The sequence below is a fragment of the Bubalus bubalis genome, chromosome 21 (genome assembly GCF_019923935.1).
Source record: "Bubalus bubalis isolate 160015118507 breed Murrah chromosome 21, NDDB_SH_1, whole genome shotgun sequence".
NCBI lineage: Eukaryota > Metazoa > Chordata > Mammalia > Artiodactyla > Bovidae > Bubalus > Bubalus bubalis.
In genome coordinates this window covers 22,346,998-23,500,430 of record NC_059177.1, presented here as the reverse complement: position 1 = coordinate 23,500,430, position 1,153,433 = coordinate 22,346,998, and the positions used below count along the sequence as shown (strand labels likewise).

Genomic DNA, 1,153,433 nt, shown 5'->3' with positions numbered 1-1,153,433 from the left:
TGAAAGTTCTGGTTGTTTTTCTAAGAAGTCATGATGCACCACTGGGCAGACAGGAGACCAGAAACCATGATTCAGTTTGGGAATCGTAAGCCAAGAGCACTTTACTTTGAACATCTCTTTTAGTGTTCATTCCCTGTGGCTTCCAGCATAAACTATTGCTTTCCTTTATCTCTCTGTTCTTTAATGCATAATAAAAAAGAAGAAAAGCAAGGCATATATGCTAGAGCCCTGTGGTGAAGAAAAGCAACTTGATCTGTGTGAAATGCATTCAAAGGAGAACATAATCTTAGGGCTAAAAGGTGACCTGAAATCTGTTGAGTGTCCTGACCTGATCCATGTATTTACTTAGCTATGAAAGGAATCCCCTTTCAAGAACAAATTGGGTCAAGAGCACTGACACAATTTCCTAATTGTAAAGGTTGAAAATGGTGGCACCTTAGAAATGCATCTTGAAGAAAGCTTTCTGGTCACCCTTTGCCCATCATACCTATGGTTTGCACATTGGTGTCCCCTTTTTGTCTCTAGAGGTAAAACATTTAGATTTTCATGGAAAGCTAAGGATCAGAAGGAGAAGTAGAAACCAAATGAAGTAGCTAGAAGATAACTGTGATTTTTCTCTGCAGTATTTAGATTTTTAAACTTTTTTAAACTTTTCTTTTGATGACTTGAAAATATCAATATTTTACTGCTAAAATATTTGCAGTGCTTAAAAAAGCTGAAACCAATCTCACTCCCATGTTATAAGACTCCCTGTGAACTCAAGACTAGAAACAAGTTGTCATTTAAATTATTTTTGATTCCTGGTATTTTGAATATCATTCAATCTCTGCTGGTTAACTACTACAGTTCCTAATCCACCAGGTTGACATTTAATGAGTGTTCACAATGAATCTATTCTCTAGTTGATTGAACCCTGCAGTTTTCTTGCTTGTTTTTCATTTTACAGTGTTTGTTATAAAGGTGCCATGCATAATTTCTCTGGAAAGGTCAATATATTCTTTTATAAATCATAACCCTTCCTGGGTCTGTAGGTGTATATTTGTTAGAGAATAGACAATATTGTACCATGATTTCAAATTTTAGATTATACAGATTATTTGTATTCATCTCATCACCTACTAAAATATTTACATGTAAACATCTAGAAAATTGAGATAATAACAGCCAGTACTCTTTATCTGTCCCAGGAGTTAGAAACTCAGAGTCATGTACGATCCAGGGAGTAACATGAGTGGGTGGAGGAGGGGGATGGATATCAAAAGAGAGAGGTGAAAATTGTACCAGACCAGAGTACATGCGTGTGCTTTAATTAATAGTATTCAGTGTGTTCATAGCATCTTTTTTTTTATTTTATTTTATTTTTAAGCTTTACATAATTGTATTAGTTTTGCCAAATATCATCATCAGATTCAGCAGGCCCAACACATGTCGATCTAATTCTCCCAACTTGCTATAACTTATACATTTGATCTTCAAACATCGTGATGTAATTAGCTCCATTTTTCAGATGAGAAAACTGAATTTCAGTGCATTTAAGGTCTTTGGGGAAAAAAAAAGGCCTTTGCCTATATGAAGCTGTATGAAGTCATACAGCTAATGAGTGATAGAAATGATACTCAGACTCAACACAAACCATACTCTGATGCCTGAAAAACAGAAACTGTGTCAAAAGGATAAAAGATAATGTGATGAATGCAGTCTGTTTGTGCTAAAAAGGACATCAGGCTATTAACTAAATGATTTACATTAAGGCCAAACTTTGCCCTTAACAAAGTGACTTTACACGGATACCAAAATATTTTGGTTTTCATTCTGGTATGTTTATGGTTTTGTGTCCACGGAATTCTAGAAGCCATTTCTCAGATATCTTCTATCAGATGTATGCTGTTATATTCACCCAGGCAGGAAAGATGGTTTGCAACTTGAGCAATCTGTTTAACCTCTCAGCCAAGAAAGAAACACAGACCGCGCTGTCGTCTCTGATCTTTTTGTGTAGGTGAGAGTATAACCTCGGGAAGGGCACTTACCAGCCAGTACTTCATTCTCTCTGATCTGCAAAATCAGAGTTCAATGGCAACATCATTTCTAAGATTCCTTCTAGCTGTGATATACCATTAGTATGTGTGACATGAGTAAAATATCTCACTGAAAGCTGAATCATACTGATAACATGAGGCAGAATTGAGATGATAGCATGTTCAGGAAACATGACGTAAACTCAGAGGAAACCCAGCAGTATTTTCACCAAAAGAATAGCTTTTAGGCAGAAGGAAGTAGCCTAGGAGCACTGCCATGGCCTAAAAGGAGCAGGGTTTTGCGACAGACATCGCTGGCTTCAAATCCTGGCTCTGCTTGTGACACAGCTGTCTCACTTTCAGCCACTTATTTAACCTCTCTGGGCTTCATCTCTGTACAAAAGGGTTATGACTCACCTCGCCAGGTGCTCTTACGAATTAAATGCCATGGCTCTCAGAAAACATTCAATAAGGACCATGTGCCTTTTCCTATAGACTTGAAAGGACTGATGATATAAATCTAGAGATTTTTACAGAGTCCCTTTTTTGAGTACTTGGATGATTAAACTTCAGTAGCTCCTGCTGAATCAACCCTCATATTGTAATGTACTGAGCCCTGGACCCTCAATTCTTTTTTATTTATTTATTTTAATTGAGGCTAATTACTTTAGAATATTGTAGTGGTTTTGCCATACATGCACATGAATCAGCCATGGGTGTACATGTGTCTCCCATCCTGAACCCCCCATCTCTTCCCTCCTCATCCCATCCGTCAGGGTTGTCTCAATGCACTGGCCCTGAGTACCCTTTCTCATGCATCAAACCTGGACTGATGATCTGTTTCACATATGGTAACATACATGTTTCAATACTATTCTTTCACATCATCCCACCCTTGCCTTCTCCCACAGAGTTCAAAAGTCTGTTCTATACATCTGTGTCTCTTTTGCTGTCTCGCATATATGGTCATCGTTACCATCTTTCTTAAATTCCATATGTATGCGTTATTATACTGTATTGGTGTTTTTCTTTCTAACTTACTTCACTCTGTATAATAGGCTTCAGCTTCATCCACCTCATTAGAACTGATTCAAATGCATTCTTTTTAATGGCTGAGTAATATTCCATTACTGAGTACGTCAAGGCTGTATATTATCACCCTGCTTATTTAACTTATATGCAGAGTACATCATGAGAAACGCTGGACTGGAAGAAACACAAGCTGGAATCAAGATTGCCAGGAGAAATATCAATAACATCAGATATGCAGTTGACACCACCCTTATGGCAGAAAGTGAAGAGGAACTAAAAAGCCTCTTGATGAAAGTGAAAGTGGAGAGTCAAAAAGTTGTCTTAAAGATCAACATTCAGAAAATGAAGGTCATGGCATCTGGTCCCATCACTTCATGGGAAATAGATGGGGAAACAGTGGAAACAGTGTCAGACTTTATTTTTGGGGGCTCCAAAATCACTGCAGATGGTGACCGCAGCCATGAAATTAAAAGACGCTTACTCCTTGGAACGAAAGTTGTGACCAACCTAGATAGCATATTCAAAAGCAGAGACATTACTTTGCCAACAAAGGTCTGTCTAGTCAAGGCTATGGTCTTTCCTGTGGTCATATATGGATGTGAGAGTTGGACTGTGAAAAAGGCTGAGCGCCGAAGAATTGATGCTTTTGAACTGTGGTGTTGGAGAAGACTCTTGAGAGTCCCTTGGACTGCAAGGAGATCCATCCAGTCCATTCTGAAGGAGATCAGCCCTGGGATTTCTTTGGAGGGAATGAATCTGAAGCTGAAACTCCAGTACTTTGGCCACCTCATGCAAAGAGTTGACTCATTGGAAAAGACTCTGATGCTGGGAGGGATTGGGGGCAGAAGGAGAAGGGGACGACAAAGGATGAGATGGCTGGATGGCATCACTGACTCGATGGACGTGAGTCTGAGTGAACTCCGGGAGTTGGTGATGGACAGGGAGGCCTGGCGTGCTGCGATTCATGGGGTCACAAAGAGTTGGACATGACTGATCGACTGAACTGAACTGAACTGAATATTCCATTGTATACATGTACCACAGCTTTCTTTTCCGTTCATCTGCCGATGGACATCTAGGCCCTAGATTCTTAATTGTTCCTCTATCTAATTATAGAGATGGACACATCCATCTGATCTCTAACATTTTATTGAAATCATCTGTGTTCTCACAATTGTGCAGCAGTGGATAAGGCGCCTAAGTTCTCTGCTGTCTTGGAGCTTATTTCCTAGAATGAAACCAAATGAAAAATGAGAGAATGCACAAATAAACAAGATCATTTAATATAGCAGTTATGCTGTGATGAAAAAAACAACTGGTTTGTGATAGATGGGAACTAGAAGGAAACTTGGGAGTAGATGATCAGGAAAACCTCTCAGACAGCAGGGTTGTCGTTCATAATCTATACTACCCTAAGTGTTGGCTCTACTGAGATGGCTATTTGAGTTTAGACCTAAAAGACAAGAAGCAATCCCCATCCATCGTCACCACCTCCTATTTGCCTGAAATAATGAATAATCTTGGTAACTATAAAAACTTTTCTCATCTCTTTTTCAAAAGTTATAATCATGTTCAGAAAAGAAAATAGGTCCTAGGGAACTTTGAGTGCCTTGGCCTCAAGAAAAAGCACCCTTTTGCATATGGTTTTCTGTATTTAAAAATTATTATCTCCATTTCTGTGAAGTGCATTTGCATTGTACGGTGAATACCATCCCATATCAGCAAGGGCAGATTTCCAGGAGAACAAATTCTAGTGTCAATCTTGAGGCCAGAAATAAAGTATTAACCTTAAATGCAGTGAGTGGCCTTAGTAATCCACTCAAATGATTCTGTTTTTTACTTGAACTTTTTTTCTGACACTCATGCATGCAAAAACTGTATCGGAAATGGATGTAACAGTAGACACATGCTATAATACGAATGTGCAGTTTGACAGTTACAAGGAATAAGAAAACCTTGCAGCATTTCAAGAAAAAAAAATTAATTTTTAATGTTAATAAGAATTATGAGAAGGGTAATTTAAAAGAGCATATGACCAGGATTATTATATCTCATGAGGAGTACACTGAGGAGACATATAGCAGTCATTATATATACAATAATTATTGATATGAAAGCCATGGTGTTTACTGGATAAATGTCTGTACCCATTGCAAAAGAACATAGAAAAGAAAAAAATCCTGTTATTTTGGAGTTGCAACTTCTGAATATCCCAAAATTCAAATGCAATTTCTGAACTGGACTGAATTGAACTGATTCAGTATTATAACAATTTTTTATTGTTGTTATGAAAACAACTTCAATTTTTGTATTTAAAATTTAAATTAGAGCCAATAATTTGGCTGTTCAGTTCAGTCGTTTAGTCGTGTCTACTTCTTTGTGACCCCGTAGACTGTAGCACGCCAGGCTTCCCTGTCCATCACCAACTCCCAGAGCTTTCTCAAACTCATGACCATCGAGTGGGTGATGCCATCCAACCATCTCAACCTCTGTCATCCCCTTCTCCCCCTGCCTTCAATCTTTCCAAGCATCAGGATCTTGTCTAATGAGTCAGTTCTTTGCATCAAGTGGCCAGAGTATTGGAGCTTCAGCTTCAGCATCAGGCCTTCCATGAATATTCAGGGTTAATTTCATTTAGGATGGACTGGTTTGATCTCCTTTCAGTCCAAGGGATTCTCAAGAGTCTTCTCCAACACCACAGTTCAAAAACATCAATTCTTCGGCACTCAGCTTTCTTTATGGTCCAACTGTCAAATCCGTAGATGACTACTGGAAAAACCATAGCTTTGACCAGACAGAGCTTTGCTGGCAAAGTAATGTCTCTGCTTTTTAATATGCTGTCTAGGTTGGTCATAGCTTTTCTTCCGAGAAGCCAGCGTCTTTTAATTTTATGGCTGTAGTCACCGTCTGCAGTGATTTGGGAGCCCAAGAAAATAAAATCTGTTACTGTTTCTATTGTTTCCCCATCTCTTTGCCATGAAGTGATGGGACCAGATGCCATGGTCTTAGTTTTTTGGATGTTGAGTTTTTTTTTTTTTTAAACTTTACATAACTGTATTAGTTTTGCCAAATATCAAAATGAATCCGCCACAGGTATACATGTGTTCCCCATCCTGAACCCTCCTCCCTCCTCCCTCCCCATTCCATCCCTCTGGGTCGTCCCAGTGCACCAGCCCCAAGCATCCAGTATCGTGCATCGAACCTGGACCTCCCAGAATATTGGAAATAAAAGCAAAAATAAACAAATGGGACCTAATTAACCTTAAAAGCTTCTGCACATCAAAGGAAACTATTAGCAAGGTGAAAAGACAGCCTTCAGAATGGGAGAAGATAATAGCAAATGAAGCAACTGACAAACAACTAATCTCAAGAATATACAAGCAACTCCTACAGCTCAACTCCAGAAAAATAAATGACCCAATCAAAAAATGGGCCAAAGAACTAAATAGACATTTCTCCAAAGAAGACATACAGATGGCTAACAAACACATGAAAAGATGCTCAACATCACTCATTATCAGAGAAATGCAAATCAAAACCACTATGAGGTACCATTGCACACCAGTCAGAATGGCTGCGATCCAAAAGTCTACAAGTAATAAATGCTGGAGAGGGTGTGGAGAAAAGGGAACCCTCTTACACTGTTGGTGGGAATGCAAACTAGTACAGCCACTATGGAGAACAGTGTGGATGTTGAGTTTTAAGCCAACTTTTTCCACTCTCATCTTTCACTTTCATCAAGAGGCTCTTTATTTCCTCTTTCTGCCATAAGGGTAGTGTCATCTGCATATCTGAGGTTATTGATATTTCTCCTGGCAATCTTGATTCCAGCTTGTGCTTCATCCAGCCCAGAATTTGCATGATGTACTCTGCATATAAGTTAAATAAACAAGGTGACAATATGCAACCTTCACATACTCCTTTCCTGATTTAGAACCAGTCTGTTGTTCCATGTCCAGTTCTAACTGTTGCTTCTTGACCTGCATACAGATTTCCTAGGAGACAGGTCAGGTGGTCTGGTATTCCCATCTCTTGAAGAATTTTCCACAGTTTGTTGTGATCCACAGAGTCAAAGGCTTTGGCATAGTCAGTAAAGCAGAAGTAGATGTTTGTTTGTTTGTTTTTCTGGAACTCTTTTGCTTTTTCTATGATCCAACGGATTTTGACTATTTGATCAATTCCCTGGCTGTATCCTTTGCTAAGTACTGGTTAGTATATGCAGGGGTATGCACAAAAATTTCATCTTATTATTTTATCTGAAAGATTTTCTCCAGTGATGGCATAAGGAAAATCCTGCCAGAACACAGAGTCCTCTATTTATTCAACAACTTCTTTCAGCTTCTTCCTATGCTTGGCACTGTCCTGTGTGCCTCTCCAATTGTTCTAGACCTGAAGTATGAGCTCTGACGTGTCTTCGGAGGAGTCTCTTTCCATTAGGTTTGTGAATCAGCATTTCTGTATTCCCAGAAATCAGAATTGGGGGGAAGGGATCTAGGCTCTCAATGAAATACATGTGACTGTTCCTTCAGCTGTTGAAGCAGAACTCACTGCAGAAATCAATTATAATTCTCCCTGTTCTTGCTCTGTGCTCCCTACTCCAGAGGCTTGCTTCCTTCCATCTCGATGACTTAGTGAGTGTCTAAAATGAAAGGCTCTTATTCACCTGTTCTGTTTCTAATTCTAAACAGTCTTAGCATTTGAAATGTCTCCCACCTTGGGGAAAAGTGAGGTGAGATTCCTCCTTCTTTAGGACAGTAGCCAACATCTCTAATGAATTTCACATCACTGGCAAGGAAACTGGTGAAAGAGTAGCTAACATGTCTCTCTTCTCAGGGAAAGAGGTGCAGTGGGCCACACTGCAAAAGTTCCGGCAGGCACCTACTAGTGGAGAAATCATGGATGGCTCAAGAGACCAGTTTCTGAATTACAAATTGTCCTGTGTCTCTGGCCTCCCTTATTCCAAGCACCCATTCATTTCAGTGTATCAGACAATTTGAGGTTATGAAACCCAGTGGAATATAAACTGATGGATTATTCACCACCTCATAATATAAAGATAAAATGGAATATCACAATATAAATAATTGATTTATCAAATGATACAGATACCTATTTGCAACATTATTATTAAGTTAAGATGTTCAAAATACACATATACAGAAGAAGAATCAGTGACAGGATAATTTTTTAAACACCATTATTTGGGTAATGATTCTCCTCCATCTTTTAGAGAATGTGCTATATCTTTCTAAATTCTTTTGCAATTAAACTGTAATCTTATACAAAGCTTCTATTCCAAAGGTCAAATTAGAAAGCATTCATCCTTAAAGGCTTTAAGAAAGAAGTCATTAGAATGTCAACCCTTAAATGGAAAAACCGTTAAAGCTCAGTATCCAGAGGGCTTTTGTTAGAATCTAGGATCCCTCTGGCCAGCACGGAAGCCCTGTCCAAATTCCCAGGGTCAGGAGGAGAACAGAACCACTGTAGTCATTTAAGAAATTACAAGAAATTCTTCCCTTAAAGAAAAAAAAAAAAAAAAACCTCTTAGAGACAAAGATGTCTGCAAAGTTCAGTGTATCAGTTTTCTGAGAGATGTGATAAGAAAGGGGGAAAAAAAAGTTCTGATCCTGTCTGTCCACCACATGTATTTAGCTATTTATGCCTTTAAGACTTCCCCTGATGTATAATCAGGTAGATCTTCACTGTGTGTGATGTTGTGTCCATCTTGTCTTAATTATACTGACATAAGATCCCTGGGAATTTGCCTGATCATTTGAAGGAAGTCTCTCCAAGCAGACTACGTAGCATCCAATTTTGAGTCCTCTTTGTATCTGTATGCTTCTGGGCAGGTCCCTTACTCTGAATCTGTTTCCCCATTTCTGAAATAATAATAATGATGATAATCATAGCAACTAACCCATGGGACAGTTGCAAGGATAAAGATATGGCATGTGTGAAGTGTCTTATCTTCACAAGTTATTATTATACCACTATCACTCTTAAAGCCACACCTGAGAAGTCTTAGCATTGACCTGGTTACCCAGATGGGTACAACTCAGAAGTTTCCTTCTGATATAAAACAGACGGATCCCAAAGAATAGTGCAGAGATGTAAAAGGGGAAAGAAACAAACTCAGAGAGACTCATAAAGGTATATATATCTGGTTTCAAGATGAAGAGTGGATTTTTCACTTTGAATCTGACCTGTGATTCTGAAACATATCAGACTAGGAAATTGTGTATGGTTTCCAGCCACTTGGTAGAATTTACAGTTGAAGAGGGCTTCCCTGATGGCTCAGGGAATCCACCTGCTTATGCAAGGGATGTGGGTTTGATCCCTGGGCCACAAAGATCCCCTGGAGAAGGGCATGGCAACCTACTCCAGTACTCTTGCCTGGGAAATCCCATGGACAGAGGAGCCTGGCAGGCTACAGTCTGTGGGGGTCACAAAAGAGTCAGAAATGACTTAAAGACTAAACACCAACAATACATGTGAGGAAGCTCTTTCTTTGTGAAGGCAGAATTAACAGCAATGATGAATATAATTGCCCTTTGGAACTTTACATTCACCAGATGCCAGGTTCCACAACTTACCATAATAATCTCCCTTCATATTTAGGGGGAAATTCATTATCTCTTTTAAAAACAAGAAAGCCAAGGGCAGAGTTAAAATTGGAACCTGAGTTTATCAGATTCTTGTCTTCTAAATGTCACCGCTTTGCTGGGTCACTCTTTGGAGTCCCAGACCATCTAAGGGATTTGTTGTGGCGGAGTGGACTAAACAGGGAGGCATCGAACCATGCTAGATCTCAAGGGATCAACTGGGCCAGCTCGCTGCCTCCATCAGGTATATGACCCGCCATCTAGGACAGATGGTTGCTATTTTTTTCCCCCCAAAAGGTCTTCAGGGATAGTCACTTTACCACCTCCCCAGAAGGCAGAGGAGCAGGGCCGGTCAAGCGTGGCAGAGCGAGGGCCTACGTGGGCAGATGTGCCCCGAGCTACTCGGGCTCCCAGCTGACAAGCTTGCTGTGAGGTGTTCTGCTTGAGAACTTTCTGTTTAAATGCTGGGCAAAGCAGCCTCCAAGTCTTAACTGCAGGAAAATCACTTTGCTTTCTGTAAGTATTGCATGGGTTTGTCCAGTGCCTTCAGTTGTAGCAGAGCAAGTTTAGTGTTTATCACAGACCTGTCTACCTCCCAGAAAAGTGGTTCAGAGGATGACCAATGAATTGTCTTTCCCTGCCAGCCATCACATCTACATTTTCTTGACTGCCTTTCTTTCAAAAAAAAGTGATCTTCTCTTTGATGCAAATTTTATACATGAAATAGATAAATACTTAAGGACAATCAGCATCTGTCAGCACCAATTTGAAGTTACGGCATGCGTGCTCAGTTGCTGCAGTTGTGTCTGACTCTTTGCAGCCCAAATGCCATGGACTGTAGCCCACCAGGCTCTTCTGTCCATGGGATTTCCCAGACAACAATACTGGAGTGGGTTTGCCATTCCCTTCTCCAGGGGATCTTCCTGACCCAGGGATTGAACCTGGGTCTCCTGCATTGCAGGCAGATTCTTTACCCACCGAGCCGCTTGGGAACTGTCGTTTAATTATAAAATTGAAATAAGATTGGATTTAGTTGCTTATTTAATATTCATCTTCCCTGCTAGACTCTGAATTCCATGTCACCAGAATAATCACAATCCCAGTAGGTCCTAAAATATTATATATATTTTTAAACTTTTTATTTCATAATGAAGTGTAGCTGATTAACAATGTTGTGATAGTTTCAGGTGGACAGCAAAAAGACCATACATATACATGTATCCATTCTCGCCCGAACTCCCCTCCCATCCAGGCTGGCACATAACATTGACTAGAGTTCCCTGTGCTATATAGTAGGACCTTGTTGGTTACCTATCTTATTTATCTTTTTAATTTATTTATTTTAATTGGAGGCTAATTAGTTTACAATATTGTATTGATTTTGCCATACATCAACATGAATCCACCATGGGTGTACACATGTTCCCAATCCTGAACCCCCCACCCACCTCCCTCCCCATACCATCCCTCTGGGTCAACCCAGTGCACCAGCCCCAAGCATCCTGTATCCTGCATCGAACCTGGACTGGTGATTCGTTTCTTATATGATATTATACATGTTTCAATGCCGTTCTCCCAAATCATCCCACCCTCTCCCTCTCCCACAGAGTCAAAAAACTGTTCTATACATCTGTGTCTTTTTTGCTGTCTCACATACAGGGTTATTGTTACCATCTTTCTAAATTCCATATATATGCATTAGTATACTGTATTGGTGTTTTTCTTTCTGGCTTACTTCACTCTGTATAATAGGCTCCAGTTTCATCCACCTCATTAGAACTGATTCAAATGTATTCTTTTTAATGGCTGAGTAATACTCCATTGTGTATATGTACCACAGCTTTCTTATCCATTCGTCTGCTGATGGACATCTAGGTTGCTTCCATGTCCTGGCTATTATAAACAGTGCTGCGATGAACATTGGGGTACACGTGTCTCTTTCCCTTCTGGTTTCCTCAGTGTGTATGCCCAGCAGTGGGATTGCTGGGTCATAAGGCCATTCTATTTCCAGTTTTTAAGGAATCTCCACACTGTTCTCCATAGTGGCTGTACTAGTTTGCATTCCCACCAGCAGTGTAAGAGGGTTCCCTTTTCTCCACACCCTCTCCAGCATTTATTGCTTGTAGACTTTTGGATCACAGCCATTCTGACTGGCGTCAAATGGTACCTCATTGTGGTTTTGATTTGCATTTCTCTGATAATGAGTGATGCTGAGCATCTTTTCATGTGTTTGTTAGCCATCTATATGTCTTCTTTGGAGAAATGTCTATTTAGTTCTTTGGCCCAAAATACAGCAGTGTGTGTACATGTCGATCCTAAATTTCCTAACCATCTCTTTGCTACATTCTTGCCCCCTGGTAACCATAAATTCGTTCTCTAAGTCTGTAAGTCTGTTTTTTAAATACATTCATTTGTATTATTTCTTTTTAGATTCCACATATAAAGGATGCCACATGATATTTCTCCTTCTCTAACTTACTTCACTCAGTATGACAATCTCTAGGTTCATCCATGTTGCTAAAAATGGCATTATTGCATTCTGTTAAAACACATTATATATTGAATAACAAAGGGGAGAAAAGGAAGATCAAGTGTTGAGTTTCTGCAGGCTGTTTCCACAAGGATGAGTCACTTGACTGCTCTGAGATCAGTGTTAAAATGAGTTTTATAATGCAACAGGCAGGTTAACTGTAAGGATCTAGCCACATGGTAATGATGAGGTTGTTATTTTTTATTATTATAATTTTCATCAGTTAGTTCAGAAACAACTTTTTAAAAGAGAAGGTAACTGAAACGGGCACAAATCTAGTAACTCTGCCCCCAAGTTCACAAAGCACAAGGATACACAGCTGGTGTGTTCATTTCCTGGAGGTGCCATAGCACAGTATCTCCATTGAAGTTTGCTCTCCCGCAGTTCTGGAGCCTGAAAGTCCAAAACTTGGTAGGAACGGACTCCCTCTGGTGGCTCCAAGGGAGAATCTGTCCCTTGCTTCTTCCAGCCCTGGTGACGGCCCTGGCCTCCCTGTGCTTGTGGCCACATCATCCCTTCTTCTTCACCTCACCTTCTCCTCTGTGTCTATCTCCTCTTCTCCCTCACTGTTATTAAAGACATCATCGTTTGATTTAAGTCCTACCCAGGTAATCCACGATAATCCTCTCATCTGGAGATCCTTAACTACATTTGCCAATACTTTCCCCAAATAGTCCATTCACGGATTCTGGGGTTTAGGATGTGAACATATCCTTTTCTTGGAGCCCTCATTCAGCTGACTCCACCTGATCTCCATAAATGTAGATGGTCTCATGCTCTGTCAGTAGGGGTCCCAGCTGAACAGTGTTTTACAGTAAGAAATGTTGAACCACTATAGTCAAACAATAGAAATCTATACTAACAGCTACTATGTTGATCATGGCTGTTTTTTATATATATTTCGCCAATAGGTTCATCTGAAGACTCACAGTCCTCCTGGATGAAAAAAATTGATATGAATTTTCTAGAATATTAATACTGCTCTTAGTTTTGATTGAGATGGTTTTAAAGTATCTAAACCCAACTTATACATTCATCTTTTAGTTTATAGCTGAAAATATACTAATTCTGGCTGTGAGCTTCCTAAGCAAAAATGCTAGAGAGCCAGCGGAAGTAAACACACTCAGATTTGGATAGCATTATTCAGCTAAATGTGGAAGTGCTTCACAAAGAATCAGCTACAGAAACTGTCTTGTTAAGAGACACCTGTCACAAGCAATTCATTCACTTACTGCTCACTTCTAATATTAAAGGGTGTTTTGTTTTAACTCAGTATCTTCCATCCCCAGAGAGAGAGGGGGAGAGTGAGAGGACTTTTGTTTAGGTTCTTAGGTTTTAAATGAATCCAATAACAATAAACCCCACAGAATTAATACAGGGCTATATTTAAGGGTGTATATACTGTGCAGTTTTATAACATAGATTCTGAAATACTGTGTTCATGGGAACATTTCCCTGGTGAATAAAGATTTGCAAGGCAGAGCATAGCTTTCATAAAGGATAAGGCCATCTTTGTCACACCCGTGATGACCGGAGACTCGGAACCTCCTTGGGGAAGTATTCTTGTTTTCATTATGGTTACCAAGGAGCTGTAAATGCAGTTGCTGAATTATTTCCACATTACAGGCAATGGAATGAAGAAAGCTAACCTTGTATAAAATCCTGTAAACAGGATGTTGGAATTCAAATGAAAAAAAAAAAAAAAAACTTCACAATTAGTTTCATCCTAAATGGAAATAGGTTTACTTCCTGAGAACAGAGGTCATGCATTTTACTCTCAATTCCTATCACACTTCTGCTTGTTTCTTTGTAGCTTTAGGAAGGCTGGTTAATCATCTTATCTCTTCAGCAAGCCCATTAAGGTCTCTTATTAACCTACAAAATCTTGTCAGGTGCGGTCCAAGAGCCAGCTTTGCCCTTGTCCTACTGTTAGTGCTGTGGCAAAGTCTTTCTAGCTTGTTTCCATAACCATTTGGCTTATTTCCATATGTAATGGAGAAAGGGATTTGGGGTTTTACTTTGAGATTCACGGCCCTTAATTATTGGTAATTGCCTTCATGGAAAATGGCATGATGTGGTTTAACCAAGTGGAGTTGCAGATATTGAAAACCTACGTGATTTTTCTTTTCGATTCTCGATCACAGCTATTTCAAGGACTTTTAAAAAGTATTTTTTCTAATTTACAGTTCCCAAGAATGATTTGTTTCAGCGGTCAGATTTCCAGATCTTTGTGGTAACCTTGTTTGTGGCTACCAGGATGGCATTATCTCATTCCATGCAGCATGGGAAAAATAACAGGGGAAAATGGTAACCACTTCTTCCCTTGATTGTGGTTTCTGAATATACAATAAGAAGAGAACAGCAAAGTCATGAACTACAGGTTCTGGGAAGTTGAAAGGACTCATGTAACATTCAGGTAACCCACTACTATGTATGAGACTTTAAGAATGACTGATTCATATTCTTATCTCAGAAAAATGACCAGCTGCTGTCTCCCACTTTTCTGGTAGGTTATTACTAGTTGAGAATTGTTATTGTTGTTTAGTTACTAAATTGTGTCTGATTCCTTGAAACCCTATGAACTGCAGTATGCTAGGCTTCCCTGTCCTTTACTATCTCCATGAGTTTGCTCAAACTCATGTCCATTGACTCAGTGATGCCATCCAACCATCTCATCCTTTATTGCCCCCTTCTCCTCTTGCCCTCAATCTTTCCCAGCATCAAGGTCTTTTCCAATGTGTCAACTCATTGCACCAGGTGGCCAATTATTGGAGCTTCAGCTATAGCATCAGTCCTTCCAATGAATATCCAGGGTTGATTTACTTTAGGATTGACTGGTTTGATCCCCTTGCTGTCCAATGGACTCTTGAGAGTTTTCTCCAACACCACAGTTCAAAAGCATCAATTCTTCAGTGCTCAGCCTTCTTTAAGGTCTCTCACATCCGTACATGACTACTGGAAAAACCATAGCTTGGACTTTGCAGACTTTTGTCAGCTAATTGATGTCTCTGCTTTTGAATACACTGTCTAGGTTTGTCATAGCTTTTTTTCAAAGGAGAAGGTTTCTTTTAATTTTGTGGCTGCAGCCACTGTCCACAGTGATTTTGAAGCCCAAGAAAATAAGATCTGTCACTGTTTCCACTTTCTCCCCATCTGTTTGCCATGAAGTGATGGGACTGGATGCCATGATCTTAGTTTTTTGAATGTTGAGTTTTAAGCCAGCTTTTTCACTCTCCTCTTTCACCCTCATCAAGAGGTTCTTTATTTCCTCTTTACTTTCTGCCATAAGGGTGATGTCATCTGCATATCTGAGGTTATTAATATTTCTCCTGGCAGTCTTGATTCCAGCTTGAGCTTCATCCAGCCCGGTATTTTGCATGAAATACTCTGCATACAAGTAAGCCAGGTGACAATATACAGCCTTGACGTATTCCTTTCCCAATTTGGAGCCAGTCCGTTGTTCCATGTCTGGTTCTGTTGCTAGTTGGGAATACCAAATAAAAATATGCAGTGCCACACATCTTGTTGTTGTCAATTTATGACACTAAGTTTACATCATTGGAAAATGTAACATGTTGCAAATCCACCATCTTTTCAGATATATCTTTCTGTCCATTCATCTCTTTCAGTAGTTTGGGACAAATAATGAAAAACATGTGCTGTATTTTTCAGATTCTCATCCTCTAAGTTGATTATGTCATCAAAAAATATTTGAACCTCTGCAAATAATGTCTGGAACCCTATCCATTAGTGAAAAATGACCGTGATGCTCCACTGTAGCTGTTTTCAGTGTATGCTGAGGAGGACACTGATTCAAGAGAGATCAGCAATGAGCCAGTTCATAGCTTTCTTTTCTTCAGGACTTCTGAGAGCCTTTGATGCTGCAGTGTGCATTGTATATCCCAGGTAGGAGATATGGGAAATAGTAAAATCCCATACTCATTTGATGATAAAGCCCCTTTTGCTCACAGGAAAATCATTGCTCTCAGAAGCAAACATTAATAATAATGCAAGAAACATTAGCACTGTACAACATCATGGAGTGGAAAAGCAGGAAAAATGTCAACGTGGGTTTTAATCCCAGCTCTGTGACAAACAGGGCACTTGAAGCAAATCACATAACAGCTCTCAGCTTTTGGTTCCTTTAGGAGTGGCGATAAATGATCTCTTGAGTCCTTTGAAAACCTTCAATGCTGTCATTCTCTGCGCAAGGTTAAGTCGAGTCCCATGTGATACCCAAATTTCCATTTTGCAAGTTTGATGATGTTCTGCTGGTTTCAGGAAGAATTATTAAATCTAATCCACTGGATATTTAAGTGATTAACCTGAGAAGGTTAATATATTGAAAGTATCATCATCATGGACAAATAATCCAGATTCGGCAGGTTAAATATCAAAGTTGGAACTGGCAGGTGGACACTTTAACCTTACACCCAGATAAAGGGCTGGCATAGGTTTGGACATAGCCCAAGGTTTAGGGGATAGTGAGTGGGTGAAGGACTCAGGCATCCATCCTCCTCCCCTCTCTCCAGGCTCTGGTACAAAGGGTGCATATGTGTTCTTTGCTTTTCTGTTCTCAAGAATGGAGAAGAACTTGTATGACTGGAATTTGATGGAGTTGCTTTACCTTTTTTCACCATAACTTAGGTGGCACTCCCACAGGGAATGGGACCCTCTATAATACATTATATTAAATAGATTTTAAACATAATTTTACTCATAACAGACTTATTTTCTAGTAATGGAAAGACACCTTTTGATTCAGATTTGTTTTTATACAAAAAAAGTATGTGTGACCACTTCCCTGGTGCCTCAGATGGTAAAGCGTCTGCCTACAATGCGGGAGACCTGGGTTCAATCCCTGGGTTGGGAAGATCTCCTGGAGAAGGAAATGGCAACCCACTCCAGTAGTCTTGCCTGGAAAATCCCGTGGACGGAGGAGCCTGGTGGGCTACAGTCCAAGGAGTCGCAAAGAGTCGGACATGACTGAACGACTTCACTTTCTTTTTTCAATCAGATTTATGTAAAATTTGATTGTGGACAAAATAATCTTCTCATTGCACCTAATTCTTATGTGTTCATTACTGCAGAAAATTTAGACGACTCTCTCTCAGAATTCTGAAAATTACTTTTCTTATCCTTTCGTTAATCACAGAAACAGCTGGAGGAAAGAACAGGATGTTTTGTTCTCACTATAGAATTGTTGTTTAGTGCTTTCTTGACACTTAGATGTAGGAGTTAAATTTGTGTTTGTTTTTTCTTCTAATTTAAATCCAAATGCATTTAAATTTCATTATGTACTTGGTTTTGGTTAAAAAAAAAATAGGGACTTAAACAAGCTATACCATAACTTGAACAAACTGACCTTGGTAGCTGTTACCTTTCTTCTTCCTTGTCATTCTTACTAAAATAGAATTATTTTGAGATGTCTCTTTTGGAATTATATCTGAAAGTTTTCAAGAAACCAAAATGTGGAAAGTTGAAGAACTCATCAGTATGGCTGACATGAACTTGAGTTTTCTTAAAGCCAATCAAGCAGAATCTTTTGGCATTCCCTGGTCTAAAAATACGCTTGATTAAATTCACTTTTCAGTATCCTTTTTTAATTCCATAACATGGTTTTTAATGTGCCCTTACTTCTCTGAGGGAAAAAATGGAAATGAAAAGCTGGAATCTAAAAATAAAATCCATACTTAATACACAAGCTAAATATACCCCCAAGTTTTCTCATTGCTACATTAATTCAATGAAATCTAATTTAGGCTAGTACCAGTGTTCTGAATAAAGATGAATAAGTATTACCAGTTTGCATTGTGTTTCAGCTTCTTTCTCTAAGACTTATCAGAAGAAATGTTAATTGCTTAAGTTCTTATATAAGATTGTGTTCTTTAAAGTTCTCTGGAAGAGATTAAATGAAGGATGGCAAATACCTTTGCATTTATTTTTAGCTTCATCCTATTCTGTTGCAATATCCCCAAAGTATTCATCCTTAAGACCATTCCTGGACTTAACTTTTCAAAATCCTGATAACTATCAAGTTGTCCACAACACCCCCCGCACCACACACTCAAATTCCTACTCTATCCCTTATTGTTTGTGGGGCTGTTTCCCAAAATGCTGAACTCCTGTACTATAGGATGCTAATAAAGACACCTCCATAGTGTACAGGACTCAAATAAATTTAGGAAATAATGGACTGAGTAAAGTTTAAAAAAAAAAAATCCCTTTACTTTGGATTTTTTTCGGCACTGTGAACAGTAAATCTCTAAGAGATCAATATACATTTTTACCTTTTGCAACTAACCACACACGATTTTTAAAGCGTCTCTGTTTTATCAGATTACTCTGTAGGGAACAAAAGACAATTCCAGGGTGATAACAGTGTCTGCACTCTGACCTTTACCTACCTTTCTAGCATCTTGCCTCTTATTTTTGTGCGGATGCCTCACTGCCATCAGTAACCACACTGAATGCTTTAATGCCCCTTGATCTTTGTGCAAGCTGTCCTTTACCCCAGCATTCTCTTTCTTCTTCTTTCTCTTTTTGAAATCTTAATTTTTTTCTCCTCGTGAAATCTTAGTTTTTTTCCAGCTCAAGACTGAATGTTATATGCTGTGTTATTATATTTTTTCCTGCAGGAACAGTAATTTGCTTTCTCCTCTGTAATCCCACAGCACTTGGTTCACACATCTGCGAAAGCTCTTGCCATTGTCCGTTTTGAATCAGGTGATTGTCCACATTTCCCTACAAGATGAGGGACTCTTCAAGGGCAGCAGTGTTATCTTAATTTATCTTTACATCTCTCATTTCTTAGCACTCCAGCAGGAGTATAATAGGCAGTCATCCTGGTTGAATAGAATCGAGTTGACTAACCACAAAACCATAAGTCAAACCAGGTCCGTCTTCTCAGACACCTGCTGTGGCTTCCAGTTTCACTCAGAATAGGAGCCAAGGAGCTTACAGGCATCTACACGACCCCACAAGGTCATCCACCCTCAGTATAGTCCTGACTCCATCTCCTGACTGCTCCTTCCCTCACTTATTTCACTCCAGCCAGGCTGGCTCCCTAAAGTCCCTAAAACACGCTCAGGATCCTTCCTTGGAGAGCTTTTTGTTTTAGCTGGAATGATTTCCCCTAAACACCACCTGATTAAATACCTCACTGTTAATTATCAAAATTGAAACTCTTTGTTCCAATATCATCATCATCTTGCTCGGTCACCCTGAGCCCATTAAAAATTCCAGCCTTCCTCCATCATCCCAGCTCTACCAGTCCCTCTTACCCTGTTGTATTTTTTCTGTTTTGTTTTCTTTCTCCCACTGCATCATTACTTTCTAACCTACTCTATAATTTAAAATGTATTATGTTTATTATCATGCAGCTTCACCTGGCTTAGATGTAAGTTCTACAGGCACAGGAATATTTGTCTAATTTCTTCATTTCTGTGTCCCAAGGATTGTATTAAGCAAGGCACGGTGTGTGTACTAAGTCACTTCAGTCGTGTCCAACTCTTTGCGACCCTATACATTGTAGCCTGCCAGGCCTCTCTGTGCATGGCATTGTCCGGGCAAGAATGCTGGAGTGGGTTGCCATGCCCTCCTCTATTAACATATGTTAAAACAATAGAGCAAATGAACATGATTGTCATCCTGTTTTCTAGTACAGCAAGTGTGTGCCATTTGTCACAATATGTTCATGTAGAACTGAGTAAGATAAGGGTAGTTTTTGTTAGTTTTCATTATTGAAAAATTGTTCTCTTCACTTCAGCTCACTCAAGCTGTGAAAGCAGTAAAACATTGCACCAATTAAAATATTCCAATTAACACTAATCAGGAGGAGCAATATTAATAACACAGTTGAACTGGATTGTTGACTCTTCATAGCCTAACATATCACTCTAGACACAGTATGTCACTTTCTTCAGATAGTTTTTTCTTCCTTCTAATGAATTTTGGTAAAATAATGAAGACTTTCTTCAGGGGAGAAAAACATAGTGTTCAAAAAAGTGGGTCCCTATTTTAAAATACCAAGGTTCTGTCCTTTAATCCAATGCAACACTGCTCTCATCATCACCATAGTTAAGTACAGTATTTCATGGCATGTCTAGAATCCCAGGGACAGGGGAGCCTGGTGGGCTGCCGTCTATGGGGTCGCACAGAGTCGGACACGACTGAAGTAACTTAGCAGCAGCTACACCATCAGAACACTGAGATAAGTTTTTGGAACCTAACACGCGAGACGTTATTATTACCCTCAGGGATCTTGCTGAGAGTCTCCCCTCAAAGTGTTTTGGATTCTAGTTTCAGATCATTTACTGATTTTTTTTCCAGCTTTATTGAGATGTAACTGATACACAACATCGTGTAAGCTTAAAGTGGACCACAGGTTGATGTGATTCACTTATATGTTGCAAAATGATTGTTACCATATGGTTCACTAATATTTCTATCACATCAGTCATATCACATAATTACATTTATTTCTGTAGTGAGAACATTTAAGATCTCAAAAACTTTCAAGAATATAATATAGTACTGCTAATTATAGTCACCATAGTCCAATATGCCATGGACAAGACACCACGTTGTACATTAGATCCTCAGACCTAAGCCATCTTATAACTGGAAGTTTGTATACTTTTTTTTAACTTTTTTGAATTTTTTATTTTATCATAGTTTATAGAATTCCATCCAGTGAATGAAACAGTGTTTATTTATATAACTCACTATTGTAGAACTTATGGTTTGTTTACAACTTGCTATCATTGTAATGGTATGGAGAATATCCTTGAACAAAAGTCTTTAGATACAAATTGGATTTTTCCTTAAGACAATTTTTAGAAATGGAATCAATTGGTTAACATTTTTGAGGCTTTTGATACATATTGTAAATATTTCTCCAGAAGTATTTTGATGCATGTATCCAAATATTGACCAGCATCTCCCTATTTCCCCCACCTCCCAGCCCCTGGCCAACTCTATTCTACTCTCTGTTTCTATGAATTTGGCTTTTTTAAGTGATGCTATACCAGTATTTGTCTTTCTCTGTTTGACTTACTTCACTTAGCATGATGCTCCAAGGTCCATCCATTTTGTCACAAATATCAGGGTTTCCTTTTTTTCTCATGTTGTTCATTTGCTAAGTCATGTCCAATTCTTTGTAACCCCATAGACTGCAGCACGCCAGGCTTTCCTGTCCTTCACTGTCTCCCAGAGTTTGCTCAAACTCATGTCCATTGACTCAGTGATGGCATCTAACCATCTCATCCTCTGTCATCCCCCTCTGCTGCCTTAAGTCCTTCTCAGCACCAGGATCTTTTCAGTGAATCTGCTCTTTGCATCAGGTGGTCAAAGTGTTAGAGCTTCAGCTGCAGCATCAGCCCTTCCATTGTCTATTTTATATAAGTATAATATACATTTATGTGTATGTTTCATATCTTCTTTATCCTTGAAGCTGTTGAAAGATACTTAAATGAACAAAGGATCTCAAAGAGATGTCTATACTCCCATATTCATTGCAGCATTGGTCACAGTAGCCAAGATATGCAAACAACTGTGTCATTTACTTATTAGAGGCTTAACTCTGAGCAAGAATTTCAAATGTCTTATATACAGTGCAGTTAATAATGCCGTCTTTTGACTACATCAGAGAGATGCTTTAATGATCAAATGAGTTTTTGTGAAAAAAAGTGTTTTTTATTTACTTGTTAAATATAAATGCTATACAGATTTATAGAGATGAAAAATAGAATGTTAGTTGCCACAGTCTAGGTGGAGAAGGAAGTAGGCGGTTATTGTTTAACAGGTATAAAGGTGAAAAGAGCTCTGTAGATAGTGATAGTGGTTGTACAACATTGTGAATGTATTTAATACCACTGAGCTATATACTTAAAAATATATAAGAAGGGAAATTTTATGTTACATATATTGTACCACAGTTTTAAAAAAAATTGGACAAAAAAAAATATGCACATCCCAGGAAGTCCATTGTGAAGGACTATATTCATCTGGATATATGATTTCAGATGCCTTTCATAATTAAGGTGGTCCCAAATTCAGGAAAGCTCAACAAAAATAAAATAAGTTTTTAAGAGTGCTATAAAAGTATGAGGAAGCATCATCATTGGTTTAGTTTCTGCTACTGTTATTGTTGCTTCCCAGGTGGTATTGTAATATCTCATAGTTTTAATGTTATCTTTGTCATCATTGCTTAATTTTTGCTATCATTTTTATTATCATCACCAGCGTTGTCTTTATCATTATTATTATTTTATCTGAAACATAGCCTAAGAGAATAAAATTTCTTATATTGCCCATATCTAAATTCTGTGTAAGACACTAAGTATTTATTATATTCATCAAATGCCTAAGAAGTATCCTTGGTGGTTCAGATGGTGAAGAATCTGCCTGCAATGCCCAAGACCTGGGTTTGATCCCTGGGTCAGGAAGATCCCCTGGAGAAGGGAATGGCTACTTACTCCAGTATTCTTGCCTGTAGAATCCCATGGACACAGGAGCCTGGTGGGCAACAGTCCATGGAATTGCAAAGAGTTGGACAGGACTAAATGACTAACACTTTCACTTACAACTATCCAGCCCTGAACTAGATGTCAGTATCCACATTGATGATCTGTGAAATTTATCTGTAACCCTGAAATCAATACTCCCAGTGCTCTCCTTGTCATTTATGGACATGTGCAGAGCAGAAAATACTTGAGTCATCCTACAAACACTTTTTCCTGTTGAGGTTTAACGAGGTGTGATTTTTTGCCTTCTTGGTTCAACTCTCATACTATAAACAGGGTCTTTTTGGCAGTCTGTTAGTGTCATGCTTTTTTTGCATTTTTGTGCTCTTTGTTGGTAATTTTGCTGTTTGAAATAGCCCACGATATAGCACTTTAGTGCTGTCCAGTGTTCCTAAGCACGAGAAGGTTGAGCTGTGTCTACCTGTGTTGGCTAAGCTTTACTCCAGCATGAGTTATAGAGCTGTTGGTGTTAATGAATTAACATTCTGTATTTTAAAAGGTGCATTTGAATATAAACACACATAAATAAGGTTATGTATTGAACAGTTGTTGAAACTGTTGAGACCACAGACTCACAGAAACCTAACCCTGCATTTCCCCTTAGAACAATGGTTCAATATTCACTAAGTCAATGTTTCCACCAGTGCTGAGAAGTGCTTGTTGATAGTGTTGAGCACACCTGATAGTGTTGTGCTATGACTGAGTGCAAGGACTTAAATGAAAATAACAAAACTTTAATCATTTTAAAAACCAAAACAACAGAGACTAAAGTCATAGTCTTTATGACTTTCAGATAAAGTACAGTTTCTTATGGCAAGTAGATGGGGAAAATGAAGGGAATGTAAAATTTCATTTTCCTGGACTCTAAAATCAATGTGGATGGTGACTGCAGCCACGCAGTTAAAAGATGCTTACTCCTTGGAAGGACAGCTATGACAAACCGAGCGTATTGAAAAGCAGAAACATGACTTTGCCAACAAAGGTCCGTCTAGTCAAAGCTATGGTATTTTCAATAATCATGTATGGATGTGAGAGCTGGGCCATAAAGAAGGCTGAGCGCCAAATTGATGCTTTCCAACTGCCGTCTATGGGGTCGCACAGAGTTGGACACGACTGAAGCGACTTAGCAGCAGCAGCAGCAAGTGTGGTGCTGGAGAAGACCCTTGAGAGTCCCTTGGACAGCGAGGAGATCCAACCAGTCAGTCCTGAAGGAAGTGAACCTTAAATATTCATTGGACGGACTGATGCTGAAGCTTCAGTATTTTGGCCACCTGATGCGAAGAGCCAACTCATTGGTAAAGACCCTGATGCTGAAAAAGATTGAGGGCAAGAGGTGAAGGGGGTGACAGAGGATGAGATGATTAGATGGCATCACTGAGTCAATGGACATGAATTTGAGCAAACTCAGGAAGATAGTGAAGGACAGGAAAGACTGGTATGCTGCAGTTCATGGGGTCTCACAGATCTGGACATAACTTAGCAACGGAACAACAGAAACTAAGGATGTTCACCATAAATAAAGATCGATACATTCAGAAGACTTCCATTCATGAAAAAGCACTAGAAACAGAGTCAAGGAAGGAAGTCATAGAGCAGAAAGATAATTGTAAAAATAGAACTGACAAACACAAGATTCCCAATATGTAAAGAACTGCAGTGAATCAGTCAGAATAAGATACAAATGCACTAGATGACTAAGTAGATGACAGTAATTGGCATTTTTAAGAATGATGAAATGTGAGTGGCCTGTAAACATGAAAAAACAGCTTTATTAGTAACTGAAGAAAGTGCAAATTAGAAATAATGAATTGCCATTTAGGTACAGATTGACAAAAATTAAAATAGTAGGTGTTAGTGAGAAACAGGAGGGAGTCTCATTCAGGCTGACAAGATATTAAAACTTGCCCCCACCACTTTAGAAAACAGATTATATAAACCTCTTATGAACTAGTAAATCTAAACGTTTTTTTACTATACTCCTGGATAAATATTCTCTAGATTACAGAAGCTCTTGAAAATATTCCCAGGAAACATGTGTTCATAGCAATTTAGTTTATAATAGTAAATTAGTAGAAAAAAGAACTATCTGTAGACAGTAAAAAGGATATATATACTGTGGTGAATTCATACAAGGAAGTATTAAATGAGATGAAGGAACTGTAGCTACTTCATTGAGACTGCCTCTCAGAGGAATAATGTTAAACAAAAATTCTAAGTCTCAGAGGCATACCTAGTATTAATACAATTCCTTTTTTTATAAAATGCATGTTATATTCAAGGCTGAACAATAGATTGTTTGGGAATATGTGTGTGTGTGTGTGTGTGTGTGTGTATATATATGATAAAAGCATAAGAAAATTGCAGAATGATGAAATCAGTAGTGGAGGAATAATCACAGAGGAATACACAGGGGCCTTCAAAGTTCCTGGCAGTGTTTCATCTGTAAATCTTGGTGTTAGGTTCACAGGTGTTCAGTTTATTATTCTTTAAGCTCTGCATAATTCACTGTACATGAACTTTTATGAGCTTTACGTGTCATGCAAAAAAAAAAAAAAGCCTAAATAAAGAAAAACATCAGGTTATCTTGAACCAGGCAAACCTAGGTTAGAATCCTGGCCTTATTATTTACTACCAGTGGGAACATGAACGAATGATTTCAGTTTCTGTGCCTCAATTTCCTCACAGATAAAAGGGACTACGATAGTACCTTTTTCATGGGTATTGTTGAAAGGATTATATGAGTTCATACCTGAAAAGTACTTAGAACAGTGCCTGGTACATAGTGAGCACTCAGTAAACCTTAGCTGTCATCACTGTGACTGTTACTGCAACCCAGAGCCGTCTCTGAATTAGTACCACACTTCCAACTGAGCAAGAAGGGTGAGCACTGCCTCATGACTGAAGCCCCAGGTGGCCTCAGCAGCAATCTGTAATACCTTCACTAGCTCACTCAACTACACACACGCGCACACGCTTCCGGGATGTTTAAAAATGGGTTTATCACCTGGTGTGCTGTGCAACACTCGAGGGCATCACGAGCTCAACGAACATGAATTTGAGCAAGCTCCAGGAGCTGGTGACAGACAGGGAAGCCTGGTGTACTGCAGTCCATGGGGTCGCAAAGAACTGGACACTACTGAGGGGCTGAACTGAACAGAACTGAATGCTGTGCAGCATCCTTATAACGACAGCTTCATCTACAGTCTTTAAAGAAATCTGTGGAAATCCAAGTGCCACATGAGACTGAGGCTGTAGAACTGTGGTAGGATTTCTTGCAAATAACAATGGGAATGATGCTGAAATCTTCTGAAAACTCTTGCTTTCAAGTTGTGAGGCAGAGACACACCCAGAGACATTCAACTAGAAAATGACCTCAGGAGTGACATTGTTTAGATGGAAAGAAGGCAGATTATGACTCTGAAGATAAGGCTCGAGCTGCATAATAAGCTTGTCTCCTGTGAAAACCAGAACAATAGTAGTTTCAGTGGTTGACAGAGTCTAGGTTTGATGGGTTTGAGTAACCAGTCTGAACACACTTAATATTACAGTTCTTATAAGAATCCAGTCACACATTGCAGTAGAGTGAGGTAGTGCTGTGTGCTGTCTGTGAGCTTTGACCTGTAGAGAGAAAGTGGGGAGAATCAGTAGGGCTGAGACAGAGATGGAAAGGAAGCAGGTCATGGGCATTGACCTAAATTAAAACCCAGATCCAAGATCCATACACCTGGGTCCATCACCCTCGCAAATGCAGTGATGACTGGATGAATCACTCCAGTAAAGTACTTCTTACCAACTTCCATAATGCTTTATTTCTATCAGTCTACAGCATTGACTTTTCCCTTTGCACCTTGTAATAGTGTGCTTTATATTTCTATATACTCTAAATTGTAGACTTCTTGAGGTCATGAATGACTTTGATTCACCATAGTATTCTCCACAACACCCACCAGACCAGACAAGGAGAAGAAAAGAAGGGAGGGGCAAGGAGGGAGTTCAGATTGAAGAAAGGAAGGTGCTATGGGCTGAATGTTCATGTCTCCTCCCCAAATCCATATGTTGAAATTTTAACCCACCAAGTGATATTATAAGGAGGTGGAGCCTTTGGGAGGTAGTTAAGTCATGAGGGTGGTGTTCTCATAAATGGATCAGTGCCCTTAAAAGAAGAGATGTGGAGAGCTTTCTCTCTCTCTCTCTGCTTTCTACCACGTGAAGACACAGTGAGTGGATGGGCATCTGCAAACCTGGAAGCAGTTTCTCACTAGACCCCAGATCTGCCTACACGTCTCAGTGTTAAGAACGGTGAGAAATAACTGTCTGTTGTTTAAGGCACCTCATCTGTGGCATATTTGTTATAACAACTCGAACAGACTAAGACAAACATGAAGATCTTCCCACCTCTGAAATTCTCTGACTTTGTAGGATTTCTGAGGCCGAAAAGAGTAACTACATCTAAAGCAGAGCATAAATTATCACAATACTCATTGGAGAATTGTCTTCCCTTAGGAAATCAGTGTATATTTAGTATGCCTGCTCAGGTGTTTCTCCCGCTTCTTCAGTTATCTAGAAGTTTGTTTTTGTTTTTGCCAAGCACTCTTTGAAACTTTTAGGTGGAAGATGAAAACACTTATTTACTAGTTTCTTCAGGTGTTACCTGAACTAGGGCAGCTTCAACTTCAGTTAGAAATTAGAAAGTACAAAACTAAATCAGGACAGCTTGGCACTTCTTTGAGCTGTTCTCTGCAGCCTCAGTGGGGGCCAAAAGCTGAGTCGGCAGAGGGGCAGTGATTTATTTCTCCACATTTGGAAACAGGATGGGAAGTAGCAAGATCCTACTTTTCTATTGTCTTCCTCTTTTATAGTTTTCATTGCCACTTCCTGATCCTGTTTCCCTAACTTATTTTTTCAGCACTTATCACCTTCAAGGATGCTATGCATAATTTATTCTTATTTTGGTTTTGGTCCTTTCACCTAATTTATCCTCTTTAAGAAAAGAAAAAAAAAAAACATTTATTATTTGGCTGTGTTGGTTTCTAGTTGTGGCACGCATGATCTTTCCATTATGGCGCACAGGCTTAGTTGCCCTGCAGAGTGTGGGATCTTAGTTCCCCAACCAGGGATTGAACCTATGTCTCCAGCATGGCAAGGCACATACTTAACCACTGGACCACCAGGAAAATCCCACACTTTACCCTCTTTGAGGAGACAGATTTGTTTTGTTTTTCAATGGTGTAACCCTAGTGCCCAAAACCATGGCTGGCATGTAATAGACGCTCATCAGAGGCCTAGTGTAGGTGTTGAATGAATCTATTCTCAGTTCCCAGGGTGTATTTAAAAGCAAGGGACTTGAGTGATGACATTTCCAAAAACTGGCAGGTTTATCACAGTGAAGCTTTATCTCTAATTACTCTCTGTGAAGAGAATGGTGAAACAGCCCCACAGCATAGTCTAAATAGATGATGAATAAACACATGGCTTGCATGTGTATTTGATGATGGCTTTATTTTCAAAACTGTAATTAAATGAGATAAAAATATATGGTTGGAGTTGCCGAAGCAACTTAAATTCAACATAAATAACAGCTGCTCTTCATCTGGGAATTTCATCTATATACAGCATTTTTTATGCCCTTAAACATTTTTAAGCAGTATTCAGCATCCAGTATCCCAAGAAATGTTTTATACTCAGAGAAGGGGAAGGAAAATAGAAAAGAAATAGCCCTATAAGAACCAGTGATTAAACAAAGCTGTTACTTACAAAAACGTTGATTTTTTCCCCAAATAGTTGTATAGCTGAGCACCAAAGAATTGATGCTTTTGAACTGTGGTGTTGGAGAAGACTCTTGAGAGTCCCTTGGACTGAAAGGAGATCCAACCAGTCCATCCTAAAGGAAATCAGTCCTGAGTGTTCATTGGAAGGACTGATGTCGAAGCTGAAACTCCAATACTTTGGCCACCTGATGCGAAGAGCTGACTCATTTGAAAAGACCCTGATGCTGGGAGGGATTGAGGGCAGAAGGAGGAGGGGATGGCAGAAGATGAGATGGTTGGATGGCATCACCGACTAGATAGACATGGGTTTGGGTGGACTCCGGGAGTTGATGATGGACAGGGAGGCCTGGTGTGCTGCGGTTCATGGGGTCTCACAGAGTCGGACACGACTGAGCGACTGAACTGAACTGAGCAAAGTATGTCCAATTTCTTAGGAGCAGTGAATTTAAGCATGACTGGCATTTTCTTTTATGAGTGACCAATCCCTATTTAATTATTTCAGAAGTCCAAAACTGAGTGTATAGTGAGGAGTCTTCTATTTGTTTTGAGAGCAAAACTTTCTGCAGAGCACGGGTATCAAGAAGTACTGATAAAGTTTACCTCGCCCTTTAAAGTTAATAGAGTAAGTTCCTCCCAAGCTGCTTGGGGAAAATGTGTATTTTTTGGATAGAATTAAGATACAATTTGGACTTCCCAGATGGCTCAGTGATAAAGAATCTGCCTGCTGATGCAGGGGACACTGGAAATTCAGGCTTGATCCCTAGATCATGAAGATCCCCTGAAAAAGGAAATGGCAACCCATTCCAATATTCTTGCCTAGGAAGTCCCATGGACAGAGGAGCCTGCCAGGCTAAGTCCATGGGGTCACAAGAGTTGGACACGACTGAGCAGTTGAACACACGTGCAAGAGACAGTTTAACGATATGAGTGTCTTCCTAGTTTTATTTATGATCAAGCAAGGAGAAACTGCCTCTCTTCCTTCAGAGATTATTATCCACTGCCCCAAAGTGTTAGGCAAATTTGGTAGCCATCTCATTGCTCAGGCTTGTACCTCTGAGAACTTAGTAAAAGAAAATAAATGGAATGAAGAAGTCGGAAGTGAAGCCATTTCTCTTCACTTTAAAGTGAGGTTCTTCATGATCGATAGTGTGGCTGGTAGAATTGTGGCCTCTGGATTTTTATCATGGCCAGTGGCCTGTATATCTTCATCTAGCTCACCCCCAAGGTTTTTCCTGTAGATTAGTGACTTTATGATGGCCTCTTGATACAGTGCCTTTTCAGCATTTCTTCTGAGAATATTTATTCTGTTACTTGGGCATCTCTGACTTGCCCTCTAGGGTTGCTCGTTTATTAGGAAGACTGGGACAGTGAATTACAACTTGCTAATTTTAATTTTCAGAGGGGAGAATAAAAGCCCATAAAGTAGAAGTTCAAAATGGAGATTCATGTTTCTTTATGCCAAAACTATAATGATCAAAAAAAAAAAAAAGGAACTGTAATGATAAGTCTGTCAAGTGAAAGCACTGTCACTAGATGAAGAACAGATAATTGTAGGCTATATCCCCAACTAGCTAATAACAGTCCTGATTACAAAGACCAACAGGCGCATGCCATCTGTATAATGTCCTTTCATGTTTTCCTCATCTCAGGTATTCCTTGGGGCAGGTGTCAGTGGGTGAGAAGATGTTTCTTGTTTTTGGTCAAGCAGTGCATTTGTTTCATATGCTGATTGTATTCCTATCTTAGGGTGTCTCTAGACTTTCATTTTAAGGCAGTGTAGGTGGCTTGGCACCATTGATTAAAGACCTTTTCTCAAAGTTATCTTTTGAGCATCCCTGGTCATTAAGCACACAAAGGTCCTTCCATAGCCAGGATGCTGTAAGACAGTGTGTCATGTGGACAAATACAAGAAGATTCACCCTACTCCAGCACATCTCCTGCATACCACCTCAGTGTGTGAAACATGATGGAGAATGGTGCTCGACAGATACTAAGTACCCCATCTGTGTCAGACATGCTTTAGGCACTGTGCATATAGCATGTAGCCTGATAAAGACTGTAAAGATTCCTGCCACTATTGAGCCTTATTGTTATTTCTTTTTGTGGGGCGGGGGAGGAGGGGTAGGCGGGACTGTAAACCAAACGGTATATTAATGAACAAAGTAATTGCAGATGCTGGTGATGATTACTATGAAAGACAGAATAAAGAGGTGATGTGATGGACAGTGGAACTGGGTTGGAGGGCTATGTCACATAAAACAGTCAGGGAAGGCTCCTCTGAGGAGGTGACATTTGAGTTGAGTCCTGGAGAATGAGCATAATAAGCCAAAAGATGGGTAGAGAGCATCCAAGACAATAGCAGCAAGTTTAGAGGTCCTGAAATAGGATTAGCCTTAAGATGTTGAAGAACAGAAGCAAAACGTGGTTGTTACCATATAAATAAAAAGGGGGAACATAGCAGAGGCTGAAACTGGGGGTCTGGATAGGGACCAGATCCCTAAAGGTCATTGTAGAGCTCAGTAAAGAGTCTGTATTTTGTTCTTAAATTTACTAGGCCAGATGCTGTTCTGGAAATTTTTGTTTCTCTTTGTGTTGTGTAAGTATGAAACCAAAGATAGAGAATGCAGCTGCCTAACCATTAACACTCCTGAGTCAGGATGATATGCGAAAAAGAGATGAGCTCCTGTAGAGAAAAATGCTATAATAATAGCTTGTGTTTTAGGGCACCTGTCTCTGAAGGAGAACAACAGTACTTACGATGCCAGGTTGTACTCATCACAGCAACCTCATGAGGTAGGTAGGTGTGTACTTGTATGGAACACGCGGGGAAATTTAAGCAGCTTAAATTGGGTTGTTCTTAGGCCTCTTAAATAGCATGGAAATCTAGATAAAATAGAGCGTGTCAAAGAAATGAGGAAAGAAAAACTCCAAAGTAAGAAATAAAAATAGCTATCAGGATAGCCACAAACTTACAGAAAAAGGGGCAGCAAAACAACCTTTATTTTCTTATAAAGTCAAGAAAATAATAGCAGAGGGGTGAAAAAGTTAAAAATCTCAAATAGTTGGAATATCAGCAAGTATTGGTTTCATTCCTGATGTTTAATTCAATATGGAATAGAGAACTTGGGGGTCAAAGAAAACCTGGGTTCTAATCCATACTCTTCCTTATACTAGAACTGTAATCTTGCATGTGGATTTTATTTATTTGTATAAAGTGGATTAGTAATAATATTTCCCTCGTAGAAATGTTGTTGGGTTTTAATGAATGAATAAACAGCAAATGAGAAATTGTGTTTTTTGTATAAGCTAGTTGAAATTGAACTTACATTTCTTCCTAAAGAGTTAATATTTACAAGTTGTATCAATTTCCAGATCAGCCCACAGAAGCCTCCTTAACACATAACATTGATTACCCTATTTTAAGGTCTTGCCTAGGTTTAGTTACTGGAAGGAAAAAGTGCTGCAGTGATGTGTTGCAAGAAGAGAAAGAGGAGAGTAACCTCCTGCTAAATGCAGAATTGCTGATCCCGGACAAAGTTGTCTTTGCCAAACTGCACACATCTTTCCCATCCTGTATTTGTCCCCATTTTCCTTTTCAGCTCTTCTACAAAAAATAAAACAGATAATATTGAGTGAGAAACTAGTATTTTTTATAGACAGTTTTGTTGATACATAACTATTTCTTTCAGTAAAAAGCACCTATGAAGAAAATCAAATTTAAGAGTATTTTTAAGTCTTTAATCCTTCTTTGAGGTTTCTCAGCCCTACTTTTCCTTCCCCAATATTTCTTAGATTACATTTTCTTTGTTTCTTTTATGGTCAATCAAAACTCATATTCAAAGAATCTGTACTGCTCCTATTTATTTAAGAGGAAGTAATCTTAATGAATTAATTCATTCTTCACTGTAAGTGACTAATAGCAAGGAAATACACTTGCAGTCATTTCTGGTTCTAAGATGGCATTTCTATAATCCCAAAGTAATCCCTAAATTATAGACTTTCATCTGCTATGACTAATGAGAGTGAGAATAAAATTCAGATATTTGGAGGGAGTACATTGTGAGGGTTGGAATCAGCCCCTGATTGAGAGAGCACCCTCTAGTTTTCATTTTTAACTTTGAAACAAGTGCTCTAAGGATTTTCATAGTGATGTCCATAGCAGTAGCCTTGGGCTATGAAAGAACCGTCATGAGCTATTTCTATGGCTGAGTCATTTGTAAAATGAGTATACATTAACTTAGGAATATTAATAAGGTTCTTTGTTATCTATACAAAGGTCTCTTGGAAAGAGATTGGCTTTTCTTCTCAATGTCAAACCACTACCCAGAATCAGATTTTGGTACCTTACTTTAAGCTGCCAACAAATGAGGTTATTTAATATCAAATCTTCGGCATGTATTATACATATTTTTGACTGTTTACTTAGTTCTTGGAGAGAGAAAATGGCTGACATCAATACTTGGAGCAAAAGAGGAACTCAAAAAATATTTGCTGAAGGTTGGCTGAACAAATAGAAAAATTAATGACATCAGGAAAAACAAGATACTGACAAGCATATCTATCTGTCTGTCTGTCTATATTCAAGTTCCATTTTCATCCATCCTATTTTCAACTAGTGTGCAGTGTAAACTCCTAAAATTTTAAGCTCAATGAGTAAATTTATATGGCTAGCAAATAGCATAATGTGTCATCTTTTATTTCTGTTTTAAAATGACAATATTTTGTACCCTTTAAAAAGGTACACAGACATTAGTTTTTAGTGTTTGGAAAATGGTATTTCCAAACTTAGCATGAAAAGATAACACTAGCTGCCTCAGAAGGTATCATCATAGGAAGTTCTTTAAGGAAAATTATCTGAATTCAGTGTATGTGAGTATATCTTCATTGTAAGTCACATGAAGAATATAATCCATGTACTTGAAAATATAAGGCATCTGGCTCACTTCAGCACCAGTCTAGAGTTGAAAACAGACCAGCCAAAGAAGAGGTATTTTAAGTCTTAGCTTATTTTGCACAGTGTGATTGACCTACCTACTCTGTTACTTTATCTGGTGAAAGGTGGAATCACTCGGTCACCCACGTGTCCCTTTCTGTGGACCTTCCTGTGATGCTGAGAAATGAGATTGCTAGTGCAAACATCCATAGACCGCTGACTGGGGGCCAATTATTGTGTGAAGTGCTTTACATTCATAATCTTAGTCTCTAAAGGAGTGCTATGAGATAGGAATTATTGTCCTGATATTCAAAATGAAGAAACTGAAGTTAATTCACCTACATCATATAGCTGAAGAGTTGAAAGAGCCGAGTTCATGCTCAGGTCCTCCTCACTCCAGAGCCAATGTGTTAAACCATGCAATAACTCTTCCTCTTGCTAAATACACTCTCACAGCTAGACCAGGTCAACCATGCCAGTCTCACTAATGGTTTCTTCCTTCTTTTTGTGTGGAAAGGATGTCAAAAATGGGACTTTGCAATTCATAAGGTTTCTGTAAAGTTTGACATATTATCAGTCTTAGTCCCAGTCATCCAGGAAGCCATGCAGATGTGCATCCACACATGTAAAACATTCAAGGGGCAAATGACAGAGTCAAGACACAATTTTAAATATGCTACATGACAACTGGTTTTTAAAGTTATATCCCCAAAATACTTCATTTTGAAATAAATGACACAATCATCATTATGGGAATTATATTCAAAACAAATGTATCCCTTGACCATTTTCCCAAGCTGACATTGATTCTTTTTATTGATTGCTTCTTTCAAAATTGGAGTAAGCAATAATTATAATAATATAATTATTATTAATAATGATATATGCATTAAAAATATGTACGTTACTTACATGGTTCACTGTACATTTTTCCACTTTACTTTTCTTCTGCTCCTCTGTGGATTCTTGATAAACCATATTATATGCTACTATCATTAATCTTTCCTCGTCATTTTAAAACTAAACTTATGCTCTTCTGTGGGTGGTCCTACCCTATGGATGGCGTTAAGTCTTTCTGTTCATATGTGTGATACTACAGTTGCCAAGTCATGTCTGACTCTTTGGAACCCCATGAACCGCAGCAAGCCAGGCCTCCCTGTCCATCACCAACTCCCGGAGTTCACTCAAACTCACATCCATGGAGTCGGTGATGCCATCCAGCCGTCTCATCCTCTGTCATCCCCTTCTCCTCCTGCCCCCAATCCCTCCCAGCATCAGAGTCTTTTCCAATGAGTCAACTCTTTGCATGAGGTGGCCAAAGTATTGGAGTTTCAGCTTTAGCATCATTCCTTCCAAAGAAATCCCAGGGCTGATCTCCTTCAGAACGGACTGGTTGGATCTCCTTGCAGTCCAAGGGACTCTCAAGAGTCTTCTCCAACACCAGAGTTCAAAAGCATCAATTCTTTGGCGCTCAGCTTTCTTCATATGTGTGATAGGCAGTCCCTTAATGATGTCTTAAAAAAGTTACTCTTCCTTATCTGTTACTATTTCTCAAAAAGCATCTTGGATCCTTGATTTTGTTTTCTTTAGTCCCGTCCAGTGTTTTTTGTTTTTTTTGTTTTGTTATTTTTTAGACACACTACTTCATCTCCTGCTCTAAATGTTAAATAACTTTCCAAACAGTAAATATCTGGAGATATTTCCCCCTCACTCTCTGATTTACTTTGCAGCCTGAATTCTAAATGTTTTCGAATATTAAGGCTTTTATTATTTATCTCATGTTGCAGCTACAAGACCTTTGTACACGTTTACTTCTCAAGGAATTTAGCTGTTAAAGCACTTCCTCTATGCTATCAATGAGCTACACATTTCAAGTACTATAATAGCATAGTTTTTAAAGCCTCATGTAAAAATAAAGTGCTAATAGTATATTCTACAGGAGAATAAAAGACAGTTGTTTTCACAGAAAAAAATGATAGGAAAACACAGATGCCATGAAATTATGCATTTTTAGCCTGTGATTTCTGGAAAAAAAATTTCTATAAAATGGTGATGAATGAAATCAACATCTAAATGTATGGCCACTCCATTTGGTTTTTTAAGGTCTATAATTCACTTGTCAAAGAACCATATTCAAAGCTGGAAAAAATTCTTATTTTCAGAAACCATGGTACATGGATATTAATTCTTTGTCATATGTATGCATCGTTTATTCACCCGTATCTTTAGTAACTAGCAGCACAGAGCTGAAAGGTCTATCACCCAAGTGTCATTGTTCAGCTACCTCCTTTACTATGTAGCAATCCTACTTTTTAATACAGTGGTTTCTGATTGTTTTCTCCTGTTCCACTTCATCCTCTGCACCTGATGTTTAAAATCCCCTCATCAAGTGCTCATCCACAAGGAAAAGCAAAGGAATAGAAATTGGAAATCAAATGTACCAACTCATTGCTTTGTGCATTGAAATGTGGATTTTCTTACATACTCCCTGAGGAGCAAAAATTCATTCATCCCACTGAACTTTTCTTTGTCCCTAGGATATCAGGTAACTAGTTTGAATGCTCTTTCCCACTGGCTTCACTAAGTCAGGGAGGAAGTTGGGAAGTGATCGATTCTGGTACTTGGTGGCAATGGCTTTGGAGAGAGGAAGATGAGTTTGTATTCTTCTGGCCACTTTCTCAGTGTGTGAAGAAGGTTCTGAACTTCTCTGAACTACAGTTACAGCACCTGCTAATTGGGAATTAAATCTATAATGGAATTAAATGAGATCTGGGGGAAAAGTTCTTAGCAGACCTCAATACATTTTTGCAAGTAGATGCAATCATTGTTATTAGTGTTGCAGTCATGGTGATAGAACATTATAAAGTATTCTAACTAACTTGGAATGCTTGTTGCTCTGAACATTATCTAGTACCAAGTCTTTGTAGATAAAATGACACTCAGATAAAATATATGGGAATATTTCTGGGAAAGGCCTGGCCATGTCCAAATTTCAAAAAACTGCATATTCACAGACATAGTTCTTTAATTTGGAAAATTATCATGCTGCTAGCAATTAGGATCTAAATGGATAGTTATAAGTGAACAGAACAATAATGAACAGGCAGCGTTTTCTTAAACATGTGCATAAATATGGTGGACTTTGAGTAGCCCCTTCAACTCTCACTGGAGTGCATTTGTTATTCAAAACCCTGTTTTAGAAAAGTATGTATTTACTTTTTGCTGTACTGGGTCTTCATTGCTGTGCCCTGGCGTTCTATAGTTGCGGTGAGCAGGGGCTCATTGCATTTCATCAGCTTCTCATTGCAGTGGTTTCTTGTAAAATATGGACTCTAGAGCACAGGCTCAGTAGTTGTGGTGTTCAGGCTTTGTTGCTCCGTGGCATGTGGAATCTTCCTGGACCAAGAATCAAACCCATGTTCCCTACATTGGCAGGCAGATTCTTAACCACTGGTCTACCAGGATTGTTCCAAAACCCTTTCTTAATGAAGTAATCGAGATATGATTTGCCACTGGATTACAGTATTCTGAAGTGGACAGACAAATAAATAGCAAGCCCCAGACTTGGAGCATGAAAGGTTTTGTGCTTTTCAAATATGATTAATACTCATTTAATCTTTTCCCATCATTCTTATTCTAAAATAAATCACATTTACTCTCGTGTTATTTATGAGAAAATTAAACCTTGCGTACTATATGGCAGAGGTGATTTTCAAACTCAGATCTGTCCAAATGCAATCTTTCCATTTATTGTATTTACCATCTGGAATCTATTTCAGTTAACTGCTAAGAATCTTATCTAAATATTTTCTCAAATACCAGATTAATGTGATTTTTCTAACTGTCCAAATCCTGCGGAACTTCATTGTTTCATAAACTATAAACGAAGAAACAGGAATCCAGTTTTATCTACAAGGGAAGTCCCTTTTAAGCTCAATAAGAACAGTTTAAGAGCTTCCCTTGTGGCTCAGCTGGTAAAGAATCTCCCTCAATGCAGGAGGTCTGGGTTCTATCCTCAGGGTGGGAAAATCCCCTGGAGAAGGAAAAGGCTACCCACTCCAGTATTCTGGCCTAGAGAATTCCATGGACTGTATAGAGTCCATGCAAAGAGTGAAACTTGACTGAGCTACTTTCACTTCACAAGAACAGTTTAAAAAAATCATCACATATATTTTTTATTTTCTTTCCCTCCCATTTCTTAATGTTCTTCCTCTAGTTAGAATCAAGGTGGATTTTGCCTGGATAAGATTTGATCTCTGTTACCCATCAGCTCTTAATTTTTCATGCAACTCTGGAGATTGGACAAGACATCTGTGTAAAAACATAGATGACTTATTTTAAGAACCTGTAAGCAGAAGCAATAATTTAGATGATTCAGTGCCATTTTTAGGGATAATGGTTTACAATATAAATGTCATAATGAAGTTTTTTTTCTTTTAATCCATAGTTTGATTTTGAAGGCTTCTCAAACCATTCCTTTAACGAAAAGAAAAAAAATCATGTTCTAGCCTCACCTAATAAAAAGAATTTTATTACATGAGAAATGTAACTTAAATTGGGGCTTCCCTAGTGGGTCAGATGGTAGAGAAATGTAACTTAAATTGTGGTCATGTTTTGTTTTGCACTAAGTACATGCGTGTCCTCCAGGTGGCCCTCTGCACACCTCAAGTTCAGCAGTCTTGGGTTCCCACAGTTAGATGTCATCTGTTAGGCCTGCCCACTGAACTCTTGAGTCCTTACAAGACAGAAGCGATCTTCTCATTTCATCTGTGCCCTGAGCTGGCAACCAGATTTTTATATACTTAAAAAAACAATAATGTATGAGCATAAAATTTGCCTAACACCAGAAGCAGCTGGTAAATTAAGACATGTATGTGTATAAATTACTTTAACATTGTGAGCAATCCCTAAAACCAAGCCTGAGTGCGGAAACATCCCACTTTTAACTCCAGGAAGGCTATCCAGATTTATTTCCTAGCTCCATTACTTCCTAATGTTATACCTACCCTTTAAAATATTTTAGTGCCTCTCTTTTCTAGTCTGTAAAATGGAAACATTAATTGTACTTAACTCATGTTCTTATTGTTCGGATCACTTGAGGTAATCACCATAAAATACTTGCCAAAATAGCCTGCATGGAGGAAATAGTCAATAAATATGACTGAAGTTTGATCTGCATGGCTACAGGGCTTATAGCCCTACAGAACAGACCTGGCTTAGAATAATCCTCAAATCCAGGAACAGGTTACTACATGAAATGTTTTAGGCTAAAAAGAAAAGAAAAGAAATAGCACTTAAAACAATTGTTCTTGAGAGGATTTATATTTGAAAAGATGAAAGAAAAAAATATTTTTTTAACAATAGTATCTCACTTTATTAGACATATTTTTTATATTAACTCATTTCTATTGGTAACTGTATTTACTGACTCTAGCTGCACTATTTAGGTTTGCAATGTCTTAACTCTAACGAAATTTGACCTCCTTGAGAAAGGGAAATTTTATTCCAAATAGAACCTTGGTCAGTGCCCTGTAAATATTTTAAAATACCCAGGAACATTAAAACAATTGTAAATATGTACATAAATGTCTACTTACACACTGTATGTAGTGTGTGTGTTGACACAGAGAGTCATATTCTAGATACACATAGAGTAAGAAATATAACTGCATACAATGAAATGGTTTGTGAAGTGAGCAACTCATTATCAGAAAACTCAAATTTGCATCCTAATGGTGATATACTTAATTACAGATAGAAGCTGGGGAGGTCACTTAGCCCAGTGAAGCCTTGGTGTCCCCAGGCAGACATGTACTAGTGAAGCTTTCAGCAGTGATGTACATGCTCTCTCTGTCTACCATCCAGCATGGAAACCACTGACTGCGTGTAGCCCTTGAGCACTTAAGATGCAGCTAGTGTGACTAAGGAACTGAACTTATAAATTTTATTTGATGTTAACTGTTTTTTATCTAAATAAGGACATATGCCAAGTGGCTACCTTACAGTCTAGCTATAAAATCTATAAAATCTAGGTGGATGGGACAATAACACAGAAAAAGTTTAAGTTGAATTTCCCCAATCTGGGTGCTGTAAAGACTCTTACCTTCTTTTTGAAGTAATGTTACCTTCTGATAATGCGTTAAATTTTAAACCTCTTTTCCTTTATTTCTCCCAACAGATCTTGAAAACTTTAAGCCAAGAACAAGAAGCACTGTGTCTGTCCGCCAAGGTCAGGGGATGGTACTGCTGTGCGGCCCACCAGCCCATTCTGGAGGTAACTAAGTGCACCAAAATGTGCACACTTCACTGGTTGCTATTTTGCTTGCTGATCATTCTCCCGTGAGCATCAGCTTGGGGGACAGTGTCATTTGTAGAGATTCCCAAAGTCCCTCTGTGTGGAGGAAGCATCGTTGGCAGTACCTCCCACAATTAGGATAAGAAAATATCAGATTGTGCAAATGATCTATCCTGCTGCTGTCTACCTGGCACAAGGGGAAAGACACCTAAGTCAATCAAAATCAGAATCCTATTGCTTGTTAAAACCACGTAGGTAAATTGCCGGCACTGCTGCCAACTTGGTTGTATTAAAGGACAGCCTTGCTTCATTTCATCTCACTGTGGGTCTGTGAAGGGATCAGACCCAGGACCAAAGTCCGTTAACCACAGAACCAGGGTGATGTTGTGAGCACACATAGTGACTAGATTAGGAATGCATTTGATTGCAGGTCCCTGAAAACAAAGCTAACACTGGCTTCCATGGACTTACGTTTGTGCTATCCTCACACACACAAGACTTCCAAAGTTATATAGTGTAAAGTTAGCACTACTTCTTAGGCGTTATCTACCAGGACTCAAGCCCTTTCTCTGATTCTTCTCTGAAGTTTCTAATGGATTGGGGGGAGTTGGGAACGGGGCATGAAGCAGGGGGCGGGGCATGGCTAAGGCACCAAGTTTGCAATGCTCCAAGGTAAAAATGAGAAGAGGCTGGGACAAATGTCAGCTGTCTCTCCATTATAAATTGCCTTTGTATTATGGAAGGTTTGCTTTGCCCAAGGACTTGTATGTCTATTGCATTGATCACCCCAGTGGCAAAAGAGAAAACTCAAGTATTTTATACAGATGCGGGATGGCCCTAAAAGAAGTCATAATTTTGAATAAGGGAGAATATGGAGAAATGCTGTGTAGGCAACTTACAGTCTCTACTAAAAGGACTAATGATGACTGAAAGGGGAATCTGACTGCTTAGTAGTTAGTGATATTTATTAGGATTCCATGACAGTTTGTGTTGACAAGACTGATTAACTCCATTTGTGGTCTTTCTGGGTAAAGTTTGATATCTGCCCTCCTTGTTATTACCTTAATTTTCCATTTGGCATTACTCATGACTGAAAAAGAAAATATTTTAAACTGAGAATTTGAAAACATTATTTTATTTTTGTCCTCTCTTCAAAAGTTTCAATTTTTCCTTCACGCCTAATGCCCCAGCTAACATTTTTAGCTGCAAATAACAATTATTTAATAGCAAAACAGCTGCAAGGCTTGCATTTCAGGCCTGAGGAATACAAAAGCAGGTGAAAGAGGCAGGCACCCCTCCAAGTCTCGATGGAGGGTATAGAATTGTTAGGGTTTCTGGTTTCAGAACACAAAATTGAAACTTTTGTGTTCTGAATAAATGGGTTTATTCTTTAGGACTTCTTTTTCTCTCCAAGTTAGTATGAGAACCATTAAATGTGGAGTCCAGGCCATGAGTTCTGGTCCTGGATCTGTTTCAGATCATTATTGGATATTGGACTACTCTGTTCAAATTATCTATGCAACACTCATTGATCTCTAAATGAAGAGATTAAAATAAATCTCTCGGATCCTTTTTAGTTCTATCACTACATAATAATAGCTAAATAAAGACTAAATATGTCTATAAACTAGATTTGCATTGCTGGAATCCTGTCCTTTATATGAGGAAAACAGTTAACTGGACATATATTTAAAGTGATGTTCATTCACACTAAGAGCTCTCTTAGTACAAAATCTGATCAAAATAAGAACGGAAGATTTTGCTAATTTCTTCTGCAGGCTACCTTCACAGTGTTAAGCTTTCACCACATGGCAACAACTCTGAAAATTAATCGTGTAGCATATTGAGAAAAAAAAATACCTCACTACCTCCTGGTATACTGATATCTTTAGGAAAGGCAAAACACACGAAGTGCTGCTGTGCTTCTCCGCAATGAGGCACCTGAATACTCTCCCCTTCCCACTGAGAAATATATTAAAAATTTCTGTAGACATTCATTGAAATTTGCTTGTCTCTGCTGGCAGCAGTCAGCAGCTCTGAAATCCAGTTTCTTGAGCTGTGCTGACATTCCTGACAGTCTTGACGGCAAAAGACAAGGAAATAAATATTCTCATTATGGGCTGTATTAGAAACTGTGAGCTCAGTAATACTGTGGGCAAAGCAGGCAAGGCAAGGGAATTTGCGAGACAACAACCAAGTGGGTCTTGAAGGTTATATGAGACCATCGCAGACATCCATCAGTTTGGGGCAGTGGAGTCAATGATTATCTGATGAAATCGCCCCAATTACTCGAAACCCCCCAATGCAAACTGTCCAGCAGTGATTCTCTCATTGCTTTTCTAGGCTATGATTACCTTAAAGCTGGCAGCATCACCAAGAGCCGCTGGCCATACTGAGCGGCCCAGCATATGGTATCCCAGTTTCTATTGTAACAGATCATGCAGAGGAAAGGAAATGAGTCAGCCTTTTATTATATCAGTGGGATACTGGGTAATGGCATGAAATCCATTGTAAAGGATGTTGTATGTCCTATTTCAAAAGCTGTGCAGTGTCAGACCTTCTTAGGGTACCACAGAAATGAACAGCAATTAATCTACTTTGAGAAGTTTTTCAGTCAGCAGGTATTTCCAGTGCTCTACCAATCACCATGCATAGCATCTTTGTCGTCTCTTGGTTAATAGGTACAAATTCAGATGTGATGTCATTGCATAGACAGTACTATTAAATCTTAACCCAAACACCAAAAAAATAGAAATTGCTGTGGATGATGAGGTTGTCTGTGATGCTTCTTCACATTAGAAATAGAGTCTTAGGAGATTCAAAATTTTCACCTTGCTTTCCATCAACTCCCAGATCATTTGACAGCAGGAATTCATGATCTTTAACCAACTGCTCATTAAGTAGGAACAGAAGTGAGGTGCTTTGAGATTCTTCCTCCTAGCATACTAGAATTACCAGATTATTCACGGGTGAAATCCCCATGAACTGTTCACCAAGGGAGGTTTTTGTTTCCACCTTCCTTTTATATGTCACCAAGATCCTCACTCCTCAAAATGTGGTCCATGGGCCAGAAGTATCTTCCTTACCTTGAAGTTTCTTAAAAAGGCAGTGTTGGGACCCACACAGGGCCTGTTGTCTCCAAAGTCACATTTTAACAAAATCTCCAGGTGATTTACATGCACATTAAAGTTTGAGAATCCCTGACCTATATCTGTGATTCCCCTACACTCCTCACTTATGTCCAGGGATGTGCAGGAAGCAGAAGCATCACCAGGGCAGCATAGGAGAGCCACAGGTGACCAGCCTTTTCCCATGGATATTCTGATTCCATAAATCTGGGGCAGGGTCCCTCAGAACCATTGTTCCAGTGGACTCTGAGGCAGCACCAGATTGAAGATCCACCCACTTTGATCCCTTTTCTGCAAAACCAGCCAAGGTTCACCCTGCTGAGGTGGAGTACTTTGATTTTCACATCAAACCCAAGCAGAAGGGCAGAACATCTCTTCTATCAAGTTCATATTTAAAAGAATTTAGAATAAAATATAATCACCTCAGGCTTTCCTCCAGTTTTGTCCTTGTTGTTAAGAGAAATGAACAACTAAGAAAGGGCTGGCTTTTGAGTATTCACATGAGAAAGCAGCATTTTACACGTGGACAGCTCTTACTACATTATTGTTAGAGAAAGTATGCCTTCCTAGAGCATAAAAAAGAGAAGCACGTGATTCTGAGATTATTTTCACTGTTAACGCGTTTTAGAGAAACTAGCTATTAATATAATTGTCATCTTTGAAAGCTTTTATACAGAATGCATCCCCATTGAACTTAGATCTCATTCACACAGCATCAGACTCAGGGACTTTGTAACAGTGTCTGTAGAGTTCCTTAGGGGGTTTATAATCTTTAGTTTACATTGCATTATCTTTGGATCCACATGGTAATCCTATAAGGAGTAAAGACATGTGTTTTATAGAAAAGAAAATCGAAGCAAAGAGATTAAGTGAGGTCACACATTAATCAATGGCAGGTTCAGGAGTTACCTTTCCCTAGAATGTGCAACCCCCTTTTTTATTTTTTATGTTTTTTTTTACAGTCAGGAGACAACTGTACTAATAGTTATTGGATGCTGCATGCATTAATTCTTTGAGTTCCATCCCAGATCAATGCAGTCTGAATTTTTTGAGAGGGATTCTTCTGGCATCATTAATAGTTTTGTTTTGTTTTTTTTTATTTGTCTGCACTGGGTCCTAGTTATGGCACATGGGATCTTCAGTCTTTCATCTTTGTTGCAGCTTGAGGGTTCTTTTAGTTGGAGCATATGGAATCTTTAGTTGCAGCGTGCAAACTCTTAATTGTGGCATGCAGGATGTTTAATTGTAGCATATGGGATCCAGTTCCCTGACCAGGGATTGAACCCGAGCCCCCTGCATTGGGAATGCAGAGTCTTAACCACTGCACCACCAGGGAAGTCCCACATTCATAGTTTTAATAGCACTCCAGATGACTCTAATGTGCAGCCTGAGTGGAAAATGTGTGTCTCTGCTCTAAAAAATCAAATAGCTCTTGTCCCAGCAAGACCTTTCTATTTGCAAATGTCTCCAGGGTCTCAGAAATTTGCTTGAATCTAGGTATATCTTGAATATTATAGCCTGAAAAAAATCAATGCCTTTCTACCGCGTGGTTATTCCAGCTGGATGTTTTGTCTTTGCTGTAGGACAAGGGTGAAGCATGAAACTAGGACACCCACATTCTAATCCTAGCACTGCTGTTAACTTACTTGAGCCAATTATGTAACTGCTCTGAACCCTCTTGTTTTTCTGTCTCCCCACACGTACTTGAGTTCCAGCATCAAGATGTCACCTTCAGAATCCAGCTCACCCAGTTTCTTAATTAGTTCAAACTATGCTGACAGGTCACTGGGCCAGGACTAATCTTGATCTCCTGAAATGAGCCTCCTTTATGCCCAGAATAATCTTTAAGACATCTACATTCTAGTCAAGAATGTATAATGGATAAGGCTGCTGCTGCTGCTAAGTCACTTCAATCGTGTCCGACTCTGTGCGACCCCATAGATGGCAGCCCACCAGGCTCCGCCGTCCCTGGGATTCTCCAGGCAAGAACACTGGAGTGGGTTGCCATTTCCTTCTCCAATGCATGAAAGTGAAAAGTGAAAGTGAAATTGCTCAGTCGTGTCCGACCCTCAGCGACCCCATGGACTGCAGCCCTCCAGGCTCCTCCGTCCATGGGATTTTCCAGGCAAGAGTACTGGAGTGGGGTGCCATTGCCTTCTCCGAATGGATAAGGCAGACAGTGCCTAGTTCCCTTGTCCATGTCTTACTCCCCACTCCTGCCCCAGCCTGGCTCCCATGCTTACCAATTTTATGTAACTTCAGATTTTCTGGTGCATCTGTATTAGCTCCAAATGACAACCCATTCCATTGCAATCCAGACAGTTTAGCTCTTGCTTTAATGTGTCAGCCAACGGTACATGGAGATTCCATTTTTACCCAGCTGCAAACCTCAAATCGTAACACACTATTTTTGATACTGTGACCTCCTGGTAGTATAATTGCCAAGCCCACTCATTATATCAGACCTTCTTGGATACTGACATGTTATTGGCTAGGTTCTAATTTTCTCTCTCTGTTGTTTGGACAATTAGCCACCTTCCTTAGGAAGCAGTCCCTCCACTACCAGCTTATTCCTCTACTTTCTCTCACTGAGATTTCAGACTCTCTCCTACACCACATCTTCGTTTCCAGCAGAACTCACAAATCCTTACACAATATTATGCCAACCAAATGGAATGTATCTTTGCCCTTTCAGTTCAGTTCAGTCTCTCAGTTGTGTCTGACTCTTTGCGACCCCATGGACTGCAGCACTCCAGGCTTCCCTGTCCATCACCAGCTCCTGGAGCCTGCTCAAACTCATGTCCTTCTAGTCGGTGATGCCATCCAACTATCTCATCTTCTGCCATCCCCTTCTCCTCCTGCCTTCAATCTTTCCTAGCATCAGGGTCTTTTCTAATGAGTCAGTTCACATCAGGTGACCAATTTGCCCTTTAAACTTCTCCAATGTGTTTTAAGGATAAAAAGATATAGATGTGGTACCAGTTTGCACAATTCAAAATGCAGACATTCTTGATTTTATTAATTAGGCTTGATTTGATTTTTTTCATTTGCATAAGCTTGAAATTAAGGTTAACTCAGAAATGTTGCTTGTCTTTGAAAACATGATTCTTGATTTATATTCATGTAGCAACTTTTAAGTAGGCAAATATTTTTCAGATATCTCTTCCAAGAGATTCATCTGGAATATGCATCTATTATTAACATAAGCTCATCATGCTCTGGCATTGTGGCTTTATTAAAATGCTGATTTAGCCATTCTCCTAACATCTGAAAATTGCTCTTAAAAATGTAACATGACATTGAGGTAAAGTCTACCAATCATCTCTTCTCAGGCCAAGCCCTCTGTAATTCTTTGCATTGTACATTAGTGTGCACAGTATGCATCTGGGGTTCATTCATTTCCTTAGAAGAAGCAAAGCATTAAGTGGGCCTCAGAGGAGCTAAGGTTTTTAAAAGATATCTGAGAATTTTTTAAATAAACTAGGAAACATAGTCTTCAGCTTATTTTATATGGCAATTTGAAAAAACGTAAAGTTTGAAATTTTTAAATGGCTATGAGATTAACAGTCACTCAATTGTCATGAAAAACCATAAAAAGAGTCTCATTCTATGCATTGTAACCATCTCCTTTTCTGGTTTTAGTGGGGACATGGATGGCTGCACATATCAGGACAAAGGGTCGGCATTGCATTTCAGGCGTCTTGGGGTGTGTGTGTGGATTGAGAGAAGGTGCCCAAAAGTAGGCTCAGTTTTTAAGGTGTTTAAGTAACAAATGATAAATTATATTCTTAGGACCTTGAGTATTTATTGTTTGTTCACCACTGAGGTAGCTGCCCTTTGATGTCCATTTCATGTCACCTGAAAAGTGACTTACTTGAGAGGTGCCTTATCTCCTGCAAGTAAATTTTAGAACCACAGCTGCTCAGCAAGTTAAGACTGACCTTGCTGGAGACCAGTGATTCTGAAGCAATTCTGTCACGAAGGCAATATGTAGCTTTCTGACATCTGGACCTGGAACCCTGGGAAATAATCTTTAAAATGCTGATTGGGACAGCATTGAAATAATACTGCTATTCTAGCCTTCAAGAATGTTATGTATCAAACTCAGTGAAACCAACTTTTATGATTTTATTTCTACGGAATATGCATTCCAAATTCCACTTCTAAGCCCAAAGTATTATATATTCATTTGAGTAGATATCTACTGAAATTCACTGAGGAAAGGTTAATATTTAGTTAGTGATAGGTTAATCAGCACCATAGTACTAGGGTTTTTTTTTTAAATCTGGTATTAAATATTCTTAAGGCAATCTTGTTAGATGCTCCTTGACTCTACCATGTTTCTTTGAAAAATACAAACCTGGATTCTTTAATCTGAAACTTAATGAGCTGATTCCTCCCTTTTTTTTCTCTTCCCACTTTGTCAATCAGAGAAGGTTACGGCACCCGGCTGATTTAATCAGCATAGAGAAATGTGAAACAGTTTGAAAGATGAGGTTTTTCTCCTTTCATTAAACCTCCTTTGTTTCACCAGTTGAGAAGAAAAAAGCCTCCTGGATCAGAGACTACTTGTTATAAACTTGTCTGACCTAAACAGCCTGGTGAAGTGTTTCATGTTTGGAAGCAGAGGCCACTAGGATTATTTGTCCTTACCACAACAGATGCAGGCTCCATTTCTCTCAGCCATGAGATAATGTAGCTCAACTGTTTGATTCCATTTATATGAGATACCTAGAATAGTCAAATTCCTAGAATCAGAAAGTATAGTGATGGATACCAGGGGCGGGGTTTGGGGTGGTGAGGAAGGGAAATGACGAGTTAGGGTTTAATGGGGACACTGTTTCAGTTTAGGAAGGTGAAAAATTGGAGAGATGGATGATGGTAAAGTGTTGCACAACAATGTGATTGTACTTACTATACAGTTAAATATGTTTAAAATAATATATGTGACTTTTACCATAATGTTTTTAAATGCTAAAAAAAAGAAGGAATCAATAAGGAAAGCAAAAGGGAGAACTTAGGCACCACATTTTTAGAGGAATGGTAAGCTTCTCCTTCACTAGATGTGACAAGAAGAGTTGAGATGAACATTTCTGATCTTGATTATTTCCAAAATCAGTTAAGCATATTCTCTGATGCTACTGACGTACTTTGTGCCTTTGAACTTTCCTATCCATTCTTTAAAACAACTTGAATGTTTCATGACTATACTTTTGAATGCCGAATATCAATAACTGCATACTTTTGGAGTACAGAAAATGAGTTGTATCAGTAGAAGCATTCCCTGATCTTAAAATAATTCTGAGTCCCCCAGTTTCTTAAACTAACCTGTAATAGAGAATTGCTGGTCTGTTTTCAAAGAAGATCACCCCAGGCATGGTAGTTGTACACTTTGTACTTTGACTCTCCTAAGAGATATATTTAAACTGTCTTTGCACCTATAGCAAGTCCCAGGCCATACACCTAGAAATAGACTCAGCTTCTTAATAGCAGCCCAGTATTTCTGCCTGGAGAGTCCCATGGCCTGAGGAGCCTGGCGGGCTGCAGTCCATAAGATCACAAATGGCTGGACATGGGTGAGCACCTGAGGACACACACACTTAATAACAATTAGTTGAATTTCTTTGGTAGCCTAGAGAAGATCATTTAGTTCTTAAAAAAAAAAAAAAAAGAAAGCAAAACTAAATCTCACGATTTTTTTCTTCTTTTTCTTCTTTGCTTTTATACATACATTTCCATGTTCTTTATTTAGCCAAAATCAAAGATTTTATAGTTCATTACTGATGACCCTAATTGCCCAGATTCTCTCCTGATATAATAGTTACTCTGTACTTAATTTCATGATAGGCTGTATAGTTGTAGATAGATTTAACTTCAAGTTGAGAATGTCTCTATTTTCTTTTCAGACATTAAAAAAAAAAAAATCAAAGTGATTATCTCCAGGTTTGATCCTTAGAACTGGAGAACCATTCATCTGTCAGAGTGAGGGTCAAACACATTAGCACCAAAAGAAAATGGAATTTGGAAAGTGAGATTTGATCCATAAAAGCTGACTGTGATCATTCAACAAAGCTCACCTGCATGCAGAGTTCCCTTTCAGAGGAATCCTGTCCCAAAAAGCAGTGAAGGATGATACTGTGTGGAAACCTAGGTGCTAGGTGGGCTGTGAAGAGTCTGCAGATGTGAAAAGCACATTATATGCCCAGTAGAGTGCTACCAGCCAGAGCAGAACAAATGATCAACACTGATCCTCCAACAACATGAACCTGCCTGAGCATTTCATAAATAATCCAGTGGACAATCACCGAAGGATATATGGCAAGCATTCTTGTTTTAATGCCTGTTAGAAATATGAATCTTGTCTTTTCAGCTGAAGAAAGAAACAAGCAGCTCTTTCCATACATTTTCAGAAATGAATCGGTGTTTTGTCAGGTCAGTGCATCATGATTTTACATTGAATTAAGCAGGATAATGGTGCAGTACATAGAATGAGGAAATGCTGGCTGAGTCCTGGAAATTTGGAAATAGAGTCTGGTTGGGAGATCAGAAATGGAAGTCTCAAGCAGAATATTTACCACTGCCAAGGATCCTGATCCTATGAATATGATAGTACCATCATGAAGTTGGCCATTTTTCTGATATACTTCTTTTTTTATCTCATTTGGTTTAGTTTTTAGACATTTAGAAAAGAAATACCGGGAGTTGGTAAAATCAAAGACCAGGCAACACTATACATGTACACAAGTGAAGCTCACTTCTACTGACGAAAGAATAGATGGTAGCATTTTGTCTAAAGGTAGGATTATAGCTTCTGATTTAGAAGAAAATGACTTAATGAAGTGGCTGTTTATTTATCAAGGTCAAACTGTGAAGACAAAAAGCTTCTTTAACCCATCATGCTCATGTGAGTTAGCTATAGTCGCTAATAATTTTGGTATTTGAAACATAGAGAATAAATACAAAATTTCGAATGAAGTAGTAATCCTTTTACAGAAGGACCAACCCTGCCTACATTGTGAACTAAAAGAAATGTCACAAATTTAATGCAGAAGCAGGTTGGGAGACTGTTGATGATATTTTAGGTGGGTCCCGGCTGCTGATGAAGCAATGGGCAGCCACATTGTACGGAGCAAGAATGCTCGTTCCCTTTTCTTACTGCAATACACCCTGTTTTTCTCACATCAGCTGGTCGCAGGCTAACACATTATCACCATCCTCACCATCAAAATTAACCCCTGGAAAGGAGTTGTGTTATAACAACACTCTGCAGGAATTCATAAATCCATATGGCAGCACAGCTGGAAAGATAGCTGCAGTTGATAATGTAGTGACTCAAAAATATCCAAAGCATCTCTACTTTGCAAAGTCATTTAGAATTTGTACACTTTCTCCTTCCCTCAGACTGACACACACTAGGGAACACCTGGGAAATGCCAGAATGCTTCAGTTTTATAGGTGCTTGAAGCCCCAGTTTTTACCATTTCATGCAAACCCAGATTTGCCTTTGGAAAGAATAAATAGGATTTTCAAAATAAATAGTAGCCAATTTAAGTACCCTATATTTCTTCCATTTATGGTTCCTGATTACTGCAAAATGAGGCCAGATTGAGACATCTCTGAAATAAAAACCTACGTATAACAAAACATCTCTACACCTTGTCTAGGTTTTGCTACCTTCTCAGTTTGTTCACTGTATTGCAAGCTAGCATTCCTTATCAGTGTACAAGTCCAGTTTACTTCAGTGAAGGTATTGTGATCAACAAAATTTATGATTGGGTCCCATTGCAGTACATAAATCAGGATATTGAGGTTGACAAGAATAGATTTTTTTTTTTTTTAAGTGAAAGCGTCAAACTTTGGCAGAACTTCTCAGATGCCAGCAGTTATGGCAGATACAGAAGTGAGCAAAAACAGAGTGGTTCCTCTTATCATGGAATCTACAGGTCTGCTGGAGCATGAGTGGGTAATCAGATAATCACACGGGGACGTGAACTCTCGGTTATGAGGTGGGAGAAGAACAGAGCTCAGTGATCTGATCCTGTAGAATAGAAGGACATGTTGTAGTCTGGGAGAAGGCTTCCCTGAAGACTTAGCTCTAGACTTAAGACGTGGATTAGATTTTTAAGGATGAGAGAGGACAAGGAAAGAAGGACTAGTAGATTAGACAGGACAACAGTGCATAGGTCTTGGGTGGGGAGATTGCCTGGCCATGAGAGAAAACTCAGTGTGGCAGGACCTCCAGAGCAGCAGGAAGAGTGGGACAGGTCTCAGTCTGGGATACAGGCAGACGCTAGAGTCAGATGTGGTAGTAGAGATTTTGGTGTTTTTCCAAAGAGAAGTTAGAAATTGCCAAAGATTTTTTTTTAAGTAGTATTGTGAAATAGGTTATAAGTTAGGGTGGAAAGCATTTTAAAATGGTTTCTTGGCAGGAAAGGCTGATTTATTATTACCCAGTTTTCTATGAAAAAAGAAAGAAACAAGGGTCCATATAGTCAAAGCTATGGTTTTTCTAGAAAGAATGAAGGGACGGAGCCAAAGCAAAAACAATACCCAGCTGTGGATGTGACTGGTGATAGAAGCAAGGTCTGATGCTGTAAAGAGCAATATTGCATAGGAACCTGGAATGTCAGGCCCATGAATCAAGGCAAATTGGAAGTGGTCAAACAAGAGATGGCAAGAGTGAATGTCGACATTCTAGGAATCAGCAAACTGAAATGGACTGGAATGGGTGAATTTAACTCAGATGAACATTATATCTACTGCGGGCAGGAATCCCTCAGAAGAAATGGAGTGGCCATTATGGTCAACAAAAGAGTCCGAATTGCAGTACTTGGATGCAGTCTCAAAAACGACAGAATGATCTCTGTTCATTTCCAAGGCAAACCATTCAATATTACAGTTATCCAAGTCTATGCCTCAACCAGTAAGGCTGAAGTACCTGAAGTTGAACGGTTCATGAAGACCTACAAGACCTTTTAGAACTAACACCCAAAAAAGATGTCCTTTTCATTATAGGGGACTGGAATGCAAAAGTAGAAAGTCAAGAAACACCTGGAGTAACAGGCAAATTTGGCCTTGGAATACGGAATGAAGCAGGGCAAAGACTACTAGAGTTTTGCCAAGAAAATGCACTGGTCAAAACAAACACCCTCTTCCAACAACACAAGAGAAGACTCTATACATGGACATCACCAGATGGTCAACACCAAAATCAGATTGATTATATTCTTTGCAGCCAAAGATGGAGAAGTTCTATACAGTCAGCAAAAACAAGACCAGGAGCTGACTGTGGCTCAGACCATGAACTCCTTATTGACAAATTCAGACTTAAATTGAAGAAAGTAGGGAAAACCACTAGACCATTCAGATATGACCTAAATCAAATCCCTTATGATTATACAGTGAAAGTGAGAAATAGATTTAAGGGCCTAGATCTGATAGATAGAGTGCCTGATGAACTATGGAATGAGGTTCATGACATTGTACAGGAGACAGGGATCAAGACCATCCCCATAGAAAAGAAATGCAAAACAGCAAAATGGCTGTCTGGGGAGGCCTTACAAATAGCTGTGAAAAGAAGAGAAGCGAAAAGCAAAGGAGAAAAGGAAAGATATAAACATCTGAATTCAGAGTTCCAAAGAGTAGCAAGAAGAGATAAGAAAGCCTTCCTCAGCGATCAATGCAAAGAAATAGAGGAAAACAACAGAATGGGAAAGACTAGGGATCTCTTCAAGGAAATCAGAGATACCAAAGGAACATTTCATGCAAAGATGAGCTTGATAAAGGACAGAAATGGTATGGACCTAACAGAAGCAGAAGATATCAAGACGAGATGGCAAGAATACACAGAAGAACTGTACAAAAAAGATCTTCATGACCCAGATAATCATGATAGTGTGATCACTGACCTAGAGCCAGACATCCTGGAATGTGAAGTCAAGTGGGCCTTAGAAAGCATCACTACGAACAAAGCTAGTGGAGGTGATGGCATTCCAGTTGAGCTATTGCAAATCCTGAAAGATGATGCTGTGAAAGTGCGGCACTCAATATGCCAGCCAATTTGGAAAAGTCAGTAGTGGCCACAGGACTGGAAAAGGTCAGTTTTCATTGCAATCCCAAAGAAAGGCAATGCCAAAGAATGCTCAAACTACCGCACAATTGCACTCATCTCACACGCTAATAAAGTAATGCTCAAAATTCTCCAAGCCAGGCTTCAGCAATACATGAACCGTGAACTTCCTAATGTTCAAGCTGGTTTTAGAAAAGGCAGAGGAACCAGAGATCAAATTGCCAACATCCACTGGATCATGGAAAAAGCAAGAGAGTTCCAGAACAACATCTATTTCTGCTTTATTGACTATACCAAAGCCTTTGACTATGTGCATCACAATAAACTGTGGAAAATTCTGAAAGAGATGGGAATACCAGACCACCTGATCTGCCTCTTGAGAAATTTGTATGCAGGTCAGGAAGCAACAGTTAGAACAGGACATGGAACAACAGACTGGTTCCAAATAGGAAAAGGAGTTCGTCAAGGCTGTATATTGTCACCCTGTTTATTTAACTTCTATGCAGAGTACATCATGAGAAACGCTGGACTGGAAGAAACACAAGCTGGAATCAAGATTGCCAGGAGAAATATCAATCACCTCAGATATGCAGATGACACCACCCTTATGGCAGAAAGTGAAGAGGAACTCAAAAGCCTCCTGATGAAAGTGAAAGTGGGGAATGAAAAAGTTGGCTTAAAGCTCAACATTCAGAAAACAAAGATCATGGCATCCAGTCCCACCACTTCATGGGAAATAGATGGGGAAACAGTGGAAACCGTGTCAGACTTTATTTTTCTGGGCTCCAAAATCACTGCAGATGGTGACTGCAGCCATTAAATTAAAAGACGCTTACTCCTTGGAAGGAAAGTTATGACCAACCTAGATAGCATATTCAAAAGCAGAGACATTACTTGGCCAACAAAGGTTAGTCTAGTCAAGGCTATGGTTTTTCCTGTGGTCATGTATGGATGTGAGAGTTGGACTTAAAGCTGAGCGATGAAGAATTGATGCTTTTGAACCGTGGTGTTGGAGAAGACTCTTGAGAGTCCCTTGGACTGCAAGGAGATCCAACCAGTCCATTCTGAAGGAGATCAGCCCTGGGATTTCTTTGGAAGGAATGATGCTAAAGCTGAAACTCCAATACTTTGGCCACCTCCTGCGAAGAGTTGACTCATTGGAAAAGACTCTGATGCTGGGAGGGATTGGGGGCAGGAGGAGAAGGGGACACCAGAGGATGAGATGGCTGGATGGCATCACTGACTCAATGGACATCGGTCCATTTGCTCAGTCATTTCCGACTCTGTGACCCCATGGACTGCAGCATGCCAAACCTCCCTGTTCATCACCAACTCCCGGAGTTAAGCCTGGTGTGCAGCAGTCCATGGGGTCTCAAAGAGTTGAACATGGCTGAGCAACTGAACAACAACAAAAATAAAACTAAAATCAGGGGATTACCATCAAAAATTTACTTGAAAAATTACTTATACACATAGCACAGGTAAGTCAAATAGAGAAGTGACCATTCAATACTGTCTTAGTCCATCCAGGCTACTACAAAATACTACAGACTAGGTGGCTTATAAACAGCAGATATTTATATCCACAGTTCAGAAGACTGGAAGTCTGAAATCAGGGTGCCAGCAAGGTGAGGTCAGGACTCTCATCTTGGTTGCTTGTGTTAAGTCAGTCGTGTCAGACTTTGTGTGACCCTATGGACCATAGCCTGCTAGACTTCTCTGTCCATGGGATTCTCCAGGCAAGAATATTGGAGTGGGTTGCCATTTCCTTCTCTAGGGGATCTTCCTGATCCAGAGATGGAACCCGCCTCTCTTATGTCTCCTGCATTGGCAGACAAGTTCTTTACCCCTAGCACCACCTGGGAAGCCCCTTGGTTGATTGCCAGCACATTTTCGCTGTATAGAAGGAACATGACAGTTCTGTGGGATCTCTTTTATAGAAGCAATAATCTCATTTGTGAGGGCACTGCCACAGGACCTAATCACCCCTCAAAGACCCCACCTACTAATACCACTGCCTTTATGATTTAGGATTTCAAAATATGAATTCTGAGGGAACACAAATAGTTACACTAGAGCAGATACTAACAACTAAAGAACTGAATTGTAACAAGACAGAAAAAACATCTTTAAAGGCCTCAAGCAATAGCCACTTTGTATTTCTCTATCAAATTACACATTAAATCTGGACACCTACTTTAAATAAGGGCTTCCCTGGTGGCTAAGACAGTGAAGAATCTGCCTGCAATACAGAAGACCCAGGTTCAATCCCCAGATCAGGAAGATCCCCTGAAGAAGGGAATGACAACCCACTCCAGTATTGCTGACTGGAGAATTCCATGGACAAACCATTGAGTCGCAGATAGTTGGAAAGACTGAGCGACTAACACTTTCTTTCAATTTAAGTATATGATGCCTGCTTCCTTGTTATAAAACATTTTTCTAAGGGAATCCAGAAGTAATGTTCTATCATACTTACCAGTATACATACACGCCCACACGCATATACACAAATGACCTCCCCCATCCCAAGAATTGTTAGGAAATTAACAATTCTGGATAATTATAGGGAAAGAGACTGACATGGCATATTGGGTGTAGACATAAGGGTGATCCCAGTTTACCCAGAAGGTGAAAACTAAAGCAATAGAAAGTTCTATCTGAGTTCTTCAGAATTTTATTTAATCAGTGATAGCCAGATACCACTGTTGGAATGGAAAAGTAATTTCCAAATTGCCTAAAACTTACCTTCTGAGATAGGAATTATGGAACCACCTCCCCCCACCCTTGGTCAGTTTGAAAGAATAAAGAAATACACGTTTTTGGTTAGTGAACCTCAGACATGGATAGAATTACAACCAATGTTAATAAATAAAGTTTGAAAAAATTAAAAAAAAAAAAAAAACCTCTAGCACAGTGACTTAAAAAAATATTCAGTGATAAAAGAGGGGAGGGGTTGAAGGGGAGGTGTTAACTATTGCCTGAGGATGCAAAACAAAACAAACACTAAAAATACAGGTGAAAGAGATGCCTCAAGGAAATACAATAACATTAAGAGATGCTTCTCTTGTGCTTTCAGTCAAGTACAAGAAAACAAAGATTCTCTGAAACAATGGTCGTGTAAAAAGAACTGACTGTGATACAAACCATAGTTTAAAAGGAACTAACAAAAGTTAGAGATGAAAGAATTAAAATCTGCAAGGCAGACTGAGCAATAAGCCAAATAAACATTGTAGAAAACTGAATCAGTGATAAGCATGACTAACTAAAGTTTGTTATTTTTTTTTTTTTGAAGCCTGCTGGATTATAATCCATAGAGTCCCAGAGTCGGACTCAACTGAGTGACTGAGCACTTACTTAAAGGAAAGTATAACGATCAGGAAGCTTTGTAAACATAACAGTTAGGGAATAAAGGTCTAATTTTATATAATCAATATAATTGATAAAGATGTTTGATCATTTTATATATATATATAAACTATTTTATTTTATGTCATGGCACACTTAGCATTTCATATTGTACTTTTTCTACTTTGACAGGAAGACAGAAGTTATTATGGTGATCTTTATTTTAATAATTAAAGTAAATAGAGATCTCGGTAGGTATAAAAACAAAATGTATACATTTCAAACTGCTAGAGCAAGTTCAGTCAAAGAAACTATTCAATTACAATGAAGCCCAAAAAGGAAAAATGAGAAAAACAGCATAAATAAAAAATACACAAAAAGATGACAGACAAGAGTAACAGAAACTTGTAACAGTAATAGTAACTTGTAACAGAAAATATAGAGGTATAATTTCTGTATTTAATGAGAACATACAATTGAATTAAAAATCTGATCTAGTCAAAATATGATGGCATCATTTCAAATAAAATATCTATTCTCCTTATAAAGTTAGCTTTATTAAAAACAAAAAAGAGGGTAGAATTATCAGTTTAGGACCAAAGTATTACTTACATGCTGCTGCTACTGCTGCTAAGTCGCTTCAGTCGTGTCCAACTCTGTACGACCCCATAGACAGCAGCCCACCAGGCTCTGCCATCCCTGGGATTCTCCAGGCAAGAATACTGGAGTGGGTTGCCATTGCCTTCTCCAATGCATGAAAGTGAAAAGTGAAAGTGAAGTCATTCTGTCTTGTCCGACTCTGTGCAACCCCATGGACTGTAGCCCACCAGGCTCCTCCGTCCATTGGATTCTCCAGGCAAGAGTACTGGAGTAGGTTACAATTTCCTTCTCCATATTTACATGCAAAAATATTTAATTGGCAAAGGATACTTTTTTATTATTGAATACACAAATCTCAGTGAAGATATTCCAATTATATTAAATATCGTAAAACATAAAGTCAAAATTTATAATAGTAAACAATTGAGAATACAAGGAGAAATTACTGAAGCACATTTGTTATGTAACTTGACAATCTAAGTAAATAGAAATAATAACAACTATGAATAATGTAATAATAAAATATATATCTGTACATTATTTTCTACTGCCCATGTAATACTTATTTTAATTTATTATATATTAAGAAAAGAAAACCTTCAACATGTTAAAATTGTACAGATCAGGCCTTATTTTCTGCTGTAATGTAGTTAAACCAGAGATTAGCTATAGATTAGTTTTATATTAATACAATGACAGTTGTATTTAGTGATCTCTGAGGTTGCTTCCAGCTCAAATTTTAGATGATGCTCCCTTGTTAACTAATTCTTTCTCTGTTTAAGTATTTTTGTTCCAGCCTTTGGGGGAAGAAGATGTTGGCATTGTTTGGAGGTGTTTCTGCAATATGTGGATATGTGGGTCTCTTGTTGTTTAATTGCTAATTCATGTCTGACTCTTTGCGACCCCCTGGTCTGTAGCCTGCCAGGCTCCTCTGTCCATGGAATTTTCCAGGCAAGAATACTGGAGTGGATTGCCTTTCCCTTTTCCAGGGGATCTTCCCATCCCAGGGGTCGAACTTGCATACCCTGCATTGGCAGATGGATTCTTTACTGCTGAGCCACTTGGGAAGCCTTCCTGCAACCCATAAAACTACTTTATTGCTGATTTTCCTTTTGAAAATCACTCTGGTTCTTCAAGTTAAAATAACTGTCCTTGCTACCCTGCCTTGAGAGATGGTTATTACTAAAAATGTCTGGGTTGGCAGTAATCTGCTTTGTTTCTGCCTGGAGCTGTTTTGAGTCTCCAACGGCAGACCTTCAGTGTGTTACTGGGGCAAGTGTGCAGTGATGTGCATTAGCTCTGCACTGAGCAATGCTCAGATGATTTGACTTTCTGTAGGGAATGAAAAAAATATGCATATAAACACCCCTATTCCCAAGTGGCACTGTAACCTAGTTAAGAGAATTGCTTGCGGGGGACTGCATTATGCTAAGAGGACTAGTTCATTTTCAGGTTAGAAAACTTTAAATTCAAGTTGACATAGCTTCTCTTTTCATTTCCATACTCATCTCAGCTGGGGAAATGCAGCGTTTGTCACTAAAAATCAACCAGTGAAATACTGCGGAGTTCGGGGTGTGGGGCGAGTGTAGGGGAGTCAGTGGTCCAAAGCCTGAGAGTAGCTGTGATCTGAAATATGTTGTGTTTTATTTTGTAGCAGACACCACACCAAATGTGCATTCCACTCGTAGACCTTTTCAACAAAATCCCGTGCACCCGGCAGCAATCTTTGACAGCAATGCAATCAACACAAATTATCTGGTGATGTACCAACATTCCAGACAGCTCATAAGCAATTAGGGATCAAGTCTGAATTAAATCCAGAGGTTCAGGGCTAAGTATATTAGGGTAATGCAGAGAATGCTATTCTGCCAGTTTTCTGACCATGAGTGGCTTTATTCAGCAAACCTCACATTAGGCTCTTCCCTCTTAAGTACCGCATGTGGCTTTTTCTGTTTTAATGTCAGGGTAGATCCATAAAGATTAGTGTGTAGCTCTTGTAGGGGAGGAAAACCTTTTGTCTCGTCCCTCTAGGTTCTTTGGCTGGCCTAATAATTAAATTGGCCTAAGATCAACAGGAAAAGAACAATTTTGATTCTGTACATACAGGGGCCCATGCAATTACGAGATTCAGAGTTTAAGTGACCAAAGCAGGTTGCTTTTATACTTTTTAGACAAAGAAGCAATAGCTTTTGAAGGATTGTCAAGACAAAGAAGTTTGGACTCTGGGTAGTAAATGAGTGAAGAAGTAGCAAAGTTGGTTAAAATATCCTTGTGCTTAGTTGCTAAATTGTGTCCGACTATTTGCCACCCTTTGGACTGTAGACTTTCAGGTCCTCTCTCCATGGGATTTTTCAGGCAGGAAATACTGAAGTGGGTTGTTGTGTCCTTCTTGGCCCTAAATTCCCTATCTCTGGTGATAAGGGATAATCTCTCCTTTTGTACAAAGAGAGTATCTTTCACAGGGGAGATTTATTTCCTGCTTTCAGGAGGACAGAGGAGGGTCAGTGTCTTACTTGCACTATTTCTTAAGTAACTTTAATTCAAAATAATCAATATGCCAACATGGCACACTTGGGGTGACACATTCTGTTCTTTCATTTTACTGAAATTTTCAGATTGCGAATGAATGGCCTCATTAAAGGACAGATTGGCTAAGACTAAAAGTAATCCCAGGTAATCCTAGCTTTAACAGCTCTCATCTTTGCCATGTGCAAGTATCTTTAAAATGAGTTACGTGGACATGCTTTTCTAGACACCTTTCACCTACAGTTTCACCATATTCCCCTTCTAACAGAAGCCTAGAAACAATTCAGGATTAATTAATGGAAGAGTCCATTGTCTTTTATAGATAGAATGAGAAATATGCAAGTTGTAAGGGTTTCTGTTGACAGACTAGTAGGACATATTTGCCATTCAGACCCTACACCTTGTAAGAAAAAATTAAGAAGAATTTGGGGTGTTGACCCTGGGATGTGTAATGCATGCATGGCTCTTGTAAGCTGTTACCTCTTAATCACTCAGGAGCTGAGGCTCTTGAAGCAGACTAATGATCCCCTGCTGACTACCACGCTGCTTGCACTTCTGCCTTCAACACATCTGTCTGCACTGCTTCCCAAGGGGACTCTCTTAAAGTTGGAAAGTCTGACATCCGTACATTAGCTACCCTGTGACTTTCTCCGTTAATAATGTACTGGCCCACTGTAAGCTCTGTGTTTCCTCCCCAACACCGACCGCTTTCCCTTTTATGTGCCACTATGCCAGTCATCAGAGAGACGGCCAGAGAAAAGACAGCTGGCATCTGTAACTCATAGGGGGTTCATAAAAACTAAAGCAGGTAGATTGTTCTCTCAAATGAAGTTCTTGGAAGTACTGAATGATGAATGTTGTGCTCATGTTCTCCTTCCTCTAGCTTGGTGACAGCTAGTAACCAGTTTAAAAAAAAAAAGAAAAGCAACTCTACACCCTCAGTGACACACACACACATATTCTAAATTTTATTTAAAAGATTCATGTTGATATATGGCAAAACCAATACAATATTTTAAAGTTAAAATTTTTTTTTAATTAAAAAAATACAATTAAAAAAAAAGATATACTTCTAATTGTTAGTTTCAATCCTTGGAGATACAGACCAATTATTTTGAAAACATTATTTCTTTCCATATCTGCTAAGGAATTGTCCTAGGATATGACAGCTGAATATGTTGTCAAGACCTGTTTTCCAATTAGTTGTTAAAAAAGAATTATCTGCAGTAAGTCAGAATGCCTTTAAGATTTTGGCTGGCATATTTATTAATTTACCTTACATGCAGGTAGAAACTAGGGAGCGGAAAGAGAAAATCTGGAACCTACTGGGCCAGAATGGCAGGTTTTTATGTTTCTCGAGCAAACAAAAGAAAAGACAAACAAGTGATCAAAACAGAATTATGTTGAATCCCTGTAGGTGAATAGTTTCTATTTCTCTAAAGCTCATAAATATTGAGAGGTTCAGTGCTTCCCTTGACAGATTACTTATCATGTGACTGTAGGAAGAAATTACCCCACCCAGAATCTAGGGCTGTAAAACTTTCAGGGATCACACTGAAGCTGAATTAGAGTGAACCAGATGTAAGATAATAGGGAATGGTGAAGACTCTGATGCACTAGAGAACACATTTCATACAAGGAGGGACACCTGGTTATGCCTACAGTTCATCCAACTGTTCTTAAGCTTAAGAACCTGTTCTTAAGCTGGACTAGACTATCAAAATGACATGATCACCATGGGTCACACTCAGCAACTAACTCACTTAAGGACAGGACCCAGAGCTGCACCAGACCTTCTCTCCACAGGGAGTCCTCAGTTCAGTTCAGTCGCTCAGTCATGTCTGACTCTTTGCGACCCCATGAATCGCAGCACGCCAGGCCTCCCTGTCCACCACCAACTCCCTGAGTTCACCCAGACTTACGTCCATCGAGTCAGTGATGCCATCCAGCCATCTCATCCTCTGGCGTCCCCTTCTCCTCCTGCCCCCAATCCCTCCCATCATCAGAGTCTTTTCCAATGAGTCAGCTCTTCGCAGGAGGTGGCCAAAGTACTGGAGTTTCAGCTTTAGCATCATTCCCTCCAAAGAACACCCAGGGCTGATCTCCTTCAGAATGGACTGGTTGGATCTCCTTGCAGTCCAAGGGACTCTCAAGAGTCTTCTCCAACACCACAGTTCAAAAGCATCAATTCTTCGGCGCTCAGCCTTTTTCACAGTCCAACTCTCACATCCATACATGACCACAGGAAAAACCATAGCCTTGACTAGATGGACCTTTGTTGGCAAAGTAATGTCTCTGCTTTTGAATATGCTATCTAGGTTGGTCATAACTTTCCTTCCAAGGAGTAAGCGTCTTTTAATTTCATGGCTGCAGTCACCATCTGCAGTGATTTTGGAGCCCAAAAAAATAAGGTCTGACACTGTTTCCACTGTTTCCCCATCTATTTGCCATGAAGTGATGGGACCGGATGCCATGATCTTTGTTTTCTGAATGTTGAGCTTTAAGCCAACTTTTTCACTCTCCTCTTTCACTTTCATCAAGAGGCTTTTGAGTTCCTCTTCACTTTCTGCCATAAGGGTGGTGTCATCTGCATATCTGAGGTTATTGATATTTCTCCTGGCAATCTTGATTCCAGCTTGTGTTTCTTCCAGTCCAGCATTTCTCATGATGTACTCTGCATATAAGTTAAATAAGCAGGGTGACAATATACAGCCTTGACGTACTCCTTTTCCTATTTAGAACCATTCTGTTGTTCCATGTCCAGTTCTAACTGTTGCTTCCTGACCTGCATACAAATTTCTCAAGAGGCAGATCAGGTGTTCTGGTATTCCCATCTCTTTCAGAATTTTCCACTGTTTATTGTGATCCACACAGTCAAAGGCTTTGGCATAGTCAATAAAGCAGAGTCCTGAAAGAGTCCAAATACATATCCACAGGGAGTTTTTTAAAAAATATATTTTCTTTTTTTTCCAAGTGATATTTTAAGAGCCAAGAATGAAGATTCACTTAGTTAAATGTGGAGCCTCCTGACTTAGAAGGTCCGTGTCTTAAAAAGATCGCTTGTAGCATTTCTGTTGGCAGATCTTCTAAAGTTCCCCAGAGGACCAAGCCCAATGGTGAAAGTCATCACTTTCAGGGAAGCCCAACACCAGATGTGTTCGAGTAGTTCATTTACATTCCTCCCAGCCCGATGCACAGTACCATCCTGGGTCATTTTTATCATAACACCATCACCTCGTCACACAACTGACGTTTCACCTTCATCAGATTTCTGGGGGTAACAAGACAGAAAGTTAATCCAAGATAAATTTGTCCATAAAGAAGAAGAAAAGGTTTCAACACCGTACCCACTGCTAGCCTACGGGAATGTGTCAGATCTTTCCTTTTCCTTTTCTCTTCTTCTTCTTCTGCCCCCTCCTCTTCAGTCTCCTGCCTTTTCATCTTCTTTTAAAAACTCTAGACTTCTAGGCTTTTTAAATGTTAAATCTCCCAGCTTTCAAGTGAGAATACTATAATAAGAGCCCTGGACTAGAAAATAGAAGAGCTGTGTTCTATTTGCTGTGTGAGCTACATCTGTAAAGTAAAAGTCTTACATAAAGGTCAAATGAAAAGCTCTTTCTAATGATCCTATTGCAGTTTTCTAATTGATAAAGAGATGATACTTCCTGCTCATATGTTCAATGCTAGGGAGCCTGTTTCTCTTCCCTCAATTTTTCTATTCTGCTTTATCATGTGAAATCCAAGAGTGAGTGTAAAATAAAGGTCTTTCGAAACTATAAATGGTTGATGCCAGTCTCATTGCTGGACAAGATATTCAAACAAACATCAATTTATTTTCTTTTGGTTGGATCACCCAAAGAAACTAGGTCCAGAGTGTTACACCTGGGTGGATTTTGACTTTTAGTCCAGTTTTTCCGAGTACTGATATGTTAACACACAGTGCAGAGATTACCAGTGTAAGTTGCTCAGTCATGTCCAACTCTCTGCCGCCCCGTGGACTGTAGCTTGCCAGGTTCCTCTGTCCCTGGAATTCTCCAGGCAAGAATACTGGAAGGGGTTACCATTCCCTTCTCCAGGGGATCTTTCTGACCCAGGGATTGAACCCAGGTCTCCTGCACTACAGGCAGGATTCTTTACCGTCTGAGCCACCAGGAAAGCCCCCAAACCTTAAATGACCCAAAAACTCGAGTGTGACTCCCAAGAAACATTTGTGGATGCAGCTGACCAGAAGTAGCTCTACAAGCAAGCTCGAGACCCTGGGCCACAAACTTTGGGAACAGACATCTCATTTTAAAAGCAAGGAAGCTGCTGGGTGGACCCTTGTACCAAGCAGCTATAACCCTAGTTAAAACAACTTCATATTGTGATACTGTTATAGCCTATAGTCACACAAATATCTTTATTTTGACAAATCTACCATCATCACCAAGAAAAGGTCGTGTGTTGTGGAATTTATTTCCAAATGGAAGAAATTAGGACTACTTTCATGTTTATATTCCTGCTACACTTTCATCAGCAGGCTTACAGAGACCAGATCAAGGATTCCATTTTCTAGCCAGAAATGAAGAAAGGAATTTATTGGCTCCCACCCTGACTATGGTGTCAGATTTCAATTTGTCCAGTAGCCTAGGGATTCGGTATTTGCTCAATCCTTTTTGAAGAAATCTTTTCATTTTTTGTGGGTCAGAAGTTCTTTGTTACATGGGAAAAGCCAATCCATGAGGAACAGAAGGGACTAGATTGAAAGTGGCAATGCCTTACAGTTATTAGAAGTGCTCTCACTCATGATAACATGGGCATTTGTAGGAATTTTATTTTCATCCATTGGCCACAATATTAAATATTTCACCAAGGAAATGTTCCGTGGGAGATTGCATCTTAGGGACAGGATCTAATCTTTCATATCACAGTAAGAAGCCGATCAAAGTTGTTGAAAGCTAGCTATTAAAGGATTAAACTGGGTCACATTGAAATATATGATGTGAAAACAGAGGGACCTTTTTTTATTCAGTTGAAACATACACAAAATTTACAGAGACTACCTCCCCCCATTTTTTTCAAAACCACTTTCATTAAGAAAAGATAGTGAGCTTTCATGCAACATTGAAAATATTTTTACTAAGGTTTGTTAAAACCATATAAAGAATTTTGTTCTGTAATGTAAGTGCAATGAAAAGTCATTGGGTTTTAGGTAATTACAGTTTGAAAATATAAGAATATAACTCTGTTTTGCAGAGTTCAGGAAATGGCTTGCAGCAGAGCGGGACTGTTGCCAGAGACAAAGAAAGTGGTAGTTGCATAATAGTCCAGTACAACGTGTTGGTTCTTTGTCCTACATAATGGCTGTAGCAATGGGTACTTTCTGCTCCCTCCTCAAACTCAAACACAAAATCTCTCCGGGTTCCTATTTAGGGTCACCCTGGTGCATTGAATTCTGTCCCCTCTTATTCACTCAAGGACTTTGCTCTCGCCTCTGTTTCCCTCCTCCTTCCTGCATTAATATATTCTTCTTTCCTGGTACATCACCCCATCTGTATTTAGAAACTCCTCTGACCCCACTACCCTGTTTCTATGCTGTCCTTTGCACCGAAACTGCACTGAAGCGTTGTCTCTATTTCTTCTGTTTCACTGCCTCTTGCACCCACTCCCACAGAACTTTTCCCAGAGTTGCACAAAAATAGTCTCTCTCTTTTTTTTTGAATCTTCAGATTATGTATTTTATTTCTTCTTGAGTCAGTTGATGAGTTGTGGTACAGGAAATGTGTCTACTTCATTGAAGTTGACAAATGCAGTGGCATAAAATTGTTTATATTATTTTATTCTTTTTAATGTATTTAGGCTCTATAATCTTACCCCTCTTTCTTTACAGTATTAGTAATTTTTGTTATCTGTATTTTTGATGAATAATTTACATAGAAGTTGATCATATTTATCTTTTTGGAGAAAAAATGGTCTTTTATTTCATGAGTTTTTTTCCTATTCTTTGTCCAATTTAGAGTCCATTTATGTCTGATATCTTTATTATATGTTTCATTTTTATTTTGTGTTTAATTTGTTTTTCTTTTCTAACTTGTTACAGAGAAGTCTTCAGGCACTGTTCATATAAATGAATCTCATTTATTGGGTGCATACAAGTTTAGGATTCTGAAATCACCTCAGATAATTCATCATCCTAGCATTACGATATGTCTTTCTTGTTCTGAGTTCTGTCTGGTATTCATCTAGCTATGCACAAAAAACAGTCTTGTCAGCGATGTCCAGGGTACTAATGGCAGTGGTGAATTCTCAGTTGTCGTCTCTTCACCCAGTCAGCAGCACTCAGTGTAGCTGATCACTTTACACTTCTTGAAATACTTCCTTCCCTAAACTTTTGGGCTGTAGCTCCCTTATGTGAAGTCGCTCAGTCGTGTCTGACTCTTTGCAACCCCATGGACTGTAGCCTACCAGGGTCCTCTGTCCATGGGATTTTCCAGGCAAGAATACTGGAGTGGGTTGCCATTTCCTTCTCCAGGGGATCTTCCCAACCCAGGGACCGAACCCTGGTCTCCTGCATTGCAGGTAGACGCTTCACCATCTGAGCCACGTAGCTCCCTTGGTAACCCCTTTATTTCACTGACTTATCATATTGCTCTCCCTTCCTGGTTTCATCTCATTTTTCTATCATCTTCTCGTCTTCCTAATGTAAAGTATAAGCATCCTCAGGCTCAGGACCCACTATCTGTGCATAACTCCTAGTCATGTCATTCAGCTCATGGCTTCAAGTGCCATCTTTATGCTCACATTTTCCAACTACCTGCAATACCTCTTCATCCTACCTCCTCGACTCAAATATCTATTGTCTGGTCATCATCACAATTCGTTGCCTAATAGTCACTTCAAAAATGATATGACCAAACTGGAGCATTGACCATCTTTCAAAATCTAATCCTTCTAGAGTTTTCCCGGTCATAAGAAAGGACAACCCCATTCAAACTGTGACTCCCAACTGAAACGTTGGGACGTGATTTGTAATTTAATTTTCCCCTATACTTCCATCCAATCTGTTAACAAATCCTGTCCATGTACCTTTGAAATTTACTCTGCATCTAACCACTCTCCCCACCTCCACCAATACCACCCTCTTCCAGGCTCCCAACACACCTGTCTTGGATGTTCATGACTGCCTCCTAGCTAGTCTTCCAACTCCTAATCCTGTCCCTCTCTAGCTGTATCTTAGCACAGGAGACAGAATGATACCTTTGAGATGTAACCCATCTCATGTTTCTTCCTTGCTTAGAACTCTCCTAAGGCTTTTACATCTCACTCAGGAAGAAAAAATAAAAAAAGAAAACCTTTATCTTGGCTAGTAGCCCCCATAAACTGGTCCCTGGATGCAACTCAATCACTATCCCCCATCTCACTGGATTCCAGCCATCGACCGTTTCGGTTCTCAAAAATGCTAAATGTGCCCCTGCTTGTGATGGGGCCTCTGTGATCATTGTTTCCTTGCCTCAAAGTTTTGTTCCCCATATACCTGCTTGGCTGGCAGCCCTCTCTCATTTCAGAGCCCTGCTCGTTTTCACTCCTTCCCTGGTATGTCTAAAACAGTACCACGTCTTTCATTTTTTTTCCTAATAGTGTTTAGCACCATGTGACATACTACTCATTCCTGAGAATTATATTTATTAACAGATTTGAGGAATTTCATGGTTGTATTTTAAAGCATTTTATGTTTAGTCCAGCATTGACATAGTTTGCCATGGCATTCTGAGATAGAATGTCTGTAATGTAAGAACCCTAGACTTGCAGGGAAGCTGCTTTCAGGATTTGCCTCTTGGCGCTTCACAAGGATGTGTTCATCTTCTCCTCACAGAGGGATACATCAGTGGCAGAGTTTGAAATTCTCTGTTTTGTATGGACTGGGCATTCATCGATATTATGCAATTGAGGGACACCTGAAATTTCCTTCTCCATTTTCATCTGTCATTGGCCTGCCATCATTCCTGTAAAGCCCCACCTTATTCTCCCCTACTGGTAGCAACTACAATTAAAAGTCAACCTCCAGTGCCTCTCTAGGAAGCCAATGCAGAGACTTGGAGATAAAAAACTGCATGGTGTAGTGAGCAAGAGTCTGTTAAAGGGGCAATAGAGTAGAATATGTCTTATTTTAAAGCACCATCCCTTAACTATCTGGATAAGCAGATTCTCTTCATGTCTTCTGTCATGCACAGAGACTGTTCCCTGTGGCAAGCTGAAGGTCTGTGTCTGGAAGGCTACTCTCAAGTAGACCTGTCTTCCTCTGCTCCTACCTGTTGAGTGCATACTGGCCGAGAATCAGTTGTTCTTAGACCAAGTTTGTATATGCCTGTTGTACTTATAGCTATGTACATTAAAGATTACATAAGTTAATGAAATATCATGAAGAGGAAAGAATCGCCATTTCCATAAAAACTGCATGAAATCTTTTGGGGGAAACCTCAGGAAGCTCAGTTAATAAAAAATGAAGATGCTATAGACAAGAAAATTATGAGTTTAGGGGGAATCATTAAACTCTGATAGTATTCTTTACTCATATAGATTTACAAGTCTTTTTTTTTTTTTAAGGAAATCAAGACTGTAAGTGACAACTGGTGATACATGATGAGTATAATTTATATGAAAACAATAACAACATCCTCAGTCAACAGCCAGATTTAAAAAGAAAAGTCAAAAAATGAAAGGACAAAGGGATGTATTGGTCCTATGACAAAAGATTGACAAATAATCAGATTAATTTCCACAAAATGAGCAATTTTATTGATGAAAAATAACCATATATAATCTATATAAATGGATGAATAATGTGTAAATGTAATGGCATAAAATGTTTAAGATATAGATATGAAATTTTTTATGGTTTCCCACTTATACCAACGTTTTTAATTAACCAACCAACTCTAAATTTCAGCAGTGTAGGATAAAAGAGTTTTTACATTATTTGAAAATAATTTTCAAAAGTAGAGATTACTATTCCATTACAGACATATCAAGAATAACAAGGGAGGTAAAAAACTCAGAAAAATTCTCTGAGAAAAGTAAATTATTATTCCCATTTTCTGCATGAGACTTTCAGTTTAGTTCAGTTCATTGGCTCAGTCATGTCTGATTATTTGCAACCCCATGAACTGCAGCATGCCAGGCTTCATGTCCATCACCAACTCCCAGAGCTTGCTCACAATCATGTCCATTGAGTCAGTGATGCCATCCAACCCTCTCATCCTCTGTCGTCCCCTTCTCCTCCCACCTTCAGTCTTTCCCAGCATCAGGGTCTTTTCTGAGGAGTCAGTTCTTTGCATCAGGTGGCCAAAGTATTGGAGTTTCCGCTTCAGCATCAGTCCTTCCAATGAATAGTCAGGACTGATTTCCTTTAGGATTAACTAATTTTATCTCCTTGCAGTTCAAGGGGCTCTCAAGAGTCTTCTCCAACACCACAATTCAAAAGCATCAATATTTGGTGCTCGACTTTCTTTACAGTCAAACTCTCACATCCATACATGACTACTGGAAAAACCATAGCTTTGATTAGACAGAACTTTGAACTTTGTTGGCAAAGTAATGTCTCTGCTTTTTAATATGCTGTCTATGTGTGTCATAGCTTTTCTTCCAAGGAGCGAGCATTTTTTAATTTCAAGGCTGCGGTCACCACCTGCAGTGATTTTGGAGCCCAGAAAAATAAAGTCTCTCACTGTTTCCATTGTTTCTGCATCTATTTTCCATGAAGTGATGGGGCTGGATGACATGATCTTAGTTTTCTGAATGCTGAATTTTAAGCCAACTATTTCACTCTCCTCTTTTACTTTCATCAAGAGGCTCTTTAGCTCTTCTTCACTTTATGCCATAAGGGTGGTGTCATCTGCATATCTGAAGTGTTGATATTTCTCCCAGCAATCTTGATTCTACCTTGTGCTTCATCCAGCCCAGTGTTCCTCATGATGTACTCTCCATATAAGTTAAATGAGCAAGGTGACAATATACAGCTTTGACGTATTCCTTTTCCTATTTGGAACCAGTCTGTTGCCCCATATCCAGTTCTAACTGTTGCTTCCTGACCTGCATATAGATTTTTCAGGAGGCAAGTAAGGTTGTCTGGTATTCACTTCTCTTTAAGAATTTTCCAGTTTCTTGTGATCCACACAGTCAAAGGCTTTGGCATAGTCAATAAAGCAGAAGTAGATGTTTCTCTGGAACTCTCTTGCTTTTTCGATGATCCAGAAGATGTTGGCAATTTGATCTCTGGTTCCTCTGCCTTTTCTAAAACCAGCTTGAACATCTGGATGTTCACAGTTCACATACTGCTGAAGCCTGGCTTGGAGAATTTTGAGCATTGCTTTGCTAGCATGTGAGATGAGTGCAATTGTGCTGTAGTTTGAGCATTCTTTGGCATTGCCCTTCTTTGGGATTGGAATGAAAACTGACCTTTTCCAGTCCTGTGACCACTGCTGAATTTTCCAAATTGGCTGGCATATTGAGTGCAGCACTTTCACAGCATCATCTTTTAGGGTTTGAAATAGCTCAACTGGAATTCCATTGCCTCCACTAGCTTTGTTCATAGTGATGCTTCCTAAAGCCCACCTGACTTCACATTCCAGGATGTCTGGCTCTAGATAAGTGATCACACCATCATCGTTATCTGGGTCCTGAAGATCTTTTTTGTACAGTTCTTCTGTGTATTCTTGTCACCTCCTCTGAATACATTTCTGTCTTTTATTGTGCCCATCTTTGTATGAGCACAATACCATAATGTTCGCTTGGTATCTCTAATTTTCTTGACAGGATCTCTAATATTTCCCGTTCTATTGTTTTCCTCTATTTCTTTGCATTGATCACTGAGGAAGGCTTTCTTATCTCTCCTTGCTATTCTTTGGAACTCTGCATTCAGATGCTTATATCTTTCCTTCTCATTTGCCTTTTGCTTCTCTTCTTTTCTCAACTATTTTTAAGGCCTCCTCAGACAACCATTTTGACTTTTTTCACTTCTTTTTCTTGGTTATGGTCTTGATCACTGCCTCCTGTACAATGTCATGAACCTCCATCTATAGTTCTTCAGGCACTCTCTCAGATCTAATCTCTTGAATCTGTTTGTCACTAAGGGATTTGATTTAGGTCATACCTGAATGGTCTAGTGGTTTTCCCTACTTTTTAAAATTTAAGTCTGAATTTGGCAATAAGGAGTTCATGATCTGAGCCACAGTCAGCTCCTGGTCTTGTTTTTGCTGACTGTATAGAGCTTTTGTATCTTTGGCTGCAAAGAATACAATCAATCTGGTTTCAGTATTGACAATCTGGTGATGTCCATGTGTAGAGTCTTCTCTTGTGTTGTTAGAAGAGGGTGGCTTCCAAGCCTAAAGCATGAAGCTTCCAATCCTAAAGCATGAGGCTTTAGGAGGCTGAATAACTTGGAGCTGACCTTTGAGAACTAAGATCTACCTCACTCAAGGATCGATCATGCTCTACATTCTTAGACTTAATGCCTATTCAAACCTCTCCTCCTACACTTTTATTTAGATCTTTTATAAAATGGCTTTTTCAAAATAGATGTCAGCTAAAGACTGCTGACTTAACTGTATATTTAATTAATAGCTTTGAATCATTATTTATGTTATGACAATACGAATACCATTTTTCCTCTCTACTGTTTTCCTTTAGAACCAACTCTTGTAACTTAAGAGGGTATAGGGATGTTCCCTGACTTACTAAACACTGTATTTCAAGTCTCTTGGGGCTTTTACAGTCCCAAGATTTGGGAAAGTCCTGTAATAAATAAACAGTATTTCTCAAACATATTTGTCCACATGGTTTTATCATGCCTCTTTCACTTCAATTAAACCAGCACATTTTAAAAATGTTGAAAATTTTAACATTTTAAAACATCTATATGCTTTTTAGTACGTATACTCACACTTACCCTTCTATGCAGTCATACTCTTGCATACTCTCAGCCTATTGACCATAGTTCTCTGATCTGAATCTTTTTATTGCACCCTTGTTTTTCCCAGCTCTTTATCATAATCACTAGAGAAAAGGCAGATGTTTCCAAATATAGACTTGGCCATTTTTTCTAATAGCTGAACTGTGACCTTGACTGCTATCCTCATAGAGGTCAATGAGGGCTTCATGAAACTGTCCACAAGCAGAGATGTAGCTACACTGAAATCACCTCTTGCTTTAAAGATCCCACCCTCAAAGAGTTATTGCAGGATGGATGAAGTGAATACCATGAACCACAAGATCTGCTATCCTGGAAATATGATCAGAATTCAGAAAATCTGCCTCCATAGAACTGTATCTTTGCTATGTATGTCCTACTGTATCTGTGGTGCTTAGGAGAATGCCTGAACATAATAAGCACACGTTTAATATTTGTTGAAGGTGACTAAGACGGTGAAGAATCCACCTGCAATACAGAAGACCTGAGTTTGATCCCTGGATCAGGAAGATCCCCTGGAGAAGGGAAGGGCTACCCACTCTAGTATTCTTGCCTGGGAAATCCCATGGACAGAGGAGCCTGATGGGCTACAGTCTATGGGGTCATAAAGAGTCAGATATGACTGGGTGACTAAGCAAAGAATATCGAGTTTTAGTTTGGGGTGAGTTTAGTTCTGGAGATAAATAATAGTGATGGGTGTACAACAGTTTTGAACATACTTAATAGCCTGGAACTGTATGCATAAAAGATGTTTAAATGTGGGCTTCCCTGGTGGTCCAGTAGTTAAGAATCCACCTTGAAATGTAAGGGATGCTGGTTTGATCCCTAGTCCTGGAAGATCCCACATGCCTTGGAGCAGCTAGCCCGCAAGCCTCAGCTAATGAGCCCGTGCTCTGGAGCCCATGAGCCACAACTACTAAAAGCCATGTAGCTGGAACCTGTTCTCCACAACAAGAGAAGCCACTGCAATGAGAAGCCCTCACACCGCAACTAGAGAGTAGTCCCTGCTCACCACAGCTAGAGAAAGCCCAAATGCAGCAATGAAAACCCAGCACAGTCAGGGGAAAAAAAGTTGTTTAAATGGTACCTTTTATGTATATTTTACCACAATAGTTTTTTTGTTTTGTTTTGTTTTGTTTTAAGGGGAAAAAAACCAAAACAACAGACTTAGGTATTAAGAAAGGCAAGATTTTGATGGGTTCTTCCATTGAAGCTTGCCCTAATCACTCGGTAGATATCCAGAGTCATTTGACCTCCCTGGTGGCTCAGATGGTAAAGCGTCTGCCTACAATGTGGGAGACTTGGGTTCAATCCCTGGGTTGGGAAGATCTCCTGGAGAAGGAAATGTCAACCCATTCCAGTACTCTTGTCTGGAAAATCCCATGAATGGAGGAGCCTGGTAGGCTACAGTCCATGGGGTTGCAAAGAGTCGGACACAACTGATTGACTAAACTTCACTTCTTCAGAGTCATTTAGTCACCAGTGGGAGCAGAAGCAGTTATATAGTGCTGGCCCACCACAGTTGGGCACAGATAATAGCTTCCTGCTTCACACATGAAGACCAAGAAAAACAAAGTGGGTAGGATTGATAGAAGTCAGGAAGGTTTGTTTTGTGATTGCATGTAATGTGTAAAAGCCACTCAGCTAAGATTTTGGAAACTCTGTCTTCAAGCCCCAGGTGGTAAAAATATCAATGAACAAGACAATATAGATCTGGCTGTGATTCATGTGCCCCATTCAAACAGGCCAGCAACTACTCATCTCAAGCTAATTATCTCCTTGAAGAAATATACAGGTTCAGTATTGCCTGGCCTGAGGGTTTTTCATGAGAAACCATAGTGTGAAATTCTATGAGAAATACTTCAATTTGTATCTGCTGATGATCAATTTATGCTTCCCTGGTAGCTCAGCTGGTAAAGAATCCAACTCTGGTTCAATTCCTGGGTTGGGAAGATCCCCTGGAGCAGGGATAGGCCACCCATTCCAGTATTCTTGGGCTTCCCTGGTGGCTCAGATGGTAAAGAATCCACCTGCAACAGGGAAGACCTGGATTCAATCCCTGGGTTGGGAAGACCTCCTGGATGAGAGCATGGCAACCCACTCCAGTATTCTTGCCTGGAAGATCCCCATGGACAGAGGAGCCTGGCGGGCTACAGCCCATGGGGTTGCAAAGAATCAGACATGACTGAGAGACTAAGCACAGCACACATACCATAAACATGAAAAATATAACCCAACTATTGTATAGATCTAGCCTCTTATCCAACAGCTTAAAATCAGTGGTGTCACTGCTACTGTTTCCTCCAAAGGAGAAACTGTTATCACTTTCTCACAAATGATAGTAATAATCTCATGTATTTTGTACATTTTACAGTCTAGGCTGATGTGTGGTTAGAACAGATACCATCATCCACGTTTACTCTTGAAACCACTGAGACTTTAAGTGAAAAGACCTTACACTGGCACCCAGCTTCTTGTGAAATAATGCTATATATCACGTGACCTCCAATGGTTGTTTCCAAAGCTCTACCTTCAGTCCTCTAATTTATAATTTATCTAGATGAGTTCTTTCTCCCTCACGTTGCAGGAAACTGAGTTTCTTGCTGGTGTTTTAGTTGCTAAGTCGTGTCCAACTCTTGCTGCCCAATGGACTATAGCCTGCTAGGCTCCTCTGTCCTCTGAGTTTCTTAGTTCCCCACAATTCCTTCTCTGAGTCAGATGGGAGAAAATAAAAATCATTACCTGTGCGAACTATAGAAATAGGTTTGTATATTTAGCTCTAATAAATGCTATAACTAGGTAATTTAAATCATATAATATTTTCCACCTTTCCCAAGATGGATAGTTTTTTTTTTCCCCCTGAGGGAACCTTTAACTTAAGGATGTGTTTAAATCCCGTGTCATGTTCGAATAATCATTAATGTTTACAGTTGCTATAGCAACTAGAAATGCTGGCAATTGAGTAGGAAAGCAGCCTGAGAGAGGAAGATAAGCTGTGTCAATTATTGAATATCTGTCAAACATTTAACCAATTTAAAGTGACAGGCAAAAAGCTAGAAATTGAAAGTGGGCAAAATGTATTTTTACTAACATTCACTTACGAACATCAGGTTTGTATTGTTTTGCCACTCTTATGGAGGGGTAATTAACTTGTATTTTCATCCACATAAAGGAGGAATTTTCTATGGGTAAGATATAGCTGCATGTGTAATTTGTTATGCTGTAAGTATTAATCCATCTCTACTGGATGTTGCTTTGCAGTTTCTTGAGCTCATTTGCATACATTATTTAATTGCATTTTCACAATAACACTGAATTTCGCAATTTCCATTGTATAGAATTTTACATTTTTTTGTAACAAATGGTTAAGACAACTATGCCTTAGAACATATGCCTCTTTGGGAATGCCCTGCCAATCCAGTGGTTGGGACTTGACACTTCCACTGCCAAGGGACCAGGTTCAATCCTTGGTTGAGGAAGCAAGATCCTGCAAGTCTCTCGGTGCGGCCAAAAAATTTAAAAGAAAAACTCCTACACCTCTTTACTAAAGGCTTTCCTCTTCCCATCCTAGCCACTAGCCATCTATGCAGGGGCAGTGAATACTGTTGCATGCATCCCCATTGCCACTCTTACACTATGGCAGCATCCCAGATTTATTATGACCCTATTTTCCTCTGGGTACCAGGGCATCCTCAGAACCCGATCACAGCACTCAGATTGGCCAATACCAATCAAGCAGGGCCCCATAGTTAAGTTGAAGTCTACTCACTGTGACTGTGGCAATGATTTCTCACCTTGGCTTTGTGTGTTCTTGTTTACAAATCCTTTTCATACGAATGGTCATATTTGGTCATGTAGCCTCTAAGGTAAGGGTTATCCCTTCTTTACATGTGAGAAAATTGAGGCTTAGAGAAATTCGGTGATTTTGGCCAATTTCACAGAGTTAGATGGAGGATACCTCCTCCCTCCCACCTCTCAACTACACTGTCAGTTCGGTTCACTTCAGTCGTGCAGTCATGTCCGACTCTTTGTGACCCCATGGACTGCAGCATGCCAGCCTTCCCTGTCCATCACCAACTCCTGAGGTTTACTCAAACTCATGTCCATTGAGTCCATGATGCCATCCAACCATCTCATCCTCTGTCATCCCCTTCTTTCCCACCTTCAGTCTTTCCCATCATCAGGGTCTTTTCCAGTGAGTCAGTTCTTCACATCAGGTGGCCAAAGTATTGAAGTTTCAGCTTCAGTCCTTCCAGTGAATATTCAGGACTAATTTCCTTTATGGTGGACTGGCTATAACTCCTTGCAGTCCAAGGGACTCTCAAGAGTCTTCTCCAACACCACAGTTCAAAAGCATCAGTTCTTCAGCACTCAGCTTTCTTTATGGTCCAATTTTCACATCCATACATGACTACTGGAAAAACCATAGCCTTGACTAGATGGACCTTTGTTGGCAAAGTAATATCTCTGCTTTTTAATATGCCATCTAGGTTGGTCATAACTTTTCTTCCAAGGAGCAAACATCTTTTAATTTCATGGCTGGAGTCACCATCTGCAGTGATTTTGGAGCCCCCCAAAATAGTCTGTCACTGTTTCCATTGTTTCCCCATCTATTTGCCATGAAGGGATGGGACCCATTGCCACAATCTTAGTTTTCTGAATGTTGAGTTTTAAGCCAACTTTTTCACTCTCCTCTTTCATTTTCATCAAGAGGCTTTTTAGTTCTTCTTCACTTTCTGCCATAAGGGTGGTGTCATCTGTACATCTGAAGTTATTGATATTTCTCCCAGAAATCTTAATTCCAGCTTGTGCTTCATCCAGTCCAACATTTCTAATGATGTGCTCTGCATATAAGTTAAATAAGCAGAGTGACAATATACAGTCTTGACATCCTTCATTCCCGATTTGGAACAAGTCTGTTGTTCCATGTCCAGTTCTAACTGTTGCTTCTTGACCTGAATAAAGATTTCTCAGGAGGCAAGTCAGGTGGTCTGGTATTCCCATCTCTTTAAGAATTTTCCATAGTTTTGTGATCCACACAGTGAAAGGCTTTGGCATAGTCAATAAAGCAGAAGAAAGAGAAGAGAATTGGTATAAAGACCAGTGTCATGGAAACCAAGTCCTGCCCTAATCACTTATTAATTACAAACAAAACAAAACAAACAGACAAAAAGCATGAAAGATATCTAGTGCCTCTCTAGGTGCCTCTCCGTGCTTCTGAAAAGGAAAATGTCAGCCAGATTTTCTCTAGAGTACTTTCAGCTAAAATCTGTAATATATGAGCTCTGATTTTAACTTGATTGCTAAGTTTTCCAAATACGTTATTTATCACCCACACAGTTCTGTTTGTCATTGCTTCCCCAGCTCCTCTCAGCTCTCAGTTTCTAAGAAGTGAGAGAACATACTAATTTTGAGTTATGATTTTTCTATTTCCACTTATTAGCATCAATATACAATCACTGTGAGGAGGGAATGGCAACCCATTCCAGTACTCTTGCCTGGAGAATCCCATGGAGAGAGGAGCCTGGCAGGCTACAGTCCATGGGTTCGCAAAGAGTCAGACACGACTGAGTGACTGAGTACGCATGCACTAGCAGTGTACAAACGGTCAGAAGATTTAATTTTCTGGCTTAGCTTTGTTTAATGCTAAGATTTAATAATTCATTTTTCTCTCCGTTCCTCACTTTCCTGGAATGCAGATAATACTTCCTAGATATGAATCAAATGAATAATAGAAGTGAAAATAATTTCAGGAAAAGAGAGAACTATACTGAGATATCAGTGCAGCTTTTTTTTTAACCATAAATCCTTTTTTGATCTGTGACAATAAATGGATGATTTAGAATGGATCTTTAGAGTGAATTATACTGAATATATAATTTATCAGACCTATTAACTATCTTTGTTGTCATTGTTTAGTCACTAAGTCATACTGGACTCCTTTATGACCCTATGGACTGTAGCCCACCAGGCTCCTCTTGCCTGGGGTTTCCCAGGCAAGAATACTGGAATGGGTTGCCATTTCTTCCTCCAGGGGACCTTCCCGACCCAGGGATTGAACCTGAGTTTCCTGCATTCGTAAGCAAATTCTTTACCACTGAGCCACCAAGGAAGCCCATTTGCCATCTTTGCCTTATCCATAATAACAACTAACATTAGCTAACATTCATTGAGTTCTTGTATCTACTGGACATTGTGCTAATTAAAATTAAGCACATTCCTCACCATGTTACCCTTGATCCTCTCAAATACTTATAAAGTGTAAGTATCATTATACTCATTTTTCAGATGAGAAAGCTGAGTCATAATTAAATAACTTCCCATGGTCTGATAGAAATGGCAAAGCGAAGTTTCAGGACCAGGTATGTGTAACTCCAAATACTAGCATGTATGCTTGACCAGTTGTAAAAAATACTCCAAAACACCTGAGATGAGAATATTCATTTAAAAAGATAAGAAAAAACAGATTTGTTTAGATATCAGATAAAGGGTTGTGATTATCATGTGTTATTTTTCTCCTGAAGGTTTTTCTTGAAGCTGCCTTCTTTTCTTGCAGGTCTTTGTTCCATTGCCTTAAAAGAGATACTTGAGTCATTGGTAAGAATCCACAGTTCCTAAGAGTCACTTATTTAAAGAACAATTTTAAATGGCAATGGGTGTGTGGTAGATTAGTAAACAGGTATTTTTCAAAGGACATTCTGAGGGAATTTATGAAGGATGGTAAATCTCTAAGAAGGGAAAGAAAGGACAAGAGCTAATATTAGCCAAGATATTTCTGATTGCAGGGGACAGAACCTCAGTACTCACTGGGGAATTTTTTTTTTGTAATGAACAATTTATTGATTTTAAAGAATTAACAGATTACATGAAGGGCAAGTATGTTTCCTCCAAATTCCTTTTTCTCAAAGACCTCAAACATGATGTGCTCTGACTTGCTCAACCTGGCAGCTCTGAGTCTTCTTTTTATCCTTTTGCACCAGCTTGTCATAAGTACCTTAGACAGCAGCATGGGGCATTCTGCTCACAGCCTCTGAGTCTTGGACCTTGAGAGAAAAGCCCTTTGTGCTCAACTTGAATTGTATTAAATTCTTATTGGCTGGGTTGTGTCATGTGACCTATACTGAGCCAATCACTGTGCCTTGGGAGATACAGTAATATGACTGGTCTACCTCATAACTCACCCTCATTCCTATAACCAGCCATTGAGGAATAGTGATTAGATACCATGAGAACCAAGTGAGGAAGTATTGCTGAGAAGAAGAAAAGTACCTTTCATGGGAAACCAGACAATGAACTCTAACTCATGGATGATAAATCTTTCATCCAATCTGTCCATCACACCTCAAGGCAAAACTTCACTACTGCAGTTAGTACAAAGCTTTTTTGTCTTTTTTTCTGAAGGTCCAAGTTAAAACAGAAAATACTTCTCTTTGGGGAAAGGTGTATTTATTTATAATAGGTCACCAAGCCACATGCTTTGTTAGGGGTTTCACTTCAGCATTGACAAGATAAAGGGACGAAACAAGAAAGATCATCTTGGATTACAATGAAGACTAGTAATTTCTTGGTAAATTTGATTGATTTAAAGTTACTGGCCGGCTACAGTCTATGGGGTCATAAAGAGTCAGACATGACTTGAGTGAGTAAAAACACTTTCTCTTTATGGGCTTCCCTCATAGTGCAGTCAGTAAAGAATCCACCTGCAATGCAGGAGACCCAGGTTAGATTCCTGGGTCAGGAAGATCTCCTAGAGAAGTAAATGGAAACCCACTCCAATATTCTTGCCTGAGAAATCCCATAGATAGAGAAGCCTGGTGTATAGAGAAGCCTGGTGATAGAGAAAGCAGTCCAAGTCAGACATGACTTAGCTACTAAACCACCACAAAAGTTAACTTATGCTCAGAATTTAAATGTCAGTTTTTTGACTTTTACATCATATCTTTAATTGATGACGGTGTAGAACTGTTTAATAATCTGGTGAAAAGGGTGTGTATTTGGTGAACTTGTTGATATTGTTTGTTAGCTTGTTCAGTTAAGCTTATTACTCCTTGAATCTTTTTAAAATGTAAATAATTATAGTCTAATTGACTTTTTTTTTTACCATTTACTTAAAATTTTTCATCATTCTTCTGAATGCATTTCAGTTCCCACACTGAATATTTATTTCTCTTTTTTTTCTCTTTCTCCCCAGAAATGGCTTAGCTTAAAGTAATAAGACAGATTTTGATTATGCCTTGACAGAAAGCACTAATTCTATTAATGATGATTTGTGCAAACTTTTCTTAGAACATGTCTTTAAATGCTGATGATACACTTGACATGTACATTCTGGTGTTTCAGGATTTAACAGGTCAGCTAGTTCCCTGGAATTCTGAGCATCTCCTGGTGCCACCTATAGGATTAGGTAATGTGGAATACAGAAGCAGACACGATTGTCATGATCCTTGCCATAATCCCCACTTCAGCTCTGTCAGCAAAGGGCCTGGGACATCAGTCACAATAACCAGTGGGCCACCACATTACTGGCTCAGTTAATCTGAAACTTGCAATTGTGATGGTTTGTAGCATAGCAAAAGAAGTCTCTGCTATGGTCTTAAGAGATGTCTATTTTAGTCACAAGTCTAATTCCACTAGTTCTCTCTGTGGTCTTGAAATATATCCCTTGACTTTCCTGTGTCTTACTGTCCCTCTGTCTCCAAAAGAACTGAATTTTATCCTATATATGTTCAAACATTGTCAGAACTAACAAATGAGATTGTGGATAATGAATTGTTTGGGAAATGTAAAGAATTAAGCAAGTTGCAGTTCTGCTATTGTATAGGTTTACTTCATTTTATTTCACTTCGTTTTACTTCACAGATGTTTCTTTTTATATTGGAGTGTAGTTGCTTTACATTGCTGGGTCAGTTCCTGCTGTACAGCAGAGCGAATGAGTTATATGTACACATATATCCCCTCTTGTTTGGGTTTCATTCCCTTTTAGGGCATTACAGAGCACAAAGTAGAGTCCTCTGTGCCATACAGTAGGTTCTCATTAGTTATCTGTTTTATACATAGTAAAAAACATTTAAAAATGCATAGTATATATATATATATTTTTTTTTTCAATCCTAGTTTCCCAATTCATCCCACACCTCCCTTCCCCCTTTGGTATCCATATATTTGATTTCTATGACAGACTTTCCATTTTTTACAAATTGAAGGTTTGCGGCAACCCTAAGTTGAACAAGTTCTGTAGGTGTGGTTTTTCCAAAATCATTGGCTCTTTTATGTCTCTGTGTTGTATTTTTGTAATTCTCACAATATTTCAAACTTTTTCATTGCTATAATATTTGTTAGGGTGACCTGTGTTCAATGATGTTTGATAGCACTTTGCAAAAAGATTACAACTCACTGAAGGCTCAGATGATGGTAAGCATTTTTTAGCAGTAAAGTACTTTTTTAGTTTTAAGGTATGTACATTTTTTTTTTCAATATAATGCTATCGCAAATTTAATGGACTACAGTATGATCTAAACATAACTTTTATATACACTAGAAGACCAAAACATTCATTTGCATTGCTTTATTGTGGCTGTCGGGAACCAAACTCACAATACTCTGAATTATGCCTACACTTATAAGATGTATCCTTACTTAAAGTTAGATGCGAAAATGTGGCTCACTGGACCCAGGGTTACCTTTCTTATACATGTAAATACCCTAGTACAGGGATTACTGCCAGCTTTGAGTATCTGAAATCTGGCCAGGTCATACCAATATCATCTGATAAATCAAGTAGTTTCTTCAGCATATGTCATTTAGCCTGTTAAGTTGTGTATGCCAACTTAATGCTTACATGCTTACCCCTCTATTTTTACTTAGTCTTTCTCATTCTTGGATATTCAAAAGACTGCGAATCAGTCATCTTTTCTTTATGCATTTTGTAAACTTAGTAAAACTGCATCAAAAAGTCAGAAAAAAAATTGTTTCAGGAAAAGGCTTAAGCATTCTGATTGAAAACATATGGATTCTGATATTACACATTTTAATTTGACATCAGTGATCTGATGAAAGTCTTGTAGCCTCTTATTTTCAATTAACGTCTTTGTCAGTAGCACTTTGGGCCTCGAGTTCAGTCATGAAATTGTGGCTCCAGGAAACTTCTGACATTTCAAATTTCAGTTCAGTTTAACTAATGTTTACATGAGTTGCTTCCAGAAAGTGAGGGACCTAAGTGAAGCCTACTATACCTGTATTCTTGGCACAGTAGCACTCAAGTTCAGTAGTCAGAGAAGAGAAGAGCAATTGAACCATTCTCATATGGGAAAAACAACACTTTAATGTGTGAAAGAATGTGTAGTTGCTATGAGGCAGAAAAGAAACACATGCTTATTTGGTTGTTGAAGAGAGACCACTTATATTTCCCAGTCAGGAAAATGGCATTTTTGCAGAAGGCAGTGGTTGAGATAAGCAGAGGTGGGAAGGGAATGCTGAGCAGACAGTGCCCTGGCCTCGGCTGGGGGACTCTCAGGGGAGCAGTGACTGTTTTCCCACGTTATTGTAAACACACCTACTTAGCAGTATGAACCTGTTTTTAATTTTTTTATTGTGGTAAAAGTCACATAATGTATAACATACTATTTTTTTTAATTTTATTTTATTTTTAAACTTTACATAATTGTATTAGTTTTGCCAAATATCAAAATGAATCCGCCACAGGTATACATGTGTTCCCCATCCTGAACCCTCCTCCCTCCTCCCTCCCCATTCCATCCCTCTGGGTCATCCCAGTGCACCAGCCCCAAGCATCCAGTATCGTGCATCGAACCTGGACTGGCAACTAGTTTCATACATGATATTTTACATGTTTCAATGCCATTCTCCCAAATCTTCCCACTCTCTCCCTCTCCCACAGAGTCCATAAGACTGTTCTATACATCAGTGTCTCTTTTGCTGTCTCGTACACAGGGTTCTTGTTACCATCTTTCTAAATTCCATATATATGCATTAGTATACTGTATTGGTGTTTTTCTTTCTGGCTTACTTCACTCTGTATAATAGGCTCCAGTTTCATCCACCTCATTAGAACTGATTCAAATGTATTCTTTTTAATGGCTGAGTAATACTCCATTGTGTATATGTACCACTGCTTTCTTATCCATTCATCTGCTGATGGACATCTAGGTTGCTTCCATGTCCTGGCTATTATAAACAGTGCTGCGATGAACATTGGGGTACACGTGTCTCTTTCCCTTCTGGTTTCCTCAGTGTGTATGCCCAGCAGTGGGATTGCTGGATCATAAGGCAGTTCTATTTCCAGCTTTTTAAGGAATCTCCACACTGTTCTCCATAGTGGCTGTACTAGTTTGCATTCCCACCAACAGTGTAAGAGGGTTCCCTTTTCTCCACACCCTCTCCAGCATTTATTACTTGTAGACTTTTGGATCGCAGCCATTCTGACTGGCGTGAAATGGTACCTCATAGTGGTTTTGATTTGCATTTCTCTGATAATGACTGATGTTGAGCATCTTTTCATGTGTTTGTTAGCCATCTGTATGTCTTCTTTGGAGAAATGTCTATTTAGTTCTTTGGCCCATTTTTTGATTGGGTCATTTATTTTTCTGGAGTTGAGCTGTAGGAGTTGCTTGTATATTCTCCAGATTAGTTGTTTGTCAGTTGCTTCATTTGCTATTATCTTCTCCCATTCTGAAGGCTGTCTTTTCACCTTGCTAATAGTTTCCTTTGATGTGCAGAAGCTTTTAAGGTTAATTAGGTCCCATTTGTTTATTTTTGCTTTTATTTCCAATATTCTGGGAGGTGGGTCATAGAGGATCCTGCTGTGATGTATGTCAGAGAGTGTTTTGCCTATGTTCTCCTCTAGGAGTTTTATAGTTTCTGGTCTTACGTTTAGATCTTTAATCCATTTTGAGTTTATTTTTGTGTATGGTGTTAGAAAGTGTTATAGTTTCATTCTTTTACAAGTGGTTGACCAGAGTTCCCAGCACCACTTGTTAAAGAGATTGTCTTTAATCCATTGTATATTCTTGCCTCCTTTGTCAAAGATAAGGTGTCCATATGTGCGTGGATTTATCTCTGGGCTTTCTATTTTGTTCCATTGATCTATATTTCTGTCTTTGTGCCAGTACCATACTGTCTTGATAACTGTGGCTTTGTAGTACAGCCTGAAGTCAGGTAGGTTGATTCCTCCAGTTCCATTCTTCTTTCTCAAGATAGCTTTGGCTATTTGAGGTTTTTTGTATTTCCATACAAATTGTGAAATTATTTGTTCTAGCTCTGTGAAGAATACTGTTGGTAGCTTGATAGGGATTGCATTGAATCTATAGATTGCTTTGGGTAGTATACTCATTTTCACTATATTGATTCTTCCAATCCATGAACATGGTATATTTCTCCATCTGTTAGTGTCCTCTTTGCTTTCTTTCACCAGTGTTTTATAGTTTTCTATATATAGGTCTTTAGTTTCTTTAGGTAGATATACTCCTAAGTATTTTATTCTTTCCGTTGCAATGGTGAATGGAATTGTTTCCTTAATTTCTCTGTTTTCTCATTATTAGTGTATAGGAATGCAAGGGATTTCTGGGTGTTGATTTTATATCCTGCAACTTTACTATAGTCATCGATTAGTTCTAGTAATTTTCTGGTGGAGTCTTTAGGGTTTTCTATGTAGAGGATCATGTCATCTGCAAACAGTGAGAGCTTTACTTCTTCTTTTCCAATTTGGATTCCTTTTATTTCTTTTTCTGCTCTAATTGCTGTGGCCAAAACTTCCAAAAGTATGTTGAATAGTAATGGTGAAAGTGGGCACCCTTGTCTTGTTCCTGACTTTAGAGGAAATGTTTTCAATTTTTCACCATTGAGGATAATGTTTGCTGTGGGTTTGTCATATATAGCTTTTATTATGTTGAGGTATGTTCCTTCTATTCCTGCTTTCTGGAGAGTTTTTATCATAAATGGATGTTGAATTTTGTCAAAGGCTTTCTCTGCATCTATTGAGATAATCATATGGTTTTTATTTTTCAATTTGTTAATGTGGTGTATTACATTGATTGATTTGCGGATATTGAAGAATCCTTGCATCCCTGGGATAAAGCCCACTTGGTCATGGTGTATGATCTTTTTAATGTGTTGTTGGATTCTGATTGCTAGAATTTTGTTAAGGATTTTTGCATCTATGTTCATCAGTGATATTGGCCTGTAGTTTTCTTTTTTTGTGGGATCTTTGTCAGGTTTTGGTATTAGGGTGATGGTGGCCTCATAGAATGAGTTTGGAAGTTTACCATCCTCTGCAATTTTCTGGAAGAATTTGAGCAGGATAGGTGTTAGCTCTTCTCTAAATTTTTGGTAGAATTCAGCTGTGAAGCCATCTGGACCTGGGCTTTTGTTTGCTGCAAGATTTTTGATTACAGTTTCAATTTCCATGCTTGTGATGGGTCTGTTAGGATTTTCTATTTCTTTTTTTTTTTTTTTAATTTTATTTTATTTTTAAACTTTACATAACTGTATTAGTTTTGCCAAATATCAAAATGAATCCGCCACAGGTATACATGTGTCTTCCTGGTCGAGTTTTGGAAAGTTGTACTTTTCTAAGAATTTGTCCATTTCTTCCAAGTTGTCCATTTTATTGGCATATAATTCTTGATAGTACTCTCTTATGATCCTTTGTATTTCTGTGTTGTCTGTTGTGATCTCTCCATTTTCATTTCTAATTTTATTGATTTGATTTTTCTCCCTTTGTTTCTTGATGAGTCTGGCTAATGGTTTGTCAATTTTATTTATCCTTTCAAAAAACCAGCTTTTGGTTTTGTTGATTTTTGCTATGATCTCTTTTGTTTCCTTTGCATTTATTTCTGCTCTAAGTTTTAAGATTTCTTTCCTTCTACTAACCCTGGGGTTCTTCATTTCTTCCTTTTCTAGTTGCTTTAGGTGTAGAGTTAGGTTATTTATTTGACTTTTTTCTTGTTTCTTGAGGTGTGCCTGTATTGCTATGAACTTTCCCCTTAGGACTGCCCAGCCCCCGCTTGCTAATGCCATGTGCAGGCGTCTGTGCTGCTTCTCCGCTGGGGGAGTTACCCTAGGGCTCACAATCTGCGATTTTTAATTGTTTATTTTTTTTTTCTCCCTTTTATGTTGCCCTCTGTGCTTCCAAAGCTCGGCACAGATTCGGCAGTGAGAAGGTTTCCTGGTGTTTGGAAACTTCTCTCCTTTTAAGACTCCCTTCCCGGGATGGAACTCCGTCCCTCCCTCTTTTGTCTCTTTTTTTGTCTTTTATATTTTTTCCTACCTCCTTTCAAAGAGTTGGGTTGCTTTTCTGGGTGCCTGATGTCCTCTGCCGGCATTCAGAAGTTGTTTTGTGGAATTTACTCGACGTTTAAATGCTCTTTTGATGAATTTGTGGGGGAGAAAGTGTTCTCCCCGTCCTACTCCTCCGCCATCTTGGCTCCTCCCTATTTTTTTTTTTTTTTTTTTTTTAGATTTTTTCTGAATGCGGAAAAAGAGCACATTAAAAAAAAAATCTTTATTAAATTTGTTACAGTATTCTTTCTGTTACATGCTTTGGTTTTTTGGCCACAAGGCATATGGGATGGCAAAAGGCAAAAACCTGACCAGGGATCAAACTGGCACCTCCTGCTTTGAAAGGCGAAGTCCCAATCACTGGGGCGCCAGGGAAGTCCCAAAACATACTATTTTAACCATAGTTAACTGTACAGATCAGTGGCATTGTGTACATTTACATTTTTGTACAATGCTCACCATCATCCTTCTCCAGAATTTTTCACTTTCCTAAACTGAAACTCTGTCCCCATTAAACACTAAGTCCTCACTTCCTATCCCCACCCCTTCAGCCCCTTGCAGAAACTACTGCTGTACTTTCTGACTCTATGAATTAGACTGTTCTAGGTACCCAGTATCAGAGAAGGCAATGGCACCCCACTCCAGTACTCTTGCCTGGAAAATCCCGTAGATGGAGGAGCCTGGTGGGTTGCAGTCCATGGGGTTGCTAAGAGTTGGACACGACTGAGCGACTTCACTTTCACTTTTCACTTTCATGCATTGGAGAAGGAAATGGCAACCCACTCCAGTGTTCTTGCCTGGAGAATCCCAGGGACGGGGGAGCCTGGTGGGCTGCCATCTATGGGGTCGCACAGAGTCGGACACAACTGAAGTGACTTAGCAGCAGCAGCAGCAGGTACCCAGTATAACTGGAATCAAGCGGTATTTGTCTGCACTGAATGTATACTGGGATGTATACCTAATGTATAATGCATATTAAGGTTAACTTAATACATGTCCATTCAATATCAAGTAATCCAAATCTATGCCCCAACCAGTAATGCTGAAGAAGCTGAAGTTGAACGGCTCTATGAAGACCTACAAGATCTTTTAGAACTAACACCCAAAAAAGATGTCCTTTTCATTATAGGGGACTGGAATGCAAAAGAAGGAAGTCAAGAAACACCTGAAGTAACAGGCAAATTTGGCCTTGGAATGCAGAATGAAGCAGGGCAAAGACTAATAGAGTTTTGCCAAGAAAATGCACTGGTCATAACAAACACCCTCTTCCAACAACACAAGAGAAGACTCTATACATGGACATCACCAGATGGTCAACACCGAAATCAGATTGATTATATTCTTTGCAGCCAAAGATGGAGAAGTTCTATACAGTCAGCAAAAATAAGACCAGGAGCTGACTGTGGCTCAGACCATGAACTCCTTATTGCCAAATTCAGACTTAAATTGAAGAAAGTAGGGAAAAACACTAGACCATTCAGGTATGACCTAAATCAAATCCCTTATGATTAGACAGTGGAAGTGAGAAATAGATTTAAGGGCCTAGATCTGATAGATAGAGTGCTTGATGAGCTATGGAATGAGGTTCGTGACATTGTACAGGAGACAGGGATCAAGACCATCCCCATGGAAAAGAAATGCAAAACAGCAAAATGGCTGTCTGGGGAGGCCTTACAAATGGCTGTGAAGAGAAGAGAAGCGAAAAGCAAAGGAGAAAAGGAAAGATATAAACATCTGAATGCAGAGTTCCAAAGAATAGCAGGAAGAGAAAAGAAAGCCTTCTTCAGCGGTCAGTGCAAAGAAAAAACAACAGAATGGGAAACACTAGAGATCTCTTCAAGAAAATCAGAGATACCAAGGGAACATTTCATGCAAAGATGGGCTCGATAAAGGACAGAAATGGTATGGACCTACGAGAAGCAGAAGATATTAAGAAGAGATGGCAAGAATACACAGAAGAACTGTACAAAAAAGATCTTCATGACCCAGATAATCACAATGGTGTAATCACTGACCTAGAGCCAGACATCCTGGAATGTGAAGTCAAGTGGGCCTTAGAAAGCATCACTATGAACAAAGCTAGTGGAGGTGATGGCATTCCAGTTAAGCTATTCCAAATCCTGAAAGATCATGCTGTGAAAGTGCTGCACTCAATATGCCAGCCAATTTGGAAAACTCAGTAGTGGCCATAGGACTGGAAAAGGTCAGTTTTCATTGCAATCCCAAAGAAAGGCAATGCCAAAGAATGCTCAAGCTACTGCACAATTGCACTCATCTCACACGCTAGTAAAGTAATGCTTAAAATTCTCCAAACCAGGCTTCAACAATACATGAACCGTGAACTTCCTGATGTTCAAGCTGGTTTTAGAAAAGGCAGAGGAACCAGAGATCAAATTGCCAACATCCTCTGGATCATGGAAAAAGCAAGAGAGTTCCAGAAAAACATCTATTTCTGCTTTATTGACTATGCCAAAGCCCTTGACTGTGTGGATCACAATAAACTGTAGAAAATTCTAAAAGAGATGGGAATACCAGACCACCTGATCTGCCTCTTGAGAAATTTGTATGCAGGTCAGGAAGCAACAGTTAGAACTGGACATGGAACAACAGACTGGTTCCAAATAGGAAAAGGAGTACATCAAGGCTGTATATTGTCACCCTGCTTATTTAACTTATATGCAGAGTACATCATGAGAAATGCTGGACTGGAAGAAGCACAAGCTGGAATCAAGATTGCCAGGAGAAGTATCAATCACCTCAGATATACAGATGACACCACCCTTATGGCAGAAAGTGAAGAGGAACTCAAAAGCCTCTTGATGAAGGTGAAAGTGGAGAATGAAAAAGTTGGCTTAAAGCTCAACATTCAGAAAACGAAGATCATGGCATCCGGTCCCATCACTTCATAGGAAATAGATGGGGAAACACTGGAAACAGTGTCAGACTTTATTTTTCTGGGCTCCAAAATCACTGCAGATGGTGACTGCAGCCATGAAATTAAAAGACGCTTACTCCTTAGAAGGAAAGTTATGACCAACCTAGATAGCATATTCAAAAGCAGAGACATTACTTTGCCAACAAAGGTCCATCTAGTCAAGGCTATGGTTTTTCCTGTGGTCATGTATGGATGTGAGAGTTGGACTGTGAAGAAGGCTGAGCGCCAAAGAATTGATGCTTTTGAACTGTGGTGTTGGAAAAGACTCTTGAGAGTCCCTTGGACTGCAAGGAGATCCAACTAGTCCATTCTGAAGGAGATCAGCCCTGGGTGTTCTTTGGAGGGAATGATGCTAAAGCTAAAACTCCAGTACTTTGGCCACCTCCTGCAAAGAGTTGATTCATTGGAAAAGACTCTGATGCTGGGAGGGATTGGGGGCAGGAGGAGAAGGGGACGCCAGAGGATGAGATGGCTGGATGGCATCACTAACTCGATGGACATGAGTCTGAGTGAACTCTGGGAGTTGGTGATGGACAGGGAGACCTGGCGTGCTGCGATTCATGGGGTCGCAAAGAGTCGGACACGACTGAGCGACTGATCTGATCTGATCTGAATACATGTCCTATAAATAAAAAATACAGTTTTGTTAAGAGATGCAAATAACACAATTTGACACAGAGCTTTCTACTGAAGCCCCATAGGGTGGGTAGAGCCTTTCCTTTGTGCCTCATCTTTGTATCACATGCTGATTCTTGAGGGAATGAGGATGTATTGTATGAATAAGTTAATCATGGCTGCCCCTTCTTAGCCTCCCTGGAATTTTGCAGAGTTCAACTTAAGGAATCCTCTCCCAAAATATAGATCCACCTGGAAAGAAGAATGGAAAGCTAAGAATAGCTAACATGGAGTACTTTGCTTTGAAAGGAGTGGAATACTAGCTTGGGACATTATACTCAACTCTGAGAGACATGGGGGCTCACCAAGGGCTTGTGTAGAAAGGAGGGGCCTGATTGAGAGATTCCATGAAAAGATTAATCTAGCAGTTGTGTGTGGATTGCTGTGGGGTAGCAGTCAACCTCGGAGAAGGCAATGGCACCCCACTCCAGTACTCTTACCTGGAAAATCCCATGGACGGAGGAGCCTGGTGGGCTGCAGTCCATGGAGTCGCTAGGAGTTGGACACGACTGAGCGACTTCAATTTGACTTTTCACTTTTATGCACTGGAGAGGGAAATGGCAACCCACTCCAGTGTTCTTGCCTGGAGAATCCCAGGGACGGGGGAGCCTGGTGGGCTGCCATCTCTGGGGTCACACAGAGTCAGACACAACTGAAGCGACTTAGCAGCAGTGGTCAACCTGAAGTTGGCAAAATGAATGTTCATATGTGTGTGTGTGTGTGTGTGTGTGTGGCTGCACCAGGTGTAGTTGTGATTCTCAAGACCTTCGTTATGGCGTGTGGGCTCCAGGGCAAGTGGGTTCAGTAGTCACAGTACATGTGTTTAGTTGCCCCAAGGTATGTGGGATCTTACTTTCCCAACCAGGGATAGAATCTGCATTCTGTGCATTAGAAGGGAGAGTCTTAACCACTCACTGGACCTCCAGGGAAATCCCAGAAGAATCTTCTTAAGCCAATAGAGAAGTAATGTTGAAACAAGCATAGAAACAAACAAACAAAAACAGGACTCGTAAACTGGTTGGATTTACCCTTCACTTGTAACAGGAAATGTGATCATTCTAGAGAAATCTGAGATCTGGGAGAGGGCGTTGTATGAAGAGGGCATAAATATTAAGCTGAAAGAATGTTGTCATCTGATGTTCTTCTCTTCTCCCACCACCCAAGGAAAAGTTGTATTCTCTCAGGAACTGGGCATCAAACTCTACCTTTTACGTGGTTTTCACACATTTTATACTTCGCTGTTGAAGGGTATCTATGCTTTGGGGGATTAATATTTCTCAGACTTTGGCTATTGTTTGAGCTCTTCATAAAATATGGTGATACCTTAACTTCTTTAAATATTATGCTCAGTTGTTCAGTCTTGTCCAACTCCTCTGACCATGGGATTTTCCAGGCAAGAATACTGGAGTGGGTTGCCATTTCCTAATCCCAGCTTTATATGCTATATATTTAACAAATAACTGAAATCAGTATCTTGTAATCCCCTATGAACAGTATTTTCATCTGCCCATAATAGTCCACTCATGCTGTGCTTTGTCCTTACTTGTTTGACCACACTCAACAGGCCGGATCATTCCTTGTCTTCCATCAAAATACTCAGATTGGCTAGTGTGTTTATGGTCTCCAGTACCATTCTCATGCTAACAAGAGCATGCAGCTAAGGGCCACTCCCCTGTCTTGATTTGTCTTTCCTTCTAGATACCAGAGCAGAGCTCCCAAGCTCAACTGCATGAAGAATATAAGCCTGGGGGACAGTAGGGATTGACAGAGACAATGGCAAACTGGAGACCTCTTGCATGCTTTCCACTGGGAAGCTGGTACTCTGTTCTGCCAATTTTTTTCCTGATGGAATGAGAGCCTAATATATTCAAACCTTTTAAAAGAGTGTTTCTCCAAACCTTTTAAAGGAGCGTTTGTCTAAGTGACATCTCTAAACCAGCAGTGACAGCATCACCTAGGAGCAGATTCTTGATCCCCATCTCAACCTCCTGAATAAGAGACTCTGGGGGCGGGACCCAGCCATCTGTGCAATAACAAGCCCTTCTAATGATTCTGGAGCTCACTCCACCTGGGACCCACTGGAGTAGTATGTGAATCTCCCTGATACCTCTTAAGCACTGAGAGTTGAGAACCATGTTTGAGCTTCAAGAAAACCTCAGTATCTAAATGCATATTTGGTTTTCAAAATTTCTAAAGCAGGTGATCAGGTAAGATCTAAATCAAACCTCTTACGATTATACAGTGGAAGTGACAAATAGATTTAAGGGACTAGATCTGATAGAGTGCTTGATGAACTATCAAAATTCTCCAAGCCAGGCTTCAGCAATACATGAATCATGAACTTCCAAATGTTCAAGCTGGTTTTAATAAAGGCAGAGGAACCAGAGATCAAATTGCCAACATCCACTGCATCATTGAAAAAGCAAGAGAGTACCAGAAAAACATCTACTTCTGCTTTATTGACTATGCCAAAACCTTTGACTGTGTGGATCACAATAAACTGGAAAATTCTGAAAGAGTTGGCAATACCAGACCACCTGACCTGCATCATGAGAAATCTGTGTGCAGGTCAAAAAGCAACAGTTAGAACTGGACATGGAACAACAGACTGGTTCCAAGTAGGAAAAGGAGTACGTCAGTGCTGTATATTGTCACCCTGCTTATTTAACTTATGTGCAGAGTACATCATGAGAAACGCTGGGCTGGATGAAGCACAAGTTGCAACGAAGATTGCTGGGGGAAATATGAATAACCTCAGCTATGCAGATGACACCACCCTTATGGCAGAAAGTGAAGAGGAACTAAAAAGCCTCTTGATGAAAGTGAAAGAGGAGAGTGAAAAAGTTGGCTTAAAACTCAACATTCAAAAAACAAAGATCATGGCATCCGGTCCTATCACTTTATGGCAAATAGATGGGGAAATAGTGATTATTTGGGGGGGCTCCAAAATCACTGCAGATGGTGACTGCAGCCATGAAATTAAAAGAGGCTTACTCCTTGAAAGAAAAGTTATGACCAACCTAGACAGCATATTAAAAAGCAGAGACATTGATTTCCCACAAAGGTCCGTATAGTCAAGGCTATGGTTTTTCCAGTAGTCATGTATGGATGTGAGAGTTGGACTATAAAGAAAGCCAAGCACCAAAGAATTGATGCTTTTGAACTGTGGTGTTAGAGAAGGATTGAGAGTCCCTTGGACTGCAAGGATATCCAACCAGTCCATCCTAAGGGAGATCAATCCTGAGTGTTCATTGGAAGGACTGATGCTGAAGCTGAAACTCCAATATTTTGGCCACATGATGTGAAGAGCTGACTCATTTGAAAAGACCCTGATGCTGGGGAAGATTGAAGGCAGGAGGAGAAGGGGTAACCGAGGATGATATGGTTGTATGGCATCACTGACTCAATGGACATGAATTTGGGTAAACTCCGGGAGTTGCTGATGGACAGGGAGGCCTGGCATGCTGCTGTCCATGGGGTTGCACAGTCAGACACGACTGAGCGACAACTGAACTGAACTGAAAGTAGGTGAAGCCATAAAAGACACATGCATTTGTATCAGCTAAATCCATCTCTTGTGCCACCACTTTCCTGCCTATACTCAAAAGTCTGAACATGCTAACAAAAAAGATGCTTCTCTGTCTAAAAATCACAGGGCCTCTTCCCTTAAAATATGCAAATTTGCTGACTCTAGGCCTCGGCATTATTTCTCAGACTTTTTTACTGCTCCATTACTGAGAGCACAGGAGAGTTAGCATCTGCCTCTGGGTATGTGGGCACATACCCTAAAGTAATCCACTCCAAAGTACAAGATTTTGTCCAAACCTTTCCATTTACCTTTAAATTTGTATGATTTATACAAATACCCTTATACATTCATTTCTGGCTTTTTTTTTTTTTTTTTTTTGTACAAACAACATGTTAAATTGCCTTTGAGTTACATTCCTAAATTTCCACCTATGAATATTTAAAGAAAATGTATAATCAGAAAAATGTCCAATTTCCTAATAAACTAGAAATAAACAAGAAGTCACCCATAAAATGGACAATATTGTAAGCCATACACAAGAGCAATATCAAGAGCTGTACATATAACTGTAAAATACTCTTTTTTCCATCTTCCTTCCCACACCTCCACTGCTACATCTGAGCTAGTGAAGAGCATATTCTAAAAACATCACTGAATGCAGCAACTGGTCAGAAGGATTAGTCAGGAGGCTTATTTATAGAAATGCTTGCCACAGGTTTGAACAGTTTTAGCACTGGGTCTTATCTAATTCTTGCCTCAGATGGTCACCATTTCATTTCCCCTATATCACTTGTGCAAAGATGGCAAAAAGGTTTGACTTCATTTCCCAACATGAATTGATTGGCGGCAACAGCCTGAAGCACTGTGTGAACCTGTCTGGCATGGTCAGTTCTCAGTGTCTGCCATGGGAGGAGGTGTAGCAGGTGCTGGTCCAAATGATAGATACATGTCATCCCTACTCTGCTCAGCCTAATGAATAATAGAAACAGTGTCTGAACCTGGGAGGTCCTGCTTGATGATGAGCACCTGTCTAAACAAGGTTCTCTGGGCCTCAGAGCATCTATCACGGGGGTCCTTTTAGCCAGAGCCATGTCAGCACACTAAGTTGTCAAGGGCTGGGACCAATTTAGGGGTTCAGTTCAGCAACTCAGTCGCATCCAACCCTCTGTGACCCCATGGACCGCAGCACACTGGGCCTCCCTGTCCATCACCAACTCCTGGAGTTTACCCAAACTCATCTCCATTGAGTCGGTGATGCCATCCAACCCTCTCATCCTCTGTCGTCCCCTTGTCTTCCCCCCCTCAATATTTCCTAGCATCTAGTTATACTGTTTAAATGTGTAAATAAGGAAAACTGATCTCTTCTAGCTCCAAATTAAATTAAATTCTGAGAGTAACATATAGCTGTCTAATGAACCAGCTCTTCTGAATATGGCAGCTACCCCCATCATCCCCTTTCTTCTCATGTATCAAATGTGTGACTGTGATCCAGGCATGTAATTTCTCTAGACTTCAGCTTCTTGATCTGTAAAATTGCAGGGTAGATCTTAGGTCTCTTTCAGATTTAAAACTTTGAGGACTAAGAAAGGGATCTTTGAAAACTGACATTTTTGCTACCCCTTGGGACATGACTCAGAATGTTGTGAAGTATAATACAACTCTAGAAAGAAATTAGACAGCATCAAGAACAAGAGCATTCATCCTGAGGCCTCTAATCAGAGGCTTAATTTGCTCAATGAGTACATGAATTTGAAAATTGTTTGATTGATGTCTTCTCTTAAAAATAATAGCCAGTCCAGGTTCGATGCACGATACTGGATGCTTGGGGCTGGTGCACTGGGACGACCCAGAGGGATGGAATGGGGAGGGAGGAGGGAGGAGGGTTCAGGATGGGGAACACATGTATACCTGTGGCGGATTCATTTTGATATTTGGCAAATCTAATACAGTTATGTTAAATTTAAAAATAAAATAAAATTAAAAAAAAAATAATAGCCAAATACCCTTTGCTGTTGGCCCAAAGATAGGGAAAAGGAACCAATTAAGAGAGTGTTATTTCATAGTTAATTCCCCAAAGATTTAGATGCTACAAGTTAGAAAACCACCTCTAGGTCCTTCTGCCTTAATAGCTATCACATTCTAACCAGTCTCATTATTTTTCAGTTGAGCATCAGAGACTTCCCAGTCTATTAAATATTATATTCCAAGTATCTGTTTACCCAGTTGATAAAAATTGCCAATGGGACAGGAACTGTCTGTCACTTCCAGAGCAATTAGTGTATGAAAACTTATCAAAAGAAATCTGTCAAGTTTGAATAAGGATAAATATTGCATGTAAGTCCCTAAGGAAATCACACTGAATGGGATATATTTTTTGCAGCATATAAGAGTTTATTTTGTTTTATTAACTTGGCTTTATCTTTTCAGAATGTGAATAGCATTTCATGCAACCCACTGAATTAATGTTTTGCTCTGATAAAAATAGACTTTAGTTCTTAGGGGAAAACGGCATCATTTAGTGAGTCATATAACACTAACTCTTTACTTTCAGATTTCAAAAGCTCTTACTGCTTCCAGGAGGGAGCAGGAAGGGGGAGCTTCCTTGGTGGCTCAGATTATAAAGAATGCGCCTGCCAATGCAGGAGACCAGGATTCAGTCCCCGGGTCAGGAAGATGTCCTGGAGAAGGAAATGGCAACCCACTCCAGTATTCTTGCCTGGAGAATTCCATGGACAGAGGAGCGTGGTGGGCTACAGTCCATGGAATTGCAGAGAGTTGGACTTGAATGAGCGACTAAGCAACCGGAAGGGGAATGTACCTAGATGGCCTAAGATACAGTGTGGTTTGCCACTTTCTGACTCTCCACTCTCACCTTTTCTAGGCCTTAGAATTGTCATATGTGTTGTTTGGTTTTTTTAATTAATTTATTTATTTAATTTTTATTGCAGTATATTGTTGGTTTACAATTTGTGTTAGTTTCTGCTGTACAGCAAACTGAATCAGCTATACATATACACATATCCCCTCTTTTTTGGATTTCCTTCCCATTTAGGTCCCTGCAGAGCACTTAGTTCCCTGTGCTGTGCAGTTGGCTCTTATTAGTTATCTGTTTTACACATAGTAGTGTATATATTTCAACCCCAATCTCCCACTTCATCCTACTCCCCCTTTCCCTCTTGGTATCCATATGTTTGTTCTCTATGTCTGTGTCTTTATTTCTTCTTTATAAATAAGATCACCTACATCAATTTTTTTCAGGTTTTTTTTCTTTTTTCAGATTCCAGGTGTATGTATTAATATGCAATATTTATTTTTTTCTTTCTGACTTACTTAAAGTCTGTAAAATGTCCATCAGCTGAGGAACAGATAAAAGAGTAGCGGTACATATATACAATGGAATAGTACTCGGCCATAAAAAGGAATGAAATTAGTCATTTGTAGAGACATGGATTGTTGTTGGTTTTTTTTTTTAAGGTTAGAATTGAAAATATATTCTAAATGATAGATATCTTTCTGTTGAGGTATTAGAATTTCTAGGGAGTTTTAAGATTTTATAAATTTATTTTTTACCTTTTTAATGTCCATTTATCCCAGTCTATCAGCCCCCGCTGACAACTGCCAATCTGTTCTTCATACCCACAACTTGGTTTGTTGGTCTAATTTTTAGAGTCCACATATAAGTGAGATCATATGAGATTTGTCTTTATTTGTCTTACTTATTTCACTCAGCATAATGCCCTCAAGGTCTATGCACATTGTTCCAAATGGCAAGATTCAATGATTTATAATGGCTGAATAATATTCCACTCTCTCTGTGTGTATGTGTATGTATGTATATGTATCGTTATATTTATATATGATTTGTTTATCCTTTCATCCACCAATGGACGCTTAGGTTGTTTCTGTATCTTGGCTATTTTAAATGATCCTGCAGTGAACATGAGGATGCAGATATTTCTTCAAGTTAGTGTTTTAGGTTTTTTCAGGTAAATACCCTGAAGTGGAATTGCTGGATGATATGGAAGTTCCATTTTCATCTTTTGAAGAACTTCCATGCTGTTTCCCTTGTGGCTGTACTGATTTACATTCCCAGCAACAGTGCACGAGCTTTCCCTTTTCTCTATGTCCTCACCATTGCTTGCTATTTGCTGTCTTTTTGATAATAACCAGTCTGACAGGTGTGAGATAATATCTCATTGTGGTTTTGATTTGCATCCCCCTGATAATTAGCTATATTGATACATGTCTACTTTGGAAAAATGTCCGTTCAGATCTCTGCCCACAATTTTTAATCAGTTTTTTTTTCTTTTTTTTTTTTTTATGCTGGTAATCTGTAGGAGTTCTTCATATTTTGAATATTAACACTATATCTTATATATGATTTGCAGATAGTCTCTTCTGTTCAATAGGTTGCCTTTTCATTTTATTGATGGTTTCATTCACTGTGCAATTTTTTTGTTTATTTGTTTTTTAGTTTGATGTAGTCCCACCTGCTTATTTTAGTTTTTGGTGTCAGATTCAAAAAATCATGTCCAACACCCATGTCAAGGACCTTACTCCCATTTTTTTTTTTTGTAGGAGTTTATGGTTTCAGATATTAATGCAAATCTTTCATCTATTTTGAGTTAACATTCATGTATAGTACAAGGTAGCCATCCAGTTTCTATTTTTGCATGTGGCTGTTTTCCCAGCACTACTTACTCAATTATTGTCCTTTCCCTGTGGTATGTTCTTGGCACTTTTGCAGTAAGTTAACTGAGCATATTTTTATAGGTTTATATCTGGGTTCTTTATTCTGTTTCATTGATATATGTGCCTGTTTCTATGCTAATGCCAAACTGTTTTAATTACTGCAGCTTTGTAGTGTAGTTTGAAATTTTTTAGTGTGATACCTTCAGCTTTGTTCTTCTTTCATATCCTTAAAATTGAGAGAGAAGTGATCTGTTGGGTAATTTTTATCCTTACTACACATTTTTTCCTACTTTGATGTCTGCATTATCATTACATTATATTATTCATGTCCCTTCCTAGTTTTTGTGGACAAATAAAAGTACAGTATTCCAGGTAGTGCTATTTGCTGTGAAGAAAAATAGATCAATAAAGATTAATTAATATCATGTTTAGAAATTTTCCCCCTTCAAGGGTCTCAACATTTAGCTCAACATGATCTCAACAGTGAATCAGCCAAGATTCTTTGGTTGACCTTCACACTTTAGGACTAACAGTATTTTACAAATGTTGTATGTTGAACTGATGTTAGTTAGGATCCTTAGCACAATCCATCTGATACTTGTGTTTGGAACTATGGTTTGTTCCTTTATCTACAGCATTGAAAATGGTTACAGTATTATATTACTATTACAATTTGGGAAACTTATTACAACTTTAATTCAGCATTTTCTTGTTTTATGTTGTTAAATTAACTTAAAGCTTTCCTGAGAACAGAAGTAATAGAGATAATAATTTTTATATTATACTTACTGTTTCTTGAGTTGAAATTGCATTAGTTCAGCATTTCCCAACCTCTATTTGTGATGTATAGTAGATGTTCTAGAAAAAGAGTGTGTGGATGAAGGACTTGGGAGGCACTGCTACATCAAGTAAGTTTGCATGACTTAAGTAGTCTCTAAGAAATTTGAGGCACATTGGCGTGTTAAAAGTCTCTTGCAGGTCTTGAAAGGAGAAAATTTTAAATCTATTAAACTTTATTTAATCCCATTCTTCTCAAAGTCTTCTGGTCACATGAAGTTTTTAAATTTGAGATAGGTAGCGGGTAGAGAACTTCTATTCTATTCTATTCCTGCAGAATATGTTTATGGTTGCCTGCATTTCCTGCTAAAGTTCAGTTCAGTTCAGTTCAGTCGCTCAGTCGTGTCCGACTCTTTGCGACCCCATGAATCGCAGCACGCCAGGCCTCCCTGTCCATCACCAACTCCCAGAGTTCACTCAGACTCATGTCCATCGAGTTAGTGATGCCATCCAGCCATCTCATCCTCTGTCATCCCCTTCTCCTCCTGCCCCCAATCCCTCCCAGCATCAGAGTCTTTTCCAATGAGTCAACTCTTCACATGAGGTGGCTAAAGTACTGGAGTTTCAGCTTTAGCATCATTCCCTCCAAAGAACACCCAGGGCTGATCTCCTTCAGAATGGACTAGTTGGATCTCCTTGCAGTCCAAGGGACTCTCAAGAGTCTTCTCCAACACCACAGTTCAAAAGCATCAATTCTTCGGCACTCAGCCTTCTTCACAGTCCAACTCTCACATCCATACATGACCACAGGAAAAACCATAGCCTTGACTAGATGGACCTTTGTTGGCAAAGTAATGTCTCTGCTTTTGCATATGCTATCTAGGTTGGTCATAACTTTCCTTCCAAGGAGTAAGCGTCTTTTAATTTCATGGCTGCAGTCACCATCTGCTGTGATTTTGGAGCCCAAAAAATAAAGTCTGACAGTGTTTCCACTGTTTCCCCATCTATTTCCTATGAAGTGATGGGACCGGATGCCATGATCTTTGTTTTCTGAATGTTGAGCGTTAAGCCAACTTTTTCACTCTCCTCTTTCACTTTCATCAAGAGGCTTTTTAGTTCCTCTTCACTTTCTGCCATAAGGGTGGTATCATCTGCATATCTGAGGTGATTGATATTTCTCCCAGCAATCTTGATTCCAGCTTGTGCTTCTTCCAGCCCAGCGTTTCTCATGATGTACTCTGCATAGAAGTTAAATAAGCAGGGTGACAATATACAGCCTTGATGTACTCCTTTTCCTATTTGGAACCAGTCTGTTGTTCCATGGTCAGTTCTAACTGTTGCTTCCTGACCTGCATACAGATTTCTCAAGAGGCAGGTCAGGTGGTCTGGTATTCCCATCTCTTTCAGAATTTTCCACAGTTTATTGTGATCCACACAGTCAAAGGCTTTGGCATAGTCAATAAAGCAGAAATAGATGTTTTTCTGGAACTCTCTTGCTTTTTCCATGATCCAGCGGATGTTGGCAATTTGATCTCTGGTTCCTCTGCCTTTTCTAAAACCAGCTTGAACAACAAGCAGTGAAACCAAAATTCTTATAATCAAACAACATGATAATTGTTGTTTGATATTTTTACTTTAAAAATGATTAACTTTCAGTGATTCAGATGTGCTTATGACTCAGAGGACTTTCACGTAACTTGAACCTCACTACATGCCTGTATCACATTTATGATTATCCCCATTTGCTGGATTAAGTTGAAACTAAGTAAGAGTGTTTAAATGGATTTCTTTATGAAATATAGTTTTGAATTTTGGTCTGGTCTTTTTTTTTTTTTCCAATTAGGAAAATAACAAAGTGAATGTCTTTTATCCTGGTATCCATGGTTCCTGCAACTTCCTAGTTACCAACTATGCATCTTCTACAAAATTCAAAAAGTTTTGTGGCACTAGCCAGTAGCATTAGTTTTAAAAAATGTCTTCAAATAAAAAATATGTATATAGTTTATATATTTGATTATAACTCTCCTTGGAGAGATATGGGTTGACTAATATTTTGCTGATAAATTACTTTCTAACTTATACCTTGTGACTTTGGATATGTTAATTTATTCCTAAAACTCTCTTATAATTAATTACGAGATAGGCAATGTTCTCTTCACTGTTCATGTGAGAATATTTTTGAGAGGCTTGGTGATTACTGGCTCTGCCTGAAACTGACATGCCAGATTGAGAGAGGAGTACATTGCACTGTGCTATTTGTTGAATCTCCCTTTTTGTGGCAAAATTGCTACATTACATTGTATTTCTTCACAACCTATTAGAGGGGCCATTCCTTCCCCCAAATTGTAGTTTCTTGAGAAAGTAACTAGCTTGCTGGGAAGAGCTTGCTTATTTACAGTGGGTATCCTCTTGATATCAGCATGGGGTTACTTATAATTACATGCATATGCGTAAATAAAATGATTAGCTATTCTCATATAAACATAATTGTATCTCTCTAAAATAATGCATGCAGAAATGTTATAATCCAGCAATAAAGGGAAAGCAATCTACATGACTCCCTCCTTTGTATGTAAACAGTGGATCATTAAGATGGAATATGTTCCCTGTCACACATTCAGTTATTGAGGTCAATTACAACTGAGGACTCATTGAAGTATTAAACAACAAAGTGCCTTTTCCAATAATTAGCATTCTGTGTACAAAGCTGAAGTGACCTTTCTGCCATTTTCCAAGGACAATCCATGCATTTAGAACTTAGCCAAGGATCATATTGAAGAGCAGCACACAAGAACTCAGTCAACTAGTTCGGAAACCACAGGCTCCCTTTGCATCTAGTTGTTCCCCCTCCTGCCTAAAATAACTTGAGAAAATAAAACAGGGCATTTTGGCTAATCAGTGCCCATGGCTGCTATATCACTTCTCCAGCTTTGAACAAATCTGAAGATCACACTTTAAAGAGAGGAATCATGAAATGCCTGGAGCTAAAGAAGTTTGATTTCCTCAGAGCACAATAGTTCACTGCAGCAAATCATTTAAACTCGCTGTCACTTAGGTTTCTTTTCTGAAATTGAAAGCATGGGTTAATGTGCTCATTCACAAAACATTCACCTAATTCTCCAGAAAAATGAGAATTTTCAAAGGAACATTTTCAAGTATGACTGCCTATTACATTCCTCCCATTGGCATTCTGTGTTGGATAAGTATTTGTGAAAAGGTTACTCTTTGATGGCTACTTTATACAGATATAATAATTTTTTCAGCTAATTTTTTAACACATTATTGATCAGGGGATTGTTTCAGACTAATGCCTATGGCTGTAATACATTTCTAGTCAATAATGTGTTAAAAATGCAGATTTGCATTTATGGGACCAGCCAACTAATCATTGTATTATATTTAATGAGTATTTGCTACAATATTAAATCACCATCTCACTAAAATAATGGGGAAAGAGTTCAACATCACAAGTGAAAAAGGAGTAAGAATATGCATCAATAGTAAGGCACTGGGAAAAGACTGGATTGAGAATCAGGAATTATTCTGTCTCTAGCTGTGGCTGAGTTTGGATTAGAGCGTCTGATCCTCTGTGTCAGAATTTCTCAGTTAATGGAAAACTATAAACTATACTGGAAACCATAAAGTGCTGTGTAAGTATGTTGCACCATGATATACTGTTATGATTATTGCATGTCAGATGAAAGGAGTGATATGAGTAGTTTCCAGAGTATATCAAGATTGTGGACTCTGTGTGTCTGTAGTTTGAGCTTTAGCTCTGTAAGTATTATATGGTGCTTAGCCATGCTTAGTGAACTATAATGCTTATTCCCTGATTTAAAGAGATTGGACTTCTCCATCAGTAATCAGTGTACCTTCTAGTTCTATAGAAATAAAATCTTATTGACTGATGGTAGGAAGACTGGTAAAATGATTTAGGAGACTGTTATTTCTTCCTGTTGATATTTAGCAGGCTGAAAAAGGATCATTGGGCAACAGTGTGAATTTTTAACTTGACCAGTTCTTTCATGAATACAGTAAAGTTCTTATAAAAGACATGTTTATAATGATGATTCCTTTTGCTTTCAGAGCTCAGCTATGCCTGGATTTTCAATGAATACCCCTCCTATCAGGATAATCGCCGCTTCGTTTCTCAAGAGACTGGGAATCTATATATTGCCAAAGTAGAAAAATCAGATGTTGGAAATTATACTTGTGTGGTTACAAATACAGTGACAAACCAAAAAGTCCTGGGGCCACCCACACCACTGATATTGAGAAACGATGGTGAGTTTTCTAAGGGATTTTCAAAATTGTTTTTTGTGCTCATAGGTTGAGTTTGGGAAGTTATGTTATTGGCACACAAAGCTTGACTATCTCGATTACATTTAAGAAAAATTGAATGCTTTTACATTCACTACCTATATTTTCTACACTTGTGTAAGAAATAAACCCTTGAATCCATTTTGCAAGACTTACTAGAAATATAATTTCTAATTTCATCCTCAATGCAATGTGAGTCTGTTTCTTCACACTTAAATTGTATACACAGACGAAGTAGAAGGTTGATCAATTAGCTTATCAGTCAGCTCTATGTAATTTAGTTTTCAGTGTCCAGAAGGAAGTTTTAAGTTATCCAAATATTTTCTGGGTGTGTGGTATTGAAGATATAATTCCAACCACAGTGAAATGTAGAAATGTCAAGTCTTACTGGAGATAGTTTTATGTTCCCACATTTTTGTGAGAATATTTCAAGAAAATAGATGAATTTCGCCTTACTTACTCAGATGGATGACATGACAGTGTATGGTGATTCATCATGTGCTTTTTGAAGACAGTCTTACCAGTTTGTATGCCAGACTTTAATAACATCATGCCTTTTCCCCACTGTGAGTCTTTTTGTGTATTCTGTTCCCTCTTCTTGAAATACGCTTCATTCTCTTGGTCCCTTGACTAACTTACACTGATCCTTCCCGCTTCTTCACATATATTGCTTTCTCCAGGAGATCACCTCTGTCTCACCGGCTCCCCCCAACTGTGCTGTCAGGTGCCTTCTCAAATCAACTCTGCAGAGAAAGGATGAGCATCCTTAAAGCATAGACCAAATTGTGGAATGTGGGGGCAAATAATACGGATTTCAGTCATTCGATTCCTTTTTCATGCATTTAACATACGTTTATTTAGCACTTGCTAGGTGACAGCACTATTCTGGGAGCAGCGAACAAAACCCAAAAACCCCTCCTCAGGGCATTTAAGTTCTGCAAAGGATTTAGGTAAAAACAAACAAATAAACCTAAACAAAATGCCAAATGCAGTCATTTTAGATAGTAATAAATAAAGGAGTATGCTGACACAGAGACTCTGTGGGGGCAGAATGATTAATTTAGATAGGGCTGTCATGCAAAACCTTTCTGAGGGGGTGACATGAACTGATGCCCGAATGATAAGAAGTCGGTCCTGTGAAAGTCAGAGGGAGGAGCATTCCAGACTGAGTTAGCATCACATGCAAAGGCCCTGAGGGCTAGAAATAAAATTACTGGCATGTTCAGAGAGCAAAGAGAATATGAGCCTCATGGAGCATAATGACCAGTGTAGAGGGTGGTTTGAGTTGATGTTGGAGACTGGATTTTATTTCAAGTGCAGTGAGAAGCCAATAGAGGATTTTATATAACAGAGTTATGCATGTTTTTTTTTTTAAAAAAAGATTGCTTAGCTACTGTGTGGCAAGTGGACTTTTAAGAAAAGCAAGAGTAAAAACTGGAAGTCCACTTAAAGACTGTTGCTGTAATTCAGTTAGTCACTGATGGCAGCTTGAATTAGCGGGTGGCCCTGGAGAGAAGAGAAGGTTGTGGATACAGGACATCATTTGCAGGTGGAGCTGCCAGGACTTGCTGACACCTGGGATGTGAGAGGTGGTGGAAGAGAAAATCAAGGATGACACATGGGTTTCTAGCATGGCAGCTGGGTGGTTGGAAATGCCATTTACTGAAATGGTTTTACTGAATGGGTTTACAAGGGAGCATCAGAATTACTTTAGTCTTTATTATGAAGCATGACTTCTCCCCTGGCAAAAGAAAGAATTGTTTATTTGGTGCTTCTTAGTCTCTCTATCATAATATTCCATCTCTCTATCATAATATGCATCTGGTCTATTTATATTACCCAATGCCACGTGATCAAACTCACACCACGGCTTTCATCTGGTTTGGTATAAGGGCCCAGCACAGTGCTTGCCACATGGCAAATGTTAAATGGATATGTTGCATTAAGCTGAGTTATATTAAATAAAACTGAAAAACCTCATCATTTTAACAAGAAATATAGGCAAGGGATCTATCCTTTCAGAAGCCATCAGTGCTATCTCTCTGGACCTAAGGATAAAAGTTCTGTTTCAACATATGTGTTTCAGGGACATTTTGTACAAAATTATTTAAAAATACAGCCCCTCTGGCCTTTGCCCATAATACACTTATGCCAAAATGTCTGTTCAGTCTGTTCAGTTCAGTTGGTATATCAAGGAGACAATATAATCGAATATTGACTCTGATGCACTAAGACACAGCCCAGGAGAAACATCACCCAGAGTAGCTGCTTCAGAAAGAAAGAACAGACGTTCAGGAACACAGGAAGTCCTCAGCCTGGCCAAACACTGCCTTCTGCTTATCTTTTGGATTTATCTCGACTTGCCTAGTATATCTTCATAGAGATGACAGATGTTTTTTATGAGAATATTTTATCACAAAATTAACAAGCTAAGGATCTCATTCTTCAGCAATTAATGCCCATTCATTCCTAATTTCCATGAAAGTTGTTGGTGAAAATTCATAATATATCTTTCCCATTTAGGCAGCAGTACATAAAATGGATACTCAAACTGCATTACTAGGCTCAAAATAGATTATTTCATTACCTCTTTTGTGGAGGTAAGAGAAAAGGGGAAATATAAATCAAGAAAAGATTGCAAAATAAAGATGACATTCTTGTGAAAATGTATGCTGTGAGAGTAAAATCAATGAAATTATCATTCTGCGCAATCTCATAGTTAGTGACTGTATATTAGACTGGTAAGCACAAGGTGAGTATGGAGTTTGCACAAGCATCTTGGTAATTGAAGCTCACTCAGAATTTGATATCCTCCTTCTGTCTCTGAAATATGAATAAGCAAGGCAAGGGAGCTTGTTGCCTGCACTGCACTAATTGACATGGCTGACCATTTCCCTGGCAAAGTGCAGATGTAGACAAGTGTCTTAAAGAACTAGATATCCTCAATATTCAGGTTATTTTTTTTTTTCTAGAGTTTTAGCTGAGCAATCTAGACTGGGATTGTTTTCAGCCCTACAGGTTACAGTGAGTCAGAAAAAAGTGGACAACTCCTGTCGACCCACGTTCTAGTTGGAAATCAAGGGCGATGTGTCCCATGTTGATCCCACTAACCCTCTTTAGGTCCTAACCCCTAATACACTGAGGTCTTGCAAGGGTTTTGTACTTGCTGTTCCTTTTTCCTCAACTCTTTGCATGCCTCACGCCTTCCTACATTCAGATCAATGACTGAAATGTAGAGCAGGGAAGTGTGGAGGTGAGCCGGGTTCCCTGAGTGGAATCCAGCCCCGCCGTTTATCAGGGATGTGACATTGAACATCAGCTGAACAACCTCACTGTGCTGTGTCGTCATCAGGCAAATGAGGGTAGCAATACCTACCTCAGAGCTCACTCTGTGTGTGAAATTATCTGTAAAGTGCTTTGAACAGTGACAAAACAGCAGTACAGCATCGAGAACTTCCCTAAGATATGCTCCACAAATTATGCTTTAAAAAAAACAGATTATACAGAGTAAGTGGATAACATTATCCTTGTTTTAAAAATGTTTGTGGATAATGATAGAGAAAACAGAAATCCAACTCTACATAATGCAAACAGTCATAAACCTTAAAGCAGTCAACTTCTAGTAGTAAAATGTTCAGTTCTTAATTTTTTTTCTTTCCGCTTCTCTGTGTTTTCTCATTTTTATGCAATGATTAGAGACTGTTCAATTTTTTTTTTAATGTTTGGTAAAAGGGATAACTACAGCTTATTGGACCTAAAAGGCACTTAGAGATCCTCCAATTTATTCTTATTCTTCCAGAAAGAAGGAAACTAAGAATGAGAGAAATAAGTCAAAACAGCAGTGGGATCAAATTCTTGGCCCCCAGTCACCATACTGTTTAATTGAGGTTCAGAAAAGCCTTTTGGGTCTCTAGATTCACCTACTTATGTTGTGATTTTTGAAATTTTTATTTTGGGAATTCTAACTAACTACATATTATGTGTAATGTTCATCTCCAGAAAGCAGTATAAAACTGAGAGCTGGACAAATGTGAGAGAATTTTATACCAGAGTTTTTATTTATTTATCTAGGTATTTTAAAATTTGCTTGAAACAATAATATAACCTATCATACGGGAGAGGGCACCTGTTGCTTGGGTACGGTGAAAGAAAAATATTTCATTGAGAAAAATAGGTCATAATTATTTTTACCAGAGATACTAAACTAGTCCATGGATCAATATTAGCCTAATTGCTAGTTATTAATGACCATGAGTTTGCTCTATCATGTGCTTCCTACACAGATTTTAAAGAATTGTACCTCTTATTTCCATAAACAAAGGTAATAGGCTACCCATACCAAAGTAGCATAACTATGAAAGAAATCATAGATTTATATCATAATCATAATAGCTATATATTTTTTTCTGTCTTTAGTCATTACCCCTAACTTGCTCTAAAATGGCTAAAGATTGGAAAAAACTAACAGAGATTAGGACAGTCTTGGGAAAATGAGATCATGTCTACAAGGTTGTTTATGTACTTTATATGCACAGGTACGTAACTGAGCATGAAAAATAACTGTACGGCCCTTGCCTTTTTTCTGTGTTTCCCTGGAGACTGGCTAGGGACTGGTTCAGCAGTTCCTTAGTTTGCTTATTAGAACCAAGGCAAATGTTGAACAGTTTACACCCCGTGTGCATCTGATGGATCCTTGCTTTGCACATTGGTTGTTGAATGTTTTTGAATATTATCCCTAATTAGAACTCTCAATAGAAGAGCTGCTAGGGAATAGGAAACACTGGATTTTTCTTATCTTAGAATTTCAAGTTCACTCTCTGTGTCTCTTTCTTTCCCTTCTCCTTCCCCATATTTATATACATTGATAAACTTATACATGTAGGATATGTGTGTATAAATATACATGTGTTTATATACACAAAATATATTGTCTTTGTGAAGTTAAAATTTAAACCACTTTTTGAATATTATTATACTTCACTGTAAATTTAAATTATTAAAAATTGGTGTTTTCAATATAACCAAAATAGCTGACCATTTTTTTCCAAGCCCTGACCCATTTCCCCAAGCTTTATTTTAATTAGCCATGAAAACTTTGCATTCAAAGCGAAGTTTTAAATGCTTCAGCACTGAAGCATTTATTGTTTTCAGTGTACATAAAATTTTAACCTACTAGACAGGAGACCGGCTGATAACCCCAGCAGCCTAGAGTTTCAGAGCAGCCTAAGGTAGGACAGAAATAGATGTGCTGAACATAGAATTAAGAGTGTCCGTGACTGATGCCAACCAGCTTTGTCTTGTTTGTTGTGGTGTCCCCTAGGATTCAGGAAAAGAAGCGTAGCACTAAAAATCAAGGAGGAAAAAAGCCATAGGATACTGGGCTGTGGTCCCAGATCTGCCACTAACATGAGACAAAACCTGTCACTTCGTTTGTCCTCAATATTCTTAGCTATAAAAATGAGTGATTTGTAATAAGTTATGTCTAAGGGTTCTTCTATGTTTTCTTCTGTGATTCCAGTCACAACTTTCTGCCTTCCTTTATTCCAGTCTCAGCATTTGCGTAGGCCACATAATATCAAACACAGCTCAACACACAGATGCTGTTCATTGGATTAGATTTCTTCCTAGCACTAACAATGAATCCTAGTGCAAAACTACAGCATCATGGACCATTTTGTGAACCTTCACCTCAATGACCATTAGATCTCCTAGTGGCTCAGAAGACTACATTTGCTTCAAATTGCCAAGTTTAAGATCAATGACTGAAAAGTGTGAAAAAAATATTCTATTTTTCTCTAAAAATAGAATATTCCAGAGTATTCTGGGTTATCTGTGTAGTGTAATGTATTCTTCACTATGATACTACCATCTGTTCCTGGTAAACTTTCCTAATATTGTCCCAAATTTGGTTAGATCCTCAAGTGAACCTTAACAGACATGATGTTGTCTTCTTGAATAGATCTGCTTCAGTTGTAGGCCATTTAATTAGCCTAGCTGTCAGATTAAAAAAACTAGTCATTAAGACTATCATTTTTTGATTGTAAACTTGATCTACAACACTTTTTGATGACTTAAACTTTAGACTGAGAAGGACAAAACTGCTTGGGGAACAAGCAGAGATGTGTCCTTGACTTGCACAAGATTTTTATATTACCTAAGATCTAAAACTTATCCTTGGAGAAGGCAATGGCACCCCACTTCAGTACTCTTGCCTGGAAAATCCCATGGATGGAGGAGCCTGGTAGGCTGCAGTCCATGGGGTCACTAAGAGCCGGACACGACTGAGCGACTTTGCTTTCACTTTTCACTTTCATGCATTGGAGAAGGAAATGGCAACCCACTCCAGTGTTCTTGCCTGGAGAATCCCAGGGATGGGGGAGCCTGGCGGGCTGCCATCTATGGGGTCGCACAGAGTCGGACACGACTGAAGCGACTTAGCAGCAAAGTTTATCCTCAAACATTTCTTTATTTAACTCTCATTTCTAATTACATCTTTTCTGTGGTTTTGTCACAGCAATCATATCTTGCATTAATACCACATTTGAGGATCTTTGGGTGTAAAACATGTTTTGTGAGAAAAACATCTAAATGACTAAAGGATGTGAGATATTTTGCTAAACTGCCACTGCTAATCTGCTTTAATAGTGTCTTAATATTTTGAAGCCTTGACAAACTTAGGAACTTGGAGTCAGCTCTAGACCTCAGGTGTAGTCAGATTCATTACGGGTCCATGGGGCCAAAGCTGGTGGATGGTCACTTCACTGGTCAGTTAGAAAGCATCTGTTAAGTACCCATTGTGTGTTTGACACTATAAAATAAAAAGAAGTGGTCAGAGCCCCTGGGAGTCTCTAGTCTTAGACAACTACAAATTAATGAAAGGTCTAAAGTTTCATTCTTATTGGAATTATTGAACTGAATTCCAGGAAACACATTTATAGATAGGGATTTCAAATGAAAGAGGACAGGAGAGATGTCCAGCCTAGAATAGAGATGACCTGGGCATTCATTTGATGATGCCTTTGACCAAGAAACATTGATATTTTAGGAATCAGTGAAATAAAATGGACTGCAATGGGTGAATTTAACTCAGATGACCATTATATCTACTACTGAGGACAAGATCCCTTACAAGAAATGGAGTAACCTTCATAGTCAACAAAAGAATCTGAAATGCAGTACTTGGGTGCAATCTCAAAAGTGACAGAATGATCTCTGTTCATTTCCAAGGGAAACCATTCAATATTACAGTAATCCAAGTCTGAACCCCAACCAGTAATGCTGAAGAAGCTGAAGTTGAATGGTTCTATGAAGACCTACAAGGCCTTCTAGAACTAACACCCCAAAAACATGTCCTTTTCATTACAGGGGACTGGAATGCAAAAGTGAAAAATTAAGAGATACCTGGAGTATCAGGCCAGATACCTGGCTTTGAAGTACAAAATGAAGCAGAGCAAAGGCTAACAGAGTTTTGCCATGAGAATGCTCTGGTCATAGCAAACACCCTCTTCCAACAACACAAGAGATTACTCTATACATGGACATCACCAGATGGTCAATACCAAAATCAGACTGATTATATTCTTTGCAGCCAAAGACTGAGAAGCTCTAAACAATCAGCAAAAACAAGACCAGAAGCTGACTGTGGCTCAGATCATGAACTCCTTATTGCAAAAATCAGACTTACATTGAAGAAAGGGGGGGAAACGATTAGACCATTCAGGTATGACCTAAATCAAATCCCTTATGATTATACAGTGGAAGTCACAAACAGATTCAAGTATTAGAACTGATAGACAGAGTGCCTGAAGAACTATGGGCAGAAGTTTGTGGCATTGTACAGGAGGCAGTGATCAAGACCATCTCCAAGAAAAAGTAATGCAAAAAGGCCAAATGGTTGTCTGAGGAGGCCTTACAAGTAGCTGAGAAGAGAAGCTAAAGGCAAAGGAGAAAAGGAAAGATATGCCAATTTGAATGCAGAGATCCAAAGAATAGCAAGGAGAGATAAGAAAGCCTTCCTCAGTGATCAGTGCAAGGAAATAGAGGAAAACAAGAGAATGGGAAAGACTAGAGATCTTGTCAAGAAAATTAGAGATACCAAGGGAACATTTCATGCAAAGATGGGCTCAATAAAGGACAGAAATGGTATGGACCTAACAGAAGCAGAAGATATTAAGAAGAGGTGGCAAGAATGCACAGAAGAATTATATTAAAAAGATCTTCATGACCCAGATAACCACAATGGTGTAATCACTCACCTAGAGCCAGACTTCCTGGAATTCGAAGTCAAGTGGGGCTTGGGAAGCATCACTACAAACACAGCTCATGGAGGTGATAGAATTTCAGCTGAGCTACTTAAAACCCTAAAAATGATGCTGTAAAAGTGCTGCACTCAATATGCCAGCACATTTGGAAAATTCAGCAGTGGCCAAAGGACTGGAAAAAGTCAGTTTTCATTCCAATCCCAAAGAAAGGCAGTGCCAAAGAATGTTCAAATTACCTCACAATTGTACTTGTCTCACACACTAGCAAAGTAATGCTCAAAATTCTCCAAGCCAGGCTTCAATAGTATGTGAACTGTGAACTTCCAGATATGCAAGCTGGTTTTAGAAAAGGCAGAGGAACCAGAGATCAAATTTCCAGCATCTGTTGGATCTTTGAAAAAGCAAGAGAATTCCAGAAAAACATCTACTTCTGCTTTATTGACTACACCAAAGCCTTTGACTATGTGGATCACAATAAACTGTGGAAAATTCTGAAGGAGATGGGAATACCAGACTACCTGACCTGCCTCCTGAGAAATCTGTATGCAGGTCAAGAAGCCACATTTAGAACTGGACATGGAACAACAGACTGGTTCCAAATTGGGAATGGAGTATGTCAAGGCTGTATATTGTCACCCTGCTTATTTAACCTATATGCAGAGTGCATCATGTGAATTGCAGGCTGGATGAAGTACAAGCTGGAATCAAGATTGCTGGGAGAAATATCAATAACCTCAGATATGCAGATGACACCACCCCTTTATGGCAGAAAGCAAAGAACTAAAGAGCCTCTTGATGAAAGTTAAAGAGGAGAGTTAAAAAGTTAGCTTAAAACTCAACATTCAGAAAAGTAAGATCATGGCATCTAGTCTCATCACTACATGGCAAATAGATGGGGAAACAATGGAAACAGTGACAGACTATTTTGGGGGGACTCCAAAATCACTGCAGATGGTATTGCAGCCATGAAATTAAAAGACGTGTGCTCCTTGCAAAAAATGCTATGACCAACCTAGACAGCATATTAAAAAGCAGAGACATTACTTTGCTGACAAAGGTCCATCTAGTCAAAGCTATGGTTTTTCCAGTAGTCATGTATCAGTGTGAGAGTTGGACTATAAACAAAGCTAAGCGCCAAAGAATTGATGCTTTTGAACTGTGGTGTTGGAGAAGACTCTTGAGAGTCCCTTGGATTGCAAGGAGATCCAACCAGTCCATCCTAAAGGAAATCAGTCCTGAATATTCATTGAAAGGACTGATGCTGAAGCTGAAACTCCAATACTTTGGCCACCTGTTAGGAAGAACAGACTCATTTGAAAAGACCCTGATGCTGGGAAAGATTGAAGGCAGGAGCAGAAGGGGACGACAGATGATGAGATGGTTGGATGGCAGCACTGACTCGATGAACATGTGTTTGAGTAAGCTCTGGGAGTTGGTGATGGACAGGGAAACCTGGCGTTCTACAGTCCATGGGGTTGCAAAGAGTCGGACACGACTGCACGGCTGAAGTGAACTGAACTTAACCAAGAAATGTTCATTGAGTGCCAGTTGTAGTCTTGTCGCTAGGGATGCAAAAGTCTTTCTATGTCCTCTTATATGGTGGCCTGACTTAGGAGCCTAATTACAGACTGAGGCAGGAATGGGGCCAGTTTAGGGTGGATGGCGAATTAAAGCAGGATTATTTAAGCTTCAGCTCTGATCAGAGCTGTCCAGGACCAGTGAAGGTACCATGAGATTATGCATATAATCAAGATATGCATGTAAGAAAGCCTGGCCTGGTCTTGGAAATCAGCTGAAGCTTCCGTCTAACAGGGAGGATAAGAATTCCAGGAAGTGGACACAGTATTTGCTTAAACCATGAGTTGGCACACTTCCTCCTATAGGCAGATCTTGCCCATGGCCTGCTTTTGTAAATAAAGTTTAACATTTTTCTCCATAGAAATGTTAGGTATTTCTACTTAACTCCTAATTATCTGTAATTTGTATTACTATTGTTAAGGATATCCTATTTTTAGTCACATTCTCTATTTTACTTGTAAGTGATTGAGCATGGCAAACTTGGTGAAATCTTGTTAGTTCTATAATTTGTTAATTCTGTCAACTCTCTCAAACTTTGCTATCTTCCCCATTTTTTTCTAAGCCCAGTGCCTAGCCAACCCTTAGTTCATGGGCTACACACAACCCATCACCATTTTTGTAAATAAAATCTTACTGGAACTAGCCATGACTATTTGTTTACATATTGTCTATGAATACTTTCTAGCTATATGGCAGAGTTGAATCAGAGATTGAGTGTCTCACAAAACCTAAATAAAATCCTTGCTGTCTCTGTGTACAAAATATTATTAACCTTGCTAATCTCTGACCACACGATAATATCTTTAAATACTCGAAGACTGTCCATCAAGACTTGTTCTTTGTGGCTCCAAAGACTTGAACTAGGACCACAGCATACAAATTAGAGGGAAAGAGAGGTTAGTTCAAGTAGAGAGAACTTTTAGTAGTAAGAATATAAATGTACTTCGTCACAAAAAGACTAAAGTTGGCTTTCTTTCACCTAAAAGTTGATGGATTTATAATTAATTGCCCAAATGGGAAACTCTTAGCAAATTACTTCAGAACTTGTTACAAATCAGGACTGTCCCAGGCAAGCACAGATAAATAGCTACTCTACTTTCAGAGGATCCAGCTTTCTGGAACCCAAGGATTGAACCCAGGTCTCCTGCATTGCAGGCAGATTCTTTACCATTTGAGCCACCAGGGAAGCCCCTCGCTGGAATAGCTCAGATTATCTCTGCACTGTAACTGTTGAGAAGTAAGGAAAGAGATGCAGGTTTGAATTAGGTCAAACAGTGGGATTTGTTTTCGCCTCCCACAGATTTCTCTTATATATATATATATATATATTTGTTTGTTTATTTATTTATTTATGGCTGTGCCAGGGACGGAGGAGCCTGTTGGGCTGCTGTCTATGGGGTCTCGCAGAGTCGGACACGACTGAAGCAACTTAGCAGCAGCAGCAGCAGCTGGTCTTAGTTGCAGCTTGCAGGATCTTTAGCTGTAGCATGTGGGACCTAGTTTCCCGACCGGATAGGTCCCCTGTATTGGGAGCGCAAAGTCGTAGCCGCTGGACCATGAGGGAAGTCCTTCTCACAGGTTTTTGAAGTCACATTAAAACCTCACATGTAACAAGTGATAGACAACCTTCCGGTGTCTTATTCTTCTTTTCCAGCACTGGGGAAGTTCTTGTTTGCACAATTGTTGGCTCTAACTCAGGGGAATTCAGTGATCAGGGAGTGAGTAGTGATAGAGAGTCTTTGGACAGTCCCCTCGATCTTACAGTGTCTCCTTCAACCCAGGGCAAAACAAGGCTTTCCTGAAAGAATAAAGTTCTGAACTCAGCCAAAGAAATTAGTATGCCTAATCAGATATTTCCAAATATTTTTAGAGAAATGGGTTTTATATCATATGACTTATTCCTCAAGAACAGCCATGTGGAAGCTCTACATAAGACAGTCTTTTGCAGTTTTTCTTCAGTAGTAAGTCCCACTCTGTGGAAGCTGGTAAAAGTCCCTTCTGTGGTTTAATTTACAAGCATAGATTCCAGCTAAGGCAGGTGTTGGCAAAATCTTATGGCACAAAATTCTGCAAACTGGCCTCCTTCTGCCAAAACAGCGCTCTGCAAATTGTAGTTAAACAAGCGTGGTGTGTGGCTGATTTCTCTTTTATAGTCTGCAATTTGGTGGTTATTTTGTCACATTCTGGTTCTCACAGACATCAGCATCAGCATTAATAGTTTTTCCAGTTTTGAAAGGAGGACAGCCATTGCCACAAGGGTTGTCTGCAGAACCCAGGCTCATGATTGGCTTTGTCACTGGTGGGATGTGCTTACTTGTCATCTCCCAGTGACTAGTCCATGATGTCTGTTACCGCACGGTCCAAAGCTTAACCCCTCATGGTTGCTACAGAAGTTCCCTGGAAGGCGGCATCAACATCAGCTGGGAACTTATGAGAAATGAACATCCTCAGGCCCCGTGTCAGCTTACTAATTTAGACACTCACGTCCTCCAGGCGATATAAAGTTTGAGAAGAGTGGTTTTGGAAAAAACACCTAGAAATTTGTAGCATGCCTTCCTTAGAAAATAAACATGGTTATTCCATAAACCATGGAAGGAGATCAAACCAGTCAATCCTAAAGGAAATCCTAAATATTCATTGGAAGCATTGATGCTGAAGCTGAAGCTCTAATACTTTGGCCACCTGATGTGAAGAACTGACTCATTAGAAGAGACCCTGATGCTGGAAAAGGCAGGAGGAGAAGGGGACGACAGAGGTTGAGATGGTTGATTGGCATCACTGACTCGATGGACATGAGTTTGAGCAAGCTCCTGGAGTTGGTGATGGACGGGAAAGCCTGGCATGCTGCAATCCATAGGGTTGCAAAGAGTCGGGCACGAATAAGCGCCTGAAGTAACTGAACTGATTCCATAAACTGTCTGAGCCAGGTGACGCTAGTGGTAAAGAACCCAGCTGCCAATGCAGGAGACATAAGAGCCGTCTCCTGGGTTCCATCCCTGGGTCAGGAATATCCCCTAGAGGAGAACGTGGCAACCCACTCCAGTAGTCTTGCCTAGAGAATTCCATGGACAGTGGAGCCTGGCAGGCTATACTATCCATTGGGTGGCAAAGAATCAGACACAACTGAAGTGACTTAGCATATACACGCACATACATTCCATAAACAATTAATTGTTGCCTGCATTTGCCACATGACTATGCAAGGCTTTGGAAAAGGGTAACTACAAATGTCATGAAAATAATGATCAGGTCTGTGATATGCACATTGTGCCCCTGTGGTTATGGTTGGTGTTAAATGAATGTCTATTGAATTCATTAGAATGTAAATACAGCTAAGCCCCTACCTCCTAAGGACTTCCATGTATCAAATTTCAAGGGACATAGCTTTCACTGTTGTGGTGGTGGCATTGTTCTTACTCCCATGAATAGAAAACATTGACAATGCATCTTAATAAATCAAAACTTTTTTCACCTTATGTTTAAGATTGTAGATACAGATGCTTCTATTTAGAATTGAAAGCAAGAGTTTTCTGCAATGTATTAGATTGGCCAAAACATTTTTGGGTTTTTCTATAAGATATTATAGGAAAAATCTGAACAATTTTTTGGACAATCCAATATATATTTTTAGTCAGGAGAAAGGAAATATTACTGAGATTATATGACCTGGTTGATCCTGACAACATTGTATGCGCTTTAGCTTCAGCTTTACCTTGGTTATGTAGACGCACCTAGACCTTTCTATCTTCCCACCTTTCCAGATAGTTTGAAGATAGAAAAAGGATTCTGAAGCAGTTCCATCAATGGCATCACTTTTTGCCTAATTATTCTATAAATCACCAGAGCAGCTGTAGGCCAATTAAGTTCAAAAATGTGCAGGTGGTCAGAGGAATGACTAGAAAAAAATGCACTCCTGTTTTAAGGGACCTTGTGTTTCTTAAAAGATATAAAAGGCAACAGCTTTTTAAATTGAGAGTAGCAAAGGGCCAAAATAGTTAAAATGAAAGAAATAGTCAAATAAAAATGTAACGTGTGCCAGATGTGAGCAAATTAAATGGAACACTACACACGTGTTCCAAAAAACGTTCATAATGTAGTTGAAGAGAATGGCTTCTTTCCTTCTGTTATGACTTAAATGCTAGGACAGTCTTTATATATAACTAAAAATTTTTAAATAGCAGTGAATCCGTGCCACTCCATCTCTGATCCCAATTTTGTGTCCTGTAACTACTGCCGTAAATGAAGTACAATCTTCATCATTACTGAGAACACTGTTACTCAGTTCCTGTAGCCGTAAATAGAGATCACTGTGTATTCACCCAGAAATCACTCCATGTGACCACATAAACAACCTGCACAGATTATGTTTTCTCACACTTTAGAAAAACATAGTCTGAAGTGAGTGAACTTGACCAATCGCCATGGTAATGCTTAAGAACAACTTCCATGCCCAAGAAGACTTAAATGTTTGGTTTAATGACTATTATGTGTCCCAGTATGAAGGGCCACATTGCCCCATCTTACTCCCTTTCACAAATCCCTACCTATTACAGTTTGTTTTTTTTTCCCCCCATATGCCTTGAACTGAGCTGAGATTTGTGAGGAACAGAAAAAATCACAAGTACTTCCATTCCTCAAAGAAGTGAAAGTACAACAGAAGACATGGCAAGTGTATAAATAGCTATAAACATGATAGAAAACAGCAGTGCTATTTGAGAGTGCCCAGTTTATTTGTAAAATGTTTTATGTTGGTTTTCTTACTGAGCACTTATTAAGTGTGAAGACGAAGATAAAAACTAGCATGAAAAAGACAGACATATTACTTGATATCATGGGGTTTACAATCTGTATGGAAGACAGAACTAAACATGAGAAATACATATGATAATTAACATAAAGGAAAGAAGATATTCACAGAGAGTGACAGCAGGCACCTATTTTAGATAATGTGATCAGAAACACTTCTCAAAGGGGGAGTCTTTTGAGCTGAGACTTGAAGCAAAAGTCATCCATGTAAAAGTCACGGGGAACAAAAGAAAAATGAAAACATATAAAAGTGTCCATAGAAACACTTGCATGTGAACATTCATGGTAACATTATTCATTAAACAGCAGTGAAAACCATGCCATAGCCAAAGAAGAAGCAACCTAAGTGACCACCAACTGGTAACTTGGGTTGAATTATGTGTCCCCAAAAGATATTATATGTTGAAATCCTAACCTCCAGTACCTAAGAATACAACCTTATTAGGAAATAAATTAGTTAGATGAGATCATATTGGAATTGGGTAAATCTTTAACCCAATATGACTGATGTCTTTATAAGAAAACAGTGGGAAGACCCATGGAGAGAACGTCATACAAATCAGAGGTTGGACTGACAGAGCTGCAAGCCATGAAACACCCTGAATATTGATGACCACCACCACAAGCCAGGACGAGGCAAGGAAGGATACTCTATGGTTTCAAAGACAGCACAGCCCTGTCGACCTCTAATCTTCAGAATTGTGAGAGAGTAAATGTATTTTGCTTGAAGTCACTTAGTCTGTGTCTCTTTCCAAGGACAGTCCTAGGAAACTAATACAGCTGGTGAACAGATGACTAAAATATTTTTCTTCTGTACAGCAGAATATTATACAGGCGTAAAAAGGAAGGAACCACTGATACAAGCCATGCCATGGATGAACTTTGATAACATTATGCCAAGTAAAAGAAACCAAATGCAAAAGACCATATGTTATATGATTTCATTTATATGTAATGTCTAGAAAAGGCATATCTATAGACAAAACAAATTAGTGGTTGCCTGAGGCTGGGACTGCTTCTGGGAATTAACTGTAAACAGGCATGAGGGATATTATTTGGGGGATGGAAATGTTGTAAATTGAGTTATGGTGATGATTGCCCAACTCAGTCAATTTATTAAAAATCATTACATTATATGTTTTTAAAAAGAAGTCAGAGGAGACCGTGAGAGCTGAGGCAAAAGGTTTAATACTTTTTGGTCATTTACAGACTGCGGTGGGCTAGAGCATAGTGTGTGCTGAGGAAAGGGTACAGGATGCTGAAGGAGAGGACTTTGAGTCTAAGCCATAATGGGTGAGATTTTAGGATAAGCAATTAACAGTTCAGGGGGCCTCAGACACTAAGTAGTGATGTTTCAATTGCTTAGGACAAAGCTGTGTGAGATAGTTTTTATCCTTGGTGTATCTTTCATAGCTGGATTATAGAAACCAGGTTTGTATGTAGTGTTTATAGAACAAGGGGACTAGGAAAACCTGATCATGGCTGACACAGCCTTGACCCCCATATTTTCACTTTATCATCTCATCTACCTTCCGTGCATGAGGCACTGCAGTGGAAGTTGTCTTGATATCCTGGGAGGACAAAAGACCTTTTCTCTTGGAGTTCTCTTGTGTCACTCTAGATCGGAATCTGCCTGCCAGTGCAGGAGATACAGTTTCGATCCTTGGTCCAGAGAGTCCACATGCCACGGAGCAACTAAGCCTGTGCACCACAACTACTGAACCCAAGCGCTAGAGCCCACGGACCAAAGCTACTGAGCCCGTGTGCTGCAGCTACTGAAGCCCATGCGCCTCAAGTCCATGTTCCACAGGAGAGGATGCCTCAGTGAGAATCGCACACACCACAGCACAGAGTAGCCTCCACTCAGACAACTAGAGAACGCCTGGGCAACCAAAAAAGGGAGAGAGAGAGAGATGAAAAAAAAAAAAAAGAACCTCTTCCTCTCAAGGCAGATGTTTTTTAATTAACACTGCTCTTAGAGTACACAGCCACACACACACAGCACTCAAAGGTGTTAGCTTGTTCCTGCACTCAGAGTCATACTACTGATATTTATGGGATGATGAGTCACTTGTTTGGGCTGTTTGTTAGCAAGTTCAGCAGAAGTGTGTGAATGCAGGTGTTAGTAAGCACTGTCTCTTTATGGTCCAGCTGTGTGGCACATGCTCTAGGAAAAGCAAAAGGACTCAGAGACTGGCCACAAAGAGAGGAATGGTTTTGTATCTGAGTGGGTCACACATGGATTTAGTATATTTGAATTTAGTTTGGGAGTGTTACTCCCGAAGTGGTGAGAGGCCATAGGAAAAGATTTAGACCAGAAATCAGGGACCAGGCTTGCAACCTTGAATGCTGGTCTGTTGTGAAACTAAAGACAAACTGTTTAACCCTTTGGGGATTCCAGGCTTGCTTGTAAAAGACAGAGACAGACTAGAACTGTGATTTCCATTTTGGTGGAGGGTTTAAGGTTCTTTTTAGAACAGGTTGTTGCTAGGTATAGGTCCTTTCTTCAGAAAAGTGTACATCTGTGAATGCCAATATTAAGAATCCTGAACTGGGACTTCACTGGTGGTCCAGTGGTTAAGACTCCATGCTTCTAATGCAGGGGGTACAATTTCTATCCCTGGTCAGGGAACTAAAAATCCCACATGCTATGTGGCATGGCCAAAAAAAATTTTATTAAAAAAAATTGCTGAACCAAACAATCTCAGAGATGCCTTCCATGGCCAATCCTCTCTGTCAGTTTATGAAAAGAAAATAACAAAATGACTATGTTCAGCTTTGCACAAAGTGAAGTTGCTCAGTCGTGTCTGACTCTGAGACCCCATGGACTGTAGCCTACCAGGCTTTTCCATCCATGGGATTCTCCAGGCAAGAATACTGGAGTGGGTTGCCTTTTCTTTCTCCAGGTCTGATGACATACGTCTCAACAAATCTAGCAAGGCTATTAGATCATCTGACTCTAGGGGTTGATTTTTTCTTTTTTACACATTGAAGAAATTCCCTTGCTGCTGCTCAGGCTATGAAGCTGCAGATAAAGAGGGTCACCTCTGCAAAACACATAGAATTGTTTCTCTGAGCCATTGTTCCTGTCCCTATCCATACCTTACTTTGAACCTTTTCATCTGAATCCTTTGATCTTTTTTTTCTCTAACTGTAGGAAACCTAAAGAAGAGATGAAATGGAGGATCCTATCATGTTTTAGTGAGCTAGATAATTTTAAACTTTATATTGCCACAGTTGAATCAGAGGCCGTAGAAAATGACTAGAAATTGAACAGAAATGAATGTATCAAAACAACTAGAGTAGTGGTAGACAGCATTAAGAATGACTGATGAGAAATAATTCATAAGCATTTAGTTATAAAGCATGGACTTAATTTGTTAGGCTTTGGCACCTTGGCTATGATTGTACAGTAATTTTTTGATATATTGGAAAGTAAGAAAATAGGATCTTTATGATAAAACTACCGTTGGCAAGATGGGTATCACTTACAGGCTATTTCCTATATTTACTACCTATTATTCTTTTATCATCGTTTCAGAATAGAATAAAAATATATGAACTTTGTGTTACCTTGCATATACCAATTTATGACTCATTCAGATTGGCCTTCAAAAGTGAAAGATAATTTGTGGTTATAAACTAATTACTCAGAAATGTTCTTTACAGAGACACAACTAAAGCATGCACATATTTTTTAACATATTTTAAATTTTCTGCAGTATTTTTCCAAAAAAAAAAAAAATGTGGTATTAATGGTGACTAGGACTTAACCACCCCCCCTTTTTTCTTCCATGACTACATTTTTAACAAAGTGTTTTTGAGAAGCAGAGTTGTCCACATGGAGAATTTAATCCTAGGCAGATGGTGTGGTGCTGGAATACACATTTCCTCTAGCAGTAACTGGGAAAGAAGCCACAATTCATGGCTGTTGGAGATAGGAGCCTCTTTAAATGAAGGGATTAATTACACACAATGATGTATAGGAACATCCTACATTAACACAAAAACACTTGTATGTCTTAAAAGAATCTCCAAGGCTTAGTTCCTTTGTTTATTCACAGGGGTGATGGGCGAATATGAACCAAAAATAGAAGTGCAGTTTCCAGAAATGGTCCCGACCGCAAAGGGAACAACGGTGAAGCTGGAATGCTTTGCATTAGGAAAGTAAGTTCTGGTTTCTCTCCTCCATTGTCCTCCCTCCAGTTTGGGCAAGTAAAGAAAATTCTTTGCACTGTTCACAGTAATGGTTTATGAAGTAACTGAAAAGCAAGCCAAGCCTCTCTCACTGTGCTTCTGTGTGTGCCTCTTTGATTCTGTCCTCTCACCATGGAGAAGGGATGTGGCATGGCGTGCAAGAAGTTAGCTGCCACTATGGACACGGCCACAAAGGAGAGGAGAATGAGCAGTTCTGAAAGTGTTTCATTCTGTTATGAAAACCTATAATGTACATGTTGTCTGACCCAGAATGACAGGAAAACAATGGCCTTCATCTGAGGTACAGTGAAGTTGACTGTTTGGAAAAAGGTAGAATTTCATTTGGGTCCCAGCTTACAGAGTATGCATCAAATTTTTCTTCTATTTCTTTTTAAATTGAAAGTCTCTTCTTTCTAGTTTTTTGTTAAAATTTATTTTATTGAAGTATAGTTGATTTACAATGTTGTCTTAATTTTCGCCCTATAGCAGAGTGATTCATTGATACATATATACATTCTTTTTCATGTTATTTTCCATTATGGTTTATCACTGGATATTGAATACAGTTTCCTGTGATATACAGTAGTACCTTGTTGTTTATTCATTATCTATATAATCATTTGCATCTGCTAATCCCAAGCTTTCAATCCATACCTCCCCCACCTCCCTCCCCCTTGTCAACCATAAAACTGTTCTCTATCTTTGTGAGTCTGTTTCTGTTACATCAGTTCAGTTCAGTCACTCAGTCAATTCTCTTTGCAACCCCACGGACTGCAGCACGCCAGGCTTCACTGTCCATCACCAACTCCCAGAGCTTGTTCACATTCAGGTCCGTCAAGTCGGTGATGCCGTCCAACCATCTCATCCTCTGTCGTCCCCTTCTCCTCCTGCCTTCAATCTTTCCCAGCATCAGGGTCTTTTCCAGTGAGTCAGTCAGTTTTTGCATCAGGTGGCCAAAGTATTGGAGCTTCAGCTTCAGCATCAGTCCTTTCAATAATTATTCAGGACTGATTTCCTTTACAATTGTCTGGTTTGATCTGCTTGCAACCCAAGGGACTCTCAGATAAGTTCATTTGTGTCATATTTTAGATTCCATATATAAGCAATAGCATCTTCTTTCTACTTTGGCTAGAGATTGGCAAGACCTGATATTCTCTAAGGAGTCTCTGTTTTACAGAGTCATCTGAAAATTATTCACAACTTTATTATTCAATCTGTGGAGTTTTCTCAGTTAAGCCTACTTGGGAACCAGTTAAATTATCCCTAGAGTGTCTGTCAAAGAGCATAAAGAAAATGAAAAATAGATCAGTTAAGATTTTGCCAGTAACCCTGCAGAAAAGGTTTGGCATCAGTGATAAAAACTTTCACCTGAAATAAGAATTTTTAGTCATTGGTGCACTTTAATGATGCATGTGAATCTCTGTAGCCAACCTCATTTATCCAGCTAACCCACTGCCAACTCCTCACCCTTTTCCTGGGCCCAGATGTGGGTTAAGGCAGGGACACTAACTTTTGCTCAGCTTCTGTTTTAGCAAGTAATCTATATTAAAATCATTTTTTATTTCATAGCAACCATGCAAGAAAGTTGTTCCATTTTTTTTTCAATTTTATTTTTAGTTCTAAAGAAAGGATTCTTTTGCTTTTCCTGTTTTCAAGTCAGGGCAGTATACTCTACAGTAGTATCTTTACTTGGGGGCCAAAAAATACAGCGCTCATTCTTTATTTTCTGAAAACTTACTCCATTAAATACATTATGACATAGCTATAGGATTGAACACTGTACTGACATTAAAAGTCAACTTGTAAAACAACAGTTAAGACCTGGAAAATGCCCATTATTTATCACTAAGAGACTAAAAGTAGATTGCTAAACAGTCAAAGATGGTCCCATTTTTTATTTTATATATGCTCAGATGCTTTGGTCATGTCTGACTCTTTGTGACCCCATGGACTATAGCCTGCCAGACTTCTCTGTCCATGGGATTCTCCAGGCAAGAATACGGGAGTGGGTTGCCATGCCCTCCTCTAGGAGATCTTCCAGACCCAGGATCGAACCCACATCTCCTGTATCTCCTACATTGCAAGGCAGATTCTTTACCACTCAGCCACCAGGGGAGCCCATTTATATATATATATGAAGCTCAATGCAAAGAAAAGATGAAAGAATGTAACTAGATGGTATAGGAATGTGTTTGGAGAGTTCTGCAAGGTGACACCTCGAAAAATCTATGGAGAAAGACAGCAAAATTTATGTTGTTCCCACTTTCAAAGGGAGTATGAATTAAACTCCATTCACACTACTTGAATGGCACTAGAATGAAGACAAAGGACCCAAATTGGGCTCCTCCAGTCTACACAGAAGTGTTTGGATACACACATGCAGCTGCACATCATCACAGCCCACTTAAGAGCAGAAAGACTGTGTCGAAGAACAGTTATTTGTACTGGCACGCTTTAACTGTCTCATCACATGTAAAGATACCCATAATGTACTTTTGATAGAGCCCTTTCCATATTTTGAGTTAGTTTCTGCCTAATGAACTTAAATTCCTCTAAAACAAGTATAGTTGAGTTGATGGCTCTAATTTTTAAAATACCATCTCAGGTTTCCCAGAGAAGATTAGCGGGTTTTTAGTCTAGTTTCTTGTCTGTGTGTGCCTTTCTGAAAAATAAATAGATAAATAATTGTATCCCCTGCTAGGAAGCCGCAACTCAGAAGCTGTGGTTAGCTCGCTAAACCATTGATCTGCAGATTCAGTAATGCCCTTACAATTTAAGATGCATTCTAACAGTTTCAGCTGCAGGATGATAGATGCCTTGAGAGTACTTAAAGTCCCCACAGGTTGCCTCTTTCCTTATCTGGCTATTTTAAGATAACTTTCCCCAAACCACCCTCCTAATGGACTGCTAGAAGTTGTTAAGGGCCCACACAGGGTGTTCCAAGAGGCAAAAAGTGAAGCTGCCAGTTTCTTATCCACTGAGCCTTGAAACTGAGACCACATCACTTCTGTCTTATTTTAAGTCATAGTAGCCACCTGGTTCAAGCAGAAGGGGTTCTGGACCACATCTTAGTGGAAGGCATTTTTAATTCTCCACATTTGTGCATGGACTTTTAAAAATTTTTATATTTATGATCTTAAACAGATGCACTGGAAAAAAATGTAACAAGCATATAAAAATCTGTTTTTATTTCATTGGTAATATTGTATATTATATGGAATACCTTCTTTAAGGTTAAGAAAGGTTATTTGATTTTAAGGGCTTCCCTGGTGGCTCAGCTGGTAAAGAATCTGCCTGCAATGTGGGAGACCTGGGTTCAATCCCTAAAGAAAACACAGAATACATAATAGTACTAGAGATGTGAGTATCACTGAAATTATAATAGTGATACATGAATAAATGACTTTTGGGGAACACTGTCTAGTGCCAGCTATATAATGTTTGGAACCAAGAAGGAAGGAATTGTAACAAGCATAGATTCAAATAAAAGAAAGTTTCTCTAACATGATTCACTCCCTTTTTTTCTTGCCACCAGTCCAGTACCAACTATTATCTGGAGAAGAGCTGATGGAAAGCCGATAGCAACCAAAGCCAGAAAACACAAGTCAAATGGGATTCTTGAAATCCCCAATTTTCAGCAGGAGGATGCCGGCTTGTATGAATGCGTGGCTGAGAATTCAAGAGGGAAAAACGTAGCAAAAGGACAGTTGACTTTCTATGGTAAGATAGTGATTCCAGTTTATCATTTGTTGACCTTCTTGGTATTAAAACCCATAAGCTAGGAGATGTGCATTCAAGGGTTTTCAGAAGGATTGTTCAAAATACCATTGTGTAAAACCCTGTTTGCTGCCTAATTATCATCCCCTGGGTTGTTCTGGGTGGGGAAGGGGAGGTTGGGGGCAGTGGTGTGGAGACAGCAGAGGGGAAGATACAGGCTGATGTGTTGAGGGATGCATATTAGCGTGAACACACTCACTAGGGACCTATTTTTCCTGCTGCCGTCAAGCTGTAAACCTGACAAAGGAAATGTTTTGTTATCCCTCCTCCTGATTTATTTATTTATTTCTAAAGCTCTCCGCTTTTCTTCATTCAAATTTTGACTTGGAGCTAGTGTTAATCCTTGGTAATTGCTCCTATTTGGTAGCAATTTATTGTGGTACCATGAACATTTCAAAATGCATGCTGCCCAAATTTAGTTCTTATCAGAGTGGAGCGTGACAAATCTCTCTCACCCCATAGACTCTTTCTGTGCAGCTGCTCCTATTCCAATCAAATCATCGGCATTGATCCAAACAGAACACAAATGGAAAGCTTCTAGCATGTGGTCATCCACTGAGCCTGTCTTGGAAACCCAGTTAGGGTATCAATTTGGAATCCAGAAAGAGATTTCATCGGATAGACATTTTGAAATCAAATTGAGTTCTCCCAAGTTGGAACATGCCTGAATCCCATGCGTTGTTGAAAATAAATATTATAGATTGATAATTATTTAAGAATGGCTTAGGTGAACAACAATGTGTATTAAAGGGATAAGAGCAGTTCTTTAGGGGCAAGTTGTAGCAAAGACTTTAAACCTTCTGATGTCTTACAACAACTGATACCACAAAAGTCTATTTATTTCATCAGGTCTTCTTCCAGAGTATTTTGGATTTCAGATATGGGGAAAAGATTTTGTTCAGTAGTCATGTAAGGTTTTTTAGAAGCATGATTAGAAACTGGATGGAGCTTTTTAATATCAGCTAGCCTTCAGCAACCTTCCCATCTGGCATTTTGGACTCATACCTGTGACGTTGCCCAAGGGATAATGAATGCACATGATGTTAGCCAGTCCTTCATGTGATAACTTGAGCACCAATTGTTTAAATAAATATGCACCTTTTAAAAATCACCCATCTTCCTTCAACAATACTAAAAGATCAACTCTGCTCATGCCAAATGACAGACCTGATGCTTGATCTTTGCTCTTTCATAAACTATGATGGTTGACACCTTATTTGATTGGTTGAAAAGCAGAAGACATCACAGTTCATTGCTAGAAAAACTTAAGACTGAACATTACCGATTTGTTCAGTGAGATGCAATCACTGTCTTTTTTAAGTGTTTCAGTTCAGTTCAGTCCAGTTACTCAGTCGTGTCCAACTCTTTGTGACCCCATGAACCGCAGCACGCCAGGCCGCCCTGTCCATCACCATCTCCCGGAGTTCACTCAGACTCACGTCCATCGAGTCAGTGATGCCACCAGCCATCTCATCCTCTGTCATCCCCTTTTCCTCCTGCCCCCAATCCCTCCCAGCATCAGAGTCTTTTCCAATGAGTCAACTCTTCGCATGAGGTGGCCAAAGTACTGGAGTTTCAGCTTTAGCATCATTCCTTCCAAAGAACACCCAGGGCTGATTTCCTTTAGAATGGACTGGTTGGATCTCCTTGCAGTCCAAGGGACACTCAAGAGTACATTTTTCTCTTCAGTATACTAATCATCTCTCCTGCATCAAGTAGGAACAACCTGAAAATGTTCAGGTAAATGGCCAGTGTTTTCCTTTTTCAATTAGTTAGATTGATTTTTCCATTAAGTAGTTGTGATCCCTAAATGTTAGTTGTGTTGCTCAGTTAACTGATTGAAGTAATTTTTCACTTTCATGGTTTTCTTAGAAGTGAAATATCTGTTTTTCAGTATATTAAAAACATAGGAAATATTCAGTCACCAGGAGTTGGCATAGTGCTTTCTAGTAGGTCATAAGTTTCCTACACTGAAAACAGAAGATTCCAGAGTTAGTCTTCTGGAGAATCAACCTCATCAATAACCTTCTGGAGAAACAATGAAAGGTTTTCCGGGACCCAGCCTTGGAGATGAAAATCTGATGCTAACAGTGTTTCCCTTTTAAATGAAGTTATCTGCATTCATCCATGGGAAAAAAAGCCAAATGAAATGTGCCTGCTTTCTGAAGATAACTCAGCTTTTTCTCTGTTGTCAACCACCCTAGGTGTTAGAAGCTTGTCAGATCAGTTGACTTCATGATGGTGGGCTGTTGCATCATTTTAATCCTTTTATTTTCCCTCAACTAGCATATCGGTGACACGGAAATTATGGAGTTGTTTTCATTGCCACAGGAGAGCTTAATTATGCAAAAGTGCTTGGCTGTCATTTTTTTTTTTTTTTCTTTGTGGTCTCTGTTGGGTTTTCTCAATACAGTTTTCCCAATATCCAGCTGCCTAGATCTCCAGTTTAAATGAGTTGTTATAATTAAAATCACCATATATATTTCACAAAAGGGGAGAAAGTAGCCCCAGTTACTCATCCATGAACATGCTCTCTTTGTTTACAAGAGAATGTCTGACAGCGTTAAGATGTGCTGTGCTTGGGGACAATAAACCTTGGGTTTCAGCTTAGAGACCTGCTTGTCCTTTTTGGTTCCAAGTTGCTGCATCCCATTCATCCACTCTTCAGTTGAGAAACCAGACAGGTGTGCTCACTTCTGTTCTGGCCTGACAAAATGGCAATTTTTCTGATCCCACACTGAAACCATTTAACCTTCCTCCAAAGGCCTGCTAAGCATGGTTTTGTTGCTCCTACATTCCCTGTATAAGGGTCATAGGAGCCTGTATTCCTGGCTGGTGTGTTTCCACTGTGATTGTGTCTTTAGCTTAGCATGTGCTACTCGTGTTTGGGAAGAATTGAAGCTAGTTCAAACATGAACATTTTTACCCATCTCCATCTTCCCGATTTATTTGTGCCATGGCCTATAATTGTCCGTGTGGTTTAATCTGCTCTTTCAGGTATTTTTCAGCATTAAAAACTTACTGAAGTAGATATTATATTTTCAAGGGTACATTACTACAAATCTTTCTTGCTTAAATGTTGACATTTTCCAAAATGACTTTAATATGTTATTAATTTGTTCAAATAATTTTCTTATTGCCTACCAGGCGGCAGAGCATTAGACGCTTAGGACTATAAGACAAATCCCTGTCTTCAAGGAGCTTTTCTTTCACGAGGAGCAAACAGGCAATTCAGTATTATGCAAATAAATGAACTAGAAAATTTCATAAGGTGATAAGAGTCATGAAGAAGGTGGTTAGGATGATATGATAGCAGGCAACTAGGAGCAGAAGAAGGACTTCCCTGATAGCTCAGTTGGTAAAGAATCCACCTGCAATGCAGGAGACCCCAGTTTGATACCTGGGTCAGGAAGACCCACTGGAAAAAGGGATAGGCTACCTACTCCAGTACTCTTGGGTTTCCCTTGTGGCTCAACTGGTTAAGAATCTGCCTGTAATGTGGGAGACCTGAGTTTGATCCCTGGGTTGGGAAGATCCCCTGGAGAAGGGAAAGGCTACCCCCTCTAGTATTCTGGCCTGGAGAATTCCCTGAACTGTATATAGTCCATGGGGTCACAAAGAGTGGGACACAACTTAGCGACTTTCACTTTCACTTTTCAAGAATAGAAGAAAGACTTCATAAGATAAGGCAGTCAGGGAAGACTTGTGTAAGATTTGACTTCTGAACTGAAACCTAAGAGTGAAAAAGAGCCATGCTTTCAAGGGGTAGTGCTTTCCAGGCAGAAGGTAAGGAAGTGCGGAGGCCCTGAGGCAGAAGACTACTTAACATGTGTGAGATGCATCAAGGAAGCCAGCGTGGCTAAGTCCTAGTGAGAAAGGATAAAGGGTTTGGAAACAGAGAAGGGTGGCAGATTAGGCAGTACTTTGTAAGCCAGGCACTGAGTTTGGGTTTTATTCTGATAATGGGAAACCACTGTGAGATTATAAATGGGGAATGACTCAGTTGTATTCATGCTTTTAGAAGATCACTCTGGTTGTTCTGCGATGATTACATAATAGGGAACCAAGAGTAAAAGCAGGATAAGCAGTCAGAAAGCCAACCAGGTGAGAAATGATGGTAGCTAGGATGCAAAGAATGAAAATAAATGGAGACTTGACATATATTTTGGACTTAGAACCAGTAAGACACTTTTTTGTCATTCCTACACTTAGCCATTTTCTAAATATGGAAACTGCTTCCCAAAGAGATACTCATGTTACTGATTGAAGCTACATAGTAAGCAGAGTGAGTGATAGTCCCTCAGTCCTGTCCGACTCTTTGTGACCCCATGGACTGTAGCCTGCCAGGCTCCTCTGTCGATGGAATTCTCCAGGCAAGAGTACTGGAGTGGGTTGCCATCTCTTTCTCCAGGGGATCTTACCGACTCAGAGATCGAACTCCAGTCTCCTTCATTGCAGGCAGATTCCTTACCATCTGAGCCACCGGGGAAGCCCATAGTAAGCAGAGATAGGTTCCAGATGCTATGCCTGTTCTTTCATGCTGGAAGTTCTCAAGCTTCAGAGTGCAGTTAGAATAAACTGAAAACTGTATTAAAATACAGAACTCCCCAGAAGTTCTGATTTTGTTGGGCTAGTGTGGGACCTGAGAATTTGTATTTCTATTACATTTCCTGGTTGTGCTGATGCTACTTGTTTGAGTCCGCAGTGCAAAAGCCATTGCTCTTATGCAGGTTGTTTCCAGGTGGTAGAGTGAACCCTAAGGTGTTCCTGCTTCCCGTGAAAGCTCGCAGACTTCTGTCACATCAAGCATTATGACCAGTCTACAAAGACACAGTGGAGGGAGGATGCTACAGTAATTATCTTTGAAAAAAGGAGAGGGAGGTATAAAATGGATTTAATGCACTTGATAATTATTCATCTTTCCACCTCATTATGTCTGTAGAATTCCTTTTTGCACAAATAGACCAATGGAATAACAGTCATCATTCAGAAGAATGAAACATGAGCTAAATTTCCTGATATTTAATACCTTTGTACAATTTCTCCTAGATGTAACAGGCATTAAGAGAGTAAAGTCATTTTCACCATGAGGAAATAGGGAATATAATATTCAAGCAGTGAACAAGACTGTTTTTCAATGAATATATAATGTTTGAGCTGGAAGGATCTGTTGGAGCCAACTCTTTGATTTTTACAAGTTAAAAATAAAGACCCAGAGACATAAAATAACTTACCCAAGATGATAGAATGAGTGAGAATCAGAGATCCTTTAGACCTGTTCTGTGTTCTTTGACTTGCCAATAAGACATTTTCATTAAATAGGTAAAAGGGAAAAAAAGTCATCAATCATTCAGATACTTTATCTGCTTGTTTTCCACAACCAAAGTCATAAATGAAAACATCCAGGTGAACAACTGAGTTTTTCACTTCCTATTTTCTAAAGAAGTGACTTATAATCACCTGATTATTAAGCCAAAAAGAGCTCTTTTTATTTTCCTTCCAATTTACGTCTATGGCTGTATGTCGAGACCTTGTGGGCTATGGTCCTTTGGCTCTAAAGATAAAACTGTGGACTTCATGACCCTGCAAATAGTATGGGAGGATATCTAGGGTCAGAATATAGAAGCATCATTTAGTGTGGTGTACTAATTTCCCCATAGATGTGCTGTATATGTGTGATCACTAGCTAATATTCAGTCTCACAAAGTGGCTTAAAGAATAGAATGACCAAAAGAATGAACACAGAAGATGAGATAATTTTGCACTCAAGCAAGAGTCTGCCTAATTGTCCCAAACAGAACTGATACCAAAACCCTTAATATCCTTGAGTACAGTTTAAGATAGATTCATCTTCTCTAAGGCTGTGTAAGCAACCGGAAATAATTTTGAATGGCTACAGGTAATCATTCTAATAGCAATTTAAATTATTTTCCCCCATTTTATCTTTTCTTTTTTTCCCCTAAGGGCTAAGGCTCTTGATGGCTTTTCTTTCTATTAGAAATTTCTGGTTTTGGACAGTCAGCGAGCCAGATACCTCTGAGAACTGTTTGACCACTAAGGTCAAACTATATCTGTCTGCAATATAAATTGTTATTGGACAAGATGCTTGCGCGATTCCAGTGGCTGGATTATGCATTGACTTAGGTTGTTTCTGGCAGTTGTTGAACAAAAGATTGGAATGAAGAGCTTGTTCATTTATGCAAGAGATTAACAGTGTCATAGAGTCAAGTAAAACACAATCATTTAACCTTGTATTTGAATTTGTATCTCGAGAACAAGACTAAATATTCGCTTTAAAGGAGAGATTCTTCTATTCAAACCCTGAAAGAATATGAATGGCCAAAACAGATGGTTCTGTTTTAATATGTGAATATGATTAATTCTGTTTAGTATTTGGGATCTACATATATATAATGCCCAAAAAGCATTTACATATAAACTTCTTTTTGAAATAATAGGGCTGAATCAACCTGTTCAAGCCTTCCATGGAGCTATTTTTTTAGCTACAGTGTTGCAAAAGAACCTAGATATTAAGTGATAAATACCACGGACCCACATACATTATCCAAAAAAAAAGTTAAAGGAAACAATATTTTCTCTTATGCACTAAAGTGGACCATTTGCTATCCAAGGACTTCAAACTCAGTGACCCAAAGAGATATGTAGAGATATAAACAATTTCCATCAGGCACAGAACTCTTCTATTACAAAAAACTCACTCACTTAGATATGATTCATCTAATCTAAGTGAGTGGCAGGAGAAAACTTCACTGTGTGGGTTTTTGCCCTGTAGATCTGCAATTGGCATGTTAAAAGAAAGATCATCTCATCCTTTGCCATATATATAATACAGTATTCCATTCTCAGTCCCCGTGGGCCCCTATCCAGATATTGACTTCAAGAGGAATGTGTTTAAATCATTTCAAATTTGGCTCCTATGAATTCATTTTACTTCAGGAGGAGTAGATTTTTGTCCTTCAAATCTGATTTCTGAGCATTAATTTTACTTTAAAAAAGAAAAGTATCTGACAATGTCTCACAAAGACTGAATTTGCTGTTGATTTCGCCTTGACCAGCACAAACCACTACCATTGAGCATTCTTCTTGAGCACCTTAACCTCTGTAACCCTGTTGGAAGAGAGAATGAGCCCTCAGAAGGGTTTAATTAGTTAGAACTTTGCAAGGTCTTTTCAAAATCCTCTCAAGGCCCTCCCTTCCCTTCGCTTCTCCCTATCCTCTTTGAGATTGCAAGGTTGTGTTTCCAGCTCTTTCTGTGTTTTTGAAAGAAAGCCATGAATAAGCCCAAGAGTTACAGGAAATCTATGACATTGAAATCTCTGTCTCTGCATGTGGTTTTGATGTTTCCTTTTTGAACTTCAACTTGACATTGCTTCATAAGTTACATTTGCCCTTCCATTTTATTTTTCTTCCTCACTCTCTTTGAAAAGTTTGGCTTCGTTGTTAATATTCCACACAGATTTCTATAGTTTTTCTTGTTTGCTTTGTTTTCATAGACCCTGTGGGGGGTAAATATTCAGCAGGTTGCATGTGAAATTAGGCACACAACTGCCATTAGCCTCATCAGTGTTGCACATCAAATTCTCCAGACAGAGAACTGAAAAGGTAGTATCTACCATTTGAGCTCCCTTTGCAAAGCACCAGGAAGATAAAGAACAATGGCAGACTTGCAGCTCCTTCAAGGATAAAGGTTACAACCCTGCGTTCAAGTTAATGCTTCTTGATGTTATAACTTGTTTTGAAAGCTGACCCTTTCAGCCTCCCCTCATTTGAAACAATGCATCATCCCCATCAGTAGAAGATTTGTAAAATTGTGTTTTGCTATTTGAAAAACATGAGATTTGCTTATAGATGGATAAAAGGAGAAAGTAGCATTTATTTAGGGACCTAGGGACCTCTGCTGGTTAAGTGAGTTGTTTTTCCAGTTTTTTTTTTTTTTTTTCCATTATTGATAATATAAGCTTGAGCTCAACACTAGTCATTTCCTTTTGAATTAAATTATGAATGATTGGTAACCTCATCGAATAAAGATACTGAGGTCAAGTCAGCTAAGAGATATGTTAAGAATATTGAGTAGCATCTTCTAATTAAATATGAATACCAGTTCTAACTATTGGGTTCAAGTTGGTAGGCATCATGCAAGTACACAGGGCAAAGATACATTGCAGACTACTCTTTGCTTCTGCACTTTGGGCTGAGGGTTTTCTGCCTAATTACATGTGCCATTATAGTTTACCAATAGCATGAGTAGTGCTTTAGGGAAGGCTTGATATTATGACGACTTTTTAGGGAATGTGGGTTAGCATTGTCTTTATTTCCCTTAAGAACAAGGAGAGAAAATGGGACTTTATTTGAAGCATGAGAAATGAGGCACAATTTTGGTTGTAGGAGGGAGTGGTACAGTAGTCCCCAGCCTCTTTGGCAATAGGGACGAGTTTCACGAAAGACAATTTTTTTCACAGTCCAGGGGTGGGAGGATGGTTTCAGGATGATTTGAGTGCATCACACTTATCATGCACTTTATTTCTATTATTATATCATCTCCCCCTCAAATCATCAGGCATTAGATCCCAGAGAGTTGGGGACCTCTGGAGTACAGCATTGGGCAGTGTGGGAATTGAGTACAGTCTTGAATTCCTGTGTTAGGTAGGGCAGGACCCAGTTCCTTAAGAAGCTTTTGGTGAAAACCAGGGCTCATTCAGAGATTTGGAATTGTAAGGCCGTATGCTAATAGAAAATATTCTATCAACATGAAAAAAGGTAATAATAGAAAATGATGACAGTCTTGAAGGAGAAAGGAGTCACAGAAATAATTTATATGATGCGTGTGAGAGACACATACAAATATAGTGGCTTAAAGAAGTTCTTTCCTTCATACATATCTCTCCCAAAATAGGCATGTGGGTCTGGGGTTGCTTTATTCCAGAAGATCATTCAAGGTCAGCATCTTCATCCTACATAGCTTCATCTGTGAGCCCAAGGCTATTTCGCTTGTCACTTTCTAATCAGTGGGAAAGAAAAATGAGAATCCAGGGCTGGTATCTTTAAGTCAGTAACCTGGAGGTTGCCCCCATCACTTCCACACACATACCACCTATCGTTGGTATGAACCTCATCCTAGAATTACCTCTAGATGCAAATGAAGGGAAACACAGTGGGTAGCTAGGAAAACATGAGCCCAGCTTAAAGTCACAGAGTGGTGGTGGGAGATTTCTTTTGGAAAAAATGAAGAATAGCTATTTGGGAAGAGGAGCAGTTAATTTTACCCTATGGCTCGTGATAGTTTTGCTCATTTTGCTTTAGTGATGGAAAAAACAGCCACATAGGCTGCAAAAACAGGACATTCAGAGTTGGACATGAGGTGGGGTGTTTTATTCTAAAAGTACCCACTGAACTTCCACCCAGCTTTTGCAATAACCTCTGGAAAATTAATTTTATCATAAACCCTTTTTTGTCCCTTGATTGCATATGATAAACATGAGTTGAGCATGCACTGAATGTACATCTTTGCTTTGTGAACTGCTATAGCTCAACCGAACTGGAGTCAAAAGATAAATGACATCCATGTGGCCATTGAAGAAAACGTCTTCTGGGAATGTAAAGCCAATGGAAGGCCCAAGCCTACATACAGGTGGCTGAAAAATGGCGAACCACTTTTATCTCGGGTAAGCAAATGAATGAAAATTGTGTCTTAATATTGACTTTAATGTGGCGTGTGGTCTTGTTGCTATGGAAAGAGAAAAATGACCAGTTGTTTCCAAAATTATATAACCAAATGCCATTAATAGTGGAACAAGTGAATGTGGTTGATAGAAACTGTACATAAATCCAATTTTCAAGCATTGCTCAGCCTTGTTAAACATCCATACTGGATCTTTGGTCTTCAGAGATTAACATCACTGGCTTTACAACTGGAGAATTATGCTGAAGGTCTGGATCATGTAATTGTGCTAAGATACAAGTTTGCATGTACAAGTGAGTGTGTAAGACTCTCCAGTTCTCCCCTTCAGTGTGGTTTTATATTGTCTCCTGTCTGGGAAGACTAGTGAACAACACAGTCCAGTACATGGACCAGCAAAATGCTCACTGTGCCTCAGACATGTAGCAGTGGTGTGTGCAAACTCGAGACTGACATCTCTTAATGGAACAGAAGTAGAACAACTAAAAGCGATGAGCAAAGTGGGAGGCACCAGTCTGTAGGCCCTGAAGCAGGCAGTAGTAGCTGAAAGCTCAGATATTAAAAATCCTCTTTGGAGACCAGGTTGCAGTATCCCTGTAGCTTAGGCTTAAGTGAAAAAGTGGCCAAACTGTTTCCTGGCTTAACAGGACTCTGTGATGTGAGAGAGGTAGAGGGTACCAGGCTGCGTCTTCTACTGGCTCTGGGCAGGAACTGCAGTAGCCTCAGTATCCTCGCAGATCCAGGACCTGAGAGAAGCCATGAGTCTGGTTATTTCTGGACCAGCAGCCCAAGGAAGGGCTTCCCTACTAGCTCAGCTGGTAAAGAATCCACCTGTATTGCAGAAGACCCCAGTTCAATTCCTGGATCAGGAAGATTCCCCTGGAGAAGGGATACTCTACCACTGCAATATTCATGGGCTTCCCAATCCCTGGCAGATTCCCTAAAGAATCTGCCTGGAATGCAGGAGACCTGGGTTTGATCCCTGGGTTGGGAAGATTCCCCTGGAGGAGGCCATGACAACCCACTCCAGTATTCTTGCCTGGAAAATCCCATGGACAGGGGAGCATGGTAGACTGCAGTCCATGGGGTCACAAAGAGTCGGACATGATTGAGTAGTTAAGCACACAGCCCAAGAGATGAGGTGGAAGTAGCCACCCAATCTGCTAAATGAGTGGCAAGACAGACAAAAATAACTCCTTTTCAAAATACGCCTGCATGCCAATATTCCAAATCATATGCAAAAAAAAAAAAATTTTTTTAGAAAGGTAACCAACCTGTACAGCAGTCTAACAAAGAAATCTGAATAACCTTGTCAAGAAGGCTGAAAGAGATAGGAATCATGCCTATAAAAATAAATGAGGTGGAGGGACCTTAGGATGAGGAACAATTGTGTCCAGTTTAATTTTCCCACTGAATTCAAATTTTTGCTGAAATATGACATTTTCCCTTGCAGCCTCAGAAACAGGCAGATATAACAAGCCTAGTCCACACCGTGCCACCCACACCTCCTCCTGTCACTGCAGGGCTCCTGCTCGTCCCATGATTCTCTCAATTCTAAAAGCCAGCCTCAAATCACTTAAGTGTAGGTGCCCAGGTAACTGGCATTTTCCTTCCTCTATTTAAGGTGAGGGATCATGGATGCCAGACAGCTAAATCACAACCCTAGGGCAAACAGAAAATATTTTACTTTTTAAATGGCAGGTCTCCTGGAGAAAAGGAGGTCCTTTAGGGTATTTATAAAAATTGACACCTCAAGTTATGTAGCCTCAGGCTGATGAATGAAGAAGGTCTATTGTTTGATACACTCACTTTGCTGTCTTCAGATTGGTTGCCAGTTGATGGTCCTAAGCTTAGTTCATGCCACCAACAGCAGTCAAGTAACAGAACATTAAATTATCAATACTTATTCTTTATCCTTAGTAAACTTCAACAACATTATATATGTGTTTCTGCTTCATCCAAGAACAGTACAGTCCTTTTAACCCTCAAAGTGTTGGCTGCTCATAATTTGAGTGTTTTAACTACTCTAAACAGTAGATTTCCTTGTATTTCCCTCTCCTCACCCCCAGTTAGCACAAAGCCTTGGAGTTAAAAAAAAATCATTTTAAATTTAAAGTTCATCTCTTTAGAGGGGATATTAATCTGAGGGTTTCACAATTAAATCAATGATAACTCAAGAGAGTCCTACAATTTAAATTCCATTTACCAACTGATGTACGGGTTGTTTCATTTAGCATCTGACCCGCCACAAGTTTAGTTGACAGATAAATAGCTCATGTTATGTAAATTGTTTATATGATGGCAATTTTCCTCCCATTAAGCCCCTTTGATATATAACAAGTAGCAAAGATGCCTTAAGGTCTCAGTTGTAGAAGGTCATTGTTTTGTGTTCCTCTTTTCTTTCGCAGGATAGAATTCATATCGAGCAAGGAACACTCAACATAACAATAGTGAACCTCTCAGATGCTGGCATGTATCAGTGTGTGGCAGAGAATAAACACGGAGTTATCTTTTCCAGTGCAGAGCTTAGTGTGATAGGTGAGTCTTTATACTGGAAAGAACAAAAAAGTAAAAGCTTTTGAAATCACTAAACTAACATGTGCTTTCCCAAGCATAAATATTCCATCCAAGAAAAAAGGTTGATGAAATCTTTAGACTGAAGATACCTCTCGAGAAAGAAGGAATGCATTCTACAAGCAGTAAGAGGAGACCACTTACTCTTCAGATCAGCTTCTTCTGATGCTTGCAGTGGGTGATGCAGTTCCCCTGGCACTCATTTTTATTCCTCTATCAACCCCTCTTCCAAACTGTGCAAAGTTTCTGAAATGTGTTGGTGTCTGATGGGGTGTAAACTTGAGCTTGGAGAGAGGAAGAGCTGCCTTAGGTGGACGGGTTTCTTTGAATGTCAGGCAGAGTGCATTTTGTTCTTTCACATATAAATTTTCCAGACTATACACTATGGACTGCCCCTCCAGCCCCATCTTTCAACATGTGCCCCTTTCCTTCTGTTCTTCAGCAGTGCTGAGCTTTCTGAGCTGCTTGTTTACCCCATTCTCTTCCTCCTCAGTCCACTGGTCCACACTGTTCCCTCTGCCTCAAATGCTTTTCTGTCCCCTCTTCGTTTCATTTACTTCTTCCCAACTCAGAATTGATTACATTCTTTGCAGACAAAGATGGAGAAGCTCTATAGAGTCAGCAAAAACAAGACCAGGAGCTGACTGTGGCTCAGATAATGAACTCCTTATTGCAAAATTCAGAATTAAATTGAAGAAAGTAGGGAAAACCACTAGGCCATTCAGGTATGACCTAAATCAAATCCCTTACAGTGGAAGTGACAAATAGATTCAAGGGATTAGATCTGATAGAGTACCTGAAGAACTATGAATGGAGATCGGTGACATTCTACAGGAGACAGTGGTCAAGACCATCCCCAAGAAAAAGAAATGCAAAGAGGCAAAATGGTTGTCTGAGGAGGCCTTCCAAATAGCTGAGAAAATAAGAGAAGCTAAAGGCAAAGGAGAAAAGGAAAGATACACCCATTTGAATGCAGAGTTCCGAAGAATAGCAAGGAGAAATAAGAAAGCCTTCCTCAGTAATCAGTGCAAAGCAATACAGGAAAACAATAAAATTGGAAAGACTAGAGATCTCATCAAGAAAATCAGAGATACCAAGGGAACATTTCATGCAAAGATGGGCACAATAAAGGACAGAAATGGTATGGACCTAACAGAAGCAGAAGATATTAAGAAGAGGTGGCAAGAATACACAGAAGAACTGTACAAAACAAGATCTTCATGACCCAGATGACCACAATAATGTGATCACTCACCTAGAGCCAGACATCCTAGAATGTGAAGTCAAGTGGCCCATAGGAAGCATCACTATGAACAAAGCTAGTGGAGGTGAAAGAATTCCAGTTGAACTATTTCAAATCCTAAAAGATGATGCTGTGAAAGTGCTGCAAACAATATGCCAGCAAATTTGGAAAACTTAGCAGTGGCCACAAGGCTAGAAAAGGTTTCATTCTAATCCCAAAGAAAGGCAATGCCGAAGAATTTTCAAACTACCGTACAGTTGCACTCATCTCACACGCTAGTAAAGTAATGCTTAAAATTCTCCAAACCAGAATTCAACAGTACGTGAACTGTTAACCTCCAGATGTTCCAACCAGATTTAGAAAAGGCAGAGGAACCAGAAATCAAACTGCCAACATCCATTGGATCATCAAAAAAGCAACAGAGTTCCAGAAAAACATCTACTTCTGCTTTATTGACTATGCCAAAGCTTTTGACTGTGTGAATCACAACAAACTGTGGAAAATTCTTCAAGAGATGGGAATACCAGACCACCTGACCTGCCTCCTGAGAAATCTGTATGCAGGTCAGGAATCAACAGTTAGAACAGGACATGGAACAACAGACTGGTTCCAAATCAGGAAAGGAGTCCATCAAGGCTGTATATTGTCACCCTGCTTATTTAACTTATATGCAGAAATGAGAAAACTTATATACATCATGAGAAATGCTGGGCTGGATGAAGCACAAGCTGGAATCAAGATTGCCGGGAGAAATATCAATAACCTCAGATATGCAGATGCCACCACCCCCTTATGGCAGAAAATGAAGAAGAACTAAAGAGTCTCTTGATGAAAGTGAAAGAAGAGAATGAAAAAGTTGGCTGAAAACTCAGCATTCAGAAAACTAAGATCATGGTGTCCGGTCCCATCACATCATGGAAAATAGATGGGGAAACAGTGGAAACAGTGGCTGACTTTATTTTGGGGGGCTCCAAAATCACTGCAGATGGTGACTGTAGCCATGAAATTAAAAGACACTTGCTCCTTGGAAGAAAAGTTATGACCAACCTAGACAGCATATTAAAAAGCAGAGACATGACTTTGCCAACAAAGGTCCGTCTACTCAAGGCTATGGTTTTTCCAGTAGTCATGTATGGACGTGAGAGCTGGACTATAAGGAAAGCTGAGCGCCGAAGAATTGATGCTTTTGAACTGTGGTGTTGAAGAAGGCTCTTGAGAGTCCCTGGACTGCAGGAGATCCAAACAGTCCATCCTAAAGGAAATCAGTCCTGAATATTCATTGGAAGGACTGATGCTAAAGCTGAAACTCTAATATGTTGGCCACTTGATGGAATGAACTGACTCATTGGAAGAGACCCTGATGCTGGGACAGGTTTAGAGGCAGGAAGAGAAGGGAATGACAGAGGATGAGATAGTTGGATGGCATCACTGACTCGATGGACATGAGTTTGAGCAAGCTTCAGGAGTTGGTGATGGACAGGGTAGCCTGGCATACTGCAATCCGTGGGGTTGCAAAGAGTCAGACACAACTGAGTGACTGAACTAAACTGAACTGAACTGAGGCTGCCTCTCCCAACTCCATATCGGCTTCCTCAGGAAGTCATACCTGGCTCTATGCCCAGGTCAGCTCCTACTGTTACAATTTTCATCCTGCCTTTTAATGCTCCTTGATATCACGCTGCATTTACATTTACATTTGCTAATGTGATTTCTCTGTCTTTTTCTCTCACTGCACTTTAACTTCCCTGTGATGTCAATGACCATACTTGGTTTCACTCATTTAATCATCAGGACCTAATGCAATATTGAAGCACATAGTATGCACTCATTAAATATTGAATGAATGTAAGAATGAATGACTGCACTAAGTAATGAAGGAGTTGAGAAACTGTTTTAAAAAATGAATTAATGAGTGAAGTAAATCTTTGAAAACAGTGGTTAAGTGAATTAACAAAGCTCTAGGCATTAAAAAATAAAAAAAATAAAAAAAACTTTCAGACCATCAACTTGCATTTGTCTTATAGAAAAATCTTTACTTTGACTTCGGAATTTTCTTAAATGTCTAAGTAGCAGTTCTTCTTGGAGCGTAATAGAAAGGTTATAAATAAGAGAAAAGCAACACACAGAGAGAGCTGATTCCATAAGTCCTGATAATTTGCCCAGATTCAGAGTCCTCACTTGCCCTTCTGCAGAGCACTTCTTGGTGCCTGGCATGTGGATCTGACATGGATTAAGTGGATGCTCCTGAGCTGAATGTTCGTCCACCCATGCAAGGTAAAAAAGAAAGGAGCTGCTTCCATAATTGTTGTCCTCACCAGCTTCTTTACCTGAACCAACACCCAATCAAAGATAAGAATTTTTGAGGATTCATGAGGTTGCAGTCTTTTTCAAAGAGGCCATGGAGGATTCTGTGGTCTTGGAGTCAACATCAGTGTGGCTACTGTAAGGATGTCCCCCACACACATACCTTCCCCACTATAAATGTTAAGAACGATAATTCCAGCTTCCCAGGACAAGTACAATGGTCCCATCCTCGCCAAGTGGACTCTGATTGTTCGTAGTTGAAGCTGACTGTTGTGGAGCGCAGTTCACAAAGGTAGATTACAGTAGAATGTTCTGCAAAAAGAAGTGAATTCTTTGTTAAACATAGTGTCAACTGGTTAGAAAACAGCTACAGTGGAGGGTGTGTGGCCTCAGGAATGAATCACATTGTCTTTAGACCCTCCAGGCGAAAGCTGTCCAGTTTAAAAGTCTGGGGACGCCATTATAATTATTAAAGATTTTGTATGTCCTTTTGTTAAAATAAGAAAATTTGATGGTAACAAATGACTGGAAATTACAGGATGTAATCATGGAGTAAAGATAGAGGATGACTACAGTCCCAAAAGCAGAGCCTGAAGTGAGAAAGGCTATTAAATGATTTTTATCTAGAGCACTTTCCCAGAGAGGAGCATAACAGTATGGTTGCAAAGAGTTGGACACAACTGAGCAACTGAACAACAACAACAATGAGATGTGTGTGTGTGTGTATACATCCATCTCCAGATATCCATATCTATATTCATGTGCACACTAAGTCAACTGTGTATACATCCATCTCTAGATATCCATATCTATATCCATGTGCACACTAAGTCACTTCAGTTGTGTCCAGCTCTTTGCGATCCTGTGGACTGAAGCTTGCCAGGTTCCCCTGTCCATGCGATTCTCCAGGCAAGAATCCTGGAATGGTTGCCATGCCCTCCTCCAGGAGGTCTTCCTAACCCAAGGATCAAATCTGTGTCTCTTATGTCTCTTGCATTGGCAGGCAGGTTCTTTATCACTAGCACCCCCTGGGAAGGCCAGTTTATATCTGTGTCTATATATCTATCTGATATGCATATCCTAGGATCCTCACCAGTTCCTTTCTCTTCCCTCTACCAAGGGTGATTCAAGGCCTATGAGACGATAATCACTGATTTAACTCTTACATTCAGAGGTTTATTTCAAGTCATTTCTAGTTAGAACTAATTCCATTTGAATTCTTGGTCTGAGGCCTTTCTTAATTCCCTTGAGATCAGCAAGCAAAATCAGTAAAGATGAAAATGCCTGAGAAGTTATTTAACCCTCCTCCCTGACCTCAGCTTTATTGAGTGTAAGAACTGTAAGGCATGTCAGTAAATTATCCAGTTCCAAACAAGTGATACAAATAGTAAGTCTTCCAGAAATTCAGGAAAGAGAGTTTGACCAGTGGACTGAGCTAGTCAGGTGAACCTTGAAAAATAATTTATATTTATACAGGCAAAAGGAAAAAAAGAACCAGGAACAGTGCAGAGTGAAAAGGCCTGAACAAAAGTTATAAAACATCTAGATAGTTTCTTGCCCATAGAAAATCCTGAATGTTTCTCAGAAATTTTAATTCAAATACATAAAATGTATCGGCAAAGTTTAAACTTGAAAGAGGAAGATGGAAAAATTAATTAAGGGCCAATTTTGGAAGATATTGAACAAGCTTAGAAGTTCTCTATTTAATATCCCATTTTTCCTGCCCCAGAAAATCACACTAGTATATTCCAAGTGAATTAAAGGGCAGTTAAGTATTGAATGAGTAAATCCCTAGAGTTCTTATTAAATGAAAGAAGGAGAAGACATTTGATTATTTAAAAATACACATATGTGAATATTGGTTGAGTAAGCTTTAATACAATCGTATTTCACAAGTCAGTTTCTTGCTGGGTGGTAATGGATTTAATAACCGATTAATTATTACCTGTATTAGAATCTTAGGGAGGTTGAATTGAACCAAGAAACAAAATGAAAACAAGATACTTCAGTATAAGGAAGAAAAGAAGTATGCTGGTTGCAGCTATTGATCCATTATCAGCATCCTCCAGTGCTAGAGAGAGATTCCCTTTCGTGCTGGGAAACAGCCTTAAGGTCATGAATAAGAGATGGTTAGGAAGCATATGTTTAATAGGCTTTTCCCTGAGTCTTGTTTTATGTATTCTGTCTGGGTATTTAATGTATATGTAACGTATCTATATTTAATGGATTGAAACTGCTAAATAATTAACCTAGGTGCTCGGTGATTTACTCACTGGGTGGGCAAATGCCGTAGACCTTTACCTTGAGGTCAGTATATTAGAGTAGCCTGGTGATGAGTACTTTTAAATAGAAAAAGTACATCCTTGTTTGTGACTGACCTATTACAGTTGATAGTTTATTACTCCTCAAGGCAACTGTTTCCCGACTTCTTCTCCTATGTTAGCTTCTCTCATGGATGAGATTCACTCATATGATGTACACCTGTGAGCAACCACACAACTCCCTGGGTTGTAGAAGAGTGTGCTGGAATTGGAACAGCGAACTGAGTCTTATAATCTTAGGGGAATTTGAATCTTCTACCAAAAAAATACAATTTAAAAAGCCAAATTAAGTATTTTATTAAGATAACTTTTCTAATGAAATATTTCTATTCATGTTTAATGTTTGTGTCTACTCAGATAGATGATCATATTCGTACTAGGGGATGCTGATTGAACTGCCAAACTTGAAATTTTCTGTGCTGCTCCATACAGAATACCAATGTCATCCTGTATATATCTGGTGGCTCCGTGGTAAAGAATCCACCTGCAATGCAAGAGATGTGGGTTCAACCCCTGGGAAGATCTCTGGAGAAGGAAATGGCAACCCACCCCAAGATTCTTGCCTGGGAAATCCCATGGGCAGAGGAGCCTGGTGGGCTACAGTCCATGGAGTCACAAAAGAGTCCGACAGAACTAAGTGACTCAACAAGAACAGCAAAGATAGAGTATGCCTAAGACCTCAAAAGCTGAGGCAGGGGTTTAGGTACCTGTGAGTCACTGGAGGAGTGTCCTCTGAGCAAAATGTATAAGAGAGCAGGCTAGGGACAGGGGTTGGAAGGCAGGGAGCAGGGACATGGTCCCAGGTAAAGTCTAGCCTATTGCGCATTCTAGAGGGTGATGTCTGGAGCATAAGTGCATCTCAGAACTATGCCCACCTCAGGCAAGGAGGCTGACCTTTTTTAAAATATCTTCATCGGTTATTCATTGATCTGCCCCTTAAGTGGTGCTGATAATGGCAGGATATATGGAGCAAAACCTCCCAGTCAACTTCCCAGAGAAGGGGGCAGCTGGAGTTGGTAAGCAACCAGTGCTCACAGCATCTGGGGCCAGAATAAAGAATCTGTGTGAGATACCAACAGCATCCTCTACAGAAGACAAGTGATGGTGCTAGAGCAAGGTGCTTGGGCACTGTGTCCAGCTGACCTGGATCATAACCAACAGTGTCACTAGACTATCTTTTTATTGGGTAGGAATATGGGAGATATTTTTTCCTTTTTTTCTGCTTTCCTTTGTTGTCAAATGATCTACAATGAATCAAATTATTATCATAATTATTACTATATCTTTTTAATTGGAGTATACTTGCTTTACAATGTTATATTAGTCTCTGCTGTACAACGAAGTGAATCAGCCATACGTATGCATATATCCTCTCCCTCCTGGATCCCCCTCCCATCTGTCCCCTATCCCACCTCCAGAGCATCAACCTGAGCTCCCTGTGCTAAACATAAGATTCCTACTAGCTGTCTATTTTATACACACTAGAGTATCTTTGATTTTGAAATGGGATGAACTGTCCTTAAGAGCAACTGAGTGTCTTCCCAGTGGTCTTGAATATGACTTGATTTTGCCAGTACTGCATAAGGGATAGAAGTAGCCTTGGTCCAAGGAGTTCCTATCTGATGGTTCAGGACCGTGGGCATTCTCCTGGCCTCTGTGGTGGAAGACATCAGACCCTGGCAGGACACTCAGATGCCATTAAGGAACTGATGGTCGATTAAAGTGAGGTGCGGGCTTGAGCAGTTATATGGTTAATTTGCCATGTGTCCAAATGACTGGCCTACAAATTAGAAAAACACTAAAGCTAAACTCAAAGTCATTTCACAGGAATTTTCACAAGTGCTCATCTGCAACTAAGTCTGATTTTTCAACTGGCTCATTGAGCCAGATTACAATCAAATGTGCTGAGTGTAAACAGCATCCAATGAGGGGAGGGATGCCTTTCTTACCCAAATATTGTCTGATAGGAGCTTTACTTAACTCATCAGAAAGAGGGAAAGCAATGCACATGGATCTCAAATGCAAATTTGATATCTTTAACAAGTTACTAAGCCTTCACTAATCAATAAAATGAGGGTGTCACTGTCAAAACTAAAAGAGATCACATGTGAAAACTTCCTGCAAATCTGAAGTGATTGTAGCAATACGAAGTTTGGGTTTTGTTTTGTTTTGTTTTAAACTAGTATCCATACCAAAAGCTTATAATACAGACAGCTGCACAATTATCAGTAAACCCTATTTCAGTGATTCTCAAATTTTGCTGCTTGGGAGTCACCAGGGGGGAGCTCTTTAATAGCCCAGTACCATACATTCGTCCCTCACATGAATCCCAGACTTGTCTAATTCAAGGAAACTATGAGCCATGCTCTGTAGGACCACCCACATGGACGGGTCATGATGGAGAGTTCTGACAAAACATGGTGCACTGGAGAAGGAAATGGCAAACCACTTCAGTACTCTTGCCTTGAGAACCCCATGAACAGTATGAAGAGGCAAAAAGATAGGACACTGAAAGATGAACTCCCCAGGTCAGTAGGTGCCTAATATGCTACTGGAGATCAGTGGAGAAATAACTCCAGAAAGAATGAAGGGACGGAGCCAAAGTGAAAACAACACCCAGTTGTGGACATGACTGGTGATGGAAGTACAGTCCAATGCTGTAAAAAGCAATATTGCATAGGAACCTGGAATGTTAGGTCCATGAATCAAGGTATATTGGAAGTGGTCAAACAGGAGACGGCAAGAGTAAACATCTACATTTTAGGAATCAGTGAACTAAAAGACTGGAATGGGTGAATTTAATTCAGATGACCACTATATCTACTACTGTGGGCAAGAATCCCTTTGAAGAATGGAGTAGCCATTATAGTTAGTCAACAAAAGAGTCTGAAATGCAGTACTTGGGTACAGTCTCAAAAACAACAGAATGATCTCTATTTGTTTCCAAGGCAAACCATTCAGTATCACAGTAATCCAAGTCTATGCCGCAACTAATAATGCCGAAGAAGCTGAAATTGAACAGTTCTATGAAGACCTACAAGACCTTCTAGAACTAATACCAAAGAAAGATGTTCTTTTCATCATAGGGGACTGGAATGCAAAAGTAGAAAGTCAAGAGATACCTGAAATAACAGGCAAGTTTGGCTTGGAGTACAAAATGAAGCAGAGCAAAGGCTAACAGAGATTTGCCAAGAGAATGCACTGGTCATAGCAAACACCCTCTACCAAAACACAAGAGACAACTCTATGTATGGACATCACCAGATGGTCAATACCAAAATCGATTTGCAGCCAAAGATGGAGAAGCTCTATACATTCAGAAAAAACAAGATGAGGAGCTGACTGTGGCTTGGATCATGAGCTCCTTATTCCCAAATTCAGACTTAAATTGAAGAAAGCAGGGGAAACCACTAGACCGTTCAGGTATGACCTAAACCAAATCTCTTGTGGAAGTGAGAAATAGATTCAAGGAATTAGATCGATAGAGTGCCTGAAGAAGTATGGACGGAGGTTTGTGACATTGTACAGGAGGTGGTGATCGAGACCATCCCCAAGAAAAAGGAAAGCAAAGAGGCAAAATGGTTGTCTGAGAAGAAGAAGAGAAAAGAAGAGAAGCTAAAGGCAAAGAAGAAAAGGAAAGACATACCCATCTGAATGCAGAGTTCCCAAGAATAGCAAGGAGAGCTAAGAAAGCCTTTCTCAGTGATCAATGCAAAGAAATAGAGGAAAACAATAGAATGGGAAAGACTAGAGATCTCATCAAGAAAATTAGAGATGCCAAGCGAAAATTATGGTATTGTGCTCATGCAAAGATGGGCACAATAAAGGACAGAAATGGTATGGACCTAACAGAAGCAGAAGATATTAAGAAGAGGTGGCAAGAATACATAGAAGAACTGTACAAAAAAGATCTTCACAAAACAGATAACCCTGATCGTGCCATCATTCACCTAGAGCCAGACATCCTAGAATGTGAAGTCAAGTGGGCCTCATGAACAAAGCTAATGGAGGTGATACAATTCCAGTTGAGCTATTTCAAATGCTAAACGATGATACTGTAAAAGTGCTGCACTCAATATGCCAGCAAATTTGGAAAACTTAGCAGTGGCCACAGGACTGGAAAAGGTCAGTTTTCATTCCAATCCCAAAGAAAGGCAATGCCAAAGAATGTTCAAACTACTACACAATTGCACTCATCTCACATGCTAGCAAAGTAATGCTTAAGATTCTCAAAGGGAGACTTCAGCAGTATGTGAACCGAGAACTTCCAGATGTTCAAGCTGAATTTAGAAAGAACAGAGGAACCAGAGATCAAATTGCCAACATCCACTGGATCACAGGAAAAGCAAGAGAGTTCCAGAACAACATCAATTTCTGCTTTATTGACTATGCCAAAGCCTTTGACTTTGTGGATCAGAGCAAATTGTGGAAAATTCTTCAAGAGATGGAAATACCAGACCACCTGACCTGCCTCCTGAGAAATCTGTATGCAGGTTAAGAAGTAACAGTTAGAACCGGACATGGAACAACAGACTGGTTCCAAATTGGGAAAGCAGTACGTCAAGGCTGTGTATTGTCACCCAGCTTATTTAACTTATATACAGAGTACATCATGTGAAATGCTGGGCTGGATGAGGCACAAGCTGGAATCAAGATTGCTGGAAAAAATGTCAATAACCTCAAATACACAGATGACACCACCCCCTTATGGCAGAAAGTGAAAAACTAAAGAGTCTCTTGATGAAAGTGAAAGAGAGAGTGAGAAAGCTGGCTTAAATTTCAACATTCAAAAAATGAAGATCATGGCATCCAGTCCAATCACTTCGTGGCAAATAAGTGGGGAAACAATGGAAACAGTGACAGAATTTATTTTCTTGGGCTCCAAAATCACTGCAAATAGTGACTGCAGCCATAAAATTAAAAGACACTTGCTCCTTGGAAGAGAAGCTATGACCAACCTAGACAGCATATTAAAAAGCAGAATGATTACTTTGCCAACAAAGTTCTGTCTAGTAAAGTCTATAGGTTTTCCAGTAGTCATGTATGGATGTGAGAGCTGGACTATAAAGAAAGCTGAGCACCAAAGGATTGATGCTTTTGATCTGTGGTGTTGGAGAAGACTCTTGAGTCAAGGAGATCCAAGCAGTCAATCCTAAAGGAAATCACTCCTGAATATTCATTGGAAGGACTGATGCTGAAGCTGAAGCTTCAATTCTTTGGCCACCTGATGCAAAGGACTCATTGGAGAAGACCCTGTTTCTGGGAAAGATTGAAGACAGGAGGAGAAGGGACAACAGAGGATGAGAGGGTTGGATGACATCACTGACTTGATGGACATGTTTGAGCAAATTCCAGGAGTTGGTGAAGGAAAGAGAAGCCTGGTGTGCTGCAGTCCACGGGGTCTTAAAGAGTCAGACACAACTGCGTGAGTGAACTGAATGGACCTGATAACATCCTCCCTACCAACTAGTCCTTGGTAGAGACTCCAGGACTCTTTATTCCTTAATCACCCAGGAATGATTCCAATGGGTAGAAGTTATATTGCTCTAATTGATCAGATCAGAAGGTAATTAGGTTTTTCTATGGTACTGATTCTCAGACTCTACCATGCATCAGAACTGTTTGGAAGGCTCATTAAAACACACAAAGCTGAGCCCTACCTCCAGAATTTCTGACATCGTAGTTCTTGAGAGGGGCCTGAGGGTTTGCACTTCAAACAAGTTTCCAGGTGACACTGCTCTGGTTCAACCCTACACTTGGACAATCAGAAATTGGCAAGCTCAAAACGCAAGTTCTTTGGTGTTCTATTTTGCTTGGAGAGTCAGTTGTTAACCATCTACCATCACACCAGTTCACATGGTGAAAGAGTACAGCCAGTACTCTACATCTGCCAGTTATGGGGGGCTGGCTGTATTCATTGTAGCCTGCTGTTTAAATGAGGTACTTAAGCATCCATGGATTTTGGTACCTGGAACCAGTCTCTCCATGGCTATTGGATTTTGAGGGACAAGTGTACAGATAGCCTGAATTGTTTCTTGGATAATCCTGCTTCATTTGACTGAGGTCCAACTCCAGAGAGGATGGAGTGTCCTGTACACAGGCCATGAAGTTCAAGAAGCCGTTGATATCCAGGTGAGGCATCATGAGAAGGGTATTTCCTGTCTTGAACTGAATTCCTGAGTTCTCTCCTACAACATACATTAATTCAGCATATATTAACTGAACATCTACTTTGTGCAAGGACTGTGCTAGGTCCAAGATCCCTGATTCATAGTCTTTGCCTTCCAGGAACTGATGACCTAATAATTACAACTAATGGGTTCTATCATTTTGTAACCACTGGAATTCCAGAATTCTCATAGTTTAATGACTCTCTTCTGTCAATTAAACAACTATTTTGATCTCATAACAAAGTTACTCAATCAAATATAACACTGTAGCACCACACACTACTTTCACAAATTTGTATGAGTGTTCAAGACATTACGCCAAATAAAATGAAATATCTCTAACTTGCACTAATGTAGGAAGTTCAGAGTGCTTACAGTTACAGATATTAAAAAATGCTTAAAAAAATAAAAAATGCTTGCTGGGTTATTATCTTCATACAGATAGAGCTGCTCAAGGAAGGTTAACAAGGGTTTAGCAGTTGAAGCTTTTAAAACATATAAGAATGATTTTCTGCTGCTGCTGCTGCTGCTAAGTCGCTTCAGTCGTGTCCGACTCTGTGTGACCCCAGAGACGGCAGCCCACCAGGCTTCCCCGTCTCTGGGATTCTCCAGGCAAGAACACTGGAGTGGGTTGCCATTTCCTTCTCCAATGCATGAAACTGAAAAGTGAAAGTGAAGTCACTCAGTCGTGTCTGACTCTAGCGACCCCATGGACTGTAGCCCACCAGGCTCATCCGTCCATGGGATTTTCCAGGCAAAAGGACTGGAATGGGATGCCATTGCCTTCTCCAGAATGATTTTCAATCAACGTGTTAATTGTTGTGTAAGAAATGATGTTCTAAAATGCCTTTAAAATATTTGTCCTTGAATAAGAAAGAGTCTACCCTCGTTTACCCAATGAGAGCTTGGCTTTCAAATCTTCATAAAAAGAAAAAAGGGCTTTTAAAATTTTATATTGGAGTATAGGTGATTAAAAATATTGTGTTAGTTTCAAGGGTATAGCAAAGTGGTTCAGTTATACATGAATCTATTCTTTTTCAAATTCTTTTCCCATTTAGGTTGTTATGTAACATTGAACAGAGTTCCTGTACTATACTGCAAGTCCTTGTTTATTGTCCATTGTTAATACAACAGTGTGTACATGTCAATCCCCCACACTAAAAAAAAAAAAGAAAAAAAAGGGCTAATCCTACTTGTTGAAAGATCTTGAAATGGTTTCTGTGCTTAAAAAGTATTCATCAGTTATCATAGTGCCTGAAATGTCAACAGTAGAGATGAATTTGTCTTGCACACCCACATGGTTAAGATATAACTACTCAGCAATAGAAAGGAATCACTGTTAATACATTCAGCAACCTGGGTGGATCTCAAGAGCATTATGCCAACTTAAAAAAGAAATCTCTCAAAAAAAAAAAATAATGTATGATTTTATGGATACGAAATGTATGATTTTTTTTATATTCTCAAAATGACAAAACTGTAGAGTTGGAATACAGATTGATGGGTCGCCGGACACGACTGAAGTGACTTAGCAGCAGCAAGCATAGGGAATACAGAAAGGGATTGGATGCACCTCTAAACTGATAGCATGAGAGAAATCTTTGTAATGATGGAAGAGTTTTGTATCTTTATTTCAGTGGTAGTTACAAGTCAAAGTACTTGATAAAATGAGACAGAACTCTACACACCTTATCCATGATTAGCTTCCTTGTAATGTTGTACTGGGGTCACAAATATTGTATATTAACGCATATATATGGAATCTAGAAAAATGGTACTAATGAACCTATTTGCTGGGCAGGAATAGAGTCATAGACATAGAGAACAATTGTGGACACAGTGGGGAAAGGAGGGAGTGGGACAGACAGAGAGTAGCAGTGAAACATACACATTACCCCATGTAAAATCCATAGCTACTGGGAAGTTGCTGTATAGCACAGGGATCTCAGCTCAGTGCTCTGTGATGACCTAGAGAGATGGGATGGGATTGAGGGGAGGTTCAAAAAGGAGTGGACACACGTATACTTATGGCAGATTCACGTTGTATGGCAGAAACCAACACAACATTGTAAAGCAATTATCCTCCAATTACTTAAAAAAAAAAAAAAGTAACCACTGGGGAAACTGAGTGAAAGATACCCTGGACCTCTCTGAATTATCTTTGCAACTTCTTGTGAATCTGTAATTATTTCAAAATAAAAAGGATTTTTTGTTTTCAAACAAAACTATTTCTTTTCAGCTTAAAATTCTCTAAAATGTCCAGGTAGCTCCTTTGAATCTGCCTGCAATGTGGGAGACCTAGGTTTGATCCCTCGGTCAGGAAGATCCCCTGGAGACGGGTATGGCACCCACTCCAGTATTGTTGCCTGGAGAACCCCATGGACAGAGGAGCCTGGTCCATGGGTCACAGGGAGTTGGGCACAACTGAGCAACTAACACACACACAAAAAATGGAAATAGTGGAAATAGCAGAGGAGAAGAGTAGGTAGAAAGAATTTACTCTGGAAAAATATTGAAGTGCTTTGTGTACAATACAGGTATTTTATTTAATCTTAAACCTTGTGACAGTAAATATTATTAGTTTGGTTTAATAATAACTTTCCCCAAAGAGCAGAAGCCCATAAACAAGAGCAACCATGATAGGAGGAGCCTGGGGGGAACAGGACATTCAGCAAATTAGACCAAAGCCAGTAGGAGTGACTATTAGAGTCTTAGAAGAAGCACATTATGGTAATCCTAGAATAGAAAACTCTGACTTCAGAGATTGTTGGGTGTTTCCTTTTGAATGTCATCCCCAATCAGAGAGACTGATTTTGCATCAGCCATTCTGAAATGATGGACCTAGAGAGAAGACTATCTCCACTGTAGCCAGTCTTCTAGCTACCTACCCAGCAAGGCAGGCGAAGTTTGGGGTTTTAATTTCTGATACCAGTATTATCTCCTTAGGGGTGGCCATACTTGAATGAATGCATTTACTCGAGCTTTATTTTCTATGGGATGATGAGGTAATAGTTAAAGATAATAGAAAAAGGTTAAAATAATATGAAATTCTGAACTTCTGAAAGGGTCAGCCTTAATAGTCCCTGTCAACTGGCAGTGATCCCAGTGGTGTTTCTGCAGATTTATAGACCAGGCACAAGTAATTATCCTTTCCTTTAATAACAGAGTAAAACATCACACCCATCTATTTCCCAGGTGGGACTGCTACTGCACATTCCGTTAAACAGTTATCATTCTCACCAACTCTCCTGAGAAATGATCCTAGGGCACAACCTCAGTTTTCAAGGGTTCTGTTGGCCACTTAAAATACCCTTGACATGTGACCAAGAGTCATTTAATTAAGTGAAAGCAAACAGTGGAGAATTGCCTAGAAGGTTTCTCTCAGCCGGATGCTTCTCCTACGTAATGTAATATTAATATGTTAAAGATCATTGAAAAATAATAAAAAGTCGCATTGCCCACAGGGACGAGGTCCTGTAGTGTGACTTATTCCAACACTGGGAGTGCAGTGCCCCCTAGTAGTTCCTGTTAAGAAACGTGTCCTCAGAGTGCATTAGATTTAGCAAATGAGGAGCTCCCAGAATTGGCACTACTCTCAGGCCCAAGTGGGCAATTTGACAATTGGTTTTATCTTTTCTGAACCATTAGGAACCCACTGAAGTTTCACCTTGAATGTGCACTAATTTTTTCCAGTGCCAACAAAGGCTGGATTCTAACAATGCCCTAATAGGACCTTATCAATAACTCTTAAAAATCTGATTCTCTGTGAATATCAAATTAAACACCCTCCTTTTGCTTTGCCTTCAAGCCTCTCCTGAGCTGAAGGTTGGGAATCAGAATAAATATAGGGGGCAGACACAGAAAGCGTCATCCCACAAGCTTGAGGGCATCTCAGGTGTAAAAGATGGCCACAAAACGGTGGAATATTAAGAAATCCTTTGATGGGTCAAGTAAAACAGACGAAGGTCTGACAATTTTCCTGTGAAAACACTGCAGCTTATAGTGGCAACTGATAGATTTGTAGAGTTAAATAAAACTAGAAGTAAATTTAAGCAAGGTGAATAAACAAGGAGAACAGACATACATTTATATTTCCTTTTTTTTTGTTAGTGAAAGACATTCAAAGGCAGTCTTATCTCTAGGATATCCAAAAGATAATAGGCACATACATACTATAGCACAAATGCTTTGGAAAGTGGAATGTGCATTTTCTGCCTTCTGTGTGGCCGATATCATGCTATTTCAAAGCCTGTAAAAGCAATATATAGTTTTTTGACAAATACACCCATGTGTTGTGCACGGTTTGATTTATGTAAACTCATTTCAAATGCAGTTGCAGAATTCCTCCTGAACAGATGAAAAATGTCTGCCTAAAGTGATAAAAATATATGTGTGTAGAAAGATACAGTTTTAAGATGAAATTTTTATATGTTAACAGATTTGTAACTCTATTTCACACAATACCCTTTTTAAAAAAAGGCTTCTAGAGACTTGTTTTTTTTCCACATTACTGTGTCAGTTCAGGTGTTTCCAGAAGATGGGAGTGAGTCTATTCTGCTGTAAGAACCTTTGTGTGTTGAAAATTAGCATGTGTGGGAGTGGTGAATGGAGAAATGAGATCAGTATAACAGATGCTTGCTTTGTCCATGTATTTCACTAGTTCCAGCAACCAAGAACAAAGCCCACTAACTCAGGTCAACACAAGGTTAGTCAAGGCAGATAGCATACTGACTGTGTCTCATTTAGCCCATATTCTTCCTCTTGACTCAGTTTTGGCCATGTTTCAACATGACTATGTTTAAGAGTGTGGCTCTCCTGAGCCTTTCTGCTCTTTGTACTTGTTTTATAGTTTACCATTCTCAGCTCTTTGCTTTCCTGGCTTCCTTGTTTCACCAAGCTGTGTTCATATATATATACACACACTGAAGTCCTGTTTTGTTTTGTTTGTTTGTTTTTTGTAGTGTTTATCTATTAGGAATTTCAGCTATCTTTTTAATCATGCTGACATATTTACTAGAATGATTATTGTTTTTGTTAGTATTCCTGTTACATAAATATCGAGTAGGTCTGTCCTGACCTTATATTTCTCAGAACCCTATAATTTTCATTATGTAATTTTTCAGATCATACAGGGAATGCATTTATCTCATTATAAGCACAAGCATTTGTACTTGCAGTCTCTTTATTAATTGCATTTATCATTATGGAATTACTCTTTGAATTATAGACTTCCCTCATGAATCCAAGGCAATGGATTGAAGTATCAGTTGCCTACTAGATTCATTTATTTAATTTAACCTTCACTGAGTAAAGCCAGCCCCATGTGTACAACACCCCATTAAAAAGTAACCTTCCCATCTTTCTTTCTTTCTGTACACTGAAAATATTTTCATAACAGAAGCACTTAATGAAGGTTTAACTTGCTTCTGCTGAAACCTTTTATTTTTTAATCACTAACATATAGTTTGTGTGCATTTTAAAAAAGTCGATCCCCATCCTCCCCACCCACATACATACATACTCATTCCCTGTACTCTTCTAAGTAGTTTATGGCTAGTATTTGTATTTAAATTTCACATTCAACATGGTATGAAATTGTAAATTCCATCAAGTCAAGCTACAGTAAGTCAGGGATTTTTTAATATGATAACAGCTCACAACAGATCCTAAAACATTAGTGCAATTAATGCAGAAGGAAATGGAAAATTTTCAGAAAGGTTTCTTTTATATTTCTTTAAGGATATAGAGGAATATCTTTTGTTTTAAGAAGGAAATTATTTAATGTTATTTCCATGTAACTACATATTTGGTGTCAACATGAATGATTTTTTTAGAATATTGGTAGCAAGCATGGAATAGAGTTTTCCAAGAGCAAGTCACATTTTATCCTGCAAGAACCAGGCATTGAATTAGGCAGTGATAGTGGAAAGCTGATCTAAGTCATTATTTTTAAGGAGGAGCTCACAGAGGGTGATGCTTCGACATTTCAGCACATACTCTTATTTCAGCACATCCTCTTACGGAGACCTGCTCAGAGTGCTGTGAGAGAGAACAAAGGCAGTAACAGTCAAGGAAGGGGTGCTTTCACCCACACAATCAGAAAAGGGCCTTATGGGCTTTTGTTTCATCTTTCACTTTTGCTACTGTAAAACTTAAAAATTTTTCTTCATCTGAACATAGAGTAGTTTTCATAAAGAATCCCTCACTATGTATAGTTTTAGCATAGCGTATATTTTGATCTTCATGTTGGAGTTTACCAAATTCATCAAGCTGTACACTTTCAATGGGTACATTTTACTGTATACAAACTACAGCTCAACTTTTCATAAATCCATCAAAACTTCCAGTATTACTCCTGTACTTCAGAAAAATGCAACTTCCTCCCTTTGATGTAATAAGTGCATTACAGAAAGAAAAACTTTAAAGAATGATCTAGTGGATTTTTTCTTCCATAATAATTATTTCATTCTCTGTATTCTCTTCCAGCTGTAGGTCCAGATTTTTCAAGAACCCTCTTAAAAAGGGTAACTCTTGTCAAAGTGGGAGGTGAAGTTGTCATTGAGTGTAAGCCAAAGGCTTCTCCGAAACCAGTCTACACCTGGAAGAAAGGAAGGGACGTATTAAAAGAAAATGAAAGGTATTATCTTGAAATATTTTAAGTATGTGGTTAACCCATAATAATTTATAGGTCTGTTGTTAACAGTCCAAGAGGGAAGAATTTATGATCTGCTCTTCATGAACTAAATGTTAATCAAAGAGCTGAAGCTTTGGGAAAGAGTGGTAAATTAGCAGGTCTTGATATTAAGATTCTAGAAAGCCTTTCTTGCACAGGTAGACCACATGATCCCACATGTTGAAGGCTGTTGGAGTTGCCCAAAGATGTGCAACTGGAAATACCTTTTTTAATTTTAGCTTAAAATTTATTTGTAGGTTTGCCCATCTTTCTCCATTCTATTAATACCTCATTTTTTTCCCCCATAAACAAGTAATTCCAGCTCTTCTCTGCTATGGCAACCCCTCAAATATTTGGCAGTGTCTAGTATGTCTCTTGTTAGTCTCTCCCTTTTTGTGAAACCATATTTAATTCCAGAACTCATTTTCAAATAACATGGCTTTTATTATTTTAATCATGTCTTTTTAAGAACTCTATTTCAAACTTATTTTTGAAAAGTTTTTTTTTTCTTTCTGATATCGAAACTCTTCAAATGTGTGTTTCCTATTATACATGAATTATGTTTATAATGCATGTTCTTTTATCCAGTGTAATTATATGGGTTGTTTGGGGGTTTAGGTCATATTGTGACAAATGGCAGGTATCTCTTAAGACCTTTTTTTGGCTGTCTATAAAATATCTCCCACCCCTTTCTGTAATCTACTCAGATCTGTTGGAAAATGGTAATTGTGCATGAGTCTGTCATGCATAAGATAACATTTACCAGCTGTATACATAATGATTTTAATTGATGCTAAAGGTCAAGTACTCAAAGATGTCATGGGGAAGCCTGTAAAAATGTGTGCGTATCAACTTTAACACCTGTACACCTTTGGATTTACATATGCAAAGTAGATCATCACACTGATGATGTTGTCCTTATTAATGATTTTTGCAAACCCGATATGGTTTATAGAGGGTGTATTCATACATAGTAAATGCATAATATGTGTTTCTTTCTGATTTCTGTTATATCAAGAAAGTGGTATAGTTTACTGATTACTGACCTGACATTCAAATCTGGAGCCAAAGTTGGAACTTGAGAGCACAGTTTCTTATTTTATGTACCATGTACATTATTAGATTAAGGCTACATTTTTAAAGTTTTAATATAACATTAATATGAAGAAAAATATTTTAAAATAATATGAAAAATAGATATATGAATGAGTGCGGTTTGAATAACATGTAAGATCAATCCTGGAGAGGCTAATAAAATTTGCTGCTTTCACAAGCAACCTACAGTGTCTTAAAACAAAAGGAAATTTCTCATCCACACTGCATGCCCACCAGAGGTCTGCTGGGGGCTTTGCTGCTCTCTAAAGCCTAAGCTGGTAGAATAGCACTCTCTGGAACATTTAAATTGCAGATGGAAAGAAAGAAAGAAAGTGAAGTCGCTCAGTCGTGTCCAACCCTTTGCGGCCCCGTGGACTAGCCCACCAGGCTCCTTGGTCCATGGGATTCTCCAGGCAAGAATACTGGAGTGGGTTGCCATTTCCTTCTCCAGGGGATCTTCCCAACCCAGGGATCGAACCCAGGTCTCCTGCATTGCAAGCAGATGCTTTATCCTCTGAGCCACCAGGGAAGACGGAAAAGAGGGTGGTAAACATGTGAAGTGAAGCACTTCTTTTTGCTTATGTTTTGGTGGGCAAAAGAAGTCACTTGGCTCTTCCCAAATTCAGCCCAACAGGGAAATTCAGTCTTTCTGTGTGCCTAGAAGAAAAAGGACACCCTAACGTTTTGAGCAGTATTAATGATCGCTCAACATGACTATAATTTGATCATTGATACAGGTTGTTTAAATTAATTTTGGGAAAATGATATACCAAGAATTACTTTTAATAAGTGAATTTGACTTCTACCATTTGACTTACCACAAAGCTTATCTCTCTCCAACTTTTAATTTTTTTCTTCTAACTTGATTGATAGGGTTCAGATATAGCCTCAACATTGCTATGGCACTACAGGTATCTTTAAAGCAAGGAAACTCCCCATCATTACTCAGGTCCTGGTCTTTATCACCTCCACCTCCACCATCACCAGGCATGACCCAAACTGTCAGTGTGAGCACTTTTTATCCCCATAGGTGCTGTGTCCTCACTGTTCTCTTTCTCAGTTCCACCTCTCTCACAGTGTATTAAACAGATACATTTTCAACAGATTGATTTTCATCATGAAAATGAATTCAAAAGCTGACCAGGTGTAATTTATTTTTAATTTTTTTAACAACGCATGTATTTCTTTTTTACTTAATTTATTTGGCTGCACCGGTCTTAGTTGGAGCACACGGGATCTTTGATCTTGTTGCCTCATGCGGGATCTTTCAGTTGAAGCATGCAAATTCTTAGTTGTGGCGAGTGGGATCTAGTTCCCTGACCAGGGATCAAACCCAGGCCCCCTGAATTGGGAGCTTGGAGTTTTAGCCACTAAACCACCAGGGAAGTCCCTGGCCAGGTATAATTTAAAGGTGAATGTAGGGACTTCAGTGTGTGTCCCATCCTTGGGAGACACTTGCCACTCAACTCTAGCATATTATTGCCACCAGATGGAAATACAGGTCCAGTGCCTCTCCACCTTCTCATTTTTCAAGGGAAACTAGAAACATGGAATTTAAGTTGAGCTATCTTAAGTATTAAATGTCAGTAACTATTATTTTAAAAAATTTAATGTTAGAACAGTATAAGCCACACATCCATGGACCAAGTTTACTTCATGGGCTGCTGGAATACGAGAAAGATAAACTCAACTGAACTTCCTGTAATTTCTGAAAAGGGTAAAAAAATAAGAAAGATATTACTTATATTTCCTTGTTGACAGAGAAGAAATTCTGCCATTTTCCTCTGTCTTTTTGATAAAAGAGAAACATAAGTAAGTGGATAAATGAAGAAAAGCAATCATATATAGGGTTCATAAGTGAAAAGTTTAGAATTCCTATTTTAGAAAAGGACTGACATTGCTAGAACAACACAAAAGGAAAAACTTGTTGACTATGTACAGTGTTGAGTAGTAGCTTCCAATATACAGACTTGTAATTCTCTTTTGAGATGTGGAATCCTAAGAATCAAAAGGCAAGCCATTAACACTTGAATGATCTTTTAAAAATTTTATTGAAGTATAGGTGGTTTACAATATAACATAACATGCTTAGTCACTCAGTCATATCCAACTCTTTGTGACCCCATGGACTGTAGCCCACCAAGCTCCTCTGTCTATGGGATTGTCCAGGCAAGAATGTTTAAGTAAGTAGCCTTTCCCTTGTTTTACAGGGTTGCGTTTATTTCTTCTGTATAGCAAAGTGATTTAGTTATACATACTCTTTTTCATATTCTCTTCCATTAAGGCTTATCACAGGATATTATGGTTTATCACAGAATATAATTCCCTGTGCTATGCAGTAGGACTTTGTGTTTTATCCATCCTATATATAATAGTTTATCTCTGCTAATCCCACACCCCCATTCCCTCCCTCGCCTGCCCACTCTCCTTCTTAGCAACTATAAGTGTGTTCTCTGTGAGTTTGTTTTTATTTCACAGATATGTCGATGTATCAGATTTTAGATTCTACATATAAATGATACCATGTTTTATTTGTCTTTCTCTTTCTGACTTACTTCACTTAGTATGATAATCTCTAGGTTCATCCATATTGCTGCAAATGGCATTGTTTCATTCTTTTTGATGGTTGAGTAATATTCCATTGTGTGTATGTGTGTACCACATCTTTTTTTAAAGAAGTATTTTATTTATTTATTTGGCTGAGCTGGGTCTTAGTTGTGGCCGGTGGGATCTTCGATCTTCTTGTGGTGTGCACATTCTTTTTAGTTGCGGCATGCTAACTCTTGGTTGCAGCATATGTGATCTAGTTAGCTGGCCAGGGATTGAATCTGGGCTCCCTGCATTGGGAATGTAAAGTCTTCACCACTGAATCACCAGGGAAGTTCCTATAGCACGTCTTCTTTTTCCATTCTTCTGTCAATGAACACAGGTCGTTTCCCTTTCCTGGCTGTTGGAAGTAGCGCTACTAGTGAACATAGGGGTGCGTGTATCTTTCTGAATTACAGTTTTGTCTGGGTATATGCCCAAGGGTTGAATTGCTGGAACATACAATAAGTCTTTTTTTTTTTTTTTGAGGACCCTCCATACCGTTTTCTGTAGAGGCTGCCCCAATTTACATTCCCACCAACAGTGTAGGCGGGCTGCCTTTTCTCCACACCCTCTCCAACATTTGTTATTTGTAGACTTTTGAATGATGGCCTTTAACATTTGAGTAAGAGATGATTAATCTCAATTATGGAATAATGCTATAAACCAAGTTTCAGTGAAACAAAATTTATGATCAAGCACCACTTTTTATTAACATTCTCCCTAGAGCTTATGGTTTGACTTGGCCAAACACTACTTAAGTGATTTTTAATTTTAAATTTAGCTAATCAGCTGCCTGCAAATGAGTTTACAATAAAAGTATAAGAAGAAACATTTTTTAAATGTTTACATTTTGATCTTATTCAAATTGTGGTGTTATAGTTACCTCAATGGGTATGGATTCAGAAATACTAGTTAAATGTTAACATGTGAACAATTTTTAAAATACTTTTGTATGTGCTTATTTTGGTTTTTAAAGGCTTTAGGGATTTAAATCATATTTACACTGGCCTTATATATATTAAACCAATCATCTAAATGAAAGATTTAATCTTTAATTTTTATAACTTTGTTATTGTGTAGGCAGTATATCCATAAGCATAAATATATATTTTTTGTTTTCTTGTATATTTATCCAGCTATCAGAGTAAAGGCAATATCAGGCATTTAAAACAGAGATGGTTTGTCACAAAGACTGAAGTACATTAGTTTTCAGGAGAGGCCTCTACTCACCACCAAACAGGAATTATTTGGATTTGTTGAGCAATTAAGCCATGTAACTGAAAAAGGTTGATAATTTTGTTTACTGTTTCTGGACAGAATGCATTTGAGGCAGATGAGATTGATCTATTACAAACAAAAACATCAGAATTCAGAAATGACAGAATCATTAATAAAAACCTAGGCTCCTAGAATCATAAGGAGACATGAAACCAACTCACATGGACTCTTCTGGTTGCAAGTGACAGAAACCTAACTCAGAACTGGCTTCAGGAGCAAAAGGAGTTCACTGGCTCCACATTTGAGAAGACCAGGGCCAGGCTGGGACTCGAGATGTGCCTGGGTTCAGGAGCTCACACAGTGATGGTGGGACTGGGTGGCTGGCTTCCTCTCTCACTGGTGTCTTCCTCTACTTTGGCTCCATTTTCTGATGGGCTCTCCTCTCCTGTTGGTAGGATAGCCACTGGTAGCACCATGCTTTGCCTCTTTTCTAACTTCTCACAACTGCAGAATAGATGTTTATGGCATGGGATAAACCTGCCTTGGTCAGTGATCTTCCCTGAACCAGTAACATTCAAGGGGATGTGATGCACTGATCAGAAGGACATGATCATATGCCATCCTAAGAGGCACTTGGGGAAGCTCCACCTAAGACCTTGAGGACTGAGAATGGAACAGGGGTTTCCCCAAAGAAGCATAGGGTCCTACAACCAGAAGAAGAGTAAGTGGACAGGCAACAGTGTCCAATTCCTACCCTAGTCATGGAGCTCAGCTTCCATTCCCAGACAGGGAACCCCACAATGGGTGGACCTTCACCATCCCTGGTTATGTCTAACATGAGGACCTGACTAATTTTTAGAGTATTTCCTCATAACCAGTATCCTTGTAATTTCCATTCATTGTTTCTTGCTTTGCTTTCTGAAGTTATATTAAGAAAAAATCTAATTCTCTTCCACCATGCCTCTTCCTTTATATACTGACATGCTATTCTCAAGTCGTCTTTCAATTATTTTCCAAGTCCAAATCTTGATGTTCTTCGTATCATGTTATTTGACATCCTCTTACTGTCTTAAACGTTTCTTTCAATGTCTTTCTGAAAGCCAGAATTAAATCTGCCATTCAGAATTAAAACAATATTAATAAGGGAATAAGTATCTTGAACTCTGTAGCAAAGATTGATGATTATTATTACACTGTGTCCCTAAAGAGGAAAAAACATCTTCAGTTAGCTTAGATTAGTAAGGCAAACAAGTGTACATCATAGAAAAACCACTCCTTCCCAATGATTATTTTAAACAATTAACTTAGTGCTTAAAGGGGTAAATCTAGTTGTCTGGAAAATTCACTTAGAGAAAATATTTTATTTCTCATTGAAGCTGAAGAAATTAGTGAAATGTTACTTTAGTTAGCCATGTGTAAATAAAGACTTCTTATTCTTACTCATGTTTAAGAATGTCTCTCTTTCCTTTTAAATGTTAGGCTAATACATTATGTCAAGCTAATGGATAATAATTAAGTATAGATATACCACTGAATGTTTCCAGAAAGAATCTGAAACTTACAGCCTGCATCTCACAGGCATGGTTTCAGAACAACAGCAGGACTATTTTGCCAAACTAGCCGAGCCGACATAGATTTCGATCAATGAACAAAGCATTCATTTGGTGCTTACCATATGTTGAGCCCTTTGCCTGGCACTGAGAGAGAGAAGGAGGAGACATAAACCCAGCCCTCAAGATGCTCTTAGATTAGTTCACGGGCCCAGTAGCAAAATAACAATGTGTTTTTCAATCATAGATGATATATTTAGAAGGATCATTGGATTTGTAGGCCAACAATAGATTGTGGAAGCCTTGAATTCGATGTCTGTAGGGTTTAGGCTTGAACTTCCAGAGAAAATAGAAGGATTTTATGGAAGAGAGTGCACCGTCATATGCATGCTGCAGAAGGGTTGTTCTGCTTGCAACATGGAGAAAGAATCAGAGTAGAACAAGATTAGGAACACAGAGAGACCAGTTTCAGGCAGTATGCTAAAATGAAAACCAAAAGGACTTCAGTGTCTCTCCTGATAGTATAGGAGGGAAGACAGATTTTTTTTTTTAACTTAAATGACTTATTAAGCAGAAATATTTTTAAAAGAAGGAAGGAAAAAAGAAAGTGACTCCTAAGATGCTAACTTGAGCACTGGTAGATGGCAGAGCTATTGACCACAGTACTGAGAAGAGAAAACTGAGTTTGAGAGGAGAAGATAAAGAAATGAGTATTAACATGTGAAATCTGAGGTGCCTTCAAGTGGTGATGTCACATTCAGATTGGAATTCCAATTCAATGTCACTTTCTCAGCAAAGATTTTTCCCTCAAACCTATTTCAAATTGTAAACACCACCACCATCCTCTTCTCATGCTTTACAATTTTCATAGTTCTTACTACCTTCTTTTTTTTTTTTTTTTTTTAATTTTATTTTATTTTTAAACTTTACATAACTGTATTAGATTTGCCAAATATCAAAATGAATCTGCCACAGGTATACATGTGTTCCCCATCCTGAACCCTCCTCCCTCCTCCCTCCCCATTCCATCCCTCTGGGTCGTCCCAGTGCACCAGCCCCAAGCATCCAGTATCGTGCATCTTACTACCTTCTAACATGCTGCATGCTTGCCTTTTTTCCATTATCTGTCTTCCCCACTTTCCATTTAATCGTAATGTAAATTCCATGAAGACAGAGACTGGTAAGTGTGTGTGTGTGTGTCTGTGTGTCTGTGTGTGTGTCTTAAACAATAAAAAGTTAGTATTTTATAGCCCTGGAGATCATAAGTCAGAAATTATTCTCCTTGCATTAAAATAACACATTTCTTTTAATGTCTTTCTGAAAGCCAAAATTAAATCTGCCATTTGGAATCAAAATAGTATTGATAAAGAAATAAATAGTCTTATTATATCCTTAAGTAATGCATTCCTTCTGGAGGTTCTAGGGGAGAATCAGTGTCTGGCTTTTAGAAATCACCTGCATTCCTTGGCTCATAGCCCCCTCCTCCATCATTGGAGCTAGCAAAGCAAGTCCAGTCCATTAGAGTCCTCACATCAGATCACTTCACCCTCCTCTTCTACTTTGAGGTTACTTCGTGGTTACCAGGGGTCCTTTGTGTTTTGTCCCTTTCTGTAATGCTAGTACCTAGGATGGTGCCTGGTACAGACTAAGTGTTCAGTGAATGAATGTCCAACAGGAAATGTGGGTCTGAGTTCAGGAGAGTAAAGACAGAGACCCAGATGTCACCAGTTGACAAGAAGCTGTGGAGTGGATAAGCACACCCAGAGAGTTGTGTAGAATGAGAACACCTGTGAATCAAAGAAAGGAACCTTGAGGAATGGCCACATGCAAAAAGTGGGTGGAAGCAGAGCACACTGGGAGGGGGATTAAGAGATGTGGGAGAACCTAGGAAACAGAAACCAAGGGAGCAGAAAGGTTCAAGAAGGAGCAAGTGCTTGCTGCTTCCAAGAGATGACAAAATAATGGCTCAAAGATGACCACTGCATTGAGGAACCTTAACATCACCTCAGGGGAGCACTTTGAGGCCACTGTGGACATGTTTCAGAGACACAGTGAAATGGTACAATCGTCCATATTCTTAGGCATTTCTTCCCAGGCTGAACACATGTTTAGGCCCACAGTATAATCAGGTCGAGTCTAACATTCTGTGAGACTGTTCATACCAAAGAGGAATAAAATTCCTGTGTCTTGACTAAAGACCCCACAGTCTTCTGCCACAGTGGAATTAGATCATGGCCCTACTAATTTGCCTCTCTTCCCAGAAGTCTTTGGAAGAGTTGAAATTCATGTAATATGTGGAAGAAACTCTAAGCACAGGGCAGCAAAACTCTACATTGTATATGAGTTGTGAAACTCTAGTCTAAAGATACTGGCAACCTGGGAGGCAGAGCACATGGAATGGCAGGTATTTGCCCAGAAGGTTGATCGAATCCTTGCGTGGAAAAGAAAGTTTATTGCTTCAGGCATTCTGTTTCTCTTCTGGAGGCAGAGTGTCTATATATGTGCTCTTAATGAGAAACCCGCCCTCAGGATATCTCTTACAGTTGCTGCAGAGCCATATAGCTCTGTTATTAGGAATTCTGCCCTGGGGAGCAATTATGTTATTGCAATAATTAGAGGCAGTTCATCTCCATAATAATGGAAATCCTGCCTTGGAGGCAAAACAACATCAAAGCAACTCGAGCATCATTGCTCTAGATAGAATCTGTTGCCCCGCTTATTGGTAATACTATTTCATTTTAATTTTGCTTGTGTAGTCATGGAAATAGACTGAGCTTATCTTGCTCTCCAATTCAGACCTGGAACTTTTCTCCCTTTCCTTCCATTTGTCTCTCCTAGAGCCATGCATAAAATAGTTACAACTTTGAGCTCCCCTGAAGAGTCGTTGCAGAAGAGTTTAGAGACATTTGTTTTTTAAATGTGTGTTAATGGTACACAGACCCTGTCCTGTGGAGACTCTGTAAATTTAGCTCTCAGTCACCGGTCTTTTTTGCCTCAGTATAGTTATATCTTGTTGTGTTACGATCAGGAATTAAAGTGATGTCCAAATTCAGGCAGGAGCTACCTACCACCTGTTCTATTCATCGTGGTTATTGGTTATGCCTAAGGATATGCTGGCAAGAGAACTGAATTTTTATATGGAAGTATTTAAAATTAGGTTCCCAATCTAAAGACAACACCTGATGATAAAATCCTTCTGGGTTTCTTCAGCATTGATTCTTTCTTTGTCGGTCAGTCCCCTACCCCTGTCCTACTTTCTGCCCTTATTATCTTGTGTATGGACTTTGCAGCTGTTTGGCTAACCTCTTAACGGGTTTGTTTGGAACCAGCCTGTACTCAAATCTTTCACAAGATGAAACTTCCCGTATCACAGCCCCGATTAATTAAATTCAATAAACATTTGTCACACACTTCCTTTGTACAGATTCATTTGAGCTTATGAACAACCTATATATGTATAAAACAACATATGTGTATATACTTCCCAGGTGGCGCTAGTGGTAAAGAATCTGCCTGCAATGCAGGAGACCCTGCATTACCTGGGAAGTATATACACATATGTCCATACACAAGAGTGGGTTCTCAGAGTCTGGAAGATCCCCTGGAGGAGGAAATGAAAACCCACTCCAGTATTCTTGCCTGTAGAATCCCATGGATAGAGGAGCCTAGTGGGCTACAATCCATGGGGGTCACAAAGAGTAGGACACATCTGAGCATCTGAGCCACATGAACAACCTAATTTAAATCTGAGTTCTACAGGTGCCATTTAAAAAGGGACAGAATTTCTACAGTGGTTTAAAGGAAAGAGACTATTCATCTTTTAAAGGTATGATTTTTTTGACAGTATATAAAATATCATTCTGTAGTCTCAACACACATATGCATATCCATATTTTGATAGACATACAAAGAATAAGCCTGGGAGAATCTCCACTAAAATGTTAACAGTGATTTCCCTAGAAGTTGGGACTGTGGATTTCTTTCTCCTTCCTGTTTTCCTTCCTTCCTTCCCTCCCTCCCATCTTCCTTCCTTATTTCCTTCCCTCCTTCCCTCCCTCCCTTCCTTATAAATTTTGTGTTTGTGAGTTTGATTATTTTATTAATGTTTATTTCCCATAATAGTCTGAAATGCCCATGAGTAAAGATGCCATGTGTGTTTGAGCACATGAGTGCCCCCGACTCCTGGGAGACCCCAAATTCATTATGCAGACTGCTGCTGAGCTGACTGCATTAGGACCAACAGAAAGTGAAAGTGAAAGTGAAGTCGCTCAGTCGTGTCCGATTCTTTGTGACTGCATGGACTGTAGCCTACCAGGCTCCTCTGACCATGGGATTTTCCAGGCAATAGTACTAGAGTGGATTGCCATTTCCTTCTCCAGGGGATCTTCCCAATCCAGAGATCGAACCCAGGTCTCCCGCATTATAGACAGACGCTTTACCGTCTGAGCCACCAGGGAAGTCTAACAGAACTACATTTAAAAATACAGAATCCCACTGTATCCCCAAGGATTCTTTCTAAGGAATTCTAAGATGAGACCCAGGAGTCTGAATTTGTTTTGAACTCTGGCACATGATTTTAATGCAAAGCCAGGTGTGACACTGTATTAGTGGCTTCCCGTTAGCCTCAGAGCAGACAGTCCATCACATAATCAGCAAGACCCTACACTGGTCAGGCTCCCGCCGTCCTGTCCCCACTGTTCTTTCTTACTCTTCCCTCAACCTGACTTCTTGAGCTGTGTGGACCTCCTGTCAGTTCTTCAAATGCCCTTATTCTTCCTGCTACCAACTTTTCAACACACTATTCTTTCTCCCCCAAACTCTCTTACCCAGGGCTTGACAACCTACAGCCCCCCAGCCACATCCAGCCAGCCCTCCATGTGTGTTTGCACAACCTGCAAGCTTGAGAATGGTGTTACATTTTCACATGGTAAGACAAAAATAAAAAAGGAAACGCATTTTACAACATATCAAAATGAGATGAAATTCAAATTTCAGCATCTACAAATAAAGTTTTATTGGACACAGCCCCATACTATTCTTGAACAAATTGTCTAGGCTGCTTTTGTGCTCCAGTGGGACAGGGTTGAGTAATTGCAACAGAAACCACCTGGCCTGCAAAGGCTTGAATATTTACAATCTGACTCTTTACAGGAAAAAAAAAAATCTCTCCCTCCATCCATCTCACAGCATGTTTTTGGCTTCTCTGTCCATGGAATTCTCCAGGCAAGAATACTGGAGTGGGTTGCCATTCCCTTCTCCAGGGGATCTTCCAGACCCAGGCATTGAACCCTGCATTGCAGGTGGACTCTTTACCATCTAAGTCACCAGGGAAAATGGCCACTTCTACGGAGTCCATGAAATGCAAATTGAAGAGGGAATACATTAGGTTGGAAGTCTGAATGCTGTCCCTTCTGTTTCAGTGGCTCCCAAATTTCACTCAAGGAAACTTTTTTCAAGCCCCCAAAGCCTTGCACTCCCTGGAGAAATCAGCCAGGGGAGCTTTCAAGGTGAAGACACGAAAGGTGAGGGGCAATGAGAGTGGAGAGTATATTATCTGATCCTCTTCCCCAAATTTCTAGAAAACAAGTAAAAGAATGAAGCAATGGGAGCTCTTCACCCCAGGTTGAGGATCTGTGGTTTTATACTGACTGTGGTTTTGCAGAGGGCTTTTTATTTTAATTTGGTGATTATAAAAATGATCTTTACAATCATAAATGGCCTTGTGCAGTTGAAAGAGGAGAGAGAAGATAGAAATCCCAAGACTCACTTCCTAAGTTTTATAAAATTCAGCTATTATGGCAGTATATACACACATGAAACAACTTGGAAACCTCCAGTGAAGTACAAATTAACATAATATCTTCCAAACAGAGCTAGGTGACAGTGCTTAGGGAATACACAGAGAAGAGACTCTTAGAGTCAGGCAGGGTCTGCCAGAATTGGCTTCCAACAGGAAGTGAGTTTAAGCAGTTGTGAAAGAACGTGGTCCACACAGGGCTGCAGAGGGGGAAGCAGGAGGTCTCTGTGTGGGGGCTCGTGTCTGTGCAAGATGAAGGGACAGACATGAGCAAGTCAAGAGGGATCCAGCCAAGTGGGAAACTGGGTGTCAGTTGAGTTTAGATGGAAGAAATGGAAGAATAATTGGTAGGGAAATGCTTCAGACTTTTCAACAAGAGATGATTAACACTTTGAAATAATGTTGACAGATATAAAATAATAGTGACAGAAAGGCTGTGAGTCAGCTTGGCTCTGAAGAAGCTCCGAAATCTCTAGTTATTAAGTTGAAATGAGGCTTTGATCTCCTTTTATGTCACTAGCACCTTCATGAATAAACCTTGAGCTTTTGGAAGTGCTGGGGATTCAGGATACTGATTACCTTGGCTCTTTTCCTGTATTTCCTGGTTCTCTTGTGGCCATCACTTCTCTCCCTTTTTTGAGTAATAATATTACCTAGCTATTTTTCAGTCTTTACTGTGCCCTCTGCTAAACACTTTATATACGTATTCTTTTAGTCTTCAGAAAAACATTACAAGATCAGCCCTATTATGAACCCCATTCTTAGATAAGGAAAAGTGAGCTCAAAGAGGGTATTCACTCTACCTGAGGTTGCAGAGTTTGGTAATATTAGGGCTGGTGTTCAAATCCATGTCTCACTTATTCCAGAAACTTTATCTGTACCAGCTTTGTCTGAGGAAGGAATGAGCATTAGGTGCTTTTCTCTACTTTAAGAGAGCATGGAATCTCATGGTAAGTCAATAAGTGAAAGCGTTAGTTGCTCAGTCGTGTCCAACTCTTTGCAACCCCATGGACTCCTCTGTCCATGGGATTTTTCCAGGCAAGAATACTGGAGTGGGTTGCCATTTCCTTCTCCAGGGGATCTTCCCAACCCAGGGATCGAACCCAGGTCTCCCATGTTGCAGGCAGATTCTTTACCATCTGAGCCACCAGGGAAGCTCAAGTCAATCAATTATTAGTAAAAATAAAACTCTGCATTCATTACCTCCCTTTTCAAACTGGAAAATTGCTGACATCTTTAATATGGATAAGTTGTCCAGAAGCAACCTTTACTGTTAACTCATTTCATATTTTCAGTAATAAATTGGCAGCCTTCAGATCCATGGTTTCCTAGTTTCCTGGGGAAAGGAGGCATAATGGTCTGATTTCAGGGCTGGGTTAAAACCATGTAAGCCCCTTGGAGAAGAGGTAAATTAAGTCCTTGAACTACCTCAGCACTGCCTTTGTGCAGAGAAAATAGCTCTGCATCATCAAATGGATTTAAGTGATCATGAAAACATTCAAACCAAAGTGGCATGTAATTAAGAGCAATTAGAACTGAAGTGATGTGACTGGATATTAAAACCAGAAAGGCAGTGTTTGTTCCTTCTCAGTAGAGACAAGGCAGATAAATGTGGGTTCCTCCTAACTTTGTCATCTCTAGAAATAGAATCTGCTAGACTGTGCGGATGTTATGTAAATATTGAAGGTCTAGTATCATGTACTATGTTTGACCCTCTATTTCTGTAGTGGAGTTTTATCCTCATATTTCAGTCACAGATATGCCAGAGTTAATTAGATCTCTACTAGTAAATATCCATCATGGTGTTTCTAAATCCCTTTTGCCAAATGATCTAATTAGAGCAACACTTGGCTCTCTGTATAATTACAACATATGGCACCTAGAGGGTACATATAGTAGAATTATAGGTTGCTTCATGAGAAATCCAGGTGGTGGATAAAAGACTCTATTAAACAAAGTTGCTGTGTGTGTGCATGTGTGTCTGTGTTGTAATGTATACAATTCCTCCACCTCTCCCCAGAATAATAAATATGTTGTAATTCAATTGTCCTGCCCACATGAGACATAATTATATCCTAGAATAGGCATTTTAAATTTTTAAGTAAAACAAATTATTGATAGTATTATCGTAAATTATTTAACCCTCCATACCTCTAAAAATTACCATGTATATTAGCTCAGCAATGCTAGAAGCAGCTCTATGTAAGAGGAGTTATTCGATGGGATGTGTTCTTCCATCCAGGCAAGATAACCTGCTCAAATGACTGCAAAATATGTAGCAAAAATACTACTGAATCCTTTGACCAATGATAAAAAGGGATTTTTAATATCTGCTTATTATCTCTGAAAGTAGACTAACCGCTTGGGTAGATGATGAATTCAGTGTTATTGTGTTGAATTTGAAAGGCTTTACATGCAGAGGTATCCTGGACCCCTCTTGGATGGGCTCCTAAAAGTCAGTGGGACATATCTTTTCCTAGACCACATTCACTGATGTCATGTTGATGACATTGACCATGGTGGGAGTATTTACACCATGGAGAGTGGTATACATCGGGACATTCTTTTCCATAGACAGCCAGTTGTTAAACACTTACCAACATGTCATTACTTGCTGGGACATAACACAGTTTAGAGTTGGCAATGCTAGCTTGGGGTTCGTGGGAGAGATTAAGACTAGATAAATTATCTTCTTTGAAGTGAAAAGAGTGAGTAAGTTTCATTGAGAAAAAAATGGGAAAACAAAAGAGATCTGATCTGGATAGATTCTTCTGAACTGTAACAAGTGTGTGAAAGAGAAAAAAAAATCATAAGAAAGCTAAGAAACTGGAGTGTTGGTAAGAAAGTATGGGTGTCGAAAATGACAGCATTTGACATTGTCAGGTATCTTTGAGAGGTTTTAAAGCATGAGGACCTCCCTAACGTAGCGCGCAGGGAACTCTGCTCAATGTTATGTTGGAGCCTGGATGGGAAGGGAGTTCGGGGGAGAATGGATACATGTATATGTCTGGCCAAGCTCCTTTGCTGTCTACCTGAGACTGTCACAACATTGTTAATGGGTTATACTCCAATATAAAATAAAAAGTTAAAAAAAGAAAGAAGACCTCAAACTATATTTTGAGAGGAGATAATGAAGTCAAAAGTAACCTTGAAAGTAGAACTTTCGATAAAAGTTCTACTGGCTGGATCTGAAGTTGGATGTAGTAACTGATTTTTGCTGGTGTCAAATAGTGAAAAGAGGAATATGAGATATAGTGGAGAGGAGTGACTTGTTTGTGGCAAGAATCTTATTAGAATGGAGGACATTGGGACATCTTTATAGCCTGAGGGGCTCACATAAAGGTGAAGAAGGAGTTAACAGTGTAAGAGAGGGAGATATTCTCAAGGATACAGGAGGGTATTGGACCTGAAATCAATTATTATGGGAAAGAAGGATGTGCCTGTCTTCTCTGACTTTGGGGAGAAAGAGAGGGTGGGTGAGGGCACAGAGAAGGAAGTATAAAGAGGGAGTTGAGAGATTCCATATAATATAGCCTTGACCATGATCTTGATAAAATGAGAGTCAGAGACATCTATGAAAGCGTGAACATGGTGGGAGGCGGGGATTGTATGCTTGAGAAAAAGAGATGCCTAAACTGTCACCTATGGTCAATGTGACAGAAATTAGATAAGATTTGGATTGTGCTTTTGATATTTTTCAGTTGCTTCTGCACACAATGACTTTCCCATGTATTGATTTGCTCTAAAGGGTTTTATTCCAAAAGAGGTAGTTTGTTCCAAAGGATGCATAAAATTGTTTCAGAAAAAATGAAACTGCCTGCTCTTAACACCAAGAAAAATGTTTTTTAGGTGAATTCAATATGTTCTGACTCAGAAGAAAAAGCAACACACTTTAAAATGATTATTCCCCCTTGTCATTTTCTCAAGGACTCACACAGCTTCAGTCACCCCTGCTCTTTCCTTCATCATCAAACTCTCCCTCCTCTTTCACTTTCTGTTGGATCTTTCTGGTCAGTGCAGCTTCATCTTTCTCATCCACTTTGTGCTCCCCTGCTTCCACCCTGTCCCAGGATAATCCCACCTCCTCCCATGGCTTTAAACTCACCATCTGTACTAAGAACTCCCAAATGTACATCTTCAGTGCAGGACTGAACGATTTGAGCTCAACATGCCTCAAACAGAACTCATTCTAGCCACCAACATGCACCCTAAAACCTGTTCTTCTCCTACTTGCACCATCTACCTCTGGTCACTTCAGTCAGAAATCTAGAAATCATCTTTGATTCCCTCTTTCAACATCACATGTATCCAGTGTATTAGTACATTTTGGTGATTCCACTTCCAAAGGATATATAGACTTTGCCTCCTTTCCATCTGCTTTTCCTGTGCCCTCACTCAACCACCATCATCTCCTGTTGGACTGTTCCAATTATTGTTGTTTAGTTGCTGAGTCATGTCTGACTCTTTATGACCCTATGAAATGTAGCCCACCAGGCTCCTCTGTCCATGGGATTTCTCAAGCAAGAATACTAGAGTGGGTTGTCATTTCCTTCTCCAGAGGATCTTCTCAACCCAGGGATGGAACCCACTTTTCCTGCATTGACAGATGTGTTCTTTACCACTGAGCCACCAACCCTTAGCTATTCCTGTCTACATGTCAAAGATGGAGAAAGCTTGATAAAAGCTAGCTACAGATACTCTCAAGTTTTTCCTGACATATTTTTCCACAAGGGTGTTAGTCATTACAACTGAATAGCTAAATCAAAAGCAGACCAGCTATTTTTTATATTAAATAAAGGCATGAATGACTCAGGCCTACAATTAACCAAGGAAGAACAGTACTTTATTCCTGGTTCCTCTGATGTGAAGAAACTGAAAGTTCAAGCACAGTTCAAGAATACACTCCAGTTTCTTAGAGGCTTCATCATCTTCTTTGTTAATTTGACATCCAGCAGTGTATGTTGAGTAGTAAATACTTAGTTATAAAGCATAGACATTATTCAGATCATTATATTATACAGTTTTAGAATGCTAGGTATTTATACTGGCCACAAGTAGCTCCCTACCAATTGGCTTAAAAGTGTTTGCTATGCCCAGAATGAATATGCACTCTGCCTACAAATGTATGCATCTGTATGTGTGACTATATAACAGTGGAATTGTGGTTCCATTGTTGTATAAAAATCCATTGGTGAGTTATTTCTCAAAATTTCTTAGTATTTAATTCCTGTTCACTTCTGTCTTTATCATTCAAATATGCATAGTCACAAGGCAAGAGCACGGCCTAAAGAAAAGTGGATTTTGTTTTGCTTTGTTTTAGTTTTGCTCCTACCTTTAAACACTCACAGGAACATCACATCTGCTTTGTTAAATTTTCTATTAACATCAGCATTTTGAGATAACTAGAAATTGTACTTTTCCATTTTATTATTGGGACCACTAGAGCACAGATTAAAAAATAAAATTGAATCTAAGTAGTAGAATTTTGGAGAAGGCAATGGCCACCCACTCCAGTACTCTTGCCTAGAAAATCCCATGGACAGAGGAGCTTGGTGGGCTGCAGTCCATGGGGTCGCAAAGAGTCGGACACGACTGAGTGACTTCACTTTCACTTTTCACTTTCATGCGTTGGAGAAGGAAATGGCAAACCACTCCAGTCTTCTTGCCTAGAGAATCCCAGGGATGGCGGAACCTGGTGGGCTGCCATCTATGGGGTTGCACAGAGTCGGACACAACTGAAGTGACTTAGCAGTAGTAGAATTTTAGAGCTAACAGTAATATGCAGTTGAGAACTCCTTAAACTAGCTCCTCTTCTATTATACTACATACATTTGCTTTCTAATAATTACTCAAAGCATAGACCCATGATGTTGGTGATGGAGCATTTATCATTTCTGCCATTTAATATTTAGTCCACATCCTTCAGGACTTTGTCACCTCTGAATTCACTTTCTGTGTCTCCCACAGAAAAGAAAAGTGGGAGGGAGGGTAGAAAGAAGGAAGGAAGGAAGGCAAGAAAGAAAGCAGAGAGGGAAAGCAAATCTTAAAAGACAATCCAGCTTTTCCACTGGACCAGTAAGATCACCTTTTGGTCTAGTACCTATGATTTTTTTAATGCAAACAATGAATATGTTTTCTGCTTTGAGTTGCATGAAAAAAAGATGCCTTTAGTTAGCCTAACATGGCACATGTCGCTTGCCCAGAAGGTAGATATATGGCAAGCCTAAAATAGAAAGTTAAAGAAAAAAAAGCAACTTATTAATATTAACTAAAGAAGCTGAAAGACAAAGTTTCATATCAAAAATATATCAATTTCAGGATTTTTTTTCTTGTTTTATTTTCTTATCTAAATGTCTCTTCTTGTTTGGAATCATTTTCTTATTAAAAAGCTTACATTTGAATTCTTTTTGCTTTTATTTTGGTGAGTGAGTGAAAGTCGCTCAGTCATGTCTGACTCTTTGCGACCCCATGGACCATACAGTCTATGGAATTCTCCAGGCCAGAATACTGGAGTGGGTAGCCTTTCCCTTCTCCAGGGGATCTTCCCAACCCAGGGATCAAACCCAGGTCTCTCGCATTGCAAGTGGATTCTTGCAGCTGAACCACAAGGGAAGCCCCTTTATTTTGGTAGTGCTGGAAAATGAAGTCATGATTGGAAAAAAAAAAAAAAAGGATTCAATCACTCTTTTATTTTGATCAAAGTATAACAAATCTTTAGTGAATTGTTGAAAAAAATAAAATTGTTATGTGCACCCATAGTGATTTACCTTTTTTTACTTTGACAATTTTTGATTATTTTAAATATCTAAAAAAAAAAAGCAACTTACTATAAAAACATGATTTTCATGCTTTGAAAATTGGAATTTTCAAAAGTGAGGTAGAAGATTTGAATGCTGGAACTCTTCTCTCCTATTTACATGTGCAAGTAAGAATAAGAACATTTTGTGAGGGGTCCAGAGATCTTCTTTAAAGGACACGTATCTTTTCATGTAACTAGTGTCATCTCTGATTATGAGACTTTTAGAGTTAGATAAGCTTTAGCGATCAATAGATCAGTGGTTTTTCAATTTGTTTCCACCCCCAGCATACCTGTGGACTGCAACATATTCCTGTTGCTTGAAATGATTAATCACACCCTGTTTATGGGAGAAAGAGGGAATGGAAAGCAGTGGAGGGAGGGAGCCCAGGAGTGTATGATAAGAATCTCAGGGCGTGATTTGAAAAAATTCCCTCCAGAACATGCTGTCCTGCATCGCTTCCCAGCCTGTGGGAATCACTGGTTCCCCAGCACCAGCACTTTTTATGAGAAAACAAGGATTAGGTGACTCACAGTAGGTCTCACAACTAACTATTGGCAAGTTCATGGTCATGTAACTGTGCGTCCAAACTAAAGAAACTCCTTCCCATTCTTGGTTTGGGAATAAACCTTTATAACAAGAATAGGGTTTAGAATCCCAGAAGGATACCATCAGAAGGTCTCCAAAATCATCTAGCCAAGATTCACTGAACCTTGCTTGCAGAAAAGTTTTCTTTGGCAAACACATTATCCAACATTATGCTTATATTTTTTAATTAGATTCCAGCCATTAAAATTAAAATTTGGGATATGTCATGTAAATCAGATTACTGATTTATTTTAAAAGATATCTAGATGATCTACAACAGCCAGCCTGCCTTTTTATAAACTCAGCTTTCCAGAGGTGAGAAACAGTTACCCATTTAGCAAGGGCGTGAAACCTCCAGTTATCTTCACAACCCTTGTACCCATTTTAAGATGTACTGTCAGTCGGCCATTTCTCACTGCTCTTGAATTATTGTTTTTCTTACAGTAGAGTTTAAGTAAAAGTAACATATTGATGGTATCTATGTCTTTATAAAAAATGAAAATAAAACTTGGCCCAAAAGCCCACACGTTTCCAACAAAAAATATAGTAAAATAGTGTTTTCTTATGCTTAGAATTAATGTTCTTGCTTTCAAATATAAGCAGGGTGTATTGTGAAACCTTACTCTCATGCACTCGGTTTGTGCAGATGAACCACCTAAGCCCTGTAGGCAACAGCATCTGTAAATCTAGGTCTAGCTCTGTCCCTTAGTGTCAGTGAAAGTTTGGAAGAACAAGGTAGAGATTCTTGAGATTAGCTATGGAAGCCTGGACAGGAATCTGTTTCCTGATATCTAGCACAGCGTTGCTTTTATTCTCCCACGAATGGCTAAATAATAGAATCTCTGAATTTTGTCTTCCCTGGTGGTTCTGCTAATCCCCTGACATTTCATCCTCCTCTTTTTGTTTTTGTTTCCTCTGTCATACTAACATGGATGACAGGTTGTAAATTATCCCTCTTTCCATACTGTATTAAAATTTGAACATGAAAGCTACGGTCAGACCTCTCTTCTGTTATAAATAACATACATCTAACAACACCCCAAGTGAGAGTCTAACAACACCCCAAGTGAGAGTCTAACAACACCCCAAGTGAGGGTTTTCTCAGCTGTTTTTCCTGAGCAGCTGATTGTTAGCCTGACTTGGTGCCTGATAGATAAAACTGAGGATTAAACTTGCCTTTTAAACTAAGAAATTATTCTATTCTAACATTATTGCTCATATTAAACTCCTGTGCCATTAAACCTGTCTCTTTTAAATGGATGGGCACTGGGTGCATTGTTTATTCTATTTAATTGCAGGGAGGGAAAAAAAAGCCCTCATACAAAGGAAATAGTTGTTTGAACTGGTTTTTACCAGTCACAAGTTGTGTGAATGAGTGTCCAATTAAATAGTGGCTCACTAGGACTCGTCTAATAGTAACATCTGTTATCTTAATTAAACAAGTTACTATATAAAGGTGCTTTCATGGCTCACTTTGTTAGAGTGGGTTCTGACCTAGAAACTCTGGGAAGGCTTGTTCTCTTTGGGGGATTTTATTGTCGGTGGTGCTCCCAGTTGGCCCCATTATGTTGTAGACCTGACAGGCTCTGTGATCTGCAAACCTCCACATTTGTTCAAGCCCACAGACCCTGGGGAAGTGGAACCAATAAAATACGAAGAATCCTGGGCAGGAGTGCTTTGTGTTCACTCTGCTTTACTTGGGTATCATGACTTGGAGGGAGGTTGCCAGGGGCGGGGACAGGGTGGGGTGTAAGTGATGGAGAAGGAAAAGTCATCAAATGTGTATTGACTATCCATTGGTGCCAGGACCAAGAAACACCCCTGCCTTCAGGAATGGACCCACCATCCTGTATTTGTATCTTTGAAATCCAAAATGCTCTGAAAACAGAAGGGATATTTTTCTTTTCTTTTTCTTCATACTAATTTCTTTGTTTATTTTTGGCAATTTTGTAGCTGACTCATCTGGTGGCAAAACCAAACTGAGGCTCCAGACTTTGTCTTTTTTTTTTTTTAATCTCATGTTTAATTGCAGAAATAATCATGTATCGATTGGATGGTTGTGCATGTGTGCTAAGTCACTTCAGTTGAGTCTGACTCTTTGTAACCCTGTGGACCATAGCGTGCCAGACTCCTCTCTGGGATTCTCTAGGCAAGAATACTGGAGTGGGTTGCCATTCCTTTCTCCAGGGGATCTTCCCGACTCAGGGACTGAACCCATGTCTCTTATGTCTCCTGCATTGGCAGGCAGGTTCTTTACCACTAGCGCCACCTGAGAGGATGGTTATGTGCCAATATTTGGGGGAATATTATCTAAAATAAACTATGTGCCATAGTATGTTTCTTAATATTAGAAATTCTAAATTCTAAATCACAATTTTGCCCTAGGATTTTTGATGAGAGATTATAATATTAGATCATAATATTTTATCCTCTGTACAGAGGATAAAGTAAACTGAGGCTCAGTGATATTAAGCATCTTGCTCAAGGTACAGATGTACCTTGTTTTATTGCACTTGGCTGATACTGTGTTTTTTATGAACGGAAGGTTTGTGTCAACCCTTCGTCAAGCAGATCTGCTGGTGCTGTTTTCCAACAGCAGTTGCTCACTGCATGTCCCTATGTCACATTTATATTTCAAACTTTTCCATTTTATTTATGATGATAATCTGTGATCAGTGATCTTTGATGTTGCTGCTTGCTGAAGGCCCTGTGACGGTTCACATTTTCAGCAAGAAATTGTCTTTGTATTTTGAGGGATGTACCTTTGCTAACTCTTTCAGTTAGTTCTAATCACACTGTATTTGTCATTAATGAAAGACATTCAGCTCTTCTCTGCCTCAGGGCCTTTGCCCTTGCCTTTCCCTTGGATCAAAAAACACCTTGAACAGTCTTCAGAGTCTGGCTTCCTCTTGTCCTAGATTGTAGCTGACATGTCACTTCTCCTGGATTCATAGATGAGATAATATCAGAAAGACTTTTGGATAGTATGGGAAAAAGTTTAATATCTTTTCAAAAAGTGCCTTTTTACATTTGTGCCAGCTCCCTAAGCTTGTTGATCCTGGCACTCTGCCCTTTCTGTGGATGGAGGTGTTGATGGACACAGCTGAACCAGCCAAGCCCTCTGCCTCTTCAGGAACTAGAACTTCCCTATAGGCAGAATAGGGTTAGAGCAGAGTCCTTTGATGGCAGCTCCCTGGGGAGACCACCTTTTAGATTCTGTTCCCTACATCCCCGAGATATTTATTGTTTCTTTTTCCCCTGAGCTGTACAGTAGGTGATCATCAGTTATCTATTTTATAAACTTAATAGTATGTATACATCAGTCCCAGTCTCTCAATTCTTCCCAACCCCTCTTACCCTCTTGGTGTCCATACATTTGTTCTCAGCATCTGTGTCTCTATTTCTGCTTTGCAAGTAGGTTTATCTGTACTATTTTTCTAGATTCTACACATATCTGTTGATACACAATATTCACTCTCTTTCTGACTTACTTCACCGTGTGACACTCACTCAATCCATCCACTTCTCTGCAAATAGCACAATTTTGTTCTTTTTTATGGCTGAGTAGTATTCCATTGTATATATCTAACATCTTCTTTATCCATTCCTCTGTTGATAGACATATAGGTTGCAGAGCTAGCTTTCCAGGTCATTTTTGTTTAGGATCTTATCTAGTTTGAGAGCTACTTAATATCCTTCGAAAAAGTTGCATAAGTTAACCAAAGTCTGTTTCAGTTACCTACAACCTCAAAACTCTAACTGATATAAGCAAACAGGTGGATCATCTATAAGCAGCTTTTTTTTTCATTCAGTTCAGTTCAGTTCAGTCACTCAGTCATGTCTGACTCTTTGCGACCCTATGGACTGCAGCATGCCAGGTCTTACTGTCCATCACCAACTCCTAGAGTTTACTCAAACTCATGTCCATTGAGTCAGTAATGCCATACAACTATCTTATCCTCTGTCGCCCCCTTCTCCTCCTGCCTTCACTATTTCCCAGCATCATGGTCTTTTCAAATGAATCAGTTCTTCACATCAGGTGGCCAAAATATTGGAGTTTCAGCTTCAGCATCAGTCCTTTCAATGAATATTCAGGACTGATTTCCTTTAGGATGGACTGGTTGGATCTCCTTGCAGTCCAAGGGACTCTCAAGAGTCTTCTCCAACACCACAATTCAAAAGCATCAATTCTTCAGCATGCAGCTTTCTTTATGGTCCAATTCTCACACCCATACATGATTACTGGAAAAACCATAGCTTTGACTAGATGGACCTCTGTTAGCAAAGTAATGGCTCTGCTTTTTATATGCAGTCTATATTGATCATAACTTTTCTTCCAAGGAGTAAGCGTCTTTTTATTTCATGGCTGCAGTCACCATCTGCAGTGATTTTGGAGCCCAAAAAATAAAGTCTGTCACTGTTTCCATTGCTTCCCCATCTATTTGCCATGAAGTGATGGGACCAGATGCCATGATCTTAGTTTTCTGAATGCTGGGTTTTAAGCCAACTGTTTCACTCTCCTCTTTCACTTTCATCAAGAGGCTCTTTAGTTCTTCTTCACTTTCTGTCATAAGGGTATTGTCATGTGCATATTAAGGTTATTGATATTTCTCCCGGCAATCTTGATTCCAGCTTATGCTACATCCAGCCCAGCATTTCTCATGATGTACTCTGCATATAAGTTAAATAAGCAGGATGACAGTATACAGCCTTGACTGTATCCTTTTCCTATTTGGAACCAGTCTGTTGTTCCATGTCCAGTTCTAACTGTTACTTCTTGACCTGCATACAGATTTCTCAAGAGGCAGGTCAGGTGGTCTGGTATTCCCATCTCTTTCAGAATTTTCCAGTTTATTGTCAAAGGCTTTGGCATAGTCAATAAAACAGAAATAGATGTTTGTCTGGAACTCTCTTGCTTTTTAGACGATCCAGCAGATGTTGGCAATTTGATCTCTGGTTCCTCTGCCTTTCCTAAATCCAGCTTGAACATCTGGAAGTTCACGGTTCACGTACTGTTGAAGCCTGGCTTGGAGAATTTTGAGCATTACTTTACTAGCATGTGAGATGAGTGCAATTGTGTGGTAGTTTGAGCATTTGGGGGCATTGCCTTTCTTTGGGATTGGAATGAAAACTGACCTTTTCCAATCCTGTGGCCACTGCTGTGTTTTCCAAATTTGCTGGCATATTGAGTGCAGCACTTTCACAGCATCTACTTTTAGGATTTGAAATAGCTCAACTGGAATTCCATCACCTCCTCTAGCTTTGTTCATAGCCATGCTTCCCTAAGGCCCACTTGACTTCGCACTCCAGTATGTCTGGCTCTAGGTGAGTGATCACACCATCGTGGTTATCTGTGTCATGAAGATCTTTTTTGTACAGTTCTTCTGTGTATTCTTGCCACCTCTTCTTAATATCTTCTGCTTCTGTTAGGTCCATACCATTTCTGTCCTTTATTGTGCCCAACTTTGCATGAAATGTTCCCTCAGTATCTCTAATTTTCTTGAAGAGATATCTAGTTTTTTTTTTTTTTTATTAAATCTGTCTTAGAAAAATTAGGAAAAAAGTGAAAGTGTTAGTTGTTCAGCCAAGTCCAACTCTTTGCTACCTGTAGCCCACCACCAGGCTCCTCTGTCCATGCAATTCTCTAGGCAAGAATACTGGAGTGGGTAGCCATTCCTTTCTCCAGGGGAGCTTCCCGACCCAGGGATTGAACTCGGGCCTCCTGCATTGCAGGTGGATTTTTTTACCATCTGACAATTAGAAGTAATCCTTTAATGACATTTGGGTATTGATCTTAGTTCTTAAACATAATTACATCTTATCCCATTTGAACTAGACAACTTACTATCTGGAGTATCTAAAACCTTTAAGGGGCACTTTGAAACATTTTGTTTCACAAAAGTATTTGCATTCAACTTATCTAGTTACCCACCTGATTAGGTACAGCAGCTGGGACTAATGGCATTGTTGAGTATATAGAGTGGTAGGATTCCCTGGAACTAAAACAAATGCATGCCCTCCAGAGAATTCTTTTGTCTAGGAGAGCATGCCCTGGAGTCTGATGCTGCCACCCCCACCGGTGAGTGCTCAGCATTCAGGTTCTGATGCTGGAGTCTGTGAAGTTCTTTGGGAGAAACCTTTTGGCTGCCTTTGTGCAGACTCAGGTTGTCTGGCATCTGTATCCTCCCAGACTGAGTCCTTATACTTCCCTGCTTCATTGATTCTCACTGAAGGAGATTTGGAAAATGGGGTTGAACGTGCTAAAGGAGTTTGGGAAGCCCCTAACACATCAGTAGCTTGTTATATAAGCATCTTATGCTCAGCAGTAAGACCTGCCTCTGTCTATGATGATGAGCAGGTTCTCAGCCCAGTGACATCCAGACAGGTTACTTTGCCCACGTCTGTGTGTGCCACTTGGGCCAAGAGAGGCTGAAATAGACCCTCTTTCAGCAAAACAGATGTCCTTTACCCTGACAGCAGTGATGGCACTGGGGCAGAATATTGAAGGCAGCATGGGACCTCTGACCTAGGCTGTCATTGAAACTCCCCTGGCAGTGTCTAGTGGGTGTGGAGAAAGAATAGATACTCCAGTATTCACGGGTGAATTGATTTCACCTCTGCATGGAGACCTTCTGGAATCCCAAGATGGTCTAATCTCTTTTCTCAGAGCTCATGCACTTTTCATTTGAAGCCACAATTTTTGGTTTAGAGTCCAACTCCTACACTAGACTATTAAGCCTTATGAGGACAAACTTAGCTGCCTTGCTCATTGTGGTATCTTGACCTTTTTAATGTAGTATTTGGCATGTAATAGATACTAAATGGGGGCTTCCCTGATGGCTCAGCAGTAAAGAATCTGCCTGCATCACAGGAGCCACAGGAGACATGGGTTCAATCCCTGGGTCAGGAAGATCCCCTGGAGGAGGGCACTGCAACCCAATCCATTATTATCACCTGGAGAATCTCCATGAGCAGAGAAGCCTGGCGGGTTACAGTCCGTAGGATCACAGAGAGTTGGGCATCACCGAAGCGACTTAGCATGCATGCATGCACAGATACTAAATCAGTATTTATAACTTCCCACAGTGAAAGTTTTATTCCTTCATGTGTATATACCAGAACAGCAAATATGGCTCGTCTCTGTATGACAGTTCCATTTTTTTATTTCTTTCATTGCAAATCCTTATTTGCAAGAGTCAAAATCGTAGTATGTGTGACTATATGCCTCTAGTGACTTCACCTTCTAAATACTATTTTCTAAAGCAGTTTGTTTTGGAATGCCAGAATTTTAACCCCTAAGCAAGTCACGTGTGTCACAGTTCCTTGTGCTGGGAGCACTTTGATGACTGAATCAACTAAAAGAAATTTGAAGATTTAACATCAACTAAAGTAACACCTGGGGGATTCCCAACACTTTACTCAGATGCCTAGGGCGTTCTGGAAGTCACCCAACCCAGAAAGGCCAGGCTTCTACCCTTGGCCTGAAGCCCCAAATCCTGGAGAGAAATCCTGCTGACTCTGTAATAAGGAGCTTCTTAAAGCAGAGGCGAAAGTCCTCACAAACAGAGAAGAAAGATAAAGAACATAAGAACTAGTTTTTCCCAGAACAGCCTTATCTAAAAGGCTTAGATGATTTCGCAGATGTAGATGGACCCTCTCCCCTCTCTGTGCTTATAGCTTCCCGTGAGTTTGGAACTCTTAGTCCCAGACACTCTCAGAACTTGAGGCTACTGCAGTGACCTGATTTGATATGAAAAGAGCTTGATTTGGGGAACGGAATCCGTGGCCCATTTTTGCCATCTCCACGAGCAAATCACTTAAATTCTTGTCTTTAAAATGCACTCAGTAATAAATACCTCCAGTGTTCTGGTGAAACTTCATCAGATGGCAAAGTGCTTTAGAAATGGTAAAGCCCTATAGAGGTTTTATTCTCTAGATTTTAAATGTATACACATTTTTTAAAAAATGGCACTCTCATACCTGTTTTATAGCTTGACTTTTTATTTAAAATTATATAGTAGATATCATTTCATAATGGAAGCCTAGAGCCTATTTTCATTTGTTGTCATTTTCATTTGTAACAGCTTGATCATATGTCATTATATGAGTTTGTCAGTTCCCTAAAGTATTTCAAATTTTAAACAACTCAGTATCTTCTTGAAAAAATGCTATTTAACTCGCTGCCATTCACATTACCCACTTAAAATCTCTGGGATTATGATGAGAATTATAATAATAACTTTGGGAATTTCTGAGCAGCCATATTTAGGGCATCTCTACCATAATTACAATAACAGCTAGCAAGTATCAAATGCTTAATACGTGCTAGGTGTATACTTTGTGTGAATCTCTCCAGAACTTTCCAGCTCATTATTATTATGCTCTCTTACACTTGAAGGAACTGAAGCTGCTCAGCATTTACTAACTTACCCATAGCCTTTCAGATGAGTAAGTGGCAAAACCATAGTTCATTTGTAGAGTTACCTCATTTCAAAATTACATACACACCATCGTATGAATATTCCACGTGATCGCAAGCTCACCACATCTAGATCTGATCTTACCATCTCACTCTTCCCTTAAATGTGTCTTTCCAATATACCCCATCTCTATGAAGGGTACCATCACCTACCAGACTGCCCTCACCATAAGTCTTCCCCTACACTGCCCTGAAACCACTCTTGTTAAGGTTAATGACCCTTTACAAGAGTGTTAATGTCAAATCTAATGACCAGTATTCATTCTTCAACTTGGTCTCTCTCTGCAGCATTGGACAGGGGTATGGGTCACTCCTCCTAGGGTGAAACTCTTATTTTTCCCTATATCCAGCACCCTGGCTTACTTTCTATACAGCAGTTACTCCTTCCGAGTTAAGTATGTTGTCTTCTCATATCTACAATCTCCAAGCTGACCCAGGACCTGGTGTTTAGGCCTCTTATCTATCTGTTCCCTCTTCCTAGGTGTCTTGTCTTCATCTAGTTCACAGCCTTCTAAGCTTTCTAAATCCTTAAATAGTCCAAGTTTTATTTCCAGCCAAGACTTCTATAAACTTTAGAGTAGTATATTCAGTAGCATATTCAACATCTACCTGATCTTTGCTATACATTCCAGCCTTGCAAAATTCTGACTGTAATACCTGAACCGTCTTTTCCCTCAGTTAAAGGTAAGGGAAGTTGTCAAGCTTTGTTGGGTCTACTGATTTAAATGACAGATCTCCAGACCACCTGGAGGAAATTAATTGGTTGATGGGGCCATTAATTCATCAGTCCATTCATTTAAATATTATTTAGCAACAATATCAACTCACTCCAGTATTCTTGCCTGGAAAATCCCCATGGAGAGAGGAGCCTAGTGGGCTGCAGTCCATGGGGTCACAAAGAGTTGGACACAACTGAGCTACTAAGCACAGCACAGCAGCAATATTGTGTGCCAGGTACTATGCTAAGACTCTAGATAAAAATGTTAGAGCCACTTATCTAAGCAATAAGTGATCTCATATCAAATTGATACCTATTGAACCAGCTCTTAGTTTCCATAATACATAGTGAATGGAAGATTTCTGAATGTGAGAATCATTCATTCTCACATTTGCTTTTCTAAAATATGCTTTAATTCTTTCCAAAGTAAGGAAGTGGAGATTTATTTGGATGTCATACAAGATAATTGCAGACTTATAAACCTGACCTGAGGGAGATTGAGTTTCCATTCAGACATCTTACCTTGATTGCCTACACATCACCCAACCTCCTCTGGTCCCTCTGCTTGATGTCATCATGTCAACTTGTCTCCTAGAGAGAAAGAGGAAACTTCACTGAAATGAACAAGGTCTTTCACCTTCTCCCTTTGGGTTACATGAAGAAGCTATTTATAAGCATTGCCCCCCTGTGCCCAGTGGGAACTTGCAGAAGATCAATTACTACAGATGGACAGTATGTCTGGTCTTTTTCCACATATTAAATTGTCACTGTGTCAAATGTCTTGTCATCAAATATGGTGCTGCAAGGAAATTGCAATTATATTTATCAGGTTGTTTTTTTTTTTTTTCTCTGACCTTTGGATTTCATTCAGTCTACAGAGAATCCCTCTAGGTGGTTCAGAGAACATGTGTCATCCAAATCAATAGGGCCAACAATGCCTGACTTCTTCCTCCTCTTTTCACTGAGGGGGAGGGGTGTTCATGTATTGGAGTTAGAACTTTTCATGCCTAGGATGGATAGTGAAGACCTACAGCCTCGGTGCATTTAATGTTGCTATGTAATAACTTCATAGGCTTGCAATCTAGGTCTAGTCAGTAATTACAACAATACCATATGGAGTTTTCTAGCACTTTTATCCTCTCTGCCTGGTACTAATTTTAAGCTTCTGTCTCTGGACAATTTTGTTTAGGTTTTTAAATCTTGGCTTTTGTTCTCTAATCTTTTTTCTCTCACCATAAGAAGTTCTATCATAAGAATTAAGTAGGTTATAAAACTTATGTTTAACTATAATCTCTCTCCCTCTTCCTATCACCTGGAATATTTTGAAGGAACACGTGGCAGATAAGAGTGGGCTGATTTTGTACCACTTCAACCTTATTTTAATATTGACTAAAGCAAAACTAGTTGTGAAGGTGAATCTGCCATGAAAAGTCTTATAAAACATTCTATAGTTTTAACAATCTTTAAAAAATAGTAGACAAAGGAGACAGCCAGGTGCTTACCAAAATCTAAGAACTGAAAATTAAGCATCACACATAATGAGTGGCAAAATCAGATTTAAAGATGAAATATTCCCTAGGGCTCAATTCTAATATAAATCTTATGTATTAGCATGACTCTGCCAATATCATAGTAAATGGTATTTACATGTGTCAATCAGGTGGAGTGTCTCAGGTCTTTTTTCTCATTGCAAGTCACAAAATAAACACAAGTTCAGCTCTTCTCTGATGACTCTTTTCCTCCTCTGGGCCAAAAAAAAAAAAAAAAATAGTTGCAGCAACTCCAGACCTCAAGTCTGCAGATACTTAATTCCAGAAGGAAAGAGTGAAAATCATTGTTTAGAAAATCCCAGAATAAGTCTCATTGCAGATCATTGAGCTAGTTGGATCATGTGATCATCCCTAACCAATCACTGTGTCCAGAAGAAGTTAAATCCTCTGATCAGTATTAGCCTGGCTTCCATGTTTCACTCCAAGGTTTAGTGGTAAAAACCTGACAACATTATATCGCTGAGACTGGAAGAGGGGTGGCTTTTCAAATGACCTTCGCTAGATACAAAACTAGTGGATGCCGGGCATAGCTATCTATACAAGAAGAAAGTGTCAACATGGAAGATAGTGTGTATGGAAAACAGTATGGAGGTTTGTTATAAAACTAGGAATAAAACCACCATATGACCCAGCAATCCCACTCCTAGGCATATACCCTGCAACTGCTAAGTCACTTCAGTCGTGTCCAACTCTGTGCAACCCCATAGATGGCAGCCCACCAGGCTCCCCCGTCCCTGGCATTCTCCAGGCGAGAATGCTAGAGTGGGTTGCCATTTCCTTCTCCAATGCATGAAAGTGAAAAGTGAAAGTGAAGTCGCTCAGTCGTATCTGACTCTTAGTGACCCCATGGACTGCAGCCTACCAGGCTCCTCCTTCCATGGGATTTTCCAGGCAAGAGTACTGGAGTGGGGTGCCATTGCCTTCTCCGATATACCCTGAGGAAACCAAAATTTGAAAAAGATACATGTATCCCATTGTGCATTGCAGCACTATTTACAATAGCTGGAACATGGAAGCAGCCTAGATGTCCATTGATATTTGAATGGATAAGGAAGTTGTGATACATATACACAATGGAATATTACTCAACCATAAAAAGGAATGCATTTAAGTCAGTTCTAATGAAGTGAATGAACCTAGAACCTATTATACAGAGTGAAGTAGGTCAAAAAGAGAAAGAAAAATATTGTATTCTAATGCATATATATGAAATCTAGAAAAATAATACAGAAAAATTTATTTACAGGGCAGCAATGGAGAAACAGACATAGAGAATAGACTTACTGACATGGAGAGAGGGGAGGAGAGGGTGAGATCTATGGGAAGGGTAACATGGAAGTTTACATTACCATATGTAAAATAGATAGCCAACGGGAATTTGCTGTACGTCTCAGGAAACTCAAACAGGGGCTCTGTATCAACTTAGAGGAGTGGGAGGGGAATGGAGATGAGAGGGAGCTTCAAAAGGGAGGGGATATATGTATACCTATGGCTTATAAAACAACAAAATTCTGTAAAGCAATTATCCTTCAATTTAAAATAAATAAATAAAAAGAAGATAGTGTGGGAAAGTAGAACCCTCATGTGCTGTTGGTGGGAATATAAATTGATACAACCACTGTGGGAAAGAATATGGAGATTTCTCAAGAGATTAAAAATAAAATTACCATATGATACTTATAGGTATATCCTTAAAAGAATTGAAAACAGGAACTTACAGATTAACCAAGAAAAAAGAGAGAATGAGAATGAAATATATGGAAAATACTAATAAAAGATACTGATATGAGAATGAAAGAGGAGTATCACTACAGATCCCATGGACAGGAAAAGAGTAATTAATACCTGCTGGACTCAGTGCCCACAAATTTGATAAACTAAATGAAGTGAGCCCCTTGCTTGAATACACAGTCTTCAAAAATTCACACAAGAAGAAATCAACAATCTGAATAGGCCAATATCTGTTAAAGATACTGGATCAATAATTAATAACCTTCCAAAACAGAAAGCATATTGCCTAGATGCATTTACTGTTCACGTCCACCAAAACATTTCAGGAAGAAATTATACCAATAAACTTATAGTCTCTTTCAGAAGACAGAAATGGAGAGAATACTTCTTAATTCACCCTCTGAGGCCAGCATTACCCTAACACTGAAACCACACAAAGACATGTGAAAGAAAGCACAGTTGACACTTGAACAACTTAGAATAGAACCGTGAGAGCTACTTATGTGAATATTTTTTCAATAAATACTACAGTATTACATGGTCAATGGTCCATCTGAGTGCACAGATTTAGAATCATGGATGTGAAGGAACAATAATGGGACCTGAGCATTTGTAGATTTTGGCATCTATGGGCCTGGAACCAATCTCCCATGGATGTCATGGGATGACTGTACAGATCCATATCTCATGAATGTAGATGCAAAAATCCTCTCCCCATTGGTGCATTATAGGGGTAGACGATTAAGAAGTACAAACTATTATCTATAAAATAAGCTACAAGGATATGTTATACAACATAGTGAATATAGCCAATATTTCATTATGAATAAAAAAATAAAAAACTGTTAAGAAAAGATGAGAAATACATATTACTAAGTGAAAGAAGCCAATCTGAAAAACTAGAAATTGTATGATTCCAATTATATGACTTTCTAGAAAAGGCATAACTACGTAGGCAGTACAAGGATCAGTGGTTGCTAAGGTATTGAAACATGGAAATTTGTCAGCGTAACTCAGACCGTTGAATTCCCATGGCAGCCAGCCTTGAATCTTCCCTGCTACCTTTGGAATGTGTTCCTTTTAAACATTAGCATAAACAATCTTCATTTGTTGAATTATCTCTGTCATCACTCCCCCCAGTACAACTATGGTGATAAAGTGTGCCTCAGGAAGCATTATGATATAATATAGAAAGCAAGAAGTCCCTTAAGAAGCAGAAAAAGTGAGGATGCAAGAATGCCAGGGAGGCAGAAAGAAACTCAGGATAGGGGAATCAGAGAAGTCTTCATAAAAGACAACACCTAAGAGGTACCTTGGGCTTCGCAGGTGGCTCAATGGTAAAGAATCCTCCCCCTAGTTCAGGAGACATGAGTTTGATCCCTGGGTCAAGAAGATCCCCTGGAGAAGGAAATGGTAACCCACTCCCATATTCTTGCCTGGGAAATCCCATGGACAGAGGAGCCTGGTGGGCTACAGTCCGTGGGGTCACCAAAGAATCAGACACAACTTATCAACACAAGAACAGCAATAAAGAGGCACCTCACATGATAAGGAAGCAGTGCATTTGTGGAGAGGGTAAGAGAAGGCATTCCTTACACTCCATGAGTCAAGTGGTAAAACTAAAACTAGACTTCAGGAATTTAGATTTTATGAATTTCTAAATTCCTACATAACTTCAGAGCAACAGGCATAAAAATAAAAAAGCCCTTGCATTGACTAGTTCTCTTGCCCAATTCATTTGACAAAGTTGTGCCCCTAGGAGACAGAAGAGTCAGCAGTCTTTTGGGTATCCACATACCTACAAAGACATACTCATAATTAGAACTACTGAGGCATTAATTGAAATCAAAGGTCTCAACATGTGTGCCAGAGCCTTCCTCTGGATCATACTGAGTAAAATATATAAGCAGTTAACGATAGCTATAAACTATTTCTTCCTTCACAGGAATAAATATTAAAGGAAACTATGGCGATATTTTGACATCAAGAAAAGAATATTACCCTTTGAAGTCCTTTTAGGTCAATGCAATTAGCTTCTAGGGGGAAATGTATTAAAAAATAAGGAGTTGTGTGATGTTTTCAGAGCAAGCTTTCAGAAGGCAATATATTTTTTTATCCATAATATGTATAGAGTTTCTGTGAAAAGCTCTTTAAAATTATAAATACCTAGTCATATTTCAGTGTGATGAAACCAGAAAGTCCTCAAGTCTATGTGAGGTGTTTATGAATTCTTTAGATTGATTGTGACTTTCATGGCCCTTTTCACCTTGATACCTCTCAATCTGTTGTGTGAAAACCATTGAGGAGCATCCCTGGTTTTAGAATTGGTGTAGACAGTCTAACTATTATTTTAATATAAATCACTTTCTTACCATTAAATTAAATACATACCTAGCCCATTCTTCATTTAATTGGGAGAACTCAATGCAAAGAGTCAGACACAATGGAGCATGCACGCACTGCACATCCTTTATTTTCAGATTCATATTGATTTGTAACTGATTGATCACAAAGAAATCTCCAGCTCATCAAAAATGATTTGGAATCTGTCAGAATCCTCTGGTGTCTTCTAGGGGTAAATTTCCCCAAAGGCTTTTAACACCTATTAATTCTTTATCTCACCAACTTTGAGAGTTTGCTGTCAGTTCAGAGGAAATATATAAGAAAATGTTAAAACCAGCTTAAATAACTTTCTAGTTCTATTTAATGTTGGTACAACTTCAATGAAAATATTTCAAGTCAGCATTTCAAATTCACTGCCAAGGCTCAGGTAATATTTCCCAGACTCAATCATGTGGGCATGAAACCATGGCTGCTACATCTTCAAAGTCCTTTGAAAACCGGTCTTATGATATCTTTAGAAGAAATATTCTAAAATGAAATGAAGAACTTCATTTTCAGATGATTTTCTTTACATCTGTCACCTCCTTGGGTGTGAGTTCAGAATTTTAAAAGACTTCTCTTTTTGAACCTGTAGAGATTGTCAGAGGCTGCATCCCTAGTGGAAATTGGTTTGAGGTAATTCCCAGAAAAACTTTTGTTGAGATGCATCACTGTCACTTTGGTTCATAGTAGAACTAGGAGGATGTAATATGTAATGATGACTAAAGCCCCTTTAAAAAATAAAGCTTCTCTCTCTTCTCTTGTCCACAGACATTTTAATATCTGTAGACACTGAATGGGTAATGACAGTATCTTCACTTTTTGTCTATAATCTCTCTGAAACAAACAAACAAAAAATCTTGAGGTAGCTTACAAGTTATATACAATAAGACTTTTGGAATAGAAGAGTTAGACTTTGTACAAGAAGGGATAAGTATATATAAGTAGTGATTGGGATAAATAAATATGAATATTTTGAGCTTCCTAGTAACCTAGGCAAATGGCACCCCACTCCAGTACTCTTGCCTGGAGAATCTCATGGGCGGAGAAGCCTGGTGGGCTGCAGTCCATGGGGTCGCTAAGAGTCAGACATGACTGAGCGACTTCACTTTGACTTTTCACTTTCATGCATTGGAGAAGGAAATGGCAACCCACTCCAGTGTTCTTGCCTGGAGAATCCCAGGGACAGGGGAGCCTGGTGGGCTGCCGTCTATGGGGTCGCACAGAGTTGGACATGACTGAAGCGACTTAGCAGCAGCAGCAGTAACCTAGGAAGAGAAATCAGTGAGCTACAAATGTTCATTATCTGAAAAATATTATTGAAAATAGTTTTCTCCCAATAGCCAATTATAAATAAATTTATTACTTTAATCCAGTAGCAGATTGATTGTAGCAATTGTGCCCAGTTGTTTTATACTTGCCTATATTCATGCCCAGTGACAATTCCTTCCCATTTTGACTCTGTCCTTGGCTATGCTTTGGCCAGTAGAATGTTAGTAAAATTGATGCAAGCGAGTGCTTTAAAAGTGGTTGCACATTAGAGCTTTTCCTTTGCTGCTTGTCACTACCCTGCAAATAAAATAAACACAGTCTGCTGGATGAGGAAAAGAAACATAGCCCAGTCACCCCACCTCTCCAGCTAACACTTAGCTGATCCACAGACCCATGAGAAATTATTTTTTTAGGCAACTTGGTGTTTTAAGCAACTGAATTTGGGTTCTACTTGTTATTCAGTGATAACTAACTGATACAGAGCCTCATATGAAAAGTATTTAATAAGACAATGAATAGTTCAGCAACTATAGGAAAATCTTCATTATAAAAAATGACAACCCTGAGAGCATCAATCAATTGAATTCAGTCGCTCAGTCATGTCCAACTCTTTGTGACCCCAAGAACCACAGCACACCAGGCCTCCCTGTCCATCACCAACTCCCAGAGTCCACCCAAACCCATGTCCATTGAGTCAGTGATGCCATCCAACCAACTCATCCTCTGTCGTCCCCTTCTCCTCCTAACCTCAATCTTTCCCAGCATCAGGGTCTTTTCCAATGAGTCAGCTCTTCGCATCAGGTGGCCAAAGTTTCAGCTTCAACATCAGTCCTTCCAATGAACACCCAGGACTGATCTCCTTTAGGACAGACTGGTTAGCTCTCCTTGCAGTCCAAGGGACTCTCAAGAGTCTTCTCCAACACCACAGTTCAAAAGCATCAATTCTTCAGTGCTCAGCTTTCTTTATAGTCCAACTCTCACATCCATACATGACCACTGGAAAAACCATAGCCTTGACTAGATGGACCTTTTTTGGCAAAGTAGTCTCTGCTTTTCAATATGCTATCTAGGTTGGTCATAACTTTCCTTCCAATGAGTAAGTGTCTTTTAATTTCATGGCTGCAGTCACCATCTGCAGTGATTTTGGAGCCCAGAAAAATAAAGTCAGCCACTGTTTCCACTGTTTCCCCATCTATTTGCCATGAAGTGATGGGACCGGATGCCATGATCTTAGTTTTCTGAATGTTGAGCTTTACGCCAACTTTTTCACTCTCCTCTTTCACTTTCATCAAGAGGCTCTTTAGTTCTTCTTCACTTTCTGCCATAAGGGTGGTATACCTTGAAAGCATACCTCACATAAAAATAAATTTTTTTTTATTTGTCTCAGTGCCTACTACCTAAAATATTGTCGAGTTCCTGCTGGAACCTATGGCCACCTCTGAACCAAACTACATCATTAGAAACCAGCCATCCTTTCAGTCCTGCACAGCTACCCTGCATAATACTGGGAAAGCAAAGGCTATTATTACTCTCTCAAATACCTGAAATGTGGATTGGAGACAATGAAGTTACCAGGCTGTGGTTTAGCTTTGGTGTCATGTTTCAGAGGTGAAAACAAAACCAGGTGCACAGGATAACCTTTGAGAAATATTTTATACAGAGAAGTTAGTCTAGAAAGAGTGCCCTAACTTTTTCAGTCCACTAGACACTTGAAAGTTTTGTGTTTTTGTTTTCAGTTGTACTTCCTATAAAAATCCACTGCCTTTTTCTTCTCCATCAAAGTCTATTTAGGCTTGGGAGCAATATGCTGGCAAAAAAATATAACAAAAAATTGCAATGAAAAATGTAAGTGTATGACAGATATCATTTGAACCCTGAAAATTAGTGAATCTGTGGACCTTAAAAATCATTTCAACCATTCTTTCTCATTCTTGAATTCCCTGTAAGAAAAACCTAACTTGTTTAACTGTCTTCTGTTGAAAATACCTTCACTAATAGAAACTGGTGACCTTTCCTGAAGAATTGTACCCCTTAGGGGAATTTCATTTATTAAAATGTTTATTCATAAATAGAGTTTTTATCATTGAGTTTTAAACCAGCTCCCTGGTATGGTGCAGAAGAAATCTGAGTTTCCTTTTCTTTAACAGTCTTCCAAATGTTTGAAGATAGCAGCTTTCCTGTCCCCAGGTTCACCCAAGTGTTTTGTTCACCACGGCTAAATGTGTCAGTGTTCTTTGGTTGCAATTAGCAAAAATAACTTAGCTAACTCAAGCAAGCAAGAATTTTTACTGGGAGGATATCAAGGACTTAGAAAAATCCATGGAAGAAGAAGGTTTGAAACTGTTTGCCCAAGTTGGCTGTCTGGGGTTAGGGAATAAGAAATGCAGACGTTGTTTCTTTATGGGGGTCATTTGATCAGGTTGCCACTGCTGAGTTTAATAAACCCCAACCATCTTCAGGTTCTTTGCTCTGCTCTTCTAGGGGAATGTAGTTGTGTGTGGCCATTGTAGCATCCATCCCAAACCACAGGGGAAGAGAAAGCCCCTGACTACAGCCCCACCAGGTCAAATCCAATGGAAAAGTGTATGTGTGCTCAGTCATGTACGACTCTTTGTGGCCCCATGGACTGTAGCTTATTACGCTCCTCTGTCAATGGGATTTTTCCGAGCAAGAATACTGGAATCGGTTACCATTTCCTCCTCCAGAGTATCTTCATGACCCAGGGATTGAACCTGCATCTCTTGCATCTCCCTCATTGGCAGGTGGATTCTTTACCACTGTGCCACTTCCTCAAAAGAAAATGGAGGTGATATTATAAGGCGAGACCAGATGTTAGGTAGTCAAGAAGTAACAAAGGAACGGTGAGCACCATTCCTTCATTCTCCTGTGAAGAGGTTTAGAGTCCCATCTCTCTTCTCCCCATGTATCATTAAATGTCCTAAACACAGTTACATTTTGTAAGGGCTGGTGAATGGTGGTACCTTAGCGCCAACTGCAGTCTGATCAGCACAAAACAGAGTTGGTCCACACACTTCTGCATTCTGGATGTTGTGTATCTATCCATGCAATCCAAAATTATGTTCACAGTTTTGGCAGCTTCATTATTCTGTTGTGTCAGACTGAGTTTAGGTCACCTGAAATTTAGTAAGTAATTTTCTCACTGTTTCTCTAATCTATGCCATGATCATTTCTCTCCCCTCTATGTAGAATACACTCTCCTGCTTTCTGTTTTTGCCTAACTGACTCTTGCTTCAGATCTCAGTGGCATCATTACTTGCTTAGACTCAATCCCTCTTATCATTAACTCTTAAAATACTATGTGCTTCTCAATTATAGCACCTATTATGATATAATTTTACATTTATGAATATGCTTATTTACCTTCAAATTGGTTTAGAAACAAATCTAAATTTCTTACTAAATGGCCTGGCTCAAGCCTTAGCCAACAAACTCATGTCTTACCCCCTTCCTCCTTCCCACTAGTCTTTCTGTTCCTGGAACACACAAATCTATCAGATTAATATCTATATTTTATTCTTGGCACATATTACTCAATGAAATTATAGCATTCATATATCTGCTTTATTATTTCTTATCTCCCTCCTTTCACTAAAATATCAGCTCCTGGAGAGCAGTGACATCATTTGTCTTTTTTACTGGTGTATATTCAGTACCCAGAAAAGAAAAGGGCTCACAGTGGATGTTCAAGCAGTGTTTGTTAAATTAGTAAATGTAAGAATAGTTGTCCATAGGATAAATAGTCTTCTCCAGAAGAATTTAAGTCCAAGGAGGGCAGAGACCTTATCAGCTTGGCTCACCATTGCTTTCCCAGTACATTGCATGACAGAGTGTGTTCTTTTTGCCTATATATTTAATGAATAAAAGAACGTTATATTATTTGCATTTTTAACATTTTTGAACCTTCATAGTTCAGTTCAGTTCAGTCACTTAGTCGTGTCTGACTCTTTGTGACCCTGTGGACTGCAGCATGCCAGTCTTCCCTGTCCATCACCAACTATGGAGCTTGCTCAAACTCACATCCATCAGGTCAATGATGCCATCCAACTGTCTCATCTTTGATCATCCCCTTCTCCTCCTGTGGTTGTGATCCACACAGTCAAAGGCTTTGACATAGTCAATAAAGCAGAAGTAGATGTTTTTCTGGAACTCTCATGCTTTTTCTATGAGCCAACAGATGTTGAAATTTGATCTGTGGTTCTTTTCTAAATCCAGCTTCAACGTCTGGAAGTTCTCAGTTCACTATTAAGTCTTCATAAAGACATTTATAATTGTCTCTATTAAATGCCATTTATTATTGTTTTCAGCCTAACATTCCAGATGGTGGAGATCATTTAGGAGTTTAATTCTGCTATGCACAGTGTGGTTGCTGCCTTCTGATTGTACCCTGACTGATAAGCAATATGGGAGCTCTCCTCCTTACCTTTGTGTCATCTGGAGAAGCAGTTAGTACATCTCCCCTGTCCTCATCCAAGTAATTAACAATCTCACTGGAGAAGTTTGGCCACTACCAAGATGGCATCTACCTAAGAAAATTAGAGTATTGTCTAGTGATTTTTCTAGGGCCCTCAATTATGAACATCCAATGTGAGTAAATCACACCTCAAATTGATTCGTTTCCCACCAAATTGGCTTAGTAATTGTGTTGACTGTTCATTCACCATCTTATAAGAATCAGGAGACTTGAATTGAAATTGCCAAGTCTTCTAATAAGTAGTTCATTGTTTCTCTAACTTTAACAAGCATGCAAAATATCTAGGAGTTTTATTAAAATAAAGATTGTGATATAGAATATCTAGGCTGCAGACTTGAGATTCTGTACTACTTAGAAGCATTCAGATATAACAGTGTTGTTATTGTTGATCTACAACCATACTTTGATTAAGGAACTAGATAAGCCTGGATAATGATAGTAAACAACAGTCTTCTGCAAGTGAAGGACTTCATAGTTTTCAAAGCAATATTTTGTAAATTATTTTTTTAATACTTGCAGTGACCCAGTGCTTCATTTGTAGAAGAGGAAACCATGATTTAGAAAGCTTATAATTTATCTATGATTCAACATCTAATTCATAACAACAACTGGGAATTTAACCACGTTCCTCACTTCAGGAACTGTGATTATTCTACCTTAGACACTAATTCATGTCACGTCTGGGCCTCCTTAATCCATCCATTCACAGTGACTTTATTTATGCTTCTCAACACATCAGTCAGGATAGGGACTGAGGAGATCACAGTGAATGAGACAGAGGTCTCCCTGTGTTTTCTGATCTATAAACTGAATGGTGCCTCCCAATTCCAATGTTCATTGATTCTACTAAAGTACATCATATTTATAAAATGTAGTTGTAGAATTAAGGCATTATCTTAAGCATCATCTTCTACCTGCATGGTCATAATTAATAAGCCAAATGCAGCAGATCATCAATGCCATACAAAAGTCTTCCTGTATCCTTTGTCTCACCGCAATCAACAGTGTCTAAATCTTTATTCACACCCCTTCTCATGTGTGTGTGCTCAATTGCTCAGTTGTGTCCAACTCTTTTGTGACCCCATGGACTCTAGCTCACCAGGTTCCTCTGTCTGTGGGATTTCTCAGGCAAGAATACTAGAATGGATAGCCATTTCCTCCTTGAGGAGATCTTCCCAGCCCAGGGATTGGACCTGCATCTCCCATGACTCCTGCATTGGTAGGTGGATTCTTTACCACCTGGGAAGCCCTGCTTCAACTCATATTCACCTCATATTATTCATTTAATTCTCCTAGGAAATATTCCCCCCATGCTGTTTTTGGTCATCCTGGCCACAACTGCCTAGTTTAGAGCCTCTTCATCTCTGGTCTAGTTCAACACTGCCCAATAGGATTTTCTGTAATGATGGAGTTTTTCTGTATCTGCACTATTCCAACATGTCAGCTACTGAGTACATGTGTCTACTGACCACTCTCAAGGTGGGTATGGCAAATGAGGAGCTTGGATTTAAATTTAATTAATTTAAATGTAAGTAACCACGTAGGCTTAGCGGCTGTCTCTTGGGCAGCATACACCTGGACTCTTGCAGGAGTTTTCAGCCTGGTTTCGCTGGCTTCCATCTTGTACTCAGCTTCATTCTCCTTACTCACTCACTCACATGATCTTTGAAAAATGCAGATATAATGGTATCCCTCTCATGCTTCAAGTCCTTTTCCCCAGGATAAAATCTTTGTTGCAAGGCTACATACAGGCTTTGTGACCCGGTCCCTTGCTGAGTCATCCAGCTCCCTTTCTGCCTCAGAGTTAATGCCTGACTATGAGGTTCTGTTGTCACATCCATGCTTTGCATGTGTGTATTTAATTTCTACAAGCCCTTTAGAAATCAGTGTATCATCATGAAAGAACTTTCTCAATTAATTCCCTCTTAGGACTTCTGTCAAATGTTCTCAGTATAGCCTTCAAATACATATACCCACTTCAAGAAAGAAACCACACTGTCTAATCTATTATTTATGGATGGTAATGGTGATGAGATTTTTATTTTTTACTAGCCTGTGAGTTTCTTGAAGGCAAGAAACTATTCACATTTATTGCCCAGGAACCTATTAGGACTAGTAATCACACATAGATAATGAATGAATGTTAAGATAGAAAAGAGAGAGGAAAAAAGGAAAGAAGAAGTAACTCAGGTAATATAAACATTTTTTTTAAATTGGCTCTTCATTATTTGGAAAGTGCAATTTTCCAGTTAACTTTATTTTCTTATCATTAACAGCTGGTGTAAATCCAAGTTGGACATGGTGTTTGGAAGGCTTTCCTGTAAACAAGTGATATTCTGAATTTAGTTTAAACCGTGCAAAATAAAAGATTTTATGTCCTCTGCATAGGCAGATTGTTTCAATGAGCCAAATCTCTTTTCACTGAAGTGTCTGAATCTGCTACAGTATTGACTGGTGACACAATTATGAACTTTTCAAGCCAGAAAACACTAAATCCAACCCCAATGTTTTTCAGAAAAGGAAACTGTACAAATCAAATGCCCATGATTAGGCAGTAAGTGAGTGGTGACTTCAGTCAAACTTTGTGTGTATGTCGTTGTTGTTATTCAGTCACTAAGTTGTGTCTGGAGAAGGCAATGGCACCCACTCCAGTACTCTTGCCTGGAAAATCCCATGGATGGAGGAGCCTGGTAGGCTGCAGTCCATGGGGTTGCGAAGAGTCGGATACGACTGAATGACTTCACTCTCACTTTTCACTTTCATGCATTGGAGAAGGAAATGGCAACCCACTCCAGTATTCTTGCCTGAAGAATGCCAGGGACGGGGGAGCCTGGTGGGCTGCCATCTATGGGGTCACACAGAGTCGGACACGACTGAAGCGACTTAGCAGCAGCAGCAGCAGCAAGTTGTGTCTAAATCTGACTCATGGACTGTAGCATGCCAGGATTTTCTGTCTTTCACTATCTCCTGGAATTTGCTCAAATGCATGTCCATTGAGTCAGTGATGCTATCCAACTATCTCATCCTCTGGCACCCCCTCCTCCTCTTGCCTTCAGTCTTTCCCAGCATCAGGGTCTTTTCCAGTGAGTCGGCTCTTCCCATCAGGTGGCCAAATTATTAGAGTTTCAGCTTCAACATCAGTCTTTCCAATGAATATTCAGGGTTGATTTCCTTTAGAATTGACTGGTTTGATCTCCTTGCAGTCCAAGGGGCTCTCTAGAGCCTTCTCCAGCACCACAATTCAAGAGCATCAGTTCTTTGGCACTCAGCCCTCTTTATGTATGTACATGGAGACATTCTAAAAGTCTTAATTCTGAAAGGAAAGGCATTTTGTTTCTACTTACCTGCTGCAGAGGAGTTTATGAAAAACCATGACAACAATTTTGATGAGATTTAACTTCAAATAAAAGTTGCCAAGTTGTGCCCCCTTTTAAGAGTGGGGTGGATCTTATGTCTTTAAACTATGCCCATTTTCAGTTGGGGAAGTCTGCCTTATCTCAAAAGCCCGTGCCTTTGGGCTTCTGCTCAGATGGTATCAGCTGGAACAAATAAGTTGAGATCGCATTTGCTGTTTTTCTGCACAGATCTCAAGAACAGTTCCAAAAATGGTTTGTCAGCAGCTGAACTGAGTACAGAATCTGTGAGCATGTACATATTTTTTTCTCACAAGAAAATCACTTTTTAAGCTTCTTGGAAGTTGGTTACAATATGTTTTCTTTCTCCTCCTTCCTCAAAAGTAAGATAAATATCTGAATCTATCATTTGATACTTTGGAATGTATTCCTAAACAGCTAAAGAACTGCTGAGAAAAATTGTGGAAGGGCCAACCTAAATGTATTGGGTATATAATCTCTCCAAAGAACCCTGTCCCCAGGAAGCAACGTAATGTGAAAATTCTAACACTTATCCAGGGAATGTGTCCAATCGGGAAGATGAACTTGACCGGGCCACAATTCTTTGTCTCAAATAATTTTTATCTGAATTTTCTGGAAAACAAACATAGCACTAATTACAAACCTTGATTTTTAAATAATTTTATTGTTTTTAATTTTGGCTGTGCTGGGTCTTCATTGCTATGCAGATTTTTCTCTAGCTGCGGAGAGTGGGGGCCACCCTCTAGTTGCAGAGTGCAGGCTTCTGTCTGTGGTAGCTCCTCTTGTTACACAGCTCCCAGGCTCTAGGGCACAAACTAGTAGCTGGGCACACAGGCTTAGTTGCCACATGACATGTGGGATTTTTCTCGGACCAGAGACTGAACCTGAGTCTCCTGCATCGGCAGGCAGATTTTTTACCTCTGAGCCATGAGAGAAGCCCTGATTTTAAGTCAGAAAAACATTTGATCACATACTAAAAGGTCCAAATACTTCCTCTTATGTCTCATACAGTCAAGGTAATTTTGAATTCATAGTCTTTCCACAAGCCACTTCTCACAGGAAGAGTTCCCCAGCAGCTCCACCACCACCACCACCACAGAACAAGCATGCTTATAACATCTCTGAGTCATCCCTGCTCTAGGATTTGAACACAGAAAGAAAAAGGATTCTATTTCATGAGCATAGAGTCTGGTGAAGAGGTAGATAAGGAAGTGGACAGTTATAATCAGCATAAGCATCCATACTGACCCCTTCTGGTGTTTCTCCATTTGATGCATCATCTCTCACCATACACATACTATTTCTTCTCTGTCCACCCTCTCGCCAGTAAGACTGTATCTGTCATGACTCCTGGGATTGCAGATAACAGAAACCCAACTCAATCTGCCATATAATGGATTTTTAAACAATTTTATGGAGGTATACTTAACAAAGAATAAAATTCATCCATCTTAAGTGTCAAATTCAATGAGTTTTAATAAATATAATAAGTTTCACAACTATCACCATAGTCCTGCCTTAGAAAATTTTCATCACCCTTCAAAGGGAATTTACTGGTTCATGTTTCTGAAAATTCCAGAGTTTGGTCTGTGTGCTAGTGAAATATCATCAAGACTTGATTTCTCTCAGTTTTTCTCTCAGGCAAGCTATTCCCTGATAGGAATAACAGGTGACCCTTGCCAGATCATCTTCCATTTTATAACTCCAGTAGAAAATGCTTACCTCTTTTCCAGTTGTTTTAGTAAGTATCTTAGAATGACACTTATTTACCCTGACTGGGCTAGAGTAGGTCACATGCCCACCCCTAAGCCAATGACCTTAACCAAGAGCATGGGATACTCTCATTGGCCATGCCTGAGTCACACGAACAACCTCGTGGTCAGCAGATGGTATTATAACCACCAAACTCTGTGGTCTGAGAATAGGGAGACATGGCTTCCCAAAGGAAAACAGGGATTATTGTTAATACTAGGCAAACAGGAATGGATTCTAGGCAGGCAGGTGGGTGTCTGCTCCACAGGAGAGCTTGATCATCACAGCAATGCTGCTGCTTTTCTTCTGAATCCCCTGTAGTGGTTATCACAGTGCCTTTTAACATAGCAGTTGCTCAGAAAGTGTCTGTGGCCTGATTACATTTAGACTAAAATATAGAGCAGACCAAGAATGAAGGACTCTGTGTTTCTTTATTTTATTGTTCAGTTCAGTTCAGTCTCTCAGTCGTGTCCGACTCTTTGCAACCCCATGAATTGCAACACACCAGGCCTCCCTGTCCATCACCAACTCCCGGAGCTTACCCAAACTTATGTCCATCAAGTCGGTGATACCATCCAGCCATCTCATCCTCGGTCATCCCCTTCTCTTGCCCCCAATCCCTCCCAGCATCAGGGTCTTTTCCAGTGAGTCAACTCTTCACATGAGGTGGCCAAAATACTGGAGTTTCAGCTTCAGCATCAGTCCTTCCAATGAACACCCAGGACCAATCTCCTTTAGGATGGACTGGTTGGATCTCCTTGCAGTCCAAGGGGCTCTCAAGAGTCTTCTCCAACACCACAGCTCAAAAGCATCAATTCTTAGGCATTCAGCTTTCTTCACAGTCCAACTCTCACATTCATACATGACCACTGGAAAAACCATAGCCTTGACTAGAATGGACCTTTGTTGGCAAAGTAATGTCTCTGCTTTTGAATATGCTATCTAGGTTGGTCATAACTTTCCTTCCAAGGAGTAAGCGTCACACTGATGTATAGAACCGTCTTATGGACTCTGTTGGAGAGGGAGAGGGTGGGAAGATTTGGGAGAATGGCATTGAAACATGTGTAATATCATGTATGAAACGAGTTGCCAGTCCAGGTTCGATGCACGATACTGGATGCTTGGGGCTGGTGCACTGGGACGACCCAGAGGGATGGTGTAAGGAGGGTTCAGGATGGGGAGCATATGTATACCTGTGGTGGATTCGTTTTGATGTTTGGCAAAACTAATACAGTGCTCCAGGTTTAAAAATAAAAGAAAAGAAAAAGAAAAGAAAAAAAAAATTTCATGGCTGCAGTCACCATCTGCAGTGATTTTGGAGCCAAAAAAAAAATAAAGTCTGACACTGTTTCCACTGTTTCCCCATCCATTTCCCATGAAGTGATGGGACCGAATGCCATGATCTTAGTTTTCTGAGTGTTGAGCTTTAAGCCAACTTTTTCACTCTCCACTTTCACTTTCATCAAGAGGCTTTTTAGTTTCTCTTCACTTTCTGCCATAAGGGTGGTGTCATCTGCATATCTGAGTTTATTGATATTTCTCCTGGCAATCTTGATTCCAGCTTGTGCTTCTTCCAGCCCAGCATTTCTCATGACGTACTCTGCATATAAGTTAAATAAGCAGGGTGACAATATATAGCCTTGACATACTCCTTTTCCTATTTGGAACCAGTCTGTTGTTCCATGTCCAGTTCTAACTGTTGCTTCCTGACCTGCATATAGGTTTCTCAAGAAGCAGGTCAGGTGGTCAGGCTACAAAAATTAGGAAGATGACTAATATACTTAAAAGCTGATAATTTGAGATTCATTCTGAGAGGCTACATGGGCAAATGACAGAATAGCTGGGTGTATATAGGAACCCAAAAGCAGGTTCCAACCAGACTCTTCCCTTTTATAAGGAGTCCACTGTATTTTACATGCCATTATATGTCAGGCTGAGTTGGGTTTCTATAAATATATATATATATATATATATATATATATATATATGTATATACACACACACACAGTTGGCCTTTCTTAATGCCTTTTTCGCAGAAAAATGACCCTAGTGAATGACCTGGAATCATTTCAGTGGTGTAACATAACATATTCACTGTAGATGGTGACTGCAGCCATGAAATTAAAAGATGCTTGCTCCTTGAAAGAAAAGCTATGACCAACCTAGACAGCATATAAAAAAGCAGAGACATTACTTTGCTGACAAAGGTCTGTCTAGTCAAAGCTATGGTTTTTCCAGTAGTCATGTATGAATATGAGAGTTGAACTATAAAGAAAGCTGAGCGCCGAAGAATTGATGCTTTTGAACTGTGGTGTTGGAGAAGACTCTTGAGAGTCCCTTAGATTGCAAGGAGATCCAACCAGTCCATTCTGAAGGAAATCAGTCCTGAATATTCATTGGAAGGACTGATGCTGAAGCTGAAACTCCAATACTTTGGCCACCTGATGTGAAGAGCTGACACATTGGAAAAGACCCTGATGCTGGGAAAGATTGAAGGCAGGAGGAGAAGGGGATGGCAGAGGATGAGATGGTTGGATGGCATCAGCTACTTGATGGACGTGAGTTTGAGCAAGCTTCAGGAGTTGATGATAGAAAGGGAAGCCTGGCGTGCTGCAGTCCATGAGGTAACAAAGAGTCAGACATGACTGAGTGACTGAACTCAACATAACATAAGCTGGCAAGGAACCCAGCACATTGTAATTTGTATTCAGCAAACATTTTTCTTCCCAGCTATACAAATCTTTACCTGTAACATAAAAACAATGCAAAATCCCAGAATGTTTGGAATAAATAATTTAGCACAATGAATACCTTGGAGTATATCATCTGTAGAAAGAAATGAAGTTGAAAATTGCAAAGACACAAACTCATACTTTGAAAGTAAAATTTATACTTAATTTATAAAAGGAAAATGCTTCCTAACTAATTTTAGCATCCATAGAAACTTTATTTTCCAGTGACTTTTAAAGTTTTATTTCTTGACAGGATCTTCAAAAATGGCAATCCTATTTCATTCTTAACTGCAGTATTACTATTAAGATGCTGTAAAAACTTGCAAATTAGGTTGTAAACAGCAGCAATGGAAGCATTAACTCTTTTAAACCAAATTTCCTAAAGTGCACTTTACATTATGCTAGAGATAGATTTTAAACATTAAGCCTGAGTGCTTATATAAGAAGTCCGGTTTTCTATTTCCCAAGCACAGTGGTATAATTGTAGCTCTAATTTATGGCATACTTTGTAGGATCACTGATTAATTATACAGACCTCCTGATGTTTTGTACTCTTTTCAACTTTGATTCCCTCTGCTATTTGACCACTACAAAGCGAATATCCCTAAATCACTTATTATTCAGATTACCTCATTTTAAAAAATGAATTTACTATTCATATCCATTTTTTCATGTACCATTCTAACTCATAAATGTTATTAATAATCTTCTCCTTATTCGTAGACTTAGCTCATATATGTACACATACACACAAACACACACTGACTTATTCGCACCTAGGCACACAATCAAGAAAAATTGTAAATTCTTTATCTGAATTTTACCATCTCCCCAAGGCAAACATGTCTAACAATTCTGCCTGAGATCTTGAACACACAGATAACACAAAAAAGCATACTTTGTTGAGGTTAGCATTAGCAATCTAGTTTTTTTCAATTAGAGATATCATTTTGAATAATTTGCTACTGTGAGTTCTTTGAAAATAATTATAGTACCTTTGGCTTGTTGCTTGAGATTATCAGTATTTTCAGAACTTCTATATTCCTTTCATCATTAAAGTTTAACATTTATGCAAAAGTGTCCTTTACCAAATTTTCCAAGAATTATTGTGTGCTGATCATTGGAGGAAGATTTGTCAGAAAACTCTTTTGTGCATATTCAGTTCAAGTATGTTCAGATATTATCCTGTCCTTCACTTTAAGTAGGTCAGATTCATAATGATCTGTTCTCCTCAGAACCCACCCCTGCAATATCCTTATCAAACTCCCCTTAACACTGGCATATCTAAATTATATCTTCTGTCGGTCCCCAAGACACCTTTAATTGAAGGGGCTTCCTGCTCCTTTCTTAAGCTCTTCACTTTTTCTGTCATCAGCTTCCCCTTGGAATCAGGAAAAGGTCCTTGCAGATTTGGGCTATTAAGTAGAAGCAGACCCATATATCAATTCCTTAAATGGTCTGTCGTCATGAGAATTATTTATTGGAACCCATTACCTGTGTGACTTTCCAGTTCTTTTTAGGTGGTTTGTCTGAAAAGAATAAAGACTCTTCCTTGAAAAGAAATAGCTTTCTTGTCCAGCCAGGGAGGAAAAAAATAGTGCAACCTACCCAGGTTCCTGTGTATATTTTTCACATGGCACTTGGTTGAGTATTTGTTGAGAGAAAAGAAGATTTAGGCAAAGACTCAGTTTGCTCATGGAAGTTTCTCCATTCTAGACCTGAAAGTGCAGAGCACATACAAATAATTCCTCTGGAAAAGAGGATACCAAAATATTAACTTTAGCACATAGAGTCCTTTTATGGGGCTTTATAGAAAATGGTAATATAGCTCACACACTTTGATGACTAAGACTTTTATGGCATCTCTTTTTACTCCAGGACACTGATATCTCTAGTTTCATCACATGGAGGCCTGTGAACTTTCAAAAAATAAGTGTATATACTTGTATTTGTGGTGGAGAGGGGGATGGGGAGAGAATGTTATATTTTGTTTCCAGTTCTTAAAGAGATCTCTGACTTCTACCCACCAGAAAAAGATTAGAAATCAAGGTTTTAATCCAAGAGATTGTCCCTAGTGTCTAAAATTCTCAAGACTAAATGAATTTTAATCCAATTATCATGTGTACTGTGTATTTCTTTTTACATAAAAGAGTGCATGAAATAATAAGCAGATGGAAAAAAGTGTAAGACTTTGGGCCCTGCTTTCTAGAAATTCTTTGGATAGATGGGGTGATGGGTTATTGAGGCAGTACATGACAAATGCCATATTTGTATCAAAAAGTCATGAATATGCAGTATTGGGACCTGCCCCACACAGGTTGATGGCCAACTTGGTCAAAATATTGTAAAAGGAACTTGACCCTGGGAACTTGGTTGAAATAGATGCATGTTTCACCAAGTGTAAGACTCACCCCTCTCCAAGGACTCTGCCTTAGATGTTACACTGAATGCCAGTGAATCACATGGTTCTCTTTCACGCCTGAGTCCGTCAAGGAGAAAGTCAATCTGGTCCTACTGTGTCTGAACACTTGAAATCCTGGTTAATACCTCTTTTGCCAAAGAAGAAGCAGGCCATCAGCTCAGCATCCTAGCAGATAAGCAAACCCAGCTGGAACGTGATAACTTAGGTATGTTTTTATCACGTTTATTTTTATGGTTAACATCTACTGATGGCAGTGACCGTGGCTTCTATTTATAGTAGCGATATAAAGTTTGCCTAATTTAATTACTTTCATTTTAAACTTTGAGCCATTTAAAGAAAATATTGTGACTATTAATTACAATAATGGTACAGAAAATAATAGTAAAAGTGATCATTGCAGCTAACATTTATTAGGTGTTTACGATGCAACACCACAGTTATAAATGTTCCATGGTTATTTTTACATTTAGCCTTCTCATAAATCTTATAAAACGGAGATACAGTAATTGTTTTATTTTAATTTTTATTCATTATTTATTTGGCTACACCAGGTCTTAGTTGCAGCACATGGGAAGCTTTACTTGCAACTTGCAAACTCTTACTTGCAACATGTGGAATCTAGTTCCCTGACCAGGGAGCAAACCTGGGCCCCTGCGTTGGGAGCATGGAATCTTAGCCATTGGACCACCAGGAAAGTCCATGTTTATTATTATTTTAGACATGGCAGACTGGAGCCCAGAGAAGCTAAGAGACTGTCCCAAGTCACGTGTCTAATATATACTGGGGCAAGGATTCAAGCCATCTGCTGGTACATATGAAACTGGGAGCATGCCAGGGAGTTTGGGAAAGTGTGGATTATATGACCATGATGGTGATACAGTTAGGAGCTGATGTCCTTCTGCAGGAGACGGAAATAGATGCTGCTGGTGTGCAGGGCAGGTGGTGTTGTGGGAATTTTAGCTGGGCCCTGACAGTGGTGTTCTGTTGTGATTTTTGCAGGAACTAGGAAACTCCACTTTGATTTCTTCTCTTAGCAATATTACAGGGACCTTGGGTGTGGGTTTGAAACACATAAACCATGATCCTGCAATTCCCAAAGAGTTGAAAATTGGGTACATAATCAAATTAAAACATTTTTTTCCAGCATAGCCAGTATAGCTCTTTGTGTTGTAAAAGCCTCCTCTCCTTACCAAATTTCATAATCTATACAGTGAGCCTCCCTTTCTAATTAATAATTAACACTGTCTTCCAGGCGTTTTAGTCACTTCAAGGTAAAGGAAACTTCTGTGATTACAACTTCATTGTGTTTGTAAGTTTTCTTCTCTTTTGTTTCTGCTTTAAGAGAATAATGTGAACACAAATTTCTCAATATTAGAAAAAGAAATTTCAGCAAGTAAAATCCAAAAAAAAAATTATTTAACTATAATCAAAGATCTAATGGCAAGTTTAAGGAAAACCCCTCACATGGGGTAATGATAGTTTTTGTTTCTTATTTTGTTTCTTTCCTGAGCTCTCCAGCACCACAGAATGGCTTGGTAGAGAGTGCCGACTTTGTAATGAGATCTGAGTTAGAAAACCCACTCCTTCCTTTACTAATTACATTAACCTTGGACATTTAATTTACTTCTCTGGATTTTGTTTTTTCTCAACTGAAAAATTGGAATAATAATGCTTCTCGGGATTGTCATGCAGATTAAATGTGATGTATTAATACAAGCATCCAACAACACCCAATAGTATGTTGTAGGTGCTTTCTCCTCCTTGTCCTGCCCAACATCCAACTGAGTATGTATTTAAAGACATTCCTCTGGGTCTTTTGGTCCATTTCTATACATATCTTCTCTTTTATTTCCAATTATTTCTAAAGACAGCTATACTTGGTTATTAAACTACTCTAATGTCCTAAGAGGTTGTTATATAAAACTTTCTGAGTGCCTTGTAGTTTAATAATACATTTTTCTCATTATAAAATTAATATTACTTATTATGATGCTTTGATAAAAATATATAGAAGTATAGAAAATAAAATATTATATTACCTTCCTGTCCCCACCTCATTTATCTTCCTAGTGCCTTATAGGTTCATTTGAAAGTATCTCAGGTCACAGGAAAGTGGAAGAAAGGAATTCTAAGTATTGTATTAATGGAGACACAGAGAAGTCCTGCCTCAAGGAAAGACAGCAATTTAAGAAACAAATTTTCAATAAAACATGTCCTTTATTTCTTTCTTCGCAAGACATGGTATTTTTAGTGTTATTTGTAATGTATAAAATTTCAAAGTTTTACCTGCTCAAGAAATATATTTCCCACGTTCGTTCAAGCAGCATGTCACAAAGAATAATCAAAATGAACTTTACAATATTAAATACTCATCTTGCCCTGGGCAGTAGTTCCTGCCAGGTTATTTTATGAAGCTTTGAAAACTGTTGTTCAGAGAAAGTTAGACCCAGATCAAACCAGGTTAAACAAACATGATTTTATTTTCTCTTCCAAGCGCTGCTGCAGGCAAGGGCAACAGGCTCTGAACTGCTGGTTGTTCTGCAGGCAGAAATCCACAGGTTGTTCAGGGGTTTATTAAACTAGAATCTGATGACAGAAAGCAAATTATCTCTAAGGGAACTTTATCACCAGGGTGTCTGTGCAGTAGCACAATGTCTATTGCCACCTTGGACACTACACAGAAAGATCAATGACAGGTTGGCCTGAAATCACCCTTAGACTGAGTCTCTTCCCACTGACCTTCACTTAAATTTGTCATCCAAAACATACTTCTTTCTTAAGATGGGAAGCAAAGCCATCTTCTACAGCTATCCACTGATTCTTTATAAGCCATACATTACTATGAAACAGTATTTATATAAATCAGGAGAATTCACTCTTCCCCAGTCAGGCTGAGAATTTCTATGTATCTCTTGAAATTTATAGTATCAAGCAAACTTCAGTTAAAGTTGTATTAGAGTGCTCCAGAAAAACAGAACTGAGAGGGTATATAAGAGAAGATTTATTATAGGAATTGGCTCACATGTTTATGGAGGTAGGAAACCCCATGATCTGCTGTTTGCAAGCTGGAGAAGCAGGAGAGCTAGTGGTGATGTGCAGAGTGAGTTCCAAGGCCTGGAGATGAGGAGAGTCAATGGTATAAATCACAGTCTGAGTCTTAAAGTCCAAAAAGCAGGAGCACTAATGTCTAAGGTCAGGAGAACGGGGGTGTCCCGCTTCACACAGAGAATCAGTTCTGCCTTCCTCTGCCTTTTTGTTCCTTCAGCCCTCAGGGTGTTGGATGATGGCCATCCATATGGGTGAAGGCAACCTTCATTCTGTCTGCTGACTCAGATTCTAATGTTTCCCAGAAACACCCTTCCAGACACACTCAGAAATAATGTTTTACCAGCCGTCTTAATATCCCTTCGCCCAGTCAAACTGACACATAAAATTAACCATCACAAAAGTTAAAATATCTTTTGACTTTTATTAGATAGCCAGGTTCAAACTCACCAAGTCCTAATTTTTTTTTTTTCCTTCAAAACAAAGTTTTGGTGTTTTTAGCTGATGTCTGCAGCACACCAATGCCAGTTAACCTGCCAGGCTTTTCCTGTTTCTAAGCTGGCACAAATTCAGGGACAGCTCTGAACCCATATGTCTTCAGCTGATTCTGCTGTTGATAGGTTGAATATACAAATCTTTGTCGCTTCCTGGCCACCTCGCCGCTCCCTCAAAGTTTTAACTACTTCATGAGTGTTGTATTTTAAAACTCTTTTGCATTGCTATCGCCTCAAAGGCAAGTAAAGATAAGGCCTTTCAACAGATATTCCAGTTCTATGCAGAACTGCTTGGAAAGCCACAGGGCACCATTTTGGTAGAGATCTCCTCTACCTAATTTTGACCATAATTTTAATATCAAAATTAATATTAATTGTCTAGACAACAAAGAAAGGATAGACTGGAAGAGCTACTCAATTCCAACAAATAAACCTGGTTAACTAAAGAAGAAATTGAAATCGCAGTTCAGTCTTAATTTGTGTTTTCCTGTTGGACTTGTACATATTATTCATTACCACAGCAAACTGCCTTCAGACTCCACTTTTGATTTACTACCTTTGTTGTTGTGTTCATTCGCTAAGTAGTGTCCAGCTCTTTTCGACGGCAAGGAGTTTACCTTGTGGGTATTTAGGGAAGAGAGCTCCAGACAGAGTCAGCAATCCATGCAGGTGTTTAATATATGACATGCTGAGTATTTCTAGAAACAGGAAAGTTAGCCTGGTTGGATATGGAAGAGTTATGGGAAAGTAGTAGGTGAGAACCAAGAAGTAATGTGGAGATGGATGTAGCAGAAAATGAAGGCCTTGTGTATTGCTGAAAATATTTACTTCTCTTGCTTTGAATGCCCTCAGGGGAGCCATAGTATAGTTTGATCAGAGAAGTGATGTAATCTGCCTTTTTTTTTTTTTTTAAAGGAGCTGGCTGGATGTTATGTTGTGGATTGATTGTAGAGGTACAGGTGAGCAAGCAGAGGCCCCAGTAAGAAGTTAATGCCCTAATCAGGGAAGGGATGTCGTTGGCTGACTCCAGGGCGGTAGCAGAGGTCATTGATGTTCAGTTGCTAAGTCGTGTCTGACTCTTTGTGACCCCATGGACTGCAGCATGCCAGGCTTCCCTGTTCTTCACTGTCTCCCAGAGTTTGCTCAAACTCATGTCTATGGAGTCAGTGATGCCATCCAACCATCAACTAAAGAGCAATAATTTCAAGTCTCTGTAACTACTATTGGGAAGAAGGGCCAGGCCATGGAGAAGGGAAGTGGATGTACTGGGGACTACATGTGATGGTTCTGTGCCCAGAGGAGCAAGTCCACTCCTCCACATCACCCCTTCTTCCCATCCTCTGATGGCTACAGAGTAGGTCCTGAAGCCACTTGCTCTACCCAGACCAACAACTCTGGTGGGTTTCTGCTCTTGACACTGTTGGTTGAAGGATATCCCTTAAATTCATGTCTACCTGAAGTTAAAATGAAGTCATACAGGTTTAGGATGGGCCCTAATCCAGTGACTCATGTCCTTGTAAGAAGAAGGAAATTTGGGTACAGACACATGTGCAGAGAAAAGATGATGTGAGGAGACACACAGGAAGAACCACCCGTGACAGTGGAGTCAGAGATTTAGAGTGATGTGTCTGTAAGCTGAGGAGCACAAGGGACTACTGACTGTCACCAGAAATAAGAGAGGCAAGAAGGAGTCTCCTTCAAAGCCTCCAAAAACAACAAGCTCTCCCTGTACCTTGATGTCAGACCTCTGCTCTCAGAACCATGGGACAGTCAGTCCTTCTGGTTTTAAGTCACCTGATTCTTGATACTTTGCTATGGCAGTTCTAGGAAATGAACACAAAGCCCAATTTCCCCTCATCCTCCCATTGTTCTGTGTGGGATGTATGGGGTGGGGGGAGTCCAAGAGGCAGAGAAGTGTGATCTTAAGCCTAAAGGCCGCCCCAAGCCCTGTCCCATTGGCTCAGAACAGGGACACGGTTTAAAGTATTCTCCAAAGGCCACAGGAGTGAGGAAGGGGCATGAATTAACTGTTCAAGCCAGGCACAGGGAGAGCAAGAAAGCCCAGCAGCTACTTAAGTAGTTTCCTCTCCTTCCCTGTGGCCCATTGGTGCCCTGAGATGTGTTGCAGGACTCCCCCCATCTTCCCGTTTGCCACAATGAGCCAGGAGTGGGGTTTTGTATGAAATCACCCAATTATTTTGTTTAAAAGAAAATTCTGTAAGTCTTGTTTTTCTGCCTCAAGGACTGTCCTACAGAATGAAGTAAGTCAGAAAGAGAAAAGCAAATATCATATATTAATGCATATATGTGAAATCTAGAAAAATGGTACAGATGGGCATATTTGCAAAGCAGAAATAGAGACACAGATGCAGAGAACAAACGTGTGGACACCGGGGGGAGGAAGGGAGGGTAGGATGAATTGGAAAATTGGGATTGACATTTACACACTGCAATATATAAAACATATAATTGATGAGCACCTACTGTATAGCACTGGGAAGTGTACTTAAGGCTGTGTATGGACCTAAATGGGAAGGGGATTCAAAAAAGAGGGGATGCAGGTATACGTGCAGCTCATTGACTTCGCTGTACGGTAGAAACTAGCACAACACTGTAAAACAATAATACTCCAATAAAAACTAAAAAAAGAAAGAGAAAATTCTGTGCTGACTGAACCATACAGATTTGTGGCTAGGTAGTTCTTTCTCCTTCTAGGGCATCACTTGTGGTTCCTGGGATCAGGGGTCCTATAATAGCTCCACCATCCTGTCAGTTTGCTTGAGCTAAGATGTACAATACTTCTGTTAAAGTTTTATAATATATTTCAGCCCCCCAGGAGTGTTCATTCCCCTTGTAATGTGTAAGCCTATTCTTTTGCGCTCGGGCTTTCAACTTCCAAACATGTTTTCTGGAACTCCTCACGTATAAAAGAAAGGAGAAACCTCCTATGACTCTCTGTTTTTTTTTTTTTTTTAACTATGTGTGATTTTTAAGTGAGTTATGTTATGCCTGGTCTAACAATGTGAAAGATAATATTTAATTTAACTGAACAGTTTGATACTTCCTTTGTTGAAAGGAAGTTATTAATTCATAATTCCTCCCTTTGCAGAAGGGGAGAATTTGTACTTTCACGGGATTGACTTTTAAGGGAAGTGTTTCCTTACGACTCAGGGGCAGGTGAGGACATGCTGCCTGTGTCTCCAGCAGTCAGGCCTACATGGAGAACAACCCAGAAAATCATAGGTTGCCATTTTGGAATAACTCTCCTCTGTAGGGTGATAGAATATTGTGGAGTTGGCAGCTTTTGTCGTCTGTTACCAGAGCCCCAAAAAAGAAAAGATCAGCATTTTTAAAGGTCCAGTGTCCCCAGACTGGTTTTGATTTATAGGACTGACAAGGTCAGCTCTTCAGTGGCTGTTACCCAGAGCCTCATATTGAGAAAGAGAGATTCAATTTGTCTCATAATTCCAGATATGCTCCCATACCCTATGGATCTGCAGTCTCCAAATGACACTGGGGGAACAACTGCTTCTCTATGCGATAGGTAATTTACTGTGTTGTGAATTACATGACCTCGTCTCCTGTAGAGAAAATTAAGTCCTGTGTCATACCTTTATTTTTTACTACTTGCTGCTTTATCATCTTCGACTTTTCTCTGATACTATCAATGTTTTAAAAAGAGCCTACAGGTCGGTCAAGGCTAAACCTTCTGTTCTAAGCCAGAAGCAGATTTACATTTTCAGTTTTTTTTTTTTAATCTAACTCCATCACTATGCATGAGTATTAGGAGGAGCTCAAAGTTCAATCTCAAGCTAATAGCTACAGGTCAGTCTGTAGTCTGAAATGGGGGAATTAAAATGAAGTGGGAACTTGGAAACCTGTTTGAGAAAGAAATGTGGAAATAAAACTATTCTTAGACTAGAATGAGGCACTTTATTAATGGAACAAACATGAATGTAGAAATATTCACTGCAAAATAGGTTGGTATAGGATCCACGTGGAAGGGAAGCAAGTATCTAAATATTAGTTGTTCATTTTGTAAGTTGTGTCTGATTCTTTGTGACCCCATGGACTGTAGCACACCAGGCTTCCTTGTCCTTCACTATCTCCCAGAGTTTGCTCAAACTCATGTCGATTGAGTCAATGACATCATCCAGCCATCTCATCCTCTGCCACCCCCTTATGCTCCTGCCCTCAATCTTTGCCAGCATCAGGGTCTTTTCCAGTGAGTCAGCTCTTTGCATCAGGTGGCCACAGTATTGGAGCTTCATCTTCAACATCAGTCCTTCCAATGAATACTCAGGGTTGATTTCCTTTAGGATTGACTGGTTTGATGTCCTTGCAGTCCATGGAGATCAAAGCAGTCAATTTCTAGCTATGTAATCATTATTTCTAGCTATACAGTAGTCTAAAGTCCTCCTGATTGGACTTCCCTGGTGGTCCAGTGGTTAAGACTCTGTACTTTCAATATAGGGGGCACAGATTCGATCCCTGGCCGGGGGTCTAAGATCCCACATGACACATGGTGTGGCCAAAAAAATTTTTTTAAAGTCCTCCTGATCTGTAGAGGTTTTGGTATGCAGGAGGTTTACAATAGATATTTATGAGTCCAGTTTTTCATCCCCTTCCAGGACTGTTTGTTGTCACCTGTATCATTAAGCATAGTAATGTGTTGCTGGACTTCAGAGGGGTGAAGAATGACTACTCAAGAATGACTCAAGAGTAGCCTTAGCCTTAACAGAGTCCTGTATTAATGTTTGAAACAATGGATCTGTAGGAGGGCACAGAGCTTTAGCTAATAGAACATTTGGCAAATGCATGCACTTATGTGGTGCATTTTCTGTGCCGTGTACTGTTCTGAGCATTGCATATCCTTACAACAAACCATGAATATAGTTACTTTTATTATTCCATTATCTCAAATAAAAAATTTAGGTTCAGAAGAACTAATTTACCCAAAGTCACACAGCTCATAACTGGTACAAGGCTGATTTGAGTCTAGACAACTTAGTTCCAGAACATATGTTTTTATTCACTACACTGCATTGCTCACATAAGGAAGTGGTTGAATTTCCCAAAAGAGCAGTTCTCCCAGTTTCATGTTGAACCTGCAATTGGATTATCCCTAGGAAGAATGAGCAGTCCCAGAAGTATGATGAGATTTAATGACAGGTACTAAAAATTACAAATTCTACAAATTCCCCCCCTCCCTGACCTTCTCCATTGTCTGGATCTCTAGCATTGGAGGCTTAGATCTCTACTCAACTCTTTGTGGAAAACAATGGAAAGATTAAAATTAAACTGGTGTCAGGAGATGAACTCTTAAAGATGGACATAACTGTTCTTTGAAAAATTACTTTCTCATTTCATAAGGCTCCTAGAAAATTGGACAGGGACGTTTTGAGAATAAAGGGAAAGCAGAGCCTTGGGAGAGAAATGAAGAACCAGCTGGGTCCTGCAGCTGAGTAGCAACTATATGTTAAATACCTTTTGTGCAATGAAAATATCAAAATTAGGGATGTCAGGATGCAATTGATGCTCAGAAAAATATTTGTACAGCTCTTTACAGTTAAAAGAAACTCTCACATATCTGATCTATTGTAGCAGATAGACATCATAATATCCTATGTAATTAAAAAAATAAAGACTGATGGAGACCAGTGGCTCTTAGCTGGGGGTGGATGTGTCCAGAGATTATTTGGGAGATATTTTTGATTGTCATGATTTGGGAGGACAGGCATAGCCAATGAAATACAGTGGGTAAGGGACAAGGATCCCCTTAAATATCCTCCCCGTGACAAAGACTTCTCTGGTCCAGAACATCAGTAGTGCTGAGGTCGAGAAACCTTGTCTTGGAGCGTAAGTATTTTGGTCAGGTCATATACCTCACAAGTATCAGGGTCAAAGCTAGAACCCAGGTCATCTGATGACAAATCCTTTGTTTCCTTATTTATATCCTTTGGCATTATACAATATGCAGTGCGATGCAAGCCTTTTAGATCTGGAGAATTTTAAAAGTATAAATTATTAGTAGCCCTTTAGCATCAGAGAAGGCAATGGCACCCCACTCCAGTACTCTTGCCTGGAAAATCCCATGGGCAGAGGAGCCTGGTAGGCTGCAGTCCATGGGGTCACTAAGAGTCGGACATGACTAAGTGATTTCACTTTCACTTTCCACTTTCATGCATTGGAGATGGCAACCCACTCCAGTGTTCTTGCCTGGAGAATCCCAGGGATGGGGGAGCCTGGTGGACTGCCATCTACAGGGTCGCACAGAGTCAGACATGACTGAAGCGACTTAGCAGCATTGGAGAAGGAAATGGCAACCCACTCCAGTGTTCTTTCCTGGAGAATCCCAGGGACAGGGGAGCCTAGTGGGCTGCCGTCTATGGGGTTGCACAGAGCCAGACACGACTGAAGCGACTTAGCAGCAGCAGCAGCAGCAGCAGTGCTTCAGAAGAGTCAGATCACCCCCCAGAGTGTTTAATACATCCTAGGTCTATGGAGGAGAAGGGAGCGACAGATGATGAGGTGATTGGAAGGCATCACCAACTCAATGGACATGAATTTGCACAAACTCTAGGAGATGGTGAAGAACAGGGAAGCCTGGTGTGCTGTAGTCCGTGGGATTGCAAAGAGCTGAACACAACTTAGCGGTTGAACAACAAAGGCCTGTGCTACTTCATGGAAGATGATTCCACATCCAAAACACAAATGTCACCTTCTTTACTGAGTTCTAGTATGCCAGCATTTCACAATTTCCAGCCAATTATTTTGTAAATGGGAACATGATTAATTCCTTTAATGCTATTTTTGTGATTATCGAGGTAATTAGGATTTAATCACCACTCTATTTTTGTGAGTATTTACATCTGCTCTTTGGCTAATAGGGTATCATATGTTTTTTATTGACCAAACTGTTATGTGTGTGTCTATGGTGTAAATGAACAAAGGGCCTTCTTGTCTGTATCCTGTACATTGATTTGGGATGACCCAGGTCATTGTACATTGACTTCAGATTGTCTGATGTGACATTGGAATGCACGAAGCAGGCTGCTTTAATTACTATTTTAAATATATTAGTAGCAGATGGTGGCTCAGATGGTAAAGCGTCTGTCTACAATGCGGGAGACCCAGGTTCGATCCCTGGGTCGGGAAGATCCCCTGGAGAAGGAAATGGCAACCCACTCCAGTACTATTGCCTGGAAAATCCCATGGACAGAGGAGCCTGGTAGGCTACAGTCCATGGGGTTGCAAAGAGTCGGACACGACTGAGCGACTTCACTTCACTTAAGTATATTAAGATAACTGTGTTCCATTTTCCCCATCTGTACCAATTATTAAATAACAGAACAATTTTAAAGATAAAAAAGAATTACTTTTTTTATTATCCCTAATAAATACCAAGGATCTCTCTGACCCTCTTACATAATTTTTGCTGCCATCCTATAAGATTGGTATTATGAGCTCTATTTTATAGATGAGGATGCTAAAACTTAAAAAGTTAAGCAAATTGCCTCAGGTCACACAGCCAGAGCTGACGGATCTGGAATTTGATTAGCCATCCTCTGATGCCAGCATCCTTGGTAGAGTTCTCAAACCTTCACACCATGTCCTCAGCCTGAATCTTAGAACCTGAAATGGGTCATCAAGAAGGTGGTCACCTCTCCATTCCTAAGCACCTTCATGGAAAATGTACCACATTTGCAACCCAGTGTAACTAAATCTTCTCATGATTTTTAAATGTTTAGCCAAAAGTTCTGTTAAATAAAGCTGTGTTCCTCCTAGTTCTTTTCTGAAGGACTCTGTAAAGGCCGGTACTGGTGCCAAGTGCTTTAGCCATTCTGAATTCCAATAACAGTATTTATTTTTCTCTTTTTTTGCATTTTTTACACAAATGTTTGTTTCTCTGTTAAATATTCCCTTTAAATACAAGGAATGAATTCTAAATCATCATAAAGATGAATTAAAAATGAAAGCCCTCCAGTATAGCATGCATAATCACTGTGGACTTGGTTACTACTGGTGTTCACTGTTTAACATCAAAAACAAATACAGCTTATTTGAAAATCATGCTACTGGATTTTTTAGCTCTTCCTCTGTGACCAGTTCGCTCAGTCACTTAAGAGATGCTTACAGGGCATCTATTATGTACTAGATCCAGGAGATTAAGTCCTAAAACAGAGTCCCTGCATTCAGGGAAGCTAATGTTCCATCTGATAGGAGGGTTAACAGGTAAAGAAAACTTCTGGATTGAGTTGAATGGGAAGAAATAAAGTGGCTGCAGAAACAAGATTAACAGGAAAAGGGAAATCCATTTAGAAATGTAAGCCAGGGAAAGTCCATAAGGAACAACTAGCCACAAGCTGAGGTCCCGAGAGAGCGTGAAGGTGATAGCTGTGTCCTGATGTCGAGGCAGACAGAGAGCAAATATTACAGAAAAGTCCCGAGGAGGGAAGGAGGTCAGATGCTTTAGGAACATGTAGAAGACCTGTGTGCCTATACCTCACTGAAGGGTAGAAAGATTAAGATGAAATGAGAAGGGCAAAGTCAAGAGAAGGACAAAGGCCAGATTCCTTAGGCCATATAGGTTCTGGGAAAGAATTTGTTCTGAGTGCAAGGTGGAGCTGAGGAAGGATCTGTAAGCCTGAGGGGTGATGTAATTTGTATTTTAAAAGATCACCTGGCCACGGCCTGAAGGATGCATTTGAGAGGCAGGAGTTGAAATAGCCAGATCATTTAAGAGGGTGTTGTGGTAGGTTGGGTGAGAAAGTGGGAGCCAAGGAGATAGACAGGAGTGGGTAGATTTGAAAGATGCAGTAAATATTCAACAGACATGTACCTTGAATAAGCCATCTGTGTACATTTCTTATTTCTCCAACTATCCTCTAAGGCAAGCTGTATGCCTTGTTCATCTGCATACCCTTCCCTTCTGCTATAGTCATGTTGCAAACAGGCTTCCCTCCAGTCCCCCTGTTCCAGTTTTGTGTCCGTCAGGGGAAGTGCTTCCTTCCCACCTGGTGGTAGATATTTGTCCCTAATTGTGGGCCCTGAGATGCGCCATCCACATTTGCTGTTCTGCCGAAGTCATACCATGTTGTGGGATATTTTAATTTTTTTTAGTTCAGCTCTTGCATCTCATTAAAAGTGTATTGTCTGACATATTTCAGGAAGAAATAAGCTTAATAATAACTCATTTAATTTAAGCCTCTCGAGAAGGAAGAAAACATTTTCAATGAAAATGCATAAAGTGGCCCATCAAGGATTTTTCTTTCTTATTCTTCAGCAGTTTAATGATGAACGGTAATCTACAATAAGCTTTCCTTTTGGATAATGTGGTTATAGCTGCCAAAGAGAGAGAATGGTTACATCCTGTCTCATATTTCTAGCAGTTATCCTAACAGAACGTTGAAACCATATTAGCAATTAAAGTAATATAATTGCTAAATAAATCACACATCCTAATTATATTTATCTGTATGCAGGTAAATATCATAAATAAAGATGAGGCTGTCAAGTGATGTAACCATGATTTAATAGTTTGAAAATGACAGGATGATAGAAATATTTTCCAGTTGGTCATACGAAGTGAACTTACCATTTGGGGTTTATCTTCTTTAATTTCAGAATTACCATTTCTGAAGATGGAAGCCTCAGAATCATCAATGTGACTAAATCAGATGCTGGAAGTTACACCTGCATAGCCACTAACCATTTTGGAACTGCGAGCAGTACTGGAAACCTTGTAGTAAAAGGTAATGACTAACCCAGAGAACCGAAGGCAATGGCACCCCACTCCAGTACTCTTGCCTGGAAAATCCCATGGGCAGAGGAGCCTGGTGGGCTGCAGTCCATGGGTCTCTGAGAGTCGGACACGACTGAGCGACTTCACTTTCACTTTTCACTTTCATGCATTGGAGCAGGAAATGGCAGCCCACTCCAGTGTTCTTGCCTGGAGAATCCCAGGGACAGGGGAGCCTGGTGGGCTTCCATCTATGGGGTCACACAGAGTTGGACACGACTGAAGCAACTTAGCAGCAGCAGCAGCAACCCAGAGAACACGTAGATTGACATATGTGTCACCATTTCAAATAATGTAACCTATTGAAGTGGCATCCTTCATATTAATATCACAGATATCACTGTGTTGCTAAATTAACCCATCAAGGCAAACATGGTATGATTAACAATTCTTAGAGAACTGTCGGTCATGAATATGACAGAAAGGCTATCTTATTTCGGAATCATCCAATACAATTTCGAGAATCACTGCCATTGTATCTATTATAATATTCTAACTAATGTTATCTTCAATCCTTTAATTAAATTTCTTCCAGTCTCTATAGATTTGAAATTCATGTCTAGGAACACCGTGCTAACAAATTAAAAACCCATGGCTCAAATACTATTTTTAGCTAACATTGTTTAAACAATGACATTGGAGATTTTTAAAAGAGCTGCCTTGGTTATTCAGAGGCATGGATATGGATTATTGTACCCAGAAAGGGCTTTGGCCACCTTTGCGCTTTGCTTCAGTCACCCAGCCAACCCTGCAGGTTTTAAGGAAATAAAATTTTCCACATTCCTTCACCTGGGTGCTTTATAGTAGATGACAGAACACCAGTTTGATGGGATGTGCTGAAAGTACCAAGTAAGAATTGTGAAGATGAGGTTTTAATTTACATTTCATTTGCATTTCTGTTACTTTATATCTGGCTGCCAAATCAAAGAATTTTTGAATTGAAGGGATCTTGGCCATGATCTGACTGAGGAAGATAAAGCTCAGGTTGGCGAGTTTCTCAAGGTCACCAACAGCGGATATGAACCCTGGAATCCTGATTTTGCATTCTTGCTGGTTCTTTCTACTGTGCCAGGAAATCTTACTCATTTTTCCTGTTTCTCCATAATAGATATAGATGTGTTACAATGTATCTATTATTTCCCCTTGCCCATTTGTAACTCCCTCTGTGAAATAAGATAACCGAAGGCAAAGAAAAATATCCCAGAAAGAATATTTGCCTCTGTTTTAACAAAGAAAGCTAAAAATTATCTAATTACATATTTTGGAATCATTAGAAATTTGAAAAGTACTGCCATTTAGGGAAGCCTTTTTATCATAAGGGGATTCCCTGGTGGCTCAGAGGTTAAAGCGTCTGCCTTCAATGTGGGAGACCTGGGTTTGATCCCTGGGTCGGGAAGATCCCCTGGAGAAGGAAATGGTAACCCACTCTAGTAGTCTTGCCTGGAGAATCCCATGGATGGAAAAGCCTGGTAGCCTACAGTCCACGGGGTCACAAAGAATCAGACACGACTGAGCAACTTCACTTTCACTTTCACTTTTTATCATAAACATACTTGTCTATGTAGATAGAAAACTGTAAGCCCAAGAGTCAGACATAAATCTGTATTTATGTTGACCCCAGCTATTTCAATCTATTAATTATTCACTTGGAGCAACAGCATGGGTATGTGACTGTGTGTTCACTCTGTTTTATAGGGCAAAGAAAAAAAGTTTAGATAATACTGGCATAGCCAAATTTCAGCTAGTGTCTTCACTAATGTATAGCTTTCTCAAATACAAAAGGAAAATTAGTGATGAACTAGAACCAGGAGGAACCCCAAGGTTTCAGAGATGCTTAATAACATAGCTAAGACCTGATTAGCTATGAAGTAAGATAGCCTAAGACAAATAAAAATATCCCAGAGAGAATGTTTGCCTCTATTTTAATTTAATGAAGAAAGCTAAAAGTTACCTAATTACATATTTTGGAGTCATTAGAAGTTTGAAAAGTACTACCATTTAGAGAAGCCTTTTTATCATAAACATATTTGTTTATGCAGATAGAAAACTGTAAGTCCAAGAGGCAGACATAAGTCTATATTTACCTAAGCACAGGTGCCATATATATGCTCTATATATTGTTAAAACTGGGGGGGGGGGGCGGGGTTTCACATGTAGAAATAAGTTATGCCCTGTGTTTGGTTGGCATCCGTCCTATAAGCCTTGACTTCTTCAGCTCTCAAAATAGTTGGCAGAAGTTCCTTTCTTTCCCATCAGAGTTCATCTTCCAGCAGTACCGCCAGTCCCAAGGTAAAACCATTCACAGTCATGCAGAGACTTCCCTGCTGCTGCGCTTATACTGAATTATGGTGCAACGCTTAGCAATACACCGATGATAAGATATGCCACGATCGCCTCCTTATTTGGGTGGATATCAATGTTGCTGAGTAATAACTTCTACCTATGTTAAGAAACTTAACACTTCATTTCTTGCCTTCCAGTTAACATGTTAAACAGTGATTTCCCCAGGTATGGTATAAAAGATCATTTTAGACAATTCAGAGTTAATTTTTTTGTTTACTTTTACTAACTATATATATATATATCTTTCCACGTGTATTAGGAAAATACTTTTTCATTAATGGTAATGATTTTTAAAAAACTCCTTTTAAAATATATTTATATTTCTAAAGAAATATTGTTTGTATTATTATAAAAGGATGTGCAAAAGGTTGTGAAAGTGGTACACTAAGATTGGAAGGTGTGATTAATGCCAGTTTTCCATTTCCATTCCAAAACATAAGAGAGTTTTAGCGGACTTTAAGGGAAAGGATAGAGAGGGACATGTACCAGGGTCAGTACGCACCTGCCTGTGCCGGAGACATGTTATGCTGAAGCAAAGGAGCACTGAGATTGTGTACTAGATGGGGAAGGAGGAAGGACGGGTCCAGAAGAGCCCGGTGGCCTGTGGAAAGAGGAAAGCAGAAATCTGTAGGCAGAAACTGTGCGGTCAAAGTAGTATGTTCCCCACTTGATCGTGGATGAATTCATTGGTTTCCAAGCAGAGTTCTTTCCAGGCTTGGCTGTGGGTATTCAACTGTAGTCACTTTTTCCAGAGAGGCCGTCTAATTTTTGTTTTGTTCTGTTTAAGTATTTATTTATTTATTTTTGGCTGTACCGGGTCTTCATTGCAGTGCAGGCTTTCTCTAGTTGCAGCGAATGGAGGCTGTCTTTTTTGCAGCACACTGGCTCCTCATTGCGGAGTCTTCCCTTGCAGTGGAGCACGGGCTCTAGGCGCATGAGCTCAGTAGTTGCAGCTTGAGGGCTCAGTAGTTGTGCCTCATGGGCTTAGTTGCTCCTTGGCATGTGGAATCTTCCCGGACCAGGGATCTAACCCATGTCCCCCACATTGGCAGGAGGCTCCTCAACCACTGTACCACCAGGGAAGTCCCCTCTGATTCTTAATATTTTCTCCCAAGTGAGATGGGGAAAAAAAGAAAATGAGCTTTATTTGGTTAATATGTTCACAGGAGTTAACCCTATGACTTGGGTAAGGTCAGATGTTTCAGAGTATATTTATTTCCTGTTGCTTGATTCTGAGTCCCATTTGCATTAATGGGAAGTATGCGTGTGTGTGTGTGTGTGTGTGTGCGTGCGCGCGTGCATGCGTGCAGAGGGGCGCTCAGACTGCCAGGTCGCTGAGAAGGACATTAACATAAATGGAGAAATACAATTTAGAAATCTGCCTCATAAAGCACGATAAAGGCAGAGAAAACCGTTCTGAACTCCACATGAACTGTGCCAGGTCTTAAATCGCACATCAAAATGCTTGAGCCCTACACCTTTAATGTAAATGTAGCAAAATAGCCCGAAATGTGATGGAGCGCTGTATCTTAATTCAATTTAGAGATCCACAAAGGGACTGATTTATCAGAGAAGTTATGCTCTAACCTTAAAATGTGCTTATATTCGTTTTGATCTCCTCCAGTGTCTGGGATTAAAACACTATGAAGGTCAGGCATCAGACAACATCTTCTCTAACCTTTTTGCAATAATTCTGTCATTAGCAATGCTTTTAAGATCCAATTCTCTTCCATCCCCCTACACTAGTTTTTTGGAGAGAAGCTGAAGATACTGTCAAGCATGGGGACAGTAAGTAAAGCCGGCAGGGGAGAAGGGGAGAAGGGAATAGATCTACTACAGCAGGTACAGCAGGTTTAAAATAAATCTCTAGCAGACGACCACAAAGTAGATAAATATTCAGGTTATGCATGAGCGGGCTTCTAAACTGCAGAATTCTGACAGGTGCCCAGGGGGCTCTTGATTATCATCCCATCATCTGAATTTCTAAATTTGACTGATTTTTTTTTTTTTTAGCTAGTTAGCATCTATTTGGAATTTTGAGTCACTCTTTTATTTTAAGCAAGAACAATTCTCAGGTCAGACCCCTGAATCTTAACAGAAAGCATCATATTTGACCTTTCATGGAAGATGTGCTTTAGCGATTGTGAACATCATTAAGAACTAGATGGAAGGCAGGCTACATTTCCATGCAGTACTGTACTTACTAATTCATTTTTATCTCTAGAGCAGAGTTAAAGGCATGCCATTTAACTCACATGCATGAGGCAGTGTCTTTATTGTACAGGCTTCCTATGACAGGTATTTTTAAGTAGCAATCCTCAAGAAGAGTGACTTCTCTTTGTCTTGGATGTAGTTCAGCAAGATAACTATGGTAATAGCTACCCTAGATCTTATTGATCATCTCCCAGGCTCAAAATGAAATGCAGGGCTGTAAGCTGTGCTGTTATCTAGCTGAACTACATCCAAAGTGACCTTGAGTAACTAACTCTGGCTGGTGGTTCCAGGCCATACTTTGAGGAGCCCTGAAAGTGAAAGAAAGTGAAAGTGTTAGTCACTTAGTCATGTCCAACTCTTTGTGACCCCATAGACTGTAGCCTGCCAGCCTCCTCTGTCTATGGAGTTCTCCAGGCAAGCTACTGGAGTGGGTCGCCATTCCCTTCACCAGGGGATGTTCCCAATCCAGGGATTGAAACCGGTTCTCCTGCATTGCAGGCAGACCTTTTACCATCTGAAGCTCTATCCTACATCAAACAACTTTGAACATGCTACCAACTAAGTGAAATTTCAGTGGAATGCTTAATAGAAATGCATATCCCTACTGCCTCACCCTTAACCTAACAAATCTAAATCTTTGAGGATGAGATGTGAAAAACATACATTTTTAATAAACATCCCGCTTGATCCTCATACACACCAGAGTCTAAAAAGACTGAATTTTCAGTCACTGGCAAACTATGGCCTATGGGTCAAATTCAGCTAGCCATCTATTTTTGTATAACCCAGCACTAACAATGGCTTCCATGTGTTTTGCTGGTTGAAAAGAAATCAAAAGAATAATAATACTTTCATATATGTAGAAATTTTTATGCAGTTCTTATTTCAATGTGCATAGATCAGATTTTAGTGAGATACAGCCATGTCGCTTGTTTACATTATTGATGATGGTTGTGTCTGTACAACAGCAGATGGAATAGTCAAGACAGAGACCATGTAATAGCCCACCAGACTCCTCTGTCCCTGGGATTCTCCAGGCAAGAATACTGGAGTGAGTTACCCTTCCCTTCTCCAGGGGATCTTCCTGATCCAGGGATCGAACCCACCTCTATTGCATTGCAGGCAGATTCTTTTTACCATCTGAGCCATGAGGGGAGACCATGTAATGTATAGCTATCCTCAGTTTTGCCTCTTGACCAGCAAAGTCTAAAGTATTTGCTACTCAGTTTTTTACAGAAAAAAAGAAACTTTCTAATCCCTTCTCTTTTTTTAACTTTTTATTTTATGTTAGAGTATAGCTGATGAACAATGTTGTGATGGTTTCAGGTGGACAGCAAAGGGACTCAGCAATACACAAGCGTATGTCTGGTCTCCGCCAAGCTCCTCTCCCATCCAGGCTGCTATATAACATTGAATAGAACTCCCTGTGTTATATGATAGGACCTTATTGATTATCCATTTTAAATATAGCAGTGTATTCATACTGAGCCCAAACTCCTTAACTGTCCCTTCCCCATCCTTCCACCCTGCTGCTGCTGCTAAGTTGCTTCAGTCGTGTCTGACTCTGTGCGACCCCATAGATGGCAACCCACCAGGCTCCCCCGTCCCTGGGATTCTCCAGGCAAGAACACTGGAGTGGGTTGTCATTTCCTTCTCCAATGCATGAAAGTGAAAAGTGAAAGTGAAGTCGCTCAGTCCTTCCACCCTGGCAACCATAAATTCATTAAGTCTGTGAGTCTGTTTTGTAAATAAGTTCATTTATATCATTTATTTTTAGATTCTGCATATAAGGGATGCCATATGATATTTCTCCTTCTGTGTCTGACTTCACTCAGTATTACCATCTCTAGGTCCATCCATGTTGCTGCAAATTGCATTGTTTCATTATTTTTAATGGCTGAGTAATATCCCATTATATATATTTATCACATCTTCTTTATCCAGTCCTCTGTCAGTGGATTGACAGAGGTTGATTCCATGCCTTGACTATTGCAAACTGTGCTGCAATAAACATTGGGGTGCATGTATCTTTTGAGACCATGTTTTTCTCCAGATATATGCCCAGGAGAGGGGTTGCAGGGTCATATGGTAGCTCTATTTTTAGTTTTAGTTGCTCTCTATATGAATTTTATACTGATTTCATATGGATTTTAAAATGTTTCTTAGCAAATAAATTTCATTTAAATGTTTAAAATTTTAATATGTAAATATATTTCTTTTATTTCAATTTTTATTCAGTACACAGAATTACTTGTATTTTAAGAAAAAGTAAATTTGTACTTTATTTTTGTTAGAAAAAGGGGTTGTTTTTTCTTAAATTTATTTATTTTTAATTGGAGAATAATTCATTTACAATATTGTATTGATTTCTCCCATTTATCAACATGAATTGGCCACAGGTATACATATGTCCCCTCCCTCTTGAACTTCCCTCCAACCTCCTACCCTACCCCGCCCCTCTCGGTTGTCAGTGAAACATAAACATTACCATGTGTAAAATTAGATATCCCTGGAAATTTGCTCTATGTAGCAGGGAGCTCAGATCAGGTGCGCTGTTAAAAAGGGTTCTTAGTAGTATTTAACCAAGACCACATATGCTCCTAATACAAGATTAGTTTGCATCTTCATTCCCTAACCCTGCAAAGTGAAAGTGTTCTTTGGCTTCCTGAACATTTAATTATTTGTCCCCTTGCCAAAATTGGTGCTCATTGTCCATCCCATCAAGTGTTTATTTATATTTAGAAGACAAGATGCTATCCAATAATATAGATTGCAGAAAAAAAGGAATTTTCTTACCAATACCAAGGAGTTTCTAAAACATTATTACAGTGCATTATTTAAAATTGTTCTTCTGTTTTAACTATAGGAAATTGAAAAATATCAACCTCTCCATGCATGGCATGACTGATACGATAATGTAGTCTTTTCAATTGGAACTTTTTTTGAAAATAAGTTTGAAGCAGCCCACATCTTCTATGTAAAATTATTCAAGGCTTTTTCCATATTTGACTGGGGATCAATCAGAAATCAGTAATCAGCAATGACATTTTGTTACTAACACATAACAAAAGCTCTTAATGTTGGGCCCTTATAACAGAATACATTTCTACCTAATTAGATGTCTTCCACTGGAACCAATTATTTAGAGGCAATAATTAAGGGTCTTTCTAATAGGATTAGCACAAATTCTGACCCAAGGCATTTAGAGTAGGAAGGAAAAGTTTGTTGTTAGAAGTGCAGAATGCTAATTATGTTAGATCCCCTGGTAGAACAGTGGTCAGAACATTTCAGTACTCGATCCTATTAGATCTGAGAAGACCTACCACTCTAGACTTTGCAGCAGCTAACTCAAATAGTGGGACTTCCCTGATAGCTCATTTCTAAAGAATCTGCCTGCAGTGCAGGAGACCCCAGTTCAATTCCTGGGTCAGGAAGATCCACTGGAGAAGGGATAAGCTACCCACTCCAGTGCTCCTGGGCTTCCCTTGTACCTCAGCTGGTAAAGAATCTGCCTGCAATGCAGGAAATCTGGGTTCAATTCCTGGGTTGGGAAAATCCCCTGGAGAAGGGAAAGGCTACTGACTCCAGTATTCTGGCCTGGAGAATTCCATAGACTATACCCATGGGGTCGCAAAGAGTTGGACGCGACTGAGGGACTTCCACTTTCACTTCACAACTCAAATAGCAGAATCCTAAAGAAAGGGTGGATGATTGTGCCTCTTATGCTTCCTGTGTTCACTGACCATGAGGTAACCTAGAACTCTTTTTCTGCCAAAACATGAAGCCAAGATTTTTATGAACAGAGGATAATTACTTCCCCTGAGATTCTTGTGAGCCCTAATGAAGGCCACATAGATTTATCAAATAAAGTGCCTTTAGCAATATCAATCATGGATATGATCATTCTTTGCCTGATCCTCTCTGTAAAAGAGCTTTTCTCCTTTTATAATGCTGAGATTTAAATGTATTAAGACTGTGTGCCAGGGCAGTCTACCCTGAATCCATCCTGCCCATCATTTTTCCACTTTTGGTCTAGAGGGAAGTCACAATTCCTTAACTATTGTGCTTCTCTATGCCAACCCTGCCCTTCCCTAAGAAGGCCTCTATGCTGAAGGCAGCTTTCATGTTCTTGCCTTTAATATAAAACGCAGTGTGGACTAATAAGATTTTGAAAAATTGTCAGCCTCATTAATAATCAGGGCTTCCCTGATGGCTCAGCAGATAAAGAATCTGCCTGTAATTCAGGAGACACAGGTTCAATCCCTGGGCCGGAGAGATTCCCTGGAGAAGGGAAGCCACTCCAGTATTCTTGCCTGGAAAATTTCATGTACAGAGGAGCTGGCAGGCTGCAGTCCAATGGGTCACAAAGAGTCAGACACAGCTGAGTGACTAAGCATATTAGTAATCAGGGAAATGCAAATTAAAGTACCAGTGTGATATGACTTTACATATAAGATTGACAAAAGCTAGACATCTAACCAAATAATTTGTTAGTAAGGATAGAAGGAAAATAGTATTCACATAGTTTGAGTAGGAATGTGACCTGGGATAGACACTGATGTGAACAAGGAAAATTGGCCCAGCAATTCTATTTGAGATATTTACTCTAGAGGAAATTATATGTATTCTGAGATGGACTTGCAAAAATGTTCAGTATGTTGTTTGTACATTATGTTGACAAAAAATATGCAGGCAAATTAAAGAATAACGCATATGGTAGTATTTCATATAATGTATTTTATTTATATAATGTATATAGCATGATTTAATAGAGATTAGTAATAAAAATAATACCATGAAATGTTTAAACATAAAAATACAATGCTCAGCATAAGTGCTACTTTGTGATTTTAATTTGTGAGGAAGGAGATCTAGAGTAAGGTTATATTAACGGACTTTAGCTGTATTGATAATATTTTACTTGGGGGTAAATTTTTAATGTATATTTAGAGGGGAAAAAAGGCTAGAGGTCTATGGGGAAAATGTTAAAGACTGTTAATTCTATAAATGGGAATATGAGTATTGGTAATCATTTTTTTATAGTTTTACATGAGTGATCTCTGTAATGAAATTTTTAAAAAAAAGCCCTCAGGTCAGAATTCCTGTACATGGTCAGGTATTATAGTCAAAATCACCCAGAGAATGCATCTTATTTTCTCCTTCTCTCCTAGACACTGTAGAATAGAGAAAATCTTATTACTAGTGATATTTAACCCGCTTGATCCAAGTATTTTCTTTTAAGGGGGAAAAAAAAAAAAAAACTACTGTAGAATGAAATGAATGGTTTATTTCCTAGTGAGTGCTTACCAATCAAAATAAACAAAACAAACAAACAAAAAATGCAAACAGAATATGACTCTTTGGCTTCATTAAATGTGAAGCACATAATTAATTTCTTTTCCAGCAATTCAAAGAGACTTGTGTTGTACTGATTCAGTTTAATTGAACTTATTACCACAAGCAGATAATAAGAAGTATATTGAAGATATCCATCTGGCTTGCACCGAAAACCTCACGTTTCATTCTTCACGGCTGTCACAGACCATACTAATTGCCTCATTTCAGCTGTTTTACCATCAGTGTGACTTAGCTATTAATGTGATAAAACCCTTACTTGAGAGGAGGTTGATATTGAAAAGCATAGATCTCTGACCTACCTCTGCCACCACTTCTGAACACATGCCCAGCATTATTAAAGTTGTATATTTTTCAAATACATAAATAAAAATCCTTCTCTTTCTCATGTACATCTTTTAAAGTTACATCTGTTCTCTTGCATCTTGCCACAGAGCTAGTCCCCTACTGAAGGAAAGAAATGGTTTATGTTGAGATTTTTTAGTCATAAAATGTTGCAGAGTCAATGTGGTTTGTTTTCAACTATACTGAGTTTACTTTTTTATAATGTTCAGTGCTGAAATGGATTTAATGCTAAATGGATTAAGCGACTAATTGTGTTATAAATAAGAAGGAAAGTAAAATTAAGCACTTTTATTTTCTGTTCCTAAATATCAGAACTTCCTGTGGGGTTTGAGAATGATGTGTTGTCATGCAGACTGGCTTTATATGGACATGATTCCCTCATAAGCAGAGGGAGGGTGTGTGTGTGTGTGTGTTTCAATTCATCCTTCTCCTTGTATTTTAGAGGCAGCCCCATGGGGGAATCCAAGAGGTGGTTCCCAACTTTGAAAAGGAAAATTCTGTCTATTATAAACCTTGAACCAGAAAAGAGATATATCAGAATAATTCATAAGTGACTCTCACCTACCTTCCTTTCTTGGCATCTGTTTTCTGTGCCAGAAGCAGGAGGAATAGTGCCCTCCCAAACTTCTCACCTCACCAAAACCATGATTGAATTTCTCTGGCTGTCATATGCAATCAAATCTAAGAAAGCCCTCCGAAAGACTGTGTGGGCCTTCAGGTTAAATACAGAACCTGACCAAGATGAAAGCAAGTTAATTAACATTTCCATCAACTCTCTCTGATTTACTCTAGCAAGATCCATTTCTAAAAGGTTAAAATGGTTGTCTCTTTTATGCAGCCATTTGAAGAGCTGAAAGTAGGTTACTGGTTATGGGAGAAGAAATGTAAGCAGAACATTTAAAGCAATGGGGGCTTCTTACATGGCCTTATAGCAGTTCTATAATCAGTGTGCAAGACATGTTATTAAGTGAAGATTAGCAACATCTGCTTTGAAAATTTCCTGAACTGGAAAACATGTCACCTATTATCGTATTAACTCCCCCTCGCCTTTCTCTCTTTTCAGCAGTAGAACTGCTTAGAAATATAAGTAAAGCTTGGCTACCTAAATATAAGTAAAGCTTGGCTACCTGAAACAGTAGGATCCTAAGGATGCAATCAGAAGTGCCTTCTCTTCCACATCTACTCTTTTAAGCCTAGCCCACATCTCCTCTGATATAATATTGATCTGCCTCTACTGCCTTTGCCCACAGCATAAGTAAAACATCTAGTCACATGGTCACAATGCTATTTGTACTAATACGTTTTGATGCTTAAGACAAAAGAAACAATTATAAAGACCAATATAGATGATATAGGAGCACTGATGCAGTCTGGATGTGAGAGTTGGACTGTGAAGAAAGCTGAGAGCCGAAGAATTGATGCTTTTGAACTGTGGTATTGGAGAAGACTCTTGAGAGTCCCTTGGACTGCAAGGAGATCCAACTATTCCATTCTAAAAGAGATCAGTCCTGGGTGTTCTTTGGAATGAATGATGCTAAAGCTGAAACTCCAGTACTTTGGCCACCTCATGCGAGAGTTGACTCATTGGAAAAAGACTCTGATGTTGGGAGGGATTGGAGGCAGGAGGAGAAGGGGATGACAGGATGGGATGCCTGGATGGCATCACCAACTCGATGGACGTGAGTTTGAGTGAACTCCGGGAGTTGGTGATGGACAGGGAGGCCTGGCGTGCTGAGATTCATGGGGTCGCAAAGAGTTGGACACGACTGAGCAACTGAACTGAACTGAACTGATGCAGTCTGGATATGAGGAAATAGTCAAAAGATGTAAAAGATGTAGCCATCTCTCTCCCTGTAAGGCACTGTGGGCCTTGGACCACAAGCAATAGAATTGCCTAGAGTTTTGTTTTTAATAAATGCACATTCCTGGACCCCTGTCCTGGTGAACAAAACCCTCCAGGGGTGCAACCCAGAAATTTTCATTTTTAGTAAGTTCTGCAGAGAACGCCTAAATACATCAAAGGTCAAAAACCTAGGAGCTCACAGTCTAAGGGTGGATACTATTAACAAGAGCCAAGAAATAGACTGTGTTCAGACTATGGAAGGAATAAAAAAGTGGAGTGAGTGACTAACTAGGGGAGTAAAGGTGATCGTTGAACTGGGAATTAAAAAATGAATCAGAGTTCAGCAGGTTAAGAAATGTAAAGGTAATTGCAGGCAGAAAGCACTTACCTAATGTATGAGAGGAATGGAAATCCTCAGCACATTCAGGAAAAATACATGTGAAAGAGGAGATGAGAGCACTTCCTAAGAGGCAGGCCCTGAAACACTATTGATCCCATTTCAGCAACTGTGGACCGTAGAGAGAAAAATATTTTGATTTTTCTTTTTTAAAGCAAAGAAAACACGTTCTATCAATTGTACCTAAATGATCTTGACACCAACTTCAGGGGAAATTTTGCATCTTCTAAGAAAATTTAGAAAGAAAAGCTATTATCACCAACATAGGATTTTTTTAATTACCTTTAAAGTAGGGGATAATCCATATTATTTATAGAAATATTAGGAAAAAGACAATCTCGTTATTCAGAGAGAGCCGCATAAGTTTTTATGTTGTCTTCCAGAATTACATCCAGGCATACCTATATATATGTAATAGATGTGTGCATATGTATGCATGTATATGTATGTCTCTGTGTGTATATGTATTTATTATTTATTACTCGGCTGTGCTGGCTCTTAGCTGCAGCACGTGGAATCTCTAGATGAGGCCTGTGGGGTCTAGTTCACTGACAAGGACTGAACCCGGGCCCGCTGCATTGGGAGCACAGAGACTTAGCCACTGCGCCACCAGGGAAGTCCTATGTGTGTGTCTGTCTTCAAACCTGTAAATAAATATCCTTGCTACCAAAAGATTACACTATACACGTTGTCCCGTAACTTCTTTTGTCATTAATAACTTTCTGTCAGCATAGATTTTCAAATGAGAAATAAGTACTAACCTTTTTTTTTTTTTTTCCTCTTATAAATATGTTCCTTTCTTCTGCTAGTCAAAATAGCATCAGGAAGACACCTTTAAAAAAACTCTCTTGTGTTACATATGCAGGCAAGATGGAGAGAAGAGACAGGAGGATAATTTGGAGGACTGGTTTAAATGTCTCACCCAAAAATTTGATTAGGGCATGCATGTCAGCCTGGAAGGGAGGTCCTGAACTATCCCTCTGCCCTCTTTCTTCAACCTTTCCCTATTGAAATTTCTTATCAGTGATACATGACGTTACTCATAATATGCTGAGTACATTTTCTGATCACATGAACCATGAGGGAATAGATGAAATGACAGAACCAGTATTCAAAAGATAATCATGGGAACCAAATGTAACAAGATTAATTTTAATACTGGCAACTGTAAAGGTTTGTACTTGGCTCCAAAAGTAAAGTTGAAAGAGTAAAAGTTTAGGGTCAGGCTGTGTGTTAAAGGTCTTGCTGACTGTAAGATTACTGGTGAGTTAACAATATTCTGTGCTTTAGAAAAAAAGCAAATTATATCTATAACTTAACGGAAAACCCAAAACAAGAGAGGAAACCAAAATTCTTAAACTCCACAGTAGCCCCAGTGAAAATAAAACTTGAGGAGGACTGTGGGTTTTTTCAGACTGACATTAAAATTTAAAATCAGCCTGGAGAAAGACAACTGAGCAAATGATAGGAGACATAGCTGAAGGATGTTAAGCCAAAGCAGAGGAGTTAGGGAGGGTGGAAAGGAACATTTCAAGAACTGTCAAACTCTGTGTGGTATCAAAGGGCAGTCCCTAAATAAGTAATAAATGTAACAGAGGATATTATTTGTGTTCAATAAAAGGAAAAAGTTTCAAACAATTAGAGCATGAAGAAGATGAAACAAATGATTTTTTTTTTTAATTATCAATGAGGTTCATTTACAGACTGGACATCTACTCCAGGGTAACACTGCAGAAAGAATTCATGCAACAGATAGGAGTGTGTGGTCTCAGTGGCCTGCAAAAGGCATTTCCCAGTCATTTTAACATTGTTGTGACCTGCTTCAGTGACTTTGTAAACATTGATCCATATGAACCTGCCAATTCTGAAATGTTATCAATCTATGATTTTATAGTTTGAAAAATTTATTTCTGCTGTGCTTTTCTACCCCTGAGCAAAAATATTGCCACTAGGTTGAATTCTGTCATGGTGACATAATTTTCTTATGGCAAAGTCCTTCTGTTTTTGTTTTTTCCTCCCAGCATGAATTTATCCATAATCACGGATGCCGTATGGGTTGAAAAGGTTATTCTGCTAATTATGAATAGTTTATTCTTAAAAGAGTCCTATAAAATTGATTTTCTCTTAACTATGTGTTGGAATTTGAGGCTGTTGCATAAACAATACCTGTGTTCATTGCTTGAGTTTTGAACCCTTCAAGAGGTAAGGCAAGGCAGTCAGGCAGATGGCAGTCAGATGTCAGCTTTGTAACTCATACAATTGGTAGGTAAGAAAGTGACTGGGTACATAGCATTGGTGGGCTTCCCAAGACTGAACTGCAAACTGGGTAGACTTGTACCGTGGCACAGCCTCAGGTCAGCCATTATGAACCTTATAATGTGGAGGATCAGACCACTGTATGTGGTTACAGGAGAAGGTAATGCAGAGGCAGGAATTCTTCATTGATTTTTCCCAGGATCACCACTGGATGAGAAAGAGTGAGGTTAGGGGAGGAGAGAAGAGAGGACTCTTAAGAAACATTAAGAGTCTTTAAACATCAGCTACAGACCAGAGTTTGCAAACTGGTGCTCTCATGGCTAATTTTACTTGAATCCACACACTCTGTTTTCTTTGGTTGTGAGAGTATTTAAAACTTTTGAATTGGAATGCTTTTAGAGGGGAGGCATGTATTCTGTAAATTGCTCCCAGACCTCATTATCCCTCATTGTCTCATATCTCTAAATCACACAGTGGTGATATCATCAGGACCTCTGTGATCGTTTGACATGCAGTACTAAGTGGGTCCATGACTCTGAAAAATCAGCCTTTTGATTATTTTCATATGTTACATTAGTAAGTGGATACAAACTGACCATGATAGGGCTAAGAGAAAAAGATGGTTGGAAGAGGGAATGTTTCAAATCATTCTGTTTATAATTCCGTACATTATTCTACTCCACATCTGCATTTCACTCCCATATCTCTACCAGGAGGTTATCAGTGGGAATAGAAACTTGGTTGTCTGAATGGACAGGGTCTTCTCAGAAGTGGCCAGTAGTTAATTGGGACAAGAAAACAAAAGTCATTATCTTTGAGAAATCTGAAGCAAATTGAGGCAGGTTATCACCTCTCACTGGGAAACAAATTACGCCTGTCTTTAAAAAGACTCTGCTTTCTCTAGCTGCTGACTGGGGGTTCCTGTCAATTGTCATAGAGATGGGGAGAATATGGATTAACGGTAATAAAGTAGTGGTCATGAAATACCTACAAGCTCATTTCCATGAATGTTTCTAATTGATTTGACTACTGTGTTTGAATGACAGAATTTGTGCTAAGCTTTAACTCTAGAAAATTGGGGTGCTATCTTCCAGCCAGAATCTTTAATGTGCTGATCTGTTTGGGAAAGCTCTCTGTGTAAAGGAAAAGCTATAAATTATAGACAAAATAGCTCTTTCCCTTGGCTAACGTGTCTTTGTGGAACCCCTATCTGTCTGGGGATTGGGGGAGTGGAATTAGAGTTCAGCTTTACCGCCAAAAAAAAAAAAAAAAGAGAGAGAGAGGATAAAAAAAGGAATTGGTAGACAGTGTGGGGCCTTATAAAGATTGTGAATACTTTAAAAAAAAAAAAAACTTGAGAAAGTATAACCAACTTTGTCTAAATTTTGTGAATATGGAAATGATCGTCTTCCAGTGGAAAGAACAGTGAGTGAGGTCCTGCCCACTTGGGTTCTGGGTCCAGATCAGTTACCAGCCCCTTGTGTGACACCATGTGGATCATACTGCCTCAGACTCTTTGTTTTCTCACCTGTAAAATGAAGAGCCCTGAGTAGAGAGAGTAAAGGCCTCCTCCAGTTCTGAAGTTCTGTCTATGATAAAGAACTGCTTAAGTTGGAATACAGAATGAAAGCCCTCTAATTTCCAATTTCTTTTTCACTCAACAACAAAAGAAAAATCTATCTAGAGGTACTGGCACTCAGGCTTTCAGAGAAGATGAGATGAAATCGTCCATGAACAGGAGATGTGCATTGTATAAACATTTATTCTGTATTAATTCAGGTTATAATACCTGAAAGAAAAATTAGAAATTAAGTGGTGTGGGCAGTTTTATCAACCACTCCATCCACAAGTGGCCAAGAGACTGGGATCTGAAAGAACCCTAGCCTCACAGTGCCTTAGTCTTCACATGCTTCTGAAAATATGATCACCTGGCCACCCTGAAGGGGATTCTAGTGTCTGATGACACGTTCTTTATACATGATGGCCACCAAACACAAGCCAGCCACATCAGCAGGCTCAGAGCCAAAGACAGAGCTGCCTAGCAAACTGGCTTGTTTGCATAATGTAGTGATTCCAAGCCTAGTGCCTTCCTGTGGGACTCTTAGGGCATTTTTCAGTATATAAAATTTTGTTATATATACTGACTTTGAGACTGAGCCCTGTTTAAATATATCAGAAAGCAGTGCAAACTTGTATATGAATGTTCATAGCAACATTATTTGCCATGACCCAAAGTGGCAACAATCCACATGCCAATCATGTGTGATCTATCCAGTCAATGGTCTGTGTAGACAATGGATAATTACTCATTAGGTGATGAAATTCCAGTTGAGCTATTTCAAATCCTAAAAAATGATGCTGTGAAAGTGCTGCACTCAATATGTCAGCAAATTTGGAAAAAGCAGTGGCCACAGGACTGGAAAAGGTCAGTTTTCATTCCAATGCCAAAAAATGCTCAAACTACCACACAGTTGCACTCATCTCACACGCTAGTAAAGTGATGCTCAAAATTCTCCAAGCCAGGCTTGAACAGTACACAAACTGAACTTCCAAATGTTCGAGCTGGTTTTAGAAAAAGCAGAGGAACCAGAGATCAAATTGCCAACATCCATTGGATCATGGAAAAAGCAAGAGAGTTCCAGAAAAACATCTCTTTCTGCTTTATTGACTATGCCAAAGCCTTTGACTGTGTGGATCACAATAAACTGTGGAAAATTCTTCAAGAGATGGGAATACCAGACCACCTGACCTGCCTCTTAAGAAATCTGTATGCAGGTCAGAAAGCAACAGTTAGAACTGGACATGGAACAACAGACTGGTTCCAAATAGGAAAAGGAGTACGTCAAGGCTGTATATTGTCACCCTGCTTATTTAACTTATATGCAGAGTACATCATGAGAAACACTGGACTGGATGAAGCACAAGCTGGAATTAAGATTGCCAGGAGAAATATCAATAACCTCAGATATGCAGATGACACCACCCTTATGGCAGAAAGTGAAGAAGAACTAAAGAGCCTCTTGATGAAAGTGAAAGTGGAGAGTGAAAAAGTTGGCTTAAAGCTCAACATTCAGAAAACGAAGATCATGGCATCTGGTCCCATCACTTCATGGGAAATAGATGGGGAAACAGTGGAAACAGTGGCAGACTTTATTTTGGGGGGCTCCAAAATCACTGCAGATGGTGACTGAAGCCATCAAATTAAAAAATGCAAAATCCTTGGAAGGAAAGTTATGACCAACCTAGGCACCATATTAAAAAGCAGAGACATTACTTTGCCAACAAAGGTCCATCTAGTCAAAGCTATGGTTTTTCCAGTAGTCATGTATGGGTGTGAGAGTTGGACTATAAAGGAAGCTGAGCATCAAAGAATTGATGCTTTTGCACTGTGGTGTTAGAGAAGACTCTTGAGAGTCCCTTGGGCTGCAAGGAGATCCAACCAGTCCATCCTAAAGGATACCAGTCCTGGGTGTTCATTGAAAGGACTGAAATTGAAGCTGAAACTCCAGTACTTTGGCCACCTGATGCGAAGAGCTGACTCATTTGAAAAGACCCTGATGCTGGGAAAGATTGAAGGCAGGAGGAGAAGGGGACAACAGAGGATGAGATTGTTGGATGGCATCACCGACTAGATGGACATGAGTTTGAGTAAACTCCGTGTGTTGGTGATTGACAAGGAGTCCTGGCATTCTGTGGTTCATGGGGGTCTCTAAGAGTTGGTCATGACTGAGCGACTGAACTGAACTGAACATACATTAATTATTCATCTGTAAAAGAGATTAAATACTGATACATGGGTTGGTCTTGAAAACATGATGCTAAGTGAAAGAAGTGACCAAAAAAAGATTATATATTGTATGATGCCATTTCTATGAAATGTCAAGAACAGGCACATTCTTGGAAACCAAACGTAGATTAGGTTTTGCCAGGAGATGGGCAGATGGGAGAATCGAGACTAACTCTTAATAGGTACAGCTTTTTGTTTTGCTTGTTGAGGTCATAGAATTTTATGGAATTAGAAAGTAGTGATGATTACACAAAAAGTAAATATCCAAAAACCACTGAATTGTATACTTTAAAAGAAGAATTTTATGTGAAGTGAATTATATCTTTATTTTAGAAGGAAAAAAATGTTTTGATCTCTTTTGCACTCTGACAAAGAAAGAAAGAAAAAGAGAAAGGAACAATAAATTTACCAGCTCTGATATCTGGGAATCATGTAATTCCTGGAGCTTGACACATTCTTAGGGATCACCAGCTTTATGATTTTCAGCTACTTAGGTGCTTCTCCTGATCCAGTTTCTACTGTGATCACAGTCCTCAACTCTGCTCCTGAATACATGGTTGGAGAAGTACTCTCACCACATCTTCCATGCACTGTAGCTCTGGAGACTCTTGGCCAGTTCCTCTCCATTCCTATGATGGCATGCTACATATTAAAAGCAGCATAACTGGGTAGAGAAGGTCTCTGGAATATCCAATATGGTCCATCTCTTTCCTTATCTGCTAATATATTATAGGGTGATGAATACAGGCTTTGCAGAAAGACAGATCAGGTTCAAATCCTAACATTACCACTTCCAAGCTGTTCAGGGTGAACTTGTGAAATGGGTATAACTGAGCCTACTACACAGGATTCTTGGGAAGACTAAATCAGATATATTTACATTCATTAGCACACATCAGTGTTCAGATATTTATTGACTTCTCTATGACTGCTGCTCACAGTCCACCAGCTGAGAGCTCCCGCACCTGGCCGATAAAACATTTTATGTATGCCTCTGCGTAGCTGGCTTCACAGATGAAGCGTTTCTGCCATGTTAGCTCAGTGTTTCCTCTCCCTGAGCTCTAGCACCCCCTCCTGAGTGCTCTGTTTCACCTGGTCACAGCCCCATCCATGGAGAGTTGCCCTTATTACTGCCTTGATCTCCTCCCATATTTCTCTGTGACCATCTGTCTTGTTTCACCTATCACATTTTTTCAGCAGTCTGTTTATGACTCCCACTTGATTACTGTTCATTTCTGAAGCTCTAATGCCAAGCATACTATCAGTAAATTTTGATAAATCAACAAGATGAGGATAGTTCATTTTTCAGTGAAAAAATAACTCCCAGCTAATTGACAGCCGATAATGATGGGCCCTTATTTCCCCATGGATGTTTATCGTTCTTCTTTAATTTTTTCTTATTATTGAATTAAAATAATTAATATCTGTAGGCCCATTATCAACTTAAGAGCTAGACTATTACCAGAAACTCAAATCTACTTATGTGCCCCTATCCTGATCCACCCCTCTGCTTTCCTTCCCAACAATTCTCCTTTTTTTGAAGTTGAGAGTTATGTTTTCTTAATTTTTAATTGGAGGATAATTTCTTTGCAATGTTGTTTGCTTCTACTGTACAACAGTGGAAATCAGCTATGAGGATACATATATCTTCTCCCTCTTGAACCTCCCTCCCCCTTCTCACCCCTCTAACGCGTCTGCAGAGCACTGAGCTGAGCTTCTGCGCTAACAGCAGCTTCCCACCAGCTAGCTATTTTACACATGATAGTGTATATATGTCAGTGCTACTCCCCCCATTCGTCTCACCCTGTCCTTACCCAGCTGTGTCCACACGTCCATAGCCTGTTATACAGAGTAAAGTAAGTCAGAAAGAGAAAAACAAGTATAGTATATTAATGCATATATATGAAATCTAGAAAGATGGAACTGATGAACCTATCTGAAGGACAGGAATAGAGACACAGATATAGAGAGTTATGTTTTATTCGGCAGACATTCTTAGGACTTTAAGCAAGGGAAAGAGCATCTCAAATAACTCTGAAACAACTGCTCTGAGGAGGGAAGGGGCCAACCATTATCCTTCATTAGCGCTTTAGTTAACTTCATATCTCTTAGATCCATGCCCATTGGGTCCTGCAGACAAACTGCATTTATAGGCTTACTCAGTTTAGTTTGGGCTGTTTTCTATCTCAGTCATCATTAAAATTTATTCAAATAAACAAGGAGATGACTCATTATCTACAGGAAATAATACTGGTCACTTCCCTTAACACAGAACATACACCATCTTTATTGAGTGAGGCAAATGGAAACTAGTTTTATTTTCCCATTTTATAAGGAAATCGAGGTTCAGAAAGGTAATGTGGCATGTTTCAGATACCCAACTACTAAATAGCAATCTCAGGGCAGAATCCAATCTTAAAACAAAATGTCCAGTGTAGTTTCCTTTATGCTGTACTATCTCTGAGACTGAGTCAGATAAGCATCCAATGAAAATAAAATGGTACCTACCTCATAAAGATATTAAGGAAAGTAAATGACAGTTCTTTCAAGTGCTCAATACAGCACCTGTCTGTGTGGTAGACACAGAATAAATACTGAAAGCAAAAGTCTTAGTTGCTCAGTCATGTCCAACTCGTCATGACCCCTTGGATGGTAGCCCACCAGGCTTCTCTGTCCATGGAATTTTCCAGACAAGAATACTGGAGTGGGTTACCATTCCCTTCTCTGGGGATCTTCCCAACCCAGGGATTGAACCCAGGTCTCCTGCTTTGCAGGCTGATTCTTTACCATCTGAGACACCAGGGAAGCCCCATAATAAATATCAGGTGTCATTATTATTGTCACTATGGTATCAGATCAGATCAGATCAGTCGCTCAGTCGTGTCCGACTCTTTGCAACCCCATGAATCGCAGCACGCCAGGCCTCCCTGTCCATCACCAACTCCCAGAGTTCACTCAGACTCAAGTCCATCGAGTCAGTGATGCCATCCAGCCATCTCATCCTCTGTCGTCCCCTTCTCCTCCTGCCCCCAATCCCTCCCAGCATCAGGGTCTTTTCCAGTGAATCAACTCTTCGCATGAAGATCAGCAATTTAAAGTTTCAAGCCTCTAGAAAATTCTCCTGTGAAACCCTCTAACCTAGCCTGGAGCCAGAGCTAGCATTTCTGGCTGTGTCATTGGGTTGAGTTGATGACCTGAGGCCATCTTGCTGTGACACAAGGAGAAGAACTTGTGTGTTGAGCTCTGGACAATATAAACGCCACCAGTTATGATGACCAAGGCAAGCCTTAGCGCTATGGTGCATGTCTGCTCCCAGGGGGCTTAATTAAATAACCTTAACTTTAGTCCATTTAGTTTCTCAGCCTAAAGGTGAGAAATTCATCGTCTCCCTGAGCTTCAATTTCCTCATCTAAAAAATGAGGTGCATCCTTCTTATTTACTTATGTATTCACGCATGTTCTATTGCTTTTCTTTTTGTTTTGCAGTGGGCTTTGATGATTGTCTTTGTCTTCCATGTAACCATTATAATAATATGAGATATTTGGATAACTTTTCTTTTTACCATAAAATTCTCCTCATTCACCCTACTTCCTTACTCCATTTTGTGACTGATTCCTTGTCATCCCTTAGGTCTCAGATCTCCTTCAAGGATCTCTTCTAACCATCTTATCACAAGAAGTTTCTTCCTGTTATTCTCTATCATAGTACCATGTTCATTTCTCTCACAACATTTTCAACATCTAAACGTGCTTTTCACTTTTGCTCATATGTCCATTATCCATCACCCTAACTAGAATGCAAGCTTCGTGAGGATCAGGACCGCTGACCTTTACCCATAGTCTTTAGCACTCACCTCCACATAGTAGATGTTCTGTAACTGTGAATGAATGGATAGTGAGTGAATGAACAAATGAAGGAGCAGACCACATTCATTAAGGGTCTTTTTATAGCTTATTAGAATCATCATTTTTTCACAGTCTGTTCATGAATTGGCCCATTTGGAAGAACTCTTTGAGAGCTTTGGAAGAGATGAGATCATCTCTTCTAGCCCCTTATTTTTGCAGAGGAAACTAGAAAGGGGAAATTACATATCCAAACGGACACCCAATAGTCTCTTCTTCCCTCTACTCTATCATGCTGCCTCCCAAAGGAGCTCAGCAAATTCTTGTTATTAAAACAATGGCTAAGGAAATTAATAAGCAACAGACCAAAGGAAAAAATAAAGGTTGTCGATGGAGCATAGCAAAAGGAATTAGGGCTTTGGTATCTGACAGCCTGGTTTCATATACCAACTCCAACCTTTCTGAACAGGTCTCTGACCTAGAACAAATGAATCTTAAGGAGTGTTAGTCTCTTTTGTATAAAATGGAAAGTCCCTCTGTTGTAAGGAATCAAATTCTCTCTGTAAAGCATGGACCAGACCCTGCATTTAGTAGGGACTCACCTTTAAATGGGGCTTCCCTTGTAGCTCAGTCGGTAAAGAATCTACCTGCAGTGCAGGAGACCCAGGTTCGGTCCCTGGGTTGGGAAGATCCCCTGGAGAAGGAAATGGCAACCCACCCCAGTATCCTTGCCTGGAAAATCTCATGGACAGAGGAGCCTGATGGGCTGCAGTCCATGGGGTCGCAAAGAGTCGGGCACAATTGAGCGACTAACACTTACTTACTTACACCTTTAAATGTCAGTAACATTGTGCTCGTATTCCTTTCACTGCCTGCCCCCCATCACCTTCACTACAGTGACTCGAGTAGTGTCTCAAGATGCTTAACTTTGTGTCTTACTAAGATTTCCTAAGACTGTGCCAAGAATCCAGCAATGCTTTTGTAGCAATGCTGAGGTCTGAGAGATTAGTCACTCTCTTCTCAGAAAAAGTAGATCAGTACTTTATATCTACTTCTTATATTTATGTTGTTTACCATATGCATGTATTAATATTATAGAACCCACTAATCAATGCTCTCAGCAGGGAAAACTGTTCAAACATGCAGAGTGTCTCGCTTTGTACTAGGTCTTGAACAAAACAGTATCTGTCTGCCTTGAATTCTGTTTTCTCAGGGACAGCGTGGGTAGCTGGGGTCTGTGATTGATCTCTGAGTGATTTTTACTTTATCAGGGAGCAGGTATGATTTCTCATGTATCTGATTAACCTTCTCTGTAAGATTGCCATCATTTCTGTAAAGCCAGAGGATTATTCTGTGCTTGGAAAGATGGATATCAGCTCCTTTTAATCAATACCTTCCACAGGTGTCACCTGGATCTGCCCCTGCTAATCTACAAGGGCTAACCAAAACTTTGCTGTCATTTGTCATATAACCTGGTTTAATTTAAAGCACCTCAGAACTAAAGTCAGCTTTATTTTATATTTGAAACAGTATGTAGAACAATACATGCTTGTGTTTTGGCTGATACCTGTTGGAAAGCGAGAATACTGAAATACTGCCTTATCCATCTCCATTACAAAGGATTGGCTTGGTAACATATATGTTGGCATGGGAGCAAGAAAAGAGTAGGGGATGCAATTGATTCAGTGCCAGCATACTGAAAGGAGAGTACCAATAACCAGTAGGTTATTATGTAGTTTTTCCTCCAAAGTAGGATGAACAAGGTGCTGTCAATGGGCTGGGACAACAGATAAGCCAGAACTGATCCTTGTAATGTTGGGTAACTGGAATGTTACCAACTGGGGTTGACAACATGTCTGTGGTATACTCCTCCTGTGGATTCTTGGAGGAAAGTCCCCGAACCATAGATTAACCATCACTTACTGTTAAGCCGTGGAGAGAATGTGTGTTTCTCCGTATTTGAGATAATGTCTCCTACTAGGAGCTGAGAGCTGTGATTCTTGAGAAGGGTGATCTTACATCAAGTCTGGACAGTTTTCTGTCTGCATTAAGATCCTTTTCTGTTGTCAGTATAGGGAAAATGCAAATGCATAACAACAAAATCTGTGTTTGGAGACACAGTGAGTCAAGCAGAAAACTGCCATTCTCCCCAATGAACGTTCTGTGGCAGAATGAGAAATCTGCCAGGTAACGTTTTACATGGCATGGATCCTCCAAAGAAAACAAACACATGAGTTGAATTTTTGAGACTCAATAACAGCAGGCCAAAAGGCAGAGCTTACATTGAGAAAACCTTGGGAATCCTATATAAAGATCTATAGTATTCCCAACTTATTCAGTGTGATGAAGAGGGTTAAAATACATATGCTATGGGCTCCTTATCATGGGCTTTGAAACCTGACTTCGAATCCTGATCTTACTGCTTTGTCTTGAAGCTTCCAATTCTGCCTTTGTAAGATAGGAGTAATGTCTACCACTCCAAGTTATTATGAGCCCAAGTGAGGTACATTATACAGAGCACTTGGCCTACAGCCTGACACATAAAAGACTGTCTGCAAAATGATGGGCCTCTTCCCTCCTGGAAGCAGCTAGGTATACTGCCCTAGTTAAGAACTCCCACAGACCCAGGTTAAAATTTCCCCTTTGCTGCTTACAAATTGTGTGCCTTTCTGAGCCTCAGTTTCCTCATCTTTGAAATAGGTGTAACAGTGCCCACCTGACAAAATTTTGTTTTCTGTTTTAATTTTTTTCTCCAGGGTTATACATGGAGCATTAGTATGAAAAAGAACTGCATGATTTCGACAGCATGGTTTCTTTCTTTGCACAATCTACATACTAAAGGTCAAGCCTTGTGGTTCCTGGTGTGTTAGCTGGCACAGGACACCACCTCAGTGTTCACAACTGGGGAAAAACACTGAATTATTGGGGACTAGAGACCAAGTGTTGAGTTGACTGTGATTAATTGCCTTAAACCCTGGGCCAAGGCTAGTTTCCATGGAGCCAGGCAGAAAGCTTCCTCTTTTCCTGGAGGCCAGCCTGTAGGACATGTCTTAAACCAGTTACACTTTACCACTCAATTACCATGACTTAAATTTCTAGCGGCCCTCTTTTAGTCTCTGAATGTTCCTCATTTGTGGTATTAGGTAGGGGATATGTCTGTGCATAAATTCAGTATCTCTTGTTTCTCTAAAAATGTTAATGACAGATTTTCTTTACTTGTCTTTAGCTTGATCTTTTATGTTAGAAACTGTCCTCAGATGTCTAGTGATTCTCAGTTGTTGAGTCCTGTGGAAGACTGAGGCACTAAAATGTGATCACTTTTAAATTGATCACAGTCCCTAGAAACAGACATCTTTCTACCAGTGTTTGGGGAGCCATGTTGAGGAAGGGAGCTGAGAACCTCAACATTCATGATAGAGATATTCACAAAAATCCTTGCTACCCTCATTTGAATCTGGTATCCTCTGGCTCAGAAACCTTCCTCTGTTATCTTCTTAGAAAATAAAAATCTCAGCATCCTTCTGGATAAGGAAGCTAGTCACCTGGATGCATGGAATAAGGGAAAGTATCTGGGGACTTAACTCATTCTAAGTAACAATGATCCAGTACTGTACTTGATCCATCTTGTACTTGATCTTTGTACTTGATCTTTGTACTTGATGTACAATGATCCATCACCTGTACTTCCAGTGGCAGCTGAGGTCACCACTTCCTGCATCTTTGGGGGGATATTCTAAAGACTAAGTCAGGGGACTTCCCTGGAGGCCCAATGGTTAAGACTCCATGCTTCCAATTCTGGCGGCATTGGTTCGATCCCTGGTCAGGGAACAGATCCTGCATGCTGCATGGTAAAGCCTAAAAAATAATAATAATTTAAAAAACAACATAAAATAAAAACCCATAAAATTAAAAAAAATCAGTCTAGTCCCCAGAGGCAGCTAAGAATCAGGCTTCATGTCTGTTCACCATTCAGTGGTTTCCCAACATCCCCAGTTTCAATAGTTAAAACTCCAAACCTTTCTCTCTATCCTTATAGTTTATACCTTAAAGAACTGTACTATTGTTGAAAGAGATTTTAGCTAGGTCCCAGAATCCTAATAGAGTTACTATGAAGAGGAAAAGAGGTCATTTGGGGAGAGAAGACAGCACAGTAACTGACACATAATCATAGTGATTACTTTTTGTTGCTTTTTCATTATTATATTTTTATAAAATCATCCCAGTATATAAATTATTTTTGACCAGCTCTCTATAGTGAGATAGCATGGAAAAGAAAAGCCCTGTGAAATCAAGACCTATGTAATGTATCTATTTAAGAACAGTATACAGACCAGAGGCCAAGCCTTGTGGTTCCTAGTGTGTAAGCTAGTGCAGGACACCACCTCAATGCTGACAATAGGGGACAGACATTGAATTATTAGGGACTAGAGACCATATGTTACTACTGTTCTTAGGTTGTCTGTATAGCCATGATCATTTAGCCTGCACTTTATAAAAGAAATAGGGTATGTTACAGTCAGCCACTAACATGATGAAGATTCTAAATCTAAGTTTAGCATCGTGTAAGTCTATCTGGCTTTGCTGGTGGTTCAGATGGTGAAGAATCTGCCTACATGTCTTTGAACCCTGGGTCAGAAAGATCCCCTGGAGAAGGGAATGGCTACCCACTCCAGTATTTTTACCTGGAGAATTTGATCAATAGAGTAGCCTAGTAGACTATAGTCCATGGAGTCACAGAGTTGGACATGAATGAGTAACTAACACTTCTCAGGTCTATCTCCAGGTTGGAATCCAGCTCTCTTAATTACTAGTCAAGTCTATGACCCCTGCCGAAGAATAGCATTCCCTCAGAAGTTCAGTACCATCTTCCCGTGTGTATCACTTGTACAAAGTCTAGCAGTATACCTTGGGTGTCCCTGTGAGGTGAGCAGTCCTACAGTTTCCTTAGGAGTTTGTGCTGATGCTTTCGAAAGCAACCCTTAGTCCTTGTGTGATTTCTGGCCTCTGGAAAATTATGAAATAGAGGACAAGAGGGGAAAACAAAGGTTTGTAAAGGTTCTGTATTTAAAAGCTAAAGATACCACACACCTAAGCTTTGCTTAGACCTTTCATGTCCCTCAGTAAAGTATATTTTTTGCTGTGGTCCATAAATTACTCAAATAATCCATTAAGATAGCTGTAGAAATCAGCATAGCAAGCTATCAGTGAGCTAGTTTAGTTTATTCACCGGTTATTAATCTTCTCAGCTCAGGGTCATATTGTCCTGTCTTCAGCATTTTTCACAGTGTCTGATGATGTCCGGAGAGTTAATGGAGGTCCTGAAATGTGAATACAACAAGCATGAGAGTCTCTTGACTTGATGTCATTCCGGGGAATGTCTTCAAACTTGGTGCGTTGCCCTGGCACAGGAACAAAACAGCACCTGTGCTATTTATCTGGATGTTTGTACACTGTTCTGGCAAAGAAATGTCTATGTACAATGATAATTTCCTTATGATACTTTCACTGGCAGCAAATTGTTTTGAGCATCTGTTATCATTTTTAGTTGCTGTCAATTTGTTTCCTCTATTGCTTCCGTGTAAAGTAGGAGCAGTTTTGTCAGGACTTAGAGACCCACAGCATTGCTTTGGAGGTTTATGACATCTTTCTCTCATTAAAGTTTTCTCTACCCCACCCCAATCTCTGCAGGTTAGAGAAGCTGATTTTCTTGTGAAAGTTCTTACATTACAATACATGGAACCCAGGTACAAATAAGCTCAGTGATGAAGATGTTGATGATGATGATAGATAGTTTGTATCACACACTTGGCTTGATTTAGTCATACTACATGCAGCCATAGGACTAGCAAAGTTAGGAAATTAACTGACTTACAAGTCAAGTGACCTACCCATAATCAGTCACCTAGTAAGTGGTAGAGCTAAAATTTGCATGCTAAAGCTGAAACTCCAGTACTTTGGCCACCTCATGCGAAGAGTTGACTCATTGGAAAAGACTCTGATGCTGGGAGGGATTGGGGGCAGGAGGAGAAGGGGATGACAGAGGATGAGATGGCTGGATGGCATCACTGACTCGATGGACGTGATTCTGAGTGAACTCCGGGAGTTGGTGATGGACAGGGAGGCCTGGCGTGCTGCGATTCATGGGATCGCAAAGAGTCGGACACGACTGAGTGACTGATCTGATCTGATCTGATTTCTTATTCCACAGCTCAGTTTATTTTTTTTCTCTCTCTCTTTTTTCATGTTTTATACACTAGGTCCTTGTTGATTGTGCTATGCTTAGTCGCTCAGTCATGTCCAACTCTTTGCGACCCCATGGACTGTAGTCTGCCAGGCTGCTCAGTCCTTGGGGATTCTCCAGGCAAGAATACTAGAGTGGGTTGCTGTACCCTCCTCCAGGGGATCTTCCCAACCCAGGGATTGAACCCAGATCTCCCTCACTGCAGTGTGTACATGTCAATTGGTTCTTCAGATTTCTGTCTTAAATTAAAGTATCAGTTGAGGTGAGATAGGGCATTGTTGGCCATTGCAAGGATTTCAGCATTTCAGAATGAAATATGGAGGCATTACTGTTTCTGCTAGATTCTTAGTAATAGCGAACAGTTATTATGTGGTAACGGAGAAGGCAATGGCACCCCACTCCAGTACTTTTGCCTGAAAAGTCCTATGGACGGAGAAGCCTGGTAGGCTGCAGTCCATGGGGTCGCTAAGAGTCGGATATGACTGAGCGACTTGACTTTCACTTTTCACTTTCATGCATTGGAGAAGGAAATGGCAACCCACTCCAGTGGTCTTGCCTGGAAAATCCCAGGGACGGGGGAGCCTTGTGGGCTGCCGTCTATGGGGTCACACAGAGTCGGACACGACTGAAGTGACTTAGCAGCAGCAGCATTATGTGGTAAGCTCAGTTTTCAAAATTTTATATTAGTTTGCTCACTTAATCCTCAAAGTATGAGGTATCTGTTCTTATTCCTATTAAATCTGAAGCAACTGAAGCTCTGAGAGATGAAATAATTTTCCTAGGATCAACACAGTAAGTAATTGAATTAGAATTAAAACTCAGGAAGTCCGGCTCCACTGACTGTCCACATTTTTAATCTGTAAACAGAATTGCCTTTTATTCAAGAGGTCCAATTTTTTTCAATATATGATAGGTGGAAATGATTTTTGTTAACTTAGAAATGTTTTATATCCACATATTTTTCCTTCTCTTGAGCTTAAGCCTTCATTTATGGAGCCAATTTCCATAAATAACCCAGACGACCACCTTTTGGAGAATTTGACAATAAAGTATAATGATTCCTTTCTGGCTTTTCCAGTAGCTGATGCTTCTCATTCATCTCTTGAATCCTTTTCTCATCTCATCACACTGGGCTCTGTTGGATTCTCTTTTCTTCTTCCTCCTCCTTGTGACTTGACTCCTGCAACTATCTCTAGTTCCAACACATCATGTCACATTCTATCAGGACAAAAAGAGAATTAGGCAAAGCTCATTTATACCTAAACATTGGCAGCCACCCAAACACCTCTTTCAAAATAAATCAAAGCGAGCAGGAAGCTGCAGTCATGTTGGAATGGAAATATAGCATATAGGGCTTTCCAGTCAACCAAACTCAGGGTCGGAATACCTGTTTTCTCCCTCTGACTATGTCTGTGTCCTTGGAAATATATGTAGCCTTTTTAAGCCTCAGGTTCATTGTCTATTAAATGGTGATAATAATGATACTTATCGTGAGAGTATTGAGGTTTAACTGCTAGTAATTCATTCATTCTCAAGATATTTATCAAGCATGTATTTTGTCATTAACTATGCTGCATTTGGGGCTTCCCAGGTGACTCAGTGGTAAAGAACCTGCCTGTAGTACAGGAGATGAAGGTTCCATCCCTGGATCGGGAAGATTCCCTGGAGAACGGAATGACAACCCACTTCAGTATTCTTGCCTGGGAAATCCCATGGACTGAGAAGCCTGGCGGGCTATAGTCCATGTGGTCCCAAAAGCGCAGAACATGACTCTGTGATTAAAAAACAGCAAATGCTACATGTAAGGCATCTGTGCTGAACGAAAAAGACGTGTTCCCTGTCTTCACAATGCTTAAATTTTGATGAACTCATAAATGCAGGTGTTCAGCCCAGATCCTGGCACATGGTAAATAAACCTTTGTAATTATGTGAATACCTTCCACAATATATGTAAGCTGAAATGATGATGATGATAATGATGTTCAAGAATGGTGATATGGCCATCATAGTATCAGCACCTTTTCACCAAGAACCCAAAGTGATAATTCCAGTCAACAAGAACTAGGCATCAGAGTAAGTCTACTTTTTTTTTTCTCCTCATATAAATTATCTAAAAGATTTTAAAAAAGGAAAATGTTTAATAAGCACATTACTTACCACCTGGATAAATGCAGTACAACCTTAACTTTTGGTTAGAGAATACAGGTAAATATTTTAACACTCTCTTTTAAACCACCAACTTTAAATCTTCCATTGACAGATATCCAAAAATCATAAACGAGTGTAACATCTTCCAGTATCAAGGAGAGTAGTCATCTGCATAAACAGCAAAGGTTTCTCTCTTATCTCCCAAACTCTAGATCCTGCTTTTTCTCTATTCATATTTTACTTCCTTTTCTAACCAATAGTTTAGTGATTCTTGTGGAATTTGCCATCTTCCGCATCAGTTTCATAGTCTCTCCTCCTCCTGGGTAATTTTCCAGTGACATTCTTTGCTTTGGGGATGTACCTTTCTGCATTGCTCTGACTTGAGAGGCCAGGATATTGTTGGTGCATGAAGTGTGTTTGGTATCTTCAGATTTAGCTGCTAGCTTGAAGCATCTGGCAGTTGAACATAAATGCCTGTACTTGAGCATTCATGCTTGAACCAGAAATTACTTTGTCATCTTCACTGGCTTTTATTAAGCAGCCAACAGCTGTCTTGGAACTATGACTTACAATAGTGAGCTCTTTAGAATGTTATCCTCTTTTTATCCTCAATATAGCTCCCTCCTTTTCCTTTTTTCCCCAAGCAAATCTTCGGTGTCAATAAGTGAAAGTGAAGTTCACTCAGTCATGTTGGACTCTTTGCGACCCCATGGACTATACAGTCCATGGAATTCTCCAGGCCAGAATCCTGGAGTGGGTAGCCTTTCCCTTCTCCAGGGGATATTCCCGACCGAGGGATCGAACCCAGGTCTCCAACATTGCAGGCAGATTCTTTACAGCTGAGCCACAAGGGAAGCCCGAGAATACTGGAGTGGGTAGCCTATCCCTTTTCCAGTGGATCTTCCTGACCCAGGAATAGAACCAGGGTCTCCTGCATTGCAGGCAGATTCTTTACCAACTGAGCTATGATGGAAGCCCTCGGTATCAATAGGAACGGTAATAATAGTACCTTACACTTGCATAGCACTTTATGGTTTATAAAGCATGTGAAAATCCAATTAACCCAGTTTGAATTTCATACTCATCCTGGGATGTCAAGTACCATCACTTCCAAATTGTAGATGAGAAAACTATAGCTCAGATGTCAAATGACTTCTTGATGGTTACATCCCCAATGTGTGTCATATGGCCAAACCTGGAAACCACGTTTTTAAAACAGTAAATAGAGACTTTTATACATTTCACCATGCTGACACTTTTAGCAAAATCTATGTCAACATTGTGACCCCATGGGCTGTAGTCCTGCAGGCTCCTCTGTCCATGGCATTTCCCAGGCAAGATTATTGGAGTGGGTTGCCATTCCCTTCTCCAGGGGATCTGCTTGACAGAGAGATCAAACCCACATCTCCTGCATTGGCAGTCGGGTTCTTCACCACTGAGCCACTGTGGAAGCCATTGTCAACATCAAAGACTCACCCCAAGAATAGTATTTACTCTATGAGAAATAATCCCCAGCTGCCATTTCTGAGACAAGCTCTGGGATTGGGCATATCTCCAGTGAACTGAGCATCCAGCTTGATTCTGGTCCTCCTGCTTTGTATGGGGGCTTCCAGTCTGGGAGGAAATGGCAGGGTATTTTATTGGCTGCCATGTTGCACCAGGTAACACTGTTCGTGGTGGAAATGGTGCTGTCTAGAATTCAGTGAAGCAGTGGGTCCTGGTATAGTGGCCAAATGCAAGACGATCTCTCTGAACTTGTTTGCTTTTCTACCTAATCCAGAAATAACTCCCCCTGGAGTCTAAATTAAAGCTCGAGAGAGCTATGGAAATGGGTGAGAAACTGTTTGTAAACTGCAGAAATGATCTACAAATGCAAAGGGCATGTACCTTGTATATCTTGCTTGCTTGGATGAATGAATGAATTGATTTTTCATATTTATCTCACTGAGAGTTTTGGTCTATTTGATGCTGCAGCAATTTGCAAAACTCTGCTCACTCTTTTGCACTGCAGCCCAGAAAGACACCCTTGGAACTTGGCGTGAGTCATACAGTGTGTTTGTATTTGTTATAACCTGTGCTCTGGTCTTGTCATACTATCTTCCCTACCAAAAAGGAGCTGTTAGATTCTAATGGATATTCTAGGAAATGAGTACATTTCTTGTAAAGTTTTAAAAAGATTTAAGGAATGGACATTTGAACACATGCATGCATACATGCGCACACACACACATACACATACTTCTAGGGAGTTTTGTTTGTTGGTTTTAATTCAAGTAGTTAACTTGTTTCTAGAATGAGGAAGTAGTTAATTTTTTTTACCTTTTTTTTTTTTTTTAACCGAAACCTAGACAGAAAGCAAGTTCTCTTTTTACCCTTAATAGATCCCTTTCTAAAATATCTCACTAATTTTTAATGCTGATCAAAGCACAATATATTTACATGGTATTAAAACTACAGTGCTTCATGTAATGATCATGACAATACCCAGCTGTCATTGTAGAGGACATTCAATGACGATGTAGAAAATTTGGGACTTTGGTTCAAATTCGAACTCTGACTTAAATTCCAGGCACCTTTAGGTGGAAGTAGCAAGATGCAACTTTAGGAGAGGAAGACATTTTCCTCTGTGCTTTCACATTCTTCCAGCTGGTCTAAGAATTAAATTGACATGAGACAGATTAACAGAAGAAAAATCAAACAAAAATTTAACAACAGATATACACAGGAGCATGCATGCTCAGTCACTCAGTCATGTCTGACTTTTTGTGACCCCATGGAGCCTGCCAGGCTCCTCTTGTCCATGGAATTTTCCAGGCAAGAATTCTGGAGTGGGTTGCCATTTCCTCCTCCAATATGTATGCATAGGAGAGACCCAGGAAAACTGAATAATTCCCCCCAAATGGGAATCTTTAGGTAAGAACAAGAGAGGATGTTGGTGGCACTAGTTTGTGACTCAAAGAAGAAGGCAGTGGACCCAGAAATGGAAAAGCAAATGTCTGGTACACAGATGTTTGCTGGGCTAGGCAGAGATTCTGGTACACAGAGTGGACTTTGAGCTCTAGGCTGGACCAAGTTTCTCCCGCCACAGCTAACCCACATCCTTGGCACCAATCTCTAATTATGGCCCAATTCTGGAAACAGGCCCTCTATCTAAATTCTTTAGGAAGCTAAGGGAGAGGTAAAAAAGAAAGACTTTCTGAAACTTCCCTGGTGGTCCAATGGTTAAGAATCCCCACTTTCATTGCAGGGGGCACGGATTAGATCCCTTTTGGGGGAACTAAGATCCTGCATGCTGTAGCCAATAAAAAAAAAAAATAAGTTTAAGTAACCACCTTTAAAAAAAAAAGAAAAGAAAGACTTTCTGAATCTTCCATTTCTTAGAAAGAATCAGCCTAAATTAATCTACTTGTCAAAGAGACAGATTCGGAGTAGGAGATTTTGCTCCCTTCCACAACTTCTCTGTAAATGACTATATTTACAAAGATGCATCTTGCCCAACAAAGGTTTTCTATGCTGATAGCCTAAAAACCACATCACGGGATGTTTGTTGCTCCCCAAAAGACTGCTTTTTCACTTCTCAAAAATGTCTTTGCCTCTGCCTGCCTTCCTCTTGGTGTCTGTGTTTTTTCTTCAACACAGGGCGTTGTTGTTTGTGGAGCAGGCAACTCCGCCACTCTCTGCCTGTCTCTCTCTTGCTCTCTTTTTCTGTATTTTGATCTTTTATCCATCTCCTTGCCTTCCCATTCTTTTTCAACTCCCCTATCTTTTAAAGATATTGGATATAAATTTTAAATTATTTGATGTACCTTTAGAGCTTTATAAACATTTGCTGACGTGGTAGTAAACAACCCGCCTGCCACTGCAGGAGAGACCCATATTAGAGATATGGGTTCAATCTCTGGATCAGGAATATCCCCTGGAGAAATGAATGGCAACCCACTCCAGTATTCTTGCTTGGAGAATTCCATGGACAGAGTAGTCTGGCAGGTTACAGTCCTTGGAGTCTGAAAGAATCGGACATGACTGAGTACACACGCACATTAGACTTTTATGTCCCCTGTACCTAATAGAAAAGACATGAAAAGTGTAACATCTCTCTGAAAATAAACTAAATTAAGTTGCTTTCTACTTCTCTGACCCTCAATTGATTTTCTTTTCCTCTTTGGGTCAGCAGCTCTCAATAGAAAGGAAAGTTTCCCTATCTCTGGTGCGGAGGATTGAACTAAATGTGCAGTGACCCTCAAAATCTGCCCTGGAAATGAGTTCTTCCCAACAGGTCTATATTTGCCAGCTAGTTGCCTCTTTCTCCTCCAATGAAGAGCAGTAATAAAAATCTTCATTGTGGACTCCTCGTTTTCCCTCTTCTTTCTTTAAATTGCATTGAATATATATACAGGTCACACTTCAAAGCAGGCAATGCAGCAGGGAAAGGAATCTGTTAGCTCAGTTCAGGGTGTCTTACCTGCCAAGCACACAGATCTCAGCAGTTGCAGAGACCTGGGACCCATTGATACTTGTCCATCCTAAAGGGTTTCAGAAAAAAGTTCACTTATAATTATAGACAAACCTCCAAACAAGCTAGTCAGTAGTGACCCAGATGCTAGGGTGGGTGGACTGATTTGATTGTGTTTTGCAGAAAGCTTTACACAATACACCCATCCTTCCGGTACCACGTAGAGGCCGGGGCTTAACCATGTCCCTAAGATAATCATACTCTCCTTTTTAAGCATCGCATGCTGTTTAGGGCTTCCTAAGTGGCAATGGGGTAAGGAACCCCCCTGCCAGTGCAGGAGACATAAGAGATACAGGTTCAGTCCCTGAATGGGGAAGATCCCCTGGAGAAGGGCATGGCAACCCACTCCAGTATTGTTGCCTGGAGAATCCTGTGGACAGAGGAGCCTGGTGAGCTACGGTCCATGGAGTTGCAAAGAGTCAGACACAACTGAAGTAACTTGGCATGCATGCACACGTGCTCTTCAGTGACCTTCTCTCACATCTGTGAGCAAAAAAAGAAATACCACTTTCGACTATGAGAATCATTGCCTCTTTTCCAAGATGCAGTCTTTAAACAGAGGAATTTGGAAACATAGAAAATTGCTGACAGGAGCAGGAGAGACAGAAAGCCAGGACTCTTTTTCCTTTTGCTGTGGTTTCAGCACCACCTACTGGCCAGATGGTAAACCTTCCCTGTGTAGCAAACTTCAGTACTGGGGCACTCACTCATCATTTTGCATATAATGACAATGGAGGGCATTGTCTGTGGAATTCATTGCCCTTGCCTCAAGGTGTACATTTCATTTCTTTTGTAGTTCAGGTAAATATTCTCTTACCTTGTGTCGGTAGATAGAGCCAGATGCCCATCAAGTGCAATAAAATATTCCTTTAATCAGCAAAGACCTCATTACGCCCTTCTTACGCATGGCATGCGACCGGATTGACTTTATTTCACTGATACCAATGGGATTTCTTTGGAACTTTTTGCCCAGTGACTCGTAAGTGAGAGTTACTCATGTGTAGTAGTTGCAAAACAGCAAGACTATAATCCCTTCATCTCAAAAAGAAAAATTCAAGTTATTATATGATGAAAATATTCTCCAAGGTTAAAAGATACCTGTCATTTACCTGCCATTTATCATTCTTTTTCATCTTAAATCAAAGTCCCCAAAATGCCATAGAATAATTTTAATTATATTGAAGATACAATTAATTTGTCAGTGAGAATACTTTTTTCCAGTGGTCTGTTTAGATTATTTATTTTTGGCTGTACTTAGTTGCCCCATGGCATGTGGGCTCTTAGTTCCCTGACTAGGGATCGAATCTGTGTCCCCTGCATTGGAAGGTGGATTCTTAACCACTGGAGCACCAGGGAAGTCTCTAGATAATTTCTTTTAAATCTTACAGAAAGCTTCACAAAGAAGACATTAGAGGGTAAATTTAGTATTTCCAGCTCTACGTCTGTAATGGCTTCTATTTTGCTTGTGAAGTATTATTCATAGTGGACACTCACATCTGCAGAAAATTCTATTTGGAAAGACATCTCAGCTGAGAATCCCTGCTTCTAAAACATGGCACAAATCCAAACCGCAGGTTTGCTTGCCCTGATAGCAGGTTTAAAAAAAGCAAACAACCATGAATGTTTTTAAGACAAATTAAACCTTGCTTATTTAAAACAAAACAAAAACTCATTATTAATAGTGGTAACTGACTTGGAAACCTGAATGGCAACCAGGAACATCCGGGTATCATCAGAGCAGCCTGCATAATTAAGTGGGTGCTTTGTGCAACACATTTTTACCAGGCAAATCTAATAACTTTGATTATCATTTAGCTGATTGTTTCCCAAGTACCTGACTTGGCCCCCCTCAATTGACTTGTGCATCGCGGTTTCCATTGGTGGCAGTCGAGCTGATTAAACACTCTGCTTTGTGTTTTCCTCTAGTCCTTGAAAATAAATCGGTAAGCATTCTGCCCAGGTATGATTCGTAAATTGCTGTACAGGAGGCTCCATTTGTGCTCAGTCCGACTAGGGTCAGAATTTGCCTTATGTTTTCTTCTGATGTCATTTGTCAAGGGGCACAAGTTGTTCAAAGAACCAGGTTGCGATACTGCATGGCAGTGCTGCTTGGCGTGAATTGCTTAAAAACCTTGACTTGTTAGAAGTGCCCTGGGCTGTCGCTGTGGTTTTTCTGCCACCAAAAAAGGGAAGATTTTCTTGTCTTCAGCCAAGATAAAATCATTGTTTTTGTTTGTTTTTCCAACTGGTGCCCTTCGCTTCTTCACACAATAAAATCAGATTTTAATTGTGTTAACAAAAAGAGAGATGAGATAAACGAGGAGAAAATAGACTCCATTTGTTTCAAAAGTTTCTAAATTCTCAATTCACAGACCTAGCTGCTCAGTATAAAACAAATCTTAGTGAAAAGTAAATGTCTAAAATAAATCACATGTCTAAAAGATTTCCAAAAGAGTAGTAATTTATAACCAAATGGAGACTTGGAAACAAATATCAAATGCATAGATGCCTGGTATTATCTAGATGAGCATATGGTTTTTCCAGTAGTCATATATGGTTGTGAGAGTTGGACCATAAAAAGTCTGAGCACTGAAGAATTGATGCTTTCAAATTATGGTGCTTGAGAAGACTCTTGGGAGTCCCTTGGATAACAAGGAGATGAAACCAGTCAATTCTAAAGGAAATTAACCCTGAATATTCATTAGAAGGACTGATGCTGAAGCTGAAACTCCATTTCTTTGGCCACCTGATGCAAAGAGCCAACTCATTGGAAAAGACCCTGATGCTGGGAAAGACTAAGGGCAGGAGGAGAAGAGGGAAGCTGAGGATGATATGCTTGGATGGCATCACCGAGTTAATGGACATGAGTTTGAGCAAGCTCCAGGAGTTGGTGATGGACAGGGAAGTCTGGCATGCTGCAGTCCATGGGGTCACAAAGAGTTGAACATGACTAACTGAACAACAACAAATACACTGAATATATTGTATTTTGTCAGTATATTTTGGCAGTTAAAGCTGCTATGCCTAAAGTGAAGGCCTGAGTCTCACTTCCCTGTCAGGAAACGGGTAGGAGTGGCGAAGAGAGAATTTGCAGATTTAAGAACTTTTAAAAGAAATTATTTTATGGTCAGACTGAGCAGCAAGACCACTTAAGAAAACAAGAGCCAAGGCTGTACAGTACAAGGTGAAATACCCTATATTTTTGCTACCCTATGAGATATAAGCCCCAAACCCTTCACATAACTTGTTTAGGGCTTTGCAACCACACATAGGGAGGAATGTTCATGAGGAGGAAAAAAAAAAATGTCTTTATAAGATGAACTTTCAAATCAAAATTAGAAAGACAGTGAGGAAATCTAGTAACTTCGGACTTAAAAAAAAAATATTCACAACCTCAAGATTGAAAGTTATGTTTTATTCAGTGAAAATTTTTAGGACTTAAGCCTGGAAGGCAGCATCTCAAGCAACCCTGAGAGAAATCCTCTGAGGAGGCAGTGGGGGTGGGGTAGCTTATATCTAAGCTTTGCAACAAGGGGCAGGTCATAGGCACATGAAAAGATTATTGTTAATTAAGGAAAACCTGACATCTCAAGTTAAGAAATTTAGTGCTTTTCTAAGTATGGAAAGATGCAAGAGTCTGGACTCACTGAAATCATTCCTTTGATATGCCTCTCAGCTATCTAGGGCCAATGTGTTTTCACATCCTGAGTTTCCTTGGGGCTCACCATAGGGAGTGGCTGCAATCTGATGGCTGCTTGATGGCAGATCTTCTTTTCCTTCGTGGGTTTCCTCAGGCTGGCCAGCTCGTCATATGTGGTGGCTACAATTGCTGATGACTGTGACATCATTGTTTACTGATAATGGCAGGAAATATTCCACTTCTCACAACAAAGAGAATGCATACCCTTAAAAGTAGCATTATGGAGCAATCTGAAAACAACTTTTAGCTAAGTAGTGTAGATTTCTCAAGGGTATCTTAACCCACTCCATCCTTCCTTCCTTTCTTCCCTACCTGACTCCCTAACAGAATAGATTTCTAAAAAGTAAATCAGGAAAAACAAACAAACTGGAAGCTATGTTGCTGTTTGTTTTGATAGCTGCTTTCAAATGTAGACCCAAAACTACCTAACAGAGAAAAAAAATTAGAATACTAATCAGTTTTTTCTATTTAATAATAAATTAGTTTTTAAAAGCTTAATTAATCTTAAGTAATGCCTTGTTTTGGTGATAGAAATTTTATAAATGTATTGATTCAAATTTTCACCATGGTGTGAAGAGCAGAACTGAGAGTGTCTCAGTTTTAGTAAAATGATAAGCATTTTCTATTCATTTTTCTTTTAAAAAGTAGCATAAAACTTTAATATTTAAATAGCATGTTCTCTAGAATTAGAGTTAGCCATCTTTTTAATTTATTTTTCTGTGGCATATTCACTTAAAATTTTTACATTTTGGATAGTAAAGTGATCTAAGTCCTGTCTTCCCTTCCACTGCTTTCCTCTCTCTTCCCATGATCCCTTCTCTTCCCAACACAAGAGGAGTCAGTACACGCTGAGGATGTAGGGTGGTGATGAGGGTTGGAGAGGGATGTGGAAGCATGTTTCTATATGTCCAGAATCCCTGGATGTGGGATAGTTGAGGGTAGATGCAGAAGTGATGGGCAGAGGAGACAGTTGACAAAGTTTGGGGACTGATTACACCAAACAAAAAAGTTGATTAAGCAAATACATGTTTTGAATATAAAATATAGAACAGTTACAGAGGTATATGTGCATGTATTATACACATGTGTGTGTGCATCCTTAGCTCTTTGAATGAGAGGGGCCAGAATCAATGAGCACAATAGTATCTACATCTTGGTTTCTCAAAACCATCCTCCACTGAAAAGAACCAAGCCTCCGTGGAGAAATTGCCAATTTCATTCTAGAGCTATAGCACCATGTATGATGAGCCTGGAACTTCTTACTGGGCCAAAAAGTAAGGAAACAAATGATAACAAAATGTTCCAAGGGCATAGGAAGCCAGCCTAAAAACTGGCCAAATGGGGACAATTTGAGCATCAAAAGAGATAACAATAGTAATGTATTACAAGTCATTTAATACAATAGGAAGACAAAAATAAATGAATGAATGAGAAAAGAAAGCTCTTTTTAAAAGTTGAATGTCATCGAATATATGTAGAAGAAGTGATGGGGATATAGACTTTTCATTTGGCAACATCAGAAAGATGGTTGCTTCTGGCAGGAGTCTTCAATGGATCCTAAGGTTGGTGGATCAAAGTTTGATGAATATCAAATATTGGTGTAATTTTGGAATGAAAATGAAAGTGTTAGTTGCTCAGTCATGTTTGACTCTTTGCAACCCCCATGGACTGACTGTAACCTGCCAGGCTCCTCTGTTTATGGAATTCTCCAAGCTAAAATACTGGAGTGGGTTGCCATTTCCTTCTCCAGGGGATCTTCCCAACCCAGGGACTGAACCTGGGTCTCCTGCATTGCAGGCAGATTCTTTAGTATCTGAGCCACCAGGGAAGTCCCAATTTTGGAATAATCTCCCCAGAAAATTCTGATCAGTTGCAAGTTGCTAAATACAAGGTAGTGAAGCCAGTCAGGCACCAGCTTGACCTGGTGATTAGAATTAACATGGTCATTGGTCAGTGTTGAGATGAGTGCATATCACATTACATAGCTCCTGGTTTGACTCACTTTGAAGGTACTGCATAGGATATCAGTGTTGTTCCTGCTGAAAATGCAGACCTGAGATAGATCATAAGGAAACATCAGATGACCCTAGCTTGAGAGTCACCCTACAAAATGTAAGGTCTGTCCTCTTTAAAAATGTCAGGGATTTTACAAGAAGGAAGAACAGAAGAAATGTCCTTACTTGACAGAGGCTAAGGAAGCTTGACAATGAAATGAAACATTCACTCCTGAATAAGATCCTGGATCAAAAGATAAAGAGACATTACTGAGAAAGTTAGCAAATTTTGAATGAGATCTGAATTGCCTAGTGGTGATGTGCCAGGGTTGATTACTTGGAAGCTGTGCTGGTTATCAGCAAAGTGTTCTTGTTTGGGGAAATACATACTGAAATGTTTTAGGGTGATGAGTTATGATGTCTGTGACTGCTCTCAAAAGATTCAGAAAAAGACTAATGATAATAGGTAAATATAAATTATGAATATATATATATATATGTATATCTATTACATATCTATTATATATGACAGAAGAGGAAATAAGCAAATGCAATAAAATATTAACAGTGTAGGTGTCTGTGTGAAGGTAAAGGAGCTCTTTGTACTTTTCTGAAAACTTTTCTATACCTTTGAAATTATTTCAAAATAACTTACTTTCTAAAAGAGAGAAAAAGTCCTAAACGTGGCATTAATTGCAAAAGTCTGCATGAGCACAGAGGGTCAGAGTTTGCACAATGAGTGAACAATTAGGTGGCTGATTTTTTCTGCTCTATAGTCAGCTTGTGCTGTGTTGTGCTTAGTTGCTCAGTTGTGTCTGACTCTGTGCAGACCTCTGGACTGTAACCCACCAGGCTCCTCTGTCCATGGGGATTCTCCAGACAACAATACTAGAGTGGGTAGCCTATCCCTTCTCCAGGGGATCTTCCTGACCCAGGAATCAAACCTGGGTCTCCTGCATGGCACGTAGATTCTTTACCAGCTGAGCTACCAGGGAAGCCCATAGTCAGTTTTAGTCAGTATAAAAAAATAAGAAATACAGCACAATAGCTTCCCAGGCTACATCACATCAAGGCTTAGGTCCTTAACTTTTGTTAGTAACCAACACTGCCTTTTGTGGATCATTACTCAATTAATCATTCACTAACTCTCATGAGAAGGGACAGAGCTGAGCACCAAGGATTTATGAAAGTGTAAGATGTAGTCCCCAACCCCCAGGAATCTGATTTGTTGTTGTTGTTCAGTCACTCAGCCATGTCTGACTCTTTGCAACCCCATGGACTGCAGCACGCAAGGCTTTCCTGTCCTTCACCATCTACCGGAGTTTGCTCAAACTCTTGTCCATTGAGTCAATGATGCCATCCAACCATCTCATCCTGTGTCATCCCCTTCTCTTCCCACCTGCAATCTTTCCCAGCATCAGGGGCTTTTCCAATAAGTCGGTTCTTCACATCAGATGGCCAAAGAAGTGGAGCTTCAGTTTCAACATTAGTCCTTCCAACAAATATTCAGGACTGATTTCCATTAGGTTTGACTGGTTTGATCTCCTTGCTGTCCAACAGACTCTCAAGAGTTTTCTCCAACACCACAGTTCAGTTCTTCAGCACTCAGCCTTCTTAATGGTCCAACTCTCATATCCATACATGACTACTGGAAAAACCATGTCTTTGACTATATGGACCTTTGTCAGCAAAGTAATGTCTCTGCTTTTTAATATGCTGCCTAGGTTGGTCATAGCTATTCTTCAAAGGAGCAAACGTCTTTTAATTTCACGGCTGAAGTCACCATCTGCAGTGATTTTGGAGCCCAAGAAAATAAAGTCTGTCACTGTTTTCTTGTTTCCCCATCTATTTGCCATTAAGTGATGGGATCGAATAACATGATCTTTATTTTTTGAATATTGAGTTTTAAGGCAACTTTTTCACTCTCCTCTTTCACATTCATCAAGAGGCTTTTTAGTTTCTCTTCACTTTCTGCCATGAGCGTGGTGTCATCTGCATATCTGAGGTTATTGATATTTCTCCCATCAATCTTGAGTCCAGCTTGTGCTTCATCCAGCCCAGCATTTTGCATGATGTACTCTGCATGTAAGTTAAATAAGCAGGGTGACAATATACAGCCTTGACGTACTCGTTTCCCAATTTGGAATCAGTCCAGTGTTCTATGTCCAGTTCTTCTTGACCTGCATACAGGTTTCTCAGGAGGCAAGTCAGGTGGTCTGGTATTCCCATCTCTTTAAGAATTTTCCACAGTATATTGTGATCTACACAGTCAAAGGCTTTAGCATAGTCAATGTAGCAGAATTAGAATCTGATGACAGGGAAGAAATGGGATAGTGATATTCCACAATAATGCTCAAGCATAATGCTAAAGTGGAACAGACAGTTAATGCTGACAAGCTTTGAACAAGAAAAGGATCAGTCATGAGTAGAGTGGTCAGGAAGGCACTGGAAAGGTGGCTCTGTAGAGAGGTAATAGGATTCCACTACCCTGGCTGGCTTCTGTGTAACCTGACAGAGCTGGATAGAGCCCACCTCCATTTAAATACTTCTAGAAATGGTGATGCATATTCTCCGGAGGCAGCCCATTTTCCTGTTCATAAAATCAGATTATTTAGAAAGCTCTCCTTTTTACAGAGCCAAACTATGCCTATTTGTAGTTCCCCTTTGCTTTCTACTTTGAGGCAACACAAAGTAAGCTCAATTCATCTGCTGTTTATAAACCCTTCACATATTCGCAGATGAGTCTCATGTCCCCTCTCATTTCTCCTTTTCCTGTCAAACAGTTTCATTTATTTTAACTGTTACAAGTTTATTAGCTCCTTCACTAACCTAGGTGCAATAATGTGTCAGTGAATCCAAAAGATGTTCCTAGTAAGCTGTGGTCTCATTAATGCAAAGTATAATGGGATTTTTACCTCTTTAAGATAGATATCACATGCTATTTAGTACAGCCTAATATTTCATTAGCTTCTTTCACAGCTGCATAGACCATTTTGAGACTGAAACACTCAAGTTTTTTCCATGTGAACTGTCAACCCAGTTTTCCCCCAGCCTGAACCTATATAGCTTATTTTTAGAAGTAAAGCTTTTCTGCTTTGCCCCTTTGCATGTGCTTTGTGCTCAGTCCTGTCCAAGTCTTTGTGACCCCATAGACTGTATCCCACCAGGCTCCTCTGCCCATGGAATTTTCCAGACACAAATACTGGAATGAGTTGCCATTTCCTTCTCTACAGGATCTTTCCGACCCAGGGAGAGAACCCATGTCTCCTGCTTTGGCAGGAGGATTCTTTACCACTGCGCCACTTGGGTTTGCCTGTTTAGTTCATCCTGAAATAAAGAACTGGTCCAGTTTGAAATCGCTGGGAATTCTGAGTCTCATCTCATATTTAGGGTTCCCTTTTTGATGTGTGTTTTATGCAAAATTAATGAAAAACAGTTCATCCAGCACTGGTTTTATTTTTGTTGAAAAAAAAACTAGGACCAACTAGAGAGACCTTAAATTCATCCTTAGAGATTCTTACTCCAGATTGATTGTGATCATTAATCAATTGTCTTGGCTGTGGCCTTTAATGACTACCAAAAATAGTTCTCTGTCCCCCTTAGTATCATTTGAGGTAAGTTGTCTGTCAGCTCTTTGGCTTTTATTTTTTAAAGAATCCCATTAAAATATATATATATATATATATATATATATATTTTTTTTTTTAATTGATTAATGATTGCTTTACAATATTGGTTTGATTTATGTCATACATCAACATGAATTAACCATAGGTGTATATTTGCCCTCTCCCTCTTCTTTCTCCCTCCTACTTCCCACCCAAAAAGCTACCATATGAGAAATCCCGCTTTTTGAAGTTTCCCTACAAAATTTAATATTAAAAAGAAGATACAATCTGACTTTAGGCATCATCAAAACCATTACAGTCACAAACAATAAGTGCTGGAGAGGGTGTAGAGGAAAAGGGACCCTCTTACACTGTTGGTGGGAATGCAAATTGGTATAGCCACTATGGAGAACAGTATGGCGATTACTTAAAAAACTAGGGATAAAACTACCATATGACCCAGCAATCCCACGACTGGGCATAATTGAAGCCATAATTGAAAAAGACATATGTACCCCAATGTTCATTGCAACACTATTTACAATAACTGGGACATGGAAACAATCTGGATGTCCATCAACAGATGAACGGATAAGGAAGTGGTGGTGCATATATACAACAGAATATTACTCAGCTATCAGAAGGAGGCTTCCCTGGTGGCGCAGATGGTAAAGAATCTGCCTGCAATGTGGGAGGTAAATAAACAGGAACAGGCTTGAGTCAGTTCTAATGAGATGGATGAACCTAGAGCCCATTATACAGGTGAAGTAAGTCAGAAAGACAAATACCACATATTAATGCATATGTATGGAATCTAGAAAGATAGTACTGACGATCTTATATGCAGGGCAGCAAAGAAACACAGACACAGTGTTTTGAACACAGTGGGGGAAGGAGAGGAAAGAGTTTTGGACACAGTAGGGAAAGGAGAGGGTGGGGTGATTTGAAAGAATAGCATTGAAACATACATATTACCATATGTAAAACAGATAGCCAGTGGGAGTTTTCTGCATGATGCAGGGAGCCCAAAGCTAGTGCTCTGTGACAACCTAGAGGGGTGGAAGGAGGAAGGAGGTGAGAGGGGGGTACAAAAGGGAGGGGACGTATGTAAACCTATGACTAATTCATGTTGATGTATAGCAAAAAAAAAAAAAATCACAATATTGCAAGGTAATTCTATAAAATAAAATAAATTTAAACATTATGATCAAGCAAGTCACTAAAACAGGAAGATGTATACCTCCAAGGAGTGAAGATGACTAAAACATGTATTAAACACTTTCCTGATAGGCACCAAGTGAATATCTTGGCACTGGGAGGGAAATGGAAAGAAATTATATACTGAAATGAACGGGTTGCTTATACTATAGGCAAACAACATCAAAATGGAATTCTTATTCTACAAACCACAGACACTTGTTTTATAGATAATAAAATCCCTAATGAGAAAGCTTTTCTTCGAGTAAAGTCAGAATAAAATATGACTTGGTTCAGCTCAGTTCAGTAATTCAGTTGTGTCCAACTCTTTGTGACCCCATGGACTGCAGCACGTCAGGCCTCCCTGTCCATCACCAACTCCTGGAGTTTACACAAGCTCATGCCAATTGAGTAAGTGATGCCATCCAACCAACTCATCCTCGGTCATCCCCATCTCCTCCAACCTTCAATCTTTCCCAGCATCAGGCTCTTTTCTAAATGAATCAGCTCTTCGCATCAGGTGGCCAAAGTATTGGAGTTTCAATTTCAACAGCAGTACTTCCAATGAACATTAAGGACTGATTTCCTTTAGAATGGACTGGTTGGAACTCCTTGCAGCCAAACGGACTCTCAAGAGTCTTCTCCAACACCACAGTTCAAAAGCATTAATTTTTCAGTGTTCAGCTTTCTTTCTAGTCTAACTCTCACATCCATATATGACTGCTGGATAAACAATAGCTTTGACTAGATGGACCTTTATTGGCAAAGTAGCATCTCTGCTTTTTAATATGCTGTCTAGTTTGGTCATAACTTTTCTTCCAAGGAGTAAGTTAATTTCATGGCTGCAGTCACCATCTGCAGTGATTTTGGAGCCCCCAAAAATAAAGTCTGCCACTGTTTCCACTGTTTCCCCATCTATTTGCCATGAAGTAATGGGGAAGGCAATGGCACCCCACTCCAGTGTTCTTGCCTGGAAAATCCCATGGACGGAGGAGCCTGGTGGGCTGCAATCCATGGGGTCGCTAAGAGTCGGGCACGATTGAGCGACTTCACTTCCACTTTTCACTTTCATGCATTGGAGAAGGAAATGGCAACCCACTCCAGTGTTCTTGCCTGGAGAATCCCAGGCACGGGGGAGCCTGGTGGGCTGCCCTCTCTGGGGTCGCACAGAGTCGGACACGACTGAAGCGACTCAGCAGCAGCAGCAGCAATGGGACCAGATGTCATGATCTTTGTTTTCTGAATGTTGACCTTTAAGCCAACTTTTTCACTCTCCTTATTCACTTTCATTAAGAGGCTCTTTAGTTCTTCTTCACTTTCTGCCATAAGGGTGGTATTATCTGCATATCTGAGGTTATTGATATTTCTCTCAGGAACCATGATTTCAACTTGTGCTTCATCCAGCCAAGCATTTGTCATGATGTACTCTGCATATAAGTTAAATAAGCAGGGTGACAATATTCAGACTTGACATACTCCTTTTCCTATTTGAAACCAGTCTGTTTTTCCATGTCCAGTTCTAACTGTAGCTTCCTGACCTGCATACAGATAACTCAAGAGGCAGGTCAGGCGGCCTGGTATTCCCATGATTTTCAGAATTTGCCACAGTTTATTGTGATCCTCACTGTTGAAGAAAAAGAAATGTGCAAAAGCAAACTGTCTGTCTGAGGAGGCCTTACAAATAGCTGTGAAAATAAGAGAAGCAAAAAGCAAAGGAGAAAGGAAAGATATACCCATTTGAATGCAGAGTTCCAAAGAATATCAAGGAGAGATAAGAAACCCTTCCTCAGTGATCAATGCAAAGAAATACAGGAAAACAATAGAAAGACTAGAGAGCTCTTCAAGAAAATTAGAGATACTAGGAGGAACATTTCATGCAAAGATGGGCTCAATAAAGGACAGAAATGGTATGGACCTAACAGAAGCAGAAGATATTAAGAAGAGGTGGCAAGAATACACAGAAGAACTGTACAAAGAAGATCTTCATGACCCAGCTAATCACGATGGTGTGATCACTCACCTAGAGCCAGATAATCTGGAATGTGAAGTCAAGTGGGCTTTAGGAAGCATCACTACGAACAAAGCTAGTGGAGGCGATGGAATTCCAGTTGAGCTATTTCAAATCCTAAAGATGATGCTGTGAAAGTGCTGCATTCAATATGCCAGCAAATTTGGAAAACTCAGCAGTCACAGGACTCAAAAAGGTCAGTTTTCATTCCAATCCCAAAGAAAGGCAATGTCAAAGAGTACTCAAAGTACTGCACAAGTGCACTGATCTCACACGCTAGTAAAGTAATGCTCAAAATTCTCCAAGCCAGGCTTCAATAGAATGTGAACCATGAACTTCCAGATGTTCCAGCTGGATTTAGAAAAGGCAGAGGAATCAGAGATCAAATTGCCAACATCCTCTGGATCATCGAAAAAGCCAAGAGAGTTCCAGAAAAACAGCTATTTCTACTTTATTGACTATGCCAAAGCCTTTGACTGTGTGGATCACAATAAACTGTGGAAAATTCTGAAAGAGATCAGAATACCAGACCACCTGACCTGCGTCTTGAGACCTGTATGCAGGTCAGGAAGCAACAGTTAGAACTGGACATGGAACAACAAACTGGTTCCAAATAGGAAAAGGAGTATGTCAAGGCTGTATATTGTCACCCTGCTTATTTAACTTCTATGCAGAGTACATCATAAGAAATGCTGGGCTGCAAGAAGCACAAGCTGGAATCAAGATTGCCAGGAGAAATATCAATAACCTCAGATATACAGATGATACCACCCTTATGGCAGAAAGTGAAGAGGAACTAAAGAGCCTCTTGATGAAAGTGAAAAAGGAGAGTGAAAATGTTGGCTTAAAGCTCAACATTCAGAAAACAAAGATCATGGCATCCAGTCCTATCACTTCATAGGAAATAGATGGGAAAACAGTGGAAACAGTGACAGACTTTATTTTTCTGGACTCCAAAATCACTGCAGATGGTGATTGCAGCCATGAAATTAAAAGATGCTTACTCCTTGGAAAGAAAGTTATGACCAACCTAGATAGCATATTAAAAAGCAGAGACATTACTTTGATGACAAAGGTCCATCTAGTCAAGGCTATGGTTTTTCCAGTAGTCATGTATGGATGTGAGGGTTGCACTAGAAAGAAAGCTGAGCACCAAAGAATTGATACTTTTGAACTGTGGTGTTGGAGAGGACTCTTGAGAGTTCCTTGAACTGCAAGGAGTTCCAACCTGTCCATCCTAAAGGAGATCAGTCCTGCGTGTTCTTTGAAAGGACTGATGTTGAAGCTGAAACTCCAATCTTTTGGCCACCTGATGTGAAGACCTGACTCATTGGAAAAGACTCTGATGCTGGGAAAGATTGAGGGCAGGAGGAGAAGGGGACGACAGAGGATGAGATGGTTGGATGGCATCACCAACTCCATGGACATGACTTTGGGTAAACTCCAGGAGTTGGTGATAGACAGGGAAGCCTGGCATGCTGTTGTTCATGATCACAGAGAATTGGATATGACTGAGCGACTGAACTGAACTAACACAGTCAAAGGCTTTGGCATAGTCAATAAAGCAGAAATAGATGTTTTTCTGGAAATCTCTTGCTTTTTTGATGATGCAGAGGATGTTGGCAATTTGATCTCTGGTTTCTCTGCCTTTTCTAAATCCATCTTGAACAGCTGGAAGTTCACGGTTCACATACTGTTGAAATCTGGCTTGGAGAATTTTGAGCATTGTTTTGCTAGCATGTGAGATGAGTGCAAATGTGCAGTACTTTGAGCATTCTTTGGCATTGCTTTTCTTTGGGATTGGAATGAAAACTGACCTTTTCCAGTCCCATGACCACTGCTGAGTTTTCCAAACTTGCTGGCATATTGAGTGATGCACTTTCACAGCATCATCGTTAGGATTTGAAATAGCTCAACTGGAATTCCATCGCCTCCACTAGCTTTATTCATAGTGATGCTTCCTAAGGCCCACTTGACTTCACATTCCAGGTTTCTGTCTCCAGGTGAGTGATCACACCATCGTGATTATCTGGGTTGTGAACATCTTCTTTGTACAGTTCTTCTGTGTATTCTTGCCACCTCTTCTTAATATCTTCTGCTTCTGTTAGGTCCATACCATTTCTGTCCTTTATTGAGCCCATCTTTGCATGAAGTGTTCCCCTGATATCTCTAATTTTCTTAAAGAGATTTCTAGTTTTTCCCACTCTATCATTTTCCTCTATTTCTTTGCACTGATCACTGAGGAAGGGTTTCTTATCTCTCCTTGATATTCTTTGGAACTCTGCATTCAAATGGGTATATCTTTCCTTTTCTCCTTTGCTTTTTGCTTCTCTTCTTTTTACAGCTATTTGTAAGGCCTCCTAAGACAGCCATTTTGGTTTTTTGCATTTCTTTTTCTTGGGGATGGTCTTGCTCCCTGTCTCCTGTACAATGTCACAAACCTCCGTCCATAGTTCATCAGGCTCTCTGTCTATCATATCTAGCCCCTTAAATCTATTTCTTGCTTCCACTGTATAATCGTTAGAAATTTGATTTAGGTCATACCTGAATGGTCTTTCCCTGCTTTCTTCCATTTAAGTCTGAATTTAGCAATAAGGATTCCATGATCTGAGCCAGTCAGCTCCCAGTCTTATTTTTGCTGACTGTATAGAGCTTCTCCATCTTTGGCTGCAAATAATATAATCAATCTGATTTCGGTGTTGACCATCTGGTGATGTCCATGTATAGCGTCTTCTCTTGTGTTGTTGGAAGAGGTTGTTTCCTATGACCAGTGCATTCTCTTGGCAAAACTCTATTAGCCTTTGCCCTGCTTTTTTCTGTGCTCCAAGGCCAAATTTGCCTGTTACTTCAGGTGTTTCTTGACTTCCTACTTTTGCATTCCAGTCCCTTATCATGAATAGGACATCTTTTTTGGGTGTTAGTTCTAGAAGGTCTTGTAGGCTTCATAGAACCATTCAGCTTCTTCAGTATTACTGGTCAGAGCATAGACTTGGTTAATGTGTTATAATTTATGCATCTAATTGTGTTTTTCATACTTTCAGAACTGACCAATATTAACATCTTGGAATATGTGCAGTCAAAATTTTTTTAGAAAAATAATTGTTTCTGTAAAATAATACATGTTCTCTTTAAGCAATTTGAGCAAAGCAAAAAATAAAATGAGATTTAAACATTAAATTTAGATAAAATTAATAGGAAAAGAAAGTACAGTGAGGGCAAAGTGTTCTTCAACATGAAACAGATATCACTCAGTCGCATCCGACTCTTTGCAACCCCATGGACTTATACAGTCCATGGAATTCTCCAGGCCAGAATACTGTAATGGGTAGCCTTTCTCTTCTCCAGGGGATCTTCCCAACCTAGGGATCAATCCCGGGTCTCCCGCAGTACAGGTGGATTATTTTCCAGCTAAGCCACAAAGGAAGCCTAAGAATACTGGAGTGGGTAGCCTACCCCTTCTCCAGAGGATTTTCCTGACCTAGGAATTGAACCAGGGTCTCCTGCATTGCAGGCAGATTCTTTACCAACTGAGCTATCAGAGAAGCCCTATAAAATAGATAATTCCCTTTAAATAAAATACTCTAAGAGATTACCAAAACATTAAGTAGTTATAGTTTCCATTTTCATTACATGCTTTAAGTAAATGCTTTTTTTTTACATTTTTATTGACATATAGTTGATTTACAATGTCATGCCAATCTGCTGTACAGCAAAGTGAATCAGTTATATATATACACTCTTTTCCATTATGATTTATCCCAGGAGACTGAATATAGTTCCCTGTGATATAAAGTAGGAGTTCATTGTTTATCCATTGTAAATGTAATAGTTTACATCCACCAAACCCAAGTTCCCAGTTCATCTCTCTCACTCCCTTCCTCCACTCGGCAACCACAAGTCTGTTCTCTGTGTCTATGAGTATAATTCTGTTTTGTAGATAGGTTCATCTCTTCCATTTTTTAGACTCTCTATATAAATTATACTGTATGGTATTTTCTTTTTCTGACTTACTTCACTTAGTATGATAGTCCCTAGTTATAAGCATGTTGCTGCAAGTAATGTTATTTCATTCTTTTTCATGGCTGAGCAATAATCCATTGTGTATATAGACACACACACACAGAGACATACAACACATCTTCTTTATCCATTTATGTCTGTGGACATTTAGGCTGTTTTCATGTGTTGCCTTTTGTAAATAGTATTGCTGTAAACATAAAGGTAAGTGTATCTTTTTGAATTACAGTTTTGTCTGGGTATATGTCCCAGAGTAGGATTGCTGCATCATATAGTAGTTCTATTTTTAGTTTTCTGGAGAACCTCCATCTCTTATACCTACATATACATATAGATACTAACATCTATATATATATATAGATGCTACCATCTATATATGGACACAAGCATATATATATATACACACACACACATATATTGCAATCTTATAAAATAGACAAAATAAATCATACAGCTAGTAACATTAATAAGATCATACTATAAAGAGACAGCATAAAAAATTTCAAAACAATGAAAACAAATCAAAACAATGATTAGCATAATTAGTTGTAATCTGGTCACAATAAACCATCAAGTGCACAGGGGAGCCAGCTGGAGAAAAGCCAGATTTTTGAAGGACCAAATAGAGAGAAAAAGGTAAATATTTCATCTTTGTTTACAAAGGTGTGCTTTATAAATTTGTTGATACGTACTTCCTGATACCTACTTAAGTATATATCAACCTTTACTTACTCATAGGCACTCATGTTGCCTCTTTCAACTCAAATCATTTCAAACATAACTCTTCAGTTTGTTGCAGCTCTAGCTAGTCTTTTCTCCAATTTAATAACAAAAAGACAGAAGCTTAATGCATTTATATAGACCAGTAAAAGATGCTAGGAAGTCTCAATCTAATTTTTTTTTAGAGACCTTAGAAATCATTTAAAATCTCAACCATTCTTCCTGCTTCATCATATTCTGATTCCTTTGAGATGCAAAAAGCTCTGGAAGGAGTGTGCACTGATTCACATTCACAACAGTGTGGGAGAGTTCCCTTTTCTTCACATCCTCTCCAGCATTTGTTATTTGTAGACTTTTTAATGATGGCCATTCAAGCTGGTGTGAGGTGGTTCTCACTGTAGTTTTGATTTGCATTTCTTCAATAATTAGTGATGTTGAGCATCTTTTCATGTGCCTACTGGCCACCTGTATGTCTTCTTTGGAGGAATATCTATTAAGATCTTCTGACCACATTTCAGTTAGGTTGTTTGGTTTTTTGTTGTTGAGCTGTATAAGCAATTTAGCATCATTGCATCAGATGTTTTCTTCCCTTCTGTAGGTTGCCTTTTCCATGTTTTTGTTTGTTTGTTTTTATGGTTTCCTTTGCTGTGCAAAAGCTTATAAGTTTTATTAGGTTCCATTTGTTTTGTTTTTAGTTCTGTTGCCTTGGGAGACTGATCTAAGAAAACATTGGTATGATTTATGTCAAAGAGTGTTTTGCCATGCTATCTTCTAGAAGTTTTATGGTGTCATGTCTTATGTTTAAGTCTTTAAGCCATCTTGAGTTTATTTTTATGCATGTTATGAAGGTATGTTTTAACTTCATTGATTTACGTTCAGCTGTTCAACTTTCCCATCACCACTTGCTGATGACTGTCTTTTTTCCCATTTTATAGTTTTGCCTCCTTTGTCAAAGATTAATTGATCATAGATATGTGTTTTATCCCTGAGCTCTCTATTGTGTTCCATTGACCTGTATGTCTGTTTTTGTACCAATACCACACTGTTTTGACTTCCGTGGCTTTGTCTTATTGTCTGAAGTCTGAGAAAGCCTCTTGCTTTTTTTCCCTCAAGATTGCTTTGGCAATTCTTGGTCTTCTATGGTTCCATATTAATTTTTTCGATTATTTGTTCTAATTCTGTGCAAAATGTCATGGGTAATTCCATAGGGATCACATTAAATCTGTAGATTGCTTTGGGTAGCATTGCCATTTTAACAAAATTAATTCATCTGATTGAAGAACATGAGATATCTTTCCACTTAACTGAATCCTCTTCAGTTTCCTTTATAATGTTTTAGAGTTCTCACCATATATAGTTCTTTCATTTCCTTGGTCAAGTTTATTTCTCTTAGGCATTTTATTTGTTTTTTGATGTGATTTTAAAAGTACTGTTTTTTACTTTACCTTTCTGATGTTTCATTGTTAGTGTGAAAGGAATTATGCATCTAATCATGGACTTAATCATTAACACAGTGGTTAATAATTAAATCTCTCTCTCATGGTTGTTTTGATCTTTAGAATAAAGCACTTAGTTTACTTCTGTCTTCTCTATGTTATAGAAAACACTATAAAGCATAAAGGAATTTTTTTTTTACTCTCTGATGGTTAATCATTTGATAAATATATGTATATATTTTCAACATCAGTCCTCTGGAGTTCTGAATTTATCATTTTCCATGTGGTGAACCAACCACAAGCTGGAAAGTTTTGGGGTATTGTTGGCCCTGTTTTATTGTTGCTATTTAATTACATCCAAATCCAGACATCATTTCACATCTTGAGTTCTAATTGCCTTTGAGAGTTCTATGCACAGAACAATAGATGGAGTGACTCTTCGGAACACAAGTCATAAATATAGGTTCTTCCTGATCTTGATGAATTAAAACCAAAGGAGGGGAGACAGTTTTGTTTTGAAGACACCATCTGCTTATTTGTGTACAGTGTTTGTATTCAAATTTAAATAAATTAATCACATAAACAGCATCTGAATTCACAACACGGAAAACAGGAGTACTGAACAAGCATACAATTTGATAAAACTGAGAAACTAATGAGGTTTTGAACCTCTTTAGTTTAATCTCCTCTAGTCCCAGGGAGACCTCTCTGGTGTGTGTACGGTGCTTGACTTGCTTTGCATTGATTCTTGCTACTTCAGGGCTCAAATGTGGATCAGTGACAAGCGCTACGGTAATGAATCAGCATCTGTCATCACAGTAGCTGTACCAGCATGATCCTTGATTTAGAGAACTTTGGTCCTTGCTTAACAGGCAACTGAGTTCAGCAATAATAATAAAATCTGTCCCAGATCACTGAATGTGCATAAAAGGATGAACATTTCTTTAGGTGAAAAACAAGATGTCAATTAAAAATGTAACCAGAATTGCAGGTGATTCTAGGCTTTCAGGTAGGTGCCAGCTCCAAGACATTTTTGATGACTTTAGCCTTGACATCTGACTCTGTACTCATCAGTGTGATGTGTAAGCTTATAGGTAGAGCCAGCATTTCAGTTATAAATTCATCACTGCTTTTTACCTAAGATAGTAACTTCATTCATCTTGCAGTAAAGCCCTCTGAAACCATCTTCACCCCACTGCCTTCTCTGAATTTCTTCTGTGTTTCCATGTCTTCAGCTGACTACACAAAATCAAGAGTGCAAATTGCTGTATTATGCCCTCAGCCTTGTTCCCTGGATCGTTTGTGAATGGATATATCGTATTTTTAGCTAAAGGAAGGGAGACAGCTTAGCACAACAGATAGTTCCTTAACCATTCTTAGGCATCAGTTTCCCTCATCTGTTAAACAGGAATAATAGTATATATTTGTTAAAAATAATGAAACAATCCATGTCAAGCATATAACATGGTATCTAGAATGTGAACAGTTAGTTTTTTTAGTTAGGCTCTGTTAGTTTAGTTTTTTAGTTAGAAGTTAGACTCAGTTTTTGGCTTTTTGTTTTTGTTTGTTTATTTATTTGGGCTTCCCAGGTGGCGCTAGTGGTAAAGAATCCACCTACCAATGCAGGAGATGCAAGAGACGCGGGTTCAATCCCTGGGTCGAGGAGATCCTCTCGGAGGAGGAGATGGCAACCTGCTCCAGTATTCTTGCCTGAAAACTTTGGACAGAGGAGCCAGGTCTCAAAGAGTCAGACAAGAATGAGTTACAAGCACAAGCATTTATTTATTCAGCTGCTTCTGGTCTTGGTCGTGGCACATAGGATCTTTCGTAATGGTGCATGGACTCTCTGGTTGTTGTGTGTGGGCTTTAGCACACACAGGCTTGTGGTTGCCACAGTAGTTGCCTTGTGGCATGTGGGATCTTAGTTTTTAAACCAAAGATCAAACCTGTGTCCCCTGCATTATAAGGGCAATTCTTAACCACTGGACCACCAGGGAAGTCCCTCAGTTAGTTTTTATGAAAACGTTTTGCCAGGTCTCTCTTGATACTAGGACACTGTTATCCATTTAGCACATAACGATTGCTTGGTAGATAGATGCACAAATGAATGAAGGGATGTTAAAATGAAAATCTAAATTGCAAAATCAGTGGACAGCCATTTAAAATAGAATAAGGTGACATCATGCCAAATACAAACTGGAGATGCATATAATTTTGTCCAGGAATTATGTTCTCCAATCTTCATTTTATAGATGAATTTTGAAATTAAAAAATAATAAATGACACATTAAGTGAAATGGAGTTATTTTTTTATTTTCTGCTTAGCATTATTCAAAGGTGACCTTTTTTTAACTTCTTCCATCATTAAAAAAAAAATCTCTATCTGTACCTTTTCCTGTGGGTCAGTTAATCAATAGCTGATTTTGATTATGTGACTTGCAAAAGCCTCAGGTTTTGAAATAAACAGCTGTCTTTCCCATTATCTCTTAGCTAGTGTGTATGTGTGTGTGTTAGTCTCTCAGTCTTGTCCAACTCTTTGCAACCCCTTGGACTGTAGCACACCGGGCTCCTCTATCCATGGAATTCTCCAGGCAAAAAACTCTTAGCTAGAAGTACCTGTTTTTCACTTCTGATTTCATGCTTACCATAAAATCACCAAGAGCACACCAATCCACTTGTCCTGAGCTTTACCTGTTTTCAGAAAACAGAAAAAGTATATTCCTCCACTAGATTAGAATCCATTTATGGATGCTGGGAAAGATTGAAGGCAGGAGAAGGGGACAACAGAGGGTGAGATGGTTGGATGGCATCACTGACTCGATGGACTTGAGTTTGGGCAAGCTCCAGGAGTGGTGATGGACAGGGAAGCCTGGCGTGCTGCAGTCCATGAGGTCACCCAGAGTTGGACACAACTAAATGACTAAACTGAGCTGACTCAGTTCAGATGTACACAGACTCCTTCTTTAATGACGTGAGATGTTTGCTTTCCAAAGTTGGATAAAAGTGTAGAAAGTACACTTTTATACTTTTAAAAGAGGAGATACTCTTTAAAGAGGAGATTTTAGTGAGTGGGTTGTTGGAAAGAGACTCCATTACAAAATTCCCAGCTGAGACTGTAATCTAGGAGGTATATTCAGTAAATGTTTATGTGCTGCACAGCCTGTGAAACACAATCCTGTGAATGTGGAAGGGAATTAGTCATCACTCTTTTACCGTCTGTCTTTGCTTTTGATTTGTCTTCTTTATTGTGGTGTGTTTGGTTGGTTTTGTTTGACTTTAGGGTTCAATATAGAGAAATTTCAGGAATATGGCTGAATTCATAATTTCACTCTGTAAGCACTTATATGACCTTTGAATTTAATTCACATTGCTTTTCACCATTTTACTCTCTGACATCAGTTATGAAATCCTATGTCAATGAGAAAGTAGAGACTATCTATGTGTGAATGTAGTTTTAGGGTTCATAAACTATCTTGGATGAGCAAATCCGTTTCATTCCCAATTAAAACTATAATGTAAAGGGTGAATTTAAAAACAAATTAGTAGTTCTCATTTTTAAAAAGTGATATATGAATAAAGTAAAGTTACACAGATAAAAATATCACTTATGCTTGGAATCTAAAAAAATGCTACAAATGAACTTATTTACAAAACAGACCAGATGGTCAACACCAAAATCAGATTGATTATATTCTTTGCAGCCAAAGATGGAGAAACTCTATACAGTCAGCAAAAAAAGACTGGGAGCTGACTGTGGCTCAGATCATGAACTCCTTATTGCCAAATTCAGACTTAAATTGAAGAAAGTGGGGAAAACCAATAGGCCATTCAGGTATGACCTAAATCAAATCCCTTATGACTATACAGTGGAAGTGAAAAATAGATTTAAGGGACTAGATCTGATAGACAGAGTGCCTGATGAACTATGGACGGAGGTTCATGACATTGCACAGAAGACAGGGAGCAAGACCATCCCCAAGAAAAAGAAATGCAAAAAAGTGAAATGGCTGTCTGGGGAGGCCTTACAAATAGCTGTGAAAAGAAGAGAAGCAAAAAGCAAAGGAGAAAAGGAAAGATATACCCATTTGAATGCAGAGTTCCAAAAAATAGCAAGGAGACATAAGAAACCCTTCCTCAGTGATCAGTGCAAAGAAATAGAGGAAAACGATAGAGTGGGAAAGACTAGATATCTCTTTAAGAAAATTAGAGATACCAGGGGAACACTTCATGCAAAGATGGGCATAATAAAGGACAAAAATGGTATGGGCCTAAAAGAAGAAGAAGATATTAAAAGAGGTAGCAAGAATACACAGAGGAATCATACAAAAAAGACTTTTACGACCCAGATAATCAGGATGATATAATTACTCATACTCACCTAGAGCCAGACAACCTGGAATGTGAAGTCAAGTGGGCCTTAGGAAGCATCACTACAAACAAAGCTAATGGAGGTAATTGAATTCCAGTTGCGCTGTTTCAAATTCTAAAAGATGAGGCTGTGAAAGTACTGCACTCAATATGTCAGCAAATTTGGAAAACTCATCAGTGGCCACAGGACTGGAAAAGGTCAGTTTTCATTCCAATCCCAAAGAAAGGCAATGCCAAAGAATGCTCAAACTCCTGCACAATTGCACTCATCTCACACGCTACTGAAGTAATGCTCAAAATTCTCCAAGCCAGGCTTCAATAGAATGTGAACCATGAACTTCCAGGTGTTCAAGCTGGTTTTAGAAAAGGCAGAGAAACCAGAGATTAAATTGCCATCATCCGCTGAATCATCAAAAAACCGAGAGAGTTCCAGAAAAACATCTGCTGCTGCTAAGTCACTTCAGTCATGTCCGACTCTGTGCGACCCCATAGACGGCAGCCCACCAGGCTCCCCCGTGCCTGGAATTCTCCAGGCAAGAACACTGGAGTGGGTTGCCATTTCCTTCTCCAATGCATGAAAGTGAAAAGTGAAAGTGAAGACGCTCAGTCATATCCAACTTTTAGCGACCCCATGGACTGCAGCCCACCAGGCTCCTCCGTCCATGAGATTTTCCAGGCAAAAGTACTGGAGTGGGGTGCCATTGCCTTCTCCTAGAAAAACCATCTATTTTTGCTTTATTGACTATGCCAAAGCCTTTGACTGTGTGGATCACAATAAACTGTGGAAAATTCTGAAAGAGATGGGAATACCAGACCACCTGACCTGCCTCTTGAGAAACCTGTATGCAGGTCAGGAAGCAACAGTTAGAACTGGACATGGAACAACAGACTGGTTCCAAATAGGAAAAGCAGTACGTCAAGGCTGTATATTGTCACCCTGCTTATTTAACTTATATGCAGAGTACATCATGAGAAACGCTGGGCTGGAAGAAGCACAAGCTGGAAACAAGATTGCCGGGAGAAAAATCAGTAACCTCAGATATGCAGATGACACCACCCTTATGGCAGAAAGTGAAGAAGAACTAAAGAGCCTCTTAATGAAAGTGGAAAAAAAAGTGAAAAAGTTGGTTTAAAGCTCAACATTCAGAAAACAAAGATCATGGCATCCGGTCCCATCACTTCATGGGAAATAGATGGGGAAACAGTGTCAGACTTTATTTTTCTGGGCTCCAAAATCACTGCAGATGGTGATTGCAGCCATGAAATTAAAAGATGCTTAGTCCTTGAAAGTAAAGTTATGACCAATCTAGGCAGCATATTAAAAAGCAGAGACATTACTTTGATGACAAAGGTCCATCTAGTCAAGGCTATGGTGTTCCCAGTAGTCATGTATTGTTGTGAGAGTTGGACTCTAAAGAAAGCTGAGTGCCGAAGAATTGATTCTTTTGAACTGTGGTGTTGAAGAAGACTCTTGAGAGTCCCTTGGACAGCAAGAAGATCCAACCAATCCATGCTAAAGGAGATCAGTCCTGGGTTGTCATTGGAAGGACTGATCCTGAAGCTGAAACCCCAATACTTTGGCCGCCTGATGTGAAGACCTGACTCATTGGAAAAAAATCCTGATTTGGGGAAAGATTGAGGTCAGGAAGAAAAGGGGACAACAGGGGATGAGATGGTTGGATGGCATCACCAACTCAATGGACATGGGTTTGGGTGGACTCCGGGAGTTGGTGTGGACAGGGAGGCCTGGCGTGCTGCAGTTCATGGGGTCACAAAGAGTCGGACATGACTGAGCCTCTGAACTGAACTGAACAAAACAGAAAGACCTACAAATATAGAAAACAATCTTATCATTACCAAAGGCGAAGGGTGGGGAGAGATAACTTGGGAGTCTGGAAGCAATATATACACACACTACTGTATATAAAATAAACAACAGGGACTTACCATATAGCACAAGGAACTTTAATCTGTATCTTGTAATAGTCTCTAGTGGAAAGGAACCTGAGAAAGAATATATGTGTATAGCTGAATCACTTTGCTATATATTTGAAACTAACACAACATTGTAAATCAACTATTCTTCAATAAGAAATAAACTATATATATATATATACACACACACACACACACACACCATTTTGTCAGAGATATTCATTATAGCATTATTTATAATTATAATAAATTTGCTAAAATATTTACTAGTTTCATAATGGTTGAAACAATTAATAGCTTATCATGCAGGTTATAAAAATTTGTGGATAAAATATAAGCCTGTATTATATTTAAGTAGATAATAAACAGGAATATCATATGTGTAGCATGTTTGCTATACTGCAAAACAAAACAGCTGAAAATCTATGAATCCAAAACATGGAGTAATTATACTAAAATGAAAATAGGAATTCTATCCGAACACTAAGAAACTATACATAATTTTGTTTTGCTTTGGTTCCTTCTTTCAGCTTCCCTGAATTTTCTGACTTTCGTATACTAAACATGTATCACTTTTATAGTAGAAAAAAGAAAGCTTCCAATTAGCATGGATTTTCCTGCTTCCACTCAGCTTTCTAGTGAAACCAGGGAGATCTGAAAACCTTTTTCATGAGGCAGTTTCAGAGCAGGCTGCAGAAGTAGGCCCCTCTGTAAGTGTCTTAAGAGATGTAACCTCAGTGCTCCCCAGCTGAGTTCAGTTGCTCTGTGAAGGTTCACATTATGAGTGTTTTCATCTTTTCATATTAAAAATGACCTCCTGGCCCGAATCTGAGCTTCCCAGATGACTAAGGCTTGCCGGGCATAGCCTAAGAAAAAATGAAGCCAAACTCCTTAGTATTTCATCCTGCCCTGTTATTTCTACTTATGCTCATAGGCTTTGTTGTTCTGTTTTGTTTTCACTCTCTAGATCCAACAAAGGTAATGGTACCTCCTTCCAGTATGGATGTCACTGTTGGAGAAAGTATTGTTCTGCCGTGCCAGGTAACACACGATCACTCGCTCAACATCGTGTTCACTTGGTCGTTTAATGGACGCCTGATAGACTTTGACAGAGATGGGGACCACTTTGAAAGAGTTGGAGGGGTAAGTATAAAAATCAGATTATCCACAGTAAATGCAATGTGCAACTAAAGTGAGTCAAACAACTTGTGTAGACTAACTTGAAATATAAAGTTATTCTTTGATGATTTTGTTCAAACACCTTGAAAACTCTTGGTTAACGTCTGCTCTGTTTTGCATAAGAGTGGCCCTGTTTATTGAGTCACTTGTTTGCCAGTCCTTTTCTTAACCCTCATAATCCTTAACCTACAGGTTAGCTGTTCGTTTCTGTATATGAATGAGAAAACTCAGGGTCATGGGAGATACGTGGCTTGCCTTGGCCTCATTGCTACTAAACTGCAGGTCTCAGCTTTAAACTTCAAGTCCCAAAATTCTCTGCCCCCAGTGAACCATATGCCATGGAGCTGAATTAATAAAATAGCTCGAGGACAGTTTACTTGTACTGTTTTAGACTGCTGACTAAACTCCCTTTGGCTCTTGTAGAATACTCATCATTGTGAGGTTAGGGCTTTCTTTCTTGAATCTGAAAGTCTGATCAGACTGTTTATTATCTCCAAATAATTTGAATTCTAATGATTGAATTTTCCAAAGGCCTTAATTATTTCCCCTAAAAAAAAAAATAGTACCATTGAACTCACACCAAGAAAACATTAAATTTGGAAACAATTTGAATCTATGACAATCATTTTCAAGAATAGTTTTTCTACCATAACATAGCCCTACTTTCCTATTAGTAAGGAAGATTCCAGGGGGAAGGACTACATTGGGAGATTGGGATTGACATAAACACACTACTATATGTAAAATATAACTACTATATATAAAACACTACTGTATATAAAACAGATAATGAATAAGGACCTACTATATAGAACAGGGAACTCTACTCACTACTCTCTGATGTCTTATATGGGAAAAAAAAATCTAAAAAAGAGTAGACATATGCATGCATAGCTGATTCACTTTGCTGCAAGTAAACACAACCTTGTAAATCAACTCTACGTCAGTCAGAATTTAAAAAAAGATTCATTCCAGCTGCCATTATCATGGAGGGGACTAATCAAAGACAACAGAATATATGAGGCTGTATGGAGAACATACACTTCCTCCATGCTCCCAGAGGAATCTGATTTGCCCATCTCATCTTATCCCCATCTCTTAATATTGAGAATAAATGGACTAAAGCTTATAAATTATACCTATGATATGTTGACCCTCAACATAGTCTTCTCAAATATGGTGCTGTTCCTATTATTTACATTCTTTCTGCCTTCCCCAAACAATACGTCTCTACTGAATTACCAAACACCCCAAATGATTTCTGTAACTATTTTCTCAAGTGTCCCAAGGAGTGTATATGACTGGTACCATTTTAAATGCATGAGAGAGAAGTTATTTCATTCCCTCAGTGGATGACTTGAGTCTACTGATTGTCCCTTGGAACTCTGGTTGAGAAAAGCTGGTTAAAATTGCCATTATTAACCATTCTGGACCACTTCGATATAGTTCAGCCTAATAACCTTGACCAAATAAAGAATGATATTAGCTATTTCACAACATCATTGAAGATACTAAATACCTTCAGGTTTAGAAACCTAAATAGCACAGTGCCTACCACCAAAAACAGTATGTGAGGAATTTTAATGATTGTATTCACTGAAGGAAGAGTAATATTAGTCCTAATAACATGAGCATATACATTGAGAAAACCTCCACAGATTAAACAGAATGTTTATTTTCATAGTAAAACCAATGTTTTGGGCAGGAGAGATAATAAAAATATTCTCTCAGGATGGCACAGTCAACAACCAATCAGACCAGTTGCCTGGGCTATCAAAATATAAATTCAGCCAATAAGACAGATGTGAACCTTATGCTGAACCACAGAAAGGTGGGCTGAAGCACAGGTAGAGACACCCCTGATGGAGTCGGGCACTGATGACCACCTTTTGTAACGACCTCTGTCCATGGAATCACTCAAATAGCCTTTTGTATGGCAAGTGTTTGTCTCTTTTGTGATACCAGTACTAAAAGTGCCAATCAATCATTGCTAAAGAATTAAGTGCAAGGTTTGGGACATCACTGCAAATTGTGAGAGCTAAGTGTGTTAGCCACCAGGATCATTAACGTCTGTGGAGTTAGTGCTGGACAACAAAGATGTAAGGAAGCAATTCTGAAGTTAAGCCCATTTTGCAGTTTCTATTTGCCAGGTCAGTACTATGAAGATGACATTTGGTAGAGCTAACCTACTGCAGTTTTAATTATTATTTTTTTTTATTATTTTATTATTATTTATTTTCTTTTATTATTTCACTGTCCTCTGGTCACCTCCAATGGTTCTGTCAGGAGCAGAGCAGACCACAGCATCATTTAGTTCTTTATGGTAGGAATGCGAATGTAGATCTCAGTAAATAGTGTGGTCTGAATGACTTCGAAGGGAAAGAGAAAGTTATTGCGGTCTCCTTCTGTGAGCCTCTTACCTCAATCCCGACTTTATATTTCTTTTCTTTGTTTCACTTTTACTTTAAAAATACACATAGGGAAAGTATACTCCAAACAACACAGTCACAAAATTCTGTTAATGGACACCTGTGCTCGGAAATCTCCAGGCTACCACTAGCTTCTTTGAGCTTCCAGCCCTTGGTGAATAAAACAAATTATTGAGATAGTGTAGCTATTTATTTTAAACCACCAAGACTTTGTACCTTTACAACACACACTCCCTTATGAGGCATATTTTTTGTTTAAGTCTATGCTCAAAAATCCTAGGATGTGAAATGTCTTAGGTAAAGAAGTATTAATAGCCATGGTGATGATGATACCTTGTACTTGCAAAATGTCTAATCATTTATCAAGCATTTTCATATGTATCAGCTCTTTAATCATCAGAAACTCTGTGAAATATGGTAGCAATTATCCCTATTTTACTAGCAATTATAAGACTTTATGAGTAAATAGTAGAATCTAAATGAGAATCCAAGTGTTATAAATTAAAAAAAAAAAAGATTTCAGGTTTAAAAAGAAAAGCACAATTCTTTTTGAATTAGATTTAATATTTTTGACATAATTTTTTCCCAAAGAATACTGACCATGGCCACCCCTAATACTAGTTTAAATTTACCCCTGCTTTACAGTGTTCAGGATTTCACATACATATACAATCTCATTTGCTTCTCACAAGCTAGTGTCATAGGCAATGAATCCTTCTTTCATAGGTTAATAAACTAAGGCCCAGAGACACACAGCCAGGATCAGCCCCAGACAGCTAAGTTTCAAAGCTTTAGCTCTCTCTTGACAATACGATTTTGCACTTCTTCTAACCCTATTTGTAACTATTGGCAGGTCTATATCTTTCATTGCCCTGACTAAATATATAATATGTTGTACTGAAATCAAGGATGAAACCAAGTACACATTAATTTAGAATGACATCTTTCCAGATGACAGCATAGCATTCTAGAAAAGGATAGGGATTGAAGCCTGACCATGTGAGCTCACAGCCTGGCTCTGCCACTAACCAGCTAAGTGACTCCAGGCAAGACGTCTAGCCTTTCTGTACTTGAGTTTCCTCATCTGTATATAGGGATAACAAAAGTGCCTACCTGACAGGACACATCAGTACTCAGTATAATACATGCCTGCCAGATATTAAATACCACCAAGTATTATCCAATGTTACTGTCATCTGAAAGAATAACAATAGGGCCAAAATAACCTATGTTACCCTGCCTCTCTTCAAGATTTAGAAATAAACATAGCTTCCTGACTCAACCCTAGGGTGTTCTCCTGCTCAAGCAGCCATTCTCCGAACTTTTGATTAACAGAGCTATGAAACTCTAAGGTGTAGCTGTCTTTTTCAGTTTAGTTGCCAGCTTTGTGATGGCCTGTAGCGGCATCTTCTCACATTTACTAAAAGTACTGTGCTGGTAAATGGTGTATAAATATTTCTAGGGCACCTCGATATCCATACTGGGCTGTAATGAGTCCTATTCATCTGCTGATCAAACACACATTTGGCATTGGAAAGCAAATTAGCCCCGTTCTACACTAGGGTATGCAAGATTTCCTTGGAGAGTCTGCTCCTCATAATTCTTTAATTCAAACTGAGGAGCAATCAGAATGCTGGTTGTAAGACCGTTGTGCAGTAAAATACAGGTGCCTGCGAGCATGGACCTCCCTCCCCTTTCCATATAAAGAGCTCCCAAGCACTGCAGTGCCATCGAAAGCTGTAGGTTGAGGGCATATCTGAAGAAACCCACGGGACTAAATCAGCAGCCACTTTACATACATTTCAGTGCTTCCAAGGGAGCTCTCCTCAGTGTTGTGCAGCAGCCTGGATGGGAGGGGAGTTTAGGGGTGAATGCATGCTAAATCACTTCAGTCATGTCTGACTCTTTGTCGACCTATGGACTGTAGCCCATCAGGCTCCTCTGTCCATGAGATTCTCCAGGCCAGAATACTGGAGTGGGTTGTCATCCCTCCTCCAGGGGAACTTCCCGAACCAGGGATTGAACCCAAGTCTCTTATGTCTCCTGCAGTACCAGGCAGGTTCTTTACCACTAGCGCCACCATATGTGGCCTGCTGCTGCTGCTGCTGCTAAGTCGCTTCAGTCGTGTCCGACTCTGTGCGACCCCATAGACGGCAGCCCACCAGGCTGCTCTGTCCATGGGATTTTCCAGACAAGAGTACTGGAGTGGGTTTTCATTACCTTCATATGTGGCCTGGCATGCTGCAATTCATGGGGTCGCAGAGTCCGACACGACTGAGCGACTGAACTGAACTGATGACAATCTCTTTGCTGTTCTTCTGAAACTATAACAGCATTGTTAATGGGCTATACTCTAGTATAAAATAAAAACATTTTAAAATAAATAAATGCATTTGAAAAAATAATCAGTTTAAGTGCTTCCAACATGGGTGACAAACTCCTCCAGAGATGCAGAGGCCAGACACCTGAGGTCTTATCCGAGGTACGTCCTGAGGACATTGCTGTTATTACCTAACAGGCAGGCTCACGCATTTTTAATAGGCCATGGCTTGCATCGCTAATGTTTTCATCAGCCAGTGTAAAATAAATCTATTAGTCACAATGTCCTTCATGTGATAATATTTAGAGCTCATTAAAAAGTAATTGTAGCCACTTTCCCCTACTTTATCAGCAGGATTCAGCTGGTGATTTGATGATCCGAAACATCCAGCTGAAGCATGCTGGGAAGTATGTCTGCATGGTCCAAACAAGTGTCGACAGGCTGTCTGCTGCTGCCGACCTGATCGTGAGAGGTATGGGAATTGGGGGTTTCATTCTTAAAATACTTTTGTGATATCTACTCCTGTGCAGAGCTCTAAAAGCCTCAGTGGTTTAGAATTACCAGGAAAGAGTCAATAGAAGGAAAACATTGTTAAGGTGTTAAGAGTCTACAAAAGTTTCGTGTACATCTGTTTCTCTCATAGGGGATCAGAAAGTGCAGAGTAAATCCACTTACTCTCTACTGAAAAGAACTCCTCTGAAGGCCCCAAGTGCCATGATTTACAGTGTTGGAGTTGATAGGAACTTGAAGAAAAACTGAGATTAAGAAAAGCAAATGGCTTAAAAAAGGATCACACTGTGCCTTTTGCTGTTCGTCTAGGCTGAACCAAATCGGTATCTTAGATCACTGATCTAAAAGTGGCTTAAGTAAAATCGTCACCAGTTTTCCCCAGGTTTTTCCCCCTTAAGTGATTAGTTCTCTCCAGTTTCTACAATATGGCTTTAGAAGGAAACACTTCCTGACTGCCTAGGTTGTAGTAAATCAGCAGGGAGTTGATATCAGGAACTGACATTCGTTGAGATTCTCTTGCGTATGACAGACAAGACCTAACTTCAGCCTCATGGCTGTGAGTGACTTGGCTGACTGATTCCTACCAAACCAATGTGTAAAGGAATAGTATGTGAACTTTAAGAAATATTTTTAAATTAAAATTTGGTGTTTGTGAACCAGTGTATCTATCTATCTATCTATCTGTATATATATCAGAATCAAACTGATGCTTGCTCAGGGGTTTGATCAAGTTAAATGCAAAGCCAAATCAGAACATCAAAATAATTTCTTAGCCAGTGTCTCCTTCACAAGTACAGAAAGTCCCCTACATACAAATGAGTTTAGTTCTGAGAGCATGTTTAAGTCCAGTTTGTTCGTAAGTCCAACCAAGTTAACTTAGATACCCAACTAACACAGTCGGCTATCTAGTACTGTACAGCAACAGGTTTATAATACTTTTCACATAAAACAAAAATGCAAAAAATAAAGAAAAGATTTTTAATCTTACAGTACATACCTTGAGAAGTACAGTGGTGCAGTACAGTAGTTGGCATGTAGGGGCTGCAGCGAGTGAAGAGGCAAGAGGAGTTATCGATTGGAGCAGGCAGAAGAGGTGGGAAGTGGTGGAGCTGAAGGATCGTCAGCGATAGCAGGGGAAGGGCATAACGTCGTTCATGCCTGATGTTGATGGAACATATATCTGCGTCTTTGAAAGTTTGCAACTTGAAGGTTTGTGTGTAGGGAACTTACAATACAGTGAGTGATTTGATGATCCAAAACATGCAGCGGAACACTAATACAAGTGTTTAGGAATCTGGCCAGCAGAATTTTAAGTGTAAGATAACAAAAATCCAGGTGATACCAGACTTGGAGGCAGGGTAAATCTGAGTGCACGGAGAACAAGATGTTATTGGAAGCAATAGAAAGTGTGGCTGCATCCTCTGCACGTAGCATGGGCGGGGGTGGGAGAGGTGTGGGAGTCAGCAATTCAAACTGATATCAAGAGAGGTTAAAGAAAGATATCTTTTCCATCAGGTCTACTTTGATTCTCCTTTAAATTGCCTTAAAAACCTTTCTGTAATGGTACAGATAAGGGCCAGATAAGAGAGAAAGCTTCCAACCTGGGTAGAGCTACCCAGAAAATAACCGAGGGGACCGTGTTTATTTCCATTTTAAAATACATCAGAGCTGGTCTGCTCTTCCCTTGGGGGCAAAGGAATTCTGTGGCTGAAAATGTATCCTCTATTTAATTAAGATAATGTTCAGATCAGCAGTTTAAGCACCAATAAATTAGAATCATAAAAATGTAAATCAGTAATAGTTGAATTTCTTAAGTGATATTGTATACTTCATTTCACAGAAAATAACATTAAACACCAAGAGGAATCTGCAAATCCTGTCTAAAAGAAAATCTAGCATAATCAGTGAATAAGGCCAATAAATTAATATGCCATTTTAAACCCTAATCTTCGGTTATATCTCCTCCTGCCTCTGCCCTTGGCAGCTTTTCTGCACTTTGCAGAGGAGAGGCAGATATGCACTTTGTTGACCTGTCAGGGATTTTTGTATTTGAAACTAAAAGCTTGAAGTCTTGCATTTTGCTTCTCTGTTTCTGTTATCTGCTTTGTTTAATCTAAAGCACACGGACAGCAGCTAGAAAGGCTAGTCGTCCCTGAGAAAGATGCAGGAATGCCAGGCATAACACCTGCATCCCCTCTGCTGTTTCCTTTGACACAAACTCATGTGAGCCCCAGCCCATGCAAACACTCTGCTTAGAGGATAAACATATGCTCGTGTTGTCATTTTGAAAGAGAGACCCAACTTCCCCAAAACAAATGGGTAAAAACATTCTGTGAGGTGTGAACATATCTACCCTTGGGTGGGGCGGGTAGCAGGAACATAACAAGCAGCAAACCCCACTGTGAAAGCACTTCTTATCTCCAGCAGCCAAATTCAGGCCACCCCCTTCCTGTGCTCCTTCTGTGTGCCAACAGTGGGCTCAGCTCTTCCCTGTCCATTGAATTCACTGAGGGATTTGGAGAGGAATGCTTTTCTCCTTTGTGGTACTTTGATTCTAAAGGCCATGGAAGGAACATCTGTTTTTAAAAAGGATGGGAACGCTGGGATAAGAAAGCTGGTGAGGAAAAAGAAAATTATATTATTATCTTCTGGACTTTCTGTGGTTAATAAGAGTCCTGAAGACCAGAGGTTATGCCAGCTCTATCTAGGTGGCATTAGACTGGCGTGCCGAAATGTCACTGTGGAAAATTAATCAGTGCCAGTGTGCAGACTTGCAGACCTTTCATTCAGGAGTAGGAGGGAAAAGATAAATTTAGTCTCACCTGTGGGTCTATAAAAAAGGCTTTTTAAAAAAGGAAAGAGAAATTTAGGGCATCACTGAAAGGGTGCAGAAGTGAATCCCAGAACAAAGTGTTACTTGTAGAAACTGCCATTAACTTTTCAGCACTCTGTGAAAGGTCTCTTTCTTCCCTGCCCCTGTGCCATGGCCCTGGAGTATTTTGGCAGAACATCTGATCGCTCTCCTGGGCCTCAGCACATCCCTCTGCCCCCTAGGAAGATCTCCTTACTCCTATCTAGCACACAGGAACTTTGTCGCTCTGTCTCCCTCCCTCGCATTCGACTTCTCTGCCAAGGTGGTCACTCATTAGAAATGCCTTTAACTGCCTGCTAAGAGATTTTCATATTGGAATCTAGGACAGCTTTGGGTCTTTGCTCCGGCTCTGTATTATTTTGTGATTGCCTGCCATCCACCTTCCAGCTCTCTGTTTATGTTTTTCAAGCCTTCATTTAAAACTGATTTCCTCCCATTTTGGTGGTCTAAGCACAGTGCTCTGTGTACTTCCAGAGCAGAAGTAGAAAAATACAGGTGTGACTTACAGAAACTGCAGGTGTGGGTCCTCAGGCTCCAACCTGATTTTGAAATTTCTCTGAAGAAGCCACATACTTCTGTTTCTTGAACATGAGCCCCTTTTCACAGCAGTTCCCTCACACATGACTGTGTTTTGGCATTTGATGTGGACATCCCAGTGTAGCTGGACTATGCAGAAAAACTCTGTGACCCAAAGTTCTAAAGTCATTTTTTCTCACACCATCAGGGGTAGAAATGACCACTTCCAGAAGACTCAAATCTTCATTTATCACCACTGTAGCCCCAGATAACAGTATCCAGTTCATAGTAGGATATGTGTAAATATATGATGGGTGGATTAATGAACTTGGTCCCTCATAGTACCCCAATATTCTCCTTTGGCATCTGGAAAAAAAATATTCTATTGTAATTGTTGGGTACCTATTAGTTTTTCCTATTCTGTAGTGAACCGCTGGAGGGAGGAGGCCACACCATGTTTCACTCATCTATGTAGTTCCAGAACCTAGAAGGAAGATAGGCACGTCACGGGTATTCAAAAAGGAATTGTCAAGTGTTGAACTTGGGGGTGGATGAATCTACAGTTGAATAAAGTGTTGACCATTCAATCGAGTGGTCACTTGCTTGGACATTTGAACACAATGCTCCACTTCTGAGGGTCTTGCTCTTTCTCAGGTCCTCCAGGCCCCCCGGAGGCCGTGACTATAGATGAAATTACAGACACCACGGCTCAGCTCTCCTGGAGGCCCGGGCCTGACAACCACAGCCCCATCACCATGTATGTCATTCAAGCCAGGACTCCGTTCTCCGTGGGCTGGCAAGCGGTCAACACAGGTACTATATTGAACCTCTGATTCCGGTGTCTCACTGGGGCTTTGGGAACTCGGCAGAATGGACACAGCTGTGTAGCAGAAGCTGAGGGGCCTCTTGTTTCTCATTCGGACACATCGCTACAGATGAGACTTTCGGGCAGCGTTTCCCAGACCTCAGCCCACCATACTATCATTTATTTAATATTTTTCTTTCTATTGATTCACATTTGCTTGTTCTTTAATTTGTTCTAAGCCACAGTATCTAAAATGATATTAGGTCTCGGCGGTGGTGGTGGTTTAGTTGGTAAGTCGTGTCCGACTCGTGCAACCTCATGGACTGTGGCCTGCCAAGCTCCTCTGTCCATGGGATTCTCTGTCCATGGGATTCTCCAGGTGAGAATACTGGAGTGCGTTGCCATTTCCTTCTCCAGAGGATCTTCCTGACCCAGGAATCGAACCCTGGTCTCCTGCATTACAAGCAGATTCTTTACCAACTGAGCTATGAGGGAAGCCAACAAGGTCTTGTGTTGGTTTTATTTTTTAAACGTATTTTAAAATACATTTGTTACAAAAATAAAACGCATCATCTATCTGTGCATTACCTGACGTTGTCTGTGTGCCTCTGGTGGTGCACTTTGAAAAGCAGTGGATCGCGTTACTCTATAGTCACAGTCTTTGTAAGGTTTATACCCAGCTTTCAAGAAACCCGTATCTCACGACCGCATGGAGACTCTTGACTTGCTGTCATTTTTTGAGATGGATACATTTGAGTATGAAGAGGCATGAGGTTTTGTTAAAGCATCTGTGAGTAGGCCTTCCATTTCTGCTCCTGTCTACACCTCTCAATTGACTCATTTTGTTTAGGTTTTGTTTGAGGAAAAAAACAAACAAACAAGTAGTTATTATAAGCACGTTGCACAGTCCTCTGGTTTTTCCATTTGAGCATATCTGACCTCAGAAATGGGTTTCTGTGTTTCCAGCTGACACTGACTTTCTCCTGGGTCACAGGAGTGTTTTAGGAAGAAAGGAAAGGAAAATCTGGAAATTAAGGATATATAACTTCTAATCCTGACTCTGCTAATCAGCAGATTTCTATACATCTTTATTTTCCTCTTCTGTTAAATGGGCAAAATAAGAACTGTTATGACCCTATACAGAAGTGATTGTGAAACTTAAAAAAAAGTAAATCACTGCATAGATATGATGAAGGAAAGGAGGGGGATGAAGATATTGATATTCACAACAATGATAAGGATAGTATACAAAAGAAAACAGCTACAACTAGAATTGGTTGAGCCCTTATCTAAGTGCTTTTCTTGGGTGTTCTCAAATGCACTGTGAATAGATGTTATTAGTTTTATTTCACAGTGAGAAAACCAAGGCATGGAAAGGTTAAGCAACTTTCCTAAGGTTCTTTGGCTGCTAAGAGTGGATTCAGGATTAGAATCCAGGTTGTCTGACTCCAGAGCCCACACTTTTCACCCTTGGAGGGAAGGATTGTATACATGTAGTCCCAAGGAGGCTGGAAGTCACTGAAGTCTGGTCACTGGGGCATCAGCTTTGTCACAGGGACATCCCCTGGGCCCATGGGGAAATCTTTATGGTAATCAGTTCAAAACCCAAAAGGTTGCCCAGAGAGTGTAGAAGCCAAGTCCAGGGCTCTGTGGCTTGCGGCTTCAGGCAGTGAGCCCTGTCCTCTGTGAAGGAGGCCTTCCCCAAATCCTGCTGAATGAACACTGTCAAATGCTGCCTCTCTGATCCCGCTTTTGTGTTCTTCATGGACCGTCCGTTCTACATTTGCAGCTTCTTTCTTTCGATATGCTAATACAGTTCACTGACAGTAGTTGTATCGATCTATATCATTATTGCTCTGTTGTTGTTATAATGGAGCTTGGGCCATGTGGTCAAAGATGCAAATCCACTGTGACCTTGGGTGAGTCATTTGACCTTTATGTGGTACCTTTTCCTCATCTATAAAAATGAAGAGGATAAGTTCACCTTATTCCTAGGGTAGTTGTAAGAATTAAACAATGTGCCCAGTCCTATTCAGTGAAAACCGCGAAACATGCGAGGTGAGGGAGAACAAGAGTGATTACAGTCAGGTAGCCTTGGGCCTTGGAGACTGTCTTTTGTGGTATCCTCTGCTGGTGTGAGATTTGAGTTGATTGGTCTGGCGAGGGGTGGTCTGGGATGAGCGCCGTGCAAGGGCTGTTTGTGCAGCTGCCCTCAGACCTGCAGTGGTGCCCTGGATACAGTGACGGTGATGGTGGCGATGAACTAAGTTCCAGTCTTCCTAACGCAGAATTCTACCAAACATCCTCACCTTTTTTTTAACCTTGTAATAACTACAGTTTATGGCATATAATTTTGAATTCTTTTTAATCAATATTTTATTATATATAATTTTGAATCACAATCACTAATACTTTTTCTTAAATTGGGACAAGTAGTAAAATCAACTATTTCACTTTCTTTCGATGTCTTTCAGTCCCAGAACTCATCGATGGGAAGACATTCACAGCCACTGTGGTGGGTCTGAACCCATGGGTCGAGTATGAATTCCGCACAGTTGCAGCCAACGTGATTGGGATTGGGGAGCCCAGCCGGCCCTCTGAGAAGCGGAGGACAGAAGAGGCCCGTGAGTAGCACCCCGAATACGGCAACTCCTGCTCCTTAGGGAGAGGCGTTTAATCACCCTGTTCTTTAGCCCTAATGAGCTTCTATGTTAAACATCCTTCCCTCCAATGACTGCAGTCATCAGAAATGAGGCCAGTAGATGCTCAGCTTATTAACCAGCAGGGAGTATCTGTTCTATTGTTGTTTTTATTTATTTATTTTTGTAGAAGTATATTTGATGTACAATATTATACAAGTTAGAGGTGTACAGTTTGGTGAGTCACAATTTTTAAAGGTTACACTCCATTTATACTTATTATTAACTATTGGCTATATTCCCTATGTTTTATGATGTATCCTTGTACCTTATTTTGTACCTAATGATTTGTACCCCATACTTCCCTACCCTTACAACATCCCTCCCCTACTCCTGTCCCCACTGGTAACCACTGGTTTGTTCTTTCTCTCTCTCTTTCTGTGAGTCCCAGCACTGAGTTTCAATCCAGAGTTATAGTCTCTGGATTGACTTCACTGTGTTCCCTGGTCCAGGGAGAGACACCTGTCTTAGTTCCTTCAAATGCCATGTCTTTCTTCATTGGTTCCTATGTCACCAAGACTTTCCTACCAGGATTATTATTTTTTTAAAGGCACAACCACAGTTCAAATGCTGTCAACTCACAGGAATCTCAAGTGACAAAGATTAAGTTCTTCAGAAATGTCCAGTCAGATTGTCTTAGGGCATAAACCCTTCCCAAAAGCTAAGGTTGGGAAATGAAAGTGTTAGTCACTGTCATGCCCGACTCTTTGCAACCCTGTGGACTGCAGCCCACCAGGTTCCTCTGGCCATGGGATTTTCCAGGCAAGGATACTGGAGTGGGTTGCCATTTCCTTCCTGCTAATTCATGCAAGCCTGATCAACAGTTTAGTAGGAACTTCTGTATACACAGCTTGGGTGAACGCAGGGAGAGAATAGTATAAATTCATCAGCATTCCTTGTCTTTGTCTCACATGGTGTGGAAGGCCTAGGTGTGGGTCTCTGTGAAGGTCCCAACCGTGATGAGACCAGTGTTTGTCGTTGTTATTGTTGTTCAGTCACTCAGTCGTGTCTGACTCTTTGTGACCCCATGAACTGCCGCACAGCAGTCTTCCCTGTCTTTCGCCATCTCCTGGAGGTTGCTCAAACTCATGTCCCTTGAGTCAGTGATGCTATCTAACTATCTCATCCTCAGTGTTTGTTGAAGAAAGAGCAAAGCCCCAGAGCAGATGGGGCCTCTGACCCTACTACTCTTGGACACAAATCCATCTAGATCTGTTTCATTGTCTTTATCCAAGGGGACGTACCCAGGCACCACATCTCTACCCCAGCCAGACATTTTCAGATTCTGTCTGGAGCTGTTCACTTACATGATGATAAGCCAATAATCCCCATGCTTTCTCCCCCACTGTGAAATTATAATTTAATTAATTCCTCTCAGCAGTCCTGAGGAGAAAGCTAGCCAAATTTCCCCTCTTTTACAGAGAAAACTGGGGATCAAAGAGTTTAAGCACAGTGAGCCAGAGGTCAACCCCTGTCCACCACTTCCTTCAACACCCAGCTCACAACTCATGTTGCTCCGAGAAGCCATTAGCCCAACCCTGCTCTGAGCAGCCTCGCTGCCGAAGGCCGCCGTGCGCCTCCATTCTGTCTGTGCTGCTCTGTTGTTGGCTGTCGACATCGCTCTGTAATCATCCTGTGTGTGCTCCTGCCCCCCAACTAGACTGTAAACTCTGCCTGGGCAGAGTGTGTATCGTCTCTCCTTCGTGTATTGCCACGTGGTTAATAAACGGCTACCCAAGCATTAGAACCAGAACCTCGGTCCTTTTCTCATCCCCCTGAACCTCGGCCTCTAAGGGTGGAGCTGAACCATTGTTCAGTCTTGTCCCATAATAGATGTGCCTTGTTGAATGGGAAATAGGTCACTATGGAATAGCAATTTCCTTGGTATATTTCATTTCTGTGAACTGATGCTTTAGACCCCTTGATCATACCATTTCTGACCTCAGGAAACAAAGCCATGCACATCCGAGTATTTGTTAGAGCGGATCACCTCAGCCCAGCCACCGTCGTGGCCCTCCTGGTCTTTGTCACCTGACATGACTTGTTTTTTCTCAACAGTCCCCGAAGTCACCCCAGCTAACGTCAGTGGTGGTGGAGGCAGCAAATCTGAACTGGTTATAACCTGGGAGGTAAATGAATCATGAAACAACAGCAACACACATTAGTCCAGGCTATCTTATCATTTTATTCTGTGTTAAACACATCTAGGAAGTTTCCCCCTCTGTTTTTAACAACTAAAATCCATTTGAGTGCAGACACTCCCTTTCACAATGTTAGTGGTCAGCAGGAAGAGATGATGTTTGCCCATCGATTATGGAGTTAAGTTTTAATTCAGTTCATCACAGAAAAAACAATCATGAAAGGGAAGACAACACAAGAAAAAAAGTGGATGTAATATTATACATAAAAGAAGTCTGGCTTAGAGAAAACCAGTTTTTTTCTTTTTTTCCTGAATTACTTCAAGGCCAATTGTGCACATTAGACTCCATGTGCTAACACAATTTCCTAGGGTTGACTTTGCTGTTGGAGCCCTCTTGTATAAGGTTATTTTTTTTAAAACGTAGAGGTTTATTAGTCACTCATTTATTGAAAATTGATTTTGAGAGAGGAAGTCAGAGTCTCAGCAAAAGTTCTAAATGTTTCTGAAGGATTCTAGACAACACGCCCGGAAGTTCAAATCTGTCATTTAACCAAAGCCCCAGCAGTGAGATAAACCACTCTCCCTTTCCCGGTCAGCACTTCTGAGCTGAGAGGGAAGATTTGGGCTGAACAAGATGATCCTCACTTCTTTGATGAGAGCTGCTTCATTGAGTATCTGTGTGACGCTGGAGGAAGAATCATGTTGGATGGTACATGTTGGAAATGTTGGGTTTTAGATCAACTGTCCAGTGTCTCCCACCGTCATTTCCAACAATTTCAGAGTTGGTCTCCCACATCAGGAAGCCAGGCTCTCCGCTGCAGGTTTACGGTGACTTTTTTAAACTCCTGCTGCAGTCCCCTCTGAATATTGAAGCTAGACTGATGGCAAGTCCCAAACTGAAGACTCTCCACAAAACCCACGATGAGATAGGATGGAGGCAAGATGCGGGTGTGGGTGGTGGTGGAATAAGACAATGTGGCGTTTGAATCAAGCTACTGCAGTCTCTGAAGACCATCTCCCTTCTTTCACAGACGGTCCCTGAGGAGTTACAGAATGGCAGAGGCTTTGGTTACGTGGTGGCCTTCCGACCCTACGGCAAAATGATCTGGATGCTGACGGTGCTGGCCTCCGCTGATGCCTCCAGATATGTGTTCAGGAATGAGAGCGTGCGTCCCTTCTCTCCTTTTGAGGTTAAAGTGGGTGTCTTCAACAATAAAGGAGAGGGCCCTTTCAGTCCCACCACGGTGGTATATTCTGCAGAAGAAGGTATGATGCTTCTTCAGTTTTAAGATGCTGATTTTATTCATTTGTTTATTTATTTATGGCTGCTCTGGTCTTCGTCACTACATGCGGTCTTTCTAGGTTCAGAGAACAGGGGCTGCTCTCTAGCTGTGGTGTGCGGGCTTCTCACTGCAGGTGTGCGGGCTTCTCCTCTTGCTGAGCATGGGCTCTAGGGTGCAAGGGCTTCAGTAGTTGCTGCTCCTAGGCTCAGTAATTGTGGCTGGTGGGCTCCAGAGCACAAACTCAGTAGTTGTGGTGCCCCAGCTAAGTTACCCCCCTACACCCCACATGTAGGATCTTCTTGGACCAGGGATCGAACTAGTGTCCCCTGTATTGTAAGGTGGATTCCTAACCACTGGACCACGAGGGAAGCCCTAGATGTTGGTTTCAGGATGTGCCGTCAATTTAGCATTCTACCCATAAATTGAAGGCATATCCTGACTTGAGAAAAGTGTAGTAAGAAAAATACATTTCATTGTCTTCCACCAATCTCTTAGAAAGACAGCAACTCCATGATATATAGAAACAAATGGATATCCACTATTAATTCCATTGCTAAGGACCAAAATCACAAGCACTATAGAAGATCTTCCATTTATATATAATATTACTTTCAACAGAATTATATTTTGTAGCTTCAGGTGAACACCAAAATATAATTTGCATTTCCTCTTACCACTTTTCATATGTCATAGTATACTCAAAAATTATTCTGTTATTAAGTAGAGAGTCACGAAGCAATGTGATTGTTCTCACTGTCACCCATGGTGTTATCACGTTGAGGGGTTCTCATTTATTTGTACTGCCTCTGTGCTAGCATTGCTCTTAGAATGCCTTGCATAATGGTCATCATTTCCATCTGCATTCGCCTTCATTGTTTCAAAGCTGATGTTCGGAATGAGACCATATTAAAACAGTTGCAAGTTGAGTCAGTGATTTGGAGTAAGTGAAGATGCAGTCCATTCTGTACAGAAAGAGAAATCAGCCCCTTAGACTCAGCAGTTCTCCATGATCTCACCCTCACCTCTCTTTTCTGCTTCATTTCCCTGCATGATCCATGCTCCAACCATAGCCAGAGGATTTGCAGTTATCCAAAGAACCTTGAGTCCCTAGCATATACTTCAACTTCTCTTAATGTTCTCCGCCTTGCCCACTTTGTGATTTCACAGTTATCTTTCAAAATTCAACTCGAACAACTAAGGCCTTCTCTCATTTCCCTAGGCCAGCTGACTGAGTTGCTTCTCTTTGTCCTTGTACCCTAACATTCCTCTGTTATAATTCTCATCTCAATGTATTATAAATTTTGAATTACAGTTTTATATTCTCACTAAGGTGTATTTCCTGAGGGCCAGATATTTATTTTTTCACCTTTGTGTCACCAGTGTCTGAACATGTATGCCACACAGACCCCTAATAAATACTGAGTGAATTAACACGCAGATAGAATAATACATTGTTATAAATAGACACAACCTTAGTGGCCTCCACCTCCAGCATGTGCTGGAACATAATGTGGATTTCAGAAGGAGCACACAAGTTACTGTTAATAGTTCTAAGTGAACCTTTAAAAATATCTGATAGTTATATATTGGTTTGAATTGCATCCGAAAATTTACAGCCATCAAATCAAAACCAGAATTTCATGAAGTTACAGCTCACAATATGCCTAAGCTTTTCCTTAAGAAAGACCACTGACAGGAAAACCTTCACATAAAAATGGTACATAGCTCTGGCAGAAATCTGGCAAAAAGAACTGAAATGTGGGGGACAGACTTAGTCTAGACTCTCCTTTGCAACTAAGGATGCTAAGGCCCAGAAAGCATAAATGACTTGTCCAAGACATACAGCTGGCGGTGCAGAACTGAACTGTCACCCAGCCCCCCTGTAACTTAGTCAAGTCAGCTCATTCTCCTGTTTTCTGTCTCTCTCATCTTCATAACAGCGAGTGGAACTCTCACCTATGACAAATGCTAATTAAGAAGGATGTATATTAAATAAATTGGTGGCTAGGAGAACTTGGCTCTTAAACTTCAGTTTCCTGGTTTATTTCCCTTCCAGTTCAGTTTAGTTCAGTCGCTCAGTTGTGTCCGACTCTTTGCGACCCCATGAATCACAGCACGCCAGGCCTCCCTGTCCATCACCAACTTCCGGAGTTCACTCAGACTCACGTCCATCGAGTCAGTGATGCCACCAGCCATCTCATCCTCTGTTGTCCGCTTCTCCTCCTGCCCCCAATCCCTCCCAGCATCAGAGTCTTTTTCACTTAACCCTAAATTTAGAAGCCAAAGACTTTGAACAGCTCTCTTCAGCACCGTCTCCATCACCACCCCCTCCCAGCCATTAATCCTGGGTACTCTGTGAAGTGAATGTTTGAGTCATGATCAGTAAAGATTAGTCTACAGTAATGGAGTCTTTGCATCTATGATGCCAGTATCCAGAACCTTATTTTGATATAGCTGATAGAGTCGTAAATTTTTCCACACTCATCTGCAGAACCCACCAAACCACCAGCCAGCATCTTTGCCAGAAGTCTTTCCGCAACAGACATTGAAGTTTTCTGGGCCTCCCCCATGGAGAAGAATAGAGGTCGGATACAAGGGTATGAGGTAAGCAAGAGATGGGTGCCTTGGTTCTGGGTAAGGGTCTGTACCCCTCAGTGAGATCTTTCCACACACACACTGATGGAAAAAAGACCTCGCGTTCCATATAGAGACATTTGTTTTAGAAGACAGTGGCTTCTAGAGGAGCATGGATGAAAGCACTGAGCATTCTGCTGTGAGTTTCCTCCTTTCTGAATTACAGAGACCTCTGTCCAAACACATGCAGGTCTGAGAATATATAAGATGGTTGGCAAGTTGAGCTTTGATTTCTGATACACCCAGGATCACTTGGCCTCAAAACGAGGTGGGGGTCGGGGGGGAGAAATAGCAACAATGGTTGTGCCAATTTACCATCTCACTCTGAAGCTCAGAAAAAGAGGGGGCCTTTTTTTATTGCCAGTTATTTCTCAGTGCACACAAAGGTCTTGGTTCTGAAGGCTCTGCTTATGACTTGCTATATAGAAAATTAACACTGTCATACGAATCTTGTATGAAAAAAAAATCACATTGGAGATATCCCCAATAGGTATGACATCCAAGGTCTTCCTTTGTGTTATCTCAGGTTAAATATTGGAGACATGATGACAAAGAAGAAAATGCTCGAAAAATACGAACAATAGGAAATCAGACGTCAACAAAAATCACCAACTTAAAAGGCAGTGCCCTGTATCATTTAGCTGTCAAGGCATATAATTCTGCTGGGACAGGCCCCTCCAGTGCAACAGTCAACGTGACAACCAGAAAGCCACGTAAGAATATTCTTGCTCAGAAATATTTCAGGGATTCATCAAACATATTCCAAGTTCATTGCCCATCCCTACCTCCCAGTGATCATTTGCATACTAATTGGTATCATTATGGAGATTCAGATTTACCTAAGCATTTTAACTGAACCTTCCCGAATACCATGCAAAATTCATTGCTCTGGAGGACAGAAAGATAAATGTTTTCTCCTCACTGGGAAGGGCTACTTCTTTTAGCTATAAATGTTAGGCGACCAACTGAATCTTTTTCCATTTGCAGCGCTGTATCTCGTCAGATTTTAGTGACCTTGAAGACACATATTAGTGCAATAGCCCGTTAAATTGCCTCCACTCTCGAATTCTAGGAAGGAGATATTCCTCAGAATCCATTGAGACTTAATAATCTGTGACTTCGTATATCTTAATTTTTTTTATAGCGCCAAGTCAACCCCCCGGAAACATCATATGGAATTCATCGGACTCCAAAATTATCCTCAATTGGGATCAAGTGAAGGCCCTGGATAATGAGTCAGAAGTAAAAGGATACAAAGTGGGTAATTTCTTTTTTTGCTAAGGCACCTATACTCCTGCTGTTAATGGGGGCACACTGTTCTCGTGAATCTGTCCTCACTTTCGCAGATGATGCTCTCACAGACTCATTTCTGCATCTCTGCCCCAAAGTGGTTTGGTGTGAGTTTTATAAATGGTCCCTGACAACTGGCCAGGATTGAGAGAATCGCCTAAACTTCAGTCTCAGGCAGAGTCAATTGGAAGTGGTTAAAGACCCTGTGTTTGGGTCTATAAAAAAAATCATGAAGATCCACATTTTTAATATCTCCAAAGTCAGTTTTGTTTTGTTCTTGTCTTGATCACATTTTTAATCAACAGTAGTAACTTCTCAGTGTTAGTAATGGTTAATTATTTTTGCTCATGTCCCTTTTGTTATGGAGATACTGTTGTTGTTTAGTCACCAAGTCATGTCCAACTCTTTGCGACCCTCTGGACTGTAGCTCCCCAGGCTCCTCTGTCCATGGGATTTCCCAGGCAAGAATACTGGAGTGGGTTGCCATTTCCTTCTCCAGGGGATCTTCCTGACCCAGGGATTGAACCCGCATCTCCTGCTTGGCAGGTGGATTCTTTACCACTGAGCCACCAGGGAAGCCCATATACATGCATGTGTATATGGATACGGATGTACACATATACACAAGAATTTTTTAGGAAATTCATTTACCTGATCCTATAAATGTTGGCCTGACTTTAATAAACTAGAAGAGGAAGTTGATTGTTGCTGTGGTGCCGCAGTCATTAAAATTAAAAGGCATTTTAAGTATCCTGTTTTGTTTCACTTTTAAAGAACATTTGAGGCAACACAGGCCGAACAGAACTAGTCGGCAGGATGCATCAAGCCTGCGTGCTGCTATTTTGTGACATTTTCGTCCGGAGCTGTGGCGAGCAGCACGCTGACAGTGCTGTCAGGCACTCGTTGCGAAGCCGGGGCTGGGAGTTGACACAGTTAGCCTTGAGCGGTGTGATTAGAGGATGCGGAAACCTTCCCTCCTCTGGACCGTTTTCCTTTGTCCATGCACCACAGTGATTTATATTCTGCAGCAGGGAAATATTCCCTAAGAACTGATCTACAACCTTCCACTGGATCCCTTTTTAAAAGTAAACTTTCTAGAAGGGTCTGACAGACTAGAGCAAAAACAACCACGTCTTGATCCTCTATGTGACTTTAGGTAAATCACATAACCTCTCTGGGACTGCATTTCTCTTTTGCTAAAGGAGAAATCCTACAGTGTCTTCATTTCCCCCAAGCCTTTACGGCTGTATACCTTCTCCTTGGGACTGCCCCCTTTTACATCTGCATCCTTAATCGGGTCTGAGATGAGAAGCCTTCCCTGGTGGCCAGAGCTCTCACTATTTGTCGGATTTTTAAAAGTACTTTCCACCCTCTTGGGTAACTGTAATTGGCTGATGACTTACTGGGAATCCTCAGACTGTGGGCCTCATGAGCACATAGACTGAATGGTCCCCGGCTGAATTTCTCCAGCCGAGGATACATTCTCCACAGTGGTGTGAGAAGGAAGCCCTCATCTCCTGAACTCCTAAATCATTAGTCTCTTAGTGTGAAATAATTGGAAAGAGTTCATCCGACTAGTTTTATCCAACTTGAGAGAGGCATGGGGTTTGGGAGGCTGGAAGATGAAAGAGAAAGGACTGAAACGAAGCAAAGAAAGAAGGCAAGAGTGAAGACGGTTCTCACAGTTCTCTGACCCACGCTGACACTGCCGGGACTTTGAACACGGCACGAAAGAGATGCAGATGTGATTGGCCTGAATTAATTTAACCAAACCAAGGGAGAGAAGGAAAAAAGTACAGGTGACAGAAAGTGTTCCTCCCGGCTTCCAGTGTCACCTAGTAGAACAGGAGAGAGAAAACACAATAAAAATCCCAAAGCTTTAGCACTCCCTGAGGAGGGGCATGAGTTCCATGAGAGAAGCTTTTACTAGGTTTTACACCGCATGTTGAAACCGGTGCTGAAATAAAACTGAATGGCAGGGAGCTGCTAAAGAATTTCAGAGAACCAAGCAAAATGTTAGCTGGGCAGGAAATCCCAGAGATCATCCAGCCAAAGCCCTTCATTTTACAAATGCAAAAACCAAAGGCTGTTGAGTAAAAGGACTTGGAGTGCCATCAGCTTCCACAGGGCAGAGATGTATACACAAGCTGAAGTCTGCTTCAGTGAACTGGGTCTGAAAGATTATAGGCATTTTTAGAAGAAGAATTGAAAAATGAGTATCATTTAGTTGCTACTTCTTTATCTTCCCACCCTCTCTCCGAAACTCATATGAACTTGTCTTATTAGCACTTTTTCAAGGAGGCCCTTCATATGTGTGTATATATATATATATATATATATATATTTTTTTTTTAATTCAACAGACACTTTTACAGACATCTAGAAGAGTCCCTGTGCAGCACAGAATCAGGCAGGTGTGCGGGAATCAAGCAGCACAAGGCTGACAAGGAAGTGTTCACCTCCCAGAAAAGAACTGGGGCTTCCCACAGTATTTGGGGAAATTTTTACTCCTGTAGAACTAGAATAAAACATTGGAACGAATTACAGCCGGATAGCATGGAACCTTTGCAGATGTGAGCAGCAGATCAGATGATATAAACTATTTTTTTTTTTGGTGGAACGACCCAGTATGTATTTATTTCATATATTCATCACAAGAGTTCAACCACAGACTTAATTTAAAATCAAAAAAAGAAACAAAAAAGACATTACAATTTAAGATACAGAGACCTATGCTAAAATTGAGGAAAGGACAATCTCAGGAAATAATAAAAAGACAGCACAAGGAGAACCATGGATTTCGGCCTTCCCCGCCCCCCCCCTCCCCATAAGTATTTTTCATGTTGATTCATTGTGCCTTGTAGAGCTAAATTGTATCTATGAAATATCTAGTGGCACCCGAGGGTAGGAATTTCATGCCTTAGGGAGCATCACTAATAGGTGGGTATGAAGTTTGAAATGCTTCATGTGCTGACGGTGAAGGAGTAACAAGGTGGAAAAGGGCCTTTCTGACTTCTTCCTGACTTCCCATTCGATTCATTTCCTTCCCTTCTCTTTAGAGCTGGGACTGGAGGAACCAGACTCCCCACGCATCCTCATTTAGATCTCAAGGGATCTCAGCATACCTGGTTATAGATATTGAAATGCTGCATGCACAGTGTCAACGTTCAGGATATATAGTTCTGTAAAAATTATACATTGGTGCATATCTGTGTGTATTTTTGTTTTTCTACCTAAATTGTCTAGATCTGTGGGTTTTCTGCTTGGGTAAACAATCCACAAAAGAAGTCGACTTTAGGAAGTTTAAGGCCCCAAGTACTCTTTCAGCACAAATTGTCGAGCTACTTTATGACACTTAAACTAAAAAGAGAGTGTGTCTGGTTTCAGTATCACAAAGTAAACAGAGCCAGGCAGATTACGTAAATGGATTAAGGTGGCTTAATTCTTTCAATAAAATATTGTCAATAAATGTGCCAGATCAGATCAGTCGCTCAGTCGTGTCCGACTCTTTGCAACCCCATGAATCACAGCACGCCAGGCCTCCCTGTCCATCACCAACTCCCGGAGTTCACTCAGACTCACGTCCATCGAGTCAGTGATGCCATCCAGCCATCTCATCCTCTGTCGTCCCTTTCTCCTCTTGCCCCCAATCCCTCCCAGCATCAGAGTCTTTTCCAATGAGTCAACGTGCCAAGAACTGGTCTAATTCTTTCTAACTTTGTAATAACCCATGAAGCAGGTGCAGTTATTAGCCTCAGTTTTATGGATAAATAACTCATGGCACAGAGTTTAGTAACTTGCCTTCGTCCTATAGCTCGTATTTTTTTCACTAATTTATTGAGACATGACTGACATATAATATTGTGTAAATTTAAGATATACACATATTGATTTGATACATTTATATATTGTAATATGATCACCACCATAGCATTTGCTAAGGCCTCCATCCCATCACTTAATTACCATTTCTTGTTTGTGGTGAGAACATTGAGATCTACTCTCTTAGCAACACCCAAGTACATGATACAGTGTTGTTAACACAGTATATTGAAGACCTGAACTCAGAATACAGGCAGTATGGATCCAGGGTCCTGCCTTTTAGCCTCTCAGTTATTTGCCTGCCAGAAGTAAACAAATAGATCAATAAAATACTACCAAGAGAAATAACTCAGAGTGAGGAGAATAGACAGTGGATAGATAGGAAAGATGTTATTTTAAATAAAGCCCAGGGAAAGCCTTTATCAAGAGGTGACATTTCAACTGGGCCATGAAAAAAGGAGGGAGTGAGATAAGCAGCTCTCTGAGAGTGTTCCAAGTATAGTGACCAGGATGTGCAAAGGTCCTGAGGTAGACGCATAGCATCATGACATAATAGGGCGTGCTGGAGACCATGGTACCTATAGACTTTGTGATGGTCCAGAAAAGGTAGTAACTTCTAAGGTCCAACCAGTTGTTTCCAGACAGGAATGTAGACCAATGCGGCCATATCTTCCAGTTTTAAGTAGAACCCCAAATTTTATTATGTATAGTTTCTTGGTTTTTAAATGGTGACGTCTAACTTTAAAAAAAAGTAAACCCACCGAGGGCCAAATAGTTAAAATGTGCAAGCCAAATGTGACCTATGGGCCATGAGCTTTCTGCTCTCTAACCCCCTTTGTTTTGTGTTCATGGAAACAGAGACCAGAAAATGAAAGCCGTTTGTCCACAGTGGTGGCCAAGCTGGTCTCAGTTAAGAATATAGGCTGTGAACCCACCCTGCCTGAGTTTGAATGCTGTGTCCCCCACTTACTGGCTGTAAGACCTTGGGCACATTGCTGGGCATCTCTAGGCCTCAGACTCCTCGTCTTTAAAATCAGAATAAGGACTTCCGTGATGATCCAGGAGTTAAGACTCCACGCTTCCAGTGCAGGGGGAGCAGATTCAATACCTGGTCAGGTAACTAAGATCCTAAGATCCTACATGCAGAGTGGCCAAAAAAGAAAATCAGAATAATAATAGTGACTATCTCAAGGTATATGATGTTGAAACTCATGATTAGCATCCAATAATATTTCATTCTATTTTCATTATTCCCATGAACTCACTCTTTCTCTTTGTCTTCCACTGTGGATTATAGGACGTGTAAGCACTGCCTTTAAGTCAATCAGCTGAACTAAGCTTGGGCTAAGGTCAATCAGCAGAACTAAACCTGAAATAAGCTTCATTGTGATGTAAATAAAGGTTTTACAGGCCTTTATTTAGCTCTCACTGCAGCCCCAGGGCTTCCCCAGTGGCTCAGTGGTAAAGGATCTGCCTGCAATGCAGAAGCCACAGGAGACACAGGTTTGATCCCTGGGTTGGGAAGAGCCCCTGGAGGAAGGCAACCCACTCCAGTATTCTTGCCTGGAGAATCCCCAAGGACAGAGGAGCCTGGTGGACTACTGTCCATGGGATGGGGTTGCAAAGAGTTGGACATGACTGAAGCAACTTAGCACAGATGCACACAGCTCAGCCCCCAACGTTTCATGACTAGTAAGCAGTGCTGATAAAAGGGCTGTTTTTTCCTGTAAGTGTTTCTTTTGGATTTATATTTGAAACTAGTTGAATCCTCTGTGCTCTGGCAAGGACCAGAGGTAAATCAAAGAAGCAATTTATTCCTCAAAGCCAGATGTGCCCTTGCATCCCATCAGCCAGCCCATGTTCCTGTAGGTCTGTGATGAGATGCTCTGACAGTCCTGGATGCGCCTCAGGATTTATTTGAGCCTGATCATTAGTGAGTGGATGCTGAGTTTGATACAACTGATACTCCTGAGAAGGAAGAGGGACGCTTATGAATCTTTCCACCCTAAGGAAATTGTGTTTTCCACCTTGTATTAGAGAGACATAAATAAAGGTGATGAAATGCCAGGAAACAAATGGGATCTAAACCATTTTAAGGGAATTTGATGCATTTCTCTTGTGTTTGGGTTTTCTTGCAATAGTAGAGTGACCCTATGTCTTTGACCTCAGCAAATTAGAATTCATAGTGGGTCTCAGGGGGCTTTCCAGGTGGCTCAGACATAAACAATCCACCTGTCAAGCAGGTGGCCTGGGTTTGATCCCTGGGTCAGGAAGATCCCATGGAAAAGGAAATGGCAGCCCACTTCAGTATTCTTGCTTGGTAAAGCCCATGGACAGAGGAGCCTGGCAGGCTACAGTCCACATGTTCACAAGAGTTGGACAGGACTTAGCAACTAAACAGTGGCAGCAGTGGGTCTTAGGGAAAGATGAGTTAGTCTTATTGTTCTCTAAGTGTGGCCCCTGGACCAGAGGCAATGGTATTACCTGAGGACTTGTTAGAAATGCAGATTTTTCAAGTCCCAACCAAGACTTATGAAATCAGAAACTCAAGTGGAGCCCAGTGATAGATGCTTTAAGAGGCCCTCCAGTCAACTCTGATACAAGCTTAGGTTTGAGAACCCTGATGTCATTCATGACTCCCTGAATGAACATCTGAAGATCTTTTTAAAAACATACCATGGCCTGGACCCTTCTTCTCTGGAGTCTGACATGGGAGGTCTGGGGTGTGGCTGGAGCAGGATTCCTCAGCCTCCTCGCAGATGCCACTTCAAGGTGGATGATTCTCCGTTGTGGGGACTGCCCTCTGTATTATAGCAGGACCCAGGCACTCACAACACTAGCAACAGCCATTGTGATAACCAAAAATGTTTGCAGACATTTGCCAGATGCCCCCTCCAGGCACAAAATTGCTCCTCCACTCCCCCCACCCCAGTTGAGAACCAGTGGCCTATAGCAGGGTTCCCGCACCTCATTTTCTAATGCCTGATGATCTGAAGTGGAGCTGATATAACAATAATAGAAATAAAGTGCACAGTAAATATAATACACTTGAATTATCCTGAAACTACCCTCCCTCCACCCCTAATTTGTGAAAAAACTGTCTTCCATGAAACCGGTCCTGGTGCCAAAAATATTGGAGATCACTGACTAGAGCACTGGTATTTTTCCAGGTTCCCTAAGTGCTTCTAACATAGAACCAGGACCTGGAACCATTCATGTCACCCAGCCCTATTTTTTTTTTTAAATATCAAGAGAAATGATGAGTTATAGTGGTTGACGAGCATGGGCTTAGAAACCCTCATCTTGTCACTCACCAGCTCTGCAATATCCCTGGGCCTCAGTGTCCTCCTCTGTGGACACAAATAATAGCGCCTGTCTTGTCAGAGGCTGTCACCACTAAGCATAGCTGTGCCAGTAGAGTGTCTGGCTCAGAGTAAACAGAAAACTTTTGTGGGACAGTTCTCATCACAATTATTATATCCAGAAAGGCAGGTACACCTCTCTGGGCCTTTATCTTTAGCTGCTAATAGGGATTGTTGATGACCAAGGTAGGCAATGCCAGGTAGTGAGTGTATTTTCCAAGGAGCTAGTTAGCCATCTCATCCTGTAAACTACCAGCCTAGACTCTGGCCCAGCAGAAGCCAAAGTGGTAAACAAAGATGTGTGAGTGACTCTGTAGGAGCCACAGACACTTCAAGAGTGACAGTAATTGTCCTATAACATCCTCCCTTTTCTATGTAGCTTTAAAAGGGTTCCCAGTGGGAGGGAAAAAAGCGGGGGTTCCTGCCCTTGCCTTTTAGAGATGCTCTTCCTGTGCTGAAATGTCCTCTTTCCAAAGGATTGATAATGATAGTTTATCATGTCTGATTTTTGCTTCTAACCTTTGCCAAGTTATCTTTGTATCTCTTGTTTCCTTTAAGACTTCATAGATACCAGTCTTACATGCTTTCTTTGAGTCCTTTATTTTATTGAATCCTGTGCAATCTTGAAGATTTCCCAGGAAAGTCGGTATTATTGTCCCCATTTTACAGATGAGGGCATTGAGGCTCAGAGTGGGAAAGTAAGTGGACCAAGGTCACACAGCAGCCAAATCTATTCTGATGCCAAAGACGCTTATATGTAACTGAGCTCTGTATAGCCACCTTTTCAGGTGTTTTAACTGAGCCTCCAGAGGTTATGTGAGGTCACACAGCACACTGTTAGGCTCATGCCAGCCCCGCTACCATGCCACGTGAGCCTGTCTGTCAACTCTTTCCTCGTGATGAAATAAATGGCGGCTGCAGACATGCCCCTTGCTGTAAATGAGCCTTCCAAATGCATGTGGGCAGCCTGAAAACTGCAGCATCCCCACATCCCACTGGTGCCCAGAGGTGGAAACAAGTGAATGCCGCCTCCTGGGGGCCTTTGTGAGGACAGCAGGTGACACCTGTTCTTCCCATATTGGCAGGTCCTGTACAGATGGAGCAGACAAAGCAGCACATCTGTCATTGAAACAAACAAAACATCGGTGGAGCTTTCTTTGCCTTTTGACGAAGATTATATAATAGAAATTAAGCCATTCAGTGATGGAGGAGATGGCAGCAGCAGTGAACAGATTCGAATTCCAAAGATATCAAGTAAGAATGCCTCTCTTTTTTTTTTTTCCTCCCTTCTCCCTGTCTGCCTTATTGCTTAAGCCTCCCAGTGAGCCAGAGCTCAGATGAAATTAAACATGAAAAAAAAAAAAGACGTGATAAAAATGGACAATACCATCCTCCTTCTTTAGACAACTGATATTTGCTGATCACAGATAGTTTTGTGCAAAAGACAGTCTGACTTGTCTTGGCTGACGTAATAAGGGTTTAATCACTTGACAATCAATAATCAGGTTAAAGCAGCCACAGATCAGTCACCCAGGATCTTCCATATGACCCAGGTGGTTTACAGCTACAGTAACCCCCACGTTATAGCTTAGAAAGTTCTAAGTGTGACCTAGGAGGAACAAGCAAAAAAGAGTTCTTTAAATTGCTCTAGAAGCCTGTCTCTAGTGATACAATATAATTTAATGTCTTCGGCTGAAAATATTTTGAGCTTGAAACTGTTTAATTTGAACTTGTGTAGGTAACATATGTACATAAGCACACATGTCTACATATAGTCAAGAATATCTTTGTTTTCAAAGACTGTTGAAGTGTGTGTTCTTTTTTGAGACAAATACATTCGATCTATTTTTCAAATACTGTGTTTGCAACTATCTCAACAGCATATTATTCTTTGTCGTATGATTTTATTTTTTTAAAGTCAAAATAGGAAAATCCATAGAGGCAGATCGGTGACTGAAAGTGACTGGCCAGTCGTGTTCATTGTGGTTTAAGGGGTACTGGGTTTCCATTTCAGGTGATGAAAAGGTTCTGGAACTAGATGTGGTCCTGGCTGCACAACATTGGACTGAACTTAAGGCCACTGAGTTGTACACTTTAAAATAGTTAAAGTGGTAACCTTTACATTAAGTGTCTCTTACCACAATAATAAAACAAAGAAGATTGCCATTAGGTATCTAAGTGTAGATTTTCATTGGCTTTTGGATTTACTAGTCAAGAGGTAAGGGGTTCAGTGAAGGCTGGAGATAGGAACTTTCAAGTCACTGATGGAGATAGGAGATTTTAAATCATGGACAATCTTTGCTACAGAGTCCTGAGCATCAGTCCCTTTGTTCAGTATCCATTTTATTATTTGTTGGTTGAGGAAAGGGTCTAGTATCCTTGCTGTATCAAGTTACAGTTAAGTATCCACTCCACCAGTTTTAACTTCATCTATCAAATTTGGATGCCTCAAATCAGAAAAGAAAATGTTCACTGGTCACTTCCCCCTTCTTCTGAATAAGCACTTGTTACTGCTAGTGAAGAGAACAGGACTTCTGGTGGGAAATGCAGGCTGCACCAAGAACACGCTCCAGATTCAGGAGTAATTTGTCATCTTCCAGATGAGGTTTATATTTACTACACCTCTTTTGCATGCAAACAGTAACGCATTTTTTTCTTTGCAAACCCTGGGGAGAATTGGTTTCTACATCTCAGTAGAGGCTCTAACTTCTGTTGAAAGGAACCAAATTTATGGTGAGATGTGGAAGTAATCTCCAGGCCACAAAAACACAAGATTGGAGTTTGTTTTGGGGTTAATTTATCTCACTTCTTAAAATCTGACTTCATACTTGCTTATTATTTCAAGAACTGTTTTTTTAAGATTGATAATTCTTGATTTAATTCATTACAAAAACATATTTGAAGCAATTTTATTGTTATAATGATTAGATGATAAGGCTGTAGCCATGAATAAAACATAGTCTCTTTCTCAAGAGATTTTCCATTTTGATGGTTAGAGATCTTACAATCTTGATAAAACTCAAATGACAGTTGATAACTTCTTACTGTGAAAACAATATAAGACATATAAGGAAAAGTTTTTTAAAAATTATCTTGTTGGGAAAAAATAGGTATATTTAGATATATATGTGTTGGAATCCCAATTCAGGTCTTTACTAAGTGGGTAATCTTAGACTTATCTTCCTTCTCTGGGCCCCAGTTTCCTTATCTGTTAAATTGTGTAATAACCATACCAGAGGTTCTCAGGATTTTTGTAGGAATTGTCATATGGCTCTGTGCCCAGCACAAAGCTTGAATTCGAAAGAGAATATCAATATTATTTTGCTGCATCATTGATATCCTAGTATTTATCTGTAGTGTTTGCAGTTATTTTGAAGTTTCTTCTCATGTTAGATGTGGACACCCTCCCTTAACAAATGCTTAAATAGAGGTCCAGAGATGTCTACCACCTGCTCCCAAGTTCATAGCTAGGGCGTCATAGAACAGAGACTAAAACAGTCAACAAGAATTGGTCTTGATGCAAGTGAGCTTACTTAGAAAACAGAAAGAGACTCACAGACTTAGAGAACAAATTTATGGTTGCCTGTATACACTGCTGTATTTAAAATGGATAACCAGCAAGGTCCACTGTCTAGCACAGGGATCAGTGTTATGTGGCAGCCGGGATGGGAGGGGAGTCTGGGGGAGGATGGACACATCTGTATGTATGGCTGAGTCCCTTCATTGTTCACTGGAAACTATCACAGTATTGTTAATTGGCTTGGGCTTAGTCGCTTCGGTTGTGTCCGGCTCTTTGCGAGTCCATAAACTGTAGCCTGCCAGGCTCCTCTATCCATGGGATTCTCCAGGCAAGAATACTGGAGTGGGTTGCCATGACCTCCTCCAGGGGATCTTCCCAACCCAGGGATTGAACCCATGTCTCTTACATTGGCGGGTGACTTCTTTGCCACTAGTGCCACCTGGAAAGCCCATAATTGGCTATACCCCAATATAAAAGAAAAAGTTTAAAATTGGCTATACCCCAAAAAGAAAAAGGCTAAAAATAAAAAAAAGAGAGAGAGAGAGAGAGATGGTCATTTCCAATAGACTTGAGACAATTCTTCCATTTCCAAGAGCCCTGTGCCCTGCCTCCCTTTGTTGCCAGGGTGAGTGGATGCTGAGTGAATGTCTTCTCTCTGCAGATGCCTATGCAAGAGGAGCCGGGCCGTCCACTTCAAATGCATGCACGCTGTCGGCCATCAGTACCATCATGATCTCTCTCACAGCAAGGTCCAGTTTATGACAACAGTTCTCCGAAGGACTTTCTCTTTATAATATAAGCAACATTTAGCTAGTTGTTTTGAAGACGCCCAGTACTAAGTAATATTGTTGTTCAAGTACATCTTATTACTGGAAAAAAAAATGTTTTTTGCTTCTTTAGGAATGGCATTCTACAGTACTTCCTCAAAGCAAATCTAGCTTTGTCTGAAGTTTCTTTGGAAACTCTGCAATGCACTGAAGACATCTGTAATATGATGTTACCAAAGCAGTTTACATATGTCCTTATATGCATATTTTTTATTATATATTTAGTGTTTTATAGGATTTTTTAAAGTTAACATGAAATGTAGATATTAATTTTTTTCCTCTGCTGTAAAATGCTATGGGCAACACAATCATATGATTATTATTTGAAAATATTTCCTTTAAAGACAGAGTTGGAAACTCACCTTGGTCAATACATTGCAGATTCCTTGTATGGTTCTACAAGGGTCTAGAGGCAGCACAGCTGAAGGATTAGTCTGTAACTCAAGGCCGCTGTGTAGGAATGACTCATGGGATGTCTGATGCACTGAATCAAGGTGTTTAGCCATTGTACAATATGTTTTCCAGCCCTGTTGTGAATTTTGTTGTTCCACACAACTTGAGATGATTTCAGGAATGGCCGCAATCTCAAAACCTAAACTAACTGCCTGAGAGGTACCTTGAGCAGTACTCCCACCCCTGAATTTAGCATCGTACGGTAAGACTTTCTTTTCCCTCGACTAAGTTAGCCTTGTCTTTGTAGTAGCATTATCTTAGCCATGACACTGGAAGTTACATATCCTGTAGTAACATAGACCAAAAGTTACTATAGTCAACTACATCTTTCAAAGGATAAAGAATAATTTTACTATCTTTAAATGTATCTGTTTTGAATGTACATTTAACAAAGAAAAGAGTAATTCTCTGTCGATGGATTCATAACTTCTTTACAAAATCTCTTATAGATAATATGTGTATCTCTTTAATGATAGAGCCCTTCTTTTAAATCAGAATTATGTAAGGAGTCTGGCAGATTTCTCCTATTTCAGCAAATAGTTGCCACAAAGAATTTTTTTCATGACTCTATAAGAGATCTTTAGTACAACTGTATGGTATCTCGATGATTCTCCTGTTTTGCAGTAGGTAGCCTTGTTGCTTTATAAGCTTTATCTTCTACGTCTTAAAATCACACATTGGAAAACGACAATATCAACAAAACCGTATTCTTATGAAAAGAACTATTTGTTATAACGGGGGAGGTTTTGTAAGTTGAAACTAGTGGAACAGTGCAAATAAAATGCAATGAAATTTTCTATAAAAATTTTCACTTGTAAACACACTGCACCTTTTCTTCTTTCTCAGAGAGCTCAAATTTGCCTGTAATTTGTCATTTTTGCTTATAAAGAGTATAAGTTAACTTTTCAACCTTCTAGCTATATTTATCCAATAAAGTCATAATAAGGATTCCACTTGTGTAAAAACTAGGGTGGTAACTGGGAAAAAATATATTGTCAGTATTTCAAGCTGTGTTCCTTTCTTAGTTTGATATGGTTATTTCTATGTTGAAATAAGACAAAATTTAAAATCACACACACAAAAAAATCAACAAAATAATAAAATGAATGAAAAAAAAAAAAAATAACACCCCAGCTAGTTCCCAACCCCAGTGTTAATGATATTTACCAGTGATCTAGCATATGTAATCTTTTTTTAAAGGTATTGTTAATAAATATTCTGTCATTTGTAAAGATACTTGTCTTTTGGGAGCATTTTTCCTGCCTGCCTGTCAGGGAATCTGTTCACTCACCCATGTGCTAGTTACAATTTAAGATCCTAGAGGGACTCAAAAGTCTCTGGCCACGATCCCTACCTAGAAGACCCAAAGAAAACACCATTGCAGGTCCTCTTTGGAAGTAGAGAGGGTCAAAAATCCACAAATAAATCTCCTGAAGATCAAACGTGAGTAGATCCTCTGGATTAACTCAGTCTTTTCTACACTTAATCTAAGGATATCTGTTGTTTTAAGGCTTCTCCCAACCCCATTGCTAAAAGGATAAAATCTAAACCTGAGGCCCTTGTTAATCTAATAACAACTTAAGTCCATACCCAGCCACACAGAGCCCTCACTGGCCCCCGAACACCACTTGCTTTTGGTCTCACCTCTGTGCCTTTTGGGCATCTGGCTGCCCCTTCTTGAAATACCCCCACTCTTCTCTAATCCCCGATCTTGACTGTTCTAGGGTAGCTCCAGCCCTGGCTTATCTGTGAAGCCTTCCAACTCTCGCTGACCTCCTTCCTCTGAATGAGCTGCAAGCCCTGTCAATACCCCTCACTTAGTAATTTAATCAGGTACTACTTTTGGAAGTCTCTTGTACTGTTATCTTGCATTTTAACTCAACTCCTGTATTGTTACTTAATTTTCCTTGTATGTATGCCTTGTCTTCCCAACTAGATTGTAAGCTCCTTGAGGGCAGGGACTTTGGTCTTATCTTCCATGTACTCTCCATAGTGCCTAGCACAGTGCCTTGCAATAAATAATCATTGAATAATTGATTGAAGGGGTCTTTGAAGTAGCATTTTGCATCAGTTGCCCGCCTGTGTGCCCCAGCAAATCAATCAGAGGAGACTGTCACTGTTTTGCAAGGTGGTGGAAAGTGTCAGAAGGCCTGGCTTCTGATTTGAAACCTTGGAAAAAGTCCTTGAATCTCTCAGCTTAATCATCTGATAAATAAGGCCCTGGATTAGCTGAGTCTGACCAAGCTCAAGGTATTTTTTTAAAAGTGCCCCATAGGCACCTTCACCCAAACGTGTCTTATTTGTTGGTTTTCATGGTTGTTGCAGGTTAGGCTTACTGCTTGCAAGCAACAGAAACAACTCTGGCTTACCTGAGCAAACATAAAGGAATGACCCAGGTCAGATCACCTGAGCCATGGAGACACTGAATGCCCAAGCCTTGGTGAGACTAAGGAGCAGGCCACCCTGGGGGTGAACCTGCAGGAAATTTGCAGTCTTTTGGGGGAGCTGTTTTGGGTTGAATTAGCTCTGTTTCTGATTTCAAAGCCACTCTGTTCAATATCCAAATTCCTAGAAGAGTCTGATCAATTTATGTTAGCCACAAGAGCACCTCAATCATGTACTCATAGGGGAGAGACAGTTTGTTAAAGGAGAATTGAGATGATGTTTCTAGAAGATGGGAAAATAAATGCTGGGAATGTCTAAATAGCATACTATCTATGCTTAGCCATCCATGCGAGATTCCCCAGGCCCTAGTCCCAATTAATATGTGCAGGGAAATGCATTGCTGCTTGGGATTGTTGCACAATTACTAGAAAGGAGAAGCACTAGAAAAAGGAATATTTGCTTTGGTTATTTCATCTTTTCTAGCACTTATTCTGATGCTCATTTTGTGTATGGGTGGTTCACCTGTGATTTAACTGTACAAAAGAAGATTCTATTTTGCCAGATAGTTGGATTCTCTCAGCATTCCAGAGTTTTTATAAAGCTCACAAAACCTGAGTATGAAACAGCATCTTTTCACGGGGGCAGAAGACGTGGATGATAAATTTCATCCTCAGGTGAACTTGCATCTCTTCCAACCTGTGAGGTGGGAGCTGCCTTAAGCTTTTATCTTAAGATAGAATGATTGCATTATTCCTCCCATCAAATGTTTGGTTAGTTACATCTGGGAAGCGACAGTCAATCCTGATGAATCTTTTCCCAGTCTCTCCCACCACCCATACCCTACAGCAAATATGCTCCAAAAATGTTGAATTCTAAAAAGTCCATAAATAGTAATAATTAGCTTTTAAAATGTCATGTAATTTTTAAAGCAATGTAATGTAATCAACCACCAGGTGATTTTTGCAAACTATATTGGATTATCAATGCTGCTGTTCACCTCCATTAACATAGATAATCAAGAATTGGATATATTTCCTCTTTTAATTTTCATTTTATATTGGAGTATAGTTGATTAACAATGTGTTAGCTACAGGTGTATAGCAAAGTGATTCAGTTATATCCATCCAATTATCTGTTCTTTTTCAAAATTTTTGTCCATTTAGGTTATTACAGAATACTGAGCTGAGTTCCCTGTGCTAAACAGTAGGTCCTTGTCAGTTATCCATTTTAAATATAGCAGTATATGCATGTTAATCCCAAACTCAATCCCTCCCCCGACCCCAACACTTTCCTCCTGGGAACCATAAGTTGGTTCTCTGTGTTTCTGTTTTGTAAATAAGTTCATTTGTATCATTTTTCTAGATTCAGCATATAAGCAATATCATAAGATATTTGACTTTCTCTGACTTACTTCCCTTAGTATAATAATCTCCAGGTACATCCATGTTGCTGCAAATGACATTATATCATTCTTTTTAATGGATGAATAATATTCCATTGTGTGTATATGTGTATGTATATATATATATATATATATATATATATATATACCACACCTTCTTTATCCAGTCCTCTGATAATGAACATTAAGTTGTCCATGTCTTGGCTATTGTAAACAGTGCTGTGATGAGCATTGAGGTGTATGTATCCTTTCCAAAAATGGTTTTCTCCAGATATATGCCCAGGAGTGGGATTGCTGGATCATATAGTAGCTCTATTTTTAGTTTTTTTAAGGAACCTCCATGCTGTTCTCCATAGTAGTTGTACTAGTTTACATTCCCACCAACAGTGTAGGAGGGTTCCCTTTTCTCCACACTCTATCCAGCATTTATTGTTTATAGACTTTTTGAAGATGGTCATTTTGACTGGTGTGAGGTAGTATCTCATTGTAGTTTAAGAGTTGGCTATATTTTCCTTTATGACAATTAGAAGAATTCTCTGGCCAACTGTAATGATTTCGGGAAAAAGCCTTTTAAAATCCAATACTTATATTCAATCTCTGGATCTACCCCCAAAGTGTTCTACGACAAAATGACAGCCACTGCAGCCTTACCTAGGCAGCCTAGTACAGTGGCTAAGAATATGAATTCTGGAGTCTGATCACCAGGGATGCATTCAGACAATTGCCACTTATTTGACAGGATAACATTTGTAAAGTTCTAGAATCACAGCTCTCCAAATACTAGCAAATTGTTCTGTAAATAAGTAAGTCATTGTTCTTTCTCCCAAGTCACTTGAGATGGTCATCAAAAAACGGACAAAGAATGTGGGTGCATTCCCTAACCAATGCATTCCCTGGTGCATTCCCTAACCAGAATGAGTGTTGAACTCACCTGAGATATCTTTATCACTTTTTTCTTAAATATTTTCAATTCTTAGTATAAATTTTAATATTTAATACTTTCAATAATTAATAAAATAAAACTGTGTAATTATGTTAATAAAATAAGTCAGGCAGTAGGGTTCTCAGTCAGATACCAAATCCTCCCTCAATTTCCCTCTCTGGCATTGGCCTTTCACTTCTCTGATTCCAGCACATCATGAGTACTCACACATACGTATCAGTTCATTACATGGTGTCACTTTTTCTTGAACCATTTTCAGCTTTTAGTTTTATTGTCAGCAGATCATACTTACAAAAGTGACTTCAGAAACCCCCAAGCATATTATTAATCAAAATAGGGCCTTGTGAGACTGCATGCAATGCCTATAGGTTTGCATTCTAAGTATCTTTTTAAAAATTAATTTTTATGGGAGTATAGTTGCTTTACAGTGTTATGTTAGTTTGTACTGTACAACAAAGTGAATCAGCCATATGTATACATATATTCCCACTTTTAGGGAACTTCTTCCCATTTAGGTAACTACAGAGCATTGAGTAGAGTTCCCTGTGCTATACAGTACATACGATGTGGTATTTAAATAATCAGAGCATAGCCCAGGCTTAAAGTTTGGCTGTGATTCTTGACTGCTGTCCCAAAGTGCCAGGCCTTTATCCCTACCCGCCCACCCCCATCTCTGACCCTGACGAAGCTGGAGGGTGGAGAGCCTAGGGCAGCATTTGGGGTGACTTCACCAGGCTCTGCCCTCCTGATCACCATCTGTAGTCAGGCTGCTTGTTCCAAAAGGAGTCCCCTTTCCCCTCATGCCAAATGGGCCATACAGACTAAATGTTCCAATTCCACAACCCAAGTGTAAACCACGACACTCAACAGAGCTCACAATTTAGACAAAATCAGTTACCATCCTTTTATTCCCCAATCTCTGAAAATTGGACTTTTTCTATATATTCTTACCAATTGTTAGGAATCATACAAACCATTCCAGGAAATGTATATACCTTAGGATTTTAACTAACAAAGTGTAATGACTTGCATTTGAATTTTTAAAAATAATTTTCAAAGTGCTCTTCACACTAAGAAGCAGGATATGCAGGTTTTATCCCTTTGTATTTATGTAATGGAGGGAAAGAGGTGATATGGTAAGTCCATGGTAAGACAGACAATTAGAAAGTTGGGACAAGAATTTAGTACTCTCAGGACTTCTCTGGTGGTCCAGTGGTTAAGATTTTGTGCTTTCAGAGCAGGGGGCACTGGTTCAATTCCTGGTCGGAGAACTAAGAGCCCACATGCCATGCGGGATGGCCAAAAAATAATAATAAAAAACAAAAGAATTTAGAACTCTTAATTCTGTGCATTTCAAAACCTAGAAATAACGATTTACTCAGAGGAAAGACAAGAGAGGGTAAGAAGCTGGTCTGTTAAATTCAACCAAAAGGCAGCCAGGACACTGAGTTGGTGAGAAGACAGTGGCGAGGCGGGAGGGGAGATGTCTGAGGTTGAGGTTGAGAGGTGGAGGGGTTCTTTATCCGTCCAGGCCCAGGACAGCCATTCAGAGGAATCTGTGTACCAGGCCCTATTCTAGGCACAGAGGAGCGGCAGGGAGTCAGGAAGAGAGACCCCACAAGGGCCACAGGATGAAGGAGATAGAGACACTCTGAGGCTGGTGTGAAATCGCCTCATTTGGAATTAGGCTGGGTGGGGAAGCCAGGGGACCAGTCACAGTGTTTTGTCACAATACCACAGAGAAATGCATTGGTAATTTTAATAGCTGACAACAATAATGCTTTAAGCATGTGCCAGTCTCTGCAAACCTGTAGTTATCATGTATTATTCCTATTTGGTACAGGAGGGACCAAGGCTGAGAGGTTCATAGGTTTGTTCCTATGAACAAAGTCACACAGGTCACACAGCTGACTGGGGAGGCCAGGAATTCAGATGCTGGTCACTTATGACTCTAAGCCTTATTCTAAACCATTAGATATTTATACCAATAGGTTGACAGGTAAATAGCCAGATAGCTAGATAGATACAGATACTGCTTCCCAACAAGAAGGGTAGTGAGCTTCCTAGGAAGTTGTACACAGGTTGTTGAAAGGTGACCTGGGCACGGATGGGCAGGGTTCAATTTGGTTTGTTTGGCCTGAGATGAATATAGTTTCTGTTCTGGCTTATGCTTAAGAAACTGCCTTTCCTTTTCATTGTCTAAGTTCAATCAGTTCCTACCCTGCTGTTCTCAACCTCAGAGTTTTAACTTTAAATGCGACAGGAAAAGTTTAAATAATATAATAAGTGATTAAAGTAGCATCCAACAGAAAGTAACCAGGGAACATAGACTTCCTGGTGGCAAGAGCCAAGGCTTAGAAAATAAATTGTCAACAAGATGGGGGAAGAATTGAAAAGGCTTTTCTGTTGGAGAAAGCTTCAGCAGCAGCATAGGGTTTCTGCAGAGAGAGCTCATGCAGCTAAGGTATGGTGAGTTTTCTGCTCCACGGTGGTCTCCCTCTATTTCTTGGATTTCTTCACCTACAAATGGTCTCTTTGCTTGTTTGTTTTACTTGGCTTCCAGTGTCTCAGAGTTGTTTTTGCAATATTTATTGGCAATTCAAAGTTAACTGGGCCTCTTCTTTTTTCTTGCTATATCTGGCAAGCTTATGCAGGAAAGTCGTCTGCTTATTAAGGTAATTCATTCCTAGCACAAAATTCCAGGGTCTTGCTGAGTGTGATCAATTCTTTGAAGGGTGATGTCACTGAGGGTGGAAGCACAAGCTTTGCTGTTTCAAGTTCTGTTGGTTTGTTGAAGTCCCTGACCCCTTAACCGAGGCTAGTATGTGTGTGTCCAAGGAACTAGAGCTACTGGCTCTCACAGCTGAAAAGGTTTAAGGATCCAGCTCTTTAAGAAGAATCTGGCCGACCTCTGAACTGTGAACGTCATTGACTTAAGCGTTGATTTCTTTCTCACAGTTTTCCCTCAGGCTGATGCATTTTCATTCATTTTTATCACCTAGCAGGGGCAAATCTTGGGTTTTAATTTTAATAAATGAAACAAAACTGATAACCCACCTTTATTGGGAAAAGAGGCCATCGGAACATTAAAATAAGGCACGTGGGTCACGTGAGCGGAAGGGGTGGTCCCAGCTCCCGGAAGCTCGGTTCTCAGCAGAGGCTCAGGCTGCCCAGGTGAAGGTAGGCCCACGAGGTTGGGGCAGGCGTTCCTGAGGGGAGAGTGATGCCAACTGTGAGTTCCTATTCTTTTTTTCCCCATTCCTTAGATTGTTTTTATTTTTGGCTTCGCTGGGTCTGTTGCTGCTGGCGCTTTCTGCAGTTGTGGCTAGCGGGCCTCTCGCACTGGCATCTCTGGTTGTGGGGCTCGGACCCTAGTGCCCCGGCTCAGTAGTTGCTCCAAGGCATGTGGAATATTCCCGAAGCAGGAATGGAGCCTGTGTGGCTTGCATTGGCTGGCCGACTCTTAACCACTGGACTGCTAAGGAGGTGGTTACTTCTTTATTAAAATCTAGAGATGATTTAATTTCTCCCGTCCCCACGCAGCTTTAATAAAGTGAGTCTGCTGCTTCGAGTTTGGTTCGTTTGGTCTGATGTGAATATAGTTTTCTCTTCTGGATTACGCTTAAGAAACTACCTTTCTTTTTTCATTGTCTAAGTTCTGCCAGTTCCTACCCTGCTGTTAAGCACACGGTGATAAACAGGGCCGTCTTCTCAACCTCGGCATGTTTCGACTTCAAACGAGACAGGAGAAGTTTAAATAATATAAGTGATAAAAGTAGCATCCAACAGAAGGTACCTGGGGAACAGAGACTTCCTGGTGGCAAAGAGCCGAAACTTAGAAAATAAACTGTCAACAAGATGGGCGTGGGGAGAGGGGGGAAAGGGGTTGGTGGATGGAAAGGCTTTTCTGTCGGAGAAAGCTTTGGCGGAGGCTCGGAGGTATTTGAGGGACATGGTGCTTGTGATAGAGGGGTGCTCCCTGGTGATGTGGGTGGAGAGATGATGGAGGAGCCAAGTCAGAGGGGGCTTTGTTTTAAAAGGAGCTTGAACTTGAAGGTGCTGGAGTTATTTAAGCGTTTTGGACGGGGGCTGAGCTCTGCAGATGCCCTTTTGCTTAGATGCTTCAAAGAAAGGCAGTACTGGAGGCCAGGATATTGAGAGGGTCGTAGCTCAGAGATGATGCAGACAAGGGTGAGAACACAGAATGCCAAGATTTGGGGGTGGAAATGAGATGTGCTCATGTTCAGTTTGCAGATGGACAATTCACTATCAATTAAAGGTTGCTCGTTCTGAACCGCGTTTACATTCACATCTGTTGCCTTAAAAAGAGGGATACTGGTGGGAGAAATAAGGGTCAGTCTTTAAAAGGGAATGGTTTTCGAAAAGTTGGAACTCTGGAACATGGTTTGTCGTCGGTGACAGCAGGAATCCCTGCACAGGTGGAGACCCTTGGGCTGACACGAAGTCTATTCTAATCAGACTTTCCACCTTCACTTGTGCCATCCAAGACTGTTTTCGGTTCTCTGTTCTCACTTCCACATATCTACTTTTTTCCTTAACAAATTAGCACCTAAGGTTTATTAATTCCACCAGCAGATGGTCCTGACACATACAGGCCTCCCTGTGAAAACGTTTGGATTTTTAATCAGGATGTTTTCTGCCCACACAGAGTTCCTCCCCAGGCTGCATCAATAGCAGCAGTCCTTGAGGCCTTTCAATAAGGCCCAGGTTGCCGAGCTGCTGGCAAACTGCCCTTCCCCCTCCAGTCTCCCCAGTGCATCCCAAATACTGAAGAGATGGGCTGAAATCCTTATTGGAAAGGCTGTCATGCAGAACCACTGTTGTTCTGAGCCTGTGACTGTAAAGGCTCTTGGGAGGAAGGTAGCTGTCCACCCTCCTGGCAATTGATGGAAAGAGATGAGTGCCCACGGCTAATCCACCTGCTGATGAGGGTGTTTACTGTGAAGTGCTCACACTGATTTGCCATGACATGGTAGTAAAAACAGAACACACCAGTAAAAACCCAAGTCCTTGCTATGGCAACTTACACATTACAACATAGCCACATCGTCAGCAGAGAGAGACCCAGGCAACATCAGCCAGGTGGCCAGGCACACACGGGTCTCCTGGTTATTTCCAATCAGGTTCATATTAGACACCTGTCTCTTCTCCATGCTTTTATTTTAGGCCTTGATGATATCTGCCAAATAGTATTTAGTTCTAGCTATCTGCAAGGATCTGTGCCAAGGTGGCGAGAGGGCTTAAGAGGATCCAGTAAACATTTACCCTTCTAAGAGTCAGGGACTGTCCCAGATGCTGCAGATAAAAAATACATTTCATATGAGCCCCATCATCCTGGATGGTACATCCTATAGCAGGGGTTCTCAACCTCTGGGATCTAATGCCTAATGATCTAAGGTGGTGCTGATGTAATAATGATAGAAATAAAGTGCACAATGAGTGTTATGCACTTGAATCATCCTAAAACTATCCCTCCCCATCCCCAGCCCCAATCTGTGGAAAAATTGTTCTTCCACAAAACCAGTCTCTGGTGCCTGAAAGCTTAGGGACTGCTGTTAATCACTCTGAAAGAGGGGCTGAGACCGAGAATGCAGCCCCAGAGACAGGATCAACCCAAATCTGCCTTTGAAGGCTTGGCGGAGGGAAGAGGGGTACAGGTCCCCAAAGACTGAGTGTGAGTTCCACAAGCTGGAGGAGGAAGGGTCAAACCCACTGGAGTCTAACCCACTGTGGAAACACATGGTCTACTCTCTGCTACCCCAGCCTCTCATACCCTGATATCAGATGGTGATACAGGCTCAGTTCAGTTCAGTTGCTCAGTCGTGTCCAACTCTTTGCGACCAGATGCATCGCAGCACGCCAGGCCTCCCTGTCCATCATCAACTCTCGGAGTTCACCCAGACTCACATCCATCGAGTCAGTGATGCTATTCAGCCATCTCATCCTCTGCCGTCCCCTTCTCCTCCTGCCCCCAATCCCTCCCAGCATCAGAGTCTTTTCCAATGAGTCAACTCTTTGCATGAGGTGGCCAAAGTACTGGAGTTTCAGCTTTAGCATCATTCCTTCCAAAGAAATCCCAGGGCTGATCTCCTTCAGAATGGACTGGTTGGATCTCCTTGCAGTCCAAGGGACTCTCAAGAGTCTTCTCCAACACCACAGTTCAAAAGCATCAATTCTTCGGCGCTCAGCCTTCTTCACAGTCCAACTCTCACATCCATACATGACCACAGGAAAAACCATAGCCTTGACTAGACGAACCTTTGTTGGCAAAGTAATGTCTCTGCTTTTGAATATGCTATCTGCTGCTGCTGCTGCTAAGTCGCTTCAGTCGTGTCCAACTCTGTGCGACCCCATAGACTGCAGCCCACCAGGCTCCCCCGTCCCTGGGATTTCCTTCTCCAATGCATGAAACTGAAAAGTGAAAGTGAAGTCGCTCAGTCGTGCCTGACTCCCAGTGACCCCATGGACTGCAGCCTACCAGCCTCCTCCATCCATGGGATTTTCCAGGCAAGAGTACTGGAGTGGGATGCCATTGCCTTCTCTGCTATCTAGGTTGGTCATAACTTTCCTTCCAAGGAGTAAGCATCTTTTAATTTCATGGCTGCAGTCACCATTGGCAGTGATTTTGGAGCCAAAAAAATAAAGTCTGACAGTGTTTCCACTGTTTCCCCATCTATTTCCCATGAAGTGATGGGACCGGATGCCATGATCTTTGTTTTCTGAATGTTGAGCTTTAAGCCAACTTTTTCACTCTCCACTTTCACTTTCATCAAGAGGCTTTTGAGTTCCTCTTCACTTTCTGCCATAAGGGTGGTGTCATCTGCATATCTGAGGTTATTGATATTTCTCCCGGAAATCTTAATTCCAGTTGTGCTTCTTCCAGTCCAGCGTTTGTCATGATGTACTCTGCATATAAGTTAAATAAGCAGGGTGACAATATACAGCCTTGACTGTATCCTTTTCCTATTTGGAACCAGTCTGTTGTTCCATGTCCAGTTCTAACTGTTGCTTCCTGACCTGCATACAGATTTCTCAAGAGGCAGGTCAGGTGGTCTGGTATTCCCATCTCTTGAAGAATTTTCCACAGTTGATTGTGATCCACACAGTCAAAGGCTTTGGCATAGTCAATAAAGCAGAAAGAGATGTTTTTCTGGAACTCTCTTGCTTTTTCCATGATCCAGCGGATGTTAGCAATTTGATCTCTGATTCCTCTGCCTTTTCTAAAACCAGCTTGAACATCAGGAAGTTCACGGTTCACGTACTGCTGAAGTCTGGCTTGGAGAATTTTGAGCATTACTTTACTAGCGTGTGAGATGAGTGCAACTGTGCGGTAGTTTGAGCATTCTTTGGCATTGCCTTTCTTTGGGATTGGATACAGGCTTGATACTGGATACAGGATTGAAACAGGCTCAGTACCCGGATAATGCTATTGCCGAGGTCAAGGGAGGCAGGTCTGAGGCCAGCGTCTCTCCAGAGGACTAGCCATACTTGGGTGGCTTTCTTCTCATCTAGCCTCTTAGGCAGAGACAGTTTTCACAGTCCTAGGTTTCCAAAACACACACACACACACACACACACACACACACACCCTCCTTGAAAGAGATCAGACATCAAGAAATCAGTTGAAAAGGGGGTAGTTTTGGTCCCCCGACACCCCGCCCCTCCAGTCTTTTCCACTCCTTCAGCTGTTGGTTTTCATTTCAGGTGTATGTGTTCATTTTTGCCACTCTGCATGCCAGTGTCCCCTGCATTGGGAATTCGGAGTCTCAACCACTGTACTCCCAGGGATGTCCTTAATTTTTATTTTGTTATTCTTTGGGGGGATGTCAAATATTGATATTCATCAGAACTACCCAGGGTGATTGTTCTCAAACTGCGGCTGGGAAACCAGCATTGGCATCACCTGAGAACTTATGAGAAACACAGATTCTCAGATACTGCCCAGAACTGCTTAATCACAAACTCTGATTCACTTTAATAACCCCTCTAGCTGATTCTGATATGCTCGTTTGGGAGTGCCTAACATAAGAATAGTACAGGTTCCTGAACACCATTCACAGAGATTCTAGATCAATCAGAATGATCAAATATTTTGCCCATCTTTGCAGCTTCTGCCCTCTTGGTCCCATCCAGGCTTAAGCTTGTTTCCTGACCATCCCCTCTACCTTATTGGGTTCACCTGGGCTTGTGGTCAACCTTCAGTTCAGTTCAGTCACTCAGTCATGTCTGACTCTTTGCCACCCCATGGACTGCAGCATGCCAGGGTTCCCTGTCCATCACGAACTCCTGGAGCTTACTCAAACTCATGTCCATCGGGTCAGTGATGCCATCCAACCATCTCATCCTCCTTCATCCCCTTCTCCTCCTGCTGTCAATCTTTCCCAGTATCAGGGTCTTTTCAGATGAGTCAGTTCTTCACATCAGGTGGCCAAAGTATTGGAGTTTCAGCTTCAACATCAGTCCTTCCAATGAACATTCAGGACTGATTTCCTTTAGGATGGACTGGTTGAATCTCCTTGCAGTTCAAGGGACTCTCAAGAGTCTTCTCCAACAACACAGTTCAAAACCATCCATTCGTTGGTGCTCAGCTTTCTTTACAGTCCAACTCTCACATCCATACATGAACACTGAGAAAAACCATAGCTTTGACTAGACGGACCTTTATTGGAAAAGCAATGTCTTTGCTTTGTAGTATGCTGTCTAGGTCGGTCATCGGAGAAGGCAATGGCACCCCACTCCAGTACTCTTGCCTGGAAAATCCCATGGACGGAGGAGCCTGGTAGGCTGCAGTCCATGGGGTCACTGGGAGTCGGGCACGACTGAGCGACTTCACTTTCACTTTTCAGTTTCATGCATTGGAGAAGGAAATGGCAACCCACTCCAGTGTTCTTGCCTGGAGAATCCCAGGGACGGGGGAGCCTGGTGGGCTGCCGTCTATGGGGTCGCACAGAGTCGGGCACGACTGAAGTGACTTAGCAGCAGCAGCAGGTTGGTCATAGCTTTTCTTCCAAGAAGCAAGCATCTTTTAATTTCATGACTGCAGTCACCATCTGCAGTGATTTTGGAGACCGAAAAAATAAAGTCTCTCACTGTTTCCATTGTTTCCCCATCTGTTGGCCCTGAAGTGATGGGACCAGATGCCACGATCTTAGTTTTCTGAATGTTGAGTTTCAAGCCAGCTTTTTCACTCTCCTGTTTCACTTTCATCAAGACGCTCTTTAGTTCTTCTTTGCTTTCTGTCATAAGTGTGGTGCCATCTGCATATCTGAGGTTATTGTTATTTCTCCTGGAAATCTTGATTCCAGCTTGTGCTTCATCCAACTTGGCATTTCTAATGATGTACTCTGCATATAAGTTAAATAAGCACGGTGACAATACACAGGCTTGGCATACTCCTTTCCCAATTTGGAACCAGTCTGTTGTTCCATGTCCAGTTCTAACTGTTGCTTCTTGACCTGCATACAGATTTCTCAGGATGCAGGTAAGGTGGTCTGTTATTCCTCTCTCTTTAAGAATTTCCCACAGTTTGTTGTGATCCACACAATCAAAGGCTTTGGCGTAGTCAATAAAGCAGAAGTGGATGTTTTTCTGCAACTCTTATTTTTCGATGATCCAATGGATGTTGGCAGTTTGATCTCTGGTACCTCTCTGCCTTTTCTAAATCCACCTTGAACATCTGGAAGTTCATGGTTCACATACTGTTGAAGCCTGGCTTGGAGAATTTTGAGCATTACTTTGCTAGCATGTGAGATGAGTGCAATTATGAGGTAGTTTGAACATTCTTTGGCATTGCCTTTCTTTGGAATTGGAATGAAAACTGACCTTTTCCAGTCCTGTGGCCACTGCTGAGTTTTCCAAATTTGCTGGCATATTGAATGCAGCACTTTCATAGCATCATCAGAATTTGAAGTAGCTCAACAGGAATTCCATCACCTCCACTAGCTTTGTTTGTAGTGATGCTTCCTAAGGCCCAGTTGACTTGGCATTCAAGGATGTCTGGCTGTAGGTCAGTGATCACACCATCATTGTTATCTGGGTCATTAAGATTTTTGTATAGTTCTTCTGTGTATTCCCGCCACCTCTTCCTTTTATCTTCTGCTTCTGTTAGGTCCATACCATTTCTGTCCTTTATCGAGCCCATCTTTGCCTGAAATGTTCCCTTGGTATCTCTAATTTTCTTGAAGAGATCTCTAGTCTTTCCCATTCTATTGTTTTCCTCTATTTCTTTGCACTGATCACTGAGGAGGCTTTCTTATCTCTCCTTGCTATTCTTTGGAACTCTGCGTTCAAATGAGTGTATCTTTCCTTTTCTCCTTTGCCTTTAGTTTCTCTTCCTTTCCCAGCAATTTGTTAGGCTTCCTCAGACAACCTTTTGCTTTTTTGCATTTCTTTTTCTTGGGGGTGGTTTTGATCACTGCCTCCTGTACATTGTCATGGAACTCCATCCATAGTTCTTCAGGCGCTCTATCAGATCTGCCATTTCCTATTTAACATGCTCTCTGGGCCTGTACATTTTGCATCTGTAAAATGGAAGCAATAATACTGACCATGCAGGCTTCTCAGGGCTAGAGAAATCTGTGCATAGAGTCTGGTGCAGCTCCTGACACCTGGCTGCCTTAACAAAGCATACAGTCTAGTGGGCTCATAAACAACAGAAATTTATTTATCACAGTTTTGGAGACTGGAAGTCCCAGATCATTGTGTCAGCGTGCTGGGGTTCTCATGAGAGTCTTCTTCCTGGCTGCAGAATGGCAACTTCTCATATCATCACATGGGGGAGAAATTCTTTGGGGTCCCCTTGTAGAGCACTAATCCCATTCCTGAGCGTTCCAGCCTCATTTTCCCCCAAAGCCCCACCTCCAAATGCCATCACAGTAGGGTGTAGAGTTTTAGCATGTGAGTGGGGAGTGGGGCACATTTGCTCCCTAACACTTGGAAGTGGGCAGTAACTGACAGCTGCCAGATCCCTGTGCCTGTTGTCCTGGACCCAGTTCCTGCTAGGTGCAGTGGATGTTTATCAGGAGAACAGCCCCTGGAACGATTTGGTAGTCAACCTTCCCCATTCTTGGATCGAACTGACTGGCTAAATCAAGTATGACAAGCATGTAAAAAGTGGGCCCTGGCAGAGGCCATTCTGAGCACTGTGACCTTTCCCAGTCCTAAGCTTCCTGTTCCAGGGCCCTGTACAGTCAGCACTGTTGGGTCCCTTCAGTTTCCAGCTGCCCATCCTACTCCTCCTCTGCCCAGGAGCTAGCTGCGAACAATACAGGAAGATGTCAAGCTTCCCTGGTGCCTCAGCAGTAAAGAATCTGCCTGCAATGCAGGAGACTCGGGAAGATCCCCTGGAGAAGGAAATGACAACCCACTCCAGTCTTCTTGCCTAGAAAATCCCATGGACAGAGGAGCCTGGCAGTCTACAGTCCATGGGATAGCAAGGACACAACTGAGTGACTGAACCACCAGCAGCACGTGAGGGTGTCATGGGAGGGATTCCTGTCTAGATCGGGGTGTGTGATGAGGACTGTGTAGGACCCATTCCAAACCTCTAGCGCCGGGGTTGATCCAGCCCTCCCTGACCAGATGCCCAGCAAGTTGCCTGAAGTCTTTGCGAGCAGACATCTCTTCAGAAAAGTCATTCTTGGTAGAGTGATCCTCTTCCAGCACAATTCCACCCAGTGCCTTTCTCAGTGTATTCCTGAAATATCAAGGCTGCCTTCGAGAATACAATCTTCAAACAAAATCCTGTCCCTCTCACTGGGCATAGACTGATTTGTTAGCTCCGTATGGTTTGAAATGAGTTTGTCTGCAGTGATGCTAACTTGATTGTACCTCTCTGCCTCCCTCCTCTCTCCCCTCTCTCCATCTCCCTCCACCACACACACCCACACCCACACCCCTACACCCACACATTACTTGAAAAAGTGTTCCCGAACTCAGAATAAAAGCACCATGGCTCCCACTTACTGTAGGAAAGACAGTCTTGAATACAAGTTCACTGTTCATTCCAGAAAGGTACAAAATGCTCTCTTCCTGAGATTTTAGTTGATTATTACTGTTGGTGGCTGACTACCAGAGTAAAAACAACTGACGTTAGCCTTAATAACAGTCTCTCTTGCACAAAAATGTGTGAGGTGAGTAATGCAGATCAGGTGACTGGAGGGTGAGGAGGTGCTGCCTGTGCAGAGATCAGACCTGGCAGGATGGACGAATCAGTCACCCAGTGTGTGTTAGGAGATTGTGACGAGGCGTCCACACTTGTCACGTTGCATCACCTTCCAGCTAAATTGAGTGTCCTGTAAACTCCAGACTGCTCAAAGCCAGGAAACAGCCTTTCCATTGTCATCACTGAGGCTCGTGAGCATGAGCTGATTTTGAGAATGTTCCAGGGACAGTCAAAACACGGAGTCTTCCAGGGTCTCAAATCCAGCCTCCTCCACATAACTTATGACTTCAGTTTCACTGGAACCAGTTTTCTGCAAAACAAATAATCCTTCCTTAGATATTTTCTAGAGAACTTTTCCATTCTTTGAATTTCTTTTCAGTTGGTTTCAAGTCATTTTGCTCTTAAAAATAGTAAATGTTCACTGAAGAAAATATGGAAATGAAGTAGGAAGAAAAGACCAAAAAACAGCCATAAACTTACCTCCCAAGCACAATCCACTGTCTCTTCAGCCCTTTTCTCTAGCTGTTACCTTTACAGTTACATGAAGAGCTTTATAAGTTGATTGCTTTTTGTGCAACATCATATCATATTTTAAGTTATGTACAGCCGGCGCTTTGTATCCACTGGTTTCACTCTTTTATATAAGGGACTCTAGCACCTGCGGACTCTGGTGCCCACAGGATCTCCTGGAGCCATTCCCCGTGCAGATGCTGAAGCATGACTGTATGTTTTTTGGCTGTATCATTTTGAATAGCTTCATCGTACACTATCCACAGTTCACTAAAGTCTTCCCCTAAATTGGTGTATTGTGTCCTATTTTGGCTATTATAAATAATGCTAATTATAAAATTCGTGACCAAAAATAAACTTCCTGTAAGAAATCATATTCCTTCACCTTCTTTACTCATTCAGTGTATTTTTTTCCATATTTTTAATTGAAGTATATTTGATTTACAATGTAGTGCTAATTTCTGCTTCACAGCAAAGTGACTCAGTTGTAAAATATATATGTTGTTTTTTATATTGTTTTCCATTATGCTTATCACAGGATATTGAATATAGTTTCCTGTGCTGTATGTTAGGGTCTTGTTTATCCATTCTAAATGGAACTGTTTGTATCTGCCAACAATAATAGCCAGTCTCCCAGCCCATCCATCTCCCTCATCTCCTCCCTCTCCCTAAAGTCTTCTCTATGTATATGAGACTGTTTCTGTCTTGTAGATAGGTTTATATGTGCCATATTCTAGATTCCACGTGTAAGTAACATCATATGAGATTTCTCTGTTTCTTACTTCACTTAGTCTGTTAATCTCTGGTTGCATCCATGTCGCCGAAAATGGCATTATTTCATTCTTTTGTATGGCTGGATAGTATTCCATTGTATATATGTACCACATCTTCTTTATCCATTCATCTGTCGATGAGCATTTAGGTTGCTCCCATGTCTTAGCTATTGTAAATCATGCTGCCATGAACATAGGGGTGCATGCATCATTTTGGATTAAGAATTTTGTCTGGATAAATGCCCAGGAGCAAGATTGCTAGATCACGTGGTAATTCTGTGTTTAGTTTTCTAAGGAACCTCCATACTTTTGACAGCATCTGTACCAACCTACAAGTCCCGCCAACAACGTAGAAGTCATTCAGTATGTTTCTAATACCTACTCTGCACTGGCAAAGGAGCCTGGTGGGCTGTGATCCATAGGGTCACAAACTGTTGAACACAACTGAAACGCCTTAGCACAACTCTGCACCGGACACCACGTGATGCACTGGATGTGCAGTGATGACCAAGCAGCCATGCTCTCTGCCTATGTACTTTGAGTGGTTTGTGATCTACTTAATCTTGGAAGGAACTCTCTCCAGTTGCCAGTATTGAAACAAAGAATGGCTGGAAACCAGTCTTTAACAAATGGAAACTTAGAATAAGAGTTTGTGTTTGTTTTTTTTTTAAGTGAGCCGTTTTTATTGTTCAGCCAACTCATTCCCCTCCTTGCCCCCTCCCTCTCCTTCCCTGAGTCTCTTGAGTGTAAAAAAATAATTTCTGACTCAGGCCTGGACAAGCAAAAATGTGTGTAATGGTCTCTCTGGGATGGTAGCCACCCTCTGAATCCCAGGACTCTGGGTACCAGCATCAAGTTCAGAGGAGCCAGCAGTGATGAAAAGTGGAGGGTTTTCTTTCCCATCAGCGGAAGGCTTCCTGGTGGTTTGTCAATAGCTCTAAAGGGCCCCCCTCATCGTCATTGTAGCAGAGGCCCCCAAAGTGGACTGGCCAGGCTATGCTTTGAGAGGTCGAGGCTGGGACGCTGCTGCCTGGGGCCCAGCCATGGTCAGCTCTGTCTTGGGTCACTTGTCTCCCCAGGTGGAGGGTGTGGGCCGTAGAACTGACAGCGGAAGATGACGCTTCATTTCCCAGTTCTCCCTGCTCCTCCCCCCGACCCCTCACCCTGCCCCTTCCTCTCCCCCCACCCGCACTCACAGATCTATTTTTCACCTGACCCACTGCAGTGTGGAGGAGGGAATGGCCACCCACTCCAGTATTCGTGCCTGGAAAATGGACAGAGGAGCCCAGTGGGCTGCAGCCCGTGGGGTCACAAAGAGTCGGATACGACTTAGTGACGCGTGCATATATACACACACACACACTCTCTCACTCACACTCACCACCACCCCAAATGTGAGAGGAGAGCGTATTGTCTAGAGGAGCAGCCTGGCAGTGATGGGCTCTGACATGAATCCTTTGCTTATTCTGAAATCAACCTGTCTACCTGGAGTTGTTCCTTTTGCATACATGACTTGATTTTAATTAACAACAAACTGCAGACTTGCACAGTAAACTGTTAAGCCTGTTTCTTTTACCAGCCTCAGAATATGCAAGGAAATTTTGGGGGTCCTGAAGGGAAATGAGATACTAGCATTAATATGTGCCAATAAGAGCCCAGGACAAACGACTTGAGTCTGCTGCTTAAACCACAGGTGCTTTCCAGGCATGAGTGTGCCAGAGTCAGAAGGGATCCACAGCATGAATTCACATGAAGCAAAACAACTTTCCCGGGGGGCCACACTCACTTTCCAGAAAAGCTGTGGGTTATCAAGAGCAAACCAGAGGGTGCCTGGTAAAGGAGACCACAGGGGTGGAGCTGAGTGCAGGCGTGGGTCTTGGGCCAACCTTGATCCTCTGCTTCACTGGGTCAGTAACTATCATAGGCTCAATCACCCCAGACACCCAAACTGCTAACTCGAAAGGCCACTGCTCCCTGTAGTGATCCATTTTGGTGAATGAGCAACTCATCCCCTAGAACTAGTCACCAGTTGACTTATCCAACCATGAGTCACTTTATCAAAGAGAAGACTCAATTTGTTAAGAAAACTCCTTGATGAGGGTCTGCAGTCTGCAGCAAGCCCATGGACTGAGTCTGGCTCATTGCCTGCTTTTGTAAATAAAGTTTTATTGTCCAGAGCTATTTGTATATTGTCTGTGGTTAATTTCACAGTATGACTGCATGATAAACATTTGGCCCTTAAACGTATACTATCTTGCTCTTTATAGAAAGCCCCCTGGCTCCTGATGTAAATATCCATTCAGTTTAAGAACAGATTTGACAAGCAACTGAACATCAGTACACTGAACAGCACAAGACCTTGGTGACAGAAGTTAAAATCTAAATAAATAAGGTGAGATGTTGTGTTTACAGATTGAAAGACTCATTACTGGTAAGATGTTCCTTCTCTCTAAAATCACCTGATCAGGATCCCAGCAGCCTTTTTTGTTGAAATCGATAAACTGTCTCTGAAGTTTGTGCTAAGTCACTTCATTTGTGTCTAACTCTGTGTGACCCCATGGATTGTGGCCTGCCAGGCTCCTTTGTCCATTGGATTCTCCAGGCAAGAATACTGGCGTGTGTTGCCATGCCATATGAAAATAAAAAGGACTTGGAATAACCAAAACAACTTTGAACAGTCATGTTTGGAAGTTTTAAACTACCTGGTCTCCAGGTTTACAATAAAGCTTCAGTTTCAAGACAGTGTTGTATTGGCATACAGATAGACAGTAATCGAGAAATAGACACACATACGCATGTCGTTGCTTACTGTCAGCAAAGACACCAAGGCAACTCACTAGAAAAAGGATTACTTCTCCCACTTGATGCTAGAACAATTGAACACATGTTAATAAGTGAGTGAGTGGTTACACCTAAGTGCTCTGAGTACATAAATGGCACCTACAAAAACATATTTGGGGAAGTCATTTGTCTGCTCTATGGTTCTTTATATTTAGAAACTAGGGAAAATTCCTCTGAAAAACTTAGGGGTACTAAGGGGCAAAAACATGAATTCTTAAAATGTCAGAGTTAAACAGGTCATTGGACGCATCTATGCCTGTTACTGTACAGAAGAGGAAGTAAAATCTCATGGGGTTGAAGGAATTGCCTACGGTCAGTTAAAAGATGGCTGATAGAAAATAAAAATTCAGGTTTTCTGACTGGTGAGGACCCTCATAATTGAGTAGGACCTTTGCAATATTCAGAGATTGTAATGAACATGTATTAAAACAATCAGCCAAAGAGCAGAGTGACTAAAGCAATATGAAGACATCTGGCCTCCTGGGTAAAAGCCCTTTCTTGTAACATGGAAAACGAGTGGCTCAGTGACAGGACCCATCGGTCCCTGGGCAGATACGACATTAGAGAACCTTCAGTATTACCTCATTGTTGATGATTACAAAGAAATCGTTAATATTACTTTTCGGCACTGGAACAGGTGGAAACAACTTGTTCCATAAGTGGCATCTGAAAACAGAGTAAAGGAGGGAGACAGATGAGCAAAAGCAGCCTTTCTTGTGCTTCAGTAGCTGCTCTAAATAGTGACCTGGTTAATCCCCAAACCTGCCAACTGGTAAATTCAAAATCTTCATCCACAAAGACTTCCAAGTACCTACTTTGTAGTAGTAGTTGAAGATGTAGGGGTACTGCAAGGCTTTGATGTGACTTCTGATCCAGGAACGACAAAATGGCAACTGCTTCATGTTGGTATGTGTGGTCAGACCTGATTTCTGACAGTGAGGGACATCAGATGTGTGGGCTTCCAGGTCACCTATGATGCTGATGTGCCCTTCCTCCTATGTGTTGGCTCTCGGTCTACTTTTTTTCTCTTTTCTAAACTGCCGCCACCACCACCACCACCCCCCGGTGTAGATGCCATCTTATATAACATTTAAAATAGTGAAGCTGTTTAAGATAAGTCATTTTCTTTATTAAGGGTTTTGTTTTGTTTTTTTTTTTTTTTGATGTGGACCATTTTTTAAGTCTTTAACTTGTTACATTATTGCTTCTTTAAAAAAAAAAAAAAAGTTTTTGTTTTCTGACTATGAGGCATGTGGCATCTTAGCTCACTCATCAGGAATCAGACCCACACCCCCTGCACTGGAAGGCAAAGTCTTAACCACTGGACCTTCAGGGAAGTCCCCTAAAAGTCATTTTCTAAACTATGAAAAAGCTAAGATAGAATATGTTCTGCAACCTCCTAAGTGGCACTTGACCTTCCTGGACACCAGAGGGTTGAGAAGTTCCTATGGGGCCTTTGGCAGGCTCTAGGATTGGTTGCCAAATCAGCAAGATACTGTAGAATCTGGGAATGATCGGCTACTCTGGGGCCAGATGACAGAAGGGCCAGGCTAGGACTCGATACCTCATAACTGGGGATCACAACACAGGAGGCACTGTGGTGACTTCAGCACCCAGAGGCTGCCTTCCTTTCCCTGAGATGTAACAGATGTGCCCTGGGGGCTCAACAGAAGCACCCAAGGACTGAGTGGAAGACAGTCAAGGAAGCAAAAGAACACAAATGTGAAACCTTCACAGAAGTTAGCAGACTGTTGGCAAATTCAAGAAGGGGACATCCAGTGACTGAGGCTATATTGAGCTCTGTCCAGTTTCTGTAAATCACCTGTTTCCCAGTTTTTTATTTAGTCCACACTCATCTTGGAAAGGCTGTCCAGGAAGACACAAAAATACTGTAGATTCCACCTGATAACAAAAGCCCTCCATCCAGTGGGTGCCTGGCAAGAATGGAATTCAATATTCAGATCCCAGTGAAAGCACCCAAAATAAAAGGAATACCTACATTCTGCAGATGAGTGAGAAAATCAACAAGATGAAGCAGATGGTCATCATAACTGCAATAAGAAACCACTCTGTCCAGGGCTTCTGATCATCCTTCCCTAATGAAAAAAGAAAGAAAAAATCAGAACTAGAAATTGAGAGAAATGACGACAGTAGGGCATCAAGAGGCTTGGGTCTGAGTTGCAGGTGCCGCGTGATGCTTAACTTTCCCGAGTCTTAGATTTCTTGTCTGTAAAGGGTAATGGGCATCTCACAGAGCTGATAGGAGAGTGAAATGAAACAATGGCAATGAGACTATTTTTAATCTTAAAACACTATTTAATCACTGAACAGGTATTTATGGGATATATTCTAGGTAATATGCCACCTGGATCTTGGCGTTTAGCGCTTTGGGTGAGTCATAAGGATTTTAGATGAAAAAGCTGTAAAAATGTAAGCCTAATCAGTAACCTAATTGCGTTGCAATCAAAATATCTTACAAAGTCGGACTTTTAGAGGAAGTACAGTATGGAATAATACTTGTAGGTAACAACAAAGGAATCAAACTCTGTTGAAAGTACTTTACAATCTTGTTGTTTAGTTGCCAGGTCGTGTCCGACTGTCTGTGATCCCATGGACTGCATCACACCAGGCTTCCCTGACCTCCACTATCTCCCAGAGTTTGCTCATATTCATGTCCATTGAATCAGTGATGTTATCGAACCATCTTATCCTCTGCCACCCTCTAGTCCTCAATCTTTCCCAGCATTTATAGTCTTAAAATTTACAATCTTAATTGTCCTCAAAGCAGGTCTTGGAATCATGTCCATTTCACAGATAGGGATGTAGATGCTAACTGCCCTGATTCAGTACAGAAAGTGTAAATGCCATCCGACTCAAGTTAAATTTCCTTCTAATCTACATTCAGGGGGTAGATCTTTCTATGGGCTTTAATGATAGCTTGGGGGGGGGGGGTGTTTTCATTTAAGGTACTGGAAATGCATTCGAGAAAAACCAAATGGTGTTTAGGGAATAATCTGCTTACTAAACTTCCTGATTCATTTTTAGAGAAGATGAAAATATCGAGTTGTCTCTCGAATATACTGGCCTTTCTGTGTTTGTTTATTCCTTTATTCACCTATCTAGTCAATATTTATTGAGCTCCTAGAGTTGACTCATTGGAAAAGACTCTGATGCTGAGAGGGATTGGGGGCAGGAGGAGAAGGGGACGACAGAGGATAAGATGGCTGGATGGCATCATTGACTCGATGGATGTGAGTCTGAGTGAACTCCGGGAGTTGGTGATGGACAGGGAGACCTGGCATGCTGTGATTCATGGGGTCGCAAAGAGTCAGACACGACTGAGAGACTGATCTGATCTGATCTGATTGTGTATTGGACTCTATACACCTTGCCGGGAGACAGGGTTAAAAGAACCCATTTGAGACTTCTCTTCCTGCAGTTGAGGGAAGAACTCGCTAAGTAAATAAAGACACAGGTAATTCAGTGACAGCAGCTGTAAATGCAGGGGTGAGACAGACACAGCTCACCAGGAGGTCCTAATACTCAGTTTGCCATTAATAGTTGCTTTTATAAAATGAGGAGTAAATGTAAGTGCAATTTTCAAGTCTTTGTAAATATCTTAAGACTTGGGAAAAAACCCCAAATACATAAAACTCAAATCTTTCAAGGTGTCAGGATGGAGAGATGTCTTGAGGATTTAATGTTCGTGATTCCAGTGTTGCTTTGATCTCTTGCACTATTTTTTTTTTTTTTTTTTTTTTTTGCCTCCTGAGAACTCTTACCTGAGGTTGATCCTCTACCTCCCAAAAGCTTTGACTCTCCTCCTTCATCTTTCCCCTTCTGCTTTCAGATATTCATAGAACCCTTTATCTTAAAGCCATTATTTTGCTTTGCCATCTCTCTCTCAGTGATCATCAAATACCATTTTACTTTATTTCCTAGACTCATTTGTTGAATAAGAAATTCAGGCAGCTTCATTTTCCCATCTCAGAAACCACTTTTTTAAAATCCCAGATGACTTCCTCCTGGTTGAAGCCAAAGGATGGTTGGTTTCTTTTTGCAACTTTATATTCCCTGATCTTCCTCTGAATTTCAGACTTGATGGTTATGCCCACCTGGAAACCAAGCCACTGAATCCTCCACTCAGATCTTCCTCTGCTTCAATATAATTTCCTTCCCTCCTTCTTAATTTCAGCTGGCCCTCTCAGCTCAACCGTGATCTCTTGGTGTTTTTCCACCGTAATCTATTCTTTGAACTTTGAAAAGTTTGTTGAGCACAGCTTCGTCTTTTAATTCCATGGCTTCTTCTCCTGCATCTTTATTCCTGCCCATCTCTTGGTCTGGATCTGAGATTGCCCATAGGTGGAACCCACTGGGATGTGCCTCAAAGCTGACAACATTCAAAACTAAACTCAAACCCTTTTTCACATCAAAGCAACTTCCCTCATGACCTCTCCCTTTTGGTCTTCACTCTTCCAAGTTCCCAAACTGGAGTCCTTGAAAGTTACTTTGATTCTCCTCAACCACTGTAGACCCCACGTCCTTTCCTCACTGGTTCTGTTTACATCAGTGCCTCACAGCCAACCATAAATGTGAGCAAGGCGTGCTTTTGTCTATGGCTCAGTTTACACCAGTGCACCACACTAACCATAATTGTGAGAGTCATGCTTTTGTCTATGCCTTTGCCTAGTCTTGTTGTGAAGGTGGCCATTCCGGACCTCAGCTTCCTCATTTGTAAAAACAAGGGAGTTGAAATAGGACCCTTAAGAATGCTCTCAATCCAGCACATTTTCTAGTACCCTGACTCAGTCTAGGGCACCATCATTTTGTGTATCTTGATCTCTCACATAATTCATTTTAGTATATTTTCATTGGTGAAAGTAGTAGAGAATAAAAGAGAAAAGTCAGCAGTAACCAGCAGTCACCAATAGGTTATTTTCTATACACATTTTTACATTCACTTTTTAGGTACCGGACACTCTGCAAAGGGCTTCCTGTGTAATTTCAGTTGAATTCTCAAAGCAGCGCTTCAGGGTGGGCACTGCCATCCACATCTGATGGATGGAGGAGCTGCAGCAGAGACGGGCGGAGCCGGGGGAGGAGCCAGGACATGCTGAGCAGCTGTGCTCTTAACCACAGTGCGGGGGCCCCGCCCCCCAGACCCAGAATACACTGCACCGGCCGGCGCTTCACAGAACGGATCCTAAACATCCCCGCGATGTGTAGTCCTGTCCTCAGCGTCCTCTTCCCGCCGGAGACCACTTCCCTGCAAGGCAGCCTTGCTGTGCTGCTTCTCAGCTGCCGGAGGTGGCTGTGTTTTCAGGCTGTGTCTCCAGGAGAAGGAGGCTGCCTTGCATGCCACTCCTCCTGTGGTTCCCTAGGCTTTAGTCAGGACCGAATCACTTTAAGTGATTCACTCTGACCATGGCATGTAAAAAGAAGTTTCATGTGTTTACAGCTATTTTAAACACCGGCGGTAGCCACAGTTTGTAAAATGATGAAAAACAGAGGCTCAGAAAGACAAACCTTATGTTTTCCCAAGTACCACGGAGACTCAGTTGTTCTAGGATTAGTATTCAGTTCGCTGGGTTGTCACCAAGTGTCCTGTTAAACTTAGTTTTTACTGCACATGGCCACTATAAAGAGCAACTGGGATGAACTAGAATACCATCAAATCAAATAGTGTCTCACTTTATTTCCCACTCTGATTTCATGAATAAGGGACCCTGCCTGCCTCACTGCCTCATTTCTGAAGCTCACCGTTCCACACAGTGAGCCGTTACACAAGTCCCCTGACAAGCACATTCAGAAATTCCACACTAGTCCACATGGGATATAAATTTAGCGAGGGTTATGTCAGGAGCAGACTTCTTCCTGTTTTCAATGGTTTAGACAGGTGAAACTTGAGTCCTGCAGGAAGAATGAGCAGTGTTGTAAATATTATCAGCGTGGTACACTGGGTGCCATTGGTGTCTAAAATTGTGCAATTCACTGCAAGCAGTGTGTCCGGTCCTGATAAGAGTGCCGTTTACTTGTGAATGTGGTTACACAAATCTTTTCAGTTAAACTACTGCCTTGCTCTTCACTTCAGTACTCGCATTAATAAGTGAAGATGCTCCATGAATTAGCAACATTTAGAGACACAACTGATTTTATTTCTTTTGATATAAAAGTTGGTGATGCCTGCAAGGTGAGAAGCAGTCATGATTCCTACCTGGAAGAGGTGGCACTTCAGTCATTTCTCCCCTCCTGGCTTCTGCAGTGTCCCAGTTTTGTTTTAGAACCAATCCCTTACCATCACCTGAGGACAGAACTAACCCAGACAGCAGAACTGAGGTCAGCTTTTCTTCAAAGAAAACCTGAACTGGCAGATAAATTTAGTGCAGGAAAAAGCGTTCACATATTCAGGAAAAAGCGTTCACATATTCACTACCAAATGAAAACTGCCTGGGGATTATCTAATGTTACATGATTTCTTCATGCAAAAATGAGTTGAGAATCAGCTATGTGACTAAATGAATAAAAGAGAGCACCTACTCTGACTTCACTGAAAGTTGAGTAGGGGAATAGTCCCCACTCACAGTATATATCCTTCGGGTCAAAATGAAGAATTTTACTTCTGTAAAAGTTCAGAGGCCCCTCAGTACATCATTCATTTGAATTTGGGGTCTCTGACATTGGAAATTCTCTGAGGAACAAGTATTTCCAGGTAACTTGAATCATTTCTCTGACTCAAGAATGACTTTTGTGCCATTGAAACGGAAGCCACAAATGTTTCTTTTCAAGAAATTGATGAGCACTGTTTGGTTATGCAGAGGTGAGCTTTACAAAGAGGAAGTCGCAAAGCCTGTCCTGCTTAGGAGGAGAAGCAGTTTAGGCTCTGCACCTTATCCTAGGATGTTCTCCCAATATTGGCAACTTGGAGCGTTTGGGAGCTCAAGCTGCCTGGTTTCTGGTGACCTTGGCATCTTTAGTTGCTGACATCTCAGCCATTCAGCCTTGAGAATAAGGGAGCTAAAGAAATCTCTTCACATGTTGTATGATCTGGGAGTGTATGGTGGGAAAGGGAGAGAGGGGGATAGATAGGATGGTGGTTGAAGATACCCAGACCCTGAACCCACAAGTCCCAGCTCTGCCTCTGGCTGCTCTCAGAGCTTTGTCAAATCTTCCCCCTGCTGGTGCTGTAGCCCCGCTTGTTCTTAAATTCTATGATCTTTATGGTTCGGACTGATAAATCTTAGACAGTCAGTTTGATTTGGAGGCCTGTTCCACCCTTAAGCTCTTTGTGTGAGCATGACTTTCAGGGATCCCATAATGATTTTGAATCTGATTTCAGTCTCAACCATAGGTTCTAAGGGAAAAGACTGATTAGTAGATTGATGGGGCTCTTCCAGTGAAGCAGCCATATTCGTTGTCTGTTAAGCCAAAAGGCACTGGGAGAAGTTCTCAGGACATGGATGGGGCTGGATAACTGAGAGGATGCAGATTTGTTAGTGTACAAAGCCTCCTGTGCTTGCTCCTCATTGGAGGGGGAGACTGGCATCGTTTGTGAAGGGGCCCCCAAGAGGGGTCACAGACTCACGATGCAAGCAGAAGTCATAAGCATGCCTTTCAGGTGGATGAGCTTTCTGAGACAGCTGTCAAGTGGATTTTGAGCTTCACCTGGTTTAGGGAGAAAAAGAGAGGGAACCAATCCAGCCTTGTGGACAGAATGTAGATAGTGCAGGACCCAGAGCAAAATGCAGAAAACTTGTACTATGTTCATCTGGGGAAATGGGGCTCAGTGACCCCAAATATGGAAAGGACATGCTTTGGGGGATGTGTGCAAGTGCATGCGTGTGTGTGTGTGTGTGTATACTTGTATGCACTCAGGATTCCCTAGAGGGATTGCTGCCAGACTGTTGGTCTCCAGCAGGACTTGGTGAAGCTGAGTGGAAAACTCCTTTTTGCCATCTTCTTCTTCTTTGCAGACTTTTCCACACAGCACCAAGGGCTGTGTGTCTTATAGGGCCCCAGGCAACCCAGAACTTTCTTCCCTGTAAGGGGTTTTCTGGGCTTGCTCTGTCCACTTGCTAAAGCAACTGAGAGCTGTCCTCACAGAGACTTAAGAAACATAAGTGAAGCACTTTGATCTGGGTTCTCCCACTTGCCACGAGAGGTGTCCCTGCGCAGGGAGCCCTCGGGAGGATCCATCACCTGCTTTGCTCAATAGGGATAAGAACTGACTGAGTCGATTGCTGTAAAGTGATCATCACAGTGCTAGTTCACAGTAGGTGTTCAATGAATCTTCTTATAACTGTGATTGTGAGTGAATACATCATGTTCAGCAGTAAGGCACCAAGATAATTTCCCTAAATCGTCAAAGCCAGACTAAAAATCAAGTCCTGGCAGAATCCTCAAAAGATTGAGTCATAAGCTCGGGCCTGAAGGGAAAGAAAACACTGAATATTCAGGATACTGGAGAGTAGGAGAGGGCATCAGGCGTGATGGCTCTCACCCTCCGGAAGGTCTGTGTGAAAATGAACACCATGGACAGCTCATAGGAGGTATTTAGACTAGAGGAGCCTGAAGAGGTCGATGAAAACGTCCCCATTGCTTGGTCTGCATGGAGGCTGGCAGCTCACGAGGCCCTTTTACTGCCGCTAGCCCCTGTGCCACCCCCGCCCGCCTCCATCTTCTGTGCTGGCACTGTGACCACATCACAAAAAAAGCAGGGCAGGGACCCAGCCCTGTGGCTGCATTCCAGGTCCTAGTCCATCACTTCCTAGCTCTCACTTGGGCCAATTCCTTAACCCCTCTGCATCTCTTTTCTCGCCTCTAAATTAGGAAAATCCCGTGTTTGTGAAGCTACGTGAGATAAAATAAGTGAACGTGCCGGGCACAGTGCCTGTCCCCAGAGCAGGGCCCCACTTCCCTTCTAACAGCTGGTGGGCGCATCATGAGACAGAGGTCACGCACAGAAGGCCTGGGGGGCAAGTCCAGCTTGGGGGGGCTGGACTTGAAAGCTAAGTGGGAGCTCTCTGCTCCTGACATCTGGGGACAATGAGAAAGCTCCTGCTGGCCCTCCTTCAGGCCACAGGGCTGAATTGTCCTGTGCCCCCACTGGGAACAAGTAAGCAGTGGGGTGTCAGCCTGGAAACCACAGGAGCCTGGGTGAAAGGAAGCAATGGCCCAAATCAGCCACCACATTTACCAACCCCAAATCCCCCATTGCAAAGAAAACCCAAAATTGCCACAAGTTATATCACCCTCAGGGAATACTGAGGGTGGATTTTTCATGTTATTGGGTCAGCTTTGTATTCTTCTATCTGTTTTTGTCACTGTTGACCCAGAAGCCCACCATTTCTTCCTGAAATCTTTGGAATTTGCAGAATTCATTTCCGGTGGAGAGTGAACCTGAGCCGTCTATCAGTGTCTCCCCTTCACCTTTCTCCTGCCTGGTTCGCTCCCTGTTCCAGCACAGTGTGAGGATTTAAAGAAAGACTGACAAATAGACTGTGCCATAGTTTTCTTCTTTTCTGAGTGCTGAGGGTGGAGCCAGCAAAGTGTAAAGTGAAGGAGGTGGATTGGAGGGCCTGGGAGGGATTTCATGTGCCCTGGGGCTGCTGTGCCGGGTTCCCTCACTCATTCACAGCCCATGAATGTCAGGTCCAAGGAAAAAGGCACTCGAGTTTCCCTGCAAGAGCCTGGCTTCCATTCCCTGCCCCCGCCCCACCAAATCTTACTTCCCTCCCTGGTTTTCTGCTTCCAGCTATTTTCATGAAGTCCTTAGAGTCCTATGAGTAATAGGTCTTGTTGTAGAAGGTGACCTGAAAGACAGCTGCCATCCGTGTTTACCTTGACCGTGCAGCTGAGCCATCTAAGAAGTGCAGTGAACTTTCCCCTCCTCCCCTGGGTGTAAGTGCTACACATCTCAGGCCTAAAGCAATATTTTTAACTACATTTTAATTGGTACTTGGTACCTTTGTCTGATAGATCCTGGCTTTTAGATACTGATTTCATCAAGGGCCCAGTTGTTCGTTTGAGAGGCAACGCCTGTGACTATGGAGAAGACCCATCACTGACGTGCAAGACTCAGATCCACTGAGCCTGACCAGCGACATGGCTGGGTGGATGCACATAACACTTTTCCATGGTAAAGGCATTACTGTAGGAAACTGCTTTGGTTATTGCTTGTTTCATGCATGACATTTGAGCTTCTGGGAAGGGAGGGAGAACATGATGGACTTTAGAAAAGGAAAAGCCTCACTCAGACCACGAACCCCTCAGGAGACAGAGGGTTTTGGTAAACAGAAGATGGCAGAGATAATAAAGGAACAGAACAATCCGGAAGTTAAGAAAGTTACAAAAGGAGAAAGAAGTGTGAAAAGTGGGAAGTTAGCTCTTCAGATAAGGCAGAGAAACCAGTTGAGGAAGGGCAGCTGATAACAAGGGCAGATAAAATGAAACTGCTTCTTCCATCTGAGGAATAAGTAAAAAGTATTCCATACCCTGGAAATCGCAGCATGGGAGGACAGAGTTTCAAGGTAGACCGAGAGTGCCCAGAGGCTGGCGGATCCCTGACCACTGTGCCCTGTGTCTCTTGACTGTGCAGTGACCTTGCCAACCGAGCTGGCCAGCAGTCCTGACTCCTCCATCCTCCCTTTTCTTCAATCAAAATGTATTCATCTGGTGTCCCTCTCTTGATCAAGATCCTTGGGCTCTCATGGGTTAACTAGTCAATCAAATTCATTGCAATTTACTAATTGACTCATGTCACCTATTTGAGAAAATTATCCATTAATAGCCACTTCTTGGCTGTTTGATAACTACTGAATTATTAAATATCTCTGGGTCTCCATTTCCCTCAAATAAGGGAGGTGGACTTAATAATATCTAACAGAGAGGTGGTATTTGAGTTGGGTCTTGGCATGAAAATGGAAGGGGAGGGCTCCAGAGTGCCATTTATGAGACAAGGTAGGAGAGGAGGAAAAATGTTGGAGGAAATGAATGGAGTGGGAACACTGCCTGCTGGGCTGCAAGCAGAGCATAATTATTGCTGCATCCTCGCGGGATAAGGAAGAGCCGTGTGAAATGTCTCAGAGGAGCCTGGGCTTCCTATTAGTTTATTAATCATCTTGATGGCGATGGAGAGCCTGCATTGATTAAATTCACTAATGATCCTAAACTGAGCAGGGGAGTAAATTCCAGAAAGGATGGATTTATAAGGTTAGTGGTAATATTAATCAGTGCATCTTCATGACCAGGGTGGCAGTAAATGAAATAAGATTTGCCGTGATGATGGCAGGGAGGCATACCTGAGGGCAAAGGATAATGAACCCAGTTCCAAACCGGGAAGCTGTTGTTTAGAAAATAATAATGGGGTGCCAGCTCTAAAGTGCAGAGTGAATAATAAATTAAAAACAAGCTTAAAATAAACTCTCATTCTAGGTCAGGCTCTCTCTCAGCACTTTGGTAGGGGGCTGTCACGGCGGGGGGTAGGGGAACCAGAAAGTGAAAGGCAGATTGGAAATAACTTACAAAGGAGGAAATTCACCTGTTACAGGGAGAAAGCTGAGACCTGGGGAGGTTAGGACTGACTGAATAGGTCAGGGGTAGCCATTCTGTCCCCTGCAGGGTGACGGCAGATGGCCCTGCCTTCGGAGGACTAAGGTAGTCTGTCTCTGCTTACAGTCTCTGATTACTTGGCTCATGAAATGTTATCTCTGTATCTCTAACTTCAGTCAGAGAGCTAGACACTGCCACAGCCAAGGCAAAAACCTAGATCTCCTGATTTGTGTCTCGCTTTCTTCCTCTCTAAGTTCTAACTCTTCACAGTCAATACTGATGAGAATTCAGAACACAAACGCTAAAACATTAGAACTGGCTCCACAGCCAAGGTACCTACCATGGTCTCCAAGTTAGTTTGAGGTCCTCCAACAGCACTGAGAAAAAATAAAAATCTCTGAAACTGTGTGTGCAGTAATGTTGGGAAGACACCTGGAAATATCAGTACTTGGGGGCCGGTGATTTTTGTACCTTTGGGGAATAACAAAGCATTGAGACAAAATCCCACCAAATGCAGGTAATCAAAATTAAGCTTCCACTATGCGCAGAGTACATCATGAGAAACGCTGGGCTGGAAGAAGCACAAGCTGGAATCAAGATTGCCGGGAGAAATATCAATAACCTCAGATACCTTATGGCAGAAAGTGAAGAGGAACTAAAAAGCCTCTTGATGAAGGTGAAAGAGGAGAGCGAAAAAGTTGGCTTAAAACTCAACATTCAGAAAACGAAGATCATGGCATCTGGTCCCTTCACTTCATGGAAAATAGATGGGGAAACAGTGGAAACAGTGTTAGACTCTTTTGGGGGGGTCTCCAAAATTACTGCAGATGGTGATTGCAGCCATCAAATTAAAAGACGCCTACTCCTTGGAAGAAAAGTTATGACCAACCTAGATAGCATATTGAAAAGCAGAGACATTACTTTGCTAACAAAGGTCCGTCTAGTCAAGGCTATGGCTTTTCCCCTGGTCATGTATGGATGTGAGAGTTGGACTGTGAAGAAAGCTGAGCACTGAAAAATTGATGCTTTTGCACTGTGGTGTTGGAGAAGACTCTTGAGAGTCCCTTGGACTGCAAGGAGATCCAACCAGTCCATTCTAAAGGAGATCAGCCCTGGGTGTTCATTGGAAGGAATGATGCTAAAGCTGAAACTCCAGTACTTTGGCCACCTCATGTGAAGAGTTGACTCATTGGAAAAGACTCTGAAGCTGGGAGGGATTGGGGGCAGGAGGAGAAGGGGACGACAGAGGATGAGATGGCTGGATGGCATTACTGACTCGATGGACGTGAGTCTGAGTGAACTCGGAGTTGGTGATAGACAGGGAGGCCTGGCATGCTGCATGCAATTCATGGGGTCGCAGAGCTGGACACGACTGAGCGACTGAACTGAACTGGTGCACATTTGATGAAATTTATAACCTTGTTGAAAATTCCCTGCGATGGGTTTGTGTTTCTTCTGTTGGGTCCCCTCTTGGGGAGAAGAGTGGATCTCCATTGCTCAGTTGAAGCAGTGTTGGCGGGTTGGGGGGCGGGGGGCTGTGTGTGCTGGGTCTGCTTTCTCAGGTTGGGGCCTCAACCTGGGAAGGAGGGTGTTGGGGGAGGGGGAAAGACTGGCCTTGGCCAAACCATGAAGTAGGGATGTCTGGCCTGTTTTCTCAGTTCCTCTTTTCCTTTCGCTTCCCTCTCCCAGGAAGGGTCTTGTTGCTCCTCTGAGTCCCAGTAGGGTCATATGGGGGCAGAGCTACAAGGCTGTGCTGATCCTGTGGTGCAACTTTAGGGGCACCTTGCCCCTTGGGAAACTCAGCCCACCAAGGCCTTGCAGACTCAGAACCATGTTCCATCCCTTGGGCCTTTGCTTGTCTTCCCAAGCCTTCCTTGGAAATCTCCCTGCTGTGTCTTTGATCTGGCCTAACATCCACATGGGCCAGTGGGCACTGCCCAAGAATGTCCTGCAGAAACACTTGGTAGCCTAAGTGTCTTATTTCTAAATAGAAAATCATAGCATGTGCTGAAAGAAAGAAATCTGTCCTTTAGTACCTGTCGTTAGCTACCTCATAGGATGAGGTATATGACATGCACATGCTTGACAAGCCATAACCACACAGTTAGCTACCAGGATCTCTTGACCACCTGTAACCACAAAGTTAGCTACCAGGATCTCTTAAATGAGTCTTTAATTTGCTCAGGGTTTTAGCTTGTAGCACCCCAGCCACAGTGCTGTAGGGCTGAGAGCTCAGGTGTTGGAGTCAGTCAGCCTGGGTTTGAATTCCATCTCTGCCACTTACTGGCCATGCAGAATTAAGTAAACTGTCTAAATGTTCAAAACCTTTTTTTCTCATGTACAAAACAGTTTTGTGGATAGGATTGGTGAAAGGGTGCGTGTAAAGCCTTTGGCTCAGTGCTTGGAGGGGAGCAGGTAGTCAACAATAAATCTTATCTACTGACATTGTTGTTTCTATTTCACAATTACCTGGGAGGCAGGAGAAGTGGATATTGTCTCCTTAGTTCTGGGAGCCTGAGGATGGGCAGAGAGAAGTGATCTCTTCTAGGGTGAACAAGTAGTTAGCATGTGCCAAGGCTAGTATGAAACCTGAGCTTGCTATGGAAGACTCTAGAGTTTTGAGAAATAGTAGTTGTTTTTATTAACTGTCCTCTTCTCTCATACAATGCCCCCCTACATGGCCAAGATACACAGATGGCAACAAACACAGGGAATGCATGTTCTAGCTTCATGGTGCAAGACCACCTCTCCAACTTACAGAATTACCATCTGACATAGAGGACGAATGGAAATCTGCCCCTTCACTCAGAGCCACCATCATCACCCTTCTCCGATCACACAGATACAGTGATCACCTCATTTGCCTAGTAAGCTAGTCAGTTTAATCATAAAACATCTGCAGAACCAATATAGGAGCCCAGGTGGTACCCAATCCTAGACATGAAACAACAGACTGGTTCTAAATCAGGAAAGGAATACATCAAGTCTGTATATTATCACCCTGCTATTTAACTTATATGCAGAATACATCATGCAAAATGCCGGGCTGGATGAAGCACAAGCTGGAATCAAGACTGCTGGGAGAAATATCAATAACCTCAGATATGCAGATGACACTGCACTTATGCCAGAAAGTGAAGAAGAACTAAAGAGCCTCTTGATGAAAGTAAAACAGAGTGAAAAAATTGGCTTAAAACTCAACATTCAGAAAACTAAGATCATGGCATCTGGTCCCATCAGTTCATGACAAATAGATGGAGAAACAATGACAGACTTTATTTTTGGGGGGCTTCAAAATCACTGCAGATGGTGACTGCAGCCATGAAATTAAAAGACGCTTACTCCTTGGAAGGAAAGTTATGACTAACCTAGATAGCATATTCAAAAGCAGAGACATTACTTTGCCATCAAAGGTCCTTCTAGTCAAGGCTATGGTTTTTCCAGTAGTCAGGTATGGATGTGAGAGTTGGACTATAAAGAAAGCTGAGCGCCGAAGAATTGATGCTTCTGAACTGTGGTGTTGGAGAACATTCTTGAGAGTCCCTTGGACAGCAGGGAGATCCACCCAGTCCATCCTAAAGGAAATCAGTCCTGCATATTCATTGGAAGGACTGATGCTGCAGCTGAAACTCCAATACTTTGGCCACCTGATGTGAAGAACTGACTCTTTTGAAAAGACCCTGATGCTGGGAAAGATAGAAGGTGGGAGGAGAAGTGGATGACAGGATGAGATGGTTGGATGGCATCACCAGCTCAATGGACATGAATTTGAGTAAGCTCAGGGAGTTGTTGATGGACAGCGAGGCTTGGCATGCTGCAGTCCATGGGGCCGCAAAGAGTTGGACATGACTGAGCAACTGAATTGAACTGAGGTCTGTTTTTGCTGAAGGCCTGGGTCTGAATCCAGATTTTGTGGACCCTGACCTTATTAAGTTTTTTAAAAAATTAAATTTATTTATTTTAATTAGAGGCTAATTACTTTACAATATTGTATTGGTTTTGCCATACCTTATTCAGTTTTGAAATCTTCTTTATGACATGAAACAAAAGTAAGAATTCAAAATTAAGTATGGAAACATTACAGAAATGGAGACCAGATTAGTAGTTGAGAGGGGTTAGGAATGGAGGAGGAGAGAGAGATGGATGTGCGTATAAAAGGGCACAAAGAAGAACCCTTGTGGTAATACATACGTGAACCTACACATGGAATAAAATTGCGTAGAACTAAATACACACACAAATGAGTACATATAGAACCAGTTAAATCTGAGTAAGATTGATGGGTGGATTCCTTGCCACTGTTTTTGGGTAGCATATTGCAGTGCAGGTTTTTAAGAGGTTCCTCCTGAAAGAAACCAAATGAAGTCTACATGAGTTCTTTCACCATGTTTCTTTGCAACTGCATATAATTTATATCAAAATTAAAAAGACATATTTTGGAAAAATTGGATAGAAGTGGAATTAGGTAATCTGAAAAAAATGAATAGGCACTAGACTTGGGAAGACCTTGTGCTCTTGAGAAGCTTGAAGGTTTAAACTTCATCGTTCTTATGGTAAATCCACCTCTGGTCAGAAAGGCAGCAAGCCAACTGACAGGGTAAGGCATAGTAGAGACGAGAGCATTTCAAGACTCAGAAGTGAACATGTCCACTTTCCAGGAGGATCTGCTACAACCACGAGTAAGGCCACGTGCCTTAAAATAAACAAGAGGTACTCACCCACGTAAATAGGCTGACTCCACTCGCTCCAGAGCCCCGTCGCTCTGCACACAGGGCTCACTGCTGCTCTCACTTGAATGTAATACTTAGAAACATCATCAATTATGGTGATGAGTGTATTGGTTGTCATTTTTTCTGTCTAAATGGAAAAAATAACATGATAAGCCTCTCCGTAACATGCTATTTAAATTATGCCCGTGACTAGACTGGAAAGTCATATGCAAGTGACTCAGTGTTCAGCGGCCCATTTAAAATCAATAAGACACACGTCAACTAGCGTCTTCTAGATCACTTCAGTATGGATGTGTTGGCAGTCATCTTTTGATGGAAAGCTAATAGCAACCAAAATAAATAAAATAGGCAATTGTAAGATCTCAATGATCCATCTGGGTCTAACTGATATTTCCAGAGTGAAAGACTGGAGGGGCCCATAGCAGGATGTGTAACTCCCATCATCTTGTCCCAAGATATTCTGTAATCACCTAACAATATGCCATGACTTCCATCATACTCAACAGGTGCCAGCAAAGTGCAGTCTATGACATATCTGGCCTGCTGCCTGTTTTTATAGAAACTACAAGCTAAGAATGACTTACATATTTTCAACAATTGAAAAATATAAAAAGTATTTTGTGACACAAGAAAATTACATGAAATTGAAATTTCAGTGTCCACAAACAGTTTTACTGGAATGCAGTTATGCCTATTTGCTTGTATCTGTGGCAGAGCTGAGTAATTTTGGCAAAAACAGCATGGTCTGCAAAGCCTAAAATATCTCCTCTGTGACCTTTTACTGTAAAAGTTTGCTTATCCCTGTTTCAATGTGTCACTCCCAGCCGGGGGTGGGGAGGAGAAGTGAAGAGTGGAGGGTGCATAAGGAAGTAGAAAAGAGTAGGGCCCTTGAATCTAGGGAAGGGGATTTGAATCCTAGCTCTAACCTCTAACTAAATGCAGGGCAAGTTGCTTAACCTCTCTGAGCCTCAGTTTTCTCATCTGTAAAATAGGAATAATACCATCAAACCAATGGATTATCAAATAAAGAAGCCCTAACTTTGTAAAAGCCACGCTTAAATATATTTTGGGTCAAATCACATTAAAACTGCTAATATTCAGCAATCCATTTTTGATCTGTAAAAACAACCATTTGGGGTTTTTCAACCTAGTAATATGCGCTCAGTAAATTCCAGTTTGTCGTAGGCAACATAGACTGACATTCTATAGTGTTGAATTGACCCTGTTTTCTCACAAAGGCTTCTATATTCTCTCTCCTGGTCAGTGTCTTCACCATGCAGCTAATTCCCTCTGCCCCAAACCAAGTTTATGTCCCTGGGGCCTCCACGTTACATACTCCTGGATATAGTTCTCCTTTCCTTGTCTCTACTCCAAAAACACTGCCATTTTAGGTCTCATCAATTTTTGCTTGGACCATTGCAGTAGCCATGAGACTGCTATTTCTATTTCCACATGTTCCCTCTACCCATACCCAGCTTTTATGCTGCTACCAAAATAATTCTACATTTCTCCAGATGTTTTCACATTTCTCTATGAAACACTCCAGTGGCTTCCATTGCTAATGGCCATGGTTTTAAAAAGAGAAACTACTTTATTCCAAGCAAAATCTTAGAGGCATTCTGGGAGAGGTGCTCATGTCAGAGCTAGAGTTACGATTCCAGTGTTGGTCTTAGGTCCAGCTGACTGAGTTACTGCCACTTGGCTGAAGGAGCCATGTTCTGTCAAGCCTTGGTTAATCCTTCTGCCTAGGGCCCTGGCCACTCCAAGTGTACTGGAGGACTGGCGTGAGTGAGGGCTGTTTATTGTGGTCCTTAAGGAGGAAATACACAAATGGAGGCAACAATTTGGGAGCTTTCATAGCAAGTTGACATTGCCATGGCATCCAAGCTCAGGATCACTGGGTTTGTCTTTGGCTATACTTGATTTTTCTAGCAAATCATACCAGTATATGGTGGATTAGACACTTTAAAAAGAAAACCAGTTTTTTGCCATATTTACTTGGGCATGCTGGCTAAAAAAGGTCCTTCTCTGCTTCTCCCACTAGGCAGGTTTCTATTCATCCTTCAAGATTCTGTTCAATTCCTCTCCCTTGGTGGAGGCCCTGGCAGCTTTGTTGACTCCCTGCTTATCCACCTGGCCTCTTGATCAGGCAGCTCTGAGACTGGGTGAGTGCATCCTGCAGACCAGGCCCCTTGAGAGCAGAAATGGCGCCTATTTGTCTATCTCCCACTAAGAAGCCAGCTTGTAAACATCTTTGTTAAACCAAATTGAGTTTGCAAGGCAGGAGTTTGAATCCTGACTTCTCCAATTTTTTCCTTTGCTTTGTGATGTTGGGCAACTTACTTAATCTCTCTGTGCCTCACTTTCCTGTAAGGGAATGATCATTGTATAGTTACATAATAGAGAAACTGTAAGTATAACAAGGGCCTTCCCTGGCTCAGTTGGTAAAGAATCTGCCTGCAATGCAGGAGACCCGATTTTCCATCCCTGGGTCAGGAAGATCCCCTGGAGAAGGAAATAGCCACCCACTCCAGTATTCTTGCCTGGAAAATTCCATGGACAGAGGAGCCAGGTAGGCTACAGTCCTTGGGGTCACACAGAGTTGGACATGACTCAGCAATTAAACCAAGTATTAACAAAGCTTAACTTATAGTTGATGCTTAATAAATATTGACTTTAATTTAGCTCCTTTCCCCTTGACTTTTTTGTCCATTAGGGCTAATGAAGTGGCATTTTTTTTTTTAAGTTGTGGTAAAACACACATAACAAAAAGTTACCATCTTAACCATTTTTAAGTCTGTGGCTCGACATTCACATTGTGCACCCCATCTCCTCATTTTATCCATTGTGAATAATACTGCTATGAACATGGTTGTTCAAAGGTCTTTGAGACCCTGCTTTCAATTCTTTTGGATATGTACCCAGAAGTAGAATTGTTGGGTCATATGATAATTCTATTTTTAATTTTTGAGAAATCCCCGTACTGTTTTCCATAGCAGCTGCACCATTTCCCCAACAGTGCTAATGAACTTTTATCTGATCCTTCACATTATTTTCAACTCAAAATAGGTCCTTGCAAGACAAAAAACCAGTAAGGTTTGATTTATTTTTACAAACTGGGATAGTTACCTTTGACTTTGTTAGTTCCAGGCTATAACCAGAGCTGTCAAATGGACAAGAATTTTTTTTTTTTTTAAAGAAATCTGAATGTCAAATAATGGAATGATTGGAATCATTACCTGAAAATATCCTTTCTTTGCATTGTAAATTTTCACCTCATAATCAAAGCAGTGGCTTGGAAAAGCAGAAACTGGTTTTTCCCAGTGGATAGAGAGACAGGTTCCTTTGATCTCTGCCGTGACGTTCGCTGGAGGATTTACTCGATCTGTGTTAGAGAACAAGGGCTTGGTGATCATGGTTGATAAGTGCAGTCCACCCACATATCTCAAGGTATTTCTAAGCTACATGTTCTCAAGTATTTTCCTCCTGCATTTAACCAACAAATCTGCAAGCCGCAGAACTCCGGCAGCCCGCATCTGACTCCCATCTTACAGCTACAGGAGAGATCTCTTCTGTAAACCTCAAAAATTCCTACTTAAACAGTCTCGAATGGTTGAATGCCCTTTCCTTCAGCTTATTAAGGCCCACCCCACCATCCATTTTTACTTCCCAAGTTGGGCCAACCTGAAGATAAACCTGTTCCTGGAGAGGTGTCCTGGAGACCCAACTAAGCCCTGTGCTATGGAACAGGTGTGTGGCTGGGCTGATCACTTCCCCTTTCTGGGCCTCAGTTTTTATTTCATTTTGGTTTGTGTATCTTGCTTTCGTTTGTTGTGAGGATTTGGTTTTTTCTTACAGAAAAAAAGCGGGTTGGGCTAAATGTGTCTTTGCTTATAACTCCATAGTTCTTTACCCTGAAATCTCACTTGATTGTTTTATGGCCGCTTGATATGGGTGGAAATTATTTCTAATTGGGTGAACTTGTCTAAAGTTATGTGACTTGGATCTCACAATTACTGAATCATAGCAACAAGCTAACAACGGGGCCCACTGGCTCCAGAGGCTGCCATCCCCTAAGCCAAAACGTTTTTCACCAAGAGAACACTTATTTCTTTTAGTAATATGAGGAGTTGGTCTCAATAAAGTGAAAATCATACAAGAAAATAAATGTCCATAGTCTGTCCCAGGCTGTGTCCATTTTCATATTAATATCCTTGTTTCATAGGTCTCTCTCAGTATTTTTTATTACCTGTTTTCATGAAAATGACATTTTTAGGTTATTTAATATGACCTAAAATATGCTATTGAAGAGAATTGTATAACCTCTTTAGCAAGTACTCTGTTTAAACAAAGTTATACATCCATACACATATGGATGATGAAAAGTAGAAACAGATACATATGTCACAAACCACATCCTTTAAATAATAACATTTTGCATATTTATTGGATACTTAGGCCAGGCACCATTCTAAGCACTCTATAATTATTAACGTACTTAATTGTCACAAAGACCTTGTAGGAAGAATTGATTTCTCCCCATATTTCAGGTGAAAAGCCTGAGGCACAGAGAAGTGGCCAGCTTGTCTAAGGTCGCTCAGCGAGTGAGTGGAGAAGCCAGGATCCAGGGCCAGGCAGCCTGGCCCCACAGGCCACACTAATAGCCATGCCATCACGGAAACCTTGAACATGAAGCACCAGAAATACTCTGTGAAGGGCTCCCAATGAGTTTCATTTATACAAGTATTTAGGATGAGGGAGAAGGTCTTCAGTTTTGCAGACTGAACAAGTGAAAGCTTAGCTCATATGCTTCAGTCAGAGAATCACATGGTGAGGGAGATCAGCTAACTCAAGAACGCCCAGAGGAGAGAGTCCAGAGGGCAGAGGACTGTGAGAGGAATGCACGAGAAGCAGGGGGCAGAGAGAGCTCAGGATGAGAAACCTGGCTGCCTTTGGGTAGCTGAGGGACCTTCTGGTGGGGAAGGAATCAGACTTGTTTGGGGGTGATGCCAACCCCTCGCAGGATCCGTGGGCAGACATTTCACAAGCCCAGCCAGAGCTGCTGAGTGGCGATCTGGGCTTCTTTCAGCAGGGAGCTCACTTTCCCTGGGTTCTCAACTAGGGGAGATTTTATCCCCTAGGGGACATTTTGAAATGTCTGGAGAATTACTAGGACCAACAAGGACCTACTGTATAGCACACAGAACTCTGCTCAGTGTTATGTGGCAGCCTGCGTGGGAGAGGAATTTGGGAAACAGATACAGGTATATGTATGGCTGAGTCACTGCCGTGCCATGAAATTATCACAGCATTGTTAATTGGCTATACTCGAGTATAAAATCAAAAGTTAAAAAAAAGAGAAGACTAAGTTTTAGAGATCTGCTCTTCAACATTGTCCCGATAGTCACCAATACTGTATTGTGCACCAAAGATTTGGAGGATACATCTCATGTTACCTCTTACCTCTCTTACCTCAATAAAACTAAAATTTAAAAAATAAAAATCATTAGGTATTGAGGTTAAAAAAAAGTCTGGGGACATTCTTATTGTCACAACTTGAGAATGGGTTGGAGTACTATTGGCGTCTAGCAGTTGGAGACCAGGGCTGCTCCTGAACACCTTGTAAAGCACAGACAGCCCCAGAGACTTCTTTGGCTGGATAATATGAGTAGCGCCGAGGCTGAGAAACCTTGACCCTGTGGTTTTTAAGCAGGAGCCATGTGGTCGTTCAGTATTAGATGAGTAGCCAAACTAGGTGATATTTATAAACCCTCCCAGTGCTGAGATTCTGCAATTCAATTATTCTGGTTTTGTGTCAAGCCTGTCTTACCAATGGCATGAAGGGCAAAGAGCTGATCGAAAGGCTTGATCGCAGCTTCATTGCTGGAGCCGTTAACATACACTGCAAGGTAGTCTCGCCCTTTGCTATTGATGAAAGTCCTGGGAAACCAGCAGGCAACGTTTCTCTGCAGAACGTCTTTGCTGTATTCCTGACATTCTTCAATCCAAGAGCGATACCTATATTGGAACACTCATAAGTTTTTAAGGCTGGAGGAAACAACCCATTCGCATAAGTGAAAATCGGTACTAACCTGTAGTAGAGGAAGTACTGTGTATCGTCAGGGGCATCCTTGCCAACAAGCCAGGTGCAGTGAAGAGAAACTTGGTATGGTCGTAAGTGTGTGTAATTATCTGCTTTCGTGTTTGTGGTGCAAGTTAAATTCACAATCTCAGTTCCAGGAGACCCTAGGTGGTCAAAAATTAGAAAAAAAAAAAATAGCAGATAAACATATACATGAATTGTTTCACATTTTGCTGTACAGTGGAAAGTAACACAACACTGTAAGTTAATTCTATTCCAACAAAAAAAATTTTTTTTAAAGAACAAAGCATTGCCACGACAGTTTTTGATAGTTTCTTTTAAACCCATAGGGATTGGGGACATCAAAAAGTAATTGTCACCACACAGTTATAGAAACCTATTCTCAAAAGGTCAGCTTTCTGGGGGATGAACTAAAATGACTAAGCCCTACTTTCTAACTTCAAAAGTTTTGCAGCTTCTTTGCAGGGAGGGTTTATATGTGATAGATATTAGAATTCAAGAGCAGTGTGATAGATTGTCATTCTGAGCTTGGTATACAGCAGCCTCAGGGTTCTGATGCTCCACTGTCAATAACTAGTTATGACTGAGAGAGCTAATTGAGGAAGGTCTCCAACGCCACTTTGCATCAGAGAACGAAGTGATTCATTAGGTAGTATCCAAATGCTTCATGAGTGACAGAGGTTGCCGCTCAAAAGGAAAGTAGTTTTGGCAACATTACAAAAGAACACTGCCTCTTCAGAGACCCAGTACACAGACTAGTGTGTTAAAGTCTACTTTAGGTCACCATAGAGCATTGAGTAGAGCTCCCTGGGCTATAGAATCCATTCTCGTTAGTTGTCTGTTTTATACATAGTGGTGTATATATGTCAATCCCAGTCTCCCAATCCACCCTACTCCCTCTTCCCCTTTGGTAGGTTTGTTCTCAATATTTGTGTCTCTGTTCTGCTTTGCAGATAAGTTCATCTGTACCATCTTTGTAGATTCCACATGTGCGGTGCTTAGTCCCTCAGTTGTATCCAACTCTTTGCGACCCCATGGATGTTAGCCCTCCACGATCCTTTTCCATGGAATTCTCCAGGCAAGAATACTGAAGTGAATTGCCATTTCCTTCTTAATATATGATACTTGTTTTTCTCTTTCTGACTTCACTCTCTTTGACAGTAGGTCCATCCACATCACTGCAAATGGCACAGTTTGGCTCCTTTTATGGCTGGGTAATATTCCATTGTGTATATGTATCTCATCTTTATCCGTTTCTCTATTGATGGACATTTAGGTGGCATCCATGCCCTGGCTATTGTAAATAGTGCTGCAGTGAACATTGGGTTTCATGTATCTTTTTGAAATATGTTTTTTTCCAAGTATATGTTCAGAAATAGAATTTCTGGGTCATATGGGAATTCTATTTTTAGTGTTTTGAGGAACCTCCATACTGTTCTCCATAGTGGTTGTATTAATTTATATTCCCACCAGTAGAGTAGGAGGGTTCCCTTTTCTCCACATTCTCTCCAGCATTTATGTATATATTTTTTGATGATGACTGTTATGGCCAGTGTGAGATGATACCTCGTTGTAGTTTTGAGTTGCATTTCTCTTTATAATTAGTGATGTTGAGCATCTTTTCATATGTTTGTTGGCCATCTTGTAGGTCTTTGGAGAAATTTCTATTTATGTCTTCTGCTCATTTTTTGATTGGGTTGTCTTTTTGATATTGAGCCTCTTGAGCTGTTTGTATATTTTGGAGATTAATCCCTGTCAGTTGCTGTGTGGGCAGATATTTTCCCCATTCTGAGGATTGTCTTTTCGACTTGTTTATGGTTTCCTTTGCTATGCAAAAGTTTTGAGGTTTCATTGGATCACATTTGTTTACTTTTGTTTTAATTTTCATTACTCTGGGAGATGGGTCAAAAAAGACCTTGCTGCAGTTTATGTCAAAGAGTATTCTGCCTGTGTTCTGGTCTAAGAAATTTTTAGTGTCTGACTTTACATTTAGGTCTTTAATCCACTTTGAATTTATTTGGGGGCTATATGTGTGTGTGTGGCTGATTCACTTTGCCGTACAATATTGTGTTTCTGCTCTACAGCAGTGTATATGCAGGTATATATGCATGTGTATATATGTGAATATGTATATATATATGTGTGTGCATATACACACATGTGTGCATGCATGCTTGGTTGCTTAATCATGTCTGACTCTTTGTGACCCCCATGGACTATAGCCCACCAGACTTCTCCTCTGTCCATGGAATTTTTCAGGCAAGAATACTGGAGTGGGTTGCCATGCCTTCCTCCAGGGGATCTTCCAGACCCAGTGATCCAACCCGAGTCTCCTGTGGCTCCTGCATTGGCAAGCAGATTCTTTACCACTGAGCCACCTGGGAAGCCCTTATATATGTATACATATGCATATATACACACACACACACACACATGTATACACATATTTTCATATATATATGTATGTGTATACGTGTGTGTGTGTGTGTGTGTGTGTGTGTATGTGTATACTTTCTCCAGGCACTAAATGACCAGATAATCTGTGCCAAGTATAGTTTAGAGTTTCTGAGGTCTGCTTCTCTCCTAGTTTCCTTCCAAGGAATGATGTGGTGTGAATTCAGTCTGATTCAAGGCAGAAATAATGACGTTTTCATTATTGTCACCCCACATCAGTGTGCTCAGAGAGCAGTTGAGGTTGCAGAAGAATATGAAAGGCTTGTTAAGGCACACTCCAGTTACTCACTGCAGGGACGTGGAAACGTGCTTTAGTGTACAGCAGATGACGACTTGTATTTGTGGTCTTCTGTCTACCTTAGATTCTGTCTCTGCCTGTGACATCAAGCCTACTGTGAACTGGCCGCTGTGTAGTCCAGACATCATGTTCTACTGAGTGAATGGGAAGATCTTCATGATGCTGCTCTCGGTCACACACATGATGCGGGAGGCATGGCCTTTTCATGCAGTGATGTGATGAGAGGATAGTTTGACTGTTGGCCACAGCCAGACTGGTCCAGGCGATGGTTGTTATGCACACGTACACACATCCCAAGACTTGGTGGCCCGTTCTCCCTTTTTCTTTCTCTGTTCTGTGTGTCTGTTTGTCTTCAAGGTTTGAATCATAAGTGTCACTGGTTCTAAGTATTAGAAACCCCAGCTTTCCACAGAAGGACCATATAGACATAGTAGGTGTTAATCTCGTTGCTCATGGCACTCAGGCTATCCAGTCTCATGGCTTCTATGAACCGTCAGCACAGTTTTCTTCAATTTCATTTGAGAGGTCATACAATCGTAAACATCCACCGGTGTAACAGGGAGCACTATGTCTGAAGCCTGAAGCACATGCTGTTTGTATGCTTGTGCAGGAAAGCAGGAGACTCCGCCCTGCGCACAGGGCAATACAGACCAGGATGGCAGGGTTAACATCTATTTACTGTTAAAGATAAAGAATGTAATGTTGTATGTTGTGCCACATGAATAGCACAGCATCCCTGAATGAGTTCTGAAAGGAACAGCAACCTTCTGCGCATCAGATGGAAAAAAAAGGGGCTTCCCAGAGCAGATACGACTTGATCTGGGCTTTGAAGTATAGGAAGAATTCAGAAAAGCAGGCCGAAGAGGTAAGCTCAGGGCAGTGAGGGCTCAGAGGCAGGACTGTGCTGGTGTGGAGGGGTCATGGTTGGAAGTCATCTGAGAAGAGCAGAGGATTCATGTGGGGAGCGAGTGGAAAGATGTCCTAGAATCCAGTTATGAGAGAGCTCAGCTTTTGTTTACGACTCCCTGTCTCCTGAGCCGGGGAGGAAGAAGAATTCTCAATGTTTGCAGGGAGCTGCTGGATGGGATTGACTGGGTCACACACACTAACCAGTGATCTCGGTCTCCGAGAGGACGTGGATGAGGTAAAAGAACACTGTAGGGATGAGTGACTAACTTACAGAGAAAAGCGAGGCGTGTTCCTCTCCTGACTTCCCCATGTTTACAAAGATCTGGAATTGAAAACCAGGCCCTCAGAGACCTGCCTTACCTGTTGGGGCTTCAAGTTCTGCAGAAACCCAGCTGCTGGCTTGTAGGGAGTGGTCATTCCAGGGCACTGTCTGCACACTCGCTGAAAAGCCTTTGTGAAGGATGGTTACGAGGCTTCTCTCAGTGTTCCTGGTTTCGTACTAAAAATAAAACCCACAAGTCATGATATGTAAAGGGGAAATGACCTGCAGAGAACTATTTAATCAAATAGGAGTTTTCTTCCACTTTTTAAATGGCATGTAAACACAATGCAATGCAATCATTCTGCTAGAAAAAATCAAACCCAGTGTTTCAAGGTTATGTTCTTATCCCTAAACTCATCAATCAAGTTGTACACATCAAATAGGTGCAGCTTTTTACCGAAAACAAAGAGGTTTTTAAAATGAATAAACAAATTGTCTAGTTTAGATTGGTACATGTTTTAAAAATACATAATGAAATATAGAAAATAATTATTCAAGGATACCTGAATTAACTGCTTCTTATAAAAACAAACAAAATGCTAGAGTTCAGACTCCAGTTTCCTTTGGCCACCATCTCTGGCTCCAATCTCCTCCCCAGAGGTAAATTTTTGATGGAGAATTCTCTAGAATTCCATATTGACTGACATAGTACTGCTTCTCCCTTAGTTTGATTTATGGCACATCCGCTCGGTACCTGGTGCTTTACTATATCCCTGCAGTGAACCTGGGGCTCTGGGATCTTACGTGACTGATGGAAGTAGTAAAGGCAGGAAGTGGCTGAACTGGGATTTGAATTTGACCTTTTCCGTTAGGTACAATGGCCCCTCTCCTCTTTTGCTTGGTTATTCTCTTCTGTTCTTTTGAATATTTTAGAGGCAACATAAAATCAATATCTAAACCATTGTAGCTCAGAAGTTACTAAACTTTATCGTTAAGTGGAAGAATTGGTCCCACAGTTTAAAATGTTCCAAGCCACTGTTTTAGTGTGGGTATGGCACTAGTTCTCAGCCGTTTCAATAGAGACATTGCCCTCCTAGGAATATTAACAGAAAGCTCTGTAGTGGTTTTCTCTCTTTTTAGATAAAATTTCCTTTAATAAGGAAAATTCAGTCTAGGTAAGCATTGCCATCAGAATAAACACTTACATCTTCTTCTTGTGGAGCATTTATTTTCACATGATATCCTAGCTGGACATTGCTTTGTTCTTGATCAGGATTTGGTTCCCAACGTAAAAGAACTTGAGCTAAATTGACAGCTTTAATGGTGAAATTGACTGGTGGTAGAAGTAAAACTGTTGATCAAAAGAAAAAAGCCATGCAATGTTTAATTATATGAAACATTTTAAAATCATTAAATGTTTTATTGTGTAGTATAGTATTTTATTATGCTATCAGACTGTATAGCACTGAAATCATCTTAGGAAAAGGTTCTTTAGAACTGTTTTTAGCTCATTGTCTTTTTTACTTTGCCCTGGTATTTACCTATAACACCTACAGGTGTTTTATTGAAATATGAATATTTTACTATATTATTATTCAGTATAATAATTTTCAAAGTGTCATTATCTATTAATGGGCTAAAATAGTATGTTAGTTTGTGGGTAGCAATGTGTTTAATGACATGGAATAAAATTGAATAGAAAATATCAGGTGCATCAAACATAAGAAGTCCTATTTCATGAACTTCTTATTTGTTCCATAAATATAGTCACATATTTGTATACTGGTTCAGGATGTAAAGATTTGTTTCTTACTATGATTCAAGGTCAAAAAACTTGTAAGCAAAATTACTCACTCAGCATTTATAAAAAGAAAATGTTTTTTCCGCCCTCATGAACCACTCTCTAACAGAGTCTTCAAAATCAAAGCTTTCATTTAAATTACAAAATCAATGCCTGTTCTTAGAAATCTTGGGAAGCACAGATGATCAAAAAAAAAAAAAGAAAATACAGCCACAGTTTTATCACTGAGTGGCATTAACATGTAATACATTTATTGTCTTTTTTTCTTGAGCATACATTTATACAACTTTTAAAATTTTTGCTAAAGTTGGGCTTCCCTGGTGGCTCAGATGGTAAAAAGTCTGCCTGCAGTGCAGAAGACCCAGGTTCAATCCCTGGGTGAGGAAGATCCCCTGGAGAAGGAAATGGCAACCCGCTCCTGTATTCTTGTGTGGAAAATCCCATGGACGGAGGAACCTGGTCAGCTACAGTCCATGGGTTGCAAAAAGTCAGACGTGACTGAGTGAGTTCACTTCTTTCACTTATAGTATTGTACAATTATGAAACCTTTGATGAATTTACTCGTCAGCACATTTCCACTGACATTTAATATTTAATAGCTTTCCGTGACTCTGCCTCCACACCTGCCGCATACAGACTTCTGGGGCTCCGTCTGTACTTCATCGGCCGTTATGGTAGCCACTGGCCACATGTGGCTTTTAAATAAAATCAGAGTTCACTGTCTTAGTTACGTGAGCCATATATCCAGTGCTCAATAGTCAAGTATCATTGGACAGTGCAGATACGAGAACATAGTCATTATTGTAGCAGGTTCTCTTAGTGCTAGTGGGGGACTCATGTGATGGGTTGTTTTGTTTTGTTTTTTTTTTTTTCCTTAAACCCACTGATGTTTCTGAAGCAAACATAGTGGAAGCTTCTTATTCTTTGGTTCTGAGAACTTTGAGAGGACTTGAACTATATGCTTGTCTGGGAAGGTGTCCAAATACGGCCACCGGCTGCAGCTTTATTTTGAGTGCCCGTCTGCCCACATTTGGAATACGATTTCCCACTGCAACATAAAATATCCGCTTCAGCCAACTTTGCTTTCTTAAAATATAGTATGTTTAAAGAACTGATATTCTGATAAGAATAAATGTTCCATCCCTTTTAAAAAAAATCATGATTTCCTAATTGAGTCTTATTTAGGAGAAAGTAATACTATCCTTTTTTGCAATGTACTTATTTTTTAAAAAAATTATTGAATTTAATAGGTGGTGCTTACATTTTTTATCAGGAAGTAAGTCTGCTTGCAGTATTACTGCCGCTCCCAAAAGAATCAGTAATTCAGGTGCCATGATGATCACAACCTACGGAAAACAGAAAGAGAAAAATCCAAATGGCCACCTGTTGCCATTTCTAAGAAAAGCTGATAGCTCCTTTCTAAAGAAAAGTATAGTCATTTGGCCATTTAACAGACATTTATGAACTTTATGTGTTAGAAATACAAATATGAACAAATCTTGGATTTTGTCTTGCCAACATGGATCCATAATCTGAGAGACAGAATGAAGTGTAAATCAATCATTGTAACTCCAGCTTCAAAACTGCCCTAGTAAAGATGTGTATAAGAAGCAAAGAGACTTCTGAATTGAGTCCTAAAGGATATACTAGAGTCCTTACACACACACAAGTGAGGAAAGGCATCCATGGTGGCACATGGAGCCCTGCGAAGCCAGAAGAGAGGCAACAAAATAGAAGAAGGTTGATATTCCATGAGAGATGACAGCAGATGTTTGAACAGTAGAAGACAGAGTTAATCAAATTGAATATGAATATCATTACCAGTTTCACTAATAAGAATTTACATATGAGCATGACATGTCCAGCATGACAAAGAATTTAAATCTAAAATGTTTACATGGATAAAAGACACTTTGTATCACAAACCTGGAATAAGTGTTTAGTACTTCAGACTTCAGAGAGGCGGAGTATTTTGATGAACCCAGAAAGAAATAGGCCATTAAAGGGAATGAAAACATAGTTATAGGCCTGAAGAAAATAAAACTGTTATTTGTTTATTTTAAATAAAAATAAGCAGACAATGAATCTAGAGTAGAAATATTAGCATAACTCAAGTGTGGCTGTCTGAAAAAAGTAGTTATATTGTTTCAGGAACATTTTTTTAACATGTGAAAGAAAAGATCTCTTGTTGAGAATTGTAGATTAGAAATCTTGAATGTTTCCTTTGAAAATTTCGGAAGGCATTTTTCATATGAACTTAACAAAAATAACATTCTGCCTGCTAAGTTTTGTCCTCCCTGCCACCAGATGATGAGGGTGTGTAGTTATCCAATTTACAATGGTGAAAAGATAGTTAAAAAACAGACCCAGTCTCAGATCTTCCTCCAATTCTAAAACCTATGTTCTACACTTACTTAAGTGACACAATTTTTAATTTAAACTTTTATTTAAGTGATGTGATATTTTTCAAACATAATTCTGGTAGAACCACAGAGGATAGGCGTTGGCTAAATGGATACATTCAGGAAGAACCAAAAACCACACTTTCTTCACTTTTACTACTTACTAATGAAATTAGTAAAATGTCACAGCAGGAAGATAGAAACAGCATACAAATCAATTAATTTCTTTTTCAGATAAACTCAAGTATTGCTAATCAGAGTTATGCCACTTTTTAAAAACGTTTTATTCTGTATTGAGATACAGCTGGTTAGCATGTTGTGATAGCTCCCGGTGCACAGAGAAGGGACTCAGCCACACATGTCCATGTGCCCTTCTCTCCCCAACCCCCTCCTATCCAGGCTACCACACAACGTTGAGCAGAGTGCTCTCTGCAGGTCCTTGTTGGTTTTCCATTTTGGATACAGCAGTGTGTACTGTCCATCCCAGACTCCCTACCTGTCTCTTTCCCCACCCTTCCCACCATCCTCCCATAACCATAAGTTGGTTCTGTTAAGTCTGTGAGTCGCTTTTTATTTTGTAAGTTCATTTGTGTCATTTCTTTTTAGATTCCGCATATAAGGGATGTCATACAACATTCCTCCTTGCATCTAGAGTTATGCCCCTTGTGATAAGAATCATCCTGTTTCTTTCTCTGATTTTACACCATGTAGAAAAAGATTTTTTAAAACAACAGTAACGATAAAAGCAGCTGTTCTAAAGTTTTTAAAGGTTTCAGTAAGTGAGAATGTTAAGGATTTAAAGGCACGCCTTGGTGATTTACTAAGTCTTAGAAGCCAAGATAAGAACTCCTTAGAGACTTCCCTTGTGGTACAATGGTTAAGACGCGGTGCTTCCACTGCAGGGGCAGGCATGGGCTTGATCCCTGGTTGGGAATTGAGATCTCATGTGCTATGCAGTACGGCCAAAAAAAAGAAAAAAGTGAAAAAAAAATCCTCATAGCTTCCTCTTCAAGTTTAGAAGGCAGTGTCTTTAAAATTTCAGTATTTCTGGAAATAATATCACACGTGTTCTGAGTTTTCACTAATCATTATTACTAGGAGGAATTCTCAGTCAGAAAAAAATGCAAAATTGATTTTCCCCAAGTGAGTTTTACTGACTGGCAAAGTAAGTAGTATGTTATAAACAGTACTTGTAAAAATAATAAATTGCCATTAAATTTTGAAGTAATAAACTATCACATGCCTCAATGTGGAGATAATTGAATATTTCACATAACCAAGCAGTCTGCCGTAGAATTTTTTATGTGTTCTGATTTTATAGCTGATGAAAACAGAATTGTTTCTCAAATTTGACCAAAAATTTGTGATGATCAATTTATCAGCCATAAAACTGCCATGCACATTTTTTTCACATTTTACTGAGATATTCTGTGTTTAAAAGGATGATAACTTTGAATAAAAGAAGTTGTCCTATAGGCAACACAGAATACTCAACTAGGAGTCCAAATACTACCAAGAATAACCATTTTTTTGTGAGCCAGATAAATTCAATAGAAGCCTGGGTATTACTGAAGGTTCAGCAGGTGACCCTGTATTTTTCTATAATTCTGTTTGCTCTGCTCATTCCCTGAAAGCACCTTCAGCCTTTGCTCATGTCTTCTTAATATTTCTGGTCTGTGACAGAGCAGTCACTCCTTCTGGAAAACGAACTTGAATCTTTTGGGGTCATCTCTTTAATCCAGTGATATACTGTTACATAGATGTCAGCTGGGTAATATTTTGTTGTACAGTAGGTTGTTTCACTACATTAAAATTTATAGAAATAACTTGTTATCCATTCTTCTCATGGATACTAATTAAAATCCGGCAGAAAACCATTAAATGTTTAAAGTAGATTCCAATTCAGAATGAAGCAAGCATGGGTTGCCTACCTATTAATACCATTATCAGAAATGCATGCCCAGTCTCTTAGAAAGACCATGGCTACCTGTTCTTGTCATATTTCATTGGGTTGATGTAAAATTCCTCGAGTGCTCTCTGAGAATCAGGCATCTGGTAGGTGTTATATTCTTTGAAATTTGGGAGTAAACAGGAGCACCATCGCTCACAGCACAGATGTTTCTAGAAAGCGGGGTAAAGTCCTGACCATTGAAGATGAATTTCCCCGGTGTTCCTGAGAATTGGTCAAGTTCTACTGAAGTTCAGACTTAACGTTTTCCCCACTCTCTTTCCAGATTATTTTGCTGCCCAGGTCGTTTGTTTTATAACCAAAGTTGTATTTACCCTTTTTAAAGAAACTTTTTGAGTCAGCTGTGGTGACAACTAATTAAAACTCAACTTCAGTGCACAGAAATTGAAAAGCAACTGAGAGGATTCATGGTCCGTTAAACCCTCAAAAGTAGAGTTTACTTTTTACTTCCTTTTTTTTTCCTGTACAGTGTAATCAGCAATAAAACATATCTCTTGGGGGATGAAGAATAAATAAATAAACCAAGGTGTAAAATGCAAATGACATGTTTAGCTAGGTATGTTGCATTACCCCAAGTGAAAAATTGTACATAGTCCTAAAAATATGAGTCATTAGGAGCATGTATAAGGCATGCAACCTTTTTTTCTGCCTTACTACAGGACTTCTGATTAATTTTCTGAAATAGTCCATAAATATAACTCAGTGATTCAAACTGTTGCCACATTCATAAAGCCTTGTTAGCCAAGGTGGAAATGGTGCTGCCACCCTGAGTATTTGGGAAATGCTGGCAGAAAGAGTTTGCTGCCCAAATCTCCTAATGGTTAAATGTCTTCCAGCTAATGGCACTTGGTGCCATGTCATCCCACACCCACACTTCCCTGTTCCCGGGCATACCTGTCTCCTTCGGTTGGTCCTCTCGTTTCTGATGACCATCCATGCTCAGCAGCCGACAGCCAGGACCACCTCCATGTTGTCAGTGCTCGTGGCTGCAGCCGCAGCACCTAGCACAGCTTCAGGCCCGGGGCAGATGCTGCATATGCCTGGCTCTACACAAAGTAAAGGCAAATTAATGCACAGCCCTTAACAAGTCGAGCTCTGCAGGGAAAAACCTAGCAGAGGGACAAGTTAGATTAGAGCACGGCAGGCAGGGAGCACGAAGCAAACCTGGGCTGTCTAGGGGGAGATGTGATACTCTTGGTACCTTGCCTAAAAATTTCCCCAAGCAGCATTTCAAGTAATGGAAACAAATGAGGTGATTTGATTTGCCAAACTTTATTATGTTTGAAATGCAAACAGTTAACAAATAGCTACATATATTAACATATTTTTCAGTAACTATGAAAGAAGGCATACCCTTTCACGAGAAATATTAGAAATTGTACCGGGTAATTCAATTTTCAACCTGATGATTCATTAAATTGGGTATCAAATACATTAATCAATATGGCTATAAAAAGTCACTTTTCATGTGTTAATGAGTTGTAGGCTCATAGAGTATTAAAGAGAATCTGATTTTTTTCCATGTCTTCCTTTCTCTCTTTGTTTTCATTCCATCCATTTTTTCTGTATATAAGGAAACATGTTTACACTGATTGGGGTGAATATTTAATAAAATAGTGAACCTGAAACCGAGTGAGATATTTCAGCAAGTTTTTGGAGATTTTATATACAATCCAACAATTTTTTTTCAAAATCCCAGAACCCTCAAAAGAAACAGAAAGCAGAATGCCTTCAGTTAGAGCCAGGGCAGCCATCTCCTCTTTTTGTTTCTGCATTTGTAACTTTCTTATTAATTCAAACTTCCTCATCAAGTTATTTTATCCTGTACCCTATTTTTTAAACTCATATATTTCCCCAGAAAACTTAGCAGAGTCTGTGTTCTCATTTTAATCTCGGAAGTATCTGCAACAGCGGGTAACAAGCGTCTTAAACAAGAATCAGCAAAACACATAGCTTTTATTCCAGTGTGACTCACCTTCACACAGACTACACACCTCAGTTACTTAGCCCAACACAAAGGAATAGAATATTACACCCAGAGTGGACATGACTGACCTGATAACATGTCTATAGTAACGTTATTAGTTCCATTCCTGCTAATAATAGAGTTCTAAGGGGTTTTGTTTTCCCCATTTCTTCATGTAAAAGTTTGCCATATATTTACAAGTCATTCTCTCACTTTTTCTATTCCCCACCTGCCCCTACCCCTGCCATGTAATGAAATTATTAGGAGGTGGAGCCCAGGATGGTATTAGAGAGAAAAAAGAGGCATCTGCTCACTCTGAGATGAATCAGTTCTGGATCCCCACTTACGGAGAAGTGCAGTGGCCTTGCCATCAGAAGCTGCTGCAGGGCACTGAAAATGAACCTTATCTCTGTATACTTTTGACTTAGAGGCAGATCTTCTTCACTGTTTCATCATCGCAGCTATAATGGTTACAAACTCACAGCCAGTTCCCTTGACGATGGGAGGGCAGCAGGGCTCCTCTAAGCAAATATCAAGGAGCATCTGTGAGCAGGTAGTTCTGGATGAGCCTTAATCCTATAATGAAACTCCTGAGGACTAAACTGCTGTTGAGTGAAGGCCCTCTCTGTTCCTGATAGCCACTATCTGATAACTGTCTCATCTGCATTTTCACTGTCTTTCTAGATGCTTTGCTCTGTTCAGGAATTTCAGTGAACACTGGCTTCTGGGTGGCAAGGTAATACATTTTTCCTGGGCACTTTCCAGAATTTCTGTTTTCTTCATGTGCTTTGTTCAGCTGGAGGATTTTTTGTGCCACTGTCATACAGTACCAGACACAATGATTTTTACAGAAAAATGGGGAATCTACCGCTCCCTACAAGCTGAGCAGCAATTTTCAGTTTTCAGAGGTTCCTTAACCCTTCTCTGCTGTGTTAGCAGGTCCTGCGCCCTCAGATAGATGGGTGTGTGCTGGAGGCGGGGCAGAGGAGGGAGATGGTTTCTGGTGTCACGAGTTGCTGGCCTTGGCGAGTCTGGATCTGCACATGGGGACAGTGGCCGTGTTTTTCTGTGCACACCCAAGACCTGCTGTCTCTGATCTCCCGGTTCCCCGTGCAGCACCTAGCTGGCCTCCCCTCAGTACCTTCAATTTAAGTAAACTTAGCTGGGTTCTCCTGTCCTTTGTTCCATTTCTGTCTAGGGAATTTCCAGGTGAGTGACTTGCAAACCCGACTTTTAAAAATATGTTTCCCAGGGTTTAAATAGATGAAAATGTCACTTAACGTTATTAAGTGCCTGAGGCAGGTGGAAGTCTTTCTCTTTGAAAGGGTATCTCCAGGCTTAGCCCATGGGGGTGAGCAACAAGTAGCCCCTGAGAAGTGGGAACAGAGGGGCCCAGGTCCCCACAGAACTGATGCGAGAGAGGCAATGGCCAGGTGCGATGAGGGGTTCAGTTTACAAGATGAAAAATGACAGGCACCCCAGTGAGACTTCCTGCAAGTCAGTGAATGTCTTCTGCAAGGATAGCCACTGGGGTTCCCAAAGTAATCATTTTAGCAGTTGCCAAAGAAGAACCGGATCAGTTGTTATTAGATGATCTGAATAAACGTGATTTTCCTTGGGGAAAGGAAAAGTTGAACTGGGAACTGAGAGAGATCCATTTATTTGCTAAGATGGACCCAGAGAAGTTTAGATACAGTATCAGCTGTCTGACCTACTTTTTAGAGTCCTGCATCTAATTTTGGTTGCAGCGTATTTGTCATCCTCAAAACCTGAAAACTAGTTACCAATCATCGTGAGGGCAATAATTGCTGGCCAGAAAGGCTGTTTTGACATTTTCTATGTTTCTTACATGCATTTATTCAAGAAATATTTATTAAATCCATCTATGCAACATGCCAAAAGCTGTTACAGACACAGAGAAAATCAGATCTGGCTTTTACCCTGGATACCGTCTTTCAAGGTATATGACACTTTATCAGCCATGCCAATATTAAAAACCCAAAGAAATAAGCTTGCATTTTGTTCCCATGCCCTATTTCCAAATAAATCCAAGGAAAGTAAGAGGCACAGCTTTGCGTAGTTTATTTTTTGTGGCAAGAACAGTCTTCTTTAGAATAAACTGCCGATGTCCAAAGATAGTATAATGGAACATGTTGGAAGAATTCACATAAATGGTTTTTCAAAAAGTGAAACAAAAATTGGCCTGAATTTTTTTTTTTTTTTGCTGTTTAGTTTTAACTGGAGGATACTTGCTTTACAATGTTGTGTTGGTTTCTGCCACACAACAATATGAATCAGCCATAGATGTGCATATGTCCCTTCCTTCTTGACCTGCATTTCTTAAGCAGCAAAATAATCCAGGTTTAGCCAGAGTATAGTTGAAAATGTGAATAGTAATGCCATGGAAAATAGGATTATGTGGTTCTTTCTTGAACCCTTCTTAAAGGCACTTGCTAAAGATCTTACCTGTAGGAATCCATTCTGTGGAAAATGTGAAATATAGACCAAGATTTATCTGAGAGAGGGGAAGTAAACACAATGCATTGTACTTTGACTTAAAATAGTAAAAGTAGTGTGGAAATGGTTAAGAGAAATATATAATCTTTTCAAGATTGAAATAGGTTGATAATAAAAGGAGTGTTTATCAAGAACTGTTAAACATAGAGTACTATGGAAAAATGCTAAATAAAAACAACAGGAGTGCAAATATATATACACACATATATATGTGTGTATGTATGTATACATACTTTTTTTTTTCATAATCTCATATTCTATAAAAGACCAAAATGATAGGCATGGTTATCTCTAAGTGGTAGGTGTTTTAGTTAGCTATTGCTATAGAGCAACCAACCACAAACACCATAGTGGGAAACAGTGATAAGCATTTATTTCTTGCCCAAGCTTCAGAGTTTTGTCCAGGGTCTGGCTAAATTTGGCTGGATTCCAGATCATGGAGTGGGTTCAGGTTTATTCTAAGTATCTGTTGTTCACTTGAAACCAGTGGACACACAAGGTATATTCTTTTCATGTGATCCCGAAAGTGCAAGAAAGTAAGATGAACTGGACACGAGCATTTGAAGTGTCCACTTGTGTCACGGTCACTGACATCCCAAGAGTCAGGGCACATTGTGTGGCCAAACCCTGAGTCACTCCCCCCAGGAGAGGAGTGAGAATTGGAACCAGTAGCTTGTTCTACCACAGTGGGATTGATCTTTCCTTTACATTTCTTTTTCTAAAGTATTTGTTGTTGGTGTAATTTATTTGGCTGTGCTGGATCTTTGCTGTGGCACTTGGAATCTTCAATCTTTAGTTGTGGCATGCAGAATCTTTTAGTTGAAGCCAGCGGGATCTTTACTTGGGATATACAAGTTCTTAGTTTTGACATGTAGCATCTAGTTCTTTGACCAGGGATCAAACACAGGCCTCCTGCATTGGGAGCTTGGAGTCTTAGCCACTGGACCACCAGGGAGGTCCTTTAATTTCTTCTTATGCTTCTGTTTATGCAAATGTTTACTCTACACAAATGCAGGAGTAGTGTTTTTTGTTTTGTTTTTTTTTTAATATTAGAGAAATAGAGATAAATGGAATAGAATTGAGAGTCCAGAAATAAACTCTCACATTTATGGTCAACTGATTTTTTGACACAGGAGTCAAGATAATTCAGTGGAGGAAAAAAAAAATCACTGTTCAATAAATAATGCAGAAACATATGCAAAAGAATTATATTCAACCCTTATAGCTCACAGCATATACAAAAATTAACTCGACATGGATGGATGTGGAGATTATCATATTAGATAACATACTATGTCAGACAGAAAGACAATGTCATATGATATCACTTGTGTATGGAATCTAAAAAAAAATAATACAAATGATCGTATTTACAAAACAGGAATAAACTCAAAGACATAGAAAACAAACTAATGGCTACCAAAGAGGAAGGGAAGGAGGGATAAATTAAGAGTTTGGGATAAATAGATAAACAGGAAGGTCCTACTATGTAGCACAGGGAACTATATTCAGTATCTTGTAATAACCTATAATGGAAAAGAACCTGAGAAGTAATATATATGCTCACTTTGCTGTATAGCAGAAAGTAACATATATATATATTTACATACACACACACATATTTATGTACATACATATACCCAAATCAAAGTAGATACCAAAAGCCAATATGTGCATGAAAAACTGCTTGACATCATTATCACAAATTAAAACCATAATGAAATACCTCTTAATACCCACTGGGGTGGCTAAAATGAAAAAGAAAGGCAGTAAGTAGTTACTGGTGAGGATGTGGAGAAGTTGGAACCCTCAGAGACTGTCGGTGGGAACGTAAAATGGTGCAATCACTTTGAAAAAGAGTCTAGTGGTTTCTCAAAAATGTTAAACACAGAGTTGCTATATGACCCAGCAATTCCAGTCTTTAGCAAACACCCAAGAGAACTGAAAACAGACAGCCACACAGAAATGTTTACATGACTGTTCATAGCAGTATTCTTCATAACAGCCAAAAAGTGAAACAACAGAAGATATCCATCAACTGAAGAATGGATTGAGAATCTCTGTAAGGAATGTTGTGAAACCTTAAAAAGGAATGAAGTTCTTAGGCATGGTATAACATGGATGAGTCATGAAAACATAAAGCTAAGTGAAAACAACCAGTTCACAAAACTGACTTTGTATAGTCCCACTTATATTAAACATTTAGAAATAAATAAATAAACATTTAGAATAGGCAAATCTATGGGAATAGAAAGTGGATTAGTGGTTTCCTAGGGCTGGATGGTGAGAATTTGGGCAAAATGGTAAGTGATTGCTAATGGGTTTGAGGTTTCTGTTTAATGTTATTTTTGATTGGAGTATAGTTGTATTACACTGCTGTGTTAGTTTCTACCATGCAGCACAATGAATCAGTCATATGTATATACATATCCTCTCCCTTTTGGATTGCCTTCCCATTCATGCATGTCACCATAGATAACTTGGTAGGATTCCCTGAGCTATGCAGTATGTTCTCATTAATTGTCTGTTTTCTACATAGTTTCAGCAGTGCATATATGTCAATCCCACTCTCTCAATTCCTCCCACCTGCTTCCACTTTCCCCTGTAATTGTTCTCTACTTCTGTTTGAGGGTTCTTTTGAGGTAATGAATGTGATAAAATGTTCTAATATTGATTATATTGATGATTGCCAATTCAGTGACTATACTAAAAGCGGTAGGTATATTTTATGACATGTGAATTATGTCTCAGTCAAGCTGCTATTTAAAAAACAATAAATGAACCAACAGGATTTAAATAGTATCCCAGGTATTAATTGAACAATCCCAGTATAAGATCAATCAGTTTACAGTCTGTGCTGCTGTGCTTAGTTGCTCAGTTGTGTCCGACTCTTTTGCGATCCCACGAACTGCAGCTTGCCAGGCTCCTCTGTCCATGGGGATTCTCCAGGCAAAAATACTAGAGTGGGTTGCCATACCCTCCAGGGGATCTTCCTAACCCAGGTTTCCTGTATTGCAGGCAGATTCTTTACCAGCTGAGCCACCAGGGAAGCCCCTTACTGTCTATAGCTAAAATTAAAAGCATGTGTTTATTCAGCAAGGAGTCTGAGTAACTTAAGCTTTTTCATTTCTTTACTCAGTGATCAGTTTTATTTTATTAATTTATTGTTTCCAGTTTTACTGAGATATAATTGACATATAACAGTGTATAAATTGAAAGTAAACAACGCAATCATTTACTGTAAGTATATAGTGCAAAAAGATTTTGCAGGGACCAGTTCTTTGCTCTCAAAGCCAGATACAGGAAATTAACTACAGTGTAAAAAAACTAACTAAAAGTTAAACTTACTTCATTAATGTAAATCAGCGTTTCATTTTAGCCTAGAAGGAAACTCCTTTGTGCTTGAAACTGTCAATTGCTTGATATACATTGTCGTACAATAACCCATAAACTTATTTTATATGTGAGTAAACTGAGGCTTAAAGACCTTACTTAGCAGAGTTTCTTTATAATGTTTTCCAAAGCCATTTTTCCCAGGATGGCAGAGCTTTATAATTGATAGTTATCTTTAAAGAAACAGTAAAATACATACTTTACTGGGGGTAAATATTTTATTGAATGTTGGCAGGCGGGGAAGGTATGAAGGGAAGATTCCCCTTGAGAAACTTTTAATTATTTGAGGTTGTCTGAACTCCTATGGGAAAACCTGTCTCTGATTCTACTCTCTTCTAAGTGTATGTTTAAGTGCTGCATTCACGTGCCAATTTTATTTTTGTATAGAGTATTACATCTTTGTTTCTACAACTAGATGTGAGGACAGGTCTTTATTTTATCTGGCTTGGTTTTATCAGAATCCATTAGGGTAAGCAGTGTTAAGGAAAGAAGAAGAGGGGGTTGGTGTTATTACAGCAGGGAATTCCAGATGAATTCCTATGAAGAAATATAGCGTAGAATATCAGAAGGAACCTGGTTTAGATCCGTCTTGATTCTCATCCGAGGCTACTGATAAGTCAGAATTTTGAAGGTGATTATTCTCAGTCTTTAGGGCTTCCCTGATAGCTCAGTTCTTTGGAAGGAATGATGCTAAAGCTGAAACTCCAGTACTTTGGCCACCTCATGCGAAGAGTTGACTCATTGGAAAAGACCCTGATGCTGGGAGGGATTGGGGGCAGGAGGAGAAGGAGACAACAGGATGAGATGGCTGGATGGCATCACCGACTCGATGGACGTGAGTTTGAGTGAACTCCGGGAGTTGGTGATGGACAGGGAGGCCTGGCGTGCTACGATGGGGGTTGCAAAGAGTCGGACAGGACTGAGAGACTGAACTGAACTGAACTGATAGCTCTGTTAGTAAAGAATCTGCCTGCAATGCGGGAGACCTGAGTTCGATCCCTGGGTTGGAAACATCCCCTGGAGAAGGGAAGGCTACCCACTCCAGTATTCTGGCCTAGAGAATTCCATGGACTGTATAGTCCATGGGGTGGCTAAGAGTCAGACACGACTGAGTGACTTTCACTTCACATTCTCAGTCTTTACCCTTGGGCCTCTGTTCTTTTAACTATTACCAAAGTCCTATCTTTTAAAATTAATGACCCAGTATGAAATTTCAGAACAGTTAAAATTGATTTGTCTATTTACTCACCTCTTTTAAATGTAAAATAAAATTGTGTTTGTGTGTAAAATCCCCCAGCACCAGTGAAAATCGCAATTCTACATTTGCTGAGAAATATCTTTATTTGTCCTCTGGGAGATCTTAAACTTTAGTTGTTCTATTAAACTTTTATGAGAACAAAATGGGTGAATGGCTTTTTATTCAAACAGGTACTTTTTGTTGTTTAAAAGAAAGAACACATACTTGAAACAGAACGTGTTCTTTTAAACAAATTACTCAAAAACAAAAAAGTAAAAATATGAGGGACAGGTTTGGGTAAGATAATCACTACCACCCCAAAGTTGCAGAATATTAAAATTTTGTCATAATTATCTGACTTTGTCTAAATATTGCTTCAGATATCTCCCCAAGGAGGTCGAGTCTGCTATCATTATAAATTCATATCTTTATGTGAATTCTTAGTCTCCCTTCTCTGTTCTAATATAAAATGCAAATGCTCCTGGGAGCTGTGATCTGTTTAGGAAGGCTTTTGCTAAAAGGTCCTGGCAGGAGAAATAACAGAACTGTGATCTGAAGGGCGTCATGGTGCCATTTAATAGTTCTGCCTCCGTTCAACCTTGTGTTTTTACTTGAAATCAAACCACCTGCCTAAAATCCAGGAAAGGAAAAAAAAAGGGGGGGGAGGATATATTCAACATTGAGGTTCATGCCACGAACGTCACATGTTGGCCAGTCAGTTGTTTCGTGACATAACAATCCGTGGGTTTCCTGCGTCTTCCCATCCCCCAGTCACTAAAGCACGAATGTGGGGTTGCAGTAGGCTGTGATACACGGTCCCCTGAAGATGTCCGCAGATGTTCCCAGAGCCCATCAGTGCACCACCGTACACGCAGGTAAGAATAGGGTGAGGGTATTTGATAGGAAGATGATCCTGGACTATCCAGGGGGCCCAGTGTCCTCACAGGGCTTTTGTAAGGTAGCAGGAGGCAGAGAGGGGAAAGACTGTATTATGTTGGTGTGCTGTAAAGATGGAGGGAGGGCACCACTAGGAGTTGGAATTATTATTATTCCAGGTGTCTCCAGAAGGAATTTAGCCCTGTGCACCCGTTTTATACTTCCAACCTCTAGAACCATGAGATAATAAATTTACGCATCAGGCCCTTCCTGCCATTCTCCATGTTGCTGCAAGACCCATCACCTGAAAACACAAATGGGGCTATAAAAAGCCCTATGGAGAAAACCCCTAATTTCTTTGTATTACCTTTTAAAAGAAATCCAAATGTCATCCTGTCAGGTGCCCAGCCTTGTGCTGGACCTGGTCCCTGTCTGTTTCTCCAGGTTTATCAGAAGACAGTGGTGGTTTCAAGGTCAGATGTCTGGGTTTGCATTCTGCTTGTGCCACTTACCACCTGTGTGACCTTGGCCAAATTAACCTCTCTGTGCTTCAGTGTCCTCATTGGCTGTTTGTAAAGGTTGATTTATTAATACAATGCCTAACACTGTCCTAAGCACAATATAAATCATTAAATGAACTTATTATTGTGAGTATTCACAAATGTCATTGGCTCATAAAAAGAACTGTAAGTCACTCAGTCGTGCCCGACTCTTAGCGACCCCATGGACTACAGCCTACCAGGCTCCTCCATCCATGGAATTTTCCAGGCAAGAGTACTGGAGTGGGCTGCCATTGCCTTCTCCATTGGAACCAGTTGGGATTGGCCAATTCCTTTGTCAGGTGAAAATCTCTGTAGCGAGTCAGGGGACTAAATTGGCCGGTGTCGCTGTCCGTGTCGATGGTGCTGAACTCTAGGCTTGGCCAGAGAGGGTTCCTTTGCATGACAACTTCCGGTAGGGCGTGGTCAGGTTCGCTCTCCAAAAAGTGGATCCATCTGCCATCATTTCCTAGCTTCTGGTAGTTGCCAGTGATCCTTGGCATGCTTTGGCTCATAGCAGCGTCAGTCCAGTCTCTTAGCTTCATCATTATATGGCCTTCTTCCCTGTGTGTGTCTGCATGCCTCTAATCTCTTAACACCTCCCTGTTCTCTGCAGCATCCCCAGCCGGCTCACAGATACGATGAGTCATTGGCTCATCAGTTCAGTTCAATTCAGTCGCTCAGTCGTGTCCGACTCTTGGCGACCCCATGAATTGCAGCACGCCAGGCCTCCCTGTCCATCACCAACTCCCAGAGTTCACCCAGACTCACGTCCATCGAGTCAGTGATGCCATCCAGCCATCTCATCCCCTGCTCGTCCCCTTCTCCTCCTGCACCCAATCCCTCCCAGCATCAGAGTCTTTTCCAATGAGTCAACTCTTTACATGAGGTGGCCGAAGTACTGGAGTTTCAGCTTTAGCATCATTCCTTCCAAAGAAATCCCAGGGCTGATCTTCAGAATGGACTGGTTGGATCTCCTTGCAGTCCAAGGGACTGTCAAGAGTCTTCTCCAACACCACAGTTCAAAAGCATCAATTCTTCGGTGCTCAGCCTTCTTCACAGTCCAACTCTCACATCCATACATGACCACAGGAAAAACCATAGCATTGACTAGACGAACCTTTGTTGGCAAAGTAATGTCTCTGCTTTTGAATATGCTGTCTAGGTTGGTCATAACTTTTCTTCCAAGGAGTAAGCGTCTCTTAATTTCATGGCTGCACTCACCATCTGCAGTGATTTTGGAGCCCCAAAAAGCAAAGTCTGACACTATTTCCACTGTTTCCCCATCTATTTCCCATGAAGTGATGGGACCGGATGCCATGATCTTCGTTTTCTGAATGTTGAGCTTTAAGCCAACTTTTTCACTCTCCTCTTTCACTTTCATCAAGAGGCTTTTGAGTTCCTCTTCACTTTCTGCCCTAAGGGTGGTGTCATCTGCATTTCTGAGGTTATTGATATTTATCCCGGCAATCTTGATTCCAGCTTGTGTTTCTTCCAGCCCAGAGTTTCTCATGATGTACACTGCATAAAAGTTAAATAAGCAGGGTGACAATATACAGCCTTGACGTACTGCTTTTCCTATTTGGAACCAGTCTGTTGTTCCATGTCCAGTTCTAACTGTTGCTTCCTGACCTGCATACACATTTCTCAAGAGGCAGGTCAGGTGGTCTGGTATTCCCATCTCTTTCAGAATTTTCCACAGTTTGTTGTGATCCACACAGTCAAAGGCTTTGGCATAGCCAATAAAGCAGAAATAGATGTTTTTCTGGAACTCTCTTGCTTTTTCCATTATCCAGCAGATGTTGGCAATTTGATCTCTGGTTCCTCTGCCTTTTCTAAAACCAGCTTGAACATCATGAAGTTCACGGTTCACATATTGCTGAAGCCTGGCTTGGAGAATTTTGAGCATTACTTTACTAGCGTGATAGAAGACACTAAACAAACATTTGGTTGGATGGATGGATGAATGAATGAAAGAAAATAGTATTACGTTCATGACTGCTCTTTGTTGTTGTTCAGTTGCTCAGTTGTGTCCAAATCTGCCACCCCATGGACTGCAGCATGTCAGGCTTCCCTTTCCTTCACCATCTCCTGGAGCTTGCTCAAACTTATGTCCATTGAGTTGATGATGCCATCCAAGCATCTGTTCCTCTGTCATCCTCTTCTGCTCCTGCCTTCAATCTTTCCCACCATCAGGATCTTCTCCAGTGAGTCGGCCCTTGGCATCAGGTGGCCAAACTGTTGGAGGTTCAACTTCAGTGTCACTCCTTCCAATGAATATTCAGGACTGGGTTCCTTTAGGATGGACTGGTTGGATCTCCTTGCTGTCCAAGGGATTCTCAAGAGTCTTCTCCAACACTGCAGTTCAAAAGCATCAATTCTTCAGCACTCAGCTTGCTTTATAGTCCAACTCTTCAAATCCATATATGACTACTGGAAAAACTATCTTTGACCTTTGTCAGCAAAGTAATGTCTCTGCTTTTTAATACACTGTCTAGGTTTGTCATAGCTTTTCTTCCAAGGAGCAGGTGCTTTTAATTTCATTGCTGCAGTCACCATCTGCAGTGATTTTAGAACCCAAGAAAATTAAGTCTGGCACTGTTGCCATTGTTTCCCCATCTATTTGCCGTGAAGTGATGGAACCAGATGCCATGATCTTTGTTTTTGACTGTTGAGTTTTAAACCAGCTTTTTCAGTCTCCTCTTTCATCTTCCAAGAGACTCTTTAGTTCCTCTTCACTTTCTGCCATAAGGATGGTGTCATCTGCATATCTGAGGTTATTGATATTTCTCCCTGCAATCTTGATTGCAGCTTGAGCTTCATCCAGTCCAGCATTTTTCATGATGTACTCTGCATATAAGTTAAATAAGCAGAGTGACAATATACAGCCTTGACATACTCCTTTCCCAACAAATTATTTTGTTTTTTCTATGATCCAGTGGATGTTGGCAATTTGATCTCTGCCTTTTTGAAATCCAGCACGAACATCTGGGAGTTCTTGGTTCACATACTGCTGAAGCCTAGCTTGGAAACTCTTGAGCATTACTTGGCTAGCATGTGAGATGAGTGCAATTGTGCGGTAGTTTGAGCATTCTTTGACATTGCCTTTCTTTGGGATTGGAATGAGTACTGACCTTTTCCAGTCCTGTGGCCACTGCTGAGTTTTCCAAATTTGCTGAGTGCCGCACTTTAACAACATCATCTTTCAGGATTTGAAATAACTCAGTTGGAATTCCATCACGTGCTATACATACGCAATTGCTTCTTTCTCTACTTTGCAGAAATGAATCTCTAGTTTCAGAAGAACACAACATAACGTAGATGAGTGAAGAGACAGCTACACACTTGGGAGCCAAATTTTGGCACTGAAATATATAAACTGGATCAAAGATGTGATTTCTTGTGAAGAAAGATGAAAGCTGTCCACTTTTGAGGGAATCTTTAACAACACTAAACTTATAGTCTAACCAGCATTAGTGAGTTTTCAGACAAGAATTGCTAACTGTTAAGACCTAATGTTGGTTCATATGATAATTACTGATACATATTTGTTCTTATCTCATATTCTTAACATTTGTTTTTAATAATATGTTGCCTACTCATGAATGTGGTGCTTTTAGAAATATGATAGAAACCTGCCCTTTTCTAACAATACTCTCTGTTCATAATATTTGCTTTCGGTTATATTGCGGTTTCTCTGGCGGCTCAGTAGTAAAGAATCCATTGCAGTACAGGCAGTATGGGAGATGTGAGTTTGATCCCTGGGTCGGGAGGATCCCCTTGGAGAAGGAAATGGCAACCCATTCCAGTATTCTTGCTTGTAAAATCTTACGCAGAGAGGAGCCTGGCAGGCTGCAGTCCCTAGGGTCGCAAAGAGTAGGACACGACTGAGCACACACAAACACAACTGCGCGATATACTACACAAAGAGAAAATTTCCTATGGGATTGCAGTATGGTAAATGTCAGTTCCTTGGCAGCTGAAGTTTGACGTCTCTTAGGACCAGCTTATATTATGAGATAGTAGTAAACATACTGTGTGGAAGAGGAAGGAATTCTGTAGGGCTGTGGTCATTTTCACTGTACTGAGGAGGGGCATTTTATGTATAAAGTTCTTCCCCTTCTAGTTTTAGCCTCAAAGTTCTTTCTTCTACCTTTACATGTAAATGCTTTAATAATTGAATTCGTTTGACTAAGCATTACTTGAGAGTCTTTTAAAGTATATACTTAAAAAACTTTATGGTCTAGCTGTTTTTTGCTAATTTGTAGGAAGAGAATATTTTGGTTGAGTTTATTAAGGTATAACTGGACATACAGTTTACCCTTTTTAGTGTACTGTTCTGAGTTTTGACAAAGACATAATCATGCGATTGCCATCATTATCAAGACACAGAACCATTCTGTAACCTGCCCTCCCAGATTCTCGCCTGCTCCTTTGTAGTAACCCCCTCCCTCCATCTCCAGTCAACAGCTGACCTGTTTTCTGTCTCAATAGTTTTCTATCCTGTTTTAGTTTTTCTGTTTATTTTTTTTTAATTGGAGTATAGTTGAGTTACAGTGTTATTTTCATTTTTACTGTGCAGTGAAGTGAATCAGTTATACATATACATATATTCACTCTTTTTAAGATTCTGTTCCTAATAGATTGTTAAAGAGTATTCAGTAGAGTTCCCCATGCTATACAGTAGGTTTCTATTAGTTATCTGTTTTAAATACAATAGTGTATATATGTTCATCCCAATTTCCCAGTTTATCCCAGCCCCTTTTTCCCTTGGTAACCTTAAGTTTGTTATCTACATCTGTGACTCAATTTCTGCTTTGTAAATAGGTTCATTTGTACCATTTTTGTTTTACATTTCTTGTATAAGTGATATCATATTTGTCTCTCTGTGTCTGACTTTACTCAGTATGACAATCTCTAGGTCCATCTATGTGCTGCATATAGCATTATTTCATTCCTTTTTATGGATGAATAATATTCTATTGTATATACATGTACCACATCTTCATTATCCATTCCTCCATCAGTGGACATTTAGATTGCTTCCATGTCTTGGCTATTATAAATAGTGCCGCAGTGAATATTGGGGTGCATATATCCTTTTGAACTGTGGTTTTCTCTGGACTTATACCCAGGAGTGGGATTACTGGATCAAACGGTAATTCTGTTTTTTGTTATTTAAGGAACCTCTAACGGCACCCCACTCCAGTGTTTTTGCCTGGAAAATCCCATGGACGGAGGAACCTGGTAGGCTGCAGTCCATGGGGTCGCTGGAGTCGGACATGACTGAGCAACTTCACTTTCACTTTTCACTTTCATGCATTGGAGAAGGAAATGGCACCCCACTCCAGTGTTCTTGCCTGGAGAATTCCAGGGATGGGAAGCTTGATGGGCTGCCGTCTATGGGGTTGTACAGAGTCGGACACGACTGAAGAGACTTAGCAGCAGCAGTAATTAGTGAAACTGAGCTCCCTTTCTTGTGCCTCTTGGCTGTCTGTCTGTAGATCTTTTTTGGAGAAAGATCTATTAAGATCTTCCACCCATTTGATTTGATTTTTTTTGTTGTTGTTCTTTGATCTTGAGCTGTGTGAATTGTTTGTATATTTTGTAGACTAGTCCCTTGTCTGTTTCATTTGCAAATATTTTCTCTCATTCTGTGGGGGTTTTGTTGTTGTTGTTGTTGTTGTTTGTGGGTTGTTTTTTTTTATGGTTTCCTTTGCTGTGCAAAAGCTTTTGAGTTTAATTAGGTCTCATTTGTTTACTTTTGTTTTTATTTTCATTACTCTAGGAGGTGGATCAAAAAAGATATTGCTGCTGTTTATGTCAAGGAGTGTTTTTCCTATGTTTTCCTCTAAGTTTTATAGTATCTGGTCTTATGTTTAGGTCTTTAATGCATTTAGAGTTTATTTTTGAGTAGTGGTGTTAGGGAGTGTTCTAATCTCATTAATTTACATGTAGCTGTTCAGTGTTCCTAGCACCAGTTATTAAATAGATTATCTTTTCTCCATTGTATATCATTGCCTTCTTTGTCATAGATTAGGTCACTATACATATGTGGATTTATCTCTTGACTTTATATCCTTTCTCCACTGATCTGTATTCCTGCTTTTGTGTCAGTACCATACTGTTTTGTAGTATAGTCTGAAGTCATAGAGCCTGATTCCTCCAGTTCTGTTTTTATTTTTCAAGATGGTCTTGGCTATTTGGAGTCTTTTGTGTCTGTCACTATACTTTTGCTTCCTCCAGGGAGTCCCATAAGTAGAACCATTCTGTATATAGCCTCCTGAGTCTGGCTTTCTTGACTGGAGGTTTTGACATATTGTTTGGATCAGCAGTTAATTCTTTTATATTGCTGAGTAATATTTCTTTGTATGGACAGACCACAGTTTACGAATCCATTTATTTTTTAAGTAAAGTTGACTTATTTCCAGACTTGAAGGATTATCAGTAAAGCTACTGTAACAATCCACATACATTTTTTTTTTTAAGCATGAACATAAGTTTTTTCTTCTCTCGAGTAAATATCTAGGACTAGGATTTCTGGGTTGTATGGTGGATATATACAGATCTTGATCAGAACCCAGCAAGTTGTGTTCCAGAGTGGCTGCCCCAGTTTGTGTTTTCAGCAGCAGTGTGTGAGAGTTCAGCTGGTCTGCATGCTCACCTGCACTCGATATTACTGTTTTTGCTTTTTTAATTAAAATGTTCCCTAGGAATGTAATGACATCTCACTGTGGTTTTGCTTTGCATTTTCCTAATGTCTGTTCATGTTCAATTCGTTTACATATGCTTGGTTGCCAGCCATATAGCTTCTATCGTTCTATTTATTTCTGCATTATACTGTGTGTGTTTGCATATACTTTAGCTACTATTATATTTGAATTTATTGTTTATTATATAAATTAAAATCTACAACTATGTGCTTCTGTATAAAAATGCAAATAATTGTTATATATTAACCTAGAATCCTAAGACCTTGTCAGATTCACTTACTGGTTCTAATGGTTTCGTCAGTTCCTAAGATATCTGTGTGAACTACTATGTGATCGGAACAGTTTTGCTTCCTTCTCAAATACTACAACTGTTTAATGTTTTAAATTAATTTGTATTGGAGTATAGTTGCTTTATAATGTTGTGTTAGTTTCTGCTGTATAGCGAAGTGAATCAGTTGTATGTATACATATATCCCCTCTTTTTTTAATTTCCTTTCAGTTTAAGTCACTACAGAGCATTGAGTAGAGTTCCCTGAGCTAAACAAAAGGTTCTCATTCGTTATCTATTTTATACATAGTATCAGTACTGTATATTTGTCAATCCCAGTCTTCCCCTTCATCCCAAATCCTCCCGGCTTGGTGTCCATACATTTGTTCTCTATGTCCTTGTCTCCCTCCCTCTGCTTTGCAAATAAGATTATCTATACTGTTACCCCAGATTCCACATATTTGCATTACTATATGATATTTGTTTTCTTCTTTCTGACTTATTTCACTCTGTATGACAGTCTCCAGGTTCATTCAGATCTCTACAAACGACCCAGTTTTATTCCTTTTTATGACTGAGGAATATTCCATAGTGGTCTTTCCTGGTGGTTCAGTGGTAAAGAATCTGCCTGCCAGTGCAGGAGGCATAGGTTTGATCCCTGGCTCAGGAAGATCCTCTGAAGAAGGAAATGGCAACCCACTCCAGTATTCTTGCCTGGGAAATCCCATGGACAGAGGAGCATGGTGGGCTACGGTCCATGGGATCTGAAAAGAATCAGACACAACTTAGTGACTAAACAACAATAATATTCCATTGGACATATGTACTGCATCTTTTTGAGCAAACTCTAGGAGATAGTGAAGGATTGGGAAGCCTAGTGTGCTGCAGTTCATGGGGCTGCGTGGACTGTCAACAGCAAGAGTCAGACACAACTTAGTGACTGAACACCAGCAACCACCACATCTTTATTTATTCCTCTGGCTATTCGTGGGACACTAAGGTTGCGTCCATGCCCTGGCTGTTGTTAATAGTGCTCCATGAACATTGGGCTTCATGTGTCTTTTGGAATTATGGTTTTCTCTCAGAGTATGTCCAGTAGTGAAATTGCTAGGTCATATCATAGTTCTATTTTTAGTGTTTCAAGAGACTTCTATACTGTTCTCCATCAGTTCAGTTCAGGCGCTCAGTCATGTCTGACTCTGCGACCCCATGGACTGCATCACACCAGGCCTCCCTGCCCATCACCAAATCCCAGAGTTTACTCAAACTCTTGTCCATTGAGTCGGTGATGCCATCCAACCATCTCATCCTCTGCTTTCCCCTTCTCCTCCTGCCTTCAATCTTTCCCAGCATCAGGGTCTTTCCAAATGAGTCAGTTCTTCGCATCAGGTGGCCAAAACATTGGAGTTTCAGCTTCAGCATCAGTCCTTCCAATGAATATTCAGGACGGATTTCCTTTAGGATGGACTGGTTGGATCTCCTTGCAGTCCAAGGGACTCTCAAGAATCTTCTCTGTTCGCCATAGTCGTTATATCAGTTTGCATTTCCACTGTCAGTGCAAGAGGGTTCCCTTTTCTCCACACCCTCTCCAGTATTTATTGTTTGTAGATTTCTAAATAATGACAATTCTGATTTGTGTAAGGTGGTACCTCACTGTAGTTTTGATTTGCATTTCTCTAGTAATTAGTGATGTAGAACATCTTTTCTTATGTTTTTTGGCCATCTGCATGTCTTCATTTGAGAAATGTCTACTTATGTCTTCCACCTATTTTTTTGATTGAGTTGTCTACATAGAGCTGCATTCACTGTTTGTATATTTTGGAGATTAATCCTTTGTCAGTTGCTTCATTTGCACGTATTTCTCTCATTCTGAGGGTTGCTGTTTCATCTTTTTTATAGCTTCCTTTGCTCTGCAAAAGCTTTTAAGTTTCATTAGGTCCTATCTGTTTATTTTTGTTTTTATTTTCATTACTCTAGAAGGTGGCTCAAAAAAGAATCTTGCTGTGACTTATAGAATGTTGTGTCTATGATTTCCTCTTAAGAGTTTATGATTTCCTCTTAAGAGTTTCATAGTGTCTGGCCTTGTGTTCAAGTCTTTAATCCACTTTGAGTTTACTTTTGTGTACAGTGTGAGGGAGTATTCTAATTTCATTTGTTTACCATGTAGCTGTCCATTTTTCCCAGTACCACTTATTGAAGAGACTGTCTTTTCCCCATTGTATATTCTTGCCTCCTTTGTCATAGATTAGGTGACCATATGTGTATGGGTGTATCTCTGGGCTTTCTATCATATCTTTTACTTCTTTTCCTTGCCTATGTTAAGAGTTTGAACTGTGGTAAAATTTTGAAAAGAAATACTGAGAATGGGCATTCTTTTTGCTGATGTTAGCAGCAAAGTGGCCAATATTTTATCATTAAGTATGATATTACCTGTATATTTTTCATAGATGCTCTTTGCCAGATTGTAGAAGTTGGCCTACTAATTTTCAGAGTTTTTAATCATGAATATATGTTGAATTTCTAGTGCTTTTGATGCTGAAAATCCAGCCTCTGTGCCCCAGTGCTGAATGGGATGTTGAAGACAAGAGTTTGGGGTGAAGGAGAAAAGAATAGCTTCATTGCTTTGCCAGGCAAAGGGGGACACAGCAGTGTCATGACTTCAAAACCAAATGTCTCAACCCAGAAGGATTTTGTGAGGAGTTTTATGTAGCAAAGGTGAAGATGCTGATAAGGATCTGGGTGTGTGCAGGGCCAGCACTCCTTCAATCTGGGCCTCAGCTGATCTTTTTTTTTTTTTTTTTTTTTTTTAATAAATATAATCGCTTTACAGTATTGTGTTAGTTTCTGCCCTTCAATGAAGTGAATCAGTCATATGCATGTATATCCCCTTTGTCAGGCTTCCTTGGTAGCTCAGCTGGTAAAGGATCCACCTGCAATGCAGGAGACCCCAGTTCTAGTCTTGGGTTGGGACGCTCCCCTGGAGAAGGGATAGGCTACCTACTCCAGAATTCTTGGACTTCCCTGGTGGCTCAGATGGTAAAGAATCCACCTGCAATGTGGGAGACCTGGGTTCTATCCCTGGGTTGGGAAGATCCCCTAGAGGAGGGCATGGCAACCTAGTCCAGTATTCTTTCCTGGAGAATCCCCATGGACAGAGGGGCCTGGCGGGTTTTAGTACATGGGGTTGCAAAGAGTTGAACATGACTGAGCGACTAAACACAGCACAGCATCCCCTCTCTCCTGGAGCTCCCACCCACTACCATCCCACCTCTAGGTCTTCACAGAACGTGACATTGAGGTCCCTCTGCTATACTACAGCTTCCCACTAGCTACCTATTTTACACATGTAGTGTATATTGGTCAATCCCAATCTCCCCCCAATTTGTCACCCCCACCCCATGTCTGTAGGTCCATTTTTAAAGTCTGTGTCTCTATTCCTGCCTTAGAAATAGGTTCATCTATACAATTTTTCTGATTCCACATATATGCATTAATATACAGTATTTGTTTTTCTCCTTCTGACTTTACTTCACTCTGTGTGACAGACTCCAGGTCCACCCATGTTTCTACGAATGACCCTGTTTCGTTCCTTCTAGTGGCTGAGTAGTATTCCATTGTGTGTATGTATCTTCCTTGCCTATTCGTCTGCTGTTAGACATTTAGGTTGTTTCCACATCCTGGCTTTTGTGCACAGTGTGCCAGGGAGCATTGGGGTGCATGTGTCCTGGGTATATGTCAGTGGGGGATTGGTGGGTCATATGGTTTAATTTTTTAAGGAGCCTTCATACTGTTCACCACAGTAGCTGTATCAATTTACAGTTTCACCAACAGTGCAAGAGGGTTCCTCCATACCCTCTCCAGCATGTATTATTTATAGATTTTTTGAAATTACTATCTTTTAAAAATATTTATTTGTATTTTGACTGTGCTGCATCCTCTCTGCTTTCGGCAGGCTTTCTCCAGTTGTGGCAGTGCGGGCACTCTTGGTTGCAGCGTGCACGCTTCTTACTGTGGTGGCTTCTCTTGGTGCAGAGCATGGGGTCAAGGCACTTGGGCTTCAGTAGTTGTGACTCACAGGCACTAGAGCTCAGGCTCAGTAGTTGTGTGAATAGGCTTAGTTGCTCCAAGGCACATGGAATCTTCCCAGAACAAAGATTGAACCCATGTCCCGTGCATTGTGAGTTGGAGTCTTAACCACTGTACTACCAAGGAAGTCCTGTCTATAGATTTTTTACTGATGGCCACTCTGATTGGTGCGAGGTGATACCTCATTATAGTTTTGATTTTCATTTCTCTAATGATGTTGAGCATCTTTTCATGTGCCTTTTGGCCATCTGTACATCTTCTTTGGAGAGGTGTCTACTTAGGTGTCCCAACCATTTTTTGATTGGGTTGTTTGTTTTTTAATATTGAGCTGCATGAGCCGTTTATATACTTTGGAGATTATTCCTTTGCCTGGTGCTTTGTTTGCAAATACTTTTTCCCATTCTGAGGGTTGTCTTCTTATTTACAATTTCCTTTGCTTCAGCTTTTAGGTTTAATTAGGTCCCATTTTTATTTTCAGTGCTCTAGTTGGTGGATCAAAAAAGCTGTTGTGATTTAGATCAAAGCGTGTTGTCTCTATATTTTTCTCTAAGTTTTATAGTGCTTTACATTTATGTCTTTAATCCATTTTGAATTTATTTTTGTGAGTTTTGCCACCAGAACACACTGGTCGTAACAAACACCCTCTTCCAACAACACAAGAGACAACACTGCAGTATCTGATGGACATCACCAGATAGTCAATACCAAAGTCAGATTGATTATATTCTTTGCAGCCAAAGTTGGAGAAGCTCTATACAGTCAGAAAAAAAAGACCTGGAGCCAACTGTGACTTAGATCATGATCTCCTTACTAAAAGATTCAGGCTTAAATTGAAGAAAGTAGGGAAAACCACTAGAGCATTCAGGTATGATCTACATCAAATCCCTTATGATTATACATCAGAAGGAAAGTCCAATGCTGTAAAGAACAGTATTGCACAGGAACCTGAAATGTTAGGTCCATGAATCAAGGTAAATTGGATGTTGTCAAACAGGAGATGGCAAGAGTGAACGTCAACATTCTAGGAATCAGTGAACTATAATGGACCGGAACGGGCAAATTTAATTCAGATGACCACTATATCTACTACTGTGGGCAGGAATCCCTTAGAAGAAATGGAGTAGCCTTCATAGTCAACAGAAGAGTTCAAAATGCGGTACTTGGATACAATCTCAAAAACGACAGACTGATCTCCGTTCGTTTCCAAGGCAAACCATCCAGTATCACAGTAATCCAAGTCTATGACCCAACCACTAATGCTGAAGAAGCTGAAGTTGAACGGGTCTATGAAGACCTACAAGACCTTCTAGAACTAACACCAAAAAAGATGGCCTTTTCATCATAGGGGACTGGAATGCAAAAGTAGGAAGTCAAGAGATACCTGGAGTAACTGGCAAGTTTGGGCTTGGAGTACAAGATGAAGCAGGGCAAAGGCATCACAGAGTTTTGCCAAGAGAATGCCCTGGTCATAGGAAACACCCTCTTCGAACAACATAAGAGATGAGTCTACACATGGACGTCACCAGTTGGTCAATACAAAAATCATATAGATTATATTCTTTGAAGCCAAAGATAGAGAAGCTCTATACAGTCAGCAAAAACAAGACTGGGAGCTGACTGTGGCTCAGATCATGAATTCCTTATTGCAAAATTCAGACTTAAATTCAAGAAGGTAGGGAAAACCACTAGACCATTCAGGTATGACCTAAATCAAATCCCTTATGATTATACAATGGAAGTGACAAATAGATTCAGGGGATTAGATCTGATAGACAGAGTGCCTGAAGAACTATCGACAGAGGTTCCTGACATTGTACAGGATGTGGTGATCAAAACCATTCCCAAGAAAAAAGAAATGCAAAAAGGCAAAGTGGTTGAAGAGGCCTTACAGATAGCTGAGAAAAGAAGAGAAGCAAAAAGCAAAGGAGAAAAGGAAAGATCCATCCATCTGAATGCAGAGTTCCAAAGAATAGCAAGGAGAGATAAAGCCTTTCTAAGTGATCAATGCAAAGAAATAGAGGAAAACAAGAGAATGAGAAAGACTAGAGATCAAGATTGCTGGGAGAAATATCAAGCTCAAATATGCAAATGATAACACACTATTGGCAGAAAGCAAAGAGGAACTAAAGAGTCTCTTGGTGAGAGTGAATGAGGGGAGTGAAAAAGCTGGCTTAAAACTCAGCCTTCCAAAAACAATGATTACAGCATCCAGTCCCATCCCTTCATGGGAAATAAATGGGGGGAAAGTGGAAACAGAGACGTTTTATTTTCCTGGGCTCCAAAATCTCTGCAGACAGTGACTGCAGCCATGAAATTTAAAGATGCTTACTCCTTGGAAGGAAAGCTATGACAAACCTAGACAGCATATTAAAAAGCAGAGACATCACTTTGCCAACAAAGGTCCTTATAGTCAAAGCTATGGTTTTTCCAGTAGTCATGTACAGATGTGAGAGTTGGACCATACAGAAGGCTGAGGGTCAAAGAATTGATGATTTTGAATTGTGTGCTGGGGAAGACTCTTGAGAATCCCTTGAATATCAGGGATATCAAACCAGTCAATCCTAAAGGAAGTCAGCCCTGAATATTCATTGGAAGGACTGGTACTGAAGCTGAAGCTCCAATATTTTGGCCACCTGTTGTGAAGAGCTGACTCATTGGAAAAGGCCCTAATACTGGGAAAGATTGAAGGCAGGAGAAGAAGGGAGCAACAGGATTAGATGGTTGGATTGCATCACCAACTCAATGGACATGAGTTTGAGCAAACTCTGGGAGATAGTGAAGGACAGGGAAACCTGGTTTGCTGCAGTTTATGGGGTCATGAAGAGTTGGATACAACTAAGAGACTGAACAACAGCATAGTGTTAGATATTGTTCTTATTTCATTCTTTTATATGTCACTGTCCAGCTTTTCCAGCACCTCTTATTGAAGTCTTTCTTGTCTCTATTGCATATCCTTTCCTCCTTTGTCATATGTGAATTGCCCATAGATGGGTGGGTTTATCTGTAGGCTTTCTATCCCGTACCATTGGTCTATATTTCTGGTTTTATGGTAGTACCATACTTTCTTGATTACTGTGGCTTTGTAGTATATTTTGAAGTTGGGAGCCTGATTCCTCCAGCTCTGTTTTTCTTTCTCAAGATTGCACTGGCTGTTTAGGATTCACATGTTCTCCTGAAGAGCTTCTCTGGTCCTTTAGTCTACAATAAGGAATGTTAACATCTTTAATTTGTTGGGGGTTTTATTTCTGTAAAAGAGCACAAAGATACTGTTATTTGTATCCCTTGACTTGGAACCAGGACCCTGTCCGAGGCTACACTACTGTGTCTTGCCTGCTCCTCACTTTCCTCTGCATCCCCTCCCTTACCTGACTGACGACTGTTTGAAAGGTTTCTGTGTCCAGGAGCCCCACAGGGTCCAGCTCTGTTTCACTTATTGTGCAACTAGATAGATCATAGTTTTTCTTTATCAGCCTGTAATATGATAAGTAACACTGATTGTTTTTTAAATGTTGAATCCACCTTGCATTACTGAATAAACCCAACATTATCCAACTTGGATTCAATTTGCTAATACTACATTAGAGATACTTGCTTTCGTGTTCATATGGATATTAATCTGTAAATTATTTTTTGGTAGTATCTATTTGAAGTTTGTTATCAGTGTATGCTGGCCTCAGATGAAAGGAAGACCTTTCCCTCTATTTGCTGAGCAAAAACTGTGCATTTGGTGTCATTTCTTTCTTAAGTGGTTGATAAATTTGACCACTGAAACCATCTGTGTCTGGAATTATCTTTGTAAGAAGTTTGTTGAACTAAACTCCATTTCTTTAATAGCAAAGGGCTATTCAGATGTTAAAGTGTCATCCAAGGTCAATTTTGGTAAGTTGTATTTTTCAAAGGATTTGTCTATTTCAACTACAATATCAAATTGTTTGCCACACCAATTAGGGTATAGAATAGTAACGTGAGTCAAGTGCCAACCAGGGAGCAGGCAAGAATAACAAGTAAACAGTTACTGAGCCCTTCCCCTTTACTAGGGGATAACATGACATTTAAGCCTGGCAATTCCCTGGGATAGGTTCTATTGATAGTCTCATTTTACAAAGGAAGTCGGTGTCACTTGTCCAGGGTCACACAGGTATGCAGTACAGATGGGTGTCTAACAACCCCAGGGCCAGAGAAAGGTGCTGCTGCTGCTGCTGCTGCTGCTGCTGCTGCTAAGTCGCTTCAGTCGTGTCCGACTCTGTGCGACCCCATGGACTGCAGCCTACCAGGCTTCTCCGTCCGTGGGATTCTCCAGGCAAGAACACTGGAGTGGGCTGCCATTTCCTCTCCAAGAGAAAGGTGCGGTGAGGTATAATGAAAATAAATGTACAGCCACTGGTCCCCAGGGTCCCCCCAGGAGCAAAGCCTGGCTGCCAGGACTGGGAAGAACTGAGGAACCTTGCTGAAGGTAGGGTACGCTGCCCGCTGCGAAGTTGGAGAGACCGGGAGAGCCTGGTAAAGTACCGCCCACTCCCTTCCGTGACTTCCCATTTGCGGTCAACCGGCGCGCGTTGGTGACGTCACGGCGCCTGCTGCCCGGAAGTGCACGCGACGGCGCCGGAGCCCTGGGGACGGTGAGAAGGCGTGCGGGGGACGTGCGGGTGCGCGCTGCTGGGGGGCGAGCGGCAGCGATGGCAGGACCCTGGGACTGTCCCACGGGCTTGGTCTTGGGGAAGGCGGGTGCCGGGGCAGTGAGAGGCCTCTTCCGCCCTCGGGAATAGAGCCCACTGTCGAGGTCGTGGGACCGCGTTTCTGCTACATCTCAATGACTGCGGGCTGATTCATCGGGCTTCCCCTGGGCGCTTTCCCTTCCTTGCGGCCGGGCCTTTGGCCTCCCTTTTAGGTCCAGCACCTGCTGTGGGGGACAGGCCACGCAGTTTCCGGGCCTGGGTTCCCACTGGGTTTTCTGTGTTGAAGCGTGGAAGGAAGTGCAGTGTTTTTCCTCCCCAGTTCTTTGGATAAGGAGAACTCGCCCCCTGGCGGGAAACGCCGCTCTTTGAAACCTGCTTTTCCAAGAAAAGGAATGGTTCTTCTCCGGGGTTTCTGTCGGTTTCTGTTTGCGATCTGTTGCTGCCTCCCAGAGGCCCACCCTACATGAAAAACGGAGCGTGATGATGATGGACGACAGATGGCAGAGTGTGAATGGGTGGGATTCAGGAGACTTGATGGGATAGGCGGATGATGAATGAGGAAGAAGCGGGCAGCAAGGACAGATGATAGGAAAACATCTTGTTTTCCAGTGAGTAGGACATATCCCGGGGTCATGAGTCTCAGTTGTGCGTGAGCAAGTATGCTGATGTACACACGACTGTGAATTGTTCTGGAGAAGAGCAAGTGTCCCTGCAAGTGTTTGAGTTACATTTTCTGGAACCACTGTTCGTGACAGCCTTGTACCCCTCAGGCTTTAACTGAGACCGGTCTCCCAGGAGAGCATCCCGACAGTAGAATGCGGTATTAACATAGTAGCAAGTGCTTCAGGAGGGCAAAACCGGGTAACTGCAGGGGTAGACCCAGTTGTAATTCTCCCTCACGTTGTCAGTTTTTTCCGTTTTTCACGTGATCAGGAGATGACTGTGTCTCTGTTGATAAAAATCACTGCGCATCCCCTCATTGTCCTGCGCTTGTAAATTTCATCGTGGTGTGTGCATGCTTGTCTTGTAGATGCGAGGTGGTGACTTTCTCCCCAGATGCTGAGGTGCCTGGATCCCTGGCGCAGGCAGTTACTGAGCTGCAGCAGGAGTAGACTGTGCCTTCTGAAGCACTCTATGTTTACAATGAAGTTGCAGTCTCCAGAATTCCAGTCACTTTTCACAGAAGGATTGAAGAGTCTGACAGGTGAGAAGTCAGATGCCTCTTCTTGCTTTGGAAGCTTGTATAAATGGAGAGGCAGACAGGTAATATTTTTAAGCCAACATTCATAGTTTTTTTTGTGAATGTTGAGCTAGTGAAAGCAGGGTTTACTATGAATAATCCAAAACTATAGCCAAGTCATGAGAAGAGCAAATAATGATTGCAGTAAAAAGCATGGCTTTTTTGTGTTACCCCCACGTACTTTATATGCATCACAGAATTAGGCCTACTGACTTAAGGATTAGATACTTTTTCTCTTGTTGTATTGTTGAGGAAGCACAGGCTTAGGAATGTGAAATTCCTTGGCACCATTTTTATAACTAATAACCGAAGAGCTTGGATTTGAACTTTTGCAGTCTGATTTGAGAACCCAGCTTGTCACCACTAAGCTATATTTCTGGCCCAGGTATCAGTGCTTTCCGAGAGAACCAGAGGCAGAAGTAAGTGGGAGTCATCTACATTTGTGCATATACAACTCTTATCTGGAAGGGACACAGGAAATGGCTTTAGCTAAGTGCCTGGTCACAGGCGCTTTGTGTTGCTTGCCGCAGTTGTCAACTCGGTATCAACTATCGCTGTTACAGTACACACAGTTGCACTGCAGAATTTATGGTCTCCTAGTCATGTCTTTATAAATACAATGGGTTGTTCAGTGGCTCAGTCATGTCCAACTCTCTGGGACCCTATGAACTGCAGTACGCCAGACTTCCCTGTCCTTCACTATCTCCTGGAGTCTGGCCAGACTGGTGTCCGTTGAGTTAGTGATGCCATCCAACCATCTCATCCTCTGTTGTCCCCTTCTTCTGCCCACAATCTTTCCGAGCATCAGGGTCTTTTCCAGTGAGTCAACTCTTCACATCAGGTGGCCAAACTATTGGAGCTTCAGTTTCAGCATCAGTGCTTCCAGTGAATATTCAGGGTTGATCTCCTTCAGTGTTGGCTGGTTTCATCTCGTTGTTGTCTCAGGGACTCAAGAGTCTTCTCCAGCATCACAGTTCAAAAGCATCAATTCTTAGGGACTCTGCCTTCTTCATAGTTGAACTCTCACATCTGTACATGACTACTGGAAAAACCATAGCTTTAACTAGATGGACCTTTGTCATCAAAGCGATGTCTCTGCTTTTTAATACACTGTTTAGGTTTGTCGTAGCTTTTCTTCCAGGGAGCAGGCGTCTTAATTTCATGGCTAGAGTCACCGTCAGTGATTTGGGAAGTGTATTAAGGTGTATATATGTAGAAACATGACCTTACATGTTGGTTTGTCCTTTAGATTCACCTGAGGAGCTTTTATAGCTTAAGAATGCTAGGGTCCCACTCCTGCCCTACTGACTGGAATCTCTGAGGAGTATGGGCATTTGTAAATTTCTATAAAAACTGCTCCATTAATTCTGATGCCCAGAAGGTGAAGGAACGTGGATTTAAAGTGACTGGCCTTTTAGTAGCTGATTTTTTGTTTTAATCCTCATTTGGCTGCGCCAGCCTCAGTTGGGCATGTGGGATCTTCACTGCAGCACACAGGCTCCCTAGGTTTGGCGCACGGGCTCAGGAGTTCTGGGGCACGGGCTTAGTTGCTCTGTGACATGTGGGATCTTAGTTTTTCAACCAGGGATTGTACCCTTGTATGCTGCATTGCAAAGTGGATTCTCAATCACTTGACCATGGAGGGTGTCCCTGTATTAGCTTATTGACAAAGCTACTTTCCTGTTCTTGAAATAAGGTGACTTTTAGGTATATGTTAGAAGTAAATGGTCCATAACTCTACTTGAGTTTTATAGTTTTATAGACCATAGTTTCATATGGTCTTGAAGTAGGGGGCCTAAAGTAGATACTTCACTCTGAATTTTAATTAGAGTGAAAAAGAGAAATGGGTGAAATTAATTTTAATAACTTTTTAGTACATCTCATTTAATTCAGGACATCTAAGATACCATCATTTTAAAGTCATATTTGTGTACAAATTATGAGTATCTCATTTAATTCAGTACATCTAAAATACCGTCATTTTAAAGTCATATTTGTGTACAAATTATGAGTATCTCATTTAATTCAGTACATCTAAAATACCGTCATTTTAAAGTCATATTTGTGTACAAATTATGAGTATCTCATTTAATTCAGTACATCTAAAATACCGTCATTTTAAAGTCATATTTGGGTACAAATTACAAGTGACATATTTCCCACTCTCGCTTATAAATCTTTGAAATCTGGCGTTTAGTATAGACCATCTTAATTCAGACTCGCCACATTTCAAGTGCTCAGGAACCACATGTGGCTACTGTGTGTACAGCTCATATCTGTAGGTTCTGACTTACAGTTGAAGTTGAGTTTGTTCTTTCTTCATATGTCTCTCCCAGCTCCCACTTTTACTGTCTCCATTGTAAGAGGTTTCCTGGAAGATAGCCGCCAAATGACTGGATGTAGAAAATGCATTTATTTTGGCTGTGCTGGGTCTTCATTGCTGTGCCTTTTTTTCCCCCTCGAGTTGCGGCGAGTGGGGGCTTCTCCTTGCAGTTGCTTCTTCTGTTGCAGGGCATGGGCTGTGGGGCACGAAGCCTTCAGTACTTGTGGTGTGTGAGCGCAGTAGTTGTTCCTGGGCTCCAGAGCACAGGCTCTGTAGTTGTGGCACATGGGCTTAGTCACTCCACAGCATGTGGGGTCTTCCCGGACCAGGGATTGCACCCACGTCTCCTGCACTGGCAGGTGGAGTCTTTACTACTCAGCCGTCAAGGAAGCCCCTTCTGTGTTTCTCTTTTGGAAACAAGACCGTGGATATAGATTACTGTAGGTCCTTGAACAGTTTTTACCAGTTGCATTTGGCTTCCTAACCCTGACTTCAAGGGCCAAATGTGCTTTACCTTGAGAGGTGAAGTCCTAGCAAGTGAGAAAGCGAAGAGTGTGGTAGAGAGAGGTGGGATTTGGCCCGTGGCCTTGGCCCTGAAAGACCAACCCAGGTTTTCTCGGTTATAGTGGAAGTGGCAAGGATGTAATCTTTTAGTGCAATACCCAGCAGTTTAGAAAATCACATAGTTACTTCTATATGATCTCTGCTAGTTTCTAAAGACTTGAATGTCTTGCTAAAATACAGTGTTCTGTGTGAAAACCATGCACAAAAGCAACAAAGGAAAAAAAAAGATGGCTGTTGTATGGTGCTGCTCTGCAGCTTAATACTATACCAGTTGTTGAATCATGATAGCTGTTTTGCCAAATGTAAAATTAGTTTCCAGTGTGCAAGAATTTGGGAGGTTTAGGATAGTGTATGATGCTCATATAGAATTTTATGTCAGTTTATTTTATGTAATTTGTTTTCCTTTTGCTTAAGGTAGCCATATAATCCTGTTGTTTAGTTGCTAGGTCCTGTCTGACTCTTTTTGACCCCATGGACTATATATAGCCCATCAGGCTTCTCTGTCCATGGGATTTTCCAGCCCAAAATGCTAAAGTGGGTTGCCATTTCCTCCTCCAAGGGATCTTCCTGACCCAGGGATTGAACCCACGTCTCCTGCTTTGGCAGGCCAATTCTTTACCACTGCGCCCCCTGGGAAACCCCTCCTTCATTCTATACATGAGGCTAAAGTTCCAAATGTAATAATTTTTGTGTAAGTTAAATGGTTATTGTTGTTGTACAGTCGCTCAGTCCTGTCTGTCTCTTTGCAACCCCATGGACTGCAGCACACCAGGCTTCCCTGTCCTTCCCCATCTCCGGGAGTTTGCTCTAGTTAATGTTCATCAAGTCGGTGATGCCATCCAGCCGTTTCATCCTCCGTTGCTGCCGCCTCCTCCTGCCCTCAGTCTTGCCCGGGTTCAGGGTCTTCAGTGAGTTGGATCTTGGCATCAGGTGGCCAAAGTATTGGAGCTTCAGCTTCAGCATCAGTCCTTCCAGTGAATGTCTCCTTGCTATCCAAGGGCTCTCAGGAGTTTTGTCCAGCACCAGAGTTCGTGTGACCTGTTCATGGGTCATAAAATCAATTTAGTGGTCATGACCAGTGTTAAAAAATAGAGGAAAAAGAAGATAAAGAATAGAACAGGTTGGATTGTATGGTATATATAGTAAGGGTGAGTGCTGTTTCATGAAACTGTTGTTTACCTTACCTGTCTGAGTCTCATGAAAACTGTGCACTAACAGATGATTTTAGTGTTTTATTTTAAGGAACCGTGGACCTCATATTAAGGAATCACCAGGACTTGACTGGAAACGTGGGGCTGGAGGAGTATGAGCAGTCCCTCTGGGAGGGGCTCCTGGAAGTGGTTTCCGTGTGCAAGAGCTTTTAGTCAAGTGGGGAGGTAGAGGGAGCAACCTTGGTTGTTTTTCAACACATGATTCTGGGGAGTCTGCAGAGGTATGGAGCTGGGAGGTTTGGGAAGGACAGGTAGAGGGGGAGGATGGCGGAGCACAGAGCTTGGCACGGGCTGGAGGGTGACGTCTTGAGTTGTGTTGTGGTGCTGGAGCTCTGATGCACCCTCCTGCCAAGGACCAGTAAGAACACCCTTCAGCAAGTCCAGGCAGAGTGGGGCTTGCTGACCGAGGAGAACCTCGAGGCCTCTGAGAAAAACCATTGTAGAAATGACTTTTTGTAGGATTTGGGCTTGTATCACATGATTTGGGGGCTTTGCTGTGGATTCGGGTGTCAGGAAGCAGGGGTTAGTCTGATGGTCTTAATAATCCTTACCTTGAAGGTGGGAACACAGCTTGACGATTAAACTGGTACCTAAGGCACAGTCGCATGTGTTACCTGTGAGAGGGTGCTGTCCGGCAGTGTGCGCGTCTCGTCTTTATTCACACATGATTACTAGGTGTCTTGATGCATGCTGGTCACAGAGAGGCCTTGTCTCGTGTGGATGTTCTCTGATGTGATAATGTTCACGGGAGGCTACCCAGGCCTTGTGTGCGAGTCCAGCACGTAGCAGCAGCTCGGCTTGGGTTGGCAGTCAGGCCGGGCCCTGGTTCATCCTCACGGGATTCCATGTGGGTCCCTCAGTCATGTGGGTGGTTACGGTGGACTCAGACTTGTCCTCCGCCTGCAGAGGAGTCAGCTCTGGGTCTCCTGGACTCAGTCCTCATGGTAGTTGGCGTGTGTGGCTTCTCTGGAGCAGAGCTATGAGCTGGTTTTATATGTGGCTTATTTCTGGAAGGATGCTCAGCTGCCCTGTTCACCATAGGTGGTGTGATAGGTAACATTTGGTGGCTCCTGCGTCAGCATGCTGTTGCTTCAAGAGAAAACACACCGAGGATGTGCAGGAACACTTCACCTTTCTAGAGTATTCCCTGTACTTTTTGGTAGTAATTCAGATTTACATTGATAACCTTGAGGCATTTAGATATTCTGAATTAACCTAAGGAAAATTCTGCCAGTTCCCTGCTTCTCATGATTGTTGAAGGCGTTCTGCTGCAGGCAGGTCCCTTCATTGCTGTGGGCTTTGTTTTCATAGTTTGTATTTTTTTTTTAAATGTACTTATTTTTAATTGGAGGATAATTGCTTTACAATGTTGTATTGGTTTCTCCCATACCACAGTGTGAATCAGCCAAGAGTATACCACGGCTTCCACCTCCCACCCCTACCCACCCCTGCTCTCCCAGTTTTATATAAAAAGACTGAGTTCAGTTATCTCTGCTGTGCCAAATAGATGGAAGAACTTGTGCTTCTGTGATGCTTGACAGAAACCCACCGAAATAAAAAACATTCCTTTTTGTCTCAGAATTATTTGTCAAGGAAAATCATGAGTTGCGAATCGCGGGAGGAGCCGTGAGGGATCTGCTGAGTGGGGTGAAGCCACAGGATGTGGACTTTGCCACCACGGCCACCCCAGCTCAGATGAAGGAGCTGTTCCAGTCGGTCGGCATCCGCATGATCAACAACAAAGGAGAAAAGCACGGGACCATCACTGCCAGGGTGAGTGAGGAGTCTGACAGGAGCGGCGTTGCCTGTTTTGAAAACTTAAAAAGATTTATAGATGATTTCTAGTGTTTAAAAACCTAATAGCAAAGAAGCCTCATTAAAAAAAGAAGTCTCCTCTGCCTCCTGTGACATCCTGCGCCCTCCTTTGTTGCCCCCCCTTTCAGCTAATATTCATAGTCAGTACCTTTTCCCTCCACGTTTCTAAAACAGACCTTTCTGATGCTTCAGTGTTTGATTTTCGTTTTAAATTTCCAGTCTTCAGATGTTGTTTATTGACTTCCTGCAAGGCGACTTGGCCGCCTCAGGGCATTTCTGCCGTAATTTCTGGCCGAATGCTAACCTCCCCCCCTCCGCCTCCCACCTCCCCTCCACCCCCCCACCCCCCCGCCCTGTTGTTTGCAGCTAGATGGCGTGGTGCGCTGTGACTCCATTCCTTGTGCTTCATGCTTGGGGGCCCCTGCAGTTGGTAGTGTGTCTCTGACTCGGCTCTGGGGCGCCACTCGCTCCCGCTGGGCCCCGCTGTGCGCGTCTTCTGGGGCCTTCTGGAGCTGGCTCACCTGCTGCTGTCTGCCTCCTCCCACCCGGGCCCACCCTGGGAGGCCCGTGCGTCAGACCCAGGAGTGAACTTGCCCCTTTCTTTATTAGACCTCCTGGTTCCTGATCCCATGTGCTTTCTGTCTTGGTTTATGCCCTCATGTTAGTAGCCTGAGAGAGCTTGGCATGAGTGAAAACGCTGTTATTTTGCCTCCATTCACGCTGATCGGATAGTTTGGTTGGCTGTGGAATTCAAGGCTGGGAATCACTCTCAGGCAGAAATGTAAAGGCTTTGTTCTCTGTCTCCCAGAGTTGCCACTGAGAAGCCTGAGCTTGTTCAGATTTCTCCCGTGTTCGAGAACCGATTCTCCCCTCCCCATTTTGGAAGCCTTTCTGATCACTTTATCTCTGGTGTTTTTAATTTGGCGAGGACGTGCCTTGGCTTGGATTGGGCACTGCCTTGGCGTCAGGCGCTGAGCGGGCCTTCTCGTGTTCATTCCTCTCCTGACTCCATCCCCTTTGGCAGATGTCTTCTGTGGAAACCTCTGTGAATGCTGGATGTTGGGCCACAGGGACTGATCCTCTAGTTTTGTCTTTTGTCTCTTATATTTTCATTTAATTTCTGTGAAACTGCCTTACCTTGATCATCCAGTTTTTCTGTTGGCAACTTTTGCTGTCTTTTTTATATTTTCAAGAGGTCTTTTCTAGAATATTTTTGAAAGCGTCCTGTTCTTGTTTCAGATGCAGTATCATCTGATATTCCCTGAGAGTATCAATTCTAGCTGCTCTGTTGTTCAGTCGCTGTGTTGTGTCCGACTCTGCCACTCCATGAACTGCAGCACACCAGACTTCCCTGTCCTTCCCCGTCTCGTGGAGTTCGCCCAGGTTCAGGTCCATTGCATCAGTGATGCCATCCAGCCATCTCATCTTCTGCTCTCCCCTTTTCCTTCTTCCTTCTATCTTTCCCAGCATCGGAGTCTTTTCTAGTGAGTCAGCTGTTCACATCAGGTGGCCAAAGTATTAGAGCTTCAGCATCAGTCCTTCTGATGAGTATTCAGGGTTGATTTCCTTTAGGGTTGACCTCCTTGCTGTCCAAGGAACTCTGAACAGTCTTCTCCAGCACCACACTTCAAAAGCATCAGTTCTTCCTCACTTTGCCTTCTGCATGGTCTAGCTTTCGCAACCGCACATGACTACTGGGAAGCCCGTAGCCTTGACTGTAGGACCTTTGTCACCAAAGGACCGTGTTTGCTTTTTAACGCTGTCTGGGTTTGTCACAGCTTTCTTGACAAGAAGCAGCCGTCTTCTAATTTCATGGCTGCAGTCACCATCTGCAGTGATTTTAGAACCCAAGAAGAAGAAATCTGTCACTACCTGCACCTTTTCCCCTCTGTTTGCCATGAAGTAATGGGGCCGGATGCTATGATTGTAGTTTTTTAAATATTTGGTTTTAACAGGCTTTTTCACTCTCCTTCTTCACTCTCAAAAAGAGGTTGTTTAGTTCATCTTTGCTTTTGCCATTAGAGTGGTATAATTCACGTATCTGAGATGGTTGATATTTCTCCTGGCAGTCTTGATTCCAGCTTGTACTTCATCCAGCCCAGCATTTCTCATGATGTGCTCTGTGTATAAGTTAAATCAACAAGGGGACAATAAGCAGCCTTGTCATATTCCTTTCTCAATCCTGAACCAGTTTGTTGTTGCATACAAGGTTCTAACTGTTACTTCTTGACCTGCATACAGATTTCTGAGGGGGCAGGTAAGGTGGTCTGGTAATCCCATCTCTCTAAGAGTTTTCCGCAGTTTGTTACAATCCACACAGTCAAAGGCTTTAGCATAGTCAGTGAAACAGAGGTAGATGTTTTTCTGAAATTCCCTTGCTTTCTTTATGATCCAACAAATGTTGACAATTTGAACTCTGGTTCCTCTGCCTTTTCTAAACCCAGCTTGAACATCTGGAAGTTCTCGGTTCGTGTACTTTGTAGCCTAACTTGGAGGATTTTGAGCATAACATCACTAGCATGGGAGATGAGTACAGTTGTCCAGTGGTTTGAACATTCTTTAGTACTGTCCTTGGGAGTTGGGATGCTGCTGCTGCTGCTAAGTCGCTTCAGTCGTGTCTGACTCTGTGCGACCCCATAGACTGCAGCCCACCAGGCTCCCCCGTCCCTGGGATTCTCCAGGCAAGAACACTGGAGTGGGGTGCCATTGCCTTCTCCAACGCATGAAAGTGAAGTCGCTCAGTCGTGTCGACTCTTCGCGACCCCATGGACTGCAGCCTACCAGGCTCCTCCGTCCGTGGGAGTTTCCAGGCAAGAGTACTGGAGTGGGGTGCCATCGCCTTCTCCGGGGAATTGGGATGAGAATTGACCTTTTCCAGTTCTGTGACCACTACGGGGTTTTCCAAATTTGCTGGCATATAGAGTGAAGCACTTCCGCAGCATCGTCTTTTAGGATTTTAAATAGCTCTGCTGGAACTCCATCGCCCCCACTCGCTTTATTGAGAGCAGTGCTTCCTAAGGCCCCCTGACTTCACGCTCCAGAATGCGGGGTCTGGGTGACTGACCACACACACCATCACAGTAATCCGGTTCATTAAGATCTTTTTTGTACAGTTCTGTGTATTCTTTCCATCTCTTCTTGATCTCTTCTTCTGTTAGCTTCTGTCCTTTTTAAGAGCCATCTTTTGATGAAGTGTGCCTTTGACATTTCCAGTTTTCTTGACGAGGTCTCTAGTCTTGCCCGTTCAGTGGCTTTCCTGTGCTTCTGCTCATTGTCCATGGAAGAAGCCCTCGTCTCTCCGTGCTGTTCTCTGGCGCTCTGGTTTCGTTGGCTGTACCTCTCCCTCTCCCTTGCTTTCCACTTCTCTTCTCTCTCCAGCTATTTGTAGAGTCTCCTCAGACAACCACTTTGCCTTCTTGCTTTTCCTTTTCTTTGGGAAGGTTTTGTTCGCTGCCTCCTGTACAGCATTATGGACCTCTGTCCATAGTTCTTCAAGCATTCTGTTTACTAGCTCTGATCCCTTCAAACTATTTGTCACCTCAACTGTATATTCATAGGGGATTTAAGTTGTACCTGGCTGGCCTAGTGGTTTTCCCTGCTTTCTTTACTTTAAGCCTGAATTTTGCTACGAGAAGCTGATGATCTGAGCTAGAGTCAGCTCCAGGTCTTGTTTTAGCTGACTGTATGTAGTGTCTCCATCTTCAGCTACAAAGAATGTAATCAGTCTGATTTTGGTATTGAGCATATGGTAATGTCCATGTGTAAAGTTGTCTCTTGTGTTGTTGAAAAAGGGTGTTTACTATGACCAGTGCATTCTCTTGGCAGAATTCAGTTAGCTTTTGCCCTGCTTCATTTTGTACTCCAAGGCCAGACTTGCCTGTTATTCCAGGTTTCTCTTCACTTCCTACTTTTGCATTCCAGTCCCCAGTGATGAATAGGACATCTTCTTTTTGGTGTTAGTTCTAGGAGGTCTTGTAGGTCTTCATAGAATTGATCAGCTTCAGAACTTTTCCAGCATTACTGGTTGGGGCATAGACTTGGATTACTGTGATGTTGAATGGTTTGCCTTGGAAACCAACCGAAATCATTCTGTCGTTTTTGAGGTTGCACCCAAGTACTGCATTTCAGACTCTTGCTGACTGAGGGCTCCTCCATTTTTTCTGTTGGCTTCTTGCCCACAGTAGTAGATATAATGGTCATCTGAATTAAATTCACCCATTGCAGTCCAGTCTATTTTAGTTCACTGATTTCTAAAATGTCAGTGTTTACTCTTGCTATATCCTGCTTGACCACATCCAATTTACCTTGATTCATTGACCTGACATTCCAGGTTCCTATGCAGTACTGTTCTTTATAGTGTGGGATTTTACTTTCATCACCAGACACATCCACAGCTGAGCGTTCTTCCCGCTTTGGCCCAGTCGCCTCATTCTTTCTGGAGCTGTTAATAGTCGTCCTCTGCTCTTCCCCAGTGGCATGTTGGAAATCATCTGACCTGGCGGATTCATCTCTCGTTGCCTTTTCATCCAGTTCATGGGGTCCTCATGGCAGGTATACTGGAGCGGTTTGCCATCCCCTCCTCCGGTGGATCACGTTTTGTCAGAACTCTCCACGGTGACCCATCTGCCTTGGGTAGCTCTGCACAGTTTGGCTCATAGCGTCATTGAGTTCTCCAGGCCCCTTCGCCACAACAAGGCTGTGATCCGTGAAGGGGCTAGGTACTTGGATGATGTCTTTATTTCCTTTGAGCTTGTTCTGTCTTTGCTGTTGGCGTTTGTTCAGTGTGGAAGCTTTTCAGTGTCTCTTTGTTGGAGTAATGGAGTGCATGCAGAATGCCCTGGGCAGTTCATGGTAGTTTTGTGTGGAAGCAGCAGCCTTGTTAGTGACGGGACCCTGCTGTCAGTATCGGGAGGGCTTTTCATCCGGGGACACCAGAGAAATCCTCTAGCATTACCCAGGTTGGAGTAAGGCTGCTGATTAACATTTTGAAAACTGACTGCAGAAAGGGATAGAGGTCATGTTGGGTTTTCTTCACAACCTTATTTTCATTTTCATTTCCCATGATTTTGTATATGGTGCCTCAAGTTGTGATTATTTGGGGTCATCCTTTCTAGTCAATCTCTAGTTCTCTGCTTGGGCGAGGGAGGCACTCTGGGGGTCTCTCTGTTTTCTGTAGATTTCAACTGTCTTAATATTTACACCGTTTTCCTTGAGTTAACTTGTGCCTCAAATTCCTAATTCTGGAACTCCCCAGTGAGAACCAGTTTGTAGAAAACAATACATGAGATTGAGAGGAATTCCAGAACAGACTGTGTGTGTTAGTCGCTCAGTCATGTCCGACCCTTTGCAACCCATGGACTGTAGCCTTCCAGGCTCCTCTGTTCGTGGGATTTTCCAGGCAAGATTACTGGAGTGGATTGCCAGTTCCTTCTCCAGGGGATCTTCCCAACCTAGGGACTGAACCCACGTCTCCTGTGTCTCCTGCATTGCAGGCTGATTCTTCACCCACTGAGTCATCAGGGAAGCCAGAACCGACTTTCCTTATCATTAATGGCTTTCAGTTCCTAATGAAAAGATCCTGAACCCCTGCTTGGCATGTGAAACCTTTTGCTGTCTGCCCCTCAATGTGGATGCCCTGTGTATGTTGTGAACTTGCTCTTGCATATACCCGTCTTCCTCTCCACTGTGCCTTTGCTCATCTTGAACTGTTCTTCTTCAGCATCTGCATGTCCAGAGCTCACTCACTTTTTCAGGCTAAGCTCACACATCACTGTAACGGTGCTACTCTGCTTTTCCCAGCAGTGGGTAACCTCTCTTCCCAGGATGCACTGGGCACTTTATTTTAACTTAATTGAAGATAACCAGCAAAGGAGCTGCAGGATGTGTTGCCTATATTTCTTCCTCTGTCGGGCCTTTGCTCAGTGGTTTATATTCTATAAATTGATATTCAGCTCTTTGAAAATTGGAGCTATTAAAAAAATATTTAAAAGAGTAGCCTGGTTTTGTATTGAAGAACCAGAATATTTTAAGGGATCTTACTTTCTGCCACATAATTTGTCAGGCTTGCCATTTTTTCTATGCAAACTTATCTTTTTAAATTAAGAGGGGTTTATTATTTCTTAAAAATGTTGTTTGGATGTATCTTTGAATACTGTGGGTGTCATTGTATTTCAAGGTATATGTGTACTGCTGCTGCTAAGTCACTTCAGTCGTGTCCGACTCTGTGTGACCCCATAGACGGCAGCCCACCAGGCTCCCCTGTCCCTGGGATTCTCCAGGCAGGAACACTGGAGTGGGTTGCCATTTCCTTCTCCAGTGCTTGAAAGTGAAAAGTCAAAGTGAAGTCGCTCAGTCATGTCCGACTCTTAGCGACTCCATGGACTGCAGCCAACCAGGCTCCTCCACCCATGGGATTTTCCAGGCAAGAGTACTGGAGTGGGGTGCCATTGCCTTCTCCGATATGTGTACTAGTTGACTTAAAAAGGAAAGAAGATATACACTTGTCAGGACTTATTTTTTTTTTTTCAATCCATCCAGTGATACTGAAAACTAATTTTTGAAAAACATATTTACTTCCAGCTTCATGAAGAAAATTTTGAAATTACTACACTGAGGATTGATGTAGCCACTGACGGAAGACACGCCGAGGTTGAATTCACAACCGACTGGCAGAAGGATGCTGAGCGCAGAGATCTCACCATAAATTCCATGTTTTTAGGTAATGCCTGGGGGCGTGTTCTAACTCCTTCAGTCCGAATGCTTCCTTTTCACGTGAAACGTGTCTTCTGGCAGTGTTCTCCCGCTGGAGGGCTTGTGTCCGTTTCTGTGAAGAGACAGGCTGTGGTTAAAGCTGACTGTGGAGCCGAGATCCCTGGGTTCCGCTGCCTCGGTCGCTCTCGCTGTAACGCGAGGCCGTCGATAGCAGCTTCCTTTGCAGGGCTGTCCTGAGGGTTAGAGGAGTCGGTCGTGGCGAATCCCTGGTGTGTGTGCACGTTCAGTCAGGGGTTCCTTATGAATCGCATCAAAAGATGTTAGGTTTCAGGTGAGGACCGTGCACACGCGCGCGCGTTGCCCCTTTTTCCCGTCTTGGGCGCACACGCCCCACCCTCCCTCTCTGCTGGTGCCTGTGGCGGACATGGTCAGTGATGTCACCCCCTCTGTTGCTCCGTGTGCCCAGCACTGCCTCACAGTCCTCCGTGGCACCACGGCTTACGGACCGTCTCTACTCAGCCCTGGCGTGTGAGAGGAAGCCTGTTGATCATCTCAGCATAACATCTTGCTCATGAAAGAAAGCAGTGAGGATCGTAATGGGAGTCAGTGTGAATTAGGTTAGTGTTTTGGTGTGCAGTTGAAGCATTGTTTTTTGTCCTTTAAATTTTAGGCAAGTTCTTCAGGGTTAAGTCTTTGGATTAGAAAAGATGGGCATCCACTCTTACCTGTGGCACAGTAATAGTGAAAGGATGAAGCAGTGGTACCCACTTTGCGGGATGGAGAAGGGGCTGTAGACTCAAGTACGCTCACTTTGCTAATTACATTAATGCCCAGTAACATTTCTAGCGTGCCTCCCTGGCTTGAGGTGCATCAGTGCTCACTTGATGTACTTCAGCTCATTTAATGCTCAGGAAAACTCCATAAAGTAGGTATTAAACTCATTCAACAGATGTGGAAACAGACTCAGAGATGTTAAGTAATTGAGCCCAAGTCACGGAGAGCTTTGATTGGAGCCTGGGTTTCCAGAGCCTGGGTGATTTATAACCAAAGGGAGCCTAGTTGGAGGCATGTTTTCTCTCCATTATGGGGTCGAACTCCAGGTGTTAATTTCTCCTTATATCATTTTTACTTAGTGTTAAACTGCTCCAACTAGTTCACTGTATGAAAACTTTGTAACTAATGTCTCATAACCAGATATAACTAAAAGAGAAACTAATATTTTTTTTCAAGATACTGTTTTATAAAAATAAAAGCTCTTATCAGTGCTACTGTTTGCTGACATTTGCTGAGCCCTTATAAAATGTGACAGTCGTCGTTCTCAGCCCATCACAGAAATTTAATCTTCCCACCAACCCTGTGAGGCAGATCTTGGTGTGTAACTAAGGAAAATTTGCTCAAAGTCCTGCAGCCAGTAAACTGCTGAATTAGGATTCCAACTCGGAGAAGGCAATGGCACCCCACTCTAGTACTCCTGCCTGGAAAATCCCATGGACGGAGGAGCCTGGTAGGCTCCAATCCATGGGGTCGCTGAGGGTCGGACACGACTGAGCGACTTCACTTTCACTTTTCACTTTCATGCATTGGAGAAGGAAATGGCAACCCACTCCAGTGTTCTTGCCTGGAGAATCCCAGGGACGGGGGAGCCTCGTGGGCTGCCGTCTATGGGGTCACATAGAGTTGGACACGACTGAGTGACTTAGCAGCAGCAGCAGCAGGATTCCAACTTAACAGTTTATTGACCAGAGACATATTAATACATCTTTCGTTACCTGAATGTTATTGACTAGAGTGTTTCAGTATGTATAGCTAGCGTCTGCAAAAGTTTCCTGGTCAATAATGTATTAAGCAGCCTGGTTTCAGAGGTTAGGTCCTTAACCACTGCATTATGCTCAGCACCTCAACTTTATTTCTAACTTCTACTCATCATTTTTTCAAAGGATATTCAGAGCAAAACAAAATACACACAAATACTACTCAGTAATCTTTACCTTCAGCCCATTTTCCCATCCAGACTTTTTTCAAATCTTATCAGACAAAGCATTCCTAGTTCTGGGGATGATGGTCACTTTGTTTCTCAAACTCTTATTTTCCCTTTTGTAACACTGTTTTTTTCCTGCAAATTTTGATCTTCCCTTTACTGAAAAAGATCTGGTTTCCACAGTCCCCAGGGAGTTGTCTGTTCAGTAAGAGGAGTAACAGAAGATGGGTGTACCACATGTACGTTGTAATCATATTGTCTAATTGTTTTTGTTTGTTGTCATTTCCTGTTGTATCTTTCTGAATCTGGAGCCCTATAAATTGGCTCTAAGTGTCAAAATGCCACGAAGAGTTTGGCAGGAGTTAAGCCTGAGCTTAGAGTGTGGCTGCATTTGCCATAATCATGACGAGTGGTTACTTTCTTCCTTTCCCGCCTTCCTGTGATGCCACGTACTGAGGTCTGTCTCAGGCCCACAGAGCTCCCCATTTGGGTGGTTGTTGGCATCTGTGTCTTTGCTCCAAGTGTTTCTGTTTTTCCATCTTAGTTCCCAGAGCGACCACCTGTCTCAGTTTGCCTGGACTAAGCTATCCCCGAGACAGGAGATTTTCAGTTTTTAAATCAGGGAAGTCCTGGGATAGCTGGGAGGACTTGGTCACTTCACACATACCTGAGGTTTTATGTGCCTTATATTAAAATCGTTAAGTTTTTTATTTTGTTTTGTTCAACATGAGAGGATATTGTGCTAGAAATATATGTATAACATATTGAACAGATGTTAGGTTCACATGGTTCAAAATTCACCAAGTTCAGAAGGCTGCACGGAGAAGTGTCCCGGTCAGATTTCAGATTTCACCGTCCCCTGGCTAACGTGTAATTGGACTTAGGTCCTTGCTGAGCTGATGGAGGTCTGAAAAATGATTATCTCATAAATGTCCACTTCTTACAACTAAAGTTGAAAATCTTCATTTTTAAAGCTTTTTATATGTCATATATATTTTAGTTCACTTTTTTTCCTCTTTAAAAAATTTTTATTGGAGTATAGTTGACCTACAGTGTGGTGAGTTTCTACTGTGCAGCAGAGTGAATCAGCTGTACCTTTTTTGAATGTCCTTCCCATTTAGGTCACCACAGAGCACGGAGTACCGTTCCGCAAGCTGTATACAGTATGTCACTAGTTTTCTGTTTTGCACAGTGTCCAGTAGTGTATGTATTTGAATCTCAGTCGCCTAGTGCATCCCACCCCTTCCTTCCCCCGTTGTCCGTGTTTTGTTCTCTACCTCTGGGTCTCTCTCTGCCTTGCAGATAAGATCATCTATATCATTTTTAGATTCCACATACGTGTTAATATACAGGATGATAGTCTCCAGGTCCATCTCTGTCAATGGCCTGGTTTTGTTGTTATGGCCGAGTAACACCCATTGCACGCATGTACCACATCACCTGTGTCCGCTCCTCTGTCGACGGGCATTTAGGTTGCTTCTGTGTCCCGACTGTTAGGAGCGGCGCCAGAACACGGCTGTGTGTGTCCTTCTGCACTATGGCTTTTCCCGGGTATTTGCAGGAGTGAGAGTGCTGGGCATACGTGGGAGTTCTGTATTTAGTTGTTAAGGAACCTCCATACTGTTCTCCACAGTGACTGTACCAATTTAACATTTCCCTTAACTTTTCTGTATATGGTCTTTCTTATTTAGGAGGTTTTTGTAGATAATAGAAAGCCATTTGTCTCTGTGATACTAACTTTAAATGTTTTCCCCAGTATGTTACCTTATGCAATTTCATATTGTGTCATTTTCATGCTATCCAGGAATGAATATCTAGTATTTCATGTAGTTGGATTTACTAATAATTTCTTTGAAGGCTTTGGTGTTGTGTTTTCATTTCTTTTGGTAATCATATTTTGAAAGGTCTTCCCTACGTTAGGATTATAAATTTTTTCCCTATGGTTTATTACAGTTTTTACATTTTTCTAGATAGTTTTAACTATCATTTCTTCTTTCCAGGTTATTTTGGGTGTTCTTGTTTATTTTCCATTATTAACTTGAAAATCGCTTGTTTTATTGTTTTTGCCCATTTCATACTGGCATACATCTTGTTTATTTAGTGTGTTGTCTTTTTATTGCTATTGTAAATGCAGCCTTTTATTCCATTGTATGTTCCATTTGGTACTGGATACAGATGAATGTTACTCATATCAGTACTTCACTCTCTATCTCTTTCCCTAATTTTTTACTGTTTGTGATACTTTTTTGTAGATTTTAAGTTTTCCAGTTTTTTGTTTAATTTTTTAAATTGAGGTAATGCAATACACAGCCTTACATTAGATTCAGTATACAATGTTTGATGTTTGTATATATCAAGAAATGATCACCACAGAAAGTCTAGTAATATCTGACAGCATATGTACTTACAGAATTTTATTCCCCTTGTGATGAGAACTTTTAAAATCTGTCTCATCAACTTCCGAATGTGTAATACAGTATTGTTAACTGTAATGGCCACAGTCTCGGGGTTGCAGAGTCAGACACAACTGAGCGCGTGCGCGCGGCGCACGCGCACACACACACGTTAACTAGTTGCCATGGTGTACTTGACCTCCTCAGGACCTATTCTATAGCTGGGAGTTTGTACCTTTTGACTCTGTTCACTCATTGTACCCACCCTAGCCTCTGACAACCACCAATCGGTTCTCTATCAGCTTGTTGTTTTTAAGATTCTATATAAGAATGAAATCATATAATTTATCTTCCTCTGTCTGGCTTCTTTTACTTGCACAATGTCGTCAAGATCTATCCATGTTGTTGCAAATGGCAAGATTTCATTCTTTTTTTTAATGGCTGAATGATTATTATGTATGAGCCAGTGTTTTCCAATTCTTATTTGCTAATAGTGATTTTTCTTCCCTCTGTTAATGACTAGGTTTTGATGGTACTTTATTTGACTACTTTAATGGTTATGAAGATTTAAAAAATAAGAAAGTTAGATTTGTTGGACAAGCTAAACAGAGGATACAAGAAGATTATCTTCGAATTTTAAGGTATTTCAGGTAAGGACTTTTTATAAATTATAATAATACAGTTTTGAATATTATTTTTACCAAAGTGCAGTTCTCTCTCGTCATGGGAAATGCACAGCAGCCTAGTGCACAGTGGCTCCACCTCACATCTCTGTCTCCAAGAGACAGGATACTGTGACTTTGAGACGCCTCATCTTTGCCTTCTCTAGATCATTTATTCAGTCCTTTCTGTGGTGATCTTTAATGCAGTTTTAAGTCTTTTATTTTCTGCACCAGTCGTTCATCACACGGGTATTTGAGTGCTTTTTACTGTCCTAGGTGCTTTGAACCTGGAGTAACGAGTGGCAGTGTGCCTGCACGTGGCTTACAGTTCTAGGTGGTCATGGGAAATGTGTTAGATGAATCTGGAAGGTGTGTAATGCACCTGGATGGTTTCGTGGGTAGCAGTCTTCAATGCTGAACTATAACACTCAAACTATTGTAACTGGCTAATTTGTATCTATTAAGAGTTAATTTTTTACAGCTTGGGATCATGCTCAGAATATTCTTTGACAGACTTTACATTTTGTCAATAGCTGCTATTCCTTTAGACTTCAGTGTTTGCAAACAGTCTCTCTTTACAAATCACAGGACATAGACTAAGGTACAGTCATTTAATTAGATCACTATAGCAATACATTATTACCAAATTCAGACTGAAATTGAAGAAAGTAGGGAAAACCACTAGACCATTCAGGTATGACCTAAATCAAATCCCTTATGATTATACAGTGGAAGTGAGAAATAGATTTAAGGGCCTAGATCTGATAGATAAGAGTGCCTGATGAGCTATGGAATGAGGTTCGTGACATTGTACAGGAGACAGGGATCAAGACCATTCCCATGGAAAACAAATGCAAAAACAGCAAAATGGCTGTCTGGGAAGGCCTTACAAATAGCTGTGAAAAGAAGAGAAGCGAAAAGCAAAGGAGAAAAGGAAAGATACAAACATCTGAATGCAGAGTTCCAAAGACTGGCAAGAAGAGATAAGAAAGCCTTCCTCAGCGATTAATGCAAAGAAATAGGGGAAAACAACAGAATGGGAAAGACTAGAGATCTCTTCAAGAAAATTAGAGATACCAAGGGAACATTTCATGCAAAGATGGGCTTGATAAAGGACAGAAAAGGTATGGACCTAACAGAAGCAGAAGATATTAAGAAGAGGTGGCAAGAATACACAGAAGAACTGTACAAAAAAGATCTTCATGACCAAGATAATCACGATGGTGTGATCACTCACCTAGAGCCAGACATTCTGGAATGTGAAGTCAAGTGGGCCTTAGAAAGCATCATTAGGAACAAAGCCAGTGGAGGTGATGGAATTCCAGTTGAGTTATTTCAAATCCTGAAGGATGATGCTATGAAAGTGCTGCACTTAATATGCCAGCAAAGTTGCAAAACTCAGCAGTGGCCACAGGACTGGAAAAGGGCAGTTTTCATTCCAATCCCAAAAAAAGGCAATGCCAAAGAATGCTCAGACTACCGCACAATTGCACTCATCTCACATGCTAGTAAAGTAATGCTCAAAATTCTCCAAGCCAGGCTTCAGCAATATGTGAACTGTGAACTTTCTGATGTTCAAGCTGGTTTTAGAAAAGGCAGAGGAACCAGAGATCAAATTGCCAACATCTGCTGGATCATGGAAAAAGCAAGAGAGTTCCAGAAAAACATCTATTTCTGCTTTATTGACTATGCCAAAGCCTTTGACTGTGTGGATCACAACGAACTGTGGAAAATTCTGAAAGAGATGGGAATACCAGACCACCTGACCTGCCTCTTGAGAAATCTGTATGCAGGTCAGGAAGCAACAGTTAGAACTGGACATGGAACAACAGACTGGTTCCAAATAGGAAAAGGAGTATGTCAAGGCTGTATACTGTCACCCTGCTTATTTAACTTCTATGCAGAGTACACCATGAGAAACGCTGGACTGGAAGAAACACAAGCTGGAATCAAGATTGCCGGGAGAAATATCAATAACCTCAGATATGCAGATGACACCACCCTTATGCCAGAAAGTGAAAAGGAACTCAAAAGCCTCTTGATGAAAGTGAAAGAGGAGAGTGAAAAAGTTGGCTTAAAGCTCAACATTCAGAAAACGAAGATCATGGCATCCAGTCCCATCACTTCCTGGGAAATAGATGGGGAAACAGTGGAAACAGTGTCAGACTTTGTTTTTGGGCTCCAAAATCACTGCAGATGGTGACTGCAGCCATGAAATTAAAAGACGCTTACTCCTTGGAAGGAAAGTTATGACCAACCTAGATAACATATTGAAAAGCAGAGACATTACTTAGCCAACAAAGGTTCGTCTAGTCAGGGCTATGTTTTTTCCTGTGGTCATGTATGGATGTGAGAGTTGGACTGTGAAGAAGGCTGAGTGCCAAAGAACTGATGCTTTTGAACTGTGGTGTTGGAGAAGACTCTTGAGAGTCCCTTGGACTGCAAGGAGATCCAACCAGTCCATTCTGAAGGAGATCAGCCCTGGGATTTCTTTGGAGGGAATGATGCTGAAGGTGAAACTCCAGTACTTTGGCTACCTCATGCAGAGTTGACTCATTGGAAAAGACTCTGATGCTGGGAGGGATTGGGGGCAGGAGGCGAAGGGGATGACAGAGGATGAGATGGCTGGATGGCATCACTGACTCGATGGACGTGAGTTTGGGTGAACTCCAGGAGTTGCTGATGGATAGGGAGGCCTAGCGTGCTGCGATTCATGGGGTCGCAAAGAGTTGGACACGACTGAGCGACTGAACTGAACTGAGCAATGCATTGTGAAGAAATGAGTGGTAAAAGCAGGTATACTTTAATGCTTCCAAGAGTCCATGAAATACACTCCCATATCTGCCATGAGATGTGTTTCATGTGAAACTCTTAATTGAAAGCATTGATGTGTACAGACAGGCAACCTTTGAGGAAGCAAGACTACTCCATGACGATATCTTGGACCTGTTTTAGAGCCTGCCCAAGACTGCTCTGGTTTATGCGTCCACTGTCAGTACCAATCAACAGACCTTCATTAAAGCCACCCAAACTTAACACTTTTTGGAGCTCGGGTTTTCTGAGCTGAGAAAAAAAGAGAAGGTAGATGAGCAGATGATTTCTAAGGTCCCTCCTAGACCTCACTAGTAGCATCAGGAAAATGAAGACTGCGGTTTTCTGGTGAAATGCCAGCATAAAGGCAGTGCTTCTGGACATGTTTACTTTGTAGGTTTTACGGGAAAATTGTTGACACACCTGGTGACCATGATCCTGAGACTTTGGAAGCAATTGCAGAAAATGCAAAAGGCTTGGCAGGAGTATCAGGAGAGCGGATCTGGGTGGAACTGAAAAAAATACTTACTGGTAACCACGTGAACCATCTGATTCATCTCATCTATGAACTCGATGTGGCTCCTTACATAGGTGAGTCCAACTTGTAAAATGTTTGCATTTTTGGCAATGAAACATATCTCGTTTAAAATTTCGTAAGGAAAAAAAGTTAATTTAGTTAATTCCAAAAGGAAAAATGGAGTACTTTAAAATATAGTAGGCTCTGAGCCAGGAGTGGCCAGGAGGAGGAGTTTTTCCAGGCAGGGGACAGCACAAGGGCAGCATGTGAGGGCGGACAAAGGGGCCTCTGGAGTCGGTCCATCGTGGCTTTGAGTGCAGCTTCACCACTGTCAGCTTTGTAACTTGGGTTATTTCCTGTTTGCAAATAATAGCAGCTGTCTAATGGAAGAGCTGAGACCTTCAGGGAGTTAACACATGCAGAGCATGGAGAAGGCGGGCCTTACACAGACAGTTCAGTAGGTGTCAGAATAACATTCCGAGCCCCAGTGCTGGTTTGAGATGTGGGAGGGGAGAGCAGTGGTGGGCAGTGGTTCACCTGTAAGACCAGCAGTGGATCCTGGTACCAGGACATTTCTGAATATGAGAATACAGTGTGCTTAAGATGGGAGCTTTTAAAATGTATCTAAAAATGGGTGGAAAATGCTTTTGTCCCTACAGGCTTACCTGCTAATGCAAGTTTAGAAGAATTTAACAAAGTCAGTAAAAATGTGGAAGGTTTCTCACCAAAGCCAATGACTCTCTTGACCTCACTGTTCAAAGTACAGGATGATGTCACGAAATTGGATCTGAGGTTGAAGATTTCAAAAGAAGAGAAGAATCTTGGTTTATTTATTGTTAAAAATAGGAAAGATTTAATTAAGGCAGTAGATAGTTCAGAACCACTGAAACCCTATCAAGACTTCATCATAGACGTAAGTATTTTCACAGCTTGGTCAGAGTATAGATCATCTCCACTAACTGCAACCAATTCATTAATACTAGGACCCACAGTGTATTACGTGAATTTCCTTTATTTTAAATGAAAATTTGCACATTGCATTTATTTAAATGTCAGCATAAGATCATTGCAAGTGTGGTGATGTTTGGTTTTGGCCCTCAGTCTAGAGAAGCTGATGCGACTGCTCGTGTGTGTGAGCTTCTCAAGTACCAAGGCGAGCATGGTCTTCTGAAGCAGATGCAGCAGTGGTCCATTCCCCCGTTTCCTGTAAGTGGCCATGACATCAGGAAAGTGGGCATTTCTTCCGGAAAAGAAATTGGGGTGCTCTTACAGCAGTTGCGAGAACAGTGGAAGAAAAGTGGTTACCAACTGGAAAAAGATGAACTACTGAGTTACATAAAGAAGACCTAAAGTTGATGAGAGCTGACTACTAAAAAGCAGAACATTTTTGGTAAGACTAGTTTTCTTTCCCCTCCCTCTTAGATTTAAGCGACTTGAATATATAGCAGAATGTATTTCAGGCACTAAAGTCAAGTCTACTTCCTCTTAATCTGATTTGTTGTCACTGAAGCTTGTAATTCTCTTGGAATAGTTCCTACTGAGAAAAGCAGAGTTGGCGCCTCTCAATCTGTCTAGGCTTTTTAAGGAGGATTTTTGGTTGGTTTTGTTGCATGTGGCAGTGCTGAGATTGTTCCTAAGAAGTGCCAAGTGTCTTGAAAAACATGTTTCTTTGTATTTGCAATTGAAATAACTGGGTTAATTTTGTACAACAATTGTCTATGGTGTCAGTTTTTTTCTGAATTCCAGAATAAACTTGTGTTTGAATACAGCTGACAAATCTGCATAAAATATAACATATACAATTGAAGACTAGATGTGTCCCAAGTGGCTGGCGTTCGTATACCCAGGACGTTTGTAGGGAGCGTAGTTTAGGGCATAATTGATAGTTTTCTCTGTCAAAATGAAATTTCCCTAACTTCCTGGTAAGCTGAGAAAGCTTAGCTTATTTTAATAAACATTTCCTTTGATACTGGGATACTTAGTGACAGCACTCCTGTCGCTTTAAAGTAAAAAAAAAAAAGGCCCGGCCAACGTCAAGATCTGCACCTACGTGCTTTCAGTAGGTTAAGAGGTAAACAGCACGAAGTAGTGTTTATTTCGGCTGCTGTACTGACATTTAATAACTCACCTTCCTTTCTGTGAAGCCAGTCAGAGCATCTTGGTGTGCTTTGGACAAGTAGCACTTTTGGACTTGATAACACAAAAAAGCGCATTTCTGTTAAAACCCAGATAAGAGGAAGTGTGACACACACTCAGTGTAACGGGGGCTTATGCTGCGAGAAAGGGAGCCTCAGAAACACCTGCACACAGATCAGTAACTGAATGCTTATGAAGTAATGCTTAAGATATATAAGTACTAGTAAGATACGTATTGGTGCAACATTTTACAATTCCTACTGTTCTATATAGGACGTATGCAGATTGAGCTAGTAGAGGTCTGGTTTTGTCAGGTTAAAAGACCTCAGATTAGTATTATATGCATATTTTATATACCAGAATCTTTTATCTGCAGGAGTCAGTAAACAGTACAGAACATTCTGAGCTTACACTCTTCCAGGGGTAAATGTAAAAGCAGTGTTTCCTTACTACAGCTGGGCTGGACGTAGAGAGGTGCTGTGCTACCGAAAAAAACACTGTGGAAGTTTTGGTTCAGTGTAAGACTACATGAACAAACAGTAAGGTAGTAATAGTAAATTCATAAAAACCCAAGGTTGTTGGTTGTAAAAAGGTAAAGAAAGGCATATTAAAGAATCAACAGCATTCTTAAAGTGGGTTTTCGTTTACTCTTTTTACATAAATATGCAACATGATACTCATTTTAGGTTTCTAGTCTAGGCAGTCAAAACCATTGCATTTTTGGAAAAATAAAATATTGGTAAATTAAAATGTAAGAAATTTTAACAGTCCGTTTTGGCCACATACATTGTACCTAATTAGCTGAACTTTCCCAGTGAATTATGTAAAGCAGTGGAGGAGTATCAAAATGACACCGATGTGAAAGGAGCCAATAAACCCCTTGAATGTGTAAGCAAAGAGGTAGGTGGCAAATCTGTCTGTCTAGAACTTTATCTTAAAAATTATTTCTTACACCTAAAGTATCTGCATCCAAGTAGATATTTTACATTATTTAAACAAACATGTTTAGCTTTGCTTTTATAGTTTCCTCACAGAGTTTCTCACTTTACATTGAACAATATAGCCTATGAAATACATAATCGCCTCCAGCCTGTAGGAAGGAAAACGTGTTTTAGCATCCGTGCTCCACAGAGTCTAAGTTCAGATTCAACTTTGAAACAGAATAACCAAACACTGAGCAAATACACCAGATACTACTAATTCACTAACAAACATGTTAGGAAAACTTTTATTTGGGGGCTCAAACTGCATATTATAACTCTTTATTTTCAAAATTTACAAATCAGTATCTCAGAAACTAAAGGAACACAGCCCTTTTAACATTTACACATTTCCTCGCCTCTTTCAAAAAGGAACAGTACTAGAGCTTGGCACCCTCCCTTCTGGAACGTCTGCCCTTTGGAGCACTGATGCAAACACGCCATTCTGTTCCATGTATCAGGATCAAATAAATGATGAACTGCGTTAATTACAGCAATTGATAGGAATTTCAGAGTTGTTTTATGCAGAAAGCATGCTCACCAGTTTCACAGATGTCTTCATGTCTGCTCAGTGATAACACTACCAGGCATATCAAGAGTCCACAGGACAACAGCACCAAGCTCCTAAAGTAGGTATTCCTGAAAACCAAGTATTCTAGACTGCTTCTCATCCTCTTCAATAGAACATCTTAGTTTAAATCTTGAAATCCTGTTGTTCGACTAAGAAACTGCAACCTTCCATGTAATGTTGCTTTTACTTAGGTATGCATCAAACGCAGTAATTTCCAAAGCAGATCTGGTGTTAGAATGCCAATGTGTTAAGTAACCTTATCCCTACCGTATTCATTTATAAGCAGAGTATTACTTTGTCAGGGCTCATGTCATCTTCCGTATCTGGGATGGTGGGCAACAGAGCAGATCGAGTCAAACCCCAGAATTTTTGAGGTGACATGTCTTTTTTGGTGGCTGTAAATTTCCATCCAATATGGCTGGCACAGATCCTGCACTGGGCAATAGTCCAGGCATACCTACGAGATTAAGGAAAGGTAAATCAGCTCAGGAAATGCATCTCTGTATCCCAGCCTATCACCTCAGATACCTGTTAGAAAGACACATCTTTTAGTAGCCAAGTTCTAAGGATGGGGAAGAGAAAACTCAGAGCTTTGATTTATACAAGTTCCCTGAAACAGACCTCACAAAAAAGATTTTCTAATTTGTATCATCATGGTAATGCATCAGTCTTTATAAAGTTACTTGATTGTGCTCTTAAGCCATGCTTAAATTTTTTTCTCCAATGCCAAAGAAGAAGAAAACTATCTTATTAATAATATAGGTTTCTTTATACAAACTGCTGGTTGCCAGGAACACATTGTAAATCGTAGCAGCATTTTCTTAGTTGTTTTGCATTGAAGTCAAGTTAGGAAATAACAATCACATGTAGAAATACACACTTCTTCTCTGAGTTAAAACTGGGGATGGAAGAGGTTAAGTGTTTCTCTCACATAAGATTTAATAACTGCTTTTCTAAAAGAAGAATGGTTTTGCCACATAATTTAATAAAAATATAAGCCTTGGCATTAGAGGAAAAAAAATCCCAAACAAACAAACCAGAAGTCACCCAAACCATGTAATGAAACTTTTTTCAGGGATCCATATTTACTATTTCTATTAACCAGTTAATTCTACTGTTAGTCCTTAAGAATGCTATCACGTAAGATTGGCCAGTCCAAATGGTATGGTTCTAGGTCCAGAATAACAAATACAGCCACTAAGCCCTGCTCAGCTTGCCTCTTTCAAAATAAAAAGGCTGAGCCAGCGTTATTGGCTGCAGGGATCCCACAAGTTCTCAGGTAGTGTCGTAGGTCCCACAGTCATACTTTGAAGGTCAATAGGCTAAGCCAAAAAAACCAAAGCCTACAAACTTGAAGAAAAGCTGGATTCTGCAGGTTTTGTGTCTATCACTGCTTGGGTAACAGTCGCTAATTTTACAAATTATAAAATACAGATATACAGTGGACCCTTGACCAACACAAGGGGTAATCCACCTATTTTTTATAGTTGGTCCTTGTATCTGCAATTCATCTCTGCATCTAACAATTCAGCCAACACAGATGCAGCCAGTATTGTAGTATTTTACTACTGAAACATCCCTGCACCTAAGAGGAAAGTGGAAATGAGCGGTTCAAAACCATGCTGTTCAAGGGGTCTAGTTTTACTGGTTCATGAAACAGTTGATATTTCACTTTCCTGTCAGCTCATTCTGAAGGGGTGTGGATCAACGGTACAGTTGATTTAAGAACTGCAGCAGCCACCTGACTACATTCAATGAGACTGTGCAAGAGTAACTTTTTCTAGCCACTCGTGAAATGAACATTTAAATAGCTATTTATTTCATTGCCTATTTCTGATGATAAATTCTAGCAACTCTCCTTAATACTCTTTTGAGCTTTACTGCTCAATTAAGGCACACACACAAACCCAAAAGGGGACGCCACTGCATTACCCAGGAAACCAGCTGTGGTCTGTAGAAGGCCGGCCGATCAGGTTCAAGTTGCAGGCCTTGTACACGGTAAGCGTCTCGTGCACGTACCCGTGAGGGTTCACATACGCTGCCATCGGCCCACATAAAGACAAACTAGAACAGAGAGTCAGCGGAGTCAAGATGGGGAAATCCAACAAAGTTCACCGAGAAACGGGATGAAAGAGCTATATAGTGCAGTTAAAACTAACCAGAGGCTGGCAGCCCAATTTTATTTGGTGTATGTTTTCCCTTGTGGCTCAGCTGGTAAAGAACCCGCCGGCAATGCGGGAGACCTGTGTTCTCTCCCTGGGTTGGGAAGATCCCCTGGAGAAGGGAAAGGCTACCCACTCCACTATTCTGGCCTGGAGAATCCCATGGACCGTATATGTATAGTCCACGGGGCCGCAAAGAGTCGGACACAATTGAGTGACTTTCACTGGTTTTCCTGATGACAGAAAGGAAAGTAGGACTTGTTTTTTTAATCTTCTTCAAGATACACACTGTAATATACAGGGAGCTCAAGCTGCCCAAAAAGGGTGAGAGGGGAAGTCCAATAAAAGGTTCCATGTGGTCGTTCTTGGGCATCTGAGTACTGTGCAAACAGTACTGTGTATCACACAGCATCAGTACCTGTCCAGAAGCATGTCCTGCGAAACTCTGACCCTACGTGGTGAAACTGATATCTGAGTGAAGTAGTGCATAGAACCCTGTAGGTACTGAGAAAGATAAAAGTTGATCGATTTTTAACAAGGTTGGGGTGCTGGGGAGGTTTTCCTTCCCCAGGCTCGCTCATTGCTGTGAATAATCCCGTCCACAACCACTGCTGTTCTGGCACCCAGGCAAGAGCCCGTATTTCATTTGCTGAGTATTTGTAATTTAATGGAGGGAAAAATACGGAAAACAGAAATACAGTCTTGGCTGTTGTTCTGTTAGGGCAGTTGGGAAAATGTACTCAGATGTGTACTAAAAATGTAATAAAGAGCTCACCTGAATATTTCATTTTTGGTTGTTATTTCTGTTTCTTGACATTGTTTACAGCAAAGTGACGTACACTAAAATATTTAAGAGAAAATTAGTGGGGGAAATGCTCCAAAGTGTTGATTAACTATAATTTTAAAGATGGAACAAGGAAGACACAAGCTGACATATTCACTAAACTAATGACCCTCTAGGATACATAGAGGAATGCAAAACAATTTTTCTCTCTTATGATCTCAAATGAAATGTTTAAATAATCCTTTTTAATGCAAACCACAATTAGTTCTATTTCCATGACTACATGACTCGACACCCTACAGACAGCCTTGTTGGTCCCAACAATGCAACTCCCCCAACCCCAGACCAACAGACGTTCATTACTCACTTTATTCATAATGTCTAGTTCACAGCGAAGTCGTTGGATTGCACTACCGATTTTAAGGAGCTGAATTCGTAATACATCATCAATAGGAAGACAAGCAGCTACTCTGTAAGAAAAATCTTAGAGACAGGATAGGTTTTTTCAAACTTATGAAGCAGATACGTATCACATAACTTATGAATGAATGCCGTAACATCCTTTTCAAATAAACCCTTCCCAGAGAACACACTTCACACAGTTATAAACAATACTAACATGTATCAGCTCTCAAGTGTGTATATATATATATTTCTTAAGGATGTAACTTCTTTTCCCGTACTTGTTTTTGTAAATGTCTTATACATGAAATCAAACCCATGTTATTAAAAGTCACTTACTTACTAAGAGACTAGAAAAATAGTTAAATTGTACCTAATTGACAGTTATGTAAACACAACAGTAAGTCTTGGAACTAAGGTCACCTTTAAAGGCACCCTGAAGACCAAGGAAAGGAGTCTTTATACCCAGATAGCACTTCTGGATGCAAGCTATTTACTGCAACCCGAGCCTTTTATGCCTAAAATAGGAATGCTCAGAATTTAAGACCCTTGTTACAATTAACTAAAAAATACTCATTTGTTTTTTCTGTAATTCATGAAAACAAATGCTTTTTCAGGATAATAAAAACAGTTTTTGTTTCACTAAACAGAAAACTTACAAAACAATTTTAGTAAAACATCACAGGAAGAAAGCTGATTTTTCATACCTATTGGATTTGAAGGAAGAGAATCTTCTTTGAGATTTTCATCCCATTCGCGTAGCTGTTTCTTGATTCTATCCATTAAGGTTTCCTTGTTTGAAACGAGCCATAGTAAGGGTCACACACTTTCTACACTTCACTGTCAGCTTTTCAACTCAATAAATCTAACATATTAGTAGCAATGTAAGTAGTTACTATCTAGTGAAGTTCCAGTATATACGCGTCTGTTTTCTTACACAGAAATGATTGCACCCCCTGCTTAGCCCAGCACAAGGCTGGCTTTCCAGCCTCTCTCCCCTGGGTCTGGCTTCTCAAGGGCCTCTCTCCTTCCTCTCCAGGAAAAAGTTGCACTAGCAGCTGCTACCTGCACACCTCACCTGGTGCCTGTTTACCACATCAGAGTGCTCACTATCTTTTCGCAAGTGGATGTAAAAAATACTCTGGTCTATTATGTACTTGTAATGCCTCTTAAGCTGCTGAAGAGCAGAGTGAACCGTTTCCTTTGGTGCTGCCCATGTGCTAAGCGCTCACAACCTACCAGTTCAGTAAGCCCAGAGCTCCAGCTCCTACATTCTGTGAACTATCCCGACAGTATCTTACTGAATTTTTCAAGCCGTCATGATGCCTAATATAAAAAGTTTGAACTGCAAAAGCACTATTGTATACATCAATTAGTACACTAAAAGCAGTAAATAGAAGTGGACATACCTGTTTATAAGAGAACTAAAACACTGTTAAGGGTTCTGTATTTTTCTAAATGTAACTATAACTTGACAACAAAATTTTAACTGCTTAATACCCCCAAAGCTGCCACAGCATCTTGTCCTGAAGTCAGAGCCACTATCCATGGACAGAAAACTAAAGGTCTATACGTTAGAAGTCAGGTCTGTCCGGCAGTATGACTGCTGCCTTTTCCCCTTGAGTGAATGGCACTAGTTCCAAAAATAAAATGGCACTTGTTTCATCTAATGAGCCTCATGACATGGCTTCCCCTGGAAGCAAAACTTTCAATGTAAGTTACTTACAGCATCATATAAGGAATACAGCCAGCGAGGCCAGGAAGTCAAATTTGCACAATGAAACTTTCTCTGAAAAGAAAACAAAAGTCACTTAAACACCACAGAATCAAGATCTTAGGGTAGAAGGAACCACATTTAAAAACTGATCTTGGCCCACAAAGACATTCTAATTTCAAAAAAGATGAAAAAGTTTGCAGAGAATCCCATAAGAGATGACTATATTTGACAAAGATGTTTTTACTTAATTCCTGTAAAACTTCAGTAACTGATGGCAAGACTCAATAAGTAAGATATTAGTCCTCAGAGTATATATTCAACGTGATACCAATGAATTGGAATTCAGAAGCAGTTTAAAGTTCATCTGAAAGAACAGATGTGTAAAAGCAACCAAGAAAATCGGGAAAGAGAAGTGTTACACGGAACAAAGACGCACTGCAGCAGCGCTGGGAAGAGCAACAGGTGGAAACAGCCCAGGCAGCTATCAACAGCAGTTCAGTGGGATACACTTACACTAGAGAGGTGCTACCCCTGACCCAAAGAAGCACAGAATATGAAGAATGATCACACTTCTCTATACACAGAACAAAGCCTGCACATCTACAGACATGTTTACCGTACAGAAGCCGCTCACTGACAGGGCGGCACACGACGGTGGGGAAGGGGCGCTGCGCCTGCAAGACCAGAGGGCGGCTTGGTGGCCACGCGAGTCGCTTGCTGCGTTAGGCCCAGCCCAGTCAGCAGTGTAAACGATGAAAATTACTTACCCAAGTCATCGAAACACTGCAACTTTTTGTTTCCTCATTTATCAAATCCTACTTGCTTGTAAGAACTGGAATGGAATGGTGAGCTTTTTCTAGATTCTGAGGCTTGTGAGCTCCTAATGGAAGATACACAACCACAAGCTTACAGTGTATGCTGGGAAACCATTCCTCTGCTCGAGGAGGTCTCTGCCTACACGACACACAGCCTACCATTTCAAGACGTCTCTTTCGTACATAAATACTACTGCTCTTACTGCTACTCTTATTATTACTCTGGAACAAGACAAAAACAGACTCTAATGTTCCCACGGATAAGGTAATAAGCAATAGTAGCCACACAAATCTTGAAAAGAGAAAAGCTGTGATGGGGTTAGTGGTCATATTTTTACTTACAAAATTACAAACTGTCAACAGTTACATAACAGCAGCCTGGTGGGGCATAAACAGACTGATCACAGAGCAGAAGAAAAAGTAAAAAACATGAATCCGGGCTATAAGGCAGCACAGGTGTGCTGAGTGAACACGGGGACCTTTCAGAAAACGGCAGAAGGACAATGTGCAGCTACCTGGATGGGTGCTGGGGTCACACCAAGAGAAACACACGGATCGACGCTTACACTCTGACGTCATTAAGAAAAAATAAAGTCAAAAGGAAAAGACGACACGTTTCTTTGATGAAGATTCCTTCACACAGGGAGGTATCGCTAGTTATGATTCAGAATACAGAAGTATTAAAAAAAAATTCAACTATATAACCACCAAAATACAGTTAAAAGACAAATATGACAAACGAAAATGTTTGAAACTAACTGCAGATAAAGGGATAAGCTTCCTTTACACACAGATAAGTGTGTAAAGAACTAGCAATAAACAGAGTGCGGGTGGAGACAATTCGAATTAAAGGAAATAAGACATGCTCTTAAACACAAAACATCACACGTCATTCACATTCAGAGAAATTCAAGTTAAACCTTCAACAAGCTCCTATATTTCACTTAACCAGATTAGCAAAAATTAAGCTGGATACTGTACAGCCTTAGTGAAACACCTGAGTACAGACTGGAACAATCTCAAGTAAGAAACTTTGAAAATACATGTCAACATTACAAATGCAGTTGCCCTGACATCCAGTAATCTCACTTCTCAAATACTGACCTATATGAAAGGTCATACATAACTAAGTCCAGGTCCGTCATTAATACAGAGAATACTGTGCAGCTTTCAAAATAAGAACTGCTCTGAAAACTAGAGACAGAAGAATCTCCTGCACTCTTAAAACAAGGTGCAGGACAGCATGGATCCTCCTACATACGAAACAGGAAAGAAGAATATTTATCTGTGTTTTACACAAACTCTGGAAGAAGACTGAGAAGCTAACCTGTGAGCTGCTGTTTGTGGGTCCCGCCCTTGAGTTATACTCAGTTCTTCCCTGCTCCATATGAGAAGCAGGAGCTTATGAATTTAGCGGAGACCAGAAAGCTGAGCTTCAGCCACTTTCTTATCTCGTTTCCACATTTACTTTTTTGTACTTCGTACTTCTTTTCTCATGAACGTGCAAGGGCTTTATAAATGAGCAAACAGTGTGGGCAAGAAGGCAGTGTCCTTAGAAACATATACACTGTATTCTAAGTAGGTTGAAACAACACTTTCCTCATTTTGAGAGAATTTCGCTATAGTAAACAGTGAAAAGAAAAAGACACTGTGAGAAGAGGGAATAAAGAAACAGAGTTTAAAGATCAAATCACTGAATGAGAAAGGTTTCCAAATATAAGTGGGTTTGGAAGAGCACTGCCTGATTATACTGGCCTAACTTCTCAATCCTTAGGGACAGTGTTCCCTTGTCAGAATGGAAGAGAACCGAAGCATAAATACTTTCATCATTTCAACTGTTTTGTTTTCAATGGCAAATGTTGAGAGGTTATGTACACAGTTTCAAGGTCAACTGAATACACTTCAGGAGGACTCCACTCCACTCCTAGATCCTTTAAGTATCATTTTCTGGTGGAAAAGTGGGTGGCAACCCGATTAGAGTGAATTATTTAAGAATCAACTAAGCTTCTCCCAGTTCTGGCCTCGTGAACGGCTTCTCAGACACAAAGACGCAAGAGGCCCCGCGGGGGGCCGTGGCAGGCGCAGCAGTCAGATGTGAGTGAACTCCACGGAGGGCTGCCCCGAGCCCCAGGTCGGCCTGAAGACAAGCGCTGTGACAAGTCAGCACCCTCTACAGGTACAGCAGAACGACCCCTGAGGCGGGTCCAGGGCCCCTGGAGTCGCCCCCAGTGCCTCCACCAGCCCTTCCCTGCACTCCCCGCCAGGCTGGCATGCCAGCAGGATGGCTCCCAGTGGGCTCTCTAAAGTGAGGCAGAGTCTGCAGGACGCCTGGAGCCCAAAATAGAGCGGCTGCTGTTTTTTCTTGGCCTAGTGATCTAGATCCAAATTTCAGAACCTAAGAAACTACCCAAAGTGTAAGCAACGGAACGATCAGAAAAAACACACAGATGAAGGCATCTGTAGCTCTGAACACCTTTTATATCTCGCTCATTCCTCAGCACCTTCAGTTTAATCCTCGGCAGTTCTGAACATGAAGAAAACTGAGGGCCAATGTTTGAGAATCCAGAATTACTGGAGAAATAAGACAACAGGCAGGTCAGAGGATCTGGCTCCCAACGCCTGACAGCCTGGCTGCAGAGGCCTACGTCTGAATTCAACACGAACAAGCTGAGGTGCTTTGGCCACAGAACAGGAAGGAGTTAATCAGTAATTCACACAAAAGATTTTTCACAAGTTGTGTTTGTCTAACCCAAGTTCAGGTTTAAAATGTCAAGATCCTACAGAGAAAACACAGAACTAGTTGCCCTGAGCACTTAAGTCAGGAATTAACTCCACAGACTCTCACTCTATCCTCACAACTGTGCCAAGAGGTAACTTAGGATTTTTAAATGGTTAAGAATTTTTAACAAAAAAATCTTGGTGTGGAAGAACTATTATATAAATAAAATACCTAATACCTCCTGGAAAATATCCAATGATTGAAACTCACAGCTATCTAAATCCTGAGAGACGATGTAATCCTGACACGGTGACCTCGCCACAGAGCATCTCAGCACCACCCAGCGCCAACACACTGCTGGGACTAAGTGAGTAAGAGAAAAATCTCCCACTGCGTTACTGGTCAAGTAAACATGACTTAAAGTTATGTAAAGCATCTGTATTGGGGACATCCCTGGTGGTCCAGAGTACAACTATACTCCCAACGCGGGGGGCCCAGGTTCGAGCCATTGTCGGGAACTTAGACCCCTCATGCTGCAACTAAAGATCCTGCACATGGCAATGAAAGGTCCTGCATGCCACGATTAAGACCCAGTACAGCTAAAGAAATAAAAAATTAGATTAAAAAAAAAAAAGCATCTGTATAAAGTCTGAAAACAAAAGTATTGCACAGCTATACAAAGTCACTGTGAACTTAAGCTGTATGGCGTTTAGTCGCTAAGTCATGTCAGACTCTGTGACCCTCACGGGCTATAGCCCGCCAGGCTCCTCTGTCCATGGGATTCTCCAGGCAAGAATACTGGACTGGGTTGCCATTTCCTCTCTAGGGGAGTCTCTCCAACCCAGGGTTTAAACCCTCATCCCCTGCATCTACTTCTGCTTTACTGACTATGCCAAAGTCTTTGACAGTGTGGATCACAACAAACTGTGGAAAATTCTTCAGAGATGGGATACCTTACTTGCCTCCTAAGAAATCTATAGGCAGGTCAAGAAGCAACAGTTAGAACTGGACATGGAACAACAGACTGGTTCCAAATTGGGAAAGGAGTACATCAAGGCTGTATATTGTCACCCTGCTTATTTAACTTACATGCAGAGTATGAGAAATGCTGGGCTGGAAGAAGCACAAGCTGGAATCAAGATTGCCGGGAGAAATATCAATAACCTCAGATATGCAGATGATACCACCCTTACAGCAGAAAGCAAAGAGGAACTGAAGATCTCGATGAAAGTGAAAGAGAAGAGTAGAAAAGCTGGCTTGAAACTCAACATTCAAAAAACAAAGATCATGGCATCTAGTCCCATCACTTCATGGCAAATAGATGGGGATACAATGGAAACAGTGACAGACTTTATTTCATTGAACTCCAAAATCACTGCAGATGGTGACTGCAGTCATGAAGTTAAAAGATGCTTACTCCTTAGAAGAAAAGCTATGACCAACCTAGACAGCATATTAAAAAGCAGAGGCATTACTTTGCCAACAAAGGTCCATCTAGTCAAAGCTATAGTTTTTCCAGTAGTCATGAATGGATGTGAGAGTTGGACTATAAAGAAAGCTGAGCACGAAAGAACTGATGCTTTTGAACTGTGGTGTTGGAGAAGATTCTTGAGAGTCCCTTGGACTCCAAGGAGATCCAACCAGTCAATCCTAAAAGAAATCAGTCCTGAATATTCATTGGAAGGACTGATGCTGAAGCCGAAACTCCAATACTTTGGCCACCTAATACGAAAAACTGACTCATTTGAAAAGACCCTGATGCTGGAAAAGACTGAAGGCTGGAGGGGAAGGGGACGGCAGAGGATGAGACGCTTGGATGGCATCACCGACTCAATGGACATGAGTTTGAGCAAGCTCCTCAAACTGGTGATGGACAGGGAAGCCTGATGTGCTGCAGTCCATGTGGTCGCAAAGAGTCGGACACGACTGAGCGATTAACTGAACTCCTGCACTGGAAGGCAGATTCTTTACCGCTGAGCATTACCTCAAATTAGGACCCTAGGATAATCTACATCAAAATTAAAACCTTCAGTACTCGACGAAGAGTAAAGGATGATTTGTACAGGAGTCTTCAGGTTACTATAGAAACTGTCTTTCCGGATTTTTAAAAGACATATCTCAAAACGCAATTTTAAATTTAGACACTAGAAATTTTTTTCCTTTAGGGAGAAATCATAAATATTAGGTATTTTATACTCAAAACTGATACATCTCACAGATAAGTACAAACAAGTTTCACTGGTATCTGTCCTACAAGAATGATCTAGTCAAAAGGATATACACAGGAATTAAGGCCCTAGAGGCAATACTTTTAAAGAGCGCCTAGTCTCAAGCCAGTTTTGGTGATGTCCATACTGTTGCACAAAAACAGCTTCCTTTCAGAAGCCCACAAGGAGGTAGCAACTTCGACTGTGTCCTCTCCCACACTCTCCCCTGAGTCTAGGTGCTTATGACTCAAGAGCCATGTGCCTCCTGTGACCAGTCTAATAAGCGTTTCCTGCAGCATTTAGAACCACAGCGAAGTAATTCATAACTTACAGGCATAATAGCTGGAATACCTCACAGTATTGTAACATTTTACTTGATTTTGCAAACTGCTCTTACATAACAGCTGCCTATGAAATTTTAGAAACTCCGGCTATGAACAAATGCAACTCTAGTATTGCTCAGATGCTGGGCAAGGAATCATGAGAGCTCTTGGTGTTTCTCTCTTTAAACAGGAAAAAAGCAACCTGTCTTTGCTTTTTGAACATGCATAAAAAAATTAGTGTCTCACCTTCTGGTATTTCTGCCACCATTTATATGAACACTGGTCTTCCCATGAGACAGGTTTTGAAGGAAATATCCGGCACTTATTGAGGGATTCTAATTGAACTGCAGACATGGTCGAAGGCAGCACACACTCGGGAAGAATCTGCACCTTCGCCTGCTGGATTCTACAATACAGAGAACCAGGCATGGTGTTCATTAAAATAAAGAGAACCAGGCGCGGTGTTCATGTTTAGGATAAACCAACTCTAATCACTACGTTTCTAACCATTATGGGCAGCTTCAAGTACTAAGATTTTCAGGGTTTTCTTTTATTAAACATATTCATCAAATCCTGATATTAAGATACAAGAAATTTTCAAAAAATATTGTATTTCATAAATCATACCAAAGTTAAAACCAAAGGTAACCAAAGATTTTTCTATCTCACTGTGGAATGGAAAATGCTATTTCTACATTTCAGACAAAGCCTGTAAATGAAATCAAGTTAAAAAAATCAGTATACCACCAACCCCTGATGTGCTGATACTTCTATAAAAATTTCTCATTCTTGGACACCCCACCCCTCCCCTCCCCTCACTTCTTTATGTTGCCTGACTCTTACATCTATCCCTTCTCACGAATCACCTATCCTAAGAAGTAGGTAGGTAAAGGAAGAGAAAATCAAGAACCCTTTTACATAGATAAGACCTGTAAAAGGGATAACCCTTTTACATGGAGAACTATATGTAGCCTTGTGTCTCTGTGCGTTCTCATTCCTAAAACATTTACCCTGAATATGCAAAGAATCAAAATCCATATTATCTTTAAAAATTATTTCTGCTCATATAGTAAAGTCATCATTCAACAATGCTACTTGAGAATATCATAACTGCAAGTTTCTTCTCATGAATTAACGCCAAAAAGGCTGTACGTCCAAGCCACTGTCTTATGAGGCACTGAAAGAATTATCTCCTATTGTAACTTTTCAAATGCAGAAAGTATCAATAATCCAAATGCTGGAACAAAAAACACTATCAGTTGGAAGAAGTCAAATATATTACAAGTCTCTGCTTCACTATTATCCATGTTCAGGAGGTCTAAAGTGGTCTTTCATTGTGACCACTGTCTCAATCCACAAAAACTTATGACACTTTAATACTTCTTCTGATTTATTAAATGAAAATAGCTAAACGTGTCTGAAAATATGTAGGTTTACTGTCATGATAATATTAGACACACTCCACTCACTTCATTTCTTTCCTGCAAGCTCAAATTTAAGTCTACATGACTTTGGAAAATGGTAACATAAATCTGACTATGTTCAAATGTTCTTACATTATCAGAGGTCATTAAAAACAAAAACAACTCAATAATCATGTTTTCCTCACCTAATTCTTAAGATTTTATTATGATACAAACATTAATGCTACACAAACATCAGCTTAGAGATGGTTTTAATAATTAGTGTAAATCGCCTCAAAGGGTGAACACTGCCCTGTCTCCCTCTGTGAGGCACCCCCAGGGTCTGCTGCACACACGGCTGCTGCTTCTTCCAGCAGCTGGGTTTTGGTTTTAACATAAACTAGTTTTGTTTCTTCCCAACCTGTTTGTGGCAGCTGTTGTGGCAGTTATTATAGCTACATAATCTATATAAATATTTTTTGAAGTGGAAGGAGCTCTATAAAAAATTTTACTCAAGCATAGTTGATTTACAGTGCTGTGTTCATTTCTGCTCTACAGCGAAGTGATTCAGTTGTATATGTATATACGTTCTTTTTCGTGTTCTTTTCCATTATGGTTTATGACAGGTTATTGAATATAGTTCCCTGGGCTATATAGTAGAGCCCTGTTGTTCTGTAATTTATGTAAATACTATGGTAACCGGGAAAATAATTACAAAATTAAAACTGCTTTAATGAAACACTAGCTTGAGACCAAAAAATGCTTTCAAATCAGGTTCGGACAATTCTAATAGGGAGAAAAGTGCATGAATCTGGAAGGTTTCTGTGCTCATCAAAGCCCTTGTGAGTATCTTCGGAGTCTCTAAAGAAAAACTACAGGTATGCACTGCAGATAGATGACGCGGTGAAAGCAACTGATGCAAGACAGACTGTCAGCTCTATCTGCAGACCCAACATAAAGACAGTACCTGTCTTACCATCAGTGTAAAACGAATGAAGGGGCTTTTACATATTTTAAGTTAAAATAAAATGTTTAGGATATATATGTATGTATTTTTATGAGTTCTAGTTTTAATCACCTTTTTGACTAAAAATTACTCACCTCAATTATGATAAGTACAAGGGCTTCTTTTGAAACTACAAATAGAGTATTAATCTCCCCTTCCTCTCTACAGGTAAGAAATACTCAGGAATTTCTAAAACAGTCCTACAGAGATGCAATGATACATTTCTACTTTTTTATTCACTTTTCAAAAAAAAATTCGATCTGTTCAGAAGATGCCAAAGAAATACAGACACGATGTGGAAGGGTCCGCAGGCAGCAGCATGCCTGTATATGTGACGAGTCTTGATAAGACAAATCACTACCGTCTGGTCCTGCATTACAGACACAAGGAAACCGGCCTGAGCTGCAGATATGCAAGGGACGGATTCTGGTTTGGTGGGAAGAGCACTGGTTTGGAAGTTGGGGGCCTAGAACTCACCAGTGGTGCCCACGAGCTGCACAGCTTTGGGCAAACTTCTTATCTCCATCACACTCAGGTTCCCTTTCTGAAAAAAGAGGGGCTTGCACCACATCCTCTCTAGTCTCTGCCACCTCACCATTCCCACTGAAGGTAGTCATAGGGCCAGAAGGGCAGTGGACCCAGAGAATTCTCACTCCGTGGAGGTCTTTTAAGACAGACATTTTTGTGAAAGCCGTGGTGGTGGGTCTAAGGAATACTAGGCCCCTTCCCAGTCCTGTCCCGCCTCATGAGTTTGATGCTAATCTCTACTTGAGTCCAACGCACATCTGTTTACTTGCTTTCAGAGTCAAGGCTCTGTTGCCATCTTGTGTTCAAACTAATTTTCCACAATCACAAGTCACTGATGTCGACAGCCTCAGAAATATACTTTTCCCCAAGTCAATTTGCTATTATGGTTTCTGGAATATAGTACTCACAAATATTCAAAATTTTATAAGCACAAAGGTAGGAAGTACTTTTAAAATGGAACTGTCAGTAAAGTGCACAGCACAAACAGCTTGCTGTCTCAGCACAGGGCCCTCAGGGGGATGCTCCCTCATCCATGGACACTGATGGTCCCAACTGCAGAACACACAGGAGTCGCATCGACTGGCCTGAGCAGCCTGCATCCTGAGGGACAGACACACACACGCCACTGACGACCTGTGCTCAGCGCGGTGCGAGTTCCCGGAGCGAGTGCTCTAGGGAGCACCAGGCGGGAGCACGGACCCCACGGGCTCTGGCACTCCACCCCTCCTGCTCCTATGCTCGCTCAAGCCCCGAAGGGGGGCTGAATACACTCACATTTATGAATGCCCACTATGTGGAAACACGTAAAAGTTACTGCCCTCCACAGTTCATATTCTTAAATCTTAAAAAAACCACCACCACCCTCTGAACGTTCTTGATTTCAGAAGACATTACCTGTCCAACACAGAGGTCTGACAAGACTTTCAACTGTGACTACAGATAAAGAGACCAATTCCCTAAGGCTGGGAGGACCCAGGAATTTGGATCTTTCTAAGACTTCACTAGTGATTCACTGGTGATTTATATGTGCCAGAGTTAAGAACCATTCCTATAAAGGAAACACACAGTGATGAGGACAAATGCTCTGTGGTTTTTTTGGAGGTCTGCAAAGTGAACTGCATTTTTTAAAATGAGGTGTTCCTTAAGGGATACCTTAAGGAATGAGGTATTCCTTCTTCATTAAGGAATGAGGTATTCCTTAAATCTGTGGGAAAAAAAAAAACCCCTAACATGAGAGTCACACCAAAATGGAAGTGCTAAACAGAACACTCAGAGAATTTCCCAACTGTATAAGGCACAGGGGTGACAAGCACTTCCTGACCACTTAGTAAATATATGATCCACTGCGATGAGAGAACATTTGCAGTGAGAGAACATTTGCGGTGGAGATGGGCACGCAGGGTACATGGTCTCCAACACCCAGACAGAGCGGGTGGCAAGCGTGACCACCGCAGCCCTCGCAGCCCCCGATGCTGCACACAGCTCGCAGAGCCCTGACTTCCCACCCTTCCCAATCTGAAGAGAGGTCTTCGATCCCAAAGAAGCCCTGTCCCAAATGACACTGCCTGTTGGGGATACATCAGTGCTCCGAAACCTAGTGGGGCATCAGTCACCTGGACATCAACAGAAAAGATGCTGCGGCCTCCTCCCCGACTGGTCGCTCTCTAGGGATGGGAGGAAGGGCAGGAACGCAAATGTCTGTAGTTTTACTGCCCAGGTCACTATGATGCACAGCAAAGTTAGAAACCCTAGACTGCACTTTCAAAGGGAAAAGAACAACTAGTTAAAAGCTATAAAATGTGAACGTCAGCAAAACAGACAAAATATAAGAAAACGACTTCATTTTATGATGTTTGAGGAGTTTTAAGATAGACAGACAGTGTTTCTTACCCGTCTGACTGTGTCCTGATCTCAAGGACTTTGAATCTCTGTCTTCCGATTGCTTTCACTTTCACAACCTCGATCCCAAAATCCTGTTCTTCTCGGTAGGCATATATCTCTGCTGTTGTTCCAAACTGTGCTTCCCTTTCCTGTACATTACTTCCAAGGTAAATTTTTAAAAGGAAACAGTTTTAAACATTTAATTTTCAAATATGCAAAGTTGACAAAAGCAATACACATGGGAAAACAATTTATAGCAATCATTCTCGCTGCAAAGCTATTTAATTTTATTTATTTTAGAATCACATGGGGAACTGAGATATATAGAGAGGGCCTCAGGAAGTACGATTAGAGCCCAGTAGCAGAAGAACAGATTTCTAGTCATTGAAAATAACCCACAGCTGACAGGGGTTAAACTGTCATTTCCCAAGCTAAACATTCTTTTATTCACCAGATCATCCTTTCTGCCGCTTATCAGCAGCTCTGCACTGGGCTGAGGAGGGAGGGGAGTGGGGACTTCCTGTATCAACTTCCTGCCCCCACCACTGATTTCCTCTAGTTCTCATGGGACACTTGACACTTAGCTTCAACTTACCACTTGTCTACAAGAGGACAACTTGGGAATTTGGAGAGACAGAAAATAACTAATCACTCCTTTGCAAAAACCATCCTTTACAAACAGTGTAAAAGCCCTCTTTTTCTTGAAGACAGCGCTTGAAAATAAGGTTCTAGAACTGTTCTTCATTATCTATTAATGATTTGAAAACTTTCACATACCAGAAAGTTAACTGTGTGTGAAAGTTAAAGCTTGACTTAGATGGTAATGATCACAGCAAAATATTCCAACTTCCACTTCCAAGCTTTTTATGAGAGTGTTTTACTTCACAGCCTTGTCCCAACTTCTGTGCAGGCAAAACAGTAGTCAGTTTTGCCTTAAAACCACCTCTTCTGTGAGTGCACAACAGAGTGTTAAAGTCAGCTCACCCTAAGATTTTACCTGTATGCAAGCACTGCGAAGGTTCTGTCCTTCTGAATTAAGTTCCGCACCATACTGACTTCCTGAGGGCTGAAGAGCTGGAGAGGTAGGGTCTGCCCGGGGATCAGCGTCATCACCACCTGCGGCAGCACTGGGATCACCGGGCAGCTGTCGTCGTCGTGCAGGGTCCTGCCGTGGAACTCCTCCATGTCGGAGCCCAGGTACTGCAGGGGGGCGCACAGGTTCAGTCGTCACGGACAGCAACAGAACACAAGCTCAACAGGCTACACACAAACGGACATGAAGAAACATACGTGGAAGGTACACCTGTGTAAATAATAAATCTGCCGGATCGGCGTCCCACAGGAAAATCTGTGACTCCTGGAAACAGAATTCTCAATTCCTTGTGAAGAATCTCATATACAAATTAAAGAGCATCTTTTAAGCTCAAAACATTTGATTTTGACTAAGCTCGACATCTCTATGTCTGAAAAGTATAAACGACAAGTATAAAATGCTAGTATGTTAAATAACACCCTGGGATCCTGCGGTACAGACAATAAGCAGTACTTTAACCGTTCTATTACTAGCCAAGATATAAGGAGGGTGCCAAGTGTGCAAAGAATTACTTGTAATAGATAAAGTACCAAACTGCTTAAAAATTAAAGCTTAACACTATTTATCAGTGGGCAAGAAGCCCACATCCTCATCCACGATTTCAAGCGTGAGGTAATATCAGGTAATGCTAAAAGCAGTCATTCATTTTCAAGAACTCTTATCTACAGTTACATGTACACATCTCTCATACTAGATCTAATACAAAGTTACATACTGTATGTGATGTCGGCAAACTAGTGTCAAAATTTATGATGTTTGGTTTCTTGGGTTCTTTGATATCCTGGTCTTCAACTTCCATTTCAATTTCATCTTCTTCCTCTTCCTCTGCTGTAAAAGTACAGTATTATAAGCAAAAAAACAAAAAACAGGGGAATGGAGATATAAAAGCTACGTTCCCGTTCAAATACATAATTCCTTCTTAGGGATTCCAGGCCCGTGGGAAGAGGAGTTCTTACGAACACCATCCACACTTGGGAATCTCGACAGTACTGTGAAGAGGAGGCCAGAGGGGGCGTCTAGGCTGAGTCTGGCTCTAACTATTTCTTTTAAACCAATGTTTAAGTTTAGAATAGTTTAAGACTTACAGAGAAGTTGCAAAGATGGTAGAGAGTTCCTTATACCTCACACCTGTTTCTCGAGAGGTACCATCTTAATTAGCGTGGCACACTTGCCATAACCAGGGAATCAGTGTGGGCACAGCACCATTAACTAAACACATTCTATTTGGATTTCCTGAGTGGTTACCGACTACGCTACCTCTGTTCCGGGACCCTGCCCATGACACCAGGTCACATTCGGTCGTCAGGTCTCCTCAGCCACCTCTGGGCCGGGAGGGTCTCTCAGGCTTTCCTTGTTTTTGATGGCCTTGACAGTTTTGAGGACTATTGGTCAGGTGCTTTGTAGAATGTCCCTCAAGTCAGAATTTTCTTGGGGAGGAAGCCCAGGGAGGTGAAGAGCCATTTTCATCATGTCTTATCAAGGGTGCACACTACTGGCGTGCCTTAGAACTGCTGAGGCTGACCTGGATCACCTGGTGGGGTCGTATTGGCCAGGCTTCTCCACTGGAAAGCTCCTTTCCCCTCTTTTCCACACTGTACTCTTGGGAAGCAAACCACGAGGCACAACCCACATCTAAGGGGTAGGGATTGTGTCCCACTTCCTTGAAGGGTGACCACCTGCATAAACTATTTGAAATGCTTCTGCACAGGAGACGGAGCTCTTCTCCCTCACTAGGAGCTGATTCTGACACAGCAGACAATTCATCCCACGCGATGAAACCTTAGTTTCCTCATTTGAAAAATGACAGACACAAGCAAGACAATCTCTATAACGTTTTTTTAAGCATTTAAAGCGTTTCTAGAGAAGACAGGAAAGAAGGAAAGAGGAAGGGACTAAAAAGCAAGCAAGCTCCTAAATAAACTTCTAAATAGATAAAATGGCTTTGCAAAATAGTTACTTTCTGCTGTGCATATCATTATTTAAATCTAACCACCTCCAGCTAGGTTCCTGACAAGAAAATATAAATGTTTTTCAATATGGCAACTGCTTTGGACTTTCTATTAATTCCTACAAAGTCCTTAGATATAAGGGTTTGTCAAAGAGAACAACCTAATTATTTCAACTTAAATTCAAATGTTCAGTGATTTAACACTGCATACAAAATTTTCCTAAGAACAAAAAAATTCAACGAGACCAAGAGATAACAAAGAAAAATCTAAACCGATGACAAAAATATACTGCATCTACTTCCTTGCATTCACAATTCTGATGGCATGGCTTTCATCGTGCTCTTTTGACACTTTACTGCTCTATTATGCAAAGTTTTAAAGGTCAACTTTTAGCTCAAAGGCTAGAACTCTTAATTTTTAAATTTACATTTTAACTATTCCAACTTCATTTCAAAATGATTTCCTTTATATAAACTAGCCTTTCTCCTATATATGGCTGAAACCCACTTCCTCCTACTTGGCTGTTTATGTATTATTTTATGCTTTTTTTTTGGCTGGGACAGATTCTTCAAATCTTAAATATTAAGCAACTACTTAAGCACTTAAAGAGAATTACTCTTCCAAACAACTCATACCCCACAGAAGTATGGACAAATGACTGTTTCTAAAAATAAGGCATACATGATTTGCAGGAGCATGACTACGGTACTGACAATCTCTCTGAGCCCCTCGTGCTCTCAATTTTTTTCGACAAAACACACCGTTCAGAGCTACCGGGGTGAAGTGTGATGACTCATCTCGTGCAGGAGCACCATGTGGATACCAACAGAACATCAGCATCTTCCCTAACACACTGGATTTGGCACGGATAGAGTTGGGCTGATGTCTCTGAAAAAACAGCTCAGCTCTTTGATCAAATTCAATTCAGCTAGGTTGCTTCCAGATGGACCACTGACTCTGATTCTAATCTATTTTCATGGAAAAGGTCCTTTCCATACAGCAGGGGCATGCCTTCAGTCTCTTCCTCCTCTGGCCCACACCCCTCCCAGTGGGCAAAGTCATCCTCCAAGCACAGCTTCCCTTAGGTCTGAAATCCACAACTGCTTCTCTCAATCCATGGAACAAACTCATGATCCCACTGGCAAGAGATGCAAGCTTTCCAACACTCCGCCCCAACCTACCTTCCAGGCCTTATCTTCTGTGAGTCTATCCTAGGTCATAATGCTTCTGGATGTCTGCAGTTCACTTCACAGGGCCTTTCCCCAGTCCTTCTCAGCCACAGTCAATCCCTCCCTCTGACGATTTACTTATCTGGCCTACATCACTGGCCTTCTGCTAGTTATATTTTCATGAACCATAGCTACATGATAAACTTCTTCAAGTATCAGACTGCATTATACCTCTTTTTACCTTCAGGATATATAACACACTTTCTGGCACACAGTGAAGTGACTCCGCTAAGTCTCAGTTTGGCTGATACGCCTCTTGCAAGGCAACTCCTGTCTACAGCATTCCATGGCAAAACTGTACAATTATTCCAGACTTTTTTTCTGCCCACTATTCCAACATAAGGCCAAGGTCTAAATTTTCACAAAACATAAAGGAAGAAGAATCCCGAATTTAATATCCCAGTTCTAAGTATCTAAAATTAGGCTTATTCTACCATGTACTTGAACTACAAGCCTAAGAACAGACCAAACACCGGCACGGCACTGGGTGTTTAAGAGACACCAGCTATGCAGACAGACAGATTTGACTAGGACTCCTGGCCCTGTAACTGTGTGACCTTGGACAAGTCACACACTAACCTGCCAATTCATTTCTCACGCACCAAGTCAGGACTACAACAGTGACGTGGGCAGGATAAAATGGGAAAATGCACGCAAAACGCCTGGGGCAGGGCCAGTGACACGGTAGCAATTAATAAATTAGTGGTCACTCTTATGGGGGGCGGGGGATGAAGTCCCAGAAAAGTCTGGGATGCTGGGAGGCCCCAGTCTCCCTCTTTCCCCACCCAGTTTCACGCCATTTCCTTGGAGCCAAGTTCTGGGCACACAGAGGATGGAGAGCACGGAGTCCCTGCCTTTGGGGACAGCCTCCTCCCTCCCCAAACCCTCGTCCCCATACTAGGGGGAGCCGAGCTGCATTAAGAAACACTACGGTTCCGGGCCCGCGGCCCCGAGCAGGTTCTGCCACCACCCGCCAGCCTCCCCGGCCCCGCCGCGCCCCTTGCGCCTCTGGCCTCGCCTTCTCCCGCTGCCAGGAACAGGCCCCAGACAGTTACCGGGAAGGAGCGGCAGGTGATTGCCCATGTTGTGCGCAGCGTCCTCCGGGTCTCCCTCGCCGGCCATGTCTGTTTACCCGCAAAGGAGCCTGGGACAGGGCGGCACCCGGGCCGCCGGGGGAGGGCCGGTGCAGCGCCGCTGTCGCTGCGCCCCGGGCCACAGCTCCCCCTTGCGGCGCCCGCGGGGAGGACAGCGCACTGGCCTGCCGGGAAAGGCAGGAGGGCCGGCACCGCGGGGACTCAGCGCTGTGTCAGCTGCCCTTCGTGCTCGCTGCGCTTGGTACAGAGCCCTCGCCTGTTCCCGTCCCTGATAGGACATTTCACACCCATACGGAAACAGGCTCAGATTCTTCAGTCTCCACCTTGCTCTTGACAAGGGAGACGGGAAGCAAATAGGAACCCATTTATACAGCCTTAGCTCCAATTCTTAAAATAAAAACTGTATACATGAAGACTGGGAAAATGCATGTTATTTCAAAGCCGGCTGGGTTATACCCGAGTTTCTTCACAACAATCAAAAGTAGTTTTCATATATCTTTTCCAAAATTAATAAGCATTGGTCTGAAACAAATACTAGAAATGATAAGAGAACAGAGAAAGGCCTATGATTGGCAAGTGAGATTGTCAATATAAAATAGCTTACTCGTTATTACTTCAACTAAAATGAGTCATTGTGTTACAAGAGAAATAAAAAATGGGGTTTTCCTAATAACAAAGGGAAGAGTGAATTGCAAAACAGGCCTGTAAGTTAAGCAACCCTCGTTTTAGGTTAACTTTCACTATTCACAGTGCATGTACCTAGACTTGCCCTTCACAAAAGAATTCCACAATCACTGTCTGAGTCTGTGTGAAGCATATATTCCACCGAGTCACCTGGCCTTCATGTTTGTTTAACTGGAGTGTAGCTGCTTTACAACGTTGTGCGAGTTTCTGCTGAAAAAGGAAGTAAATTAGCTATATTCGCCCACACTCCCCTGGAGCATTCTTCATTTCAGAAAGGTCATAGGCAATAAACCAGGAGCCCACCAAACCCAGTTACTTAGCTGCCTGATGCCACTTGTGGCCATTTTGAAATTTTGCAGAAGAAAGAAGAACGAAACACCTTCACTGCTTTGATCCTGCCCACTGAGCCCAGACCATGAGCCTGCCTATAAGACGGCTCCCCAGAGGCGGGCACAGTCTCAGAGGAACTAGCCTGTGGCGTTCCATCTCTGCCTGGCAACGAAGTAAAGCTACTTTTCCTTGTTCCTCCAAAACTCTGTCCGCATTGGTGCACAGAGGGCTATTTGGATGATGGACAAAAGCTTGATTAGTGTCTTTTCACTCTTTTCAGTGATGAAATAGAAAACCTAAACATGGTGAGGAGAAGGGTGAGAGGAAGAAAAAGCACTGCTCTGAAGAAAACAATGAATCGAACAGTTTAAAATACGTTTGTTCCCAAAGTTTGCTCGCTGAGAAGTTAAAAGCCGAAAAGCTCCTTGGGAGAGAGGCTGACGGATCCTTTCAGTGTCATTCCACCTTCTGTCCCCGAACACCGCTCTGTGACCTTGATCAATTCTTTTATGGCTTCTAGCCATAAAACATGATCAGTTTATCCATTTGCCAAATGAGAGTAGGCCAAGCAGTGTCTCAGGTTTGTTCTGGCTAATAATGGCTGTAGTATTCACGACAGCATTGCCTTTTATGATTATATATAACCACTACAGGTTATAGATTAATAACAGTTACATAGGATATACTGTCATGATGGGTTATTGAAAGTAAGATGGTCACTCTAGACAGGTGAAGGAAAATACAAGAGAGAATGATAGACCTATGAGAGAAAGGTGTGTGTGTGTGTGTGTGTGTGTGAGAGAGAGAGAGAGAGAGAGAGAGAGAGAGAGGGAAGGAGGGAGGGAGAAAGGTGATTACAAGTACACACGTATATATATTATCAGTCTCGGTTTATAGAATTATATAGGTCTATGATCTACAGAATTGCAAAGAACTGTGCTTACCTCCAACAGAAGTTTCTTTACCCAGGAAACATCTGGCCCCTAAACAAGGAAGCTCTGACCTTCCCGGGTCCTGCCCAGAGGTGGCACCAGCACCGTGCACCTGGGTCAACCAAGCATCCTGTGGGGAAGAGAGGACAGCTGTGAGCCTGGCGGGGTCAGCAGATGTGGCTGGAGAGGCACTCGCGCCTCTTTCTTCTTTTGTGCTCGGCCCCCGGGTCACTGCCGCTGCCATCTGTGCACCTTTCACTCCCCATTTGCCTCCTTTTCCTCGCCTTCATTCACATTCACCATCTGCTCCCGCATTCATTTCATCCCTCCCGACCCCCACCACCCCGAGTCTACCCAGTCATCCATAGCTATGTCTTTCAATAGGGGCAACAACAAATGACTACTGAACAAAAACATCTCAGCAAGCAGGTTTCTTGGATTAAGCCCTGGTTATTAAAACCAAAAAGGAAAACATGATCATTCACCATTTATTTTTAATTGGGTAACTTTATCCTGAAGCGAGCCATCACACAGAGTAGCTCACATTTCTTCTTGCTTCTGTGAAATGTGTTCATTGATAAGAAGCTCGGCAAACCAGTGGGAAAGGAAACTTATAGCTTTGTCTTATAAACTTACAAGATCTTTGTCTTATAGTTCAAGAATTACCTTTAACAGGATAAAATTGAGGCTAATATTAGATGAGACAAAATACAAATCAAAAAAGTCCCCACTGTACTTTTAATTTCTGGTGTCTGTACACTATGTTAGTAGAAAGGGATGTACAGACTTGGAAGACAATTTTTTTGGCTCCTTTCTGCTTTTTTTTTTTTTTTTATCATTTGCATATACTGTATATGTTTAATGTGTTAAAGAAAGCTACTACCTTGGTCTAAGCAGTCAATTATCTGTCACTTGGATTACTACAGTAGCTTGAATAATGGTTTTTTGACTTCCACTACTGGTCTCCACAGTTCATCCTCAGCAAAGCAGCTGGAGTGAGCCCCTTAAAGCACAGGTCAGACCACGTGACACCCTGCTCAGAACCACGCCTCCATTCCCTATCTCACTGTAAGCCACTTCCGCCCAGTGGCCCCGGAGTCCTGACCTCCCGTGACCCTCCAGGCTCTCCCTCTGCTCTGGCCTCTGTGTTACAACCAAGTAGGGGGCCACTCCCATCACACAGCCTTTGCCCCAGCCCTTCCCTTTTCCTGGAATGCCCTTTGCTCCTGTAGATCCTTCCCTTTTCCTGGAATGCCCTTTGCTCGTGCAGATCCACCACTCGCTCCCTTACATCTTCCAGGTCTTTGATGAAATGTCCCTCTTTAGGGAGTCTTTCCCAGACTATCCAACATCTAACTGCAACCCCACCCCTAGTCTCATCACCCTCTATCCTCCTCCTCTGTTTTATCTATTTTTTTTTCCCCAGAGGATTGATCAACTTCTAAAATACTGTGAAACTTACTTTTTAAAAATATCCTCCTCACTGGGCTTCCCTGGTGGCTCAGCGGTAAAGACTCCACCTGCCAACGCAGGCCACATGGGTCACATCCCTAACCGATAAGATCCCACGTGCCTCGGACCAACCAGGGCTGTGCACCACGGCTACTAAACCTGCGCCCTAGAGCCCAGGAGCTGTGACTGCTGAAGCCCACGTGCCCCAGAGCCCGTGCTCTGCAACAAGAGAAGTCACCTCAGTGAGAAGCCCATGCCCTCAAACTAGAGAGTAGCCCCCACTCGCCACAACTAGAGAAAGCTCACACAGCAACGAAGACCCAGCATAGCCAAAAATAAATGAATACATAAAATTATTTTTTTAAAAATCCTCCTCACTGCAAGAGTGTCAACTCAGTGGGAGAGGTCAGAGATCTGTGCCTCTTGTGTTGAATCCTGTGTCCCAAGAGCTAGTAAGTGCTCAAAACATGTTTACAGAGTGAATGAATGAATGGCACCCTTAATGGGAGACACTGCTGATTGATCCAGCACCAATTCCTCTCTCCTCCCTGACTAAGACCCCTCCTTTGGTTTGGGGCAATGGTGTGCCCAGCCCCATGGGGTCATGTCCGCTCTCAGTCCATCATGCCCCAGTCCCCTCCCCCATGATCTGCAGCTCATGGGAGCCAGGAGACACAACTCTGGCTGATGTCATGCAGAGAAAGTCGTCCTGGCAGCCAGGGAGAACGGTGAGAAGGGAAAGGTGTTTCTATATGATTAAAGGCAACTATTTCATTCCTATACACTCCTGCAGGGATGAAGATTAAGGTCCATATTGGTTTGCCCAATAAAATGAGCCAAGCGAGTACAAACACCTAAGAGATTTTAAAAAGAATCATGAACTTCAGAAAAAGCACAGCTAGATTTACTTGTAGGCATATTCTGTTGTCATTTTTAATTGAAGGGATGAGGACTTCCCTCGTGGCTCAGTGGATAGGCATCTGCCTGCCAATGCAGGGAGCACAGTTCGATTCCTGGTGCAGGAAGATCCCAAGTGCCACGGGGCAACTAAGCCTATTCAGCACAATGAGAAGTGGTCCCCGCTCACCTAAGCTAGAGAAACCCTGTGGTCAGCAACAGAGACCTGGTGCAACCAAACATTTCAAAAAACAAATGATTTAAAAAATTAAATGCATCAATAAATTTTAAAAACTGTAGTGAGGAATCCATTACTTTTGGAACTGCGTAAATCTTCCAGTTCTTTACCTTTTCTGCAAAAGCGCGTGTAAAGCAACAGGTTTGCCTCACCCCCGGAGGCCTTTCGCGTGTTCCGGTATGACAGTTCCCTCTGCCGTTAAGACAGAGGTCAAAAACTGGTGAACCCCAAGTGAGAATTCTGTGAATGTGTTTGGTCTTTATGGTATTTTGAGCTTTTGAAGGAATTGGCACGTGTAGTTATCCATTTCCTTTTAAAAATGGGAATATCTGGCAACTGAGGGTTCGATTCATGCATGTGAACCACTGTCTTAAACCAAAACTGGCAGCTACCCTTGTACATGGGGTGGCCCATCTAAATGCAGGGAACACGGGTTCGATCCCTGGTCCAGGGAGATACCACATGCTGCAGGGCAACTAAGAGATCCCACAGACCCACTGGAGACCCCAGCTGGCCAGAGCAGTGCCTGCCAGAATCCGCCGGCACTGTGTTTGCAACCTGACGTATGGCGTGTACTGGGGAGAGTGATACCACGCCCTGACCGGCCCAGGACGGCCGTGGTGTGTGTCCAGTCAACCAGGGCACCCACCACCCCGTTCCACTCCCCAAAGTGTGCCCATCTGTGCAACGAATCATATGGCCCAGAGGAGCTTGGAGCATCGTGCTGGGTCCACACCGTCTTCAACAACCCATGTGGAGGATTCATATTCATGTTTAGCTGTGCCTTTGACAAGAAAGGGTTGAAATTAGGGATCTTGAATCTTTTGTAGCTCTGTGATTCAGTCTTAAAGGGCATAGTTTTCATGAGGTGTTTTTTTTTTTTTTTTAACTATTCTAGTTGTGCTGTAACTTAAGAAAAAAAAATCTTTGGAATTAAAACATTAATTAGGAACATTAATTCTCATGTTCCTAATTTCCATTAACCACAAAGAGTTTGCAAAACTTGTCCAAGCAGAGAGATCTTTTTTCCACTTGAAGAGGACTCTTGAGTATCAGGGAAAGAAATACTGAGTCCTGCTCTGCAGCCCTTCCTTCTGAGTGCTGGGTCTAGCAACCATTGTCATGGGATGTGCAGTTGGGCATCTATTATCCTGTAAATCCCAGAGTTACCAGGCAATGAAAGATGGATCCTGTCTGCTTTATGCAGACCTAGAGGGGAGAGAGCAGGCATAAAACCAGATCGAGTAAGAATATTTCATGGCTCCTTCAAAATGTTGACAATTTTATTAACTACTCACTTTCATATTTCAGTAATATGGTGAATAATTTGGGATTCGAAGAAATACCTTTATATACATCTTTCACTGCGATGGTAGTATTTCCAGGGACACCAGAGCCTATTCAAGTCCCAAGCATGTTGGATTATTTGCAAAAATGATTATGGGTGATGATACTCAGAGCTGCAATTCACTAAGACTTCCTTCCATCCCATCCATCTCTGACTTGACAGGTAAAGGAGGGGTGATTTTGCAAGACAGTAAAATGTGGGGCAAATTATGGTTTTAAACTTGTTTACTGTTTTCACGACTCATCCAGGAGCTTCCCCCACTGCAGCATGCTGTTTCTACCGCAGGTAAAGGCGCCTGGAGCATGGGGGAGGATGAACGCAAAGCAAGGAGCACGGAGTCCTGGGTTCTGGTCATCGCCTTGTTTCCAGCTCATCTAGACTGGGTCATTTCAACATCTTCTCCTTGGCCTTCTATTCTTGGCCTTGCCTGTTGTAAGGGTAACGGCCAGGATGTGTGAAGTTTGGCCGTTCAAACAAAATCTCAGTGGTTTCACACGAGTGTGCTTCTGGCCCACATCAGGTCTCTTCTGGGTTTGGTGCTTCTCCGAGATGGGTCCCCAGTCCAGTCTGCTTCAATCTTGTGGCACCTCTTTATCTTATGCAGGTCGATAATCACTGGCTGCTGTGGCAGAGAAAAAAGCCTGACGAATTGAGCGCTGCCTCTCAAATGCTCCTGCCTGCCCGTGACACCTGCCCCCGCCACACACATTTCACTGGCAAAGTGAATCCAAGTGTGCCTTCAAAACACTCTGTCCTTTGGCTGTGTGAGAAACATCAGCCACACGATGGAACCAAATCAGAGTTTTTCGTGGATGTCTGAGGATGTGTGTATGCACGTTTTTATGTGCTTCGTCACTGAGTCTTGTCCTACTCTCTCCAGACCCGTGAACTATAGCCCACCAGGCTCTTCTGTTCAAAGGATTTTCCTAGAAAAGAATACTGGAGCGGATTGCCATTTCCTTTTCCAGGGGATCTTCCCAACCCAGGGATGGAACCCGAGTCTCTTGTCTCCTTCACCGGCAGGTGGATTCTTTACCCCAGTTGTCTCCCGGGAAGCCTGTGTATGCGTACATGAATGTACATATGTATACAAACATACAAACATATATACACATGTTCAGAAATACACACACATATATGTTTCAGAATACTTTGCCCAGAGGCGTAAATAAATAAATATAACAAACGAAAGTGGGGCAGCTGAGGCTTATGCTTTTAGCTCTCATCGTTCTTCTACACTTAAGGGGACTGTGGTTTGACAGTCCCTGGACAGTTCTAAAACACCGTGATGTGACCCAAGGCCAGGAATCAAGTAACTCCAGAAGCTACTAGCTCAAAAATAAGAGATCAGAACAATGACCAAAGGAGATATAATGACAATAAAGTATCTCATAGCATCTGTACTATGTAAGAAAGTCAAGCAATTCATGAGGGATATGAAAAGAGAGGAAAAACCGATCAAATGAGGGTCTGAATAAATATGATTTCAATAGTGTGAAGATGATCCAGGCCCCCAAATTCTAGTAAATAAACTCTTAGCTGCCACTGAATTCAGTTTATCACTCACACCAAAAAGCAGCGAAAAATTTGGGTGTTAATTGGGAAAGATATGTCATATCAAGTTATTAATGGGTGCACAAGAAATGTGAACTTCAATGAAAGAAAAATAGAACAGTGGATAAAAGAATCTAATAATGTGTTCGGTAGAGAAACTATTAATAACTGGAAAGCCAAGCAGATAGAAAAAGGCTAAGATGATTTGCAAGCCAGGGCCAGAGCTGAGAAGAGAACTTGAATGTGTTCAGAGACTAAAAGCATTCTCAGACTCCAGACTCTGAATCACTTGTCTTTCTTCAAACTCAGATTAACAAGCATGTTCACTGCTTGTGTGCCGTGTGCAAGGTGGTGTTACAGGAACCGGGGAAACTGCCAGTATAAGAAAACACACAGGAGTGCCTGTCCTCAGGGAGCTTAATCCTACTAGGAGCAGCAGGATAATGAGCCACTGAGAGGCAGAACGAGGACTGCAACGTAACATCTGCTCATGGCTGTGCTCCAATTTGAAGGCAGAGGTGGCAGAACCAAGGACATAGGCAACCTGACAAAGTGCCCAGCGCAGCGGCCACGGCCCACATTCTTTTTCATGTAAACAATGACGGTTGCCGGAAGGAGGGGACACGTTTCAGCAAGCACTGAAGGGATGTATCACTCACTCACCGTCCTTCACAAAAATCACTTACAGGGGCATCCCTGGGGGTACAGTGAATAAGAATCTGCCTGCCGATGAGGGAGACATGGGAGACATGGGTTCGATTCCTGTTGGGGGAAGATCCCACATGCCTCGGAGCAACTAAGCCCAGAATCCGCAACTACTGAGCCCTTGGTCTACAATGACTGAAGCCTACATGCCCCAGAGCTGCTCTCTGAACAGGAGGGGCCACTATAGTGAGAAGCGCACGTGCTGCGAGAGCAGCCCCGACTCACTGCAGCTAGAGCAAGCCCGCGCACAGCAATGAAGACCCAGCACAGCCAAAACTAATAAATAAATACATTTTTGAAAATTACTTATGGACTTAACATTAGCCATCCGAAAGCTTAATCAAAACTAAGGACCCAAGAAGAGGATGGAGTCATGCACTGGGCTTGAAAATCACTGCTATCCAAACAGAGACACACACAGTCCCTCTGAGTGGACCAGAGCTTGGGTCCAAGATTGCACTCTTGACTTGGCTGATGCTTTGTTATGAGTTTCCTGTGTGCCTGGGCTTCTTGGCAGCCAGACAGAGCACTTCCTCTAAGTTAGGGGACCTAGTTCTCATTCTGTCACTGACCAGAAAGCACATATTAAATGCTTTCTCTGAGCCCGGTTGATACACATGCTTTGCGCATATCCTCTCACTGAATTTACAGCAGTCTTGAGAGGCAGGTGATATTGTCTCTATTTTTTATGATGACAAGGCACTTTCTCTCTGTGAAGGGGGAGGGGCAAGGCTGAGTGATTTCCTGGGCCTTAATGAGCTTTCACTTTCTATCACTCTGTGAATTCAGATCGTAGTTCACAGGATGTACCTTAACCTTCGTCCTATCCTCTGGGACCCTGTCCCTCCACTGCCTGGATATGCCTCCAGGTTCCTCCTTTTCATACAGTTTGGAGCACTATTCTTTTTCTTCTTTAGACACTGCCCAGCTTCCGTGCAGGCAGATTCTTTACTGTCTGAGCCACCGGGGAAGCCCAGGACAGAGGGCCTGGAGAAGCACATCTATGGGGTGGGGAGGTGAGGCATGGATACTGGTTTCTCGGGGGCAGTGTTTCTTAGGGTGTGGCCTTGAGTCCTATACGCGGCAGGGGCTTTCCTGGATGGATTATACATGAATCCCAGGGTCAAAGTCTTTTTGAGACAGCAGACACAAGCCCATAGATTTTCATTTTGCTACACAACCAGGACTATTTATAAATACAGTTTAAAAATAAGGGTAACTAAAACTTGATTTACATAAGCTAAAATATCAGGCCATTATTAGACTTTGCTCAGGGCTTTAACTTTATATTCCATCAAGAAGTCTGGCAACCACCCAGTGCCTTGGCAGCATCGCAAAGCCTCTACTGAGAATGTGCGCACAGGAGATGCAGGGTCCCCAGAGCTTTCCTGGGATGAGTCCACATTACACGACTGCATCTGTGCTGTCTTCGTCAGTCTTGGTCCCAGATTGTTGCTTCTACTGATGCATGAATTAGTGTAGTTGAGGAACTATGTTGGGATTTGCCTTTACTGACCATTACGTCGGCTGACTGAAGCACCTTCAGAGATTGTATTGTTACTGTGTTCACCCCAAGGTTTAGCCATCCTGAGGCTCTTTTGTTCTAGAAAGCCTGAACACACAGGATTGACAGAGGTAGGACTCTAACACTGCTGTAAGGGGTCAAGATCTAAAAAGTCAGAAAGCCACTGATCTACAATGCAGCCTTACATCTTTTGTGCTTCATCACATGGCTGTTGTCCTGTTGGCAGGAGTCCCCTTGTGTTGGCTAAGACGCTTGGGCAGCAAAGTCATGGAGCTCCTTTAAATTTATGTCAGGTCTGTCTCTGGAAAAGCAGAGCATGTTGGGATTAGCCAGGCCCCCAGAAAAAGCTCTCGCTGTGCCAGGCTTGGGCTTAGAACGGAGTGGTGAAGCTTTTATTATTCTGAAACACTCAAGCATAAATTCTGCTGATGATGGTTTGGCCCAATGCCTTGGGTGGTGATGTAATCGATGAATACAAAAAGCCAAAACCCTTTTCCTGCAACAGTATTTCCTATCTCACTCAGCTCAAGTGTCCCTAAATCCAAAAATCTTTCCTGATCTCACCAAGCAACTATGGCATTTGCCACTTTATTTTGAAATGTGTTTGTGTGTCCCTTGGTCTGTGGCGTGTCTGCTGAGGACAGGGACCATGCCTCACTCGCCTCTGTGTGCCCTGTGCTGGGATGGGGCTGATCAACAACTGCTGGACTGGATTCAACTTGAAAAAGAACGTGACAGACAGAAAAGTCCAGCCCCTGCCTATCTAGTCATAGTCTATCCTGTGAGAGGCATGGCTCACAGAGAGAACCCAATGCCGTTTGCAGCAACATGGATGGACCCAGAGGTTATTATACTAAGTCCAATAAGCCAGACAGAGAAATACCATGTGATTATCGCTTATAGGTAGAATCTAAAAAGATAAGAATCAAATGAGTTTATTTACAAAACAGAAAGACTCACAGACAGAGAAAACAAACCTGTAGTTACGTCAAAGAGGAAAGGGGAGAGGGATAAATTAGAGGAGTTCAGGGTTAACATATATACACTAGTATATAAAAACAGACAACCAACAAGAACCTATTGTACAGCACAAGGGACTCCACTCAATACTCTGAATGACCTATAAGAGCAAAGAATCTGAAAAAACTGGATATATATAGATATAGATTATACACACACACACACACACACATACACACCCATATATGAAAGTGTTCCTCGTTTAGTTGTATCCAACTCTCTGCAACCCCACAGACTGCAGCCCACCAGGCACCTCTGTCCATTGAATTTTCCAGGCAAGAATACTGGAGTGGGTAGCCATTCCCTTCTCCAGGGGATCTTCCTGACCCAGGGATCAAACCTGGGTCTCCTGCAGTGTAGGCAGATTCTTTACTGTCTGAGCCAGCAGGGAAGATATGTGTGTGTGTGTGTGTGTGTGTGTGTGTGTGTGTGTGTGTGTGTATTCCCTAGAGGAGGAAATGGCAACCCACTCCAGTATTCTTGCCTGGAAAACTCCATGGACAGAGAAGTCTGGCAAGCTATAGTACATGGGGCTTTAGAGAGTCAGATATGACTCAGCAACTAAACCACCACTATATACGTCTGAATTACTCTGCTATACACCTGAAATTAATATAAAAACTATATTTCAATATTTTAAAAAGTAGTATAGGCCTCCAGACCCCAATCAGGACAAAGGAAAGGGGTAAACTCAAATGTGGTTACAAAGCCTACACAGTACGGAAGTAGCAGAGCTAGAAATCCAAACCCAGGCCAGTTTGTTTCCCAAAAGAACTCAGTCACTATAGCTGAAGGCAGGGCGAGGCATGATCTGCCCAAAGCTGAGGCATGCCGTGTGGGAGAGCTGGCAGAGTGGAAGGGAGGCCAGTGTGGTGAAAGCCTTGGCAAGCACAATGGGCATTTAGTCCTGAGAAATAGGAGGAAAGCAGAGAGACTGGGGTGGGGATTGAGGCATAGGCTGGTGCCATAGTGGTCCTCCAAAGTTGTCCATGCCCAGTCTGTGGAACTTATGAGTATGTTACATTATGTGGCAACAGAGACTTTGCAGATGTATTAAACTAAGAATCTTGAGATGGAGAATCACCTGAGCCTCTTTGGGGGACTCAATATGATCTAAGGGTCCTCATAAGAGGGATGCAGGAGGGTCGGAGTCAGAGGAGAAGATGTGATGCACCAGCCAGTGAACTCATGGGCTTCTAGAAGCTGCAAAAGGAGAGGAAGCAGAGTCTCCCCAGGGCCTCCAGAAGGAACACAGCCCTTCCACAACCTTGCTTTTAGCTCACTGGGACTGATTTTGAACATCTGACCTTCAGAAGAGTAAGGCGATAAATCTGTATCCTTGAAGGCGCCGAGTTTGTGGTGGTTCACTGCAGTGGGGAGGGGAGAGCAATGCAGGGCGGGCTGCTGGCGCGTCAGAGACCTCAGGGCAGGCTGCACGGACAGCACCTTGGGGAGCCGGCTGAGCGGCCCTCCTTCCCCAGAGCCAGGTGTCCTGGCAGTAGGTCTGCCCTTGCTCCCAGCATCTGGCTGCCAGGAGGAAGGCCAGCTGGTGGGGGAGGGCAGAGCCAGGAGACACTGCTGAGGTGGCTGGGAGTGACTGCACAGCACCCAAGAGTCAGAGGCTGTCCAGGGAGTCCTAGCAATGCCCTCTAACTCCACAAAACTGCCGCACAGGTTCATCTTTTAAAAGAAGTCAGATTTTTAGCACACCTGACACTTTGTCTCAGAATTAACAGACAAGTTCTCATAGTTCTTCCAAACCTAGAGCTGATCAGCATGTAGAGGAAGAGTCCAAGGCAAAGAAAGTGCCTTCGCTTGGGCTACAGGTACTTCAACTGCATTCAATCCCGTGCAGCCAAGGAACAAACCAGGGAGTTTTCTTATTGGTTATAGCTTTGGGAGCAGCTTGGGTCTAGGTTTCAAATCTAGGAAAGACAAAGAAGGACTGTTCTCACCCAATTACCATCTGCGAAGTATAGAAATCAAAGCACCAGTCAGTGAAAGTAATTTCAGACACATCAATAGAATGTGTGGTTTTTCACCGCAGTGACAAGGATGCCTGAAAATACCAGCTAAAAACAGATAAAGACTTAAAAAACAGTAAAGAAGGAAAGATATTGATGCCATCTGCCATAGTTTTATGAGCTAATATGACCAGAAAATATTGATGACTGTAAAAGTTCTCTGAAGTCAGGACACCTGCTATTAATTTTCATGTCTCATCTACCATAATTCTGTATAGTTTTACAGTAAATCCCCTTTATTTTGGGATTTGAATATCAAAATAAAAATGAGTTAGATGAATCTGAATTACATATTTAGTCTACTTGCATCTCCTGGCTGTATGACCTTGGGCAGATGATTTCAACTCTCTTGCCTTTATGGTCTCACCTTTTCAGTGGGAGTAGTGAGAGCTCTCATCCTAAGGGGCCATTGTGAGATGAGGTGTGAGGATCAGAAGTGTCCTGTCTGTAACTAAGCATTAGGCTGAAGGAAAACACTGAGGTCTCGTGGATTGCAGCTGTGATGTAGCATAGGTGATGCCTTACGCAGTGGGCATGTGGTAAGTACACTCTTAGGTCAGCTACTTGAACTCCTAAAGGTTAGCTGCTCTGAACTATTACACATCTCCAGCCTAGATCCAAGCCCCTCTTTGGCTGTACCTTCCACACCCTTTGTTTTCATGTTCTCTTGACAAGTACTAAGCTCCTTTAGGACTTCCCTGGTGACTCCGATGGTAAAGAATCCGCCTGCAATGTGGGAGAACTGGGTTCGATCCCTGGGTTGGGAAGATTCCCTGAGGAAGTGCACAGCTACCCACTCCAGTATTCTTGCCTGGAGAATCCCCATGGACAGAGGAGCCTGGGGGGTTTGCAGTCCATGGGGTCGCAAAGAGTCATACACGACTGAACAACCTTCACCTTCTTAGCTCTGACCTCACTCTTCCCCCATTTGGGATGATGGCACCAGACAGGAAAACCCGACTCTGCTTGACAGACGCCAATAGGGGGCGCTAGCGGGATCCTGCAAGAGGGCTTCTGGTCCCTAAGACACCAAGCACTTCATTGCAACAGGGTGAGTTTGTTCTTATACCAACAATCAGATCCAGTATGGAGCTTTCCCAGCACTTATGAGAGTAGCCTTATCGCCTCTTCTCAGAGACCAAACACCAGCTGGCTGCGTCTCCTCCTCAGAGACTCAAATTCCTGCTCAGCAGGCTGGGCGAAGGCCCCTTCTCTGGGCTTCTGAGTTTAACAGCATCAACATTTCCCTTCTTCCCTCCAGTCCCTGGAGGCGGGTCGGGGTAACTATTTCCTGCAGCTGCTACTCCAGTAGACCTTAGTGGTTTCTTTCGGCCTGATATTTAGTTACAGAGACGACAGTTGTGTATCTAGCTAATAATTCTTTGCATTAAACTCTCTCCTTCCAGGTAACTTGGGGATTTTCTATGTTTCCTGACCAGACCCCAAGGGAAGTACTCTGGTGGGGTCTTTTGTAAGAAATTGTTACTTTGAATATAATCCAACTTATCAAGGAAGGTGCAAAAAAAATTTTTTTAAAGTTCAAAAGAAAAATAAGCAAAACATTTGAACACATACTTCACCAAAGCAAGCCCACCAAATTTGAGAATGTCTTCAACTTTCTAGGACTTTCCTGGTGGCTCAGACGGTAAAGTGTCTGCCTAAGATGCACGAGACCCAGGTTGGATCCCTGGGTCGGGAAGATAACCCTGGAGAAGGAAATGGCAACCCACTCCAGTACTCTTGTTTGGAAAATCCCATGGACAGAGGATCCTGGTAGGCCATGGTCCATGGGGTCACAAAGAGTCGGACACGACTGAGCCACTTCACTTTCACTTTCAACTTTCTTAGTAATTTTGGAAAATGCAAATTAAAACTCTAAGATACCTACCAGACTGATTAATATTAAGTATACTGAAAAGAGCAAATCTTGATGAGGATATGGAACATGGGGACTCTCCAACACTACTAGTAGGGATTTAAATTGGTCCCAGTCACTTTTGTAAACTGTTGGAAGGGCTTCCATAATGCTTACACAGGTGACCCAGCTGTTGTATCATAGGGATAGCCCCAGTAGAGATGCATGCGTAAGATTAAAGACCTAAATGTACGACCGGACACTATAAAACTCTTAGAGGAAAACATAGGAAAAACACTCTTTGACATAAATCACAGCAAGAACTTTTTTGATCCATCTCCTACAATAATGAAAACAAAAACAAAAACAAATGGGACCTAATTAAACTTAAAAGCAAAGGAAATCATAAACAAGATGAAAAGGTAACCTTCAGAATAGGAGAAAGTATTTGCAAATGAAGCAATGGATAAAGGATTAATCTCCAAAATACACAGACAGCTCACGAAGCTTAATTAAAAAAAAAAAAAAACCCACAAACAACCCAATCACAAAATGGGGAGAAGACCCAAACAGACATTTTTCCAAAGAAGCCATACAAATGGCCAAGAGGCACATGAGAAGATGCTCAACATCACTAATTATTCAGTTCAGTTCAGTACAGTTCAGTCGCTCAGTCGGGTCGGACTCTTTGCCACCCCATGAATGGCCTCCTTGTCCATCACCAACTCCCAGAGTTCACTGAGACTCACGTCCATCAAGTCGGTGATGCCATCCAGCCATCTCATCCTCTGTCGTCCCCTTCTCCTCTTGCCCCCAATCCCTCCCAGCATCAGAGTCTTTTCCAATGAGTCAACTCTTCGCATGAGGTGGCCAAAGGACTGGAGTTTCAGCTTCAGCATCATTCCTTCCAAAGAACACCCAGGACTGATCTCCTTTAGGATGGACTGGTTGGATCTCCTTGCAGTCCAAGGGACTCTCAAGAGTCTTCTCCAACACCACAGTTCAAAAGCATCAATTCTTCGGCACTCAGCTTTCTTGACAGTCCAACTCTCACATCCATACATGACTACTGGAAAAACCATAGCCTTGACTAGACAGACCTTTGTTGGCAAAGTGATGTCTCTGCTTTTCAATATGCTATCTAGGTTGGTCATAACTTTCCTTCCAAGGAGTAAGCAAATCAAAAGTACAATGAGGTATGACCTCACACCAGTCAGAATAGACATCATCAAAAAATTTACAAACCATAAATGCAGGAAAGGGTATGGAGAAAAGGGAACCCTCTTGCACTGCTGGTGGGAATGTAAATGCTACAGCCACTGTGAAAAACAATATGGACATTACTTAAAAATCTAAACATAGAACTACATATGACCCAGCAATCCCACTACTGGACATATACCCTAGTTCAGTTCAGTTCAGTCACTCAGTAGTGTCCGATTCTTTGCGACTCCATGAATCACAGCACGCCAGGCCTTCCTGTCCATCACCAACTCCCGAAGTCCACCCAAACCCATGTTCATTGAGTCGGTTATGCCATCCAACCATCTCATCCTCTGTCGTCCCCTTCTCCTCCTGCCCTCAATCTTTCCCAGCATCAGGGTCTTTTCCAGTGAGTCAGCTCTTCACATCAGGTGGCCAAAGTATTGGAGTTTCAGCTTCAACATCAGTCCTTCCAAAGAACACCCAGGACTGATCTCCTTTAGGATGGACTGGTTGGATCTCCTCTCAGTCCAAGGGACTCGCAAGAGTCTTCTCCAACACCACAGTTCAAAAGCATCAATTCTTCAGTGCTCAGCTTTCTTTATAGTCCAACTCTCACATCCATACATGACCGCTGGAAAAACCATAGCCTTGACTAGATGGACCTTTGTTAAAAACCTTTCTTAAACCTTTCTTAAAAACCTATGGTTTTAAGAAAATCATAATTCAAAAAGATACATGTACCCCAGTGTTCCCTGCAGCACTACTTATAATAGCCTGGACATGGAAGCTAAGGGTCCATCGACAGATGAGTGGATAAAGAAGATGTAATGCATAATCAACGGACTGTAACTCGGCTCTAAAAAGGACTGAAACTGGGTTATTTGTAGAGATGTGGGTGGACCTGAAAGTGAAAGTGAAGTCACTCAGTCGTGTCCGACTCTTAGCGACCCCATGGACTGCAGCCTACCAGGCTCCTCTGTCCATGGGATTTTCCAGGCAAGAGTACTGGAGTGGATTGCTAGAGTCTGTCATACAGAGTGAAGTAAGTCAGAAAGAGAAAGACAAATATCGTATATTAATGCATGTATGTAGAATCAAGAAAAATGGTACAAATGAGCCTAGTTCCAGGGCAGGAACAGAGGTGCAAACACAGAGAACGGACACATGGGCACAGCAGGGGAAGGGGAGAGTGGGATGAACTGGGGGATTAGGTGTGACATAAACACACTGCCATGTGTAAAACGGTTATTTTAGATAGTGCAAAGGCGCTGCATATCGCACAGAGCTCAGCTTGACCCACGCTGACGACCCAGAGGGATGGGATGGTGGGGGTGTGAAGGCGGTCCAACAGGCAGGGTACATGTGTATGCATATCACTGATTCACTTCTTTGTACAGAAAAACCAACACAATACTGTAAAGCAATTACACTCCAATAAAAAAGGCATGTTCATAGAAATATTTTTGGTGATAATTCCCATCTGAAATCAACAGAAATATCCTCCAACCATAGAATGGATAAAGACACTGAGGTCTACTTACATAGGGTGATATCATACAGTAACAGAAATGATAAACCATAGCTACAATACATAGAACATGAATAAATCCAATCCACTTCAATAAAAGATTAAAATATTTACAGCCTGAAGTTTCCCATTTATACTGGATATTTACTTTGAAAAATCACCAGCTTGTCCCTTACTACACTCTACCTTGCTTTAGAGCTTCATCTCTAGATTGGGTTTCTTGGAATCCTCTGAAAACCTAGAAGGCAAAACAGCTGTTATAACCATTGGTTATGGTGCCAGATATTGCCTACTATGAGAAAAACCATTTCAAGGCAGAGTTTTACTTGACTTTTGAATCTCCAGGACTGAGCACACTGTCTGACTCAAGTAAGTGCTCAGGAAGTATCTCCTGAATGGATCCTGGGGGATTTTTGCCTAGAATGTCTCATTACTGTTCTCGCCACTCCAATACAGTCCCTCGCATTGGGAAGGCATCCAAACATATTTCCTGAATGTCTAAACTGAATTTTAAAATACAGTTATATTTGTTAAAACCACATGATGCCTCACTGGAAAATTAATTTCAAATTCTTTTGAACTATTTGGTGAATTGTCATCAGTTTCCTAGGTAACGTACATCACCATCCGAATACCTTTCCTGCTTGTGCTTTTTCATTCCTGAAGTTTTTAGATACCCAAGAAACTACTACTTGATTTTCTATTTTCTACAAGTTGTGAGTTGATATTACAGAGGTGGTATGCTATGATAAAATATTAGTGGCCCGTCCAGTTCAACCACAGACCAGGTGGTTGATTCTGGCCAGTCCTATGAACTCTACTTGTCCTTAAGCTGAAGTGAAAGATTAGTAGCTCAGTCATATTCGACTCTTTGCAACCCCATGGACTGCAGCCCGCCAGGCTCCTTTGTCCATGGGGATTCTCCAGGCAAGAATACTGGAATACATAGCCATTCCCTTCTCCAGGGGATCTTCCTGACCCAGGGATTGAACCCAGGTCTCCTACACTGCAGGCAGATTCTTTATCATCTGAGCCAAAAATGAAGAGGCTGGAATTCTTAAGGACAGAAAATACATGCTCTGCCAGTGACTTTTCTTTCTTCCCACCCATGGCAGACATTGCTAATTGATCACATTACACTCATCTGTTGAGTCTGAGTAACGAAAAAATCCTTCTCAGCATGGCACACCAGAGGCATACCAATCGACTGTAGTTGGCAACTATACAAAACTTAGTTATTAACCCTCTACTGAATGACATAAAGTTCCATTGAATCCCAAACTTCTATAGTTCTGTGATTTATAAAAAGTTATATTCTCTGCAGTGACTCCAAGGCACTGCATAATTTTAAAGTGCATTCGGAACTATCAAAGAAAGATTACATTTTATTACTCACAGTTTCCAAGTTAAGAGTATTTTACTGCGTTATCAATCTTTGCAAATGGAGAATCCAGGTCCAGGGCTCACTGAACATGACTCTTCTCACATATGCATTGTATTTCTAGGATGAGATCTCAAACTAGCACAGGGACACCTATCGAGTATCAAAATAGAAAGCAGGTACCCCAAATCTGAAACCCCCTGGTCCCTTAAGCATTAACAGTTCAGCGAATTCTCCTAAAATGGTAGCACTTGACAGGTAAGCAATTTGTGTGCCTCTTTATTACATCATGAATTTAGAGAAATTAGGAATAATGATCTTAGCAATCTGAGCAGAGGCCTGAGGTCTGAAGTATTAGAATATTATCTTCCAATTAGGTTTCATATCAAATCCCAGGTTACCTAATGGCTCTGGATGGACGTCTTTATCTACTGCTAAGTATATTAAGCTGAGCGTCTGGGTAACTGCTGGATAATAGTCCTGTCCACATGGTGCTACCTGGATGAGAGGAGTATGAGGAGTCTGTGGTTTTCCCAAACATGGCTGATTAGAGCAGGAGAGGCCAATAATGAGTGCTTTCTGTTCCAATCTCCCTCAAGAAGCTGTGTCCTCAGCTTCTTGGACATTCTAGAAGTGGGATGTCTTTTATTAATTCACCAAAGAGTTGGGATTACAAGTCTGTTTTTTTCCCCTCTAGCAGAGTACATGAATTCTGACCTTAAGAGGCACAATTTTCAGGCCGACAGGGTAATACATGGGCTGAAACTAAAATCACTTTTCATGATACTTCAAGGGTCTTCACTCACAGGAAAGCACCATAAGTTCCAGTGAGCAGAGGGCATGAGCAAGTGCCTGGGGGTGAATGAATGGAGCTGAAATGTTGCCCCTGCCTCCAGGATGCAGCCCCTAACCTCTGGGGCCTATTTCCATTTATATGATTCTAGGGGTAAACTTCAAGGAGGTACAACCAGTCCATCCTAAAGGAGATCAGTCCTGGGTGTTCATTGGAAGGAATGATGCTAAAGCTGAAACTCCAATACTTTGGCCACCTCATGCGAAGAGTTGACTCATTGGAAAAGACTCTGATGCTGGGAGGGATTGGGGGCAGGAGGAGAAGGGGACGACAGAGGATGAGATGGCTGGATGGCATCACCGACTCGATGGACGTGAGTTTGAGTGAATTCCGGGAGTTGGTGATGGACAGGGAGGCCTGGTGTGCTGCGATTCATGGGGTCGCAGAGTTGGACACAAGTGAGCGACTGAACTGACTGAGGGGTAAACTACCTCTAACATTCTCAATGGTGACCATCATGTTAAGGGATCAAACTAACTAGTGACGATATCCACATTTTCCAGATAATTTAGGACAAAGTGTACTGTAGACCACGTTAAAGCAGAGATTCTATTTATTATTTGGAGATGTGTGAGCTGACTGCTTAAGTGTCAGTTCATATATTACACCTACCTTCCCTTCCATCGGTGCCTCCTCAAATTGGGGTCAGTTTCCCGGTTTGGGAAGCCAGACCTCAGAAGGTGATGCACCCGCTGATTTGCAAGTCACTTTACAGTTCTGTAAGTCAGAAGTCCCACTCGGTCTGACTGGGCTGAAATCAAGGCCAGAGGAACATTGGCCGGGCCACAGCCCTCCCAGGCAATGCGGATTCTAAGATACCATGATGGAAGTTTACTTTTCAACCCTGCTTTCTTCTCAATGATGGGAAATTCTTTTTTCTTCTCAATGATGAGAACTTTCTCCTGTAGCAGAAAGGACTTCAGGTTTTGTTTGGGGACAGTTTCTGTTCCTTTGAGTCTCAGTTTAGTTACCTGTGGAATGAAGGAGGCCACCTGGGAGATGGACAGTCCTCTTCTGCTCTGGGATTTCACACCTATCTAGAGGCTGCTTCTGATTCCAGGTTTCTCACACCAGATCGATTACCTTTATGCTCCAGAGTTACACGGCAGATGCTACTTGCCTCTGATGGTTCTTTTACTATTTACACTGGGTGTACGCCCATGCAACTGGCTGCGCCTGAGTGGCATTTGTTATGAACTATGCAGTGTGTTTGTAGACCGTCCAATAGTTTTCCTAGAGTTGCTGAAAATTATTCTGGCTGAATATGTGTGTGTGACTTGCTGCTGCTGCTGCTAAGTCACTTCAGTCGTGTCCGACTCCGTGCGACCCCATAGATGGCAGCCCACCAGGCTCCCCTGTGCCTGGGATTCTCCAGGCAAGAACACTGGAGTGGGTTGCCATTTCCTTCTCCAATGCATGAAAGTGAAAAGTCAAAGTGAAGTCTCTCAGTTGTGTCCGACTCTTAGCAACCCCGCGGACTGCAGTCTACCAGGCTCCTCCGCCCATGGGATTTTCCAGGCAAGAGTACTGGAGTGGGTTGCCATTGCCTTCTCTGATAGAGCAGCTTAAATGGTACAAATGTATTACTTTACAGTTCTGTAGGTCCTGGTCGGTCTGACTGGGCTGAAATCAAGGCCAGAGGAATACTGGCAGGGTCGCAGCCCTCCCTGGACACTCTAGAGAAGACTCTTTGGTCACCTTTCCCAGCTTGTGAAGGCAGCACATGCTCCCTGGCTCATGGTCCCCTTCCTCCATCTTCAAACCACCAACGACCTCTCTGACCCTCTTTCCATCATCACATCTCTCTCTGATCACAGTCAGGAAGCGTTCTCTGATTCTGAGGACCAATGAGTAGGCCAAGCCCACCTGCATGATCCCTGCTAACCTCTCGCCTCAAAATCCTTAATCTAATAACATTTGCAAAATCCTTTTTTTTTTTTTTTTCCCACATAAGGTAGCACACTCACAGGTTTGGGATCAGGCACAAACATCTTTGGTGGGGGGCATTGTTCTGCCTCCCTCAATATATTCAAGGGAGGCCTTCAGGAAAGTCTTTTTTTTCTTTTTTTGCTGCCAAGGATGAGGCTTTGGGGGGGTGGGGGTGGGGGGGAGGTGGCGATAAATCTAAAGCCTCGAAGTGATTCTAAAAAACATGTATAGCCTACAGGATCTCATTCGGCTAAATATCTCACTTTGCTGACAAAGAAACATTGTCCAGACAAGGGTGTGACTTGCTCAAGGTCACAGGATTACAGAGGAGGGGCTGCTGGTGGGGCCCAGCCCTCCTGGCTCACAGCCCACCCTCTCTGCACCACTCCTCGTGGCCCTTCTGGATTCACACTGCAAAGAAGCATTTTAAAACAAAAATAAAACCACTGATGGGAAGCTTTGTCCTACTTGGAAGAAGAGTTTTGAATGAGAAGAGGAATTTGTTAAAAAAGTTTGTAATGAAATGTCAAGATGGTTTGCCATTTTACAAAAATATCATTTTTAATCCCAAGTGACGAAACTACTCTGTTGCTAAAGAGAGATGATATTTAAATAAAGGTCAAATAAAATCAGGGGGCGAATACAACACATGATGTATCAGAATATTTAGGATAAATTCAGAGAATCTGTGGGGACCTTGACAATTTTACCAATCTCTTTTCTACTCTTGTTCACCCTGCCTTTAAATTCCTGAACCTACGTAATCTTTCAGCATTCCATCCAGCATTCCACCCACCCACCCATCCATCATTCCCACCTACAAGCTGTCCATTGCATACCAACCATGGAGCAAAAAGAGCCAACCAGAGCACATCCCCTCCCCTAAATACGACCAAGACTTCCCTACTATGGTGGTTAATCCCTCTGCACCCCATTTTCCTTTGCGAGGTTCTTGATCTCTCAGTAAAGTGAACAATCCCTCTAGAAGAATCTCTGGGAACCCACAAAATTGCTCTCTAAATTGAATGAACTCAATTGCACATAAAATCTGCAGTGTCCAACTCAAATCCATGTGCAATTCAGTTATCTGGCCACCCTTTCTTCTGCCGTTTGAGTAGGTTTTGCATGATTAGAATATGCGTCAGGAAACACTTGGCATTTGTCAGAAGTCAAAGTACAAACGTGGCACTGTGATCGAAATTGAATCCTTGTTGTGATGTGACTAAGTTCATGTCCAACAAAGCAGAGGTGAGCACTTTGCTTCCAGTGTACTGACATCGACAAGCTTGGCGACTTACGAAGCTCCCAGTGGTGGGGCCTACTTAAATCAGTTATATAAACGTCAGGCTGGCAAACGTCAAAATGTGCATTTCTAAGTTGTTCTTTGAGTTGATCGGTGATTCTGAAAGGCATCTTTTTAGTCCTAAAGACCCCAGCCTAAATAAGGAGGCTTTTCAAAACCAATGTCACCCCATGGAAAAATGAATGCGTGCTGGTGGTTATACTGTCAGAAGCATGGCCTCAAAAACTGCAGTTTCTAAAACTACCAGAGACATATCCAAACCAGTTTGACTGAATTTCTTGAAAAAATGTTAGTCCACACCACTCAGAGAGATTACTCTAATTTTACTGTTCATATAACTGCTTTAAAATTTTTTTCCACATAGTATAAAGTATTTTAAATTCAATTAAATTCATTGGACAAATACTATACACATGGGGGACGCCATGGGGAAAAACACAAAAGCAATCTCTACTCTTGTGAAAGTTACTTCATTTTAAAAGCAATGCTGGAAGAAAGAAGCAAATAAAATAACAAAAGGTTATTTTAAAAATCTGAAAAAAATACTAAGGGGCTGAAGTAGAGAAGGATAAGGGTCTCGGGGAACCCCTGAGTGTGGGTATAAAATGAAACCCTTTACAACGGCCATCACAGACTTGGACATTTCTCAAGCTTTGTTTATGAATAAGAATCTGGTAAGAGCTTTGTATCTATTAAGTTTTAACTGCCCTTCATTTTATAACAAATATTCCACTACAAGCATCTAGTTAATTCTTACTTTGAATCCTGGTTAATATTCATGGCATCAGAACTGGTATTTAATTTAACGACTGAAGGTAATGAGAAATCATGATATTGTGCTGTGCTTAGTCGCTCAGCTGTGTCTGACTGTGAGACCCCATGGACTGCAGCCCACCAGGCTCCTCTGTCTATGGGGATTCTCCAGGCAAGAATGCTGGACTGGGCTGCCATGCCCTCCTCCAGGGGATCTTCCCAACCCAGGGATCAAACCCAGGTCTCTTGCACTGCAGGCGGATTCTTTAACATCTGAGTCACCAAGGAAGCCCAGGTATTTTTCGAATTTGATTTTCATTTTTTCATTTTTTAAGCCAAGTGCACATATATCCAATCACCACCAGATGGTGTAGTTGACATTTACGAAGAGTGCATGGAGGGAAATTGGATCTCTCTCACACACACACAGCCTCTCTCTTTCTAATAATGAATAAAGAAACAAAAGCAGATGGGAAAAGAAAGGCATTAAAAATGCTCAACAAATTTTTTTAAATAAAAAAATGTCCCCTATCTTTGTGAAAATTAATAAGTGGGTTGGTAGCCCCTCTTGGGAGGAGGTCTGACTCTACATACTGATGCTAATAATTTGAATTCATCAGTTTCCAAAACGTATTTACCACTAGAATAACCTTATTCCCTCTCACAGGAGAAAAAAAAAAAAAGAAGAAGAAAAGAGAAAATAAAAACCAAGAAAATATTCTCTTGGTTATTTTCAAAGCCCCACATTTTAATGTGTTAGACCATGGTGACAAATTTCTAAATTTTTCTCCTGCTTCTTCACTGGATCTCCATTTCCCCTCCTTGTCCTGCCCCACCTACATCTCTATACACATTCCTGTTTAAGTCATCATCATTTTCATCTTCTGGGTTAAAGGAAAGGAAATCCTGCCCTTCATTCTTCAGCAAGCTCTTATATATTTTCATTCTTAAAAATAAATTTCAAGAACTCCTGGGTTGGCTCTATATTTTCGTATCTGGATTTTCACATTATCCTCATAATAACCCCTCCCCTTTGTTCTGGCAGTTCCTCAGTCCCCTCCACCTCCTCCAGCAACTGGCTTCATAAACCTCAGGTCCCCATTGATTTTCTAATATTCTTATTTCTGCCTTCAAAGTACTTTTATTTCTATAGGACTATAATGATTTCTTATATCTACTCTTGCTCTGGTCACACCTCAGATAAATTTCAATTTCATTCTGCTCCGGCATTAGAGCCAATAACTCAATCCTCATGTTTTGCTAACTGATTCTCCTCACAGTGTGGAGCCTTAATGAAAATGAGAGCTGGTCAGATTCACCTTGTTTTAGCCAAGTTTCTTTGTTTTGGGTGAAAGCAGCTCATACTTTTTATGTGTCTCGGAGATGCTACCTGACTAGCATAAAATCACGGATCTGGGCTGATTTCCTGGATCCTGACTTCCACACATTAACCATGTGACCTTGTGTGTGACCTCTTTCAGCCTCAGAGTCCCCTGTAAAATGAGAGCCTTGGAAACATGCTCTTGCAGACCTCTTCTGATTCTATCATTTTCTAATTCTTTAAATCAGTGGCTTGATACTTTACCAACCTCCTCCAACAAGGTGCTTGTTGAGTGTGACTAATACCTGCAAGCCTGCTCTGCTGGAGTGGGGACGGGGTGGTAAAAAGGAAAAGGGAATGAGGGGGAGAGGAGCAATGCTCTCCACTGCCCTTTCCTCCAATTCCTGTCTCCTCTGCACAAATATCCCAGTGATAACAAAACTGGACTAAAACCTCACCTACTTAAAAGGGGACTTAACTGGATTTCATAAGCCATCTTAAAACCTCTGCAGTGCAGAGAATAACTATGAGAAATACATGATGACATTAAATCTTATAGAATTTTAACCTTTAAAAAACTTAAAGGCATCTCTTCTTGACAAAGAGTGAAGAAGGGCTTTCCTGGTGGCTCAGTGATAAAGAATCCACCCATCAATGCAGGAGACACGGGTTTGATCCCTGATCCGGGAAGATCCCACATGCCATGGAGCAACTAAGCCTGTGCACCCGAACTACTGAGCCTGTGCAATCGAGCCTGGGAACTGCAGCTACTGGAGCCTGTGTACCGTAGAGCCCGTTCTCTGAAACAAGAGAAGCCACCACAGTGAGAAGCCTGCACACTGCAACTAGAGAGCAGCCCTTGCTCGTTGCAACTAGAGAAAAGCCCGTGTAGCAACGAAGACCCAGCATAACAGAAAATAACAATAATAAAATTAAAGAAAAAATAGAGTAAAGGAAAGACAGTTGCTCCCAAGAGCATGAACAGAGTATGAGTCCGTTCCCTACATCATTCCCTAGGCTGCTGCTGCTGCTAAGTCGCTTCAGTCATGTCCAACTCCGTGCGACCCCATAGACGGCAGCCCACCAAGCTCCCCTGTCCCTGGGATTCTCCAGGCAAGAACACTGGAGTGGGTTGCCATTTCCTTCTCCAGTGCATGAAAGTGAAAAGTGAAAGTGAAGTCGCTCAGTCATGTCCGACCCTCAGCGACCCCATGGACTGCAGCCTTCCAGGCTCCTCCATCCATGGAATTTTCCAGGCAAGAGTACTGGAGTGGGCTGCCATTGCCTTCTCCGATTCCCTAGGTAGTGGTTCTCAAACTCCAGCGGTGCTCAGTATCATCCTAAGGGCCTGTTAAAAAAATGACTGCTGAGCTCCACTTCCCAGAGTGTCTGATTCTGCAAGCCTGAGGTGGGCTTAAGAAAGTACTTTTCTATGAAGTTCCTGGGTGCTGCTGATGCTACAAGTCCAGGAAGCACTCAAGGAACCACTGGTCCAAGCAGAGCAGACAGTTGCTGTACACTCCCTGTTTGGGTTCCTTGCTACCTGCTTAGGACTCTGGGATGGAATAATGGCCCCCAAACAAGTCCACAGGCTGATCCGCATAGTCTATCAATATATTACCTTACATGGCAAAGAGAGACTTGGCAGATGTAATTGGTTTAAGGATCTCAAGATGACAGGTTATCCGAGATTATCTGGGTGGACTTTATCTAATCACAAGCATATTTCTAAGTGGAAGGCAAGAAGGTCAAAGGGAGAAAAAAAAGATACGACAACAGAAGCAGAAGTTAAACCAATGTACTTTAAAAATGGAGGAAACAGGCCACAGCCCAAGGGGAATGTAGGAGGAGGAAAAGGTAAGGAAACAGATTCTCTCATCTGGCTGTTCCCCTCTATTCTTGATTACATCCTCTACAGTAAAGCAGTGAATTCTGTTTTTCCGAGTTACGTGAGCCATTCTCTCGCAAATTATCAAACCAAAGGGTTACAGGAACCTGGATTTACAGCTGGTTGGTCAGAGCACAGGTGACAACCTGAGACTTGCAGCTGACGTCGGAAGTGGGGCGGCCTTGTAGGTCCGGACGTTTAACCTGGGGGTTGTGTCCTAAAGCCAGGCTGTCAGTGTTAAAACCGAACTGAAGTGCAGGACAGCCTGCTGGTGTCAGAGAACTGGTTGGTGTGAGAAAAAGCTGACATATGAGGTCACAGAAGTGTTCTGTGGGAATAGTAGAGGAGAAACAGAGTTTTTCTATCTATCTCATTTTAATAGATTTGGGAAATTCCACCGCCTTTGCAGCAATAGGGAAAAGGCCAGGTCTGGCATGAGAATGAACTTGGAGTCTGTCCTGCCTGTGGCCATACAAGGCATCTCCGAGTATCTGTTTTCAAAAGGACATGCCAAACATCTGCTCAGGGTGTTAATTTGCAAGACTGCCTGTCTTAAATACCATCCAGTGGTGTCTGATTTACAGAAGCAGAAGCGCTTACTATATGTTTTCTAAATCATTCACTATTATATCCCTATCAATGATGCACTTAGGAGGAAAAACATTTGTATTTAGTGTCTCTTAAATCTTATGCCTGTTTTAAGGACCAATGAGTGGGAAATTTCTAATAAATCCCTGATTCTTCAGAGCTCATATAACACACATCATTATATTCTGTCAGAACAGAAAGCTTAAGGATTTCCCCTACTTCATTTTCAGGGCAAAGTAATCATCAGACGCTTATAATTTAAGCTGGACTCTCTTCCTGATGCGTCACAGTTATTCAAGCTCCAGAGTTCAATACTGAAACAAAATAAAATGAACTATCTGCAAACGCATACTCCCACCAAGCAGCAAATGTATCTCCCAAATCAGACTGCATTTCTGGTCTGCATTTCTTTTTTCCTTCCTGCAGAACCCTGTGCTTAGGGAGCTAGAATTTTTAATTTTCCAATATGTATTGGAAACTGTATTTCACTAGTAGCCACTAGTCAAGTACAGCTATTTAAATATGTCGTTTAAAATTAAATAAAATTAAACATTCAAGTCCTCAGTAGCACTAACTGTACTTAAAGTGCTCAGTAGCCACATGTGGCCAGTGGCTCCCACACTGGTCAGTGCAGACACAGCTTGTTTCCATCGCCACAGTAACTGCAACTGGACAGAGCTTCTCTGTGCTACCAGGTACAGGCCACTCCTGGAAAATGGGAAGGATTCCTTCTTTCATATGATCTGATTCCAAGAATTTTAGGGCGAGAAGAAACACTGGAGTTGACCTAGTTCCTTAATGGTCATGTTGGCAACAGTTTACAGTTTTATAGCATCTGGGACTGAGGTTGGTCAATAAATGTTTGCTGAGGGACTGAATGAAGGATTTAGAGTTTATGGTGTGCTCATTTACAGAGCATCTCACTTGATCTTTACCAAAACTTTGGGATGCGCTAGGCTGCTGATTCCAGTTTCAAGATGAAGACACTGAAGACTATACAATTTGGCTGGTACCAAACCAGCAAAAAGAAAAGATCCACAGAAAACCATGTTCCTTAATCAAAATGCAGAGAGGGACATGAGATGCAGAACAGACTGATTCTGTTACATTTTCAAGAATACACAGCAGCTGCTAACAGATCTAGGACTCAAATCTGGGTCTCGTGCAAGTGAGTCTGGTGTTTCTCTACTTTACCACAACATCACGTGTAACTTGAAAACATATTTCTTATTTCTCTATGCCAGAATTCTTCATAACTAGTTCCCAGTCTCTTTGACACTGAATTTGTGTCTTTGGTAATAATCTTCTAGACATTGCCTTCAAATTATTAGTACATTACATTAACAATAACAATGTTTATTACTGTATCTTACCATATGACAACCTCTAAACGCTTTACATTAATAACTTCACTGAATCACTTTCAGAGCCCTATGAGGTAGATTCTGTTATTGTCCTGTTTCAAGGGTGGATTAACTGAGACATGGGGGTCTGGGTAATTTATTAATGATGTAAACTCCTGTGATCTGATTCCAGAGCCTAAGGAAGGGAATCCTACTGGAGGAAGAGAAATATCCCTGCAGGGCAGCTGGAGGGTCCTAGAGCAGAATCACTGAGAAACATACAAAAGAACCCAATTAGGGGGAAAAAATGTGCCAAAGAGAAAGAGATTTAAACATCCTTCAAGTACAGAGGGTCCTGATGCCAAATCATGGCAGCATCAGTCCCATGAGATTGAGCCCTTTTCACCTGCTTGCCACCCCCTGGTCCCAGCCTGGAGTGTAAGCCGGGACCAGGAGATCAAGAAGGAAAGCAGCGGACTCCCACCACCTCCTCCAGCTTCAGCAAAACTAAAAGCCAAGGCAGTACTGAGCAAGGCACTGAGAATCTTTACTATCAGATAACAGTTTAGACTTTTAGATTCTTATACTGGAAAGATTTTAATTCCTTGATTTGAGACTGTTTTGAGAATTAAAAGTCATAGGGAGATTTTATAATTAGCTGAGCATGACCCTTGAATGTTCTAAGATTCCACCAAGATTTCATCCAAGTGGTGAATCTGAACACATAATGGGAGCAATGAAGTTGTCTTCTGCCTGCATGATATTGAGCCCCGCTATGGAAGAAAATGATTACAGAAGTTAAAAGACTAAGAGTGCTACCATCCAGGCTTTAGGGCTTCCTAATTTTATCCATATCTCTACTCGGCTCAATTTACTAGCTCTGACTAAAGGCTGGGCTATTTTAAAAGCCTGAGGGAAAAATCTTTAACAATCTATGCTGCCCAACCTCCTCCGGGAATAGTAGTGAGGAAATGGATTTATCCCAGTGAAAATGTAGGGAGAGGATGTCCCTGGTGGTCCAGTGATTAAGAATCCACCTGCCAATGCGGGGCACAAGGGTTTAATTCCTGGTCTGAGAAGATCCCACATGCCAAGGAGCAACTTAGTCCACGTGCCACAACTACCGAAATCTTCCCGCCGTCGAGTCCACACTCCACAGCAAGAGAAGCCACCACAGACAGAAGCCGATGCACCGCAGTGAGGGAGTAGCCACCACTCGCTGCAAGTAGAGAAAGTCTGTGTGCAGCGACGAAGACCCAGCACAGCCACAGATAAATAAATAAAATTTAAAAAGCAAGAGAACGCAGGGAGAGAGCTTGTGAGGGCCTGGTGCCTTAGCCAGACCCTGGCGAGATGCTGCTTTGCCAGGTGGCGTCCACCTTTCACAACGCACCAAACCCACGAGGCCCAGAAGAAGGGCTCTCCTCCTTCAGGTGTTCTGAGACCCGGCTCCTGAAGCAGCAACGTCATGTACCAAGTCACCTGGTGGGTGCATATCCATCCATAGGCTAAGAACAATGCATTATATCAGGTATTAAAAGAAAGACAAGAGCGGTGGAGCAACAGGAACTCCATTCACTGATGGTGGAAGTGCAGAACGGTAGTTTGGTAATTTCTTACAAAACTGAACGTGACTACAATCCAGCAGTCTCATTCCTTGTTATTTAGTCAAAGCAGCTGAAAATCCCAGAGACGGCAATGGCACCGCACTCCAGTACTCTTGCCTGGAAAATCTCATGGTCAGAAGAGCCTGGTAGGCTGCAGTCCATGGGGTCACTGAGGATCGGACACGACGGAGTAACTTCACTTTCACTTTTCACTTTCATGCACTGGAGAAGGAAATGGCAACTCACTCCAGTGTTCTTGCCTGGAGAATCCCAGGGACGGGGGAGCCTGGTGGGCTGCCGTCTATGGGGTCGCACAGAGTTGGACACGACTGAAGTGACTCAGCAGCAGCAGCAGCTGAAAATCCATGTCCACACAAACACCTGCACCAGATGTGTGTAATAACATCTTTCTTCATAATTGCCAAACCTGGAGGAACCAAATGTCCTTTGATAGGCAAATAGTTTACCCTGGTTTACCCAGGCCCATGGAATGTTATTCAGCACTAAAAAATAAGCAGTCAAGCCATGAGGAGACACAGAGCAAAGTTCAATCCTTATTACTAAGCTAAAGAAGCCAATCTGAGAAGGCAGCATCCTGTCTGATTTCAGCCATTTGGGAAGCTAAAAGTATGGAGAAGGCATAAAGATCAGTGGTTGCCAGGGGCTGGGGGGAGGGAGTGATGAAGGGCAAAGCACAGAGTGAAAATGTCATACAAGTGTCTAAACCCATAGAATGAACACACCTACGCCCAGACTGACTAACGTACACCATGGACTAATGAGGAGTCAGAGCGGAGAACTGACTGAAACAGATACACCGCTTCTGTTCACAGCGTTGACTGCGCGGAAGGCTGCGTGGGGGCTGGGTGCAGGGAAGCTCTGCGCTGTCCGCTCAGTTGCACTGTGAACCAAAAACTGCTCTAAAAAATAAACCCTACAAAAATACATTTAAAAAGACAAAAGAAGACAAAGAGATAAAAGAGTAGCCCAGGATTTAGCCTGGCTGTCTCCTCTCCACCTCTGGCCATCTCTCTGGGGCTTCTGTGTCACTTGGTCACTATGGAGGACAGAAGCTGGAACAGCTCCAACCTGTTCAGTGTCTGCCTGTCCCCCACCACCCCCAAAGTCTCTCTCCCGCCGTTCCGCTCCCACAGGGAGAGAATTCTCTCTCAAGGGAGACAACTGGACTAATTAAAAAATGTAAAGCAGAGATGGAAAACTGGCAGCCTAAAAATAGGCCAAATTCTACCTATAGGTGTATTGTGTTGGCCAACATTTTCTTTTTTTTTTTGAGCCACTTGCTACAATTACATCAATTTCACATTAATGAGTTTCACATAAAAAAGGTCCATGTTTGGCTTTTTCCTTAAAAAAAAAAAAATCAAAACTAGTAACAGAGTGCTCAGATTTTCACAAAGCAGTAGTCAGCTCAAGCTGAGGTGCAGCCCACACATCCGTTCCTGCCCTGGCCTCAGAGGCAGTGAGGTCTGAGACCCCTGCTATAAAGGGATGCATCTATTTAAACAATTACCTAGGGGCAGATATGCATGTTTTAAACTCTAAAATTCATTTAGGATATGAAAAGCATCAGTTCATTTCAGTCACTCAGTCATGTCCAGCTCTTTGTGACCCCATGAACCACAGCACGCCAGGCCTCCCTGTCCATCACCAACTTCTGGAGTTTCCCCAAACTCATGTCCATTGAATCAGTGATGCCATCCAACCATCTCATCCTGTGTCATCCCCTTCTCCTCCTGCCTTCAATCTTTCCCAGCATCAGGGTCTTTTCAAATGAGTCAGCTCTTCACATCAGGTGGCCAAAGTATTGGAGTTTCAACTTTAGCATCAGTCCTTCCAATGAACACCCAGGACTGACCTCCTTTAGGATGGACTGGTTAGATCTCCTTGCAGTCCAAGGGACTCTCAAGAGTCTTCTCCAGCACCACAGTTCAAAAGCATCAACTCTTCGGTGCTCAGCTTTCTTTATAGTCCAACTCTCACATCCATTCATGACTACTGGAAAAACCATAGCTTTGGCTAGACGGACCTTTATTGGCAAAGTAATGTCTCTGCTTTTGAATATGCTATCTAGGTTGGTCATAACTTTCCTTCCAAGGAGTAAGCATAAACTAGGATATTACTGATCTACTGCTACCTATAGAAAAATTCTAGAATCTTATAAAAAGTAAGCATTTATAAATGTGTCAATATCAGATGAGCTTCTGCCAAACAAGCAGACAGTGAACGAACAAGAGGGAGTGGAGAGCTGTTCTGAGAATCTGGGAATCTGAGATTTTATTTCTAGTTTGGCCTTCGGTCAACTGGACTACAATTCTAGTTTAACAGTGGGTACTAGGGTAGCCAAAGTTCCCCAAAGAGTACTTCTTGGCACTCTGATCTCTTGAGTCTCTGTGAAAATAGGGTTCCATCCACATAGATTGGAAATGCTTTTATCTGGGTTTGGACAATAACTCTTCAATATTATCACATCAGAGTGTTTCTATAGGAATAAAACTTGGATAACTTTGTTTAATCTAGCACATTTTGCAGACTGACTTGACAAAAGACAGTGGTTATTAACTGCCCAGAACTTTCCTCCAGTGGCTTGTACCTTGATGAATCAGCTGTATTGGGATCAACGCAGCCTGTGTGTGTGATGGTCCCACGAAGCTTTTAAAGAATATGTTTAGAATTTGAGGGGTGTGCACTTCAGGGTGTTTCTAATTCATTTGCATTTTATCCATTTTTTTTTTTCTGGAGAGAACACTATTTTTCACCCTTGCTAAGATAACTGTGAAACAAATTAGCAATGGAAAGTATATTCTTTGCATTATCTGAATTTGATTTTCCAAGGTCTTCCTTACCCAGATATAATGGGTGTTCATCCCTTCCAAAGTGACCATTATGCTGCCACAATACTGAAGTCTGGCAAAAGCAGGGCTGTTGTGGAAACATTAGGAAAACATAATTATCGCACAATGGCACCACCTAATTTGCATATTGTTGAAATGCATCTTGATGGGAAAAGGAAACAATTTTCAGAAAATGTTTTCTGTGTCATGGTTTCTATCTTCTTTGTTTCTCTTATCCACACGGGGTCGATCAGAATGCTTTACTGCCGAAATTTGAAATAAATCAGGATTTAAAAAAATCTACTTCCCATGAATGAGGCAAGCTTAATCTTTTATGGTACCTCAGGGGTGAGTTTGGGAGCCCCTGAAAAATACAGCTCCTTCTGGAGCACTAAATTCCCTGAAAGAGCTCATGGAAACACCATTTCCTTCCAGACGATGTGATGCTCACACGCAGGCACGGGGGAGTGAGCCCGAGAGCTGGTGTGCCAGATATTAAGCAAACCATTCAGCGTTTTATGGATGAGTTTAGATTTATGTCTTTAAAACAATTTGAATGGGAATGTTCAAAGTCTTCATACAGAGCTCTATTTATTTTTCCCTATGAAGGCAGAGACTGCTGCAGGTATTCTTTTCAGTGTTGAACCTTAACTCTTGTTTCCTTTTCTAGACCACTCCATGGCAAGGGCTTTGGGAATGACAGTGCCTAACTTCTTATAGTGTAAGGTCACCTTTGGTGGACTAGAGAATTACTCACTGCTTAGAAAGAAACCTGGAGCCGGCATCTAAAAAAGAATTTTGAAGCTAAGAAACCACAAATCAAGGGCTTCCCTGGTGGCTCAGTAGTAAAGAATCTGCCTGCCAGTGCCAGAGACATGGGTTCGATCCCTGGTCCAGGAAGATGCCACAGGGCAACTAAGCCTGTGAGCCACATGGACCTGGGAATTGCAACTACTGAGCCCACCAGGCCACCACTACTGAAGCTCACATGCCCTACAGCCTGGGCTTCACAGCAAGAGAAGCCACTGCAATAAGAAGCCGGCGTTCCACAACTAGAGGACAGCCTCTGCTCACCACAGCTAGAGACAAAAGCACAGCCAAAAATAAGCACATGATAATAAAAGGAAAAAAAGGAAAGAAACCACAGATCAAGAATCCAAACCATTAGGATAAATCTGATGGGAATGCACACATATCAGTTCAGTTCAGTTGCTCAGTCGTGTCCGACTCTTTGCGACCCCATGAATCGCAGCACGCCAGGCCTCCCTGTCCATCACCAACTCCCGGAGTTCACTGAGACCCACGTCCATCGAGTCAGTGATGCCATCCAGCCATCTCATTCTCTGTCGTCCCCTTCTCCTCCTGCCCCCAATCCCTCCCAGCATCAGAGTCTTTTCAATGAATCAACTCTTTGCATGAGGTGGCCAAAGGATTGGAGTTTCAGCTTTAGCATAAGTCCTTCCAATGAACACCCAGGACTGACCTCCTTTAGGATGGACTGGTTGGATCTCCTTGCAGCCCAAGGGACTCGCAAGAGTCTTCTCCAACACCACAGTTCAAAAGCATCAATTCTTCAGCGCTCAGCTTTCTTCAAAGTCCAACTCTCACATGCAAATAGCTTTTTACTAAAGTTCAAAGAAGCAGGGTGCACAAATGCATGACAGACGTCTGGACCAAGGACCTCCAGTTAACAATGTGCTCATCGTGAGCCGGCAGGTTCTTAGGTTTCATTGACAAATGTAGGCTATTTAACACACATAGAAGGCTACTATCCCACCATCTTCCAAACTGCTCAGTCCAGATAAACACAACTAATTTTGATCCCCAATGCCATGTTTCCTAGAACAATAATAAGCCATAGAGTAGAGCTGTAAAGAACCTGCCTGTCAGTGCAAGAGACATTAGAGACGTGGTTTCAATCTCTGGGTTGGGAAGATCCCTTGGGGAAGGGCACAGCAAGCCACTCCAGTATTCTTGCCTGGAGAATCTCATGGACAGAGGAGGCTGGCAGGCTACAAGTTCACAGGATCACAAAGAGTCGGTCACAACTGAAGTGACAAAGCAGGCAGGCACAGAGTGTGTAGAAGAGACTCTTGGAAACGCAGGGAAGGAGGGTTTGGAAACCCTGACAATTTGGAGAATGTGAACTTTCTAAGGCAGAGGTTGGGTCTTGGTCATCTTTCTATCCCCAAGTAGCTGGTTGCTCGGAACAAGTGAGAACACAATGACCTACATGAAGAAAAGGCTTCCCGCAGCAGTGACAGCTGTAATGTGGACGCAGCGGCTGGCTTTCTCTAGAAGAAAAAAAGACAGGGCTGGTGGGTGCAGATTATCACTATGTGATAGTGGGAGAAATTACGTTCCCTTCAGCCTACCGTCTGCCAAAGACCTGTGATGCTTCTCAAGGCAAAAGGACCATAAGTGGATTTTCATGAATTGATGTACATTCACTGAAGGGCTTCTTGATGTGTTTTCCTTTCCGGTTGCTTCAACTAAATGCCTTAGAGTATCTCTGCTATTTTCTTATAGTATTTCTCTCTTTCTCTCCCTGACAACTCCAATAATAAGCAAAATTTGGGTTGTCAAATCAGAAGGAGGTGAGTTCATCTGATATTATTAATCAAAGAAAATCTAACAATGAGATGAGGGCCCTAATCAGAATCTCTACCCACATCCTTTTTGCTATCTAGGATGCTGTGGTAATTGAGGAAAACTACTGCAGATACAGCATTTCAGCTTAAAAATCTTTGTGAAAGTTTTTCCTCCTCAACTGCACCTGAGTTTGAATGCAGCATGATTCCTATTACACTGAAATTCCAGATCCTTCTGAATAGTCTTCTACATTATTTTTAGGAAATCTTAAGACCTGAAGGGTTCAGAACCATAAGAAAAATGGCAGTGGGCAGGCTGGTGTGTACATGGACGTAAGAGCCCACAGCTGTGACATAAAAACCATAGAATAGAAAGCTAAGAGTTCTAGAACTTGGAAACAGATACAGAATCATCCAATAATGTCAGGGTACTGATCTCTTAATACTGGAAATCTTCAAGCAGGAGTCTGAAGGTCTGGCAAGAGCGGTGAGGAGTTTCATAGTGTAAGAAGCACCGCACTAATGGACTGTTTCTGAGTTTCCTATTATTCCAAATCACTGAAAAGCGATAATCAACAAAGCCACAGAAAGGGTAGATATCCTTCTAGCTGTTAGCCATACGGCACGTCAGTTTTCCAGTCCATTCCCAGTGGCTGGCTCCATTCTCTGTCTAAGCCTGAGAGGACTATGCCAGTCTGCCCCAGGAAGTCCTAGGTCTGCTTTATCAGAGGGACTCTCCACCCGCTAGGGAGCAGAGTTTCTGGGAATAGAGAGTAAAAATGTTGGGGGTGGGGGCAGGGTGAAATTCAGCAAGCATTTACTGAGCTTCTACTTTGGACAAAGGATACTTGAGATTCTGATGTGAATCCTTTTCCTCCAGGACTTCACAGTCTAGTTGGGGAGATAGACACACACACACACACACACACACACACACACAGAGGAAGCTCCATCTCTAATTCTTCATTCTCTCCTCATCCCTTTATGAAGGAAACTGCTAAATTCATAGAGCTGCCCTCAGAGGTTATGTTTTCCTCCTCTTTACCCGCCCCTCCTACATGTTGACTAGTTAGACTCACACCTCTGGACTGACGCCTGTCTACTAAGCATCCTTCAAACCTCCAAACTCTCCACTTCCAGTGCTTTAACGTTCTGCCACCATCACTCAAATGATGTTATTTTCACTTGAAAAACTTCCTGACTCCCTACATCCTCCTCAAAACCCTAAACCTGGCATTCAAGCCTTGCAGTTTTCCGCTCCAAATTATTTTCTGTCACTACCTATGGCTGCCTCTGTTATACACACAAGCACAACCACCTCTAAGCCTTTTTCTGATCACTTCTCTAGCGGGAATGTCACACTGCCAACCTCTAAATATTTAAATCTCACCATCCTTAGCAATCAACTCAAACTCCTCCTCCTGCATGACCTCAATCTCAATAACGTCACCTACAAGTAACCACTCCTTTGTCTTAAATGACCAGCAGCATTTGATTGGCCTTAATCTTTGTTTCCACACACTAGCTTGAAATATATTTACGTGTAAAAAGTAAACATTTTTTAAAAGTTATTTTAACTAAAAAAAAAAAGGTCTTAAGCCAATGATGATAAAAGAATGATAAATGATGTGTTTTAAGTTTACATGCAGTAGATTATTTTACATGCCATTCCATTTAATGGTAATATGCCCTGGGAGGAACCCAAGATAGGAGATAAGAATAAACGTTGGGTCCCAGTCCCTGTGCATTTGCTTTTAGTGTGTGCAGTAATACAAACATGTATTTTCTTAATTTTTACTTTACATTGGGGTACAGCTGATTAACATCATTGTGACAATTTCAGGTGAACAGCAAAGGGACTCAGTCATTCATACACATGTATCCATTCTCCCCCAAACCCCCCACTCATCCAGGCTGCCACATAACACGGAGCAGAGTTCCGTGTGCTATACAGGTCCTTGTTGCTTATCCGTTTTAAATATAACAGTGTGTGCACGTCTGCCCCAAACTCTCTGACTATCCTTTCCCTTCATCCTACCCCTCTGGCAACCATAAGTTTGACAAGCATGTAACTTTGAACACTAGTCCCATACAGTTTACTAAGAGGTTCATATCGGAAACCTTGACTGCAGAGGTGGGCTCACGGCCTGGGCAAGACCAGGTGTAGATCCCCAGGCAGAGGCAGCACTGGGGATCACCGACTTTGACTCGATTTTCCTCTTTCTGGGAAGCAAACTCCTCACTTTAGTCAAAGAACTGATGATCTGTCTTACCTACTAGAAATATTGGCTCTGTTGGGCATATTGAGCAAGACACCTTGGTCCTCAACACGGCCCACACCATTCCATGGGCCTCATACAGAATGCTGACTGGGGGCCTCTTGTGCGGGCTTTAGAAACTCCTTGTTAACTAGATGACTCTGGTATGCGTCTTATCTCCCCAACTCGAATAGGACTCTGGAGCTTGGAAAGAGGATCTTTGTCATTGCAGAACAATGCTCAGTGGACCTGTCTTCTGAATGAGGGGATGAACAAACTCTCAACTGTGAAGATGTCACACTTAGGAATGGCCCTTTAAACGTTTTCTTTTATTTTTAATTCTAGGAGTTTTATCTTCAAATTGCCCCATCCAGTCTCCGTCACAAACTCCACCTTGGACATTTACAAGATGGTTATCCTAAGGCAAGGACCTCAGCTATGGCCACAGAATAGAAGCAGACTAGCTGCCTCCCTTTCCCTAATGCTCCAATCCTGTAGGGGTACAGCAAGGTATGTCTGTTTCTTAAGAATACAATGTTAATGAAAGGGACAGAGACCCATATTTCTTATAGACAAGTGGCTGACAGTACAAGTGCCAAGATCCAGAGAAGTTAGTGGGTACTCAGGATGGCCTCGCATCTCTGCCTTCCAGAGAGGCTCCTTGCTCTGAGATATATGACGCATCATGTAAAACTGATTCATGCTAACAATCGCGAATAGGGCATGGCTGATGGCTGTTTCCTTATTTACCAACCTGTAGATCAGCCATTCGTCATTCCGATGCACAAAGTGGGCTGTGTTGCAAATGAGATGATATCGCCGAAACCATATTTCAGTTCAGGATAAGAGACTGTCAACTCATTGAAAATGTGTGAAAATAAATCTATCTGATATATACTTTTTTGATCAGCTCCAGCAGGACATGATAAAACTGTCTGTGGGTTAAGTTTTATTGCAGATGGAAAGAAGAGGGTGACAGCCCCTGAACAGGACTGCCAAGCACATCGCCCCGAAGTGAGGTCTCCTCTCCACTGCCCAGCAGCTCTCCTGTTCTTCCTTTGTCTTTTCCTCCTCAGATCTGTCCAACTGAATCATAAACTGTCAAAGTTGGAAGGGGCCTGATAGATCATTTTCGAGGATTGTGGCCTGAAGCATATAAGCTTTGAAGGATGTTGAACCCATTAAATCTTTCTTGCATCTGGGCAATTGCAGTGTCCTTGACTTTTGTCAAACTTTCAAAGAAGCTCCCAAATAATCATATTTAAAGTTAATTTTGATGTCATATATATATATATATATATATATATATATATATATAAAACGAGAGTAGACTCATGGATAGAGGGTCCAGTTACTCTTTATAAGTTAAAGGTACAGGACCACAGCTGGTCCCTGGTTCCTGAGTCCCTGCACTGAGCGGCCTGCCACAGTGTTATCTCAGAGTGGACGGTGGTTACGACTGTTCAGGATTTCACACTTTTCCTGTTGTCCTTTGGTAATAAAGACCACAGAGGTGGGGCATGCCTTAGGATGGGCAAATGCGGTTCTATGACAGAGACTGTGCCACAAGATTACCCAATTCAATTCTGTTTCCTTCTTTGTGGGCACGTGGGAAAACTGTAATTTCCAGCCTGCTTTGCAATTAGGTGGGATCCTGCTACTTGGTGGGATATGAATGAAAATCGTATTGACATTTCCAATGATGGCCCTTAAAGACATTCTTTACAAATGTTCAGCTTTCTTCCCATGGCTCAAGACCCTGGAGGCCAGATATACAGATCAAGGGTTACAAGAAGAAGGCAGTCTGGACCGCTGAGTTACCTGACGGAGGACTGCCCTATGGATGCACACTGGCATTTGTATGACTAGAAGTGAAGTCTGATCTGCAGACCCACGAAGCCGTGGGGAGTCACCACAGTGCAGCCTGGGCACCTTTAGTGACATGGTGCCCCACTCCCCGAGCACATCCATTGGTCCAAGGGAGGGCCCGTGACATAAACGTGACCAAAGAGAGGCTCCGTGGCCCCCCGCAGCTGTGCTTTGATAACAAACATCCTCAGTAGCTTGGTGCCTCACAGCAGCAAACATCCTTTTGTTCACATTACACCTAGAAGATTAATGTTGGGTTTGGGGCTCTTCGTATCTTTTCATTCTTGGGCCCAGGCCAATGGATGAGTCCCTGAGGGGGTACACCTGGTCTAATGACAGAGGAGAAAAGCAAGAGGGCTGGCAGAAACCCCCGGTGCCTCCTGAAGTTACGAAGCTTATGCTGGTATCTGACACACACCGTTTACCTCCATCTCAGTCACCAAGGCACGTCAGATGACCAGAAGCAAAGCCAATGAGGTGATGCATGCCTGTCCCATGGGAGGGCTGGTAAGCCACACGGCAGTGGCCAGGGAGGCGCAATCCTCTTAGAGGGATGGGGGAATAATTATTTTGAATAATAGCGTAAATGTTATCCCTTGGATTGGTACATAAATGTTGGGGGAAAGAAGTCACATTCTGCCTGTAATCTACAGCTGTAACTGCTAACATGCATGTCTGACACCCTGTGGAAGACGCCTGTCAAGGGTTCAGTTCAGCTGCATAATCACAGGAGACACTGGGTTCATCCCCCAAAAGAAGAAGGCAGGAAGGGGAGGCCAGGTGCACTGAGTCACCCTACTGACTCAGACCCCTCAGTTCAGGTCCTGAGACCCCGGGCTCCATAGAGCATTCTTTGGATCTACGAGTCACCTACCCAGTAGCCATCCCACCACACCAATCAGCCGAGCCGACTACCCTCTGCTTTACTTTGTATCTTCACCTCAGCTTCTCTAGAATTCCTGCCACTTGTAACTAAGAGAATCCCGGGTTATGTAACTTATTATATAATACATATTATCACAGGATACATATTTTGTAATGTATATCTGCCTTGTGGAATTCAAGTTGAGAGAATCAAATAAGGTTAGGGTCAAATCCACTCCATACTTTTCTAGTTATGTGATCTTGAGCAACTTCATGCCTCAGTTTCTCCATCTGTAAAATAGGGCAACAACCTCTACCTCAGAAATGTAGGCTAACCTGTCCCTTTCTCAGCCTTTCCCATTTCGGCTCCATTGGTCCAGTGACTCAGGTTGAAAGCTTTGGAGAGTTTGTTGGCTTTTCTTTCTTTCTTGTTATACATGTTCCACGTTCAGCACACTGACAACCATACTGAGAACTCAACCACTTCTCGCCACTCTGACCACCATAGTCCAAGCCATCGCCTCTTCAGACCCTTGCCTCCTCCGCTTTCTCTCCTGTGGTTTGTGGCACAACAGGAGGAGTGAGTCTTGTGAAACACAGCTCACCTCGTGGCAGGCTCCTGCTCAGTGCCCCTCATCTCACTCAGGGAAACACAAACTTCTAACCGCGACACATCACACGTGGCCGGGCTGTTCCCTCCCTGCCTGCTGCATCCCTGCTGCTTCCTCGCCTCACTCTGCTCTCAGCACACCTCCCCTGTGCTGATCCTGGGGAATAGTCAACACACTTCTGCCTCAGGACCTTTGCACTTCCAGCCCCTGGGCCTGTATCACTCTTTCCGGCATGTTTCCTCCTTCCCTCCTTCCAATCTTTGCTCAAGAATGCCCTCATCCTGCAGGCCTTCCTGGATACCTTTATGTAAAACAACAGACTTCCCCTCTCCCTGTCTGGGCTTTGTTCATCTTCATCAGAGCACAGGTAACCACCTGACATATATATATAATAGCTTATTTCAGTAAGCTTTGGGAAAGCAGAGACTGTTTTGTTAACTGTTTTATCTCCATATTTCGAAACATCCTATGTGCTTTGTGAATGTCATGAATATACAAATGAATACAACTGGTCTAGAGATTAACTTAAAGCCCATAATACCTGTGAAGTGCAGTGTGAGAATGAGCACACAGTAGGACATAAAACCATTTCTATGATCTCATATCTGTATGCTATGTTCACGGTCCTTGAAATAACAGAGGCCGACGTGGGAGAATTGGAGCAAGGCCCCTTTCGAAGCCCTTGACACCACATGTCATGAACACGTCTCTGAAGCTGGCCAGCCTGGCCCTGAGCTCCGAATAGCTGGCCTTTGGGGAGAAGAACCCTGGAGTGCCCTCCTGCCCCCAGTGACATTCAGCCTCCACCTTCCCTAGCAAGACCTCTCCGGCCACAAGTCTGGAGAAATCTCAGGCAGACACAGCACCAGGAAGAAGATTATTAAATTCCAACTCGATGGCCGAAAATAGACAGAAATCCCCCAAGTCTACCTGGTTGAGACAACAGGCAGAGCAGCTGCAGCCCGTAGGTGAGGGCAGACCCGGATTTGTGAGCAGGCATCATGGTGAGAATTACCACCAGGGAGGCTGGGGCTGGCTGCACCCAGGGGCGATGGTGAAGTCATCATTCTAGAGCCCACGGCCTCAGAAAGTCTAACTCTCTCCCCCCTCCATCCAGGACAACTGTGTAACTCCAGCGGCCCTGGTTTGCACACATTCTGAGATTCCATCAGAGCTGTGCACAGAAAGAGCAAGGGGTCTAAGCAGCAGCTTCAGAGAGTCTATTATATGTCCCCGCACACAGAGCACCTATTGCACATTCTCTGATGACCGCACAGGGATCCTGTTAACACAGAGCAGCTTTATGCTAGCAGCGACCCCACGGAGGAGCTGGAGGAGCCATTTACTAGCTGGCAGCAGCCACCACTGAGGGAAAACCGTGATCACGTGCCTCCGATTGGCTTTTCCCTCTCCCCAGCGCACCCTCGGGGCGGGGCCGGGGCGTCTTTGGTCTGTATCTGTGTCCTCACATCGCCTCGTCTCTCTGACTCCCACCCTTCTCCCCTCTTGTCACCTTTCCCTTTCTCCCTGCCTCGGTCATCAGCGGTGTCTCTAACACTAACTGGGCCCTGCATGGGCACCGGCACTGTGATGCAGACGGCCAGGACCCGCCCCCTGAGCTCACGGAGGTGCTGCCCCGCTGCTGAGTTTGCCCCTCCCAGGGAACAGAGGAGGGAGCAGGAGCGCTAAAGGGGAGTCGGGAAGCTTTCTGCAAAGGCGAGTGAAGGAAGGATTCAGACGTAAAGACATGGGGTGAGAAGAGCCTTTGAGCTGGAAGGGAGGTCACCGCTAGCGGCCAGAGAGGATTTAGATTTATCTTTGTCTAATAGCTAACATTTCTGGTATGCCGACCTTATGTCAAACATGACATTAAGTCCACGACATAGATTCTTTCATTTAATCTTCATTTAAGCCTAAGAGGAATGAGCCCCTTTACAGAGAGAGACTGAGGCTAAGAGAAAAGGAGTAATCTCATTCAAAACCCCATGGAGACAAATTCTAATTTCTAGAATTAGAAATTAAACCCAGACCCATACCCCTGGGTCTTACTACCTTCTGAGTGGAGTATAAGGAAATCTGTTTAAAACACAGATGCAAAAGCCAGATGGTGAAGGAACTTGGATGCCAGAAGGAGTTTCAAATTTCCTTGGACAGTAATGGTTAGAAGCGGAGAAGGGTCTGAAAAGGGTTGAACAAAGCATTAATAAGCTCCCTCCTTTAACCTCTGTCTTACAGCCCTGTAACTACGCAAACAACACAAATTATTCTCCCTCATCCCAGCTAACCATCTCCTGTACCTTCCTTCATTCTACAGATCACTCAAGATAAAGGTAATTTTTATCACAGCTGTTTCATCTCTATTTCACCCTCCTTCCAGGTGTCTTTATACTGTTTGATATTATTGCATGGTATTTTAATACAGCTAGTTGCAACAGGATCCTAGAAATATGTATTAAATCAGTGTTGGTCACAGCAGACCTTTAGGTAGTGGCTTTTTTCCTAGTGCATTACTTAGTAATAACAAAACTTTCTGGCCCAGAAATTGTGAGCTAATTATTATGTACATAGTCAAATGGTAAGCACATTCCCAAACTGGGATTTTAAGCTTTTTCAGAAGAGTCCCCAGGAATTTCATTTTCTTTAAAAATGTGCTCATTACTTATTCATTAAGCAGATTTTTCTTGAAGTAGATAATATAATCTCGAGTATAAGTTTCATTACCTTTCCTCAAGGTTAACAGATGAGGTCAGATATAAACATGCCAAAGAGCTTTTACCTCTCTTGTACGGCTATTACCTGGATGGTTACTGACTGCATTTTAAAATATTCCACTAGAGCTTTGATTAGGGTCTTGACTGCTAAGTTCCTCACAGTAGCTCCCAAAGCAGAATGTTAAATAAATGACCAGACTGTCTCTTGGGAACTGGGATCTGCTATCAACACTTTCACAAATTTATAAATTTCTTTACTTAAGAAGAGAAAAAATAACAGCTGAGAAAGAAGAGAAGCTAAAGGCAAAGGAGAAAAGGAAAGCTATACCGATTTGAATGCAGAGTTCCAAAGAATAGCAAGGAGAGATAAGAAAGCCGGCCTCAGTGATCAATACAAAGAAATAGAGGAAAACAATAGAATGGGAAAGACTAGAGCTCTCTTCAAGAAATCAGTCCTGAATATTCATTGGAAGGACTGATGCTGAAGCTGAAACTCCAATACTTTGGCCACCTGATATGAAAAACTGACTCACTGGAAAAGACCCTGATGCTGGGAAAGACTGAAGGCAGGAGGAGAAGGGGACGACAGAGGATAAGATGGTTGGGTGGCATCACCGACTCAATGGACATTAGTTTGAGCAAGCTCTGTGAGTTGGTGATGGACAGGGAAGCCTGGTGTGCTGCAGTCCATGGGGTCGCAAAGAGTCGGACAAGACTGAGCGACTGAACTCAACTGTTTGAACTGAAGAACAGAAAAGAGGCATTAGCCTACTCTTAGCAAGGCAAACAGCCAAGAATATATGTGGGGAAAAGACAGTTTATTCAACAAGTGGTACTGAGAAAATGCAACAGCCACATGCGTAAGAATGAACATGAACCCCTATCTTACACTGTACAAAACAACTAAATCAAAATGGATTAAACATGTGAATGTAAAACCTGAAACTGAAACTTCTGGAACAAAAAATGGACAGAAAGCTCTCTGACCAGTCTTAGATCTGAATCCAAAGGCAACGGCAGGACTTCGCTGGTGGCACAGTGGATAAAAATCTGCCAGCCAGTGCAGGGGACGTGAGTTCAATCCCTGATCCAGGAAGATCTCACATGCCATGGAGCAGCTAAGCCTGTGCGCCAAGACTACTGAAGTCTGTAAGCCTAGAGCCCACGCTCTGCAACAAGGTGAAGCCCGCACTTGTCTCAACTACAGAAAGCCCGCCTGCATGCAGCAAGGAAGCCCCAGTCCAGTCAAAAATAAATAAAAATTTTCTAAAAAGGGCAATGACAACAAAAGCTAAAATAAACTCACAAAACTGCATGAAGCTACAGAGCATTTGCACAACAAAGAAAACCATCAACAAATGAAAAGTCCACCTACTGCACTGGAGAAGATATCTGTTAATTTTATATCCAATAAGAAGATAAATCTCTGGTATATAAATAAATAACTTATGCAACTCAGTTAACAAAATGAAAAAAAAAAAAAAAAAAAAACCCCAAAAAGTCTCACTTTAAAATGGGCAGAGGATCTGAATACACATTTCTCCAAGGAAGAAAAACATTTGATCAACAGGTATATGTAATGCTCAATACCATTGGCCACTGGTAATGGTTTAGTCACTACACTATGTCACGTCCAACTCTTGTGACGCTATGGACTGTAGGCCGCCAGGCTTCTCTGTCCGTAGGATTCTCCAGGCAAGAATACAGGAGCGGGTTGCCATTTCCTTCTCCAGGGGATCTTCCTGACCCAGGGATTGAACCCTGGTCTCCTGTACTGCAGGCACGTTTTTTACCAACTGAGCTACCAGGGAAGCCCAAAACACTTGAGTATTAACAAATTAATTTCAACCTAAGTTTATAACCACTGGAAAAGGTCAGTTTTCATTCTAATCCCAAAGAAAGGCAATGACAAAGAATGCTCAAACTACCGCACAATTGCACTCATCTCACACGCTAGTAATGCTCAAAATTCTCCAAGCCAGGCTTCAACAGTACATGAACCATGAACTTCCAGATGTTCAAGCTGGATATAGAAAAAGCAGAGGAATCAGAGATCAAATTGCCACATCCGTTGGATCATCAAAAAAGCAAAAAGAGTTCAAGAAAAACATCTATTTCTGCTTTATTGACTATGCCAAAGCCTCTGACTGTGTGGATCACAACAAACTGTGGAAAATTCTTAAAGAGATGGGAATACCAGACCACCTGACCTGCCTCCTGAGAAATCTGTATGCAGGTCAGGAAGCAACAGTTAGAACTGGACATGGAACAACAGACTGGTTTCAAATTGGGAAAGGAGTACGTCAAGGCTGTATAGTGTCACCCTGCTTATTTAACTTATATGCAGAGTACATCATGAGAAATGCTGGGCTGGACGAAGCACAAGCTGGAATCAAGATTGCCAGGAGAAGTATCAATAACCTCAGATATGCAGATGACACTACCCTTATGGCAGAAAGTGAAGAGGAAATAAAGAGCCTCTTGATGAAAGTGAAAGAGGAGTGTGGAAAAAGTTGGCTTAAAACTCAACATTCAAAAAACTAAGACCACGGCATCCGGTCCCATCACTTCATGGCAAACAGATGGGGAAACATAGAAACAGAGACAGACTTTATTTTTTGGGCTCCAAAATAATTGCAGATGGTGACTGCAGTCATGAAATTAAAAGATACTTGCTCCTTGGGAGAAAAGCTATCACCAACCTAGACAGCATATTAAAAAGCAGAGACATTACTTTGTCAACAAAGGTCTGTCTACTCAAAGGTATGGTTATTCCAGTGGTCATGTATGGATGTGAGAGTTGGGCTATAAAGAAAGCTGAGCACCAAAAAATTTATGCTTTTGAACTGTGGTGTTGGAGAAGACTCTTGAGAGTCCCTTGGACTGCAAGGAGATCCAACCAGTCCATCCTAAAGGCAATCAGTCCTGAATAGTCATTGGAAGGACTGATGCTGAAGCTGAAACTCCAATACTTTGGCCACCTCATGCAAAGAACTGACTCCTCAGAAAAGACCCTGATGCTGGCAGAATTGAAGGTGGGAGGAGAAGGGGACGACAGTGGATGAGATGGCTGGATGGCATCACTGACTCAACGGACGTGAGTCTGAGTGAACTCCGGGAGTTGGTGAAGGACAGGGAGGCCTGGCGTGCTGCAGTCCATGGGGTTGCAAAGAGTTGGACACGACTGAGCGACTGAACTGAATAGCCTGGACTATGTGTAGTATGGGTGTAACACAGATGTTAAAGATAGCATTTCTGCCTAAAAGGTGCTCTGAACCTCACTGGGAAATGTAAAGCAAAATGACAATAAGATCGGCCTCACACCTCATAGACTCACTATCATGGCTATTAAAAGACAAGAGATAACTAGGGTTAGCCAGGAAGCAAAGGAAAAAACAATATTTTTGCACGGTTGGTGGGACTTCAAATTGGCGTAGCCAATATGGAAAACAGTAATAATGTTCCAAAACAATAAAAAACAAAAACACCATACAATCTAAAAATTCTTGTTCTGGGCACTTCTCTGAAGAAAAGTGAAACACGAATTAAAATAGAAACATGCACAGCAACATTCATCGCAGCAGTATTTCCTCTAGTCACAACATGGAAGCAACAAAAATGTCCATTGTTGGATAAAGGAAGTACATGTATGACTCAGTCATGAGAAAGAATGAAATAAAGCCATCTCCAGCAACATGGAAGGACCTGGCAATGATCATACTAAGTGCATGGAATCACACAAAGACATATCACTATGTTACTTATGGGCAGCATCTATGAATCAATAAGTATAAATGAGTTCATTTACAAAACAGAAACAGATGCACAGACTTACAAACAAAACAAACAAACAAACTTGTTTCTACCAACAGGGAAGCCTGGGGCGGTGAGAGGAATAATTTAGGAGGTTTGGATTAGCATATTCACAGCACGTACACAAGAGATAATTAACGAGGACCTACAGTATAGCACAGGGAGTCCTACTCAATGCTCTGTAATAACCTATCAGGGCAAAGAATCAGAAATATGTATGTGTGTGTATATATATATATATAAACACATGTATATGTATGTGCTTGTTTGTGTGTGTATATGTATGTGTGTGTATCAAAATAACTGAATCAGGTGGCCATACACCCAAAAAAGAGGACAGTGAAAATCAATGCTATTTCACTATAAAATAATAAATTAAAAAAGAAAAGAAAGAACAGAACTGCCAGTGGTATTCCCCTCAGGCCTGGGTGACCTGGGCTGCTGCTGCCTTCCTGGAGCCTGTCTGGCATGGGTCCGAAGGTTGGAGGCCTACAGAGCTAGGCAAAATGTGAGGGTGGGCCAGCAAATGACTGCCCCCTTGAAACTGGAGTACCTGGTCCACTATGGATGGGACCCCAGTCTCCATGTTCAGATGGTACCTCATAAATATCAACCAATCCTAGGAGACTCAAGAGACAATGGAACCACTGGGATAAAAGTGTTCTGAAAAGTCACCAGGTCTCAACTTCCAGAGGTGGGGTCCACACTGGGCCCCTCGTTGTCCCCCACCTAAGTACAAGAGGATCATCCACAACCCACTCTGGCCAGGGTTTGGGTTTTGTCTGCCAGATGCAGTGTAAGGGGGAAGAAGTAACGAGCCTGGCTCTGGCATATTCCATCTATCCCACAACCCAGCAACAGGAGTTGACTCTAGGGCTCAGGTTGCTGAAGGAACTGGAGTGGGGCATAAAGCAGTGCTGCCGCCTTGTGGACGTTCCCTGTAACTACAACTTGTAAAACCACCTACTGAAAGTCGCACAGTCATGCCCAGCTCTTTGCGACCCCATGGACTATACAGTCCGTGGAATTCTCCAGGCCAGAATACTGGAGTGGGTAGCCTTTCCCTTCTCCAGGGGATCTTCCCAACTCGCGGATAGAACCCAGGTCTCCTGCATTGCAGGCGGGATTCTTTACCAGCTGAGCTGCAAGGGAAGTCCACATCTAGGGGCACTTCAAATTCACAAGACCTGAGGGGTTGTAAAGGACACCTGCCCTCCAGCAATAAGAAGCCCATGGAAAGAGGAGCCTGGCAGGCTACAGTCCATGGCGTCGCAAAGAGTCGGACACAACTGAAGACACTTAGCATGCACACATGCACGATCAACAAAAGCAAGGAGGCTCCTTAAAAAATGAAACGGAACTACCACATGATCCAGTCATCTCATCTTAAACACGGATGCAGAGAGAAACTACAATTTGAAAGACACATGGATCCCAACGTTCACTGCGTCACAGTTTACATGAGCCAAGACATGGGAGCAACCAGAATGTACATCATCAGATAGATGGATAAAGAAGATGTGGTATATCTATACACACAATGGAGCATGACTCAGCCACAAAAATGAATGAAATAATGCCTTTTTCAGCAACATCAATGCACCTGGCAAGGATAAGAGCATAAGGTCAGAGAGACAAAGGCATATAACCTATGCTATCACTTACGGGTAGAATTTGTAAATCAAATTTGTATAAATGAATTCCTTTACAAAACAGAAACAGACCCCCAGAAATAGAAAGCAAACTCGCTTTTACAAAAGGACAAGGTGAGACAGTGGGAGGAATAGTTTATAAGATTTGGATTAACAAACAGTATCTATACACAATACAGAGTCAATGAGGACCAACAGCATAGCATTTGGAGCTCTATACTCAATAGACCGTAATAAGCAATCCAGAAAAATAATCAAAAGAAAGCTAGATAAATGTATAACAGAATCAGGTGGCTGTATCCCCCAAAGAGGACACTGAAAATCAATGCTATTGCAGAATTCAACAAAACTTAATTTTGAAAAGGAAGGAAAGAAATTTCAACAGGATTCCCCACATGTGTAGATAACCTGAGCTGCCGTCACATTGCTGGTGCATGTGAAGCCGTGGGTCCCAAGGCTGGAGTGGTGTGGAGCTAGGGAACTGGTGAGGCTGTGCCAGCAAAGGACGGGTCCCTGGACCTGGAGGGACCGGGCGACTGTGGATGGGCCCCAATCTCTAGATCCAGGTGGCACCTCATAGACAACAAGCAATCCTTGGGCACCGAAAAGAAGGTGGAGCCTCTGGGATAAAAGCTCTGAGAAGTCACCTGGTCTCCTCTCTCAGTGCTGAGGTTCCCACCTGCTGTCTCCCTCCTTGTCACTCCAAGTAAGTACCAGAGCACCGTCAAAACCCCAGTTTGGCTAGGACTTGGCATTTATCTGCCAACTTTAGTGTAATGGGTATAAAGTAATAAGCCTCCTCTGGCATATTCCATCTAGTCTACAACCCAAGACCAGGACCTAAGCTAGGGCTCCGGTAGCCAAAGGAACCAGAGCCGGGCATGAAGCAGTGCTGCCGCCTTGTGGACATTCCCTGTAACTACAAGTTGAAATCCACGGCCTAGGGGCACTTCAAATCGCCAAGACCTGAGGGGTTGTAAAGAACATCTGCCCTCCAGTGATGTCCTAGAGTAGGCAATGGAAAAGCAGTTTAAACCAGGGTGGATCTTGGAAAAAAACAATCTCAAAGTAGTTAAAAAACGCACTGTTTCTAAGTGTCTCTCCGTTACTCAGTCTTTTTTGGAAAGCACATGAAAAGATACTCCACATTGCTAATTATTCAAGAATTGCAAATTAAAACTAACACTACAACCAGGATTCACCTCACACCAGTCAGAATGGCCATCCTCAAAAAGCCTAGATGCCCTAAACGCAGGAGAGGGCACGGAGAAAAGGGAACCCTTCTGCCCTGTTTAGGACTTCCCTGGTGGCTCAGATGGGAAAGCATCTGCCTACAATGCGGGAGACCTGGGTAATGAAATTGCTCACAGCCATGATGGAGCACAGCACGGGTGGCCCCTTAAAACACTGAAAATAGAGCTACCACGTGATCTCGTCATCTCACTCATGAACCTCACTGCAGAGAGAATCCGTGATTTGAAAAGACACACACACCCAATGTTCTCTGCACCGTGGCTTATGCTAGCCTAGACCTAGGAGCAACCCAAATGTGCATCATCAGACTGTCGGATAAAGAAGAGGCGATTATCTACATACACAACGCAGTATGACTCAGCCCAGAAAAGTGATGAATAATGCCTTTTCCAGCACATGGATGCACCTGGTGGGGATCACAGTAAGTGCATGAAGTCAGATAGGTCAAGACATAAGACTTATGATATCATATGGGTTCAGTTCAGTTCAGTCGCTCAGTTGTGTCCGACTCTTTTGTGACCCCATGAATCGCAGCACGCCAGGCCTCCCTGTCCATCACCAACTCCCAGAGTTCACTCAGACTCATGTCCATCGAGTCAGTGATGCCATCCAGCCATCTCATCCTCTGTCATCCCCTTCTCCTCCTGCCCCCAATCCCTCCCAGCATCAGAGTCTTTTCCAATGAGTCAACTCTTTGCATGAGGTGGCCAAAGTACTGGAGTCTCATCTTTAGTGTCATTACTTCCAAAGAACACCCAGGGCTGATCTCCTTCAGAATGGACTGGTTGGATCTCCTTGCAGTCCAAGGGACTCTCAAGAGTCTTCTTCAACACCACAGTTCAAAAGCATCAATTCTTTGGCGCTCAGCCTTCTTCACAGTCCAACTCTCACATCCATACATGACCACAGGAAAAACCATAGCCTTGACTAGGCAGACCTTTGTTGGCAAAGTGATGTCTCTGCTTTTCAATATGCTATCTAGGTTGGTCATAACTTTTCTTCCAAGGAGTAAGCATCTTTCTATAAATCAAATAGGTATAAATGAACTCATTGACAAAAGAAAAACAGACTCATAGACTTAGAAAACAAGGCTTTTTTTTTTTCTTAGTGAAAGGACAATGTGGGATGGTGGGAGGAATAGTTTAGAAGGTTCGGATTAACATATACACAGTATATACACACAATACGTAATCAAAGAGGATAGAATGTGCAGCACAGAGAATCCTACTCAACAATCGGTAGTAAGCCATCTGGAAAAAGAACCATAAAAAGAACTGATAAATGTATATGTATAATTGAATCAGGTAGCCATACACCCAGAACAAAGAGGACAGTGAAAATCAATGCTATTCCAGTATACAATAAAAATTAAATTTAAAAAGAAAGGAAAAGCAAAGAAATTCCAATGGCGTTCCCCAAAGGCGTAGGTGACCTAGGCTGCCGTCACATTGCTGGTACATGTGAAGCCGTGGGTCCCAAGGCTGGAGTGGTGTGGAGCTAGGGAACTGGTGAGGGTGTGCAGCAAAGGGTCCTCCTGCATCCTGGAGGACCCAGGCCACTGTGGATGGGCCCCGATCTCTAAGCACAGGTGGTACTTCATAGATGACAACTGATCCTCGGGCACTCAAAAGAAGGTGGAGCCTCTGGGATAAAAGCTCTGAAAAGTCGCCTGGTCTGCTACTTGCCCAGTGCTGAGGTTCCCACCCATTGTCTCCTTCCTCCTTGTCGCCCCAGCTAAGCACTATAGTACCGTCAGCATCCCAGTTTGGCCAGGGCTTGGGATTTGTCTTTGGGGTGCAGAGTTAGGGGAAAGAAGTAACTAGACACCAGCTCCAGCACATTACACTTTATGCTACAAGTCAGGAGCAGGACTTACTCTGGGGCTCAGGTTACCTGAGGAACCTGAGTGGGGCATAAGGCAGTGCTGCCGACTTGTGGACGTTTTCTGTAACAACACCTTGAAAACCTCTGCGGAAGGGCACTTCAAATTCACATGGAACCTGGGTTCTAGAGACACCTGCCCTCAAGCAATCTCCTAGGGTGGGTAATCAAAAAGCAATTTAACCTGGGTGAATCAAGAGTACAGTCTCAACAGATAGGCTCTTAGTCTCTGTTTCCCTCTCAATCTCTCTTTTTTTGGAAGGCATTTGAAAAGATGCTCCTCATTTGTATTTATCGAAGAATCTCAAATTAAAATTACAATGAGGTATCCCTAGGCCATTCATAAGGGGCATCCTCAGAAGCCCTAGAAGCTGTGAATATGGGAGAGGGTTTGGAGAGAAGGGGACCGTCCTTTTCTGTTTCTGGGAATGGAAGCTGGTAACAGCCAGCATGGAGGTTCCTTACTACACTAAAAACAAAGCTATCACACAATCCACCCATCTCATTCCTGAGTCTGGCTGTAGAGAGAAACCACAGATCAAAACTGCACATGCACCCAACGTCCACTGTGGCCCTATTTACCCTCCCAAGACATGGAAACAGCCATAGGGTTCACTGTCGGATGGATGGATAGATTGGTAATCGCTATCATGAGACTCTCCCTTGACTTCACTCATAAAAATAAGCATGGAATGGCTTTAAATAAGGTCAAAAGTTGAACTGCTCATACTTACCAAGCATTTATTTTCACTGAGGCATCTAGATAAGAACATTTACAATTATTCCTTTTTATTTTCCCTTCTGTTCTTCCTATTTCTTTCTTCCCGAAAATGTTTAGCACCAACTATGTGCAAGCATTACACCAGATGCTTGGGAAGCAATAATCAGTAAGAAGTGCCCCCTCCTCTCAAGTCATGGTCTACACTGGAAGCCAAACAAGAGGTCATTCATTCATACAGTCTCCAAACCATTATGCATGCCCTGCACAGCAATGGCCCTGAAACACTCAGTTACCCAGAGATGTAGGTGAATGCTGAGGTGACCTGGGTCAAAATACAAGGATAGTGAATGGCCATGTTCTCAATTTCCTCTACCTGCATATTACATGTAAATAATGATAATAAGCTTTTGTAGACAAACAGAAACAGAAAATGTGGTATATTTATATACACATACACAACAAAGGTCCGTCTAGTCAAGGCTATGGTTTTTCCTGTGGTCACGTATGGATGTGAGAGTTGGACTGTGAAGAAGGCTGAGCACTGAAGAATTGATGCTTTTGAACTGTGGTGTTGGAGAAGACTCTTGAGAGTCCCTTGGACTGCAAGGAGATCCAACGAGTCCATTCTGAAGGAGATCAGCCCTGGGATTTCTTTGGAAGGAATGATGCTAAAGCTGAAACTTTGGCCACCTCATGCGAAGAGTTGACTCATTGGAAAAGACTCTGATGCTGGGAGGGATTGGGGGCAGGAGGAGAAGGGGACGACAGAGGATGAGGTGGCTGGATGGCATCACTGACTCAATGGACATGGGTCTGAGTGAACTCCGGGAGTTGGTGATGGACAGGGAGGCCTGGCGTGCTGCGATTCATGGGTTCGCAAAGAGTCGTACACGACTGAGCGACTGATCTGATCTGATACACACACACACAATGGAGTGTGACTCAGCCATATAGAAGAATGAAATAATGCCTTTTCCAGCAACATAGATGGCATGGTGATAATCACAGTAAATGAGTGAAGTCAGACAGAGAAGGACAAGTAGCCTATGATATCACTTATGGGTTGAATCTAAAAATCAAATTGATACAAATGAACTCACTTACAAAGCAGAAGCAGATTCACAGACATAGAAAACTAACTTCTGTTTACCAAATGGGAATGGTGGGGCGGGGTAGAAGGAGGGAGGGAGAAATTAGACCATTAGGGAGTTAGACCATAAAGAAGGCTGGGGTCCGAAGAATTGATGCTTTCAAACTGTGGTGCTGGAGAAGACTCTTGAGAGTCCCTTGGACTGCAAGGAGATCAAACCAGTCAGTCCTAAAGGAAATCAACCCTGGATATTCATTGGAAGGACTGATGCTTACACTAATACTTTGGCCACCTGATGCAAAGAGCTGGCTCATTGGAAAAGACCCTGAAGCTGGGAAAGACTGAGGGCAGGAGAACAAGGGGGCAACAGAGGATGAGATGGTGGGATGGCATCATCAGCTCAATGGACATGAGTTTGCGCAAACTCCAGGAGAGAGTGAAGGACAGGGAAGCTTGGCATGCTGCAGTCTATGGGGTCACAAAGAGTTGGACATGACTTAGCGACTGATGGGGATGTAATTACAGACAGCACGGCGACTGCAGTCGGTAATACTGTATTCTAAATTCGAAAGTAAACATTTTCTAACTTCATATGGTGATTGACTGGTAATCAGACTTACTGTGGTAATACTTTTACTAAGTATACAAAAGTCCAATGATTATATTGTATATCTAATACAACATTGTATGTCAATTATAGTTCAGTTAAGAAAAAGGTAAGCAAGCAAATGTTTCCATTTAAGTTGAAATCAGTTTAAGATAGCACAAGTCCTCTTTACGATCATCTTATAAAAAGTGGAGGGAAGGAAGTAAAAAAAAAAAAGTGTAAAGGAAGTAAAAAAAAAAAAAAAAGTGAAATCCAGGTTAGGCCTTCTCATCCTCTTCTGATGTAAATTTCTGGTAGAAATCAAACTTGCCTGGAAAAGGAATGGGACTGGGCATAAAAAATCTAATAGTCATATATCCAGTATCCAAAAAAACTTTCGGTTTTAAGATCTGCAGTATACATTTTCAAACACTGGTGGAGTCTCTCCAGGGACAAGCCTCCTTGGTCCGTAAAGCACACACCTACTTTTCCTCTGCGCTGATTTCATGTGTTGATTCATACTTTGCATGCCCACAACATGAACACTGTGATGTTTAATTTTATCTGTCTACTTGACTGGGCCACAGGATGCCCAGAGTTGGTTAAACACAATTTCTGTGTGTGTCTGTGAGGGCGTCCCGGTGAGATTAGCATTTGAATCGATGTCCTGAGTAAACCATATGGCTTGCCCCACTGTGGGGGGCGGGGGCAGGGGGCAATCTGTTAAGGGACTGAATAGAACAAAAAGGCAGAAGAAGTTTGAATTAGCTCTGCCTGACTGCCTGAGCTGTAACATTAATCTTCTCCTGCCCTTCATGCTCCCAATTCTCAAGTCTTCAGAGCTGGACTGGAAAATACACCACTGGTCCCCACCTCTCGGTCAGCGCCAGGTTTCCTGGCTCTCCACCTTACAGATGGCAGCCTCCATAATCACAGGAACTGCCTACGTACATATAGACATATGCATATATGTATGCACATGTACGTGGTGCTAGTGGTAAAGAACTCGCCTGCCAACGCGTGAGACTTAAGAGATGCAGGTTCGATCCTGGGGATGGGAGCATCCCCTGGAGGAGGATATGGCAACCCACTCCAGTATTGTTGCCTAGAGAATCCACGGAGAGAGGAGCCTGAAGGGCTGCAGTCCACAGGGTTCCAGAGTCCGACACAACTGATGCGACTTAGCACGCATGCATATGTATGTGTGTGTATGTGTGTATATATATACATATATATAGTAAAGATACTGCTTCCCTTGAGAACCGTAATACAAACTTTAGAAAATGTGGAACAATAGGTTACATCACAGAATGCCAACTCAAGTGTCGACGGGAGTCCTGGGGGAAACAACTGAGGGTAAGAAGGCTCCCTCCCATTTTTGGTGAGACATCCAGCTCTCTCTGCCTTTTTCATTCTCCCTCATTCTCCAGGGATGCAGATAGATGAAGTAGTTCATCTCAGCTCCAATGGAAGAAAATACAAACAGAAAATAAAAATAGAATACGAATACAAAATAGAAATACAAATTTCTATTTCGTGCAAATACAAAATAGAAACTGACGCTTTGACTCAACAGAGGCCGTAGGACTTGACGGTACTGCAGCATGCTGCAAACCGGCTGTTCTGTAAACAGAGGCCAGTTGTTACCAAGCCTTGGCTGACTGGTGCAGATGGCAAAGTGATACTTCAAGATTTGCCCTTTTTAAAAAGAGGAACAGGACATCTGGATTTATGCAAACAATCCAGTTTTTGAAGCTGGCCACTAATACAATTTTTTTTTTTAATGACATACATATAGGGATAAACACGTTTGGGCCACCTCTGGCTCATAGATCACTAGCTGTAGACGCCTAGGCTAAATGGAATGCGGGTGGAAGCGGGGAGAAAAACAAGCCTGTAAGAACATGGTCACTTCATCGTCCTCAGAGGCTGAGAAAAGCAGATGCATTCATATGACTTCTTATGAGAAGACAAGAGAACTTGTCAAATCAGGACCATATTCAATTCAAGGTAATTGAAAAGATTATCGTAATGATGTGGTGGTAATATGAATTAATTGCATAGTGATCCATCACAGATTACAGTAAGTGAAGGAGAAAATTAAAATAAACACTGAGCTGGCATAGATTTTTCAGGAGGAGCAGAGAAAGACTAACCCAGAGAAAGTGGTAGATAAGAAAGAATTCCTATTCTCTTATCCATTTACTGAAAACATACAGGGACTGAAAAAAATGGGAAAAATAGTTATTATTCTCACATGAACAAACAATTTCAAATTCAGAAGCACCATCAAAGTGTCTTCAAAAGAATGATCCTTTTGTTGAATTATTGCATTGGCCTATGGTAATTTTTCTGCTTTGTTAAAATGTTCTGTATAATTTGTAACCTTGGGACAGGTGACATTATCATTCAGTCTTATTTTCTTTATTTGAAAAAGGGTGTTGAACTTGATAGCTTCTGAAAGTTCTTTCAACTTCACTATTTTAGGAAATTCTATTACAAAAGGTGATAGTTGTCCAAGGATAATTGGTACTGTCAAAAGCTCATTCAAAATGAATGCAATTAAAATGTGAACCAAAAATCCGCAGCAAATAGTGAAATATTTGATTGGAATGATATGAAAAATGAAATCAAAATTGCAAAATTTTTTGCAATGTTAACAACTTTTAAATTATAAATGCAGCTATGTATAAAATGTCAGAATGAACACAACTGGAACCAAACATTGATTATTTGGGGGTGAGAATAATTTTTTTCTGACCAATTTGAATGGTAGAGTGAAACAATACCCTTTATTTCATGTTTGACTTTCACAGTGTGATAATCAAGAGAGTCACTTCTGTAAAAGTGTTTGAAGGTTTCATCAGTTTTCCCAGGGGTCTCTCTTTATCTTTGATATTTAAATCTTTCTGTTCTGAAGCATTTATCTTGTAATCATTCTTGTCGATTTTCTCTTAATTGCTAGCTGTCTAACTCTCCTAGATCCTTATGTGTCAATGGCATTGTGTTCAATTAGAAGAGCTTTCCTTCTCTTTCATAGGCTTTCTGAAATCCCACATTTTGGAGACAAGATTTGTCGAACTTTATTTTGTAATTGCTTTGTACTGCTGAAACAAAGAATTGACAAATACTCAGTCAATAAGGTACCACCCAACATGGACAAATAGTCTCTGTTTGGGGATGGGACTAACTTTACAAAGGGTTAATTATCAGTAAATATTTTTGTACTTACAAGATTCCTCACCCTCAAGTAATTTTAGGATAAAAAGTGAGCAATTAAGTATTTCTTTCATTCTTTTCAGAAAATGAATTTATAGCCTTTTACATGATTCTCTTCCATTTTAGTGAATGAAACTAGTATTTTTCACTGAACACAGGATGTCATTATAGAAAAATTCTGATTTTTTTCTTTATCTCCTCAGTGATAGAAATCATAAATGAACCAATTGTTATTCTCTGAAGTTTATATTGAGGAGAAATAGACAAGAAAACGAGCTCATGTAATGAGTCTAAAAATCCAATTTCTGGGTATGGACCAAGGTGGGTGCAGTTTCAGACCAGGCTCCTATGCATTCTTAAATAATAGAAACTGAGGTTTAGAATGCTAACATGACACCTGTTTGATTGCATGCTGTGAATTATATGTCATTATAAGTTTTAAAAAGTAAAATACAGATTACAAGTAAAAGGGTAAAAAATAAGCCAAAAGATAAAAATTGTCAGAAAATCTGCAAAGAAATCGTCCAAACAGCCGAATTAAAAACTATCACATCCCTTTGATCAGAACCACCCACGTGAGGTTTCTTTTTGAAGTTGAAATGATTAAAAAATAGTTAGCAATGTTCTAACTGGCATGTCTAAGTACAACATGACCGGGGCAAACTGCAGCTCTCTGCTGGGCCACCCTCTGAATTAACGGTTCAAATCAGGACACTTTATAATGAAATAGTATGTTCAGACAAAGGAGAAAATTGCAGCCAAAGGTCAAATCACCCAACAAGAATGGTCAACCATAAGGTGATACGTCAACTTTATCAAACAGAACTTGCCCTTCAGATCAGGTAGGTGCAGCAGCCGAATCACGTGCAGGCAGCACAGAGCAGGGTTTCTCCCCCTCACACGACGAGGAAATGTGGTGAGCACTCCCGTGCACGGGAGGACGATGAGCAACATTCCTGCTCTCTACCCACTAGATGCCAGGAGCACAACACCCATCTCCATCCTGCAGACTGCAGCAACCAAATGTGTCCACACAGCCAAATGTTCCCAGGGGCCACAGCTGCTCTTGATGGAAAACCACTGGAGCCGTGGCTCTTATTTGATGGTGGTAGGACTCACCGTGTTTACAGTGACTTCTCTTTAAAAAAAAACAAAAAGTGAAAGTGAAAGTTGCTCAGTCCTGTCTGACTCTTTGAGACCCCATGGACTGTAGAGTCCATGGAATTCTCCAAGCCAGAATACTGGCGTGGGTAGCCACTTCCTTCTCCAGGGGATCTTCCCAACCCAGGAATCAAACCCAGTTTCTCTGGCATTGCAGGTGGATTCTTTACTGTCTGAGCCAGTACAGGGCAGATTCTTTACTCCCTGAGCCAACAGGAAAGCCCAGCTTCCTGTCTGGTGTCTCTATTGTACCTCACTGGATAATGTCTCAACTTTTGGTCCAGAATATGCCACATTTAGGTTTCTGAGCATTGTTGTTGGGACCATTTTTGATCATTTTTAAGCCACCTGTACTATTACTCAGTAATATTTCTTAAAGCTATTTTTCTTCTTTGCAGATAGAACCATTCTAGATGCTTCAGAGGGTAGTGAATTCATTTACTACAAACAGTAGATACCTCTGTACATCAGAGCTTTTGATGCTTCCAGGAATCTCAGCTGGGAAAAGCTGAACCTAATCTAAAACCTGGCAGCCACCCCACTCAGCTCCATCTCCCTAACTCCTCCAATCAGCTGTCCTCTTAGCTCTATTTCTCACCCTGACTTCACATGGGCAGTTCAGTTCAGTTCAGTCGCTCAGTTGTGTCCGACTCCTTGCGACCCCATGAATCGCAGCACGCAGGCCTTCCTGTCCATCACCAACTCCCCGAGTTCACGCAGACTCACGTCCATAGAGTCAGTGAGCCTCACACAAACAGAGCTGAAGAAAGCTCTACTTCCCATTTTCCTGGTAGGAATCCCCTTCCTCCTCCTCCTATTTATTTATTTATAATTGGCATACAACATATTACTTTTAGGTGTACACTTTAAAGCTATTTTTAATGGCAATGCATTTATAATAAATGGAATAAATTTATTTAAAAAGGAAACATGTATCCCATTCCCATAAACAGAAGTGAAGCAATAACTAGAAATTAATTAAAAATACGTACAGAAAGCCAGAACAGCTATTAATTTCTAGCAAGATGGCACTGACAACAGGAATCTCATCAGCCTGAAGTCTGCCCTCTGGGGGATTAACAAGTGCTAGAGGAGTTGAGATGTGAACACCAGGCTGAGAGATTCCTTCCTCCTATGGTACAAAAAAAGGGAAGTGAGTACTTTTCTTACTATGTTAATCAATACTACCTGATATCAGGAACAACTTAAAATTATCGTCAAACAACCATCCCACACTCTGAAGAACATGTTCTTTGTCTATCTGTGGACTTAGCTGAAGGAGGTGTTCCTGAGGACAGGGTTTAACACAAGGTCATTGCCATGGACTTCAAACCTGGATGACCTGCCTAGTGACCTAGAAACACTGATAATTGTTCAGTTCAGTTCAGTCCAGTCGCTCAGTTGTGTCCGACGCTTTGTAACCCCATGAATCGCAGCACACCAGGCCTCCCTGTCCATCACCAACTCCCGGAGTTCACCCAAACTCACGTCCATCGAGTCAGTGATGCCATCCAGCCATCTCATCCTCTGTTGTCCCCTTATCCTCTTGCCCCCAATCCCACCCGGCATCAGAGTCTTTTCCAATGGGTCAGCTCTTCGCATGAGGTGGCCAAAGTATTGGAGTTTCAACTTTAGCATCAGTCCTTGCAAAGAACACCCAGGGCTGATCGCCTTCAGAATGGACTGGTTGGATCTCCTTGCAGTCCAAGGGACTCTCAAGAGTCTTCTCCAACACCACAGTTCAAAAGCATCAATTCTTCGGCGCTCAGCCTTCTTCACAGTCCAACTCTCACATCCATACATGACCACTGGAAAAACCATAGCCTTGACTAGATGGACCTTTGTTGGCAAAGTAATGTCTCTGTTTTGGAATATGCTATCTAGGTTGGTCATAACTTGCCTTCCAAGGAGTAAGCGTCTTTTAATTTCATGGCTGCAGTCACCATCTGCAGTGATCTTGGAGCCCAAAAAATAAAGTCTGACACTGTTTCCACTGTTTCCCCATCTATTTCCCATGATAATTTTACCTCCTCATAAAGTTGTCATTTGAGAGTTCCATGAGCTAATCGACATAGAGTAGCCAGCAAGCTTGGAATGTTGTAGGCACACAATGCTTTTGAAAAGTGCCAATTCTCAAAAACACAGCCTGTCTTTGATGTTGAGTCTCCAGGGCCAGTCAGTATCTTCTGGAAGTGAAAACTCTTTCCCTCCCCCCCTGCCCCTTCTGTCTCTCAAATTCTCTCTCTCTGAATTATCACAGTGTAGAACAGTCAGAGGAGAGCTCTGCCCTCAACATTTCTAATTTCTTCCTGGACTCAGGAGCTTTGTGAGGTCAGTCGGGGGCTTGCCTGCTAGATAGGCAAACAGCCCCTCTGGTAAGGTGCAGCGTCTCCTATCACCGTTGGCAAGCATCCTGCGTCTCCTGCATCGCAGACAGAGTCATTATCTCTTGAGCCACGTGGTAGTCACACGTAGAATCCTGCACCGAGGACATTCACCTTCATGGAGGGATGCGGCCAACCCTCATGCTGGGAGGCAGTGAGTGAATAAAACTGACAACCGCTGAAGCACTGTGCCAGACCCTCCTTGCTTAATCTTCTTAACTGTGAAGTTCCTATCATTCCCCCCAAAAAATGATGAACGGAAAGCTCAGGGAACTTGCCCAAGCTGTGATGTTTAGCAACTGGTAGATTTGAATCCACATCTGATCCTAACGGGCATGTTATACCTCATAGGTAGCAAACAGGCCTCTGTGGAATAGGAACAAATCTACTGAAAATGTTAACAGTCTGCATTTGCGCAGTATTTTAGGCCTTTCAAAAGATTTTCACAGCCAGTATTTCATTTGTATTTACAAACCCCCATTTCGCAGAAAAGCAACTCATTGATTCCAGAGGGTGACTAACACCTTACAGAGATTCACAGATATTAAGCTCATCCAGTTAACTTACTTTGGCAATAGGGGGTCATTCCAGTGTAAATGTGTGTTCTTTGGTCATTCCAAGCTTGAAGCTGCAGTGCCAAGGCTGGGAGAGGTTTTTATTTGTATCACTGTGTTTCATTTATTACTGATTTAATTCTCAAACTGAGACAAGCTCATCCGTTTCTAGTCTCAAAATTCCATGAAAGCCGAATTTTTTAAAAAATGTAGATGTCTCCTAAGTACACACGTTTCATCAAATATAATCTGTGATTTCCACCTGGTACTTTTCTCTTGGGCTGTGGACTAGTAAATATTTTCATGGCTATTTTAATACTACAGAAAATAATGGGTTCTAATATTCTGATTCAAATTATTCAGACATGCTGAAAAGATTACACAAGGCTTTACAATCCATACCCTATCCTGATGTTCTACATGAGTGTCTGGATTCTTTCTTTCCTCACCCACTGTTTTACTTTACCAAAATACTTGGTAACTTGGAGGCAACTTTGCTTTTAAGTTTTATTTTCCTATTGCCCAAACCTAGAGATAAAGCAATCTGATACACCAAATCGTACCTAAAACGAACCTTAAAAGTATGGAAGGAAAGTATGCCTCTAAAAGTAGCAGGGAAGTTTTGTGATGAGAAAAGAGAGGTGCTAGGAAACGTGCCTAGATGAGTCATTCCTCCTAAGACCTCCCTAGACTGAATGTGTCCTTTGAGGCCAATTCCCAGATTTCTAGTTTCTTTCTGCTTTTGATATCTGCTAATTGGCTACAAGGAGAAGGCAATGGCTCCCCACTCCAGTACTCTTGCCTGGGAAATCCCATGGACAGAGGAGCCTGGTGGGCTGCAGTCCATGGGGTCTCGAAGAGTCAGACACGACTGAGCAACTTCACTTTCACTTTTCACTTTCATGCATTGGAGAAGGAAATGGCAACCCACTCCAGTGTTCTTGCCTGGAGAATCCCAGGGACGGGGGAGCCTGGTGGGCTGCTGTCTATGGGTCACACAGAGTCAGACACGACTGAAGCGACTTAGCAGCAGCAGCAGCAATTGGCTACAGAAAAGCAAAATGGAAAGGTTTTCCTTCACTTAAAAAGCATTCCTTTTGGTCCTTCTCTGGCAGTCCAAAGGATTCTGTGCTTTCACTGCAAGGAGGATGGGTTAGATCCCTGGTCAGGGAACTAAGATCCCAAAAGCTGTGTGTCCAGGCCAAAAAATAGTATTCGTTTTATTTTTTTGAAAGTGTAAGTTTAAGAGAACTGCATCAGAGAGAGCTGTCTCAGAGGGAACAGTTCTTTGCATAGTCAGCATAACTTAGTTCACTGGTTCTGGGATTTCCACAGTCATTGTGAGTTCTTCCAGGAGACAGTCTGGCTTGGCCTCCAAGGCTCTCTGTCTAAGCCTAGTCAGGCTAAGTCACTAATGGTCAGGCACTCAGGCCTTCCCTACTCTTATCTATGGGTCTTTGGCAGACTCTAAAGTGGGAGCTTATCTTAGCTGTGTCTCGATTCCTTTTCAGTGTTTATTACCCTCTTGGACCCTCCTCTGTCCTCATTTCTAAACTGGATTATTACAATAGCTGGAGAATGTGACAGATGATGGTATAAATGGAGGAAACTCTTTTTTTTTTCTTTTTCCTCTTGGGCATCAGCCAATATTTCCCTTTGAGTTTGCTAAGGAGGGCAGGCATGTGAGTGTGATCTGGTCACTGGAAGGTGGGCAAAGGCAGGTCCTAATTCCAGGTCTTTACCAGATACAGGATGATTGGAGGTTTAGTCACTAAGTCATGTCTGACTCTTTTGTGACCCCCATGGACTGTAGCCTGCCAGGCTCCTGTGTCCATGGGATTCTCCAGGTAAGAATACTGGAGTGGGTTGCCATTTCCTTCTCCAGGGGATCTTCCAGACCCAGGGACTGAACCCAGTCTCCTATACTGCAGGGAGATTCTTTACTGACTGAGTTACCAGGGAAGCCTTGTTTCCCTGATTGACTGTTTGTAATTGGCAATGGGCTACTAGGAACTCGAGCCCAAGTTGATTAGAACAGCACCAAAATTAAGAGAAAGAAGGCTCTGAGTTAGAACTCTCCAATGAATGGAGTCCAGGAACTTTTAACTTATGGCTATTATGGTATATACTTGAAATTAACTTTGGGAGGCTGAATAATGCCCCCTCCCACCAAAGATGTCGATATCCTAAACCTTAGAACTTATGAGCTGCCTTACACAGGGACTTTGCAAATATGATTAAGAATCTTGAGATTATCCTGGATTATCTGGGTGGGCTCAATGTAATCATAAGAGGGAGGCAGAAAGATACTTGACCACAGGAGAGGAGTGTCAGTGTGAAACTTGACCAGGCATTATTGGTCAAGGAATGGAAGAAGGATCAGCCTACAAATTGGAAAAGACAAGGGATCAGATTCTCTCCTAGAGCCTCCGGAAGGAATGAGGCCTGCTTGGCGCCTTGATCTGAACTCAGTGAGACTGATTTTAGGTTTCTGATCTCTACAACTATAAGTTAATTTATGCAGTTTTCTGTGTCTAGATCTGTGGTAATTTGTTACAGCAACAGTAGGAAAGGAATACACAGGCCTTTTGATTTTCTCCCTCTGGTTCTCTTTTATATTGTTTGTATTGCTATCTAGGCCACTTTGGGTAGGTGAGACTGTCCTGTGAATGATAACAACGATAGGTAGTATGCACTGTGCCTTAACCGTGGGCAAGTGATTATCCCTACCATTTTCCAGTTCTTGTATCATTTAATCTTCAAAACAAGTCCAGGAGACAGATCAAATGATTAATTTCCTATCTCTGGAAATGAAGACAATTTTTAGAGAGATGAAGTAATTTACCTACAGTCACAGAGTTTTTTGCTGATATATGCACGTGGTGCAATACCACAGTTTATACTTTTAGCTGTGTAGAGTGTAGCTATGTAAGTATCTCCATATGTGTGATACACATGCTCTAGAAGCTCTGGGAAAACTTGATTTTAAAAAAACTGTTAGCATAAATAATATGATAGTAAAAACACCACTCTAAAACACTCCATTTAGAATATGTATTCACACTTTCCCAGGTAAAAAGGGCACATTTTATATTCATCTGTAGCTATGGCTTAAAGATTGACCAATAACTCAGGTCAGGTTGCAGCAGTTTTACCCCAGTGGCTCACTTCCTGTCATCAGATTGCACTATGTAAAATAAGTGCAATAAAAATTAATTTAAGTTTCCCTCATTGTATCATAATAGGTTATAATGAACTGAAATTATATACTTAATTTTTTGCATAGAATGTGTCAGGTCATATTCAATAATCTGACTTTATTCAATGAACTGTTTGGACTTACTCAGCTCTAGAAAATCATTTAGATGGTGGAGAGATGCTAAGGGACCATGGCAATTCTTATCTTTCTGAAACAGAGGCCTGCTGTGACTGTTCAGATTTTATTGGGCACTTCACTCCTCCCAGTCTGAGTGTCCTCATCCATAAAATGAGACACCTTCCTGTCTTATCTGTCCATTGGGGTTGCTGTGAGGCTGAAATAGATCACACGTGTGAAAACACTTGGAAAACAGAGGCCCTACTGAAACAAAAAAGGATTCTCATTAAACTTTGATTCTAACAGAATCCAACAGAAAGTCTAGAACACTTAGCTATTAAAATCTCAATGTTTCAAAAGAAGTTTTTAGGAAAAGAGAAACAGATACTGAAAACTCCTTAATTTCATGAAGTTTCAGTTTAAGAAGATGGAGCTTCTCTTTGTGCTGCTGGAAGCTTGAGAAGGAGAAGCAGCATAAAGCTGCCTAAGCTCTCCCTGAATCTTGACTTGCATTGTCCGGCTGATACTTGTCACGTGCTAGATTTCCAGGCCATACCCAGGCTTTGAGATAAGGAAAGGCCTGGATGATTATAAATACTTTAACACCCTAGCTATCTTCTCCTAAGATCAGTAGATACTCAAAGCATCTCACTGACGCCTTCAGGTCTGAACTCAATCAGAGGCCAGGCTTCTTCTTAGCTCCTCTGAGCCACTTTCCGGCATCTGCTGGTGGAGGGGGTGGAGAGATGATGGAATGACACGTGGAGGAAGCTACTGGCACTGAAGTGAAACACAGAGTTCTCACTGTGCCCCTAGCACCTGACATGAGACAAGACCGGGTACGTGTTTGTCAAATACCAAAGGAAGACAGAGCCACGATCAAGGCAGGTATAAAAAGCCAAACAGCGTGTAAGGCCATCACTGCAGGAGGAGGAAGAGAGGGAAGGAAGGAGAAATTGCTACTGTCTTACCCTTAGTATTTCTCATTCTCATGTCATGAATTAGCCAGTAAAAAAAAAAAAAAAAAAAAAAAAATCCATCAGAAGTACGCAATACCAAAGGTCATTCAAAGATCCGTGACACAACAAAGATGGAGATCTACCAGAAAGATGACCTCTTAATCCAAACTTGACAGAGTAAATCAGACTTTCTGAGTCCAAATCCTGACTCTATTACTTACAAACTGTGTGATTTTCATCAAATTCCTTATTTTCTTTGATTCAGTTTCTTTATTGGTAAGGTGAGATAATAAATCAATTCTACCTCAGAAGTTGTTGTAAATATAGAGTTAATATATATATATAAAAGCTTAGAACAGTGCCTAGAATTTATTATTGACTGTGGTAGGCTTATAATGGCTCCCAAAGGTATATCCACATCTGAATCCCTGTGTGAAATTAGCAGTTAATTTTATGGGTCAACTTAGCTGAAACATGGTGCCCAATATCTGGTTAAACATTATTCCAGATTTTTCTAGGAAGTGTTTTTGGATGAGATAACATTTAAATAAGCAGACTTTGAATAAAGCAGATTACCTTCCATAATGTGAATGAGTCTTATCCAGGCAAATTAAAGGTCTTAATTGACAAAGACTGATATTCTCCAAGCAAGAAGGAATTCTGCCTGCAGACTACTTTTGGACTACAAAAGTAGTAGTAGAACTACAACTTCTTCCTAAGTCTATAGCCTGTTGGCCCACCCTGCAGATTTTGGACTCACCAAGCATCCCACAGTATCAGATCAGATCAGATCAGTCGCTCAGTCGTGTCCGACTCTTTGCGACCCCATGAATCGCAGCACGCCAGGCTTCCCTGTCCATCACCAACTCCCGGAGTTCACTCAGACTCACGTCCATCGAGTCAGTGATACCATCCAGCCACCTCATCCTCTGTCGTCCCCTTCTCCTCCTGTCCCCAATCCCTCCCAGCATCAGAGTCTTTTCCAATGAGTCAACTCTTCCATGAGGTGGCCAAAGTACTGGAGTTTCAGCTTTAGCATCATTCCTTCCAAAGAAATCCCAGGGCTGATCTCCTTCAGAATGGACTGACTGGATCTCCTTGCAGTCCAAGGGACTCTCAAGTCTTCTCCAACACCACAGTTCAAAAGCATCAATTCTTCGGCGCTCAGCCTTCTTCACAGTCCAACTCTCACATCCATACATGACCACAGGAAAAACCATAGCCTTGACTAGACGAACCTTTGTTGGCCAAGTAATGTCTCTGCTTTTGAATATGCTATCTAGGTTGGTCATAACTTTCCTTCCAAGCAGTAAGCGTCTTTTAATTTCATGGCTGCAGTCACCATCCCACAGTATAGCATCAATCAACTGCTTAAAATAAATCTCTCAATCTCTCTCTCTCTATATATATATATGTGTGTGTGTGTGTATACACATACACATATATGCATATATATATACACAGACACACCATAACTCATTTTATTGCATTTTGCTTTACTGAGCTTCACACATACTGCATTTTCCCCCCAAATTGAAGGTTGGCGGCAACTGTACATCAAGCAGGTCTATTGGCTATTTTTCCAGCAGCATTTGCTTATTTTATGTCTCTGCGTCATGTTTTGGTAACCCTCACAATATTTCCAACATTTTCAATATTATTATATTTGTCATGGCAATCTGTTATCAGTGATCTCTGATGTTACTACTACAGTTTACTGAAGTAAACTGTGTGGGCATATGCATCTCTGTGTACACATACACACACACACACCCTGTTGACTGTGTTTCTCACAAGTCAAGGAATGCTGAGGAATGCCAAAAACTACCCAGAAAATTAGAGAAGGCAAGACATGGGTTCTCCCCAGAGGAAATACAGTCCCAATGACACACTGATTTTGAACTTGCAGAACTGTGAGAGATTGCTGCTGCTGCTGCTCTTGCTAAGTTGCTTCAGTCGTGTCCGACTCTGTGCGACCCCTGAGATGGCAGCCCACCAGGCTCCCCCGTCCCTGGGATTCTCCAGGCAAGAACACTGGAGTGGGTTGCCATTTCCTTCTCCAATGCAGGAAAGTGAAAACTGAAAGGGAAGTCGCTCAGTCGTGTCCGACTCTTAGCAACCCCATGGACTGCAGCCCACCAGGCTCCTCCGTCCATGGGATTTTGCAGGCAGGAGTACTGGAGTGGGGTGCCATTGCCTTCTCCGGTGAGAGATTATGTTCCCATTATTTTTTATTTATTTAGCAGAGCCTGTGGCTTAGCTGCAGCACATGCGGTATCCTCAGTTGTGGCGTGTGGGCTCTAGTTCCCTGACTGGAGATCAAGCCCAGGCCTCCTGCACTGGGTGTGCAGGGTCTTAGCCTCTGGACCACCAGAGAAGTCTCTGATCCTATTATTCTAAGCCACCAACCCTGTGGTCGTGTGTTACAGCAGCACTTGGAAACTAATACACTTAGGACACAGGTATTGTCTATTAGTGCTCAGTATCGCCTCACTTTACTAGACATAAAACATCGAGCGGTTTTAACAAAGTCCAAAACCAAGAAGAAAACAAGTAAATTTTCTGAGTATCTGTATTGATGTTTATCCATGAATATTTTCACACATCACTCCACAGATCCTCAGTCAGAAGATCGCTCTAAATGTTGACACCTAGTATTAATATTACAGATAGTTGTTGTTGTTCCATTGCTAAGTTGTTCCACCTCTTTGCAACCCCATGGACTACATCATACCAGGCTTCCCTGCCCTCCACTACCCCCCAGAGTTTGCTCAAGTTCATGTCCATTGATACCAAATGATACCATTGCCAAAAAATTTCCCTCCTCTGGATCCACAGAAGACAGTCCTCCCAAACTGCCTTGATCCCCCACTGGAGTGGGTGGGAGAACTCATCTTTGAGTCCCTCAATGAATCCCTCCCCCAACAGGTTCTGCAGCAGCAGCCCACGGAGCCATCCCTAGAATGAGGGGCCCCAAGGCACTATGATATTGGGAGAAGCATCCTCAAGCCTTTCATGTTTGTGGGGCCCAGGGAGAAGCTTGAAATTGGGTCCCAAGTTGGCAAACACAACTGGAACTCATATTTATCCTGCATTCTAGTGCTGGCTCATGAGGTAGGATGTGCTGAGTGTTTTGGACAAAGGAAAGTTTGCCTCAACCTAGAATCACGTCAATCTCTAGGGCAGTATATAAGATCAAGGACCCAACTGCACAGAAGGCTCCTTGTGAAACCGTTCAGGCCAGTTGTCTCACCCATGCTCATTAAATCCTTTACTGTGCACTTTCTTGACCTCCAGTCATGAGTGTGCTGGGTCACTCAGTCGTGTGTGACTCTTTGCAACCCCAGGGACGGTAGCCCACCAGGCTCCTCTGTCCATGGGATTCCCCAGTCCAGGATACTGGGGTGGTTTGCCATTTCCTTCTCCGGGACTCATTAGTGTAGCCCTTCAGTATTTTTCAATATCTCTGTACCTCTTGTGGGGGCTTCCCCAGTGGCTCATTGGTAAAGAATCTGCCTGCAATGCAAGAGACGGAGGTTCGATCCCTGGGTCAGGAAGAGCCTCTAGAGAAGGAAGTGGCAACCCACTCCAGTATTCTTGCCTGGAGAATCCCATGGACAGAGGGAGCCTGGTAGGCTATACTCCATGGGGTCGCAGAATCAGACACGACTCTGACTGAGCGCAGGTGCACACACATAACTCCTGTACTTTTACTCTTCAAATAAACTCATCACTTCTACCACAGCCTCATCCTACATGATCCATAAATTCATGAGTTTGATGCAATGTGATAGCTATGTGACTCAAATAGTCATCACATATATATTTCTCCCACTGAAAACTATCCTGGGTATCTTCAGTTGTCAATTTATGACAGCGTATCACATGCACACTATGTAGCAAATGCTGCCATTATGTGTATGCGGCCTGGGGCTCACTGGAGCCGTGGAGCCCTCCTCAGCGGGGGCTGAGGTGTCCGAAAGGGACCAGAAACTGCTTTTCTCCTTAGTGCTAACAATCTTAGCAAATGGTCAAGATAAAACACCAATCCCCACCCATCTGCATTAAACCATTCTCATTCCAACCTCTCCAGGGAAGAAAGAGGCTCTCTTGTGACCCCCAGATCAGGGGAGGACTGAGCTGTTTCCCTGACAGGGTGGAGGTGGCGAAACAAGGTGGCCTTGAGGTGGTGACGACTAGAAGTGTGCTAGCCGGAGGGGATCTGTAGAGAATCTTGAGTCGGGGGTCAAGGCGTGATGCCTTGTCAGTTCAGTCAGGTGGGAATGGCACCAGGGAACAATATTCACACCTGGGGAATGAGGGTTTAAGGCTCGATTAGAGGCGACAGATGGGTCTGCTCCCATACAGTGGTGGGAATGGAGCATCTGGGACTTCTGACAGCCCTGAGCAATGGCGAGGGGGCTTCCTGGTAGATGACTCTGGAAAATAAACTCACCATTCAGGGAAACTCAGCAGCTGGCTCATTCCAGTTTAGGGCACAGCTCTTCTTTTCTCCTCAGTTTCTCTAGCTGGTTCCACATTCATGACCTAATCACGTTTCAGGTTTTTAAGCTGATTTTTCCACCTCCTATTACATGGCGAAACCCAAGGAACATTCCTCTCCAGGGTTCTACCTGACACTGATTTCATCTGCACTCTGTGCTGGGTCTTCTGGGCTGACAGTAGCAGAAAGCAGCAGAAAGGGGAAGCCCTCTGAAAAGGGGGACACTGCCTTGTCACACCCGGACTCAGCAGCATCTTCCAAATGAGGCAGCTGAGTTCTAGCCACCCCGGTATCTGGCAATGACAAGCCGCTGGATAACGCCACGTCTGTCCTCTCTGCTCATCCTTATGCCTCAGTGCATCTCGATTTGCTTAGGAACCTCCTCCTAGGAAACTCACACCCGGCACTACTCTCTCTAGACATATTCTATTGCCTCTAACACCATCGGTCATGGAAAGATCTTTTAAAATGTTAATAACTTGGCTCATTTATATAAAAAGGTTAATATTTGAAAATGTCGTCCCCCCATGTCTCAGCAACACCTTAACATAATGTTCTATATTTGCAGTGTGCTCTCTGCGACACCGATGCAGGGAATAAATGAATATAGATTGAAATAATTAAGGGAAAAAGGCAAAAATTATTCTGAAACTGATGCCAACTTTTGTCTTTCGGTCTATTTTTTGTTTGTTTAATAAGGCATCTGAAGCTAGAAATTAAAAAATAATGATATGATAATGTCAGTTTCTTTCTAGTGAATCAACAGTGGCTATAAATCTAAATTTAATTTTATATTTAATAAACCCCTCCACATTCCCTGCATTAGAGTCAGGAAGCTGATTTGCTTCATCCCAATTGCTTTTCCTGCACATTAAGCTGAATATTGTATCTAATCATCCGCTTTAGTGCCTTCCAAACACATCCAACTTAAAACCTGCCTCAAAATCGGTTTGGTTGATAAAACTTGTTATCCTTTTTATATGATTTATGTTGATTCTACCTTTTTGAACATTATTCTTAATTATCTTTGCTGCCTTGCAATTTATAACTTTAGGCCACCTAAAATGTACAAGTTATTATTTGATTTAGCTTTGCTCTCACATCTTTGACAGAGCATACTTTAGCTTCTGAGAACCTCCACAGTTTGATTTCTATGCCTTGCCTCTGTATTTAATAGTCCTTTGAAGTAAAAACAAGATACTCTTAAAGCTTCTTTTGGTAAGTGTGAAAAAGAGAGGTGGGATAGGACCTGGAGTGGTGTGGAGGTAAGGGAGTGGGTGGAGGGCGGCAGCGGTGGCTGGAGCAGAGCTTTTAAATGAGTTTCTACCAATCATTCTGGAATAACATTAACATATGCACACAGTTCAGATCGTGTAACCATGACTGTTCACATCACCCAAACTTGGAAGACTAGATACCCACTCAGACCAGATATACTCTTGATTAGTAGTTATGAGCTACTGAAGACATCATTTCATACAGACTGTATAAACTATAAACTTCTGTATTAGAGTGTGTTTTGCTGAACTATAGGTTGACCTTTCTACAAATCGAAGTGGCTCAGTGGTGGCAATTTCAAATGGTTCAACCTAAAAGTGGGGAAACCTAAACCCTCTCTGTCCTCTAAGCAAAGACGGCAGTGTTCTCAAAGTCCCAGTGAGGGAGTCGCTAACGGAATTCGATAAATCAAAGCTGCTGTTAGTGGAGCAGGGGCTGGGCCTCCGGGTCTGCTCCTAATGGTGGTGTGCTTGGCACAGAAGGGGGAGAAGGGCTGGAGATTTAACCCAGCTCCAGATTAGCCCCTATTTTTTGGATCATATGAAAATTCGACAGGTTACTTCCAAATCTTATCTGTCAGTCTGTAGCTACTCTGTATTTGCAGAAGGCTTAACTAAAGCCTAAGTAGCTCACTTTTTCCATGATGTGATTATTCCTAAGGCTACTGGTCTAATCCTTTTCGTATATCCTTTCCTCCCATATGAATATGGGAACATATTTTTGTATTTTAAATAGTGTATTTTTTATGAAATATTTAAACAACTCAGATGTAAAATGTCCTTCCTTATCCTCAGTCATCAGACCTTCCAGATTTTTTATGCATACATATAAACATATACATCTTAAATGAAAACAGGTCACACTGTATTTCCTATTCTACATTATGCTTTGATCACATCACAGCACAGCACACTGAAGACACCTTCCAGTGTCACTACAGAAGGATCTGCCTTAATGATTAAAATCATTGAATAGCATTCCACTCTATCATCACATCATCATTTAAAAAGTCAATCCCCCTCCCCCAAATTGGACAGCCAAATGCAGAAAGATGAAACTAGACAACTACCTCACACCATACACACGAATTAACTCAAAATGGTTTAAAAACTTGAATATAAAACCTGAAACCATAAAACTTCCAGAAGAAGACATATATAATATGTTTTTGGCATTAGTCTTGACAATATCTTTCTATATGTGTCTCTTCAGGCAAGGGAAACAAAAGCAAATAAACAACTGGGATTACATCAAACTAAAAAAACTTCTGCACAGCAAGGAAACCATCAATAAAATGAAAAGATAACCTACTGAATGGCAGAGGATGTATCAGATAAGGAGTTGATACCCAAAATACATAAAGGGCTCATACAATTCAACAGCAAAAGAATCAAACTAACTCAATGGGGGGAAAAAAATGAACAGATGAATTATTTTTTTTTTCAACAAATACCCACAGATAGCCAAGAAGTACATGAAAAGAGGTTCAACATCACTGATGCTGCTGCTGCTGCTAAGTCGCTTCAGTCGTGGCTGACTCTGTGAGACCCCATAGACAGCAGCCCACCAGGCTCCCCTGTCCCTGGGATTCTCCAGGCAAGAACACTGGAGTGGGTTGCCATTTCCTTCTCCAATGCGTGAAAGTAAAAAAATAAAGTGAAGTTGCTCAGTCATGTCTGACTCCTAGCGTCCCCATGGACTGCAGCCCACCAGGCCCCTCCATCCATGGGATTTTCCAGGCAAGAGTACTGGAGTGGGTTGCCATTGCCTTCTCCATCACTGATGATGAGGGAAATGCAAATCAAAATCACAATGAGATGTCACTTCATACCTAAGAGAAAGGTTATTTAAAAAAAACAAAAATGAAATAACGAATTTTGAAAAGGATGTAGAGAAAAGGGAACCCTCATGCACTGCAGGTGGGCATGTAAAGCGGCGCAGCCCCTATGGAAGACAACACGGAGATTCCTCAGAAATAAGAACAGAACTATCACCTGACCCAGCTGTCCTGCTGCTGGGTCTTTAACCAAATCATAAGAAAACACTAATCTGAAAAGGAATCTACAAAGCCAAAATTCTGAAACAACCTCAGTGCCCATCAAGGTATGTGTGGATAAAGATGTGAGAAATACACATACATACTTAGACACAACGGCGTAGTACTCAGCTATAAAAAGACACAAGCCTGCCAGCTGTGACAGCTGGATGGACCTTAAAGGCATCAGGCTAAGAGAAAGAAGTCCCATGCAGAAACACAAATACTGTATTATCTCACTCATTTGTGGGAGTAAAGAGCCAATAAAGAAAACAAAATAAACAACTGATAAAAAACAAACCAAACCAAGCAAAAACAAACAAGTAGACACAGAGGCCAGAGTAGTGGTTGCCAAAGGCGAAGGGGCTAGGGGGAGTGAGGAATCACTGTATGGTGGCTGACAGAAAAAATTTTTTTGTGGTGAGAGTACTCTAGGGTATACAGCAGTAAAAATATAATGCTGTATACATAAAACATATGTTACAAATCAAATGTTACCTCAAAAAAAAAAAAAAGGCAAAACCCAAATAAGGACATTTGGACTTATTCCAATTTTTGGCTATTAGGAGCAATTCTGCAATATTCCTGTACATACAACTTTGTAAGCTTATACAATTACTTTCTCAGAATCCATTACTAGAGGAGGAATTGCTAGATTAAAAGGAAGGTACTTGTCACACACACTGATACATATGTTCAGATGGCTTTTCAAGTTAGACCCCCATCATGACTTTATGAGAGTTCACCTCCTGTACCCTAACTAGTCCCAAGTATCATTGTGCCTTTTGGTCTTCTTTTCTTTGATAGAGAACTAATGATATTAACTGTTTCACTTCAATTGTTAAATTCTTAGCATAATAAAGAACTCCACATACATACAATGACATTTGAATTTCTTCTTTAGTCATTTCTATTTTTCAGGACTCTCAATTACAAGTTATCCATCTCAAATTCGTCTAAAACATGTCAGTCAACAAGAAAGGGATGTACTGACTCACCAGCTGGGAGACATGCGGGGTGCCTCAGAAAACTGGAGGAAGAACTGTAGGAACCTGAGCTTTACGGGCTGGATCAGGAAATTCGTGCTGCTAAGACTCCACGTCTTTTTTCTCCAGGTCTCTGCTTGAATCCAGATTGAAGGCAGGCTCTCTGTAAGGCAAGGAAAATAAATGGCTATTATTATTCTAGATTCACTTCCTTCTGGTTTAGAAACCTCACTGATAAGACAAGGTCTCTTTTTGATTTCTGTGTATCAGTCCCAGAGAAGTCCTCTCGCTGGTTCTGCTTGAGTCAATAGTTGTGTCCAGGACAACCAAGTACTGCAACTGATGATGCTGGAGTCTAGCACCTATTCTTGTGTCAAGAGTCAGATTCTGTTACACCAGTAAGTTTGATGGAGGATAAATGTATCAGGTAACCTAAAATAATTGTCAAGTGTCCTTGCCCATTTGCCTATTTCTTTTCTTTTTTAAATTTAGTGGGCTAAGTTGATTTATAATGTTATGTTAGTTTCAAATGTACAGCAAAGTGAATCAAATATGTTGCTGCCATCGTTGTTCAGTTGCTAAGTCGTGTCCAACTCTTTGCAGCTCCATGGACTGCAGCAGACCAGGCTTCCCTGTCCTTCACTGTCTCCCGGAGTTTGCTCAAACTCTTGTCCATTGATTCAGTGATGCTATCTAACCATCTTCTTTCTCTGCTGCCCCCTTCTCCTTTTGCCTTTGATCTTTCCCAGCATCAGCGTCTTTTCCAATGAGTCAGCTCTTGACATCAGGTGGTCAAAGCATTGGAGCTTCAGGTTCAGCATCAGTCTTTCCAGTGAATATTTAGGGCTGATTTTCTTTAGGACTGACTGGTTTGACTCTTCTCCAGCACACAATTCACAAGCATCAAATCTTCAACGCTCAGCCTTCTTTATGGTCCAACTCTCACATCTGTACATGACTACTGGAAAAACCACAGCTTTGACCATGTAGACTTTTGTTGGCAAAGTGATATCTCTGCTTTTTCATACACTGTCTAGATTTTCCAATGTTTTCCTTCCAAGGAGAAAGCACTTTTTAATTTCATGCTATACACATACAGATATGTATAACATGTAAATAACATATCCACTCTTTTTTTTCGATTTCCCATATTGGCCATTATAGAGTATTGAGTAGAGTTCCCTGTGCTATACAGTAGGTACTTATTAATTATCCATTTTTTTATATAGTACAGTATAGGGGTTAATCGTAAAATTCTAATTTATTCCTCCTCTAATCCCTTACCCATCCAGTAACCATAAGTTTATTTTCTACATCTGTAATTCTTTGTTTCATAGAGAAATTCATTTGTAACGTTATTCTAGATTCCACTATAAACAACATCATATATTTGTCTTTCTCTAACGTACTTCACTCAGTACGACAAACTCTAGGTTGCTGCAAATGGCATCGGTTCATCCTTTTTGACAGCTGAGTAATATTCCACCACATACACATACCACACCTTCTTCCATCCCTCTGCTGCTAGGACATTTCAGAAGCCACTTCCTGGCTACTGTAAATAGTGCTGCAATGAACACTGAGGTATATGTATCCTTTCCAACTATGGCTTTCTCTAGACATATGCCCAGGAATGGGATTGCTTGATCATATGATAACTCTTTTTGCTTGCTTTTTAAGCAACCTCAATACTGTTCTCCATAGCCTTCCGTGATAGCTGAGTGGTAAAGAATTTGTCTGCCAGCGCAGAGATGTGTGTTCAACCCCTGGGTTGGGAAGATCCCCTGGAGAAGGAAACAGCAACTCACTCAGTATTCTTGCCTGGGAAATCTCATGGAGCCTGGCAGACTACTCCACGAGGTCACAAAGAATCTCACAAGACTTAGCAGCTAAAAATCCGTAACAACAAATACTGTTCTCCATACTGACTGTAACTGTTTACATTCCCACCAATAGTGTAGGAGGCTTCCCTCCCTTGAATTTTTATGACAGGTATAAACTATACCACACAAACCACAGCCCCTCCCACAGAACACTGCTTGTATTAATATATGTTTATCCTTCTCACCTGGTCCTTGTGGTTGTCTAGATTCCTAGAGCCCTGGCTCAGAGGTCTGGCTGCATGTGTCTAATGCCACCATCCTCTCTTCCTCTGTGGGACTGGGAAGAAGGAGAGGTTAAATTCAGACAGTTCCTAGATGTTTAATTCAAGCCCCTTTTTCCTTCTGAGTTGCTATCTTCTTTTGTGTCCTTCCCAGAACTCAGCAAAGACATAACCTTCTCCTAGACACCCCTAAATCTATACCACATAGTTATTTTCTTTGTGTTCTACTAAACCCCCTACCAGTCATCTCTCAAAGTGCCAGGACTCTAAATGATCTGTATTCCTGTTGTTTGCTTCCATTACACTGCAATCTGCTCAAGGGCTTGGAGATTGCATACCCTAAGCACTGTGCATCTGATAACAGATTCTCAGTTAACATGTGTGGAATAAAGAATTAGTTTACAAAATAAGGGAGTTAGACTGGATGGTTTCAGAGTTTGCTGATGCTAGTATTATTTGGATATTAATAATTTTTTAATGTCTTAGCCAAGCCAAATATACATATTGGAAATGACTAAGGAGTAAGACAAGTTCAGGTTTGGGTGGAAAAGTTGATATTCTTGGTCAGCTTACTTTGATTTTGCTATTCTGCCATCACACCTACTTCTGAAGATAATGTAATCCACAGAAAAAAGCCTTCATTTTTAGAATCAGAGAGTCCTGTGTTTAATACTCTGAAAGCTTAGCAGGTAAAGAATCCTCCTGCAATGAGGGAGACACAGGAGATGCAGGTTCGATCCCTGGGTCTGGAAGATCCCCTGGAGAAGGAAATGGCAAGCCACTCCAGTATTCTTGCCTGAAAAATCCCATGGACAGAGGAGCTTATTAGCAGGCTACAGTCCTATGGGGTCTCAAAGAGTTGGACACAAGTGAGTGACTAAGGACATGCTTAATTCTGATTTCACTCCTTAATAAATATGTGAGTTTGAGCAATATACTTAATCTCTTCAGCATCTTTAAAATCATAATAGAGTCAAAATGAAAAGATAAAACAATAAAACCAAGAATGACAATTGCATCTAGGAACGTTACACAGGACTCAGTGAGCTAATGGATGGAAAACATTAAGCCTGGTTCTGGCACATAGTAGGTGCTCAATAAAATACTGAATGAATGAAGCAAGTACATCTCCACTATACATCACTGACAAAAGATGTGCTGACTGGATATTCTGGACTAGATCCCAGAAGGTCAGTGGAACCAACAGAATTCAGACATAATTAACTGAGCCCATACTGCACCCACCTTCTGTTGAAAGGTACTTAAAGCCACTGATCCTTATTTTTGCCCTGTATAATGAAATAATGTAGAAATCCATTTGTTCTTCTGTAATGTGAGAATATGTACAGTGAAATTGACATTCTTCTTCTTTTTTTTTTTTTTCCTAGCACCTTACTATATTGAGCTCTTAATTGGTCTGTGTTTCTTTATCAACTGCCGTAGTATTTTCCTGGGATTTACTTGGACGAAGATCAGCTGGGTCTTTGTTCCTATGTTCCTAGTTGGGTCTGCTGTGCAGTTCTCAGTGGAAATCATGTGCATGTGGGGTTCCAATGCACTGCAGGCTTCAAGGGGACAGAAAGAGGCTTTGAACAGAAGGGAGAATGCAAGCAAGTGTTGCCTCTGAAATGCAAATTCAATTCAGTTCTCCATTATAAAATCTAATATAGGTTACTGGGCTTTTAAAACATGTAGTTAACACCATCCCAAAGAAAGAGAAGAATGGAGGATTGCAAAGCCCAGATTTTAGAATAAAGTGGGTCTTTATTTACCTTCCTCTGACTCATCTCTTTGGGAGCAATGTTTCTCCTTTGAATGTGCTTTTATTTATTTTTTAAATGGAAAAACATGGCATCAAGAGGGGAAATCCAACTTGATAAATTTTCTTTGGACTGGTCTTGCATGGGTTAAAAGGATAAATATTTGTATTAAAAATGGGGCCTCTGTTGTGAACTGAGGAAGGAATATTTGACCAGGTGTGAGGAGAGTGACTCAGGATGGTCACTAACTAGCTGTGTGACCTAGAGCAAGTCACTTGACCTCTCTGGGCTGCAAATTCCTCCTTACATAATCATATCATTGGACCAGATCTGTAGTGTTCAAGTTATACTGTTATTGTGAAACCACCACCAAGATCCAGAGCCCCTACTCCCACTACATACACACAAACACATTAAGCAACCAGAGCAGCTCCACATGTAGTTGTTTTTTAAGGATTTCATTTTAAAAAATGACTGTGCAATGTAATGGTTCCAAGAGTGTCCTCTAGAATCCAAATGACAGAGCTTGGATGTCCACTCTACCACTGGCAGCTGTGTGAAGTTAAATAACCCCTTCCACTTGCACACCTCTATAATTAACATTTTTTACTATTAAAAATACTCTTTTTATAGGAATGTCTTATGGATTAAAAGAAGTAAAGCACTAGCTATAGTGTTATGGCATACAGTATCTACTTAATAATACTATTTGGGGAAAAGATTCTGAAACAAAAAGGAATTTGAATAATGATCTTTAAAATTCTTTCTATTTCTAAAATTCCTTTTTCTAAAAAGTAACTCTCATGAGACAACAGAAAGGGGACTCAACAGACAGGGTTTATTAATAGGGAAACACAAGCTTTAAATAATATACTGGACCAGTTGGACCTAACTGATACCTATCTACAGGGCATTTCATCCAAAAACAATAGATTTCACTTTTTTCTCAAATGCATGTAGAACGTTCCCCAGAACAGATCACATTTTGGGCCTTGGTAAATTTAAAAAAATAAATAAAGAAATCATTTCAAACATCTTTTCTGACCACAACACTGTAAGATTAGATGTCAACTACAGGAAAAACAAAACAACTATAAAGAACACATACAAAAGACAGAGTTTCTTAGAGTCCTTGACTTCAGAGGCAGCTTGTTTATACATATATTTAAGCTTACTCAGGTAAAATTTACAAGCAGTGAAGTTTTCTCTTTTGGGTACACAACTGTATGAAGTTTGACAAACATATAACCATGGACTCACCACCACAACCACATACAGTTCCAACACCCACTTTGCCATCACTCTCTTCACCTGTCCAGCCCCTGGAAACCAGTCTCTGTTTCCTGTCCCAATAGTTTTGTCTTTTCTAGAAAGTCATATAAATACAGTCACAGAGTATACATGGACTTGGGTCTGCTTTCTTTCACCCTGTTACATTTGAGAGTCATCCTTGCTATTGTCTGTACCCCTTTTTATTAGTGAGTTCACCCCTTTCGATTGCTGAGCATTCCACTGTGAATCCTTTATCTACTAACCAGTGATGACTTATGAAAAAAAAAAAAAACAAAAACCAGCAATAAACATTTGAGTGGATAAATGTTTAAGTATCTAGGATGAGACTGCTGGGTCACATGGAAGACATGTATTTAACTTTATTAGATACTGCCACATTTTGTTTCCAATGAAAACAATTTTTGTACTTATTTTGCAGTCATCAGACATTGAGGAGAGTTCTGATTAGTTTACATATTAGTTTTCTATGGCTTTTATAACAAATTGCCACAAACTTGGTGGCTTTCACCTGCATGCATTTATGACTTTGTAGTTCTGGGGGTCAGATACACAAAACATCTCACTGGGCTAATACTCAGGTGTGTGGCCAGCTGAGCTTTCTTTCTGGAGGCTCTAGCTAGAATGAGCAAGTTCCCTGGCCTTCTCCAGCTCCTCTTGGCTGTGCGAGTTCTCTGGCCTGCGGCCCCTCCCATCTTCAGTACAATAGCTGGTGGAGTTTTTCTCTCTGTGCTTTAGTCTGACACATGCTTCACCTTCATCTTCCACATTTAAAGGATTCTTGTGACTACACTATGCAGTGTAGTCCAGGATAATAACCTCAGCTAGTCCAGGATAATACTCTCTTTATTTTAGAGTCAGGTAATTAACAAACTTATTTCTATTTGCAATTGAAATTGTTCGTCACCATGTGACACTGCATATTCACAAGCATGGGGAATTAGGACATGCACTTCTTTGGTTGTGGGGGTGAGGTATTATTCTGCCAAGCATGGTCTGCAACCTCATAGGCATACCAGTTCAGTTCAGTTCAGTCGCTCAGTCGTGTCTGACTCTTTGCGACCCCGTGAATCGCAGCACACCAGGCCTCCCTGTCCATCACCAACTCCCAGAGTTCACTCAGACTCAGGTCCATTGAGTCAGGGATGCCATCCAGCCATCTCATCCTCTGTCGTCCCCTTCTCCTCCTGCCCCCAATCCCTCCCAGCATCAGAGTCTTTCCAATGAGTCAACTCTTCTCGTGAGGTGGCCAAAGTACTGGAGTTTCGTCTTTAGCATCATTCCCTCCAAAGAAATCCCAGGGCTGATCTCCTTCAGAATGGACTGGTTGGATCTCTTGGCAGTTGTCAATTCAAAAGTTAAGTCATTCTAATGGCTGTACAGTCATAGCTCATTATAGTTTTAAATCATATTTCCCTAATGACTAATAATGTTGAACATCTTTTTGTGGGTTTTTTTTTTTTTTTTTTTTTTTGCCATCATATGCCTTCTTTTGTGAGATGTTTGTTTGAAAATTTCCCTATTTAAAAAATTGAGTTGTTTATTTTCTTCTTACTGAGTTTGAGAATTCTTTATATACTCTTGACAGTAGTCTTTAATCAGATAGGCATTTAGCAAATACTTTCCTTCAGCATATGGCTTTTATTTTCATTTTCTTTACCAGTATTTTTGAAAATAAGATTTCAATTGTAATGATATCTAATTTATCACTGTTTTTCTTTTATGAAACAAGTTTTTTGTGTCCTAATAAATCTTTGCTTAACTCAAGGTCACAAATATTTTCTGTTTTCTTCTACAAATTCTATAGGTTTATGTATTACATTTGGATTTATAATCCATTTTGTGCTAAGTTTGTATTTAACAAATCTGGGTTCAGGCTTATTTTTTTGAACATAGATAGCCAACTGTTCTAGGACCATTTCTTGAAAAGAAGAAATGCAATTTTTATCCTCATATATTTATTACTTAAAAGACCTTGAAGGAAAGCTCTTTAGTTATTTTGATTTTTTATCACTTCAGAACTTTTCAACTGGTTTTGATTTTTCATTACCTATGTGCTAATGACAACATACTCCTGAAACTGAAACATTTATTCATTACAGACCAGATTAGACACATACCAAGATGGTCAATACACAGCACCAGATTTATGATGAATAATTGATTCCTCACTGTCATGAGTTGAGCCTATGTAATTTGATTATATATTTAACTAGTAATGGAAACTCATTAGCAGAATTCTATTTCATGCTTGTTTGCACCTGCAAACAATTTCTTCTTGTTTAAAGGATTCTTCCATTTGGCCTGCCTGATACAATTTTGCTCAGTAACATCGCATTGATGATCACTACTGAAGCTCACCTAGAAAGTATGAAAACATCTCACTAATCCCTTCCCACCTGTCTTGATTACTACTTCATATCACCCTGGTGACTTCTTGGCACAGAAACCTTGGAGTTCCATGTTTGGTTTTGAGAGCTGATTCTCAGTGACTTAGGGGAAGTTAGTTAAGCCAAGAATAAAGTATGGGAAACCTATAGAACAGCTTCTTAAAATCACATCTGTGTGTTTGTAATACAATTCTGACATTTGTTTTTTATGATCACTCAAGTTCTGTGTGGAGTGGGTTGGATGGAAGATTTCTAATGCCTACTAATGTGGAATCACTGGCTCCTTATGCTGCTGTTAAGTTGCTGCTAAGTTGCTTCAGTCGTGTCCGATTCTGTGCAACCCCACAGACAGCAGCCCACTAGGCTCCTCTGTCCCTGGGATTCTCCAGGCAAGAATACTGGAGTGGGCTGCCATTTCCTTCTCCAATGCATGAAAGTGAAAAGTGAAAGTGAAGTCGCTCGGTCAGGCTCCTTATGGTAAAGTGCAATTTCCAATGACGACGCTTCAGACCCAAATATCACTGGCTGATACAGACCACAGATTTTTCTTCTGTTTTGAACATGAGTTCACAAAGCCTTTGAATTAAACTGAAGTTGTGTTTTTAGGGATGGCTGTGAACATGGATTTAGCCCACATATTTGCAACCGGCTCTTCTTTCTTTCCTGTATTATTTACAGGTGTCACTTATCCACAGTCCTTCAGAGCAGACTGTAGCAAGGATGCAACAACCCATTGCCAGTGCTTTGAGATACTTCATCAACTGTACGGAAGTGTTGGTTTTCAGTCACTCAGTATTGTTCGACTCTTTGAGACTCCACTCACTGCAGCACGTCAGGCTTCCCTGTCTTTCACTATCTCCTGGAGTTTGCTCAAACTCATGTCCATTGAGTTGATGATGCCATCATCATATGGAAGTAGCTCAGACCCACAGATCGTGGATTCCTGATGTATTGAGCTGGCTAAAAAGTTTCTTTGGGTTTTCCCTAACATTTTACAGAAAAACCCAAACAAACTTTTTAACCAACCCAACAAAAAGCAGCAAGGAAGTGGCCTACAAAAACATGAAAAGTGGTGGGTAAGCTAGGCCTACTATTCATCCACCTTTAGGAGGCACTTTATACATATCAATAACCCTAAGGAAGACCTTCACTGAAGAATTCTGTTTTATTTTGATAGTTGCCCAAACATGTTTGACCATGGAACCCTTGTGTCTGTAGGACACCACTTTGGATAATGTTGACCTGGACTTCTGAGAGCAGTAAGGTGCTCAGAGGTTATCCCATTTATGACCTCCTTTTTCTTATATTCTGAGTGTCTTAGCTTTTTCTTCCATTCCCCTAATATCAATAAATTTCAGTTTTCTTCCATCCTGTTATAACTTTAATGTTTTCCATTAATATTGGCTTGATGAGTTCTTTTTTTTTTCCAGTATCCATAAAGGAATGAAGTGAAAATTATGCCAGCACTCTCATAAAAAAAGAAGATAATAATATTGACTAGTCTTATTACTGGGAAACTCAAATAAATTATTGCCCTTGGAAATCCTTAGTAAAATGTATAATAAGAGGATGACATTTAGCTATTCTGAATACTAGATATATAGGGGGGGTGTGTGTGTGTGTGTGTGGCTCTAAGCTCAACTGGGGCCTAGGGCAAAAACACTTAAAAGCTGAAGTTTTTCTTTGGGTAAACATTGCCTCCAATTTCTGTGCCACTCAAGACTGAAACAGAGCAGGACACTGTGGGGTTCCTAGGTGTACAATTCTTTCTGTGTCTCCCATTTCTTGATGACAGGAAATAGGCTTCATTCAGCCTCCTGGGCCTTCGCTGAGTTCCAACAGGCAGGTACAAATGGTGGCCAATCCAGGAAGAGAGGGGATGACAAGAGAGAAGGCAGCCTTGGGGCAGGCTCCTGGTTCCCCCTCAAGGGATACGCATAACAATGAGCTGTTCTGCAGATAGTGAAACACCCACCAGGTGGGAGATGGTAACTGCAAGCTGCTTATAAGCAACGCAGACCCCAGATAGTTGAAACCAGAAAGTTGATGATGCTGACTCCTGATTACCTCACCATGAGCCAGTCAGAAAAACTGTTCACAATCTGATCACACCTTCCCGGTTGAACCACTACTATGAAGCTCCTCGCTCCTCTCTCCAGGTTGGAACACACAGTTTTGAGGACATCAGCCCACTGTGGCCACCTTTCCCTAGCAAAGCAATAAAGCATTCTTTTCTACAATATTTCACCCAAGAGATTCAACTCGGTACTGAGATACAAAAGCCAAAATTTGGGTATAGGACCTCCCCTTTTCTGTTCTGTTGTCATGATGTCCTTTGTCCTCTGACACAAGCCTGCTCTCAGGAAGGAATAAGAACTTATTTACATTTCAAAATGAATGTAGGAAGTTGCATTTCCAGTCCAAGGTGAAGCATGGGGGCAGTGTATTTAGACGGGCTCTCTCCTCTCTGCTTGTCACCAGCATCTAATGATGCTAAGAATCATTAGAATCCTCTCTAGAAATTCTCTGTGTCTCTGACAGGTGACGTGGGTCATCAGAGAGTACAATGCTCTTATCTGGGACAATCAGTAGCATGGTCAGCGATTCTATGATTTGAGGAGCATGCTAAGTTGCTTCAGTCCTGTCTGACTCTTTGCGACCCCAGGCTCCTGGTGAGATTTTCCAGGCAAGAATACTGGAGTGGGTTGCCGTGCCCTCCTCCGGGATCTTCCAGACCCAGTGACTGAACCCGCATCTCTTATGTCTCCTGCATTGGTAGGCAGGTTCTTTACCATTAGTGCCACCTGGAAGCCCCAGATGATTTGGGGAGAGGGGACTAGATTATAAGATCCAGGCTTCAACATTACTCAGAATCCATCTCCTCCTACTCCCAAAAGTTCTGACAACCGTCTAGTTCTTCGTTCAGTCAAACCCTGAGTGAAGACACAGAATTCAGGCCTAGCTTTGAGGTATACAAACTTCCAGGTGGGGTGTGGGGGAGGGAATCTTCAGTGTTTTGAGACGGGCATCGGGTCTCGGTCTTCTCTGGCTGAGATGGAATAGGAGAGGAGTACAGTCTTTGCAAAGATGGGTAAAGAAAGGAGAAGCCTAGAGACCTGAAACTTCTGTTCTTTGAGTGTTAAATCTGCAAAAGAAAAATAATCTCCAAAGAGCTCCACTTTGAACTGGATGATTTCAAGCATGACCTGAGAATCAGGCACACGAGCAATTAGCAATGAGTCACGGTCCAGAGTGAAATTCCCCTGGTGAGGGGGTGACTTTTCTCTTTTCCAGAGCACTTGGCACCTCAAACAAAGCTGCCTGCTGCCTTCACCTCCTGGTGTGATAGGCTGAATGCTTAAAAACAAGATTTAAAAAAAACACAGCACCTCACTATGAGAATAATGAAATCACATGAGTCCTACTTGTTCAAGAAAATGTGACTAAAATAGACTATTTCAGTACTTTTGATAGTCTCTTCCTCTGGAGGGCAAACTTACTATCTTCTAGAGTTCCATCAGACCATTCAAAAGGATTCAGATAAAACCTGTAGGCCAGGTTTTGTGGTCTTGTTTTTAATCATTTTTTCCCCCTTTACATAACCAAAAATTATCTTTATGGCTCTCTATAGAGTGACTGACCTGTAGATAAGCTCTTTGGCTCAGTTTTCTTTTATAGCCTCAAGAAATGTTCTGAGAAATATTTTGACAGAACACCCCTCAAGTCACAGACTTTTCAGCCGCAGGGAACGGCAGCTGGGTTTTCATGGTGACACACTGGAGGTGGTAATGTAAGGGGTGCTGCAGTAAGCTCCTAGGTGAACCAGAGCTCAAATGCTCCAATTCTCCACAGTATATGGTTGGTTGGATGTCTGAGTCTTTAAGGCTGCGTCCTTGGGGTTGGAGCACTGGTGAGTTGCAATGCTGCATCTAATGCAAAGTCGCCCTGTTTGGATCTCTACAGGAGTCATTAGCTTGAGGCTGATGTGGCAGCTGCCCAATTCCCTGCGCCTGGCAAAAGTTTCATGTGGAAAATCTACATCTGCATGACGCACGCAAACCCAGGCATGCTGTATCACTCCTCCAAAATGTCTTCTTCTGCCTCCTCTTCTCTTGTTTCCCCACGGTGTGCAATGAAATGAGACCAAGGGATATGTAGGGGTCAGAGTCTTATTGTTCTGGCTCACAGTACTCAGAAAGTGCTAGAATAAGCATGCAAAAGGACAAACATTGCTCCTAAGATGTGCAATGTTGTTTCATTAAATTCTTTCAGAATTTCATGCTTAGAAAAACCCAGTACTCCCTTGGACAGCTGTAAGATTATGAGAGCACAGGAGCATTTTGTATTTTCATTTTTGCACTGGTTGCCAGGAAGCTCAGAAGTTGCTATGAGCTCTGTATTAGTTAGTTGCATTAACCTCCATTTTCTGCACAGTTTTTCTCTCCCAAGACATTTTTATTTCATTGACTTTTCTTTTTCTTCTTTGATTTTAGTCATTCTATTTGTGTCTTTCATTATAAGCAGTGAGAAATAAGTACACAGAAAACATTCATTCTAATGCCAGATGGATATCTCACGTCATATATTTTTGTTCCTAGTGCTCTTCAGAGTAATGGTTTTCATACGAGGGAATATTCTTTTTCAGAGTCCATTCTTAGGTATATTACCAGGGATAGTAATAAAGGGAATTCTTGGAACTTCAATAGAAGTTCCTTGAATTTTACATCAAGCTCCTCCACCCAGTTGTTGTTTAGTCATGTCCAACTCTTTTGTGACCCCATGGACTGCAGCCTCCCAGGCTCCTCTGTCCATGAGATTTTCCAAGCAAGATTATTGCAGTGGTTTGCCATTTTCTTCTCCAGGGGATCTTCTGGACCCAAGGATTGAACCCGCAGCTCCTGCATTGGCAGGCAAATTCTTTACCACTGAGCCACCAGGGAATCCCAGGTTAAGAGCTACTGGGGAAGAGCAATATTTTAAAACTTCACTGTGATATGTTCTGATTGAATAGATCTATCATAGAACCCAGACATATGCAATTAAAATTTGTCTTAAAGGAATGTTCATACAGGGGATTTAAAACACTGTTAGGAAGACTGTGAGAAGCAGTGATTAATCATAGTTAAAAAAAATGCGGGGTAAGGTGGAGATGAACTTCATTCTATAGGTCAAAGTCAAATGTCAATTTCATTCCCATAGAATATTATCTACCTCAATGAAATTGAAGGACAGGTGACCTGACATCTAGTCCCTGCTCTCCCTGGCATCTTGGGGACCTTGAGGAGACCATTTAAAGCCCATAGCTCTCCATCACCTCATCTGTATAATAAATCAGTGAGCCTGTGATCAAAAGAACTCTTCCCACCCACAAAATGCAATGATTGTTTGCCACCATCCAGGGAGATGGTGAATTTAGAAACAGGCAGAATTTTCATGCAACCAGATAAGCAATGTGCTGTCAGAATGATGGGAAAAACCTTTTCTGTAAAAAGTCAAGATGGCTTGGTTTTCTGCCAGAGAAGTGCACAGCCACTTTTGTTCTCAACATCACAAATGAGAAAAGTGAATTCACAAGTTGTGCAAAATCTCTGTTTCATCGACAGGAGTTGGAAGCCAAACACAATTGTTAACTATTCACAATCAATAAGACAAATTTTCAAACTTCATTTTCTCTTGGAATAAGGAAACCTGGGTGAAAGAGAGCCCTGGAAGGCAATGAGCAGCTGGTAGGGTGAGTAGATGGACAAGCTCTGTCTCTTTCCCTCTATACTCGTTTCATCCAGGATAGCGATTTCCGCACCTCTGAAGATGAACATTCCTTTGTAGCAATGACCACTTGAAATTAATGAGTTCATAATCCTGTGTCTCTCTTGGAAGCAGTTATGTCCAAGACTAATTACCTTAGGTGTAAAAAATACCTCTATTATTATTTTTTTTAGTAACTTAAACTCCTTTCCCATTGCTGTACCTCAAAGTACAGCACATTTTAAACAGAGTAGATGTAATTAAATTAGAAGTTGTGGTGGAAAGCTGTGGCAGCTGATAATAATTGCTTTTCAGAACCCACTATAATTGGTGCTCCAAGGATTTTATTTCAAAGCATCAAAGTTAATTTAGAAGGCTTGCTTTATCTGGACTGGAGCTGCTTTGATGAAGACACTATGTCTTCGTGTCTCTAGGTTTTCTTAAATTTAACTAAACTGTTTTTTAATGATTATGTTAATAATTACAGTGCCACGATGTTATTTTATGGACACTGGAAGGTAAAATTCAAATTCCCCTTCTGCCTATTAGTAAAGTTGTAACCACGAAATGTACACAATTCTTCCTCGTTCACTGATAAGCCCTTGAAATTCTACTACCAATAAAAATATCTCTTTCATTTGGTACCTCCCATGTAGAATTTAATACATTAAATCAAGGCATAAGAGGGAGTTCATTAACAAACACCCTGATATACCACTGTATATCTGCTTTTTTTGGGGGGGTGTGCTGGGTCTTAGTTGCTGTGCACACGCTTTCTCTATTGCAGTGCATTGGTTTCTCATCGCAGTGGCTTCTCTTGTTGCAGAATACGGGTTCCATAGCACAGGTTCAGTAGTCATGGCACACAGGCTTAGTTGCTTCGTGGCATGTGGGATCTTCCTGGACTAGGAATCGAATGCGTGTTTCCTGCATTGGCAGCTGGATTCTTTACCACTGAGCCACCAGGGGAGCACTATACCACTTGTTTTTGCTCACTGTATTTTCTCTGCCTGGAATGTCTCCCTCCCATTTTTTATGATTCAGTGAGTAAAATTCTACTTTATCTTTCAAGTCCCAGATTAAATGCCATCTGTTATGGAATGAATGTTTATGTCTCCCCAAAATTCATATGCTGAATCTCTAACACCCTATGTGATGGTATTAGGAGGTAGACCTAATTAGTAGGTAGGTGGGAGGTAATGAGGTCATGAGGGTGGAGCCCTCATGAATGGGATTAGTGCCCTTAATAAGAAAAGATGAGAGCTTGCCTCCTCTCTCTGTTCTCTACCATGTGAGGATAGAATGAGAAGACAGGCATCTGTAAACCAGGAAGAGGGCCTTCACCAAGAATTCAGCCATGTTAGCACCCAGAACTTGCACTTTCAGCCTCCAGTGCTGTTAGACTCGCACCACCCAGTCCATGGTATTCTGTGTTAGCAGCCCAAACTCACTACCACAGCATCTCTTCCACAAAGTCTTCCTTGACGACATGAGAGGATTGCATTATTCCACATCTGAGATCCAGGAGCTTAAGTTTCCCTATCTATACTACAGTGATCACAGGGATGCACTGACCATAAACTGAGGTAACGTTTGTGGAATCTGAAACAACATTGCTATCACTATCATGAAACTTTCTCTGCTCACCTCTTTAGATGCTTCCAGCTTAAAGCCATGGGACACAACACAAGTCAGTTAAGTACTAGACTCATCAGGGCACAATTTTCACCTCTAAGCAGTGCATGCTAATTAATTATCTGCAAAATGGTATTTTGTACCTGAAAGAAAGCATTGGAATCTGAGGCAAATACATTTTCTTGCTGTGTGACCTTGAGAAAGTCACTTTACTGTTCTGGTTGTCAATTTTCTTTTGTACACAGTGAGTTTATCAAACTAAAATTTCATTAAGAATACTTTTGCCTCTAGTGCTCTATGAGTATAATTACAGGTGGTGCAATCCTTAAAATTGTGTCCAAGATATTTATAGCATTAAGACTAATTAAATCTACCTAATCATGCCAACAGAGAACAAATTTCTATGCAATTACCATTTCTGGCTTTGTAAAGACAAAGTAATGCAAAAATTCATTATCTTACCACACCATGCAAAGTTGATCAGCTCTGTGAACTATGCCAGGTAATTAACAACAGGAGGTGAGACGCTCCATCTCATTGTTGCGGCATCATCTTGACAAAATTGCACAGTCCCTCCCCTTGTGCAGAGAATATTTTGCAATGTTCACAGGCTCTACGGAGAGTAGAAAAAAGTAAACTGAATTATAGATCAAATAATGACTAACATTATTATTTATAATAGCAGTAGCAGTAACATGTTCTTGTTTGTCGGACAAATACTCTGTTCTGGGCACGATGCCATGTTCCATGTCAATTATATCATGTATACAATGCTGTGAGGTAGGTATTCTCATTATCTGTTTCTACTGTGGAAACAGAGGCTCAAAATGGACAAGTAACTTGCCCAGGATTACACAGCTGGTGTGTAGAAGAAATGGGATTCAAATGCAGTTTGAGCTGACTCCAGGGTCCTGGCCCTCAGCTAGAAGGTTAAAGTGACTCGTATGCAGTATAACCAGTCAGGATTAGCATCCAGTTTGTAGAGGACTGGCCCTGTAAGGTGTCAACAGAGAGCCTGACATTTAGCTGCTATATACATGAATGGCTAAAAATTATGTCACCCTATTCTTATTTGTCTGTGTATGTTTCGCAATTCTTGGACACCAGCTGGGTGGCCTATAATTCAATTCAATTCGGACACAATCTACCTGGGACAGCATCAGATTCCAAAGATTAGGCGCTCAGTCCTGCAAGACTGCCCCTCCATACTTCAGATCCCAGTCACAAGTTCAGATTGCCACCTGGGCTTCTGACCAATTGGGTAGTACACTTGATGTTCCCATGCCTTCCTCCTTGGATTTAATTAATTTGCTAGAGTGACTCAGAACTCAGAAAAATATTTTGCTTGCTAGATTAGTAGTTTATTATATACTAAAGACTATACCTACTCAGATATAACTCAGAAAGGATAAAGGATATAACTCAGAAACAGCCAACTGGAAAATATGCACAGGGCAAGTAGGGGGAAAGGGCATGGAGCTGTCATGCCCTCGGAGTGCACTGCTCTCCTAGAATCTCCAACCTGGAAGCTCTCGGAACCCCATCCTATGGGTTTTTAATGGAGGCTTCTTACGTAATTCACTATTGGTGACTGATTCAATCACCAGTCCCTCTCCCCTGCCCAGGAGGAAGAGGTTGGGAGCGGGTGGGACTGAAAGCTTGAACCCTCTAATCACAAGGTTGGGTCCCCTGCTGACCAGCCCCTCGTCTCAGGTGCTTTTCCAAACTCAACTCATAATAGAGAAAGAAATGCCTCTATCACTCTCAAACTTCTGAAATTTGAAAGGTTTTAGGAACTGTGTGCCAGAAATGGAGATGAAAACCAAATATATATTTCTCATTATGAATCAGAATATCACGATGGCTCTACCAACATTTAAACTACAGAGACCATCCCACACGTGGGAAACTGTCACTGCCAAGTCCCCTGTGTGCCTGTCCCTTGGTCTTAGCTGCCAGGGCTCCTCCCTTGGGCCCCCCTTACACTCTCTACTTTGTGGTATAGACTCAAGACCTAGAAGCAATGGATTGTAAATACTCGTCATGGGGGGCATGCCTGGACCCTCCCCCAGGGTTAAGGCTAGCATAGAATTTGATTTGTTGCTATCCTTGCCACAATGATTGTGAATTAAAAAAAACATATTACTCTTGGTCAACAGGATTATGCATCAGTGTTATTATACATGTTGAAGGCTGAGGGTCTGTGTCTTCATTTTCTAAGTGGATGGGATCAGAGACTGTATTAGTCTGTTTGGGCTGCTATAATGAAAATACCATGGATTGAGTGGTTTAAACAACATTCATTTCTCAAGGTTCTGGAGTCTGGGAACTCCAAAGTCATGGTGCTGGCAGATTTGGTTTTAGGTGAAGGCCCTATTCCTGATTCATCGCTTTCTCATGTATTCTCTCCTAGCAGAAGGGATGAGGGAGTACTTTATCAAAGTACTAACCTTTTTCAAGAGGCCCCACCCTCATGAGTTAAGCACCTCCCAAAGACCCCACCTACTAAGAACATTACAATGGCATTAAGATTTCAATCTGTGAATTTTGAGGAAGATACAAACATTCAGAGTTCTGAACGGCTAAAGGTGGAACAATGTGAGCACCAAATAAGTGACAGGTTATAACCCAAAGAAGAAAATGAACACCCAGGAGCTCACAAAAGCAAAAAAGTGAATGAGCAAAAAAGTGAGGGAGAACCAATGACTCTTCTTTAAGAAGAATTTCAATTGATAAATGTAAACAGAGTGAAAGAGAAAATCATCTTAAGCATACCACAGTAAGAAGTGCCACTGGGAGGACACACCGATGGATACTAACACGGATGGATGAAATTTTAAATAGAGAGGATCTGGATAGTTTCAAAGATTCTCCTTCAAATATTTAGTAATAACACACAGGGGGAAAAGTAACTTTATAGTCAAGAAATCTGGAAAACCATCTTAGATAAGTGACCAAGTTAACATCACTCCTGATACTTAGAAATGATCATGTACCCCCTGATCTAACACCCAGAGAAAAGTGCATCACCTGCGTGGCATCCTTTTCTCTTGTGCACCCCCACTTAACAGCAAAGAAACATCAAACAAACACAAAGGGAGGGGCTGTCTTTAAAACAAAGGCACAGCACTCTTCAAAAGTGACCAAGTCATGAAGACAAAAATAAAGAAGTTGTCATGGATAAGAGGAGACTAAGGAAATGTGACAATTAAATGCAATTTGGGATCCTAATTGGATCCTGGAACAGAAAAAAATAAGCAACTGTAGAAAACTATTGAGATCTGAAAAAATTCCATAGTTTAGTTAATAGTAGTGTAGAAGGTTACTTTCTTAGATTTGATCATTGTTTTACGACATGTTAGGGGTTAGCCCAAGGGTAAGCTGGGAATGTGGGAACTCTGCATGATTTCTGTTACTTTTTTCTAAGTCTAAAATTATCTCAAAATAAAAGTTTAAAAAAAATGAACTTAGGAATCAAAGCCCAGTAGAGTTTTCTACATTATGGCATGCAAAGAAAACATTTTCCCCCTTTCATGAAACTTAATGGAATTGTATATGGAATTTATCAAAATAAACACAAAAATTTAAAGAAAAATTAAACCACCAACATGTGTTAACTTAAAAACATTTATTAAACAAATCTTTATTGATCTCCTAGTATGAGCTAGGTAATATGCTATCACAAATATATATTTTTTTCTTTTATAAGTATGACCTTCACTTTAAAATCTCTCTGTGGTATGAAGTAGAATTTTCTAGACATAAGCCTATCTATTTTTTCTGGAGAAACTGTTTCTGGTCAACTTGTGCCACCAAAAGATGCCCTAGGTGGCTGCTGGTGGTTCTATTTCCAAGTGTTATTCTGATGCCACTGGTTATGTGAGGGTTCAGGAAATTTTTGCTGTATTAAACTCTGGAACAATAAATTGTAGTGCCTGTATGTTCCCTCAGTAAATAAATGAGAACACGCTATCCCAACGCTCAGCTTGGGAAAGGTTAAGCTTAGCTGGTCTCTCACATCACAGGAGAGAAGAACCAGGAGCAGAATCTTGACAAGGTACCATCAAAGTGTCTCTCCCACATCCCACCATGAATTAGGTCACTTCAATGTGATGTGACTTGATTTATGGATGCCAGACTATAGCTTCAATTATGTACATAAGATGGGATGGGGAAATCAATCTAACCTGATAATTGTGCTCAGGGATAATATCCCAAACACACGATTTGATGAGAGGATTACACAGCATCTTGCAGTGAATAACAGGAACACAATTATGGGATCTTTCAGTGGCTGCAGCTCACTCAGCTGACACGACATAGTTTCAACCTTTCTCTATCAAGTTTCTTTTCAGTGCTTCAGCTCAAGTGTTTACTTGCCTTGAACTTTGGACCGCTGATTAGAAAAATTAAGGCCCGCTTGACAGATTTGATAGCAGTGAGCTATGAAATAAAACAACCAAACAAAAACTCCAAGAGCCAAGAGAACAGGAAGAATGTAGATCTTACAGGAATTGGAAATAACTGTGGATGCAACAATTATGATAATAATAAGGATTTCTTTAAAAAAGCAGCTACATCTGTGAATCTACTTCTAATTTTTTAAAATATTCACTAGTTAGTTGTATATTTAGAGGACAAACTAGTGGTTACCACTACTGGGAGGAGGCAGAGTAGGGGTTGGGAACAGGAGGCAGAAACGATTGAATAATGACAGGCTCAGGGGTGTATGATACAACACAGGGAATACAGATTATATTTTGTAGTAACTGTATATGGAAAGTAACCCTTAAAATTGTATACAACTAAAAAATTAAAAAAATGACAACCTAAAAGGAAAAATGCAGCTAGAAAGTGTGTCTATATATGTGTATGTGTATATATACCCATACACACACACACACACTGAAGGTGAATAGGTTATATAGGGGAGAAAAAGAACAGAAATAAAAGATATTCATTCTTGAGGAATGAATATGGATAAGATGATAATGAGGAGTCTACATTTGTGGGCCTCACATGGTCTAGTATCCATGCAAAGCTGTACTCTAATAAGCACAGTCTTGGCACTGTGGGGTATTTAATGAAACCCACTCCTTACTTGTGCCTCCTGAAAACAGTAAAGGAACCCCATGCACACTGATCAGCAGCACTTCTCCAAACCTCCTTCCTATATTATATCAAGTCACCAAATATTCTTAAGCCTAAGTTCAGGGGGTTTTCTTCCTCTAGTCTTCTTCCTTTCCCCCAGTTCTTTATCATGTAGGTCCATTCTACTAGCCGTCCTCTTGCCTCTAATCTGCTTCTTGTGATTTTCATGTTTTCCTGGGAGAAGATGAGCTCAGGGTCTTCACACTCTGCCATTTTGACCCTTCTGCTCGCCCCTACCCTGATCTTCTTGCTTGTGATTCCGTCTCATAAAAGATCAGGAAACTGGAGTCATTAAGACTCTCTAAGTGGGTACAGATGATGACAGAGGAAGCTACGTGTGTACGTTTGGGGAGGGGGCACAGGGAACAATCCCATGTTCCTAAAACAACACAGAGAAGCTTGTGGCTTGTTCCAGTATCAACCTGGAACTGAAAGAATCCCTTTTTTCCATGAAGAGGTTTCTCCTTTCTCACCACACAGCAGCTTCATTGCCATGCCCTCCATTACAGAAAGAGGTTTCTCAGACTTAAAACTTGAGAAATGCAAGCAAGGAGCCAATTTGTAATTGTTACCCACGGGTAATTCAGACACAGGGGGCCTGTAGGTAACAGCATTCTAGTTCTTGCTAAGCAGCTGCCTCTGCATCCAGCCCTCTTCCCCTCGAAAGTTTCATAAAAGCTTTTTATTACATAATTATACTTCTGTGTTCTGTAGTTGTGTGAGGTAACTTGCAATTAGCATACTTAATTAGGAAATTAGGTGTTATAATCACAATATGGAACAAAAATTTGTCATGAAGTTTTAACTCATAAACAAATGGATTTTTTTCTTTAAGGAGAAAAAACCCCCACAAAAATCAATGCTAACTTTCTGTTTTGGCAGATAGTGAGATTTAATTTATGTGCAGCTAAAAGGGAGCAGTCCATCTGTTTTCCAGATGGATCCCGCCTTTCCCTATAGTTGGGGATGAGTCACTCTGGTGTGTAACTGTCCCTTCAGTCGCTACTTGGGCTCTGCTTGGTGTTCTCTCTAGGGTAGACCTTAGGCTGATTTTCCGTGAGACAAGTGTTATAGAGGGTTGGTGCTCAACTGATCCAGTTCACTCTATTCAAGATATGCTTGGTGTGCCCTACTGTGTGTTAGGGCCCTGAGGTGATAAAGATGGAGTTAATCAACTTTGAGGGGAGACCAACCTCAAAATACATTGGGCACTGATACAGGGATACAGGAAATTAATGGGAACACTGAAGAGAGTGCCTAATCATGAGAGCAAGACAGCCACCTTTATTTCCCAGGAATAAAAATCTATGTTTGAGCCAGATGCAAATAACCTGTTCAAATACACTATGTATCCCACACCATAGTTCTTCACATGGAGTCCAGGGACCCCTACAGATTTCATGAGTGGGCTTCATTTTCTACTGGGCCTGCCTTCATTCTATCTGAGAACAGGTGATGAGTTTACCTATCCGGTGACATGGAAGATACGAAATTATAGGTAAAACATCATGAATCTGCATTTTTTTCCCCCTAAAAAAAATGTGCATGACTAATTTTTCTTCTGAACTTTTTAAATTCTGTATTGGGGTATAGCTGTTTAACAACGTTTTGATAGTTTCAGGTGAACATGTACATGACTATGTGATATATAAACAATGGTGTCTGAGACCCACAAAATACTAATATTTATCTATATTACAAATATATACATGACATTAATTTCACAAATATTGCCTAGGTGACAGTGAAGGGACACAGCTCCTACTTTCAAGCTATGAAGGAAGACAAAGAACCAAAGAATGACATCGATGGTCAGTTAACCAAAGACACATGCTCCTTTTCCATAGAGCAGCGCTGCTGCTAGGGAGCAGCTGTCCTGGCAGCGATGTTTCACAACCCCTCTTGCTTCCAAGTGCAGCCTCATGATGTAAATGATGTGATGTGTATCACTTTTAAGCTAAGTCATGAAGTAGGTCCAAAAAAAAAAAAAAAATAGGTCTTTTTTTCTCTTTGGCAATAACTATGGAAGATGGCAAGGCTATAAGACAGAAGGAACCTGGGTTCCTGAATCCCCAGGAAAGGCTGCTTTGTTGAAACCTGCACTGTTAAGATTCAACAGAATGTGGTTTCAGTAAAAAATAATATATCCTAATGGCCACAGACATTTTTGTGTTTGTATATCACAGAAGGTAAGACTGACTTGTGATACAAAAGCCAAGGTCAACAGAGAAGTGTTAAATGGAATGAGATACTAGAAGAGGGGTAAGGAAGATTCAGGAAGCATCTCAATTAGGACAAAGCATCCAGCAACACCTCGGTGATGAGTGGATACCAAGGTGAAGGGCCCATGGAAGGTGAAAGGGGCTGGCAGAAAGTGGGTGATGGAAGGTAAGCATTTCAAGCAGAGGAGAAAAAAAAACGTGCAAAGCCCTGGAGGAGAGAGTGAGGAGGGACTGGCTGACAGTGGCCAGCTGTGACTGGAGCAGAGAATGAAATAAGAGAAAACTGCAAGGTCTAGATCCTGAAGGAGTTTAAACGTGATTCAAAGGGCAAGATAATGGTAATAATCTGATTTGGATTTTTCAAAGATAATCCTGGTTGTTGTGTGAAGGATGAAGGGAGCAAGATGAAAACAGGGTGGTTAATGGATAAGCAATATTGTAATGCTGATATGCAGGGACAGTTGTCCAAATTGATGAAGAGGCAATGGGAAAAGAGGGAAGTGACAGGATGATGGTGACTAGTAGGAAGAAGAATATACAAAGCGAGAGTCAGAGATCAATGTTGATATGATAGTGGAAGGAGCAGAGGACTCTGAACACATGATAATGTTGCCAACCCTGGTTTTGCTGTTAGGTTGGTGTGTGGTTATTATCTATGCAGGTTTAGTTTTACCTGTAAACTGGATGGTAAAACTCAGATTGACATATATACACTACCATGTATAAAATAGGTGGCTACTGGAACCTGCTGTAAACACAGGGAGCTCAGCTCTACACTCTGTGATGACCGAGAGGGGCGGGTGGGAGAGAGGGAGGTCCAAGAGGGAGGGGATGTATGTGTATGCATACCTGATTTACTTCATTGTACAGCACAGACTAACACAACATTGCAAAGCAATTATACTCTACAAATGTTTAACAATGAAATAAAATCTGTTATCTATACAACAAAATAATGAGACCCTGCCTGTGGAAGTGTTTTGTAACTCTGCAGAGCTTTATGAAGGAAAGGCGTTCACCTAGAGATAGAAGCTACATAACCACAGTCCAATTTTCTTTGCCTCAGCAATCTAAGGATTGGAGTACTGTTAGGACCATTTACAGATGGAATTTCAGAGGGTCCACATGGAGAAGGATCACTTTCTACTCTGGTGGATCAACCTCACAAGGAATGCACAGTGGTGCCTCCCCCGATGAGCCCACCATTTCCCTCAAGGTTAGTTATAAATGTTTCAGGTTGCCTCATCTTTCCTTCACTAAATGGCATTTGGAAACACTGCATGCCTTGATGTCTTTGAAGTTATCCTGTCTTCCAGCACAGCCCCTGGCTCCATGCATCTGCAGCTTCCTTAAACTACTCTTCTATCTCAGTCTTCTGGTTACTAATAGCAATAAGATGGTCTCCATGATGGAGATCCATGGAGATCAGTGTTCTGAAGTCTCATTATTTCCACCAAAGGCACTGAGGCCTCTACAGAGTTAGACAATAAAGAATGGCCTTTCCTTCCCTGAATTAATTTCTACAAGACCTCTTTGTGAGCACAGGGTGGAAACACACTTGGAACATAATAAACATTTGCTCTATGGCTCCTACTATCATATACCATGTGAATAATGCAGTTCTTTTCCTTTATTCCTGATACCAGCTGGGCTCACTGTACTATATTTGACAGCTAATGATCAAGACATTGAGTTCATTAAAAACAAGCCAAAACAGAATCACCTCTACATTTAACTACTACAACTTAGATATTTAAGTCTGACTTGCAGAAATACTTGCCATTTTCCTACACATCTGGATCTTGGAAATAATTTAAAAAAAAATAAAAAAAAACTCTCTTCAACCAGATTGACAAAGAATTTTGGGGACCAAAAGAAACCCGATTCAAGCAATTATTCTTACATGTACTTTCTAAGCCATGGCCAGTCTTGGTGGGTGGCAAGTCATCATTTATAGTACAATGAATCTTTGATTGAAGTACCTTTAGGTCAAAGATAAAAAGGAGCAGTTCATACAACACAGCAGCTGGTATGACAAACTCTTTGCATAAAACAACAATTTGCAGCAAGTATAGATGTATCATTAGTGCTTTTGGAACCATAAACCTCTCATCTGATTGTGCCATTTAAAATGTTTGATAGAGTGTATTGTGATACCTAATTTAGTTGTACTCAGGCAGCAGCAAGATGATGCACCTCATTTGTGCTTGCAGTTCATCAAATGTCTGCCATTCCCCTGTGATGAGAGAGGATTTCCAAAGGGAAAGGGAGGATACAGGGTGGAATACAGTGGAGACGGGAGCTGCCACCTTGAATGTGCCAGCTGGGGCAGGTAGATGATCCTGGAGGCCAGGCTGGGCAGCCCTCTCAGATGGTGTTCCTGCCTCACTGTGCTCCACAACTTAGCAGTAAAGCCTCCTATGTGATGGGCCCTGCAGTAGGGGGTGGCTTCTATCTGCTCAGCGTGTATTCCCATCTCCCTTCTGGTAATAGAACCCCCTTTTCCTTTGAGAAACTCCTCCATCACCACAGGTGGTCATTTTGAGACTGTCAAGCATCACGCCCTACTCCCCAACACTGTGGCCTGGACTGGGCACAAAGACCAAGCTGGGCCAGGCAGTACACGTCCCCTCTGGAAATGGTGATGGGCTCAGGAACAGGCCTGTGATCAAAGTCAGATCATTTAGAGTTCATGTTCAAACTTGATCAGATTAGTCAGACAGACAGCATGCTCTCAGTTTTAGCTCATAAGTTGTGAACACACAGGCTAGGGCTCTCAGAGAGACATGACACGGATACTGTCAGTGAACATTCATACTCCATGTTCCTGAGGCCAGGAGCTAAACACACACTTTGACTCCCCGGTTGCACATGCTAATATATTTCATTCCCTCCATTCCTTCAGGCAGCTGGTTTGGGTTGGGTTTCTGTTGCATTACAGAGGTCTAATACAGTTAAACTAATGCAATTTCAATGAAGGGGTCAATTAAACATCTCCACTGTACTGTGACCTATACCTAAGCACGACTCATGCTAGATTTCTGATTCCAGAGTATATAAAATGATTACTCCTAGCACATTTCCTTTTTTTTTTTTTTTTGCAAGAGAGAGAAAAATTACATTAGGGTGAAGTTAGCCAAGAGGCCATTTTTTTCCCCCATGTGTGGAAGAAGATTGTTTTTCAGTGTTCGAGCTAGGATGTCACCATCTATCACTGCCATAACAGACTCTGTATACAGCAATTTCCTCTTGGACAAAGGCAGAAAGAGGTTTCTTTAAAGGTGATGCGATGTCATAGGAAAAAAATCCTTTTCTACATTTGTATCCCGCCCTCCATTTCAAGTCTCCGTTTCCTGTCACTTTTTTAAGTAATGCTTTATTAAGATATGTATTCATATACTGTGTAATTCACACAGTTTAAGTGTATAATCCAGTGGTTTTTAGCGTATTTACAGAGTTGTGCAACCTTCACTACAATCATTTTTAGATGCTGGGAGGGATTGGGGGCAGGAGGAAAAGGGGACGACAGAGGATGAGATGGCTGGATGACATCACCGACTCGATGGACGTGAGTCTCAGTGAACTCCGGGAGTTGGTGATGGACAGGGAGGACTGGCGTGCTGCGATTTATGGGGTCACAAAGAGTCAGACACGACTGAGCCACTGAAATGAACTGAACTGAACTGAAGCACTCCCAAAAGACCCTTTAGCAGGTTTCTTCCAGTTCTCCCCTCTCCTCAGCCCTAGGCTCCCACTCATTTGCTTCCTGTCTATATGGATTTGCCTATTCTGAAATTTCATTTAAATGGAACCTACATTACATGATCTTTCATGACTGACTTCTTTCACTTAGCATCATGTTTTCAAGGTTCATCCACTCAGGTATTCATTCCTTTCTATGGTAGAATAATAGTCTATTGTATAGATACACCATGTTCGTTTATTTATTCATTTGCTGATGGGCATCTGGGTTGTTTCCACCTTGGCGCTACTATGAACAAGCTGCTACAAACATTCATGTACAGTGTTGGTGTGGACATATGTTCTCATTTGTCTAAGGTATGTTCCAAGGAATAGAAATGCTGGATCATATAGTAATTCTATTTTTAATTTTTTGAGGAGCTGTTGTACTATTTCCAAAGTGGCTGCACCATTCTGCATTCCCATCAGCAGGGTGCAAAGCTTCCAATTTCCCCATATCCCTGCCAATATTTAGGTCTCTTTTTGATTATTGCCATCCTAGTGAATGTGAAGTGGTATCTCCTTGTGATGTTGATTTGCATTTCCCTGATGGCTAATTAAGTTGAGTACCCTTTCATGTGTTTGGTGACCATATTTTTCTCTTCTTTGGAGAAATATCTATTCATATCATTAGCCCATTTTTAAACTGAGTGGTATCACTTCAACAGCAATGCCAAGAGCCCTTTGGTGAACAGAATGTGGCCTCCCATTTTGGAGCGACTACCTACTGCTGGGAAACACACTCTGCATGATAAACGGTAACAGGAAGATAAATGGAAGGGGAGAGGGCAAGGAGAAGTCAAGCATTTCATCCTCATCCTGGAGCAGGGGGTGAGCTGGATGGAGAGGGCAGGATTCAGTCTGCATACCACCTCCTTGGAGATGTCTTCCTTGATAGCTTTTAGAGAGAGATCTTGTGAACTGTGTTTCATATTAGACCTCTTTTTGTTTTTTTCATAACACTCTTAGGGCATAATTATTTCACTACTCTGCTTTTACTTATTTATTTACAACTGCTTCTCAGCTCTTTGAGGGCAAAGTTCACATCTGTGTTATCACTGCTGTATTCTTAGCACCTACTTGGTTGCCTGACATAGTGCTTTTGCTCAAATATGTCAAAAGGACATATTTCCTTTTTTTGCTCAAAAAGGAAAACAGCTCATATTAAAAGATAAAGTAGTTAGATTAGTTTACCTTCCTCAAACATTGGGGAAAACTTCACAAAAGAGTCTTTACTAAATGACTTTCAGATAAGCTCACTCCTATCTCTCTACTGTTACACTTAGAAGAATCAACATGCATAGAGTGTTCCCAATGTTCAACTTGGAAATCATGAAAAATACTGCACAGTCTGCTCATGTTCTCCTCCCAGAAAAAAGTTCAAGTGAAGACAGGCATCTCCTGCCCATGGGCCATGATTTATGGACCAAAAGGATTTTATTGATAAGGCCATGTTATCTATGTTATAATCCTACCATACTGAGCCCACCAGTGACGGAATTTAGAAACCCAAAGCCTCCGCCCTTTGCTTTGATTCCATATTAAGCAAAAATCGCTTTTGGAATGAGACTAACACATCTCATCTTACAAAGGCACAAGATCTGAATTTCACTTTGCCACTGAAGCATCATTTTCAAGTCATTTCTTATATTAGTCATGTTTGTGTAGAATAAATGTTTGAAAAATAGTCAGAAAAAGGACATGACATTCCACATTGCATTATGAGGAATCTTCAAAATTATGAGTGATTTTTAGTGCCTGTTCATCTATTTACCATGTTGCAGAACTCCAGATAAATGGAAGGGCCTTTCTCTCCCTTCTCTACAACCCTCCATCCTGAACATTCAAATCAAGTTCCCTGCTGGTGGCTGACGGGATACTGAGGAAGAGGGCGTATCTAGGTTCATTTTCAGGTGGCCAGATGGGCATCACTGCTATCTTCAGAGACAGGGAGAAGAAGTATGCAAGGTGGCACTGAAAGCCAGTCTTTCTGGGTTTGAATTCTGACACTAACACCACTCGCTATATATTTTTGGGCAAGTTACTCCCCATGTCTTTGCCTCCATTTCTTTATTTGTAAAATGAGGACAGTAAGAACACATTCCTCATAGAAACAATGTAAGGACTAAATGACTTAACATACACAAAGCACTCAGAACTGCACTGGGAGAGAACGTTTATAATTACTTGCTTTCTTCTTTCCACCTTCTCCTTCATCTTTGTTAATAACACCATCACCATATTGAGAATGTAGCAAGAGCAAGAATTCAGGGCAAGTTAAGTCAACTGGAGACAAGTTCCACTTGGGCTATCTCCTCTGGGGCACCTGCAGTTCATCTAGTTAGGCATTAAACGGAGAAACTGGCCAGGAGCTGCCGATGTTGTTCTGGGACCATGTGTATGCAGGTGACAGATGAACGCACAGCACTGGAGAAGAGTACACAGGTAGAGCAGGTGGAGGGAGAAGAGAAAGGGAATGATAGGCAGTGTCTTAAAAGGGAATACAAAAACAAAGGAACCAGCAAGCACATGCTAGGTGGTCATAAATCAGAAAGACACTAAAGATAGTGCCGTGCTGCAAATGAATGGAGAAGGAAAAGGTTTAGTAAAGGGAGCAGTCCAGAATACTAAGTGACCTGCTGCTACTGCTGCTAAGTCGCTTCAGTCGTGTCTGATTCTGTGTGACCCCTGAGATGGCAGCCAACCAGGCTCCCCCGTCCCTGGGATTCTCCAGGCAAGAACACTGGAGTGGGTTGCCATTTCCTTCTCCAATGCATGAAAGTGGAAAGTGAAAGTGAAGTCCCTCAGTCGTGTCCAACTCTTAGCGACCCCATGGACTGCAGCCTACCAGGCTCCTCTGCCCACGGGATTTTCCAGGCGAGAGTACTGGAGTGGGGTGCCATTGCCTTCTCCGACTAAGTGACCTAGAAAGTTCAAATAATATAAGCGATTAAGGAGTCTATTGATTGAATAATCAGGAGGTCACCGGTAACATTTACTAGAACACAGAACAAAGAAATGGCTGAATTAAAGTTGGAGGCCATGACTTGGTACATAAATTATATAATATCCTCTGATTAAAAAAAAAAAAAGAAAGTAAACAGTTGATGCTAAGAACTTGGGGAACTGAGTCCTGCCTTGGCACCTCTTTTCCACCAGGGTTGTTCAGGCAAGAAGCTTACATCCAAGGAAGACTAATTCACAGAATGGGGAATGAAGTATAACTTTAGTAGTCACTTGGCAAATACAGAATCCCAAGGGGTGGCCTCTTTGATAAACACAAACTGGAGCATGCATCTGAACATCTGGCCTGGTCCTTGGACTTAAGCTTCTCATCTCTATTGTACAGAAGCAGACACTTAACCATCACAATACTGTAAAGTAATGAGTGAGTGAAGTCGCTCAGTCGTGTCCGACTCTTTGCGACCCCATAGACTGTAGCCTACCAGGCTCCTCCATCATGGGATTTTCCAGGCAAGAGTACTGGAGTGGGCTGCCATTTCTTTCTCCAGAGGATCTTCCCGACCCAGGGATCGAACCCAGGTCTCCCGCATTGTAGGCAGACGCTTTACCATCTGAGCCACTGGGGAAGCCCTACAGAAACTAAAAGTAACAGAAATTCTAAATAAAGCTGAGGTGAGTGGAGGAGGAACAGAACATCTTGAAATAAGATGTATCTAGTCAGGCTTCTTTACTAAAAGTAGTTCCTGTGTTTTAGAAAATATGATTTGCCCTGCAGTATGTTTAAATCTTGTTATAACAACAAAACATTTTGTATTACATGCAGACAGGGATATTAGAAAGCCATGGCTCGTTAACACCACCTTAATATTACTCTCAGTAAAATAACCACACATCCTGGTTTTGCTTTTGGCACGTTTCTGAAAATACGGAATAAAACTCTTAAGGAGGGCTTCTAATGTAAATCTGTGCTGCATGGTACCCCGCTATACTTCAGGTTGATGTGGAACCCTCCAGGGACCTCAAATCCCAGCACCCGGTCCTCCGCCTCAAGTAAGTCAGACGTTGCCATTACTGCTATGATTTATTCCAGGCCTGAGTGCCTTATTCTCCTCCTCTTATATAGTGGAAAGTTTCTTGGCTGGCAGGACCTGTTTCCTCACCAGGAATTGAACCTAGGCCATGACAGTGAGAGCCCAGAATCCTAACCATTCACTAGGCCACCAGGGAACTCCCAGGCGAGCCTGATCTGAAGGGAAGTGTTACCTCACTTGTTGGTCTCTGCGAGGGAGTTTGCCGTGCTGAATCCCTCTTGTGACTGTGGGCAGCAGAGGACTGTCTATTCCACATGGTGAGGTCATCCATGTACATGTGGTTGTGGCACAGGAAGGGGTATGCTGATTCTAAGCAATAAACAACATCTTTCAAACTTTCAAGATAAATTTCCAAAGACTCACATGGCCTACGGAAAAGGAAAGAACTGGAGTCTGGAATGGCTTTTTTCAGAAACGGTTGACCTTTGAGGACATGGCCATTGAATTCCCTCAAGAGTGGGAATGCCTGGACTCTGCTTAGAGGGCCTTGTACAGGGGTGTGATGGCAGAGACCTGGAGGAACCTGATCTCTGTGGAGATCTTCTGATGGTTCTCATGAGGACGACCCCGCTATATTCATGGAGCTACAGGAAATCACAGACAAGTAGTCAAAAGGGAAGAGCCAGATGAGGGAGCACCTGGCAGCTCTCAACTCACGTGACAGAGCTAATAATCCTCCAATTAAAATAAATAAAGTAATTAAAAAAAAAACAAAAGAAATAGGAAAAAAAAAAAAAAAAAAAGGTGATGGGCAGAATGTCCTCACACAACTGGGACAGGAATTCCGGAGGAAAGTGGAGAGTGGCTGCATTTCTGGCAAGGCACAGATATCTGCTGCTGTGGACTGAATTTGTTCTCTGAAATTCATCTGTTGAAGCCCTAACTCCTTAGTGTGGTAGTTTTTGGAAATGGGCCTATCGGAAATAATTTTGGATAGATGAGGGTGGGTCCCATACCCTTATAAGAAAAGAGTAGACAGAATATTTTATGTCAGATGTATTCAATAAAAAAAGAGTGGTTTCTTATTCACATGGGAAAAAAAAGAAATGAAAAGAGTAGAGAGCTTACTCTCTTTTTTGCACTCTGTCATGTGAGGGCACAGCAAGACAGATGGCTGCCAGCCGGAAGAGAGCCCTTACAGGGAGCTGTATCAGCCAGCACCTTGATCTTGGACCTCCCAGCCTCCAGAACCGGGGGAACATCAATCAATGCCTGCTGTTCAATTCAGTCTCTCAGTTGTGTCCAATTCTTTGCGACCCCATGAACCGCAGCACGCCAGGCCTCCCTGTCCATCACCAACTCCCAGAGTTCACCTAAACCCATGTCCATCGTGTCAGTGATGCCATCCAGCCATCTCATCCTCTGTTGTCCCCTTCTCCTCTGGCCCTCAATCTTTCCCAGCATCAGGGTCTTTTCCAATGAGTCAGCTCTCCGCATTAGGTGGCCAAAGTATTGGAGTTTCAGCTTCAACATCAGTCCCTCCAATGAACACCCAGGACTGATCTCCTTTAGGATGGACTGGTTGGATCTCCTTGTAGTCCAATGGATTCTCAAGAATCTTCTCCAATGCCACAAGCCTATGGCATTTTGTTACAGCAATCCAAGCAGGCTAAGACAGCTGCTACTAATAAAAAACGGCTGCATGAACACCCCACATAAATGTTCCTCCCTTGCTGGCTTCCTCCTCTTAGCACTGCCTCATGATTTTGCCCTTTGGATAACCTGGAAATGTAAGATGAGGGGCCCAGCTGTAGTGCTCCCTCTTCTGGCTATTTCACTGAGCTGAGATTTGGATTACCAGGCCATATATGTCCAAGGATGTGATTTCCATATCTGGCATATGACCTACAAAAATAATACTTTCTTGATCTTTTAAAAAGCACTCATAATGACTGAACACTTGGAGCTTATTATGTTCTTCATAGAAAACCATGAAATATTGATACATTTAATTCCAGGAACAACTTCACACAGAAAATATGACTGTATTGTATGTTACAATATAAAATCATAACCATAAACACACATCCATAAAAAACATGCTGTTGAATTAAGAGTGATTGGCTGTTTGCATTAATGTTTGCTTTCTACTTATTCATTTGATTTGATACCAGCTAGAACTCAACAGCAGATGAGCAGTAGCAGGTGCAGAAAAGATGAAAAAATTTACCAAAGAAAAGCTTAAAATTGAGAAAATTTTATCCAGTAAGTTATATTTTCTGAAAATTGCAAAAACCCAGCAATTATTCTAATTTAGTGATGGAACATATCCGTTTTGCAGAGACTGAAAATTCCTAAGTGTGCAAGTGAAAGTTGCTCAGTCGTGTCCAACTCTTTGTGACTGCATGGACTGCAGACTGCCAGGCTCCTCTGTCCACGAACTTCTCCAAGCCAGAATACTGGAGTGGGTAGCCATTCCCTTCTCCATGGGGGTCGTCCCAACCCAAGGATTGAACCCAGGTCTCCTGCATTGCAGGTGGATTCTTTACCATCTGAGCCACCAGGGAAGCCCCCAAATTCCTTCACTAGTTCTTAAAATTTCATACTAAAATTGGCTGACATTATAAAGGGCATGACTTGTCTGTTAACAGACTTTTTCCTGTTTGTGGGGGTATGCTAGGTGGGTAAAGGCTAAACTCGCCCTTAGTTACATACAACCATATGTGAAATAGATTACCGTCCCATACATACAATCCTCGCTCCCATACATACAACCCTGGACTTGAATAGACTTAATTGGCAAGAAGATTATCCATTTGCTCACCACCACTGATGTTAAGTTTAACTCCAGCTTGGAGCTAGAGAGAAAGGGCAAAGATTAACCATGAAGATGAGCCTGTGAACTGAACTTTGGATGAGAGTTTGTCTCAGAAAGCAGCCTGATATTCATCATCTGAATTGAAGGACACCTGTCACAGTAAGCGTCCACAATTTATACCCAGAGGTTTCCAAATATCTAGCATGAAAGATGATCTGTTCGCTTCCAGGGATTCCTGTTGAAATCAGTATTTATTGAGCATGTTTTTATTTCATCTATAGATTTTGGACTCCCCCAAGTATACTTCCTCAGAGTCTGCATCTTGTACCACTTTCAGCTATAATCTACTGTTTTTATACTATTAGGGAGAAGGAAGTACTATTTTTTTAATTAATTGATTTGTTTTAATTGGAGGCTAATTACTGTGAAAAGAAGAGAAGCGAAAAGCAAAGGAGAAAAGGAAAGATATAAACATCTGAATGCAGAGTTCCAAAGAATAGCAAGAAGAGATAAGAAAGCCGTCCTCAGCAATCAATGCAAAGAAATAGAGGAAAACAACAGAATGGAAAAGACTAGAGATCTCTTCAAGAAAATTAGAGATACCAAGGGAACATTTCATGCAAAGATGGGCTCGAGAAAGGACAGAAATGGTATGGACCTAACAGAAGCAGAAGATATTAAGAAGAGGTGGCAAGAATACATAGAAGAACTGTACAAAAAAGATCTTCACGACCCAGATAATCACGATGGTGTGATCACTGACCTAGAGCCAGACATCCTGGAATGTGAAGTCAAGTGGACCTTAGAAAGCATCACTACGAACAAAGCTAGTGGAGGTGATGGAATTCCAGGTGAGCTATTTCAAATCCTGAAAGATGATGCAGTGAAAGTACTGCACTCAATATGCCAGCAAATTTGGAAAACTCAGCAGTGGCCACAGGACTGGAAAAGGTCAGTTTTCATTCCAATCCCAAAGAAAGGCAATGCCAAAGAATGCTCAAACTACCGCACAATTGCACTCATCTCACATGCTAGTAAAGTAATGCTCAAAATTCTCCAAGCCAGGCTTCAGCAATACGTGAACTGCGAACTTCCTGATGTTCAAGCTGGTTTTAGAAAAGGCAGAGGAACCAGAGACCAAATTGCCAACATCTGCTCGATCATCGAAAAAGCAAGAGAGTTCCAGAAAAACATCTCTTTCTGCTTTATTGACTATGCCAAAGCCTTTGACTGTGTGGATCACAATAAACTGTGGAAAACTCTGAAAGAGGTGGCAATACCAGACCACTTGACCTGCCTCTTGAGAAATTTGTATGCAGGTCAGGAAGCAACAGTTAGAACTGGACATGGAACAACAGACTGGTTCCAAATAGGAAAAGGAGTATATCAAGGCTGTATATTGTCACCCTGCTTATTTAACTTATATGCAGAGTACATTATGAGAAACACTAAGAAGCACAAGCTGGAATCAAGATTGCCAGGAGAAATATCAATAACCTTAGATATGCAGATGACACCACCCTTATGGCAGAAAGTGAAGAGGAACTCAAAAGCCTCTTGATGAAGGTGAAAAAGGAGAGTGAAAAAGTTGGCTTAAAACTCAACATTCAGAAAACGAAGATCATGGCATCTGGTCCCATCACTTCATGGGAAATACATGGGGAAACAGTGGAAACAGTGTCAGACTTTATTTGGGGGGGCTCCAAAATCACTGCAGATGGTGACTGCAGCCATGAAATTAAAAGATGCTTACTCCTTGGAAAGAAAGTTATGACCAACCTAGATAGCATATTGAAAAGCAGAGACATTACTTTGCCAACAAAGGTTCGTCTAGTCAAGGCTATGGTTTTTCTAGTGGTCATGTATGGATGTGAGAGTTGGACTGTGAAGAAGGCTCAACGCTGAAGAATTGATGCTTTTGAACTGTGGTGTTGGAGAAGACTCTTGAGAGTCCCTTGGACTGCAAGGAGATCCAACCAGTCCATTCTGAAGGAGAGCAGCCCTGGGATTTCTTTGGAAGGAATGATGCGAAAGCTGAAACTCCAGTACTTTGGCCACCTCATGTGAAGAGTTGACTCATTGGAAAAGACTCTGATGCTGGGAGGGATTGGGGGCAGGAGGAGAAGGGGATGACAGAGGATGAGATGGCTGGATGGCATCACCGACTCGATGGACGTGAGTCTGAGTGAACTCCGGGAGTTGGTGATGGACAGGGAGGCCTGGCATGTTACGATTCATGGGGTCGCAAAGAGTCGGACATGACTGAGTGACTGAACTGAACTGAATTACAATATTGTTGTGGTTTTTGCCATGCGTTGTCATGACTCAGCCATGGGTATACATGTATCCTGCACCATCCCCAAATCCCTTTCTACCTCCCTCCCCATCCCATCCCTCAGGGTCATCCCAGTGCACCAGCTTTTAGTTCATGTTTCCCGCATTGAACTTGGACGGTGATCTATTTAACACATGGTCATATATATGTTTCAATGCTATTCTCTCAAAAAATCCACCCTTGTCTTCTCCCACAGAGTCCAAAAGTCTGTCCTTTAAATCTGTGTCTCTTTTGCTGTCTGGCATATAGGGTCATTGTTACCATCTTTCTAAATTCCATATATATGCCTTAATATACCGTATTGGTGTTTTTCTTCCTGACTTACTTCATTGTGTATAATAGGCTCCAGGTTCATCCACCTCATTAGAACTGATTCAAATGTGTTCTTTTTAATAGCTGAGTAATATTCCATGGTGTATATTTACCACAACTTTCTCATCCATTCATCTGCCAATGGACATCTAGGTAGCTTCCATGTCCTAGCTATTGTAAACAGTGCTGCTATGAACAGTGGGGTACACGTGTCTCTTTTAATTCTGGTTTCCTCAGTGTGTATGCCCAGCAGTGGGATTGCTGAGTTGTATGGCAGTTCTATTTTCAGTTTTTTGAGGAATCTCCACACTGTTCTCCATAGTGGCTGTACTAGTTTGCATTTCCACAAACAGTGTAGGAGGGTTCCCTTTTCTCCACACCCTTTCCAGCATTTATGGTTTGTAGATATTTTGATAGCAGCCATTCTGACTGGTGTGAGATGGTACCTCATTGTGGCTTTGATTTGCATTTCTCTGATAATGTGTGATGTTGAGCTTTTTTTCATGTGTTTGTTAGCCAACTGTATGTCTTCTTTGGAGAAATGTCTATTTATTCTTTGGCCCATTTTTTTTATTGGGTCGTTAATTTTTCTGTTTTTGAGCTACATGAGCTGCTTGTATATTTTTGAGATTAATTCTTTGTCAGTGCTTCATTTGCTATTATTTCTTCCCACTCTGAAGGCTGTCTTTTCACCTTGCTTAGTTTCCTTCATTGTGCAAAAGCTTTTAAGTTTAATTAAGTCCCATTTATTTTTGTTTTCATTTCCATTACTCTGGGAGGTGAGGCATAGAGGACCTTGCTGTGATTTACATCAGAGTGTGCTTTGCCTATGTTTTCTTCTAGAAGTTTTATAGTTTCTGGCCTTCAATTTAGAGCTCTAATCCATTTTGAGTTTATGTTTGTGTATGGTGTTAGAAAGTTTCATTTACAGGTGGTTGACCAGTTCTCCCAGCACCACTTGTCAAAGAGATTGTCTTTTCTCCACTGTATATTTTTGCCTCATTTGTCAAAGATAAGGTGTCCATAGGTACACAGATTTATCTCTGGACTTCCTATTTTATTTCATTGATCTATATTTCTTTTTGCCAGTACCATACTGTTTTGATGACCATAGCTTTGCAGTATGGTCTGAAGTCAGGCAGGTTGATTCCTCCGGTTCCATTCTTCTTTCTCAAGACTGCTTTGGCTATTAAAGATTGTCTGTATTTCCATACAAATTGTGAAATTATTTAGTTTTGTGAAAAATACTGTTGGCAGCATCGAATCTATCGATTGCTTTGGGTAGTATACTCTTTGTCACTACATTGATTCTTCTCATCCACGAACATGGTATATTTCTCCATCTATTTGTATCATCTTTGATTTCTTTCATCAGTGTTTTATAGTTTTCTATATATAGGTCTTTTGTTTCTTTAGGTAAATATCCCTAAGTATTTTATTCTTTTTGTTGCAATGGTGAATGGGATTGTTTCCTTAATTTCCATTTCTGTGTTCTCATTGTCAGTGTCTAGGAATACAAGGGATTTCTGTGTATTAATTTTATATCCTGAAACTTTACTATATTCATTGATTAGCTCTAGTAATTTTCTGGTGGTGTCTTTAGGGTTTTCTATATAGAGGATCAAGTCATCCGCAAACAGTGCGAGTTTTACTTCTTTTCCAATCTGGATTCCTTTTATTTATTTTTCTTCTCTGATTGTTGTGGCTAGGACTTCCAAAACTATGTTGCATAGTAGTGGTGAAGAGTGGGCACCCTTGTCTTGTCCCTGACTTTAAGGGAAATGCTTTCAAGTTTTCACCATTGAGGATAATGTTTGCTGTGGGTTTATCACATATGGCTTTTATTATGTCGACGTATGTGCCTTCCATGCCTGCTTTCTGCAGAGTTTTTATAATAAATGGATGTTGAATTTTGTCAAAGGCTTTCTCTGCATCTGCTGAGGTAATTATACAGTTTTATCTTTCAGTTTGTTAATGTGGTGTATCACATTGATTGATTTATGAATACTGAAGAATCCTTGCATCCCTGGGATAAAGCCCACTTGGTCATGATATATGATCTTTTTAATATGTTGTTGGATTGTGTTTGCTAGAATTTTGTTGAGGAATTTTGCATCTATGTTCATGAGTGATATTGGCCTATAGTTTTCTTTTTTTGTAGCATCTTTGTCTGGTTTTGGTGTTAGGGTGATCGTGGCCTCACAGAATGAGTTTGGGAGTTTACCTTCCTCTGAAATTTTCTGGAAGAGTTTGAGTAGGATAGGTGTTAGCTCTTCTCTAATTTTTTGGTAGAATTCATCTGTGAAGCCATTTGGTCCTGGGCTTTTGTTTGTTGGAAGATTTTTGACTACAGTTTCTATTTCCATGCTTGTGATGGATCTGTTAAGATTTTCTACTTCTTCCTTGTTCAGTTTTGGAAAGTTATAATTTTCTAAGAATTTGTTCATTTCTTCCAAGTTGTCCATTTTATTGGCATATTTGCTGATAGTAGTCTCTTATGATCCTTTGTATTTCTGTGTTGTCTGTTGTGATTTCTCCATTTTCATTTCTAATTTAGTTGATTTGATTCTTCTCCCTTTTTTTTTCCTTGATGAGTCTGGCTAATGGTTTGTCTATTTTATTTATCTTCTCAAAGAATCAGCTTTTAGTTTTGTTAATTTTTGCTATCATCTCCTTTGTTTCTTTTTCATTTATTTCTGCCCTAATTTTTATGATTTCTTTCCTTCTACTAACCCTAGGGTTCTTCATTTCTTCTTTTTCTAGTTGCTTTAGGTGTAAAGTTAGGTTATTCATTTGATTTTTGACTTGTTTCTTGAGGTAAGCTTGTATTGCTATGAATCTTCCCCTTAGCACTGCTTTTACTGAATCCCATAGCTTTTGGATGGTTGTGTTTTCATTTTCATTTGTTTCTAAGCATATTTTGATTTCCTTTTTGATCTTCTGTGATTTGTTGGTTATTCAGAAGCGCGTTGTTTAGCCTCCATTTTTATATAGTTTGCATTTTTATAGTTTTTTTTCCTGTAGTTGACATCTACTCTTATCACATTGTGGTCAGAAAAGATGCTTGAAATGATTTCAATTTTCTTTTAATTTACCAAGGCTAGATTTATGACCCAGGATGTAATCTATCCTGGAGGATGTTACGTGTGCACTTGAGAAAAAGGTGAAATTCATTGTTTTGGGGTGAAATGTCCTATAGATAGCAATTAGGTCTAACTGGTCCATTATATCATTTAATGTTTGTGCTTCCTTGCTAATTTTATGTTTAGTTGATCTATCCATAGGCGTGAGTGCGGTATTAAAGTCTCCCACTATTATTGTGCTACTGTTAATTTCCTCTTTCATACTTGTTAGCACTTGCCTTATGTATTGAGGTGCTCCTATGTTAGGTGCATATATATTTATAATTGTTATATCTTCTTCTTGGATTGATCCTTTGATCATTATTCAGTGTCCTTCTTTGTCTCTTTTCATGGCCTTTATTTCAAAGTCTATTTTACCTGATACAAGTATTGCTACTCCTGCTTTCTTTTGGTCTCCAATTTGCATGAAATATCTTTTTCCAGCCCTTCACTTTCAGTCTTTATGTGTCCCTTGGTTTGAGGTAGGTCTCTTGTAGACAGCATATATAGGGGTCTTGTTTTTGTATCCATTCAGCCAGTCTTTGTCTTTTGGTTGGGGTATTCAACCCATTTACATTTAAGGTAATTATTGATAAGTATGATCCCACTGCCATTTACTTTGTTGTTTTTGGTTTGAGTTTATAAACCTTTTCTGTGTTTCCTGTCTAGAAAAGATCCTTTAGCATTTGTTGAAGAGCTGGTTTGGTGGTGCTGAATTTTCTCAGCTTTTGTCTGTAAAGCTTTTGATTTCTCCTTCATATTTGAATGAGATCCTTGCTGGTTATAGTAATTTGGGTTGTAGGTTTTTCTCTTTCATCACTTACATATATCCTGCCATTCCCTTCTGGCCTGAAGAGTTTCTATTGAAAAATCAGCTGTTAGAGAGGGGAGTATTGTATTATACTCTGATTAAACCTCATTTTTAGAAGCCTGAAACTCAGGCTTGTCACCTTCACCAGTTTCTCCAGGGGTATAAAATTTTCTACCTGCTTTTTACTCCCTTCCTTGCCTATAGCATTTGATATCAATTTTCTTGAAATCTTGAACCCTGTTCAATGTGCTCCTTGCTCCAGCCCCGACACTTCCCCAGAGGAGAGACAGGAAGGGTCCCCTACCAGGATAAGGCTCTGGCAAAATCTTTTTTCCTGGAGAGGAGATCTTTGTTACATACAAGTTCTGGGCGAATTTTACTGTGATTAATTTCCCCCTGCCTCTTCCAGAGCCATGAGGGAATCTAATGGGGTTCCTGAGAGTTATGCTCATGAAAGAGTGGATTCTCCAAGGCCTGTTGCTTCTTGGGAATAAAAGCCAAAGAAAATTAATTGATTTTCATTTTGTTGAGTTGGTTTTCTTACTTTAAGGATGAGATGTCTCCCAGCTCTTTACATGTCAGAACTGAGACCCAAAGTCTCTGTTTCAAAAAATGAAGACATATTTATTTACTTACATAACAAATTCATGAGCTGCTGCTGCCAAGTCACTTCTGTTGTGTCCGACTCTGTGCAACCCCATAGATGGAAGCCCACCAGGCTCCCCCGTCCCTGGGATTCTCCAGGCAAGAACACTGGAGTGGGTTGCCATTTCCTTCAGAGATAAATCTTCCCTTAGGAGTAAACAGGACTGAGGCCTTGAATGTTTCCAGGAATAACTTGTTACTATTGCTGATCTGTTTTCTCCATGGCTACAGGCATCTATGGACTCACACCCTAATAGATGTTACCACACAAGCAAAGAATCTTCCTCTTCAGCTTCAATTAAAAAGAAAAATCTGCCAAAGGATTGTGACTGGCTAACATTGTTTCACATGCCCAAACCTTGAATCAATCACTGTGGCTATGGAGGGGGAGGACTGGAATTACTCCAGCCTGGATTATGTATACACCTTCAGGACCACATAAATGGGACCATTAGTAGAAAAGACAACAGAAATTCTTTAACAGTATAAACACAAGCATTTCAGAAGGGAGGATGTAGAATAAACAGGAAAAATAATCCATGCCTAAGAAGGGGAAGTAGGAAATAGCTCACTGAAAGCAAACTTTGCCACTTCACAATCTCATGTACTTAGGAACCCTGCCCCCCCACCCCCACCCCACCCCACCCTTAGCAACTCTTTTTAGGAAACTCTCTTATACTGTTGTTGGCCACTATAGAAAACAACATGGAGCTTCCTTAAAAATTTTAAAAAATAACTACCATACAACTTAGCAATCCCACAACTGAAGATATACTCGAGAAAACCATAATTTAAAAAGACATATGCACCCCAATGTTGACAGCATCACTATTTACAATAGCTAGGACATGGAAGCAACCTAAATATCCACCAACAGAGGAGTGGATAAAGAAGATTTGGTACATATATACGATGAAATATTACATGGTCATAAAAAGGAATAAAATTGGGTCACCTGTAGAAAATCGTTAAGAGTGAAGTAAATTGGAAAGAGAGAAACAAATATTATATATTAACACATATACATGTGGACCCTAGAAAAATGGTATAGATGACCTTATCTGTGAAGCAGAAATGTAGACACAGACATAGAGAACAAACATGGATATCAAAGGGGAAAAGGGTGGGGTGGGAGGAATTGGGAGACTGGCATTGACATATATACACTACTATGCACAAAACAGTTAACTAGTGAGAAACTACTGTACACCTCGGGAACTCTACCCAATGCTCTGTGGTGACCTAACTCGGAGGAAAATCTGAAAGGGAGAGGATATATGTATATGTATGACTCATTCATGCTACTATGCAGTAGAAGCTAAAACAATATCATAAAGCAACTATAGTGTGATAAAAATTAATAAAAGAAAGAAATACTTTTTAATCCCTTTCCATGTTAATGAGAAGGGATAATGTCAAGCCTTGCCTTTTATGGTCCTTCGGTAAAGTGGATAACTAAGTCTATTAATCTGACAATACATTTAAACTGAGTTATACTGACAAGGGACTTGCACTATCTATTTTATCTAGTTGTAAACTGTCAGAATGTATCTCATGGTGGGGGCGGGAGATCACAGCTGTTTTGTTTTATTTGCCAGTTTTATATTCCATATAAATTCTTAGATTTGACAAGGTTTAATACACAACTCAGGGCAGAGCTACAAGGCAGTGATTTCCACTATAAGCTGCTGTACCACCAACCTCTATAAAAGTAAAACTACCCTAGCTGGAATCAAGATTGCCGGGAGAAATATCAATAACCTCAGATATGCAGATGACACCACCCTTATGGCAAAAAGTGAAGAGGAACTAAAAAGCCTCTTGATGAAAGTGAAAGTGGAGAGTGAAAAAGTTGGCTTAAAGCTCAGCATTCAGAAAACTAAGATCATGGCATCCAGTCCCATCACTTCATGGGAAATAGATGGGGAAACAGTGGCAGACTTTATTTTTGGGGGCTCCAAAATCACTGTAGATGGTGATTGCAGCCATGAAATTAAAAGATGCTAACTCCTTAGAAGGAAAGTTATGACCAACCTAGATAGCATATTCAAAAGCAGAGACATTACTTTGCAATAAAGGCCTATCTAGTCAAGGCTATGGTTTTTCTAGTCATCACGTATGGATGTGAGAGTTGGACTGTCAAGAAAGCTGACCACCAAAGAATTGATGCTTTTGAATTGTGGTCTTGGAGAAGACTGTTGAGAGCCCCTTGGACTGCAAGGAGATCCAACCAGTCCATTCTAGAGGAGATCAGTCCTGGGTGTTCATTGGAAAGACTGATGCTAAAGCTGAAACTCCAATACTTTGGCCACCTCATGCGAAGAGTTGACTCATTGGAAAAGACCCTGATGCTGGGAGGGATTGGGGGTAGGAGGAGAAGGGGACGACAGAGGATGAGATGGCTGGATGGCATCACTGACTCGATGGACGTGAGTTTGAGTGAGCTCTGGGAGTTGGTGATGGACAGGGAGGCCTGGCGTGCTGCGATTCATGGGGTCGCAAAGAGTCGGACACGACTGAGCGACTGAATTGAACTGAACCCTAGGATGACTTCCTTATAGTTCAATCTGAATGAGATTGTCATATTTTGATTAATTCATATTTGCTTATTCAAGTTTGACCTGAAATGGCCTTGTAAGTGCATGCATGTTCAGTAGCTCAGTTGTGTCTGACTCTTTGGAACTCCATTGACCGTAGCCCACAAAGCTCCTCTGTCCATGGAATTTTCAAGGCAAGAATACTGGAGTGGGCTTCCATCTCCTCCTGCATGGGATCTTCCTGACCCAGGGATCAAATGTGTGTCTCTTATGTCTCCTTCATTGGCAGGTGGGTTCATTATCACCACACCACCCAGGAAGCCAGAAATGACCTTGAATCTACAAGAAAAACTTCAAAGAAGGAACCAAAGTTTCAATAAATCTTCCTGAAAAAAATAATTTTAAGGAGTGTAAGGTCTCTTTCTGTTAAACTCAACTTAAACTCATTTAAACCAAAAGGAAATTCATAGCCTCACATTAAAGGAAAAAACTCCATGGATAGGAGGAAGGGCATAATCTAGGGGTCTAAACATTGTCATCAGGACCTGCTCTTGCTCCATTTGTTGGCTCTGCTCTTTGTAATGGGCTCCAATCTAAAATTTTTCCTTTTGAGTTGATTTCCAGTGGAACAGAAAGCATGTTTTCTCTCACAACCCCACCAAACCTCAAGTTTACAGCTTGGGCCTTCCCTGGTGGTGCAATGGATAAGAATTTTCCTGACAGTGCAGAGGACACAGGTTCAATCCCTGATCCAGGATGATCCCACATGCCCTGGAGGAACAAAGCCGATGCATCATAACTACTGAGCCCGCATGCTGCAACACTGAAGTCCCTGCACTTACAGCCTGTGCTCTGCAATAAGAGAAGCCATAACAATGAGAAGCCTGAGCATCACAATGAAGACTAGCCCCCACTTGCCACAACTAGAGAAAGTCTGCAGGTAGCAATGAAGACCCAGCACAACCAAAAATAAATAAGTAAATAACAGTTCCCCCATCTCAAAAAAAATAAAGCTTTTAACTCCCTGGGTAGACTGAGTCACTTACTCAAACCTCATTGCAACACTGTGCCAGGTAATGACAACTCTTAACTGGAGAGGCAGGACTAAGTAGGGTGGAGCTAGCATTTGTAGACTATAAACTCAAGAACAGGAAGGGGTGGGTTCTTAGAAGACTGCACCAAAACAGCATTAATATTTATAGGTGTAACACAAGGATGATAGCAACAATAGATGTTTACAGGGTGCTTAATATGTGCTCAGAATTCTTCTAGTGTCTTAACTAATCTAATCCTCAGTATCACCTCAGGAGAAGATAGGCTGAGTAACTTGCCCAAAGTTATACAGTTATATGCTAACTGCTAGTGTATAACTAAGGTTATACACTAACTGCTAGTAGAACAAGGATTTGAATGTAGGCAATCTGGCTCCAGGGTTAGCACTATTAACCACTGCTCCACACTGCTGCTTCAGAGACATGGGGCAATAAAGGGCCACCAAGAAGGCAGGGTAGAGGAGTAGATGCTGGTCAGTACCCCTTCTCAGAAGACAGTTCTTCATATGATCTTCAGCTGGCTGTAAACTGCAGCCTGATCCCAGACCGCCCAGCCCATTTAGAAAACAAGCCCATCTGGGATCAAAGGCTAAACATCTTGACTTACAATTATATACACTATTTCAGTCCTATATGTCTACTCTCAGCTTTAATATATGGATTTCTATAAAAAAGCTTTCCCTTTGAAGAGAACCTTTGTTTATATATGAGTGCCTAAATCTGTTTTATTCTGTCTCTCCCCTGAAGGAAAATATCTCCAGTTCACAAATACTGTACAACTCAGATTGCCCCTCCATTCCTTTTCTCTGCAGACCCCATGGGAAGCCCACTGAGTTGGACGTCTGGAAATTGATTTCACCCTCCATGGCTATGCAAACCACCTGCGGTGCCCTTTGATGGCAGATGAATTTTAAAAGAATCCCAAAGAGAATTTTCACTGGCAGGGCAAAACACCTTGTTTCTATCTGATAGAGAAGCTTGTGGAGCTTACAGGAGAAATGACTTAAGAAGATTTAAAGTCAGAAGAGTGAGTGGAAGTAGAGAAAGAAAACATTTGGAAATTTGGAGTTAGGAATTCTGAATAACTTACTTGAGAAAAAAATCTTGAATTCAGTGAAAAATACTGTATAAACATACTTGAGGAGTGTTATTTGGATTTAATTAGCTATTTTTCTCACTAAAATGATTTATGCTGTGTAACAAATCATCTAAAACCTGAAGACATAAGACACCAGTCACATCTGGTTTCTCATCAGTCTGCAGGCTGACTGGGGTGGTCCTTTTAGGATGGCTGAGTCGGGCTGGCTGTGCTGTCCATAATAATCATCTTCCTTCTGGAATCAGCAGGTCAACTGGGTCATGAATTTCTCATGTCAACAGCAGAGATGGCAGAGAGGATGAGCCCAACTGTGTAAGAACTTTTCAAGCCTCTGTTTGTATTGTCAGTCCAGTTCCAAAGAAGACACAGAGCTGGCCAGTAGGCATATGAAAAGATGCTCAACATCACTAATTATTAGTGAAATGCAAATCAAAACTACAATGAGGTACCACCTCAAACAGGTCAGAATGGCCATCATTAAAAAGTCTACAAATAACAAATGCTGGAGAGGGTGCAGAGAAAAGAGAACCCTCTTGCACTGCTGGAGGGAATGTAAACTGATACAGCTACTATGGAGAACAGTATACAGATTCCTCAGAAAACTAAAATTAGAATTCTCATATGATTCAACAATCCTACTCCTAGGAATATACCTGAACAAAAGTATAATTTAAAAAGATACAGGCTCCCCTATGTCCATAGCAGCACTCTTCACAGTAGCCAAAACAGAAATAGCCTAAACATCCATCAACAGATGAATGGATAAAGATGTGGTACATATACACAATAAAATACCACTTAACCATAATAAAAAGAATGAAACAATGCCATTTGAGAATATTGTATTACAGATTATCATACCAAGTAAAGTAAGTCAAAAGAAGAAAGACAAATATCATATGGTATCACTTACATGTGAAATCTAAAATATGGCACAGATCTCTGAAACAGAAGCAGATTCACAGACACAGAGAACAGACTCATGGTTGCTGAGGGGGAGAGGGTGAGGGATGGACTGAGAATTTGGGTTTAGTAAATGAAAACTATTACGTTTAGAATGGATAGACAGCAAGGTCCTAATGGATAGCACTGAGACTATATTCAGTAACTGTGATAAACCATAATGGGAAAGGGTGTAAAAACAAAAAAGAATGTATATGTGTGGATAAAAGAGTCACTTTGCAGTGGCAGAGATTGGCACAACGCTGTCCATCAAGTATACTTCAATGAAAAAATATGAGACATAAAAAATAAAATAGAAAATACAGTGGAGAAAAGAAGAACTCTGCCCTCATGTATAAGGGACAAAGACATCTTGAACACATGCTAAGTGAGTGTTTTCTTGATAAAATATGACTTAGCTCCTGAGGTGGTTTAAAACTCTGAATGTCTGCCAACCCATAAGATTCTTCCTCAACCCACTCACAGATATTTCCTGCCCTTTTCAATCCATAACCATTTTAATTACACAATAAATAATATTTTAAAAACAATCTGTAGAAAGTGTGAGATCCTTTTCTGAGAGCATGTTTTGACCTGAGGGGCTAGGGAGGACACAGCTGAACTTTTCCATTCTCTGAGGTTGTAAGATTCTATAATAAAGACAGGTGTGTGCACTGAGTACATTCTGAAGGCAGAACTCAGCTCTCTCACTACCTTATTGCGTGTGTGCTGATTTGGTCCTAATCTTTGCAACCCTTTGGACTATAGCCCACCAGGCTCCTCTGTCCATGGGATTTCCCAGGCAAGAATACTGGAGTGGGTTGCCATTTCTTCCTCTAGGGATCTTCCTGACCCAGAGATCGAACCCTTGTCTCCTGCATTGCAGGCAGATTCTGTACCATTGAGCCATCAGAGAAGTCAATACTGACAGCAAATACACAGAAGCTTCCTAACTTTAGTTTCTGGAAGTGTATCGGCAACTTTCAATTTGCTGGACCAATGAGCAGGTGGAGCAAACTTGGATGATCGAAATCTAACCAACTCTCAACAACTCTTCTACATGAAAGTCTTTTTAAAAGTGCTTCTGGAGCGTCTGTGGTTTCTTCCTTCCCACTTGGAGCCTATAAACAGAAAAACAGGAAATGAAGGAAGGAAGAAACTCTTTAGAAGGCCCCAAATGTAATCAGCTTCAAAGCAATTAAGAATTGACTGTATTTTTATTATCATCTAAATCCCCACTGAGGTCGATGCTAAAAGCTAATTCATTCTGGCTCTATCTTTAATGTATGAGATTTATTTTTTAAAAGTCATTTGCAGAAGAAAAGCAAAAGAAGACAAAGCTTCTATTTTGATTGACTATGGTTTCTTAATTGCTTGACTGGGTCAAATTAAGCAGAGTTATTAAGCCAGCCAAAAATGTCAAGAACTTTTTTGTTGACGCAGACACAGAATACACAATAGAGAATGAATGCAAGTTAATTTGACTCTCCCCCAGATTTTCACTGCTGTTCTACTTTCTGCAGAAACACCTCACAATTCAACCTTCCAGTCTCCAAAGGATTTATTTAACCTGAAGTCTGCTTTTCTACTTTTCTTTGACTAGACAAACCTTGAATAAAATATTCAGTATAATATCTGTTAAAACACATCAATTATCTTGGAAAAAATAAGATACAATAGAACACGAGTGCCCTTCTTGCTTTTTAAACATGGGCCACTCTAGAAGACAGTGATGCTAACCACTGTACCACCAAGGAAGGAAGGCCTTGGCACATCAGTCGCTCTGCTTTATGTGATATTTGTGATTAGCAGATCTGGTTTAATGAAAACAGGATCTCATTGATACAGGAAGATTAGTAAAAGAAAATAAAAGTGCAGATCTTAGAATCCTTCTCTGTTGGGGATACAGCACTTATACTGACTAATTGTATTTTTGAGTGTTAAAAAAATCTTAATGCATGATTTCCCCCAAAGCTGTCACGTGGTCTCAGTGGGTGGTCAGGAAGTGAAGAACAAAACATCAGTGAGTTGCTTCTCAGGGAGTCTTCCCTCTGATCAAGCTTGGAGCCCAGACAAGAAACAATATGCTCACTGCTTTACTGCCACTGCAGATCGTTCATTAGTTGTAATTATTTTCTAAGATCTAGAGGGAGCCATCAAAAAAAATTAATCACGAATGGAAAGCAAGGCAGCCTTCTGTGATCATAAAAACACATAAAGTGTTTTGGATATTATGGACTTTTTATGATTTACACTCAAACTTAAACGCAAGGGGGCATATGGCACATCAGCGTTTATTAACCAAGTATGGGGATTTATGATAAATCATAAGTTTTGTTGTAAAATAAGTTGCCTTTTTATTGTGTTCTTAAAGTTGATTTTGTGAGTACGTGTTGAGGAGTCCTTTCTTGATTTTGACCTTGCTAGAAATATAAATTGAAAAAAACAGCATCCTATCGTTAAAGGGAGTTTAAAGATGAAGCCAGTTATGCAATGTTTGAGCTTTCTCTAAGCAGTCCCACCAAATGCAGGGCATTCTTTCCTCTGGAGAAGCTTGTTTCACTCTGGAAAGTTCAGGTATTTGGAACTCTTCCACTCTCTGACTTTACATACATGCTGACAATGCAGTTTCATAAAATAAGCCCAGTCTTTCTCCCATTGTATCCCTTCAAATAATGAAGCAGCTATTGGAATCCTTTCCAATTCTCTGAAAGGTTCAAGACTGCAGGTTCTGGAATTCAACTGCTCAGGTTCCAGTCAGGCTTCTACCACTTACCAGAAGCATCCTTGGGCAATTATTTAGACACTCTAAGCTTCAGTTGGGGTTCCCAGGTGACACAGTGGTAAAGAATCCAACTGTCAGTGCAGAAGAAGCAGGAGACATGGGTTCAATCCCTGGTCAGGAAGATCCCCGAAGAAGGAAATGGCAACCCACTCCAGTATTCTTGCCTGGGAAATCCCATGGACAGAGGAGCCTGGCGGGCTACAGTTCATGGGATCATAAAGCGCTGGGCACAACTGAGAACACAGTACACATGCAAGCCTCACCTTCCTCCTTATGAACAAGGGTGTGAAGATTAAAGTGAGAACACTCACCTAAGTGCTAACATAGAGCTTGCCAAAATGACAAGTGCTCAGTAACTGCTAGTTAGTATTACTGACATTATGACTATGATTCTAATGAAAACATATGCAATATGTCTTCATGTGACATGGTTTTGAGTCCCTTTATTATTAGGGTGACCAACTTATCTTGGTTTTAAAAGTGAAAGTCCACATCCTGGGAAGGTCTCTCAATGTCAGAAAACCTGAGATGACTAGCCACTCTACTCTTCTATTGGGTTCTCACTTCAGGACATCCCCTCCCCAATTAAAGCACCTTTAAGGTGCCCCTGGAAAGACCTGCCACATGAGAGAGTCCAGGTAAAAGCTGCCTGGATATATATGTGTATAACAGAGTCACTTTGCTGCAGAGCAGTAATTAACACAACATTGTAATTCAGCTATACTTCAATAAAAATAAATTTTAAATAGACAAATTTAAAAGTTGTCTGAGGCACCAAGAAATGTGTTTGGGTCTATTTCTTGACCAATTGTTTGATCAAACCTTGCTTCTTTTCTGCCAATTCTTGTACATTTGATGCTGCACCCTTGGTCTTTAGACTCGGGCTCCCTGTGAACTAGCTTGGAGTACCTCACGATGTATCTTATTTGATTCCTCACTTGTAAAACTACCTATGCAAGATGCTGCCTCCCATTTCACAGAACCAAACTATTGCTCATTTTTGCTTGCTTGGTGTTGAGTTGGCATGTCTCCTGAAACTGCCCCCTCCTGTCCTATGACACTGGATAAATCATCTTGTACAAAGTCACAAGCACGGGCTTGGAATGAGGGAAAGTCCATTCATCTGCACCCAAATGTACTGGCTTTTCAACATCTTCATGAAGCTCTCAATGTGTTCTGTTCTCTACTGCAAGCTTTTTGTCTCTGTCTATATTTGCATTTTGATTTTGTGAGTATGTGTGGAGAAGGCAAAGGAGAAGGAAATATTTACCCATTTGAATGTCGAGTTCCAAAGAATAGCAAGGATACAAAAACCTTCCTCAGTGATCAATACAAAAAATAGAGGAAAATAATAAACTGGGAAAGACTAGAGATCTCTTCAAGAAAATCAGATATACCAAGGGAACATTTCATGCAAAGTTGGGCACAATAAATGACAGAAATGGTATGGACCTAATAGAAGCAGAAGATATTAACAAGAGGTGGCAAGAATATACAGAAGAACTGTACAAAAAAGATCTTCATGACCCAGATGACCACGATGGATGGTGTGATCATTTACCTAGACCCAGACATTCTGGAATGCGAAGTCAAGTGGGCCTTAGGAAGCATCACTACAAACAAAGCTAGTGGAGGTGATGGAATTCCAGTTCAGCTATTTCAAATCCTATAAGATGATGCTGTGAAAGTGCTACACTTAATATGCCAGCCAATTTGGAAAACTCAGCAGTGGCCACAGGACTGGAAAAGGTCATTTTTCATTCCAGTCCCAAAGAAAGGCAATGCCAAAGAATGCTCAAACTACCACACAGTTGCACTCATCTCACACGCTAGCAAAGTAATGCTCAAAATTCTCCAAGCCAGGCTTCAATAGTATGTGAATTGTGAGCTTCTAGATGTTCAAGCTGGATTTACAAAAAGCAGAGGAACCAGACATCAAATTGCCAACATCTGCTGGATCATTGAAAAAGCAAGAGAGTTCCAGAAAAACATCTATTTTTGCTTTATTGACTACACCAAAGCCTTTGACTGTGTGGATCACAACAAACTGTGGAACATTTTTAAAGAGATGGGAATACCAAGACCACCTGACCTGCCTCCTGAGAAATCTGTGTGCAGGTCAGGAAGCAATAGTTAGAAATGGACATGGAACAACAGACTGGTTCCAAAAAGGAAAGGAGTACGTCAAGGCTGTATATTGTCACCCTGCTTATTTAACTTATATGCAGCGTACATCATGAGAAATGCTGGGCTAAATTAAGCACAAGCTGGAATCGAGACTGCCAAGAGAAATATCAATAACCTCAGATATACAGATGACACCACCCTTATGGCAGAAAGTGAAGAAGAACTAAAGAGCCTCTTTTTTTTTTTTTTTTTAATTGGATATTTTATTTCACAAGAAACTTACAAGCTGCTTTCTAGAAAGGCTGTACTGTACCATTTTACATTCCAACCAGGGATGCATAAGTAATCCAGTTTTCCTGCTTTCTCACCAGAATTTGATGTCACTGTTTTTTTTTTTCTCTTTTTTTTAAATTTTATTTTATTTTTAAACTTTACAATATTGTATTAGTTTGCCAAACATCGAAATGAACCCACCACAGGTATACCCATGCTCCCCATCCTGAACCCTCCTCCCTCCTCCCTCCCCATACCCTCCCTCTGGGTCATCCCAGTGCACCAGCCCCAAGCATCCAGTATCGTGCATCGAACCTGGACTGGTGACTCGTTTCATACATGATATTATACATGTTTCAATGCCATTCTCCCAAATCTCCCCACCCTCTCCCACAGAGTTCATAAGACTGATCTATACATCAGTGTCTCTTTTGCTGTCCCGTACACAGGGTTATTGTTACCATCTTTCTAAATTCCATATATATGTGTTAGTATACTGTATTGGTGTTTTTCTTTCTGGCTTACTTCACTCTGTATAATAGGTTCCAGTTTCATCCACCTCATTAGAACTGATTCAAATGTATTCCTTTTAATGGCTGAGTAATACTCCATTCTGTATATGTACCACAGCTTTCTCTTTGGTGGGAATGCAAACTAGTACAGCCACTATGGAGAACAGTGTGGAGATTCCTTTAAAAACTGGAAATAGAACTGCCTTATGATCCAGCAATCCCACTGCTGGGCATACACACTGAGGAAACCAGAAGGGAAAGAGACACGTGTACCCCAATGTTCATCGCAGCACTGTTTATAATAGCCAGGACATGGAAGCAACCTAGATGCCCATCAGCAGATGAATGGATAAGAAAGCTAAAGAGCCTCTTGATGAAAGTGAAAAAGGAGAGTGAAAAAGTTGGCTTAAAACTCCACATTCAGAAAACTAAGATCATGGCATCTGGTCCTGTCACTTCATGGCAAATAGGTGGGGAAACAATGCAAACAGTGGCAGACTTTATTTTGGGGGGCTCCAAAATCACTGCAGATGGTGACTGCAGCCATGAAATTAAAAGACGTTTGCTCCTTGGAAGAAAAGTTATGACCAACCTAGACAGCATATTAAAAAGCAGAGACATTACTTTGTCAACAAAGGTCTGTCTAGTCAAGGCTGTGGTTTATCCAGTAGTCATGTATGGATGTGAGAGTTTGACCATAATGAAAGCTGAGCACAAAAGAACTGATGCTTTTGAACTGTGGTGTTGGATAAGACTCTTTGAGAGTCCCTTGGACTGCAAAGAGATCCAACCAGTACATCCTAAAGCAAATCAGTCCTGAATGTTTACTGGAAGGACTGATGTTGAAGCTGAAACTCCAATACTTTGGCCACCTGATGTGAAGAACTGACTCACTGGAAAATACCCTGAGGATGGGAAAGATTGAAGGTGGGAGGAAAAGGGGACAACAGAGGATGAGATGGATTTGATGGCATCACTGACGCGATGGACATGAGTTTGAGTAGGCTCCAGGAGTTGGTGATGGACAGTTATTCACATGATGAAATAACTAGTCAATGCTTTTCTAGAACTTCAATACAGTGCTTCCTCTACATTTATCTTCTGCTTTGGCAGCCCTTTAACGAAGGAAAACAAGTTTGGTCAGGCCTAGTGGTTGGTTGCTGCAATAACTCCTTCCATTTACAACTGCTCCAAAGCCATCTATGTGGCTTGTTGCAATGGACATGATTCATGGAAAGACAGCAACAGACAGAGCAAAAAGCTACAAAGTTTCTTTCATTGCAAAGAATAATGACATTTATATACCCATTTTAAGGTGATGTTCAAAGCAGGAGGTAATGAGCATGCTCTTGGCTTGCTAGGGGTCCCTGGATTCTCTACAGAAACTCCAGCTGCTACGTGATTCATGCAGTGTTGCGTCCTTCACAAGCAAGAAGCCTGCACAATCTAATTTCTCAAAGGTCGTTATATCCTCCTTGCCTTCCAACTGCCCTTAAGATTTTGGCCATAATCCACCTACTCACCAGGTGCAACTAATTAATAGAAATCAGTCCCAGCACAGTTCAGAGTGTTCACTGCCAGATTTGGGTAAATCTAAGATACATTTCTCAAGCATGGACTGCTTCTGCAGAGCAGGGTTTCAGACCTGCCTTAGCTTTCTTTTGATATTATGGTCTAGAAAACTGCCTGAGATTATAATTAACACAATGGTCTGGGGTGCACAGAAGGTACTTTTCTACTTCTCTTTCAAAATTCACAGCTAGATCTGCTCATCTTTAGGTTTTGAAAGAGGTTCCTCATTGTTTATTCTCTTTTGAGACTTGTGATGTTTCAGATTCTCTTTCTCAAATGGAAGTTAGGGTATGGACTCCAACTAGGACTTCTGGTGCACTGGTAACACATTACAAATGCTAAGCAAGTTTTAAGGAGGACGGGGTGGCCTTTGGAAGTCTTTATCTTTCTGAATGGTGTAGAATGTGATTATGTTCTTTCTGTTATTCCATATACACTTAATCTTTTATTAGATTGTAAGCTCTCCAAGAATAGCAGGTATTTTTTACATATTTTTGTGTTCTACCAATGTTTGGAGCTACCCAGGTGGCTCAGTCCTTAAAGAATCCACCTGCAATGCAAGAGACCTGGGTTCGATCCATGGGTCAAGAAGATCCCCTGGAGAAGGAAATGGCAACTGACTGCAGTATTCTTGCCTGGGAAATTCCATGGACAGAGGAGCCTGGCAGGCTACAGTCCATGGGTCTAGAGAGTTGGACATGACTGAACAACTAAACCACCACCACCACCGAACATTTAGCATGGGGTCTTATGTGTGTGTGTTTCTGTGTGTGGAAGAACATCTTCTAAATACAGAAATTAATCACACATTCCCCTCAAGGTAACGAAGACCTTGCTAGAAGACCTTGTAATTTTGCTAGAATTACAAGCTACCTATAAATTGGAATTCATCATGATGATTGACAGATATCATTAAAGGGGGCTGTGTAGTAGAGTTTCACAAAACAGAGTGTGGCTCCATGGTCCTGCCTTATCACCCGCATCTTCCAGGATGAACAACGTTAATGGCAACAATTTCCATGTATAGGGTGGTTAATTGATCACGAAGTCCATGCTTACTCTAGTGTTCAGCTTTTGAAGCAGGTTATCAATAACCCTATTTCACAGTGGAGAAAACTAAGACTCAGTGGAAGTGACTTTACCGTGGAAACAGAAGTACTAAGCGCAGAGCCAGGATGTAACTGGGCTGTGTGGCTCCTGTCACCCTTCCCAGTGTGGACATCCATGTCCTTGTTGTTTTGCATATGCTGCCACGCCATGGGGGAAGCAAAGGTTATGTCCAGCAGCAACTCAAACCATAAACACAGGAATTAATCTCTCTTTCTCTCATCTCTCTGCCTCCAATCCATTAGCAGGTCCTCTCAATGTTTCCTATCAAGTTTGCATTGGATTTGTCTTTCTTGATCTACAAAGTTGACACCCAGGTCTAAGATAAACTACGTTGTCCCTGCCTGGATGGCTGCAATCCTTCCCAAGGAGCCTTCCTCCTGTGGCTCTCACCTAAACATCAGGGGTTCTCAACCTGATTGTGTGTCAGTGTCCTCTGGGGCCTTATTAGAGCACAGACTTCAGGGTCCACCCCAGAGTTTTTGGAACAGGTCTGGGAATTTGCATCTGTAACAAGTGCCCAGGTACGCTGCTGCTGCTGGTCTAGGGACCATACTTTGAGACCCACTGCTATACATGATCTGGTTTCCCATAACAGCTGGAATGGTCTTTTCTGTACTCAAGTCAGATCAAGAAGCACCCTTCCAAATAAGCTACCTTCTCATTTACACTCATTACAAAAACCTGATCCCTCACACTGGACTATGATGTCTTTTGGACACAGCTTCGGATGCGCCGACTGATTTCCTCCTGGTTCACAGAGCCTTCTTTCCATTGCTCATCACTCAGCCTTCTTCCCACCTCAGAGTCTTTGACCAGGAATGTTCCTTCCCCAAATCTTTGAGCCTGTGGCTTCTCCTTGTCATTCAAATGTCGGCTCAAGACTGGTCTCCCCAGAGTTCTTCCCTGACTTTCCTCTTAAGAGCCACCCTCTCAGGCACTCTCATATTCCCTCATTCTGATTTTCCTATTTGTTTTATTTGATAATATTCTCCTCCTTCCACTAAAATGCAAGCTCAATGAGAACCAGGCTGTAGTCTGCCTTATTTCCTTCCCTGAATTTGATGCCCAAAACCATGCCTGGTGCATAGTGTACTAAAAATATTTGATAAATAAATGAAGGAGTCTCCAAGACTCTCTTAGAACAACAGTACCCTTTAGGTTTTAATAATCCAGCTAGAAAAAAAATAATAATCCAGCTGGGATTCTAGGTCTCAGGCTTTCTGACTCTGAGGATTAATTCCGTGAATCCTATATCCTCCTTTCCCTTTGCAGAAACAACTACACAAGACCAAGGGAATCTTGCAGCTGTCCAGTTGGAAACAAATTGTATGTAAAGACTACCTCAACCAAGAGCCACAGAACAGATTTTCCTCACTATTTGACTATAGGAGAAAAACAGACCTTTATGGAGCTAAAGAATCTTGAGAGAGATGGGAAATTGACTCTAAGCACCATCCATAAATACTCTAGAGTCTGCTACTGAATCCATGGATTGGATTAAGCTACAATCAAGAACAAGTGTAGTAGCAATAGGAGTCTGTAAGTAAATCAATAAATAGACAAAACATCTGTGGTTTGTATACTGTCCCATCTTTTAGGGAAAGCCTCAATCTTTTCTTCTTTGCATGTGTGGCTCTTGGCAGTGATTTCATATCTCCAGGGCTAGGACCCAAGTCTAGCCAATCAGATTACTCCATTCATCTTTTTTGTGATTGACCAAGAGATATGAAACTGCACCATGCTAGGTCATTGAGAGACTCCTCTATGAATTCTCCTGGTGGTACCAGTAAATAGCCTCCCTCAGCATTTATGGGGGCCTCCCTGGTGGCTCAGTGGTAAAGAATCCACCTGCCAATGCAGGAGTCAGGTTCAATCCCTGAGTCAGGAAGATCCCCTGGAGAAGGAAATGGCAACCCACTCCAGTATTCTTGCCTGGGAAATCCCATGGACAGAGGAGCCTGGGGAGCTACAGTCCATGGAGTTGCAACGAGTCAGACCCTACTGAGCAATTAAATAACAAATGCAATCATGAGAAGGATGTGAACTTGGGGGCTTTGGTGACCACCTGGTCACTGCATGGAGAGAACCCATCTAAGAAGAAAGCAGAGTCTAGATATAGAGACACACGGTCTGGATGACGTGGGTTTAGCCCACGGATCCTGAATCCGACACTTGGATTTCCTACTTAAGCATATTTGAAACATACACTGTCACAACTGAAAGGGTGCTGAGGGATCCAGCCTGTCCCACATTCCTTATGAGACTACTCCCTGAGTCCTCCTGCTGTGCTGTGTTCTCTTCCTGTCAGCACCTAGCTCAGGGGCAGAAAGAACCACCCACAGCACTGCACTGAAGCTACTGTGGATCTTGAGCCCACACACCACTGCAAGCATAGTACAGAAACTGTTATTAATAACAAGGCCTCCATTTCTATGGAGTTTTCTTTAAAAGATGCCAAAGACTCTAGCATATGTTTCTGTTCTCTTCGCCCTGTTCCTGTAAGGAGGAAGGAAAACAGATACTCCTCCCAAGCTGTGCGAACCCTAGGAAGTCATCCACATCTCAGAGAAACCATTTTCGAAAGTGTTAAAACAGAGGGAGAAACGTGAGGCAGGAGTTTCAGATCTGACATTCATGAGACTGGGAGGCATAATGTGAAATCATGAGTGTCTTGACTGCGCGGTTTTCCAAAATAAAATGCTGATATTGAATACCATTGTCTACAAATAGCGAGGGAGAAAATTCATTCTACTTCATATGAGAATCTTTCAATGTCACTTGAAAAGCACAGGAAAATCACTTCATTCTTCTCAACAGATCCTTTATCAAAAAGGAACAGAAGATGAACTGAAACAGCGTTAAGAGATCCACATACGCATTTTACTGCCAACTTCTCTAGGGAAATGACACTGTAATTTTACCATAAATGGTGGGGCATTAAGTCAGTATAATGTGCCCAGGAGTCAAGCTATGAACTGTAGACATCTTTCTGGTTTCCAAAAGCAAATCTGACTCTGCAAAATATAAGTTTATGTGAAAAAAATTCATCTCAATCCTTCCTTCTTAAAGGGTTGCAATTTGACTGATCATCTGCATTCTGCCACTTTATTCAAAGCCTTTCAGGCCACTGTAACTTAAACGTGAACGAGTTAGGAGGCACTGAACTGATGGGCATTTGTGTCAGCATACGCGTGTGCCCTATTCATCAGCCCTTGGAACACTCAGTGTCTGTGAAATTGGAGAATATCCAAATTTATATTTATAGGACAGTTCTTGCTTCATGTTGTAAAACAAAACATTGGAAGTCCATGGGAGTTACAAGAAAACTTTTCAAGAAAACATTTAACTGTCTGCTAATTGATACAACAAATAGAATAAAAATTGCAGAGAGAGAATGAGCTAGATGGAATTAACAAGAAAAAGCTTATTCGAAGAACTGAGCCTTACCATGAGATTTTCTAGAAGGTAGGGACTATGTCTGTATTCTGGAGTATTTGAAGAATTGCATGTTTTTTTAGTAAGGATGGAAGGAGGCTGTTTATAAATGAGGGCCAGAAAAAAGTATTATGAGGCATGATTGAAGAATATATCAGTTTACACCATCCATAGTACCAGTGAAGTGACTAGAACACTCTCTTAAGAATTGGTGCCTGACAAACAATAGCAGTAGTAGTTCTTTTTTTTTTTTTTTTTTTTTTTTTTTTTAGTGAAAGTAACTGTGGTGCTGGAGAAGACTCTTGAGAGTCCCTTGGACTGCAAGGAGATCCAACCAGTCCATCCTGAAGGAGATCAGCCCTGGGATTTCTTTGGAAGGAATGATGCTAAAGCTGAAACTCCAGTACTTTGGCCACCTCATGTGAAGAGTTGACTCATTGGAAAAGACTCTGATGCTGGGAGGGATTGGGGGCAGGAGGAGAAGGGGATGACAGAGGATGAGTTGGCTGGATGGCATCACTGACTCAATGGACATGAGTCTGAGTGAACTCTGGGAATTGGTGATGGACAGGGAGGCCTGGTGTGCTGCGATTCATGGGGTCGCAAAGAGTTGGACACGACTGAGTGACTGATCTGATCTGATCTGATCTGACAGTCAAATATTGCATGGAACAAACTTACACTAAAAGATTATAATTTAGGGCACTGAAATTAAAATTCACCAGACCATCCTGCATTTTCATTGACTGAATCTGGAAACTCTATTTAGAAGGATCTTAGCAGAAGCTTACCTTTTAAAAAAAATAGAGATTACAGATATTCTTATCAACATCACATAGCACTTACGATTTTAGACAAATGACACAATTTGACCTAATCCTTACAAAACTTAAGGAAAGCTTTATTACTTTATCCTCTTTTTCTCAGAGGGACAAATTGAGACACAGAGACGTTAAGTAATTGGCCCAAGATGACAAGCCAGTAACAGGCAGAACCAGGATTTGAACCAATACAGTCTGGTTACAGAATCCACGCTCTACATGACCACGTAGTTGTGCCAGGTGAGGACTGTGGCCACATGGTGACTAAGAAAAACACCTCATCATGGCTTTTTCAACATAGTGAATCCTAGTGCTTAACTGTTGGCTCAGCCCTTAAAACCAACACACAGTTTCTGGGAAAGAGCACTTCTGATCTTGAAGAGAACCTCGATCCCTGTCCCTGGAGTTGGACGCCACCTGGTGGTGCAGTCAACAGTCTCCTCACCTCCTCGCCCACCCCTGACTCCCCCAAGCACTACCACCGTCTCTCCCTGACTAGCTCATGACAGTCATGCTGCAGTGGAATTACACGATGAGCAAGGCAGCATTCCAGTTCCCCACTGCTCTCCTGGCACACAGTAGGTGGGAGGACCCCAAGGAATCTGAGTAAGGGGCTATGCCATCCACAGGCCTAATTTATTGCCAGGGATTCAAATACTCTCTAGGCTAAAAGCCCATTCCTTTTGCACTATTTTGCATCTGCCAAGGTTTGTCCCCAAGATCAGCAGGGAACTCTTGACATATTTTCCAATAGGAGCAAACACCACAGAAATCCAACAAACACAGTCCAAGAATTCCAGTGAGAAGAATTATATCTAACACTTAGGGTGCTTTCCAATGAACTGGTGCTCTAATTTGTACACCATAAATTAAAGTAAATCATAAACATGCATCGTTAGCATATTTAAAAATGATGAGGTCCTCGTATTGACTTATTTGGGATTTTCATATTGTTCTATCAATTTGGGGAGTGCTCAAGCATTTTACTTCTGGTGAGACATTTATTTCAATAAAGTGATATAAAACCCTTCACCCATTCCTATTTAAAGCTGAGGAATAAACCTATTTGTAATGACTCTTACATAAGACTTGCATTGAATACTTCTTTATTGTAATCTGACATTACATGAAATTAGAAATAATATGGGAGCGGAATCAATCATCCATGGCGGAGGGATTGAGATAAAAATGACTCATTTGACTGGGTTGATTTGAAAAATTAATAACAGCTGAGGTAATTACTAACCTGGGAGAGCCAGACTCTTGATCATCCTTGAACACTTTTAAACATGAAGTACGCAGAGACTCATTACTTCGAGGCACAGGCAGTGTGCTGGGGCCAACAGTCAACTGGCTCAAAACTCACATCCTCCAGATCCGTGCTTCTCAACCCAAGGCGACTCTGTCCCCAAGGGGACATCTGACAATGGCAGGGCACATTCTTGGTTGTCCCAACTTGGGGCATGGATGCTACTGGCATCTAGCAGGCAGAAACCAGAGAAGCTGCCACATATTTATTCTACAACACATAAGTGAGCCCCTAGGGCACAGAGGAAATGGCAACACTCTCCAGTATTCTTGCCTGGAGAATCCCATGGACAAAGGAGTCTGGCAGGCTACAGTCCATGGGGTTGCAAAGAACCAGATACAACTGTGTGACTACCACTTCACTTTACTTCAGGGCACAGAATTGCCCAGTGACAACACCACCAAGGTTGAGAAACCCGGGCCCTAGGCACTGCCCAGAGTCACTGACTGCCCTGACTCTGAGTTCACATGGAAGGTCATTAAACAGATGTGCTAAAATTCATTGCATCACATGCCCAAATATGGCTTCTTTATGCCTCAAGAAATCCAATGTACACTTTGTTTCATATTGTACAAAGTGGACAATGACCACTTTGCTGGTAACCAAAACAGCAGAGAAAGCAAACTACCTACAAACCCATGATCAGGTTCCCAAGGTCTTGAAGCAATATGATCTTCCCTGCTGCCTTAGTCCATCAGACAATGGCAGGTTTTGTTGGGAAGGATTTAGCATGCCTCAAATCATGAGGCAATCCAATCTCAGACTGGATTTACCAACATGCACCTTTCCCAGCTTCTCAAATATTACACACTCATTTTATTAGAAGCAAGGGGTTTTCAGATATAACCAATCCTACCCTTCCATTTTAGGCTTCCCTGGCAGCTCAGCTGGTAAAGAATCTGCCTGCACTGCAGGAGACCTGGGTTCAATCCTTGAGTTGGGAAGATCCCTACCGACTCCAGTATTCTGGCCTGGAGAATTCCATGGGCTGTATAGTTCATGGGGTTGCAAAGAGTTGGACATGACTGAACTACTTTCACTTTCATCTTCCCATTTTTACACAAGGAAGCTGAAGTCTAACACCTTCCATAGTTACTTTTAGATTGTTACTCTTCAAGATACTTTTTGCTGCAGCCTTTTGTAGAACAGTTTTATTTCTTCATTCCTCTGCTATAGTATTTCACCATGTTATTTGCTTTGGCCAATGAAACATGAGTAGAAATGGTGTGTGCCACTTTCCAGCAGAAATTTGAAGAGCTTGCAGGTGGTTCTATCATGTTCTATACCTCTTTCTATGAAGCAAATAGCATTCTGAACAGGAACTGTTTAGGTTCCAGATTCAGGATGAAGCAAGGCAGAGCCACACCCAATTTGGAACAAAGCAAACAAGAAATAAAGAGCCTCTTGATGGAAGTGAAAGAGGAGAGTGAAAAAGTTGGCTTAAAACTCAACATTCAGAAAACTAAGATCATGGCATCTGGTTCCATCACTTCATGGTAAATAGATATGGAAGCAGTGGAAACAGTGAGAGACTTTATTTTTCTGTGCTCCAGACTCACTGCAGATGGTGACTGCAGCCATGAAATTAAAAGACGCTTGCTCCTTGGAAGAAAAGTTATGACCAACCTGGACAGCATATTAAAAAGCAGAGACATTACTTTGCCAACAAAAGTCCATCTAGTCAAGGCTATGGTTTTTCCAATAGTCATGTATGGATGTGAGAGTTGGACTATAAAGAAAGCTGAGTGCTGAAGAACTGATGCTTTTGAACTGTGGTGCTGGAGAAGACTCTTGAGAGTCCCTTGGACTGCTAGGAGATCCAACCAGTCCATCTTAAAGGAAATCAGTCCTGAATATTCATTGGAAGGACTGATGCTGAAGCTGAAACTCCAATACTTTTGGCCACCTGATGTGAAGAACTGACTCACTGGAAAAGACCCTGATGCCGGGAAAGACTGAAGGCGGGAGGAGAAGGGGACGACAGAGGATGAGATGGTTGGATGGCATCACCGACTCATTGGACATGAGTTTGAGTAAATTCCAGAAGTTGGTGACAGACAGAGAGGCCTGGCGTGCTGCAGTCCGTGGGGTCGCAAATAGTCAGACACGACTGAGCAACTGAACTGAACTGAAAAGAAATAAACCTTTGCTTTTGTAAGCTGACATGTGAGGTCCTTCATTAATGCAGCATTATCAGCCTATACTGACTGATACAGTCACCCAGAAATTTAAAAAAAGAGCTGATTTAAGCCCTAGTCCTTATTCAGAGAACAGGTTTTTGGCACAAAATGAACAAAATATAATTGAGCTACACAAAGAATAACATACAACATTTGGGCATAGAGGTCTTGGTTTAAATATTTTGTGTTAGGTTCTATCCCAAAACTAATTGGAAAGGCTTTGCAGATTACCCCCACAACGGATCAGTTGCAACTGTGGGAATACTAAAAGGCAAAGTTCCTCAGCAAAGCCTAGACCCAAAGTTTAGACTTTTCATAACCATCTCTTTCAGACTATGCAGGAGGTGAATCATCTTACACAGCACTGAACACAACATGGTTTCAAAATCAAAGATAAAAGCAAAACACAACAAAACCCCAGAAATTCAGAGAGCAAACGAAATATAACAGAGAACGACAGGAAGAAAGGAAAAAGAAATTTCAGACGTGGCACAGAACTATAAACATCATTTACGTGTATAAATTTACTGCATTATTTTCTACTTAACGAGTTTTCAAATAAGCTAAGAACATTCTTTCCTTAACACTGTAATTTCACAAACTGTCAAGGATAAAGAACTCCACTGGGTAAATGAAGACATGCTTGAATTTTCTTAATTGCCACCTTGCTAAGGCTTGGAGCTCACTGTTTGGCTGTGTGACAAATGATTCTAAGCGCTGTCAGGCAGTCGCAGGGGAGCCTGGGCTGCTTGCTATACTATGTGCTGGACTCATTACTGTGCTGCTGACAGCCCAGGCTGAGAAAGGAAACAACACTTGTTTCAGGAGTGGAGATGCCGGGGCCAGTGTGGCAGTGACTGACAAAGCAGAGGAGTTTTTGCCATTATCGCTGGAATGTTAACTCTCCCCAGCCATCCTCCCCAGGAGAAGGACAGGCACGCAGGGAAAGACTCAATGCATACAATGAGTCTCTGTATCAGCCCCTAACACAGGACCTGGCAAATGGCATGTTCTCAATAAATGTTTGTTGGATGAATGAATGAATGAACATCTCTCCTATCCAAACTTGTCTGCTTTGTCCTTTTTTTCTCTCCTCTTGCCAGAAGAAAGACTGAATAAATTTAATGATATGGTGATAACAGAGTGTTCCAGTTTTTCACTTTGAGGTTTCAACCCACACTAATTATCTCCCCATCCACCTTCCTTCTCTCTTTTGTACCTATTTCTCTAGTCCCACCAGTTCTGAACTCCTCTGAGAGATGAGCCTGCAGCTGACTCAACTCTCAATTCTTCCCAATGTTCAGCAAAGCATACTGCTCTTAGCAGGTGTCCTGTGTTTTAATTTTTAAAATGATGTTTTGTATTCCTAATACGTTGTGTCTTCAAAATGGTTGCTACTTAGAAAACAGACAGGATGAGAATAGAAAATGATGAACACAAAAGAATGACTTGATGAAGGAAGGATTTCAGATGGAAAGGTGGGGAAATAGTTCTTGGAATCTTAACCTCCTATGAGATTGGATTTGAATCCTGGTTTAAAAACTGGCTTTAGTGTATGGTATGCATTCTCAGTGGGAGTGATATTGTCCCCAGGAGGGTGAAAACTGGTTCTTGGGAGGCTGAAAATATTCTAAGATGTTACAACAGTTGGTGACTCTCCCAAAGGCCACAGTACGTAAGCATATAGTACATATGTTACATTAAAATTTCACGGGAGTGTGTTGACTAGGAAAATATGTCTAAAAAGACTCTATGGGGGAATGGGCAAGAATGAAAAAAAGATTGAGAAATACTGGTTTATAAGGGTGTTTTTCCCAGCCCAAAGCAAAGTGAGTCATGTATACTATTGTATATGTATGTATACATGTCTATAGCATAGGGGAGACACATAATGCATGCAATTTTGCTAATACCACTTTTGAGGAAATACCTAAACTTTGAGATATTTCCTTTCTTTGCAAAGTAAACATTAAATAACTCTGTTGATATCTGCATTATAAAAATGCCTCTGGTTATTTTATTTTATACAAAAACCTGTGAGTCACTGTTTTGAACAATGGACAACTCAATCCAAGTGTAAAATGAGTCTTGTCAAACATTTAACAAAGAAAGTAGCTTTAAAGTCTGTGAAGAGAATTAAAGTGTGAAAGAGATCATGTTTCTGTAAGACCCTGAAAAGGGATTGTTAGTTATAGTCTTCAGCTGATAGGAAATGATTTCTGATTGGGCTGTTTCCTTGAATCATTAATTCATTCAATGCACCCATGCTTCCCTCCCTCAACATTTCAATGTTTAGCGTGCATTCTATTTGATACATTATTACAAAATGTGTTTTGTTGTACTATGTGCATGAATTTTCAATTTCTGTACATGGTAATGTTATGTATCCTATAATTTCTTCCTCTGTTTTTACTGTTTTAAAGATCTCTCCATGTTCTGTTGCTTCTTCTGCTGCAAAATCCTCCTGAACGTGTGTCCACAATGACTAACCCACCACTGTTCTAAAAATGCACACCCAGATTGTCTCCAAATCCTCAGTAACCCAAACACCCTGGCAATGCAGACCAGGGTTACCTGGGAAGACTCCAAGGTGGAGACTTTCCAGATTCATCCTGAAGATGCATAAACCATTTAAAAAAATTTGGGGACATCATTTGCCATAATCATATGAGTTTTACACTGTTTAGCAGTACTTTATATTTCTGAGATAGATTCCAGTTTACTAATATATATATTTGTACACTGTTGAATTAAGTTAGTGTATTTTATACAAATTTTCATAAATAGAATGTGCCTATAATTACTATAAATTTTTTCCTGTTCTTCTCTTTATATTTGGAATTAAGACTACTCTAGCTCCACAAAATGATCAGCATAGCTTTTGCTCTTTTTTTTTTTTCCCTTGAACAACTTACATAACAAAGAATCAACGTTTTCTTGAATGTTTGGTAGAACTACCAGTGGAAACATCTGGACGTGCAATTGGTTCAGACTTTGATTACTATTTAAAAATAACTGAACTCATCAAGACATCCATTTCTTCTTCTAATTTTCTAGGAATTGATCCACTTTCATTGAACACACAAAATCAATACAATATAGCTGTTGATAAGCCTATCAGTCTTTATAAATGTCTATTGTATCTATGGTTATTTATTTTTATATCCTGTGTTTGTTAATAGTTTTACTGAGATAAAATTTAAATAGCATAAAATTCAGTTGCTTAAATACACTAAAGTGTATGTCTAAGGATTTTGAGTAACTTTAGAGTTGTGAAATGATCACCACAATCCAGTATTAGAACATTATCATTACCCCCAGATGGTCCCACTTTGAGGGTGGGGAGCCATGTTCTCACACAGCTTCGGGCAGCCACTAGTCCACATGCTATCTCTATAGATAAGCCTTTTCTGGACTGAAATTTGTATTTGTTTTTCTTTATTTACATGAACCTTTTCAAAGAATCAACTTTTAATTGTGTTGATCTTCTCTACTTTTTTCCTTTACTCCACTGCTTTTGAAAGAGTTCTTCTCAGCCTGTCCCTCAGTGACAGTCAGTAACTACCGGAGCAGGACTAATGACGCAGGCCCATTCTTTCCAATCATTTAAGCTGTGCCTGGGCACAGTGTCTGCTGAGCCTTTTCTCTTTGTAGCCTGTGTGATTTTCACATTTCCTGGGCAGGTTGCCCAAATCCTGGTTATCCTCAGACATCAGATGGCCAGGTCCTGTGAAGCCAGATCCTAAAACCACTGGAGGAGAGAAGGATGCTGAGCTTCCCAGTTTAGCCATCCAAGTCCCCAAGCTTGTCTAGGATCCCTAGATTTTAATTTATACCATTCTGAGTCATTGTATGCTTAGGAAAAATAAAAGACAAAATATGAAGTGGCTAGTGAAGCCCTTTATGGCCAAAGGGCTTCTATGCTTGAGTTACAAAACCAACAGTTTCTGGTTGTTAAGGAACCAGAAGACTCCCAACAGTGCCCTTGAAATTAAAAACCAGAGTTGCACTTAAGGGACTAGAAAAAATTTTGATGTCCCGTGTCTCTTGTCTTGCTTTGCAAACACGTGCCTATATCTACCCCCTTTCCTTCCACTCCACACACTAACTATAGGTTGGACCCTGCGGAAACTTTTAAAATTTCTTTATGGATCTGTACCTTTACCAATCATTGGGAAAGAGCAGGGAGCAATATTGAGCACCTAGAGTTGGCCAGGCACTTCAAAGAATTTTCTTTTCAAAAAATTACAGTGGTCCTTAACGGTTGGCACCATTATAATTCCAATATTAAAAATGAGGCAACTGGGGGAGATCAGAGGGTCTGTCCAGACCCATGCTACCCAAGTCACTTAGTGACTTCCTAGGGTTACACAGATGGAGTAAGAGCCAGAATGAAAGCTAAGACCCATCTCACTGCAAGTTTCAAGGTCCTTCTGACAGGGATAGAGTAGGTTAATTAAATAGTGAATTTAAAAATTCAACTAGGGATTAAATACAGAAAGAGAGTTTTGAGCAAGTTTGAGAGATCATTATAAGCTAATGACCACTCCAGAAAAGAAACCAGTAACCTAGCAACAATCCATACTCCCTGAAGGAAGACCAGGTACATTCAAGCGCCAGGCATGCTCAGCCACCATTTTGAGAGTTAAAACACAAGACAGAAGATACGGGGCATGAATCTTGTGACATGAAGTCAGGGAGTCAACGGTCCTTGAGGAGTAGCATTTCTGCATGTAGCCAAGACAGGAATGTAAGTCCAAGGGGAAAAAATAGGTGAAATAGGACATTATACCAAGTTAAAGTCGCTCAGTCATGTCCGACTCTTTGCAACCCCATGGACTATAGAATCAATGGAATTCTTTAGGCCAGAATACTGGAGTGGGTAGCCTTTCCTTTCTCCAAGGGATCTTCCCAACCCAGAGATTGAATCCAGGTCCCCCACATTGCAGGCAGATTCTTTACCAGCTGAGCCACAGGGAAGCCCAAGAATACTGGAGTGTGTAGCCTATCTTTTCTCCAGCAAATCTTTGCAACCCAGGAATGGAACTGGGGTCTCCTGCATTGCACGAGCTATCAGGGAAGCCTACATTATACCAAAACCACAGGCAAAGGAGCACATCCCTGCGAGCAAAGAGGGCTACATTTTTATAACCACAGAAAAGTGAGGAGGGGAGAAAACCACCATCTTCCTCATTTTGGGGCAGACATCACGGCTTACATCATTAGTTCTCCTTTGACTCTAGATGATCCAACCAGGACTGTCATGGCACTGTTTAAATCATATGTATATAAGCAGAAGGGTGGTGACATATAATAAAACATCTATGTTTTAATGATGTAAGCCATGATGTCTGCCCAAAAATGAGGAAGAAGGTGGTTTTCTTCCCTCCGCACTTTTTCGTGGGTATAAAAATGTAGCTCTCTTTGCTCTTAGGGATGTGTTCCCATGCGTGCCCGCTTATATCTCTCACAAGTCTCCTATGCTAATAAGTTCACTCAATGCCTATCATTTGCTTCACAATGAATTCTTTCTGCAACAACACAAAAGATCCTGAGTTTCATTAAGTTCTGACATCGGATGAGTGGTTTCAATTAAAAGACAGTAGGTGTTAGTCCCATCCCATGGGTTCAAGTCCCAGTCTAAGTTGTGACTAGGTCCAGGTCCCATCTCAAAAGGAGTTTGACTTCACTTCCACCCCACTGTGCCTAAAAGGCTAGACTGGGAGAGGTCTGGGAGTTCACATGAAGCATTCTTTAAATCTCAATCATTTAAATTCCACCTTCACAAATTTTAACATATTCCTGTAACATCTAAACTGATATCCTTTAATACTTTTATTTAAATTGATGCATAATTTTTACATAAAATATATTAATATGAAAAGAAAGCTTTTTGTCACTACCTAAACTGGAGGTATAGAAATGTTCACAATAAACTTGTTGCTAAACCTCGCCTAACTCGGTGGCTCGCAATCATCTGAATTTACCCTCACATGCATGGCGCCGCAGAGGGGCTGCCATCTGGCTGCTCTTGTCGGTTAAGCAAGTTGCGTTGATCAGGCTCCTGGGTGCAGGTCTGCTCCACGTGTGTCATTCTGGGACCTAGAACAAAGGGACAGAGGCTGCCTGTGGTTTGCAACTGGCACTGGACACTTCTGCTCACATTCCACTGGCCAAAGGAAGTCACACAACCAATCCCAGCATTGCTGGGGTGGGGAAACAACTCTCCAGGCAGCGAGCGGAGAGGGAGGAAAGAGTGAGTATCTGCTGAACGAGAATCTAACTTACCACAAGCAGAAAAGCAGTAGTCAGTATGATGAAAACCAAACAATCTAAACTTTAGTTAGCCACCACTGCCTGCAGAAGTAGGGTTTCTTGATAAAATGCAGGATGCTCAGTTAAAGTTTGAATTTCAGATAAGTGACAAATAATTTAGTATTTAACAAATACCGCATGGGATACAGGATAATACATATCCTAAACAAGAATTCTTTTATCTGAGATTATTTGCATATTCACTTGCTAAACTGTCCATTCTATGCAGATAGACTTTAGTATAAGGCTAGTTTTTTTTTTTCTTATAAAAAGAGAGAATAGCAAGTCTTACAGATATTTCAGCATTAACCTGAAACCTTCCCCTCAATGTAAGAATGACAAAAAGAGAACTAAATGTCTGCTGCAGATGAAGAGAGGAGTCCAGGGACCTGGGAGAAAGAAGCTCCCTCAGCTGCACAGCCAGGGGCCGAGATCCTTCTCACCTTGGGATGCTTGGTGAAACTCTGAATTCTCATGTTTGCAAAGATAGGCAGAGTTGGATGCCTTCTCCTCAGGATATTTGTTTCTACTTTCCAAAATGCTCTAAAGGTCTGGATGTTTATTCCGACTTCAGGTTTAAGGTGTGTGTAATAAGATGCAAGGTTTTCAGTAACTTCTGGCAGTCATAATTAACTTCTACACTAGCCATGCTCATCCCTAACCTTAATAGGTATACCAGAGCTAAGGGGAGATGGAGACTTTTCAACTTCCCCAAGATTCCTGAGTTAAGTGACTAGACGCAGAGCAGTTATTAATTATAATTTATGAACTGTGGGCATTTTCTTCATGGTTTGAAAACTGCAAATCACCTGCTCTGTCTACTGTGGTCCTTCTGTGGGCCTGTGGGATTGTGCTGCTCTTGTATTTTATGAGAAAATGACAAGACTGGGTTTAATTTAAGCTGCCTCCAACCCAACTCACAAAACAATGAAGCACAAATTCAGTGCAAACTGGAGAACTCTCTTAAGTAATAGTGTCTCAAATCCTGTAAAATCCCATGTGATGGGATCGGGTGCTTGAGGTAAGAGTTTCCAAATAGTTAAAATAGCCTGATTTCTTGGAGTCTGTTCTGGTAGCTCTGATGATCTGGGAACCCCATCTACTTGTTCAAATTTTTCAAAGTCTGGAATAATGCTTGCTCCACATTCCCCCCTCTCCTTTTTCTCCTCTTCTTTCTCCTCCTCTATGGAACCTTTCCAGGTCTCTATAGCCTCCAGGATTGAACTCTGAACTCACAGCCTTTGATCCTTGTCCCACTTATTTGGTAATGAACTGAGCCTTGGCAATATGATGTCACCAACACTGTGTGTGTTTGGGAAAAGGGGTTAGCTGTACAGTTGGGGTGTTCGGACACTGCTATATACTGAATGGCCTTATCTTTACCTCTGCTTGTGTTTGGGGTTGGCAAACTCTTTTCTCTACATACATATATACACACACACACACTTATTTTCATCTCTGGAATTTTGTTATATCTAGCTCAATTTCCATCACGAATTGCCAGCTCCAACTTTAGCCTCAGAAAAATATCCCTGATCCTTGAATCAGAGTTACAATACCCTCCATGATACTCTCATGGCCCCTCCACTACCTGTACCAGGAGTTAAGTAAGATTTTCCATAAACGCCCTATAATAAATATTTCCAGCTGTGCAGCACACATAAAGCCTCTGTCACAACTACTCAACTCTGCCACTGTAGCTCAAAAGTAGCCTTGGATGTGGCTGCATTCCAATGAAACTTGACTGATAGTGAAATCTGAATATCATTTCATCTTCATGTGTCATTTGTTTTCAAACCATTACAAATATAAAAATACTCCTAGCTGTAAACTAACGAGATGATAGGCTGGATTTGGTCCTTGGGCTGAATTTGCTGATTTCTGACCTAAACTCTCATTTGCTTACTTGCTTTTTAAAATCCTATTGCACTAAAATCTCCCCCCAGGAACTTCCCATCTTGACACATCTGGGTCCAAGCAGGGCACCTGGTTTGTGTGGGAGAATTTAAGCTTTAGCACCTCAGATTCCATAGCTAACCACCTGCTCTGTTCCACTATGGTCCTCACATGGGCCAGTGGGATAGACCACTATGATCTCTAATTAGAAGATGGATGTTTTTGTTGTATTTCAGTAACATGAAGCTCTCTTTTCCCCCTACAACACACAGACAGGAAGAAAGCGCAATATCAGTACAAACCTGAGAACATTAAAAGGACTTTCAATCCTTTAAAGTCTTTTACAATAGAACTGTATGTTTGGGAGAAGGTCCTAACCACAGTTCTATAAGTAAAAATATTCTACTTACTTTTTTCTCACCTACCAAGTCTTTGTTCAATAGGTCCTGCTCACCTAGAAAACCCTCTGTGCTTGTTAAATATCTTCCAAGGCATGGAAAATTCACTTTTCTTATCCTCCATGAAGCCTCCTCAGACCCATGAGTTTACATAAACTGTTCCCATCGTCTGGGATTTTCTTCTCTGTGGTTAACTCTTTCTCATTTTTAAGATCTCAGCTTTAAAAGCACATTGCCAGAGAGGCTTCATCTGACCACCTGTCAGCATAGACACCCATCCCCAGTCTGCATCTCAATACTGGTCTTTTCCTCTCCCAACGCTATCATGATTTTTAACTCCTTCCCCATTTACACGTTTGCTTTTTATGTCAATAGTCTAGCACAGATCCTGACACATAGGAGGTTCTCAATAAATATCGATTGAATGAATACACAAGAACTTCGCCTCCTGAGTGACATTACCTGTATTTAAACCCCAGAACCTCACTTTCTAACCTTTCTCAGGCAATTTACATGGTAAGCTGTGTTTTTCTGTTTAATCTATAAAATGAAAATAACCTGCTTCATAATATTGTTATAACTATAAAATGAGAATTGCACACGTAAATGCTTAGCACAGTGCAGGGCACACAGGAAGAAGATGAGTAGCAATACCTATCTATCTATCATCCATCAATTACTATCATTATATATCTCTTGAATATATGAATTCATATCAGAGAAAATCCAACTAATGGTTTTAAATCTGTTCTTTGTCTTTGGATGTGTCATGCTCAAGACCTCTAATATTGCTTTACTCTATGAAAAACCAGAACAAACAACCCAAACTGTCAGAGATTTCTCACATTTTCAGTGTCTCATCCTGTAATTGCCCTTGGATTCTATACATCCAGCCCTGGGTGGGTCTTTCAGTAGTAAGACTAAATTCTGAGCCACTACCTTTCCCATACATACTTTAAAAACCATAAGGAATATTATCAGTTAGTCAATATGGTGGATGCTGGTTAGTCACATTTTATTATTATTTAAAAAAAAAAAAATCTGCCTCAGTTTTTAGCATTGGGATGTCTCCATCTAGCTTAAGTTTTATGCTAATGAAAGTAAGACTGTCTTATTCAAGACTCCAGAAAGGTACAAGGAGTTAAGTGTTGCAATTATCCAGTGAGTAGACTTGGACAGTGAATCTCCAAAAGGATGGATTGTTAATTACTGCTGGATGACGATTACATTACACTCTCCATGCTTTCAGGATGAACTGGAGTTTAGCAGACCTTAAATAATTATAGGCATCAAACTAAAAGGCAGAGCGGGGCAATAGCAGAGTTTGATAAACATGCATATGAGCATAACTCAGATCATGTTTAAAAATTCTTTTTTTCTTCCCTGCTTTCCAGGATATATATGATAGTGTCCATTTTATTAGACCATAACATTTCCCTGTTCTAAATCATTGGTCAAGAAGAAAATATTGATGCCTTTTGAAAATTGAAGATATGAACAGATACTATGAGCAGAATTTTAATATTAATGCCACACAGTACTATGCTTAAGTGGCTGGTTTGAGTTGACATGGTCCTTTTTTCTTTGAAAGGTTCGCTATGGTTTTCCAAACTTTCCATATACTTTAAAGAAAAAAAAAAAACCCTAGTACCTTTTTGTGGCTGAATTTGTTCTTTTGTCTTGCTTATATATGCATCCTGAGTGCAGGGGCTATATTGTGACATGTGTCTGGTCTTCACTGCCCCTAACATGATGTCTAGTACAAATGTCACTGAATTAGTAATATGTGAATAATAAATGTGTGACCAAATGAATATCATGCAAAGCAACAACGTAGCTTTAACAGTTTTCTACTCAATATAAGAATTATTATCCGATGATATGAATCTCTTAGGAGTGCCATCTCTTGAGTGCAGCAGAAATAGGCCTTCTCCTTGCAATTTTCTGTTCGACAATCTTCACCTGAGAACTTAATTGTGTTTGGAACGTGCAACTCCCTGGCTTCCTGTCAGTAATGAAACAGGGTTCTAGGTATGATGTGACTCTACCTGTACCTATGATTTTTGCTATCATTACCAAAGACCTATTCAGGGGTTTGCATTTTGCAAGAGGAACATTGTGCTAGGCCACATAATGGTCCCCAAAGGTATGCAGTCCTAATCCCTTCAACCTATACATCATACCCTTTATGGAAAAGGGATTTTTGCATGTGTGATTACACGAAGGATCTCTAAGTGGGGAAATTGTCCTGGATAATCAAGGTAGATCCTAAATGCAATCATTAATATCCTTATAAAAACGAGGCAGGGGAGATTTCAGACAAACAGAAGAAGAGGGCAATGTGACTGTGGCTACAGAGACTGGAGTGACACGCCCAAGAGCCATGGAACGCCAGTGGCCACCAGAAGCTGCAAGAGGCAGAACAGATCTTTCTCTAGAGCCTATGGAGGGAGCATGGCTCCATTTATGACAAACCCATGCCAATACAGTACTCAGTGGTGACAAGCTGAAAGCCTTCATGCTAACACCTGGACTAAGACAAGGATGCCCACTCTCACCTTTCCATTCAAGACAGTATTGGGAGTCCTAGCCACAGCAATCAGACAAGAAAAAGAAATAAAAAGTACCCAAATTGGAAGGAAAAAGGTAAAATTATCATTATACACAGATGACATGACTCTATCTGTAAAAAACCCTAAAGACTCCACAAAAAAGCTACTAGAACTGATCAACAAATTCAGCAAGGTAGCAGGATATGGATGAATAAACATAAATTGATTGCATTTATTTACACAAACAATTAAATATCAGAAAAGGAATGCCAGGAAACAATACTTTTCAAAATTGTACCCTCTGAAATAAAATACATAGAAATAAACCTGAAAAAGGAGGTGAAAGATTTATACTCTAAGGAGTATAAAACATTAATAAAGGAAATTAAATATTATTCAAAGTAATGGAAAGATATCTCATGCTCTTGGATTGGAAGAACATTGTTAAGATGGTCATACTACCCAAGGAAATCTACAGATTGAAAGTGACTCCTATTAAATTACCCATCACATTTCTCACAGAGTTACAATAAGTACTCCTAAAATTTATATGGAGCCATTAAAGTCTTCAAATTGCCAAAGGAATCCTGAAGAAAGAGAACAAAGTAGGAACCATAACCATCCCAGATGTCTGACAACACTACAAAGACACAGTAATCGAAACAGCATGGTACTAGCACAGAAACAGACATATATGGATCCATGGAACAGAACAGAGAGCCCAGCAATACAGCGCACACCCATGGTCAATTAATCTTTCACAGAGGTGGCAAGAATTTACAGTGATAAAAAACTCTCTTTAGCAAGCAGCATTAGGAAAGCTGGACAGAACTTGGACAGAACTGGACAGAACTCTGGACAGAAAGCTGGACTAAACCAAGAGTACAACCTCTCATCACACATAAAAATAAACTCAAAGTGGCTTAAATACTTAAATATAAGACATGATAGCATAAACTCCTGGAAGAGATCATAGGCTGAACATTCTGACATAAATTATACCAATGTTTTCTCAGGTCAGTCTCTCAAGGCAATATAAATCAATGCAAAAATAAACAAATAGGACCTTATCAAGCTTGCAACTATTTGCACAGCAAAGAAAATCATCAAAAAATAGAAACGAAACATGAAAAGACAAACAAATGGATGAAAAAAAAGTTGAGCTGGCCAAAAAGTTCGTTTCCCTTTTCCATAACATTTTATAGAATATTAAGGTAACATAATAATTTTCAAATGATGCAACTGACAACGGCTTAATTTACAAAGTATGCAAACATCTCATACAACAACAACAAAAAACAAACAACCCAAACACACCTAAAGGACAGCAGACCTAACACATTTCTTCAAAGAATAAATACAGCCAGTAAGCACACGAAGAGTTACTCAACACTGCTAATTATCAGATAAATGCAAATCAAAACTACAATGAGGTACCAGTTTACGCAAGTCAGAATGGCTATCTTTAAAAACTCTGTATGTAACAAATGCTAAAGAGGATGTGAAGAAAAGTGAATTCTCTTACACTGTTGATGGGAATGTAAGTTGGCACAGCCACTATGGAAAACACTATGGGAAGTTCCACAAAAAACTAAAATTAGAACTACCATATGATCCAGCAATCCCACTCCTGAGCATATATTGAGACACAATGCTAATCCATAAAGACACATGCACCCCTATGTTCAAAGCAGCACTGTTCACAATAGCCAAGACATGGCAACAACTTAAAAACCCACCAATAGATGAATGGATAAAGAAGATGTTATACATATCCACAATGAAATATTACTCAGCTATAAAAAAGAATAAAATAATGTCATTTGAAACAACATGGATGTAACTAGAGCTTACCATGTAAGTGAAGTAAGTCAGAAATAGAAATTACCATATGATATCACTTACATGTGGAATCTAAACTATGATACACATGAACTTATCTATGAAACAGAAACAGACTGTCAGACACAGAGAACAGACTGTGGTTGAGAAGGGGGAGGCGGCTGGAGGAGTGGTAGAGGGGGAATTGGGGGTAGTAAATGGAAGCTATTATATATGGAATATATGGACAACAAGGTCCTACTGTATAACACAGAGAACTATATTCAGGATCCTATGATAAACTATAATGTACAAGAATATAAAAAGAACATGTGTGTGTATATATATATATATATATATATAAAACTGAATCACTGCTGTACAACAGAAATTAATACAACATTGTAAATCAACTATACTTCAATTAAAAAAGAAAGAAAGAATCTCAGGTTTTATCTCCAGAAAAAGAATTTGCAATTTACCAATATCAGAGGTAATTCATAAATACTTTCAAGTTAAGAGAATCACTGCTCTTAATGATCTAAAGGCTTTAGCCCTTTGACTAGAAGCTGCTTCTCACTTGTCAGAAGGTGTGAGGTTCATATTTGGAGGACAAGTGCTCCGTAACAGGCTGGCGTACGTGTGCATGCTCAATCGTGTCCAAGTCTCTGTGACCCCATGGACTGTAGCACACCAGACTTCTCTGTCTATGGAATTCTCCAGGCCAGAATACTGGAGTGGGTTGCCCTTTCTTATGCCAGGGGATTTTCCTGACCCAGGAATTGAACTCACGTCTCTTGCGTTTCCTCCATTGGCAGGTGGATTCTTTACTACTGCACAACCTGAAAAGCCCAACAGGCTGGTGAGCGCCCCATGAATGCCTGAGGGTGGAGCCATATTGCAGGTAAAAATCTCTCAAACTAGAATCTCAACACATGTTAGAGAGGTGCAATGTATAAATGGCAACTATCTTGCAGCTGTATCAGGAGAACTTCAAGATTCTTTAAGATGGTGCTCAAATACCTAAAAATGAGTTGAGATTGACATAACCAGATCAAAACATATTTCCTTTATTCTAACTATTAACAGAAAGAAATTTCTGAAAAGCAGAACCACCCCTAGAGAAGTGAGTTTCTTACAGCATCACAGGTGACACAGTAACAAGGGTGTAGCAAGGATACAAGCTTTAAGACAAGAATGATCAGGTAACCTTTACCATCCCTTTCAATGGAAAGCTTGTATTTCTCTGATTCCTGAACATCATCAAAAGTCACATTTACACTTTTAACAACAGTTTTTAACAAAGCAAAAGGGTTGAATTACAGCATCTACAGCCAAGGAAGGACTCATTAAATGGTTTGGATGGATTCCAAAAGCTGTGCAGTACTGTTTCCTGACCTACGGAAGAACCCAGCAGAGGAAATTTACCTGTCAACTCCTGCTTTAATAGGCACCAGCAAACTGCTGGAGTCAACAACACAATCTATAAATGTGGACGGCAGCTAATTTTTAATTGGCACTTTCTCTTGCACCTGCCATAGGAGTTTCACACATTTATCAACAAATTGAAAATGCTTACTTGGTATTTGCAATCCTGTTCCTTTCACACGCGATCAACACTACTCAAATTAGTGTCCCTCTGAATACTCACAGGTATTTGGAGTGAAGAAAAGATCATTTTACACTTGGCTAGTTGGAAAGGATTTCAGGGTCATAGTTCTAACTCTTTTATTCTACAAATGAAAAGGGAAAAATTTTTTTTGAATTTAGAATATTGATGACAATACTTCCTATTTCAACTCTCAATAGCATTGGAAGTTTCTAGAATGATATGGAGTTTCTAGTACATACATGAGATATGAGTGGAAATGTGATGGGGGAGATGAAGAAGTTACCACATGAATATTTGGATTGAAGAGTGTCCCTCCAGATTTCATGTCTACCTACAGTCCCAGAATGTGACTTATTTCCTTATATGGAGATAGGACTTTCAATTAGTTAAGATGATATCATACTGGATTAGGGTTGACCCTACATTCATAAGTGCTGTCCTTATAAGAAAGCGACATGGAGATACAGAGAGGAGAATACCATGTGAATTCAGTTCACTTCAGTTCAGTCGCTCAGTCGTGTCCAACTCTTTGCGACCCCATGAATCGCAGCATCTGTCCATCACCAACTGTCCCTAACCATCACCAACTCCTGGGGTTCACTCAAACTCATGTCCATCGTGTCGGTGATGCCATCCAGCCATCTCATCCTCTGTCGTCCCCTTCTCCCTCTGCCCCCAATCCCTCCCAACATCGGGGTCTTTTCCAATGAGTCAACTCTTCGAATGAGGTGGCCAAAGTATTGGAGTTTCAGCTTTAGAATCAGTCCTTCCAATGAACACCCAGGACTGATCTCCTTTAGGATGGACTGGTGGATCTCCTTGCAGTCCAAGGGACTCTCAAGAGTCTTCTCCAACACCACAGTTCAAAAGCATCAATTCTTCGGTGCTCAGCTTTCTTCACACACATCCATACGTGACCACTGGAAAAACCATAGCCTTGACTAGATGGACCTTTGTTGGCAAAGTAATCTCTCTGCTTTTGAATATGCTATCTAGGTTGATCTTAACTTTCCTTACAAGGAGAAAGTGTCTTTTAATTTCATGGCTGCAATCACCATCTGCAGTGATTTTAGAGCCCAAAAATATAAAGTCTGACACTGTTTCCACTGTTTCCCCATCTATTTCCCATGAAGTGATGGAACCAGATGCCATGATCTTCATTTTCTGACTGTTGAGCTTTAAGCCAACTTTTTCACTCTCCTCTTTCACTTTCATCAAGAGGCTTTTGAGTTCCTCTTCACTTTCTGCCACAAGGGTGGTGTCATCTGCATATCTGAGGTTATTGATATTTCTCCCGGCAATCTTGATTCCAGCTGGTGCTTCTTCCAGCCCAGCGTTTCTCATGATGTACTCTGCATATAAGTTAAATAAGCAGGGTGACAATATGAAGCCTTGACGTACTCCTTTTCCTATTTGGAACCAGTCTGTTGTTCCATGTCCAGTTCTAACTGTTGCTTCCTGACCTGCGTATAGGTTTCTCAAGAGGCAGGTCAGGTGGTCTGGTATGCCCATCTCTTTCAGAATTTTCCATGTGAATATGGAGGCAGAAATTAGGAAAACTGAGCTACAAGCCAAGGAAGCAAAGATTTCCAGCAACTACCAGGAGCTAGGAAGAGGCAAGAAGGATTCTCCCCTTGAGTATTCAGAATAAGCAATGCCCTGCCAACAAGTTGATTTCAGACTTCTGGCCTCCAAAATAAATTTGGTGAGATAATAAATCTCTATTGTTTTAAGCCATTCAGTTTGTGGTAATTTGTTATGGTAGCCTTAGGAAACTAGTAACACCCATCCCAATTTATCATGGAAAATGATGGTAATGAGGCTGACATTTTATGTTTGTAAGGAGCTTACTATGAGCCAGGCACTAGGATAAATCCTTTACATACATAGATTGTTCCATTTAATTCCCATAATAATCTCAATCTCAGGTAGGTTTCATTATTATCTTCATTTACACTCACTCGCCCAAGGAACCAGAGCAAGTGGCTGAGCCAGGATATGAATCTTTCTAATCCTCAGCAGGGCTCCTGCTCTTCACAACCACATTCAATGATAAAGTCATAATGACTTATGTTGCCTCCCAAATTCACTGCTTTTAGATCCAAGTGTGCCGTCTCTCTTCTTCATTATCTCTTAACTACTCCTTGAGCGTGAATCTAGAACTTTCAGGCAAATTACTAAGTACTCAACAACTTCAACAGCAGAAAGCAAATAAAAATACTGGCAACAGGAAAGTCCTGCCATTCACCATTAGGCCCCATGGTAAATAACTTCAATCAATGCCATCTTATTGTCCAAGACTCAACTGCTCTGATTGAATGGTCTTACTACTAGGAGAAGAGAGACAGATAGTACATGGGAAAAGTTATTCTCTTCCATGTGGGGGCATATTTAAAGGCCACCTTGAGGGAGCTGAGTCATATATTCAATTATATTTTGAATCTAATGGACTCATAGACATTGTTCAAATGAGGAAACAAAACAAGAAATGAGAAGGGTCTTATCCAATATTAGCGGCAAGTTAACTAAACATCTGGGATTAGAAACCAGGTTTCCTGACCACTAGCAATGGCACCCCACTCCAGTCCTCTTGCCTGGAAAATCCCATGGACAGAGGAGCCTGGTAGGCTACAGTCCATGGGGTCGCTACGAGTCAGACACGACTTCACTTTCACTTTCACTTTTCACTTTCATGCATTGGAGAAGGAAATGGCAACCCACTCCAGTGTTCTTGCCTGGGGAATCCCAGGGACAGGGGAGCCTGTTGGGCTGCCGTCTATGGGGTCGCACAGAATCGGACACGACTGACGCGACTTAGCAGCAGTAGCAGCAGCAGCTCAATATACATTATATAAAGTCTTTTAGGGCTTCCCTGGTGGGTCAGATGGTAAAGAATTCACTTGCAATGCAAGGGTTCAATCCCTGGGTCAGGAAGATCCCCTGGAAAAGGGAATGGCTAACCATTCCAGTATTCTTGTCTGAAGAATTCCATGCACAGAGAAGCCTGGTGGGCTGCAGTCCATGCGGTAGCAAAGAGCTGGACATGACTGAACAACTAACACTTTCACTTTTTTTGCTCTTCCCTGGTTGCTCAGTTGGTAAAGTATTTGTCTGCAATTCAGGAGACCTGGATTGAATCCCTGAGTCGGGAAGATCCCTTGAAGAAGGGAATGGCAACCCATTCCAGTATTCTTGGCTGGAGAATTGCATGGACAGAGGCGTCTAGCAGGCTACTGTCCACGCAGTCACAAAGAGTCAGACATGACTGAATGATTAACCCTTTCAATTTCAAAGCCTTTCAACCACCTATCCACATTTTGTGGTTCCATCTGTTTATCCATCTATCTATTTATCCATTACTCAACCACTGAGTAAGTATAAAGCATCCACTAATGATAGACACCCTCCTTCATGGATCACAGCCTTGTGGTGAAGGGGCTTGCATAACTCAATGAACTATGAGCCATGCTGTGGAGGGCCACCCAAGACAGACGGGTCATGTGAAGAGTTCTGACAAAACGTGGTCCATTAGAGGAGGGAATGGCAACCCACTCCAGTATTCTTACCTACAGAACCCCATGAACAGTATCAAAAGGCAGAAAGATATGACACTGGAAGATAGGGCCCCCAGGTCAGAAAGTGTCCAATTTGTTACTGGGGAAGAGCAGAGGGCAGTAACTAATAGCTCCAGAAAGAATGAAGTGGCTGGGCCAAGGTGGAAATGACACTCAGTTTTGGATGGGTCTGGTGGTGAAAGTAAAGTCCCATACTATAAAGAACAATTCTGCATAAGAACCTGCAATGTTAGGTCCATGAATCAAAGTGAAAGGATGTGGTCAATGAGTTGACAAGATTGAACATTGACATCTTAGAAATCAGTGACCTAAAAAGGACAGACATGGGAGAATTTAACTCAGATGACCATTATATCTATTACTATGGGTAAGAATCCCTTAGAAGAAATGGAGTAGCCCTCACAGTCAACCACTAAGTCCAAATGCTATACTTGGGTGCAATCTCAAAAACAAACAAATGCTCTTGGTTCATTTCCAAGGCAAACTGTTCAACTTCACAGTAATCCAAGTCTATGCCCCAACCACTAATGTCAAAGAAGCTGAAGTTGAACGGTTCTATGAAGATGTTCAATACCATACAGAACTAATACCAAAAAAAAGATGTCTTTTTTCTTTCTAGGGGATTGGAATGCAAAAGTAGGAAGTCAGGAAATACCCAGAATAACAGGAATGTTTGGTCTTGGAATACAAAATGAAGCAGGGCAAAGGCTAACAGAGTTTTGTCAAGAGAACACTCTGGTCATAGCAAACACCCTTTTCCAACAACCCAAGAGATGACTCTACACACGGATATCACCAGATGATCAACACTAAAATCAGACTGATTATATTCTTTGCAGCCAAAAATGGAGCTCTATACAGTTATTAAAAACACTGGGCTTCCCTGATGGCTCAGCAGATAAAGAATCCACCTGCAATGCAGGAGACAAAGGAGACAGGAGTTCAATCCCTGGGTCAGGAAGATTCCCTGGAGGAGGGAATGGCAACCCACTCCAGTATTCTTGCCTAAAAAATCCCATGGACAGAGGAACCTGGCAGGCTATAGTCCAAAGGATTGCAAAACAGACAGACAAGACTGAGTACACATGTGCTATGATCCTGTGAAAGTGCTGCACTCAATACGCCAGCAAATTTGGAAAACTCAGCAGTGGCCACAGGACTGGAAAAGGTCAGTTTTCATTCCAATCCCAAAGAAAGGCAATGCCAAAGAACGCTCAAACTACCGCACAGTTGCACTCATCTCACACGCTAGTAAAGTAATGCTCAAAATTCTCCAAGCCAGGCTTCAGCAATACGTGAACTGTGAACTTCCAGATGTTCAAGCTGGTTGTAGGAAAGGCAGAGAAACCAGAGATCTAATTGCCAACATCCACTGGGTCATGGGAAAAGCAAGAGTTTCAGAAAAACATCTATTTCTGCTTTATTGACTATGCCAAAGCCTTTGACTGTGTGGATCACAATAAAGTGTGGAAAATGCTTTTGAACTGTGGTGTTGGAGAGAACTCTTGAGTCCCTTAGACTGCAAGGAGATCAAACCAGCCAATCCTAAAGGAAATCAGTTCTGAATATTCATTGGAAGGACTGATGCTGAAGCTGAAGTTCCAAATCTTTGGCCACCTGATGCAAAGAACTGACTCACTGGAAAAGATCCTGATTCTGGGAAAGACTGAAAGCAGGAGGAGAAGGGGACAACAGAGAATGAGAAGGTTGGATGGCATTACCAACTCGATGGACATGAATTTGAGCAAGCTCCGGGAGTTGGTGATGTCCAGGGAAGCCTAGCACGCTGCAGTCCATGCAGTTGCAAAGAGTCAAACACAACTGAGCGACTGAACTGTACTGAACTGAAGGCCTCAGATAAAGTTGGCCAAACCAGGTTTCCAGAATGGCCCAGATGTTTACTTACAGAGCTATTAGACAGTGAAACATGCTTAGCCAAGACCTGGGCTTCATGACCTTCAAAAGTCCTACAAATTCAGTAAATCCAACTAATTTAGGAAGCCTAGTAAGGACTGGACCACTGGGGGAAGCTCCTTTAAGACAGAACAGTTTTTGATGGACACCCAGGAAGTTGACAATACCCAACGGGTTTAGTTAGTAGTTGATTATCAATGAAATACTTTCTAATACATTGCTAGTATACTTTGGGAATAAAAGAAAAAATTGGTTCCTGTTTGACTGTGGATCAGGTTGCTCCTTTGAAAGACTTTTGAATTCTTTCAAATCATAATGGAAGCACTTCGGATAATCCCTTTAATTCCTCCCTCAGTGCTTCTCCAATCAGTGAACACATGGAACTGCCATTAACTATCCTGAACTATCGTTTATACACAGAGACAGGGAAATCAGCCTGGAAGCACTGACAACGGTCTGCACAAACTGGCACAAGACCACGTGACTCATGCATAGCAGGCACATTTGGAAGGCAGAGAATCACAACACCGGCAGTCGTACAGTCACCAAGAACTCGTCATTTCTTAAGGCAAGCTTCTCTTGTCTTTTCTCAATTATGCTTCATGTGCACTTATCTCAAATTTTAATTGAATTGGTTCCCTCACAGATGGGCATAACAAACAGTTTAGTTTCCAAGCACCGGAGATGGGAGAATGACTGGTACCAGTTCTCAAATTAGAAGCCATTAGGAAGGGGAAGGTTTTAGTGGGTTTGAAGACTTAACCACATTTGAAGGAAGGTGGTATGTTTCCTGAATATCAGGAGAATTTAGTCCTTGGTGGGGAGAAGAGGAAGGGAGACTGAAGCTAGACTGTGGATCAGGTTGCTCCTCTGTCAGGCTGGGCCTTGGCCCCACTTGTGAGAGCTGCACACATGATGGAAGGAAGGAGGGCTCTTAGAGGGAGAAGCTCTGGAGGAAATAGGAGGCTTCAGGGAGGACTGGCAACTGGGAAGAGGTAAAGCCAGCTTGTTTCCTTCTGTAACATAACCCCCTGGACACACAGTGAATTGTGTTTAAATTAATACTCACTGCAATGCTAACCCAAACCCAGTCCCAATCCAAATACTAAATAGAAGATCAATTATCTAGGTGTGTAAATCCTGAAAGCCCTTAAATAACTGTCCTGAAATGATTTTTAAATCCGTATCAGTCTATGAAATTATGCCACTGTAATAACTGAGAAATGCTTTACATTGGGCTAAATAATCTCTGGTGCTTACTTTATGCAGTTTTCACATGAGGTATTATAATTATCCCCGATTTATGAATGAGGAGTCTGAGACTTAAAGAGGTTACATGACGTACCCAAGGTCATACAGTTAGCTTCTGCAGGTGGACTGGGACTGAAATCTGACACTCCAATTCCAGAGCAGTGGGTGAGATGCGACAGCCAGCCAGAAACGGGCCTTCAGTAATGGAGACTGGATGCTGAGACCTTACCAGTATCCCAGGTGCTATGTTAAGAGTTCCACTGTCTCATTTAATCCTTGCAATAAAGTACTATGAGTCACAACTGGACTATCCTTATTTATCAATGAGGAAACCAACACATTTAGAGACAAAGTTAAACCAAGATTGTTAGAGACTCTTTGAAAGAGACGTTCTTTCAAAATCGGGGTTGAGGCTGGCATTCAAATTCATATCGGATGGACCCCAGAGCCCCACCTACTCAACTACACACAAAAACGGTTTGATATTTCTGAAGAACCAGATGAGAATCAGGTGGGCCAGATGGATGACCACTCTTATTTCACAGTCCTATTTGCTGCACTGCAGTAATCAACAAGTATTTTAAAACCAATTGAGTCAAATGAGTCAAACCACAGAAACAGAGACTTTGATTAGACATGAAGATAAACAGAAAACTGAAGTGAACAGAAAACTGAACCTGTGGCCTGGGGAAGCCATTTATTCTTCAAAAATAAGAATAACTATCATCAGACATAAGAGTCTGGTGAATGAAATTGCTGGTTTTCAACTCTGACTTTCTGTAAGGTTTGTTGTTTAGTTGTTAAGTTGTGTCTGACTCTTTCAAGATCCTATGAACTGTAGCCCACAGGTTCCTCTGGTCCATGGGATTTTCCAAGCAAGAATACTGGAGTGGGTTGCCATTTCTTCTCCAAGGGATCTTCCCAAGCCAGGGATTGAACTCGTGTCTCCATGCTTAGCAGGCAAATTCTTTACCACTGAGCCATTTGGGAAGTCCTTTGTTAGGCTCAGATCAGATCAGTCACTCACTCATGTCCGACTCTTTGTGACCCCATGAATCGCAGCACGCCAGGCCTCCCTGTCCATCACCAACTCCCAGAGTTCACTCAGACTCACGTCCATCGAGTCAGTGATGCCCTCCAGCCATCTCATCCCCTGCTCGTCCCCTTCTCCTCCTGCCTCCAATCCCTCCCAGCATCAGAGCCTTTTCCACTGAGTCAACTCTTTGCATGAGGTGGCCAACGTACTGGAGTTTCAGCTTCAGCATCATTCCTTCCAAAGAAATCCCAGAGCTGATCTCCTTCAGAATGGACTGGCTGGATCTCCTTGCAGTCCAAGGGACTCTCAAGAGTCTTCTCCAACACCACAGTTCAAAAGCATCAATTCTTCGGCGCTCAGCCTTCTTCACAGTCCAACTCTCACATCCATACATGACCACTGGAAAAACTATAGCCTTGACTAGACGAACCTTTGTTGGCAAAGTAATGTCTCTAGGGACACTTTAAAAATATATATATACTGATGTATTGGGCTTCACTCAAGATCAATTAAATCACAATCTCTGGGGATGAGGCCTAGATATTATTTTTTAAAATCTCTTCTGGTGTCTCTAGTGTGCAGCCAGAATTAATAACTGCTGATCTTCCCAGCAGAGGCCCCTTTAAACCCTGTGGTGCCTTCAGCACTCTTTGAAAGCCTTAATTGTTTTCTTATAATAGATATTTCTTTCCTAAAACCCAACATGAAGACTATGTAAGCCACATGTCCTTCTCCCTCCAACAAAGACACTGAAGAATGGAGCTGACGTATAACTTTCTCAAACTCTAGCATGTGTCAGACTTACCTGGAGGACTTCTGAAAAGACCAGTGTCTGGGCCCCACCCCCAGAATTTTGGATTTAGCAGGTGAAAGTGAGGCCTGAGAATCTGCATTTCTAACAAGTGCCCATATGATGCTGATACTACTTGTCTGAGGACCACACTTGAGAATTATTTTCAAGCAGAGTTTAAAGGAAAGTGATGAAAAAAAATACACTTATTTTTTGTCATCCTTATCAGTCTAACATATTCAAAGAAAACTTTACAACTAGTGGTGGAATTTCTGCATCAAATGGCATCATTGAAGGCTCTCTTCTCATGTGATTGCCATTTACTACCATTTCTAACTCCTGCTTTTCAGAAGTTTAGTCAATCTGTTGCTGAACTAAAAAGATCTTGTCTGATTTGTCACTTAGACAAGTTTATTTTGGCACCCTAGAGAAATTTAAAAGTAGCCAAAATCAATCAGATTCTTTACTTTTCCAAACTCACTTAGCAAAGCCCTCATGCTTGGGTCTGGCCAGTATCTCAAACCCACTGTGTTATGGCCAAAGTGAATTGTGTTTATGACCAAAACCTGAGTAACAGGGTGAGGAGGAGGAAAAGCCAACTCTGACCTGAGCTGCTATCCAGGAAGTCCACAGAAACCATCATGATTGATTTCAAGGGCAATCACAGCAGAGCACCAGGTCATTCAAAGCCAAGAAAACTTTAGGGATGGTGACAGCATCTGCTGCTTACCTTAAGTGATTCTGTCTGATCTGCATACCTCTCTCACCCTACTCTCCTAAATAACTGCATTTCCCTTTAAAGGGTCCACCTTGGTTTCTGATCAGCTTTCCTCAGGTATAATCTTCTGGTCAGACTGGGAATTAAAAGACTGGGCTCTTTTATTAGTAGAAGGAGTAAATGTAAGTATTTAATTCCCAACTCACCAGCACCCAGATTAAGAAAAACGTTATTACTCAAACCCTAAAAGCCCACTTTCTATCTTCTTCCAGAGATTAAACCTATCCACAAATAAGCATATTCTAACTTCTAACACAGCGAATCAGTTTTGTTTATGTTTGAACTTTCTTTATAACACTGGAATTATGCAGTATGTACTCATTTGTGCCTGTCTTCTTTCACTCAATATTATGTTTGTGAAATTAATTCATAAAAAACATCAGGAGTTTGTTTTCAAGTTGTATAGTACTTCAATGTATAACTCATTTTACCTAATCAGCTGCTGACAGGTGGGCAATTTCTGAAAGTGAAAATCGCTCAGTTATGTCTGACTCTTTGCGACCCCATGAACTATACAGTCCATGGAATTCTTCAGGCCAGAATACTGGAATAGGTAGCGTTTCCCTTCTCCAGGGGATCTTCCCAACCCAGGGATCAAACCCAGGTCTTTTGCATTGCAGGTGTATACTTTACCAGCTGAGCCACAAGGGAAGCCCAAGAATACTGGAGTGGGTAGCCTATCCCTTCTCCAGTGGATCTTCCCAACTCAGGAATCTAACCAGGGTCTCCTACACTGCAGGCAGATTCTTTACCAACTGAGCTATCAAGGAAGCCCTGGGCAATTTCTATTTGAGAGTTATTAATAAATAACACGGCTATAGCATTTGTTGTAAAGCTGGGTTACAATTACAATTCTGTTCAGTATATATACACAGGAATTTTGGGGTCATGGGATGTGCTTCTTTTTGGCTTTAATGGATACTGGCAGATGGTTTTAAAACAATGGTTTTACTCCCAGTAACAGTGCTTAAGTGTTGTAGTTGTTTCACATTCAGGCTAATTCCTGGTGTTGACTTTCATTTAAACCATGGGGGTGTGTGTGTAATGGTATATATACCACTGTGGCTTTAAATTGCATTTCCATAATGACTAATGATGGTGTTACCTATTTATTGCCATTTGTCAATCTCTCTTTGACACACAGTTCAAGTCTTCTCCCCATTTTACAAATGGGTTTTCTGACTTTACTTATTGATTTTTAAGAACTGTTTATACTGAATATGAACTCTTTGTCAGATTATTCATCTATCTAATCTATCTGCCTAATATCTTCTAGACTGTGGCTTACTTTCTTGTTTTTCACAAGTGGTCTATATATTTCTAAAGGTATTTTTCTTCTATAATTCTGGCAAACATGGAAACACTTAATAGAAAATAACAACTTGAATGGTATGACTTCTGACAGTTTTAGTAGTGAAATTAACACTCCTTAATTCACTGATCAGAAATCGCAGCCACATTACTCTTCATTAATTTATACATTTGGACTTCTGAGTACTCATTTCATTTGTGGAGCTTGTCCATTACAACTTCTGCACAATGGTCAACTGTCAGTCGACTATAGTAACATTCCATCGAATACAAAAAGATTTCTAGTTATTCAATCATGTCCATCTCACCAGTTCACACAGGGGACAAAGGGAGAAGGAATAGGAGAAGGAGAATATTCAAATATAAACAAAGAGACTTAAAAAGATAACTGGGGAAGCAGAGAAAAAAAGCAGGCAAGGTTTTATTCAGCTGTAAATGAGGCTCTGAATGAAGTCTTTTGAGGAATTGGTTTAAGTGTCTTCAGAGGCCAGTTTCTTTTGCACTCTTCCACAGAAGACAATTTACATATGTAGAAGCCCCATATCTGAAGTAACCATAGTAACCTTGCCCTTCCATCCTATTCAGGGTGTGCATTTTTCTCCATTTACTGAAACCTCTCTGTGCATTAGATACGTGAAACTTTCCATGTTGATGCAACATTAAATAAATGGATCAGAGTTGGAGGAAATGCAGCAGGAACTGTCAAGAGGATTGGAGGGAAGAGGGTAGAAAGAGACTGCCACCTGAGAAACCAAATCCATAGGGGATTTAGTGCAAATCATATCTGCCTGGGAAGATACAGACCTCGTCTGTGACGGCCAAGATGTATGATTTTTATTGCGTGGAATTATGTAAACTCAGAAAGAGGAGAAAATGTTAGACAGGGAAGGGGCTCCCTTTAGCTGTGTTATAATTAGTCTCTTAAAAACTCATTATTAGAGAAATGCAAATCAAAACCACAATGAGGTACATTTCACTCCAGTCAGAATGGCTGCTATCCAAAAGTCTACAAGCAATAAATGCTGGAGAGGGTGCGGAGAAAAGGGAACCCTCTTAAACTGTTAGTGGGAATGCAAACTAGTACAGCCACTATGGAGAACAGTGTGGAGATTCCTTAAAAAACTGGAAACAGAACTGCCATCAGTTCAGTTCAGTTGCTCAGTCGCTCAGTCGTGTCCGACTTGTTGCGACCCCATGACTCGCAGCAGCCAGGCCTCCCTGTCCATCACCAACTCCCGCAGTTCACTCAGACTCAAGTCCATCGAGTCAGTGATGCCATCCAGCCATCTCATCCTCTGTCGTCCCCTTCTCCTACTGCCCCCAATCCCTCCCAACATCACAGTCTTTTCCAATGAGTCAACTCTTCGCATGAGGTGGCCAAAGTGCTGGAGTTTCAGCTTTAGCATCATTCCTTCCAAAGAAATCCCAGGGCTGATCTCCTTCAGAATGGACTGGTTGGATCTCCTTGCAGTCCAAGGGACTCTCAAGAGTCTTCTCCAACACCACAGTTCAAAAGCATCACTTCTTTGGCACTCAGCCTTCTTCACAGTCCAACTCTCACATCCATACATGACCACTGGAAAAACCATAGCCTTGACTAGACAGACCTTTGTTGGCAAAGTAATGTCTCTGCTTTTCAATATGCTATCTAGGTTGGTCATAACTTTTCTTCCAAGCAGTAAGCGTCTTTTAATTTCACGGCTGCAGTCACCCACGACCCAGCAATCCCACTGCTGGGCATACACACTGAGGAAACCAGAAGTGGAAGAGACACGTGTACCCCAATGTTCATCGCAGCACCGTTTATAATAGCCAGGACATGGAACCAACCTAGATGTCCATCAGTAGACGAATGGATAAGAAAGCTGTGGTACATATACACAGTGGAATATTACTCGGCCATTAAAAAGAATACATTTGAATCAGTTCTAATGAGGTGGATGAAACTGGAGCCTATTACACAGAGTGAAGTAAGCCAGAAAGGAAAACACCAATACAATATACTAACACATACATATGGAATTTAGAAAGATGGTTGTGGTAACCCTGTATGCGAGACAGCAAAAGAGACACAGATGTATAGAACAGTCTTTTGGACTCTGTGGCAGAGGGCAAGGGTGGGATGGTTTGGGAGAATGGGATTGAAACATGTATATTATCAGATGTGAAACAAATTGCCAGTCCAGGTTCGATGCATGATACAGGGTTCTCGGGGCTGGTGCACTGGGATGACCCAGAGGGATGGGGTAGGGAGGGAGGTGGGAGGGGGGTTCAGGATGGGGAACACATGTACACCTGTGGCAGATTCATGTCAATGTATGGCAAATCCAATACAATATTGTAAAGTAATTAGCCTCCAATTAAAATAAATAAATTTATATTTTAAAAAATCCAATAAATCACATCCCAGCTCCAGCTTCTGGGAGATGCTCTCTCTGGGCAATGAGAAGACCTACTAACCAGGGAGCTGAGCAGATGTGAGGCTGGCTTACCTAGCGCTTGTGGACTGAGACAGTGATTCACAGAGCTAACTTGCCCTCTGTGCCCAATGCAAATCCCTATGCTGCAACCCTCCTATCAGACCATCTGCAGATTTTTCTGGGTTCCATGACTTATAAACTTAAAACTGAAGTACATACTGATCACCTGTTCTGTGTTGAAAAATTAATGATCTCATTCAAATGATCAATACTGATACCAACAATATTATTCATTGTTTTCCTACTCTGGTGCCCCCTCTGAAGTGATTTTTGGTGTGATGGTGTGGCAAGGTGAGAATCTGTCCCAATGAATCTCTGAGAGGAAGGGAAACCAAACACCACTCTAATACAACTGACTTGGTCGATGCTTTGATTGGAAGTGTGTTGAAATCCTAAAGAGGGTAGAACATAATATTATCATATTTTGATATGAATGCCCATCAGCAATGCATTTATGACCTTGTGGAGAAAATACTTGGATGTTTTTCATCAATAAATGAAGCCATGGAGCTTTTTTTTCCACTTCAGAGATGCTATTTCTGGGATTAATCAGCTTGTGACTTGTGACCAACTGGAGGATGCTAAGGAACAGCCCTCTGACATAAGAGAACACTAATTTTTATACAAATACTGCCTAAAGTGCTCACTCATTCCAATATGGAGTAAGTATGGATTTCTTAGTATAAAGCAGTGTCTCAGCAAAAGACACTGTAAATAACAATTTTCAAGAAAGAGGAAAAAAGGCATAGTAAATACAATTCTCCAGAGTCACCACAATCATTTAATATATATTTAATGTCTGCTTATATTGAGGCTTACATATTCCTTTTCACAAACACAATCTCTCCCTATGCACCAAACTGCTTAGAGCATTGTTCCTTCTGTAAAAGTTCCCTGCAGGCAAAAGCATATACTAAATCTGCATTCATGAACGAAATACAGCTTGTGGCAACTTTGAGGCTTTGCTTATTAGAAATGCCAGTTGCTTTTCCTGTTATTTTATAAGGAAATTTGGCTCCTAGCTAACATTTCTCCCTAATAGATGCCTACAATAAAGTTTCAATTGTGAACACTTTCATTACAATTTTTCATGTATAATTCTGCAGTAAATTTTATTTGTGGGAAATAGACCTATTTCTTTCAGAGAAAATCTACTGATTATACACATTCTCTCCACCTTCCTTTCCTATAAAAAGGGAGGATAAACGTAAATGAGTCACCTTAAATGTGATAGGTGCTATGTACATATGTATTTTTAAAATTATGTTTGTATTACTCTAGCTATTTCATAAATATTTCAAAGGAAACAGAATTTGACTTTAACCCATAAAAATTACTTTATAAGTAGTATAATCTAATTCAATTCCAGAAACATTATAGTGATTCTGATGAATACATATAAAATACAAAGCAAAATCAGTTCAGACAATACCAAATACGGTTTTAACTTGCCATTGAATGGCATATCAGAATATTAATAATCACTAATTTTAAGATCAGCAGTTCGTGATTTGCTCATGTCACATTGCTGTGAACACAGTAGGTGTTTAATAAACATCTTTTGGCAGACTGATGATTATGTGAGGTTTAGGAGTTTAAAAATGAGGTGGGCTGTATTATTCACAACAGCTAAAACATGGGAGCAACTCAAGTATTCTTCAACAGATAAATGGATTAGCAAAACGTGGAGTATCATTCAGCCTTAGAAAGAAAAGACATTCTGACTTACACTACAACATAAATGAAACTTGAAGGCATGAAGCTAAAGGAACCAGTTACAAATGGTTCGTTTATATGAGGTATTTAGAGTGGTTAACGGAGAAGGCAATGGCACCCCACTCCAGTACTCTTGCCTGGAAAATCCCATGGATGGAGGAGCCTGGTGGGCTGCAGTCCATGGGGTCGCTAAAAGTAGGACACGACTGAGCGACTTCACTTTCACTTTTCACTTTCATTCATTGGAGAAGGAAATGGCAACCCACTCCAGTGTTCTTGCCTGGAGAATCCCAGGGACAGCGGAGCCTGGTGGCTTGTGGTCTATGGGGGTCGCACAGAGTCGGACTCCACTGAAGCGATTTAGCAGCAGCAGCAGCCGTATACAATTGGGGAAGGCAATGACATCCCACTCCAGTACTCTTGCCTGGAAAATTCCATGGGCGGAGGAGCCTGGTAGGCTGCAGTCCATGGGGTCGCAAAGAGTTGAACACGACTGAGCGACTTCACTTTCACTTTTCACTTTCATACATTGGAGAAGGAAATGGCAACCCACTCCAGTGTTCTTGCCTGGAGAATCCCAGGGACAGGGGAGCCTGGTGGGCTGCCGTCTATGGGGTCGCACAGAGTCGGACACAACTGAAGCGAGTTAGCAGCAGCAGCAGCAGAGTGGTTAAAATCATGGAGACAAAAAGTAGAATGGTGCCTGCTAGGGGCTGGTGGGGAGGGAAGGCTAGGGAGTTAGTGTTTAATGTACACAGTTTTAGTTTTGTGAGATGAAAAGTGTTTCAGAAATGAATGGAGGTGGTGGTTACACAACAATATAAATGTTTTTAACATCACTGAACTATATAAGCTTAAAAATGGTTAAGACAGTAAATTTTATCTTACATGCATTTTACCACATTTTTATAAAATGGGAAAAAAGTACCAATGGCTATAATGCAAAATGATATATTTTATTAAAGAATTTTCTCAGATATTCTTATAAAAGTTGGTTTAAGATGGTGAATTTTCTGTTATGTGTATTTTACCATAATTTTAAAAATCAGGGAAAAAATGAGATGGGCTGAAAAATCTTGATTTATGTAGCTTCCCAACAAAGAACAGAACCATTTGTCTCCTTAGAGCTTTCTGTATCCCTTCACTCCAGGACTTTAAGTCCTCTTTATACCCTGATGACCTGCAAGGTTTATCTCTCGGCCTGACTTCTGTTAGGAGCTCCTGGACAACTGCACCCTCTCACTTGCTGGAGGTGCCCACCTGCAGGTCTCACAGGTTCCTCAGAGTTAACAGGACCTAAACCACAGCCTTCTACACCCCTCCTCCTCCTATTTCTCCCTCCATCACTGCTGTCTCAGCAAATGACTGTATAATCAAGCCAACCTCAAGAGGGAAACCAAGTGTCACCTCCTCTCTGGTGTCCTGTACCCAGAGCACCAGCGGGCCCTGTTGGCTCAACCTCTAACCTGTACCCCGAATATGCTCCTCTCCCACCCCTTCTACCCAGCCCATGTCCCTCCCACTTCCTCTCTACAACCCACTCTTCACCCAGACACCAGAGAAGTCTGTTAAATAAGTATGATCGTGTCATACTGTGTGCAAAATGTGTTCTTGTTTTCTCTTTGCACTCTGAAGAAAATCTCAACTGTTTACTATGGCCTAGAGGACATGACCTTTGCAAACCCTTTTTGCCCTATCTTTTGCCCCCCACTCCCCACTCTGCTCCAGCCTCACAACCTGCGTTTAGTGAGGTCAACATGCTCCCCTCTTTCCTCCTTGAAGCCTTCATTTGTGCCATTCCTCCTGTCCAGAGCATTCCTTCCCTGTTCTTTGGAAGGTTGCCTCCTTTACAAGCTTCAGGTCTCGGTTACATGTTAGCCCCTCAGACCCTCCTGGACAGCCCTATCTAAAATATTTCAACTTGCTGTTTTCACTCATTTAACTCTTCCTTTTAAGTGATTTTTGCAATTCTAATTATATGCGAGTAAATAAAAGTACATAAACAACTATGCATGTAATTATATACAATTGCATAAAATATATAATTTCTAGATATATATCAGTAAGTATATATTTGATATGTATATTTAATATCTTTGTCTTATTAGACTGTACACTCCAAAAACACAAGGCTTAAATTATGTTCACTTTTGTTTCCCAATCTCTTGGCACACTGGACCAGACAGAGTGGAAACCAATGAACCGTTTGTGGAATAAGAAAGCGAATGAATGTGTTGCATCTAAATGTTATTCAAGAAAAAAACCACACATCTTTTCAACATTAAGAGTTGACTGCATTTGGCAAAGGATGTGAAAAAACTCTTTGTAAGGTACCGAGGAAAGGAGAGGCATGATGATTTTCATTTCTTACTGAAGAAAATGGCTGATTTAGAAGCGTAACAGTGTATAATTTTATAGCTAAAAGCATCCTTTAAAGATAATTTTGTTCAAAGAACAAATTTTAGAACTGAAGAAACAGCCCAACTCATTACTTCAGATGTCTTACTCCCGTTCTTCATGTGACCTACACCACCTGCATCCTTCGTACCTTGCTTGCCAATCTCCACCTCAGGTTCTGAGTGTTGCTGGAATATTCTACAACTGTATAAAACTCACTTATGAGTACAATTAGCTGATGGTCATACTTAGCTTTTAAATACAAAGTTTTGTGCTACCGAGCATTGCTCTTTCATCTCAGGAATAAAGACTCGAAACAGAGCATTAACAGTTCACCTTCTCATGTCCCCTCTTTCTAAATAATTGGTCAACAGTAAGCATCAAAACCACAGAAATCCCTCCTTCTCTGTATCTCAGTAGTACTTTGGATTACCAGATGGGATGGGGAGAACTTAAAAATAAAGGAACATTTTCATCTCCTTTTCTTTTATTCCAGAACTATTAATCTGTTAATTCAGGAATATGATTATGTTTTCAACTTAATAGAAAATGAGAGATTTGTAATGGTTACATGCCGTTGTCTTCTTAAACATCAAAACATGTTGCAAATATCTTGGTCCTATGAGGTACTCTCATTTGTGTCTGAATAATTTTTTACAAATGGGAACAACAAGGTAAGCAGGCTATTCTGTTACCCACGTAACTTCTGCAGGAGTTGTCGTGGGGGTGTGGCATAGGCATAACTACTCTGTTAAAAGTACAGTTACGTACTGCAATTTCACAGATCCTGTACAAAGACTAACAAACAAACCTATGTGGTAGCTTCCTGAAGTGGCTTCTGTTTTATTCTTCCATTCTCCAGACTGCCTACTCTGTACATCAATTCAAGTACTAAAACAAAACACACAACAAATGCTATGGTTACAGTTCTAAAGTAGCGATATTTTGGTGGAGATGGCTGAGTTAATCAATGCCTGAAGGGTGCTATGGGAGTCCAGACAAGGAGCATAATTCAGTCTCAGGGGTCAGGGAAGGTCTCCTGGAAGATTCTAGATTATGGGATGAGAAAGGCATTTCAACCAAAGGCAAGTGCACAGAGTCAAGAGACGGTGGCAGGAAGAGAAGAGTAAACAATTCAGCTCATACTATGAAGTGGAGTTTAAAAAGAAATAGACAGCCCTTCTTGACAGTTTACGTTGGTAAATCCGGTCGCTTGGAAGCATTGTTAAACTTAACCTGGTAATATTGGTCGTAAGGAAGGGGCACCTTTGGCTGCCTTCACTTGTCTGGAAAACTAATTATGAGTACTCCTGGTGAGTAAGTCAGGAGACAGATCTGCAGAAAACCCAAGTGTTCCCTGAGGAGAGTCCTATTTGCTAGGATTTTCTCTTTTAAGTCGTGGTTTTCCATTTCCTAAATTTTTCACACTCCAGAAGAAAGGCCTGTGTATGCTTTCATTTTGAGCAGTTTATTAAACTGTTCAAACAGATTCCAAGAGGAGCAGCTTTGGAATCTGACCTTTTTAATGAGTTATCATTCTTTATGTTTGCAGCTCTCTATCCATCGGGAAAAGGGCAATGACTTCTGTGAACCAGATGGGGTCTTGGTAACAAATCTTGGTATCCTCCTGTTTTCCTCTACCTCATGGGTTTGAAGTGACTCTTGGCAACATTTGACAGATACAAATTATACTGTGCTTTGGTATGCAAGCATAAATAAAATGCCGGTAAAAAGAGGGATAACTTCAAGGCTCATATATGCATTTATCTTTGTATGAAGCCTAGTAACTCTGTACTATGTCACAAAAATAATAAAAAAGCAGATAGACCAAAGTATGAGCATCTGTTTGTCTATTGAAAATAACTCAGCTATTGACAATAACACCATTCATGATACTCACAGGGTGTGTGTTGTCTGTGGGGCAAACAGCAGGATTTAAACCAGAAAGCAGAATTTATGTTAGTAGGTTGACAGTTCCTTACATTAAATTTTTATAGAGTTTATTTGATCACTTGCTTTAAAGCTGTGTGATATGAGGGTGGGTCCACAGATGACAGGTGCTTCTTTTTTTTTTTTTTTTCCCTATAAGAAGAGTCATAACATTAAACTCTGGATTTCAGAAAAAAATCTATCAAAAGCATCTATGCCTTCTCCTGAAACATTCTTCCTTTTTTTATGTATGATTTCCTCATTATTATACAGCTATGTGATGATAGCCATAGGCATGCTTGAGTTCACATTAAAAAAAAAAGAAAAAGCTAGGAGTAATCTCTAACTTTCCACCCACAAAAGAACACTCTGACCCTGCAGGAAAATACTCTCTATTGTGACCTAGGGTGAGGGGAAGGGAACTTTCCTTCCTTAAACTGCTATTTTTTTTTCCATTAGAAACTTCCTATGATTAGTCACTATACGGTAAACTGTTAAATTAACCTTTTTCTGTAAACTGTTAAATTAACCTCATCTACACAAGTCTGTATTAAAAAATCTCAACTTTAACAACATTTAACCATAAGAAGATAGTTTTTACTGTGGAACATATGAAGGAAAAAAGGGGATAGCTGATTTTTTTCTTTCCCCTACATCTTTTAAGTGTTATCAGTTACCCAAAGTTACAGTTTTTAATTAAATGTTCCTTTCTAATTGTGACTCCTAGTTGTGACTTGGAATATCACTGACAAATACGGACTTGGCAAGGTATACACTAAATTCTGCTCAAGTGCTTTTAGGCCTTAGGTCTGGGATTTCTTTAGGTGCTTCCAAGAGGTACATTTCCCAATGAAAGTATATTTTCCTATAGCTAGAATAGTTCTAAGCATTCTGGAAAGGTTTATAATATTCTAATATTCTGGAAAGGTTTTCCCCTTTCCCCATAATAATTCTTAAAATACCATTAAGCCTCATTGACATTAAAATACCACTTAAACCATGTTTTAAATAAGAACAACTATTTAAGTACAACTGAGTGCTTTATAACCAAGGTAAATGTTTAAAAATGAAATTCTATATTCAAGATTCCTGGTGGTGTAAAGACTTGGCATTTGGCCACACACACCAAATCTACTATCTCCATTTACTCAACAGGGTAGAGATCAGCATAGTGGTGCTGTTAGGGATTTAAAGCCATATGTGCAGACAGAAATGCCCGTGGGAGCCAGACAGGCAAAGGAGAGAAGCAACCCCCTCACCTCCTCCCCTCTGGCTCAGCCAGGTTACTCCATATTGGAATCTCACTCAATGTCACCAGATCTTCAGATTGGTTTTTAGAAGAAGGGTAAAAAATGTAGGTTTTTATGTGGAATCTGTATGTTTGAGGCACTGGCATGTCATTAAAAGCATTCACTTCTACACAGTGTGAGTGAATACAGTGCTGACCACAGGACGGCGGCAGGATGAACCACAATCCACGGGTGGCTATTTGGGGAATTTCTTTTAAAAAGACTCACTGTTCTTTATTTTTGTTATCCAGAATAGAACCTCCCCATTTTTGTCTCCTTGAGTTAAGTCTCTTCTACTTTACATTCAGTCTCCCCTCTGACTTAAGTCAGGTCTGCTGCTGTGGCTGCTAAGTCGCTTCAGTTGTGTCCAACTCTGTGTGACCCCAGTAACGGCAGCCCACCAGGCTCCTCTGTCCACGGGATTTCCCAGGCAAGAATATGGACTGGGTTGCCATTTCCTTCTCCAAAGTCAGGTCTATTGAAGTATAATTTACACACATCAAAATCATCCTTTTTAAATGTATGGTTTGATGGGTTTTGGCAAAAATGTATAGTCATGTAACCACCACTACAATTAAAATATAGAACATTTCCTTCACCCCAAGAAGTTCCCTGGTGCTCCTCTACATACCCTCAGCTTCCAGAATACCTGATCTACTTTTTATCACCACAGTTTTGCCTTTTCCAGAATGTTGTTGGAGGTTTTAACTTTTTCCTTTTTATTCCTTTATAATATTATGTTGCACAGATGCACCACAATTTATTAAACCATCTACTTGCTGATGGGCACTTATATTTTTTCCTAATTTTTGGCAATAATGAAGAAAGCTGCTGTAAACTCTAGTGTACAGGTTATTTGGTGGACATATACTTTCATTCCTCTTGGGCAAATACCAGGAGGAAAATTGCTGGGTCATATGTTGTGTATATTTCACTTTATAAGAGGCAGCCAAACTCTTTTCCAAAGTGACTGCACCATCTTGCATTCCCACCTGCGACATATGCTGTTCCAATCACTCTGTGTCATACAGTGCTACCTCATTGTGGTTTTAATCTGCATCTCCCTAATGCAAATGATAGGTTCTTTTTGTCAGCTCATTTGCAACTCATATTTCTTTTGGACAAGTATTCATTCAAATCTTCTGACATTTTTATTGGGTTCCTTTTTTTTAAAGTTGAGATTAGGAATTCCTTATTTATTCCAGATACAATTTATTTATCAAATACGTATCTTTTCAATGTCTTCTATCAGTCTGTAGCTTGTCTGTTCAATGTTCTAAGAGTGGAAGTTTTAAATATTTTTAAGATTTATATTGTTAGTCTTAACTTTATAAAAAACTTTGCCTAACTGAAAGTTACAAAGATTTTTCTCCTGTTTTGTTCTTCTATATATGCTATGGCTTTACTCTTGGTGACCCCATGGGCTATAGCTCACCAGGCTCCTCTGTCCATGGCATTCTCCAGGCAAGAATACTGGAGTGGGTTGCCATGCCCTCCTCCAGGGGATCTTCCTGATCCAGGGATTAAATCCATGCCTCATATGTCTCCTGGATTGGCAGGCAGATTCTTCACCACTAGCACTACCTGCAAAGCCCCTTTAAATATTTTTAATATTATTGTTAGTCTTAAGAATAAAAAAGACCTTATCTAACTGCAAGTTACAAAGATTTTCCTCCTATTTTGTTCTTGAAGGTATGCTATGGCTTTACCTTACATTTGGATCTGTGATACAATTGAAGTATTGTGTCTAACATGGTGTGAGGTAAGAGTCAAGATCTTCTTAGTTTAATTATTCCAAGACTCAGAATGCAGATATGGCAGCCAGCCATACATCAAATACTACCCTTTATGATGATTTCTCCAAGTCAGAGAAAGGTGTTTTTCAGTTCCATACCAACCTATGGCTGCCATATTCTCCCAGTTAAATTACTATTATTTTTCTCTAATAGCATGTTTAACATCATCTCGAGTCCTAACCTTTATGCTATTAAATTGCTGAACAATTACTATTTCTTTCCAATTTTAGTTTCAAGCTTCAGAAAAGCTTAATCTGTCCAATGTAGTCATTTGATAGATGTGAAATTTTGGGTAAAAACTCTTTGTCTCCTCCTTTCTAAGCAGGCATTAAAATATTGGTTATAGATAAAAGGGTGGGGGAGGGGCACAATAGCTGAGTGGGATTAAGAGATACAAACTACTAGATATAAAATAAGTAAGTTACAAGGAACTAATAGTCAACCACAAACTGGCACTTTCCATCTCTCTTTACAGAACTAAATTGTGTGCTGCTGCTGCTGCTGCTGATCTTCCACATCCCCCGAAGGAGCTCAGGGTGCAGAGCAGAAATGAAGCACTCTGCGCTCCAGGAGAACTGGCCGGACACGTCTTCAGATAGATATTCTCAGGAGCTGACTTTATGAGCCCAAATCTTTTATCTGCTCATACCTAGAAAAGCACTAAAATCCTTCATGGTGATGACTGTTTCTCATGACTAGCAGAAGTTTCACAAGACCAGCAGAAACTTTTCAAAAAATAAATGTGCTTGATTGCATGTACTCCCCGCCCTTCACCAAAATCACAGATATACTGACCTTCCCCCACTGCCTCTTCAGAGCAGCTTCTCAAAGAGAACTATCGGAGGTACTGCCTCCTGGGCTGCAGTCTTCATATTGCCCCCAATAAAACTTAACTCACAACTCTCACGTTGTGCTTTTTAAGTCAACATAATGTAACGCACAGGAATATAGCTAATATATAATAACTTTATATGAAGAATAATCTACAAAAATACCAAATCACTGTTGTACACTGGAAAGTAATACAATATTGTAAGTCAACTATATGTCAATAAAAAATTTTAGTATAGGTTTTTTTTTTTTTACAGTTGATTTTTCTGTTTTTTAGCTTTGCAAAATTTCTTGGTACACTGTAATGCATTTAATGTAAATATTAAAGGTAGCAATGTTATTGAAAGAGCTCTGCCCTGGGTTTTTCTTCTGAGCATTTTAAATGTACTGTGAATGTGCCAGAACTCAGCCCAACAGATCACAGCACACACTGGAATTCAGATGCTGGGAGCCTGCCACATGGTCCACGACTCAGGCTCCTGGCATCAAAGCTCTTCCCTGCCTGCTTACATCTCAGTAGTCAATAATTCAGCTACTTCAGCAAGAGTGCCCTTCCTTACTCCTTCCAAGTTAATCTCAGAGAAGCTGTTGTGTCTTTCTAACTCCCCTGTCTTTGGAATATCCTCTTCCTTCCTTCAGCACAGCTTTAACAAGCAAGACAATGGCAATAACAGCTACAAAGCAGGAAGATGTCATTAGGAGTGCAAAGGCCTCAGAACTACACTTCTGCTATTTTTCTCAATCAGGATAAAACTTCCCACCTTGTGAACTTACGAGAGGACAAATCACTCTCTTTGCCTTACACCTTAGCTTTTCCATCTAAGGTACAGCCTGATTTTTGTCACAATGTGCTTCGTAACAATCCCCTAGCAACACTTAGCGATCTTCCACTTTCAGAAACTTAAAACTTATTTTGGTGGAAAGGTGGGTACATAAGCTTCAGTGAAATGGGTGCCGGAGAGAAGAAGCCAGGAAGCAAAGATGGTGTTATAAAGAAGTTTGCTGGCAGAGGAAAAGAATGATAGGATGGTTTAAATAAGGAAGGAATAATGTAAATAATGATGGAAGATACTGGTTATAAAGAATAAAAGACTTCACTCCATTCAGTTGATTAGGAAACTCTTTATATGAATAGTGTTAGTGAGCAAGGTGGTAGGTAAACAGACTGCCACAAAATTCATAAAACACCTTCTGTCCAAGTTACCTTTGGCTTGCACACGTCAAAGCCAATGGTCCATTCTCAGCCCCTGCTTACTCCACCTATGAGTGCATTAGAATGGCAGGGCATTCCTTCTTTCTTGAAAGGTTTTCTTCATTTGGCTTCTTGGACTCCACTCCATTTCCTTATTTTTACTCCTTCCTCTCTGCCTTCTTCTACTCAGTCTTCTTTGCTGGTCCCACCTTATCTCCCCAACCTCAGGCATCAAACTGCTTTTCTTTCTTATCCACACTCATGTGCTAGGGGATCTCATTCAGTATCAACTTAGATACCAAGGTCATAGACAGAATAACGCACCAATCCCTGAGGATGTCCTCATTCAAATTCCTGGAGCCTATGCCTATGTTACCTTACCTAGCAAAAATGGAAGTAAGGTTGCAGATAGAATTAAGGTTGCCAATCAGCTGTCCTTAAAATAGACTAGTCTGTTTATCTTGAGGCTGCTCTCTTGGGTTTGCAGACAGTCCCCTTCTCATTAAGCCCTTCCATGGTCTTTTCCATGTGTGTGTATCCTTGTTTAAAGGCCTGGTCTCCAAATACAGTCACACTGAGCATTGGGCTTCAAAATATGAATTTTGGGGAACACATTTCAGCCTGTCAGAGTACTATTTCCTTTATGGGTGAATGTGTGTGTAAATTTACATGTGCATGTGTATGTGTGTAAAATCAAAGCATATCAATAGAAATACAAACAATGTTTATCTGGGTATAGGCTTTCAGTACTTTTATTTCCTTGTTGAACTTCTCTGGACTTACTAAATTTTCATTAATAAACACGTATCACTTTTATAATCAGAAAAAAATATATAATGGTTATAATAAAGTAGCACTATTGTTATTTCAGAGGAGGAAAAATTTTGGCATTGGGCAGAAAGGTACTCAAGACTGAATGCAGATGCCAGGTAAACACTTTGGAGGGTCATGCATAACAGGAAAAGAACACATCAACTTTCTTCTTCATCTTCCAGAGTCCGTGAGAGTGTTATCTAGACATGTTAAAGAGGTGACTTAGAACAGTATAAGTAAATGTGGGATATAATATTTATAATACACTTGTATCAATTTCTTTGGGACACAACAACTTCACTACTGTACTCCCAAAGTGTATTTGTAAAATACAGTCAATGGAGAATGTTAAGAGGTATTAAAGGAATATGCTCTTAAGTGATCATAGTTGGGAAACTCAAAATTTCCCTATTTCTTTACTTTAAGGCTTTTCAGAATTTTATGATACATACATAATAGTATGTTATTCTTTTAAATTATAATGCTATGACTCTCCATGAGGGAGACAAAATATATAGTATTTCTCAAACATAACTGGCCACAAAATCTCCCCCCTTTTTTAGTGTTTTAAGTGATATCTTATGAAAGACAAATTGAAAAGTGCTCTTGTATACAAACAACTCAAAAACTTCCTGACTTAAAACTGAATTACAAAGACACAGTATGATACTAGGGGTTTGGCACTGGCATAAAGACAGACATATAGGCCAATGGAACCAAACAGAGAGTCCAGAAATAAACCCATGGATATATGGTCAATGGATGGTACAAGGGTACCAAGAATACACAAGGGGGAAAGGAGCTTCTCTCCAGGAAATGGTGTTGGGAAAGTTATATATTCACATGCAAAAGGATGAAACTGGACCTCTGCCTTACATCATACAGAGAAATCAATTCAAATGGATTAAAGACAAGACCTGAAACTGTAAAACTCTCAGAAGAAAACATGGGGTGAGAGCTTTATGTTGATGATCTTGGTAATGATTTCATGGATATAACACCATAAGCAGAGGCAACAAAAACAATAATTGATAACTGGGTTTATATCAAAGTAAAATGCTTTTGCACAGTAAAGAAAACAATCAGCAGAGTGAGGTGGAAATCCACTGAATAGGAGAAAGTATCTGTAAACCATATATCAATCACATAAGGAGTTTATTTCTAAAATACATAAGGAACTACAACTCAAAAGCCAAAAACTCCCATATAACTCAGTTAAAAAATGGACAAATGCTTTGAATAGACATTCCTCCACAGAAACATAAAAATGGCCAAAAGGCATATGAAAGGTGCTCGACATCACTAATCATCAGGGAAATGCACATCAAAACCATAATGAAACATTATCACACACCAGTTAGGATGGCTATTAGGACAGAAAAAAGAAAACAGACATCAGGTATTGGTGAGTCTATGTGGGAGCTGGAAACTTTCTACACTATTTGGTAGAATGTAAAATGGGGCAGCCACTCTGGAAAACAGTATGATGGTTCCTCCAAAAATTAAAAACAGAACTACCATATGATCCAGCAAACCCACTTCCATATGTACATCCAAAATAAATCAGTAGCTTGGATAGATGTTTGCCATTTCATGTTCATTGCAACATTGTTCACAGTAGCCAAGATATAGGAAAAAACCTAAGTGTCCATCAGTGGATGAATAAGTAAAGAAAATGTGATGCACACACACACAGGAATATTATTCAGCCTTAAAAAAAGAAGGAAACCCTACCATATGCAGCAACGTGGATGGGCCTCAAAGTCCATTATAATAAGTGAAATAAGCCAGTCACAGAAGGACAAATACTGTATAATTCAACTGACGTGAGGTATATAAAATGGTCATACTTATAAAAACAGAAGCTGAAGTGCTGATTGGTACCAGATAGGAGGGGTGGAGAAATAAGAAGCTTTTCAATGGGTATAAAATTATAGTTATGCAAGATGAATAAGTCTTAGAGATCTGTAGTAGAACTGTAGAGATGTACAGTTATAATAATGTATTGTACACTTGAAATTTGTTAGGAGGGTAGATGTTACATTAAGTATCCTTAGCTTCATGTGCACACACAAAATAAAGGGATACAAGAAAAGTTTTGGCAGTGACGGACGTTTCTTACCTTGATGGTGATTAATGGTATCATTAGAATAATATTCTTTAGTGCAAAAAGTGTTAGTTGCTCAGTTGTGTCTGACTCTATGCAACCCCAGGGACTGTACCCCACCAGGCTCCTCTGTCCATGGAATTCTCCAGGCAAGAATACTGGAGTGGGTTGCCATTCCCTCCTCCAGGGCATCTTCCAAACTCAGGGATTGCATCCCGGTCTCCTACATTGCAGGCAGATCTTTTACCAGCTCAGAATACTTAATAACACAGAATAAGCAAAAATTAGTTAACTTTTGTACTCAACATTGAGTTAACTTCTGGATCAACAGCTTCCTCAAATTTCCTTTTGTTATAGGCTACCAATGAAACTCGATCCTCTTAAAATGAATTATTCTCAACCCTAGTTGGGTATCAGGATCACCTTTGTTCTTTTAGAAATTGGACCCTCTCTAGCCTCATGGAGTTAGCAAGCTCACGGGGATGAGGCTGCTGCATTTCTGCTGAAAACAAACCCAGCAATCAATCTCCCTGCAGTTATTTTGATACACAGCCATGTTGGGGACCAATGGCTTAGACATCTGAGCAATATTAAAATGTGACTATGCCTGGATTAAACTAGGTAAGTCCCACATACAGCCTGGATGGGAGGGAGATTTGGGGGGAGAATGGATACATATGCATGGCTGAGTCCCTTCATTGTTAACTTGAAACTACAACATTGTTAATCCGCTATAACCCAATACAAAATACAGTGTTTTTTTTGAAGGTAAGTCCCACCAAAGATTGTGCTAGTAATAATTGCTATCTCAGTATGAAACAGTCCAGAGAGCAGGTTTTGATTGAGGGAAGTTTAGAAATAGTTTGAAGGCTTTCAGAATGTCAATGGAAAGAGGGGAGGTTGCTGGGAATCTGACAGGGAAAAGTATAGGCTTTGTTTTGAGAAGGAACCAAGTTTGAATCCTGTCTCTGTCACTGCAACATAACCTTGGCCAAGTTACTTAACCTCTGGTAGCCTCACTTTCTTCCTTCCTTATCTGTGGAATTGAGAGATAGGAAATAGTGCCTACCTCTTAACAATTCTACGGGGATTAAATTAAATGAAAACAAGTGGCAAGTATATAATTTTGCCTTAACAATGTTTCTGGAAATTTACAAGAAATATAATAGTATCTTTTAGGACAAGCATAAAATACAACTCAAACATCCATACAAATAGTTATCTCACCAAGAAACAGCAGCTGGGCTTGCTAGTTTCATAATGACACAAACATGAAATATTAAAACTGTCTATGATTGGAAATTGCCAGGAGGGACACAAAGAGAAAGCATCCTGATAGGGAATAAAAATGGAATTTGAGGCAGCTACATTTGCTCTAGCTGTGTTAAGTAGCAATAATTCCTGCATTTTAAATACCAAAAAATTATGCTGTGGCCGTAAGTGTCCCTGAAGTAGATGAAGAAAGAGTGACAAAGCAGTGGCTTTCAATCTGAAAATCACAATGACACATGGATTTTTTTTAAGATGTTTCATCTGACTTTTTGCAGGATGTCAGAGTCTTTAGTTATTAATGTTTACTACTTCAGAAGTTATATTCTTGTCCATTAAGCATCTATTATTATTATTTTATTTACTTATTTATTTTCTGGCTGAAGGTTTTAGCGGCAAAGCCAGTCTCTCTATAGATATACTGCCACTGCCTTAACTTTTGAATGGGGAAGCCAGAGACGCCTCACCACAGATAATACAATAGGACAGCGAGGTCTTTTCTCCTTCCTCCCTTTCTTTGTTTCTGGCTGGACTTGGATGCTGCAGAGTTGGCTTGCAAAGTCAGAATGCATCACCAGACATGGCAGGCTGGAGACGATTAAGTGGAGAGAGCTCATTTCCCTGGTTTTGATGTGGTCATATCATCTGTAAATTACAGCACTCAGCTGTTTTTCCATTTAGTCATTATTCTGCCATTTGTTTAGCTGCCAGTCCTATCCCTCCTCAACCATGTGCTGTTATAAACTCCAGAAGCAGCTGTTTCAGGAGTGAGCCAGTTCAGGGAAAAGAAATATACATAAAAGCAAATGGTATAAAAGCGGATAACCTTTTATTTAAAATTGTTTACATTATCTTTTCATCACCAGTTCCTAATTGGACCCTTTAAGTAAGTCCGGTCCTTATGTTGGTTTAGATTTGAATATGACTTGAACCTTTATTGTTAAACATATCAGAACTGACCAAATACCCATTGTAATTACAATCTTAGGCTTGTTCACCGGCTGGAACTACCTTAACCTTTATCCTGGTCCTTTCAGATTCATGATTCTGGAAGCTTTAGTGAGTTGTAAGAAAGAAGTCATTTTACATAAGCAAGATGCCTTCTAGCTATGCATTTTGCCATTTGAAAGCATTTCAACACTTTTCTAAAAGAGTAAATTAGATAACCTGCTGAGAGGATGACTCCGGGGTGGATGTGACTGAGCTACCAGCCTCCTAAATGAGGCTGATTGGTGTTATCGCAAATCTGAGAGATGGCATTATCTGTGTCTAAATGGTTGTAGTAGGTCTCTGTTATCTTTGTCAACATCCATTGCCCATTCTGATAACCACCACAACATAAAAACACTATTCACTTTGGGGAAACAACCCTCTCCCCCTCTTAGTCCATTTGACTTGAGTAGTGCTAGTTCCATCCCATGAGAATGAGTTTGGGTTCATGACCTAAGTCTGGCCTATCATAGCACTCCACCTCCAGTACCTTATTGGTTGAGGCATGGGCATGTGAACCAAGGCAGACCAATAAAATTCAGTTCTGAGACTTCTTCCTGGAACCACTGGGGTAAAATGCTATTTCCATTGGCTGACTTAGCTTAGAGTTGCTGGTGGCTACACATTTGTTGGGGAATAAAGATAATGAATAAGAAAATAAAGCCAAAATATGGACAAATCAAGAAACATGAGAAAGGGCAGGGAGGGAAGCATGAGAAGGGAAGAGAAAGGAATGAATGAGATATCATTTGAGCTCCTGGATACAGCTTTACCTAAAGATATAGCTGTCTGGGATTTCTCAGTTACACGAGTCAAGAAATCCTCATTTTTGCGTAAACCAATCTGAGTTGTGTTTTCAGTTCCTTTCACCTAAAAGATCCCTGACTTCAAATCCCAAGATTAGGACACAGAAGATGCTGGAATTGTTATTTACTTTTTCTCCTTTTTTCTTATCTGTGCTACTTGAGATGAATCACTGAATGTCTTAGCCTTAGCTTTTATTTTTGTAGAACATGAAATAATGGATGAAAAATACTCAGCCCTATTTTTAGCACATATTGTGTTAAATAAATGATAGCTACTATCATTATTATAATTTATAACATAGCAGTCATATCAACAGCAGTCATAATAGTAATAGGTACTTTCTTTTCCCTATTGCCAACTTTGACAAAAACATCTTAAGTTTGACAACATGACTTGCTTACTATCTGCTGCCTTCAAAAAATCCCCGAAGTATGATTATTTTCACCAACTGTATGAGGAAATAGGCATCCTAATTTTCTGGAAACGACAAAAAATGGTTCACTTCACACGAATACACACACACACACACACACACACACACACGCACTGGCATCTTCTTTCCTAATTTTAACAGGGGGAGTCATCATGGCTGCTACAATTTAGCTGTCTATTTCCTAAAGCATTACAGAGTATATAACTTATATGAACTTTCAAAATGCTACTTCTTAAGGATCATTCCTTGGAAATGAAATTAACATGCTTAAAAACTGCAGTGCCAAAGCACTAGGAGAGAGGCTTATTTCACATCCTGAGTGGATGCAAAAGGATGAAATAGTCTTACCTATAGGCTAAAATCTAAGGTTCTGGTTATCAATAAGTATAGTAATTCAATAATAAACTGTAAAATGCTCCTAACAGTGTTTGAGGCATAAAATATGCTCATTCCCTCTTCTCTCGTCCATTCCTTCATTCATCCACCCATCCATTCATCCATCCACCATGAAATCCGGGCCCTAAATGTGTCAATACAAACAAAGGTGATTCAAACATATGTATCTTTAGACTTCCAGTGAGAAAATAACTTAGCTAAATGCTGCCACTTCCCCAGCTGTATGAAAGAGAAACACTGTATGTTGTACTTAACAGCATACCATATTAATATATATTAGTATTAATTATGAAATCTTTATATATCATAATTAATGCTAAGTTACACTGCCATGTAACAACCAAAACAAAATTTGATAGATGAGGAAACAATGAAACAACAGTTACTGATGCACAGGCAAGCCTTATTTTCTAGCAAGAAGACTTCATTACCTAGTCTTGACAGATTAATTGAATGGGAATCCAATATGCTCCCTTTGTGTTTCATGTTCAAGGGAGATCTATTTTATTTAGAATATTATGAGAATTCAAAAATCAGCTTATGCGTGGTTCAGGAAGTAGAAGCTAAAGACCTAAAAAGATCTGTGATCGGCACCTGCTTCTACTAAAGTGGGGGGAAAAAAAGATATCCTCTATTTGAAGCAGAACTGAAGGGGCTCTTGATGTACAAAAGTCACTTCAAATGTACTGAACAAAATAAATGATTTTCCTTGAAAGAATAGGAAATAGTACTTCTGATGCAACTGTTCTGTCACAACAAAGTTTTGTAACTTTTCTTCTTTTTTCCTTATCTTTTAAAACAAACCTTCTGAAAGTAACTCACGGTTTAAGAGGAAATCTCTTACTTTGACTATGTCCTTTCAAGAAGGGGCAGTGTTTCAATGTAGAAATAATTTATGGTGAAATTGAGAAAGTGATGGATGGTCTGTCTAGCCTTCCTCTCATTCCCAGAGGGTGGTGGAGGGGCCATGGGTTCTAGACACCAAGACTTGAGTTGAAATCCTGGTTTTGCTCTTAAATGTCTACAAATTTGGGCAAGGACACATTACTTAAACTGTTTGAACCTCCATTTCTATACTTACAACAAGAGAATTATTTAATCTACTTCAAAGGGCTGTAAGAATTATAGAAAGAAGTATAAGCAAAGAGCCCTGTATTCTAACGTGGTTATTTCTTAATATGCCTTTTCACCATGCCAAAGGAAATAGCCTGCACTACAGATGAAATGTCCCTCTATCTTTTCTTGATCAAAATTTACTTATGATGTAGTTCATTTTAAACTCAAGTGGGATTAAGCGTGCTCAGGGTGAAGGGTTGCCTGTCCTCTTCAGGATTCCAACCCCTCCACCCTGGTAGAGCTCAGCTCAACCCCTTTGTGATAAATGGCAGCTCTTTTCTTGCCTCTGATGATGGACTCCAATAATCAACAGTAGACAAGGCAGAAAACAAACAAAAAAACAAACAAAAAACACTGAAAATAGGAGGAAGAAGGGAGGGAAAAAATGAAAACAGGAGGAAGAAGACACTCAAAGAGATGCAGGATAGTATTCTGAAAGGAGCAGAAGAGCTAGTTACTTTGTCGCCCTGAGCTCCATAACTGCTGTATCTCTAAAGAGCCACCTGACTCCTCACACTCAGCTGGAGTCTCATCCACAAAATGGTAATAATTTTACCTCTCTCATATGGCTTCTGTCATTCTATACAGAAAAACACTATAATAAATAAATGACTTCCCTAGTGGCTCAGACGGTAAAGCATCTGCCTACAATGTGGGAGACCTGGGTTCGATCCCTGGGTCGGGAAGATCCCCTGGAGAAGGAAATGGCAGCCCACTCCAATATTCTTGCCTGGAAAATCCCATGGACGGAGGAGCCTGGTTGGCTACAGTCCATGGGGTCACAAAGAGTCAGACATGACTGAGTGACTTCACTATCACGAATAATTTTACCTCTCTCATAAGGCTTCTGTCATTCTATACAGGAAAACACTATAATACTGAGTCACACCAATGTGGGAAATTGTCCTCAACAAGTAGTTACTTTTAAGTCAATCAGTATCTTGGCCTGCTAAAAATACTCAAGCAAACCCCATGAACGTAAAGTAGGTTTGTGCAGTGAAAGAAAGAATCTAGTTCTTGAAGTCAGACTGACATAGAACCTTCCAATTCCATCTAATTTCTTCCACTGTGGCTGTGGACATATTTCTTTCTTTCCAATCTTCAATTTTCTCCCTTAAAAAAAGGCCTTCCAACTCATCTTGCAGATTTTGTGAAGATTAAATGTAACACATATGTAACACAACTAGCAGAGTATCTGGTACAATTTTACTCAATAAAAACTGCCATTATAAAGTAAGGGTTTCAGACAAGATGTGTAATATATTTGGCAGTAGGGTTTTGGAGTAATTCTTCTAACATAAGTTCCCGCTGCTTTTCCCAATTCACATGGAAGTTCAGCTTTTTCTTAAAATGTTAGAGTTCTCACGGAAGCCCATATACAATTGAGTCCCTTTGGACGATTGTTGAGATGACCTCGTAGAAGACAAGATAGTCCTTTACATAATCAGTTGAAAATAGCATGACCCAAAGATCCCTTATAAGTCCTGATTTGGGGAAAGAGACCATAAAGTGGGTTCCTTTTGCAGTTGCAACTAATAAGAACTAACACAAAAGAAATGAGATTACTTAAGTACAGATGTATGCAGATAATCTGAGGAGCCTTCAGTGTCTCTGGAATCTAATCAAGATGCCAAAGGCAGATTATCAGGCTGTGCTGCCTGGTTTTGAAGTGCTGCACAGAAAGCTGTGCTATACTCAGTTGCTGTAATGACTGACAGAGTTAAAGCGTTTACGATATTACTAAGCTCTGTCCGGAGGTAAAAGATAAGAGGATCATAGTAACTACAGAGGTTTTCAATGCCCCACTGAAATATTCCTTCAGATCATTAACAAACACAAACTATTTTTGCTTTTTTCTCTGAAGGTTTTTGAAAAATAACTTACTTTTCCTAATTAAGTTCATAAAGATAAGGGTATGCCATAGAGAGTAGAATATGATATTTTATTCATTGGGTATCTACTGTAAATTAGAATGCTACAGTTCACAGATCAATCTTTGGTTTTCTGGTTAGCAACAATGCCTTCACTAAAACTTAGAGACTTTTGAGTAAATTGTTAAGATAAAAGGATAAGAAATGGGCAAAAAAAGGAGAAGGGGGGAGTAGCCAAAAGAGAGCAAGGCTGTGAATAATCTACTATTTCTGAACTTATTTGAATTTATTCAAGACATTTCTGAAATTATTAAAGTTTTACATTGGGTATTTACAACAGAATCCTTAGGAGAAAGGATTACAGAGGAGACAAAGTGTGGTTGTTAGGATGAAATTTGGAAAAATGATGCAGCTTCTACTGTATAGCACATAGAATTCTGCTCAGGGTTATATGGCAGCCTGAATGGGAGGAGCGACTGGGGAGAATGGATACATATATACGCATGGCTGAATCCCTCTGCTGTCCACCTGAAACTATCATGACATTGTTAATTGGCTATACTCCAATAGAAAATAAAAAGTTTAAAAAAATGATGCAGCCTCAAAATGAGAAATATGTAATAGAAGTATGTGTTGAGCGAGCCCTCCCCAAATTTTGAAAATAGTTTCAGTTTATAAACACTTTAAAAGCCCAAGTATATAGTATGCTGCTACTGCTACTGCTGCTGAGCCACTTCAGTCGTGTCTGACTCTGTGCGACCCCATAGACGGCAGCTCACCAAGCTTCCCCATCCCTGGGATTCTCCAGGCAAGAACACTGGACTGGGTTGCCATTATATATTTATTGTTAATAAGAATGTTTACAACAATTATGGAGAATTAATAACAACTTAAGTGGAGGGACGTTCCTGGTCTGTGTATTAAGGATAAGCAAGAGGCTCTTACAATCATTTTCTCCCTTGTGAAAAGTCAACAAAGTACAGTGACTAAGAGCCCTGGAGACAAGTGGGCCTTGGAGCCCAGGTTTGTATTAATATTTGGCTTGCCACTTCCTACAATTATGGTTTTAGACAAGTTAATTTACCTCTCTGAGCTTCTGGTTTCCATTTCTGTAAAATATCATGTATTAGTTATTTGTTGTTGGTGGTGTTTAGTTGCAAAGTCGTGTCCACTTCTTTGTGACCCCATGGACTGTGGCCCACCAGGCTCATCTGTCCATGGGATTTCCTAGGCAAGAATACTGGAGCATGTTGCCATTTCCTAACTCCAGGGGATCTTCCCAACCCAAAGACTGAACTCACCTCTCCTGCACTGGAAAATGGATTCTTTACCACTGAGTCACAGGGAAATTCATTTGTTACTGAGTGCTACATAAAAATGATCACAAACCCTGGAGACTTAAAATAACAAATATGTATATTTTCTTAGGCAGGTTCAGAGTCAGGAATTCTGGAACAGCTTAGCTGCATTTTTCTGGCTCATGGTCTCTAATGAGGCTATAGTTGAAAGTGTAGACTGGGGTTGTGTTTGATAAGGGCTGAGGATCCATTTCCACAATGGATGTCTCATAAGGCTGTTGGCTAGAGGCTTTGTTGTAGCCACGTATTCCGGGAAACAAACTCACTCAGGACAATGCAGAGAGTGGAGTGCAGTTTATTACACCGGCAGGCCCAGGGCAGAGTTTCCTCTTAGCCAAGGACCCCGATCAGTTTTTGTGAAAACCTTATATACCCTAAGTGTACGTGCTTAAATGCACCTCCCCAAATTCTCTGAAACTAGTCTAAACAAAGGAAAAGAAAGATACAATCAAAATTAACCCATGATTCGTATACCTTAAACCCATGATTCGTATGACTTAAGCCTAGGTAGTTAACAGTGGACAATTATCAATAGGCCTGTGGTCATATCCTAATAAGCATAATAGAATTTATGATCTATTTGCTCACACAGATAATTAGGGTATTCTTTTAGGCCACAGAGTGCCGGGGTCCAGCCCCAGCTGATCCAGGGTATTTGAAGCAGGGACGGCGTCGGCGACCTATTTAATTATTTATTCATCAAAGATATAAAGAGTAATAGAATGAGGATAGCTCAGTAGGAAAATTCAGTGGAGAAAAGAGGCTGAGTAGCTTGGTTTACGCGAGAGACCAATAAAACTTCAAGACAAGAAGTTTGCACCACTTACGTAGGCCGCAGGCGTCCTTCCGTTCTCCCGAAGGAGAGGAGACACTGAGGCCTCCCCGGTTGGATCTTAGAAGCCCAGGCATAATTAGCAAGCATGGTGGGTTCCGCGCTCCAGATGGAGACTCAGCCAGAATTTGAAAGAGAGAGCGACATGGGAAGACCAAGTTTCAGCGAACAAGGCCCGCACTTTATTTTCCAAAGTAGTTTTTATACCTTAAGTTGTGCATAGAGGATAATGGGGGAAGGGGTGGAGTCATGCAAGGACAGCAGTTCCTGGTCCTAATCGAAGCCAGGCTTTCAAACTTATCATATGCAAAAGTTCAGGTGAATTACATCATCTTCTGGCCAGGAGGCCTGTTAACATTTTAAGAAACTTATCTTTCTCTAAAGGTGATTATTCCAAAGTCAGGCACCAGCCTCCAAAAAAGCATTGGACAAAGCTGCATTTTACATTTCTATACACCCATTATATCAATCAATACACTGCCAAGGACACAGTAGGTAAGGAGTATGGAGACTTAGCAGCAAACATTGGCCCAACAAGTGAAAAACCCTTCACCAATACAATTTCTAATCAATCTTTTAACTACTCAAAGGAATCTGTGTTTAGACAGTTTAGAACATCTCCTGCCTCTCACAGTTGGGAGGCTCTGAACAATCACATGTGGCTGGAAAAACCTATTCAGGCAGGCTAGAGGATTTCCAAAGGAGTTTGTAGGTTAAACACTGTCACACCCAGAAATTATTAACTGGAGCTGTAAGCTAACTCTTTTTTCAGAGAGAGGTAGTGGGGGACAGCCCCCCGTAAAGTCAGAGGTGTAGGTGAAAGCACAAAGCAGAAAGTAGGCAGACTCTGGTTTGGGGGGTAGATGCTCGAGAATTTCCAGGGGGACTCCTGAGGCTCGATCCCGCCTTTGCGTATGCCTAGCCTCCTTCCTCATGACCTTTGTCATGGGCGGAATTCCTCACACTGGCTCCCGGCAGTGATAGAATTCCAGCTGAGCTATTCCAGATCCTGAAAGATGATGCTGTGGAAAGTGCTGCACTCAATATGCAATATGCACTCAATATGCAATATGCCGGCTCCAGGCAACAGAGAGTCTAGGTACAAGCCCTGGGGCTCTTCCATCTTGGGGGTCTGGTTTTCCAGTTGGTATGTCGTTTCCATAGATACTGGGCATATTCAAAGTCCACAGTCCAGCCCAAGATGGAGTCCTGCTTTCAAGATGGAGCCTGTTCTGTCTGTTTCCTCTTTCAGCTTCAGTCCTTCACCACGAGAACCTCTCCAGTGGGCTGCTTGAGCATCCTCATGACATGGCAGCTGGCTTTCCCCAGACTAAGTGATCCCAGAAAGAACAAGATGAAAGCCATAATGTCTTTTATGGTCTAGCTTGCTTTGGAAGTCACATACCATCATTTCTTTCACTTTCTATTGGTCACACAACCAATGCTAATACACTGTGAGAAGGGACTATACTAGGATATAAATACCTAAAGGTAGAAATCATTGTAAATCTTGGAGGCTGGCTAAAGTAACAATTTATATTGCTGTTGTAATAAGATATTGCACACAAACAGCTTAGCTTAGACCCTGATACATGAAAGGATTTTTTAGTTAGTGGCTAAATGAGATCTTCATTTTTTTTTTCTTTTTCATCATGAGAGCTTACGTGCCTAGTTATTATTACTGCCAATATTATTACTGCATGCTAAGTCGATTCAGTCATGTCCAACTCCTTGCGACCCTATGGACTGTAGCCCACCAGTCTCCTCTATCCATGGGATTCTCCAGGCAAGAATACTGGTGTGGATTTCCATGCCCTCCTCCAGGCGATCTTCCCAACCCAAGGATCAAACAGTCATCTCTTATGTCTCCTGCATAAGCAGGTGGGTTCTTTACCACTAGCGCCACCTGGGAAGCCCAATATTATTACTCTCATTAATTTTACCAAAGACTTTAGCGCTGTAGTAACTGAACTAATAGCAAACACTACATCCTTATAGGAGATTAATCCCTACCACCAAACATAAATACTACAAAAGACTCCTCTCTAAATCCTGCCCACTCTCTAAAGCCCTTCCTTAATTGAATCCAGGAAGTAATATATTTCTCTTTCTCCCTGCCAATGTATTCTGAATTGTTAACATGAGAGAGATAGCAAGAGAAATAATTAATTCCATGCTACTCTTCTATTATTGCTCTGAGGCAGATAGTATTATTCTTATCTTCTTTCATATAGAAGCAAACTCAAACTCAAGGAAACGAAATGGCCTGTCCAAGTTTACCCAGCAAATTAGATGGAGAGCCACAGATGAACCCGGGTCTTTTGCACACAATGATCACCGTGTTTTTCTCCTTCTTATCTTTTACCTGGAAGCTAACTAGAGCCTGGTTTAATGGGGGTGCCTTGCTAGAGAGTGTGCTTTGGTTTTCATTTTTCTAACTCCTACACTTGGAAGTCCCAGGGGTCCAGGTCAGCTTCTGCACTAAGTGCTGAGTTGTGGGGCAATGTATGGTCTTGTTTTATTCCTGCAAACACAGCCCCTGAAGCCACAAAATAAACCTTGTGGAATTTCTCACCCTTGTCTGTAAATGAGGTTGAACAATCCCTAAGCCTGCAAACATTTTCTGCAAGCTAAATACATTGCTGTCTTCACCAACTAATTTCTTCCCTTTCAGGTGGTGGAATGAGATGGGGACACCTTATTTTATGGCAAAATGAACAGTAAGTAAACAGAGAAATGTGATTAAAATTCACTTGAGGGCAGGCAGGAATTAAGCCATCCCATACCCATCAGTTTGTTGTCTGCCCTAAAGAGAGAAAAAGAAAAAATGTCACTGCAGCTCAGCTGGAAACTTGTTGGCACATCTTGTTAAATGAGTCTCTTGTTATCCTCAACTCTCTCTCTGCATCCTCTACGCTCTTGAAAGCACTACGTGCAATACATGCACTGCGATGTTCTGGGTGGAGCTAGGAGCTGTAGTTGAGGTTTGCTTGTTAACATGATTCCCTGGGGGCTTTTTATACAATTACTGAGCTCAAAAGCTTAAAGTGACTACATCCTTTACCTTCTGAGCCTTTCAGAGCCATGCATTCAAGGTGATTAAATACTCTTTAAACAAAAGACAGCAAAACCCCTAAAATCTTCAACCTATAGTTTCCATAGCAATTCTAAATCCTGAGCAGGACTGTGTTTTTAAAAATGTGGCTCAGTTGCAATGGGCCCTAATATCTCAACAGATATTAAGGTATTTCTCCTGAAACAGACCAGTAAATTATGTTTCATAGACTCAACAAAGACTCAAGGGAGGCAATTGATAACTGGTTCAGGCCAAGGGCTGCAGAGTCAGCAGATCTGGGTTTTAATTTAGTCTAGATCATTTCCCAGCTAGACAGCTAACCTAGGACGACTTATCTGAATTCTCTAAGCATCAGTTTCCTCACTTGTAAAATGAGTTTAAAAACCAGAATGCTGACAGTACGGCTATGATGACCACATGAGACGATACACATAAAGTCTTAGTATGGGACCTGGCACATAGTAGACACTCAAAAAAGTGCAAGTTGCAGAAAACAAAACAAAAAAGGATTCCTGCAGACATATGTGCCTGAAAAGGTGAAGTAACTTATCCAAGGTTACACAGCTAACTAGTTGGGAGAATTTGTACTAGAAATCAGATCTTTTAATTCCTAGAGTATAGCTTCTTCATTGTTCTGAAAGATGAAGGCTGGACATTACATGATGATACTCAAAAAATCTGTAAGCTCCTAAGAGTATGAGAAAGTGCACTGTTCTACCTGGTGCACAGACTATTGAGTTGGAAGAAAATGCCAGTCAGAAGAACACTAGAGACATGCTCAAACCAATGAACAAAGTGACCAGCTTGGGTGAGCTTCACTTCACTGTAAAAAGAATTATCAGGTAGGTTATTATTATACTTCACTCCAGAACATGGGCTACACATCCACACATGCTTTTGACTTACAGAGTCACTGATGGACAGCAGTGCTTTGTGTTTCCCATCTAAGTTGCCCGTAGAACTCAGTCAGGAGGCTAAGGTAAAATTACTAATCATCATATTACCTCAAATAATTTCCCAAAGGCGTGGGATAAAATTATAGCATCCTTAGAGGGCAGGCTTATTTCAACACTTAGAAGAGTTCAAATAAAGTACAGATATGCTTATAAGACCCAAAGTATTAATAGTTTTGAGTTAAGAAGTCTGTGCATTTGGCATTTTATATAATTTGGAATTTTATGTAATTGTAATGTTTAAGAGAGTTTGTCCTATTAAGTTAGCTTTAAAATTCCACTGTAACATGTTCAGTCCAGCAGCTTATGTAGAATTGGGATTTCAAGTTCAAATCATACACATTTTTATATAGCACTGGGAACACTTCAGTTTAGTTCAGCCACTCAGTTGTGTCTGACTCTTTGCGACCCCATGGACTGCAGCACGCCAGGCTTTCCTGTCCATCACCAACTCCCAGAGCTTACTCAAACTCATGTCCACTGAGTCAGTGATGCCATCCTCTGTCGTCCCCTTCTCCTCCTGCCTTCAGTCTTTCCCAGCTTCAGGGAACACTTAAGATAACTTAAAGTTCACCACGTTTGTACATTGACTTTGCTAGATACATAAGAATAGTTTAGTGCATAAGAAACAGATGACTGAGGAACCTCAAGGGCTCTGCCCATACTGGCCTGGAAGAGGCCACAGCAGAGTAAACCTTACCAGACTCCCTGTTAGGAGAAGGGCTATGATACTCAGCTTTCCCAGCTACATTAAGTCCACACCAAGGGGCCCCAGAAGTAGACAGGAATCTGGCTGAGACACTTGGGAATTCTCTGTAATGGGATCAAGGAGACTCTGCATTCAATAGTCCTTGCAGAGCAGCTGCCCAAGTTGCTCCTGTGCCAAGCTGGAGTCACAGCCAAATCACGGCAGTGGGGATGGGGGAGACGTTTCACTGTCAAGGGGCTATGGGACCCTGACCAAGCAGAGAGTGTGTGCCAGTCTTCCAGTGCCAACAGCCTGGGCAGCTGAGGGGACATGACCACAGAGAGCTGTAAGGGTAGAGAACTGTTTTTCATAAATCCTCAAGGTCAAGTAAACCTCACTGCTGCTGCTGCTGCTAAGTCACTTTAGTCATGTCCGACTCTGTGCGACCCCATAGACGGCAGCCCACCAGCCTCCCCCGTCCCTGGGATTCTCCAAGCACGAACTCTGGAGTGGGTTGCCATTTCCTTCTCCAATGCATGAAAGTGAAAAGAGAAAGTGAAGTCGCTCAGTCGTGTCCGACTCTTCGCGACCCCATGGACTGCAGCCTACCAGGCTCTTCTGCCCATGAGATTTTCCAGGCAAGAGTACTGGAGTGGGCTGTCATTGCCTTCTCTGTAAACCTCATCATCAGATACCATTTTAGAGAGAAGCAAAGAAGAGAGGACTCAGAGATTATAAAGGACTTTCTAATGTATTACACTGGACTACTTCTTAGATTGGGATAAAACATTAAGTGAACATGTGAGAAAGACAAATCAGTCATAGACAAAAATGAGGAAATATTTTCTTTGCACATTGTTCTGATAGTGTGAGCAAACATGCCCTCTTTCAAGTTTGGCTAGCTTTTACCTCATAGACTCACAGAAGGAAGAGTTGGAAGTCAATTCAGAAATTATCTATACCAACAACCTCATTTTGCACATGAGGAAGGTAAGGTAATAAAATGTTAAGTGCCTTGGAGAGACAGAATAACAATGATCAGGAGCTAGACCTGGAATCAGAGAGACTGCCACCCAAACTCTGCTGCTGCCATTTCCTGGGCTGCACAACCCATGGCAAAGTTACTTAACCTCTCTGAGCCTTAGTGTCCTTATTTCTAAACTGGGAACCCCATAATAGCTACTTCAAAGGATTTTTGTGAGAATCAAAGAGCTAAGATATTTCAAACACAGTATAGCAGCTAGCAGAGAGTAACTGCTCAGTAAAGAGTAGTGATGAGTGAATGCTGTCCACGTTCACAATGATGGGGGAGACAGGACAGGAACTGAGGGCTGGAGGCAGAGATCCTCCTGCATTTGTCTCCGAACATCTCCTCTCATGGCTTTTGTGACATGGCATTCTTTCCGTTTTCAGGGTGCCCCACTGGATGCTTCTTGCTATTTTCCTTAGTGTTGCTTCTCCTCTCTAAGACCCCTAAATGTGGGAGTTCCTCATGGTCTGCTCAGATTCCTCTGTCTTCTCTCCGCATTTTCAGTGTGATTCAATTCTTCCCCATGGCTTTAAATATGTCTACATTATGGCCAGTCCACACTTACATCCCTAATCCCAGACCTCCTTCCTGAGCTTCAGATACTCGTCTCCAACTGCTTAGATAGTATTTTTTCTGGGTGGCTTCCTGGCATCTTGTAGTCAGTCAGTCTCAAACGGAACTCTTAACTTGCAGCTTAACCTGTTCTCCTCACTCTCTCGCCTCACTTGTTTCAAGCATTTCGATAAATGTCACCACCGTCATTATCCACTCAGCTGCTCATACTAGAAACCTATAGCAAGTCTAACTAACACGGCTCCAAAGTGGAACCCAAGTCCATCTCCACGGCTTCCCCTCCAGCCCAACTTAAAGCACTTAAAGCTTAAAGTACTTAAAGCAATGATGATGACTTTTCCTTAGATAAACTTTTTTGAGGGAGGGACAGTTTCTTCTGAAACATTCAAATTACACTTATGCCACAGACATACACATTCAACATGCGGTCTGTAGACTAGCAGCCTGAGCACAGCCTGGGAGCTTTTTAGAAATGCAGACTCATAGGCTTCAGATCTATTCAGACTCATATTTCTTCAGATCTACTGAATTGGGACTTCTGAATGCTTGAAGAAGGGCTTAGTAATCTGTTTAATCGGGGTCTCCAGGTGCTGCTTATTCATGCTACCACAGGAGCATGATGGGGGCTACAGTGCAGCCCATGCTGAGAGCATCACTGATGAGAAGTTTAAGCTCTCTGTCCCAGGAGCCCTGGAACAATTGACAGCATGGAGAGTGACTGTCCCAAGGGATCTTAGCCTGTAACCAGGCAATATTTCTATACACCTGCAGAAGGCAGATTAACAAACTAAAACACTGGACTGGGAATCAGAAAAAAAATTTTTTTAGAATAGGTATTACACTTTAATGAAGATATAATGTACACAATGGTTAAAGTGCAATTCAAACTGCACACAATACCTACAAGAATTTTCCACTTATTCCAAGTGTTTTTTCCTAGAGCAAACAAATGTTTATATTTCTCAGTTATTTCCTCCAGAAATCTTGTTTACATGTTTCTTATTCTCTCCTGCTGCAACAGAAAATAAATCATATTATTCTCCTGTAACACTTTTTCCCTAAAAACTGTTGCTACTGACACATACAGAGATTCCTTGTTCTTTCTAATGGTTAATTCCACTGAGTTTTTGTGTCTTACTTTAGGTTCTTTACTGTTGGTCATATAGATTGTTCCCGAGTTGTTGCTCTTACAAGCAATGCTATAAAAATATGCTTATTGTTGTATATGTGTGTGACTGTACCTGTGGGACAGACGTCTGCAAACATATCTACCTCCATGTTTGTCTTGGTTTGCTCATCAGATTATTTCTGGGGACCACTGTAACTCTGTTAATGTTAGCTCTCTTCATAGAGCATCCTCTTCCAGAAACATTAAAATATGTAAACCTTTTTTGACTGAGAAAAGATCTCAGTTAAAACATGCCAGCTTCTGCAGTGTTTTATGATATGACACAAAACCTTGATCAGGAAAAAGAAGGGTTTAAGAAGTTAGGGGAGGTAAATTGATTAGTATAAAATATCCCCAGCCATGAATGATCAATGTTTAAACAATTCTTTCAACACTTTGCATCTGCTACCTACTTTTATAAGACTACAAGGGTGGGGGGAGAAGCATTAATTTTCTTCTCCTCTGTGTTGCTGAACTCAATGTATTTCTGAGAGTTCTGCATTTCCTCACATTTGCTTACGATATACATAAAGTATAACTTGGTGGTTTCTGTTTGCAGGAGTCTATTTTAATGTTAGTGTGTGTGTTTTTTAACCTAGAAGGGAACTCACAGCATTCACAGGATATGTATATACCTAGACACATGCACTGTTATACTCACTCACTGCCAGGAAGATTATGTGAGAAAATTCCACCGCAAGAGGGTTACGGACAAGATTTTCTTTGCTTCTTGGAAGATGGAAGACTCCCTGACAAGGATTTTATTTTCATTGTAGTGGGCTGTCAGCATAGCCATTTATCATAGCCTGAATTAATAAGGCACGAAGAGAAGAAAGACGGCTTGCTGCCAAACAGCTTGGGGACGCTCGGGGCTGCACAGATCAATCAGCTGGACACCCGGGCTATTGTCTGCTCATCAATTCATTTTCATTGAGTTTCAGAACAGATAACACCAGGCCTTTTCCTGACGCATGAGCCTAAACTGACCACCTATGCTTGTTTCCCATTCCACCCTTTTAATCGCACAGGACACGCATCAAGGTGGCATTTTGTGTTTAGATTAAGCTCTTTCTCTTGAAATCAGCTCATGGCAGACCACTGCTCCTTTCCATTGCCCAAGTGCACAAGAACCTTAAGAATTTTTCAAAACTAATAGGCAAAAGAGATTAGCATCAAGCGCATCTGAGATCCAAAGTCAGACCTCTGTGCGCTATGACAGCATAATAAATTAAACAATAAAATGCTTTCTAAGGTAACGGGAGACCTGTAGGCCACAAAGGAAAATGACAACATTGATTTCCAGTGGGCTGCTCTAATGGACATTTTGTTGTTCTCTTTGATCTAGAATCTTCTAGAAAAATAGTTTTCTAGCACATCTGCGAAAAATTGCCTTCTTCTTTTTTCCCCCAGCAAAGCATATCCTCCACCACTTTCAGATCTTGTGTTTCTGGTTGAACTCCACAGCTAGAGCTTGACCGAGGTGAGACACTTCACACATCCCCTTCTCCAGGTCACAGCGATCGGTTCATGAGGGACCCAGGACACAACAGGGCCTGTGAGACATAATCAGAATTCCAGGATACTTATATATATTTTGCTGGCCGCAAGAGGGTAAGAATGTAAATGCAGAGTCATCAAGGGCCACTACAGAGAAGATAAGAGCCTCTGCCAATACGGCAGAAGAGAGAAATGAGAGTGAAACCAGACCTGATGGTGTTATTTGAGCTACTGGAGAAACCTTTCTGAAGCTTTATCCCTTTGAATTAAAGAAACTAATAGAATCCTCACAATAATGATTTTAAAAACCCAGTGAGAAGTGAGTTTCTGCTGTAGTAAAAAAAAAGAATCTTAAATAATATAGTTGTAAAAATCTACTAATTGGGCTATTGACTTTGGTTCCCTAAATCCTAAAACATTGAAATAGTTCCAAAAGCTTCCCTTTTCAGACAGAGTCAAATAGCCTTTCTAACTTGGAAATCAGAAAACATGAATATACCATGTTTTAGCTAAATAGCTAAATATTTAAAATCCCTCTATGAAATTAGTCCATTTCTATACTATGAGACATCACCAGATGGTCAATACCAAAATCAGATTAATTATATTCTTTGCAGCCAAAGACGGAGAAGCTCTATACAGTCAGCAAAAACAAGCCCAGAAGCTAACTGTGGCTCAGATCATGAACTCCTTATTGCGCAATTCAGACTTAAATTGAAGAAAGTAGGGAAAACCACTAGGCCATTCAGGTATGATCTAAATCAAATCCCTTAAAATGATACAGTGGAAGTGACAAATAAATTCAAGGGAATAGATCTCACAGAATGTCTGAAGAACTATGGACGAAGGTTCGTAACACTGTACAGGAGACAGGGATCAAAACATTCCACAAGAAAAAGAAATGCAAAAAAGGCAGAATGGTTGTCTGAAGATGCCTTACAAATAGCTGAGAAAAGAAGAGATGCTAAGGCAAAGGACAAAAGGAAATATACTCATCTGAATACAGAGTTCCAAAGAATAGCAAGGAGAGATAAGAAAGCCTACCTAAGTGATCAGTGCAAAGAAACAGAGGAAAAAAATAAAATAGGAAACATTAGAAATCTCAAGAAAATAAGAGATACCAAGGGAACATTTCATGCAAAGATGGGCATAATAAAGGACAGAAACATTATGGACCTAACTAAAAAGCAGAAGATATTAAGAAGAGGTGGCAAGAATATACAGAAGAACTATACATAAAAGATCTTCATGATCCAGATAACCACAATGGTGTGATCACTCACCTAGAGCCAGACATACTGGAGTGCAATGTCAACTGGGCCTTAGGAAGCATTGCTATAAACAAAGCTAGTGGAGGTGATGGAATTCCAGTTGAGCTATTTCAAATCCTAAAAGATGATACTGTGAAAGTGCTACACTCAATATGCCAGCCAATTTGGAAAAATCAGCAGTAGCCACAAGACTGGACAAGTTCAGTTTTCATTCCAATCCCTAAAAAAGGCAATGCCAAAGAATGTTCAAACTACTGCACAATTCCACTCATTTCACACACTAGTAAAGTAATGCTCAAAATTCCTCAAGCTAGGTTTCAGCAGTATGTGAACTGAGAACTTCCGGATGTTCAAGCTCGATTTAGAAAAGGCAGAGGAACCAGAGATCAAATTGCCAACATCCGTTGGATCACAGAAAAAGGAAGAGAATTCGAGAAAAACATCTACTCCTGCTTCACTGACTATGCTAGAGCCTTTGACTGTGTGGATCACAAAAAACTGGAAAATTCTGAAAGAGATGGGAATACCAGACCACCTTACATGCTTCCTGAGAAACCTGTATGCAGGTCAAGAAACAATAGTTAGAACCTGACATGGAACAATGGACTGGTTCCAAATTGGGAAAGGATATGTCAAGACTGTATACTGTCACCTTGCTTATTTAACTTATATGCAGAGTACATTGTATGATGTGCTGGGCTGGATGAAGCACAAGCTGGAATCAAGACTTCTGGAAGAAATATCAATAATCTGAGATATGCAGATGACACCACCCTGATGGCAGAACGTGAAGACGAACTAAAGAGCCTCTTGAAAGTGAAAGAGGAGAGTGAAAAAGCTGACTTAAAACTCAACATTCAGAAAACGAAGACTATGGCATCTGGTCCCATCACTTCATGGCAAATGGATGGGAAAACAATGGAAACAGTGAGAGACTTTATTTTGGGGGCTCCAAAATCACTGCAGATGGTGACTGCAGCCATGAAATTAAAAGACGCTTGCTCCTTGGAAGAAAAGTTATGACTAACCTAGATAGCATATTAAAAAGCAGAGACATTACTTTGTCAACAAAGGTCCATCTAGTCAAAACTATGGTTTTTCCAGTATCGTGTATGGATATGAAATTTGGACCATCAAGAAACCTGAGCGCCAAAGAATTCATGCTTCTGTACTGTGGTGTGGGAAAAGGCTCTTAAGAGTCCCTTGGACTGCAAGGAGATCCAACCAGTCCATCCTAAAGGAAATCAGTCCTGAATATTCATTGGAAGGACTGATGCTGAAGCTGAAACTCCAATACTTTGGCCACCTAATACAAAGAATTGACTCATCAGAAAAGACCCTGATGCTGGAAAGATTGAAGGCAGGAGGAGAAGGGGACAACAGAGGATGAGATGGTTGGATGGCATCACCAACTCAACTGACATGAGTTTGAGCAGGCTCAAGGAGATGGTGAAGGACAGGGAAGCACGGTGTGCTGCAGTCCATGGGGTCCCTAAGAGTCAGAGAGGAATGAGCAAGTGAACAACAAATTCTATGAGATGTGAAGGATAGGGCTTTCTACTTTTGGTCATTGTTGACAGGGTAATATGAACGCATAAGAATTGATGCTTTTGAACTGTGGTGTTGGAGAAGACTCTTGAGAGTCCCTTGGGCTGCAAGGAGACCCAACCAGTCCATCCTAAAGGAAATCAGTCCTGAATATTCATTGGAAGGACTGATGCTGAAGCTGAAACTCCAATACTTTGGCCACCTGATGTGAAGAACTGACTCATTTGAAATAAGACCCTGAAGCTGGGAAAGACTGAAGGCGGGAGGAGAAGGGGACGACAAAGGATGACATGGTTGGATGGCATCACCGACTCAATGGACATGAGTTTGGGTAAACTCCGGGAATTGGTGATGGACAGGGAGGCCTGATGTGCTGCGGTTCATGGGGTTGCAAAGAGTCAGACATGACTGAGCGACTGAACTGAACTGAATATGGACAAAATCTTTGCTAAGGATAACCCTTAAAGCTGGAAAAAACAGAAAAACAAAACAAAGATATTGCAACACTAATAAAATAGGGAAGAATTATTGGGCCAAAATAGACAGGAGAAGCCAGTACATGAGAAATGTGTTCAGAATGTGCTCTTCTGGAGGATGAAGCTGAGAGTCTGAGCCATATATGTGAAAGCTTTTGGGAGGGATAGAGTCCAGGGCTGTCTACAGAGGTGGGTTATTATAAATGCAATCTGTGATGTGATCCTGAATATCTGTTATCATAGGAGAAAGGGTAAATTGCAAGTAAAACGTTTCTCACATAAACTGATCTAAGCCAAGATATTTATGGATAATCTAGAAAATTAACCTCCTTAGAACTGAGTTAAAGTAATCTCAGATTAACTAGAGCCTCAATACATGCAGCAGAAACAAAAATATTTTATAGAGGAAGATAACATCACTATGGATCATGCATTATTTTTATAATTCTTAGTAACAATAATTCTGGCATACAGTCAAAGATAAGAAGATATACAAGTTAATAAGATAATATGGGGAAAAGCAGAAAAGAAAACAGGGAAACAAATAGCTTTGGGGCTGGTGAGAATGTTTCATTCTTTGATATGGGTAGTAGGTACATGAGTTTTCCCTTTATTATAACTCATTAAGGTCTGTATTTTAATGTATTTTTGGTCTGTATTTCACAATAAAAAGGTTTAAAAATGTTAGCATTACTTAACTGATCTATACCAATGCCAGTGGTGCAAACCCAATAGCAACTCAAGGAGAAATCTCTGGAGTTAGATGCCTGAGTTTAAATTCCAGCTCTCTCCTAAGAAATGTGTGGCTGTTTTGAGTAATTTAACCTGTGTCTCTATTTCTTTATGTGTCAGATGAGTATTGTGAAGTTGAGAGGATGAAATGAAATAAGTCACTTAGCGACTGCTTGGCACATCAGATGAGTGCAATTTTACTTTAGTTATCCATCTACAAAAATGTTCTTAATGTGAGTCCATGTCATACCTGGGCAGAACTGGCTTTATTTTATACCATTCTCATGCTGATCCTTGCCTTTGAGTGTTCCTGTCTAAACTGGTTAATGTTAGAAATGGAGACCATCAAAAGTATATCATCTCAGACTTGAGGTGTTTCACAAATTTTACAAAGAGCTTTCCTTTGTATCTTCTAATTGAATTTTTCACAACAGCATGTGAAGTCTGGTTTATTTTTCCCACGGACACAAGTGGAGAAAAGGAGAAGTTTAACTTTTGAGTGATATGCCAGAAGTCCCAGTAGCTAGTGAGTGGCAGAGTCAAAGTCTGAAAAACCCAGGTCTCTGTTCTGGACCCAGGACTCTGTGTTACGATGTACTTCATGAAACTATGAATGACTAGATGCTTGGTGGTACCAATGGGACCATAAAGTCTCTACTGTTCAGTTTGTAATGCTGATGTTCAACCAAGAAGCTGAGGCAATGTCTCTTTCTTTTACTCAGTGGAAGAGACAATCTACAACCATCTGTTCAGTACTTGGGAACGAAACTTTAAAATTTCATTTCCTTTACTCCATGGTAATAAGAAACTCATTTCCTTCTGCTCTCTGATCTTTTTTTTTTTTTTTAATCATTTTTTTCCATATGCTCTTTTGTTCTCTTTCTTAAAACTCCACCTCAACATTTGCCATTATGCTACAGTTATGGTCCTGATGACAGGGACAAATCTGGGACACAGAAGCACAATCTATGCTGATTTTCTGTCAAATACTTTGAGTTTGTTGCTCAATTCAGTTTTTAAAAAATTTTTCAGTTGGGGTATAGATGATTTGCAATATATGATAGTTTGATGTATATAGCAAAGTAATTCAGTTATATATTATTTTTCAGATTCTTTTTCCAGTACAGGTTATTACAAAATGCTGAATATACTTCTCTGTGCTATACATTATCAGTTCAGTGTTAATAAGCAGTTCAGACTTTGGAATATTTACTCCCAAAGCTGACCCTGATGCAGGCCTGAGTTCATTGTATTGAATGCCTTCCTTGAATTCCAAGTGTTAAGAAATACTCAGTCTTACAAAATCATCCTTTCTCATGCCCACACTGGCAAATATACTTTTAGTCCTAACTACCGTGTCATTGATGTGGGAAGCCACTAAAAGAAAGACTGGAAACAAACTCAGCTTAAAAAGCTGTTATAGAAGAGAAAAGGAGTATTACAGTTTTGTTTACTTTTATTAAAAAAAGATTTCAGGGCAAGTCTTCAGAAAACTGAAATTGATTTTTGTTTGTTTCACAATTGGCTTCTATCTGCCATCTTACTCTGGTAAGAATTAGTATGCTCTATAGGGAAAGAAAGTTAGAATCCGAAGTCTAAATATTAATCAATTTTAAGAAAATTTTATTGGGCTCCCACTGTTTTCCAAACATTGTGCTAGAGACTGAAGATAAAGTGACAAAATAAATGAAGCCCTGGGCTTCATAGCACTTACAGGCTACTCAACTGTAAGCACAGGCTAGTTACTTCATCATTAGTTACTCATCATTTTTCTTATCTCTCAAATGGGGATGATAATTCTTGTTCTATTTATCAGGGCTATACTGATAAATATGAGATATACTTATGAGGAGTAGGATGAGACTATGGTGGAAATTTAAGTCCATTAAAAATGTCAGGTGAATTCCAGTCCAAGATGGCAACACAGAAGTTTTCTAAATCCACCTCCTCCCATGGACACAATGAAACTATAGTTATACATGGAGCAACTCCCTCTGAAAGAAATCCAGAAAACTAGCTAAACTCCTACCCATCAGGCAAAGGAGAAAATATTTTTATCACCCACACTGAAGCAAGTTAAAAAGCAGAGATATTACTTTGCCAACAAAGGTCCATCTCATCAAGGCTATGGTTTTTCCAGTAGTCATGTATGGATGTGAGAGTTGGACTGTAAAGAAAGCTGAGCACCAAAGAATGGATACTTTTGAACTATGGTGCTGGAGAAGACTCTTGAGAGTCCTTTGGACTGCAAGGAGATCCAACCAGTCCATCCTAAAGGAGATCAGTCTTGGGTGTTCATTGGAGGGACTGATATTGAAGCTGAAACTACAATATTTTGGCCACATGATGCGGAGAGCTGACTCATTGGAAAAGACCCTGATGCTGGGAAAGATTGAGGGCGGGAAGAGAAGGGGACAACAGAGGATGAGATGGCTGGATGTCATCACCAACACAATGGACATGGGTTTGGGTGGACTCCGGGAGTTGGTGATGGACAGGGAGGCCTGGCGTGCTGCAGTTCATGGGGTTGCAAAGAGTCAGACACGACTGAGCAACTGAACTGAAGTGAAGCAGGTAGGAAAGGCACAGTTACATTCTTTCCATAAACCCCACCCTTGATACAGTGCCATATAAACAGGACGGAACTGAATTCTAAGCTCCTCTCTGAGAAATGAAGGGTATGGACACCAGATCCAGCATCCCTAATTTTAAGACACCCGTCTGAGGGATGGGCTCCCCAAATACCTAGCTCTGAAAGAGAACAGGACAAAAATGCATATCTTGCAATCTTTTCCTGAAAGATGCCTATTTGCACACTTTAAAAGTTACTGCCTGAGGGTCTGGCCTCTAATTTAGCAGGTGTCCAGGGGCTGACCATAATCCTTCCCAGAGACACAGAGAGCCAGCAGACACCACCTCCATGTTCTTACCTGAGCCTGCTGCCAGTATCTCCCTGGAAAGAGCTTGTACACACGCCTGGCACCTCAGCTTTTCAGCTGCTGCCCAAGGAATGGGTCCCTAGATCACCTAACTTGATAGCCAATGGGGCTTGAACTCAGTAGTCTCACAGGACTAGCAAACAGAGAAGTTATTAAGAAGTGCAGGAGCACCCTTGCAGTTATACACCCAGGTCCAATGCAGAGGGGCAAGAGCAAAAGTCCATCTCCTCGGAAGTGCTGTAACTAGTACTATATACTTTCCCAGCTGCGGCATGAAGATCCAACCTCCCACCAGCCTCCATTCAGGCCTTAACTGAAAAATCGATTATTAATCTTATGGGAGTTCTGTGCATGTAACAAATTGCTTTTCCCTTGCTCCTTTTAATAATCTCTCTTTGTCTTTAATGGTTGACATTTTGATCAAAATGTGTCTTGGCGGGGGTGTCTCTTAAGGTTCATCTTATTTGGAATTCTGTAAACTTCCTGGACCTGGATGTCCTTATCAGGTTACAGAAGTATTCAACCACTGTTTATTCAAGTGAGATTTCTGCCCTTTCCTTTCTCTTTTCCTACTGCGAAATAATAGAATGAAGGAAATATAAATTTTAGAGTAGAAATAAATAAAATAGAAACCAAGAAGAAAAATAGAAAAAAAAATTAGTAAAACCAAGAGTTGATTTTTTTGAAAAATAAACAAATCTTTTGCTTGACTTACCAAGAAAAAGAGAGGACTCAAACTAAGAAATAAGAGGATAAATTATAGCTGAAAAAGAAATTTAAAGGATCATACTGCTGCTACTGCGGCTAAGTCATGTCCGACTCTGTGAGACCCCATACACTGCAGCCCACCAGGCTCCCCCATCCCTGGGATTCTCCAGGCAAGAACACTGGAGTGGGGTGCCATTGCCTTCTCCAATGCATAAAAGTGAAAAGTGAAAGTGAAGTCAGAGGCCACTATTAAAAACAACAAATCAGACAACCTGAAAAAATGGATAAATTCCTAGAAGCATACCACCTCAGAAGGCTGAATCATGAGTAAACAGAAAATTTGAACAAGCCAATTACCAGTAAGGAGATGGTATCAGTAATCAAATATCTCCTAACAAATAAATGTCCCAGACCAGACAGTTTTACTGATTAATTCTACCACACAGTTAAGGAAGCATTAATACCAATTCTTCTCAAGTGCTTCTAAAACATAGAAGTACAGGAAACACTTCCAAATTCCTTTTATAAGGCCAGTATTAATTACCCTGATACCAAAACCAGACAAGGACACCATGAGAAAAGAAAAACATAGATACTAAATCCTCAATAAAATATTAGCAAAGAAAATTCAACTGTACATTAAAAGGATTACACAGCATGATCAAATGGAATTCATTCCAAGGATACAAGGATGGGTCAATAAACACAAACTGCTCAATATGATACACTACATTAACAAAATGAAGGACAAAAAGTACATGATAATCTCAATCGATGTAGAAAAATGTGACAAAATTCAACATTCATAATTAAACTATTGACAAAGTGGGTACAGATGGAATATACCTCAACATAATAAAGGTTATGTATGACAAACCCAAAGCTAATAGCATCATAATCAGGATAAAAATCTGAAGGCTTTTTCCGTAAGATCAGGAACAAGACTACATTGCCCGATACCAACATGCTTATTCACTTCCTACTGGTAGTCCTACTCAGAGGTGTTAAGCAAGAAAAAGCCATAATGGGCATCCTAATTAGAAACTAAGTAAAACTGCTGTCATTTGCAGATGACACAAAACTGTATGTAGAAACCCCAAAGACTATCCAAAAATTGCTAGAGCCTTACAAATAAGCAAATTCACTTAAATTGTAGGATACAAAACCAATATATAAAAATTAGCTGCTTTTCTATAATTAATAATGATTATCAGAAAGAGAAATAAAGAAAATAAGCTGCTAAAATCTGTATCCAAAAGAATAAAATACTTAGGAGTAAGTTTAACCAAGGATGTAAAAGTTTTGCATAATGAAAACAGTAAGACACTAATGAAAGGATGTGAAGACATAAATAAATGGAAAGAGTTTTCACACTCATGGATTTGAACAATCAAAACTGTTAAAATGTCCATAGAAATCAAAGCAATCTGCAGACTCAATGCAATGCCTATCAAAATTTCATTGGGATATTTTGAAAAAATAGAGAAAGAATTCTAAAATTTGTTTGAAACCACAAAGACCTCAAATAGCCAAAGAAATTTTGAGCAAGAACAAAGCTATAGGAATCAAGCATCCTGATTTAAAATTATATCACAAAACTATAGTAGTTAAAACAATATGATATTTGTACAAAAATAGACACACAAATCATTGGAACAGAATAGAGAGCCCAGAAATAAAACCATGCATATACAGATAATTAATTTACAACAAAGCAGCCAAAAATATATTACAGGAAAATGACAGTCTCATCAATAAATAGTGCTGGCAATACTGGACAGCACATACAAAAGTTGAAACTATGTATCTTACACCATATAGAAAAATAAACTCAAAATGGATTAGAGACATAAATTTCAGACCTGAAATTACAAAACTCTATAAGGAAACACAGATTGTAAGCTTCTTGACATGGCTCTTGACAATGACCTTCTGGATTTGACACCAAACGTGAAGGCAACAAAAGGAAAAATAAATAAGTCAAAGCAAAGAAAGCTATCAATGCAATGAAGAGGTAATCTACAGGATGGGTGAAAACATTTGCAAATTATAGATCTATTTTTTTGGCAAACTATAGCCATGATAAGAAGCAAATATCCAGAATACATATATAACTCAATAGCAAAAAGCAAAAACAAAAAATTATAGAAAAACAACAAATTAAAAAAAAACTCAGTTAAAAAATGAGAAGAAGATCTGAATAGACATTTTTTCAAAGGAGAGATACAGATGCTAACAGGTACATGAAAAGTTGCTCGACATCACTAGTCATCAGGGAAATGTAAATGAAAATCACAATGAGAGATCACCTCACACCTGTCACAAAGAGTATCATCAAAAAGACAAGAAATAATAACTATTGGCAAGCATATGGAGAACAGGGAAACCTCGTGTACACATGGGAATGCAAATTCCTGTACCCGGTATGGAAAACAGTATGGAGATTCCTCAAAAATTCAAACTAGAACTACCATAGGATCCAGCAATTTCACTTGTGGGTATAATACATCCAACAGAAATGAAAACAAGATCTTAAGGAGAAAGCTGCACTCCCATGTTCATTGCATTATCACTCATAAGAGAGAACATGGAAACAACCTAAGTCGGTCAATAGATGAGTAGATAAGGAATTAGGCATATATGTGCACAAATATATGTGATATTTACAGATATGTATGTGACATCTATGTCTATTTACACACAATATTAGGTGTAATAATATTCTTCTCATGGCATAATATTTAGCCATGAGAAGTAGGAAATCCTGCCATTCATGACAACATGGAGGACCTTGAGGATAAGTGCAATAAACTGGACAGAGGACAAATACAGCATGGCCATGATTTATAACTGGAATCTAAAAAAAAAAAAAAAAGCTAAACTCAGAGAGTGGAAAAGTAGTGGGTAGGGGCTAGTAGGTGGGAATACAGAGGTTGGTAAAAGGTTACCAATTTTCACTAAAATATGAATACAATCTGAGGACCTAATGTATAACACGATGACTATAGTTGATAACATTATTACACAACTGACATTTGTTAAAAGATGACGACCTGTATGTTCTCACCAAAAAAAAAAAAAGAGAGAGATAAATATGTGAGGTCACATATATACTATTCAACTAGACTGGGGGACTCCTTTCACAATGTATACCTATATCAAATCATCACAATATACACTTCAAATATCTTACAATTCTATTAGTCACTTATACCTCAATAAAGGTAAACATTTAAAAATATTAGGTAATACTATACTATTCTTCATGAGACAGTCATATTTACACTCCTTATGGTTAAAATGTGCTTCCAGATTATAGGGATTGAGCCTCCTTGGATCATTTTTAAAAGCAATGAAGTTTCATAACTATCATGATGTGAATTACTTCGATTTACGAGAAGCCAAGACACTTATCCCGAACCCAGAGAATACTATTTATCTCTTGAACTGGATTCAGCATACTCCTTAGGGTACAGGCTTACCTCAGGGATACTGCAGGTTTGTTTCCAACCACGACAATAAAGTGAGTATCTCAATAAGGTGAGTCATGAAAACTTTGGTTTCTAAATGCATATAAAAATTATATTTATCTGTTGTTGTGTAGTTGCTAAGTCATGTACAACTCTTTTGTGACTCCATGGAATGCAGTCAACCAGGCTCCTCTGTCCATGGGATTTCCCAAGAAAGAATACTGGAGTGGGTTGCTGTTTTCTTCTGCAGAGGATCTTCACAACCCAGGGATGAAACCCACATCTCCTGCACTGGCAGACAGGTTCTTTACCATAGAGCGTTCTACACTGTAGTCTATTAAGTATGCACTGCATTTTATCTAAAAAAAACAATGTACAAACCTTAATTTAAAAGTACTTTATTGCTAAAAAAATGCTGTCACTTGACAGTGTAGGGTTGTCACAAACCTTCAACTTGTTAAAAAAAAAAAAAAATCCACACAGTACTTGAGAAGCAGTGTAAAGTAAAGCTCAATAAATCAAGGTGTTCCTGTATGTGGGAAAGTGCCTGTGAGTAAACAGAGATACCATTTAATATCATGGAAATTTGCCATAGCTTCCAAACTAAAACAGACACACACTCTAGGTTGAATATAAAGCTCAGATTATTTCTTTAGATATAAAAAAAAAAGATGTTTCAAACTTGTTACAGGCTACTGTAAGCTAGGTTCCCAGAACTGTGAGGGGGTAATCAATCAATTGAACTTTTCTGTTCTTATAGTTTGGTGAAAAAGTTTGAGGTAGATCAAATAAATGATCAAAAGCAGCAGTTCTACATGGTACAGATTAAATCAGAAACCCAGGAAGGTTTTCCTCCATGAACTCAATACTGTGGTTCTCCTGTTGAGTTGACTGTTTGCTTTCTGGTGTTTCAATATAGGAAACAGTGGTGCCCTGATGGGGGATTGCTCCCAGCCAGCTGTTCTGGCCCTTTGAGACAATACCCATGGGACAAAGCAATAGCTTCTCAGTAATGAGATGGCAAGATGGCTAATGCTCCCCTGGATTCAGGTTAATGCCTGGATAATGGTTTATCTGTTACCATTCCATGCTGCCATTTACAGAGCACAATCATGAGGAGCTTAATGTTTGAAGAATGGAAATCCTGCCTTTCAAACTTGATGAGGAGTTTCTTGATAGTCCAAATGTCTTCAATCCTCCATATGGCCTAGAAAGTGTTGGGTAGAAATAAAGTTTATCTCTCTAACCAAGCAGCTAGACCCATCTTATTTCCCAAAGTATTTGAGGTGGCTCCAGGCAGTGTAGACACACCATAAATAAGACCAATTTTAACCTGACTCTGGTCTCAAATAATAAGGTATTACCTAGGTCTTTTATTACTAAAATTTTGGCCAAGGCCTGGAAACCAAGCTCAGTCAGAAACAAGCACACATTCTTGGTAGTGCCCTGTGACATATTAACAAAAGAGAACAAAACAAGTCTGATGACTGCCACCACAAGTTGGAAAAAAGAAGGCAAGAGACTGAAGGCAGAGGTTCTTTGAAATAAATTTATGTGAGCAGAAAGAGGGGATGGAAGTTCAGTTCAGTTCAGTCACTCAGTCATGTCCGACTCTTTGCAACCCCATGAATCGCAGCATGCCAGGCCTCCCTGTCCATCACCAACTCCCGGAGTTCACTCAGACCCATGTCCATTGAGTCAGTGATGCCATCCAGCCATCTCATCCTCTGTCGTCCCCTTCTCCTCCTGCCCCCAATCCCTCCCAGCATCAGAGTCTTTTCCAATGAGTCAACTCTTCACATGAGGTGACCAAAGTACTGGAGTTTCAGCTTTAGCGCCATTCCTTCCAAAGAAATCCCAGGGCTGAACTCCTTCAGAATGGACTGGTTGGATCTCCTTGCAGTCCAAGGGACTCGCAAGAGTCTTCTCCAACATCACAGTTCAAAAGCATCAATTCTTCAGCACTCAGCCTTCTTCACAGTCCAACTTTCACATCCATACATGACCACAGGAAAAACCATAGCCTTGACTAGATGACCTTTGTTGGCAGAGTAATGTCTCTGCTTTTGAATATGCTATCTAGGTTGGTCATAACTTTCCTTCCAAGGAATAAGAGTCTTTTAATTTCATGGCTGCAGTCACCATCTGCAGTGATTTTGGAGCCCAAAAAAATAACGTCTGACACTGTTTTCACTGTTTCCCCATCTATTTCCCATGAAGTGATGGGACCGGATGCCATGATCTTCTTTTTCTGAATGTTGAGCTTTAAGCCAACTTTTTCACTCTCCACTTTCACTTTCATCAAGAGGCTTTTGAGTTCCTCTTCACTTTCTGCCATAAGGGTGGTGTCATCTGCATATCTGAGGTTATTGATATTTCTCCTGGCAATCTTGATTCCAGCTTGTGCTTCTTCCAGTCCAGCGTTTCTCATGATGTACTCTGCATATAAGTTAAATAAGCAGGGTGACAATATACAACCTTGACGTACTCCTTTTCCTATGTGGAACCAGTCTGTTGTTCCATGTCCAGTTCTAACTGTTGCTTCCTGACCTGCATACAAATTTCTCAAGAGGCAGATCAGGTGGTCTGGTATTCCCATCTCTTTCAGAATTTTCCACAGTTGATCGTGATCCACACAGTGAAAGGCTTTGTCATAGTCAATAAAGCAGAAATAGATGTTTTTCTGGAACTCTCTTGCTTTTTCTATGATCCAGGAGATGTTGGAAATTTGATTTCTGGTTCCTCTGCCTTTTCTAAAACCATCTTGAACATCAGGAAGTTCACAGTTCACGTATTGCTGAAGCCTGGCTTGGAGAATTTTGAGCATTACTTTACTAGCATGTGAGATGAGTGCAATTGTGTGGTAGTTTGAGCATTCTTTGGCATTGCCTTTCTTTGGGATTGGAATGAAAACTGACCTTTTCCAGTCCTGTGGCCATTGCTGAGTTTTCCAAATTTGCTGGCATATTGAGCGCAGCACTTTCACAGCATCATCCTTCAGGATTTGAAAGAGCTCCACTGGAATTCCATCACCTCCACTGGCTTTGTTCGTAGTGATGCTTTCTAAGGCCCACTTGACTTCACATCCCAGGATGTCTGGCTCTAGGTGAGTGATCACACCATTGTGAGTATCTTGGTCATAAAGATCTTTTTTGTACATTTCATCTGTTTATTGTTGCCACCTCTTCTTAATATCTTCTGCTTCTGTTAGGTCCATACAATTTCTGTCCTTTATCGAGCCCATCTTTGCCTGAAATGTTCCCTTGGTATCTCTAATTTTCTTGAAGAGATCTCTAGTCTTTCCCATTCTGTTGTTTTCCTCTATTTCTTTGCATTGATCACTGAAGAAGGCTTTCTTATCTCTTCTTGCTCTTCTTTGGAACTCTGCATTCAGATGTTTATATCTTTCCTTTTCTCCTTTGCTTTTCACTTCCCTTCTTTTCACAGCTATTTGTAAGGCCTCCCCAGACAACCATTTTGATTTTTTGCATTTCTTTTCCATGGGGATGGTCTTGATCCCTGTCTCCTGTACAATGTCACAAACCTCAGTCCATAGTTCATCAGGCACTCATCTATCAGATCTAGGCCCTTAAATCTATTTCTCACTTCCACTGTATAATCATAAGGGATTGGATTTAGGTCATACCTGAATGGTCTAGTGGTTTTCCCTACTTTCTTCAATTTAAGTCTGAATTTGGCAATAAGGAGTTCATGATCTGAGCCACAGTCAGTTCCTGGTCTTGTTTTTGCTGACTGTATAGAGCTTCTCCATTTTTGGCTGCAAAGAATATAATCCATCTGATTTTGGTGTTGACCATCTGGTGATGTCCATGTATAGAGTCTTCTCTTGTGTTGTTGGAAGAGGCTGTTTGTTATGACCAGTGCATTTTCCTGGCAAAACTATTATTCTTTGCCCTGCTTAATTCGACGGTGAGGAGATACCCCTTGTCCAAGGTAAGGAGCAGCGGCTGCACTTTGCTGGAGCAGCCGTGAAGAGATACCCCACGTCCAAGGTAAGAGAAACCCAAGTAAGACGGTAGGTGTTGCAAGAGGGCATCATAGGGCAGACACACTGAAACCATACTCACAGAAAACTAGCCAATCTAATCACACTAGGACCACAGCCTTGTCTAACTCAATGGAACTAAGCCATGCCTGTGGGGCAACCCAAGATGGGCGGGTAATGGTGGAGAGATCTGACAGAATGTGGTCCACTGGAGAAGGGAATGGCAAACCACTTCAGTATTCTTGCCTTGAGAACCCCATGAACAGTATGAAAAGGCAAAATGATAGGATACTGAAAGAGGAACTCCCCAGGTCAGTAGGTGCCCAATATGCTACTGGAGATCCGTGGAGACATAACTCCAGAAAGAATGAAGGGATGAAGCCAAAGCAAAAACAATACCCAGCTGTGGATGTGATTGGTGATAGAAGCAAGGTCCGATGCTGTAAAGAGCAATATTGCATAGGAACCTGGAATGTCAGGTCCATGAATCAAGGCAAATTGGAAGTGGTCAAACAAGAGATGGCAAGAGTGAATGTCAACATTCTAGGAATCAGCGAACTGAAATGGACTGGAATGGGTGAATTTAACTTAGATGACCATTATATCTACTACTGCGGACAGGAATCCCTTAGAAGAAATGGAGTGGCCATCATGGTCAACAAAAGAGTCCAAAATGCAGTACTTGGATGCAATCTGAAAAACGACAGAATGATCTCTGTTCATTTCCAAGGCAAACCATTCAATAGCACAGTAATCCAAGTCTATGCCCCAACCAGTAATGCTAAAGAAGCTGAAGTTGAACGGTTCTATGAAGACCTACATGCTCTTTTAGAACTAACACCCAAAAAAGATGTTCTTTTCATTAGGGGACTGGAATGCAAAAGTAGGAAGTCAAGAAACACCTGGAGTAACAGGCAAATTTGGCCTTGGGGATGGAAGTGCTTGCTATCTTTTCTGTAGTTTGGAGTACTTGTGAGAAGGGCGGCTTGTTCACTGGCTGGCGCAGCCCACTGTAATGTCGCTAGCATGTGAAAGAGAGCAACTGTCAGAGAAGGCAGTGGCACCCACTCCAGTACTCTTGCCTGGAAAATCCCATGGACAGAGGAGCCTGGTAGGCTGCAGTCCATGGGGTCGCAAGAGTCGGACACAACTGAGCAACTTCACTTTCATGCATTGGAGAAGGAAATGGCAACCCATTCCAGTGTTCTTGCCTGGAGAATCCCAGGGACAGTGGAGCCTGGTGGGCTGCCGTCTATGGGGTCGCACAGAGTTGGACACGACTGAAGTGACTTAGCAGCAGCATATGGTAGTTTGGACATTCTTTGGCATTGCCTTTCTTGGGACTGGAATGAAAACTGACCTTCTCCAGTCCTGTGGTCACTACTGAGTTTTCCAAATATGCTGACATGTTGAGTGCAGCACTTTGACAGCATCATCCTTTAAGATTTTAAATAGCTCACCTGGAATTCCATCACCTCCACTAACTTTTTTCATAATAATGCTTCCTAAGGCCCACTCGACTTGACACTCCAGGATGTCTGGCTCTGGTGAGTGATCACACCACTGCAGCCCACTGTATCAGGCAGAAGAAAGGGGCCAGCAGGCTTATTTCCATGGTTTAGAGAGGCAGAAATGTATGACTTCTCGAGAACCAAGTGAATCCCACCTTGCTGCCCGCCAAAATGAGGGGACCTCATAGAATTAAAACTGTGAGTGTATCATAGGAGGGGATGTTTCAAAAGGTCAGCTGCAGAATATAGCACCTGGATCAGAAGTCATTGGAATATCTAAAGAACACAGTTATATACACACAAGAAAATCCAGGATTTACCAAGACAGAATTCAACAAGTAAGAGAGAACTATAAACACAATTGACTAAAAACTCTTATTTTTTTTTCCTTCCAACATTTGTTCACTCTTTGTCTCTTCTTTTCTCTTTCCCAAATACTCCAATAAACCAACCACTGAAGATTCAGGGCCAGAGACAGAGTGAGCTGAGGGGCAAGAAACATCAAAAACAGACAGTGTCCTTCTCCTTCCAATTCTATCTCTGAGCAAAGGAGTTAAGCTATGCTGGCAGAGGAGAGAGGCTTTAACTGATCGAGAGATTGAAGTTTTGATTTAAACTGGCCCAGGTTTTTTTTAACATTTCTGTGTGGAAAAAAAAAAAAAAAAAGCGGGGATCTAAGAGTGGGAAAGAAAGATCTAACTACTGAAGGCAATAATGGAGAAGTTAAAGATGTTCCCTGATTATATTCTACTAAACTGAACTGACTCAACACATGAGTGATAGTTAATTGTTATAAAGTGTTACAGTTATGTGATGATTTTCCAATTAAATGACTAGAGAGATATTTAATTCCTCTCAGAACCCAGTATCAGAGGACTGGACCTTCTTCTAACCAGGAAGCAAAAGCTCAGTATACATTACAGAGGACAAAGGGCAGCACCCAGAATGATGAGAGAGTTTTATGGGCCAAAAAAAAAAAAACTTTTTTTCCTCCTCTGTTGTCAGAAAATACATAGGAATAAAATTCATACTGACTTCAGAGAAAGGCTAAAAGAGTTTTCACTATCTGTAATCACCCAAAGGCCCACAAAGGGAATGGGCCTACACACTGTGGTGCAGACACACTGCGGAATGGAAACATACCGCGTATCCTCACACTTGTGTGCACCAATGTGGATCAATGTCACAAGCGCAGTATTTAGTGAAGGATGTCAGACCCAAGAGCGCATACCATGTGACTCAGTTCATGTAACGTTCAAAAGTAGGAAAAACTAAGTGCGGCCGGTAGACGTTAGGAAAGGGGTAACCCTCGGGGGGGGAGCAGAGCTCGCTAAGGGTGTGAACGGGTCTCTGAGAGGTAACATTTCTTGACTTGGATTTGTAGGAATGTTCAGTTTCTGAACATGTGAACTATGTCCTCATTTTCATACTTAATACAACTATTTAACCATTCAATAAAATGTTCAAAAATGTTTTCCTACCCTTGTCCCCCCCAAAAGTAGATTAATTATTAGAAGTTCAGACAGGGTTAATCTTACGGCTGGGGACAGTGACTAGAAGGTGAGCTGAGAGATTTCCTGAGTTTCTGTGGATATGTTCCCTTTGTGAACAGTCACTGAGCTGTACACGTATGTGTGTGTGTGTGTATGTATAAAACTGTAGAGACACATACAAGTAGTTCAATAAATTTTATACTAAAATATATGAAAACTTAATTTTGAAAATTTGAATTTTATGTCCTGAATAATACCCTACAAAAATCCAACCTATCAGACCTTTTACTTTTTTAAGCTTTATTATATGATAAAATATTCCCCAGTAAGTCTCCTTCTGCTATGCTAAAACATTATCAGTGATCATCAATTACTTACTGATCAGAGATCTTTTTTAGACCTATGAAACTCTTTCTTGGTTCTCCTGTTGTGCTTTTCTATCAGCCTGCTAGGATAGTAAAATGACTATTGTGCTTGGGTTGGCAAATACATGGCAAACATATCCCATCTTGCATGCATTTAAAACACCTGTAGTCTGTACATGCGACATATCTACATGGCTCACTATCCCTCTGCAAGTCTAACAAATACATCAAATTGGAGTTTCAAGCACAGCATCTCTGGGAAGACTCTCACTTATGCAGGTGAATTGTGATAGCTCACTCCACAGCTCTGAAAACCTGGGCAAGCACCTGGAACAACAGATGCTCCATCAGTATGACAATCGGGGCAGATTTAATTTTCTGAGATTAAAGAATCCAGGCCTTAATCTGCTAACTACATAGAAACAAGGAGAGCAGTTAAGAGTCATTTTACCAGATAACTAATCAGATTTAGTAAATAGAATCATTTTATCAACTAAGTACATGTAAGATTTCACCTGGCAACAGATTTATCTGTTGTGATTGGGTAGTTATCATCTTAATTATACTATCTTTTTAATGAAGAAGGTTGGGAAATTATGCCATTCAGAATACAGACAGGCTTTAGCAAGCATTCAAAGAGCATATAAATACTGCATGTACTTTATTAATTTTTCTACCAGCAAAGTTAAATCTACTTAATGTGTCCCATTTGAAATCAGAAACTACCACATGCATATGAAAAATGCTGAATCATAGGCCCTATTTCATTCACAATTACATTAAAACAATCACAGAAAGGCAAAACAGTACACTGTAAAACAGAAATGGTGCTCTCAATCACTGAGCAGCAAATAAGAAGGAATCATGGAAGTAATAAGAGCAGGAAAATTACTTTGGTGTCAGCCTTAAGCCAAACATGCTTGGCAGCTAGAGAAGATGTTTGATGCCAACCATGCATACCAAAATGATCTCAGTAAAACAGAGGCAAATAAGCACATAGGAATGTTACTCCTACCAAAGTGATATTGAATCTTTCTTTTTAAATAAAATTGTGATCGTTGGTCGTACCTCATAAAAAAGACAATCCTTAGAAGTTTGCTTTTAAGTTTTGATGGGTAGAAAATTAACTGGCTCTCAAAAGCGTATGATTAGAGGAAGCATTTTATTATGCTGGGTAAATAAATAAATAAAATGATAGAGGAACACATGTCTTGTTGAGTTTTTGGAGCTTTGCAGTTCCGAGGCAGCGACAGCTCAAGTAGTTACCATGTCTATTACCAGGGAAGTCAGTGAGACATGAAACAAGGATGAACCCCATTTGCCTGGGCAAAGAGCCCAGGGAGGAAGTAATTGCTAGTTGGGGCACAGCTGCAGATAGAGGCTGATCAAATTCAAAAATCAAATGCTTATTTCATTCTGATAAAAATCATTAAATCATGAATCAACTTACTCCAGGCCCCATGACTATGTACACCATCTGCACATAACTGTCCCTTAATACACTGAGATGGTGACAGCAGCTTTCATCATGAAATCCCTAAATATAAACAATGTATCAAAGTGTAGGCGGTCATCATTCACATCTTATTTGGCCACCAGAATGAGACTCCACACATGAACTTGGTATAGGAAATTTAAAAAAAAAAAACCCTCTAAATTTGGGAAAAGAAAAACTCCAGAAGGAGAATTTTCCTACTAACTTTTTTAGTATAGTATTTCTCATTTGCTGATCTTTATTCACATTTCTGACTATATAGAGAAAATTTGAGAGGTTATTACAAATTATATAATATAAATAGAATGGTAAAGTTTCTTACTATGTCCAAATTTGTACTGTTGCCACACAAAAGGAAAATAAATTGAGAGATGAGTTGTTGGGACAAGGAATATGGAGTCTATTTGGAAAGCAAGCTGACTGAGGAGATGGTGGACTAGGGGCATTAAGAACCATCTTATCTGAGTTAGAATTCAGGCTTCTTTTATACTAAAAGGGAAGGGGGTGTTGTTTGTTGTTCCTATAAACCTCTAATAAGACAAAACTTCCTCATAACCCTTCTTCACAGCTCTAATTTTACATTTACTTGTGCCATTATTTGATTTGTATTTGACTTTACCTTGGCAACCCACTTCAGTTTTCTTGCCTGGAGAATTCCACGGAGAGAGGAGCCTGGAAGGCTACAGCCCACAGGGTCACAAAGAGTCAGACAAAACTGAGCAACTAACACTTTGACTTTACTATTAAATAGGCATGATCTCTTCAACATACACATACAATAAATAAAGGAGAATAAATGAATTGTGCTCTGTTTAAGTCTGTGGTAAATAGCAAGCTGAAGCTGCTATCTGCATTTGGTCTCTGTAGCTGCCATGACAATGTGCCCCTTCACTATGGTCCTGTGCTAAGTAAGTCGCTTCAATCATGTCTGACTCTTTGCAGAACCAATGGACTATAGCTCACCAGGCTCCTCTGTCCATGGGATTCTTCAGGCAAGAATATTGGAGTGGGTTGCCAGGCCCTCCTGGAGAGGATCTTCCCAACTCAGGGATAAAACCATCATCTCTTATATCTCCACCACTGGCAGGCAGGTTCTTTACCACTAGTGCCACCTGGGAAGCCCTGGACTATGGGCATATTTGATGGAAAGCCCTAACTGCTGGGCTCTGAAACCCTTCACTGTGTTTGCATCGAGGTCATGCCTCTTTCAGGGGTTCTGAGCCAATGGATGGTTATGACAGGGATACTAAGGCAGCTCTTTCCAGGAGATTTAGATAACTTCTGACAGGAGCAGTGACTGGAGGACTCCCCATGGTTCTTGCCAAACTCTACCATACCACCTTCCTTCCCTCTGTCCTTCACAAGGGCCAGATCTAAATCATCATCTTCTGGTATATTTCTCCTTTTTCCCTCTCAGATGTTTCCCTAGTAAATATCTTGCATATCTAATTGTATTATGGTATATACTTCTCACGCAACAGAGAGTAACACAGTTTGACAAAGACTGTGTGCTTGATGGGTGCACGTGTGCTAACATCATATAGAAAAATGAAATGCTGAGGCACTGTGCCTTTGTTCTAGTTTATATTTCAGAAAATAATGACTTGTTGTATCTTTTCAATATTTTATACATTTTTGCTGTGTGATATTGAATCAATCATCACTTTTGCACCTCAAGCAGAACATGCATAGTACTGTGCAATTAAATGAGATACTTAACATGAAAATCTTTGCAAAATACCCAACACATAATAAAAGCACAATAAAGGTGAATATCACCACGATTACCATCATCACTGTCCCTATTCTCCTCTCCAACAGGTTCTACCCTCCCTCAAAGGGTGGAGTTAGGTGTGTAAATAGGCTTTACCTATTTAATCATGTAGCATCCAGAAACTAGTCTATGATTGTTTCTGAACACAACTTTACTAAATACCAACCAATGTTAAGTAATCTGTTCATTTTGGAGGGAACAGTCTTGTTGTTTCATTCTACAGTTGATCAAATACAAGTTCAACCAAGCCAATTTTCTTCCTACTTCTTGCCAACCTTAGCTGATCAAAATTTATAGCTCTATTAAGCAGATAACAGCAGTTTGGATATAGGAGATGAAGTTTTGCTACTTCAGTACAGAACAGTTTTCCTGTGATTTGACCCTGACTTCTGAGAATCACACACTGCTTTTGGAACCCATGGTCACTGTGGAATATTTTCAAAAGTATCTTTCTGGCTCTGCAGAAACATTGTTCAATAGGCTTCGGCTTAGTTACTAAAACTTGCTTCTCATTTTGTAATCTATTTTAGTAATGTCAAAAGAGATTTCAGAGCTTGGATAAAAATGTCCAAATGACCATTATTTCAAATGAAAAAAACACAGTGAAAATATTTCAGGCCTTTAATATTTTCCTGATATGCTTCTCTGTCCTCCAACCTCTTCTTTCCAAAGGCCCGGTGAAGTTGACACAGACCATGGGTCTGCAGATCAAAAAGGAAAGACTTGCTTTTTTACCATTGCCTATCCCTGGCAGCTCAGACAGCAAAGAATCCGCCTGCAATGTGGGAGGCCTGGGTTTGATCCCTGGGTGGGAGGATCCCCTGGAGGAGAGCATGGTAACCCATTCCACTATTCTTGCCTGGAGAATCCCCATGCCAGAGGAGCCTGGCGGTCTACCCCACGGGGTCGCAAAGAGTCGGACATGACTGCGCAACTAAACAGGACAGCGTACAATATGAAGGCATTGATTTAATCTTGTCTTCTTAAAGTCCCAGGAAAAACATTTATAGTAATTTATTTTTCTAGTTGAAAAGACGGTCACTGTAAGCATTCAGCAGTAAAAAGATAACTGGATTTAAAAATACCAAGAGAAAATGACTTCTGAGGATTTTCCTCTTCATTAGGAATATTATGCATATTGTATTAATTAAATCTTTAAAATGTTAAAATTACTATCTCTGGGTAGTAGAAAAACAGAAATTTTTTTCTTCCGATTTTCTGTGCTTTAACATACTAGTGTGGGAGTTAGCAGTCTAGGATTAAGTGAGGAGAATTGGTAATGGGTCTAGAAATTAGAGATTAATAGGATTCAGGGGGTCAAATTAATTTTCTATTCTTTTGAGAGCTCTGGAAGGATAAAGTTGATGTCACGGCAGACTTTCTGAAGCAACTGTCCAAAGCTCTGTTAAATACAATCTGTGAACTTGACCTGTGGCCAATGATATGTGGTGTGTTTTTTTTGTTTGTTTGTTTTTTTGGCTTTCTTCTCCCTCAAATGCCTTAGAATTATAAACTGTATTATCATTAAAATGTAAAACTGAGATTATGAAAAGGAACAGCTAACTTATATGCATGAGTTTCAACTCAGGATATGTTGCTCAGCTGGTGAAACTCTTTCCACATCAAGCATTTTGCTAGCAATTTATTGTTGCTTAGAGTATACCAACAAGTGAAACAATCATGGAACTCATCCCAGAAGATCTTCCACTGGATTTGAACAAACTGAATAAAATTATGGTTAAGAATGATTTACCATTATGGCTAAACAAATATATGGTTCTAAAGTATATAAAAAGTTTGTTTCCTTGATATAAATATTCCCTTCTATAAACATATTTTCTTATACTAGTTATTCTTATGGTAGGGTTTTTTCATCAGAAGTATAAATCACATTCTGTATATCTATTATCTAAAATTCTAAACTTTGGGGACCCTATATATGTACTTTTACTATGCAGATAAATGAGATATGTGACTAGAACATTTTCTACAACAATGTGCTTGTCATATGTCCCTATCCTAATCTTGGCAGTGAGCTTGGCTTCTACCTCCGTACAAGATTAATCAAGAGATGAATAAAAAATGACTGCCTGTTACAATCCACTGTTTAGTCACATCCTAAGGATCTCATTTTAAGCTGGCCTCAATCTGTATGTCCAAACTGGACCTGTTACTTGGCTTTCTAGAATTATTTACAAAGTGTCCTGCAAACTAAATAATTATACTGCTGAACATTTGTGTGTGTGTGTGTGTTTTTAGGATCAATATACAAAAAGCTACTGAAGAGATAGATTATGTTATTCAAATTGGTAGTTTTATAATAAAGACTACAAGGTGCAAAAGCCTGAAGTGATATGTCCAAGGTCACGCAGTTAGACTAGTGGGAATCAGGTGTCCTGATTCCTAGTCCAGTGGTCTTCCTCCTATAGCATGCTACCCTCTTCCATCCATGGAGAATCAGGTGGTGTATCTATTTATCATGATGCGGTTCCCTTTTCTCTGTAATCTTCTCAGGGGCATTTCTTACACGTTGCACCTTTTCTGTAGATGTGGAATTCTCTTCTGATTTTTAAATTACTCTATACAAAAATATAATTACTCTCTCATTTTCCTTTTCTATATTTGTGCAAAATCTGAATGGATAGTTATCAGAAAGCTCACTGACAAGAGCACAAACCATTCTCCCTAATGCCTTCACACTTGTGGGCAGATTTGTAATGCTCAGAGTTCATTAAGTAAACTAAGTAGTTCTGTGATCTAGAAAATCCTAGATAAATATCTTTATAAATAGGAAAATGCCAAGTTATGAAGGTGGGGGATCCCCAAAATTGAAATGTTCCTCTTCTTATTGCTGAATAAACAATTAGCAAAACCAACTATTTATTGACTTGATGTCTTAACTATGTAGGGCATATTTCTTTTTTTTTTTTTTTTTTTTTTTTTTTTTTAATTTTATTTTATTTTTAAACTTTACATAACTGTATTAGATTTGCCAAATATCAAAATGTAGGGCATATTTCATAATATAGATATTTTACTATATGTATATTTAACAATATACATTAAAAATAATGAAAAACAATGAGTTTCCAAAGAAATTCTAAAGTTGACATTCTTTCCCACACTTTGATTCCTATCTGTCACAGTTAAGTTTTGAATGTAAATATGAGAAGCAGTTTTAGAGAATCATTTTCTGTTTAAAATTCTGTTTAAGTATTTTCAGAATCAATAAAGTAGAAAGTAGAGGGTTATTCCTAAAAACTGCAATAAGTAACAAGTTTGTTCCACCAATGCAGTATTTTTTTCCACGTCCAATTCTGTATTCTTTATTTCTGTATGATTATGACAAGCCTAAATATCTTGGGAGGAAAAGAAAAAAGGAAACAAATGCAACTATGTATGAGTTGTTAAACTGAATATTTTACTGCTTTTACAAGAACCTAGATTGTTTTCTGCACACTTAAGTAGTTCGGTAGATTTATATAAATACTCAACTCTCTAGAGATGGAAAGTTAAATACAGCAAATTACTCACTAATAAGGGCGTCACACTGAAGATATTAGGTAGTGTTAACACGCTCAATTCCCCATCTTGTTTCCTCCTATCACTCAAGAAAATTAGCACCAGTTCAGAGAATTAGAGATTTTGAAAAGAAGCAATACCTTTAAATTTTTAAACTTTATTTTTCCCCTAAAGTCAGAAGGGAAGGGGATGAATGAGCCCACATGTGTAATTCATATCTCATCACCAACTGCATCTGGTCTCTCTTTATCTGACATACACGTTCTCTCCCCTGAGTTTCCCTCTCATCTACAATGATTGGCAGAGAGCAAATAAAGCAGTGAGGTTTGGGATTGAAAGGTACCAGGTACAAAGAACTAATGAATGACTGTAACACATAATTCATATGACTATGAATAACCAACATATGACTATAAAGCATTAGAAAAAAAAATAGACCTTTCTGCATGCAAATGCTAATGTATCTCAACATCTCATATACCTGGAAGACTATTTTAATGTTAACTCATATCCATGAATGCCTTCTCCCCAGAAATACACATAGCACTGCTTTTGCATAATGAATGACTCAAAGCCTGTTTTCTGCTCTCTCACTGGCCCAAGAAAGCAGCTGGGGTGAAATGGAAAGAAGTAAAATTTTTTTCTGCTCTAGATATTCCAAGGTATAGCAGGGGATCCAAGCTGTGAGAGAAAACTATCTATTCCCAGAACATTATGTAGAGTTGCCATCTCCATTAGACACGAGATTATTCCTTAGCCAATTGTTATTGGATGGTGTGTGCTTCATTTCCAGAGGCTAAGGTTGGGATGATGTCTTTGCTCTCTAGCCTCTTCTATTATGTGTTAAGGAGAAGAGAAAGAAATAAATGTAGAGCAGTGCAAATTACAAACTGTGGTATACAAAAGCAGAACTGACATATCTTATTAAAATGTAGATTCCCAGGCCCTACATCCAGGGTAATGGCTACTAGGGCTACATAAACTCTCACAAAATTTAGTGGCTTAAAACAATCATTTTTATTTTGCTTACTGTTTTGTGCATCAGGAATTTAGGAAAGGCTCAGATAGGACGTTCTCATTTGGAGTATTTCATGTGGTTAGAATCAAGTGCTGACTGAAACTACACTCACCTGAAGGCTCAACTGGACAAGACTTTTCAAGATGGCTCACACACATAGATAGCAAGTAATGCTGACTGTTGGAAGGAACTTAGTCTTTGCCAGCATAATGGTATCAGAGTAGTCACACTTCTTATATGACAACTAGCTTCTCCCACGCTGAGTGTCCCGATAGAACCAAGTGGGAGCAAGAAAGCCTTTTTTGGCTTAGTTGTGTCATTTCTACTATAATCTGTTGGCTCATGTAGTACAAATCTGCCCAGACTCAAAAGGAGGAGACAAAGAGCCTACTACTCAATAGAATTATCAAAGAATCTAAGGCTATTTAAAAAAACAAATAATCTTCCCTCTGAGATTAACAATTATACACATCCTGTCACTTGCAAAATATACTTGTCTCTTAACTTAGACTCCCAAAGTTTCCTCTTAGTATGACATCAACTTAAATTCTAGGATCTTGTCATCTAAGTCAGGTCTACTGTGGGTAAGGGTCCTTAGGTATGATTCCTTGAGAATGGGTTATCTTGATCAAAAAACCTACCAGTTAAAGAAATAAGTTATTTGCCCCCCAACTCTTATTACATACACTTGTAGGCACACATAGGATAACTGCTATATATAATCCTGTTTTAAAAAGGGGGAAAAGAGTAGATGAAAACAATCTCTGGCCCACAGCAATTATGAAATCCAATCAGGTACATATTTCTAGTTCCTTGAATTAGACTCAGCTATTTTTCATACAGCTTCAAAATCACTGCAGATGGTGACTGCAGCCATGAAATTAAAAGACGCTTACTCCTTGGAAGGAAAGTTATGACCAACCTAGATAGCATATTCAAAAGCAGAGACATTACTTGCCAACAAAGGTCCGTCTAGTCAAGGCTATGGTTTTTCCAGTGGTCATGTATGGATGTGAGAGTTGGACTGTGAAGAAAGCTGAGCACCAAAGAATTGATGCTTTGAACTGTGGTGTTGGAGAAGACTCTTGTGAATCCCTTGGACTGCAAGGAGATCCAACCAGTCCATTCCAAAGGAGATCAGTCCTGGGTGTTCATTGGAAGGACTGATGCTGAAGCTGAAACTCCAATACTTTGGCCACCTCATGCGACGCGCTGACTCATTGGAAAAGACCCTGATGCTGGGAGGGATTGGGGGCAGGAGGAGAAGGGGACGACAGAGGATGAGATGGCTGGATCGCATCACCGACTCGATGCACATGAGTCTGGGTGAACTCTGGGAGTTGGTGATGGACAGGGAGGCCTAGCATGCTGCAATTCATGGGGTTGCAACGAGTCGGACACAACTGAGTGACTGAACTGAACTGATTTTTCATAGCTCTTTACTCTGCTCATGGATTTTTTTATTCATGTTCCTAGCAATCCTTCTCTTTTTATTATAAATGGTCTGTGTTTACACAAGCCATTATAATAACTTTAAAAGTATGATGGCCTTCCTGCCCATGCATGTGTAAACCATTCCATTTAACAAAAGCTACAGTCACAAATCCCTCTCAAGTAAGTGTTTCTCTCTACTGTTTCCCTTTGGGACTGCCATGGAGAAACACAATTAATATTTTTAGGAGCCCTATTGTCTGCAGAAAGGGTTTTTTCTTAAAATCCATAGGAAGTTGCATTTAAAAGAATCTATGAAATAACAATTTAAACCTTTCCATTTTCTTAAGTTGTTTTAATCACACATTTTATTTTTACTGAAACATTTTACTGAAAGTTCTCTGGCTTTGATATTTGCCCTACAGCCCTTTTTTATTTTCTCTCTGGAAGATTTTAACTATCACACAAACCACTGTCAACTTAAAAAAAAAAAAAAAAGTACAGTGTGAGAGTTGCCAGTTAAATTTTATCTGGGGCAATATGAGGACTGTAGCCAGGGAGACAGTACCTCAGATAGCTCTGAGAAACTGCTCCAAAGACGTAGCTGGGGGAAGAACAGTATATATGTGATTTCAGTAAAGGGGAAATATATGCAATCAAGCACATACTCTTTTCTTTTTTTTTTTTGTAGACCGTTTCTGCTTATCTCATGAAGCTTCTGCTAGTCACGAGAAATGATCATCACCATGAAGGATTTTAGTGCTCAATGGACATGAGTTTGAGCAAACTAAGGGAGACAGTGAAGGACAGGGAAGCCTGGCATGCTGCAGTCCACTCCATGCTGGCTGCAAGGAGTCGGACACAACTTAGCAACTAAACAACAACAGATATGATGAGATAAAAGAATTGGGCCCATAAAATCAGCTCCTAATAATATCTAACTATCTGAAGACCTGTCCTGTCAGTTTTTCTGGAGCACAGAGTGCTTCATTTCTGCTCTCCATCCTGAGCTCCTTCAGAGAGTGCTGGAGGTCAGCAGCTGCAGCTGCACATGATTTAATCCTTGTAGAGGTAGATGGCAAGCACCCATGGCAAGTGCCAATCTGTGGCTGCCAGCTTCAAATATCTTAATCTCTTTCCATATATGCTGTTCAACATTTATTCAAAAACAGGGGTAAAGATTTATTTATGAACAGTGAGAACTATAAAGCAGAGCCAAATAAAAATCCCACGACTAAAAATACAAAAATTAAGAACTCAAAGTATGGGTTTACAAGCAGGTTAGACGCAGAAGAATCAGAATTAATGAAGGTAGGTAAGGAGAAAATGCCTAGGATGAAGCACAGTGGGAATAAAGGATAGAAAATGTAGTAAAAGCATAATGTGTGTGTGTGTGTGTGATATATATATATATATGTGTGTGTATATACATTATATATATATATAAAAAATATAGCACGCCAGGCTTCCCTGTCCATCACCAACTCCTGGAGCTTGCTCAAACTAATATCTATCGAGTCAGTGATGCCATCCAACCATCTCATCCTCTGTGTGTGTGTATATATATAAATGGAACACAATAAGAAGATCTAATATGTGTCTTTAGAGTTCTAATAGAAAATAAGAGGGGCTTTGCTGGTGGCTCAGACAGTAAAGAATTTGTCTGTAATGTGGGAGACCCAGGTTTGATCCCTGGGTCAGGAAGATTCCCTCAAGAAGGGAATGGCTACCCTCCAGTACTCTTGCCTGGAGAGTTCCATGGACAGAGGAGTCTGGCAGGCCACAGTCCATGGGGTCACAGAGTTGGACATGACTGAGTGACTAACACTTTCACAAAATAAGATGGAAATAATATTAAAGAAGGATAATGACTGACAATTTTTTGCAATAGAAAAAAATACACTATTAGTAGAACTATCTAGTCATAGCATAGTGAAACTGCTAAAAACCAAAGAGCAAGACAGAACCTTAACAGTGAAAGGAAAACAAAACACAAGCTGAAAAGAAGGGATAATAAGACAGACTTATAATTGATTTCTCAACAGAAACAAGAGAAGCTAGACAACTATGGACTGATATTTTCAAAATGCTAAAATAAAAGAACTCTCAACATAAAACCCTATACCCAAAAATCAAAGTGAAAAAGAGAGACATTTTTAGACAAACAAGACTTGAAAGTATTTGTCACTATCATGCCTTCAATGAAAGAACTACTAAGGGGAGTTCTTCAAAACAGAAGGAAAATTATCTCAGACTGAAGTACAAAGATACAGGAGGGAATGAGGAAAAACAGGAAGGATAAATACACAGGTAGGTGGACTGTATAATAAAATATAAGCACAGTTTTTAAGGGGTTTAGAATACTTCTAGAAGTCAGTCCATGAAAACAATAGTATACATGTTTAAGAGGGTAAAAGGCCCTTGTCTGAATATGGCAAAATTTCCAATCTATATTTGACTCTAAGAAGTCAATATAAGTACAGTAGTATGGTAATATTTTTGGTACAGTCTCTAAAAAGAATAATATGATGTATGACTAAAAAGCCAATAGAGGGGAATATGGAATAGTAATTAATATAAGAGGCAAGAAAGAAAAGATAGCACAATATGCCACACTGAGAACAAACAGTAGACGACACATTTAAACTCAAATGTATCAGTAGTTACATTAAAGGTAAATTTTGTTAAAAAGCACCATTTTAGAGACAAGATTGTCAAATGGAGTTTTTACAAGTACAATTCTATGCAGCTTACAAGAGCATGCCTTAAATATCAAGATATAAAAAGGGTGAAAGTGAAAGAATGGCAAAAAAGCTATCATGCAGTTTAGAAAGCGCTATACTTAACCATAAGCATAACAGTGCTGCTGCGGACAAAATAGCCTTTAAGGGAAGAAGCACTAGTGGAAATTAAAAGGGGCATTTCATAATCATAAGAGAGTCTATCCACTAGGAAATTACAGGAATTCTAAATTTTTAGGTACCTAATGAAACAGCCTCAAAGTAAAGAAAACTGACAGAAAAGAAGAATTTAAAAAATCCAGTCATGGTGAGAGACTAACACATCTCCATCAGTATATAATAGGGCAATCCCCAAATGAGTAAAGTATAAAATATTTAAGTAACAAAACTACAAATAGATCTAACTGTCATGTAGAGAATGTTTCTCCAAAAACTGCAGAATCTGCATTATTTTAAAACATGTGCCAAACACACCAAAATGAACATATGATGGGCTATAAAGCAAGAGTCAACACATTTCAAAGGACGGAAACCTACAGCATGTTTTCCCTGACTGAAGCAGAATTAAACTAATCAATAATTAATAATTAATCAATAATTAAACTAGTCAATAAAAAAGACAATGAGGAATTCCCAAAATATTTGGAAAGCAAGCTTTAAACTGTACCAATGAGTAAAACAAGGAATCGTATAAATTAGGAACTATTTTGATTTGAATAAAATATAAAAATTATGAGATGCAGTTAAAATCATGAGTACAGGAAATGTATATCCTGAACTATTTATATTAGAAGAGAAGGAAAATCATAAGAAAAGGGACAGCTATCAATAGCCTTCAAAAATAAGGAAAGGAAGGAAATTACAAAGCATAAAAATTTATTAATATACTTAATTTGTTAGACTCTAACACAAAAGGTGGTTCTTTGAAAAGACTTAATAAAATTGACAGTCCTAGTAAACTGATGAAGATCAAATAGTCAACAAAGGACTGAAATCCATAAATAATAAGAAACTCTAACAAATATTTAAGAAAAAGATAGATAATCCAATTCAAAATCCACAAAATACATAATGACCAGTAAGCAAATGACAGTGCTCAATTTCAATAGTCAGTGAAAAATGCAAATAAAATCACAATGACTTATCTCTCTAGATCCATTAGCATAACCTTCAAAAAGAAAACAAGTGACCAAGAATGCCACCTAACTACATCAAATGTTGACGAGGATATGGAGCAATTGTCTGTTTTAGGTGGAAATAAAATTTGGGACAACCACTTGGGAAACCACTTGCTGAACACTGAACATGTACAAAATATCTGATCTATTTCACTTCCAAGTACGCACACACAAGAGATGTGTGCATATGTGCATGGAAAGAAGTGTACTGAAATATCCATTGTAAGCCCCAAGGTGGAAACATCACAAATGGTCATCAACAGAGAAAGACAACAGTAGTACGTCCTTAGTGATTCCATTTATATAAAGTTCAAAAACGGACTAAACTCAGAAACTCAAGATCTAAAATTTTACCCTCCTTGCTAGCTGGAAAACTAGCCTGCCGTGGCTTATGGATGCTGGCAGATACGAGAACTCTGGATCAGAGACAAAGCAACTTGAACACTGCTGACAGTCAGCAATTCAGCTGGTTTTGCATCAGTTCCCCTTGCCCTTGCCCCCAAGATGCACAGGGGTAACACAAGGCAGCCCAGGTAGATGCTGTTCACAGAGGGGATTTGCATCCCAGCTGAAGATCCTCACATTTAGGAAACCCCAATCTTTTATAGTGGGGTGCAAGCAAACCTGTTTGATCTCTGCATAGAAAGGACAAATATTTATTATTATACAGTATAATAAACAGTAACTGAATCTGCCTTCTGCTCCAGAGGGAAATATTATCTCCACCTTCCAGAGTTGTCCAAACATTCTTGATAAGACAGTCTAGAAGAAAGCTGTCAGTGTCTTTGTTTGCAAGTCTTCCAGAAAGAGAAACCCATGGAGAACTGTCTCTCAATAAAACAACAAAACAGACTAAACTCATCTATGATGGCAGAAATCAGGACAGGATTCATCACTGGGGAAGGGCAATAAGGCAAACTTCTGGGACACAGGTAATGTTCTATTTTTTTATTTAGGTGGGCTTAGGGTTACATTCATAGATATGTACACAAATGTAACGTTTCTTATAAAAACATAAAGTACAGGTATGCCTCACTTTGTGCTGTGTGCAGGAATGTAACAATGAACAGTGCAAACAAATTGTTTGCTCAGTCTCACAAAAAGAACAAACTTTTCAAAAGGGATTTCTAATTATTTATTTTCCTTTAATTTTATATATACTAAAATAGTGGTAAGATTCAAAATATCAGTATTTGCTAACAGAGTTTTTTATTAAGTATCAACTGTGGGTCTGGCATTTTGGTAATTAAGAATCAGAAATCAAGGAGACAATCATTTGTGTCTTTCCTCAGGAAGCTTACATATTTGGGGGTGGGAATAGGTGTGTTACCTTGGGCTACAGAATGAAGGCTGCTGACCTTTGCCTCTCTTCATTATAAACATTCATGTCAGCCATGTTGTGACCTCTTAAGAAAATAAGCCATAATTTCAGTCCCTGCTGAGCTACTATCCAATGGCAGGAAGCACGAGGTAGTTCTCAAGATTCACAGCAACATTTGCGGAATCTAAAGGTGTTATTCATTCATACCCTTGATCCTACAGTGCTCCTCACTCACAGTTTCTATGGTGTCATGTCCACCTAATCAAGTGAAGTACAGCATCTTATTCTATAGAGCTCACCCTGATGCTCCAGGCCAGATCAAGAATTCCCTTTGATGTTCTTATAGTACCATACACCTCTCCTTCTAGCACTTCAAAATTTGCAATTATATATTATTTGTGGGAAGATCTGATTAATGTCTCTCTCCCCTAAACAAAGCTCAGCTCCATAAATCCACAGTACCTGGCACACAGAGTATGCATACTCAACAAATACAGCTGAATAAGGGAAGTTGGCTGTGGGTAAGCCAGGTTTCAGCCATAAGAATATGATAAAAGAGAAACTGTTCTTTGACTTTTAAGTTTCCTTTCTGATCACTGATATTTAGCCAGAGTAGACTGGTGTCTGAAGAGGTTTTGTCATTACATCATTTCTGGCTTTCATCCCATGACCTTATTTCTTCCCCTCTGCTCAGGAGAACATATTGTAGAAGGTCAGTAAGATGGATCTGGAGCCCCAGCACAATGTCTTCTCTTGCCAGAAAGACTGCTTCTGCTCTGGGGCACACACCTGCTTCTTCCTTCTCTGCCAGCTTGGTGAGGTGAGGTGAATTGGAAATCCTCTTCTTTTGGGGGCTGGTGGGAAGAAAGCCTCCAGCTCACTCTCTGCTCTCCATCAAATGGCAAGTATTCAACAGGCACTTATACTGAATATAAGTATTCTGCCCAAGTATTCTGCACAGCACAGGACCTAACAACAATTGATGCAGGTTCACAAGAGTGCACCTGGCACCTACTCTGACCCTCCCGTGCCCAGTCAACAAATCCTGTTGAATGAAGTTCCCAAATGTCTTGCCCATCAACACACTTCTTTCTGTCTTCATCACCACCACCCAGTATCAGGTTACCATCTTCCTCTACCTTTGTCTCCTAAATGGTATCTCCACCTTCACTCTGGCCCTCTCTAGCGGTTCTCTCCACTGGAGCAGAAGTGCTAAGTGGTAAATCAGATCCTTTAGCCTCTCTTTACTGACTCCTGCCCCTGTATTTGTTCGTAGTCTGACCACGTTAAATCTTCTGTGATCATTCTTGGGATAAAAACACCCACATGGTACCACTCAGCACGTCCTGGCCCTTACCTACTCTTCTAGTTTTACTTTATGCCACTTGCATACTTACGCTCTGTACTCCCATCAGTGTGACCTTCTTTAGGTTTCCTGAAGGAGCTCTGCTTCCACTCACCTTAGGGCCTTTGCACATCCTGATCCTTTCATTACTGATGTCTCCCCAGCTTCTGTTCAGTCAATTCCTCCCTCCCTCTGTTACCAGCTCAACTATTACTAATAAATACAATAGTTGGGTTTTCAATCCAGATCTGTTTATCCTAAAAGAAGGTACTTCTCCAACCACATGTTGTTTCCTCCCAGGAAAGAAACAGAACTGATGGGTGAAATACACAGGCCACATGCTGGTTCAAAGGCTATGACTGAACAGGCATTTTTTTCAAAGAAGACAAACATAATGACAACCGATATATGAGAAGATGCTCAACATCATTAATCAGGGGAAGGCTGATCAAAACTATTATGAGATACCACACCTGTTAGGATGGCTTTTATTAAAAAAAAAAACAAAAAAACAAAAAAAAACAAGAGATAACAACATTGGCAAGGATGTAAAGAAAAGGGAACCTTATACACTGCTGGTAGGAGCGTAAAGTGGTACAGCTGTTACCAATTGGAGAAGAGTATGGTGATTCCTGTTAGTGAGATTCTGTTTGCTCCCACATCATCTTGTTTATCCAACCTTTTAAATTTTTGAAGGATTTTTTTCTATCAGAAACCAGGGAAATAAGAATAAACAATACATATAAAACAAAAGATGTATTTCAATAAATTTGAGGGAAAAAAAATTCTCTTTTCTTCATTAAACTCTTAGCATAATGGTAGGGATTCTGTGTGTTCTCTGTCCTTGCATCTCCAAGACCTAGTACAGCGAATGCCACATAATGCTAGGTATCAGGGACTAACTTGTTTCTTCTCTGACAGATGGTGAAATTGAATGGAAGCAGTCTGACTTTAGACACATTCATTCATTTAAACCACCATGTTTTCCTTCTGAGAAAGAGTACCATGTAGATACACTTCTTCTCTTGTTTTGGCTACTGGGGCTCCTAAATACCTACCCCTCAGGAGCATGTTCATCTCCCTCACCCCAGCTTCCCCTAAAACACCTCAAGTGACATTATATTCCTTTTAAAAAATCCCCTACCAATTTCAGTGTGCCCCAATTTTCCCCCGGGGAGGGGGAAAAAAACTGTTCGGTTAACTCTTTATACACAGTCCATGTTCTTAAGGAACTCATACTTCTGTTAGAAGGTAAGACATGAGTCAGTACCACACGGTGAGTTATTGCCAGACATGGTTCAAACTCCTTACACAGCTGGAGGCCAGATGACACAGGGAGAAAAAGGAGCTGCATGGGACAGACAGAGCCTGGAGGCTCATGCCTCTGCTGAGTTGGTAGGGGCTGGGGAGCCACCACTCTACCCATAGTGGGTGGGATACAGATCCAGTGTTGCAGATCTGCCTTTTCACAGTGGGGAGAAGAAGGACATTGGTATTTAAATGAGAAATCCTTCCATGGAGATCCACTGAATAATTTTAAAACAAAGTGTAGGAAAATGAACACATTCCTTAAGTAAATCTGGTCCATGGATATAAAAGGACCTACGGAATAAATGACACCATTTAACCACCATGCAGTGCTTAATGTAGACTTCATGTATTGGAAAAGTTGAAAAGAATAACGAATGATTTTGTCAGAGAAAATTTGAGAGAAGAGGTTAGTACTTAAGATGCTCTGAGACATGAGTATCTTTAGATAAGCAGAAGGAAACGGGGTCTTTGTGGTCAAAGGAAAGATGTGTGGGACAAAGCTGTAACTAGCAGGAATGAGCAGGACATCTTAGAGGAGTACTTCAAATGCAAGAAATGATGAAATAAAAAACTGATTTCTTGTTTTCAAAAAAAAAAAAAAAAGGACATCTTACAAGCAATGAAAGAGAGGTCAGTGGATGGATCAAGTTGGGAAAAATAAAGGACAACAGTATCACTGCAGCCTGTAGAAAGTCATCTTTGGAACTTACAGTCTGTTAAACACCACACATGGGCTAAATTCCATGGGATGCAGGGTGAGGCACGGCTGAAGCAGATGGAGATGCTAAATGGAGAGAAGATGGTGTTGTGCCAGAGCAGGGGAGCAGGAAGCAGGTTCTGCTGGAAGGAAAGCCTCCTCCACTCCAGATGCTCAGCCAATATTTGTCAAACAGAATTTAACCCCTGGGCAGTGGGGCACAGAAGACAAATTGTCCCCTGGAATCACTTAATCTACTTCAAGTGTGTCAGTCAAATGTTTTAGTAGCGTGAACAATGGGAAAGGAGATCAGGACCTCAGAGAAAAGATGGAAAGTAAGACTGATGTGGGTGGGCCACAGGGAAGAGGGAGGAACAAGGACTGTAGAAATGAAGAAAACGGGAAAAGAGTGGAGCAAGTTAAGATAGAACTTTTGGTGATGAGCACTAAGAACTCGAGGTGGGAAAGCAAGGGGCAATTTGACGTTTTAATACTTGCACACAAAGACATGGGTTAAATCTAATGATTTAAATGATTTAAGACATGGATGAAATCCAATGATTGCTGTGCATGTGTGTGTGTGCGTGTGTGTGTGAGTGTGTGTGTGTGTGAGGGAGAGAGGAGGAGCACAGTGAAGACAAAGAAGGACAAGAAAGAGGAGGACAAGAGAGAAGAGAAGATGGTGAGATGGAGCCAGGAAAAGGGGAGGAGACAGCGGGGAGAGAGAGGTCAGTCAGCTAACCCAGTGGCCTTTCCACGGCACAAGCGAGTGTCCCAGGTGGGCGTGAGGGTGAAGCGTCCCCAGGCTGGTACTGCAGCTGAGTTTCATTTCCTCTTCCTCCTTTTGCAGTGTGAGTTTCTTACTATCCTAGGTGCAATTTTATGTGATGGCTACTAATTAAAAAAAAAAATTAATTCCTCTTGTGTTCAAATGAGGAAATAGCAATCTGTTTCAACCCTGGAGGAAAATATGGTTGAGTTGGACCTATTGAGAGTGCTGTGTGGTCTCCAATGTGAGATTTTCAGAGTTCGGTTTGACTCTAAGTGGTACTTATTCTTTATGTGAGGTCTGAGAACACAATTCCTTTATAGAATGCAGCTCGGCTGAGGAACAGAATGTGCATCTTGGTAGCACCGGCTACAGACACATGCTGTGCTGTGAGCAGCCACATGCTGGCAGCAGCTGGCCCGAAGTGGCACCGGCACTTTCTGAAGAAACTGAGTCTGCAGGGAAATAAGGAAGGCTAAGGAGAAATGAAGAAAGGAGAGAATACGGCTGAGGCCAGGCCAGCAGGGGCAAAAGCTCTAACTCCAGCGAAGCTGAGAAGAGCCAGTGGTGGGTTTCTGAGAACCCTCCACGCCAGAAGAGATTTGCCAGCCTGTCAAGGACTGCTGGCGAGGGGCCGAGAAGGGATGCTAGGGGGTGAGTTCATCCATCACTTAGGGCAATAACTGTCCAGGCTGAGACCTAGGAGAGGAAGAAGAGTCATTTCCAGGGAGAGGAAAGTGTGCTCTTTGAAGAAGGGAAAACATCAAGAGGAGATTTTGCTTTTTAAAGGGAGTAATGCATGTTGGTTAAAAATACCGCTTGATGGCTTGTGCTGTTTGTTATGCAGCCCGCTGTCATTTTAAACAGAATTCATCACTCACTGCTCCATCAAGCAGGAAAGCAGCCAGAGACTTCCCCAAAGTTGATAGGATGGAACTTCTTCCATCTGCCAATTATGGTGACCTTCGAAATTCAATAGACCCTGTCGGGCACACACAAGCAACTTAATCATGAGGAAAGCAAGAACATATTTGCACTAGCAGAAGATCCACTGTGTCTGAGCATCTTAAGTCATTTTAAACAACCAGGGGAGAAAATGTAAGTGCAGACAGACCTCAGCAGAGGACCGGTGCCAAGCCCATGAATGGCAGAGATAGAAGATATTAAATTTTGTTACTTCATAGGCTACTGCATCAAATTTTGAGAAAAATCTCATTAATGACACTAAAATGTGGCCCAGACTGGCTATACTGCCAGATTAAAAACATTCTCTGATGACCATCGCTATCACGAGAATGCATCTCTGAATAAGCTACTCAGGGGACAGTGGAAGAGCTGGGCCTGGATCTCCCCCGACTATAAGTCTCAAGACTGCTTTACTGATGAACAGGAAGGAAACCCAAGGGGTAACTCCTAACATGATATGCTGACCACTGGCCTGAATGCAGATGGCCCAGCCCACCTCATGCCCAGGCTTGGAGGGGCTGGGGAGCAAGGGACACATGTATCTTGGGCTCAATCTGTTACTTAAGAACCTGCAGGTTAGACCTTGGACTTTGAGTCTGAACGAATGGAGGCATCACCCTGTAGCCTGGTCACACACTGCCCTACAGAATAATGACAAATTAGGGCCCTTATTTACACAAAGATGAAAGGCTCCTTGACTCAGACGCTGGTGCCTGGACTGCAGGGGCAGCTGCCATGAAGCGTCTTCACACAGGGAGAAGCTCTGACTTGACAGATGCTATAGATGGTGCCCATGAACTCTTTCAGCTACAAGAAGGGCTGCCAAATTCGATGGAGGAGGCACATCTAATCAACAGAACTGAGTTGTAGAGATCGAGAAAAAAGAAAAAAAAAAAAAAAAACTTCATGATTACACCTAACAGTTTAAGGAAAGCCAGGAATGAATGAGGAGAACACTGAAGAAGAAAAAACAGTGACTTCTCTGCTTATTATACACCTATTTATCTTTCAAATTCCAGCTCAAATGCCATCCACTTAGCCAAGTTTTATTCAATCATCTTCAAAGTTATTTGCTTCATTTGTATTTGCTCTTATGCTTCTACATCATGGCACCTATATCTCTACTAAACAATTTCTATTTTACACCTGTATTATTTATTTTCTTATCAATTTCCTCTATTAATTATCCCTTGTGATAAAGTCTGAGTAATCAAAGAAAATAATGTGCTCATCCTTTAACATGGAAAGCAGTGCTTCATGTCTGTTTTTTTAAAGATGCTAGGATAAATGCATTTTTTGAGATCAAGAAGGTGACAGATGCGCAAACCAAAGCTTTGTTACTTGCCTACTACTACAGGTAATGATTTCTTATGATCAGCCACTCAAAAATTTAGAAAAAAATATTTAAGTTTTTTTGTTTACTTTTTAGTATTTTTGCTTTTTAATCTGCTCATTGGGCTAACTAAAATAACAGGCCTTTTATTTAACCTACAGCTAAGAAAACAGTTTGAAGAGAGAAGGAGGCTAATGGAAGTACATATTCAGAATGGGTATTATTTTTTAATGTCTTTGCTCACCAGAGCTTCCTAACTTGGTGCTCTCACTAATGGTGTTTCTTGTTTTGGTCCTCAAAGAAAAACAAACAACCTAAAAGAGACACAGAACAAAGCCATCTAGATTCTGATGCCAGTTTCCCCCAGGGAGCCATGCTCAGATGGATGTAACTATGGAAAAGCAATTGTGAGTCCTTCCCGTGAGAAATGGATGTTCCTATGTTCAAGGCCCACAGAGACTAAAAATGAGCTCCTTTAGGTACATTCACATTTTTTAAAATGTGTAAACAAAATGAACACAACTTTTACCAATTCCTGTACTCAATCAGAAATCTGCAGCACACGTGCAGGTCTTTTCATCTTAAAAAAAAAAAAAAAAAAAAAAAACCTTGCTGCTAGATTTTAGGAATCTATTTTTAAAGAGAAATCTTAAGGAATGTTTTCCTAACATAGTCACACACTCTCAAAAAAAAAAAAATTCTCCAGCTCAGAAAAGTTTTATTTACCTATTTCACCAAATAATTGTTCTTTTGTTATAATTGTCATCGTTATTTTTGTTGTTATTACTAATCTTTCCATGACCATCCACACCTCTTAAGAACAAATATACATTTTTGGAATAGGAAATGTATCCCATCTGGTGTGAGTGAGGCTAAATCCTTTCCACCAAGTGACATGCAAGACAGACTCCATCGCCAACGTGACCTAAGCCCAGCCCACCAGAACCTCCATCCCACTGGGTGCTGGGATGGGCACATGATTCACCCTGTCAATGAGAAGCTTCCCAGAGATTTGCAATATGGACACTTGGAGAAAGAATCTATCCCTTCCATCATCATCAGCTGTAGTCATATAGGCTTGGAGTTATCAGGTTATCACCCTACAGATGGAAAAAACCTGCCAGAAAATGAAGTCATCAGACAGAAGTGGGCAGAGTTGAGAAAGAGAGGAAGAGTCAAGCTTCTGAAGGTGTCATATAGGTCTCTGTGTGCAGTGGGACTTGGAGATTCAGTTAATGTGAACTTTATAGGCATGTGACCCAATAACAAGCTTATGTTTTTTAGTGAATTTGACCAGATCCTGTGACACGCAACACTAAGAGGTCTAATCAATAATCCATACTTTGCCTGTTTTATGAAAACCGCAGTAGTAGTGAGGCTCTGAAAGCTCTAGGTGGACTCTCAAATCTACATCTTTGGTCAAGCTGCTCTCCTTTTGCTCTCACAAAATCCTTTTCTGCCCATAAAAAAATGTTCCAACCTAAATCCTATTTCTTCTATGAGCTTCTCTCCTTCATTTTGGGGAACCTCTTACACAGGAAATACTATACAGTAAGAATTCTCAAAATGGAACTTAAGGATCCTTACCATCCTAAAATTATCCAGGAAGGTTTATATTTTGTCATTAAGTACTAACGCTTTGAGCCAGACTTGATAAGTCCTGAAAATAGAGAAATGAACAAAACATTCAAGGATTTTGATGTAGCTCAGATTCTATGGAAGGATGAGTAATGAGCAATCGATAACAATCTGGTGATGGAAATAAATAGGCAAGCAAATGTCAGATAGTGACAAATGTCCTCAAGGTGAAACAGGATGATACATTACAGTGACTGTGTGAGGAGGGAGCTGTTTCAGACAGGTGGGCCTGTCTAAACATACACTTGAACATATTTAAGTAGAGAGCACAATAACAATAATTAAAGACAACAGTGGAAACAATACTTTTCCTTTAAAAGTGGTCCCCGATATGATAAACAGAGTTACCCTTTGACCCAACAATTCCACTCCTCAGTATATGTTATTGTTGTCCAGTTGCTCAGTCACGTCTGACTCTTTGTGATCCCATGGACTGCAGCATGCCAGGCTTCCCTGTCCTTCATCACCTCCCAGAGTTTGCTCAAACTCATGTCCATTAAGTTGGTGATGCCATCCAACCATCTTATCCTCTGTTGTTCCCTTCTCCTCCTGCCTTCAATCTTTCTAAGTATAAGGGTCTTTTCCAATGAGTCAGCTCTTTGCATCAGTTGGCCAAACTATTGGAGCTTCAGCTTCAGCATCAGTCCTTCCAATGAATATTCAGGACTGATTTCCTTTAGGATTGACTGGTTGGATCTCCTTGCTGTCCAAGGGACTCTCAAGAGTCTTCTCCAACACCACAGTTCAAAAGCATCAATTCTTCAGCACTCAGCTTTCTTTTTTTCTCACATCCATACATGACTACTGGAAAAACCATAGCTTTGACTAGACGGACCTTTGTCAGCAAAGTAATGTCTCTGCTTTTTAATATGCTGCCTAGGTTGGTCATAGCTTTTCTCCCAAGGAGCAAGTATCTTTTAGTTCCATGGCTGCAGTCACAATCTTTAGTGATTTTGAAGCCCAAGAAAATAAAATTTGTCACTGTTTCCACTGTTTCCCCATCTATTTGCCATGAAGTGATGACTGGATGCCATGATCTTTGTTTTTTGAATGTTGAATTTTAAGCCAGCTTTTTCACTCTCCTCTTTCACCTTCATCAAGAGGTTCTTTGGTTCCTCTTCACTTTATGCCATAGGGTGGTGTTATCTGCATATCTGAGGTTCTTGATATTTTCCCCAGCCATCTTGATTCAGGAGAATCTTGAGTATATACCCAAGAGAAATAAAAACACATGTCCATACAAAAATATGTACATGAAAGTTCATAGCAGCACAATTCATAATAGCCAAAAAATAGAAGTAACTGTCATAAACTGAGGAATGAATACGTGTAGACATACAATGGAATATTACTTGACTATTAAAATGAATGGACTTCCCTGGTGGCTCAGTGGTAAAGAATCTGTCTGCCATGTAGGAGACACAGGTTCAACCCCTGGGCCAGGAAAAATCCCCTGGGGAAAAGAATGGAAACCCACTCCAGTATTCTTATTTGGGAAATCCTAGGGACAGAGGATCCTGGTGGGCTACAGTCTATGAGGTTGCAAAGAGTTGGACACGACTTAGCAACAAAGCAACAATAAAAAGTAATGAAGTCAACAGATAGTGTGGAAACATGTACTTTAAAAATATTACTCTAATTGAAAAAAAAAAAAAAAGCCAGTCACAAAAGATCATATGTTAAATGATCCCATTCGTGTGAAATGTTCAAAATAGGCAATTCCATATAAAGTGGGTTAATGGATGGCTGCTGGAGAAGTGAGCCTTGAGAAATGACTGCTAATGAGTAAATATGGGGTCTCTTTAGGAGTGCTAAAAACATTCTAAATTTACGTAGTGGTGATGGTTCCACAACTCTCCACAACTAAAAACCACTGAAGCCTTTAAATAGGTGAATTTTATGCTGGTGGTGGGTTAGTCACTAGTCGTGTCGGACTCTTATGACCCTATGGAGCCTGCCAGACTCCTCTGTCCCTGAGATTCTCTAGGCAAGAATATTGGAGTGGGCTGCCATTTCCTTCTCCAGGGGATCTTCCTGACACAGGAATTGAACCTGGGTTTCCTGCATTGCAGGCAGATTCTCTATCGATCAAGCTACAAGGGAAGCGAATTTTATGGTATATGAAGCCATGAAATTAAAAGATGCTTACTCCTTGGAAGGAATGTTATGACCAACCTAGATAGCATATTCAAAAGCAGAGACATTACTTTGCCAACAAAGGTCCGTCTAGTCAGGGCTGTGGTTTTTCCAGTGGTAATGTATGGATGTGAGAGTTGGACCGTGAAGAAAGCTGAGCGCCAAAGAATTGATGCTTTTGAACTGTGGTGTTGGAGAAGACTCTTGAGAGTCCCTTGGACTGCAAGGAGATCCAACCAGTCCATTCTGAAGGAGATCAGCCCTAGGATTTCTTTGGAAGGAATGATGCTGAAGCTGAAACTCCAGTACTTTGGCCACCTCGTGCGAAGAGTTGACTCATTGGAAAAGACCCTGATGCTGGGAGGAACTGGGGGCAAGAGGAGAAGGGGACGACAGAGGATGAGATGGCTGGATGGCATCACTGACTCAATGGACATGAGTTTGAGTGAACTCTGGGAGATGGTGATGGACAGGGAGGCCTGGCGTGCTGCAATTCATGGGGTCGCAAAGAGTTGGACACGACTGAGCGACTGAACTGAACTGAAGGCTATTTTAAACAACCAGCAAAACAAGTCTATATCATTTGGGCTTGAGGGACAGAAGTGTACAGTTAAAGTTCACTAATGAATCAAATATTGTTTGCATATTAATTGCATTATGTTTTTACTTTGCATTTCCTAGCACTTTTGACACAAACTAGACCACCTAGTTCAGGGTGGTAGGGATTGTGCTTTTTGTTTCTTTAGTATTTCTCCTACCCCAGGGATATGTGCACAGTAGAGTTTCATTAAATATATGCTTACAGGTGGGTCATTTTATGAAAGGCAGCAAGAAACATGCAGTTTGCATTGGTTTGCTAGGGCTTCTGTAACAAGGTACCAAAAACTGAATGGCTTAAATAACAAATTTATTGTTTTATAATTCAGGAGGCTTGACGTCTGAAATCGAAGTATTGGTAGGGTTGATTCCTTTTGAGGGCTGTGCAGGAAGAATTTGTTTCAGGCCTCTCTCCTTCATGTTCACATAGCATTTTACCTCTATGTGTACGTGTGCCTCTATGTTCAAATTTCCCCTTTTTATAAGGACCCCAGTCCTACTGAGCTAGGACCCCCCACCTGAATGATCTCATTTAACTTTACTACCTGTCAATGAGGTCACATTCTGAGGTACTGGGGATTAGGACTCCAATATATCTTTTTTTCAGGGGTAGGGGCTCAATTCAACTCCTAACAGAATCCATTTTCAATTTCTATTAAAAATCTTAACCGTGAAGTGCTTGATTTTTTGTGAACTCCCTGATGGCTCCCAGGCCAGAGTATTCAGCCATGCCACAGGTAGTGACTATCATAAAGCTATTATTAAATCTCCAAAGTTGAACAGAAAGTGTTTCACTCCAGTGACCAGGCTGTAATTCAGCCCTTTTGCTAAGACTTTCTTATTTTGCAGTCCACTACTTTGCCCTATCACCAGATGAATTCATTTGGCTTGGCCTTATTCTTATGTCCACAGATTTCTTAATGTCAAATAAAAGGGCAAGCCAAGTGAGGTGTTGAATTTTTCTGAAAGGTACAAAGCATTATTATTTCCCAAGTCACTGGAAGGTAGGCCAGTCAGTATGAGAAAAAAAAAAAGGAAAAATAAAAGTACACAAAGTTTGAACTGGATTCAATCCCTGTGGGTATGTTTATTCACTCAATATATATCCACCCGGGACTGGGTTAAATAAAATAGTTGGTGAAATGGATGCTTCTTTAACAAATGGAGCAATATACTTTTTAAATGGTTTTCTAATTATTTTATTTAAATAATGTTTCTAAAGGTCTTGAAAAGTGAACTTTTTTGCTTGCGGTTGCTTTCTCACAATCAGAGAAATGCTTACCTTTAAGTCTTCTTGGACTCTTCATTGGCTGAGTCAACAGGGTTGCACAGAAGGCAGTCCTAGCTGTGGTAGTGTAATAGGGAAAGACAAATCTGACTCCATACAGGATCTGTTTCTTTTACTTTGACCTTTGTATTTTATTGCTTTTGCTGCAAAAGTGTTGCCTACAGCCTAAAATGTGCAGGATAGCCCATTCTCAAGGTTCTGACCTTTAAGGGTATGACACTTTTCCATTCATATAGAGATATAAAGTTCCAGAACAAAGAATAACATTTGTCTTGTTGGCAGTTTCCAGAAACATCATGAACTGACCTATGTGCACAGCTGTAAGAACTAAGGATTCTGACTCCAAGAAGTTTGTAACTATCAATCACTCTCCCTCCCCATTTTAGTATATACTAAAAAAAAAAGCCTGAATGCTAACTTGGGCAAGATGGCTCTTTGGGACATTATTCCCCATCTTCTTGGTCAGTTGGCTTTCAGTAGCAAATTGGGCCTGGAAGTCAGAACTTCCCAGACCTGTTCCTGGCTCTCTCCCAAGTCAGATGTAACACAGACATCACCATTAACCCTCCAGAGCCTCATTTTGTTTATCTTCAAAAAGAACACAGTATTACCAAGGTAGGTCACCAGACTGTTAAGGCGAACTAGTTGATTATACCCTGATCAGATCAGATCAGATCAGTCACTCAGTCGTGTCTGACTCTTTGCGACCCCATGAATTGCAGCACGCCAGGCCTCCCTGTCCATCACCAACACCCGGAGTTCACTCAGACTCACGTCCATTGAGTCAGTGATGCCATCCAGCCATCTCATCCTCTGTCGTCCCCTTCTCCTCCTGCTCCCAATCCCTCCCAGCATCAGAGTCTTTTCCATTGAGTCAACTCTTCCCATGAGGTTGCCAAAGTACTGGAGTTTCAGCTTCAGCATCATTCCTTCCAAAGAAATCCCAGGGCTGATCTCCTTCAGAATGGACTGGTTGGATCTCCTTGCATACCCTGAAGATATTGCAATTTTGTAGAGTTTGTGTTAAACTGCTCACTATTTGTATCCCCAATAAGGAAAAAAGTGCCTAGCACTGAGCAGGTGCTTTATAAATATTGGTTAAATGGATGCAAAGCCATTAATACATCCTTAGAAAAGTATAGTTTTAAATAATCTCAATGAAATGTTAAATTTCAAATATTTTTAAAACTATTTTTGAAATTTCCTATGAGTTTGCAATTACTTGAAAATAAAAAGGTCAAACTAACAATAACAAAACTAAGTCATAGCAAAAACAGGTTTTCCCACATCTCTAAAGAGACTGCTAGCTGTCCTGTGTAGTAAGTCTTGAAAAACATTAAGATCTGTGGTTTAGGACAAATGTGACTACCTAAAGAGGACAGATGCAAAGGCTGTAAAGGAAAAGAAAGACAAAAGCAAAATAATTCAATGTGTACACATCCACACACATGCACAATGAAATAATTTGTAGGAAAAGAAAACTTCCAAGAAAGTTTTGTGGCTTCAGATTTCTCAAGTTGCCAGATACAATTATAGTTGGTACACTGGATTACCTTTTAGTATTAAAAAAAAAAATGTAACTAGTTCTTTCACATGGTCAGTAATTTGGGCTATGATATAATCCAAATCAGAAGGTAAAAGGTATATCTAAAGCTCATTTTATGTTCTGAGCATTTAGGGAGAAGCTTTGATTACTCGGTTATACAACACAGAACTTAAGATATAAACTGTATAGAAAAAATTATTGCATTTTTTCCTGGGTTAACTTTCACAGATGGTTTTGTTTCAATTCCAAGAGAAATGCAAAAGTTGAAAGTTACAATGTGTTATTACAAATGCCTTTGTCAAGAATACATTTTAATGGCATCTAATTCTTTTCTTTTTCAGAATAAATACAAAACTGTGGGAAGCATTACATACATGGTTAACTTTTTCCCCACTTCCACTTACAGCTTTTCTCTTCTTATATAAAAATTTTTAACACCAGAGCAAAAGTGGAGAAAGCTCCTCAAGCAGCCCTAGATTACAGATGAACTCAGGCAAGAATCTCTTGTTCACTGGTGCTAATTTTATGAACTGCCAATGTCTTGAGAGATGTCATTAAACACACGAATTTATGTTAGACTGGGTGGCTATAAAGAGGGGCAAGCTAGTGTTCATGCTTTCAGTGTTGGACCATTTGAATTAACTGAATAAATATTTATTGGTATTGATCATCTACCCACTAAATAATGTAAAGCACAGTTGTGATGAATACCTAACAGAAAGGTATATGGCACCTCAAGGGAACATAATTAGAAGAGTGATGTAATACATAGAATCAGATTGCCCTAAGAAGAGGCTTCAGCCCAGGAATGATGAGTGAATGAGTTAACTGGACAACATCCAAGAGAATTTAAAACACATCTGCATAAAACTTGCACATACATGTTAATAGCAGCATTGTTCCTAATAGCCCAAAGAGGAAAACCTAAATGTCTATCAACTGCTGCTGCTGCTGCTGCTAAGTCACATCAGTCATGTCTGACTCTGTGCGACCCCATAGACGGCAGCCTACCAGGCTCCTCTGTCCCTGGGATTCTCCAGGCAAGAACACTGGAGTGGGTGGCCATTTCCTTCTCCAATGCATGAAAGGGAAAAGTGAAAGTGAAGTCGCTCAGTCATGTCCGACTCTTCTAGACCTCATAGACTGTAGCCTACCAGGCTCCTCTGTCCATGGAATTCCCCAGGCAAGAGTACTGGAGTAGGGTGCCATTGCCTTCTCCGTTCATCAACTGAGAAATAAATAAATCAAGTGTGGCTTATCTATGCAATGGAATATTATTCAGTCATAACAGGAAATGAAGTACTGACTTATATTACAATATAGATGAATGAAATAAAACATGAAATGAAAGAAGGTCACTTATCATTTGATTGCATTCTATGAAAAATTTATCATAGGTAAATTCACAGATACAGAAAGTAGGTGAGTGGTTGCCAGGGGCTGGAGGAGTGCGAGTGACTGCTAAGGGGGGTACAGTGCTTCTTTGGGGGTGATAAATACTCTGAAATTAGTGGCTATGGTTGTGTAACTTTGTAAATATACTAAGTATCATTCATTTGTGTACTTGAAGAGGATGGATTTTATGATATGTAGGTTGTATCACAATAATAAAAGAACTAGACCAAAAAAAAAAAAAATGTAGTGGGAACAGTCTGACAAGAAAGAGGAAATGAAGGAAGCCTGGTGTTGTCTGAATAGAAAGGCAAGAGGTTGTAGACAATGAAGCTGGAAAGAAGGGAGGATTCAGACCAGGTGGTGCCTTATAAGGCACTCCATAACTGGGTTGATCTTAGTATCTTTTCACATGTATTCTAACTCAACTCTTCTTGACCAACCTTTCTGGCCAAAGAATGCACTCTCCCTTCATCAATTCTACCTCCTGGTTCCTAAGACATAATAGATTCTTTGTGCTGCTGTATCTTTTCCACAAGGTATTTCCTGAAAATATCCACACACTAAGGGAGAGGCAGCATACACCCCAGGGGTAGGTAGCTCTCCTGCTAGGCACGACAGATGGGTGGCCATTTCAGACAAGTGAGACAAGGTTCCTAAACGCAACGCAATGTCAATTTGTTAGGGAAAAAAAGGAGCTGAGTTTTTCTGATGTCACAAGGATTTGGTTTTTGAAGGTTTTATTTTGAAGGCTCTGATAAAAGGGGGAATGGAAAAGACTATCAAGGGAGGACAGATCTTGAGACAGGGAGTAAGATGAAGAATGAACACCTGCAAGGCAATAGAAATTAATGCAAAAATAAACAGAGGGGACCTAATCAAACTCACAAGGCTTTGTACAGCAAAGGAAATCACCAAAAAAAATGAGCAGACAATGTATTGAATGGGAGAGAATATTTGCAAATGATGCAACCAGAAAGGGCTTAATTTTCAAAATATACAAAAAAGCTCATGCAACTCAACAAAAAACACCAACAATAAAAACAACCCCAAACAACCCAATTGAAAAATAGACATAAAGACCTAAGGAGATACTTTTCCAAAGAAGAAATCCAGATGGCCAAAAGGCACATGAAAAGATGCCGAACACCACTAATTATCAGAGAAATGCAAATCAAAACTACAATGAGGTACTACCTCACACTGATCAAAACGGCCACCATTAAAAAGGCTACAAATAACAAAGATGAGACTGTGTGGAGAAAAGATAATCCCACTGTTGGTGGAAATATAAATTGGTGCAGTCACTGTGGAAAACAGGATAAAGGAGCCTTAGAAATTTAAAAATACAATTACTAAATGATACAGCAATCTCACTGTTGGGCATATATCCAATCAAAACTATAATTCAAAAAAATACACAAACCCCTATGTCCCTAGCATCACTATTCACAATAACCAAGACATGGAAACAACCTAAATGTCCATTAACAGAGGAACAGATGAAAAAGATGTGGAGTGTATGTACAATGGAATACTGCTGCTGCTGCTGCTAAGTCGCTCCAGTCGTGTCTGACTCTGTGCGACCCCATAGACGGCAGCCCACCAGACTTCCCTGTCCCTGGGATTCTCCAGGCAAGAACACTGGAGTGGGTTACCATTTCCTTCTCCAATGCATGAAAGTGAAAAGTGAAAGTGAAGTCGCTCAGTCGTGTCCGACTCTTACCGACCCCATGGACTGCAGCCTACCAGGCTCCTCCATCCATGGGATTTTCCAGGCAAAAGTACTGGAGTGGAGTGCCATTGCCTTCTCCACAATGGAATACTACTCAGCCATAAAAAGAACAAAATAATGCCATCTGCAGCAACATGAGTGCAACTAGAGATTATCACTGCTGCTGCTGCTGCTAAGTCGCTCCAGTCGTGTCTGACTCTGTGCGACCCCATAGACGGCAGCCCACCAGACTTCCCTGTCCCTGGGATTCTCCAGGCAAGAACACTGGAGTGGGTTACCATTTCCTTCTCCAATGCATGAAAGTGAAAAGTGAAAGTGAAGTCGCTCAGTCGTGTCCGACTCTTACCGACCCCATGGACTGCAGCCTACCAGGCTCCTCCATCCATGGGATTTTCCAGGCAAAAGTACTGGAGTGGAGTGCCATTGCCTTCTCCACAATGGAATACTACTCAGCCATAAAAAGAACAAAATAATGCCATCTGCAGCAACATGAGTGCAACTAGAGATTATCACTGCTGCTGCTGCTGCTAAGTCGCTCCAGTCGTGTCTGACTCTGTGCGACCCCATAGACGGCAGCCCACCAGACTTCCCTGTCCCTGGGATTCTCCAGGCAAGAACACTGGAGTGGGTTACCATTTCCTTCTCCAATGCATGAAAGTGAAAAGTGAAAGTGAAGTCGCTCAGTCGTGTCCGACTCTTACCGACCCCATGGACTGCAGCCTACCAGGCTCCTCCATCCATGGGATTTTCCAGGCAAAAGTACTGGAGTGGAGTGCCATTGCCTTCTCCACAATGGAATACTACTCAGCCATAAAAAGAACAAAATAATGCCATCTGCAGCAACATGAGTGCAACTAGAGATTATCACTGCTGCTGCTGCTGCTAAGTCGCTTCAGTCGTGTCTGACTCTGTGCGACCCCATAGATGGTAGCCTACCAGGCTCCCCTGTCCCTGGGATTCTCCAGGCAAGAACACTGGAGTGGGTTGCCATTTCCTTCTCCATGCATGAAAGTGAGAAGTGAAAGTAAAGTCGCTCAGTCGTGTCCGACTCTTCGAGACCCCATGGACTGCAGCCCACCAGGCTCCTCCATCCATGGGATTTTCCAGGCAAGAGTACTGGAGTGGGGTGCCATTGCCTTCTCCGAGAGATTATCACAGTAAGTGAATTAAGTCTGAAAGAGAAAGAAAATACCACATCACTTACATGTGGAATCTAAAATGTGAGTCAAACCTGTCTACAGAACAGAAACATGGGCATAGAGAATAGACTGCTGGTTGCCATGGGTGGGGGGTGGGAGAGGGACAGATTGGGAGTCTGGGGTTAGCAGATGCAAACTGGTTTCTACAGAATGGATTAAACAAGGTTCTACTGTACAGCACAGGGAGCTATATTCAATATCCTGTGATAAACCATATAGAAAAAAATATGGAAAAGAATGTATATACACGTGTAACTGAATCACTCTGCTGTACAGTAGTAATTAACACAACACTGTAAATCAACTCCACTTCAAGAAAAAAGAAGAATGAGGGTCTGATTATGGATGGACCCCCTGGGAAAGCTCAGGCTTTGGTGTTGTCCTTCTGATTTGCGGAACAGGCATACTGTACATCCTGATTCAAGTCCTTTTTCCCCTCTCCACTGTATTGACCATAGCTAACAGTTATACCTAATCTTGAGTAAAAGTCACAGGCATGACTTACTGATTGTTGGCTAGTTTCTGGTTTCTTTCTTTCTGAGTGCCCTGAACTTATTACCAGTACTCTTAAGGTCATTCTGAATTCAGAATAAAAGCTATCTGGCTGATAGAGGATAAAGACCAGAGTACAACTCTTCACATGAAATGTGTTTACGAGTTCCTTCTGTGTACCAAACCCATGTCTAGGTGCTGGTGATTCTGGAGTATATAATACCTACTCCCTGACCTCATGAAGCTTCCGTTCCACACCCTTCTCAAATATTTATTGAACATCTTCTCTTTGCCAGGCACTGTGCCACACACTGAAATAGAACAGAAGAAACTCAAAATGGGCTTTGATCATCTTGCTTAACGGCATTGCCTGTTGCTTTGTGAAAAACCAGAGCAAGCCAGAATGAACATAATCTATTGACTAAGGCTAAATTACCTACAGTTCCTAAAATAACAGTTATATTTGTCGGTTCTAGGTCTTCTAGCAAAGGTACACGAAAAAGTATTATTCTTTATTAAAGGAGAACAACTACCTCCTGTCTAGTATCCCATTTCCAATGCTTGGTGGGGAGGAAATATCATCAGAATCTATTTTGATGTTAAGTCTTTCAAGACACAAAGATGAGCATAATGATGGGGCCACAGACTTAGATTCTGAGGGATTTTGAACAGCTTACTTGTACAACTGATTTCAGTTTTCCAGTGAGAAATATGAGGTAACAGATGAGCTTTATAGTTTATCATGGGTAAAGAGTGGGGTTTTAGAAAATACTTTTTTAAAAAATTTTGAAATAATTTGAATCCCAAGAAGTTCCTGTATACATTCCACTCAGCTTCCCTACAGAAATTATCCTGCAGCACCATGATAAGTGGTCACAAGCAGGAAACTGAAATAGGTTACAATACAACTAACTTATATGTAAACCTTAGATTCCCTGGTGGCTCAGAGGTTAAAGCATCTGCCTGTGATGGAGGACACCTGGGTTCAATCCCTGGGTCGGGAAGATCCCCAGGAGAAGGAAATGGCAACCCACTCCAGTATTCTTGCCTGGGAAATCCCATGGACGCAGGAGCCTGGTGGCCTACAGTCCACGGGGTCACAATGAGTCTTACACAACTAAGTGACTTCACTTTCAGTATTCAGATTTCACCAGATTTGCGTACACTTTTCCCCTCATAATGTATAGCTCTAGGGAATTTTTATCTCATACATAAATTCTATTCACCGTACAGAACTAATCTATCACCACAAAGAATTTCTTTCCTATTATCCCTTAATAGTTAGTGATAGTCCCCTCCTTAACCCTAACTGCTGCAACCACTTCATCATTATAATTCTGTCCCTTTGAGAATAATAATAGATTCTTTAAAGCTATCAATTCAGTGATTTAACTTGTTTAACCAGAAGTTTAATTATATTTTGGGTTTCTTAAGAGTGTGGCTTATAATTAATCCTATTTCCTGCCTTACAAACTAGCTCCTCCCTTTCTGCTGTTCCCCGTTTCCCATTTTTCATTTAAAGAAACCCTCAGAAGAATCTCAGCCCTGAGCTAAGCTATCTCACGGATTTCAGATTTCTTTATTACTTTACTGTCCACAACCTATCACTGGGCCCAGCATAGTAAGAAGGAAAAGATTAATGTATGTTTCCATCAGGGCCCAGAGCTCAGCATGTTCATGCTAGTATGGGGGAAAAAAAGAAGAAAAGCAATCTAGAGAGTTCTGCTTCATGTCCTCTCTGGTCACAGAACAGAGATTCATTTCGGGCTTTAGGGATTTGGGGAGGATCCTGAAAGTTAAGACCACTGATGACACGTTAGAGGCACTTGGGGCATATGGCCTGGGTTGACACACTATCTCTAGGTCAATGTGGTATATGACTCCTTAAAATGTCATTTTTTAAAAAGTGGACTGAAAACCAAAACAAAACTAAGCTACGACCGTGACACTTCAGTGGGAGGCAGTGACTGTAATTCCATGGAAACCCCGTGGGAACCAACAGTCACAATGTTCCACAGTTACCAGATGTGATCTAAGCAAGAGGGTGAAGAAAGAATTTCACAGAAGGCAATGTCATGTCGCAACTCTTCTCAACATGGAGAAGCTGCCTGAAAAGAAATTAACACTCAGGAATCCTGCCAGAAGTGTGCACACCTAATTCATTTCCCTCTATTATTATTAAAGTGCTCTGGAAGGCTCTCTCTGAAGGAAACAGTCCAAATACACAGTTTTAATTCTGTTCTTTTACATAACTATAGAAATGCTTCTAGAAAGTGAACAGTATGTAAGCACCAAGAAGTAATTTTTTTTTTAATGTAACTGCATTTTAATCAATTTTTTCAGTCAACAAATATGTTAAGTATTGTTTCGATTCAGCTTAACAAATACATGGGAAATGCCTCCTTCCACGTGCCAGGCATGCTACTTAGACAATGTTCCTCTGTGGAAGAAGGAAGAAAACGACACACCCCTGCAGATCTACAGATTCACACCCCTTGGCCCATAAAAGAAAGGACTTAAATACAGAGGGAAGAAAGAGAGTTCCCATCACTGGGCCAGCTTGTACAGAAGCTTAGGCTCCAAACATCCTGTTTAAGAGCACCTTTTACCTCATTCCTCACCACTCTCCAAAGAAAGCAAAGATTTCCTCTGGATGCTCTGTCCTCATAAATGTTCTCTGAACACTTGCTGCCTCTCCTGCCTCTGCCTTTTTCTTTTTCAGTTCCTTCCCCACCCTTGAGGCCAGTATCTTCCATCCTCTTCTAGAACCATCTAATCACCCTAAAGGGTCAGTTCAAATCCCAGTGGCTACATGAGAATTCTTACCTTTCAGTTGGCTCTCAAGCCCCTCTGAAACCCCATGGGAAGCAGCTGACATTAACCAAATATTCATTAAGGATCAAGTGTTCAGTGTGTATTGTCTAATTTCATTCTCATCATGAGGTGAAGGCACTATTCTCTTTAAAATGAAGATAAAAAGAGTGCTCAGAAAAGACAATGCCCTTGTTCTACTACAGCTGGAACTGGTTTAGGTACTTCCACCTAATTCTAAAGTCCATGATCTTTCACAATCTATCTTTGTCTGGTTCTCTCATTTATAATTTCTTATCCTTAGGTGGTATTTTTACTTACTGTTTGATAAGTCTCTGATTTGTCTTGCTATTCTGACTATCAACCTCTTTGGAGCAAAGAACTCATCTTTCCAAATGTTTTTCACTCACAACTCCTAGACTGTTTCCTAAATAGCAACTACTCAGTCATGATTGATTGCTTGAGGGTCTTTTCTCCCCTTTATCCCCTTTTCAGCTACTTCAGGTTTGCCTGACTGATTCATTTTTAAACAGCTTAAGAGACTCCCGTTGATGCCATGCTGGGCCTGTGGGGCTCCTGGGCACAAGGTCTTTGTCTCTCTATTTCTTTGATTATAGGAAACAGCCTTCATTCAGCCTCCATGAACTTTCTGACTTCCACTTGGCGGATTCAAGCAGTTAGAGGGAAGGAATGGGGGACCAAGGAGAAACAATAGCCAAGAGCAGTCTTGGAGCAAGGTCCTGTTTCCCCAATAGAAAATACATACAATAGTATCTTCGACCTATTTTGCAGATACTGAAACCCTCTCCAGATGGAAGAAGTTAATGATTAACAAGGGTATGCTGCCTACACGCAAGTAGACCTCAGACCAGTTGGACCCAAAGGGTGGACTCCTACTTACCTCATCAGCAACCCATCAGAAGAAAGTCCACAAACTGATCACACCCTCTTTGAGCAATTATTATAAAACTTGTCACTATCTTCCCCAAGTTGGGACACTTGGTTCTGGGGGGCATTAGCTTGCTGTGTCCCTCTTTGCCTGACCAAGCAATAAAGCTGTCTTTTTCTACCTCATCCAAAACTCTGTCTCCAAGATTTGATTCGGCAACAGTGTACAGAGAAGCTAAGCTTGAGGCATCACCATCTCAAAACAAGGATGCTATGGAATCACGTGTACACAGTCAGAAGGAAAGCCCCAGCCATTCTAGTAGGATCCTTGGGCGCAATGACACCAGAGACCGAGGCAGGCTAGGAAGCTGGCCCCTCTGCATGCTTACTAGCGTCCACAAGACAAGATTGCAAAGGGAACAAAACAGGAAATCCATATCCAGTCCCCGTATTTTACAGACAAGAAGCCTGGGCTCAGCAACGTTGGGTGCCTCCGCACCATCCCCCGGCTCAGCGTTCTTTCCCCTGCATCTCATGGCCCTACATTGTCCTAAGGACTTATTTCCCTTCCAATTACAGAAGTGTGAGTAGTAAGTGCCAAGAAGGTGAAATATTCTACAAAGCAGGTGAAAGAGAAGTATTGATACCACACCACAGCAATAACCCCACTTCGTGGTGACAATAACCTGTCCCCCGGGGACCCTGCAGGCTTTGCCCCAGCCTGTCTCCTGCTTCAGCTCTCACTGACTGCTGCCCAGGTCTTGGGCACAAGGGCTTGGCTTCATTTCTTCCCAAGTGCCCCGCTCATACCCATCTAGAGTTTCCATCATAGGGACTTTAATCTTTGCCCCACCATCTCCCATCCTGTATCCTTCCCACCTCTAGCTCCATGACCTTTAATTCTCAGCTCAATCACCTCTTCCTTGGAGAAGGCTCTCCTGGTCTCCAGGCTAGGCTAGCTTACCCTTATGCAATTTCCTGGCACCATGTATTTTCCCTTGAATGTACTGGTTAGCTTTCTAATTACTTCTTTCTTTTCTGTCTTCCCTTATGATGCTGTTGTTCTTTTGACCTCTAGTGTCAATCACTGTGCCTGCCAAAACAGATGCTTGATGAACGGTTATGGGAAGGATAAGTAAGTATTATGGCAGTATTATTTTCTTCTCTGCCTGCTTCTCTCCTTCCCTTTCTCCCTTTTCTCCTCTCCTCTTGTACACATACACACATGAATTATGATCATAATTCATTTGATAAAATTGTACTAAGGCCTGTTAAAATTGAAGAGGAAAAGTTAAAATTCACATAAGCTCCTGCTCCTTCTGCCTCTGTAACTCAGCTTGCTCCTTGCAAAGTCTGGATTACGTAGGTCACGCAGTGTCAGAAAGTGGGGACTTACAATACTAGGAACTAGAGCTTATCTCACTCAGCCTTGTCCTGCTCTTTGCAATTGCTCAGCCCCTGCAAACCTGCTTAATCATGCCTCTCTGTGTAAAGATCAGGCATCCCCCTCCCATCTTGACTGCTGTTCCCACGTGTGTGAAATTGAAGGAGGAAACAGACAGAATAGACTCCATTTGAAAGCAGGGCTCCATCTTGAGCTGGACTGTGGACTTTGAGTATATGCCCAGTATCTATGGAAACAACATACCAACTGGAAAACCAGACCCCCGATGGAAGAGCTCCAGGGCTCGCACCTAGACTTTCCATCCCTAAAAGAATACCCTAATTGTCTGTGTAACCTAATAGAATCTTAAATTCTACTATGCATACCCTGTGGGGTATGACCACAGGCCTATTTATAATTGTCCACTGTTAACTACCTAGGCCTAAGGCATATGAATCACGGGTTAACTTTGATTGTATCTTTCTTTTCCTTTGTTCAGACTACTTTCAGGGAATTTGGGGAGGTGGGTTTGTACACTTAGGGTATATAAGGTTTTCACAAAAACTGGCTGGGGTCGTTGGCTAAAAGGAGACTCTGCCTTGGGCCCACCGGTGTGATAAACTGCACTCCACTATCCGCATTGTCCTTCTGAGTGAGTTTGTTTCTCGGAATGTGTGGCTACAACAAAACCCCTTAGTTTAAACCAGCCTATTAGCAGCTAGCGTTGCCCACTAAGGACTTCCCTGGTGGAAGAACTCTGTAACCCCTTTGTTCGGAGCTCAGAGCTTGAAGTGTTAACATCTCTGGGCCAGCTAGCATAATAAGCCTGAGTTCTCCAACTCTCTAAGTGTGGTGCTTGGTTTCTCAATTACTGGTTTCTGCAATGAAACAAGAGTACTATTTTTTTAATGTGTAACACAGGATGAACAATTCACCATTACAAAGTTTTTTGTTTGTTTTTGGTGAAAGGCATTTTTAAATAATTTCATACTCTAATATATAAATAAAATATAATTTACACATTTCCATTTTATTGGCTGTTTAAAGCATTCTAATTTTTCAAAATATAAACAATACTGCAATAAATATGCAAACAGCTGTCGGTATTTTGGATTTTTTTTTGGATGGATTCCTAAAAGTGGAATAACTGGATTAAAGGGGAAAAAAAAACTGAAAAACAAACAAACAAAAATATGTATTGAAACATGTGGTGAGTAATTTCCAGAAGGGAAGTTTATTTCTGTAGCAGCATGCCTTTCTTTAAATTAAAGTGCTTATCCCTGAGTGGTCCCCAACGGCAAAACCAACCTTTATATTGGCAGTCATGGGGCCAGGGTCACCCAAGAGTAACTCAACGGTCAAAACTATCAAACAAACCTATTAAAAATATTTTGTGCAACCTCCCAACCTTTGCTCTTGACATTCTTTCTTCTCTGCTTAAGCATTATTCAAACGTTAAACTCTGGTTCAAATCTCAATTCTTCAATAAAACTCTCAACTCACTTTGTACACAACAACATTTTTAGGTATCTTTGTTAACCTTAATGTTAAGAAGAAAGTGCTTGAACCTTGCCTACCATAGTTTTCAATTTTATTTTGGGGCTTAGCAGACTGTCCAGTATGTAGTAAAATTCCTTAAGACATAAAGGTTGACAGATGTGTTGGACTCCAGTTACTTTTAGAGCACCTACCAACTTCTCATTTGAGAAGCTTTCCCTTCTCTGCCTACTGGGAGCTGTCATTCATACGTCCCCAGCTTTTGTAACTCAGGGTTGGACACGAAATTCCAATTTGTGCGGTTTTACCCACATCAAGCAATTCTCCAACCCCAGCTGGATGTCCTAGAATTCACCTCAGTGCTGACACTATCTTCCTGGGGAGGTGTCAGATCCTACCTGTTACAGTAGTCACATGAAACCTCTCCCCATCCCGCTTTCTCAGGCCCCAGTCAGGTTGTTACCTGTGCTTCTGACTGACAGGCTACAGAAGGAGGAGGTTCCAATGATCCCCTCCTGTGGTTGGATTAATTTGTCAGAAGGGCTCACGTAACTCAGAGAAACATTTTACTCACTAGCTTACCGATTTAATCATAAAAGAATATAATTCAGTAACAAAGAAATGCACTGAGCAAGGTATGGGGAGGAGGGCATGCAACATCAGTTAATATTCAGGAGCACTGCTGACCATGTGTTTAACGGATCTGGGAAGTTCGCCAAACTCTGTTTTTGGGGGTTTTATGGAAGCTTCAGTAGACAGGCATGGTTAATAAATCAATGGTCATTGGTGACTGAACTTGTTCTACAGCTCCTCCCTGCTGCCCAAAGGTGGGAGACTGGGAGAATCAAAGTTTTATCCTTCTAATTATAGGGTTGGTTCCCTTAGCAACCACCCTCCCCCTTAGGTGCTTTCTGAATGACGCTTCATTAAGGTAAAAAAAGAGATCTTTATCACTCTCATCACTTAAGAAATTCTGAGGGTTTAAGAAGCAGAGATGAGGGTCAAATATATATTTCTTACACAGTGTGATACCTCGACAGGCCAATAAGAGCTCTTCCTGAGACTTTTGGTTGAAGCTATTAAGCAAAAGCTTTCCATTAGAAAACTAGTTAGGGGCACAATGCAGCTTACAGCCGTTCATGGTTGGGTTTCCACCCCCAGGGACAAAGCCCATTTGAGAATAAAACCAATGGGGAGAAAAGCAGAACCAAGGGAGGGATACTGTGTAAAAGACATCATTTGAGTAACTGAATCCAGCTACTACAAGACATAAGCTCTGCCCCTCTTATATGACACCAGAAGTTCTCTTCTTTTGTATATTCTTAAGTTAGTTTGACTTGAGTATACATCACTTGTAACTACATGACTCATTCATCACTACCACAACTCTACTGTAACAGAGAGTAATATACATTGAAGTAAGCACATTATCCTGTCTATTTAGCTGCACGTTAAATTCAACACTGTTCATTTTTGGAATGGCAGTAAAGTCCTAATTCCCAAGAAAGTTTAGTTTTTATGAGTCTGTAAGCCCTTAGGAATAATTTTTTATCTAGTCTTTGCCTCTTGGCCCTCATATTTCCCTCAAGCCATCTTGCTCCTATTTGACTTAAAGGAAATTAAACTTAGTAATTTCAAACTACATTTTAATTACTTCTTTCATAATAAACCAAATTAAATTTTAAAAGCTGAAGACATTTTCTCCTCTTGAACTTAGAGATGTAGCTTTTAATGAAATTTGATGTACTTTTTAAAATTTTAATAAATTTTATACATCTCACCATGCAGTCTTTTTTTAAAGATTATCAATGTTTAATTTTGCTATATTATGATGTTCTTTTTATGAAACTTCTCTTCTGCTTAGGTATTTCCTGGTAATCTATGTTCTAATTTCATCTCTGACAAACTGGTTTAAGCTTTACAATTCTATATAACTGAATATTTTTCTCCTGAGACACTCTAAATTCAGTCAAAAAATATGACTGAAGCTTATCTCTAGGAAAATCATATTAATTTACGAGGTACCAATTTTGTAATATATTTAGTCTACTCTATCCACAGATGCAAGCTTGAGTCATTCTTTACAGATTCACTATGACTTTGTTCATATGAGACAAGTTTATCCAAAACTGTTAATTACCCAAATATTTCTTTTCAAATCTAAATCAAGTTTGGGGTTGCTTTTTCTTGAAATGGAACTATCCAAAACAAACTAAATATTGTATTGCTTACTTACACATTACATATACTTCTAAAAAATCATATAATATTCAAGTGTGTAAAGTAGATACAAAAGAATTCCAAGAAAAATCCATTAGTAAATGTTGTGTATTACTTTCCATTTTTCTATATTTAAACATTTAAGCATAATTTGAATAAAATAATATATATTTCATTCTAATCAAGCCAAAATATTCTATATTGCCTTCCTCTCACCAATATACACATATTTAAAACATCATGGCTATTTCTGCAATATTATTTCATGCAGATTTACCTCATTCCTTTTATAGTAGCTTAGAACTCTTTTGGATCACTGTAACTTAATATAAGCAGTCCTTTTCTGTTGGGCATTTGGGTTGTTTCTAAGGTCTGTGCTACTATAAAACAATGAGCTGACAACCACCGTATTATTAAAATACATATATGTATCTTAATGCAATTATTAGAAAATTTCCTTAAATATTAAACACACACTGTTGTAAAATTCTAGAAGCAGCATCTTGAAAGATAAGCATGTGTAAAACTGTAGCAGATATTAACAGACAGCTCTCTAAGAAGTTTATAAAATATTACACACTCACCAAGATCATAGAAGATGACCTGTTCTCTCACTATTAAAACCTCTAGGCTAGTGGTTCTCAAAATTATGGCTTAGGAACCATCTGTCTTAAGATAGTGATACAGGTACTGCCAGCCAACTATTAATAGATAGTAACTGAAATGGGTTGAGTCTAAGAACCTCCATTTTTAGGTTTTAGAAATATCATCCTGGCCATAAAATTATAAAGGTATTTATTGAACAGAATGGTTAAAGACATTTTCTCATCTTCTAAAAGATATTTATCTGTTTCTCTTTTCATATATTTATTGGTTATTTCTCTTCTATCTCAACTGTCAGCCTATCTATTTTGTCCATTTTTCATTTGGAATGGAGTTTCATTTTCATTGATTGACATATAGCCTTATTATATATTAAAGATACTAACTTTCTCTTAGTCATGTATCTCATAAACACACTTTCATTACTTTACTATGTAGTGAGATTTTTTTTTTTACCATGTAATACTTTACAGTTTTTATGCAAATCATGCAATCTTTTGACTCTCTCAGCCTTCCTCCCCACCCAATGTTAAAAATATTTTCTTAGATTATCTACTGCTACCTAAATTTCTTAACCAACCTAAGCTTTTTTTTTCGTACATACACATGACCTTTGAACAACAAAGGGGAAGATTTGATACATTCCTAATTTATGGTCCGCCTCCTGTATCCTTAGTTCCCACCCATTCAGATTCAACAAACCACATACCATATAGTAGTGTACTATTTACTACTGAAAAATCTCTGCACGTTTAGTGGGCCCATGCAGGTGAAACCCACTTTGTTCAACGGTCAACTATATTTTTAAAATAAAAAGCTACTTTTCTGAACATTACTTACCAAATAATCTTCAAATACTGCCTTATCTGAACACTAAATGCTGGAATTTTGATGTCACTTTATTATTTTCCTTGTCTGTATAATTTTTTTTTTTAATCTCAGAATTCAGAAATTCTACTAGAATTAGAATAAATTTATTTAGTGCTTGGAAAGCTTGGTCATTATTTTAAAAATAAAGTTTCTTGTCCTTTTTTATTTTTTTTTAATTTAATTTTATTTTTTTAAACTTTACAATATTGTATTGGTTTTGCCAAATATTGAAATGAATCCACCACAGGTATACATGTGTTCCCCATCTTAAACCCTCCTCCCTCCTCCCTCCCCATACCATCCCTCTGGGTCGTCCCAGTGCACCAACCCCAAGCATCCAGTATCGTGCATCGAACCTGGACTGGCGACTCGTTTCATACATGATAGTATACATGTTTCAATGCCATTCTCCCAAATCTTCCCACCCTCTCCCCCTCCCACAGAGTCCATAAGACTCTTCTATACATCAGTGTCTCTTTTGCTGTCTTGTATACAGGGTTATTGTTACCATCTTTCTAAATTCCATATATATGTATTAGTATACTGTATTGGTGTTTTTCTTTCTGGCTTACTCTTGTCCTTTTTTAAAAGCAGATATATTATCTATTATTTTTTTTTTAAAAAACAACAGTTCTTTCATATACTCTGTTCTCTTCATAATTTCTATTATATAGAAGAAAGTTGACGTTACGAGGCTTTCCTCCATGTCTATTCCATTTCTAAAAGTCTGCAAAAACACTTTCAGTCATTAATATTAACAGAAGTTTTAGCAGATATATGACTACATAGCTATGTTATTATCTATACTCATACAAAAGGAGAAATATAATTCAGTATTTTTCTTCAGCCAGGAAGTAAAATACGGGCATGATATAATGACAAAACTCAATACATATTCTCACTTTAAAGCGAAGAACGAGCACCAAGTGAGCATCAGGGATTTCCCTGAGTTAAAGAAACAACCGCTGCGGTGGTCTGGGAAGCCTCTGACTGACTGAGCCTGGCAGCTAAAATAGATGCAGGCGTGAAGGGGCTTTGCAAGGAAAGAGGGAGAAAACTTGGAAATGCAGCCTTGAAAATCACTAACATATCGGAGACATGACCTTCAACTGCCCACAGGGTTTATTCTCCTTTAAGCTTTGACATTCTATGGTTTGTCATTTTATTTTTATTTCTACCTCAGGCAAAGAGAATTTCTCTTAGCAATTTTTGTTTTCTAAAATTTTATACCATTTTAGGCCCTTTACCAAAAACAGGTAAAATGGAAGAAAAAACATTATATCCTAAGATGTCTTTTTGATATCAATAAAAGAAAATAAAAATAATAGTAAGTAAAAGATTTTATTTGGTTTTATTCATGTTTCATGTATTTCACTCATTTTTTGCAATAATATTCTAAAACTGTATGGCTTTTCTTCTGTGTAAAAATTATTTAAAAATCAAGTGATGCCTTTAATCAAGATAAAAAATCATATTTTTATTCTCATCTGTATGTATTAGAATTCTAATGTACAGTCAAGTGACAAAAATTCAATGCTAAATAACATAATATGTAGTAATTTGTTGGTTTCTACTCCCAAAGTTCTAGAAGGATAAGAGATGAAAACAAGGATAAGGGATGAAAACAAGGACTGAACCACAGCTGGTACCCTTTCTTATCATCTATTTATGTCTTTCAGCATTTTCGCCTTACTCTCTCAGTCTGTATACAGGCTCCCTCACATGAAAGTAAATCTTACTCTCTAACCAGGCAGAGAACAAAAAGATTCTTCCTGATGTTCCTTTCACAAGAGAAATGAGGAGGGACTCTGATTGGCCTAAGTGGGTCACATGTCTATCTTTAAGCCGATCACTATTCTCTGTGACATAGGCACAACAGATTTTATATTTTCCATGGGATTTTTACATTTATCTGATTCTACCAGACATGTGTGGAAACATGCTCTTAGGTTTGTGTTCAGATGTGGAAAGCCTTGAATGAATATCCTATTCTGTAAATCATAGGAATATTTCTGGAAAAGCTCTTTGCAAAAAATTATGCATCAAAGTATTTTACATTTGCACTAAAAAGCTAGTTCCTTGATAGTTATTCAAGTTCTTCCCCTATGAAACATTGACCCAAATTCTTTATGGAGCTAAGTGTCTTTAATTGGCATGTCTCCCAGGTTACCAACCTGAGAATCAGCCTAACAAAATAGTTTCTTAAATTAACTAAATGTGTCCCATAGCAATTTTGACTTGGCAGAAATGAAACCACTTCGAATCTAAAGGTGATGTTCAAATAGCCATAGTTAAAAATTTATAAGTTAGAAAAAAAGAAATTTCTTAAATACACTTTGCCAAGGTGATATTTTGTAGGATTATTTCAAAATCAAAGACTGAGGTTTGTTTTTGTTTTTGTTTTTTCCCTGTCTCTCACAGGAAGCTGGGACTCTCTCTGTTGGCACTATCTAAGATTTTTACAAGCAGGTAGTCAATGCTGTGACTAGGCCTTTGATCAACATTGCCTGTCTGCCAGGCTGTGTTCATCAAGAACACATTTCTCTGGGTGTAAGTCCAAATCAGTAATGCAGGCATCTAGTAAAAAATAATATTCCCCAGTTGGTCTTATATTTCTGGGCTCAGAAAAGCCTTTAGGGCTATTTCTAGCCTCTGTCCAGCTCCAGACTGGAGACAGTCAGAACTAACTATGTCACGGGGGGGTGCCCTTGCACAAGGGGAGTCCTTGAGTGAGAAGACTTGCCTTTGTCTGTATCATCTTTCCTTTGTCTCAGTGCATTTGGGAGCCAAAATGATTATTTGGGTTATTCTCAGAAATGTGTACAAAGGATGTGTTACTATCTAAAGGAAAGGTTGAGAAATGATCACTACTGTGTCTGACAAACAAAAGAGAATGTAAGTTATTTGACATGTTGTAGCTTCAAATTGACAATTTCATACATGAAAAAAGCTAGTGGGAATCAAGAGCCAATCAGATAGAAGATGACATACACAGGCTTATAAAGTAGTGTCATATTCAAGATATAGGGGGAAAAACCCACTAAATTCTAAAAAGGTAGGTAACTTGCTCACCATATTTGAATAGTACCTGGGGAACTTCTGCTTTCACTCAATATGGAAGAGCAGGTACTGGATATACTCTCCTGCCTGAAACAATCAAAAAGTAGACAAAACATAGAAAAGTGGTTTTCAAGATCCTGGACATCAGGCAATGAAGGACAAAGATCTCTGAAAGACAGGAAACAAATGAGGTGGGTCCTAAGAGTATGCCAGCCCATCTGCCCAGGACAGTTTTCAGGTCACGACACAGGAGGGGACACAGGCAGAGTCTGGTGGACATCCTAGGTGAATTCAGGATAGACCACTGGACAGAAACCAAAGAGAGCTGCACAGAGACAACGCCGGGAAACTCGTGAGTATTCGGTGGAATAGTCATCCGGGCATGTGTGAGAGAACTGCCTATCCGAGACTTTTGGAAAGAACCACCCAATGAAGAGAGAGGGACAAATGTTCAGTGCTCATAAGGAGCTGGGCATAGTGAAAGTTCCCATTCATCACAATGGTTACTCCCATATTAGTGAAATGTTTGTGCCACAGAATGGGGCAATTTAAACATGGGAGTACTTTATTAAGGGCTTCCCAGGTGGCTTAGTGGTAAAGTACCCGCTTGCCTATGCAGGCGATGTGGGTTTGATCCCTGGGTTGGAAAGATCCCCCGGAGAAGGAAATGACAACCCACTCCAGTATTCTTGCCTGGAAAAATCCATGATCAGGGGAGCCTGATGGGCTAGAGTCCATGGGGTCACAAAAGAGTTGGACACAATTGAGCGACTAAACAAAAAGAATACTTTGTAATATTGCATATGAAGGCCAGATCCTAAAGACAAATGTCACATACCCTTTTCACAAATGGCATCAGAAAATGAAAACAGGACTGTATATGCAGTCAGGAGAGAAGGGATTACTTTTACAGGTCATGTAGTGGATAATCTTCTCACTCCAGTCTTAGAACTTTACAGGGAAGGTAAGAGGCTTGGCCAATAAATGTTAGTAGAATCTAGCATTTTGACTCTAAATTCAATCACTTTTTCTTTACTCAATGTTGTTTCTTCCCACCACTATGACCTGTGTTAAGGCAACACAATTCTATATACAGTGTTTCTTCTCATTTAAGCATTAGACCACTTCAAGTGCTATTAGAGAAATGGGGAGATTGTTTTGTGGACTTTTGTGTCAAGGCCACAGTCAAAGTTTTAGAATACAGACAAATCTACACTGTTGCAGAAGCCACCAGTGAGCGCCAGGGCCCATCTGCCGCAGTCAATAGCCTAGCTTTGTTCAAACCCTTTATGGTCAGGTGGACCTGTATCAGTAGGTTCTGGTCAGTAGAATACTTGTTCCCTTTCAGGCACGGACCATTGTATGTCTCTCTGCATGATGTTTTTCTTTCTTCATCTTCCTCTGGCACCTTATAGCCTCCTGTGTGGGGCTGTATCACACGGAGGAAGAGCTGTTCTTGTTGAGTCGCTCAGTCATGATGGTTGAATGGCATCACCAACTCAATGAACATGAGTTTGAGCAAACTCGGGACACAATTTAGAGCCCCAGTGGTTAATGTCCAGCTTTTTGTTGCTGTTGTTGTTAAGTCACTCAGTTATGCCTGACTCTTTGTGACCCCATGGATTGCAGCACGCCAGGTTTCCCTGTCCTTCAGCATCTCCCGATCTTTGCTAAACTCATGTCCACTGAGTCGGTGATGCCATCCAACCATCTCATCCTCTGTCATCCCCTTCTTTTCCTGCCTTCAACCTTTCCCAGCATCAGGGTCTTTTCCAATGAGTCAGCTTTTCGCATCAGGTGGCCAAAGTATTGAAGCTTCAGCTTCAGCATCAGTCCTTCAAATGAATAGTCAGGGTTGATTTCCTGTAAGATTGACTGGTTTGATCTCCTTGCTGTCCAAGGGACTCTAAAGAGTCTTCTCCAGCACCACAGTTTGAAGGCATCAATTCTTTGGCACTCAGCCTTTTTTACTGTCCAGCTTTCACATTTGTATATGACTACAGGAAAAAACCATAGCTTTGAGGAAGAGCTGGGATCCCTGAATAAATCTGTGAAGTGGAGCCCTCCCCCTTCACCCTGCTAACAATGGGAGAACAGTAAATTTTCACTGTGTTAAACCACTATACCATTTTCAGATTTACTCTTATTCACAAAGCAGGAATGCTAATGTAATAGACTTCTCTGAATTAGATCAAATAGGTATCAGTTGAGAGGGCAAAATATTTTACACATTGCCTAGTAAAATTAGCAAAAATGAATGATTAAATATCAACAGAATTTGAAGGATTTTCTAAGAAAATATAACAGCAGTTTTACTCTTAAAACTTGGTCTACAATTTGGGGTAGTAATTCCTATTTTATACTTTATTTTTTTCCTATATTCCAAAGGTTTAATTTATCCATGAAATCATGAGTTACTCTGAAATTTGGGTGCAGATTATCATACACACACACATACACACACACTTGAAGGGAAGCTTTCAAGTCCACCTCTGTTACTTACAGACATATGTACATAGGCCAAGCAAATATCTGACTAAAAATACTACTAAATGAACTATGGGGTCTGATGGCAAATAGATATTCAAGCCAACAAGGGGTTACAATCAGAGTTGAGGTCTGCCTAGTTGACCAGAAACAAATAGATTGCCAGTTCAGTTCAGTTCAGTCACTCAGTCATGTCCAACTCTTTGCGACCCCATGAATCGCAGCACGCCAGGCCTCCCTGTCTATCACCAACTCCCGGAGTTCTCTCAGACTCACTGACTCCATCGAGTCAGTGATGCTATCCAGCCATCTCATCCTTTGTCATCCCCTTCTCCTCCTGCCCCCAGTCCCTCCCAACATCAGAGTCCTTTCCAATGAGTCAACTCTTCACATGAGGTGGCCAAAGTACTGGAGTTTCAGCTTTAGCATCATTCCTTCCAAAGAAATCCCAGGGCTGATCTCCTTCAGAATGGACTGGTTGGATCTCCTTGCAGTCCAAGGGACTCTCAAGAGTCTTCTCCAACTTCTCCAGCAATGATGGGCATATTTGGGATCAGCACAGAATTGCAATTCAGGTCTGAAACAATGGTAAACCATGTGCAACTTTCCCACATGGAAAAGGGAGGAGAAGCCTTCTGTAGAAAAGAAAGGGAAATTTGGGAGGGTAAGAGTAAATAGAGTCCGTGGCTCTTCACTGAGTCTGGGCCAGGAAAGAAGAGAAGTCTTTCTTCTTCCTCTTGGGCCTGCAGTCTTCTCAGGGCACGAGAGCTCCCCCTTCTGGGAGTTCTCTATTTTTTTGGTGGGGGGAGAGGAACCTACTACCAAAGAGAAATATATTCTGCCCTTTTTTTTTTATTATCCATCTAAAGCTCTTGAAAAATTTATAAAACCCATAGGTCTCTTGACTTTCATTTTTCAAAAGATAATTTCTCGCTTGGAATGAGTAAGATTTGAAGCTCACACTGTGAGAAGTTCACCGAGACCATTTTTTATTGAATGCTGAGCACTTAGTGGTCCAAGACTACAGTCACTTTCTCTAAGTTAGGTAGGAATGAACTCACTCACAACTCGGAGAGTCAAATAAGGGTTTAAAGGGTAAACTTTTGCTTCGATTAAGTGTTTTTCAATGAATTACCCACATAAAGGAAACTTTCTTTATGACACTAACTCTGTAGTTAGTGTTATAGTGGCAGAGAGGTCCTCCGCCTCCAATTCCCCTTTCTCCTCTCAAGGTTAAGTATAAAATGGGAAGCAAATACTACTTCACAGTAGCAGCTCCGGAATTTCTATCGAAGAGGGTATGATGGCTGGAGTCTAATTGGAAAGGAGGCTAGGAACTTCCAACAGTGTTTGCATCAGAATAATGCTATTTTTTATACTGATATGTAGTTGATTTACAATATTATGTTAGTTTCAGGTGTACAACATTGTGATTCAATATTTTTATAGATGATATTCCATTTAAAGTTATTATAAAATACTGACTATATTTCTTAGGATCTATAATTGTACCTTATTTACAAGGTTTTTACTTATGCTTTGAAATTGAAGGAAATGTAAAAAACAGCAAAATTGACTAAAGATACTTTTAGTGTTAAACATAGTATTGAGAAAATATCAACTGTTATTAAATATATATTTTTCTCTGAGATGGTATGAGGGAGCTTGATACTTTAAGGGAGAGGTGAAAAGACTCCACAGCTGCTGTTATAGAAATATTTATTGAGCACAAGCCATGTGCTAAGCACGGCTCTAGGCACTAGAGATAAGAGTGGTGAACATAACAAACAAAAACCATGCTCTCATGGAACTTACATACTGTTGGACACATGAAAATTACCTAAAATACATAATATGCAATACAAGAAGTATATATTCATATATATGTACATATATAGGTATGTATAATGTTTTACACATATATATGTGTATGTGTGTGTATAATGTCTAGAATCCTATAAGAAAAGTGAAGGAAAGGACAGGAAATGTTGAGAGTGAGGCTAGAGAAGAGACATTTTAGAATTTCAGATAGGTTAGCCATGATGGGCTATTTCTCCTGAAGGAGAAATTCTTTGCATGAAAAATGGCAAATGAGGCCATGCTCTAAGATCTCTAAAATGTCTCCTCTTAGTCTTCCAAGGCAATGGAAATAAAATAAAAATTAAACAAATGGTACTCAATCAAACTTATAAGCTTTTGTACAGCAAAGGAAACCACAAACAAAATTAAAGACAACCTAGAGAGTGGGTGAAAATATTTGCAAATGATATCATCTACAAAGCCTTCATTTCCAAGACAAATGAACAGCTCCTACAATTAAATAACAACAACAAAAAGCAAACAACCTAGTCAAAAAATGGGAAGAAGACCTAAACAGACATTTGTCCAAAGAAGACATACAGATGGCCAATAGGCGCACAAAAGGATGCTCAATATCACTAACTATTAGAGAAATATAAATCAGAACTACAGTGATGTACCACCTCACATGGGCCAGAATGGCCATTAAAAAGTCTACTGACAATAAATCCTGGAGAGTGCATAGAGAAAAGGGAAATGTCTTACAACTGTGTTGGTGGGAATGTAACTTGGTGCAGCCAGAATGGAAAACAGTATGGAGGTTCCTCAGAAAACTAAAAAGAGAGTTGCCATATGATCCAGCAACCCCACTCCTGGGTATATATCCAGAAGAAAAAAGACACTACTTTCAAATGATCAGATCAGATCAGTCGCTCAGTCGTGTCCGACTCTTTGAGACCCCATGAATCGCAGCACGCCAGGCCTCCCTGTCCATCACCAACTCCCGGAGTTGACTCAGACTCACGTCCATCGAGTCAATAATGCCATCCAGCCATCTCATCCTCTGTCATCCCCTTTTCCTCCTGCCCCCAGTTCCTCCCAGCATCAGAGTCTTTTCCAATGAGTCAACTCTTCACATGAGGTGGCCAAAGTACTGGAGTTTCAGCTTTAGCATCATTCTTTCCAAAGAAATCCCAAGGCTGATCTCCTTCAGAATAGACTGGTTGGATCTCCTTGCAGTCCAAGGGACTCTCAAGAGTCTTCTCCAACACCACAGTTCAAAAGCATCAATTCTTCGGTGCTCAGCCTTCTTCACAGTCCAACTCTCACATCCATGCATGACCACAGGAAAAACCATAGCCTTGACTAGACGGACCTTTATTGGCAAAGTAATGTCTCTGCTTTTGAATATGCTATCTAGGTTGGTCATAACTTTCCTTCCAAGGAGTAAGCGTCTTTTAATTTCATGGCTGCAGTCACCATCTGTAGTGATTTTGGAGCCCAGAAAAATAAAGTCTGACACTGTTTCCCCATCTATTTCCCATGAAGTGATGGGACTGGATGCCATGATCTTCGTTTTCTGAATGTTGAGCTTTAAACCAACTTTTTCACTCTCCTCTTTCACTTTCATCAAGAGGCTTTTGAGTTCCTCTTCACTTTCTGCCATAAGGGTGGTGTCATCTGCATATCTTAGGTTATTGATATTTCTCCCAGCAATCTTGATTCCAGTTTGTGTTTCTTCCAGTCCAGCATTTCTCATGATGTACTCTGCATATAAGTTAAATAAACAGGGTGACAATATACAGCCTTGACGTGCTCCTTTTCGTATTTGGAACCAGTCTGTTGTTCCATGTCCAGTTCTAACTGTTGCTTCCTGACCTGCATACAGATTTCTCAAGAGGCAGATCAGGTGGTCTGGTATTCCCATCTCTTTCAGAATTTTCCACAGTTTATTGTGATCCACACAGTCAAAGGCTTTGGCATAGTCAATAAAGCAGAAATAGATGTTTTTCTGGAACTCTCTTGCTTTTTCCATGATCCAGCGGATGTTGGCAATTTGATCTCTGGTTCCTCTGCCTTTTCTAAAAACCAGCTTGATAATCACACTTAAAAAGGGAAGTTTCATTTAAATTGTAGAGGACACAGCACTGAAAAGTCAGTCAGACAATCTGAATTTACTCATGACTGGCTTTGTCATCTTGGACATGTCATCTAACCTTTCAAAATCAGTTTTGTCAATTTCTTCTTTTATAAAATAAGTTGAATTAGATAATCCTTTAAGTTTATTCCAGCCTCTGTGAAGGTTTGTGATTCCATGAGTTGTTTTTACTCTTCTCTTTAAGGCATATTTTTTGAACTCATATTTCTAAGAGGAGACATTGCATTTATTGTTTTATTTTACTGAAGTACAACTGATTTACAGTATTGTGTTTAATTTCTGCTATACAGCATAGTGACTCAGTTATACATAATACTCCTTTTCATATTATTTTTCATTATAGCTTGTACAGGATGTTGAACATACTTCCCCGTGCTGTACAGCAGGACCTTGTTGTTTATCCATTCAATGGGTACTAGTTTGCATCTGCTAATCCCAGACTCCCAATTCTTCCCTCTCCTACCCAACCTTGGCGACCACAAGTCTGTTTTCTGTATCTGTGAGTTTTATTTTGTAGATATGTTCTTTCGTGTTGTGTTTTAGATTCACATATAAATATCAATAGTATTTGTCTTTTGGACTTACTTCACTTAGTATGATAATCTTTAGGTCCCACCATGTTGCTGCAAATGACATTATTTCATTCTTTTTAATAGGTGAGTAATGGGTGTGTGTGTGTGTATCACCTTTTCTGTATCCATTTGTGTCAATGGTAATTTAGGTTGTTGCCATGTCTTGGCTATTGTAAATAGTGCTGCTCTGAACCTTGGATGACTGCCGGGAGAAATATCAATAACCTCAGATATGCAGATGACACCACCCTTATGGCAGAAAGTGAAGAGGAACTCAAAAGCCTCTTGATGAAAGTGAAAGAGGAGAGTGAAAAAGTTGGCTTAAAGCTCAACAGTCAGAAAACAAAGATCATGGCATCTGGTCCCACCACTTCATGGGAAATAGATAGGGAAACAGTGGAAACAGTGTCAGACTTTATTTTTCTGGGCTCCAAAATCACTACAGATGGTGACTGCAGCCATGAAATTAAAAGACGCTTACTCCTTGGAAGGAAAGTTATGACCAACCTAGATAGCATATTCAAAAGCAGAGACATTACTTTGCCAATAAAGGTCCGTCTAGTCAAGGCTATGGTTTTTCCTGTGGTCATGCATGGATGTGAGAGTTGGACTGTGAAGAAGGCTGAGCACTGAAGAATTGATGCTTTTGAACTGTGGTGTTGGAGAAGACTCTTGAGAGTCCCTTGGACTGCAAGGAGATCCAACCAGTCCATTTTGAAGGAGATCAGCCCTGGGATTTGTTTGGAAGGAATGATGCTAAAGCTGAAACTCCAGTACTTTGGCCACCTCATGTGAAGAGTTGACTCATTGGAAAAGACTCTGATGCTGGGAGGGATTGGGGGCAGGAGGAAAAGGGGACGACAGAGGATGAGATGGCTGGGTGGCATCATTGACTTGATGGACGTGAGTCTGAGTGAACTCTGGGAGTTGGTGATGGACAGGGAGGCCTGGTGTGCTGCGATTCATGGGGTCTCAAAGAGTCGGACACGACTGAGCGACTGATCTGATCTGATCTGATATTTTAGATTATTTTCTAGAAGGAATTGGTGCTTTAAAACAACATAAATGGCTATTGGCAATATAATATAGTAGAAAGCCTTTGTCTGTGCCCTCAGTTTAGATCTTGATTCTAAAGGAATGACCTTGCTAACCAGACAGATTTGGGATTTTGTTACTTTCCTCCTGGGTTTGCTGAAGAGATTAAATGTATAGTGCTTAGCACATAGTAAGAATTCATGAACTATAATTATGATGAGAGTGTCAGAAGTCGCCTATGTATAGAGGATTATCAGATTACGTTTGAGTGCTGCAAACCAAAACATTGCTCATCCCAGTACATTAATATTCATGGTGCCTTCGAAAGGATCTGTGCAAACTGTTCATCTGTCCTCAGAATACATGGGAAGATAAGGCACACCAGTCTTGCTAAGAGCACTGGAGGGCTTTTCTCTGCAGGTGGTCAAGCTGTGTTGCAAAAATAAAATCCATAACAAATCAACTCTGAGTGAAAGTACATACCCATCTCATCTTGTCCTGTCAGATGGAGTGCAAGACTGCGTCTCAGAGTAGAAGCAGTGAAGCTCCACAAACACCAGGACGTTTCCAAGACAACGATGTGTGAAATGATGGTGGGGCCTGCAGTCACCAGACTGGTGAAGCAAATGTTTTAATACAGGAACCTATTACGACTTATGAGCGAGCTGCGAGCTCTTTCCATCTAAATACAGGACAAAAAGTATCACATTTTGGAGGACAACAGTGTGTGAAATGATAGTCCCTGTTGAAATAGCTGGAGTGCAGAAGCAAATGCGTTAAGGTAAAAAGCTTATTACGGACTCAGGAGCTGTAAGCTTTGCTTCCCTCGGGCAAAAGCCTGCAGATCTCTGGAACCCGCAGGCTCATTCCTGCCATCAGGAGTTTGAGAGCATAACACGTGTGCAGAGATTCAGCGAGGTGTGAGGGCCCCTGTCCCACAGATGCAGACTGTTCCTCCTGTTAGCCTTGTGCTCACCCCCATGGGACTCCGTGAATAACTGCTTGAGTGATAATCCTCAGCCATGCGCTCAGAAAGTGTTACGAACGCTGGTTTCTCAGAAAAATGTCATCTTCATGCATGTGCAATGGTGCTTAAAATTTCAACATGCCAACTCCTCTTGAGGCACTTCACCACTTGGAATATAAACACACCTCATCAGAGGAGTCAGGCATTAGGCTACTTTCCACACAATGTGAATTAACCCACCAACCTATGGTCATTCACACTTGAGGGATACACTCATAGCAATAAACCTGCTTTACAGAGATTCATTGTGCATGCAAATATACTCTGGAGAGTGCTTTGAGACGGGCCTTCAATATCAGTAAAAGAGGGGTGAACAGGAAAAAGACGAGAGAAAGTACCTTGGAAAGTGGTTGTTTTCCTAGAACCAATTCTTCCCTTTTATTTGGAACATATTACATTTAAGACTCCTTTTCATTTCAAAGATATTAAAATTAGAAATGATATCATTTCTAAAGTTTTTCCTAGAAAAGGACAGAAGTACTTGTAAGATGGGTTTTATTAGATCAAAACTCATTTTCTTTGCTTTAAAAAACATTGTATAAAGACTTCTTACAGAGTATAGAGGACAAGATCAAAGTTATGTCTCACTTTGGCTCAATTTAAGGCTTTTCACATCCTCAGAAGCTCCGGATGTTCCATAGTCCTGACTTGGAGGAGTTGCATTCAAGTTAGAAGTCAGCTGTGCTCACTGTAATACTCTATCTCAGACTAATGAAAAGAAAGTTTGAAATCTGACCAAAATTCAATTCTACAATTATGGCAGAACATTAGGACAAAACACTAAAATATGGGAGGAGATGAATTTTCTCTAAATGATTCATGTGTAAAATTGAGATTTTTTTTTGACAGATGGGATTATGTGGCTTATTGTCAGAAACCATTAAGTCTACTGGGGGCTCCCATGGTATCCTCAACACTACAGAAAAACACAGCAAATGAGAAATAATCTCCAACTTTAAGATGTTAACAAAATTCTTCAAGAGACAGAAATTAAACATAGGAAACATAATAAACCATGTTACCAAGCACTGAATTTGTTAACTAACTTCAGCTGCTGAAACAATCTTCCAGCTGTAAGTGGAGGTTGGGGTGGTGTGGAAAGACCTGGGGATAGAATCCAGGAAGGTGCCTGGTGGACCTGGTGTCTCAAGAAAACTCTGGAAGTCAAGCAGGCCTTAGACAGAAAGGAGAGCATAAGGCATTCCTCAGTGAGAAATGAACACCATAACCATGCATCTACTGATGCTCAAGAGCAACAGGTCCCACCTAGCAAAGAAATACCATATGATATTACGTGAAGGACTTGGACAAGCAATGCAACATCATTTCATCTAACTGGAATGGTGGATACTGAAGAGACAGAGCACAGACACGGTTCCTTGGCAATTTCAGAGATAGCAGATCACATAAATGAGGGAAGCAGGTTATATCTGAGAAAATACAGAGAGCTGAGGACTGTTGGAAACTGTGTAAGCCTGGCCTAAAGGCATTCAAATAAAAACATAAAAGCATTTTACAGGCGATGTAGCTGTAGGCGCACAGCCAAACTGCAACAATATCCTAACTCCTCCAGGCCAAGCTTCACCTTACACAGGATTTTCACACACTCAGCATCAACAGCACTCTTTTCTTGAAGACTCAACTAGGGATTTTCAGCGACCCTCTGCCCCACTTACTTCTCTAGACAGCACTCCTGTTTCTCCACTTCATCCATTCATATGAATGCTAAAGCCTTTTGTTCCCTGAAATGACCTTGAGCTCCCCTACCTCTTCCATTCACTTTCTTCCCTCTATCTCAACTGTCCTTCCCATCAGAGGTCTTCTCATTCTTAAAAGATGTGTTAATTAGGACTCAGTTATGAGTCAACCAACCCAACCCAATCAGCTTAAGTGAAATACAGGGCTAGCCTGACTCAGTTCATGTGAAGACTGATCTGTTCTTTATCTCCAGGCTTTTGCAGCTCTGTTTCCTTTCCTATACTCCTGTGGACTGGCCTCATTCTGTTCTTTTGTGGCCATTCTTCCTTGCATATAAGGGTGTGCTGGGCAGTAAAGGGGAGTGTGGAAAACAAAGTAGACCCAAGCTTGTATCATCCAACTTAGTGACCCTGGAAAACAAGGTGCTTTCAGCATGTAGAAATAAGAGTGTCAGAAAAGAACTCTGATTGGCCTGACTTGCATAGTAACCTGAGTGTCATTAGCACAGATCACTATGATAGGCCAGGCATCGGCCACATGATTCCGTTTCAGTCAGAGGTACCACGTGGAGTGGGAAGGCTCTTTTCCATAAAGAAAGTAAGGGAATGCACTAAAAGAAGGTGCAAATACCAAGCTACCACAACCAATGCAACCATCAATCACACTACCCTGTTCTAATGCCTCACTTCAGGAACCAAGGGAGCTTAGTGGAAAGAGCACAGACCAGACCTCAGTTTAACAGCCCAATGGAAGTGGCAGTAGCCTCCTCTCCCTCACATGCCAAATTTGTTGTCCAAATCAGTGTGTTCAGGGCAGCGTCTGGAATAAAGGAAATGCTCAATAACAAGCATTTGTAACTGCTGTTATGATGCCGCTGCTGATTACGGTCATAACTACCAGTATTGCTATTATGATTACTATTCTTTTCCCCTTACTCCTCTCCTTTTCTTATGCTCTGAGCCAAAAGAGATCTCTCTCTCTTACCTTCATTTGTGGACAAACTGAGCACCTTCACAAGTAAAAACTACTTGTTTGTGAAGGTAGTCAGCCTTTTTTCCCCTCTTCATGGCAAATAAGCATTTGTTCTTTGTTCAATCTCTTCCCCGCTTTACCCACTCTCTTGCGGTAGCCTGGTTCCTTGATTTTGAAACTGGGAATCAGAAGATGCATTAGAGTTGGTGGGGTAGGGTGGGGGAAGAAAGGGGCTGGAAATGGAGAGGGAAGGGGCACAGGAGGAGAAGATGAGAGCCAGGTAGCCTGAATGTGGGAAAGATGTGACTGGGGGAGTATTGGTAAGAGAGAAGTTCCTGAGCAGGCTGTTCTGTGAGAAGCAGGAGAGGAGATGAAACAGGATAAAATGCAGATGAAACAGAAAGATCTATCCACATTTTCCCAAGATTGACAGCCTATATACATCAAATGCAGTCGTAGTTTGCCTTCTTTCCTCCTTTCCTCTCCCTACATACACACAGCTCAAATCACTAACTTTCAGTTGAAAATGAGAAACAGGTTTATATTTTTTGTTGTTGCAAAAATGTGTACACTGATTATGAATTCACAGAACAAATGCAGGAAAACCTGCAGTTCTAACAGTCACATATTTTCCCTATAGTATTTGTGCTTATTAAATTATCCATTAAGGTAAAAAACGGAACAAATCATGCATATAAAAGTTATCACCTTTATCATCGTCTTCCCTTCAGCTGATGTCCTAACACAGGATATGGTATGGCCAGGGACTGGGCAATAAAGCTGGGTTATTTGATAAGACAAAGGGCACTGCTGCCTCTGCTCACGCTGCAATGCAGTGCTTGTGTGTAAGCGCTCCGCCTCCAATGTGGGCTACAGTAAGATTAAAAAAATCACTGCGACTATTGTTGAACAAACAATTTCTCCAAGATGTATCACTTATGACATGTATCTGGTATTTCACACCCGAGAAATGAAGGGGGTTACACTAAACATTGGTAAGTCTAGTGAAACAGATGCCAGCACTTTCTTAGAGGGTGTAACTGACTTATTTTAGAAAGCTGGGAATACCTTTCTGCCTCAAGTTCAACATAGAGGAAAGATCTATGGATGTTTCCAAATACATCTTCCCACTTACATTTCCTAAAGGACTTGCCTTTTAATACTCCCTCCCTTCAAAGCCTACAAATGTGCAAGAACTCTTCAGGAGACCTTCTCATGCACCACAGCACCTTCAGATGCGGACAGTCAAGATGCAACTGCTTATTTTCTTTATTCTATTAGCTTCAGACAACATTTATTTAATACCATGTAATGAACACTTACATATTCAAAAGGTAGGCTAGGATGTTTAACTGGAAATCATAAAGCACTCGGCAGGTAACGTGAGTTGATGTTTAGAAAGGCTATTTCCACATTTCCGTGCCTTGGCTGCAGCCTTAGGCCTGGGTTTGGAGGATGAAACAGATTCACAAGTGCCTCTGTGAAACAATAAGCCCAGGTCTATCCAGGGATAAGGTGATACTTTTTTGGATTCAAATTTCCATCAACACAGAATGGAAGTCTCGAAACGCTTGGACTTCTTAGAAACACCAGTTCTATTCCTCTTCCTGATGTCTGGTCACATAAATTTAGCTATCACCTGAGGTGTTCATGCAGCTAAAGTTGTGTGTGTGTGTTCAGTTGCTCAGCCATGTCCAACTCTTTTGTGACCCCATGGACTGTAGCCTGCAAGGTTCCTCTGACCATGGAATTTCCCAGGCAAGAATACTGGTGTAGGTTGCCATTTCCTACTCCAGGAGCTCTTTCCGACCTAGGGATTGAACTCGTGTCTCTTGTGTCTCCTGCATTGGCAGGAAGGTTCTTTACCACTGCACCACCTGGAAAACCCAAAATTAAGATGAAAAGAAAAGCAAAAGTGAAAGTCAGCCAACTGTGTCTGACTCTTTGCGACCCTGTGGAGTATATAGTCCATGGAATTCTCCAGGCCAGAATACTGGAGTGGGGAGCCTTTCCCTTCTCCAGGGGATCTTCCCAACCCAGGAATCCAACCCAGGTCCCACATTGCAGGCCAATTCTTTTTTACCAGCTGAGCCACCAGGCAAGTCCAAAATTAAGATAAATTAATTAAAAAGGCTTTCCAAATGGTATGGTGGTAAAGCATCTGCCTGACAATGCAGGAGCCACAGGTTCAAAGATCCCTGGGTCAGAAAGATCCCCGAGAGCAGGAAATGGCAACCCACTCCAGTATTCTTTCCTGGAGAATCCCACGGACAGAGGAGACTGGTGGGCTACAGTTCATAGTTTCGCAAAGAGTCAGACACGACTGGGCAACTGAGCATGCATGAGCATGTTATTAAAAATAATAAAAGGAAATTCTTAGCTTTACTGAATAATAATAGAGAAAACTTTGCAATTTGTGTTGTTCAAACCTTGCCGTTTTACATATGAAAAATTTTAGGTTTAGACCAGAAAGGTTAAACCATTTGCCCATAATACGTGAGGTCATGTGGGAATACAAAGAGATGATTCAAGACTGAGAGGGCATATGTTATAGCCACAGACTCCAAGTGAAATCATAATTAATTCTTACCACCTGCCCTTGAGGTTTTAGATTTTAATACTCAAATCAGAATTTCATTTCCTACTGCTATCAATTTTTAATTTAATCTTGTTTATACTGATTACCATTTTATCCCTCATACATATAATGCATTGCTCTCCACTTCTCTCACTTTTAAGGCTTCATTTAAATCTCCTCCATTTGTACCAGAGGCACCTAATACTTCTTGGAATTGGACAGAAGTTACCAACTATCATATTCTTAGACATTCAAGCAGCAGAAGCCCATGTCTTCATTTCAGGCCCTCGTGCTTGATGACGTCACGTATTCAGTCAATGACTTTCTAACACTGTGAGACCCCTGAGAGCAGTGGCCTCCCCAGGACCGAGCACTGGGCTGCATAGAGATGTACATAACTGATGAATGGACGATGAAGGGACGACAGTGTGACGCATGGAAGGAAGTGCTGGCACACCCTCCATTTACTGGGTAACTCAGAGATATAGATGGTTGACACTCTTAACAGGGAGACAGTATTCCTGGACTTTCCCTTCCTCTGTTCTACGTAAATAAACTCTGCTCGCCCTGAACCATGTATTTCCTGCACCTGAGAGAAGCAGCCTGAGATCGTAGGGACTGTCAGAAGCAGATCAAGGCTGGCCCTACCCCTGTCTCCACCATTCAGACTACCCATCTAGGTTAACTAATCTAGGTCTTTCTCACATTGTACTTTTATACTTTCACAGAGGAGAAATAAAAATAAGCAAAATTAAAAATATTATTAAGACAGATGAGAGAAGTGGTAGGGATCTGTGTGTCTGGGGAAGGGCGGTCATCTGCATCCCAGTCATAGAACACTGACCCAGACTTGGAAGGAGTTCAGGTGGCGTCTGGTTTAAGGTCACAGCTGAGGCTGGATGCTGAGCCTGTTGGCCTTGGGAGCTGTGGTCAGTGAGAAGACCCCTGTGAGAGGCTGCTGGGCACAGTGGAGCCTTCAGCATGGCAGCAGCCCTCCTCAGGGGCATCACATGCAGGAGCAACATGTGACGCCCTGGGCCAGTGGGACGGACACACAAGTCTGTCCTATAAATTTTGGAACACGCCTTCATCTCAGAGGTCTGGTATCACCCCAGATTTCATAGTGAGAGCATGGCTGACTCAGGACTTCTCATCTCATTACTTTTGGTAAATGATGTCTCCAAGCTGGATTTGGCTATAAGCTATGAGAAGAGAAGCTCTTTCTCCCCCTCTTACTACAAGATCTCTCAACCTACCCACATCTCTAAACCAACTGTCTGCTCCCCTCACTCCTGCAAAGCATGCACTACTCATGGTCCTACTTGAAGCAGCCCCTCCAACTGTGCAGGAAACCCACTTGTCCCCACACCTTCACTCAGCGCTTCGGCTACTCTTTTTTTCTACACTGTCAATCCCTATCTCTCCATCAGCACATCCACTTGCTGGAAAAACTCCCAACTTCAAAACACATCGTCTTGATTCATATCCTTTTCCAGCAACGCATGGTCTCTCTGCTAACTTGAGAGTAAAGCTCCCCCAACAGTTGTATCGGAGAAGGCAATGGCACCCCACTCCAGTACTCTTGCCTGGAAAATCCCATAGATGGAGGAGTCTGGTAGGCTGCAGTCCATGGGGTTGCTAAGAGTTGGACACGACTGAGCGACTTCCCTTTCACTTTTCACTTTCCTGCATTGGAGAAGGAAATGGCAACCCACTCCAGTGTTCTTGCCTGGAGAATCCCAGGGACCGGGGAGCCTGGTGGGCTGCCGTCTATGGGGTTGCACAGAGTCGGACACGACTGAAGCGACGCAGCAGCAGCAGCAGCAGCAGTTGTATAGATGTCGTTCCCACTGGGTCTCCTCCCACCCCTACTATTCTTTCCTCAACCCACTCCAGTCAGGCTCTGATATGCCTTAGTCACCAGACAGGGAAACACATATCTGGTCCTCACTTTCCTCAACCTCTCAGCAGTATTTGATGCTGATACTGGTGTTTACATCTGCCTCCAAACGCTTTGTTGCCTGAGCTCCCGGGACACCACTCTGCCCTGTTTGCCTCCAACACACCGGTTGCTGCTTCTCATTCACTTCTGCTAGGTCCTCTTTTCATCCCCATTTCTAAATGTGGGAAGACCCCAGAGATTAATCCTTGTTTCACTTCACACTCACCCCCTTGACCATCTCATTGAGTCGCAAGGCTTTAAATGTGCTCTACATGCAGAAGTATCCCAAATTTCATCTTCAGTCTCCACTTCTTCCTAAACTCCACACTCATATTTAATTCCTACCAAGCATCTTTACATACCTAACAAGCATTTCAAATCTGTATCTTTATTCCCATGCCCACCCTCAACTACGCACATTCCTAAGAGTTTTCTACTTTTTTTAATGGTTTCAACATATAATAGCTGTTTAGTTTAAAAAATAAACCTAGGAGTCATCCGTGGTCCTCTCTCTCAGAACTTACATCAGAATTATTAGCAAATCCAACTGGCTTTACCTCACTAAATGTCACCTGTCACAATCTTAGCACCACCCAAGTCTAAGCCGTCATCATCTTTCACTTGTGCTATGTCAACTTCCTTCTGAGTATCCTGTATCATTCTTAGTGTTGCCAAGAATAACACTTTAGAAGTGTACATCAGAGCATAACAGTCTCCAACTTCAAAGTCTCCAACTAATCCATCATACTTAGAATAAAGACAAAGTAAGGGCAAGGTACTTATTGCACCCTCGTCCAGCAACACACTTTCCTCAGACATGTATGCCCATGATGCCACTTGCTCACTTCAATCCCCGAGTTCCTGGTCAAAATGCTACTTAACTTTCCTCCAGAGATCTCACTCCTAATGTCTCATACTATACACTGCTTATACAATTACTTAATTAAATAGTTATGTATTTTTCTAATGTTTACCTTCTTCACAAGAATGTACAATCCATGGAGCAGTAACTCTGCCTATTTTGTGTGCCATCTTATCTGAATCACCTAAAAGAAATCTGTGATCCAGAGCCAGGCTTAATGTATTTTTGTTGAATGTATAAAGGGCAAATTTCAATCAACCCAGGCTATTATATTTCAGTAACTTGTATTGAACTGAAGTGGTGAGTTAACACTAAACTGTTACAGCAATTGCATTTATAATGGATTCTTTATGATTAATCTGTGCTTATTTCAAAGATGCTTATTGAAGAGGAAAATGCTAAGAGAAAACCAAACCGCATTTATGATTCTTCCTTTGTGCAAAAATTATGTATCACACAAAAAAATGCTTTTAAAAATTATCTTGTTTTCAGCTGCCACGAGTTTTTGCACTTAATCCCTCAGCCTGCAACATTATTCCCCACAAATATTTCCATGACATCACATCATTTGATATAAATATCTACTGCTCTGAAAAAAATATAGGTATTATTTTTCTAGCACTGAAGATTGATTAATGCACATTCTTACAGTAACAAGCAAGTAACAGGAGAAGACACTAGGAATACATACAACTGACTATAAAATTACTATACAAAATATATAACCAACTTCTCTAAATCAGTGAACAAGATAAGCAACAAAATAGAAAACTGAGAATAAGTAAATAAATTTTACAGAAAAGGAAGTACAAGTGACCTACTAATATATGAAAATATGCTCAACTTCCTAAGTTTTTGGGAAAAGCAAATTGAAAATCACAATAAGATACCATTCCCAATGAAGATATTGGCAAAAATTAAAAATTTTGATGGTAGTAAATATTGGTGAGGGTATGTAACAACAGAAACTATCAAAATGTAGGCAGGTAAGCAAAGCATTACTGCTTTGGATACTCTTCGCCATGACACATTAGGATGAAACTTATTCACATTCTGTTTCCAGGCAAATTCACTACTAGGTATGAAAGGCAGACAAGCTCTTCCCTATGTATACAAGAAGTCATGTATCAAAATGCAATTACAGCTGTTCTTGGAATAACAAACACAAAACCAAAACTGAAAAAAAATCCAAATATCATATAACAACAGAAGAGAAAAATAAATTTTATATTAATGTAGCAGAATATTGTTTAGCAAAGAATATGAATGAATTCTGGCTACACAAATCAATCCCAGAAACACACTGTTGAATCAAGAAGAAACTGTATACGGTATGATTCCATTTTTAGTATTCAAAACAAAAAAGCATTTTTAAGTATACATGCAGAAATGTTAAGAACCAGAAAGGAAGCAAGAGAGTGATAAACAAATTCAGGATAGTGATTAACTCTGGGCTATCTGGGAGGGGGAAATGTATCTAGGAGGCTTCTGCTCATAAACTATTTCTTGGTTGGTTGGTACACGGATGTTTGTTTTGCCTTTCAATTGCACTTACAGGTAGTAACATTTTTTGTTCATGTTCTCTATTTCTTAAGGAAAAAAAGTACCATCATGACAGAAGCAGGAGGGTAAAAATAACAATGGAGTTAAGTCACAGAAACTGACTTAAAAGTATTCCCTCTGCCACTCCAAGATAGGGCACCCTGAGTAGGTTCTCTCCCTCTCTGAACTTCAGTCACTGTGTTGATAAATAAGGAGGCTGGACAAGGTGAAGGCTGAAATTCCATACGACTCAGGCTCTGCTCTATTGCTGACTCTGTAAGTCAGAGGCATTCGAACAATGTCATTTAATAAGAAGAAACCTAAGTTTTATCAAATAATTGCATAGAGTATCTGGAAATAGGAAATCAGTGAAAGTTTCCTAGAACCATGCTGACTTTGCATAATCATATACAACAAGTAGCATATATGACATACAGCAAGACTACACCACGAATTGCAATGATCACTTCACTGTCAGAGGCAGCTTCGAAAACCATTCCCCTGCCTGATACTCATGCTGTGTGTGATCCCCTCCTGTTGAATGTGAGCTAGACTTAGTGTTTTGCCTGTAATGAATAGAATATGGAAAAAGTTAGAGGCATCATTTCTGAGATTAGGTTCAAAAGCCTATGACTTGTGGGTTACCATCTCTCCCTTTTGGTGCCGTCACTCTGCTAAACACACACTGATGAAGCAGGCTGGCTAAAGGAGAGGGCCTGTGGCGGGGAAATGAGCATGGTCTCTGGCCAACAGCCTATGAGGAAGTGAGGACCTCAGTCCACGGGTCTGGAAATAACTAAATTTTATCAATCAACACTGGAATAAACACAGAAGTGAATTCTTCCTCAGATTATCCTTGAGATAAGACCACAGCATTGTGGAGAGGGTATAGAGAAAAGGGAACATTTCTATACTGTTGCTGGAAATGTAAATCGGTACAACCACTATGGATAACAATATGGAGGTTCCTTAAAAAACTAAAAACACCTTTTTTGAGAAGCCTGGAACTAGCAGATGTTGGTCATTTAAGAAAAAACCTGTAACACCTGAATGCTTCTCCACTAAATAGGATTAAAGGCCTAAATGTAAGACCAGAAACTACAAAACTCTTAGAGGAAAACAGAGGCAGAACACTCTATGACATAAATCAAAGTAAGATCCTCTATGACCCACCTCCTAGAGTAACGGAAATAAAAAAAGAAGTAGACAAGTGGGACCTGAGTAAATTTAAAAGCTTTTGCACAGCAAAGTAAACTATAAGGAAGGTGAAAAGACAACCCTCAGAATGGGAGAAAATAATAGCAAATGAAACATCTGACAAAGGATTAAATTCCAAAATATACAAGCAGCTCATACAATTCAATGGCAGAAAAACAAACAACCCAGTCAAAAAGGGGAAAAAGACCTAAACAGACATTTCTCCAAAGAGGACAACAGATGGCCAACGCATGGAAGGATGCTCAACATTGCTCATTATTAGAGAAATGCAAATCAAAACTACAATGAGATATTGGTCAGAATGGCCATCATCAAAAAGTCTACAAACAATACATGCTGGAGAGGGTGTGGAGAAAAGGGAATGCTCTTGCACTTCTAGCGGGAATGTAAATTGATACAGCCACTATGGAAGACGGTATGCTGCTAAGTCGCTTCAGTTGTGTCCGACTCTGTGTGACCCCATAGACGGCAGCCCACCAGGCTCCCCTGTGCCTGGGATTCTCCAGGCAAGAACACTGGAGTGGGTTGCCGTTTCCTTCTCCAATGCATGAACGTGAAAAGTGAAAGTGAAGTCGCTCAGTCGAGTCCGACTCTCAGCGACCCCATGGACTGCAGCCTACCAGGCTCCTCGATCCATGGGATTTTCCAGGCAAGAGTACTGGAGTGGGGTGCCATCGCCTTCTCCAGGAAAACGGTATGGAGATTCCTTAAAAAACTAGGAATAAGACCACCATATGACCCAGCAATCCCACTCCCAGGCATATACACTGAGGAAACCAAAATTGAAGAAGACACATGCACCCCATTGTTCACTGCAGCACTATTTACAATAGCTGGAACATGGAAGCAACCTAGATGTCCATTGACAGATGAATAGATAGAGAAGTTATAGAGAAGTTGTGGTACAAATACAAAATGGAATATTACTCAAAGGAACACCTTTGAGTCAGTTCTAATGAGGTGGATGAAACTAGAACCTATTATAAGGAGTGAAGTGAGTCAGAAAGAGGAAGATAATTATCGTATTCTAACACATATCGGAGAAGGCAATGGCACCCTACTCCAGTACTCTTGCCTGGAAAATCCCAGAGACGGGGGATCCTGGTAGGCTGCAGTCCATGGGGTCGCTGAGAGTCGGACACAACTGAGCGATTTCACTTTCACTTTTCACGTTCATGCATTGGAGAAGGAAATGGCAACCCACTCCAGTGTTCTTGCCTGGAGAATCCCAGAGACGGGGGATCCTGGTGGGCTGCAGTCTCTGGGGTCGCACAGAGTCGGACACGACTGAAGCGACTTAGTAGCAGCAGCAGCAGCAACACATATATACTAAATCTAGAAAAATGGTACTGAAGAATTTATTTATAGGGCAGCAATGAGAAACAGACATATAGAATAGACTTATGGACATGGGGAGAGGGGAGGAGAGGGTGAGATGTATGGAAAGAGTAACATGGAAACTTACATTACCATATGTAAAATAGATAGCCAACAGGAATTTGCTGTATGGCTCAGGAAATTGAAACAGGGGCTCTGTATCAACCTAGAGGGGTGGGATGGGGAGGGAGATGGGAGGGAGGTTCAAAAGGGAGAGGATATTATGTGTACCTATGGCTGATTCATGTTGATGTATGGCAGAAAACAAAATTCTGTAAAGCAATTGTCTTTCAATTAAAAAATTAATTAAAAAAAAAACCCCAAAACTAAAAAAACAAGACTACCATATGATCCAGTAATCCCACTCCTGGGCATCTATCTGGAAAAAAAGGAAAACTCTAATTCGAAATGACATATGCATCCCCTGTTCAGAGCAGTACTATGTTCAATAGCCAAGACAAGGAAGCAACCAGAATGTACACTGACAAATGAATGGATAAAGATGTGGTACAGATATACAGTGGAATATTAATCACCCATAAAACAGAATGAAATAATGCCATTTGAGGTAATGTGGATGGATTTATAGATCATATTAAGTGAAATCAGATAAAGACAAATATCATGTTACTTACATGTGGAAACTAAAAAATGATATAAACGAACTTATTTATAAAACAAATATACTCACAGGCTTAGAAAATGAACTTATGGTTACCAAACGGTAAAGGCAGGGGAGGGATAAATCACAAGTTTTGGATTAATATATATATACTACTTTATATAAAATAAACAACAAGATCCTACTATATAGCACAGGGAACTATATTTAATATCTTGTAATAACCTATAATCCCCTGCCCGTTGGGGAGGGTGAGGAAGGCAGGGGTGGGTGCAGCCTCTGGCCCTAACCTTTGGTTTTTTTGGAGGCTTCCCTGGTGGCTCAGATGGTGAAGTGTCTGCCTACAATGCGGGAGACCCGGGTTCAATCCCTGGGTTGGGAAGATCTCCTGGAGAAGAAAATGGCAACCCCCTCCAGTATTCTTGCCTGGAAAATCCCATGGACGGAGGAGCCTAGTAGGCTACAGTCCATGGGGTCACAAAGAGTCAGACACAACTGAGCAACTTCACTCACTTACTCACTCACTCAATAACCTATAATGGAAGACTGAAAAGCATGTGTTTGTGTGAGTGTGTGTATACACACACACATATTCTAACGTAACACTGTATATCAATTATAACAACAACAGCAACAACAAAAAGACTGCAGCTTTGTGACTGACCCTGAGACAGAGGACTCAGCTATGATACATCTGGATTGCTGGCCTACAGAAACTGTTAGATAATAAACATTAATGTTTTAAGCCACTAAGTTCTTAAGCAATTTGTTATGCAGCAGTAGATCACTAATGTGTTCATCAGTTTCACTTGGTGTTTCTAGAGGGTTCTTAATCTTTTAAACTTAACTGTGGCAGGTATCCTTTTGGACATGTGATGAAATTTATAGAAAACAGGCTCATTATAATCTTTTTAAATGAATGAGATACATAAAAGAAAACAAATGTCAAAATTTACATTAAAACCCCACCTAGTCCATTCCACTGTGCCAGATTCATATTGTTTTGATTATACTAGTTACATGTTAAGTAACATGTTAAGTAGACAAGTTCTTATTAATTTCTAATTTTCAAAAATTTCCTGGCAACCTCATGGTTATATTTTAATATAATCTCTAAAATAACTTTGCTTATCCTTCCTAAAACTGATTGGGAGTGTTTTGGGAAATGTATTAAATGTATGTATAAATTTGAGAGGCATTAAATTTTAATGATTTTAGGTCTTCTACTTATTCAGACCTTATGCTCATAATACCTATCTTACTTTCTAAATATTCTCTAAATAACAGTAGTAATAATAGTAATAGTATCAATTAAATGCCATGGATCAATAGTTAATACTTACAATATGCCATACCAGGTACTAGATGTTTTACAAAAATTAGCTAGTTAAACCCTCACAACTCTATGAGATCAGAGCATTGTCCACTTCAAGACAAGAAAGCTGATGTTCAGAAATGTCAAATAAGTTTTCCCAAGTTAAAAAGTTAGACAGCAGCTAAAATGTGTATCTGCCTAGAAATCACATTTTCTCTAAGCCAAACCATGTTCTTGACCTATGCTTCCCAGGAGAAGGTCAAGGGCAAAGACTTTTAATGTCCTATAGTATATATCAGAATGAATATATAGTTGTTCAAAAGAAATTCTACATTTCCAAACTGTATACAAATGTGTTTGTAATTAAGATATTAACTCCATTTTTGTTGTTTGTCGACAGCTTCCAAGCATCACCTTTCTCTTCCCCTTCTGCACCCCACCAGGGCATGCTAATAAGAAAGCTGGCTCCATCAGCAGATGAATGGATAAGAAAGCTGTGGTACATATACACAATGGAGTATTACTCAGCCATTAAAAAGAATACATTTGAATCAGTTCTAATGAGGTGGATGAAACGGGAGCCTATTATACAGAGTGAAGTAAGCCAGAAAGAAAAACACCAATACAGTATACTAATGCATATATATGGAATTTAGAAAGACGGTAACAATAACCCTGTATACCAGACAACAAAAGAGACAATGATGTATAAAACAGTCTTTTGGACTCTGTGGGAGAGGGAGAGGGTGGGATGATTTGGGAGAATGGCATTGAAATATGTATAATATCATATATGGAATGAGTCGCCAGTCCAGGTTCGATGCACAATACTGGATGCTTGGGGCTGGTGCACTGGGATGACCCAGAGGGATGGTATGGGGAGGGAGGAGGGAGGAGGGTTCAGGATGGGGAACACATGTATACCTGTGGCAGATTCATTTCGATATTTGGCAAAACCAATACAACAGTGTAAAGTTTAAAAGTAAAATAAAATTAAAAAAAAAATAACAACAACAAAAAAAGGAAAGCTGGCTGCACATTTAATACCTGTAGGAAGTCCTAAGCTCTCAAGCCCTAGCTCTCATGAGGAAACCCTCATTCCCATCCCTGTCCCAACGTTCATAAAACTGTAAGCCCCTCAAGCCTTTTACAGACCTGCTTGTGAACCGGCTTTTCTTCCAGAAAACCTCACTGATGCACGTGTGGAATCACTGGTCTCATATTTGAACAAAATGTTGAATGGATATGTATCCTACCTCCACAGAGTGATCACAGGAGCACTGAAGACTTCAGTTAGTCTTTTAGACGCATGCATGCTCAGTCACTAAGTCATGTCCAACTCTGCAACCCCATGGACTGTAGCCGACTAGGTTCCTCGGTCCATGGATTTCCCAGGCAAAAATACTGGGGTGAGTCACCATTTTCTTCTCTATTGGATCTTCTTGACCCAGGGATCGAACCCATACCTCCTGCATTGGCAGGTAGATTCTTTACCACTGAAACACTTGGGAAGCTCCAGTCTTTTAGATATTATGACATAAAAACCGCAATTGATCTATATTACAAATTCTTTTACAATAGATTCATTTATTCCAAGGAAACTTATTAAATACCTATTGTGTAGCACACAATTCCAGATGCTCTAAAGGTACCAAAGAATTTGTCACCATGGAGTTATGTGATATGATTCTAGCTTTGGGAACTGAAACGTTAATTAAAAAATATACCCAAACAAAGGGAAAAACCTATAGATTTATTCAAGACATTATTAATGTGCTATTCCCTTATGAAAAAAAATTAGTCTATAGCTAGTTATTTAAAGCATTTGCTATTCTAATCATTAGAAGAAATTAAAGATTTATTTTGTCATATAAAGCTAAAGCTCACAATGTATGTTTGCCTTACAATTCAAAGCCATTGACTGTTTGCCACTGAAATTTCTCTACAGACTTAAAAATTTTTCATTTATATTATAAAATGACAACTTCCAAAGTCTCTGAACATGTTAACATAAAAGACATCATAGTTGAAGCATTGTAGTTGAGAAGATAAATATCTTACCATCCTGTGAAATCATTTTAAATCAGGTTTCAACACATTGATGCTTGTATTGATTTGCCAAATATTTACAGTAAATTCATACACTAATTTGATAAGGATTGCATATTTATAACACTGTGATTTCACGGTATATACCTCCCTTTATTCAAGTGCATCTCGGTACTCTTCAATCAAATTCTATGCTTTCTTTTAACTAGGTCTTGTACTGTCCATGTTTATTTTTAGGTCTTTCTAATAAAAATTAGAAATGATTTTTTTCAGTTTCTAACTGGTTATTGCTAACATAAAGTGAATGTATTGCTTCTGTTGTGGGATTTACCTTGAAAATACTTTAATTTCACTGAATTATTTTATTTATTTTAATAGATTTTTTTTTAATTTGGGAAGTATATATATGAGCATATCATCTGTAAGTAACAAATAATGTGTTCTCCTTCCAAACATCTGTTTCATGTATGCTGTTTGCTTTATTGCCTTAACCTGAACTTTTAAAACCACAATGAGGTACCATTTCACGCCAGTCAGAATGGCTGCGATCCAAAAGTCTACAAGCAATAAATGCTGGAGAGGGTGTGGAGAAAAGGGAACTCTTTTATACTGTTGGTGGGAATGCAAACTAGTACAGCCACTATGGAGAACAGTGTGGAGATTCCTTAAAAAACTGGAAATAGAACTGCCTTATGACCCAGCAATCCCACTGCTGGGCATACACACTGAGGAAACCAGAAGGGAAAGAGACACGTGTACCCCAATGTTCATCGCAGCACTGTTTATAATAGCCAGGACATGGAAGCAGCCTAGATGCCCATCAGCAGATGAATGGATAAGAAAGCAGTGGTACATATACACAATGGAGTATTACTCAGTCATTAAAAAGAATACATTTGAATCAGTTCTAATGAGGTGGATGAAACTGCAGCCTATTATACAGAGTGAAGTAAGCCAGAAAGAAAAACACCAATACAGTATACTAACGCATATATATGGAATTTAGAAAGATGGTAACAATAACCCTGTATGGGAGACAGCAAAAGAGACACTGATGTATAGAACAGTCTTGTGGACTCTGTGGGAGAGGGAGAGGGTGGGATGATTTTGGGAGAATGGCATTGAAACATGTATAATATCATGTATGAAACGAGTCGCCAGTCCAGGTTCGATGCACAATACTGGATGCTTGGGGCTGGTGCACTGGGACGACCCAGAGGGATGGTACAGGGAGGGAGGAGGGAGGAGGGTTCAGGATGGGGAACACATGTATACCTGTGGCGGATTCATGTTGATATATGGCAAAACGAATACAATATTGTAAAGTTAAAAAATACAATTTTTTTAAAAATAAAATAAAAAGATTCAAAAAAAATAAAATAATGTTGAATAATAGTGATAACAGTGACCATACTACAGTTCTAGTTTTAATAGGAATGCCTTTTAGTAGGACATTCACTTTACGTTTCTACTCAATATCCATCATATTTAGAAAATTTCCTTCTAACTCTATTTTTCTTTGGATTAAAAAAATTTGGAATAAGGATTAAATTTTGGATTACCATATTTCAAATGTAATTTTAACCCTTGTATGGTAAGCTGGTTTCAAGTTCAACCCTCAGGAAACTGAACCAAAAATAATGCTCCAGAAAATTATTCATGTGTTAAATCAATAAATCAAGACTACTACTTCTGTGGCAATTCCTTTTCAGATACAAACATCATGACTTCTACTCTATTTACTTCAACCAAATGCTAACTAAATATAATGCTGAAACCTTTTCTTATTTTGAGGACAATCTGTAACTATAATTTGAAAAACCAAAGAATGGCACTAGTAGAAAGTCTAGAATATTAACTTTCACAACTAATTGGGAACTGTGATTTCATAGAGCCCTTCTGTATTCTATGTTTGACCTGATTTATGATTCTGAGCTTTATTTTTTTTATGTTTTATTCCCTTAAACTAGATGCAGACCTAATATTAGGTAACAATTTACTTCTCATGGTGGCACAGATGGGCTCCATGACAAGACATATTTATCAAAATAAAGCAAACGAAAAAAACAAGTAATATTCAGCAACATTTAAATAAGGCTCTCCAAAGTGCTAAGACTTTAAAGCAGAGAGCAAAATGAAAATATAGTTATTGCATCTGCCTCTGATTCATTTTCAAGTATATTCTGAAGCATGATTAATGGTTTTATAAATACTTTTCTCACTTCATCCATACCAACAAAGGATTTCAAATTAATTCCCTATTTCTGACTTCATCCTTAATGGATTTTTAAAGTCCACGGCAACAAATCAATCTATTGCAGATTCAAATCCATGAAAAAAGTGCTACACTTTTTTATATTAACAGAAAGCAATGGGAATATGACAATATAAATGATACTGTGAAATAGAGTGGTACTATTTGCTCTAAACAGGAAAAGTGACATGGTCATTTTAAGAAATTTAATCACTAATACCCAAAAGTTGTATTTTTGAATTTTTCTAGACAACTAATAGGCTCTCGTAAGATTTTAAAGGCTTATAACATACATACTATAATTTTAGCTAAATGTGTTCTTTATTAAAATTTTTCTCCAGTATTTGACCTCTTAAAAAAGCAAGCTACGATTTTAAACACCCAAGAGATACAAATGGTTTCCAGCTTCATGGAACCTACATTTATAAAGGAATTTAACACTGTCACTTGAAAAGCAAAAAAGTTTCAAGAACTGCCAAAAGAAAAGAGGTTTTTGAAGGCTCATAAGAAAGAAAATTGAAAAGATCAAGGGCTGAAAAACTGTAAGAATAGACAAATAGATCAAAGGTACAAAAGAGACAAAATAATTCCCAAATAAATGGGAACATGGAATATGCCTCAGAAGGAAGGAACAGCAAATCAGGGAGGAAAGGAAAACCAGTTCCATAAATGATGCCAGGGAAATTTGCTCTTCAGATGAAAACTTATTAAAATTAGAACCATAAACATCAAATGAAAAGAATAAAAAATGCGAGAGAATATACTGAACTAGAAAATACTTTCTTAAACAAGGCACTATACTAAAAGTGCAAACATAATAGTGAACACCAAGTTTCTCTTCATTAAAAATTTTATATAAAAATTATAAAATATAATTAAGTGACAAGTTAAGTGTTATTACTTATAACATTATGCGGCAACTAAGGTTTGGTAATAATAAGAGATAAAACTGGATTATTTATCTAGGATAAAAAATATGACAGCAAAAACTTATATAATACTTAGCATGTTCCAGACACTGTTCCATGCACCTTACATAAAACCCCTTTAAGCCTCACAACAAATTTTAAGTAAAATTATTCTTTCCATTTTGTAGAATAGGAAACCAAATCATAGGTAAAGTGTGTAAGCCATCCAAGGTCACATCCAAATCACATCCATTTCTTAATGGCAGAAATAGGGCACATTAAGATCTACAAACAAACAAGTAAAGATGAATAAACTAATAGGAAGAAAAAAAGAAAGACCCTGGCCACATAATGCACAAGAAAGGAATATTGAATGGCTAATATACACATGAAGACTTCTCAACTAAAAATGCAAATTAAAACACTAAGATGCAAATTCACACAGATCAAATTGGCAAAATTTTAAATGTCTGGAAACAGCAAGTGTTGGCAAAAATTTAACAAAAGGGAATTTTATACACAGCTGACATCTAGGAGAGTTTAAATACTTACAAACCCTCGAACCTAAGAACTCTACTTTTGAGATATTCTCACTTGTAAGAATGAAAGGTAATGTATAAATATACTGTAATAAATGGAGCAATCACAATTGTGCAAGCTTCAGAAGGGTAATTCAACATGAAAAAACATACAATCTAGATGATAAAAGCACAAAGCACCACCATGCTGTTTATGGTTATACATAAACACACATTTTATACATACACAGTAAGGCTTTTTACGAACATATAGGAATGATACACATTAACTTCAAGTTAGTGGTTACCTCTTAAGAAAGGAAAGAGAAGAATAGGGGTGAGGTTTTATTTTCCAAAGAGAAAGTTTATAAAAATCAAACTTGGAAAAACATTAGTACCTATTGTGTGTACAGCAGATACACAGGAGTCAGTTATACTGCTTTTAGTACTTATTTTTACGTTGTATTTTTCAATTAAGCTTGTTTTTCAAATTAATGATACTGTGGAAATAAAAAATATGCTATGAAAGTAGGAATGATGAGGACAGACACAGCCATGAAAGGGAGATGTTTTCCATTAGTAGTAACTGAAGGAAGACTACTTTTCAGTGAGTCCTGGGGGCAGAAAAAAAGGAGAGAGAATAACTTTCAAATTTAAGAAAGAAGCCACCAAGTGCTGACCATTGTTGCCAAGACATGTGCATATTCAGCTAGCACAAAATTATTCAATATTTGAATATTTTTATCTGGTGCATATAATTTCTATCTCACCACAGTTCCCTAAGATCCTTCACAAGTCCCTCGTGTCTCCCATCAGGTTATGTCATTTATTTTGTTTATTTACGTGGTTATGAACATTTCTGTCTGTAATCCTTATGAGAGACCTGTATTTGACCCCTGGGTTGGGAAGATCACCTGGAGAAGGGAAAGGCTGCCCACTCCAGTATTCTGGCCTGGAGAATTCCATGGACTGCATAGTCCAAGGAGTCACAAAGAGTCGGACACGAATGAGGGACTTTTACTTTCACTTTCAATCCTTGCAACAGAACAAAAGGGACAGGAAGATACAGAGCCAGCTGTGGAACTTAAGAATACCTCTTCATTAGAGCCTGTAGAGAAGGAGAAATGAGGAGAGATGGAAAACATCTGAAAAGTGGGGTTTGAATGAGAACCAAGTATTAGAAAAAGATTAGTGAAAAGTGAAAGTTGCTCAGTCGTGTCTGACTCTTTGCGACCCCATGGACTATATAGTCCTTGGAATTCTCCAGGCCAGACTACTAGAGTGGGTAGCCTTTCTCTTCTTCAGAGGATCTTCCCAACCCAGGGATTGAACCCAAGTGTCCCACATTGCAGGCAGATTCTTTAGCAGCTGAGTCACAAGGGAAGCCCTTAATATGTAAAATGATAAAACATCTGGAACATGTTAAAATACCACACAGGTCTTTCTTATGTCCATATTGGTAAAAGCATCTTCATCAGCTGTTTTTCCCCGATCTCTTATGTTCTGCTTCCAGATATCAGCAATTTTTTCTACTTCAAATCTTAATTCTTTCCACAAGCATGAAGTATTATTTATGTGACTACTGAATACCTTCCATGACCACGCTGTGCACCAGTCCTTCTTGGACTTCTGTGATGAAACCTTTCCAAGTCTTCATCTAGAGAAGAACCTTGGGAAGGTTCTTCTTCACATAAACAAGACCCGCCTATACAACTTCCCTGAATGTGTAAGAAGCTTTCTTTTCATCAAATTTAGGTCTCAGCCATTTTCTCCTTAGTCCAGTTTCTTTATCTTCTCGTTCAGAAGCCTTTCGGTTTTACCATGCTTGAAAGCGTGGCAACAGTGTTCAAATACTAAATCAGCCTGCATCTCCACTACATAAGAGTAAGTGATTTAATTGATTTTTGTGAAACCCTCTCCTTTTATTACTTGGGAAAAAATGTCCAGCCAACTTTATCTCCATGAGAATGGTGAATTTGCTATTTCAATCAAACTGGCTGATCAATCCAGTCAAATAAGTGGTATAATGTTTTTCTCCAGTGAATTAATTAGTTGTTTAATTGAATTGAAGACATTTATAGGTTTCTTTGATATTTCATGAATAAAACCACAATGAAAATCAACAGTTCAATGTGTCACTTTATGGTCAAAATGCTTTTTTTTCACATTTGTAATTAAGTTTTGGCTAAATTTCTTAACCTTGTGAAGCTTTGTTTATACACATTTAAAATTAATATGTCTCAAAATGTTCTGGATATTTTGGAGGACTGGTCAAGAGGATTATTGTAAAGTAGTAGGAATGGAGAAGTAAAGTAATGTGCTGCAGGCATGGTGGAAGAGGTAAGTTTATTCATAAAGAAACTAATGTACCCAAATTAAGATTTACAAAGATTTCAAATTTATATACAAATATATTTTCAATGTAAAACATTGGTCTAGATACATGTGCCCTCAAAATGAAAAGAATAAAAGTTCCTATCTTCACTGAGTATATTAATTAGGAAACTTTTGTCTGCTACAAACAAAAAATACTATTTGGGGTCAAATGTATTTTTAAAAATGTATCATTTCACATAAATGGAGTTTTAAAGAGACCAGTTTTTTGGTGCGATTCGATAAGCAAGTTAATTATGACACTGAAGATATTTGGTATTCTTGGTAGTATTCATCCTGATATCTTCAACAGATCTCTACCCTAAAGCAGGTTCCTGTTTTGGTTACAAGTGGTTAGTAGGACAATCAGGCCTATAACTTCTCTTGCTGTTAGCTACTACTATTCATCAGGGAATATGTGAATAAGGAAGGAAAATTTAGGAGAGCTATGGAGCAAGAGAAACTGAATGGGGAGAAGACAAGAGCACAAAAATACAGAGAGAAAAAGTTCTGATTATTGAAAATAAGCCTTTATCTTTCATTTAGTGGGGCCAATTGAATATGGATGCTCTAGGCTAAGAATACGTTCTAGGAGGCATGCCAGGTATTGGCTTAGAATAATCATTATCCCCACTACCACATGAAAAAACGTAATGTTTAGTGGAGACTAGATAAAGAAAACTGCTATTCTCTTAGGCAGTGAGAAGAAAAGAAATGGAGGTTGGATAACCAACTGATAATAGCTTCTACATTGATTTTGCAATTTATTTTTGCATGATGATAGGGGAAAAGGCAAGGATACATACAAACAATTACAAATTAAGACATGATAAATAAGTGGACAACCTCATAAGTCAGTCAGAGTTGATATTAGAGTTGAATCATGCCTTCCATTCCTGAAATAAACCCTTACAATTCTGGGTGGTATTATCATTACTTTCAGAAATCCTCACTTTGTGAATGCTAGTTTGTAAAGACTCTTGAGTTCATCTGGAATCATATTTCACTTTGGTTTTCTTTTTGCATGCACTCACAATCTATGCTAATGTTTTAAACTTAATTGAAGATTTTTCTGTGATTTATAGTCATTTTTTCACAAAAAGACAAAGGTTTCAATTACTGCAGAGAAATTACCATATATTCAGTGAATAATGTGCGCTGAGATGATGACTTGTACTCAGCACACCAGCGTGTCTGTGTGCTCAGTTTGAGTATTTTACCTCAGCAAAAACAAATCAAAGCATGTCATAGATATCAGATCATTTTCACATAGTTGAAATCACTTATATTACATCCATAAATGTCAAGGGTATTCCATACAAATGTAACATATTAGTAAATTTTGTTAAAGGTGTATAAACCAATTATTAAGGAAACTTAAAAATCCCTCCCCAGCAAAGCATCACTGGAAATACTGGAACGATTACTGTAAATCAAATACTCAGGGCAGATTTAGAAACTCCCTTTGCAACTTCTATGGTAATAATTTGATGTGGATGACTAAAAAAAGTCCACAGCTCTGTAAATATCTTCGTTAAGAAAAGGAAGCAATTCTTGATCTAAAGAATGGGTTTTGAAAAGGGAAATGGGAACACATTCAACTGCCTTTGTTTGAAAAAAAACACACGTAACTGTGCTTCTGAAGGATTGTTTGAAAGTAAAAACATGCTATCAAGAAAACAGGGAAACTATTTTCAGAAGAAGAAAACAAGCAAATCAACTTGCATAACAATCAGTTTGCAATGTACAGAGCAAGCGCGCAGTTACATAGAAAGCACCAACTCTGGCAGAGAAGGAAAGGCGTATCACTCATGACAGGTCTCTCACATCTTTCCACGGTGCTGAAGGCCACTGACTGAAACAAGTCTTGAGCGAGACTCACAGCTTAAAACCATGGTTCTTCTCATGGCAGTGTAACGAACATGCAATGATCATGCTGGATGCTTAACATGCCCAATTTAGCAGTTACACTGTTAGTTCTAGTAGAGCGCCAGATTAACTTAGACAGTAAACTAATCACCAAAGGAGGATTACTTAGTTTGTGGACTCCATCAAGTGGGCTGTATAACTTTGAAGTAATAAAGTAACATAATTAATCAAGTGATTCAGCTGGCTGTGTATAAAGACACACAGATGTCTCAGACTTCACAGTAATTTGGAAGCGAGATTATAATAAAAATATGTTCAGCTGTTTGCCCAGAAAATTTAGAAATGAAAGTTACTAAAGCACTGTTGGCTATAAATACACGGGATATGATTTCAACCTCCCTCATGAAAAACATCTCTCTATACGATCTGAAAGTCCTTATATTTCACTTGTCTCACTAATGCACAGTCAAAATATAAGGATATTTAGAAATATTCACATCTTGAAAAATAAAAAAACTAGACGGAATCAGGTTAATTAATGAGAACTTTACCCATAACACCTATTTGATAGCATATCTTCCTTGAGAGAATGATAGTTTTGATAGGGATGAAGAGCATGTGAGCACTCGAGGTGCAAAAGGATTGAGTGGGTCAATAGAGTATAGTTCTAGGATCTACAGACTGGAGAGGGAGATATCAGATGGATTTCCAGGGTCAGTTCTGTATCTGTCACTTAAAAAGCTAGGAGGCACAAAATTGGAACTCTCAAAGCTAATCTCTTAAAAAAATCACTGCTTCCTTCTCTACTAACTGTTCATACCTATGGCTTTATGTATCCAAGTGTCATCAAAATTTTATTGAGTACCTACTATGTGCCAGATATCATGAAGTTATTTTTATAAAGATTATCTTATTTAATCCTAAAAACAATGGTCAGTGTATAATCCACACTTTACAGATATGAAAGCTCAGTAATTTATCTAATACCACTTAATGTGAAGTGACAGAAATAGGATGTGAAAGCAGACATTGTGCCTTCAGGGACAATGTCCTTAATAAGTGTTATGTTTTCTCTGGATTGCTAGTTCCTACCTATTTAGTCAGACCTTCTTCCTATGTAGCTATTTTCTATTTGGATGCCTCCATTATTCTAGAAATTCCTTTTTGTTTTCTGACCACAATATTTTCTGGCTAAAAACTTTCTTTTGTTTTGGCCAAGTGCTGGTAATCTGCTTTTTCAACCTGTCTCCAGAGACACTGCTTGACTTTGGTACACAGCAACAACTAAGCCTCCAGGATTGTAACCTGAAAGAGAATGCACAGAAAGACAGAAAGAGAGAAAGACAGGGGAGGCTGATGAGGCCAAAATCAGTCTTCTCTTCCTTAAAAATTTTAAACCTAACATTAACCCATACAGAAGATTCTCCTAAAGTTGATGCTATACCATGACCTTCGGATAAATTACTTCACTTCTCTGACACTAACAGTTAACAAACGATACTTGATGATACTTTGGACAAAATGAACACGTTCTCTGCTCTCATGGGGCCTACAGTCTACAAAACTGGATAATAATCAAACTTTTGCAGGGTTGTTGTGATGATTAATAAGGGCCCTGTGCTTGTAAGGAGTAGACATTTGTTAAAATTTAGTTTGCTTCCTCTGGGGAGAAATCAAATACTATCTATTCAAATTTAGTTAAGCTAAATTTTGCTTCTATGTTGATATTACAAGTACTTGAGTTATGAAATCAAGGCAACTACTGATTACTTTCCTGTGCTTATAAGCCCAAGCCTAAGTACCAAAGAGGCTGCAGATAAACAGACTGAAGGACAAGACTGAACTGCTGCTCCGTGTTTTTCCTGTAGAGATTGCTAGTCTTTGTGGTTCTTATTGCCCAAGGGGTAAGAGCAAGTCTTTTACAAGAAAATCAAGGGACTTCCTCAGCAGTCCAGTGGTTAAGACTCCATGCTTCCAATGTAGGGGGTGCAGGATTGATTCCTGGTCAGGGAACTAAGACACCATGTGCCATGGAGCACGAGTCAGTTTGTTTTTTAGAAACTGAAAAACAAAAGTGGCCACAGCTGTGGTATCATGGTGCATTTCCAACTACATGGAGAAAGACAATGCTAATGGTAGTCTTGAGGTCTGTCTCTGCATGGAATGATGTGAAGAAAGTCCCATACCACCATTCTAAAGCTTACAATTGTATGAGTCAGACCAGTGATCTCAGATGAAGGAAATATCTTCTGAGAGTGAAGTATGTACTGGCACAAAGGGTGTCATCTCAATTCTCTGAGAGACAGGATTTATCCCATACAAACTTGCTCCTAACACTGCTGGTCAACACAGCTCTGCTTTAAGATATCAAGGTTCTTCCTCATACCCCTTCTTCCGAATGAGGTTGGCAAGTACGCCTCTACTTGGGCATGGAAGTAAATGGGTCCTATTCACGTGCATGGAGACAAGGATGGTAACCCCTCTCCTCACACCACAAGGGTTCCAGGTAGAAACAATAGTAACAAAGACACTATGCAAATTGACACTTACACTTACGCCTAAGGGAGTTTATTGATACGTACAACCAAATTATAGGACAGTGAATCTAGCTACAAGGATGGCTGGCTTCAAAGGTATGTTCAGGACTCTCCTTTTCTGTGAGCATGTTTGTGTGTAAAGATAGACAAATACATATGTATACATATAGACAAAGTGTATACATATAGACAAATACTCAAATCCTAAATATGTAATGAGTTTTAATAAATGTATGCAACTGTCTACTCATCATAGCGATCCAAGAGTTGAAATTTCTATCACACCCAAGGTTCTCTGCTACCCCATTCTTATAGACAAATCCTTTCTAAATTGTGTTGACCTAACAGCACAAATATCAAGAAAAGTTTAAGCTAAGTTCACAAACCCCCTAAAGAATGTCTTTTTAGAGTCCAAACATTTCAACTACTTTTCTAGTGTTTAATTAACCAACACTAATTGCTTTATTAATATATTTAACCCAACTGCACATACGCCTTATAATCACATTAAACTGTTACTGGTTTTAAGTGTTTACAAGTGAGATAATAAAAGGCTAATAAAAGTGGCATTTTGGTATTTAAAGCATTTGATATTTTAGAACTATTTTTTTTTAACATTATCTACGGCTTACATTTTCTAAGCCTTCTCTAGGTACTTTGCTGAAGATTAATTGTCTATCAGGTTTATGTAAATAGGAGAACTAAGATTCCTGTGCATATTCATTCGTGAATTAAAAACAATGCTTTCTACCAGTTAGCTCTATAAAAGGGAAATAGACCTTGACCAGACATAATGAGGCATTTGTGTTCGTCATAACTGTAATTTATTATGACTGTTTGAAGAGCCATCAGTTCTTGTTTACTCTGTTAAGTGACAATAAGTGAGGCTAAAATAAATTCAGATCAACACTCCTGGGTCACCTTAGTGAATTTACGGAGCATACCATAACAGTATTTGAAACAACTGTCATTTTGGTCCTGTTGTGTGGTAGCACAAACTACTACCGTTTTGTCATTTTGTATATCCAGTAACGCTCAAGGTGATCCATGGGCAAGACTGACCGCAGAGTCAAACAGGAATTTCTCTCTTTTGAGATCCTTCAGGAGAAGTCAACTCTGTGGAGCATGCAAATGCTAGATTATAATTATATGTAAATATATATTTAAATATTTTTTCCTAAAGCTAGTAATAAATGGAAAAATCATTAATAGTGTAGGCTTTTTTTCATATAGCATAATTCACAGTTTATCCAGAGGGTGAACTTTAGAAAACTATAATCCTGCAAAATAATAGAAAAATAAACTAGAAATTCCTTGATGTTAAAGGGTTTTCTGAAGGATGTCACCTTTGCCCTAACAGTTTATATAACACATAGATTCACAGGAGACCGGGCTCATGGGATTTTACCTCCTTGCCCTTCAAACTGAACGTTTCTGTTTTTACCTGATGAATTAATTACCTGAGGTTCTGTTGAGAGAGAGAGAAAGCAGATTGCTGGCTTTGACTGTATATCACAAAGCCATTGTACCAAATCCAATTTGTTCTTTAAGAGAAGCTCCAAAACTCTAGTCATATAAAGGTATTATAAGCTTGCTTGACTGTTTTTTTTAAGCCACATGGATCAGAAGGAGCAAATCCAAGAGGAGGCAGTGGAAGTCTAAGAATAAGTACAATCACTGATACAAAGCAACAACCAGCAATCACTGAAAAGGTCCAGTATTGGCATAAAGAGAGATATATTGACTAACAGAATAAAACTCAGAATACAGAAATAAACCCATATATCTTTGACCAATTGATTTTTGACAAGGGTGCCAAGTCCATTCGACAAACGATGCTGGAACAAACGGATTTTAACACACAAAAGAATGAAGTTCGACTCCCTGATCCGTACTGTATACAAAAATTTAGAGAAACTATAACAATGACCTAAATATAAGAGTTAAAACCTTAGAGCTGTTAGAAAAAAATGTTAAATGTTTATAACCTTCAATTTCACAGTGACAACAAAATAATTAGAAGTAAAAAAAGATAAAACTCATCAAAATTAACAAAATTTTATGCATCAAAGGACATTATCAACAACATAAAAGGATAAGCAATAGATTGGGAGAAAATATTTGCAAATCATATCTGATAAGGGTTTAATATACAGGATATGAATGAGAAAAAGACAACCCATTCAAAAATAGGCAAAAAACTTAAATAGACATTTCTCCAAAGAACATACACAAAAGACCAAGAACCACTTGAAAAAAATATTCAATTAGTCATTCAGTTCCCTGCTGGCTCAGACAGTAAAAGTGTCTGCCTACAACTTGGGAGACCCAGGTTTGATTGTTGGGTCGGGAAGATCCCCTGGAGAAGGAAATGGCAACCCACTCCAGTACTCTTGCCTTGAAAATCCCATGGACGGAAGAGCCTTGTAGGCTACAGTCCATGGGGTTGCAAAGAGTCAGACACGACTGAGCGACTTCACTTTCACTTTCTTTCAGTTCAGTTGCTCAGTCATGTCTGACTCTCTGCGACCTCATGAACCGCAGCACGCCAGGCCTCCCTGTCCATCACCAATTCCTGGAGTCCACCCAAACCTATGTCCATCGAGTCGGTGCTGCCCTCCAACCATCTCATCCTCTGTCATCCTCTTCTCCTCCTGCCCTCTATCTTTCCCACCATCAGGGTCTTTTCCAATAACTCAGTTCTTCACATCACGTGGCCAAAGAAGTGGAGTTTCAGCTTCAACATCAGTCCCTCCAATGAACACCCAAGACTGATCTCCTTTAGGATGGACTGGTGGGATCTCCTTGCAGTCCAAGGGGCTCTCAAGAGTCTTCTCCAACACCACAGTTCAAAAGCATCAATTCTTCAGCACTCAGCTTTCTTTATAGTCCTACTCTCACATCCATACATGACTACTGGAAAAACCATAGCCTTGACTAGACTGACCTTTGTTGGCTGTCTCTGCTTTTCAATATGCTATCTAGGGTGGTGATAACTTTCAAAAGTAACGTCTCTGCTTTTTAATATGCTGTCTAGGGTGGTCATAACTTTTCTTCCAAGGAGTAAGCATCTTTTAATTTTATGGCTGAAGTCACCATCTGCAGTGATTTTGGAGCCCAAAAAATAAAGTCAGCCACTGTTTCCCCATCTCTTTGCCATGAAGTGATGGGAACAGATGCCATGATCTTAGTTTTCTGGTGTTGAATTTTAAGCCAACTTTTTCCACTCTCCTCTTTCACTTTCATCAAGAGGCTCTTTAGTTTTTCTTTACTTTCTGCCATAAGGGTGGTATCACCTGCATATCTGAGGTTATTGATACTTCTCCTGGCAATCTTGATTCCAGCTTGTGCTTCATCCAGCCCATTAGGGAAATGCAAATCCAAGCCACAATGAACCACCACTACATACCTACTGCAATGGCTATAATTTTTTTTAATGGAAATTAACAAAGATGTGGAGAGAACATTCATGCAGTAAGTAGTTTAGTAGTTCATCAAAAATCTAAAAATAAAATTACCTTATGATCCAGCAATTCCACTCTTAGGCATATACCCCAAAGAATTGAAAACATGGACTTAAATAAATACATATCCAGCACTATTCACATCAGTCAAAAGGTAGGTACAATCCAAAATCCAAGTGTCCATCAACAGATGAAGAGATAAAGAAAATATGATAAATGCATAGACTGAAATGTTGTTGTTGTTGTTGTATGGTCACTAAGTCATGTCAGACTCTTCAGCCTAAAAGAAATGAAATTTTAATATATGCTACAACATGGATGTTCCTTAAAAATTATGCTAAGAGAAGAAGCCAGACACAAAAGGACAAATTCTGTATGAATCCATTTATATGAAATGTCCAGAAAGTTTGCAGAGACAGGAAGTAGGGACTACCAGGTCTAGGGATTATGGTGATGGGAGTTTTATTGCTTAATAGATACAGAGTTACTATCTAGAGTGATGAAAAAGATTTAGACATAGTGATAATGGCTTCAGAATACTCTGAATATAATTAATGCCACTAATATAATACACATAAAATTTTAAAAGAGTAAGTTTTATATTTTACATGTTTTACCCAACAATAACAAAATTGATAGCTGAAAGACTGGAAAGAAGGGATACATTTTAAAAAAATAAGTAGTGATATTTACACATGAGTCAGTAAATATTAACAACTGGTAAAGCCCAGCCAAGCAGCAACCAATCAGCATTGATGCCAACTGCAGACGTGGGTCCAGAGGTACTGTGAGTTCGGTTTAAGTACCATGTTGAATCCAGCAAAATCTACTAAAGCTCATCTCTGAAAAAGCAGAGAGGAAGAAAAAACTCTTTGCATTCATATTCATTATGGTGTGATGGTATCAAAGCAAAGTTTGTATGAACAAAAGAGCTGTACATATTTAAGGCCCTCACTTTATGGATGAGAACAGTGAGAACTGCAAAGACTTGCCAAAGCTCCCCTATGGTGAACAGAGCCTGCACCACAGTCCTGCTCACATCTATCTTTGATCTTTTCACAATACACATAGTAAAAGGGGGTGCAAGAAATCCAGTCTACTATATGAAAGTGAAACAAATGCTACAAAAAGGAAATATTAATTGCTGTGATTGTGATGAGGATCTGTGAAACATTTCCGATTTTCTTTCTTCTCATCCAGGTTGGTCAACAAGCTACTCGGTTTACAATGTCTCTGGTCCCAATTCTTCTTATACTTTCTTAACTGGACTGAGACTGTACAGTGGTTCAGAAAACAGAGACCAGAGTTTGCTGTCAGCTCAGCCATGTACCAAAAGTATGAACTATGATTATGAACTAAACTTGCAATTATAAAGTTTATCTTGCAAAACTTCAGTTTCTTCATCTTAAAATGGGTGTAAGTTCAGCTCAGTTCAGTCACTCAGTCATGTCTGACTCTTTGCGACCCCACGAATCACAGCATGCCAGGCTTCCTTGTCCATCACCAACTCCCGGAGTTCACCCAAACTCATGTCCATTGAGTTGGTGATGCCATCCAGCCATCTCATCCTCTGTCATCCCCTTCTCCTCCTGCCCCCAATCCCTCCCAGCATCAGGGTCTTTTCCAATGAGTCAACTCTTCGGATGAGGTGGCCAAAGTGTTGGAGTTTCAGCTTTAGCATCAGTCCTTCCAATGAACACCCAGGACTGATCTCCTTTAGGATGGACTGGCTGGATCTCCTTGCAGTCCAAGGGACTCTCAAGAGTCTTCTCCAACACCACAGTTCAAAAGCATCAATTCTTTGGGGCTCAGCTTTCTTCACAGTCCAACTCTCACGTCCATACATGACCACTGGAAAAACCATAGCCTTGACTAGACGGACCTTTGTTGGAAAAGTAATGTCTCTGCTTTTGAATATGTTGTCTAGGGTGGGCATAACTTTCCTTCTGAGGAGTAAGCGTCTTTTAATTCATAGCTGCAATCACCATCTGCAGTGATTTTGGAGCCCCCCAAAATAAAGTCTGCCACTGTTTCCACTGTTTCCCCATCTCTTTGCCATGAAGTGATGGGACCAGATGCCGTGATCCTAGTTTTCTGAATGTCGAGCTTTAAGCCAACTTTTTCACTCTCCTCTTTCACTTTCATCAAGAGGCTTTTTAGTTCCTCTTCACTTTCTGCCATAAGGGTGGTGTCATATCTGAGGTTATTGATATCTCTCCCAGCAATCTTGATTCCAGCTTGTGCTTCTTCCAGCCCAGCATTTCTCATGATGTTCTCTGCATGTAAGTTAAATAAGCAGGGTGACAGTATACAGCCTTGATGTACTCCTTTTCCTATTTGGAACCACTCTGTTGTTCCATGTCCAGTTCTAACTGTTGCTTCCTGACCTGCATATAGGTTCCTAAAGAGGCAGGTCAGGTGGTCTGGTATTCCCATCTCTTTCAGAATTTTCCACAGTTTATTGTGATCCACACAGTCAAAGGCTTTGGCATCGTCAGTAAAGCAGAAATAGATGTTTTTCTGGAACTCTCTTGCTTTTTCCATGATCCAGCGGATGTTGGCAATTTGATCTCTGGTTCCTCTGCCTTTTCTAAAACCAGCTTGAACATCTGGAAGTTCATGGTTCATGTATTGCTGAAGCCTGGCTTGGAAAATTTTGAAGAAGTATCTTTATATGACCTGTGGCATTGCTGTGATAGTGGAACAAGACAGCACCTTTAAAATCCTGATGTCTTACATGTTATGAGCACTCAATCACTGGTAGCTACATTAATTACTCTTCCCTTGAATGCTGCCACTACCACAAACTCAGACTTGCCATCCTTATACCTACAGGGAAGACAAGACTTTTTCTGACTCTATTGCATTCAATAGAGGTTACAAAACCTCATTTGCAAGCTGACTGTTCTGATCTTGGTCCAGGCATTACTAAGTGTATTCAGTTCATTTGCTCAGTCATGTCTGACTCTTTGAGACCCCATGAACCGCAGCACGCCAGGCCTCCCTGTCCATCACCAACAGTGTATTAGCTCTCTCCTAACCCCTACCCCCAGCTCCCCAACCCAGCACACTTTCCTTGACTTTCAGGAGAGCATAGCACTAACACACACCTGACGGGGATGTTCAGGGACCTGCTTGTACCTAATAGTAAACTGTTTTTTCCCTCTTCTGTGTGAAAATTACAAAAGAGAATGAAACTACCCAAGACCAAATTTCAGTGACTAAAATGGAAAATGCAATTTGTGTACTTTTCATGCTATTCTGCATCAATCATTAGCCCAGTTAGTCTGATACCAAATTAGGATTAATGAGAAACATGAACTTCCCATCTCTCAGATTTCCTGGGGAGACATTTCTAGATGGCCTAGAAACATCCCAATAAGAGGGAAAAAGTTACTCATGGAAGTAATCAGAGCTCATTCTTTGCCACTGTCCCTGTCCAGCCTTGACCTTTAAACACAAACATTTGGGGTTGTTCTACCAAATACCGACCATAACTAAGCAATACATGAACTTACATCACCTCCAAAGTCTAGGCTTAAACACACAAACAATGAAAGCTCCAATTCTACATCAGAGCACTGGATATGCTACATCACTAGGAGCAACATGATTAAAATCAGTATGAATCTTTCAAAATGAATTTTTTAAGAAAATCTAACACAAAAATACAGTTATGAAAATATACTTGAGATTTATTTTCTGTATCTTTCAGAAATCAACAAATTTTTTTTTTTTTTACTTTACTACTTTCAAGCTGTCCTCTGTTACTTATTCAACAGAATTTCTCCTGACAAGTAACTTTTGATACTTTGTTGAAATGCACATCAGGGTACAAAAACTTTAAGAATCACTTTATGTTTTAATGTAAAAGATAAATTTTTAAAAGAATCTAATAACCTTATAAAATGATTCTTTACTTCACTGAAAAAGAAAAGTTACCTTTATCAGGGGAAATAGATAATGTAATGGCTCATGTAATGAAAAATTTTATGGCTCTGTCTTCAGGTACAGTTTGATCCAGGAGTCAACAGACAGTCTCAAGACCTACCAGGCCTATACTGCAGTTATTCAGCAACTCCAGAGGAACAGGTCTCACGGCTCAAGCCACAGTTAGCCATTACTGCAGAACTGTTCTCATTAGAGTAGCCAAGAAAATGGACTATGCCAGGCAGTCACTTTTGGGTCATATTCTCACCCTTGAGAGTCGGGGGATCAACCTCACCCAAAATTTGAGGACAGAAAGTGGAAGAAGTCTTCAGAAAACTCAGGCTACTGCTTCCAGAAGACCAAATTCTAAGCAGGCAGAACCAACTTAAACTTTTAGGCCAAATTAATTGTTTCTCAACATGGAAAACTACTCAGAGCTCTCATTTCTCTTTCTCCCAGTGACTAAGAGCCCAGGGTAACACAGCTGTCTATGCTGGTGCCTCCCCATCTGTGACTCAGAATATTCAGTTACCTGGCTTGCAGGCACACTGTTTACACTCAATGCTTATGAACTGCTCAGGGCCCAAAACACACTATATAAATGCAAAGCGTCGATATAAACTGTGCTAAAACAGGTATTCCTCAGTTAACAGGAGGAACAGCATGTCCACAAAGATACATCAAATGCTATAAAAGAAATGCTAATTTCTTTTGCTTCCTCACCACATAATTTAAAAATTGCTTTACCTACAACCATTATTTTAGAGGTTATATTTTCTCTCACAATGTCTGCACGTCAATCACTTGACTTTCTAAAGGTTATCGTAACATGACTTTTTTTTAAACCAAGACACTTCTAGAGGATGACAGAACAGTTTGTTAGAATTCCAACACAGTGACAAAATCCTCTTTGCCCTCACTCTCAGTCTTGAGAAAAATTGATTTTTCAAGTGCCTCTGATAAAAGATTTGAGCCATTTGGATTTTTTCCCCCATCTTTTTCAGAAATAAAAAGAAATGGTTTGGATTAAAGGTATAAATTGCCCTATTTAGTCACAGAAACAAATTTAGACCTTAATAGCACAAGTGAAGATGAATGAAAAACTAGCACCGCACAGATGCTGACAGGATAAAAGGTAGAAATCTCACCTGACAGGTGATCAATGAGACATTAAAGGTTAGAAGAATTATTAATGTGAAGGCAGAAGAGCAAAGGACAGTAGAAAAGAGCAAAACCCTTTGGGTTTTTTTTTTTTTTCCATCAAAAAGTAAGATGATCTAGCTTTAACAAACTGTCTCTTGTAATGGTCACTACGGGTTGATAGTTGAAGGCCAAGTCAAAGCATTTTCACAGACTGACCTTGTTAATGTTTTGTTATAATAATGGTGGGTTTCTATTTTTGTTTTGGTTTTCATTTCAGTTTTCTTTTGAATTCTAGCAATAAAAATTAATTTTGGTCTAAAGGGGTAGAAAGATATATTTCACTGACTAAGAGTTCAGTTCAGTTCAGTTGCTCAGTCGTGTCCAACTCTTTGCGACCCCATGAACTGCAGCAGGCCAGGCCTCCCTGTCCATCACCAACTCCCGGAGTTTACCCAAACTCATGTCCATTGAGTCGGTGATGCCATCCAACCATCTCATCCTCTGTCGTCCCCTTCTCCTCTTGCCTTCAATCTTTCCCAGCATCAGGGTCTTTTCAAATGAATCAGCTCTTTGCATCAGGTGGCCAAAGTATTGGAGTTTCAGCTTTAGCATCAGTCCTTCCAATGAATATTCAGGACTGATTTCCTTTAGGATGGACTGGTTGGATCTCCTTGCAGTCCAAGGGACTCTCAAGAGTCTTCTCCAACACCACAGTTCAAAAGCATCAATTATTCAGCACTCAGCTTTCTTTATAGTCCAACTCTCACATCCATACATGACTACTGGAAAAACCATAGCCTTGACTAGGCGGACCTTTGTTGGCAAAGTAATGTCTCTGCTTTTCAATATGCTATCTAGGTTGGTCATAACTTTCCTTCCAAGGAGTAAGCGTCTTTTAATTTCATGGATGAAGTCACCATCTGCAGTGATTTTGGAGCCCAAAAAATAAAGTCAGCCACTGTTTCCACTGTAACCCCATCTATTTCCTATGAAGTGATGGGACTAGATTCCATGATCTTAGTTTTCTGAATGTCAAGCTTTAAGCCAACTTTTCCACTCTCCTCTTTCACTTTCATCAAGAGGCTCTTTAGTTCTTCTTCACTTTCTGCCATAAGGGTGGTGCCATCTGCATATCTGAGGTTATTGATATCTCTCCCGGCAATCTTGATTTCAGCTTGTGCTTCCTCCAGCCCAGCGTTTCTCATGATGTACTCTGCATAGAAGTTAAATAAGCAGGGTGACAACATACAGCCTTGATGTACTCCTTTTCCTATTTGGAACCAGTCTGTTGTTCCATGTCCAGTTCTAATTGTTGCTTCCTCATCTGCATATAGGTTTCTCAAGAGGCAGGTCAGGTGGTCTGGTATTCCCATCTCTTTCAGAATTTTCCACAGTTTGTTGTGATCCATATAGTCAAAGGCTTTGTCATAGTCAACAAAGCAGAAATGGATGTTTTTCTGGAACTCTTGTGCTTTTCCAATGATCCAGCGGATGTTGGCAATTTGATCTCTGGTTCCTCTGCCTTTTCTAAAACCAGCTTGAATATCCGGAAGTTCACCAGTTAGTGAACAGTAAAGAATGATAATATACAACAAAAGAGGTTACAAAACAGCATGAAATACAAGCCATTTATTTTTAAAAGATGGATATGTTATATTTGATGCTGCTTTGATTGTGCTTCCTATGGGCCACTCTTCTGAGGGTTTAATATTTCACTCAGCTAATACCCCCTCTATTGAATACCAATAACCATTTGATACATGAGCAAACTGAGGCACAGGGAGTTTAAGCAAATGCCCTGTGGTCTTAGATAGTAAGAGAGAGAGAGAGATCGGTGCATCAATCTTCAATGATGTTTCTCAAGACATTAATAGTGATTACTTCTGAATATGGGAGTAAGATTCTCTGTCATGCTCATTTTGTTATTTAAAAATTCAAAATATCATAAATATTTCCCATTGAAAACTATGTATCTTTACAATCAGGAAGTAAACATCAATAGCTTTTATCATGTAGGAGATAGTGTTTCATATCCTGAACACTGCTTCATGCTTTTTGATGACTCAGTTATGCCATCAAACATCTTAATCTAACTGTTGTACAGTCAACTCAAAACAGTCCAAATGGATGGAAGTTCACCTTCTCTCCAGGCTTCCTCTCATCCGCCTTCCACCACACCACCAGCCATCCATGGAGGAGATCTGGGCATCCCTTCAGCCATCTTACCCATTCTGTCTCCATTTGGACAGGAGGTGAGCAAGATGAATTAACTTCACCATCCACCTTGTTCTCAAACCTTTACCTTCTTGTTTGCCCTTTCTCTCTCTATCACTATTTTTACCAACCTCAATGAAACTATGAGCATCTTCTGTGAGCGTTTTTGCAACAGCTTCCTCACTCTTTTGCTCCCTTCACCCACCCATCACACTCATTCTCTCCATCCTTCTAATTTACCTTCCATCTTGTCTACAAAGCTACCTTTGTGGCAATGTAGCTGTATTATGCCCCTGCTTAAAAATCTAAAGCTGTTACCTCTTTCAAAAAATAAAACCTAACTCCTTGACCTTAAATAGAAAGTCCTCAATAATCTGGATTATATACACCTTTCTCATTTATAGCATAAGCCTCCCTGTTGCTCTATGTCTTCCTGCATGGGGTTTTCTGAGTTTACAAACCATATACTAAGGTTTCCCACTTCTAGAACCTGACATATGCTATTCTGTCTGCAATGCCATCTGTTGGATTTAAATCATTCTACTCTTAAGCCCTAGGACAAAGCCTAGCCCCCATTCATTATTCAATTAATATTTATTAGCCACTTGTTATGCATCAAGCAATTTTCCTGTGTACATGATATGAAAGTAAACTTAATTTGACCTGATTCTTGCAAAGGATGACCAACTTCCCCAGTCTGCCCAGAACTTTATTACTTTTAGTACTAAAAGCCTCACATTTCAGAAAATCCTTCAGCCTTAGATAACCCCTGCTGCTGCTGCTAAGTCGCTTCAGTCGTGTCCGACTCTGCGCGACCCCATAGATGGAAGCCCACCAGGCTCCCTTGTCCCTGGGATTCTCCAGGCAAGAATACTGGAGTGGGTTGCCATTTCCTTCTCCAATGCATGCAAGTGAAAAGTGAAAGTGAAGTCGCTCAGTCGTGTCCGACTCTTAGCGACCCCATGGACTGCAGCCCACCAGGCTCCTCCATCCATGGGATTTTCCAGGCAAGAGTACTGGAGTAGGGGTGCCATTGCCTTCTCCGTAGATAACCCCAGGGCAGGTGATATCTCATTCCTGCACATAAATTTATCTTGTAACAAAGTTCAGTTCAGTCACTCAGTCGTGTCCAACTCTTTGTGACCCCATGGACTGCAGCACGCCAGGCTTCTGTGTCCATCACCAACTCCCAGAGCTTGCTCAAACTCCTGTCCATTGAGTCGGTGATGCCATCCAACCACCTCATCCTCTGTCATCCCCTTCTCCTACCTTCAATCTTTCCCAGAATCAAGGTCTTTTCAAATGAGTCAGTTCTTCACATGAGGTGGCCAAACTATTGGAGTTTCAGCTTCAGCATCAGTCCTTCCAATGAATATTCAGGACGGATTTGCTTTAGAATGGACTGGTTGGATCTCCTTGCAGTCCAAGGGACTCTCAAGAGTTTTCTCCAAAACCACAGTTCAAAAGCATCAATTCTTAGGCACTCAACTTTCTTTATAGTTCAAATCTCACATCCATACCTGTTCGGTTTCAGTTCAGTTCAGTCACTTAGTCGTGTCTGACTCTTTGTGACCCCATCCATACATGACTACTGGAAAAACCATAGCTTTGACTAGATGGGCCTTTGTCAGCAAAGAAAGTTGGTTAATAAATGACTTGAATGAAACCAGTAAATAAACAAAGGGATTTCTTTTTATAACACCTTGCTGCTGCTGCTGCTAAGTCACTTCAGTTGTGTCCAACTCTGTGCAACCCCATAGATGGCAACCCATCAGGCTCCTCCATCCCTGGGATTCTCCAGGCAAGAACACTGGAGTGGGTTACCATTTCCTTCTCCAATGCATGAAAATGAAAAGTGAAAGTGAAGTCACTCAGTCGTGTCCAATTCTTAGCGACCTCATGGACTGCAGCCTACCAGGCTCCTCTGTCCACTGGATTTTCCAGGCAAGAGTACTTAGGATAGCTATTATCAGTCAGTCCAGTCACTCAGTCATGTCTGACTCTTTGTGACCCCTTGGACTGCAGCACACTAGGCTTCCCTGTCCCATCACCAACTCCCAGAGTTTACTCAAACTCATGTCCATCAAGTCAATGATGCCATCCTACCTCTCATCCTCTGTTGTCCCCTTCTCTTCCCACCTTCAGTCTTTTCCAGCATCAGGGTTTTTTTTCCTATGAGTCACTTCTTTGCATAGTTATTATACACATCTTTTATCTCTATATAATTTTACAATAAACCAGAAGTCAACTTTATGATGAAGAGAAATACATTTAAGTAGCATAATGTATGAAACACAAATCCTAACATGAACTGAACCAGATTACCTGACTTGTGTAGTACAGAGGAAGCCAGAAGAGCTTGTGAAGGGCTCCCCAAAGAGAGGCAGGTAAGAAGGGAACGAATCTTTGTCTCCCGCTAGGGGATCGGAAATTCACCTTGTGTTTATTCCCATGACATGTGGCAGCAGGATGAAATGCTCCTGAAATGGTTGGAGGGTGGAGTGGAAATACAGGAAATGAGGGAAAGGGAGTTCTCAGCCTCTGTTACTGAAACTCTTCATTACTTGCATCTGTAAAATGGTGGTAATAAAGACACCTAACTCACAAATTTTTTAAAAGATTAACTCAGTGTGTCCAAACCACTTTGGACAGCGCCTGGCAATGGTAATACTCTGTAGGTATCAGCTTATACCACCACAACCTCAGTACCCTTCCTACAGACCAGAAAAACACGCAAAGGAGCCGAAGATAGGGCCGACTGAGCTCAGCACTCTACTCAGCCTTACCCAGGAAGAGGCCTAGAGCAGGCGGGCAGAAAAAGGGCTGCGATTTCCACGCCAACCAGGTTTCTCAGCATGCACTGGAGAGGAAAACAATTTAAGACCATCTTCAAACCTACTCCGTTTCAACCACTGAAACTCAGACAGGCTGGGACCTGGACGCTTTGTTGCAAGTGCTGCAGTGCTTTTTGCACCTGGACAAATTTCTCCCCCAGCAACAGAGAAACTATATGGGACTAAAAATAACTGTGTGCCTCACAGTTGGGGCAAATTCTGCACAAAAGATACAAAAAGCAAACAAAAAACCTGGTTCCCATTTCTAAAGAGCCAAGAGCAAAAACAGGGTGTTGAAGCAAAACCAGGGTACTGATCATGCCCCTGCAGTCAACGCCACTAGAGAGGTGGGCAAACACCCAATCCACCCCTATGGAGTGCCCCCAGAAACACCTCTACCCTCACCCCCATATAAGGAAGAAGCTCACTTCTCCGGGATGGGGCTAGCAAGAGAATCTGTTAATTATTTTTGCTCCCTCCTATAGCTGGCATAGGAGTTTCAATAAAGCCTTGCCTGAATTTCTTGTCTAGTCAATTTTTACTGATTGGGGAAGACCAAAAACCCTGGTCAGTATCAAAACCATCTGCATTCCCGTGAGCATGTACTGACAGGAACAGATTTTTTTCAAGATGGGTCAAAAAATCCACTGAGAAAGAAATCCATCTTTCAAAATATTCCAACACAACTATTTATATTAATAAAAAAAATTTAGTAAATAAGGAAACTATTTTTCACTCTTTATCTAAATATTATTGAACTTGAAAATCATGGTAAATTGAGACTTGCTCACACAGATTAAAATAAACGAAGAGAAAAACATCCATCTTTTGCCAAGAGGCTTAACACACAATCTGATATTTATATTCTAGCAATAGGAATATATTCATGCACTTTTAAAAGTTAGTTGAATTCAACATGCAAAATAATCAAACTAAGTATATGCATTGACAACCTTCTGGCCATCTTAAAAAAAAAAACTGGATTGAGTTAACTCAAATATGAAGGAATAATACATCCAGGGCTCAGGCACCAAAACTGTAACCAGATGGTAAGACAAGTCCATCTGAGTTCAACAGTTTGCATTCCAACAATGCCCAGATGGGGTTCTTGAGTAGATGTGGCCAGTTCAGCTCATGCCTCTTCTTCAAGCCTCTTACCCAAACATACAGCCTCAAGGAGGTACAGTTGATTATTGGGGATTTGTAATTGAACACAAATCTGTTTCATTGACAGTAAATGTTAGGTTAAGACAATCTGAAAAGCAAATGATCTGATAAAGATTCACCAGGCAGAGTAAGGTAGTGTAGGGGTTGGAGATCTCTGCTTGAGAAAGACCAAGTATGAGTATTCATCCCCGAGAAAATGCAGAACGCGTTGTGTGAGGCCTTCTGCCAAGGCTCTTTTCCAGCAGGCCCCCTACTCTCAACAGCTGTGGGCAAATGAGAAAATGGCCGTATTTTTCATGAAAAAACTGCATCCCACACACCATCTGAGACTTCTCCAACGCTTTCCCCTACCTCTGCCCACAATAAAACAAACATACAGGTGTAGCAAAAGTGAATGAAAAGTCTATTAAGGTTATGAGTAAACTGAATCTTGGATTTGCAATTAATTTGTTTCCAGAACTACCTTCTTTAAAAAAATACAGACTGGCTAATTACCTTCTTTAAAAATATAGACTGAACTTTGCTGTTCACCTGAAACTATCACAACAGTATTAACTGGCTATACCCCAAAACAAAGTAAAAAGGTTTTTAAAAATGCATAATCCCTATAAATATATGAACAAAATCCTGCAAAATAAAAAAGAAAAACCTCTGCTCTGAAATTATAGAGTAAAATGATTCATCCATGCTAAAGGAAATACAGACAATTAGACATTTAGCAAAGAATTTCATTATTTTACTACCAATTCCAGGGTGTTCTTGAAATTACAGTCCTGACAATTTTGACCTTTTCACTTGCCAAATACATATTAATGTGTCTTAAAGCCTCCTCAATAATAAAAGTTGACAATTTTTTTTTCTAATGTAACATTTAAAGATTTACAGAATCATAAGCTGGGGTGTTTCATGTTCATCTAAATATGACCTGGTCTTAGGAATTTTGAAAAAGGAGAAGAATATCAACAAGCCAACACATAGTTCCTCCCTTAGCATTACTGAAATGATTAAAATGCAGTGGGACGTGGCTGTTTCAAATACTTGGGAGGAGAAATACCAAACCATGGTTGGCACAAGACACTCATGAATAGGACATGCTGGGACACAAGTGCAGTCTGCATGTAGTCACCATACTTCTGGCCACACTGCTTTCGGAAGAGCATTTCTCAATGTTTAATTTAGAAATTTTATCCTTACATGAAAATGGAATCTTGAAAAGTCTAAACCATCATATTGCTTATGCATATGAGCCTGACTATAAAGTTGAATTATGAGGGTGACATGAGAATGCCTAAAACTCCAGCTCAAAAAATTCAATGTTTCATTCAATGGATGATAATGGGAACTTTTGTGAAGTTGCTTTACCTGTATTGTTAATAACAAGGTGACATTTATGAAACTAATAAATGGTAAAGTCCATTATGGTTTAATGACAATTCTTGAACATGAACTTTGTAATATATTCATTTATAAAAACCACTTGAGTCATTTAAATATCATTAAAGCATGGCAAAATTAAAATGAGTTGTCTCCTCATGGACTCAGGTGTAGGAGAGTCATCGTTTGTGTTGGCTAGAGTCATTCGGTTTGGAGTCCAATGTCTGATGGTGGCAGGCTACTCCTGCCCTTGAGGGTACACACTCGAATCAAGGAGTGTGTCAGCTTCCCAGTGTAAAACTGGAGAAAGTGTAGTTGCTCAGACGTGTCAGACTCTTTGCGATCTGATGGACCGTAGCCTGCCAGGCTCCTCTGTCCATAGAATACTAGAATGGGTTGCCACTTCCTACTCCAGAAGATCTTCCCAATCCAGGGATCGAACCCATGTCTCCCATATTACAGGCAGATTCTCAACCATCTGAGCCACCAGGGAAGCCTCGTAAAACTGGGGAAACTCTTTTTATTTTTTATTGCACAGTTAGAAAAACAGTGTGTCTTCTTCCAGACTGAAGCATAATTAAAAGCTTTCTGCTATGATCCTTGCTGTCTATGTTCTCAGCCGTGATTCTTACTGTGTGGGGACTGACCACTGAAAGAAGCTGCGGGAGTTTTCTTTAGGAATCAGCACTCTCCTCTCCCATTCTTTCTCATCTGGAGTATGGCAGTCATCTAGGACCTGGAGTCCTGGCCCTGAGGACCTTCTCTCCCTGACCAATTTACTCCATTGTCATTTTCCTAAATGCTGCTTACATTTCTGCTTACAATTCTATATGGTAATATTTAAACTCCAAAGTATGGCAGAAAAAGGTATTCAGGTTTGGTTCATCTTAATCAGAAAGGCATGCAGAAGTCAGAGGGAAGGAAACAGTGGGTATCCAACCATCTTCAAAGAGGTTACTTATGCACACAAACTGAAAAAAATACTTAGAAATATGTAAACTCTAAGTTTCTGGCCTATCACATTGATTAAATCATTTCCTACACTAACACCATGAATTGAAAAAAAAAAAAAAAAAACAGCCAGAAGTTGAGGATATAACAAATCACCTTCTTTCCCTCCAAAGAAACAAAGGATTTACTCAAACTAGTCTAGTCAAAACTCCTTTCCGGTGACTGCCTGCATTTACTGTGTGCCTAGAGTGTCTGACTGCTGTATTTACTTAATCTTTATTTCATTCTGTCTATAGAGCTCAATTAAGGAGGAGTCAGCTGGACAGCTGCCTGGGACACCAGTTCATAAAGCACATTAAAATAGCTCTAGGATAAATGTAAATACAATGCTAGTTAAGTCAGTTTTCCACATGAGACTCCTAACATAATTGGCAAAAATAGGTAACACACTCAAGTGGAAATTGTGGAAACACTTCTCCTGGTGCTGAACTTACTCTGCTGAGTTACTTGTGAAGCATAATTGCAAACTGCATGTTTCAATTACAGGCTGCTCCAGTAGCCTTGAGACAAGCTGGCTGAGAGTCAGTTGACATTCTAAAACTGAGTCAGGCATGGTGAAGTGGTTTCTTTTTTTGTTTTAATCTAAAAAAAAGTGATTTAGTTCATTATCTACATTTCAACCCTTGGAATATGCCCCTAAGAAGCATTTTGTTTCAGAAACTTAAATATAAATTGGAAGTGAGAACAAGAATGGTGAAAGGTAGGAAATGATCTGTCAACATGAAGCCCATAAAATTAGAATGTGGGGTTATAATTTGAACAAATGGTAACACCATTTACCCAAGTAAGTTACTTTTCTTTGTGATTATGGGTTATTAAAAAAAAAAAAACCCTGAAAGACAATTTGAACCAAGTTAAAAAGTTGGCTGAAAATGTATATACCCTATAAATAGAAAAGCCACTTTATTTTGGTGTCTATTAAATAAATGTTAAATACATATTTGAAAAACATAAACTTCAAGGAGTATCTCCAGATAGTTGGACTGTCTAAAGTGTTGTCTTGTCTCCATCCAGCCTGGTCCCTGGTAAACACACTTGCACCCTTCACAAGAGAGACTTACAGAGGTTAGTATCATATCAAGAGACTACTTTCAAGGAATAATTTTGTCAGAAGCCTGAGAGCAAGAGATTGTATTTCCATCCTGGATCCTCAGAGGTAAGCAATAGTCCATAGTCAAGAATTGTTGAAAACTGTCATTTTTTGTTTTAGTTTTTTTTTTTAATATGAATTGACAGATTACATAAAATAGAGATGGGTATTTAAAATACCAGATATCAGAATTAGGATCCCAGGAGCCTGAAATGAGCTGATATGAAGAAGTTGAACTTAGGAAGACTAAATATGAGAAAATTAGGTTTAAGTTTTATACTTAGGCATAAGAAGAAAAGGAAGGAAAAAAAAAAAACGGAAGAAGGACAAAAAACTAACATGTGAATAAGAGTATAGACTTTCATGTAAATGAGCAAAATAAAAGGAGAGAATGTAAACTATGGGTACTAATACTGTTTGAGGTTACATGCGTAACTGAAAATCTGATGAGGGTGGAGAGGACGGCACTTGGGCAATTTCAGGAGGAAGCAAAGAAGCTCAGGATCTTCCGAGGTGTCAAAGTGGTAAAGAATCCGCCTGCCAATGCAGAAGATGAGGGTTCAATTCCTGCGTCAGGAAGATCCCATGAAGCAAAAAATGGCAACCCACTCCAACATTCTTGCCTGGAGAATGCCATGGACAGAGAAGCCTGGTGGGCTATAGTCCATAGGGTTACAAAAGAGTCAGGCATGACTGAGCAATGAGCATGGCTGCTTTTACCATAAAATGTATGTAACAAACCAAACTTGGGATTCAATTTCAGGAGGCCAACAGAGACTTGAAACCCATTTTTGGATCCTGAAACTATCCACAGAATCTCAGATTAAGACTTCGATTGGGAGAACTATCTTGGAGTTCATACAACCATAGATATGAACACCAACTTCACTGCTACTACTAGGATGGCACTGGGCACGTTACTTAAATTTGACCAGCCTTACAATCCTCATCACAACATAGGGATAGAAACATTTACCTTTAAGGGTAGTGGTATGGTTAAAATGAGATCATTATTTAATAGATTCAGCTCCCAGTTAGTAAATATTCCCTCAATGGTTGATTATCATGGAGACGATAACACAGAAAAGGGCCCAATGTGTTGTGTATGACTCAAATGGAGTTACGGAGACCTAGAATTTTGTTCAAAATAAAATGAAGTATATATTGGTTCAGCTGCTAGGGAAAACAGTATAAAGATTCCTCAAAAAATGAAAAATAGAACCACTAAATGATCTAGCAATTCCACTCCTGGATAATTAAGAAAACAAAATCACTCATTAGAAAAGACATTTGTGCCCCTGCATTCACTGCAGCATTCCTTAAAACAGCCATGACATGGAAGCAGCCTATGTGTCTATCAATAGGAGAATGGATAAAGAAGATGTGGCATGCACACACACACATACACATGCACACACACACACATACTCACACACACACACACACACTGGAATATTACTTAGTCATAAAAAGGAATGAAATAATGCCATTTACAATAACATGGATGGACCTGGAGGGTGTGATGCTAAGTGAAATAAGTCAGAAAAAGACAATACCATATGATTTCATTTATATTCGGAAACTAAAAACAAAACGAATGAACAAATATGGCAAACAGCAAGAGTTATAGGTAACAGACGAGAAAACAGGTGGTTGTCAGAGTGGAAATAGGTAGGGGGAGAAAAGAAAGGTGAGAGAGATTAAGGGATATAAAGTTCAGGAGAAAATAATGAGTCATGAAGTTTACAATATGGGAAACACGGTTAAGAGTTATTAGTATCTTTGTAAGGTGACAGATTGTAACTAGACTTATTGTGGTAATCATTCTGAAATGTATAGAAGGCCAATTATACTTCAAAAACAAACATTTATAGAAAAAGAAGATTTGTGGTTACCAGAGGTGGAGGACAAGGGGAGGTGGAATTGGATGAAGGTAGTGAAAGGGTACAAAATTTCAGTTATGAGATAAATTAATATTGGGGATATAATGTATTTACCCTACAGTAAATATATTACTGCTGAGTTTCATATAAGAAAGCTGTTAAGACAGTCAATCCTTAGAGTTATCATCACAAGAAAAATTTATATTTCTTTAATTATACACACACACAAACATATATATATATATATTAGATTACTGTCATTAAGCTTACTGTGGCAATCATTTCACGATGTATGCAAGTCAAATTAATGGTCTATACCTTAAATGTAAATAGTGCTGTATGTCAACTATATCTCAAAATATTGCAGACCTAAAAGCACTGTCAGTTAAAAAAAAAAGAGCGAGAGATAAAGCATTCCATTGTTTGGAGCGACACCCTTCAAATCAACAGAAATGGTTACCAGTGACGACACAGACAAGCAAACAGAGGGCTGAATTAAGTCAAAATAGGCCAGCTTGCATCTGTGCACACTTGGCTAAGAGTCACAGCATGGTGGGTGAGAGGTGTGAGAAGAGTATAGCATGAACCAGACTTCTGTCTCCAAATTGAGACATGATATGTGGGAACTGTCAACCTTGTTGGGTGAATTCTTTTTTACTCCTGTTTATAGGGAAAGTGTTGCTCAGTCATGTCAGACTCTTTGTGATCCCATGGACTGTAGCCTACCAGGCTCCTCTGTCCATGGAATTCTCCAGGCAAGAATACTAGAGTCGGTTGCCATTTCCTTCTCCAGGGGATCTCTCCTATCCCAGGGATCAATCCTGGGTCTCCCGCATTGCAGGCAGATTCTTTACCATTGGCGCCATCAGGGAAGCCAGATTTATAAGTTTAAGCAAATAAGTATCCTTTGCAAAGTGTGATGTTTATGATTGAGAATACTGTAAATTATTAGATGTCTTTAGTAACTGCTGACTTGTAAGTTTTGACTCATTTTCGCATCATGTTTCTTTTAAAATACCTTGACTACTCATGTGATGATAAAAATAAATTTCCATGGCAAACAAAGTTGAGAACAAAGTCCCCCCCACTCAAGAATTGCATGTGCCTTGCTCATCACTGCTCGCCTCTCAGTCCTTGCTCCCCATGGCCCTGAGGGAGTGTGGGCCCTAGAGGCCTCTAAGAGTAGGAGGTGAGAGGGAGCAGGTCTGGGAGTTGAAGTGGCATGGTGGAGCACCTGCAGTGAGATAGCAAGGACAGGCCCAGGAGCAATGGTGTCCAAAGAGAAGAAAGCAGTCAAAAATCTCAACATGGAAAATGTCAACCAGGACAATGAGAAAAGAATGAAAATGGACAAGACGCTAATAAAGGAGAGCCCCCAGCCCTCCCCTTGGGAGCTGTGAACACTGTGTACCTAGAGGAAATGGTAGATGGTTCCGTGTTAGGTAGCCTATCCTGCTGTCTAGATGGGACATGACTCTGAGGCAAGGAGAGCCACAGGTAAGGATGAGAGAAGAGAATATGTAAAGGACCGGGAAGGAAGTGAGGAAGCTGATGGAATATCTGAGGGAAAAGCATTTGAGTCACAGACTGTGGACAGTTGGTGGTATTAGAGAAGATTCTTGAGAGTCCTCTGGACTGCAAGGAAATCAAACCAGACAATTCTAAAGAAAATCAATCCTTAATATTCATTGGAAGGACTGATGCTGAAGCTGTAATACCTTGGCCACCTGATGCAAAGAATCAAATCATTGGAAAAGACCTTGATGCTGAGAAAGACTGAAAGTAAAAGAAGAGGGTGGAAGAGAATGAGATGGTTAGATAGCATCACTGACTCAGTGGACATGAATGTGAGCAAACTGTGGGAGACAGTGGAGGAAGACAGAGGAGCCTGGCATGCTGTAGGCCATGGGGTCGCAAAGAGTCAGACATGACTCAGTGACTGAACAGTAGCAACTGTGGGCAGTTGGCACAGAGCCCCTCACCATGACCATCATGACGACTTTTGCCTTATGCCTTGAATCCTGATGTTTTCCCTGAAGTTAACTGGGAGACACATGCTTCCTAAACTTACAGGTTTGTGATGTATGTTGTAAACCTTTTGGTGTTACTTGTTTCTTGTGGGCCTCCTATACTAGCTTCTAATTGAATGCTGTGCTTCTGACCCAATCTCTAAGTTTCTGTCAGCAGGATAGGTTTACCTATTGCATGGATGTTCATTATATGCTACTGCTAAGTCACTTCAGGGGCCTCCCTGGTGGCTCAGCTCGTAAAGAATCCCCCTGCAATACAGGAGACCTCGGTTCAATCCCTGGGTTAGGAAGATCCCCTGGAGAAGGGAACGGCTAACCACTCCAGTATTCTGGCCTAGAGAATTCCATGGACTCTATGGACCCCGGAGTTGCAAAGAGTCACACATGACTGAGTGACTTTCACTTTTAAGTCCCTTCAGTTGTGTCCAGCTCTTTGCAATGCCATGGACTGTAGCCCACCAGGCTCCTCTGTCCATGGGATTCTCCAGGCAAAAATACTGGAGCAAGTTGCAATGCCCTTCTCCAGGGGAATCTGAGTTTTACCTATTGCATGGAGAGATGTTAGTTATATATTATGAAACTATATATATATATATGAAACTATATATACTATATTATGAAACATATAATATATGTTCGTTATGTATATATAATAACACAGTATAAAGAAGCAAAAGAATTTTAAAAAATAAAGTCCCCTACTAAGGTCACTTCCTAAACCAAAGTCTTCAGATTTGGTAAACCTCGTGGCAAATGAGAATCCTAAAATAAGGGGCTGGGGTGGAAGGAATCTGGGAAAGGAAAGGGTGTTCTAAATATGTCATGTCTCAGGCGCTGTACCGGAAGAAATGCAGGCAGATCTGTCATGGCATCATGAACACGCTGCAAATGACAAAACTGTTCTCTCTGACAAGCTCTTGGGAAGCAACACAACACAGCAGATCCTTTTAAGGCAGACTCAGGGGTGAGGAGGGAAGAGGGAAGCCATGAAGACCAAGTAAGACAAGGCATACAACAGATGCATTTGGGTTATCAGCTGTCATTGTGAAAACACGCAGACACTCACAATGAAACAGGGAAGTCAAGCTACAGGGTTGAAGACTTCTAAGCTTGTACTTTCAAAATATGTATTAATGTTGCTACTGGTAATTAAATAATGTATGGGTTCTTTTGGAAAGCAGTAATTAATTGATTACTGAAGATAGCCAATCGCTGGAAGTCACGCTTACTACCTGAAGGGAACAACAGTGTCAAATAAGAGCACGTTGCCCATTCTCAGCTTAGCTTTCTGGAAGCTCATAAATTAGGTAGCCATCTGAGCCCTCCTGCGTGCCACTTCAACACTCTAAATACTACGTGTTTTGTGACAGCTGCGAGTTCTCGCTCTTACGTCTGTCGACAGAGCTGCCGGTAACGCACTGCCACAGCAAATCTGGTAAGAAATACTAGCATTTTTTTTTTTTGCACTACTTCCTATGTGCAAAGTCACACTTACTAACTGTACATATTAATAACTAAGAAATAAAAACAAAATCCCTGTTCTTCACTCCCCTTACCTCCAACTCACAACCAACTTCTTAAGCCTACTTTTCCTTATAGAACAAAAGGAATTCAATTCATTCCCTACTCATAAAAGATATTTTTAATTTCACAAACTGAACAGGCAAATGTGTTTTCCTGTGTATCCATGAGCACCACTGGTTTACAGGAGCCATGTTCCCTCTGGACGATCCACTCTCAGAGCAGTCTTTCTCTTTCTCTACTAAGTAACAAAGCCACTGGGCTGGAGACGGCAAAGAAATACACAGTAAATGAAAGGAAGAGGTAAGTCCAGTTTCAAAATTAATTGAACAATGATTCGATAAAACTTTTTCTTTTTTTTCTGTTCTAGAAACTGAAAAGATCTTTTCTCTGATGAGGTGGTCAGTCAAGGCACATGGTCTCAAGTGCTGGTGTTCTGTCGGGCTCAGGGCATCATAAGTGCTGGGCTTCAGATAGAATATTGCAGCCCAGACTCTTCAGGAGTCCTCCTGGGAGTGAAGAGTCATTGCCCTCCCAGGTCCTCCATCGGACCTTTAGATCACTCCAGCTGTGCCCGCACTTCTGTGCTGCGGTGGCGTGCAATGCCACCTTGGACAGATCCCTTCTCTCTAAAGGGAGGTTCCCGCTCCGTGGTCTCCCCTCGGCAGCGTAAGTAAAAGGTGACAATAATTAAAAGTTGTTCTATCATGACAAAGGTGGTCCGACAAGACCCCCCAGCACTACTCTCTCATGCGTAAGTGAATCAGTCTGCACAAGGACCCTGGGATCTTTCGTGAATAAAACGTCTCATGCCCTGTGACTGCAAATTGGTAACATTGCCTAAACCAAGATGTTTCTGTTTAAAACATGTGCACAGGCAAACACATATTCATGATTTTGGGCTCCAGCTGTAGAAAAAACTTTCTGCCCCTGACTTCCACATTTTCCTCAACCATCACGTGCCCCTCAGTTTTGCTTTTCTTAACTTAAGCATCTCTTTTTTCTTCAGTCACTCCTCCTAAGATTTAATGCTTGTATGTTTCTGAAGTGCTCCTGCTGGTCTAGACCTCATTTTTAAGTTCTCTTGCATAAAATCTTCTTCAGAAGCTCGGCTCTGGTGTAAGGACTACTCTCTCACACTCTGGAATAGCTAAGAATGGTACTTTCTCTCACTCCCAAGACCATGCTGTATCCAACTCACAAGAACGCACTGCTATCTTAACAGTGGCATCGCACAACTGTCTTTTGAGTTTACTGTCAAGTCCACAAAAGCTCTTTGATGCACCACTGCACTTCTTCAGCCTTCATTTTACAGCTGGTATTACAGGCCCAAGGTCAGAAGTTTACGCTGGAGCTTATTCTGTCCTATGCTGTTTACACCTTTGGTTTGTAGCCATCTTGGTGTTTCCACTGTGCCCTCCAGAATATTCCCAGTCTCTTAGTTTTTGAATCTACACATAAGCCAAGGACACCATTTCAATTCAAGTGTGATATAGCTGGCTACAGTCAGAGATCCTTTCTGTGGCCATGGATCTCAACTGGACCTAATTAGCAAGATCCATGCCCCCGATTTCTAATAAAATGTTCAAAATTTTCAGGGGGTGCTACTCAAAGAAAGATGATAAATGCTAATGAGAGGTCTGTAAGGGATTTTTTAAAAACATCTGAAACTTTCAATACCTATTTGCTGAGTGAGTAAATAAACTGTGGGCCTTAATTTCGCCTTCTATATTCTTTAACATTAACATTCCTCCTCTCATACAGTCAATGCACTGTTACCAAGTGTTCATTTTCTACCATGTGTGGTAAGCTAGAAAGACAAGTGAGGCAGGAGATCTTATCTTTAACGAGAACCCAGTCTAGTTACAGCAGCAGGAACAAAAGAGAGGACAGCCAATTACGATGCAGCTATGATGCAGCACACAGAACTGCGAGAGCACAGAAGAAAGAGCTAACTGCCCAGAGTGCGTGTGTAGACCTGAGCGTGAGGACAACTGCCTGGAAAGGTTAGTATCTCAGCAGAATTCTGCATGGAAGTGAGAGTTTGCCAGGTGAAAAGGAGGGCACAAAGATTTTCCATTAGAAGAAGCTACAGAAAGTACAGCTTGCCTGGGCTAGGGCGTCATTCAGTACAGTGCAAAGGCAAGAAACTGGGACACAGTATTGAAATATAAGTCAGGAGAGGCAAACAGGGCACACACAATAGTGACCCTCAGGTACCACTGCATGAGATTGAGACTCCACTTATAATTTATCGAACAAATAAGGACTTGGAGGTGGGCAGGATCAGATGTACACTTCAACAAGATCATCCAAGTTGCAGGGAAGGAAATGTATCAGAGACAGGTGTTGTTAGAGCAGAAAGGTCAGTTAGAAGCTGTTATATAATCTACGTGCGAAATAATGGGGTGTTAACTCAGACAATGGTTTTGAAAGCCTGGGATGAATTTCAAAGTATTACAGAGGTTAAGTCTATGTATTTTAGTACCTTTCTGCATGAGGTAGAAGAGGGAGGGGACCAAGAAAGAAGCCTAGTCTTCTGCCTTAGGAAACTTGTGGAGGATAACCCTACTGACTAAAACAGGAAGCCAGTGATGGGGGAGGGAGTAAGGGACTTGTGTTGATGGGAGTGTTTGCTGTGGACATACTGCAAGTGGGAGTGGTAGTGGCGCATTAGGCTGGAGATGTCAAGGAAACAATCAGAATCCTGTAGAGAAATAGGGATGGGACCAGGAGGCATCAATGTCAGCTAGATGCATCCACAGGAGGAACTGGTATTTCCCAGGGATCTAAATAAGAAAGAGGCAGCAGCAGAGAATCCAGTATCTGCTGAGCACTGCTAATGCTAACTCACCATCTCAACACAGAAGTTTTCTACACAACATCAAAATAGTATGTTTTAGTCAATAACTAGAAGCAATAAAGCAAAGAAAAATTATTCCAGGCATTGATTATACAGGGGCAAAGAAGAAATAAAAACAGAAAAAAACAGACTGATGCAACTGTAACACATGTACATGCTGTTTTGTAAAACACCTGAAAAGGTTATTTTCTTTAACCAAAAATATGTACTCCACCATTTTTCCTGACACATGCAACTTTCTTGGTCTATATTTGGTTTTGAAACATTTTCAGACAATAGTGGGATTTTACTTTAACATCCCTCCCAAAAAAATTAGGGCAGGTTCACAGATAAAAGGCATGTGATATGGCAAAGATTGGAAAATAGGAATCTGGGAGTCTCAATTAAAGGGGGCAAATGCTACTTAGCTTGTGATACTCGATACCACAGAGCAACTCAGGCCCATGGTCTTGCAAGTTCTCCATTTTTAAGCAGAAATAAAACCTCTGGAGTTATATGGCATTTGGGGGTGGGGAACTAATTAAAGCTATGCGATGCTGGAGCAGTGGTGGCACGGCGCTGGAGCAACGGTGAGGAGATAGCCCATGTCCAGGGCAAAGGAGAAGCCCTAGCAAGATGGTAGGAGGGGCAAAATCACGTTTAGAATCAAACCCCATATCTGCCAGAGATACTCACAGGGCTCAAACATACCTTGTGTTTGTGTGCACCAGGACACAGAGATCTCACAAAGACTGAGACAGAACTGTGTTTGGGTATCTCCTGAGGAGGTAGAGGTCAGGAGCAGACTGCTGCAGGGGCAGGGCTCTGGGAGCAGTAGACCTGGGTAAGGAATAAGCCCTCTTGGAACAGGATGCCATTAACCCCACTATAGAGCCACCAGAACTTACACAGGGCTGGGAAAACAGACTCTTAAAGGGCACAAACAGAACTTTGCACTCATCAGGACCCAGGAGAAAACAGCAGTGACCTCACAAAACACTGACCCAGACTTGCTCGTGAGTGTCCAGGAGTCTCTGGGGAAGGTGTGGGTTGGTGGTGGCCTGATGCAGGGTTGGGAGCACTGAGTGTAGCAAAGCCTGCATGGGACCCTTTGAAGGAGGTCGCCATTATCTTCATTACCTCCACCACAGTTTGGCTTCAGGTCAAATAACAGGGAAGGAAGACAGTGCCTGCCTTCAACAGAAAATTAGATTAAGGATTTACTGAGCTGGTGATAGAAGCAAGGTCCAATGCTGTAAAGACCAATATTCCATAGGAATCTTGAATGTTAGGTCCATGAATCAAGGCAAATTGGAAGTGGTCAAACAAGAGATGGCAAGAGTGAAAATCGACATTCTAGGAATCAGCGAACTGAAATGGACTGGAATGGGTGACTTTAACTCAGATGACCATTATATCTACTACTGTGGGCAGGAATCCCTCAGAAGAAATGGAGTAGCCATCATGGTCAACAAGAGTCCGAAATGCAGTACTTGGATGCAATCTCAAAAACGACAGAATGATCTCTGTTCGTTTCCAAGGCAAACCATTCAATATCACAGTAATCCAAGTCTATGCCCCAACCAGTAACGCTGAAGAAGCTGAAGCTGAACGGTTTATTGAAGACCTACAAGACCTTTTAGAACTAACACCCAAAAAAGATGTCCTTTTCATTATAGGGGACTGGAATGCAAAAGTAGGAAGTCAAGAAACACCTGGAGAACAGGCAAATTTGGCCTTGGAATACGGAATGAAGCAGGGCAAAGACTAACAGAGTTTTGCCAAGAAAATGCACTGATCATAACAAACACCCTCTTCCAACAACACAAGAGAAGACTCTACACAGGGGCATCACCAGATGGTCAACACCGAAATCAGATTGATTATATTCTTTGCAGCCAAAGATGGAGAAGCTCTATACAGTCAGCTGACTGTGGCTCAGATCATGAACTCCTTATTGCCCAATTCAGACTTAAATTGAAGAAAGTAGGGAAAACCACTAGATCATTCAGGTATGACCTAAATCAAATCCTTTATGATTATACAGTGAAAGTGAGAAACAGATTCAAGGGACTAGATCTGACAGACACAATGCCTGAAGAACTACAGATGGAGGTTTGGGACACTGTCCAGCAGTCAGTATTCAACACCATCACCAAGAAAAATAAATGCAAAAAGGTCAAATGTTGTCTGACCAGGCCTTACAAATAGCTTAGAAAAGAACACAAGCGAAAGGCAAAGGAGAAAAGGAAAGATATACCCATTTGAATGCAGAGTGCCAAAGAATAGCAAGGAGAGATAAGAAAGCCTTCCTCAGTGATCAATGCAAAGAAAGAGAAGAAAACAATAGAATGGGAAAGACTAGAGATCTCCTCAAGAAAATTAGAGATACCAAGAGAACTTTTCATGCAAAGATCAGCACAATAAAGACAGAAATGGTATGGACCTAACAGAAGCAGAAGATATTAAGAAGAGGTGACAAGAATACACAGAAGAACTGTACAAAATAGATCTTCACTACCCAGATAATCACGATGGTGTGATCACTCACCTAGAGCCAGACATCTTGAAATGTGAAGTCAAGTAAGCCTTAAGAAGCATCACTATGAACAAAGTTAGTGGAGGTGATGGAGTTCCAGTTGAGCTATTTCAGATCCTAAAAGATGATACTGTGAAAGTGCTGCACTCAATATACCAGAATATCTGGAAAATTCAGCAGTGATCACAAGACTGGAAAAAGTCAGTTTTCATTCCAATCCCAAAGAAAGGCAATGCAAAAGAACGCTCAAACTACCACACACTTGCACTCATCTCACATGCTAGTAATGCTCAAAAATCTCCAAGCCAAGCTTCAACAGTACATGACCTGTGAACTTCCAGATGTTCAAGTTGGATTTAGAAAAGGCAGAGGAACCAGAGATCAAATTGCCAACATCCACTGGATCACAGAAAAAGGAACAGAGTTCCAGAAAAAATTCTACTTTTGCTTTATTGACTACACCAAAACCTTTGACTGTGTGGATCACAACAAACTGTGGAAAATTCTTCAAGAGATGGGAATACCACATCACCTGACCTGCCTCTTGAGAAACCTGTATGCAGTTCAAGACGCAACAGTTAGAACTGGACATGGAATAACAGACTGGTTCCAAATAGGAAAAGCAGTACATCAAGGCTGTGTATTGTCACCCTGCTTATTTAACTTACATGCAGAGTCCATCATGAGAATTGTGGGAGTGGATGAAGCACAACCTGGAATCAAGATTGCCAGGAGAAGTATCTATAACCTCAGATATGCAGATGACACTACCCTTATGGCAGAAAGTGAAGAAGAACTAAAGAGCCTCTTGATGAAAGTGAAAGAGGAGAGTGAAAAAGCTGGCTTAAAACTTAACATTCAGAAAAACTAAGATCATGGCATCTGGTCCCATCACTTCATGGGAAATAGATGGGGAAACAGTGGAAATAGTGGCAGACTTTATTTTGGGGGGCTCCAAAATCACTGCAGATGGTGACTGCAGCCATGAAATTAAAAGACGCTTACTCCTTGGAAGAAAAGTTATGACCACCCTAGACAGCATATTCAGAAGCAGAGACATTACTTTGCCAACAAATGTCTGTCTGGTCAAAGCTATGGTTTTTCCAGTAGTCATGCATGGATGTGAGAGTTGGACTATAAAGAAAGCTGAGCACCAAAGAATTGATGCTTTTGAACAGTGGTGTTGGAGAAGACTCTTGAGAGTCCCTTGGACTGCAAGGAGATCCAACCAGTTCATCTTAAAGGAAATCAGTCCTGAATATTCATTGGAAGGACTGATGCTAAAGCTGAAACTCCAATACTTTGGCCACCTGATGTAGAGAACTGACTCATTTGAAAAGATCCTGATGCTGGGAAAGATTGAAGGCAGGAGGAGAAGGCGACGACAGAGGATGAGATGGTTGTATGGCATCACTGACTCAACGGACAAGAATTTGATTGAACTCCAGGAGTTTCTGATGGACAAGGAGGCCTGTTGTGGTGTAGTCCATGGGGTCGCAGAGTCGGACATAACTGAGCCACTGAACTGAACTCATTAAAAATGTTCAGTTCAGTCACTCAGTCGTGTCCGACTCTTTGCGACCCCATGAATCACAGCACGCCAGGCCTCCCTGTCCATCACCAACTCCCGGAGTTCACTGAGACTCACGTCCATCGAGTCAGTGATGCCATCCAGCCATCTCATCCTCTGTCGTCCCCTTCTCCTCCTGCCCCCAGTCCCTCCCAGCATCAGTCTTTTCCAATGAGTCAACTCTTCGCATGAGGTGGCCAAAGTACTGGAGTTTCAGCTTTAGCATCAGTCCTTCCAAAGAAATCCAGGGCTGATCTTCAGAATGGACTGGTTGGATCTCCTTGCAGTCCAAGGGACGCTCAAGAGTCTTCTCCAGCACCACAGTTCAAAAGCATCAATTCTTGGGTGCTCAGCCTTCTTTACAGTCCAATTCTCACATCCATACATGACCATAGGAAAAACCATAGCCTTGACTAGATGAGCCTTTGTTAGCCAAGTAATGTCTCTGCTTTTGAATATGCTATCAGGCCAAATATATTTTCAATATATTTTCAAATAAATATATACACTGAGCACTAGTCTTCAAATTTTACTTTTGGCCTCTGATAATCAACTTCTCTCAAATTGATAGTTTTCCCCAAAATCTTAGCACCAGGTATAAAATTCCAATCAGTTAATGACATACTTCAGGCACAAATACACATGAAAAGGTTTCATTTCCAACTTCTGGATGACTTGTTAGACTTCATACACTCCTGACCCCTCACTCTTCCAAATCACATAGTGCTTTCATCTCCTTGTGGCCACCAGAGTGAGCATACATTATTAAAGGGCTAATAAATACAGGCAGCTCTCTGCTGAGTTTGTCATTGTGATTAAAGAGTGAAGTGTATGAAGGAAACATCTGTATTCTTCCCCATGCCATAATTTTTTCTGAGAAACTACCTTATCACAATTAAAATCTCATTCATAGTTTACCAACATTTTTTCCCTGCAAACACGACAGCATTCATTACACCAAAGAAATGCAGAGGAACTGACATCCTGTTAACTTTTTGACTGCACATTAAATTCTCAGATGGAAAGCAGTCAGTACACAGATAAACATGGCTCGGGGGAACTTAAATTGGCTTGTGTGAGATTAAATATGTGATTTTAAAAGGATTTTCCTTCAGGAATGCCTTTTCCTTCAACTGTGGAACTAGTTCAAATGGTTCCTACTGTTTCTTGAGTTCTGTTATATCTACGTCATCTGGCTTTCTGTGGAAAGGCTGAGGAGGGTTCAGGAATTATTTTACTCTAAATGGCCAGTTGGACAAGCAATAAGCATTTATTAAGCACCAAATGGAAAAAAAGAAGGAGGAAGAGAGGGAGGGAAGGAGGGGTAAAGTAAGAAAGAAGCAAACAAGAAATGTAATACTGGCCTTTAGACACTTGCTGTCCGGTTGCACTGGCAACCATATACCAACCTGAGAATACTTTCAAAGGAATCCAGCATAATTTTTGACTATTAACATGTGCATGCGGTGCTGCAAAATAGAATGTGCCAGCCCTGATACAAACTTGAGCCAATCTGAAAGGGGCAAAAAGTTTTCCACAGCAACTTGAGTACTTCTTTTGGCATGCATATATTTTTTTAAAGCTACGACGTGAATGTTCATGAAATCTCAGGAAAGATTCTAAGCACTCTGCATGCGTGAATCTCCACAACTAGGAGGTAAATGTATTATTGTCTTCACCACTCAGTTGAGGTGTTGGAAACTTACAAAGGTTGAGTAAATTGCTGAGAATCAAACAACCAGAAAATTGGGATTTGTAACCAGTTCTTCGTGATTCAAAAGCCAAGAACAGTTTTAATTACCAGGAGACACTGTTCAGTCCCTGGAACATTGCCTGGCACAAAGGAAGCAACCTGTAAGTGTGTGATTGAAGCATGTTTCCTTGGACAGTTACTTATCACTGGCCACAAAGATTTTCCTCACCCATCCCAAAAATGCCTTCATGATTTAAATACTTTGAATCAGCACAATGCTTGAAAAAAAAGATGATATATGATATCATGCATTATTATATATAATACTTTAATTAATAAACTCACTCTTTCTAGCTACATTTAAAAAATTGTACTTGAAATACCTTGACAATTTCTACCATGTATTCTATTAAAAATAAGTATTTCTAGATTAAGTTACACTCAGAAAACAAGAATCTGATGTTTGACAAAGGAACATAAAGTAAGGATTTAGCAGGCTTGATTGTCCTTGGCCAAATCACCATTCTTCACTGGATATCAATATCAGGGACAGTTTCAAAAGTGTGCACCTTCCAGGTTTTCAAGTCTATGGTTCTGTGATTTGGAAACACGAATTGGTTTGGGATAAACTAATGAATAAAGAAATCTTTGTTACTTATTAGCCTTAAGGCAACATGGAGCCAGTAGGGATGGATGGAAAATCAGGACTCCTTGATCCACTTGGGAAAGAAGTAAACTCATTTGTCTGAAGGGACTACTGGATTCCAAGGCTGTGATTAGTTAAAAAACATAATTTGGATATAAAAACATAAAATACTATTAAATAACTGGCAATCTTCTAGTTTAGACCTAAAGAGAGTTTTCCCTAATGGAGTAAATGAAATTCTACACATAGTAGGTACTCAGTAAGTATTTGCTGACTGAATTAATATTTCCCTCTCATCTTCTGAGAAAGCAAGTAAAGCACATCAAAGGGGCAATGGAGATCTGCTTCTCAGGAAGAAACTAAATTCAACGGCAGATGTGCTTTCAAAATTTCATAAAGTAGAGGATCTTTGGCGATGAATCGATTCTCAGGGCTCTATATTTCCCAGACATTTTGCTGATGTGATGTACATTTTCAATGAAGGTGAACAATTTACGAGATCATTATACAAAAACCAAATTAGGATATCCACTCCAAACCAACTGTTAGAACTTTTATTTTCTATGTCATCTCTGAATTACTTTGTGTCCGATTTCTCAAAGATTAAACACTTTGGGGAAAAGAGTGCTTATAACAGTGAAAAAAGTTATTTTCTGTCAATTAGTACAGGACAAAAAGACAGAGAATCTACCACTACTGCATTCAGCAAGTGAAGGCCAAGGGGTCTGATCTAGCAATGGGGACAGGCATGAGCAAGCACTAGCTGTGTGTCTTGGAATCCCAATGCAGATCTGGAATTCATGGCAGGGCTCCATTCTTAGGATGTGTGTATGGGAGGAGATGAGGAGGAGAAGCAAGGCATGCTTAGTTCTGTCAGCAGAACCAACATGGTACAAAGTAGGTGGTTGAGTAAAGTGACATAGATAGCTTCCTGGAACTTATTGTGGCCCTAGTGGATTCTTATGTAAGCAGGACTCTAAGGAGCTAACTTAGCTTCATCCGTGAAACTGTGATTCTGGTCCTGAAGGTGGCTTAGGGTTGAGAATCAGAAATTCTTTACCTGTATCAATTTGCCCCTGCTTCTTCCCAAGGAAAGTTGACAAAAGTCTTCTGAAAATGGATGGTGGTACTAGATACTCTGGGTATGAAGCTGAAATTGATTAAGATGCAAAGATTTGTCACCTTGAAATTCCCATACCAACGCTCCAGGGGAAGGATTAATTAATTAATCTATATTCCAGTGAGGACCTACCAGGGAAATAACAGAGGGTCCAGCTGTGAAAAACAGAGAGAAAGAGGCAGGAACTAAAAAATGACTACTTGGGCCCAAGTTCTGGCTCGTATTTTGTAGAAAGTCACAAGTAATTTGATTCTGGGAACAGGCAAAGTGAATGTATGACAGTTATAAAGATGTAGGAAAGGATGGATTCAGGAAGTTTCCTGGGCAAATTAATTGGCTTATTTAGAACTGATTTGTTTTATGAAGGAATAATTGGATATAAAGTAGGAAAGGAAGGAATAGGAAAGGCTGATGGTGACACTGGAATTCTGAATTATTATGCAGAAGAACAACAGGGAGGCACTGTAGATTACAGAACAAGGATGAGATACAAAGAAAAGAGTATTTATGGAAGACTGTTCTGGCAGGTGTGTGTGGGATGGATTGGTAGAGGGAGGAGTAAGATGACAGAAATGCACTGAGAAGCTATTTCAGGAACTTCTGTGAAGTTTTTGTCTAGGGCAGTGGTCCTTATTTTCAAGTGACAAAATGCTCTACTGGAGGGTCTAATTTGGAAGACTAGAAGATTAAAATAATCATTATCAAGTTGGTTCTCATTTCTCCCTTGAATCCCTTCAACCATAATAGGGGAATATTTACAGGTACTTAAGTTATAACCTGAACATTTTTATAGAAAACTTTAATCTGGCAGCTGGAAATGAGAAAGATTTCCTTTGCTCATCCCCTCTTTCACTCCCATGTAGCATGGGACAGGACGCTCAGAGACTGAGAAAATGTTTGAGCAGCATGTGTACCAAGGAATCTGTAAATTATGATTCTCAACCAGGTGGCCAGTGGCCAAGATGAACTTGTAATGACTCAGAAATTACATTACTATTTGTAATAGTGAATGACGATAATGAGAATGACAAGAATGCTCACCACTTCGAGAAAATCTGCTCTGTACTAGAAACTGTGCCCTGTAGGCGTTTCACACACAGTGTCTTGAATCATCACAATAGTCTTGCACACTAGGCACAGTTGGGCTACTCCAATCTTGGACAAGATGAACCTGACAAGTTGTTTAAAAGACTTGCTCAAGCTCTCAGCTTATAGAAAAACTGCCTGGATTTGAACACAGGCATGTCTGAGTCTACAGTACATTGTTCCCACTATGTCACTAATTTGAAGAATGACAGAAAAAGGACACGGTGTCTCATGAGCTTGTAAAACATAATTTATGGCCAGATTTGAGCACTACCATGTGTGATTAAGACATCTGCCCTCAATGTTTGAGAGAAACTCAGATATAGAGGTGCCAATATTTAGCAAATTTGAATGTGTTATCTAACAGAGGTAAAAAAAAAAAATCTGAGATGAAAATCTGTTTCATCAGTATTTTGGTAGAATTACCAATATCTTTGTAGAAACAGAGATAAGTAGGATGCTATTTTTAAAGATGCTATCTTATCACACATTATTTCGCTAGCAAGCAGTCTATTATCCGTGGACACTTAGCCAATGTTATAATAGACTTGTTGGAAGCCTAGTGGAAATAAAAATTTATGAGGCACAGCTTTATCTTTAAAACTGAAGTAATTCAGACTTTGAACTTTTAAAGAGATCAGTTCTACATAATTTATTCAATAAAACGCAGAACCCTAACTACATTTTATTTGTATATTATGTAAATGTGCAAATTACCTTTAATCGTTTAAATAATAAATCTGACAGCTGAGGCTTGTTCCCTCATGGAGAGCACCCTCCATTCTACCCCTGGGCAGTCCTCCTGTTTATCTCTCACTCCTCCCCCTTGAAGGGTGCCGGGGTGTCTGCTGACAAGGCTGCCCTCACTTTCTAGGCAGCTTCAGGCCTTCTGATCCCCTTCACTACCTCCCTGTCCAACACCTTGCCCAAGTCTCAAGAGCAGCTACTATATCAGATGGCTTTATAACAGAAGGGCAACGTGAGCTACAGAGGCGTACTTGCCCTTGTTTATACAGCTTGAAGGTGAGCCTGCTAAGATACTGATCTCTTAACCATCCTGTGAGACTTGTACAGGATGCACACTTTATATATTTTTGCATCTTGGGACTTAGTAAGATGCCGAACATGTTAGAGGAACTCAATGAAGAAATGAACAAATACTTTGAATTCAAAGGGGGCTTTAGCTGCAGCCAACACTGTGCTTACCATCTACCCAGATGGACTGTCAAACAGACAGTGAGTGAAAAGGCAGTAATTGAGTACTTGCTCTACATTACTTTCTGGAGAAAAATAAAGGCAAAACAGCTAGCTTGAAAAATTATCTACTTCTCCGTCCCCACTGCTCACCACCTCAAGGCCCAGTTAACAGGCAGCATTGAGCTGGCTCACTTTGCAGAGGTCTCTTCACTTGCCATGTGCCAGATCTGTTTTCCCCAGACACCATATAGAAAGGGGTCTGCTCAAAGCTTTTAACAGTTTTCTGTTTTCTGTGTGTTTACTCAAAATCTCACCTCAGCCTATAGATCTCTCTAACCCAGTTTTATTTCTCATTGTTTCCCCAAATGCATCTTTTAATTTTCATAGTGTCACAAAAATATACCACTCTTACAATTCTGAATTTCATTTTGTAGTCTGTAATTTTCTGAGTAATGCAGCCAGCAAACTACATTCTGCCACTTGTTTTTATACTGTCTGTTGAAGAATGACTTTTAAATTTTCAATATTTGAAAAAAGTCAAAAGAAGACTAATATTCTATGACTCATGAAAATGACATAAAATGCAAAATTCAAAATCCATAAAGTTTTACTGGGATGCAACTAACTTTTTATATAGAACCTAAAGGTTGCTTTTATGCTCTAACAGTAGTGAAAAGTTATAACAAAGACCATTTGGCCCAGAAAGCCTCAAATATTTACCAGATGCAGTTTATGGGAAAAGTTTGGGATAATGGGATCAAACAATGATATCCAATTGTTGAGTGCCTACTCTGTATGAGACATGTCTATTCACTCACTATTTCATCAAGACCTCTCATCTAGGAGAGACAGGTATTTTTTTTTTCTCATTGTAGATAAGAGACGAGGACTGAACAACTGAACTAACAAGTTTGAGAATCAGAAGCAGAGCTAAAACTCCTTGGATTTCACAGGTCACTCACAGTTTTTGCTCTGTGATGAGCTCTCTCTCTCCATATACTTGAGAACAAATGAATACATCAATAAGTGTGAAATCACACAGTCTACACTGAATACATAAGCAATGTGGGATGCCAAGTAATGAAGTGGCTCTAGAGAAATCCAGCCAATTTAGGAAAAGTCTTTGTGCATCAATATAGCTTCTTGGTTTCTTTCTTCTCAAGTCCTAACTTTACCTGGCACATAGTTGCCTTTTTTTTTTTTTTCCCTCTAAGTTAAACATTAAACAATTGCAGATCCTTTCAGGTAGAACTTCAAAATTCCTTTTTATCACTTTTGTCTTTTATCTGTTGATCAATTTGTTCTTTAAAAGAACAGACTTTTTTCAAAGTACAATATTGTGCTTTGAGTCCCATAGGACAATTTTTAAAATCAGTCTTTCATACCACTGAGCTATCTGAGTTACCTAAGGTTACTGTCCTTTATTTTCCAGGACATACAGAACGGATTAGAGAGAAAAAGACAAAGAAAAGGTTAAAGTTTTCCCCGAAGCACCTGTATCTTGAATCTCACAGTCAAAACTAAGGAGAATCACAGTGATATGGAAAGTAAACAAAAGAAATCCAGCCAAGATAATACAGGTAAACTCGTGTGATTTTTTCTTTTAATGACCCAAGTGAAACTGATGCATTCTGACTTATAGTTAGTTCTGGCTCATGTTTAGAAGTAATTGACTGTGTAGCAGGTCCCATGCTTAATCCTTGTAAAGAAAACTGACCCTTAAGAGAACAGTATTTTTCCACAGCTGTTTTCTGGACTTGCCACTAATAATCAGAGCCAACATTTATAAATTATCATCATGTTTTATGCTTTCTACATATATTAATGTATTTAACCCCCCAATGGCATTGTGCACTGGGTAGTATTAATATTAACCCCATTTCATAGGTGAATAGCAGAAGTCCAGGGAGGTTGGGGGAGTTGCCTACTGCCATTCAGTGAGTGATGAAACCAGGACTGAACAAATGTAATTCAGAGTGTATACCTCTAACCAAATGACAGACTGCTTATGGCTTGCTTCTGGATGTTTCACTTCCATTTAACTAAACATGAAACGGTTAAGTATATCATTTAAATATTTTCATTGCATAAGTTGGTGACTGCTCCCCAAGAAAAGCCTGTTCATTTGATTTTCAGTATCTTTTCCTAAGGCGTAGCTATCATGAAGATGGATTCCCCCAAAAGAGTTTTGATAAAAGCTTTTAGTTTGGCGGCTTTACAAACCAAAAAAAAGCAACAACAAACATGTCCTTGTAGGAAATTCTAAATCTCATTTAGTACAGTCTTTAAGATTTTAGCATTTACATGAAGATACTGAAAACATCTATGTTTATAATTTGTCTGGAAAGTAATTTCACATTTTTAACGAAGAAAGATGATCAATATAACAGCAGATTAGCATGTTTTAAATACAGCAACACGCACCAAAAAAATCAATATGAAGTCATTAATCTAGTCAGAATGGAGACGATCTAGAGGCCAAAGATTGCCCAGATTGCAATGATATTTTTTTTTTGAAATGACATTCTTATTACAAATCTATTTGTGCAATTTGAAATAATCAGTCCTAAGAACACAGCAAATTATACTGAGAAGAAGAAAAACAAGGGAAAAAAGCAAACCCTTTGGCTTTCTCTCAAATGGCATTTGTTTAAGATAAAAGGAATAGCTCGAATTCCCCTACTGTCACAGTCTCATTTATTTTGTTAGCGCAGTGGGACCACTTATCACCATTTACTTTAGAGCAGAAACATGTTTGTGGGGTTTTTTTTTCCTATTTTCTTCCTCATTCCAAAATAAATTTATGGAGTCAAATAGACTATAGAAGAAAAGCATTTGTCATGGACTTTGTTATAGGTTTATGCATTAAGGTATTTTTTGAAAATCAAGGAAAGATATGATGACTGCTAAACCCATCTCTCGTCCCTGAGTTAGATCCAGGAGACTTTTGTGACATAAGATTTTTCCATTCTTGCACTATTTCCAAATCTCAGCTATCATCATTGTAAACAGGTGACAGAAAGAGGCTGATTCAGTTTTCCACAAAATGGCCACCTCTAAATTAAATGTAGCTTGGGAGCTGTCCTGCTATGTTCTACTGGTAAGAATTACTGAATTAATCAGGTAATTATAAAAATTATTGTCTGAGTCCCTACACTTATTTAGGTAAATTTCTATACTATCATTATGTTTCTAAAGAAACCAATGAGTATTTTTGAGCTTGATTTATTTTCTTAGGATGACATTTTAAGCTAAAAAAATCGTAACAGAAGATGCATTTTCTTAATAAAAGCAGAGTAGTCGATGCTAAACTATTTCATATTGTTCTTGGTTGCTGAAGTTTATGGTAGTGCCACATTATGTATCACTTTCATTATAATACTTTGGCTGTAATTATCTTATGTAAAAATATAGTCAATATCATGAAAGCAAATCACAGTTTGGAAAGTGGCAGAATTAGCGTCAGATGCAGTATCATTACAGATGCTTTGCTCTCTCATTTTAACGTTGATCAGTCTGGATTATGGATCCATATTTATTCTATTCTGAGTAACCCCCATGACAATATAATGAGGGAAATCTTCCTTCAATCACAGATTTGTGGATTAATGAAAACCAATACTATAAAGCAATGTTATCCTCATCTTTTCAAGTATATTGAGATACTTTTGCTTCCAGTTACAGTGGTGTAGTTGCTATTAGACTACAGAGAAAAGCTATAAACTCTGAGTAAAACTACCTGAAGGCATTGGAGAACAGCAAAGCGTAGACCAACTGTTGGAGAAGGAGGGCAGGATGGGGGGAGAAGGAACAGGAAGGAATATGAACTTGTAAGAAGGTAACGACACAGAAAGGATTCTGTTTGTATTAATATATTTTTCCTATCAGAGGACAGACCCTAGTCAACACCATGTGAGGTACTACAGCTCAGATATAAGCCTGCAGTTTTACTGTCAAGAAGACCCAAAGGATAAAGCTAGAGATGCCACAAGTTAGTGAGAATGCTACTAAGGAAATATAGTCAGAGAGGGAAAATTCCCTATTCTGGGCATAAACTCTGCCCAAGTCTCCAGCTGACTCCATGAACAGATGAGACTCCAAGGAGCCCAACTAAGCCAAAAGAGCTGCACAGAGATTCCAGCTACTAAAATTACAAAAGAGATAGGGGTTTAGTCAAGTTGACTGCTAATTTTGTTTTCAATATTCATCAGAATATAATAGAATACAGAGCTTCTCCATCATTGACAAAATCAAATATAAAATCCAAAATTTAGATATACACAGAAACAAGAAAACATGGCACATAATCAAGAGAAAAGGAAATTAATTTAGGCTGAGCTTGAAATATCCAATCAGCAGGAAACCATTTAAAAATAACTAATACCAAAAGTGCAAACAACAGAAGCAAAAACTGAAAATATCTCAAACTAAAAGCCTCTGCACAGTAAAATAAATAATCAACAAGATGAAAAGGCACAATGGGAAAAAAATCTTCCCTACAGAATGGGAAAGTGTCTGCAAACCACCTAACTTCTCCAGGGTTAATATCCAAAACATATAGGGAAAAGAAGCAACTCAAGTGCATGCACGCACACACGCACACACAAATAATCCAATTTAAAAAATGAGCAAAGGACCTGAACAGCTATTTTTCCAAATAAAATATTCAAATAGCTGACAGATACATAAAAATGTGCTCAAAGTCACCAATCATTATGAAAATGCCAAAAAAAAAAAAAAATAGATATCACTTCATCCATTAGAGGGCTTTCCTTGTGGTTCAGATGGTGAAGAATCTGCCTGCAATGCAGGAGACCCGGGTTCGATCCCTGGGTTGGAGAGATTCCCTGGAGAAGGGGAAGACCACCCACTCATGGACTCTATAGACCATGGGGTTGCAAAGAGTGGGACACGACTGAGCCATGTTCACTTTCACCTGTTAGAATGATTTGATCAAAAAGATAAAAAATCACAAGTGTTGGTAAGGATGTGGAGAAAATGGAACATTTGTGCACTCTTGGTGGAAATGCAAATTGTACACCCATTATAGAAAACACTAAGGACGTTCTTCAAAAAATAACAAATAGAACCACCATATGATCTCACACGCTATGCTTAAAATTAATGCTTAAAATTCTCCAAGTATTGCTAAAGTAATGCTTAAAATTCTCCAAGCCAGGCTTCAGCAATACATGAACCATGAATTTCCAGATGTTCAAGCTGGTTTTAGAAAAGAGGAACCAGAGATCAAATTGCCAACATCTGCTGGATCATCAAAAAAGCAAGCGAGTTCCAGAAAAACATCTATTTCTGCTTTATTGACTATGCCAAAGCCTTTGACTGTGTGGATCACAATAAACTGTGGAAATTTCTGAAAGAGATGGGAATACTAGACCACCTGACCTGCCTCTTGAGAAACCAGTATGCAGGTCAGGAAGCAACAGTTATAACTGGACATGGAACAACAGACTGGTTCCAAATAGGAAAAGGAATCAAGGCTGTATATAGTCACCCTGTTTATTTAACTTATATGGAAAGTATATCATGAGAAACGCTGGGCTGGAGGAAGCACAAGCTGGAATCAAGATTGCCAGGAGAGATATCAATCACCTCAGATATGCAGATGACACCACCCTTATGGCAGAAAGCAAAGAAGACCCAAAGAGCCCCTTGATGAAAGTGAAAGAGGAGAGTGAAAAAGTTGGCTTAAAACTCAACATTCAGAAAACTAAGATCATGGCATCTGGTCCCATCACATGATGGCAAACAGATGTGGAAACAGTGAGAGACTTTATTTTCTTGGGCTCCAAAATCACTGCAGATGGTGACTACAGCCATGAAATTAAAAAACGCTTGCTCCTTGGAAGGAAAGTTATGACAAACCTAGACAGCATATTAAAAAGCAGAGACATTACTTTGCCAAGAAGTGTCTGTCTAGCCGAAGCTATGGTTTTTCCAGTAGTCACGTATGGGCATGGGAGTTGGACTATAGAGAAAGCTCAGCACTGAAGAATTGATGCTTTTGAACTGTGGTGTTGGAGAAGACTCTTGAGAGTCCCTTGGACTGTAAGGAGATCCAACCAGTCCATCCTAAAGGAAATCAGTCCTGAATATTCATTGGAAAGACTGATGCTCAAGCTGAAACTCCAATACTTAGTTCACCTGTTGCAAAGAACCAACTCACTGGAAAAGACCCTGATGCTGTGAAATATTAAAGGTGGGAGGAGAAGGGACAACAGAAGAGGGTTGGATGGCATCACTGACTCAATGGACATGAGTCTGAACAGGCCCCAGGAGTTGGTGATGGAGAGGGAAGCCTGGTGTGCTGCAGTCCACAGGGTCGCAAAGAATCCGACACGACTGAGCAACTGAACTGATGCCTTTACAACATGGTAGCAATTTGATAAAATCTACTTTCTCATTTAATGATATCTCCAGCCCAGACTGTCGAAGTTCCATAACATATTTCTCAGGAACATACATAAGTTCTTCCTTAAATGCATTTTCTTGTTCTTCTTTCTAAAATTCACATTTACATTGTCACTACTCAGATCCTTTACTATTTCACACTGTGTCTTGCCCATGTTCCTTCCCTAATCCTATTTTCCTCAGATCTTTCATTCACATTTCCTACAAGATCACTCTTTACAAAATATGGGTACAAAACAGCTCCAATATTTGCATAAGTCAATATAGTCTTAAAATAATACTTGAATCTGGAATGACCTAAAATTTCATTCACCTGTAATTTGGCTAATGCCTTCAAGCTTATTTTCTATAATCCCTTTATTCAAGGCCTCAGAAAAAAGGAAAGCCACATATAAATATTTAAAAGGTATAAATCAAGCAACATAGTAAATAAAATCTACTTTGTATTTCTACTTTTATATACTTTCATATGAATAAAATTTAAAAATATGTGCAAATAGGTTTTTATGATTTAAAATGAGCAATGTTTTACCATATGTAAAACAGATAGCAAGTTGGAAGTTGCTGTATAATACAGGGAGCTCAGACTAGGGCTCTGTGATGACCTAGAGGGGTGGGACAGGTGGTGGGGTTGGAAGAGAGGCTCAAGAAGGAAGGAATATATGTATACTGATGGCAAATTCACGTCATTTTAGACAGAAATCAATACAACACTGTAGAGCAATTACCCTCCAGTGAACAACAGACTGGTTCCAAATAGGAAAAGGAGTTCGTCAAGGCTGTATATTGTCACCCTGCTTATTTAACTTATATGCAGAGTACATCATGAGAAACACGGGACTGGAAGAAACACAAACTGGAATCAAGACTGCTGGGAGAAATATCAATAACCTCAGATATGCATATGACACCACCCTTATGGCAGAAAGTGAAGAGGAACTCAAAAGCCTCTTGATGAAAGTGAAAGTGGAGAGTGAAAAAGTTGGCTTAAGGCTCAACATTCAGAAAACGAAGATCATGGCATCCGGTCCCACCACTTCATGGGAAATAGATGGGGAAACAGTGGAAACAGTGTCATACTTTATTTTTCTGGGCTCCAAAATCACTGCAGATGGTGACTGCAGCCATGAAATTAAAAGACGCTGCAATTTTCTGGAAGAGTTCCAACAACACATTAAAAAGATTATACACCATGTCCAAGTGGGCTTTATCCCAGGGATGCAAGGATTCTTCAATATCCACAAATCAATCAATGTAATACACCATATTAACAAATTGAAAAATAAAAACCATATGATTATCTCAATAGATGCAGAGAAAGCCTTTGACAAAATTCAACATCCATCTATGATAAAAACTCTCCAGAAAGCAGGAATAGAAGGAACATACCTCAACATAATAAAAGCTATATATGACAAACCCACAGCAAACATTATCCTCAATGGTGAAAAATTGAAAGCATTTCCTCTAAAGTCAGGAACAAGAAAAGGGTGCCCACTTTCACCATTACTATTCAACATAGTTTTGGAAGTTTTGGCCACAGAAATCAGAGCAGAAAAAGAAATAAAAGGAATCCAAATTGGACAAGAAGAAGTAAAGCTCTCACTATTTGCAGATGACATGATCCTCTACATAGAAAACCCTAAAGACTCCACCAGAAAATTACTAAAACTAATCAATGATTATAGTAAAGTTGCAGGATATAAAATCAACACACAGAAATCCCTTGCATTCCTATACACTAATAATGAGAAAACAGAAAGAAATTAAGGAAACAATTCCATTCACCATTGCAATGGAAAGAATAAAATACTTAGGAATATATCTACCTAAAGAAACTAAAGACCTATATATAGAAAACTATAAAACACTGGTGAAAGAAATCAAAGAGGACACTAATAGATGGAGAAATATACCATGTTCATGGATTGGAAGAATCAATATAGTGAAAATGAGTATACTACCCAAAGCAATTTATAGATTCAATGCAATCCCTATCAAGCTACCAACGGTATTCTTCACAGAGCTAGAACAAATAATTTCACAATTTGTATGGAAATACAAAAAACCTCGAATAGCCAAAGCTATCCTGAGAAAGAAGAATGGAACTGGAGGAATCAACCTACCTGACTTCAGGCTCTATTACAAAGCCACAGTTATCAAGACAGTATGGTACTGGCACAAAGACAGAAATATTGATCAATGGAACAAAATAGAAAGCCCAGAGATGAATCCACGCACATATGGACACCTTATATTTGACAAAGGAGGCAAGAATATACAATGGATTAAAGACAATCTCTTTAACAAGTGGTGCTGGGAAAACTGGTCAACCACTTGTAAAAGAATGAAACCAGACCACTTTCTAACACCATACACAAAAATAAACTCAAAATGGATTAAAGATCTAAACGTAAGACCAGAAACTATAAAACTCCTAGAGGAGAACATAGGCAAAACACTCTCCGACATACATCACAGCAGGATCCTCTATGACCCACCTCCCAGAATATTGGAAATAAAAGCAAAAATAAACAAATGGGACCTAATTAAACTTAAAAGCTTCTGCACAACAAAGGAAACTATTAGCAAGGTGAAAAGGCAGCCTTCAGAATGGGAGAAAATAATAGCAAATGAAGCAACTGACAAACAACTAATCTCAAAAATATACAAGCAACTCCTACAGCTCAACTCCAGAAAAATAAATGACCCAATCAAAAAATGGGCCAAAGAACTAAATAGACATTTCTCCAAAGAAGACATACAGATGGCTAACAAACACATGAAAAGATGCTCAACATCACTCATTATCAGAGAAATGCAAATCAAAACCACTATGAGGTACCATTTCACGCCAGTCAGAATGGCTGCAATCCAAAAGTCTACAAGCAATAAATGCTGGAGAGGGTGTGGAGAAAAGGGAACCCTCTTACACTGTTGGTGGGAATGCAAACTAGTACAGCCACTATGGAGAACAGTGTGGAGATTCCTTAAAAAACTGGAAATAGAACTGCCTTATGATCCAGCAATCCCACTGCTGGGCATACGCACTGAGGAAACCAGAAGGGAAAGAGACACGTGTACCCCAATGTTCATCACAGCACTGTTTATAATAGCCAGGACAGGGAAGCAACCTAGATGCCCATCAGCAGATGAATGGATAAGAAAGCTATGGTACATATACACAATGGAGTATTACTCAGCCATTAGAAAGAATACATTTGAATCAGTTCTAATGAGGTGGATGAAACTGGAACCTATTATACAGAGTGAAGTAAGCCAGAAAGAAAAACACCAATACAGTATATTAATGCATATATATGGATTTTAGAAAGATGATAACAATAACCCTGTGTACGAGACAGCAAAAGAGATACTGATGTATAGATCAGTCTTATGGACTCTGTGGGGGAGGGAGAGGGTGGGGAGATTTGGGAGAAAGGCATTGAAACATGTATAATATCATGTATGAAACGAGTCGCCAGTCCAGGTTCGATGCATGATACTGGATGCTTGGGGCTGGTGCGCTGGGACAACCCAGAGGGAGGGTATGGGGAGGGAGGAGGGAGGAGGGTTCAGGATGGGAAGCACGGGTATACCTGTGGCGGATTCATTTCAATGTTTTGGCAAAACTAATACAATATTGTAAAGTTTAAAAATAAAATAAAATTAAAAAAAATAATAATAAATAAAAGACGCTTACTCCTTGGAAGGAAAGTTATGACCAACCTAGATAGCATATTGAAAAGCAGAGACATTACTTTGCCAACAAAGGTCCGTCTAGTCAAGGCTATGGTTTTTCCAGTGGTCATGTATGGATGTGAGAGTTGGACTGTGAAGAAGGCTGAGCGCCGAAGAACTGATGCTTTTGAACTGTGGTGTTGGAGACGACTCTTGAGAGTCCCTTGGACTGCAAGGAGATCCAACCAGTCCATTCTGAAGGAGATCAGCCCTGAGATTTCTTTAGAAGGACTGATGCTAAAGCTGAAACTCCAGTACTTTGGCCACCTCATGCCAAGAGTTGACTCATTGGAAAAGACTCTGATGTTGGGAGGGATTGGGGGCAGGAGGAGAAGGGGATGACAGAGGATGAGATGGCTGGATGGCATCACTGACTCGATGGACGTGAGTCTCAGTGAACTCTGGGAGTTGGTGATGGACAGGGAGGCCTGGCATGCTGCGATTCATGGGGTCGCAAAGAGTCGGACACGACTGAGCGACTGATCTGACTGATCTGATCTGAAAAATAAAGAGATAGCTAATGTAACTATGCTAAAGGTTACATAAGGAAATAAAGGAAAATATGTACTTAGTAAATAAACGAATAAGCAATCTCAGCAGAGAAATAGCAAGTATACAAAAGAACAAAATGAATTTTGAATCCATTAAAATAAAGAGTTAATTCAATTAGGCTAAATAGCAGATTGGGGAGAAGTAGGAATAGGTGCCCTTAAAGATAAACATATAGAGAGAGCATTTAATCACAAGAAAAGAGCAATGGCAAAGGGCTGAAAAAAATAAACACAGCCCCAGAAAGCTAGGGGACAAAATAAAATGGTCTAACATAACTACTTGGATTTCAGAAAAGAAGATAAAGGGGATACAAAAAATACTTTAAAATAAAGGCAATATTTTGTCTAAAATGTGGCTGAAGACATAAATTTACAGGTTTAAGAAGCACTGCAAATACTAAGAGGGATACGTGCAAAGAAAACCACATGGCTGCTGCTGCTGCTAAGTCGCTTCAGTCGTGTCCGACTCTGTGCGACCCCATAGATGGCAGCCCACCAGGCCCCCCCATCCCTGGGATTCTCCAGGCAAGAACACTGAAGTGGGTTGCCATTTCCTTCTCCAATGCATGAAAGTGAAAAGTGAAAGTGAAGTCGCTCAGTCGTGTAGGACTCTTCGCGACCCCATGGACTGCAGCCTACCAGGCTCCCCCGCCCATGGGATTTTCCAGGCAAGAGTACTGGAGTGGGGTGCCATTGCCTTCTCCGAAAACCATATGGAGGCACATCTTAATCCAATTGCTGGAATCTAAACACTTCAAAACCTCACACCACCCAGAGAAAACAAAGCATTACATGCAGAACAACAGTTATCACTCACTAATGACTTTTTATCCAAAAAATGAAGTCCAGAAGATAGTAGAATGATATTTTTAAAGTGCTAGAAGGAAAAGAAAAAAAACTATCTACTCAAAATTCTGTACTTAGCAAAAAAGATTTTTAACTAAATGAAAATTAAGATCTCTTATGAGACAATGTACATCCCAAAAAATGCTAAATAAACTTCTTTAGGCTGCAGACAAGTGCTCCTTGAAGCTTTAAAATGAACTAAGAGCACCTAAATGTTAAACGAGTAAATATACAGATTATCTTTTTCTTTTCTAATTAAAAAAAATCATGAAATTGTAGTTTGGGGTTTAAAAGGTGATGATATCTAGATGAAAAAAATACATATGGCAAATAGAGAAAAGGAAGGAGCAGAAATGGGTAAATAGGGCTATCACTTTCATTTCATATAAAGTGATACAATAATAGATATGAGTTGATGGTGCAAGCATACATACAGACACACACATATTCACTAGAAAACCTACAAAAAATAATTCAAAGAGGTATAGTTAAAAAGATAGCAGATAAATGAAGGACAAGGAGAACACAGACTCCAAGATTATCAAAGATCCAAGAAAGAGAATAGGATCTTTGATTCAATGCCAGAATCCCTTCTATGAGACATCTGACCCATTTTGCCCCTACACTGCTCAAATGCTTCCAAATGAGAAGGTTTTTAAGGCAGCCTGTTGCCTTAATTTTTTCTGGTTCTAAGTTAACACTTCTATTGAACAATGCCTCTTCCCTCCCACAAAAGTCTCTGTTAGTTTTAAATTAAATATCTAGACATCAATTTTTTCCCTATAGTTTTCCTCCATTTATACCTGGAGAGAGAAGTCTGTTCTTTATGCCAATCGTCTTCTCTCCCAGCAGTTCTTTGCTTTATACAACTTGCCAAAAATTTAAAGGACATGATTATTCATTTTATTTGTTGAATGAATATGCCTAGTGTATACTATGTGCCCAGTCACAACAAAGTGAAATTAAAGCAAACAAGTAAACACCACCCATACAAGAAGTCAACATTCAGTAGGTTGTTATCCTGAGTCAGACATTCTTAAAATCATTCTTTAAAATCTTTTAAATGCTATTTAATTCTCACCTTAAAAAGGTGATATTTTATAGATAAGACACAGAGGCACTAGCATATTTATATATACTAATATATAAATATATTAGTATATTTATATATACTAGGTATAGTACAGACACAGAGGCAGAGGTATATTTTATAGCTAAGACACGGAGGCATTATGAGATTTTCCCAGGGGTAAAACTAAGATATGAACCAAGAATTGAAGGAATGAGACATATATCTAACGCTGGGTCTTTAAATAAGACAGGGCTACTGTTCTGATGTCCTCTGCCAGTGTCACTCCAGTTTTCTTTGCTTGCCTTTACACGACTCTCCTCCTTCTCCAGCATCACCACACCTCCCTGTGACAGACTACCTCTCATTCTCTTCCCTGACTGTCTGATTTTTCCAGAAACCCATGCCAGCTGGTTTTAGGGCACTTGCACAATTGACAATCCCATCTTAGTCACAAAGGTCTTCAAAATTGCCTTCTTATGCCAAATAGAATAAATAAAATGGTATTAAGCAATAAAATAATATTGTCAGAGATTACTAATCTTGCTTTAAATATAATAACATAATCAATATTATCATTACATATTATGTAAAGGACATCCTTGGTTACAACACAGCTCCCAAAGTTTGAATTTCCAGACTTACCTTGAGTGTTCCTTCAATTTTCACATTTGATTTAGCTCTATCTGAATTATATTCTTTATTGATTTTCTTGGTGTATATTTCTGAAGTGTATCTTCTGAATAAAAGAGCAAGTTGATGTATGGACATGCTCCAAGCAGCAAAATATCTGGTTTGCTGGCAAGAATTTACTACTCTGTTAAAGAGTTACATAACTTACTTTTATAGGCTATTGTTTGACACAGTCTTGGTTTCTTATCCATGATACTGAGTCAAATATACTCTAGCAACAGCCCACAGGGTTCCATTTTACATGTCACTGTCTCGTTACATCACAGTTCATAGGTATTATCAAATAAGCTTTCTTTCTTTGCTATTCTCTTTGATAATTAATGTCAAAACCATGACTTTGTTTTGGTCTGTCTCTATCAAACTCTTGTCATGTTGAAAATATCACTTTGCTTTAAGTGTAAGTCAGTTTCATCAGTGATGGTGTGAACATCTAAAACACAGCTGGTGTTCTTTCAACAAACATTAAGTTCTACAAATATTATACTGAGTGGCTACTATTTATAAGACTGTGCTAGATTCTTCAAGCGAGAGAGTTGAATAGGTAAAGGCCCTCCTGCAAGCAATTTACAGTTTATTAATGGAGACAAATATATGTACTCAATTGAGTAACAGAATGCATCACAAAAATTATTAGGTAGCTTTAATTTTGTAGCACTGGATACCGGCCAATTACAGTGAATTACTTGCAGTGCTCCAAAGCAGATGTTATTAATTCACCCTTGGTTACTGGCTAGGCCAGCTGGTTGACTCCAGTTCTCTAGACCAGTGTTACTCACAATGTGGTCCAGAAACCTGGGTACGTTTGTGTGTTATTAGTCCTCAGTGAGATAAACAAAAACACGTGTTTAGAGATGTTTATGAATATGTAAATGTATGCTTCCTGAATATAAAAATAAAATATTGAGGGTTATATTTTATTACTAATTTAGTTGATACTAACAATGAATTATGAATATTTTATTTACCTATATTCATCAGTTTTGAAAAATCCTCAGAACTAAGCCAAATATTACATTATTTCTCATCACAACACTGATCAATTTGTAAGGATTCCAATGTTTGGTCACCTCAACTGTGAAAACCAGGATGTTAGATGAGATATCTTCTTATGTTGATATTTTATTCTATTTTAAATTTTAAAGATAAATGTAACAAAAACCTGTTTTCTGAAAAACTAATTTCTTCATCATTTTGTAACTTCCTTGGAATATAACACTTCATTTCTAAAGCCTATTTATTGTATGCATTTTAATAGTTTTACTGAAGGATAATTTACATACAATAATATATACATTAATTTTAGGTGTTGATTGATGAATTTTGGAAGTTGACTACTCATGTAACCTCCACCACAACAAGAACTATGAAAATCCAACTATCTCCAGCACAAGGGGAAAGCTACAAAAGTGAAGGACTCACTTTAGGTAACTCCCTACTTTCCCTCCTTCAACCACATACTCACCACCAGAATCTGTTTGCTTCTGTTCACTTCTCAATGCTTCTTTATTTTATAATTGTTTTCTGTGGCAGGAACTCTCAGGTAGGAACTTAATCTATTATTCCCTAGTGTCTATATTTTGCATTTGCTTTTAAATTTCATTTTTACTCATTAATTGTACTGTACTTTACAAAAGTATTGGTCTATGATGTTTGAATTTTAAAAAAAAATCTGGTTCTTCATTATAATAGTTTAAGAAGCATAGCTCCCAACCAGAGGGTCTCAACTCTTTCTATACACTCATCTGAGGAAGTCTGTAAAAAGTAAGAGATTCAGACTCCATACTAATTCAATCAGCTCTATAATTCTTCTTATTGCTCTAGGTAATTCTGATTCACACAAACTCTGAGAATCAGTCACTAGATTAGTATCTCAAAATTTGAGTTTCATCTCTTCTTGAAGCCACTCTGATGTTCCATTCATTTAAGTCTATACAGTAGACAGAGTTGACTAGCCAAGCTAAGGTCTATTACTAGGTGGAGAATTCTTTAATATATGATGGCCATTAGTTTATTACTAACCTTGATCTTTTCATCCACAGATTGAAACTGGAATAGTGAAGTGAGCAAAGACCATGTGCTGACAGTACATACCGGCAGGAATACACAAAGTCCTTTTGCTATTAGTCAATGAAATGAGCACAAAAAATGAGGACCATCACTCTCCTCCTTATGAAGCATAAACATTTTCTGTAAATTGCTAATATTCTCTCAAACACAACCTTCCCATTTGATTTCAATTTAACCTTCATGCAATAAAAAATTCCGAGGGCTTAGGTGACATTAGCAACAATCCTTATCTTTTTCAGTGGAATGTGTACCCTTCTGCTTTTCTCCCAGATGCATGTCAGTTGCCAACTTAGCAGTTGTTCTCCTCTGAGCCATGAGCAGCAGAATCACTGGGAAATTCTCAGATTCTTGAGTCTCACCCCTAACCTGCTTCACTGAAAATTCTGGACTGGAGCTTTATAACTAAGAGGCCTTCCTGGTGGTTCTGCTGCATGCTACAGTTTGAGAACCACTCTAAAAGGAGATACTACATACTAACTCATACTACTTAACCTTGCTGGTGGACTTAAAGAGTCCTAAAAATATAGCTGAATGTCAGCCACCAGGGAAGTCCAAGAATACTGGAGTGGGTAATTTACCCCTTCTCCAGGGGAACATCCCATCGCAGGAATCAAACCAGGGTCTCCTGCATTGCAGGTGGATTCTTTACTAGCTGAGCTACCAGGGAAGCCCAATAGAAGATATTACATACTAACTCATACTACTTAAACCTTGCTGGTGGACTTAAAGAAAGGGACCTAAGAATATACTTGAATGTCATCAAAGCTACAAAAAAGGGAATTCTCTGCCAATGTTCCCCACACCCCTTTCTTCTCTTTTCAGGTCTTTCCACCTATATGGCCAGAGTTCCTAACTTACCCATTTTGACAAGGAAAATCTTGTATCTCTCTCCTAGGAAAGTATTATCTCTCCTAGGAATAACGTTAATATTCTGAAGAGGATGGCTGGTGGTGAGAAAGCTTCTTTAAAAGGTAACATCTGGTCCCATCACTTCATGGGAAATAGATGGGGAAAACAGTGGAAACAGTGTCAGACTTTATTTTTTGGGGCTCCAAAATCACTGCAGATGGTGCTGCAGCCATGAAATTAAAAGACGCTTACTGCTTGGAAGGAAAGTTATGACCAACCTAGATAGCATATTCAAAAGCAGAGACATTACTTTGCCAACAAAGGTTCCTCTAGTCAAGGCTATGGTTTTTCCTGTGGTCATGTATGGATGTGAGAGTTGGACTGTGAAGAAGGCTGAGCGCCAAAGAATTGATGCTTTTGAACTGTGGTGTTGGAGAAGACTCTTGAGAGTCCCTTGGACTGCAAGGAGATCCAACCAGTCCATTCTGAAGGAGATCAGCCCTGGGATTTCTTTGGAAGGAATGATGCTAAAGCTGAAACTCCAGTACTTTGGCCACTTCATGCGAAGAGTTGACTCACTGGAAAAGACTCTGGTGCTGGGAGGGATTGGGGGCAGGAGGAGAATGGGACAGAGAATGAGATGGCTGGATGGCATCACTGACTCGATGGACATGAGTCTCAGTGAACTCCGGGAGTTGGTGATGGACAGGGAGGCCTGGCAGGCTGCGATTCATGGGGTTGCAAAGAGTCGGACACGACTCAGCGACTGAACTAAACTGAACATTCTAATACTGGGGTTTGGGGTGTGATAGATCTCTATACTCCATGATAGAAGAAAAACTTCTGTGATTCATGTTTGAGGCTGGCCTAATGTAGGGTTCTGAGAATTGCTCTCTATAAAACCTTAATTTCTATGGGAAAACATTTATTTCATCTATCTCTACCTTTATTTTCCCATTTTATTCTTTAAACATTATGAAATAAATGCACAGTAAGATTTTTTTAATAGTTTAAGAGATTTTGTTGACTTGCCTCATATCTAGGTTTAATAAAATGTCTTTGCTATTCTAAACAAAATTTAACTGTTAGTGCTGTGTTGTGATTATCCTGGTAGATACAAAGCAGGCAGTTTCTTAAAGACCCCTTCAGAATGACCAAAGTCCATTGTTAAGTCCTCAAGTACTCTCAGCTAAGGCAATATAACCAGGATATCAAGATGTCTCTAAATTTTAACCTGAATATTTACTTAGAAATCCCCAGTGTTCCTCACCATATGCATAAGTTGAGCTTTTGTCTCACAAGTCAATTACAATGCTCATAGTTGTTTGTATAAGCAACTGAGACACTGAACACAATTTAAATGATATAATTTGGAAAGGGTAAAAAAAAAAAAAAAAAAAAGGGAGAATTACATCTCTTAGTGTGCCTGTTTTCTTTTAATGGAAAAGTGATTGAAAGGGTCCTTCTTAACATTCACTCCAGTAACCCACGTAAAAGCTGAACTATAATTAAATTATTTTCCTTCCTAGTAATTAACTGGGAATTTCTAATCATTTAATCTGAGCATGTTTTGATTCATTAAGAATCCTGTTCAAATTTTATTTTTTTTCCTATCAGAGTATTATATCCTCTTCAGAGCAAGCATATAGAGAAACTGATGTGTTCAGGCCAATAAATAGTTCTGATTGCCTTGCTTAGGTGAGAGAGGATGGGGGATTTCTGATCAAAATTATTTAACAATTATCCAATCCACTGATAAATTAGCTGAGTATTAATTAAGTTACACCTGAAAGGCAGATACTATATGACTCAGGAGCGATTAGGAGTGGTTCCATGAAAAACACAGAGTAAAAATAAAGTAACAAATGTTGAAAAAGGCTAAGAAGTTCAATAAAAATGCCATCATAACAAGTATAGGAGCTCATTTTTAATTTGGCAGAAATGGAAAAATCTTTGTTTTGCAACAAATATAAATGTATTCTGTAAGACTGAGCACTGTGAAAAAATGCCATTCGAGTGTCTGAATCCCAAGAGTTAGTTCCTGCATGCATTAATATGTCGAGAAAGTCTCCATCCAATCAACTGAAAATCTCCAGTGAATTCCTCATTCTCTAGTAAGTATGTTACATACCTCTGAAATAACAGTCTAGAAATCAACAGTAGGTAAAAGTGAAACTTTATCCTTTGCATTTTGTTGTTTGAGAAAATAATCAAGTGGCAAAGAATTATTTTTCTGCCTCTACTGTTTCCAGTAGTCTTTGGTCCTGAATATGTATTACCTCCAAATAAAATTTTCACTTGCATAAGTGGAGCTCTATTAAATTTATCATTACATTTGGGTCATAAAATTCTACATATTATTTGTATGGCACTTGAAACACTGTCAAATTCTAACTGCATCACTACAATTTACAGTGAGTCAAGCAACAGAGGTAAGCAATGAGAGAGGCACATATGGTCTCTGTCACAGCGTCAGCTCCTGAGGGCAAGAGCAGATAACATACAAACTGACTGGTATGGCTGTGTTCCAATAAAACTTTATCAACACTGAAATTAGAATTCCATATAATTTTCATGTGTTACAAAACATCATCCTTCTGCCTTTTTAAAGCACTTAACATGTAAGAGCCTTTGTTAGCTTGTGGGCCATATAAACACAGGCATTGAGCTGGACCTGGCCTGTGGGTTATTATTTGCTACCCTCTGGGATAGATGTACCCCCATTTAATCCCAAAGTGACGGACACTTGGATTGATTCTAACCTTTGCTGTAAGAGTGCTTCAATAGCTAGTACTATATGACATTTATCACCTGTAAAAACATGAGTCTAAGTTTCTATTAATAAAAACAAACCTCTTGGTTAAAAAGCTCTTTGCTTTTGCAGTTTTGATAGATATTCCAAATTGCCGTCCACTGCTGCTGCTGCTGCTAAGTTGCATCAGTCGTGTCCGACTCTGTGCGACCCCATAGATGGTAGCCCACCAGGCTCCCCCCTCCCTGGGATTCTCCAGGCAAGAACACTGGAGTGGGTTGCCATTTCCTTCTCCAAGCTGTCCATTGAGACTGTATTAATTTACACTCCCAGACTGAGTAAGTCTGTTCTCCACGGCCTTCCCAGAAAACTGTGTTAAGCTTCTAGATACTATCAGACTGATAAATGAAAAATGGTATATAAATGTAGCTTAATTCTCTTTCTATATAAATGAAGTCAGTATATTTTAATTTGCTTTATTATTAACAGTTAGGAGATTTGAATTTTCTTTGCATGAACTACTGTTAGTATCCTTTACTCATTTTTCTATTAGGTTGATATTCTTATTTTTAATTTCTAACATTCTCCATACATGAGGAAGGCACAATTGATAAATCAACTAGAAAATAAGGTGTAAGAAAGTAGAGATTTTTTTGTCAGTTTTAGTCATTGATATAACCCCTGCCCTTAGATAAGTGGCAGGTAATTAATCATTAATTAGTCTTTATAAATGAATTATAACCTTTTTCATATTTATACTTTGCTTATGTTGCTTATGTAAAAGCTGTTGTTGTTTTTTAATGTATGTCTATAGCTGACCATCGGAGAAGGCAATGGCACCCCACTCCAGTACTCTTGCCTGGAAAATCCCATGGACAGAGGAGCCTGGTAGGCTGCAGTCCATGGGGTCATGAAGAGTCAGACACGACTGAGCGATTTTCACTTTCATGCACTGGAGAAGGAAATGGCAACCCACTCCAGTGTTCTTGCCTGGAGAATCCCGGGGATGGTGGAGCTTGGTGGGCTGCGGTCTTTGGGGTTGCACAGAGTCGGGCACGACTGAAGCTTCTTAGCAGCAGCAGCAGTATAGCTGACCATCAATATTTTACAGCTTCTGGTTTTTGAGAGATATTTAGTAAGAGCTTCTCTGTTCCAAGGTTAAAATGGAGTTCTTCCATGTTTTATTCCTGCAGTTTTATAATTTCTTCTTTTCACTTAAATCCTTTTTTCTTGAGATATATGTAAGAGATTTTTTTTTTTTTCTCTCTCCTGGAATACTACCCAGTTTTACCAGATGTACTGCAACCATCCTGCTTCCACTATGAAATGCCTCTTTTGCCTGCTGCTTATATACATGAAGAGCTTCTCTGGTGGCTCAGACAGTAAAGTGTGCCTGCAATGCGGGAGACCTGGGTTCGATCCCTAGCTCGGGAAGATCCCCTGGAGAAGGAAATGGCAACCCACTCCAGTACTCTTGCCTGGAAAATTCCATGGATGGAGGAGCCTGGTAGGCTACAGTCCATGGGATCACAAAGAGTTGGACACGACTGAGCAACTTCACTGGTTATATACATGAAAGCTATTGATATCTGCATATTAATTGCAGTCTAGGACCCAGTGGAACTTCTGATAGTTTTATATTTTTAGTTACTCTTTTATTTTCCAGATATATGATATTATCTATATTGTCTACAAAAGAGTATGAGTTTTACCAATTCCTGTATTAAAAACAGGAATATTTAGATACACTTCACATACCATAACATTCATCCTTACCACCTCTTTTTAAAATTAATTAACCTTTAACATCTCTCTCTTGTCTAACTGTTCATCCAGTAAATGTTAAACAATACTGGTAAAAGATAGGTTCCTGATTTTTTCCTTCCTTTAGTCGGGAATGAGTCTAGTGTTGTCCCATTGACTTTGATGCCAGTTTTAGAACTGAAATAGATGTAGCTTTGTAACATTAATAATGCATTTATCTATTCTCCTCATAAACAGTTTAGTTTGTCATATGTAGTAAGCATCTATGAAAATGATCATGACCTTCATTTTCAGCTATTACAATCAGCATATATATTCTTCTTTCCCTCTTCTATTTCACTTTTGATTTCCCACCTCCCCACCCTACTCCCCTGATGACGTTTGTGTTGCATTCACTCCATGTGGCTTCTGTGGTAAACTTAGCTGCTTTTGGCAGTCCCTAAGCACTTCTGAGTTAGCACACTTGGCTGTCACCTACTTTCACTGAAAACAGAGTTATCAGGTTTTTTCCTTCATTCACCTTTTTTGCTTTAGTATGATATCCAGAAAGAAAAGGAAGAAATTGCTTTTTCATGCCACCAGGCTTGTACAGGAACTACAAGTCCTTCTAAAATATAAGCATTGCTGAAGATAAATTATGCAATCTTCACCATTTGTCCTCAGATGGACAATGACCACTGCCTAGTTATCTTCCCATTTTTCACTAGTGGGAGGTCTGTCCTGATACACACAACTGTCACATCTCTTCCTCATCCCCCTTAAATAGTAAAATAGCTCCATTTTTACTGCCCTCTTGCTGCATGGCAGGCACTACTCTTAGTACTTCAAAAGTATCACCTCCTAGCTCACTTATGAGGGAGGCACTAGAGAAGCAGGAAATAGGAGTGGTTAAGAGGGTGGGCTCTAAAGGCAGAGAGTCTGGTTTGAATCTGCAGCCATAAAATGCTGAGGGGACCTACTTCCAGGGCTGCAAAGAACATACAGAATATATGAGTGCCTAGGACATAGTATGAGATGAGATACTATGAGATACAGGAGAAGAGCACCCAGAGTAAGCTCTTACCAAATGTTTGCTATCGTTATCCCAACTTTACAGATGAGAACAGAAATAAATAACTTATTCAGTGTTCTATAACTACTAAGTGATAGAGCCTTGATTCAAATCAAGCGAGTCATTCTCCAAAGCCTCTGCTCTCAACATCGTCTATTAGTTAGCTACAGCTACCATAACAAGGTATAACAAACCAGGTGGCTCAAACAAAGGAAACTTACTGGCTTATGGTTCTGGAGGCCATGATCAAGGTGTCAGCAGGGTTGCTGTGGGGAAATCACTAGCATTCCTTGGCTCTTAGGTGATCCATCACCCCAATATCTACCCTTAGGTTCACCTGACATTGTTTCTGTCTCAGTGATTGTGTCTAAATCCCCCCCTTTTATAAGGACACCAGTTATATTGGGTTAGGGCCCAACTCTACTCCAGTATGACCTCATCCTAACTTAATGTATGTCTCCAGTGACTGTACTTCCAAATAAGGTCACATTCTGAGGTACTGGGAGTTAGGACTCCCAACATATAAATTCAACCCATAGCATACACAGCACTAAGCAATACTGTGCCCCTCACCCTCTTATATATGTGTATTGTGCTCTAAAAACTTCAAGATATACCCAGATTTTATCCATTTATCTATTATTTTTTCTTTATATGTGTATGGATTTGCAATACCTGTATGTCTATGGATAGGTAGTATCTGCATGTGTTGCATATGTAATTACTGCATGTCTAGGGGTATTTAACTCTGTGCGTCTGTGGCTATACCAATCTATTCTTTACTTAATTCTTATAAAAATTCTGTGAGGCCCTATTATTACATTTACTTTAAGGATAAAGAAACTGCATTATATCTGAGTAAACATTCACTCATTCTCCCCCAGCCTCACGTTCTCTCTTTAACATTTAGTCTTATACTTCATGGAGCCAAGAGAAGGCATCAGACAGGATTCCACCAGGCTCCCACCAGCACCTCTGCATAATCTGCTTGCATCTCTGCTGTTGCCATGGACAGAGCATCTTGACTTATCTTGTTGGATATGGTCTTTCCAGAATCACCTTCTTCAGCATCAATAATCATTGAAATAAATGTATAGAAATTAAAGTTTAAAAATAAAATAAAATTTAAAAAAATAAATAAATAAAACTACTTTGGAAAATGAAAAAAAAAAAAAAAAAAGAGTAAATCCTAAGAGTTCTCATCACAAAAAAAGAAAAAGAAAGAAATTAACACACATGCTATGGAAAGAAAAAGAGCCATGATAGAAATAACAGGCAGTGTGGCCAGAACACCATATGAAAGGTGGTGGCACTAAATTAAGCTGGAGATGTGGACAGAGAGCCAATGGCAGACAGCTTTGCACGGCATGGTTAAGATCTTTTTATCCTCACTATAGTGAGGAACCATTGCTGCAAATGGCATGGGCCGTTTCCATGGAAAGAGGTAATTACAACAATGTGGCCAGTGCTACAATTCAACACACTATTGTGAGGACACAGAGGAAAGGTGGCAGCTCTGTAAGTGGGGTGAGGAAGGCCTTAGAGAAAACACCTGATCTGACAAAGGATCAAGTGGGAGTTCTCCTCCAAGATGACTAGCACTTAAATATATGCTTTGCCTTTTCACACCAAGAAGGTGCTGCACTCACTTTATAAACTCATATACTACACAAGCTTCCTTGGGTTGAAATTCAGATTTTTATTTTCCTCATGCACTTAAAGAACAAACTCAGTAACAATAATAACATGGAAATATTTTTTCAAACAGAATCTGAGATGTTAAAACATAAAACTTAAACCAAGCTGGGCTCTGAGCAGAGAAAACAGTCACGTTAAGGCAAATAAGTGAACATGGGGGAGGGGAGGAGTGACAGCAACAAAGAGCTGGTGATATGACAGAAATAGAGCAGGGGACAGGCAGACATGGGTGACAGAATCTTGGATTCACACCCAAGTTGGACTCCTAACTTTGTCACTTCTTGGTGACCCTGAGCGGGTCTTCCCACTGGCTCCCCTCCCTCAACTGGGAAATAGGCAAGTGGGCCTGTTGATTTCAAAAGTCCCACCAGGCTGAAACATTCAGGGTGTCTCTGAGTCAATGACAGCTCACGTAAGAAGGCCTCTCCTCAGGATGACCTATTGGTGTGTCAATGGTGAGTGAGACAGCAAGGTGTGAAGTGCAAGATGCTCAGTCGTGTCTGACTCTTTGCAACTCCATGACCTATACAGTCCACGAAATTCTCCAGGCCAGAATACTGGAGTGGGTAGCCTTTCCCTTCTCCAGAAGATCTTCCCAACTCAGGGATCAAACCCAGGTCTCCTGCACTGCAGGCAGATTCTTTACCAGCTGAGCCACAAGGGAAGCCCAAGAATACTGAAGTGGGTAGCCTATCCCTTCTCCAACCAGTCTTCCCAACACAAGAATTGAATCAGGGTCTCCTGCATTGCAGGTGGGTTCTTTACCAACTATGCTATCTGGGAAATAGTAGCAAGGTGGAAGAAGGTAAATGAGGAGTTGAGTGTTCATTTTCATTTGCTTCTAAGGAAAAGCATCTAGGCTCCTTACTTATCACCCTTCACCCTGATTTTGCTCAGTTCAGACTCTTGGGTTCAGACAGTCTCTCTCCTCTAGTGGGAGAAGTCACAGGAGACTGGAATAGCAGCACACATATACTGAAAGCTGTATTTTACTTCTGCACTTCATCACGAGAAAAATAAACCAGCCTAGGGCTTGATCATCTCTCATGGAGACTCTGTCCCCTACCCCTCAGTTTGTCTTGAAGGCAAACTCACTTTCTTTGTTTGCCTAACAAAGCATGAGGGTAACAACTCTACCTTTTCTCCCAGGAGGGTGCTGAGATCTGACCCATGGGTTTGGGGGCAAGGTCTGGATGCAGACTGTGAAGGCCTGGCCATCGTTTGGTCCGAAGATGCTTGGAAAGAAGTGAAGCTCCAAATGGGGCTCCTCTTCAGTCCTCTGCATTGATCTGGCAACCAAATTCAAATCACAAACTTCAGGCTGTCTAGAGACTTCGTTCAGGGGCTTTGTGAAGACCACTGATTGGCAGTAAATGAGATGTGGGTATTCTTGCATTCTCTGGTAAATGACAGTTGCATCCCTGGTTTCTAAATCAGGCATCCTTGGCAAGACTAGCATCAATAAATCCAGTATTTCTAATACTTTCCTTATGGAAATTAGTATTTTTTTAAATTTCTCAGATTCTTTGCAATTGGCATAATACCAACAAATAGTCAATTATTTTTCACTACATAAAAGTGAAGATTTAAGTCAGTTTAACAACCAGAAAAAAAAAGTAGAACAAGCTATGGTCGCTAGTGAGTTACCATGGAAACAAAATTCAGACTGGAATCCACTTCCAGTCTCCCTTGGGTTGGTAACTGATTGACTTAATCTACACAGAAGCATCAAAAAGAAAAAAGAAAAATCAGAATAGAGTCAACTTTCCATTATCTTCATGTTACAATGTATAATTATGTATTAAACACAAATATATGTAAACCAATACATATATATTTTATACAATGGCAAATAATATTCAGATTAAGTTTTCACTTATATGTACCCCAAGACTTCAATTAATTTGAGTAAGACAATTAAAAACCTCATACTCCAAATAATACAGAATCATAAGTTTCCCACAGCACATCAGCAAGCATGTTTTTTTATTGTCCAATTCCTTAAAGTTTCCATACTATCGTTCTACCAACCCAAGTTTAATGGCTTTGTACAATATATAAAAAGGCCCAAAGGACATAGTTCTGCAGCTCTTCCTCCCTATTAAACCCTATCATTAAATTGCTAAGGAAAATCTAACGGATCCTGTGCACTGAAATTGAAAATCCTGCCCCCCACTGTCTTTGGTCTAAAATGGAAACCCTTTCTCCAACACTCCCCCACATACTGGGAGACCGTCTTAGGAGCTACTTCTTCATATTTGAGTTTAGATGAAGACAAATATGATACATTCCCCCCTTATGCCCTTGCTTTTAGGGTTGTACTTTGTGTTTCCAGGTCATCATATAAAAAGTTTGCAGTGGGAGAGTTTCTGTACAGTAGCTTATGAACTTGACACTTCATTAATATCAAATGATGAGCCAACAACTCTGTTTTGGCTTCCTTTAAGAGTCTCTTTCTGGATCCAAAGTCACCTAACACAGGTTACTCTGGAGGAAATTTATGATATCACAAGAGCGGATTTCATTGCAATAAGACACTTGTACTTTGGAGTGAAATGACTATAGATCATCTTAATGCTCTTTTTTTTCCTTCACTTTTACTTTGCAAGGACTGAGCTATTAATTCCTCCCATCTATACAGCCTAGCATTTCAGGAATCCTTCTTTCACAAGTCCCCCTGGGATTCTAAATACACAAGGAACTCCATTCCTGATATTGACTGCTTGTAATATCTTCCTGCACCTGTGTGAAGAGTCACACTCAACCAAGGCGACAACACTCACAGTTCTGGAAAACAAGCTCCAGTAAGGGGAGGCACGCAGCCCTGTTGGCACTGCACTTGCTCCGAAAGCCAGAACCTCCCAGACAGAAGAGTCCTCACATGAATCAATAAGAAAAGACAAGCACAGCTTCAGGTCCTTGTAAATCACAGTAGAGACATTATTGGGTCTTTAATGTTCAAACTAGGAGGCATCATAGGCTTACCTCAGTAAAACTCTTTGTTTCATAGATGACTTGGTTAAGTGATTTGCTTACAGTCAGGGAGTTAATGGGAAAAACAAGATGAGAAACCATTTGTTTTCACATCCTGAGATTCTTGCTAGACATGAATTTTGGAGGAGACACTATTCACCCCACACCACACCTCTGCAGTTATCTAGATATACTATGGACCATTACGATCATTATCAAAGGGATCTCCATAGAGCAACGTATTTTACTGTCAACTACTGCACTGTTCATTGCAGAATGCTAACGAGACGAAGAGAGTTTTGGACCCCTTGGTCATTTTAGTCTATCAGTATTGTGAGCAACATCTTCTTTGTACATGTGATGCTACTTTCTGGAGTGGATTTGCCTAGAGTCAGTATGCTGATTCACGCTTCAGCTTCAAAGCTCTGAGAAAACTTTCTAAGCCAGGATTACAAGGTTAATGCTGCATGTGACTTACTCTGAGGAGAGATTTCCATCTTTAATAAAAGAGAAATAAAGGCTCATATGTGTTCAAGAAGATAAAAGTCAACAAATAGGTCTGGTCAGTTTTAGCTTCTCGTTAAGATTAAAACCAGATAATTTCAATAAATATGAGGGCTATGTGCTTTCACCCCATCGATACTAGACCTGCAGGCAAAGAACTGTGTGCTGTACGGGGATCTCAAATGATGCTCACTATTGTACCAGGGCTGTGTTTGGAGGGCATGGAAGAAGTGGGACTGTGCATTTGCACAGAGATAAGGGAAGGAATGAAAAAACACAATTATAAATGGAAAATAACCACTGCCTTCCCCACCTCTCCCTATTGCCCTTGTTTCTTTAAAAAGTCCACCTTTGCTATTCCAAGATCATACATCTTTGCTCTAAGAGTCAGGAGATTTGATATATTGTTAAATAGGTAAGCCAAATCCTGAATCTTAGCCCATGTCCTCTCTGTCCCTTCAGAGTCAGGAGGGGGAATAATGACCTCATGCGACAAGACCTTCTAGTTTTGCCATAACTTTGTTGTAAAGTGCTAAGCAAGGACCTAGCATAGCAAACCCTCTGTAAATGTTGGTGACAGTCTGTATTTTCATTTTATAGACGATAAAATCAAAGCTCAGGCAAGGTATTCATGGTGGTTGATTACTCAATCATGTCCAACCCACGACACCACAGACTGTAGCATACCAGGCTCCTGTGTCCATGGGATTTTCCAGGCAAGAATACTAGAGTGGGTGGCCATTTCCCTTCTCCAGGGGATCTTCCCGAAGCAGGGATAGAACCCAGGGCTCCTGCAATGCAGGTGGATTCTTTACCAACTGAGCCACTAGGGAAGCCCTAAGGCATTCATAGAGAAGCAAAGAAATAAAAAAACACCTTAAAGATTATACTTTTATGACACATGTAATTAGAATATGCCAAAAAATACATTTCAGTAAAGTTGATGCCAAGAAGAATAATCACTGTGTTTCTTAACCTTAACATCAAATGAAGGCATTTGACTGCAAAAGGTAAAAGGCACAACCTAAACTTATTTTAGGTCCTGTGTGAACTCTAAGTGGCAAAGATGTAACAATGGCAGAAAAAGTGGCATCAAAAAGTCTTCAGAGGTAAACAAATTTACTGTGTCCTACCCCTGAAGTCAATGCTCAAACTCCAGGTCAATCCGAGCTTCATTGGGTCTGCAAGTTGTCATGTGGGCTGGTTCAACATCTAGAGCTGCCGGCCCAGCACTGCAAGAAAGTCCCAGCGGAACTGATGTTATTCTTTACATCATCCTCTGTGAATTATTTCCACACCGACAAATAGGTTTGAAACATAACCCCTAAAGGTTGGGTGCAGGACCCAGTTTAAGAACAACTGATTATATTGTGTGGGAGCCTGGCCTGAGTGCAGGTGTAATGAAGCATAGGAAAACAGGGAGGGAGCTACAGGCAGGCTGTTGTCAGATATTAACTGTTAAGAGGTGAAGGCTGGGGAGGAAGTGGAATTAAACTTTATGTCAGAGCTAGGAGAACTGGGCAAGTGCCTTACTGAGTCAAAGGCCTGAGAGAGGGAGAGACAAACTTCAGAAAAGAAACTGAATCACAAAGTCTGAGTTGAGGGGACTCAAAATGGAAGCAAGATATGGTAGCAACAGAGAGATTCTCTTACATCTGAGGCATAGCTCTCAATATCCTATGGGAATGTCTGCTTCTTTGGCTATGGGGTTGAGATTGCCAGAAAAGGCTCCAAGCCTGCTTACAAGGGTTTTGACAAAGCTCCATTCCTTTTCAAAGGAATTCACCCATTTGTTACCTCTTTGAACAATTTCTCCATTAGACATTTGGAAATGTATATGCAGAGTACATTGTGCAAAATGCCGGGCTCATGAAGCACAAGCTGGAATCAAGACTGCCAGGAGAAATGTCAATAACCTCAGATATCCAGATGATACCACTCTAATGGCAGAAAGTGAAGAGGAACTCAAGTGCCTCTTGAAAGTGAAAGAGGAGAATGAAAAAGTTGGCTTAAAACTCAACATTCAGAAAACTAAGATCATGGCATCCAGTCTCATCACTTTATGGCAAATAGATGGGGAAACAATGGAAACAGTGACAGACTTTATTTTCTTGGGCTCCAAAATCACTGTGGATGGTGACTACAGCCATGAAATTAAAAGATGCTTTCTTCTTGGAAGAAACACTATGACAAACCTAGATAGCGTATTAAAGAGCAGAGACATCACTTTGCTGACAAAGGTCTGTCTAGTCAAAGCTATAGTTTTTCCAGTAGCCATGTATGGATTTGACAGTATTGTTACCATTGTTGAGTTGCTAAGTTCAGTCCGACTCTTTTGCAACCTCATGGACTATAGCCCACCAGGCTCCTCTTCCATGGGATTTTCCTGGGAAGAATACTGGAGTGGGTTGCCATTTCCTTCTCCAGGGGAACTCCCCGACCCAGGTATCGAACCTGTGTCTCTTGCACTGGCAGGCGGGTTCTTTGCCACTGAACCATGAGGGATGCCCAGTCAAAGCTATAGATTTTCCAGTAGCCAGGTATGGATGTGAGAGTTGGACCATAAAGAAGGCTGAGTGTTGAAGAATTTATGCTTTCCAACTGTGGTACTGGAAAAGACTCTTGAGAGTTCCTTGGATTCCAAGGAGATCCAACCAGTCAATCCTAAACGAAAGCAACCCTGAATATTCATTGGAAGGACTGATGCTGAAGCTCCAACACTTTGGCCACTTGATAGGAAGAGCCGACTCACTGGAAAAGACCTGATGCTGGGAAAGGTTGAAGGCAGGAAAAGAAGGGGATGACAGAGGATGAGATGGTTGGATGGTATCACCGACTCAATGAACATGGGTTTAGCAAAGATCGGGAGATGCTGAAGGACAGAGAAACCTGGCGTGCTGCCATCCATGGGGTTACAGTCAGATACAACTGAGCGACTGAACAACAAATGAAGAACTACACCTACTTTTAGATAAGAAATGTATGGCACAGTTGGAGAAGGAAATGGCAACCCACTCCACTATTCTTGCCTGGAGAATCCCATGGACAGAGGAATCTGGTGGGCTACAGTCCACGGGGTAGCAAAGAGTTGGACACAACTGAGCAACACACACACACACACACACACACACACACACAGCACAACTGGTTTCTAATTTCCTTTTGAAGGTCAACAATGTCTAATTTACTCCTATGTGCTAGGCCAAGTCGGGATAGATTGTGAATAAAACAGAAATTTCACTTGCACAGAAATTAACACTGAGGTCAAGTGGCAAGTGGGCAAGATTTGTAAAGATTGATCCCATTTTCAGATTTATAGTTCTATTTTCATTACCTTCTCATCTGTCTTAACAGATACACAATTCTCAAAATTCAGGGAAAAGTATTAACTACGTCATGAGCAGGCAAGGCAGAAAAAGGACATTAGTCTTTGGTGTTAACTGTCTAACATGAGGGTTAAATAATTTCTTAGATACAATAAAAATATTACAGATGCAATTAAACTATTTCTTATAGATGCCTGTTTGGTATATTTCCAGGGTAAAAAAGCAAAGCAGAAAGCATCATCTAAATTTTCACTTTAATTTTTTTTAAACACTACTAGAATCCTGGCTGTAAAGGTAGTGATAAAAAACTATCAGGGTCTGGTCCCCGCCCACCTAGATTGTTAACTAGTGGACAGACATTAAAAGGAAGTCCCTCTACTCTGGAAGTTGACAGTAATTATACTTAGCAAAACACCTAACTTTGGGCACACATTACTTTTAAATCTAAGTAATTCAGGTATGTTAGCTGGTACAAATCACCACATGAGTAAAGAGTTGTAGTTAAGAGAGCCTGGAAGACCTAATCACAGGATTATTTGCAGAACACTGCATGACCTTGCATTCTGACTTCATGTCATATGACACCATGATTGAAGGCTTCAGGGTCAAATTTAGATCTCCCGCTGGGAGACTGTGGTAATCAGCGTCTTCTGTCATTGAGTCCCAGACGATTTGAAATACATTGCTCTTCACTAGCAAGGTTACAATATGAGGAAAACAGTATGAGCTTTTTCTCTTTTTTAGCTTTTCTAAGTACGTTTAAGAATTTTCCCTGCTGCTGCTACTGCTACTAAGTCACTTCAGTCGTGTCTGACTCTGTGTGACCCCATGGATGGCAGCCTACCAGGCTCCCCCGTCCCTGAGATTCTCCAGGCAAGAACACTGGAGTGGGTTGCAATTTCCTTCTCCAATGCATGAAAGTGAAAAGTGAAAGTGAAGTCGCTCAGTCATGTCTGACTCTTAGCGACTCCATGGACTGCAGCCTACCAGGCTCCTCCGTCCATGGGATTTTCCAGGCAGGAGTACTGGAGTGGGGTGCCATTGCCCAATAGGATGCACTGTATTTCATTCAAAACTGTTTGACGTTTTTCGTACATACTTAAGAGAAATGCAAACCAGGACAGAAGTAGGCAAGAATGAAGAGAAAGGAGCATGTGCACCAGAAACTCAGCTCTATCATATGCAACCTTTCTTAACTTCACACTCATGGAGTGGAATGATCTGCCCTACACATTCTCTTGGTTGTGAAAATTAATGAGTACATAGAAAAAAAAAATCCAAGTGAGGTGACGGCACAATATAAACACTCAGTAATTATTACTCTAGAAGAATTTATCATTCTGTATGCTGTGAGGTAGTAATTAAACCTGCTTTCCTAAATGCAGGCCAGCTTATCCCATCATTCATTAGTGAGTCATACACTTTTCCTGTTGATTTTTTTAATTCAAAGTCAAGCCACAACAGTAGATTATCACTGTGAAAACATCAAAAGAGAGAGAAAAGTTTTTTGTCAATTATCCCCAGATGTGATCTACCTCTGTCTCTTAAAGTATTTTTATGTGGTTCAATCAATGTCATTAGAATACTACATATACACAAATGCATGCATATATAATTTCTTCTTTCATACGTTGGGTTTTCTACACTTAAAATTCTGTGACTTGCTTCTGTCAGTCAATGATATATCTTGAAAATAGTCTCATGGCAGTGGGAATTTTTCTTAAAAAGTCAAGTTTTTAATAAAATAATATCAAAATCCAGGGCAATCAAAAATCAAATCTTCCAGTAGGGGACAGATAATGACAGAGTATTTGAAAAATGCTAACAAAACTCTAGGAATCAAAACCCTATTCTGACTCCCAAATCTAAACTACTTTCCATGAATCACTGTCTTTCCACAGTTTGAAAATGATCATACGTATCCTCAATTCTCTACTTCATTTTTGCAAATACTGCTGCTGCTAAGTCTCTTCCGTCGTGTCCGAGTCTGTGCAACCGCATAGACGGCAGCCCACTAGGCTCCTCTGTCCCTGGGATTCTCCAGGCAAGAACACTGGAGTGGGTTGCCATTTCCCTCTCCAATGCATGAAAGTGAAAAGTGAAAGTGAAAGTGAAGCTGCTCAGTCGTGTCGACTCTTAGAGACCCCATGGACTACAGCGTACCAGGCTCCTCCATCCATGGGATTTTCCAGGCAAGAGTACTGGATTGGGGTGCCATTGCCCTCTCTGCCTTAAAAGATTTCCTCTGTCCAAAATCTTAACAAAAGAGGCAAAGGAATAACTTCCATGTACAAAAATGATGAGAATTTTGGCTTAAGAGAAATCTCAAAAGATGGTGAGCGGGTTCATGTTAAAGTAAGACCTCAAAACTAGTATTAATAGAATAGCAGTTCCACAAAAAAGGAGGGGGAGCCATGTTGAGACAGGTGAAAGTGACAAAGACAATCTTGCCAGGGCTCCCGTGTGCTGACTAGTGGAAAGGGTATTACAAAAATGGAGCTCCTCCCTGAAGAGTAAGGGGTGCAAGCCCCACATCAAGCACCCCAGCTCAGGGGACCTACACTGGAAAGGCAAGTCCCCCACTAGGACTTTGGTCTGGGAGAGCCAGCTGGCTCCAGGAAACTGAGGCTCTGCTCTTAAAGCCCTCTCACACAAACTTACTCCATTTTATGAGGCCAGCTTTACCCATATCCAAACCATACAAGGACACCACACAAAAAAAACTACAGACCAATATCCTTAATGAACAAAGAAGAAGCGTAAAAATCATATGAACAACTCAATAGGCACAGAAATAGCATTTGACAAAATTCAACATCCATTTATGATAAAGAAAAAAAAAAACAAAACTCAACAAAGTGGGAGTAGAGGGAACATACCTGAAAGTGATACAGACTACATACAAACCCACAGTTAACATCATAATAAACACTGAAAAGCTGAAATTGTCTCCTCTAAGGTCAGGAACAAGACAGGAATGCCCATTCTTACCAGTTTTATTCAATATAATTTGGAAGTCCTAGCCAGAGCAATTAGGCAAAAAATGAAATAAAAGGTATCCACACTGGAAGTAACTAGCTTTGGTGAAGATGTAGAGAAAAGGGAACATTGGTACATTGCTGGTGGGAATGCAAACTGGTGCAGCCACTACAGAAAATACGGAAGTTCCTCAAAAAATTAAAAATAAAACCAAGATATAGTCCAGCCATTTCACTCCTGGGTATATTTCGAAAAACGTTAAAACACTAATTTGAAAAGATATATGCACTCCTGTGTTCACTTAATCATTATTTAGAGTAGACAAGATACGTAAGCAACCTAAATGTTCACCAATAAATGGCTAACACTTTTTGTTACACGTACACAATGGAATGATACTCCTTGTGAAAAATAACGAAGCCATGCCACTTGGGACAACGAGGATTAATCTAGAGGGGATTATCTTAAATAAATCAGAAAGCGAAAGACAAAAATTGTATGATTGTGCTTATATGTGGAACCTAAAAAACCAACCAGAAGAGAAGGGAGTTAGAGGGTAAGCGGAGGGGGTGAAGGGGGTCAAGGGTATGGTGAAAGATGGTAACTAGAGTTTGGGTGATGATCACTAAACCTGATGATGTACACCTAAAACTTTTATAATGTTATACACCAATTTCATCTGAATGTGGGAGAGAAGAATGGAGGGAGAGAGAAAGAGATATGATTGGTTTCTAGAAGCCAACTGAAAGCTTCAGGTTGATAAAAACATGCCAAAGTACTTTAGTGGAAGACCTTATTCTAACTGCTTTATCAATGGATACTAATCTGCAGTGTAGTTAAATGATTTACCCAATTCCCTCCCTGCTAGTTTGTCAGAGCTTCAGTCATTTTCTCTCTAGGTGAATGTTATGTGTCTCCACATGGAGTTGCCATAACACAGGGACATGCAGCAGTATGCCTGGAGTGCTTCAGCCACTTAAGCAATGAAGCTCTTTCAGGATAGAAAACTTTCTTCCTGTTACATGATATGTTATTCTTATAACAAGAAATACCTTGAAAGCATGTATCACAGAGCAGAATGAGATAACGAATAAGACACTCCAGGATTCTGACACCCTTTACCTGTGTGTGAGGATGATGGGGTGTTACCATTTGATAAATTCCTCCCTGTACACACTCAATCAAGTGTGTATTATCTAAAGGGTACTATTTCCTTCTTTGCTAAGAGCTGAGCCAGGACGGTTTCGCGTCCCTAGGGCATCCTGACTAAACGGTAAATTGGCTGCGACTATTTTTCAAAACAGTAGGTCAAGACCCATTAGAGGGCTGTGAAATCAGTTTAGTAGGTCAGGATTTGTGTGGCCTACTAAATAAAATAGAATACATGTACATATAAATAGTGAACACTCCATATAATAAGGATATTCATTGCTTTGCAAAATGTTGCATCCATGTTCATATTTGTGTGTAAATAAGTAACAATATATTTCTTATTGTGGGTCTCAAAAATATTTTGCAAAATTGCTGGTCTACCTTACTATCCTCTTATATGAGTCAAAGCTAGAGAGAGGTTCACCCTATTGACCAAAAACAGATTTTCCTCACATTAAACTAAATGCTCAAACAGTGATTTGACAGTGCCAGGTAGAAGTACTGCACAGAAGTTTACCCTCCCACTGAGTATTACAGTGAATCAGATCCCTAACCCAACAAACCAGATTAAAAAAAAAAGTTAGCATGCCAGAGTGAAGGAACTGTACAATGGGTTTCCTTTCTTTGCTATTTGATATATAAACTGAAATCAAGAGAGAAAAACATGCACTCTATAGAACGACCTAGGCTTGAGTAAGGGGTTCAGGGAAAGGAACATTGTAAACTGCCACTTCAGTAGGGTTTAGAATAAATCTTTTTAAAGCTGAGGAGAAATTACCAAGATGATCTAGATCATTCTGCCATCCTGCTCATGAAGTTGAGTGACATATATTACAGTCATGAAATACATGAAAGATGAGGAAATAAAACCAGCTCCTGTCTCACTCAAAATATGCTGTTTTTTCCTACTGCACTCTCCTGTCCTAGATGGTAGCTGGCTGATACCAAAAGCCTTTGCTGTATATACTTAGGAGAAAGCAGGGAAAGGGAAGAGACACACAGAACAGGGAAATAAAATCCCAAAGAAAACTCGAACAGTTAGACAATTTTAGTTAGGACTACCTGAGGCAAGAAACATGGTCTTTAGCTACCATATCTTGAAAAAAATAATCAAGATATTATTACCTTTTGATAGAAGAGACCATACAGAGAACACTGTCTCCTCCTCTTCCACCTGAGAAACTGAGGTAAAGGGAGAAGAGATTTAAGTCCCAGGGGGCCCAACTCCCAGTCTATGATTTTTCCATGATATCATGGATAAATATCTTATCCATATAGTTGGATTAAATCTCTTATACATACAGATGGATTACAACAAACAACAACAAAATGCCCCAGATCACCCAGGAACTAAAGGAGAACTGCAAGTGTTGATAGAAGTTTCTCTTAAAAACCAGTCAGCTTTATAAATGCAGCAGGGCAAATGCTCTTGGGAAAATAAATCACTACCTATTCCTCAAACTTAGTTTAATAACCAATCGTTATCTCCTAATGTGCTCCTGGGCAAAACAGACTGCATGGGTATTTGGTGCAAAATCATTTCATGAACCTTGGAGAACTTTCTCCTGTAATGATATTTCTGAATTTTCAAATGTTCATTTCCTGTTAGAAAAAAACCAAGTCTCAGGGGTTAGCTAGGTTAGGAAGAGTTCCTTAGGAAAATTTTATTCCCACAAGACATAAGAAATCAATATTAGTGGGCAATGTCATTATTAGTTGTTTTAATAGATGAAGAGGATAAAAATTTGAGTCAGCAAACTAGATGTCTCAGCCTCACTTAGTGGATGACTTCATATACCGTGCTAATGTTTATGTCTTGATGACTCCACACTGAGGCTGGAGATCATCGTAGTCCAGCCTTCTTAATGGGCTTTTTACAGCCTGTCAAACACAACTCCTGGCAAGCACAAACTTAATGATGATGCTAATGGAGACATTATTGATGTAAATACATGAACATCTCCTAAACAGAAGTGAAAAGTCTGCAGAGCAATCCATTAAAAAAACAATAATTTGTGAAACCACTTCACAGTAGGATAAAAACAAGGTTTTTTAGAGTTACAGAGACTTGTATTCAAAAGTCAGTTCTTCAGCTTTTCTAGGAATACAAGTTTGAGGCTCCCAATAGGAAAATAACTTATTCAGTTTCCCCTGTTGTAAAACATGGATACTAGTGCCCTCCTTCATATTAAAATATCTTGAATAGATGATATATGCTCATAATGCAAAAAAATATATGAGGTAAAATAGAATATTCATGAAACAAATTCTTCTTCCTTCCTCTGTCCCATAGCCACTCAACTTTTCTTTCTGGTGCAACCATTAACTAATTCATGAGTTCCCTTCTGGAGATACTCTTCTAAGCACTGACAAAATACACATTTCTATGACACATATTCTATTTATTTATTTTTTAAGGAACATTGCCAAGTTCATTCTATGAGGCCACCATCATCCTGATACCAAAAGCAGACAATTATATTGCAAAAAAAGAAAGTTACATGCCAATATCACTGTGAACAAAGATACAAAAATCCTCAAACAGATACAAGCAAACTGGATCCAAGAATCCATTAAAACGATCATACACCATGATCAAGTGGGATTTAGCCCAAGGATGCAAAGATTCTTCAACATATGCAAATCAATCAGTGTGATACACCTTATCAACAAACTGAAGAACAAAAGCCATACGACCATCTCAACAGACGCAGGAAAAGCTTTTGACAAAATCCAACACTTATTTATAATAAAAAGATACATATTTTAAAATTAGATCTGCGCACTTAGATTTAGCATTGTCATTAGGCAAAAAGGTACACTTTGTGAAGAACTAGCTCATGGTCAGAGTATTAGAGAATTCCTCAAAACATTTTACAGAACCGTATACGAAACAGAAGGGTGCTCAAATTTGAGGAGCAGCAACTGAGAGGAAGCTGTCACCCACTGAGGAGGAAGAACATCTGACACATCACTCAGCTGACACCCTGTATGGTACTGATGATGCTAACCATCTGTTCTTTTTCCTTTCACAGCCAGGGAATCATAAATTATCTTTTGCAGCACTCAAGTTCTACCCCTTTGTGTAGCAAACCTCCATGGTGGAAATAATAATTAGGCCAAAAAAACTGGGGACAGAAAATCGGCTGGAAGGTCCTTGCATGAAAAGAAATGGTTGTAAAGTAAGTTTAGGTGGATCTTGGAAACCAAATTGGATATTTTGCTTAAGTTTAACTTTAAAATGAAGAGAGATTATTGAATTCAATTCAGTAAGTTAAAAATCTCAAGCGATGACAGGCCAAAAAAAAAAAGACAAACATAGCCTTAAGACTTTCATATATGGTTCTATAAAATGTTTTGAGGAATTCTCTATTTGCACACTTGAATTGAGAGGTCTCTTTGTATAGAAAGCATCATTGTTCCTAATTCTCACATTTTCTTATGTTCATGCCCTCTGACGTGATTTTTTTCAATTTTCCCACTAGAAGTAGAATATATTTCATTATCTCTTTGATTCTGATTTTAGCCATATGTAATGCTTTGGCCGAAAGAATGTATTTTAAAAGGATAGTTACAGAGTTTTGAGCTCTGGTCTTAATAGGTATTGGATGTTTCTCTTTGCCCCTCTGTGCTTTCTGCCATCTCCATGAGAGGACCCTGCTCTAGAAAGGTGAAAGTCACATGGACCATCAGAACCTGACCCTCTCTAGCAGTCAAGCCAAGTATACATCAGATGAAGCCCTGACAATCTGAAAATTCACGATTGAGGATGTATGCTGGAGTTTTGAGTCAGTCAAATTTGATGTGGTTTGTTCAACAGCATTATGGTGACTACAGCCAACTCAGATCATCACACCTTTCTGAAGCTGAAGGAACTTTTCTGTGTTTTAGGTTAGCATGGTGATAGGTACTGAATCGGCATCTATATTTTGTAGCATTGCATCAAACCTAGTTCAACAACTTATTTTCAAATGAAAATCTCCTTGGGTTTAGAGAGTAGCAGGAAATGTAGAATTGAATTTTCCTCTCCCAGATTAGGTGTAATATGACCATAAAGCAGTTTCTCAACATCCTGGGCCATCTTTAATCTCTTGTTTACTAGATGCCAGCAGCATCCTTACTCTAGTTGTAAAAACTATGTCTCCAAACACTGACAAATGTCACATGAGGAGCAAAATTGTACCCACTGAACACCCACAATACTTCCATGAAGGTTCTGTTGAAACTCTGCAGTCTTTAAGGTGAGTTAAAATAATGCTTACAAGAATGCAGACTGGATACAACACAAGGCTAACTGCTGTCTCACTTACCCAAACTATCACAAGGATTCAGCACACTGGAAGCCACAGCAATTAATCCACTGAAGTCCAACACAGAACTCAGATTAAACATCTTCATTAGCCAAAGACTGAAGCATGAGGAAGTTGTCTATAGTTAAAAATGTTTTTATGAAGCAAACTTCCAGAAGCTCATTCTTATAGATCTATTCTATCCTCCTGGTTTTTTGCTCCTTCTCATCGTTTTTTGGGTGTGTGTGTATTATAAACTCAGAAAGAATCAGCAGAACCAGCAGGAAGTGAGAAAATCCCTTTTCTTACTCACAATTTTCTTGACTCTTGACCAAAATCAGAAACCTCTCAACTCATTCATCATTAGGGGATATCTGATCATACTGACTTCCACACAGCACTGGAGCAACACTTAAAACAATCTACTCATTGGCTCCTCTTATTCTCTTAACTACTGATATTTTATAAGAGTGTTTCCCTACCCTGGATGTCCATTAGCATCCCCCAGGGAGCTTCTATAATGTACCGATGCTTAATTTTAGCCCAGACCATCTAATTGGAGTCTCTGGCAATAAGCACTGGTATTTTGAAAAATAACCCCAAGCAACTTTACTGTGCAGACAAGGCTGAGGATGACTGTTTTAAAATGTCTGTATATGATGGCACATTTGTGCTCAGAACCATTCCCCACATCAACACAACTACCCCAAGTTCCTCCCACTGTCCAAGAGGGTCCTACATGCTGTAGCCCCTGGCTGCTTTCTGTCACCATCTATAACCACTTCTTAATGCTGCCCCAGCCCCACTGACTTCCTCACTATTCCTCACACCACCTAAAGCAACACCCTTGCCTCAGGGCCTTCACTCTTGATGTTCCCTCCGCAGGGAATACGTTTCCCCACATTCACCTGATTCGCAGCCTGACTTCATTCAAGTGTCTCCTCATAAGGCATCTCCCCAGAAATGCCTTCCTTGACCTACATGGAAAAAACGTTACTTGATACTCTCCATGCCCTAGTCGTGCTGTTTCTTCTTTTGAACATTTATCAATATCTGACAGATAAATCTGTGTATTTGCTCATTATCCCTCTTCACATTAAGGCAGGGAGTGATCGTGTTTCAGTTCAGTTCAACATGCCTAGCATCAGTATCAGTGCACAGAACCTAGAGGGCATTCAAAAAGTATTTGGTAAAAATTTTAACAAGTATGAACCATAAAACATGTCCATGCTTACTTTATTTTAGGCACTGAAATAGGAGCTTCATAACACTATGACCTCATTTCGTCCTCAGGATAATTCTCATTATCCTTAATTTATAATTAACAAATCTGAGAATAAAGAATTTTAAAGAAAATATCCACTGCCAAACAGATAAGAAGCTCCAAGCCTGTGACTAGAACCCAGAATTTTTTTTAATTCCAAAATTCATTTTTTTCCCTAACACTGAGAGTAACCCAGGTCCAAAGCATATTCTAATATAATCAGTCCTTTCACTGGGTCTGCTTCTTGGACAGATTACAGTAAGGAAAACTCAGGCAAACACTTTGAGTTCTTAATGCCCATCAACTAGTTCTGTAACTGTGAGTAAAATATTGAACTACTTTTGCCTTAGTTTTCTTACCTATAAAGTGACAGTTTTGACCAACATGATTTTTAAGAACAGTCTGGGGCTTGAGAATTCTACTGGAGACAAAACAGGACTTGTTCTATGGCCAAAGACTAGAGAACCACCAGGGTAAAGTTTACAAAGGTCCAGACTGACGTAACTTAGCAGCAGCAGATTCAGGTTAAAATGCGGACCTGATTTCTAACAAACACAGGCGACACGTCTCTGTCACGGTCAAGTTCAATCTTTGGGGAATACTCGAAAGAGACTTCCCTTGTGCTATGGGTTGGACTTGAAAACATCTAAGTTTTCTACTAATTCTACGGTGCTCTATTTTTTATTAAGCACTAGGTTTATTAAATAATTACCATCCTTTGCTTTGTTGTCCTATCACAGCATAGAAACATGGCTTGTCTCTGCCTCCCCTGAGACCTGGAGTGGGCCACAGCAAGCGTGATAAGGAGGCTTAGAGCCCAGCAGGCTGTGTCTGTCATTGCATGGAAGCAGTCATCACAGAGCTCTCATCCTTCCTTATTCATCCTGTGCATCACTCACAGGGGGAAGAAGAGAAAATCAGCAGTCAGGCTTTCAAAGAAGAAACTGACAACCTGGATCCCAGCAGTTGGTTTTATTATCCCCCCAGAGAATGTGAGCAGTTGCAGTTCCTCATGGAAAGCCAATCAACAGTACGAGAAGATTCCAAGTTATTTATTTATAAGTGAGAGCCTCGTCTTCAAATAGTTCTTAGAGGAAGCTAGTCACTAAGGACTGAAATGAACTTTCCATTTCACTTCCTTAATTCTCTAAAGGGCTTGGTTGTTTTTCCTACTGCTTCTGCTTCCAGAAATAAACAAAACGCTTACAAAGTGGTATCAGTGGCATCACTCATCAGATAGCAGGCTGTGTTATGAAGTAACAGATGAGGTCTTTCCATTAAATCAAAACAAACTGCAAAAACCCAATATTCTTTTCTTTTGAATCGGAATAACAAAGTGGACCTTTCATTTCTTTATAACTCATACTCTCACTGTAATTTTACTTCAAATTGATATTTTGGGGGCTAGGGCTAATAACCTCTTCAAAATTGACTCAAAAGTGGTAAAATTCAAATGCTGATGTCCTCAATTATGCAGAAATGCTTTTAGGAGCAAACCATAGTCTCAAAGAATTATTTCCCAAAGTCAAAGTTGTTGCTGACACTATTTAAAGAAATGCTACTTAGGTTTGTCTTTGCAGGGTTAGAGACAGATGTAAGGAGATGTTTACCTACCTCCAGAGGAAAAGGAGGGGAGATGGTGATTACCAGAGATCATTTGGTGGATGATGTCTCAATGCACCTCTGTAGATGGGATTCAGAGCAGGCATTCAGACTGAGTGTGAAAAATCTCATCTGTACATCAACTCCTCAACCTGCCTTCCCTGCTACTCCCCCTAATCCTGACGGAAAAGGAAATTAAGTCAGATGCCATGATGTCTCACTACAGTTTTGTTGCCGTCATTTCCCTTCTTAATCATTAAATAAGTGTTTTGATGTCTTCTTTGAAGGGTGTTAATAACCTCAGATATGCAGATGACACCACCCTTATGGCAGAAAGTGAAGAGGAACTCAAAAGCTTCTTGATGAAAGTGAAAGTGGAGAGTGAAAAAGTTGGCTTAAAGCTCGATATTCAGAAAACGAAGATCATGGCATCTGGTCCCATCACTTCATGGGAAATAGATAGGGAAAACAGTGGAAACAGTGACAGACTTTATTTTTCTGGGCTCCAAAATCACTGCAGATGGTGCTGCAGCCATGAAATTAAAAGACGCTTACTCCTTGGAAGGAAAGTTATGACCAACCTAGATAGCATATTCAAAAGCAGAGACATTACTTTGCCAACAAAGGTCTGTCTAGTCAAGGCTATGGTTTTTCCTGTGGTCATGTATGGATGTGAGAGTTGGACTGTGAAGAAGGCTGAGTGCCGAAGAATTGATGCTTTTGAACTGTGGTGTTGGAGAAGACTCTTGAGAGTCCCTTGGGCTGCAAGGAGATCCAACCAGTCCATTCTGAAGGAGATCAGCCCTGGGATTTCTTGGAAGGAATGATGCTAAAGCTGAAACTCCAGTACTTTGGCCACCTCATGCGAAAAGTTGACTCAATGGAAAAGACTGATGCTGGGAGGGATTGGGGGCAGGAGGAGAAGGGGATGACAGAGGATGAGATGGCTGGGTGGCATCCCTGACTCGATGCACGTGAGTCTGAGTGAACTCCGGGAGTTGGTGATGGACAGGGAGGCCTGGCCTGCTGCGGTTCATGGGGTCGCAAAGAGTCGGACATGACTGAGTGACTGAACTGAACTAAATTTTCCTTTCTGCTGTAATATACTACCACAAACTCAATGACTTTAAAAAATAAAATTATAATCTTAGAGTTCCATGGGCCAGAAGTTGGTATGGATTTCACCAGGCTAAAAATCTCAGGTCAGCAGAGCTCTATTTCTTTCCAGAAGTTCGAGGTGGAGAATCTGTGTACTTGCCCATTCAATTTTCTAGCAGAATTAAGTTCAATGCCATGTAGAACTGAGGTCCCCATTTCCTTCTGACTAAGGGCCATCCCAGGCTCTAGAACCACATGCATATGTTGGTTTGTGACCTTTAGAAGAGGTCAAAAATTATTGAAGGAAGATGCCTTAGACTTGACATAGTTTGATTCACCCTTTGTTCATGGTAGGACATAGCTCTTCTTCACTCCTACCCTCCACTATTTATGTTTTACACCTCTACGATAACAGGACAATGGTCAATTATTGATCGTCCTAGTTCAAACGTATTCATGAGGCTGTATTCTCTAGAATATTAGGACTTTGGCAGAAACATGTACACAGGCCTACTTGGGGGAAAGGTATTTTCTTTCATGAGAGTGGAGTAGCAAGCCACCTGAAAAGATCCACCCCTGACATTTTGTTCTCCCATGGCAAGATAAGAAGGCAGGGTATCTGCTTTGGAACTATCAGAACCTACTCCACCCCACCCAAAAAAAACTTCAGGTTCTGAGAGATTCTGGGCATTGACATGCATCCCCTCATATTCCATATCTCCTCTTGAGTGTGTTCCAGATCTTCCTTTGTCTCATAGGAAGATGTGCTCTTCCTAGAAGGGTTGTTCTTGGTATTCTAGTGCAAAGGTCAGAGAATACTTTTCACACTACCATAATATGAAATTCTTTATTTACTTCAGTGCTTGATTTGTCCCCGTTTTCTATCCCCCCAGCAAAAGAAGCTCCCCACGAGTTGAGACTGGTCATTCTAGTTCACAAATGTATCCCTAGTAGCTACAACAGTGTCCATCATGTAATACTCAAATGATTCACTGAATGGATCAATCACTAACCCAGGAGAGGTCCTAATTTATTTCAGTCTCAGTTTTCTCATCTGTGAAGGGAGATAACAGCTACCAACACATGTGGTTTTGAAGAATCAAGTGAAAATTTATGTCCCTATTTCTCCAGCTAGAATACATGTGCCCTGGGAAATAAGTTGAAATCCTAAGGCTATGTAAAGCTAACTGAAACACACAGTGTAACTGCTCAGGAGTTTGATTTTTCAAGAATATCCAGGGAAAAAACAGTGTTTATTTTTTATACTCAGAATAATTTTGGAAGTTATTAATTTATGGTTTGCCCTTTTTGCATGTTCCCATGCCTCATTTAAGAAGTCTAACATTTTTATTCTTTTACCTCAGGAGTATACGTGCCGGTGGGTGATAACAGTAGCCTGCTTTTGTTCCCCTCTCCCTTAAAAAAGGCAACATTGATGGTGATTATGCTCGGTGAGCCAGAGGGAAAGAGAGGATAGATATAACAAGAAGAAGCAAGATCCCCCCATAAAACGGGAGAGATTCTTTCTAGTGGGGGGAAGATGATAATAGGACGGATATTCATAAAGAAAACACTGTGAAACTCACAGGGCTCTCAAAAGGGAAAATGTAAAATTCTTGGACCTTTAGATAGCTCTAAGGGACAAGGAAACCCGATAATGATTAAAATTGCATTTCCCACCAGCCAGGGAAACTAGACACTCAAAAGAGTTGAATACTGGTTTAGAGAAATAAATGTGTCATTTCTTACAAAGTTATAGAATAAAAATCACTCCAATACATTGCCTTACAAAGCCTCACAAAGCTTACTCAAATCCTTGCACAATAAACAAAATACTGCTTTTTAATGCCAGTCCATTTTTTTTGGTTTTTCTTTCAAGTGTATGTGCATGTATAAGGGAGAACATGTATAAGCTCTAAGACTCAAAAAATGAATTTGCTGTAACTGACCAGAAAATGTGCTTTGGAATTCACAAAAGTCAAAGGTTATAGCACCAACAATAACAGATTAGACAAGCCACTTTCATAAGAATAGATTAAACTCAAATCACTGGCAGTGACAGAACTACATGTAACCAAAGTGACCACTTGGGACTTTTTTGATGCCCACGAACTAAATAGTTTGATGTGTGTTCTTACCACAAAAAGATCCTCTTCCACAATTCACCATTTATCTTCACCCCCAAATTTTTCTCATGAGTATTTCCCAGAGGTGATCTAAGAGGCTGACTACAAGAGAGAACTTTCAGTCTACCAACAGCACAAGTATCTCTGAAAAATGTGTTAAGAATGGCCACCGGAGCCTGAACATGTTACACTTGATTACCTATGGGTAACACCTGGGAGCACGGCTCTTCGTAATGAATTTTTTTTAACTCAAATTTACTGAAGTTTATAATACAGTACAAAAATATGGTCATCATCTATACCTATATAATTACATGATTCAGCTCTCTTGAAAGATGTGGCACCAAGACACAGAAAAGAAGTGTCTGAACATTGAATCTGTTATGTTTCATTTGCTCAGTTTTGACTCAATGGTCATAACTGGGTAGATGCAATAAAACAACATCTTGCCAATAAACCACAAGTAAAAAAACTATACTCTTCCTAGTGGAGCACTTAAGGTATTATTTCAATAAGGAGAGTAAATACAATTATTTTAATTTATTAAAAAATAAATTATTATTTCAATAAGGAGAGTAAGGAAGAGGATACAAGTAATAAATGCTGGAGAGGGTGTGGAGAAAAGGGAACCCTCTTACACTGTTGGTGGGAATGCAAACTAGTACAGCCACTATGGAGAACAGTGTGGAGATTCCTTAAAAAACTGGAAATAGAACTGCCTTATGATCCAGCAATCATACTGCTGGGCATACACACTGAGGAAACCAGAAGGGAAAGAGACACATGTACCCCAGTGTTCATCGCAGCACTGTTTATAATAGCCAGGACATGGAAGCAACCTAGATGTCCATCAGCAGATGAATGGATAAGAAAGCAGTGGTACATATACACAATGGAGTATTACTCAGCCATTAAAAAGAATACATTTGAATCAGTTCTAATGAGGTGGATGAAACTGGAGCCTATTATACAGAGTGAAGTAAGCCAGAAAGAAAAACCCCAATACAGTATACTAACGCATATATATGGAATTTAGAAAGATGGTAACAATAACCCTGTGTACGAGACAGCAAAAGAGACACTGATGTATAGAACAGTCTTATGGACTCTGTGGGAGAGGGAGAGGGTGGGAAGATTTGGGAGAATGGCATTGAAACATGTAAAATATCATGTATGAAACGAGTTGCCAGTCCAGGTTCGATGCATGATACTGGATGCTTGGGGCTGGTGCACTGGGACGACCCAGAGGGATGGTATGGGGAGGGAGGAGGGAGGAGGGTTCAGGATGGGGAACACATGTATACCTGTGGCGGATTCATTTTGATATTTGGCAAAACTAATACAATTATGTAAAATTTAAAAATAAAATAAAATTAAAAAAAAAAAGGAAGAGGATACAAACTTTGGAAGAACGTGAGACTTGAATTTCTTGCTGCACATTCAGTAGTCCGCTGCTGGCTACTTGTGCTCAGGTGATGTTTGTTCGCTAACTTTTAGAGTACTTTTAAAAACACATTGTATATGCAAAAAGGACAATAAAAGTAAAAAATAGTCTCCAAGTTCAAGGCAGTTTTATTCCAGTTATTCAAAAGGATTTCTGAGAAGGTTCTTTTGCCCTACAGCAGGGACTCATATTTTGAGTGTGTATCAGAACTGATGTTTGGTGTTATACACAATAACAGCAACCATGGTTGTAAAAGTGAAATACTTGCATAGTGGCTGGTAAATTGCTGTCACTCCAAGCTCCTCCCACCCATACCTGTGAGAGCTTCAGGATGTCCCAGATCCAGAAACACTCTCCACTGGGCCCCAAGAACCCCCAGACCTGTGTTCTCATTGGATGGTTCCCACACTATCCAAGTATCGTAATATTCCCCACATGTTACACTTCCTTTACTTCTCCCCCTATGCTGACCTTTAATGCCTTTTGCTCTCCTTTCATCTGTACTTTAAGAGCAACCATAGTGCTCATCTCAGTCAGGATGCCATCCACATCACAGTATAGAGGGCCTAGTTGAGGGACAGATGGAACACTACCTGACTCAGCCTTGAGAATTATACTGGAGTCACTGAGACAGAGGCACTTGCTTTCCCCTGGGCTGTGACTATGGTAGAATAAACAGAGTGTTGGGTACCATCTTTGCCACCCCAGAAGCTGATTTTTTTGTTTGGGTGGGATACCACAAGGAACAGAGTTCCCAAGTAGAACTTTTAAATCATTTTCCCATCTCCAAATAGTGAAGAAAGCCTAATCCCCTCCCATACACAGACACAGGCTCTTGAGCCCTCTGGTTTCTTCTTCTTCGTTTAAGTCTCTACCATTCATCATTATTTAAGCAACATGTTAACGAGTTTACAGAAAGTTTACTTAGGGAGGATTACCTCCCTGGGATTTCCAAGAGTAGCATGAGGCCTAGATATTTTATAATACCATCTGAGAGGGAAAAGCTGCAAAGGAAAGTGTTAGGGAGCACCAGGAGAGGAATTTAATAAACTCTGCCTTGAAATTACCCGATTTCTACCTGGGCAATTAAATTCTGATTAAATTGCTGGGTACTAAGACATAAAAAGCTAAAATGGTCTCATACTGAGGGAACAGCTTTTGTTCTCCATTTTCTTAGGTGACAAAGAATGGTGGAAGAACAGGAAGTGAAATTAGTATTTTGGAAACAGAAGTGGGGATTTCTAACCAGTATGTTTCTTTCCAAGGGGAGAGGAGTGAGGAAGAAGCACACTGTTGTGACTATTAGGAGTTTAATTTTCCTCAGCTATATGTCACTCTTCTACCAAGTAACCTAAGCAAATGGATTACAGGAACAGTTCTCAAAATGTAGTACTTGCACTAACAGCCACATTACCTGGGAGCTTGTTAGAAAGTTCAATTATCAAGCCCCCACCCCAGACCTACGGAATCAGAAATCTGGGGGTGGGCCCAGCAATGTGTTTAATAAGCCCTCCAGGTGATGGAGCTATATCTGAATGACTGAGAACCTCTGTAAGGGGAGTGCTCCAACCATGCTTCACATGAGTATCACCTGGGGAATTTCTGAACTCTCCAGGCAGCACTGGTACACCATACCAATTATATCAGAAGCTTTGTGGATGGGAATCAGGTATCTGTTATTTTTCAAACTCCCTATGTGACTACCACATTCAACCAAGTTCTAGAGTCATTGCATGACAGTATCACTGGCTCAGGAACTGCCACCTTGGGAAATCCTAAAACTCTGGGTTTTGTTCTGCTGGCAAACTCTTCAAAGTGGGCACCCAGAATAAGAGGAGGAGGCACGGCTGGAGAGGGTCTCTGAGAACTCCAGCCGTGCAGTGCGTTCACCATCTCAAGTTAGGAGAGTTTGCCCTCCTAACTCTTAGCAAGAAGAGCTCCTCTCCTACATTATTCCCTCTCACGCCCCTCTATTTCTTTCATGGCATTTATCCCTATCAATATTCATGTCCAGTCATTCACTTCCTAAAGCCCAGCGATTACCATGGGGGTGGGGGGGACGGGCAATTTGCTTCAGTAGTAACTAGTTGCAGAGAAGGCAATGGCACCCCACTCCAGGACTCTTGCCTGGAAAATCCCATGGATGGAGGAGCCTGGAAGGCTGCAGTCCATGGGGTCGCTAAGAGTCAGATACGACTGAGCGACTTCACTTTCACTTTTCACTTTCATGCATTGGAGAAGGAAATGGCAACCCACTCCAGTGTTCTTGCCTGGAGAATCCCAGGGACGGGGGAGCCTGGTGGGCTGCCGTCTATGGGGTTGCACAGTGTCGGACATGACTGAAGTGACTTAGCAGCAGCAGTAACTAGTTGAGATACAATAAGCACTGAAATATTTGGTAGTTGACTGAATTATATCTTGACATAACTTATACTAGTAAAGACAGTTGAACTCTTTGCTCAGCCACTGTGTTTCAAAGACTTGGCTGCCCCAAATTACACAAGCGTCCAAGGCAACAAATCTCTGGATATAAAATGGAATGTACCAAACCTGCCTTTTAAGAAGCATCATGAAGAGTCAAAATTCTTAATTTTCACTTTGACTAAGCACTAGTTCGTCTGGCAATTTCTTGCAGTCTAACTCTTTCATATTAATAAGCATCTCTCTTTTTTAATATCCAAGTCCTTCCTGCTTTTAAAATCTCACTTTAGACAAAATAAACTGTGTGAGGAACTTCAAGGGATCTTGGGCTACTTTCTCTGATTGCCATATACAAAGTTCAGTTAAAGGTTCTTCCTGGTGTGGGTAAAGTGATCTATCTTTTGCCTAAGTGAACAGAACTACCATTGGTCATATATCAGAAGCAGGTGGGAAGTAGCTCATATTTATTACCTGCCATGTTTTCCCTTAAAAATTCATTTTTCATTAAATCACTTAAACCCATGTAAGTTAATAAATCCCCTCATGCATTGCATCCCTGAGGTTTAGATCATAAAGTTCAGTCAGTAACTGTAGGAGTCAGTCTTAAAACCAGTAACACAAACATCAACAGTAATGGATATATTAAAATGTTATATATACCTTCTCTACTTGTACTTTTACTATCACTTTGCCATGCTTTATAGGAACATGAGAATAGCTTATATAAAATATTTACTGTAGTAAGAGCTCAATACATTTCACACCCAGCAAAAAAAGGAGAAAAACAAAATTAAACAAAAAAAAAAGGAAAGAAAGAAAACCAAAATTAAACCCTCCAAAAAAAGCTTAATTTTTCCCAAGAATTTTTTTAAGCTTATGCATTAGCCAGGAGACTTAGCCAAGAGACTTCACCTGGAAGTCAATCCACTCTCCTGAAACCTTCGCATCACATTCACTTCGTTCCAGTTTATTTCTCGAGTCATAAAAGCCCTGATTACTGTCCCTACATAACCTCCAGATATTTGCCCTGACTACTCAGGCTGGAGGCCATAACAAGGCTGTGGAAATTGAGATTCCTCTACCAAGCTCACTTTGAGGCTGTAATGAAAACAACACGTCCTTACTTAAAAGACAACAAAAAGAGGAAGGGGAAGAGACTCACTCACTACCTAATGTTCTAAGACCGCAGGGAAATCAAATGCGCTTAAACATTTCATTTCAGGTGAGAACGCAAAACACCATACCTATATACTGCATGTAAACACCCTTACAGTTTAATAGAAAAAAAAACAAAACAGAACAAGACCATCTATGGTGAAAGTACCTTGTAAAACGAAATGACTGAAAAGGGAGGGAACCGTTAATCATAGTTAGCCAACACCTTATTTATTTATTTATTTATTTTTTTCTAAGAATATATCCGTAAGATGTCCTACCTCTTTCGATTCTGGGGTCCACCGCAACTCTGGAGCACGGAGAAGGCAGCCTGGATTTAATCTTTCCGCAGGACCCTCTTCGCGAATCTTCTCGCGAGTGTGCGCTTTTTAAAAGAGGTCATGAGGAAACACGGAAGCTTTTGAGAAGTTGTCCGCCTGCAGGTGTTGACAATGCACAGACACTCACACCTGTGCCTCAGGGGGCCATTCTCAGTACCGGGATTAGGCCAATGAGAGGAGAGGCCTTCTCAGCTCAGCCTGCAGGATCCGTCCTGCTTCTTACCAGCCCAGCAAACCCTTTTCATTGGGTGTTTTTTGTTTTAAACATTTATTTTTGGCGACCTCCGGTCTTAATTGCAGCAGGCAGGATCTTCGTTGGAGCCCCTCCCTGGCTTCTCTCTAACTGTAGGGCAAGCTCAGTAGTTCAGCACAGGGATTAGTTGAGCCAGCGGGCTCAGTAGTTGCGACTTAAGGGCTCTAGAGCATGCGGTCACTAGTCTTGGCACGCCAGCTCCATGGCATGTGGAATCTTTCTGGACCATGGATGGAACCCATGTCCCCTCCATTGGCAGGCCTATTCTTATTCACTGTGCCACCAGGGAAGTCCCCATGTTACCCATTTTTAAGGGTACAATTCAAATGTATTAAATACTATTAAAACCATCACTGCCATCCATCCCCACAGCTCCTTTCACCTTGCAAAACTGATACCCTAAACCCATTAAATAATAATCCCCATTTCTCCGACCCCCAGCCCCTGGCGCTCACCACTCTACTTTTCGTCTTTTGACAACTCTATTTCATACATGTAAGTGTAACTGTACGGTATGTGTCTTTTTGGGACTGGCGTGCTAAGTTTATACATGTTGTATCATGAATCAGAATTTATTTAATGCTGAATAATATTACAATGTGTGCATATACCGTATTTTTCATAAACATTAATCTGTTGATGAACACTTGGATTGCTTCCACATTTTACCTATTGTCAGTCATGCTGCTATAAACTTGAATGTACAAGCATCTCTTCAAGACCCTGTTTTTTATACCCAGAAGTAGCCTTGCTGGATCATATAGTAATTCTATTTATAGTTTTTTGAGACACTGCGATACCATTTTCCATAGCAAGTGTATCCATTGTACCAAAAACACACAAAGGTTTCAATTTCACCAGATTCTTACCAACACTTATTATTTTGTTTGTTTGTTTTGATCATACTAACGGGTGTATGATCCATTAGTATCCATGGAAATACCTCAAAGTAGTTGTGATTTGCACTCTCCTAAAGATCAGTAATTTTTATCATTTTTTCACCTACTTATTGGCTATTTGTATATCTTCTTTAAAGAAATCGTTTTTCAGGTCCTTTGCCTAGTTTGAATCAAGTTTGTTGTTGATGAGTTTTAGGAGTTCTCTATATATTCTGGATATTAATCCCTTATCAGATAATTGATTTACAAATATTTTTATCCACTTCTTTGAGTTCTCTTTTTACTTTATTGGTATCAAGTTTTGTAACACAGATTTTTAACTTTTTCATAAAGTCCAATTTGTCTATTTTTTGTTACTTGTGCCTCTAGTGTCATATCCACTGTCTTTACCAATTCCAAGGGCATGCCTAACTTTTGCCCTATCCTTTCTTCTGACAGTTGTATAACTTTAGGTCTTACATTTAACTCTTCGATCCATTTCAAATTAATTTTTCCATATGGTGTTATCAGTTCAGTTCAGTCCAGTCACTCAGTCATGTCCCACTCTTTGAAACCCCATGGACCACAGCACCTCAGGCCTCCCTGTCCATCACCAACTCCCAGAGTTTACTCAAACTCATGTCCATTGAGTCAGTGATGCCATCCAACCATCTCATCCTCTGTCATCCCCTTCTCCTTCCACCTTCAGTCTTTCCCAGCATCAAGGTCTTTTCAAATGAGTCAGCTCTTCGCATCAGGTGGCCAAAGCATTGGAGTTTCACCTTCAACATCAGTCCTTCCAATGAACACTCAGGACTGATCTCCTTTACGATGGACTGGTTGGATCTCCTTGCAGTCCAAGGGACTCTCAAGAGTCTTCTCCAACACCACAGTTCAAAAGCATCAATTCTTCAGTGCTCAGCTTTCTTTATAGTCCAACTCTCACATCCATACCTGACTACTGGAAAAACCATAGTTTTGACTAGATGGACCTTTCTTGGCAAAGAGTCTCTGCTTTTTAATATGCTGTCTAGGTTGGTCATAGCTTTCCTTCCAAGAAGTAAGCATCTTTTAATTTCAAGCCTGCAGTCATCATCTGCAGTGATTTTGGAGCCCCAAAAAATAAAGTCCGCCACTGTTTCCACTGTTTCCCCATCTATTACCCATGAAGTGATGGGACCAGATGCCATGATCTTAGTTTTCTGAATGTTAGGTCTTAAGCCAACTTTTTCACTCTCCTCTTTCACTTTCATCAAGAGGCTCCTTAGTTCTTCTTCACTTTCTGCCATAAGGGTGGTGTCATCTGTATATCTGAGGTTATTGATATTTCTCCTGGCAATCTTGATTCCAGCTTGTGCTTCATCCAACCCAGCATTTCTCATGATGTACTCTGCATGTAAGTTAAATAAGCAGGGTGATAATATACAGCCTTGACGTACTCCTTTCCTGATTTGGAACCAGTCTGCTGTTCCATGTCCAGTTCTAACTATTGCTTCCTGACCTGCATACAGATTTCTCAAGAGGCAGGTCAGGTGGTCTGGTATTCCCATCTCTTTCAGAATTTTCCAGTTTTTGCTGATCCACATAGTCAAAGGCTTTGGCATAGTCAATAAAGCAGAAGTAGATGTTTTTCTGGAACTCTCTTGGGCCTTTTCGATGATCCAGCTTGTTATATATGTGAAAAGATAATTTTACTTCTTACTTTGCAATTGATGCCTTTTATTTCTTTCCTTTGACTGATTAAACTGCCTAGCACTTCCAGTACTAGTTGAATGGAAGTGGTAAAAGTGGACATCTTTGTCTTTCAGTCTTTAAACATTTAGACAGGTTTCTGCTGTGGATTTTATAAATATGGTTTTTATTATCTTGAGGTAGTCTTCTTCTATTCCTATTTGTTGAGTTTCTGTCATTAAAGAATGTAAATTTTGTCACATGCTTCTGCATCAATTGAAATATTCATGTGGGGTTTTTCTTCGTTCTGTTTATGTGATGCATTATGATCATTGATTTTCTTTTGCTAATACATTATATGACTAGAAACATAAATTATTAATTTTTTCAAAATGCATTAGTCTCCTAAACTATGTAGAAAACAAAATTTAGAGCTACAAGCCAAAGTTATAATAATACTAGCTTTTAAGCTAACAATTGCTTTATAAAAAATATATTAGTATCTTAAATCATGTAGAAAAAAAAGTAGAGCTACAAACCATTGTTTCGATAATGTTAGCTTTCATAACTGCTAAGGCATTTACCACCAGTGGTATCTGTGTTACAAGTCATACAACTTGTGTTACTGTCTAATGGCCTTTCATTTCACCCTACAGGACTACATTGATAATTTCTTGCAGGATAGGTTTAGTGGTAACAAAGTCCTTCAACTTTTTATTTATCTAGAAATATCTTAATTTTACCCTCACTTAAGAAGGACAGTTTTGCTAGATTCTTGGTTGATCACTTTGAATTCATCAGCTTATGGACTCCAAAGTTTCTGATGAGAAATCTGATGATAATCTTATTTATGACCTCTAGTATGTGATGAATTGTTTCTCTTACTGCTTTCAATATTCTCTCATTGTCTTTGACTTTTGAAAAGTGAATACAGCACATCTCAGTGTGTGTGTCTTTGACTTTGTCTTACTTGGCTCTCATTAAGCTTCTCGGTTATTTGTACTTATATCTTTCCTCAAATTTTGGAAGTTTGCAGCCATTATTTCTTCAAATATCCTCTCTAACTTTTCACTCTTCTCCTTCTTGGACTCCTCAATGAGTATGCTGGTTCACTTGGTTTCTGACTTTTTGGATGAATACTGGACATTTGGATATAATAATGTGATAATTCTGGAAATCAGATTCTTTCTCTTGCCTGGGGTTTGCCGGGATTTTTTTTATTCTTGGTTTTATTTATTGTCTTCTTTGCATTGTTGTAGCATGCCTCTGTGCTGAGGACGAGCCTGTGGTATTAACTTAAGGTCTTCACAGGTCTTTTCTGAGCCTTTCCCTGGGCATGCACAGCACATGTCACTTTCTAACATTTCTATTTGTTCAGTTGTTTTAAAATGTCCCAGTCATTAATGTTTATCTCCCAAGAGGGGAAAAAGATGAAAATGAAGGAAATGGTGAAGGAGGCCATTCCTTTAAACTACCTGGAGGTCACTTCAACCAGAGGGGGAGGGGCTTACAACATCAAGGGGGTGGTACAACAGCAGGGGAAGTACAAATACCCACCTCTTTGTCTGCACCTCTGTGATCAGAGGCAGCAATCCATGAACAGGTTCCCAATATTCAGAAGATAGGGTCTCTTTTGCCTACCTTGGTTCCTGAAAGCTGCATGCAAATTCATTCGTTTCATATTCCTGGAAGGAGTGGAGGATGGGTAGCTGGTAGCATGCTAAGAGGTGAACTTGACCACAATTAAGCACAGTTTATCATCCAAGCCTTCCCTGAAAGTTGAAGCCTTCAATAGACTCCAGAGTTCCAAAATAGTTATTTCAGAAAGATCCTGCCAGTGCAATCATTGTCTGGGTAGGAAGATAAATTCCCACTGCTTCCTACTCTGCCATCTTTCCAGAATCTTCTGCCTCCGGGTGGTCTTTATGATATTTTAATTCGAGGGGGCTGCTCTGATTCACTTTTGGCTTACCACTTGCTCCAGAACTTTTTCTGAGCACAGTGTCTCCATCTCCAGGCCCTGGCTAGAACCTGGCTTTTGCCTTGAGAATGCTATATTGCAAATCCTCTCTAGTAAAGTCTGTCAGTTGTCACCTGTCCTTGGAATTTAGGGACAAGAGACTATTTTGTATTCTTTAGGAAAAACCTTTCTCCTCCAGACCATTTCTCTGCCAGGCATGTTAAGAGTTTGTGCATCTATTACCTCATGTAAGCCTCACCATGAGCTAGTGCAGGAGATGCTGTTAATACTTACAGTTTGTAGAGGAGGAAATCAACTGTCATAAATGTATGGTTTCCTAAGCAAGATCACTCAGCTACTAAGTGTCAGCTGAGATTTGAACACCATTATATTGAAGTCTAGAGCCATTAATAATCCTCTATATCTCCCCACGTCCATTCTAGATCTGAGTTTGTCATTTCCCCTGCAACAACCCCATTACCTTTTGTATGGGTTTCTATTGCTGCCATATGAGAGTAACACAAATTTAGCAGCTTACAGTCACGTTTATTACCTCACGGTTCTGTTGGTCAGAAGTGCCAGGGTGCTGGATTGACTTCTTCACTTTGGTCTCAAAAGAACAAAATCAAGGTCTTACACAGACCAGAGGCTCTGGAGGAGAATCTGCTCACAGGCCCATTTAGGATATTGGCAGAATGTAATTCCTAGTGGTTGTAGGATGAAAGTTCCTGTTTTCTCACCAGTTGGTGGCCAGGGGGTGTTCTAGAGGTCTCTACATTCCCTGGTTTATGGCCCCTCGTCTTCAAAGTCAGCAGTAGAGGGTTGAGCCCTTCTCACACTCTGAATTGCTCTAACTTCTCCTTCTGCTTTATTTCCCCTATCTGCATCTAAGAAAGTTCTCTGCTCTTAAGAACTATTATGATTAGATTGGACCCATGTGGTTAGTTCAGGATGGTCTTGTTATTTTAAGGCCAATAACATTAATTCAATCTGAAAAGTCCCTTTTGCTATGTTGTGTAACATACAACCAGATTTTGGGTTTTGGAACCATGGACATCTTTGAACACCTTTCTGTGCACCACACTTTGAACCTCACGCCACTTGCTTATACCACTCCTTTCTTTACTTGTCATATCTTTATTTTCTCTTCTACTTACAGTCATTTAAATTTGTGGTGTCCTTCTCCTCAACAATTTTTTCCTGTTTCACTTCTGATATTATCCTAAGATACATTTGTGACCATATGGGTAACATTCTTGCCATCAAGTATTTTGCTGCTGATACACTTTTCATGGTCACACTTTGTTTTGCACTCGGCAATGGCACCCCACTCCGGTACTCTTGCCTGGAAAATCCCATGGATGGAGGAGCCTGGTGGGCTGCAGTCCATGGGGTCGCTAAGAGTTGGACATGACTGAGAGACTTCACTCTCACTTTTCACTTTCCTGCATTGGAGAAGGAAATGGCAACCCACTCCAGTGTTCTTGCCTGGAGAGTCCCAGGGATGGGGGAGCCTGGTGGGCTGCCATCTGTGGGGTGGCACAGAGTTGGACATGACTGAGGCGACTTGGCAGCAGCAGCACAGGGTGTAGAAAGAAGTAAAAAGTTGATTCCCAGGTGCATATGGGGTCGAATTTTTATTACCACATTACTGGCTTTCATTTGTGAGTTAATATGTGCAAAATGGATTAAAATCAAATTTAAGAAGCATAAACAATACCTGGTAATAGAGGATATGATTATACAGCATTCTTCAAAACATGTCAGTAAACTGATTAAAAAAAAAAAATCAAGGGTAAGCAATTTCATTGACTCAAATGTCAAGGTTTGGTAGAAAGATATGTGATTTGAGAATGAAAGCTTTTAACAGTTCTGTGGAATGATAGGAATTGATTTTGGCATTGAAATTTGAATTCCCTTGCTGCTTTTAAAAACATATTAAGCACGAGCTCAGTACCAAATTTTGTTACATCAATATGATTTTAGAGAGAGGGAGCATGATTTACATGCTATATAAAACCCATTTTCTCCATTAGGGATAGAGAAATGCGGCATCATCTCAATGGAGTCACATACGATCTCAGTTAAGGAGGAGCGTCTGGGCTTCCTTGGTGGTTCAGACAGTAAAGAATCCACCTGCAATGCAGAAGACCTGGATTCAGTTCCTGGGTTGGGAAGATCCCCTGGAGAAGGGAATGGCTACCTACCTCGGTATTGCTGCCTGGAGAATTCCATGAATAGGTGGAGCCTGGTGGGCTATAGTCCATGGGTTCACAAACAGTTGGACACAACTAAGCAAGAGAGTTCCAGAAAAACATCTATTTCTGCTTTATTGACTATGCCAAAGCCTTTGACTGTGTGGATCACAATAAACTGTGGAAAATTCTGAAAGAGATGGGAATACCAGACCACCAGACCTGCCTCTTGAGAAACCTATATGCAGGTCAGGAAGCAACAGTTAGAACTGGACGTGGAACAGACTGGTTCCAAATAGGAAAAGGAGTACATCACGGCTGTATATTGTCACCCTGCTTATTTAACTTATATGCAGAGTACATCATGAGAAACGCTGGGCTGGAAGAAGGACAAGCTGGAATCAAGATTTCCGGGAGAAATATTAATAACCTCAGATATGCAGATGACACCACCCTTATGGCAGAAAGTGAAGAGGAACTCAAAAGCCTCCTGATGAAAGTGAAAGTGGAGAGTGAAAAAGTTGGCTTAATGCTCAACATTCAGAAAACAAAGATCATGGCATCTGGTCCCATCACTTCATGGGAAATAGATGGGGAAACAGTGGAAACAGTGTCAGACTTTTTTTTGGGCTCCAAAATCACTACAGATGGTGACTGCAGCCATGAAATTAAAAGACGCTTACTCCTTGGAAGCAAAGTTATGACCAACCCAGAAAACATATTGAAAAGCAGAGACATTACTTTGCCAACAAAGGTCCATCTAGTCAAGGTTATGGTTTTTCCTGTGGTCATGTATGGATGTGAGAGTTGGACTCTGAAGAAAGCTGAGTGCTGAAGAATTGATGCTTTTGAACTGTGGTTTTGGAGAAGACTCTTGAGAGTCCCTTGGACTGCAAGGAGATCCAACCAGTCCATTCTGAAGGAAATCAGCCCTGGGTGTTCTTTGGAAGGACTGATGCTAAAGCTGAAACTCCAGTATTTGGCCACCTCATGCGAAGAGTTGACTCATTGGAAAAGACTCTGATGCTGGGAGGGATTGGGGGCAGGAGGAAAAGAGGACAACGGAGGATGAGATGGCTGGATGGCATCACTGACTCAATGGACATAAGTCTGAGTGAACTCCGGGAGATGGTGACGGACAGGGAGGCCTGGCGTGCTGTGATTCATGGGGTCGCAGAGAATCGGACACGACTGAGCGACTGAACTGAATTGAACTGAAGCGACTAATGCTGCTATACATAATGAAGACTTCAGAAAATGCTCAGGTTTTCTCTGCTGGTTGTTGTTTAACTGCATCCATTTATCCACTGTGGCTGTGAAAGGCAGCCTAAGAAGTACCCATCCCATTGCTTCTGGACTGCCACCAAAGTGCCAGCCAGGAACATTCATATTCTACATTAGGACAAATGGCATCTTTCAAAATGAAGTTGTTTTTTTTTTTTTTTTTTCATATAAATTACTTGTAAAAATAACATATTCTGGCCTTGAGAAAAGATTTTTTTTTTAATTGGGCTTGAATTTTCTTCCCTGAATCCAACCACACAGCCCAAATAGTTTGTAAATTTTAAAAGCATAAGGTAAGGTTCTTGCTGAAAAAAAAAAAATTACATAGCATGGAGATTTTTCTGATTTGGTAGGTTTGGAGTAATGGTCAAGAATTTGAATGTTTAATAAACACCTCCATTTAAACACCCTCATTTAATTTTGTTGATGATCATCATAAATGGATCACTGCACTTTGAATGTTTATAAAATACTGTTTAAGCACTACTTCTCCCAGCTGCTATTTTAAATTATGGGTGAGGGAAAAAGATTAAAAGGGGAGAGAAAGAAGGAAAATGGGATGGAAGGAAAAGAACCTCAACTGTAATCTTAAAAGGAAGAAAAGTATGTTCTGCTTTTTTTCTCCCCATATCTTCTCATATTGCAGCACTAATAATAATATTTCCAACTAAAAGTCAAATTTCATCTTTCATTAAGAATTCATATCTTCTGGAAAGCTGTGAGGCTCTAAGAGCCATTTAGTGACTCGTGGAAATGCTTCTAAAAGGCTAAAGTAAGAGTCAAAGTTTGAGCCATGTCCTCAGAATCTCCCTTAAAATGGGCTTCTATCCAAATGGCAATAATAGCCATTTACTCTCCTCATTGTTCTTCTTTCAAAAACACCAAAAGAAAAAAATTATATATCATAATCTCAGTGAATGGTCATCCTAATCATTTCAAAATGCAAATGCTTATAGAAATTTGCAGTGGTGATAACCATAAATCCCCCACTGACAGTGTAGTCATTGAAAAATCACTGGACTGAGCTACTCCTTCAAGAGTTTTAATTTGCAATCAAGTTAAGAGCTATTCTAGGGAAGCAAGAAGCAAGAAACTTCTCTTTGAGAGAAGTTCAATCCAAAGTGGGAAAGTAACACAATAAGGGTGCCATGAAAAATATCTAAGAGCCTAACACGTAAAGCCTATCTATCAAGTTTTGCTGTTATTTGGTCACTAAGTCTTTTCTGACCCCATGGACTGTAGTCTGCCGGGCTCCTCTGTCCATGGGATTTTCCAGGCAAGAATATGGGAGGGTATTGTCATTTCCTCCTCCAGAGGATCTTCCCCACCCAGAGATGGAACCCTCGCCTCTTGTGTCTCCTGCATTGGAGGTGGACTCCTTACCACTGAGCCTACCAGGAAGCCCCTGTCAACTTTTTCCAGTTACCAAAAGAATCCACGCTGATGAATCTCCTATAGGTAGTCTTTCTCAAACAAACAATTTATATCCTTTTAATGAAATATAATGCTGAACACAGGGAGTAAACCTTCAACTATAACGACTTCCTACATACTTTCAACAATATTTTTTAACATTTACTGAGCACTTATTGTGTGTTGTGCTACTGCCTAAGGTTGGGAATGAGGGTTCTAATTAATAAGACATGGTGTGATGCCCTCAAAGAGACTCACAACCCAGCACGGATTTTACTATGAGTAAATAATTCCCAGACAGGAAAAGAAGGAATATAGAATATTCCAATCTCAAGGCTCAAAAGAGAAATGAGAGCAAAGAAAGAAAAGGAACCTTTCTTTGGTGATTCCTCCATGCCTGGCACTAAGTTTCGTGTATTTGTTCTTTATTTTTGGTCCAATATGTGGCTACTTTTCCATCATACCCTAGAAGCATATTGCTGGAATGTAAATCAAAGTTTTCACCATCTGGCTATGAATTACCCCATCGAAAAACAACAAAAATAACCTTCAGTCTTAAAGCCTTCATCATTTCTAAGTTCTTGGCTTCTTTTACTATAAAATATCTTCTTATCTAGAAATGCCTTAGGGGCTAAATATCCAGTAACATTCAGAATTCAAAAGAAACAACACAATCTCTTTGCAGGTCTGTTACTTCACACTCCTAATGCCCAAAAGGCTCCCTGGGTGCTTCATTTCCTTAAAAAAAATGTGTCCTCAAATGTAGGATCTAAATTGAAGTCAAGGTGAGACCTAGGCTTGCCTTGACATAAAACCACTTCAGGAGCTAGCCCCATGGCCAGATCTAGTGGCCTGAGCTTCTCAGCACCACTCTCTCCAAGCCAAATGGTGTACTGAGGGGCAAGGCAGAGTTTGCATCTGTACCATATTGCTGCTCTCCCTCTCAAGAGGGACTTTTTGGAAAGAGACCTTGTCTTTTCTTCAAAGTACAAATCTGGGTACGCTGAGCACACAGCTATACAATCTTTTCGGGTTGCTCCTAGAGCAATCTGAAGATAAGACGCTACTGTTTTGAACCCTTGATTGAGGTCCTGAACTGTATGATCTTAAATCTTGAATGCAAACACTGACCACCTGCTTGAGTCAAAATCAGAGTGGAACATTTGAAAACAGATCAAGCAATTTAACACTGTGCTTCAAGTTCCAAATTACTGAGAGAATAAGCTTAGTAATACCTATCTACCTCTCAAGATGCTGCTGCTGCTGCTGCTAAGTCGCTTCAGTCATGTCCGACTCTGTGCGACTCCAGGGACGGCAGACCACCAGGCTCCACCGTCCCTGAGGTTCTCCAGGCAAGAACACTGGAGTGGGTTGCCATTTCCTTCTCCAATGCATCCTCTCAGGATGAGACAATTAACAAAGATTTCTGCCTTTTTCTGAAATTTCAAAAAGTAGTGAAAGTTGATATTTTATATTCTGCCCAGATTGCAGAAATTAATGGGCTTCCCTGTTCAGAATAAGCAATGAGGACTCTGTCCTAATTGGGAGGAGTCCAAAATGTGGTAAAAAATTTTTCTGGTCCCTTTGTCAATTCGTTTTAATTTTGCCTGTTGTATGATCTTGAAAGTTAATTTTCTAAAAGGGTATCTTTATTTATCATTATGATTTTCTCAACTAATCTTTCTACATGGGATTATAAAGTCAAAACTTGGTTGATTACAAGCAGGTACACAATAATTTCTCTTTTGGTAATTGCTTCTTTTGATTAGATATATTGCTCTGTGAGTAATGCTTGACCCTCTGATTATGCAAAATGAATGAATACCTTTTGGAACAACATATTCTGTTGACTTCCCATAGTGCCAATAGTAACAATAACAGCAATAATAATAAGAATGAACTAGTTTGATTAAAAGATGCACTTTATCAATTAATCCAAATGGTGACACATAACTGTTTTTTTGTTTTTGTTTTTGTTTTGTTTTTCTACTTTTAAGATAGTTTTTAAAGAAAGCCAGAAAAATTGGGTGATAACATATCCTACATGACAAGACTTTGCTGGTGAGGGCATGTTCTGGTATCTATTTTAATTGTAAAGTTCTATCTGTTAGGATGATCTCTAGAAGCACATTTTCTATTGCATTTGGTATATGTGAGATTTCCTCCACACACAAACATATGTTTTCATGGTGGACTGAAAGGCAAACTTGATTTTACACAATGAATTCCTTTGTATGGAAGTGGATAACTCTAATGAACATCTATACGGACAGCATATGGTGATACAAAAAAAAAAAAAAGAAAAAATGAAAAGAGTAATTCAGGGTGAAGAGGTTCCCCAAGTGTGGTACAAGTAACAGTTATAATAAAACAAAATCATTGCAGGTGGTATATGGACAAACATTTCTGTTTTCATGGTTTTCTATTTATTTGACTATCCTTTAGAGAAAACATGTAACTAGTACAATAAACGCCCAAATTTATCATCTGAAATGCTTAGAAGGGTACAGGTATAAAAAAATGATTTAGTAAAATCATTAAGAAAGTACTATTTGAATGGTGTTGAGATAAGGCACACACTGCAGTGTCCTTAGAATGACTGGTAGACACTGGCACAGTAGCACAGAGGACTATAGAGACGGGCCCAGCTCTCTGGCTCAGCCATTTAATAACTGTCAGATTCTTCAAACCTTCCCACAAGGACCTGATGGGAGAATTTTTAAAATCCACCTAAGTTCTTTAGTACAAGCCTGGCTACCTAGTAAGCACTCAATAAATGACAGCTGTAGTTATTCCCCACAATTACAAATCTCATCCCAAGGATTCACCTAGCAACAAAACAAAGCAAACCCTTGGTAGTAGGCAGTTAACGGGCACACAGGAATATGGTTTAGAAAATCATACACAGCTGTTTAATTTTTTTAAGGAAAAAATGATGAAAATGAGGAAGCAAACTGGGCTTTAATAATAATTATTACATTTTTAAGCTAAAAATATGTGTGCACTTTAGCTATTTATATATTATACAACATAGCAAACACCTGCTTCCAACAACACAAGAGAAGACTCTAAACAAGGACATCACTAGATGGTCAACACCGAAATCAGATTGATTATATTCTTTGCAGCCAAAGATGGAGAAGCTCTATACAGTCAGCAAAAACAAGACCAGGAGCTGACTGTGGTTCAGACCATGAGCTCCTTATTGCCAAATTCAGACTTAAATTGAAGAAAGTAGGGAAAACCATTAGATCATTCAGGTATGACCTAAATCAAATCCCTTACAATTATACAGTGGAAGTGACAAATAGATTCAAGGGATTCGATCTGATAGACAGTGTCTGAAGAACTATGGATGGAGGTTCATGACAATGTACAGGAGGCACGGATCAAGACCATCCCCAAGAAAAGAAATGCAAAAAGGCAAAATGGTTGTCTTAGGAGGCCTTACAAATAGCTGTGAATAGAAGAGACTCTAAAGGCAAAGGAGAAAAGAAAAGATATATACCCATTTGAATGCAGAGTTCCAAAGAATAGCAAGAAGAGATAAGAAAGCCATCCTCAGTGATCAATGCAAAGAAATAGAGAAAACAATAGAATGGGAAAGACTAGAGATCTCTTCAAAAAATTAGAGATACCAAGGGAACATTTCATGCAAAGATGGGCACAATAAAGGACTCAAGTGGTATGGACCTAACAGAAGCAGAAGATATTAAGAAGAGGTGGCAAGAATACACAGAAGAACTATACAAAAAAGGTCTTCACGACCCAGATAATCATGATGGTGTGATCATTCACCTAGAGCCAGACATCCTGGAATGAGAAGTCAAGTGAGCCTTAGGAAGCATCACTACGAACAAAGCTAGTGGAGGTGATGGAATTTCAGTTGAGCTATTTCAGATCCTAAAAGATGATGCTGTGAAAGTGCTACACTCAATATGCCAGCAAATTTGGAAAACTCAGCAGTGGCCACAGGACTGGAAAAGGTCAGTTTTCATTCCAATCCCAAAGAAAGGCAATGCCAAAGAATGTTCAAACTACTGCTCAATTGCACTCATCTCACATGCTAGTAAAGTAATGCTCAAAATTCTCCAAGCTAGGCTTCAACAGTCACGTGAACTGTGAACTTCCAGATGTTCCAGCTGGATTTAGAAAAGGCAGAGGAAGCAGAGATCAAATTGCCAACATCCATTGGATCATTGAAAAAGCAAGAGAGTTCCAGAAAAACATCTGCTGCTGCTGCTAGGTCACTTCAGTCGTGTCCGACTCTGTGTGACCCCATAGACAGCAGCCCACGAGGCTCCCCCATCCCTGGGATTCTCCAGGCAAGAACACTGGAGTGGGTTGACATTTCCTTCTCCAATGCAGGAAAATGAAAAGTGAGAGTGAAGTCGCTCAGTCGTGTCCGACTCTTAGCGACCCCATGGACTGCAGCCTACCAGGCTCCTCCATCCATGGGATTTTCCAGGCAAGAATACTGGAGTGGGTTGCCATTGCCTTCTCCAAGAAAAACATCTACTTCTGCTTTATTGACTATGCCAAAGCCTTTGACTGTGTGGACCACAACAAACTTTGGAAAATTCCTCAAGAGATGGGAATACCAGACCACCTGACCTGCCTTTTGAGAGATCTGTATGCAGGTCAGGAAGCAGTAGTTAGAACTGGACATGGAAAAACAGACTGCTTCCAAATCAGGAAAGGAGTACATCAAGGCTGTATATTATCACCCTGCTTATTTAACTTACATGCAGAGTACATCATGAGAAATGCTGGGCTGGAAGAAGCACAAGCTGGAATCAAGATTACCGGGAGAAATATCAAGAACCTCAGATATGCAGATGACACCACCCTTATGGCAGAAAGTGAAGATGAACAAAAGAGCTTCTTGATGAAAGTGCCAGAGGAGAGTGAAAAAGTTGGCTTAAAACTCAGCATTCAGAAAGCTAAGATTATGGCATCTGGTCCCATCACTTCATGGCAAATAGATGGGTAAACAGCAAGAATGGTGACAGACTTTATTTTTCTGGGCTCCAAAATCACTGCAGATGGTGACTTCAGCCATGAAATTAAAAGAGGATTGCTCCTTGGAAGAAAAGCTATGACCAACCTAGACAGCAAATTAATAAGCAGAGACATTACTTTGCCAACAAAGGTCCATCTAGTCAAGGCTATGGTTTTTCCAGTAGTCATGTATGTTTGTGAGAGTTGGACTATTAAAAAAAAAAAAGCTGAGCACCAAAAATTGATGCTTCTGAACTGTGGTGTTGGAGAAGACTCTTGAGAGTCCCTTGGACAGCAAGGAGATCCAACGGGTCCATCCTAAAGGAAATCAGCCCTGAATATTTGTCAGAAGGACTGATGTTGAAGCTGAAACTCCCATACTTTGGCCACCTGATGCGAAGAACTGACTCATTTGAAAAGACCCTGATGCTGGGAAAGATTGAAGGCGGGATGAGAAGGGGATGACAGAGGAAGAGATGGTTGGATGGCATCACTAATTCAATGGACATGAGTTTGAGTAAATTCCAGGAGTTCATGATGGACAGGGCAGCCTGATGGACAGGTTGCAAAGAGTTGGACATGACTGAGCAGCTGAACTGAACTGAACCTTTTGTATAGGGATGGTGTTTTCTTAGTCTTGACATCTTCTGAAGTGTTAAACATGGAATTTTCACCTAGCTGGCTCTCAATAAAGGAGTACAGAGATAGTTTTCACATATATTATTTCACTAATTTTGAAGATTTCTTCATCTGCCATGACACTGGAAGGCAGCAAAGATTCACGAAACAAACAGCTTTTGACTGATATATTTTGCATCCTTGATAAGGAAGATTCTATTTCATAAAACACTAACAAAAGTTTTCTAAATGTTCTCAATATTATTGTATCCTCTGTGCTGCATATATTTACCCTGTTTCTGAAATTATACATGAAAAATCCTAAAACATCAGCAACAACATCTCATTACTGTAACCCATTCATCTTTTCCTGCTCTACTTGCTCAGAGAGCGTGGGTTCTTGAATGAGGGATAAAAAAATAATCCTAGATATTTTCCTATATTTGTACTGGGCACTTCGCAGTTGATCAATAAATACTTGCTTACTAGTTGATTTTCTAAGCAGTCAGGGGTAAACTAGTCAGAGAGCAATCCCATACCCTATAACCCCTAAGAGTGAGTAGTTATTCACTGTCATTTTTTAGTGTTTTAAAATCTTTTTTAGATAGACAGAAGGAATAGCAGTTATACTCAACCTTTACTGCTCTGAATTGCATTAAAATACAGAGGGATTCTGATCAATGGTTAGCATCGTACGACCTTAATAATTGTCATGTGAAGTGATTAGGTGATACATGAATATGAATGTCTATTATATTTACCTGCCATTTAGGATTTATAAGGGTGGATGATTACAGGTTTAGTGCTCTTAACAATGTTTCTGACATATGGTCTCAAATGAGCAAATGAGGTAGTTTAAAAAGAACTGTTTCTATAATATAATAATAGAAATAATATTAGAAATGTGGAGACAATCAATGCTCACCAATTGAGAGCTGGTACACCATGGGATAGGCCATGTAGCTCTGAATATAAATGAACCAAATCTGAGTGCATTCATACCTCAGGGCATCCATGGTAAAATGTACAATCAATAAGAGGCAAGTATGACTGGTATGAAGTGTTTGAACACAACCCCATTATATGCACATATCTGCTCTGCCCATGGAAATGTTACACAGAAAAGACATACCAAACTGTGCATCACGGGTCCCTGACAACTGGAGTGAGGAAAACAAGAGGAGGGCTTCTAGCCTTTGCTCTATGTATTCCTATCATAAACTTTTACTATAGTAACAACTTTTAATAAGCATTTTCATTTTCAGTTCAGTTCAGTTCAGTCACTCATTCGTGTCCGACTCTTTGCGACCCCATGAATGGCAGGCAGCACACCAGGCCTCCCTGTCCATCACCAACTCCCGGAGTTCACTCAGACTCACGTCCATCGAGTCAGTGATGCCATCTTCTCCTCTGTCGTCCCCTTCTCCTCCTGCCCCCAATCCCTCCCAGCATCAGAGTCTTTTCCAATGAGTCAACTCTTCGCATGAGGTGGCCAAAGTACTGGAGTTTCAGCTTTAGCATCATTCCTTCCAAAGAAATCCCAGGGCTGATCTCCTTCAGAATGGACTGGTTGGATCTCCTTGCAAAAAAGTGTTTTAATAAAGGTAGTCTTAAACTAGTGTTAGCCATTGCTTAGATTTATTGCCATGCTACCAGAAGTCATTGACTACACAGCTTCCTCGTTTACATACTTATTTTTGTCTCCTCACTTGAGGGCTCTATAAAGATGTGTAGCTCCATGGCCACAGTCACTGGGCCCTTTCTTTCCAGTGTGGAGGGCCACTAAACAAAGGATGATTTGGAGCAAGTGTTGACTTTGGTTTAAAGTCTAAAGGCAAGAGTTTGAATATTAATTCCATTATTTGCAAGTTCAAACGTTTGGTTGCAGGGAATAGAAACCCACTGAAGCTACCTAAAGTTGAGGAAAGGTTATTGTAAAACTATAGATCACAGAAATGAACTGTAGTCGGAGGCTCCCAGGAAATGCAGGCAGAAGCTGAAACTATGAGAGACCAAGTCACTCCCACCCAACTATATGGTTCTCTTGTTTTCTACCTCTGCAAATAGTTTCATCTTTCCCATGGTTTTGATGCCCAATAACACATTTGCACATGACTTTTCTTGCTATTAAATCTACTCAGGCCTAGAGTCCATGGGATTGTTCAGCTTTTTAAAATTCTTATGATCTCTTATTGAGATATTACAAGAATTGAATGAGACAATGCTTTGTTTGATAAGCCCTAGTGTTTCTTGACACTATATGCAAAAGATACCCAACTTCTTTAAACATCAGTATTTTCAAATGCAAAAGGCAAATACTAATAATATTGATGTTATCAATTTTTTAAAAAAGTCTTAGTATGGAGCTTGCTATAGAGTAATGCTTAATAAATATCAGGTTATGTTCTTGTTATTATTAAATTCATCATGATTACTATTTTAAGGATTTTAGGAAAACGAATGACCTGCTTCATCTAAGTGGGTAGACTTCACGCATGCTTCAGTTTCCACATAGGTTCCCAGAGCAGAGGACAACTTATTGCTTGACAGAGAAGGGCACAAGTAATAGTCTTGACAGATCTCTAAAACAGTTTATCATACATCAACAGTTCCTCAAGGCCAGACAACAATGGGAAAAGACTGAAATGTTCTTTTTCTTGTTTGAGGTAAAGGCATGTGGAATTGCATACAGAGAGTAAAACATTTAAAACAAAGGCAATTGAGATACCTTCATTAAGCACTAACCAGAAGCTTGCTTTTAACGAAAGGGGGAAAAAATCTGTGCTGCTCACAGTCTTCTCTGTGTCTTGGTCCAGTGGAAAGGAATTTAACGAAGCATATAACAGGTAGTTGCCTGCCAAATTGTCAGATACCCAGGGAATTCAATAATGAACAGTTTCCAAACCATGAGGTGACCCGTTTCAGATCTACAAATGAGAAGGACCTGCCATGAACTTTGGAGATGCTGTAACAGACATGCTGCTGCATCTGCTAAGTCGCGTCAGTCGTGTCCGACTCTGTGCGACCCCATAGACGGTAGCCCACCAGGCTCCCCCGTCCCTGGGATTCTCCAGGCAAGAATAATGGAGTGGGTTGCCATTTCCTTCTCAGACACGCAGACATGTTTTAATCTCATGTTTCTTATAAAATTAGCAAACAATGTGCTTAGTGATAATCTAAACATAACACCCAGCTATCTGATTAACATAGAGTGTCAGTTTAGCTATCAATGCTTAACATTTATTATGCTCAATGACATTCTTGTCTCAGATCTCGAAATCACGGGTGTTTCAGTGATGAAAAGGCAAGACAAAAGTGAGAAGTGAAGGCTTTCACATACTTTTCCTCAAATTTTGCTGCAACACAGGTTTTGACAGAGGGCTTCTGACTGCTCAATTTGATGGCCATACGAACTTATAAAAGCTGAAGTACAAGGTTTCCCAGGGGACGACATAATGAAATAAATGCACTCATGAATATGTATGGTCGGAGGAGCCCATCTGTTCTCCACCAAACTCTTTTCTTTCAACAACTCACAAATACCCAGCTCCCCCTCCAATGCCTCCTCCATGTTTCAGAAGAGTCTTTATCCTAAGCTTCTAAAAATCAGTAATGTTTCATCTCAGGCAAGAAATATAATTGCAAGATAAATGCTTTTATGGTCAGACTAAAAATAATAAATTAATAAATCAAAGAGTGCTAGTGCATACACCATGAGCCTTGAAGTTCTTTGCTGCTCTTCCTTCCCTCAGGAATGAAGCTCCTGACTCTTCAGCTAAACTGAAAGCCACATGGACCTGCCTCTTGGGTTATAAATATGAGAATAGGAGAAACTTCAATAACAGCAGACTAGATAACACTCTGTCTGTCATTCAGGGATGCCAAGTTAGCTCCAGTTGCTGTATACTGAAGTTCAATATTAAGTATTTCCCCTGATCTCTTTGGAATTCTTCACTCATCACTAATTTTGAAGGCAGAGGATGAGACCAATCTTACTGTCCGAAGATGAAAAGAAAATTTTTGAGAAATGAGAAAACATAGTTGACAAAGAACAAAAGATAAATTTCTTGGAAAAACTGATTACAAAATGATTAAAATTTTTTGGTCAACTAAATCCTATTTGAAATACATAAAGAACACTTTTGCATACTTATAGGATCCTTTCGGTAAATCTTTTATAAAGTGAGTGCATATGGAAAGCACAATCATTCCTAATTCCTTTGCTTTGCAATTTCAACTTTGAGCATGTCTTGTCTTCTAAGAGGAAGGAATGCTTCTAGTGACTCTCTATTTTGGCAGAAAACAATCTCAGGTTAAACTCTGCTAACAACAAAATAGGGCTTGAAAACAACAACAACATAGTCACTGCAGCAGCCCTTGTGTCTATTAAATTTTATTAAGCAACCCTGCCTAAAGATATAGTCTGTGAACAACAGTTATATCAGGAAACCGAAAACTATAGGGAAACGATACCTTGAATTCTTAAAGGTAGTAAGACAGATTGGGAAAAGCCTATGTGGTCTAGAATAAGAAGACCAAGCCTTAACACCTTCTCTGTTTAGTTAATGACAGTGTGACCTTGGGCAATCCAATGGTTTTTAGCCCTCTATATTTTTAAATGTTAAATCAGAATAGCAATAACAACCTCATCATGCTATTAAGATGATCTGATAAGGTAATAATAAACATAAAAGCACTCTATAAACCAAAAGGGATTTTCTGAAATAAGCCTGAAACACGTTAAAGTGAATCAATTTATAAATTACATCCCTAATAAAAATAAAACGCATTTACTTCCCAACCACCTCTCATCATCAGGTCTTCCTTAAACAGTCACTTGTACAGACTAAAACAATTTCACTAATCTTTGTTCTCTGCAGCTTGCTACAGGAGCAAGATACTGAAAATAACTTGAATTATTAGAATTGTGCCCTGCCTGTATGAATCTTAAGAATGCTCCAGAACACCAGCACTACATCTTAAAAGGATGCTATCAAAGAGGAAGAGAGTTCGGAGACCATTTTGCAAACATTATTTCACATCCCTGTAGTCAGCTACTTCTCTGCGAGGCCCAGTTTTGGCTGGCATTGTCTGAAGGCCTCTTTAGGCTCTGAAATTCTGAGATGCTAAGAGAGCAGTGTGGTAGAACAAGCACTGGGCTGAGACCCACCAACTGTCTATGTGGTTTTGGATGAAGCAAGTTACAGAAGCTCCTTGGGCATTGCTTCCCCTATCTGCAAAGTGAAGGTGGTTGAGCTGTCTATCTTCTGAGGTCTCTATAGCTCTGAAACTAGATGCTGCTGTAACACAGTTGAAATGGACGGAGATGGAAGGACAAACTGCCTGATGCCATTTAAATTGCTTCCAAACGCTTAAAACAATGTAGGTGTGCATGTGTGTGCAAAGTCGCTTCAGTCGTGTCTGACTCTTTGTGACCCCATGGACTGTAGCCCTCCAGGCTCCTCTGTCCAAGGGATTTCCCAGACAAGAACACTGGAATTGATTGCCATGCTCTCCTCCAGGGGATCTTCCTGACCCAGGGATTGAACCCACATCTCCTATGGCTCTTGCACTGCAGGGAGATTCTTTACTGCTGAGCTACCAGGGAAGCCCAAAACAATGTATGCAGGGCTTCTATAATTAAAAACAAAAATTCAATCTTATTTTGTGGCATTAAGGCAGAACTTGAGACTCATGTAAGGAGTATGATTCTTTTTAGGGGCTCCAGAGAAAACATATCACAGATTAATTTTTTTTTAAGGCATAGAGTCATGTTTTTAATTTTTAAAATAAAAGAGAGAAAAGCTACATCCTTGGAATAATGTCAGCTAGGCCTATAAAGCTGTTACATTTGGAACATCAAAATATATTTTCCAAATACTTCAAAGCTGTACACAATACAGCTTTTACGCAAGGGAGATGGGGAAACTTCAGCTTGAAGGAAATGCCAAATTTGGATGGTTTGATGATGTGTCTCAATTGTGAAAATCTTTCTAAATTACATTAGATCGGTTTCCAGAGTGTACTTTTTAATATGGTGTCAGATTCTGTACCAAAAAATCATTTAAAAGTAATTTAATATAAGGTTTTATGACAAAGGGATAAAGGACTACTTCAAAAAGACCTTGTGTCTATCAAAGGGCTTTGATAAGGACAAGGCACAAGGACTCACCCCAGAATTTCTAGTCCATGTTAATCCTAACTCCAAAGCACACACTGTACAAAATGCAAAAGTGGGTAAATTAATGACAATATCTTCTTGACGAGCTACGTATTGTTTACTTGGAATACACTTCTTGTGGGACTGGAAGCCTGAATGGAGACTTAGTAAATGAAATACTCATAGTGAATGAGTTCAGAATGCAATTCAACATTTGGATTCTGTCAGTAACTGCTCAATTTAATACATTTAACTCTAAATTCATTAGTAAAACAAAGCTGAGGGGAATATCTAGAATATAACCTCTCTTATTTTTAGACCACTTTAAAAAAAAAACACAACACTAGCTTTACTGATGTGTAGTTTACATAACATAAAACTCAACTGTTTTAAGTACACGAGTTCAAACTTTGGGTAAATTTAGAGTTGTATAAATAGCATCATAATGCAGGTTCAGAACTTTTCTATCACTCTGAAAAGACCTCATGGCCACTTTGCAGTCAAGGCAAAATGACTCCCTGCTTGGGAGACCACCGGTCTGCTTTCCTCCTAAAGGTCTGTCTTTTCTGGATATTTCACCTAGATAGAATCATACAGTATGGAGCCTTTTGTTCTGGATTCTTCCATCTGTCTTAATATTTCTGAGGACAAGAGTGTTGTATCCATATTTACTTTCTTTTAACTACTGAGTTGTGTGCTACTGTATAGATACAGCACATTTTCCTGATCACCTGTTGACAGACATCTGGCTTGCTTCTACTTCTTGGCTATTGTGAATAATGGTGCCATGAGTATTTGTGTGCAAATCTTTGTTGTGTTTATATCACCATAGGTTTCATTTCCTGAGGGTGGTTAGCTAGGTATAGAATAGCTATGTCAAATTATAACAATACATCCCTAAGATGTAAAGGAATCCGGTTTCTTCACATCCATACCAATACACATTACTGTCTGTTGCTTGAATTAAAGCCATTTTAGTGAATGTAAGGTAGAATCTAACTGTAATGATCATTTGCTTTTCCCTAAAAACCAATAATGTGGTGCATTTTTTCATATGTTTATTATTCACTCGTATTTTTTCTTTGATAAAATGTCTATTATATCAAAATCTTTTCTCCAGTTTTAATCAGGTCATTTGTCTTACTGGTGAATTGTAAGAGTTCTTTATAGATTCTGGATACAAGTCCTTTATCAGATACTATCTTTGAAAATGTTTCTTCCAGTCTATAAGTTATCTTTTCAGTTTTTAAATTGTGTCCTTTGAAGTGTAAAATTCTAAATTTTTATCCAATTTGCGTCATCAATTTCTGTTACGGATCATGCTTTTGATGACACATCTAAGTACTCTTTTCCTAACCCAGAGTCACAGAGATTTTCTTTTAAAGCTTGACTTTTAGTTCTTACATTTAAGTCAGATTCATTTTGATCTTATTTTTGTGTACAGTGAGAGGTAAAAGTCTAAATTCTGCTCTGTGCATTTACATATGAAACCGTCTCAACAGTATTCATTTAAAAGACTATAATTTTCCCCAACTAAATTTCTGTTGCCCCTTTGATAAAAATCAACTGATGATAAATATAAGATCACTTATTTTTAATGAGTCAATATGGTACAGTGCTTAAGAGTTTTGGTTATGGATCCAAACACCTGGGAAGAAATTTAATTGTGCCTTTTAGAAACTACATGACCTCGGCAGGTGACTGTATCACAGTTCTGTTCAAGTGCCAAGGTGCCTCTTGAAACTACTCTCTTCTCCAGACTCCCTTGCAGCTAAGAGGTGCTTTGTGACCCAGTTTTGGCCAATGAAGCATAAGCAGAATCAATGAATCAGAGAAAGCTCTTGATTCCTTGATAGAAAAAAGCCAAACTCAGCTGGTGTGAATCTCTTCAACCACCCACTTCATCCTTCATGGAACATAACCAAAATGCCTAAATGGAGAGCAGCCCTCTTGCAGTAAAGACTCAGAAAGTGTTAAGTTAAGCATGATGGAGTAGAAAATTAGAAGTTGCCTTGATCAACTGGATTAATGCTGGACTGCCTTCCTCTGACTTTGTGTATCGTTCTGTTATACTTGTCACAGTTACTAGCAACTGAGTGCCTACAACAGGCAAATGACCTTGTGCATACTCTCAAAACACTATAAAGAGTTCTGTAAAATAAGTTTTACAATCCCCATTATACAGATGACAATATTGAGATACAAATATGTTTAAATTAGGTGTCTTACAATGGTGAAGTGTATCAGTTCAGTTCAGTCGCTCAGTCCTGTCCGACTCTTTGTGACCCCATGGACTGCAACACACCAGGCTTCCCTGTCCATCACCAACACCTGGAATGTGCTCAAACTCATGTCCATCGAGTTGGTGATAACATCCAACCATTTTATCATCTGTCATTCCCTTTTCCTCCTGCCTTCAATCTTTCCCAGCATCAGGATCTTTTCCAATGAATCAGCTCTTCGCATCAAGTGTCCAAAATATTGAAGCTTCAGCTTCAGCATCAGTCCTTCGAATGAATATTCAGGACTGATTTCTTTTAGGATTGATTGTTTTTATCTCTTTGCTGTCCAAGGAACTCTCAAGAGTCTTCTCCAACACCACAGTTCAAAAGCATTGATTCATCATCACCCAGCCTTCTTTATGGTCCAACTCTCACATCCATACATGACTACTGGAAAACCAAAGTTTTGACTATACAGACCTTTGTCGGTAAAGTAATGTCTCTGCTTTTTAATATGCTGTCTAGATTGGTCACAGCTTTTCTTCCAAGGAGCAAGCGTTTTTTTAATTTTGAGGCTGTGGTCACCATCTGCAGTGATTTTTGGAGTCCAAGAAAATAAAGTCTGTCACTGTTTCCATTGTTTCCCCATCTATTTGCCATGAAGTGATGGAACTGGATGCCATGATCATTGATTTTTGAATGCTGAGTTTTAAGCCAGCTTTATCACTCTCCTCTTTCACTTTCATCAAGAGGCTCTTCAGTTACTGTTCTCTTTCTGCCTTAAGGGTGGTGTCATCTGCATATCTGAGGATATTGATACTTCTCAAGGCAATCTTGATTCCAGATTGTCCTTCATCCAATCTAGGATTTCACATGATGTACTCTGCATGAGTTAGACAAGCAAGGTATCATATATAGCTATGATATACTCCTTCCCCAATTTGGAACCAGTCCATTGTTCCATGTCTGGTTCTACAATTGCTTCTTGACATGCATACAGGTTTCTCAGGATACAGGTAAGGTAGTTTGGTATTCCCATCTCTTGCTAAGTAAATCTTTAATCCAATTTCCTGTTGATGGGTGGGGCTGCATTACCTCCCTGTAGTTTGGCCTGAGGCAACCTCCTTCAAAAGTAATTATGCCAGGACTGCTGTTCAGTGCCCCTGACCCCATGGCAGGCCACTGTCCTCCATCAGAGACTCTTGGACACTCACAGGCAAGTCTGGCTCAGTCCCTTGTGGGATCACTGCTCCATTCTCCTGGGTCCTGGTGCACACAAGGTTTTGTCTGTGCCCTCCAAGAGTATGATGCACTAGTCTGCTTTCCCCAGTCCTGTGGAAGTTCTATAATCAAATTCCACTGGCATTCAAAGTCAAATTCCCTGGGGGTTCTCAGTCCCTTTGGTGGATCCCCAGGTTGGGATATCTGCTGTGGGCCCTAGAACTTTCACAGCAGTGCAAGAGCTTCTTTGGTATAATTGCTCTCCTTTTTGTGGGTTGTCGCTCTGTGGCTCTATGGTGTGTCTCCCAGGTCTGTTGCAGCCAGAGCCCCTGGCCCCACAGCAGGCCACTGCTAACCTGTGCCTCTGCAGGAGACACTCAAACACTCAAAAGCAGGTCTGGCTCAGTCTCTTGTGGTGTCCCCGGGTCCTGGTGCACACAAGGATTTTTTTGAACCCTGCAAGAGTCTCTGGCAGACACCTGGTTTGATTCTAAATGCAATTTCCCCCTCCTGCTGTCTTGTTGGGGCTTCTCCTTTGCCCTTAAACATGCGGAATCTGTTTTTGGTGGGATCCAACATTTTTCTGTCAATGGTTGTTCAGCAGCTAATGGCAATTTTGGAGTTCTCACAGAAGATGAACTAACGTCCTTCTACTCTGCCATCTTGTTCTATACCCAAGCATATACGCAGAGGTGAATAGGTGGGCCTGGGCTCAAATGACGGGGCTTGGCTCAGAATGTACTCTTGTCACCACAGAACTTTTCATGTGCTGTGCCAGTAAGCAAGATGACTTCCCAGGGCAGAAGCCATGCCTGGTGTCTCTGTGTATCATACACAGCCTAACTCCTTATACAAAATAGTTAAGGTGTTCTCTTCTTCTGCCTTGTAAAGCTTAGAGCCAAGTCTTTACATTTTAAGCAGATACTTTTCTTCAGGAAATTTGCAAACAGACAAAGTTTCTGGTAATTGTTTTTAATCAAAATGGTCAAGTAATTGACTACTGGTGGCTGTGTGAGCTCCACAGATTAATGGTTAGTAACAGAGTAATTTAAAGCATTTAGGAATTCACTTCACAGAAATCACCCTTTAGGTGGAAAGTACTCCAAACATTCCCTCTGTTCTCTCCAACTCAGCTGGCTGTCCTTTCCCTTCAAAGAATGTTAATTGCACCACTAATGCCTTCTAGCATATGAGAGGTTCTAAATAAATGTATTTTCCATAACTCAGGTACAGTGGGTTAAAAAGATGAATTAAGAACCAAAAAATGTTTTATTATTGTTATTGTTTTGTTTTCATTTGGTTTGGTTGGTTTCCACAAATAGTTTCATTTTCCAAGCAAATATCCTGGAAGATGTTAAGATCTTCTGGAAAAAGATTCCATGGTCAATTTTGAAAATATTTTTTTCTTAGAAATTTGTAATTCATATTAGCATATAAAAGGTCCTGGAAGATAAATATACTTTTAACTTTGCTTAACTCAATGTTTCTCAAACTTATATGATACAAGAATTATTTTATTTACAATATTACTGACATTTGTGATAAAACAGTCTAGTAATTGATATTTCAGGAGAATTAAAAGAATATCCCAACTGATTCATTTAGCTATTTACTCCATCTAGGCCAGGGGTCAGCAAACAACAAAAGTTGGCTGGTGATTTATTTTTATAAGGCCAGGGACCTAACAGTGGTTTTACATTAATAAAGGATTGTAAAAATAAAAACAAAACCACAAAGAAGAATATACAGTGGAGACCTCTGTGGCTCAGAGGCCTGAAACATTTACTGTCCAGCTCTTTATAAGTAGCACTTGCCTGCTCCTGCCCTAGGACACTAACATTTTAAAAATTAAATCCATATATCCTGAATATATAAAATATGGTTAAGAAAAGGGGAGAGAGAATCGAGGGAAGGAAGGCATAAGCCTGGAGTCTAAAATGCAGTGGGTGAAAAGTGAAAGTGAAGTCGCTCAGCCACGTCCAGTTCTTTGTGACCCTGTGGACTGTAGCTGACCAGGCTCCTCCATCCATGGGATTTTCCAGGCAAGAGTACTGGAGTGCGTTGCCATTTCCTTCTCCAGGGGATCTTCCAGACCCAGGGATTGAACCCAGGTCTCCCACATTGTAGGCAGACGCTTTACCATCTGAGCCACCAGGGAAGTAAAAAGGCAGTGGGTGGTCTAACATACCAAGCAGCCCTTAGGACTGTGCAGGGTAAATTTCTCCCATCTTCTATTTGACAGCCTGAAGTACACTCTCATCCAGAGCAGATGTGTTCCTCCTTCACCTTTCCTCTCATGTGTCTGAGGCTCCTGGCCACCACGATCCTTTGACTGTAAATATGTTCCTGTTGGTCCACATCCCTCTGAAACAATGGTGCCCAGACTGGCTGTTGTTCTACTGAAATCCCATGAAGGCCAAGTAGAGCAGGCCTTCCTCTGTCTCTGCAGACCAGAGGACACAAGCTGGCTAACTACATGCCCATTTACACACATGAGTGTCTTTTGTGAGGCTTCCCCAGTGTTTTAACATATAGGAAAATCATCCACTGTAAAGTTCAGGTGTCTGTTCTTCAGCAAGGGAAGACTAGAATGGCTTGATCCACATTTCCCCATGCCTCAGTCAGCTGGAGTGGAGTAGCCACTGCTCCTTTTACACAGGGCACCAGCTCTCTGGTCTGCCACAGGCCCTACCACTCCCCACAGTTGACAGCAAGACTATTCTACTCACTAGCATGTCCTGACTGGTCCCTGAGGTATTCCAGTCTGTAACCTAGCTATCCTTTACCTCTGATGGCCTAGTTCTAGAAATATCTGTCTGCTGCTGCTAAGTCGCTTCAGTCGTGTCCGACTCTGTGCGACCCCATAGACGTCAGCCCACCAGGCTCCCCCATCCCTGGGATTCTCCAGGCAAGAACACTGGAGCGGGTTGCCATTTCCTCCTCTAATGCATGAAAGTGAAAAGCAAAAGTGAAGTCACTCAGTCGTGTCAGACTCTTAGCGACCCCATAGACTGCAGCCTACCAGGCTCCTCCACCCATGGGATTTTCCAGGCAAGAGTACTGGAGTGGGGTGCCATTGCCTTCTCTGAAAATATCTGTTTAGGTATCTGCATATTTTCAATTCATTTATTAGTGGAGAATAGGCCAAAAAGAAATGATGCATTGGCATGAAGTTATGACGGGGAAAAAGCTCAGGAAAAGAGCCTGGTTGCCCTGATGGTTTAATGGCCTCAGTGAGAGTGTGCTATGCAGCTGGTGATGAGTGGTAGGAAATGTCCAGAACCAGAAAGAAAAAGGGAGCCTAAAGACGGGGCCATGCAGAAAGAGCAGTGGACTAGGAAAGCAAATCCCTGGCTTCTATTTCTCACTTTCATTTAATTTACTGTATGCTCTTGGGCAGCTTGCTTAGCCTCTGTGAGATTCAGTGAGCTCTTCCACAAACTGCAGATAATAGGCACCTAGTCTTGCCTTCCCTGGTTTGTCAGTACCTGATAAAATCAAGTAATAGATGTGGGAACACTTTAATATCTGTAAAGTATAACACACAAGTAAGGTATTGTTAATCTACTTTGCAGTTTGGCCTAAGGCTGACCTGGTAGAAAAAAAAATTGAAAGCAAAAACAAAAGAACCAAAAGAAAAAAAATTTTCACAAACTAAAAGCGCTAGGTCCCTCTAGCACTAAGACATCCATCTTTTACACTATAAACAGTGAGCTGTTAAAAGGCACAGATGGACCCAGCATGAACTGCTAAAGATGGATAATGATGGTCTCATACTTTCCAAGAGTTTCAGACCAACTAGACTTTTTGGCACAAGATACCAGCCTCTTGGATGCAGAGTGTCAGAGGTGAGGTGTGAAGTAGTTTGAGACTATCCGGCCACCACTGAGATTAACAGAGTTCCAATGAAAGATTGGAAAGTATTTTTCAGCCTAGACTCGGGTTTCATTCTCCCTGCTCAAAGTTCTCCCATGCGAGTAAGTTCCACAGTGATTCTCTATTTGCCTCTCTCCGACTCTCTAGGGAGTTCTGGGTTTGTTCAGAACAACTCCTGCATTCACACCTTCTTGAAGTCTGGTGCCAAGGACAGATACATCATATGAACACCACTTGCTACCTTCCCAGGAGGAAGCCAAGGATGTACTGCACTGTGTTGTTATAAAACACAAAACGAAACTTTGGAAAACTCGAAGCAGCAGAAAGTATGACTGTTTGGAACCACTCAAGCTCAAAACCCATCCCAATGTCGTGCGTTTCAGTTTGAGTACCTATTTAGAGATTTCTCCTGACTGTAAGTTCATTGGACAATTTCCACATGCCTAAAGCATTGTTCACTTTAGAATAACTAATGGTTATCGAGCCCAGTTCTTTTCCTGGTGAGCTGACCTCAGAGCTAAGGTATTAATGGGAGGACAGCACTGTAGCACAAAAGCTTTCTCACTCCTGTTCAGCAAACCATAGTGAAAGAGTTCTTTGCAGAAGACAGAAAGCTAAATGGGAGTCTCATTTGGACTCAAAGAATAAGAGGATGATCCACAGTCATCAGAGCTGACAGAATATGGACTTTTTGCTTCAGGAGTCTGTGCTTGAGTAAAGTGGAATAGACTTTTGCTCCAGGGATGTAAAAGAGAATCAAACATCCAACAGAGTGATACAGTAGATCTAGATGACTTTCCATGTTCCTTCCAACTCTGATGTTCAATGTTTTCTGTTTTGTCCTTGGATAATAGTCTTGATCCAGCAGCTAGCTTTTACCAAGTAAGGCCAAGGCATGCACAACCAGCAAAAAATGGCTGCAGTGTGATTTGTAGGGTGATGCAGATGTTCTCTGCCCCAAATAAACATGCCCACTGATCTAGCAGACCAAACTTGAAAATAACAGTTTAACAGAATGCTAGATTTGGTTTACATATTTTCACAGAAGTGTAGATAAAGTTGGTTGCTACTGTTAGGATTTCCAAATCCGTATCAGCCAGTCAAAACGGATCAGGCTGTGATGGTTAATTTTTTTTCTTTTTTTTTTTTTTTTTTTTGGTCTCATTTTGACTTGGTCATGGGATCCCCAGATTAAACATCATTTCTGGTTGTGTCTCTCAGAGTGTTCCCAGATTACATTTGGAGAAGGAAAGAGTGACCCACTCCAATATTCTTGCCCAGAGAATCCCATGGACAGAGGAGCCTGGTGGGCTATATATAGTCCGTGGGGTCGCAAAGAGTTGGACACGACTGAGCGACTTCACTTTCACTTTCTGGTTGTATCTCTTAGTGTTCCCAGGTTACATGAGCATTTAGACCAGTATACTCTGTAAAGTAGATGGCCCTTCTGTAATATGAGTGAGCACCATCTGATCCATTGAAGGCCTGAATATAACCAAAGAGGAACAGAAGAAATTTGCCTTCTTTGCTTCCTGCCTGCTAAGTTGAGCTGGGACATCTGTATTTTCTTGCCCTTGGATTGGTTCACTCCATTAGCTGCCCTGGTTCTCAAGCCTTTGGTCTTGGATTAGAATTACATCACTGGCTTTCCTGTGTCCCCAGATTGTGGTATTTCTAAGACTCCATTATAGCAGGAGATAATGCCTCATAGTAAATAAATCTCTTCCTTTAAATATCTTTTGTTGGTTCTGTTTCTCTGTAAAGTCATGATTAATACATTTTGATTTCTCTAAAATAGAAAGTATTAATGAAGGGGAGAGATGGTATGGATAATGAAAATGATACTAGATTCTATTATGTACCAAACACTATATTAGAGGTATTACACAAATGATCTCATTTAATTCTCACTATTACCCACCCCTGCCCATTTTAAACATAAATAAATTAAGTCTCAAATTGAGTCTAAAACACTTTCTCGAGGAGTAAGCACCAGGCATGTAATTACAACTAAGACACTGGGATTCTTGCCATGAAGCAACAACTTTATGGGCAAGAGAAGAGAGGCCAGATATAAGATGGAAGTGAAGGTTAAGGATGAGGATACTGGAAAGTGGTGCTAGGGAAGACACACCTCAGCATTTTAGACAACCTGGAACAAGCCACAGAGCCTTAAGCATCAATGCCACTTTCCTAGAGTGTAACACAATTGGAGTAAACCCAGAGCTTCCATACAGAGGTTTTCTTTGCAGCGTCAATCTCTACCTCCTTCTATGCCCCATCTTGGGAATCTAAAAGTTGTAGAAGCCTGAAAAGGAAACAAAGCAAGTCCTGCAGAGGTTTCAGGGGAGCCTGTCTTTTAATACTAATGCAGGTCAACGTATACGATGACAAGGGCCTCTCAAGCTGGGGCATCAGGAATGTCAAAGAAGGAACAGATGTGAGGCCTTGAAGAGGACGAAGTCTCAAGAGCATGCTGGCTGGTGGCAGACAGACGACAGAGCCGGAGTCAAGACTGTAGCCTCCTGTAGGCAGAGGCTTTGCTACAAGCTCCATGGCAATAGCACTCCTGTCTGCTTTAATCTCTGTATCCTCAGAACCTAGTACAACACGTGAAGACTTATTTCTAGATTTTGAGCCTGAATGATTGAAAGATCTTTGGTAACACAATAAAAATTTTAGCAAGGGCTAAGGGAAAAGAGAAAGATGTTGATGCTGCTTGCGACATTACTCAGTTTTAAATATATTGAAAAATAAAATCCAAATAGGCACTATTTCAGAAATTACTCAGAAGGAGAACAAATATAAATGCCCTGAAAGGGTTCTCTCTCATCTCAGGTTCAGTGAGTTGCTAACACTTAAACTTGTGCGGCAAATGATTTCAGCCTTTTTGGAGACCACACTGCTTCCTCCAGTACATATTTCTATCTAGGATTCATTCAACCCATATTGTGCAAGGCCCAGAGGAAGTACTCAGGATGATTCTACCCTTTGGAAACTAACAGCCTAATGAGGAGATGAGTCAGATCCATAAATGACCAGAATATTTAAGAAATAGTAGAGCCTGATGATATATATGTTCACTAAACTCATTAGGATAATGATTTAATGATATACCTAAATCACACCTTTAACTTATGCAGGGCTGTATGTCAGTTATACCTCAATAAAACTGAAAGAAGGAAGTGGTAGAGCCTGGGCACTGACCAATCAGAATAGATTGCCTCTAAAGAATTGGATCACAAGTTGGAGGATCCTAGCAGGCGAGGCATTACACTTAGTTGTTGGATTATAGAGAGATCCAAAGGTGCTGGGAGAGGACCAGGGTTAAAGAACATTCAGAGAATTTGGGAAAGAAAATATTTACCCAGTGATTCAAAAGTATTGAAATACTGTAACCACTGGTACATAGAAGTAGTATACACCAGTTGATTATCAACCCTGTAGATAATAATAACAGAGATAAATAAATGTATCAGGTAGCTATTGCCGCCTAGAAAACCACTTTAAGGCACATGCTTTAAATAATGGCCATTGATTATTATGTTTCCTGATTGACATATGATTCAGTTGATCTTGGCTGGGTCCAGTTCTGTGTTTTTCAGTCAACTGGGGCCTCTATAATGGGTTGGGTTTAGTCAAAGTTGCTAGTCTCCTCATACATGTAGCACAGGTACAAGTTCAGTTCAGTTCAGTCACTCAGTTGTGTCCAGTGTTTTGCGACCCCATGGACTGCATCATGCTAGGCCTTCATGTCCAACACCAACTCCCAGAGTTTACTCAATCTCATGTCCATTGAGTCAGTGATGCCATCCAACCATCTCATCCTCTATTGTTCCACGTCTCCTCCTGCCTTCAATCTTTCCCAGCATCAGGGTCTTTTCAACTTTGCATTAGGTGGCCAAAGTACTGGCGTTTCAGCTTCAGCATCAGCCCTTCCAATGAATATTCAAGACTCCTTTCCTTTAGGATGGACTGGTTTGATCTCCTTGCAGTCCAAGGGACTCTCAGGAATCTTCTCCAACACCACAATTCAAAAGCATCAATTCTTTGGCACTCAGCTTTCTTTCTAGTCCAACTCTCACATTCATACATGACTACTGGAAAAACCATAGCTTTGACTAGATGGACCTTTGTAGGCAATGTGATGTCTCTGCTTTTTAAAATGCTGTCTAGGTTAGTCAAAACTTTTTTTTCCAAGAAGCAAGCATCTTTTAATTTCATGACTGCTGCCACCATCTGCAGTGATTTTGGAGCCCCCCAAAATAAAGTCTGCCACTATTTCCACTGTTTCCCCATCTATTTGCCATGAAGTGATGGGACCAGATGCCATGATCTTAGTTTCCTGAATACTGAGTTTTAAGCCAACTTTTTCATTCTCCTCTTTCACTTTCATCAAGAGATTCTTTAATTCTCCTTCACTTTCTGCCATAAGTGTGGTGTCATCTGCATATCTGAGGTTATTGATATTTCCCCTGGCAATCTTGATTCCAGCCTGTGCTTCATCCAGTCCGGTATTTCTCATGATGTTCTCTGCATATAAGTTAAATAAGCAGGGTGACAATATACAGCCTTGACATAGTCCTTTCCCTATTTGGAACCAGTCTGTTCCATGTCCAGTTCTAACTGTTGCTTCCTGACCTGCATACAGATTTCTCAAGAGGCAGGTCAGGTGGTCTGGTATTCCCATCTCTTTCAGAATTTTCCATAGTTTATTGTGATCCACACAGTCAAAGGCTTTGGCATAGTCAATAAAGCAGAAGTAGATGTTTTTCTGCAACTCTCTTGCTTTTTCAATGATCCAATGAATGTTGGCAATTTGATCTCTGATTCCTCTGCCTTTTCTAAAACCAGCTTGAACATCTGGAAGTTCATGGTTCACGTATTGCTGAAGCCTGGCTTGGAGAATTTTGAGCATTACTTTACTAGCGTGTGAGATGAGTGCAATTGTGTGGTAGTTTGAGCATTCTTTGGCATTGCCTTTGTTTGGGACTGGAATGAAAACTGACCTTTTCCAGTCCTGTGGCCACTGCTGAGTTTTCCAAATTTGCTGGCATATTGAGGATAGCACTTTCACAGCATCTTCTTTTAGGATTTGAAATAGCTCAATTGGAATTCCATCACCTCCACTAGCTTTGTTCGTAGTGATGCTTCCTAAGGCTCATTTGACTTCTCATTCCAGGATGTCTGGCTCTAGGTGAGTGATCACACCATCATGATTATCTGGGTCATGAAGATCTTTTTTGTATAGTTCTTCTGTGTATTCTTGCCACCTCTTCTTAATATCTTCTGCTTCTGTTAGGTCCATACCATTTCTGTCATTTATTGTGCCCATCTTTGCATGAAATGTTCCCTTGGTATCTCTAATTTTTTGAAGAGATCTCTAGTCTTTCCCATTCTATTGTTTTCCTCTATTTCTTAGCATTGATCACTGAGGAAGGCTTTCTTATCTCTCCTTGCTATTCTTTGGAACTCTGAATTCAAATGGGTGTATCTTTCCTTTTCTCCTTTGCCTTTAGAGTCTCTTCTTTTCACAGCTATTTGTAAGGCCTCCTCAGATAGCCATTTTGCTTTTTCACATTTCTTTTTCTTGGGGATAGTCTTGATCCCTGTCTCCTGTACAATGTCACAGACCTCCATCCATAGTTCTTCAGGCACTCTGTCTATCAGATGTAATCCCTTGAATCTATTTGTCACTTCCACTGTATAATCATAGGGGATTTAATTTAGGCCATACCTGAATGGTATAGTGGTTTTCCTTACTTTCCTCAATTTAAGTCTGATTTAGCAATAAGGAGTTCATCATCTGACCCGCAGTGCACTCCAGGTTTTTTTTTTTTTTTTTTTTTGCTGACTGTATAGAGCTTCTCCATCTTTGGCTGCAAAGAATATAATCAATCTGATTTCAGTGTTGACCACCTGGTGATGTCCATGTATAGAGTCTTCTCTTGTGTTGTTGGAAGAGGGTGTTTGCTATGACCAGTGCGTTCTCTTGGCAGAACTCTATTAGCCTTTGCCCTGCTTCATTCTGTACTCCAAGGCCAAATTGGCCTGTACAGGTACAAGAGGTGGGTTAATTTGGTAAGTATTTTTCATGTCCCTCCTTGAATTATTTCTGCTAAAACTGATTCTCAAAGCAAGTCAAGAATTCAGAATTAAGGAGTAAGGAAATATTTTCCACCTTCACAATGAAGGAAAAACAAAGTCTCATGGCAAAACTCAGGGATACAGGAGGTGCTTATTGATGGCACAAAAACCACAACAAATATCTCTTTTATTGTCTGTTCTGTATCCATTCCTACTTTCGGAAAAGGCAGCTTAACTCTGCTTTACAAAAACACCCTTCCTTCACTTGTGGTCCCCGTGGTTGGTTCTCCCCTCCAGCTCCTAAGTGTGTCATCTGTGTCGGATCTGGGAACGACAGCAGTCCATCCACTCTGGCCATACTCATTGGTTCAGAGACAGGCACGCGGCCACAGCCAGGCCAATAAGATTAAATTTTAGGAATTATGTTGGAGTTATTGGGAAAGAAATGTCTCTTTCTGAGGGAGGTTGCTGAGAGGCTATAACATAAACCTGCTTCTGGCAGTCATCTTGGTACAATGAAAGGAGAACACTGAGAGAGATGCCAATTCAAGGAAATGGTGAGAGACAGAGCAGAAATGACTGCGCGCAGTTGATAGCTTTCAATCTTCTGCGTCTAGCTGTGCCTGAATCAGTCATTCTTGAGATTCTTTAGGTATATGTATCAACATTTCCCCACTTTCTCCCTAGCAAGTTTGAGTTAGGTTAGAGAGGCATAAAGCCATTATGGAAAATAAATGCTGAGTAAACTTGTTTGGCCAGAGGGATTGTGGTAAGCTATTTAGAGAAGTTGTCATTTGAGCCAACCATGACTCAATATTTTGATTTTTGTGTGTGTGTGTGTGTGACTAAATGACCCTTTAAATTCTTCTTCTATCCCTGAAAGAAATAATTTACATTAAAAGGTCCAGCAACAGGAGACATATTTTGAAAAACAAGTAGTCGGACACCTCTTCCATTTCTCCTTGGCAAATTTTAGCATAGAAATGAAATCTCTCCAGTCAACAGCCTAGTTAATTTTCCAGTTGGTCTAACAATATATTTAAGGAACTTGCTTCCTAAAAGATTAGCTGGGCCCCACTGAGTTAGGGAGACATCACCCAATTTCTAGCAGTTAATCTACTCATTATGTATTTTATTCTTAACTTTTTTCCCCCCAAGGATCAACTGAAGCATGAGAGATAATATAGTTTTCTTAAGCAATTGCTTTCAAGTTCTGATGAAGAAAGTTCTAAGCACAGATTTCAACACAGTTTTTCTCAAAGTTTTCAAATAGAAGTCAGCTTGAAATCTGTTATAAAGGATGCTCCTTCTCCCAAACAAAATTCATATTCTAATCAAAGTGACCCACACTTGGTCTTATTCAAATTTAGCCATTTTCCCATATATCCTGTACCTCTCTAAAATATTCTCTAGGACTGAAAATTTAATACATTGCAAAAAATAAAATACTTCACAGACACTCATATATCATCCCAACTGTTCCACTCAAATGGATAACATTGACTATTCTGTTTGTGCTGATGCTAATCTTAGAGATGAAAAAAATATCAAGGGGGAATATCTGTACACTTTTGCAAATGCTCCTAAAACAACCATGGTAACAATTCCCACAGCAACATTTATAACCCAAGCTAACAGGCAGAAAAAGAAATAAGCATGAATACATTCCATAGGCATACCATACCCTATTTCCACACACAGAGACATAAACATTTGTGTGTTTGTGTTTTCTTTAAATTCAAATTTAAAAATTACCCTGCAAGCCTCACTGGTAAGGAAGATCCTGTTGGTAATAACACCAGCTACAAACTTTGCTTCCTGAACTAAAATATGCTGATAGGTCAGTTGGTCCTTTGTGCTCAGTTGTACCTGACTCTTTGTGACCCCATGACCGTAGCCCACCAGGCTCCTCAGTCCATGGGATTCCCCAGGCAAGAATACTGGAGTGGGTTGTCATTTCCTTCTCCAGGGGATCTTTCCCACCCAGGGATCAAACCTACATCTCCAGTGTCGCCTGTATTGGCAGGCAGATTCTTTACCACTGAGCCACCAGGGAAGCCCCCAAATATCCAGATAATCACCTTCATATACATCCCCTCTACCTGTCCCTCAACTCTCTCTTTCTCACACATACGCACACGCACACAAACTCTACCAGTCATGGGGATTTATGAGTTCCCCATATTCCTCAGAGCACATGTGGGTACAGGTCCTTTTCTTTTGGACAGCACTTCTGCCCATTTGCCACACTGTTGCCAAATTTAGAAATCAGTCATCATTTGGCTTGAGGAAATATTTTGGAATATTCAGATGGATTCACTGTCCTTGCAATTAACACTCAGAAGATAACACTGTAAAATGCACCTTGAAGTCCCCCATGCAATTTTCCTTACTTTTCTCCATATTCTCCTCAATATTTGTTATCTTATATATTTTTATAATAATCGTGCTAACAGGTGTGTGGTGATACCTTATTGTGGTTTTTATTTGACTGTGTGGATCACAATAAACTGTGGAAAATTCTGAAAGAGATGGGAATACCGACCACCCGACCTACCTCTTGAGAAACCTGTATGCAGGTCAGGAAGCAACAGTTAGAACTGGACATGGAACAACAGACTGGTTCCAAATAGGAAAAGGAGTACGTCAAGGCTGTATATTGTCACCCTGCTTATTTAACTTCTATGTGGAGTACATCATGAGAAATGCTGGACTGGAAGAAGCACAAGCTGGAATCAAGATTGCTGGGAGAAATATCAATAACCTCAGATATGCAGATGACACCACCCTTATGGCAGAAGATAAAGAGGAACTAAAGAACCTCTTGATGAAAGTAAAAGAGGAGAGTGAAAAAGTTGGCTTAAAGCTCAACATTCAGAAAACGAAGATCATGGCATCTGGTCCCATCACTTCATGGAAAATAGATGGGGAAACAGTGGAAACAGTGTCAGACTTTATTTTTCTGGGCTCCAAAATCACTGCAGATGGTGACTGCAGCCATGAAATTAAAAGACGCTTACTCCTTGGAAGGAAAGTTATGACCAACCTAGATAGCATATTCAAAAGCAGAGACATTACTTTGCTGACAAAGGTCCATCTAGTCAAGGCTATGGTTTTTCCAGTGGTCATGTATGGATGTGAGAGTTGGATTGTGAAGAAAGCTGAGTGCCAAAGAATTGATGCTTTTGAACTGTGGTGTTGGAGAAGACTCTTGAGAGTCCCTTGGACTGCAAGGAGATCCCACCAGTCCATCCTAAAGGAGATCAGTCCTGGGTGTTCATTGGAAAGACTGATGCTGAAGCTGAAACTCCAATACTTTGGCCACCTCATGCGAAGAGTTGACTCATTGGAAAAGACCCTGAAGCTGGGAGGGATTGGGGGCAGGAGGAGAAGAGGGTGACAGAGGATGAGATGGCTGGATGATATCACCGACTCGATGGACATGAGTTTGAATAGACTCCGGGAGTTGGTGATGGACAGGGAGGCCTGGCGTGCTGTGATTCACAGGCTCGCAAAGAGTCGGACACGACAGAGTGACTGAACTGAACTGAACTGATGATTAATGATGTTGAGAACCTTTTCAGGTACATGTTGCTCATTTAATATCTCTGTTAGAAAAGTATTTTTTCATACCCTTTACCTGTTTCTAATTGGATTTATTTTTTGTGGCTTTTATAGAGTTGTATAGGTTCCTCATATATTTCAGATATCGACCCTTTATCAGATAATGTGGCTAACAAGGGCTTAATTTGCAAAATATACTAACAGCTCATACAACTCAACAACAACAAAAAACTCAATTGAAAAATGAACAGAAGACCTAAATAGACATTTCTTCAAAGAAGACATGCAAATGGCCAATAGGCACATGCAAAGATACTCAATATCACTAATTACTTGGAGAAATGCAAATCAAAACTACAATGAGTTATCACCTCACACCAGTCAGAATGGCCATCATTAAAACATCTACAAATAACACATGCTGGAGAGGGTGCAGAGAAGAGGCAGCCCTACTACACTGTTGGTTGGAATGTAATTTGGTGCAGCCACTGTGCAAAACTGCAAGTTCCTCAAAAAAACTAAAAATAGAATCACCATGCGATCCAGCAATCCTACTCCTGAACATATATGCAGACAACACTATAATTCAAAAAGATACATGCAGAACTATTCACAGCAGAACTATTCATAATGGTCAAGAGATGGGAACAAATTAAATGTCCATGGACAGATGAAGGGATTAAGATGTGGGACATATATACAATGGAACACTTCTCAGTCATCAAAAAGAACAAAATAAGACCATTTGTAGCAACATGGATGCAATTAGAGATTATCATAGTAAGTGAAAAAAGTCAGAAAAAGAATGACAAATACCATATAATATCACTTATATGTGAAATCTAAAATATGACACAAAACAGAAATAGAATCATAATTATATAGAATAGACTGCTGATTGCCAAAGGGAAGTAGGATGGGAGAGGGATGGATTGGGAGTTTTGGACTGGCAGATGCAAACTGGTATACATAGAATGATACACAGAAAGGTCCTATTATATAACAGGGAACTCTTCAGTATCCTGTGATAAATCATAATGGAAAAGAACGTGAAAGGATAATATATACATTTGTATAACTGAGTCACTTTGCTGTATAGTAGTAATTAATACAATATTTTAATTCAAATAACTGTAAAAAAAAGTAGTAAAAGTTCCCTACTAGTTTTGCATTGTTGGCTATTTCCCCTTTCAGATCTACTAACATGTGCTTAATAGATTTAGGTGCTCTGATGTTGGATACATATATATTTATGATTTGTTATATCATCTTGATGAATTGATCCATTGTTCACTGTATAATAACCTTATTTGTCTCTTGCTACAGTTTTGGACTTAAAATCTTTTTTGTCTGATATAAATGCAGCTATTCCTGCTCTCTCCTGGGTTCTATTTGCATAGGCTAACTTTTCGCATTCCTTCATTTTCAGCATACGTGTGTTCTGAAAGCTTCTGAAGTGAGTAAAAGTGTATGTGAGTCAGCATACAGCTGGGTTTTGTGTTTTGTTTGTTTTTTAACCTATTCAGCTGCTCTCTGTGTTTTGACTTGATAATTTAATGTACTTGCATTTAAAGTAATTACTGATAGGTAAGGATTTAGTATTGTCCTCTTGCTGTTTCCTGGCTGTCTTATTGTTTCCTTGTTTCTTTGTTCCTCTCTTGCTGTCTTCCTTTGTGACTGGTTGATTTCCATAATGCTACACATTGATTTCTTTTTTATCTTTTGTGCATCCACTATAAATTTTTACTTTGTAGTAGCCGTGAGGTATAAACCAAACATCTTATAACATTCCATTTTAAGCTGATAACCACTTAAATTTGATTATGTACAAAATCTGCATACGTTTAACCCCTCACACACACAGAGACACATATGCTTTTGATATCACAGTATACATCTTTTTACATGTATACTCATTAACAGATTATTGAAGCTATAGCTATTTTTTAAAAATATTTTTATCTTTTAACCTTTAGACTATACTTGAGTGACTATACACCACCATTACAGTATTATCGTGTCCTGGGAATTTGATTGTATACTTATCTTTATCAGATGAACCCCCTCAGCTTTTGTCTGGGAAAATGTTTATCTCCCTTTCATTTTTGGAAAAAAACTTTGCCAGAGAAAGTACCCTGGATTGGCAGTTTTTTTTCTTTCTTTCAGCACTGTGAATTTATCATCTCACACTCATTCCCAATGTTTCTACTTAGACATCCAATGATAGCCTTATGGGTGTTAACTTGTGTGAGATAAGGGTTTTTTTTAAGGTCCATTCTGTCTGCTCTTTGAAGTCAGGAAGAATAATAGAAGTCACTGCAGCAGTCAAGGAGACACGGTGGTGGCTGCAGTGAGAGAAAGGGAGTGAGTGCACTTGGACTGTATTCTGTAAGTAGCAGTAGGGCTTGTTGCTTGATTATCGGATGTGAGAGGTGAGGGTGAGGGAGAGGGAGAAATCCAGGAGGACTTCTTAGGGTTTTGGTATGAACAAATGTTTGGTCAGCAACTTCCACAAGGACTGGTGGAATAAAAAGGGATAACTTTGGGTGTAATTGATAATGAATACAAAGATTTACTAGGACTTTTTCTCATCTCTCTCCATTGAGGATATCTGCAATAAAAAGATATGGCACAAGCATTTGAAGAGAATAGATAGATTCATGAAGGAATGTAGTGAGATTGGGTGTTGCTATTCAAATGTCCTACTGCAAGCAGTCACATAACCCCCAGTCTACTGCAACATCACCTTTATAAAGGAGTTTTGTCTGTGGCAGAAGACAGGAAGATGCTTCTTTTTGCAGTAGATAATCTGTCTATAGTGTGAGACACACCTTATGAAGGTGCTCTCATTCCAAAGAACAAAGCTGAATTTTTACCCATTGTTTTCTGTTATTTTCATGCATCTTAAATTCAAAAGCATCTTGTCTACTTTTTCTTAGCCCTCACTAATGATTCACCTTTTGAGAGCATTGCTCAAGTTGAAAATATCAGAGTAACAGATGTGATGCATTAAGAATTTGTTAAAAATAGACAGTGAATAAAAGGGTTAAATCCAAATTCCTCAGACTGACAGCATGGGCTTCTAAACAACTTGGGAATGGGTGGTACTCAAAAGTGTGCTGAATTAACTTAATTGACTCTTCCATTTCCATACCTGATTCAATATTTTATTTAGAGAATTTTTTTTAATTGAAGAATTGATTCTGAGGTGTTCTAATTATATTAGCTCTCGGGATGAACCACCTTTGAACTATAACCACCTCTTCCCAAGGCACAGAACTGGCTAAATTCATTAATTGTCTTTTGATTTCATGGACCATTGAAACGTCAGCCTTTGTGGGTTCCTGCTGAGTGGCTCAGGGTCACTAGTGCCCTTAGGATTTACAATCTTCTTAATTTCAATTATTCCTTCCTTGTCTCCATAAGCTTTTATAAGGCCTCCTCCTAGGTTTGCTTTTGCTTAAAACTGAATTTCCTCTCCTGCTACCTCTTCCCCACTTGCTTTCCTTCTCTGTGCCTTATACTTTCCCTTACTAACTTCTGGGGGATCCTCCTGATACACATTCTTGAAATATATTTCACCCGTGGTAATCAAAGGCCAACCTTGCCATCCACTGTGGAAATAAGTCCTAGAAACATTTAATTCAGAAAAGATCTTGGCCTCTGGAGTAAAACTGCCTAGAATTCAAATTCCCACACCTCCACTTCCTGGCTGCATAGTCTTGGATGAATTCTTTAAATGTTTCTGAGTTTCTGTTTTATCATCTGAAAAGTAGGTGTGATAATAAAAACCATAAAAGATTATTGTGAGCATTTAATGAGATAATACACAGAAAGTTTATAGTATATAATGGATAGGAAACATCCCCTAAATGTCTGTTATTATTGCCATTATTAAAATCATCATCCTAGGGTTGCTGTGTAGTTTGTATGTATGTTGTTTGTATGCAAGAAAAGCAATGAGCCCAGTGACCAACACTCACGAAGCGTTCAATAAATTTCAGGTATTATTATTGTACTCATGAATAACCTAGAATCACAAGATAGCATGGAAGAGGAAAATAGAGACTATTTAATCCTCTAATTTTACAGATGAGAAAACAGGTTAGAGAAGGGGAATTAGCTGTGAAAGAGGACACAAAGGACAGCTCTGGACTCCACTGCAGCCTCTTTTCCAGGTCAACCCCCAGCCTGATTAGTAGGCAGTGGACAGAGGGGAGGATATTTAAGTTGGTAAGAAAGTGAGGAGCGGGAGAATAAAGAAAAATGCATAAAAGAAACTGCAGAATAGATCCAGAGATCAACAGAACAGACATTGGTGGGACAGTGGAGAATGTTTCCAAAAAATTGGAATCATAATCGGAGCCTCTGGGAAATCAAATGCTGACAGTAAAAATTGAGACAAGGAAGAGAAAAGCAAGAGGGAACTAAAAAGTTTAACAGAGAAGTACAAGGAGTTGTGTAAAAAAGCTTAAGGCTTCCCAGGTGGCTCAGTGGTAAAGAACCCACCTGCCAACACAGGAGATGCAAGAGACATGGTTTGATCCTTGGGTTGGGTTGATCCCCTGGAGAAGGAGATGGCAACCCACTCCAGTATTCTTGCCTGGGAAATCCCATGGACAGAGGAGCCTGGGGGGCTAGAGTCCATAAGGTCACAAAGAGTCAGGTAGGACTGAGCATGCAAGCATGCAACAGCTTGCACGTAGGGACCTAAAGTGTTACATTGTCCATGACTTTGGTCCAGAGGTAAAGGAGCAGTTTAAGCAGAAATGCTTTCCCAAAAGCCTAGGCCGATTTATCACCTGTGAGTTCCCACAGATTATTTATGGTGGGTCCAACAAGGAACTGCTATTGGGTGGCAGCTGTTGCTACCACAACTCTTACTTACTGTTGCTCCAAGAGTGTGATTTCACTTGGTTCAACACTGACAACACAGCACTGATAGGATAGATTGTCACTGGTGACAGCAATGGGGGAGTAAGTCTTGGACAAGGGCCAAAAGTGGGAAGGCCAAAACAGAACTGCCAACCCAGGGTCATGAAGGGATGCTAGGGTCAACATGTGGGTTTCTCATCATGAAAGGAGCATTTGCCTAGAATGCAAAGGCACAGACACAACATACAGAGGAAGCGGCAGGAATGGAGAGGGACACGTGTCTGCAAAGAAGGTGCATATTAACTGGAAGATTACAGAGGGCTTCATAACTTATAGTTTGTCTTCCCTATTTGACTCCTGTTGTATCTGTTATGGAGGTGTCCCTGGGGTGCCTGGGCCAGTCAGAACATAATTACTCCCTGCTGTTTTGTTATGTTATGGACTTCAAATGTCTTGCAAGGTCATGGAGATTGAATTGCTTCCCTGTAGCAGAATCTGCATAAGACGGAAAAAGGGTCAGGCAAAGGGCAAATATAAGCTGGGATACATTTGCGCTTGGCCTGGACAAAGGCTAAAGGGAAGACTCAGCAACATCTTCTAGGGCTTCGGGTTTCAGCTAACAATACTGACAACAGGGAGGAAACCACTCTTGCTACCACCACTGTCTTTGTCTCTCCCATGAAGGAGAGGATTGTCTTTCTAATTTATGTCTTTCTAGTCTGTTAGTATGTGCTTAATATGGCACTGGCAACGATTAAGGACAAAGAAAACTGGAACACAGACTGTGCCTCAAGGATTTAAGGATGTCAAGTCTTTTAGATCTTCAAACAGAAGTCCTCCTTTTAGGACAGTTAACCAGCTAACTTGCCATTTGCTCAGCGTCTTGGGAGAGGTCAGTGGAAGAAACACATGCTATTTCTCAATTAGACATGTCCTAGAATCTCCTATGTGAGGGCCCCATAGAGATGAAGTAAAGAAGGAAAGTTTCTGAAGTTTAAATGTTTAAATGGCCTTCCAGGAAGGGAAGTTCCTACAGCTGTCACAGCGCCCACTCCCACAGGTGCACCACTGAACCTAGATACGGCCTGAGCATCCTTCCTAGCACCACACTCCAGGCAGTGCTACCCAGGTAACAGGATGTGCCACAAGAGATGCCCTTCCTGGCTACTCCTCACTTTTTAAATATGAGTTATTAACGGATGCAGAAGTAAGACTAAGATGCAAGTTCTGTGACACCCAGCTCAGTGCCATCATACCTTGATTCTGCTTCTCCTCCCTTCTCCTGTGCCAGTGAGGATCCCCTGCTGCTCTTTTCCAGCAACAGCCTTTGAAATTTCACACATTCCAAACGTGTGTTCAATTTACAGGAAGCCCAGAGCTAGTCTTAGTGAAAGTGATATGAGAGGTGCACAAAGGTCCGCTTGCCCTGAGAGTATAGATCCTGGCAGGCTCGCCTTAGTGAGTCAAGACTATTCCTGTCCCCATCACCCAGCTTCAGTACAATGCACACATATCAGCAGGTCATGACTACCAGAAGTCAGGGTACCTACCTAAGGAGACATTTCTGGAAGAATAAGGACTTGAGAATCAGCTAAAGGCAAATGACAGTCATAGTCTTCCCCTTGCACAGACTTGGTGACCTCTCTGAAGCACAGTGCCTTTCTATGAAATGGGGCTAATATCACGCGCCTGGAAAACTGGTGAAGTCAAACGAGATAATGCATATGCAGTGCGTCATCTGTTGAGCTGGTAAAGAATCCGCCTGCAATGTGGGAGACCTGGGTTAGATACCTGGGTTGGGAAGATCCCCTGGAGAAGGGAAAGGCTACCCACTCCAGTATTCTGGCTTGGAGAATTCCATAGACTGTATAGCCCATGGGGTTTGCAAAGAGTGGGACACGACTGAGCAACTTTCACTTTCATTTTCATCCATATCGTAAGTGTGGCTTTCCCCAGGACTGCTGAAGACAAAAGGACCATTGAGGGAGTAGACTGCAGATAAATAACATACTGAATTAAAAATTAAGAGCAAGAGACTTTGTCTTACCTCTGAAGGGGTAGGGCAACCAGGGGAGTGGAAAATGCAAAAGGTCTAGGTGAGAGCACAACAAAGATCACAGCAACAGACAAAGCTGAGCACAGCCTGTTTGGCTGTAAGAGCTGGGCCTGGAGCTCGAGTGACACCAGGAGACAGAGCAACTGCTGATACTGAGGAAAAACCCAGCCTGGCAGGTGCTGCGGAGTATTCAAAGGGCTCAGCAAAAAATTGGGTCATGGAATAAGCAAGCAGCAGGCACCTGGGATTCTGGGAGAGGGAAGAAACTTGGCAAGGATCACCAAAGGGAATCCAGGAGGCAGTCTGTGTCTGGGGCATCTCTGGGCAGGCAGCAGGATCCCAGGGACAGACAATGGTTCAGAGACCTCAGCTTTTGGCAGGGACACTGTAAAATCTCATAAGGACCTCCACCCTAGAGTGGCTCTTACGGCAGGCAGGTTCCTGTGATATTGTCTCAGCTACAGAGGCAAGAGGCCAAAGACAGGGCTGTCTTACAGATGGGGATCAGGATCAGGTAGCTCCTAAAGGTGGGAGAAAGAGGAACAAGAGTGTTAGAACTGGGTAAGGTCAGATACGGAGAAGGCAATGGCACCCCACTCCAGTACTCTTGCCTGGAAAATCCCATGGATGGAAGAGCCTGGTAGGCTGCAGTCCATGGGGTCACTAAGAGTCAGACACGACTGAGTGACTTCCCTTTCACTTTTCACTTTCATGCATTGGAGAAGGAAATGGCAACCCACTCCAGTGTTCTTGCCTGGAGAATCCCAGGGACAGGGGAGCCTGGTGGGCTTCCGTCTATGGGGTTGCACAGAGTCGGACATGACTGAAGCGACTTAGCAGCAGCAAGGTCAGATAAGCATTGTAAGAACAGCAAAACCAGAGAAATCTAAGGTAAAAACTATAGCTGGCTTTTTTATCATAGGATCTGAGAAACTTTGGACAAATGAACATTTCAAAGCCTCCAACCGTTCATCTGTAAACAGAGAATAAAAACTAGCAAATAGCATCATTCTAGGGACTACATAAAATGAACATAAGACATTTTTTCTTCATAACTTCATCCAAATCTGTCTTAACTCCCATGAACATCTCACTAACTATATAGATAAAAGCATATAATATATGGTAATATACAGAACATTATAACTGTAGCATGGGCTTCCTTGGTAGCTCAGTTGGTAAAGAATCTGCCTGTAGAGCAAGAGACCGAGGTTCGATCCCTGGGTCAGGAAGATCCCCTGGAAAAGGAAATGGCAACCCACTCATTTCTTGCCCGGAAAACCCTATGGACAGAGAAGTCTGGCAGGCTGCAGCCATGGGGTTGCAAGAGTCAGACAGAACTAAGCGACTAAACCACCGCCGCCGCAGCTGTAGCATATCCGACGATGGGAACCACAGCGGGTGGTGATAGTAAGAGCCCGTACATGTACATATCACTTTTCAACTGATACTCTTTGCATCCATTTTCTTGCTTGATCTTCACACTTTGTGATGTAGGCACAAAGAGTAACTATGAACTGGAAACAGCAAAATGTTCGGCAAATAGAGAAATATTTGTATTAATGATATTTTTACTTTTTGTATTTTATAATGCTTTAATATCCTGGGGCCTTATGATTTGGGGATGGAGTGCCCCTCCCAGGGTTATGCTTGGAGATTATAAACAACTTGACTGAAAGTATGCCTTTCATATGCAAACCAACAAATTCAAAGCCCATACTTCAACCACTTCCTTTATCGGATTCTCTCACACTGAGTCAGTACTCTCTCTGCCCTAAATCACTCCAGGGCCAGATGCCAGACAAGTGGGGGCTACCCTACCTCCTAGACTCCACTGACAGCATTCCAACACGCAATCTTAATCTTGCTGAGTGTGCCTACCCTGCCTTGTCCCTTCCTTTCCACAAAAACCTCAGTGAAGACGACATTTTCTTATACTCCGTCTGCTTTCTGACCAACCCTGGTACTTCCATACGTGGCCCTGCGTTGCACAGTGTAGTGTGTCTCTTCTTGGGAACTGCAAGTAACAAACTATCAGTTCAAAGGCAGTTATTTAGTGATCTGTTGACCTCACCACCCCTGAATAAAAATCATATCCCAGGTACATTTTAAAGCAATGCTAAATCAAATATGGTAAATAGCACCAGGGTATTTATGCTGCTGCTGCTGCTAAGTCACTTCGGTCGTGTCCCACTCTGTGCGACCCCATAGACGGCAGCCCACTAGGCTCCCCTGTCCCTGGGATTCTCCAGGCAAGAACACTGGAGTGGGTTGCCATTTCCTTCTCCAATGCATGAAAGTGAAGTTGCTCAGTCATGTCCGACTCTGTGCGACCCCATAGACGGCAGCCCACCAGGCTCCCCGTCCCTGGGATTCTCCAGGCAAGAACACTGGAGTGGGTTGCCATTTCCTTCTCCAATGCATGAAAGTGAAAAGTGAAAGTGAAGTCGCTCAGTCGTGCCAGACTCTTAGCGACCCCATGGACTGCAGCCCACCAGGCTCCTCCATCCACGGGATTTTCCAGGCAAGAGTACTGGAGTGGGTTGTCATTGCCTTCCCCGAGGGTATTTATAGGTACTTTAAAAAATTTTACAAAGAAATAAATAGAACCATTATATTACATTAAAATGGAAAGATCTCAACATTTCAAGTGGAAAAAAGTCATAGAACAGATTTTATAATATGATTCTACTCATGGAAAAAAGTTAATTTGTTTCTCTACATGCACATACGCATGCACAGGAGGATAAAGGATTTATGCTCAGCTACTGGCCGTGGCTATAGCTGGAAACAGGGGTGGGCTGAGGCAAGTGGGAGAAGAATGTTGAAGGAAGAATTTCAAACTGTTTTATACATATGTCTTTACTCTTTGAATCTCTAACAAAATTAGATTCATGTTTTATTTAATAATGATGGCATAAGTGATTATTCAGCATCTGATTCTTAACATGTACATAATACAGTAACATAGAATGGATACTATTCAATAATAAGTATTATCTGGATATTATCAGAGCAAATCTTTCCACCAAAGGGCCACTAGGAGTTAGCAGTCAGGGGCACAATGAGCTTTTTAGAGCTTCTAAATCAACTCTGATGAACTATTAGAGAAGGGCTTATGTCAAAACCCAGAACTTACTAAAAGCATTTATCATCATTATCTCTCTATCCCCTAATATACAATAACTCATTTTTCCAGCATCCATAGTTTGCAAGGGATTTTAAAATCAAACCTTAAAAGCTAAATTTTTCTAGAATCCGTCTGGACTTAGCACTCAGTGCCAATGGAGAAGCTCAGGATAATTTGTTTTCCTCTATAATTTCAGCGTAGATCAATACAAGAGTTCTTTATTGCCTCTACAGTTTCTATAGCACTTGGCGGTCAATCACTACAGAAGGAGCAGTCTGGGATCCACAGATTGGAGGTGGTCAGACTCCATTTTTCATGTGGTTTCTGTGGTTTCAAGTGAATTTGGGGCAGAAAGAAGAGAAGCTAGCTTCTTACTGTGTAGTCCTCAGAATTGAAGGTATGGGCTGCTGAGACTGGAGGGTAGAGAAAGGATTATAGTTCAGTAATATTGCAAAGGATAAGACGTAGGCTGTGAAGCCTGCCTGGCTTCCGATTGTTGTTCTTGCCCTTGGATGTGTGACCTTAAGCAAGTCACTTCACTTCTTGAAGTGTTCATTTCCTCATTGGTCTAACAAGGATAATAACTGCATCAACATCATATAGTTATTATAGGGAATACAAATTCCTGAAAAACAGTAAATGTTCTGTATGTTATTTGTTTTCCTTATATTTGAGATAGTACACTCTTAGTTTGGTAGACTCTGTGCCTTCAATCAAATTCATATTAATACATCAACCACATGATAGCCTCAATCTCTGCTCACAGGGGGCTTACAGCATAATTAGAGAGGTCAAAGATATTCCTGCAAAAAGTTAGATAGCCATACAAAGTTTATCTAGAGATTTAGGGCAAACATTGGCCACTCGTCATTCCATCTTCATGGTCTGAATAACGAAAGCTATAGGGGTCTCAGAAGAAGGAGAAATTGCATTACAGAAAATTTCATAAGAGTTATGATTTGACCAAGGTTTTTGGCCAGGTTTGTTTGGACAGAGAACAAGGTAGAAAGCCTTCTGGATGGGAAAACAGAATAAGAAAAACCATGATGTATTGTGAGGGTTCCCAAAGCAAAAAGTAAACAGTTGATGTGGAGAATGGGTTTTGAAATAATTAGTTGCAGCTGATTATGTTCTTTTTGAAGATTTCAACCTTATTCAAATTTAACTCTAAAACCTTGCTGTATTAAAGATTATGTCTTAGACACTTGCTACAATTGAGAATGAATTAAAGCAAAGTTCTAAAATCACCTTGAAAACAAACAGTAACCACTGCAATAAAATCTGAGACCTAATGAAATATGGCAGGGCAAGACCCTAGCATAGTTATACCTATAATGAGGTCCCCAGACCGGCAGCATGGCCACCACCTTGGAACTTGTGTGAAATGTGAGTTCTCAGGCTCACTTAACTGATTCAGAAACTCTGGGGGTGGGTCACAGAAATGAACGTTTTATACATGCTGCACTCATGACAGTTATACCACAATCCCAGTACATACATTCCTTTCAAGCTCACTTATTTAATATTTGTATACGGCTTAACACAGTAAATTTCTCTATTATTACTTGCAAAGAGCTTTTTGCAGGTGTCCTGCCATCCACTATTTTAGAGCAAATTCTTGGAAAGAAAAAATCTTGAGGAGGTCTTAGTTTTCTTTTTTCCCAACAGCAAAAAGAAAAAAAAAAATCAAAAGTAATCAAACGGTCATTTTAATAATATAATTTATCTTCTTATAATGTGACTTAACAGAATCACCATGGAGAATGTTAAAAAGAATATCCTGTGCAATTGGAGCTTTACATTTTGTTTTTCTGAAAATGCTTTAGCTGTAAATGGGCCAGATCCCATTAGCAAACTTACCGTGGAGCCCAGAGGAGCTTTCTGACAGGAATATCCTGTCATGGTGGTAGCAAAAAGCATAAAAATTGATTTTAATCATTTGATCTCCAGGTGAGGAATTGATGCTAGAAGGTTAAGATGTTGCTAGTACATTCAATGTCCCTTTGGAAAATTTTCTTTTTAAAGGAAGATTTTTACCTCAAAACATCAAAACACATGAAAGAATAAAAAAGAAAAAGAAATCCAAAACTCAAAGGTCTAGAATAAATACAAGTTTAGCTGGAACCCACTATTAAAGCCCCATGGAATATCAAAGGACTATCCCAAAGATCTTTCTTCCAGTTCTAAGTACTGGGACTTGAAATGTTTTCCACAAACACCCCCTTGAATTGCCTGTACCTGAACACCATTAGTTCAACATTTCTTGTAGATAGTTTATATTTTGAAGCACACTTTGAGGCCAGACACATACCAGCCTGAGTGAGCCAGCAGTTGAAACTAAGTCCTCACAATGGCATAGCAGTCCCTCCATACTGTGACTTCTGACTATTTTTCTATAACATAGCAGCCCTGACCTAATCACATGAGGCCAGTTGAGAGCTTTCTCCGGCTGATAGCACAAAAGGAAGTCTGAGAAATTCAATGCACAAGAATGACTCAACAGCATATGCACCTTCACTGTTTTGAAAATGGAGGGGACCACGTGGCAAGAAACACAGGCTGCCTCTAGGAACCGAGAACTGACAGCCAACAAGGAATCGCGGGCCTCTGTCCTAGGGCCACAAGGAATGGAGTTCCCCTAAGAATTCATCTTTTTTGAGAATAAACATGGAAACAGATATCTACCCAGAGCCCCCAGATGAATACTCAGTCCAGCCAACATACTAATATCAGCCTTCTGATACTCTGAGCAGAGAGCCCAGCTGAGCCCACTTGGACTTCATACCTGCAACCCTATGAATGAATATGGGTATTGTTTTATGCCACTAAATTTGTGGTAATTTGTCACACAGTAATAAATGAAGTGAAGAAATAGGTACAGAAATGTCTAATCTAGTGATAAAATCAGATGCTATCCCTCAAGAAATATTCAAATAATATTTGATAAAAAGTATGGTCACAAAGAGTTGGACACGACTGAGCAACTGATCTGATCTGATGGTGTATTTATCTATACTCTTTTCTGAAACACCTTAATATTTCTTTACTTTTAGTTTCCAAATCACTACATGCTCAAAAATTAATACAATAGTACAAGCATGTCAAAATTAGACACTGAAATAATAAATCCTAATGAGGCATTTAAGAGAAATTAAACCATGACCATGTCAATTTTAGGGAAAAGAAACTCCTTTCTATGGAGATGAGGGTGGGAGGAATAAGTCCAATAGTGCAATGTCTCTTAATGTGCCATCCTATAATTAGGATTTGATGTCTACATGAAGAAGCCATGAGGTCAGGCAGGAATGTTAATCTCTCAGCTTGCTCTGGGTTTACAAATGATTCCACATTTGCAGAAGCACTGAAAACTATACAATTTACTTCATGTCAACTTTCCCTACTTTTTTTTTTTTTGCACATCTTTGTAAACATTTTATTGAACAGTCACACCCAGTTTAAAAGTACATCTCTAATAATAACAACAAAAGAAAACCAAGAGAAGAGAATGGTGTTTTGTGCAAAACAAGTATTATTCCAATTGAAGGATGTGGCAACACAATTATTTCTCATATACTTATTTCTCCATTTTCAATGAAAATACAATGGATTACATGAAGGAAATATTTTTCTACTTTCATGAGTGAGGAAATGTGTCTATAAATAATCATATTCCACAAGGACAACAATGTGACTATTTTGCATCTTAACACGTATTTGTCCTAGCGAGTCCAACTTTTAGAACAGTGTTTTTGTTTGAACACAACAGATTCAATTTCTATCTGGGTCAATTAGCTTCAGCGGCTACAATCTGCTCCAAGATTTTATTATGAAATGAATTCCAGCCAATCATTTAACCAAAGTCACTATGGGTTAAAGGAGGGTGGATCAGAAACATATCCAGTGTATCCTAATCCACCAATAATGAATCTACCTAAGACCATTATTATTTCATATATTCAAAAGGTTTCTCAAGTATTTTTCCCTCTGCCCTAAGTTGTTCGATGATACAATCTGCTTCAAGTATTTGGTGGTAAATTTGGTGTCTGGAGAAGGAAATGGCAATCTACTCCAGTACTATTGCCTGGAAAATCCCATGGACAGAGGAGCCTGGTAGGCTACAGTCCACGGGGTCGCAAAGAGTCAGACACGACTGAGCACACTTTCTTCTTTCTTTCTTTCAGAGAGGCCTGGATCACTCAACCACATAATATTAGTGTGCAGGAGCACTTGGGAAGGAATCTAGCATTAAAGACCTTTTTTTTCCTCTTCACTAATGTGACTGAGGCTCAGAGAGGGAAGGAACTTGTCTGAGACAACAGGGCAACGGAGTGACAGAGCCAGGCCAGACACAGACTCTGTTCCATTTGCTAGGTAATAGCATTTCTTCTCAGTTTTCTCTGACTTTTCGGAGCACTGATGGGACCACTCTTCCATCCACCCCACCCTACTCCATACAATCCATGTTGCTTCACAACCTTAGGCATTCTCTGGACGATATCTGAAATCTGAAACCCTACTTGAAGGGCAGAGAAACTGAAGAAAGAAGTAGGACACACCACACGGGTAGGTTTAAGAAGCAAAGAACTCTCATAGGAGGTTGGTCTCCAGCAGCCGTGGAAGAATCAGATCTCTGCACCCACCTGATAGAATCTTAGAAGTTTATACAGAGGCCTTAACTGAGTTTAGTCATGTATACCAACCAGACGATCTCAACAACAGCTTACTCTTTTGAGGCTACTTTCTTGAAATGACGACTAGCATGGGCGTAATAGCAGGGCGTATATTCCAAGGACAGGGAAGGGTTAAGGAACTTCCAGTTGCCCAAGACCAGCTGGAACATCAACCAGCCTTCACATCCTCTCAATGACCTCCTCCAACAATCCATCATACAAATAGCTGAGAGAGTGGTGCTTTAAAATATGCATCATATCACGTCACTTCTCTGCCTTAACCCTCTGGTGGCTTCCCTCCACATACAGAGTAAAATCCCAGGCATTTGAAACCTCCGAGCTTCCAGGCTTTGCATTATGTGGCTCCTGCCAACACCTTGGCCTCCCCACACTACTTTCGTTGCTCATAGCACTCACTCCCCCTCACAAGGCCTTTTTTCTGCTCAGTAAGCCCATCCACCCTGCTTCTATCTCAGGGCATTTGCATTTGATGTTCTCTGTATGTTGAAGATCTCCCAGAACTTTATTGGTTCTTTCTTGTTTGTATCTCAACCCTAGTGATACTTCCTCAGAGAAGCCTGCCCTGACTACTCAGTCTAAATCAGGCCCACCTTCCTGTAACTACTTTCTAATTCCAGGACTCTGTTTACTGTCTTCAAGCACTTTTCACTACTTGAAATCATCATATTCATCGGTGAATGTATGCGTTGTTTTTTACCACTCTGAGATCCCAAGACACCAGGGATCTCAGCTATCATATTTACATGCTTCTTATATCCCCAGTATCAATCAATAAAACTGCTGGGAAAGATTGAAGGCAGGAGGAGAAGGGGACTACAGAGGACGAGATGGTTGGATGGCATCACCAACTGGATGGACATGAGTTTGAGCAAGTTAAGGGAGATGGTCAAGGACAGGGAGGCCAGGTGTGCTGGAGTTCATCGGGTTGCAAAGAGTCAGACACAACTGAGCAACTGAACAACAACATCAATCAATAAAATGGTGTCTAATACAGGGAAAATGCTCCAGAAGCCTTTCCTGGGTGGGTGAGTGAATGAAGAAGGACCACAGCTACCATCTGCCACCGCCTATATGATAACCTCTATTAATCAGAATGTTTAACTAACCAAAAGAGCATAACCCCTTTCTGACTGTACCAGAAAACAGAATTTCTAATATACCAATTAGTGTTACAGCTGCATTAATGGAATCATTAAGTGCCCAACTGATCAGGCCTATATATAACAGAAAACAAGAAAAATCACATGTAATTTATATCCACTGGAAATGGACCATCCAGGATACAGATGGCTGACAGGAAGAAACCCACTTACCCTTTCCTTTGAGTTCTGCAGAAGAATTATTTTATTTTCCCCCAACTACGCTAATGCAGTGTGCTTCAGGTTCCTTCTTGTGTGGAATCCATGAATTTGCAAGGGAGATAGGATCTCCCTCCCTTTGTTGTTCCTTTATGGTAAAAGATGAAGCTTTTTCCATTCATGGAAACTCACAAAATCACATGTCTCATAAAGTTCATAACTGTCTCACTGAGTGACATAGTCAGAAAAAAAGCTCACTTCAAAATGTTTCCTACTTGATGCCAGTGCCCCTTAATTCTAACAAATTGTGTTTTTTCTTAAATTAATGTATATAGGTATTATAGTCCCAGCCAATATTATTATTATCATGTGTTTATGTGAAAGAAAATGTGCAAACTACTAATATGTTTCCCAATTCCTGACAAGTTATACATTTAGCATATTAAGGGTGGATTTAAGTTTTCTTCCAACAAAAGCGTTTTAGTTGTATCAACCCCGTATCTGGAGACAAGCACTAGGCAGATACCAGCAGTTATTTTTGCTTCCTACTCATTTTTTGCCCTTCATAAGAACTCAACCCTTGGGAGCTGACAAATAAAGATAAATTACCAGTCTGGAGCATCCTAACTAACTAAGCCACTATAGTCACTTAAATGAATCTTGAAACCCTTTTTTTGCTATGTTAGCAGAAATTTCTCATTGTCTTGTACTCTGTGACTAAGAATTACATAACACCAAGAAAAGGTTGTAAAAGCCAGGTTCATTATCACACTGACTCTACCTTCAGACTTAATGATACTCCTTCACTGGAAAAGGGACTGCTCTCTGCCTAGGGACGTGTGTGATAAGAGTTTTGTATCTTACAAGCATAAAACCTCTTTTTCATATATAAAAAGCATATATATGACTTTCAATTGATTCTAGACAATGTTATAGAGTATGATCAAATTAAAAATCCCCTAATTTATTTTAAGCACTGATATTATTTAATGCAAAAACATATTTCTAATTACAGCAAGAATAGTAAGAGCTGACATTCACTGGGTTTAAAAAAAAAAAAAAACTCCATGTATAATACTTCCTTTAATCTTCAGAGTGATCCCACAGGGAGGTATTTTAATTGTGTAGTGATGAACACACTATAAACAAGGCATTCAGGAGACAGATGGCCTGAGTCTGTACCCCAACACTGTCACTTACTTGTCACAGGACCTTGGACAAGTTATTTAATCCCTCTAGGCCTCAGTTTCTTAATCTATAAATTGGGAATATTAGTAGTTAACTACCTCATAGTGTTTTGTGAGAAATAAATTATAAACATATATAACAGACTTAAAACAGTTAACCTCAATACAGAGGACATGATACTAGAGTTTCTCAAACTTTGGTCATTTTTATACCTTGTAAAGGGTTGGTCCATATACGTGTGTACCAATTTAGTATTAATACTGCTCTTTACTTAATATTGCCTTTTTGCAGTGCAATTCTGACACTTACTGCCTAGAGCTAGGTCATAGTTCAAATGTGAAGGGAAGAATTCTCCACAAATTCACCTCATTTCAGACACCAGCCCCAAGCTCCAGGACTCTCAGACTATCCACAAATTCAGGGATTTCCACTACCTTTCAAGTTGGCTAATTTCCTGGATGAACTCACAGAACTCAGGAGATTTCTATGTTTATGATTATAGTTCTATTATAAAGGACACAATCAGGACCAGCCAAATGCAGACACATACAGGGTGAGATCTGAGAAGGTCTCAAACACAAAATGTCCATGTCCTTAGAACGCATTACCCTCCCAGCATGTTAGGGTGTCTCACCAATCAGGAAACTCAACCTGATTTGAGTTTTTTGAGAGATCAGTATTTTCCTTGCAGCTTCAGTACACAGGTATCAGTGAAGCATTGGTCACATGATTACATTTAGTCTTCAGTCTCCCCAGAGGTCAGGTTGATGTCCTTGGCTCAAAGCCCCAACCCTTGAATTACACGGTTGTGATTCAAGCATGGCCAGCTTCTATCCTGAAACGATCTAGGGGTTCACCATGCATCACTTTGTAGTATGAACTAGGAAAAGCCCAATATGGATAACAGAAACACTTCTATCACACTTGGTAATTCCAAGGATTAAAAGGTTACTTCCCAGGAATCAGGGACAAAAGCTAGTCAAAATATTTACTAACACCTTTAAATCAACTCACTTTGGGCCTTAAATAAGCTTACTATTTTTGTAAGCAGTAACAAGGTTACCACAGGCTTGATATGCTAGATCAAGCACATCAAGCATATGCTAGGTCACACATTAATGTGTATTAGACTTAAAATTTTAAATGTTTATCTGCATATCACCCCAGATCATCTCAGGTCATCATACACTCATTCATTTTAACAGTTAAGTTTGTTATTTCCCACCCACCCCCAAATCCATATTCTTTTAATTTATGTGTCTTCGAAGTGTTCTTTTTGTCTTCGAAGTGTTCCATGTGAGTAAAATCAGATTGTGTGAGCTCCACAGAACTGTCAGAGTCTCATCTGTTCATTCTATAGGTAAGGAAACTGATGTCCAGCAGAAGAAATTGACACACCCAAGTCCACACAGCTAGGCTCCCTCTCAGTCTTCTGGCCTCCAGAAGGGCAGAGGTTCTTTTACTACTTTCAGCAAGCTTCCTGGCTAGTGTGGAATGGCTCAGAGGGGTGCCTGTAAAGGAGGGAGGAAACGGAGAGTCTGACATGCCTCTTTTCATACTAAATGCTGATGGCATCATCAGGAGTATGCAGGGTATCAAGGCTGAGTTACACTGACTGGCTTTCTGAGCCATGAAGCAAATTCAACCTGGTTTTGGGATCTGGGTTTGTGGTCACTAATAGCTGGTTTATTGCCATCCAGGCCCTGAGTGCTACTTTTTCTCTGGTATTTAATGGACATTTTTGTGTTATATCCTGACCCCAGCCTGCAGGTATGGGAAAACACAGTTGCTATCCTTACTATTTGTCTATCTCAACATGAACCTTAAAAAAATAAACACACTGTGTGTCACTGTGAAAATAAAGTGAAGAAGAGCTATGGTAAAGCAATTGTATTTTTAAAATGGACTCAGTTTTAGGGACTTTCTTCAAGCCTGGTAACAACTCCACTCTGCACAATGTTGACTTGTCATTTGCCTAATGGGAATGATAGAGTGAGGGCAGAGACGGGTGTCTATTTGTAAAATTCAACATTGATTTCCCCCGTCCTTGTACATGTGCCCAGACACAATTGCGGCAAATGGTCTTTTAAAAATTTAAAAATACATTAAATAGACTAATGAGCCTCCAATAAGTGTGTATGTGAATAGCTTTTTTCCCTCAACGTGGCTTTCTACCATGAAAACTAAGTGCATTCCGGGAATACATTGCAAGTAATCTCTTGACAGCTACTATTTTGGATGCTTATATTTTATACCTTCATTTAAATGGACTTTGATACTCTGATATGTTTTGACTCACTGTTCTTTCTTTTGTTCTATCCAGTAGCAAAATCCTGTAATGTTCCTTTGCAAAATCTCTCATTGTCATCCTTCCCATCTCTCCTCTTGCAATCATACCAGTCTAGCCCTTCTTTACTTTGTTCTGGGATAATGGAAGTGAATTCTGAGCTGATCAGTCAGAATCCAGGGTCTCATCAGTGTGTAGCACCCCTCTCTGTGTACTGACATTCGTCATCAGTCCCTTAGGATCCCCAGATCTTTACTCTAGGTAGGGAAGAGGATAGGGAGTGTTAGGATTCAGGCTGTGAACCTGATTCCAAACCCCAACTCCCATGGTCATTAATTCTGTGACTTTGGGCAGCTGAATTTATCTTTCGGAGCCAAAGTTCACATATCTGCAAAAAGAGGATGAATTGCATACCTCATAAGGTTATTATGAGAATTAACTGAAACAATCCATGTAAAGTACTTAGCACACTGTCTTGCATAATGTAAATGTACAATAAATGGTAGCTGTAAAAGATGATGCAATCTGTTGAACAAACCTAGAGTTTCTTGATTATACTGTAAAGTCCTGCAAAACCGAAACCATTTCCCATGCTTTCCAAGTTTTTATTATTTGTTTCTTAAACAATATAACCAATGAATGATTCAGTCCAATCCTGAAAACCCTGGATTTATGAGCAATCTATCCCCCAGAAATTGTGCTCCTGTTGACAAGGTCAGGCAAAGCACCCTGAAATACCACTTTATTAATTTCCATTCAGCCCCAGGCTGGCAAAACCTAATTACCAGGTTGAAGGAGTCACCACTCATCACTCCAGATTAAGTTGCCTGGTACTCATATTGGTAGAAATACAAACCTTATGAGTCTGCTACTCATCTTACCAAAGGGCAAGCGCCAAGATCACCAGAGGGCAGAGTATTTGCCCTGACTACTGAGACTTAAACCTTTATATTGTCTTGTTTGCACACTTACAATTTAATATTCTAAGTCTGTATCTTTGGCTAAACTTTGAGTTGCTTGAGGAAAGAAAAAAACCTCTCATATATTTTTTTGTCATTTTCAGGGACAAAATTCATTTTCCAAATGACATGAAATAGTTGTTTTGTTTCCGTTCTGAAGTACAGAGCTTAGTCAAAGATATACTGGACCAAACACTGGTTCTTACTCCAGATTCCCACTCACTTCACCTGGAAATTTAAGCAAAAGGACAAGATTGTGTCTGATGAGAAAACTTCAACTTCAAGTAACAGGAACCTGATTCAAAACTGTGTCTAATGAAAAATGGGGACTCACTGACTTGCTAATTAAAAATTTGATGATTATGCTACATTCAAGAAAGTCTAAGTTCTGATTCTCTAATGATGTCATTGAAAACTTATCTCTTCCCATCCACTGTCTCTGATATTATTTGTGTTGCCTTCCTCTCAAGCAGCTCTACTTGCCTGGTGTCCGATGACCTCTAGCTGCCCCCATCTTACCTCCTGTCCTCCTATCACCAGCAGTATATGAGTTCTCCTTCCTAGAAGTGATGTCCACTAGTTTGACTACATTCTGCAAAACTATTCATTGTATTTGGGGGTGGGCAGAATCCTTGGTTGACAGTCTCCTCAGGATTAGATGCAAATGAGAGAAGAATAGTTTCCTAAAAGACAACCTACGGAATGGGAGAAAATACTTGCAAATGATACAGTTGACAAGTGATTAGTCTCCAAAATATACAAATAATTCATAGAGTTCAATATCAAAAAAAACCCAAACAACCCAATGAAAAAATAAGCAGATCTAAATAGAAATTTCTCCAAAGATACATAGATGGCCCAAAACGACACAGAGATGCTCTATGTTGCAAATTACTAGAGAAATGAAAATCAAAACTACAATGAAGTATCTCATCACACCAGCCAAAATAACTAATGTTAAAAAATTGACAAATAATATATGCTGGAGAGGGTGCAGAGAAAAGGGAACTCTCCTATACTGTTGGTGGGGATGCAAACAGTTACTATGGAGAACAGTATGGAAATCCCTTAAGAAACTAAAAACAGAACTACCATATGATCCTACAATGCCACTCTTGGGCATGTATAAGCAGACAACCATAATTAAAAACATACATTCACCTCAGTGTTCATTGCAGTACTATTTATAATTGCCAAGACATGGAAGCCACCTAAATGTCTATTGACAGATGAATGGATAAAGAAGATGTGGGGTGTATATATGTATATATATTCCATTATATATATCTATATAGATATATATATATAATAGAATAATATTACATTTGCAGCAACATGGGTGGGCCTAGTGATTATCAAATAAAGTACATCAGTCAAAGAAAGACAAATATCATATGATATCACTTATATGTGGAATTTAAAAATGATACACATTTACAAAATGGAAATAGACTCACAGATATATAAAAGAAACATAGTGACAAAGCAGAAAGGTGGGGAGGAGGGACAAATTAGGAATTGGGGAGTAACATATATACACTGCTGCTGCTGCTGCTGCTAAGTCACTTCAGTCGTGTCCAACTCTGTGCGACCCCATAGATGGCAGCCCACCAGGCTTCCCCATCCCTGGGATTCTCCAGGCAAGAACACTACTATATATAAAATAGATAATCAACAAGGCTACTGGATAGCACAAGAAACTGTACTCAATATTTGTAATAACCTATACGGGAGATGGTGATGGACAGGGAGGCCTGGCGTGCTGCAATTCATGGGGTCGCAAAGAGTCGGACACTACTGAGCAACTGAACTGAACTGAACTGAACTGATATGGGAAAAGAATCTGAAAAAAGATTCATATATATGTGTATATGTCTGAGGTAACGAAATCACTTTACTGTACACCTGAAGCTAACAAAGTACTGTAAATCAACCATACTTCAAATAAATAAATAAAAGAATAACTGGGGCTGTTTCAGATAAAGGAGCAATTTGGCACTGGGTAGACAAAGACAGAAGATGTCTATTAGACCAACTAAGTGTCTCTAAACCCTGACTTTTGATGGGCACCTAGGTTTGGAGCCTTTTAGCAGCTTAAGGAGCCACGTTATTGCAGTGAAGAGCCCCATGGGCAACTTCCCTCTGCCCTTAGAGTCTGGTTTGCACTATACATCCTTTGGGTAAGTTGATCCTCCTAAGTTCCGCATCTTCCCTGTCTGTCTCATGGTATTCTTGTGTGGGTTCTCTGGTCTGTGAGGAACTTATCTGTTGAAGCTGGATTTCACAGGATGTGGCATTGACTGGTCTGAAGTCAAGTGAAAGAGGATAATAAATACTTCAGTTTAGTTTGAGTTTTACTATAATAAAGCCAAATGATCCCTCTCTTGATATCACAAGGCCATTTCTGTTTCATTCCGTATGTTTCACTCCATCCATCACCAGTTCATATTTACTAATTGCCTATATGTGCCAGCCACCAGATGAGGCACAGGTGTCATGAAGCTGGCATTCTATGTCCTTTTTCTAGGCAGTTTATGGCTCAGTGAGTAGCTGACGTGATAGTATGTGATAAGCACTGTAATGATGGGGTTATAAAATATCAAGGCGCATAAAGAAGAAAAGGGGATCCTCCTTTTCTTGTGAGGTCAGCAAAGCCTTCCTAAAAGGATAGGATCTGGAGTGATGGAGACCAAGAGTTTCTTGGAAGAGAGCTTGGAGGAGTGATATTCCAGGGTGAGGGGAAGGTAATGTGAAGACATGGAGGTGGGAAACCTCCAGGAGGTTTTTAAGATCTGCACGTGGTTACTCTGATGTGAGGGGAGCTGGGGGAGGAGAGGTTCTTTGGATGTGATGGTGGGAAGAGAGATGGTGTGAGATGGAGTCAGAGAGGTAAATGTGGGAGATTCGGAGATAGGCCACCCAGGCTGCTTTTTAAAGAAGGACTTTTTAAAGAAGGACTTCAGCTGCGGGAATGCAGTTTGCAGCCAGCCTCCAACTGTCAGCGCTTAAGTGTCAGCCTCAGCTGCAGAGAGTGGTTTTGTCTGAGGTTTTATTTCCAAGGCAGCCTGCGGGGTTTAAGGGCCCAGTCAGTTTGGCCCTGACACACTGATAGGCAGCACTCCTCCAGACCCGCTGGTAAGCAGGCTGGCTGAACGTCTGTCAAGGCGGGTATTGCAACTTCACTTATTTTGCTAAATACTTCCGCCTGCCTCTTTTTTCACTGGCATTGCTCTCCAGTAAATATACATGCTTGTGACCCCATGGACTGTAGCCCGCCAGACTCCTCTGTCTTTGGGATTTCCCAGGCAAGAACATTGGAGTGGGTTGCCATTTCCTCCTCCAGGAGGTCTTCCCAACCAACCCAATAAATATCTTGAGCCCCCAATTCCATCTCAAGCCTGCTTCATGGAGAATCCAGTCTTAGAGATCAGCTTGGATTGAACCACAGGAGGCTTTGTATATGAAGCTAAGGTTGGTTCTGTGCTTAGGAGTTTCAAAAGCAGAACCAATGCAGGAACTGTCCTCTGATAAACTCTCAATATCTCTCAAGTCTGAAACAAACATCTGAGGAAAACAAAATAGAGAAAACAAACAGCTCTATGGTGTTCATTCAATGGGCATTTACTGAATGCCTACTCTGTCATATACGATCTGAGGCACTGGAGACACAAAGAAGAAAATATGACCCAGGGCCCACCTGGAAGGCTCCTTGGAGACAGCCTCTGAGAAGGCCCAGGTTGCTTACAAGGGACACATGAGCCAAACAAGCAATGTGAATGTGAAGATCCAAAACTCAGGATTATAGAATGGGCTTTGTTGGTTTCCTAGGGCTGCCATAACAAAATACCAGACACTGAGTGGCTTTCAACAACAGAAAGCTACTCTAACAATTCTGGAGGCTAGAAGTCTAAAATCAAAGTGTCAACTGGGCCTGCTACCTCTGAAGGCTCTAGGAAAACATCAGTCCTTGTTCCCTCCAAGCTTCTGGTGTTATTGGCTCTGCCTTATCATCACATGGTGTTCTCTCTGTGTATCGGTCTGTGTTTCTGTTCTCTTTTCTTTTGAGGTTACCAGTCATACTGAGAATATGACCTCATCTTAACATGCTTACATCTGCAAAGACCCTATTTCCAAATAAGATCATATTCTGAGGTTCTGAGGGTTAGATTTCAACATTTCTTTTTGGTGGACACAATTTAACTCATAATAGGCTTCATCAAGAATGTCACTGGCCTGCTGCTGCTGCTGCTGCTGCTAAGTTGCTTCAGTCGTGTCTGACTCTGTGTGACCCCAGAGACGGCAGCCCACCAGGCTCCCCCGTCCCTGGGGTTCTCCAGGCAAGCACCCTGGAGTGGGTTGCCATTTCCTTCTCCAATGCATGAAAGTGAAAAGTGAAAGTGAAGTCGCTCAGTAGTGTCTGACTCTTAGCGACCCCATGGACTGCAGCCTACCAGGCTCCTCCAACCATGGCATTTTCCAGGCAAGACTACTGGAGTGGGGTGCCATTGCCTTCTCCGTCACCGGCCTAGGTAGGCAATAATCACAACCCTTTTATAGTCAGAAGAAGCAACACTCTTATAGTCAGAGAGTCTAATATTGAAATTGCAGTTTCCCACTTACCGTGTGACACTGAACAAGTTAGTTTCTCCTGTAAGTCTTATCCTATGTACAAACTAGGAACAATCATCAGTGTGTGCTCATCAAGATTTCTCTCTCTCCTCTTCTTCCAGGCATACTACCCGCTTGTTGTTTATACACGGTCATCTGACTTTCTCTGGCTAATTCAAGCAGAAATGGCATGCGTCCGTATGAGGCTGTAGTACTGAAGAGTTAGCACTCCATTCTCCCGGCTTTCTCCTCTGTCCTGGCTGGCCTTAAAGATTTCAGTTGAGGTGACAGGATCATCTTCCATCAGCCTGGCTTCCTGAATGACAGTGATCAGCAAACATTCCTCTTTATCTGCATTAGAACTGTAGTGTAAGCGGGAAAGAAATCTTTGTTCCTTTAAGACATTGAGATTTTGGTGTTCTTCACTCCTACATATAACCTTCCTTATATTGACAGATACATAGTATTGACCTAAGGGACTGTTGGGAGGTTTAAATGAGAAGCACATAAAGTGGTCACCCTGGTGCCTGACACATGGGAAGCCTCAAAAACAATGTACTGTTTTTATTCTGTCTAAAGGAGAAGATATATTGTAGCCTTTACACAACAAAAATTTTATGAGATTCATTCTCATTCTATCATACTGAAAATAAAATAAACTCTTGTATTTAACAGCTGATGTAGTTCATCCACATTGGTAACATTTATTTGATGCTTACTATGTGGAGAAGGCAATGGCACCCCACTCCAGTAGTCTTGCCTGGAGAATCCCATGGGCAGACGAGCCTGGTAGGCTGCAGTCCATGGGGTCGCTACGAGTCAGACACGACTGAGCGACTTCACTTTCATGCATTGGAGAAGGAAATGGCAACCCACTCCAGTGTTCTTGCCTGGAGAATCCCAGGGACAGAGGAGCCTGGTGGGCTGCCGTCTCTGGGGTCGCACAGAGTGGGACACGACTGAAGCGACTTGGCAGCATGTGGCGAGTACTAGTCTAACAGCTTTACATGCATTAACGTATTTAATCCCTGTAACTGTTGTGGGAAGTAGGTACTAGGACTATGGTTTTTCAAAGGTAAGGAAATTAAAGTACATATTAAATATAAGTTGCCTAAAGTCATAAAGTCAGGAGACGGCAGATCAGTAATTGAACTCATGCAACCCAGCCCCAGCCTGAGCCCTTCACTAGACTCGCATTCTTAAACAAACAAGGACAAAGAACACAGTGTGTTTGAAAACTTTCCAGGACTATCTTGGAAGGGAAAATAGGAGTAGAGGAAGAAGCATCTTGCTCTCAAGATGCCCCAGGGTCAAATCACTCATTATCCCGGGGGAGTAACAAAACGCTTTCAGGTCTCATCTGCTAAACTTGGGCAAGATGGATACAAGACATGTGCGACCCAGAGACATCGTTTTGTACTGCCATCATCAACAGACCAACACATTTGGTCTTACCTAGACATCTATAAACAAGCAGGGCACACTACCTTGAGGCTGAGCACACACAGGAGTGACAGATGCTGCTCACAAAGCCCTTCCTCCTCAAGGCTGCAGGCGAGACGGAGTCATTAGGAATTCCTCTGGAACCCAGAGTAATGGATTTCTAACAACCCCCTCAGACTGCTTCTGTCAGAGTTTGTGTGGGTTTGGCCCTAGTCCCTGCTCACTGTGAAAAGCCCTAGTGTAGCAGGTGATGAAAGCGCAAAGCCTTTGCTAGAATCAAGTTTTATTTCCTGAAAATACTCTAGGATCTTGGAGTCAGAAGACCAGATGTGCATTTTATGTTCTAAGGCATTCTACAGAGAAACATTTAGAATGACCCATCTCTATCGGTTTCTTAGTACTTTGCCATAACAAAGTACCACAGGCTGGTGGTTTAAACAACTGAAATTTCTTTTCCCACAATTTGGGAGACCAGGAAGTTGAAATCAAGGTGTCAACAAGGTTGGTTTTTCTGAGGGTTCCTGTCTTGCCTAGAAGATGGTGGTAAGAAACTGCATTTTCACAGTTTTCTCCCTGCACCTATGTGTGTCCTAATCTCCTCTTCTTACAACAACACAGTCATATTGGATTGGGGCAGCTCTAATAACAACAAAGGTATAAACCTAGAAGTTAGAAGTTACTAGAGAAAAAAAAACTGGAAAGTTCACAAATACATGGAGATTAAACAACATACTACCGAACAAAGCAATGAGTTAATAAATAACTAAAAAGAGAAATCAAACAATACCTTGAGACAAATGAAATATAACATATCAAAATTCATGGGAAGCAACAAAAGCAGTTCTAAGGGGAAGTTCATAGTGATAAATACCTACCCTCAAGAAACAAGAAAAATTTCAAATAAACAATGTAATTTTACATCTCAATTAAATTTAAAGCAAAAGAATGAAAAAAGTCCAAAGTTAGTATTGTTGTAATTGTTTATTCACTAAGTCATGAATGAACCCACTAAATCCATGGGTTGCAAAAAGGACTTTTGCAACCCATGGACTATAACCTGCCAGGCTCCTCTGTCCATGGGGTTTCCCAGGCAAGAATACTGGAGCAGGTTGCCATTTCCTCCTTCAGAGGATCATTCCAACCCAGGGGTCAGACCTCATCTTCTGCATTGGCAGGCGGATTCTTTACTACTGAGCCAACAGGGAAGCCCCCAGAGTTACTAGAAGAAGGAAATAACAAAGATGAGGCCACAATAAATGAAATAGAGTCTAAAATGACAATAGAAGGATAGAGAAAATTGAGAAGTTTCTTTGAATTGATAAACAGTATTGACAAAATTTTAGCTAGACTCACTAAGAAAAAGGAGCGAGAGCTCAAATACATAAAATCAGAAATAAAGGAGGAGATATTACAAAAGATACCATAGAGGGACTTCCCTGGTGGTTCAACGGTTAAGACTTTGCCTTTCAATGCAGGGTGTATGTGTTCAATCCCTGGTGAGGAAGTTAAAAGATCCACATGCCTTGTGGTCAGAAAAAACAAAACATAAAACAGAAGTAATACTGTAAAAAATTCAATAAAGAGTTTTAAAATGGCCCCCATAAAAAAATTTTTTTAAGATATCATAGAAATGCAAAGGATCATAAGAGACAACTACAAACAATTATATGCCAATACATTGAACAACCTAGAAACATACAACCCTCAAAGACTGTATCATAAAGAAACAGAAAATCTGAATAGGCCAATTACTAGTGAGGAGATTGAATAAGTAATCAAAAACCTCCAACAAACCAAAATTCAGGACCAGATGGCTTCACTGGTGAATTCTACCTAGCATTTCAAAAAGAATTAATGCTAATCTTTTTCAAATTCTTTCAAAACTTAGAAGGGGAAACACTTCCAAACTCATTTTATGAGGCAAACATTTACCTGATACCAAAACAAGAAAAGGACACCACTAGGGAAAAAAAATTACTGTCCAGTATCACTAATGAATAAAAATGCAAAATTCCTCAACAAAATATTACTAAATCAAATCAACAATACATTAAAAGAACCAAATGCCATGATCAAGTAGGACTTATTCTAGAGATGCAGGAATGTCTCAGCATTTGTAAATCAATCAACGTGGTACACAACACTAACAAAATGAAGGATAAAAATCACATGATTGTTTCAATAGATGCAGAAAAGATATTTGACAAAATTAAACATGAGTTTATGATAAAAACTTTCAACAAAGTTAGTGCAGAGAGAATGAACCTAAGCATAATAAAGGCCATCTATCATAGACCCATAGCTAACATCATATTCCATGGTGAAAAGCAGAATTCTTTTCCTCTAACATTAGGAACAAGATAAGGATGCCCACTCTTGCCACTTCTATTCAACAAAGTATTGGAAACCTAGCCAGTCCAATTAGGTAATGAAAAGAAATAAAAGACATCCAAATTGTAAAGGGAAGAAGTAAAACTGTCACCATTTGCAGATGGCATGGTATCAGATGTAGGAAACTCTTAAAAACTTTAACATAAACTGTTACAGTTAATAAATTCAGTAGATTGTAAGATACAATAGCACCATACAAAAATCTGCTGTGTTTCTATACACAAGTAATGAACTATCAGAAAAAGAATTAGGAAAACTTCCATTTATAATTGCATCAAAAAGAATGAAATACCTAGGAGTAAATTTAACATTTAATAATGTGAAAGACCTGTATGCAAAACTCTATAATATATTGATTAAAAAAACTGAAGGAGACACAAGTAAATAAAATTATGTTCATGCTCATGGATTAGAAGAATTAATGTTATTGAAATGTACGTACCACTCAAGGCAATCTGCAGATTCAGTGCAATTCCTACCAAACTTTGAATGGCATTTTTCATAGAAATAGAACAAACAATCTTAAAATTTGTATGGAACAACAAAAAATACCCTAAATAGCCAAAAATTCTTGAGAAAGGAGAACAAAAATGGAGGATTCATACTCCTTGATTTCAAACTCTATTACAAAGCATAGAGATAAAACCAGTATAGTACTGACATAAAAACAGACATGTGGATCAAAGGAAAAGAACAGAAATCTCAGAAATAAACCCATGCATACACAGTTGATTAATCTACAACAAAGGAGCCAAGAATATACAATGGGGCAAGGTCAGTCTCTTTGATACATGATGTTGGGGAAACAAGATAGCCATATGCAAAAGAATGAAACTAGACCACTCTGTTACATTATATACAAAAATTAACTCAAAATGGATTAAAGATTTGAACCTAAGACCTGAAGCCATAAAACTCAGACAGTAAACTCCTTGTCAAAATAAACAAGTAGGATTAACTTACCTAAAAGACTTCTGCACAGCAAAGAAAACAATCAACAAAATGAAAAGATAATTTATAAAAGGGGAAAAATATTTGAAAGCCATATATATCTGATAACATGTTAATATTCAAAGTAGACAAAGAACTTGTACAACTCAACAGCAAAAAAGCAATCCAACTAAACAATGGGCAGATGATCTAAACAGATATTTTTTTCCCCAAAAAAGACAGACAATAAATCAGATCAGATCAGTCGCTCAGTCGTGTCCAACTCTTTGCGACCCTTTGAATCGCAGCACGCCAGGCCTCCCTGTCCATCACCAACTCCCGGAGTTCACTCAGACTCATGTCCATCGAGTCAGTGATGCCATCCAGCATCTCATCCTCTGTCGTCCCCTTCTCCTCCTGCCCCCAATCCCTCCCAGCATCAGAGTCTTTTCCAATGAGTCAACTCTTCGCATGAGGTAGCCAAAGTACTGGAGTTTCAGCTTTAGCATCATTCCTTCCAAAGAAATCCCAGGGCTGATCTCCTTCAGAATGGACTGGTTGGATCTCCTTGCAGTCCAAGGGGCTCTCAAGAGTCTTCTCCAACACCACAGTTCAAAAGCATCAATTCTTCGGCACTCAGCCTTCTTCACAGTCCAATTCTCACATTCATACATGACCACAGGGAAAACCATAGCCTTGACTAGACGGACCTTTGTTGGCAAAGTAATGTCTCTGCTTTTGAATATGCTATCTAGGTTGGTCATAACTTTCCTTCCAAGGAGTAAGCATCTTTTAATTTCATGGCTGCAGTCACCATCTGCAGTGATTTTGGAGCCCAGAAAAATAAAGTCTGACACTGTTTCCCCATCTATTTCCCATGAAGTGATGGGACCAGATGCCATGATCTTTGTTTTCTGAATGTTGAGCTTTCAGCAAACTTTTTCACTCTCCACTTTCACCTTCATCAAGAGGCTTTTTAGTTCCTCTTCACTTTCTGCCATAAGGGTGGTGTCATCTGCATATCTGAGGTTATTGATATTTCTCCCGGAAATCTTGATTCCAGCTTGTCCTTCTTCCAGCCCAGCGTTTCTCATGATGTACTCTGCATATAAGATAATAAATAAGATAATAAATAAGCACATGAAAAGATGTTCAATACCACTAATTATCAGGTAAATGCAAATCAAATCCACAAGGAGATGTCAACCTCATACCTGTTGCACGCATGCTAAGTTGCTTCAGTTGTGTCTGACTCAGTGTGACCCCATGAACTCTAGCTTGCCAGGCTCCTCTGTCCATGGGATTCTCCAGGCAAGAATACTGGAGTTGGTTGCCATGCCCTTCTCTAGGCATCTTCCCAACACAGGGATCAAACCTGAGTCTCTTACATCTTCTGCACTGGCGTGTGGGTTCTTTATCACTAGTGCCACCTGGGAAGCCCTGTTAGAGTGGCTATTAACAAAAAGCCTAGAAATAACAAATGTTGATGAGGACACGGAACAAATCGGAATGCTTGTGCACTACTGCTGGAAAGGTAAAACAGCATCACCACTGTAGAAAAGGGTATGAAGTTTCCTCAAAAAATTTAAAGCAAAACTGTCACATGATCCAGCAACTCCACTTCTCGGTATTTGAAGAAAATGAAAACACTAATCAGAAAACACACATGCAACCCATGTTCATTGTATTATTATTTACAATAGCCAAGATCTGGAAACAACTTAAGCATTCATCAATGGATGAACGGATTTAAAGAACTGGTTATACATATACAGTAGAATATTATTCAGTCACAAAGAATGAGTGAAATCTTGCCATTAGTGGTGATAGGGATGGACATCAAGGATACTATGCTAAGTGAAATAAGTCAGAAACACAAATACTGTATGTTTCCATTTATATATGGAATCCAAAAATAACCCCACACATCATATATATATATGTATATGTGTGTATGTATATATGTGTGTGTGCATGTGTGTATATATGTATGTACACATGCATACATACATACGTATGTGTGTATATATGTATATATATCCAAGCTCATAGATACAGAGAACATGTTTGTAGTTGCCAGAGGCAGAGGTGGGAGATGGGTTATATGACTGATGGGGATCAAAGACACAAACTTTCAGCTATAAATTGAGTAAGTTATGAGGATGTAATATATAGCGTACTGACTATAGTTAATAATATGTGTCACATATTTGGAAGATGCTAAAAGAATAAATCTTAAAATCCTCATCACAAGAAAAAAATTTGTGTAACTATATATGTTGACAGATGATAATTAGATGGATTGTGATCATTTCACAATGCATACAAGTAGGAAATCATGCTGTATACCAGAAACTAATGCACTGTTAGTAACTAAGTTATATATACTTCAGTTTTAAAAACTGACCTACCATACTAGATGCTAAAACTTAAAATGAAGTATTATATAATTAATACATGGTACTGGCACAAGAACAGCCAAATAAATGAATGGAATAGGATGTGTAGCAATCATAGTTTAGTATATAAAAACATTAGTAGAAATATTAATGACTAATAAAGGTCAGAAGCTACATTTAATGTTATCAATACTTGCGAAGTACCAATTAAAACATCAAAAATACTACTTATGACTATCAAATAGCATATCTTAGGCAGAAGTTTGTAAATTATATTATTAACCAAGGAAAGCACTTAGGGAAATGAAATTATTGACTAGCTGCCTTTGTAATTAACTAGCTTCTGGATTTAGATACATAAAATATTATTTTAATTAAATAATAAAATATTATTAAACTAATAAATATCATTCATTTTTAAAAGTGTAACTATCAGACATGCTTATTATAGACAATTTTGAAAATACGAAAAAATACAAATAGTAACATTGAAATGATCTTAAGTTCTATCTCCCACACATAGTCACTATTAATAGTGTGGAATGGCAACCCACTCCAGTACTCTTGCCTGGAAAGTCCCATGGAGGGAGGAGCCTGGTGGGCTGCAGTCCATGGGGTCGCAAAGAGTCGGACACGACTGAGTGACTTCCCTTTCACTTTTCACTTTCATGCATTGGAGAAGGAAATGGCAACCCACTCCAGTGTTCTTGCCTGGAGAATCCCAGGGACGGGGGAGCCTGGTGGGCTTCTGTCTATGGGGTCGAACAGAGTTGGACACGACTGAAGCGACTTAGCAGTAGCAGCAGCAGATTTTTTAAATCCATATTTCACTCACATATATGATCATGGATTCTGTTTCATTCCCAGGCAACATGTTGATTAGTTCCTCATTTCATAAGATATCCTTTGAAAATACATTGATGGTTACAAAGCAGTTGGTATTTGCATATATTGCTGCTGCTGCTGCAGCTGCTAAGTCACTTCAGTCGTGTCCGACTCTGTGCGACCCCATAGACGGCAGCCCACGAGGCTCCGCTGTCCCTGGGATTCTCCAGGCAAGAATAATTGGAGTGGGTTGCCATTTCCTTCTCCAATGCATGAAAGTGAAAAGTGAAAGGGAAGTCGCTCAGTCGTGTCCGACTCTTCGCGACCCCATGGACCGCAGCCTAGCAGGGTCCTCCACCCATGGGATTTTCCAGGCAAGAGTACTGCAGTTGGGTGCCATTGCCTTCTACTGCTGCTGCTGCTGCTGCTAAGTCGCTTCAGTCGTGTCTGACTCTGTGCGACCCCTAGACGGCAGCCCACTAGGCTCCTCTGTCCCTGGGATTCTCAGGCAAGAATACTGAGTGGGTTGCCATTTCCTTTTCCAATGCATAAAAGTGAAAAGTGAAAGTGAAGTCGCTCAGTAGTGCCTGACTCTTAGCGACCCCATCCATGGACTGCAGCCTACCAGGCTCCTCCATCCATGGGATTTTCCAGGCAAGAGTACTGGAGTGGCTTGCCGTTGCCTTCTCCTACCTTTTACTAGTCATTATTAAACATTAAGACATTTCTGATTTTGCTGAAAATAAATAATGCAATAAATATACCTATAGGTTATTATTTGCATATATCTCTATTTCTTTGCATTTCTAGAAATCAAGAATCTGGATCAAAGGTCATGACTTTTAATTGCTGTTGATTCCATCTAGGATGGTCATATTAACTCATACCCCTTGTGCGGCAGTAAAAAAGAATAATAGCTTATCTTATTTTCCACCCACAATTACCATGTCTATTTTTATGATCACATCTTGAACATGATGACAGCAAACATTATTGTTTTAAAAATTCTACCAAATAATCTGTACCATAATAGATGAAAAATAGTATATTTTGTTAAGATTTTCTATTATTACAAATTGAATTCTTTTATATATTTATTTGCCATTTGTATGTGTATTGCTTATTTACACCAAAGCCTTTTCCTATGCTTTCTGTCCAAGCCTGAGCCACAGCATCCTATTTTGATTATAGGAACATCCTAATACATTTTAGTATCTTGGAAGTCAAGTTTCCCCTTCACTACTCTTCTTGCTCAAATTTTTCTTGGTTTATTACATTTGTTTTCCTCCCCAAAACACATCAGAATAACTATGGTAGAATCTAGAGAATGTTATTCAAAGATTTTAACTGAAATTTTATTAAACCTGTATATTTTTACAAGAAATTTGCTTTATGAGAACTGATTAGTTCTAATATTCAGTTTTTCTATCCATATGTTAAAGCACAATATTTGATCCCTTAAGTTTTTTTTTTCTTTAGAAATAATACATTACTTTCTAAGTTTATTCCAAGGACTTTAATATTTTTCTTGCTATTTTGAATATCATCTCTTATTTTAGTAAGTTTTCTAGCACATTACTGATACAGAGGTAAGTTAATTTTTTAAATATTTATTTCATGCAACACAATTTTGGAGTTTTGTTTTAGTGTCTCTAATAGTTTTTTTCAGTTACATTCCTTCCCTGTCATTCACAATAATTTCCTAGCTTCTATTTAACATTTACATAGATTAAAACTTGTATTATGATATAAACCATATCTTTTTTAAAAAATGAAGCCTAATTCTCATTATGTCCAAGAAGTGAAATGGCCAGTCCAAAAGAACATTCAACATCTATCCATCAGAGTAGAAAGTACAAAAAAGATCATTTTAATACCTCTGTTTATCCTTGAGGGCTACCTTCCTATTTTTTGTATCTCTTTACTATGGATTCTCTAAACCTATATTATTCAGGACACTCCTTCTCATTTCTGACATAACTTAACATTAATGATTAATATCAAGGGACTATCAGACACTCAGTCAATGTCAATATCTGCTTATTCTCTTAGCCTTTGAGCTAAATAACAAAACCAAACAAAAAGACCTTGCAAATGAAAAAGGCTAAGTTAAAAGAACCCAACTAAAGGACAAGTTATAATAGTGTATAAAAGTACTAATACTAAAATTGAAAAGGAAAAGTCTCGGTTTGAAAATTTCACTCCACTGTTTACTATCTGGGTGGCCTAAGATAATCCAGCTAAATTCCCTTAGCCTGTAACTTTCATCTACAAAATGCAGCAAAATGATAAACAAATAAATATCAATATTGATATTCATAGCAATGGTAAAAAACTCACCTTCAGATTCCTAATGCCCAACATATAAAAAGCATTCATATAATACCTGGCTGATCTGTCACCATTCTAATTGGCAAATGGATTATAAGTATTGAGCAAGTATTTCATGTCGTGAACCTCAATGGAGAAAATAGATATGATAAAACAATTATCCTCTAAAAATTTTTTTTAATAGATATGAAAACACCTTATGAACCATAAAGCACATATAAATGCAGGGGATTTTTATAAGCCCAAAGGAACATGTTAGTTTTTGCCATTAGGAGATATAAAGTACCAAAACCCTGTCTATCTTCCCATCTGTGACAATAAAACGGCAGCAACCAAAATTTCATTGTTGGGTTAGACTGGGGTTTAAGAACTAGGCTGCATGCCCAAAGCCACCGGGTGCTGAAGAGAGAGTGGAGGATCTTCCTGACTCAGCAAAAGGGAGTTGAGAAGCACTAAGTGAGAAGACAGCTCTTCAGAATTGTACTGTGACCCAGAGGCAGCCCTCCAGGCAAGCCGCAGACTCCCTCTGCTTCCCCCTGGCCCAGGGAAAGGCAGTGTCAGAAGACACAGGGAAACATATGGAGGGAGAACAGCATGCTGACAGCTGAAGCACTGTTGTATAATAACACATAAAAGTAACAGCTATGCTAGTTAAAAGAAGATTTCTTTAAAATACAAGCATATATATATATATGTACCTACACAGATGTGTCTTAAAAACTGGGATAGAGAGGCTTTCTGATGAGGCAGATTATATCAGATGAAGAGTCAGGAGTTTGCAAGCTCTTGTCCACAACACTGACATACAACAATGCTGGAAGTTGGGAGGGGGCCAAGACTCCCCTTCCTCCTAACCAGGGTCCTAACTAATGGATACAAGAAACTGTTAGAACACATCAGCTTTACCCATGGCTGGGCAAGCTCCCAATGAGCAGAGGTTCTGATAAGTAGTTTTGGAGAATTTGGATTTGAGCTTGGATTTGAGGTGAGTACTTCTTATTTCCTCTGGAAACCTGAATCTTGAGGTCAACCTGTGTAAGGAGAGTTGGGTCTGCGGAAGAGGTGTGTTTACCCACCCAGCCAGAGGAATGGAAGACGAGGACCTGCCTGAAACGTCATCACCAGCAGAACGCAGAGCACAACAAAACCCAGGATGGTCCAGGGTTTTCTTTTTTATTTAGTCATCCTGCCCTGTAGAAAATGTGGTTCAATGAATTTCCCCAGATTTTAGCAATCAGATTACTTTTTCCTTCTAATTTGGGGAAGAATAATAAGGAGGAAAATTATGGGGAGAGAACTTCCCTCTTAAATGGGGAGATTAATTAGGAGAGAGAAATACTACACTTTTCCCAACAAGGTATCAATGGTGTCATTACGTACTTTATATCTAAAGGATATACTGAAGGAACTCCATGTAAATAATATGTGAAATACAGAAGATTTCAGTGACTTCAATGAGTACTCTATATTTGGGGTGAAAATTCAACCAATTGGCTATTGCTTGTATACCGGTACAACTATAAAGAGCTAGTTTCAGAATCTAAGATGTGTAGTCATTTGTATGTGTGTGCTGAGTCCCTCAGCCATGCCTGACTCTTTGCAACCCCATGGTCTGTATCCCACCAGTTTCCTCTCTCCGTGAAGTTTTCCAGGCAATAATACTGGAGTGGGTTGCCATTTCCTCCTCCAGGGAATCTTCCTGACCCAGGGATTGAACATGCGTCTTCTGCCTCTCCTGCATTGGCACACAGGCAGATTCTTTACCACTGCACCACCTGGGAAGCGCTAGTCATTGGCCAAGGAGTAAGTTATAAATATGGTGTAAGAAGGTCCTAAGGAGAGAAAGATTATGCTCGTGTAATCACTCAGGTTTGCTAATATGCTCAACTATGATCACATTGTCCTCATTTAGATATCAATGATTTGTATTTATCATTGTTCTAATTGGATCAGGAGACAGTTTTCCTAGCCAGAGCATAATACTTGGAGAAGATATTCCCCATCTTAATGAAGTTCAAATATTAAAGATACCTGGAAGTACCTTTAGGCAATTGAGAAGCACTGAATTCTGTACATGATAAGGCAGAACTGAGAGCTTGAGAGGAACTTGTGATTTAATGAAAGCTACTCATTTTGTAGTTGAGAACAGTGAGGCCCTAGGAGGTAAAGAGACACCCCAGAGAAACGTCACAGCAGAACTAAAATCAGGTCTTCCAGTAGCAAATGAGAGTTTTCACACAATGCTGTACCTTTTTCCTGTTTTATTGATGATAAATAGCTCTTATCTATGAAGTAAATCCTTATATTTGTGTTTGGCCCATATTTGGCCACAGACTTTCCCTGCAAAGCTACATTTCTTGTGAACCACTCTACAATTTAGAATTTCAGGAAAGCAGGATGGTCTTCTCATCCAAACATCTGCACTAAGTTTGCAATTACTATTTTGTTTTACCATGTTGTATTTTTATTTTATATATATATATATATATATATATATATATTTTACTTCAGGACAGTGATTCATGAATGGAAATTTTAAAGATAAGGATGTTACTACATGTTTGTAAAATATGACATAACTCTGGAGAAAATGCCCACTATTTGTTTAGCTTCTTCTATGTAAATCTCAGAAGGGACACAAGGATTTTCCATGTGATCAATATGATCAACAATCTCTATAGTTACCCACACCAGAAAGAATCTTGGGAGATGAGAAGGTAGAGAAGAAGCAAGAAGAAGACAGAGAATTTCATGTTAAGGGGGCACACTAAATGAATATAGGTCAAGTTCTATTGTTTGTTTATCTTTTCTTACTCTATTCTTAGAAGCATGAAATCATAAAAATGGGGAAAAGTTGACTTCATATGGAACTGAAGAGCCACCCTGAATTTTGGCCCACTCCAATCCTGTGATGTTAGGCTCCTCATGCCCTAGTCACTTTCCTTCCTCTCTTTCACCTGAAAATCTCTCTAGTGGAAATAACTGTGTTTATTCTCCCAGCTCAGAAGCACTTCCTACTTATTATTTACAAAATCCTTTCACCTTTCAAAATCTAGCTCCAGGAAACCTTAGTCTGAATGCCAGCTTTGTGATTTACCAGCTGTGTGACTAAGGGCAAGTCAAGCAAATCATTTAATTTCTCTGACTCTCATTTCCCCAGCTGTAAAATGAGATAATAACCATATCTGCTTTGTAGGAAGTCACCATGCAAATCGTGTGTACATCACAAAAATATTCAACAGCATTATTTGGGTGATAGCAAGTGATGTTTTAAATTATTATTTTCTTCTTTCCACTAGTAACACCCTACGACTCCAGCAGGGACATTTTGCCCTATGTGAGGGAACCTGTGTTAGCTGGTTCTATAATTTCTAACTCATTCTAGTGATAGTTTGTAACTGCCTGTGGATTAGCTGAGAAGCTTTCCTGTTAAACTGCCTCCATCTAGCTCTGAGAACAGGGTGGTGTTGACTTCCTATAACTACCAGAAACAAAACCTGGCAGCAATCGACTGTCTCACAGTCCTGGAGGCTAGTTATCTGAAATCCATGTGTCAGCAGGACCACGCTTTCTCCATTGGCTCTGAGAGAGAATCCTTCCTTGCCTCTTCCAGCTTCCGGTGTGTGCCTGCAATGCTTGGTCATCTTGAGCTTGCAGATGCATCACTCCAGCTGTATGGCTCCTTCTCCCTGTGTCTTCACATCATCCTCCCTCTGTGCATGTCTGTCTTTATGTCCAAATTTTTTATAAGGACACTAGCTATATAGGATTAGGGTCAACCCTAATGAACTCATTTTACTACAGTTTTACTGCTGTAAGACCCTTTTTCCAAATATGGTCTCATTCTAAGGTCTTGGGAGTTAAGAATTTAATATAACTTTTGGGGGGAGGGGACACAATTGAACCCATAACAAGGACCAAACATAAAGTTGACATGATGACACAGAAAGTTGTCCATGAAAATAGACTATTACTTTTATTATATTATGAGCAGAATTACTCAATATAAACTGTATATCTTCTCTGTTTTATGTATATTAGTCCTTTCTCCTCGGCTAAACTTAACATCATTGAGAAGTGAAGCCATATTTTGTTTATTTACTTATAGATTATTAGCCTGCTAGGGCTGCCATAACATAATACAGACTGGGTGCCTTAAACAACATATATATATTTTCTCACATTTCTAGAGGTTGAAAGTCCAAGATCAAGGTACAAGTAGGGTTGGTTTCTGGCACTTTTCTTTTTGGGTTGCAGATGGCTGCCATCTTGATGTCTTCATATGGTAGTTCATCTGGGCATGTGCATCCCTGGTGTCTCTTTCTCTTCTTATAAAGACACCAGTTCTGTTGGATTAGGTCCCCACCCTTATGATCTCATTTAATATAATTATCTCCATTAAAAACCTTATTTCCAAATATAGGCACATTGGGGATTAGGGCCTTACCATATAAATTGGGGGGGACATAATTCAGTCTATAACAATGATATTTTATCCTAAGCAGAGGTCTAGCGATGTGATGATAATTAATCAATATGTTACACTTAGCAAAACCTTCATGGCTTCACTGGAAGAAAAAGAAAAAAGAACCCAAATGTCTGCATATGGGAATGGAAATGGGAGAGTATTCATCAGACATTCTATAGTTGAATTATCTGATTTCACATAGGTTACTACTTTGAAAGACAAATATAAATTTATAGATAAAGCAATCCCCAAAATGACCCAAATATTTGTTTCAGGTCAGGTATTTTGTTGAATCCAGGGGAGGATTCAAAAAAAAAATTATATTTTCAAACCTATTCCTAAAGTCCTTATTTTGGGGAGCAATCTAAGGCTTGAAGGCAAAGCATACTATCTTTTTTGAGTCTTCCAGAATGTTGCAGTAAGAGTGTCATGGGTCTCCCATCAAGTCAAGTGTATGAGGCTCAGAAACTCCTTTTTGCACAACACCATAAAAACTGACCTCTGGGACATTGTCTCTTTGTGTTCCAAAAGACTCAGGACCATCCACAACACAAAGTCAAAAAAAGAATCTTGAGATCTACCAACATCTTACATCCAGCACACCTGGTACTCTGATAAAGCTGCATGATCTCTTCTCTCAGGAGGGTCTGCGCAAACTTTGAGGAGCTGAAACTGTTTCACGTTATAACTACTGTACACTCTCTTACCTACCTGACGGACAGTTCCTAGGAGTTCTACTGTCACTAAAGTTCCATGAGTGGGGTGGTGAGGGTGGGCAGCTTAACCCCCATAGTCTTAATCTTACTTTATACTGTCTTGGGATGCAGGAGGAATGGGATCCAAGGCAGGATTTTCAGAAGCCTGACATCTTTTCACAGAAACTCCTCCAGCAATGATCATGCCTATATTCTGTGACTATCCCATCAGCATTTACATATTTAGTTTTAAGTAGGTTATTTTGACCTTGGGTAAGTGGCCCCATAACTAAATCATTCATCCATCCATCCATCTATTTCTTAGCAAATCATTTATTAAAGTTACTGACTGTACCAAGCAAAGGGATGCAGGGGTGAGCCAAAAAGACTGAGTCTTTGCCTTCAAAGCAGTATATTAAACTGTAGATGGCCTGCCTCTATCTGGAACTGAAGGCAAGGAAAAGGTCTCTGGAGATTCTGTGTGTGTGTGTGTGTGTCCCCACAGGGCTGTGTTCATAGCAGGTGCTCAATAAATAACTGGTGAATCAAGAACCAGATGTCCAGGGTCAGCTTTGTTGCCCGGGTAGCTACTGATTTATGGCTCCATATGGTCGGCTTCTCTAACCTTCTCATTGCCTTCTATGCCAAGGCTGCATCCTTTTTCCCTCCGTATCTATAACTCCATTTCTAAGAGCACAGAACATACTTTGCTTTTTGTTATCTGTCTTCAGATCCTGACCAGCCCAAGTAGAACAGAAAAATTGGAAGGAGTTGGAGGAGTTTTCTTCCTTTGCTTGCATAGGCTACCCCACAGACTGTCTGGGCTGTTTCTCCAGTTGAAATACAAAGTTAAAGCCATTCTCAATCACATTAACCATTGTCAGGAAGGAGCAGATTAGTTACAAAGCATGATGATGCAGAGAAAATTCTAATTAAGAGAGATGAGGGAATCTAACACATATCATCAGTCATTATGCTGTCATCCTTACCCATAAAACAAAAGGTGGTTTGTGCCAAGAGTCTGGCTATCACTTTTGAAGAGAACTATTTATAATTAGAGTTGTGTTGAATATTTAAAAGTTGCAAAATTACCAAGTCTCCAGGGAAAATGCCTGTGGAACGATGCAACAGCAAATCCAGAAAGATTTCTGATGCATTTAAGAGCTTTCAGTTTTGTATTAAACATGGAAAATGGGCCATAGCAATTAAAAGAAACATGCATTTCATAAAGCCATCCAGCTAATTAATTGTCATCTTGCAAATGCTACTAAGTTTATAGACTAATGATGAATGTCACAGTTTGTGATTATTCAGTAAATTAAAATTTAAGGTTCATTTTTTTTGCAGATTTTATAGAGTTCTTAATACATAGTTCTTTCTATGTCTGGAGCCATTTTTCTAGCACCTCTAGCTATCCCCAACACTAGGGAATAACACCTGATATAAAGCCCTAAGTACCAAAATAGCTATTGCAAAGCCCATGCACTTTTATATTCACTGTGAAGACCTCAGATCCTCACTGAAACACTTTTTTAACCTTATTATTAAAATTTTTCAAACTGTAGAAAAGCGGAGACTGTGGTATAATAGCTCCCATTTTACTCACCACATAGCCTCAGCACCTATCAACCCATGGCCAATCTAATTCTATTCATACTTATCTACTTCCCCTCTCAACCAGATTATTTTTAAACATATGCAAGATATAAAATTTCATCTGTAAATATCTTGTTTTGTACCTCTAAAAGATATAGACTCTTTAAAAAGCCTGTTAAAAATGACAATTATTATATCTAAAATAATTAGCAATAATACCTCAGTAACAGTGACCTTGGAGAAGGAAATGGCAACCCATTCCAGTACTCTTGCCTAGAAAATCCCACGGGTGGAGGAACCTGGTGTCCATGGGGTCGCAAAGAGTCAGACACGACTGAGCAACTTCACTTTAACAGTGACCTTTCTACTCATTATGGACGCAACTGTCTCAGAGCTACATGTGTGACTTTCTTTCCTTCAGTAGACTTGGAGCTGTAAATATGGGAGATACAAGGGTGGAGATGGGAACAGGGGACATGTAGCTACCTACTAGCTGAATAATTTTGGGAGTTCATTCACTTTCCTTAAGCTTCAGTTGTTTCAAAAATAAATATGGTTGTTATACTGGTTAAATCAGAGATGAAACAATATATGAAGAACTCAGTATAATGCCTTGCAAAATGTTTAAGTGTGCAATGTCAGCTATTATACCTAAAATAGTTAAAATAAAAATATTATCAGCAATGTGAGAAGTCAGTCATAGGTCCATGTAAATTCGCTTAGATGACTCATCAATGACCACATTGCTTCTAAATCAATAAAGGATATATTCTGAACCCATTTATTGTAACTTCACATTGAAACTACCATTGAGTACACTGTCTTTCTGGAAATAGTTTCTTTCTTGTCTTGGCTTCTGTGATACCAAGAAAACACTCTGGGTTCTCCTTATTAATCTTCACTGGGGGCACGTTCTCCATTCACAACTATTAAATGTTAGATTTCTTCAAAGCACTTATTCCATTTTGTGCTTTGTTTTTTTTCACTCTACATTCTTACTGATTTTCGGTTTGTTTTATCAACTTCCATGGCTAAAACATTATTTATATGCTAGCAACTCCCAAATTTATATCTCTAACCCAGATGTTACTTGTCAGTTCCAGACATTATAACCACCTTCCTGCTAGTCATCTTCACTTAAATGTTCCACAGCAACTCATGGAAATTCCCCGAACTGAAATCCTATCTCTCTCTGTTTGGGATATCTATGCTGTAAAATGAATCACTCCCAAACTGAAAGGTTTAAAGCAGTAAATATTCTTTTCCTCATGGTTCTGAAGGTTATCTGGATGTTCTTCTGCTCCATGTGGGGCAACTACTGGAAGGTCTAGAAGTCATATGGCAGTTGATGCCAGCTACTTGCTGGAACTTAGCTGGGGTGATCAGCCATGGTCCAGCTTCTCCTCTGTGTGAGCTTCTCCATGTCGCTGCCTAGGCTTCCTTGAAGTTGGCAATTGGATTCCAAGAAGAAATAGTGCAAGAGATGAAGGCAGAAGCTGTGTTTCTCTTAAGGTTTAGTCTCAGAAGCTGTGCAGCATCACTTCCACTGTGTTCTACTAGTTAAAATTGGTCATGAACCCAGCCCAGATTCAAGGGAAGAGGAAATAAATCCTACTTTTTAAGTGCTCATGGCAAGGTCAGACTGCTAAAAGCAGACAGGATGGGAGATCTTGCTGCAGCCATCATTGAAAACAAAATGCACGCCATTCTCTGTGTCTTCTTCCTCCAGAGTTCTCCCTTTCAGAAATCATCAAACTTGAGATGGTCCTACCATGATTATCCTCCTTTACCCTCAATCTTCATGTCTTCTCATCACTGAATGTTGCCATTTTTACCTCTGATATCTTTTCTAAGTCTATCTCCATGCATCCTTCTATATATCTGCTCGCTATGTCAGCTGTCACAACTTACTTCAAGACATCATCATTCTCTGTGTGGATTCCTGAAACAGACTCCTAATGGTCACCTTGCTTCCACTTTGTCTGTCTTAATCCATTCTTCCTAGAGAAGAAAGAATGATCAATTCTCCAAGAAAATACATCAGCATTTTCCCCTTACTATTCAGTAAAGTTCAAATCCTTAGCCTAGTCTATAGGTTCTATCTATGTATACAGTTTTACTTTTCATCACTCTCTCCTCCATATACACAATCACCATGGCCTGACTTTAGTCCTCAAACAGATCATACTCTTTCCTGCATCAAGAGCTTGCCTAAGCTGTTCCTTCTATCTTAAGTGCCCTTCCTCCCACTCTGAACACAGCTAATCCCTACATCTCTTTCATGTCATAGCTAAAATATAACTTCTTCAGGAAAGTCTTCCTTACTCTCTCTGAGGAAATCCCCCTACTATATACACTCTCGGGGTATGGAACACCATTAACTTGTAAAACTTATCATATAAGCAGTTAAAGAAGTTTTCATTAAATTATGGTGGGTTATTCATAGTATTTATATTCCATAAAGTCACCATGAACACTGCATTAAAGAATACTGAAGTGTTTGCTCCTAGAGAAATATAGGGTTATATTCTTGTGAATCTTTGGTCACTACATTTTTGTCAACTGCTCAATCCATAATTCTGTTATGTGTGTATCTGTTTAAAGTGCCTCTTAAAATATATATTGTTGATTCATTAGCACTGAAATCAGACCAACAGCACTATAGTCATGGCTGAAGGAAGCTGATCCAACACAAGTATTTTCTCCGTAAGGCACACCACAGCCCTCCTGTGCTAAGGAACACTAGACAGCAATAAGCTGGGGTGGGGCATCCTAAGCAGCAAACTGACCAACAAAAATATGAAAAACAGGGCACTCAATCTACCACGCAAGGGCCACTTGTTTACAGCATGTAAACTGCAACAAGAAGGCAGTGTTGTTTTTTTTTTTGCTTAATCTCAGCTGGGATCATGCGGGTTGGACAGCTCTAATTCTTTGCTGCTCTGTGCCTGGCTGCAGATGACTATGAAAGTGCTGTGAGTGTTGATTTGGGAGTCACAAATAAATTTTAGTCAGTTGGTGAATTTACAAATATGGAATCTGGGAATAATGAGGGATTGACTGTCCCAGTTAAGTGAATGCTTCCCTTGCTAGATCATAACCTTCCTGAGAGTAGGGGTCTTGTCCGTCTTGTTCACTGTATCCCACTGTGCCTGAGACGTGCTAAGTAATCAGTAAATATGTGTCCAAATGATTAACTTATATGATTTTATTCTTTCTTTAAGTTTATAAAATCAATTCCTAACCTTAACTGCCATACAAGCTACACAGAAGAAATGTGATATATTTCACAAGAGTAGATGAAATATACAGACTAAAGTTAGCTGAGTCCTTGTGAGATGGGTAGGCTTGGATACAGGGCAAGTAAGGACTTCTGTAACTGGGCTGATGAGGAGGAGGGGCGTGGTACAGGTGAAAATCAAGGGACTGAGGGGATGTGACCAGGGGAAGAGCCAGCTCTTGGGATAGTAGTTGACAGTCCAAAATGTAGGTCCAAAATTGTGCTTGGGACAGAGTGGTCCTCACAGAAGGGTAAGAAAACCAATGAACAGATATTTGAACTGGTAGATGTTTGAATGGCTAAGTAAAATAGAAAACTGAGGTGATCAAATTTAATCAGCATGATTCAATATCATAGATATGACATCAAATTCCTTAGGTCAAGTGTGTGGTGGAAGAATACTGTTGGTCCTAAATACATTCATAGGAGAACTACAGACAGTGGTTTAAGTTATTTGCATATGATTCAGCCCCTTGGAGAAGGAATTAGCATGATTTAAGCACAGTATCTGGAGAAGGCAATGTCAACCCACTCCAGTACTCTTGCCTGGCAAATCCCATGGACGGAGTAGCCTGGTAGGCTGCAGTCCCTGAGGTTGCTAGGAGTCGGACACGACTTAGCGACTTCATTTTCACTTTTCCCTTTCATGCATTGGAGAAGGAAATGGCAACCCACTCCAGTGTTCTTGCCTGGAGAATCCCAGGGACGGGGGAGCCTGGTGGGCTGCCATCTATGGGGTCGCACAGAGTCGGACACGACTGAAGCGACTTAGCAGCAGCAGCAAGCACAGTATCAAAACCCCAGCTGAGTAAGCCGGATCCTTAAACAAGCTGTAGTTGTAGTAAAGCACTGAGTTCTAATTATGGAATAAAATCAAGGCAAAGTCACAACCACACATCCTAGATACCCACAGAAGACGCCTGCTGAGGCTTAGTGGACATGTACTCTATACAACAGATTCCAAATTCAAAACAGTGACTCTAATTCCAAAGCCCACTCTTGGTTTGCATTAATATCATTTTACCTACTCCCATTGGGACTTTGTAAGCTGAGCTTACAATGAGATTTATAAGGCATTTCAGCCAAAAGGGACATGTCAACAGACAGTTTAACTCTTCTGAAATATTCCAGAGGGTTAACTGGACAGAGGACTTAAGGATTGACTTTGAAAGATTTAGAAGACATGTTTATTTCAACCAAGACTTATTGAATACCCATTAGGTGCCAACAACAGGAGGATGGGGAATTGAGGAGGGATCAATGCAAAATAAATGTGTCCTTCATCAAGTGTGTGAAACTTCTGGATGCAAGAAATAGCCAATTTTGTTAATTTCCTGGGAGATTCCAAAAGACTATAAAGGCTGATGATTTTCTAATTAGCATCCACAGGACGATTGTACATAAAATTGTTTTAAGATGTACTAATGGTCCTTGAGAAGTAGAAAATAGATGGGAAAATGCTTTGGATGAGAGTTCAATCAAAACAAAAGCAACTTTCACAGTCTAACATGTTTCATAGGATTCCATGTGTATGTACATGCAGAATGTAATCTACAGATGGCTCTATCTAGGTCACACAGGTAAACATACATAATTGCAGCATTTGCCGCCATAAGCACTGACAGACACCTGAACAATCCCAAAGAGAAACAACTAAGCAATCTGTGCTGAAGAGCTAAGTCTGGTTTTTCTCACTCTTAGTCTGGAAGTCTAACCTCACACGTGCTGATTTTGCTCCCCAAAATAACACTCTTCAAGAGAAAACTGAGATCACAGAACAGCCTCATGGGTTATGTTCAGGATAATCAGCTGAATTCCTAAGATGTCCTTCTGCTTCTGCATTAAATGAAGACTCTTTATTTGAAGTCTTTTGGTCTTCAGAGACAAGTTGTGTTTTTGAAAATAACTCTGAAGAATAGTGTTATAGGACAAATGGGGATCCATGGGTTTCAATAGGGCATTGAGCCTAATGCAAAATCTAAATAAGACAAATTACCCCTGATTTACATACAGTCTTGTGGATGTGTCTCCCAGCATCCACAGTTTGATATGTACACATCAAACAGATCCCAGTTTGATATGTACACATATCAAACATTCTCTCACTCATGCATGCACATGTGCACATAGAGAACTCTGAAGTGTGCATTCTTTCTTGGCCTCCAGAATTTCCCCAGTAGGACAAAACTCCCCGGCCCATAGTAAATCTGGCTTGATAAATACCATTCGCTGTGGGCTACCTTTCCTTCAGTGTCTTACTTCTCCCAATCCCTACTAGTTTCTACTTGCCACCCATATAAATTACTCACATCAAATGCTACCCCAATGTTTGCTTCTGTAGAGTTCATAGTAAGAAAGTAAGTAACATGAGTAACATAAGGCGGTAGTATATACATAGTTCAGTTCTTTCAAATCTGTTATAGCTGAGCAGGCACTGAGAAGAGTCAACATAGTTTTCAATGACAATGACTCTCCAAAGATCCAAGTGAAAATGCCTGTGGAAGAATGGGTTTCCATCAGAGTAAATTAAAGAGCATTAAAAGAAAGAATGGTAAAGGCAATTCACAAGGCTTCTGAGAATGAGAAACATTCAGTGGAAATCTTGTAAAATACCATAAAATTAAATGATCCACTCTTCAGAGCACTTGAAAAGCAAAGTTCTCAGAAAGAACAAATGCAGAATTCAAGGTTAGAAAGAACAGGAAAGGCTAATTAGCATTTTTCCTCAATAGTATCATAAAGGAAAAATTAAGGTAGAGGTTTGGTGAGATAGAAGTCAATGTTGATTAACCTCCACACACCTTTGCTCACCTCTACTAATACAACGATCTTTTTAAATGGGCCACTACCATCCTGTTGCTGGTAATTAGCTTCAGATTTTCTGTCACAATTGTAATAGATTATTGATTGCCTCTCAAAGAACTTTATAGCTCCCAAGGCTTAGAATTCATTAATGAATGCTGGAGCTGATAAAGTTGAGTTTAATTACATACTGTATGTCTTGGTGAACATTAAACTTGCATTTTTATTTTTTTTTTTTTCTTAGTTGAAATTTTATTTTAAGCCCTCACCAAATAGATATCTGTCTTAGCTGTACTTTATTCTTCAGAAGCCAGGGGGCATCAATGAAAATTTAATTTGGAAAAAAGTTAGCACATTCTTCTTTATGATGTAGTATTGTATGTAGTAGTAAAGCTGTATTTGTGCCTGACTGGGTATTTTGCAAGGAGATCCATAACCTGATCAGGTTCTCTGTCCTGAGAAGGCTTCTTCCTTGTTCCCCAGCTCTCTACTGCAGCCCCGTGCCCCATCAACTGTCTGCCTGAGAGGACACTGAATAACCCCCCATCCTTAGAAGAGGCAAATGTGCAAACGGCACAGTGGCCAGGCTGACCACAGTCTCATGAGCTTGAACAAAAATGGGAAAGCAAACCTTTCACCCCGGGCTACTACTGTCCAGGTTAGGGGTGGCTTGTCTGAAGAAATTCTGAAAGTTTCTTTTAAAGGGTCAGTGGACTTGATCTGAAACCCCAAAGAGTGTATGAAACACATTAGCAAAATAAAATACCAACACATCTTATCATTATTCATGATAATATGCTGGAGGGAAAGAGCAGTTTCTACTGGGAGCTCCACTCTCCCTAGTTTTCAAAACCCAGATCAAGTCTCTTCCTCTACTGATCATTCTTGGACTACACAAAAATTTCTCCCTCTGTTAAACTAAACACTTGTTTTCTTTTTATTCTTCATTGGGAAATAAACAGTTCATCAGGACAGTTCCTGGGGTCAGGGATGACCTCGACCTCTAAGCTTTCCACTAGGGCTGACTGCATTATTCCTGCGCAGGGAGGAATATTATTGGAAGCCTAAGGGGACACAGATCACATAAAATTCTCTTTGAGAAGTGAGGCAGGGGGTGGGAATATCAATAGAGCAGAATGTTTAAAACATAGCAGAACTGGTAAGATACCCCACAATCTCTGAAAGCTTCACAAGTAAAATTGTAATGGCTGATTTTTGACTGTTTTAGAAAGCAACTTTCCTTGTAGAGTATTTCTCACACCAAAAGCAAAACAACAACAAGAACCTGGGAAAATCTAATCAAAGTTTGACTACAAAAGAAAGCAGTAGCTTAATCAGCAGTATTAGCATATCTGAAGAAAGAACACATCAATAGGAATCAGGGATGGTCTGCAAGGAATATAAAAATAAGTGTTTTTTCAGGCCTATAGAGATGCAGTGACCTCTACCAGTCTGTCCTTATAGAGTCATTTTAAGGTCAGGAGGGACATTCTTTAAGACTGCCATCATTTCTGAAGCATGGCAAGGCAATGGGAAGAGAGAGGTCATGTGTTTCAAAATCTTCAGAGAGGAAATAAATAGTATGGGTCATTATAAAGAACATGAGGAAAAGATGAGAAATATATTAAACCATCTGTATAAACTATAATCGTAAGTCAGAATTCTATCTGAAGTTCAAGAATTAAAAATTGCAAAATTTGTTACCAACATAGAAAATAAATGAACAAATCCTATCATTACAAAATACTAAAACTAATGCATAGTTCTACTAATATGCACAAGCAAGTGTAGACAGACCTCTCCTAACACATCTCACATTTTGATCAACTCCATATTCTCCTAGGATTTTGCCTTACAGTCAAACGCAACTTTGTTACTGTAATTTCACTTCCCACAGTGAGAGTGAGTCTGCTTCGAGGTGTAGCATTTTTTAAGGGGGTCCTTCCCCCAACTAACTCTTCTTAGGACTTCATGAAACATAACTTACTCTAGGTGCCTAACCGGAGAAGGCAATGGCACCCCACTCCAGTACTCTTGCCTGGAAAATCCCATGGACGGAGGAGCCTGGTAGGCTGCAGTCCATGGGGTCACTAGAGTCGGACACGACTGAGCGACTTCACTTTCACTTTTCACTTTCATGCATTGGAGAAGGAAATGGCAACCCACTCCAGTGTTCTTGCCTGGAGAATCCCAGGGACGGGGGAGCCTGGTGGGCTTCCATCTATGGGGTCGCACAGAGTCGTCGCTAAAGCGACGCAGCAGCAGCAGCAGGTGCCTAACCGGGCACCAGTCACTATACTAGCCCCGCACTTCCCTTGTAACATTCAGCACATAAAAAATCATAGGCTCACAGTCCTGTCTCCACTGCGCTGTAATTTCCACGAAGTCAGGGTCTTTTTATAGGATGACCAACAGTCCTAGTTTGTTGAGGCTGGGTGGGTGGGGCAGGGGGTTGCTGAATGCAGAGATTTCAGTGCTAAAACTGGGACAGTCACAGAAATTAAAGGCAGGACACCAAATTGATCACTCTGTTACACACTACTATTTTCAGAATACCTACCACAATGTCTACAAACTAAGTTCAAAATATATATAGGAAAAATGTGAGTAAAAGTACAAGTTTGTACACTATATCATAATTCTGAAATATACAATCCCAGATTAAAAGGGAACATAAAGAGTAGTTATTTTGGTTGGTTCCATGATAGGATGATAGTTTTGTTTTATTGGGGGATCTTTACATTAAAAATTATGTTTATTATAATTTTAAGTTGGTATGATACTGATTCTTTTGAACTCCAAATCATATTCTACTTTTCTTCTGAATCTTTTCCAGAACCTTCTGGAAAAATATAATTTTTTCCTCAAAATTCATTCACAGGTGTTACCCATGACACTCGTTTATCACACACCATTTTAGTGACTTGAAGTTCTTTCCACCCCTTCTTTTGAGTCCTAACTGCTTATCTAGAATAGACTGTATTCCCCTGGAAGACAGGCTTATGTTTGAGGGCCTCCCTGAGGACCTCACAGCCTCTCTTTCACACCGGCCCCTCCCAGCCTCTTCCCGCCCTGCCGTGAACCCTACACTCCATAATCCGGCAACCTGCAATTCACAGCTGATCCTGCCATGCTGTGAAACTCAGACCCTCTCTGGAGTACAGAGAAATTCTCGTGGAAATGGCTGGACCATTCCTTCTTTATAATCCCCTCCTTTAAAGTCTTTATTGGCCCCAGGACAGCCATTGTGAGCAGAGTCTCTGTAAATCAGTCAGCCAGAGCTGTGCAATGTGGAGATTGAACACCAACTGGGCTCCAATTCACTTACGTTTCTGTTGCACTCAGAAGCAAGAAGCAGTTTGCTTTTCTAGGTGGAAGGGGAGGCAGGGGGATGTAACCTGGAGAGAGAGTAGCAGGTGTTTTTAGAGGCAAGATGAAATCTGGTTGGAGAAACAGATTATGTCTAGGTGGATGCCAATTCTAAGACTTGGACTAACAAAGTTCTCCAAGTTAAACCCAAGGCTTCAAAAGATGCAACTGAAGTCTCAGAGACCTTCCTTTGAAAACATCTGTTTTTCATGATCACATGCAAAATGTATAGAGAAGATGCACTGGCCACAAAATGATGTCTCTAATACCAGCTACACCGATGTGTCTCTGCCATGGTAGGTGGAGCTCTACAAGCAGGGCTGGCAAATTTAAATCAGAGAGGAAGATAATTTTGTCTCTAAAAATATGCATCCATCAAACCTATGACTCTTGAAGGCAGAGGAAAATGGAAGAGTGATATGGAGAGAGATTTCTGAGAAGTTCTCCATTATGCCTGTTCTGAGGTGAAGGGGGAAAAAATCCCTTTCTCCAAAGTAGTCAACCTAACACTGAATTCACATCCATTTACTAGGAATAAATGGAGCAAAAAAAAAAAAAATCACATTTAAAATGCTTTGTAGAAAGCCCTCAAACCTAAGCTAACTTTTCTTTCCTTCATTACTCCTCTTTCCCTCTTTCATTCCTAAGTGAGTTCTCCTGTCTGTGAATATTCAGGCAGGAACACAAAGCCCACTTGTCATGCTGGAGATGGAGAACATGGCAGGTCTAATGGCATTCCAGCCTGCGTAACTCCCATCATTTGTTCGAACATCTTATCACTTTATTCTGCTGTTCTGTGCAATTCTTCTAATCTGCGTGACTCCATACTGTGTCTTCAACAACACTGTGTCATTAATACCTTTAAACAAACCTTTATTCACTACCCTGCCCTAGTAATTTCCTTAAAAGCTTCTGGCTTATTCCTCAATCTTGGCTGAATTAATACACTATGAAAGCAAAGTCATAGGCAGAGGACAGGAACAATTACTGATAACATACTCAAGAACAAGAGAGAGCAGAGAGGAGGGATCCTTGACCTATGAAGTTATTAGATATAATTCATAATATCACAGAACAAGTTCACTGCTACCAAAAAAAACCCTAAACTCAAATGATTTATAAACCTGCATTTCTACTGCAATCTCTTTCCCTAGTTGGATTTTGCTTTCTTTGTAGAATGGAGGGATTTTGCTTATATATTTGATTTATCTGCTTATGACAAATACAAAGAGGAATATGTTCTGTATGATACGATAATGGTGGATACATGTCATCATGGCTGTGCTCAGTCACTCAGTTGTGTCCGACTCTTTGTGACCCCATGGACTGTTGTCCCCCCAGGCTCCTCTGTCCATGGAATTTCCCGGGCAAGAATACTGGAGTGAATCGCCATTTCCTACTCCAGGGGATCCTCCTGAGCCAGGGATTGAATTTACATCTCTTGCATCTCCTGCATTGGCAGATGGATTCTTTACCACTGTGCCACCTGGGAATCATAGTATATGTCATCATAAATACATGTCTAAGCCCATAGCATGTACTACACCAAAGGTGAACCCTAAACGATGGATTCTGGGTGGTTCCAATGTGTCAGTGTAGGTTCATCAGTTGTAAACAGTGTACCATGGTGGGGCTGGATGTTGAAAGTGGGGGGAACTGTGCATATGTGGGGGCTGAGGGCACACAGGAAATATCTGTACCTTCCATTTATGTTTGCCTTGAACCTAAATCTTTATAAAATAAAGTCTATTAAAATAAAAAAGGAAAAAAAAAGCAGGGGTGAGGGAGATGCAGCGGTAAGAGCGAGTGCAGTCAGAAAAGTCCTGTGCACTGTCTGGAATGCTCTCTGCTTCATTCAGCCTGTCCAAATTCTTCCTACCGATCAACGCCCATCCCAAGTTCCACCGCAGTCAGGAAGTTTCCCCGTGGTTCTCACTTGCAAGGTTCTGTTTTGCTCCCACTTGTGGATTCACTGTACTCTGATGACCTTGTGTAAGGCAAAAAGAAGTCCAAGAAAAAAGAAAAACTGCTCAGAATAAACAAAATACATGTGCAGACTAAACTCAGACCCCCAGCCTCCACGTTGTCATATCTGATCCTAGACAAACTCTCACTTTACAGGTGAGAAAGTCAAGGCCCAGAGAGGTCAAAATGTTTTTCCAAGGTGGCCCAGCTGGTCCGTAGCAGAAATGAGACTGAACTCCCTGTGAGTCTCCTATGACTTGGCTCTGGCAGCAACACTGCCTAAAGTATAATTTTGAAAGTTTTCTTCCTAATAGGAAAGCTAGATTCAATCTCTTCACAAAATAGCTGCCTCATAGGTTTTGTCAGAATAGAAAAAGCTCTCCTGGAAAATGACTGTCTCGTGGGAGTGACTGCTGGGTCAGGTTTATGAAAGGAACGACAATTTGATTTGCGGCACTCACCCGTGGGAGCCCGGCTGCGTCTGCTGCTTTCTGATTGCAGGTGGGAGGCCCAGGGACTCTGAGGTGAAGCACACAGAGGTAGCCACGCTGAGACACACTACCAGCCTGGGCACAAGCCATGCTTTCGGATGGCTCAGAAGATGTAGCTGACTTGGCCTCCCGGCCCAACAGAAGGTACTGCCTGGCCGAAGTGGAAATGGCAGTCCAAGACAAGAAAGGAGAGAAATCCAATATGATTCAGGTCATTCACAGGTACAAATTGATGTTTCACCTGTTCTTCTCTTTATTTTCCATTTTTTTAATGTCCTGTTTTTTTTTTTGTTTTTTTTTAACCCTTGGCCCAGATGGGTAAAAACATCTTTTTTTTTTTTTTCCACAGAAGAAAAGAAAATGAAGGCAGTGTGGGGAGAGTGAGGGAGCATTTGTAAATCAAAGGAAAATATTACAACAGGAAAATCAAGTGTTTTAGTCTGTTATAACAAAGAGCCATGGACTGCATGGCTTACATAACAACATAAATGTATTTCTCACAATTCTAAAGGTTGGAAGTCTGAGATCAGGGTGTCAATTTGGTCAGATTTCAGTGAGGAACCTCTTCTGGGTTGCAGACCATTTTATGCTATGTTCTCACACTGAGGGAAGGGAGAGGGAGCTCACAGGGGTCTCTTTTATAAAGGCACTAATTCCATTCTTGAGGATCCACCTTCATGACCTAATTATGTCCTAAAGCCTGCACCTCTAAACACCCTCCCTCATGTAGGGGATTAGGTTTCAGCACATGAATTGTGGCGACACACAAACATTTAGTTTATAGCGTCAAATATGTGCAGGAGTTCAAACTGCAACCGGCCTATGGCCTGGCTCTGCGATGAGTCAGTGGCCTTGTCACCCTCTCAGAGAGAATCCTCCAAGCATCAGTCTTTGATGGTCACAGCAGGAATGCCCTTGATCAAGGCCTAAAAGTCCCCTCAAGACTGGCATCTTTGCTCTTCACCCTAAAGGATTCTCAATACATATCTGGTGATGAAATTAATAGATAAATTGCTTGATTCCATGTTTTTTGCCTTGCACACACAAGAAAAGCACAAACACAAACAAAAATGATCTGATTAGGACACATGGAGATAATTAAAATGTTGGACACTGAGTGTATAAAAATCTAAAAGAGAACAGGAACATATGAGCAGCTTGGAAATGAATTTTAAAAGCCAAGCTTATATATTGTCACCCAGCCAGGCAGTCAATTCCTTTAGTCCACACCAGCACAATTGGGATGAAACTGCCATGTCTATTCCTTCTACAGACCTTTACAATCTTTTTTCAGGAATGAATGAAAGTGCTTGCTTAAGTTGTCTGTGCTCTATCTGAACTAATATAGAAAAATTGAAAAGCAAACACTTTTAAGACATGCATTGCCCCTGGGTATTTTCAGAGATATATACACTCAGGTAGTATCAGTTCCAATTACCACACTTTGGCTGCACAACATCCACCTACTTCCACACTGCTTTTAAATGTGACATTTTGGCACACATCTAATGAAAAACAGGAATATACTGTTCAGGTGGTCAGGAGGTCAGGCTCTGCTCTGGATCTGCTAAGAACTGAACCTGTGACCTCCTCAGTCTAATGTTTCCTCATATGTAAAATGAAGATTTGAGTATAAATTTACGAAATTTCTTTTAGCTTGATAGCTCCCTTTGCACTGATTTTGACAGTGTTTATTCATTTATTCATTCATCCATTTATTTTCATTCGTTCATTCAGCACATTTTATTGAGTCCTACTCCATGTACAACATTGTGTTGATAACTAAGTGTAAAGAAATGAGCAATGAAAACAGTCACTGTCTTTATGGAGTTTCCATTTGAGACAGTGAGACAGATGGTACTAAACTAGATATGGAAGCAAGAAAATATCAGCCTTGTTAGAAGGATGATCACCAGGAGGAGGGACAGAACCCGATGTTGTGTTAAAAAGTAAATGAAGCTAAGCTGACTGGGAAGACCTAAAGCAACAAGTGGTCAGAAGTCCTGGGAATAGCTCCTGGCTGGGCTATAAACTAGGTATGTGACATTAGCCAAGTCTCTTTCCCACTGTATCCATCTCCTATTGCTGCCAAAACAAACTGTCTTAAACTGAGTGGCTTAAAACAGTATAAACATAATACTTACATTTAGGTCATGAATCCAATATGGGCCTTACTGGGTTAATATCAAAATGTAAGCTGGGCTGTGTTATAGGAGGTTCTAGAGAAGAATTCATTTTTTAATTTTTTTTGCTCTTAGATTGGTGGCAAAATTTAGTCCCTTGCTGTTGCAGGACCAAAGTTCCTATTGTCTTGTTGTCTATAAGAGGAAGGTCACTTCCAGCTCCTGCAAGACTTACTTTCTTTGGCTGGAGGTCCCCTTAGAACACGATCAACCATGAGTAGAGTCCTCCTCACATTTCATCTCTCTGATCTACTCTTTGGCCTTCCTTTTACTTCTGTAGGGACTCATCATTAGATTGGCCAACCAGGATAATCTAGCATAATTTCTCCCCATCTCAAGGTCTTTAACCTTAATCACATCTGCAAAGGGTAGGGTTTGCAGATATGTTATCTGCAAACATACCTTGTTATGCAGGGTAACACTTTCACAGATTCTGAAAATTGTGATATGCACATCTTTGAGGGGCTATTATTTTGCCAACCACAATGCCCCAGTTTCCTTTTCAGTAAATGAAGACACTGAACGTTTCAAAGCTCTTTCAAATCCAAAATGTCACAACTCTTCTGGGAGCCATATTTTGTCAAAACTAGAATTCATGTTTCCTTTCCATAACAACTCATGAAGTTTGCTATAAGTGAAGGCAAAAATCTCTAGTCTGAAGAGGGTGTTCATCTAGGACCACTGATGGAAAGTAAGTTTGGGTGTTGTGGTTGTATAACCATTGGGAAGTCTCAAGGATGGAGCAGGGAGCATGCTCAGGGCTGATCCCTGAAACTAAGTGTTAGATGACTGCTTGTGACCATCCTGTATGTAATAAAATAGAACCACCCGTTAAAGGCACACTTTACTAGCAAGTGATCAAGTCAGTGTGATGGACTGTTTAAAGGTGTAGGTACAAGGAAAATACATGCCAAGCTTCCCCAGATAGACCTCTGAGCACGTATCCCAGGTGTGGGGACCTGTGTCATGTCTCTTCTGGAAATGTGAGCTATCACGGGCTTCACTATGGCCAGGGAAGCATGCACACACACACGTGGAAAGTGGAATTCCTACTTGGTCAAGCCATGGCTGGTAGCTTTGTGACTCTCATTCCAACTCTGCTGGAAAGATGTGGCTATTCTCTCCTGTTGTCTCTTTGTCTTTGTAAATTGAGAGAAAATCAGACTGGTGGGGGTGGAAACAAGAATCCTGGTATACAGGCTGGTAGCCAAAGTGGGTGCAAAAGAATCTACATGTTTATCTGGACCTTAAGTGGAGTTTTCCAAAAGCAGTGTTGGGTCTTGATAAATCAGGGTTAAAACCTCAGTGGCTTTCTTTGGTATTTGCAGCTGGCTTTGGGAGGAACTGGCTGGGATTAGAACCGCAGCCTGGATGTAACCTGGTCACTTAGTCTACCCAGGAATTAAAGCTAGAGCTTTGATCTCCTCAAATAATATTTGAATAAAGTCCCTTGAGAGACACATCCATTTCTAGAACCTCCCAGGTGAGTTTGGCAATTCCAGAAGTTTTTTAGAAACTTTTGTAGAAAGTTAGAAAAGTGTGTAGATCTTAAGGCAGAAGATGCTGCCTTAAGTCTTTTAATAAGATTACTCTTTGACCCTAAGTCATTCTAACTTTTCAGTTTCTGATTTCTGAGGTGGGAATTAGCAATATCTATACCATACCACCATTATAAGGTTCAAATAAAACAAAATAAATACAAGTGTTTTGTAAGAGGTAAACATCATATAAATATTACTTGCTAATGTTATTATGCATCACAGTTCCTTGAGCAAGGGTAAATTGAGGGTGTTCATTAATTTTCGTTAGCTGTCACAGTTTGTAATTGTATATTCATGACATTGTTGAATTAATGACTGCCTCCTGCCTCTTCCCTGACATCCTGTAAATTCCCTGAGAGCTGGGACAGAGTCTCTTTAGATCATTTTTTAATCTCTTTTGTCTTCATGGTCTTTGCCCATGTCATGCACTTAGTGGATACTCAATAATTATGAATGACTTGAGAGAGGTAAGAAAACAGGGACAGAGTACAATGGAATATAGAAAGAAAGGAAGGGAGAAAACGTGAGATTTTTGGAAGGAAAAGTGAACAGTGCAATGCAAATATCATTCCCTAAATTGTGGTCTAAGGTTATCTGTAATCTAATATTATACCTCCAAAGAGAAAGTTTAACATAATAATAATGAAAATAATAGCTAATAAATATCAACTGCATAATAACTATTATGTACCACGTACTATTAATTTTCACTGTTAAATTTTAGAACAGTCATTATGTGGTGGTATTAGAATTATCTCCATTTTACAGACAAGGAAATTGAGGTTCAGTAAGGTTAAGTTAACTTGCACAAAATCACACAGTAAGTGGTAGAGATAGATGAAAGTCACATTCAGATTATCTAACTCAGAGTCTGTATCATGCTGCTGATGCTGCTGCTAAGTTGCTTCAGTCGTGTCCGACTCTGTGAGACCCCATAGATGGCGGCCCACCAGGCTCCGCTGTCCCTGGGATTCTCCAGGCAAGAACACTGGAGTGGGTTGCCATTTCCTTCTCCAATGCTATACCATGCTATTGCATGCTAAATTTTATTTTAATTTTTAGCTCAAAAAGTATTAGGGAAAACCTGCTGTGAAGATAAATTACTGAAAGTACATTGTGTCACAGAAAAGTAAAAGGAAGTCTATGAATTCCTCCTCCTAAAAAGTGCATCTTACAGAAGGACACAGGGAGAAGTACAGTGTAAGGTCAACAGATGGAAGATACTGTAATATGCTACCAGGCTGCTTTCATATAAATTTTATAAATAAATAATTTAGCAAATATTCAATAAAAAAACAGGCATTATTTAAGGACATAGTCAGGTAAAATGACAAATGGCATGCCATTTCATTTTCTCTCAGGCATGCAAGTTTTAGCTGAATAAACATAAAAGAAATCAATCTACATGGTGCAAATGTGGGGGAAAAAACCAAGATCTATGTCAGCAATAATAAAAGGCATCTACTGTTCTATAACAGTCAGCTCATTGTAAATGGATGCCCAAGCTACAGAGAAATGCATGATGGGAAAGCCAAGAACCTCTTCCAGTTAGTTCTAAGCTGTCAACATTCAATTAAGTGCGTATCTATGGAAAAACAGTTTGCAAAAAAACCCCGCAAAACTCAACAGAGAGGGCCTAAAAAAGATAAACTCTTTGTTTTTGTCCTTCTGTATATGGTTAGCAGCAATTCCAGATGTTAGCATGATTTTAAAATTTTAATTAGCCTTCAAAAATTCCAGGAAGCAATACTTATGTTGTGATGTCATAGATCATATCTACATGGAAAATTGTCAACACAAACTTCATAAAAGCTGACTGAGAGATATTTTGGGAAAAATCAGATCACTCCAACATTAACTGCATTATTTGCTAAACTTCACATTATTAAAGAGATTCAGGAAAACAAAGAATTGGAGATTATTAGAATATTGATGATCATCTAGTCTACAAATAAAATACTAGTGACCCATGGGCCAGATCTGATTCAGAGACAGATTTGTTTGACTTGGCTTTTTTTTTTTAAGTTTTGAATTAGTAGCTAACATTTAAATGCTAGAAAACTCTGAAAAATTGAAAAATATGGATTTCTCTAGAAAATGTGAAAGATCTGCAACATTAGGTTCTTCTTCATGAATGGATTGAGAAGGGGTGCCCCACTTCCAGACTGGGAAGCTTTCTAGATTGTATCATCCCTACCAGCCCCCATTACCTTGCTCTCATTCTACTTTATTCATTTATATTGTCAGTATTGTCTCTGTGGTCTAATCTTTTCTTTTTTACAAATAAAAGCTATACAGTCTGTGTGGTTTGATCAAGGTCACAGAAATAGGTAGTATGTTAGGACTGGCTCTAGGACCCAAGACCTCTGCAGTTTAGGTTCTTTGGAATCTAACAAAGATCTGTAAACTCCCGGAGCATTCAGTCTGCTGTTCCCTATGGCTCTTACTACTTCTTACCTTATGTTGGAGGTGTTTCTACATACTCAACTGGTCAATTTATTTACTTAGTGGTTACTGAATATTGACTGCATGCCAGATATTATGCTAACCCCCAGGGAAATAGCGGTGGTAGTGATAGCTTAATCGCTCAGTCACGTCCAGCCCCATGGATTGTAGCCTTCCAGGCTTCTCTGTCCATGGGGTTTCCCAGGCAAGAATACTGGAGTGGGTTGCCATTTCCTTCTCCAGAAGATCTTCTGACCCAGGGATCAAACCTGCATATCCTGCATTGCAGGCAGATTCTTTACCAACTGAGCCACAGGGAAGAAGCCCCCTGGTGGAGGAAACAGGCACAAATCTTAGCTCCTCCACTATCCTGCAAACCTTTAAAGGCAGTTTCCAATCTGATTCACTTTTGGGCTAATACCTAATGTGATGGTATAAACCCTGCCCACTAAAATATCACTGCCCACTAAAATATAGAATAAATAAATGGATTTCTTCCTTGTTTTTCACAACAAACCTAAGATTGTTATTGGCAGAGATTATCTCCATTGGGCTGCCAGGGTGGCTCAGTTAGTAAAGAATTTGCCAGTGATGCAGGAGACTCGGGGTTCAGTCCCTGGGTTGGGAAGATCCCCTGGAGAAGGACATGGTAACCCACTCCAGTACTCTTGCCTGGAGAATTTCATGGACAGAGGAGCCTGATGGGCTACAGTCCATGGGGTCACAAAAAGTCGGACTTGACTAACACTTTCACTGCCACTTTCATCTCCATTAGCCAATAAGTAAATCATGACAAGAGACTAAGTGACTTATCACAGCTTCAAAGTGGCAGAGAGAGATAGATATTTGTTCATTCATCCTTAATTAAAACAAACATCTTTCTCTAAAGAGGTTTAACCAGCAAAAAAGCATAACGGTATTCTATGAAGAACATGACTTCCGGTTAATGTATTTCACTTGTACTCTAGAAACACATGGATTCTAATTTTAGATCAATTACTATTAAGTGTGTGATTTTGGATAGATCATTTAGCTTACTGATTCTCAATTTTTTCATTCATAAAATATTAGTTTGGACAAGATGAAATACAGTGCTTTTATTTGGATAAAATTCTACAGTCTTTTAGAAACAAAGAAAAGGCTTTCTCTGTTTATTGAAGCAATGCTATGGATTTACTTATTTCTTGCTAGATTTATGCTCTTAATAATAATCTCCCTAGAGCTTATTGTGTGCTGGCAGCTTAAATAAACTATAGCTAATGTGGCTCCATAATTGGACCATGACAAATTTTGACAGATACTCAATGATGATTTGTTTTTAACAGAATAATAATGGTTCCAATGTGTTGATCCTCACCTCACAGGAGCATCATTGGAATAAAAATATCAGTATCTCATTTTACTGTTTCAAGTATCTTGATTTCATTCTGACTTATAATTAAAATGAAAATCCTAAACTGCTAAGTCCGTTTTAAATCATCCTAGTGTACATAATGAGCGACTTCACTTTCCCTTTTCACTTTCATGCATTGGAGGAGGAAATGGCAACCTGCTCCAGTGTTCTTGCCTGGAGAATCCCAGGGACGGGGGAGCCTGGCGGGCTGCCGTCTCTGGGGTCACACAGAGTCAGACACAACTGAAGTGACTTAGCAGCAGTGTATGTAAAGACCACTTCTTTTCATCTTGGAGCTCTTCAGTGGTTGAAATGTTGCCAGTTTATTATAATGGCGTCCTTATTAAATTGCTCTAGAGGCACAAGAAAAAAGGATCCAATTTTACTTAAAGGCTACTTAATATTATATTTTATATGAAAATTAGAGAGTTATATAGGTTCTGGAACTCTTGCTGCTGCTGCTAAGTCGCTTCAGTCGTGTCCGACTCTGTGCGACCCCATAGACGGCAGCCCACCAGGCTCCGCTGTCCCTGAATTCTCCAGGCAAGAACACTGGAGTGGGTTGCCATTTCCCTCTCCAATGCATGGAAGTGAAAAGTGAAAGGGAAGTCACTCAGTCGTGTCCGACTCCTAGCGACCCCATGGACTGCAGCCCACCAGGCTCCTCTGTCCATGGGATTTTCTGGAACTCTTAGAATACTGTATTTTATTATGCACAGTGAAATGTTTATAGATAGTAAAGTAGCTGAAGTTCCTTCAATTCAGTTCAGTTCAGTGGCTCAGTTGTGTCTGACTCTTTGCAACCCCACGGACTGCAGAATGCTAGGCTTCCCTGTCCGTCCATCACCAACCCCTGGAGTTTGCTCAAACTCATGTCCATTGAGCTGGTATTGCCATCCAACCATCTCACCCTCTGTCGTCCTCCAGGTCTTCATTGTAGGAGACTTTCAACTTCCAGACAATTTGAAACAAATGCCACACTTACATATCCCATGCTGTGTCTCGTGTGCAGTTTTTCTCTTGATGCTTCATGGGAAGGGCCTGTGTAATCCTTAGAGCAAAAGCGCTAATGAAATATGATTCTCCTCAAGTTTAAGGTCAAGTAGTAGATGTCTAGATGGAGAAGGCAATGGCACCCCACTCCAGTACTCTTGCCTGGAAAATCCCATGGACGGAGGGGCCTGGTAGGCTGCAGTCCATGGGGTCGCTAGGAATCGGACACGACTGAGTGACTTCACTTTATTTTTTCACTTTCATGCATTGGAGAAGGAAATGACAACCCACTCCAGTGTTCTTACCTGGAGAATCTCAGGGACGGGGGAGCCTGGTGGGCTGCCATCTATGGGGTCGCACAGAGTCGGACACGACTGAAGCGACTTAGCAGCAGCAGCAGCAGTAGATCTAGATAGGTACATGGGCAGCTTCTGTGAAAGATACAGCTGAAGCTCTCTCAAATTATATACTCTTTAAATTAGGCCCAAGTTTTTAGTGTTGCTACTTTGTTTACAGGACCTTTTCTAAACAAAACTGTATTAAAGTTTGTTTTCTTTCCCCCCTCCCCAGGACCACTTTTCATCCATCACCAATCCTTCTGGTTGTCCTCACATTCCAGAGTCTTAATCTGACTTTCCTAGTAAATACCCAACTCCTTTGCCATATGTGATATTATCTATGTTTCTTGTTGAAAATGAGTTTCTCTACTTCTGTGAGGTTCTGCATTTTGACATCAGACCACAGGAACTGAACTCACAATAAATGTGCCCTTCATTCATGAATTTTTCTAGTCCTGCCACCACTGTCTTAGTTACAAGGTAACTTAGTTGCAGGTAACAACCATGATAGATTAATTGTATGGCAGTGTTATAACTCAGCATTTTCCCTCAGCTCAGACTCAACCAGAAACAAAGACTGAAATAATTAGCTGACAAAAGTTAGAGGCAGAAAAGTTTGCAGAATTTGCTTTTCTATTAATATAAAAATAGACAAAACTGGGCTAGAAGTGGGGAGGTGAGATTAGAAATATAACTCAGAGTAGAGAAAGTGGGGTACTTGAAGCAAGATTGAGGAAAAAAGGTTACACCTAGAGAAGGAAAGTGGACTGAGAGCTGAGTGATGACCTCCACAGGTTAGCCTGTTGGACACAAAATATCCCAAGTCCCCATCTTTCTACAAATCCCAGGGTCTTCATCCCTTGTTATCCCCAGAGGATGGGAAAGTAGTAGGAAACTGAGCCCATTCCCCGCCACAGTGTGAGAGGACAGAGCCCATTCTATATGGCCCATATAAAGGAGAATACTGGTAAGCATAGCAGTATCATTTCACGTGTCATTTCTTTCAATGGCCTTCCCCTTTCCCCTCTTTGAGCCCTTGCTCGTGTCTTCTCCAACTATTGTATTTTCCCTCCAATGACTAGAGTGATCACACATCCTAGTGTTCCCAGAAAATCCCACTTTATTCCTATTGCATCACTGTAACCAGTATAATTGTCTCTTTTGTTCAACTATGAATAATAAATTATCACCTTATGAAGGTCCATTTTTAAGTTTAAAATTTTCCCTTTCTTCAAGGTAGAGCATTACTACCTCTTACGGGGAGAATTCCCTAATTTCATAAGTCATAGTCTCTCCCTTTGCCAGGACTTCATAGCTATTTGAAGGGATATCATGATATTCTACCATAATAAAATAGTAATTTGTGAATATATTCTTCCTCTGCTAGACTTGTAAAGGCCAGGACAACATTCCTTTTTTAGTGCTATTACCAGTGATTTGTATATAGATAATATTTCTCAAATTGGTTTAAAGTTATATGTAATTTCAAATATCATAATCTTTGAATGTAAAAAAGGAGGGATAGATTTTCTTTTAAAGTAAAATGAATTAACTGGCATTTTCTCTGCTTCACCATCACAATTTGTCTACACATCTATTACAGCATTTTTCATGTTATTTAGATATGCATCACAGCATAAGTGCAAGACACAGATAATAGACAAAGATAATGTTTTGTAACAATTTTAGCACAATGCCTGGTTCATAGTATAGCTGAAAAATAAAAAAGATATTTAATTTGATTTTTGTTGTATATACAACAAATTCATTACTGTAATGAATTAACGTACATGAGCATAAGCTGATGGAAATGTTCTAAAACTAGATTGTGGTGATGGTTGTATAACTACAAATATACTAGAACTTACTGACATATACACTTAAAATGGATGAACTTTATAATATGCAAATTATATCTCAATAAAGCAAGGGAATATACAAAGCAATTAAAAGACAACCTACTAAATTGCAGAATAGTTATGCAGAAAACCTAGAGGCATCTCCAACTTGCTAGTCACCTTTTGCCCCAGTTTCTCAACCCATGAGTGTTCTCCTTCCCTCTGCTAGGAAGGTGTGACAGATGTAATATACCTTTGATAGTTTAAAAAAAAAAAAAAAAGGTGGTGTGGTGGTTCTATTACTGTCCATCAAGTCAATAACTGGTTACATAACCAAGTACAAATCACTTCCCCCACAGGTGTTCATTCAGTTCTCTTACCTTTAAAATGAAAGGCTTGCAGACCTGGTGTGCTATGCTTGCCCATCTGCAACACTGGAGAAGAAGTTGGCCCAGGTGGCGACAGCTTAGAGGATGAAGAATAGACAGATAACTCAAGCTGAGCCAATTAGATTCCTCTTCTAGAACTGTGGGCTTCTGGGCCAGTAACTAGGACAAGTTAAGCGAAAGTCATGTCAACGCCTGTCGTCAGCCCAGTAAGTTGGACTGTTGACAATCGGAGGAATGCCAGAGGGAAACAACTTAGAGTGAACAGCAAGCAAATGAAGGAAACCTGAAGCAGAGTTGAGAAATGGTGGCAAAGAGCCTAGTTGCTTCCAGCATTCTGTTTCCTGTGAGATCAAACAATGCTCTGTGTGGTATTCTTGGATTCCATGAAACCTGTTGAATCCCTTTAATAATGTCCATTCTTTTCTTGCTCTAACTATTGCTATTCTTAGCAATTAAAAGAATCTTGTCTAGAAAAGAAGTCATTGCACTGATTTCTGTGGTGGTTCCCAGCTCTTCTACTGTCTTTAGATTTGATGTCACTGCCCAGCATGCCTTTGGCACCCATGCCTAGCAATGAGACAATGACTTCCTTGCAGATGAATCAGTAATTTCCCCATTAAAAACCACTTTCTTTCTCTTGAATAAAATTAACCTTGAATTCACCAAACTAAAATATGCAAAGCTGAAACTTACATCAGTGTTTATCAAGATTGGAGCACTATACAAATGAGTTAATTTTTTTTTTATCTATACTCGTCTAAAATGTTTTGGCTAATGATATGACTGAAATAGAAGAGTTTCTAACTTTCAAATCATGAAAACAGTGTTATACGTTAACATGAACAAAAGTGGATCCTTGAACGAGAGCTAAGGAAGATTTCTTCTAGATTGTCAAATACATATTCGGAAATAATTGTTGGATAAGTTTAATGCAATTATGAGGCTCTTCCACCTCATTTTCAAACCCTGTATTTTAGTGTAAGCTTGCACTAAAAATTAAGATAGCCAAAATAAGGTGTGAGATTCTGTGGTCTACAACTGTTAGCAAAAGCTTCCTAGCTTTTAAAGAACACTCCTTCCAGCTCAGTCACCTCTATTCTCTTGCTCTCTGCAGTTTCTAATCTTTGAAATAGGATAATAGCTCCCATGAGGGGAAGTCGAAACTCTAGTGATTAAAATCCAACTATACCATTCTGCTTCACTCCCACTTCATAAAATGGATTTTGAAAATGGCATGCAAATGCAAATCACCACATTATCCCATTTTACAGGGCCTAAATGATTTTATGTGCCTTCCAAAGAAGGAGCTAATATGCCCCATAAATAAAACAATCAAATTGTTTTTAAAGTCTCCAGCCTGTTTTCCCACCAGACCACCCACTCTGACTTTACAGCCAGACCAGAAGTAGAAAATCAGACATCCTATCTAATTTACACAGAACCCATGAAACCACCTCTACCATCTTATTTTGTTGTAAGAATTTAGAATGACCACAGGACTTTTCTGGGTATCATACAAGAATAATTGGAACACAGCACACTGGACTCAAATGAGCTATCAGTTCCCTACTTAGCAAAGGTTCATTTATGCTCTGGAGCAGCAGTTCTCAGTCAGGGGTGATTTTGTCCCCCAGGGGCACCTGGCAATGTTTGGGTACATTTTGGTTGTCCCATTGTGGAGCGGGTTGAGTTCTACTGGCATCTATGGGATAGAAGACAGGGATGATGTGAAGTATCCTATGTCTGAAATTTGGTTCAGATATCAAGAGTGGTGATCACATACACACAGACAACCCAGAGGGTGTGAAAGGGTTATTGCTCATACAATAATGCTTCCTGGAGAAGTGCAGGTGCCCAAGTCAGTCTGAAAATGGCTTGGGTTGTATTGTAGTTAGGAAGTAAATCTAGATTTAGGGTTCTTGCTCCCAGGCCTGGGTTTGCCTGATTTGAATTTCCCTGCTACTGCCGACAGTAATCCAAGATGGCAGAGTAGAAGAACATGCGCACATCTCCTGTGAGAACACCAGACTTGCAACTAGCTGCTGAGTAATCATCGATAGGAGAATGTCGGAACCCACTAAAAAAAGATACCCCACATCCAAGAACAAAGGAAAAGCTGCAACAAGATGGTAGAAGGTGCACAATAGTGTTTAAAATCAAACTAGAGCCAAGGGTAGGAACACCCTAGCTTTCTTAGGACTGTTCAGATGTGGGACAAAAAGTCAATGGGAAGTGGTAGGGTTTGGAAGTTGTCAGTTATCATCAAAAATGGAGTCAGTTTCTTTATCACATCCTACAACACACAGGACAAAAATACACAACAATACATTTCCAAGCTTAAATTTCAGTAGTGCTAAGGTTTTAAGAGCCCCTGCGCTGGAGGTGGGGTGGTCTGAGTTAGGCTCTATCTAGGTAGTGGCTGAGTGGATGTTGTGAGTGCTTCCAAGATGCCTCCTCAGCACCCAGCACTCACTTTTCCAGCTGTGCAGGCTGCTGACTGCTCGGGGCAGAGTTCCTCTGCTGGAACTGCCCTTGGCCAGCAAACGAAGCTACGTCACCTGAGGCAACTCCCCTTCCTTGGGAGCAGCCTACAAGCGGGTATCAAGCTGTGGGGATATAGCTGCTCCCCATCCTCAGCTGAGAACAACTCTGCTGGCCTTCCAAGCTCCCCATAGGGATCAACTAGACCTCTGTCATAACTGCAACTCTGTTCAGTTTCTCCCACCCAACCCTGCCTCCCTGTCCTTTACAGGCAATGTGCCTGCACTGCTCTTCCTGATAAACCTTCTGCACAAAAATCTCCATCTCACAATACCTTTCCCCAGGAACTTGACCTTTTTGGGTTCTTTTATCTTTCTTATTTTTAAAATTATGAAAATATGATAATGCATTTACAGGAGACTTGGAAATTACAGAACAGAGTTACATATAGGTTCACCATATATTACCATCATTTAAGTGGGTAAAGTAAGATTTTTAGTTGGAGTTTCAATATCAAACTCTCAGAAATTAATAGAACGAATGTACAGAGAAGTAGAAGAATATAGTAGACCTGAAAAGCATTATGAACCAATTGAACATAATTAAGATTTATACAATTTTCAAACAACAGTAGGATAAAAAGTCTATTCAATGAACTTGACCTTTTTGTAATCAGACTGAGAGTGAGAAATAAAATTTACATTGTGACCAGGAACATATATGCATGTATATGTGTTCCCTCTGTGTAAGTAAAATTAAATTTCACAAACCAATACTACTCATTATTATGATATACTCTGATATTTTCTGTTCTGTTTATTGCTTTTAAAGCTGTCTCTGACCAAAGCATGGATCGCATAACCTGCTAATCTGTCTTGATCCACAGGCTGAAGTGTCTTTATTTACGTGTACAACTAGATTAACTTTTTTGGCAGTCTATACTTTTTTAAATGTAACTAATTGTTTTTCTTTTCCCTTTGCTCAATTTGATAGGCCAATTTGGATTCAAAGGCCTAATTAGTTCTATGTGTATAACTACAGAGTAAAAAGCGTCTACCATAAACCACTCTTAAAGAAATGAGACTCGTTACTTTCAATTATGTTTTACAAATCCAACTAATGCTAACAGACTGTAAGCCTTTGCCAAAACCTATTCCATTTATTTGTTTGATTATCACACCATTAGAACAACTGGCTGCAAATGCTTTAAGAGTTAATTTTCTTAAGGAAGTCAAACATTCCCCTTGCAAACCTGATATACATACTTTTAAGTGACTGACACTTTCTTTTTTGGATGGGAACAAAGAAAAACTTTGATAAGGTTACAGCAGAGAAAGTTTTACAAGTTTTCAACATGCATAAAAAGTGATTTAAAACATGAAGAATTGATATGCATGTCTCTTACCTTGTAAATATCATTTGCAAGGGTAGATGGAAGTTGTGTCTCATAAAGATATAGTGCCTCTGGGAGGCAGACTCATGAAAAGCCTGGGAAAAAACAGTAAGATAGGACACTGAAAGATGAACTCCCCAGGTCAGAAGGTGCCCAATATGCTATTGGAGATCAGTGGAGAAGTAACTCCAGAAAGAATGAAGGGATGGAGCCAAAGCAAAAAAAAAACACAAAACACCCCGTTGTGGATGGGACTGGTGATAGAAGCAAGGTTCGATGCTGTAAAGAGCAATATTGCATAGGAACCTGGAATGTGAGGTCCATGAATCAAGGCAAATTGGAAGTGGTCAAACAAGAGATGGCAAGAGTGAATGTCAACATTCTAGGAATCAGCGAACTAAGATGGACTGGTGGGTGAATTTTACTCAGATGACCATTATATCTACTACTGTGGGCAGGAATCCCTTAGAAGAAATGGAGTAGCCATCATGGTCAACAAAAGAGTCTGAAATGCAGTACTTGGATGCAATCTCAAAAATGACAGAATGATCTCTGTTCGTTTCCAAGGCAAACCATGCAGTATCATGGTAATCCAAGTCTATGCCCCGACCAGTAATGCTAAAGAAGCTGAAGTTGAACAGTTCTACGAAGACCTACAAGACCTTCTAGAACTAACACCCAAAAAAGATGTCCTTTTCATTATATGGGAATGGAATGCAAAAGTAGGAAGTCAAGAAACACCTGGAGTAACTGGCAAATTTGGCCTTGGAGTACAGAATGAAGCAGGGCAAAAGCTAATAGAGTTCTGCCAAGAGAACGCACTGGTCATAGCAAACACCCTCTTCCAACAACACAAGAGAAGACTCTATACATGGACATCACCAGATGGTCAACACTAAAATCAGATTGATTACATTCTTTCTAGCCAAAGATGGAGAAGCTCTATACAGTCAGCAAAAACAAGACCAGGAGCTGACTGTGGCCTAGATCATTAACTCCTTATTGCTAAATTCAGACTTGAAGAAAGTGGGGAAAACCACTAGATCATTCAGGTATGACCTAAATCAAATCCCTTATGACTATACAGTAGAAGTGAGAATAGATTTAAGGGACTAGATCTGATAGACAGAGTGCCTGATGAACTATGGATGGAGGTTCGTGACATTGTACAGGAGGCAGGGATCAAGGCCATCCCCATGGAAAAGAAATGCAAAAAAGCAAAATGGCTGTCTGGGGAGGCCTCACATATAGCTGTGAAAAGAAGAGAAGTGAAAAGCAAAGGAGAAAAGGAAAGATATATGCATTTGAATGCAGAGTTCCAAAGAATAGCAAGGAGAGATAAGAAAGGCTTCCAGTGATCAATGCAAAGAAATAGAGGAAAACAATAGAATGGGAAAGACTAGAGATCTCTTCAAGAAAATTAGAGATACCAAGGGAACATTTCATGCAAAGATGGGCTCAATAAAGGACAGAAATGGTAGGGACCTAACAGAAGCAGAAGACATTAAGAAGAGGTGGCAAGAATACACAGAAGAACTGTACAAAAAAGATCTTCACGACCCATATAATTATGATGGTGTGATCACTCACCTAGAGCCAGACATCCTGGAATGTGAAGTCAAGTGGACCTTAGGAAGCTAAATCATCAGGAAAGGACATACATGAAAACACACCAGTGAAGCCTTAGAAATGGCCCATTGCCCTCCTTCTACAGAGGGAGAAACTGAGGCACAGGTAGGGTAAGTGATTCACCTCAGGGCACTATCTGACAGGCAGCAAACTGGAAGAAGAACCTAGAAACTCTATTAACTCATCCTCATGCTCTTTCTGCTACATCATGGGGCTTCTATCAGAGCAATTTCCTTTTTATCAGGAAGAATTTATGCTTTGTGATTTCCCAGGAGATTTATTCAAAATAAGCTCAAAGAAACAGGTGGCATTGTTTTCCGTTCAAAGTACACCTACCACAGGGCTTGCTGCCAACATTAGGAATATTTTGACATCTCTAGAGTCATCTCTAATAGAGGCAGAGGTTTATGCTATTGCTTTTCTTTTGATAAATCAGGCAATACCCATATCTCTTCTATTCTTCTGGAAATCTAGAAAAACTGCTAAAACCTGTTGTGTTTCAGTCTCTGAAACATTAACTGAGTCCTTGGCAGTGAAAAGAAGTTAGCAAAATTTTGGCTTAAAGTCTTGGGGAAATTATGCCTTATTTGCTCATTTTGCAGGTGTTTGAGCTAGTGCAGACTCTTCAAGTCAAGATCTTAAGGAAGTTCTTATTCTAAAGGAGCCTTATTTCAGAATTGCCCTTTCCAAATTCCTATCTGATTCTTTAACAGGCTTTGTAAGGAAATCCCTTTATCTCTTTTGGATTTCTGGAAATCCTGCTGGTTGTACCCAGAAAAGCGAACAATTTTGGTTAAGTAAATTTCAGATATTTTAGCACACACTAATGTGAATATTTGCTATTAGGAGCATGTGTAAATATTTTATGAAAAGCATGCTTGCCTAAAATAAACATTTCAAAATGATCAAATGAAACTTTCATTTAGAAAGTACCTTTCTCTAAGGGCTTCAGAAATGCTTTATAAACACTTGCTTGATCATAAATCAAGATTTATTTTTAGCTTGAATCCATCAAAATACATTTCTTCTGTTGTGTCTTATGCCTGAGTAGAGTCTCTCTTTAGGGAAAAATGTCCATGATTTCACTCAAAAAATAGTCTTACTATCTGGAAATCTAGAAGCTTGGCCTTTGGTCCTCTCTGTGCTATTAACCAGGTTGTTGACCTTGAGCAAGGCAGTGCCTCACTCTTTGTCTAAGACCAGGAGGTTGGCTGTGAAACTTGTGGAAAGAACTTTCTAGTCTGATTGATAGGAGCTCATCTAACCCTAAACTCTGAGAATACTTTGAGTGATATCATCACCCTTTGAATCTCATTGTTTTTGGTCAATTGTACTAAGGAGCTTTGCAATTTATTTGACACAGATAAATCCCATTCAAAACAAAGCCCAATTTTCCATTTGTCTTTTTAGCATGTTTACAGTTTCAATCCAAAATTCTAGTTGACATAAAAAGTTGACCATGGGGTTAAGAAAAAGAATTGGGTCTAAATTCTAGCTCCTCCACATCCTAATCTGTAAATTGGGAATAATAACACCAACACCATAAAATTGGCAAGATTTTTAAAGGAGATAAGATATGCTGGGCTCCTGGCTCATAGTAAGCACTCTAGAGATGGCAGAGAGTCTTAGTATAGTTAACATTGACACTTTTATCCAGCTCATGAGAGGACTAGAAATAAGTATATCCAGATGAGTTTAGGGAAAGAGAAGAGTGATTAGAAAGCTGAAAATAATAATGTTCATTTTTTAGAATAAAGGAAATATACAAAGAGAACCTTCTGGAAGCAAGAGGACTTCTTAAATGAGAAGGATGTATTGTGCAGTTCAGAATAATGCAGGTTATAACAGATGATCTGGACTTTAAAAGGATCCTACTTGATTTGGAGAATAAAATAATGGATTCATTGTAAATTCTCAGTAAATCCACAAGCCACTGAATGTTTTATAAAACAACAAAAAGATCGATGTGCTCCTGAAAATGACTGAGATTTTCTTTAAATAACAGGCAAAAAATAAAGGATGCTGAAAAAAGGTAATGTCAATAGCATCATCAATGAAAATGGAATTGGAAACAATGATTTCTGAACTCTAAATTCTACTTCTTTAACTCATAATTATTAATGTATAGTCATAGATGATAAAAATCTCTCATTTATTTATTTGATACTTAAAGACCACCAACCATATGCCAAATTCTGTACTGGGCACAGAGGAAAAAAAATATGGTAAGAGTTCCTGTTCTCTAGAATTCTAGAATCATCTATCCATACTCCCAAAAGATATCAGAAAACCCTATACAGTTTTGTTTACTGACTAAGCATCAGTAAGACCTCCATGTACTATGCTAAGTGCCTTCTACATTACATCATTTACCCTAACAGACGCAATTCCATCTCTGTTGGAAAATGACAAGACATTCTCCAACCCAAGTCCACACTCTCCACTTGAACAGATGCAGTAACCAAAATCTTCACCCTTATAACTTCTGCATAATCCCCCTGGAGCCACACAGTATCAGGCTAATTCTTTTTCCACATGCCAGCTGTTCAACGGATGTCAGCTAACAAGGACCCTCATATCATTTCCAAATAAATCACCCCCTTTCCAGATTCACTGTGTTTAACTCCTGTTTGCTGCTATATCCCTAGGAGAGTGTCTAGTACTTAAGAGGAGTTCAGAAACATTTTTTCTGATAAAATCCTAGCAACATACCTTAGATATACTACAGTTCACTGATATTCAACTCAGAAGCTAAAAGTCAGAAGTGCGCACACTCTTCCAGGTATCCTTTGACCAGTACAAAGTACAGTACAACCCAATGAAACACTACCTTTTTGGCAAAAACCTTATCCGTTCAGCTTGAGTGTGAAATTAACTCAGACCCTCAGGTCATGCTCATGGAAACATATTTTGAGGCACCACCTTGCCAGTCCCTCATTTGTTTTGCTTTGCTCTTTTTAGTTCTAAACCAAGGTCTTTACATGTATTTTTGTTTATTTTTAATCTTGTTAAATCTTGCCCAGTTTGCCTATCTGACTGATTGTATTTAAATTTCTCATGTGGTTTCTAAGCTAACCTGCTGCTGCTAAGTCGTGTCAGTTGTGTCCAACTCTGTGCGACCCCATAGATGGCAGCCCACCAGGCTCCCCCGTCCCTGGGATTCTCCCGGCAACCCTCTCCTAATTTCAAGCCTCTCAAGTCTAATTGGTTAACTTTCTATATGTTATCTAAATTATTAAAATTTTGAATGCAGCAGAGCCTCACAGAATGCCACTAGTAACCTGGCTCAAAGTTGCTGCTGCTGTACCACTCAACTTTTGAATCCCTTTAAATCACTAACATTTGGCAGACATTTTCCTCAAGGACATTATGTAAACTTTATCAAATACTTTGCTCAAATTTAATTACCCCAGAGAGCCTAGTTCACACTGTAGTAATTCCAGCTTAAAGCCAAAAATGCTGGAGGGTATCCTGTATTTCAGTTCATCTAATCTATTGTTTATTGCATATATATAACACTCTGAATCCTTTAGGACTTCATATTTTAACACTAAGCCCAGGGTCTTGAGACTTAGTGCCTTAGTTCTGGGTACCTCTCTGCTTTTCTGCCGTACTTCCCCCTTACCTGCACCAATGAACACTTATTAGTAAAGAAGAGAAGAGTAATTTGCTCAAGAGAATGGACAATAAAAGGGTCCATTTTAAGTGAACTTTAGTTAAAAACCTCAAAACACTATCAAAATATTGTCTAGCTTATATAGATTTAGAAAGCAATTTCCCTCACAGTTGTTTAACTTTTCTTCCTCATGCAAGAATCTCAATACATGGACTAAATGTACATGATGACCTTCTATCCAACTGTGAATAGAGTAATTGAATAATCACAAGAGGAATGTTTCTCAGTATTGCATACTGATTGAAGACTAACATGTAGATTAAAGTCTGCATGAAGTAAACTGGCCAGGAACTTTACCAGAAAGAAAAGTGTATGTTTTTTATAGAGAAAAAAATATTATTTTGCCTTTAGAACAATTGACAAATCTAGACTTCTAGAATATGCTGTCTTGAGTTGTTTTGGTTTTACCATCTGTTAGTATAGAACAACTTATTTTTTTTGAGAGAAAGACAAATATCTATGACATATGTTTGCTTTAAAAGATGGTTTGTTTGAATTGTTAAAACAAATTGCAATGTCTTTTTTTCTATTTTTGTCCTTTCACAAGGATTTCCTTATAAAATATATTTTTTAATAAAGGGAAAATATCCATTCAATGGATAGTTGAAGTTCTGTCATGTTTATTCATCAATGCTAAAAATTTATTCTGGAGGAGCTTAAAATATTATATAATAAGGATTGACATTAAGGTCAATCAAAACTGGTACAATAAATATCTACTGCCAAATTTTAATAGCTTATTTATTTATTTATTTAATCTAACTGGTTATGTTAGTGGGATGCTAGCCTTTTCTTTTTGGACCTTGTAATATGAAATAATGAGTTTCTTGCTATTTTTAGTGCTGTTGAAAAGTCCCATATCAACATTTATGTTCTTCCTAAAACATCTTTTGTGCTTGGATTCCTAGCTATAGTAGGCCTGTCACATTTTTCTTTATTTGATTCAGCATATATTTTCATGAAAAACAGGGTGCCCAAAACTCAATAATACGCGATTAGTAGAGTGATTTCCTAAAAATAATATCTCATGACAGGAATGCTTCTGATATAAATTATTTTAAAACACTCTTGTAAGCTCAGCCTTTTCATTGCTCTTATGAATATAATATCACTTATTTTGGTCTAGAGCAAGGATGATAAATAGAAAATTAATAAATTTTTAACCATAAATATTCATTAGAACTTGTTCCTGGTCAATCTGTGCATCTTTATTTTAGCTCACATTGTTCTTTCAGTTCTTTCTAGTACTTTGGCTAGAAGCAAAATAACATAGTCATAATTCTGCAGGATTTGTTTTTTCTTACTGGTGAAGCTATTGAATGTGCATAACTGTGAAGGAAAAAGATTAAATGATAGACGAAGAACTGATGATGAATATCTTACTGATTCTAGATGAAAACTGGAATAAATTATTAGTTTAATAATATTGCTCAAGAACTACTAGTCTTCTGAAAATAAACAAAATGACATATAAGTACCAGAGTGAGTTCCTTCTCCAGTTGAAGATATTTAAAGACTGTAGTCCCTTGAGGATAAACTAATTTGAATTCTTCTGAAAGTCTAATACATTTATTTTAAAAGACTTAAGTAAAACAATAAAGAAGGAGTCTTCAATTTATTGATAATTTCTCCATATCACTCATTGTATTGTCATCATTTACAGATGAAAGATTTGCTTGCAATATAGTCTTAATATTTATTATAGACCATGAAGTATAGGCTTGGATTTTTTTGGGAAAAGGTGCTAAAACAATTTAAAAAGTATAAAACATTTTCTTCTGTGGTTCAATAAAAGGAATGGTGTAGTCTGGCTAATCAAGTAAGGGATGTAATATTAAGAAACCTGTAAAATCCTAGTAGAGTTTTTATTTTTTTAAAGAATTTACTACATTGAGATTTCTATGGAACAGCGATGGTTGCTTTTAAACATACTTTAAAATTTTACAGTGCCTCACAAAGATTATTAACGTCATTAAAATGTAGATCAACTTACTCGCTCATACAAATATCAACTGAGTATTTATTAGGTGTCACGCTACATGTTAGAATACAAAGATATTATATCCACGATCCCTTCTGTAAAGGAGCTTCTAGTCGGAGAAGGCAATGGCACCCACTCCAGTACTCTTGCTTGGAAAATCCCATGGATGGAGAAGCCTGTTAGGCTGCAATCCATGGGGTCGCTGGGAGTCGGACACGACTGAGCAACTTTCCTTTCACTTTTCACTTTCATGCACTGGAGGAGGAAATGGCAACCCACTCCAGTGTTCTTGCCTGGAGAATCCCAGGGATGGGGGAGCCCTGTGGGCTGCTGTCTGTGGGGTCGCACAGAGTCGGACACGAATGAAGTGACTTAGCATAGCATAGTCTGAAAGGAGGAGACAGACAAAAAAATATACATCCAGTGATAAGTTAAATATGGTGTTTTAATTTGGATTTCCCCCAAAGCAGACTCTGTTACAAATACATGGGTAGAGGTAGTTTATTTGGAAGGTGATCCTTGGATCACAAATGAGCAGTTTACCATGTGGGCAGCTGAGGTTCACTTCCATGGGTCTTGTGAGGAACCATGTGCCACATACCTCAGAATCAACCCAGTAAGGGGTGGATGGGCTGAGCTTTCCATTAGACACTTCCTCATTGGTTGAAGCTTGCCTCTGGAACTTCTAGGCTATCAGCTAGAAAACACCTTTAGGCAGAGAAGCAGAATAACACAGGTTCTTAAAGTGGGAAGGCATTGGCATACAGGTGAAATTATTCATCATAGATTCAGATAAGCTCTGAAGTAGCCAAGAGGGGATGGAATGTAGTACCCACAGCCTGTGCTATGGATGATGTTGTTACAGTCCATCATTGTGCACTGGGGTTACAGAAAAAGAAAATATTGGTTTTCTATCTGGTGAATCAGGAGAGACTTCAGATGACAACAGATGCTGAAGCTGTGTAGGTGTTCTCTGGGCAAATGTAGGGGAGAGTTATGGAGGGCTGCTGTGCTGTGCTGTGCCTAGTCAATCAGTCATGTCCGACTTTTTGTGACCCCATGGACTATAGCCTGCCAGGCTCCTCTGACCATGGTGATTCTCCAGGCAAGAATACTGGAGTGTAATCAAAAAGAGTGGGAAAAATACCTAAACATGCATTTCTCCACAAAAGACATACGGATGGCTAACATACACATGAAAAGATGCTCAATATCACTTATTATTAGAGAAATACAAATCAAAACTACAATGAGATTCTACCTCACACCAGTCAGAATGGCCATCATCAAAAGTGTACAAACAATAGACACTGGAGAGGGTGTGGAGAAAAGGGAGCCCTCTTTCATTGCTGGTGGGAATGCAAACTGATACAGCCACTATGGAAGATGGTATGGAGATTCCTTATAAAACTAAGAATAAAACCACCATATGACCCAACAATCCCACTACTAGGCATATACCCTGAGGAAACCAAAACTAAAGAAGACACGTGTACCCTAGTGTTCAATGCAGTACTGTTTGCAATAGCTTGTACATGGAAGCAACCTAGATGTCCATCAATGCTGCTGCTGCTGCTAAGTCACTTCAGTCGTGTCTGACTCTGTGCGACCACATAGACAGCAACCCACCAGGCTCCACCATCCCTGGGATTCTCCAGGCAAGAACACTGGAGTGAATTGCCATTTCCTTCTCCAATGCATGAAAATGAAAAGTGACAGTGAAGTCGCTTAGTCCGACTCTTAGCAACCCCGTGGACTGCAGCCTACCAGGCTCCTCCATCCATGGGATTTTCCAGGCAAGAGTACTGGAGTGGGGTGCCATTGCCTTCTCCACAATAGATGAATGGATAAAGAAGCTGTGGTACATATATACAGTGGAATGCTACTCAGCCATAAAACAGAACTCGTGTGAGTCAGCTCTAATGAGGAGGATGAACCTAGAGCCTATTATACAGAGTGAAGTAAGTCAGAAAGAGAAATATAAACACCATATACTGATGCATATATATAGAATCTAGAAAGATGGCACTGATGAATTTATTTGCAGGGCAGCAATGGAGAAACAGACGTAGGGAACAGACACGGGTGGAGGGGAGTAGGGGGAGGGGGAGATGTATGGAGAGAGTAACATGGAAATTTACAATGCTATATGTGAAATGGATGGCCAGTGGAAATTTGCTGTATGACTCAGGAACTCAAACAGTGGCTCTGTGACAATCTAGAAGGGTGGGATGGGGAGGGAGATGGAAGGAGAGATTAGAAGGGACGGGACACGGGTGTACCTATGGCTGATTCTTGTTAATGTATGACAGAAAAGCACAAAATTCTGTAAAGCAATTATCCTTCAATTAAAAAATTAAATAAAGTGGGAAAAAATAAAACAAAAAATGGATACTGGAGTGGGTTGCCAAGCCCTCCTCCAGGGGATTTTCCCAACCCAGGGATCAAATCCAGGGATCAAACCCAGGTCTCCTGCACTGCAGGCAGATTCTTTACCATCTGAGCCACGAGGAAAGCCCAAGAACCCTGGAGTGGGTGGCCTATTGCTTCCCCAGGGGATCTTCCTGACCCAGGAATCGAATCAGTGTCTCCTGCATTGCAGGCAGATTCTTTACCAGCTGAGCTACCAGGGAACCCCGAGGGCTGCTGTTTACTTGCAAATAAACACAGTGGACTATCAGATTACAGAGAAGCCAGCGAGCATGGAGCCCTACCTATGCAGTGGCTGGGATTAAATTCACTGCTTAGATAAATACATATGTGCTTTGGCTTGTGCCAAATGGAGCCAGTTTTCAAAGTCAATGTAGATGTTTCAAGCTATTCACAATGTAATAGGCAGTTTCTTATGAGAATCACAGAAGCAACTGCTTTACTTCTCAATCTTGTATTTTATCAGAAGATATGAAGGTAGAACCAGGAAGCTGGAAAGAGACAGACTAGAGTTTGACTGCCTGGAGCTCTGTAGGTAGTGAGACTTCAGGAAAGAGACTAACTTCCAGGAGGACAGAAGAGGGCAGGGCGGGGCCTTGACCTCATAGAAAATAGGGAACTGGATGAGTTTTCATGGCAGAGACTAGACTGCAAAGTATGAGGCAGAGACCAGAAACACAGTTCTTGAAATTGTGCTCCAAATAAGGACAGAGAAACAAAGCCGGATTCTTCCGACTAGAACTGAGATGATAAGTCAGAATAAGAATAGCAACAAGAGTGATAGATTCAGAGCACCTAAGCTATAAAAGTGTGATTTCTGCATTTCCTTATAGACCGGGTAAGTAGTTTGAAAACATTTATAAGAATCATTTGGCAGGTTTATTTTAAATATGCAGATTCCCTAAGTTCCAACTCTACCCTGCCTGCCTATCACACTTCTGTAAATTTGTAGAGAAGTCAGGAATCAGTATTTTTAACAAGGGTCCCAAGTGACTCAAATGCTGGTGGTGTGTGCTCTATTAGATTAATTGTGTGCTCTATGTGATTAAAAACAAACAAACAAACTCTGTATTAAGGTAAGGTTGATTCCAGGATTTGGGGAAAGAAGTGAGCTTCAACTGACTGCAAAAAATGCATAAAGCAGAGTGATAGACTCATCCCAGTAAACCTAGAACTTCCCCAGTTTTAGCATGAAAAGTCCCATGTCCCAGAAAACCAGTCCTGCACAGTCAGCCACCCTAGCATAACGGGAATTTCCACTGAGCCAGGTAGCGCATGGAACACCTAAGCATCATCACCTCACATATCATATTACTTCTTTCTTGAGTCAAATTTATCATTTTTATTAAGGCAAGATCTTCTGTTTAAAACCTCATAAGATTCCTGGGTTGAGGTCCTGCTCCCAGAGGTTACATACCTACCCCAAAGTCCCTTATCCTTATGCCTGGAAATAGAGGAACTCTAGAAAATAGAAGGGAATCAAGAAAAGCAAATATAAGAGCACACTAGCTTTGAATGACTATCTATAGAAACATCTTAACATCATGTGCAAGACTGGCTCTGGGGCCAGATACCTGGGTTGTATCACTGCCCCATCACTCACAATGATATATGAACTGGGTCAAGTTCCTTCTAGTCTATGGCTCTGTTTCCTCATCTATAATACAGATATATTAATATTAATCATCAAAAGATTTATAGCAGTGTCTTATTCACAGAATCAAATTAGTCAACACATGTGTTGCCCTCAGGACAGTGTCTGCCACATAGTAATCACTCCACAAATACAAGTTACTGTGTTTTTTAAAACCCTAAAATTGAACAGGACTCCAAGTTATCCAGTTTCTTGCAGAAATAACCCTAGTCTTTCAGGACTTAAACAAATTAAGTTGTAACATTCAAAGTTACTTCATACAAAGAAACTTCTTTTCCTATCACCTAAGATACCATGTGGAAAATTTTACCCTGCACTTCAGCTTCTCTCTGGCACTGGTGGAAGGAAGGATGAATCAGCCCCTCACAGGATGTTTATTAGGGCCCCAGTTGGGCTCGAGCATCCAGAAAGCTCACAAGCACAGGGAGGAGGCTTGGAAACGCTTCAAAGCCTGCAGACTCTCAGATTGCTTCCTGAGGCAGGAGGCTTAGTATTGGTGGTCTGTCCTTAACCACACACTTCACCTCCATATGTCTCAGCCCTCTTCACCTTTCCCTCTGACTGTGACAATGAGAATATTGAAATCAATAAGTTTGCCCTCCTTGCTCCAAATACTCAAGTGCTTCAAAATGAAAAATGGTTCAGGAGGAAGGAGCCAAGGCAGAGGCAGGGAGGACATGGGTGAAGTTAGAACTGGCAATGACTACAGGCTAAAGGGACAGGGAAAGAGGACACTGGACAAGAAGTGAGAAGACTCGGGTCTCACACCTGTTTTCTCACTAGCAGTAAAGGGGACAGGTAATTTTAACTCAACAGACCCTGCAAATTCTCCTCTGTAAAATAAAGGCATTGGTCCAGATAAGCAGCTATTATGCCTTCTGGTTCTAAAAATCCAAAATATATATTGATGATAAAATGTCAGTTGGTTTTAGCTTTAGTCATGTCTCTCGTAAGTCCTCCTTCAGTCTCACCCTGTTAGAAAAAGCATTCTTCTAACATCCATTCTCAATTTGAACAAACTTATGTGTTTGTCTTTTCTGTTAGACTAGAGGTTCCTCAGGGGAAGATATTTTATTTTAATCCTGTTTTTATCCCCAGTGCTTAGAGCCTCACCTGACACGTAAAGATGTTCAGTGAGTGTTGTGGAACTGAATTACCGCACTAGCCTTCAAATGTGTATTAGTCAGGATCTTGGCCAGAAACAGATTGCCCACTCACACTGAGTAATTGTGGAGAACTGACTAAAAGGGCTGTTTACAAGGTCTAAGCAGATTTAAGGTAAATTTACCATCACTCTAGGGCTGCAATAGCAAAGAGTTACACCCCTTCTAGCTCTGAAGGGGTAAGGGAAGAGAGCTATTTCAGAAGCCCTGAAAAGGTTGCTAAAGTCATAAATACTGTGAGAGTCCTGCCTGATTGGAGTTGGCATCTGCCTGATGGGAGTTGGCATCCTCTTGAGAAGAACGCAGCCGACCTGCATCCTAGTAGGAAAGGAAATGGGGGTCCCAACCTCACCCTCGGCTGCCCCTCAAGCCTCTCTAGCTCCCGACAGTGCCTTCATTGCCTGAACACAACAGGACGCCGCCACGACGGCAGAAGGTCTATGCCATGCATCAAGGGGCGCCACCGGCACACAAAATGGGGTGATGAGGGTGAAGAGCAGACCCTGTGAGGTGAGCAGAGAACACCCAGAATACTTGTTCCCTACATCACCACCTCCTCCTTTCAGAATAACCCTGAATGACTGTCCTTTCAGGTAACTTCTTTTCTCCACAAATATACGGACATTTCTTCATCAAGTATGTATACACTATATACAGACAGTCCCTGACCTACAGTGGTTTGACTTCATTTTTCAACTTAATGATGGTGCAAAAGTCATACACATTCAGGAAAAATCTAATTTCAGATTTTGAATTTTGACCTTTTCCCAGGCTAACAATAAGTGGAACAATCCTCTCTCACGGTGCTGGGCATCATTTTCCAGCCATCCCAAGATGAACACCTGTTATACTTACAATCATTCTGTACTCATACAACCATTCTGTTTTTTGCTTTCAGCACAGTATCCAATACATTACAAGAGGTATTCAATACTTGACTGTAAAAATAATAGGCTTTGCATTAGATGATTTTACAAAACTGTGGAATAATGTAAGTTGTTCTGAGCACATGTAAGGCAGGCTAGGCTAAGCTTGATGTTCAGTAGTTTAGGTGTATCAAATGCATTTTATCACTTAAGACATTGTAAACTTACAATAAGTTTGTCAGGATATAACCTGACATCCAAGTCAAGGAAGACCTATACACGTGTTTACACATTACTTCATAAGTCTTGCTTAGTTTCTAGCATAACTTTTTTTTTTCCCTCACCAACCAAACTAAGCTCCCTAGGGGCAAGGATGATTCATTCTACCTCTAGAGACATCTCTAGTGTAGTTTTGCTATACTTACAAAAGGCACTAAATATGTGTAACTTTAATGACCATCTTTAACAATATTTTCACACATCAAATTATGCAGTCAGTTACCTCTGTCATGTTAGCCAATTTCTAAATGTCTAGAAAGAGCCCAATAAAATATAAGGTGTAGCTAATTGTCTACTACAATGTTTCTACTAAATAATGCTCACGGTGGCAAGTTATGAGTCTCCTTCCTTAGAAGGTAGGCTTTGCCTTTCACTCCATAGCAGTTCCTGGAACTCATTCATTCAACATGTCTTTATTAATATTCACGAGAAGAAAAGTGCTATAGAAGGCAGTGTGAGAAATCAAAGTTCAATTTGACTTAGATTCTGTCCCAAGAAATTTAGAGTCCACTGGAAGAGAGAAAGTATTGAAGCAACTAGGTGGAGAGCAGGAAAAGACAATTCTTTTTTAAAAAGATGAAATGCTAGGGGAGTTCTAAGCAAGAACAACATTTTGATGGAGAAATTCAGTATAGGTTTAAATTAGGTCTTTAAGAACACAGGCTCTTCAGGCAAGAAGAGAGGAGATATTTTCTCCCAATCTGTAGGTATCTTTTCTTTTTTTTTTTTTTTTTTTTTAAATTTTATTTTATTTTTAAACTTTACATAACTGTATTAGATTTGCCAAATATCAAAATGAATCCGCCACAGGTATACATGTGTTCCCCATCCTGAACCCCCCTCCCTCCTCCCTCCCCATTCCATCCCTCTGGGTCGTCCCAGTGCACCAGCCCCAAGCATCCAGTATCGTGCATCGAACCTGGACTGGCAACTCATTTCATACATGATATTTTACATGTTTCAATGCCATTCTCCCAAATCTTCCCACCCTCTCCCTCTCCCACAGAGTCCATAAGACTGTTCTCTACATCAGTATCTCTTTTGCTGTCTCGTACACAGGGTTATTGTTACCATCTTTCTAAATTCCATATATATGCGTTAGTATACTGTATTGGTGTTTTTCTTTCTGGCTTACTTCACTCTGTATAATAGGCTCCAGTTTCATCCACCTCATTAGAACTGATTCAAATGTATTCTTTTTAATGGCTGAATAATACTCCATTGTGTATATGTACCACAGCTTTCTTATCCATTCATCTGCTGATGGACATCTAGGTTGCTTCCATGTCCTGGCTATTATAAACAGTGCTGCGATGAACATTGGGGTACACGTGTCTCTTTCCCTTCTGGTTTTCTCAGTGTGTATGCCCAGCAGTGGGATTGCTGGATCATAAGGCATGTCTATTTCCAGTTTTTTAAGGAATCTTTTCATTTTGTTTATTGTTTACTTTGCTGTGTAAAAGTTTTTGAGTTTAAGTAGATTCCATTTTTTAAGTATTTTTGTTTTTATTTTCATTATTCTGGGAGACAGACCAAAAAAAGATATTGTTGTGATTTATGTCAGAGTGTATTCTGTAAATGTTTTCCTTTAGGAATTTTATGGTGTCTGGTCTCATATTTAGGTCTTTAATCCATGTTGAGCTTACTTTTGTGTATATTTTAATTTTGTTTTATTAACATAGCTGTCCAGTTTTCCCAGCACCATTTGGTGAAGAGACTGTATTTCCAACATTGTTTAGTCTTGCCTCCTTTGTCATAGATTAATTTACCATAGGTGTATAAGTATATTTCTGGGCTTTCTATCATGTTCCACTGATATATATTTCTATTTTTGTGCTAGTACCATACCATTTTGATGACTGTAGCTTTGTAATATAGTCTGAAGTTTGGGAGCTTGATTCCTCTAGCTCCATTTTTCTTTCTCAAGATTATTTTGGCTATTCAGGGTCTTTTGTATCTCCATACAAATTTTAAGTTTGTTTTTTTTTTTGGTTCTAGTTCCATGAAAAATGCCATTTTTCATGAAAAATTCCATGAAAAAAGCCTTTGATAGGGATTGCACTGAATCTGTAGATTGCTTTGGGTAGTATAGTCATTTTGACTATATTGATTCTTCCAACCCACAAACATGGCATCTTTCCATCTGCATCTTCCTCAGTTTCTTTCATCAGTGTCCTATAATGTTCAGAGTACAGATATTTTGTCTTCTTAGGCAGGCTTATTCCTAGGATATTGTATTCTTTTTGATGTGATGGTAAATGTAATTATTTTTTTTTAATTTCTGTTTCTGATCTTTCATTGTTAGTGTATAGAAATGCAACAGATTTTTGTGTATTAATTTTGTAACCTGCCACTATCAGATTCATTGATGAGTTCTAGTAGTTTTCTGGTAGGATCTTTAGGATCTTCTTTGTATAGTATCACGTCATCTGCAAAGAGTAACAGTTTAACTTGTTCTCTTCCAATTTTGATTCCCTTTACTTCTTTTTCGTCCTCGATTTCTGTAGCTAGGACTTTCAAATGATGTGACCAACAAGGGATTAGTTTCTAAAATTTACAAACAGCTCATGGAGAAGGCAGTGGCACCCCACTCCAGTACTCTTGCCTGGAAAATCCCATGGATGGAGGAGCCTGGAAGGCTGCGATCCATGGGGTCACTGAGGGTCGGACACGACTGAGCGACTTCACTTTCACTTTTCACTTTCATGCATTGGAGAAGGAAATGGCAACCCACTCCAGTGTTCTTGCCTGGAGAGTCCCAGGGACGGGGGAGCCTGGTGGGCTGCCATCTATGGGGTTGCACAGTCGGACACGACTGAAGTGACTTAGCAGCAGCAGCAGCATGATGCCTAATAGCATCAAAGCAAACAATCCAATGAAAAAAATAGGCAGAAGACTTAAATAGACGTTTCTCCAAAGAAGACATACAGATGGTCAATAAACACATAAAAAGATGTTCAACATTGATAATTATTAGAGAAATGCAAATCAAAACTGCAATGAGATATCACCTCACATGAGCCAGAATGGCTATCATCAAAAAAATCCACAAACAATAAATGCTGGAGAAGGAGAGGAGAGAAGGGAATCCTCCTACACTGTTGGTGGGAATTTAAACTGGTATAGCCACTGTGGAGAACAGTATGGAGATTCCTTAAAAAACTAAGAATAGAGCTACCATATGACCATGCAATCCCCCTCCTAGGCATATATCCAGAAAAAAAAAGAAAAGAAAACTAATTTGAAAGGATACATGCACCCCACTGTTTATAGCAGCACTGTTTATAGCAGCCACAACACAGAAGCAATCTAAATATCCATTGACAGAGGAGTGGATAAAGATGTGGAACATGTATGCAATGGAATATTACTCAAACATTAAAAAGAATGAAATAATGTCATTTGCAACAACATGGATGGACTTGGAGATTGTCATACTGAGTGAAGTAAGTCAGACAGAGAAGGAGAAATATCATATGACATCCCGTATATGTGGACTATAAAAAGATAATACAAATGAGCTTTCCAAAACAGAAATAGGTTCACAGACTTAGATAATACACTTATGGTTGCCAGGGGGAAGGATGAGGGAAGGGATAGTTAGGGAGTTTGGGATAGACATGTACACACAGCTATATTTAAGATGGATAACCAACAAAGAGTTACTGTATAGCACAGGAAACTCTGCTCAATGTTATATGGCAGCCTGGATGGGAGGGGAGGTTGAGAGGGAATAGGTACATGTATATGTATGGCTGAGTCCCTTCACTGTTCACCTGAAACTAACAACAATGTTAATCAGCTATACCCCCAAAATTTTATATTTATACAAAATAAAAAGTGGTTTTTAAAAAAGAGATAGGGAAAAGGATACACTATATGCCTTGAGGGTTTCAGAAAAAAAAAATTCTCTTGGTTTTCCTGTAAGTTAAAAGAAAGTGTCTAGGAGAACAAAGTGCTGAAAGCAGATAAGAAGGGCCTTGGATCGCAGGCTGAGTCTGAACCACCTTTCTACTGGCAGGAGGGAACCAGTGAAAGATTTGAGGCAGTAATGAGACCAGGAACTTCAAAGAAAAATATAATGACAATGTATTGAGTGATAATGCATTGAGAACTTTCTGTACCAAGCACTGCTCTTAACACCATTTCCCAGTTGTGTAATTAAGGGTCAGGGTGGAAGGAGCAGTCCACTCTTGGACTGATATCATTTGGAAATGCAACCATGTGAGTACAGGAAAAAACTTCCAGACTTCCAGATGGTTTCATTATTCTTTCTAACTCTCCATGGACAATGCATCCCTCCCCTTCTTGCCTGCATCTAGGGCAAACCAATATATACATATTAACTCATTTAATCTTCAAAACATCCCTGTGAGGTAGATACCTTTATTATTGCCAGAGAGGCACAAAGAGATAAGAGATTTTTTTCAAGGTGACAAAGTTAGTAACCGGCAGAGCCAGGACCTAAATGCTGGCTGTATGGTTCCTAATAACTACTCCAACCACAAAGAAGATAACTTCTTTGAAATCAGAAGTTATACCTGCTAAAGATAGCTTCATGTAATTCCATCATAAATAGAAACTTAAAGTTTTTTGTGTGTGTGGTTGATGATTCCAGGCCTAAAAAAATTGATCCATTTTTCCATATACACATAGGATCCTAAATAACTCTATCCTGATTTTGAGTTGGTTCTATTTTGAGTCCCAGTAGACATAAAGCAAGGTATTTACTAAGATTCCAGGTGTATTTGACAGGAACCACATAACTACAATTGTCTAATCAGGCAGGTGGAGATTAGTGCTATGTCAGCAACTATATGGGCAAGTCAGGGAGTTAACATTCTCAATGCTTAAGTGAAATCACTTCTTGTTTTCTGACTGGACAGGCTATGAACATTTCTTTTCAAGTGGTCCAAGCACAATTATTCAAAACGGTTGCTCTTGATATTAAACCCTTCAACTATTATAAATGCCAAGGGCAGAAGCTCCGTGTCAGAGTAGATGTCAAGTATGATTAGGCATACAAGAATTTCCTATTATTAGTTTTTACTCCACACACTGCACTTTGGATAAGAAATCCTTCTCATTTGTGGATTCAGTACTCGCAGTTTTGACTGTGTGGTGCTTCCTGAATCCAGGTGTTCACTGAGCCTCCTCCTCTGCACCATGCCTGCTCCCCCCAACCTCTCTTCTCTCCCTCTCAGTCACCACCACCGCCTCCACCATCACCGTGCACTGTTGCCACAGTACCCAGTGGGACTACTGGCAGAGCTACAGAAGTTGGCAAATTCTGAGGGCCTGAGCTGGGATCAAAGCCCTACAGATTAAAAGAACAGCAACAGTAACAATAATGACCATTGCTAATACCCATTTAGTGATTACCACTTCACCTGCACAATTTCATTTAATCCACAAGTAACTCTAAGTAGGAACTATTCCTATCCCCGTTTTCTACATGAAAGAAAACAAATAAACAAAATAAAATGAGAGGTTTTTTGTGAAATAGGTTCAGTGAAATAGTCAATATTATATTGTTCATAAGTTGTTGTACCTAGATTTGCTAGGAGGCCTGTGTAACTTAAGAGTCCTTGCTCTCAGCTCCTTTACTGCACAAAGGATTTCCCCTGCAGTGGTACAATTCCAAGAAATAAAACAGCAAAGGAAAGATGGAGAGTCTGGGGAAAAAATGGAATTGTTTGAAGCAATTTCTGAAAGAAGCAAGAGTCTTAAGATAGTTGATTCTTTGGGCAGGTAGGGCAAGTAGAAAGGGTTTCTTTTTTTTTTTTCCTCTTGGGCTGAGTTGAGCATTTACAAAATTCTGTGATTCCCCATAGCTGTGAATGGCTGACACTCTTACTGTTTTTCTCTATTAAGAAATGATTTAAGAAAATTAAATCAGTTTCTCCAAAATATGAGAATCCCAGATCTCTCACCCTCCCCAGTGAGACCTTGGTTTATTTATTTAGGGCATAGAACTCTTTTGCCTTGCATTAGCAAAATAAAGTTTAAAAAAAACAAAATGAGATTGTACCCATAATATGTTAAATGAAACTCTCCAAATGAAGCTCATTTTTAAGGTAACTGAATGCTACTTTTTTTTTTTGTTTTACTTATTTAAAAGCAATTCCACCCACTTTGCCAATTAGCATATGAAACATCTACCAGCACACTGTAAATAGTAGGGTGCTTCACCTAGTCCATTCTTCCTGTAGTCACCACGTCTTTTTAATCAGAGAAGATGGAAAAAAACACACACACCAAATTTCCCTGCACAGCAATACCAGACCTGAAGGCACATTGTAATGGCAAACATGTCCTCAACCCAAATGAACATGCTTCCTTTCCCCCTTGGCTTATCTCATTTTAATCTCATAATATATGTGTAGATCCATCTGGATCCAAATAAGGCAGAGTGTCCGCAGAGCTCTTTTTTAACCTCTTCCAGCTCTGCATTCCAGATGCTCAGATGGCCTGGTATAGGAGAGAAAGATAAAGGGATAGAGGACTTTGTGCAGTACATTTTTTCAAAACGGCAAGATAGCAGGTAGACTTTTTTCATGTGGAATAAAACTGAGCAGTTCTTAGAGGCTGTGTGGAATAATCCTGAGCAGTTCTTAGAGGCTGCTTAGAAAGTTGATTTAGGAATGTTGATTTGAAAATGGTTCTTTGACCATGCCAGGGCTCAGAAGGAGAGTGCTGTGATCGATTAATGGTATCTTCCATAGGTGCAGAAAGGAGACTCAAAGCGAGGCAGTTTAGGGGCCGGCATAAAATGCAGGATAAGATGATGATGTAATCAATCTTGGTCAACTTCTGCTGATACTAAGGCTGGGTTTACTATAATCCATTTTCATTATTTGCCTCTGGGCTGTCTTATGTATACATGTCCTATCTAGGACTTGGAGTTATGGATGCAGTTTAAAGTATTTAAAAGAATGCTGTGTTAACTCCTGCATGTGTATCCAACCAGTCCCTTCATCACGGTCTCCACTGACAGTATTATATTGCAAGGCACCATCACTTCTCACTTGGCTTTTGGAAACAACTTTCTAAACAGCCTCCATGAAACAACTCTTCTTGGCCCTACGCACATCTCCTCACTACTGACAAAATAACTCATTTCAAAATATTGACTTGATCAAGTCATACTTTGCTGAAAACAATTTTGGGGCTTCTCGTAGTTTTCAAGATATCGACAAGCCCAACATACTCAGCTCCCAAATCTGCTTTCCAGCTTTATCTTTTATTGTGTTCCACCTAATTCCTTCTGACTCCAGCCACATGGGCCTTGCAGTTCCTCAAATGCACCCTACTGCCCTCACTGTGGGCTTCAGCACACACTGTTCCACCTGCCTGCTATTCTCTTTTTTCACAGACAATCCCCTCCACATTTGTCAAGTCTCTCACCCCAATCATCCTTTCTCTGGGAAGGTCTTCGTGAAGCGACTATGTAACCTGGTATCCAAACCAGAGTACTTTTGAGAGCTAGAGTGCTATCAAAAATTAAGGTGGACCACTAAATGGGCCATTCGTATAATACGTGCTCACACTAGCTCATACCGTTATATAGTTGTCTATCATGAGGGATGAAAAAGGCTGGAGAAGAGTGCTAAAAAACTCTCTTGCTTATTGAAGCTCAAACCACCTCCCCCATCCCTATTCCTCTAATGATCAAATACAACTCAAACTGTGGCCACCATATGTTTAAAAAATCAAAGATATGGCCTTTTCTTCAAATTCTACCATGGGAGAGATTCAGTATGGAAAAGAGAATACATTCACCATGTGGGCACTGGGTAGAGAGAAACAAACATGGTTATTTGGACAGATGTCCCAGTTTCTATTTTCCACTTAGAATTATTGCTTGTTTTGCTTGTAAAAATTATATGTGCTCATTATTTTTTAAAATTTTCAAACAAAACAGACAAGAAGAAAGTAGAAAGTTAAAAAAAAAAAATCCCCCAATCTAACCTTGTTTCATGGATCATTGTTGATAATGAAGAATCTATTCTTCCAACCTTATCTCTATGTCCAAACAAAATAGGTGTTGCTATTTCTGCAGTGAGATTACATCATAAGTAATGTTCTGTAACTTGCTTTTATTTTTTACTGAATATAACATGGGCATCTTCAGAGAAGGAGAAAAGCAACCTCTGACATCTGAGAGCTGGCCTGGTACTACAGTTAGAACTTGATGTTCTTTTGTTAAACATAAATAGTTTCACAGAACATCAACAATTGACAAGGCCACTCTGTGACTATGATGGATCAAGATGAAAACAAGACAACCTGTACCAGGACTGAACATGGATGAAACATGGACACTGTCCAAGCCACCAGAAAAATAACCAGACATTCCCGTTTCCTGGCTAGTATCAGTGATTGCTGCTTCTTTATCTTTTATAACTTTAACTTTGCTCTACTCTGTCTTCCTTCTAGAAAACATTAAGATATACATTCACAGAATTGCTCTACTGCTTGACAGTATCCAATCCACAGCAAAGCCTTGCTTCCTTAAACCCACCTCCAGACCACCCGACATAGGAACAGATGCCCTGTAAGTCCCTTCTAACTTCCTCTAACTCAGATGTCCCACCATTCTCTATGCTATGCTTTCCCTCCTTGCAACAAGGAAGCCTAACTTGTTAAACTACAGGTATATCCTGGTGAACATTAGTTGGAGAGAATTTGGTGTCAATAGGCATACAACTGTTTATTTTTAAAGATAATTCTCTGGCACTCTATTATATGAATTCACGGGTGTGTACATGGTCAGCCGTGTCTGACTCTTTGCAAGCCCATAGATTGTAGCCCACCAGGCTCCTCTGTCCATGGAATTCTCCAGGCAAGAATACTGGAGTGGGTTGCCATTTCCTTCTCCAATATGAATTCACTATATTTTACTTAACTGAAGATCTACTGATAGATATTTAGGTGCTCCTAATGGCACTGCAATGAATATTTTTCTTTACATATTTGTGTACACTTGTTTAATTATTTCCTTGGATACATTACTAAAAATAATGCAGAGTCAAAGACCAGACTCATTTTCATTTTATTTCAAACTAGTTTTTTTTGTAATATAAAGGTAATATATGCTCTTGGCAAAAAATAATAAATCAAAAGTTGAGATGAGCATAGAGTTATAAATAAAAGCTCTCTTTTTCTCCATAGTCATCTGGTATCATTTCATAGAGGTAACCATGTATATAATTCCATAACTTTTATCCAAAGAAAAAATAGATAAAAATATAATTGTGTATGTATGTGTGTATACAGATGGTATCATTTTTTTAAAAAAAGATTATGTTGTACTTAATTTTGATTTCAGTTGCAAAATTATTACAACATTTACATTCCTACCAACAATGCAGGAACATGTCTATTTTTCAGCATTTAAATTTAAGATGTATACTATTAGGAAGAAAAACCTATGGCCAAATTTTCTCAGCTTTGCTTTCTTTATTTTTAAAAGTGAATTAAAATATCTGTTCTGCAAGGCTGTTTTGGACATTACATAAGAGGATATATAAATAGAAATCCCATGATTGTCTGGCCAACAAAATATACATAAATAAAATAATAACTTTTATTTGTTATTATAAATTATTATTTATTTATTTGTGTTTATTATTATTGTTATCTGTTTATCTGCCACATTAAACTAGCTGTATGTAGCAGTCCCAGTTCTATTATTTAATGTTAAGAAAATAAATCTAACATTTCTAACATAAAAACCTTGACTTACTGTCTTTAATAACAGGGGGCTAAGAAATTTAAATGTGAGTCGGGCTGGCTACAGTCTCTAGGAAAGAAGAATATCTTCCATGCTATCTTGCTAATCAGTCCTCTGGCTACAATTTTCTATTGATCTCTCCCTTGGAGAATTTGAGAATATTCTAATACTGAGAACTCTGGCACACAGGCACTTGATAAATGTCTCCAGATTCTATCTTAAAGAGCAATAATGCAATTTGCGTGAAAATAAAGAGGCAGCCGGGCAGAGGCTCTGCAGGATGAACGGATAGATTTCACGGCCCCATTACAGAAAGAGATATTTATTGCCTGCTGCACAGCTGAGGGACTGCATTTGGAAATGCCATAGACAGTGGTCTGTGGCTGAGGTCCTGGGGCTCAGCCCAGGATCAGGCATTTGGCAGGTTTAGGCCCAGAGTGGCAGGAAGCTTGCTTTCCAAACAGCAGCTGCAAAAAGAGGCAGAGTTTGTTAAAACTTATTTGGCCTCATTCTCATCTCCCTCGGCACCCTTCGGCACTCTCCCAGGCACAGTGCCGTCTTTGTAATCCAAGACAGGGAAGCAGGAGGGGAAGAGAGGGGGTGAGAGGAGAAGGACAGGGTAGGGAGAAGGATGAGGGAAAAAGAAAGGAAGAAACAGAGAGATAGAGAGGGAGAAAGGGGAGAAACCTGGAGAAAAGATTTAGAATTCACTTACTGATCATAAGAACCACATTCAAGATAATACTAACAAAGGGATCTTTTCCACAAAGGAAACCTGAGGTCTTCCTGCATTCAGGTCTCTAATCTGAATCTACACGTGCATTATGTTTATCATGATTATTTCCTTTGTTAAAATCCTTGATCGATACCTATTATTTTAACTTCTATAATAAATAGAAGTTTTAAACTTTACAGAAGAAACAGCACAGAAATATTAAGTCACAGTCCTAATGTACCTTCAGAAGTTGATGACCAAGGGGATATAAAGAAAAAGATTTCAAGGATTCCAACCAAATGCATCCTATCTATACCAACTTTTTGATTTCTCTGTTTCCCCATTCATTAACAGACTGATCACACCATTACCTAATGTCACCTAATCGACAGAAATAGTTTGATAAACTAGATCAGCTTCTATAAACAAATCGTCTCAGTATGTGTTTGGATTTCAAGCATTAGCTTTGTCACTACCACTCAAGGTCCTTATCTATCTGGGCTATAGTTTCCTTACCCGTAAGGCGATACCTGTAATGGGACAATAATGCCTATCTAAAAGGGTTATTATAAAAATGAAATAAGACAATGCTCATAAAGTGCTTAGTGCATGCCTGACACATAGTGAGGACTCAGTAAATGTTAGGGGAGGTACTGGGAGTTCAGTACTCATGAATTACTATCAGATTATATCAACTGCATTTCCCACTTACAAGCAGACCCTGAAAGAGAATTCTCATCATTGCCACTAAATTTATCATGAAAAATGCAATTACGATTGTCTGGGCCTAGGGGAGAGAGTTGTTCTAAGAGAATAGAAGCAGAGGGCAAACTTTAGTCTTTATATAGCCAAAGTGCCCAAGTTTCACAAGATTGGAGGGTGAGAAATACTATGAATTCTATACTTCATTAGGGCAACCCTAGGAATCAGTGCCATGCAGAAAAATCAGCCAAGCAAACTGGTGGTTCTTTACCTTTATAAAGAGCAAATTTTATCTTTTCAAAGCTCTGATGAAAGCTATAGAGAAAAATTCACAACATGCAAAATGTTGCATCCAGTTTTAAGAATTAAGCCCCTGCAAAATGCCAAGCATGCCTTGACAGATGAAAAGAGATAAAAGATATATTAGTCAAAAACAGCTTTGCCTTTCTGCATTTATGATTTGCAACACAGTAGAGTTTTGATCCTAGATTATTCTCCCTGCTGGCTTGATGCTTCAAAGCATCAGCATCTTCTCTAACCTATTTAAATGCTAAGTGTATAAACGAATATTAGGTCAGGAGCAGAGAAATAGAACAGAAGTAGGGGAGGAGATATAGCAAGTATATAGATAAGAATCTAGAACTTTTTATCATGCCTCTCCAACTTTTTCAGATGATAAGGGGGAAAAAAAGAAAACCAAACAACAAAAAACCTGGATGATTTTACTCCTGTAACAAAGAAAGGTCTCTTCTAGTTCTATGATTCTCTACTGAGAAAATTCAACCTCCTCCACACTTTTCATAAGGCATCAGACTCTTCATAGTTTTAGACAGCAGTTTATTATTAGTTCCATGGAAAATATTGAACCACAGTTGTTCTTGAGAATATCTTGCTGTTTAAGCATAAATATCACAAGATATTTGATCACAGATACCAACAGGGAAGGCAAAAACCTACATACATCCCAAAAAGAGAAGAGCACAAAGAAATGACAGAGGTGGGCACAAAAATGGGTCTGGGGATGTCAGAGGCAGATAATACATTCTTTCTGGGAGTGGTTTAGAATGTGACATGCAAACCTCTAGTTGTCTTCCTTTTGTTCAGTCAAGGTAGCCTTTCCTTGATCCTGAGATTATAGTGTTTCGTTATCACGTATTTGATAAAGCGGAGAACAAGAAATTTCCAGCACTGGGTTGGTAGTAGATGTCACCCTCTTTCTTTCACCTGGTCTCCCTATGAAAATAAATTCAACATACCTAACAAAGATTTTCTAAGGATCTATTCAAAATAAAATAAAAAAGTGTGACTCATTCTATGGATATTTTATATATCCTTAAAATGTAGTTGATTCAAAGAATCAAAACATATTGGTGTTGAAAGGATTTTCTAAAGTCACCTGCTGCTACTGCTGCTGCTAAGTCTCTTCAGTCGTGTCCGACTCTGTACGACCCCATAGACGGCAGCCCACCAGGCTCCCCCGTCCCTGGGATTCTCCAGGCAAGAACACTGGAGTGGGTTGCCATTTCCTTCTCCAATGCATGAAAATGTAAAGTGAAAGTGAAGTCACTCAGTCATGTCCGACTCTTAGCGACCCCATGGGGTACAGCCTACCAGGCTCCTCCGTCCATGGGATTTCCCAGGCAAGAGTACTGGAGTCGGGTGCCATTGCCCTCTCCAAGACTGATTCATTTCAGATGGAGCAGAACGATAGGCAATAAGGAAAAGGACAGAATCAGATTTCCTTCCTTCCTCCATCCCTCACGTCCTTCCTACATTTTAAGTAATAAAGTTTCATTAGCTCAGGCACCCTATGTATACTTGATAAAATAGAAATAAATTGGCACAGTGTCCCTGAACAGAGAAACAACTGTAACATAGCTAAGGGTTGATAATCGTGTGTCAGTTTCTTCTGTACCCATAGACTTAGGATTTCCTAACGGACTTGAAGATACTATGTTTTTCAGTCTCCCCATAAACCTGTTCACCCCTGAGTCTGCTAACCACTTTTCTTCTTTCCACATATAAGACAAAACCTCCTTTAATCCAGACTCTACTCCTAAAATTCTGAATTAATGGGGTCTGTGCAGGTTTTACTGTACATGCATATCTGCTCCCATGCCCCTAATTTCACCTTCAGCCCAGCCTCTCTTCTGAAATCTGTAGCAGTCTTCAAACCGTAATACTTGTACTGGCCCTGTGCACAGACTTGAAGCAAGAACAGTCTAAAGGAAATTTATTTTCAGACCTTCAGTTTCCATGTATCCTTGTCTCTAAAACTCATCTGCCTAAGAAAGTGCTTCTAGTCAGCATCCTGCCACTTTTCATCTCTCCACTACCCCCATTTTCTCCTCTTTTACAAAGAAAAGAACAGCTCTCACCTATCCTGATTTTTACTATCATAAGATACATGAAATGGTTTCCAAATCTTTGATTTTCAGTAAATTTGAAGGAAGATTAAATTAACATATCCATTAATACATTATTAAAAATAACTTGATAGATTACTATCTGACTTTTTTGCAAATATCTTAAAAGTATTCATAGCATTGAGCAACACACTTATTTAAACACATAAACACAGAAATCAGACAATTGATGTTGTATATATCTCATCCTAACAATAAGTAATTTTTATCCTTGACACAGAAGATAAGTAAAAAAGAAACCTGACCCCAATTGTTTCATCAAAAGATGTGTTTCCAGTACAATTCTACTCAGTGTTTACTGAAATTTGTATTATGTGTTATTTTGATCAAAGTGTTAGTCACTCAGTTGTGTCTGACTCTTTGTGACCCCATAGATTGTAGCCCACCAAACTCTTCTGTCCATGGATTCTTCAAGCAAGAATACTGGAGTGGGTTATCATTTCCTTCTCCAGGGGATCTTCCCAATCCAGGGACTGAACCCGGGTCTCCCACATTTCAGGCAAATTCTTTACCATATGACCCATCAGGAAGTTGTCAACTAAATGTAACAAATAATTTAAACCAAATGAAAAATTTAACATTCAAACTTTATCGACATAAGAAATTTTCATTTTTAAAATATTTCGATTTATATGCATTTTTGTGGCCGCTAAGTAGATATTGATCAGTAAAAGACTCCAACAGAAAATTTTATCACTTAAGGATAAGATTCTTTGGGAAAGAAGAATGAAAATGTAAGTCCAATGAGAAAAAGGAATAGTGCATAATTTTTAACTACATAAGAAAAGCTTGTTCAAATATACTGTTAAATAGATTATGATGATCAAATCACTATGGTTTATAGGCCTGAGGACACATTTAAAAGAGAGATGTAATGGCTTACCTTAAAATATGAATAGTGATAACACACTGAAATTCATATTCTTTGTAACTATTTAAACTCAATAAAAAATATTAGATGTCAACTTACAAAGGTGCTAAAAGCTAGATTTTCGAAATGCTTTAGATGGTTCAGAAACAAAAGTGTTAGAAGTCCTTTGCAGTAATGTCCAAATCTTTGTGATCCCGTGGACTGTGCCCACCAGGTTCCTCTGTCCATGGGGATTCTCCAGGCAAGAATACTGGAGTGGGTTGCCAAGCCCTCCTCCAGAGGATCTTCCCGACCCAGGGGTCAAACCCACATCTCATTATGTCTCCTGCATTGCAGGTGGGCCCTTTACCACCCATGCTACCTGGCAAGCCCCTGTTCTTAAAGCTTGCTATTGAAGCATTACCCAAGGACTCTGTCAGCATTGCCTGGGACCTTATTAGAAATAGAGATTTCAGGCTGCAACCTGAGACATGAAGAATCAGAACCATTGTATTAAGATATCCAAGTGACCCACATCCCATTAAAGTTTAAGAACTGCTGTATAGGATTCCTTCACCTGGGAAGTAGCTCCAAGTTAACCTACTATCCCCTTAACCGTCAACATTTCCTCCACGGTTTTCCTATCCCAGTTGGTAGCAGCAACATTCAGATAACCCTTGCTAAAAAGCTCGGAGTTATCCTCAAATCTTCCTCCTTAGTTATCACTCCTCACATCCAACCAGTGAAGGGACCCAATCAAGTTTACTTTCGTCATTAGTCACTGTGAACCAGGGAATAAGGATAGAAAGTTAAATAACATATATTCTGGGCCTAGCCTGAATATCTGTCTTCCAATGCTCTCTTTAGAGGACAGACTCTAAGGTGACACACCCAACTGAACCCCACCTTCTGGCCTTCACACCTTTCTGGAATCTCTTCCCTTTGCTTTGTAGGGGGGTGGGGTGGGGCAGGGCTCAATGTGTGATTTGCTTCTAACCAACACACTACAACAAACAGGTCACCCTGTGATTACTTTGTGTTCTAAGACCCTTTGCAGGCTCCTTCTCGAGTCTCCCTCAGCACTGCTGGTCTTGGCAAATGGACCAAGAGGATATAACCTGCATATGGAGAAGGCCACGTGGCCTGGAATTGAGAGACGCCTCTCCGAGCTAAGGGCAGCCTCTTGCTGACATCTGACCAAAAAAATACTGAGGCTCTCAGAACTACACCTGCAAAAAGAAAGAAATACATAAATGCTGCCAATAACCTGAAAGCACTTAGAAACAGATTTTTCTCCAGTCAAGCCTCCAAAAGAGAATACAACCTGACCAACATAACGATCACAGCTCTGTCAGCGATCCAACTGGGAGAGAGCCCAGCTAAGCCGTTCCTGAACTCGGGAAGGTAAAATAGTACACAGAGACTGTGGGGTCTTGGTATGTGCTAGTGTCAGCTGCTAAGTCTACAATAATTTGTTAGGCACTGTAGAAAGTTATGTCTGCTCTGACAATGCCTTAGCTGGACAGGTACAAGATGAGTCTCCTCACTGCCATCAGCCCATAGTCTCTCTCCCTTCTTCATCTAGCTTGACACTGCCAGCAGGGTAACCAAAAATTAAACCTCACATTTCACCATGTCAAACCCACGCTTAGAACACTTTAAAGGCCTAAAAACAAAGATTTTCAATAAATATGTTAAATGAATAAAAAGATGAAAGTCCTTAGAAGTTACCTGTAATACAATCTTATTAGAAGCAATGAACCCTTCTACTTAAAAATGCACAGTGCAGGCCCTCCAGATACATGAAGGGAGATGATGAGGTCAGGGTAGTGGTTATTCTGCTTTATTTTATCTTTACAGCTATCCTTCACACCCTTTGCAAAATAATCTCTGATATGATTGTTCTTTTCTTTGGTATCAAAAAGTAGGCAATCTTCCACAAGTGCCGAATTTATGTATTTTAAAGCCACGTCCAATTTCCAACTGCAGCCAGAAGAGAACTTTACCAAACAGACTGTCTTGGTGTACATTTCACTGGCTCCCCCTGATTTGGGGACCCAGCACATGTCCAGCCTATACATACCCAGCAGACATGCTTCCTCAACATTTCCCTCCATTTTGCTTTATTCATTCACGGAGAGCTTTGAGTTGCCAAGTTCAAAATGTGTTGCTAAGAGACAAACCTACTCTGTGGATAAGAAGCAGGAATCAAAGGCAACTTGCTAATGGATTCATTACTAACCCATTTATCAACCTTGGAAGACACAAAGCTGCTCTGCCTCTTGGTTTTCCCAAATAGTAATTAGAAAAAAAGAAAAAAAAAAAAAAACTATAAAGATGGATGTTCCATGCAGGGATAAATTGCTATTTAGTCTCATTTTGACAACACAGCACTGGGCTGCAGTTACCACACCAACCGCCGGTCTTACCTCTGTCCAGTCCATGCTACACACCAGTGGCAGGTTAACATTCAGACAGCACGCCTCTCATCTTCTAAAGCCCTTCAGTGACTCCCTACTGCTTTAAGGACCCATTCAAGCTGTTCAGTGAGAGCCCTTTAGGATCTGGCTTTATCTTTCTGCTATAATTTTCTGTTTATCTTGCATGTTCTTTGCACCTCGTCCTCCTGACTCCTTAGTTAACCCATGCCTTCCTATCCCAATATTTTTCTGCTGCCATTCTGCCTGGCTTAGAATTAATCCTTTAATGTTTCTGCCAGTTGGAATTTTCCCCACTTTGAGATGCCTCTCTTGACAACATGCCCCCAAGAAAAGTAGTCCCTCCTTCCCCTACTTCTTGTCACTTTTCTTTTTGCTGTCTTCACTGTAGTGGTTACAGTGTGTGTGACCATGTCTTTCCCCCACAACTGGTCTATTGAGCTATTTGGTTCTAGGTACTGGGTCATCCACACTTCTTTCCCACATGACAGCTCATAAGAGCAGACACTCAATTTGCTTATTGAAAAATAATATTTGTTGAGTGTCTTATAGTAGGTTCAATGCTAAATATTTTACATGCATTCTCTTCACTGAGATTCATAGTTCCATAATGAAGTTTCATTATCAGGAAGTTTGGGAAATGTTAAGTTAAAGCAATTTAACTAAGATTTCCTTTATACAGGATGTTTTAGAATTGTTAATAGTGAAAGACTGTTGTAAATCTACAAGAAAGGAGTAATGCAATAAAATGTAGCTTTTAGAAAGCACTTTGCCAAAAATAAATCATTCTTTTTTAAAAAAGAGATTTTTCAGGTAAAATAATGTTCAACCTTTAGCAAACTCTATTCCAGAGAAAAACTTAGGGAAAGCACCCCAAACACACAAGATCTTAATGATCTGATGCTGTCAAGCTTTCTATCTCCAGCACAAGCTCACCATTCCTTTTGCTCCATCCTAACAAACTCCTGGAGGTTTTTAGATTTATTCATCTTTTCTTCCACCCTTCTCATACTTTTTGCTAGACAAATTTCTACTCTTCCTTCAAACATCTACTCAAAAGACAACTCCTCCAAGAAGCCTTCCTTGCCCATCTTCTTACCTCTCCCACCTGCCACATGCCCCATAATTTCACTTTGACCACAGTAGTGCCATCCTGTTTATTTGACTTATACTCAGAGAACCTCATACAAAATGCCAGGCTGGCTGAGTTACAAACTGGAATCACTATGGCCGGGAGAAATACCAACAACTTCAGATACGTGGATGATACCACTCTAACGGCAGAAAGCAAAGAGGAAATAAAGAGCCTCTTGATGAAGTTGGGGAAGAGAGTGAAAAAGCTGGCTGAAAACTCAATATTAAAAAAATAATAATAATAAGATCATGGCATCTGGTCCCATCATTTCATGGCAAATAGAAGGGGAAAAGGCGAAAGTAGCAACAGATTGTCTTTTCTTGGACTCTAAAATCACTGAGCATGGTGACTGTAGCCATGAAATTAGAAGACGATTGCTTCTTGGCAGGAAAGCTATGACAAACCTAGACAGTGTGTTAAAAAGTAAAGACATCACTTTGCTGACAAAGGTCTTTATAGTCAAGGCTATGGTCTTTCCAATAGTCATGTATGGATGTGAGAGCTGGACCATAAAGAAGGCAGAGTGCTGAAGAATTGATGCTTTCAAATTGTAGTGCTGGGGAAAACTCTTGAGAGTCCTTTGGACAGCAAGGAGATCAAACCAATAATATTAAAGGAAATCAAGCTTTGGAAGGATTGATGCTGAAGGTGAAGCTCCAATACTTTGGCCACCTGATGCCAACAGCTGACTCATTGGAAAAGACCCTGATGCTGGGAAGGATTGAGGGCAGAAGGAGAAGAGGGTGACAGAGGATGAGATGGTTGGATGACATCACCAATTCAATGGACATGAACTTGGGCAAACCTTGGGAGATGGTGAGGGACAGGGAAGCCTGGCATGCTGCAGTTCATGGAGTCACGAAGAGTCAGACATGACTTGGCGACTGAACAACAACAGTGTAATATCTAATTCACTTATCAGAGTCTATCAACAGAATTCAAAGCCCTCAATAATGAAGGCTTAAGCAAACATAGAAACAGAGTGTAGAGTGCTAGTTACCAAAGTGGCTGTGGAGTGGAAGAAATAATGAGATGTTGGTCAAACATTGCAAACTCTCAGTTGTAAGATGAGTAAGTTCTGAGAATTGGATGTACAGCATGTTGACTAAAGCTAATAATAATGTTTTATACACTTGAAATTACTAAGAGGGTAGATCTTCAACATTCTCAACACAAAAAGAAATGGAAGTTATATGACATGATGGAGGTGTCAGCTAAAGCCTATGGTGGTGATCATTTTGCAATAAAAGTGTACCAAATCAATACTTTGTATACATTCAACTTAAAAAAACTAATAAAGCTAGGGAAAAAAATATGAACATAAAATATGGCATTAATAAATGCATACTGGCAATGGAAAAAAATAAAATTTCTAACAAGAAAAAATAATATTTTAATGTTATAAAATCTTAAGTATCATTTGTTTTTGTATGTTCAAGGACTAAAATACCTGGAATATAGGAGATAGTATTAAACATACTTTTGGATGAAAAAGTGGATGAAACTAACAATAAAAGAATGTCTTTCTTTACAATGGTTACAAAATAAGAGAAAATCACTACTATATTGCTAGCAGAAAAATTATTATTTAGAAGAAAATTAAAGTCAAGAGTTCTTTACAGGAAGGAGATTTGATGACTATAAGTATGGTTACATTAAGTATGGTTTTGGAATTTCAAATGGTTATCGTGAAATAAAAAATTTGAGTTGAATGCTTATTTCTCATAATCATAAATCCTACTACACATTTTCACATTAGGATGTAAAATATGCCTTGTTTCCACTAAAAAAGGTCCTGTCAGCAAACATGTAGGAAGTTGTTGTGGATTGAATTATTTATCCTAAAAATATACATTTAGTCCAAATCCCCAGTAATTGTGAGGGAGACCTTATTTGGAAATAGGGTCTTTATAAGCTAAGTCGCTTCAGTCGTGTCCGACTCTGTGCGACCCCATAGACAGCAGCCCACCAGGCTCTGCCGTCCCTGGGATTCTCCAGGCAAGAATACTGGAGTGGGTTGCCATTTCCTTCTCCAATGCATAAAAGAGAAAAGTGAAAGTGAAGTCACTCAGTTGTGTCCAACTCTTAGTGACCCCATGGACTGCAGCCTACCAGGCTCCTCCATTCATGGATTTTCTAGGCAAGAGTACTGGAGTGGAGTGCCATAGGGTCTTTATAGATGTAGCCAAATTAAGATGGGGTCACACTTGATGGGGGGAAGGGGGCTCTGATGCAAGGTGACTGGCATTCTTGCAAAAAGAGGAGATATAGAAAGAACACCATGCAAGATGGAAACAGATTAGAGTGATTCATCTACATGTCCAAGAACTTCAAGGGTTACCTACAATACCAGGAACTAAGATAAAGGTATGGAACAGTCTCCCCTGGAGCCTGCAGAGAGAGCATAGCCCTGCTGACACAATCTCCTGGCCCCCAGAACCAAGCAAGAATAAATTTTTATTGCTAACACCACCTAGTTTGAGGTACTCTGTTATAACAGCTTAAGAAATTTACACAGATGCTCACTGCTCCATGTAATTCATTTAAATCAATGGCTCTCAGAATTCTGATTTCAGGTTAAATTTCTATAGCATCAGATTGAGTAGATCTGGGACAAAGTTCAGAAACATGTAATTAATAAATTCCTCTGGTAATTCCAATAATGATGGATTACAGAGAAAATTTTACAAAACACTGATTTAAACTGCCAAGGTGTTTTGTTTTTTCCCTGACTTTTATCAAAAGCCAGGCTCTCTCTCCTGTGCTTTTTCATAAATAATCTGGAGAACAAAAAGCATACATGTGCCTTTGGGTCAATACTAACTCAAAATGGTCAACAAAGATTTTAATGATAAAGCAGTGCTAGCTGAGCTGACATACCATGTCCCAAATTATAGACCAGAGGGAAAAGAGTTAGCCAAATGACTCTCCCACTGAATAGGGGAAATAATGGAAATTCTGATAAACCCTTATTTTGCACTAAAGGGAGCAGGTGTTGCAACAATACAGATGACTTGTGTTGCCAAAAGCTGTCCCTTCTCGTCCTGATGGCTCACTTGGAATGTTTTAGAGTGTCCTCTCACTCACAGACCGCCTGCAGCACAGCCTGCATGAGAGTAGAAGGCTATCGGGGGCTCATCAGAGATTTGTTGCTTCCACAAAGCCCTGACTTAGAAGCTCAGAGCATGGTTGGCCCCAAGTTCCTTGCCTAAAACTAGTCCAACTGACCAGATCCTGAAGAATGTGAGAACCATATTTTAGGTTGAGCTGGTTAAAGCTCAAAACTAACAGCATCAGGACCCAGATTTCAGTACTGAGCAGATCAGTTAATGTGCATGCATGTGCTCGGTCATGTCCAACTCTTTTTGACGCCATGGACTGCCAGACTCTTCTGGCATTTTCTAGGCAAGAATACTGGAATGGGTTGCCATTTCCTACTCCAGGGGATCTTCCTGACCCAAGAATCAAACCTGTGTCTCTTGCATCTCTTGCATTATCAGGAGGGTGCTTTACCACCACACAACCTGGGAAGCCCTCCAATTCAAATCAAACCAGTCTTGACGGATCAATTACAGGCTGTAGAGCCTGGGACTTGTCTTAGGCATGTCTGTACTTGGTGTTTGTCTTTAGCCCGTCATCTAACTCTTCTGAACCTCAGCAGCCCCATCTATAAAACAATGATAATTCCTGCCTCCCAAGGGTTACTTGGAGATTGAATAAAGCAGTGTATGAAAAATTATTTGTCAAACACTGGTTAGTATGGGTAGGCAGTTGCACATATTTTATTTGGCCATGGAATACACCATCAGCTGTAGGTGCCTACTTCAGAGAGTGAGCTCAAAAACACCTGCTCAACCCACCGCCACCACTGGCTGTTCCCAAAGAGTCTGTGCTGTGGATAGCAGGTGCATCATGTATCATGGTAGGTAGCTCAGACAGCAGAATCCCTCTACTGCCATCCATTGTGAACAGACAGGTGGTGGGTCAATTAATAAAAGAATATAGGTTAAACTGTGAAATCCTTAAAAATGATGCACATATACCTTACATTTATATTGCAATTTAAAGGAACAAATTAGATTCACTTCTAAGCTCTGCATGTAGGGCAAGTTTTGTTGCTGTGGTTGACTTTTAAAACAGTACAGGGATCAGAGTTCATGCCACCTCTCTTGCATAAACAACTCAAACAGTGCATCATCTATTAGGATTTCCAGGTTTACTTTCTATAAAGCAGAGTGAAAAAGTAAAGACCTTTGTGAAACAATCTCAGTGCAGGCTCTTTTAGTTTTTATGATTCCCTCCACCCCTAAGGTTTTTCGAGTTGTCTCACCCACATCTAATTCGACAGCACTTTTAGCAACTCAACCTTACTGTTTCCAAAACATTCACTGAGTCAACAACTCTCTTTCTGAACTTATATTAAATCAGTTGTGAAACATTTAATTGAAATATGTAATTACATAACAAACAGAACTGGCATAAATAGATATGGGCAGCAACACAGCTGACTCTTGGCAAGTAGACAACTGCACAGCCGGGAACAGAAGAACCAGGATGAAGCAGAGAGCAGCCCACTAGAAGGGAGCAACCTGCATTCTTCAGGCCTTAGGCAACGTTTTACAGTAGGAATAGAAAGCTCTGGTAGATCAAATGGGTAGAAGGAGATTGGTTAAGAATTTCTGATACAGCAATCTGTCTAATAGAGAAGCACTAGACTGCCAGCAAAGAGAGTCTCTGAGGCCAACAGAATTGCATGAACCTGACAGAGGCCATGGAGAGCTGCCTTCCTGGGATCTTTTATCAGAGGTTAGGCAGAGAGCTCTGGAGCTCTTTGTAAATTCTGTTTAACAAATGACTTATTTCATTAGATCCCTGGATACTGAGAGATTTGGTCCTTGATGAGGGTTCTGCCCATCCTGACCCAGGAAGAAAGAAAGCCCTGAAGCATCCTGAATATTAGACTGTGAGCACTGGCAGACAGCTGAGCCTCCCTCCCTCTTACGTGCAGCCCCAGAAGGAGTCCCCAGGAGGAAACCCACTTGCATTAGACCAGAGGGCTCGCTCTCAACCCAGGGCCAGACTAGCTCTCTCAGGACAGCTTCTTTAACAAACAAACATCACCAGAATCAAAAACAAGAGCTCTTTCTTATGTTCAGTCACAACACTAAGTGCTGTAGATACATTTTCTTACCTAAGCTTTACGATAACCCTATGAGTATACTATTTACTCTGTCTCACAAATAGGAACACTGAGGATCAGGAGAGCAAAAACTTATGAACATACAGCTGGTATATTTAAACCTTAGTCTGTCTTACAATGGGACAAACGTCTTTAATCACATGACAGAACAAGGAAGGGACAAAGGTGTGGTGATTTATTGGAACACATTACTCTTTTAAAAACAACAGTTGTACATTTGTAATTATTTAAGCAACATCCCTGAAGGCAGAGAGAACCTTAAATTTCTAAATCTTCAAACTACAGGTGATGCAAAACTACAGAGTGTCCTGGGCAAGACAGGGCTGAACATCATTCTCCTGATGAGGAAATCTGGACTAATCAGTTTGGAATGATGATGATGACATAGTGGGGGATAAAGGTACATGAAGAGAAGGAAATGTGTGTGTGTGGGGGTGGTGTTCAATATCAGGCAGAAAAGTAGCCATTCCAATGTATTATATTTGCTTTTCTGCCTTAAAGTCTCATTATAAAGTGTTGCCCTAAAACAGCAGCTATGAAGCAGGCCAAACCTTTGTCACTCTCACCATAGCATCTCTCTCACTATGATCAACAGAGTGGACCCTTATCCCTGGAATCACATCAACCACAAGTTAAATGCTTTGGAAAAAACTTGGTCCTATGCCATTGCCTTCTCCGATTTAAAGAAAACGCATACATATACTGTATCACTTTCTTTCCCCAATATCCCAGGGAGAATGGGAGAGAAGGTATTAAGTGAGAAGCTCCATTTTCGCAAAGACAAGATTTGCTCAATTTCACAAAGCTACTTACAGATATTAGAACCAGTTGTTTTCCCTAAGTACTCATTTAGTTAGAAATAAGAGAGCACAGGAGGGGAAAAAAAAAAAAAAAGACTGACCCCAAATGAATATTTCCTACTGATATTTTCCTAATTAAAACTAAACTTAAATAATAAAGAGATGACCACGTTAACATTTTGAGATGCTTGGTTGAAAGGTACATCACAGAAATTCAGTCTAATTTGGCACACTCATTAAATATGTGTTCATTAAACATCTACTACATACCTGCCAAGGTGCAGCCCATCAGGCACACGGTGGGAAACATGAATGCAAGAGCTCTGCCCACAACCCCCTCACTGTCTGCTCTGCGTCGTCCAGCTTGTTCCAACAGACCAAATTCTCTAAGGCAGGTCCATGACTGGCGGTCCATGGCATCGATTAACCTTCTGAAAATAAAGAGAGATCTTTGGTTATCTGTGTATTTACTTTTCTAAGGAAAGGGTTCATAGCTTTTATTCATTTCCCCGATTCTTCACTTTAAAAGTTAACAACCAATAGTAAAAGAACCATGATTGAAATCAAGGAATGAACAAGCAGTTAATATAAGTGGAGGACCACTCTGCTCCTCTCCCTGTCTCTTCATCCCATCGCAATCTCTGGTCACATCTTATTGAGAAATCCCAAGAGCCACTAGAGTGTAACTGTATGATACTTGCCTTGAAATCGCTCAAGTACTACACATAAATACTAGTTAATGCTATGGTCATTATTGCTAAATTTGTAGGTTTCTTCTTCCAACATTTTCCAAAAAAGTCAAATATTTCATGACCACCTACTGTCTTTCAAAGACATTACCTTGCAACACTGGTCATTTATGAAGTAAGAGAAGAAAAAACTGGCATTCAAGCCACTGCACTGGCCAGTTAAGTTTGATCTGCTTTTCATTTTCTCTTCTTACTTTCTATCCTGCCTTCCTGACTATGTTTCCTTTTGAAGGATACAAAGACAATGAAAAACTTAGGTTTTACAGGATTTTTAAATGGTTATTAATTCTGAATATTTTTAAATGATATTAGTGTATCCTGATGTTAAATGGGACCAAGTGGCTTTATGAATACAATAAATAAAGAAAAATGCATTCCCAAAGAGCTGGGAATAAATACCTATGTTCCAAAACCCTTCTAGGAACTAAGGGAAATAATGTTTTTCATCATAAGAACCCTGGGCAGTGTTCAGACTACACAATGGTTGGCTAGATTTATCCTCCTCCTCCATCATTTGTTATACACCATATTAAAAATCCTCAGAAGAATTTAAGCAAGCATTGTCAGATAATTGCAGCCTTTAATGACAGACACCTAAACAACAACCGCATACACACACAGGCACACACATACACACATAGGCACACACACACACACTGCTTTCTACAGCTTACCTTTCCAGACTGCATTGCCTATAAAGATGGCTTATTTTTTAGAAAAATCATACATAATTTGACTAGTTTTGCCTTTTTAAGACAGTGTAGCTGTATTCATTGCAAAAGCATTTGGAAATGATTCTATTTGTTTCTTCTAGCTCAGCTCAGACAGTATGAGTTCATCTTGTGATTATGATAGAAATAAACACTCCACAGGAATCCTCTATTTTCAAAGTCAGGTAGGTGGGTAATGTCTCCAGGTTTTTCAGGATTCAAAGCCAAGTATAGGGTCGCAAAGATGTGGACACAACTGAGCGACGAAGCACACAGGACGTATCTAGAGAAAGTGCCCCTGCCTTGTGCTGCTGTTAAATGGAAAGGAAACACGGTTATTTGGCTTTGCAGAACACAAGCAGTTCCCTTCCTCTGACAGCTCTTGTAACAGTGGCTGGGATAGAGGTAAGATCCTCAGGACGTGAAAATCAAATTCTATATAATCCGCTTACAGGGGAAGCAAATTAAAAGCTATTTTTGTGAGTTTTTGAGCCCAATACATGGTCTCCTCCGCAAATGGAATGTGACACTCAATCCATCCCTACCATCGACCCGAGGGATGTAAATCTGTCAAGAAGCTTAAAATTAGCTAACAAGTCCACATGAGCAATAGGCTCCCCTGCCCAAATTTAAAATATTTGCTTAAGTAGGAAACAAAATCCATTTCCTACTTTTTGTTGGTAGCTTTCCTGCAAATCACTTAAACATTCTGGGTTACTGTATTATCTCAAAAACAGCATAATTTTCTGCCTCTCTCTCTCTCAGTCATAAAATATTACAAAGTCAAGTCTAAGCCAAAAACATGAGCCTGTCTGAAAGCAGCTCTCTTGAGATGCTGTTATTTTGTTGTTGTTGTTATACCCTCCATGGAGGAGGCAGCAGATGAGCGCTGCGGCCTTCCTCGTGAGCTCTGGCCTTCTTCATGATGACTGTCTGCTGCTTCACTCTGCTGGCCATATTGCTACAAACCGCACTAACCACTTAGAAACACAAAAGGCCAGTTGGATTATTTAAACCAAGGGGAAATTTAACTGGAGATATTAAAGATTTATTTCATCTTATTTCATTGGGTACATACTGAAAAGCAAATGTTTCTAAGGGTATAGCCTAATGGTTAAAAGTACAAGTTTTGTCATCAAATAGAATTGCTTCAACTCCACCTCTGTCACTAGTTAGCTGTGTGGCCTTCGGAAGGTTAACTACACTTTGCTGTGCACAGTCTTTTATTTTTATATGAGGATAAGAAAGGTATCTCTCTCATACAGTCATTGTGAGGAATAAAGTACATGATTCTATAACCCCTCCTTCTTGGGTTGTCTTTGGAAATTAGACATTCTCCAGCCTTATCAAAACAGCTTTAACATCAACAGAGGAATTAATAAAGAATATGTGGTACATATATATGCTGGCATATTACTCAGTCATTAGAAAGAATGAAATAATGCCACGTGCAGCAACATGGATAGACTTAGAGATTGTCTTATTGAGGGAAGTAAGTCAGACAGAGAGGCAGAAACATCATAAGAGCCTTTATATACAGAATTTAAAAAGAAATGACATAAAGGAATTTATTTACAAAACAGACTCATGGACTTGGAAAATGAACTTATGGTTGCCAAGTCACAAAGGTCCATCTAGTCAAGGCTATGGTTTTTCCTGTGGTCATGTATGGATGTGAGAGTTGGACTGTGAAGAAGGCTGAGCGCTGAAGAATTGGTGCTTTTGAACTATGGTGTTGGAGAAGACTCTTGAGAGTCCCTTGGACTGCAAGGAGATCCAACCAGTCCATTCTGAAGGAGATCAGCCCTGGGATTTCTTTGGAAGGAATGATGCTAAAGCTGAAACTCCAGTACTTTGGCCACCTCATGCGAGGGGTTGACTCATTGGAAAAGACTCTGATGCTGGGAGGGATTGGGGGCAGGAGGAGAAGGGGACGACAGAGGATGAGATGGCTGGATGGCATCACTGACTCGATGGACGTGAGTCTGAGTAAACTCCGGGAGTTGGTGATGGACAGGGAGGCCTGGCATGCTGCGATTCATGGGGTCACAAAGAGTTGGACACGACTGAGTGACTGAACTGAACTGACTGAAGAGTTATAGAATCGGAGAGAAGAAGGAGCAGAGGATAGGAGTAGGAATCAAGGAATCCACTCTGCTGATGGACAGTATGATGTCAGAGAGGTGCTAGATCCCTCCAGTATTCACACCATATCAAAATCTCTGAGAGGGTCAAGTGCATGGCCAATGTTCTTGTCTCCCCTATTCATCCATGAATCAATATGATGAATCCTTGGATCCTTAAGGTAGCTTGAGTGTCTCTTCCCTACAATCACATGCTTCCCAACACACTGGGCATTTTGTCCTCATTACACAAGTGACTTTCAGGGAGCATCATTGGACTGTATCTGCACTTCTTCCTTACAAGGTAGCTGTGAACCATGCAGTCATCTTCAACTGTGAACACATACATGGCTTCAATCGGAGCCCTAGCAGAGGATGTCAGCTGGCATACCTCTCTCCTTGAAACTATTTCCCTAACATTTCTCCACTCCACTCAAAAACAAGAACTAATTGGGAAAGAGTCATGTAATCCTTGTTGGAACCCTTGCTTCTCAAAACTGCTTCCTCTAGTCCTAAGGAACAGTCCCCAAGGAGAATCACTTGAGCTGTCCCAGTCTACAGAGATGCCTACACCTTGATGACACAACTCTCCTGCCCTATTCTCAATCAATTCCTGAGCAGTTGGAATGGTGAGCTTGACTTCAACTCACCAGTTCTTGACTTCTTCAGCTGTTAACCACAGCTTTCCGACCCTGGAACCAATTGCTCTGTGTTAGTCTTAGCACATGTCTGCAAACTCCACACCCCAAAGCTTGCTGTAATTCAGCCTTCTCTACTGTCTGAGCCTAGAATACCTATTCAGGTTTCTTCACCTCCTTCATCCCAACTGGAGAAGAGGATGAGATTCTACTCAGCTTCTGCTCTAGATACTCCTCAGCTGCAGATAATGGCTCATATGCTCTTACCCAGCCCTGGCACCAATAATCAGTCGAATCTGAAATTTTCACATCACTGCACTAGGAATCAGAAAATCCAGGGTTTAGTCCTGAATCCATTCTTCTAGGATCTCCACAGTGGCTTCTTGATATGAAGACACTTCCTAAACCTCATTGATGTTTTAATTTGCTAGGGCTTTTAACAAAGTGCCAGAACTTGGGTGCCTTACAATGTTCCTCAGCTTATAGATGACTATCTTCTTCCTATGGCTTTTCCCTCTCTATGTGTTTGTGTTAAAAATTTCCCCTTGAATAGGACACCAGTCACATTGGAGTAGTGACCCATCCTACCCCAATAGGACCTTGTCTTAACTAACGACATCTGCAGTGAATCTATTTTTGAATAAGATCACTCGCTGAGGTCCTGTGGTTTAGGGCTTCGATTTGTGAATTGGTGAGGCTGGGGAGGGAACAGGAGAAACATAATTCTACCTATACCAACTGGTGAAACCTGTTTTATCTTCTTGCAAGATTGACATGAGAGAGACTGAATATAAAAGCATTTTGCGAACTGTAAAGTACTACACAAACACAAGGAATTATTAAGACTTAACAGTAGTTAATGGAGTTTGTTTTTTGAGAGTCACAGCACATGGCCATCCTACTGATTATTCTGTATACAACAACAGCCAAGAAGTGGCCGCGCTACTTCCATGAAAGAAAATTTATTTTTTCTGCAAGTGATGTTTCTTTCTCATTTATTGATTTGCATAAAATGCTGCTTAATGGCTTAAATATTTATATTATATGGACTTAGTAAAAGCTTAATTTCCACAAAATAAAAAGGTACATTATCTCTCATTGCAGACAGTCCTTTTTTCCAAGACATTTGCATTTCCTTCCCCACCCTCCTGCCCCACCCCCCCACCAGAACTTATGTAAATGTATGAGAAGCACAGAAACAAAATATAGTCTTTGCAGAGGAAAATTTGACTGGAAAAAGGGCTTGTACTTTGAAACCGAATCTTCACTCATAAGAGTTTCCCCAAAGCATAAGTGGGTAGAGGAAAACTTGAAAATCAAACTACCTGAAATGACAGAGATTTATTATTTCCCCTAAGGAGGAAAGAGAGGGAAAGCTTTCTGATTCTATCTGGGTGCTTATCCTAGATGTTAGTTTTGGCTTCATCTTCTGCCTAGAGAAGGAATGATAATAATCAACCACCATTTTCATAGAGAAGCTACAGAATTTTTTTTACACCTTTCAAAATGGTTTTTTAATTGTACAGTAGATTAGGTCCCTGCAGCTGCTGCAACAAGTTACCACTAAGTTAAAATAACAGAAATTAATTTTCTCACAATTCTGAAGGCTACAAGACCAAAATTTTAGCAGGGCTATGGTCTCTCTAGGGGCTTTAGAGAAGAATCAATTCCTTGTCCGTTCCAGCTCTTGGTGTGTGCCCCAGCTTTCCTGTGGTGATATCACTCCAATCTCTGTCTTTGTCTTCACTTTACCTTATCCTCTGCATGAATGTTTCTTCTCCTCTTCTGTCTAGAATCTCCCTCTTCTCCCTCTTGTAAGGACGCTTGCGATGGCGCTCAGGGCCAATAGGAATAATCCAGAATGATGTCCTCCTCTCAAAATCCTTAATATAATCACACTCACAAAGGCCCTTTTTTTCCCAAATAAGGTAACATTCACAGGATCCAAGAACTTGAGGTGGGTATTTTCTAGTGGCAGTGGGGCCACTTTTCATGTATCACACGCAAGTAGAAAAAGGAAAACTGCATCCTATTTTTCAGTTCATTAATTTGCAAGCTTTCCCCAAGAAGCCTTGTGGCTGTGAGATGGAAGAGCAGGAGTTGCAGAGGAAGGTGAGCTGTGAGCAATCCTGACCCCCTCTCCCCTCCATCAGACTGAATATTTCTGCACTTCTGTTGAAAAATGGCCCCTGTGAGAAATACTATCTCAAAAAAGGATTCAGGGGCTTAAAATCAAGGCTGAAAACCATTGTGATACTGAAAGTGCTTTTCTGGCTACATAAAATTCACATGCAAAAGAATTTTTGTAAACAAAACATGTACTCCATTGTGGGAGAGTCTTCCTCCCTGGTCAGATGGGGAGCCGTGCAATCTATATTCTAAGAGGCACCACAGTGACTTGATTTCCTCACCAGGATTAGGGGTCATACAGATCCAGGTAAGTCAAAGTCTTCATGGGCCTCTTCTTGATCCATTATTTGACATTTTTGGCAGTAGTGAGAGGGATCTCCAGCACCTGGGAAGAATATGAGAGGACTGGGGAGGCCATTTCTGTGATGTGAACATTTCAGGGTACTGCTTCTTAGAGGAGTATTGCCATTTGTTTAAAAACATTACAGTTCCCCACAAGGAAAAGTACTGTACGATTCCATTTGTAAATCGGTACTTAAAACAGTCCACATTCATAGAGAGACAAAGAAGAAAGGTGATTGCCAAGACCAGGGGAAAGGGAAGACTGAAAAGCTCTAGTTTCATAGGCACAGAATTTCAGTTTTGTAAGATGAAAAGAGTTCTGTGCATCAATGGTGGTGATGCACAACAATATGCTTGTACTTCATGCCACTGAACTGTACACTGATTAATGGTTAAGATGTTCAATTTTATGTTATGTGTATTTTAACACAATTTTAAATTTTTTCTTCTGAAGCAAGGTCAGGGACAATGCTGGTGCTCCACTTAGATCCCACTTGATTCCCGTTTAACCTATGTGCACCCTTTCCTGTAAGATTTGGATTCTAACAAGCAGCACCCATAGGTTATCTTTGGAGAGCTTCCCTTAGGCTACTGTGAGCCACTCTTCACTCATGAATGCCCAGAAAGTGAGTGGGTGGCTCTTATCCAAATCAAGGGTACTCACTGATAAGGACAACTCTAAGACACAGTTTCTAAGCCAGAGTTCACTTCAGGGTCAGGATGAATGAAGCCTCTGCAAGATGCTGCTTGAGATCTCACTTTTGCCTGACTTCCTCCCATAACAAGTCCCTATCATACTTGAGAGCCTTTCCTTATGTACTTATGCACATGGACACACACACACACACACATATACACACATGAAACAACATTACTGTTTGCATTCTGCCTGAGTCTGAGAGAACAATTTCATGCATCAGGACCAACCATGTGACTCACTCACTGAAAAGTATAAAGAATTATTCTGTCTTTTAGAATTTGTTGAGATTTTGTTAACATTCATAAATGTCATCAGGAAGTACATTAAGAACGCCTTAGGAGTGATACAAAGTGTTAAGGCACTTCAGTGCAGGAGGTAAGTAATTCAGGCTAGACTAACCAAGAATGGCTGCATGGAGGAAGAGACTGGCCCTAGGAAGATAAGAAGGAATTTGGTTAAGTGAGGATTGGGGGATGACAGCTCAGAGAGTAGACAATCATCCCAGAAGTGAAGATGGGAAAATAAGAAACATGTTAGCGGAAGGTCCATTAGAGAAATCATGTTACATGCCATGCTTCCCTAAGCTACTCAGCCCATAGGCATTATGGAAGAAGTCTGAGATCAGAAAGTAGTAGGTTATTGCAATATTGAGACTTAAAGGTGCTAAGCTGGAAGAGAGGGAAAAGCCCAGGGCTAGAATAGACAGTCCACAGGGGCTAGATGCACAAGTATTTGAAGAGACCAAATTCATAACAGACTTGAAACAAAATGAGAATTTGAGTATGAAAGGGTAATTTTTAAAAAAGAAAAAATCATGCTTCTCCTACAAATATAAAATTAAAATGTTTCAAAGATTTTATTTCATTAAATAATGAGAGAACAAGTAAGATGTAAAAAATGAGTTCAAAAGAGAATTCAAAGAACATATATAGGCTTTCAGGAATACAGAAATAAAAATGTTAGCAGATGCATCTATGCCACTCCACCAGAAAAAAAAAAAATTTGTACTTCAAAAACAAGAATCATTTGCATTACTATTAGTTGTCAACAATTTACAGATCTATAAAATAGTTTGGTCAAAGACAGTAAAAGACCTAGACCCCTATAAAATCAAATAATCCAAAGGCTAAGAGGGTTAATGCATCATATTCAATTGAAAGGACATCCAGAAATCTTGTGGCCATTTCAAAGCCTTTCAATTTTTCTGACAGTGATCAAATAAGTTTGAGAAGCACTGAGTTAAACAAAGCTATCAAGTGTCTTGTCTCAGTCTTTAATGGGTAATATACATCTAGAAACAACAAAAAGAGAACGTAGTAAAGACTATTTCCCAAATGTATTTGTTCATGAGACCCTTTATCATGGTGTTCTTTTTAAGATATTTAAAAATATCAATATAGAGCTGCTTAGGAAATCTGCACACACGTGCTTTAAGCTCTTGAAGCTAACAGAAGGAAACGGTGGAGGACATCACTTCCTTAGCCTGAGGATCTTCATGGTTTTCAGAGTTTTTTACCCATTCCTGAGTGCGCAAATAGCTCCAACAGGTTTCCTGTAACTTGCCCTTATCTTTTCTTGCACTCCCACCTTCCCATCCCACCACATGGTACACAACACAGCTTCAAAGTAGCACATGAAGGACAGAAAGGATTAGATTGGAGATGCTGGAGAGAAGGTATGCTTGTCCTTTCCTCCTCCCCATCCCACTTTTATATTGACATCTGTTATTTGTGTCTGGTGTGACTTGGGCTTGATAACAGATGGAGACATTTCTCAAAAGAAAGGAATGGTGGCTGGGTACACCTGCCACATTTCTATCAACTTAGCTGTCTATTTTGAGTCTGTAAGAGCACTCACTGAAGAGTGAACAACTGTTCTCATCAGCAGTAAGCTGTTTGGATTCAAGGATATCCTCTTCTAACCTGGCTGAGAAAATAAAGCTAAAGCACCAAGCCTTCTTTCTGGGCCAAACAGAATTCCAGGGGACAAAGCTTGGCATTTGAAACCAGAAGACTTAAATTCAAGTCCTAAACTCCTCATTCATTAATTGTATAACTTGAGCCCCTCTTGGAGCTTCTATTTTTAGAAGTTTGCTTTATACATCAAAAAGTAACTATGAAAATAACACTGAGTTCAGAGGGTTATTGTGAACATCAAACTTGACATCGAGAAAACATATATGAAGCACCTACTGTATATCTGGCATATAATAATAACTCAATAAACAGCCCCCCAACTTACTACATTTACTTAAATATAATAAAGCATTGTTATTTAGAGAACAGGCAGATGGTGTGCCACTGTTGATGGTACACAGATGGTTTTACTTGATATATATACTTATTTTTATACATAATGTGAAAAACAATACTTACCCTTTAAACCCATAGTTTCACAGATAATTTTGTTTAGGAAAAAAACTAAAGTATATAAGTTAAAAATAACCAAATCAACTATTAATAAAAAGAAAATATTCAGTTGATAGTATTACAGGTAGAGCATAGGTAGAGTACAATTGCAAAAGCAGTGAATCAGTAACAAAATTTTGGGAAACATTGATATTATACGTGCTGAGTGGCTCAAGAGTTCTAGAAGCAAAAGGTGGAAGCTTCTGGAAGAACACTTCACTACAGAAGAGGTTTCTAAGATACCTGGACAAAAATAGACTGGACCAGATAAGTATTCTGCTCTTAGAGACATTCCAGTGGAGATGAGCAGACTTGTTGGCAGAAATGGCATAGCAGGGATTCACATGTCGGATGGACGATTAGAACACACGCCCATTAAGGCCCTTTTGAACCATGTGTGTCTATGATTAGAAGGACTTCTGCTGTGGAAGCCTACAGATCACAAACAAAAATACTTAATAAGGGACTCCTTGGAAAAGGTAGTCTTCGGAGTTGAGGGCTTGGAGGTTCTCTGTTGTGTCCTGAGGGCCCAGCTGATGCAGTCACTATGGCCTGCCTCCATCTCTCTCTGCATGCCAATTTCCTGTGAAGGTTCTGCACTTTCTATTCACTGAATGCTTCCTTTGAGAATCAAATCCAGATCCTCTGCTGCAGAGATTTCCTTTGGGTAAGAACTATGAGAAGGCACAGGGTAATTAAAGCCCACACTTGCAAGCCTGTCTGACTGACTGATGTGTACTCCCCTTTGACTGGGGTCTGATTTGAATAAGAATGCCAGCTGGCAGAGCCAAGAGAAAGCAAAGGCATAAGGAAGTCTCTTTAAATTTTAAAAAGGAAATGTCAGACCAGGACCAGGTTGGCATCTTCAGCCACACTCCTCCACCTTCTTCCCATAAGACCGCACACACTCAAGACTGAAGATTTGTATAGCATTCCTGGGAGAGCCTCTACAGGGGAAAAAAAAAAAAAAAAAAAAAAAAAATATATATATATATATATATATACACATATGACCTCCTGACCTAACTATCCATACAAAACACGTTTTATAGATTGTCAGAGTAGACAACTGCCCAAGTGGAATGCTTTCCAGGGAGCTAGAAAAACCCCTCAGATATCCCCTCCTGGCTGAAATCCCTTTAACAGCTAACCACGTCTTTATAATGCAACTGCCTCCAGAGAAAAGAAATGTCATGATTGAAATTCAGGCTAAGGTGGAAATGACCAATGTGATCCTAGACCAGAGAATTTTACATCAGGAGTATTACTGCCACTGATGCTACTACTAAGAGGACATGCCAGGGACTATCCTAAGAAATGCTTCCTTTGCACTGACCCTTTTTGCACCCCTGTCCAAGAGGTACAGGCTTTCATTATTCCCACTTTACAAATGAGGGACTTCAGAATTGGGGAAGATGAGGGCTTATCCAGGTTCACACACCTAGAGATTCTTAACACGACCATCTGCCTATAAATCTATCATTTTAAACTAAGAAAAGTTAACAGATTATTCAGACCAGCCCCTTTCTTTTAAAAATGAGAAACTGAGACGTGAAACTCTAGCATTAATGTGTCCACCAGGGTGCAGCCAGTAAGTGGAAGAGCCAAAACCCAAATCTAAGTATTTCAGGAAAATCCAAATTCCAGGTTCTTTCTAATAAGCAGGTGAAATGTGGTGACAGGCAGAGACATCAAGAATTCTGGGTGCCTGAAAGTTAGAAGACAGAAGAGTGACACTGAGAACAATCAGCATGTAACGCATCGCCTTCACGGTTCTGCCTTGATGGCAGCACGGCGCACTGGAGCTGAACCTTTTGAGCCTTTACTGTTACATGGCAGCACCTTTCTAAGAGGAAGCGTTGTGTTTTGATATCAACAGAGGCACAGGATAGAACTCCAGGCGTGCCACGTTATCCTCAGGGCCTCAGATAAAGTACTTTCCCCACTTGCCTGCAGGGGGAACAGAGGCTGGCACAGCGGAGGCCACTGGCCCACAGTCACAGGACCAGGGACCCGTAGAAGACAGGTTCATATCTAGGTTTTCTATTTACAGCAATTGGGAAAATAGAATGGAGTAAATCATCAGAGTTTCAGTTGTTGCTGTTTTGGTTTTTTGTTATTTTTGCTCATTTTTTTCTGAGAGGCAGGAGAGGAAGAACAGTGTGTTGGGCTTCTAGACACTATGTCCTGGCTGTGCTCTCCCGGAATGGCAGAGCCCTGGGGCCCATCAGCAGTGAGCCTGACTCCCTGGCCATCCCCAGGCACCTGGTGCCACTCTCCCCACCAGGCCAGCTCTTGTAAGGAGCAGCCTTTCTGACTTTCCGTGGGAAAGGCTGCCCCTGTGACCTGGAACAGACAAAAGGGTCACTTGGAGAATGGAACAATTAGCTGCTGGGGTTGAACTGCTGTCCTCAGTGACCTGGGCCAAAGAGCCCTTCCCCCATCCCAATACTTCAGCCTTCAGGAGGGAGGCTGGGCTCGGAGGAGGTCTTAAGCTCTTGGAAGCTGACAATCCTAGCATGTGCTGTTACCCACGATGCCAGGTCCACCCAGGTCTTGCTGGCATTTATGGGGGGTGGATTTGCTCTAAGTAAGCAGCTGGGTTGGAGGGATAAATGCCTCTCGGGGCCTAGGGCAGGTCTAGGTCCCAGGGCCTCACTCCTCTATGCCAGGGTCCCATGTGAGGGACTGTAGCCATTAATTAGACATCTGGACGATGTTTAGGGCCCATGACTTCAATCCCTATTAGGTTTTTTTTTGTTTCTTACTTTTGTTGATTATTTTTAAACAAATCAAACCCTTCTGAAACTGTCTGCAAATGGAGAAGAAAAAACTAAAGGAGAGGCAGGTAACTAAATGGCAGAGTTCTGGCTCTGAAATCTTACAAACCTAGGTTTAAATCCCTAGTACCTCTCAACTTGTGTTGCTGCTGGGCCACTTCTCAATCTCTCTCTAAGCCTTGGTTTCCTTATATGTAAAATGAGAATAATAATACTTCTTATTCGTATTAGAATTGTTTTGATACTACACAATAAATGTTAGCTATTATCATACTGTAATGCAATTCCCTATTCTTTTGTCTGTATTCCCGTGAGTAGTGAATCAGGTATATAAGAATAGAAACCACAGCCTCTCTGCTCACCACTTGATGTAGGCTGAGTTCCCCTAAAAGTCATCCCCTAGACAAATATTTGAGAGCAAGTAGTTCATTTGAAGCTAATCCCAGGAAGCACGGGTAGGAAAGTAGGAAAATAGGGAAATAAGGCAAGAATGGGGGAAGGAGCTGATAATGAGAACATGTATCATCTAACCAGGAACTGACAAGGGAAGCTGAGGTTCCATCCTATTAGGAAACTCTAGGAAGTCAAACCTCCATGTCCCACGTCTCAAGGGGTGGGATTGGGGTGCTTATCCATCAACCACCTTTGGATGAAGGGAAGGGCTAAGCAGATGAGGAAACTGAGCTGTTTATGCACTAACACTTGTCCACCACTGAATGAGAGCTTCTCCCAAGAGGCATTAATTCCCTGGCACTCTCACCTGCTCTGGGCACTGGGTAGAAAACCCTGGGGCAGAGAGTTATGGAGCTTCATATGACAGCATCAGCATGGATTGCAGCAGTGGATGCTAGAAGGACATGAGCAGGGCACCAGCAGTCCGCAACTCCTCTGTCACCTGGCCTTTGGTACAATGCCAGACACATGGGTGGTGTGTGGTAAACACTGAATGAACGAATGGCAGAAATAGACACAGATATTGACAACTGTAACACAAGACAGTAACTGATCAGAATCATAAAAGAGGCAATTAAATTAGCAAGAGAGGTCAAAGGGAGATAAAGTTTATTTTTATCTAGGAGTTATTTGAAGGTAAAAGGAGAATGGGGCAGCAGAGGATGAGATGATTACACAGCATCACTGACTCAATAGACGTGAATTTGAGCAAACTTCGGGAGGTAGTAGAGGGTAGAGGAGCCTGGCATGCTGCAGTCCAAGGTGTCACAAAGAGTTGGACACAACTGAGCAACTGAACAACAACAACAATAGGAGTTATTAATTTCAAAGAAGAGATAGCAATTGAGTGGGGGTACTTAAGGCTATGTTGGGCAGAATTGTATCCCCCAAGACATTCATATGTGAAGTCCTAGTGCCCAGTACAGCGTGTGATTGGATTTGGTGATAGAGTATTTGAAGAGGTGATTAAGTTAAAATCTAATCTATCATCAGTCTAATCTATTATGACACATGTCCTTAGAAGACAAGGAAATTTAAACCCAGACAGTTACAAATGATAAGGCCACGTGAAGACACAGGGAAAAGACAGCCTTCTATAAGCAAAGGAAAGAGGCCTGGAACATATTCTTCCCTCATGAACTTCAGAAGGAGCCAATCTTATTGACACTTTGATCTCAGACTTCTAGCTTCCAACACTGTGAGGATAAAAACATTTCTGTCATCACACTGCTCAGTTCCTGGTACTTTGTTACAGTAGCCCTAGAAAACTATGCAGGATTTGTAGCTGAGATTCTGCAAGGTTGGGTCTCAGCATGGCAGATTGCTTACATATCATAGAAGCTAAAAAACTTTATTCTGTGATGAATTTAGCTGAGTGGCAAGTGGAGGAGAGGGATTCTAACCGAGACAAGTGCAAGCATAACGGCATGGAGAACAGAAAGTGTGACAGCTGCTAGAAACAGCAAGTTCAGTTTGGCTAGAGCCTGAGTGTGGCATGGTGTTGGGATGCCAGATCGTGTTCAGAGTGAATCAGTACCGTGTTAAAGAGTGTTGTTTGGCCCCTAGGTCAAGTTCAACTCTTTGCGATCCTGTGAACTGTAGCCCACCAGGCTCCTCTGTCCATGGAATTCCCCAGGCAAGAATACTGGAGTGGGTTGCCATTTCCTTCTCCAGGGGATCTTCCTAACCCAGGGATCAAACCCGAGTCTCCTGCATTGGCAGGTGGGTTCTTTACCATTGAGACACCAAGGAAGCCCCATTAAGGAGTGTGGACCTCATTAAAGGGTGTTGTAGCAATGATCCCCTGCAACAATTACAGCTTCCTGGATCCCTCTTTTGATTCTGGGCTTGACCAGGTGGACATTAGCAAGTGTGGTGCAAGCCAAGTCTTAAGAAACCCTGAGACAGGTGCACTTCAGACAAGCTGTGCCAGGTAAGACTCCTAGACCCACCCGCCTACTCACATCCAGATACATGAATGAAGCCATCTTCAGACATTCCAGCCCAATGGAGCCAACCTAGACCAGAAAAACAACCCACCAAACTGCTAAAAGTAATAAATAGTGATTGCTTTAGTCCACTAAGTTTTGAATGGCTTACAGTGAAAGCCACTTAATATAATAGGGAAGTCACTGAAGGTTTCTGGAGGTGGCAAGGGGGTATAACTGAGGTTTTATGATTAATCTGGAAATAGTGTGCATGATTTAGAAGGTAACTGTTATAGCTATTCTCTAATAGGATTAGGTAAATCAATCTTTTGCTCTGCCTTCTGTGAATTTCTCTGGCACCAAGACCAAGATGGGGCCAAGCACTGGAAACCTTGATTATATAATGGATCTGTCATCTAGAGCTACAGTTCACAATGACTGTGAGATCTGCTTTTTTGCACCTAAATTTCTCGAGCAAGAAGCAAATGTCAGAGGTGGACTTCCAAGGTAACAGAGCAATAGAATTATTATCAAATGCCAAAACAAGAGGGAGCAAAACAAAATAATGTAAAATTCATAGTGTCTGAACTGCAGGGGAAAAACAGTCTCAGCTGGAGTTTGGGTCAGACTAAAAGAATGGCTCTCACAGCTGAGAGACGGAGCACATGTCTGAGCTGACTGTGGCAGGTTCTGACTCTTGTGCTTGGTCCTGACTCTTTCAACCTTGGGAGACAGCCAGCACCACTTGGCATAACTGGAATGTGATGAAGATTTGGGGGATTATTTTTACTTCAGAGCTATGACAAAAGGCTAAGTGAGAAAGGAGATGGGGACTTCCTAAAGACTCTGCCTGCCAATGCTGGAGATGCAAGTTCAATCCCTGGGTTGAAAAGATGCCCTGGTGAAGGAAATTGCAACCCACGCCAGTATTCTTGCCTAGGAAATTCCTTGGACAGAAGAGCCTGGTGGACTAGAGTGTATACAGTTGCAGAGTCTGACATGACTGAGTGACTGAGCACAAGAAAGAAGGTAGAGATCATTTCCTGATATTAGCCATCATATTCTTCTCCCTAACTTTTCTGAGAACTTGATGTACTGTGTCATGCAAACAAACTCTACATAGAGACAGGATTCCATAACAGTGCTCTTCATTTTTGAGGAACACCATATTTCCAATCTGGAGAAGGCAATGGCACCCCACTCTAGTACTCTTGCCTGGAAAACCCCATGGACAGAGGAGCCTGGTAGGCTGCAGTCCATGGGGTCGCTAAGAGTTGGACACGACTGAGCGACTTCACTTTCACTTTTCACTTTCATGCATTGAAGAAGGAAATGGCAACCCACTCCAGTGTTTTTGCCTGGAGAATCCCAGGGACAAGGGAGCCTGGTGGGCTGCCGTCTATGGGGTCACACAGAGTCGGACACGACTGAAGTGACTTAGCAGTAGCAGCATATTTCCAATCAATCAGAGTACCCCTCCCAGCAACTTTGTCCTGCAGCACTGGGCTATGTGTTTCTGGTATTCACAAGCAACCCAACCAAAGCCATGGGAACAATGTGACTTCCCAGGGGGTCAAAGCAAGCCAGAAGCAGAAGCTAAATCAGAAACCATACCTTCATAAACCATACCTCCTGTGTGACTTTATCCACAAAGCCAGTTCTACCCCAATTTAGCTATTCATAATTCCCCCAAAGATGAGAATGAGGATAATTCATGAAACTAGAGAAACTGCATGCTTTGTTTTCCACTAAATTCCAGTGTACTCTTTAGCATGTCAAACCACAAGAGACTTCAGCTGAGATACAGAGCAGAGAGACAGTGAAAAATTTGGGTCTAGCTCTGCTAAATTTGTTTCACCATAAAAAAAAAAATCATAATCCACTTTAATTATGATAAAGAACCCAGAAATGATTCTCTTTCTACCCCAATTCCCCCTACACACACATTTTTTAACTTCAAAGGAAGTTGATCCTCTGATTTCTGGTAAGCAACATCACTGACTCATGTGTTGAGAGCGTGAATCTTTGTGTCTCTATGGAACCAATTATCTGCAGGGCTGGAAAATTAAGAAGTTGAATTATGTTTCCGTGGATGCATGTTCAGATGCTAGACATTAGTGCAGAGTTGAGAGCTATAATAATCCTCTCCAGATAAATCCTCATCAAAACACAGGACTTCAACAACCTGCTGTCTTCACTTGCTGAGTATGTAGGGCTTCAGGTTCAGGCCAGTATTATGCACAAGACCTAAATTTAGTGACATTTTCATGAATTTTCTCTAACAGAGTTTCACACATGTCTCACACAGATTGTTAAAGGCTGCTGCTGCTGCTGCTAAGTCACTTCAGTCGTGTCCGACTCTGTGCGACCCTACAGACAGCAGCCCACCAGGCTCCCCCATCCCTGGGATTCTCCAGGCAAGAACACTGGAGTGGGTTGCCATTTCCTTCTCCAATGCATGAAAGTGAAAAGTGAAAGTGAAGTCACTCAGTCATGTCCCACTCTTAGCAACTCCATGAGCTACAGCCCACCAGGCTCCTCCGTCCATGGGATTTTCCAGGCAAGAGTACTGGAGTGGGGTGCCATTGCCTTCTCCGATTGTTAAGGGCATATTTCCTTTAAGTGGGACTCACTGGTTTCTGAACTTGGCCAGCTGCTCACGTATAGATATTTGATATCATACTCAGCTTTGAGTGAGATTGATGGGTTTTTGAATCTGTGACAAGCAAGCCCCAATTGAAGCATGTGCTGTGCTGAGCTTAGTCGCTCAGTTGTGTCCGACTCTTTCTGACCCCACGGACTGTAGCCCATCAGGCTCCTCTGTCCATGGGGATTCTCCAGGCAAGAATACTGGATAGCCTTTCCCTTCTCCAGGGCATCTTCCCAACCAAGGGATTGAACCCAGGTCTCCTGCATTGCAGGCAGATTCTTTACCAGCTGAGCTACCAGGGAAGCCCCAGATGAAGCATAGTAGAGGGATAACAATAGAGTCTTAGGAGAAAGGAAGCAACAATAGCCCCAAGTTTTATTATTAATATTATAACATTAAATAGTATGGCTAATGTTATAAATAGTAATAGCAGATAATCTTTTGAGCTCTTGGTAGGTGCCTATGTCCAAATACCAGCTTCATCACTTACTGTTGGTTTGACCTAGAAAACTTACTGTATTAGTTTCCAGAGCTGCTGAACAAAGTATCAAACTGGGTGGATTAAATACAAATTTATCTGACAGTCCTAGAGGCTAGAAGTCTGATATCAAGGCGCCTTCAGGGCCGCGATCCATCTGCTGGCTCTAGGGGAGAATCCTTTTTGGCCTCTCCTAGCTGTTGGTGTTTGTTGATGATTTTCAGGATTCTGTGGTCTGTAGATGCATCACTCCAGTCACATGGCTGTCTCCCCTCTGTGTTTGTTGATCTCTGTGTCTAAATTTTCCCTTTTTATAAGGACACTTGTCATATTGAATTAGGGCTCACACTAATGACCTCATTGTAACTTGATTAGCTCTTCAAAGACCCTATTTCCAAATAAGGTCTCATTCTGAGACACTAAGACTTAGGACTTTAATATACCTTTGGCCGCAATGGAAGGGGACACATTTCAACCCATAATAGTTACCTAACCTCCCTTCTACACTCATTTCCCCTTCACAGAATGAGGATGCAATGAGTACTGACCTCCCAGGGCTGCTGAGAGGATGAAATGAGATAATGTATGTAAAGTGTATCTACTATATGCATAATGCCTGGCATATAGCTGGAAGGCAGGAAATGTTAGCTATTATTATCATCAAAGTGGGGATATAGATCCTTAAAGCTCAGTTTGTTTCACTTTGCTTTACAGAGGAGAAGCCCACGCTGATAAGATTTTCCTCCGGCTCTAAAGGCCATAATGATTTTTCATAACAGTATGAGTTGATTTTGACATCTCATATTTTACCAATGTGTTTGCAAAAAAAATTTACTTTTTATTTGAATAATGCTATCTATTCAAACTATGATAAAATCACTTTGAATAAATACCTTACTCCTGGCAAGTAAATAAACCTTAAAGGTTAAACCTCTAATCAATTTTGAAAAGGTTAGTAAATCTTCTAGATTATCTCTAAAATATGAGAAATAAAGGCTCTGAAATGTAATATTAAGGACTTCCATTCTCCTAACAATGCTGATACAGGTTAAATATGTTGCAGATACTGGGAGACTGCCTCACAACACTGAAAAGAGCATGACTTTTGGATTCAAGTATATCTGTGCTCACCCCGTAACGCTACTGCTAAAGGCTCTTATGGGACCAGGGGGAAGTTGCTGAACATTTTTCATTTCTGATTTCATCATCCATGAAATGAGGATAATAACGTTCTCTCAAAAGTAAGACAGCCTAGCCACTGATGGATAATGGATAAACAAAATGTGGTGTATACTTATAATGGAATATTATTCGGCGTTTAAAAAGGACATTCTGACACATGCTACAACATGGATGAAAGTTGAGGATATCATATGAAGTGAAATAAGCCAATCACAAAAAGACAAATACTACGTGATTCCACTTACAGTATTCTATATAGATAATCAAATTCATAAAGACAGGAAGTAGAACGGTGGTTGCCAGAGGTGGGGGAGGGGGAGGGGGTTGGGAGTTATTATTTAGTGGGAATAGAGTTTCACGTTTTCAAGATGAAAAGAGTTCTGGAGATGGATGGTGGTGAAGGCTACACAACAGTGTGAATATACTTAATGCCACTGAATTGCACTCGAAAAAAATACTTAAGAGGGTACTTTTTATGCCATGTGTACTTTACTACAGTTTTTAAAAATATGTTTTCAAAAATTAAAAAGAAAATGTTAGAAAGTCTAAGTAAAGCCACTAATTAGTATCTGGCATACATTTATAACAGGTAGCAATAGACACATCCCATGATTAATACTCTCCTTCCTTCCTCCCCCGAGCAATCCTTGCAAAAAGAAATGGTGTGTGTCTGCCCATAGCAATTCAGTGTAAAAGACTGCAGATAATCCACTAACATTTGATTTTAAAATGAACCTAATTAAGTAGGTAGAAGACACTGGATGAAGTGATAAGAAAACTAGTCCATGTGCTACTATCACCTTGTCCTGTGACTTTGAGCAAGTCACTTAGCTTCTTCGAATCTATGTTCTCATCTGTCAAATAAGAGGGTTGAACTAGGTGACCCATATTGCATCCCAGTCCTTAGAAGTTTTCATTACATAAATAAAGCCAAGACATGGTATTTACAAATGAAGAGTCATAGCTTAGTATGCTAATATGTCCTCTTCGTGACGAAAATAGGAGAGGGGAAATAGATACCTTTTGCCATGCCAGCATGGTAAATTGACCAAAGGGAGAGAAATTGATTTAAAAACAGGATGAAATGAGCAACCAACAGCAAAATGTTACGCTATTTCAATGTTACTGTATTTAAAAGAATACAGCTTTGCAAGATGAAAAAGTTCTAGAAATCTTTACCCAAAAAAATACATATAATAAAGACTTTACTGTGCACTTAAAAATGGTAAAGATGGTATATTTTTTTATTAAGTGTTTTTTTTTACCACAGTAATAAAAAAATAAAAAGGGTGGATTCATTTTGATATTTGGCAAAACTAATACAGTTATATAAAGTTTAAAAATAAAATAAAATTAAAAAAAAATAAATCAATAAAAAGAATGTGGGCACACGATTTTCAATTTTCTTTCTTTGACCTCCCTTCTCACAAACAATACCAATGGCTTGCAAATTGTCTTAGGCAGCAAATTCATTCTTCAAAGGACATTTTATGGGAAAATGACTGTTAAAAAAAAAACAAACTGAAAATGGAGTACTAGATGGAGGGGGACTAAACTTCCCAGGCGGGGTCTCTCCCCCTTCTCTCACCTACCCCTGAGCCCGCTGAGGACTCCTAGGTCTGCAGCAGGTGAGTCTGGAAATCAATGCTGTGTCCTCTATAAAGAAATGTAGATGCCTTCTCAGTGCACTCAGTTTGTAATTAATCAATAATGGTAGAGCTTTGCCAGTCTAAGCCCTACAATCCATCTAACCATTTACTATAAGTAATGATTAAGTGGACCTGAGAGGAGGTATTTCATCTGTTTCCATGAAGAGAGTTCATGGATGTAATAGAGGTTGAAAGAAAGCATCAGTGTCTGCTGCGTTCACTAGTACCAGAGCTTAGCACATGCTCAGTAAAGATATGCATAAATGATTACATTCCAGAAGAGACCCAAGCTCTAGGAAAGATATATCTAGAAAAGAAGTGTATTATTCATTAATTCATTCAAAATAAATGATTTCTTTACCATCAACTATATTCCAGTCCATTGTACATGCTAGGGATAAAAACATAAATCAGTTTCTACACAGAAGGAGCTCAGTGTCTGGTATGAGAGACATGTTTCAGCAGATCATTCTAAAAAAACTGTGGGAAATGAAGGAGAATTATGCACAGAATGTTATGGCAATGCCAGACCAGCTGAGAAGGAGCCAGACAAGGTTTGCTGAAGTAAGGAAAGGAGAGCTCGTAGGCCAACGACGGGAAGAAGATTGGGCAGCAAGCCCTAAACGTGAGTGCATGTGAGAGAACCACAGAACATACACAGAAAGAGAGAAATGGGAAAGACGAAACTGAAGAGCTGGGTCGTGGTGAGTCTGTGCATGAGTAGGGCTCTGACTTTGCCTGGCCTCTTTTATCCATCCTAGGGAACCTCCAAGTGATACTTCCATGAAAACTCAGAATTCTGTAATCCATAGTTTACTTGTACTCCATGGAGGAGGCAGGGAGAAAGAGCAAAGAAGATGGCTAAAAAGAAAAAGCAAGGAACATTTCACTTCCTCAATGGAAGCAAACATAAAAAAAAAAAAAAATCACATGACATTTTCCCAAAGAAGTTTGATTTACTTGGCATCCAGAAGGACTGATCAGGTCTCAGATCGGTCCCTTCAGGTATTCTCAATACTTTCCATTCTTGCGACATGTCACTTCCCAGCTCTCTTTAAAAAAGACATTCACTTATGATCCCATTTTCTTACCAAACGTTAGAAAACTCAGGCATCGTTTCTCTGCAGGGCAGTGCGAACACCTGAGTAATCTTCCTCTGGTCTAAAGGGCTGGGCAGTGACAGGCGGTGGTGCTCTCCAGAGTTTGAGTCAAAATTCTGGCTCTAAGCGAGGGACTTCTTGGTACCACTTTTCCTTTCCTATATGAACGGCCGCCACTAAACATCAAACGAGCACAGAAAATGAAAATAACCTAGGGAAGACTGGAATTAAAATCTGATAGGAAAGACCTCAGAATTCTCACTACTGTTTCTAAGAAAAAAATATGTATATCTTAAATTTTAAAATTATCCTTTAGTTGATAAAAATCAAAGTGCTGTTTTGTTCCATGCCAGAGTACATGCACTGTTCTCGTGTCAAGGCACACCTCAGGAACCCAACAGTCCCATTTGCTATACGCAGATCACGGCTTACTGGGAGAATAGGGATTTCAGAATCAATGCAACTCAAAAGCAAATATCCTTTTGGGGTTCCCAAATCAATGTTCTAGAATCTGAATTATATTGGTAACCAGGGAGAAGCAAGCTTTCTACTTCATTGCTCAAAGTCCTAACACTTCCCTTGTGGATTCAATTCTCAATTTCAATTAATTAAAGAAGGAAGAAAAACATATTGAAGTCTTAGACTCTTCTAGTGTCCCCCTTTTTCATTGTCTGAATAGCAAAGTGAAAGTGAAAGTCGCTCTGTCCGACTATTGGCCACTCCTTGGATTGTATAGTCCATGGAATTCTCCAGGGCAGAATACTGGAGTGGGTAGCTTTTCCCTTCTCCAGGGGATCTTTCCAACCCAAACTACTTTATTATTCAGGACAATAGATTTTGCATATATTATCAGATAAACCTAAATCATTTTTGTGACTAAATTTAGATTATTGATTAAGTGATACTTGGGGGAAAAAAGTTTGATTTTGGTACCAATACTGGGAAAGATGGAGGGCAGAAGGAGAAGAGGGCTTGAGAGAATGAGTTGGCTGGATGGCATCACTGATGCAATGGACATGAACTTGGGCAAACTTCAGGAGATGGTGAGGTACCGGGAGGCTTGGCGTGCTGCAGTCCATGGGGTTACAAAGAGTTGGACACAACTGGGAGACTGAACAACAACCAATACTCAAGAAGAAAAATGCTTCTACATTTTCAGTAAAACTACAACAAACTTTTTTTGATAAAAATGGAGACATGGTTAAAGTTTGAAAATAAAAGTTTGAAGCTTTACATTGAAAAACAAAAGGTGAAAGATCCACTATTCTATGAATTGGTGTAACAACTTATTTTTGTAATGCTTTGTTTTTTAGAACAGTTCTAGGTTCACACAGTTTTAGGTTCATATCAAAATTGAGCAGGAAATTCAGAGTTCCAAGGTACTCCAAACCCTGCCACATGCATGACCTTCCTCACCCGTCCCCCACCAGAGTGCTATATTCATTGCAATCAGTGAACCTATACTGACACATGATTATCACCCAAAGTTTATATTAGAACTTGCTTTTGGTGTTATACATTCTATGGGTTTTGACAAATGGATCCAGCACTACAGTGTCATACAAAATACCTTCACTGTACTAAAAATCTTCTGTGCTCTACCTATTCATCCCTCCCATTCTTCATCCCTCAGACAACCACTGATCTTTTTACTGTCTTATAGTTTTGCCTTGTCCAGAATGTCATGTAGTTGGACTCATACAATAGTAACCTTTTCACACTGACTTCTTCCACTTAGCAATATGCATCTATGTATGTTTCCTTCACATTCTTTCATGACTTGATAGCTCATTTAGTTTTAGTGTTGAATAATATTCCATTATCTGGATGCATTATACCACATTTTATTTATTCATTCACCTATTGAAAGACATCTTGGTCATCTCCAAAGTCAATAATTCATTTTTAATCTCCAGTTTTAAAAAAAGTAGCTATCTTAGATCAATTGTTATCTTTATTTCCTCATTGAATTTCTCAGGCAGCTCAGCCATACTCTTAACAGATGTGTGAATTCCCAATGACAAACAAGCCTGCATGATTGGCTTTGCTTGCTTCCTCTGAAAAGTAACTCACTATTTTCATAAGGCAGCCCATTTCATTACAGGATTTCCCTAATTATTATTAAACAGTTCTTCCTAATGGCTTACTCATCTGCATCTCTCAAAATAGTCCTTGTTCCTTTCCATGTATATTTCCAAATGTATTTTTTAATCAAAATCTCAGTATTTTTTCTATTGTTTAAAGGGGAAAAACAGAATTGTTGTTTTATTTTTTTATCCACTTTTGCAATTTATTTTCTTGGAATATTCACAACAATCACAGATTTTCAGACAACTAACGTAACCACTGACACACTTTTTTCCTCCTAGATAAGCACTGCTAACCCTTGAAGCTTCCTCTCACAACATCATTTTGAGTCTCCCACATCATTCTGGCCATCCTCTAAACATGCTTCTTTTTTATTAATATATTTTTTTCTTCAGACTTGGGCACAATCTTCCATGAGTAATTGGGGGGATGCCGAGGAGAGCGAAATAATTATCTCTTGTGTGAAGAATATACATTCCAATTACTGCAGTTGGAGGCTGAATCAGCTTTTCTGCCACACTATTCTGAGACCACATTACACCTACAGTTAATTAAAACTCACTCCTTTTCCATCTGCTCCACGGTACCTCCTCACTTCTTTGTCATATTCTCCATCTTAAATTTTGTCCTGTTACTTTTAGACCTGTTATATTAATCTGGAAAGATAACTTTAAAAACTTTCTCTACTATCCAAAGTATCAGCCCTCTCACTCTGTTTTATGGTACTTGTGGTTTTGATCAATTGCCTTTAATTCATTCATCCACTCATTCATTCAGCCAGTACTAAGTGTCAACTATGGTGTCAGGCTCTGGGCCAGGTTCTGGGGCTACGTGACACACGTTAAGTCTCTATTCTTAGGAAACATATGGTGTAGTGTAATAGCAGATTATAACTGATCATACTAATACATGTGTAGTTACAAACTGATGTAACTGTTCTGAAATGTTTTTAATGAAATTTTATTAATGATTAAAACAAAGTAACCTAGTATGCAGGGAAGTGGTAATGAAAGGCTTTCCTTGAGAAATGGCGGTCAAGCTGAGACCAAAAGGACAAGTAGAGGTTAATTAGACAAAGGTGTAGGGGTGGAAAGTATTTCAAACAGAGAAGTCCTAGAAGAGAAGGAAGCATATCATTATTCAGGGATCAAACTGAGGCCGGAGTGATCTGGAATACAGAGTGATGGTCACGGGAGAATCATGCCACAGACATACGCAGGACCAGATCCAGTAAAGTCTTTGTAGGATGGATTGATGACTTGGCTGTACTCTGTGCTGTGCTGTGCTTAGTTGCTCAGTTGTGTTCAACTCCCTGTGACCCCATGAACTGTAGCCGACCAGGCTCCTCTGTTCATGAAACTCTCCAGGCAAGAATACTGAAGTGGGTTGCCATGCCCTTCTCCAGAAGATCTTCCCAACTCAGGAATCCAATCCAGGTCTCCTCTATTGCAGGCAGATTCTTTACCATCTGAACAACCAGGGAAGCCCAAGAATACTGGAGTGGGTAGTCTATCCCTTCTCCAGGAGAGCTTCCTGACCCAGGAATTAAAGCAGCGTCTCCTGCATTGCAGGTGGATTCTTTACCAGCTGATTCTTTACCAGTTGCTGTTTGTTTGTTCTTGTTACTCTTCTTGAATGCTACTTAATTCTCTACAATTTCTACACACAGTAAATAGCCAATCCATGTTTATAGGTTGTATAAGCAGCCACCTCTAAGAGTTCCCTACCGAATAAGATCACTGTTTATGCTAGCACTGAGCTCTATGTAGTAGGCACAACAGGAACACCCAGTGATTATGAGACTCGGTTTCCTTAGAAAGGATGCTGTGGAATCTTCTGTGTTAGGAGTTCTTATACAATGCAGAAACCAAACTAGGGCATGTTCCCTAATGTTTTAGGACAGCATTTTCCAAAATGTGTTTCACACTACTTGTTGTTGTTCCTTCACTAAGTTGTGTCTGACTCTTTGTGACCCCATGGACTGCAGCACGCCAGGCTTCCCTGTCCTTCACGGTCCCCTGGAGTTTGCTCAAACTCATGTCTGTTGAGTCAGTGATGTTATCTAACCATATCCCGAGAAAAAGAAATGCAGGAAGGCAAAGTGGTTTTTGAGGAGGCCTTACAAATAGCTGAGAAAAGAAGAGAGGTGAAAGGCAAAAGAGAAAGGGAAAGATATGCTACTTCTGAGTTATATTCAAAAAAGTTAATTGAAAAGGTGTCCCTTGGCCATATTTGCTTCAAAATATCAGGTTATGTATGAATTCAATTTGCAGAACTTCTCAAAGCGTTAACCTATTGTAGGTATTTTGATTGTCCAGAAGACAATACGTCATTTGTTTAACAATACTAAGAATGTAACATATGCCATACAATACGCTAACAGAGGTATGCTGGCAAATGTTTAAAAGCCAGCTCTCTAAGGAAAAAGAAATCAGACACTCCAACTTGAAGTGTTTGCCAGTCTCTATAATGTATAGATTCCCACATGGTTGATTTCAAGCTATCAAAGTTGCATCACTGAACTTGGAGTAAGGTTGAAATGCATGCACACCATCAGCTCTTTCCAGCCAATTCAAATTGGCTTCAGCAGAGTGGGTATTAACCAATGATAAATAAAACAGCCATGGTAGCTACACTTGTATAGCTTACAGTTTAATGCAGGCAACAGAAAATAAACAGATTAATAAGCCAATATATAAATCTGAATTGTAAAGGGGATGGCCAAGGGGAAACACAGAGCCCTATGAGACAGGGAAGCTCTGGAGACTCAGGAGGTGTCACATGAGTCCCCTCTAAACAAGACTTGTTAAGAACTAAGTTATTAGAAGAAGCTTGTCAGATGGAAAGGGAGGATAAAAGCATTTCAGGTGAGAGGAACAGCATGTGAAAAAACATTATCCTGCAAAGAATATGGCCATTTAGCAGACTATGAAAGCCACTGTGTCTGGATCAAGAGAGAAGGGGAGAATGACAGCAGACAAAGCTGCGATGGTAAGTGGGCTCCACATGCATGACCTTGGACCTCCCAGTAAGGAGTCTGGATATTAAAAGGCAAAAAGAAGCATCTGAAGATTATTTCTGTTTTAAGAAGAAGGGAAATATCCTTAGAATTTTACAAGCTCACTTTGACCGTTGTGTGGAAAAGGGCCTGAAGCATTTCCCATTGGTAACTGACAGGGATCCATGCTTTGTCTCGGGTTCCTTCTTGGAGGACTCTTAAAGTGCATTTTGGAAAATGTTATACTGGGAGTTTTAAAGATGTGTGTAATTTTTTGTTGTTCAGTTGCTCAGTTGTGTCCAACTCTGCGATCCCATGGACTTCAGCATACCAGGCTTCCCTGTCCTTCACAACCTCCTGGAGCTTGCTCAAGCTCATATCCACTGAGCTGGTGATGCCATCCAACCATCTTGCCCTCTGTTGTCCCCTTCTCCTCAACATCAGGGTCTTTTCCAATGAGTCAGGTCTTTGCATCTGGTGGCTAAAGTATTGGAGCTTCAGCTTCAGCATCAGTCCTTCTAGTGAATATCCAGGATTGATTTCCTTTAAGATTGACTGGTTTGATCTCCTTGCAGTCCAAGGGACTCTCCAGAGTCTTCTCTAACACCACAGCTCAAAAGAATCAATTCTTCAGCATTCAGCCTTCTTTATGGTCCAACTCTCACATCCATACATGACTACTGGAAAAGCCATAGATTTGACTAGATGGACCTTTATTGGCAAAGTAATGTCTTTGCTTTTTAATATGCTATCTAGGTTTGTCATAGATTTTCTTCCAAGGAGAAAGTGTCTTTTAATTTCATGGCTGCAATTACCATCTGCAGTGATTTTGGAGCCCAAGACAATAAAGTCTGTCACTGTTTCCATTGTTTCCCCATCTGTTTGCCATGAAGTGATGGGACTAGATGCCATGATCTTTGGTTTTTGAATGCTGAATTTGAGGCCAGCTTTTTCACTCTCTTCTTAATTAGTTAACCTTATTTTTCAACCTCTTATGTGGCAAGGAACAAATTCTTAAGCATGATTAATAGAAGCTTGTTCTTCGCTGCTCCATACCAAACCATCCCAAGCTTTCCCCAAAGGCTCACTACAATCCTTACTACTTCTACACATGATTAAAATGAAAACAGCTGTTAAAAAATGTGAACACAAAAACCTAGAGACACTGTAAGTTCCAAGTCAGATGACACTGGCTGTTGATGGTTATATCTAAAGCTTTGTTGTTGTCAAAAAAACAGACGAAGCTGGTTCCAAAGGGGCACCGCGCAGCAGGACGTTCTGCGACAATGGAAAGTTCTGTTTTTTCTCTGTGCAGCATTGTCGCTGCTAGCCGCATGGATCTCCTGAACTCTTGAAATGTGGTCATGTGATTGAGGCACTGAATAAATCTAAAATTCTATATAAACTTTGAAGCTTTATGTAGCTTTAATTCATTTTTATTAAATTTAAATAGCCACACATTACTTTAGCTACGGCAAGAGATGCTGCAGTTCTAGAAGATACTAATGGTAAAGCAAAAAGTGGTGACATCTCACTTTTTATGGCTAAATGAAACCCCTGCCCCCAAATAAAGTCAGTCCCACAGGAGAGTGGTAACACACTGAAGGCATTGTAAAGGTCACTGCAATTTAATCTTTGAATGCTGTTTTCTGCACACACCCCCCATCTTTCCCTGTTTAAAGCCATATATACACAGGAGACCTTATTAATATCTCTAAATAATAGATTAGTGTTATTTATTACTTGTACTTGTGTGCTCATTTTCTCCTAAAAATATCACCACATTTTAGACATAAAGCCTTCCTCTTTGATGGAAGACAAAAGTTGGAAGGCAATAGAGAACAGAATTGTCTGTGACTTTGCTTTGTCAATAGGTAGCTGCAGCTGACGGACACAGCAACTGTCACCTGCCCTCCTATTTTTCATGTCAGTACTCAGAGTTCCTTTAAATCTGCTTTAAGCTCCCCAAGCCCTTTTAAATTACATCATACCAAGTCAACACCCAGGATAAATGGCTGGGAATATATAGTCCATTAGAAATTCCCTACTGACCTTTTATTACAAGGTGTTTCTCAAAACATTCTGTTATTTGGTGAGATAAATCTTTCTTATTGATTTCACTCTTTAGCACCCCAATCATGAAGAACTGAACTTATAAATGGTCCAAGGCAAGGGGTTACAATTGGCTGTGTTCAAATGATGCTACCTGTCATTGTTTATTGCTTTCCTTCATTTCTTCATTTTTGTCCTTGCCTCCTTCCTCATCTGTTCAACAGATTTCTCCTGAGAGCATCTTATGTGCCTGAAACAGCAGCAGGGGCTGGGGACACAACCAGTTAAGACAGAGAGGTCTCCATCTACATTCATGGAGCAATGGATCACTACCAGACACAAGGCAGCATGCTGGGCAGCATGGGGATGTCATCAAACAGATTTGGGAAAGAGATGAACATACGTGTCTGAAAAAAGAAAAGAGGAATAGAGATGGGCTTAGAGGACCAGCACACGGGGCTCAAATTTCATCCAGAAATTTTGCCTTTGTAACAAGGAAAAGAAAACTATTCCCCAGAATTATCTTTAAGGTTCACAGAAAGAACTAGTTGAAAATTATTGAAAATAGCATCAAGACAAATCTTACTTCATCATCACATAAAGCGGTTATCATACAAGAGAATGGTAGAACAGACAAAATCTCTTTTAAGAGGTTTATGGTTTAAGGTTGATATGTGGACCATTAAACCATCCCTAACCTAATGCTGACCAGATAGTCTAAAATCCTTAACCAGGCATTCAGGACTCTCCAAAATTTAGCTCTTACTTTTCCAAAGTTGCACCTCTCTACCCTTCTCAGGAACCTTTAGCTACAGCCAGATGGGTCTATTCACTATGTCCTGAAATGTTTGAGCATATCTTGGTTTTCTTCCCAGATTCTTAGCAATTCTTCAAAGCCTAATTTATGTCATCTCCTCTATATAGCTATATCTGATCACCCTAGCTTCTAAAGGATGATTTCTTTCTCCTCAGAACTCGTAAGGTACCTTGTGAACATGATACATTTTTGACAGTGATAATTTATTACTTTGCAGATAGCAAATTTAACAGGTATGTACGTCGAAGTCATAGGAGCAATGTGCCTCAGAGCCTACTTTTCATTAGTAACGCATTTGCCTATACATTTATGGTGTATAAAGCATTTTGACAAACGTTACCTCATTAAATGTAAGCCTCACTATAATCCAGTTATGTTAGTATTTTCTTCAACAGTGTATAGAGGTGGATCCAGAGGCCCCAAAAAGAAAGCCAATTCATCTGAGGTTGCACAGTGAGTAAGATAATGTGTTAGTCACTCAGTTGTGTCCAACTCTTTGAGACGTCATGGACTGTGACCTGCCAGGTTCCTCTCTGCATAGCTAAGGACTTTTGCCTCTAAGTCAAATGCTCTTTCTAATAACAGTGAACAGTTTTTAAACCTAGGACCCTTGTAAATATGCCTCTGTGTGCTCCAGATAGTTTTGGTCACAAAGTAGGTATTTTATAGGTACATATGGAAAAACTGATTTATTTCTGATTAATGAATAAAATGAAAGTGGTCTCTTTCAAAATCAGCTTCTTCAGTACCACAAAAGAAGTGGGTATGGGGGTTCATCTTTGCTAGTGACATCCAGGATAATTTTTGAATTTAAAAAACAACTACAGAAAGAATTGCCTGTGATTTCAACTGTGGCTGCTCCAAATACTTCTGAGTCACCTAATCGTTAGATCTGCTTTTTCCTAATGGTTTCAGGACAAACTATCCAATCCTTTATGATTTAACAGCTCCTTCATAAATGGAAACAGGTCAGAACCAACTATAAATACCCAGGCAGATACAGAAACCACCCAGATGGGTAATTTCAATGTTAATACAAAATATTTAAAAGAGCTACAGAATGTCACATAGCGGATTAACAATACAAAAGAGATAGAAGGCATTTTTGATTTTTTTTTTTCTGTGTATCACCTGCACATTTTAAATAGGGCTTCTACAGCTTACACATGAATTCTACTTTCTCTGGGTTAGGCATGCTTAATCATAATAGCTTCCACTTGCCAAATGTGTGAGCTCTGTGTTATGCCCTGTGCGGGAACTGTTTTACTCCTCACAATAACTCTGTACGCTCCATGTTATAAGACTACTCCTGAGGAGGTGTGTGGGCTTTCCATGCCAAGCAATTCTGACACTAACTGCCTGGAATTAGGGCAGATCCCGTAGGTTACAGGCTCATTCCCACAAGACTGCCCCCCACTACAGATGCAGATCTCCCTCTTCAGATAGAATCTAAGTAGTGGGTCCCCAGATGACTCATATTTCTGCTCCATTTGGCTACAGATGAGTGATTCCTACAATCTTTACCCTCGAGTTCTGTCATTCACCAGAGTGGTTCACAGAACTCAGGAAAAGTTTATTTACTACTGCTGACTTAGTACAAAGGATATTTTAAAGGATACAAATGAATAGCTAGATGAAGAAGTACATAAAGCAAAGCCTGGAAGGATCCCTAGTGAAGAGCTTGTGTGTGGATTTGGGGCACACCATCACCACCATCCCTGTATACAAACGTGTTCACCAACATCGAAGTTCTCCAAACTCCATACTTCGGGGGTTTTTACAGAGACTTCATTACATAGGTATAATCAGTTGCTAACTCCATTTCTAACCCCTTTCACCTCTCTGTAGAATGGGAAGCTTCTAATCATGGCTTACTCTTTCTGGTGACCAGCTCTCATCTAGGGGACCACCAAGAGTCACCTCATTCAAATAAAAGATGCTCTTCTCACCCAGGAAATTCCAAGGGATCTAGAAGCTCTGTGTCAGGTAGTCAGGTACAGGGGGAAGAGATCAAAATATACAAATATTATTATTTCATGGGAGGAAGAATTCCCAAAGTGACTACAGACTAGTTGAATGTAGGAGTATAGAAAGATTGTAACAGAGATTATACAATTACAGTATGGTTGAGGAGATTTTTGAGGTTTGATTTTTATGGTAGAAGTTGCTTTATTTATTTATTTTTTGATGTGGAGAAAATTACTTAGAAAATTATATTTAAGGGAAGAATGTGTGACATAATAGCTAAATTGGAAAAAATGATAAGAACTCAGTTTTGTTTTGTTTGTTTTTTTTCTCTTTTAACAGTGTCAGAAGCCCTTTGATTCCATCATTTCTTTAAGTGGATCTCTAGGGCCCAACTGTTAGCTTCTAGTAAGTTTCTCTTAAAAAGAAACCTGATTACTTGCAGAGTAACTGATCCCCTGCCTTGGAACTCAATAATAATATCAAGAAGCCTGGAACACTGAAAGTTTGCTAAAGAATGATGGTGCTCTTGAGACCATCAGGACAAATGGCCAGTTTAAAGAGACTCTTATCCACCAAGTTAAGGCAAATTGAGCATCAAAAAGAGAAAAATAATTTTGGCTAAATGGAACAAGTTTGAGTCTATGGGAGACTGTGATTCTACCCCAATAACAAATGGGGAAAGTTAACAGAAAGTGAACTACAAGGTAGTTCTAATGCAAAAATAAGAATGGCTATAAATATATATATTTACTTTTAAACTGGTTATAATAATTAAAAGCAAAACTATATGTAGGTATGTTGTTTCTTCCATTTATTCTCCTGTACAGCTGCTCATAAGGTATAGCTATGTACTTGTTGTCCAAATAGAGAAAGGTAGATACAGAAATACTGGATTAGTCAAATAATTTTTTAAATAAACCCCTAAATAAGAAATACTCATTATGGCCACAGGTAACCAAGTAAAATGAGGTTAAGTCAACAGTCATACTCAGTGACCAAAATAGAAAGAGGGTTCAACAGACAATATTGAGATGATTAGTTAGCCAAATGTCCTCAGAGAGTTAGACGACCCTACTGATAATAAGATACTAATAAGGCATAGATAAGTTGCTAATAATACTTATAGGATAGGAAAATGTATAATTATTGGCAGGATAATTGATGATTATCAATTTGCTGGCCATGCAAAACTTAAAGACTGTGTCATTCTAGGGAAAAGACACAAGTTGCAGATATCTAAACCTGTGGGGGAAACACAGAATTACAATCATGCCATTAATATAACTAAGTATAGTTTTATAAAGGACTGTGCCAAACAGTCAGTGGCTCAGGTTCAAATTAATTTGGGACAAGCAATCACCCCATTCATAGATCAGATATCAGCTTGCATTAGGTTTGTTTTGTTTTGGGGTTTTGGAGGGGGTACCACTAAAGAGCTTGCAGTCTTGGGAACAAGTCAATATAAACTCTACTATAATCTATAAATTAACTTAAATATTATTGTAACCCTACAAAGGTGTTTAAGAAGATATATATATATATATATATATATATATATATAAAATAAACAAATCAGAAGAATTGATAATTTTGAACAAAGTTCAATTACAGAAATAAGTTTAGTACCCATTTTAATTGTTTTGTCTTTAAGGTATTTATAGTGTTCTAAAGCTTGTCACATTAAAATTTTAATTGTGATTTGTATTTTCTATGAGAGTTTAATTAACTGCATATATAATAAATTTTAAATGATCAATCTTACGTTTCAAGTTTTGTACGTTGCTGCTGCTTCTAAGTCGCTTCAGTCGTGTCCGACTCTGTGCGACCCCGTAGACGGCAGCCTACCAGGCTCCTCCATCCTTGGGATTCTCCAGGCAAGAACGCTGGAGTGGGTTGCCATTTCCTTCTCCAATGCATGCAAATTAAAAGTGAAAGTGAAGTCGCTCAGTTGCGTCTGACTCTTCGCATCCCATGGACTGCAGCCTACCAGGCTCCTCCGTCCATGGGAGTTTCCAGGCAAGAGTACTGGAGTGGGTTGCCATTGATAGAAGTTTATGTTCCTCTCGGAGAAGGCAATGGCACCCTACTCCAGTACTCTTGCTTGGAAAATCCCATAGATGGAGGAGCCTATTATTATTATGTGACAAAACTCAAAAGGAACTTAGTTACCCTTGGAAGATGGAGAAGGAAATGGCAACCCACTCCAGTATTCCTGCCTAGAGAATCCCATGGACAGAGGAGCCTGGCAGGCTACAGTCCTTGGGATTGCAGGAATCAGACACAACTTAGCCACTACACCACCACCACCCCTGGAAGGGGCACTTACATCCAATTTTCCTCTAGGTGCATATAAGGTGCTATTTTTATAGCAGACTTGATATACTGAAACCAACTGCACAGAGACCCTCAAGTATCTGCAGGCTTGTAGAATTTGTCATCAAAGGGGACTTTTGATAGTACCAGGCACAATACAGAAATGCAACCTATTTTAAGACCTTAAAGACAATGTTTCCAGTTCTAAGATGCAGATTCTAGAATCATATATAACCAATCAATATGTTCTCCTAACATGGAATTGGATATACAGATTACATAAACACACACACAATTAGACACTGAGAGAATAAGAAAAAGCCAGCAAAGGGACACGGATGAAGAGCGGCCAAAGAAGTCAAATGAAACTAGAAGACTTCATCCATCCATTCATCTCTCCATTCATTCATTCATTCATTTACAAAGGAGCTCTGCCAGGTGCATGAGAACCTTATAACTCTTTCCTGAATCCATCATTCATTCACCCAGTGGTTTTCAGTGCCCACTTTGTTCTAGGTTATGGAATATGCACAGGGCACACAGCAGTAAACAAAATGCATAGGATCCCTTCCATCACCTAATAGACCCTAAATGGTTAATCACACAAATAAAACTGGTAAATCTTGTAAAAGATGCTTAAAAGTTTGTATCAGTGGTTGCCTACCGTAATTTAGGGAGTCAGAGAAAAATTTTCCAAGGACAATATATTAAATCATTAAGGCCCATAAGCCATTGACCATCCCTTTCTAAACCCTGGTTGTCTTCAATGTATGTTCACTTGCCAAATGAATAAATGATAGAAGTAGTTAACATAAACTAAGGACGTATCAGCTGAGCTTTGTGGTGAGTGCTTTACACAGATCAACTCTTAACCCTTAATTCTATTTTAAGATAGATACTCTGACTGTCTCCACTGTGTAGATAAGGAATCAAGTACAGTACTTGCCCAAAGCTGGAAAACTCAAATCCAGATCTGCCCTTTTAGAGTTGCCATACCCTTAACCCTGGACTTTCTTTCTTTTTTTTTTAAGGAGCATTATCTGAAAAAGTTAGTCTAACTGGTAAATAGTTGCATGCGATTCATGGGGTCGCAAAGAGTCGGACACGACTGAGTGACTGAACTGAACTGAACTGAAACACACACACACACACACACACACATGCACACACCAGAGTAGCATTTCCTGAAAGAATAAATATCAATATATCTTAATCCATCTTTATAGTAAAGAGTTACTCCAGCAAGAACAAGCAAATTCTTCCTATAATACCTCTTTATTAAGGACAAATATGAGCTAGGAGACATGGTGCAGCATCCAATCTCAGAAAGCAATTTTCAAGGATGGAGTATCTGCACTTTCTGTTGCAAAATAATGAACACATGGACACCACAGAATGCTTATCCAACATAGTTTGCCATGTTAGCATTTAAAATAGGAGAACATGTGCTGAGAGATATAAAGAAACGTAACTCTACATATGATTTCTTCCCTATTTGGCTCAACATTGATCATTTGCTGTTAAGTAAACACTTTAAAGTAAAAAGAGTCAGTGGGAATTTGGATCTTTCGGAAGAAATTTCATGACAAAAGCTCACCATGGGGAGATTAGAAAAAAGAAAGCAAAAGCCTTTATTGCTGAAGAAAAAGTAAGAGAAGCTGATAACTTTGGCTGAGAAAACTCTTTGAGATTGAGTCATATCCATATGCAAGGAAGATCACTTTTTATGCAGTTGCATTGTGAAATAAGGAGAAAGCTTTCCCCCTTTATCCAAGTACAAAGAAAGATTCCCTAGATTAACATTAGAAGTATAAAAATATTTCTCCCCAACTTTTCCTCCAGCTCCCAGCTCCAATGTCCCTTCTTAACACTTTGACACTCAAATTTTTGTAAATATTAATTCCTCAGAAAGTTTTTAATGTAGTCTAAATTTCTAATTCTTGAACACTCTACAAAGCACAGGGAATATCGCCCCAAAAGATAACATACAAGCTTAAATTTTCTCTACATCTTTCAAAGTTAGAAAATCTGGACCTATTAATATGGTTAACATGACATAACATGTATACATTCTGTCTAAAATTAATGACTATATGAAAGAGTTTACAAAAAGCTGAAGAAGTATGACAGAACAGTTTTTGTTTGGGGTTTTGGAATTTGTTTTTTTTATATTGAGAGGGTGAGGAGAAAGAAAAATTTTTTGAGTGCTATGATATGGCATGATAAATTAGAGCAATATTTCTGAAGTGCATTTAATTACAAATTGGCTTAAGCTTTCAAAAGGATAGACCTTGTGGATAGACATGTCCTGAATATGAAACATTACTATATTAATGATGTATTAAATCATTTTTATAAAACAAAAAAAACACTGCTTCTAGAGTACATTAAAAAATGTCCACAGCTCTTTGTACATAGTATGCGAAGGAGAGAGAGGAGGTTTTGATAAATTTAAAACACCAATGAGTTGAAGGGAATGGGATCATCTGACCAAGGCTGTGTCCTCATTCATTTGTCCCACAGATACTTACTGAGGGCTTCTTAGGGCCCAATACTCTTCTAAGTCTTGAGGACCCCAGAGAATGAAGCAAAGTCTCTCTTATCCTAGGGTGGGTGTTCTATTATGGGGAAACATAATAAACAGAGCAAACAAACATTCAACTAAATGTCAAGGAGGGACACGGTCTTTGAATATAAGTACAGCAATTAAAGATAAGGGGCTGTGGAGTGGAAGGAGAGTGGGGGTAAATGAGGGAAGGGCTTATGAAGATAGTTTGCCATTGTCTCTAGCCTCAAGAAAGGGAGTGGTAAAACTGTGAAAGAGCTCTGCATTAGGAGCCAGGAGACATGGACTCCAGTTATGACCTTCTCAACAAGGGTTCATTTTTGTTAGAAACTCTTATATTCAAGATCTTATGCAAGTATGGAAAAATGAGGAGGACTGAGAAATTCAGAAACTGGAAAAAGATCCTATGGCACTGCTAGTTTGAAGACCAAGTCTGTTGCTTTATTGGAAAGCAGAAAAGAAAATAGGAGTTGGAAGCAGAAAGGCTGAATTCAATTTCTTCTTAGTCATGTGATCTTGGGCAAGTTGCTTCATCATTCTAAGTCAGTATCCCCATCCATCAAAGAGAGATATACACCTACTTCTGGAAGTTTCCATAGGATTAAATGAGAGCAAGCATGCAAAATTAGCTCAATGCATGGTTCATGGTAAGCACATAATAATTGGGATATGTTATTAATTATTTGTTGTCGGTTGTGTTGTTTAGTTGCTAAGTTGTGTCCAACTCTTTGCGACCGCATGGACTGTAGCCTGCCAGGCTCCTCTGTCCATGGCATTTCCCAGGCAAGAATATTGGAGTGGGCTGCCATTTCCTTCTCCAGAGGATCTTCCTGAGCCAGGGATCAAACCCATGTCTCCGACATTGGCAGGTGACTTCTTTACCACTGAGCCACCATGGAAGTCCAATATTAATTATACTCGATAACAACACAACAATGCCTTTGAAACAGAGCCAAAAAGTCCTTTCATTTTCTCAAGATGCCCCTTCTTATTCCCAGGTGAAACAATCTGATTGTGATAAATTGCTTTCTTTAGGCTGAATGATATCTGTCATGTTATGAACTGGTCCACTAAATACTGAGTTGGCCCAAAAAGTTCATTTGGGTTTTACCATTATATCTTACAGGAAAACCCAAATGAACTTATTGGCCAAACCCAATATTTTCATTTTTAAAATAACAGAACCTACTTGCAGCTATTCAGATAAGCATAAGGGGGAAAAAAATTCACTGGAAACGTGTGCTAGTCATTCAGTCACTGAGTCTGAATCATTTATAATTGCAGGGCCTGGATTTCTCCAGATATGGACTCCTATGCAGACACTGGCCATGAGGAGAGAGGAGCCCTGGCTGAGTATTGAGAAGGTACATTTATATGTGTCTGACTGGTTGCATCCTAAAAACAAATATAGAAATTAACTTTGATTTCTTCATGGATTATTATTACCCAGAGTCCTCTACTAAAGCTGACATAGATATTTAAGGGTTTACTTGAACTATATTTTTGTTATTTATATTCCCTTCTCAGAAACAAAAGAGAAAGAATGAAATACAGAAGAAGAAAAAAATTAAAGCTTTGCAAGTAAACAGCTAAGAGAAGATTAACCATTTGGCAAATGAAGGCAGCTGGGGAAAGCTTATGTCAGGAATGTGGACAGAATATGACAGAGAGACATGGTGTATTGGGATAGAAGCTGTTCCCAAGAGGTATCTCTTACACATGATCCATGAAGCGACAGGTGTTTTTGGAAATAGGATCCTGTCTTTGTCTCAGGCCACGTCCTCGGTCACAGAGAGGACAGAGAATTGGAAAAATCACCACCACACTGACAATCCTCATTAATCTCTGGCATGGAATAACATGTTCTTATCTACCAGCAATGGCTGCCCCATCTGCAGCCCGCCTCTTATCTCCATTTGCAGGCTGTGAAATTATCCCAGCCTCTGAAAGTGCACCAACAGCAAACACTGCTACAACCTGAACCTCTTTGGTGACTAAGACCCTCCTGAGGCCCAGCGAGGAGGGATGAGGATAAAAGTTTACCTTGTCAAGTACACATCACACTGCCTGGGCTTTTGAAGGAAGGCTAGAAATTATTCCTCTTTGTTAGGAAAACTCAACAAGGATTGAACATCAGTCAAACTAAATGAGGAAAGGAAAAGGGAGGACAGGTAGGTAGAAGGCTATTGTCATATGCCCATGGCCACCCTACTGCCTCAGCCAGAATGTGAGTATACTTGGGAGAGAAGTCACATCCTTCTGTCACCTGTAAGAAGACTCTAAAGGAGGAATGGCCAGTCTAGGACACTGCCCAGTCTCTCACCTACAAAAGGCAACCCTGATCAGTGAGGACTGTTTCACTTGGGCAACCATAAATAGCCAATTTCAACCCAGTAGTTCATGCACTCACAACTGATCAGAACAGACACAGAAGAAATGTGCTTCATATATTTTAGATAAGAGTGTGGTATAATCACCATGCACCCTTCTCCCTATAGGGGATGAAATCCTAAAAACCCTAAGCTTAGGAATTAAAAAAAAAAAAAAAAATTCCTGGCTAGATTTCGACTCACATGACACCATTTTAGAAACCACATGATCTATAAAGGAAAATGTTATCACAAAGTAGCAGATGTGAAGTCTTAAAATGTCAAGTGGATTTAGAAGAAAACTATACTTCTAAATGGCAACAGGTGGTCTTGACTTCTCATACTCATTTTAAGAGAGAAGATAACAAAAAAGAACACATTTTGCCTGTCAACATGAGAATGGATAATCAGGCAGGAAGTAAAAACTTAATGTTACAAGTCAAAACATTTGAAAGAGTTTTTAAAAATGTGTTTTCCATGGCAGTTGGAAGTTTTCAATTTTGGGCGGGGGGGCAGTACATAAGCATATATTGAGTCATTTCCAACATGATTCCTTTTCTCAAGCAGAAAAAATCTTTGCAGAGAATGGTCAACTTGTATTTTACAAGCAAAGGAAATGGAGTTGGTAGAGAATGAATGACAAAAAAATGCTCAGGTGACAAATATTACATATGTCTTCTCTACAGCAGTAATCAAATTCTTTGATGAAAGAGTTGAGTGTATTCACATTTCAGTATATTCATAGCTAATATCCTACCTGGAAGAAAACTAAGCCTTGCATTTAGCAAGGAGTCACTGTGCAGCTAAGGTCATGAGGTTTTGTGCACAAGCAATTGTCTCAGAGTTCCTTATTGGCTGCATTTTTCAATTGCTCAATCTAGCCATTGCACATAAGCAAAAATTGTCTCAGTACATGATACGATGAACTAATAATGTCTTGTATTACCAAATACAAGAATTTCAAGATGGAAAACTCTACAGAAGAATCTAACCCATCTTCCTGCCAAAAATGGCAGTCTTGCAAGTGCTTTGCTTGGTCTTGTTTTAAATATTTCAAGCAAGGAGAATTTTTACTCCCTAAAACCTCTCATTGTTCAAGAGGTTTCTTTTCTTACCTTTAAATGTGCATGGGACTATATTCATCCCGTTATGCCTTTTGGCTACTTCTCATTAGTGTCATGGCCTAGGTGTGGGCTGGAAAAGAATTTCCAGACATGAGACAGAATGAGAGGGAAATAAAGTTTATTAGAGTGGGAGACACCGTTAGAACAGCGGGCCAGCTCAAGGAAGAACCGACATTGAAGAGCAGTCCTTAGTACACCCTTAAACCCAGGGCACAAGGAGTGGGACAGGGGTCTTGCGGGTCATTTGCTGATTGAATGAGGCACATATACTGGGTGGTGGAGGGGGGAGTAAGGCAAATATCTTCTCCCTATGGAGTAGGAGGGGAGACAGGTTATACTGCTCAGGAGGACCTGAAATCCATTAATAGTTACAACATGGGGGAGGCAAGGACAGTAAGGCTCTGGTTTTTCCATTCGGGCATTCCAAGACCCTCCTTGATTTTATCTGCTCTTTTGTCCTTGGGTCACCACAATTAGCCCCTACTTTGTCCCCAAGAAAAGTATGTGTGGAGAGAGGGGAAAAAATAGGGAGACAAAGCATTGATTGTGATTTCTCTTGGAAGAGAAAACACATACAGGAAAAGGCAGTTCAATATGCTGGTAGGGGAAAATCCTGAACTCACCCCTTCTCCCCAAACACAAGTCTACAGCTATAGATGGAACAATTCCCTCTGAAAAGAAGCCAAGAAATAGCTGAACCGCTCCTCCACAACAGCAAATAAAAGTGACACACTGAGATAGGAAGGAAAGGCAGAGACCCTGATTCACCCAAAGCCTCACCCACTGCACTACCATGTGCAAGCAAGAGGGATCTCATCAGTACTGAGCACTGCTCTGAGGAGCGAGACACTGGTGCTATGTTCTGATAGCTTTATTAGTTCACCCCTCAACTCACTGAGTCCATACCACCATACTGAGGGTTAGAAGAGCATTTTCCTAGGTGAAGAGGCAGACATAGTGGTTGAACTCAGGTTTTTCCATTTGTAAAGACTTCTCCTTTGACCCCAGCTACTCACAGACAGCATGATGGGAAGTTAAGCTACTGGGTCAGGGGAAGGGCTTAGATACAGTTCATATTTGCTTTAGCAAAACATTTCACACAGAATCTTCCATAATCACCAGTTGTTAGGGGGAGTGGCAATTATTTGAACCAATGAGTGCTGTTTAAGAGATCAATATTGAATTGGAAAGACGTCTCTAGGATAGTGCCACAAAGTTATGTTTAGGGTCTAATACTCCAATATTTTAATCAATACATATGGTTAAAATGTAGAATGTGCACCTGGGTTGGTGGGGGGGTGGATCTTTAGAACAAAACAAATCTGGAAAACAGCATTAAAATGGCTGACAAAATCATGTTTGAAAATCACCCCCACAGACAGCAATGCTGGGCTGAAATAATCACAAGAAATTTAACAAATATGAAAGTAGATTCCTAATATTGAAGTTAAAAAAAAAAACTATATGTAAGAAGAATAAGACCCAGATAGAGAGTCTTTTTTAAAAATTCATGATTTTCATCGTTCTACTGTCTGAGCTCCACTTTTGAACAACAGCACACATGGAATGATGTTATGGACTGAATAATTGTGTTTCCCCAAAATTCACCTGTTGAAATCTGAAATCCTGAGGTAATGGCTTTAGGAGATGAGAGCCTCTGGGAGTGATTAGATCATGAGGGTGAAGTCTTATGAATGGGATGAATATCCTTATATAAGAGAGCCCAGAGAGCTCTCTGACCCCTTTCCACCAAGCACAGAGGGAGAAGGTGGTCATCTGTGAGCCAAAAAGTGGGTCTTCAAGTAACACCACATTTGCTAGCACCTTGAGGTCGGACTTCCCAGTCTCTTGATTTGTGAGAAGTAAATATTTGTATTTAAGGCCCCCTGTCCATGGTATTTTGTTATAGCAACCAGAGCTGACTAAAACATATACTATACTGGCAGTTGAACTGGAAACAGGAGTGCGTGAGGCTAGATCATGGGTTGTAGAGATGTCTTAGAAGGAACACACTTGGGATCTGGCCATGCAGAGCCTTGTTGAAGTGTCCCACAAACAGGAGGAGGAAGAGCCAGAGAAAAACAGATGCAAGGCCATGGGACGTGACAGGGATGTAGGTCTAACGGTACTGCTGGGCAATTTGGATGTGAAAAGGAGAAACAACCTTGAGTCACTGGAATGACTGACCATGGGTCTTTCCTAGGCCATTAAAGGAGTAAAGTTGTATCCCAATAAAAGTTTATGTGGACACTGAAATTTGAGTTTCATGTAATTTTCTTGTGTAAAAAAAAATATCATTATTCTTTTGCTATGTTTTTCCAACCATTTAAAAATATAAAAAACAACAACACACACACTCAGCTTTTGAGTAGTACAAACACAGGCAGCAAGCCTTAGTCTGTCAACTTGAGTGGTGGGCTCTAGTTCAGTGAACAAATAAATGAAAATGATTTCTTAGGTTTTCTAGGGAACAGAGATAGCTAAGAGTAGGATTAATGGAAGATGAACTTCAAGAGGAGAAAATAATTCTATGATAATCTAGACACTTTAAGAAAATTCCGGGGATAATGCTAATTTTAAAATACTAAAAATTCACAACCATACGGCGGTTATCTGGACCAAAAATTCACCTCAGGAAACGTGAAACTGCTTCTTTCAAAAGAGAGGAATGTCATCATTCCATTCAGTTCAGTCACTCAGTCGTGTCCGACCCCATGCACTGCAGCACGCCAGGCCTCGTTGTCCATCACCAACTCCTGGAGTTTACTCAAACTCATGTCCACTGAGTCGGTGATGCCATCCAACCATCTCAACCTCTGTTGTCCCCTTCTCGTCCTGCCTTCAATCTTTCCCAGCATCAGGGTCTTTTCAAATGAGTCAGTTCTTCGCGTCAGGTGGCCACACTATTGGAGTTTCAGCTTTATCATCAGTCCTTCCAATGAATATTCAGGACTGATTTCCATCAGGATGAAATGGTTGGATCTCCTTGCTGACCAAGGGACTCTTAAGAGTCTCCTCCACCATCATAGTTCAAAAGCATCAACTCTTCAGCACTCAGCTTTCTTTCTAGTCCAACTCTCACATCCATGCATGACTACTGGAAAAACCATAGCTTTGACTAGATGGACCTTTGTTGGCAAAGTAATGTCTCTGCTTTTTAATAAGCTGTCTAGGTTGGTCATAACTTTTCTTCCAAGGAGCAAGCGTCTTTTAATTTCATGGCTGCAGTCACTATCTGCAGTGATTTTGGAGCCCTGCTTTATTGACTATGCCAAAGCCTTTGACTATGTGGATCACAATAAACTGTGGGAAATTCTGAAAGAGATGGGAATACCAGACCACTTGACCTGCTTCTTGAGAAACCTATATGCAGGTCAGGAAGCAACAGTTAGAACTGGACATGGAACAACAGACTGGTTCCAAATAGGAAAAGGAGTATGTCAAGGCTGGATATTGTCACCCTGCTTATTTAACTTATATCCAGAGTACATCATGAGAAACGCTGGGCTAGAAAAAGCACAAGCTGGAATCAAGATTGCTGGGAGAAATATCAATAACCTCAGATATGCAGATGACACCACCCTTATGGCAGAAAGTGAAGAGGAACTAAAAAGCCTCTTGATGAAAGTGAAAGAGGAGAGAGAAAAAGTTGGCTTAAAGCTCAACATTCAGGAAACGAAGATCATGGCACCTGATCCCATCACTTCATGGGAAATAGATGGGGAAACAGTTGAAACAGTGTCAGAATTTATTTTTTTGGGCTCCAAAATCACTGCAGATGGTGATTGCAGCCATGAAATTAAAAGACGCTTACTCCTTGGAAGGAAAGTTATGACCAACCTAGATAGCATATTCAAAAGCACAGATACTACTTTGCCAACAAAGGTCCGTCTAGTCAAGGCTATGGTTTTGCCAGTGGTCATGTATGGATGTAAGAGTTGGACTGTGAAGAAAGCTGAGTGCCAAAGAATTGATGCTTCTGAACTGTGGTGTTGGAGAAGACTCTTGAGAGTCCCTTGGACTGTAAGGTGATCCAACCAGTCAATCCTAAAGGAGATCAGTCCTGGGTGTTCATTGGAAGGACTGATACTGAGGCTGAAACTCCAATACTTTGGCAACCTCATGCAAAGAACTGACTCATTTGAAAAGACCCTGACGCTGGGGGGGATTGGGGGCAGGAGGAGAAGGGGACGACAGAGGATGAGATGGCTGGATGGCATCACCGACTCTATGAACATGATTTTGAGTGAACTCTAGGAGTTGGTGATGGACAGGGAGGCCTGGCGTGCTATGATTCATGGGGTCACAAAGAGTCGGACATGACTGAACGACTGAACTGAACTGAACTGAAAATAAAGCCTGTTACTGTTTCCACTGTTTCCCCATCTATTTCCCATGAAGTGATGGGACCAGATGCCATGATCTTAATTCTCTGAATGTTGAGTTTTAAGCCAACTTTTTCACTCTCCTCTTTCACTTTCATCAAGAGACTCTTTAGTTCTTCTTCACTTTTTGCCATAAAGGTGGTGTCATCTGCATATCTGAGGTTATTGATATCTCTCCTGGCAAACTTGATTTCAGCTTGTGCTTCATCCAGTCCAGCATTTCTCATGATGTACTCTGCATATAAGTTAAATAAGCAGGGTGACAATATACAGCCTTGACGTATTCAAGTGATGGGAATCCCAGACCACCTGACCTGCCTCCTGAGAAATCTGTATGCAGGTCAAGAAGCAAAAGTTAGAACTGGACATGGAACAACATCCTTCCATAGCTTATGACATTAACTGAAGCTGAGGTGAGGACAGATACATTTGAGTTAAATATATACAAAGGACAGAGAATAGCTTCTCCAAGACAGGACTGGATTCCCAGTTACATTTTCTGACTGGCAACACAAACCTTTTCTCCCCAGGAGAAAGGCTTTTTAAAAATAAATACAAACTAAATTATTTTTTGAAACACTTTGGATGACCATAACATTAGTTTTTGGTTTTGTTTTTTTACACCAACTGATCCATTTTGATTTCATTTTCCTTGCACTTAGCAGCTGAAATGGCAGCTGCCTCTGTTGAAAGAGAAATATGAGAACAAAGCCAAGGGGTTTCTATCAGATGTGTACTTTACATGGAAAAATATGCTCCTGAGTACCATAGACTTGCTCAGAATTGAAGATTTTCCAATGAGTCATGTACTGCAACTAAACATTTGAATGCTATTTCCAACCAGTATTGCTTTTATGTCAAATATGATGTTTGTAAATATGGCGTGTAGTTTACTAGTTTCTAAATGAACTATGTTAATACACATTCCAGGGCAAGAGTGGCAGTACGGTTGCATATTACACTGCACAGTTGGCCATCATTCTCTTCACATTAAAAAATAATGAGTCTGGTCTCGTTTGCAGGTTTCTTAAAAGCAAGCATCACGTGGCCACATGAAAATATGATGCCACAGCTCATAAACAGTAAATGTAGACAGGATTTTCTTACCTTTCTGAACAAGTACAGCTGAAAGCTTTCTGGTCCTCAAGGGGCCCAAACTTATTAACAAAAGTTTGGAAGTTCAAGGGGAATTTTTTTTTTTTCAGGTCTTTAAGGAAAGTGGTAAAGTAAGGATTTGTTTCTCCTTCATTCTCTGGAAACCTACCATTCTATACTTTAATCATTTTTAGGATGGAAAACCTCAATTTGCTTATGTTTATGATTAAGTATCACAACAGCTCCCTTTTTCCTAGAGTAGCTTTATGAAGTTATGGTCATTATATTTATCATAGTACTTGTATCAGTTTCCTATGACTGCCATAGCAAAGTACCACAAACTGGATGGCTTAAAAGAAATTAAGTATGTTCTCTCACAGTTCTACCAGCTGTAAATCTGAAGTCAAGGTGTCAGCAGGGCTGTGCTCTCTCTGAGACTCTGGGTGAGTTGTTTCTTTGCTCCTCCTAACTGCTGGTGGTGACTGTCAATTCTTGCTGCTCCTCAGCTTTCGGGTGCCTCACTCCCAGCTCCACCTTCATCGTTGCCTGGCATTCTTTCCCCTGTGCCTCTTTCTTCTCCTCTTACAAGGCATTAGTCATTCTGGATTAAGTACTCATCATACTCTAGTTTGACCTCACCTCAACATCTAAAGTGACCTTATTTCCAAAAAGATTACATTCTGAGAGTCTGGGGGTCAGGATGTCTTTTGGAGAGGGGCATAATTTAACCATCACAGTACTTAAAGAAATTTGATCCTAAAAGATTTCAGACTCTATGAATGAAGAATAATGAACATAAACCAAGACGATATCAACAAACATTTGTGTTGAACTTCTGTGCAACAATAAGTCTACCTACTTCTTCCTGGGCATCTTTTCTATCACAGGCACTATATAATACGTCCCTCACACAACCCTGTAGTAGTTAGTTAACCATACTACTACACTGCAGGGAAGATTTTTCTCTTCTGGTTTCTAGATGAGTGAAATGAAGGTCTAAGTGGTACAGTCAAGTCAAGATAATAAGAGAAGCAAGCAATGAACATTCAAACTCAAGTTTGTCTGACAGGCAAAGCAGTGAGTAAACTTAAAGGGCCACGTGGTTAAATAACAATAAAAAATTATTATTAATTGGCAGTGGGGTAGTATGATTTAGAAGGATTGTAAATGTTGAGAAAAATCAGTGTATAGTCTGGAAGTCTTTATAATGTTTTATTCCAAAGTCTATTACAGATTAGAACTACATTAAGAATTACCAATCTTTGAACATTTATTATCTACTAAGCCTTGCAGTAGACACTTGAGATATGAGATCAAAGAAGATATAGTGTCTTCCTTCAAGATGCTCATTGCCTAGTAGGTGAGAAGGACAAGTAAATGGACAATTAAAGTTTGGTATAATCAAATAATAATAGGTAACATTTATCAGGTATTTATTGCATTCTTGGGTCTATTATGACGGCTTCAGTTCAGTTCAGTTGCTCAGTCGTGTCCAACTCTTTGTGACCCCATGAATCACAGCACGCCAGGCTTCCCTGTCCATCACCAACTCCCAGAGTTCACTCAGACTCACGTCCATCAAATCAGTGATGCTATCCAGCCATCTCATCCTCTGTCGTCCCCTTCTCCTCCTGCCCCCAATGACTCTCAGCATCAGAGTCTTTTCCAATGAGTCAACTCTTCGCATGAGGTGGCCAAAGTACTGGAGTTTCAGCTTTAGCATCATTCCTTCCAAAGAAATCCCAGGGCTGACCTCCTTCAGAATGGACTGGTTGGATCTCCTTGCAGTCCAAGGGACTCTCAAGAGTCTTCTCCAACACCACAGTTCAAAAGCGTCAATTCTTCGGTGCTCAGCCTTCTTCACAGTCCAACTCTCACAGCCATAAATGACCACTGGAAAAACCATAGCCTTGACTAGATGGACCTTTGGTGGCAGAGTAATGTCTCTGCTTTTGAATATGCTATCTAGGTTGGTCATAACTTCTTTTCCAAGGAGTAAGCGTCTTTTAATTTCATGGCTGCAGTCACCATCTGCAGTGATTTTTGAGCCCCAAAAAATAAAGTCTGACACTGTTTCCACTGTTTCCCCATCTATTTCCCATGAAGTGATGGGACCAGATGCCATGATCTTCGTTTTCTGAATATTGAGTTTTAAGCCAACTTTTTCACTCTCCTCTTTCACCTTCATCAAGAAGCTTTTTAGTTCCTCTTCACTTTCTGCCATAAGGGTGGTGTCATCTGTATATCTGGATATTTCTCCCAGCAATCTTGATTCCAGCTTGTGCTTCTTCCAGCCCAGTGTTTCTCATGATGTACTCTGGATATAAGTTAAATAAGCAAGGTGACAATATACAGCCTTGAGGTACTCCTTTTCCTATTTGGAACCAGTCTGTTGTTCCATGTCCAGTTCTAACTGTTGCTTCCTGACCTGAATATAGGTTTCTCAAGAGGCAGGTCAGGTGGTCTGGTATTCCCATCTGTTTCAGAATTTTCCACAGTTTATGGTGATCCACACAGTCAAAGGCTTTGGCATAGTCAATAAAGCAGAAATATTAATATATTAACCCTCACATGTGCTCTGTGAAGAGGTGCTATTTTGAATCTCTGTTTTACAGATGAAGACAGGAAGGTTAGCTTAATGCAGAGCAACACTATCAGAGCATGGCCGAGCTAGGTTTAAGCCCAGAGAGACTGGCTCCAGAATCCATACCCTTAACTTGTTAAACTCTACTTGTTTCCCAATACAATATGAAAGAATAGAAGTAAGTAAAGATACTAAAGAAGCTCACAGGAAAGAAGTATAATGAAGACTATAAATTAGGCAAGGAGTGCCTTGCAGGGTAACAGTACATGAGCAAAAACCTAGAAGCAAGTGAGATCACAACAAATTCAAAGATTTATGGTAAAATATGTGTACAATAATCTTATGTAGTTTCTGAGATTGTTACACATATTATATGGGACAAATTAGATTATGCCTTAGTTCAGTGCCTAACAATTAGAAAGCACCTGGTACATACGGTTTCCTTCACCGTCACCAACATTATCCCCGGGCGGACCACCAAGAGGTGTGCTGCCAGAGGGAATTCAGGCACCAGGTGGGACAGAAGGAGGTGAATTTGATCAAGATTTCCCTAGCCAGAATGGTTAACAAAAGCATTTCAGGAGACTTTTAAAAATACCGATTTTAGAGACCAACAACAAACTAATAATCCAGAACCTCTCAGCAGTGGAATACAGGAAGTGCAATTTGACAAAAGAGTCAGGTATGAGATTTGGGAACCACCTAACTCCATAAACTTTATCTTTCCAAGCCTGACACTCTATGATTTCAACCTAATGTTTGATCTGGTATCTAGAAATTTGGGAAAAGTGATTCAAGTGGGAAAGAGTGAGGTAAGAATATTAGAATGTATCAAAGAGTAAACAACATGCTTCCACAGTTATCCTGGTACGGGATTATTTGATGCTGCTCAAAATAGAAGTCTTCAAATGTAATTTTAAGAAAATCGCTCCTCAAAAACATGCTGGCATATTTATTATGCTAAATTTCAACCAAGGGCTGATACTCAGTCCACCCTGAACCTGACCTCACCTCCTACCACATACTTGACTCTCTCACCATTCTTGACTCTCAAGCTATCTTTAACCTCATGCTGTTCTTTAATCTTGTCCACAGTAAGGGTGGGATCTTGTCCACAAAAGGACTCGGGGATAAAGTATGCCCAAGCATATCTGTTATGAATAATCCTTAGTAATTACATATAATATTTTTTATGTGTGACATAGCAGAGCAAAAATTATTAAAGTGTGAATATTCCAAGCCTTACCTTCCTCAGTAGTCCTCTTGTGAGAATTCTGTCTTCGATAACTTGCATAGACAGGATTTTGTGATGGAGAATTTGGGCAGTATCTAGGCAGAGGCCAGATAGAAACAGATAATGACTAGATTAAAAAAAAATTTTTTTTTCATGGTAGAACATAAAGGGAAAACAAGGACTTTCTTAAACTAAAAGAAAAAGTTTGGAGTGTTTATGGTGAGGCGATAAAGAAAATGTTAAGGTTAGCTACTGGATTAAGACATATTTAGGAAAACCAGGGAAAGATGATTTAAACAAAATAACAAATAAACAAAAAAATTGGGAGTTTCAGATTGTGTCTGCCTTGACATTATTCAAGAGATACCAGTAAAGATGCAAAGGGTTTAAAGTAGTTTTTATTTATGCAGTGTATTTTTCTTCTAAGGCTACACTGACAAGGACTGGATTATGTAGAATACTAGCTTTTATTGGAGTTACACATATTTCAAGACAGTCTTTTTGAAGAGACCAGATCTAAATAACTTGCCTAAAAATTCCAGAAGCCCAGGAAACTGAATGGTCTCTTTACTCAAGCCTCAGTTTAGATCTTTATAAAGTAAGAGCACAGATCCAACTGCCATATCTTCATAATGAGGAGAATTTCTACTTAGTTATGTCAGTTAATTTGCCTGAAGACACAGACATCGACTGCACTCCTGTTCAATTTTTAAATTTAATGAAAACCTCGGTTTCTATTAGTTCTTTGCTTCTCAAGTGTTAACTTGCAAGTTTAAATGTACTTGCTAAAAAATATCTGAACTCAAATTAATTATGTTTTGGGTAGAAGTAAATATATTAATCACAGTAATTTTTCTGAGACCTAAACAGGCCACGTAGGTATTTCATAGCTGTCAATGGAGCTTCTATGAAAATAAGACACAGGTGGGTTCAAATCTTGGCTCTATCTTTAGCATGATACAGACAGCAAGTAAAGAGATGGAACCTGGTTATAGTCCGTGAGGGAAAGAGATTCCATCCAGGCAACTCCAGACGTGATTCAAGAGCCAGTGACCCATTAGCTGAGCACGTGCATTTCTTTCACCAGGACACAGAGAAGGCAAGCTCCTGTGAAATGTATCTGATGCTCTGGACAGAAGTTCAAAGCATCAACAGAGAATTCAACCTGAGGTCACCATAAATCCACTCTGAGAAATCTCAGAGAAATAGCTTTCATCATCTTTAAATTAGCAAATGGAGTACAGGACCTTTTATTCCGCTCACCTGTCCCAGGGGAAATGTGAAATGCTTTCAGGTCACAGGCTGTTGAATACACTAAAAGTTTCCACTGCGATTGGAAAACCTACTCCTCCCACCAGAATTACGTAAAACCCTCATGTGCCATTCATTTGTCTTCACCTATTGATTACAGTAAGTAAGCTGAGTCTTTCTTATTATAATATATAAGTGACTATTTACTGAAAGTGTCAAGTTAAAGAATCCCTCTAACTACTGGCAAATACACCTTGACTGGGGGGATCCTACTGATGGGAGCAGAACTCTCCAGGGGCACGGAGGGTTCTACAGAGCTCTTATTCATGTGAGTTAGCTACTGTCTTGACAATATTTTTAAATTAAATATTTCATGTAAAATTCTGGATCTCCAGTTTCTTTTGGCAAAACCCAACCCACATTCTCACCAGATGACAGTCTAATATTACGGACTAGCAGCTGCCCAATTTAAACAGGGCTGTGCTCTCTAATGTGCACAGTCCCTACCAGGCCATTTTACTCACTTACCATCCAGTCTCCTGTAGACAACTTGGTTCGAGATTTCTGTAGTAAAGATTATGACAACCTTTTGAGTCAAACCAGAAAAGCAGCAGCCCACTCACAGAATTCTCATTTAGTGTTCTTTTTACCTATCTCCCTACACTACTTGTATTTGTATCTTTTACAGCCCAGTGCCTTCCACAGAATAGTTGTCATACATTTTAGTCTAATAAATGAATAATTTAAACTGAAGACAGTTGCTAGAACTTCTCCTCCTTTCTTTTAAACATAATACTTCTTTTAATACAGGTTGAAGTCATATAAGCTCTTTTAGAAATTAGAAACATTCTGTTGAACTCCCCCCTTCTCAGATCATAAATATGAAACACTGGGAATAACCTCTTATAATCTATGGGCACAAACTCAGGAACATCCTTCAAGCATCAGATGGTTCTAGTTACGCAATTTTAGTTCTCTCCAGGTTGGTTTAGGGAATATTCCCAAAAACCTGCTGATGAGCCATCTTTCAGAATCTATGGTGCCTTTAGTCATAGGTGTATCTGAAACATCTGATCCAGTCATCAGAAGACACCTAATGTGAAGACCAACACAGCCATTGCACAATACCATATGTCAAGATGCTGAGTGAACATTTGGCATAAAACCAGTGGCAGAAACTGCCTAATGTGAAAGTGATGGAGGAAGGCTGAATGAAAAGAGAAATGGGGGATTAATACTGGAAGAGTCAAGCTAACTGCTAATGGATGACAGTTTCTTTGCTAGCTGCTGCTACTGCTGCTAAGTCACTTCAGTCGTGTCTGACTCTGTGTGACCCCATGGACGGCAGCCCACCAGGCTCCCCGTCCCTGGGATTCTCCAGGCAAGAACACTGGAGTGGGTTGCCATTTCCTTCTCCAATGCATGAAAGTGAAAAGTGAAAGTGAAGTCCCTCAGTCATGTCTGACTCTTAGCGACCCCATGGATTGCAGCCTTCCAGGGTCCTCCGTCCATGGGATTTTCCAGGCAAGAGTACTGGAGTGGGGTGCCATTGCTAGTATTCATAAAGAAAACTCCTTAGAGTTTCCTAAATGGACAGAATGACTAACCTATTATGTTAACAGGGAATTAGAAATTACAGAGAAGTTATATCCCCATTTGGCTAATATGGGGTTGTATATGCTGGTTTATCACTGCTTATAAACTCCAGAACCCACACTGTTAGGTTTGTCAAAACACAAAATTCAAACTGTGTTTCAGCATCTCTTGTGGAGGTACAGGTCAGCAGTGGACTGCCGCAGGGGCAGGGGCTCTGGGTACAGTAGACCTGGGTATGGCATAAGCCCTCTTGGAGGAGGTCACCATTAACCCCACCACAGAGCTGCCAGAACTTACACAGGACTGGGAAACAGACTCTTGGTGAGCACAAACAGAATTTGTGTGTACCAGGACCCAGAAGAAAGGAGCACTGACCCCACAAAAGGCTGACCCAGACTTTCCCAGGAGTGTCCAGGAGTCTCCAGCAGAGGCATGGGTCAGTGGTGGCCTGCTGCAGGGTGGGGGCACTGAGTGTAGCATAGGATCTTTTGAAGAAGGTTGCCCCTATCTTCATTACCTCCACCATAGTTTGGGTCCACATAAATAGCAGGGAGGAAACACAGTTCTACCCATCAACAGAAAATTGGATTAAAGATTTACTGAGCATGGCCCCGTCCATGAGATCAAGACCCATTTTCCCCCTCAGTCAGTCTCTCCCATCAGGAAGCTTCAATAAACCTCTTATCCTTCTCCATCAGGGGGCAGACAGAATGAAAACCACAATCACAGAAAACTAACCAATCTGATCACATGGACCACAGCCTTGTCTAACTCAATGAAACTATGAGCCATGCTGTGTAGAGCCACCAAAGAACCCAAGACAGATGGGTCATGGTGAAGAGTTCTGACAAAATGTGGTCCACTGGAGAAGGGAATGGCAAACCATTTCAGTATTCTTGCCTTGAGAACCCCATGAACAGTATGAAAAGGCAAAAAGATAGGACACTGAAAGATGAACTCCCCAGGTCGGTAGATGCCCAATATGCTACTGGAGATCAGTGGAGAAATAACTCCAGAAAGAATGAAGAGACAGAGCCAAAGAAAAAACAACACCCAGTTGTGGATGTGACTGGTGATGAAAGCAAGATCTGATGCTGTAAAAAGCAATATTGCATAGGAATCTGGAATGCTAGGTCCATGAATCAAGGTAAATTGAAAGTGGTCAAACAGGAGATGGCAAGAGTGAACATCGACATTTTAGGAGTCAACGAACTAAGATGGATTGGGATGGGTGAATTTAACTCAGATGACCATTATATCTACTACTATGGGCAAGAATCCCTTGGAAGAAATGGAGTAGCCGTCATAGTCAACAAAAGAGTGTGAAAGATAGTAGTTGTAGGCAATCTCAAAAATGACAGAATGATCTCTGTTCATTTCCAAGGCAAATCATTCAATATGACAGTAATCCAAGTCTATGTCCCAACCAGTAATGCTGAAAAAGCTGAAATTGAATGGTTCTATGAAGACCCACAAGACCTTCTAGAACTAACACCCAAAAAAGATGTCCTTTTCATTATAGGGGACTGGAATGCAAAAGTAGGAAGTCAAGAAATACCTGGAATAACAGGCAAGTTTGGCCTTGGAGTACAGAATGAAGCAGGGCAAAGGTTAATAGAGTTTTGCCAAGAGAATGCACTGGTCATAGCAAACATCCTCTTCCAACAACACAGAGAAGCCTCTACACATGGACATCACCAGATGGTCAATACCGATATCAAATTGATTGTATTCTTTGCAGCCAAAGATGGAGAAGCTCTCTACAGTCAGCAAAAAGAAGACCAGGAGCGGACTGTGGTTCAGATCATGAACTCCTCATTGCCAAATTCTGACTTAAATTGAAGAGCGTAGGGAAAACCACTAGACCATTCATGTATGATCTAAATCAAATCCCTTATGATTATACAGTGGAAGTGACAAATAGAGTCTAGGGATTAGATCTGATAGACAGAGTGCCTGAAGAACTATGGTCAGAGGTTCACGGTGTTGTACAGAAGACAGGGATTAAGACCATCCCCAAGTAAAAGAAATGCAAAAAGGCAAAATGGCTGTCTGAGGAGACCTTACAAATATCTGTGAAAGAAGAGAAGTGAAAACCAAAGGATAAAAGGAAAGCGATACCCATTTGAATGCAGAGTTCCAAAGAATAGCAAGGAGAGATAAGAAAGCCTTCCTCAGTGATCAGTGCAAAGAAATAGAAGAAAACAATAGAATGGGAAAGACTAGAGATCTCTCCAAGAAAATTAAAGATACCAAGGGAACATTTCATGCAAAGATGGGCACAGTAAAGGACAGAAATCATATGGACCTAACAGAAGCAGAAGATATTGAGAAGAGGTGGCAGGAATACACAGAAGAACTATACAAAAAAGATCTTCATGACACAGATCACCATAATGGTGTGATCACTCACCTAGAGCCAGACATCCTGGAATGTGAAGTCAAGTGGGCCTTAGAAAGCATCACTACAAACAAAGCTAGTGGAGGTGATGGAATTCCAGTTGAGCTATTTCAAATCCTGGAAGATGATGCTGTGAAAGTGCTTCACTCAACATGTCAGCAAATTTAGAAAATTCAGCAGCGGCCACAGGACTGGAAAAGGTCAGTTTTCATTCCAATCCCAAAGAAAGGCAATGCCAAAGAATGCTCAAACTACCACACAATTGCCCTCATCTCACACGCTAGGAAAGTAATGCTCTAAATTCTCCAAGAAAGGCTTCAGCTATATGTGAACCATGAGCTTCCTGATGTTCAAGCTGGTTTTCGAAAAGGCAGAGGAACCAGAGAGCAAATTGCCAACATCTGCTGGATCATCAAAAAAGTAAGAGAGTTCCAGAAAAACATCTATTTCTGCTTTATTGAGAATGGTAAAGCCTTTGACTATGTGGATCACAATTAACTGTGGAAAATTCTGAAAGAGATGGGAATAGCAGACCACCTGACCTGCCTCCTGAGAAATATGTATGCAGGTCAAGAAGCAACAGTTAGAACCAGACATGGAACAACAGACTAGTTCCAAATTGGGGAAGGAGTATGTCAAGGCTGTATATTGTCACCTTGTTTATTTAACTTATATGCAGAGTACATCGTGAGAAATGCTGCGTCGGATGAAGCACAAGCTGGAATCAAGTTTGCCTGGAGAAATATCAGTAACCTCAGATATGCAGATGACATCATCCTTATGGCAGAAAGTGAAGAAGTAAAGAGTCTCTTGATGAAAGTGAAAAAAGGAGAGTGAAAAAGTTGGCTTAAAGCTCAACAGTCAGAAAACGAAGATCATGGCATCTGGTCCCATCACTTCATGGCAAAGAGATGGGGAAAAAGTGGAAACAGTGACAGACTTTATTTCGGGGGGCTCCAAAATCACTGCAGATGGTGACTGCAGCCATGAAATTTAAAAATGCTTGCTCCTTGGAAGAAGAGTTATGACCAACTTAGACAGCATATTAAAAAGCAGAGACATTACTTTACCAACAAAGGTCCATCTAGCCAAAGCTATGGTTTTTCCAGTAGTCACATATGAATGTGAGAGTTGGACTATAAAGAAAGCTGAGCGCTGAAGAATTGATGCTTTTGAACTGTGGTGTTTGAGAAGACTCTTGAGAGTCCCTTGGACAGCAAGGAGATCCAACCATTCTATCCTAAAGGAAATCAGTCCTGAATATTCATTAGATGGACTGATGCTGAAGCTGAAACTCCAATACTTTGGCCACCTGATGTGAAGAACTGACTCATTTGAAAAGACCCTGATGCTGGGAAAGATAGAAGGCAGGAGGAAAAGGGAATGACAGAGGATGAGATGGTTGGATGGCATCACTGACTCAATGGACATAAATTTGAGTAAACTCCTGGAGCTGGTGATGGACAGGGAGGCCTGGCGTGCTGCACTCCATGGTGTTGCAAAGAGTTGGACATGACTGAGTGACTGAACTGAACTGAACTGAAATGTGAAGATCTAATTTGCTTCATTTCATGATTCATGCATCAGGCAGCATCCCATCTTAGCAGACTGAAAGGGGCTCCAAGTACCTGTACAAAATGAAAAACTTCCACAGGTAGAAGGAAACAGGGCACGGAATCTATTCTAGCAAAAAACAGATTGCCTCAGGTAAGATCACCTTCCTTTGGGAAAAGGCAGGTGTCTATCAGGCAAGTTATGTCACTAGTACCGACCAGGTAATTCCAGATTGACTTGTTAGAGGTCATATTTCTGGGAGAGGCCAAAACTGCAATCAGGTTAGGTATGAAGTCTTGGTTTTCTGACAGGGGACTTAGCACAAGGGAGTCCATTTTGGATCTGTTTCATTTTTTTTTAAACAATTTCCCCCTTATGATCATATTCTCAGTTGAACTGACAATGTATCAAAGCTTAAGGCATTAGCACCACTCTCAGCTACCACTCTGTGTTCTTGCAGTTTTTGCCGCATGGTACTCATAGGTCATGACATTTTTGCTAAATCTCTGTGGTATCCACAACTCATGATTTTAGGTGTATTCTCTCTCTCTCTTTTGAAGTTGGTCACTCTCTCTGTTCTTTTTTTTTTTTTTTTTTTTTGATGTTTCAGTCTTAAGATCATTTTTTGGTGATTAGCACCTGCAAACATTCATTTAAAGATTCTGAGAGAATATAATATACCAGGGGAAACATTAAGACTATTATAAGCAGGATAATTCCCAGTATCTGGAATGTATTTCAGAGCCATGATTCCCAAGGCCCAAGCCAATCAAAATCAAGTAAGTCAAAGAAAGACTCTGTTGAAGGAGTACATTTTTAAGCCAAGTGGATTGCTCAGTGATCTAATGCAAGTGAGTTTCAACACCCCCCCCCCCACCCCGCCCCAAAGTGTTAATCCAGGTAGAGCAGGTTGTGTTGGCCAGAGAACAGATACTCCCTAACTCCCCTAAAAGATAGTCAAGGGCAGTCCCGTTATCAAGAACAACTTTGACCAGAGAGTCCTAGGATTTTTGTTTGGCAGCTATTATTTTAGCAGTGGATTCCACAGTACTTTCAAGAGTTAGGGAGAGACTCCTGATCATAGCCTCATGTGTATTTACTCCTAATCAGGGAAATAGAGGCCTGTGAAAGGAAGCAAATATTGATTTACGAAAGCATCCTGGTAAGACAGTTCTAACTCAATGATGTAAAATCAAAGGAGTGGACTAGTGCGGTGTCTCAGTCTGTCTGTGAAGAGTTAGGGGCACAGTTAGGTAACCTAAAAGCATTGCTGTATTATACACCATTCACCCAAAGAATGGATGCTTTTGAATTGTGGTGCTGGAGAAGACTCTTCAGAGTCCCTTGGACAGCAAGGAGATCAAATCAATCTTGAAAGGAATCAACCCTGAATATTCACTGGAAGGACTGATGCTGAAGCTCCAATGCTTTCACCACCTGATGCGAAGAGCCAACTCATTGGAAAAGACTGCTGTGCTGGGAAAGATCGAAGGCAAAAGGAGAAGAGGGTGGCAGAGGATGAGATGGTTAGATAGCGTCATCAACTCAATGAACACAAATCTGAGCAAATTCCAGGAGACAGTAAAGAAGGAAACCTGGTGTGCTGCAGTCCATGGAGTCACAAAAAGTTGGACACGATTTAGTGACTGAATAATGTCACATAGCCATTCATCAAAAAAATATATATAATTAGAGCCTTTTCAATTGTATCCAGCTTGTTCACACATCAACATTTCTTTCCACAGATTCTTTTTCCACAAACCTTCTACAACTTTTTTTTACATTCAGATTCTATTCTGTTTTTTTCCCTCTTCCCCACTCTGAAATAATCAGTCTCACATTAGAACAAAATTACCTTCTTTTCTCTCAGTAAAATGCACCTCTGTTCCTCATTTCTTCTCTTGCCAAAAACACAATCCTACTTTCCATGTTGCCCTTTTCCTTTCTAAAAGTATTAAACAGTTGTGAATAGTCTGTTACTGACAAATTTATAAATACATTCCATTAATTCCCCAAAGTATGTTTTCCTCATAGTACATTTTCAATGTGGCACAAAATATGTTTACCATTAGATCCAAATATCTTTAGTTCCTCTGTTAAAGGAAGCCAAAAAAATGTGTAAACTTGTTTTTAGTAATATTTCAGTGTTTTATTTGGAAATAATCTAAATATTCAATAAATTTGACTTAACATCATTTAAATTAACTTAGCAAAACCTCAAGGCTACAAGTAACCAAAAGGTTTTGGAAACTCTGTTGAAAAGTTAACCTAGAAACTCTGATCCTATTTAGACCTATTATATTCATTACATCTTTAAACTACTTGCTCTTAATCATGTTTTGAGTATCTATGAACTTCATTGGACATTAGACAAAGGTAATCATCTTCTTAAGCTATTTTTATCACCAACAAATGATGCCGGAGGTAACATTAATTTATTTAATTAGAAAACCCAGGTAGAATGAAAGTATTATATTTCATGCTAATAACTCCAAAGACGTATCTGTTTTAATTAAACCAACAACCTTATACTAACCTTTATTTTCTAAAGAACTTATTATCAGGTTGTCAACTAAAAAATAGTCACAACCTAAAAGTTAAGAATTATGTTTTTTATTTGATGGGAATTTTTAGGACTTCAAGCCCCAGGCGACAGCATCTCAAGTGATTCTGAGAGAACTGCTCTGAAGGGAGGGGGGTACAAGGGACTGTGTGTGATCAGGTTAGACAGGATTTTGTAACAAAGGGCAAGTACTCTAAACATGAAAAGTATTTTTGTGAATTAAAGAAAACCTGATCTCTCAAGTTAAAGAATTTAGTGCTTTTCTATGTATGGGGCTTCCCTAGTAGCTCAGCTGGTAAAGAATCCGCCTGCAATGCAGCGGAGACCCCAGTTTGATTCCTGGGTCGGGAAAATCCACTGGAGAAGGGATAGGCTACCCTGGAGAAGGGAATGGCTACCCATTCCATTATTCTGTTCTGGGTCACAAAGAGTTGGATACAACCAAGCAACTTTCACTTTCATGTATGGGAAGATGTAACAGTCTGGGCTCACTGAAATCATTCCTTTCATATCTCAGCTATCTGGCGCCAGCATCCAGTGATCTTTCCCATCCTAAATTCCTCAGTTCTCACTGTAGGGAATGACTGCAGCCTGATGGTTGCCTGATCGCAGGTATTGTTCTCCTTCCTGCTTGTCCTTAGGGCTAGAAATTCACATTTGGAGGGTCAGAATCTCTGATGACTGTGACATCCTTGTTTACTGATATGGCAGGAAGTACTCTGTTTCTCAAGGTGAACTTGAAAAACATCTGAGTTATATTTTTGCATTTCCAAGAGTTTTAAGAAACTTTCACCCGTATAAGAACTTGATTTTCTTCAAGCCAATGAAATGGAGCTCTTTTACAAGTCAATTTACAATAATATCATCATATCATCCAGAGGTAGAAATTAATATACATCTACAACACATACACATAGATACAGACACAGATAGACATCTTATAGTTTCTGTTTAAACATTTTAGCCTTGAATTAGATACAATAATACAAAACTCACTAGTTATAAAAATGATTGGATTCAAACTACATTTCTGACAGATGGAATAATTTAAAGTTACCTCCTCAGATGGCTAAAGGCCTTTATTAATATTAGCGGAGAAGACACTTAAGATTTTTCATTTGCCTAAGTGTCAAAATAACCTTTCCCTCTTTAGTTTTTCTTCTGATAAGAATTACCTCCCTGAAGTTTTCATTTCAAGATGATGGCCTAGATAAGAGTTCTAGGACAGGACCAGGTAAAATATTTACAGCTCAAAGGCACAGTGAAAGAATGTAATTCCTCCAAGAAGGACTTTTGTTCCCTAAGGCCAAAATTTTTATAATACCTACGATTTGTTTGTAATATTTTACTAAATCTTTTCACAAAAGCTTCAGGTTTTTCTTTCCCTCTGGGCACATGGTTTCATTTTAGCTTAGGGGTTCAGCTCAGCTCAGTCGCTCAGTCATGTCCAGCTCTTTGCGACCCCCATGAACCACAGCACGCCAGGCCTCCCTGTCCATCACCAACTCCTGGAGTCCACCCAAACCCATGTCCATTGAGTCGGTGATGTCATCCAACCATCTCATCCTCTGTCGTCCCCTTCTCTGAAGGCCTTAAAAAAAAAAAATTCCTATCAGGCTATGAATATCAGCTTCAAATTTAGCCAAATTCTGATGTGAGAGATACTTTAAAAAAAAAAGAAAAAGAAAGACATTCTTTCAAACATCTTGTAACTTTTTAGCCAGGACGAACAGTAAATAATTTTGGTAACATAGAGTAATCCTTTTTGGATTAAAGAGGTATCCCCAAAAAGGATGCAAGAGAGGTTTTCTTTTCCTTTCTCTACCTGGTATTACAGAGATTCAAGAGAGCAGATTCTGGTAGGAATTCTCAACCTTTACTGACTTCTGCAGGATCCTACCTGCAGGCTACGACTGGGGTTTAAAGTAGAGTGTAGCTATGATATCACCAGAATTTGGCAAGATTTTTTAATTTTTAATTTTAGTTTTCCTTTGACGGTTTAAAAATATTACTGGTAGCAGTTTACTAGTCCCAGAGAACCCCATGAACTTCTTAAGAGGCCCACATAGGGCCTGTCCTTTGAGGGTAGAAGCAGCAGATTTGGAGATGACTGTGAAGATTTTTCATAGAGCCGATGAGGACAAACTTTTTTCCCCAGTGTCCTAGTTGATTGCAAGTGAGACATAAATCCCTGGGCCAGCATTTTGATGATGCTTGTGAGGGTGTGATGCAGAGGACCCAGCTGTTGCTTTAGATGCCAGGACTTGAAGCTGTTGTAGTTGTAAGGTCAATAGCTTAGCCGACTTTTGCTTGTGGTCTTGTTCCAAAATACTTTCAAAGTGCACAGCATTGGTCATGAATTCAGTCAAACCAATAGTCTCCCACCCTATTTTCTGCCCTTTTATCAGTCCATTTATCTTAGGAGATAATTTATTTACAAACAGGGCAGCTAGAGCAGGTTATGCTCAGGCAGTCAGGTCCAACTCTTTGTGGACCTATGGACTGTAGTCCACCAGGCTCCTCTGTCTATGGGATTTTCCAAGCAAGAATACTGAAGTGGGTGGGCATTCCCTCCTCCAGGGGATCTTCCTGACCCAGGGATCGAACTAGCGTCTCTTGCATCTCTTGCACTGGCAGGCAGATTCTTTATCACTAGTGCCACCTGGAAAGCCCAGAGCAGATGAAGTGACTTCATTTATTGAATGAAAGTTGGAATGCCTTAGGTAAAGCACTTCCAGACAGGCTTTAAAACTTGCAACAGAATCATTTTTGTTTTGTTTGCATCTTTGAATAATACACCAACCTACATGGGCAGAGAAGACTAGGAATGGCTTTTAAAAGATTGGTTGCTATTTCCTGAGCTTTATTTTTTGGTTCATGAGGGAACCATGTTGATGGCTGAGGATCTCATTCTCAGGATTATGTCTTTGTGCTTCCCATATCCACTTTTTAGCATCATGAGGTCCTACCAATATGTGCACCAGCAGAGTACTTTGGTAAAGGATAGAGGGGAGCAATAGGAGTTATGTCAGATTTATTTTCTCTATTTTAGGTACCTCTTGGGTCTTTAATTTTCTACTAGTGTTTCACAGCACATTTTTTGGTGAGGCTATTTTGGAATCTAGAAGACTTTTGGATGCTTGTGCACACCAACTTAAATAGGTATCCCATTCTGTTAGGATCCCATTCAGAAACACTTGCTTTCAACCACACTTTTTAAATGACCGATCTTGTCTAATTGGAACATTCACCACAATGGTCATTGTAATTCTAGACTGTTTTTAGTAAGATTTTGCCATTTTTGTAGATATTTTTAACTTCTGGGACCATAGTTCTTAGACATAAAATAAGCAGGTGTACCAGAGACGGCATGCTCAACTTTTTTGGAATTTAAGTATCCCATTTTATTGCTGTTATTCTATTTATTTATTTTAGCTAAACTTCTGAGTCTTTTGGAGCCAAACTATACCTAACAGGAATGTGCCTCTGGGTTGGGAATTGTGTAATGTTTTTCAGTGTACCTTGTCGCACAGAAATTTTCTTGAGATTGACAGGTTAGTGTCAATCTAACCCATTGTGTGACCAACTTAATGTAACACAGGTGTGTTAGGTGATGAGCACTCTAAAGGCTTTTAAATGCTTAACTTATGTACATTTCTGTGACTTTCTGAGATCCTGACTAGCAGTACTTTCTACTTCATGTGCACATTAACTTACCAGCATTATCAATGTTACTGTGGAATGGCCGACAGAAAGTCCTGTGTCCATCAACAGCAATTCCCATGAAACTGGGGGCTAGATAAAGAAGTGAACCAGTGAATCCCGAAGAATGGGGGCTGCAGGACTGGTTTGTACAACAAACCATTTGCACAACCAATGCTGGTGGTGGTGGGGGCTGCAGACTAAACTGCCAGCAGTTCCCAATGTGGATCTAGAGACAGAAGCAAAGGTTGTGGTGTTCCAATGAAAAGGGGAATTGTGAACTGAACCAAAGGCTTGGGTTCTAGATGGAGCCATCTGCTTGCTCATGCTGACCTACCCTGGACTGGAAAGCCAATTAGATCAGGGGTTCAACACAAAGAGAACAGAGCTCAGAACCACAAGGAACTTACCCACAGCCCTCAGAAATGGAGAAAAAGAGAACTCAGAAGATTTTCCAGGTACCAGGCCTCTATTTCTCATTTTCCCTGAAACCACTGGAAGTGTTAGCTGCTCAGTCATGTCTGACTCTTTGCGACCCCATGGACTGTGGCCCACCAGACTCCTCTGTCCATGGGATTCTCCAGGCAAGAATACTGGAGTGGGTTGCCATTCCCTTCTCCAGGGAATCTTCCTGACCCAGGGATTGAACCTGGGTCTCCCGCATTGCAGGCAGATTCTTTACCATCTAAGCCATCAGAGAGGCCCCATTGGGAGTCTCCTTCAATTCCAACATGGCCACTAAATTTGTTTAAAAAAACAAATTCAACTGAGTAAATCTGAAGATCTAATTTGCTTTATTTCATGACTCATGAATTGGGTAGCATCCCATCTCAGCCAATAGAAAGGGCTCCAAAGATCTGTACAAAATGGAAAATTTATAGGCAGAAGAAGGCAGGACAAGAAAGCTATTCTAGCAAAGCATGGATTGTTTCAAGTGAAGTCACTTCCTTTGGGGAAAGGCAGGGGGCTTTCAGGCAGATTACCTCAGTTATACTGACCAGGTAATTCCAGATTGACTGATTAAAGGTCATATTCCTGGGAGAGGTCAAAGTTGCAATTAGGTTAAATATGACATCTTGGTTTGCTGACATGGGGCTTAGCATAAGCAACTCCATTTTGGATCTGCTGTTTTTCTTTCCCTTTTTTTTTTTTTTTTTTTTTGCATTTTAACTGTGTTTCTCAGGCTCATGGCACAGAAAGATTTCTGCCTAGTTTGCATGGCAAAATGTATATATCTATCCTGTCTTTGTCACCTTTCCTTTCCACTAAATTTGCACATGGCAAGGAAATGGGATTAATGCGCATTCAGATAATGGGATTAAGATGCAATAATTTAGGTAAGGGAGGAGGCTTCAGAAGCATATGATCTGAGCTACCTCCTATGATCTATATAAAAATAACATTCATCATGGTAGACCTAACATTTAAAAAAGTAGATTATAAAAAATAAACAGAGTATTTGCTGCATATTTTATCCCTAGGGCATTACAAACTAACCTCAGTATTTTGCGTTCCCCAAATTTTATCATGTTAAGTTCTAAAAGCTTTCAGGAGATACCTAAGACATAAAAAGATCACAGTTGCACTTGAGAAGGTTATAGTTTTATTAGTAACTTGAAATTCAACTAGTGAAAACATTTAAAGAGAATTTCCAGAGCAATACAGAAGCACAAATGATGGAAGACAAGCACATGTATATGAAACTTCTTATTTTAAAGCCAGTATATATGTTTCCTTAATTTAAGATAGAAAATTCCTAAAATATTTTATTTCCTTTCTGTGCTATACATGTGCACTATCTCATTTAACCTATTCAAACATATATAGAGTAGATATCTAAATGACAATTGCTTCTATAGATGAGGGAGCTAAGGTTTGGAGAGAGAATTAATTTGTCAAGGGTCATCACAATACCAAGAGCTAGGACCAGAATTTCAGCTACCCTTTTGAATCTGTTCCAGACCACTTTGGACCACAACACAGCTACATCCCAATGCAGTTTCTTATTTTAAACTCAGGGAGTTAAATTCCTCAAATGTAGAAAGGCTGCCTAATAGTGGATATAAAACCTGCTAGAGTGATCAGCTTACTCTGGTTTAGCCTGACTTTACTGATTTTAGGCATCAAAATATTACATCCTGGGAAATTCTCCCTTTAAAAAAGAAGTTTTCTGCACCAGTAAACTTTTGCACGCAAACTTGACAGGTGGCCATCTTACTCATGGTTTTGCCACATACATAGGGGTAAAGTCAGTCCTAACATCATTCTCCCAAGTCACCACCACAGCCTACATCCGATCCCCTAGGGCCTACCTAAAGCTCAGAGCCAAAAACAACCTCTAAACATAGGAGAAACTCAACAAATATTTGCTGAATTAGTGTCCATGGTTGTCAAGTTCTCCAGTTCATGGGCCACAATGTTTTGCCTCCAGTCATTGTTCATCAATGTTTGCTGAATCATATATAGATGAAATAAGTCTGAAATAAACTTTAAGGGCAATCTGAAAGAGGTAAAGAAAGTTCCAAGGAAGGAAGAGATCTGTCTCTTCATCTTGATGATGGTGTAGGACTTGGGGCTTGATTGCACATTTATGAATATCACATCTCTCTCCTCTAGAAGGTCAATTGGTGGAGCCACATTTCCTCTCCTGACCAGCAACCTCCCCAAATAGCTGCTTGATTGCCAACACCCAAATTGCTGCTTGACTGCCAACACCAGCTGGGCTTCCAAAGGAGCCAAGGTCAAAGTAAGTGCCCCAGTGACTGTCTAGACAACATTCCTCAAGTCTCAGGCAATGTGCTCATAATTAGCCCATCTAATGCTTGCAACAACATGACACCGTTACTATTATTATTCCCATCTTATGGATAACTTGACCAAAGCTTCTAAGGGGGCTGAATCAGAAACCAAGCCCTTAGACACAAAGACAAAGAACATTCCATGTAATCATACAGTTGATGGACATGTCATGCCTAATCATGTGGTACCTCACCGACATCTATTGTCTTTGAGTGTCGAAAATAATCAGAATAGTTATTTTCTGGTAATTGAAAGATATTAGGGAATAAAAGATTATGTAAACAGAACTTTGTATAATTTACAGTGGCTTAACTTTGCTTGTTCTCTCTTCTCATTTTTGGAACTTTGTACTTGGAATCTGTAGGTCTGAACCTGTGCCTAACACTATAAGCAGTTTTCCTATGACTGCATCTGCAAGTACTAGCAAAGGTAAAATTCTTCCCTTGAAAAGCCCAAAATATGTCCCTCTGAAAAACAAACAAACTATACATCTTCGTCAAATATTCACCTTTCTTTCCCTTGCACTCCTTTTTCTTTCCTTTTGTGTAAATTGGATGTTCTTGTACAGATATATCTAACTGAGGGAATCAACCAAATGTAAATGTAAATGAACCCATAGGCCATGGCTTTAATATCCTTAACTACTGAAAATTATAGAGAATATATTGGAACTAGCTGAGTCCAATAGGAAAACACTTCTTTAAACTTCTCCACTTTAACCTTGGAAATGCATGGAATCAAGGAATTTTACAACTGGAGAGATCTTAGAAATAATCTAACTTGGTGGTTTTCTAGCTTTGGTTTACAGAGCCATGGGAGCCTGTTTGATGAGTGACTGTTCAACAGGGTCCCGTCAACATCAAGGAACAGTGACAGAAAAAGGTTAAATAGGGGTCCTGCTCAACTTCAGTGTGTACTGATGGCATGTATTATGAGTTGGCCCACCCAGCACTTACTTCAACCCCTTTCTAGCTCTCCTCCTGCCCTGTACAGGGCCTGGGTTCAATCAACAACACACACACATAAAAGCGAGCTACATGAAAGGGCAGCCCAGAGGCTGGGGGCTCAGATCTTCTGGCAAGGACAATGGCAGCATCATTAGGCAGAGCTGTGTGCAGTTTCTGGTTTCCAGTCCATAGTGCGGTAGGTATCAAGTGATGGGCAAATGACAATGTTGCTTCCACCAGAAGAGGGGCATTTTGGAATATTCTTTAGCTCTTTGTTCCTTTGCTGACAAAGGTCCTTCTAGTCAAATCTATGATTTTTCCAGTAGTCATGTATGGATCATAAAAGAGTTGATCATGAGAGTTGGATCATTAAAAAGGCTGATGCCAAAGAATTGATGCTTTCAAAATGTGGTGCTGGAGAAGACTCTTGAGAGTCCCTTGGACAGCAAGGAGATCAAAGCAGTCAATCCGAAAGGAAATCATTGGATTTCCTTTCATTGGAAGGACTGATGCTGAAGCTCCAACACTTTGGCCACCTGATGCAAACAGCCAACTTACTGAAAAAGACTCTGATGCTGGGAAAGATTGAGAACAGGAGGAAAAGGGGACAACAGAGGATGAGATAGTTGGATGGAATCACTTACTCAATGGAAATGAGTTTGAGCAAACTCCAGAGAGAGTGAAGGACAGGGAAGCCTGGCATGCTGCAGTTCATGGGGTGCAAAGAGTTGGACACAACTTAGCGACTAAACAGTGAACAACCTCATGCCTGTGCCTGAGGTCATGGTCTATGGGAACCTCATGCTAGAAGCCCCATGTCTCAGAGACTCTTCCAATCTCCTGGCACAAGAAAAAAAAGGCTGACATATTCCACAGATTGCAAACTGCTTCATTGAACAGTTTGACTTGATTCAAAAAAACAACATTCAGGATGGACTTTGCAGGGGGCACATTTAAACTGGTGGTTGGCACACTGAGAGGGACATGACTGGTCAATGGCACACTCACATCCTCTGACTGTAGTCCAGGACTCTTTAGAGATTTCTATACAAGTAACATTAGACTAATATATTTGAATCAGTTCAGTTGCTCAGTCGTGTTTGACTCTTTGCGACCCCATGAACCGCAGCACGTGAGGCCTCTCTGTCTATCACCAACTCCCAGAGTTTACCCAAACTCATGTCCATTGAGTTGGTGATGCCATCCAACCATCTCATCCTCTGTCGTCCCCTTCTCCTCCTGCTCTCAATCTTTCCCAGCATCAGGGTCTTTTCAAATGAGTCAGCTCTTCGCATCAGGTGGCCAAAGTATTGGAGTTTCAGCTACAACATCAGTCCTTCCAATGAATACCCAGGACTGATCTCCTTTAGGATGGACTGGTTGAATCTCCTTACAGTCCAAGGGACTCTCAAGAGTGTTCTCCAAAACCACAGTTCAAAAGCATCAATTCTTTAGCACTCAGCTTTATTTCTAGTCCAACTCTCACATCCATACATGACTACTGGAAAAACCATAGCCTTGACTAGATGGACCTTTGTTGACAAAGTAATGTCTCTGTTCATATATTTGAATAGCCAGTTCTAAACCAATTTATAAATCATAGGTTGTACATTTCAAAACCAAACAGATCTAAGTATGTGACTCAAAACTGGTGTAAGGTAATAGGCAGGGTGGCTTCTGAGATCATCTAAAGTCCCTACCCCTTGAAAACAATCACCTTCAAGATTTGTTAATGTGTAGGCTTACTGCCACACTTACACACTGTTCTGGGAATAAAAAATTGTACCATCACTTTGGAAAACAGTCTGGAACTTTCTTAAAAAGTAAAAAAAAAAAAGCCCATGTACCATATGATATAATCATTTCATGCTTGGCTATTTACTCAGAGAAATAAAAGCATATATCCAGATAAAGACTTGAACATAAATACTCAGAGTAGTGTTATATGTAAGAGGCAAAAACTGGAAACAATTTAATCGTCCATTAACAGGTGAGTGAATAAACATATTGTGATATAAACACAACAGAGTTCTACTCAGCAATAAATAACAGAGTATTAAAACACAAAATAACATGGATGAATCTCAAAATAATTATGCTGAGTGAAAGAAATTCTGAAAAGTATAAATGAACTTAGAGAAAGAAGATGAGTTTACTGAATCTAGATTTGGGCAGCAAGGAGGGGCACAGAGGGTCGGAAGGAATAAAATACAGGAAGACACAAAGAACCCCTTGAGGGTGATGAATCTCTTCTTTATCTCCATTGTGATGATGGTTTCATAGGTGTATACAGAGGTCAAAATTCAACAATATAAATAAGTGAATTTATCATATGGCAATTGTTTCAGTTTGTTAGGGCTGTTAAAACTAAATACCATAAACTGATTTAAACAACAGAAATTTATTTTCTGATAGTTCTGAAAGCTAAAAGTTCATGATCATGGTGTCAGTAGGGCTAGTTTCTTCTGTGGTCTGGGAGGGAGAATCTGTTTTGTGACTCTCCACTACCTTCTGTGGCTTGCTGGCAAACACTGGTGTCTCTTGGCTTGTAGAAGCCTCACCCTAATCTCTGCCTTTGTTTTCATTGAGTGCTTTCCTCATGGGCATGGATGTCCAAATTTCTCCATTCCACCCTACTTCAGCAAAACTAATCTTAACTAATTACATCTGCAATTATCTTATTTCCAAAGAAAGTCACTTTCGGAAGTCCTGGATTAGAACTTCAGCATACGAGAAGACAATGCAACTCATACAAGCAATTATAACTGAATAAAGCTGTTTAGGGGAAAAAAAAACAAAAACAAAAAAAAAAACTTACCAAACCAGTTAAACTCAAATTCAACCATCAATTTTATGTAAGAGTTGAACTTTTCCCATTTTTTCCCTAAAATTAAGTCACCTCTAAAGTGTGGACATGGTGCTCACCCTGTCTCTCTCTCTAGTTTAGACTACTCCATGTTGTGGGCTGATTCAGTTCTCTTATCCCTTTTTTTTTCTCTCCCTTCACTTTTAACTCTTGAAATTTCTCAGGAACCTTCTTTCTTGGAATGTGCTGAGACATCATGTGGCCTTTAAGAAGACATCATTTATAAATCAAAACCACCCATTTTCTCTCATCAGTTCTGATACAAAGTGGTACTGTAATCAACACGGTCATATACACAAAAAAAGATACTGGCACTTGACAGCATTTTTCTTCATTCAGTTATAAGGATGCCATTCAATGATTCAGAATATGCTTATATTGACAGTAATTTTTCAGATCATTACTAGAATGCAAACAAGTAAAATTTTCTTACAGCAACCTAGTGGACTCCTGCAAATATAACCACAAAATTCTGGGAAGCCTGAGGATCCCAGTTAAAGTTATATTACTATTAATACTAGAGAAAGATTCCTAATCTAAAAATCAGAGACAGATTTTAGGCTTAAGTGTGCTTATTAACCAGCAGTGTGACCTTGGACAAGGATTTAAATCTACCCAAACTTCCCAGATGCACTGAAGTACGTGGAAATGTTAACATTCTTAAGCCATGAGCTTCCTCATCTGTGAAATGAAAAGGTTGAGCTAAGTTATCTCTAAGGTTCTTTTCAGCCTTCAATCCTATGGTACTTGCTGAACAGAACTTCAATATAGGTTCAATTCAAGTGACCAGCCTAAGTCACCACTTATATATCACATGTCTCTCTGTGGCTTTTTCATCTCCCAAAACCACAAAGCTCAAAAGCTAAGGCCCTTTTCCAAAAGACAGTGTATGGTGCAAGGTTTGGGCTAGATACAGACTCAAGGGTACAATGTGAATGAAATTTCAGAGAATAATGATTTCAACAGATGATTAGCCTGGTAGGCAAGTACTCAATTATCCATGAAAATGAAATACAGGCAATCCTTTACTCAGAAGAAACCATTAACATGCTCAGAGATGTAAAATGTGAGCATCTTTATTATAAAATGAAGTGCAGACAAACTTGACAAACTTGACAGAGGAAGGTATTGAATGAAGTGGAGGGAAATTCCAAGAGCTTCTGTATTTCTGCAGGATATGTATAAAACTTCTGTGTCTCCTTTGCCTGATGATCTTTCTTTTATAGCCTGGTAGACCCCTAGGACTAAAAGTAAATGTATATACTAAATTTATGGTAATGGGGCACTGAATTCCAGTGCAGTTTTCCTATGAGGAAATATTCTGAACTTTTTAAAAGTCTTATGGTTACTGAAAGAAAAAGGATATTAATGAAAGCAGGAGTAAAAGCTGCTGTGGGGGCAGATGACGGTCACCTCTCCCTACTTTAAGTCTCTGGGAACTTTCGGAAGGCAACAAAGTGATGGTAATGAGGTTAGCCATCCCCCAAGAACAGTTTTAAGAGGAAGTGAGAGCAGAATACAGCCAATATTTTATAATATCAGTCATGTCCGACTCTTTGCGACCTTATGGACTGTAGCCTGCGAAGTTCCTCTGTCCATGGGATTTTCCAGGCAAGAGTAGTGGAGTGGGTTACCATTTCATCCTCCAGGGGATCTTCCCAACTCAGGGATCAAACCTGCACCTCTTGCGTCTCCTGCATTCTTTACCACTGAGTCACCTAGCAGGAAGCAGAAGAAGAGAGGAGAATATGGCCAATATTTTACAATAACCATAAATGGAATATAACCCTTAAAAAATGTGAATCACTATATTGTATATCTGTAGCACAGACTATTACGCATCAACTATACTTTAATTAAAATAATTTATAATAGAAAAAGAGGAAGTGAGAATTGGAAAGCCTTAACAGATGTATTATAGTGTATTTTGTTGCTATAATGATGGCCTTGTCCTTGCTGTATGACCCTGAGTCAGTCATGTCCTGACCGACTGTCCATAGGAAGAAAATCTATGACAAACCTAGACAGTGTATTAAAAAGCAGAGACAGCACTTTGTCGACAAAGGTCTGTATTGCCAAAGCTATGGTTTTACCAGTAGTCATGTATGAATGTGAGAGTTGGACCATGAAGAAGGCTGAGCACTGAGAATTGATGCTTTTGAACTGTGGTGCTGGAGAAGACTCTTGAGAGTCCCTTGGACAGCAAAGAGACTAAAGCAGTCAATCCTAAAGGAAATCAACCCTGAATGTTCATTGAAAGGGCTGATGCTGAAGCTCCAATACTCTGACCACCTGATGCAAAGAACCAACTTGTTGGAAAAGACCCTGATGCTGGGAAAGATTGAAGGCAAGAGGAGAAAGAGCAACAGAGGTTAGATGGCATCACTGACTCACTGGACATGAGTTTGAGTGAACTCAGGGAGACAGTGAGGGAGAAGGAAGCCTGGCATGCTGCAGTTCATGGTGTCACAGAGTTGGACATGACATAGAGACTGAACAAGAGTAACAACATATGTTAGGAACATAAACATTTTTTAATCCTCACAAGCCCCACCATATAGATGCAAGGACAAAGAGAATTTAAATAACTTGTTCAAATCCACACAGCTATGCTGTGCTGGAATATAAACCTTGGTAACATAAATAAGAGGCCCTAACTTGTAACTTGGAGAAGGCAATGGCAACCCACTCCAATACTCTTGCCTGGAAAATCCCATGGGTGGAGGAGCCTGGTAGGCTGCAGTCCATGGGGTCGCTAGAGTTGGACACAACTGAGCAACTTCACTTTCACTGTTCACTTTCATGCATTGGAGAAGGAAATGGCAACCCACTCCAGTGTTCTTGCCTGGAGAATCCCAGGGACAGGGGAGCCTGGTGGGGTGCTATCGGGTCGCACAGAGTCGGACACGACTGAAGCGACTTAGCAGCAACAGCAGCAGCAGCATCTTGTAACTATTACAGTATATTGCCTCTTTAGTAGGTGTATTACCTGGCACAAAGTAAGTACTTAATTTACATTACTTTATATTATCTATTATCATACAGGCAAAAGAGAAATCAGAATGGAGAGCAAATAATTGAAAACAAACATATAAACTAAAATCTTTATAAGAGCCAAAACCCGAAATAAACCTTTATTTATTAGTAAGGTCTGGCTGCCTAAACATAAATAGCAATGGAAATAGAAAAAAATTGAATATATTAAATTGATGCTTCAAACTATAGTTTATGCATCTATAGTTCAGTAACCAAAATGGGCATTTCTAATGAGTAAGTTTACTACAATATCTGCTGTAGCAAATAACTGATAAGGCCTTATTTCTCACCAACAGAAGATTGGTAGAATTACACAGCCATAAAGCATTACAGTTTCAAAGATATTTTAATAATATGAAGAAAAAGCTCATGATCTAATTTGCTCTAATTATATAAAGACATTAATTTATTAATTGAGTCAATTCATCCATTCAAAAAATGTTTACTTAGTACCTATTACACGCTGAGTGCTGGGCTAGGAGATGGCCATCTGGTTTCTGCCTTCAACCAGTATATAGTCTAGCTTTATAGAGTAAGCTTTGTCAATATCCTGGCACAATCCCTGTATAAGACTTAGTTTTCTTATGTGTAAAATAAGGAGATTGGGCTAGATGACTGACAAGGGCTACACAGCAATTAAATTAACTGGAAATGGGATTTTTGATTCAGTTAGGCAAAAAGACATTATTTGGTGTATGTGCAAGGTTATAGTGGGACTAAAATTACAAAAGTACCATAAACTTAGGAATGTGAGCTGTTTAGAACAATGAACCATCTTGATTTGTTCCAGACTAAGGGATTTCTTATATGTGAAACTTTAGGACTAAAACCTCTAATGTCCTAGGAAAACCAAGATAGTTGAATGCCTTAGTTTCATGTCAAATTATTAACATAATTTCTGAAGTTACATTAATAATTAGTAAAATTATTCTGCTAAAACAATATAAATTATTACAGAAATCTTAATGAATACCTTTTCTGTGTTGAAATGATTTCATATGCAGTACAAAACTGAAGGAACAGAAACTACGGACACGCAGTAAACTCATTCAATTGTCAAAAATTTTTAGAGAAATAATACGTTTGGTGTGCAAGTTAACAATGATCACAACAATCACATAAGTTTTACAGTCATTACCCTCTAAAAGCTTGGTGATGATTGCTTTAAAACTATAATCTTAATTCAGAGGCTGTATAAAACACTGGCCTTCAGAAAGAGACCACACTATCTCTCTCTTACTGAAATATATATTTACTATTAAGATACATTAATATAATATTTAGTACATATTATATTAATATTTAATATATTAAATAAATAATAATATTTTACTCAGAGAGACATTTCTTTATTATTATTTTTTACCGAAGTTTTTGTTCAGTTGCTATGTCATGTATGATTCTTTATAACCTCATGGACTGTAGTACTCCAGGCTTCTCTATCTTCCACTATTTCCCAGAGTTGGCTCAAGTTCAGGTTCACTTAGTCGGTGATGCTATCTAACCATATAGTTGACTTACAATGCTGTGTTAATTTCTGCTGTACAGCAAATTGATTCAACTTCATGAAAATGAAAGTGAAAGTCGGTCAGTCGTGTCCGACTCCTTGCAACCCCATGGACTATACAGTCCGTGAGATTCTCCAGGCCAGAATACTGGAGTGGGTAGCCTTTCCCTTCTCCAGGGGATCTTCCCAACCCAGGAATCAAACTGGAATCTCCTTCATTGCAGGTGAATTCTTTACCAACTGAGCTATCAAGGAAGTCCTCAGTTTTATCTATATATTTAATATACTTTTTAATATTCTTTTCCATTATGGCTTATCACAGGGTTTTGCACATAATTCCCTGTGTTATACAGTAGGACATTGTTTATACCACATCTTCTTTATCTTTTCATCTGTTGATGAGCATTTGGGTTGTTTCCATGTTTTGGCTATTGTAAATAGTGCTGCTATGAACATAGGAATGCATGTAACTTTTTGAGTTATTGTTTTATCTAAATATACATCCAGGCATAGGACTATTGGATCATATGGCAAGTCTATTTTTAGTTTTTTGAGGAACCTCCATACTGTTTTCCATAGTGGCTTTCCCAGCTTATATTCCCACCAACAGTGTAGTAAGCTTTTCTTTTCTTCACAACCTCCCCAGTATTTGTTATTTGTAGACATTTTAATGAAGACCAGAATGTGTCACTGGTGTGAGGTGGTGTCTCATAGTTTTGACTTGCATTTCTCTAGTAACTAGAGATGCTGAGCAACTTTTCATGTGCCTATTGGCCATCTGTATGTCTTCTTTGGGAATGTGTCTGTTCAGGTCTTCTTCCTATTTTTCAATTGGGTTATTTGTCTTGTTGTTGAGTTGTATGAGATGTTTGTAAATTTTGGAAATTAACCCCTTGGAGAGAGACATATTTTCAGCTTGTAAAAGTTATGGCTTAATATTCATATTATAATTTCATTCTTAAAGTACAGATGTCCATTAAAAGATTATTCTAATATGATTACCTTCTAAAGATTCCATCTTTCTTTTTTCTGTTCTTTTACCACATATACCAGTACAATTAAGCTAATACCAATTATAATGTTTCTTCAAACTGAAGCTAAAGAATCTCAAGGGGATGGTGAGGGATCCCAGAGGAATTTGCAGTGTCTCAACAAGGCCAACTCCAGGGGCACGAATGCCTCCCTACATCAACAGTAAGACCTGGCTCTCTTGGGAACTCTGGGGCCCTTCTATCAATTTCCATTCTCCTCCAAAGCCTCCAAGGTCTTCCAGAATGTAAGAAATAAATAAATGTTTACTAATAAATTTAGGATACCAGTAATGGGTGAGCTCAGTAGGAGTAATTTAGATAGATTGAGGATTCTACAAAAGAAACAAATGAGTTTGGTTTAGTTATCCTTGTCTGTTGGCTATTTCTTCTTTATTCATTCCAGTGACAAGAGGTTTTTAAATTTCAGTTGATAAAATAATCCTGACACCCCTTTGCAGAGCTACAAAATGGCAGTTCCTAAAATTTGGACCCATTAACTATTTAGGCAATTCATCACATTTCCAATGACTGCATCAAACTTCCGATTCCTTTATAAATGTTCTTTCTATATCTGTTTTCCTCTGTCCCACAGCCATCTTTCCAACAAACAGCAATCCTGGTCTTCTGCACCAACCAGGCTCCCTTCCCACCTCTGGCACATATCTTTCTTCCTAATGATAATGCTCCTTCTGTCAGGAGCCAAATACATGCAGTGGTCAAGGGGAAATAGGCAGAGCTTCCTTTCTCATTCTTGCTTTGGGGAAGAAGGAAAGTAGTTTAAATAAATGATATGGGGGTTTAAAAAGAAACGAATAGTGGAGGGACAGTCTGTTTCTCTCATTGGAGCTAAGAGTGCTTTTAAAATATTCCGTCACTTGTGTCAGCTCTGTGAAATAATCATGCCACTTGTCTGACCTAATGACCTAATGAGGACCTAAATAGTCCTCACTACTGGGCTAATAATGCCTAATGCTTCTTTGTGCTGAAAGCCTACTTCAGTTCAGTTCAGTTCAGTCGCTCAGTTGTGTCCAACTCTTTGCAACCTCATGGACTGCAGTACACCAGGCCTCCCTGTCCATCACCAATTCATGGAGTTTACTCAAACTCATGTCCATTGAGTCAGTGATGCCATCCAACCATCTCATCCTCTGTGTCCCCTTTTCCTCCCACCTTCAATCTTTCCCAGCATCAAGGTCTTTTCAAATGAGTCCATTCTTCACATCAGGTGGCCAAAGTATTGGAGTTTCAGCTTCAGCATCAGTCCTTCCAATGAATATTCAGGGCTGATTTCCTTTAGGATGGACTGGTTGGATCTCCTTGCAGTCCAAGGGACTCTCAAGAGTCTCCTCCAACACCACAGTTCAAAAGCATCAACTCTTTGGCACTCAGCTTTCTTTCTAGTCCAACTCTCACATCCATACAAGACCACTGGAAAAACCATAGCTTTGACTAGATGGACCTTTGTTGGCAAAGTAGTGTCTCAGCTTTTTAATAAGCTATCTAGGTTGGTCATAGCTTTTCTTCCAAGGAGCAAGAGATGTCTTTTAATTTCATGGCTGCAGCCACCATCTGCAGTGATTTTGGAGCCCCAAAAAATAAAGTCTGACACTGTTTCCACTGTTTCCCCATCTATTTCCCATGAAGTGATGGGACCAGATGCTATGATCTTAATTTTCTGAATGTTGAGTTTTAAGCCAACTTTTTCACTCTCCTCTTTCACTTTCATTAAGAGGCTCTTTAGTTCTTCTTCACTTTCTGCCATAAGGGTGGTGTCATCTCCATATCTGAGGTTATTGATATTTTTCCCGGCAATCTTGATTCCAGCTTGTACTTCCTGACTAGACGCCAAGAACTGCACCAAGCACTTTACAAGCTTATTCTTACTTAACCAGCACAACCCCTTGGGATAGGTACTGCTATTATCCCCACTTTATAGGCAAGGAGACTAAGGTTTAAAGAGGTAAAGTGACTTATCCCAGAGGGAAACAGTTCATAACTTGCAGTGCTGGGGTTTAAAGCAGTGTCAGCCTAGTTTCAAAGCTCATACACTGGTGTCTAACTTGATTTCTTAGCTGGGCTTCACAGCAGTCTCATGAAGCCTCTTCCAAAACCTGGAGGCTGTTAGTGATCTTGCCTCCTAGTAACAGTAATTCCTAACCACCATTAATTGCTTCAACTGCTCCCCAGGACTTACCTCTGTCAAACTCCACGGTGCAAGTAGAACATTGTTTCCCTTTCTCTCCCAGAAAGACAGTTCGAAAAACCTAAAGGAGACTTCCCTGACTCAATGGCTGTGAGTCTGAGTGAACTCCGGGAGTTGGTGATGGACAAGGAGGCCTGGCGTGCTGTGATTCATGGGGTTGCAAAGAGTTGGACATGACTGAGCAACTGAACTGAACTGAACTGAAGAAACCTGTGTTCAGTCTTTCCCTTATCATTCAAGTTCTGTGTTTCTGCTAGATACCCACCTCCTTTCAGACAAGCTACTTCCAAGCTACATGTAATCAGCATGAGAAAATTTGACTCTTGGGAAAAGTTCTAGATTCACCTTGCTTTGAAAGTTTTAAAATCTTTTCTAGGCAGCACTCTCCCATTCTATTTGCAATGGGCCTTTTTGTATAGCTGTCCTTCTACACTTCATTTTACCTGTTTCCCTAAATCAAAATATCTTCTTTCCCTCGAGCCTTTTAAGGCACACTACAACCCACTGATATCTATATGACAGTTTCAGGACAAAAGAAAGTAAATGGACATTTGAGAGCATCAAATATTTATCAGGCATCTATGAAAGACAAAAGGAATGCTACAGGAATCAAGATAAAACATTACTATTATTAAATGCATACCATATTTTCAAGGAATTTAAAAGATGATACTATAATGAATTTATTCTTCCAAATTCCACAGAAGTTCTAAACTTGGACGTTACAAAGAAATGTCATATTCTCTTGCCAGAAGCCACTTGGCACTGAGGGGTTAATAGTGCTCTAGCTTAAATCAGTAACAAGTACTAAGGGCTTCTCTGAAGTCTGGTTGCAAGGTGCCCACTTAGAGGATGAAACTCAGCTTCATGTTCAGTTTCCAAAAACCTGTTTCCACCTTGCTCTCTGACACCCCCCACTTCAAACAGACTGCATTCTCATTCCTTCGCTTATTTGAACACAACTTTCACACCTAAAAAATCAGAGAGCTGTAATTACGAAGTTTCAGAAACGTTTTCTGAAAGCGTCCCTAAATAAGAAGCTGTTTCACCATCCATTTAAGTGTCATAATAGTCTCTTTCTGCGGCAAGGACACAGACCAGTTTCATGTGCATATAAGTCCAGGTGTGTACACACAGCCCAAGAAATCTCCATTCATTTTAAGAGGAAGGGTCAGGTTTCACACCGAGACTTAGCTGTCTCCTGGGTTGAATTTGTCTGCTTCTCAGTCCCAGAAGCCCAAGTTCTATGTTGCGCAGAAATCTGGCTCCATTGTGCCTAGGTGGCCTGGTAGAAAGGTTCCCCCCCCCCCTTTTTTTGGGTACCTTTTCTACTAAGAAACAGCAATGTGCTTTGCCTGCCTAACCCAGCCGCAGCCTGTCGTTCCCTAGACAAAAAGCGGTGGCCCGCTGCTCCCTGCAGCGGCCGCGGCCGCGACTCAGGGAGGCCGAGCCAGCCGAGACCCACGGCGTTACGCTTTTGTTGGGCCGGCTACAGATGGTGCCCCAGCACCGGGCTGAGTCGGGGTGGTGTGGGGGTGCAGGAGGACCGGAGGAGGAGGCCAGGAAGGGGGTCGGGCGGGAGGGGAGGAGACCGTGGAGCAGCCAATGGGAGTGCAGCCCATCAGCTGACCGCTTTTGCTTACACCAGGTGCACGCCGGCTGCGGGGAGCACAAAGCGGGGCGCACCGAGGGCGCCGGCAGCTAGCCGGCGAGCTAAGAGAGGCCCGTGCGCCCGCGCCTGCAGCGCCCTCCGGGCGGGGAGAGGGGCCGCCGGCGTCAGCGCGGGCAGCAGCATCCGCGCGGTGGCATCCCTAGGCGCCCCAGACGCTCTCCTTTGGACCTGGACACTCGCTGCCCCGCTGTCAGCATCCCGCTTCTATCCTTTATCCCAATCCTGCCTGCCTCTGCCCGGCCCCCGAGAGCCGGATTGAGCCCAGGCCCGCGCAGCAGCTGTTGCTCGTGCTACTGCCTCGCTTCGCTTCTTGGTGCTCTGCCGCGAGCCCCCTAAGGAGCCAGTGCCTGTGGGTTTGGAGGGAGGTGCCGCTCAGCCGGTCCTCCTCCTTCTCGTCTTCCTCCTGCTGCCGCCTCCGGTGCCTGGTCCGTGCGCACCTCGACACCCCTGCCAGCCGGGCCTCGGGGTAAGTGCGCTCGCTCAGCCGGGCAGTGGCGGGAGACGTAGGCGGCAGCGAAGGGAAGTCAAGGCAAACTTGGTGGCTTGGAGGGCCCGAGAAAGGTCTGGGGAACCATGGGACAAGATCGCGGGCCTAAGAGGTACGAGGGGGCGCGGCTCATGAAGCTGGGGAAAATGACCGGATCCGGGGGAGCGGGAATCTAGTAACCTCCTTACGGGGGGGGAAAAAATCACTGGGTTCGGGGAGAACGGTAATTCGGAAGGAAGGCCGAACAGAAATTAGCAAAAGGCAGTGACAGGAGGCGAACCCGTTAGATTCCCGGGACCGAAGGTGGGGAGGGTGATGCCCGTGGATCCGGAAGAAGGAGGGCTGCTGGAATCTGAACTGAGGAATGCAGCCCGGAGTCGGAGGGAGCCCGGGGAGTTGGAAAGAGGGCTAAGAAAAGGGGAAAGAAGGTGGCAAGCTGTGGAAAGAGAAGAGAGAGAGGATGTCTTGGCGGTGGCCTTTTCGGCAAAAGGGTAAGGGGCGTAATTCACAAAGCACTTGAGTGTACTGAAGTGAAAGCATTCGAGAGAATCAACTCAGCTGTCGAGCGGTCTAAGTGGGGAAAGACTTCACCCTGCGTCGCGTTTTGAGTGCAGAAAGGGTGGCAGCCTCAGGAGGTTTGCCAGGGATGCAGAAATGTCTGGGAAACTCGGTCCGCTCCAGGCATGGAGCCGGTGCTGGTTCCCGGCTAGGCTGGGGTGGATGAGCAAAGTTTGCCAGCGGGTGTCTTTTGTGCTGCGTGGAGAGGGGTGTGGGCAGGCGCCGACTCGGCACTTCCCAGGGACCGGCAGTGACTGCCTTCACCGAGGGGAACCCCTGCCTGGTAGGCCCAGGTAGGGTGGAAAGATCGAGTAGCTGGAGGGGCTCGGCGCACCCGGGACTGGTGGGAAAACCCGTCCCAGGATGGTTGTAAGGAAGCCGGCCTGGATACGGGCACTGGGAGGTTGGGCGGTAGTACCGCCTTCGGGAGAGAGATGGGGACCTTGCCTGCTGAGTTCACCTCTGTAGCCATAGCGCCTGGAACTGAATGAATGAATTACCGGGGTGTGAAGGTTTTGAGACATTCATTCAACTCTCGAATCCCACAGGCCAAGAGTTGAGGAAAATAGACCCTTCTCTAAATCTCACACCACTATTAGCATCTTCATTCCCAGACCCAGATAATAAAGAAAATAGAATTCATTGAGGGGACAGGTATTGCTGACTTGAGAGCTTTTTGCCTGTAGGATATTTGGGAAACACAGTATATTGTTTTGTTTTGCAATTTGCTCTGCCACCATGGCCTCAAAAGCATTAACACTACTCGAATATGCCGATTATTTTTGAAAGCCAGCACTAGAGGACTGGAAAGTTCAGGAAGGTACTTTGATCAGTGTAAGTCTACAGTTAAAAAGTGGTGTTGTTGGCTCTGGGGCCATGTGTGTCCCTAAGTCTCTGATTTGCATGCAAATGTGAGCAAATCCTGGCAGATGTCTGGCCTCATCCATTCACATGAAGGAATTTGAAAAGACAAGGAGTCTTTAGTTAACAATAGACCTTAAGAAAATGGAATAAAGGCTCAGTGAGTTTTTCTCTTTGGGAATTCCAAGGCTTGCTGACACTTTTATTCAAGAGCCAAAATCTCTGAGTGTGATTGTACTGGAAGCTCCAAGTAGTGCTTGATCTTTACCTGGATGTGTGTTTTTTGCAATATTCAAGCTGGATGTTCTGAGCTAGTGAGGAAAAGTGTTAAATGAAGCAGAAGGTAACTTAATTCCACTTCTGGTGGTTTGAAGTAATTTCTGAACTGACCCCTCAACTTTTATTTAGAGTTTCTTCTCTTTTCATTTTAGTAATCCCACCTCCTGCTCGCATAGGCTCTCCATCCTCAGGGATATACAATATAGTTGAAGAGAATTGTAGATGGCTGACAGGAAGATCTCACTAGAAGATCTTCGTAGTCCTGTCAAAATCAATTCAGTAACAGGCACCAAACTTGTAGAAGTGTAGGAGATGAAACCATCACACTCCTAGTCACCCGAGGGCCTTCAGGGCCACAGGACAGAACAGTGAATAGGGAGGCACTCATGCAATGGACCCCCAAACAGAGAAATGTCTGCGTTGTCTAAGAGTAGCTAGCAGACCACTGCACTGCTCACCTCCTGGCACTGATCAACTGCTGAACAAAAGGCAGGCAGTGTGGTCTGCACATGAGTCCCAGGGATCATACCTACTGACAAGCCAACCAGTGGCCTCGTCTTTTCTCAGCCTCAATCACTGTTGAAGGGAAGAAGAACCTATTCACTGAAAAGCATTTGCCCCTGTATTCTATATATTCACTGAAAAGGACATTAAAATACAAGTTAAAAAAAGAGAGAGAGAGAGACAATATTGTTTTGAAGTTCAGTAGGGTGGGAGGGGTTTAGGGAATGGGTAACAGATGTTAGTTTGCTATTTTACCTGTTTTCTTAAGTTATTTTTGCTGGTTCAGTGACTTTTTTTAAACACATAACGCTGTACTTTCCCAGAAGGGGAAAACTGAACTGAGTCAAATTTAAGTAAGAAAAGGTTATAGCCAAGATTACATTTTTCTGTCTTTTGTCAGAAAGTTACAAATCATTATAATAAACTCTTATGTGACTTAAACTTGGGATTCTGTCTTAACTATGGACTTGAAGGGTACCCATAAAATGTAGTTGGCCTTTCTAAACTAGGCAATAAGCCATTTTATTGTAAAGTTATCATCTAGATATTTTTGAAACAAATGTGGTAACTTTAAAATGACCATAGTCTCACCTTTTGTCAGAATTTCTTTGGCTGTTATCCTGGCTGTGTGAGATCTTTGTTCCACAAGTCTAATGAAAGGGAAAATTAGGGCTTATTCCTTGGTAAATAAAAGTAATAAAATACCTATTATTAGAAAGTATCACTCTGCTAAATAAAATCTTAAACCAGATCCAACTGCATACTCTGGTTCTAAACAGTAACATAGGTAGTTTCGCACAGTGTCTGTAATTCCCAAAAAGCCAGGGGAAACACAACCACTGATTTCTCTCTGGTTCGAACCTGTTAAAGCTAGCTTTTTGACCTGAACTGTTAGAACAATTATCACATATTCTAAAGCAGTTATACTCATGGGAATGAACCCAGGAGGTACTAAAGAAAATCTGCCTTTACAGAATTATACTGCTACTTCCCAAGCCAGTTGGGCGTGATTTTAAATAATCAGAATGGTAGACCGTTTTATGCCACCATAAACAAACCATAAACCATAAGTAAAATGTGGTAAATTATAGGACCTGGATGCCATTTTTTACTAGATTTTCATAATACTTTCTTATAATTTATTTTTAAGCTACTAAATAATAGTTTTTTGAATGATTCACTTGAGCACTAATGTAAGGTTGCTCAAATATTGTATTTAACTTTTCAAAATCATTATGCTGAACATCTATTTTGGGTTAAGGCAATCTGGAGATAAAGCAAATTCTATTTCAGAATCATAATCATATTTTGGTTTCTGGGAACAATGGAAGTATCTTTAACTCATGAATAGAGTTTTGATTAATATTTTATTCAGGATGAAATTATAATTATATAGATAAAGTCTGAAAAACATGTATTCTCTCTTGCTTTGGCTCAAAGTGCAGAATAGAGACAAAAGTTAAACCCTATATGTAAAATTCAGTACTTTAGTGACCAAGGGAATCATTCGTTCTATAAGTCTTAAATAAAATTTGCTTTTTAAATTTTCTTGTTTTATCATAGTACTATTTGCCTACTTACTTCTCTTGTAGCTCAGCTGGTAAAGAATCTGCCTGCAATGCAGGAGATCCTGGTTCGATTCCTGGGTCAGGAAGATCTGCTGGAGAAGGGATAAGCTACCCATTCCAGTATTCTTAGGCTTCCCTGGTGGCTCAGCTGGTAAAGAACCTGCCCGCAATGCGGGAGACCTGGGTTCGATCCCTGGCTTGGGAAGATGCCTTGAAAAAGGAAACGGCTACCCACTCCAGTAATCTCGCCTAGAGAATTCCACAGACTGTATAGTCCATGGGGTCACAAAGAGTCGGACACAACTGACTTTCTTTCACTCACATTTGCCTACTTTATGGATCCATCACTGGATGTAGTATCCAAGTCTCAAAACAGACAAATGCATAATAAATTGTTTACTGGCATTACAATTATAATATATGATACAATCATATAGTATATATTTTCAGACTTTATGGACACCCTTGGGCTCCCTGGTGGCTCAGTGGTAAAGAACCCGCCTGCTAATGCAGGAGATCTGGGTTTGATTCCTGAGTCTAGAAGATCCCCTGGAGTAGGAAATGCCAAGCCCTGCCTGGGAAATCCCATGGACAGAGGAACCTGGCGGGCTATAGTCCAACCCAGTAGGTCCATGGGTTGCAAAAGAGTCAGACACGACTTAGAGACTAAACAATGCCATGCCAACAGAAGTGCTAAGCATTTTATTCAATAAATAAAATTTATTCCATTTTATGTTCAGAGTTTTTTTTTTAAAGAAACAATATGCAGGCTTATATATTATTATTTGTTTACTTTTTGAATATTTTCAAAAGGTCTAACAAAAGTAGAATGTTATTAGCAGTTTTATCAGTTATCTGGTTGGTAACTCAGCTTTCTAATCATAGCCAGGTGATCTTAGATCAGTTTCTTTATGCCACAAACCCTCAGTTTCCTCATTTGTATCTGAGAAGGTTAGGTGGATAGGGCTGGAAGGATTGACTACCCTAATAAGTAAGATTGCTAAAAGGTTTGTGGGAGTTGTGCCCTCAGTACCACAGCTAACATAAACATTTAACTTGGATGGGACCCTTACACTTAATACACTTAAAATCATCCCGAGATGCAAAGGAACTAGCCTTAAACTTGCACTGATACATTACTGGAGGTCTATCAACTTTGACTTGGAGGTACCCTCCAAAAATACTGCTGCCTTTATTTATGACATTTAGTTTCAAAAACTGAGGTGTGAAAACTGCTTTTACAGTGGCTTATTGCCTTCCATTTACAGTCTTCATCGCTCAGGGGTTGAAATGTTATTTGAAAGCTCTGATTAATATAAATGACTGGTAATTTTCTGACCCAGGCCATCCTCGCTCACATCTATTATACCACTGGCAGACATGTGGACTCCACAGCTGCCCCCTCATTTGTGTGTGAAACAGACACACTGGTGGCATTTTTTGGTCACCATAGTTACACTAACAATATACATGTGACAGGACATTCTTCTACATGAAGGGTTTTTGTGGCAAATATTATGTAGACCTGGGGGTAAAGGACAACTGTGTAAAGCTTGAGGAATACATAGATTAATCTGTTGTCCATTTCTGGAGCCATCATTTCATTCATGGAAGGACAGTCATTCTACAGTGAGATCCAGAAAGAGGCAACTGCAAGCCTTTGATTAACAAAGATTTCTAAGGGAGGCATTTCCAACAATGCTTAACCTCTACTGAAGGATGTCTGTTAAGTATTCGTTTCAAAATATTTGCTACTCCTATTTATGACTGCCCTTTGAGATAATGTATTAGCATAGTCATTTTTGATTCATATAGGGAAAAATGGACAGCATGAGTATTAGCATCCATCTCAGGAAGGCCCAGGAGACAAAAAAAAAAAAAAGTCAACGTTCAGTATTAAGTAGGAAGCACAAAGAGAATCTTCATTTAGGAAAACTAAGAAAGCTTTACAAAGAAAGAAAGCTTGCTTAATTGGTTTCATGCCTATAATTTTCCCCTCTAGAAAAAATGTTAGCATGGCAATAAAGAATATCATTAACCTGCATTGCTATTTTACAATAGTAATAAGTCTTAATTTGCATCCATAATAATCACTGTAATCAAGTACTGGACAGGCAGTCAGGAAGGCGCAGGCTCATTTCCCAGCTCTGACACTAATAACTGAATGTGTGACCTTCTGGATGTCCTGCATCCCTCCTGGTGCTTAGCGTCCCTAGCCAAGTTGTGTTTTAAAGGATCCAAGCACACTAGTACATGTTTCTAGTATTTCCACTGCAAAGAATGTGATTTCTGTCGTGTATGTCATGATGAAACAGAGAGCTTAAGGTCTGGGGGACACAGGAAGGTGATCTTCTTGGTTCCTAATCCCACAGTTTAAGAGATTGTTTTGTTCTTTAAAATTCCCCCCACCCCTCCCACCACAGGACAATTTCCCAGCACCTCACTTGGATTCTTTTGAGGGAAAGAATTTTACTTGGGATACAGGGAGCTGCTTAGGATTATAGAACACTTGTTCACCCAGTAAATATATACTGAGCACCAGACGTGTGCCAGGCACTAAAACCAATAGAAATTAACTTGATTTTTCTGCAGCTTGTACACTAAATCATCATAAGCATTTTGTTGCCATCAGTCACGTAATCTTCAAGGATTTATTGAATGTCCAGTATGAAAGACACTTGGCTAGATCTAGCATGGAAGTTTTCAACTGCGGGTGACTTTGCCTCTTCACCTCCAAGGGACATTTGAAGATGCTTTTGTCAGGTATTGTCACAACTGAGGATGGGGCTGCTACTGGCTAGAAGTCAGGGATGATGTTAAATATCCTAAAATGAACAGACGGGCCCTCCATAGCAGAACAGTATCTGTTCCACCTGTCAGTCAGCCTGAGGTGGAGGAATCCTGCTCTGGTGAGTTTAAGTCTAGTACAGGTGACAGAAAGGAGACTGGCAAGTGCAATAAAGCATTCTGTGATGGTAAAAGTGTGAGCTACAGAATCTGTACAGAAGTAGAAGCCTTCATCCAAATTTTGACTGCCAGCAAATGCTTTAAGAAACATTCTGATTCATTCCCTGAGCAGGCTATCACCTGGAATACCAATACTCAGCAGGAGACAATTTTAGACCTAACCTCACTGAACATGAATGAGTCGGACGGTTGGTTGAAAGAGGGTACAAGCCTTAAATTTTCAAGAAGTCTACACTGGGGACAGAGCTGTTAATTCCTTGTAGAACTCAGAATTCAGAGTGTCTTGAGTCATCAGGAGAGGAGGCTGGAAACAGAATGAGTATCAGTGACAAGAAACATAGGGCTGTACAAGCTGCTTAAAGAGCTTAAAGAGGAGATGTGGCTGACAAAGCGAATAATTCAGCAGAGTCCTTAAATATCTATCTCATTTGACCTGCAGCATTCTGAGACACCAGATATTATCATTCCTTCTCTTTTTTTTTTTTTTTAAATAACTAATGAACCAGAGCCATGGAAAGACTCAGTGTGACCTTGGACAAGTCACTTAATATTTCTCTAAGGTTTATCTATAAAAGAAGTAGGGTTGCAAGGCTCTTCTTCATAATGCATTCAGTTTGTTTAAGGTCACACATCTAAGGAAACAACAGAGCTGGGTGAGACCCGCCTCCCCGCCTCTTTCAGACCCAGTGCCTTTTGCATTCACATTGAAGTTGCTTCCTGGGCCATGAAGTCAGAACAGGTAATAATATGACAGTGACTCAGCATTCTAGCTCTTGGGTTACCAAAGAGAGCAAGGGATGCTTTAATTATAATGTATCATGCAGAGAAACTTAAGCTGGGTTTCCCAGACACCTAAGGACTAATATTTCTTTTTCTAATATTTTATTTCAAGCTGACCTTAAAAGCTTAAAAATATACCGTGACAAGCTCGGAATAAAGGTTCATAGAAGAGTGATACCAGGGTAAGAAAATGACATAACCCAGAATATGTGGACAGAATTGAGGCTGTTCTTCCTAGGAAAAGAGATGCAATAGTAGTGTGGCTTTCTGCCTTTGCTTTTGCTTTTGTACTTTGGCAGGATTATTTTAACTTTTCTGAGAATAATGACCAGTGTATACATACATACACTTGCACACCCACATACAACAGGTATGACATATTAGATTTCACACGGAGAAGTTTCTGTATTTGCTTTTAATAAAAGCAAAAAGAACACGAAAGTGTTAGTCGCTCAGTTGGGTCTACTCTTTGTGACCCCATGGACCGGAGCCCACCAGGAGAGCTGCATGGAGAATTCCATGGAATTCTCCAAGCAAGAATACTGGAGTGGGTAGCCATTCCCTTCTTCAGGGGATCTTCCCAACCCAGGGATCAAACCCGGGTGCCCTGCATTGCAGGCAGATTCTTTACAGTCTGAGCCACCAAAAGACTGGCACATTAAAAATGAGTTTTGGGGAGAGCCTTCTCTCAAGGTTTTAAATATATAACTACTTCTCACTTCTCTGGAATGGTGTAATGTTTTCTTGTGATAAGGAAGACTGAGGAACTGCCTGACTGTTCAGGGTTTTCCCATCTTTGTAATTCTGTGATTTCCAAGATCATGAGTGAGAGTTATGTAGGCCTTCAGCCATGACCTGAGGGTTTCCAAGACACTAATGGAATTTATATTAACTTATCCAACCATGATAGAACCGCTGGAGATGCTGGAGTGGCAATTAACTGGATTTCTCCTCTTGTTCTTCCAGCTAATTATGGTTCTTCACAGAGAGAACTTCACGTCAGGTTTAAATTCTCAAAGGACCAGTTAGCTTTGCTGTGTCCTACAGGGATAGTCTATCACTGGAATCCCAGCCAACTTCTGCACATACTCACAAACCCATCATTTCTCACCTGGGAGACCAGGTGGAAACATTGGGTCCCTTCAAAGCCATCTAAAGGAAAAACAGAAAGGATGTGGGCAAATGCTGGTGGGACAGTGTTCTCTTCATGCATTGAAGGATAACACTGTCCAAATAAACCTACTGAAGAAGTTTCCAAATGATTTCACCCTCAAGATAGAGCAATGGAATCAGAGATTCACTCCATGCAAGTGAGATACATTAGTTTTTAGGAAGAAAATATTATGTAGGATTCCCAAGTTATATCCCCAGGGCCTGCCATGTTACCTAATATAAAATGTAGAAGCAGTAGAAGAAACATGTCCAACATTCTTGTGCCTTCCCATTGTGCCCAGAACCATCCCACATACCTTACCTGCATTCATTCATTTAATCCTTGCAATTACTCTATAATGTAGATGCCTGCTTTACAACGCAGGAAACTAAGGGACAAAGCAATTAAGTAACTTGCCCAAGGCCACAAACTAGTGTGTACTCAATAGATATGTCGAATGAATGAATAGAATATATATGTTTTAGAGGAGAGAGTCCTTTATTTGAACTCTCAGTTTTATAGCAGTCCTGCTTTCTAAGCAGGGCACTTTCAAGAACTGGCTCTGGATGACAAATGAAGTCTTAGAACTGGTAAATGGCAGGACAGGGATGTGAACTTGGGTCTGACTTTGAAACTGTGCTTTAAAAGTCCTTGGCAGTGTTTCTTTCTCTTTAATTGCAGCTGAAAAACAAAGGATTGGACTAGACTAGCTTTCATAGCCCATCTGGCTCTAAAAATTCTATAAATCCATTATTAAGGGTTTATGTAAAATAAAATGATATATTTATTTATTACTTTAAATTTAAAAATGATGTTTTTATTTAACATCATCATTGAATTATCCGTTAAAATTATATTGCAATTATTAACAGCATGTTTCTAAATTGTATTTAAGATAAGTAATTTTAAGTGGATGAAAATGCATACTTCAAAACTGTATTCTCCTAACCATTACCATCACATGGCATATTGAGTTATTTCATCTGTTTAAATTTAGAAGGTTTCTAAAAGTTGAAAACATCTTTATGGTACACATAAAAAAGAAGTAAAATGATTAGTTGTGACAAAAATTTATTTGATATTTGCAGAGATAAGTAGATTGCTGAATATTATGAAAAGTATTGAGTTTGCTATCCATATTAGAAACTACATGAGATTTGCTTCTTTTTTTTTTTTTTCATGGAAGGCTAGGTGTTTATTTTTGCTGCTTCTCAGACAAGCTCCTCAAGGTAAAAACAAAACACAATTTCAATAGCATAGATTTTGCTTCTAAAGACTGCTTTGCCTTAAGAGATCCTTCTGGTGTGCAAGTGATGCAGAAACAATGTGAGTCCCTGTCATAGTGTTACAGGATGTACAACCCAAGGCAGGACTAAGAGTTGGGAAGAAATGGTTCCAAAACTGCATCCTGGCTCTGTAACCTGGCGTGAAGTCAGTGAGCCTCAGTATCCTCTTCAGTAAAATGGGGATAGTAATAGGCCTGCCTTACAGGATCACTGGACTCATTCAGTGAGATCATGCATCTAAAGCCTTTTGCACAGTTCTTGGATCAACATAAGTACATAGTAAATAGCAGCAGTGGGTCATAGTGGTATTATTATATAGAAGCCGGGCATTCTGACTGCTATAGTGTCCGGATGCTCTTTTGTAGTCAAGTGGAGGTATTTTAAGAGACAAGAAGATTCAGACTAAGATGTTTGAGAAGTTGATTGTACACACAATTGTCACCTTTTGTGGTGGACCCCAAGAGAGCTTGTATTTGTCCAGACAAGCAAGAAATCTTCAATCAGTGGATGTACAATACTTTCAAAGAACTGGCAAACAGATGAATACATTAGAGCCTTTTTTTGTTTCTAGATTGTGCTTTGTATCCATCCTGCCTTTTCTTTCTTTGAAAATATTATAATACCCCTAAGCTGTGATTCCTAGAATCAGATTTTCTAACCAGAGAGAAAAGGTACAGTTCAGAGCTATCATTCCCCCAAAGAGGAGCTGAATTCAAAACTCTCTTACAATTAACAGATCCAAAAGCTTCAACTCTAACTCTGTAGGATCCACTGTTAAGATAATAAATCATGCTGCTACCATTATTATTGTTGACTCTTTGAATCACCGTCTTTGTAATATTTACCTTCTTGCTTCTTGACTAAACTGCAAAACTCCTGGTTGGGACCAGATTAAAATCCAATGCAATGTAACCAAAAGTCCTCCTGGGAGCAGGTCAGTCACAAAGCAAGAGGAAGTACCAGTCTAGCCAAATTAGGTGACTCTTAAGGAGACCCTTGGTAGAGTGACATAGGAAAAAGCTGCTATGATTTAAACTGTTCTGCCTTGTTTCAGCTAGCAGATTCTACTTTACACATGAAGGAGAGGGTTGGAATACTATTAAGTGCCTCATTTTCTTTGAATTCTATGAGGGCTGGAAATAATAATTACATGCAGAGAACTTTTATTGTCTGTCTCATCCTTCTAATCAGAGCTTCCCAACTGGTAGATGGGTGTATTAGGTAAATGGAGATGCTGCTACTCTTAGCCATTGGGGACAGACAGCCAGTGCCACCCAGTTAGTCACCTCTGGTTACTCTTGCCAACAGCTTTTTCTAAGTGTGCTGAGAGGAGGGCACAGCAACTCTGGGACATAGGTGTTATCCCCAGTTTAAAGATAAGGAAAAAACCTGACCCACAGAATGTGTCCAGTATCTCACAGCCAGTTAGGACCAGGTGCTTTTAACTCTGGTTTCCCTCTAGGCTGAGCTAGTTACATTGTCTTTGCTTTTCCCACATTTCCTTGTCCTCTCTTCAAGCATAGATTATCTTAAGATTATATATTTACATCACTGTGATACCACCTCCTCCATCCAACAGCTCCTTGAGAGAAAGACTATGACTTCCTCAGTCTTACGTCCCTGGCACCGAGAAGAGTACACTTGGAAACACACAAATATTCAGCAAATGAAAGAGGAAAGGGATTTCCATATCATATGTCCATTTCATTTTGCCGTGCTGTTTCTTTCAAATAATTTTTAAAAAATTATTTCCTAAAGTTTGGTAAAAATTAGTAGCTCTTAAACCTGTATTATACTCACACATGTTAGTACATTACTATTTTAGACAGGGTGTTATAGAGAGCTGAACTCATTTGGGGATGCTTTTATGTTATTAATGCCAAGAAAGTACTATTAATCAAAAAGTATTCATTAAATGCATGTAGAATATCAAGTGCTATTAGCAGGGTGATGGAGGGGGGATGAAAAATAATGTGCAAGGTGCTATTTCTATCCCAAATAAGCTTTGAGACTCATTGGGGAGATAGAATGAATAGAAACAAGACAAAATAATAAAGTGATCATCTGTGGAAATTCCATAGCAACGGAAAAAAGGGCTTAGATGAGATGGGTCCAGGTTTGAATTTCAACTGTATCCCATACTAGCTGAGTGATCTTGTTTAAAAGACTGAATTTATTTGCTCCCTGCCCCTGCCCCAAGTTCTCTCATCTGTGGAATAGAGGAATGATGTGATCTCACAGGGTTGCTATGAGGATATATGGGCAAGCTCTTGCTGTAACGCTTAGAACATGACAGTCTTTTACTTCAGTCACTTGACAGACACTACCAGCATCACCTCTGTCTCGGTGCAGATCTTTGTGTGTGGACTGAGGAGCCTTGCGGGCTATAATCCATAGGGTCACAAAAGAGTTGGACGCAACTGAGCAACTAAATGACAACACTATGGCCCACTCTCACATGCATCGTATCTGGGGATGTAGTGGTGAGCAGAACAAATGAAATGTGGTCCCTTCCCATGTGGGGCTCGCCTTCTGATAGGGGAAAAAGTATTAATCCAGTTATCACACAAGGAAATGTAAAAGTATGGCTCTGTCAAGTCCAGTGAAAGAGAAGTTCAAGAGGCCAAAATAGAACATGCCATGGAGGCTTCTAAGAGAAGACTTCCCTGAAGAAGTGACATTTCAACCAAAATTTCAAGGGTAAGTGAAAATCACCCAGGCAAAAGGGTGTAGGGGAGATCTTTGTAAGCTAGGACCTGGAGGTTGGAAGAAGCTTGATGGGTTTGAGAAACAAGAGAGAAGACCAGTGAGGCTTAATATAGAACAAAATTTTGAGGGAAATTAGTCTTACCTTCCTTTATCCCTTCCTCTAAAGTACACTGGAGTTGACAAGGCAAGCTATTATGAAGTTCTGCAAAGGAAGAGTTAGCATTATGTACAGAAGGAATGGGATGTGTTGAGTTTAGTCATGGAAAGAAGAAGACAGCAGAAGGCTTGAATTCCTGGAGAGATGAACTACAGGAATGGACAGTTGAGTGGCATGCCGGTGCCTGGCATATTTGGACTGACATGCCCAGACTAAGAGCCAAAAAGGCACAAGGCAAGACAGGCTCTCTTCCTTTCTGAGTGGTCCTAGGCATGTTACTTAACTTCTCCTCTTGGTTAAAGATATAATGCATGTGAGAGTGGGCCATAGTGTTGTCTTTTAGTTGCTCGGTCACATCCAACTCTTTTGCAACGCTATGGACTGTAGCCTGCCAGGCTCCTCTCCATGGGATTTCCCAGGCAAGAACACTGGAGTGGGTTGCCATTTCATTCTCTAGGGGATCTTCCCAATCCAGAGATTGAACCTGCATATCCTACTTGGCAGGTGGATTCTTTACCACAGAGCCACCTGGGAAGCCCAGTAAACTAATATACCTCTTTTATTTTCTGCTTTCCATTGCCTGTTTTCCCCCTTTACTGTAGATGTAATACATGTCCCTTTATTGTAGATGAACCTCTGACTAAAACACTGGCTAACTAACAACATATCAACTGTGTTGCCCACAGTTATAAAATTTTAAGTACTGGTTTAGGAGTATCATTTAAATAACTCCTCTTGCTTGGTATGCCAATGTTTTAGGTGTAGAATATCATTCTTGTTCATGGTCTCCATTATAAAAGTTGCACTTGGCCACATCTGGCGGTGTTAACATGAAAGAGGTGACTGATGTTGAATGTGCAAGATCCTCTAAGATATTTAGATGGTGAGTAATTTCATTATGGTGCTAATGACCATAAAACCTAGTAGTTATTGATTTGTCCTCCGTGGAGAGATATATTTTTCTGCCTGATCTCAATTGTTATGGTTCATAATACAGAGATCACTTCAATACTGAGTTAGAGTGCTGCCTGGTAATAATTTGTTTTAGCTCCATCTTTGTATTGACATATAACTTAATTCAGACACTGTCACCAAACAGTTATCAAAGGAGATGATGGAGGTAGAGTCACGTGTTTTTCAGCAAGATGCCATTATCCTTTGTATTTGTACTGTGCTTTATGGCAGAATATCTCTGGCTTCCCTGAACCCTTTTGTTATTATTCTACTTTTCTCTCCATGCCTCTTGAGATTTCAAGTCTTCTATACTAGACCTTTTTGAAAAAAACATTAAAGTTTCTCTCTGACCATAACCTCACTTGCAAACTCCTGTCCTATATTTTCAAATATCTGCTGAATATTTTCACCCCTAAAGAATCACAACATCATGGAAGGGTCAAGAGGAGGCAATGATTTGGATCCAAAATGAGCTGTGGCTGTATGAGAGGATACCATAGTGTTCTGCAGAGGAACATAGTCACTACACACTGGCCCAGCAGCGATGGGACCAGAGGGAGAAGTACTCCAACCTTTTTCTCTTTCCACCTTCTAATCACACAAATGGAAACTCAGCCCACTTTCAAAATAAGCTCTTGCATGCCCTGTCTTGTTTCACAGCCAGGATCTCAAAGTCATCCAGGCTCAATACTTTGATATTACTTGTAACTCTTTTCTCCCCTTTCTCCACATCTAGTCAATGTAATATCTGATAGATACCTCTCTACTTATAGCTCTCTGATACCTCATACATATGGTCTTTCTACTCTGTTCCTATCACCATGACCCCAATTCCAGTTCTCATTACCTCTCATTTAGCTTATTCAAAGTGCTTCTTGGTGGGTTTCCCCATATCCATCATGTTCCCTCTCCTGTCATACACAGCCAGAGAATCAGTCTTTCTGAATTTATAGAAATAATCCCATAGTTCCCTGCAAAGACATTTAGTTGTCCTCACTGATACTGAGATTGTGCTGGATATTCTCTATACCCCTCTGGATCCACCCTACCCTTTTTGCTTCACTTTGTAACCTGGGAATCAGACTGTATGGACTGTCCCTGTGGGTCCCTTGGTGTCTGGTTTCTTGTTGGCTTCTGCTTCTTGCAGTAGCTAGCTCAGGGCTGTTTGGTCATCTTTTGTGAGTTTATCTGAACCTTGTCCATGCCTTGTAAATGGTCCCCTTTTAGGATTTTTTTTTTTAATTCACTCCCTTTTGAATGTACCTTCTGTTTTCTGTTAGGTCTCTGACAAGGATAGTAAATTGAGAGAATACTTCTTAATGAAGCATTAAAAGCCCTCCATAGATAGGTACCATCCTTCCTTCTCTGTACTGATTTTTCCACCCTTATCTTGTTGTTCAGTCGCAAAGTCATGTCTGACTTTTAGTGACCCCATGGACTGCAGCACTCCAGGCTTCCCTGTCTTTCACTATCTCCCAGAGTTTGCTCAAACTCATGTCCATTGAGTCAGTGACGCCATCCAATCATCTCATCCTCTGTCACCCCCTTCTCCTCCTGCCCTCAATCTTTCCTAGCATCAGGGTCTTTTCCAATGAGTTGACTTTTTGTATCAGGTGGCTAAAGTATTGGAGCTTCAGCTTCAGCATCAGTCCTTCCAATGAATATTGAAGGTCAATTTCTCTTAGGATTGACTGGTTTGATTTCCTTGCTGTCCAAGGGACTCTCAAGAGTCTTCTCCAGCACCACAGTTTGAAATCATCAATTATTCAGCACTCAGCCTTCTTTATGGTCCAATTCTCACATCGGTACATGACTATTGGAAAAACCATAGCTTTGTATGGACCTTTGTTGGCAAAGTGATGTCTCTGCTTTTTAATATGCCATCTAGGTTTGTCATAGCTTTTCTTCCAAGGAGCAAGCATCTTTTTAATTTCATGGCTATAGTCACCATGCTATCTTAGCAGACGTTGAATCTCATTCATACTGAAGTAGTTCTGATTCCATGTACCTATTCCAACTCTGCTACTTTGGTGCCTTAACACCAGTAGTGTTCTGGTAAATGTTTAACATCTCTCCAATAAGATAATCCTGATTCCTAGGGTTTGCCAATTTCTGTGGTGTACTCCAAGCCAGGCTTTAGCAATATGTGAACTTCCAGATGTCCAAGCTGGTTTTAGAAAAGGCAGAGGAACAAGAGATCAAATTGCCAACATCTGCTGGATCATTGAAAAAGCAAGAGAATTCCAGAAAAACATCTATTTCTGCTTTATTGACTATGCCAAAGCCTTTGATGGTGTGGATCACAATAAACTGTGGAAAATTCTGAAAGAGATGGGAATATCAGACCACCTGACCTGGCTTTTGAGAAACCTATATGCAGGTCAGGAAGCAACAATTAGAACTGGACATGGAACAACAGACTGGTTCCAAATAGGAAAAGGAGTACGTCAAGGCTGTATATTGTCACCCTGTTTATTTAACTTCTATGCAGAGTACATCATGAGAAACGCTGGGCTGGAGGAAGCACCAGCTGGAATCAAGATTGCCGGGAGAAATATCAATAACTTCAGATATGCAGATGACACCACCCTTATGGCAGAAAGTGAAGAGGAACTAAAGAGCCTCTTGATGAAAGTGAAAGTGGAGAGTGAAAAAGTTGGCTTAAAGCTCAACATTCAGAAAACGAAGATCATGGCATCTGGTCCCATCACTTCATAGCAAATATATGGGGAAACAGTGGGAACAGTTTCAGACTATTTTTCTGGGCTCCAAAATCACTGCAGATGGTGATTGCAGCCATGAAATTAAAAGACGCTTACTCCTTGGAAGGAAAGCTATGACCAACCTAGATAGTAAATTCAAAAGCAGAGACATTACTTTGCCAACAAAGGTCTGTCTAGTCAAGGCTATGGTTTTTCCAGTGGTCATGTATGGAGTGAGAGTTGGACTGTGAAGAAAGCTGAGCGCCAAAGAATTGGTGCTTTTGAACTGTGGTGTTGGAGAAGACTCTTGAGAGTCCCTTGGACTGCAAGGAGATCCAACCAGTCCATTCTAAAGAAGATCAGTCCTAGGTGTTCTTTGGAAGGAATGATGCTAAAGCTGAAACTCCAGTACTTTGGCCACCTCATGCGAAGAGTTGACTCATTGGAAAAGACTCTGATGCTGGGAGGGATTGGGGGCAGGAGGAAAAGGGGATGACAGAGAATGAGATGGCTGGATGGCATCACCGACTCGATGGATGTGAGTTTGAGTGAAGTCCGGGAGTTGGTGATGGACAGGAAGACCTGGAGTGCTGCAATTCATGGGGTCACAAAGAGTCGGACCCAACTGAGTGACTGAACTGAACTGAACTGAACATGGGTGCTTGTTAGATTTTTGAGACTTAAAAGTTCTGAAGCAAAATTAAGCTACCTGTCCATGTTTTATCCCAAGTTGCCGAAGCTTAATATTTAAAATTGCCTAATTATCCAGGAAAGTAATTCTCATTTTCTGGTCTTGTGTTCAAATTATGTCTTAATTATCCTCATTTAAATGTAATGTGAAGTAATAATAAACCAACATTAATCTATTTCATCACTGTTATAACCAGTTGAACAAATAGTGTACTCTTAAACTTAAAACCCTAAGAAAGCTTTTAAGGTGTTCATTAGTCCTAGATAGATAAGCTTGTACTGCATTTTATTCTAAAATGTATTTTATTAAAAAAGAACCTTCTTATTTAGTTAACCTTTCTAAGAGATAACTTTCATTTTGATTCATTAAAAATATCATCCCTATATCTAAAGTTCAAAAAGTAACTCCTAAAGTAATAAAGATGATCTTATAATAGCATTGAATTATTTTATATTTTAATGGTTATGTGGCAATATATTATAGATATTTAACTAAAACTATTCTTTTTACTTTTAATTTAATAAGACACATGAATTGAGGAGATTATGGAATGCATTATGATTTACAATGCCTGCTGGCATTTTTATGTTCTCAGCTGTTCCTTTGCACCATTGATTACGTAAAGCCTAAACTGTGTAATTAAGGGACCGTCCCACTAATGTGTTCTGGTGGATTTATGGCCCCCAGGTCATTGACGATCTGAGCACTTTGTGTATTGGACCATTAATTTCAAATGCATACTAACATAGGCAAACACATTGGCATTAAGGAGAATCTATAATAAGAAGCTATTTCAAATTCAGGGAGGTAGCTTTCACCTGATTTTAATTTACCAAAACAATTTAAAAACCTGATTACCAGAAATCCTAATTAACTAGAAATTTTTTCCTCCAGAGTCCACTTTTAGGAGAAAATGGGAAATTTGAAGAAAAGAAGTTAATAACAAGGGGTCTAGATTTTTTAAAAATAGTTCTCTAATATGAGTTCATTATCAGGGCCTTGAAGGAAAAAAAAGTGTCTAAAACAAAAAATTAACTACCTTTATCTAAGGCAAGAAAGTGGGTATTAAAGATGGAAAGTAAAAGCTCTCTAATAAAGCTTTAAAGTTGCAGATTCCCTGAGCTTAATCTTCTGGTTAACCAAGGTTTTACTTTAGAAGTTGGTTTTCTTCTGTGTACCTGCAATTCGCTGCAGTGCATTCACACTTCTTCTTGGAGGTCCAGTAAGATCACCAAGGCAAGTGGGTTCACAAAATGGGTTCTGACTTCAGAATGTTACAAACCTGGGGGACTTCCCCAGTGGTCCAGTGGGTAAGACTCTTTGCTCCCAATGCAGGGGGCCTGGGTTTGATCCCTGGTTGGGGAACTAGAGCCCACACACAAGCTACAACTTATGTCTGCAGCTACAAATAAAGAGTCCACATGCTACGACTACTAAGCCCGCATTCCACAATGAAGATCATGCGTGCCACAGCTAGGAACCAGTTCAGCCAAAATAAATAAATACATATTTAAAAATAAATCACAATAAATGTACTTTTAAAAATGATGTCTTTTTTTTTTTTTTAAAGAATGTTAATAAACTTGGGTGTAATACCAGCTCTTTCACCAGTTAGCTGTGGGAATTCTAGCAAGTCACTTAGTCGCTGGGCCCTAAAAGTTCGTTTACAAAATGAGAATAATCACATCTGCCTCCATCCCATGCTGTGAGAAAGTAGGTAAAGCATGCTCCACAGTGCTGCCCTCTTGCTGTATATCCTGCTCCCATCCCTGGTCTTTGGCCATCTTGACACTCTTCCGTAGACAGCCACTGCCACCCCCACCCTTCAGAGGGAACATTTGAATGGATAGGCACCCTTTTTAGAGAAAGAACTTGAAACCACATTTATTTTAAGAGTTAGGGGACAGATGGCTTTATTTTGCTTCTTTAAAAAATATTGCAGTCTGTAGAAATACAGTGTGCTTAAGGTCTATCAAATTGAAGGGCAAATACTGTCACTCACCCAAACACTGCACTCTTTAACCTTGAGTAGCAGGAACTTTTACACTGAAGATATGTATACCTCTGTATATCAGTCTCCAAATTTTACAGGAACATTTCAATGTGAAAAGGATATGTTTTTGACATTTTCTCAGTATAAAGTTTAATAGCACTTACTCCTCTAGTTGGCAAATTCTAAGCAGTCAGATTCCTTAGAGAAATACCTCAAGATGAGATCTAAAAGTACAAGCTCCCCTTAGAAGAACACTGGGTGTTTTCATTTTTTAAATAAAATTTTTGTGAAAATGTCTGTTAGCTAATAAAGATTACTACTGGATATAAAAATATAACAAAAGGTGGTACAGAATTCTCTTTGAGCAAATAAAAATGCAAAAAATATTCTGATGTGGATGTGAAAATGTTTGCCATTTTTTTGATGAGAAGTTATTATAGACTAAACTCTCATTCAGGCTGGGAGCAAAAGAAAACCTGATACAGTCTAATGGAGTTGCTTGACTTGGTTGGCATCCAGCAGTCTACAGTGTTGGTATTAGCAGCCGACATACTGCCACTTTCAAAACCAACCATGATGAGTCTATTTTTTTCATTGGTCTATCTGTAGTTTTGAAAGTATAATCAAGAGCCATTATAGCAGGTGGCTCCTTATGCAACATTTATTAACATGGCATGGTGAAATCTATGTGTGCAGTGAAAATATTAAGCAATATACTGTGAAGTTCTTAAAAAGAAGTAATGAAACAGCCTTCTGGACATATAAAGGCTGCCAAACTAAGAATTTTGCATTTATTTAACATTTAATTATGTCGGTAATTACAAAGCAATTATTTTGTATAGACATATTATGGGAGGAGAATTAAAATAACTTGTAAAAAGACTAAAATTAATTGATTTCATGGTAGTTTTTATGTCACTGCACTTGCTGATACTAAAAAGGAGCAATAAAAATAGCCCAGTTGTTGGTTCATGTTTTGTTCTGTTTAGCCTTCTGTCGGTTTCTCAATTCAATAATGTTAAATTGCTACTTTATGATTCCAGTTATGCAAATAGCTCATTTCTTACAAAGAAAGGAAAAAAAGAAAAAAACTTTCTTGATCCTGCAAGTGATGTAAACAGGAAAAAAAAAAAAATCCTGGTCCAGCTTCCTTTGCTGTCTTAGAATCTCAGGTTTAAAAGGGATTAGAAAGACGATAGGTTCAAGAATTCTTCAAACTGTATCTGCTTTATGACTTTCAAAACACTGGGAGGAAAATTATTTTGGAATAGAGCTGAGAGTTCATGAATAACCATTAGTCTTGCTTGCTAAGTCCTAGAGACAAAGCTGTAAAGATCATCAAGTTTACCAGAGCGTTGAAGAATGAGTACTTCCCTATCCATAAGATGTACAGGCAATGGCAGAAAACCACCTTTTTTCATAATTAGTTTCTGTGTCATAGGTATACAGTGGGGAGAAGGAGGGTAAAGAGAGTCAGCACCTCAAATAAAACAATGACTCATGGAAAAATAATTAGGAAAATAGCTAATACACATATTTATTGTTTAGTCACTAAGTCGGGTCCAACCCTTTTGTGACCCAATGGACTGTAGCCCACCAGGCTCCTCTGTTCATGGCATTTCCCAGGCAAAAATACTGTATTATTTTCAAGACTGTCATAATAAAATATCAAGGTTTGGGTGGCTTAAACACCAGAAGTCTACTGTTTCAGTTTGGGGAGTCGGTAGTCTGAAATTGAGGTATCCAGGATGTCAGCAGTGCCATGCTCCCTCTGAAACCTGCAAAGGAACCCTTCCTTGGCCCCTTCCTAGCATCTGGGGGTTTGCTGGCAAACAGGTGTTCCTTGCCTTGCAGCGGTGTGACCCAAATCCCTGCCTTCATTGACAAAAGGCATTCTCCCTGTACTGTCACCTTGCTTATTTAACTTATATGCAGAGTACATCATAAGAAATGCTGGGCTGCATGAAGCACAAGTTGGAATCAATATTGCTAAGAGAAATATCAACAATCTCAGATAAGCAGATGATACCACTCTAATGGCAGATAGTAAAGAGGAACTAAAGAGCCTCTTGATGAAGGTGAAAGGAGAGTGAAAAATCTGGCTTAAAACTCAACATTAAAAAGACTAAGATCATGGTCATGACAAATAGAAGGGGAAAAAGTGGAAGCAGTGATAGATTTTATTTTCTTGGGCTACAAAATCACTGCAGATGGTGACTGCATCCACGAAATTAAAAGACACTTGCTCTTTGGAAGTTAAGCTATGACAAAAAGCAGAGACATCACTTTGCTGACAAAGGTCTCTATAGTCAAAGCTATGGTTTTTCTAGTAGTCGTGTATGGATTTGAGTTGAACCATAAAGAAAGCTGAGTGCCAAAGAATTGATGCTTTCAAATTGTGGTACTGGAGAAGCCTCTGGAGAGTCCCTTGGACTGTAAAGAGATTAAACCGGTCAATCCTAAAGGAAATCAACCCTGAATATTCACTGGAAGGACTGATGCTTACACTAATACTTTGGCCACCTGATGCAAAGAGCTGACTCATTGGAAAAAAACCTTGATGCTAGGAAAGATTGAAGGCAAAGGGAGAAGGGGGCAGCAGAGGATGAGATGGTTAGAAAGCATCATCGACTCAATAGTCATGAATTTAAGCAAACTCTGGGAGATGGTGAAGGACGGGGAGCCTGGTGTACTGCAGTCCATGGGGTTGCAAAGAGTCAGACACAACTGAGTGACTAAACAACAACAATATTTTTCATGCGTGTCCCTGTGTTCACATCATCTCCTCTCTTATAAGGACACCAGTTACATTGGATTAGGGGCCCACCCTGCACCAGTATGACCCCATCTTAACTAATTAACATCTGCAACAACCCTATTTCCAAAACAGATCACTTTCTGAGGTCCTGGGATTAGGATTTACACATACCTTTTTGAGGGAGGACAGTTCATTTGAGCCTTTTAACAAACCCATGAAGAAAGGATGCTCACACTGCTCCTGTATGTAGAACCAGATTTTCATTCAGTCTGTTGGCTCCAAAGCCTAAGTTTACTCTTATCTTCTAAAGAGTTGCCTTATCAGTTGACGTGTTTTCCCTCCCCTTTCTTTTAGGTGGGAAATATAATTTCCTGAGTTCTCAAAAACAATTTCCACCTTTTCTACCATAATATGAATTTGCTCTGCTGGTTTTTAAACTTAAATTTATTTCATATCTTCTATTATCTGACCCAATGGTGTGATCCAGAAATGACAAATGTTTTTGATGAGGGCCAAATAAAGTGCCTAAAAAACAAAATAGTTAAGGCACAATAGCACCCAAAAGCTTATTCATTCAAGAACCAATGTTGAGTGCCCCCTCAGTGCTGAGCACTCTACTAGGCACTGTGCAGCAAACACCATCAGCAATTCTTAATTTCTGAAAGTTTCCTACACTCAGCCTTGTAAAGAAATAGACAAAGAATGATGGCATTTGTTACAGGGTTAAAGACATTTTTTGTTTAGGTTATTTTCTATTATTTTCTATACAGAATGGTCTCAGATAACTGCTATTTTCAAAGATGGTAAGGAGAACAATGGTGCACTCTGATACCTAATTTGAAGGCAGGAGTCTTACTTGCCTTATCCTGAGATTCTGGACAAAAAAATTCTTTTTTCATAACTTTCTTTCTGTGGTCAAATTATGAATCTTTTAAAGAGTGCATTGGCTTTTTTGTGTTTGCTTTTTGCAGTCCGTCATCCATACGTACATCTGTTTCAAGTGGACTTTGGTCTCTGGGGTGGCGGTCTCCTTAAGTGGAAGATTGTTGAAAATGTATTTTGTGATATATCTTGGTTATTTCAGTCAACATTTATAGAAGACTCATAGGCACTGTTTTAGGCACAGCAGCTACCAAGAGGAATAAAACACAACTTTGGACTTCAGTGAAATATTAGCTTGGAGCTTGGGTCACCTCCAAAACACTTGGATGAGTTGGTAAAGGAAGGAAACAGAGTGACTTAGAGCAAAGCCAAGCCAAGTGACATCTTTACGGTTACCATGTAAAGATGTCATCTGGCTGACATGCCTGCCAGACACTCTGAGCTTGTGCTTGCTGACAGGGCAGAGCCCAGGATAGCCTGAGGCTGGAATTTTTAAACTTGGTGTGCTTTAGAGCACCCTGTGGAGCTTTATATACCCAAACCCTATCCCAGACCAACTTCATCAACATTTCTTAAGGCATGAGAATCTGCATTCTTAAAGAGAACCCTGGGTAATAAACAACTAAGTCTATAAATCTAGGGCTCTGCTGCCCAATATAGTAGCTGCTGGCCACATCTGGCTATTTAAGTGCAACTGAAATAAGTTTAAATAAAAGTTTTAAATTCCATTCCTCAGTCACACCAGCTACATTTCAAGTACTCAGTCACTACCCTGTTGGGAAGAGCCAACACAGAACACTTCTGTCATCAGAGGTTTGGACTGGATGTTGCTGATGGAGCTGTCACAGGCTGGCAACTCTCAGCTCTCCTTCTCAAGGATCTATATATCTCTTCATTCCTTCCTTCCTTCTGACATGTATCTTATCTTACAGAGTCATTTGTATATTTTGTCTTCTTCTCCTCGAAAGGATTATAAATTATTTAAGCCCAGGGTCTGGTCTTTCTGGCCCTGTGACATAGTCAACACCCAATGAGCCTTTGTGTAATGAAATTAATCTAATTAAATTAAGTATCAGTTTATTAGACCTCTTTTGCATTTAGACTAAATCCGGATTTCATCAGTCTGGAAAAAAGATCAATCAGAGAGCAGGATTTTCCTAAATGACAGGCATTAGGATGGATGGGGGGAAGTTTATATGCTAAATTGAAAGCTTTTTATTCTTCTTTTTTAATTTAAATAAAAGTATGACTTTTAAAAGCACAAGGTTGGGCTGCCCTGGTGGTCTAGTGGATAAGAATCCTCCTGACAATGCAGGGAACATGGGTTCTATCCCTGGTCCAGGAAGATCCCACATGCCCATTCATCACAACTACTGAGCCCAGGCACCGAGAGCCCATGCTCCTTCCACAGCAAGAGAAACCACCACAATGAGAAGCTCGAGCACTGCAATGGAGAAGAGCCCCACTTGCCACAACTAGAGAAAGGCTGCACACAGCAGCGAAGACCCAGCACAGCCAAAAAAATAAAAGAAAATAAAAGCATAGGATTTGTATCAGCCCAAATTAGAAGAGACCCAGTAGGACTGTGAAAATTGCTGGCTTAATATCATTGTCATATCTGGGCACTTGGAAAGCACGTTTTAATTGATTCAGATATTTTCTTTATTTAGTAAGTGCCCACTATGTAGATGCCAGGCCAGTGTCATCATGAACAAGACAGAAAAGCTCTGTAGCTTTTCTGAGCTACTGTGAAGCTCACTTTAGCCCTGGCAGATAAAACATTGCCAAGGACTTGCTCTGCCCAGACAGCCTGGGACAGTAGAAGAGCATGGTTTGGGCTCTGGCCTCAGGTGTCTGGATTCACACAGATCCTCCATCACTCTGCTGGCTCCTTGATCTTTGCCAGCTTGTTTCATTTTTCTGAGTCTCCATTTCATCATCCATAAAAATAGATAAATTAATGTTTCCTACCTCATAGGGTTGTGAACACTAAATGAAATAACTTATGTAAAGTGCTTAGTGCAGTGCCTGTGGCATATAACAGCGAACTGCTGTTAGTAAGTATGGACTGATAATGACTACTACTCAGTCAACACGAACCCACAACAAACATTAGGTGTAAAAATGAGAAGTGTCTACAAGGTTAGAAAATAATTTATTTTTTTAGAAAATATGCTTCCTATCTTTCTTGGGCTAACAATTTAATTCCCTTTGCTTCTTATTTACATCTCTGCACCCAGAGTAACCGAGATCAATAGGTAAGTATGTTGGTAAATGCCCATCCTTTGCTTCATTTTTTGTTTCTTTGTTTGGCAAAGGATTTAATTCATTTGGAACATTTCTAAGACAATTAGAAATGGAAATATTCTGGTTGTCATTCAACCTCTCAGTATAGAGAGGTATATGTACTTCTAAACATAGTGCTTCCAAAGGAGAATTCTTTCAAGAGGTTACCATTAAACTGCAAAATTGACATCCTACTTAACTAGCATGCAAAGATTTAATTAGCATTGTCTTATTAAAATAAATATATTTTCTTAATTCTAAAAATGATATTGCCTTTGAAAGTATGTTCTGGAAATGAGCATTGGACTTTGAAGGCAGTAATGTGATAATTGGAGAGTTTGCAGGTTGAGCCTTTTCTGAGTCCTGCCCATTGTTTTGTCTGAGGGAGAAGGACAGCTGCTTATATACTTGTATTTCATATTAGAGTAAAACAGAATAAAATCGTGGTACCTACCAAAGTCTCCTGTAAAGATTCAGTCCAAACCAAACTGCAGAACTGTTCTTGTGCCTTTGTTCTAAAATCTTTCTAGAATTCTAGAAAACTGTTTTATCCTTAACTGAGGAATAGAGGATGTCTCAGTGGTACACGAGCATTTTGGCAAAGAGATGATCCATGCCTAAATCTATTAAGCGCCAATCATTTGGGAAGAATCTGTATTGCCTTTAAGAGCAATAAATTCTCCCAGCCAGCCACTCTATACTTTTGATACTTCATTGACCATCATACTCCTCTGATTCAAAGTCTGGGCTTCTTTGGGATGATTATGTGGGAGGTCACATGTTACATGTGGGTGTGTAGGCCATGGGCTATGGAGCCAGGCTGCCTCAGTTCAAATCCTGTTCCATCACTTTCTAGCTGTATATATTGAGCACATTACTGAATATCTCTGCATTGGTTTCTACTGTGTGAAAAGGGACAATCAGAGTTCCTGTCTCCCAAAGATGTTGTGAGGCAAAAGTAAAGCACTACATAAAGACTGGGCTTGAGAGAGAGAGGAGAAAGGAAAGAAAAGGAAAGGAAAGAGAAAGGTGTTCCAGATAATTTTCAGGAAATGTGTTCATTTCCTTGTTGGAAGAGTAGATATTAACTCAGTTTTCAGCACCTGACTGTATTTTCTAAGTTGAGAACTCCAGAGTAAATGTGTGATTATTGAGATTCCCAGGCACTGCTCAAGACATGCTCTTTCATTAAATCTTCGTAGTACCCATGTGAGGCAGATAGATGAAGATCCCCTTCCAACAGATGAGGAAACCATGGCTCAGAGAGTTGGACTAATTTGTCCAAGGTGATATAGATAGTGGCAGGATATGGACCTAGCTCTGTCTGCCTCTTTAGACCATTTCTTAAAAAAAAAAAAATTGCTAAGCATAATTTCTCTTAAAAAGCCAGGATTAAGTAGTGTTTTTCTGTCAGTCATAGGAAGGGCTGCTTACGTGGGTGCTACTATGAGTAGAAACTCAGAAAATAAGTGTCAAGTACCTAAAATCCTGGAGCTACCAGAGTCCTAAGACATCATCTATACTTGGCCCCAACTCATCCCTTACAGGCGGGAAAGATGGCCAGCATGATCTGAGTTGGAGGCACAACCAGAGCTAAGGACTCAGGTCATCTAACTGTTGGTCTAATCCACCAATCCTGGCACCACTCTGATTTTCAAGCTGCCTCCAAACCAGAAAAGATTCGCAACTAGATCGCATTATGGCCTGAGCTTTATGTTCTTGACTCAGTCTTATTTGAGATCTTAGACAAGTTACTTGACCTCTCTATAACACATAGGGATGATCATACATTATAGCATATACATGTAAGGCACCCACTATAGTGGTTAGTCCATAGTAATTCTTCTATTAAAGTAAGTCTATTAATAAAGTTAGCTATATTCATATTATTATTATAGTATTCATGAGGCCTCTTCTACCTTGAATGCTCAGTTCCGACTCCTACTAATTTTTCAAATCCACTTATTATATTTGAATATCTGTGCCCTTTCTTACAAAGTTTGCAACATACACAGTCCATCATCAAATTTTAAAAAGTTAATGCATTTTAAAAATTAAACTTGTGATTTGGTTGTGCTTATGTAGAACAGACCAACCATTATTATTTTAGAACAGACCAACCATTATTATCAATTCACTAGCATGTTTTAAAAACATCAGTAGACATTGTCTAGCTGACCTAATTTTTTGGAATAAACTGGCCATCAGCATGATTGATTGAGCTATCCTGTCTGTGATCCACCTAAGCGAAGGTTAAGATGGAGGTTACTAAACAAGCCACTGAACTTTTACTAAATGGAATGACATTTTCCTCTGCTTCTAATAAACGAACGGTAACTGATTAATGGAGTGCTGGAGGCCAACATTCTTCAGAGAGTTTTGGACCCTGCCCATTTAGACCCTGCCAGAATATGAATTTCAACTAACCCAAGACTAAGTGAAGCAGTGTGGGGTTCCATAAACAGCCCTGTGTTTGGAGGGTAGGAATGCAGTCAAGCTTGGCCTCCAAATATGTGATCTCACCTCTCTGAGGTGTCCCTCTATGAAATGAGAGCTTGTTTTAGATGTGCCAGGTGATCTCCAAGGTCTTATCCAACTTTCATAGTTTGTATTTCTCATATTTCAAAGGGAGATGAGCCTGTTTGCCTTTGATCAGTTGAAACCAAACCAGATTCTGAAGTAGATTTATTCCCCAGGGCTCTTCCACAAGCCCCTTCCCGACCATACCAAGCCACCTATTTAGATTTGGGTTCATCCCAACTGGCTCTGGGCTTCTGGCTTTTGTTTTCTTTTGATCTTTTAAATTTTTTCTTTTGCAACTCTTCAGTCCATGCGTCCTAGCCTGTTCTGTTTACCATGCCTGGCCAACCCTCCCACAAGGGCTAATGTGCTGTCCATGCCCAGTTCCTCTCAGGAACCTAATAAATTGTGGCTCCAGCTTATACCCTCAACTTGGAGACCAGCTGCACCTCTGAGCTTTTCCCAGAGGTGCTGGCTGATGCTTTACCTGCAGTGTGATGGATTTGCCCCAGCCCAAAACAGGAAGGAAAATTTGGGGTAATCAAAAGATCATGTGTGGCCATCTTCTGCTTTACACACTACTGCATTTGTACTGCCTAAGCATACCAGAGGATTTTTGAGTCCTTATTAGTTAAGAATAACATATACAAGAAGAAAATAAAATTAGGAAAGGGATGATCACAATTTCCTCTAGGAATCAGAAAAACCAACAATGAATTTTAAAGTGGTCAGATCAGGAACTGCTGAATTGAGGATCAAGGCACCTGTGTTTTATTTTGTTCCTCTGCCAATTAACTTGGTCATGCTGGATCACCTAGGGTATCTCTAAGGTCCTACCTTTTAAAGTAGGTGTTCCAAAAGAAAGGGGTGTAAAATGAATTTCTGTAAATGTAATGCTCTTTTAAAAAGCACTAAAGTGTTGAAGGAGGAGAAGGGGATGACAGAGGATGAGATGGCTGGATGGCATCACCGACTCGATGGACGTGAGTTTGAGTGAACTCTGGGAGTTGGTGATGGACAGGGAGGCCTGGTGTGCTGTGATTCATGGGGTCGCAAAGAGTCGGACCCGACTTAGCGACTGAACTGAACTGAACTGAATACTCTTTTAAAAAGTGCTAAAGTGTTGAAGAAGAATCTTGAGAGTCCTTTGGACTGCAAAGAGATCAAACCAGTCAATCCTAAAGGAAATCAACCCTGAATATTCACTGGAAGGACTGATGCTGATGTTGAAGCTCCAATACTTTGGCCCCCTGATGTGAAGAGCTGACTTATTAGAAAAGACCCTGATGCTGGGAAAGACTGAGGGCAGAGGAGAAGAGGGTGGCAGAGGATGAGATGGTTAGATAGCATCACTGGTCAATGGACATGAATTTGAGCAAACTCTGGAAGATGGTGAAGGATAGGGAAGCCTGGCATGCTGCAGTCCATGGGGTTGCAAAGAGCAGACATAACTGAGCGACTGAGCAACAACAAAAGAAGTTTTCTTCAGAGCAAAGAGTCACACCCACACCTTAATACGCTGAGCTTTTAATTATAGGTTTTCACGTGGCAAGTATTTGCCGATAATATTTGAAAGTTCAGTTCAGTCTCTCAGTCGTGTCCAACTCTTTGTGGACACGACTGAGTGACTGAACTGAACTGAACTTTCAAATATTATCGGCAAATACTTCCCACGTGAAAACCTATAAAACTGACATCTAATTATCAGATACTCCCATTAGCTCAGCATTATTGGTGATATTGTTACCTATGGTGATATTTAAATAGTTCAGAGATTTCAAACTGGCCTCATGCCATTACAGGCCTCATAAAGCACATAGTTTTGTTTTGTTTTGTTTTAGCTTGTACAGATATAAATATCTGTGGATGCCTTTTGGAGTGCATGCACTCTCCAGCTTTTTACATGACCATTATTTCCTTCCGTGTTCTACTCAACTGACTTTACCCACCTGACCCCTGAAGGCACTGCAGTTTGAGATTCTTGGCATAATCATCAAACTCCATGCCTCTGTAACAATTTAATAACCAAAAAAGAGAAACAAAGGAAAGAATGAAGGGCAGGAAGAAGGATTACCTCTCTGAAATGGTGAGAAGTGTAGTTTTCATGACACTGGAGAATGGACTGATGAGATGACTTCCCGAGGATTGTGTTGGTCTCGGAAGCTGTGACTGTCTTTCTTCTTGACCCACTTACTGTGAGATAAATAAAATAGGACTCAGAGTACTGGACTTGCTCAAGGTAACCTGAAAAGTTTGTGGTGAAGCCAAAATGAAGAATCGTTTCCCTGGTGTCCTCATTCTGTTGCTCAGCCCATTCACACATACTGCTGCACTCTTTGCTGATGAATAATGTGGGCTTTCAGGAACAGTTCCTTATGCAAAAGAGCCTCTTCGAGCTCCATTACATCCTTGCAAGGGGATACACTTTATTGTTGCCTTAATGTATTATGGAGGTGATTATAGCTCTTTCTCCCGTTCGCACCCTCCATCTGTGGTCACTAACACACGCTACAGGCTGCTTCACTTTGGATAATGTGCGAACAAGGAGCATAATTTTGGGAAATGGTTGGAGAAAGAAATCTAAAAGTCAGAAAGGGTCAAGGGCCAGAAGAAAGTGCAAGAAACGAATGCCTTTAAAAACAGTTCTTGCAGATTCAGAGTTCAGAATGCATTAGCAAGACCTTCTTTCTTTCTTAAGGGAAATAAAATACACCCTTCAATAAGAAAGCCCTGCAATCTCTCTCTTCTCTCTCTCTCTGGTTCTACCTGCTGTAGCCATCTGCCTTGTTAGATGGCCTCTGGCCAAGTCCTTTTCAGAACTTGCAGTTGCTGCTACCAAAATGGCAGTCTACTGATTTCCACCACCCTTTCATCCTCAATGCCCATTAAGAGACTCCGATTCAATATGAGACACCAAACCTGTAAGTAGTGATGGCTAACACCTGTTGAGCACTTGCCATGTGCCAGATCCTCTACCAAAAGTTCCCTATTTAACATCTCATCCTAATTCTCTTACCAAAGAAGGTTTTATGATAGCCAGTTTCTGAAAAAAGGAACCAGACTTAGAAAACTTCAATAACTTGCTCAAGGTTACAGAGCTGAATTTGACACCAGGTCTGCTTCTCCAGAAACTTCACTCTTAACTCTATGCTAAATTCCTGTTTCAAAAAGCTTAAAGACTTTGTGAATCTAAATCATCAGGCACTTGTACCTGGAGCAGAAGTTCCCTATGGGAGGTCAATCCATAGAGTGAGGTTTGCTCTACCGTACCACCCCCACTTCAGGCCCCATAACAGGAGAGTGGATAGAGAGAGAATGTGTATGGAGACAATTTTTCTTTTTAACCAGAAGGAAAGCTTACTTGAATAAAAATCCCTTCTCTCCATTATTCAAGCCATTCCCAAAAGAAGACAATCAAACCTGAATTCTGTGTTAGCCCTGGATCTATGCCCTATTTTTCTGAACATTATGTACATGGTGTGAATTTGGCCACCAAAGAAACTTTGCATAAAAGCATACGTCTGCTGAAGGCATTTTCTTCAGCTTTTAGCAGGTCAAAGTTTTAGTTCTTCATTGATGTAACTAATAGTGTCTATGAGATGATGTTAATTTCCAGGTGAGAGGTTTCTGTTTCACAATTTGCTTGCCTGCAACAAGTTTTAATTTAGCCCCAGTGCAATATTTGCTCTCTGGGTTTCTAACATTAATTTCAATAATACTGGGTAAAAATATAATGGAAATGGTAAGCAATAATAATTTTTGAAATAATTAGAAAAAAATAACTCTTTTTCTAAATACCTGTCATACCCAAGAGTCTTAAAGACATTTGCTTATTCATTACCTCCCAATCTCACTGCAGAGTGAGAATGAAATTTAACGGGCAAATTTGATGAGGTTCCAGAGATTCAAATAAGGATTTGCGGTCTCAGTCTGTGCTGGACTCTTTCCCAGATTCTGGGCTGAATACTTTCACATAGATTATTTTATTTAGTTTCCACATATGAAGTATGTATAATTAGTCTTACTTTAAGCCATGGAAACTGAGACACAAAGAATGTATGTAGTTTGTATAAGGTAACACTTCTAGTAAGTAAGTGAAGAAGTCTGATTCTGAATCCAGATCACTTGATTCCCCCAGGACAGAATCCTTTCTGTAATTTGAGAGCTATCTGGGTTTAGTGTAACTACAATTTGCACAACCATCATGTGACTGTGACTTGCTTATTTCTTTTGCCCAACTCCCTAAGAACTTAATGCATAAAGATTCTAGCTCAAATTCCTATCAAACTAACATCCATCTGCATGATTCAATGGGGGAAATGGGAATCAGTGCCAATTTCACTGATGGTGATGACCATGCAGTCCATTTCCTTTGAAATTTTATATGCAGAGCAGAGTGTTCCAAACATATATAAAAGAAGCATCAAATTTAATTATATAATTGCTCGTGGACTCTTTGAAAGGCATCACTGGCCAATTCTGGGCCTTTAAAGCTATGGTTTGCTATTATTTAAGGGACCGTTCCTTTAAACAGCCACACTTGTTTATGGAAGACACAGTCTTCTCACATTTGACCAACTTTGGTCCAATTAGCCCTAGAACAAATCAGTTTTACTTTTTAAAATAATCTGTGCTAGCCATTTGTTATTTGTTGCAGAATTTAAGATCTTAATTTGTGTGTGGGTGATAAAAGCTGGCCTGTATTGTGATTCACTTACTTTATTATAGTAAAAAGCCCTAACATTAAATGTTGTTGGTGTTCAGTCGCTAAGTCATGTCCAACTCTTTGCAACCCCACTGACTGCAGTATGCAGGCTTCCCTGTCCTTCACTTAAACTTACCATCTTCCATTTTTTAAGTGTATAGTCACACTGTTGTACAGAGCTCTCAAAACTTCTTCATCTTAGAAAACTGATACTCTTATCAGGTTTCCAATATGAAGTTTAAAATTTTTTCAAAATCTCTCTCTTTCCCCTCCCTACAGTCCTTAGCAACCACCTCTCTACTTTCTGATTCTGTGCTTTTGATTATTTAAATAATTCATATAGGTGGAATCTTGTAGTATTTGTCTTTTGTGACTGACATTTTATCTAGTGTAAATGTCCCCGGGGGCCATTCATATTGTAGATGTGACAGGATTTCCTTCTTTTTTAAAGCTTTTTTAAAGCTGTATAAGATCCCACTTTATGTATATGCCATATTTTCTTTTTCCATTCATCCATCAGTGGACATCTGGGTTGCTTCCACTTCTTGCCATTATAAATGACACTGCAGTTTATATTGGTGTGCACATACCTGTTTGAGATCATGCTTTGAATTCTTTGGGATAAATACCCAGAATTTGGGTTGCTGGATCATATTGTTATTCTATTTCTAATTTTTTGAGGAGCCTTCCATACTGTTTTCCATAATGGCTACACCATTTTACATTCCAACCCATAGTGCACAAGAGTTTTAATTTCTTCACATCCTCATCAAAAGTTTGTTCTTTTCTGTTCTTTTGACAGTGGCTATCCTCTTGGGGCCCAACTTCATTCTTTTGCATCTGGATACCCACACCATTTGTTGAACAGACTATCCTCTCCTCATTGTATAGTCTTGGCACTCTTGTCAAAGATCTGATAATATATGGAAGAGCTTATTTCTGGGCTTTCTGTTCCATTGGTTTGTATGTCTATCTTTGGTCATTATTACTTTGTAGTATGTTTTAAAATCAGGAAGTGTGATGCCTCCATCTTTGTTCTTTGTTTTCAGGATTGTTTTGGCTAGTCAGGGTTCCTTAAGATTCCATGTAAATTTTAATATTTTTTATTTAATTATCTTTAAATATTGTCATTGGGATTTTGATAGGGATTGCATTGAATCTATAGATCCTTTGGAGTAGATAGTATCTTAACAGTAGTAAGTCTTCCAGTCTATGAACATGGAATTTCTTTCCATTTATTTTCATCTTCTTTAATTTCTCTTAGCAGTATTTTGTAATTTTCAGTGTACAAGTCTTTCACCTCCTTGGTTGAGTTACTTTATTCCTAAGTATTTTATTATTTTTGATGCTATTGTAGATGGGATTCTTTCCTTAATTTCCTTTTTGGATGGGTCATTAACATGTGTAACAACACAACTGATTTTGTGTCCTGCAGTATTGTTTAAATTGTTCATTAGTTTTAACAGTTTGGAGGTTTTTTGCATGACACCTTTAGGGCTTTCTACATAGAAGATCATATCATCAGCAAACGGAGAAGGTGATGGCACCCCACTCCAGTACTCTTGCCTGGAAAATCCCATGGACGGAGGAGCCTAGTAGGCTGCAGTCCATGGGGTGGCGAAGAGTCGGACATAACTGAGCGACTTCACTTTCACTTTTCCTATTTGGATGGCTTTTATTTCTGTCTCTTGTCTAATTGCTCTGCCTAGGAGTTCTAGTACTAAGGTAAATAGGAGTGGCTTAGTTCTAAGGTAAATAGGAGTGCCAATCCTTGCATTGTTCATGATTTTAGATGAAAAATTTACACTCTTTCACCACTGAGGCTGATTTTAGCTGTGGGCTTTTCATATAGAGGTTTTATTATGTTGAGGTGGTTTTCTTTTACTCTTAGTTTGTTGAGTGTTTTTATCATGAAAGGGTGCTGGATTTTGTCAGGTGCTTTTTCTGAATCAACTGAGATAATCATGTGGGTTTTGTCATCTGTTCTGTTAATATGGTGTACAGTGATTGATTTTCATATATTGAATCATCTTTGTATTCTATGTATGAATCCAACTTAATCGTAGCGTATAATCCTTTCAACGTGCCATTGAATTCAGTTTGCTAGTATTTTGTTCAGGATTTTTGGATCAATATTCATCAGATATTGGTCTGTAGTTTTCTTCTCTTGTTGCAATAATGGCTTTACTTTTAAACACTGTTAATGAATGGCTCCTGAGACATAACCTATGTTTTAAAATGGTATAGGGACTCTGTGAAGCTTTGTTCTATGTATAATGTTCAAAAATAAGTCTTGGAGAATAAAATATAGAGAATTTACAATGGTATACAAATAGAAACATCTTAAACACCTCCTTTTGTGTTAAGGAAGTTTTATTCTCAGTTCCCAAAGGAACTGAATGCTAGTTTGAGAGAATATATCTTCCCTCTATGTTTGATATGATAGCTGACATTCTGAGCTTGTGTGGTGTGTTTGTTTAAAGAGGTTTGTGTATGTGTAAAGGGGAATTTTGAATATTTCAATATAATAACCTCATCATATAAACTAAAATGGAGGGATTCCACATGACAATATTCAAAAAGGATAGCCCCATAAAAGATACTCTTCAATGGTAACAGACTGTTTTGGGAGTTTCACACAACTTAAATATATGTTTTACTTTCTGCCATGTTTTCTTCAGTTCAGTCAGAATTTTAAAATTAGTTGAAATTCCATCTCAGATGTATTAAAGGTATATTTATACTCCTGGTTTTTCTATTATGAATTAAAATTAAGGAAAAACCTGGGGCAAAAGTGTTCTTATCTGAACATATATTGTGACCACTGTCCCTATTTTAAGATTACTGTAAATGGAAACAAGAGTAGAATAAACTCGTGGAGTTAATGATGTTTGGAAAATGCTATTCTCTGAGGTATGCTTTTATTTTATGGAATTTCTTGATAAAAGTCACAATCAGGTAGTGTTAAACATTGAAAAGTTTTGCAGATCCATGATATGTGGTCAAGTATCCACATCCAGAGGAGGAGGATGTCAGTATGTTTCACCCCACTGAGGATAGTGAGCATCTAGCATTACACATGGCAAGCCACTCCAGTACTCTTGCCTGGAAAATCCCATGGATGGAGGAGCCTGGTAGGCTGCAGTCCATGGAGTCGCTAGGAGTTGGACACAACTGAGCGGCTTCCCTTTCACTTTTCACTTTGATGCATTGGAGAAGGAAATGGCAACCCACTCCAGTGTTCTTGCCTGGAGAATCCCAGGGATGGGGGAGACTGGTGGGCTGCCATCTATGGGGTCGCATGGAGTTGGACACGACTAAAGTGACTTAGCGGCAGCATTACACAGCACATGGCCTCCCTTCTCCGGCTTCTGATTTGCCAGATCTGTACTCGATGGTTTTTTAAAATTCCATCTTGTTAGACCAGGAACTTGGTTTGTGTATTTTATAAAACAACCTGAAAAATGTACAATTTTTCATTCTTTCTACATATATATATATATATATATATATATATGTAACAAATAGAGAACTGCAGGACTATTTGTAGCATTATGCTTCTTGGTCCCTCACAAGGATAACTGTGTTTTGTAAAGAATGAGGGTAGTAATAGTAGCTAATATGAATTGAGAGCTTGCTGTGTATTGAACACTAGGCTTCAAACATGTTATATGCTCTTCTTTATTGAATCCTTACAGTAATCTTCTGAAGATAAAGAAAACACTAGTCACTGAAGTACCTTCAGTACTCAAAGCTGAATTGCATTATAGCAAGTGTAAGAAAATATATATCTCTATTTTTAATATCTTAGCAAATGACTGGACTAGTCTTGGGAGAACAGGACAGACACTGAATCCATAATGACTTTTACGCATGATGTAATCTAAAAATCCAGCGGCATTAGCTACTGTATGATCTTTACAAGCAGGTGAGCAATACATATTTGACTCCAGAAGACCTTATCAAAATCAATAGATGATACATGGCTAAATAAAATCAAATATCTCCAGCTTTCCTTCTTTTATTTATCCTCCAATAACCACTGCATGCTGCTACTGCTGCTGCTGCTAAGTCGCTTCAGTTGTGTCTGACTCTGTGCGACCCCATAGACGGCAGCCCACCAGGCTCCCCCGTCCTTGGGATTCTCCAGGCAAGAACACTGGAGTGGGTTGCCATTTCCTTCTCCAATGCATCAAAGTGAAAAGTGAAAGTCAAGTCATTCAGTCATGTCCGACTCTAGCGACTCCATGGACTGCAGCCTACCAGGCTCCTCCGTCCATGGGATTTTCCAGGCAAAAGTACTAGAGTGGGGTGCCATTGCCTTCTCCAAACCACTGCATAGCTAAAATTAAATAGATGAGAGCTATAATAAGATAACAAATATAATTAACTTTTATAAGCATTTAATATCTGCCAGGCACTACACTAAGAGCTTTACATAGATTCTTTTAGTTCTCTCAATAATCCTATGAAAGAGATACTTTTATGACCAATCCTGCTTTAGGGTTGAAGAAGCTGAGGCTTTAAGAGGTTAAATAACATGCCCTTGTTATTTAACATGTTAAATAAGGTTGAATAACATACCCTTGTATAGCTATTAAGTGACCATGTCATTTCCTATGAGACGGATGAAATCATGCATGTAAAATTATATATATACATGTATAAGTGTATTTGTATTTTTAATGAAGACCAATAGTGTGGTGGACTAGAGTCCTTTTACAATTTCATTCAGTCAAAATCAGATGTGTCTATGAGAATACAAGAAAAACTGATATTTTTCTTTTGCAGTTCTGTTAAATTAATTTTTTGCATAAGAATAATTGAGCTAGATCAGCTGTGGCTGAATATGTCTACCATTTGGAAAAGAAAGAATTCATGAAAACAAATGAAGAATACAATTAAAATACAAAGAGGAATGACCTTTTAATTTTTTTTTGAGCCATAAATATATGTAGTTTCTAAAGTCACCTTCATCTTGAAAGAAATGATATCTGTGGGCTTTTCCAAGTGTTTTTATTAAGTGTGTGTGTATGTGTGTACCTGTGTGTTTAATGATTTCACTCAGTAATACAAAAAGTCCCAACTTAATCATAAAAGTGAAGGAACATTAAAATTAGTTTAGTAAGTGTAATAATATATTAAAAGTATTCTACAAATTAAAAGCTTGTTTAATTACTTCGAATGTTATTAGATTTATAAGTGATTGTCTTTTTAGTAGACAAAGAAAAGCTATAATGTAGAACGTATATGGAGTAAACATAACATTTGTCCTAATCTGATTTTCAGGCACATCTCCAGACTTTGATTTGGCTGAAATAACTTATGCCATAGAGCTGTGCACATGCCTGGAATTGAGAGATACAGGTAAAGAGACTCCAGATTGCTTCCTGCCTTTTGAAACTCCAGGAAATCATCCCTTCAGACTCTGGAATTCTACGGTTTTCAACAGAGACTTTGCTTAAATGTTTACATTTTTTGCTTGCTGTCTTTCATACCAGTACATAGTGCTCGTGTTTTGTTAAAACTTAACAATTGTCAGGAGTTCAACTTGCTTGGCAAGCCAGCATGGCTAGGATGAGCTTTGTCTTAGCAGCTTACCAGATGGTGCTGAGCCTGCTCATGACTTCATTAACTGGGTCTTCCCTACAAAGTAGTGAGTGTCCACAACTTTGTGTATGTGAAATTAGGCCCTGGTTTACCCCTCAGTCAACGTACAGAGAAGCTACCACTGTTGACTGCAATGATCTCCGCTTAACAAGGATTCCCAGCAACCTTTCCAGTGATACTCAAGTGCTTCTGTTACAGAGCAATAACATCGCCAAGACTGTGGATGAGCTACAGCAGCTTTTCAACCTGACGGAGCTAGACTTCTCCCAAAACAACTTTACAAATATTAAGGAGGTAGGGCTAGCAAACCTGACCCAGCTCACCACTCTACATCTGGAGGAAAATCAGATTACGGAAATGAATGATTATTGTCTACAAGACCTCAGCAACCTTCAAGAACTCTACATCAACCATAACCAGATTAGCACTATTTCTGCCAATGCTTTTTCAGGCTTAAAAAATCTTTTAAGGCTCCACCTGAACTCCAACAAATTGAAAGTGATTGATAGCCGCTGGTTTGATTCCACACCCAACCTGGAAATTCTCATGATTGGGGAAAACCCCGTGATTGGAATTCTGGATATGAACTTCAAACCTCTCTCAAATTTGAGAAGCTTAGTTTTGGCCGGAATGTATCTCACTGATATTCCTGGAAATGCCTTGGTGGGCTTGGATAGCCTCGAGAGTCTGTCATTTTATGATAACAAACTAGTCAAAGTCCCTCAACTTGCCTTGCAAAAAGTTCCTAACTTGAAATTCTTAGACCTCAACAAAAATCCCATCCACAAAATCCAGGAAGGGGACTTCAAAAATATGCTTCGGTTAAAAGAACTGGGGATCAACAATATGGGGGAGCTCGTTTCTGTGGATCGCTATGCCCTGGATAACTTGCCTGAACTCACAAAGTTAGAAGCCACCAATAACCCCAAATTATCTTATATCCACCGCTTGGCTTTTCGAAGTGTTCCTGCCCTAGAAAGCTTGATGTTGAACAACAATGCTCTGAATGCCGTTTATCAAAAGACAGTAGAATCCCTTCCTAATCTGCGTGAGATCAGTATCCACAGCAATCCCCTGAGGTGTGACTGTGTCATCCACTGGATTAACTCCAATAAGACAAACATCCGCTTCATGGAGCCCTTGTCTATGTTCTGTGCCATGCCACCTGAATACAGAGGGCAACAGGTAAAGGAAGTTTTAATCCAGGATTCCAGTGAGCAGTGCCTCCCAATGATATCTCATGACACATTTCCAAATCATTTAAACATGGATATCGGCACCACGGTTTTCCTAGACTGTCGGGCCATGGCTGAGCCGGAACCTGAAATATACTGGGTCACGCCCCTCGGGAATAAGATAACTGTGGAAACCCTTTCAGAGAAATATAAGCTAAGTAGTGAAGGTACATTGGAAATATCTAAAATACAGATTGAAGACTCAGGAAGATACACTTGTGTTGCCCAGAATGTGGAAGGGGCAGACACTCGAGTCGTGATGATTAAGGTTAATGGAACCCTTCTGGATGGTGCCCAGGTGCTGAAAATATATGTCAAGCAGACAGAATCTCATTCCATTTTAGTGTCCTGGAAAGTCAATTCCAATGTCATGACATCAAACTTAAAATGGTCATCTGCCACCATGAAGATTGACAACCCCCATATAACATACACTGCCAGGGTCCCGGTAGATGTTCACGAATACAACCTAACACATCTGCAGCCTTCCACAGATTATGAAGTGTGTCTCACAGTGTCCAATATTCATCAGCAGACTCAAAAGTCATGTGTTAATGTCACAACCAAAAATGCTGCCTTTGCACTGGACATTTCTGATCAAGAAACCAGTACAGCCCTTGCTGCGGTAATGGGGTCCATGTTTGCCGTCATTAGCCTTGCGTCCATTGCTGTGTATATTGCCAAAAGATTTAAGAGGAAAAACTACCATCATTCATTGAAAAAGTATATGCAAAAAACCTCTTCCATCCCACTAAATGAGCTGTACCCACCACTCATTAACCTCTGGGAAGGTGACAGCGAGAAAGACAAAGATGGTACTGCAGACACCAAGCCAACTCAAGTTGACACATCCAGAAGCTATTACATGTGGTAACTCAGTGGATATTTTGCTTCTGGTAGTAAGGAGCACAAAGACGTTTTTGCTTTATTCTGCAAAAGTAACAAGTTGAAGACTTTTGTATTTTTGACTTTGCTAGTTTGTGGCAGAGTGGAGAGGACGGGTGGATATTTCAAATTTTTTTAGTATAGCGTATCGCAAGGGTTTGACACAGCTGGCAGCGTCTCTAGGCTTCCAGTTTGTGTTCGGTTTTTATTCTTATCATTATTATGATTATTATTATTATATTATTATTATTATTTTGTTTTAGTTGTTGTGCTAAACTCAGTAATGCTGTTCTAACTACAATGCTCAATAAAATGATTAATAACAGGTTGGGGTTCCCCTGTGCTTTTACCAGTAGCATGACCCCTTCTTCTGAAGCCATCAGCAGACAGTACCCTGTCCTCCAAAAAGCTAACACAAGGTTGTGAAGCAGCATTGAAACTTTTGTAGCAATCTAGTCTATAGACTTTTAACTCAAGAAGCTAAGGCTAGACTTGTTACCTTTGTTGAATGATGTTAGTTGACTGTACTGTAATGTTGTATCAACTAAATTGAATGTTTGCTTTTGAACAACAACTTTTCTTTTTGTAATAGTTAAAAGGCTTAGAACAAGCTAACAGGCAATAGAAATATGTATATCAGATTTTTTATGTAACAAACTACACGTTAATTGTTACCTTATTCTTTTTATCTTTAGTAGACACTTTTAAAAAAAAAAAGAATAATTTTGTTGTGTTTAACTCACCAACATGTGGTGTATAATGAAGACAGAACTATAATAAATTAGTTTTGTTCTGATTTTTTAGAACACTTGCAATAATGTATCATTTATACTTCTTGCTAGTTGCAGTGGTGATATTTTTCACATCCCTAATAACAACCACCAAAATAAATTACCCACAGCGTGTTGCTTTTTAAAACTAGGCCTAAAAATTTTTGATTTCTTTTTCTAAGGGAAGAAATAAATATTTTAATGAAAAGGATTTCTATATTTTAAATATTACTGATGAGACCTAATGGAAGGAAAAGTTCATATGAAGAAAGAAGGTATATTACTGTATCCCATGTAGAGCTAAATGTAGCAAAAGACATAGATACATTGGCTATGTCACATTCCTTCTCTGTAAGGGTCTTGTTAAAATCTGATTTTTTTTTTAGTAGTAGTCACATTCCCCTTCAGTCTAAAACATAAGCTCCAAAATGTATTGCATGCTATTCCTTTCACAGCAGTCATTATGCCTAGATACATAATAATCCACATATCAGTGGGGAGATAGCTACTGAGAAAAGTAAGTGATTAACAGAAGAGAGAACAACTTCTCTATAATTGGCATTTGTACATCCAAATAATATATATATAAACAGTTTTGCAGAATAATGTGTTTCCCGAATAATGTGTATGAAATTTAGAACAGCAGGAGCCAGATTTAGGTAGGAGGCCAGATCCACAAAGTAGGGGAGGGGGAAGATTTAAAGGTATAGTTAGAGGAAAGAGGACCCACTTGAAGATGCAGATTGATACAGCAGAGAAATGTTTTTAAAAGACTGTTCCAGCTGGCACCTGCTCCCAGAGACATGCTGTCACACCAGGAACGATGAGATTGTAAAAAGAAATTGAGAGCAAGCGGGTGCCAGCTGAGCAAAAGCAAGGAAAAGGGTGAACGAAGTGCAGGTGAGGAAGGATGAAGGATTTCTTTGTAAAATTCCTGTTCTGTGTGTGTGAATCGCTTAGAAAAAAATCGTCACCTTCCTTCCCATAGTGTCTACTGTGTAGAAGAGAAGTTCAAATGCTGAAGCAAGTGAGCTGCATAGAAAAAGAGCATCCGAATAAGAGCATCTCTTTCCACAGCCTTCATTTGTTGGCAGAAAAACTGGGGCCCAGGGAAGGGTTGTAACTTGCCCTGGTCAGACTTTTATCCATGGAGAAGGCTGCCTCCATCTGTTGCTCTGGGACCAGCAGCCTTCTAGACTGCGGTGCAGAGCTTCTCTTACAGTTCTCACAACCTCTGGTGCCCTTGCTTCACAATGGCATCTTCAAGTTCCCATTTATTCAGGACATATTTTAGCAAAAGGGCAAACGAAAGGGTCAGGAAAGCTTCTGCCTCACGGGTATTTGCCAGTTACATGTGGGATACACCGGGGACTAGAGATGCTTTGGATGCAGCCTTGGTGGGGGAGGGTTTCCTGCTGAGGACTCTTGTCTTCAAATATCTACAAAAAGTAATGGACTATCCAACAAAGTCTTCTGCTAATTCTGCAAACTGTGAAAGGAAAATGATACCAAAGCATTAGGCCCAGACCAGGGAGGAGGCATTGTTTATCCCATACAGCAATGACTTGAACCTGGCACATAATCAGCACTCAAATATTAGTGGCATAAATGGAAAAACAACAACAACAATGACAAAACTACTTCCCTATTCTGGATATGTAACAAGGGATCGCAAGAGTCGGACATGACTTAGCGACCAAACCACCACCACCACCACTAAGCAGCAGGAAATCCAAGTGTTTTTTGCCAACTATCTTCAGCCAGGTCAGTTTGGGGGTAAAACCCTTTAACTCCTTCTGCAATAAAATATTTGAGCTTCTTTTTCCTTGTCCGTGCTACTTGGTTTGGTTTTCAGTCGAGAGAAAGCAAAATGGTATAGTACTTTTTTTTACCCTAACCAAGTATTTTCTCATTTGTACCTAATTTAATTTGATACATTAGACAGCCAGTGAAATTAGACATCAAACTAGGTCTTGACTGGTAATGGAAGTTATATCACCTTTACCAATGAAGTGACTATTATAGGTCACTTTGTAATTTCATATTTTTCCCGTTCACTTCCTGTACCCTCAGGGCATATAATGTATCTCTAACTTGATTTTACAAGGTTATTTTTGGATCAGTTTCTCAAAACAGGCATTCCCAAATTTGCCTAATTGAACTGATGCCATGAATATAAAAACAAATGCAATGCTTGATTATCAAATTTTCTAATTTGCCTGTGTGATTGGCCAAAAGGTATTACATCCATTCTTTCACAAACAAACAATACTGAAATCTATTATCTTCTCTCATGTGGTTTTCTATTTATTCATTCATTTATTTGCTAAGGACACCATGATCACTCCTTTACTTGGTGTTTGCTTTCTATCTCTGTAGTCACGTTCCAGGGCATTTTCTTTTCTTCATTACTGGGGAAGAATTTTCCACATCCCTAACATTTTGCCAGGAAAACCATACTTTTTGCCTTTCTATTCACTGAAAAGGGGAGTTTACTTCCGATGCATTCTAAATACAACTGAAAAATGCCTTCTTCACCTAAGTTCTGTCACTCTCACTCTGCTGGCGAATAGACTTTTTTTTTTTTTTTTTTTGTTATTCATAAGGGATTACCTGCAGGGAAAATGTTTCTTAAAAGACTTCGACAATCACCATTCATCCAGAGCTCTGGAATGATTTTGACCTAGAATCCCTGCAGGACTTGATCTGATCTGGTGTTGGCAAGATTTCTGCTCTGCCCCCCTTGCAGTGATACCAGCTCCTTCACTCTGTTCTCCAAGTCAGGAACTTAGGGTACATGGTAAAAATAAGGAGATAGCAAGGGAGTGCTTTATTTTTGTACCTGCTTATTCAGCATTGCCCAGCACAGGTTGAGAGAACTAAATGGATGTCTAGTATTGTAGAGCTCCTCAGACACTTGATGGTACTAATATGAAGTACATAGCATTTCCCAGTCATTTCACCATTAGGCTACTTCAGGCTACTATTCTGTATTACAGATCCTGAGAATTTGAAGATTTAATTTAATCTCCAAAATAGTCCTGATAAACTGGGTATTTATTCTTCACAATTTTATAGAAAAGACAACCAAGGCCCATTTGCTGTTGTTGTTCAGTCACTAACTCGTGCCAGCTCCTCTGTCCTCCACTATCTCCTGGAGTTTGCTCAAATTCATATCCATTGATCTGGTGATGCTATCTAACCATCTCCTCCTCTGCTGCTGCCTTCTCCTTTTGCCTGACGCCATTCAGTTCTGTAAGTGGGTGGCCAGGATGGGGCCCTTCACTTCCAGTCTCCTCCACATCCACCTGGCACCCTTCTAAGGTGGAGGGTGGGGAGCATCTACCAAAGGTGAGAGGCTGGAGGTCACAAGCATGTGGAAGAAGGCAGAGAAAGCACATACCGGAGAATTCATGGGAGATGACTCTGCAAACTTTATATCTTCAAGTTCTTCTCTCTTCCCCTCTAAAGCTTTGTGCTAGGAATTCCTGAGATACCCATCAAAACTATGTTCACATGAGGCTTAACTTTAATTCTAACCTTCAATTCTCCTATAATCTCTCTGTTACATGCTCAGAAAATTTTAAAGATTCTGTGGAAGAAATTCCAAGCTCCTCCGTTCCTTAGCAGAAAATCATGGAAGGTGTATGTAAAGTTAGTAACAAACTCAGTCTATAGCTCTGAAGCTTAAAGAGGGAAATGTGGAATTCCTATAACTGTAAGGGTGTGTCTGACATACTTGGAAAAAATGGGTTTTGCATAACCACCAAGTTTATGGAGTTGGTGAGATCTTTTTATTCAGGGATTTCTCTGTTTCCAGGGGAAAAAAGTATCCAGAGGCTGAAAGACATTAAAAGGATGTCTTGATTTCTTGTTTTTAATAAATGTGATAGCCCTCTTGACATACTCGAGTTTTGTCAGTTGTATACTACTTAATATGAAGCAAAGCCAGTTTCACTCCCTTCATGAAAGTAGCTCTTGGTACAGAGTGGGTCAGACCATGCAGTCCTCCTCTTTGCACCTTGGCCTTCCTCTCTCTCTCCCATAAGATTAAACTGACAAGGTAAATTTCAGCCTGGGCCCTGATAAAATGGTCATGAATTCCTTATTAGCGGACTGCCCTGAATTAAGCAGCATTTTAATGCTTCAGTCTGTGCCTTAACATGTCTCACTAATACAAACAAGACAGGATGGTCCTGGAGGGAAGAAAACCAAACGTACAGTGGTGACTTATGAAGGAAGAAGGAGGGAAAAACGTTTTTTTCTGTATGTAGCCCTCTGCTAGGAGCTTCATGTGGATTATTTACATTTAATCCTTTTAATTCACCCTCCTCCCCCAGGGAGTGGGTACAGGGCAGGTAGCATTGTCCCTCCACTAGAGAGGAGAAAAATGAATACTCAACCTCAAAGATGCAAGCAATTTACCTGAAATCATACAGCTTCTAAGAAGGAGAACTTAAACTCAAGATTTATATAAATAAAACTTGCAGTGTTTCCATTATAAAATGGTGTGCAAGCTAAATCTGGACCAGGAGTGTAGAACACTGAGCCCAAAAGCCAATTTGGCACTTGAGACAGAAGGGAAAATGGAGCAAAAGGAGGCACGCCCAGCAGTGAGGCCTCAGAGTACAGGGATCTAATTTAAGACCCAAACTTGAGATCAGTATACAGAAATAACAGTAAGCCAGAGAGAGGAAAAAAGTAAAGGACTATTCGTGATAGTAAATCCATACAATCAGATGGAAGACACTGAAGCTGAAGAAGAAAAAAACAAAAACAAAAAAAGGCAGGGGGCGATGGGTAGGGGTAGAACTTGGAGTAGATGCCGTATTTTGCCATATACTGAGCACTTACGCTCCAGATATTGTACTTATCACTTGACCCATATTATCTCATGTAATCTTTAACAGTTTTATGAAGTGGTTATTTTTATGAAATGCAGATATCCTTTTTTTTCACATGGAGAAACTGAGCCTCAGTTCATCAGTCTTAATTTGAAGTCAGATATGAAGCCAAGATCTCAGCCCTGGCTGTGAGACTCTAAAGCCCATGACTGACCACTGAACTGTTTTTGTAGCTAAAAGGCACCCAGAGGACTGGGCTGGCCAGCTCCTTTGCTTGATTGATTTGGTTCTTTCTGAGAGTGAGGAGCAAGAAAAGGGATAGGTTTCATGACCTTGTGAGGATCTTGAAAGGACCTTCCCACAAAAGATGTATGAACATGGGATAACGCCACAGACTTCTGGTAAGAAGAAAAACGCTGCCTCATTCTTTTTCTTTTGTAAACGTTAAGGTTAGTCTCACAGTTTAATCATTTCTCTGCTCTGCCTTTTAAAGCTACACCACATCATTCAGAGCACAGAGAACACAAATGCTTGAGTAATCTAATCTTAACTTTCTTGCAAATCATTCAGGGGGTGGGGGAAGGGAGGCCATAGTGGGAGGAAAGGGAAGATAAACTCCCAGGGGACCCATTAAGTGAAGAGTTCTAGACTAATCCCATATCTTTGTGATCTCAATAGACTTTAATTTAAAAATACATTACTTTCTATCTTATAAGAAGCAAATTGGTTTAAATACCTCGTGTTCTACCGATGAAACTATAAAAAAAGCCCACTATGAACAGTAACTAAAAATGTATGCTCCTGTATTATTTTTCCTCTGATTAGAATATGACACATAACAATGTTCTGTTTCACCAGTTTTTATTCTAACTGGCTTAGATGTGTCCACGACATCTTAAGATAGTCCTACTTGCCATTCATTTTTAAATAGTAATTTTTTTCCCTTCTATTATAACAGTAACATATATTCATTATAGAGTATCTGGAGAAAAATAGTAAGAACAAATAGTGTTTATCAAAATAACCAAGTGAGATTTTGGTATACTTTCTTCTAATCCTTTTTTCCCTTCTGTGTGTATATTTATATATGTATATATACAACAATTATAAAATATACATCTTTATGAATATAGAATTGAGAATCCTGGTATAAATGGTCTTGTATATTTTTTTTTCCCTTCATGCAAAAAAAAATGAGCATCTTCTCATATTATTTATTAAATTCTCATGGAAAGCCTGCTGTTAAAGTCTGTATAATCCAGTGATTATGGATATCTGGTGATTGAAAAATTCCTTCTCTTGGGAGCATTTTACCTCTCTCAAGGACTAGAGGCATAAAAATAAGCATCCTGTGCCCATGCTCTCCAGGGCACAGTCACAAAGGAAGATGAACATCCACATACACCATCACCCAGTATGAGCTCGGCCACCAAGAGGATCAAATGGTTGCATGAAAGCACAGGGAAAAAGAATCCTAGTCAGCTGAGGAACTCGGACGTCAAATCTCACCACCTAAGCTCAGATTTAGAAGATGAGGTGAGCATTCAACAAGCCAACAATCAGAGAGAGGCGGCCTGGGTGAAGGGAACAAAGCCCCGTGATCACAGAGTGTCCTGTGGCCTGGAAGAAGGCTTCTCAGAGAAGCTGGGGGTTCTGGAGGCACTCTGGTGATGAGGAAAGGGCTACTGAAAATACAGAGTAACTCAACAGGAAGCTGAGGTAGAATAGTTTTTGTGCAAGGATGAGAAGGTGAGGCTGAGTAATACAAGGAGGGTATCGGCTCCAGAAGGAGCTTTGTCCCCAGTTTAATTCCTTTTAGCCTTTCCACACAATCCCTGGAGGAGGGCCTTCCTGGGGAGATAAGAGAAGCTTGCAGGAGCAACCTGATAAACCTCCCAATCCCTGGGGCCTAAACATGGAGTCTCAACTGGAGATAGGTAAAACTCAAGCATTACACAGATGAGAGATTGCCCTAATTGCTACCATCAGAGAGGCTTGCAATTAGTTCAAGTTTCCTTCAGTGATCCTGGTGTCAAGGAAATAGGAAGCATGTTTGGAAAACGGAAACTGATTATGTGCGATTATAAAGCACAAAAATTCTCTGTTCAACTTGCTCTTTACCCACTGAATACAAACATTTCTGGTTTCAAAAAAATCTGATTTTTTAATGTATTAAACTAGGCCTTGGGCTGGCAATAGCAATAAAGAACAAGCTGTACCTTTACATCTACCTCCAAACTCACACACTGGACCACTCTTTGTTCCCCAAAGTAAAACAGATCAGAGACACTGCAGTGTAACCTAATATAAAATACTTCTGAATCTAGAATCTATTCATATGAGATTTCCTTGGGATTCTTAATTTGATTAATTCCTGAGAATAGAAATTCATGACAGCAAGAAGAGACTGATAGGAAGTTTCTTTTTCCTAATTCTGCTCTTAAAAAGTATATTAGTGGACATAATATTTAGTAGTATTTTCCCCCACCACTGGGAAATCTGTCCAAGCCTGTTTATACCTTCCATCAACTCAGTCTCTGAAGTATTGGTCTCTCTCTGGAGAAAGATTCAAATAACCATTCTATAGATATCTTCATTCCAATCATTGGGAATCATCTTCATTCCCTAGACAGACAGTGTAAGTTATAGTTAGCCTCCCATTAGGTATATAAATTGAGACAAGCAGTTTTATAGACAATGAGAAACACTGGGCAATCCAGAAGTCAATAGTGGTTTGTTGAATGAATGAATTCATTCACAATTTTGACTTTGGAGTGAATAACAAGTTTTTGCTAGAAACAGATTCATCTTCCCAGTTAGATTTTCTTTTGTCTGGTAATAGATTTTTGGACTGCGGCAGGGAGCAAGCTGTGCGTCTGGTTGATTTGGGGAACAGACTGCTCTTCCTGTTTTTTTTGTGTTTTTTTTTTTTCTTTCTGTATTGAGGACTGGGAAATTTTGCCTTAACTTCAACCCAAGTCTGTGGGCATCATGCAGCCTAAAACATCTGCTTGGACTGAGCCACTTGTGGTGACCCAGGATTGTTGGGATTTCCTGAACACACCACACAGCAGCTTACACTGTCTGGGCACATAGCAACCATCAGTGAATTTGAGAGCCTCAGACACTCCCCATGCAGATGAATACATATTTTGTTTAGTTTGCTGGAGTACACCTTCCTAATTCTGCAGTTTTGGAAGCTTGGTTCAAAATAGCATGGCCACCCACTTTTTTTTTGTTGTTTTTCTCATAAAACCTTGTGCTTTGAAGACAAACAGAAATTCATATTCAGTGTATCTCATGTTTCACAACTACCAATAGCAAGGCTGCAAAAGAGTTTTGGGGAGAGTAACGCCACTAGAGGAGAAACGGGAAAAAAGCCTTGCAATGCAGCCACTTTAGAAATGCCAAAAAATGGGGACAATGTAGACAGGCAACTATCTAAGGACAGAGAGCAGAGAGATATCCACCTCCCTAAAAGCTCTGTACCATGCAACCACGGTAGGAGCAGACAAAGGACAAAGTTTGCTGAAAAAGAGCCTTTTAAATGGATCTTTTGTGAGTCAGTCTCCTTTCCCCTCCCATTTTCCTCATTTTCTCTAGACAAAGTGGTCTGACATTTCTACAATCACACCTAACCCCTTCTCTCACTTGGGTTTTCCCTTGGCGAGTGAAGAGAACTTCTAGTTGGACCTAGAAAAGTAGGTCCAGCTTTGACTAGACAGGCCTTTGTTGGTAAAGTAATGTCTCTGCTTTTTAATATGCTGTCTAGGTTGGTCACAACTTTTCTTCCAAGGAGCAAGTGTCTTTTAATTTCTTGGCTGCAGTCACCATCTGCAGTGATTTTGGAGCCCCCCAAAATAAAGTCTCTCATTGTTTCCCCATCTATTTGCCATGAAGTATTGGGACCATATGCCATGATCTTAGTTTTCTGAATGTTGAGCTTTAAGCCAACTTTTTCACCCTCCTCTTTCACTTTCAAGAGGCTCTTTAGTTCTTCCTCACTTTCTGCCGTAAGGGTGGTGTCATCTGCGTATCTGAGGTTATTGATATTTCTCCCGGCAATCTTGATTCCAGCTTGTGAGTCCTCCAGCCCAGCGTTTCTCATGATGTACTCTGCATATAAGTTAAATAAGCAGGGTGACAATATACAGCCTGATGTACTCCTTTTCCTATTTGGAACCAGTCTGTTGTTCCATGTCCAGTTCTAACTGTTGCTTCCTGACCTGCACACAGATTTCTCAGGAGGCAGGTCAGGTGGTCTGCTATTCCTGTCTCTTTCAGAATTGTCCACAGTTTGTCATAATACACACAGTCAAAGGCTTTCGCATAGTCAATAAAGCAGAAATAGATGTTTTTCTGGAACTCGCTTGCTTTCTCGATTATCCAGTGGATGTTGGCAATTTGATCTCTGTTTCCTCTGCTTTTTCTAAATCCTGCTTGAACATCTGGAAGTTCATGGTTAATGTACTGCTGAAGCCTGGCTTGGAAAATTTTGAGCATTACTTTGCTCGCATGTGAGATGAGTGCAATTGTGCGGTAGTTTAAGCATTCTTTGGCATTGCCTTTCTTTGGAATTGGAATGAAAACTGACCTTTTCCAGTCCTGTGGCCACTGCTGAGTTTTCCAAATTTGCTGGCATGTTGAGTGCAGCACTTTCACAGCATCATCTTTTAGGATCTGAAATAGCTCAACTGGAATTCCATCACCTCCACCAGCTTTGTTTGTAGTGATGCTTCCTAAGGCTCACTTGACTTTGCATTCCAGGATGTCTGGCTCTAGGTGAGTGATCATACCATAGTGATTATCTGGGTCATGAAGATCTTTTTTGTACAGTTCTTCTGTGTATTCTTGTCACCTCTTCTTAATATCTTCTGCTTCTGTTAGGTCCATACCGTTTCTGTCCTTTATTTGCCCATCTTTGCATGAAAAGTTCCCTTGGTATCTCTAATTTTCTTGAAGAGATCTCTAGTCTTTCCCATTATATTGTTTTCTTCTATTTCTTTCATTGATCACTGAGGAAGGCTTTCTTATCTCTCCTTGCTATTCTTTGGAACTCTGCATTCAAATGGGTATTTCTTTCCTTTTCTTCTTTGCCTTTCACTTCCCTTATTTTCACAGCTATTTGTAAGGCCTCCTCAAACAACCATTTTGCCTTTTTGCATTTGTTGTTCTTGGGGATGGTATTGATCACTGTCTCCTGTACAATGTCATGAACCTCTGTCCATAGTTCTTCAGGCACTCTGTCTATCAGATCTAATCCCTTGAATCTATTTGTCACTTCCACTGTATATTTGTAAGGGATTTGATTTAGGTCATACATGAATGGTCTCGTGGTTTTCCCTCCTTTCTTCAACTTAAGTCTGAATTTGGCAATAAGGAGTTCATGCTCTGAGCTACAGTCAGCTCCCAGTCTTGTTTTTGCTGACTGTATAGAGCTTCTCCATCTTCTTCTGCAAAGAATATAGTCAATCTGATTTTGGTATTGACCATTTGGTGATGTCCATGTGTAGAGTCTTCTCTTGTGTTGTTGGAAGAGGGTATTTGCTATGACCAGTGCATTCTCTTGTGAGAACTCTATTAGCCTTTGCCCTGTTTCATTCTGTACACCACAGTCATACTTGCCTGTTATTCCAGGTGTTTCTTGACTTCCTACTTTTGCATTCCAGTCCCCTATAATGAAAAGGAGCTCTTTTTTGGGTGTTAGTTCTAGAAGGTCTTGTAGGTCTTCATAGAACCATTCAACTTCAGCGTCTTCAGCATTACTAGTCAGGGCTTAGAGTTGGATTACTGTGATATTGAATGGTTTGCCTTGGAAATGAACAGAGATCATTCTGTCATTCTTGAGGTTGCATCCAAAGTCTTGCTTTTAGTTCCTATAATATATGTGGGAAATTCCTTTCTGTTTTTGCTTCAAAACCTTCTCCATACCAATAGTGCTGAGTAAAACTACAGTCAGCACCCCTACCCCAAGGCCAATTCTATTCCTGAAAAGAAACATTATTTTCAAAATTTAGGGGACTTCTTTTTTCTACCATCTTGTGAAGGAAGAAGACAACAAGACAGAAATAATCCATCATAATCTGTTCAAATAACAAAGCATTCTGTTTTCCATGCAATCATTTTTAACCCGAACCATAAGTGAAAATGACAGCTGTCATAGAGAGCTTCACACATAGAATCCCCAAGCCCAACTTATATTCCTGAGCCAAAAAATACATCTGATATGTCACCAAATCCTCCCCAGGCTCAAAGCTCAAAGGCTCTTCAAATCTCACTATACATGCTTTCTAGGGAGTTTCAATGTAGGATGAAATGAGGTCTTCAGACGGAATGATACACATGGCATCCTCAGAGAGTTCCTTTCCACACAGATCATTTCCATTATTGAGCATCTGCTGGGTGCTGGACATGATCACAGAGTAGTTGTGTCCATGAGTTAAGGCTGAGCAGCATGTTGGGGAGGACTGACATTAAGATATGGGTGAAGGAAAAAACATGCTCCAGATCTCAACCAGTGGGAGTCTTGGAGCACATCCTTGATTCAAGTGGCTGCCATTTTCACCTTAGGAAAAAAAAAAAATGTCAAGGGGATATAAAGAAAAGACAGGTCATTTAGAAATGTGGGGAGCAGGAAAAGAGGAATTACTTCTGTGGAAGCAGTGTTGCCTATCTAGGAAGCAACACTATGAGAGGATACCAGAAAATGAATTACATTTGAACTCAGGAAAGAGGGGAAGGAGTGAGCAAAAGCATGAGGCTGAAGAAGTCTCAAAGAAAATATAAATTATGGGCTACTCGCAATAGTGCTTACAGCAGTAATTAGTCCAGTTTCCTGGATCAGGGAGAGAGAAGTGGTAAAAATAACAACCTTCTGTTGAGCCTTTATGTTGTTGGCATAAGAGTGAGCCCTTTTATGCATAATTTCAATGAATCTTCAAAACAACCCCCATGAGACAGTTTCCACTGTTTGCTCCATGAGGAAATCAGGAGGTTTAGAAAGATTAAGCAATTTTCCCAAGGTCATCCAAGAGGCAGAATCAGATATTTAATCCCAGAATCTATGCTCACAACCACAACATATTCTAGAATTTGACTGTAAGAACACTTAAGCACAGAATGAATTCTTAAGACTTTATTCTTCAAGTGTTAGGGAGCTGGTGAAGGGTTTGAACAATAATGACATAATCAGTGTCACTCTTTAGGAAGGTAAAGAGATTAATAATCACAGATGAAGGATCCAAAACACACACACAGAAAAAGCACCCCCAGAACTTATATAGAGTGGAACAAAAAAAAAGTACAGTATTCAAGAACAAAGGCTCTTTCTCAATCTTGACTACCATTAAGGAATTGAAGCAGCCTGTGAGAGTCTCCATCCCTCCCCACCCTCATTTCATGTGTGTCTCTAGGTCATCAAACTTTGGGCACCAGAACAAAGGAGGCTAGAGAGACGGGTGACTCAAATCCTCACAGGTGGCGGATGGAAGGTTTAACACACATATTGCCTCAACTTTTAAAGCTGTATAGAAACAAAAATAAATCACTGGAAAAGTAGTACACAGGTCGGAGATTATCTAGGGCAAATGATTCATCTCAGTGCATATTCCTACTATCTCCTGACCTGCTTTCTGCCTCAGTATTGTGAGCTGTTTAGATTTTTAAAACTGACCAAAAAAGATGCACTTTTAAAACAATTTAAACAAAACAAAATGTGAGAGGTCTTCACCAGAAAAGTAAAGAGATAAGCAAATTACTTTTCAAATTTAAAAAGAATCTATTTGGTGAATTGATTATTTCAGTGCTACCTGACATATATAATAAAGCTCCTTAGGAAGCTCCCATTGATAAAAGACAGGCCCACATGTTCACTATCTCATGTCAGCTTATTTATTTCTTGTCCATAACTGGTATCTTTAAAATCACATTCGTGGCAAATTGCCTGTTTTGTTATTGGAATTTGAAAGCTCATGAGCAGTTATTAAGCATCTTGGCAAATGTGGTCAAATGCTGTCATAAAGGAACAGGAAGATTAGATCACAGTTTATATAGTTCATTCATTTCATCACTAATAGGTCTTTATTGAGCCCCTACTTTTTGTCAGGCACTGTGCTGGGTGCTGGGGACACAAGAAGAGCAAAGCAGACTTGGTTCCTGCGTGCCTTGAACTTTTATGTTTCTGATGGGCAACCAGAGAGAAGTTAAATAATTAGTGAATTAATTGCAGCTTATGACAAGTCTTATGAAGAAAATGAAAGTACTGAATAAAAATAACTGGTGTGGGACAAAGAGGCTGGTCTGTTCCTTCCCTCCAGCGTGGCTATGTACAGTACACAGTAGATCATGCTAATATGAGAAGAGGCAATACCCTGGTGCTGGCACTGCAGCAAGAGCTGACTGTACCCTGATGAGGATGCTTTGTTAGTTAAACATCTCCCTAGAAAAGGATGCACAGCAGTTTGCAAATGGCATTTCCATTCATCACTGCAGCACTTCTGAGAGGCAAGAGAGAGAGGTTCAAGCCTCATTACCTTTTCTTTAAAAAAAAGAGGAAGGGCAATAACTAGAGAACTGCTGCCAGCCAAATACCAAGGAGAAAAGCAACTGTAGGGCTGATGCAGTAGCTGAGCTCAACTCCCCTGTTCCTAGCTGTTTCCACCAGACTGTTCATCCTACCCTTCAGTGTAACTTAGGAACTCACACATGGCTGGAGGTTCTGGAAATAAACCAGCTCAAACTAACTCAGCAAAAAGGGCTAATTTGTTACACCAAGAAAATTGCTCCCAGCAGTCATTCACATGAAGTTTGATTACTTAAACTTATAAAATTTCCTATGTGAGAAATCTAAAAAGTGGAATCACAGACTGAATAATTTTCTTGAATATTTTGCCTGTTTTTTTTCCCCTCTTTTACAACAACAACAACAAATAATAATAACCTTCCATTGGGAATTTCTTTGATGTGAATCACAGTTACCACATCCAACGGAATTTATTATAAGGCAAAGTTATCATGAATCCCACATCCAGAAGAAAAGATCCAGTTATTCAAATAACCAAAGAACACTAGAGAATCATAGATGAGTGTCTAAAAGGGATGAAGTAGAATCAAAGAACAGTTAAAAACCTGTAAGATTCCAGACATGGTTTGAAGCCAAGAAAAGTAAAGTAACCTATCAAAGGTTGTATAGCTATTGAGTCAGAACTCAAATTCCAGTTTCTTGGTTCTCAATCCAGTGCTCTGTTGCAGGTATTAGAAACTCTACTCAATAGTCAGCACATCCCTGGGACACAGTGAAGAGATAATGTGGCTTAAGAAAGTCAAGGACATACTATTTATCACATATCAAGACAACAACCTATAGGTAAGCAGGGCAATGACTCCATTAATGAAATGCTTAATATTTTTTACATTTAAAAATTTTTGCCACAATTAAGACATACACAAAAGCTACAAAAATAGTACAAAAAAATTCCCAGATACTTTTCACCCAGATACACCAAATGATAACATTTTACTACATTTGTTTTATTTTTTCTGTCTCTCTCTTCTGAACTATTTGTTTCTTATATGATGTTCCTTCATCCTTAAATAATTCAGTGTGCATTTCTTAAAAATAAGAAAATTCCTCAAGTATTCTAACCACAAAAAATAAGAATATGCTTGTACATAACCACAGTACAATTTATAAAATCAGGACCATTAATACTGAGAAAACACTATTTATCTAAACCCTTGTTCAGATTTTTCAGTTGCCTTAATAATGTTCTTTATAGAAAAATAAAAACTCAAGATCATGTATTTCATTTAGTTTTCATGTATTTTTAGTCTCCTTTATTCTGGAATAGTTCTTGAAATCTTACTTTGTAATCCATGACATTGACTTTTATTTTAAGAGGACAGGCCAGTTATTTTATAGACTGTCCTTTAATTTGGTTCTGTCACTTTTTTTCATGATTAGATTTAAGTTATGCTGCTTTGGCAGGAATACACTGAGATCCTCTCAATTAATCCTGTCGAAAGGCACATAAATATGTCCCATTGACCAATTAAATAATTTGATTAAGGTGATGTCTATCAGATTTCTCCACTGTCAAGCTATTCTTTTACCCTTTGTAATGACCTTGTAGAGAAATACTTTGAGACTATGTAAACTCCTGTTTTCCCCTGGTTTTAGCATCCACTGAACTTTCTTGCTTGAATCAGTTATTAGTATAATGTTTGCCAAATAATAATTTTGCGATTCTATCCTCCCTTCTTCATTCGGTAGTTGGATTTGGCTGTAAGGAAGGACTTTCTCTTCTTATTTGTTTGTTGATTGTTTATCAGTGGACTGGTGGATTTTTACTTTATTCAATAGGTTGTGATCGTTTATAATCATTATTTACTCTCTAGATTTGGCTAGTGGGAGTTCCTTCAAGTTGGCTCCCATGTTCTTTTGACCTACTCTCATCCTTTTACAGTACTCAAAGATTCAGTCTTCTAAGCATTTACAGATATTAAGCAGCTGAGCTAAGAAGAAGACCCTGAGATTTGAATGCAAGTATAGATCTTCCTTGACTTGCTCTGGGGTTATGTCCCAATAAACCCATCATAAGTTGAAAACATCGCAAGTTTAAAGTACGCTTCATACATCTAACCTACTGAACATCATAGATTAGCCTAGCTTACCTTACATGCACTTACAACACTTGGCTTATAGTTGGGCAAAATCATCCAACACAAAACCTATTTTATAATAAAGTATTGAGTATCTTCTGTAATGTAGTGAATACTATACTGGAGGTGAAAAACAGAGTGCTTGTCTGAGTATGCAGTGGTTGTTTATTCTTGTGAGTGGTTGACCAGGAGGTGCAGTTCACTACAGCTGCTCAAAATCAAGAGAAAATACCACATATCGCTAACCTGGGAGAAGGTCAAAATTCAAAATACAATTTCTACGGAATGTATATCACTTTCACACCAATGTAATGTAGAATAATCATAAGCTGGGACCACATGTATTTGAATTTGGTAGAGTATGCCAGGAAATAGGGTGTCGTAAAATAGGAAAAGGTAAGGAAACTAGGAAAGGGTATATTAATGAGCAAGTAATTAATGTGGATAGCTAGAGCAAAGCCCTGCTGGGAAAGTCTGGAAACTGTACAGAATGTATGCTCAGAGCCATCTCAGTCAAGGAGTGGTAGAACTGGGGTATTTTACACTGAGATAGGCAGAATTATGGCCCCCAAATATATCCACATTCTATTGACCAGAACCTGTGGATATGTTGTTACTTTATAAATGGGATGTGCTGGTGTGATAAAATTAAGGAAGGACATTGAGATGAGGAGATTATCCTGGATTATCCAAATGGATCCAGTGTAACCCTAATAAGGTGGTGAGAGAGTTGAAGTCAGATAAGAAAATATGACCATGGAAGCTGAGGTCAAAGTAATTTGAGGCCACAAATCAAAGAAGTTTAAAAGCTAGAAAAAGTGAGGGACAATTCTCCCCTAGGTCTTTGAAGAGGAGCACAGCCCTGCTAATATCTTGATTTAGTTCCACTGGACTTGTGTTACAGAGTCCTGACCTTCAAAACCATAAGATAATACATTTGTTTTTATTTGAGTTTGTGGTAATTTGATGAAGAGGAAACCAATACATGTACCAACTCTTGTAATCAGTTGTTGGTTAGGGACTGCTCCTGGGCTGATAATGCCCTGGTACTTCTGGTTTAAAGGCAGATGAGTTCACTAAAGTGATCAAAACAAGCCTTCAGGCAGAGAGAAACATGTAGGCTTCTACACCTCAGGTTGGTGTACCTCCAACAACGTAATAAGGGCAGGGCACCCACTCCCTCTATTGTTATCACCAAACCCCAGCCTATCTCCTAACCCCTTCCCAGGGCAGCAAACACTCTGTCTCCCACCACAACAATTCAATCAGTAAATAAACAGTGGGGAATATTATGGAAAGGGGCAGAAGAAGAACTCTTGGCCATGCCTCTCTGGGGATCTCATCTTACGATGTTATTTTCTTGCTAAGGATTCTTCAAAATTTGAGATAAATGGCCTTGTCTGTTATCAACTGGAAAAGGCCCCAGATAAGGACAGTTTAGTTCAATTGCTCAGTTGTGTCTGACTCTTTGCAACCCCATGGACTGCAGAACACCAGGCCTCCCAGTCCATTACCAACTCACGGAATTTACTCAAAACTCATGTCTATTGAGTCAGTGATGCCATCCAACCACCTCATCCTCTGTCGTCCCATTCTCCTCCCCTCCACCTTCAATCTTTTCCAGCATCAGGGTCTTTTCCAATGAGTCAGTTCTTCGCATCAGGTGGCCAAAGTATTGGAGTTTCAGCTTCAGCATCAGTCCTTCCAATGAACATTCAGAACTGATTTCCTTTAGGATGGACTGGTTGGATCTCCTGCAGTCCAAGGGACTCTCAAGTGTCTTCTCCAACACCACAGTTGAAAAGCATCAATTCTTCGGTGCTCAGCTTTCTTTATAGTCCAACTCTCACATCCATACATAACTACTGGAAACCATAGTTTTGACTAGACAGACCTTTGTTGGCAAAGTAATGTTTCTGCTTTTTAATATGCTGTCTAGATTGATCATAACTTTTCTTTGAAGGAGCAAGCATCTTTTAATTTCATGGCTGCAGTCACTATCTGCAGTGATTTTGGAGCCTAAAAAAAATAAAGTCTGTCACTGTTTCCACTGTTTCCCCCATCTATTTGCCATGAAGTGATGGGACCGGATGCCATGATCTTAGTTTTCTGAATGTAGGGTTTTAAGCCAACTTTTTCACTCTCCTCTTTCACTTTCATCAAGAGGCTCTTTAGTTCTTCGCTTTCCGCCATAAGGGTGGTGTCATCTGCATATCTGAGGTTACTGATATTTCTCCCAGCAATCTTGATTCCAGTTTGTGCTTCATCCAGCCCAGCATTTCTCATTATGTACTCTGCATATAAATTAAACAAGCAGGGTGACAATATACAGCCTAGAGGACAGGGAATTGTAATTTACTGGTGTCACTGATAAAATTTCGCTTTACAACATTTTCTGCAAGGTTTAATACTAAGTTTCACAGATGAAACAAAATGTTAGTTTACAAACATCTACAGAACAATGAACAGAGAGCCTGACGGGCTACAGTCATGGGGTCACCAAGAGTCAGACATGACTGAGTGAGTAACACGCTCACTGCTTTTCACTTTTTCCCACAGAGCAAGCTCATGAAAAGTAAAGGCTCTCAATTTATGCTAGAGTCACAAATGGAGACTGTAAAAATATTCTAAAAAATATTGGAGAATGTTACTATTTGGCACTATTCATAGAAGGAAATATAGAATCTAAGCAGTATATATGGATATGGAGGATATGTAGAAATTGACGTTCTTGTCCATTGCTGGTGGGAACATAAAATGGTGCTGTGGAAAATAGCCTGGAAGTTCCTCAAAAGGTTAAATATAGAATTATCATATGACCCAGAAATTCTGTCCTTAGATATACATACTCTAAAGAAAAAAACACATGCCCACACAAAAACTTATAATGAATATTCAAAGCAACATTATCATAGCCAAAAAATGGAAACCACTCAAATGTCCATTAATTTATGAATGGATAACAAAATGTGTATGTGCTAGTCACTCAGTTGTGTCTGATTCTTTGCACCCCTATGGACTCTAACCCTCCAAGCTCCTCTGTTCTTGGGATTCTTTAGTCAAGAATACTGGCATAGGTTGCCAGTTCCTTCTCCAGATAAAATGTGGTGTATATTACAATAAAATATTATTATTCCATAAAAAGGAATGAAGTACTGGTCCATGATGGTACATGGCTAAACCTTAATAACATTAAGTGAGAGAAGCTATTCACAAAGGGACATCAATTATACAATTCTATTTATATGAAAAGTCAAGAATAGGCCAATCCTTTGGGGAAAAAAAAAATCTATAGCAGGTAGATTAGTGGTAGTCAGAGGCTGGGGGATGGAGGGGAGAATAGGGGTGACTGCTAATGGGTATAACATTTCTTTAGGGGTGATGAAAACACTCCACAATTAGTGGAGATGGCTGCACAGCTTTGTGAATATACTAAAATTAAAAATGCCAAAGTGTATACTTTTAAAAGGTAAATTTGATGGTATGTGAATCATATCTCAATCAAAATATGTAAAAAACAAGAGAAAGAGAATAAATGATATACTGCTGCTGCTAAGTCGCTTCAGTCGTGTCCGACTCTGTGCAACCCATAGACGGCAGCCCACCAGGCTTCCCGTCCCTGGGATTCTCCAGGCAATAACACTGGAGTGGGTTGCCATTTCCTTCTCCAGTGCATGAAAGTGAAAAGTGAGAGTGAAGTTGCTCAGTCGTGTCCGACTCTAGCGACCCCATGGACTGCAGCCTACCAGGCTCCTCTGTCCATGGGATTTTCCAGGCAAGAGTACTGGAGTGGGATGCCATTGCCTACTACTTTATTTCAAAGGTTGAAACTTCTACAGCAACCATCATGTGTATAAAGCATTATGACTCTTCCAAAAATGCTGCTAAATTTTAATTAATAAAGCATGCTATTTTCCAGAAATCCCTGAAGGAGAAGATGTACTTGTGATTGGAAATTTTCTACTGAATCTTGTTTCTAAGTCAATTAAGTTCATGTTATTATCTACCCAGCACCAGCCTGACTCTAGGTGAGGATTTAAGAAGAGTAGAGGGAATATTATCAGAGCATATTATTCTTTTGCTTAAAAACCACCAGTAACTTACCATTCCCTATAGCATAGTCTCCTGGAGGAGGGCATGACAACCTACTCCAGTATTTTTGCTGGGAGAATTCCAAGGACAGAGGAGACTGGCAGGTTGCAGTCCATAGGATTGCATAGAGTTGGACACGACTGAAGTGACTTAACACACACATAACTTAGGCTATCTTTCTAGTATGCCATATCACACCCTTCACAATCTGGTCTATTTCCATAGCCTCTTTGCCCACCACTCCCGAAGAGGCTCCCTCCCTCCAGGTATCCCAATTCATCCTCACACCTCCTTAACTTGCATGCCATACCATCGTTTTTGCATGGCTAAAACCCATCCCTCTGTATGAATGCTCCTCACCTTCCACCCTGTCTGGGAAGGAGAACTGGGTAACACCTGTTAATATACATCCTTATCCACCTATGAGGATATGTATTCAAGGGAGTGCTTGGTCTCCACTCCTGATCTGCTAGAGATGGGACCATTTGTTTATTCTGTGTATCTTGGTTCCTGGCGCATGTGTGACACATAGAACACATTCTGCAAATATCTGTTAGCTGAATGCAAGAATGAACATTTGGATGAGATTTCTAAAAATCTAATTTAGAAGGCAAGAGGCAGTGTGATCTAGTATCCAAACTCCTCATCTGACAGCAACCAGACTTGCCTTACCATTCTGGCCCCATCCTTCACTCGCTGTGTGAACTTAGGCAAGTCATTTGCATTACCCAGGCCTTGATTTCCACATTTGAAACTGAGGAACTTGGACAAATGGTGTGCAATGTGTTTTTCAATTCTAACTTTCTAAAATCTTAGAATTTTAGGCAATCTTGCAGCTGAGAAATACCTAGACAGCACAAAGTCAAATATTAAATTTTTTAATCGAGATTCCTACATCTGAGGTTCAGAGGAGGAAAGAATAGATGGGGAAATTTTGCAGAAAGGCAAAGAAAACATCAAACAAACCTTTTCTATCACCTGCTAGGATCTGCTTCACATTAAACCATGTATATAGAAATAAGTCCAGCTGCACATTACTCTCTCTAATAATTCTATTCTTCCAATTCTTCTTTCATGCTTTGCTCCTTTCCCCCTCTTTCTCTAGAAACACAGTACTCCTGAGAGTTGAAAATTAAGTTTTCAAGAAGAAATAAAAAGAAGTGACTTTATTTTGCCTAAAGAAACTAAGTTGAGAGGCAGCAATAACTGTACACTGTTAACAGATAGCAGGCTTCTTCACTGCAGTTTCATCAAATCCCATTTTTCAGCAAAATGATCTACAAAGTTGGGCTCTAGAAACATGAATTAAAGATGCTCAAGACAAGAGTGCTGCATTTAAAGCCCTCATTTTAACTGCAAAGTTTTTAGGAGTACAGGCTCTGGAGGCAAACAGCCTAGGGTCAAATATAGGCTCTGCTGCTTACCTTGGACAAGAACTTAACCTCTTTGAATCTTAACTTCTCCGAAAAATGAAGATAATTATAGTAAGTACCTCCATAGGATACTACTATAAAAATCTAAGAGATAATATATGTAAAATAATCAGTAACCTATAAGCATAGCTGATAATTTTAAAGGAAATAACATATTCTTAGACATATAGTCTTTTCCTATTAAACTGTTAGGCTACAAGATTGCCATTCTAGAGACTTTTTTTTTTCTATTTGAGATCCATATAAAAGTTTCATATGTGGACAATGGCAAAATTTTATGGACACAAATTATAAAAATATCAGTTTAGACAGACTTTTGAGGAAAATTTTATTAAAAGATGAATAAAATGCTAGTATTAGGGCTTCTCAGGTGGTACAGTGGTAAAGAATCTGCCTGTCAATGCAGAAGACACAAGAGACACAGGTTCAATACCTGGGTCGAGAAGATCCCCTGAGGGGAAAATGGAAATCCACTCTAGTATTCTTGCCTGGGAAATTCCATGGACAGAGGAGCCTGGTGGGCTACAGTCCATGGGGTTGCAAAGAGTCAGACACAACTGAGCACACACACACATTAATAATACTAGTAATAAAAAATTCTTGTATTTATAGAAATAGTTTACAGCATAATTAATACTTGTCATTTGATTCTTCATTTAATCCTGAATTAGGTAAGAAAGATGTAATAATCTCAGTTTACAGATTCAGAAACTTAGATGCAGAAGATTATATGGTTTGCTCAAGGTCACAAGAAAAGTCTCCTCTTAAATCTTGAATAGAGGACACATAATCTGCTAGGCCAACCGGGGGAGGAAGCCTATCTGGGAATCTAACAGGCCCTTACTCCCCCTGGTGGCATCCGCCTGAATTACAAGTACACTTCTTGAGTGGATCAATCCCCAATCTAGGGAACGAATGTACTTTGCAAAGTAAACCTTGACAAGTAATGATAAACATGACAGTGTTAATATTAACAATAGTAAAACTTACCAAATAACGTAGTACCTTCAAGGCCCTTGACTTAGATTATCCTTTAATAGTTGCTATAATCTAACGAAGTAGATACTGTTAATTCAGATAACAACTACACAGAAGAAGACATGGGGGATAAAAACAGGTAGAATGATTCGCGCACACAGTAACTGGGGAAAGGGAATGTGAATATAGGGTTCCCTGATTCTGGAGCTGAAACCATTCAACAGTGCGCTGTGTTTCCGCCAGCATTCAAACAAATGTGTCTGTTCAACTCTAAAAACCCCAAAGTGTTACAACACATGCTTTTGTTCTCAGCTGACAAAAATCATGGGTTATAAATCTGGTGGGGAGCAGAATCCAGCCATTTTCCCTTTTCTTTCTAGGGCAAGACCACAATTTATGGGAGTTAAGTGAAGATAAAGGCATTTAGGGAAAGAATAGTGTTCTGAATGTTCTGTAATTCTATTTACAGACCATGCTCCTTCCCTCTTCCATAAAACTACTCTCTGTCTGGCTAAACCAACCACTGCTCCTCCTTGTAATATGCTTCTACAGACCCTCAGGTGACTCCCAATTGTTCTTGGAGATTTTAGGTCCCAACTCACGGTCACTTTCTCCAATACTACTCCTGTCATAATTCCTGGTGACTTTAATATTGCGGTAGAGAATACTTCCAGTTGCCTGGCACCTTAGTCCCTTAATGTCCTTTCTCTTTTTCAGTGTACTTGTCCCCCATGTGACCTCAGTCACTCATTCTCACAGCCATATTCTGGACTTTGTCATTCCCTACAACCCTTTACAGTCTCAATTACAAATTTCCACTCTCCACCATCACCTCCTGTCATTCCAGCTTACTTCAAAAATTAGTCTTTGTCCCCAGATAGGACAAGCAACCCTTAATGCCATTTCCCTGTCTGTTTCATCCCCCATGTGTACTACTTGCTGCTTACCCACTTAGCATTCCTGGCATATCATTACATTCCTGATGTACATGCAATCCTCACTCCCCTACTCCTTCTTGTTTTCGTACTCTCCAATCAAATCCTACACTAGCTAATTCCCACCCTATACAACCCTGAATTTACCCCTGCATTGTTGAACATGGCTGGGGGAAAAGAAAAAACGACAATGACTGGAAATGTTCTTCCTTAAGTTTATGACCACTGAACTCAAAAGGGTCTTAGGGGTAACTAGCAATCCTGCAGCACTGCCCAGTCATTCCCCCTCCCTCTCCTGAGATAATCATTTCATGCCTTCTCCCTCCAACTCTTAAACTCCTCCTACTGCACTTGTTCAGTCACTCAGTCATGTCCAGCTCTTTGCGACCGCACGGACTGCAGCATGCCAGGCTTCCCCATCCTTCACTATCCCCCAGAGTCTGCTCAAATTCATGTCCATCAAGTTGGTAATGCCATCCAACCAATCTCATCCTCTGTCACCCTTCTCTTCCTGCCCTCAATCTTTCAAGCATCAGGGTCTTTTACAATGAGTCAACTCTTCCCATCAGGTGGCCAAAGTATTGGAGCTTCAGCTTCACTATCAGTCCTTTCAGTGAACAGTCAAGGTAAATTTCCTTTAGAACTGGATGGTTTGATCTTGCTATCCAAGGGACTCTCAAGACTCTTCTCCAACATCATCAATTCTTTGCTGCTCAGCCTTCTTATGGTCCAACTCGTACATCTGTATGTGACTACTAGACAAACCATAGCTTTGACTATATGGACCTTTGTCAGCAATGTGATGTCTCTGCTTTTTAATATGCTGTCTAGGTTTGTTACAGCTTTTCTTCCAAGGAGCAAGCATCTTTTAACTTCACTGCAGTCACCGTCTGCAGTGATTTTGGAGCCTAAGGAAATGAAATCTGTCACTGTTTCCACTTTTCCACCATCTATTTGCGATGAAGTGATCGGACTGGATACCATGATCTTAGTTTTTTGAATGTTGAGTTTTAAGCCAGCTTTTTCACTCTCTTCTTTCACCTTCATCAATAGGCTCTTTAGTTCCTCTTTGCTTTCTGCCATTAGGGTTGTATCATCTGCATGTCTGAGGTTGCTGATATTTCCCCTGAAATCTTGATTCCAACTTGGGATTCACACAGCCTGGTATTTTGCATGATGCACTCTGCATATACATTAAATAATCAGAGTAACAACACACAGCCTTGACATACTCCTTTCTCAATTTTAAACCAGTCCATTGTTCCATTTCTGATTCTAACTGTTGCTTCTTGACCCACGTACAGATTTCTCAGGAGACCAGTAAGGTGGTCTGGCATTCCCATCTCTTTAAGAATTTTTCAGAGTTTATTGCCATACACACAGGCAAAGGTTTTAGCATAGTCAATGAAGCAGAAGTGGATGTTTTTCTGGAATTACCTTGCTTTTTCTATGATTCAGCAGATGTTGGCAATTTGATCTCTGGTTCCTCTGCCTTTTCTAAATCCAGCTATACATCTGGAAGTTCTTAGTTCACGTACTGTTGAAGCCTAGTTGAAGGATTTTGAGCATTATCCTGCTAGCATGTAAAATGAGTCCAGTTGTTTGGTAGTTTGGACATTCTTTGATGTTGACTTTCTTTGGGCTTGGAATGAAAACTGACTTTTTCCAGTCCTGTGGTCATTGCTGAGTTTTCCAAATTTGCTGACATATTGAGTGCAGCACTTTAACAACATCATCTTTTCGGATTTTAAATAGCCTACTCCTCCTTACCCTCAGCTAATGATTTTCTTCCTATTTTGCCAGGAAAATGGACATAATAAGAAGAGACATTCCAGATGTCCTTACCACCACATCTACCGACCCATCTGCATCTCCACCTATACATTCTGCCTTGCCTCCTGTTACTCCTGTTTTCTTTCTGAAATAACTATCCTTGCTCCTACCTAAACTCATGCCCCTCCTCATTGTTCACTAGATCCCAGACCCTCTTGCCTACTTTAGGATATTGCTCTAGCAGTTGTTTCTTCTCTTTCATGCATAATTAAAATTTCCCTCCCTACTGAATTATCCTTGTCAGCATTCAAATATACTGTAATTTCTTCCATCTCCACAAACCAAAATAATCTTGACCCACTTCTCCCTGCAGCTATGACCTCATTTCTTAGCTATCTTTTAAGGCAAAACTTCTCTCTACTTCTTTCCCTCTCATTCTTTCTTTGACTCCTTCTCTGAAACTGGTCTTGACAAAGACACCAGTGATCTCCGTGCTGCCAAATCCAGTGCTCAGTTTAAGGCTCCACCTTACCTGTGCACAGTGAGCGGCATTTGACACAGTCAATCACTTCCTCCTGGCTTCCAAGGCATCATACCCTCTTGGTTTTCCTTGCATTTTACTGACCAGTCCTTCTAAGTCCCCTTTGCCGGTTTCTCCTTATCTTCCTGACATCTTCACAGTAGAGTGACCTGCCGTTCAATTCTCACACTTGTTATCCACACTTACTCTTGTCTCACGGCTTTAATTGTCATCTGCATATTCACGGTTTGACGTTTCTATTTCCAGTTCATACTTCCCTCCTGAATATCAGTTTTCTGCTGGAAGACTGTAGCAGCTTATTTGACATCTCTTGTCTGATGCCTAAAGTCACCTTAAAGTTGTGCATATGTGCTCATTTGCTCAGTCATATCTGACTCTTTGTGACCCCATGAACTGTAGCCTGCCAGGCTCCTCTGTCCATGGAATTTTCCAGGCAAGAAGACTGGACCAGGTTGCCATTTCCTCCTCCAGGATATCTTCCTGACCCAAGGATCAAACCCACATCTCTTGCATCTCCTATAGTAGCAGGCAGAGTCTTCACCACTAGCGCCAAGTTAATATGTTCAAAACTAGACCCCCGACCTTTTTCAAAACATGCTTTATCTCTAGTCCTCCCCATAGCAGTTAAGAGTAACTCCATCCTTCATTTGGTCAAACCTTAAAATCATCCTGAACTCTTCTTCCTCTCATACCACCTCGATTTTATTTACTCATTTATTTGTTGCCTATTTCTCTGAACTAAATTTTAGGTGCATAAAGTGAAGAACTTTACTTTGTTTTCATTAGTTTATCACTGTGCCTAGAATAGCATTGGTAAATAGTAAGAGCTTAATAATTACTTAACAACTCACCAAAGTGGCCTGGAACAATTTATCATCCATGTTTTGGCCTCAGCTTTCTCCTTTCTCCTGCTGTCCTCTTATACTGAACTGGTTAGTTTCTCATTAGTACTTATAACAGTTGGCACAGTCTCTTATATGTTCATGCCATTATTGCCTATCTCCACAGTGGATGGAAAATTCCCAAAGGGCGGGGACTATGTTCATCCTATTGATTTAACATCATGCCTGGCACATAGTTGTTGCTCAGTAAATAATTAGTCTTTCTGGGTTATGAGGCAATAAATTCTGTCCCCCAGTAGAGGCTCAATAAGTATTTTTTTGAAGATTACATAATTATTTAATCTTCCAAATGAAGGACTTTCACTAGGTGCAATGTGTAGGTTTCTTAGTGATTCTTAGGGAAGTCTTCAGATATGGGTCCAACAATTGCAGAGCTATCAGAGAATGGGCAACTCTGGTGTTACACAGTCTTGTAGGATCGTGGGTCCTGAAAGGCCCTAAGAGTGTTAGGTGCCCAGGGAGACCTTGCATCATACCTGCAGGTCAGACGTGACTGCGGCCTGTGCTCTTTCACTGTCTTGGGAGGTTTTCTGTGTAGTGGATGCCATTTTATTCTTCTGGTCTTGTGAGCAGGCTCTGGAGGGCCTTTTCTTGTTGTTAATGCTGTCATCTTCATAACACCTGCCAACTGTGTTAAATGGGCATCCTCTGCTCAGTCTATGGCTCTCCTTCGACCCTCATCTGTGGCTCCAAAGGGGCAATTCCTATTAACAGGCCCTACCTTTCTTTATTATATGCAGCTTTAGAAAGCAGAAGATAGCAAGCCACTAAGTGGGCAGTAAACTTGTCCATTCACCTTTCACATTTAGAGTCCATAAAGTATGCTTTACTACTTGCAGAAAGTGGGGACTTTTCCTTCCTGTTGACAGATTTTTTTTTTTTTTTTTTACAGAGATTCAACATTTCCTAAAAGGCATTCATTAATCTCCCAAGAACTTTTCCATAGAATAGAACTGGATCCTAAGATTATTATCTTAATTTAAGAATCCAATTTAGAATAAATAATATCACTTGCTTAGTCATTTAAGAAAAATATATAATCTCCTCCAAGTCATCTTACTATAGGAAAAATTATACTAGGCCTTATTTTGATATCTCCCAAAGTTACTTTTCTTCTTCTTCTTGTGACCTTAATGCTGCTAACAATAATCAATAATAGAATACATACTTGTGATACAATTTCATTAGTGTCAAAATCTAGTTGACTTCATAAATTTGTAATTCATGTTTTTTAATTCTAAACTAAGGCTCTCACTTTCTGTTGATAGAGCCATCTATCAAAAGCTTGAAATTTCAGCCTAAACCGTGTCTTCAATGTCCTATTGATGAAATGCAATGTGAGTCACAGTTTTCACAGACAACAGAAAAAGACTGTCACTTATAGATGTCTGTTTTCAAAGGGTAATTTCTACAGCTGTTCCTCCTCACTCAGCCAGATCACGTGACAGTCTGTGGACTACCAGTTAACCAACCTCAGGAATTTCCAGTTATTTACTGTCTCTAAAATGAAAATCACCTTTAAAAACCACCTATAAGTCCAAAGAAATATTTGAGCTTCTAAGTCTCATATTGGCCTCCCTTTTGATTCCCCTCTGATTTCTTATTTCTGAAAAATCACTGACAGCAGTACACAAATTAAGTTTCCAGAAAGGCGGAGAACCCCTTACTGATATAACTTAGGATAACGGTTTGCTTCTGCCGTCTTGCTCACTGCTAAGTGGCTTTAGTCCACAATGAACTCAGTGATCCTAAAATAAATTTAATAGTCTCTCTCGTTGATAGTAAACCTTATGTGGTGATGGTGATTTAGTCACTAAGTCGTGTCTAACTCTTGCAACCCCATGGACTGTAGCCTGCCAGGCTCCTCTGTCCATGGGAATTCTCCAGGCAAGAATACTGGAGTGGGTTGCCATTTCCTTCTCTAGTAAACCTTTTATAGCTATTAATAAACTCTTAGTACACAAAGTGAATTTGAAGTGGAGTAACGGGTAAACCTACAGAATATAACAAGTAAGTGGGATCTTCTTTTTATCAAGGGTATTAACGACACAGATCGAAGGTCTAACAATATTACTAAGCAGAATTATAGATCAAATCTACTGTAATGAAAGCTCAAAAATCATTTGTATCATTGTAAGTGGTTTTCTAAAAAAAAAAAAAAAACTTTTACTTTCCAGGTACCAAAACAAATTCCTTAATTTCTGGGGGAAAATGCCCAAGGTTGTACTTTACACTAACTTCCAGGTGGTTTCCTGACCATATTAGCTATCCAGGCGGCATATGTGTTCTTTTTAGTCTCCTGTCCAGAAAGAACTGAGGTGGTAAAAATGAGAAGGGGGTGACTGTGAATGCAGGGAATTCTCATCTGGAAGACTTGCATTTATTTTTCATGTGTCTGAGGCTTTTGTAGTTTTTATTCATGTAATAAACCAAGAGAGGGTCAGGAGAGGAGGTGTGATTTGGTGAAAATCACCCTGGCTTGTGGTCAGGAGACCCTGATTATAGCCCTTAACAACCTATAACTACTGTGTGACTCTGAGCTGATGTCTGCCTGCTATTTTCTTCTTCTACTAAATTAAAGGGGTTGGAAAAGCTGTTCTCTAAAGGTCTCTTCCAACCCTCAAATTCTATGATTAATGACATATAATGACTTATGTAAAAGTACAGATAGAATTCATTCAATCAAGTCATACTGCCTTAACCTAAATGATTTTTGGATTCAAAGTTCAAATGTAATTACAAAGAAATGGAGGGGACAGAAACAAGTTACCAGTTAGAGCTAACAGGCATGCCAGGCAGCAGCTCACTTTCTTGAAATGCACGTTGACAATTAGCAATTAACATCTTCTGGAGACAGGCAAATGATCAGGAAGCCTTCTGGCAGAAGAGGGGAATAAAGTTTCATTGTACCACTTAACAGATTTTTTTATCACATGACAAATCAGGCACCTTTTCATCCATAGTGAGAATATATTTTCTACCATAATTAGAAATGATTCAAGGCCTGATGCACTCTGGCTGGGCCTGAGTCTGAACAAGACAATTTGCTTGTTCAGTAAGATTTTGGCAGGTTTGTGCCAAAAAAAGAAAAGACCCATGAACTCCTCTTATCTTGTGGAACCTGTAACAGCAAACTGAACCCCCAAACTGGCTCACTTGTAAGGAGAATCCAACCCTTGGCTTTGCTTCAGGTAAGGATAGATTTGGGAGCTGACACATGTCACCAAGACCCAGTCCTTCCTTCTCTGAGCTCTGCTCTGCCCTGTGCTGGCTAATTTCTGTGTTCTACAAGTAGTAACATGACTGACTGTCAACACGGGAAAGTGCCTGCATTCTCCCAGGATCTAGTTCAATGCAAGTGAGTACTAATACTTTTCTCCTGAAAGTCAGAATAAAAATTCTGAGTTTGGTTATTACTGGCCTCAATTAAGTCACATGACCAAGCCCAAGGCCCAAGAAAGAAATGTGTGATGAGCTTGGTCCTAGGTCACATGTACATCCATGAGGGAGGTCATCCCCAGCCCCAAACTCTGCCAACTAGCAGCAGGGAAGAGAGTTTCCTCAGGAAAATTGGAATTGTGGTAGCTGGGTGGTTTGTGGTAAATTACAGATTTCAATTTCATGCCTGAAATAACATGTGCTCTTAGAGAAGAGTCACAAATTTGGACAGCTTCCTAGAGATTGCAGTCTCATCTCTTTATTTAAGGCTGAAGATGCTTAGACTTAAAGGAACTGAAATAGTGCATAAGGATTAAGTTCATAAGCTTTGCAAGCAGCCAATCCTGGCTTTGAGTTCCGATTCTGTAACTTATTAGCTCTGTGACTCTGGGAAACTTACTTTCTGATCTGAGTCTCATTTGGAACTAGGAGCAGTCATGAGGTCTACCTCACAAAATTGATAGGAGGATTAAATAAGACAGTGGATTTACAGCACCTAGCAATGCTGCACTTATTTCACATCCAATAAAAGATAGCTATTATTAATAGAGAGGGGGTAAAGACTTGCCTAAAGTCGCACAGCTAATTAATGGCAAAGCTGAAAACTAAAAATGAGTTTCTTCACTTCTAGCTCAAAGCAAGAAGTGAATCAAACTGAAATTTAATGCACACAAGTCAGTTATATCTAAAACATCACAGAATAAATCAGTTTCTTTTCCCAAATTGCTACCTGGAGGCTAGTCCCCATTTCATAAAAAAGCCACATGTTAACATCACCAGAACCCCTTGAGAAAGGGCCAGGAGAAGCCCATCGTATTTTACTCTACCAACCTTGAGAAGGCAAGTTAGAGACGGTACCACTGACCTGATACACACAAGGAGACCCTTGGGAAGATGTGGCTAACCTGTCCGATTAGCCAAGTATTTACTGAGCACTATCTGTGTATCCGGGAATGTATGAAACAGCAAAATAAAAGCATGGTCTCTGCATTCAACGACCTTATTCTTATCAGGAAATGAGTTGACTGGGTGATGGAGATGAAAAGTATTCAAGGCGTTAAGGGAGAAAGGATCGCTAAGGACAGGTATGGAAAATGCATGAGCAGCTAGGGCAGATGTGATTAAGAAGAAAGAAAGAGGGAGAGGGAATCCTCCAGGTGAGGGGTTCAGCATAAGCAAAGGTACAAAAAGAGATGAGTATGATGTGGGAGAGCTGGAAGAGAAGCAGGAGGGTAAAGTGAAGAGCAGGAAATGAAAGCTGAGAAGGCAGCTCTGAATTCAGGACTGAAGAGGCTGCATGTGAGTGGATTAAGGCTCAGGAGCACAAACCAGCAAGAAATGACTCCTCTATTCACAACATCCACTAGGTCTCCAGCTCTTTACTTCAGCCCTCAAGGTCTTCCATGCTCTGATTCATGCCCCACTTGGCTTTTCTTCCTCTTCTAGTTATGCCTCATACTCTTACCCAACCATACCGATCATTATTGGCAAAACCTTCCTTGACAGAATCCTGTCTGTACTCATTTCCACATTTCACAGTGTGTTTCTTATACTTAAAATGCCTTTCCTGTCTCACCTCTGCTTGGCATACTTTTACCCACTGTAATGTTCAAGTCATGAAACCCTATTCATGAATAATCATTCTTTAAAATTGACAATAGAAAATAAGAGTTGACTAAGGGCTTTCATGTCCACTATTTCATTTAATCAGAGAAGGCAATGGCACCCCACTCCAGTACTCTTGCCTCCTGGAGCATATCACATTCCAAATTAATTTTGACATATCCCTTTTCCAAATCCCATTGCAAGAGTAATAGCAAAAATCATAATAATGGTGGTAATGAAAATAACACAACTATTTAATAAATACTAAGCACTTTGCATGTATTACCTAATTTAGTATTTAATAACTCCATAAGCAATTCTGTCATACCCATTTTATAGATGAGAAAACTAAGACTCAGAGACAGTGAGTAAATTGCCCAAGCCCACAATGCTAATAAATGGCACAGCCAAGGTTTGAACTCCAAAGTCTCTGTTCTTAACCCACCATGCTATCAGAGAAGATTGTTGTCCTCTAACAGAAGTGATCATGTACTGCCTTTGATATTTATCTATGTATATGTCTTAACTTCTTCATAAGATTTAACACTTTTTGGAGGAATAGAGCATGTTTACCTGTATTAATAATAAATAATATTTGAATAGTAATTGGGTAACTTACAAAGCAGTTTAGTATACCAGCACATGGAATTCATACCACAATATTGTGACATCAGATTCATGTCCACATTGCATATGAGAAAATTATGTGAGATGACTTAAGTGATATCATCAAGGATTTACTGCTAGGAAGTTACATACTTTCCACAAATAGCTCTCAACCAAAATATGGTGGCAGTTGCTGGAATTGTAGAAACACTGTAATCCTCTCACACCTCCCCTGAGACAGCTTGGAGGTGTGTGCTCTGTGCCAGTCCTCAGAGGTCCCCAATGGGAAGAAACTCTAGTTAACTACAGTGGTGACCTGCTTGACCACCAACTCCTTATTGCCTCCTTCCTTATCTCACTTTCTCTAGCCCCAATAAACTGCTTTCACTCAAGTTCTTCTCTTAGTGTCTGCTTCTAGGGAAAGCAAAATTAAGACATTCTTCCCGAAGCAGTGTTTCCAATGGATCAGAAGGATGAAGTTAGGGAGATAAAATAATCAGGAATTTTAGACCATGCAATTTCCATTTTCAATTCTTTAAACAAAGAAGAGAGAGAGCTGTTATAGTCAGGCATTTGATAGCCTACAGCCTGTTAAATTCATGGCAAGTCAAAATTTCTGCTTAAAGGGGCCCTGGTATTAAATTGACAGTTGCCTTGGAATTCAAAATAGAACTTGTTAGAACAGCCTAGAGAGATTTCTTTTTTGCATTTGTCTAGTTATTTCCATTACAGAGAAAAACACACTTCTGTCACTTGCTCCTTTGCTCTGATTACAGCCTACAGTAATTTCTGAGATTCTTAGGTTAAACTGGAACTCCCATTTATGCCAGATAGCATAGCTCATTCTGAAAGTCTCAAAATCTTAGCCTGAATCAAAAATCTTGATATGGTCAAAAGGTGTTAAATATAAACATGAAAACAATTTAATTTGATGAAGAAATATTTGGGAAAACAGAGCTAAAAATGCCCACACATAAATACATGTACATTGGTCCAAGGAATTATTTGAATCCAATGGTGCTTTATTATACTTATAAAATTTCTGGCCCTCTCCCCAGAGGGGAAAACTGGAGAGAGAAATGTTAAGTCAAGTGGCAGAGCAGGGCTGATGCTTCAATAGCCACATTATGAAGAATACTTTAGATTGGGGAAAGCATATTCCTCAAAATCATAGCTTCGTTTTCCATTTATGAGCGGATACATTTATATCTTAAGAAGCACTACACAGGTATAAATATTTTATTTCATGTGATTTAAAAAACCATCTTTCCAGGGAGAGTCCTATTCAAAATATGAGGTGGGAAGCTACTTGCAAGCTCTGGTTAGGATGTCAAAGATGATATCTGCTTTAGAGATAGAAAACCTGGCACAGAGCTGAGAAGTGGTGGTGTTCACTTGGCCCTACAGCTAAACCAGTGAGAAAACTAAGAGTAAAATCTTTGCATCTTCAAATTCCTCAGGGTTAGCCTGGAACATGGGGAGCAAGGGAGTCTGAGCTCTGTGACTATGTATTAAAACTAGGAACATTATTGAGATTCTCAGAGCATCTTTGTTTAGAGGTTTATCTCAACACATAATGATTTCATTTATTCTCAGACTATCTCTAATGGGCAAACTACAGTTAAAAGACACTGCTTTTCTCTTCTAAGGAGGAAACAAACAGAAAGGATTGCAGGAAAACTGTCACAGTCCCAAGAGGGACTGCAAATTGGATAAAGGAGACTTATGAAGATTTTTGTACCACCAACACTCCATGTCTCACAAAGCAAAATTCTTAAATCTGGAAAAAATGAGAAAATTAGGGACTTGGGTCTATAGAAAAGCGAATGCCTGATAAAAAGTTTTAAAAATTCTTACTGCATTCTTAGGAAAGATAAAGGAAGATAAAGCAAAATTCGCCTGTTCAGGTCAAGGGTTGAGTGGGTCCGGTCAGTGTTCTGCTCTGCTGAGATGGGCTCTGTTTATGACGCCGTCGTGAGCAAAGCCACAGCTGCATTCCAGGAGGTGTTGAAGGCATCCTCTTCAGTACATTCTCTCACTCAGTTATCCTAGACTGGCTAGGGTAAATAAAGGTGACCACAAGCTTGTTCTCGTATTAGGCAGCATACTTGGTCTTCGTCCATATTCTATAGAAAGCTGCAGCCAACACTTAAAATCATCTAAAGAAATGCAAACTAAAACTACTTTCATTAAGAGAAAGCCCCAACAGAGCTCAAAAATTTTACTTAAAACCACATTGGTTTCCCAGTCTGGTCATTTATTAAATTTATGTTTATCATATGGGGTAGGCTGGTTAGGTTATATTAATTCCATTTTAGAGATGATGGGGCTATGATTCATAGTAAAGAAAAGATATCAAGTAATTGTTCAGATTTAATAACACAAAGCCATGTAGAAAGTGCCATTTACTATAGTGGAAAAAAGGCACTTTCTTTTGTTTGTTTTGATTATACTTCAACCAGGAAAGTCAAGAGAATGGCCTAGATGTTTGATATCGAGATTTCTATTCTTCTCATGGGCTGTGAGGCTTACTCTTTTCATTACTGATTCTTCCATCTATTTTCAAAGGTGGACTTGTAATGGTAATGGTAATTGCCAAAGTAATTCCTCTATTATTGCTCTGCTCTTTGGGTGCCCTTTTCTTCAGCTAAAGGTTATTGCACCCACTAATCAGAAATAAGGAAAATGCCCTCAAAGGTCATTTTTGAAGCCTTGTCTTAAAGAGAAATCTCTTTTGCAACCAAGTCAGGATCCTTGGCTATTTCTCCAAGAAGATAACTTCATTGACATTGTTCTCATTTGCAAGAACTTACCAATATTAATTGAAAATTTTCAGGGGGTAGAATTAAGTTGGAGTCAGGAGACCACTAACTGGCTACATACTCTTGGGTAAAGCATTTAATTGCCCCAGTAACAAAATTTCTTATTTGCAAATAAGGGTGTTGGAATGAGCTCTGGGGTACATATCAGTTCTAGATCCATTATAATTCCATGTCATGTAAAATATCATGTATGAAACGAGTTGCTAGTCCAGGTTCGATGCACGATACTGGATGCTTGGGGCTGGTGCACTGGGACGACACAGAGGGCTGGTATGGGGAGGGAGGAGGGAGGAGGGTTCAGGATGGGGAACACATGTATACCTGTGGTGGATTCATTTTGATATTTGGCAAAACTAATACAATTATGTAAAGTTTAAAAATAAAATAAAATTAAAAAAAAATAAAAAAATAAAAATAAAGAAAAATACTTTATAATTGACTCTAACGGTACCAAGAACTTAACAGATGCCCAAGTTGGGTTTAGAAAAGGCAGAGGAATTGGATATCAAATAGCCAACATTTGCTGGATCATAGAGAAAGCAAGGAAATTCCAGAAAAACATCTACTTCTGCTTCATTGATTATGCTAAAGCCTTTGACTGTGTGGATCACAAAAAATGGGAAAATTCTAAAAGAGATGGGAATACTAAATAGACCACTTTACCTGTCTCTTGAGAAACCTGTATACACATCAAGAAGCAACAGTTACAACTGGAAATGGAACGTCTGGTTGGTTCAAAATTGGGAAAGGAGTACAACAAGGCTTTATATTGTCCCCATCCTTATTTAACTTCTATGCAGAGTACATCATTTGAAATGCCAGGCTGTATGACTCACAAGCTGGAATCAAGATTGCTGGGAGAAATATCAACAACGTCAGATATGAAGATGATACCATTCTAATCGCAGAAAGTGAAGAGGAACTAAAGATCCTTTGAAGATGGTGAAAGAGTACAGAGAAAAGGCTGGCTTGAAACTCAACATTCAAAAAACTAAGATCATGGCATCCAGTCCCATCACTTCATGGCAAAAAGAAGAGGAAAAAGTGGAAACTGACAGGTTTTATTTTCTTGGGCTCCAAAATCACTGTGAACAGTGCATGACTGCAGCCACGAAATTGAAAGATGCTTGCTCCTAGGAAGAAAAGCTATGACAAACCTAGACAGCATCTTAAAAAGTAGAGACATCCTCTTACTAACAAAGGTCCTTATGGTCAAAGCTATGGTTTTTCCAGTAGTCATGTATGGATGTGAGAGTTGGACCATAAAGAAGGCTGAGAGCTGAAGAAATGATGCTTTTCAATTGCGGTATTGGAGAAGACTCTTGAGAGTCCCATGGACTGCAAGGAGATCAAACCAGTCAATCCTAAAGGAAATCAACCCTGAATATTCATTGGAAGGACTAATGCTGAAGATCCAATACTTTGGCCACTTGATGTGAAGAGCTGACTCATTGGAAAAGACCTGATGCTGGGAAGGATTGAAGGCAAAAGGAAAAGGGGGTGGCGGAGGATGAGATGGTTAGATAGCATCATCAACTCAATGAACATGAATTTGAGCAAACTCTGGTGGCTCAGCTGGTTAAGAATCCACCTGCAATGCAGGAGACCTGGGTTTGATCCCTGGGTTGGGAAGATCCCCTGGAGAAGGGAAAGGCTAACCACTCCAGTATGCTGGCCTGGAGAATTATGGTCTGTTTAGTCCATGGGGTCGCAAAGAGTCAGACACAACTGGGTGACTTTCACTTTTACTTTCTGGCAACTAAGAAGATAGGACAGAGGAGCCTGGTGTGCTGCAGTACGTGGGGTGGCAATGAGTTGGACACGACTTAAGTGACTGAACAACAACAACAATGAAATGTTAGAATTCTATAAACTAGAGATAAGGAATTACTGCCTGTCTCTTGAGCTATAAAGGTTTTTTGTGGGGATCTGTCTTCATCTCAGAGACTGAGGAGAGGAAAAAGGAAAAGTTTGGTGTTGGATAAAGGGAAAACTTAATTTACCCATCTTAGTTACTAACCCTTTAACAATTGGTAACACTTCATTCAAGATCTCTGACTAGAAGGCAATCATTCAGGGATAAATATAATTCATCTCTTGCATAAAACATGAAGGTACTTAGGGAAGGATGCTCTGTTTTCAAAATGGCAAGATTTGTAACCATTTGTTAAAGCTAGACAGCCCATTTTTACCCACAGTGGTCAGAAGATTAGAAGCGGTAGTCCCAGGAAACAAGATTTTCAAAAACAAATAAACCCAGATCAAAAAACTTTGAAGACTTAAAAGACAGAAGAAATTGATATTAAAGAAGCCACCCAACAAAGTCAAAATGAAATAAAATAGAGTGCCTTAGAAAGCTCATATTTCTCCTTGTATAAGTAGAAAACATGCTACCTCCTGGGGCCCTTCTAACTCTAGAATCTTAAGATTCTGTGGCTTTATGATTGCCTAGATTGTTTAATATATTAAAGGAATATAATTATTTAAAAATAATGTCAAATTAACTATGATTCTCCTGCTCTTTCAGACATAGTCCCTTTTTCTGGGATTTCTTTGTTGACCATAAACCACTAGAATAACAAAACAATAAACTTAACCCAAATACATTAATATCCCAGATTTTTAGGTCATTCCCTCTAAAACTGAAACTAGATGGAAATGTCATTGGCCTGACTTCATTTATCATATTTACCAATTCCACTGATCCATTCTACAAATTGTTATCCATTGTTTTTAAAGTTCACTTGGTTTAGATGGTATTTTCCATAATAGTTAGAAATGCAGAGTTAGATCTCAGAGTAAAGGCTTACACACTGTAATATTAATAGTTTGTTTTTCCATTATCCAGTGGACTATTGTCCTTCTGACATTAATTAGCATGAACTCTGACCCAGCTTTTATTTGTTTGGCCCTAATGAAGTGAAAGAGTTTCAGTGTTTTAGCTTTCCTTGGGGTTTCTTTGGATGGCTTATACCTTATTATGAAGGCTATTAAGAATATATTTTAACAGTGATTTTTATCTTTGAATGCAAAATACATAAAAGAATTTGCATTTGCCAGGTTATTATAGGGCTACAATCAGGCATCTGTGAAAGTCTATTGTAAATGATAAAATACTTCACCACTATTAATGATAATAATAACAAGTGCTTGATGTGATGTAAGGAAGTGACATTGTGCGGGCTTTGAAGGCAGAGTAAACTGGATTTGAAGCTTGCCTTTGAACTTTATGACTTTGGCAAGTTTGTTAACCTCTGAGTGAGTGCCACTTTTGCTGGCCTATAAAGTGCAAATAATATCAATACCTACCTCTCGGCATCTTCCTCAGTGCTAAGTGTAGAGGATATTTTTTAAAGGACTTACATAATGTCTGCTCAATACATGTCAACTATTATTATTAATTATATTAGCTCAACAAATATTTGTTGATAGAAAAAAGTACTGATTAATTAATCAATGAATTATTGTGAGGACTAAATGAGAAAATGAATGCAACAGACTTAGCACAAAGCCTAGATGATGCTCTATTCCACTGCCTCACAGAAACCACCCATCATAAGGTGCAACATTATTGTGTGTTCCTCCAAGAAAGAAAAATTTCTGCCGATTAATTTTAAGACATCAATAACTATGAGACACATCCCTATTGCAGAGAGATAAAATTCTGGGAAAAATGCACCTTAGAATCGATGAAATATAACAGTTTGTATAAATAGTACTATGATAAGAGATAGAGAAGAGGAAAAGGAAAAACAGAAAATTCTCAATAAACGTTATTTCTCAGTAACCAGATCTGTGAATTTTACATTTATTTATATCTCAAACTATAATTCTTGCTAGAGAAGAAGAAAAAGTAAGGAACCTGCCAGAGAGAACCAACAAAGGACCATGGTGACAGTGACAGACCTCCCACAGTGCAGGGAGTCCTTGAAGGGAATGAGGCCTTGGGCACCAGTTGCCCACCTCCTAATGCAAGCATCTCTTCTACAGCATCTCTGATATACACGGATGGTAGTTAGGTTGCATTTCATTCCTGAGCCCCTTTCAACAGGTCTTAGAGTTGCCTTTGTGGAAATGTAAATCCCCTTCCAGGGGCTGACACTGGAGTAGGTGGGGGAAGCATGGCAGTGTGTGGGGGTGTGCTAATCATCAGTGCCAACCTTGATGGGAAGGTGGGTGACACTTGCTAATTCTAAATGGCAAAGGGGGGAAGAAGCATTTAAGTATAATTCAGGTAGAGCTGGAAAATAAATGACATAGAAAAGGCAGCAGAGCTCTCATTTATTTCAAAAAACTCTTCCAGCAACTGAAATAGGTAGGAGAGAAGAGGTGGGAAGAAGACATCTGTGATAATGCAGGAATATCTTTGAGCAAAGGAACTAAGAGAAAACAATACAGTTGTTGCTTGTGTGTGTGTGTGTGGGTGTGTGTGTGTGTGTGGAAGCGGAGGGGGGCAGTCAGCAACATTTTAGGACACAAACATTTTACCCTACCAATCAGTCAGCATGTCAATCATGAGCAAGTCTTCATGGCCAACAAACCAGTCCTATTAGAACCTAAACGAGTTTGAGAATAGAAGAAACACTGGAAACCATCTAACACAGTGACTCCCAATCCTGACTGTACACTAGAATGATCCAGAAAGCTTTACAAAAACACAAGTTCTTGACACATTACCCCTAGGGATTCTGATTTAACTGGTCTTGGATGGGACCCAGCAAATGGTGTTTTTTAAAAGCTTCCCCAGGCAACTCTAATATATACTGATCTAATTCAACCTCTTCATTTTATAAATAAAGAAACTAAGGCCTAGAGCAGTACAGTGGCTGCCCATGAATACATAGCTAAATGATCAAACAGAGCTAAGATTCTGTGGTGGTTCAGTCACTGATTTCAGTTCTTCATTTCTCTGAAGTCATGGTGTATCTCCACAACCAAGGTATGGCCTCAGAGTGGCTGGAGTATAGGCCTTTGCCCTTTGAATTTGGACTTTGCCATATGACTTATTTTGGCCAATTGAAAGTTCACAGACATGACATGAGCAATGCCTTGAAATATGCTAGCATGGGCAGGTCTGTCCTATTGTGTTCCTATCTTTTGCCATGAGAATAATATATTCTGGGTAATCAGTTGCTGATTGAAAGAAAACGAGAAACTCACTAAGTAGAATGAATACAGCCAAGCCCAGAGAACCCAGACATGTATGAGCCAAAAATAAATGTTTATTATTGTGAGCCAATGAATTTGGGTTTGTTTTTAATGCAGCATTAGTATGACAAAAGCTGATTGGAGCAGACTCAAGCCCAAGATTTGTAGTGTGTAGCTTACTTCATTGCTGGATCACTAACGGCTTACTATATGTAGGCCAGGGGTACAAACTGATGGTGATCTGCCAGTGCTAATAAAAGAAAAACTAATCAGATTCCTCATGTATATAATACATCAAACCTGGACATGTATAAGTCAAGTTTTTTGTTTTTTGTTTTTTTAATTAGCTGTTCAAAGACAGACTTTTCCTCCATTGGGAACACTTCTTAGCTGCTTCCATATTTCAGTCACTCCTAGATAATTATAACTAAAAGCTTTTGAGTGCTTATAATATATAAAATCTATTTGATCCCAAGAAAAGGAAACCCTCCTGAGATGGGCACCATTTATTAATCCAGCCTTACAGATAGGGAAATCAAAACCCTAAAAGATAAATAATTTGCCCAAAGTCACATGCCAGACAAAAACTATAAATGTTATCTGCTTAACTACTATACTACCCTGACTCCACCTTAACTTCACTTTTGTGATCAATGCAAACTACTAATATTGATTAATTTGGAAGAAATGCATATCACCCCAGTACAATGTTCATAGAAAACTGCTTTTTCTTCAGGTATTAGGCCTACATGTTGACAATTCTTACTGCCTCTTTACAAATTGTTTGACATTTAACTATAGGTGTCTGTAAAGTCCAAAAAATATAAATTAATTTTATATTAACAATTCAACTCAATTTTGATACTGTCTATGTGGAGATAGTATCAGATCCCATAGTTTAAGGGTTCAGACCTATAAGACTGACCATTTCAGACACCAAATTATAAGTCTGGGTGTCATCTCTGATTCTGACCAACTGACTATAAGCTGGAAGTTCCTTCAACCCTTTTCCTGGCTTCAGTTAATTTTCCACAATGGCTCACAGAAATCAGAGAAACATTTTACTAGCTAGATCCTCAGATCAGATCAGATCAGTCGCTCAGTCGTGTCTGACTCTTTGCGATCCCATGAATCGCAGCACGCCAGGCGTCCCTGTCCATCACCAACTCCCGGAGTTCACTGAGACTCACGTCCATCGAGTCAGTGATGCCATCCAGCCATCTCATTCTTTGTCGTCCCCTTCTCCTCCTGGCCCCAATCCCTCCCAGCATCAGAGTCTTTTCCAATGAGTCAACTCTTCGCATGAGGTGGCCAAAGTACTGGAGTTTTCAGCTTCAGCATCATTCCTTCCAAAGAAATCCCAGGGCTAATCTCCTTCAGAATGGACTGGTTGGATCTCCTTGCAGTCCAAGGGACTCTCAAGAGTCTCCTCCAACACCACAGTTCAAAAGCATCAATTCTTTGGCGCTCAGCCTTCTTCACAGTCCAACTCGCACATCCATACATGACCACAGGAAAAACCATAGCCTTGACTAGACGAACCTTTGTTGGCAAAGTAATGTCTCTACTTTTGAATATGCTATCTACTAGATCCTCAGTTTATTATAAAAAGATATAACTCAGGAAAAAGTATATGGAAGAAATGCATAGCACAAGGTGTAGAGAAAGGACACAAAGCTTCCTTGTCCTTGTTGAGTGCATTGCTCTCCCAGAATCCTCAGCTGTTCACCAACCCAGGAGCTCTCTGAACTCTGTCCTTCTGGGTTTTTATGGAGGCTTCACTACATACACATGATTATCATTGGTCACTAGTGATAAAACTAAGTCTCCAGCCCCTTTCCCCTCCCTGGAGGTAGTGAATGGTACTGAAAGTTCCAACTCTCTAATCACAGGTTGGTTCCCTTGGCAGCCAGCTCGCATCCTTAGGTTACCTACTGCTGCTGCTAAGTCGATTCAGTCGTGTCTGACTCTGCGTGATCCCATAGATGGCAGCCCAACAGGCTCCTCCTTCCCGGGGATTCTCCAGGCAAGAACACTGGAGTGGGTTGCCATTTCCTTCTCCAATGCATGAAAGTGAAAAGTGAAAGTGAAGTCGCTCAGTTGTGTCCGACTGTGTGAGACCCCGTGGACTGCAGCCTACCAGGCTCTTCCGTCCATGGGATTTTCCAGGCAAGAGTACTGGAGTGGGGTGCCATTGCCTTCTCCTTTAGGTTACCTAGGGGCTGCCCAAAAGTGCCTCATTAACCTAATAAAAGAAACCTTTCTCTCCCATCATTTCTCATCCAAGGTTTTTACTCTCTGTGCTAGAAATGGGAATGAGGACCAAACCATATATATCTTATATTTGTTGGTGTTGTTCAGTCACTAAGTCATGTCTGACTCTTTGCAACTCCATGAACTGCCACACATCAGGCTCCTCTATCCTTCACTATCTCCCCAAATTTGCCCAAATTCATGTCCATTGAGTCGGCGATGCCATCGAACCATCTTATCCTCTGTTGTCCCCTTCTCCTCCCGCCTTCAATCTTTCCCAGCATCAGGGTCTTTTCCAGTGAGTCAACTCTTCTCATAGGGTGGCCAAAGTATTAGAGCTTCAGCTTCAGCATCAGTCCTTCCAATGAATATCCAGGGTTGATTTCCTTTAGGATTGACTGGGTTTGATCTCCTTGCCATCCAAGGGAGTCTCAATAGTCTTATCCATCACCACAACTTAAAAGCATCAATTCTTTGGCACTCAGTCTTCTTTCTGGTCTAACTCTCACATCATGACTACTGGAAAACCCATAGCTTTGACTATATGGACCTTTGTCAGCAAAGTGATGACTCTGCTTTCTTTTTCTTTTGAACTTTTTTATTTTATATTGGGATATAGCCAATTAATGGAAATCCCAGGTTGCCCTAGTGCTAAAGGACCACCCACTATTGCAAGTAGATTTAAGAGATGCAGGTCTGATCCCTGGGTTGGGAAGATCTCTTGGAGGAGGGCATGGCAACCCACTCTAGTATTCTTGCCTGGAGAATTCCATGGACAGAGGAGCCTAGTGGGCTACAGTCCATAGGGTTGCAAAGAGTCATACATGACTGAAGTGACTCAGCACATAGCCAATTAACAATGTTCTGACAGTTTCAGGTAAACAGTGAAGGGACTCAGCCATACGTATACATGTATGTCCATTCTCTCCCAAACCTCACTTTTATCCAGGCTGCCACATAACATTGAGCAGAATTCCCTGTGCTATAGAGTAGATCCTTGTTGGTTGTCCATTTTAAACATAGCAGTGTTATCAAGTCCGTCCCAAACTCCATGCTGCTGCTGCTGCTAAGTCGCTTCAGTCATGTCTGACTCTGTGCGACCCCATAGATGGCAGCCCACTAGGCTCCTCTGTCCCTGGGATTCTCCAGGAAAGAACACTGGAGTGGGTTGCCACTTCCTTCTTCAATGTATGAAAGTGAAAAGTGAAAGTGAAGTCGCTCAGTCGTGTCCGACTCTTAGCGACCCCATGGACTACAGCCCACCAGGCCCTCCGTCCATGGGATTTTCCAGGCAAGAGTACTGCATAACTATCCCTTAAAACCATAATTTCTTTTACTAAGTCTGTGAGTCTCTTTCTGCTTTGTAAGATCAGTTGTATCATTTCTTTTTGGATTCCACATATAAGTGATGCTATACAATATTTCTCCTCTGTCTGATGCCTGTGCTTTTTAATACACTGTCTAGGTTTATCATAGCTTTCCTTTCAAGGAGCAACTGTGTTTTAATTTCATGTATGCAGTCACCATTCACAGTGATTTTGGAGCCCAAGAAAATAAAATCTGTCATGCTTCCATTTTTTCATCCTTCTATTTGTCACGAGGTGATGGGACTGGATGCCATGATCTTAGTTTTTTGATTGTTGAGTTTCAAGCCCTCTCCTCTTTCACCCTCATCAAAGGATCTTTAGTTCCTCTTCACTTTCTGCCATTAGAGTGGTATCATCTTCATATCTGATGTTGTTGATATTTCTCTCCACAATCTTGGTTCCAGCTTGTGGATCATCCATCTTGGCATTCACATGATGTACTCCACATATAAGTTAAACAAGCAGGGTGATATTATACAGGCTTGTCATATTCCTTTCCCAATTTTGAACCAGTCAGTTGTTCCATTTTCAGTTCTAATTGTTGCTTCTTGATCCCCATACAGTTTTCTCAGGAGACAGGTAAAATGGTCTGGTATTCCCATCTCTTTAAGAATTTTTCATAGTTTGTTGTCATCCACACAGTCAAAGGCTTTAGATAATCTATAAAGCAGAAGCAGATGATTTTCTGGAAGTTCTTTGCTTTCTTGATGATCCAGCAAATGTTGGCAATTTGATTTTTGGTTCCTCTGCCTCTTAGAAATCCAGCTTATAACATCTGAAATTTCTTGGTTCCTGTACTGCTGAAGCCTAGCTTGAAGGATTTTGAGCATAAACTTGCTAGCTTGTGAAATGATCACCACTGTACAGTATTTTGAGCATTCTTTGGTATTGCCATTCTTTGGGATTAGAATGAAAACTGACTTTTTTTCAGTCCTGTGGCCACTGCTGAGTTTTCAAAATTTGCTGACATATTGAGTGCAGCACTTCAACAGCATTATCTTCTAGGATTTGAAACAGCTCAACTAGAATTCCATCTCATCTACTTGCTTTGTTCATAGTAAGTCTTCCTAAGGTCCACTTGACTTCACATTCCAGGATATCTGGCTCTAGGTGAATGATCACACCATCATGGTTGTCTGGTTCATTAAGATCTTTTTTGTACAGTTATTCTGTGTATTCTTGTCACCTCTTCTTAATCTCTTCTGCTTCTTTTAGGTCCTTACCATTTCTGTCCTTTATCACGCCCATCAATGCAGGAACATTCTCTTGATATCTCCAATTTTCTTGAAGAGATCTCTAGTATTCCCCATTCTATTATTTTTCTATTTCTAAATTTTCTAAATTTCTATTATTTCTTTGTATTGTTCATTTAAGAAGACCTTCCTATATCTCCTTGCTGTTCTCTGGAGCTCGACATTCAGTTGGGGATATCTTTCCCTTTCTCCCTTGCCTTTCACTTTTCTTCTTTTCTCAGCTATTTGTAAAGCCTCCTCAGACAACCACTTTGCCTTCTTTCCTTTTCTTTAGGATAGTTTGGTCACTATCCTCGGATAGGATGGTCACTGCTTCCTTACAGCAGTACAAACCTCCATCCATAGTTCTTCAGCCACTCTATCTACAGGATCTAAAATTCTTGAATCTATTAATCAACTACACTGTATAATCATAAGGGGTTTAATTTAGGCCAGATCTGAAAGGCCTAAAGCCTGAATTTTGCAATAAGGAGATCATGATATGAGATATACATGTCTCTCTCTCTCTCTCTCTCTCTCTCTCTATATATATATATATATATATATATAGTGACTTATAAAGAATCTATCTTACTATAAACATTATATATGTTGTTGTTGTTCAGTTGCTAAATTGTGTCTGACCCTTTGAGACCTCATGGACTACAGCAGGCCAGGCTCTCTTGTCCTTCACTATTTCCTGGAATTTGCTCAAATTCACGTCCACTGAGTTGATGATGCCATCCAACCATCTCATCCTCTGATGCCCCATTCTCCTCTTGTGCTCAATCTTTCCCAGCATCAGGAACTTCTTCAGTGATTCAGCTCTTCCCATCAGGCGGCCAAAGTATTGGAGCTTCAGCTTCAGCATCAGTCCTTCCAATGAATATTCAGTGTTGATTCCCTTTAGGATTGCCTGGTTTGATCTCCTTGCAGTCCAAAGGATTCTCACGAGTCTTCTCCAGCAACACAATTCAAAAGCATCAATTCTCTGGTGCTCAGGCTTCTTTATGGTCCAACTGTCACATAATATAAACTATTCCATTTAAAATTTTTCACTTTTTGATGCCTATAATCTGTCATTTCTGCTGACCTTTTTTCCACAGAACTTTTTGAAATCTTTTGGTATATTCTATCAAGAAGAATACCATCCTAAAACATTAGAAAAACCCTTCAAGAGACTTGCACTTTATCAGAATTAGAGAAGTTATCAAATGTAGAAAGAAGTCACTGACTTTTAAAATCATCTCTTATTTTTCAAGAAGAAAGCAATGTAGAAACAAACTCTCTTCATTCAGTGAGTCCCCAGTTTGGGTTCTGAGAAGCTTAGAGACATTGTGAAATCAAATCTTGTGTTATGTATTTTTTTTCCTCTGGGTTCACTCTTTTTGAGGTTTATGAGCAATATGGCTAGTGAGACACGGTGGCCTCCTAAGAAAAACTTTTTCAGGAAACAAAAATCCAAAATAAGACCCAGAGAAAAACCTGTTTTTCCTGATAATAAGTGAGAAGTATTGAGAACACTTGTAGTTGGTGCCCTTCTAAACTCCCTTCCTCCAGTAATGCAGGTATATAATGAATAGTAAATTCAGTGGTTTGAATTCAGGCACAGCCCAGCCTGCTTATAGCAGAGAAATAAACTAGTAGGTGGTAGCAGCAGAAGGAACTCAGATTGAAGCCTACTCACTTAAAATCTGCATGGGAAAAGAGAGCATGACATACAAAGTGAAGCAATATAGACACAAAATAGAAACAGAACTAAGATTCCTAGATTTTGATTCCAGATGATCCTTTTAAAGCAGGCAGTAATCCTCTTTGCTTATTACCTCATTGACAAATAAGCAAATAAGCCACCAGGACTTCCCTGGTAGCTCAGACGGTAAAACGTCTGTCTACAATGTGGGAGACACAGGTTTGAGCCCTGGGTTGGGAAGATCCCCTGGAGAAGGAAATGGCAATCCACTCTAGTACTATTGGCTGGAAAATCCCATGGACAGAGGAGCCTGGTGCGCTACAGTCTATGGGGTCACAAAGAGTTGGACAAGACTGAGCAACTTCACTTTCACTTTCATTGACAAAAGGGATGAAGACAGATTTGACTGTATGTTTTTTTTCAAGTGGATGACAGATATACACAGCACAAGGAAGCAGTAGCTCTAAATTGTTTGATTCAATATGTTTTATAAAATAAAGGTACTGTGAACTATGATAAAAACATAGGATGCTCAGTTAAATTAGAATTTGAGGTAAATAATGAATTTTTTAGTATAAGTATATCCCAGATATTTCATAGAAATATAGTAGTGTTAGTCACTCAGTTGTGTCTGACTCTTTGCTACCCTATGGACTGTAGACTGCCAGGCTCCTCTGTCCATGGAATTTTCCAGGCAAGAATACTGGAGTAGGTAGCCACTCCTTTCTCCAGGGGATTTTCCTGACTCAGGGATTGAACCCAGGTCACCTGCATTGCAGGCAGATTCTTTACCATCTGAGCCACCAGGAAGATCTCAAATATTTCATGGGATATACTAAACATTTTATTTGCTGTTTTTCTGGGATTCTATTAATAACATAACAGTATTTTGTATTGTAGCTGGCAACTCTAGTGAAAGTAGCAGTGTATCATTTCAAAGACTAGGTCATAAAATGCATTATTACTTCCTCCTTCCTCTCTCATTGGGATCACTCTCTCTGCGGGAGGCCAGCTGCCATTTTGTCAAGACACTCAAGCAGCCCTATGACTGGACCCACATGGTGAAAAACTGAGGCCTCTAAAGAACAGTCAGCAAGGAACACAGTCTTCCTGACAACAGCCTTTAAATGATTGTAACCCCAACTGACATCTTCACTTACAACCTCATGAGACACTAAGCCAAAGCCACCAAGCTAAGCAGAATTCCTAACCAAGAGAAACTGTGAAATGATAAACCTTTGTTGTTTTAAGTGGCTAAGTTTGGACTAATAGTAAGAGACAACTAATAGAGCCACATCGCTTAAATAGATGTACGTTTGTTCAGAATTCTGGTTAATCTTTCTGGCATTTAATGAATCTTTTTGTTTAAAAGAAAATTTTCGTGCAAAATATCACTTAATAGCATTCTCCTGTCAAAGACAGATCCAATATAATACTGACTGAAAGCCTTAAGGAAAAATTAATCAAGAATAATGTTTTTAGAGAAAATTTTAAATGAAAACAGAAACAAATACTAAGTACACTGTCAAATAACAACAGATTTTCACTCTGCTTTAGAGATTACAAGCTTTCACACCGATTATGATATTTGATTACTGAAATAAAGCAAAACTATGAACTCTCACAAACCCACAAAGCTTTAGAAGTTTCAATGATATGCTAGAGTCATACTGCTAGGATTCCAACGCAGATCTCAATCTTTTTTTTTTTTTTTTAAATGCTTCTCACACCTGCAGAGTGTCTCTTTCTGACACTGGCCATTGGTCTTAAATAATCGTCTGTTTCAGGCAGTTTTCAATATCAAAAATGTTAAAATGAAGTATGGAAAACTGGTCCTCAATCATGTGAAATCAAACAATAGTGAACTCCTGATCTCTGAAAACTGAGTTTTAATTTTCCTCTAATTCAGCATCCATGGTTGACAATGCCATCTGTGGTCAAGAGTTGACTCAGTCCTTCACCAAGTCCTGTCATGCTATTTGGGTTGACATTTTCTATCATGAGAAGCTGTCCTGAGCAACAACAACAACAAAGTGACAAATATTGGGATGAACCTGTCATAAGCAGGAAATGCAAGACAAAGAAAAACACAGTGAAAGTGCAATTCTTGTACTTCCACTCTTGGAGTTTTCATGCATGATTCCCCAGTGCCCTTCCCAGGAGTACTGGGTGTTGACTGGAGCCAAACTATGTAAGTTGTGCTATATAATTCATCATCAATTGTTTGTCAATTACATTATTCAACTTCAATGTAAAAATATGTTTTAAAATTTGAATTAAGGAAAAGCTTTATTTACTCTGTAAAACTGTTACATATTCAATGGGCAATATTATACATGGAAGGGGAAATAATTATAAAAGGAAAGAGAAAGATATTAAAAGTTGGTTAGTAAAAACTTTTTTAAGTGAATAAACTCAGGTAAATAAATTCAGGTCACAGTCAGAAATCATGGTGCAGAAGGGAAATAAAACAGTAAGAGAGTCAAGAGGAACCTCAAAATGATTTTCCTTGAAGAGTAAGGAGCAACCAAGAACATCGGAAAGAGCTGAACAAATGGAAACCTGTCCCTCTTAAATGCTTCACTGTGGATTCCTGCTTGTCCTGGCATTAAAATGAAAATATTTGCACATAAATCGAGTGTCTTAGTCCAGGCTGCTATAACAAAGTACCATAGACAGCATGACTTGTAAACAACAGAAATTTATTTCTCACAGGTCTGGAAGGCTAGAAGTCTAAGACCAATGCACCAGCATGGTTGGATTCTGGTAAGGGCCCTTTTCCAGACTGAAGTCTGCCAGCTTCTCTTTGTATTATTACATGACAGAAAGCAGACAGAAGAAGCAAGCTCTCACATGACTTTTATAAGGGCACTAACCTCATTCATGAGGGCACCACCTTCAAGACCTCATCTAAACCTAATTATCTCCCTAAAGCCCCATCTCCTAATACTAAAACATTAGGGTATCAACATAAGAATTTTGGGAGGACACAAACATTTAGTCCAAGACATGAAGCAAATAGCAATTAGAAGGGGAGCTACAGGTTATCTCCACCTTGAGAAGAGGTCTATAGAGGACTTTGAAGATAACCAAAAATAAAAATAAATCAGGAAGGAGAAAAATTTAGGCATTAACAAAAAAATTACTTGAGCTTATAGTATTAAATAGATTTCTAGATTCTGCAGACCTATTGTTTTTGTCAATGCTGGTCAAGTCATTGTAGGCAAAAAATGATGTGATTGCTTATTTCAGTTCTCTTACTTGTTCTACTCATAAGCACTGCTGGTTGAAAAGAAGTCCCAGGAACCCAGAACTCACTCTCCTGGAAACCTTAATGGATTCAATCAAATGAAGCAATAGAACATCCTACACTGTTATTGGGCTTTCTTGGTGGCTCAGACGGTAAACAATTTGTGTGCAATCCAGAAGACTGGAGTTCAATCCCTGGGTTGGGAAGATCCCCTGGAGAAGAGATTGGCTACCCACTCCAGTATTCTTGTCCATGGGAATCCCATGGACAGAGGAGTCTGGTAGGCTAGGGTCCACGAGGTCACAAGAGTTGGACACGATCAAGCGCTTAACACTTTCTTTTTCACTTTCACCCTCTTACCATGTCACAGAAATGAATGGTGTCTCTGTCCCAGATATGGAGCAGAGAGTCAACACTGACCTTTTCCTCTGTAAAAAGAGGAGTGCATCAAATAAATGCTCACAAAGCCCCAAATTTTCTGCCAGATACACTGCTTTCTTCTGAGAAAACTATTATAGGAAGAGGATTATCCAGAGAGTAGCATGCTTTTTTCCATCTTCCCAGTCCAAATTATCCATGAATGATTGAAATGGAGTTCTATATGCTGGGAAGTGACTTTTAGGGTGAATTAGCTTGAGAACTCTGTCCAATAGGAATGCTTTAGATTACTAATGACCAACTATTCCAATTGATTTTCCTCTCCTGGAGAATTAGAATGTAAGATAAATAAAGAGGATTGGAAATCAACTCAGTAAGGGAGTGGAAACAAACAGGAAGAAAAAAGTCTGAGTCATGAAGGTAGCTGACTTAAGGTTTGTTCCTGGGTTACTAAAACCCCTGCCCTACTGTGAACATTAGAGCTCTGAGTGAGGTATGTCTATATATTTACTGACAGGGTTTCTAGTCTTTACCTTATAGAATATTCTAACAGTAAAATCTCTCTTGTCTGAGGTAAAGTAAACATGTATCTCTTTCTTCCCATCAGAAAATATAAAATAAAAACAAAAACTTGTTTAAGAAAAGAGCCTTATAATTTTCAGTGTTTCCAGATTTGTCTTGGCAACCTGGAACCTCTTTGCCAAATCTTGTTTAACAATTCTATTAACTCTAATTGTTAAGAGTTTTGCTTCTTCTCCATCCTTAGCCCTTTATATTTCCTATAGATAAGCTTTGTGTGTGTACATATGTGTTTCAGACACCAGAATTTTTCTAATACTAGTTGCTCAGTCTTTGGAGTGTCAGGCAGCCAAGAAAACAAGCCATACAGCTTAATGGAGCCTCTGAAATCTGCCTTCCCAAATATTCTTATGAATGCCTTCAAATGTCAAGATCTTTGGGCTTTAGCAATTTCTAATTTGTCTCAAAAAGAAAGAAATTGAAGACTGAAGTACCAAACAGCTGTCCAAAGTTCAGACACAATCCTTACATGAACAATTCTGACCCCAGACACAGATGGAGGGCTGCAAAATACATCAGATTCTGTGTCTGCTTTTCAAAGGCTGATGTAGGGCTGGTATTCTCTTCTAAGTGGAGAAATAACTGTGTATAGTGAAATCTTAGTATAACTCCTAAAAATACCCTCATGTTTCTCTATTTTGTGAATTTTAACTCCAGAATTCCAAAAAGCAGATGAAATGAAATTGGTAGAAGAATAATTATAGACCCAGAATCCACCCCTCCCCCACCCTATCCTAGGTAGGTAGATAACATCCCTTTCATTAATGCTACCTGTCTTTTTTTCCTACAAAATCAGCAGCAAACTTCTTGGCAGATGGCACTGTAAAGCATCATGAGGTCCTCTTATCCAACACTTCAAACGGCTTTGTTATTTTTCCCCCTCTCCACACCAGTCCCAACCAAGCAGGAGCTAGTTGCACTCACTCAATAAAATGTATTTTATTGAGCACAGCTTGTGTCTTGGCAACATGCTAGATACAAGGAATATAATACTGAACAAGAATGCACGATGCCTGCCTTCTTGGAATATATATTCCTCCACTGGTTCTCAACTAGGAAAAATATTCACTCATATACAGAATTTGGAAATAAATGGTGGTATCTTTGAGTGTCAAATGACTTGGACAATCTACTGGCATTTAGTGAGCACCATATGGGATAATTTAACACAGTGAAGAATTGTCTTGAACAAAATGCCAAAAACTCTCTGAATGAGAAATAAACAATTACAATAGAATGTGTTAAGTGCTATTATGAGAAGTATAGGAAGCCTTTGAAAGCACATGTCAGGGACACCAACACAGTTTGGAGGCAGGAGCCAGTTTGCAACATTTAAGCTGAAAGAAAACCAATGGGAAGAGTTAGCTAGATGGTAGTGGGGTAGGAGAACTGAGTTGCAGACAGTTTTATAAAATTACTGAATGAATAACTAAGTTTATGAATAACAGATGGATGATTCTTGTTTATCTCCCATTCTTATCCATGAATTGTTGGTTTGGGTCAATGACTCTCTGTTTGTAATGTTATTTTACTTACAAATATTGTCAATTATTGGGTAAGTTTGTGTTTATAATACTCATCATTGTTTGAAGGAAGGGAGTAAAATCTCCAAAAGGTAAAACTTTACACTAAACATTTCCATGGACTGGACTTGAAATTTTTCTAGTTTACCTTCCTTTTATCTACTGTGTCTTTACTCTTCAGGTCAGTTCAGTTCAGTCACTCAGTCGGGTCTGACTCTTTGCGACCCCATGAATCACAGCACGCCAGGCCTCCCTGTCCATCATCAACTCCCGGAGTTCACCTAAACTCATCTGCATCGAGTTGGTGATGCCATCCAGCCATCTCATCCTCTGTCGTCCCCTTCTCCTCCTGCTCCCAATCCCTCCCAGCAGCAGGGTCTTTTCCAGTGAGTCAGCTCTTTGCATGAGGTGGACAAAGTATTGGAGTTTCAGCTTCAGCATCAGTCCTTCCAATGAACACCCAGGACTGGTCTCCTTTAGGATGGACTGATTGGATCTCCTTGCAGTCCAAGGGGCTCGCAAGAGTCTTCTCCAGCACCACAGTTCAAAGCATCAATTCTTTGGTGCTCAGCTTTCTTCACAGTCCAACTCTCACATCCATACATGACCACAGGAAAAACCATAGCCTTGACTAGATGGACCTTTGTTGGCAAAGTAATATCTCTGCTTTTTAATATGCTATCTAGGTTGGTCATAACTTTCCTTCCAAGGAGTAAGTGTTTTTTTATTTCACGGCTGCAATCACCATCTGCAGTGATTTTGGAGCCTAAAAAAATACAGTCTGACACTGTTTCCACTGTTTCCCCATCTATTTCCCATGAAGTGATGGGACCAGATGCCATGATCTTAGTTTTCTGAATGTTGAGCTTTAAGCCAACTTTTTCACTCTCCTCTTTTACTTTCATCAAGAGGCTTTTTAGTTCGTCTTCACTTTCTGCCATAAGGGTGGTGTCATCTGCATATCTGAGGTTATTGATATTTCTCCCGGCAATCTTGATTCCAGCTTGTGCATCTTCCAGACCAGCGTTTCTCATGATGTACTCTGCATAGAAGTTAAATAAGCAGGGTGACAATATACAGTCTTGACGTACTCCTTTTCCTATTTGGAACCAGTCTGTTGTTCCATGTCCAGTTCTAACTGTTGCTTCCTTACCTGAATACAGGTTTCTCAAGAGGCAGGTCAGGTGGTCTGGTATTCCCATCTCTTTCAGAATTTTCCACAGTTTATGGTGATCCACACAGTCAAAGGCTTTGGCATAGTCAATAATGCAGAAATAGATGTTTTTTGGAAATCTTGCTTTTTCGATGATCCAGCAGATGTTGGCAATTTGGTCTCTGGTTCCTCTGCCTTTTCTAAAACCAGCTTGAACATCTGGAAGTTCACGGTTCACATACTGCTGAAGCCTGGCTTGGAGAATTTTGAGCATTACTTTACTAGCATGTGAGATGAGTGCAATCGTGCGGTATTTGAGCATTCTTTGGCATTGCCTTTCTTTGGGATTGGAATGAAAATTGACCTTTTCCAGTCCTGTGGCCACTGCTGAGTTTTCCAAATTTGCTGGCATATTGAGTGCAGCACTTTCACAGAATCATCACAGAAGCACTTTTCAGGATTTGAAATATCTCCACTGGAATTCCATCACCTCCACTAGCTTTGTTCAAGTCCATATATCCTTCATCAGCAAGCAGGCAGTGCTTTATCATTCTCCAATGTTCATAGCTTCCTAGTTAATAGTCAAACCTGAATGGGTGTTAGGTTAAGTCTGAATTAAATAAAGTCATATATTTGCTATCACACATCCCCAAGTACTCCTAAGTTCGTAAATGATTCTGTTTCATAAAGGCTCAGTTATTACCTGTTTTTCTCAAGTCTCAGCTCTTGTTTGGCTGAAAAATTCTACTGGACACAATCATTATCTTGCTTCAGCCAAGACTCATCAAATGTCCCCAGAGAGCTGCTCTCAGACATCTCTGTAGGCAAAGATATGTGTCCCTCAGGGCCAGAATCAGACACAAAAACTGTCAATGTTTGAGGAGGGTTCAGGATGGGGAACACATGTATACCTGTGGCAGATTCATTTTGATATTTGGCAAATCTAATACAGTTATGTAAAGTTTAAAAATAAAATAAAATTAAAAAAAAATAAAATAAAATAAAATTTTAAAAAATTAAAAAAAAATGTGTAGGTGGCCAATTTAGGTCAGCTTAATTGTTTTTAAGAAAGAAAATAAACTGCATATACACTCTATTTCTCTTCAATCCATCCTCAAGTAATTTGAGGGAAAGACAAAGGGGAGAAGGAGTTAGAAAAGTGAGTTCCATGCATGGAGATTCCATCAGTATTGGGTTTGATATAAAACATTCAACACATCTAATATCACAGAATGTTTGAACTGGAAGGGTCTTAGAGATAGAGCCCAGTGCCCTTGGTTTTGGAGAAGGCAATGGCACCCCACTCCAGTACTCTTGCCTGGAAAATCCCATGGACGGAGGAGCCTGGTAGGCTGCAATCCATGGGGTCGCTAAGAGTTGGACACAACTGAGCGACTTCACTTTCACTTTTCACTTTCATGCACTGGAGAAGGAAATGGCAACCCACTCCAGTGTTCTTGCCTGGAGAATCCCAGGGACGGGGAAGCCTGGTGGGCTGCCGTCTATGGGGTCACACAGAGTCAGACACAACTGAAGTGACTTAGCAGCAGCAGCAGCAGCCCTTGGTTTACAGATGAAAAGAGTGAGAATAAGAGCCAGTAAAGAACTAGTCCATGTCATCATGCTGGTACTAAGTACTAAGTACCAGCATGGTTGAGAGCATAAGCTGTGCAGTCAGGTAATCTGAGCTGAGGTTCCAATGTTTCCACTTATTTCATCCCACTTAGTTTCAATTGCCACCCAAGTAATTGAATTATAAGGATTCTAATATATTTAGACTATAGGTTTAGTGTAAGAATTAAATAAAACATACACATAGAGCATTTAGTACAGTGTGCAGCAGGTAGTAAATGACCACTAAGCATTAGTTATTAGAATAATTATCTGTGGTAGAGAGCCACCTTAAAACATTGGGGAGTCAACCATACTATCTGAAGAAATCCTTCAGTTTTGTACCAAGACACTGAGCCAGGATAGGTCCTGAAGGCATGAGATGGAGATGGGGGAATGGATTCTGGCTACACGTTCAAACTCCTCCTTAAACAGTTCTCCAATCCAAAGACTTCACTATTCATCCCACACTTCCCTGGAGGTGTAAGATGACAATCATCATTTTTTAATGTGAAGAGACCCCAATTACAGGTTCTTATGCAAAAAATACCTTAGATATAGTTTAGTCTAATCACAGTCTGATTATGGAATTCTCAAAAGCAAGGCCTTACTTCCCTATTATTAGTATGTAGTTTTTGGAAGGTCAAAGGTTCCATTACAGTGGTATGCACATAGCAAACCCAAAGAAAGTTTATGGAAGGTAGGAAGAGAATCATTTATTGGTCCTTCTGCCTTGTCTTTGTTTCATGGGGTTCCCTTCATCCAAGAATTCTGTGAAGCAGTCATTCAACAGTACCTTCAAACTTTGAACAGATGATAACAACAGCCAACATAAAGTGTGTACGTTCTGAGAAGGCAATGACCAACAACGTAACATAATCTCCTCATAACAAATCTCAGAGAAAAAGATGATTATCATTCCCATTTTACACTCCTCATTTCACATATAATATCATCCCCAAATTATAGCTTGGAAAATGAGGCTCAGAGGGAATAAGTAATTTACCCAAGGTCACACAAGTGGTAAGGGTGGTGCCAGGAATCAGACACAGGTAAACTTGAGCTCTTAACATGTGATCTTAGACTCTTAATACTTAGACTCTTAATAGTTGGCTGTAAACGACAACAAATGCATTTCTAATTTTTCCCATACTACACAACTCCAGCAAATTCATGCAGTTCTTTTACTTTAGCCATAATTTCTATCTTTAACCAAGGAAGTAACAATAGGATATTGTATATTTCATTTTTTCCATATCCTTAGGTTTTTCAGTGCCACTGTCAGAATGGTCACTTGTTCACCCACATATCCAACGTAAGTCACAGCACACGGGAACCATGATAACAAAGAGAGAATGCGCTAACACTACTGCCACACTTGCGAACTGCCCTTCACCAAAGGAAATCAAGTAAGTTTAGGATATATATTGCAAATGCAGGGCAAAGCTGTGTGTTTACCAGCACTTGGGGAAACTGACGTTCAAACCCAAGACCAGACAGTAAATATCATTATGTAAGGCACCAATGCTGTCAAGTCCTTGCAAAGCTTAACGGCCAAATTAGCAATAAATTCTGACAGCCCCATCTATCAGCTCTATTTAGCCAATCTGATGGCAACTTTGTGTTTCTTTGCAGGCCCAGGAAACACACACTTGTGGAAGGAAAAAAAAAAAATACACTTGATTAAATTTAGTTTTGAATAATTGGGTCATTGAAATTCTTCGGCTAAAGAAAAATGACATTTGTAATTTATAGAGATGACTATTTAAAATACAGTTATGATTGCTTAGAGAACTCCTGAAACTAAGTAAATTCAAGTCAGCACATTTAAGGAAGCTGTTAAGAGGTACCTAATGACAACCCCTCCAATTACCACTCCAACAGAGCTGGTGTGGAAACCTGCCCTAAGCCAGCTCCCCTCCCCTGCAGTCACTGCCGCTTGATGCTTGGGAGTCCAGGTGGGGTGGATCAAGGGCTCTCACATCCATCAGGCAAGCCCAGGTACTTGATGTGGCCTGTAAAGAAGCAAGACACATTCTGGACAGAAAAGATGGGAGAGATTTTTAAAAATGTATTGGCAGTCCCCAAACCTCTTTGAGAGGATTCTTTGACAGAGCTTGCTTGCAAATGTCCCTACTAACCTGTGCTGGGCTTGACCTCCCAATTAAAGCTACTGTAGCATCTTAGAAAGCCAGATTCCAGACCTGTCTGCCCATTGAAAAATAATGTGGAGGGCTTCCCTGGTGGTTCAGTGGTAAAGAATCTGCCTTCCAGTGCAGTAGACACAGGTTCAAAACCTGATCTGGGAAGATCCCATGTGCCACAGCGCAACTAAGCCCATGCACTGCAACTATTGAGCCTGTGCTCTAGAGGCTGGGAGCTGCCTCTACAAGCTCATGTGCCACAACTACTGAAGCCCACACGCCCTAGAGTCTGTGCTCAGCAGCAAGAGAAGCCACTGCAATGAGAAGCCTGCAGGCCACAACTAGAGAGTATTCCCACTCACCGCAACTAGAGAAAAGCCAGTGCAGCAGTGAAGACCCAGCACAGCCAAACATAAATAAATAAATACAGTTACTTTTTTAAAAAAGAAAAATAACATGGAAGTATTACTGCATATGATATCTGAATGAGAAGGAAGAGTCTACACTTCTCCAGCCCTCTTCTATGGGCACATTAGTATGGTGCAGACTTTATCATATCTCCTAATAGTAACACAAAAATGCTGGCAGGTGATACAGGAGAGAAAACATCTCCAAGTCACGTTGGCAACCAATGCTTCTGCAGGTGAGTTAGGGGGTCAGCCAGGGTCCCCGAACAAGAGGAGTAAATTTCTTTCCTCCTTGCGTGGACCAGTAATTCACAGATAACTGGTACAGCTGGGATGTGTGATAGGCAAGAAACATTCCCCTCAGTTTTGAAATAGCATATAATTTGACTGAGATAAACATAAGCTCCTACTTTTTGGTTAATTCAATTGTGATTGATGGATGGGAGGCAAGGAGAAACCTGACTTATATGCAGTTGGTGAGAAAAAGACCTGCAGGTATTGATCACAACTGAGCCAACAATGTGTGTGGTTGTTATTTGCTCTGCCACAAACAGTGCAGTGTTCACAGATACATATGGTCTAGGACAAGGAAAGGTGAGTCCCATGCGATGCCACCTGGATCATACCAGGTCCAACATATTATACTCATCTCTGAATTACACATTTTAAGAGGCAATACAGGTAGAGACTAATCAAGAGGGTCAGTGGAAATAAAAATAATAACTGCAACAGCAGCAATAACTAATCCTTCCTACAAATGAGGATGCAGACTTGGAGAGGTTAAGAAACTTTCCCAATATCGTACAATTAAGTGATAATGCGGAATTCAAACATGGGCTTATCTGATCCATGCTTTATTACATCATGTGTATTTGTTTTCTTAGCTACACCAAGAGTAGCTTTATCACTAGGCCCATATTAGTCTTTTTTTAAAAAATAAAAATCATATACTTATGGTATATAACATAATGATTTGATATACATAGTGAAATGATTACTACATCAATCTAGTTAACTCCTAGTTTACTCCTCTCAGAGGAGTAAACTTTGAACTCCAAAATCCTGCAAGCATACCATTTACCTAAGTTGAGCCCACTCCCAGAAATCCACCAACTTCAGAAAAACAATGAAATCTGGTGACCTGGTTTGGCCTGATCTTATTGCTGTGATGAGAAAACATAGTTCTTGTCTTTTGATTCAATGTGGTCCATTTCCAAAATTGCATCTTTGAGGAGTAAATGAGACCTTAGTTTTAAGGAAATGAGGCCAGACTGAAAGATGTCCTTCTACAAGCATTTTAGCAATTGTGGAAATCACATCTGCAGTCTTATCATGCCCAGGCTCCTATGCGCTTTAGTCAAATAGGCCCCTGGTCACCACTTGTAGTAACACTCACTGGACACAAACCAGAATATGGGCAGAATCAGGATAGAGGCAGAATTTGCCTTTGGTATCTCTGTGATAGACAAAAAAACACACTGCCCAGATCCCCTTCAAGAAAGGCTTCATTTCCTAACTGCAAGGAGTGTGGTCAGCAGACTGCCTCCAGCTGTCACTTCTCTGGGGCTGCCTCAGCTCCAGGGAGCAGGCTCACTGCTCCTGTATCCAGTGACTAGCAAAGTGGGGTACAAAGGCCTTACTGTTTAGGTGGAAGAAAGACACTCTGCATGTGTAAAGACTTCAAAGATAGATTTTGCCTTCTACCTGGCACTACAAGGCCAAATGCATAACAGTTAATAGTGTACAGAGGACACTGCAGTTGGGACCCCAATGTCCATCCTACCCCAGATGACCAGTCCAATCCAATCATCCCACTCAAGTCCTCCAGCAATCAGCTGGTCCAAAGATAAGACACAGGTCTTCACATGGTCCGACCAGCCTGAAGAGAAGAAATTATACTGTGTGGTTGGCTAGAAGATTTTCTAGAAAAAAAAAAAAGCATGATGCTCTAGTTTACTTGCAGCTGCCATGAGAACCAGCTATGTGAGAGAATGCAGATCAGAGACTAAAAGCTCCTGGGTTCCTGATGACATTGCTGAGTTGCTGAATTGCTGAAATCTGAACCCTGCACTACCTCTCTTCTTCCTGTTATATAAGATAATAAATGTCTTTATTGTGGAAGCTATTTCAGTCTGGGATTTTGTTACTTTGAATATGCAGCTGAAAGTATCCTAACTGAAAGTGAGGAAAACATTTAATACACAATCACTCCTATCCAGGGTGTTTTTTTTTTTTAATCATTAGAGCTATATTAGAATTATTGCAGTTTTTAGCAGAAAGGGGCCATTTACTCTGAGTTCCTCATTTATAGATTAGGAAACTGAGGTTCAGAAAGGCTGAGTGAGTTGTCTGAGGAGACAAAACTCATTAAGTAGCATGCTGCTGCTGCTGCTAAGTCGCATCAGTCATGTCCGACTCTGTGCGACCCCATAGACGGCAGCCCACCAGGCTCCGCCATGCCTGGGATTCTCCAAGCAAGAATACTGGAGTGGGTTGCCATTTCCTTCTCCAATGAATGAAAGTGAAAAGTGAAAGTGAAGTCGCTCAGTCGTGTCGGACTCTTTGCGACCCCACGGACTGCAGCCTACCAGGCTCCTCCGTCCATGGGATTCTCCAGGCAAGAGTACTGGAGTGGGGTGCCATCGCCTTCTCCCATAAGTAGCATAGTCAGGTTTAAAATTTTAAAACTCCTTGACACCCAGCATCCAGACATTAATCCATTCATTCAACAGCATTTATAGGTATCTACAATGTTTCAAGCACCATATTCTCAACTTGGCAACATACTGCTTCCCAAAACACATCATGGAAATGAACTTGCAGGACAATATTTGCAATCTGAGCAAGAGGACAATGATATGTTTCACAAAGACCTGTTAAGGCAGAGGCACTTGCAGAATACTGCAAACAGTCCTCACCAACCAGAAAATCAGTGATCTGAGGAAGAGATGGGGCTTCCCTGGTGGCTCAGTGGTAAAGAATCTGCCTGCCAATGCAGGAGATGCAAGAGATGTGGGTTCAATCCTTGGGTCAGGAAGATCCCCTGGAGGAGGGCATGGCAACCCACTCCAGTATTCTTGCCTGGGAAATCCCATTTCCCAGAAGAGCCTGGCGAGCTATAGTTGATGGGGCCACAAAGAGTCAGACATGACTCAGCATGCATAAGCATGCATGCAAGGAAGAGACAGGAGGAACGACAAGCTGATAGGAAAGATTTATCACATTTAAAAAGAAATTCCAGAGCACTAGGAGGAAAGAGATATTTAACAGGATTATCCATGCTCATTCACTTTTTATGGCTATTGAACTGTAAAATGCATTCCTATAAAAATCATATAAAAATGAAACAGAAGGAAAATAAATGTCATTTTACTCCAGGCATGTATACTGGAACTCAGGTCCAGAGAGCCACAGTCCATCAACTCAGCTAAAGAATATTCATCACTGAAAGGAATTTTGGCAGGTATGAGTAGAGGTGAAAACAGGCACTAGTTTTTCAACAATAGCAGCAGTGAAGGTTCATGTAGGGCCTGCCACCTTTTCTCACATAAAGCACAGCATATCAAAAGCTGAAATGCCTCACTGGAACAGACAGCAGCTGAACCCACTGTGGCTTCCACTCTATCAGAAATATCTCAGTGACGCTGAGCAGGACAGTCTTCAAAAAGAGATGCACATGTGGGAGCCAAGTTGGAGAGCACTGACCTGGGTGGGTCAGTCACGATACTTCCCTCTCACGGCCCTTTCTGAGGGAAGCAGTTCCTCGAGCAGGGGAGGCCATCTCTTGTACAGAGGACTCTGGCTTCATTCCAGTCACAAGTTTCTGAACAGCCATTGATTCATAGAAGTGACTGAGCTTCAAAATCTCCACTTAATAGAGATACTAAAGATTAGAATTGCAAGGTGTAGAAAGGGAATAATGGGGAGTTATAAGAAGCACCATAAATGATGAATTTCTGAGAACATCAGGACTTTTAGAAGATTTCAGTACTCTGGAACAAGTAGAAGGAGAAATTCTAAGGTACATAAGAAACTTAAAGATCATCCATGGACACTACTCTCAGAATCATCCATGGGGCTTATACAAAATGCAAAATCCTAAAGTCCAGCCAGAGCTATCACACCAGACTCCTAAGGATGGGTTCCCACACCCTACACTCAAAAAGGTGATTTTCATGCACAAAGTTAATGTTTTAAAAGCACTGAACTAATTATGGCCCTTTATTTTATCCACAAAGAGTCTAAGGCACTTAGAGGTCAAAAGACAAAGCAGGACACACTGCGTGCATTTACTCACTATTTCTGCTGAAGATGGTGCTCTCGCTTTTTCCTCTGATGGCTTCATTCACAGTGCCTGAGCACCTTCATCTTGCTCACAGTGGACTTCCTTTCCATGTGTTTGCATTTTGTATTCATTCATTTAGCAAATACTTAAGGAGTGTCCCTTATGGACCGAGTCTCTTCCTAGGCTTCAGACAAACAGAGACAGAATCTCAGAATCAGTGATCAAAAAGATATGCACTGCCTCCACAAATAAAACTGTAAATAGGATGTCTTTCCAAACATTTGAATCTCCCTTCTTTCTAAATACCCAAGTGCTTATTATATGATTAATGCTTATTATGCAATTAGTAAGAATTTTTGACAATATAGGCCTACACTCCTGTAAGACCCCCAACCCCAGTAAAAGGTCTACTTAAGTGAAAACTAAACCTTGCTTGGGCTCTTATCTAGAAACAGGTAGAAAGAAATATGACTTCCTACAATGAGGCTTTAGCTAATGTAGCCAGATTTTAAACTGCTAACCCGTATCTAAGACCACCTAAAATTCTAACAGTAATGGTCATTAAACATCTAATAATCACCCACACACAAAGAAGACAATTTGCTGTTCAAAATGCCTTGCACCCATCTGAGCACATGGTGCCTGTTGCTTTCATTTAAAATACATTTCTCTCTTTTACTGCCTGAAGACTATCATGAAATGACACCAGCCAGTGAAAAGGGCCACCATTTGTATTAAAATGAAGCACATCAAGAGATCCCTGCTCCCCAAAAGTGAACTAGAAAAAAATACCTTCCTACAGTGGCAAGAAATAGGTCAGGAAAGTGAGATACAAGGGAGAGGACTTGGGAGAGTCAGATTTACTAGGCCAGGATGCTGAAGCAGAACAAATGATGACTTAAATGGAAGGTTCTGAACACAAGAATGCTATGAAATGGTCAGACAAAAAATACAAATATGCTGCCATTATTCCATTCATGGTTTTAAGGAGAGAGGCAGGCAAGGAAGAGAAGGTGGGGAGTAGCGTGGTCAGACCTTCTGACCTACACTTACTTGCTCCTCATTGTTAGGAGCAGGACAGAAAAAATAACAAGAAGAGTGCAAAGGAGGAAAGAAAGATAAGGAAAAAAGTGTTAGAAGGAAAAACCCAACCTGACCCTCACATAATTTCAGAGAAAGCCCGAGGAATGAATGTAAGCTGTCAAAGCAACAAACAGTCATAACATCTGCAATCTTTAAACACGAACTTCTCATTTTACAGAGTGAAAAGAGTTGTTTTTCTGTTTTGACCACCTCACTCCATTTCTCCTTAAACCCCTGCCTATAATCTCTGAGTGCTGATGTCTCTCCATGTCAGTGAAATGACATGTTGGTACTGACCTGTCATCTCTACACTTTTGTTTCCCACCAGCAGAGGCCCCAGAGGAGCTGTAATGTAAAAGCAGAGCAAAGTGGGCTGCTGCTGCTGCTGCTGCTGCTAAGTCGCTTCAGTCATGTCCGACTCTGTGCGACCCCATAGATGGCAGCCCACCAGGCTCTGCCGTCCCTGGGATTCTCCAGGCAAGAACACTGGAGTGGGTTGCCATTGCCTTCTCCATTGTGTGAAAGTGAAAAGTGAAAGTGAAGTTGCTCAGTCACGTCCGACTTGTAGCGACCCCAAGGACTGCAGCCTACCAGGCTCCTCCATCCATGGGATTTTCTAGGCAAGAGTACTGGAGTGGCTTGCCATTGCCTTCTCCAAAAGTGGGTTAGGCCTGGTTATATATAGTTCTGCAGAATAAACTAGGGCGTGTGATTCTTTCGCCAATATGTGTACAGTAGATACTGACACCAAGTATCATAGAGATAATCCTGTAAACGTTCCCAGGAAATCTGTCATATGGTCTGGATTGCTGGATAAGCACTCAGCATCACTAATGAAAACAGCACATGGGAAGTAAACCTACATAGGGGGAAAAAGTCCCTCTCAATGTGACGTAATAAATGCAAAAACCACCATTAATAAAGACCCAAAGAAACCTGAACTGAAATGAGAGTCAGGGTGTTCAAGATCAGTGAACTATGAATCCAAGTGTATTTAAATATATAATGAAATCTCCCTTCCAGTCTACATAGTCTTTGCCAAGAACATCACAGGATTCCTTAATAATGGCTGATGGGTTTCTTTGCAAACAGAGTTCCGTAGTCTATAGTCTCACAGACTACAGACTGGCAGATATTGCTGCCACAAGTCACATTTTCTTCACATGTAGGAACTTGCATTAGTCTCCTGTCACCATTAAAATAATAAATAGAAATTTTTCATAATTTTTATCTATTGAAATTATCATCAAATTTCATGCCTGCAACTGAGGATTCTTTCTTCCTAGCTTCCCACTTAGTTCTATTTTAAGGGACCCTATTAATGATATTTCTCTACTTGGAATAATTGGATAATCTAAAACTGAGAAATAAGCACTTTCCTTTCCTCATTGTTTCCTCGTCTTCTTTATTTTAAAAGCCCCAT

At 40.3% G+C, this 1,153,433-nt stretch overlaps 5 protein-coding genes and 2 long non-coding RNA genes across 20 annotated transcripts in view; 5 read left to right on the top strand and 2 right to left on the bottom strand.

Annotated features, from left to right (window-relative positions):
- CNTN4 (contactin 4) overlaps nt 1-314,181 on the top strand; it is a 1,023,537-nt gene extending 709,356 nt beyond the window's left edge. For 2 of the 3 annotated variants that reach the window (XM_025272516.3, XM_025272517.3), the window contains 19 exons: nt 39,585-39,680; nt 102,306-102,503; nt 121,249-121,351; nt 124,917-125,101; nt 134,705-134,841; nt 137,264-137,393; nt 155,954-156,104; nt 219,845-219,972; nt 281,254-281,429; nt 286,566-286,686; nt 290,767-290,925; nt 293,392-293,541; nt 295,675-295,745; nt 296,788-297,022; nt 299,531-299,643; nt 300,200-300,386; nt 300,818-300,930; nt 309,233-309,401; nt 312,329-314,181. In XM_025272516.3, the coding sequence (XP_025128301.2) occupies nt 39,585-39,680; nt 102,306-102,503; nt 121,249-121,351; nt 124,917-125,101; nt 134,705-134,841; nt 137,264-137,393; nt 155,954-156,104; nt 219,845-219,972; nt 281,254-281,429; nt 286,566-286,686; nt 290,767-290,925; nt 293,392-293,541; nt 295,675-295,745; nt 296,788-297,022; nt 299,531-299,643; nt 300,200-300,386; nt 300,818-300,930; nt 309,233-309,401; nt 312,329-312,429 (2,723 nt within the window). In that variant the 3' untranslated portion in view covers nt 312,430-314,181. The remainder of the gene's footprint in view (nt 1-39,584; nt 39,681-102,305; nt 102,504-121,248; nt 121,352-124,916; nt 125,102-134,704; nt 134,842-137,263; nt 137,394-155,953; nt 156,105-219,844; nt 219,973-281,253; nt 281,430-286,565; nt 286,687-290,766; nt 290,926-293,391; nt 293,542-295,674; nt 295,746-296,787; nt 297,023-299,530; nt 299,644-300,199; nt 300,387-300,817; nt 300,931-309,232; nt 309,402-312,328) is intronic. The other variant, XM_025272522.3, reaches the window with a different exon arrangement.
- Nucleotides 314,182-320,779: 6,598 nt separating this feature from the next.
- Nucleotides 320,780-416,724, top strand: TRNT1 (tRNA nucleotidyl transferase 1). Of its 5 annotated transcripts, none has more exons than XM_044934068.2 (8): nt 320,780-320,857; nt 393,762-393,935; nt 399,649-399,842; nt 406,464-406,602; nt 411,490-411,616; nt 414,837-415,030; nt 415,616-415,869; nt 416,058-416,724. In XM_044934068.2, the coding sequence occupies exons 2-8, from the start codon at nt 393,788-393,790 to the stop codon at nt 416,304-416,306; spliced, it is 1,305 nt and encodes a 434-aa protein (XP_044790003.1). In that variant the 5' UTR covers nt 320,780-320,857; nt 393,762-393,787; the 3' UTR covers nt 416,307-416,724. The 5 variants fall into 5 exon arrangements, with proteins under 5 accessions (XP_044790003.1, XP_044790004.1, XP_044790002.1 ...); XM_044934069.2 differs by having other exon boundaries at nt 320,843-320,857; nt 393,788-393,935; XM_044934067.2 differs by lacking the exon at nt 320,780-320,857 and adding an exon at nt 320,886-320,909.
- Nucleotides 328,291-368,995, bottom strand: IL5RA (interleukin 5 receptor subunit alpha). 2 transcript variants are annotated; one of them, XM_006054712.4, is made up of 12 exons: nt 368,774-368,995; nt 367,355-367,506; nt 363,351-363,435; nt 361,494-361,639; nt 360,387-360,525; nt 356,355-356,508; nt 356,093-356,280; nt 353,502-353,647; nt 350,251-350,389; nt 335,985-336,081; nt 334,567-334,651; nt 328,291-330,171 (listed from the first exon to the last, which is right to left on the bottom strand). In XM_006054712.4, exons 2-12 carry the CDS (start codon nt 367,391-367,393, stop codon nt 330,091-330,093), a joined length of 1,299 nt encoding a protein of 432 aa, XP_006054774.3. In that variant the 5' UTR covers nt 367,394-367,506; nt 368,774-368,995; the 3' UTR covers nt 328,291-330,090. The 2 variants fall into 2 exon arrangements, with proteins under 2 accessions (XP_006054774.3, XP_006054775.3); XM_006054713.4 differs by lacking the exons at nt 328,291-330,171; nt 334,567-334,651; nt 335,985-336,081 and adding an exon at nt 349,476-349,877.
- Nucleotides 416,725-418,283: 1,559 nt separating the features above from the next.
- On the bottom strand, nt 418,284-824,151 carry CRBN (cereblon). Of its 5 annotated transcripts, XM_044934064.2 has the most exons (15): nt 824,022-824,151; nt 530,755-530,905; nt 517,437-517,528; nt 515,381-515,531; nt 441,914-442,031; nt 436,399-436,511; nt 435,588-435,790; nt 434,600-434,749; nt 430,019-430,178; nt 423,718-423,780; nt 422,699-422,783; nt 421,957-422,072; nt 421,581-421,645; nt 420,576-420,707; nt 418,284-419,100 (listed from the first exon to the last, which is right to left on the bottom strand). In XM_044934064.2, the coding sequence occupies exons 6-15, from the start codon at nt 436,480-436,482 to the stop codon at nt 418,920-418,922; spliced, it is 1,239 nt and encodes a 412-aa protein (XP_044789999.2). In that variant the 5' UTR covers nt 436,483-436,511; nt 441,914-442,031; nt 515,381-515,531; nt 517,437-517,528; nt 530,755-530,905; nt 824,022-824,151; the 3' UTR covers nt 418,284-418,919. The 5 variants fall into 5 exon arrangements, with proteins under 5 accessions (XP_044789999.2, XP_044790000.2, XP_006074653.4 ...); XM_044934065.2 differs by lacking the exons at nt 441,914-442,031; nt 515,381-515,531; nt 517,437-517,528; nt 530,755-530,905; nt 824,022-824,151 and adding an exon at nt 440,715-440,823; XM_006074591.4 differs by lacking the exons at nt 441,914-442,031; nt 515,381-515,531; nt 517,437-517,528; nt 530,755-530,905; nt 824,022-824,151 and adding an exon at nt 439,917-440,064.
- On the top strand, nt 482,633-483,594 carry LOC112581132. Its single transcript, XR_003105571.2, has 2 exons — nt 482,633-483,016; nt 483,500-483,594. It is a non-coding gene; the product is annotated as an uncharacterized LOC112581132 (long non-coding RNA).
- On the top strand, nt 537,782-558,369 carry LOC123331041. The gene is made up of 2 exons (XR_006547487.2): nt 537,782-538,881; nt 558,271-558,369. It is a non-coding gene; the product is annotated as an uncharacterized LOC123331041 (long non-coding RNA).
- Nucleotides 824,152-1,047,959: 223,808 nt separating the features above from the next.
- Nucleotides 1,047,960-1,091,095, top strand: LRRN1 (leucine rich repeat neuronal 1). Of its 3 annotated transcripts, none has more exons than XM_006074593.3 (2): nt 1,047,960-1,048,442; nt 1,086,066-1,091,095. In XM_006074593.3, exon 2 carries the CDS (start codon nt 1,086,345-1,086,347, stop codon nt 1,088,493-1,088,495), a length of 2,151 nt encoding a protein of 716 aa, XP_006074655.1. In that variant the 5' UTR covers nt 1,047,960-1,048,442; nt 1,086,066-1,086,344; the 3' UTR covers nt 1,088,496-1,091,095. The 3 variants fall into 3 exon arrangements, with proteins under 3 accessions (XP_006074655.1, XP_006074656.1, XP_006074657.1); XM_006074594.3 differs by lacking the exon at nt 1,047,960-1,048,442 and adding an exon at nt 1,048,553-1,048,575; XM_006074595.3 differs by lacking the exon at nt 1,047,960-1,048,442 and adding an exon at nt 1,048,934-1,048,954.
- Nucleotides 1,091,096-1,153,433: the final 62,338 nt, after the last annotated feature.

What these genes read in the sequence shown, in the direction of transcription:
- IL5RA (XM_006054712.4), bottom strand. Translation starts at nt 367,393, where the DNA reads ATGGTCATCAGAAACGAGAGGACCAACCGAAGGAGACAG. An exon ending in ATGCTCCACAAGAAGAAGAT is followed by an intron (nt 360,526 to 361,493) that starts GTAAGTGTTTAT and finishes TTTTATTTTTAG; the next exon opens with TACGAAACCAGGAACACTGA. An exon ending in CAGTACTTCCTCTACTACAG is followed by an intron (nt 356,281 to 356,354) that starts GTTAGTACCGAT and finishes GTTCCAATATAG; the next exon opens with GTATCGCTCTTGGATTGAAG.
- LRRN1 (XM_006074593.3), top strand. Translation starts at nt 1,086,345, where the DNA reads ATGGCTAGGATGAGCTTTGTCTTAGCAGCTTACCAGATGGTGCTGAGC.
- TRNT1 (XM_044934068.2), top strand. Translation starts at nt 393,788, where the DNA reads ATGCTGAGGTGCCTGGATCCCTGGCGCAGGCAGTTACTGAGCTGCAGC. An exon ending in AGGATTGAAGAGTCTGACAG is followed by an intron (nt 393,936 to 399,648) that starts GTGAGAAGTCAG and finishes TTTTTGTCTCAG; the next exon opens with AATTATTTGTCAAGGAAAAT. An exon ending in CATAAATTCCATGTTTTTAG is followed by an intron (nt 406,603 to 411,489) that starts GTAATGCCTGGG and finishes GTTAATGACTAG; the next exon opens with GTTTTGATGGTACTTTATTT.
- CRBN (XM_006074591.4), bottom strand. Translation starts at nt 439,983, where the DNA reads ATGGCCGGCGAGGGAGACCCGGAGGACGCTGCGCACAACATGGGCAAT. An exon ending in GTTTGCCGACATCACATACA is followed by an intron (nt 435,791 to 436,398) that starts GTATGTAACTTT and finishes GCCCCCCTGCAG; the next exon opens with TACCTGGGCTCCGACATGGA. An exon ending in ATCAGGACACAGTCAGACGG is followed by an intron (nt 430,179 to 434,599) that starts GTAAGAAACACT and finishes TCTGTATTGTAG; the next exon opens with AATCCAGCAGGCGAAGGTGC.